General features: G+C 49.3%; 30 protein-coding genes, 1 long non-coding RNA gene and 1 other non-coding gene across 51 annotated transcripts in view; 12 read left to right on the plus strand and 20 right to left on the minus strand.

Moving 5' to 3' along the window:
- The window catches only part of SORD (sorbitol dehydrogenase), an 18,874-nt gene extending 13,706 nt beyond the window's left edge, over positions 1–5,168 (minus strand). Inside the window, exons 1-3 of the mRNA XM_058811456.1 lie at positions 5,027–5,168; positions 1,604–1,637; positions 748–912 (exon numbers count right to left, since the gene is read on the minus strand). Coding sequence (XP_058667439.1) covers positions 748–912; positions 1,604–1,637; positions 5,027–5,086 — 259 coding nt within the window. The 5' untranslated portion in view covers positions 5,087–5,168. The remainder of the gene's footprint in view (positions 1–747; positions 913–1,603; positions 1,638–5,026) is intronic.
- Positions 5,169–20,929: 15,761 nt separating this feature from the next.
- Positions 20,930–44,909, minus strand: RBPMS2 (RNA binding protein, mRNA processing factor 2). 2 transcript variants are annotated; one of them, XR_009275120.1, is made up of 9 exons: positions 44,693–44,909; positions 33,141–33,218; positions 32,520–32,558; positions 31,956–32,018; positions 31,006–31,156; positions 30,299–30,447; positions 27,716–27,878; positions 22,359–22,428; positions 20,930–22,138 (listed from the first exon to the last, which is right to left on the minus strand). XR_009275120.1 is itself a non-coding variant. In XM_058811534.1 (8 exons), the coding sequence occupies exons 1-7, from the start codon at positions 44,750–44,752 to the stop codon at positions 22,366–22,368; spliced, it is 603 nt and encodes a 200-aa protein (XP_058667517.1). In that variant the 5' UTR covers positions 44,753–44,909; the 3' UTR covers positions 20,930–22,138; positions 22,359–22,365. The 2 variants fall into 2 exon arrangements, 1 of the variants encoding a protein (XP_058667517.1); XM_058811534.1 differs by lacking the exon at positions 27,716–27,878.
- A 24,894-nt stretch (positions 44,910–69,803) lies between these two features.
- Positions 69,804–81,783, plus strand: OAZ2 (ornithine decarboxylase antizyme 2). The gene is given in 6 exon segments (XM_058811450.1): positions 69,804–69,823; positions 72,876–72,951; positions 72,953–73,033; positions 77,450–77,625; positions 79,428–79,513; positions 81,264–81,783. Coding segments are annotated over 6 exon segments (573 nt in total). The 3' UTR covers positions 81,398–81,783.
- Positions 81,784–85,601: 3,818 nt separating this feature from the next.
- ZNF609 (zinc finger protein 609) lies at positions 85,602–145,269 on the minus strand. The gene is made up of 10 exons (XM_058811290.1): positions 145,179–145,269; positions 130,848–131,709; positions 98,194–98,419; positions 90,669–90,756; positions 87,961–90,316; positions 87,185–87,551; positions 86,851–87,026; positions 86,175–86,391; positions 85,985–86,063; positions 85,602–85,839 (listed from the first exon to the last, which is right to left on the minus strand). The coding sequence occupies exons 2-9, from the start codon at positions 131,592–131,594 to the stop codon at positions 85,990–85,992; spliced, it is 4,251 nt and encodes a 1,416-aa protein (XP_058667273.1). The 5' UTR covers positions 131,595–131,709; positions 145,179–145,269; the 3' UTR covers positions 85,602–85,839; positions 85,985–85,989.
- A 3,325-nt stretch (positions 145,270–148,594) lies between these two features.
- Positions 148,595–179,195, minus strand: TRIP4 (thyroid hormone receptor interactor 4). Its single transcript, XM_058811451.1, has 13 exons — positions 178,823–179,195; positions 178,320–178,486; positions 176,678–176,808; positions 174,053–174,286; positions 172,790–172,868; positions 170,733–170,862; positions 169,487–169,702; positions 169,039–169,165; positions 168,210–168,397; positions 167,135–167,259; positions 166,744–166,835; positions 152,565–152,667; positions 148,595–148,820 (listed from the first exon to the last, which is right to left on the minus strand). The coding sequence occupies exons 1-13, from the start codon at positions 178,906–178,908 to the stop codon at positions 148,753–148,755; spliced, it is 1,746 nt and encodes a 581-aa protein (XP_058667434.1). The 5' UTR covers positions 178,909–179,195; the 3' UTR covers positions 148,595–148,752.
- Positions 179,196–179,316: 121 nt separating this feature from the next.
- Positions 179,317–182,619, plus strand: PCLAF (PCNA clamp associated factor). Its single transcript, XM_058811452.1, has 4 exons — positions 179,317–179,402; positions 179,863–179,949; positions 180,734–180,875; positions 182,210–182,619. The coding sequence occupies exons 1-4, from the start codon at positions 179,357–179,359 to the stop codon at positions 182,265–182,267; spliced, it is 333 nt and encodes a 110-aa protein (XP_058667435.1). The 5' UTR covers positions 179,317–179,356; the 3' UTR covers positions 182,268–182,619.
- Positions 182,620–189,679: 7,060 nt separating this feature from the next.
- Positions 189,680–289,132, plus strand: CSNK1G1 (casein kinase 1 gamma 1). 2 transcript variants are annotated; one of them, XM_058811027.1, is made up of 15 exons: positions 189,693–189,817; positions 199,728–199,826; positions 209,462–209,569; positions 232,082–232,497; positions 238,063–238,103; positions 242,258–242,327; positions 259,980–260,131; positions 265,653–265,887; positions 268,229–268,314; positions 270,324–270,408; positions 272,010–272,158; positions 274,162–274,266; positions 278,771–278,878; positions 281,497–281,603; positions 286,655–289,132. In XM_058811027.1, the coding sequence occupies exons 4-15, from the start codon at positions 232,320–232,322 to the stop codon at positions 286,707–286,709; spliced, it is 1,371 nt and encodes a 456-aa protein (XP_058667010.1). In that variant the 5' UTR covers positions 189,693–189,817; positions 199,728–199,826; positions 209,462–209,569; positions 232,082–232,319; the 3' UTR covers positions 286,710–289,132. The 2 variants fall into 2 exon arrangements, with proteins under 2 accessions (XP_058667009.1, XP_058667010.1); XM_058811026.1 differs by lacking the exon at positions 199,728–199,826 and having other exon boundaries at positions 189,680–189,817.
- A 2,106-nt stretch (positions 289,133–291,238) lies between these two features.
- PPIB (peptidylprolyl isomerase B) lies at positions 291,239–293,191 on the plus strand. The gene is made up of 5 exons (XM_058811386.1): positions 291,239–291,429; positions 291,873–291,986; positions 292,127–292,220; positions 292,587–292,771; positions 292,867–293,191. Exons 1-5 carry the CDS (start codon positions 291,274–291,276, stop codon positions 292,987–292,989), a joined length of 672 nt encoding a protein of 223 aa, XP_058667369.1. The 5' UTR covers positions 291,239–291,273; the 3' UTR covers positions 292,990–293,191.
- A 184-nt stretch (positions 293,192–293,375) lies between these two features.
- SNX22 (sorting nexin 22) lies at positions 293,376–297,385 on the minus strand. Of its 3 annotated transcripts, none has more exons than XM_058811630.1 (6): positions 297,026–297,385; positions 294,427–294,510; positions 294,234–294,338; positions 294,036–294,130; positions 293,839–293,912; positions 293,413–293,731 (listed from the first exon to the last, which is right to left on the minus strand). In XM_058811630.1, the coding sequence occupies exons 1-6, from the start codon at positions 297,095–297,097 to the stop codon at positions 293,634–293,636; spliced, it is 528 nt and encodes a 175-aa protein (XP_058667613.1). In that variant the 5' UTR covers positions 297,098–297,385; the 3' UTR covers positions 293,413–293,633. The 3 variants fall into 3 exon arrangements, with proteins under 3 accessions (XP_058667614.1, XP_058667613.1, XP_058667612.1); XM_058811629.1 differs by having other exon boundaries at positions 293,839–293,915; XM_058811631.1 differs by lacking the exon at positions 294,036–294,130 and having other exon boundaries at positions 293,376–293,731; positions 293,839–293,915.
- A 285-nt stretch (positions 297,386–297,670) lies between these two features.
- Positions 297,671–310,260, minus strand: SNX1 (sorting nexin 1). Its single transcript, XM_058811302.1, has 15 exons — positions 310,087–310,260; positions 307,099–307,201; positions 306,151–306,284; positions 305,574–305,640; positions 304,111–304,154; positions 303,062–303,203; positions 302,491–302,569; positions 302,170–302,245; positions 301,019–301,132; positions 300,800–300,893; positions 299,686–299,891; positions 298,952–299,095; positions 298,542–298,622; positions 298,185–298,256; positions 297,671–298,075 (listed from the first exon to the last, which is right to left on the minus strand). Exons 1-15 carry the CDS (start codon positions 310,216–310,218, stop codon positions 298,025–298,027), a joined length of 1,539 nt encoding a protein of 512 aa, XP_058667285.1. The 5' UTR covers positions 310,219–310,260; the 3' UTR covers positions 297,671–298,024.
- Positions 310,261–313,164: 2,904 nt separating this feature from the next.
- Positions 313,165–318,695, minus strand: PATL2 (PAT1 homolog 2). Of its 3 annotated transcripts, none has more exons than XM_058811570.1 (19): positions 318,665–318,695; positions 318,086–318,188; positions 317,668–317,963; positions 317,483–317,551; positions 317,312–317,374; positions 316,778–316,945; positions 316,579–316,665; positions 316,233–316,387; positions 316,055–316,132; positions 315,841–315,979; positions 315,612–315,726; positions 315,432–315,532; positions 315,110–315,154; positions 314,792–314,934; positions 314,387–314,546; positions 313,967–314,107; positions 313,792–313,889; positions 313,562–313,714; positions 313,165–313,314 (listed from the first exon to the last, which is right to left on the minus strand). In XM_058811570.1, exons 1-19 carry the CDS (start codon positions 318,686–318,688, stop codon positions 313,281–313,283), a joined length of 2,172 nt encoding a protein of 723 aa, XP_058667553.1. In that variant the 5' UTR covers positions 318,689–318,695; the 3' UTR covers positions 313,165–313,280. The 3 variants fall into 3 exon arrangements, with proteins under 3 accessions (XP_058667553.1, XP_058667551.1, XP_058667554.1); XM_058811568.1 differs by having other exon boundaries at positions 313,191–313,396; XM_058811571.1 differs by having other exon boundaries at positions 313,191–313,396; positions 317,668–317,948; positions 318,665–318,678.
- A 2,195-nt stretch (positions 318,696–320,890) lies between these two features.
- Positions 320,891–323,462, plus strand: B2M (beta-2-microglobulin). The gene is made up of 4 exons (XM_058811434.1): positions 320,891–321,151; positions 321,288–321,566; positions 322,031–322,066; positions 323,225–323,462. Exons 1-3 carry the CDS (start codon positions 321,022–321,024, stop codon positions 322,042–322,044), a joined length of 423 nt encoding a protein of 140 aa, XP_058667417.1. The 5' UTR covers positions 320,891–321,021; the 3' UTR covers positions 322,045–322,066; positions 323,225–323,462.
- Positions 323,463–325,456: 1,994 nt separating this feature from the next.
- Positions 325,457–331,618, plus strand: TERB2 (telomere repeat binding bouquet formation protein 2). Its single transcript, XM_058811505.1, has 7 exons — positions 325,457–325,520; positions 325,941–326,022; positions 327,336–327,481; positions 328,350–328,408; positions 330,964–331,058; positions 331,166–331,254; positions 331,323–331,618. Exons 1-7 carry the CDS (start codon positions 325,457–325,459, stop codon positions 331,463–331,465), a joined length of 678 nt encoding a protein of 225 aa, XP_058667488.1. The 3' UTR covers positions 331,466–331,618.
- A 506-nt stretch (positions 331,619–332,124) lies between these two features.
- Positions 332,125–334,848, minus strand: RPS17 (ribosomal protein S17). The gene is made up of 5 exons (XM_058811506.1): positions 334,669–334,848; positions 334,318–334,469; positions 333,734–333,839; positions 332,624–332,689; positions 332,125–332,249 (listed from the first exon to the last, which is right to left on the minus strand). The coding sequence occupies exons 1-5, from the start codon at positions 334,669–334,671 to the stop codon at positions 332,169–332,171; spliced, it is 408 nt and encodes a 135-aa protein (XP_058667489.1). The 5' UTR covers positions 334,672–334,848; the 3' UTR covers positions 332,125–332,168.
- LOC131562223 (small nucleolar RNA SNORA71) lies at positions 334,008–334,135 on the minus strand. Its single transcript, XR_009275139.1, has one exon. It is a non-coding gene; the product is annotated as a small nucleolar RNA SNORA71 (small nucleolar RNA).
- A 671-nt stretch (positions 334,849–335,519) lies between the features above and the next one.
- Positions 335,520–372,920, minus strand: CPEB1 (cytoplasmic polyadenylation element binding protein 1). Of its 4 annotated transcripts, none has more exons than XM_058811352.1 (12): positions 372,840–372,920; positions 367,554–367,731; positions 358,112–358,300; positions 343,799–344,013; positions 342,091–342,340; positions 341,736–341,849; positions 341,533–341,622; positions 340,585–340,721; positions 339,444–339,642; positions 337,906–338,000; positions 337,614–337,694; positions 335,520–336,970 (listed from the first exon to the last, which is right to left on the minus strand). In XM_058811352.1, exons 1-12 carry the CDS (start codon positions 372,852–372,854, stop codon positions 336,860–336,862), a joined length of 1,674 nt encoding a protein of 557 aa, XP_058667335.1. In that variant the 5' UTR covers positions 372,855–372,920; the 3' UTR covers positions 335,520–336,859. The 4 variants fall into 4 exon arrangements, with proteins under 4 accessions (XP_058667335.1, XP_058667334.1, XP_058667333.1 ...); XM_058811351.1 differs by having other exon boundaries at positions 341,518–341,622; XM_058811350.1 differs by lacking the exon at positions 372,840–372,920 and adding an exon at positions 372,617–372,759.
- A 3,611-nt stretch (positions 372,921–376,531) lies between these two features.
- Positions 376,532–388,504, minus strand: AP3B2 (adaptor related protein complex 3 subunit beta 2). The gene is made up of 27 exons (XM_058811294.1): positions 388,381–388,504; positions 385,508–385,583; positions 385,328–385,402; positions 385,122–385,217; positions 384,875–385,035; positions 384,267–384,333; positions 383,549–383,731; positions 383,265–383,441; positions 382,939–383,036; positions 382,608–382,662; positions 382,456–382,527; positions 382,238–382,300; positions 381,888–382,020; positions 381,696–381,805; positions 381,446–381,622; positions 381,175–381,361; positions 380,953–381,071; positions 380,633–380,744; positions 380,123–380,324; positions 379,881–380,046; positions 379,745–379,799; positions 379,059–379,165; positions 378,696–378,927; positions 378,515–378,599; positions 377,988–378,085; positions 377,181–377,319; positions 376,532–376,951 (listed from the first exon to the last, which is right to left on the minus strand). The coding sequence occupies exons 1-27, from the start codon at positions 388,491–388,493 to the stop codon at positions 376,801–376,803; spliced, it is 3,309 nt and encodes a 1,102-aa protein (XP_058667277.1). The 5' UTR covers positions 388,494–388,504; the 3' UTR covers positions 376,532–376,800.
- A 2,218-nt stretch (positions 388,505–390,722) lies between these two features.
- On the minus strand, positions 390,723–392,637 carry LOC131561702 (uncharacterized). The gene is made up of 6 exons (XM_058811074.1): positions 392,473–392,637; positions 392,320–392,337; positions 391,871–391,888; positions 391,400–391,637; positions 391,073–391,305; positions 390,723–390,980 (listed from the first exon to the last, which is right to left on the minus strand). Exons 1-6 carry the CDS (start codon positions 392,635–392,637, stop codon positions 390,960–390,962), a joined length of 693 nt encoding a protein of 230 aa, XP_058667057.1. The 3' UTR covers positions 390,723–390,959.
- A 3,668-nt stretch (positions 392,638–396,305) lies between these two features.
- Positions 396,306–399,739, plus strand: NR2E3 (nuclear receptor subfamily 2 group E member 3). The gene is made up of 8 exons (XM_058811567.1): positions 396,306–396,363; positions 397,377–397,527; positions 398,212–398,315; positions 398,397–398,645; positions 398,734–398,915; positions 399,121–399,352; positions 399,428–399,533; positions 399,607–399,739. The coding sequence occupies exons 1-8, from the start codon at positions 396,306–396,308 to the stop codon at positions 399,737–399,739; spliced, it is 1,215 nt and encodes a 404-aa protein (XP_058667550.1).
- A 2,874-nt stretch (positions 399,740–402,613) lies between these two features.
- MYO9A (myosin IXA) lies at positions 402,614–578,430 on the minus strand. The gene is made up of 43 exons (XM_058811168.1): positions 578,278–578,430; positions 545,912–546,835; positions 516,601–516,695; positions 512,467–512,529; positions 510,718–510,817; positions 507,975–508,031; positions 504,144–504,241; positions 502,049–502,175; positions 494,883–494,972; positions 472,779–472,895; positions 464,608–464,742; positions 452,034–452,155; positions 450,881–451,022; positions 450,009–450,204; positions 445,598–445,717; positions 441,213–441,288; positions 436,737–436,880; positions 436,053–436,092; positions 435,030–435,152; positions 431,811–431,891; positions 430,778–430,888; positions 429,679–429,801; positions 429,057–429,206; positions 428,327–428,637; positions 425,782–427,407; positions 424,466–424,547; positions 423,753–423,968; positions 419,138–419,250; positions 418,582–418,739; positions 417,976–418,199; positions 417,596–417,712; positions 416,930–417,118; positions 415,998–416,045; positions 415,227–415,338; positions 414,651–414,712; positions 411,573–411,765; positions 410,959–411,087; positions 410,518–410,623; positions 409,990–410,121; positions 408,680–408,803; positions 405,588–405,790; positions 405,281–405,423; positions 402,614–404,892 (listed from the first exon to the last, which is right to left on the minus strand). Exons 2-43 carry the CDS (start codon positions 546,752–546,754, stop codon positions 404,405–404,407), a joined length of 7,929 nt encoding a protein of 2,642 aa, XP_058667151.1. The 5' UTR covers positions 546,755–546,835; positions 578,278–578,430; the 3' UTR covers positions 402,614–404,404.
- A 318-nt stretch (positions 578,431–578,748) lies between these two features.
- Positions 578,749–585,512, plus strand: SENP8 (SUMO peptidase family member, NEDD8 specific). The gene is made up of 3 exons (XM_058811371.1): positions 578,749–578,779; positions 579,336–579,413; positions 583,294–585,512. Exon 3 carries the CDS (start codon positions 583,322–583,324, stop codon positions 583,958–583,960), a length of 639 nt encoding a protein of 212 aa, XP_058667354.1. The 5' UTR covers positions 578,749–578,779; positions 579,336–579,413; positions 583,294–583,321; the 3' UTR covers positions 583,961–585,512.
- A 1,422-nt stretch (positions 585,513–586,934) lies between these two features.
- Positions 586,935–597,793, minus strand: GRAMD2A (GRAM domain containing 2A). Of its 2 annotated transcripts, none has more exons than XM_058811369.1 (11): positions 595,091–595,277; positions 594,338–594,395; positions 592,988–593,060; positions 592,803–592,906; positions 592,133–592,231; positions 591,139–591,210; positions 590,233–590,295; positions 588,988–589,144; positions 588,653–588,752; positions 588,453–588,560; positions 586,935–587,983 (listed from the first exon to the last, which is right to left on the minus strand). In XM_058811369.1, exons 1-11 carry the CDS (start codon positions 595,192–595,194, stop codon positions 587,980–587,982), a joined length of 942 nt encoding a protein of 313 aa, XP_058667352.1. In that variant the 5' UTR covers positions 595,195–595,277; the 3' UTR covers positions 586,935–587,979. The 2 variants fall into 2 exon arrangements, with proteins under 2 accessions (XP_058667352.1, XP_058667353.1); XM_058811370.1 differs by lacking the exon at positions 586,935–587,983 and adding an exon at positions 597,553–597,793 and having other exon boundaries at positions 588,449–588,560; positions 595,091–595,204.
- A 1,527-nt stretch (positions 597,794–599,320) lies between these two features.
- On the minus strand, positions 599,321–619,041 carry PKM (pyruvate kinase M1/2). 3 transcript variants are annotated; one of them, XM_058811285.1, is made up of 11 exons: positions 618,963–619,041; positions 613,400–613,563; positions 612,940–613,031; positions 609,965–610,096; positions 609,589–609,775; positions 608,539–608,809; positions 608,132–608,282; positions 606,677–606,829; positions 603,436–603,602; positions 600,650–600,831; positions 599,321–600,112 (listed from the first exon to the last, which is right to left on the minus strand). In XM_058811285.1, the coding sequence occupies exons 2-11, from the start codon at positions 613,542–613,544 to the stop codon at positions 600,006–600,008; spliced, it is 1,587 nt and encodes a 528-aa protein (XP_058667268.1). In that variant the 5' UTR covers positions 613,545–613,563; positions 618,963–619,041; the 3' UTR covers positions 599,321–600,005. The 3 variants fall into 3 exon arrangements, with proteins under 3 accessions (XP_058667268.1, XP_058667267.1, XP_058667266.1); XM_058811284.1 differs by lacking the exons at positions 603,436–603,602; positions 618,963–619,041 and adding exons at positions 602,851–603,017; positions 613,775–613,830; XM_058811283.1 differs by lacking the exon at positions 618,963–619,041 and adding an exon at positions 613,775–613,830.
- A 2,629-nt stretch (positions 619,042–621,670) lies between these two features.
- PARP6 (poly(ADP-ribose) polymerase family member 6) lies at positions 621,671–628,885 on the plus strand. The gene is made up of 21 exons (XM_058811430.1): positions 621,671–621,817; positions 621,922–622,016; positions 623,296–623,356; positions 623,484–623,574; positions 623,668–623,734; positions 623,963–624,112; positions 624,335–624,515; positions 625,140–625,193; positions 625,550–625,645; positions 625,731–625,823; positions 625,901–626,026; positions 626,125–626,190; positions 626,334–626,401; positions 626,629–626,677; positions 627,073–627,185; positions 627,279–627,351; positions 627,522–627,591; positions 627,962–628,041; positions 628,139–628,202; positions 628,327–628,411; positions 628,489–628,885. The coding sequence occupies exons 1-21, from the start codon at positions 621,671–621,673 to the stop codon at positions 628,589–628,591; spliced, it is 1,932 nt and encodes a 643-aa protein (XP_058667413.1). The 3' UTR covers positions 628,592–628,885.
- A 1,905-nt stretch (positions 628,886–630,790) lies between these two features.
- CELF6 (CUGBP Elav-like family member 6) lies at positions 630,791–648,798 on the minus strand. 4 transcript variants are annotated; one of them, XM_058811253.1, is made up of 13 exons: positions 648,774–648,798; positions 644,395–644,477; positions 637,572–637,620; positions 635,997–636,125; positions 635,833–635,912; positions 635,230–635,373; positions 634,740–634,884; positions 634,509–634,658; positions 634,162–634,224; positions 633,325–633,405; positions 633,077–633,220; positions 631,861–632,010; positions 630,791–631,670 (listed from the first exon to the last, which is right to left on the minus strand). In XM_058811253.1, the coding sequence occupies exons 1-12, from the start codon at positions 648,781–648,783 to the stop codon at positions 631,883–631,885; spliced, it is 1,206 nt and encodes a 401-aa protein (XP_058667236.1). In that variant the 5' UTR covers positions 648,784–648,798; the 3' UTR covers positions 630,791–631,670; positions 631,861–631,882. The 4 variants fall into 4 exon arrangements, with proteins under 4 accessions (XP_058667236.1, XP_058667237.1, XP_058667235.1 ...); XM_058811254.1 differs by lacking the exon at positions 648,774–648,798 and having other exon boundaries at positions 635,997–636,122; positions 644,395–644,469; XM_058811252.1 differs by lacking the exons at positions 644,395–644,477; positions 648,774–648,798 and adding an exon at positions 642,243–642,477 and having other exon boundaries at positions 635,997–636,122.
- Positions 642,420–643,443, minus strand: LOC131561847 (anti-sigma-I factor RsgI2-like). The gene is given in 5 exon segments (XM_058811307.1): positions 642,420–642,433; positions 642,625–642,780; positions 642,783–642,919; positions 642,954–643,206; positions 643,209–643,443. Coding segments are annotated over 5 exon segments (795 nt in total).
- Positions 648,799–651,820: 3,022 nt separating the features above from the next.
- HEXA (hexosaminidase subunit alpha) lies at positions 651,821–661,161 on the minus strand. 3 transcript variants are annotated; one of them, XM_058811438.1, is made up of 15 exons: positions 660,906–661,008; positions 658,031–658,129; positions 657,668–657,733; positions 657,467–657,513; positions 657,033–657,143; positions 656,452–656,553; positions 656,232–656,364; positions 655,398–655,578; positions 654,996–655,082; positions 654,583–654,655; positions 653,972–654,152; positions 653,792–653,882; positions 653,291–653,395; positions 652,756–652,813; positions 651,821–652,089 (listed from the first exon to the last, which is right to left on the minus strand). In XM_058811438.1, the coding sequence occupies exons 3-15, from the start codon at positions 657,705–657,707 to the stop codon at positions 651,925–651,927; spliced, it is 1,374 nt and encodes a 457-aa protein (XP_058667421.1). In that variant the 5' UTR covers positions 657,708–657,733; positions 658,031–658,129; positions 660,906–661,008; the 3' UTR covers positions 651,821–651,924. The 3 variants fall into 3 exon arrangements, with proteins under 3 accessions (XP_058667421.1, XP_058667422.1, XP_058667420.1); XM_058811439.1 differs by lacking the exon at positions 651,821–652,089 and adding an exon at positions 652,096–652,378; XM_058811437.1 differs by lacking the exon at positions 651,821–652,089 and having other exon boundaries at positions 652,550–652,813; positions 660,906–661,161.
- An 8,524-nt stretch (positions 661,162–669,685) lies between these two features.
- ARIH1 (ariadne RBR E3 ubiquitin protein ligase 1) lies at positions 669,686–721,346 on the plus strand. The gene is made up of 14 exons (XM_058811178.1): positions 669,686–670,142; positions 691,273–691,340; positions 696,634–696,778; positions 701,294–701,386; positions 701,717–701,772; positions 704,659–704,725; positions 705,418–705,524; positions 706,416–706,458; positions 707,540–707,611; positions 713,965–714,095; positions 714,195–714,252; positions 714,998–715,258; positions 715,701–715,813; positions 719,739–721,346. The coding sequence occupies exons 1-14, from the start codon at positions 669,780–669,782 to the stop codon at positions 719,821–719,823; spliced, it is 1,662 nt and encodes a 553-aa protein (XP_058667161.1). The 5' UTR covers positions 669,686–669,779; the 3' UTR covers positions 719,824–721,346.
- On the minus strand, positions 689,981–693,551 carry LOC131561786 (uncharacterized). Its single transcript, XR_009275101.1, has 2 exons — positions 692,947–693,551; positions 689,981–690,186 (listed from the first exon to the last, which is right to left on the minus strand). It is a non-coding gene; the product is annotated as an uncharacterized LOC131561786 (long non-coding RNA).
- A 2,762-nt stretch (positions 721,347–724,108) lies between the features above and the next one.
- BBS4 (Bardet-Biedl syndrome 4) lies at positions 724,109–759,824 on the plus strand. Its single transcript, XM_058811232.1, has 15 exons — positions 724,109–724,268; positions 738,847–738,926; positions 741,509–741,572; positions 742,324–742,435; positions 742,975–743,047; positions 744,522–744,575; positions 745,947–746,074; positions 747,530–747,584; positions 749,121–749,189; positions 750,513–750,665; positions 751,442–751,613; positions 752,226–752,295; positions 755,577–755,718; positions 756,089–756,296; positions 757,804–759,824. Exons 1-15 carry the CDS (start codon positions 724,109–724,111, stop codon positions 757,959–757,961), a joined length of 1,698 nt encoding a protein of 565 aa, XP_058667215.1. The 3' UTR covers positions 757,962–759,824.
- Positions 758,876–771,457, minus strand: ADPGK (ADP dependent glucokinase). 3 transcript variants are annotated; one of them, XM_058811234.1, is made up of 7 exons: positions 771,239–771,457; positions 768,398–768,623; positions 767,062–767,124; positions 766,688–766,808; positions 766,161–766,357; positions 765,354–765,452; positions 758,876–764,915 (listed from the first exon to the last, which is right to left on the minus strand). In XM_058811234.1, the coding sequence occupies exons 1-7, from the start codon at positions 771,451–771,453 to the stop codon at positions 764,367–764,369; spliced, it is 1,470 nt and encodes a 489-aa protein (XP_058667217.1). In that variant the 5' UTR covers positions 771,454–771,457; the 3' UTR covers positions 758,876–764,366. The 3 variants fall into 3 exon arrangements, with proteins under 3 accessions (XP_058667217.1, XP_058667216.1, XP_058667219.1); XM_058811233.1 differs by having other exon boundaries at positions 758,876–764,918; XM_058811236.1 differs by lacking the exon at positions 771,239–771,457 and having other exon boundaries at positions 758,876–764,918; positions 766,161–766,403; positions 768,398–768,572.
- A 105,652-nt stretch (positions 771,458–877,109) lies between these two features.
- On the plus strand, positions 877,110–1,052,176 carry NEO1 (neogenin 1). The gene is made up of 29 exons (XM_058811045.1): positions 877,110–877,427; positions 930,800–931,117; positions 948,631–948,906; positions 952,846–952,999; positions 960,401–960,537; positions 986,725–986,879; positions 988,415–988,535; positions 1,004,850–1,005,069; positions 1,010,095–1,010,249; positions 1,010,918–1,011,066; positions 1,012,532–1,012,670; positions 1,017,498–1,017,547; positions 1,018,048–1,018,192; positions 1,020,756–1,020,866; positions 1,024,888–1,025,082; positions 1,025,659–1,025,754; positions 1,026,777–1,026,952; positions 1,031,315–1,031,453; positions 1,033,895–1,034,002; positions 1,036,808–1,037,002; positions 1,038,322–1,038,354; positions 1,041,772–1,041,840; positions 1,042,455–1,042,602; positions 1,044,348–1,044,586; positions 1,045,085–1,045,177; positions 1,046,968–1,047,126; positions 1,048,060–1,048,296; positions 1,048,861–1,048,997; positions 1,051,436–1,052,176. Exons 1-29 carry the CDS (start codon positions 877,313–877,315, stop codon positions 1,051,517–1,051,519), a joined length of 4,353 nt encoding a protein of 1,450 aa, XP_058667028.1. The 5' UTR covers positions 877,110–877,312; the 3' UTR covers positions 1,051,520–1,052,176.
- The last annotated feature ends 485 nt before the right edge of the window (positions 1,052,177–1,052,661 follow it).

A 1,052,661-nucleotide genomic window follows, 5' to 3' on the forward strand; every position in this document is an offset into this window, starting at 1 on the left:
GTAATTTGCATTTTCACTGCTGTGGAGCCAATGTTGCTATGCACAGAGTCAGAGCCAAAGCTCTCACTCCTCAGCAGTGATGGCCAGCACAACATTTTAGATATGAAGCTGGTTTTGTTTGTTCTGTAGTGAATATAACTTAGTGTTTGCCTGCCTTGAATCCCACTTGCATCTCCCTGGCACCTCTCTGGTCTCTCTGTAACTCTTGCTGGCTCTTCCCCACATCTCTCCACCTTGCCTATGTTGCTGTCATCAGCAAACTTTACAAAATTCCCTGCTCAGTCCATTTTTTAGGATATTCATGAGCACAGTGAGCTGTGGAGGTCCCACCACAGGGCCTGGAGCAGTGGCTCCAGTGACCTCTGCACTGCAGGAGGCTGTTTGCTCCTTCCAGAGCACACACAGAGAAGAAACACTCACAGCAGGCTGCTGGCAAGAGCTATAGTTGTGGTTTCTGAAGCTTTATCAAGTTTCCTTAAAAGGCACCTTCTACCAGATACACTCTGCTCTGCATTAAAATACAAAATACAGCCTGGCCAGCTCAACACATCCCCAGATAAAGCTACCTAAGGAATATCACACACCAGTGGCCAAGATGGGTGACTAACAGCAGCACAGTGACACTTCTTGAAGGAGGTCAGAACTTCAGATAAATTTACACAACACGGAAAGAAACACAGCCCATTATCGACACATTCTCGGAACTGATTAGGAGGAAAACAAACAAATGGGTTTGGTTGCAGATACCTGGTTTCAGATGAGTCACCCCAGAGCCCACTTTCACGACAGTCCCGGAAGCTTCGTGTCCCAGCACCATGGGATCCTTGACAACAAAATCCCCGATGCGGCCGTGCTGCCAGTAGTGAACGTCAGAGCCGCAGATCCCCACAGAATGCATGCGCAGCAGCACCTCTGCCAGGAAAGGAGAGAAGGTTTCTTGTAGAAAACCAACCTTCTCAGGCACTGGGAGAGCAGCAAAGGCTGAGCCAGTGTGGACACATCCAAATTTACTGGCATTCAATCAACACAGAATTGTTCGTGCACACGTTAGGAGAGCGGCACGTTCGTGAGCCACACAAAACTATGCAATGATTCACAAAGCAAGAAGGCTCAAAATGGGGTAAGGCAAAAGATGATGTCAATAAAAATATGGGCAACAGAGTGATGCAGTTTAAGAGCAATGTTATTATTGCTGGGGCAGGAAAGAAATAGCAAGTCCATTTAATTTTCCCTTCTCCTAAAGGTATGATTTGAGCCCCAGAGAGTTAGTGAATTGAATTTCTATCAGCCCATATGCCCATTCTATTAATGTTTAGTCCTGCATAAGATCATCTGGAATGTCCCAAGAGCCATTTACTGTGACATACACCAAATGATGGAACAGGAAGCAAAAAAAGACAGATAAAGAGGTTTATCTGTGACTGCTCCAGCTCTTCTTTTCAGCTAGAAAAGCAGCATTATCTGTTTCAGCCACACAATTGTATTTTTGGTAATTTTATACTTCCTCAGAAATATTTTAGATTATCAAGGAGCAACAAAATAGAATGAGAAAACAAAGAGAGAAGTAAAGGAAGCAGCCAGAATCAGCCATCTATAGACCTACCATTAGGGCCTGGCTCTGGGATTGGACGGTTTTCCTATGGACAAAAGGAAAAAAAAAAAAGGCATTTAGCTGCTTGTTCATATCCCTGGGAATATCTGTGGAAGCTTAGCTCTGGTCAGCTCAGGTAAATCCATAAGCAGACAAGGTTTTTGGTTCTGTCTGCTCCATAAGACACAGCAGTGCCACATGGACCTGCTCTTGAGCTCCCCTCATTTTCCACGCTCAGTGGATAACACAGGGAGCTGTAGGAGTAAGCACACTGCCAGCTCGTAAACCCACCCTCCAAATTATTTTGTTGTAAATTCCCTTTTCCCAGCCCAGACAAGAGACACATACTAAATTTCCCTGTACTGGGGCAGCCCCAAATTTCAGCTGAATCCTTCACCCATCTCACTGGCTGACAAAAAAAATCACCTTTTGTAGCCAGGAAGATTCTGAACAACCTGTTCTATAAAACTTTAATATTGCAGGGCTTATATTATTATTTTAAATAATACAAAACTTTTTTTACTACATAATGATAGAATAACAGAATCACAGAATGGTTTGGGTTGAAAAGGATCTTAAAGCCCATCTCATTCTACACCCTGCCATGGGCAGGGATGCCTTCCACTAGGCCAGGTTGCTCCAAGCCACATCCTTGAACACTTCCAGGGATGGGGCAGCCACAGCTTCTCTGTGCCAGGCCTCACCAACCTGTGCCAGTAATAATTTTTATACCTAATATAGACATAATTATTTATACCTATTAATATATAAATTTACTTTCTCTTGTAATTGCCATGGCACCTCTTTATGGGATGAATGGCAAAACCAGAGTTAGAAAAGTGCCCCATATTACCCTTCCACCCAAAAGGTCTGCAGGGATTTTGCCTTCACTGAGCTCCCTCAGCTGCCTCAAAAGCCAAAGGAATGATTTTGCTGGGTTTTACAACATCAGGACAATGCAATACCCACCCGGAGGATTATGTCTCTAAGAAAAGCCTCCCAGAGCAGTGCCAACAGTAAACCCCTAAAAATTCATTTGCTGCTCAAACTGTTCTGCATTTTAACTGCTTAAATCCCAGCATATTTTGTACTTCAGCATTCTAAACATCATGGAAAGACCAGCTCTGGAAACATGTTCTCATATGACTAAACTGACTGAAATTTTCCACGTTCAGACCTGTATCTGCAATTTTTCTGTGTGGGGGGTTTGTTTTGTTACACTGAGGACACAGCCCAGGGCATTATTTCTAAAAGAGGTCAAACTAGATGTAACCTCTTTTACAGAAATGCAATAAGCACAGGATGTGGTGACACACCAGAGGTACAGACCACCTCAGAGTGAGCAGAAAGTCCACAGTGACAGATAAAGGCAACTTCTAGCTGAAAATGTGTGCGTGAAAAAAATCCCAAAACCACTTGTTGTTGTTGTTGTTGTTTGGGTTTTTGGGGTTTTTTTTTGGCAATAACAACTGTGCCTAGAAAACCTAGACACCTTGGTGGGAAGTGAATTCTCCAGCCTGGTGTGGTGAAAATAGGAGTGACCAAAGTGGAGAAAACCACAAATTCTGCTTGTTGTCTGTTGTTCACTGAGAAGTTCAGAAATGGTGACTGGTAAAGTAAACACAGCAAATATTTTCTGTGAAAGGAGACATGGAAAGAGAAGCCATGGTACAGGTATAAAACCAAGAAATCCTCAATGGGCAGCAAAGAGGAACCTGGGCAACTACCTAAGGACAAGAGGAGGCTCAACAAAATGAAAGCAAACACATTTTCACACAGCACAGGGATCACAGCAACTCTGCCCACAGGAAATATGTCCAAAAATCAAGAAAGGTGTGGGAATTACAGGAAGATGAAGTCACCCAGTTTTGGGTATCAATAACAGATAACAAGTTCAGAGTTCACTGCTGGGACTACTCCTACCACCAGTGGGTCAATACCATGAGCACCATTCACATGATGGAAACAAACTTCAGGGAAGCCCAGGAGGAACACACAGGGTGCTGCCAGCGAGGCAGGAGGGCACTGCTGACCAGGTCTAAGTTACCAGCAATACAAATATCCAAGGAAAACTCACACATCTGGGTGTAAGCCAGTTTAGAGACCAGCCACACAGATGTGATGGAGAGCCCACTTTCACAAGTCTCAGACACCTTTGTTAAATCACAGGGGTTTGGAAATGTGTTCTTGAGCTAGAGGAAGCACGTCAGTCCTTAACCCATTTTGATTTCTTTGGGTAGTCAGGCTCCATGTGACTGCAGGGAAAGCCCAATTGTGCCAAAGGTGCCTGGGAGCCACCAGGAGCCACCCACGGCACGTGTGGCTTCAGCTGGGCGGGATTGGTAAAGAATCAACCCCTTCCCTGGTAATCATCCCCTAAACAAGGCGTGTGTCCAAAGTCTGTGTGCTCCCCACAGCGCTCCTGCCAGGGCTCTGTGTACAGAGAGCTGCCTGCCAATGCCTGCCCGGGGAAACCTTCCTTCCCCCTTTGGCACTCCCCAAGCTGGAGCACACGGCTCTCCAGCAGCGCCATAGTGATTCAGCACCCAGAAAGAGCCCAGCATTAGCAGCCAGAGAGACAGAATGAGATTAAAGTAATTAAAAAGTACAAAATAAAACTCCTCCCTGTCTGGGAGAGTCCTCCAGCACCTGCTCCCCCTGAACTCTGTCCTGCTGTCACCTGGGCTCTGACAGCCCAAAGGAGCAACAACCACCCACCCTCCACCTGCTGCCTGGGAGGGCCCATCCCAGCTGTGAGAATCGCTAATTTGGGGAAAGGAGAAGGTTTTTGGGGATTCTGGGTTTCAGGGATAAAATATTCTCCACCCAGAGCTGGCAAAGATCTCAAGATTATCCCCTCCTGTGTCCCCCAAGCGCATTCTGCAGCTGAAACCTTTCCAAGATCGGAAAAACAGAAAAATATACACACAAAGTTGCCAGAACTAGCTAAAAATAAATCACACTTCCGATAGTGTTACATCCTCCTAGCAGAAGGAATGAGCGTGCCTCTAGCATGCATGAATGAGTGTATCTGTAAATTGATTTCTCTTGCAAAAATGCTGCACCTCCCATGCACACGAGGGCTGGTGCGTTTTGTTTTGTTTTGTTTTGTTTTGGGTTTTTTTCCCTGTCCGGGTCATTCCCCGTAACGCTGTGCAGAGCCCGAAGCGGCCGCGGGCTTCCCCTCAGAGGGGATGGGAGGAGGGCCCAGCCATGGGACACCCCCGAATGTGGGTCCCCCCCGCCACCCCCTGCCATGGCCGCGGGCAGCCGGGGCCGGTTCAGGCTCTCCCGGGGCCGGTTCAGGCTCTCCCGGAGCCGGAGGAACCGGGAGGACCCGGGGCCGCCGTGCGGACAGCCCCGGTGCCCCTCGCAGGCCGCGGGGCCGCTCCCGCCCCGCCGCCCCCGCCCGGGCCCGGCTCCCCGCGGCCGTACCAGGCGCAGGTCCCCGGCTCGGTGAACCACCACGGCCACGTTCTGTCCCGGCACCGCCATGGCTCGGCTCGGCTCGGCTCGGCGCGGCCCCGGGTCCAAGGATCGCTCCCAGCTGGGGGGGCCGCCCGCGCTCCGGCCCCCGCCCGCCCGCGGGCCCGGCACCGCCCCCGGCACCCAGCGGGCACGGCCGGCTCCGGGCACGAGTCCGGGCACGGCTGCGGCCCCGACCCCAGCGCCAGCCACAGCCACAGCCACAGCTCCAGGCCCATCTCCGGGCCCGGGTGCTCCAGCTCCAGGCCCCAGCTCCAGTCCAGGCCTCAGCCCCTGCTCCAGCCCCAGTTCCAGCCCCAGATGCCGCCGCAGCTCCAGACTGTAACCCCAGCCCCAGCTCCAGACTGTAACCCCAGCCCCAGCTCCAGACTGTAACCCCAGCCCCAGCTCGAGCCCCAGCTCCAGACTGTAACCCCAGCCCCAGCTCCAGCCCCAGCTCTGATTCCAGGGCTCAGCCCCTGCTCCAGCCCCAGCTTCAGCCTCAGTCTCGACCCTGGCACCAGCTCCAGGCCCAGCTCCGGGCCCAGCTCCCCCAGCTCCAATCCAGACCTCAGCCTCAGCTCCGAATCCTGCTCTGGGTCCACTCCCAGCTCCAAGCCCCAGCTGCAGCCACAGCTCCAGGCTCTAACCCCAGCCCCATCTCCAGCCCCAGCTCTGATTCCAGGGCTCAGCCCCTGCTCCAGCCCCAGCTGCAGCCTCAGCCCCTACCCTGGCACCAGCTCCAGGCCCATCTCCTGGCACAGCTCCCCCAGCTCCAGCACCAGCTCCAGGCTCTAACCCCAGCTCCAGTTCCAGCCCCAGCTCTGATTCCAGGCCTCAGCCCCTGCTCCAGCCCCAGCTGCAGCCTCAGCCCCTACCCTGGCACCAGCTCCAGGCCCATCTCCTGGCACAGCTCCCCCAGCTCCAGCACCAGCTCCAGGCTCTAACCCCAGCTCCAGTTCCAGCCCCAGCTCTGATTCCAGGCCTCAGTCCCTGCTCCAGGTGCAGCCCCAGCCCCAGCCCCAATCCAGGCCTCAGCTCCAGCTCCAGCCCCAAGTGCAGCCCCAGCTCCAGCCTGTAACCCCAGCTCGAGTTCCAACCCCAGCTCCAGCCCCAACTCCAGGCTGTAACCTCAGCTCCAGTTTCAGGCCCTGGGTCCAGCCCCAGCTCCAGTCTCAGCTCCAACTCCAATTCCAGCTCCAGCCCCAGCCCCATCCCCAGTCTTGACTCCAATTCCAGCCCAAACCACTGCTTCCAGGCCGAATCCCAGCCCTAGCTCCAGTGCCTGCTCCAGCCCTGGCTCCCAGGCCAGTTCCAGCCTCACCCCAGGCCCAGCTCCAACTCCAATTCCAGCCCCAGCCCCATCTCCATTCTCGACCCCAATTCCAGCCCAAATCACTGCTTCCAGACCCAATCCCAGCCCCAGCTCCAGTGTCTCTTCCAGCCTTGGCTCCCAGGCCTGTTCCAGCCTCACCCCCAGGCCCCTGCTCCAATTCCAGCTCCAGCCCCTGCTCCAGGTGCAGCCCCAGCCCCATCTCCATTCCCGACCCCAATTCCAGCCCAAATCACTGCTTCCAGGCCCAATTCCAGCCCAAATCACTGCTTCCAGGCCCAATCCCAGCCCCAGCTCCAGGCCATGCTGATGACAACACTGCACCCTGCACTTTGACTAAAATTCAATAAAATATGACCTGTGGGCTTGCCCTGGACATGACACAATTGGAATGTGGTTATTTCATCTGCAGAAATAGCTTATTGGGGGGAAAAAAAAGGAGACTTCAGGGATTCTGGGTTTTGGGGACAAGAGGTTTCCTGCTCTAGTGGAGTTGACAAACATCTCGAATAGATTATCCCCTCCAGTGTCATTGAATCATGGAATATTCAGGGTTTAAGGTACCCACAAGGACCATTGAGTCCAAGTCCTGTCCCTGCACAGACAGCCCAACAATCCCACCCTGTGCCTGAGAAATTGTCCAAACTCTCCCTGAGCTGTGGCAGCCCTGGGGCTGTGACCATTCCCTGGGAGCCTGTTCTGTGTCCCACCACCCTCTGAGGAAGAGCCTTTACTCATATCAAACCTAATCCTCCCCTGACACAGCTCCAGCTGTTCCCTTTGTCCTGTCATAGGTCACCAGAGGGAAGAGCATTCTAAGAACATTCCATAGCTGGGAGCTTTCCAAGCTTGACTTCCTTGGAAACACAGAAAATATACAGCATTTAATATGTAAAATTACCAGAACCAGCTAAAAATGGCCTAAAAATGTGTTTCTAATATTATTTTGTCCTCCTCCTTGCATGAATTTAGTTTCCCTAAAAATGTTTCCCAGACACATGAAGTCTCATGCTTTTTAATTTTTTTCCCTTTCAGGGTCATTCCCTGAAATATTTATTGCAGTCAGAGTCAACATCATTGCAGCTCTGCCAGCACAGCACTAAATCTGCCTCCCTAAATCTGAAAAAATGCTGGAGTCATGGGCTGGGAGCTTCACTGGGAACTCAGGGCTCTTGCTGTGATACACCCCTTTGGGTTCTCACATCAGTTCCTTGCCAGACTTTGGGCAAAAAGTGACTTTTTGTTGGGGCAGGGAAGCTGATTCCTTCAGCTCTTCTGCTCCTCCCTGCCATGACTGTCAGCGCTCTGCCCTCAGTTTTCTTCCCTTCTCTTGCCCTTCCTTTCTGAATCAGATTCCCTTCACACTTCCATGTTTTCTCTTCCAGAATTTGCTGCCTGCGCCTGCTGGGCCTGCTCTTCCTTCTGGACCACAAGCACTTCACCAGCCATTACAAATCCTCCAAGATCCTCCTATAAAAGATGTTTTGAAGACCTTGCAATGGCCAATTTCTCTTTGTTTGCCTTCAGCTTTGCCTGGCAGGCCCTTTTGACTGCCACCCAAAGACAGAACACTTGTAGGACTCAGTCCTAATTAATTTCTCTCTCACCTCTGTGTGTGTGGGTGTCTGGCTTTCCCTGGCGAGGCAGTTCACGTTCCTCCAGGCACACAGGAGCAGTGCTGTGGGATTATGTCATAGCCATGGTGTGAGCTCTCACAGCAACCCTTATTACCGCAGCCATTTCACTGCTCATTAACTCAACCAAATGTTTGCCCATTCATTCTGTGATCAGGATGCTTGTGGTCCTGCTGGAAGAGGACATGACAATAAATCACCGCTTTGTTGACATGACAATAAATCACTTCACCTGCAGCAGTCAAACTCAGAGTGTGTTTTCCTTGTGTGCAAATGATTAAACACCTCAGAACTAACTCAGTGAGGAGAATTGGGACATGACCTCAGGGAGATGCATCCCCAGGTCTTGGAGGGTGAATTCTGCTGAATTCTCTGCAGCCTGGGCTCAGTCTCTCCATCTGCATGAACTCTCCATCTCCATGCACAGGGCAGGCAGGACTCACATTGGAGGCAGATGCTCCTGTTCTCCTTCCCTTAGGAGAATATTTCCCTTTACCTTATAGAGGACTCTGGTGTTTGCCTAGGAGGTGTCACCCCCAACAGAATTGCCCTGGAGCTTCTTCCACCTCCCAACACCACAATTCTATTTCTGACCAACTACATCAAAGTATTTTCTCCAGAACTGCTGCAGAAAATTCTAAGGTGCCTGTCCAAGATCTACCATCACCTTTGACAGAGTTGGAAAAATAACTCAATAAGTTATTCCAGTAACTGTGATAACTGCACTCAGCTGTAAAGCCATCATCCTGTGACAGTCTTATCTCCCCTCTGAAACAAATGGACCTTGAGTGGTAGGTCTGTGTAAGGTAGTGACCTACCACCCACACTAGATTAGGGTGAGGTTCAGTAATCTTATGGAATATCTCCACATGGGGATAATCAGATTATGAAATAATGATTAAACAATCCAGTGGGAGAAGAAGGCTCTGTTGTGGCTGCTGGTTGCAAGTTTTTGCATTACTGTTCTATTCTGGATCAAGATTTTCATCCACCTTCTCGTACGTGCCGCTGCTCCCTCCACCTCTTCTATCAATGGCATGACTCCATCAGTTGGGTATTTACTAAACATGGAACTGTTTGCTTGCTCAGATTTGTGCTTTCCACAGAAGCCATCCTCAGCCCTGACTTCCTTGTCCACCCTTGCTTTCAGCTCTGCTTTTGATAAGACATGACATCACATGTCATCCCATCACTTAATATTTAACACAACTGTCCCCAGAGAAACACCACTCAGGAAATCATTTGACTTATCCTTATGAGACAAACATTTAGGGACTGAATGCCAGATTTTTAAGTTCCCCCTTCCTGGGAGAGGTGGCAGTTCCCTGCAGGACAGCCACCCTGTCCCAAGCCTGAGGTGGACTGGAGCACAGTGGCTGACAGTCCCTCTGCATTGTGTGCTCACCCCCAGAATTACAGAGCTCACCATCAAACTCTTCTGCAAATGAGCTTTGAGTGGCAGTGGTGGATCTGGGATAGGTGGTGGTAGTTGGCACTGGGGCAATGTGTCCACCTAATTTTGTGTGTGTGCTTTCCTGGTAAATCCTGTCACTGTGTGAGTCATGCTGGAGACTGGCAGGCCATGCCAGGGCAGGGTGCAGGCTGCAAGAGCCACCCAAGAGTTTGGTGGAGCTCAGGATCAGGGTCTGCTTTGATTTGTGACTAACTCCTGCTCTACGTGCCCACAAACAGCCCTTCTCTCTTCTCCCAGGTGTCTGTGGGTTTAAAACTGCTTTACAATCAGCAGGATCTTCTTGGTAACCTATTTTGAAGCCTCCCATGCTGCTTCATTCCTTGTTCTGATATTGCCACCCCAAGAGCAGACAAATCCCACCTTTCCATGTCCATGCACCAGCATTGTTCTCTTAGTGGTGTTGCTGTGGCCCCACCTGCCTGCTCTGATCCCCTTCTCTTTGAAGTACAATTGTACTGATGTTACAGACACTTTTCATCCAAGAGGCTGCCAGAATTCCTCTGCCAACTTCATCTCTGGCCTCCATGGGAGCCAAGCCCTGTCCCAGTTCCCCAGGCTTGCTGGCTGCACGTTGTGGATTATCACCAGGGGCATTTGGACAACGCTCTCAGATGCATGGAGGGATTCTTGGGTTGTCCTGTGCAGGGCAAGGAGTTGGACTGGATCCCTTCTAACTCAGGATATTCCATGATTATGTGATTCAATGACTTATTGGTTCAAATCAGCAGAGCAAGGTATTCAGCCCAAGCTTTCCTGCTAAAGGCCTCAGTCACACAAGCACCAGTGCTGGTGTAAAGCTGTATTTGCTCTTCCCTAGAGGAATATTTTCAAAATTATCTGAACCAGCTGACCCATTTCCCCCACAAAGAGTTTACACATCTTTTAACAGCGACCAGAAATATCACTGTAGCAGGAGATCCTAGAAAAGGAATAAAAGAATGGGATGCAAGTGACAGAGAGAAAAGATACATAAATCAGTGCAAGATCCATGGAGTGGGAGGTCAGGAATGTGTACCTAGGAGCACTCTCTGGATGTGCATGTGTCCCTCTAGCCCCAGAACTCCCCTGAGCAGGTTGGGTTTGCCCATGTTTACCCAAAGGCTCTGCTCTGAGCAGCAGTGGGATTTCTGTGGGCAAGTCAGGGCACCTCAAGGCACATCCCTCTAAGTACAGAACAAAGGCTGCTGGATGCTTTCCTGACACCAGCTGGCATTTCTGAGCAGTGCCAACCCTGGAGATCTGCCCCTGCACACAGCTCAGGCCCCGCAGGGTTTGCCAGGCTGGCATGGAGCTGCCTCACCCAGCCAAGGCCTCTCCTCTCCCTGGGATGGTTTTGTGGAGCAGCTTGTCCAAGGGAAGGTGTCCATCCCTGCTCCTTTATCTCAGGGAGGAGATGTCTCCTCTCCTTGCATGTCTCCTTCCTCGCAGCCTTGGAGATGCTCTTCCTCACCTCTCCTAGCAGTGCTCCACTATTTGGCTTTTGTCACAGACACATTTTCTGAAAAACCCTTTGCTAGGAGTTTTTCTCCTGAGAAGCTGAGAAGCCTCAGAGGAAAAGAAAAACAATAATTATCTGCTGCTGTGGAATGCAACAGGTGAATTTTTGATTGGTCTCATGTGGTTGTTTTTAATTAATGGCCAATCACAGCCCAGCTCTCTCAGACTCTCTGGTCAGTCACAAGATTTTATTATCATTACACTCTTTTCCTTGCTAGCCTTCTGATGAAATCCTTTCTTCTGTTCTTTAGTGTAGTTTTAATATATCATTTTCTTTTCATATAATATATATCATGAAGTAATAAATCAGCCTTTTGAAACATGGATCCAAGATTCTCATCCCTTCCCTCATCCTGGGACCCCTGTGAGTACCACCACATGCTTTTCTTCTGGGACTGTTCCAAAGTGCTGCCTTCACCCTGTCTCATTCGTGCAGGGCTATGCTTGGAGGAAGAGACATGAAATTCAGTGGAAGTAGTTACAAAAATACTAATTTCCACAGTCCACTGCACAGAGCACTCCATGGGGTGGCTCAGGGGTGATTTTACCTTGAACAGCTCCACCCAACTCTCCCCTTTCTCACCCTGATGTTGGCTTTGATCACTCCCTCTCCATCCTTGGGACTGCAAGCTCTGACATTCATGCCTCAAACTTTGCCCAGAAAGGGAAAAACCCATAGTTCTGATTATTTCCACTGAGAAAAAACCAAGAGAAAATGAGAAAACCTGATTTTTTTTTTTCATTGCTCACCCCAAAGCACCTTGTGTGAGTGTCACCAGCATTTGCTTTCAGTTTCCACCTCCAGGACCTGCCATGCATGGGAGCTTTGCTCTGATCCCATACACAAACACACACTGCTGGAGATCACCTTTTCCTTCACCACAGCATATTTTCTTTAGAAACCCAAGGTGTACTTACTGGCTTGGGATTTGTGTGTCTGTTTGTAATAATCTTTTTGAAGAATACAAACAGATTAAAAAGAAGTTAGCTTCCTGTTTTGTTTTATGTAATGCTTCTTTTAAGGGCAGGCATGAAGAGAACACCAAGCAGGGCTTGGAAACTCTAGAAAGGTTTAAACCTTCTGGAAAACATTGTCTGCATTCAGTGTCATATATTTAACCTCTAAAACAATAGATATTTTTTATTCTAGCTAAAAGCTTTTCTTTTTAAGAAAAAATATCTGTTAATCCTCATTTATTGAGTGATAAATGACTACAGACTGTGAGACAGACAATTAGATGTTTCTGCAAATCAAGTTTAGCCAGTGTTACTCCTCTCCCATGCAATGTCCCCTAAATTGCAAGAAACAGAGAAAGTTTTGAGTTGGAGGCAATTCTGGAGATCTCCAAGGATGAAGAGACCCCTCACCACTGCTCCATAGCCTGTCCAGTCACTCTGCCACTCTCAATGTAATCTTTTTTCCCTTGTATCCAACTGGAATTCCTCCCATTTCCCACCAAAGTTGTGCCCCAGAAACAGGCTCTCTCCATCAGAAGTGAAAAATAATAATTTTATACTGTGAAATGCTAAGAGAGGATTTTTAGCCTTCATTAAATGCTCACTTAGTTTTTAATGTTCCACTAAGCCCATTTTTTTTACATATATTGGATATAAGTTTTCCATGCCTTTAATAAAGCCAAACTCATCATAGGAACTCAAGCATATAATCCCAAGAGGGACCCTAGAATTTTTGTATCTATGGCATGGAGAAATTTTTCAGAATTGGCTTTTAAAATTTTTTCTTCTTTTCTCTCTCTCTCTAATTTTTTTAATTTTTTTTTTTTTCTTTTAGAAAAGAAACCAAGAAAACAGGCACGGTGGTCCTTTGGATTTCCAGGTAAACCTTTCCTTGGTAAATATTAAGGAAGTAGGTCCATGTCAAAATGCTCTGTTCAAATCCAGTTGCTGCCTTTCAGGAGGATACTGGCACAACCAGGCTGATCCTCATAAGAAAAAATTCTCTCCAACTCCCAAAAATTTCCCCTAAAAAGGCAACTACCTACAAGTGCCAACTTCCATGGAAAATCGACATTTCCTTGCTGATTCCCAGCTCACATTGAAGTTCTACACCAGAGGGGCAACCTAAAATAAGGGTATTTAATTAATCAAATTTTACCCTGTGTTGTTCTCATGAGCATTTTAATGTGCTTGGGGCACAAAGGCAAGGCTGGAACAGGATCACAGAATTATGGAACCATTTGGGCTGGGAAAGGCCTCTGGGGTGATCCAGCCCAGCTGCTCCCCCAGCACTGCTGGGTTCACCACTAAACCACATCCCCAGGTGCCACATCCACATAATTCTTGAACATTTCCAGGGATGGTGACTCCACTTCTGCCCTGGGCACCGTGTTAAACTGTATTTATAAAATAATATCCACTCTAAGCCTCCCCTGGTGTGACCTGAGGCCATTTCCTCTGTTCCCTGGGAGCAGAGCCTGATCCCCACCTGGCTGTCCCCTCCTGTCAGGGAGTTGTGCAGAGCCACAAGGTCCCTCCTGAGCCTCCTTTTCTCCAGGCTGAGCCCCTTTCCAGCTCCCTCAGCTGCTCCTGGTGCTCCCAACCCCTCCCCATATTTCCTCATTACATCCAGTGGGATTTGGGAGGCAGAGGTAGAGCAGCAGCTCTGTCTGGAGAAGCCACAGGAGGTTTTGTGATGTGGGAGGTGTTACCAGGGGTTTCTCACCTCATCAGGGGCCCTGCTGTGACACTGGAGGCTCAGAACTTGTCCCCAGGGAAACCCATTAGGATCAGGGAGTTGAAATCCACCTGCACCAGCTGGCACCTCTGGAAATGCCCCCCAGGGTCACCCACCAGTGCAGGGACCTCCTGGGCACAATGGGAGACATGAACCAACCCCTGGCAGATGTTTGGAGCTGGCAGCCATCACTCTTCTTGCTGAGGGAAGAATGACCCAGCTCAGGACACCGTGCACAGAGAGCAGTTCCAGCCTTCCCTAGACATTTGCAAGGATCAGGCTCCTCTGCCAACACCTTGCTCGTGATCCTGAAGGGTGACAGATCCCTGGGAAGGTCCAGCACATTCTGACTGCAGCTGGGGGTGTCAGGGTGTGCTGTCTTTGCCACCAGAGAGAGAAGAGCACCTGTAGCTGTGCCTTGAGGGGACTGTGCTGCCACACACAGAGCCCTGAGTAACCCACCCAGCCCTGAGCATGATGCCAAGGACACTGAGGGGACAAGAGAAGTGATGGGAGCACATCAGTGGTGGGACCAGCCTGCCCTGACAGTCAGTAATTGCTGCCAGCAATTGGCTTTAACCCATTGCTGCCCTGGCTTTGACACAAGCTGCCCCTCTCCCTTGGCTGCTGGAGCTGCTCTCCTGGGTCAGCAGCAGGGAGACCTCAACCCAGGGGAGATTCTGGGGGTCAGACTCACTCCTGACACCCAGAGGAGCAGGACAGGATGGAGACCTGGAACCCAGGGGAGATTCAGGGGTCAGACTCACTCCTGACACCCAGAGGAGCAGGACAGGATGGAGACCTGGAACCCAGGGGAGATTCAGGGGTCAGACTCACTCCTGACACCCAGGGGAGCAGGAAAGGATGGAGACCTGGAACCCAGGGGAGATTCAGGGGTCAGACTCACTCCTGACACCCAGGGGAGCAGGAAAGGATGGAGACCTGGAACCCAGGGGAGATTCAGGGGTCAGACTCACTCCTGACACCCAGAGGAGCAGGACAGGATGGAGACCTGGAACCCAGGGGAGATTCAGGGGTCAGACTCACTCCTGACACCCAGGGGAGCAGGAAAGGATGGAGACCTGGAACCCAGGGGAGATTCAGGGGTCAGACTCACTCCTGACACCCAGAGGAGCAGGACAGGATGGAGACCTGGAACCCAGGGGAGATTCAGGGGTCAGACTCACTCCTGACACCCAGGGGAGCAGGAAAGGATGGAGACCTGGAACCCAGGGGAGATTCAGGGGTCAGACTCACTCCTGACACCCAGAGGAGCATGCAGGAATGGGTCAGCCTCAGCTGAGCCCAGCAGGTGAAGCCAAATGGACAAAGCCCAGGGGATGATGCTCAATGGATGAAGCCCACCAGGTGAATCCCACCTGAAGAAGCTCAGGGTGAAGGCCAGGAGGTGAGGCAGGCTCTGCCATGCCTAGGAACAGTGGGAGATGGAGGGGAATGGGAGAGCTCTGGGCTCCCATAGCAGGACAAACACTCCAGAGACTCCAACCCATTTGCATCCCAGGGAAAAGCTGGGATTTCTCCTGGGCTGAGCACCCCAGACCAGCAGAGCAGGACATTTTAGATGAGTTTGGAGATCCTTCCAGGGTTTTATCAGGAGCTGTTGCTCCCCTGTCTCAGAGACTGCTGCAGTTGGTTATTGATCTCCTGCCTGTGCTGGGCTGAGACCTGAATTTTGATACAATAAAATTTCTTTAAATCAAAAGAAGTGACAGGCACAGATTCCACCAAGAACAGATTGAATGTTAAAATTCTGGCAGAGTGGAGGAGAGGACTTTGAATTCCTTCAGAAAATGTTTGAAACAACTTCTACTGTTTTTGATGCTGTCACTTTCTCATTCGCCTGACAAATTTTAAAAAATAAATGGTGACACTTCTAAGATTATATGAATACCTATTGGAGATGCCCTGAAATGTCTATTAGATAAATAACTATGCTTTGAATTTGCTTTTGACCCTAGTTCAACTTTTCCATAAATGACCATGGTGTCTCAACTATGAAGACTGGAGCCACTTTGGATATGTGAATATGTGAATATGTGAATATGTGAATATGTGAATATGTGAATATGTGAATAAGTGAATAAGTGAATAAGTGAATATGTGCAACACCAGTTTATAACCTTTAAAGAATAAGAGACAAATTGAATTGAGCATTAAGCAGCAAGATGCAGGAAGGCGCCGAGTGGCCTCTTCTCCGTGCCAGTCTCCAGTGCCACCTGCCGTCTGTCCCGGCACACTGAGGGCTGGCAGTGCCACTCCGCCCATCCCGGCTCACTCCCAAAGGAGCGGCTCCGATGCCCCGCGGGATAGAGAGCCCAGTGTGTCATCGCAGAAGGCATCACACTTCTTCTTTTTGAGTTAAATGAGTAATACCAGCAGCTATGCATAGGAGAGCGACAGCTCCAGCCTCAGGGTGTTCCCAGGCTTGGCTGGAACAAGCCAGGACCGGCCTGAGTGGTGACAGTGCCACCTCAGCCCGCTTGGACTGTGAAGCAACATCCCCATCCCGTCCCGTTCCAGCTCGAATTCTGTGTATTTTTGATAACTACGCTGTAGCTGACCAGAAAACCAGAAAATATTTTCTTTTATGAACTTAATATAGAGCTTCTTTGCCTAAAGTATCACAGAATCACAGAATCATGAGGTTGGAAGAGACCTTTAAGATCATAGAGTCCAACCTATGCCCTAATGTGACGGTGTTCAGAGGGGTTTTCAGATTGGGAAAGAGATGAGGACCTGACTCCATGTTTCAGAAGGCTGATTTATTATTTTATTATATATATTACATTAAAACTATACTAAAAGAATAGAAAAAAGGATTTCATCAGAAGGCTAGCTAAGAATAGAATAATAAAGAATGATAACAAAGGCTTGTGGCTCAGTCCGAGCCAGCTGACTGTGATTGGCCATTAATTAGAAACAACGACATGAGCCAATCACAGATGCACCTGTTGCATCCCACAGCAGCAGATAATCAATTTTGTTCCTGAGGCCTCTCAGCTTCTCTGGAGGAAAAATCCTAAGGAAAGGATTTTCCATAAAAGATGTCTGCGACACACGCGTGTTTCCCGCTCTGTCCGCGCTGAAATCGCGCTCGGGCTCCGGCTGTTGCTGTTTGCTCAGGTCTCGGATGCCACCTCCCGGCTTTGCTGCTGAACTGTCCATGTCGCGACAGCGCCGGTCGGGAGCACATTTCCCATCACACCATCCCAAATAACAACGGCGTTAAAGCCTGCCTGGCTCAGAGCAGCTTTTGTTCTTTGTGGAGCTGACCCCATACAGGAATTACCTCCTGTGATTATTGACCCTCAGGATCCCATTGCAGCAGCACGTCGAGTCCCAAAACCTCTCTGGGATGTCCCCCATCCCTTTGGGGGTGGGATCTGTCCCCTCTCACCTTTCCCTAACAGTTGGTTTTGGGGTGGTTTTGTTACATGATCCCTGCGACATCCATTATTTATCACCTGTGTCATCCATGGGGTGACAATTCCAAGTCTCTACAGACTTGTTGCTGGGTTGGGGGATAATTCAACAAGAAGATGTTCGGCAGGGGAAGAGCAGAGGTGTTCTTGGAGCTGTGAGTGTGGTGATATCCCCCAGAGCTCCTGAGAGGGGGCACTGTGCCACAAGGAATGGTGAGGCAGCCACAACGCTGTCTCCTCCCTGCTTGGTGTCCATCATTCCCTGCCTCCTCCTGCCCTCCTGGGGATATTTCAGGCCTGGCTGAGCTTCTTGTACAGCTGCCAGCCCAGCCTGCCTCTTCCAGAGGTGCTCCCGAGCTCATCCATCATTGCACATCTCAGACAGTCATTTTATCTGCCCCACACGTGTGATGCTCCCTGGCCACAGGAGATCTGCTCCTCACCCTCACAGGGGTGGACAACACATGTTTGCCTGGGAATCCCAGCAACCTTCCATGAGATGCAGCTGCTTGCCACAGCTCAGATCCTGTGCTCAGCTTTGGGCCCCTGGGTCTGGAGCACATCCAGGGAAGGGAACTGAGCTGCAGCACCAGGAGCAGCTCAGGGAGCTAGAGGGGCTCAGTGTGGAGAAAAGGAGGCTCAGGAGGGACCTTCTGGCTCTGCACAATTCCCTGACAGGAGGGGACAGATGGGGGGAAGTTGGGCTCTGCTCCCAGGGAACAAGGGACAGGATGAGAGGAAAACACCCCAAGCTGTTGGGGAGAATTTGTTTCCTGAAGGGGTGATCAGGCATTGTAAGGAGCTGCCCAGGGAGCAGTGGAGTGATCCTCCCTTGAACCATTCACACCGTGGTGATTGGGAATGTTGGTTTAGTGGTGGCAGTGCTGGGGAATGGATGTACTCGATGACCTTAGAGGGCTTTTCCAGCCTTAAAAATGCTGTGATTCCATGATCCATGGAAATCAGGAGGGAGCAGTAGCTGCTAAATGCTGCTGCAGGATGGAGCTGGGGCTCTCTGAGACATTTCTCCACAGCTGTGGCCATTGTTCTCTGCCTGATGGACAAACAGCAGCAGGTCAGCAGTGATGTCCACAATGATCTCTAGCCATGACAGGCTTTGGCCTGGGAGAGGACAGGGAAGGAGACAGTGGCAGCAGGGCTGGCACAGACCAGCAGATGGGAATTGCTGGGGTTTGATCCTTTACAAAACCCTTTGAGTTGCTCTTCATCACATTTTCCAGAGAAATGGGTGAAAAGCACTGACATGACTGAGCTGCATCTGGGGACCCTCAGCCACCAGCAGGGGTGTGTGGGGCATGAGGGGAGCACCAGAGCTGTGGGATGCCCCATCCTTGTGTGAGTGCTGCTGTGAGATGGCCTGAACCCCTTCCTACCTCTCTGGGTGCCGCAGGGACAGAGTTTTGGATCTGCCCCCCCTGGCTGGCTGTGATCACCTCCAACGGGAGCAGCTTATCCAGCACAGCCTGCTGAGAGGCCCTTTTGCATCCCAACAGCTGGATTTTCTATTCCCAAAGCGTTCCTTGCCTCAGTGCCCAGACCACACACTGCGGCAGAGCGCAGTGTGCTCAGGAGAAGAGAGTCCAAAAGCTCCAAGATTTATCTTCAAAACAAGGAAAAGAGGAGTTTCCAGTAAAGTGTAAAACAAAAGCATGACAAAAGCAGCCTTTCCCCCCTATATTTTTCCAGCTTCAGTGTCGTCCTCTCTATTCCCTGGCAGGTTTGTCCTTTGGCTATGGGCTGACACGCCCAGGCAGCACAAGGACCAAAGGTGCCATGGACCTGCATCCTTCCCTGGTGATGCAAACAGAGCATCCCCGCACCTCGACCTCCATCCTGTCTGGCGATGGGGACATTTTGGGGACATCCCGTGTCCCCAGATCCCCTCGCAGAGGGTGTGTCCGAGCAGGACCCCATCGGGAGCAGCCGGGGGCAGGGCACACGTGTGTCCGCAGCCGGGGAAGGGGCGCCCGGGGACCCTCGGAGCAGACGTGACCTACTTTAGCTCCGAGGCGAGGCCCCGTGTAAAAGCTTTGTAGAGCCGGGCGTCAATTATTCATGGCCTGGCCATGTTAATGCATGTGCTAAAGGCTTTAAAAAAAAAAAAAAAAAAGGAAAAAAACACCCGAACAGGATAAAGTCTGCTGTATAATTTAAAGCCTTGCACGCTGCCGTCACCATGGCCCGCTGCTCCCGGAGTGTTTCTGCTCAGGTGAGCAGGGATGCGGATGGAGGCCGCAGGGAAGGGCCGGAGCTGGGATGGGGTTGGGAGCCGGGATGAAGGCAGAGCTCCAAAGCTCGGGCTGTGGGTGGGGGATCCCATGGGAAGGGGCTGGCAGCCTGCTGTGTGCGGGCAGCCCCACAGCGAGTCACTTCCCGGAGCAGCAGCGCTCGCTCCGTTCCATTCCCAGGCACGGGGGCCAGGCCGCCTATTTTTAGATCTGCCTTTTTTCTTTTGCTAATTTCTTTTCTTTTTTTTTTTTTTTTTTTTTTGCCTTGCTTTCGTTCAGCGCTGCCCTCGAAGGCCTAGGGAGGGAGGAAAACACTGATCCCTGGGGCGGGAAGCTGCGTGGGAGGCTCCGGAGTGCCCCACACAGGGGTCAGCCAGCCGGGCCATGGGGACGCTGGGGCACCGCAGGGAGAGCCCCGGGCCCCGCACGGAGATTCCCAGCGGGAGAAGCAGGCCCCGGCTCCTCCAAGGAGATTCCCACCGGGACAAGCAGCCCTGGGCTCAGGACTGCCATTCCCAGCGGGACAAGCAGCCCCCGGCCCAGGACAGGCAGACCCCTGGCCCAGGATTGCCATTCCCATGGGGACAAGCAGCCCCCAACCCCTGCACAGAGATTCCCACTGGGACAAGCAGCCCCTGGCCCTCACATGGAGAATCCCAGCGGGACAAGCAGCCCCTGGCCCAGGACTGCCATTACCACTGGGACAAGCAGGCCCCAGGCTCCTGCATGGAGTTTCTCCCCGTGACAAGCAAGCCCTGGCTCCTACAAGGAGATTCCCACTGGGCCATGCAGCCCTGGGCCCAGAACTGCCATTCCAACAGGGACAAGCAGGCCCCAACCCTTGCAAGGAGGTTCTCCCCATGACAAGCAGGTCCTGGCTCCTACAACGAGATTCCTAGCAGGACAAGCAGCCCCTGGCTCCCACAAGGAGATTCCCAGCAGGACAAGCAGCCCCTGCCCCAGGGCTGCCATTTCCACCAGGACAAGCAGGCCCTGGGCTCCTGCACAGAGATTCCCAGCGGGACAAGCAGCCCCTGGCTCCTACAAGGAGATTCCCACTCTGGCCCAAGGCTGCCATTCCCAGCGCTGCTCCAGCAGGTACAGATCAGGCCTCAGGAAGGTCGGGCAGCGCAGGCAGCAGAGCAGGAGCTGGGCGGGCGCACGGGGAACGCTCCAGCCGTGGAGAGCGTTTGCCTTCTATGGAGATCTCCTCCTGCTCTGCTGGCACGGAGGAGAGGCCTCAGCCTCACAGCCGCTGGGAAGGGGGAACAAAAACATCCAAGAGAGCTCAGGGCTGCCCTCGCAGAGGCCTCCAGCAGAGCTTCACACCACCAACCCCCACAGCATAGCCCCAGCCAGGCCAGGGCTTGCCCTGCTCCCAGGGGTAGGGAAGAGCCAGCTCCTCATCCTCAGCTGCAGCCCAAAGCAGCCCGCATCCTCCCAGCCTGGGAAACGGGGCCAGGCCAGGCCTGCAGCATCCCACACCATTCCCACAAGAAAACACCCCAGACCACAGAAAAAGTCACAGCAGCCTCTGGATATATATATTTTTTTTTTGGTTGCATTTCATATATTATCCAGTTTCACATTCTCATAGGATCAGCAATTATAGAGCAACTTATTCTCAAATCTTTTAATACAAGCGAGACAGCCATGGTCAGATAATACTTAGAGCACTTCAATACCAAGCAATAAGATGCTAAAACAAAAATTGCACAATTTCTCGTTTACTATGCCTGACTGAATCATTGGTACAGAAGACAACCCTTATTTTTCAAGCTTTTAACTAAACATTAACTTATCTTACAGGATTACAATTTCTCTTTAATAATAATAATAATTAATTGCACACAAACACACAAGAAATTCTTTATGATGCATAAATATTTCCTTATTACACATGGTACAAAAATACTCGTACTTTTTTTTTTTTTTTCGGTATTCCCATAAGGATGGCTGATTATTTGGCAAGACTGGATGCTCTCCAATCAGAAGAATGTGGGGAAAAAAAAAAAAAAGAGGTTAGATATTTTACAGCTGTTCTATATATAGAAGTTTGAAGAAGGAAAAAAATAATATAATAACCCTGACTTTAAAACAAGCAGAATGGATGAGAACAAAAACCCAGTGCATCATACTTTAAAAAAAAGAAAAAAAAAAAGCATTTTTCAAATTTTTCTGGTCATCCTGGGGAGGGGAGGGTAGAGGTGGGAGAAGGGGTGAGACAAGGACAGTGAGTATTTCTCAAAGCCAAGTCTTCACCGAAGCAAGAGGAAAACCTTGATGGATCAATCCGTTGGGCCAAGACCTGTTGCTAACGGTTACACAAACGCTAGAACAAACAAACTTACACTCACACAGACACAAGTTAAGTGTTTTAATTCATGCCAGAAAACATGCAAAACCCATTTTTGCCTTTCGATTCCTTCAGCCGAGCTGCCCCCGGGGCAGGGGGAGCTGGGGACGCCCAGGACCTGGCCCCGGCTGGGTTTCAGTGCAGCCGGATGGCAAAGCTCAGGCAGGGAGGAGGTCCTGGGGATGGATGGAGGGAGGGATGGAGGCAGCACACAGCCCGTGGCTGGGGCCACGATGGCTTCACAGTCCAGGGAAAGGGATGCTGGCAGCCCCGGGGGCAGCGCGGCGGGGCGGGCGCGTTGTCCTCTGGTCACGTACCCAATCCAGAGGAGGGGAGCGATCGTCCCTGGCACATCCCGCTGTGGAGAGGCAGGGAGGAGGAACACAAGCCCAAGAGAGACACTGTGGGAGAGGAGCACGGTGAGCAGGGCCATGTCCTGAGGGTCCCCCACTGCCTCCACCCCTGCCCAGGGCTTGGGGGTCCTCCCTGCTCCCGTCCAGGAAACCCAACCACATCCCTGGGTGGGTGTTGGGCTGAGCCCAAGCTCCCATCCCTCCTCCCCACAAGAGCCCAAGGAAGAGCAAGACAAAGACCTGACTCCAAGAGTAATTAATTACTTACTAATGAACTAACAAAACTGACGAGACTTCCATCCTTGCTGGGTAGCTTCAGAGGGAGGGTACCAGCGCATCTGGAAAAGAAAGCCACGGCAGAGGTCCATGATCCAGGATCACCTCAGCCAGAGCACAAACCTTCAGCTCCTCCAAGCCATGTGCAAGGTCCATGGAGCAAAGATGTCTCCAGCACGGGAAAGGAGGCTCCAGGGTGAGCTCCAAATACTCCTTGAGTAGCTCCACCCTCAGCCAGCCAAAGGAGGATCTCAAGAGCACACATTAAAACCAGACAATCTCTAAAGGACATGAAGGGGGAAAGCAGTGGCTCATCTACTACAGCAGATGCCCATGGAGCTTTCCAAGCCCCAACTCTGCTACCAGGAGTGGCTCCAGGCAAACCACAGCATAGGAAGAATTTGGAAGAGCTGCAAACCAGCAAGACTTGGAGGCTTCCTCTGGAAGCCTTGGAGGCAGGTGCTTGTTGCCACATCTTTTTCTCAGACCTGCTCCTTGCCAAGGAAATGGCTGGATGGGGACCTAACAAACAAACAAACAAGGGACAGTAGCTGAACAGACACTTTCCAGCCCCTTAGGAGACACAATGAGCTGGCAACACCCAGCCCACAGCCTGGGAGATCCAGATGATCCCATCTGGTCAGCAGGGCCCGTGTGTCCAGCTGGGCTGCATCAGCAGCTCCAAGCCTGACAGCAGAGGAGACAAGCCCATGGCACTTGACTGAGCACTGATCCAGCAGCAGGAGCAGCAACTGCAGCTTGGAGCTTGGTCCTGCTGCTGGAGCCACCCCTCAGTCCTCCCTCCCCAGCCACCAGGAGAGAAGCACAGCCCCAGCACGTTCAGGGCTGGGAACCAGCACAATGATGGACCTGGTTCTAAGATGGGCAGAAAAGTGGCAGAAAAAAACCCCTGGAGCCCCCTGTGAGCCACTCCCCTTGTCCCATTCATCCTGGCACAGCTGTCCCCTCTCCCAAACAAGCCTAGCTCCTCTCCCAAGGATGTGCAGCAGGCTGCCACAACCTCTGCACTGCTGCCTGCAGTGGCCAAGTTCCCCCCACCACAGGGAGAACAGAATCCCAAGTTCTCCCATTGGGACTGCAGTGCCAGGAACTGCAGCCACACGAGCCATGGGCCTCAAGTCCCTCTCCTAACTGAGCCCTGCCAGTCAGCAGCAGCTCTGTCCTCACAGGAGCCTCTCATCAGCTCAGAACAAAGCCAGTCTTGGGCAAGACTTGATCAACCTGGTCTAATGTCCCTGCACATGGCATGGCGGTGGAATGGGATTGGTTTAAGGTCTTTACTAACTCGAACCATTCCATGGTTCCATCATCTGCTGGGCTCTTGCCAGACACCTTCACAAGGCAAGGGGGTGTCCCTAAATCAGCTCCCAGCTGAGCCCATACCTCACTCCATGGCACAGCATCCCAGTCACTCCAGCCATGGCAATCAAGGACATGGAGACCCTCCTCCCCAGTGAGGAGTCCCACCTGGTGCCAGCACCAAAGTGCTACCCAGAGTGTCCTTTCCCTTCTCCTCTAGCCTGGAGAGGGACCTTTGCTGCCCAGTCACTGTGCACAGCCACCACCCAGGAAGGCTGGGCATGGGCAGCAGCATCACTGACACCTTCCAGGGCCACCACAGCAGCTGCCAGAGCAAGGACAGGGGTTCCTTGTCCCTGTCACCAGGAGGAGCTTGCTCAGCTGAGCCACATCTCCTCTGCAGCCGTGCTCCCTGGCCAGTGTCTCCCACAGCTGGAAGCAGTTTCCTCCTGCCCACAGGAAACTCCCCCTTCCTTCACAAGGCTGCAAGAGCTTAACCCTGAGAGCTGCCTCCGCCCCATGCAGGCTGGAGAAGCAGCACAGCCAGGCCATGCACAGCCAGCCCAGCCTGGTGCCCTCCATCCTGCCTCAGAGCCACCTTCTGCCCCCGCTGCAGAACCTCAGCACTTTGAACAGAAGTGCTGCTTTGCTCTTAAAACATGCACTGTAGCTCTGTTCTGAGCTGATTAGCTCGTAGTTCATGGCCACTAAACCATCAGTGCAATGGACCACCCCTCCTTGCCCTCCTCCTGCAGGTCTGCAGTGCTCACACACCAAACCCAGCCAGCTGAGCCACCGCGGCCCCACAGCCCAGCCCTGCAGGAGCTGCTACAGATGTGACAATCCTGGGTACAGCCCAAGGCTCTGACATGCTGGCAGGGGGAGGGGGTGACCTGCCAGGCCTTTCAGCCCACGGAAAGATTAAGGGCTTGATGGGACGAGGCAGGAACTCAGTAGGGGGGAAGTTCCCAAAGCCAGCAGAAAACACTGGATTAGAGGGAGCAGATAGCCAAGAGGACACGCTCTAGGCAGTTTTCTCTTCACACTCCTCCAAATACTACATCCATCAAGGAGGAAGCTGAGAACTGATGGAGATGTTCAGCACTGGGTGAGGAAAGCAGAGCAAGAGAGGTTTTTACTGGAAGAGACACTGTTGTTTCTGGAGAGGCATTAGCTCACAGTTGGAAAGGAGTCTGGTCACACCACCAACGCATCTCCTGCTCACAGGGATGAGGCAGCCACTGCTAGCCAACTGCAGCAGCCTTCAACATCTGTCCCAGGAACAGCTGGAGAGGAGAAATGTGTGCCTCTGCCTGCCACCCCTCCCAGAGGCAGGAACCTCTCCCTTTCTGCAGCACAACACCAGCACCTGCCTGAAAGTCACAATGAAATTATAAATGGGGCAGAGAAACAGCCCATCAGAGCCTCACTCTCCTTGTCAACACCTCCTTTGTCTCTCCCAATTGCCCTCAGAATTTAAGTATCCAACTGTCCACCATCCTCAGGGAGGGCAAATCCTTCAGAAGAGGTGGAGCAAGGCCCAAACACACAGGACCCTCCTCAGGGCACCTTTGGCTTGGAGGACCCGCCTTTCCTCCTTATTACCTCTAGGTCTGCAGCCAGCCCCAGCATCTCAGAGCTCTGACCTATCTACAGCTGGAATGGTCTCCAGGGAGATCCAAACAACACATCTAAGGGCTGCATCTTGCTGCCAAGGTGCTGAAGTGCAGAGCACATCCTCACTGGTGCTGCTTAGATGCTCAGCCTGGAGAGATCCACACCCACCCCAGAGCGGGCACTGCACCCTGGCACCTGCTGGAAGGTCCCTCAGGGGCTGGTGTGGGACCAGAGCAGCTCAGCCCAGCACCAGGAACACCAGATGCAGTGGGATCCAGCCCGTGCATCTCCCCAAGGAGCTCTGGTGAGGATCAGCAACCATCCCACAGCAGGGCAAGGAGCATCTGGGACAAGGCAGGCACTGATCCATCCTCTCAGGAACATTTTAACAGGTGTGCATCCATCCATCAGTTCAATACCTTGCACTCCTATAGCTCAGGGACAAACACCCCTCTCTGAGACTGCAGCAAAGAAGCATTTCCCTTTTTACAGCAAGTTGTGTTATTTTCTTTTGTGTTCAGCCAGTCAGGGAGAGCCACTGCTGGCCACAAGTGTCTTCTGATGGCCCAGCAGTCCCTTTCACCACCACTTATCAAGGGCAGCTACTCAGGAGCATCTCCTGCCTTCTTCTCCCTGCCTAGGAGGGAACTGCTGGCTGGGGGCTGCTTGGCTAGCTATGCCACCACTGTCACTGGAGTTTAGAAAGTTGCCACAGCCATGAACACCTTGAACAAGAGGCTTCACATCTCTGGAGCTTGCCCAGAGAGAAATAATCCTGGGAAGTCCCTACACGACAGCACCAACAGGCAGCAAGTTATTAGGAACAGAAAATTCATCCTGTCTCCAGTCTAGGGTGGGTCTGTCAGCTGTTCCCCTGCAAGGGAAAGGGGTTTGGGACCAACCTCTGCTTTCATCAATGGGATCAGCCTCAACCAGCACCAGGAAGTCCCAAGGTCCTTCCAGGCTCTTGCATAACCACACAGCCACGATGCAGGACTGCTCCCTCCACCCACCACTCACTTGGACCCAGAACCAGAGACCACTTCTGCCATCTCCTCAAGGAGATGCTTCAAGGGAACCTTGGGCAGCCCCCTCCCAAAAATACTGGCATCTGTATGCCCTCAGGCCTTGACCTGGCTGACTGCCTTGGAAACACCCACCAGGGACTCCAACACATCAGCTGTGTCCCCAGCAACACCCTGTGGCCATGTTTTCATGGGCCAATCCTGCATCCAACTTGCTTCCCACAGCAAGTCCTGCCCCCATGGGTGCTGCCACAGCTGGAAGCATCTCTGCAGAAGAGTTCTAGGAGCATGAATAGCCCTGGCATCCCCTGCTGCTCACTCACAGCCTGGTATAGAGGCACCCCAAACCAGTGGCTCCACCTCAGAGACAGTGCAGCCCAACTCCATCCTACCAGCAATGGACAGTTCTGTCTACCAGGACCAAGCAGAACAAGACAAGCTGTATGAATGTCTCTGTGCCTGTGTCAAGCTCTTCACATCTTCCCAGGAGGGAAAATTATAACTCAGAAAACTGTGAGGGGCAAAGGCAGACCTGGCCCCTCATCATTGGTGGCTTCTCTTCTTATCATCACTTCCACAGAGAGAGGAAAAGGTCTGCTCAGAACCACAGCAGGGGGAACTGAACCAGGGCTCATTTCCTTCAGTCACACCATCAACCATCCCCCTGCCAATCAGTCCCATCCCTTCCCTCTTCCCAAGCTCCCAGTGTCCTACACCACACACCCCTCTCTCCCAAGGCTGCTGATTCCCTCCATTACAGCTCACACAACCTGGGTCCTGCCTGGGATTTCAGCTTGCAAGAGGGAAGTCAAACTCCAGGGAGGAACTGGGCTCCATTTCCATTACCAGAGAGGAAAGCAGTGAGATTAGACCCACGATCAGGGCAGGGTCTGTCCCGGGAGGCGATTCTGGAACAAAGTGACCGGCAAGTGCTGTTGTCTACGGTGCCCACTAAAATTTAGTCGTGTGCTATCAACTACCACATCACTCACCTCCCCCACCGTGTGCCAGGAGTGAGGTCAAGGTGTACTTCTGGTTGCCCTCTAAGGGTCGAGGTTGGGGAGAAACCAGGTTTCTTTCAGGCTGGGTGGCAGGGTGGTGTCTGCCCCAGCCCAACCAGGCTGCTCCCCTCCCAGGCAGGGCCTGGCTGAGGCTGGCCCAGCTGGAGGAGCTGATGTAAGATGGTGCCATGCTGTGTGCGCCATGTCATGTGCTGCCAAGTTGGAGATGTGGGTTAGAAAGAAGGCCTGGCATCTCATTCCCCAGGCTCTGGTGGGTGGGTAGCGTGAGGCCCATGCACTGGGTTGCCAAGGAGATACGGGCTACAGAGATGGGCAGAAGCTTGCAAATCCCACAGTGCACCTTGGAGGAGAGATGGTTACCTTACCAGTCTTTCCAGACGTGGCTGCCATCATGCTTAACACTTCTAGGAATGGAGCTGTGGTACAGCCACTCCACTAGCTGCAATAAGGCATCACTAGGGCGTCCCATCTCCAGGGACAGCTCTGAGCTTCGGGGCTAGCCTGCGCTGGCATCATGGCTGGAGTTCACTAGGGACATCAAAGGAGGGATTTGAGAGAGGGTGGGAGGGAGGGAAGGCAGATGGGACAATCTTAAAGTCAGCAGAGTCCCCGGAGGAGCAGGGTCAGGCTACAGTCCCAGCTGCAGCAGCCTGGTGCCTGCCTGGAGCAGTGCCAAGGCATGGACATCCCAGTAAGCTGGGAGTGGCTTACCAAGGGTTCCCGAGGCCAGGCCAGCCTCTCACCACCTCCTTCCCCTCATCCCTCCTGCCAGCCCTCGGGGCAGCTCTTCAGGAGGCCAGGCCAGGCCTCCTCCTCTCCCCGCTGCTGAACTCAGCTCTGCAAGAAGATGAGCCCTTCAGGTTGAAATCTCTTGTGACAAGACCTTGGTTTAGCTACATCCTCAAGGCTGATCACTGTGGAGCTGCTGCAGCTCTGGCCATCCCCATGGATGCCCTGCAGCCAGCACCAGTCCAGCAGGAGGAAGAGCTGTGACTGTTCTGACCCATAAGCCCACCACAGGAGTGAGCCAGCCCCTCCCAGCAAGGGCAGAGGGCTCAGCACACGGGGCTAAGGGCACAGCTTTCAGCACAGTTTGTGAGCAAAAGTCGTCTCCCTGCTGTGCTCCACCCTCAGCTCTGCAAGGGACAGGGCTCCAGCCCAGAGCTGCCAGCACGAGTAATGTTTAACCCCAGTAAATTTTATTGGTAACATATCCTGTGCCAGGACATGCCCCTGCAGGGTCAGCACTGGCTCAGCACAGCCAGGAGCGGCTGGGACTGCCCAGCAGCCTCTTTGGGAAAGAGAAAACAGCCTGGAAGGGCTGCACTAAGGGAGCTCCCTAAGGCTTGGAGCCCATCACCACCCTTGGACAGGGAGCTCTACCTACACAGGGAGCTCCTCAGGTCTTAGGATGAGGCCAGAAACCAGCAGCTCACCAGGTGGAGGGCAGGAACTAAGACCCAGAAGGAAAAGAAGCAGCTGGAGGCCTCCTTAATACCCTCCAGAAAAGTGGACTTTTCTCCCCAACTTTGCACCATGAAGTTTGGGTGTCTAACCCTCACACTCAGGGTCCCTACACAGTCACCACTGACCACCCTGGAAGAAACTGCAGTTAAAGTTTCACCTCCCTCAACCACTTCAGCCAGGCCAGAGGGGTTGATTTTTCCTGGTCCTCCCTTCCAGGGACAATTCAGCCTTGACCACCACCCTACACACACAAGGGGCAGGGAGACACTTCTCTCCTGGGCCACTGAGGAGCACAGCACTGCCCTATAGGTGTGGGCACCACCACCAACTCCTGGAAAACACCAGCAAGCACAACGTTCCCAGTGAAGAAGCAGCTTGGCTCTGGAGGTCCTTGGAAGAACATTCCAGTGCTCCTCCTGGTCCTGTCCTGAACCCCAATGTGCTTCTCCCTACCCCCCTGGAGCTTCAGCCCAACAACAGCTCACCTGTAGAAGGGCAGAAGGAGAGATCTGCAAGTGTGAGAGGGGCAGGACAGAGGACAGGAGTTGGCATCCACCCCACATGGCATTTGGGAAGCAAGCTTGGCTCGAAGCTGGGCAGTTACCATCACAAAGCTTGCAGGAAGCAACAGGAGGGGCCCAACACAGCTCACTGCCAGCCAGGACAGCAAGGGGAGAGGACACAGCTCCTCCTGCTCTCCACTCAGGCAGGGAAGAGTAGGAGTCAACAGCCTGCCTGGCAGGGCAGAGAGCAGAGGTTAAGCCCCAGTGCTCAGTCCCAGTGCCCCAGTCTCCCATGGCACCACAGAAGCAGGCAGAGCACAGCTGGCTGGTCACACTGAGCAGGGAGGGACAAGGGCTTCAAACCAGGCACCTCGACTTGGAACCAGGACACTGCTACTCTGTTTTGACTTTCACTTTGCACGTTGATGGTTTCAAGGTTTGTGTGGTCTCTGTACATTAAAGCATCTGCCAGATCAGTATAGGCAACCCTACATCCTCAGGTGTCAGCAGGCAAACCTGGGGAGAGCAGGTAGCTGTTGCACCTCCAGGGGATCATGCATGGAATGACTCTCCTCACTGGCCTGTACCAAGGGTGGCTAACACCCTGCTCCATCACAATCCTCACTCTGGCAAGGCTCTGGTCACTTATCTCCTGCAGGACACCCTCCTCCAGCTTTGGGAATGTGGCTGAGCCCCTCAGTTGAGCTCTGCTGCTTTTGCTGTGACTCGGGATGACATTTCACAGCTATGTTACGTGCAGGAAGCATTTCCTCCAGGAACAGCCAGAAATGGAGCCCTGACTGCGGGGTCAGAGATCCCCAGCCAGCCCTGCCTGCTCTCGCTGCAGAGCCCTCGCTGGGCTGCCCTGCAGCGGAGCCAAGGTGCAGAGGGCAGGGGGCGGGGGCGGCCAAGCGCGGCCCGCGGGGTTGGAGGGGACACGGGAGGGACCAGCCCGGCTCGGGACGGGGACAGACTCACCTGAGCGTGCAGAGCGGCGGCCGCGGCTGCCGCCGCCGGGTACGTGAAGGCGGCGTGGGGGATGGCCGGGGTCAGCTCCGTGGTGTACAGCGGGTAGGGAGCCCACGCCTCCGGGGACGCCGGGATGAGAGCTGCTCCAGTCAGGTCATCTAAGGAGGGGGAGACAGGGGACAGCGTCCCAGGACTGTCCTGCTTTGGGGACAGGCTCTGGATTCCCCACCCCAGGCTACAGCTTTGCGCTGCCACCTTGATCAGGTATAAAATCTGCGTGCAAGCTGCTCCTCCAGCCTCAGCCTCGACAGGAGAACCCAGGAATGTGTCACATTACAGCCCCACATGGGCTCTGGACACTGGTCCACACAGCAGCCACAGGATGCAGGGCAGGGAGCTCAGAGCCACATTACAGCTCACCCCATAAGCCTCAGCAGGGCTACTCAGCCCACCAGGCTACACAGAGGGTGATGGCACAGGACTCATCCTTTATGCTTCACATTTAGGGATGCTTTAAAAGATTTATAGTATCAACTTTCATGTCCCAACAGTTCTGGGCTGCCCAGATGCCTGTTACTGTCCTGTGGCTCCACCAACCTGCTGGCCTCCCTGCCCCAGGCAGATTTCAGAGGTGGGTCTGGGCTCCTCTCCATTCTCAGAGCTGGGCCTCTCTCAGGTTGGAGCCACGAGCCCCCAGCCCCTCCCAGCATACTCACAGGGGTCCCGTGCAATGAAGTGTGCACCCAGGGCAGGGTGGATGTTGGTGGGGTTCGGGGTGGCCATCAGCTTGCTCTTGGCCATCTTGGTGTTGGCTTTGGCGAACTCTAACCGCAAGGTCTGCGGGTTCTCGGGGTCGAAGCGGATGCCCTGTCACAGAGAGAGCACAGGGCCCTTTCAGAGGTGGAGCTCCAGCCCAAGCACAGGCTGTGGTTATTCATGGGGCAAAGGCCAGCTGAGGAACCAAGGCCACCACTCTGCAGTCACGTGCCCAGGTTTTTGTCACCTCACTGCAACACTCAAATTCCCATGTACTTTTATTTTTACTTCTAGCTGGCCTGACTAACATTAGACCACTATTTCCAACATGAGGGACACAGTTCTGCTCCTTATGTGTAGTTCACCAACCACTACAGCAGGGATGCATATCAACATGGCTCAGGAAAGGTCTGTGAGCTGAAGCTGGGATAACTGTCTATACTGGCATTGAAATAACCCCATCTGTGCGGGAGCTCCCATCTACACCTTCTGCCAGCCTGAGCAGAGGCACTAGCAGGTGTCACAAAGCACAAGGCAAGGTCTACAGCACAGCAGAACCATGTCTTGCTGACCAGATCCCACCAACACTCCTTCAGGATGGGCATCGTTTTGGGTGTCCTTTCCATGCTGACCACCCTCACCATATTTTCTTGAGTCACAGCAGGTCTCCACACCCTCAGAGCTGTCTTCCAGTGGTCAAAAACTACACAGAGACAGCTTGCATCCATTTGCCCAGGCTGATGTCAGCCTTGAGCAGCTCTCCTGCCTCCCTGCTGGGATGCTGCAGGCCCATTTCACTTCCACAGTCCAGGGCACGCTGGTAGATGCCCTGCCCTGTCTCTGCCCTCACTCTGGGCCCAGCAAGGCACCTGGCCCCAGCCCTGCAGCCCCCAGCACTTTGGGTACTCACATTCAAGGCGTTCTTGGCTGCTTCAGCGCCAGCTCGGCTGTCGAAGGTCACAAAACCCACTGGCTAAAAGAAACAACACCCATTTCAGTTTGGCCAAAAGAAACAGCACCCATTTCAGTTTGGGAGGCTCTTCCAGCTCCTCAGGCTGCCTTGCCACCCCCTCTGTCCCAGACAGCCAGCACAAGAGACCATCCTAAGCTGCACAGGACCTTTAAGCAGAGCTTGGGGCATTGGCTCAAGATTCCTGCTCTGATCTGCTCCCACCATAAAAGTTTTGGTGTTCTTACATGCGGGGACACAGCTCACCCTGACAAGCCCCCAGCATGGCAGAAGGGAAGGCTGATGGCAGCACAAGGTTTGGGGCTGAAGCCTCAGGGCTCACCCAGGGCAGCAGGAGGAGACATGGAGACATTCAGGACATGCTGGGTCAGTAGAACCCCTCAGTGTGGCTGGTGCTGGCCCAGACACTGCATTACACACTGGAATGGGATCTGTCCCCTCTCCCCTCCTGGCATGTCCAGTTTGACAGCAAAAGCCAAAAATACCCAGGCTGGAAGGAGGTACCTGCTTTGAAGTCAGCTTGATCAGTGACCCCTCATAACCCTGCAGGAGAGAAGAAACAAGTCAGTGTCAGGCTCCTGAGGAGGCCACGCTACAACCAAGACACAACACGACAGCTCCAGGAGCTCCACAGGCCCCAGGGCAGGGCCACAGTAGAAACAAGGACAGTAACACCTCTTTTCCACCAGTAGAGAAGACTGGGGACAGAGCAGGTCTTTTAGCTCTTCCATCCTGGCCCTTTGGGGAAGAATTCAATTTTCTAGCTCTTCATCCAGCTACAAAGGTGAGCACCCTGCCCTGGCTAATGCCTGGAGAAAGCAGAGCACCCTCCCTGTGCCAGAGGAGCGCAGAGAAGGGAACCCCACGTGCCCTGAGACAGCCTGGGTGGTTATTGGAGAAGGATGGAGGGTCTGGGGGATGAGGACACATCCTTAATGAAGGGCTGGTCCAGCTGAGCAGCAGGGCTGACCAAGCAGCACAATTCCAATGGCAGGCTCCAGCTGAGCGCAAGTCATGGCTTCAGGCTCCCATGCCATCCCTACTTCCCCTGACAGAGCTTTGGTGCCAGGTCACCCACAAACCAGCATCTTTCCCTCCAAAAACCAGATCTGAAGATCTCCTTACCTTGAAAGGTCGGAAGAGAAGGTAGAGCTCTCTGGGTTTGATATCCACAGGAAGGCCACTGACAAACAGCGTCCGTACCTGGGGAGAGGTCAAGCAGCTGTACTGAGATGTTCGGTGATGTTTGGTGCCCAAGCGGCTGTACTGAGATGTCTGGTGAGGTTTGGTGCCCAAGCAGCTGTACTGAGATGTCTGGTGCCCAAGCAGGAGCACAGAGCCAGCTCAGAAGTGCACTAAGAACAGGACACCCTGCATCAAAGGTCCACTAACCCTTCCCTGCATTAGGGAGTGTTGTCCAGGATTAAACACACCCAGCCCTTTGACCTCCACCTCAAAGGATTGATGCCTTTACAAAAATTCAGTCCCTGGCACTGTGGCCTGGGTTGATGACAGCAAGGACAGCAGCCCCACAGCCTGACAGGGCATGATGGCTAAACTGGCAAAGACCACACACTGCCACAAGAACCAAGTTTGGCACATCCCAAAGGTCCAAAGTGACCAGAACAAACCGCAGTTCTCTCCAGATCTTTCTCCAGATCCTACACTGGATCTCCTCTCCTCAACCCACCATGGCACTTTAATTCCATCACCAATTCAAAGACAGCCCTCGATTTTGAGAAACATCTCACTGCCCCACTTGTAGCTTTTGACTTCTGTAGCAGTCCCAGAACATCACTGCATGAAGGTTTTTGGGTCCATCCCAGCACCTTCCCAGCACACCTCAGACCCTTCAGGAGTTGCTCCAAACCCCCTCTCAGAGCAGTTCTTCTGCTGTGCCCAGCCAAGAGCAGCTGTGCTGGGTCAAACCCCTGTGGCCATCTGCTCTTCCCAGGCTGTTCAACCATGGACCAAGTCCAAACACACTCATGTCAAAGCAAAAAAAACACAGTGCCAGGGGAGGATTTCAATAGATAATCCATTAAAGTTATAGATAATAGTTCACTTGAACAACCAGGAAGAGAAAGTGCTGAAGGCTCACGGCCTGGGAGAACTCTGCTCACCAGTCAGGCTCACCATGAGCACCTTCTCCCTGCACCATTCCCATAGGAAGCAGCTTTATGGAGCTGTAGAGGGTTTTTGTAAATCAGCACAGAGCTGGAAGTTATGCACAACCAAAGTCATGAAGACACTTGTCAATATGAACAAGGAGCAGGAACCCCAGGCCAGAGTTCATCTCCTGGCCTGCTTCCAGCTCAGACTGACCCCATTACGTTTGCAGGGCAGATAGGCTCTGCTCCCTGTTTTGTTTTGTTCAGCCATTTCCCATTCTCCAGGCAGAGTGGGCTGTATCCAAAACCAGGAGCTACCAAATGCAACTTTTACCAAGCATGTGCTTGCCCTGCTCCTGGGCTGGAGGCAGACCTGGAAACACAGGAGCCCCTGCCCCTGTAATTCTTTGGGGGCAGCCAGATAGAGACTCCACCACACAGGGAAGTTTCTCTTGCTTTCAGATGGAAACTCACCTCCTTGAGCTCCTGTGCCCAGGCAGACAAATCCCATTCCCAGGGTAAAGCCCCTCAGGATGAACAGTGACTGTGGAAAGCTTGGGGTGCTCCTGCTCTCCTGTGCATGCTGAGACTCAGGGCTGCCACTGTCCCCCATTAGTGTGAGGAGCCTTCTGTGGCCCAGCACAGCTCAGGAGCAGAACCAGAGCACCCTTCCCATCCCCTCACCCTTCAATATGGATGCCCCTAGCGCACACTCTTGCTTAGCCCTGCCTTGGGAAGCAGGATGCCCCGTGGAGCCCCTCAGGAACACTTTCCAAGCCCCGGCTCAGTCTGACAGGCTCCCCAACCATCCCACCCCACATCTGATGCTTTCAGGCACCACTCCAAGGCCACCCCGTGCCTGGACAGAGGGGACAATGCCACTGCTCCCTGGCTTGCTGCCTGCCTCAAAGACCTCAGCGCGAGCTCCACAGAGTGTTCCCAACAGACCCACAGCCATCTCTGGCAGGGAGGACTGCAGAGAGTGGTGGCACACATGTGCCTCAGCCATGTGAAAGCATTGTCCCTTTTCAATATTTCAGGATCCAAGTGCGCTCAGCCCCCCCAATGGATTTTTCCTTCTGAGCAGATGAAATCCACATCCCTGTTGGGGCTGTAAATGGCCCCGTGATGCGTCACTGGGTAACTCCTTGCGACAGGCGTGACAGGATGGGAGATGGTGACGGCTCAGGGAAGGGGGAGCCAGAGCTGGGGCCCTCACATCAGCCTGAACACAGCCCAGGAAAGCTCTTTGTCAGAGGGAACAGGCTCCCAGTGCCAGCCCCATAAGCTGCTGCCAAGGACAGGAGCAAGAAATTTCCTGTCGCTGCCCAGAAGTTTCCCTTTGGCCTCCCAAGTCCCGTTTGTCACCATCCACAGCACTGAAAAGGCTTTGGAAAGCCAAGCCACAGCACCCAGCAAGGACTACCACTGCTCCAAAGCCTGGGCAATTCCAAATGCCACCAGCCAACCTCTCCAAAGAGGGGCTCAAGGCAAACCAAGGAAGGCCCTGCTCAGAATGGCTTGTTGGAAGCAACAAGACCAAGGAGCTGGTTTTATCTCTGCAATTCAGCACATCCACAAGTGATCTAGAGAAGGGTAAGGAAAGAAGGAGACCAAGTTAATTAAGGGAGGGTGAGGCTGGTGGGAGACCTGAGCAATATTCTCAAGGGACAGAGTGAGCAAAGCCAGAGGGAGCTCACTTGCAACAGCAGGAATAAAGCAAAGGAGATTTAGGTTACCCCACAGGAGGAAAGCAGGAGGCAGCTCACCAGTCTGAGCCTCCTGTGCACTGTGGGCAACCTGCTCCAGCCTCTTCCCCTGCTCCCAAAAGAGAGGAAGCTGTAGATGAGGGCAGCAGGGTCTAGACAAGCATCTTCCAGGGGATTTACCAAAGTGGGACTCTCCTACAGCCCAAGTCCTGCAGGTTTTGAGAGGCCAGTGATACTACCCAGGGCTGACAAATCCAGCATGCCACAACAGGATAACCTCTGCTAAAACATGCCCTGCTTCAGGTCCCTGCCACACAACACCAAATCCAGCCTCCCCACAGGGGGAAAGGCACAGGACAAAAACCACCAAACCAAACAAAACCACCATCAAAAATATCCATCCAGGGCTGGACCAGGAACTGCCTGGGCCAAACTACACGTGCAGACATCCAGCAGGAGCAGATCTCCAGGAATGCCATGTTCTTCTGCTCATCCTTAGGCTGTGATGCCAGGTGAGAGCAGTCACATCCCACCCAGGGATCTGCACTGGACACACGGGCATGGGGGAAGCAGGACAGGGAGCAGCCCTCACCTGGGACAGCCCAGCGGGTCACCCTGCTGCAGGCCCTGCTGAAAACATTCTCCCTTCCCCTCGGGGGATGTCCCCAGCCCAAACACCTGATAGAGATGGAGGAGAGCTATGGAAAACAGCATTCATGCCAGGAGGGACAGGACCATCCAGGCCATGCCAGAGAGGGAGGATCCCAGCACAGCTTCCCACGCAGGGGGAGGAGGGACAGGACAAACCATTCACCCTCCAGTTCTCAGTGTCAGCCCTTGCACAAGGGACACACACCTTGGGCCAGCACAGCCAGGAGGGCACACCAAGGCTGCAAAGGAGCCAAGGAGCAGCACCTGCCTTGTGCTGCCACAGCCCCAGCACAGCTCCCACAGCTCCTGGCCACAGCTGCTTTGCAGTAAGAGCTCTCAAAAGAGAGTTCTGAGCTGCTCTGCAGCCACAAAAGGGTTGAGTAATGTCAGAAGTGTCTGATGCAAGGGCACAGGTACCCTGAGGGTGCAGTGATTGGGGTTTTTCTGTTAGAGCACTGCTCCAAATCCCCCTCCTGGAGCCAGCAAGGCTGACCCTCCCCTCTGGAGAGCTCGGCCCTTTAACTGCATCACCCACAGCACAGCTTGGGCTACTCCAGCCCCCCCGAACTGGCCTGGTCCTGGATCCATATTTGCAGCACCTGCAGCACAGCAGTGGCTCAGAGACACCTGAGCACAGGTTGTGTTTAAGGCACCACTCCAAGGCCACCCCATGCCTGGACAGAGGGGACAATGCCACTGTTCCCTGGCTTGCTGCCTGCCTCAAACACCTCAGTGCTTGCACTTCAGCATGAGCTCCACAGAGCATTCCCAAAAGACCCACAGCAGGGCAGGAATGTGCTCTAATGCCTCCCCCACATTGTGCTGTCGGACACTTCCCCTCTCCAGGAAGCCACCCCAGTCTCACACCAGCTTTTCCTAGAAACTAGGAAAAACCATTTCCCACTAGTTCACACCAACACGTCCACTGAGCCTTCTTCCTGTGCCACCAGCCCGTGCCACCCTGATGAGGACAGGGACAAAGCTCTGCCACAGCATCCCAAGGGCACTTCCCATTCTGCTGCCAGGAGCTCAGGGACAGGGACCACAGGGACATGGACCCACAGCTTTTCCCAGTGGGGTGCCTGCCTGCTATCGGGGAGGCCAGAGGGGACACAGAGCCCGGTGCTGGTGGCTGTGATGCCGCCAGGGCCACTTGACGCCAGAGCGCTGGAATGCGGCGGGGCTGCGCTGCCCCGGAGCCGCGACTTATAAGGCACAGACGGGAGCTTGCACAACAGGGCTGCGGGGAGGGGAACGCACCGACTGCACTGGCGGGGCTGGAAAATGGGACGGGATCCTCCCCTCGGTGTCTCTGGGGATGCAGAGTCCTGCCATTGCAACCTGGAGCTGGTTTGGTCCTCAGCACGAAGCGCCAGGAACCGCAAGGAGGAGAAAACGGGGAGAGAGGGATGTGTGGTGTGTGAGGGACAGCTGGGCAGGCGAGCAGGGCAGCCTCCATCACAGGGCAGGAATCCCGAGAGAAGGGGCTTGCAACTGGCTACAGCACTGCTCCGTGCCTCAGTTTCCCCTCCAGCAGCAAGAGGAGAGGCGGCAAGAGCCGGGGCTGCTGCCCTTGCAGGATCGCACCGAGCCCCGGCAAAGGATCGGGAGCTGCTCCAGCCCGGATGCCCAGAGCCTCCCAGGCACTGGAAAGATGCTCACCCATCCCCAGAGTGGAAAGAGGGCCTTGAACATCCCCCAGCACTTCAGGCATTTCACCCCAAAACCAGCCTTTGCACAAAAGGCACACGAGGACCAACGTCCCTCCAGCCCAGAGGAAAGAGGGCTGACCACAAGCCAGCCCAAGTACAGCATTCTGTCCCCAAGGCTGCGGTGTCCCACGCTGCTCACAGCCAGAGCAGCCTCTCCCCCACATCAGGCAGGGGATGTCAGCGGGGCTCAGCCACCCCTGTGGTCAGGGGAGGAGGAAGACACTCTGACAAGGGGGAAACAGGAGAGGCACCAGCCCCACTCTGGGAGAGCAGGATGCACATGGGGGCTGATAAACCCAGGCACAACAGCACAGCACCCAAGAATAGACCTTGGCCTGGCAGAGGAAGCTCTGCTGGTGTGGCTTGGCCATGATGCCTGCTCCTGCTATCAGGTCCCATCACCTCTGTCTCTGCAGCCTCTCACAAAGACAGCAGCACCCAGATGGGTTTGGGCCACAACAGGGGCTCAAAGCTGATGGAACATTTGGTAAGGTCAGCCCCACAATCCCCAAGACATTTCTCCCAGCACAGGGAGGGGCTGGCTGAGCACCCTCAGGCTGCCTTCATCACCTTGCCAAGAGGGGACAGGCACCAGTGCCACAGCCAACGTGCTGAAGGACACTCACATCCATGCTGGCCCTACCCAGCCACCACACTGAGCCCTGGGCTGCAGACACCCTCACTTGCCACTCTCTGGTGTTGGGGACACCTGTCACCATCAGCTGGAGCCATGGGCTTTACCTGCTATGGAGCAGCTTTTCCTGCCCACACCCAGGCACCTGCTCTCGACAGAGGTGAAATGGGCTCCTCCCCAGGGCAGAGACTGGCAGGAGACATGGGTCTGTAAGCAGGACCCTCACCAGAAACATTCTCACCTCAGATCCTTCATTGAGCACATCTGTATCTGCCTCACCCCACCACAGGATGACTCCTGGGCACTCCTCAGTGCTGTGCCTCCCAGGACACATCCAGAGACAGAGGAATCTCTCCTCAAACCAACCCAATTTGGGCAGCACACCAGTGGCCATGCCCCAGCCCCATGCAGCGTGTCAGGTACCTCCACAGCCCAGCAAACCAGTGCTCCATAAAACCCAGGTGATGGAGAGCTGGAAGCTCACAGCAGCTCCTCACTGTGGACAGCACTTATTGGAGTGTCACCCCAACACTGAGAGACCTCTGGGGACACCAGGAGGATGACAAGCACCCCAGGACTAAGCCAACATTGCATCAGCCCAGCTCTCAGCAAGACAGCGCCACTAGAGAGAAGGGAAGGGCTGTGCTGCCAAAATATGGACCAGAAGTGCCCACCTAAATCCACAATATGTCCTCTGGCTGATCTCTCCCAATCCATGGCCCACGTTGCACTTCAGGCCATTGCTACAGGTGACCCAGGGCAGCTACACATCGAGGGAGACAGAACTCCTGTCCTTGGAGCAGATGGGAAGGACACACATCCAACAGCTTCTGACCCACAGACACGCCCCACGACTGGCCCCACAGCAGTGCAAGAACCTGACACCCCCTGAAGCACAGGAGGGCAGGCACCAGCCCAAACACCTGCACAGCTTCTCCTGGGCTCTGCAGCAGGGCTGGAGAACCTCCACAAGGGTAAGGTCACCCACTGGGCCCTCAGGCTTCCAGCCATCCCAGCACACCAGGACCCAGAGCACCCTTGCCAAGCCTGTAGCACCCACTTCTGCCATGCCAAGGGGCCACTACTCCCTCCTCATCAGACGTGCTGCCTGGCTCAGGATCACACTCACTATGGGCCAGGGTCAGCAGCTCCAGTGTTGGAGCTGAGCCCCACTGCCCTGCCCCTCATCAGGGGTCAGGCACACAGGGGGAACCTGGTTTCCACTATCCCACAGGTGCAGGAAGATGCTGAGTCTTGTAGCAAGGTCTAGCCACCTCACTTCTGCAGCCATGCCACTATGAAGCTTCAAAATGAAGCCTTTATTTCAGGCAGAGCTCCACAACAGGCAGCAGAGTTGCTCTGCGACCCAAAAAGCAGCAAAGTCTCCATGACTTGGCATGGCCAAGACCAGCAAAGTCTCCGGGATCTGGAACGGCCAAGACCAGCAAAGTCACTCCACAACTTCCCACATTAGTTCCAGCAAGAGTCTTGAATTCCTACAGTGCCAGATCCTCAAGCAGAGCTATGAGGAAGGACCACAAAGCCTGGACTACTCTTAGTTGTCTCCCAGACATCTCAAAGGGCATCCTTCCTAGTTTGGTGAGGGCAAAGCAGAGACCTAGAAAAGGAACCATTGAGTTTGGCCCTTCCTAACTTCCACAGGCACCACCAAAAATCCATTAATTCTGAGGCTAAGGAGGGAAAGTGCTGCTCAGCAGCTCCTCAGGAAGACTCATTCTGAAGCTGGGTCTCATTTAATAGCCCAGCTGGCAGGGGAAAGAAATTACCCCATCACAGGGACTAGTTGAGCTGGGATGTCGACGCTCAGACTCACATCTAAGAAATTGAGATTTGAGAGAGTGAGACAGGAGAAGGAAGCTCCTTGAAAGGGTATCCACAGCACACAAGGAGATAATGGGCAGATTCCCACATCCCTCCTCCTGTCAGAGCAACTCCGTGCTCAACCCAAGACCAAGAGGATGTCTGGGAACACAGCAGTTCCCAGCACCCCTGTGTGCATGGTGACTCCAGGGTGTCTGCTCAGCCAACAATCTGTCACTGACAGAAAGCTGCACCCAACACTTAGGGGGCTTTAGGATGCATGAAAACAGCTCTGAGGCACCGTCCTGCCTTAGCCAGGCCAAGTGCAGGAGGATTAACAAGTGGTGATTGTAACTACTGCAGCTTCATGTTCCTCACAGTGAAGAGCAGCATCAGAGGAGACATTTGACTCCAGGACTCACACTAACCTTATTTGTTTGCAGCTGCAGAGCTGGAATCCACACATGCACGAGGTATCTAGGTCCACTCAAGCAGAGATTACAGAAGTCAAGAGATGCCTGGCACCAGTCCATGAAGTGCTACAGACATCCAGCACATAACACAGCCCACTCACCAGCAGCATTCCCAGGCAGCTCAGGAAAAAGGGATGTAGGATTTGCTACTGAGGAGGTTGTCTGCAAGCCAAGAGTCTTCTGCCTCTCCAACACAGAGTTTTCTAACCCACAGCCTTTCACGGACCAACAGGGAAGATCACAGAATTACACAAGATTTAGTTCAGAAAGAATCCTTAAGACCATTCCGTTCCATCCCCTGCATGGACAGGGACACCCTCCACTAGACCAGGTGGCTCCAAGTCCCATCCAGCCTGGCCTTGAGCACTTCCAGGGATGGGACAGCCACAGCTGCTCTGGGCAGCCTGTGCCAGGACCTCACCCTACCACAGGGAATTATTTCTTCCTAGGATGACCCTCTCTGGCAGAGCTTAGCCACCTCCTCACCTGGGCTCTCCCAGCACACCTCACATTTAAAACTTCCCACCTTCAGCATCCAGGATCCCCAAGCTCCACCTCAAGAGCAGCAGCCATGGAGCTGCAAACAGGCCCTTCAGACCAGCCAGGAGGACACACAGGATCACCACAGACTTCAGCTGCCAGCTCCAGATCCCTCCTGCTCGTGGCACATCTACAACTTCCCAGTGACCTCCCAGCAGAGCAAGAACTAATTTCTAGAGTAGAACCAACATTTCTGCACCGGGCACTCCGGAGAGCAGGGTGAACACACCGGGTTTGATTGCCATGCAGCCATGGCCACAACACCCAGCGTCCACAGGCAGCATGAGAGCTCCTCCAGCTGCTGGAAAAAGCTCTGCCTGCCCCAGGGGTGGGAGTGCAGCACCTAGGCCTGTCCCACACTACCCTTCGGGGCTGCCAGGAGAGATGCAGCCACGCAGATTGGTGCCTGGGCTGCCTGGAAAATTAAACAGAAGATAGCAGCAAGTGGGGAGGGATGGCGTTTGGGGAGGTGTCTGGTGAGGAACAGCAGGGACTGACATTAGGCCCTGTTTGTTTAACATTCCCGTTAACGACCTCGAGAGGAGCGAGAGGCATTCCTGTCCTCCGCATGTCACCCGCCAGGAAGCGGCTGCTGCGAGATCCAGGGGCTCGCAGATAAGATAAAGGGAGAGGCTGAATTTGGGAGCTTCGCCCCGCTGTATCTGGGGCACACGGCGCCCTTCTGTGGGGAGGCAGGGAAGGAGGTGCGTGGTGGGGGGGACTGGGGGAGTGTCCACAGCGCCGGGATCTGGCAGTGTTATCCTTGCAGTGTGGGAAAATATTCCAGCACACCCTCCTGCATGTGCTGGGACTGAAGGATTCCACTTTGCACCGAACGTATTTATCCCTCTGTATCAAGGGGAGCTTCTGGGCAAGAATTTGGGCCCCCAGACCGTGCTGATCCTGGACACAAGGTCACTCCTTATGCCTCCACTAGGCTCTGCAGTGAGGAACAGCTCCTGGCCAGCCAGGAGGTACTGGGAAAACAAGCATTCAGAGCAGGCTCAGGGTAGCCACCATGGAGCCCAAACCGTGCCCGCCACCCACAGCGTTATTTCTGTTGGATTCTGGTGGAGAAAGGACTTTCCAACAGCAACCCCACCAGGGATGGGGACATTAACCCTCACCAGTCCCAGCCTAACCCAGGTGGCAGGTCTTTTGCTGCAGCCCTGGGTGCAGGGGGACAGACACACCCAGCAAGGACACAGACCATCCAACAGGGCGGGCAGACCATGCTCCTCCCTGCAGCTCCTGGAGGCTGCACATCGGAGAGCAGGAGCCCCTTCTGTCCAACCCCTGCACGCTCCCCAGGGATGCCGTCTTCAACTCAGCTTTCCAGCCATCAAGCTCCACTCCTGGGAGGACCAGCCTCTCCAGAGGGTGAGGATTTCCTGAAATGCTCCAGCACCTGCTTTGCCAAACAACCACCCGGCAGTGGGGAACAGACTGGCTCTTGCCCAGCACCAGGAGCTCACCTGATCACCACCTGTGAGGCACCAGCCCAGCTGGAGCAACACCACTGGGATGGGATTCACCAAGTGGCACCAACCTCAAGGACCTGTGAACGCCAGTCAATAATTGGATTGAAGAGCGGCATAGAATCTTCTGAGCGCTCATGCACAGCCTGTGAAACCCCCAGGTACCAAACCTCCCTCCACCAGGAGCGGCACAGGGCTCCAGGTGTGGCACAGGGCCCCAGGAGCTCAGGCTCTCAGCCCACCCACAGCAGTGGCACCCGGTGACACTGGGACACTCCACCCACAGCATCCCCATCCCATTGCACCAGCGCATCGCCTCTGCCCTGCTCCACGCTGCGGACAGCACCGCTCCAGCCACCGCCTGCCAATCCATTCCAGGCCATTGCTCGGGTCCCCCTGGCCGGGGCTGGAGCCCAGGGGACACGGTGGCCCCGTGTCAGCTGGCGTGCGGGCCGCGCTGCCCGGTGGGTGGTGGAGCAAGCCAGGCGCCATGTTGCGGCGGCGAGAGCGCACGGAGGACAGCGAGGGGAGGGGACTGAGCACCTCCCCGGTGCTGAGCGCCAGGCGCTGAGGACTGCAGCAAAACGTCGCCATGGCCAGGCATTTTCCAGAGCCCTCTCCAAGGTGGAGGGCAGCTAGTGACCCGCTGTGGCAATACCTGCTCCAGGGGTGCGGTGATGGCATCAGCCAATGGCTCCAACAGCCAAAGTGCAAATGTGGAGGGCTGCAAGCTCTGGCATGTGGCTACAGAGGACTGACCCTTATTAGCCTTCCCAGCCCTGAATCCAGCAGCATCCATGCTGTGGTTTGCAGTGGTATCTGGGGGAAGGGGCTGCCAGCAGGTCAGCTCAGTCCTGCAGCCCCAGCCAGGCTGCCAGCACACACGGAGCAGGGCAGGGGCTCCTCCACTATCGTCCAAGTGTCTCCCTTGCAGCTCACACGGGCAGAACGGTGCTGGATCCAGGAGCCCTCCAGCTACAGGGACGTGGCAACAGGACACCATGCCCACGGGCACCGGCTGCGCTAGATGGAGCAGGGACCTGCCAGCCCTCTGCCCCACAGGGCTGCAGGGACACCGGGCTGAGCACGGGACTCGCCCGGCCCGGCCCCAGCCCCTCCTCAGGGCAGCCCGGGGACTCCAGCACCAGCTCGCCAGCACCTCCGTACTCTGTTTCCCACAGCCTGGCCCCAGCTCCCCAGCCCGCAGCAGCCCCGGCGTATGGGCTCCGGTTCCTCGACGACCCGGGGCTCCAGCCCTGACACCGGGTCCTCTATTCCCCAAAGAGGCGCTGCGCTCCTTCCCCGCTTCCCGTCCGCGGTCCCCGATCCCGCCCTGCTCCATCCCCGGTACCCCAGCCGCGGTTCCCCGACGGCGCTGCCTGCGCTCCGCCCGCCGTTCCCCGACACCCGGGCGTTCCATCCCCGCCGCCGCTCTGACCCAGCCCCAGCCCCGTTCCCGAGCCCCGGCCCCGTTCCCGAGCCCCGGCCCCGTTCCCGAGCCCCGGCCGCTCCGCTGTCCCGGCGCCGCTCGCAGCTCCCGGCTCCCACCTCCTCCTCGACGGTGCCGCCGCCGTTGGTGTGCTCGGTGTCCTTGTTGAGGTTGCTCATGGTGGGGTGCCGGGGCGGGGGTGTGCCGGCTGCTCCGGAGCTCCGAGGGCCGAGCCGGGTGCGGGTGCCGGTGCGGTGCTGGTGGCGGGGGCGGTGCGGGGCGGCGCTGCCCTCCCGGCTCACATACGGCGGCCCGGGACGGCGCCGCTGTTAAGGGCCGGGCGGAGCGGGGCCGAGCGGAGCGCAACGAGCCGCAGCTGCGGGGCCGACGCGCCCCAGCCCCAGCCCGAGCCGCCGCTCCCGGTGCCGCCGCCGCGCACCGAGCAGCGGGGCCGGGACCCGCCCGCCTGCCCCGCCCGGGGCCGCCCCCGGCCGCCAACGCCGCCAATCCCGGCCCGGCCCGGCCCCCCGGGACCGCGGGGAGGGTTTTTTTTGTTGTTGGGCTCGAGTTATTTTAATTATTTTTTTCCCCTCCTTTCCACGAAAAACTTTGTCAACTTTGATGAACTTTCGGGTTTCGACTTTCTTAAAGGGTCCGCCGGGCTCTGATCTCTCGGCGGGGCTGTGCCGGTCTCTCCGCGCATCCCCGGGCCGGGGAGATGCGGCTCAGCCCCGCCGGGGTCAGAGAGCCCCGGGACGGCATCCTTGTGACCCCCGGCGAGAGCCCCGAGCCCCAAGAACGGCAGCCCTGGGAGCTCAGCACGGGGATCCTGCAACTCCGGGACAGCGGCCCTGAGCCTCAGGAGAGCAGCCCCAAATCTGCCCCGACAGCATCCCCGGTGCCCTGGGGACAGCAGGAACAACTGGGCAGCCCCACAACCATCCTCATGGACATCCCTGTGTGCAAAGCCCTGATCTTGGGCCGGGGAGGAGGAGCAGGGTTGAGGCACAGAATCGTGGAATCCCTGCGTGGTGTGGGTGGGAAGGGACCTTAAATTTCATCTCGTTCAACCCCCCTGCCGTGGTTGCTCCAAGTCCCATCCAACCTGGCCTTGGACATTTGCAGGAATGGGGCAGCCACAGCTTTTCTGAGCCAGGGGCTCACCACCCTCATTATCCATCTTCTTTCCTTTCTCCCTGCCCACATGGGTGCCCAGTTGGCCACATCCTAAAGCACAGCCTGTGGTTGGATAACATGAGCAGAAAATGAAATACATAAACATTCCTCCATACTGCAGCCCCCAGCTTGGTCCTATGTGAGCTATAAGTATAAAAACCCAAGAGCTTGGGTCACCCTGCTGAGTGAGAGATGTCCAGGGATCTGAGCCCTGTTGTCTTAACCAGCATTTCTTGTGCCCGGCCCGTGCTTCTTCCCCAGCACTGAGGCCAGGTGAAAGAGGGGAAACATCATCCCTGTCCTGCCCTGGGTGTCCCACAGCCTCCTCAAACTGCAAAAGCCAAAATTTGTTCCCTGTCCTCCACTGGCCGGGCTGGAGACACCTGTGCTGTCCCCATGGCACTGAATGTCACTTCAAAGCCAAACTGAGTCCACTCCTGGCTCTGAGTGACAGTGTCATTCCAGCAGGAGCTCAGGGATATGTGGATTTGCTCATGTGAACGTTGTGAAGAGGTGTGAGCCTAGCTGGGGGTAACCACAGCTGAGTTCCCAGCACCTCTGGGTCCACTGCCCTGTTCGAGCCCCAGCCTCTGACTCCATTTGGCACCTGGCTGCAGAGAGGCACCCTGTGAAAATGTAACCCCAAACTGAGCCATCCCCATGCACAAGCACTGTCCAGCACAACCACAGCACTCTGAGTCTGGCTCCAGACTGGCAATGCAGGAAACACCATCACCGAGGTGGTGCCACAGCCAAGAGCATGTGGGGCCAAGGAATTCCATCACAGGAATTAGGAGGTGTATTGGAGGGGAAGAAACATCCCCTGGGAGCATCAGCTTTATGTTCCCCTCCTTTCTAGGTTCTGGCTTTCAGCAGCAGCTGCTGTTTGCCTGCAGCACGGAGGGTTTGGTTTGTATATGGAGCCCTCACACAGTGGCAAAGTGATTGCTTCTTTTTCCAAGGCTTTGCAATGAGCTGCTGAGAGAGATCAGGTGCTGAGAGAGCCTGATCCCTGCCAGGTTCTGCAGGAGGGGAGAAAACTCCCACTTTTTGACTTTATTTATTTAAAATGCTGTCCTACAGAAAGGTTTTGGAGAGACTTTATACCAGCTGTGAGCTCCACAGCAAGAGCTCCTCAAGCCACCCATGGAGTTCAGCACAGATCCAGATCAGAGCAAGGACTTCCCCACTCTTCAGGGATGCTGCCCTTCACCATAACTTTGTCCCCAAGGCTGGGGACAGTCCCATGTGGCTGTGCAGGAATAACTCCCAGGAAGAGTGTTGCCTACCATTGCTCAAAGACTCTGAGAGAGCCCACCCTGTCAAAAAGACCAGGAATATTTGCTTCCTGTGCTAATTGAGCAAAACCCAGTGTAACCTCACAGCACTTTCTCTGTGTTTAGGTTTGGTGCTTCACTTTCTACAGACTTTGAGTGCAGAGCCTGAGGCAAGTGGAAAAAGGCACAAAAGGGTGGGAGTCAGGAGCAGCAGTGGGTTTTCATCAGACCCCCAAGGACCCCAACGCTGCACACACATGCAGAGGAGACATTCTGCCTCTTCCAGAGCAGGAAAACCCTGGCCACAAGCAGAAGGGTTCATGTATCCATCATGCTGGGGCAGTAACAGTGGGTCCACCACGTCACTACCATACTGATGGCCACAACCTCTGGTTTACTTTGTAGGCAAACCCATGGGCTGGAGATAAGTATCCTCCTTGCACACCCACCCCTCAGAGCTGTGTGTGGTGGCAGCATCCCTTCATCCCATTTTCTTGTGGCTCACAGAATCTTTGATATCTTCACAAACATCACACCCAGGCAGCCTCTCCCCTCCCAAAGCACTGCAGCATGTGCTTCAACACATGGAGCCCTTGATGGGCCAACCAGCTGCATACAGAGGAGATGTTTTCTCCCCTCAGGAACTCAAAGGGATGGACAGAAGGTGGGACAAATGAAGCTGCCACTGCTACCAGCTTGTGCAGGTGAGCCAGTCCCCCAGAAAATGGTGATGGCCCTGCAGAGATTTTGGCTGAGGATTCCACTTCCACCTGGAGATGCTCAGCTTTATGTGATCCAAGGTCACACCAGCTGAACCAGAGCAGGAGACACTTGGGTTTGGACTTTGCTTATCCATGCCTTACAGCGATGTATTTTTACACCAACACCTTTCCTCCCAAAGTATCACTCAACAGCATCTGGCTCTGCAGTCTGGCCAAGGGCTGCCCCAGAGCTGTGTCCTTGTGATACCACCTCCACTAAGATGTGATGGTTACAAGAGCAGATGTGATGCTGTGACCCATTCAGCATCCACTTACCTCTCCCACACCAATTCCTCATCAGGGTGGACACGTGGACAGTGAACCCTGTGACAATGTCCCACACAAGCAGCTCACACCAGGCTCTCCTGCCTGCAGACAATGAGAATGGCAGAGCCTCACCAGGGAAAAGGAGTAAAAGCTGTGAGGTGCACACAACCAACAAGCTTGGTCTAGCAGGCCTAGAAAGGGGGTTAACAAAGTACTTGAGACAGAAACAGGTTGAAATCAGCTGAGAAATCAAGGTGAGACTTGAAATGACAGCCAGTTGTGGACACTCTTGTGCTTTCATACAGTTTCTCAGCTTTGCATTGTCCAAGGGCTCTTTCTCACTCCTAAACAAGCAGGTGACCAGCTCAGGTGATAACGAGGGGTGTCTCTCTCCAGCTGGGCTCCTGCATCCTGCCCACCCTTTCTGTGATCCCAGACCCCCTTCACCCACCTGTAGAAAGGCAATGGATTTAATTTTGGGTGTCATGGTGGTTGTCACAGCGGGCACTTTAGGCCCCTGTTCCTGCTGAGCCCATCACAGGCAGTGCCACACTCTGGCTGAGCTGCTGGATTGTTTTTGCTGCTCCTCACTGCTTATCTGGGACAACAACTGAGCCTTGGCACTTGTCCCAGGGCAGAGAGGATGCTCCCATGCCACTTCCAACATTTCTGAGGTACGGAGAAGGGAGGATTTCCTCTGCTTGCCACTGGCACCGATTTCTCCTCCTCCTGTCCTTGTCCAGGAGTTCTCTCATCTCCCCAGACTGCTCTGCTGCTTTCCTCCTTCCTCTGCCCATTCCAGCTGCTGTATCCTCATGCTCTTAATCTTTCTGGTTAATTATTCCAGACTGGGATTTGCTATGCTGGTTGGAAAGAGTCCACCAACCATGGGACAGGGAGGAACACTGATTTCCAAGCAAGCAGTGAGACCAGACAACACCCAGACCAGTGATGGGCACAAACAGGCTGAGTGTTGGTGCCACCAAAGACTCTTTACAGGGCCTCAGATGAGGGGAAGTTCTCAGAGAACTTTCTGGCTGCAGGCAGGCAAAGGCTTTGGGGCTGCTTTTGGGATCAGCATGCAAACATCTGGAGACTTGTTATAGCAAAGGTGGGAAGGGACCTCAGAACTCACCCATCCAACATCCTGCAGGACTCTCACTAGTGCTGGGTCAGCTTGGTCCTGCCTTGAAAATCCCTAAGGATGGACCAACCCCACCTCTCCAGGTGTCCATCCCAAAGCTGCACCATCCAGCAGGGAACGAGTCTTCCCTAGCACCTATCCTGACTCTCTCAAGCCACCAAGTGTGGCTGCTGCCCCATGTTACATCATCTGCTGCCCCTATCAAGGAAAGTGTAACTCCACCATCTTTGCACTTCCCCTCTAGGGAGCTGAAAGCTGCAAACAGACCCCTGTTCAAGCTCTTTTGGCCAGGCTAACCCAGCCCAGTTCCTTGCTGACCCCTCAGCAGCACCTTCTGTGCTTTCCCCCTCCCATTCTGCATCTCTGCGTGACACAGAGCCTGCCCAGCCTGGAGCCTCTTTTGGTCTGTCTGTCCCCAACCAGCAGGGATGGCACTTGGTCAAGGCCAAGCTCAAGAGGAACTCCCAACCTCTTTCCATGGATTTGTTCCTTCCATTGGACCATGAGGCTACAACAGCCCTAAGCACCACAAAGGGCAGAGGATAAAAGGTGTGGCAGACAAATTACAATGATATTTGGGCACCGAATCACAGGCTGCAGTTAGCCCCATCCTGGGAGCTGTGCAGGCCTCTGGGTGGCCCGGTGTGTGCAGGGCAGAGATGAGCAGCAGTGGAATTGCAGAGCTCGTCCAGCATCACATGCCTGGAGTAGCTGCTCCGAGGACGGCAGCGAGCGCTTTCAAACTTTAATTCCTTCCCAGGCGTCACCGCTGGTGTCCTGCAGCCCCGCCTTCCCCCAGGAGGACCAGCTGAAGCTAAGTGAGAGAGACAAGGGCTCGGAGGTGTGCGCAAATGTTTGCTCAGACACATCTCAGCGCTGCAGAGCTGCTTTTATGGGCATTTCAGAGCCGCTCCTGGCAGCGCCGCCCGCGCCGAGCTCCAGGGATGCTGCAGTGCCCCACGATGCCAAGCGCCGAGTGGGCTCCCGACCAAAAACGGGCGAGGAGGAGAGCTCGTGTTTACACTGTTTGAATGAAAAGATAGCACCAAACAGAAAAGCCTCTTAGGAGCCAGGAGCAGGAACAATAAACCCAAACGCTCTCTCTGATGGGTTGCAGATGCAGCGTTGCTGGTGAGCTGGTGGAAAAAGCACGGCTTCGTGGAGGGATCTGTCACTTGGTCACTTAGAAATGAAGACAGGACTTTAGTCTGTCCCATGCTCATACTTTTTTTGCCTAGAAGATGAAATACAAAGAAGAAGCAGGGCAATGCTCCTCCTTGCTTGTGCAGCACTGAAACAGTGCACTCTTATCTCTTTAGTTTCATAATTAATGTGTCATTTGCACTGGCAGGCATATTAATTATGAGGACATTAACCAGGGGGAATCCTTTGTAGAGGATTTCTTAACTAAAGACCCCAAAGTCAATTCAGCCCTGTGCATGGGATGGCCACACACCTGGCTCTAGACACTGCACTGAACATCCATGGCTGATTTTTAATGAGGCCTTTTTGAAGTGTGGGGTGCAGGCTCTCTCAGCTCCAGGTCCAGACCTGGTGGACATGTTGGAGCATTGGGGCTCTCCCTCTGTGTCCATCCCCTGCAGCTCCTTCGACCATCCTTCAGCCATGAGAGCAGCTGATGTCACCACCATGGTGCTCATGGTGGGCTAAAATTCTCATAGTGCAACTGAACTTCAGCAAGAGGTTTCCATTGCCTCATCCACAGAGGAGCTGGGAGCTGCCCAGGTTGCAGTGGTCCCATGCCCTGTAATGGAGGGATTTCTGCAGTAGAATCTGTCCTTCCTCACTGGAGCTGTGTCAGGAGCTGCCCCCCTGGCAGAGGGACAGGCTCAGTGCCCCCCAGCCCCACTGTCACTGCCCGAGTTAGCAGGCACAGCTCCACTCCAGAGCCTGGCACTTGGCATTAACCAAGTGGCACCAATGGTCTCCAGACCTGTCCCAGCAGCAGGAATGAGGCCCAGCACCTCTGGCAAGTCTGCCAGGCCAGATCCTGCCCCTTCCCTGCTCTGCAGTTGTTTGAGTGAGGGTTTGACCAGGTGCTCAGTGAGATGATCAGCTTCAGTGCCAACAGGGATGTGGAGCAGAGGAACAGGACGTGGCTTGACCCAGAGCACTGAGAGACAATCAGTGGCATTGGTGTCCTGAGCCCTCATGTGTGGCCCTGCCCCCAGGACCTGGCCCAGGCCCCTCAGGGTGTCAGCAGAGGCAGCTCTGGATCTCTCAGCCAGGTGCTACCCAGTAGAGTACCATGTCCCATCCTCTCCAGAGCCACCTCTGACCACCAACAGTGCTCTGCAGGCCTCATCCTCTGCTACATCATCTTCATCCCTAATTAACAGACATTACGGATCATATGGAGGAGAGAAATACTCCCAGAGTTTGCCATTAGGTATCTGGGCAGCCAAAGAGGGCCACCTCTGTAAGGGAGGAGATGGGCACCTTTGAGCTGTCCCCTGGTCACAGCAGAACACACCAACCCGAACTGCCCGAGAGGAAGGCATCCCATTTTCACCAAGGTTATTAATGCCCAGCCCCTCTGCACACTGGAGACCTTGTCAAACAAAACAAAAAGACTTGTTGTGGAGGAATCCTTGGCAACACGACCAACATACACATGACCTCCCGACTTGGAAAACAGATTGTCCAAAACCCAAGTGAGCGCTGCCGCCACTCGCGGCACGGCTCAGCTCCCCAGCCACTGGCGCCGGCCTGGGATGCGCCACGAGTCCCAGAGCCTCTGGAGCATGCCAGGGAGCAGGAGGGGATGAGCATCACTCCAGCCTGGCTGTGGCACTGTCTCTGTGGCAGCTGCAAGCTTGGGAAAGCTCTTTATCAGCTCACTTATCGCGTCCTTCCCCAGGACACTCGCAGCTCCCGTGGGTGCCCCTCAGGCAGCCCCTCTGCACATCCACCCTGGGGATGTGTCCATGGGTGCCCTCAAGGGTGGGAGATAAACCTCCTTGCACCTCCTCCTCTGCTGTTCTCCTGGTGCTGAGCACTGTGCAGGACAGCCAGGGACACCCCCATTGTTCAGCACCCTGTGTGACACTGCCCAGCACGGGGGAGATCCCAGCATGATGTGGCATTCCTGCTGACTCCAGCTTCCCATCTCCTCTGGCCAAGCAGGGCCCATGCTCCCCTCCTGGAGAGGAGACTGCCCATCCAGGGGTGCAACCTGCTGTGTAAAAGCTGCTGCCAGAACTCTGAAGGCTGTTCCTCAGTCATGTGAATAATGAGAGGTATTAACGAGTTGGGAGGATGAGAGCTAAATGAAGCACGGCCTTGCAAGGGGCTGCTCCATCCATCCTTGTCTTTGGGCAGAGAAGGGAAGGTGGAGGGCAGCCCTGGGGCAGACCAGGCACGGCAGCAGGGCTCCACTGTCCCTCCTGGCGCTGGGGGTACAATGAAAGGTAATGTGCCACAGCAACACCCTTCCCATGCTGATCCCACATAGGGATGCACCACAGCCAAGGCTCCTGCACACCTGCAGGGTTTTCACTCATTCCTCAGCCTGGCCACAGCCCAGAGTTCCCCACAGGCACAGTTAGTGGCCTGTCCCCATCCCCAGGGCACCCCAAGTCTCACCCTTTGGAGTTTCCAGCCTTGGCAGCAAACCAGCACATCCTCCCAGTTTTCAATCCCAGCAAGGCCAGGCTTGTTTAAAGTGGGTTGTTTAGATGACTTCGTGTATGTTGGACACCCAGCCTGAAAGATTCAGCTCACGATGAACGTTTGGCAAAGCTCTAAAACCAAGGAAAACAAAGAATTTTATCATGGGAAGCACTGATCCCTGAGATGAGCTGTAATTATTTTTGTCCTGCTTCGACCACAGTGCATAAACACCGAGGACTGACGGCACAAGGGTTGATTTTCCAGAGCTGATCCCTTCGGCTGTTGGGACAAACTGTGGTGCAAAGTGCCCATGTCCCTGCAAGGAACGTGCTGAGCTCCCATCTGAAGTCCAGGCATTTCCCCCCAAATCCCTATGAAACATCACTGACCATCACCAGTGCAAACTTCCCTGGAAAAATTCATTTTCACGCAAGGAATACAGCTTGGAAAATTCCAGCCTCAGTGGGGAACAATAAGCAAGGGGCTGCGATGGAAACTATTTTGCAACCTTAATTACTTTACCCCAAAGGCTGGCAGCCTGTAATCACATTAGTCTCCTTGAGAAAGCCCGAGCCCCTCTTGCCCTCTTATCACTCCCCCAGGCCCCAGAGAGAGCTTGCAGGGGAGCTCGGGGGCCTGGTGAGCCCCTGCATGCAGCCTGCCAGGCAGATCCCGGGAATGCCTGATTTATGGTGTTATGCTTCGTTCTGTTTACGCCAGGCGAGTTATTTAAAACGAGCAGAGCGAGAGGAGCTCGGGTTTTGTTTAAAAGTCCAGCAAGGAGATTTGCCTTAAATAGTCAAGAGCTGAGGATGGAGGGGAAGGCGCCCGGCGGCGCGGACCTCCGGGGTGGGAGCGGAGCTGGCACCCGCGGCGGGAGCTGGCTGCTCAGGAGAGGTGCCAGAGCCTCACGTTTAACCCAGGAGAGTTAAACCATCCTCACAGCCCCGGCTCTGAGCGGCCTGTGGGGACGTGGCTCACCTCCACAACATGAAACAGTTTCAGAGAGAAACAGCGCTGGCCTCACAACGCTCTGAGCCCGAGTGATGGCGATCCGAAAAGCAGCTCCACAGCCAGATTTGGCACTGTCATCCCAAAGGAAGCCATGCCCAGCTCTGAGCCTGCTGGGCAGCTCCTGCCAGCCCTCCAGGCCTCCTCCTCCTCAGGGCAAGGCTCAGTGTGAGGGAAGGGCCTCCCTCGGGGGACCCACTCGAGCTTGGTGAGCTCGGCGATAGCACAGATCTGATTGCTCTCTATAAATACATCCGGGGTCAGCACCAGGGACGGGGAAGGGCTATTTAAGCTCAAGGGGGACGCTGGCAAAAACAAAAGGCTATATATAAACTTTCCATGAGCAACGCCAGGCTGGAGGGAGGGTTTTAACTCCTAGAGCAGGGAGGTGGAGAAAGAGCCCCACAAGGAGTGGGCTGAAGCATGGGATGGGGCCAGACATGTTTCACTGTGTCCCCAGCGTGAGTCACCTCAGCTTCCCTCCATCCTCAAGACCAGTAAAACCAGCTGAGGGGCCAGGAACTGGCCTTGGCACCACAGAGAGAGCTCCCAGCCCCACCTCAGGCACAACAGCAAGGGGCAAGAAGCTCTTCAGATATTTTTCAACTTTCTTGACTTATTTGGTCAAAACTGCTGGGGAATTAATCAGAATAATGAGTAACTCGGGTGCCTCAGCACACTCAGCAGCAAGGGTCAACTCCTCAAAGGCTGAACTGTTGTACCAAGCCTGGCACCCCTTGCTAAGCCTTTCCCTGCATCACTCTTATTGCCTGTATCCCACATAATTCCTGATCCTGGCAAGCAGCAAGGCAGATTCCATCTCCCCAGCTCCTCCCAGCTCCCCCCATCTCACTCATCCCCTCCAAGCAGAGTGGTCACTGTGCTCCCACACTGTCACCCCACATGCTGGGCTCACTGCAGGGGGAAGGTGACAGCATTGGTACAGAGGACATTCATCCCACCATGGAAAAATCCCTCTCCTCACCCCTGTCCACACAGTCTGCTCCTTTCCAGGCTGTACAAGGAGGGATCTGACTACATGGACAGTGAAGTGTGGGCTGTACATGAGGCCCATAAACACTTGTCACTGTAAATTAAAGCAGACCTGCCCCTATCTGCCACGCTCCCAAATCCCCTAAGCCCCAGCCCCAGAGCAGCCCCACCAGCGCTGGTTTTGCAAGGACCAGGGGAGTGTGTGGAGTCAGGTCCTGGGTGAAGAAGTCACGTCCAAGCCAGAAGAGCTTCTGGGGCAGAGTAAAGGCTGTGGGGTTTGGGATGCACTGCCAAAGGATGCGTTGGCACCTTGCTGTCCCTGCCTGGCACGGAGCTGCAAGCCACCAAAGGACCCATGCCCTCTTTGCTCCAGCAGAGTCAGCACAGGGCAGGACTCCACTGTGCTGGGAAGGGGCTTTGACTCCTGCTACATCCCCCAGGAATGGCAGCAGCAGGTCCAGGGGCCAGCAGAGCAGGGATGTGACTGGCTGATGGGAAACTCTGGGGTAGCAGGAGGCAGGGCAGCATGGCTGTCGGCACTGCCGCCAGACTCAGCCAGCACTGGGGCCACATTCCCCAGGGAGAGATAAAAGCAGCCCTAAAAGGGGAGAGCTGTCACTCAGGCTGGCCTGGCTTGTCTCAGCATGGCGGGGAGAGTGGAGCACCACTCAGCAGGCGGGTGCCACTGCAGCTCCAGGGGCTGAGGGCCACCTTATCACTGCATGTCACAGCTCAGGGGTTGCTGAGTGCTGCCAGGGAAGGCACCAACTCACCAGGCACCTCTGAGCAGCCTCAGCTCTGTCCCCTCTGTGATGGCAACCTGCAGCCTATGCCCAATTGGAGCCAACACATCCCATCCAGCTCCACTGGCCAGCTGGTCCACACACCATCCCCGTGCCACTGCAGCCCTTCAGTGGGAAGTTGGGATGGCTCCTGGGTGAGCCCAGGGTTTCCAGGGATACAGCCATGCCTGGTTCCCTCCATCACCCTCTGCACACAAGGGAGAGGCAGCTCAGACAAAGGGAAGGCAGGAGAGAGCAGCCCCCTCCAAAGGAGTAAGAAATGAGACCCTCAGCTCTCCCAGTGCAGAGCATATCCAGCAGGAGCTGGGGGAGAAGCCACAGGCTGCAGCAACTTTTGCTTACGACAAGCAAAACACTCGAGATCCATAAGCAGGAAGAGGCTCTTTTGGAGTGAACACAAAATATTGTCCTTGCACAGCTACACTCCCCCGCTCGCTCCTTCTTCTTGAGGCCTCGGGCAGCTCTCGGGGAGAAGGTTCCTTCCTGCTCGCCCTCCTCGAAGGGCAGGGCTCCTCCTCACAGTCAATTAGAGAGCTGGGGTCGGGGGTCAGGGGCCTTCCCGAGTTCATGGCGCCTCTCTGAACCGCTGCCGAGCGCCGCCAGCGCCGAGTGGCACAGGCAGGGCAGTCCCCATGGCTGTCCTGGGACACTCTGGGTACAACCAAACTGAGTGTGTGTGTGTGTCCCAAAGTCTGCAAACTCCCCTCCTGACCAGTAGCTGCTGGGTCCCCCCCTGCACCCAGCTCCGTGCTTCATTCCTCCCTCAACCTGACAGCCTCCAGCTGCCGGCCCGGCCCCCACACATCCCTCTGCAGAGGCCACATCCCACCACTGGCAGGTTTGCAGGGCTGGAGGAGGAGCCCACATCTCTCCAGCCCCATCCCAGCACCACCACACTGACCTGGGCAGCCCCACTGCATGCCAGCCCCATTGCCAGCCCCATTCCAGCCCCATTCCCTTCCTGCGCAGGCCACGCCGCAGCAGGCCAGTGGCCGCTATCAAATATTGATGGTGCTGTGTGGTAAATAAGCATTATGAATTTGTGACTTGCTGAATTAAACAGGCCCTGCTTGGGCTGGCTGCTGTTCAGCGAGGTGGAAGGAACAGTGGCACTGCTGGCACGTGCAGAGGCAGAGGCACAGCCCCACAGATGACCACGTGCAGACCCAAACCAAGCCCAGGCTCTGGGAACACCCTGAGCCCGGGGGTGCACCAGGCAAAGGGTTCCCTCCTCTCCTGCAAATGCCTCTCTGCCCTCTGTATTCAGCTCTCCCAGGGCAGCTGACAGTGCAAACTTCCCCCTCCTTGGAGCTGCAGTACCTTGGAGCAGAGGGAAGGGAGTGAATTGAGGCTCAGGTTCACTGGTTTAAACAACAGTGAGTGCAGCACTATGGTTATGTGAGTAACTGGGTTAATTAATAACATGGCAACTGCTGCCCGACACAGGAAAGAGGCACAAAATTATTCTGCTTTGTACAAAGAGGCTGGTGGAAAGTCACCTGTGGGAACCCCAGGCAGTGGGAAGGAGAGATGTCCAGCTCTGTTCAAAGGGGCTGGTTTGCCACAGCCAGTCCAACATGCTGGATGCAAGGAGAACCATGGACTGGTTTGGGTTGGGAGGGACCTTAAAGCCCACCTCCTTCCAATGCCCTGCCACAGCAGGGACACCTTCCACTAGACCAGGCTGCTCAGATCCCTGTCCAGCCTGGCCTGGAACACTTACAGGGATGAGTGTGAGACGGTGGCATGGCTTGGCATCTGAGCCTGGCTGCCTCTCTGGAAGTGGTTTGGGTGTCCTTGTGAACATCTTCACAAGAAGTGAGATGTAAGGCAGGAAAGGAGGTGGGATGAACACTGCAGCAGCATATGGGACATCACCTAATGTGGGCCAGGGAGGTAAGTGTCAAAGGAAAAGCCAGGGGATGGGATTTCCAGGATTGACACAAGAGGGAGCACAGGGAAACATAAAAGCAGTGAGAAAGGCTCCCTGCCAGCACCATTTCCCAAGGGAGCACCATGCAGGGCTGGTCCTGTTTATCAGGACCATGGAATCAGTTTGGCTTGGAAGGGACCTTCAAGACCATCTTGTTCCACCCCCGCCATTGGCTGGGACATTGGACCAGGTCACTCCAAGCTCCTTCCAGCCTGACCTTGGATCAAGCCCAGAGAAGGAAATATTTTTGCCCTTCCAAATATGGCCCTTTACACCTCCCTGCCACACGACAGATTGGCCACTCAGTTAGGGCTGGGACATTGCTGTCACCATGTCCCCCTGTGAGGTGGCAGCAGGGTGTCACCAGGCCTAGCTTAGCAGATGGGACCCCCACCTTCACTGTTAACACAGCACATTATCTCCTCAGCCCCCAGGCTGGGGCTGGCTCCCAGCACGGGGTATGTCCTTCAAGGACCAGCAGGGCCAGGCCCTGATGTGACACCACAGAGTCACTGTCCTGGAATTGCTAAGCACCCTGCACTTGGGTGACCTGCTACTCAAATCAGCCCTGGCATGTCTTCTCCAAGCTCTTCTTCCGTAAGTGACAGTGGAGCCACCAAGGAGGATCAGCAAAGGGGCTGGCTGGAGTTGCTGCTTTGGGTCACTGCTGCCCCTTCCCACCCCATCTTCCTGTCCCATTGGGTGTCCACGGCTTTGCCACCCAGTGACAGCAGGAACCACAGACACTCCTGGCACACTTGGCTCAACACACATCAGGCAGAGAGGGTGACAGTGTTCACAGGGGTCTCAGGATGAGGGAAGAGACGAGGATCTGACTCCATGTTTCAGAAGGCTGATTTATTATTTTATTATATATATTATATTGAAACTATACTAAAAGAATAGAAGAAAGGATTTCATCAGAAGGCTAGCTAAGAATAGAAAAATAAGGAATTAATAACAAAGGTTTGTGGCTCGGACTCTCTGTCGGAGGCAGCTGACTGTGATTGGCCATTAATTAGAAACAACCACCATGGACCAATCAAAGATGCACCTGTTGCATTCCACAGCAGCAGATAATCATTGTTTACATTTTGTTCCTGAGGCCTCTCAGCTTCTCAGGAGGAAAAATCCTAAGGAAAGCATTTTTCATAAAAGATGTCTGTGACAAGAGAGAGCCAGCTGGGCTCCTTCAGCACCACTGAATTTACCCCTGAAGACCCCTCCATGGTACAATCAGTTCCCATCACTGGGTGATGCTTCATTCCCACCCCCACCTCCACCCCCAGGGCAGGACATTCCCACATGGCTGTGCAGGGCTGGAGCAGCCACGTTCACACGGGACAGGCAGTGGGGCTGGACCCCCTGAGGATGCTCCAGCCTGACTACCAGGGCCTGGGGGCACTCGGGGGGACCTTGCTGTGCCCCCACAAGCCAGCCCCACGCACCACCATGGCTTCAGCTGCTCTCCCTGGCCAGGCAGGGGCTGCAGGGTGTGTGCTGGCACACCAGGCATGGCTTTGGTGGGTCGGTGCCCTGCTCACACCAAGGACAGGGGAAAACCAAACCTCCTCACAGGAAGCCCTGCAGAGTTCTGACAACACCTCACACTCCCCCTCATGGCACCATGGAGGGTTTGGGGTGCTAAGGAGGCTGCGATGAAAGCCATGGCATGTGCCCACATGCCAGACCTGGGGATGACACGGTGAGTTTAAGCCACATCACTGCCTCCCCACCCATGACAGCCAGGAATGGCCAGACAAAGAGCAGGCTCCAGTTCCTTTGCTGGATCCACACCCCGAGGAACCCAGGGAGCTTGAACACTAATTAATCAAGCTTCCAAGACAACAGAAAAAGCACATTTCTGTATGGTTTCAATATTAAAATCAGAGATATTGCTGGCCCAGTGAAGAGTCCTGTGAGCTTGAGACCCCAGCCAGCACAGGATGCAGCGCTCAGAGCTCGTCCTATCGGAAAGCACAGCCGGAGCTCGGGAGGAAAACGCTCCTTGTGAAAGAGTGACCCCAGCTGTCGTGATGGAAGGAAACACTGCTGGAAAGCTCGGCTGGGAGCCTCGGCTGCTGCTCTGCTGTGTGACGCCAGGCACAGAGAGATGAAATCTCTGGGGCAAAAAGTGAAACCACTGAGGGGAGACACAAGACAGGAACAGAAGTTCCTGGGTCTCACAGGGGACTCGGCTCCCTGTCCTTCTCCAGCTGCAGGGACAGTAAAGCAGGATGGTTTGGCATTAAAGCATTGAAAAATACATTTGAGTCCCCACAATTCAGCTGGGATCTAAATGCACTGAGCTCTCCATTTTCACTGCCGGCAGCACTGAGACACAGCACTGTTCCTGGTGTCACTGGGAACCCTCCTGGCCCACACCAGCCACCCGTGCCCCTACAGAGGCACAGGAGCTGACATGAACCCCAAAAAGGAGAATACAGTCACTGCTGGGAATGTAGGGGACAAGGACCAAGGGAGGGACAAAGACCAGTAATGGATGAGGTGACAAGTGACACTGTCAGGGCTGCCTGGAGATGTGGCACAGCAGGAACAGGGTGGCTGTGGGGTGAAGATGAAGCCTGGGTTTGGTCCCAAGGGGCCCTCACCCCACAGGGCTCCCCTCTGGCTGCAGGGGAGATGGGGAACAGCCCCCTCAGCATCAGTCACCCCTGGATTCACTCCATCACAGCCTAGGACACCCTCAGCAACTGACACAAGCCAGGGAAACATGGACTGGCCTGGGAATGCTGCAGGATATAACCCACCAGCTGCCTGAAAACCCATCCCACACCTCCCAGAGGCTGTGATCATTGTCCAGTGTCCCAAGGACCAACGAAGAGGGCAACCACAGGTTTGGGTAGGAATTTTTTCACTGCCACAAATAGAAATTTCTACAGGAAAAGCTCTGCATCTTGCCACTGCTTCCCTGCTCTGTTGTTGCTTGCTTTGGCTTCCAAGCAGTCCCACATTCCTGTCCCAAATAAAGTACTTTCTTTACATGCATCCAGCCCTGCTGCAAGAGTGACCTGGAAATGCATGGAGAAAACAGCTGGAAGATGGTGGCTGAGCTGAATGTCCCATAAAAGCCCCACAGGGCTGTTGGTGGAAGCAGGCCTGGCAAGGCTGACCTTGGGACAGGGCACAGCTGCACTCGTGTTCCTGGGGCCCTTCCTGCAGGATAACGGCCCCAGCAAGTCCTGGGAGAGATCTGGAGGACAAGGACCTCCAAAACACAGCCCTTTTTGAGCAACTGAAAGGAAAACTTGGCAAATGGTTTTAAAATACTATAACAAATATGCTGTCAGGGCTAAAAGTGACGCTTTAATAATTCCCAAGCACTCAGAGCTTTTAGCGCTCAGAGGCAGCTCCTCTCTTAATAAAAAGAAGGAAAACACTAAAAGGCACGTGAGGCATTTCAGCTGGTCCGTAACAGCCTGCCCAGCCTCACACAGCACCCAGTGCCCAGTCAGACAGGGCAGTGATGGCTGAGGAGGGCACAGGGTGTGCTGGGCACCCACACTCCGGTGAGGAGCACAGGGGTGCAATGATGGGAACACAAAGCTGGGCAGGGAGGGGCCGTGTGCCCAAGATGGAGCTGTGTGTGTACCTCGCCCGGGGATGGATGGAGGCGCCGTGCCGGGTGCTGGGCGCTCTACCCGCCCGAGGATGGATGGATGGATGGATGGATGGATGGATGGATGGATGGATGGAGGCGCTGTGCCGGGTGCTGTCCTGGCCCAGCGCCGCTCCCCGGGCCATTCCCACGACCCGCTGCACTTCCTGCGCTGCCGGCGGCTGCACGGCTCTGGGACGTGGTGCGGAAGGAGAGGCCAAAAGCAGGAACAGCCTGGGAACGGCCTCCATGCGATGTTCCCCACGGCCGTGACACCCGCGGTGGGATCCGCTGCCGGCCGGGAGCCGCTCTGCCTGCCCGCAGCCGCTCGGGGGATGCTCTGGGACGGCAGCTCTTGGGAAACTCGGTCCCGAGAGATTTCTGCTCCTTGTCCACAGGGCTGTACCCCAAGCAGAGCCATTATATGAGTTTGTAAAATGCCCCGGGGTTGGCTCCAGCCCAAAACCATTTCCCGTTGCACCAGATAGGCCGGCTGAGAGGGGGCACTGCAGGAGGCAGGTGCTCCCAGCCCTGCAGTGGTTCCATCCCTGTGACGGTGTTCACAGGGGTCTTGGACGAGGGAAGAGACGAGCATCTAACTCATCTTGATTTATTATTTTATGATATATATTACATTGAAACTATACTGAAAGAATAGAAGAAAAAGATCTCATCAGAAGGCTAGCTAAGCTAAGAATAGAAAGGAATGATAATCTCAGACAGAGAGTCCGAGCCAGCTGACTGTGATTGGCCATTAATTACAAACAACCACATGAGACCAATCACAGATGCACCTGTTGCATTCCACAGCAGCAGATAATCGTTGTTTACATTTTGTTCCTGAGGCCTGTCAGCTTCTCAGGAGGAAAAATCCTAAGGAAAAGATTTTTCATGAAAAGATGTCTGCGACACATCCCTTCTTTGAGAGATGTGCAGGGAGAAGGCAGATGTGCAGGGAGCAGCAGTGCTTCCCTGCTCACACTGGGCACCAGAGCTCATAGAGAAATCTATCTTAGGTATGTTCCACACAGACCCATCACACACATGGCAGGGCAAAGCTATCCAGAAACTGAATTTGGGAATGGCCTCCATGTACATGTCTTGGGAAGGTTTTTATCAGTGTTCCAGAGCACTCCAGACGGCAGCTCACGAATCCCTGACTCAGTTTTTTGATAGGTATGTTCTCAAGTTGTTTCTTCTTGCAAAACAATTAGATTTTCTGGAGCTTAGGATCACTTAAGAGGTTAGAACTGGAGCTCCAGGACAGCAGGCTGCCCCTGCACATGGTGACAATTACAGCCCAGTTTGCACCTTGTTTGGCTCTCCTGAAGGAGGGAAGTCTCTAGAAATCTGTTTAGCTGTGGGCTCTTGAAGACAAACATTTGATTTCTTAGGGGCCCCACCTGATGGTCAACTCAGGACCAATCCAGCTGTAGTCACCTGCAACTCAAAGGTGTTCCTGTCCCAAATCACTGGCAAAGCCATGCAGAGCCTGGGAGGCCCTTTTCCTGCCTCCCTCTTGTTTCTTTCCTCTCCATTCTTTGAGCAAAGCTGTGTTGCAATAACACTTCCGTGGGACAAGGAGAGCTGCAAGGTAATTGGGATGAAAAGGTTTGGCATATGGCCACCTTCTGAGCTGACAAACCCTCACCCTGTGTCCCAGCGCAGTTATAACAATACTGCAAAGCCACACTCAGAACACACCCCTGCCATAAGCCCCAACAAGCAGAGAAGCACAAAATACCACTGCAGGCACCCACAAACACTCACAGGAGCTCTGGGAGTGAAAGATCCTCCTCTCCTACCTCATGGAGGCACAGAACCTTCCCAGCTGTGTTCCCTGCTCCCAGGCAAACACACACACACACTCTCATCTTGCTGTGGATATGTGCCAACAACTCCCAAAAGATTTGCAGTCATCTTTGTGAGGTAAAACCAAGTCATTCATCATCTATTGTAACAGGAAACTGCATGAAGAACCCTGATTTTACTTTGTTTGCCCTCAGAGTTCCAGGTGATGGAAGTTTTGAGCTTTTGAGTCTTCTATGATGGTTGTGTAGACCTTTGTCTGTAAAAGAGCTCATGGCATTTTGCTTATTCTTCTCCCAAACTGCCCGTCCTAAATTAAACTTTCAGCTCCTCCAGAATCCAAGATTTTTCTCTCCCTCTGCGTGCCCAAGCAGTGGTTTCTTGGAGAGAGTCAAACAAAGAATGTAATTTTACAAGAGTAAATTAATTGAATCTTTAAAAAATTCAAAACCACAGTAACTTTGAATCACAGAGAAAGGCATATTTGGTGGGTTTGGAACGTGAAAGGATCCTAAGTTTGTATTAGATTAAGATATTTAGCATATTGTGAATAAATAAGTGAGCTGTATCACTTGGAAGAATGTACATTAGACCAAAAAAAGGAGACAAGAACCTACATACACAGACATTCATAATAAAACTATCCAGAGGACAATTTTAACACTATTTGGGTATTATAGAGGAGCTCATTTCCATAAAATGAGCAACCTGAGGAATAGCAGCACCTTGGCTTGTGGTTGTGCTGGTTTGACCGGAAAATGGGAATTCTGGGATGCTGTAGTCAAACCAATGGGTGCTCAGATTTTAGTACAGATTTTAACACACTGCAGCTGCTGACAGGAGTCAGAGGCTGGAGCAGGGAATGCAGCTTTGCAGAAAAATTCTCTTCCATCAGCCCTTTGCCTCTGCTTGCAGATGATGCAGAGGGCTAACACCCAGCCAGCCTCTGCAGGGAGCCCCCAGCAATTTCACTGAGCCTGCAAATTCCTGCAGGGCTGCAAAAACAGGAGCTTTATGAATCCGACTGCACTGAACAGAAATGTGCCCAGCACACATCTCACACACACACCAAGGCACAGAGAGGAAGAATCCACACAGATCTGGGTGTTCTGCAGGGAGTTCTGCATCCCCAAACCCAGCTGGCAAAATCCATGTTTGCATGTGTGGCATGGAAAGAGAGAAACAACATTACCTTTTTTGCAGAGGATGGGACAGAGGCATGATCATGTTCTAGAAATATCTGGATCTCAGAATGAATCCTCTGAGTGAAGCAGTACAGTGAAACAGGCCTGGACACATTATCATGGGGGTGTAGAATTGAGAAAAACAAAATTATTAAAGCAAAAGGAGGTGTTTTGCCTGGACAGGTCCTTGAGCTTCTTGGCTCTTTGTTTCCAACGGCTTCAGCACCAGCACAGGAGGTGTCAGCAGACAGGAGCTCTGCAGCTGGGGGTGAATCCTCAGCCCTGAACCCCTGGTGCTGCCCTGCAGCATCCCCAAGGCTTGACACGAGTCCCTCCTGAGGATGGAACCAAGCTCCTGTGTCAGATCCATGGGCCCACTCCTTGGTTCACTCCTTAAACATGAAGGGAGAGTGAGGTGAGCACCCTCTGCTCAGGGAGCTTTGGGACAGCAAAGGATTTCAGATCTGCAGGGACTCCAGATTTCCAGATTTGGGGGTTCCAAGATTTCCTGGTTTATGAAACTGCCATAGATTAAGAGGAATTATACAAAACAAGCTCTCCCAAGACACAGTTCTGACCTCTTGTCATGTGAAATTTCTAAGAAGCTCACTCAGGTAGTACTGTGAATGCCATGGGCAGACACAAGACTTTCATTTTTACTGTCCTTGCAGTGTGCAGTCACCTTGTGGCCTTAAAAACACGACTCCAAGAGGCCTTTTGGATTTTTGGCTGGAGTACAGTGGCTCATCACCATGTCCCAACACACCACCCAGTCTGTTCCACAACTCCACCTCTGTCCATGGGAGCTTTTCCTGAAGTATTGACCACAAAAAAACCAGCTTTTGGGCAAGTCCCACTGCTCAGAGGCAGCACACAGGCCCTGTTTTGGCCAAGTTCAGGCAGCTCCATCAGAAACACCTCCAGCTCCATCCATCCCACCTCCACACAGTGCCTACAAGCAGCCAAGACAAGACCTCTTCTTCTCCAGGGACAAGCAGCAGAGCTGCTGTTCCCAGCTTCTATGTGGTGAACAACACCTGCCATGCCAGCATGGAATGCACAGGGAGCAGGGATGTGCCAGGAAAGATGAGCTCATTGTAAAAATAATTGAATGAGCTTTTAAAGGAATCAATACAAAGCCCTGGCTGGATTCAGATGTGCAAATGCTAGCAGCAGGGCACCTCCCCACCACACAAGGGCTTTCCTGTATGCTCCTTTTTATCAATTTGGCCTTGATTTTATCCCTTTTTTGTCTCTTTGTGCCACCCACCAGACCTTGCACTGAGTACCCTGGAGCGTGTCGTACTCCACAAACACCAAGGAAAAGAGCTTTGGGCACAGAGAAGCAGGGATGATGCAGACAAGCTACAGGCAGTGGAAACAGGGACAGGGAATCACAGAAGTATTTATTTTGGCCAAGGAAGAAGTGACCTCTGGAGCAAACCCCAGCTGCCACAGATATTCTCACTGCCAGCTCGGCTGACGCAGTCCAGAGCCGGGAGCTGCATGCCTGAGCCTCCCATGCACACGTTCCTGGCGGGCTGGAGCCTCTGCACCCCATGGATCACCTTCTCCATCACACCCCATGGATCACCTTCTCCATCACACCCCATGGATCACCTTCTCCATCACACCCCATCCCCAGGTGCTGTTGTGCAACATCACCACAGGGGGAGGAACTGCCTTGTTTTTCAGTGTTTGACAGTGAGACCCCTCTGCCTGTTCAGGGCAACACACTCCAACACTCACTGCTTGGAGGGACAGTCAGGGATTTGCTCTGGCATGTGTTCCCCATGGCCATCCCATCATACCAGCAGAGCCCTTTCCAAAGGCATTGACCCACAGGGCTCATCAATGACACAAGTTTGTGACAGACCCCTCTCATGGTGGGCCACCATGTCAGATCACCAGCCCCACCCTCTGACACCATCCAGCCCACCCCAATGCCACCCAAATTCAGGCTGCCCACCTTTGCCTGGTGCTGATCACACCCACTGGCATGAGGAGGGACAAGGCCTCCTCAGAGCACACCAGTGGCAATTGATCCCTTGTCATGATTTCTAAGCTTTCTTCTGCCCATTCCCTGGTTCCAGGCCTTGGACACACCAGTTATCACCATTCCCTGAAACAAGAAGTTCCCTGACCTCCTTTTCCCTCATCACTAATTCACACCGAGCAGGTTTCAGCTCAGCTCATGCATGAACTCCACGCTGGCACCACTTAATGGCTAAAGAACGAATTCTGACAAAGCTCATTAAAAAAGAAAGCCACTGATGTCAGCAGCATGCCTTAAACCTGACCCTCAGCTCCAGGCAGGTCTGCCAGGAAATCAAGTCATCCTGCTGGAAATATAAAGGGAGAGCAGAAAGCGATCAGCATGGTTTGGAAGGAACCTCATTTGTTGTTACAGACGTGAAGCAGATCGAAGACACGGGTGAGGGACACCAACCAATTTGACTGTTCAAACAATTAAAACCCACCTTGCAGATTTACAGGTGGGCTCTCAAGACAATTCCAGATGCACTGATGGGCCAGCTTTAGGGGATTTATGCACAGCTCACCTCAAAACACAGGGAACCAAAATCCCAGGAATGCTCCTGGTGCTGTTTTGGCTGTAACAGACACAGACATGTCAGCACAGGAAGAACAAGCTGGCAGAAGGGCTGGGACTGAGGTATGAAAACAAAATTCTCTGGCAGGGTTCATTTTTGTTTTTTCCTTAGGAAAACAAGATCCTCACCTTCAAAGGAGGATCAGTCATAGAAGGGGGATGAAAAGGCACTGTTGAAAACTTAATTACATCCCCAGGTACATGTCCAGCCCTAGAAAGTTCTGAATGACACATTTCTAACAACGTTTTTAAATAGCTGGGAATCACTGATCACTTCTGTTCATAGTTTTTTTAGCAGCTACACAGTCCACATTTAATCACAATAATTAGGGAGATGCTCAATTAGTGCTTGCAAGCTTCTAAAACAGAGAGGTTGCAGATTGCATCTGTTTTGCATCTAGAGTTTGGGACAGTCAACCCCAGAAGCCAACTGTGACAGAGTAAAGCTGTTTGGAGGTGTCTGTCCTTCCTCAGACTGGCTGTGGCAAAAAGAAATGTCCAAAAATACGGTGCAACAGCTCTTCTCACTGCCAAAATCATGGGTGCTGGGTGCTCCTAGGGTTTGGCACTGAAACAAAGAGGGGCTATTTCTTGAGGGCAATGCCCCTCTTTGGCCTCCATCCTCAGGACACCTCTCAGTGCACCCAGCACCCTCCCTGGGTGGGCTCATGGGCACAGACCCCTCAGCCAGCAGTGGCAGAGCATTGGAGAGCTGTGAGCAGCACCAGGCACCTTGTGCTTCACACCCTCTCCTCCTCAGCACAGATGGGGACACGGAGTGACACGCAATAAAAAATAAAAAGCCTTCCCAGGGAGATGCAAAAATAATACTATGTACATTCCAGCTTCCCAAACAACAATCGCCTGAGAAGCCAGCACTGTGGGAAAGTCTCAGTTCGCTTTTCCTGGGCATTATAAATAGAATCAGGGCTTCAAGCAGGGCTGGAAATGCGAAGGAAGGGGGAAAAGGCCATTTAATGGGCTCTGTTTGAACTTGGGCCCTGGCTGATGTCCAGCTTTCTGCAGAACATCTGGTCCTTTCCTGCCGAGCCAGGGGCAGCGCCGCTGCACTGGGAAGTGGGAAGCGCCAGCCCAGGGATGCTTGTCAGAGCCCAGAACCCCTGAGCCCACCGGGGCTGGCACCCCAGGCTGCTGCAGGTGCCACTCGGGAGCTGCCTCTGCCATGCCCAGGTGTGAGACCCTGCAGGACTCCAACCCTGGGGGCTGGGCTGGCAGCCACAGGGACTCCAGAGCTTCTCTTCCAGAGGGATGCTCAGTCCCTGACCCCGCGTGAAGGCTCAGCACCTACCAAGATCTCTTGCAGGACTGGAGCCCACAAGTGCCTCTGTCTGCCTGGTTCTCCAGGAGCCTCATCTTTGGCTGTGTGACTTCTTTTCTCTCATGGATACATTGCTCACCAAAAGCCCCTGCAGAACCCTGTCATGGGCAGCTCCACATTCTGTTATCCACGTGTTCAATCTTTACACTGGCTCCTACTTTCCTGTTGTATCCCAGGCCACATTTTATGCACCAGCAACATACTTTAAGCAGGATATGGAATCATCATGTCAGGAGATTGGGTTGAAAGGGATATTAGATCCCATCTAGTTACAACCTGCATGGCAGGGACACCTTCCACTATCCCAGGTGGCTCCAAGCCCTGTCCAACTTGGCCTTGGACACTTCAACAGATGGGGCAGCCACAGCTTCTCTGGGCAACCTGGGTACCAGGGCTTCCCCACCCTCACAGGGAGGAATCTCTTCCCAATTACCTCTGCACCAGTGGCTTCTTCTACGTGGCTCTGCTACCCATTCCCTGGCCCTGTTCCCCAACCTCTCCTCCTGCCACCTGTGCCCCTGTTCCTGCCTGGGCCTTGTCACTACCTAAGACCTGCCCCACAGGGGTGTTGGGGGAGAACTGGGAGCCCCAGAAGAACAGGGAACTTGAGGGGAGCCCCGGGAACCCATGGGGAGAACTGGGACCCAGGAGATAAATGGGAGCCCAAGGAGAGTGGGGAGCTGAGGGGAAAACTGGGACCCTGGGGAGAACCAGATCATGAGGAGAGCCAGGAGCCTGAGGGGAGAGCTGGGACCTTGGGGAGACCTAGTTAATGAGGAGAGCTGGGAGCCTGAGGGGAGAACCAGGACCCTGGGGAAAACCGGATCATGAAGAGAGCCAGGAGCCTGAGGGGAGAACAGGGACCCTGGGGAGAACCAGACCATGAGGAGATTCGGGAACCTGAGGGGAGAGCCAGGGCCCTGTGCGTGACCAGAAGAAGCCTGTGGGGAGAGCCAGGGCTCTGTAGATGACCAGGAGGAGCCTGAGGGCACAGCTGGGGCCCTGTGGGTGACCAGGAGGAGCCTGGGCATAGCTGGAGCTCTGTGGATGACCAGGAGGAGCCTGAGGGCAGAGCCGGTGCCATGTGGATGACCAGGAGGATCCCTGAGGGGAGAGCCGGGGCCCTGCGGGTGACCATGAGGAGCCTGGGCAGAGCCGGGAGTCTGGGCAGAGCCGGGGCACTGTGGATGACCAAGAGGAGCCAGGGCAGAGCCGGGGCCCTGTGGATGACCAAGAGGAGCCGGGGCAGAGCCGGCAGTCTGGGCAGAGCCGGGGCCCTGTGGGTGACCAGCAGGACCCTGGGCAGAGCCGGGAGCCAGGGCAGAGCCGAGGCTCTCGGGCGCGCGCCCCTCAGCCCCTTCAGGGACGCAGCAGGCGCGTGCGCCCGCGCGGGGCGGTGACGTCACGGGCGCGGGGCGGGGCGAGGCGGGGGCGCGGCCGGGCGCGCGCCTTTGTTTGGGGCGGCCGTTCCCAGGCTGCCCGCGCGCCGCGGGGCGGGGCCGGGGGCGGGGCCGGGGGCGCGCGGCGCGGGGGGCGTGACGGCGCGCGGGCCCGCGGGGTCAGTCGGAGCGCGGCGCCGAGCGGAGCAGGAGGGGATAACCGGGGCACAGCCGCGCACCAGCACCAGCAGCGCCGATAGCCGCCGTCAGCCGCACCGGAACGAGCGCACCATGATAAACACCCAGGACAGGTGTGCAGCGCGCTCCCCGCCCTCCCTCGCTCCTCAGCGCGGCGGCGGCGGCGGGCGGGCCTGGGGCGCGGGCGGGCGCTGAGGCGGCGGGGAGGCCGCGGGACGTGGGGAGGCCGCTCCGCCTTTCCTCGTTTAAAATCCCCATCGAGGCGTTGCTTCCCCCCGGAGGAACCCCCCGGGGATGGGTCTGGGCTCGTCAGGGCCTGAGCACCCCTCGCTGAGCAGCCCCGGCCGCGGCGGGGTCCGAGCGCTCCCTCCCCGCGCCCCCCTCTGCCTGGAGGAAGGTGCTTTTCCAGGCACGAACTTGCAGCATCTGTGTGTTTTTCTCAGCTGACCGACCTATCTTGTGTGTGTGTTCCTTGTTTGGAGTCCCCAGCGTGTCATTTCCTGCGCCCCTGATGGCCGATAAGAGCCCAGAGGATGCGTGTGGGGCAGCCTCGGTTCTTGCCTGTGTGGGAGATGCTTGAGCTGTGCTGTGTTCAGTAGATGGTTATTTACAATTTACCCCTCAAATCGGACTCCTGGATATGTGTCCAGCAATAATAATAATAATGTAATAATAATTGTTCCTATTATTGTTGTTATTAGTATTATTATTATTCAGGTACAGTTGCATCTCCAGCGCCTGTTTTAGGAAGGGGCAGAAAGGAAAACAAACAAAACAGTCATTTCTCCAACGTCAGGAGAGCTCTCTAGATCCTTCCATCTGGTCTAAGTGTTCCAAACAAATAAAACCCCCAAAACGCGAGGGAAATGTGTCGATTTCAGCCCCTGGTGGTGCTCTCAGCCTGGCTCTGTGTGCCACGAGCAGCGATGACGGGGTTCTGAAGTTGTTGAGCTGCCCTTTGCACTTCCCAGGGACAGGGCACGGGCTTGGGATCGCTGGGAGCTTAGTGAGTTAAAATTACACCCGCGGGATGAGAGCTGAGAGCTTAACATCGACTTCCAGCTCCCCTTGCGGGCAGAGCACAGAGGAGAAGCTCGTACTGAGGAGTTCCTCCTCGGAAAGGCCTTGGTGATCTAAATGCATCTTAATTTCTACCAAGCAGCAGGAAAGCAGCTTCTCCAAGGAGGACAGACGTCAGAAGGGAGCACAAGCCTAACTTTTAAGCTACAAACACACCTCGGGGAGAGTTTGTAGCGAGGATGGATGGAGGGATCAGATGCTGTTGGGTGTTTGCATGAATTTCCCCCCAGTGAGCTGAAGCACAGCTGGAGAAAGCAAAAGCCCTTTTTTGCACTCTCTTCCCTGAGGGTGCTGCTCTCAGAACCCCAATCCTCGGTGGGGGTCGTGGTGGTGTGCAAGGACCCTGATTTTGGGGGAGGATGGTGGAGGTTTGCAGGCAGCAGCTGAAGGGGGCTGGTGTTTTGACTTCTGCATGTGCCAGAGGAAGTGAAACCGGGAAGTGTCTTTGGCTGCCTCTCTGTTTTAATTTTTTTTTTTTTTTTTTCCCACAACTCCACTTCATTATCCAGTTTCTCGATGCCTTGGCCGCAAGTTGCAAAGAGCTATCAATAGTACATTGTTGGCTGGAGGCTAGAGGGAGGAGGGAAGGGAATAACAAAGCTGCCAACAGCTTTCGGGGGTGGGGACGGCACAAAGTGCTTTGTCATCCTCTCGACATCCTCTACTACTGAGCACACAGTGGCCCATTGATAGCCCCAGGCACAGCAGGGAGCACACAACACCCTGCTTTGCTCCCAGACATCTCCTGGTGTATTGAAACTGCTTTTTCTCCAAGAGCTGCCTGACATGGCAAGGCTGCCCCAGTGCCCCCTCTAGCAAACCTGGGGGAGGGAATGTGTGCAGGAAAATATCAGTGTTTTCTGTAGAAAGATGGCTTTGGTGGTGGGTGGTAAGCAGAGATCCGTGGTGAATTCTGCCTGTGCATTTGTGAGTTGTTTTTGGCACTCAGAAATACCAACCTGTAGTAGTTTGTTTGCAGCTGGCACGGGCAAGTGACAAGGCCAGGGTGGATGGGGCTTGGAGCAAGCAGGTCCAGTGGAATGTGTCCCTGTGGAACTGGGAGGGCTTTAAGGTCCCTCCCAGCCCAAACCAGACTGATTCCCTGTTTCTGGCATCTGAGGTGGTTCTGACAGTGCAGCTCTGTTTGGATACTTAAGCCTGTCTGCCTCGTGGACAGGGATTAGAGTGGAAAAACACTGCATTGGTAATCACTTCAAGTGAGAAGTTTAAGGGCAGAGAGTGGCTGTCAGAGCAGCTGCAGAATTTATCCACTCAGCCTCATTGCTGGCTCTGTGCTCACAAACCCCCCCTCACTGTGTTGTTTCGGTGGTGCTTCCACAGCTTTGAGCTGTGTGTTTCAGAATGGGAGCACTGGGAAGGGCTGTGCTGAAGGAGCATTGCTGGGCCTCAGCACAGAGCTGTTGTGGTGCTGAGAGAGGAACCAAGGCTCCAGAAGTAAAATAATTTGCTTTGATGAGCTTCCTAAAAGCCAGAGCAGGTATTAAAGGCTGTGTCCAAAGCAATTCTGGAGGACCATGTGTAGAACTTCCAGACAAACTTGGAAACTGCAAAGGAAATGTGTTTTCTTGCTGTTCAAAGTAGTTCCTGGGGTGAACTCGTAATTTTTAGGGTGGGATGGAAGATGCTTGCATGGTGCTTCATGTGTGTGTGAAAATATTGCCATGGATGTTGTGGAGCGTACTGAAGAACCAACCCTTTCACTTCTCCTGGCTTTGAAAATGTGAAACTTAAACCTTCTCCTCCTAGGCCCTGTTGATCTATTTGTAGATATTTGCCTCTAGAAAATGTGTGCTCATCTGGTCATGTGTTCCCAGCCATCTGCTCCTGGCAGCCTTCCAGGGCTCCCTTATTAGCATGAGGTTGCTCAGCACTCTCTGGGTTCCTGGCTCTGGCCCCTCCTCCATTCCCAACAAAGCCCCCTGGGGGTTCTGGTGCCGCTGGGTGGTTTCTGTGCTGACCCCTGGGTGCTGTGGAGGAGCGAGGATACAAATGATGTGGGGGTTTGAGCCTCCAAAACACGATCCCTGCTAATGTAACAGGGTGTTCTCTCTGTTTCTCTTGCAGTAGTATTTTACCTTTGAGTAACTGTCCCCAGCTGCAGTGCTGCAGGCACATCGTTCCAGGGCCTCTGTGGTGCTCCTGATGCCCCTCACCCACTGTCGAAGATCCCCGGTGGGCGAGGGGGTGGCAGGGATCCTTCTCTTTCAGCTCTGATTTATAAGGTGAGACACATTTAACCTCTAAACATTCACCTCTGCCTGTGTTACAGCTCTGCTCAGTTCCTTTCACAGTCTGGTGGGAATAAATGCAAAGAATTCCGAGATAATAAGTGGGAGAACAGGTAATTGTTCAGGTCTCTGCTGCTTAAATATCACCTGTTTATTAAGAAATGAGAGCCCATTGTGCAGCAGATCATTCACCAGGCTGTCCCCAGGGGCCTGCTGCAGCTATTGTACAGGGAGCCTGCATTATCAAAACGTGAAAGGGCCTCTGAAATGCCTGGCAGAGAAAGGAAGTGAGAAGCAGAAAGGTGAAATGCAGCAAGGGAGGGTTGATAAGCTCCTTCCTGCCCCCTGCTCTGGAAGGTGAAGCTCTCAGGGCCTGGGAGCTGCCTGAACCCAGGTGCAGGTGGGAGAGGCAGCTCCCAGACAGGGCTGTTCCTAGAACATGAGCACAGGCAGGGCAGGATCAGCAAGGGTTTGTGTCTGCAGGCCTGCAGCTGTCTCATTTTGTGTTCCTCCTCATTCCATGGGCCCTCTCCTTTCCAATGAGGAGACCTGGCTGCTCCTTCCTGTGGAGTGATTTGTGTGCCTTGGCTCACAGCTCACAGCTGTCTCCTTTCTGGGACAAGGGCTGCTTTTCCTTGCAGATGAGGCAGGCTGAATTTCTGCTGACCCTGCAGATTTGGCTGTTGTCAGAGGTGTTAGACCTGATTTTAATTAACCTGTGGGCGGCACACAGACGTCACCTGATGAAAAGATACAGACCCTTTTGGGCCAAGGCTCCCAAAGACTCCTCTGGGAGTTCCTGAGAGAATCACAGAGCTCCTGGTTGCTCTCAGTTTCCTTTGGTGAGTTTTCAGCACTTTCCTCACCTTGCAAAATGCCAACCTCTGAGCCTCCAGTGATAAGGTCCCATCAGTTTAATGCTCAGGGTGAATTGTCACAGATGTTTGGGGGTACAAACTCCAGAGAAGCTGCACAATGGGCTTCCTGTCACAGAAGGAACATACAAAAACAGCATCAGGTGGGCTCAGGAGAAGTAATGAATCCCCTCTGGGTGGGAAATGGGACCCTGCAGCCTGAACTCCTGCTACCCAGCTTTGCCAAGCCTTGTGTGTGCACCAGGCAAGGCCCAGAGGCAAAAAATGGGCTCAGCATGGAGGAGGAAGGTGGAAGGAATCATTATTTGGAGACTTTGGAGTGTTTGATTCCAGTACAGCCCCAAACTTGCAGATTTTGGCAGTGGTGTGTAGGCAGGGGGGATGTCATCCAGATAACTGCATCCCAGAAATATGGATGGAATTCCTCCTGGATTTATTGCTTGACAAAAACTAGCAGAATCTGTTAGAAAATCAGCCCCTTCTGTAGCAAAGAATCATGGAATAGTTTGGGTTGGAAAAACCCTCTAAGGTCATTCAGTCCAGCTGTTCCATCAGCACTGCCCATGTTCCATGTGCCAAATCCACAGGGCTTTTAAACCCCTCAGTGATGGTGACTCCACTTCTCTGGGCAGCCTCTGCCAGGCCTGGACAGTCCTTTCAGTGCCAACATTTTCCCTAATACCCAACCTGCTCTGGCCTGCAAGTGGTTGAGGTAATTTCCTCTCATCCCACCCCTTGTTCCCTGGGAGCAGAGCACGACTCCCAGCTGGCTGCTCCCCCCTGTAAAGGAGCTGTGGAGAGCAAGAAGGGCCCCCATGAACCTTCTTTTCTCCAGGCTGAGCCCCCCAGCTGCCCCTCATCAGATTTGTGCTGCAGCCCCTCAGTGTCTGTCCTGGAATGAGGGGCCCAGAAGTGACCCCAGGATTTGAGGTGTGTCACACCTTGGGGTGGTGACTGGATTCTGGTCACCTGCTCAGTCTGGCAGTGCTGCAGTTACAGCAGCTGAGCTTTCCAACCAGCATGACCTGCAAATGCATCTGGATCTGAAAGCTGAAGTCCTTTTTCCAGCTGTATCAGCTGTTCCAGTCCAAGGGATGACCTTTCTGAACACACCTGCCTCTGCCAGCAGGACTCAGATACGCCACTGCCATAAATTTGGGATCGCTTTAGGTGTTGGAATTTTTGTGTTAAGAGACTTTGAGCTCAGCTCTCCATGCAGGGAGCTTTGCTGGAGCTGGGAATGCCACAGTGACTGATGTAGGTGCTGCACAGCTGAGATGTGCCCTGCAGGTGCAGCACATGGCAGCAGTGAGGGCTTCCACAGCTTTCTCCAGCCCCTTGGCCAGGGTGGATTGTAACATCCTTCCTCTGACCCTGCCACCACACCAGGGCCTCCCCCCATCCTTCCTGGGACATCTGAGGAGCAGAGCAGGGCTGGGAAATCTTGTGTTTGGTGAATTGGAACCAAGTGGAAGTCGTCCTTGCAGCTTTGCACTGCTGAAATGGAGCTGCAGGGCTGGGGAGCCAGGGTTTGGGCAGCTGGGTAAAATCCACTCTGGTGGCAGAGGGTTTTGTCCACAGGAACGTGGCAGGGGGATTTTGTGTGGGGATTTTTCCACGGTGAGCTAAAACCGAGTGCTTGTTGTGTAAACAGGATTTTGCTTTGAGCAGCTTCCAAAGAATTTTGGGCTGTTGTTGCTGCAGCCCACAGAGTTTTTCTCTTCCCCAGCATCTCTGGATGCCTAGAAATAAAGTGTCAGCTGGCCCAGGCAGGCTGTGTAAACCTAATTCCCAGTGAACCAGGGGAACTGGTTCTGCTAATCCCTGTGGTCCTGCTGCCTTTGGCTCCTGGGCTGTCACAGGGGGTTCAGTGAACAATCTCACTGGGTTTAGGGCACTGGACACAACTTCTGGTGCCAAGGAAGTTCTGAACCAAAGGGCTCAGAATGCTTTTCCCTTCACTATGGCAGTGCCATCAAAGGCACACCTCCCATGTGTCAATCCCAGCCTGCTCCCCTTACCCTCCTCACCCAGTTTTACTTTTGTGAGCATGGGAAGAGCTGTGAGCTTTTCTGGAGAGAAAGATGTTTTCTGGAACAGAAACACTTTCTGCACTGAAACGAGACCTGTAAAGGGTCCTGTAAAGTCACTGCTGGAGGATTTACACATGAGCCCCTTGGATTTGTTTTTTGTAAGAATCTCTGTATTCAGCCCTGCCTCTCTCTGCTGGCTCCATCACAGCCACAACTTGACCTCATTGGAACAGCTCTCAGTGCATTTCTTGGTGCACTCAGCCACTCAGACTTCCTTCAAACTCAATGAATAAACTTGTTTCCTACAGGATATTTATTCTGGTGAAGTGTAAGCTTGTTTTCCAGCTCAGCTTTGTGAACTTTCAATGAAAGGCAACTTCCTCTGCTCAGCTTTCAGAGGCCAGGCAGCTCCCAGTTTGCCCATGGTATTACTTTGTCACCAGTGTCAGTGTCCTCAGAGGCTGCTCTGTCATACAGCACTCAAACCAAGGGACATCTGGTTTAAGACAGGAGGTAATAGGAATTAAAGCACTGGGACAGTGGCTTGAGGAGCTTGAAAAGAGCTGCTGAATTAATCACCCTGTTAAAATAAAATATCTGGAGGCTGGACAGCGCTCACCCAATGTCCCAGAGGAGAGAACCGCTGCCCACCCACCTGCTGAGGACAGGGGGACACATGGCTTTGCAGGTTTCAGAGCTGCCCAGGTGCCTGTGATATGAGAGACAGGGACACAGGAGCTGCCACCAAGCACAGGGGACATTCATCTCCACTGCAGTAACAGGGTTAACTCAGGGCTCTGCTTCTTTCACTGGGGCTCTGCACTGAAACATGGAAATCATGACTGGGCAAGCCAAGTGCCTACAGGAATTGTCTGAAGGAATGGGGCTTAACCACTGAATTGTTTTCTAGGAACTGCTGAGCTGATCCCAAGTAATCTGCATGCTTGGCATCCTCATGGGGCAGGACTGGGGAAGGACGTGTGCATTTGTGGTCTCTGGAGGAGACCTCCTCAGAAGCTTCAGATCTGCTGGAATTTCCCCATGCTCTATGTTTTCCTCCCTTACACCAGGAGGCAAACCATAAAATCTGGGAAAGCAATTTGTGGTCACTCCTGGAACAGAAAGGCTGTGTTGGGGATGGGGGAGGCACCAAACCTGGCTGGGCTGTGGTAGCAGCAGCTCTGTGTTGGGTACAGTTGTGTTCTTGGAAGGACAGTTCCTGAAGCTCCACCAGATGTGGCTGGAGCCTGCAGTGAGGGAGTGGAGTCTTCTACTCAGAAATTTAATACCATGTCAATATGTAAAACTACATTCCTTAACAGGAAAACATAGCTAGAAATCCCTCTGAGGGCTGAGAACTGTGTGATGTGTCCCCGAGCCAGCAAAAGGAGAAGGGAAAAGCATAATCCTCTTCTTAGTAAAACCCTAAGACCATTCCTTTGCATTTGCTTTCTCCAGTTGTCTTGTGGCTGTTCAGGACTTTACCTTTTTCATTTTCCCAGGATGAGAAGATCACTGTTAGCCAAGATGTCCCAGTGCATGAAGGGAAGCCTCACATTGTCCACTTCCAGTACAAGGTCACAGAGGTGAAGACCTCCTCCTGGGATGCAGTGCTCTCAAACCAGAGCCTCTTTGTGGAAATCCCTGATGGATTATTAGCTGATGGAAGCAAAGAAGGGTAAGTTCTGCATCCCAAAGGTGCAGCCATGGCTCCTGGAGGGCAGGACTTGGGTTACATAAGTGATTGTGGATGGACACCTCATCCCTGGAAGTGTTCCAGGCCAGGCTGAATGGAGCCTGGAGCAACATGGTCTAGTGGAAAGTGTCCCTTGGCAGGAGTTGGAATGAGATGATTAAAGGTCCCTCCCAAACCAAACCATCCTGGGATTCCATGGTGTGTGTGGGGAAAATGGGCTGTGCAATAGCAGCTCTGATTGTGGTCTGTGCACATTCTGCTCCCTGGTCTATGGAGTGTGGAGTCCTCCATAGGAATATTTTTCCTCCCAGTGATATTCCAAGTGAGTTACATTTTTTGAGTCCCAAGCCTAATGAAAAACAAGCAATAAATGAGCAGAGTGAATCTTTGTATACTTTGGTATAGAAAGCCAACAAGATTTTCTCTGATATTTTATTATTTTTTTAATTTTATTTTTCTCTGGCCACTTGGCAAGCCAATCTTGGCAGATTTTCCTCTTTTTCAGGGAACTAAAAACCCCTCCATGCTATTGATGCTGTCCTCCTCAGTAGGTGGATCTGCTCTTGGAGCCCTGGTGCTGGGCTCTGCCAGGAGCTCTGATTTTTCTCTTGGCAGAATCCGGTCATGTTTTGTCCAGACAGCTCTGCTATGGGAAGTTTGTGTAAATGCAGCTTCCAGAGCAGCTCCTTCCTGCCAAGTGCTGTGCCAGAGGTCTCTGCTGCAGTGGAGATGTGGCTTTGCTGGATTCCTCAGCTCCTCCTAAATCTCCAAGCAGGCTTCATCCCTCAGTGACACGAGCTCATTAAGGAAAAACCCATGGCTGGGCACCTTCAGGAAAGTGGCAGTGTTGTTGCTGTCTCACACTTGTCTCATTTGCCTCTGAGTCCAGATAAATGCTTGTGTAGTTTCTCCAGTTGGCCTGTAAATCTCTGGGCTCTCCCTGGAATGGGTCCTTCTGGGAGGGGATTTATTTGCCACTGTCATTGTGACTTAAAGCGCAATTTTGTCAGGTTATTTTTAGCTGGGTGAAACAGCCGAGGAGAGGCCAGAAGCCATAATTAAAGTAGTTCATTAACATATTAACAGAAGCCTTGCAAATTTAATCTCCTGCTCTGCTCTGACAGCCGGTTGCTGAGATGTGGAGTGAAGGCCTGTTTGTCACTGCTCTGGCAGCGCCAGCGGTTCCAAGTGACAGCAGTTGATCAGTGAGCCACCCTGGAGGCTGCAGAGGGGTTCCTGCAGCACCACTTCCATCAGGAGGTGGCAGAAATAATCCAGCTGGAAAGGCAGGAAGTGAGGATTCAGGGGGCAGCAGCTGTGCCATCCAGCTCAGGAAATGGCTTTGCCTGTGCACGTGTTCTCTGGGGATGGTTTGTTCTCCTTTTCTGCCTGCCACGAGCTCGGTTCTGGGCGGTTTTCCTTCCCAAAAAGCATAGAACTCCCAGAGCCCCCACGTGCATTGCCAGGGAATGCAGCCTGGCCTGGGAGCAGCTGCAATATTCCGCTTCCTGACCACGAAGGCTTCGGTCCCAAAGCACCACGGGTGGGGAGGTGTTTGTGGCTGTGAGGACAGGAACTGATCCTGACTGGGAGCAAGGACAGCTCTTGAATCTGCAGGGCAGGAAGCCCATTGTTTCAGCACCCATTGTTCGCTGGAAGGGCGCTGTAAACAATCTTTGTGTCCGAAATCATCCAAACAGTTGATAATTTGATAATGCTCAGAGGCTTCCTCAGGACAGGACTTCCCAGAGCTCATGTCCTTTTGTCTTCTCCCTCCTTGGCAGGTTGTCAGCACTGCTGGAATTTGCTGAAGAAAAAATGAAAGTCAACTATGTCTTCATCTGCTTCAGAAAAAGCAGAGAAGATCGAGGTGAGAGCTGGTCTGTGCTCGGGTTTGCTCCTGACATCCCACACGGTGCTGCTGAGACTTTAAAGAAACTTGGTCATCCCAGGGGACCCTCCCAGTGCAGGGATTGTTATGTGCATAATTCCTACAGGAATAGTTTTGTGTGGAGGGTAAGGGTGAGGGAGTGCTGTGGTTTCTCCAGCAGATGTGCTGGATAGGGCTTGGAGCAGCCTAGTGCAGTGGAAGCTGTCCTGGCCCGTGGCAGTGGGGTGGAATTCAATGAGCTTTAAGATCCCTTCCAGCCCAAACCATCTGGGATTCTATGTGGGATTCCGTTCATCTGCTTTGCTGCCCTGCCATTAAACACTCTGGTGCAAAATGCTGCTCCTGAATGATTTGGGGTGGTTTTTTCATCCAGTGTCAGTTAATATTCCCCCTTTTGGTGAGCAGTGAAGTCTCTGTTTGGCACCAGGCTGCTGTGACATGGAAGGTGAAAGGGAGGAGTTACTAGACAGAAAACAAGCACTTAGAGCCTGTTGTCCTGAAATTCATCAGCTTTTTAAAGATCTCCTGGCACTCCTGTCCTTTCCAGGCTTACAGGTAATCCTGGCCCAAGCTTGAGATACTTATGGCTTTGGGGGCTGCATTAGGGTCTAAAGATAGACATGCTGGGTGAGGGATTACAGCCTGGGGGCTGGGGGATGTACCAGGCCGGGAATGTGTCACTGCAAATCCCACCAGGGCCAGGCTGTATCCCAGCCAGTAATTCCAACCCCAATTCTAATTTTACTCCGCAGCTTCACGAGCTGTCCCGGCTTCTCTGAAATGAAAGGCCTTAGTAAAGCTGAGCTGAGCCCAGGAAGATGTCATCATCCCTCATTACCGTGCCAAGAATAATTTCCAAATCAAGTCCTGGCTGTTATGTCACACTAGCACTGCTTGTGTAGGTGGCCCCTGCAGAGGCTGGGGACAGGGGACAGAGCCAGTGCCAGGGGTTGTTTGTAGTTCTGGAGTGGTCAGATCCTGGGTCCTTGTCTATGCAGCTGGAATTCAGTGCTGCCAGAAAACAGCTTCAGGAGCTCCTCTGTGTTATCTCTCAGTGTCCTGGAGCTGATTGCCCGAGGGTGCCACAGGGTGGGACACTGCACCAGGGTATCACAGGTCACAGGGCACCCGTTGCTTCAGTGAGCCAGGCACGGTGCCACAGAACTGGATCTGTGTGGGCTGGCCCCACTCTGAATTCCCACCGGGAACCATAAGTGGCTTTCCTGGGGTCCCACCCCGACCTGTGCAGAGCTGTCTGGAGTTTCTACTGAGCTCCAGCACCTCCTTGTGGAGACAGCAAATGTCACCCTTGTCCCCAAAGAGATTCCTCCTTGCTGCTGTCTGTCCTCTCTCGGTGCTCAAGGGGTGCTGGGCCTGGACAAATCCTCTGGGATGGCCACCCACATCCTGGGAAAGCAGGGATGTGCAGCTGGTGCAGGCACACAACCAAGGATTGCTGTTTCTCACAGGGGATAGAAAAAATATTGCAGGAGAAACATGGACAGAGCTGCTCAGCTGCACAGCTAAAATCCCTTGACACTCAGGAGCAGCTGCAATGAGCACAGGAGGAGACAAAAGCCCACAGCCTGCTGGGGAGGGCTGTGCTTCTCTGCATAGGAAGCTGTGGATGCACTCACAGAGGGTGTCCCACGCAGTTTGATACTGATGGCTCAAGGGAGAGGCAAAGAGGGTTATTCCTGGTGGTAACACATCTCCTTGTCTTTGGTAGCTCCACTCCTGAAGACGTTCAGCTTCTTGGGCTTTGAGATCGTGCGGCCCGGCCACCCCGCTGTCCCGTCCCGGCCCGACGTGATGTTCATGGTGTACCCCCTGGATCAGAGCTCTTCCTCCGACGAAGAATAGCTGCAGAGGGCAACTCCAGTGGGACCCTACATGCTGTGGAGGGGAGAGAGGACCACCTCCTTTCCTGAGGAGAGGGAAGCAGAGCTTCTGTTGGACTGCAAGCGCATTTCTCATTGTTAGATTGGGCTGTGTACCCCCAGAGTTGACTCTCATTGAAACATGTTGCCTAGAGAACTATCTATCACACATGTAATCATCACTAGGAAAAGGAAGATGTTTATGAACTGGCATAGGAGCTCTTCCCATGCAGCTGCATGGTGTGGGAGCCCCGGGGTCGGTACCACCTTCGGGACTCCTCCGACCCTCACCGGTGCCTCCTGCCCGCCCAGCGTGGGCTCAGCTGGGACACGACCCCTCCATGTCCCACTCAAGACCTTACAAACAGCCTGGCTTGGTGTGGGGCACATGCAGGAGACACTCAAGTTTATCCTTTAACACTACATTAAACCCCCCATACATCTCCACTCCAATGCTGGTTTAACTGGTCTAACCTTTTTTTTCCCTTTTTTTTTTGAAACTTCTTGCTCTTCCAGCTTTTGTTTTATGCAGTCTTAACCCTGTTCCATGTTCCCACTACACTATCACAGCATTCAATAAAAGGGGCATTCAGATGAACTTGACACACCTGGGGCTGCTTATTTGGGAGGAGCAGTTTCCTGACCTGCACCATGCTGGCTGGGATGGTCCAAAGAGCCAAGAAAAGCTCCTGCCTTTACCATCCACCCCAGGATGGGTTTGGAGTAACCCCAAGCCCTCAGCTCTGCTCCTACTCATCTTCCCACAGGGATGAGCTCAAGGCTTGAGATGCCACCAATGGCTGTGTCCAAACCAAAGGGTTGTGTGGGGGCAGGTGCTGGGATATTCTCCCCACCCAGGGGCTTTTGCAGGAAGGGGCCACATGGTGCCAGCAGTAGGTCATGGCTCAGCCCTGTCCCTGTACTTGGGCTGGCTCTCTCTGGCAGGGAATTGGGCTGTGCCCCAGGGCAGTGCCCTCAGCTCTTCCTGGCCTGGCTCCTTGTTGTGGGATTGCTCCTGTTGTGCCCTTGCCCTTCACAGATGATTCTACTGGGAAGTTGGACCTGCATCATTCCATATCCACCATGGTGAGTGGTTAGGGAGAGGTGGGGCTCGGATATGAGTGAGTGTGAATAAATAATCATAAATTTGGGTCTCTTTTGCCCTCTTTCACCTCCATGAAGCCAAGAGGGAAAGGAGCTCTGCTCTCTCCAGCAGGGCATTAGACCCTCTACCAGTTTAAAATCAAAGAGGCTGTCCTCTGAAAGAGGAGCCCTTGGGAATGGGTGTTCCTGGCTGAAACTGCTGAGTGCTGCTGCTGCCTTGAGAAGGGTGCAGTTTTATCCCTTCTTGTGTCTGGAGCTGCCCCAACTCTGGCCCGAGACTGGTGGGTGCCTCCTGGGTGTCCCTGCACGTGCCAGTCGCTGGCACATCCCAGCTGATGGGATGGGAACCACTTTGCTGCTTCTTACTGGTAAATTTGACTGGTAAAATGTAGGATTCTAATCACAGGAGCTGCAGTGAGGCTGATCTGAGCTCGTCATTCTGCTGGAGATACGAGGCTGCGTAACTGCATGTGCTTCTCGGACAATTTCAAATCCTCTCCTGCCCTGCCTCAAGTAAAGGAGGGCAAATGTGGATTTCCAAGATCATCAAATGCCTTCCAAAAGCACCTCTGGAAAATGTGGAAGGTGCCTCTGCCCTGTACCTCCTGAACCTCAGGCCATGGTGTAGAGCAGGCCCTTGGTGCCCAGGGGTTCAGCCCTAGGGGGTTCTGCCCCCAATTACCAGCTCTGAGCTCAGCTGCAGCACCCACCAGAGCCATGAGTGCTGGGCCAGAGGTGGATCTAGGGGTCAGTGAGAACCAGGAGCCTTTCTCAGATGCCTGAGGCAGGGAAATCCCCTCTCCCGCCCCTAAAAATAACTGGCCACACTCTTTAGGGATAAAGGACCAGACTTGGGGGAACAGCAAGAAAAAGCCACCCTCACAGGTTTGTGATTGTCTCTTAAAAAGATTTATTCTCCCTCCTTGCCTAAATGTACAAAGGCAAGAAGAGTACAGTTGGTATATATATATATTTATATATATATATATAAAAAAACAAGGAACTTGGTAATAATGTACACTTTACAGAAGGGCAGAGTCAGGAAGACTGAAATGAAACCCAACACAGCAACGCCAATGGAAACGAGCTATAAACACCAACGGTCTGACACCGGGGCTGGGGGCGGCCCTGTGGGCAGCAGCTGGCCCAGAGAACCCCGAAAAGTCAAACCTCAAACCTATTCTGCAAAAACTGTTGTTTCATTTAACACCTAAAGGGAGACTCAACTGGGACCCAAGTGGGAAGGTGGGGAGCAGCCCCCCAAGCCCCTCTGCCTGCCAGCAAAGCTTGTGGCACCCCCAACACCCCCAGGCACTTCCTCTGCGCCGCTGGGGCCGCTGTGGGCCCCGGCCGTGCTGGGAGCCCGGCTGGGCTGGGCCGGCCGGGGCTGGAGGTAGGAGCAGCCAGCGGGACACTCCTCCACGGTGGGATGTGGGGCTCTGAGCACCCCAACCCTGCCAGTCAGGACACTCCTCCACGGTGGGATGTGGGGCTCTGAGCACCCCAACCCTGCCAGTCAGGACACTCACTCCTCCACGGTGGGATGTGGGGCTCTGAGCACCCCAACCCTGCCAGTCGGGACACTGCTCCACGGTGGGATGTGGGGCTCTCAGAGCACCCCGACCCTGCCAGTCAGGACACTCACTCCTCCACGGTGGGATGTGGGGCTCTCAGAGCCCCCCGAGCCCGCCAGTCCCCGCTCCCGTGGCTATGTGTGGCTCTGTGCCGGGTGTGGGGCGGGTCCATCAACCCACCTTGTCCCTGCGGAGTGTGCCGGGCCACGCGGCCCCGTCTCCTTCCAAACACAACAAAAGGTGGAAGAAAAATGAGTCAGACAACAAGAGCAGGCTGGGGCCGCTGTGCTGCCGGCACCTGAAGCGGGCCGAGAGCAGCCAGCACCTCCTTTCCAACTGGGTACAGTGGGATGGGGAAGAAGCGGGGAAAGAAAACAAAACCCAAAACAACAGCTTTCAAACAATTGCTTTTTACAGTATGTACAAAGCCCAGCAGGCAGAGCATCCCCGTACAGCGGCCCTCAGGGCCGGGTGCGACACGGACACACACAACTGAGAGCGACGGCCCCTGTCCCCCGGCCGGGCAGCGGGAGAGGCGGGGCAGGGCGGGCGGCCCGGCCGCTGCGGGGCCGAGGTAGAGTGTCGGCCTGGGGTGAGCCGCGCTGGGGCTGGGGGCAGAGGACCAGAAAGCCCCTGTCCTCAGAGCTGGGAGCAGCCAGGAGTGGGGACCATCTTCCTCCAGGACCTGGTGCCCCCAGCCCTGGCACGAGGCTGGAGCGGGAACCGGCACGGCCCCACACGCCTCCGGCAGAACCTAAGTGTGCTTGTTTCTTGCTGCGCCCTGCCTGCGGCCTGGGGAAGCTGCCCTCAAAGCAAAAGGTGGATGAAAAGGGGAGCCACAGCCCCCCCAACAGCAGGATGTGCTGCCCCAGGGTTTGGGGGGCACTTGCCGTGATAGTGGGGCAGAGAAAAGGCTGGGATTTGTAGAGCTGCAGCTCCGAAACCAAAGCAAAAGCCACAGGCAGGAGCTTCAGGCAGGTCTTGGCCGTGCACAGCCTGGGGGGCCCAGACAGCCTGTGGGGTGACAGACACAGCCCCCAGCTCTGTCCCCTGCTGCCCCCAGCCCCACAGAGCCCCAGCCCCCAAGGGCAGAGGCTGCTTTGCTGGGGCCAAGAGCTTATCCAGCCCCACTCTGGCCACTGGCCACGTGCTGGTGGCTTCTGCCCACAGGCACAGAGTTGTGGGTGCTGTGGGGTGCAGGACCAGATGAGGGACTGGGAGAGCCCCACAGCTGCCTCCAGCCAGGCTGCCACCCACCCACCTGGCTCACACCAGCCCCCTGACACCCGCCAAGGCTCTGTGAGCCAGTCCTTCCTTCCTTCCTTTCCTGAGACTGTGGCCACACGGCAGGCTCGGCCCCATGTTCCAAGTCCCCGCCTGCCCCCAGTCCTATCGTGAAGCAGCAGCTCACAGAGACACGGCAGGGTCCCAAATTCATCAAGAAACCTCAGTGCTTCTGTTTCCTCTTCATATGCACCAGGCAGGTGAGTCGCCTCCACCCCAAGTGCTGGTGCTCAGTAGAATAAATATATCCGCAGGTACCAGCTCACCCAGTCCCCAGAGAGGGGTGGGTGGGGAGTCAGTGTGTGTCCGACGAGGGGAGAAGACAGTCTGCCTCAGATCACGGCAGGAACGTCAAGCAGTACAATTAACACCATTCAACTGATGTCTAAAGGAGTCTCCAGCGCTTCTCCATGTGAGCCAGTCACACGTCTTGTACAGCCCAGGCATCCCGGTGTGTCACATCCTGCCACGACCCAAGGGCAAGTCAGCTCCCACGAGCCCCAAGAGGCACGGGCAAACCCTAAACCCTCGAGGGCATCCCGTGAGTGCCCATGCCGGGCACCTGGGGCCCGGCCCGGCTGGGGAGTGCGGCAGGAGCGGAGCCTTACCGTTCTCACCTCCGGGGAGGCGGGTACAGGGATGGGGCGGAGCCTTGCTGGCTGGCCACGATGGCTGTGGAGGAGAGACCTGCGGGGAGAAGAGGGGTCAGCAGCTGCTAGGCCGGGCCCTCGGGGACAGAGTAAGGGTCTCATGGCCCAAGGGCAGGTGCAGCCCCCCCCAGCCCAGCCCCACTCTCACCTGTTGCATAGGGCAGGTTGTACTGTGCTGGCAGCAGCGAGTACCCGAGGTGGTGGTGGTGGTGATGTGTGGAGAGCAGGCGCTGCGAGGGCGACGTGCGGGGCCGGTCACCACTCCTCTCCCCTGCCCCCGCTCCTCCAACGCTGCTGCAGCTGCCACTGCCCCCCACCACCCCACAGCCACTGCGCTCCCGCTCCTGAGACGTCTTCTCGCTTATCTGGGGAGGAGAAAGCACACACTGCTGAGGGACATGAACAGTGACCCCAGGGCATGTATCAGGATGCTCCCTCTGCCTCTGCCCATGGGGCGGGACAGACAAAAGCCATGTGGAGGATACAGGGCCTGTTTGAGGACCACTCTTTCCTCACTGTGTCTCCCAGCTCAGCCCAGCAGGAGCCATGGAATGGAGACAGCCCCCACATCCCACCTGCCAGCTCCAGGGCTGGGGACAAGTGTCACCTGGTTGCTGCAGGGCCTGGAGATGCCCCAGCACTGAGGCACAAGTTTGGCTGGTCCATCCCAAAGGATTTGTAATGTAGGAATCCATGGCTGCAGGTCCCCCCACAGCAATAGAAACAGCAAAACCACATGACAAACAGAGCTGCTCCCACCTCATTATAGGATCTAGGGACTATCCCACAGAGCTGGGTGAAGCCAGCACCCTGCTGATGCTCACCGTGGGTGATTTGCTCTTGTAGTGGCTGGCATGCTGCTGCAGGATGTCCAGGGCCTTGGACTCCGAGCTGGATTTACAGCTCACGCTGGGGCTGGCCCGGGACTTGTCACTGTCATCACTGCCAGATGCCTTGCTCCCATATGGAGAGAAGGAGTAGCTGGAGGGTAGGTATGATCCTGGGGGAAAAAAGCAGTCAGGGCACCCGGAGCATTCAGGCAGCACAGTGGGAGCATGCAGCTCTGTAAGTGTGTGAGAGGATGTCCCACAGCCACCCCCCACCCCGAGAGCAGGGACAGCTGGCAATGGACACCCCCTGAAGGCCCCAGCTCCCTACCTGGGTAGTTCTGCATCATGACGGTGGGCATGGCACGGTAGCTGGGGTGGTTGGGGTCATACGACTGGCTGTAGGAGTAGCCGTGCATGTACGGGATGTAGGACTGATGCTGCGTGAGGGGTGAGGACACGGGGACGTGGACACTGGGCCTGGGGTCCTTCCCCACCATGCGAGCCTCCTCGGTGGGGGTCAGCTTGCACTCGGAGCTGCTGCTCTCCTTCCCGTCCTCCTTGGACGAGGCTTCTTTGCTTCGATTTCTTTCTTCCTTCAACTTTCGGTCCCTCTCCTCTTTCCACCGCTCATCCTCTGTCTTGATGTCTGAGTACTTTGCTGGGTACACGTAGGTCCACATCCGGGGCTCGGCTTCCTGCAAGAACAGCCAGCCATCAGAACAGCTGCCTGCCTCTGATCCTGCCTGTCCCAAAACCAGCCTGTGTTTGGAGAAGACTGGCAAACCCCATTCCCTTTCTCTGAGCTCTCCTTGGCCCACCCATGGCCTCCACTTCCTGCAAGAACAAGCCAACCACCAGAGCAGCTGCCTCTCCATAGCCCCACCTGTCCCAAATCCAGGCTGGGTTTGGAGGAGACCAGCAAACTCCATTCCCCTTCCCCAGGCTCTCCCTAGCTCATCTGCGGCCTCACAGCCCCACCCTTTTTCTCTCATGGAGTCTCCCCATGTGCTCTCTGAGGTGATGGCCCCATCAAAGCCCAGTGAGCAGCTTCCTCCAGGAGCAAACCCAAGGAAGGCTAGGCTGGCAGACAGGGCAAGGCATTACCTGTCTGTACCAGAGAACAGGGTCCACCTCCGCCTGCCGGCCACACTCGGAGCCAGCCTTCGTCTCAGCCGTCTCCTTCCCCAGGTGACCAGGCTCACCCAGCTTCACCTTCAGCCCCTCAGCGACCTGGCTGCTGGACAGCTTGGACGACTCCTCCAGCTTGGGGATGATGACGGATTTGGCCATATCAGGACCTCCCTGCTCCTTGGGCTTGCTCAGCCCCGACTTGACGAGGTCTGTGAGGCTTGGGGCTTTGGTCAGCGTTGGGGGCATGGGTGGCTTCTGCTTCCATTCTTCTTTGAGCGCCGCCTCCCTCTCTTTCAAGCCCAGCTCTGCCTTCTTCTCCAGCCCTCGCTGCTGCTGCTGCTCCAGGCTCTGCCTCTGCTTCTGCTGCTCCTCGTACTGCTGGCGGTAGGCAGGGTTGGTGCTCAGCAGGTGGGCATGGTAGCCCTGCTCGCTGTAGCCGTAGGGTGGCACGTAGGCGTACTGGTTGTAGTAAAGGGACTGCATGTACATGTTGGGGCGCTGCTGGATGACCGAGGGCTGCTGGCTGGAGCCACTGCCGAGCTCTGCCTTCTTCTCTTCACAGCCTTCACTCTTCACCTTCACCTCCGGGCTCTCCTGTTCCTCGTCCTTCTTCAGCTTCAAGGTCTGTGTCTCGGCTGCAGACTGCCCGCCAGGATTCAGGGGTCCTGGGCTAGCCTGGGGGTAGCCAGGGGAATAGTAGGTTTCAAAGCCTTGGTAGAAGGGAGACTCTTTGCTCTGCGGTTGTGGTGGGAAAAGAGCTTTTTTGGCGCCTTCCTTGACCAGCTGCTCTGGATCCTTCGCCTTCACACTCTCCAGCTTGCCCTCCCCATCCTCCCCAGCATCAGAGATGTCCGAGTAGGCCGGGCTGTTGGTCTTCACCGAGCTGGCCTCTGCCCCATTCTGGGTGACAACATGCAGTGGGGTCAGGGGCTGGGCTGGGTTGGTGTTCTCCAGCCTGCTGGCCCCGCCGATGGAGGGACTGGGGGCGTTGTCAGTGAAGCTGTAGATTTTATCTGCCTCGGCCTTGATGCTGGCGAGCCGGCTCTGGTGGGGGTCAGATGAACCGTTCAGCAGCCCCTCTCCTTTCACTCCCAGCTCACTGGATTCCCCCCGGAAAGGGCTCTTACCTTCCTCTGCTCTGCAGGCTTTGCCAGGAGTCAAAGGGTTTTCCACCTCTTTGGGCTCTTTCTTCTTCTTGTCTTTCTTCTTCTTCTCCTTGGAAGGGGTGAGGGCAGGGTTGACAGCGAAGGGCTCTCCCATCACTGTTGGCTTGGGCTGGATGGGTTTGAGCTGGGGGCTGTTGGGCATGGTCTGGACCACAGTTGTGGCCAGGCCAGCGGAGGAGCCGGGGCTGGCTGTGGTCAGCGTGGCAGTCTGGAAGGTGTAAATCGGCTGCGGGGGGATGGCTGGTGCAATGGGTCTGGCAGACTTCAAGCTTTTGGAAGGAATCTTCTCCTGTTTAGCACCAGAGGCCTTCTTTGACTTGTCCTTATCAACGCATCGCTTCTCCAGAGAGTCAAAGTCATCGTTACTCGTCTCATCGGCCACCGAGGGACCATCCTCAGAGCCATCATTGGACAGAGCACCCAGGTCTGTGTCCCCTTCCCCACCCACCTTCTTCTTGCAGGGGACCTTGGCGCTGAACTTGCTGGATGGGGAGGGGCTGTGTGGCTCCATCAAACGCACCTTGGGGGTGGCCGAGCGCGCGGGTGAGAGGGAGCCCTTCTGTGTTCCAGCAGCACCATTGCAGCTCCCAATGTCGGCATGCAGGGAGGGCTCCTCGCCATACTCACTATCCACATCTGCTTCTAGCTTGCTGTCATCATCCGTGTGTGCGTGGGCCTGGTGGTACTTGAGCCCATTGATATGCTTGTACTTCTTGTTACAGTTGGGGTGGGGGCAGTCGATGAGGATGGGCGAAGGGCAGTTGCGCTCCAGGACAGCCGGCTCCACCTTGACCGTGGCAGGCGGCACCGAGGCCGAGCCCATGGAGTTGGTGCGGATGCGCTTGCTGCCCTTGGAGTCCTCCGAGCTGGAGTTCAGATCCATGTCGGAGAGGGGTTTGCTCTTCCTCTTGGTGACCGAGGAGGGGCTGGCCTTCACATCCTCGGCGGCGCCCCCGGGCGGGGTGCGGTGGTCTGAGGAGTTCTGGCTGCCCCGGCGGCCCTTGCTGTTGGCTCCCGCCCGGGTCTTGCTGCTGTTGCTGCTGCCTTTGCTCTCCGAGGCAGCGGCCGTCTCGTTCACCGGCGTGTTGCTGTTGGGGCGCATCCGCTTGCCCCTGCCCCGGCCGTTGCGCATCTCCAGGTCACTGGTGGGAGAGTCACAGAACCTACAGGAGGAGGACACAGAGGCTTGAACAGAGACATGGTTGTGCTGTCCCCAAGGCACAGTGGGGACCCCCTTACTCCCCTCACTACCAATCCCATACACTTCTCTCTCCACTGGCCGATAAAGAGGAACCAGAGAGGTTCCCTGGGATGTGCTAAACTGTCTCCAGTCCCCCCACATGTGACTGCAGGGGCAAAGAGCCATGGGAGCAGCTGGGTTGGGCATGGAGGACATGCCAACCCCAGTGGCAGCCCCATGGGCACATGGCAGAGTGTCCCAGGTGCCATGGGGGCCATAGAGGCCCAGATCTGCCCTCAGCACCAGGAGCCCACCAGAGCCCCCCACGCACTCACCGGGGAGGTGCCCAGTCATGCTGCGTGCAGTCCAGCAGTGTCCCCACGTATGTCTTGTTTCTCCAGGTGACGTTGACCACCAGCATCCCTGCAAGGCAAGAAGAAAGGGTCAGACAGGGCCAGGTGTGATCCCATGATGCCAGGAACCTGCCCCTCAAGACAGGCAGGAAGAAGGGATTAGCTCTAGAGTTGAAGGAGGGTGGACAAGTGGTCATGGGCTCTCAGAAGAGTTGGTGTCCCTCCATCACTGGGCTCAGGGCTGGAGGGACACCAAGATGGGATTAGGAGACTCCCAGCTCATCCCTTCTCTTGCCATGTCTCACCTAACCTCTCTTCCCATTCCCTACTTTCATGGGATGTTAAAACCCAGTGACCCCCAAAGGGTTGTGGGATTTCAGCCCTTCAGGGGGGACCTGAAGATCCACATTGGCTCCGTGTGTGCTCAGGTAGGGTAGGGAATGTGAAAGAGCTGGAAAGACCTTGGGGAAAATGCAGAAAGCTCCTAGAAAGGGCTGTGCACCCCAAAGTGGAGCTGCAGACCTCCCAGCAGGGCTATGAACCAGCACGGCCATGAACCTCATGACTCTCCAGAAAAAGCTGCTACTGCCACTAGATGGCAAGCTGAGCCCAGCATTCCTGCCCAGAAGACTGTCCCTGGCAGGGAAACCCAATCCTGGCAGAATAATCCTCTGTTGCCCGGGGCCACTTTGCTTCAGCACCTCCACGGGAATCCCTCTGCCCTGTATTTTCCTCTGGAGAACCATCCATGGGGTCACAGCCTCCCATCACGGAGCAAAGTCACTGGGCATTCAGAAAACCTTGGAGTTTCAGCTTTTCCACACTAATTCAGAAGAGGAACTGCCTGGCTCACACCCACACTGAGGTGAAGGACGCTCAGTACCTCTTCTGGGAGGCAGAGGGGTCTTCCACAGCGCCCCTCAGCATTGTGGCGTCTCCTCCTTGCCATGGATCACTGGAGCAGAGTCTGTTGTGCCAGGTACATTTATCCAAGCAAGGTAAAACTCGGAAACACATTTGCAAGGGTTGATGAGTGCAGCAAGATATACGGCCCTGGGAGATGGATGGAGCCGAGGGAGCCTGGAGCAGCTGCGCCTGAAGCATGTTTATAAATCTCAGCCCACATCCCCCGTTGTGCTATGCCAGCAGCCAGCTGCAGGCTTCGGCATGGATAATACATGGAGCCAAGGCCAGACACGTGGGGCTCCTTCAGAGACAGAAATGAAATGCAGACCTTCTCTTTCTCCTTTTCCTCCTGGAAAACGCTGCGAGCAGATCATGGTGCCAGCACATGGCTAAGAGGCACAACTGGCTCATCCCAGTGAGCAAGAGATGCTGGGCTCTGCCTTCAGAGGAAGGTGCTGGGGACCTGCCCTAACAAAGACATGGCCAGGCTGTGATGATGGACACAACCTGAGGGAGAAACCAACTGCTGGGAATCCACAGCCCAACTCATGGAAATACCAGTGGGGTGCTGGTTCCAGGCATCCCAAAGAGGGCACATGGAATATGGCCTTCTGTTCCTCCTAATGCAGCAGTTTATGGCAGGCAGGAGCCTGTCCCCCTTTCTTTAAAATCCAAAGAAGCTCCTGGCTGCCTCCTGCACCCCAACCCAGCCCAAATCCCTCCCAGTCCTTCTGCTCTCCCTGCCAGCTCAATCCCTCTGAAGGCAGAGAAGGCCACGTGAGCCACTGCAAGTTAATTGCATGGCAAACCACTGGAGTCTCTTGTGAATCCCGGGGCCAGTGTGTGATATTAGAAAGAAGTGCTGGCATTTTTCATCCCGACCACCACAGTCACAAGAGAGAGATGAAAGAGGAAGGGGCAAAACGAGCTGGCACCGTGTCTCCTTCCCTGTTGGAACACCAGACCTCCAATACACACCAGCCTATATTTAACCCACTGCAACCAATCATACCAAATCCTCTCCTAATCCTCCAACAATAACCCAGGACAATTTAAACCCCAGGATAGATCCTAAGCAGCTTTTTTCACCCACTGTGTCCCCCTCCCATGGCAGGATGATGAGCAGGCATGACAAGGGCAGCAGTGAGGAAGCAATGCTTTCACATCTCCAAGAACGCCGATGCTCTTGAACAGAAGGAATCCCACTTGGGTAACTCCCACCCCACCTGGTTTATGGGAAGGTGACATCTCTGAAGCTCTTAAGGAATCAATATCACCCAAATCTGGATGCAAACCACTCAGCATCCTGCTCACCAAGTGCTCACATCAGAGTTGTATCCCGGCTGGAGAAATTAGGGGTTGGTGATGGTGCAAAGTTGCCATTCAGGAAGGCAGAGTATGAGAAAATCCTGGCATTATGTGGGATGGAGGACAAGGTGCTGTGGACACCAGGAGCCATTCTATTGAAGCACATTTCCCCCTTTTTCAAAGACAAACCCCCCAAGCCCAACCAAGAACATCTCCATGAATCCCTCCTCCACCTGCATCACTTCCAGGATGCCCTGGCTTTGGGATGCCCCTTCTTCCATTAATTTCTTCCCCAGCTGCATCATCTTTAAAATTACCTTTGTTGTTTCCCCTCCAGCTGCATTACTTCCAGGGTGCTCCAGCTTTTCACCCCATGTGCAGAGATCCCACCTGACCTGTAGTGCCCAAGCTTTGGGACACAACACCAAAGCTGCTCATGGCCACCATGCTCCTGCCAGGAGACAGGGGACACCACAGGGCTGTCCAGCATAATTGTCACCTCACCCAGTGAGGAGAGATCACTCACCAATTACCATCACGGGCAAAAGAGACTCACCCTGGGGAAACTAATTTAATTTATTATGGATGAAATCAGAGTAGTATAATGAGAAATAAAACCAAACCTTAAAAGACCTTCTCCTGGCTTCTTCCCAGGCTCAACTTTACTTCTGATTTCTACATTTCTGCCCCCAAACAGCACAGGGGGATATAGAATGGGAGCTGCTTTTTCTCCCCTTCCTAAATACATTATCCTGCCCTCATGGGTGATAGGCTCTGCTTTAGCTGACCTTGTCCAACATGGGGGAAGTCTCTGGTGTCTTCTCACAGAGAAGTGCCCTCTATCAAACCTCAACAGGCAACTGGAACATGGTTTCCCTGACAGGGCCAGAGGGAGACAGCATCATCCCATCATACCATGCAGGGATGGATGCTCAGATGGTGCATGAGTGTCCCTGGCCATCCAACTGCTTTCCAGGGACTGCAGCACACAGAAGGATCACTGCCCTGGACTCCAGGAAAGAGGACTATGGCCTCTTCAGAGACCCATTTGACAGAGTGCCATGGGACAGAGCCCTGGAGGGGAGTGGGACACAAGGAAGCTAGGTGACATCCAAGGATCATTCCTTAATTTAGGAGCAATGCATCCCAAGAAAGAAAATTCAGGTGGAAATGCCAGAAGGCTTGATGGATTAACAAGGAACTCTTGGAGAAACTCAAACACACAAAGGAAGCCTGCAGCTGGGGTAACCCACAGCTAAGGGGCTCAATGACTTGTGTGCCTTGATTTTCACCAGCAACACCTGCTCCAGCCACACCACCTGATGGAGGAGGCAAAGACAGGGACTGGGAGAAGGAAGAACACCTGTAAGAGAAGTCCAAGGTGTGTAAATCCATGAGACCTGATGAGACCTCACAGTTCCCATGAGAGCTGGCAGAGGAAGCATCTAAGCCACTACCCATTGTATTTGAGAAGTCTTTGCTCTCACCCTCCCATCTTCTCCATTCTATCCCTATCTCTTGCATTTCCCTGCTGCTCCAAGCAAGGACACGTCCACTGGCATGTGGCAACCCTGGGCAGGCTTGTGCTCCACCATACCTTCATGAGAAGTTTGCAAAAGGACAATCCAAATGTCTGGTGCACAGAAATCTGAGCCGTGGGTAACCTGCCACTGACACCCCAGCAAGGAGCTGGAGGAAGGGATGTCCATTGTGCTGATGTTTTCCAGGTGCTGCCACACCATGATCCTCATAGCTCAGAGGGTTTGTGTTTGTTTTGCTGGGATCAGCACTGGTGTGGCACCATGGGGAGGTGACAAGGTGACATGATCCAAGCCAGGTGACACCAGCTTCACTGAGGGGGATGGAGGAGAGCTGGCAGCTCGTGAGGCAGCCAAGAGAGCAATGCTTCCTGGTGTGATCACATCAGATAATCTGTTCCTCGGTTCCTGAGGATCAGAATTACACACAGCAGCACCAGAGGAGTTCCCAACACAGCTGCTCCCCACTGAAAGTGTCCTGATAAAACACATCCCTGTGCTAGCCAGGCTCAGCAAAGGGACAGTGTCACCAGCATGGCCACAGGAGAGCAAGAATAACAGTGTCACTGCCAGCTAGACCAGACCTTGGGCCAACACCAGCCTGCAAAGGTGGAGGAGAAGGTGGACCCAGCCCAGCGACAGATGGTGGGGAGCCCTCTGGGATGGCTTTAGCAAAGCTCATGGACTCATGGCAGATTTTCTAGTGGGACATGAGGACAAAGTTGGTTCAGGGAAGAAGGACATCATGAGGTTCACTGGAGCTTCACACTCCCATCTCAGATGGACTTGTCCTTCTTGCCTAGCTTACCCTTCCAAGCATTGCCAGGCTTTGGCTTTAGAAGCTTTTCTCTGTGATTTTGCAGACCCACATGGAGAGGAGCAGGCTGGCTTCAGGGAGATCTTAAGAGTCCTTTCCAGAGCCTGAAGGGGATCTCTAAAAGAATGCTGAAGAGGGATTTTTGCAAGGCCAAGAAGTGACAGGCCAAAGAGTAATGGCTTTAGCTGTAAGAGCGGAGATTTAGATTGGATATTAGGAAAAAAATTCCTTCCTGGCAGGATAGTGAGGCCCTGGAACAAGTTTCCCAGAGAAGCTCTGGCTGCCCCATCCCTAAAAGTGTTCAGTGGGACTTGGATGGGACTTGGAGCAACCCTGGCTAGTGGAAGGTGGGGGTGGAATGAACTGGTTCCACAGCAGGGGCTGGAATGAACTGGGCTTTAAGGTCCCTTTCAAACTAAACCATTCCTCAGTTCAGTGATTCTAAACTTGATTCAAGCCAAGAGCTGCTCCACTGCTCTGGGGTCCTTCCAAGCAGTCCAGTGAGGCTGCTACATCCCAAGGAGCAAGGGGAGAAATTGATCCCTCTGGAGATATTGAGGAGAGTCTCCAGATGCTTTGACTTTGCAGACATGCCCTTGGTGTAGCTTTCTCCTCTGTATCCTTTGGGCAAGGGGAGATGGCTGCTGCATCTCTGGACATTTCACAAGCTCCAGCTTCCAACAGCCAGATCCAGCACCACGCTTGACTCTATCTTTGACAAGGGGAAGGCAGGGGAGAGATGCCAGGCAAAAACCAGTTCTGGCTCCCCCCGCCTTTACAGTCAAGGACAAGAGATGCTGTGTTACTGGAGCCAAGGCATGCAGCAGACCCAAAGAGACCAAAAGCAGTATCAGGGCTTTTTGTGCAGGACTGGATGTGAAATCCTTGCTCCCACCAGTGGCAACCATCAGCAGCTGGCAGAGAAGCATCTCTGTGCGAGTTCACTGAATTACCACAGACTAAAAATATCTGGGCTGTGGGAAATCACAGGACACCTCCAAGGCATGCTCCGAAATGGTGGCTGCAGAAGCCAGGGGCAGGCACGGAGCTCCACGGTGGGGTGAAGAGCAGCAGAAAAGAACAGCAACCACTCCCTTGGCAAGGCCTCCCAACCAGGAACTGGCAGGGAGGGATGTTTCTGTGCTCCCTGCCTCAGGGATGCTCAGTTCATCCATCCTGGCACGGCCACTGTGACCCTCTTCTGATTTCCACCCAAAACCACCCTACAAAGTCCAAGCTTTCCCAGCTTTGCTGCTGCCCATGGGGTTCTCCAGCAGCCCTGGGATTTTCAGGGAACTCTGCACCTCCAGGGCTTTTGTGTTAAGGGAAGTCACACCAGGACAACAGGCTGATGGGGCTGGGGAGATGGGGGAGCCCCACAAGTGAAGGGTGCCCATGTTCCTTTGTGCCGCTGTGTTTCCCAAAACCCAGCCCAGCTGTGCCTCAGTTTCCCCAGCTGAAGGTGGTGTATCCTACAAAGTGACCAGGCTCTTGGAGACATTGATCACACAGTGCTGGGGAGGTGGTAGATGAGTGCAGACCTTCCACAGATTTCTTTGGAGCAGATCCACCCTGCAGATCCCCTGGCCCTGGGATGTGCAGAGCAGGACTTCCAAACTCTCCTGTTTTGTGTTTCTTCTCACAGGTCTAACATGTGACATCCTTCTGCTTTGGAGCAGCAGAATAAACACACTTACAGCTCCCAGCTGCCTCAACCAGGGTGATTTTTTTTCCTATATGGAATGGATGGTAAAGGAGAAGAGTGCCAAGGTCCCCATCCCAAGCTAGACACCCCAGTCTTCCCTGGCATGGTCCATCCACTGCTCTCTTCCCAAACAGCTCAGGTGCTATTTCTCAATATGCTTTTTCCAAGCAGCCACAGCAGCACCTGGTCCTGTGCCAACCACGGTTTCCAAACCAGTTTGCCAGCAGGAAGAGAGAAAAGGCAAACTGGGCCAACTCCCAACTTTACAAAGCATGGAACAAGAAGAGAACCTCACTGGAAGCAGATAATGGGAATGGAGGTTTCAGCTCAGCTTCCATCCCCAATAACAGTCTCAGTGAGGAGTGGCTGGGATAAAGGCCAACAGCTTCATTCTCTGCACAGAACAGCAATGGAAGAGTGGGAGCAGATGTCCAAGAGGAGCACATGGATACCTGGCTGAGATGACCCAACAACCAGCCTCCACCACCACTGCTCTCTCCCACCTTTGTGCTTCTGGACTGTTTCTGCTTCCACACACAAACACAAGGAGTTCCCCCCATGCCTCCCAAGGCAGAAACCTCCAGCATCCCACTCAGGCTAGAGGGAAGGCCAAGTTCCAGCACTTGCCATGGGCCACTGAGCCACCTATTCATCCCTGCATTCCTTGGCAGAGCCCCAAGAGCAATGAAAACCCATCAAAGGACCTGGGAAAGCAAACCAAGCTGTGCACGGATGAGATGAGCTCCAGTGGAAAAAAAAGATTGGATTGGCTTGGCAAGAGAGGCGAGAGGCTGATCTCCCACTGAGTCGATTTTGAGAGCTCCACTGGGGTTTTTTAATCCAGCAGGAGATTTCTGCCACCTCCCAGGGTTTGAGTGTTTTTGTGACAGACCTGCGGGTTGCCAAGCAAAAATGAAGTCAACTCTGTCGAATTCCCCTGCCGGCTGGCACGGCCTTTCCCCTGGCACCTCCAAAACAAGTCAGCTCTTGTCCAAGGGCAGAGAAATGGCAGCTTAGATTTTTGCCTGCTGTCTGGGCAAAAGGATAACGCAACACATGGGGCTGATGCAAATATTGGCCCATTACTCCCTTTACTGGACGGATTATGGCCTGCTCTCACACGGCTCCTCTGTCCTGACCACCCAACTGGTGGCAGGAAAGCCCAGGACAGCAGGGACATGAGAAGGAAGGGACTGCCACAACTCCCCTGTGATGAAGCTCCATGACACTCACCATCCTCTGTCTCCTGCCAGACGATGCCCTCCAGGTTGACGCTGGTGCCAGGCTCGCAGGGGCCCAGGCACTCGGGCTCGGTGGCCAGGGCCACGTCGCACGTGTTCACCCCCACCGAGCGCGTGCGCACCATGATCTGCTCGCACGGCGACGAGATGTCGTTGTTCACCACGGGGACGAGGAGATGCAAGGGCAACACTGCAGGCGTAGAGACTGGAGATTCCATCTGCGGGGAAAAAGAGAAATGTGGTCATTGTCAGGAATACTGCTGGTAACACAGCAAGGAGAGCAAGTATCAACAGATATTTACATTTCTGGAGAACCTCAAGCTCAGAACTGCCACCTTCAGTTCACGTCCCACACGCCATCAGAGGACAAGGATCTCGCAGGGCTCTGCTGCCATGCCCATGTAACCCTGGGGAGCTCTGCAGTCACAGAGATCACAGCCAAAAGTCCTTGTGCAGGAGATATCTGTGCTCCTGCTTGAAAGAGCTCGTGGCAAGTTCCTTCCCCGACGGCTTCTGTAATCATGCCCGCTGAGGATGCCTCTTGGCTATGGCTCAGATGTTAATGCAGTCAATGACTTTGGACCCCACGGCTCCCTAGAAGAGCTTCTGCTCAACCAGCAGGACAGGACAAACGAGTAGCAGACTCCCTCTGGCACCCATGAAAGCCAACATCCTTCTCCTTCCAGAACCACCTTGTGACCACCTGCAGACACAGGCACTTGGATCATATCCCTCTTCCCTATGCAAGTATCTGCTTCAGAGCCTGATCCAGCCATTGTGCTCTCTTTGCACACAGAAACCAGATCCCACAGCCAGAGCTGGGCTTGGAAAGCCAACAAGCCAACATGCCAAGTGGAAGCCCAGCCAAGCAACCCTGCTGCTGAGAAGCCAAGGCCCTTGGCCGCTCTGCCACGCAGGCAGATTACAGCAGTGTCAGGAGGAGGATGGCTGATGGGCTGATTCTGTGGCTGGCCAAGGCAAGGTGGAGACCTTCTCCTCTTTGGGGCTCATCAGCCAAGCCAGCCACGGCCAGCCACCCCTACACCTTGGCTTGAGAGGACCTGCAGCAAGGGGCGAGCGGCTCCTCTTCAGCTGAGACTTCCCCTCTTCACCATTTGTGATCTTTAGGCACTGGGCTACCTCAGAAGAGAAGCAGACTGAGGAAACCCATCACATCCGCAGCAAGTGCTGACCTGAGTTCCTGTTTCAAGCAGGCAAAGATTCCTCTAGAGCACCCAGTTGCACTCCCAGACCCTCGGAAACTCTTCTGAGGGAAAACAATAGACCTGGAGAGCCCAAGTTTGTGGTTACCAAGTGTGGACATGGGCACCAGCCCAGCCCAGCTGCTGACTCCCATCCTGGTCCTGACCAGCTGCAAAATTTCCCTGCTCTCTCTCTTGCTCACACATCTCCCTCCTTCCAGCAGGGGAAACAACTCCAGCAGAACCTTGCATGTCCAACCCAGCCTGCCCCACCCGATGGGGTAACCACAGCAAGCGCCTGGAGCATCACATCTCCCCACCAACTGCTGACCCACAGATTCTCTCCACAGCCCTGGTGACACAAATCTCTAGGCAGAGGAGCAGAGATGAGGACATCACATCCTGGCTCTGATAGGGCAAGTGGATTTGCTTTTCCAGCAGAACACAAAGCACCTTCTGTCTGCAGCCCTCTCCCTGTATTGCATCCATCCTCTCTCTAGACAGCTCATCAGAGCAACATGCAGCCCACCTGGCACTAAAGATGGCCTGGAGGTCTCTAACAGCAGTGGCTGGACCCCACAGTGCCCTCCTCAGCAGCACAGCTTGTCATCCACAACCACCTCCAATCTCCCAGCAACAGAACCAGCTCTCCTCCAGGAGCCCATCTCCAGACCATCCACCTCCAAGGCTGCCATAGGGCCAGTGGCCCAACTGCACCCCATGTGATTCAAGAAGGGTGGTTTTGGCATAAAACCGCCCCAGAAGGCTGCCAGAGGAGCTTCCAGAAGACTCCCACAGGAAAATCACCCCCCAAAACACAGCAACCTCATCAGCACATCCAGGGCAAGATGCTCCAAGGAAGTGGGATGCTTCTTAGAAGGGGTTCCTCAATGCCCCATTCTGCAAAACACACATCAGTCACCAGCAAAGGAAGAGCCAGGGAAGAACCAGGGTGGTGGGCAGCAGGAAGAGCCCAGGGAGTGGCAGGGATCACTTTCCCCCATTGCCCAGGGAGTGGAGGCTGTGTGTGCATGTTGGAGACCTGCTGAGACCGTTCAGCTTCCTTCCACTCTGCAACAGAAACCACAGCGCAGCTCAGGAGTGTTTAATTACAGTTCCAGCTCTGCTAATTATTGCCCGGTCACATTCGTAATCTGCATTATGCCATGGTGCATAATAAGCAGCTCACTGAGATCTCTAATAAGCAAGGCAGCTTGATGGGATTTCATATCTCACCCTGCTCTGTAATAAGCAGCCTCTTTCAGCAGCTGTGGGGAGACAAGGCGGCTCTCCTGCTCCCTTGCCCCAAGCTCCAGAGCAAAATAAAAAGGTTCAGGATGGTTCTTCAAAGGTGAGGGCAGGAGCAGAGGTTCTCCGCTGGGACACAACCAAAACAAAACAACTGAAAGCCATGCTGGAGGAAAAGACACATGGATCAATCCCTGAAATTCAGCTCCCCCTCTGTGTGTGCCTTATCTCTCATTGCCATGATCTTTTCACCCTCCAGCTTGCTGAGCAAGGTCAGGAGATGCAGGATGGCTGGGAGAGCCCTGCATATCATGGGGCAGCTCCCCTGGCTGCTCTTCCCCTTGGAGGGAGAGAGGGAGCCTGGGGCAATGCTGGCTGGGGGTGGTGGGCAGCACTCACGCCCCACAGCAGTGCATTTCACATCACCTCCAGGGCTGTGCTAACCGAGATCCCCAGCTCCAAAAACGAGCACTGTACCTTCTGGCCACCCCCCATACCGCTTTTAGGCCCTAACTACCCCTTGCAGAAATAAAATTTCTTTCTCTTTCCAAGCTCTTAAGATGAAATACCGGCTGCACTCAGACTGCTGGAGGAAGCTGGTGTGTGTGCAGGCAGCCCTATGGGAGTGAGATGGGGTGAAGCTGCAGTGTGCCAGCGCTGGCCATCCGTGTCCGCCCGCCGCTGCCTCCCCTGCTGAAAGCCCTTTGTGTTTGTGGCGGAGGCTTTCCCATCACGAGGAACGTGCTCTCACCAGCGCCGAGGACACAAGTGGAACGGAGCCAAGCCCGGGCGGCAGCGGCCGGCACAGCCTCTGCTCGCTGGGGGAAAAGCAAATCCACCCAGAGTCCCCAGCGATGCCAACGGCGCCGTGGCATGCCAGGCTCTGGGGGATAATTAAATCCTACCCCTCGTTACAGCCACCCCCAGGAAGGTGCAATGGGGTGCCACAGTGGGTGCTGGCATGGAGAGATGCACACAGAGCAGTGCCTGCCATCTTAGCAGCACTGGTTAGTGCATCAGCCGCCCTCAAGGGGACAGAACAGCAGCAATTATTAATGAGAGAGTGAGAAGAGGGCAAACCAGAAATAAAAACACTCCACTGGTTTTAATGTCATCTAGACCACCCATTCATATTTATGAGAATTTTGGTTTGTCCTCAATAATAAAAGTCAGGCAAGAAAAATGCATTTTGGAGTGATAAAAGCCAAAAGCAAAAACTCCCGAGAAGAGCAACTAGCAGAGATATTATGCAGTGCATTTCCAAGGGCAGAGAGGGTGTGAAGGTCCAGATCTGTCAGCAGAACTCAGGGTGAGACCACCAAAGCATGTGAGATGGTTCTAGGCTCCAGCGTATCCCCACATGAAGAAGCTATGCAGCACCATGTACCATTTTTCTCACCTACAAGGTCCTTTCACTCCTGCAGACACAGAGACAAGAAAAGCCAAGAGGGAGCTTTGTTACTAGTCACAAACTCATGACTCTGTGTCAGAAGACAGAATATGGACCAAAGGTGCTCCATCACAGGAGCATTGCTCTCAACACGTCCCATGTCACTGATCAGCTCAGCTCAACATTTGGGTGCTCTGATGTTTTCACTCCTGTCACTACAGGGAGCAGATCCACCCAGGTGGCAGGCATCTTCAGTGGGCATCTCTAGACCCCCCAAACCACAGCACCACAGTGCCTCTTCCCCTCTGCTGACCTTGGAAGGAATTTCAAAGAGTCTTCTCCAACCTGACCCCCAAAGCTGGGTATGCAGAGCCTAAAGACAAAATCCCTTTGTTGGCTCTGGTGCCTACTATGTCTGTAATTCCATCTTTAATCCACCTGCAAGCAGAACTCCCAGTCACATCATCCCAACAACATCATCCCAACACACTGGAGGTACAGGCTCCAGAAGATCCCCATCCCAAACAGTGCAGGTGCCACTTAACCCTGACTGTTTGCTGGCTGGATTTCTCCAGCAAGAAAGCAGCCAACAAGAGCTTCCAACAAACACCCACATGCAGGGAAATAATGGTGGCACAAGCGTCAGGTCCAAGGATGGAGCCAGGAGGGTGGCCTGGGACACTGATCCCAATCCTGCTGCCCATTGCTCTCCCCTCTTGCTGTAGCAGGAAGTTGAGGTTGCTGACATCAAGATGTGAAAAAAGGATTCTGTTCTAGACAAAAGTCTACCTTTCCCTGGATAAACACAAGCTCAAATAAACAAAGCCAGTTATTTCTACAGGCCACAGGAACACTTGGGGAATATATGGGTTCCTTAGCTGGCAAATCTGAGCCCACAGGGCAACAGGGCAGTTGCTCTAAGAAAAAGAGATTGACATTTGTGACAGCCCTCCCTTATCAAGAAGCAGTAAATGCCACAAGGAAGGATTAATGCTTCCATGTGCTTCCATCTGTGCAGAATGCAGTGGGTTCAGCATTGCACTCCCTGAGTTTGCCACTCAGAGAAGACAAGTGAGTGTGGGACCTCCTGGCCAGCACCACCACCAAAGAGCCAGGCAATTCAGATGGGAAGTAAGGAGTTTTAAGGAGCAGAGATCCCAATTTCCCAGCCCCAGGGCTCTCAGCATCCCCCTAAAAACATGCCAAGAGAGGCCAATTCCCCACCACTCTCCTTCACAACTTGTTCCCAGTGCTCATCACCATCTGCTTCCACCCATCAGACTTGGGATTCATGGCATCTCCCAGCTGTGGGGCTGCTGATGCCAAGGTGTAATGGGAATGCACGACCTACAAAAGGTGCCTCTGTGTCCCTTCCTGCCCATGCTCCAGCTCTGAGATCCAGGGGGGGGGTTTGCCTCCATCCATGCAAACACTCTCCCTGGCCAGCAAGTCCCTGCAGAATGGCCAGAGCAGATGGTGGCCAAAAGGATGGCACAATGCAGCCCAGTGCTGGGGTTGGCAGCACATTCCCAACTCAGATCAGTTTTATCTGGGCACTTTTGGGCAGACCTGGCTGAGCAAGTCTGTTCTGGCCACAGGTGAGTGGGCCACAGGAACCAAAACCTGGAAGAGGATTACCTGCATAAAGCTCCCAGCCCCACCACCAGCACCACCAAAACCACATCCGGTCACAGTTAATGGGAATATCAGGGTGAGCCATCCCACCCAGTGACACTGGAGGCACAACCTCCCACCATGCCAGTGCTGGGGGCTGATCCAAGTACCCAGCTGATGCAGACAGCTGGGTGCTATCAACCTCAGCCACACTGCTGGGGAAATGCAAATAGAACCCAGCATGACTTACGAGGAGCTTTCTCTCTGCAGAGGAGATGGGAATAAAATCACTGCTTGAACACAGCCTGTCTTATCTCAGTGCTTGCAGCATTTTGAGATCAAGAGGAGGCAGACACCGCAGAGGCACAGCCTTGCATATTACTGTGTCTCCAATAAAGCCAGGAATAGTATCCAAGGCAGACGTGCTGGCACCAAGTCACCTGCTCCAACCACTTACAAGACTATCAGATCTGCTCCTGGAAGGGAAAAAAAGGTGTCTCCAGCAGGAGAGAGGTAGTGAAGAGCAGTGATGAAAGGGGACAGGTGACATAAGTGAGAGACATGGGAAAGAAATCCAAGCTGGGACCTCTGTGCATCAGTCCCACCACATGTCAATGGGTCTCCATTCTGCCTCATCAAACACTGATATCCCACAGATGGGCCACAGGTCTCCTCATTTATTGAATTAAAATGTGAAGCAGCTCAGTTGGTGGGGAAAAAGGGAAAGATCCCATGTGGAAAAGCAATGGAGATGCATCTGGGTCATAGCAGAGCAGAAACTATTAGAAACATAGAGCCTGACCACAGATGGCCACAAGTATCCTTCACAATGACCAACCCAGCCTCCAGCTCCTTCTTCAGCACTGCTGCTGCCATGGTCAGCTGTCATCCTCACCTCTGGCAGTGCTGCCTGAGCAGGAAAGCTCTAAAGACAGCAAGTGACTTCCCACTGGGAACCCAGGTCCCCCATTACACCCCACAACCTATACCCACCCTTCTGCCAACACAGCCAACCATCACAGATGCATGCCTGGCTTCTCATATTTCTGTTTCCTACATCTCCATCCTCCAGCATCCCCTGCACTCCTGACACCAGCCATGTCTGCTGCAAGTCAGGTTTCTATGTGGAAGAACCACTGTGAGGGAAAGTCTTGCTTTTGCTATTTTTTTTCCACCAAAATAACCAGGCAGCTGCACCCGAGGATCCGAGCAGTGCTCAATAGCTGCCATTAACAGCACTTGCTGACCAGCACATTTAAGCAGGCAAAGGAGAACATAAAAGGTTTCACAGTGCCTCAGTGCATCAATCTCCTGGAGGGAGGATACAAATCTATGAGACCTTTCACAAACCACTGGCAGCTCCAGCCACTGTTAAGAGCCATCTGATAACCACCAGCTCCACAAACCTGGCCAAATGACACAGAGGCTGAAACAGCCAACCTACAGACATCCCTAAAACCCAAATCTGCAAGGCAGGCATGAGAAATCAGATGAAAAAGAAGGATTTTCATGGCAAGTGGCTTTAACTTGCCTACAGGGTCTGCCTTGTGCTACACAGCACACTGGCCAGCATCCTGAGCACCAAGCACAGACCCCACCACCCTAGGGATGAAAAACATATTGTAGAGTTTGGAATCTTCATTGCAACAGATCAAGAGATGAGTCTGAAAGAGGCTGGAAAAGCAGGCTCCTGGAGACAGCAAGAACACAAAAGTTACCAACAAACCTTGGCAAGGATCACCAAGCAAGGACTGCAAGCCAAAGCTGACACTCGGTAGGTCAGGGCTGAGGAAAGAAGCTGGCACAGCAGCTCAGCTCTCTGTTAGGGAATAACACAACTCCACCTGCCTGTCTCAACTTTTCCTTCAGTTTTTTCACCCATTTTTTCCTCTACCTCAGTCTCACCAATCTAAACCCCTAAAACATGGACAATGTGGCTGCTAGGCCTCCAGCAATTCATGTCAGGGCACAGCCACGTGTGCACACACACCCACAACCCTACATGCAAACTCAGAGCATTAATAATTTAATCACTTTTAATTAATGCTTATCCAGGCACAAAGTCCTTACCTTTGAAAAGCTGCAGTACACAGGAATCAGTCAGAGAGGGGAGACAGCTCGAGATTTACAAATCATTTCAGCACAAAATTGGATTCTTGTAAATACAGAGGGAGAAGATGGATCCATGACTCAAAGTAAAAATGAGCTAGGCTCAGACCTGTCTCATCTAGGATGGGTTCCTCTGCTTGCTTGGTGCACAAGTCCAGGGACCAGCTTTGTCCACATCCATCCCAAAAGCCAGTGCCCACTTGCAGGTGAGAGTGGACAAAGCCACCACAACCACTCTGTCACTGTAGACCCATGGTAGACAACACAACCACGTGCAGGGATGTGGTTTTATCACATCACTAAGACACCAACTTTTATACTCATAAAGCACAAGAGTTGATGTGGTAAAAGGCCCTGGTGTTTTCAGAGCAGAGCTGACAAAGAAGAGATGGAGTGTAGGGTAAAAGATGGGCTTTGTTTGGGGGTGTTTTGATCAACCAAGCTGTGAATGTGGTGTGGGACAGCTGGACCTTCCACAACAGCCAAAGCTGTGGCACTGAGTTGTGCCTCCAAGGCCTCAAAGAGGGCCAAAAGCAAGTCCCACTCACATTCAGAGTCCCTGTGCAAGAAACTGGGGGAATATGGAGTTACAGACATACATAAAACAGCCAAGCACCAACCCAAGGTGATCCTTTCAGTGACCTGGAGGGGATCATCTCCAAGATGCCATCTTAATATCCCAGAATGGTTTGGCTTGGAAGGGACCTTAAAACTTATCTCATTCCATCCCCCTGCCACGGGCAGGGACACCTCTCACTGGTCCATTCATGACAGAAAAGGACAAAAGAGACAAACTGAAGGAAGTTCAAAGAAGAGGCACAAAAATAACAGGCTGAGGGGATTGGTTTGGAAGAGGAGATTAGAAGAGCTAAATATGGATAGCTTGGTTCAGTGACAGCTATGTGGGGACACAGCCATAATCTACAAATACATGGGGGATGAAAACATCAAAGGAGAGAGAGGAATTACGCAGAGGATGATGCAGAGGAGCAAGGAGGAAATGGGATGAATCAATGAGAGGAACGTTTAAGACAGACATTGGCCACAGCTTTCTGGCAGGGAAACTGTTCCTAAGTATACCAGTATTTTCCAAGTGAGAAAATCCTTCATCCTTCCCTTGCTCTGCTCCTTCTTTCTTTCCTACAACCCTCCATTAATATCATACAACATACATCACTGCCCACAGCACCTCCTAAATGCTGCTGACACCCCAGATCCACCCCGTGCCAGGCTCTGAATCCCCAACAAGTCACATTCCAGGTCTTCCCAAGACACAGCAGCAGCTTCTCCTTTTAGAGAGCCAACATCCAGCAGCTTTGGAACTGCCCAAGTTCAGATTAGATTTGCCAGGTTTTGGCAGGGTTTTACTTAAATTTTGGCAGAGTTATCTTTTCTTGATGTTCCTCCACACTGCAACCATGATAACAAGCATCTCTGACAAGAGAGCAGCTTCAGCTCTATGATCCACCTCCACACCTCCATGGCTGGACCAGGAGGTTCATGGCCAAGCAGATAAGAAAAAAAATCCTTCTCTTATCCCATCCATCTCCCAGCAAATGGCAGTGGCAAGACGGAGAGTTTTCTAAGCAGTTCTCGTGCACAATAAGCTGTCTGCCCACAGCTACAAACAGCATTTGGTCCTGAAGGGCCTGTGGATCATAGATGAGAAGCCAAGCCAGGTGCTCAGGGCTCACACCTGTAAAATTTGTTTAGGGAAGGGCCGGGAGGGAAGGAGACAGTGCTCAGTCCCTGCAAAGCAGGGTGCACCTCCTGAAGCACCCACACAGCTCCTGGAGGAGGTCTAGCACTGGGAGGGCACCAGAGTACCACAGCTGTGACACCATGGTGGCACCATGAGAAGCGCTGTGTCCAGACCATGGGGTGCACACAGCAATGGACTGGGGGAAAAAGAGGCAAATCCATTCACTGGATGCTTCTCCCAGAGAATTTCCATCACATCCCACATACACCATGAACACCAGAGCATTTTTACACATGGGTTGTAGCCAGGTATTGGCAGCTCCTGGAGAGGCTCGATTCCAGGGTGAGACACACATATTTCAGATGCAACAAGCAGCAAAGTCTAGGATGAGTTTCAGATCTATTTATCCCTCAGGCAAAAGGAGACATCTTCCTTCCATCTATTTAATATTAAAAACCTGCTTTGGTATGATGTGCACGTCCCAGCCCCTGCAGGCTGCACGTTTAGGAAGCCGCCCACTTGGCTCTCATCTCCTCTTCTTTGTAGGTTTTGCTCCAGTTGCCAGGAGAGATCCTGGTGCTTTCCAGACACAAAGCCAGCTCTGTTCCATGGCCTGATGGGGAGGTTACAAGAGAAGAGAGAGCAAGAAATGAGCCCAATCACATGACACACAAGAATGTGGGTGAGGAAGATGGTGTCACCACGTGTCTCATAGCAGTGGCCACAGAGAGGGGACTGGTGTCTGGAATGTGCCTCTGTCTCCCAGCACACAAGAGGGAAACCTCAAGCTAACACAGGAATGACAAATGTGCTGTGTCCCATGACTGCATCACCCCCGCTCCCCAAACCCCAGTTTTTCAGCAAATTCTTTCAATCATGCTGTTTTTAAAAGAGTCAATATTCCTATTCTGGCCAATAAATGCTGGGTTCATCCCAACCCTTCAAGCAACAGTTTGCACCCATGTCCATCAGCTCCCATCAGGAACATGCAGGACACAGCAAATGCCACAGAAGTTTTTAAAGCCAATTCCTGAGGTTTTATAAATTACTGAAATCAAGATGCTGCCTGCACAGAACAGTGCCCGGACACCGACCCCAAAGCAGCACAGCATGTGCTCATATTGCCATGAAATCTCTAGCCGAGTTGCAAGAGGAGCAGGAACGAGCTTTCCACGTGAACCCACAGGCTCCCATCACCTACCCTCACTCCAGACTTTAATTCCAGCCTCGAGGATGAAAAGCAGTTTTCCTGTCCTTGGCTCAAATGCCTCTTGGTGCCTCTGCTCTGATCACAGAATCACAGACTGGTTTGTGTTAGAAGCAATCTCAAAGCTCATCTAGATCCAAGCCCCCACTGCAGGCAGGGCCATTTGCCAGGAGGAGGCAGAGCCTGTGCTCCTGTGGGAGCCAGTGCCTGGCTGCAGGACACAGCTGGGCTGTGATGCCTGAAGGTCTCACCTGGCAGGGTCTGTGCTGACGAGCAGCAGCCGCCAGCGGTCGAGCAGCACGGCTGGGGAGGATCAATGGCTCCCTGCAGAGAAGCTGAGCAGCCAGGGAGCAGAGGAGCTGAGCCAGAGCCAGGCCAGAGTGTAACTCATCACCTGCAGGCCACCTACAGCCAGGGAGCACTGCAGCCACAGTGGGGCTTTCAGCACATCCCAGGGAGCAGAGGGAGCTTTGTGATTCGCATCACAGGACTGTGCCGCTCGCAGCCATGCTCTCCTTGAGAGTGCTTCACATAAAAATAGAAAAATAGCTTCAAGTAGCTGCTTCATCAGCTCCTCTGGACCACACCAAGGGGAAGAGCTTGCATTGAAATCCAAATCAGCCTCCACCAAACAGGGATGGATGCTGACACCACCCATGGCTAAAGCTTTCTGTTAGTCCAATTAAGCTCCAGGAAGGTTTTTAGCCTCTAACCTCACATTTCTCAGGCTATGTGCTGGGACACCCACGGGTCAGCAAATTCCAGCTAATGAGAAATTGTTCCCCTTTGCCACAAAACAAAGCAAAATGAGAGAGAAAACAGTCACCACTGAAAAAACACCATCCAATGCCAGCAGTCGCTATGCTTCCTTCCACCCAGCAGCACCTCAGACAGCACACAGACATGTCAAAATGAGATGCCAGGGGCTGGTGGGCACACAGATCAGGGAGTAGCAGGGCCAAGTTTATATTCAATCAACACTGGATTTTTAGCTGGCATCTCTAAAATAAGGCAAAGATGCTGCTGGAGTTAGACTCATCATAAGCAAGCCCAGATCTCCATAAATTTCATTTCTTGCCCTGCCAGAATTTCTTTGATTCTTCAAATTTCCAGCCAGCTATGGCAGAGAAATCCTAATTGCATGAGGAAGAGTGGAATGATAATAAATAAGGAAGTTTTAGCCCCAAGCTTGCGTATTGGGGTTTGCTGGCCACCACAGACCCAAACCTGGCCACACATGATTAAAATTCAACCATTCCCCTGGGGGCCAGAGGGACCACGGTGCTGTCAGCTCCAACAGGCAGCCCATGGAGGATAACACAAGTTGTGTTTGGAAACACACAACAGAGTCACAAATCAGAGCCTGGAAGGTTTTTATGCCCAGCAAGAGGGGCATAAATAGAGGGCAGGAATGGGGAGCCAGTGCTGGCCTGGGAAAGCAGCCATGAGCTCAGCAATGGATTAGCCCACAGTGGTCATTAAGCACCCCTTGCCTGCATGCCAAGGGTCCCAGCTGCAGAGAGCTCTTCCAAGGCAAGAAAAGTCAACAAGGAGCCAGCATTGGGCTCAACAACCTGCTGGCTGCATGTTTCCATCTCCTCTCCTGCCTTGGAGAAAGGTGGGAGGGATCAGGGAGCTCCACATCTCCTCTCCAGGGCTCTCCCTGCCCAATAGTTAGCTTTGAGGGATGATAAAAGAGTCACTTTGACCAAGAAATGCTGAGGGTTTGGGGTCACATGCATAAAAAGAATGTCCTTAGCACAGGGGAAGCCACCATCCCACAGCTCCACATTTCCAGGTTCTTTGGGAAGACAGTTCCACAGTATTTCTTGGCATTTAATTCTTAATTAGTGACATAACTCTTTTTTATAGTCTTTTATATAGGATCTTGGAAAGTTAAAACAAAAAAAGAACAACAAAAATACAAAGGCAGGTAGGACAAGCAGGACACCAGAATCCCTCCCAGGAATGCCACTTGCTCAGTGCCATGATCTAATGGAACCCTGTAAGAGACAATTCCTCATTATCAGTGGGACAGTCTTCCAGAGCCTACTCTGGAAGTTCCACAACCCCTGCAATGGGTTTCCAACAGTTTTTGATACCTCTGCTCCAGCCTGAAGCAGCCAAAATGCATTTCTGTCAGTAATAAACCCATCTGACCTTTAATCACACTGTCTCTCCTGGAAACACACAGGCAGCATGTCCATACACATCCTGTACTCCTGCTCATACCTGAGGAAAAGGAACAACAGCTTTTTATTGATAATAATCACACAAGATGTTGTTTGGACAGAGAGAGAAGGTTCCCACAGTGCCAATCAGCAGCTCTGGGATGGCCAGGACATGCTAATGAGCTGCTGGTCTGCAGGTTGGGGATAGGAAAGCAGGCACTGGCCAGGGAGAACCAGGGCTTTGCAAGGCAGGAAAATGTGCATGAAGGCAAGGTGATGGATGGATGGATGGATGGATGGATGGATGGATGGATGGATGGATGGATGGATGGATGGATGGATGGATACTTGTGCAACCCCTGTGCTCAGAGTGGTGTTGGCAGCAAAAGTCCTCACTGCTCACCCTTCCCATCATTTGGGATCTCTGCCAACATCTGACCTGATGCTGGCTTTTCCCAAGCCAAAGCAGGGGAGTGGTGCCTGTCTGAACACCATCCAGGTGTTCTCTAGAGCAGAGACCATGGCAGTGTCCCCTAAACATCACATAGCTCACGTGGGGACAACCAGAGAGCTTCCCAAGGGCCTTCAAGAGGCTGCTGGCAAAGGAGAGGGGCACAGCTGATACGGCACATCCCAGAGATGCTTCTTGGCCAAAAAAAACCAAACACTGGCATTTGAAGGGCAGTGTCTCAGAGAAGGAAGCTGATGGCTGCAGGGATGAAAGCCTGAGAAAAGCTGCATGGGCACTGAGAAAGGACCTAGGGCTGGGAGGGGCTCAATGGGATTAAACAGTTGAAACTTGGTAAAAAGCCTAGAAATCACTCCTTTGTCATGGAGGAACACGAAAGGACAGGAGGAATAAGGGGACCTGAAGAACCCTCCTGGATTTGGTAACAGTAGCTAGGCAAATAAGTAACAAACAAGCCTGGGAAAAGCCAAGGAGATGCACCAAACTAAGTGGAGAAGCACAGACATCCCAGAGGAGCAAGTGAAAGCCAGAGCTGGCACGCAGCTGGAGTCATGCCGAGGACACCGCCTTGGGCAGCGCTGTGCAGGCAGGGAGAGACGTGGGAGGCAGCTTGGCAGAGGGAAAAAGCCTTTCTCCATCACATCAGCAACTTCCCTTCCCACCCAGAGAGGAGCAAGTGCCCTCTCTGCCCTCTGTGCTGGCAGTCTCCACAGCTCCTCACAGACTGCTGGGATCCTGTTCCTTGAGCTGAGCATCTCCCATCTCCTGGAGCAGGGCGCTGGCAGCAGTGGCTTCTCTCTGAGGATACCTCCAGGAATGGGGTGTTTGGCACCCCCAAAGGAGCTTTCACTGCTTCTGCAAAAAGGCTCAGCAGCACAGACCCAATTTCCAGCATGTGGCTGCTCCCAGGGCAGTTTGGGAATGAGCACAGCAGAGCAGCAATGACCTGGCTAAGTTGAACCCCCATAAACCAGAAACCTGATGCACCCCATGACTGAGCACCAGCACTCAAAACCCAGAAAACCCACCCTTTACCACCAATCCTTGGTGATAAAGACTCAGGCCATTATCAGGAGGATTAGGCAGGAGAGTCCTGGTGTCCATAAGGAGCCATGCTCCCCAGCACAAGGAACACAGCAAGACAGCCATTTATCCAAGTTATTTTCTCTGTCTGAGGAATGACATAAAAGGGGGTGAGGGACTGGACAGAAGCCTGCCCTGCCTCCCTGCCCTGCACAGACACTGACTGCAAGCTCACCCAGTGGCAAGGAGCCATCCAGAGCCCTGCAGCAGATATTGAATTTGCCAAGAAGCTGAAGAGAAAGAGGCACAAGGCACGGGCAGCAGCAGGCAGTGATTTATGGAGCTGCTGTGCCTTCCCAGGTCACACATCCACAGGAGTCTCACCTCCTCCGTGGGCCAGCAGCCAGGCTGATTATCTGTCATATGCTACAGGATGCAGTGCCAACAGCCCAGCTCAGATCACCCAGCTTGCTAGCAAAAAAAAAAAAAAATAATAAATACAACCCTGTAGATCCACGTGACCGGCTTTTGCTCAAGCCCATGCTTGCTGGTGGTAGGAGATCATCACAGCAGCCTGCAAGGAAGCAGGTAATGCCTGGAGGCTGACCCTCACCAGAGCTCCTGGAAAGCACAATGGCAGCTGGCAGCAGGAGCAGGGCTCATGGGAGCTCTCTGCAGCAGCCTGGCATCTGCCCGTGGGTCTTCTCCCTCCTCAACTCACCCCAAACCCAGCCCTAGGGTTTCTGTGCTGTTACAGGCATCAGGATAGAGCTGGTTGCTCCATTAATCCCAACACTGGTGCAGAGCTACAAAAGCAGGAAAACAGCCTGTGCAAAGAGGATGCTCACAGGGCTGTGTGCACAAGCCACGTGCCTTTTACAATTAGCCCCTGCTGACAAATGCGCTTTTTTCCCAAAAAATCAATTTTAAGAAATCAATTTTTCAGAAATTTAGATTTAATATGGTATTTCCTCCAAATCCTTTTTCCTCTGGCAGACCTGAGGGATAAGCTGAGAACCACCTGCACTCAAGTCACCGAGCTGAATCACGGCAGCCTGAAGGACACGAGCTTCTGGAGCTGCCTGCTGCCAACACTGCATTAACCTTTTTTTCCCCTTCCTTCTGTTTTACTGAGTAATTCCCAGATGCAGCCACTCAGCAGCAAGATGCCATTCAATACTCCTCAGGGAGTCTCAGGGCCTTTCCTCCCACTGGGATCAACAGTGGAAAAAGGTTTGTGGTTCTTCTATGACAGTCTTGTAATGAGAATCCCATAAATTCTGAACTGTATTTCATCAGGAGTTTGTAAGGGAGAAACCAAATTTCACAGAAGAGAAACTCAAGACGTGGGTTGAGACTTAGAGAAACCAATTTTTTGTTCTCTTGGATTCTGCCAAATGCCTCGGAGGATGTCAACTTTTGAAGGAAGGGATATTCAGAGATCCTCCAACAAAGATGTACAACACCTGAAGCTCCTAACCTAATCACCAATGAAAATACGGCCCAAAACATTGACCAACCTTGTGTTTTTACAGGAACAAACAAATCCAAAAGAGCCAAACAGTCATGACTGAGAGCAAAACAGCAAAGATGTGAGAGTTTGGGTGCAGACAGGTGAGCATGACCACAAAAAAGCTTTACTCTTATTTTTTTAGCCCATTTTGGCCCCATCAGCTGCATGTTGAGCTTGTGTAGACAAGACACAGGACCAACACACTCTGTCCCACAGGACAGAGATGAGACTTCACCCACATGCAACCTAAGGAACATACTCCCATCTGTGACTTCAAAGCACCTGAAACACCTGGACCCCCTCATTAGCTAATCCAGAACCTGAGTGTTTTTACACCTCAGATGTACCATGGAAGGCCACACACATGCATGAGCCATCCATTGCTCCACAGCCACGGTGAGAAGCCTGCAGTGCCAGCCAAAAGTGGGACCTGGAAGGACCAGAGGTGATAATCTGGGAACAAAAATGGAACTTTGGGGTTGTGAGCCAGGCTCCGTCCCAGCCCAGCTTGCGTGCTAGAATTTTAAGAAGGGGTTGTTTGCTAACAGCTTAAAGGATTTATGGGAAGGATTAACCATGGCTTTGCTGATGAGGGAACCAGTGGCAAACTCAGAGCAATCCCAGGAGCATGGGGAGAAGCTGGAAGAGGACAGGGAAAGGGCAGATGAGCCTACAACAACAAAAACAACAGGGACAGTTTGTTTTGCACAGTGAACTCAACCGGGAGCAGCTCTTCCCAGCATTACCAGCTTGGTTTGGTGCCACCAAACACGGGACAGGCAGCTCTGGAGTCCTGCCTTCACAGAGATGGATCACTGGGTAACTGGAGGTGCCCAGGAGCCATACAAGTGAGAACATCACAGATCTCAGCCATGAGGAAAGGTGCCCAAAAAGAAGAGAGTGCAGAAGGTCTGGAGGGGAAGGACATGGTGCTCTGGAGGTGGGGGAGGAGGGAAATCCTGCTGTGAGCAGCAGGCAGCAAGGAACCACAGATCCACAGCACTGGAAAGCTTTGTGCTCTTGCTTAAGAACTCTGTGAAGTGTCTACAACTGAATCAGGCTTATATCCAGGTGAATAACACAGATAAAAAGCAGGAGGCTACAGATCTGCTGCTGACTGCCAGAGGAACACAAACCTGGAGGGGTTTGCTCCAGGAAGCACGGGATGCTGGTTACCAGGAACACACAGAGACAGATCAATGGACTTGTCTGGCAAGCTGGAGCCCAGCAACAAGGGCATGTTCCAGCTGTGAGCAGCTAATCCACCCTCTCAACCCAGTGCAGCTGCTCAGCAAACAAGCACGGTCCCCTTAAGAGAAAGCACAATCAGCCCAGATTTAGCTGGAAGAGGGTGGGGATATCGCTGAGCTCCAAGCCATGGTCTGAACCTTATCTGCTGCTTTAATACCTATCAGTGTTGATACAGATTAAAGGATTAGTCAGGATTACTGAAGGCAACCCCCCTTGGCCCAAGGCAGTGAGGATGGGCATGGGTGCAGTGCAATTCCAGCCCTCCCCTGTGACCACAGCCCTTTGTTGCACCCTTGAAGAGAAGGAGCCTGAGAAACGTCGGATGAGAGGCTCTCCATGAGCGATGGCAGCCTCAAAACAGACACAAGGGAGTGAGACTGGGCTCCCTGGGAAGAAAATAAACACTCACCAGCCAGAATCCAAGTGGGAGTCAGGTTTGTTGTCCCTACAGTTGCCTACCAACACAGCAAGCCTTCATGGACCAGCACCACCACCAGAAGAAACCACCCCACCACAATCCACCCATGGCTGTTTATTCCTGCTGTGGTCCAAAGTCCTCTTTTCCTAACAACAGGCATTTGTGGACTGTCAGGAAACTGCCTGGTTAAAACCTGCTTTCGATGCCACTCAGCACAGTTTTTAATTGGATCATGTCCCTGACCCAATTCCCCACATGGTTGCACAAACCCTTGAGCGTCCATGTGGGAAGGGGTGGCCAGGAGCAGCCAGGACACTTCCTGGGGGAGCAGCAAAGCTCCAGGGACTGCACAAGGAGGCAGGAAGGCTCCTGTGCCCGGGTTTAGGCTGAACACAAACCTGTGAAGAAGCTCTCCACTGAGATCCCCCATCTTCCAAGAGATCATCACCAAATCATCACTAGCTATATCCAGAGAGCTTGTTCATAAAACCTGGCTGGGCTGAGAGTGGTTTAGGACAAAGGCGAGATGATGAGGTGAGTTTAAAAGACCCTTCCAACTCAAAGCAGCCTGTGAATCTATGAAACACTAATGGAACCACACCTGGCTCCTCCAGCTTTCTTGCTTCTTGCACCAGGACAACAGCAGGGAATGGCAGAGGCACTGAAGCTGTCAGCAGCAAGAAAACAGACAATGTTGGGGCAAAGACCACAGAGAAGGACATCACTGATCTGAAATGATTACCTGCCAGAACCAAACTCAGCTTACAGAGCCACAAAAAAGCTTAGGTTGGAGGGGGCCTTAAAGCTCATCCAGTTCCAAGCCCCTGCCATGGGCAGAGATACCTTCAAACTTCTCCAGGTGGTGCACTCACATCCATGTGTCAACATCCCACATCCTGCAGGGATTCAGGGATGAAACTGTGCATCAAGCCTCAAGCCCAAGGCAGTCCCCCTCTGCATGCCCACTCCCCCCAAACCATCTCCTCTGTAGGGTGAAGCCCAGGCAGCTGCTTCAGCCATTAGTTTCTTCCCATTAAACACTACCAGGCTGCACACAGCTCAGGAAGGAACGTGGAGCCCTGGCCACAAAAGATACACCCAAATAAAAGACTCTTTTCCCCTGTGCAGAGAAGATATAAGTAAAGGAGAAAACCAAAATTTTCACCAAATTGGTCACACTTCACTCAAAAGCACACACACGGTACAATCACCTCACCATAAGAAACCAGCTGAAGACCTGCAGTGTTGGACATTCAAATGATATTAAAAAGTCTAACTATGCTGAGATGTTAATTTTGGTCCCATAAAAGCAAGCAGGGTTCCATAAAAGCAAGCTGCACTGGGCATTCAGGGGCCAACAGCAGTAAATCTGACACTGGAAGAGCGTGCCAGCCCAGTGCCAGGGGGATTTGTAAGGGTGATTAAACCCTTACAAATTCTTGGCCCAGATGGAAGAGTGGCTACTTTCAGCCTCACTGGGTCAATGAGCACACAAGCCAGCTGGAACCTTGAGTGAGCCTCCAGAGCCAGGGCCCCCATCCTGCACCATGACCCCAGGCAGGAGCCAGAAGGGCTCCCAGCCAGCACTCATGTGTTCAGCCATCCTGGGGATTTGAGGAGCTCCACAGGCAGAGACACCAAGGTGGTTTTTGATGGTGTTTTCCAGAGTTGCTGTTCCTAGAGCCAAGAGAAATCCCTGAGTAGGAACACTGACCCACCAACACTATCTCCTCCAGGTTAATACCATAACTTCATGGAGTCAAGCCTACCAGAAGTAGGACTTGATGACCCTTGTGGGTTACTTCCAACTCAGGATATTCAATGGCTCATGACTTCAATCACCTGCTCACAGGCCATGGTGTGATTCCCAGGTGGGATACACAAGCCACTAGCCAAGAGTTTCAGACCAAGTCCTCCTGTGAGCATGCTTTTAGTAACAGTGCCTTGCTGATTGTGAATTAACTGAGCTGACCCAATCCCAGCTCCTTTGGGAGAGGCACAGGCAACACACAGCCCATACAAGTGTGTTAAGCTCCCTCCAGCAGCTCTGACTCTGCCCTTTAGGAAGCAGATGGCATCCAAACCATATTTTGCTTCAGGGCCACGCAAGTTTGGAGAACACATGCCGTGTGTACCTACATATCTCATCAAGGAAGAAGTTCAGCTCCCTGTCACTGCACAAGTTGTCAAACAAAGTCACAGCATAAGGACATGTGATTTTTAGCAAAAACACTGCCAGAAGGAGGATGACAAAGGGGGCAGCATCAAGGCTGCTGTGCTCTGCTGAGCTCAGCACCTCGGCAGGTGCTGAGAGTCAAACTACTCCAATGTGGCACCAACCTACTTTCAGATGGATCTTCATACAAAACCTCACAGATTATCTGCATCACACTGCCACCATCACATCCTCAGCACCTAAAGTTACACCAGCTATCACCCTCATTACATCAGCTTGTCACAGGAGATGCCAACCCATCCATGAGCAATCCATTGTGGGGTGTGAGGAAGATGGATGTGTGCATCAGCAGTGCTCCCATCAATCCAACCACACTGCATACAGATCTTTCCTCTCAGGGATTCTGCCTGGATTCTGACTCTCAGTCACTCAGCCACAAACTCCCCAAACTTCCCTGACTGCTATTAGATCACCTCAGGCAACACGTGACAAATTCAAACACTCTTGTGGAAAATTTATAGTCCTCCAACCCCCCAGCAGGAACAACAATCTGAGCATTTGGGGCTTCCTAGGATGGTTCTTCATGCTCACCCACAAATTGTTTTACAAGACAAAGTCCCAAGAGCGGTACTTAGTCTCAAGCAAAGATTATTTTTGGCAGCTTTATCAGAACACTTCTCACTCCCTTAATCTCTCCTTGGATGAAAGCACATTTAGGAAAACAGTCCAGATGCTGGAATATCAGTAAAACAAAAAGCAGTGGTACAATGCAGTCTTGAAAAGCCCTTTACAAATAAACACAACTTGGGGGGGTTTCTGCTCAGCAATTTCTGGTTTCTGCCAGGCCCACACTCATAAACCAGAACTACATGTTCCCCTCCCCAGGAATCAGAAAACAAAAGCTGCTTTGGGTTACCCAGCTGCAGGACACACATGCAAGAACTGCTCTTGCAACTCTCCTGCCCCTAAATGGTCAAGCTACTCATACCACTCCATGGATTTTTAATCAAATATTCCAAAACAACAATTTACAAAAGGAGTTACAGCTGAGACAAGAAAGATGTTATGGGAAACTCGCCATCAGCTCTAAGTGAGGATCTGGAGAGCTGATGAAATCTCCCCTCACAGCAACAGGTTTGTCCACTCCTCACACATCTCAGTTTGAAACTGGACATCATCTACAAGGACTTTGAACCTCCTAGCAGATTTCTCACTCCCAAGAGCACCCACCAGCAACAGCTCAGCACCCCTGAATCACAGACCAGTTTGGGTTGGAAAGGATCTTCAAACTCATCTCTTCCCAATCTCCTGCCATGGGCAGGGACACCTCCCACTGGACCAGGGTGCTCCAACCCCCATCCAACCTGGTCTGGAACACATCCAAGGATGATGCAGCCACATCTTCTCTAGGAAACCTGTGCCAGGGCCTCACCACCCCCATAGGAAACAATTTATTCCCAATATCCCATCTAGCAGTGGGGAGCCATTTCCCCTTGTCCTAGCACTCCAGACCCTTGTCCAAAGTCCCTCTTCAGCTCTCCTCGAGACCATTTAGGCAGTCAAAGGGGCTCTGAGGTCTTCCTGGAGCCTTCTCTTCTCCAGGTGAACACCTCCAGTCCTCCCAGCCTGGCTGCAGAGCAGAGGAGCTCCAGCTCTCTGAGCATCTCCATGGCATTCTCTGGACTCACTCCTGCAGCTTCTGATGTTGGACCTCCAGACTGGAGGCAGCTCTGCAGGTGGGGAATCACCTGAGCAGGGCAGAGCCCCCTCCCTCCACCTGCCAGCTCCATTCCTCTGGATGCAGCCCAGGTTGGTTTCTGGGCTACAAGCAGACACTGCCAGGTCACATCCAATGTGCCACCCACCAATATCCCCAGGCCCCTCTCCCAGGGCAGTGCTCAATCTATTCTCCACCCAGCCTGTTTTTGTGCTAGGGATGGCACCAGCCCAGGGCAGGACCTTGTACTTGGCCTTGCTGAACTTCATGAGCTTCACACAGACCCACCTCTCCAGCCTGCCAAGATCAACTCTTGAAGAAATCCAACCATACCACAAGAGTCTCTCGAACTCCAAGGACACTATCAGTAAAAATTACATCAACTCCTCCTCCTGAACCACGCTGGCCATCTCCAGCAGGTCTGGGATGACTTTCATCATCTACTCCCAGAGGACTCAGCCTCATTTCCAGCTGACAAGTCTCCAGCATTTTGAAGGTTTATTTTCCCCCTCCCCTCCCAGCCAGGGAGGGCAGGAATGCTAATGGCATCCCATTAAACGAGTCAGAAGAAACCCAACCCACCTGAGCCAAAGCCCTGTCTTTGCCCTTCCCATTCACTGGCAATCTCAGCGTGAAGGGTGGTTGTCAGAAGATTTCTTGGGTTTCCTTAAGTTCTTCTGCCAAGTTCTGATTAAAATCCTCCTAAGTGGTTTTCTCTTTATTCCATTTCCTAGAACTGAGAAGCAAAGCAGACCTGAGAGCAGCTCTGAGTGCTGGAGCTAACAGCCCCCAACACAGCCAAGCCATCTGAGTTTCCCACACTGGCTCATTAGGATCAAAAGGAAATTGAAAGCAACGCTCCTTCCATCTCCCATATCAGACCATCAGCTCCCAGAGGAGGCTGGGATTTAATGGCCTCACTCCCTGGCAGGAGGCTGGGATTGCTCAGCTGACAGAGGCTGCTGAGCCACCTCACTGGGTGCTGCTTCAGCATCATGTTTGAAACAGGTCAGCCAGGAAGGAACATTCCCAAAGGCTTTGGGACAACACACAACAGTGGAGCAGTGGTAAGGAGTAAAGCACTGCACTGTAACACATCTCCCTGCCCAAAAACATCCAATTTACTCCAGTCTCTCAGCCCTACTTGACATGCTCTGGTTCATGATGGTGACTTCAAAAGAGAAGGCAACCTCTCATCACAACCTCTCATCACAGGCTCCTTGTGCTACCACCTTGAGATTTGCACCAAACTGGATCCCCTCTTTGCCCAGAAAAATCTGTCTGCTTTGGTGGCCTGGAGGATGAAACCATTGGTTTCTTGCCCAGAAACAGGCACCTGCCAGTCTAGTCACTGGTTCCTGTGGCCGAAGGCTGGAGGCCATCAGGTCACCATGAAGATGGCTCCTGGTGAGGAGAGCCCCCTCCCCATCAGCAGGGAGATACATTTGGTCCTGGGGCTCAAGCACACTGTACAGGGGTGGTGCAAGGGAACCCCACAACAGCCTCTGTTCATACAAGAAAAACCAGAACCAGATGTGCTGCTGCCCTCTCTGCTGTGTCCTCCTCTTTTGCAGGGCCCCACACAGGGAGCTGCTCCTGCCAGAGCCAAGGCATTGCTGATGAGTGCACAGCCTGAAAATCCCAACACTTCCATTTTTTAATGCTGTGAACCTCCTCATGGTCCATGAGGGAACAGGAATACACTGACCCTACTGAGAGACCACGTGGACAGGACACACCCTGGTCCAAGCAGCTGCTGAGGGATCCATCATAGGGAACACCAACAGCTCCTGTTTTCTTGGTCTGGAGGAAGCAGCAGTGGGAGCACAGGCTGTGAGCCCCTCCAAAGCAGGGCCTCTTCTGGGACCTGGCTCTTCCACAAGCCAGGCAGTGATCTGGCAAAGCCATGGCCTATTTGGTCATGTTTGGGTGTGGCTTCACAGGCAACCTTGGCTTTTTGTATGCAGGATCCAAACCCAGTCTGAGAGCTAAACCACCTGCTCTCCCCACTACCAAGGGGCTCTGACTCTTCCCCCAGGTCAGGCAGCTCTTCCCATGGCCACAGGGGTTTGACCAAAAGGCTGGTTTCCTTCAAAGGGCCATTCATCACTCAGCCCCTCCAGCTCCCTCAGCCTACCCACAAAGAAAAGCATTAACAGCCAGCCTGTGAAACCATAAAACACTAATGCCCAAAGAGTTCCTGCACCTTGAAATGTAAATGCTGAGCAAAGAAAGAAACCTTGCTGTCAGCAAACCAGGTCCATGATACATAGACACAGTCACCTTCCTCCCCTGCAAGCCACAGAACAGCAAACAGCCCTGCAAACCCTGAAACTCTCTCTGTGTACAAAGCCCCCATAGATCCACTGGTCCCACCCGGGCAGGAGAGGCTTTGCTTTGTTTGATGACCCTGTCACCACCTCCAAGAGCTGCCTGGAGCCCCAACCATCCTCCCCTTTCAGCCTTGGAAAGCAATTTCCCCTGGCCTCCAAGCACACAGAGCCCAGACCCAGTGCCCTTCTGTTCCTCCAAGCCTCTCTTGGCCATTTGATCCCCTGAACTTGGCTCCAGCTTCCATAGATTCATAAAGTCTGAAGAAGACCTCCAGTGGCTGCACCTCTAGTCCAGTCACTAGCCCAGTGCCACCACACTCACCACCAAACCCAAAGTGCCACAGCCACACACTTTTTGAGCACTTCCAGGGATGGTGATTCCACCAATTCCTTGGCCAGCCTGTCCCAATGCCTCACCACCCTTTCACCAAACCCTTTCAAAGGGGCATGCATTCTTTACACCACATGGGTCAGAGGGACACAGAAGTGCAGACCTGGGGCTTGGTCAGGATTTCAAGCTGGCAGGGCAGCTCCAGCTGGAAATCCTTGCCTGGAGCTGGTGTAGTCACAGTAGCCATGGCTCTCAGTGTGCACCATGTCTGGTGTGGGACCACAAGGACATCAGAGCCTTCCCTCTCCACCACAACCATGATGGAGCAGCCCAGCTGCACTGGTACCAGTGATTTTTGGGATGATCTTCCCTTTCAGATAACAGATCCCAAGACTCCATTTGCCACCATCCACAGACAACCCATTGGGTGGCTGCAGCTCTCCCTCCTCCAGTCAGGCTTGAACACAGGACCAAGCCCCAGCTCCAGGGTCCTTTTTCTGTGGGCTGATCCTAGGATGATGACCACCAGCCACATGGCATGCAGTTGACTCCAGAACACGCCTCAGCTATCTGTTAACCAGATGAGAGTGCCATTCCCAGTGTGGGAGGCAGTGTACCTGCATCCCAAAGAGTGCAGAGAGGGGTAGGCGAGCAGGGGAGTCTGGGAACAGCTTTCATTTGCATTGTACCTGGGGAAATATCACAACTGCGTTTCTGGGGTAACTGGGGGAGACAGAGAGCTTCCCAGAAGGAAATTACTTTCTGCCTTGGGAAAAAAACCAAACCACAACCTGTGGTACGACAACCATGGGATTTGTAGCTGCAATGGTGCCTTCTGCACCCTCATGCTCCCCCCAGCAAACCCCATGCTCAAGCCTAACAAGAGCAGTCAATCCATGCAGAGCACAGGGGAAACTGAGACACGCAGGCTCCAGCAATTGCATTAAGGGAGGGCAGCCCAGGGGCTTCTCTTACTCTCTGAGCACCAAACAAAATCCACTTTTGAGCTTCATCACATCCCATCCCCTCACCAAAACATGGTGACCTCACATCCACATGCCAACCAGAATTCCAGCTCAGGCCTGCAGAGCAGGCATGCTCTCTGCACTATTCACCACAACACATTCCAAGACATCCCAAGTGAACGAGGGCCAGAAAGTATTTTAAGGTAAATCTAGATACCAAAAAGCCACCTCAGTGTCAAGGACAGGAGAAAAGTCAGCAGATGTGAGTAGATGCCATCACCACACAGTACAAAAGTTCCATGGTAGCATCTTCCTGCAAAGGGATTTATCCTGCCCACAGAACACTGGGATGGAGCGGGCACCATTCAGCTGGCAAGGCTGGGGGCACAGGAGGAGGGATGGGGAGCACAGGCACCATGTGCTTTCCTAGGTTCAGAAGAGCTTGCCAAAGCTACTGTGAGCCCTGTGAGAGGCCAGTGAGCCCCTAAACCTACACACCAGAGCATGGCCCCAGGTGCCACCATCACTGCCATACCCCATCTCCAGCCCCAGTGCCATCACCACTGCCCATGCCCCATCCATGCCAGCCCACAAGCTGAGCTCACCCCAGAAAACCCTGAGCACATTTATTTACATCAGATCAGTTCCCTGAGCTGGTCTGTGGGCAGGAATGAGTAACAGGGACAGGAATAACTCGAGCAGATGTTGTCACCGAATACAACATATCGTCAGGCTGCTGGTGGCTTTAAATCATCCCAGCCCTGGGCTGCTCTCCCAGCTGCTGCTCAACAGCTCTGAGCCCTGGGGTGGCTCCTCCTGCACCCAATGAGCGCTCAAGCTCCAGGCACTGATCACCACGGGGTAGGAATGTCACAAAACCACCCCAGAAAGTCCACAGCAATCATCACTGCCTTTTCTCCTGCCCAACTTCAGCTCTGGGGATTTATTTAAGTGCCCTCTTGCCCAACACATCTCCAGGGTTGCATGCACACAAGGATTCACAGGGAAGATGGATTTCACAGCTCCAGCCCAAAGCATCCTCGAGAGCAGCAGCAGAGCAATGCAGCACTGTGAAAGCAGTGGCACAGAAGATGTCATGCCTGCAGCAAACAAGGAAAAGGCAGCGAATCCCCAACCAAGCAGCCTCTAAAAGCATAGGAGGGGAAATGCAGGCAGCCTGTGCTCTGCTGCCCTTTCCTGTGGCCTCCCTGGCTGCCGGGTGGAGAAGCAGCTTTGCTCATTAGCGGGTTATTCCTGGCACACTCCCCCTGCATCAGCTCCCCGGCAGGGCTGCGGGAGCAGCTCGCTGGGTTTTGAAGCCTTCGGGCTTGCACAGCGCTCCAGAGGCGCAAATCTTCCTTTAAAGAAATCTCCCTCGGCAGATAAATGGTGCTGGGTAACTGGGGTCATTAGGCTAATGAGCAGCTACCGCCAGCCTGGAAGCAAAGCAAAAAAACACCACAGAGTCTACCGGAGCCCGTTAGCCTCAAAATGTGACCCATCTCCAGCAGCTGCCATCGCTCTCAAGGGAGGAATCAGGTCCATGAGTCAGCAGGATCAATCACCCGCCGGCCTTCCCACCAAAATCTCTCATCAAAGCACTGGGGGAGCAGATTTGCAGGTCACTTGCACCAAGGAAGCTGAGAAGGGGCTGTTCCACCTCTGTCTCCCCTCCATCAGCCCCTTCATTACCACGGTGTCATTCTGCTCTCACGCTTCAGGAGCGGGGAGGTTTTTTCTCTTCTTTCCCAGCACTGCTCCATTTCCTACCACCATGTCCTTGACAGGGAGCCACATGTCCTGCTGTCCATTCTGGTGGAGATTGAGCCATGTTTTGGCATGACAGCCAATTCACTGCAATACAGCAATGCTGATGGGTCGGGCATCAAAGCTAACTCGGCCTTTTAGCCCTTCCTAACACGGCCATCTGGGAAAGCAACCAGGGAAAGATGCAATTTTCCCTTTGCGAAGCCTTCAGAGGTGGGATCAGCTGGAACTCTCAGCCTGCTACATCCAGTGGTTATAAAAGAAAGCCCACATATAAATAACCTCTCAGCAGGAGCCAAAACTCCAGCAGTAACCCCATGGTTTGAAGTGAACGAGGCCAATTTCCTCCTTTGTAGCTCTTGACACATGTTGGCTGCGTGCCCCCTTCTTGCCTTGTTCCTAGAGCAGAAGGCTCTGGGCGGCGGAGCCGGGGACAATAAGGAAACGAGTCTGTGTCATTCCCAAGGACTCCCAACACAGCTCTGTCAGCAGCTCTGGAGGCAGCCAATTCCAGCACTGCTGGAGAAAAAGAACCACAGCGAGAGGATCAGGCAAGAGCCGGTAGCTGCCTGCACGTCCCTGCCACCTCCCTGAGCTGCCCATGTCAGGCTGGCTGCCACTGCCTGGAAAGAAACAATCCCTGCAGAGCAAGGGATGGGAAACAACTTCTCCAGGTCCCTACCCAAGCACTGGGCTTCCCACATGCCCTGAAAATCCCTGGGGTAAACAAAGAACAGGGTGAGCACCAGCTCCAAAGCCAGCTTTGGAGGGGCTGAAAAAGAAACAACTGTTTTCACCAAAACAGCTCCACTGGGAGTTTCTCCATCCAAACTCTGGCCCCAAGACAAGGAACCTCACAGGAGTCAAAATCCCAAGCACGTCTTCAAAGCAGAAGGCTGGGACCACCCCCAACATCTCATCCAGGTTCTCCCCCACATCCCCACTAAGAGTGTCTGTGGCCATCTCCTGTTGGACCCAGCAGAGGGACTGGGAGATCTCAGCTCTTTGAGCTGGGGTCACACAGGAATCCCTCACCCCAATCCTTGCCGCTGCACGCACAGTCAAGTCTCATCCCTTCCCCCAGCAGTAGAAAAATGGCTGAAAAAAGGCAACCATACTTTCACTCCAGGTAAAGCAGTAATGGTGCAGGACATCTGGCACCTGGGGGTCCCACTGAGGCTATAGGAGGCACCATGCAGGTCTGCAATCCTGGATTAGGGCAAGAAGGTCCACAAAGATGACACCAAAGCCACCCTGCAAACGGCTGGATAAGCCAGCAGCAGCAGGGACAGTGCACAGATGCATTTTTGGGTGTATTTCTTTTTTGGAAGCTGCCACTGGTGTGGTGTCACCACCCCACTGTCCCCATTGTCACCTGACCCCAAGCACTCCCTCTTGCATTTTCTCACCAGTTTTGGCGTGAACACACCGCAGTGTCCCCCATCTTACAAGAGCCCCTCTCTATCAGGTCACCCACAGCAGGGATGTCTGCTCTGAGCACGCACAGGGCATCCCTAATTTGTGCCCTGGGAGAAATTCAGAAGAAGAAAATGCCCCGGTGGCTTCCACCCCCTCTCCCTCAGAGGGACAGGGATGAACCCACCCTCCTGGCTGCCTAAAACCGCAGCACACGTGACCCAGAGAGGCTTTTCAGAAGAGCCGAGTCTCCAGCGGCTTCTGTTTGCCTTTCCCTTGTCTGCAGCAGCATCACATCTGGATGCTCGTCAGAAGAGAAGGAAAAAAAAAAAAAAAAAAAACCCTCCCTCCTCCTGCTGAACAACCTCTCAATCAAAACAAAGCCGGAGCGGCAGCCAAGAGCTGGGAGGCTCTTTTGTTTAATGCTCAACATCCCCGGGCTGGGCCAGCACGCCCCGGAGCGCCGGGAGCGGGCGCAGGGGCCCGGGGTGGGCACTGGGGTGGGTGCAGGGCTGCTGAGCAAGGGGCCAGCCCAGCCACCAGCCCCAAGGCCAGCTCAGCCATGCCACGGCAGCTGGTGGGGCAAAAGCAGCGCTGCTCCTCCGTGCACGGCCATTTTGCTGATCTCGGCTGCTCACCGAGCTGCCATTCCCTCCCAGCACCAGGGTCCGTGCAAAGCAAAGCAAAGCAAAGCAAAGCAAAGCAAAGCAAAGCAAAGCAAAGCAAAGCAAACTAAACCCCAGCTCAGCTCCAGCCATCCCCAGTGACCCACGGACTGACCCAGCCACGCTCATGTGTCCACCAGCATAAGCTCTTTTCTCTCCCCAATGTATTTTAAGCTCCCACTGCTGCCCCTCCAAATATTTTTTGGAGCTCCAAGGACTGAACCAAGCCCAGGCACTGACCACAGCCAAACCTTCTCAAGGAGCTCAGCCCATCCCAGAGATCCTGGAAAGTCTCAGCAGGGTTATCACCAGTGGGTTTCATCAAGATCAGCCCCATCCCTGGAGAAGTTATCGCCTGTGCCCCAACACACTGATGGCATCAGGTTTGAGGAGAGCACGTAACAAGCAAAGATCCACACCAAGAAAAAGGATATTTGGGATATTCAGCTCCTGAGGCTTCACCCCAGGAAGCAACAACCAGAACCAGGGGGTCACACTGGCAAAAGACATCCAGTGGAGCCCAAGGGTCATGTCCACAGGCTCCATCACTGCTGTGTCAGACATGGGAGCAAGGGTGAACCCCCCTATGGACAGAGCCATGGAGCACCAACTGATGTGGAAAAGCGTCTGGCAAAACCCAAAGCTCCTTCCTACACCCAACAAGGGCTGCCAAACCCTACAGCAAGATATTGGAAGAACACAAAAGCAGAAGTAGAGGCAAATGGGGCGAGCTGGTTGGGGCAAGAGCTGGCTGCAGCACTGAAGCACCTCATCAAGGAAAAGCACTCCCTGCCAAAGTGCTCATTATTCCAGCCATGGAGATAACAGAGCCTCCTGGCTGGCAGCTTCTGGCTCAGCACACATCCCTTGTGTCTGACCCCAGGGAGGTCACCCAGCCCAGGCTGCAGCAGTGGAGGGACAGACAGACTGCCTTTCTTCATGTGCAGATGGAGACCAGCTCCCCTGCCCGAAACGGAAGTGGGAGCAGCACAGGGTTAAGCAAAGGACAAGCTGACGGAGACCAAAGGTTGGGCTGAGTCACGCTCTGCCTGTTCCTGTTTCAGTCTGAGCAAGTTTCTCGCTTGCCAAGCAGGGTTTGTCCCCAGGCCAGAATGAACCTGCCACCTTAATCCTCTCGATGCACTGCCTGGAGGAGCTGCCCTCCCTCCCACAGCCAGCACATACCTCTGCTCTTGGCTTGTCCTTTGGACTCCACACGCAGTTTTTGGGACATGGCTGCAGCTTTTGGGAGACAGAATGAGCCCAAGGCCACATCCCCCGTTGCATCCCATTGGTCCTCCACCCTGCCCCAGGCATCCACCCAGCCTCAGTCTCTTCCTCAAGACACAAAACTGCTTTCCCAGCCCTTACCATGCAGACACCTTTCTTCTCCTCGCCCACGGCTTTCCCGACCCAAAGGAAGCCATCCAGCTGCCCCCAGGAGGCTGATGAAACACAGACAATGTCTCCTCCTAAGTGACACATGTTCCTGCAGATCCAGATATCAAATCCCTTCTCAAAAACAGGGATCAGCCTTCCAGCCTGAGCTTTCAGCAAGGGGGTTATGCTTCAATCTGGACAAGTAAAATGGCAGCATCATCTCACCGGGTGTCAGCATGGAGAAGATAGAATTGTTTGGGTTGGGTTAGAAGTGACCTTAATGCCCACATTTTCCACCTCCTGCCATGGGTAGGAACACCTCCACTAGATCAGGCTGCTTCAAGTCCTGTCCAACCTGGCCTGGAACACTTCCAGGGATGGGGCAGCCACAGTTTCCCAAGAGGAACCCATGCCAGGGCCTCACCACCCTCACAGGAAAGTGTTTTTTCCCAATACCCTATCTAGCCCTTCCAAGTGGGAAGCCACTGCCCCATGTCCTGGCACTCCTTGATCGAAGTCCCTCTCCAGCTCTCCTGGAGACCCTTTAGGCACTGGAAGGGGCTCTGAGCTCTCCCTGGAGCCTTCTCTTCTCCAGGTCAGCACCCCCAGCTCTGCCAGCCTGGCTCCAGAGCAGAGCATCTCCATGGCCTCCTGCGGACTCACTCCAGCAGTTTCACATTCTTCTCATGTTGGGATCTCGTGGCTGGAGGCAGCTCTGCAGGTGCAGTCTCACCTGAGCAGGGGCAAAATCCCCCCCACCTCCCCTGCTGCCCAGAGGGGGAACGAGCCCAGAACACAGAGGGGTTTCCAGGTGCCAGCACACATAACCAGGGTGTGTGGAGCTTCTCATCCACCAACACCACACATCACATTGGTATCTCCAACTGCAAAGAGTTTCTGCAGCAGTATCAGTGAAAGAAATGAATCTTTAATTGCAAGAGCACAGCAAAGCCGTGCAGGGTATGACCCAAGGTCCAGCCAGCTCCAGTGCTGGCTGTCACTGCAGCCAGCACAGATGGCTATGAGGGAACATAACAGCCAAGCATGTTGAGGTATTTCCCAAACCAATTCCCAAGCTTCTGTCCTCCTCATGCTTTCCCCAAGCCAAAACACATTGCCCTGTACACCCCCATGATGAGTTTCTCCTCCACAAACCCACTCAGGTGCCCCAAATCACAGGTGGACTTTCAGCATCCACAGCTTTTAGCAACAGCATTCCAGTCCATCATGCAAAAGAGCATCTGCTGCTCTTCCTGGTTTCATCCACTTTGGTTTCTTTGCCAGAACAGACAAAGGAACAAGATGTCTCCACGCCACTCCTGAATTTTACAGGCTTCAATTACCTGCCCCAGGACGCCACTGTGCCCTCCCCACCCATCCCAGTGCCCACACTGTGATCCCCATGCCAAAGCAGAAATCCTCCCAGGGAACCTCTGGCTGCAAACATGGTGACAATGCTTTTCATACTCCCCAGCCACTGTCCTGACACCCTGGCACATGTTGATGGCAACAGGGCCAAGCTGACTCAAGCACACACACTTGTGATGCTCACCCTGTGTGTGACACACACACGGCTTCACAGGCACACACCAGCAACACCCTGTGTGCAGCTGGCACAGAGGAAAAGCACAGACTTAAAAGCACACACTTAAAGCCTTCCCCATCTGAACCAGAAATCACATCAGACACTGTGATTCCTCAGAAACCAGAGAAGAGTCCTGAAAAGTGGTTACATCCAGACACAGAGTAGCCACCCAGAGCCCAGCAGCACCCAGATGCAGCCACTCACCCAATGGCCATCTGCCACTGACAGGGCTTTTTGTGCCTCTGGTGACCTGGAAGAGCAGCTTGGCCAGCTCAGCATCACTGCCACGTGTTAGCAGAGGACTGACACGTCAAACATCACCCACAGCCACCCACCAGCCCTGGATCACCACCACAAGTGGGACAGAGCCCATGTACCATTGACAGACCTGGGAACGAGGTGGTGACTCCTGCCAACCCTGCTCCTTGTGCTCACCCACATGCCCAGGCAGATCCCACATCCACTAATGTGTTAAGGGATCCTTCTCTGCACATGATGCAACTGGAGAGAAATACATTCCTCTGGGAGCTGCAGGAAACCTTGACACACACGGTGAAGCCAGCATGACACAGAGCACAGCACACACTCTTTGTGTCCCCTTGGGATATGTAACAGACAAAGCACCAGGACACCACCTCTGTCACTTCAGAGTGACAGAGACCAGAGAGGCCTGGACCTATTCCATACAGCCAAAGCACTGAGGAAAACCAAATCTCAGCAGGATGGCTCAGAGAACACAGTCTGCATGTGATTTATTCACATGGCTCCCAGAAGCCAAGCTTGACCAGTGTCATTCCACCGCCATGCTCAGACACCAGCACATCACATGGCCAAACCACACTCACACCAAAACCAGGAGGCACCAGCCACATGGCAGTGCTGGCCCCAGCAGTACAAGACACACAGTCCCACCCCTGGTCACCCACAACACCATGTCACTGCAAACGCCATGTGAGCAGCAGCAATGGCACCCACGCCCCAACACCTTTCTTACCTTTTCTGACTTCACCTTTTTCAGCTGCCGGCACTCACTTTCTCCATCCTCCAGCTCCGACTTTACTCCCAAGGGATTGAGCGCAGCTCCCGTGTCAATAGCTATACTCCCAAGCTGCTCAGCAGCAGCAGGCTCTGTCCCCTGGCCCCCATCATACTGTCCCACCCTCACTGCCAGGGCCAGGGGCTGCAGCACGCTGGGCTCCTTCTCTGCCGCAGTCCCCGCACCCTCACTCCTTTCCTTCTTGCTTTTGGATGAGCCGCCCTCCTTCTCCTTCTTGGAGCCAGCCACACTGCGAGACGCCTTGGCTGACTTCTCCGAGCTCTTCGGTGCGACGGCGGGCACCAAACCACCCGAGTTCGCACCATCCCCAGAGCGTCCTTGAACCTCCTTCTTGCCACCAGCTCCCTCACTGGGAGTGAACAGGGAGGACCCTGGGGTCGGCTTCCCACTGTCCTTACCAGTCTTGCTCCTTTTCGACTTCGATTTGCCCTCCTTGCCTTGCGGGCCTGGCACTGGGCTCACAAACTTGATGTTATCCGGTAGTGTTGCCACTGCGTTGGGTGCCGGGAGCCCCACCTCCTTGGAGCCCGACATTTCCAATTTCTGCTGATCCTTCTCCAAATCAGCGTCCAGGTCAATGATGAGATTCCCTACACCAATGTCCCACTCATCCCCACTGTCATACGTCTCAACCGGGTTCGCATCAATTCCTTTCCCTCCGGAAGCTCCGCTGCTCAAGGACATCTTAGAGTTAACGGCCCCTCACGATTCAAGGCTCTTCCCCGCCTCTACGCCCTGGGGGTCTCCTACGTCCTTGGGGGGCTTCCAGTGGTCCGGGTCTGCCCAGGGGACGGCATCGCTGCTGGAAGGGAGAGCAAAGAGAACAGGGTTACACACGAAGAGCCACGGACAGACACACCTGCAGGCAGGAGAGATGTGGGCAGAGTGAAACCCCCAACCTCCCAAATCACCCTCTCAGCATCCTTCTGCCACCCCCTGGGCTGGGGCTGCTCCACAGCCGCCCCCGCAGCAGCGGCCATCTGGTACCGCTCCTCGATCGATACCAGCCCTGGCAGGTCACAGCTCTCGGCTCCAACAAGACATTACTCACACATTTCCCCGCTCACCATTTCCCTCTGAATTATCGAGCGCTGCCCTGGGAGGGAGGATTGATTCCTCTCCTGCCAATGCCACCCAGAGGGAGGGCTCCTCTCCACGCCAGCCTCGCTGCGAGGCACAAGAGCTGCTCACCAGGGGAGTCAAGTGCCTGGGTGGGAAATAAATCCCAGGCTTTCAGAGTGCCTGTGACACTTGGGATGTGTCAGAGCAATCACCAAAGGCCAAACTGCAGTGGGAAGCATAAGGGTTCCCATCCCACACCTCTGCACAGAGAAACACAGTACCCAGATTTGGAGCATTTACCACCATTACCTCTGGTCACGATAAGCTTCCAATGGAAACAGAGATGCAATTGTATAAGTAGCCAGTCTTAACTGGGAAGAGGGGGCTCAGCCCTACCTGCCCACGCCACAGCTGACCCTGGTGAGCCCAAAATATCTCCTCCCGCCTTCCCAGCCTCGCCCCCAGGGAGAGAAACAAAAAAGACACCCACGCGCAACCTGACACAGCACCCCAGTCACGGCAATTACCCTGACGAGACATAATTAACACATGTAACAGCTTCTTCCCAGCACCGCCCAGCAAGGCCACCTGCTCTCCAGAATCCTTAAGAAATCCTTGACCATCCATTTGGATGAGGCTTCTCTCCAGGAGCACTGTCCTCCCCTTGGCCATCAAGCTCCAGGCCTGCCTGCTCCTGGTACTATTTACAAGTGACACTTCAAAAACAGGTGACTTAAAGAGAAATGAGAAGTAAAAAAAAACAAAAAACAATCCAAAAAAACCCCACACCACACACACACACAAATTTCTTCAAACCCCAGCAGGCAGGAGCCTGGAAAGCAGCTTCACGGTGCGTTCCCAGAGATGCAAACACTGTAAAAATGCCAGGGATTCTTTCATCAGCCAGGCTGCCGCAGCCAGACCATTTTCCATCTGCTCCCCACAGCATCCTCAGCTCTGTACAGCTAATAATCCGCTCTCTGACAGGTCATTACGGAGATTTTTAACCCCAGGAGCTGGGGGGCTTGCGTGCAAGCTGGAAATGAAAAGCACTGACCTCTCATTTCAGCGGCAGGGAAAGTGCCGAATCAGGAGATCACTTTGTGCACCGGAGTCGCTAACGGCTTCCCAAAGCTGACCTGCATGTTTCTGTGGCCGCCTCCTCCTCCTCCTGCTCCAGCACCTGCTCCCCAGTCCCAAGCTGGTGTGTCCAATCCCATCAACCTGCCTCTCCAGAGCCTCTCTCCAAATCATCAATGGGGCCAGCAATTGGCAGCGACCACCTCACCCCTGCACGACACTCTTCGTGTCATGGATCCAAGGCAGTTCCTTTCTGCAGGTGGGCAAAGCCAGTAGTGAGCTGGATGAACCAGTTTTTTGGCTGGTATCAATCCCTTCCCAGCCCTAAGCTGAGGCATGGAATCCAGGAACAATCCCAATGAACCAGTGGACTACTGATGCCCAGGAAAAACCCACAGGAGCTGAAAGCAGAGGATGAAGTTCAGTCTCCAAATCCAAGAGCTGTCAACCCAAAGCTGGAGCAGGCAAAGAGCCATGGTGAGCTCAGGTCAGAGGGCAAAGCAGACAAGGATCTGACCTTGCAGTGACAGGAAAACAACAGACAGTCCACAGGGCTGTACTGTAACACGTGTAGCATCACCTGCTCCATGCAACACCTGCACAATGCCAGCTTGGCCAGCTCTCCACTCCCACCCTGGAATTCACCTTGCTGCTCCAAACGTGCACACACGCACACACACACATCTCCATAAGTATTATTTATACATGTAGAATAAGGACAGCAGATGAGTGGGACTTGGGTCTGAAACTCTGCAAACAGCAGCAGCTTTTGCCAATTCCTACCACAACAAAAGGAAGAAGGAGCCCAGAAGTCCGCTGGGTCCCTGGCAATTGGAGAGCCAGGAACAATCAAAGGGTTAGAAAACAAGAGGAGCAAAACCCTCACCCTGCAGAGGAGGTGCCGAGGGAGCCCAGGCTCTGCTAAGGCAGACAGAAGGGAACCACAAACAGGACGGACAGGAACATGCTGGATTGGCAAGAGCAGGGCAAAGGCACGTTGTGACGAGAGTGAGGCAGAGAACTCAAGACATGCCACCACAGGAAGAGGGACTGGGGCAGGGATCAGCCCTTTCCAGAGCAGAGCTGGAGGCTGGGACCCTGGAACGTGATCTGGGGGCAATCTCCTGAATATGCTCTATTGCATGTGGTTCTAAAGCATTTTCAACAGCTTCTTCCCTCCCCAAAACTCCCATCCCAGTTCCCCATTTCTCTACTCCACTACTGCAGGCTCAGCCTCCGCAGCCAGAGGAGCATCTGGAGTCCCTCTCCCAAGCCAGACCCACAGAGACCCCAACCTGACCCACCATCATCATTCTGGGTGCACAGGAGCCCCTGGCTAGCACACCCCATGGCCCAGAGAAAGAGGCTCCTTTCCCAGTGCCTCCTTTGCCCAAGCTGGAGAAGCACCGGGTGGTATCCAGATCCTCCCCACCTTCCTGCCGGGGGAGTAAGGCTGCCACAAATCACAGCCTCTCAGAAAACAGAGCGAGGAGATTGATTCAGCTGTAAACGTGTCCTTCCCCTTACCTCCTGCCATCGCAGGATTGATCCCCGCACAACATGAAAAGCATGTGCTCACTTGTTGGCCTGGAGACCTGCCAACAAAGCGTTTTAAGAGCAGTCCTGGAGCGCAGATCCTACAAGGAGACAGCTTTCTGCTTGGGAATGCTGCACACACACAGCACCAGACATGAATAATTCAGCTCCATTAGGTGCTGAGACCTCTATAATCCACATCTACGGGCTGGGACAGAGCCAAACCCTATTCAGACACAAACCTGAAAGTTCACTTTCAGGGCTGCACACACACCTAGAGATGGCTCTTCCACCAGAACAGCTCCACTTCCAAAAGGCAGCAAGGAAACCACGCCAGCCCCTGGCTCTATGTGCTAAAACCCGTGCAGGATGCTCAGAACCTGCCGAACCCGCACCACCCCGGCTTTCTCTGCTGGTTGCTGGAGGCCAGGAGACCAAAGCTGGGAAGGATTGACCGCCCAAGGGCGACAAGATGTAGGAGAAAGCTCTTCTCCTGGCAGCAGCCAGCCCACACATAGGGAGACTGTCTCATAGCCATGTGCTCCAGCCTGCAGCGCTCCAGGATTAGCCTCTGGTGGCTTCCAGACATGACTGACTGCAATTTTCACCCTGATTAACTTTCAGGAATGCCCACAAGAAGGAGCGGCAAAGAGGACAGGGAAGGGGGGAGAAAAATCTGCAGGATGCAGCATTTCCTCCAGCGGGCACAAGGCAGGGAGCAGAAGGTTTGGTGAGATGGTTGCTCTGGCCGGCATGACCCAGGAGAGCAGAGCCCTCTGCTCCCTCCCTAAAGAGGCAAAGGCGCACAGAAGGGATGCTGCCCCCCCAGCCTGCCAAACCCCCAAAGGGCTCCCCACAAGCCCCCAGCTGAGGCAGCAGCACCAGGGGCTGCAGTGCTGAGGCCCTTCCTCCAGCTGCTGGCAGCCAGTCGGCTGCTCTCCCCATCCCCTGCCTCTGCATGAGATCCCTTTTTGTTTCCTTTTACGACTAAAGAAACTCGGGGTGGTGGTGGGGGGGGACACACTGCCTTCCCCACGCTGCTGCACTCACTCCCCACTCAGCTCCTACCACCGCGCCTGTAATCCCCCAGCTGGGCTTGTTTGGGTTGGATTTTTGTTAAGTAACTCCCATGTCTTTTTTGCAGATTTCTTTTTAAGATGTTCCCTTTCTCCCCGCCCCCTCTCTCTAGAGCTGGGGGAGAGAGGAGAGAAAAAAAGAGAGAGAGAAAAAAAAGAGAAATGTTGAACGCGAGCCAGCTGGCACGAACAAGAGGAGACGGAGAAATCTGCACAAAGGAGCTTCCTCACTCACTTGCTGCTTTCAGCTCAAGAAATCACGCAGGGGAGGAGGGTTCACTCTCCCCCAGACATCAGTCAGGCTGTAGCAGACAAAGGAGATTTGCCATGACACCCTCCAGAACTGCCACCCAACGGGGGCAGGATCCCTCCACCGCCTGCGCCCTGCGGGAGTCCGAGCTGTTGCAAAACACGCCAAGGCGCAGAGCTTCAAAACAGGCTGCTCAATGTGGAATTAAGCAAGATTTTGAATGGAGGAGTTGTGCTCCCGCCTCTGCACTCACACAGGGCGCCCACAGAACTTCAGTGGCTCTCAGGGCTGAGCGGGACAGTGTCAGCAAGCTGCCAGCAGGGAGAAGGCTGAACCCAATTTGAATAAAATGGAGCCACCCTTCTTTTTTTTAATATGGAGGTGCACCCCACCAAGACTACATCTTCCAGCATGCACTGCAGCCAGAGGGCTGAGAGAGACACCCACAAACTTAGGCCAGGACTCCCAAGTTTCCAAAGGCTGAGCCTTGACACTGGAGATGAACCTGAGACAGGGCAGCACTCGAGAGATGAGTCATTTGTTGGCGTTCTTGAGAAAAGCTTGAAATACCTCAGTACAGGCATGACAAAAGCAGGACATACAAGGTCACTGGAAAAGGCTGGAGATGGAGGAAAGTGGAGAGATGAGCAGAGAGCACTTTGGTGCAGGGCAGCCAGGCAATCAACCCACCTGAAACAAAACTCCAGAGACTCATCAGCCACAACACCCACCTGCTCCCAAATACACACTCGGGCCTCAACTTCACATTCATCATCAGGCAAAAGATGCTCCTGGGATCAAAATTCAACCTCGCACCCACTCTCATTCACTCATAACCTTAAAACATGACTTTTCCAGCAAAACTCCACACGATTGCAGCACATGTCAACGTCCAACAAAGCTGTCAATACAAAAGATAGACACACAGTGCTAGGCTGTTTGAAGAAAATACCAGAATAGCTAAAACCTGGCATTTGCCTCTTATTGACACTTGTGTAATCTCAATGAGGATCAACTCAAGGTAAGGTGGAAAAACCCAGGGTTATAGAACATGTCTGACTAGCAAAGACATCCTCTTGAGAACCCCTCACTTCCCTCAGCTCCCAACAGGCTATACACAGCCCTGATACATGAGGCACACAGAAAGGGGGAACATAAAGAGGACCGAGAGTTTCAGCTTTTCCTTTATATCATTTAAATGGGGAAAACTGGAACAAGTACCTCTTTAATCCTCCCATCAGTTCTGCAAGTGTCATCACCAAAGTCCAAATTTTTTGTCTATTCATGCCAAGAGACTCCAAAGTTCAGATTTACAATTATTTCATTTTGATGTCTCCCAACTTGTGCATTTTTTTCAAGGTATCACTTCTGTATGTACTTCTGAATAAAACACAGCTCACATTCCTTCCACCAACTCACAAGGAAGTCCAAGAGTTTCATATTTCAAGAAAATTATCAGCAAGAGAACCATCCCATGGTCCTCAGCACATGGTTCTCAGGTCAAGCAGGAGGCACATTGATACCTACACCAAACCCTCCATTCTGTTCCTGTGAAGGATGGCTGGCAAACAGCACCTCCTCAGAACATCTGCACTGCTGGAATCACTTCTCTGGGAAGCTGAGCAAGGGCCATTGTTACACACAAGCTTGAATGTATGTGTCTACATGACTCAGGTCACAGAACCATAGAGCAGAACATGTTGGAAGGGACCTTGAAGGGTCACCTGTTCCAACCTTTTGAGAAAAAGGGAGATCAGGTGAGATTACCTACTACCCTGTCCAGTCACATCTTGAAAATCTCCACCAGCACAGACCCTTACTGTGTCCTGGAGGGGATTGCTCCCAGGAGTGCCTATAAAAAATTCCTTTCTTATGTTGAGATGAAACCTCTCCCAGTGCAATTTTTATCTGTTGCCCCTTGACTTCTCCATATGGCTCCTCTCTGTAGGTGCCTCAAGTCCAGCAATGTTCCTGCATACACAGCCCCCCTGCAAAGAGCTGAGTGACCTCCTGCCAGGCAGGAGCCAGGTTTGCAGGAAAGGCCATGGTGCTAGGATAACACAGGGGCATGGACTGCAGGAGCATCAAGCACAGCACCAGCAGGCAAGAGTCATGCCAGTGCTTTGTTACAGCTCTGACAGCAGGACCCCTCCTGAGTGAGCCACGTCCTCTTCCCAAGCCTTTGCCATGGAGATGAGCAGGGAGCAGCAAGGCTCAGGCTCTGGATCACAGCATGTTCATCCAAAAATGCTAGGACAGACATCTTCCAGCAAGCATGACCTTGCAGACTCTAAAATCTCAGGCCGCTGAATATGGCCAAGATTTTTCAAAGAGATCCCAAATCCACAAAAACAAACTGGTACCCAGTGTCTAAACTTTCTGCTGTAGAGAGAAAGAGGAACTGAAAAATCCACAAGTATGGGAGAAAAAGTATTCAGTAGGTAAAAGGACAGAGCAGCTTCCTTCCTGCAAGCTCAGCTCTCAGATCTACCCTGGATCAGGGCTGCCCAACAAGGATTGGGTTGGACAGCCTTCACTGTTGTGTCTGCATGCTGGAAGACACCCCTGTGTAACTGCCATGCCCAGACACCCGCACACGTTGTTTTAACAAGAATCAGAAACACAGCCCCATCTTCCCCCAAAATCTGCATCCCCTACTTGCCCCACGATCTTCATGTGCCACCCTGTGGGTGGCATGGCATCACTGGCACCCAACAGGTGCCCAGCAGGCACTGGCAGTGCCAGAGGAGCAGAGCAGCGCTGCCACAGGGTTTGGCTGTTGAAGGCTGACACAGCAGCAAAAGCAAAGCAGCACCATGAGCAATAAGCAGCCAGGATTAGCACAGAAGCCCTTTGGGTGAGTGTACCCCAGACCAGCCAGTGCATTCCTGCAGCACCAGACACGACCCTGGTGCTCCTCTACCACCACAAAGGCCATTCCTGTTGAGCCCAGCCAGCCGTGTCGCTGCTGGCTGGTGCCAAAAATAACATTAAACACTCAAAATGAGACATCTGAGCCAATCTGCTTGGCACTGCAATGCTTCCCATAGTGATAAACCTGGGGAATGACTGCCCCTTGAACAGAGCTGGTTTCCACTGGGAAAGTGGGAGAGCCGTGTGGATTTAAAACTAGGGCAGTTACATCCTTGGTAACCCCAACACACAAGTGAACTGATTTATGAGAGGCTTAAAGGTATCTGAACTGGTGGCCTGCCCTTTTGCACAGCCTAGAAGGGGGTAGAGGGCACATAAAAATAACCCAAGAGGTTCCCAAACTTCAGCACTCCATGCAGGCTGGAAGATTGCCAGCAGTGAGAGGAAGCAGCAAGACGGATGTGACCAGGGAAGATCCTCGAAGCATCAGTCACAGAGATGGGAGGAAAGAAGACCTGGCAGAGACTGAAGACAACCAAGGGCATAAATAACCACTGGAATAAGTGCCAGAAAAGGGAGCTTGCCCTTTTCCCCTGCTCACTCAACGCTGTCAGCAGGGATGCACGAGGACACCCAGGTGCTGGCAGCATCCCGAGCTCAGGGTGTTGTGGCAGCAGGGTGGGCACCACTGAATCAGCCAATTGCTCCCTTTCCTTACAGGACAATGGAGGCAGCGTGGCTCCTCACCTTGCTCCTGGTCACCCTGCTGTCCCCCAGGCCCATGGCTGGCCCAGTCCCAAACTGGGTTCTCATGGTCACAGAGATGCAGGTATCCAACAAGGATCACCCTCCACAGAGGCACCGCAGAAACAGCAAACCATGGGCTGTACCAAAGTCAACATCTCCTTTCCATCTTCTCCATCCAAAGGAAGAGCACTGAAGTGATCCCAGCTGAGCAGTGTCTCACAGCCACAGCCTCAACAGGAGAAGGGCACAGCATTGCTCAGAGAGGACAGACAGCCACTGGTTTGCTTGCTCCCAGGGAAGGGAGAGCTCCTGGGTTTTATTTTCTTTATCCTTCCTTTTAGGAGCAGAGCACGCAGCCAGTCTTGGCTGTTTTCCAGCCTTCAGAAGACGATGAACATCTCTCCACTGCTCCAAAACCAAAGGAGCTGCCACTTCACCTATTAATGCCTTTAATTCCCTTCATTCGATAACCAATTAGGGCACCTTGGCTCCCAAAGCTGAGGCTCCCTTTGTAGCAAGGCCAGTGCGTGCGGCTGTAATCCCTCTTCCTGTCACATCATCAGCCTGGGAACACTTTGGGAAAAAAACAACCAGACTGTGAAGTAAAGGAGGAGGGAAGGCAGATGCAGACAGGGACAAATGCAAGCAGAGCAAGTGCCATGCCAGAGAAATTCCCTTTTTTTTTTTTCCCTGGGAGGGATAATAAATAGGTGTATCTCCCAGATTAATACGGCACATTTGCAGAGCTCTGATATCCATCAGAAAGTTGCTAATTCGTGCTAATGACCCATTGCAAATTGCTGAATTTTGTGAATTAGCCAGCACACAGGAATACAATAAAACCCAATGAAAACCATGCATCAAAGCAGGCTGGGCTTATTTGGGGAGTACTAGTGCACTTGGAATTACTTGTGGCAATGGATGCAGAGGGGACGTGCAGATGAGATGTGAAACCCCCTCAAAGATAAACAAGAAATCCTCAGGACAAGAAGAAATTTCAACAAGGCTACTAAACCTTTGGGAAAGGAGATGTAATTCTCCCAGAGATGAGCAGGATTCTTCCTCTCCTATTGGATTCATAGTGTTTAGTGTCAGTGAAGTCATTACACACCTCCTTTCCACTCCTTTAAAGTCACACAGCACACTGCTCCTGATCCACCCTTCATCCACTTGGAGAAGCACCAGGAAAACTCCAAGTCAAATCTTTGGACCCAGTTGAACCAACAATGCTCTGCCAATCCAAAGCACAAATGGGCTCAGCAAATTCATTAAAATCAATTTTTTATCATTAAATCAGCGTAGCCCCATCACACATGATGGTGCACTGTGGAGGTCTCATCAGAAGAATGAGAGTGGCCCAAGAACAGCTTAGAGGAAAAAATCCAATGCCACAAAACCTTTCTGTGCTTGAGGAAAGAGAAACATAAAGCAACAACATCATCTCTCCTTTTCTTACACCATGAACATGGCAATTGTAGAAGTTGGGCATTTAATGTTTCAATACAAAATATCAAGGTTGTCCTGAAACTATTCTCATTCATCCACAAAAAACTGCACTTGCATCCTTTCATACTCCTCACACCACATCTGAGCTGACGCTCAGCAGCTACGTCAGTGGGTTTTGTGCATGTGAAGGACACTCAGCTGCAGCAAAAACAAAACAACCTCTTGGACTCATCACAAAAACTGATTTTTCACCCAAATGCAGATGGGAATTGGCTTCCTTTAAAGAAAAAAAATCAATCACAAGAGCAACTGGAATCCCAGAGCAAGTTTCCTGGTCAGGCAGCCATTCCCTATTTTCTTACTCAGATTGTTCAAACTCAACCTCACTCCTTCCTCTGACACAATGTCATACCTCAAGGCACTGACCCTCAGTAGCAGGAAAACGTGTCTGCATGGCAAAATAAGCCATATCCCAGTGGGATCCCTTTTCCTGCCCTTTCCCAACATAAAGCAACACCCTTCCTCATCCAAGTCAACCCAGCATGGGGACATAAAGCAGACTGGTTGCTGCCAGGGTGGCCAAAGCTCTGGTTCAGGAGCCACAACGAGCTCCCAGGACAGTTACGTGCTCTAAGCCAGCTCATCTACTTACCCAGATCTTAGAAAAGGTCCTCCACACCCACATGGGCTCCTCAGCACACCACACCCCAACTCCAAACCCCCATGCAATGCACCCTCATCCCTCCACCCTCTGCCACAAACACCCAGATTAGATCTTCCCTAGCAAGCAGGCAAGACCCAAGAGAAAATTACAAGCTCTCCCCATGCCCTGAGAGCCCATGAAGCATCAGAAGAGGAGTCACAGAAGAACTGCAAACATCCTGGCCCATCTCCAGGCGCTTCAGAGACTTTGGTGCTTCCCAAAACATATCTCCACAAACCACCATCAGGTGGAATAGAACACAGTTTTGGGAACAGACACACGACTCTCCCATCCCCAAGGCTGGGGAACCAGCAGTCCATAACCTGCAGGAAGCCTGCTATGACAACCATGGACTTGTCCGTGACCTCAGTGGGCCCCAGTGACTCCAGCACAGATCCACTCGCTGCCTCCATCACTACAAGCAACTGAGCACGCTGATACTGTCACCAGCTCCTGGCAAGGTCACCTGGAGCCTCACCTGCATGTGACACAGCCCCCAGAGGTCCTGTCCCCAGCAGGTCCCTGTCTCTGGCCAGGAACACCGGCAGCCAAGCCAACGCTCAAAGGGCATCGCTGCGCACGCACGATGTCACACAGCCCCGGAACAACATACCTGGCACCATAAATACCATCTTATTTACATAATGCTCTGGATAAAGGGGACAAAGAGGCTTACTGCATTACATCTGGGACTAGGATTGCATCAGCGCCCACAGGCCCTAATCCCACTCGGAGCTGTGCTGCCGGGGCGTGGTGGGACAGGGACGAGGGGCAGCCCCACAAGGTCCAGCTCAACGCTCTCCCCACCACAACATGCACAGAAAGATCCCTACACCCTGGAAATGCCAATTAAATCAGGCACAATATGTGACTTTAGTCCTCAACCCAGAAGTGGGATCCCAGATGTGGGTGTCCCACCTGTCCCGGCCTAGACACAACACAGACGTTGACTTTGTCTGGGGAATGATGCTCACATGGACATGCTCGAAAGACCAGGCAGCTCCTGGTTTTCTTTAATTTATGCAATCACAACTAAAGATACACTGTAAATATAACCTGGAGGCAATTTTTGATTCAAGGCAACCCTGTTCTCCAAGAGAATAAACCAGATGGAGTGAACTTTGGTCTGCTCCTCTTGTTAATTCAAAATAAAGAGATACACACAAGCTGTTGGGTAAATCCAACACCATGTGAGAGAACCTCAACCACCTTTGTGAGCCCTTTCTTCCCAGAAATGCACCTTTTCAGCTCAATTTACAGGGAAAAAGCTTTTGAGGCAGAAGCAGCAATGTCATCACCACCGACATAAGACAAGCCAGGTGCAAGGAAGTGTGAGGGGACTTTGCAACTGAGGCAAGGGAGGGATAATCTGGGGCTACCACCCAGCATAGGGCTCCAGACAGACAGATGGATCCCCTTCAAAAAATCACACCACTTTCAGCACACAGAGAGATAACAAGGATGTTAAGAGACACATCCATGCACACACACACACTGGCCCCTGAGGCTACTGAGCCTAATGGTGACTCACCAAACACAGACCAAGTGGAGTGCCTGGCTTGGAGAAAGGAATAAAACCCGCTCCCCGTGCTCTGGCCATACTCAATTACAGGTCATTCCAACTTGTTTGATAATTAATTTCCTCCAGTGGCTCTGATCAGAGGCAGCCCTTGCCCTCCATGCCAGGCCAGTCCAGGTGAAACATTAAATCCTTGTCCTTTTCCACCACAGAGACACCACGCTCCCTGCGCTGCACACATCTCCCTTCTCCTCCTCACAGGAGAGGGGAAAACCTCACTGGATGAACAAGGGTGTAAAAAGGCAAGGATTTGTGTTTTGTGACTCAAACAGCTTCAAAATAACAAAACACAAATTATTTTTGGTCAAGAGCTAATCAATAAAATCAGCTGCCTGGCTTTTCTGAGTGCCGTGCATGTGCGGTCGCGTACTGCCAACAAAGACCTAGAAATGTGCGGCATAATCTGATGCTGGAGTCATCGCACAAAGCGTGGAAATAGGTTTTCCTGAGGATGTCCAGGCAAGGAACTGCCTGCACACGAAGGAGCCCAAAAGGCAGACCCCCAACACCGGCATCCTCGGACATTCCGGAGGAGGGGGAAAGAGCCCATGGGGCTCCTCAGTGCACACTTTGGAAAATGAGCGTACAAAGCCTCCTCCAAGGGAAAGGGCCTTCCCAGAAAGCGGGGAAAAAGGAAAGGAAAGGCAAAAGGAAGGCTGCTGGGAGATGGAGGGGAGCCAAGTCTCGCAGACCAGAGCTGAACCTGTGACCTTCCCCGTGTACACAACGGGCGGGAGAGCGCACGGCAGGAGCGCTTGCCCCGCCGGCCGCCCCAGCCCTCGCGGGACACCCGGCCACGTTGTCACCGGCGGGGTCACCTCCAGACGGGCCCCGCTGGCCAACGGGGGGGCTCCAAGGACTCGAATGAGAGCGGCTCGTACTGCGGCACAGGGCCCGGCCCCGGGGGTGCTGCCCGGAGGGGCTCCGCTCTCGGGGTCTGACCCGCCCCAAACTCACAGGGACTCGCTAAACGCGTTGGGGAACATTCAATCTTCCGGGATTTGAGGGGAGAACCGGCCCCTGACCGGCACCACAAAAGAGCTGAGATCCAGTGAACCTGTGCTCGCGCTGTCCCTCTGCCCCTGTGCCCCCCAAACCCTCCCTGCACGGGGGTCAGGAGGGGTGACCCCCGCCTCCGCCCAGCAACACCGCCATCCTCCCCGCCCGCAGCCCCGACCCTCCCCACACAACCTGGCATGGCGGTGACCCCACGCAGGCGAGGGACACCGCTGCCAGCCGTGGGGACCCGAGCGCGACCCTCGCGACGGCAAAGGCGGGCCCCGCTCCGCCCGGGGGGACCCGACCCCAACGGCCACGACACCCGCGGGGCTCCTTCCCAACGGCCGCGGGAGGGACCCGCAACCGCCCCCGGGCCCCGGGGAGGGGGGCAGGGGCACACAGACCCTCGTCCCCGTGGTGCCGGGGGGGCTGCGGAGCTCCATCCCTACGGCAGGGATGAGCGAGGGGGACGCACATATCCCATATCCCCGTCCCCAGTGGTCGCAGAGGTGGGGGGCACACAGACTGCCCCAGAGCCCGGGGGGGGCGCACGGCCCCATTCCCAGGGGGCCCAGAGACTGGGGGGGGGGGCACTGAAATTCCCGTTCCCCATGGTCCCGGGGGAGGGGTACCCGGATCCCCGTCCGTGTAAGGGTCACGGGGGGGGGCGCGGGAGGTGGGGGAAGGCACAGCCGCCTCCCCGGGGGTCACAAGGAAAAGCGGGGAGGGCACACATCCCCGTCACGGCTCAGAGCGGCGGCCCGGGCCCAGCCCGTGCAGAAGGGGCGGGGGGGGGGGGGGGGGGGGGTGCCCGAGGCCCGAGGGGAGCCCCAATCGCCACCCCCCCACACACCCCCCCCCCCCGCCCGCGGCGGGTCGGGCGGCGTGGCGCGGGCCCGGCCGGGCGCGCACTCACCCGGTCGCTGGGGTATCCGCCCTAGGTGCGCTCCATGTGGGTCGCGCCGGGGCCGGCGCTGCGGGCCGGGGCCGGGGCCGGGCCGGGCCGGCCGGGGCCGCCACGCGCTGAGGCCGCGCCGCGCAGGCCGCGCCGGGTCCGCCGGGCGGGGCGGGGCGGACGCGGCGCAAAACGCGGAGGGCGGAACGTGGAGCGGCGTCCCCGGGCGGCGGGAAAACACGGAGCGGATTCCCCGCCTGAAGCATCGGGAGCCGGAGACAGACAAAGCCCGGAGCGGAGCGGGCCCTGCCTTGGGAGCCGGAGCCGCCGTAGTGCCTCCTCGGAAATGGCGGGGTGATTCTTTCGGGGGTGTTTCACGCTCTGGGTGGTGTCTTGTGAGACCTCAGGCCGGCACGGTTCCCCAGGGCCATGCTTTTAGCTCCCTGAGCCAGCACAGAAAGGGAGGGGGCGGGAATCATCACCACCCGGGCATCCACACCTACCTCAAAATCCACCATCATGCCCCACGCTGCCACTTTTCCTTTCCAAACTCTTCTGGATGGAGAGAGCACCTGGGTCCCCAGCCGTTCTCATGTCCCCTAAACTCTCCACTTCCCACCTAAAGCCTCAGCACCAACCCTGCGGACCAGGGAGGAAATTCCATCTCATCTCAACCCTAATCCCCAGACAATCCAAAACCTCTGCTCCTTTTCCCAAAGCCTCAGCATCAGCCCCGCTGTTTGGTGAGGAAATTTCGGTTCAGCTCAGTGGGGATGCCCCAGTGCTGTCTCCGTGACACCCCAAAACCAGGAAGGTGAAGCAGTGCAGCGAGCTGTGCCAATGGGAGGTGGGATGCAGGATCCCAGCTGGCATCTGTCAGGGTTGGGCATGGAGCAGGAATATGCACAAATCTGCAGGTCCTGCAGAGGGAGAGAGCAGCACCAACTCCGTCCACACAGCCAGGGTCTGCTGTAAGTATTGCAGCCCAAAGAGGTGCCACCATTCCTTGAGTGTGCCACCATCCAGTGTGGTTTTAGGAGACCATCAAAGGAGATGCCAATTTCTTCTGATGCTTTGTGCCCCAAACAAGGACAAAACAAGACCCAAATCCCTGGCAAAGAGTGCCAAGAAGCCCAGAGGTCTGGGTGTCTCACCAGCTTTTGGGGCTGGGGAAAGTGGGAGGGAGCCAGAGGATGTTCAAATCAACAGGAAAAGAGGGTTGAGAATTCTGACAGCCCAAAATAAAGAGGAGAAATCCTTCCTTATCTTGATGAGGAGAAACTGTCCTCACAGAGCACAGAGCCAATGCTAGAGGGCTCCAATTATATTATATTATATTATATTATATTATATTATATTATATTATATTATATTATATTATATTATATTAATTATATTATATTATATTATATTATGTATTAATAAAACCAGGTCAGTTTTTACTGGAGTATTTTCAAGGATTGGGTAAAAGGTTTTATGGGCATTTGGTGTTGATGCTCAGCAAATCTCAGACCAGGAATGGTGCTTCCAAGGTGGAAAAACCAGCGTCAGTCAGGAACACAGGATGAACCAGGGATGGGCCAGTGCATTTTTTCTGGCAAAATTGTGATGCCACTAACACAGAAGGAAAACAAAACCCCTGCCAGGCGAGGCAGTTCCATTGGGAATGATCTCTGCATCACTCCAATGATGTTTTGGCATGAGCAGGGCCTGTGATCCAGCCTGCCTGCAGGTGCTGGAGATCCCACAGGATCCTACAGACCATGGTGGATGTGGAACCCTTAGGGGTGAAATCTGCAGGCACCAGGTGAGCTGTGAGTGACAAAGGACAGGGAGGTGACAAGGCAGAAGCCACAGATGGATCTGGTTTAATATGGAGCCAAATCATGGATTCATATCAAAGCCTGGCTCAGGCATGGGATGGGTGACCCATCTGGAGAAGCAGTACCTCGGGATGGGGATTTTAAGAGGAACTAGGTGTGATGCAGGTGGGATTTTGTGGGATCACAGAGCTGGTAGAGATCCCACTCTGTCCTGGTCTTTGATGGTGCTGCACTCGTGGGACAGGAGCAGGAGCTGGGGCTGCAGCACCTGGAGCCAGCCTGGCAGCTCCTCCCTGGGTGCTGACTTCCAGCCCTGTGTCCCACCTCTCCCACACAGCCCACAAGGAAGGCCTCTCCTGCCTCCTTCTTCCCAAGGCACCAGCACCCCGGGATGACTCCCCAAGCCTCCATCCCTCCCCAGCTCTGCTCCTGTTGGCACCATAGATACTCTCCATCACTCTCAAGGGACATGCACCAGGACAGCAGGATCTCCATGTACGAAGAGTGCAGGGAAGTCTGCAGGAATCCCAGCACAGCTGACTGGACCACAATGGTGGGACACAAGGGATGCAGCCAGAGGAGGAAGGAAGCAGGAGAATCCCATCACCCCTGGCCACACTGAACAACAGCTCCCACACCACAACCTCTGTGCCAGTCGTGGGCAGCTCAGAGCTGAAACACCCACAAGGGTATTCCCACTGAGGGATAACGTGGGTGGGCCTTGGATCCAGCCCCATCATTTCCAGCACCTCAGAGATCCCACAGGCAGCAAACAGAGCCAGAAGACAACTCTCAGGGCAAATGGCAGTGCTGCAGCATGAAGGCTCTGCACCCTCCTCCTCCTCGCCCATGGGGCAGAGGGCTGGGATAACCCACACCCAGGGCCTGTGCCCAGTAGTTGAGCTGGCAGCTCCCACCACATTTCTGGGAAAGAGGAGGAAAAGGGATGCTGGGAGTGCTGGGGGGATCACTCCATCCCCACCAGAGCAGGGTGGGCTCAGGGTAATGAGGAGGAGCTCTTAGACCATGGCAAGGCAGAGCCTGGAGCAGCCCAGCACGAAGGGATCACAGCCCAGCACACACCAGTGCATGATGAGCGTGGTAATGTGGGGAGAGGCACAGTGTGAGGGAGAAAAAGGCAAAATTCAGCTTATTCCAAAGGTGTTCTACACACAGCTGCTGGGGCCAGGCTGCTGCTTTGGTACCAATCAGCAGAAGGATGTAAGGTTGGGCACTCAGCAGTGATTCCCAAGGGCTGGAAGAGCACCTGTGAGCAGGCACAGAGCCCACCTCTAACCCCAGACCTCCCATCCCCACTTGGCTCTCTGGCTGTTGGGAGCCATCCCCCTCATCCCCTCAGCTTCTCATCCTTCTCCTCCATGTGTTTGACCCCACAGAGCACAAAATACCTCAAGGCCCTTTTTGGAGAGGGAGATCCTGCCAACGCCAAGCTGAAGCTGGGCGGCCTGCTGCCAGAGAGCTCCCCATGCCCCATGCTGCTCCTGTGGGTGCCAGTGATTGCTGAACTGCATCCTCCCACCCACCCTTGTCTGCAGCGTGGGACCTCCCTGGAAGCACAGGGCTGCTGGGCCAGGTCTTGGTGAAAACAAGTCTCTTTTAATACTTTTGGAATACAAGAGAGAAAGCAATACCTAAACACAATCTGGGATCAGGGATCCATCTTGCACCTGCCTTCCAGAGCTGAAGACCATCCTGGCTCCCTTCAGAGGCAGTTGGGTGCTTCATGGGAACCAGTGCTGCTCCCCCGGCGCTCACCCCACGGCTTTCTGCTTCATTAACCCCTTCTTTGCTCCCTGGTGGATCTTTGCATCCAGCTTCCCTGTAAAGAGGGGATTAAAGAAAAAAAGAAAAACACAACAAACCCTCATCACTCTTTATTTTTAAATGCTATTTGCAATGCAAATGAGCTGGAGGCAGCAAGGTCTCCTAGTTAGTGTGTTCCTGTCACATCCAATTATCGTGCTTGAGGAGCCAGGCGTTTCCAGCCGCCCTGGCCTCCCTCTGCAGGCGCGACACCCGCGAGCCAGGGGCAGCGCGTCCAACGTGGCCAAGGGAGGGAAATTCAGCCAGGAGAGGAGTGAATTCACATCCAGCACTCGCCTGACACTACCAGGGGGGAAAGCAATCCCTGTGCCTGCCCACAGGATGCTTGGAGGAGATGGGAACCGTCCAGAAATGTGGCAGGGATGTGTTGCTGCACGGTGCGGCAAAAGGCAGGAGTGGGACAGCAAACCCTCAGCTTGGGATGGTGGTGCAATCACACCCAGCGTGATGGGGACACCTGCTCCACGTTGCTACGTGCCAGGTTGGTGGTCTCCAAGGCCACCTGCTGCCTTTGCCACCAGGGAAAACCTCAGCCAGCAGCTCCAATGGGACCTGGAGCAAACACTGCCTTCTCCTTGTCCTTCACAGCCCTTGGGGGCTTCACTGCCAGCTCTGCTTTCCCACCTGGGAGAGGAGCAGGACACCAGAACATAAGATTTTGGGTAACTCCTGCTGAAGAAGCCAGCAGCCAGGCATTGTGATGTGCTTCCTCATAGGAGTGTCCTCGTCCTCTTCTTCCTGTCAGTAAAAACGCAGGGATGCTCCTGCTCTCCCAGCTCCCAGAGAGGCTCTGCCAGCAGCCAACACTGGTCCCTCCTCTAATGCCACATCTCCCCAGGACTTGCCTTCCTGCTGCTCCCTTGGATCTTCCCATCCTCTAAATGCCAGCCTCATCCTGTCTCTGCAGCTGGGAACAGAGATAGGGCAAGATACACCAGGCTCCAAAGTTCTGCTTCAACCACTGCTCCAAAATCTGCTGCTAAATGTCCATGTGCCATAAGAAGCAGGTGCTTCTCCAGAGAAAATGGCTCCTAACCAGCCAGTGACCATCACCTTCTCTTCAAACCAAGAAACCTTCTCAATTCCAGTTCAACAAAGTGTGCAGACCACAAATGCCACAGATCCACAAACTGAAACATGGCTTGAAGATGTTCTGGGAGATCCTCCATCCCCTTGGCCACCCCAGAGAAAACATTCCCCAACCACTTTAGGATGGGGAAGAAGCCCCCTCCTTGCAATTGCTGTTTCCAGTCACTGGCACCCAGCAGGCTGAGCCAGCCCAGCAGTGTGTCAGACCACCCTGTCCCCACATCAGGGGTGGCTTTGGCAGGAGAAAGGCAGCAAGTTCACCTTCTCTCCATGCTCTGGTCCCCCAACACCACCTACTGTCACCAGGGCTGTTGCTTTTCATGCGCCTGCCTGCTTCTCCTGGACCCAAAAACACTGGGAGCTCCTCTGCTCTTCCAGCTTGCAAACACCACACAGGTAACCTTTAAGAAAAGGCTAAAAGTAAGGCAAAGCCCCAGGGTCCCTTGCTCTTTCTGCTCAATGATTCAAGGCCTCTTGTCTCACACCATGTCCTCTGCTCCTCTTCACTCTTCCAGACACTGGCTGTTGGAGGGAGGCTTCTAATTGATGCTTCAGGGTAGCTTTGCCTGGATTCAAGGAACTCTCCCATGAGAAAGGCCAATGTGCTTTGTCCTCTTGCACTAAAACTACAAGGGGACATATCTGGGGAGAGCTGTGCTCCCAGATGCAACACTGTGCCCACCCCTTCCACAAAAACAATGACCCTGGCAGCAAAAATTGAGCCATGCTAGGGTTTTTTCCCCATTCCCAGGCTGCTAGAAACAATTTGCAACAGAGAAGCATCCGGATGTCACTGTGGCGAGGTCCACGCTGTTATCTGGCAAGGAAAACTGCTCTGGCTTGGCTTCCCAACAGGACAAACTGGCATTTTGTCATGGTTTGAGCCAGGTTTGAAGGAGACCAGGGCAGCCAGCAAGCCCAAGAGAGGATGTGAGCTGGCACCTTCCCTCTGCTCAGCTTCCAGCTGGGAGAATTAAGCTTCTGACTGCCTGGGATGCAATGCCAGCTTCTATTAAAACAGCGCCTTGCGCCGATGAAAGGTCAAAGGCTTCCCTGCTCCTTCCCCAGGCTGTCATAAATATCACCCAGACGGACCATGTCCCTTCTGGGAGGTGAGCACACAGCTCCACGGCCCCCCTGTGCTGCTCCTGTGACAGCTCCTACTGGGATGGAGGGCAGGGAAGGCAGGGCCAGCAGTGGCAGTGGGAGCACAGGCAGCCGCCAGCACAGCCGGCTCCCTTCCAGGCTGTTAGACTGATCCCTCTCCAAGCAGGAAAGTGTCACAACACAAAGGAGATGATGTGACAGATGGGGAGGGGACTGGCAGCACCTGCACCCGGCAAGGCAGACGGGCAGGAGCCGCAGAGCAGCTTCACCCTCTCCCACCCACGGCCACACAGAGGCAGAGGTGGGAGTGAAGGAGCTCGACAGCCTGGCAGAGAGAGGGCAAAGGAGAGGTTAAAACAAGAGGAAAAAAGGATGCAGTGGCTGCACCAGCACACAAGGGCCACGAGGCTAACCCACAGCCAAGATTTGCATCCTAAATAACTCCTGCCTGCTCACTGGCACTCAGAATAACCCATCTAGGGGGAGGACCACGAGCGAGATTCAAAGGCCCGCAGGTCTCCAAGCACTGGTCAGCATTGGCTGAATACACCTCCCAGCTGCTGCTCAAAAAGGCAAGGAAGAAACCAAATGGTTTTGCAGGACATCCCAACACCCAGCTGTGGGAGAAAGGTGATTCCCTGAGAAGAGAGGGAAAAAAACCCTCAAAGCCAACAAAAATAACTCTCTGCCGTGCTCCAAAAAAGCCCTTATTAACCTGAGAAATCCTAGCACTCCTGAACCCCAGGTACTAGCCCAAGGATCCATGTGGAAAGGAGGGAGATCACCCAGTTGTCAGCTCTGCTGAACAAACAGCCAAGACTCTTCCTGCTTCTGCTGCTTTTAGCCCGTCAAATTAATTTTTCACATCCCCTGCAAGCGCGTGCGGTGCCTTCCCCGGGCTGTGTGCTGGGGAGGGAGGCTGCTAATAAGGACGGAGCTGACTGCGGGCTCCCCAGCTGCCGCATTCCCTCCTCCATCCTTTTTATAGCAGGGATAACTGGCAGCCTGCGGAGGGGCTGGTGGCTCGTAAAAGGGACTGACGGCGCTGGCAGGCGCGGCGCGGACAGATGCTGCGGCGCTTCCCTGTGTGCTCTGCCAGGACAGGGCATCCCATCCCACCCCATCCCACCGGCCTGCAGATGGGGAACATCCATCTGGCCCTGCAGCTCTTGCTGTTCAAGCCCTCAGGGGCAAGAGCGTGGTTTGGAACTGCAGGACACGAAGGTTGCCTGGATCTGGCACTGCTGCACCAACTCCCATCCTGACCCACGCTGGTGCTGGCAGATCAGCCACTGACACAACTGCTCTTTGACTCCCCAAGTGTTTGCAGAGGATGTATTTGGAAGGAAGCAACATCTGGGGAAAGGGGGAACTGAAGACAAAAAAAAAATATTACAGATGTACTCAAGCCATTAAACAAACACCTCCAGATCAAAGAGCAGCCGGCGAAGGTTGGGAACTCATCTGGCAGCAGCAAGCTGGGGTGGCAAGGCAAGCCGGCTCTGAGGGCTGGGGGGGCACCTGGGGAAACTTTACTACTTACAGATTTTGTGTTTTCCTTTGATGGGAAACTTGAGAACCATCTCCTGGGGATTCGTGCAGATAAAGACAAATGGAGAACCGGACTCCTGGCTCAGGTCCGGATACTGTGAAACACAGAGAGACACAGAGAGCAGAGTCAGGACGGCTGCATGGGCACAGACAGAGCTCAGCGGGCAAGACAGAGGGATCTTAGCCAAGACATGGGTTATGTGGAGGCTGTAGCAGCTCAGACCAAACCACTTCAAGAACTTCTAATGAAAGAAAACCCAACAATTCCAGGTTTGAGTCTTATTCCGCAAATCCCTTGCTCAGGCTCTTCTCACTGTGCCTCTTTGGATCTGCTCACCCTGGGTGTTCCCAAGCCCCTTTCAGCCCCCTTTGGCACCCCCTGTGCCACCCCTGTGGTTTCACACTTGATTTAGGCAGATCAGAACCCTGGGATGTTGAGAGGGACGTGGTTGGAGCCCTACCATCACCAGCCCACCTGTTCACTGGGACAAGCAAGGGACAGATTTTCAGCCTGATGCATCCCCGGATTCAGGTGACCAGGAATGTGAATATTCACACTAATCCCTAACAGGTCATGGACAGCACACCAGCACCACAACCAAAACAACCTGCCAAACTCAGCCTGAAACGACCACTAGAGAGGTGGCCACCACCAGCTGCCCCAGCTACAGATACATCCCCAAATGCTCCCCACAAAGCTCAATCCCAAACACAAGGATTTGAGACTTGGAGAGTGTGCACAGTCCTGCTGTGGGACACACATTCCTTGATATTCACTTGCCTGTAAAGGGTGAGCAACACACCTGCTACACACCAAGGTGATGGCTCAGAGAGGCCAGCTCAGGGCTGGCTCCATTCACAGAATCATTGGAGGGATTTTAACACACTGAACACATGGGGGAATTTTACAGGAAGAGAATAAACAGATTATAGAATCACAGAAGCATTTAGGTTGGAAAAAGACCTCTAAAATTATTTCTCTCATTAACCATGTGGGGAAAAAAGAGAAAAAACCCACTCCATGCAGGAAGCACACCAAGATCCTGGCTGGCTGCAGCTCAGCCTCCCCGGCATTCAGAGGTGAAATGCAAAACAGTCATAAAAAATGTATGTCTCAGCTCTCACCTCAGACTGTCCATGAGCTGCAGAGCTGGTGCTGACAGCACTGGGGCCAGCACATGGCAGAGGATGCTCCAGCCCAGGAAACCCTGCTCAAACAGACTGCGGAAGTGCTTTTCCTTCCATGGGAAAAATGCCTTCTTTTTTTTTCCCTGCTCCCTTGCCTTCCTCGAGCAGATCCATCAAGGCTGCTGGAGGGGACAGGATGCCAGAGCAGATGGAGCTGCGTGTCCTGGCAAATCCCCCATTTGTTAGTAACAAATGACTCCTAGGCCGAGTGTTTGAAAAGCTCTCACCGACCTGCCAAGATGAGTTTGGATTTGCCCTGGAACAGCTGGGCACGGCGAGGGAAGCAGGGAGAGACCTGCTCTGCCCACACTGCAGCAGGGCTTGGCAGCACTGCCAGCAGCTCAGGGAGATTTACAGAAGCCCAACGCTGGGATTGGATCAACCAGGGGAAGCGTTTCCAAGCCCTCTCATTTTCCACAGCCTGGAAGAGCTGTGCACTGGGTAAGAGAGAGGTACAAGCACTCAGCTGCTCTGTGCTGGGGAGGAGGAGCTGCCCTGATCTGCTCCATGTGCCCATGCCCTGCTGCACCAACCCAGCCTTGGACAGCTTTCCTCCTCTCTGTTCTCTTTTGGCTGAGTCACCTTACTTGACTTGCTTCCACTGCTCCGTGCCCATGCCAAGGATTTTCATTTCCCATCTGCAGGGAAGGAGGATCTTGGAAGGTTAGGAAGAGCCAATGTGAACATCCCAGTCAGTGCCTGGAGAGTGTGAAATGCTGGCACTGCTCTGTCACTGTCAGTATCTCCTGGGTGACCAGTGGCACCTCCGTGGTGGAGATGAGGACAAGCCAAAGGACCAAGGTCCTTCAAGGCTGGAGGAGCAAAGGCTACCCAAACCTGGCTGCAGAGGGGATCCTTCCTGCTCCACTACCCCTGGTTCAGCCCGTGGGGCAGCCAGGACGGGTGTGTGGCAGAGGTGCTGCTGCTGGAATACAGCTGCTCCCCAAATCCCCTCAGCCACATCTCCCAGGTGGACCTGGACACCACCATGTCCCCTTCACACCTTTTACAGCCCCATGCTAGGAACATCTCCCAAACAGGCACCTGCAGGGAAGCAACAGCCAGCTGATTTCTCCACTGACAGCTTTCATTCAAACCTGGATGGAGCCTTCAGCTCCAGCAGTTCCCGCTCAATCCAATCTCAAGGGCAAGGTGGCTGCCACACTGTGGCTTGAATTCCTGCTTCCACACCACAGCCTTTCATCTTTGCTGCCAGGGTGCATTTCTGTCTGTGAGCCAAACCCCTTTGCGTCCTTTTTAATTTTAAAAAGCTTTGGTCCTTCCTCTGGCATCTCACTTCCAGGAGGCAGGGAAGGAGCCTCTCATCCAGCCACTGCATTTAAGGCTTCCTATTGTACCTACCCCAGAAACCTCTTATCCCATCCAGGTGAACAAGGATCCAGAATATTCCTGTGGGCTGGAGCTGAGAAAGAGCCATAACCCTTTCCTTTGTCTAGAGTCAGGATGTTCCCAAGCAAGGAAGATGAGGCTGAGCTCCCACAAGATGCTGAGCCAAGCCAACAGCCCAGCTCCCTTCTTCCCCTAGTGCCTTCCATGACTACATTCCATTCATTCATCCCACAGAAAGCTCCATTCTCAAAAGAGATGCTGCCATCAAGACACCAAACAGGTCAGCCTCTGTTACATTGTCCAAAGCTGCCCAAATGTAAGTACCAAAACCTAATTTCTCACCGTTTCTGCTGTGAAAAGTCAGTTGTGTTACTCTACTGTCTGAAAAACCAGAAGTTTAGGAGACAGAGAAAAAATTTATTCCCAACTACTCCACCCCACAGGCAGCCCATCATCACTTCAGTAAACCTGAGCTTGGAATAAAAGCCCAAACCCAGAGCTGGTGTGGCAGAGGGGGAGGACAGGGCACATCCTGTCATGTTGCTCAGGCTGGACAGGCTTGGTGTCACTGGCTCTAGTGGGAGGTGTGTTTCACCCCATGGCAGGGAATAAAATGAGATGAACTCTATGGTCACTCCCAACCCCAACCAGTGTGGGATTCTGTGATCCCCAGTAAAGACAATCTCCAGCAGCAGTTCTTCAAATAAAAGGTCAATTCAGAGTGAAACCATGCTCCCTCTCTTCCAGAGACCAAAGAATCAAACCCAGCCAGGAGTCTGATGGGGGATGTCCCTTCTTAAATTCAACAGCACTCATCTCTCTTGTATTGGTGGTGTTAATAAGATAGGGGCTGATACTCCAGCTTTACACTGCCTCTCCCTGGAAGCAACCTGGATACAACAAACAGTCCAGAGACCAGATTGTCCCTCAAAAAGGAGCAAACCTACCCTTCTCCAGTCCTGCAGATGACCAGAGAAGCTCGAAAGAGAGAGGTTATGCAATGCAACTACAGTGTGAAAAAAGAGATTCAGCCTCCTTTCAGACCTTCTGCCACCTTGTAGTCAGCAGGCAGCAAGGGAGGTGGGAGGCCAGTGGGCTGTGTGGGCTGAAAGCAGCTGATGTGGCTCACCAAGAGCTGCTCCTCCCACTGCTTCACACCAACACCCCACAGACACACTCCACACACGGCCACTGCCCCCCCTGCTCGTCCCACCTCTCCAGCTGGGCTTCACTTTGCTGCTAACAGGTCTGGAAGACCCCAGCTGTGAGGAGATTAGGTGGGAGGGAAGGGAAAAGCACATCTCAAGGCAGCTTAACACCTGCAGGAAGAGCTCGAGGTTAAAGGAAGGTGGAAAAGGCAGCTGAGCACTGGGCTCCTCCAAAAACTGCCCACCAGACTCACCCTGACGCCAGAGCCAGCGCTTGGCACACGTATTAAGTGGCTATCAGATGTCCCCAACAGCCACCCAGCTCAAGCTGCAAGCAGGGATAATTGCTAATGAATGTTCCCTACACTTTGTTTTCACCATCCCTCGTCTCCCATCACCAGCTTGTCACCACCAGGAATAGCAGCAGGGCTGCCAGCCTCCCGCTCCACAGCCCACAGCAAAAGAGCAAAGGAGGGGACGAGCCAGCTCGGAGCCAGCAGAGACACAAACCCACCTTCTCTGACATCTGAGGAAAAAAAATCCTGCTAGATTTTTCCCCCCCACACCAATCTGTTACACTTTTTCCTTTCCCAATTTAGGTAAAGCCTGCAGCAGGATGCTGGGGCCGGGCAGGCTCACCCAGCATTCCTGGTACTTAATGCAGCATTTGGGACCCTTTGCTCATCCTGACTGCATCTCCACAGGAGGAAAAAAAAAAAAAACATCCCAAACCCCTCAATTTCTGCTCCTCTCCCCAATAAGCTGCACTGGCTTGAACCCAACTGCTGTGACCCGGAGGCAGGGAATGGAAAGAGCAGAAGGAAAACGTCCTGGGGGGAAGCCAAACCATCACTAACGAGATGAGCTCTGCTCTGGTGCATCCGAGGCAGGAACAAAGGCACCGCGTGCACCGAGCAGCGGCTCCGCACAGCACAAAGCCCCAGCGCGCTCAGCAGCTTCTCTAGCGACCCTCCAGGAGCATTCTTGCTCTCATTAAGGCCTGGGGACACAAAAGGGGTGGGAACAGTCCTGGTTTCACACACGGCAGCCAGCCTGTGGAGCCCTGCAATGCAGCCTGAGCTGTGCTTGCCATGGGAGCGCGGCAGAGAATTGCACGCTGGAACCTGTGGTCCTTCCCCTGGTCACTGCCACTGTCTCTCCATCTTACAGCTGCTGGGGACACCAGCAGCCAGGAGGTGCTTGAGATGCTCTGCAAGGTTCATGATGGAAAGGGGTGAATCATTTTCCTGGCGTGGCTCCCCGGTGAACAAGAGGGAAAACACGGCTCGCTCTGCCAGGCAGCGCCGGGCCAGGACACCCGCTCCAGCCTTCATTTCCCTGCTGCTCTCCAAGAGCCTTGAAATATAAGAGACAGCACAGGAAAGCAACACTGTCTGGAAAGAATAAAAGCAAGCAGACCCCGTGTGTTGGCAAGAGAATTCACCATAAATGCATTCAAAGGGGAAAAAATCATCCTGGTGGAGGCAGCATCTCCTCTGGCAGAGCAGGGCTGCTGCATCCAGCAGGGGCAATAAATCAGCGCCCCCCAGCAGGCAGAAACACACACTGGGCTCGTCCTGGCTGCTGGAGACACCCCTTGGCCACGTGCAAAAAGAGGAGTGGGATGCAAGGGATCCCCTGGGAGCCCAAGTTCCTTCACCCCGTTTTCTTGGTGATTTGTGGGAGAGGCGGATCCGCTCTTCTTTCATGCCTCATAAGCTTCATCGCTGTCACAGACACGTAACAGGTAATTAACTACTAAACAGCCATTTTCTCCTCCTCTCCGGAGGGAAATTGCTCACCATCCAGCTAGAAAATGTTTCTTCAGTGGTTTGCAAGAGGGAAAAGAAAATGGGCAGCTTTTTGGGAGGGATGGGGGTGCTGCAGCCAAATAAGGGCACTCGCAGCAATGCCTGCACCACAAACACATGGATCCAAGAGAACTGAAGCCATCAAATCTGAGAGATAATGCTTAATTGGATGTGGGTGCCACTGTGCCCAAGCCACATTTGGCCTGTCACTTTTCCAAGGAGAGTGGTTTAGGAGCATCAGCTCCCTGTCATTTGTTCTGACAGCAGTGGTCTCCATCATCTCTTTACAAGGACGTTCCCTTTGGGGAATTATCCAGCCAATTCTCCCAACACAGCCTTCACCCTGAGTGCCGCAGGGCACGCTCACACACAGGTGACACCCAACTGCCAACAGCAGATTCAGGTTTACCACCATTGTGTCACCTCCTGATTCAGCCCTCCAGTCCTGAAAAGTGCTTGCAGAGCAGCAAGTGCTTCACTCCGAGTTTTGATCACCTTCATGACACAGTCTTGCATCACACTTCCAACTCCAAGCACATTGTCAAGCAGCATTTTTTAAGGTCATATGCCAACCAGCCTTTGGCCCATGAGAAATGTAACATTTTCCTAAATAGAAACCCTAAAGCACATCCAAGTTTCTAGAAATGCCAAATTTTCTAGCTCGAGGCAGAAACATCCAGAACATGCACCCAAAGAACACTACAAGCTGTCCTTAGGTTTACCACCATTGTGTCACCTCCTGATTCAGCCCTCCAGTCCTGAAAAGTGCTTGCAGAGCAGCAAGTGCTTCACTCCGAGTTTTGATCACCTTCATGACACAGTCTTGCATCACACTTCCAACTCCAAGCACATTGTCAAGCAGCATTTTTTAAGGTCATATGCCAACCAGCCTTTGGCCCATGAGAAATGTAACATTTTCCTAAATAGAAACCCTAAAGCACATCCAAGTTTCTAGAAATGCCAAATTTTCTAGCTCGAGGCAGAAACATCCAGAACATGCACCCAAAGAACACTACAAGCTGTCCTTGGCCATGGAAGAGCTCAGGGATGCAGCAGAGCTGCTTCACAGAGGCTGAGTTAGCAAAGGGACGCACGCTGATGTTCAGTTCAAATCAAGAGAACACGAAAAGCAGGAAAAAAAAGTAGGATCACAAAGAAATCCAAACAAAAGCCGTCAGCCAAACTTTTGTTTGAAAGCCTGTCAGGTCTAGACTGCAACGTGTGAGGAAGGAACAGCTCGAAACCACAGCTGCTAATGGTTATGGATTTGGCAATCAAAATGTCTTTGTTAAAAAAAAAAGGAGAAAAAAAGTTAACTGCCTGACTATTGAGGCTACAAACCACAGCCTTGATGCATTGTTGCAGTCAACATCCTCCCTGCTGTTCCTGAGCGCTTACAGCTGCTGCTGGCAGCTCTGTGTGCTGGCACATGCTCCCTGCACCAGGATGCACAAGGAATTTTGTGAGCCTGCCTTCCTTTCCCCTTCTTCCCACCACAATGCCTGGCAGCCCTGGGCTGCTCTGCCCCTCCATGCCTGGCTGGTAGAACCAGATGCTGGGATGGCCGCGGGATCCTTCCCTGGAGGGGCGGATCCATCCGGTGGGTGTTCTCAGAGCCCGGCTCCCATCGAGGTGTCTCTACACCACAGGCTGTGCTTTGATTTGAAGGGCAGGGGAAGCAATTAAAACATAGTTAGTAATAACAGGACTTTGAAATGTAGATTTCAAATTCAGCCTTGTGCTGGTGCACTCTAAGCTGTCTGTCAGGGCTCAGCTGCACAGCCCTGCTCTCCCTGAACCGGCAGTGCAGGACCTACAGCCACCAACACCCTCCTGCCCTCACATCCCAGCCCAAAACCCGCCCATGGTAAACCCTGGAAAGGCTGGAGGTATTTACAGAGTGCCTGACAACCAGTTCAGGAGAAACTGGGTGGACTTGGAATGATATTTGGGAAGGCACTGGGCTGAAAGGGCTGTTTGCATGCCCCGTACCAAGGGACAGGGCTAAGCTCAGCTCCAACGCAGCCCCATCACCTGCACCATCAGCAAGGAGAAGGGAAAAGCAACAGGGAGGAGGAGCTGAGGGGAGTCAGGGTAGCTCAGCTGGCTGCATACAGTCAGACTTCAAGCAGCTTCACAAAGGCCTTTCACAGTCAGAGCTGGGAAGAACAGGGGTAGAACACACAGCCAAGCTGGAAAACGCAAACGTTGGGAGCACAGCCCTGCCCCTGCCTCTCCCCTTGCTGACCCTTGCTGCTGCTCCCCAAGGAGGAAGGATGCCAGCACCTGCCCCCAGAACTGATTCAACCCCTCGGATGGGATGGGATCTCTCACAGGACCAGGAAACGCATTGGAGCGACCGGTCTGTTCAGGCTTGGGAAATCAGTGACACACAACAAAAGCTTAAGCAAGCAGAGTCCTTGGGCACTCTGCATTACTGTGGGGGCTGCATTCTGCAGCTGACACATCATTTGGGGTCACCATGGAAAGGGTGGTCACAGCCCAACCTGGATGGGAAGGCAGTGGGGCACCAGACCTGGGGCTCCGGGTCAGTTTTATCTAACCCTGAGTTTCAGGATTAAATAAAACCCAAACAGTGAGAAGGCAGCAAGTATCAGTGACCACATCTGAGAGAGGGAAAAAGCCCTGCCAGCTCATGAGTAGTTTGCTGAAATGGTAGCAGAGGCAAAGTCCACAGTCATCATTAATTAAGTCATATGCTTCAGCCTTGGCTTGGCTTTCTCCCTTGGGTCTAGGAAACCAGAGGAGAGGGCAAGCAGGCCTCTATCATTCGATTTCTTTGGCATGCTAATGCATTCCTAAATTAATCATCATCAAGTGACAATCTCTCCTTCATCTTAACAGCCTGAGCAGTGACCTGAGCAAACCTGCTGGCTTATGCAAGGCAGCTGGAGCCTCAGAAGAGCCTCTGATGAAAACCAAAGCACTTCCCATATGGAAAAACTCCCCCATCTCTTACCGTCCCTAATCCAAACCAGCTGCATTCCTGCTCTGCTCCCAGAACCACAAATCGGGGGATTTTGTGGGGTGAGAACCTGAATTAAAGAGATGCATCACCCTGTGAGCCAGCCTAATGCCTGACACCACTGGATCTGGCATCTGGCTGCACAGAAAAGACAAATTCAGCTCAGGAGAATGCAGGGCCCTGTAAAGTTCAAAGGCCTTTCGTGGGCTGCAATCATTAACAACCACCTAGACTGCTCCAGAAGGAAGGATATCTGACCTAGCTAAAAATCCTTCACAGGGAGAGGTGCCTCAGGAATGAGAAGGCAAATATCCTGGTGGTGGGGAGGCAAGGAAGGGGCCAGGACAGCCACAGCACCACACAAACAGGCATTTGTCTCACTCAGAGCCTGCACCAGGAAACCCTTCCCTCAGGGACCAGGTCCCCATAAAAAGTCTCTATGCATTTATACTGTTCCTAGAAGCACACATCAATGCCTATGTTTGTGTTTCTCCCCTCCCATTAACTCCTAAGGAAAATACTCCCAGAGGGCTGTTGTTCCTTTATTTGGAGATAATCTAAACAGGCACCTTCTGGAGTCTAAATATAGAAAATGTCTACCCTTCTTCACTCCCATTTGATAATCTAAACCAAGTTCTGTACACTGGGCACCAGAGTTCATTTTTTTTTGTTGCTCTTTTCACCAGGGAGGGAAGAGGAGGCCAAAAGTTTAAACCCAAATTTCCTGAGTGGGAAAGCTGGAGCCTATTTAAATGATAGCTGCAATCTCGTGGCACAAAAATAGCTTCTACATGTTCCCTGAGCAGATTTAGGACACTAAGTGATCACCTAGAAATGAAAAATCAACACTTAACTCCCATCAAACATAATTAGCCAATAGTTCAGCCTGGTATAATAGCTCCATCCAGGTATTGGCACTTGAAATAAACCAAGCACACCTATCAACCACCCAAACAGCAGCAGGAAACTCTCTTTTTCCAGCTAAATAACCTCTCAGATCAAAGCCATTAGCAAAAGGAACACGGACTTCAGAGCACATGGAAATGGCATCAATGTAAACAACTCCCTGCTGGCTTTAGTGCTGCGCCAAGGCCTGCCTGCCCCATGCCACAGATCCCAAGTGGGCACTGCTGAGGTCACTGACACCTCCTGAGGAAAACAAGGGCAGCTCCTTGCTCTGCTCAAGGTGTCACTGACGTCAGCTCCGAGCAAGGAAAAGCCTGGGTGAACACTTGGATCTCCAAGGGGGAAAAAAGTTTCCAGGTCACCTCTAGCTGAGAAGTGTAACAAAGGAATCATTCTGGTCTTGAGCAGGGATTTTTGGGCTGCTGCCAGGGAGAGGAGGAAATGAGCCCAGAATGTGCTCTGAGGAGGGGCAAGATGTGCAAAGCTCAAGTGGAAATCCTGAGATTTCAGAGGGATCTGCAGGCAGCAGGCAAGCAGGGCTGAGCTCCCTGCAAACACAACAAGGGACACTGAACACCTGGGCTGGACCCTCCTGCTGCCAGAGCAGCTTCAAGCCAAAGATCACAGCTCTGAGCAGCAAGATGTGGTGTAAATAACCTCTGCCTGGAAGAACTGATTTATTTTTCACGTGGGAAAGAGACCCAGAGGAGCAGATTTAACCAGCTCATGCAATAGGCAGCATAAACTGGGATTAGGGTACCTGACTGATCCTAATCACAAGGACATCTCTGCTCTTCCTCTGCTCCCTGCCAGCTCCAGCACTACAGATCCTCTTCCATCATCACTTCCCACACGTCCTCAGGATCTGCAAACCATCTCAGCACCGTCAGCTGGGCCTCCAATGCTGCAGGTAGGGCAGGGGAAGGTAGGAACCGCCCCCTCTCAGTGGTGATGAAAGGCCAGGCTTACATGTGCAGCAAAAATGTGGTTAAATAACCCCTCCCTGGCCATAATGCAAGAGCTCTGGCAGGGAATGGGTCTGACTCTGCTGGGGCAGCGTTGCTTAATTTTGGTTTTTTGAGCACAAGTGTAAAAAAAAATAAAATTAAATGAGGATAATGATAGAAAAATACCAGCAGGGTGCCACAACATCTTCATTAGCAACTTGAGAGAGGATGCAAACAGCAGGGAAATTAAATCTGCAGACAGTGCTAAACAGGGAGTGGGTGACAGCAGTGAAAGGGCTGAGAGGTAATGGGAGAGTTACAGTGGGACAGACCACAAAGCCATGGAATCACAGACTGGGTAAAGGTTGAAGGGACCTTAAAGCTCATCCCATTCCACCCCTGCTATGGGCAGGGACACCTCCCACTAGACAAAGTGCTCCAAGCCCTGTCCAACCTGGCCTGGAACACTGCCAGGGATGCAGGGGCAGCCACAGCTGCTCTGGGCACCCTGTGCCAGGGCCTGCCCACCCTCGCAGGAAACAATTCCTTTCAGTATCCCATCCAGCCCTGCCCTCTGGCAGTGGGCAGCCATTCCCCCATATCCTGGCACTCCTTGTCCCAGTCCCTCTCCAGCTCTCCTGGAGCCCCTTCAGGCACTGCAGGGGACTCCAAGGCCTCCTCAGAGCCTTCTCTTCTCCAGGCTGAACACCCCCAGGATAAAGAAAAACAGACCTAAGACCAGGAACAGTCTCCCTTGCCTATGGGAACAAATAGTCACAAGAGTCAAACCAAACGTTTGTGGCTGCCAAAAAACACTGGATCGCCACCAAAACACCGTGAGCAAGCCAGGAACTATTTCATCCTCAGGAGGTTGGTATAACCTGCAAGTGAGGCTCACCCTGCACTTGTGAAATGATTTCTTCTGGAACATGCAGGAGCCTCCAACAGGAGGTGGTGAGGAGGAGAGGTGTGAGTCAAAGCACAGAGCCTGGAAAAGCTCCACCAGAGCTCAATCCCCGAGAGGTCTCTGCTCTGCATCACCTCCCCTCGCCTGCTCACACATTCCCTGAAAATACCCAATGTTTCTGCACGCCCTAAGTGGTGGGAAAGCATCATGTTCCTTGCCTCTCTGCCTGAGCTACAAGGAATCTTTGCACACTGGATCACAGTGCTGACACTGCTGATGAAGCCAGGCTGAAATACCCACGTGAGCAACAGGAATTTCTTACTCCTGGCGAGACCCAACTCACATTTCTGAGCTTTGTCATCTTGCTGACAATTGCAATTAAATTCAGTTCAGCTTCCTTCAGATGCACTTGCTGCTCCTGAGAGCCTAAAAAACCAGATATTTCCTAAGAAAGCAACTGCAGAAAGGCTCAAATCTCTGGATTTTAGCTCACAAGTGAGGGAAATTACTATTGCTTAAAGGAATCCTGGGAAAAACAGACAAAATCACCAGAAAAAGCAGGAAATTAGGGATTATAAGGAGTTTGGAATATGGGAGCAGCAAAAAGGCAGAGAAATGCAACCTAGGAAATGCCACAGCATTGAGGAGAAAGGGAAATCTGCCACTAACAGGTTGGATAATGGTGCTCCTTGATACACTGCTCTGCCTCCAGCCCCTCTGCAGCCAAGCAGTGCCCACAAACTGGGAGAGATTCCCAGAGAATGTGGTTAATTGGGAAGGTCCTTCCTGGGAAGATTAAAGCTAGTTACCTACAGCACAATTCCCACATCAGAGATGCTGTCACAGCCATTCCACCAATGCCTGAACCATCCACAAAGCAAGAGCAGGGATTGTGACAAAGAGAAAAGTACTTGTAAGAGACCAAGATCTACTTTCCACCACAGCAGGAGATGGACAGGAACCTACACTGAAGCCCAAACTGAAAATTAGTGGATGCTACAAAAGAAAATCCCTACAATGCCCTTGGTGCCCCTTCCTCTCCCTCTCCCATGGCTTGTTTGCATACAAAGCCAAATATTCCTGTAGGTTTCATGGTATTCCAGTCCCAAAGCTCCCTCTGCTGCTCATGCTCTAACTTCTCTGCCTTCCTCCTGTGACTAAGAGACACAACCTCATCAGAAATACACTCCCTGTCTTTCCAGGCATCTCTCCCAAGTAAAAACCTCACAGGGTTAGGAAAGGCAGAGAAGAACTCCCTGAAACACAGCCCCAACTCCTGCTGCCTCTCCAGCTCTGCACAGCAAGATCATCCTGGTGCATTCCTTCCCAAGGAACTCATTTATTCCACCTCACAAGATGGTCATGGTTCACTATCAAGCCCTACAAGGTTTGGTGATTCAAACCTGACATGCACAAGGGGCAGTGGAGTGAGCAGGGATGAAATGGGATCAGGAACAGCCATGCTGGGCTGGGTGCTGAGTGCAGGTTTTATAAACCCATAAAACACAGCTCAAGGAAAGCTCCTGCTCCAGATTTTGGGAGCATGGAGTCAGTCACAGCATCAGGCTCAGGTCTCTGAAGGTCTCTAGTCCAACCTCCCAATCAAAGCAAGGAAAACACTGAATTCAGGTGAGGCTGGCCACAGCTTTGTCTTCTTGGGTCTTGAAAATTTTCCCAACCCCTTGGGTAGTGCCTGCCCCACTGCTGGGCCACCCTTATGGTGATTTGTTCCCTTAAGCCACATTGAACCTTCCCTTTTCAATTTATGACCCTCCTGCCTTGTATGTCAGCACAGAGCCCAGCTCTGTCTCCCAACACTCTCCTTGCAGGAAGGGGAAGATCTCTGTGTCTCCTGCCTCTCCCCACAGGGCTGGAGCCCCTAACCACCTTGTGGTCTCCATGGGACTTGCTCCAGTTTTTCAACAATTTTATGGTGACCCAAGTACTCTAGATGTGGTTTAACCAACACATAGTTACCAGTTTCTACTGGTTTTGACTCCTCTGGGATTTGTGCCTACTCCAGGACAGCAGGTTAATAGATACTCTCCATTCTACCTACTGGATGCAAGAAGGTCATGGGGTTAGTAAAGCATGAGTTTATTCTTAGGTAAATCCACACTTGCTAGTCCTAATGTCCCCTTCCTCCATGTGCCCAAAACTGTTTTATTGGTTTTATAAACAAAACCAAATGTAAACTGGCTTCCAAGAGCAATCTCTATGAGGTTCCCAGAGTCCAAGGTGAAGCTGACTGGCCTGAAGTGTCCAGATCTCTTCCCTTCCCTTTTTAACCACAGCTGCAGGAGAGTCCTCTCCTGCTTTCCATAACCATCCCAAGCTAAGAGTGGCCTCACAAGGCCATGGGCCAATGCTCTCAGCACATCTGGAACACATCATCATCACCCATGGACTTTCACAGGCTGAGATTTCTCAAGGGACTCCTGATTCCAGCCTTGCCTCACTGCAGGTAGTCCTGTGGCTCTCCTGTCCATCCTCCCTGGCGGGAAAGAGCTCACCTGTCCATGGCTGCATCTCCAGGCCACTCAGTGCCCCAGACAGGGCACAACTCTCACCAGTGTGACAGCACCAGTGAGGCCACTGTGATCTCCAGCTCCTGGAAGAAGATCCAGCAGCTCTGGCCCATGATCCCTCTGCACAGGCCAAGCCATGTGTCCTACAGCAGGGCAGTGAGTGCCACTGGCACCACAGGGCAGGGACAAGCTCCCAAGGCACAGCACCACCACTGGGGCAGAGCTGTCCATGTTTCCATGCTGTCCTGAATTGCCAGGACCCCTCATGTCCTCTGCCACAGAAATCCCTGCAGTAACTTGCGTCTTCTCAACACAATCTAAAATTCTCCAGAGACAAGTTCCACTGCTTTAAAAGCCTGCTGGTTACTGCAAGCATGGGAAGGTTCATTTCTGTACTCACCTGCTCCTGAAATTGTTCCTGTGATAAACAATCAGTCACGTCCACACAGCCCAGGAGGCATCCTGAGGGATAATCACTTGGAAATTCCACATCTGCAGCACAAGAAACAGTTCTTCAGGGAGCCCATATTCCCACACACAGCTGGGGTCTCCCAGTCCCCAAGTGCCCTTCCATCTCCTCCAGGCACCTCTACTTTTTGAGGCACAAGAACACACACAGCAATTTTAACACTTTTTTTGTGCCTTTTCCACATCAGGATCTTCCTCATAAAGGGCTGGGACATTTAATTTTATGTACAGCACTCCCTACTCAGCAGAGAGGGATTTCTGACACTGCTCATTACGTGGCTCAGTGTACCAAATCACTCCAAGAACCAAGGAGAGGAGTTCACCTTTCCTGTGCAGCATTCTGTAGGTGGCCTCCAGCTCTGAGATTTCCTGAGGGGAAGGTCTTTTAGCAGTAGCTGCAATCCATAACCTGCCTCGATGAGATGTGTACCAGGTCCTGCCCTCCACCCTAAAGAAGAGAGGAAAATGCAGGACTAAAACTTCAGCAGAAATCCCCCACGTTTTCATTCAAACATAGTCAATTCCTGCTGCTAAGCTTTGCCCTGATTACCCCAACTCAAGCAATGTGTCAGGGCCACAAAGAAAAGCTGAGATAGGCAAAAAACAATGTCACAAATAAAGCAGAGCATGTCCTCAGGGCTTTAGAGGACATCAATCCCCAGCAGGGCCAGCAGAACACACATACAGGACAATCTGCTCACACAAGTCCCTCACAAGCTCCCAAAGTCACACAGAAAAATCAAGGGAGCAATAAGGGATTAAGTCTCTGCATGGAACAGTTGTCTGGAGATCCTGGAATTCTGCAGCTGAAGCATCCCCAGAACACCTGGATGAACAATCCTGGCACATTAAGATTTACAGCATCTTTAGCTTGGGAAGTGAAAAAGCTTTGGTCTCCAAAATGAGAAATGTGGTGAAGGGAAAAAAAGGCTAAAGGAGATTCTTTGTTCACTATTAACAGTAGCAGCTCCCTTTTTAACCCAATTCCCAGCCCAGGAGGCTGAAGGTAGTGGCAAGGGTTGGGTTTCTTTTAAACAAAGCCTGGTGCCACTGTTGCCTTCTTTATGCTGAACAAAAAACCCAGAAGAACATATTTCAAGTGATTACCTTATTTGCTTTTCAAATTCCACACAGGAACGCCCCAGCTATAGCAGCGAAATCTCAGCCTCTCTCTACACTCACTCACCCACTGTGAAGAAATTTGTCCCTTACAGGTTAGGTACTATCCCAAAAAAAAAAAAAAATATTTTCTAGCTCCTCAACCCACTGGAAGAGGAAGCACAGCTTCCACACCTGGAGCTATCACAGGTATCGGTGACTGCACAGGCCACAGAGATGCTCTGAGGAACACAACCTCCCACCTCCCCGTGGAGCAGGAGCTGCCTGGGACACCTTCACCTTTTGATGCCTCTCACAAGCAGGGAAGCCCAAGGCTGGTGCAGGCTGAGGCACCAACCATCATCCGAGATCTCCTGCAGCTCCCGGTCCTGGATCCGCAGGCGGCTCCGCTCCGAGCCGCACTCGCTTCCAGCCTCTGTGGAATGAACAGCTTTCCTTGGTGGCAGCAAACCAGTTTGGTCCACCCACTTGGGAGTGTTCAAAAGAAACAGGAAAAAGGTTAGCACCTCTCCAGGAGTAATGTGCGCAAATCCTATCTTGAAGTTTTCCTTCATTACCCTTATGCTCTTTGGGAAATGGGAATCTAGCAGAAAAGGCTTCAAAAAATAGAGGTGAAAGGGTGACACAGCCTTAGGCTGACTCTCAGAAACTGTTCTGCATGCCTGAAAAGGAGGCAGGATGCTAAAAATCCAATAAACCAACCCACCAGGAGCAGGGCATTGTCAAACCTTCTCTATCCCAGAGTGAGATGGCCAATGAGGGACACAGGGGAGGAAACAAGGGGAAACGAGGAATGGCTTCCCACTGGCAGAGGGCAGGGAGATATTGGATATCAGGGAGAAATTCTTCACTGTGAGAGCTGTGAGATGCTGAAACAGCTTGTCTAGAGAAGTCACCCCATCTCTGAAAGCGTTCTTGGCCAGGCTGGACTGGTGAAAGGCATCCCTGCCCATGGCAGGGGATGGAATGAGATGGTCTTTAAAGTCCCTTTCAACCCAAACCATCCTGTGATCTTTTCCCCAAAAGATCCCCTTCTACAGACAATTCTCAAGCTCAACTCCCCAAAATTAGTCACTACTCTGGAATAAACCACAGAAGCCCCACTGACCAAAGGAGCAGGCTGGAGGAGACGGGGATTCACCAAAACCCCCGAGTTTGGTGTCATCTCTGCCCCAGGGCTCCTGGCTGGCTCGCTCAGTGCACCACAGCTCATGGCTGCAATGGTCTCATCCAGTCTGCAAGCACAAAGGAGAGGGGTGAACATTCCCTGCTTCCCCTGGGAACATATCCCTTCTCCCCACACACTCTGACTCAAAGCATTTTTGCCCCATTCTCCCCAACTAAATGACTTCCTTGCTTAATCTGATTTCCAGTCTGAGGACTCACTGCTCTCTAGTGCAGAAACTCAGCTTGGTGTGAATCTGAGCTCAAGTGGCTCCGTTGAGACAGGCCTTCTGAAACATCTCTTTCCCAGGCAGCTTTACCAGGCTGTCAGACCACTCTCCATAAGGATTTGCACCTCCTTGCTCCCGGGCACGCTGCCAGCCCTCACTCACTTGCTGTGGTACTCAGCCATGTTGCTGTCCTCCTCCAAGATCTGCCTGCCAGCGAAGTCGATGGTGATTTTCCTGGCCAGCCGGGAGGCGTGGCGCAGCTCCCGCAGCTCCTGCTCCCTCTTCTGGAGCGCTTCCCTCTCCTGCTTGGACAGCCACTGGTTGGAGTCCGTGGCAAAGTAATCCGACTCGTCATCAATGACCTGCGTCCGACGCACGCTGGGAGAGCAGCCCCCACAGGAGAAGGTGAGCATGGCACAGCCTCAGACCCACCCTCCAAGCTGTGTAGCCCCACGTTTCTCCTCACAGAGAAAAGCAAGGCACAATTCCTCCCAAGAATATTCTTATCTCGTTTGCTGTGCCTGTGTTCGTGCAAAAGGAGAATGCAAGATGGAGACTGTTTACCCAAAGTGATGGGGTTTTGTTTCCTTGGCCTGTCAGGGGACTGTGTGTGTTGGGACTGTCGCTGACAGTCACAAGATTCTGTGCAGTGTGTGCAGAGTTGAGTGCTTGGCAGATTCAGTTTAGATGTAATATAATCTAGTATAATAAAGTCATTAATTAGCCTTCTGATAGGATGGAGTCAGATGCATCATTCTCTCCCCGTCATCAGGGTTGCCTGCAAATTCCATAAACCTGCTCTTTCCCATCCCTCTGGAGAGATGGACTGTCAGGGACAAAAAGCAAAGACATCCAAAAGGATCCATTCCAGAGACTCACTCCTGTCCCACCGAGGGCCATAGTTAAGGTGTCAGTGGCTGTCACTGTGGTATTTTATCAAAAACCCCTTTGTCCGGATTTTTCTCCTGAGAAGGCTTAGAAAAGAAATGTAAACAATAATTATCTGATTGCTTGGAATGTGGTTTGGAGGTTGCTCACCAACAGGAGCATCTTGGATTGGTTCCATGTGAATTGTTTTTACTTCATGACCAATCCCAGTCCAGCTGTGTCAGATTCTCTGGTCAGTCATAAGTTTTTATTATTTATTCTTATTTTAGCCTTCTGATGTCTCCTTTCTCTCTTTCTTTAGTATAGTTTTAGTACATCATTTTCTTTTAATATAATATCATAATATAATAAATCAACCTTCTGAGAACTTAGATTCTCATCTCTCACCTTGTCCTGGGAACCCCCAACACCACAACAAGTGGCTGTGGGTTTTAGAAGGAATTCCCAACATTTCTGCTAAAGGCACCTCCCTGCCAGGTCATTTATGCTGTTCATGACAGTCTCCCACCTAGTATCTTACCTTGTCCTATCAAACTCCAGCAGTTTGTCCTTGTGCTTCACAGCCATCTCCAGGCCTGATTTGAGTCTCGCTTCCTGCTGAGGCAGCAAGCCTTTGCTTATGGCATCCAAATTCCCTGAACTTTCAGCACCTGAGGCACAAAACAAACCACAGCTCAGCAGTCAGTGAGTTAAAGCCATTTGGGCTGCAGAAATGTCCCCTAAACTAAATCCCATGCTAGGAGCTGAAAGTACAGCTTTGCTGCAAGATCAGCATCTTTCTGCGAGGTTAAAGCCACAATTTTCCCTCAAGTCCATTTTAAAAACTCCTTCCTCCAAAGAGAAGGAATCACTTAAATATCACAGTGATAAAGTCTGGGTAGAGGCTAAGGAGAAGCTCTTGGCCTTTGCTTTTCCTTCACCCTTCCCTAACAATTTGGGCAGTCAAAATCCTTCCCATCACCAACCACAGGTCTCAGGCCATAGAATCATGGAATGGTTTGGGTTGAAAAGGACCTTAAAGCTCATCTCATTCCACCCCCTGCCATGGTGGAACACCAAGGACACCTCCCACTATCCCAGGGTGCTCCAAGCCCCATCCAACCTGGCCTGGAACACTTCCAGGGATAGGACAGCCACAGCTTCTTTGGGAAACCTGTGCCAGAGCCTCACCACCCTCACAGAGAAGGATTTCTTTCCAAAATCCAGTCTAAATTTCTCATATTTTAGTTTAAAACCATTCTTTCTTGTCCTATCACTACCCATTTAAGTAGTCCCTCTCCCTTCTTTTCATAAGCCCTCTAAGACTGGGAAGGGCTCAAAGGTCTGGAGGCCTTTCTTCTTCAGTAACAACCCCAGTCTTTTAGGAGTCCCCTCCTAAAAGCCAAACCCTTCCTACATGTTGTTACCCCCACAAAGAGCCTCTTGCCCAGGACAGATTCTAGGGAGACCCAGAGCCTTCTGCTGCTGTTTGTGCCTCCCTCAAACAATATCCTCTTCTGACACACCACACCAGATTCCCAAACCAGCTGTTTCCTGGGATGGAGAAATCTATTCCCAGCAAATGCTCTTCCTTCTTACCCCTCCTGGCAAGGGGCCCAAACCCACCCAACCAACAGGGAATAACCAAAAAAAGCCACAATAAAAGGTTTGAACCCAGGCCATGATGGAACAAACCAGTGCACTTCACCACACTGGGAAATGCCTTCATTTCAGGGAAACAATTGCCTGTATTTCCCTTTGGTCACTGATGCACAATTTTTACTCCCAAGACAAACAGCAAACCACATTCCAGCTTTTACCTACACAGAGAACAAAACAAAAGCTGGCAGGGCCAGGAGGGAAAGAGACAAAACAGGTAAGAAAAGAGATCCTGAAGTGTGCCAGCATCTGTATTGGAAGGACAGAACAGACTGGCTGGTGCTCTCAAGGACTTCCATCCTCCTGCCATCTCCACAACTCTAAGGAGAAGCCCAGATCTGCAGTAAATATTTCCCCAGCTCCTCAGCAAAGTTTCCAACCAAGAACACCACAACCTTGGCTGCAGTTCAGCTAAACTCAGACAAACATCCCCACAATGCACAGGCCCTTGCTGGGACACTGGGTTGTATTTCCTCTTGCTTTCCTTGGCTCTGTTCCCATTTCTAGCTCCCAAGGTAAGTGTGAGACAAGAAGAGCCATTAGAAAATATTAACCACCACCTCTCTAAGCCCAGCAAATCAGACAGCAGCACTTTATCTTGCACAGCACACATTCCACAGGAGACTTATCCTAATTTCCAAGGACTGCTACAACAATCCAGCTCATGGGATTGATTCTGGAATGCTGAATGAGCAGCCTTGGGGCCTCAGGGAAAGGACAGCACACACTGCCATGTGACACTTGCCACCGTCACCTCTGCTGAAGCCTGGCAATGCTGCCTAGGGCTTGCAGGAGGAACCAAGGCACAACTTCCAATCCATCCCTTTAATGCCAGACAAAGGGCAGCAATGAGGGCAAGTGGCTCAGTGAAGTCTGAAGGAAATAATGCACACAAACCATTGGGATTCATTCTATTCCAGGTATGGAATGGCCACTGACCTGCCATGAGCTTCTTCAGCAGCTTCTGGCTCTTGTTGGAGTCCCGCTGAAGAATGTCCTGCTCTTCTTTGGTGCACACCTGAGCAACAGAAGGAAATGAAGGCTTGGGAAGGACATCACATGGAAAAGATGCCACAGCTTGACCAGTTTCAGAGCCCTGGACAACAATTCAGGCTGTTTAAAGTGGCAGTGACAGTCCACACCTCCTTCTCTTCCCCACTGACATGGGGAGAACCCTGGAAGCTCATTCTTTACTAAAGAGAAAAGTAGAGTTTGGTCTCTCCCTGTTCTGTGGGTGGACATGCTGCTGACTGAGCTCAAAGGACAAGAGATGAGCTCAGAATCATCCCAGGCACAACCACAACCCTTAACTCAACAGTTTTTCTCTCCTTCTTGGCCACTGGGAGTTAAACTCATCTTTCAAAATAGCAACCAATCTGCTTTAAAACATTTTGCTCTACCCAGTTAAAATTCTCCTCTCACATGAAGAAGAATTTCCTCTGCCATCAATAACTTGTCTCCCTTCTTCAAAAGGTAACCCTTGAACTGAATCTGGTATCTGAAAGGATCCATATCACACAGGAGTTGAAGGAAAAGCAGGACACTGCTCCTGACAAGGAGATCAGGGCTGTGCCTGGGATGGGGCTGAAGCCTTGCAGAGATTTTGGACAGTGCAGTGACACACAGGAGACTGTCAGAAACCAGACAAGCTCCAAAGCCATGTAAATTATGGGAAAAACCTCCTAACAGGTTCTTTCCTTCCCTGGTTTAGAACTTTGCAAGAAGAAATTCAATCTGAAGGGCTAATTCAGCCAAATTCTCCAGGTCCAAGCAGGGCACAGAATTCACAGAATCACTGGGCTGGAAGAGACCTTAAAGATCATCGAGTCCAACCCATCACCTCAAATAAACCATGGCATTGAGTGCCACATCCAGGCTTTGTTAAACACACCCAGGGATGGTGTCTCCACCACCTCCATGGGCAGGCATTCCAGAACTTTATCACCCTTTCTGTGAAAAACTTTTTCCTCATATCCAACCTAAATTTCCATTGGTGCAGCTTGAGACTGTGTCCTTTGGTTCTAAAGAAAGAGCCCAGCCCCAGCTGAGCACAGGCACCTTTCAGGCATTGTAGAGTGATGAGGTCACCCCTGAATCTCCTTTTCTCCAGGCTGAGCACCCCCAGCTCCCTCAGTTGTTCCTCCCAAGGCTTGTGCTCCAATCCCCTCACCAGCCCCTCACAGTGACTCCCTGGTTACTCACCAGGGCCCCACAGAAGAGGCAGGGCCCAGAGCCCTCCTGCTCACACACAATGCGCCCGCACTCCAGGCAGTTGTTGATGAGTTTGTGCTTCTGGCCCAGGCACTCGCAGGCGTGCCGGCCTGGGATGAGCACAGCCAGCCTGTCCTGCCCCTCCCTGGTGTACAGGCTGACATACTTGGGCTTCTTCTTGCAGGAAATGCTACTGCTGCTGACCCCACTGCTGCTCTCCTGGGCCTGAGAAGGAAAAAAATAAACAAACAAACTGGGCAGCAGAGAGCCAGCACTGACCCCTGGGCAGGCCAGGAGCTCAGACAAGTGTTACTCTGCCTCACTGCAATGAAACTTGGACCAGACCCCAGACTGAGCAGAAAGACAAGCTCAGGCCTGCCAGAAAAGCTCCAAGGAATCCAAACAAAGCAAGGACACCAGGATGCACTCGAAGTTTGCCATCCATGCCAGCTGGAGCTGGTGGGATTTGGGCAGTGAGTGCTGCTCTCTGTGCTCTGCACAGCCTCATGCTTGTTTAACAGCTCCAAACAGCAGCTCAGCTACCCCTGATACCTCAGGGTTTGGCTTTTCTACTTTTCAGATTCTGTTCTGCTTTAGTGTGTAAGTCCAGGTTTCATATCAGGAGACAGTGAGCTCTCTTCACAGAGCAGGGAGACACAACAACTCCTGCTCCAGCTGGGGACCCAAGGACAAATGATCCAAATCTCAGCCCCAAGAGCACAAACAATGTGGGCTGAAGAGAGAAAACAAGAAGGATGGGACTGAAACTGTAATTATTTTAGGCCAATATGCCAACAGAACCAAAACTGGGACTTCATGGGCTGCTGGAGCTGTAACTGTTTTGGTCCAATATGCAAATGGACCAAACTGATAAAAGTGTGTGACCCCATAACCTGTGGTCCATTTTGTGGCCATTTTGGGTTGTGCTGCCCAAGGTGGATCCATTGAGGCCTCTTAATAAATCCCTACTTTATTCTTTAGCTCAGTCTAGTCTCTGTTCTGGGTCAGCCTTCACAAGGCATCACTCCCAAGCTCATTTCCAAGGATTATTCAGATTCCCTGTTTGTAGCTGTCACCCTGGGCACACCTGTCCCCAGACACAGCTGGGGTGGCAGCAGGGCATTCCCAGCCATGTCACCTCCCAGCAGCCTCCCCAAATCCCACAGCCACCTCAGCAGAGGTTTTCCACACAGGAGGGTTCAAGTACTGAGCTGTAAAATAAATTCTGCTCCTCCTTTTGTGATCTGGCCTCAGTGATTTCATGATTCACCCCTGAGTTTCAATCTGGTTTAGTGACAAGCAGATGCAGCATTTCCAGTCCGCCCAGTAAAGTCCAATTGGTTTTAGTGCCACTGCCAGATTCAAACACTGCCACCCTAAAATACCCAAAACAAGATAAAGTGACTTTGGCAGATCTTTCTCACTTTTTTTTTTTAATTTTAATTAAGTTAGAAGGTAACTACAAGGAAATGGAACATCACTGTCCACTTTTAACCCACCAATTCAAAAATGTTGTGGTTTATCCTATAAACACTTTTACAAAATACTTTCAGCCTTTGCAGCCTCCTTGCTCCAAAAAGTTCAATTTAAAAACATGAATTTAAGTTCCACTCCTTACTCAGGAATTGCAGCATTTCTCAGGTTTTGGTGTTTATATGCTCTTATTCCACAGTTTCTTTCTGAAGTATTTCAGTTTCTAATTAAAGCTTCAACCAGTGTGACTGAGATAGTTTAAATACAGTAGGAAAGGATGTTCTAACCACTTGGTGGCTTCAATTCCCCACCCTCATATCTGATTTAAAGAAATCCCTTTTATTCCTAATTACAGCCTCAACTTCCTTCACCTGCTTTCTCCTCTCAGGCTTTCTGGGGGAGAAAAATCCATGCTGGCATATTTGCTACTTGATTATTTTATCCCAGTTACAGACACAACCTTTCTCCCCATCCTGGACACCATAGAAACATGGAAATGGTTAGGTTGGAAAAGCCCTCCAAGATCACAGAGACACATCAATAACTCTCCTTCCTTTCCTCTTTCTCCCTCTCCCTCCTTTTCCCTCATCCTCCTTTCCTTCTCTCCGTCCTCTCTCCCTCCCCAAGTGCCACATCCACGTGGATTTTGAACCCTCCAGTGATGGTGACTCCACCACGGTCCTAGATAGGCCATTCCAGTATCTGACCATGATTTCCATGGTTTTTTTCCCTAATATCCAACCTAAACCTCTCCTGGCACAGCTTGAGGCCATTTCCTCTCATCCTGTCCCTGTTTCCTGGGAGCACATGCCAACCCCACCCAGCTGCCCCCTCCTGTCAGGGAGTTGTGCAGAGCCAGAAGGTCCCTCCTGAGCCTCCTTTTCTCCAGGCTGAGCCCCCCAGCTCCTGCAGCTGCTCCTGGTGCTCCAGATCCTTCCCTGGACATGCTCCAGCCCCTCACTACCTTTCTTGCGAGGGGCCCAAAACTGACCCCAGGATTTGAGGTGTGTCCTGAGCAGTGCCCACCTGGGCACCCCAATGTCCTAGACTCTCATTTACATCTTCCAACCACATCTTCACCAGTGTCTGACACCTTCTTACCCCAAACAAGCCTCTCCAGTGCCCCCCTGGCCCCACACTCACCTTGGCCAGGTCCAGGGGGGTTTTCACCTCGTCCCCATGAGCGCTGGGCTCGGGCTGTGCCGGGGTCTCCTGCCTGTTCCTCCCTTTGCGCTTCCCCTTCTTGCCCTGGTCCCGCAGCACCTCCAGAGCCTCTGCAGTGGGAGAAGCACAGACACAGGAGCAACACTCAGACCACCCCAAAGCTTCTCCTCTCCAGGCTGAACAACCCCAATTCTCCCAGCCTCTCCTCCCAGCTGAGCTGCTCCATCCTCTGAACGTTCTGGTGCCTCCTCTGGCCTCACTCCAACAGCTCCACGTCCTTCCCGTGCTGGATTGCTCTCACACATCATGAAGCAGATAAAATCTGATGGAGCTGGAGCTCACCAGGCTGTGCAGGGATGGGAGGTGCACAGAAAGAGCCTGGCATCAAATATGGGCCTCTGTGGAGCCTCCCACCCTGCTGGGAACCTCAGGAAAGAGCAGCACTGGGGACTGAGGAGCAACTGAACTGCTTTGGCCTCTAATAAATAAATCAAGAGAGGCTGGGTAAGTGCCAGCAGAAGGAAGATGTCCCTGGACTCTACTTCATGACTGAAAACGTGTGGCAGCAGCTCTCTGGCCACAGACTTTGCTAGAAAAATCCTAGGAAGCTGTGGGAAACTTAGAGAAAAAGAATTCAAACCATTATTATCTCTCCTTCTATAACCACTGTTTATAGATATGGTTCTATATATGGTTCTCCAGAGTGTGTTATTGATAGCCACCAATAAATGTGTGAGAGGTTTTCACTTCGACACCAATCAGGTCTTAGGTCCAGCATTGTTTCTATAAGAACTGTAGATTTCTAATAATAAAGTGTCTTTCATGCCTTCTTGTGAAAAATGTGTATTTTATGATTGGTTTTTTTTGCAAATACTAAAATGAGTATTATATGTGTTGTGTTAGAAAGTAATGCTACATTAATTCTATTAAGTAGTGTGTTAAATATAGTTTTAGGTTATAGAAAATGTTAAAATAGAAACTGTGCTATGTAGGATACTTTAAAGAAAGGACTTGCAGTGAGATAGCAGCCACAGGACACCAAATCTTTCAGAGAAAGAGAATTTATTGCCCCATTATCAGAAGAAATGAACTTCTTCCTGCCTCCAAGGCGCTGCTAGGATTTGGAGGAAGAAGCTGACACTGCCCAGACAGAATCGTGTGTTTGAATGGAATTTATGCATCATGTATGAGGTGTATGAATATGCAACAGGCTGTTGCTTTTAAGGGTTAATCCTCTCTTAAGGTGGGTCCTTTTTTGGGCTTATTTTGCCCGGAAAAGGTACCCAGACTGTCCATAACTCTTTGTCTCTATTGTCTCATACTGTCCTAATTCAAATTGTCCAAATTGTCATTACTTTAATCATATTACTACTTTTATAACCATTTTATTACTGTTAAACTTTTAAAATTTTAAAAACAACGGACTGGCGCTTTTCACACTTCTGGATCACGAAGTCAATGCTCATTATTACCTGGCTGGGGGCCTGCTACCACAAAAATCAGCTTTAAACTGCCCCCAGTCAGGGATGGGATGGTATCCACACATGGATTCGTGGCATGGAATTGTTTGTAAGCACAACAAGCGGGTTTATCTGGGAGTTTCCCGCTCTGCAGCACTCACCGTCCTTTTTCCGGTAGGCAGGGAAGGGCTCGGAGGGCAGCTGGGCAGATTTCCTCCACCGGCTCAGCAGCTCTTCCACAAACCAGCTCTTCTTCCCGTCCGTGCCTTGAACAAGGTCCACAACGTACTCCCGGATCTCCTCCTCGTTCGTGATGGACAAGATGTACCTAGGGCGGGCCGGGGTGGGTAAAAATGGGTGAGGGGGAGGACGGTCCGCGCTCTCGTAGCACAGGTGTGACATTTATCTTTCCTTTTCCATCAGGTCTCTGTGGTAAGGCCGTGGCAGGAGGTGGAACGATGTCACCTTTAAGATCCCTCCCAACTAAGAGCAAGCTGTGATTCTGTCACCTCACATACCCCCTGCCGCCACTTCTCCTCCCCGAGTCTCCACCCGAGCCACAACCCCGGGCAAACTCCCGGCAGCTGCTCTGGCACACCGTGTTTCCTCCGAGGAGCCCCTGTCAGAGGGCACGAGGGCCCCGCCCGGCCCCGGCCCCGCTCACCTCACCACGTCCTCGCCCACGTCCAGCCCGAAGTCCCCGCGCAGGTGTTGGACGCACCAGGCCAGGAGCGCGCTGGGCGCCGCCATCTTCCGCGGGGGACGGGAAACGCCGCCGCACCGCCCGGCACCCTCCCCTTCCTTTTCCTTCCCTCCGGGAACGCGAACGCGGAGCGACCGTTCCGGGACCGGTTCATTCAGACCGGGAATGGCTTGGGTTGGACGGGACCGTAAATCCCCATCTTATCTTATCCCATTCCATTCCATTCCAACCCCGCACCATGGGCAGCGACACCTCCCGCTAGACCACGTTATTCTAAGCCCCGTTCACCGCGGCTTTAAACACTTCCAGAGCCGGGGCAGCCACAGACGCTCCGTGCAGCCACGGCCTCGCTCCCCTCACAAGGAATTTCTCCCCAGTATCCCGCCGGGGCAGAGGAGAGCGGGAAGGGCAGCGGGACGGGGGCGGCCCCGCGCTCCATTGGCGGGCTGTGGCCAATAGCGCTGCCGGGGCGGGGCCGGGCCGTGCCGGGCAGGGATGGCGCGGACCAAGGTGGATCAGCGTGGTCGTGCCTTCCGCAAGGGTGCGGGAACGAAACGGGACGGGGACGGGGATGGAACGGGCTGAGGGGTGGGAAGGGAACGGGACGGGCTCAGGGGGATTCTGAGCGGGAAGGGAACGGGACGGGAACGGGCAGGGCAGGGCTGAGCTGAGGGGGTTCCGAGCGGGCCGGGCAGGAGAGGCTTATGGGGGTTCCGAGCGGGAACGGGACGGGCAGGGCTCAGGGGGCGGGAAGGGAACGGGCAGGGCAGGGCTCAGGGGGGATTCCGAACGTGACGGGCAGGGCAGGGCTCAGGGGGGGTTCCGAGCGGGAAGGGAACGGGATGGGCAGGGCTGAGGGGGCGGGAAGGGAACGGGCAGGGCAGGGCTCAGGGGGGTTCCGAACGTGACGGGCAGTGCTGAGGGGGGTTCTGAGTGGGAACGGGCAGGGCTGTGGGGGTTCCGAGCGCCGCTGCTGACCCTCGCTGTCCCTTTCCCCGCAGTGTTGGTCGCCCGCGCTCCCCGCAAGGCGCTGGGTTCCGGCAGCAGCGGCAGCATCAGCGCGGGGCCGGCAGTGCCCGGCCGGAGAGGTGAGCGCGGCCCCTTCTCCTGCCTCCCTTCCCTCCATCGCTTTTTCCTTTCTTTCCGTCCTTCTTTCCCTCTCTCCCTCGCTACTGTGAAAAACGCCAACCACTTGTTGTTAAAATTTTAAAAGTTTAATAGTAATAAAATGGTTGTGAATATAGTAATATAATTAGAGTAATAAAAATTTGGACAATTACGATTTAGGACAATACAAGACAATAAGAGCAAAGAGTTACAGACGATCCGAGTACCTTTATCTGGGCGAAATAAGCCCAAGAAAGGACACACGTTAACAGAGGATTAACCCTTAAACAACAGCCTGTTGCATATTCATACACCTCATATATGATGCATAAATTCCATTCAAACACAGGGTTCTGTCTGGTCAGTGTCAGCTTCTTCCTCTGAATCCTGACTGCATCTTCAGGGCTGAGCGAGGTGGGAAGAACTCGATAAAATAGCAATAAATTATTTTTCTCTGAAAGATTTCAGTGTCCTGTGGCTGCTGTCTCAATGCAAGTCCCCTCTTTGAAAAAGTACCTTCATAGCATAGTTTCTATTGTAACATTATGTTATAACCTAAAACTATATTGAACACGCTACTTAAGAAAATTAACACAGCATAACTTTCTAACATAATACATATAATATTTGCAAAAAGCCAATCATAAAATACGCATTTTTCACACTATGTTCTTTCTTCGTTTCTTCCCTCCTCCTCCTCCTCTCTCTCTCCTTCCTTCCTTGCCCCCTCCCGCCCTGCCCATGCTGACCCGGCGCTCCCCGCAGGTGAGCGGCGCCCCGTGGGGCTGAACCGGGTGTGTGTGAGGCCGGTGCCCGCCTGGCAAAGGGGCATCAGCGACTTCCTGCAGCTGCCATCCAAGGAGAGCCGGGCATCCGACGGAGACACGCCCGGGACCAGCGGCCTGGAGTGGGTATTGGGGCAAGGGGAGGTGTGGAAACCCAGGGAATATTTCTGTGTCTGCTCTGGGGTGCCCTGACCCCCAGGGGAGCACTGACTCTGACCCTCATTCATGGAGGAAGTTCCCCAGACTTCAAGATAAACTGGAATCCACAAAAGTGTGAAATATAGAGAGCAGCGTAGGTGTGTCACTTGGTGAGGAATTTAGGTTTTGGGATTTTTAGTGTGTTGTGGATGGAAGCAAGATGGAGGGCACAGGGTGTCATCCTGGGTTTCTTCTTCGTACTTCTTCATGGGTTATGGTGGCATTTTGTAATTGGGCAGAAAAGTCCCCATTGCAGCTCTTTGGGATCAGTTATTGGGTTAAAAGGGAAAATAAATAGGTGTCAGTTCTTAATTGGATAGTTTAGTCTTAAAAGACCTTGTAACAAGAGATTGTTGGCCATTTTGTGCCCTCTAATGAAAACCTGCCCAACTCACAGTAGTGAGACTGTTTAAGTGATAAGAAATAATAAACACCTGAGTCCAAACATGAATTACCCTCTCAAGTGCCTTCAGTCCAGACCCAGAGAAACCAACAACCGGGACCCCCACAGGGAAGCAAGCTCTGTTTATTTTTTCTCTGTGAAACTCCATTTTTGAAGGGGCAAGTTGACAGTGTGTCTCCTGACCTCTGTGTCCTCGTGGAAGTGATGTTTCTCACCAAATCTGGCAAAGTTTTCAGGGACCTCATCAAGGTTCCTGAAAATGGGTGGAGTAACTGGTAGTTCAGGCAAGTTCTTACTGTTCAGGCATAACTTTGCCAGCACAGTGAAGTTTTGGAGAAGTTTAGGAGAGCACTAACAACTTCCACATGCCAGGAATTGAATGTAGAAATGAATCCACAGCCTCAGAGATTAACTGTAGGCTGCACTGCTGACTAAAAAGGCAGCAGTATAAAATATTATCTTACTGTTTTCCATAGGGAATTCTGGGTTGGAACACCCATTTTTCCACCGGATATAGGTATTTCTAAACTGCTAGGGGGAGTTTGGAAATACCTATAAGATGCCATAAGAATTGGCCCCAAATTGTCCTGCAGGACAAGCAGACAAAGGCTTTTAAGTGCATCCCACCTGCTGGTGAAACAGAAAATGTTTGCTGTAGCACAGGGAAACTTTCATCCCTTTAATTTGGAGTTTGTTGTGCTGAACAAGAACAAGGTGGTGGGAAGAGAACACAGGATAAAGGTGCCCCTGTCAGTCCTGATGCCTCAAGGTCTAACTAAGTCATTGGGCTTTGGGAAAAGCCCTTCAAACCAGAGCTGGTTCCTGCTAATGCTTCTGAAATAATGCTCCTTTCAGAGCTCGGCCCCTGCCACTGGATCCTGCTGAAGAGAGAGAGAGCTTGGAGGAAGAGTAGATGTGACCTGACCTCGATTTTCATGTTAAAATGCTCCTCCTACTCCAGCTGGGTTTTGTACATTTGCATAGCTCTTTACTTTTTTTTATTACTTCCTTTCGACTTTTGTACAAGCCTAAAAGTCTGAGAGATGGCACAAACACTGGAGAAATTAATTAGTTTTTACTGTTTGGCACTTAATGTTCATTGTAAAGCACTGGTTTAATTTTTATCTTGGTTTGCTTGAGTTCCTCCTGCTTTTGTCTTTCATCTTCTGCCTGCCTTGTGTTTGTGCAAGACTTGCATGATCATGGTTGTTCCGTTACTGCAAAGCAGATCCTCGTTTTTAATAAACTGAAACCATCTGAGCACACACCTGTGCTGTGTCTTTACTGCAGTAAAAGCTGTTAATGAAGATTTCTTTGTCCAAAAATAAGAAACTGGATTTGGAAAGACACTGGAGAGGTGGGTGGGCAGCTGAAATTTGCTCTGATTAGAGGTGAAGTTTAATTAAAACAAACTGGTTGTTCTAAAGAATCAGAACTCTGAAAGCTGAGGCGGCAATAAATGGCTAAAACTAAATAAATCTTGTTATTGTGGATGTTTTAACATTGCCACATAATTTCTGGGGAAATTCATAGGAAAAAAGCAAGTGGGGCCTTGTGCTAGATCTTGATGTCAGGGGTTCTACTTCTGCTCTTCCTCAGAAGTTCCCTGAAATTATCATGATATTTTTGAGCAAATGAGAAGGGGAAGTTAGGAGGTGATTAAAATTTAAATTTAGCACACCAGGAGAGTTTAGTGGTAACTCTTGTAGGTTGGGAAAGCAGTGAATGCTCTAAAAACCTCTTCCTAAAAGTCTATTGATAAAAAGGAGAGTTGTCACAGAGAAGCAATTAAAGTCTGAATGAGAAGCAGCAATTGATTACTCCTTAATAGAATTTTTTTTTAAGATTATGTAAATTTAAGGGGAAAATCTGAACAAGCCAGACTTCTTTGCCCTAACACCACACAAACCATCATCACAGTGACAGGTGGCACTAATGGCAGCTCTTTCCTGTCCCTTTGACCTGCCAAAGCAGCGTACCCTCAGTTCCATTTCTCCTCTAAAAGTGCCTGGGAGGCAGCAAACACCTGGGGGCTCTGATCAGATCCCATCTCCTGCATGCCCTCAGCTGCCGCCTGTGTTCAGCTGCTCCCTCGGGGCTGTGCAGCTGCCAGCTGGGAGGGGAAGGATGAGGAGCTGCTCACCAAGGAGCAATGTTGGGATCTCAGCTGGTCACAGTGACCCTGAGAAAAGTTGGAAAGTCTCTTTACCCAGCCTGGCACTTGAAGAAGGAGTCAGGGCTCTTCATTTCTCGGTCTCAAGGTCGTTTATTGTTTCTTATCTATAAAATTCTTTCTCCTGTCCTGCCAAGGTCAGCTCAGCAGGACAGTCCCAGGCACTCTGCCTGCCCCTGGGGTGGGGTTATCTCTTTATACTACAAACTACATATACAATGTTTACAATTACTTCCCAATAACTATCACCTATGTTAGACAGTGAGCTTCTACTCTAAACCAATCCAAAAGTGCCAACATCACAGCAGAAGATGGAGGCCAAGAAGAAGAAAGGCTGGACACACCCAGTTCCCTCCATCTTGCCCCCTGAACCCCCATACCAGAAACCCCAAAATCTACTTTTCCACCCCGTGATAACTTCATTATTATTCTGCCTAAACTGTCGTGGCTTGCTGATCTTCATATAAAGTTGGTAATTTGCTCCACAGGTGATAATCAAACCCACTGGTGTTTTGGGCTCCATTCCAGAGCTTCTGAGCCCCCTGGCAGGGTCTTGGCCATCCTGGCCAGCCAGAGGGATGCTCTGGGTTCCCACAGAGCAATGCTCATGGAGACCTGAATCACAGATCCCAGAATGGTTTGGCTTTGAAGGGACCTCAAAGCTCATCCCCTGCCATGGGCAGGGACACCTTCTACTAGCCCAGGGTGCTCCAAGCCCTGGCTTTGGACACTTCCAGGGATAGGGCAGCTTCTCTGGAAAATCTGTGCCAGAGCCTCACCACCCTCGCAGGGAAAAATTCTTTCCCAATATCCCATCTAACCCTGCCCTCTGGCAGTGGGAAACCATTCCCCCTTGTCCTGGCATTCCAGGCCCTTGTAAAAACAATCTCTCTCCATGTTTCTTGCTGCCTCCTTCAGATCACCCCAAAGCTTCTCCTCTCCAGGCTGAACAGCCCCAATTCTCCCAGCCTCTCCTCCCAGCTGAGCTGCTCCATCCTCTGAACGTTCTGGTGCCTCCTCTGGCCTCACTCCAACAGCTCCACGTCCTTCCCGTGCTGGATTGCTCTCACACATCATGAAGCAGATAAAATCTGATGGAGCTGGAGCTCACCAGGCTGTGCAGGGATGGGAGGTGCACAGAAAGAGCCTGGCATCAAATATGGGCCTCTGTGGAGCCTCCCACCCTGCTGGGAACCTCAGGAAAGAGCAGCACTGGGGACTGAGGAGCAACTGAACTGCTTTGGCCTCTAATAAATAAATAAACATGCTCCCTCTGCACAGATAAAATCCAAATGTTTGCAACAGGACCTGCAGCCTTAAAGCTGAGTTTTCAATAGGAGCAAAATGCAGGAGAAGATGTTTACTTGGCTGCTTTCCTGCCCCAATGGGAATACAGGAGGGTGACCTTCAACCCACCCTCTCTGGGGCTGGAGCTGATTTATCTCCAGCTGTGCCCCTGCTGCCAATCTTTGATTCTATAGGGAAACAGGAACAGCACCCAGCTCTTCTGAAAATAAGGGAAAAAATTAGAAAGGGAGAGAGTGATAAAGCTCAGGAGCTTCAGTCAACCCAAAATAAAATTTAGAACTAAGACCAGACTTGTAAGAGGTTTCCATGTCCAAAAGCTTGCCTGGCTGTGTTTTTTGGGTTTTTTTCCAACTACTGTTGTTCCAATAAAAATCTCCTTAGAATGCTGAAGAGAGCTGTCCCTATGCTGACACCTGTGCTGAAGGATTTCCATCAATCTCAAGAAGTGCTTCAATCCAGTGACATAATTAATAGTGAAATTTAATGTGGTAAAGAGAGGTCATGCACAGTGCTGAAAATTAATTTACAGATAAATTGTCTGTATCACTGTCCTGGGTGTAATGTTACAGCACCTAACAGGTTTTCCCTGTGAAATAGGATTTCCACAGTTTTAGGGCAAGAGGTGTGGTGCAGAGAAACTTCCTAAGGGGAGCAATCAGCTGGAAATCCAGTCAGTATTACTTTTATTTTTATAGAGTAGTTTTTATTTCTGAGGTAATTTCTTGTAATTTTAAGGGATTATTCTATAATAATGATATTTTGGTTAAATCCATATGAGCACCACAACTCATTGACAGCCCCTTCCAGTGCCTAAAGGGGCTCCAGGAGAGCTGGAGAGGGACTGGGGACAAGGGATAGAGGGACAGAACACAAGGAATGGCTTCCACTGCCAGAAGGCAGGGCTGGATGGGATATTGGGGAGAAATTCCTCTCTGTGAGGGTGGTGAGGCCCTGGCACAGGGTGCCCAGAGCAGCTGTGGCTGCCAAGGCCAAGTTTGATGGGGTTTAGAGCACCCAGGGATAGTGGAAAGTGTTCCAGGGGGATGGATTGAGAGGAACTTAAAGACATTTTCCAACCCAGTCCAGCCCGTGGCTCCAACACTTTCAAACAATTTCAAACACTTTTCAGTACCCCGGGCTGACCATAGATGTCAGCAGCAGCTTCAGCTACAAACGCTGGGCTGTGCCAGCGACCAGACAAGGCTCCTCCTGCCTCGGACCAGCTTATTTAGGAAACGTGAAGAGAATGTATAAATGTATGGACGGGAGACTGGAATTGCTCATTTCCTGAGCCTGTGCTGTCTTGCCAGGTAAGGAAATGGCTCCAGCAAAATCACCCTCCATGTCACCGGCTGAATCCCTGTGGCTTCCTCGAACCCAGCGGTGTGCAGGGTCAGGGATGGGCAACCCACTCCCCCCAGCAGCTTTATTTCCATCCTCACACATGGAATTTTCTTCCAATAGCCCAAATAATGATTTATCTGACCCCTGACCTTGAGAACAGCACGGCCCTGCGAGCAATAAACTGCCCTCAGCTGAGCCTGCTATTCACGCCTGAAGGTCCAAGAGCTCCTTGTGGCCCAGGCTAGGGCACCCACACCTTTCCCCAGGGGATTTTGGATGTACCCACATCACAATGAGAGCTCAGGGGGTCACTGCTGGCACAGCCGGGCATGTGGTTCAGCAGGAGCTGTTGGATGCTCCAAAGACAGCTGCAAAGTGAGCAAACAAAGGAGAGGAGATGGAAGTGTTTAGGAAATAACAATTCCCGAGGGCCTAATATTTTGAATTTTAAACCTTTCTGGGCAAAATGATCTTTGTTTGGGCAAGAGACAGTGATGGAACAGACACCATCCCATCTCATCCCCATAGCCTAAGGCTTTTTCTCACAGGGATAATCACAAACTGCTGCTGCTCCAGAGCATTTTTGAGCTTTTCCTTGCAGACCCCTTCTCCCCTGAGCAGGCCAGACAGCCCATTTCTGTTGGATTTAGCTGGAAGGAAGGAAGGAAGGATCCCCCGCTGCTGTCCTGCTCGGGGGGGCAGCTGCTCGGCGGGGACAGCAGATGTCTGGGCCATGGGGACACAGACAGAGGGGAGGGAGCAGGGCCATCAGCTGTCAGGCTGCCGACCTCTTACCCCACCATGGGAAATCCACTGCCAAATCTCGGGGATCTCATCCCCACATGAGGGAGTTTCATCATTTTTTTCTGATTTTCAAGGCTTTTTCTGTTACCAGACCATGTCCAATTTATAGCCATGATTGTTGACTTCCCATCTTTGGAGCGCAGCCTCCCTGCTGGGGACACTGTGCTGTACAGTTCAGGTGTTGCCTGCTTGTGTTAAGGGAGATACACTCGACTCCTTCTAGAGCTAATTTTGCTAAATTCCAAACCTGTTCATGTAAATTCCTGCTCTGGATTGAGTATTTACAGGGCTGTTTCTACGGGAAGAGAGACAAGTGAGACCTCAGTACCCCTCTGGTTTCACCTCTCTGCCAAAACATGCGCTTTAAAGCTTTGTCTCCCCTTTAACTTTGCTTTTTCCCCTTTGGACGTTTCTCAGAAGGAAATGAGGTCTGTGTCTGCAGGGTCCCCCTGCCCACGCTGGGGCGGTGCCTCCCTGTGCCTGATGCTCAACAGGAGCTTCATTGTCCTTCCCTCTGCTGGGACAAAGGGGGATTGTCCTGCCCACCACGAGCTGCTCCATCCCGACCAGAGATGCAGGAAGAAAAGCAGGAGGTTTCCCTTCTCTGCATGATAAGGTGCTTGGGAATCAGGCTGGAATCTCACCTGTCTGGGCTGAGGATGAGGAGGCAAGGAACTTCCACTGGGGTGCTCCTCACTCACCCCAAACATTTTTGGGTCAGTTTTGACCCCCCCTTTATTCAACTCACAGGCTGGTGTTCAGATGAAGTCCTAAGGGATTATCACAGGGCTAATGAGAATCCACACGTTTAATAGGACTTAGCAGAAGAACTGCTCGGACTAAAATTGATGATAAATCAGTTTTCAGAATTAAAATGCTCCTTGGGAGTGCCCAGAGGGTTCAGAGCAGAAAAAAAAATGGGAGCTGAATTGCAAAAATGCCTCTCCCTTTGATCAAAGGTATTGTCAATATTATGATATCCACATTATTATTATTTTCCACAGATAATAGCACAAAGAATGAGCAAAATAAGCTCATTTTGGAGCAGAGGATCAGGGTAGGGTTTGACAGGATGCTGCCAGGACAGGCTTTTCAGGTGCCTGGATTGAGACATTCTGCTTTTGATATTGACAACTTAAAAGGTTTAATCAGAAATATTAAGCCTTTATTAAACCTATACTGAGTCAGGCAAGTGTGTATATCTCTGAAAAGAGAAAGCAAAAACCTAAAGTGAAATGTCCATTTTTATTAGAACTATGCTTTGTTTTCTGGTTAACTATGGCATCAGGGAAAAATTTCTAAGCTCAGTCTCAGGATTATGAAGTAGTAGGGGAAATAAATAATTTTAATGCTTAAATTCTGCATCTGCACACATTTTCCAAATAAACCTTTGCTTTATCCTTGGTGGGGCCCATATGCTGGCAAGCTGTTATGTGTGTGGCTGGATAATGGGATTGTCCCCAGGGTGGAGGCCTGCACACCAGGGAGGAAGGTTTTCCTCACGGTGTTTTTAACCATTTTCAAGGCATGAGCAACCTGGTTGGGTGGAAGGTGTCACAGCCCATGACAGGGAGGGAATAAGATGGTCTTTAAGGTCCCTTCCAACCCAAAGCAGTCTGTGATTCCATGATTCTATGAATATGTCAGTTTAAATGCCAAGTTCTTCACCAGAATCAGCTTGGCAGCATCCAGGCGACAACACCAGTGGGTTTCTGCTCCTCTTCCACAGACTCAAGGAATGGTTTGGGTTGGAAGGGACCACCCCAGTGGGTGCTGACGCCTGGAGGATGCTGAGCCCCAATGGGGTGCTGAGCTGAGCCCTGGCTGATGCTGGGCCACAGAGGAAGCAGAGCTCCATTGGGTGCTGAGCCAGGTTGGTACTGAGCCGCAGAGGATGCAGAGCTCCACTCGGTGCTGAGCCACGGAAGATGGTGAGCTCCAGTGGAGTACCAAGCTGAGCTCCAGAGGGTGCTGAGCCCGACTGATGCTGAGCCCCAGAGGATGCAGAGCCCCATTGAGTGCTGAGCCCAGCTTTGTGCTGAGCCACGGAAGATAGCGAGCTCCAGTGGAATACCAAGCTGAGCCCAGGAGGGTACTGAGCTCCAGCTGATGCTGAGCCAGGCTGGCAGTGAGACCTGGAGGGTGCTGAGCCCTGACTGATGCTGAGCGCCAGAGGAAGCAGAGCCCCATTGGGTGCTGAGCCCAGCTCTGTGCTCAGCCCGGTTGATGCTGAGCTCCAGTGGGTGATGAGCCGAGGGTGCTGAGTCCTGGCTGATGCTGAGCCCCGGCTGATACAGAACCCCGAGGGTGCTGAGCCGCAGTGTGGTGCTGAGCCCGGCTGCTGCTGAGCCCCGGCTGCTGCTGAGCCCGGTTGATGCTGAGCTCCGGCGGGTGCTGAGCTCCGGTGGGTGCTGAGCCGCAGTGGGGTGATGAGCCCCGGCTGATACAGAGCCCCGGCTGATGCTGAGCTCCAGTGGGTGCTGAGCCCCGGCTGATACTGAGCCGCAGCGGGGTGCTGAGCCCGGCTGCTGCTGAGCCCGGCCGGCAGCGCAGCCCCCGTGGCCCCGGTCCCGCCGCGCTTCCCGCCCGCCGCTTCCTCCTGGCAACGCCACGCGGTTTCCAGGGCCGGCGGTGCCCCGGAAGCGGCGCGGGCGCGGCGCGGCCATAGGGCGGAGCCGCGCGGGGCGGTGCCGGCGCCGAGCGCTGCCGGGTCGGGCTGTGGCCGTCGAGTGCCGTGAGGGAGGAGCTGCGGCGGGCGCGGGGAGAGCAGCGGCGGCTCCGGCCCGGCCCAGCCCGGCCCGGCCCGCCCGGGGAGCGCAGCGCCGGCGGAGCAGGTACGGCCGCGGGGCGCGGGCGGCGGAGCCCGGGCGGGGGGCGGTGCTCGCGGCCCGCCCGCCGCGGAGCCTCCGCCGGGCTCGGCGCTGCCGGTGCGGCGGGAGCGGCTCCGGCCGGGCGGGCGGGCGGAGGAGCCGCCGTGGGGCGGCCCCAGGGAGCCCCGAGCGGGGCGGCGGGCGGGGGTCGCGGCTCCGCCGGGTGTGGGCGAGGGGAGCGGGGCGGGCTCGGGGCGCCGGGCTGGTGCTGCCGGCGGGGCGGAGCGGCGGGATTGGATCGGGGGAAGGCGGCAGCCCGAGCTGAGAGGCTGTCCCGGGAGAGCCGGGCACGGACCTGCCCGGAGAGGAACGGGAGGTGCCACCTTCCTCCCTGGTGGTGTTCCCAGTGCTCTGTGGAGCTGGAGGTGTATCAGCAACTTATTTGTGTGAAGAAGTTGTGTATCCCCCCTACGTCTGGGAAGTGTTTCCATACGGTGTTTGGCACACTGTGGAACTCTAAGGGTTGGGCTTTGTTGTCTTATTCAAATAATGGAGTCGGGATGGTTTGGGTTGGAAAGATCTCAAAGGTCATCTCATTCCAGCCCTTGCCATGGGTAGGGACCCCTTTCACCAGACCAGGCTGCTCCAAACCACGGCCAGGCTGGCCTTGGACACCTCCAGGGATGGGGCAGCCTCTGCTGCCTCAGGAGGGTGACATCTGCCCTTCCAAATGTTTCACTGCTACCCGCAGTCCCCTTTAGCCTGTCTCGACAGTGACTTCTCTGTTCTTGAGAAGTCTTCTGAGCAGAGTCCAAGCTCTGTTGAGCTGCCTCCCGTGCCTGACTCGTGTGACATTTTCTACCTCGCTCATTTGTGGGCTCACCGTGACCTGCCTGCAGTCCCACTGTCACGGGTGTGACCTCAGACTGGACTGTTTTTTTTTACTAGTGACCTAATGCCTGTCAGCTTGTGCAGCCACTCCCCAAGTTCTTCAGGATCTGCTTTTCCTTCTCTCAGCTGCTCAGCTGTGATTTACCCAGACAAACCATCTCCACATCCCTGGTTCTGTGCTGTGCTGGTAACTCAGTCCCTCTTGGGAGAGGATGATGGGTGAACTGGGAATCACGAGCTTTGTTCCTATTGAGAAGCTCTTATCAAATATTAGCAGCATTTTCCCACAGACACATTCCAAAAAACACAAAGAGTGCCTTTGAATTATGAATTATTTGCAGAGATTTCAGGCTACAAAATTCCTCAGTGCTTTCCAGTGGCTCAAGTTTTAGAAGTGCCACCTGGGTGGTGGAGTGTTACTGATGAGAGAGTTTGGGTTTCATGGTCTTGCTGTTGTAGAGAATGCTCACAGTAGTGATTTCCACATGAAGCTGGGCTCACACTGGAGCTCTTGGAGCCGGGGATGAGCTGGAGGTGCTGCCAATGATAAATACCAGCAGGAGTTCTGTTCAGGGAAGGTGACCGCTGGCAAGGTGTGACCCGATAAGAAAAGAATTTAAATATCATGGTGTGCAATAAAAAAAAAATCATTATTAGTAAAAACCCACGCGGATGTACTTAGGAAGAGGGAGGATGCAGGTGAGGGGTGCCAGGCAGATCTCACTTTCCATGCTGAAGGTCTGGCCGCCAGTGTAGCGGCACCGGGCACCGCTGATGCTCCAGCCTTTTGGCAAAAACCTTGCTGACTCCAGTGAAATCTTAGACTATTGGCCTGATAAAATCAGGCCTTTATGCTCACACCCTGCGTAAGCACCTCGGCTTTTTTCAGATACAAGTGTTTCTTGAAACAGTTCCTGCCCTGAAATCGCTTTTGCTGGACTGGGCTGGTGCATTTTTTATTCTTTAGGATATGTTGGGTGCTGAGGAAGAGGAGTCTCATCTCTCTGCTTTCCTCTGCAATTCTATAACTGTGTGTTTTCAACTGCTGGCCAAAAGTCCTCACAAGTTTGGGCTCCTTGCTGTGTTTTGTGTAAGTTCTGTTTTCTGGACATGAGATCTGGAAACTCACACCACATTCTCACAATAAATTTATCTGGGACATACCTGCCTGTACTTATGCCAGAGTTGCTTCCTATAAATCAGCTCTTCTGTGCACTGGTGCTTTTGGAAAGCTTGGCCCAGCTGTTGGCTCCTTATTTTCAAGGCACAGTCACTCTTTTCCATGTTCTCTGTTGCTCTCTTTCCTGCACACATTTGCAGGGCAGGGAATGGCAGGGGAGGACTCTCTGGGATGCTGTGCCGTGCCACGGATAATTCCTTTGTGCTGGTATCCTTCATGGCTGACACAGGTTGGTGGCTCACAGCATGGCAACAAGCTCATATCCTGTCTCTCTTTTTCCTTGGATTAAAGAGTTCTCCAGTTCATAGCAGTGTTTGTTGTGAAGTGCCTCATCCCAGCCCATCTATCTTGCTCTTCCATAGGAGTTTTCACGCTGTTCCAGTTCTCTGTGTTGGCAGCGGCCTGGTTTGCTGTGCCAGAGTCAGTGGTGGAAAATATTCAGGCAGGTTCAGAGCTCCACTCTGAGGGGAGCTGTGAGCTGGGCAGGGTCCTGAGTCCATCCTGGTCCACAGCCACTTGCTGCTTTCCCTGCTCCCTTTTCCAGCCCTTAGGAAGCAGTCAACCCCTGTGTATTTTCAGGTTAACAGATGAAATCCTGTGTAATGCCTTAAAAAGTGCTACCAGATGAGACCAGGAATCCATCTGGCCTGGTATCCTGCTCACTGGTAACCAGGAGCAGATGCTTGGGGAGGGGAGAACACAAACACAGCAGATCTAATCCAGGGAAATAGTGCTTTATTCTTCTCTCTCCAGCAGTTCATGACCTCCCTGAGCCAGGTGTCGAATTTAGGAACCTTCACACTGCTCTTCATGATAGTCATGATTTTAGGAAAATACTTTTTCCATTCCTGGTAGTCTCTTGGCTGAATTGTCCTCATATATTTTGACTTTCTGTGGCTCTTCTTGTATCTCATGTCATTGCCAGCTCTGCTCCAGCCTCCTTGAGACAGGTAAGGGGTGGGGCACAGGACAACAGAGGACATTGACAGAGGTGCTGGGTTATATTTATGGTATAAAAATATATTTATATTTTTAGAGATACTTTAGGGGTATTTTTCCTATATTATCATCTCTGTAATTACAAGTGTTGTGCTTGTTCATTAGTGATCTTGGAGCCATGGTTTTTGGTGGAATATTCTGCTGTAGTCCTGCTTTCCTAGGGTTGGTTTGAGTTCAGTCTCTCGTGTCTCCTGAAGTTGGTTTTAGGGTGGTTGTTCCTGATGTGCTGCTCTGTGAATTGTATCACCCACTCATATCACGAGATTTTACTGCAATTCCTTGGAGTCATTGCTCTTATTTACTTCTCATCCTGAATTATTCAGAGTAGCAAATGTTGTCATCTTAGTAGCACAGCTCAGTGTAAAGCAGAATCCTTTGGTGAGTCCCTCCTGCTGCAGAACGGACCAGTGATACATTCTTCCCCCTCCTTTACCTGTTATTTATGTACATGAAGGGTTTTTCCTTTTATCCTGTAGTTTTTCTCTCCAGAGAGCTTTGATGGATTCTGCCATGTAGTATCTTGCTTTTTTCAATGGAGTATATCAGCTGATTTTTCCCTTGTTGATGTGCTCTGTCCAGTGCAAAAGGAAGAAGGAAAAGGGGGAAAAAGAACAGCAGCCCCTGACTCCTGAGACATGGCTTCATTTTGTACAATATAATTATCCCTGCAGCAGTTTAGGCTGTCTTTAGGCCAGCTCTGGTTTGCCCAGGCTCTGCTGAATGGTTCTGTGAAAGCTGGGCCAGGAGACTTTGGGGTACCAGCTTTAACCAAGGGCGCTTCCCCATCTCCTCCTGTCTGACTCTGGGGTAAAGTGAGGCTGTTGCTGTCACCTCATCATCTTTGGCCACCAAAAGTCTGATTTTTCAAGTCTGATTTCAGGCAGGGAGAGAGGAGATATACAAACTCTGTTGAGCTTGGCTAAAACACAATTTTATTTTTTGGGAGATGTTGTCCCATGATTGATTAACACAATAATGGATCGTGTGGCTTCTAACCTTTTTTGCCTCACTAAAAGTGATTTTAGTAATTTAGATTTTGTAATTTTAGATTTTGTTTCCTTCTTGGACATTTAGCCTTGCTGTATAGATGGGCTGGCTTTGATTACTCGGTCAGATCACACTGCAGGGCTCACACCAGTATTCCAACTGCTATCCAGGGTGAAGGCAGGAATTAATTCAGATGAGATGTTATGAGATGTTTAGATGAAATTCTTCTCTGTGAGGGTGGTGAGGCCCTGGCACAGGTGGCACAGGGAAGCTGTGTCTGCCCCATCCCTGGAAGTGTCCAAGGCCAGGCTGTACAGGATTTGGGGCACCCAAAGGCTCTGCTTTTCTGGTTTAAACTTGTAATTCTGATGTACAGGGGATTTATTGTTGACACAAAAAAACTTGAGGTGCTCAAATGGTGGTGTCAGCTTAGGTCCTCTGAATATTTTTTACTCCTTGTGTTTTTTTAATGTCTAGTGGCTCCTTACTCTCCACCATGTCTTGAATGAACTTGCTCTGTCCACTTGCAAACCAGACATTTGAGGTTTTTCCATCATGCTTTTAGACTTACAGCATTTATGAAGAAACACTCCTGACCCTTGTTTTTTGTCTTTCCAGCTGACTTGCACTGTGTTGATATTTTTTCCTAGCTGTGGATTTTCACATGGCTAATTCTTGTCCCATCTGTAGGAGTTCTTGAGGAGATGAGGCTCTTATGAATCACCTTCTTTCCCCCCAAAGATGCATCCTCCTCAGATGTACTCTTCCTTGGATCTGCTGGCTTTCTCTGCTCTTCTTCACTGTGAGAGGAACCTTTGATTTTGATTGCAGGGGCCACTGTCACGGTGCTGTTTTGATCCATTCAGTCCTCGTTCTTTTACTGGCTTCCAGTTGTCCCAAAACCTTCTCAGATCCTGATGAACCCAAGCCTGAGTGTGGGAGCCATTTTCTTTGAGGTGCTGTCGCACAGCTCTTGCTGTCTCTGCCTTCCTATTCTCAGCCTGAGTTTTGCCTCTGTACCCTTGCAGACAAGAGCCAGGAGTGCCAGGACAAGGGGGAACGGCTCCCCACTGCCAGAGGATGGGGTTATTTGGGTTGCTGGGGAGAAATTCCTCTCTGTGAGGGTGGTAAAGCCCTGGCACAGCTTTTCCAGAGCAGCTGTGGCCGCCCCACCCATGGCAGTGTCCAAGGTCAGGTTGGATGGGACCTGCAGCAGCCTGGGATAGTGGGAGGTGTCCCTCCCCATGGCAGGGGATGGAATGAGATGGGCTTAAAGATCCTTCCAACCCAAACCATTCTGGGATTCTATGAAGAGGTAAAATCTCAGAATTTTTGTACCTGCTTTATCTCTATGTTGCACATTAACACCCCCCAGCCCCTGACCTTTGTTTTTTACTTGAGGGAGGAGATATTTGAATTTCTTGTTAAATGGCCCATTTAATTTCTGGTTCATCAGACTCTCCCTACCTTTTAAACAATCCCTTTTTTCCTAGAAATTGGCAAAAGCAACAATGAAACTCACTAGGCGTGAAATTACCAATTTCTCCTGGCTTTTCATATGTTCTTCCTTCTTGTCAGATCCATTTGGATCTCCTGCAATGGATAGGTGTCTCTTACCTGTCTGAATCTTCTGGTTTGCTTTGCTCATCTTTGAGCAAATCTCTTCAGGAGAACAGCTTAAAAGCCTGAAAAGCTGACAGTGATTCCACCCTCAAGATCAGCCTGACAATTTCTGTGTTGTGGAAGACAATGGAATAGCTTGGATTTGCTACTCTGAGCATTTAATGCAGGAATTGGGGATATTCACCAGGGAGATGGGAAAATTGTTTTCCTGTCTGCCTCTGCTCTCCTGCTCCTTTTTTTTCCCCCTTCTTCTTACAGTTCTATTGTGACATTTCTTTAGGCTGGGAATATTGTGGCTGTTTACAAAGATGTGAAGGTTTTTCTGGAGCCCCAAATCTTTTTCCTGAGGTCATCCTGTCTCTGTAGCTCTCTCTTAGATGAGTTGGCCACGTTGTGTGGGTGCATTAGAGGAGGCCACATCATTTATTAAATATCTTGAGCAGCTGCTGTCCTATATACATGTTTTAATGTCTGGTGATAAAGCCTGAGGAGTTCAGTGCTGAGGTTAAAAAAGCTCTGAAATACCTGGTTCCTATAGAGCTGCTCCTTTTTCCCAGCCCACAAGGAATTGCTGTGCATCAGTGCCAGAGGTAGTTACATCAAGTTGTAGGAAAAACCTATTTGAACTCTGTGAAACCAACCTGCCTGACGTGTTTCCTGGAGCTATTTATTTTATGTTAGAGAAGATGATCTCTTCCATCTTACTGACTTGCTGCAGAGCTCAGTTCATGATTTAACCCCTGCCATGCCCTGGGCTGATCCCCCAATGTGGGCAGCAGGACAGGGCTGGGGGGGATTCTGTCCCTCTGCCCTGCTCAGGTGAGACCCCACCTGCAGAGCTGCCCCAGCCTGCAGGGATCCAGCATCAACAGGACATGGAGGTGCTGGAGAAAATCCAGAGGAGTCCAGGGCTCCAAGGGCTGGAGCCCCTCTGCTCTGGAGCCAGGCTGGCAGAGCTGGGGGAGCTCACCTGGACCCGAGAAGGCTCCAGGGAGAGCTCAGAGCCTAAAGAGGCTCCAAGAGAACTGAAGAGGGAGTTGGGACAAGAGCCTGGAGTGCCAGGACAAGGCAGAATGGTTTCCCACTGCCAGAGGCCAGGGTTAGATTTGATATTGGGAATAAATTCTCTGTGAGGATGATGAGGCCCTGGCACAGGTAATATCTTGTTTGTAGAAATAAGCCAGACTCAGTGTTCCTTTGTTTTGCACATTCATTTCTGAGTTACAAGTCAGAGGATAGAGTCAGATAATTTCAGCTGTCATCCTGCACATTAATGGAGGGCTCACAACAGGGAAAATTAACACAGGAAATCTGTCTGCATCAGTCTTGTGCTCAGCAAGGAGGGGTTCATAGATTGACTCATTGATTTGTTCAGGTTGGCATCACCTTTAAGATCATTGAGCCCAGCCATTAATGTTACTTCTCATGTCTAAAATTCTTTAGGTGGGTTTTGGAAGAGTAGCAGTTTGGAAGAATAGAAGTTTGAAGTCTCTCAGACTTGCTGGATCTCCAAGCTTTCATTCCTCATCACTCAAAATTCCTTCCAGATCTGACTGCTGTTTGTTTGGATCTATTACAACAAATAAGAGGCAGTTCTCTGAAATACAGCTTTAATATCATGCATGGAAGGTGGCAGTTCTGGCAAGTGTCAGGGAAGAGTTTGACTCTTCCCAAGGCTGGAACAAGCTCCTTCATTGTGCAGCAATCCCATCCTGGCTGTCCTTAGTTACCTTCTAACTGTCTTCCTTTGTAATGCACGAGGCCAGTTTAGTTTCTGCAGTTTATTTTTATTTCCTAGATCTTACAAGAACAAGTTTCAATGAGCAAATGAAACTTAAGAACCTTTAACATCTTATTTTAATGAAGCAGAGGCCACAGGCTTTGTAGTTGTCTCTTTTCAAGTCCGGGTTGGACTTCAAAGGTCTCGCCTTCAGGAGTTTCATGATGCAGACTCATCCTTGGTGTCGCTTTTTGGCAGGTCACAGCACCCTGGTTTGTGCTGGGGGAAGGGACTGGGACAGCACGTGCTTTAGATGGCAATAAACACTTCCAAAATACCTGCTGTGTGTCATTCCTCCAGGTGGTGAGGTTCCTGAAAGTGTCCAAGGCCGTGTTGGGTGGGGCTTGGAGCAGCCTTGTCTAGTGGAAGGTGTCCCTGCCCATGGCAGGAGGAGGAACAAGGTGGTCTTCAATGTCCATTCCAACCCAAATCAGTCTGGGATTTTATGATTCTTCCCCACCCTGAATAATTTTCACTCCCTGGTTGCTCTCTCATTTTTCTAGCCACCCTCGGCTGGCTAGCCTTCAGTGCTGGGTTGGATGCTTTGGAAGCCCTCGGGTTCTCCAGATGATCATCCTGCAGCTGACATCAGGCCTGGAGCCACTTTGGCATGTGATCCTGCTTCCCAGCTGTCCTCTCTTTGGAAAGGCTTTGACCAGTTTCCCATTCTGGAGCAGCTCTGTGCAGTGTTGGCAGCGCTGAGGCTTCAGTTTGATTTGTGATAGATGCACTGCCAGTGAGGTAAATCATCCCTGGGCTGTGCTCTGCATCTCTGGGGGGATATCTCTGCTCAGATCCCTGGCATTCTGTGATTAAAATCCAAGCCTGGTATTAGACTCCAACACAATTCACAGCTCTCTGGTTTTGTGTAGATTTGCTGGGCACAGTGCTGGCACTTGGTGGATTTATCCCTTCTAAGTGTTAGGAATTACTGGGCATGCCAGAATGGCTTTTCCTGTCATGATCTGGGACTGGGAGTGGGATGTTTTGGAGCCACTTGTTCTGTTTTTCCTGATGCTCTAACTTTATAGAGACAGTGTGATTGAAGATGGGGGTTTGGTGGAACTTGGCTGCTGTGGTGACAGCTACAGGTTTTGGCTGGGGGACCTAGGGGTGATGGCATCCTCCTGGCTGGGGCCTCTGCAAGGACAAATTTATTGAGAACAGTGATGTGCAGGGTGGCTGTTGGATGTTCAGGTAGCCTTCTATGTCACCATCTGTTTGCAGAGGCATCAGGGGATGGAGCCTGACTTCCAGATGCCTTTTGGAAGTCACACTCAACATGTAATGCGAGAAACCTTGTGCCTGGTTGGACTTGGTGTAGTCATCTTAGTGATCCTGGCTTTGCATGCTCGAGTTAATGCTTCTGTTTGAATTTCTGGCATGAAAATAAGTTCTTGAGCATCTTTAAAGACCTGTAGAGCTGAGGCAGATAGTTCAGAAATTCCTCAGTGGTGTCTTGAAACCAGATTGTTTAAATTGTATTTTCCTACAGATAGATTCTTGCAGTGATGCTGGACATCAAAGCTCAGCTGACTGCTCTGGTCCTTCCGCGGGCTCGTGGCTGATGCTGACCCTAAGACCTGATACAGTTGAAGAAACTGAGTCACCCCTGTCTGTTTGGCTTGGAAAATTATTAAATGTTTGACAAAACTGTTGGCTGATACACTTTTGGGTAAACTGCGGCTTGTCTTCACAAACTGTTCAGTCAGCCTCTGCTAACATTTACAGAAGCTGGGAATAATCCCTGAGTTCTTGTCTATCTGCTCTGGTGTAGCTGTTAGAAGTGTAGTGTGAGGTGAGGTAGAGGAGGAAATGTGCTTGCTAAGGAGGTGTTCTGAAATATATTTGTGCTGAAACGCCATCTGTTAAACCTCCTTGAGCTCCTCCTGCTCACTCTGAATGTAGTAGTTTCAAGCCAACCAGCCCTAACAGGATGGCAGTGTCCCATTGCTGAGTTTGTGGGGTACTCAGAGACAGCTCCTCTTTGATGGGTTGGGATCAGGCTCCCCATTTATAGCTTCAAGACCATTTGCAATTAAATGGAGCCAAGTCTTCCATGGGATTTACCCTAGGAACAGTGCTCCACACCAGTATCCGAGCTTCCCATAACTAACAGACTTGCCTGAGGCACAGGTTGGCTAAATTTAGTCTTCCAGCGAGCTTGGTACGACCTTGTGCTGCAAGGACTTTCTACTTGTATCTCCCTCAACACATAAACACTGTTTTTGTGTGGTGGACACAGCTTTGAGGCTCGAGGGTGCCAAACAGCTTTTTGTGTTTGTCATTGGCCAGCGCTTCCAGCGTGGCTGTTGGCAGGAATTCCCTTGGGACCTGAATGCAGTGCAAAAGGCTCATGAATGATCTTCTGGTACAAAGCCATCCTCTCCAGTGGGTATTAAGGCTTCAAAGGAGGCAGACATGGTGTGGTGGGTGGAGCAGATTAGTTGCTAACAGACATTTCTAATTGACAGCTATGCTGAAGATTGGGGCTTGAAAACGGAAGTTGAACCAAAGCAGCTTCATGCAGATGCAATTTCTGAATTGTGGGAGATGTAAAGTTTGCCTTCAAGGTAACATGAAGCTTATCTGTGCAAAATAGCTTTTCAACTTCTGGGAGAATTTAGCAGTGTGTGCGAGCTGGTGCACAGAGGTGGCCAGTTTGGCACGTGCTCCCTTGTGTGGGTTTGCCTCCTCGTGTGAAGTGAGACTTATCCTCCATGTTCAACTTTAGCAGCTTCTCCTTGAAGCTGCTTCTAATTAAATATATAATTCAACCTACAAGCATGATGAAGAAGATGCCCTCAATGTGTACTCAGAGCACTTCTGGAGCTCTTCTGCCATGCTCAAAAATGCCAGGCTCTCCTGAAGTTGGCAGCACGCTGCCAGCTGAATGGGAAAAGTTGCTGGGATGTCAGACAGGATTTTGGAGTGTCTGCCATGCTGTTCAGGAGCACAGTGAGTGGTGTGGGGTTTTTTGCCTTCTGAAAGAAACTCATTTGCAGGGGAGTGGGCAAAAACCTTTATGGTTGGCATGGGCATGGCCTGGAGCCATTGGGATTCATCTCTCTGGCATTGACTCAGTTGTTGTTGGAGCACTGGTTTCTTGCTTGCTACAGATAGCACACATTGTTTTATTTCTTGGAAGGCTGAAATATTAATCTGATTAAGGATTAGGGTCGCTGAGTAATGCACTGAGTAAATTGCAGTGGGTGAGTGTGTGACTACTCCTATTGTGTTGTGCATTTCATTGCATCTTTACCAGGGTTGGAAAACATGTGGAGAGAGAGAGAAAGTGGAGTTGAAGATGAATGAGAAGCTGCCTGTCCTGGGCAGTCTGAAATGCCTGAGACTCTTGGGATTGGGAGGATTACATTAAAAAGCTGGCAGCAAATTTCTGAATGTTGCTCTGTGGCTGTGTAGAAGCTGTTGGTTTAGGAAGCTGGACAAACCCAGGATCAGCATGTCCATAAAATGAATGCTGGTAGGGCTGGGCAGTTGTGTCCATGCCAACATCTGTAATCCAGGAATGGCAGATCCTGGAGCAGACTGCAGAAGTTTGCTGCTCCCTGGATCATCCTCAATTGCCAATTGACACTGATGCTCTCCTCCTATTAATTCCACCTTTATGAGCCTCCTGCCTTTCCAGAATCCTGGGGCAGCATGAGGAGGTGGTGTTTCTGAAGAGCTCTGGAGGATGCCTCAGGGATTCTCAGAGGAGGGGAAATCTCCAGCTGTTTCCAGGATACTGTCCATATCTACAGGCCTCCCGTGCTGTGCTCTTCAAAGAAGATTTGCTCTACAATGTACTGAGGCTTGTGAGTAAAAGCATTCCAGGGAGGATAGATAGAAATGGAAAGGAGGGAAATAAAATTAGAAATTAGGGATGAAGAAAGGAGTTGAACATAAAGTTCTCGGTCCCTTTAAAAGGGAAAAATTACTGAAATTCCACCTTTCTATGCAGAAAGTGGGAGGAGGTGATCATAATGCCTCTCTTCAGCTTTGCCAGTGTGGGATCCAGCAGGAGCTGGGCTGGCAATCAGCTGGTAGCCCAGAATGGGGCAGGGACAGCCAAGAGTGAAGCAGCACAAGCACAAGTTAATGTCCTACTCTGTGTCATACAAATTACATGCAGTGTATGTATGCATGTGTGTGTATATATATATATATATATATATATATATATATATATATATATATGTATGTATATAGGGGTGATCCCAATATGTCCCTGGGGCTGTTTCCCTTGTGTTCATGTCGTGGCTGACCAACTGTGGGTTGCTTTTTAGCTTCTGTGCCTGCTAAAAATCTAGTTTTAATCAGACACTGACCTATTAAATTAATAACTTTAAGCATGGATGAGGAGCCATTAATGTGGTTTCATACCTAAATGTGACACTCAGTGTTTCAATACTTTCCCTGGGATTGAAATATCCTATTGTGGAATGTTCACAGCTTGAAGTCTTTTTTTGTTACCTCCACAGAGGTACCTGCTGTGCCCAAAAGTGGAGATTTTGTCCTGCCTTTCCCATATACTGCTTGTCAAACCTGTTCCTGAACTGCCCTGAGTTTCTAACCTGGCACAGAGCTCTCCAGGTATTGTTGGGTTGGCTTTCCCCTGTTGCTGTGATGAGTTAGACTTGCTCAGCAGTGGCTGTGATGAGGGGAGAAGCCACTGGGGGTTCCTGCAGCTCCTTGGTTGCTCCATGGTCCAGAGAGCACCTGTGGGTTTTCCTTCAGAGCTGCTGTTTCATCCTGGGGTCAGTTCTAGGCTGCAGGCATCTCCCCAGCTTTTGGGGCACTCTGGATTGTTGTGGGCTTCACACATGGAGGAGGAGAACCAGAACCAGCAAAATATCTTTAGGTCTCCTAAAAACTTGAGGAGCAGCAGCAGAGGCCCTGAGGAATGGAGACTACTCAGATAATTTAGTGTTGTTCCCTCTCTTTAGAGAGCCATGGTGTCACTGAGTGTGTGATGAGCTCTCTGGATCTCTCCAGTGAGGAAACAGGATCTTAAATATCTGCATTTGTGTTACTGGCTTGTGCTTAGGTCTGGAGAGGGCTATGAGCTGAAAGAGCACTAAATCAAGAGTCTGTTAATGATTGAGTAATCCCATGTAGTAAGGGGGAAATGTGGAGCAAATCATCATTGCTGTGCAGGTTGGGAGCAGCGAGTGCTCCAGCAGCTCTGTTATCCTCTCTTCAAAAGGATGTGAAGAACTGAAGCAGCTCTTCTTCAGATGTGAATCAAAAGGATCTTGCAAGAAAATTCCTTACACTAGAGGGGATTATTTTCAAGGGTTTTTTTATTATTATTCTTATTTTTTTAAAGTATTACTGCACAATGGTCTGGGTTGAGATTGAGACCTGGAGTGTGAACTTGGCCATGGCTGGCAGCAAATGCCATTTAGTGTGACTTTAAACTTAGGAGGGGTCTGTCCCTCTTCTCAGAGGCTCTGGGAGTGGTGACATTTCTTGTGCAGATGACAGGATATTACCTGTGTGATTCATGAAACCCATAAAGGGATCCTTGGAAAAGAAGAAAATAATAATAATAATACAAAATATGAGCAAAGTGCAGTGTGATAATGGTAATAGAGAGTGTGTGAGCTGCATGCTGTGTGCTTCAGAGGGGTGTAAGGTGAGTGAGTGCTGTGCAGAGGCACTTGGGGCAGATTGTGAGCAGAGTCTTCCTCAAAGCCTTTTTCCACAAGATAGTGGGAGTTCAAATTCTCACTTTTAAGTATTTTTCATAACTCAATGTTTAGTCAAGGTGGATGCTCAGTTTTGACCCTTCTCTGTGAACTCAGGGCACCCAGACCCTTACTGGGTGCTGTTGTGGGGTGCCCTTTGTTCTTGCTGCAGGGGAAGCCAAAAGGGAAAAACTCCATTTCTTTGCCATAAAAAAGGAGTAAAAAGCAGATGTTTCATATTAAGATATGTGCTTGTGTTTCCCTGAGCCACACTCTCTCCTTCCTCCAGACCACTGTTCCTTGCACAGTATCTGCAGCTGCTGCAGGGGGAAAGGTTAAATCATCTCAAAGTGAAAAGTAAAATACTCCTTGGGTGGGCTTTCCCTGTTGGAGTTTCAGGCTCTGGAAGCTGTACCAGGCAGGTCAGGGTTTGGGAGCAGAGGCTCACATTGGAAGGATAAATTAGAGTTCTGTTCATGAGAGTGCTCAGCTGAGCTGTCACATCTCTGAGCTCCCAGGCTGAGGTGTCACCAAACCACATCCCATGGAATGATCTGCTGGAAGCACACAGAGCAGCTCCATACTGGGGTACCTCAGCTATAGGCAGGGAAAACATCCCGTGAAATTTGATTTAGAATAAGCAGGCCTCTGTTCCTGATGAGTTAAAAGATTTAAAGAATCTAATTCCATGATATTCCTGTGTTGCAAGTAGACTCTACCTGAAGTTGCCTTCATGTTTTCTCTGATTTTTTTATTCTTGTATTATTTGAGGCACTGTTCTGTTCCCTTTGATCACAAAGATGGTTAGCATCAGTTTGGAAGCCTTCAATATTTTGCTGTTATTGAAGTGTGGGCCCCTGTTATGTGTTAGCGACAGTCAGCTTACTGGGAATATCAAACCTTCATGTGCTGGGATGGTGTTGCAGACATCTTTTATGGAAAATCCTTTCTTTAGGATTTTTCCTCCTGAGAAGTTGAGAAGCCTCAGGAACACAATGTAAACATTGATTATCTGCTGCTGTGGAATGCAACAGGTGGATCTTTGATTAGCCCATCTTAGATGTTTATAATTAATGGCCAATCACAGCCCAGGTAGCTTGGACAAGAGTCTGAGACAGCTGCCTTTGTTATCATTCTTTCTATTCTATTCTTAGCTTAGCCAGCCTTCTGATGAAACATTTTTCTTCTATTATTTTAGTATAGTTTTAATGTTATATATATCATAAAATATAAATCAAGCCTTCTGAAACATGGAGTCAAATCTCCGTCTCTTCCCTCATCCAAAAACCCCTGTAAACATTGTGACAGGATGGCATTAGGTAACTCCAAAAACATTTGCAGTTTTCCTTTTGTAAATACAGAATTGAGATCTTGACCTGTTTGCAGCATTTCCTTGCTGTGTTGTAGGTATGCAGGCTGCTCATGAGTTAAGGGAATTGGGAGAGAGATGTCAAATGGGTTTTGTGAGCCACAGGTTTGTATGATTTTATTTTTTTACCTTGGTGTGAGCTGATAAAGGCTGTTCTGAGCAGTGCCCAAGTACAGTGTGTTATAAAGGCTGACTCTCTTGCTTCAGCTGAGCAGAATGAATGCAGATATCAGCTTTGGGGTGTATTCGGGGAGGAATTTGCAAATTACTGAGTCCCAGCAGGAGCTTTGCTTCAAGTGCAGTCATGACAGCATTCATCTTTCTGTCCAGCTCTTCCTCGGGCATGGAATGTGTTTGGTTTTGACAAAAAGGCAGCAAAATCTACTCAACAATGTATGACTTTTCCCCTTTTGACCCTGCTACATTTCATGTTTTGAGGGCAGACAGCCTTAATGTGTCATTGAGGTCCTTTCTGCTTCACTGCTGCTCTGCTGGTTTTGATATCTGCTGATAACCAGCAGATGATGTCACTGATTTATTCACAGCAAATGCTGTTTATTGAGTGTGTGCAGCCAAAGTTCATGTCTCTTTCCCTCCTGCCAAGATTTGTTGTTTAGACCTGTCTGCCACTCGAGGGTCAGGTCACAGAGCCATCAGGGTGCATGTGGCAGGACAGTCCCCTCCTGCTGCCATGAGGTCCAGAGAGGGTTAAATGGGGCTGAGGACACCTCCTCAGATGTTGTTCAGGTAGCCAGGGACTGCTGTGGCTGCGAAAACTTTGTGTACAGAGTCTGGAGAAGAGCTGGACACACTCACCAAGAGGCTGCACTGAGAGTTCTCTGTAGCACTGCAGAATGGCCTGAGTTGGAAGGGACACACCAGGACCAGCAAAAGTCCATTACCTTGCACAGGACAACCCTAACAATCACACCCAGAACACTCAGGTGCCCACACTGACTTGGGGAGGCCCAGAAATACAAACCACTGGAAGTGAGAGAATGCATAGTATTCTTACTCTCTTCCTTCCCTTCCCAAACATGTCTGTGTGGGTGCTCTTCCAAGCTAGCTGTGCCCTGTTCTTTGGTTCACCTCTTTGCCTCTTGGAGCATGTGACACGAGGTCTGAATGGGATCATCAATCCAGCTCCTGGTGCTGCCCAGCCACCCCAGCAATCCCACCCTATCAGCTGGACTGATTCCCACCCCCTTTTTGAGAGTGCTGTCCAAAAGGTCCCTGAGCTGTGGCCATGCCCTGAGGAGCCTGTTCAGTGCCTGACCACCCCCTGGGGAAGAACCTTCTGCTAATATCCAACCTAACCCTCCCCTGACACAGCTTCATGTATTTAAGGTTTATGCTGAAGCTGTCTGGCAGAGTTGAGGTGTCCTGGAGAGGCTTTAACACACACCAGACATGGTCTGCAGACACCTTGTATTTTTCCATATCAGTGTGGAATGCTTTGATTGAGAGTCTGCTCATGTGAGCCCCCGCTGATCCAGGACTGCTGGGTTGCTTTTCACATAAGTCACTTGTTTCTGGAGAATTGCACATCCTGGGCACTGCTGAGCCAGGTTCTCATGGTCTGAGCTCAGCATAAGGGCTGGAGCATCATGTTGGCTCCTGAGCTTGTGTTCCATCATCTGAGACTGGTGGGAACAGTTGTTCCTTTTCTGCTGTGCTCAGTGGTGTGAACACTTTGGAGCAGGGCAGTGTCCATTAGGTTGGAATTTGAATATTGTTCTTGTGCTTTAATTTGGGAAGAGTACAAACACCTCCAGCCTAAAGATGAGAAGCTTTTTCAAAGTGCTAGCCTGAGTTTTGTGCTGCTTACTGGTAATAACATAATAATGAGCTGAAGTATGAAAGATCCAAAAACTGTGTACCAGCTTCCATGGAGAACTATGGAGAAGTGGATTTGTAGTAACTTCTCTGCTGTGGCAGGAGTCATGTCCTCCTGGCTCAGGCTGCCAAGGATTTCCCTGGAGGAGAGGAAAGACCTGGCTGTAGGTAGCAAATGCTGGCTTTTCACACCATGCCCTCAAGGATGTTAGTTTTTATCTGGAGCTGAAACAAACTTCTCATCTGCTCCTTGCTTTGAAAGGTAATGTGGAAAATGACCAGCAAGGCTTAAAGCTTCTGGTGGAGCCCTGTTCTCTCACACTGACAGCTCAAAGAGTTTTTGGGGTCTTTGTGGATTCTCCAGCCAGTGATTCTGTGATGTTCAGGTAATGGTTTAGATTGAGTGGCCCCTCGAAGCTCATCTCATTCTGACCCCTACCATGGGCAGGGACACCTTCCACTAGGCCAGAGCCCTGTCCCACCTGGCCTTGGATACTTCCAGGGATGGAGAGTCCACAGTCTGTCTGTTCCAGTGCCTCACCTGGGAGAAGTAAAGAACTTCTTCCTCAAGTGAGCAGCATGCTGCTTTTGGCCCTGTGCTGGGAACAGACCACTTTGCTGTGGTTCTCTTGGCTGATACAGGGGGTCTTCTCCTGAATACAGGTGTGTGGGACCCCTGCCCAGCCCCACACCCCTGACTGCTTCATGTCCTCCTGCCTTTGGCACTCTGGAAAATCAGTGACTTATTGCTGAAGTGCCTGGTACAAAGCAAGGCATCCCCATGGAAGGATCCTGCATGGCTGTAAAACATCAAGGCCTGTTCAGCTCCAGGTGTGTGTCTCTGGGCCTGAGGCCTCTCTGGAGCTGTCCATGCTAGGACGTGCCACAGGAAATGGGCTCAGTGTCTGAAGATGCTAATTAAGTGCAAAAAGGGTTAATTATTTGTCAAGAGCTAGAAAAGGTCCCACTTGCCAGTCATAGTTTCAGGTTTCCTCTTTTGTTGTCATTCTTCATTCTGCCTTATTCTTCCCTTCACCCAGGGATGTGGTCCCTGGGTTCTCTTCAATGTCAGGCTTTGCACATCAAGGCTGGATGGAAAGGGAGAGGCTGGAGCTTGTTCCCATGATAAACTGGTGCTCTAACAGGGCTGTCCACATATTCTCACTTGCTAACCATTGCCAGAGGTGCCCTTCTGCTCCATGCCATGCTTGCAGCTAAATGAGGTTCCTGGCCATGTTTAACACGGGCAGGATTTCTGGGTGTGTGGCCAGGGAAAGGATGGAGACCAAGCTCTGCATTTTGAACCTGGGGTTCTCTCAAGATGCTGGAGTCACATCTGTGTGAACGTGGGAGTCATGTTTGCTGTGCTTCAGGTCAAAAGGTCTGTTAAAAAAAGGTCTTGGATGAGCTTGGGATGGGTTTTGCCACTTGGCCTTGGCAGTAGGAAGTGGCAGGGTCAGACTGGCGCGGGGATTTTCCCACGTTACACTTTGATCCTCTGTAACGTGCTGGTCGTCTTGTTCTTTGAGCAGAACATGAATAATGCCTAACCCCTGGTTCAGACCTGAACCTTAGGATGGCATGAGATGATTTATTTACCTTTATTCCTCAAGTGAATCATTGTACCATGGAGTGCATTATAAATAGAGTCGTCTGTTCTGCTTCCTTGTTTGGAGTCATCACCAAACATTGGGATTGGTGTAAGGAAACTGAGGAATGAACCCATCTGGAATTTTTATGCACAGCTTTTGGTTTTCTAAGTTTAAGTAGGGCATGTTCCAAGTGGCAAGACAACAGAGCTGAAAGGGTGTTCAGCATTTAAGTATGTGGACTGTCATGTTAATGGGATGCTTTTTTGCCCAGGAGTGGATGACAAGTGACTAAATAAAGCTGCAACCTCTGTTTTCCTGTGAATAGGTGCTTGTGTTTTCCCTTGCTTTGAGGTCTTGGTTGGTTTGGTACAAGTTTGGCTGGTTCTTCCTTGCTGCAGCCTCTGACCTGGTCAAATAAAGAAGAACAAAAGGTGGCCTTGAATGCTTCACAGTAAATTTTATATTGAGGGCTCCATTCAGCTCCCTAATACCTTTTCATTTGTGAGGAGTGAGTGTCACTGCTTGTACACTGGAGTAGAGGTATGTGTTCCTCACAATGGTGCTTGGCTTCATTCTGAAGCTGGTGCTGGATAATTGCAGAGGAGGATTAATTAATGACAGCTGTTGGGAGCTCGTGAGGACTTTCAAAGTCTGCTACAACCCCACTGAGCAATCCTCCAGGCTTCTGGAGGACAGAAACCATGAACAACATCAGAAAAGCAGGGGTGTGACTTGGGCTGCACTGACCACACGCTCCTGAAAGGACAGGTCAGAGGTGGACACCAAATTCCCACGTGCTTCAGTCAAAGCGGTGTCACTCAGCAGCACAGCCACGGTGACTTCAGTCTGTCTTGCATTTCATGTTGGAGAAAGTAAAAATACCCTCTGTTTTAAGTTATTAATGTGGACCTTTACTGTTACCTTGCTATAACAGTTGGAAAAATAAGGATAGAGTGCTAACTTAGCTTGAAATACTCAATGGAGAGCTGTGTAAGGGACTCTCCTGTGGTGTTTCAGAAGGATCTTCTTTAGGTGACAGTCGGAACTCAAAGTTGCTTTTTGAAATTTTCATTTTTGTTAGCACTCTCCATGTGTTTTCTTCCAAAGAGCATTACATGCCCAAGTTCTGAGTGCAGAACAGAACAGGCTGTCTCTGGCTGCTCTGGGCAGAGTTACCCAGAAATAGTTTCATTTCAGTTTAACTTCCACGTGTGTCTTACAGTGCACTCCCCCTCAGAAATCACTGTTTGGAGGGTGGTTTTTAAGGAAGAAAGTCACAAACAAGCAAAAACCCCTTGTGCTTCCTGCTGACCAAAGTGCCTGGAGCAGGGCAGGAGATGGAGCCAGCCCAGGCACTCTGCGTCAGGGCAGTTCAGGTTTGGGAACCTGTTTGCCAAGGTGGGGAAGCACAGTTCACCAAAAACCAACCCTCCGATTACTGAAGAGACAGAAAGATGTGTTTTTAAAGAACTCACTGACATTCACATTATTTATTGCATGGAAAGCTTTGAGTTTGTCCTGACATAGGGTAAAGAGAATGATTTTCCTATGAGCAGTGGGGTTTGGCTCTGTTTCATCCCCATACTTGAATGCTGCCATATCCAGCTGAAACCAAACAATGCCTTTTTTGTTTTTAAGCAGAATACAATAAGATTGGAAGTCACTGGTGTCAACTGTTGCATGGAGACTTCCTAAAGTGTGTTTTTATTCCTTCCCAGGTTTGGTACAGATATGAGTGCCTGGCTGCCCTGCTGCTCCCGTGCCCCAGCACTCCCTGCCCTGTGATTTTGGATAACAAGCCTAAGAAGTGAATTACACATCAGCTGGTGAGTGTCACATGCCTTTGATGTTCTGGGATGTCCTAGCTTGGAGCTCAAATAGTCATTCCTAAAAAACCCAAACTCACCTGTATTTGATAGGAGGCACCTCCCTTGTGGAAGCAGGGAGAACTGAGGTTGTTCAGCCTGGAGAAGGGAAGGTTGCATGGACACCTCAGAGAGCCTTCCAGGATCTGAAGGGGCTACAGGGAAGCTGGAGAAGGACTGTTCATCCAGAACAAGACAAGGGAGAATGACTTCAAACTAAAATAGGGGAAATTTAGGTTAAATACAAGAAAGAGATTGTTCCCTGTGAGGGTGGGAGACCCTGGCACAGGTTCCCCAGAGCAGCTGTGGCTGCCCCATCCCTGGCAGTGTCCAAGGCCAGGACAGGGCTTGGAGAGCACCCTGGGCTGGTGGAAGGTGTCCCTGCCCATGGCAGGGGGTGGAACAAGCTGATCTTTAAGGTCCCACCCAACCCAAACCATTCTGTGATTCACTGATTCTCTGTATAAGGCAAGGCACTAAAAATCCAGTATCTTATCTGGAGTATCAATAAAATACCTACCAAACCTATGGAAGGATGCTTAGAGACCCAAATGTAAGTTGTTCAATTCTTATTCCTTATTTCCATTTTGTTCTTTTTTTCCTCTCAGTTTTGTCAGCATTTTTCATCTGAGGTAACTTATCTGGGAACTTACATCCCTGATTTCCTTTCCCTGGCATTATTTTTAGAAAGACACGTGTGGAGCTGAGAAGTAGGTGCTGCAGTGTTGCTTGTCAGTGACTAACAAGGAAATTGGGCAGGATTAAAGGCAGGGAGAGTCCAGAGTCTCCTGTGGTGAACTCAGAGCAGAGTTGTTGTGTTGTGTGTATAAGTTTGTTTGTGTGACAAACAAAATAATGGCCAGGTTATCTAATCTATAACAGCTCACCTATGGAATGAGCAGAAAATTCAAAACTGAAGTTGTTGGGAAAATTTTCCTCTCCAGAAATCAAATGGAGTAGTATTTGTAGGTGGGAGTGTTGGACTGGTTGCAGTGGGGGTAGATCCCTCTATTTCATGAAAATAAACCAGTGAGCGTTCTGGTTTGGTGAGGGTGGTGACCTTCAGGGAGTGCAAGTCCCTGCTTGGCACAAAAGATTTTTGGGGTGTACATGAAGGCTGAAACTGGCACCAGAGTTCCCTTTCTGGACTTTATGTAGTGATAAACAATTTTTTCCTGTGCAGACTAAGTGATCCTGATTAAGTCACTGGGATGTTTTGTTTAGGGCCATAATTGTGCAGCATCCTTTGGGAATTTGTTTCTATTTTTTTCAAAGTGATTCAACAAAACATATTCTTTTAAAATTGTAATTTCCATTTAGAATTTTCTCTGTAGAAAGTTTGATGAGCTCTTGCCTTTTGGTAATTTCAGCTGGGGGCAGGGGGGACACGGTGGATGTGCCACAGTTTCATCCTCTCAGCAGCTTCCAGCCTGGAGCAGAAATCTGCTTCCAATTTTGCTTGATATTGTATCTCAATTTTTTTTTGCAGCTTCATTCCCTAAAACCAATTTGTCTATTTTTGGTGACAGTAGTAGGAGTGTCATTAATTGTTGAAAAGTGTTTAGTTTGAGCACTTCAGGCTGGTGCAGTGCTTTAATATCTCCTGTGAGCCCAGCAGAGGCTGTGTCATCTGCCTGGGCCTTCTTTCACATTTATTTTTTTCTCAAAGAGAAGCCCCTGCAGCCTAAAGATTTGCTGTTGTGATATTGTGGAGGGTTTATTTTGGAGCTGAAGTCACTGGCTTGGTTTTCTGTAAGATGTCTAGGATCTTGGCAAGGTTTTTTCCTCAGATACACCTATTTCCCAAGGTTTGTGTTCCTAGCATGCTTTTTCACTTGGGGGAAGCTTGTTTCCTGTTCCCGCCTCCTTTAATCTTTCTGTATATTTTAATTTAATATTTAAAGACACGTGAGTGAGGAGCTGGCTCTTGGCCCTGCCTTAGTGACCTCAGTGTGCTCAGTCAGCCACGTCCAGCTTGAGGAATTTGGCCTTAGGTGCAAATTTTTTTTTTCCTGGATGGCACAAATGAGCAAGAGCAACAGCAGCTGCAGCATCAAGCTGATGTCCAAAATCAGGGAGACACCTGTGAGGGCCGTGGGTGCCTCCTCTGTACCCTGCTTGCATCCTGAGAGCAGCCCTGGCAATGTGGGGAAGCCTAAATTTCTCTTTGTACATGGAGCTTTCTAGTTGTATTAGTCATCCATCAGGCTTCTGGATTATTTAAGTGCTTGAGCACTCCTCAAAAACCCAGCAATATCTATTTGTAGAAAGGTACATCGTGTGAAGAGCAATTCCAGCATGTTAGAGCTGCCTGCTGGAGGTGTTCTTGGGAATTTTGCCTTTCCAGTTATGGGACTTCAGGAGCTGGAGGTGCCCCATCAAAGCTCTGAGATCTTAAAGGCTTCTGGTTGGTCTTGTGGATGTGTAGGTTGATACATTAGAGCTCCTCTCAGCTTCTCCCATGGAATCTCTCCTCCTGTTCAGCCCAGTGCAGCCTCAGCTGGTCTGTGTTGGTCTCCAGACACTGAGAACCCTGAGGAAAAGGTGATCTGGAGCATTAAAGGGAAATATTCTTCCATTAGGCACAGGAGAACTCAGACAGTGACAGACCAAAACCCTCTTCTCTAACTCTTGAACTTGTTCTGTCTTGAGCTGAGTCTGAAAGTGCCTAAAGCTGAAATGCTCCATTTTTAAGCTGTAATTCATCTGTCCATGCTGTTGGCAGAAAGTCTTTATGACAGCTTCTAGCTAGAAAGTTAATTCCAATACAGCACAATCATATCCTCAAAAACTTAGAGAAAACTCAGATTTTCATGGGTTTTGTAATGTGTGTGAGTTGACTTCATTGTTTTCTAACCCAGAAGTGAAACATGAGGTTTCATATAAGCTTCTGAGATTCACAGACTGGCAAAACACTTGTCCTTGCTTCTGCAGTCTGGCTTTTATGTAACTCATTATTTTTGCTCGAATGTTGCAGATAGTCGGTTTCCTCTAGCAACAGCCACCAGATGTTTCACTGAACAAGACTTAATTCTTTAAAATTGACCTGTGAGAAATGTGTGAAGGCGAACAGGGAGGCGGAACAATTGTGTGCCAGTGTGATTTCCATTTCCTTGCTCAAACCCCACTGCGGGCCCTGCAGTTTGATTCCAGCAGTGAGGGATCCTGATTTCTGTGGTGCACTGTGAGGCCTTGTCTGTGGTTTTTAGTGTTTCCATGAATGTGGTGTTGGGAGCTGGGGGATGGGATCAAGCTGTCTTACAACTCTTAGTGTTGCTTGGGCAATTAGCTCTATATGGATTAATTGTATTTAGTGGTAATCCTGCTATCTGTAGGTCTTCTGTGATCAACCTCGTGCTTTGCTAGACTGTTTCCTATTTCATATTTCCATGGGAAACCAACTCCTACCTCAGTTTTCCAGCTGGGGGAAGAGAGTGACCCAGTGGGGTGAGTGGTCCTGGTGGTCACTGCAAGAAGTTCCCAGCAGCTCTTGTGTCCATCCCCATTCTGGGGGTTTGTTCTGTCCATCCAGGGTCACCTTGTGTGGGAAACTGCACAGGGATTCTTTGCTAGGGGTGAATTATGTGCAACCTGGATTTTTTGGGTCTGTTGTTTTATTGTCCAGGTCTGCAGAGACTACATAAATCAAGGCAGGGCTGTGTGCTATTTCCCGTCTCCACAAGGATATTTTGCTGCTTCTTGTGCAGTTTGGGCACAGATGTGTGCATGGGACAGATGATCTTCAAGAGGAGATGTACTGGTCTGTAATGGGGGTACTGGTGATAGCTCTGTGCCTGAGAAGTAAGGATTGAGCAGAGAAGTTCAGCTCTGCAGATATTTTCAAGATTTTGGAGATGAGAGTATCTCAAGGCCAGGTTGGATGGGGCTTGGAGCACTCTGGGCTAGTGGGAGGTGTCCCTGCCCATGGCAGGGGGATGGAGCTGGGTGAGCTTTTGGGTAATTCCAATCCAGTGTGGGATTCAGTTGGCAGCCAGCCCTGCAGTTATGGAGGGACTCACTGAGAGATCAAACCAGTGCCAGAGCAGGTGAAAAGGAGGGCCCTGAGGGTGTCTGGTGGATGGAGCACCAGGAAGGTGCCTTTTGGGGGAGCTGGATGTTAACTGGGGTACACACCTGATGTGGTAACCTGGGGGCTGTTCAGCTCTGCAGTCAGAATTATCTCATCCCAGAATTACAGAATCATTTAGGTTGGAAAAGACCTTTAAGATGAAGTCCAGCTTTTGAGCAGTCCCATCTTTTGAACTAGAACAGAGCACCAAGTCCTACCATCAGTTGTGTTTTGAACACCCCCAGTGATAGTGACTCCACCACCTCCCTGAGCAGCCCATTCTGATGCTCCACAACTCCTCCTGAGAAGAAATGTCCAGCCTGAGCCTCCCCTGGCACAGACTGAGGCCATGTCCTCCCATCCTCAGCCCCAGTGAGGCACCTAAAGCCTGGCTTTGCCTCCCACTCTCCTTCCCCAGTGTAACCATGCCATATGGGGCTCTCTGCCCATGGAGCTGCCCTGTCCCTCCCAGCAGGGGCAGGTGTGACCCTGACCTGTGACTGCAATGCTGGAGGCCCCACTGGGCTGGAATTACCTTGGTTTTGCCTAATTTCAGCTTTGAGCCTGTCTCAGCCTGGCTGCTGAGCTGCTAATGCTGTGCTCATGGTCTGTCCCATCCCTGGAATGGCTGGAGGAGCCTGAGCTGCTCTGCTTCAGGCCCCTGGGGTGCTGTGGGGCATTTTGGGGGTTCACCTGAAGGCAGCTGCTGTAAGTGCTTGTGGACAGGATAGAAGATGTTGCTGGGATAAACTGATTTTTATCTGGGAAGGTTTCCTTGCTGCTCACTTCCTTTGGGTCATGACTCTGAAGGTGTAAACACTGAATTGTTTTAATTCTAAGGGTTAGGTGCTTTTTCTCATCACTTCAACCCCTCTTTCTGAGCTCCAGCACTTGCAGATGATTAAAAGACTAAGATCGAATCTAGAAGGGACCTGTCACAGTGAGTGGCATCCCTGCCAGTGGGATTGGAATGAGATGAGCTTTAAGGGCCCTTCTCACCCAAACCATTCCATGATTCCACCAGTGTGTGGATTGCTGTACATATGGAGCTTTGACTCACACCCAGACTCTGTGGTTGTGCTGTTGTAAACAGAGTTGATTTTGAGCTGTGCTGGAGGTTTGGTCTCTGACTGCTTTCCTGGCAAAAAACCCACCACCAGGAAAACTAAAGCTTGACTGCTAAGTTTTGTACCTGATCACCACCTAGATCAGGTGTAAGCTGCTTTTTGTATGTGTGTGTGTTGGGAAAATTGTCCTACAGTACCACTGACCTTTCCTTAGAACAAACAAACCCCACTGCTAACATGCACCGTCACAGTAATCCAGGGAATAATCCCTGGAAAAAATTATAAAATCATATGAATCCTTTCATTTTCTCAGCTTGCAGGTGTGTAAGAGATGCCAAAGAATACTTGGGCATCTTCACCTGTATCTGGTGGTGTTTCAGGGGACACCAGAAGAGCTTGGCTGCTGGAAGTGGCATCTCCTGTTCCTGTCAGATGTCCTTTGGTGTGAGCGCTCCCAGGTTGTGCTGTGCAAGAGGAGAGATCAGCTGCAGCCAGGGACTGTCCAGCCTCCTCCCTGGCCAGCTGGTGATGTGATTTCTACAGGCAAACACGTGGTTGTTGTCATCTTCTCTTCCTCAAGCAGCAGCAGCAGAGGTTTGCAGGGCTGGAAATCACTTCAGGGAGTGCAGGTAATGAAGCCAGGTCCCTTGGGGACACCAGACTGGCACTTTATAGATGTGGTCAAGCAATGACCCATCACAAACAAGGGGCTGGCTATATTTAGGTGGGTTGTTTCCTTTCCCATGTGCAGCTTCTCCTTGTGAGATGCATCCTGGGAGGGAAGATGGCCAGACCAGCATGGCTGAGAGTTTGCTTTCCATTTTAATGTTGTCCTCAGGTTCTGGGAGGTCTAATTGTTAACATTTGATGTAGTAGGAGGCAGATGGCCCTCAGCTTCCTTCTCACCTAAACTTTCTTCTCCAGGTGAGTGAGAATCAAATCTGGGCAGTTTCTGTGAAAAAACAGCATTCTTCCAATTCTTGTTGTCTTGCCTATCAATGGAAAATGGGTTAAAAAGACCTTTTTGATGCAGATGTTTAATTTGGCCACAGTGAAATTGCATCGAGCTTTGCTTTTTCTGGGATGCCGTCTGTGGGGACATGGAGCTGCTCCTGTGAACAAGGATGGTGGCTGACCCCAGATGAGCTCTGAAGGTCACAGGTTCAAGAAGGGATGAGCTGTGTCTTTCCATTTTCCATTGTCTCTGAGCTGTGGGAACAGGAGGCTGCACAGATTCACCCCGAGCAGGGTGAGTTCAGTCAGCTGGGGAAAGCCAGTCCAGCACTGATAATACTGCAAGTTCTGAGATGGTTTTAATGTTCACTCCAACTCAGAGCATTGCTGTGCTCTCTCCATGCTCCCAGGGCTTGGCTGCCTGGTGTTTGTGCATCACACCTGCACTGCCATGGCATCAGCTTCTCAGGAACAATCTGGAATGCCCTTGTGCCACCTGCCTGTGTTCATGATCTGACTGAGAAGACTCAGCTAGAAATAGCCTGAATTTTCTTCCGCGTGTGGTGATTCAAAAGGGCTGAGCACAGAGCCATTTTTGGGTTTCAAACCACAAAAATAATGTTTGAAAAAGTGCCTAAAGTACTGGGCTGTTGTCTAGAGATGTGATCAAGAGGTGCTGCCTTTCCTTGTGGAAGAACTGCCTTGTAGGCAGAAGAATTGGGCTCGTTTTTCCAGCTTTCTCGAGGTCATGTTGCTGGCATAGGAGGGGGAGCAGGTGCTGTAATGGAGTAATTACTCTTGGAAATACAGTTTAAGATAGCACCTAAAGGGGATCTGTGGTTGGGAGAGGCAGGGTTCCAGCAAAGGATTCTTAGAGCTCAGCCTGTATTTCAGTGAAGATTTGGTGGTGGGGGAGGATTTAGATGGGAGATTTGTGCCTCTCAGAGGGCAGAGAGGCTCAGCAGTAACTGGCTTCTCCCATGGTTTGGAGGCAAGTCCTGCATGGAACAGCCCCGCATGTCTTGTTTCAGAGGATGGTTTTTAAGCTAACAGGGTGGGAAAAGGTGTTGTGTCTCTGCTCAGTGAGGTTACTGCCTGTGAAACAAGTGCTGGGGTTCAGTATGAAGAAATGTGCCAGCTGTGATCAGTCCAGGGCCATGCAGTGCAGGATAAAGCAATGCTGTCATCAGGATGGGCATCTCTGTGAGTACCTGTGTGCCATCTCTGCTTCATTTTAAAAGATAAACTCAACTCTGAAGTCCAGATGAGTGTGAGAGGTAGAATAAACAGCTTTCTCCTCCAGCTCCAGTACTTGCTCTGATCATCACTCCTTGTTCAGGGCATTTCTTTCATGGTTTTCTTGCAGGGCATTGGCTTCAGTTTCTCCCATTGCTAATCCAAGGAGTCCATAAGGTGTTTTATAATGTCTCTGCACCAAACTGTTGCTATATCACAGCTTTGGTTCTTGAGGAACCTTTAGGCTTCTCTCTGCAGTGTCACTAATTTTTAAGTCATTCTAGGATGGGAAATACAGTTTCATGGAGCTGCACACACTTCCTATAGCTTCTGCTGCTGGAGTGAGTGAATTCAAGGATGTCTTAGGAACTGTGGTTCCAGTTCTTGGATGATCCAGTATCTAATAAGGCCCAAGTTCTGAAGTTCTTTTTCTGTGAACAGGGATAAGCAACTCCATTCCCATGTGGATTCCTTTGTGTAGTGCTGCACAGCTGAGCTGGTACTTCATTATTTTCCTCACTGAGGGAATATGTGTGGATAGGTCTCCTATGACTTTATCATATCAGTGGAAAAATTCAGGGTGTTTGAATTCTTTGTTAAGTGGGATTGATGCCAGTTTGTTGTGGTCAGCAGGCTGGTGGGAAGGGGTGGCAGGCAGAGGGACCTGGAGAGGTGGGACTGTGGGGAACTCATGGAGCTCAGCAAGGCCAAGTGCAGTGTCCTGCCCTGGGCCAGGGCCATCCCCAGCACAAACACAGCCTGGGGGGAAAGGGACTGAGCACAGCCCCCCAAATCCCAGTGCCCTGCGTGATTCCACAGCTTGGGCAGCAGGGCAGGGGGGGATCTGCCCCACTCAGGTGAGACCCCACCTGCAGAGCTGCTCCAGCTCAGGGGTCCCACCAAAGAAAGGACGTGGAGCTGCTAGAGCCAGTCCAGAGGAGGCCGTGGAGATGCTCTGAGGGTGGAGCCCCCTCTGCTCTGGAGCCAGGCTGGGAGAGCTGGGGGTGCTCATCTCAAAAAGGCTCCAGGGAAACCTCAGAGCCCCTGGCAGGGCCTGAAGGGGCTCCAGGAGAGCTGGAGAGGGACTGGGGACAAGGGATGGAGGGACAGCACACAGGGAATGGCTCCCACTGCCAGAGGGCAGGGTTAGATGGGATATTGGGAAGGAATTCTTCTCTCTGAGGATGGGGAGCCCCTGGCACAGGTTTTCCAGAGCAGCTGTGGTTACCCCATTCCTGGAAGTGGCCAAGGCCAGGCTGGATGGGGTTTGAAGCAACCTGGTCTAGGGGGAAGTGTTCTTGCCCATGACAGGGGGTGGAACAAACTGAACTTCCAACCAAGCCAGTCCATAAACACAGGAGAGGGCTGGAAACTTCTGAAACAGGAGTCTCAAATATAAGGCTAATGCCTTGAGGACTGCAACAAAATCCTTCTTTTTGTTAACCACAAGCCTTCACTCTTGTCCATACTGGTGGGTATTTATAGTTTTAGTGGTGTGTGCCTTGTCTTTCCTTCCTAATGGATTGCTGGACCACAAGTGGGTGGAAGATTTGTTTGTTTTGGCACCATATTCCCTTTCCATGGGCACGTCCGGAGTTGAGAGCAAACGGAGCCAGGCCATGAACTGTGCAAAGTCCTTATCAGGAGGGAAAGGAGAGAAGCAGGAAGAGTTGTCATGTAAAATTACCTCTGTGAAACTGAGCCATCCCTTCAGTTGCTTTCCCTGCTGGTTTACAGGCTGCTCCCTCGAGCTGACGCTGCTCCATGGATGCACTGTGAGGTTGAAGGTTTGTGTCAGCGCTGCCTGTTCCTGCCCTCCATGGCTGTGCTGGGGATTGATAATCCAGTATCCCTCTTTTAGGGCATTGAGGAGCTCCAGGGTAAAGCTCTTCTGGCACAGATTGTAATGGATGTAACCATAACAGCAAGGTGACCTCAGAGAGGGAGCTCAGGTGTTCACTCGCTGTTGAAGTGCCTTTGATTGACCTGTCAGATAAGCACCAGGCAGTGACACCGTGCTGAGATGCACATAAAGGGTTATCAGTGTCAGTGACAGCAGCTGACATGAATTAAATCCACTGCCATGACCTTAACACAGCAGCATTTCTGAAATTTGGCTTTATAATGAAAATAAATGTGCTGTTGAAGCTGGATATGGCTTTGGAGTTACTGCTTGTGACTAGAAAAATCATTGCTTAGGGAATATCCTGACTTGGAAGGGACCCACAGGGATCATCAGGTTCAACACCTGGCCTTGCACAGGACACCCCAATAATCCCACATCCCTGACAGCATTGTCCAAACCCTCTTTGAGCTGTGGCAGCAGCCTTGGGGCCAGGACTATTCCCTGGGGAGCCTGTTCAGTGCCTGAACACCCTCTGGGGGAAGAAATTTTTCCTAATATCCAACCTAACCCACCCCTAGCACAGCTCCATGGTATTTTTCTTGCTATGCAGGGATTTGGGGGATTGCAGATGTCCTTATAGGCATTAACACCCTCTTGGGCACATTGTCTAAAGGCAGGTGATGTCTGACCACCCCTGGTTGCCAGCCTATGATCAGAAGGGATAGTGATGTCTTAACCTAGCTGATCCTTCACAAATTTAAAATTTTCCTTTTACTGTCAGTTTGAGGGGGGAAATCTGATGACTTTGGTGATGCCCATGTGAGAGTTGGATGGGTATTGGCAAGAAGATGTCTCTGAAGCTTCTCCAGACTGTCACTGTGAGAAACCAGAGCGTGTTTGTTGCCATCTCTGGTGCTGCACGTGCCGCCCAGACGTGTTCTGGTGTGTACAGTGGCTTTGCAGGAATCCCAGTGCAGAAACTCCCATCTCTACTGATGGAGCACATGGACCTCATCTTGGCATCATTTACAAAGAAGCTGCAGCTGTGAAAGCGCAGGTAGAAGAATAACCCGTGTGGGATGGTGCTTCCTAGCACACCTGGAAGGAGCTGAAATCCCCATCCAGTGTGTGAAGACTTCTGAGGAGCTGAGAGCTTTGTCGGAACTCAGTGCATCCCTCTGGGTGTCCAGAGTCGCTGAGGACCCTGCCAGGGGGCTTGGAGACCTTGGCAGGCAGCCCAAAACACCTGGGAATTTGATTTTGACCCCTGGAGCAAGTTGCCAACTTTGTATGAGGACTTGAAAGTCACACAGGTTTGAATGGTGTAATAACAAAATGATCACAGGGTGAAAATGTAGATTTTAGGATTTTTGGAGTGGGGGTTATGGGGACAAGATGGAGGAACTTGGGCGTGTCTAGCCTTCCTTCTTCTTCTTGTTCTCCATTTTCTGCAGTGATGTTGGCACTTTGGGATTGGTTTAGAGTAGAAGTGCACTGTCTAACACAGGTGATAGGTATTGGGAATTAAGTGTAAATATGTTATAGGTAGTTTGTAGTATAAAAGGACAACACAAAGAGTGCCTGTGGCTGCCCTGCTGAGATCTCGTCTGGGCAGAAAGAAAATTTTATATATAAGAATGAATAAACAACCTCAGGACTGAAGAGTGGAGAATCCAGACTCGTTCTTCAGTTGCACAGGCTGAAACAGAGACATCCTGCACATCTCAGGGCAGCAAATATCAACAGCAACCTGAGACAGCTTCAAATTTGAGGAAGAAAAAACCCAGAAAACCAACCAACAGCACAAACCTTCAAGTATTATGATTTTTTAAAGCCATGTGGCTGCTCCTGGAGTGTTGGTGGCTCCTGCTTGGCCTCCTCCTGCGGGCAGGTGCCATGGGCCACTTCCTTGCCAGAAACATTTTGTTTCTGTGAACAAATGCAACTGTTTGCCTGTGTATTTTGGGATCACAGTGCCTAATTGCCCTTCTGAGGAAGTGCAGATTTTTATGGGGCTGATGGTGTTTGTGTGGGTGTAGCCACCAGCACAGAATCAGACCAGTAACCAGGACTGGACCTTGCACTGGGGAGGAGGCAGCTCCTCCTGCCAGCAAACAGAGCGACCTTTGCTTCTTTTAGAAATAAATGAAGACAAATAAATTAGAATAAATGAAAATTTAAATGGCAAGAGACAGGATCTAATCATCTTCTGGCTTGCCTGCAAGGGGGGTTGTGCTTCTCCAGGGGGTATTTTGCTTGGTCTGGATGTAATTCCCAGCACCTTTCAGTCACACAGGTAATCCAGATCCTTCTGACAGCTGAGCTGCCTCATCAGGACACAGAGCTGGGAGATCTGGGAGATACAGGGAGTCTTATCAGAGAGGAAGGAAATGATGGCTCTTTATGTGCCATAAGGATGCTGCCCTGTGGGATAGGTGGGTTTTGGGGTGAGACAGCTTGTTTTGACATCATGGAGTTTTTATAATCCCATACCAGGAAGGGGATTGCTGTAGCAGGTTTCAGGCTTTGAGTGGTAACAGCGCCTTAAATATCAAATTCTGGCAGTTTTTAATGGACATTATCTATCCCAATAAAAACCTTCCTCTCCCAAAACAGAGGTAGCAAATAATCAGGGTGCTGGCAACAGCATTGGGTTGCTTAGGCTGAAACATTGATTTATTAAGCCCAAATCAGTAGGATTTATTACTTAGGGGTTGTTCTTACCTTTCCAGCTCCCTTGTGCTCTAAGCCTCACAAGCAGGTGAGTGGTTCCTAAGCAGGTGAATGGTTCATAAGCAGGTGAATGGTTAGTCACCCCCATCTGACAGCAGATCGCCTCCAAAAAAGCAGCCCATAAAAGGCTGGGGCAGATTTCTCTCGCTGTGTAGGTCTCAGGTACAAAGTTTCCTCTTCAAGACATGGTTTAGTTGCAAATAAAATATGTAGGTGATGTCAGTCAAATTCCTGACAAATGTCTCATTATATGAAGGACAGGGTGGTCTGCTCCTCTCTCCTTATCTGCTGGAAAAGGCAGTATCTTCATGAAATGAAAAGGTAAAGTTCAGGCATTAAAAGGAAAAAAAATGTCCATTAAATCATGGATTTTCAGGTTTTCTTGTGTTTTCCCTTAATGCACTCCCTCTCTCTCCTGGTGGCATCACCATTGCTATTTTTTTACAAAGTGCTGCTGTTTCAGCTCTTACATCACCATGTTTCCAGTTTATTACCCAGCTCTTACAAGGAGATTTTAGTGATGAGCAGCCTTGAATGAAATCTGTTGGGCACCATCAAGAGTCTGTGGGGTGGAATGACACAGACTTGGCAAAGTTCTCTTCCCCGTTTGCTGTGGGGCATTTGGGCTTTGCCGGCCAGGCCAGGACTTAAAGTTCATCTGCACAGGATGTACTTGAGACTTCTACCCACTGCCCTGTTCTTGGGCATGTTCCCTTCTTATCTTCTCATCCTCTCTTTGTGTGAGGCTGAGTGGTGGTGAAGAACACTTGAGTTACTGTGGGGTCATCCCTGGAATCACAGAAGGACATGGATGCACAGTCTCCTACAGCCACACCAACTTTGGCTGGTGGCTGCTGTTCATCCCTGCAGGACACACCTGAGCCAGGCTGAATCGTGCCAAATTTGTGGTGCATTTGGCACTTGGTGACTAAATCATCTCACTGAATTAGGTACTTGTGTGAAAATCCCTTTCTGAGGCCACCTACTTCTGGTGCACCCTCATAACTTCATTCCTGTTGCATGGAAGTGGAATCTTCTCCAAGGCTGCTCTGTGCTGGACATTTGGACATTGAGAGAATCCTTGCAGCATGTTCAGAGCTCAGTGCTGTGAGAGTCCAGATGTTTTCCTGTCTCCTGAGCCATTTGAGCACCAGAGGCCGATCCTGGGTCTAACCAGTGCTGTCTGAAGATTATTTTAGGAGCTGGTTAGAGGCTTAGCAGGAGTTTGGTGTCATTTTGAGCTGAGGCAGCAAAGAAACCATTCTGCTTGTTTGTCCTCAGCTTTTGGAAGTGCTCTAGGTATTGGTGGGACAGAGAGGGGACAGCCTGTTCCCACAGGTGACCACAAGCCAGGCCTGGGGACCTGGGGCTTTCTTATATTGGAATACAAAGACCCTGCATCTGAATCCCACCTCACTGCTGTTCTGTTAGGACACTTTTTATGGATACTTTTTATGGATGGCACTTGACAGGAATGTCCTTCCATAGGGGAAACACAAATACCTGTTGGATTCACCTTGGACAGGGCCAGAAGGCTCCCAGCACCCTGTTATCCCAAGCTGGGTTCCACTAGCACAGCTTCCACTCACCCCTGCCATCAAGGTGTCTTCAGTTTTCTTTGGCCCATCTCCTCAGCTTCACAAGGACTTTTCTTCTGGTGAGAGGCTCTTCCCCACCCCACACACACTTGGAAGCTGCCTTGGCTCTAAGCTTGATATTTGCATTCCTTTGTGAAGAAGAAGAAAGCACTTCATGGTTTGGAGACTACCAAGGCTTTTGGGGTGGGGGAAGTTGTGTTTGGCTGCCAAGCTCACCAGTCCTTCCAGGCTGTCTGAGCCTGTCTGCAATTTATCCCCTGTGCTGCTTTTCCCTGCCAGACAGAGCAGATAAAACAGTCGTAGATGATTGAGGTGCATCTGTGTTAAATTAGGCTGTAAATCTGGAAAAGTGATGTTGCTGCCAGTGATCCAAGGCTGCTCCAGAGCCTGAGCTCCCCTGGTGGTCTTGTCGAGGACTTTGATACCATTAACTGCAAACTACATCCATCAAGCGCCATGGGTGCACCTGAATCCATGTGGATTATTCCTTGGTGATGGATGCACGTGGCTGTCTAGAAGTCATCTTTGCATTTTTCTTCTCTAAATCCATGGTCTGGAAGGAAGGGGATGGTATAGAGACATCTGCACCTCTCTTTTTGCTGTTAAACAACCTGGTATTTTAAGAGGAAAAACAAAGCTACAGGTTTACGATGCCTGGATATCAGAGAACTTCTGCAGGGTCTTTTGTAGAGCTTTTGCTGCTGGCAGGTTTTTCCTCATTTCCTCTGTAGCATCCCCATAAATACATATTTCTGCTGAAACCTGATCTTTTGTGGCCTTTCACAGCCTGTTTTGCCAGCAGAGATGTATCCTGACCACCAGGCTCCTTGGGAAGCTGTTCAAAGATTGGAGTTGATGATCTTGGAAATCTTTTCTGACCTTAGTGATTCTAAACACTGGATGGTAAAGCTGGGGTCCTGATGCACCTGAATCCATGTGCTGTGGATTATTCCTTGGTGATGGATGCACACGGTTGCCCAGAAGTCATCTTTGCCCTTTTCTTCTTCAAATCCATGGCCTGGAAGGAAGGGGATGGTATAGGGACATCTGCACCTCTCTTTCGTTAAACAACCTGGTATTTTAAGAGGAAAAATAAACCTACAGTTTACGATGCCTGGATATCAGAGAACTTCTGCAGGGTCTTTTGTAGAGCTTTTGCTGCTGGCAGTTTTTTCATCATTTCCTCTGTAGCATCCCCATAAATACATATTTCTGCTGAAACCTGATCTTTTGTGGCCTTTCACAGCCTGTTTTGCCAGCAGAGATGTATCCTGACCACCAGGCTCCTTGGGAAGCTGTTCAAAGATTGGAGTTGATGATCTTGGAAATCTTTTCTGACCTTAGTGATTCTAAACACTGGATGGTAAAGCTGGGTCAGCTGCTATATTCTTAGGTGGTAGATCCCAAAAGTGCTGTGGGCGTGAGAGTCCCCTCCAGGCAGGGACAGCCCAAAATGTGTAGAGCTCAGGTTTCATGAGGGGATTTTTCTTTTTATTCCAGCATTCAGCGGCTTCTTTAGCTGTCCCAGCATAATCTCCCTGTTCACAGACAGCACTAACCCTCATTTTCAGACAGATTATGGTCTCTAGCCCTTTTTACATCTGTAGGAATGTGCATCCCTGGCTGCTGGGACTCAGTTCGGGGAGAGAAGTCGATGAATTGATCTCACAGCACACAATCCATTCCCTGGAAAATGCTCTCTGCTTTGTTTGGACTCTGCTTTGCTTTGACTCTGCTCATGTGGAAGAACTAAATTTCCAACTAAATTAGTTTTTCCCTTGGAAACATTCCTGGCTTTCGTGCTGAGCTTCTGTAGAGGGGATTGGGAGCAAAGTTCAGGAGTGAACTTAGGGAATGGGTGCTTGGATCACTCTCAGTGAAACAATCAACTGGGATAACTTGGAAAAGTAACTTGCCAATGTATTTAGTTGGGGATTATACAATTAATGTGTTTTAGCATGTTCACAAGGCCTTCAAGGAAAAAAAAAGAGCTCTTGGAAGTTCACTTCACTTGGCTGGAAAAAGGCACGAGTTCGTTTGGGTTCACCCCTGTTTGTACAAACTGTAGTTGGAGGATGCAAACTTGACAGTCCTGGGCATTCATGAGTAATGAATGAGTGTAGTGATCCACAGCTGTCCATCCCTGTCCCTTCACAGCAATATAGACTTAAATATTGTTTGTGTGCCTCCTTATTTTCCTTCTGTGAAGCACTGAGCAAAACTAACTGCACAAGCTGAAGATTAAATTGTTGGGTCAAATGATTCAACAGAAGCAATTCATAATGTTTAAAAGGCATGTGCAGCTTCCAAAGCTGGGCAGAATCTCCCAAGTGAGGGGCATCTGATGTGCACCTGCTTGCTGTAGCTGGCAGCCAGCTTTGTCACTGCTGTTCCCAGCTCTAAATTGCAGCAGAGAATTTTGACCTACTTTTTCAGTTTTTCTGTTGTTTTGCACAACATTGAGGACACTGAAACCAGGTCAGTGTAGTGCTGGTTGGGGAAGCACAGATAAATGCTGATCTCTGTGGAGAGGTGCTGCTGGGGTACAGCAGGGGAGCTGGAATCCATCCACTGGAAGATCCTTGAAGTAACCAGGGAGACAAAAAGGCAAAAAAAAAAAAAACCAAAAAAAGATATTTCGCATGTCTGAGTGGGGAATGTATTTGACTTCCATCTTCCCTTCCTTGGCTTGGGTAATAGCCAAGCCCAGAGCAGAGCCCTCTTCCAGGTGACACCAGGAGTGTGGATCTGCTGGAGGGCAGGAGGGCTCTGCAGAGGGATCTGGACAGGCTGGACCCATGGGACAGGCCAGGGGTGTGAGGGTCAATAGGGACAAATCCAGGTACAGCACTTCAGTGACAGCAGCCCTGTGGAACACTCCAGGTGTGGAGTTGGTGCCTGGTGAAAAAGGACCTGTAATGGTCAATATGAGCCCAGGTGTGCCCAAAAAACCAGCAGTGTTCAGGCTTGTGCCAGCAATAGTGTGACCAGCAGGAGCAGGTAAGGATTGACCACCTGTGCTGGGCACTGCTGAGGCCACACCTGGAATCCTGGGCTCAGTTTTGGACCTCTCACAGCCAGAAAGGCACTGAGGGGCTGAGGGGTGTCCAGGGAAGGGTTGGGAGCACCAGGAGCAGCTGAGGGAGCTGGAGGGGCTCAGCCTGAAGGAAAGGAGGCTCAGAGGGACCTTCTGGCTCTGCACAACTCCCTGACAGGAGGGGGCAGCTGAGGGGGCCTCAGGCTCTGCTCCAAGGGAACAAACAACAGGACAAGAGGAAACAACCTCAAGCTGTGCCAGGTGAGGGTTGGTTTGGGTATTGGGGAAAAGTTCTTCATAGAAAACTTTGTTAAAGGTTGGAACAGGCTGCCCAGGGCAGTGGTGGAGTCACCACACCTGGAAGTGTTCAGAATGTGTGGATGTGGCACTTGGAGACATGGTTAAGTGGTGGCCTGGGCAGTGCTGGGTTAATGATTGGATTGATGAGCTTAGAAAGCTTTTCCAACCTTATGGATTCTGTGATTCTAACGTAAGATATTTGTTAATAATAATCTGTTCATTTGTCTCCTCAGGAGCAGGGCAAATCTCAAAACTCTTATTAGAACAGTGACTTTGTCAGGAGTAATAACAGGAAGGCTGCAGAAGAAGAAAATTTTGTTGTGGCCAGTTGGAAGGACAGAAGCAGGATAAGAAATGCAACATAAAAGCAGTGGGATGAAAAGGCTTTAAGGGATGTGAAGCCTGTGGAGGTGTGTGACCATGCAGAAGAGAGCAGAGCTGGGAATGAAGGCTTTCCTAATTGCACTTGAATAAAGGCAGAGCACTGACACCTTGGAAGCTGTTAAGGCACACAGTGAGGCAGAGCACACAAAGCCAGCTTGATCCTCTAAACTTAGGGGTGTAAGCATAAAATGAGTTGGTAGATGCTAAAAACATGAGCAACACGTCGTGTGTGTCCTGGTTTCAACATTTCTCCTTACCTGCAGCTTGGCTGCTCTCCCTTTTCCAGAGGGTGAGTGCTTTGTCCCAGTCTGTGGCAAAGTTTTCTGCTGCTGAAGGCTCTACTTTTTCCACAGTGTGAGGGTGGAAGCTGGTGAGCTCATATCTGTGTGTTTATAACGTGTCAGTTGAGAGCCCTGGAGGATTTTCTAGTCTTTGAAGTCATGTGGGAAGTAGCAGATCTTGTCTGGAAAGTGCTCTCCACATCAGGAGACTTACCAGACGTATTCACACAGGCACGTGGGGTGGATGTTGGAAAAGCCAGTGGGAAGGCATGTGCCTTGTCCTAAAGCAATGATCTTGGAGCTGCTTTGAGGAATTGTGGTCCTGTGTCTGTGGAGAGCAGGGTGAGTTCACCCATCCCAGCAGAAAATGGAGCTTTCTTGGACATTTCTTCTTAAAAGATTAAAAAAGGAATTATGGGGCTGAATTGCTGCTTTTCAGGGTGTTGCTCCAACCACCTGGCATTTTCAGTTTTATTTCTGGCATGTAGTGACTCCTTCAGGGATCAAAACCACACACAGACCTGGACCAGGCCTGCTTGCTTCAATTTGAAGAAGGGGATGTTGATTGACTATTTCAGTTTGGGCAGATTTCTGAAATTGTGCCACAAACCAAGACTTTAAGAAAACTTGTTCCTGTCATGGAATGGTCTCCAGAGTAACTCAAGGAGGTCAAAGAAGTTTTGAGTTCAAGGGAAGTGAGCTTTTCCTTTGGGAAACAAGGGAAAGGAGGAACAAGAATGGCTTTGGCTTCATTGCACCAGCCTCTCATTTGTGATGTCCTTTCCTGCATCTGAAGGGCTCCCCTGAAAGATGGTGTGGCTGTGAGCAGAGTCTCTGTGCCATTCATTAAACACTCCTTTATGCTGCATTGTGGATATCAACACAAACAGCAGCTCCCTCCAGACCTGCCTGGAATTGTTCCTGTCCAGGACCAGGCTTGGAGCACCTGGGATAGTGGAAGGGGGTGAAACAAAATGGCTTTAAGGTCCCTTCCATCCCAAACCATTCCATGATTTAACACCACCTGCAAGCTGGTTTCTAGCTGTAGTGCTGTGGGTTTATCAGTGGAGGACAGGTTGTGACATAGATTTGGGTCTAAATGTTTAGAAGTGTGTAGGATACAGTGCTGTTGTTTTTTACTTAGCTAACTGTGCTGCAAATAATTTCCTGTCACACCTGTTTCTTTCATTAAATAACTGTTCCCGTGTCTCCAACTGTATTGTAGTGAAATCAATCCTGGAATTGGGCTGATTCACCATTAGGCAAATATCTTCATGCAGCTCTGTTCAAATGGAAGTAACTTTGAGGAGCAATCTTGCTGAGTGGGTGGAAAGGTAGGAAGGAATCATTATTAAAAAGTTTCAGTCATGACAGGAAGTCATCCTGGTGTTCTGAGCAGCCTTTAAATATTAATGTGACTGACAGTCTGGTCTTCATTCTGCTGCTGCTTCCCCTCCAAAGCCAGCAGAGTTCTCTGCTGGTCCTCAAGGGCCATATTTGATGCCATATTTATTACTTACACTTTTAGTAGGTGGTAATGATGGTGTAAGATCTTTGTGTGAGCTTCTCAGAGGTGTGGTTCCCTCACCTATTGCTGCTCTGAATTCCTGTTTGCAGGAGGTTTTCAGCTGAGAGAATGGTTGGTGTTTGCAGCCTGCCAGGCTGACCTTTCCATCCTTCTCCCCAGGGAGAGCTGATCCAGATGGGGAGCGGGGGAAGAAGCTCGTAACTGTTAACATCTTCCTTTGTGAGCCACAAGATGTGTGGTGGGACTTGTGCTTGATTTGCCTGAGGATAATGGGCTTGCTTGTCCCATCTGAGGTGTGCTGAGCAAGGTATGAACTCAGCAGGGTTTGTGCTCTTGCTGGAGATTTTTTTCTGTTTCCATTTCTGAGGTTGTAGGTAGTTCTCTGTCATAAATTATTCAGTCTTGAGTGAAATAATGACTTTGGTCTCCAGGGAGAAAAAATTCTTCTCTGGCTTTGGCAAGTTCTGCTGTGATTTCCAAAGTGTTACTGGGTTTTTACTCATAGAATTCCTGTGTCCTGCTCATCTTCCTTAGTGATCCAACCCTAGGAACACTCCAGCACAATGGAATCATTTAGGTGAGGAAAGCCCTGTGAGATCACAGAATCCAGCCACTCTCCCAGGTCCCCAAGTGCCAGACCCGTATCTTGTATCACATGGAGGATAATAGCTTTAACTACACATAAAACATTTGGCTGGAATGTTCTGTGTCTACTTCTCTTGCCATAGCAGAGATACACCAGATAGGCCTAAACTCCCCATGCTTCAGATTTGTTTTTCCAAAATTTTATCAGAAAGACCTGATAAAATGTGAATGTGAGTAAATCCACCTGCTACTCGAAGTCATTCTCACATTTGGTGTGAGTTGAGCAGTAAAGCTCTGTAGTTTTACTGATGGTTCTTTTTCATGTTGTTTGTTTTGAAGGCAGTCTCTCCTCCCAGGACAGCCTGGGGTGGAGTCCAGTCAAAGTTATTTTCTGATATCTGATAGAGCCTCATCAGTGCTGCTGCTGCCTGGTTTCACAGGGCAAACACAGCTCTGCTGTGTGTGTGCCAAGCTGAGAGTATGTGGGGATGTCTGTGATGAAAAACCAGCTCAGCCAGTTCACTGGTAACGGAGGCTTCCTGCTTATCCATATTCAACTCTGAGTATTAAATCTGGGATTAATTTGAGGGACAACTAAAGCTTGGTAATGCTAAATAATTTCTTGTACATGAACATCTCCAGCTCTTTTGTCTAGGCCAGAGGTACAAGTGGTGTTTCACACATTGCTTGGGAGCTTGTCACTTTGGTTTATGGCTACACTGGTGGTGTGGCTGTGACCTGGAGGTTCTCAGGTGACCTGGTGATTGTCAGACCTCCTGGATGTGCTGCAGACATGCTGTGTGACATTTTTCTGCAGGGATCCACAGCTGTCCCAAGTGACAAGGAGAATTCCAGTACCTAAAGGGGACAGGCATACAGGAAGGCCGAGGAGAGACTTGTTGCAAGAGCAAGAAGTGACAGGACAAGGGGGCTTTAAGCTGAAAGGATGTGTTTAGATTGGATATTAGGGAGAAATTCTTCCCTGTGAGGATGGGGACGCCCTGGCACAGGGTGCCCAGAGCAGCTGTGGCTGCCCCATCCCTGGAAGAATCCAAAGCCAGGTTGGACAGGGCTTGGAGCAACCTGGGACAGTGGAAGGTGTCCCTGCCCATGGCAGAGGATGGAATTAAATGAGATGGTCTTTAAAAGTCTCTTCCAACCAAAACATTCTGTGATTCTATAAGTACTCAAGAACTGGAATTCCCAGCTGGTAGTTCCCTGCATTTTGTGCATCCAGCATGAGTGACCCCCCCCACCTTCTATCCAGGTGCCTTAGGTCAAACAAAAAGTCTCCAGAAACAGAAGTGTTCCACAGCTGGAGGCCAGGGAAAGCAGAATTCAGAGGGGCTTCTGTTCTGTGTGGATGGGTAATCATCCCCGTCTTTTATTTTTTAATAACTGGGAGTAAGTAGCTTAGCTTCATCCTGTGGTGGACCAGAGGATCATCATTGAATGGGTTAATGGTTGGACTCGGTCATCTTGGAGGTCTTTTCCAACCTTAATGATTTCATGGCAAAATGAACAGGAGGAACTCTTGCTAAGCCCTCTACAGAGGTATTGCTGCAGGAGAAGTGAGCCAGCTGCCTGAGTGGAGTAACTTCTGAGCCCTTGTCTGTTTTTTGTGTCCTTCCATGGGACTCTTGGTTGGGTGGTGTCATTGAGCACTTGTGTGATTGCTTTGGAGGTGTTGGAAGTAGGACAGAAATTTTACTTGTTGATAAAATTATACAGGAACTGTTCTATTCACATCTGGAAAATCTGAATGCAGCAGTGTTCCTGTACCTTTGTATCCTGGGATATGAGGGGTAGTTGCAGGTGTGTTTATTCTAATCCTTGCTTGAGAACTGCACCCCAAGAGTGCCCGATACCATCTCCTGATGCAGCACCTGTGCAGACCAGACACCCCTGCAACCTTTCCCTTTATTGTGCAGATTTCTTGGGAAGTGAGGGGAAACTCGACCACCAGGCTGGTACCTCTGGACTGTCCTTGTGGGGCAGGACCTCCTGGGTCCTTGCAGCTCCCATCAGTCTCCTCTGGTCTCGTTCCTGAGCACAGAAGAACCATTTGGCCTGCAAGGGTTGAGAGGCATCTATGTTTTGTCCCCTTTAGACTGAATTATCAGCTTTAAAAAAAATAATTAATCATGCTTTGGCTCTTCATTTTGGTCATCTCTGTAGGTCAGCAGTTTGAATTAGCAAATATATCTGAGGTCAGTTTGGACTTCAGTGATTCTCATGGGTCCCTTTCAACTTAGGTTATTCAAGATAATCTAGATCAACTTGAAAAGAGGTAAAAGGAAGGAGATTTTATTTAAATTATACAAATTTTTCTTCTTCTCTTGGCACTTTCTATTGGCTCCTTTGTATTTTTCCTTTGTATTGGCTTTTCTGTAGTACTTGATAAACGTATGAAGTGAGGAAAAACCAAACTTACTCTTCACAGGGGCTTTAAAGGTGGGATGTGTTTTCGTCACAGTGTCCACCTGACGTGCTGGTGTGGTTGGAATGGCTCTGGTTACTGCATGTGGTGTCTGTCCTGATAACTCCAGTGGAATCATGGAATTACAGACTGGTTTGCTCAGCTGGATCCACCCACAGCCACGGGCAGGGACACTTTCCACTGCTCCAAACCCCATCCAGCCTGGCCTGAGACACTTCCAAGAATGGGACAAATAGCAGCAGTGGATGGACAGCACTTATATTTCTTCACGGCATCAGGGCTTTTTAAGAAAATTATAAAGTTTCCATATAGCTGTTAAATTCCTCGAGGCCAGGAAAGCTCTGGACATTGTTCCTTTCTCACCTGGTATTTTAAAATAATGATTTTTATTTCATGCATTTCTTCTTTTCCCCAGGTAAGAAACCAAAAGCAACCTGCCTTTATTGAATTCTCAAGAACACAGCCGACCCTTTGGTACATTATCAAGATGCATTAGGAAACTGGATCTGGTGCCAAAAGAACTCCATGAGTTTCCATGACTCTCTTGAACTCCAGCGCGGATACTTTTGGATATAAATTTCTGTTCTAAGGAGGAGAGTGTGTACTCCAACTCCTTTCTGCCAGCTTGCTGGCAGAGGTATTTCACTAAGATCATGGACCATCCCAGTAGGGATAAGGATGAAAGGCAGCGGACGACGAAGGGAATGCCGGGCAGGAGCGGGCACGGATCGCGGCCGAGCTCATCGGCGTCCTCCGGCGTGCTCATGGTGGGACCCAACTTCAGAGTGGGCAAGAAGATTGGCTGTGGGAACTTTGGAGAACTCAGACTAGGTAAGAAGCAAGCGTTTCAGTGGCCTGCATTGTGCAAATTAGCATTTCACCACTGGAATATGAATACATAGAAACCTACCCTGGCTCGAGAAATGCATGCGCTGTCTTGTTTCCCAAGTGTTGAGCTGTCTTATCCGAAGCTTCTGACTCAGAAGATGTAACTCTTAGAATGATTTTGATTTGCATAAAGTCAAAGGGAATACACTGGAGAGGCCAAAGATGCAAATTTTGAACAATCCCAACAAATGACGACTGTTCACAGCGCTGAATGTCTTCCCTAAGGTGAAAAAAAATCTCAGCTGTGAATTGCTGATTCTTGCTCTCAATTTTTTGTTTGTAAGCTAGAACACCCATTTAAAGGGATGGGTAAGACTCTTTCCCAGCACTCAGACTCAATTCCATGTCCTCCTGTAGCCTCACTGCCCTAATTCCAGCCCCATCACTCTGTGCCTGCTCTGTCTGTGTGTTGGGCTTGCTGGAGAGGAGCAGGATGTGCAGAGTGGCCATCTGGCTCCCTCAGCCAGCCCCACATTTGTTCATGGTCTGTTGGTTTCCTGACCATGTCTTGCAGCTGGTTGCCCAAAGCAGATGGTCCCACTGCTGCATTGTTTGTTTAGGGCTACTTAAGAGACCAATGCAGAGCAGGGCACTGGGCCCTTAAGTCCTCCTAAAAAAACAATGGTTGTGTTTTAAATGAGATGGGGGAAGCAGCTGGTGTTGCTTCACATAACTCATGGGTCGTAACACTACTGATAGTGTCTTTGTAGATTCCTGCTCAAAATCTATCATCCTAAATGAATCTGTGTGATTTCCCTCTCTGAGGTTGGGTTATTGCACAAACACATGGTTTGAAGATCAATCAGCTCACCTCTGGTGTGTCTCAGTAAATGCGTATTTTGGTTTCAGCATTGCATCAGAGAAGTTTTATTGATTCATCCAAGCAGAGATAACACTCCTAAGGTGGAGAGAAACCAAGGGCAAGGGTAGAAACTCCCACCTTCCTGCACATGAGTATAACTGGCAGCTCAGATAAATTTGGATCCTTACAGTGACATAACATGAATTGCTCTGTTGGATTCTCAAAGCCTCCCCTAGCAAACGTCACAAACTCAGGATCCCCAGGGAGATGTTGAACTGCTTTGTAATCCAAGCTCTGCTCTGAGGTTTAGCACCTGTAGTGGATCCCTCTGGTTATATGGCTCTTGAGTTTATTCAGCTGGTGGCTAAATCACAGAATCACAGCCTGGTTTGGGTTGAGAGGCACCTAAAGCCCATCCCATTCCACCTCTGCCATGGGCAGGGACATCTCCCACTAGCCCAGCTTGCTCCCAGCCCTGTCCAGCCTGGCCTGGAACACTTCCAGGGATGCAGGGGCAGCCACAGCTGCTCTGGGCACCCTGTGCCAGGGCCTGCCCACCCTCACAGCCAGGAATTCCTTCCCAATATCCCATCCATCCCTGCCCTCTGGCAGTGGGAAGACATTGCCCCTGCCTGTCTTGTCCTTCCATCCCTTGTCCCCGGTCCCTCTCCAGCTCTTCTGGAACCCCTTTAGACACTGGAGGGGACCCCATAATCTCCCTGGAGCCTTCTCTGGTCCAGGTGAGCACCCCCAGCTCTCGAGCCTGGCTCCAGAGCAGAGGGGCTGCACCCTCAGAGCATCTCCACGGCCTCCTCTGGGCTCTCCAGCAGCTCCAGGTCCTGCTGCTGTTGGACCCTGGGCTGGGGCAGCTCTGCAGGTGGGGGTCTCACCTGAGGGGGGCAAAGGGACAGAATCCCCCCCTGCCCTGCTGCCCACACTGCAGGGAGGCAGCTCCTGTTTCCAGGATTCTTTTTCACATTTCTTAAAATTTTAGTGATACTGATTTTGTGACTCATGTAAAGTTTCATGGCATGGGCTTTACAGAAGAGATTTCACTTCTGAAAAAGTGAGTCTACAGAGAAATTCAATTTTAAATTGCAACACCTGTTAATTGAGTGTTTCTTTTTTTTTAATGATACATGTATTGTCAATTCTAGTTTACTAAAATTTAGGCAATGAGCCACACACACTGATAACAGCAATTTGTTGCAAGGTTCTTACAGAAGCTGTATTACTCTTTTTTTTAATTTCTCTTGCTTTTTGCCAGTCACTATCACTTTAAGAGTTCCTGTTTGCTCAAATAGCAGCTATTTCTCTAGCACAGCCCACGGTAATTATCACTGGGGGGAAGGAGAAGCAGCAGCTGAAATCCGAGCACACACAAGTCTCTGGTAACAGTTTTGTCCTGTGAAGATGAATGATGTTTTTTTGCCTATTTTTTACATGGTTTCAGAGCACCAATATCACAGGCAGAACAAAGTCATGCACTGAGAAGCAAAGGGAAAATAGGCTTTTCCAATTCCCTGAAGAATTTCTCTTTTTTGAGGTGTTGTGTTTCAGCTGAGGCTGCTCTTGTTTGATTCTTCAGGGAGGACATGGCACTTACCTAATGAAGCTGTTTGCTGTATGTACCCAGCTCACTACTCAGGGCTGATCTTTCTTCCTGAAAATACAGATCACCCAAGGACATGACTTTTTTGGAGCATGTGGGAGCAGCACAGTTGGATTCCAGCCCTCAAAGGGCTGAGATGGGGAGCTGAACACAAAACTTAGCATTTGATAGGACAGGGGAAACGGCCACAAGTTGTACCAGGGGAGGGTAAGGCTGGATATTAGGAAAAAATTCCTCCCTGAAAGGGTGGATGAGCATTGGAGCAAGCTCCTCAGGGAAGAGCTGAAGTCACCAGCCCTGGAAGTGTCCAGAAAAGGAGGAGATGTGGTTTAGTGGGAATGGTGGGACTTGTTCGAATACTGGCCTTGATGATCTTGGACGTCTTTTACAAAATTAGTTGTGTGATCTGAAACAGGGGCTGCACCTTCACTCAGCACAGATCTGCAGCACAGTCAGGGGATGTCACTGTGCTCCTAAAGCCTTTCAAGCTGAGGCAATGCTTTTGATGGAGCAGCAAGTCCATGGCTCAGTTCTGGTCGTCCCACTGACAATTCTGTCATATTCCAAAGGAGAAGGGATGCATTATGTCACCAGCATTCACGTGGGAAACTTCCCCAGGAGGATTTCTCCAGGCCTTGGCAGTGAGATGTGAATGTATGGATGGATTGGAGAGAGCAGAGAAGCCCAAGAAGATCCATCTCCAAAATGATGCATCTGCACAGGGACAGACCATTGGGCACTTGGGACATGCCTGATTTGCTGTCCCTTCTACAGCTCCTGGTGTAGGAGCTTCCCAGGACCTGCTCCTGCCCTGCCCTCCACATCTAACATTATTCCAGTCAAATCATGAAATACTGGTTATTTCCCAAATTTGGTTATTTTGGAATTATAGCCCCAGTATCAGATGCTATTACCATGTTTAAGTATTTATTTTACTGGTTGGCTTGTTTTGAAGCAGAGTTCCTGGCTTCAAACTGCAACCTGGGAGGCAGCTGAGTGATTCTCACTTTTGGGAGCTCCTTCCCAGTTCCAGTAGAACTGCTCTGACCTGGCAACCTACAAAGAAGCAGCTTTTCTGCTGGTTTGGGGCCTGCTGCTCTTCTAACAATTTTTCCAGTTTCAAGCAGGGTGAAAAACTGTGTGAACTGCCATTTTTAAATGGTACCTGAAATAATTTTTAAATTATACACTGTTTTGAAAATGCCAGATAATGTTTCAATCAGAGCAAAAAGATCAATCCAGCAAAATGAAGCTGGAGCTGCCAGTGGGGTTTATTTGCTGGTAGCTAATGCAGAGCAGAGCAGATAATCCAAGTGTATTTAGATTTCCTTCCCTTAATGTCCTCACATCTTCTGCCCCCAGCTGCTGGCTGCAGCCCTGGTCTGTCTCAGGGGCTGGAGGGGTTTATCTGCCACCTGCTTTTCCATGGATTTGGCCTGTGAGCTCCTTCAGTGCTTCCTGCTGTCAGTGGGTTCCTGATGAAACTGCAAAATCTCCTTTCTACCCTTAGTTCCAGTCTGGGCATAATATTATGTCTTTTTCTAAAACATGGAAAGAAATACATGGAAACCCCCTCCTTGTGTGTCAGGGGTTAGTGCTGGAGCTCAGCTTTCAGCTCTGCTGGCAGAAAACACCCTCTGAAGGTATCTAAGCTCACATTTAAATCCCTCTCCTGTGCATCACCAGGTTGGAGCTATGATGTCTTCTATTACTGAGGGATGTCAGAAAAATCTGCTTGGTGCAGACTGGGCCTGGGAACACCCAGTCACAGATTTAGAGCCCAGAAATACCCTGAGTGATACAGCAGGGAATGCACCAAAAGAAGTTAAATGCAGAAAACATGAAGCTGTTATAAAGTAAACTGAATTTCCTCGGATATTTCAGGATTTAAAGATGACTGTGTGTCTTTTCCCATGTTCATAATGTGTTTAATTTCATTGAGTCTCCCTGTGCTGTTGTGTCCTGTGCTGAGGAGGACATGGAAGGTTTTTTAATGCTGCCATGTGGATATGGAAGAGCTGCTGCAGCTCCTGCCTGCTCTGAATGATGTCACTCCATGTCCTGGGCTATCTCAAGAGCTGGGCTCTCCCAGCATCAATATCCATTACAGGAATTAGAAAATAAATGAGTAAGAGAGCTGAGCAAAGCTGATGCTACAAATAAGCCCTGGTAACTGATAACTCCTGAATTTGGAGTTGCTCAGTAAAAGCATGACTTGTGCTGTGACACGGATGACAGAGATCAACACTTCCCTAAATAAATCCACAGGGAGCTTCTGTGGTGGGGCTCCCTCCCTCCAGGGGGACAGTGGGACTGGGGCAGAGGGGCTCCAGGGACTGCCCAAGCATTTTCCCTGTGGTATCTCTTCCAGGAGAGTTTGCTGTGAGGCATGATCCAGGTGCAGGGGAGTGACTGCTGCAATTCCCTGCCAGGGGAAGCAGAGGACATTGAGGGATAGGATAAGTGGCAGTGTCAGAGCACAGGAGAGATGCTCTGTGACACAGAGCTGTGCATCACTGCCTCACATCACTGAGGAGGCCCAGGGCTGCCTGCAGACACCAGACAGGCTCCTGGAGGACAATTCCCCTCCAGCTGTAGCACGCATGGGTGCCAGCTCTGCTTCAGTGCACCTGGGTTGAGCTCAGCTTGTTGTGCTCATCTCACACTCCTGCCCTTCCTGCTTCCCAGTGCAACTCCCTGCACATCCCAGGATGGAATTGTTCAGTGTCCAGCAGATCCAAGGCATTTCCAAAAGCAATGACGCTCTGACTCTTCAGTTTTTGTTCCCAGACTTTTTTGGTGTCATGGATAAAGAAGCCTAGTGTGTCTGGGATACCTCATGGAGCAAAAGTGCTGCCATAAAATACAATTATCTTGTGCTGAGGGGAAGGTGTTATTCACCTGCCCTGCTAAACTGCTGCAAACTGTTCATTATTTTGATTATTTTCAGGCAAATGCTTTGTTAAAGGCAGGAACTTCATGGGGAATTGGGAAACCAGCCCTTTGGCATCAGTGTCATTATTTCTCATTGTGCCTCGAGCTGCAAGTGTTGAATGTGGAACTAAAAGATTTTTTTTTTCTTCTTCCTTTGCAGGTAAAAATCTCTACACCAATGAATATGTAGCTATCAAACTGGTAAGTAGTAGCTTTAGGTGTCTTTCAATGACTTCATCTGAAAAATTCAGACCAAAAGCAAGTTTTTCAGTTTGGGTTCAGTGCTGCTCCCACCCTCAGCTGGGAATGATTTGTCAAAACTAAAATAAGTTCTTAAAAGCAGGAAAAAACCTCATCCTTCTACTTTTGGAAGTTTTTTGGTACCTAAAGGATCTGTAGCTGTGTTAGAGCAGTGAGAGCCTTGTTCCTCTGCCTGGATCCCAGTGAAGGGCACTGGTGGTGGGGTTTGCTGTGGCTCAGACCTTTCCATTCAGGACTCCAGAATGTTTGTTTAGGAGCATGGCACTGTGCAGCCTGGTGGTCCATGTTTTTGGAGTCCAGAGGCAGGAAAGAGGGTGTTCCTTTGGTTAAAATTCCCTGGGAGAACAGAGTACAATTTGGTCTGGTGTGGTACTGAGAGCCTGCAGATGCAACAGGCAAAACAAGATCCAGTTTGGTGAAGATCGGTCTTCCTTGGATTGCAGAGATACAGTTTCATCATCTGTGGAATCTGGGGGATGAGGAACTCCCTAACTTGTAGCTCTTCAGCATTTATGAACTCACAGCCCAGTAGTTTGTGTTTAGGCATTAACTTTTCCTATCTGTAAGCTCAGGCTTTCATTAGTCCCTTGGGGTTTCAGATTCCTGATGGGCTGAGTTCTCATGTGAACACTCTGTAAACATAACCCAAGCCCTAAAATCTGAAGTTAAAGTTGTGGTGCTGTATTGACACTGCAGCAAACCCCCCAGTTTGCCCAGTTGATGGGATCTGGCAAAATAAAAGGAACCACTCTGGTGACAGAAAATCAGGATGGATTTGGTGTATTAATTGTGATCACATTTGAGTGCCTCAGATTCCATACCTCTGGCATTCCTCTTATGATGTGTAGTAGATGAAAAATAATTACAGCTTTGCAGGAGAGACTTGTTTTCACACCTGTTGGCAAATGCCAGAAGATGTTGCCCAAAATAAATAAATAAATGTCTGCAGAGGAGTTCAGGAACAGAGTATCCCACACAGGTTTGGTATCCTGGAAGGGACCTTAAAGTTCTTCTCATCCCACCCCCTGCCATGGTGGAACACCAAGGATACCTCCCACTGTCCCAGGCTGCTCCAAGCCCATCCAACCTGGCTTTGGACACTTCCAGGGATGCAGGGGCCGCCACAGCTGCTCTGGGCACCCTGTGCCAGGGCCTGCCCACCCTCACAGCCAGGAATTCCTTCCCAATATCCCATCCATCCCTGCCCTCTGGCAGTGGGAGCCATTCCCTGTGTGCTGTCCCTCCATCCCTTGTCCCCAGTCCCTCTCCAGCTCTCCTGGAGCCCCTTCAGGCCCTGCCAGGGGCTCTGAGGTTTCCCTGGAGCCTTCTCTGGTCCAGGTGAGCACCCCCAGCTCTCCCAGCCTGGCTCCAGAGGAGATGCCCTTGATGTGGATGCACATCAGAAAGGAGAATTGTTGCTTTTAGGCCTTAGAAAATGTGCTGTGTACACAGACAAGGTGTTTTATTGAGGCAATAATGCTTCTAGTTTGTTCCACAGATAATCCCACAAAGCTGTTGCATTGGAAACCGTAAGTTAAAACACAGCTGTACCAGTCCAAAGGGTGCTTTTTTCTCTCAGAAAAGTGGCTGCAGTGACACCTCTCAGTAACCTGAAGCTTTTCCATATGGCAGGACTCAATGGCATTGCCTCATGGCTGCCTCAGCCTGTTTTCTGGTCACATTCTTCATTTTTCCTACTATTTTTCCCCCCAAATAACTGAGTGTTAAAGCAGTTCCTCTGCACCACTCTCCAGTTTCATTTGCCCTGTTGTGATCCAGGCTTAAAGATCTCAGGTTCTTCTTGTGTGAGGGGCTGGAATTGCCATCTGATGGCCATCCAGGTGTCCAAATCCATGCTCTGTTTTGGAGAAGTTTAAGGAGGGAGCAGTAGGAGAGATGGGGGTTTCTTGATCTCCTAATCTTAGACAAAATTCCACAGGAATAAGAATGACTCAGCCTCCTCAGCAGCAAATACACTTTTCTTACATGTGGACTTAACTGCTATTTTCTTTATCCTTCAAATAATTTGGGGATTAGTGGTGGAGTAGCTGTAAGATGTACTTATAGGCAGCATTTTCTTTTATTTCCATTGTTGGACTGAGTCAAAGCTCTGCTCCAAGTCCTTCAAGCTGTGAGATCCTCTCCCAGCAATGCAGCCCTGCTGTCTCAGCTATTCCTGCCTCCTATTAGAGCTGGGAAATGAGGGAATTGTGTGATAGACACCAAGAGCCCATCAGAAAGTGCTGTGAAATTCCATGCTAATGCCTCATGGTTTCTTTTTGGGACTGAGGCTCCGCTTTGGAAAACTGCTGGCAGTGGAGGTTGGTCCTTGTGTTGATGGGTGTGGCGTCACCATGTAGCTTCTGGTTCTGCTCTTCAGCTGCCTTACTTGGTCAGGGCCATCTGGTTTATTCTTCTGAGGGTTTTCCAAGCTGCTCTGCTGTGCCCACGTGAGGAATTTCTTCCCTGGCAGCAGCCAGCCTGGTGCCCCCCAGCTGCAGTCAGAGCACAAGCACCAGCCCATCCCCTCGCAGCAATGATGGCACCCCTGGTTCCAGCTGTGGATTTTCTCTGTTAGGCAGCAGCAATTTGCTTATTTTTGCTACAAACACAAAATCTGCCATCATCCCTAAGCCCTTGGCCTACAGGACAACCATCTGTGCTGGTATGATCTTCTCAGAAGCTGCCATGACTCTGGCAAGTGTCCAGAGCTCTGGCTGCAGCAGCTCCTGATTTTGTCATGAGCAGCATCACGTCCTGCTGCATCAATCCTTCCCCTTTGCATGTTTGGATAAATAAACTACTCCCTGACCATGCTGAGCTCCTGTTGCCCTGAATCCCTGTGCTCTGCAGGTGTCTGTAGACCCTCCCTCAAGCCACCAACAGTTATCTTTATTTTTATATAACAAATTTGTTTGTGTTTGCCTTTGGTGCAGGTTCAGTTTTTCCTCCAGAATATTTTTTCACATTGTTTGCTGAGTATTTGGTCATATTTGTCTTCTGGAGCTATAAAACATCAGGAATTTGATGACTTTAGAGGCCTTTTCCTACCTCAATGATTCTATGATTAAGCTGAGATGTAACCAGGAGCATTCATTCCCCTTGCTGGGAAATGGATGGGATGACTTGAGCTGATGGGGAACAGCTTGGCTGCAAGTCAAACTGCCTGAATTCCTGCACAGAATTCCTTCTCCACACTTAGAAAGAAGGCTTGGCTGTGGAGTTCACAGCCAGTGTGGACATCAGTCTGTCAGTGCAGACTAGAGGTCAGCAAAAATTGAGGCAGTATGAACTCCTATCTCCAGGGCTGTTGGTAAACCCCATCCATGCCCATCCCAAGTGCACAGTTTTATTGCAAATGTAATTACTCCAGTCTCTTAATCCTCTCCATATTAACTTTATATTTTTAGAACCTCTGTAATCTTGCACGTTAATGCCTTGATGGATTGTAGGCATTAAGTCTTGTATGTAAAACACAGATGAGTAACAGTTAATGAATGGGATGGTTTGGGTGCATTGCAGACTTACCCTCGTAATTTTTTTGTATTTTGTGGATAAAAATAGAATATTTTTGAGTGTTTCAAGATGTTTGACTGACAGCTGCCACAAGGAGGGGGAGACTTCTTCCTTTTTCCCAACTGGCTGCACTGTGGTGCTTGCTGTGAGTGACTGTGGTCTGATCTAAAACACTTGTATGACTCAACATTTTTCAGAAATAAAGGCTGCAGACCAGCAAAAGCACTGTGGGCAGTCACAGAGCCCACAGAGTGAACTGGGGCTTGAGCTTCTGCACCCTTGACTTCCCTCTGCCAATGTCCAGGGTTGTTCTTCAAGGACCAGCAGCTCTATGGAATGATCCTTGAATTTCATCACTGCAATGAATGAGCTTTGTATTTAAATGAGGATGTTATTTCTCCTCCAGAGAGCAAATCTTACTGCTTTTTGTTCCTTTCTTATTTAAATGGCATTTAATGGTGAAGTCAGTTGCTAGAATTTCAATTTGAGGTGTATTAATACTGCACAAATCTTCAAGTATAGGACAGAACTTCTTTTAGTCAAACTCATTTTAACCAGTTTATTTATTTTTGTCCTAGGAACCAATTAAATCCCGGGCACCACAGCTTCATTTAGAGTACAGATTTTATAAACAACTTGGAAGTGCAGGTGAGTAAACCTACCTTAAGCTTATCAAAAGTTTTATAAAATTTCTTTAATAAAGGGATTTCTTTATTAAATCAAACACCACCATAGTATTTGTTGTGTAACTCTGACTTGAACTTAGGGATCTGGGCCAATTCCTTTTAGCCTCACACAGGTTTTGGAAGCAATTTGGTGAGAATGGGATCATAATGATGATGTTGGGTAATTGTGTGGGCCTAAAACCTTGAGTTTGTGAGGATTTGCTGATATGGAAATACTCCTGCAAGTGTGTTTGTAAAACATAGGAATTGTCAATGGATGGAAAGTTATTTGTGTATAGAACAACGCCCCTTAAGTAGGTGATCTAAAGTCTAAACCTAGGAAACTGTTTTCATTTTTACTTGTTAAATCATAAGAGTGTCCACAAGCCCTATGGCTCCTGTGTGGAATCATGGTCTACAGCAAACAGGAGAAAAACAGAGCAGGATCAGCCAAAGGTGGAATTTTTTGTACTTTTTTTCTGGCAGTCTCTGATTTCCCTGATACAGAGCTTGAGCTGTGTATAACAGTGTTTGGATTTTTCTTCCCTGAATTTATGGTTGTTTTTTAAGCCTGCAGAGCCTTTTAGCATGTGCTGTTTCCCATGCCAAGGATTTCCACAGCCTCATGCAGGGTGTTCCACTGTTCAAGGAAATCTCTGTGAAGCAACAACCTTCTCTTCTCCTTCTTGCCCTGATCCTGTATTGACTTTGGGTTTTGACAAGTTTCTTACATTACTGTAGTGTTTTTATACTTCTGATTTTATTTTCCCTGTTTTCCTTGAATGGACGCAGCTTCCACTTGCAGAGGGTGTCTGATGGACATCCAGAAATCCTTTGGTGATAATATATGATCAAAACACTTAGTTGAAATTCTGCTGGAGTTCTGTTGGTGCTTGTGATGTCTGGGATACCCCAGCCCACATGTCTTGTGACACATGAGTGAATCCCAGCCTGCTTCTTCTACACCACTTGGCTTCCTTCCACTCTTTAAAGATGTTATTACAGAATTATAAAATTATCAAAGTTGAAGGAGTGGCTTTATTTTGGTCAGATTAAGTATTTGTAGGTTTTCTTCTATTCCTAAAGAATTTAAGCTTTCCATCCTGTAATATTTACCCACTCAGAACATTCATGGAATGGTTTGGGTTGGAAAGGACTTAAAGCCCATCTCATTTCACCTCTGCCATGGTCAGGGACAAATCCCACTATCCCAGGGTGCTCCAAGCCCTGTCCAACATGGCCTTGGATCCTCCCAGGGACCCAGGGGCAGCCACAGCTGCTCTGGGCACCCTGTGCCAGGGCCTGCCCACCCTCACAGGGAGGAATTCCCTCCTAATCATGCAGCATTTGTGCAGGGGCTGCTGAGAAGCCTCCGAAGACCCTGACTGTGTTTCTGTCTCTGTGGTCCCACGGGTGTCACACACCCAGCTCTGGATGCCTTTAGAAGCTCTTGTGCTGCAGTTCTGCTAAAACAATTGGAAATTGGCCAAGACTTGAGTGGAGGATATGAACTTCAATTCTGGTCTCACCATGAAACGTGGAATCCCAGCAAAACAAATTTTGGTGGAGTCAAGCTGCCAGGAGCAGGGAGGCTTGGCTTGGGAAGAGTGTCTGGCTGGAAAAACAGATAAATAAATGCCAACATTGGGGTGATAGAGGAGTTTGTTCTCAGTGATGTTGTGGTAATGGTCCTTGCTCTGGAGCCGCTCAAACAGCCAAGCTTGAGCTTCCAGTAGGGATGTCTGGTTCCTTGGAATTGTCCTACAGCAGCCAAGCCAAGACTAGGAGTGTCCGAACGCATGGTGTGCATGACTCAGAGACAGCAACAGTAGCACTGCATGTGACATTCTGCTCAATAAATCAGCCAGTTAATGCTGCCAAGTGACGTGTCTGGCTGCAGCTCCCACTGTTAGCTGGAGGAGGGAGAGCAGAGGGAGCCTGGTTGTGACACCACGGGAGCCACCTCGTCCCCTCGTCCTCGCTCCACAGCCAGATGGTCCCAGTGAGCTCTTGAGCTCTGAGATGTCAGAGTTGTCATCACATGCAGCTTTGGGAGAAAAATGGGGGATTTTTTCCTAATAAGAAGAGTTTTAATGGTGATTTCCTTCTTGGATGCTCAGAATAAACATTTTAAAATGTGTTACTCTTGGGTAGTAGTCAGAGGAAAACTTGGGCTGGAAAGGACCGACCTACTTGGCCAGTGCCTGAAGGATGTATGTGGTATCAATAACCTGCTGCACTTGACATCATCAAAAACTACTGAAAAGTCCTTTTTTTTTTTCCCTATTTCTAAGCTGTTCAGTCAAGTTTTGCATTTCCCTTGGTTCAGCTGGACAGAGTAGCAAACAGCCCAGTAATTCAGAAGCTAAATCCTGAGATGAGCTTCCATGTGAGATGTTTCCAGATAAAGAGAGGATGTGATAACTGCCTGTTCCTTAGCAGTGGCTCTCCCTGTGCCACGTGCTCCATCAGCTTCCATGTTCCAAGACTTTCTGACAGGGCACTGAAGTTGCATCTGTTCCCTCCCAGTCAGCTTGGATTAGCAAAGGAGCAGACTGGATTTCATGTGTCTCAGACATCTTAAGATGCTTCACACTAGATTAAGTGATGGAGCAGGGAGAAGGTTGTCAAAGGGATCTAAACTGCAGGAATGTGGCTCCTCTTGGTGCTTTTCAGAATGCTCAATACTGGTGGATGGATCCAGGGGGTTCAGAGAAAGTCCTGAGTGAGGAGTAACCAACTCACAGATGTCTCTGTGCTGCTTTGGATATTTGATGCTGTCTCTGATGTTTTAGTGCCTCCTTGTTTTAAGGGAGGCAGTAAAATTCCTGCCTTGTAATTCCCTTCCTCTAAGTGGAGGAATGTTTGCACATAGAAATGGATTTTTGTGATTCTTCCTTGAACATTTCTCCCTGCAGAAGTCAAGCAAAGCCCTGCTGCACAGTGACCATCTGCTAGCTTCTTCCTTCTCACTGTGGAATTAAATATCTAACAACCTAAAATAGTGTCTGAGCACTTTGCTTTCATGTGAGCAGCAAAACAAAGCAGCAAACTTGGGCATGGAGTCAGAGACCTGATGGTCAGTCCATAGGGTGTCTCAGGAAAGCACATCTTTCCTTTAGGAAATGTAATTCATTTAGGTTTTGGGTAGTCTGGGATATGATCCATTTGCTCACCAAGGTAATTGAAATAGTTTTAATCAGCTCTGTGCTAACTAGTTGCATTGCTCTCATCATTCCTCTAGTGCCAGTGTTGTACTGAACTGTTTAATGATTGTTTTTTGTCCTAAAAGTCACATTGCTCCAGCATCCTGACTGGAGTCAGGATCATCCAAGTCTCCAACATGTTTCTGGTACTGGATAAATCATTTGAGCATGTCACTTGTCCCCTGTACTTTGGAGTTTGGAAATAAACTGAGTTATTTGTCCATGGTCTAACACACCCAGGTCCTTCCTGGAATAATTCAACTTCTTGGGCAGTTAGCAAAGGACAAGGCTTTGGCTTTGCTTGAACTGCACCCTGCACACCCAGCAGCATCCCAGGACCCTCCTGCTTGGTTTGGGATGAGGAAAAGCCACTGCTTTTCCCATGGCTTGCAGGAGTCCCGCAGCAAGGGGTCCTGCTGGTGGCACACCAGGGTCTCAGTGAGTGTGTCCTGTGGATAACAGAAATGGTCTTTTTGTTTTGAGGCTGATTCCAGATTAGAAGAATCTAATCTTCTTTTCAGGAGCTGCTGGAACAAGCCCAGAGGAGAGCACAGAAATGTTTCAGGGGCTGGAGCCAGGCTGGCAGAGCTGGGGGTGCTCAGCTGGACCAGAGAAGGCTCCAGGAGAGCTCAGAGCCCCTGGCAGGGCCTGAAGGGGCTCCAGGAGAGCTGGAGAGGGACTGGGGACAAGGGATGGAGGGACAGCACACAGGGAATGGCTCCCACTGCCAGAGGGCAGGGATGGATGGGATATTGGGGAAGGAATTCTTTTCTGTGAGTGTGGTGAGGCCCTGGCACAGGTTCCCCATCCCTGGAAGTGTCCAAGGCCAGGTTGGATGGGGCTTGGAGCAATCTGGGATAGTGGAAGGTGCCCCTGCCCATGAGGGGGTAAAATTAGATGAACTTTAAGGTCCTTCCCAACCCAAACTATTCTGGGCTTTGTTACCACGTTTCAAAGCACCTCTGGCATCTCTCCCTGAAGCATCACCTTGGGAAGGTAAAATGGCAGTAAAAACTTCCAGGTTTCTTCTGGCTGCATGGAGCTGATGCTCAAGCTTCCACATAGTGACAGCTTCTGCCTGTGCACGTCGTGTGCACAAGTCATGCATTTTTGATTCAGTAGTAGTTTATTTTTATATCAGCTGGCAGATGAGTCACACCTTCTCCCAGCCCTCTCAGCCCCACCTTGGCACATGTGATTGATTCATTCACACACGTGCACTGTGCCGCTGCTCTGGAGCCACTGGTCATTCCCAGCATGGGGAGGTGACACTGGCAAGTGGCCGTGGGACGTCATGAGCCTCCAGAGTGGCGTGGTGAGGAGCAGCAGAGGAGTGTGATAGGCTGGAGAATCCCAGGAAACCGAGATCTCTGCAGTGCCCGGCCCACGCAGGGGATGAGTCACAGAGTAGGAGCAGAACGTTCTGAGTCAGGGAGGAGGGCTGTGTCAGTGCATATAGACTATTGACGGATTCTGTGGTTTTGTTTTAATTCCTGCTCTGTAAACAAGTTCACCTCTAATGAAGTATGGAGTCTGTGTGTTTACTTTGGGATCTCTCTGTGTTGCACAACTCGCCAGAGCAAAGCAGTCTGTTTACTTGTCAGGAGGTAGGACTGAGGGAAATGAAGGTGTTATAAATAACCAGTCCTTTGCATAGTCTAGTCAATATTTGCATATATATTCCTCAGTGTGGCTGAGCTGTCTGCTATCCATGCTGCCTGTGGAGCTCTCCTGTTGGGATTGCTCCTGTTGAGCACCTTTTTCTGTGTTACTCTCGCTTTACCCACATGTGATGGTGTTCATGGGGGTTTTAGGATGAGGGAAGAGACAAGGATCTGAATCCATGTTTCAGAAGGCTTGATTTATTATTTTATAATATATATTACATTAAAACTATACTAAAAAGAATAGAAGAAAGGATTTCCTCAGAAGGCTGGCTAAGAATAGCAAAAGAAAGAATGATAACAAAGGTTTGTGGCTCGGACTCTGTCTGAGCCAGCTGACTGTGATTGGCCATTAATTAGAAACAACCCCACGAGACCAATCACAGATGTCCCTGTTGCATTCCACAGCAGCAGATAATAATTGTTTACATTTAGTTCCTGAGGCCTCACAGCTTCTCAGGAGAAAAACTCCCAAGGAGAGGATTTTTCATAAAAGATGTCTGTGACACCCACACACACTTTGTATGTATCGGTGTGCTTTATGAAGAAATTCTTTCCATGCCAGTTGCACAATGCTGTCATTCACGTGGCAATTAGGGGTCATTTTGGTGAAGCTCGTTATGGGACGGATGTAAACAAGTCTCCGTGGTGGAGCTGCCAACACCACAATTTTATGGGGAGGTCGTTGAGCGCAACTCTCTGCCCCAAGGGAGCAGAAGTAACTCCCGGCCATGGGAGGGAGGGTTAGTGCAAGTGGTCCCCACCCTCGGTTAATTAAGAAGTGTGAACATGCCCATTAACAGTGGCTACAGTCACTGTAATCTTCAGAATTCCCACTGGTATTTGCCACCTGGATGGAAACATAGCTGTGGGCAGGAGCTGAGCCAGGTCACCCCTCAGCAGGAGCTGGTTTGGGGGGACTGATCATAAAATCATGGGAGTGGTTTGGGTTGGAAGGGACCTTCCAGCTCATCTCGTGGCCGTATGGGAGCCAGACCATATGGCTTCCACTAGACCAGCTTGCTCAGAACTCTGTCCAACCTGGCCTTGAACATTCCCAAGGGTTCCCCTTTGCATCCCAAAGTGAGTTTGAACTTGTGTGGGGCAACACATGGCTGTCACCTGAGGTATTTTATGTCCTACTTGTTGCATGGGTTTGTTCCTACCTGTCACACTGCAACACTCTGGATGAGCACTGCAGCCTCCTCCTTTGAAATACTGGAAATGTTTTATATTGCCAGTGTTCAGTGACTGTAAGTATTCAATAAGTGACTCATCTGTGCAAGGGGATACAAAACTGACGTCTCTTCACAAGGAATCGGCTTTGGGACACATCTCATGTCACTCATTCCCTACCTCAGATGCCTGCAGTAGACCTGAAGGTTTTAAGATGTTGGGTTAATTTTCTACCAGTGAGGAAAAATGTCTCCATTCTCAAATCCTGCCCAGAAGTGAGCCCTTGACCTGAGGTGGGACATATTCAGCAATGGAGATACAATTTCATTCTGCTGAAGATGTTTTCAGGCAAAAATTAGAGACCCTAATGCTGAGCTGCATATTAAGGAATGGTGATCAGCAGCTTCATTGCAAAGTCAGAGTAGTCCAAGGAGCTTGAACCTGAGGGATCCTGGACTTCCAAGCTTTTGAATTGCAGAATGAAATGTAGAGGATTACTGTAAAGTGCTCAGTTAGACCCTGCTGCTTTCAGGGCTGGCTTGCTGTTGATCTCCAGAGAATTATGTTTCACTATTTAAAAATACATGGCTTTTCTTTCATGTGGCCATTCCCTTGTTAGGAAGGGCTTCCTGAATGTGCACATTTCAGCATCTCAGCATCAGAAGTTTTGACTTCCTTGGGCTAAATTTAGATTTTGTCAATTGGAAGTTATCAGATGCTTTTAGAGCAAGGCCATTAATATTTGAATATGAGATTAGGGCAGTTTCCTTTTCATGTTCCGAAAAGTCCTCGTGCATCTCCTCTCTTCCGGTATTTGTGGCAGTGATCACAAATCAAACACCAGCAGCTCCAGGCAGCAGCTCCAAATCAAACACCAGCCACTGAAGGGGAGCAGCAGGACGCTGGGAAGCTGGAAAATGCCTTTCCTGGAGACACTTTTCCATAAACCTGGAGCAGCTGGTCCCATCCAGGTCATCCCAGATGTCCCACTGGGTTCTCCTCGTGGTCAGCAATGCCCACTGAGAGCAGGCTGTGGGTTGTGGGATGTGCTGCTGCCCTGAGGATCCAGCAGGACTCGGGGAGAGGGACAGACATTTCATCATCTGTGCTGCTTCTGGTACCTTCTAGCAGACCCTGAGCTGAAATAAGCCTTGCTGGCTGTGCTTGGGAACTGGAGTTCCTCAGCCATCAGAGTGGGGAGGTGGAGACCACAGAACCACAGACTGCTTTGGTTGGGAGGGACCTTAATGCTCATCCCACTACATCCTTGCCATGGGCAGGGACACCTCCCACTATCCCAGCTGCTCCAAGCCCTGTCCAGCCTGGATTTGAGAACTTCCAGGGATGGAGAGTCCACATGACACGTGATGTTTGAAGATAAACTTTGGAATTTATATTTACATTGAATCAAAAACCCAGTTTGGCAATGGGGGCCAGGATAATTAATAAGCATCAGGAGCTGGTTTGCTTTTCTGCTTGTTCCCCTTTCTATGAACATTCCCCTTCTATGAACATTCTTCAAGCCATGGGGATGCTGCACTTAGGAACTAATTGAGGTTTAAAGTGATAAAATTAGCTTTGAGAGGGGCTGCTGTGTCAGGTGTTGAGCACTGCCTTGACCCAAAGCTCTTTCCCCTTTGGATTTAGTGGGATCCTTTCCAGTGCAGCAGAGGCATGCTACACATACTGGAGGTTTCTAAGGTAAAACACTGAGCTGTGCCAGGAAAGTCCTGTTATGGAGGGCTGCCCACCTCCCAGACAGGCTCTCCAATGGGTGTGGAATTTGTGTTTTGGAGCTGTGCCCTGCCTGCTATTGAAAAACCTCCTCTCATTGCTGAAAGATAAGGCACAGGCTCTGCCTGAGTGTGATGGGTCAGGCTGGAGTTCTGAAGTTTTGTAAAAATTTTTCTGTCTGAAAGTTCCTACCCGCTCTCACTTGACTCTCTTAAGGTGAAACAGAGATGGGATCTGGAGGCAGGATCTGATTTGGTGCCTCTGAACTTATGTTGGCAGCAGGTTCTCCTGCCATTAGAGGGAGTGGGAGGTTTTCCCTCAGGCTGGAAGGACTGTGTTGGTAACACTTCCCTACTCATGTGAAAAATCCCTTTTTCCCTCCAATCCTACAGTAGTGATGGGACTGATGGGAGCCAATCTCTTGCTTTGTTGTGGAGAGTTTACATGATTTCATTCTTATCCATCAGTTTTTACTTTTGGTGCTGCTGCAGGGGCAGACCTGCAGAAATCCATCCTCCCAGTGGGAACAGTGGGAGTTCTGGGGGCCTGGGTTGCAGGAAGATCCCAGCACAGCTCTGGGGTGACACATAGGGCTGTGCTGCCAGAAATGGCCCCAGATTGTCCCAGCACAGTCTGGTGGGAACCTGGCCTTCAGCTGCCTGAGCAAGGCCGAGCATCCTCTTCCTCCTGAGCACCCAAAGGTACATATCCAATACCACATCTGCTTTATCCAGCTGGGTCTGACCCCTCATCTGCCATCTCAGGTAAAAATGCTGCTGGATCCAGGACAAATCCTGCCTGTTATGTGCCAGTTTGGCCTTAGGTGGCTGTGCTGTGCTGGTGGCACTGCCTGTGGCCCCTGCTCAGGGCTGTGGCTGCAGCTCAGGCTGGCAGAGCCTCCTGCATTGTCATCGTGGAAATGTCACCCTGTGTGCAGCTGGGGAGGGAGCAGGGAAAGTTCTGCCCCCAGCCAAGAGTCTCCAATGGAGATGAGCTGAGGAACAGCAGGAGCCACCTGGGACTTGCTGAGATCAAACCAAAATGGTTCTCTGGGCACCAGAGGGGCAATTCAGCACAAGCAATTTGTTTTTGCTGCTTTTGTGGCATTTTTCATCTGCCCAGAAGTAGCTTCTTCCCTGGCACTGCTTCTGGAGTTAAATTTGAGTGCTGCTGAGCAACCAAGAACTCTTGTTGTTGATTTTTCTCGAGGTCATACCTGTAATGTCATTAGCACACATCACTTCGTGTGCATAACGTGTTGCTGAGGGACAGTTCTGACCTCTGCTCCCTGTCACCAGGAACACCACCTGAGGGAAGAGTTGGAGCTGTATTAGGGAGGTTTAGGTTGGATTTTGGGGAAAGGTTCCTCCCCCAGAGGGGCTCCCAGGGAATGGTCACAGCCCCAGGGCTGCCACAGCTCAGGAGTGTTTGGAAAATGCTCTCAGGCACAGGGTGGGATTGTTGGGGTGTCTGTGCAGGGACAGGACTTGGACTTGTTGGTCCTTGTAAGTGCCTTCCAGTGCAGGATATTCCATGATTCTATGAATTTATTCTCAAAAGAAAAGAAATTACCTAAGAATCCCATGATTTCATCTCAACTCCCTCTCATCAGGTAGGGCCCAGCAAAGGAAAACTGATCAGGAGCAACTTCCAGTTGCTCCTTGGATTTTTATTTTTTGTGGGGGGAAGGAGGGAATTTCTTTCTTTCTTGGTTTTTTTCTTTCTTTTTGGTTGGGTTCTTGTGGGTGTTCTTAAAAGCAGAGCCCACTTAGCCACCCAGATGTGCTCACACAGGTATGTGACCTGCAGAGGAGCAGAGTCACAGAATTGTTTAGGTTGGAAAAGAATCCTTCTCAAACCATCAAAGAAAAGAATCCATCTCAACCACCCCCCAGCACTGACAAGGCCACCATGACCCCCTGTTCCCAAGTGCCACGTCTACGTGGCTCTTAAATCCCTGCAGGAATGTTATTGACTGGCTCCACCGCTGCCCTGGGCAGTTCCAGTGGTTTTCTTTCATCCTTGTCCCTGTATTGCAGGTGTGTGGGAAAAGGTAATTAACTAGAACTTTTGTGGATGGTTTGAAATAACTCTTCTAAAGTTATTTACTGGTTTTATCCTTCTTTTAAGGTGTTGTTCTATGTGCCAGCTGCCATCATCACTGGAGCAAGACGTTGAGTTGGATACAAAATCCAACAGTAACGTGGAGATTTGAATGCAGTCATTTCCCCCAAACCCTAGAAATGTGAATTCAGTCTTTTGAAACTTGAGAAAAAAAATCAATTTATTGTGCTGTTCTTTATTCTTCTGTGTTTGTCAAGAACAGAAACAATTTCACTTGACTAATTTAGTTGTTAGAGCTAAGAAACTGCCTGTGAATGGGTGTTTCTGGGTAAACTTCCCAGATTTTGAAAGTTTTCCTGCATTTGACCTTTCCAGATAGGGTTGATTCTTCTCCCAACCTTTTTTTATCTTTATGAATACAAATATGAATGTCTCCTTGGTACCCCCTCTTCAAGTGGTTTGTGGATGTGAAGAGTTGTTTAATTGAGAGAAGCCATGATGTCAGGAAACCAGCTTGTACCACTCAAGAAAGATGAAATGCCACCCTGTTCTAATAACACAACGATCCTGAGATTTGTTTTTCTGCAGTTGAAGTAAAAATCAAATTGTTTGGATTTTTACCAGCATCAAGAACAAATATGTTCTTCCTTCTGTCCTTCCCCAGTCTGTTTTTCTCCTGTTCCTTTTCCCCTACCTTTTCTTTTTGTAGGTTCAAATATTACCAAAATGAAACAAAACACAGCAGGGTTAAAATACATCCTGCATAATGTGAGATAAACTGGGGTGAGGCTGGAGTCTTGGAGTGCACATGGAACTCCCAGGAGATGACAGTAGCTGTGTCTCCTCCCAGCTCATACGCAGCTGTTGCCTTACACTGTGCTCAGTGTCATCTCTTCCCATGGAAGGCTCAGCTCTCTCTGCCATCATCAGGGAGAAGGTGTTGATCCAGTACCTTCCTGTGCCTTTCCCATCCCTGGAAGTGTCCCAGGCCAGGTTGGATGGGTCTTGGAGCAACCTGGCCCTACTGGAAGGTGTCCCTGCCCATGGCAGCTTTGAGGTTCCTTCCAGCTTCTGAGGTTCTCCCTTGAGTGATTTCCTCTCGCAGAGTGTTTGAGCTGTGCCTTTGAGTGATTTCCTCTCGAGTTCAGAGTGTTTGAGCTGTGCCTTTTCCACATCCAAGGCCAGGAGCAGGGCCTTGCTCTGCCTCTCCTCCTCCTCCTCACCTGCCAATGGGCTAAAGAAGGTCCTGCTACAGAAATTCCTGCTAGGCAGTGGTGCAGGAGTGTCGCAGATATCTTTTCATTAAAAATCTTTCCTTGAGATTTTTCTTCCTGAGAAGCTGAGGGGCCTCAGGAACAAAATGTAAACAATGGTTATCTGCTGCTGTGGAATGCAACAGGTGCATCTGTGATTGGTCTCATGTGGTTGTTTGTAATTAATGGCCAATCACAGCTGGCTCAGACAGAGAGTCTGAGGCAGCTGCCTTTGTTATCATTCGTTCCTTTCTATTCTTAGCCAGCCTTCTGAGATTAAACATTTTCTTCTATTCTTTTTAGTATAGTTTTAATGTAATGTATATCATAAAATAATAAATCAAGCCTTCTGAACATGGAGTCAACATTCTCATCTCTTCCCTCTCCTGAAAATCCCTGTGAGCACGGTCACACAGGAGCATCCAGCATTGCTAGGAGAAGTGATTGATTGCCCAGACAAAGCAGGGACAGGATGCTGTGAGAAGCTGGCAGCAGAGAGCCAGCAGAGCTTGGCAGCAGCTGGAGCACACAGCAGGAGATGTGTGAGGGGTCTGGACGGGCCTGGCTGCTCCTCACCTTGTGCAGCTGAGTGAGAAAGAACTAAAGGTGAATTTTGGGCTCTCAAACCACAGTATCAGAGCTCAGGAGAGCAAGGAAACTGTTCAGGAGCTTTACAGGCCGGAAGCACTCTCAGCATGGTGGTGCTCTCTGTGGGTCACCATTGGAGCTGCCTTCCTCCAGCTCCTCCAACCCCTCTTCTCCATGTGGATGTTTCTGTGTGAGGCTGTTGGATCAGATCCCTGTTTTTAGGTTCTTTCCCTAATCTTATGCCAGTTCAAGGTTGGTGAAGCCTAGGAGTGTTTGGTGAGATTGTGCCAGACCTTTTCCACAACCTCTTTTTCCACCTGCAGGTGAGCTGGTGCTGGAGTCACAAATTGCATTTTCTGCTTGTTTTCCTCCACATCTCAACTGCTGTTTCTCAAACAAGAGAAAACACTTTCAATCACCCAAAATCTCTGTCCTTCCCTGAGCTCCTCCAGTGAAGATTTAAGGTGAAGGACTGTATTATAAAGCTTTTGCAGCTGTACTTTGAAGGAAGATCTCTCTGAAAGGCATCCAATCAAATGTGTAAAAGACCCTTAGGACCAGGTCATTCCCAGTAACAAGCCCAATCTCAACTTTTGTCCCATCTTTCTATTTTTGAAGCAGACTATTCCAAAATCTGAAGGGCAGGATGAGTCTTCTTACTTGCAGCTCACAGAAATAACCTGTTAACTAACGTGCTCAGGTAGATTTACATGGGACATGTTTGAAGACATTAAAAGCTGAGATCTTGGCCCAGTCAATGCTGATCACAAATCTTCTCTTTCAGCCAGGATTTTATTCCGATTTGAAAATTAAGAGAAGGGTAGATCCTCATTAGTGTAATCAGCTTAAATGGGTTGACTACTCTAAAGCAATTTGTTTAATTTGTTTGGAACATGTTTAATTTTAGCTATAGATACTCAGCCCTCTCACAGTTGCTATTTATGGTGTTCATCGTGTAATTTTGTGTTCTGTGATTTGTAAAAATAAGCTTTCTGCTCTGAATGAGAATTTTGTGACAATCTACGGCCCATTCATCAGAGCCTCTTTAAAACCACACAGAACTTTCTGTGCACTGATGCTTCTGGTGTGTGTGTGTCTGCATCTCTTTCAGTGAGAAAGAGTTCCTGCTGCCCACACAGAGTGTGGGTTTGCATCAAGCATCAGCTTTTTGCTGGCCTTGGATTCCTCCCCACTCTGGGTGTGGAATTTGGGGCTCTTCAGGAGTGTCTCCCCTTTGCAACAAAGCTCAGTGTCAAAACCTGCATGAGGAGAGGGTCTGAATTCTTCTTAAATTCTTGAAATTGAAGACATCAGCTTCTCTCTTTGGCTACACCTCCTCCTTTTTGCTCCCACGGGAGCAAAAGCCATGAGTGGTTCAGAAACTGCTGGTATTGATCACAAGCTCTGGATGTTTCTGGTGATTTCCTGTATGGGGATGTGGCACTTGTCCCTCCATCGATGTAGATGCCACGTGCATCTTCCTGCACTTGCTCCCTCCTTCCTCCTTGGGTGTATTTTACTTGCTGTTGATGAAGTTTGATGCTCACACAGAGCCTCAGGCTCTTCTGGAGCAGGTGGGTTCTGCTTCCTGTGCCCTCCATGCAGGACTGGTGCTGCAAACTCTGATTATTCCCTCGGGCATAACCTTAGATTGGCATCTCTGCCCATCACCATTTCATAACCAGGCCTGGAAATGGCTTTGGAATGTCTGTGTGCCTGAACCAGTGAGGTTTTTTGGAGTATGTTGGATGTCTGAGGAGTTTTGTGGCCATTAGTCATGCTCTAAAAGATATGGCAGCAAGATAACATTACTGAAATCATCCAGGGTGGCATGGAGTGGATAACATTACTCGAATCATCTTGTGGTGGAAGTTCCTGGAAGGTGTTGCTCCAGGTGTTAATCCAGCTCTGTGGAAGAGCTGTGATCCTGCTCTTTGTTACTGTTCCCATTCTTGTGTTGAAGCTCAAGCCAAGTGTTTTTTGGGTTGATCCAACATATTGCTCAGCCTCAGAGCATGAGGAAGGATGGGAAGGTCCCTTTTGGTGGCAGCCCAGAGCAGCAAGGGTTTAGCATCCCCAGAAAGCCAAGGCCAGTCTCAGGAGTGTGGGGGAATCAAAGTCTTGAGTTTTTGGCTTTGATGTCTGCATTTGCTCTCGTTCCAGCAGTGATGCTTTAATCTACAAAATGCTTTGCTAGGTTTTCGCTGCGCTCAGCTTGAATTTCTTCCAAGACATCACTCTGCTGAAATAGCAGAATTTGCCTGTGGATTCCGGTGCAGCAATCAGTCTGTGTTTATTGGGGTGATAAACTTCCTGTGAGAGTGAGGGTGGAGTGGGCCCTTTTCCATGTGGCTGAGCCAAATCACTCAGCAGCGAGACCAAAGCCGTTAAGCAAATTGAGATGATTTCTGCTCGCAGCAGTCTCTGCTGTAATAAACTGGTTTTCCTCCAAAGGAGAACCTGCACATAGCATGCCTGTATTTCCTTCCCTTAGTGTATTGCTCTTGTTTGATACCATGGAGAAATTCTTGGTTGTGATGTGATTTCATGCATTAATTGCATTAAACAGATCCTGGTTTGTACTTCAAGTGTTGAGTTGTACCTTTGAGTCCTCAGTGTGAGACTCTGCTCTGCTGGTGGCTTTTCATCTCTCTGAATTCAGAGCTGCTCACCTACAGCATGACACCATGGCTTTGTGTGACCTTTCCAGTCCTCTCCCACTGAGATTACTTTCCATTAAAAACCTCAACCCCAACTGCCCAGGCAAAAAAAGTCCTTTTTCCTCCATCAATCTTTTCAGTTGGCAACATCCTTCTTAGGTATTTACAGATCTTCTGGTGATATTTATGGAGTTCCTGTGGTTCACTGTGACAATGGACTCAGCACCAGGACACAATGCTTTTCGCTGAAATAGAGCCAAGCTACGTCATAAATTATGCAGATGGGCTGTGACAAAATCAAATTTTATGCAGATTTTTTTAGGCTGACCCTTTTTACTGTTCAGAGTGGTTGTGGAGCTGCCTGTATCTCAGGTTTCATCCAGTTTTATCTGCCAACACGCCTTTTAATGTGCACATCAAGTTCATCTGTGGAGTTTTTCCTCTTCCCAAAAAGATGGTGAATGTTGAGTTGAGCTTGAGTGAGCTGAGGATATGTTATGCTGAGTTCTTCTCAACTTTATTTCCCTAACTAGTGTGGAGCTGAGGATCCCTGGTGTGGGCTGGGAGCTCCACAGGGCTCATCAGCAGTATTCCTTTGGATCCAGAAGGATGTTACAGCAGCTTTATACTGGCAAGGGCAAGAGGGAAGTCTTTGACTGCAGAGCTGGCAGTCGGAGAAAACCCTCAGGGAATAAAAATCGAACCCTAAAAACACGCCTGAAGCCAATGATGTCTCCTGTATTCTGACATTTAGGATGCTTTTTAAATGTTCTTCACTAAGGCCTCACTTTGCCAGAGCTCCCACAGAAGGCAGAGCTTTCCTGGGGGTTTAAGACAAAGAGGGTACTCCAAGCTCTGGGCTGTGAGCTCTGAATAGGTAAAGCTGAAGGAATTGGGATCCCAGTGAGCACTAAGCAGTGTTGCTTCCTTCCCTACATGAAATCCCCACCTTTTGGGTCTTGCTGCAGTCTGTTTTTCTGGGTCTTATGCCCAGTAGGAAATTCATTTTGATTGCAATGCTTGCCCCTTACCACATGAGGCTGTAAATGTTCTCATATTCCCCTGGGAATATTGATATTAAATGGGATCCTTCACCTTCTTTAAGAGCCTTTCTACAATTTTATTCTCCTGCATGCCTTAGTTAGCAGAGTCCTAACTAATTCCTTCCTCAGTTCCACTATTTGAGACTTGTAGAAATTGTGGTAGAGGTGCTCATTGTCTGTCTGTATCTAGAATCTATAATGGGCTCAGGTTTAAACTTTGCATAAAATATTCTGTTACTCTCTTCTTCTCTATTATTATTCTATTATTCTCTAAAAAATAGAGATGCTTATCTTGGTGTTAGAGATGACTTTGTAGGTAAGTCCTCATCAGACTTCACTGAATACCCAGTGGCTCACCGTGAGTCACTTCAAGAGCTGTTGCAATTATCCCAGCCTTCAGCACTAGGCTGATGACATTAAATTGCCATTTGTGTTGATTTTGGGATATTTGAAAGCATTTTGGAGCTGCCTGGATCATATCCCGTCATTGTTTGGCTTTCTGAATTGCTTCTGCATCAAACCATCCTGTGTTCCTAGAGGATTTAATGAGTGTGACTGCTTCCTGAAGCATGGAGCTCTGTTAGGAGCAGCAGCTTCCCAACCCCAGGTTGGGTCAGTGTTTTACATGGGACACAAAACACTGGTTAGGCAGGGAATTCCTGCAATGCCCTGTAATATCCCATTAATGCATCCTGCTGACAGATTCCCAGAGCATGTGAATTAATGAGATTAAAACCCTCCCCAGGTAATCTTTGTCAAACTGCAGTTTGTTCTTTTGGAGCAGGAGTTCTGTGATATTTACAGTTTGGTGATCTCAGTGCTGCTTTGTTATGTTGTTGGCAGGTTGCAGAGTTCTGAGTGCCACGGGGTGGATTAGCAGGGTTTGCCTAAATCTGGAGTAGGACTTGCACTTGTTGTGTTGCTGACATTCTCTCCAGCCTGGAATGTTTCACTGAGCACCTCACACCAAACTCTGCACTTAATTAGTCAAGTATTTTGCTATATCTAACATTGATCACTTATTCAAATCCAGGTGCGTGCCTGCACTTGTTTAAAACATGCCATAAAATTAGTAATCACAGTGCTTTCAGGTCCTGTGCACTATAATTTGTGGATCTCTGTGGGAAAAAAAAACATAGCAGTGCTCCCCGTGCTCAGCCTTTACACCGAATAGCAGGACGCCAAATCTTTGGGCATTCAAGCACATATTTTGTTTTGACATAAGACAAAGCCCTGTATTTCAAAACAAACCCTTTCTGTTGTGTTTTGGAGCTGCTTATGAGGTGTAGACTGGAAATACAGAGATATTTAAACATGCTACCCAGCTTGTAGGACGCCGAGGGTTGGTGCAGGTGCTGATTAGCAAAATGAGCAGTTGGGCCTGTGCTAAATTCCTCCTGTATGGGCTGCTGTGGTTTCCTTTTTGACTCAAAAGGTAATTCCAGGAGTGCTGTGCAGCTCTCTGAGTCTTCCAACATCAAGGCTGGTTTTTCCCCTCTGCTTCTGATGCCTTTCAGAAAGCTGATCCACCCAAAAATCCCCTGCCAGCTGAGTGTCAACACTGCACTCCCACAGAGCAGTCTGTTGGGTGGGAAGAAGGGCTCTGGCTCCTGCCAGTTCAATGTTGATAGATGTGTTGTGTGCACATATGCTAATGACCATAATCACCTCTTTTTGTGTGGTGATTGGTCAAAATTTAAAACTTTTTCCTATTTTATAGAAAAAAAGATTTTTTTTCCTTTTTATTGAGTGTAAACTTTGTCTAAGGTTGTGCTGAAAACCAAGGGCTGGGTGCTATTTTGGTGACAAAGCAGCCCTTTTTTGGCCATGCTTCATTTTCTCCAGGGACTGTCATCTTCCTAACTGCTCCAGCAAATGCCAACCCACATCTGGGCCTGTTCTCTGCCTGGTTTTTAGTGGAACACAAGGAACTTTGTGTCGTGTTCCCTAAATCCAAGCCTTTAAGCTGCCAAAGCTCAATGCTTTGAGGTGGACTTGTTAATTGTTCTGAAATCCCTTTTGTCTGTGCAGGGGTGTAGCTGAGCAGAGCCTGCACTGCTCAGGTTTGGCCTTTGGTTCAGTCACAGTTTGTGCTGGGACTTTTATTTCCTTGCTGGGCAGCAGCAGCAGCAGATAGAACACTCAAGAAGTGACAGTAAAACTGCCTAACAAAAGGTGTGCACACAGAGGGAGGGGAATTAACTTTGTCCCATTGACTGATTCCAGTTTTTTTCCCTATTCTTCCAGCTGAAGGGCTCCCCCAGGTGTATTACTTTGGACCCTGTGGGAAGTACAATGCCATGGTATTGGAGCTGCTTGGTCCCAGCCTGGAAGATCTGTTTGACCTCTGTGACAGGACCTTCACTCTGAAGACGGTGTTAATGATTGCCATTCAGCTGGTGAGTGATGGCAGAGCTTGCCCTGGGGTGTCCTGGGTGTCCTTCCATCCTGGGGTGGGCACAGTGCAAGGTGCAGTGCTGAGAGAATCCTCTTCCATCACAGAATCACCAGGTTTGAGTTGGAAGGAGCCTTCAAAGATCTAATCCCACTCTGCTTGCCATGGGCAGGGACAGCTTCCACTATACAAGGGTGCTCCAAGCCCTGTCCAACCTGGCCTGGAACATTTCCAGGCATGGGGCAGCCACAGCTTCTCTGGGAAACCTGTCCCAGGGCCTTCCCAGTCCCACATTCTCCCCAATATCCCATCTAACCCTGTGTTCTGGCTGCAGGGAGCAATTTCCCCTTGTGCTGTCACTCCAGTCCCTTGTCCAAGGTCCCTGTCCATCTTTCCAATAAAAGAAAACCTCTCAGGGGTGAGGAGGACTCGTGCCCATGAAAGAAGGTCGGGTGATGTTGATGAGGAGGTGGCTCCCTGCACAGCAGAACCAGTACAGCTGGATTCCTACGGACTCGCATCCCCTGCACACCCCAGGTCCCTCCCTCTCTTTGGACATCCCAGGAACATCTCATTTCTCACCCTCTCCGTGGGACACACCGAGCACAGCACCCTCCCACACTCCTACCAGTTCTGCTGGTTTGGTGCTACTGGGCTGCCCATAGACTGAAACCTCACCGGGCAGTGGGGGCTGAGCCCTCCCCAGCCACAACAGCAGCCTTTGAGAGCTCTGCCTCTGTCAAATGTGGTCAAAATTTGGTCAATCAAATGGGTTTAAATTCCTGACACTTGTAATAAAATATTCTATGGGAAACATCACAGAGCCTTTAATGTGCCTGAAAAGGAAAGGAAGTGAAGTTGGAAGCGATCCAGCTTGGATTTGGGTTTGTGTTAAAAGTGATCAACATGAAAGCTGAACATACTAAATGTGGTGTGGATACTTCCACAAGTCAGTGGGGCCTGCCAGTCAGTTTGGCTTTTTTTGTTTTCAGACTGGCTTGCAGATTCCCAAGTACCTAAATATCTGCAGATATCCAGATCTTGCATAGCTGGACCTTGGGATCACCCAGATGCTCCACAGCAGAGTTGGAATTGTATATTCACATTATTATCTCTGTGGATAGAAGCATGGTAGGGAAGAGGAGATGTAAGGGATGAGGAACACAATCCTTTCCAGGTAAACTGAAGTTTGACACAGCAGATGGAAAGCTGAGGTCAGAACTACAGAAGTTTGAGCAGCACCTGCCTGGTGCTGAGGCCTCCCCAGCAAAGCAGTCAAGTTCTTTTGGTTTTGAATGTTTCCTTATCAATGGGAAACCAATTTATAGTATTGGCTTTGATTAAATCAAGTGGCAACAGCTGGCAAAGCCTCAGATGCAGCTTGTGTGACCTTTGCAGGGAAAATATAAAGATGTAAATTCATTCCCAAGGGACTGCTGGGGAAATCAAGACTGTCACAGCCATGGCTGCTGCCTTCTGCTGTGCCCTGGGGCTGCAGCTCAGCTCTGGGCTTGGATGTTCCTCACTGGCATCACCTGTTGGACTTGTGGCCAGGCTGCAGCTCAGCAGGACACTGGTGCCAGGCGGAAAACACGTGCAGGGGGACAGCAAAAGCAGCTGGAAATGCAGGAGCTGATGTTCTCCCAGAGGATCAGGTGCTCCTCTGGCTGTGGGGAGATGCTGTAGGGCCTTCTCAGTCTCCTCAGGGGGGTTACAGGAGTGTGCACATCTAAGGGGACAGATCAGACATGCTCAGGTGTGCCACATCACCTGGCCCTGACAGAAGTGTTTTCCAGAGGGGCTGGCATTTACTGCTCAAATGAAATGAAAACACTCTGCTCTAGCCACAAGGCTTTAGGGAAAATCTTTCTCCCACACTAAATGATTGCAGTCACTGTGTCACACTCCTGTGTGAGACACATCAGAAAGGAAAGCTGGACTCTCAAACTCCTTGGGCTCACATCCGTGAACTATGTTTCATTCCTGCTTCTGAGTGGCCAAGTCTGCTTAAGCTGTAATTCTAGCCATGGGCATTTGTCCCCTGATTTTCTCCTCATACTTAGGGTGATCCCCATGTCTGTAGGAGCATCCAGTCCTGTGGTCAGTGTTTAACCAGAGGCATGTTTTTGATATTTTTTGATACGTATTTCTGCTTGTCTGTTGTGAATGAGCTTGACAGGCTGCAGCATCTCAGGGCTGGGGTGGATCCTTTCCAGCTGTTAAAAGAAAGAGGAGTTTCTCTAGGAAAAACAAGGGCAATGTCTCTTAAGAAGTGCCACGTGGGATTACAGGAGAATTCAAACATAGTTTTACATCAGGAAGGCTCTCCTGGCTGAGGGCAAGAGAGACTGGATGACAATGAATCTTCAAGGAAGGCAGCTTGTTTTGGGAATTGTTCAGACTCAAACTGCTTCCTCCATACTCCACATGCAGCTGAAGACATCCAGTAGATCAGCTCCAGTGGGTGAAACTCCTGAACAAAGCCAAGCCTGGCAATTAAAGTGTGGTCACTATGTGAGTCCCCACGGCCCATAATTCAGGGGAGAATGTTTTTTTATTCAGACTTCTGGTTTTCACTCTTGGCCAAGCCCAGCCTGTACAAAGCTCACTGACAGCTTACAGCAAGGTCTGTTGTGCCACCAGGCACTGGAAAAATACTCGGGATGTGATCTGGACCGAGTTGTGGCAGGATGTTTTTCTACCAGTGACCATCAAAATTGCCTTTGAACAAGATTAATTTAATTCTCTGCTGGTCTGATCTGTATTTAAGCAGCTGATGTGTGGAAGAAGGGCTCAAATTTATCAGGAAGATCTAGAGATGGAACTGCTGTCAGGATCAGTCTCTTAAGGGTTACCTTTCTGGGATCAGAGGGTTTGTTACACTTGCTGCCTTGGCAGGAGGAAGGCACACGAAAGCACGGGTTTCTTTGGCACCTGCTAAATGTCACAATTTCCTCTCATTTCTCCACCACAGCACAGGGGTCCTGCCGTGTGCCAAGGGATTCTCCCCCTCCTAAAGGTTTCTCTGACATCTGAAATGGAAATTTATGGCTCCAAGGATGGACTCAGCCAGCCGTGCCCATGGAAATCCCTCTGTAATTTACAGCCTTCCATCTACCCCAGTGCTCCCCTGCTTGCCGGTTTTCCAGTGTCAGAGCAATGGAAAAACAGCATTCCATTCCTGGAGTGGTTTCTCTGCCCCTAAAAGAATTAATTCAGAGTGTTTTGAGCCTGTAGTTCAAACCCAGAGGAGCAGGCACCTGTGCATCCAGCACATTTCTGGAGTGGCAGCTCCACCTCCCCTTTTCTTCAGCCGGGGTTGGTGCTGAGGTTGTGCCCCAGCACTGCTGTTCTTGTGTGCTCAGGCAGAGCCTGGGAGGGAGATGCAGCCCAGACACTCCACATCACAGCAGCCACCAGCAGGGACACTGGCTTGTCAGGCTGAATAAAGCATGGAAGCTGCTCCAAGAAACATCTCTCTGACTCGGGGAGCGTCTTTGAGCTGCCATGGCTGAGCAAAGCTCTCCAGCATGAAGCGTCCAGGCAGGTGGAAGTAAAGAAGGAATATGAAAGACCCCACAGCAGCTGTGTGTGTGTGTGGTAGAAGCAAAAAAAGGCAGGTGGGAGGAAAAAAGGCAGGAAAATAAGTGCCCTTGATTGCTGCTGAAGCATAATGGCTCACCTGACACCTCAGCTGTCCAGGTTGTTGTCCTGCCTGCTGCAACTTGCAGAGAGTTTTTAAAGAAGAAAAAAATGGGCCCTTTTCAGGCTCTCTAATTGCTGTTGGGATTTCAACAACTGAGCTGCTTTGGTAGCAGGAACAAATCAAATGAGGCAGTCAGGCTCCACTTGGAAGCTTGTTATGTGTGGAGAGGCGAGGACACTCTTTGTTCCACTTTCAAGGGTTGCATCTTCATTTGAATTGCCTCCCAACGTGGCTTTTTGTCTCACGACCTGCTGCTGTGTCCTGTAGGTGATTCAAAGTGTGAAGAATGACTGAAGAGCATCTGCTCTGCTCTGCACCAGCCTGTAATTGATTGGAAATAATGGCTGTTAGCCGTGAAACCCATTTTCTCTGCACATTGGAATCAATCACTGCGTGGAGGGGAGGGAGCGGCAGCACGTGCTGTTCCCTTCTTTGAAGAGTCTTGGAGCAAATTCTGGTTTTTAAGCCTGATTCACCTGCAGCCAGTTTTTTCCTGCCTGCTGCCCTCCCTGTACAGCTGTTTGTTTTATAAGGAGGGCTGCCCCCTCCTGCCTGCTCCTTCTTTCCAAGAGGTGGAAATGCAGCAGATTTTCCTTTAAAACAGGGGGCATGATAAGGGCCTGGGAGTGTGATGGAGGATCACATGCTTGTGGACTTTTAAAACCGGGTGTGGGTCCAGGATGTGTAAAGAGAAAGAGTGGTCTGGGTTTGCCAGGTGGGAGTGTGTCTGGATTCAGTGAGGAATGAAGGAGCAGTCAGGGTGAGGGGGTGGAAGGGCTGATGGGGGGTTCCTGATGCTTGGCTGGGGCAGAGATGGCTCAGTGAGGCAGAGGCTCCATCCTGCAGAGCTTTCCCAGCAGGATCCACCCAGTGGGGGTGAGCAGCTGGTGGCCCTCACCCTGGATGTCCCTGTGCTGTCCCTCACAGCGGTGTGGCAGTGACCTCTGGGGACTGAGGCTCGTTAGTGCAAAACTGGGACTTGGTGCAACTTTGCAGAGCTTTCGTAGCATTGCCAGCCCACAAATATCTGTGTGAATCCCAGTAGCCTTTCCAAAGAAGCATCTTTGGCGTGCAGGGCAGCTGTGACCAGGACAGCCATAAATGGGGGTTCTTGTGTGTTCATTTGAAACATGTAAAGGCAATTAAAGGTAATAAATTAAATGGAATTGAGAATTATTTTCCTCTAGAATCATCTCCTAAATTCAGGACCCAAGGAGAACTGCTTGACAATACACCTGCAATATGTTTGTTTTCAAATGCAATTTTAATGATGTTCTTCTGAGCAAGGTGTGTTGTTAGAGGCACTCTGTCACCTCAGAAGTGAGGTTCCTGCCCTTCCACCTTCCCATTCACTCAAACTTCCAGAAAAACATTAGTCAAAAGCTGAAAAATATTCCAGCCATTCCTAGTTGACAGCAATGAGATTAATTATTATTTTAGTCAGCTTTGAAGATCATAAAGCTCGTGCCTGCCCAAAAATCCCCCTCCACGAAGAATCTGGCATGTCTAAGACAACATATGGGTCGAGGGAGGAAGGTGGTAAGACACAGAGCAACAGGGGAAGGAGGTGGGCAAGGGAAGAGCTCTTGGTAACTGGTTTAGTATGTTTAAAATCAATACAAAAAGGCTGCTGCAGCTCCCGTGGCACCCTGCCAAGAGCTGCATCCCAGTGGTAACGCCTCAGAAACAGCCCTTGCCATTTCCGTGGGAATAAAGCAGGGAGCACAGCACGATAGCCTTGGAAAGGAGGGGATGACACATTCCTCTTGCAGCTCTGCTGGGAGCCAGAGCTCTGCTCACATTTCCCTCCTTTTTGCAGATCTCTCGGATGGAGTACGTGCATTCCAAGAACCTCATCTACCGCGACGTCAAGCCGGAGAACTTCCTCATCGGCCGGCAGGGCAACAAGAAGGAGCACGTCATCCACATCATAGACTTTGGACTGGCCAAGGAGTACATCGACCCCGAAACCAAAAAACACATTCCCTACAGGGAGCACAAGAGTCTCACTGGAACAGCGAGATACATGTCCATCAACACACACCTTGGCAAAGGTTTGTCTGCGTGGGGGCAGCTCGCAGAGCGTGCTTCAGGCTGGAGGAGCTCTCTGAGGTCACTGAGTCCAACAACTGACCAGCACTGCAGTGTTCACCTCTAAACCACGTCCCCAAGTGTCACATTCACATGTCTCTTGAACACTTCCCAGCATGGTGACTCCATCATGCCCTGGGCAGCCTGCTCAATGCTTGACAGCCCTCTCAGTGAATTATTTGCTCTAATATCCAACCTAAACCTTCCCTGGTGGTGCTTGAGGCTGTTTCCTCTTGTCCTTTGTTCCTCTGTCCTTTGTTCCCTGGGAGCAGAGCCCAACCCCGCCCCCCTGGCTTCCCTCTCCTGTCAGAGGATTCTGCACAGCCAGAAGGTCCCTCCTGAGCCTCCTTTTCTGCAGGCTGAGCCTCCCCAGCAGCTTCAGCTGCTCCTGGTGCTGTACTCCTTCCCTAGCTCCTGTCCCTTCCCTGGACCCATTCCAGCTTGCCATTTGAATCCTGCAGACCTCCCATAGCATTTTGGCTGAGCTCTCTTGTGCCCCTGAAGCTGTTTGTGAACCTCCCAATGCCGTTTACAGTTGTGTGCCTCTTTTTTTTTTTTTTTTTTTTTTTCTCCCTTCTTTTGAGGAATTGAGCCAGCTGAAATGTTGGAAGCCTGATAATTACAGTTTTTATTAGGAACTAAATGACTGGGAGCAGCCCTGCACTGATAAAAGACAAGCAGGCAGGCAGTGATTGCTGCACTGGATGATAGACAAATAGATTTTTATAGCACAGCACTGTCCCAATGCCTTCCAGTTCCAGGTGTTAGAGTTGGATGTTCCCTGACCTAGTAACCGGTTGGAGAAAATGAATGATTTAAATAACTTTAAACCTGGCTTTCATCTCCTCTCCTCGCTGCTTTCTTTCCTAACAGAAGATTACATTTCTGTGGCTGAAAGGCAAAAAATAACTTATTAAATGTTTATATTCTCTTAAATCTATACAAGCAGTGAGATAATGGAATATTTTCCAGGAGGCCTCCTAGCATGTTGGCTCCCACTTGGAGAGCTCACTGTCTTTGGGGAGTAAGGAGGGATGAGCCTGGTTTCTAATTTTGGAAAGTGAGGAGTCAGGCAGGGATGGAGGAATGGGAGGCTGCAGTGGGAGCAGGCTGGGAAGCTGCTGATGAGGGCGATGTGGAGGGAAGATGTGTTTGTGTTTGAAGTGCACCATGTGCCTTCCTTAGGACCCATCTCCCACAGGATTTCAGCTCCCCCGTGGCTCATGCAGGGGCATGGTCCAAATCAGTTCTGGGGGTGTGTTTGAGTGGGCTGTCCCTGCCCACAGGGGTTGTGAGGAGCTGATGCTTCGCTGGTGAGACCAGCTCAGGTGGAATCAATCTTTTCATGTTTCAAACACAGGAGTCTGACTCCAGCTTTTCTGAGAGACAAGTGCACTCAACCATCTTCCTAGAAGGCCATCTGCATCAGTGCATTAAATTACCCAGGGCATCCTCCTTTTTTCCCCTTTTTACCAGGATAACTGCAGGGACTGTCGTTTCAGTTCCCTTTTCCTGAGTGTTCCCACTCCCAGCATCTCCTGCAGGTTCAGTGGCGGCAGTGGATCTGCTCTGGATCATGGATCATGGATCATGTAGTTTGGAGCAGGTGGGGTTCAGAGGAGGTGAGGGTGCACCAAATGAGTCCACAAGCTCCAGTGAACCCAAGAGTGCAGCTCAGCCCAGCCCAGTGTTGCCTCCACATCTGTTGTTCTCTTCTATCCTCCCCAGGGGTTTTGGATACATTTTGGCTGCTTGTTTTAGGATATTTTTCCTTTGGCTCTGTGCCCCTTTCCCCCCCCTCTCATTTATAATTACAACATCTGCATGTGGCAGCAGCAGCAGCAGCAAGTGTTCCACGGTGCTGGAAGGAGCTATTTTTTGATCTGCTCTGATGAGCAGCAGAGGAAATTGGGAAAGGGTTGGCACTGTGCAAGGGTAGATCCCTGCAGCTGGCTGTGAGCATCCCGTTCCCATTTAGTCCGGAGGAAATGATCCAGCACCACATGGCAACACTGACACTGCTAGGTCAGAGAAGAATTGAGGCACTGCTTTATTCCTCTGCAATTAAGAGTTGTCCGTTCTGCCTCAGGCTGGATTGTGCAGTGCTCGTGTTACCTCGCGGCTTCTGGCTGATTTTACACATTTTCTGGCTTTCTGAAACAGCTTCTGGTTTTGCACAAGGTCTGAGCTGCAGACAGTGAGTGAATGTCCCTGTGGTACCTTTATGTCAGGTACAGGTGTGGCTGCTGCTGAGATCTCAGAGCCATTTCTGCTTCTGCAGCAATAATTTGTCATCTCTTTCAGAGCAAAGTCGTCGAGATGACTTAGAAGCCCTTGGCCATATGTTCATGTATTTCCTCCGAGGCAGCCTGCCCTGGCAAGGACTGAAGGTAGGTTCAAGCTTCAGGTTTTGTCCTTTAAAACTTTGGCTAGTCTCTACCCAGAGGAGAATCCACTGGGAAAACATTGGCAAAACCCAGCCAGAAACACTGTCCTCTCCTTTGTGTCCTTGCAGCCTAACACCCAGGCATTGAGTTTAGCTGCAGGGAAGATTTTAAGGTAGAAATACTTTACCTGGCACTTTAAATTGCCAGATTGGTACAATTTTGGAGAGAAGGTTGAACAGAGAGAGACAGGGACAGCAGTGAGAGAGCTGTGATTGGAAGCTGCCCTGAGCTGGAGCGTGACTGGGACACAGTGATTGTTTATGAAATTCCAGTTACGGCAACACAATCCCCCAGCTGCATCTGTGATCCCTGTTTATAATGGAGCAGTTTGATGGCTTTAGATGCACAGATGGACTTCAGCTTGAAAAACTGGTTTTCTGGCACAAGTATTGGACTTGGCTTCCCTCCAGAGACACTGGACACTCAGTGCTGGGGAGTTTATGAGATGCTGTGTACAATGTGGAGAGCTGCAAGAAATTGAGTTGCTGACTGCCGCCAACATCCATCAGCTGAGCTAACAAGGAGTAAGTCATTTGCTGGCTCCAGGGCTGTTGGAAGCTGCATCTTCACTTCTCCATCACCTCCCTGATGATTAAGCTACTGTGTTCAGCTTTGGCATTGAAGGGAGTGAAGGGACTGATCAAGTTAGGCTCATCAGGAAAGACAGCAGCTCCTGTTGGAAAAAGGAGCCAAGGCTTTGGGTTCAGGAGCTGCTTGGCAGAGCTCTGCATTGGTCAGTGGCTTCCAACTGGGTTGATAGAACTTGTCCAGCTTTTTTTTACCACCTATCCAGAGTTAGTCTCAGCTCAGCCTCATCAGGCACATGCCAGAAATGTTGGCAACAGCTCCTAAAAGCAACAAAAGGTTTTTCAAGCATGAAAGGGATTGTGAAAGAAATCAGAGTCTCTCTGATTTTATGTCCACGCCTCTCTGTAAGTGTGTTATTCTAGTATGTATTTTCTTTCTGGCTTAGTTGAACTCATCTGCCTTAAATTAATCCTGTAAATTATTCTAAAATAATTCCAAGTTTATACAAAGTTCTACAAAAGTCCCTCAGTTCAGTGTTAAACTTGATAAGAATTAGTTGACTCCTTTTGGAGGTCCAGGGCAAACGCAGACTCTCCAGCTGGATTTAGAATGTGGCATCTTTGCCCTTCTAGGTCTCCTCAGCTTAGATTTTTGGTCTGCGCTGTCAGGGCTGTATCTGCAGAGAGTGTCTACAGTGCTAATTATGCTGCTGCCAGGTCTAACTGACGTATTTTGAAATGGAGGCAAGAAACCCCACTTTTAGGGTGCCAACTGGAGCAGAGTTCTCTGCCTCAGGTTGATTTAGGTGGGAAATCCAACTGCAAATAGTTTCATTTTGTTGTTGACCAGATATTAAACCAGTGCTAAGTGATGGATGCTTTAGGGGTGAAAGGAAAGGCTGTGTGGGAGCAGCCTGGGATTTGGGAGAAGTGCACTGGTCTAGAGTCATATTCAATGCGGTAACATTCTGTTGCACAGAGGAAAAGCCAAATTGCTGTGCATTGTCTGTGAATTTCACCAAAATTGCTGTGAATGTGCTGTGCAACTGCTGTGCATTTGTTTGTGAAGGCAGCTCGATGGCTGGGGAGGCCCAGATGTGCCATCACAGTTCATGCACCTTTATCTCCTTCTCCCATAAAACCTTCCCTGCACAGTCCTCAGGACTGGGCTGTGAGAAATGAGCCCTGTAAGACACTAATGAGGGTCCTGCCTTTCATGAACAAAGATGTTTGAACATCCTTGGATGTTCTCTCCTGTGAAATATTCCCACTGGTGTAGTCCAGGATGCAGTTCAGTTACAAGTAGCATCTCCTGATGTCACCCAGAATGGGCATTAAATACCTTGTTTTTCTTCCCACACAGCATGTCCTTTCTCACATGGTTGAACTCTTTCTCCACAACTGTTTTGTCTTTGTGCGCTGCAGGCTGACACCTTAAAAGAGAGATATCAGAAGATTGGGGACACAAAGAGAAACACTCCAGTTGAAGTTCTCTGTGAGAACTTTCCAGGTAAAGCCCTGATGGGATTGTGTGAGTGCAGCTGGAGGTGGCCATACCTTGTTAAATGGGATGGGCCTGCACATCTCTGACACTTTCTGTGTCAGAAAGTATTGGATTACATGTATCCATCATGCTGGCAAACAACTGAAGCTGCTGCTATAAATTAGCAGGACCTGAGGTCTTAAATTGAACAAAACTCCTCTCATTAAGGAGGCTGGACAGTGCTCAAGGGCCTTGTATGCCTGTTTTACTTCTTGGCTTCCTTCCAAAAGAGCTCCTCATTATTTTCCCTCTCCCAAATGACCATGCTAAAACTACTGAGTTAATTCTTTTCCAAATGGAAGGTGTTGCAGGTGTAGGTGGCCAGCTTGGAAGGTGGGATGGTGTGTCTGTCCATGAATCCCACCTCCTGGGAGCAGTTTTAAGGAGGGTGTTACTAAAGAGTGCTTCTAGCCAAGCCCAGCACCTGATCTCCAGTTTAACAGACCTTGGAGCTGGAGGAGCAGGGTACAGAGTTAGTGCCTTCTCCAGGGTCCCTTGTGCACAGAGTGGGCTTGGGAGGTTTTGTGGAGTGATTCTGAAGGCCTGACACCAGGGAGAGCACCCACAATTAATCCCATTCCTGTACTGCCACATGTCTTTCCCAGCATGAGGAGCAGCAAGCCTGGAATGGGATCATTGTTCACTCAAGTCACTGTAATTCCCCAGATGTCTCATTCCAAAATCCACCTGGTTCCAAGCAGAACAGCTTCAGGTTGGCTGTTCTCATCTTTTAGCCAGTACTCCTCCTCACAGCTCCTTCAGGTCTGGGCTGACAGGAGATGAGAGAGCTGAGTTGTGTCCCTTCCTTGCCTGAAACTGGTTGTTCTCCACCTTCTGGAGGTACTTAAAAGAGAGGATTCTTTCTTCTCCTTTCTTTTCCCCCTTTTTTACCTCCATGGAAGCCACAAGCCACAGACACAGTTAAGTATCAATAAGCAGTACTGTTCTTATTTTTGTCAGCTGAAGTCAAGGCCATGAGCCAAGGGAGAGCTGGGAAAAGGCAGGACATGAGCTCCTAGGACTCAATATTCTGTGCATGCAAAGTGAGACCCAGATGCAGGAAAGCAATTAATTATCTTAACACCAAACCCTGGTCTGCAAATTAACCCTCTTCAGGTAAATTAACCTTGGAGCCTCCCCTTCTAGTCTAGTTTTGAATATTCAGGCAGTGCCAATGTCATGGTGGGACACCTTCCACTATTCCAGGATGCTCCAAGTCCTATCCAGCCTGGCTTTGGACACTTTCAGGAATGAGGCAGCCACAGCTTCTCTGGGCAAGAGCATTCTCAATACCTGTGAGCAGCCTGTTGTCAGGTTCAGTGAGCTTATTTCTCACTCTGTTTATTTTTATACAAATTTATAGAATAAATCAAGGTGTGGAAGTTATGGAAGTCAGATTTGAGCAGAGGTGGGACTTCCATCTTTGCTTGAGAAGTGTTTGAATTGTTTTTCGTTGAGGACTTGTAGGAGAAAAGCCAGAGGTAGCGCTGGCAGCCCAGACATTGGTTTCTAGGAGCTCATTTGGAAGGTTCAGGATAAAATCTGCCGCTTTTTGCCCTTTCTGACAGAGGAGATGGCCACGTACCTCCGCTACGTGCGGCGATTAGACTTCTTTGAGAGACCAGACTACGATTACCTGCGGACCATCTTCACAGAGCTCTTTGAGAAGAAAGGCTACACCTTCGACTACGCCTACGACTGGGTCGGCAGGCCAATTGTGAGTTGTCCCTGCCACATCCCGTGCCTTGCCTTCCAGGTGCTGCTTCCCCAGCACTGCCTTTTTGTTCCCAGTAATCCCAATTAATGCCCGTGAGTTTAGGATCGAATCTTGTGGAATTTGCAGGCAGTCCTGAGTCCTGACATGGGAGGAGATGACTTGACTTGACTCCATGTTTGAGAAGGCTGATTTATTATTTATGATTTATATTATATTAAAAGAAAATTATATATTAAAACTACACTAAAGAATAGAGAAAGGATTTCATCAGAAGGCTAGCAAGGAATAGAAAGGAATGATAATAAAATCTTGTGACTGACTAGAGAGTCTGAGACAGCTGGACTGTGATTTGCCATTAATTAGAAACAACCACATGAGACCAATCAAAGGTGCACCTGTTGCATTCCACAGCAGCAGATAACCATTGTTTACATTTCATTTCTGAGGCCTCTCAGCTTCTCAGGAGAACAATCCTAGCAAAAGGATTTTTCATAAAATGTGTCCGTGACAGAATCTTTCAAATCTCAACACAGCGAGATGTCCTGACGTTGTGTTCAGGGGGTTCTTGCAGTGCCTGAGGGACAGAGGCCCCATCCACCTCTCTGGACATTCAAGCCTCATTTTCCTATTTGTGACAATGATCATGATGAGACTGCTAGAACTAGTCCAGCACAGGGTTGGAGACCAGTATCTAAAATCCACCTTAAAGCAGGAGAATCACAGAAACCCCCTATAATGGTCATGTTCCCATCAAAAAGGAACAGAATTTGTGATGGATGTTCAGTGGATAGTAGAATCACGGAATGGTTTGGGTTGGAAGGCAAGATTGTGATGCCCACTTTGTTCCAACCTCCTGCCATGGACAGGGACACGTTCCACTGTTCCACTGTCCCGGGTTACTCCAAGCCCTGTGTCCCACCTGGCCTTGGACACTGCCAGGGGTGGGGCAGCCACAGCTTCTCTGGGCAGCCTGTGCCAGGGCCTCACCACCCTCACAGGGAGGAATTTCTTCTCAAATATCTAATCTAAACTCGCTCTCCTGAACTCATAATATCCTGGAGGACACTCAGAGGCCAAACCAGCTCTGTGCAGTACATGGAAAGGAAATATGGGAGAAACCAACCTCCATTTAGCAGCTCCATGACTCCACTCCATGTACATACACCATCATCCTGATCTCATTGCCTGACTTTTACGATCAAAACCCAGTTAAACTCAGGAAGACCTTAGCCAAAGGACGTATCATGGGGAAATATGGTAGAAGAATCTAAAGCTCTTTGTTCTGGATCATTCAATCATTCTGCTCATAACCCACCCCAAAGAGCAGTAATGACATCTGTAAATGAATTGTCATTGGTGCCAGATCAAACGCCATCAGTGCTAAACTTGGTACCAATGCTTTAGTGTCCCAACTATATTTAGTGTTCCCCATGCTTACTGTGCTCAACAGAGTTCCTAAGAAATCATTCCCTTTGTGAATCAAGATTTTCCCTTCATTTTTCTTTAATTACAAAGGCAGTTGATAAAGAGCACCTTGTAAGACAAGTGTGCTATTGCTGACAGCCACGGTGGTTGCCATGGAGATCTCGATGTTGGGAGCAGGGATTATGACTTTGGTGAGAAGAGAGCAGATGAAGCTTTAATTTTAACACGTCCTGTTTCTATGCAAGCGTGATTTTTACAAGTGGTGAGACAATGGGATGAGGAAAACAAGTCTGTATATTTTCAGTTGTAATAATTCTGTGTGAGACACACTAGGTGTGATCTGACATCGAGACAGGCAACTAACTGTATCTTCTTAATTGATTTTTATACAAGACATTTGGTGCTGGTATCCACCACCACATTTCATGTCTGTAAATCACAGGGATTTTATAGCCCTGGCTGTAATTCTCCTTGGCTCCTTTGGGCAGTGATTTGATGTTTTTCTTCTTCCTGCTGGCTTGACAAGGTGGGTTTGTGCGTGTGAGAATCTTAGTCCTAACCAACACCTTATTTTCCAGCCTACTCCCGTGGGATCTGTCCATGTGGATTCTGGGACCTCTGCAGTGACCAGAGACAGCCACATCCACCGGGACCGACCATCCCAGCAGGCCCTTCGCAATCAGGTGTGTTCCTTGGCTCCTCTCCCAGTTCCCTGGCACTGGGCAAGCAGGAGCCACATGGCATTACAGATAGCTGGGGCTGATTCTTGGTCATAGCAGGGACAAATCCTGCTTAATTTAGAGATGGTGATTTGAGGAGAATGTTGAAGGTTGTTGAAATAAGGTATCAACCAGTGGAATTCCTCAGTATCGTGAGCTAACCAGAGTCCACTTTGGAATGGGGTTGTTTTTCTGTAGTTTGTGGGTATACAGGTTAAAGTTGATCATCCAGCATGGTTAAACTCTGTAACTACCGCATTTTTGAGGTGCTTTTAATCATAACACATGGACTGGAGCAGACTGAGAGTTGTGCTGATAGCAGCCTGTTCCCAGGTGCCCTCTGCCCACAGAGCTTGTGGCTGTGACAGGGATGTGTGTCCCAAAAACATCCATGTGTCCTTCTTGGAGTGTCCAGTTCACAGTGGGAGGGTTGCAGAACACAAAGGACAGGCAGGGCAGAACCCTCAGGAAGGCAGCACAGTCTGGATGAGCTGCCACAGGGAAATTGAATTTCCCATTTTTTCCTTTGTCGTTGTGCTCTTTTGTTGGTGTTTAGAGTGTGGGTTTTCTGTGTTAACAGAATTCTCAGACTTGCAGTAGATCTCCCAGCTGGAGCTGTTGCTGCTGTTATTCTCAGGGTGGGGTTCCAGGTTTATTCTGCTCCCCAACCTCCAGGTTCTGCTCAGCTCCTCGAGCTGGGGTTTGTGGGTACAGAACCAAGCCTGGGGTGTCACAGCCTGTCTGGGCTCAGCCTTCCTGGGCTCTGAAGGGTCACACAGCTAGCACAGGGTAGGACACATCCCAGTCCATCACATACAGTCAGGATAACCCCTCCTTGGGTAGTGTGGCTGTAGGAGGCTGGGTTGTTTGCAGCATGTGAGCACGGTGATGAGTGTGGGCTGCTGTGTGAGCCCTGATACAGTCATCTGCTTTAATAAATACCCTGATGGATGCAGTAACCCCCTGGTTTTGGGGGGATTGTTCAGCCAGTCTCCTATTGTCCACCTTTACCACAGACCTTCACATTGTGTATGTGTGAGGCATCGTGTTTCCTTGACAGCACAGTGACACCTGGCTTCCTTTTCAGGCATTTTAGTTCACAAAGGCACAAAGAAATCCCAAAATATGCAGGCAGCCTGCAGGCCTTGTTCTTCTGAGCTGCACAGTTCTGGATTGCACAGCAGCTTTTCTCATGTTTTCACCTAAACATTATAGGATGATGAATTGTTTAATATGCCACGGAGGAAATCAAGTTCTTCTCACCAAAATACAAACAATTCTCTTCTGAAGGATGTTCCCTTAAAGTCTTGAGCAAAGCATTTCTCTAAAGGAAAAAAAGCAAAAAATAAATGTCTCGAGAAGTGAATTGGAGGCATGGGTTTGGGTCTCCAGATTTAATGGCCTAATTTTTGTTCTTGGGTCTAATAATGCAGATTCTCTCTTACAATATTTGACTCCTAGTAAAGAGCTAACGTGCAATCACCTCTTTGTAGCCTTTTCCTCTGGAAAGTGAAGTGTTTTAATCAAAGATGAGTGAGCCTTTCCCCCCTCTGTCTTTAGTTTTGCCATGTGATTTGTGGGGGGTTTCTGGAATCTTTCCCTGGGCACACTTTCACTGCTCACAACCTGGGTTTATCCACTGGAGCCTCTTGTTTCCTGCCCAGATCCATGGTGGCTCATTCAGCTGAGGCCAACACAGATGTGTTTGTCCCACACTTCCCAGACCTGGGAAGCATTCTTAATACTGGTCACTTGGGTTCAGGTGTGCTGAAATCCTCCTGGGTCTTAGGTGAGCACTGGATATGTTGTCATCCAAGCTGGGTGACTGTCTTGGTTTGAAAGACAGGTGTCTGCCAAGGAAAGTGTGAACCTCTCTTGGAATGGAAAAAACATGACCCCTTTCCCTCTCAATTATTACAGCTTTGAAATGAAGGGGCTTTCAAGCAGAGATGGGGAAAGGATGAACAGTTCTTTACCAGTGTGTGTGTATAACAAGGCCCACAAAGCCCAGCTCTGGCACTGACCCCAAACCCAGCACAATCCCAGCACAATCCCAGTCCCAAACCCAGCACAATCCCAGCCCCAACCCAGCACAATCCCAGCCCCAACCCAGCACAATCCCAGTCTCAAATCCCAGCACAATCCCATTCTCAATCCCAGCACAACCCCAGCCCCAAACCCAGCACAACCCCAGCCCCAAACCCAGCACAACCCCAGCCCCAAACCCAGCACAATCCCAACCCCAATCCCAGCACAATCCCATTCACAATCCCAGCACAATCCCAGTCCCAATCCCAGCACAATCCCATTCCCAATCCCAGCACAATCCCAGTCCCAATCCCAACCCCAATCCCAGCACAATGCCATTCCCAATCCCAGTCCCAATCCCAGCACAATCCCAGCCCCAATCCCAGCACAATCCCATTCCCAATCCCAGCACAATCCCATTCTCAGTCCCAGCACAATCCCAGTCGAAATCCCAGCTCAATCCCAGCCCCAATCCCAGCACAATCCCAGCCCCAATCCCAGCACAATCCCAGTCACAATCCCAGCACAATCCCAGTCACAATCCCAGCTCAATCCCATTCCCAATCCCAGTCCCAATCCCAGCACAATCCCATTCACAATCCCAGCACAATCCCAGCCCCAATCCCAGCCCCAATCCCAGCACAATCCCAGTCACAATCCCAGCTCAATTCCAGTCCAAATCCCAGCACATTGCCATTCCCAATCCCATTCCCAATCCCAGCACAATCCCAGTCCCAATCCCAGCCCAGCCTCTCCCGCCCGCGGCTCTTTCCCCCCGCTGCAGTTCCGGGCTCGGCCACCAGGGGCGCTGCTGGCTGCGGGCCGGGCAGGGCTGCGGTGACTCCCCCGCGCCTGCAGGGGGCGCTGTGGCGCGGCCGCCGCTCCCTCAGGCGGGGATGGCGGCCGGGCCCGACAGAAGTTCAGGGGTGCAGCCGGAACCTCAGAGCCGTGGCTGTCATGGCTGGGACAGGCAGATCCCAGAGTAGTGAATGAATGTATCAGAAACTCCACAGCTGTAGCAGGATCCATGGGGTGTCCTGGCAGGCGGGGCTGGGCAGTGGCAGCCAGGCTCCTGAACATGGCCGTGAGAGGCTCCCTTGGAGCAGGGAGGGGGCTCACAGTCCTTGTTTTTCCTCTTAGGCATCCCACTAGATGTTAAGGCTCCCTTCCAGTTTGATCAGATGTTAGTTAATAAGATCCCAGTCCTACAGCTTCTCTTACGAGCAAAGGCTCACCCACAGTAAGGAAGAGGCAGTACAGGGCTCCAGCAGTGGCAGTCAATTCTCCCCACAGTAAACAACAGCTCAAACATTCTGCCCTGATGCTGACAGTGAGAGGGGAGCTGCACCCAGCCCCTTCCCTCAGCCTAAAATCTGACAGCGAGAGGGGAGCTGCACCCAGCCCCTTCCCTCAGCCTAAAATCTGAGAGTGAGTGGGAAACTGCACCCAGCCCCTTCCCTCAGCCTAAAATCTGACAGCGAGAGGGGAGCTGCACCCAGCCCCTTCCCTCAGCCTAAAATCTGAGAGGGAGAGGGAAACTTCACCCAGCCCCTTCCCTCAGCCTAAAATCTCGTGGTAACTCTGCCCTTCCCCAGAGAAACCCCTCAAGTAGCCAGCTGCACATTTTCCCCTCCTCCTCCTCCTCCCAGTCACATCTTTTGTTCTCTTAAGTATCTTAGCAACAGATGGGACATTTCCTGAGAGAAAGAAACAAAAGGAAAAACCCTCACCCCCACCAATGACCCACCTGAGCTTCACGTGCAAGTGCAGAGTGATTCTTCTAAGAAAATAAATGAAGTTCTAATAATTTAAATTACCTGATGTTCTTCTGTTGAGGGCAAAGAGGAAACTTGTTAGCAGAAGCATCTTATCTACTTTTCTGCAGAAACCCAAAAAGCCCCCAACCCTCTCTTCAGTAAAGCAGGTGTGGATGTTTCCTTCTGCACTGCACAGGTGAATCAGCGTGTGGAACTGCCTTTGGGTGAAATTAAATGTTTGACCTCAGTTTATGTTGCAAATTTTAGTTTAAAAAGATGTGTTTGAGGGAGGTTGAGCTTTGTGAATCCCATCTTGCTGCCGAGCCAGGTGCTCTGCTGTGTGTGGCCTGACAGACATAGTTAAATACTGTCAGTGTAATTGTGGCTGTGCTGAAATCCATGGAAGTGAAGCTGTTCTAAAGAAATAATTTCTAGAATAGATCTTTCCCTTCATTCAGCAGCTAAAGGAGATGAAATCCACTCCCACAGTGGATCACTGCAGCCACCACGGAAGTAAATAATGAGGTGCACGTGGTAAAGGGGAATTTTAGCCCAGCTAAAAGTGTAAATGCCTTGCTTTCTGCGAAGAAACTAACTCACTAACCAATACACCTTTATTTCTTCTCCTCGTTCACCTTTTGTCCTCCCTTCTGTTTCTTTCATGCTCCTGAACTCCTGAGCAGGCATCATCGGATCGCCGAGGGGAGTGGGAGATCCAGCCCAGCCGGCAGACAAATACCTCGTACTTGACATCTCATTTGGCTGCAGATCGACATGGAGGATCTGTGCAGGTACCTCTTCCTTATGTTGTGTTAAACCCCCAGAATTCTCCTCAAATTGCAGCAATGCTGTGGTCAGGAGAGCAGTTTCACTGGTGCTGTCCCATAGGTCATGCTCAAGCCATGGTTTGGGAGGGACCCAAGCTGTGATGGCCAACACCATGGCTTTTACTGTTTCAACAAAATTTTTTAAGCTTTTTTTAAGTTTTGAGCCCAAATTTGTTAAACTGAAAACAAAAAGGAGTGGCATTAGTAGATCTGGTCTATAAAGTACCTTCTATTCTATCTTGGAGATGCTCAAGGCAGCTGAAGTAGGATTTGTTGTACATAGTCCCCATTAATATTGGGAAGAGTTGAGCTGTTCCACAGCAGATCACCACCAGTTTGAGGGCACAGTGGGTACAAGGTGGATCTTCAGGGGGTTGCACTGCCAGGAGATGAGCAGAGGATGTGCAACAGACAGTGTTGGAGCTGGCCCTACCAGTGTTTTTAAATTCCTGAAAAATTCCTATTTGTGAAGCTCTACGTGTCCTGGTTGTCACTGAGGCTCACTGAGGGACTTTCTGGCACTAAAGCCTGAATGAGCTGGCTGGACAAGCTGGAGAGAAGGTGCAGGAGTCATCCAAGCAAAGAAGAACTCTGCTATTGCTGCCTCTTGGGCACAGCTTTCCTGTGAGAGCTGGCTCTGCTGTCAGACACAACACCCTGAACAATGACTCAGGTGAAATGGGAATTAGTGCTTGGAGCAGAACAGAGCTGAGCCAAGGAGACAGGTAGTGCAGGATGTCCCTAAGGAAAATGCAGATTAGGTTGACATTTTTACTCATTCTTGATACTAACTTGGGTTTTATGTGATTTTGGCTTGATTAGTCTTGGTTCTCTTTTAATTTAAAAATATTTTAGTGAGTAACAGAAAAACAAAAATAAGGAGGACCTGATGAATGTGTAGCTCTGCTCCCAGATGTGAGCAGAGAGTAACCTGGAGAAGAGTCCAAGGTCAGGTTGGGTGGAGTTTGGAGCAACCTGTTCTAGTGGAAGGTGTCCCTGCCCATGTCAAGGGGTTGGATTGGATGAACTGTAAAGGTTCTTTCTGACACAAACCAGTCTGTGATTGTACAACTTCAGCACTCAGTACAGAGTAATGTTCTTATTTACTTTTTTTTATGTGAGTGTTCCGTTCCACAATAAAATGAGCCTACAAGAAAGACTACAAGTCCTACAAGTGATCCCCTGCTCCCTCCTAGCAACCTAATGCAAAATGGATCTCCTTGTGTCATAGTTAGCTGCTTTTATGTGTTAATGTTCTTCCCACAGCCTGAATTCCCCGAGCATCCTTCATGGGCAAGTGGGAGAGGTCACTCACAGTCTGGTCATGGAGGCTTTCTCTGCCCTGACTGACTGTGAGAAACCTCCCCAGGGACGGGGCTGCTAGCACAGCATGTACAGCTCTTACAGGAGTCTTTCACCTCATGTATAACATATGTTGAGCCATGATAAAAATCAGATTGGTCCCTCTCAGTGAGGGGAATGTTGTGACAGCAGCACTGAAGCAGCCCTAGAATCAAATGGGAAGAGTTGCCAACCTGAGCAGTTTACGAGCTCCTTGTGCCACTGTAAGCACTAAAATTCTGCTTACCTGCAGCTGAGAACAGGAAATGTGCTGTGTGTGGCTGCTAAGCTGCAGAGGCTGGAATTGTTCCTCAGCAGATGCCCCAGCTCATGCTGGACTTTGGCAGGTCAGCAGCTTCCAGTCTCCATTCCCTTTAAGGCAGAATTTGCCACATGAAGTGAAAAGCAAGGAGGAAAATCAAAGCCTTTTGTAACATGGAATTTAACAAGTAGCTGAACAAAGTGTGGGAAGAGCCCTGTGAACAACACAATTAAGTGCCAGTGCTCTGCAGAACTGCATGGGAAGCGTGGGGGTCTGGAGAACCCAGGGCAGCCCAGGCATGATGAGTAAGGGAAGAGGTGAAGGCCAAGGAGTTGTCACTTGAGGAGAGCTCTGAGCATCATGTGAGCCGAGTTCTAACCTGTCCTGGCAGAGCCCAAGGGGCCTGGTTGGCAGAAACAGCAGCTCCTGGTGTTCAAATTAGTGTGTATTCAGAATTAACATAATGTGCCGACTAGGGGACATTTGCTCCAAGGGCTTCCTTCCCTTCATCCCTGGTGGTCAGATCATCCAGAGCCACCAGGAGTTCTGAGTACCACCCCTATCCCCACCCCATGGGAAATGCCTCCTTTTACCTTGTAGAAAGGCTAAGAGAAGGTCCTGTCAGGCAACAGGACTGAGCTGCTCACCTGTAAAAACGTCAGGAGGAAACAATCAGCATGGTACAGCTCATGTGAGTAGATAGGGCTGGCAGTCAGTGCTCACACCAGTGCCTGCACTCCCAGAGGGGCCTCTCAATGCCAAGTCATGGGCTGGCATAGGAATGTGAGCAGGGGAGCCCACACACAGCCCCCTGCCTGCTGCTCTGCCTTGGCTGCTCCAGCCTCGAGCCTCCAAGGCACCCACAAAACTCAGCAGCCTCCTGAGAAGGTGAAAAGAGACAGGAGTAAATGGTGATTTGTCAGCTTTCCCATTCCCTCAGCAGGGAGCCTCGTGAACAGGGTGTTCCTTTGTGTTGCAGGTGGTGAGCTCAACCAACGGGGAGCTGAACGTGGACGACCCCACAGGAGCACACTCCAACGCACCCATCACAGCGCAGGCGGAGGTGGAGGTGGTGGAGGAAGCTAAGTACGTTTGCTTTACCACAGCCTTTCCACTGGTTGGTCATTATCCTTCTCCTGGGAAGCGAGTGGGGACATTTCTCTGTGGCAAAGTCCTCAGTGCTCGTGTCCCGTGCCCTTTTCCTTGCCTATTGCTGCTTTTGTGCATGGTGCCTTCAGTGCTGCTGCTGCTGCTGCTTCTCTTTGACACTTGTCATGCCTGGAGAACATAATTCTTACTCAGAGCATGTATTGCCAGATAGACATTTCAGGAGCATAGATACCAAAATCCTGGGAGCTGATCTCAGGAATCCCAGTGAGCAGCCCCCATTGCAGAGGGAGAACACGCTGTGCTTTTGTGCTGAGAGTGTAGGAGTAGCTTGAGCATAGCTCAGCAAAGAGATCCTTGGTCTGAGAGTTGTCACTTCATTTCTGGCTGTGAGAGGTGTGTGACAGGTATCCAGAACAGGCTGGAAGTAACTCCTGCAGGGATGGGTTGTTCTCCCTGGGGGTTCTCTTGGTCCAGCCGTGAGAAGCTGAGTGAGAGGTACCAGAAGCAGCTTGTGGAGGGTGCTCCCTCTAAGCTGACCTCTCCTGTAGCTTGTGGTCAGGTGTGAGAACTGCTGTTGGAGCTGCTGCTTTGACCATTTTGGCTCCTGTCCTGTATCCAGCACCATCATGTCACCTTTTGCACGTTGTCACCACCTCTGAACTAAACCAGGACCTGTCACTGCAGGGTCACCACAGAGTTCTGGCACCCCCAAGCGAGGGGCCAATAGGCCCAGGGCTGCCTTTGAGCTGGTCAGTGCTGACACATGGCCCAGCTGCCTGGTTATTATTTGACTGGGTGATCCTGGTGCCACTGTCCCCCATTGTTTGCCTCTACCTGTGCAGGCACTTCTGTATGAAGAGGAAAAGTGGCAGGTGTAAGGAAGGGTGCATGGATGGAAAAGGTCCCTAGGTGTGTGTCATCTGTGCTGGTTGTCCTGAAGATCTTGTGCTCTCTGTTCCCCACTCCCTCAGGGATTCCCCAGTCCCTTGGGCAGCCATGTGTGTGGGATCTTGCTCACTGGTAGGTGGCCTGGCCTTGATCCCAGCAGCCACAGACACACCTTCTCCTCCCAGCCCAGGAAGCCTCAGATTTGCTGCAGGCTCCTCATCAAGCTGGGAGGGTGGGGGAGATCTTGAGGAGCAACTTCCAGAGTGGGCAACATTCCTGTTAGATGTGGGTTGTGTGGCCAGCAGAGACCACCAGCTTGGCATCATGGGCTCTGAAGGGGGTCCCCCCAGGCATGTGTCTCCTAGGATGGGGCAGATTGTCATCCTCATCAGTTCTGATCCAACAACCCAGTGCAAGGAAGAACCAGGAATATCTCCAGCCCATGTTTGTGCAGTGAGGCCAGGTCCAGCCCCACTCTTGTGTACTAGGGAGACATCAAGCCAGGTGGGAAGGAGCTGTGCCACCCAGGCCCTATCCCACTGCACATGGAGCTGTCCCGTCTCTCTCCAGCCCTTGTTTGTGTGCTCCCAGATCGGTTTTGGAGGTGCTGGGAAGCAGAGCATATGTTGCTTTGCACTGACAGGTTTGTAATTCCCAGGCATAGGTCACTTCATTCTGTTTGCCACAGGGAAACAGGGAGAGTTTGTCTTCCCTTACATCTGATCACTCAAGGACAAAGGACTTTGGGATTCTGCTCTGCAGGAAAGGGTGCCAGAGAGAGCTGGCAGGAGCTGGAGCTGGGCTCTGTGTTTTGAGATGCTGTGCAGTAGTGGGCTGGGCTTTCCCTGGCACTCCACAGGCAGAGCTGTGCCAACGCTCCTGCTTGGAGCGTGCTGGAGAGAAGCTCCTGATTCTGGCAGTGGGTGTCGCTGGAGGGCAGGGCCCAGGTGCAGATCCATCATCAGGCCCTTTCTGCTGCTTCTGGAGCTGCAGGGGACAAGAGCTGATGGTGGCCTGGAGTTCCTTCAGATGAGAACCTGAGGGCAGAGTGGTGTGAGTGCCGGGGCGGGCGGCGGGCAGGCCTGCTGTGTGTCTGCCGCTCTGCACTGCATGTTTGCATGGCTGCAGTGACTCGCTTCCATCCCACCTCTGTGAACTAATCGCTCTTTCTTCCTTTCTGTGTTTTTTCTCTATACTCTCTGTAGCTGCCTGAAAATGCTCAACTTGTGGTGAGTCCCTCTCTCCAGTCCACATGCAAGGGGGAGCGGACCAGACTAGACTGGGGTTGGCAAAACCAAACCCACCAAATGCTAAAAAGGCACAAAGTCAAAGCCAACCCAGAGCCGTTTTGATTTTAGGACCATTTGCAATATTGGGGAGGGCATGGGCTGTGTCTGACCGGCCACACTAGGCTGAGGGATTTGGCTGATCTCTGAATGGATGGATGCAAAATCAGATTTGAATCCTTTCCTATTTGGCTTTCCATCTCCCCCAAACGTTTACGTCTGTGAGCAGATGATGCCTGATGGAGTTGGGCAGAGTCAGGCCTAGGCTGGCTGAGCCTCTTGCAGGAATTCCTCACACAGACGGTTACAAAGGGAAAACCCTGCACTGAGTGTTGAGGAGAAGGGCCACTCACTTCCTTGGAAAGTCTTCTCTTGGAGAAGCACAGGCCAGAGAGGATGGAAGGACAAGGCCAGGGAGTCCTCATTAGTCACAGAGCCCCTACTGAGAGAGGACAGGTGGCTCCTTTCCAGCCAGCTAAGGTGCAGGTGAATGGGCTTCTCCAAGAAAGAAGGGGTGGGAAGGTTGGGATCAGCACTGGTCCAAGCTCAGTTTGGGGTTTTATCAGACCTTTGAAGCTAGTGTTCCAGTCTCAGGTTGTCCCAGGAGGTGCCCCTTGGGGAAGCCACGTACGCAGTAAGGGAAGGGCCATGCAGACACTCAGATGAGTTTGTAGGTTCCAGGGTGGGCTGATGGGTGGAAATTGCCACAGAGTGAGGGGGCCAGGGCCGTGTGTGGCGAGGAATGTCCTTGTCGGATGGGAGACTGACTCTGCCCTGCTCTCCATAGGCATTGCCTCCAATACCTCTGGCATCTCTGGCTTCTCTGTATGTCGTAGTCTGGGGCTGTTCTCTTGGGCATCATCTGCATGCAGAGAGATCACGTTCTGTAATTGTCAGCCTGCCTTATCCTTTTATTTTGGTGTTTTGCCTCTGCCTGTCTGAACTGCCAGGACTTCCTTTCCTGAACCCTTCCCTGGACCTCTTGAGTAAGAGCCTAAAAAGACAGTCACAAGAAAACCAGCCAGAAGTCAGTCAGCTCCCTTTGTTCGGTGCCTAAGGAGTCGAGTGCTGCTCAGCCCCTTCTTCCCTTACCCGCTGCATGCCAAGCCATCACTCATGCATCCTCCATCCTCTCCCTGTGACGTCCCCCTGACCCTCCATCGCACAAGCCATGGAGGAAGGTGGCTACTGTGGGACAAGTACTGCAACAGGCTAAAGCAGGAGATGGTGCCAGATGGCCCGGGACAGCAAAATGCCAGAGCAGTCCTGGGGTGAGGGTTCCAGCCTGGGGTGGGGGTGCTGAGGTGGCAGACAAACACCTCAGGGTGGGTGGGCAGCAATGGAGGCATCACTTGCCCTGCAAGGACAAGGGCTTCGCATTTCTCCTCGTCCCTCCACTGAACTGGGCCTTTCAGGAGCCTAGAGACAAATCATGGACATCAGTCCATGCACTGGGAGGAGTCCCTCCTCTTGAGGGGCTGTGGGAGCTCTCCCACAGGGAGAGTTGTTTGTTCTCCCAGGCAGTGGATCTGTGCTGGCAGGCTCAGCTCATGGCAGGTTGTGCTCACACATCACTTTTGCACCCCAGAGTGAAGCTTGTGCACCCAGGGACAAGTGTTTGGGTGAGAGTTCCTCCAGCTCTGAGAGGACAGGGGTGTAAAGCTGACACTCCACGAAGGACCCAGTGAAAAATAGTTTGGAGAAGATGTTAGAGTGGTTTGGAATGTTTTTAGCCTACAACAGATGGTTGTAGGAAAAAACAGTCTTTGCATCCTCATGTTTGCCTGCCAGAGCTCAGGGAGCATTTGAATGACACACTCAGGCACATGTTGGATTCTTGGGGCTGTCCAGCCAGGAGTTGGACTCAATGATCCTTGTGGGTCTCTTCCAACTCAGGATCTTCTAAGACTCTGTGGTCTACTCTGGTTGTTTATCCAAGCATCCCTTCCAGCAGCCTGAAAGAGCAGTCTTCCAGCAACACCCAGGCTTCTCCAGGGACAGCTGTCCCAGCAGATGGAGCAAGACACATAGCTTGGGAGGACTCTCACAGATGTGCAGAGCTTTCCTGACAGTGGGCCCAGGGCAGGAAGGTAGATACGTGTTCAGCACCAAGGAATTCTGCAGGAAGCCAGGAGGAGTTTAGGCTCTGGAGGACTGCTCCCAGTGTATCCCACAGGGAACCCACCGCTCCTCACGGTTCAGCTGCGCTGGGCGTTCCCTCCCCACCTCAGCCTCCACTCTCCATCCTTCTTGCTTCCCCTAACCCTGTGCACCACCCTCACAGCGGATAGGGGAAGAAGCAGGGGTTCTGCATCCCAGCACTGAGTGATTGATCCAAGGTGGAAGCTCTGGTTATTGTGAAAGGTTCAGTAAAGAAACCTGGTCCCTGAGCCAAGGTCTCTTTGGAACTTGTTTTGTTAGTGAACAGTGGTGAAAACCGTGTGTTTGTGGCTGGGAAAAGCGGCCAGAGCTCACCTCCCCAGCCCAGTTCCTCTGGGGTGGGGCAGAGGGAGTGGAGCACCTGGGTCCCTGTTTTACTGCTTTCCCAGATGGCTCCTTGCCTTCCAGTGGAGCCTGGGAGGGAGAAGCCCAGCTGGGAGGGAGAAGCCTGGCTGGCACTCTGGGGCCTGGCAGTGAGACACCCCTGCTGTCCCAGTGCAGGCTGGAGGTGTCATCCACCCACCAGCACCTGCCCCCATCCCAGCAGCGTGGTGGGGCCCAGGCCGGGCAGGCAGAGATGCTGTTGCATGAGGACAAGTGGGGGGATGGCAGGGACATCATGGGGACATTGTGGGGACATCACAGGCTGCCAGGCGTGGGGCTGACTCTCCCTCCTTGTCCTTTGTGCCCCAGGTGCTGCTGCTTCTTTAAGAGGAAACGGAAGAAGACGGCTCAGCGTCACAAGTGACCGGTGCCTCCTGGGCCTTGCAGGAACCACCACGCCTGCAGCTCCTGCCCTGTCTTACTGGAAGGGGCTTCTCTTTAGGAGGGAGGAGGAGGAGGCATAGGAGGAAGAGAGAAAAGTGAAAACAGAAAAAAAAAAAAAAAAAAAACCCAAGTGACATTTTAAACCAAAAAGAGAAGAAAACGTTCCAAAACAAACCACTCTGGGGTGGATCTGCTGAATGGTCTCCCTCATTCACTCCAAGCCTGAAGCTCCTTTTGGGACCAGGACTGTGGCTGGCTCAGGTCTTGGTCGCCCTGGGAGGGGGGCTGGCTGGCTGACCCTCCTTCCCATTGTTTACGGTGAAGGCATCGTTGACGCAAACCTGAGGACTGTGCTTAGTTCCTGCTCACTTTCCTCCCCTCCCTCCCCTGCACTCTGCTCCTCTGTCCTCCTCCCTCCTTAATTAAGTGAAGAAATTCCATAGGCTCGATTGGCTGTGGAGAGGGCAGGAGGATGCGGGGCAGGCAGGAGAGTTGCTAGGAGAAGGGCCTGACTGCTGCAGCAGGAAGAGACGGGTTCTCTCTGTGGCTCCTTGGGAACAGTTACACTGTAATGTGCAAGCTGTGAGAAATTTGCAATCTACTGTTCCAGTTAGGGTTTTTTTTCCGGCTCCCTTGACACCTCCCTCCTGTGACAGTAACAGAGCAGTGTGGATTGTTTTAAAGAAGCTGACGTCGTTGCACTTTTTATTATTTTTAGCATTTACAGATGCACATTGTATCTGTGGATCTCTGCGTGGCCACGCCAGCGCAGGCAGACATCCAGCGGGGAGGATGGTGGGGTGCACGGAAATGCCCTTGGTGGAGTGGGGATGTCCACAACCCTCGTGCCAGTCTGGGGCTCCTGACGCCCACCTTGGGCCGCGCGCTGAGGAAAGCATACTTGAATTTCCAATCACCCTTCCTAGCTGCCAGTGAATGTCCTTGCCATGGTTTCCTACGCCGTGCCTGACCCAGCTGGCCAGAGAGGCGAGGCTGATGCCCGGCATGGGCTGGAGGGAGCGGCATGGCTTTTGCCAGGCCAGAGAAATTTGTGCTGGTCTGAGAGGTAGATCAGGATTGAGGTTCCTGGGAAACAGCCATTTCCTGAAATGTGGGCGTTTCTCGGTGTGGGTAGCCAGGCAGCCTTCCCAAATCCTTCCTTGGGCTGGTTGGGAACCTTCTGCAAGAACATATTAGTGGGAGGAAAGCATCCCCAGCAGGGGAGAGGATACTTCATGCCTTAACACTGATCCCATCTCCCGGTGGTCAGATAGGTTTGACTGGAATCGCCTTCACATCCTCTCTGTGAGCACGGGGCACCATCCCAGCCCTGCAGCAGCCACGCTTCTCCTGCACCACTTTGAGCTAAACCAATAGCAAGGAAAGGGCTTGGGGTGCTTTGCACACCCAGAAAAACACTGAAATCATGCATCCAACTGCAGTGTTTCCCAGATTGGAGAGGAGGCTGTCCAGGGGTTACTGGAGAGGTGGCAGGGCTGTGGGAGAACTCGAGCAGCTTTGGGGAGGTTATAAGTAATTGGACTTTGTCTTTCCATGTGTGACACCAGATCAGGCCTTGGGCCTGGCTTACCCAAAAATCATGGAGAGCATGAAGGGAGGAAAGGGAGAGACTAGATCTCATTCTTGTTTATTGGATTTAATGCTAAGCTGTGTAGCTTGGAGTTCACAGAGCAGCATTGCCAGGAGGTTCAGTTTCCCTGGCTGGGTAGGAGCAGGCTTAGAGGGCATGAGATCAGCCTGGGCAGCAAGCTCTGGGCTTGCTCCTGGTGCATTCCTGAGTCAGGCAGACACTGGTGTGGTGCCAGGGTGTTAAAGCCTCCCTCCTGGCCAGGATGCCAGCAGGGCATCTCTCCTCCATTCTCGGCTGCGTTCTCTCCATGCCTTACCCCAGAGAGCGCGACGGAGGCGCAGAGCCCTCGGTTCACACGTGCACCTCCTTCCTTCCCCCTCAGCAAAGAGCTTTCCTCCAGCCAGGCCGTGGGCTGGGCTGGGAGCGGGGCAGGAAGGGCACACTCACCTCCCACAGGCAGGTGCCAGGTGTGCCGCAGGGAGGGCACGGCCACGGGCACATTCCACCTTTCTCCCTCCAACTCCTCCGCTGCCAGTGGTTCCCAGAAGCCGCGTCTGTGGCACAGGCATTCCTCTCTCCGCTGTAGGAAACCATGGTTTGGCATCTTGGGAGGGTGTCCAGGGGCAGGGGCGCTCCCCCTGCCCGCTGCCCACAGAGCTGGCCCTGAGACACTTCCGTTGCTGCCCTCCCAAGCCCCACTAAGTGCCTGTCACCAGAACTCGATTCCTTCTGCATCTCCTGCCGTGTTTGGTCATTCCTCGCTGCCTCCACTCAAGGAGCAGCTTGTAGTTGCAGCATATGTAAGTGTTTGCAGGGTGAGGGAGGGCGGGGGGGAAAGGGGCCATCTCAACAGGTTTTGTTCCTAAATGTTTTTGGTTTCTTTTTGTTTCATTGTTTTTTGGGGGGTTTTTTGTTTTTTTTGTTTTTTTTTTTTTTTTTAAGTGAATGTATTTGATTGTTTAGAAACTTTCCTGACCTTGTTTTTAAGTGGGTTGGTTTGAAAGCTCTTTCATGGTGACCCACTACAGCTTCTCTCCAGAGATAACGGTGTTCTTTTAATCCTACAATGATGTGTTTGTAGGGGAGGACTGTCCCCCCACGGCATGCTGGTAATGCTCACTTGTACCAAGCCCTCTTGCACTATAATCGTACGTTGGACTCTTCAAAAAAAAAAAACAGGGCAAAGATGTGGGGTGGCTTTTTAACAAAAAAAAATTTAAAAAATAAAAAAAAGAAAAAAAAAAAAAAAAAGAAAGAAAAGAAAGCAGGTTACCAGCAAGTCCTGTGCTTGAGGGAACCGCTGTCCCCGGGGAGCTGGGAGGTGACAAGGCGAGCAGCCAGACTGAGCCAGCCATGCTGTGGAAGGATGTAGGGCATTATCCTGGGCAATCCCTCCTCGCCATGCCGGGAGCAGTTGGCAGCCAGGAGGCCCCAGGCAGGGGAGGGCTCCTGGGGCTCCTGGTGCAGGTGCCTCTGACGCCGCTCTCGGCCCTCCAACGTTGCGATGCAGTCTTCTGAGGTATCAAGTGAGATGATTTTTTTTTTTTCAATAAAACATTGCACTGCTGCATTGTTCTCCATGAATAGAAGTATTTATTACCTCAGCCTGACCACGGCACTTGTGTTTTGTCTTCCTTTGGCTCTGCTGGGCGCTTGTGTCACCCTCTGTTCCCTTTGGAGGGGACAATGCATGGGTGGGACCTTCTCAACTCTTCATGCTTTACAGCCATGGGTGGTTCAGCCCTATGGAGCTGGGCCAGGGCATGGTGGTGCTGATGTCCCTTCTCCCTGGGCACACACATTCCCACTTCAGCCATCCTGGAATGTGGGATGCCTTGTCCCTGAGGCAGAAGGGACCACAGGGAGAGGGGTACTGGGACCTGCCCCCTTGGCAAGGCTGTGGGATAAAAACTGAAGGAAGGAGTGAGAGAAGCCCTAATTCCTCTTAAATACCTGGAGAGGCCGAGATGGAAGCCCACAGGATTTTCTGTGGTGTTGCAGATGCCTATGTTCAGCTTAGCACCATCACTGATCACTGAAGGTGTCACTGCCCATGGCACAGGTTAGACTTGTAAAGGTCCCTTCGAACCCAAACCAGTCTGTGATTGCAAATCCTGCAGGCAGTTAGACATGTGGGAATTAGGTTTGCATCAGGTCTGGGGCACTGTCAGTACCAACAAGGATAAATCTCAAAGGTGGAGATGCGGGTTCCAAGGGTCAGGGAGGGAACCTTTGAGGTTCATCTCCTTCTCAGAGCGCACGTGTCCCCAGGCAAATTTTTGGGAGCAAGAAATGAAAGATCATGCTAAAAATAATTCATTTAAGGCTGGGAATTAGGGGGGGGGGAATGTCACACGAGAGATCGGAGCGTGGAGCAGGTTCCAAGGGTGGGAACACTTTGGTTCAGGTGTCTGAGCGGGTACAGCGCCAGCTGCTCACAGAGGCGCTTTGGCTCTGGGGTGGCATCTGCAACGCGCCCGCTCAGCCATTGACCGCAGCCATTCAGCTCGCCGGGGGCCGCGGCTGCTGCTACCGGGGACACGCCGGGCCCCGAGGACAGAGCGGGGACAAAGCAGGGACACGCCGGGCCCGAGGACAGAGCGGGGACAAAGCAGGGACAGCACAGCGGGACACGCCGGAACAGCGGCCCCGGTGTTCCTCAGGCCCGCCCTCCGCCCGTCCCATTGGCCACCGCTACCCTCGGTCCTGCCCCCTCCCACCTCCTCCCCCTCAGTGACCAATCATCGCGGCGTTCCGCTCATGACTGACAGCGCCGCGGCCGCCCAGCGAGGGGCAACGTGGCATACGCCCGCGCTCCGCCCGGCCGGAAGGGGCTACTTTCCCCCCCTGTGGGACCCTGTTGGTCGCGCCCAGGCGGGCGGAGCGGGCGGGCGAGCGGCGCGGGCGGTACCAAGAGGCGGTGCGGGCGGGGGTGCGCGGCGGGCGTGGCCGGATGCCGGCGGCGCGGCGGGCGCTGTGGCCGGGCTGCGAGCGGCGCAGGATGAAGGTGCTGGTGGCGGCGGCGGCGCTGGGCGCGGCCCTCCTGCTCCTGCTGCCCGCGGCCTCCCGCGCCGACGAGCGCAAGAAGGGACCCAAGGTCACCGCCAAGGTCGGGGGGGAGCCGAGGCGGGGCCGGCGGGGGGGATCGGGGGAGACTCCGGGGAGTGGGAGCCCGGATGGGGCGGGGGAGACCGGGAGAGGGAGAACTTGGGGTGAGGGGCCCTGGAGGGGGCTGGGATTGAGGGGCCGGATGGGGAGGATGGGGAGAGGCCTGAGGGAGGGAGGGCCCAGTGCGGGGTGATTGGGGGCACCTGAAAGGGAGAGGTGGCCTGGGGAGAGCTCAGCCCAGCTCTGGGGAAGCTGAGGGGGGACACTGGGCTGAAGGCTCCAGCTGGGGTGAGTGTGAGGCTGCTGGGGGGATGCAGCCAGGGCTGTGGGCACCAACCAACCTCCCCTAGGGAGGTTTGGGCCTGGTTGGAGTTAAAAGTTGAACTTTCGGAGGTGAGTCTGGCTCCCCTGACTCCCCCTAACCTTCCTCCGCCCCCCTTCAAGGTGTTTTTCGACCTGCGGATCGGTGAGGAGGATGTGGGCCGTGTCGTCATCGGGCTCTTCGGCAAGACAGTGCCCAAAACCGTGGAGAACTTCATGGCATTGGCCACCGGAGAGGTGAGGGGACCACAGCACCCTGGGCCTCCCCTGCCCCTGCTCGGGTCCTGCTCGGTGCCCTGGGGCAGCGCTGGGGCCACGGAGCTCTGGTGTAGGTCTGTCCCTACACCTCACTCTGTGTTCTCCCTCCACACCCCCAGAAAGGATTTGGCTTCAAGGGCAGCAAGTTCCACCGTGTGATCAAGGACTTCATGATCCAGGGAGGAGACTTCACCCGTGGTGACGGCACTGGAGGTAACCTGGTGGATCCAAGCCATTGTCTTGGAGTGAGACAGCAGCTGCAATTCCAACCACTGCAGGGCTGTCCCTGGCACCAGTGTAGAGCTGGAGCTGGGTGGAATCAAGGGGGCATGGAGCTCACAAAGACATGGCCTCAGAATTGAGTGCTGGGAGCCTCCTGCTCCTCTCCCTTGGCACAACACCCCTGCCCAGCTCCCTGCAGCAGCCCATGGCTCATTCACCCCTGTGGCATCAGTGCTAGTCCCTGCTCTGGAATTGCCCATTCCTCCACCCGCCTCATTTTGGAGCTACCACCACCACCACCACCCCCCACCTGCCATATTCCATGAGACCACTGTGGCCTTTTTGTCCCCCCTTTAGGTAAAAGCATCTACGGGGACCGTTTCCCTGATGAGAACTTCAAGCTGAAGCATTACGGGCCGGGCTGGGTGAGCATGGCCAACGCTGGCAAGGACACCAACGGCTCCCAGTTCTTCATCACCACCGTGAAGACGCCGTGGCTGGACGGGAAGCACGTTGTGTTCGGCAAAGTGCTGGAGGGAATGGTGAGCCAGGGACAGGGAGAGGGGTTGGTGCTCTGGGAAGGGCTTGGCTGAGCTGGGTGTGCTCAGTGTCCCACTGTCGCACTGTGCCCCACCAGGATGTGGTGAGGAAGGTGGAGAGCACAAAGACAGACAGCCGGGACAAGCCCCTCAAGGACGTCACCATCGTCGACTGTGGCACCATCGAGGTGGAGAAGCCCTTTGCCATCGCCAAGGAGTGACGGGACCAGGGACCAGCCCTGCCAGGCTGTGAGGGGCTGTGGGATGGGGCTGCTGTGCTTCCCCTGCCCTGGGTCCCGCTGTGTCCCAGTGCCAGCCCCTCTCCCTGCTGCCTCCAGCCAGTGGGACAGGGCACAGGCTGCTCTTCCATCACTTTTGTAAGAAGCACATGCACCAATAAATGTGACCAATGTGTTTTTTAAAGAGCTGCTTCTCTCCTGCCTTCAGAGGGGTGCAGATCACTCTGCATCCCTCAGCCAGATGCACCCCTCAACCTTCCAGCCCCCCTTCCAGCCTTCCTTTTTTATCATCTCATCCAGCTGGGAGCAGTGCCACAGTTGGCCCTGGGTTTGCTTTGGAGAATTCCACAGCACAGCACTTTGCCAGTCAGTCAAATCCAGGAGATTTATTGCACCAAAGCCTGGATGCAGAGAGGTTTTCCAGCACCATTCAGCATCCAAAGGCTCCTACTGCCCACAGCAGCAGGGGTGAAGGCAGAGCTCCTTCTCTGCCAACAAAGGCACTTTGCGTGGTGATGGGAGAGCATTCCCAACATCCCTTTGGCTTCTCCCAGCAGGGAGGAGTGAGTTTCACCACAGGGATCCTTTCTCTCCCCACTGCATCCCCAGGTGCTGGGTGGAACTCATCATTCCAGAGGCTGGGGGTGCTGCCAGGCCGGGACACGGCTCAGGGGGAGGTAGAGGCCCTGCAGGACCCCACTGAGGACGGTGTTGGGGAGCAGCTCTGTGAGGAAATGGGGGTGCTGTAACAGCTGGGTCCCTCCTGGGCCCCACTGAAGGAGAAGCACCTTTGTAGGAGCCTCTTGGAGGTTTTGGAGCCCTGCTCCTTACCGAGGCCGTGTGGCCGCACGTAGGGATCCGAGCAGAAGCCGACAGTGGGGCGCTGGGGGGGCAGGAGTCTGGTGCTGCTGTGGGAGAGGGGACACCAGTCCTCAGCCTGTCCCCAACCCCAGGTACTCGTTAGGGGCAGGGGGACAATCCCAGTGCCGTGTGGGATAACCCTGGTGCCAGCAGAACTCATTACTCACGGGGGGCTGCTGCCCTTGGGGCTCTGCTGGCACCGCCGCACCTTCAGGAAGTCCAGGATGTCCTGGGGCAGCTCCTTGTTGTGGTACAGCACACCCTGCAATGCCCCAGGGGGGTCAGCACCCCATAAACCCCTCCCAAACCCACCACCGTGTGTTCCTCAGCCCTAAACCCAGCCTGACCCTGCCATAAACCCTCACCTGCAGGTAAACCTCCAGGGCCTGCCGGCGCTGCTCCAGCGCTTTGGGCATCCAGTTGGGCACGTGGCGTGGGGGGAAGTCGGGCACCTTGCAGGTCTTCTTGATCTGGGGAAGGTGTGGGGGGATCAGGGCAGGCCAGAGAGGGTGAGGCCAGGCCTCCCTCGTCCCCTCCTGCAGAGCTGGGGGCTCTCACCCGCTTGTGCAGCGCCTGGAACTCGCTGTAGCGCCTGGTCACCGTGTGCCGCCGGCCATTGCACAGCACCTCCACCCGGAACACCTGCAGGGGACAGACAGACAGACAGCGTGCTCCTCGTCAGCCCCAGCCTCACCGTGCTCACTGTTCTCACTGTCTTCACCACCCTCACCATCCCTCATCATCCTCAGCAGCTCCAGCCTCATCATCTTCAGCATTCTCAGCATCCTCACCACCCTGATCAGCCCCAGCCTCACCATGCTTGTTGTCCTCACCATCTTCATCACCCTCACTATCCCTCATCATCTTCACCTTTCTCATCATCCTCACCATCCCCAGCCTCAGCACCCTCACCACACTCATCAGCCCCCAGAGGAGGTAGGGGCCTCTAACTCACACACCTGTGGAGAGCACGTGGGGCACTCCACCCCCACTTCTCCAGGACAGGCAGAGACCCCCAATCTCCACGGCAGACCCCCAACACCCCCATGGCCAAGGGGGGGCACCATGGGACCAGGCAAGACCTCCACAAGCAGATGGGACACAATTCCCCCCTTCCAAGGGGAACACAGAAAGGTGTGACATCCCAAACCCCACCAGACAGCGACCCTGGGGCTGGCAGGGACCCCCAACACCTTGGGGTGTGCAGGGACACCAGGAAGGGACACGTGGGCACATCAAACCAATGGGACAGAGGGAGACAACCGTTTTTCCCCAAGGCAGGTGAGGTCCCCTACCTAAGGATAGTCATGGATCTCCACCCTCCTGGGGAAGGCAGGAGAACCCTTCTTTCCCCCATGGCAAGGGGTCCCCCCAGCTCCAGTGGGGATCCCCCAGGCCAGGGACAGCCCCTGCTGTCAAGGGTGGGCCCCTGAGGACAGACAGACATCTCCATCCCACAGGGACCCCCCAGGCCAAGGTAGAAGGGCAGAGGACCCACCTCAGACAGGAACCCTGTGGGGGCCTCTGCCCAGCACCCCCTGGGCCAGGGACCCCCATCCCCTCCCCTTCAAGGGCTTTGTGTCCCCCTTCCCACAAAGGGATCCCTGAGGACAGCTGGGGACCTCTCCTCCTCAGGGCAATGATCCCATCTGCCCTTCTCTCCCTGTGCCTCCTCACTCACTGCACAGTTGGGACCCCTGAGAGGAGGTAAGAGCTGCTGGGAACCCCCCGAGCACTTGGAGGATTTGGGGACACCCTGGTGGCACATTAAGAGCCCCACACCCTCCACACCCAGGGCAAGCAGGCACCCAGAGACAGACAGGGACCCCAACATCCTGCCTAGGGGGCACCTGGTCAGAGGGGATCCCCAGGGTAAAGGAACAGCCCCTGGGGCAGCCCCTGGGCCAAGTGGGGCTCCCCAGTTACACCTGGGACCCTCAGTCCCTACTCACATAGAGATACCCTCGGGGGCAGGTGGGGAGTCCATGGGAGAGACAAGATCCCCAGACCAGGACCCCGGGGTGGGCAGAAAGAGCCTCCAACCCCTGGGGCAAGTGGGGGCACCCCTGGGATGTGGGGAACCCTGGGGACAAGGCAGGACCTTGCACCTCGGGGTGACAGGGAAGCTGCGGGACAGACACACAAAGTCCCGACTTCCAGGGCAGGAGGTGCCCCCGGCAGGGCCCCAGGACAGGTGGGCACCACCCAGGGGCACTTGAGGACCTGCAACCCTTGAGGCTGGGAGACTTCAGGGTGGCCTGAGGGAACGAGGGGAGCTCCAGTGCCAGAGCCGGAGGGGCATGCCAGGGAAGGAAGGGAACCCCCAGCCATGGGGGCTACAGGGACCTCTCCCCTTTCAAAGGTGAAGGGTCTGTGCTCCCCTGGCTGGGACCCTGCAGTGACAGGCAGAGGCCTCCAGCCCCTCCTTCCCCAGGCCAAAACAATCTCACCTTGCCCACGTCCCCCATCCCCTCCTTCAAGGGCAAAGGGTCCCCATCGGCAGCGGCCCCTGTGGGGATCCCGCCCGAACCCCCGGGTCTGGGATCTGCTGTGGCTGCCGGGGACTCTCCCCGGGCTGTTTGGGGTCCTCTAAGCCCACAGGGACACCCCGACCCCGGGGACGAACAGGACATGGGGGAGGTGGGACAGGAGAGCGCCCCAGCCAGCCCCTGGGTTAGGGAGGAAGCACCGCTGGGCACGGAGAGAGCCCTGGGGAGAGGCAGAAACCTGCAAACCCCGCAGCCAGCGGGGACAGCAAAACGCTGGATCCCACAACCCCGGAGCAGGGACAGCCCCGGGAGCAGAGACGGCCACCCCCTTTCAGAGGCAGGGGTTCTGTGTCTGCCACCGGCAGGGAGGCCCCAGGGACACGCAGGGACCTCCATTCCCAGGGCACGTGGAAGACTCCTGGGCCAGAGAGCGACAAATCCCCCGGGAGGGTGACACCCCGTCGGAACTCGGGGACCTCCAGTGCCAGGGAGCGAACCCCTAGAGCAGGGAGAAAGGGGAAAGGCAGGGAGGGACTCGCACGCCGAGAGGACACCTTGGGGACAAGCGGCGACCCCCAGCTCCCGGGGCAGGAGGAGCCACCCTCACCCGCCCTCAGCCCCGTCCCCGGAGGGCACAGCCGAGTCCCGAGTCCCGTCCCGTCCCTCACCGTGTGCGCCCGCTCGGGGCTGCGCGCTGCCGCCGCCGGGGGCTCCGCCGCGGGGATGGACACGGCGATCATGGCCGGGACTCGGCGATCACGGCCCGGAGCGGGGCCGGGGCCGGGCAGGGACCGCCCCGAGCGCCGCCGGCGGGTCAGGGCCCCGGGCAGCCCGGGGGGATGCGGCGGGCCCGGAGCGCACACTGAGGGAGCCGCGGAGGCGCCGCAGGGAGCCGGCTCCAGGGATAAGGGGAAAGGAAAGAGGGAAGTCAGCCCGAGCTGCCTTTTCGCTTTTTGAGCGGGTATCGGTTTTGATAAAGCGCACACGCGAGGCTGGGAGGGGGGAAGGAGCAATCCCGGGTAAGGGAGGGCGGGCAGGAGCACCGCAGCCCTGAGAGCTCCAGCGTGGATTGATTCCTGGGGAATGCGACAGAGTGGGATCGCCACAGAGCCCCGCTGAGCTCAGATCCCAAAAACGGCTTCCACCGGGGGAAAGGCACAGAGCCAAAGCCTAATCAAGAGCGGGGACAGGTGGCCAGAGCAGTCCAAGGTCACCTCTGTCCCGTCACAACACGGGGGAGGCTCTGCTGCCTCCAGGGATGCACCCTTACCCCTCCCCATCCACCCCAAACACCCAGAGCCTGCTTGCCCTGATAGAAGTTTTATTACAGAACTTTAATGGCACTGCAGGAGTAAGATAATTCATTAGAGCCTTAAAACCCAGCCTGAAAAATAGATATTTGCCAGATCTCATTAACCCCCTGGCTGCGGGTCTGGTCTGGAAGCAGGAAACTAGTTTCTCTTCAGTAAGAAAATATATGTTGCTAAATGAAAAATATACAGTTAGAAGAGTTACTGGCTCACAAGCTGTTCTTCTGGGGGTGACACCTCTACCAGCCCCAGCATGTGGAACGAGGGGTCGCTCACGTGGAAAAGAGGAGGAGGTATAGTGTATATAAAAAAAAAAAAAAAAAAAAGGCAAAATTCAGGTTTGTTTGCTCAGTCCAATTAAGAAATGGCCTTGGCTTCGGGCAGGAACGCTTCCCAGTACTTCACCAGCTGCAGGGAGGAGAGGGAGAGAGTCAGGAGCCTTGAGGATGGGTCATGCTTGAGAGATTCACAAGCACGGCCTGAACTTGGACATAAATCCACATCAGGGAGCACTCACCTGCTGCTGAGAGTTCAACAACGTCTCAAGGTATTTCGTGACATGATTTCTGAAGTCCTTAGATTTCTCTTTCTGCAAGAGATGGCCATGAGGCTGGAGCAGCCACCAAAACCCTCCAGAGTGTGGGAGGGGGAAGGAGAAACCAGCAGGATTTTGCTGTTCCTCCTGGGGCCCCGTGAGGAGAGCAGCACATGGGAGGGACACAGAGGATCTTTGCCCACCCAGCTCCATTTTAAGATTCCCTGTGGGAAGCCCCCTCAGTGACACCCCAGCTCACACATGCTGGGATTCAGGGATGCTGCTGTGGCAGGAGCAGGGGCAGGAGCCCGGGTCAGTGCCAGGGGCTGCCCCACGTACCTCGAAGCGGATCACCTCCTTGCGGATGACGGCAGAAATGCGCTCAAAGTCCCGCTCGTACTGCGTCACCCGCGACTCCCACTGCAGGGACAGCAAGGGCACCGTGGGCACGGGAAAAGGAGCCCCTGCCCCCTCTCCATGGGCGTTTGGAGCCACCACTGTGCCTGTGAGAGGGGCTGCTGGAGCAGAGCTCAGCCCTTGGCACCGCCTTGGCGTGGAAGTCACAGGAGGCACCAGCAGCCTCACTCAAGGCTGGCTTGGTCCTTGGTGTAACCCAGCCACAAACACCTCTCCCTCCTGCTCAGGAGGGGCCCCCCAGCCCAGAAGATCCTTCCCCAGCCCAGGAGATCCTTCCCCACTGCAGCAGGGAGGGCAGGAGCAGAGCAGAGACCCCACGCTCCGTTCCCTACCTCCGAGATCTCATCCTTGGCCTGCTGCAGCTTGTCGGGTTTGTTTGCCCACAGCAGCCTGGCCTCCATCTCCCTCTTCTTCTGGAGCATGGTCTGGGCATCCTGCCACCGCTGCCAGGTCCTCATGCGCTGGTCAAAGGCTCCCTGGGGGGAAGGAGGGGCACAGCTCTCCTGACAAGGGGACACTGGAGCTCCTGGACCAAAGCTGAGCCACACCACAGACCGGAGCATCCACAGCTCCTGTATGGAGCAGTGGGCCCAGGATATGGTGGTCTGGCCTTTGGGGCAGGAAGGGGTCAGCTTGCTGGACTTGCTCCTCCCATGGGATTGCTCTTCCCAGCGCACCAGCTGGGCTGTGTGGATTTGATGCCCAGGTTCAGGAGCACTCAGCACTCAGGCCATGCCACAGCAGGCACTTGGCAGGTCAGTTTTCACCCCTGTATCACAGGTTAGCAGCTCACAGCTTCAGCCTTCACCTCTGGAAGGGCTGGGGTCACCCACCAGCCCTGAGCTCGCTCCACATCCCCTCTGGAGAAGAGCAGCACAGCCAGGCCTGACCCACAACCATCTTCCAACCCACCCAGGGCACTCCTGCCCAACCAGCAAGGCTTCCCTCTGCCCGAGGAGGCCATGCCCTGCACACCCTCTCCCTGCCCTGCGCTTGAGTTTGGAACACCTCCTGGCATCCCTGAGCCTACAATGGGCACAAGGAGCAGGAGCAAAGGAATCCTCACCTTCACAACCGAGAGCAGGCGGATGTAATCCCCCAGGAGCTCGGCCAGGAGGAAGAAATCATTGTTAGCCTGTTCATGGTGCAGCTGCTCAATCTTCTCCTCCACCTCAGCCAGCTGGGACAGGGCCCTGGACAGGGCTGTGTTGTCCTCTGAGCTCCCCAGCATGGCCAGGCTCTTGGCAAACTGGGCTGTGTTCAATGCCAGCTCTGGGGAACGGGATGGGGGTCAGGAGAAAGGCCTGGCTGCACCAGGAGCTCCCCAGCAGAGGATTCAGCCCTTGGAGCTGCCTCCCCACAGCTCCAGGAGGTACCAGCAGAGAGAGCAGCACTGGCTCAGTCAGAGCCAGCAGCTCCCAGCCATGAGGAAAAGGGAAGCAGGAAAGGGAAGGAAAAGGGAAACAGCTGAGCCCAAGGACAGGCACAGCTTTGCAGAAGTCGGTGAAAAATGCAGAGGAAGGGAAACATCCCCACTCCCAGAGGTCAGCTCTGCTCAGGTTTGCTGCAGCAGCATTCAGGCCCATGAGGACGGGCTGAGGGAGTTAGGGATGATCAGCCTGCAGAAGAGAAGGCTCCAGGGAGAGCTCAGAGCCCCTTCCAGTGCCTAAAGGGGCTCCAGGAGAGCTGGAGAGGGACTGGGGACAAAGGATGGAGGGACAGGACACAGGGAATGGCTCCCACTGCCAGAGGGCAGGGATGGATGGGATATTGGGGAAAAATTCTTCCCTGTGAGGGAACTGAGGCCCTGGCACAGGGTGCCCAGAGCAGCTGTGGCTGCCCCATCCCTGGCAGTGCCCAAGGCCAGGCTGGACAGGGCTTGCAGCACCCTGGGACAGTGGAAGATGTCCCTGCCCATAGCAGGGGGTAGAACAAGATGGACTTTAGGGCTCCTTTAGCCCCCAAGCCACCCTGGGATTCCGTGATCCCACAGGACCCCGGTTCCCTTCCACGCTGCCATCCCATCTTGTGGAGCTGCACACAAGAACTGGGGTGACCATTTCTGATCTCCCAGGAGGAAGGGACAGAGGGTCCTTTACAGCACTGTCCCAGCTCCTTGGGAGTGTCCCTGGGACAATGGTGACCCTCTCCAGGCCCAGCCCAGGTGTGTCCCTTGTCACCTTTGCGGTGGTTCACCAGCGTCTCCACCACCGCGTGCAGCTTCCGCAGCCGCTGGTCCTCGCACTCCACCTCCTGCAGCTTCTCCTCAAACCACTGCAATGGGCAAATGCAGGGCTGATTCTCACAGGGAAGGCTTTCCCTGCACCCAGAGCTGCAGCTGGGAAGGGCACAGAGCTCTGGAGTGAGGACAGGGATGCCCAGAAGTGCCCCACACTCACCATGTCCGATTCGTTCATCTTGATGGTCATTTTACTGACTGCATCCGTGGCTTTGTTGAACATCTTCATTATTCCTGCTCCACTCAGGGTCTGGGTTCCTACTGCTCTTGGGAGCTGGAAAGGAATAGAAAAGTTTGCTTTGCCATAGGAGATGGAGGGAGCTGGGAGAGCTGGGGGTGTTCACCTGGAGAGGAGAAGGCTCCAGGGAGAGCTCAGAGCCCCTGAGTGTCTAAAGGGGCTCCAGGAGAGCTGGGGAGGGACTGGGGACAAGGCCTGGAGTGACAGGGCAAGAGGAAATGAGTTTCTACTGCCAGAGGGCAGGGACAGATGGGATATTGGGATGAAATTCTTCCCTGTGAGGGTGATAAGCCTCTAGCACAGGTTTCCCAGAGCAGCTGTGGCTGCCCCACCCCTGGAAATGTCCAAGGATAGTGGATGAGGCTTGGAGCAAGCTGGGATAGCAGCAGGTGCTCCTGCCCTGGCAGGGGGTGGAATGAGTTGGGCTTTTTGAAATCCCTTCCAGCCCAAGCTGGAAGCTTTAAACTGTGTTCGTATATTTCTTGTAATGTCTTCAATTTGTGTTAGTCTGGAATTGACTCACTGCAGGAGCTTCTGCCCTGTTCCCTCCTTTTCCAGTGTTGTCTTTACCTATTTATGCACTTAAACATCACATCTGTCTTGAGAACATTTGTATAACAGAACCTATTCTGATGTCAAAATAAATATATATAGACAATAAAAAGGAATTTACTCAACCTTCAAAGGTGAGGGTTAGTCAATTGTTCCAAAAACAACCCGTCAGAATGAAGTTGAATAAAATGCTTGTCTGACCATACTAAATAATGTTACTTACAAAGGCACTATAGTTCTTTCACCTTCTTCATCTGGCAGCCATTACATTAAGTGGTTCTGATGATTCTGTTTTGCCCATGAGGCACCTGCTGAGTGATCTCTCCCTACCCTTACCTCAACCCACAAGCTTTTTGTTTGTTTTCTCCCAGCTGAGGGGATGGTTCAGCAGCTTTGGTGGGCACCTGGTGCCAGCAGCAGCTCCCACTCCTCACTGAGCTTTGGGGGGACCCTGCCTCATTAACTGCTCAAGAACCATTTCCTTCAGCACTCCCAAGGGTTCCTCACTCCACCCTACTGACCTCCTCCTTCTCCAAGAACTCCCTGACGTCGGGGTCCTGCAGCATGGTTGGATGGCTGACCACCCTCCGTAGGTACCTGTGGGAGAACAACTCCAGGAGTCACTCTGGCTGCAGCAAATCCAGCTTCTGATTTTAAATCTGTCCATCACGGCTCGGTATTTACTCCAGAACAGCAGCTGGGGGGCTGGAAATCAGAGCCAGCAACTGTTCTAATTCACCCAGCAGCTCTCCTGTCTCCCTGGGGAATTTGGTGGTGCCACCATGAAGAGCAGCCCTCTCTGAGGTCCCTCACCAGCTCAGGGCCAGCTGAGGGGGTCATACCTCTCTAGAGCAGCCCGACGTTTTTCTAGGAACTCTGCAGAGGAGGAATCTTCTTTCCCAACTTTCACTTTGGTCATGCCTAGCACAGAGGGAAGATGTGATTAATGAGCTGCTCCAAACTCTACACACGAGGTAAAGTGGTTTATTACAAGGGAAAGTGGTTTATTACAGACTATCAGGGTGACAGTGGAGGAGAGGAATCTTACAACAGGAATGAGACTTTGGAAATTTGAAATATGCTCACACCCAAGGAACTGACATGCAGGAAAGAGGCAAAGCAATGGGCTGAACTCAAGTGAACAGCAATTCAGTGACACCACTGAGGTTTTACTCTTCACCAAGCAGGTGGGGAGGCACCTGTGAACTCCATCAAGGATTTAAGTGCAGAGCTCCAGGTGTGAGCTCTGCAGAGCTCTCCAGCGCCAGAGCTTTGTGTGTGCCACGGAACCCAGATTAATTTCCCTGCCAGCTCTGAGGCTGCTGCAGGGCAGTCCCTGGGCCCAGGGCTCCCTCAGAAGGGCTCAGGGGAGCTGTGGAGGGGCAGCCCTGGTGCAGGGCAGTCCTGACTCACCGATGAGGCTCTTCTCGGGCGGCGGAGGGACAATGAAGCCGTTCTGGGCGTGCTTCTCCGACAGCTTCTCATAGAGCCCCAGGAAGTCACTGAACCTCCTCTTCACTGAGAACTGCTTGCTCCTGAACATGGGCATGCTGGTCTGGGGAACACATGGCACGTGGGTCACACTCCCCCAGGAAAGCCTGGCCCTGCTGGCATCTCTGGGGTGGAGTGGGACAGCACCAGCTCTGCAAGATGTCAGCAGTGAGCAAAGCAGGTTTTGGCCAGGTTTTCCATTGTTTCTTTCCCAGCTGGGTTCTCCCTGGACCCAGCAGCAGAATTAATGGCATTAAATAACAAACAGCTGTTCCTGCAGCCGTGGGCTGCTTAGTAAGCCCTGCCCATTGCCTAATCCCATCATCCCTGCTCCACACGGGAACAGGGACACACCCCTCAGGCCACCTAGACCCACCAGGGCTTTGGACTGAGTTTGCAGAGCAGGAATTAAGGATAACAAATCCTCTTGTCTCTTCTTCAGACCACAGGTTGTAGCCCAGCAGCCATAGTACAGGCAGCTGGAGCAACTTTCCAGAGCCCAGAGCCAGACTCCAAAGCATTCCAGCAGCTGCATTTCTCATGGAAACTGAGGGGAGAAGGTGCTGATGTGAATGCAACTATAGCAGCACTCTGCAGAGAGTGCTGAGCTCAGGTCAGCTCAGTCTGCTGCTGCCACTGGCACAGAACCCTCAGCAGCAGCCCCGGGCTCAGGGACTCTCCCAATGGATGCCATTCCTGCTGCTCCCTGCAATGCTGAGCATCCCTCTCGGCCAAGGCTGCAAAGAGGGAACCGGCTGTGAAAATAAAGCCAGTCTCCTTTCAAACAGATTCCAACCCTATTCCTCTGCTGGGCTCATCCTTTGTGGATTATAACTCCTGAATCCACAGAACAAGGCATTCAGGCCTCCTGTTTATTTAGGTCACTGCTGGCTTGGCTGAGGACACATAGTCCAGCTGCCTTTAAGCATGGAAAAATAATGGAAAATCAGACACAGAGGGGTCAGACATACCTGTGTTGACACTTTGTAGGCTACGTAGGCATTCATGCCATCCCCTAAGGAAAACAGAAAGGAGGTGTTGGTGTTGCAGACAACATTTATGGAAAATCCTTTCCTTAGGATTTTTCCTCCTGAGAAGCTGCGAGGCCTCAGGAACAAAATGTAAACAATGGTTATCTGCTGCTGTGGAATGCAACAGGTGCATCTGTGATTGGTCACATGTGGTTGTTTCTAATTAATGGCCAATCACAGTCAGCTGGCTCAGACAGAGAGCCGAGCCACAAACCTTTGTTATCATTCTTGGCTATTCTATTCTTAGCCAGCCTTCTGATGAAACCTTTTCTTCTATTCTTTTAGTATCATTTTAACATAATATATATCATAAAATAATAGATCAAGCCTTCTGAAACATGGAGTCAGATCTTTGTCTCTTCCCTCATTCCAAGAACCCCTGTGAATGCCATCACATGTTGGGATCACAGCATCAGCACTTCCCACTATTCCCTGGGCACAAAGCACAAGGCTCCTGACCTTTTCCTGCCTCAGTGATCCTGATTTCGGGTCTGATGGAGCCCTGGATCTTCCTGCAGAACCAGAGGCAGCATCCTGCTGCATGGCCCTGGACTCCTGCCCAGCAGCCACTTCCCAACCTGCTTCTGCCTCCCCACACTTCCTACAGAGCCAGCCCTGACAATTGGGCACTTGTTGTGCCAGCAGCCTCTGGGCTGGCTCCACACATCTGCTCACACCCAACAATTCAAGGGCTGTGGGGCACATGAAACAGTCCATTCAGGGGATGCAAGGCAGCCTGGATGGGGCTGGGTCCTGGAACACCACAGGCAGTTTGCTCCAGCTCACACAGAAATCCCCTTGTTCACCTGGCAGTTCATCTGAAGGGCACTCTCTGAGCTCCAGTGCTGCCCTTAAGATACATCTGATTGACACCTCCCAGCTCCAGGGATCACAGGCCATGGAGTGGGAACACTCGTGGGGCTGCTCTGCTGCCTGGGATCTGTTGTCCCCCTGGGTTTTCTGCACCCCAGAACTTCCACATGGCTGGTTGTGACACTCTGACCCCTCTTTCAACAGACAGAAACCCTCTTGCTTCTCATTTTGAAGCCAGAGTCGTTTCCCTGGCAAGCCCAGCTTCCAGGGAACGTGCCAGAGCATGGAGCAATGCCCTCAGCTTCAGGTTAAGGGAATTTTGCTTAGCCCATGCCAGCTGCACAGAGGGCAGTGCTGCCTGGAGGTCATGCCAAGCTGGTCACCACAGTCCCAAAAACCTGGCTCTGGGCTTTCCAGAACCTAACTCTGCCTGGCTCATTCTCACCCTGGGCTTTGTGCAGCATCATTTCTTTAAGATGCCAGAGGAAGCCTTGGAAATGTTATTCAAGGCTCAGGTTTGTGCTCAGAGGCAGGAGCTGCAGGGCCCAGCCTGGCTCCCCCAGCCCTTTTCCCTACAGGATTGTACTCACCAACTTTCTCTGGGTCACTCACTCCTACAGTCAGGTCAAATTTGTCCTCCTGCTCCTCCTCCTCCAGCTGTTTGGACAAAGCACAGAGGGACAGCAAGTGAAAACAGGAAATCAGGGTTGAACCCACCCCAGAGCATCATGGTGAGCCTGCCCCCAGCTCTAGCACCTCAGTCTGGCCAGGAGTGTCCTATAAACCATTCCAGCTCCTCCTTGCTGTGTCCAGGCAAGGATCCCACACTGGGCTTGTTGTTCCCACCCCACTCTCTGCCCAGACTGATGCACAAAGTGCTCAGCCCCAGGAAGAATCTGCAGAGCTCCCATTCACAGCTGGGACCCTCTCAGGAGCAAAATCCAGCACTGTGACAGCTCTGGAAGGAATCTGGACCTCCACAGGAGCAGGAATGCCACCAGGCTGAGCTGAGCCCCACTGCAGTGGTTATCAGTCCCAGACTGATGGCCTGAGATACAAATCAGGGCATTCAATAAGGCAATTACATATTAATGACATCATTTAAGATTCATGTTTCCAACTGAGAACACAGAGAGGTCCCTGCCAAAGCCAGTTTGGAATTCTCACCTCCTCATAGCTCTTTGAAAGGTTTCTAGAAGACCTTGCTGCTACATCTAATGAGGGCACAGGACTGGAGGGTTTGGGCACCTCCTTCTTCTGGTTGTTCTGAGTGTTGTCAAGGGACAGCTCCACGGTGGCATCTGCCAAAAGAAGTTTGCAAGGGTCAGCCTCTCTCTTTTTCAGGATTTCTGGAAAGGCAATTGGAACATTCTCTGATTTGTGGGATCCAGGAGGTAACAACAACCCTAATGAGCCAAGAAATCCATGGGGAGAACACCTCTAAGCAGTGGAAGAGCACAACAAAGCATTGTCACTGCAGAAAGAGCATTTGAACACTCCTGCTGGAGACCAGCATGGCAATCCAAGGAAGTTCTTGTTCCAGAAGGAGCCAGGCATCACCTCTCCCTGATCACCTCCTTGATGGGGAGCTGCACCCTGGAGCAGCTAAAGCCAAGGCAGATGATTGTACCTGGGAGGAAGAATCCTTCCCAGGCCACCTCTCCACCTGGGATATGTTAAAACCCCCACCTCTTAGCAGAATTATACAGAACTGACTCTCAGCCCATCACGCCAGTGCTGGGGGATGTCTGACTCTCCTCACTTTCCCCTGCTGAGGGGGTTTGTGTCTCCTGTCCCTTGGGAACAGCCAGGTCTCTACTAGAGATGCTTCTTCCACTGGCTTGGAGCCAGGAGACGGTGGAGAAGGAAAACTCTGAGGAGACACTCATCACCTCAGGGCTTAAGGCAACAAAAATCTCATTTTAATCCTCCTCAGCTCCCAAACAGTTTCTCCTGTGGCAGGGGCTGCTCCAACCTTCCTGAACACAACACCAGAGCAAGTGGACTCAAACATGTGTTTGAGATAAGGATTGATGATCTGCTTTTGGTTATGGGGATTTCAGGGCTATCACTCCAGGCCTGGGGCTGAGAGAGGCCCAGCACACCCAGACTCACCTGCAAACAGGTCCTGGTCATCCTGCTCCACATGAACTCCGTTCTCTTGGGAGGAGCTGCTCACAGGGAGAGGAGGTTCCTCTTTCAGGGCTGCAGAGTTGCTCTGTGAGAGGATTAAAAGGTCAAAGGCAGGTCACACACTGAGGGATGGAGGAGAAAACGTGTCACCCTCCTTGCCCACCACCCTGTGCCCTTCAGCCTCACCCTTCTGCCACTCTTAAGGAATGCCACTCACACCAAACTCTGGAGCCACTCTCCACCCAGAAAGGACTATGCTGTCTGCTGGGACAGACTTGGGAACAAGGGGACAGCCCACCTGAGAGCTTTCATGCCAACCAGTCCTCCCCAGCAGAAGACAGAGCTGCTCTAGCATTCCTGTTACGGATGCCTGCATCCCACACCATCCCTCATTTTGCAGGCAGGCAGATATCCCAAGGATATCTTCCCCCAAGGAAGAAGGGGACAGCCAGTGCTGCTCTGCAGGTCCCAGCAGAGAACAGAACAGGTCATTGATGGGCAGTAATGGAGCTCTAACAGAGACTCCTTGGCACTCTCTCCAGCAGGGCAGTGCCATGGGATCAGGTCACTCCTGAAGGAGTGAGGCTGTGCTGAGGCAGCTTTTGTTTAAGGTGGTAAAAACAAAACAGCCATCAAAACACTCACTTGGTGGCAAGAGCTGCTGTATTTTAGGATGATTTCCTAGACAAGGGAGTGCTCTCAGCAGTTAAAGGCAGGAGCTGTGTGTGTTAGTAATGGAAATGGGGAGCAGAGCCCTCCATGGCAAACATCCCTCCAGACTGGTGTCCAAGCCAACAAGAGGCCTGGTGCCAGTGGTGACCATGAGGAAAGGGCTCACACTGCTCCTCTGCTCCCCCAGGGAATATTCAGGCTCATAAAGAAGCCCACTGTGCATGGACAAAGTGGTTTTCTGCTGTAACTGCTTCCCAGCTTGCCTTGAATTTAGTTCCTCGGTTCCTTCAGTTCCTCAGACACGTGAGCACCACGCCCTGCTCCCACTTCTCCATCTGCTGCTGCAGAGGAGCTGTGGCCTGCTTAGATCAGCCCATAGAGGACACAAGCCATGTCTGGGCTGATTCAGCACCCCAACATGCCCCTGTGCCAGGCTGACCCTCACACAGGGAAACACAGCTCCTTGGGAAGGGCTGATCCCTGGGGGCAGCCCAGAACGGGCTGTGCTCGCACAGGGATCCAACTCTGTCAACACACAGGAGAGGTTCAGCTCTGCTCCTGCTCAGGTCTGACCCAAACCCTGCCCTGCTGGTTCCCAGGTGCTGCTGAGCCTCCTGAACAGCAGCCAGGCTGATCTGCCTCCCCTGCTGCCCACAGAGTGTTTGCCTAACGTTCAAGGGCACAGCCAAGCAAAGGCACCAGGTCACAAGAACAGGCCTGTGTTAGCTACAACAGGCTTCCACAAACACTGATAAGCTGCTGGGGCTCAGCAGCCTCCCCTGCCAGCACTGGGATTGTGATTCCCATGAAATCCCACGGCACTCAGTGCTCACCCCTCCTGGTGGGCCACAGACCATCCATCCACCTCCCACAGCCTCCAGTTCCTCACCAAAGGAAGCTCCTGTGAAGTTCCAGCTGCTGTGAATCTCCATGACCTGGTGCCTGCCACAGGGACCAGCACCTTCCTCCTGCAAGGCCCAGGGCTGGACTTTCCCAGGTTTGCAAACAAACCCAGCTGCTGTTCTGCCCAGAGCAGTGTGAGTTCCACCCTCACAAGGTCACAGTCCATCCACATTGCCCAAATCTCTTTTTCCCTGCTGCACAGCACAAGCACAGCTCACAGACAGCAGGCAGGAGCTGCCCCAGGGCTTTGTGGCAGGGGCAGGAGAAGCTTGGCCAGGCCATTCCCAGCAGGTTCATCTGGTCATGGCCACAATCTCCTGCTCGAGGCCTCCCTGGGCTGGGAAACAGCAGAACATTCCTGGAGAACTTCCTGCCACAGACACCAACTCCTCCTGCGCCTCCAGCTGGACCTGGCAGGCTGCAAAAAGCCTGGGTGAGGTGGGCAGAGGCTCCCAGAGCATTCCAGCCTGCAGGAAGGGCTTCTGGGGCCCCTCTAGCTGAGATCCCTGCCCCATGAAGATGCTGATTCCAAGGACCAGAGGCTGACTGGGGAAATTCAGCAGACTGGGAAAGCACCAGCCAGTTTTAGCTTCCCTCCTGCCTGCTGGTCCCTGCCTGGAGCAAACCTGGGAAATGCCAGCAGGAGCCTTCAGCAACCTGGATGTGCTGCACAGGAGACTGCTGGAAACGAGGAAAGCTGCTGACCCCCTTCACACCTTCCCCTTCAGCACGGATTTGTGCAGCAGCCCCTGGTTTGCTGAGCCAGTGCCACCAGAGGCTCCAAACCCCTCCTGCAGCCCCAGGAGGGTTTTGGAATATTTGGTGGTACATAAACCCCCCAGCACAGAGCCCTGGTGAGCAGGGGACACTGGATGGCTCCTGTCACCTCACCAGGCTCAATCTCAGCATGAAGGCACCACGGCAGCACCCTGTGGGTGTGGAGGGGAGCAGAGCTGACGATGTGGGGAAGGCAGACGGAGCCTTTCCCCCACGGAAGCCTCACGGTGAAGAGGCTGAGCTGTGGCTGCCCCTGAGGGACCCTGAACCCCACACTGCTCCACCAGCTGCCGTGGGCACAACACCTTCCAGCAGAGCAGGCTGCTCCCAGCTCCACCCACCCCGGCCTTGGGCAGGATTTCAGCAGGATCAGAGAGGGAACAGCCCGGGCACACGGGAGCGGCCGAGCACAACCCTTCCCTCGGTCCCGCAGCCACGGGAGCGCTCCGAGCCCCGCCCGGGCTCCCCCTGAGGGGACACCACACCACAGGCATCGCCCCCTCACGCTTTACTCGGGGGATTTGTTCCGCACAATTTTCACCAAGCCCAGAGGATGCCCCGGGCAACTCCTCGCACACGGGCCCGGCCCCGCAGCGCCCCGAGGCGGCGCGCACTCACGCTGCCGGTGAAGATGTCCTCGCCCTCCGAGTCGCTGTCGGGGGCGCCCAGCCCTTGGTGCTCAGGGAAGGGGGGCGGGCGGCGCTCGGCCGGGGAGGGCGAGCGGGACCCGCGGCTGCCGCCCGACGCCATCGCCGCCGCTTCCGCCCGCGCCCGCCCCGCCGGAAGCGCCCGCCACGCCTCAGCCCGCGGGGCGGGGCCTCGGATGCGGGCGAGCTGCGGATTGGGCAGCGTCCCTGCTCGCCCCGCCCCCGCCGACAGCGACAGCCAATGGGCGGCGCCGCTGGCAGGCGGCGCGTCGTCACCATGGAAACGGGGGTGCGGCCGTGCCATTGTGGCGGCGGAAGGAGGAGCGCGGGGAGCTCAGGGCGCTCTGGCCCCGCCGCGCCCCGGCTGAGGGACAGCGGGACCCCGGCACCGATCCCGTGTGCTCTCACAGCCCGGGGAGTGCTCCCGTATCACCCAGAACAGGCCAGGCTGAGCCCCTCCCCCCCACAAAAACATCGCAGGGTGAGCCCTGTGCCTTGAATTAGCCCCATAACCTAGAAATGCCCCAGCATGAACCCCGTGCAAAGTCCAGGGCATCCAGAATGAGCCCTATACCACTCCAGGTGTCGCAGGATGAGCCACCGACCTTGAAGATGTCCCAGGATGAGCCATATTCGCCCCCAGGATGCTCCAGGATAAGTCCCAGACCCTGACGATGGCACAGCATGAACCCCATATATTCGCCAAGACATCCCAGGATGAGCCCTAAAACACTTAAGTTATCCCAGGATGAGTCCTATACTCACCATGATTTTGCAGGATGAGCCTCAGACCTTAAAAAGGCCCAGAATGCACCCTACACCCCACTGAGACATCCCAGGATGAGACCCATACCCTTCAAAGCACCTCAAGATAAATCCTATCCCACCAAAACCATCCCAGGTTAAGCCTCATACCCTGGAGGTAAACCAGGATGAGCCCTTAATGACCCCAGAACAGCCCAGGATGAGCCCCATATCCTAAAGATGCTCCAGGATGAAGCCCATGCACCTACCAAACCTTCCAGGATGAGCTCCATAACCTCAAGACATCCCAGGATTAACCCCACACTCCCACAAGACATCTCCAGATAACCCCAAGACATCCCAGGATGACACACACACCTTGAAGGTGTTTCAGGATTAACCCCATACAATTTGGGTATTGTATGGGGTTAATCCTGAAATTAATCCTGGGAGGCTTTGGTAGGTGTATGGGCTTCATCCTGGGGCATCTTCAGGTATGGGGCCCTGGATGAGCTCCATACACCCCAAAACACTCCAGGATGAGCTCCATACACCCCAAAACACTCCAGGATGAGCCCCACACTCCCTGTTCCCCCTCAGGACAGTGACAGCCCATGGTCATGGGTCACCATCATCCTGTGGGGCCAACAATGCTCTCAGGAGAGCACCAGGAGGAGCTGGACAGGTGAGACACCCTAAACTTCCATCAGCTCTGATTAAGGGAGAGCATCCAGATGCAGGTGAATGATTTGGGGGTCCCTGACCTGCAAGACACCCCTGAGCTGGATTCCATTCCTGGGTCTGCCCATGGAGAGGGTCTGTTCCTGCAGGTGGGAAGCACTGGGTGCTATGGGAGAGTAACAGAGATGGGTTTTGCTTCTTTTCCCTCTGCTTTCTCCTGTAATAGAGAAGCAAAATCCAGCAGAGATCTCCAACCTTCCATGCTAGAGAACTTGGTATAGCACACATTTGCAGCCAGGTCACACTTTCATCCTCCATCCACTCAGGCAAGGAGCAAACAGAAAACAGTGCACAGCTTATCTTTATCTGAAGGACTTGCCAGTGTCCTCCCCAGCTCCTGCTATCAATGAGCAGCTGCTCATTCCCTCCTGCCTGAAATTCTCCCTGGGATTTGTAACAGCAAGGTCTGTTCTTTCACTGGCAGGTGAGACCCACACTGGAATTCTCCCCAATTGCCTCAGTGGGGTTGGAACAAGGGGTTTACCCCATGGAGAACTTGCCAGTGTCACTCTTTGGAAGAGGATGGCTAGGAATGAACAGAGCTGTGCCAGAAAACTCGCTAAGGATAAAGCATGAGGAGCATTGTACATCCTTTAGGATGAGCAGGAGGAGAAAGAGCTGCCAGGAGGATTGGGAGGTCCTGCCAGTGGACTTTGCACTCTCTGAAGGAGAAGAAACTGAGTTACCTTGATGAGCAGTGGAGATAAATCCCACCCAAGCCCCCACAGCCTTATTCTCTGTAAATTCTCCCTTTGGCCCCTAAAGGATGTCCTTTTAAAGGAATAGTTTTATCCACTCAGGGTTAGAGCTTGGGCAGTCTGAGGATGAGACAACTTTCTGCTGCAAATCTCTTTTGGGTACACACCAGGCTTTGGGTGTCAGGTTTAGAACTCTGGGGGGTGGAGGTGGCCCAGTCCCAGCTCTCCCACAGGATCAGGAGAAATCCCACCATAAAGCCAGGCAGGAGCTACCAAGATTCCCACAGTGGGAGCAGACATTGTATGCACTCAGCCTCAGATAGAAAAGTGAGGATCAGCTTGGATGGGTCAGAATTGCTTAGGAAGATGCCTCAAAGTACTTCCAGCTGGAAGACTTCAGACTAAACAGCCTTTGGGAGCTCATCAGAGACAAGAGGTGCTTTATTACCCATCCACATATGTTTAACATCTCCCCAGGTGTGCAATCTCTATTTCCCTATCAGGACAAGCTCTAACTTACCTCCCCCCACCACATTCTTCTTTTCCAGCCCATTCAACTCCCCGTGTGCTCACTTGTGTGGGGCCTCTAATCCCCTCTCCAAGCACTCCTTTCTTCTCCTCCTCAATCCTTTGAGCATCCCTCCCTTCTCCTCACCTTTTGCCAGGGGCTCCCTGCCCAGCAATGCCCATGGGACCACTTGTGCATCCAACATAAGCTGCCCCAGGAGCCAGAGGAACTCATTCATCACCTTTTTATTTTATTTCAAGCACTGTACAGAACGTGCCATAGACAAAACCCCCTCCCCAGGTGCTCCCAGCGCCCCTGTGCCCTGCCATGACCCAACACCCACCTCTGCCAGGGGAGAGGCCAAAATAAGTTACACCCACCCACCCCCGTGCTCCGGGGCACCGGGACAGGGTGGCATCACATCGGTGCCATCCCCGCCGCTGCCCGTGTCACCCAGAGTGCCCTGCACCAGGGTCAGTGTTCGTTTCCAAAGCCACGGCATCGGGCCCTGCCCATTCCCGGCTGCAGACGCCACCCCCGCTGCCGGGGCTCAGCAGAGCATGTCGGCCTCGGTGGGCAGCGGGGAGCACCTGCAGGAAAGGATGGGATTGGGGTGTCAGGGTGCTGATCCGCCCCAAAGACACAGCAGCAAAGGCAGCAGCATCAGCTCAGCCCAGCTGGAGATAATTCCGAGGGGGATGGAAGCAGTGAGCCCCCAGTGCTGTCCCCAGGAGAGCCATTGCAGCAGTACTCACTCAGCCATCTTGGCTGCCAGGTGGTAAACTGTCTGCTTGTCCAGGTAGCGGCAGAAGAGCAGGACGAGGTTGCTGGGCAGGAAGAGAGGCTCTGCCAGCGAGGCTGTGGGCAGGCGTGACAGCTCCTGGGACATCAGGTACACCGTGTCCGTCCTGGGGACACCAGCACAGGGGGTGAGCACCCCGGGGAGCAGTGACAAACCCTCCCCCCAGCTCACCCCGTCCCTCACCAGGCCTCGAAGTCCCCTCTGCACGGCTTCAGTGGCGCGTGTGAGGACAGCAGCCTCTCTCCGTGGCTCAGCAGGGAGTACAGCAAGGAGATGCCAAACTGCAGGAGAGCACCAGGAGTGTCACAGCCAGCAGCAGTGGCACCCCAGGGACACAGTCAGGCTCAGGGCCAAGTACCTGGTTCTTCAAGGCCATGGTGAGGGGGAGCTCCGAAGACTCAGGCAGAGGCCGGGTAAGCTCCTGCAGGACCTCGATGAGTTTGCTGAAGGTCATCTCACCCACCACCTCATTCAAGGGGCTGTAGAGCAGGGGGAGAGACTGGGCAGGGCAGAGGGGAGAGCAGGAGTCTGAGATCCTTGGACCTGTCACAGCCACAGCCCCACCCCAGCCCTTGGAGGGGAGGGTCACTGCCAGCAGAGGGTCACTGCTGGTGGCTGACTCCTGGAGACCTTCTCCTCCCCATGGATGGGAAGGGGCTCCTGTGTCATGCTAACCCCACAAGGCAGGCCCCCCTCATTGCCCAGGGTGCGACCCCCAGCAAGAAAGAGGAGGAAGGAGACAGCCCAGGTCATCCCTGCCCTGGCTGGAGATGCTTGCCTCATCCAGCACGTCCTTCTTCATGAGGAAGGGCAGGTGGTAGGAGATTGCCAGCAGGATCTTCTCCCTCTGCTCTCCAATCAGGTGGGGCAGCAGCCGGGCCACGAGCTTCTTGCCCTTCCGCACACACAGCAGTTGCAGGAATTCATCTTCTGCCTCCCTGGGAACAAAGCCTGCATTGGCACAAATCCCAAGGGACTTGGAGCATCTCTGTCCATCCAAGAGGACCAGCATCAGCTCCACTGGAGGACAAGGTTCACAGGCAGGGTCAGCACAGGCTGCAGTGACAGGATGGAAGGAAGGACCCAATCCTCCTGTGACCCAGACCTGCTCATCAGTGACCATCTCAGATCCACGAGGACCAGGACATGCTGCCTGCTCCCCTTTCCCACAGCACAGACTCACTCTTCACTGCTGCAAGCCCTGATTTTCAAGGCTTGGTAGATACTCTCCACCTTTTGGCTCTTCTGCTCCTGCTTCTGGGGCTGTTGCTCCCCTGGGGACGTTTTCTGTTGCACCTCCTCTACTTCCAGCAGTTGCAGGAAGAGCTGGAGAAGGAGGAAGGAGTACACAGGAGGTCACAGGGTAAGGAGGAAGCTTGGACATCTTCTATCAACTGGCTATCCAGGACCCTGCCTAGGCAGTCATACCCTTTGAGAAATCCATGGATGAAAACAGAAAACCTGGGCCATGCTGCCCTTCCCCAAATCACCACTCACTCACCTTCTCGATCCTGTGCAGCGCCCGCAGCCGGTGGGTCCCTGCAGCCTTTGGGAGGGTAGAAAGGAAGGCACAAAGGTTACAGCCATCCCCAGACACTGCCACCAGCCCAGCACTGGGCCAGCTGCTCCCTGGGGATCAGAAGTGACTTTTCCCTGGGGAAACCATGGCCAGAGCCCAATCTCACCCCTTGGCCAGGCACAAACGCCACTGCTGAGGTGGTACCTCCTCCAACTGTGTGCCCCATCCCTCTGCTCAGGACAGCTGCTAAAGCAGCACTCCTGGCAACTCAGAGCCCCAACCAGCCCAGCTTCCCTCCACCTACCTCCTCCTCCATGAGGGCGTGGTGCACAGCATCGATGGCCCGGCGAGGGCTGTAGCAGGTGGACACTGTGACCTGGCCCAAGGACCCCGCGATGCGCACCACTGCAGGACAGCAGGAACACGGTGACACCACACCCCAGAACTCCTCACCCAGCCCCCCATGCCTGCCCCAGCCTCTCACCAGAGTCATAGGTCTCCACTTTTTGGATGAAAGGTGTGACCAGCTTGGGGGGCTTGTTGCGCCTGCCCAGCAGCTCCTCCTCCGCCTGTTTGCGCTCCAGCCGGTGGTAGTAGGTCTGTAAGAACAGGAGAAGCCAGGAGACCCCTCCACCAGTCCTCAAGGGTTTCTCCAGCTCCCAAAGCCCCACCCTGAGGGGAACAAGCTGCAGGTGCTGCCAGCAGGAGCTCACCTGGTAGTAGTAGTCATCATCTATATTCTCACTCTGCAGCTGCATCATCTCCACCTTGACAACCCAGTCCTTCTCCTTGGAAGTCATCAGCCCGGCATAAGGGTCCACCTTCCGAGACCACAGCTTCTTGGGGGAGACACTGGCACAGGAGAAGAACTCAGCCCACTGTGCCCACCCAGAGCCCCCCTGCCCTGCACCCAGAAGACCCCCATACCTCTGCACCTGCCTGCCCTGCCGCTGCATCAGGATGCGCTGGTGCTGGGGGTGCAGCTGGGTCATGTGGCTGGGTGTGCTGCAGGGGACACCAGACAGGGGTCAGGGGAGGTTTTGGGACACCCCTAGCTGCTTTGTAGGACCCCTCCAGTCCCACCCCAACATCCCACTCCTGCTACCTGAAGTTCAGCTGGCCCATGGCTGAGGGGCTGAAGAAGACAGCAGGGTCCAAAGAAGAGGCCATGGGCCTGAAGTGCACGCCCAGGGGCTGGGGTGGGCTGCCCACGGTGGGGGAGCCAGGCTGGAAAGGGCTTGGGGGTGCAAACCCTGCTGTCTGAGAGGGAGAGAGGGGATAAAGGGTGTGAGCCTTCCCCTCTGAGCATCCCAGAGGGGTCAGACAGCTCTGTGCTGGCTTCTGGCTCCCGTCCCTCTGGCAAAGTGCTACAGTGCCACTGTCCCCATCCCCTGCCACACCAGGGCCACCTCAGTGGGGCCGTGGCAGTGGCTCAGAGCCCACCACGTTACCTGGCTGGGACTGAAGAGTGCAGGGGGTCTGCAGGCTGGTGGGAAGGGCTGAGGAGAGCACGGGGAGCGAGGAGACATCATGGGTGCCTGGTGCAGAGCAGGAGACAGGAGGTGTCAGACAAGCCTGTCCTCGAGGCTGCACCTCCAAGGAGGGAAGGCAGAGAAAGAAGGGGTGCAAGAGCACCCCCAAACCTGTTACCTGCTGGAGAAAGCACTGGGGGAAAGGCTTGGGGGACATCAGTCTTAAGTCAGGGCACTTGAGCCGGGAAGAGCCCCCATAGCCCCTCTGCACAGGAGAGCCAAGGAAGTCGAGAGCCATGTTGGGAGATGGTGGAGGTCTCTCCAGCACCTGGAGGATGGCTTTATCCTGTGGGGAGGAGGCAGCAGCAGGTGGGAACAAGGCACAGCTGGGAACAGTTTAGCTCCCTCAGCAATAGTTAGCTCACTAAAACCTGTGGTCACTGCTCAACCAAGAGCAGCTGTGCTCCCATCCTCGTAGTGTGGAGCAGCTGGAGACCGGTGGGAACACCCAGCATGGGGGTCCCAGTCCCCCCAGTCTCAACAACTTTGCCTTCAAACCCATGCTCTGCTTTGGGTGGGCACTCACAGCCTTGTACCCAAGACATATCTGTGCACCTCTAGAGCCATTTGGAGATGCCCCAGGTGTCCCAAATTCCCTGTGAGACCCTTGTTCCAGAGTATTGGGGAGCCCTTAGCTCCAGCACGTACCCACCTCCAGCATGAGGTGGCGAGGGACACTGCCAGGGCAGGAGCCCCACGTGGGATCCATCGCCAGCTGGAAAACAGGGAGAGGCTGGCATGAGCCAAGTGAACAGGAGGAGAGAGCAGGGGACACCACAGGAGCCACCCTGCCTCATCACCAGATGGGTGGGGACATTTTTACCATGTCCTCCTTGTCAAACTCTTCCCAGCAAGTCCCAATCCCACTGTCCAGCACTGCTGAGTCCTGGCTCTGCAAGGAAAGGGGAGTTAAAGGCCTGCCTCCCTGCCCCAGTGCCCTCTGTGGGGCAGGAGCCACAGGTGTGGGGATGGAGGGGGAGCAGCAGGACCCGTCTGCTCACACATCACCTCCAGCGTGGGTTTGCTCCGCACAGCTCTCATCACTGCTGGGTCTCCCAGCTCACTGGGCTCCTCAAAGCACTCCTGATCTTCCTCCTGTTCCTCAGTGCCCAGCTCCTCTACCTCTTCCTCCAGCTGAGAGTTAACCTGCTCCATCTCTGCCTCCATCCCACCTTCCTCCTCGGCCAGCTCCTCCAGCTGCTCAGCTGCTCTTCCAGTTGCATCTTCCAGTGCTTTGGCCACCTCAGGGCTTATCTCTGGTACCACCAGGAGTTTTGGGACATCCTCCTCTGTGGAGTCTCGGTCTTAGAGGGGGGAAGCAGCACACAGCAGGGTGGGTGAACGCTTTGGCAGTGCCCACCAGGGTGTCTGCTCCCCCTGAGTGCTGGCAGGTCTCTCCAACACCAGGACTCCCCCAAGGTCTTACCTAACCCAAAAGTCATCTCGTTGTACAGGTCGAGCTCCTCATCCTCCTCAGCCATCTCTTCCAGCAGAACTGCATCTTCCACCAGCAGAAAATCCTCGATAATCTGGATTTGGAAGCAGCAGATTCCTCTCTAAGGGAGAGGTAACCCTAGTATACTCCTAAAGCGGGGAGGAACCCCCAGGGCTCACAGCTGGAAAAGGGAAAAGCGGGAGCAGCCGCCAGGGCTCACAGCTGGAAAAGGGAAAAGCGGGAGCAACCGCCCGGGCTCACAGCTGGAAAAGGGAAAAGCGGGAGCCAGCGGCGCTGCCGGCGAGGACAGGAGGCGCAGCTCAGCCCACGGCTGTGCCGGCACCAGCGAACGCCGGCACGGAGCGGCACCAGCGCAGCTGGGCTGGGACGCCTTTAGGCTTCAGAGTGAACACCCGCTACGAGAGCATCCCACCAGCACCTCCAGGGCAGAGCCTGCTCCGAGACCGACCGCGCTAGGGAGCGCCAGCCCCGGAGAACGCGCACCGCACAGGGAGCGGGACGCCGGGAGGCGGCAGCGGGCAGGGGTAGCGGAGCAGGGCAGGCACTCACAACGCGCTCGCCGCCCTCCGCCATCCCGCGGTGGTGCCGCCGCCGCCTCCTCCTCCCGCTCACCCACCCTCCGTCCGTCCCGGGTCCCCGTACGGGGGCACAGTGCCCCTGCCGCCCCTTTTATGGGCCGCCCCCACCGCCCCGGCATGCGCCTGCCGTACAGCATGGCGGCCCCCAGCGGCCCACGCGCCTGCGCACTGCTCTGCACCAGGAGCCTGCCGTACAACATGGCGGCCCCCAGCGGAGCCTCGCGCCTGCGCACTGCGCTACACCGGAGCCGGGGGTAGCGGGGATGGAGGGGTTCGGTGACCGCACCTGCGGCTCTCGGGGCGCAGAACGGCCCAGCCCGGCTTTCCCCGCTGCTCCCACCGTGCTGTTCTCAGAGCTGATATCCCTCTGAGGAGTTATGGAAATCTGGTGGGATGTGCTCTGAGTATTCTGGCGGGTAACGCCGAGCACAGGTGTCAACACTAACACTATAAATGTCTGCATCTCACAAAGCATAGCGGGTTGCCCTTATCCCCCTGAATTATCCCCCTGAATACCCGGAGCACATTGGTCATGTCACCCACTCCCAAATAACTCTGCTAATAAAAGCAGAAGTGTCCCCAAAGTGGAAGATTTGGTTACTCTAATCAAATCACTGCGGCTTTTAATAAACATCACGTGGAAGAGTTGTGCTTCTCTTTACTGGGAAATTCCTACAGGTGGTGTGGGTTAGAGTAGAGTCGTTGGCAGGGGTTCTCATCCCAAAGGGCCCATGGAAAGGATCCATGTCCTGCCATCCTCTCCCTGAGGCGAGGGAGTGTTCACGTGGGCAGAGCCAGATTCACCCTTGGGACAGCTGGACTGGGCTGGTGACTCCTGCTGTGGTGACCCTAACAACAACTTGGCCACCAACGGAGCACTCAGGGATTATTTCTGTTGGAGCCTGAGATCCCTGATAAGGCTCTGGCCACAGCTGCATCTGTTTATCCCACACTGAGGAAAACATTGAGTGTTTTCAGCTGGCACTGCTCACTGAGCAGCCAGCAAACCCAGCAGGAGCTGGGCCAGTGGGAACTGATAACAAGTGTTTTCAAGATTTTCCTTTGCTTGGCCTCTCCTGATTTACCTGCTGTCTTTGGGGTGTTCACCATACATGCTTTATTAATTTAATTTGCGTTTTAATGAGATACATTAAGTAGTCCTAAGGGGACTTAGTGTTTTGGTACTTAGACCATGCTGCTGTTTTCTCCCCACTAGCAGTGACTTGACTTTCTTTTCCCTTTATTTTCCTTCCAAGCAGCACTACTGGGACACTCAGTGCCATTCCTAGCCTGGCTGGGCTTTGGTGCTCACAGTTCTTCTGGCAGAAAACCTGGTTCTTTGGTGTTAGAATTCTCGTGCTTTATGTCAGGGAATTCTCATGTTTTATGTGTGCTGTGTGTGTGCCCCAACGACAGTCAATTTCCCACCCTGCGGCTGCTGGAATGAGACATAACACACAGGTTTTGAAAGATGTTAAAAAAGGAAGGTGGATGGCTTGCTCCACCACAGGCTGTTGGTGTAATACCAGCCCTGGATGCAAAATCTGCAAGAGGTGACTCTTACCCCAATTTAGGTTGGAAAAGCTCTCTGTGACCACCAAGTCAAATCATTCCTCCAGCACTGCCGAGGCCACTACTAACCCATGTCCCCAAGTGCTTTTAAATCCCTCAGGGGATGAGGATTCCACCACTGCCCTGGCAGCCTGTGGCAAGGCTGGACACCCCTTTCAGAGAATAACTTTTCTCTAAGATCCAATCTAAACCTTTCCTGGTGCTACTTGAAGCTGTTTCCTCTTGTCCTCTCCTTTGTTCCCTGGGGGTGGAGCACAATCCCACCCGGCTGCCCCCTTCCGTCAGGGAGTTGTAGGAAGAAGGTCTCCCGAGCCTCCTTTTCTCCAGGCTGAGCCCTCCCAGCTCCCTCAGCTGCTCCTGGTGCTCCAGCCCCTTCCTCGGCTCTGTGCCTTTCCCTGGACACGCTCCAGCCCCTCGATGTCCTTCTTGGAGTGAAAGACGCAGAACTGACCCCAGGGTTTGGGGTGTGGCCTCAGCAGTGCCCAGCACAGGGGACGGGCGCTGCCCTGGGCCTGTGGCCACACCGGGGCTGGTCCCGAGCAGGTGCCATTGCCCACCCGGGCTCACGTCCAGCCGCTGTTGCCCGCTGACGCCCCGGGGTCTCTGCCCGGATTTTCCCCCCACTCAGCACGGAACTGAAAGCGAAAGCGCTTCCCCGCTGGCTCGCACAACCCCGGAGCTCCCGTTCTACCTGGAAACCGATGACGTAGAGGCCGCTCCGCGCCACGATTGGCCGTGTGTTCCGGAGGCTATAAAATGCGGAGAGCGGGCAGGGGTGGGACATTCCGGGAAACGGCGGGGCGGAGAGGAGCGGCGATGGCGCGGAGGGCCCTGGCGCTCGGGGTGCTCGCTCTGCTGGCGCTGCTCGGTCTGGGGGCGGCCGCTGGTGAGTGCCTGGGGCGGCGCGAAGGGTCCTGACGGGGGTGAGGGGCTGCGGGGTCCCGGGTGGGCGGGCGAGTGTTGGCATCGCGGCGGTGCCCGCGGCAGCCCCGCTTCTCACGCGCCCTCGCCCCTCTCTCCAGAGGCGCCGAAGGTGGAAGTGTACGCCCGTTCCCGCGCCGAGGAGGGGAAGGAGAACACTCTCCACTGCTTTGTCACTGGCTTTCACCCACCCAGGATTGACATCGAACTCCTGAAGAACGGCGTGCCCATTCCCGACGTCACGTACGGGGACTTGTCCTTCAACGACAAGTGGCAGTTCCAGCGCCTGGTCTATGCGCCCTTCACCCCCACAAGGGATGACATCTTCTCTTGTAGGGTGGCGCATTCCACCATGCCGGGGCCACACAATTACATCTGGGGTATGCTGTCCCTCACCTCCTGCGTGCAGGAGCTCCTTGCTTTATATCCGTGCTGTGTCTGTTCCTTTTCCTGGGACGCAGGGTGAAATGGAGCGGGGTTTGAAGGCCTTGTGTTAGAGATAGAAAGCGAACTTGCTTTTAGCTGAAAAGGCTGTTACACGTGCTTGTGAAGGATTCAGGGAGGACACGCGCTGGTGTTAATCCACAGGGATTTGGTGATGCCGTGTCACCCGATCTCTGCCGTGGTGAATTTAACTGGAAGGCGATGGGTCATGCAGGGAATTTTTGCTTTATGTTGTGTGAGTATAAAGAAGGGCTGATGGTGGTGTAGACCTAGCCTCAGCTACAGCTGAAGGCAGCTCTGGTCGCTGTAAAGGGGCTGTTTCCGTGGGGAACCTTGTGGGGACAGGGGACAAGAGGTGCCATTAGCCCCAGGTCTAACGCTCTGCACTTCCTTCCTGCAGAACCAGACTTCTGAGCTGCGTCTGGGATAATCCATGGTGAGTTATTCCCGTGTTGTGCTGGTAAGGGAAACACAGACCCATTTCTGTAGGGAGGGGAGGTTTGAAAAGCTGAGAAACAAAGCACCACACCCTAAAAGTAGATCATATTTGGGCCACAAAGAAACTTGTTCCCACACCCTTTCTGCCCACTATTTTGCTCTGGTTTTGGCCATCCCGTGCCTACAAGAGTCCTTTTCTCCTAAAAAAGGAGAACTTTGAAGAAAATCTTCCCTGCATGTTGTTGCTGCCTCAGCTAGATACTGCAGAGAGTTGTCGCAGTCCCTAAAGCTCCCTCAGGCCCCGAGTGCTGTTTCCTGTCAGGGGAGGAGCAGGAAGTCGCTGTAACCAAAGTCCCTGTGCCTCAGGTTGGGTGGCAGGCTGGTTAACCAGCACCCTGTGGGATTTATGAGGCACAAACCAGAAACATTTTGGGGTTTATTCACCAGCGTCTCTGTGTGAGGGCTCCAAGTTGTTCAAACTGTCTGCGTGTAACTGATCTGGATGTAGCAATGGGGAAATTCCAGTTTAATACTTGGTGGGGAAAAGAAACTGAATATGTGGCTCAGCTGATGTAACCCTGGCTGAAACAGCCAAATTATGTGTCCAATTAGAGGCTGGAATAATAATTAACTGTTCTGGGACAAGCCTTGACAGGACCCTTATATGAACTGCCCCAGTTCTTGCAGAGCTATGAAAAGTTGTTTACAGTCACTGCTGTGGTCTGTCACTCACCCTTGGGCAGTGGGGTGTGAGCCTGGCCCCAAGGCAGGGTCTGGAATGTTCTGGGCTCACACAGCACCATGGCTTGGGTTGGTGGGACACTGGTGAGGGATGCCACATCTGGCTGGAGGGGGATGTGGGTGACTTCACTGTGCTCTGGGGATGAGGATTTACTGAGCTGGCCTGGAAAGAGTTGAGAGCAGGACAAACTCTTCTCTGGGGTGGAGAACAAGGATCCTCTTGACTTGTTGGACTCTGAACTCCACCAAGGAAGGGACAGAAAAGGAGTTTCTGCAGGATTTTTACCTAAACCTCACTGGAAGGTGGTTCTGCAGGGAACCAGACTGCTCTGAGGAAACTGGTTTTTAGTCCTAAAATAATTGCAGTTGAAGGTGTCACTAGAGTGACTCATGTCAATATACTCTCTCCATGCAGATTTGAGACCTTCTTCATGCAAGTCAGAGACTTCTCGAGCTTCTGTCCATTCTTCATCATAGCCACGAGACTGATTAACTTCTTTCCAAAATTTGCTAATAATATCACTTAGCCACAGCATCAAGAGAGCTCTGCAGGCTTTTTGAGCTAAAAATTTTACTGCTTAAAAAATGATATCTTTTCATTGCTCAAAATTTTGGAGGATTTTTATCCTTTAATAAACTGCTAGTCCATAAAATGTTTCTTCAGAGTCATTTGACAAGCTGATTTCACAGGCTCCGATGGCCTCTGGGTTGTGGGTGGATACGTAGCCTTGGTGGCATGATGGGCAGTTGTGCTTTTTTTTTATCCCAGTGAGAAGATGCAAGATCACTTTTCCACCAATAAAAGAGAATTAAATTTTTATATTTTTCTTTTGCTGGTGTGGTATCTGCCTGGCTGGAGGCTCCTGTGTGGGTCTGAAGGGAAGGCACAAGGGATGAAGACCCTTGGGGACATAGGGTGGGACACAGAAGGAGGGATGGGGATGCATTTTGGAGTGTGTGGTGTAAAGCTGAGCCTGGCGGAAGCAGAGGTGTGTGTAGGTGAATTTCAGTTCTGGTTCTCTCTGTGCTTCAGCCCATGAAGAAGTTGAGGCCAGTCCTCTGTTACACTGTGGGGGATTCACACTACCCAAAAGCAATGCTGCTGCCATCAGCTCACTTTTATTTTATGAAGAAATCAGAATGATTGCTTGAGGAATATTGTATCCAAATGGATTTAACCAGGAGCACTTGTATGGGATCAAGGTTTCAGCTTCTCTCCCAGACACCCCAGTGGAGCAGCACTGGGTGCTGTGTGAGCCCAAGGAGCTGTGGAACATGTCCTGGCCTCCTCCCCTGGATCATGAAGGGCCACCAAAGTGTTTTCCACCACCTCCACTCCACCTTTCATATCCTCAAGAGCACCAGAATAATTGCTGGGTAACCACTCCACCAAGAGAGCTTCACCCTAATTAGGACAGGAGTGGAGACAACTGCAGAACTGAAGATTCAGTGGAGGCAATGTGAAGTGACCCTGTCTCCAAAGGGCTCATCATCATCTTCACACACTGGGGAGGTCTGCCCTGATTGCATCTGTGGGATTTTTCTGTTCCTGTTTTGATGGTTTACTCAAAAATCCCCTGTCTGTGGGAGAACAACACATGACCACACCAGAGGCTCATTTCCTTTAACTGTGGATTTCAGGACCATGTCCGGAAATACCTTCTCAGTTTTATCCAGCATCCTTGGGGTTCTGAGGTACTCGGGATCTTGCTGCGCTGCTGCTGCTGGCAACAGCTCCCAGGGGATGGGTTATCCTGAGGGATATCTTGGGAAGCTTCGAGCATGAAACAAGCCTCATTTGTGCTTTATGAAACAAAAGCAATTTTTCTGCAAGCAGTTTCTGGAATCAGCAAAATGCAAGGGTTTTTCTGAGAAAAGTCTTAGGAGAAAAAGGATCGAGTCCGACTCCTAACTCTGCACGGAACACCCCAAAACCCCGCCCTGTGCCTCAGAGTGTTGTCCAAGTGCCCTTTGAGCCCTGTCAGGCTTGGGGCTGCCCTGCTGTGGGGGAAGAACCTTTCCCTAATATCCAGCTTAAGGCTCCCTGGCGCAGCTTCAGCCGTTCTCCCCTCCCCGGGTTTTCCCCCCACCGCTTGCCCTCACGGCCGTTCCCGCCCTCATTTCCCCTCAGGGCGGTTCCCGCCTCCTTTCCAGCCCCTCAGGGCCGTTCCCTCCTTCGTTTCCCCTCACGGCCATTCCCGCCTCCTTTCCAGCCCCTCACGGACGCTCCCGCCCTCGTTTCCCCTCAGGGCCGTTCCCCTCAGGGCGGTTCCTGTCTTGGCCCACCCCCTCACGGCCGTTCCCGCCCTCGTCTTCTCTCAGGGCGGTTCCTCCCTCCTTTCCCCCTCACGGCTGTTCCCTGCCTTCTTCCAGCCCCTCACGGCCGTTCCCCTCAGGGCGGTTCCCGCCTCCTTTCCAGCGCCTCAGGGCCGTTCCCGCCCTCATTTCCCCTCAGGGCCGTTCCCCTCAGGGCGTTTTCTGTCGTCCCCCACTCCCTCACGGCCGTTCCCGCCCTCGTCTCCTCTCAGGGCGGTTCCTGCCTTCTTCCAGCCCCTCACGGCCGTTCCCCTCAGGGCGGTTCCTGCCTCCTTCCAGCCCTTCAGGGCGGTTCCCTCTCTCGTCTCCTCCCCGGGCGGCTCCCGCCGCGATGTTCCGCGGACACCGCGCTTGGTTCTCGCAGAGCGTCAGCCCGGGCCCGCGGGGGCTCTGGGGTGAGGGAGCCACACCACGGCCAAGTCCAGGGGAGCCCTGGGGCACGGAGCGGGCAGGAATGAGCGGGGGAATTGGCAGGGGCACGGCCGTGTCACCGCTCAGAGGGAATTAGGAGGGGAGCACAACCCATCCATCATTCCTCAGCAGGGCACAGCAGTGGGGACACAGCCCTGTCACCCCTTTGTGGGACTGAGACCCACACAACAGGACAGAGCACGAGTTTGGCCAATCCACGGTGCGCCCACATTGAGGAAAAGCCCTGCCCAACCCTCAGGGGAGCAATGGGAGTCCCACAGGCATGGGGAGCTGTCACAGCTTCTACTTCAGGGTGGCCCCACAAGCAGCTGTCCCCTCCCCGGGTCACCCCGAGGTGGGAACCCCTGGATGGCCATGCTCACCTGGCTCCCTGTCCCCTGCAGTCGATGGCGGCGGGACCATTGCCCACTGGCTGGATGCTGACTACCTGTTCAGCAGCGATGCTGCCCACCCCGACACCCGCAGGTGGGCACAGGAGGCTTTAATGTATTTAGTGAAAAGTATTTCATGGATATTGACATCCTGTAAAATTTAAGGGTGTGTTTTTAAAGTCATGGCGTGGATCTGCCATTGACCAGTGGGCTCAGGAGAACTCACACCCACACTAAGCTATAGATAGACAGAGAAAAACCATCCATGGGTTGAGAATGGCTTAACAGTGATATAAATTAAATTAAGTGTGCTGGTTTCTTGCTGGTCTGCTGGAAAATCAGCATCTAAAGCAGAGGTGATACAGTTCCCAAGGAAGGAATCTGGTTCCAAAAATCCAGTGTGAATTAATGCTAAAAGGAAGCACTGGGTTAAAAATGGACAGAAAAGGACAGAAATGCTTAAAAAAAAATAGAGAGCTATGGAACATTTATACATATATAAGGAAAGTCTTAAGGATCTTTCTCACTTCCTCAATATCAGCGAGTATTTGTATTTATTCATTATTTAGTCATGTAAACATATGTATGGGGAAGGAAGCTGCAATATTTCCCTTAGGCTTTGCTAGGCTGAATTAAATAGTTTCTCTAACAGACCAGTGCTTAAAACTGGCTTTGAATTTTGGAATCTTTCAGCCACCTGCTCCAGCTAAGCGAGGGGAATTCCAGTAAACACAGAATAACATCTTTAATTCTGCAACAATGTGCTGCCAGACCAGCTTGCTCCCCCAGGGGAATTCTGGATAATTTATATATATATATATATATAAAAATTATATATATGGTATATTATATATGGTATATATACTATTTATATAGAGTATACTATACTATATATGATATATACTATATATAAACATATATATATACTATTACTAATTATAAAATTATACATACATACATATATATATATATATATATTCAATGTATATTGTTAGATAGTTCCTTGTGAAAAAATGCAATCATTCTACACATCCTTAAACCCAGCAAACAAGATTTAATTCCTCTCTAAGGAGGACAGTGAGGGCTGGAGCTCAGCTGTATGAGCAGGAACCAGTGTGGTGAAGGATAATTGTAGAAAAATCCTGTCTTTGCCCTCCCCGAAGCAGTTTCACCTGAAGAGCAGAGTGGGACTGTGTAATCCCTAAAAATACGTTCACCCTTGTCCTTCCTCCAGGCTGCCCCTGGGAGGTGCTGGTAGCCAGGACGTGACTGGTAGAAAATCACAGAAAATTAGGGGCTTTTGGCAAAAAATTCAGAGCAAGTTTCATGATAACACCCCTCTAAACGTTTTGGTTTTGGTTTGCTTCCAGGTTCTCTTTGGAAAGCAGCTCTGTTTCTCTCTTGCAGCATACACGAGAGCCTCAGTTACCTGGAGGGCAAAGCCACGGTCTTTCACTCCTGTTACCTCTCAGTGTGTGCGAGCACCCGAGCTGCAGAGAGGCCCTCGGTGGTTCTGGGCCACTTCATCCTGCCCCCTGCCTGCCTGCATGAAGGTCAGGCACAAACAATCATCTGGGGATATTTTCCTGTGGAAATCCCCCTTGAGTACAGCCTTGGTGCAAACTAGAGCTGACAGTTACTTGTCTGCAGGGAGGCACTTTTTCCTTCTGCTTGGGAGCGGCTCTTCCTCCCAGAGGACTGAGTATGATCCATCTATTACCACAGAATGGCTTGACCTTGAACATTCCCAGGGATGGGGCAGCCACAGCTGCTCTGGGAAACCTGTGCCAGGCCCTCACCACCCTCACAGGGAAGAATTTCTTCCCAGTATCCCATCCAACCCTGCCCTCTGGCAGTTTGAAGCCTTTCCCCTTTGTCCTGGTATTTCAGGCCCTTGTCCCCAGGTCCCTCTCCAGCTCTCCTGGAGCCCCTTTAGGCACTGGAAGAGGCCCTGAGGTGTCTCTGGAGCCTTCCATCCAGGTGAGCACCCTCAGCTCTCCCAGCTGTCCAGAGCAAAGGGGCTCCAGTCCTTGGAGCATCTCTGTGACCTCCTTTGGACTTGCTCCAACAGCTCCGTGTCCTGCTGCTGTTGGGGACCCAGAGCTGGAGGAGCACTGCTGCTCCTGAGAGGGGCAGAATCCTCCCCTCACCTGCTGCCCACACTGTGGGAGCAGCCCAGGACACATGGAACCTCACATCCATGAGCTTCTCATGCACCAACACCCCCAAGCTCTCCTCAGGGCTGCTTTCAATCCACTCTTCCCCACCCTGAATTTGTGCTTGGGATTGCCCTGGTCCAGGGGCAGCACCTTGCATTTGGGCTTGTCCCTAGAGGTACCTGCAGGGCATCACACTGGCAGCAAGTGCCAGAGTTGTGTTTTTTGGTGCTCTCACAGTCACTAGTTTTGTTGTTCTTGTCAGAAATCAGAAGGAAAATTGGCCGGTTTATTTGGGAGAAGGCAGATGCCCTTGAAGAACAGGTAAGATGAAAAATTTATACTACACATGTATGTGCTGGAGGAGGAGCTTGTGCTGAGCAGGGAGCTTGCGCAGGAATTCAGAGGGGAAAGAAGAGCAAATATAATTTATGGGAAAAGGGGCAGGCAACTCAGGAAGCATTTAAAGAAGTCTTTAGGTCATGCAGAAAGAAGAAAATTAGAGCGGTGAAAGCTTGGTTAGAACTTAATCTGGCCACCTCTATAAAGGATATTTTTATAAATTATATATATAAAAGGAGGACCAAGTGTGACTGTGTTCACAGGGGTCTCAGGTTGAGGGAAGTCACAAGCATCTGACTCCACGTTTCAGAAGGCTTGATTTATTATTTTATGATATATATTACATTAAAACTATACTAAAAGAATAGAAGAAAGGATTTCATCAGAAGGCTAGCTAAGAATAGAAAAAGAAGGAATGATAACAAAAGCTTCTGTCGCAGAGAGTCTGAGCCAGCTGACTGTGATTGGCCATTAATTAGAAACAACCAACATGAGACCAATCACAGATGCACCTGTTGCATTCCACAGCAGCAGATAATCATTGTTTACATTTTGTTCCTGAGGCCTCCAGCTTCTCAGGAGGAAAAATCCTAAGGAAAGGATTTTCCATAAAAGATGTCTACGACAACCAAGGAAAACCCTCATTCTTTATTGCAGTGTCCATCACCAAGGACTAGGAAAAGGCTGAGGTAATTACCATCTTCTCTGCCTCGGTCTTCAGCACTAAGACTGGTTGGATCAGGACAAACAGCCCCCTGAGGTGGTAGACAGGCATGGGGAGCAGAATGGACCCCCAGGAACCCAGGAGGAGGCAGTCACTGCCCTGCTGTGCCACTTGGATGCTCACAAGTCCATGGGCCTGGAGGGGATCCATCCCAGGGTGATGAGGGAGCTGGAGGAAGAGCTTGCCAAGCTGTTGTCCATCATTTATCACTAGTGCTGGCTCACTATGGAGGTCCCAGATGACAAGGGACAATGTGATACCCCTCCACAGGAAGGGCTGGAAGGAGGGTCTAGGGAATTAAGAGATCTTTCAGTGTGACCAGTGGCAGGGAAGGTTATGGAGCAGATCACCTCGAGTGCCATCACCTGGCACATCCAGGAAAACCAAAGGATCAGACCCAGCCAGCATGGCTTTAGGAGGGGCAGGTCCTACCTGACCAACCTGATTTCCTTTCATGACAAGGGGATCCACCTGGATGAAGGAAAGAGAGTGCATGTGCCTGTCTGGATGTCAGCAAAGCCTTTGACACCATCTCCCACAGCATCTCCTGGAGAACTGCAGCCCACAGCTGGGACAGTTGGTGTCTGGGCACCAGTGGTGTCCCCCCCAGGGATCAATGTTGGGCCCAGCCCTATTCAACACCTTTCCTGAAGATCTGAATGAGGGGACTGAGCCCACCACTGGCAGACAGGCGACACCAAGCGGAGTGGGAGTTTGGTTCTACTGGAGGCTGGGAAGGCTCTGCTGAGGGACCTGGACAGGATGGATCAATGGACCAGGATCACCTGTAGGAGGGTCAAGGCCAAGGTCTGGGTCCTGCACTTTGGCCACAATAACCCTGCAGAGCTACAGACTGAGAGGAGTGCCTGGAAACCAAGAAATGTCCTGGGATTGCTGATCAGCAGCAGCTGAACATGGGCCCAGGTGGCCAAGAATGCCAGTGGCACCTGGTCCGTGTGGCCAGCAGGAGCAGGAAGTGAATTCTCCCCTGTACTGGGCACTGCTGAGGCCCCAACTTGAGTGCTGTGTCCAGTTCTGGACCCCTGAATTCAATTCAAGGACATTTTGGTGCTGGAGAAGGTCCAGAGAAGGAACTGAGTCAGGGAAGGGTCTGGAGCACCAGGAGGAAGCTGGGGGGCTCAGCCTGGAGAAAAGGAGGGAGCTGGGGGGCTCAGCCTGGAGAAAAGGAGGCTCAGGAGGGACCTTCTGACTGTGCACAACTCCCTGACAGGAGGGGGCAGCTGGGTGGGGGCAAGGCACTGCTCCCAGGGATCAAGGGATGGGATGAGAGGACGCTGTCTTAAGCTGCACCAGGAGAGGTTGATGTTGCACATCAGAAAGAATTTTTTCCCAGAAGGGATGATCAGGCACTGGAATGGGCTGCCTGGAATGACTGCATGTGGCACTCAGTGCTCTGGTCTGCTTGGGGAGGTGGTGATTGGTCACTGGTTGGACCTGATGGTCTTTTCCAACCTCACTGATTCTGATTCCTTGTGCTTGCTGTGTTGTGTGTCCCTCCCTGCATGACACCCTGAGGGGACAGCACTGGAAGCACTGTCTCCCTTGCCCGGACACATCCAGTGTGCTGTTCCAGGGATTCCAACTTTGGGCTGGTGTTTTCCTTCCCCATGTCACTGCCCACCCTCCTCTCAAAGCAACTTCCCAGCATTTTTGAAGCAGGAATGCCCTTAAATTTAAAATTTAACTCTGAATTATGCTTAAAATCATGAGCCCTAAAAATTCATGCACTGGGAACGTGTCCTAGGTGCTCTGGTGACCCAGGGACAATTTTAACTCATTCTTGTGCTGATATTCACAGCCCAAGGAAAATCCAACAGAGGAACCAGAAGCAGCAAGAAATAGCTGTGAAGAAGAATCAGAGGAGGAAGTGCTAGACCTGGCTGAGAGGTATTTTCCTAGCTTGGGTGGTGGGATTTGGATATACCTCCAATTCCAAGCAATCTTAACACATAGAAACTAACACACAGATTTTTTTTTTCCCCTTCCTGATACAGCACTGAAGAAACAGAGTCTGAAGCACCCACCCAGGGAGAATTTCCATGCCGTGCCCTCCAGGAATACCCAATAAATAACATGGTGACAGGTAAATAAATGCACCTGGAGAGGGCTGCAGATGGAGCAGGACTCAGTGAGCCCATCCTCCCTCCCCAGGCTATGCCTCTGCACGGGACATGAAGAAATATGAGGGGGAACTCCACGACTTCATCCCTGGCACCTCGGGCTATGCAGTGTACTGGGTTCAAAGCAAATGCAGCATTTACTGTGAGAAGGCCAAAATGAAGAGGAAATGGTAAGGAACAGGTGGCTGGAGCAGCAGAAACTTCAATGTAAGAGCTGCCAGATTATTTATAAATTATCCCACTGCAGCTCAGAGCATTCAATGTGTTACTTAAATACTGGCTACAGTTATAGCAGTTTTTGCTTCTTTAAGTAACTACATAAACTAAATTTCACAACAAACATAAATACATTTTTCCTCAAAACACAAATATTTTCTTTTTATTGTGGGGCTGTGGGGTGTGTGGTGGTTTAAGATGTGTTTTAACTAGTTTACGCAAGTTTTTATTGGAGGAACAATCCAAGGAGGGACATCTCCTCACTTTCATTTAATCAAAAGTTTGAAGACGTTTTCCCTTTTGTTTAAGCACTTGGAAATGACCAATAGGGCTGCACAAACAACTTTTATTGTGGTACAGCCTGATCCTTGGGTTGTCCACTTGAAGGAAACACAGGAAAACCTAGGACAGGCTCCCACAAGCTCCAAGGAACCACCATGGTTGTTCTCCCATTGCCCCAAAGGCAGGAGAGCCTCTAAAATCAAACAGCTTTACACCTCACACCCCAAACTGCCAGGAAAGAACCCAAAAAGATGCTGGTGCACATGAAGGTGTTGAGTCCTCAAGAACCCACCCTCCCTCATCCCTTGGGTGTCTAAAGACCAGGCAGGCTGGGGTGGTTTCCTCACGTTTATTGGAAAAGCGACACACAGGGGCAGACTCAGAGCGCTCCTCGGGGCGTCTTGAAGTTCATTCCCACTGTAGGCTGTGTCACCTGCAGGTTGGACAGGCTGCCAAAATCCTGGAAAACAGCACAGCGACAATGGGATCAGTCACAGCATCCACTGACAGTGAAGGCAGGTTAATCTGGGGAGGTGTGGGAAGGGGGAAGGTGCTGTGGCAGCACAAGGTCTTCTAAGAAGGAGAGACCACCCTGCTGCAGAGATTGACTCCTTGCACAGGGAATCATCAGAATGGAGGGCAAGGAACACCCCCACCCACCCTGCTGGAGGCAATACTTCCATGCCTCTGCCCTTCCAAAAGCCATATATTAACTAATCCTCCCACAGGACCCAGGGCAGAGGGACACCCCTGGCACCACCCAGCCACTCAGGGCAGCAGGAGCTGTGCCAGGGATGTGCCAGCAGCTGGGCAGGAACGGCTGTGGCCACTAACCAGGAGCTTCAGCATTTCCTTGGTGTCCGGGTCCACTTCAATGATCTCCTGGTCAAGGGCAGAGACCTGGGGACAGAGGGGAGAGAAAAGGTGTGATTGACAAAGCCCCACAACAACCCAAATGTCACCACAGCTACTCTGGTCTCATCCCACTGCTGCGGGGAGCAGCTCCAGCAGCTGAGCCAGGAGCATCCTCATGGGACACAGCTTTCCTGAATGAACACTGCAGGAGGCCACTGGCAGTAGAGGGAACAGCCTGATTTATGACAAATCTTTAGAAACTGAGGCCCAACCTGCTCCAGGCCAGGGCTGCTGAGGAGCTGGCACTGGACCCTCAACTGCACCAGTCTGGGCAGTGACACTCACAGCTGCCTTGTGACACAAGGCCACCATGGTGCCAACAAAGGCGGTCCCACCTCCAGGACAACTGTGCTCTCCTGCTCTTTAATCCCAGCAAAACTTCCTCCAGCCCCCTCCAGACCCCAAAAACTCTACCTCCAGAGGTTTCCTTCCCCAAGAGCTACATAAGACCAGGATTCTTCTAAGAAACCACAAACAGCACAGGTTTTGTGTGCTAACACTGCACCAACAGCTGCAGCATGGACATTCCTTCCCTGTAACCCCTCTCTGGCACCTGCACAGAAACCGGCAGCTCTGCCAGGAGCTGACTGGGAAGATCTGGGAAAGGGCAAGATGTGCTGTGCCTGAAGGTTACGGGATTTAGGAGCAACAGGATCACATTCCTGGAACAAGGGAAGCCCTCCTGGACCACCTCACCCAGGTGACAGGTGAGATCTTGAGCCCGCCCAATTTTATCAAAACTTCCCTCTGGGGATTCCAGCTGCAAGGCAGGTTTTCAGCCATTCTGAAATATCCTCCTGCTTCCCACCAAATTTCTTTTTTCCCAAATTTAAAGTTAGGAAAACCAAACCACGAGAAGCCAGCTGTCCTTCCTGTCCCAGGTGGCAGCTTTGGAGGGATCCACCTCAACCCCCTTGATCCAAACCCTCCTCAGCTTCTCCTGGCTGGGGGTTTGTTTTAAAGAAACTTGGGAGCATTTATGGAGATACAGCAAGGCAGGATGGAGCGATGGGGAAGCTGGAGCCTCACCTCCGGGACGTAGTTGTCCCTCCTCTCCCTCTCCTCCTCCTGCAGTTTGATGGAGATGCCACGGACAGGGCCCCTCTGGATTCGCTTCATCAGGTGGGTGACATACCTGCGGGGACACGGCGGTGTCCTGGGCTTTCCCAGGGCTCATGGCACCCTTCTTCCCCACACCCCAAATCCCAGAACCACAGCAGGATGGGGACAGCTGTTACCCTCTATCCCGGCAATGTCCCACCACTCACCCTGGCACCATCCCATCACGTCCAGAGGATCAAAGTGTCCGACAGCAACAGGGTTTGGGGGAGACACAGACCCCCCCAAACACGGGAAAACTCTCGCTCTCCTCTCCCTGCACTATCAATGACCCGGCCACAGGCGGGACCGTAATCACTTTCGAATGCAGGAACCCCCACGCCGTGCCCGAATCCCCCAGGCCCTTCCGATGCCCAAACCCCCGGGACACCCCCGGCTGCCCGAAGCCCATCCGGAGCCCCGCGGTGCCCGAACCCTCAGCAACCCCTCCGGTAGCCAAAGCCCACCCGGTACCCCTCAGCACCCAAAGCCCAGCCGGGCCCGCAGTGCCTCACCCCGCAATCTTGTTGCGCAGCTTCTTGCTGGGGATGATGGCGATCTCCTCGCACACGCGCTTGTTGGTGTGGAAGTCATTCCCGAGGCGTGTGTAATACTTCTCGATGATCACCCGCGCCGCCTTCTTCACCGTCTTCGTCCGAACGCGTCCCTACGCGGGGTGGGCGGGAGGGCCGCCGGTCAGGCTCCGCCGAGGCCCCTGCCCCAATCTCCCCTTTCCCCAGCCAGCCCGGGCTCTCACCGCCCCTCATGCCCCTCGCCCCGGTCCCCTGCGGTCCCCACAGTCGCTCCCCGCCGCGGGGGCGCGGGCCCGCCTGAGGATGGCGGCGGATGGCGGGACCCGGACTCACCATGTCGGCGGCGGCCGCGGAAAAAGAGCGGACGGGGGCGGGAGGCGCCGGAAGCCAGGGCAGCTCAGTGCGCCCCCTGGCGGCTCGGAGGGGGAGGTGGACGGGAAGGCGGGCGGGGCCCAGCCCAGGCGGGAGCGGCCTGAGGCGGGGCCGCGGCCTGAGGCGCTCCCGCCGCGCCCGGCGGCCCGGAACAGGATGGAGCAGCCCGGGAAGGGAATTGCAGAGAGCTGCGGTGCCAGCGGCACCAGCCCCTCCCACAGCCGGCCCCGAGAGAGGACGCGGAGCAGCCGCAAATTCGCAGCCCCCAGCCCACAGGAGGAGGAGGGTGAGGACAAGGCTGCTGCAGAGTCACCGCTGTGGGACAGGGAAGGAGCCCGGAGCCTGCATTGGGACACGGGACACACTAAGTGTCCTCTGTGGCAGCCCCAGTCCAACTCGGCCCTCCCCAGCCCCAGAGAGGAGCCCTGGATCCCTCTCCCCTCCCAGCCCTGCAAGATTAACACCTCCCGGCCACGGCGGGAGAGCACACGGCAGCACGGGCCCCTCCATCAGCCTCATTAACCTCTTGTTGCAATTAGGGGAGCTCCGACTGGAGCCCAGGAGCCTACAGGGACCTCAGGTAAATAGGATCTAAAAATGCATTGCCCAGCAGATAGAGCTCCCTCCCAGCTGAGTCACCCACCAACAGCATCCACAATTCAAAGCTCCATCCATCCCTCCCCGCAACCACATCCATACCTTCCTCCACACCTCCAGGAGTGACACCACAGCCTCCAAGCTGCAGAGATCTCCCATGAAGCACACAAGGCACAAGAAATTTTTTTTTTTTTTTTGCTGCAACGTGTTTATTATGTGCCAAAAACTACACCACAGCTTACTCCACACGTCTGTAGGAGAGTGCAGTCTTGCCTGCATATACTACAATGAGGTAGAGACTTCACACACAGCTTCACAAAACCCCACAAAGAGCAGCTGGGATATGCAACAATGCAACATCAGCTCAGCAGGAAAGAAAAAAAAAATAATCATAGTAAAGAGGGAGAAATTATGACACTGGTTCTTTGGCACACAGCTTCCAATAGAGGGGAAAGTAACAAAATAATAATGTGATCAGCATAATTAAGGTCTCAAATCCCAGCAGCAGCATTTCAGTCGACTGCACTGATACTCCAAACATCTCGGGAAGGAAAGGAAAATTACTTGTCCCCTCTAAGAGAAAGGGCTCCCAGGAACCTTCATCGTCCACCAAAACGCAGCCCTTTTTTAGCTTGTTACAAAAGAAAAGGTAAGTCCTGTGACTTTGTGTGATTAAAAACCTCTATCAACCCCCCATAAGTGCAACTTAAAAAAGTGCAACAAACTATTTAAAACTATATACAGCAGCTCAGAGATCCTCATCCCGTCCAGTTTCAAATCCAAAAACAAAAAAAAAAGCCCAGCCTGTCCCGTTGCAAACCCCTGGATTTACAACGTCCTGCCATCAGCCCCCAGACACAAATTGCAATAATGTTAAAAGCTGCCAGGAAAAGAAAAAAATCTCTCATTTCAAACGACTTAAAAACTGTTTTTAAGAGTGTAAAAAGGAACTCGTAAAAACCCTCGAGCGTAAAATATGAAATATGATTTGGTTTAAATGAAGAGCAAAGTCTCCTTGTTGTTACAGTAAAAAACGCCAGCTGAACACCCAGGTCACACCATCCAGGTGGGGGTAAATGAATGGAAAGGCACTGTATGGCAACGGCAAAACAATGACCAATGAGACCTGCGCTCTCTCCACCAGTATTGCAAGGAATGTAAAAAAGCGCCTTTAAAAAATAAAAAAACCAGGGCGGGGGCGCCTGCGGCGACGCCCCCGCGACACATGGCCCTTGGTTGGTTGGGTTTATTCGTTTTCAATTTTTGCTTCTCGTCAGCAAACCAGGAACCAAAGTCTGGGAACTGCAGAATGGCTTGAGGGGCACTCCCCCCCTCAAAACACCCCCAAACAAACCCCAACAAAACTCACTGTGCATTAGTGCAGAAACAAAAAGACCAGCAAGTGCAAACATGAATGTAAGATTTTTGTTTTTTCCCCATCAGTCCTCAGGAAGAACGTCCCCAGCCGGGCCTGGCTCCGGCGGGCGCTGCTGCGCTCTCCTCGTGGCAGGCTCTCCCAGGACTCTGCCCGTGCCAGCCCCGGGCCCGGTGCCCCTTAGCTGGAGTCCCGGTTCTTCTGGTTGCGCATCAGCGGGCGGTGGTGGCGCAGGACCTCCATGGAGTGCTGCCAGTGCCAGCACGAGCGGCAGAAGTACTTGAAGCAGATCTGTGGGCAGAGCACAGGGCTGGTGACACCAGCACAGCCACTCCTTCCCTTCATGCCTGCCCGGTTTCGCAGCCCCCAGCAGCACAGTGGATCCGTGGGTTGGACAGGGAATGCCAGCAACGCTGTGCAGGGCCTGGTGTGCCCAGATTCCATCTTTTGAATAGGTCTGAAAATCAGGGACTGGGCACTGGGGCAGTAGCTGGGCTCTGCCAGGGCTCCCATCATTCCCATGGCATCGCTGCCTCCTGCTCATAGCCCAGCCAAAGTCCTTTGCCTGCAGCCAGAGCTCCCTGTGCCTCAGCCAGCCCCAAGGCAATGCACCTCAACCCCAGCCCATCATGGCTCACAGAGCAGCAGCCTCCCCTCCCCTCAAGTGCACCACTAAGTCCAGTGCTGGCACAGCCCCAGCAAACTGCAGCACCCATGGCTCAAAGCCAGCTGGACATTGCCTGCCTCGGCCTCCTGGCAAGTACCAGCATTGCCCTCCCCATGAGGGCTGCACCTCCTCCAAAACAAGGTCACCCAGCTCCCAGCTGAGCCCCATCCTGCCCACTGGGGAACAACCAGTGTATATTTCCCCAAAACCCAGCAGCAGGGCCTGCTCCTCCTCAAGAAGCACAGGCTGCAGCAGAACTGGCCTTACCTGGTCTCTACAAAAGAACGGGCCAGGCTGGGCATTGCACACTTGGCACATGGAGTCCTCCAGGTATGGGTCGATCTGAACCTGCAGGAGAACCAGGCAGTGGACACGGAGCAGCACCTTCCCCTGGAACCTCAAATCCACCCCCAGCAGCACCCCTGGGGCTGGCAGAGCAGCAGCCCCACTTCCCACTGCTTGAGCAGGAATGTGGGGCAGCCCCAGGAACACTGGTGCTCCCAGCAGTCCCACCCATCATGCACACCCCTCCCTGGGCTGCCCCACCAGCCCCACTCACCTTCTTGGTAAACTTGGTAGTTTTGATCTCCACAAATGCAGCAGTCACAGCCTTCAGGTAACTGCGCTGGTTGTTGAAGGTGACACGGCCCGACCCTGCAAGGAGCCAGACCACAAAGGTTAGGGAGGAACAGCAGAGATCAAGAAGGAACCACTGCCAGCACCGCCCCCTCCCTGGTGCCACTCAGACAGGGAAGCAGCTTTGACAGGTAGATGGTTTCCAGAGCCCCCTTCCTGCCTCTTCTCCAGGCACCACATCCCCAGGATCAGCAGAGTGCTTCATGCTACACCTGAGATGCACCAGTGCTGAGACAGCTCAGCAGCTTTTATCCCAGCCCCCTCACCCCAGAGCCTTGTGTTCTGCAGCCTCATTGCCGGTCAGCAGCTTTCCAGCACCACTTCCTTACAGCCAAGATCTATTAAGTTTCAGGACTGACACTGGCAGATCCCCACAGCTCAGCCACAGGACAAAGTGCCACCCAAAACCATTCCACTCCCAAAGCATCACACAGGACACAGGCAGGAGGGCCTGGATCCAGTTTGGGGTTACAGATGCCCTCAAGCAGCACAACCAACCAGGCCACAGCTTAGTTGCCAAAACTGAGCTCTGATTGTTGTGACTTTAGGACAGCTCTAAAGGTGAAAGCACCACTGAGCTGTGGGAAATGGATCTTGCCTACTTGGAGCAACCTGGGCTCTGCATGAACCTCAGGAGGTTGGGTCACACACTGGGATTTCACAGGGCCAGCACAGGGAGGTTCTGGGACACCTCATCCACAGCCACATTGAGGATTTGCCTCAAGTCTCATAGTGCCATTCCCACCCTCCTTGATACTGTCCCCCTGAAGGCACTGCAGGGGCTTTGCAGCACAACATGCAGGCCCTAAACCTGAGCCTTGCCCAGAAAAGCCTGACTACCATCCAAGCACAGTGACCAAGCAGTGACAGCTCTGCACCACCAAGCTCTGACGTTGTTACTGCCTGGCAACACCAGGAGATCCACAATCTCTCCAAATCCATGACTTGCTGCAGCCTGAGCCTGGAAAGCTGGTCCTGAGACACAGGCTGTGGGGCCTTTCCAACAGACAGCCACCTCAGTGCTGTCCCCTGGCCCATCAGGTCTCCAGGGACATACACACATCATGACATGCCACGTTTCACCTCTGGTGACAAGAGCCCAAGAATGGGTTAAGACCCACAACTGTCCCTGCCCTGGGAACGGAAAAGCAGCTACAGCAGCATCCAACAACCACTAACAGCACTGAACAAGGACAGAGAAACCTTCATCAGTGCCTGAAGGCATACTCAAAACTTCAGTCTGCTCTGGAATGGTCCAGGACCTTCCAATTCCCCAGCACATCAGCTTTATCAGCCCTCCCCAGGGCCAGGAGATGAGAAGCACAGACTGCAGAAGAGTTGGACAGCATCTGCTCCCTGAGCCTGGCACCTGGGCAGCGTTCCAACAGCGGGACAAGCCAAGGGCACACTGCAGCACAGCATGGCAGGGGTGAGCACCAATCCAGGGGAACCATCACTCACCTATGGGGTACTTGTGCTTGTCGGTGTCGATGCCAGCGTAGACCACCCCTCCGAAGAGGTCGTACATGATGGCGGCCAGGGCCTCGGCGTTGAGCATGCCGTGCAGGGCGCCCACAAACACCGTCTTGCTGGGGTCCAGCCGCTGCGACGGGCTGCGCACGAAGTTGCTGTCGGCCAGCACCCAGGGGATCACCTGCACCTGCAACCAGAGCAGCCCTGAGCCTCAGACCTCATCACCCCGAGCTGCAAATGTCATCTGTTATCTATTGCTGCTCAGGCTCCACATCCACCTACTCTAGACACCTCCAGAGAACCCACACAGGGACAGAATCAACTCTGCTTCCAGCCAAACTGGAACCCAAGCCAGCAGTTCCTTGGGGGTGGCAGCCAGAGGACAACCCACATCCCTCCATATGGTCCAGTCAGGTACCTCCCAGCACAGGAGCCCAATGTTGGAGGGGGCCACTGGAATATCACCCACTGCCAGCTCCATCTGCAGCTCTGGAGAGAAGCTTCTGGCAGAACTAAACCACCAAGCACAGAAGCTCTGCCAATTGACAGACACCAGGAGAGCTGTCTAGAGCACAATTAGTTTGTGCCTGTCTACATTAAGAGCTGCACCTCCATCCTGTAACTCCCTGAACTCAGGCAGTTATCCATGATCTGAGGACAATCTTTCCCATAAGCCCAAATGGAGCCTCTGGCAGCCCCAGCACCCCCAAAACACAGGTCAGCCAGCCAAGGCCACACTGTTGAGCAGCCTGGGATCCAAAATATCTGCCTGCTGAGGGCGAGTTACTTGTTGTGCAAGCAGAGGAGGCCTGACAAAGCACCTGAGGGGTCCCACTCTGCTTCTGCAAGCAAAGGTGCGATGGAAGCAGCACAGAGCAGTCAAATCCCCATTTCCATGCTCTGTCCCAGCTAGCTGAAGCCTGAAGGCAGAGTCTGCCACCAGCCCAGGAGCTCCAGGTTGGTTTGACACAAGCTGTGTGAGGGACACAAACACTGAACTGACACAGGCACAGAGCAGTCAAAGCCAGCACCCCTTCAGCTGCTGTTCCAGCCCTGCTTCCCTTTCCTCCAGGGATGTCCCTCTGCATCCCCTGCTGCCACCCCAGGCTGCTCTCCCAGCCCTGCTCACCTCTTTGCAGCGCATCCTGCGGCTGGACATCTTGAAGTAGTACTCACTGAGCCCATCGGGGCTCAGCAGGTCCTGGGAGCAGGCCTGGAGCAGCGCACGCACCGACTTCTCCGACTCAAACACCAGGTAGACGTAGCCTTGGGAAGGGAAGGGAAAGCAGCAGCTGTTAGAGCTGTGGTGGAGGAGGAGCAGATTATCCCAGTTTGCAGACATCCTCAAAATCACTCCTGGGTGCCACCTGAAGTATTTGTGTGGTAGCTTTTGCTGTTCCCAGCAATATTATTCTCTTAATATGTAAGCCAAGCCTGAAGAGCCCAAACCCAAGCTCAGCAAAGGGGCAGGATGCCCAGGGCCATGTGGGCCACTGTCCATCATCCACAAACCACATGTGGACATCCCAGGTGGGCACCACCAGCCTGGCCAAAATGAGGTCTGCAGGGAAATAGACCCTGCTATGTATTTAGGATGGCTCAGCTCAAATACAGTTCAGGGTTATAAAGTCCCTTCCATGGATGCCAGTGCTCTACCTCACGCTGCTCTGGTGACTGAATGAGGCCATCAGCACTACAGGGCCTCCAAACCAGCCACTTCCTACCCTGTAACTAATTCCTGCTTACACAATATGCCAGCCCAGCTGCACATGCTGGCACTGGGATCGGCAGCTGCTCCAAAGCCACAGCCCTACATGGACCTCCCAAAACACCCAGAGAGGGTTCCCCCAGCCCACACTTCTGTTCCACGCTGCTATGGATGGGTGAGGAGGCTGGGTTTGGGGTGCCAGTGCTCTGCAGCCCAGGTGGAGACCCAAGTGAGGGAAGGAGATTACCCCAGGTGCTCTGTACCAACCAGTCACCAGCATGCAGCTGTACCATCCCAGCATCCGTGCTGTAACATAGCATGGGAAAAAAGTAACCCTACCGTGTTCGCTATTACCTTTAGGCATATTACCTTTGGGAGGACAGCGTGGGTGTTTGCCATCCTTACCAGGCCACTCCACACTCAGGGAGCCAAAAACACGGAAAGTGTTGATCAGCCCAGCTACAGAGAGAAGCAGAGAGGTCAGTGTCCCCCACAGAAAGCTCCATCCTGCACCCTCCCCATATCAGCACCCAAGGCCTTGGTGTGGGGCCTCACTTTCCAGGGCTGCTCACCTTCTGTTATGTCCCATGGGACTCCTCCCAGGAACACCTTGCAGGAGTAGACGGGGTTCTTGTAGTTTCGGGGAGGCAGCTGCCCACTCCAGGTGCAGGTTGCTTCGTTCACAGCTTGTAGAAAACACCAGTAATGCTCAGTACAGGATAATTTCCTTCCCACTCTCCCACAGGTCTCCCCATCTTCCCCAACTACAGGCTGAGCAGAGCTGCACAGCCACAGGCAGCTCTCTGTTCTCTCAGGAGCCAGAGCCAGGCTTGGGCTTGGAGCAAACTCTATGCTCAGCCAGTGTCTGCACAGATGCCACCAGCCCCCCCAGGTGTGGGGCTGTCCCCTGTGCCCCTCCCAGCTCACCTGCTGCCTGCCGATGAAGCCGGGCTTCTCTCTCAATGCTGAAGGGATCCTCTGGAGAGTCCAGAAGATCCCAGGAAGGCCACGCAGATGCTCCAGGCCATCTTTTAGATGCACTGGCCGGGGAGGAAGTGACTGCAGCCAGGGCAGCTTGGTCTTGATCCAGCTGGGATCCCACTCCCATCTTCAAGGGGTCTCTCGACACCCCACTGAGAGGCAAGAAGGGCAGAGGAGGGGAAATGCGAAGGCTTGACTGCAAGAGAGAGGCCATGTTGAATTCCAGCTCTGGTAAGAGCACGTAATGCCAGTGGTGAGGCATCACACTGGGGCCCTGCCCTTGCCCATGCAGGAGAGGGAGCTCTCAGGGATCCCCTGAGACCCTCTGAGGCTTGGCAGAGGCAAGAAAGCAGCAATCCCAACACATCCTGGCACCCTAGGAAAGCCCTGGGCCATTCTCCACTGAACCCATGGCCATGATCAGCAGCAGGGATCATTAAGCAGGAGGCACTTTGAGACCACCAAGCCAACAGCTACTCCTGGCTGTACAGCCTCAGGAGCAGTGTCAGCCCTGGGGAACACCAGCCTCAGGCTCTGTGCTGTGCCTGCAGTGGGCAGGGCTTGCTGGAAGCATTCAGGGACTCTGCAGGCACCAGCTGGATCTCATCCTCACAGCCCAGCTCCAGGGCTGCCTGACCAGGGAGCGAGCACCGTGCACCACAGCTCCTCCCAGGGCAGGAGGAGGGAAGGCTGGATTAATGGAACAGCAGGGAGGCAGGATGCTGCACAGCTCGGTGCCAGCTGCGCTGCGGATCTGTCCCTGCGCTGCCACGGCAGCCGCCCACGCCGGGCCCTGCTCAGAGCCCTGCCCTTCACAAACAAGGCCAGCACAGAGCCCTGCACCACCTGCCACCAGCACTGCCTGCCTGCTGCAGGCACCCAGCACATCCTGACCCTCCAGGGTGCATCACAGCACCATCAACCCCACAGCCAGTCAGGCCTGCCCTTCACACCCACCCCAACACAGGGGCCAAGGCCATGGCAACACCACAGCAGAGGCTGAGCAGCTCCTGGCTTTACCCTCCCGTGCCAAGGCCAGGCCATGCAGCAGCACCCCAGAGCTGGCTGGAGCCAGGCTGCCCTGCTGGCACCCAGAGCTGCCACTTGCACCCACCACAGACCCTCAGAGCAGACTGGGGCAGCCAGCCAGACACTCACTTGCTCCCTGCCTTTCAAATTTAGCTGGGCTTTAGGGAATGGGAGCAGGCCAGACCCAGTTTACTCTAGAAGAAACTGCCCTGAGATAGAGAAGTGCAGTCAAATGGGAAGAGCAATGAAAGGACAGTAGCTCCTCAGAAGTCCAGGCTGGATCAGCCACCTCTCTGCTGGGATCAGGGCACAGACACCACCCTGCCTCACACCAGCTCAAGCACTCCATATCCCTCTGGGAGCTACTGTAACCCAGTGTGGCTGCAAGCACACACCCAAAAAGCTAAAATATTAGCTTAGAAGAAAAAAATACAAGGATACTGCTGGCTTGTGGTGAAGGACTGCACGAGCAGCCTTTCTCCCAACCCCTGGCTGTGCCAGTGTGTGTGCACAACAGGTCCTCCCAGCATTCCCTCCCGGTCCTGAGCAGGCAGGGCTCTGGCTAGCAGCTCCACTGCTCTGTGTTCCCCCCAAAACACAGCAAGACCCCAGGAGCCACACTTACAATCAAGTCTGAGAGGTGGTCAGAACCAGAGCTGAACCCACTGGTGTCCGAGTCCGAGGGGCTGCTGGAGCGGGAGTCCAGGAGGGAGCGCGAGTTCCTCAGCGGCGGCGTGGAAAACTTTTCTGGCAGGTCTGAACCAATGGGGTCTAAAGGCAGAAAACCCAGCGGGGGCTTCCCCAGGACGTTCCCAAGAGGGCTACTCAGCATGCTGAGAACTGCAACAGAGAGGGACACAGAGTCTGTCAGGGCTGCAGCACATCACTGCTCCTTCCGCCTTGGCCCAGGAGGCCACTAGGCTCCTGTCAACCCACAAATGTCACGTCTGGGAGGTGGCACCTGTGGTGTTTGCCATCACTTGGGCCACAGTGCTGCACGGAACCCACAGCAGCTGCTGTGGCTGACAAACACAAAGGTGGGTTATGAGAGAGACAGGCCAGGAGAACCCACCTCGTGTGGGAGAAGTTCAGAGATGCCACATCCCAGATTACAGAGCTCAGAAGTGCTCTGGGACAGGGCCCTCTGCTCAGTCCAAGCCATTCCCTGCCACTTATCCTGGAGCAAGCTGGGGCTCAGGGGGCAGCTCCCCAGGGATGGGGGCACACACACCTGGCCCAGCAGCGGGGATTTCCATGCTCAGAGGTGGGACACTGCTCCCAGCATTCCTGCCAGGAGCTGGCTGTGGGCAGGAAGGTGCCAGCCTGGGCTGCTGACAGAGAGGCTTCGCTGTCCCTGGTGTGTGCTCACAGCAAGTCTGTCTGGTCAGGCCTCTGCCCCAGAGCCTGCAGACAAGGATGTGTCAGACTGCTTCCCTCACACTGCAGGTTCTCCTCCCACTGAGGAGAATCCAGGAAAATGCCTCCCTACAAAGAGAGCTGCTTCTGAGCAGAGGAGCAGGCCATCCAAAGGTCACAAAGTCACATCCTGGTCAGTGATGTGGGGGCAGCTGCCACCCACAAGGCGAGGGAATGTAGGGCAGGGATCCCACAGGGGCACACCACCAAGCAGCCTATTCAAAAAGAGCAAGTCTCAGCAAGCTGAATGCGTATCAGAACCAAGTGAAAAGAGCAAAGCATTCAGAAATGGTTTTAATTATTCACAGGCTGCAAAACAAAGCAGCTTGCCCTGAAGCTTTCAGTTTTCAGCAAAGCAAATTTGGGATCCTCCAAGCCCCACCTGATCTCAGCAAGCTGAGCCATGAGGTTTTAACCTCGATTTTCAGCAGCTCCTATGCAGATGAGGATTAACAATCCAAACCACCAGCCAGACCAGGAGAGTGACAACACCATGGTGCTTGAGCTTGCTGTGGGTCAGACACCAGGACAGCACGGTGCCAGCGCCAGGGAGAGCTACTGAGCACAGCTGAGGCAACATGCTGGGATGTCCTTATCCCAAACTGCATTATCCAGTCACACATCCAGTGTGAAGCTGGCACCTCCAGCCCCACACCAGGGGAAAAACCTCACACCCCAACAGCACATAGGTACAGCTCCTTGAAGTATCTCCCTCAACTCAAGGCAGAGACCTCAGCAACAGTCACTACATCTTCCCACATTTGCAGAGCCTTATCCCTGCAAGATTCCCCTATTCTGGCTACATCATAGGACTAGGAACTCACCTCTGACCACACTGAGAAAGGGACCTCCTGCCCCTGGCTCTCCTGGACAGGCAGCACCTGTGTCCACACCCAGCCCTGCAGCCACAGGAAAATAGCAGCCAGCCTGGCAGTCCTTACCTGGGCAGCAGCAGCCCTGGGACCGAGGGAATGTGACACAGCTGGGGAGGAGCTGCTCCCTCCTAGTTACAGCTCCAAACAGGGCACAGCATCTCCCAGCCCCGGCAAGCCGCACTTGCTGCTCTGCTGACTTCTCTGAAGCCACGTGATGTGTTTAAAAATACAGCCGGCGTATTGTTCTGGGGAGACAGCTGAATCTGTCCGACAGGCTCCAAAATCTGATTAGTCACTAAACAGCACAAGAGGCAAAGCAAAGCAGCTGATCCCACAGCCCAAGCCTTGCTGCCAACAAATGCTCCCGGCGCTGACACCCTCCTCTCCTTGCCCGGCCAGCGAGGGCCGTGGGTTTGGAACGCTGCAGCCCCGTGCTGACCCCAGCTGCACAGCATTCCTGAGCAGGCTGCTGCCAGATAATGCTGCTCTGCCCTGTATCTCCCGGTTAGCAGAGATGTGGAATCAGAACTCTGTTTAGGATGCAACAGCAAGGGTTTGGGGCTCATCAAGAGCTCCCAGTGATATTACAGGGTCCAGCTGCTCTGCCCTATTTATGACATCCTTGTCTCTCCCATGATCTCTCAGCTCTCGCAGCAGCTACCAAACCAGTAAGGCCAGCATAAGCACACTGAAGTGGCAGGATTACTGGCCTTTAAAAGGATCTACTGTCTGGGCATTTACCACCACACAAAACCCTGCCAGCTTCAGCTGCCCCAATCCTAACCTCATGTCCTGGAAGTGCTGACATCCTGCTGTTAACACGGATGGATTCCATCCAGTCCAGCAGCTTTGACAGCTCTGCACTGGCAGCACTTGATTACACACTCTGCAGGACAAACTGAGCTTGTGGGAGACCCCACATCACCCCAGTGGGCCTGACTCAGCTTCACCTGGTACCCACAGCCCCTCACAGGGACATTGGCAGGAAAAGCCATGAGTCAAACTCAGCATTTTTACAGTGACCAGGCTGTGGGCTCTGATGCCAAGCTGTGCAGGTAGCCTAGGAAACACCTGCATGAGACACCCAGATCTTATTCCTCAGCACTATCCCAAAGGCATCCTGATCTAACCCCCTGCTCCAACCCACCAAACCCTTCCTGAGGAATGGGGCACAAGAGCCCAACAGAGGCTGCCCATCTAAAAAAAGCCTTCAAGGCACTGGGGCCACACTTCTCCCAGGGGAGTTGGCCTTGTTCCCCCATCCAAGCAGACAACTCATGCAAGGGAAAAATCATTCCCAACACACATGCAAGATGCATCAGCAATTCCTGGAGTTAAGAGCATCCCTTAAAGTCCCAAAGTGACAAAGCAAGTACCATGGAACTACTCAGGGTAAGAAGAGAACATGAGTGCAAAGAAGGATTTTTCACACCTAGAGGGGAAACTTTAACTTGGGGGGATCAACATCCCCATTCACCACTCACACACCAAGAGCTTCTGGAACTTCTCCTGCCTCTGCTCAATGCAGCAAGGGAGGCACATGGCAATGCTCCTCTGCAGGGGACAGCAGAAAAGCAGCTTTTAATAGAATCTGGGCACTGACTTTTGACTGGCTGCTGCAGCTCCAATGCCTGACACAGAGGCAGCTCTGCTCCATCTCTGGGTGTGCCAGCCCAGCACAGGCACCTCTGGGCTCTGTGGAGCAGCCCTGACACCACAGGACACTGCCAGGTCCTGGCCACACAGGCCGCTCCCTGGAGAAGGAGCATTTTTCAAACTGCTCCTCTCTTCCTCAGCTGAGCTTTCCCTGGTAACTGCTGTTTGGGGTTATTCCATTATTCCTGCATCAACCCAGGGCCCTAAAGAAGCCCAGGGGAGCACACTCAAGACTCTCAGACCCATCACACCTGAGCCAGACACCTGACAGAAACAAACAATGAGCCCACAGTGCTGGTTTCAACTCCTGATGTCATCTCTACCTGCAGACCCCAGGTTATCCTTTAAATCCCACTACCAAGCACTGAACTACCCCACTGAATGTGAGTTTACACTAACAAGCAGATCCAGCACAAGCTGCAATGCAGAGCACACTTTGGCAAAGTGTCCCAACAGCAAGATGCCCAATCCAAGCACTAAGAACAGCTTTCATATTCCATCCACCAGTTAAAATATGCAATTTAAGCACCTGTCCAAGACCTTGGAGCACACAGTTCTTCTCTGTACACTGTAATTTGCAGCCATTTGATATGTAGACCTTCCTAGCAGCTTTGCCCATGCCCATTCTGTAAGACAGGAATATAAAATGAGCCCCAAGGATTGCTGGTGGTGGCAGCTCAGGGGAAGAAGGGCTCTGGGAGAATAACCACTATGCTGATGACAAATAACAGTTTATTGCCATGGATAACACCTTAAGGGCAACAGGATCATTTAGGTTGAAAAAGACCTCCAATATAGAGCTCAACCTTTGACCAATCACCACTTTGCCAGCTAGACCAGAGCACCAAGTGCCACATCCTGACATTTCACATGGAGCATCCCCAGAGTTCATGCCTGATGGACAGAGCTGGCCAGAACCTCAGCCACCCCCACAGTGCCCTTTGAACAAAATGCCTCAGCTCAGCTCTGTGGGAGACCACCCAGCCACCACCATACAAGATCAGTGCTGATGCTCTTCACTCCCTGGTCCATCAAATTTAATCACATTATCCAGAAACTGAGTCTTGCCCAGAGCAAAAATCTCTTATCCTGCAGCTACCCAGGTCCTTCCACTCAAGCTCTTTCTCCACACTCAGAACATCAGTGGGAGCTCCCTCATGGCTGAGAGCAACACTTGCCACAGGGCCCTGCAGACACATGGAGAGTGGGCCAAGGACCTCCTGCTGCAGGAGCAGCGTGCCAGGCCCAGTCCCTGAGCTGCCAGCTGTGTCTGGCACCCACAGACTGTGCACAGGCAGCTGGACACAGCCCCAGGGCCAGAGGAGCACACACACTCTCTGAAGTAATGCTCTGGAGAGGTGTTCCAGCCTTTATAAAGTCTCTGCAGGGCTGAGAAATCCTACTTTGAAAAGTCCAGGACTTGTCTGAGCTAGGTCACCTCTGCAGGCTGGCACCTCCAGCAAGAGGGACACTGCCATCTCCACAAGTTTATCTGCTCAGAGATTACTCAGCACAACAAGGATGGCAAGGCTGTTAACACCTCCCCCTGCATCCACCAACTACTACACAGGCTGGAAGTCCACCTTTCTGCCTGGATCTCCCCACAGAACAGGAATGCTCTCCACCAGGAGAACAGCCAGGTTTCAGTGACACCTGCCATGCCCAGAGGCTGCAGCACCATACACACATTTGGGGCAGGGCAGCAGAGGAGAGCAGCAGTGTGACTGAGGCCCTGGAGACTGAATACAGTGCACTTTCTTTTGTCATGCATCAAATAAGCCTGTAAAGTTAAAAAAAAAAAAAAGCTAATGTCCTAAACAATAGCCTGCTGCAATTCCAGAAAAACAGCTCGTCTGCAGTTTTTACCACCCAGCCAAGCTCTGCCCTGGTGGGGTGGGAGCAAGCTGAATGTTTTAGTCAGCCAAAAAGCAGCACCTCCTACAGACACTGAGAAACTCCGTGGCAAGAGAAACACTTGCATGTCTGAAAAGCAAATGGGCACCTCAAGCAGCTCCTAGAGCTGTGGTTCAGCAGTGACACAGCCAGACAAGCCACCAAGGTGAGCAGCTTACCCTCACCAAACAGCTCAAAGCTCATGGCAGGGAAGGGGTGATCAACACTCCAGTCTAATCCTGAATTTCAGCACTTCTCACCTGCAGCTGTGGGACCTGGAGCTGCCTGCAAGGAGCCTGCACAGGAACATTGACTGAAACATGGCCAGCTGCAGGGGCAGATGTGGAGCTGGAGCACACAGGACAGGGACAGGCTTTGCTTGGCACAGGGAAGGCAGACACTGGATTCTCCCTGTTTACCAAATTCTCACAAAAAAGCCAAGGAAAAGCTGCAGCAAGAGCAGTGGCACAAAAGTTTCTTCCTCTTCAGTGGAGCAGCCGTGGGATAAGGCCCAGAGGTGGAGGGAACAGTGTCCTTAGAGCCTGAGCAGCACACTGGATACATCCAGAGGATCTGCCCAGCTCAAATCCTCCAACTTTCATTGCATTCCCATTACTCCACTGAAGAAACAGTCTAATAACAGTGCTGTTATTAGAGGAGCCATGCAAAGTCCAAGGCACACTGTCCTCTCCAAGCTGTATCACCACAGAAGCCCCAACAATCTTGAGCTCTGGAGAAAAGCAGCTCCCAGAACTGCAGATGTAATCAAAGCAGCAGCAAACACCAACTAAGTAGGACCTACAGCACAGCCCATTTTTTTTCCTGAACTACAAAAGAGGAACCTCTGCCCTCACAGATTCTTCATTTGGGGCAAAGAAAAACTGAAGATATTCTGGCAGCTATTTCTGGTCTGCTAAGAAGGGGGCAGGGGAATAAAAAAGGCAGCATGATCCCACAGCTGAACCACAGAATTAGAGTCAGGACACCTGAGGTCTATTCTTGGTTCTGACACCAACATGGTAAAGTCACTTGCCCTGAAAAATGGAAACAGCAGCGTAACTGGGAACAAGAAGATTATTGCATTAACATCTGAGAGCACTGGCTCTGAGAGCAGGGCCTGGCTGACAACAAGGCTCACAGCTTCCTGAGGCAGGGAATTTACTCCTGTGTGTTTCTAGGAAGAGAAAACAGCTGCCCAAGGTAAATATAAAAATCAGAAAAGACAGCTAAAATGCAATTCAGGATTACAAGTGCCCAGGTAATTGCATTCACTAAGCAGGCTGCCACAACCACAGTTGTCTTTAAAAAGATCAGAACGCTGAAATACAGCAGTTTTAACATGTATCACTCCCAGAGAGATTTAAAAGCCAACATATTCAGGTCAAATTCTGCACAACAAGCTTCAGCTTTGCAAGCCTCAAGAACAAACACTTCTATATTTAAGTACCAAACTCTTCTCAATTATCTGCTGCAACATCTAGGGTGCAAACTGTGCTGTGTTACCTGACGTGATAACAAGGGTGACTGACTCATCCTCAGCTGCATCACAGTTTGGGGGTGCCAAGGCCAGGATACACCTTTGGAAGGGGGGACTCTCTGGAAGGGGGCAGGGTGTTGGCCAGACCCCTCTGCAGGCTGCAGTGAGGGAAAAACAACTGAAAAAAAGACAGACTTTAGTCCCAAACTCAATTTTCCTTGGGAAATGGCACACAAGCCTCAGCTGGCATAAAGCCACTGCCAGACTGGCACTCCCAAGCCCCACCAGGGATGGAGGCTCCCAGTTACCTTCCAGAGCTCTTAGCTACCCTTAGCATCACAGCTTGGGAGTCTGCCTCACCTTCTCCTCCACACTCTGGGGAAGAAAGCCAGGCAGAAGGACAAGGAGGGATGTCCCCATGGCCATCTCATGTGTGTGGCACCAGCTGCTGTGCCCGAGAGCAGCCTCTGCGCTGGTAGCAGCACAGACAGCACCTGTGATTCAGCTCTTTTGCCACCACCTAAGGGACCAGGCACAGGGCAGTGAGCTGCAGATGGGGACAGAAGGTGCAGCCCTGGCTGGAGGTGCCTTGCTCAGCACCCCAGCCCTACAGCAGCACCACTGAGCCTCTGTGCAGTGACGGCTCAAGGACTGCAGCATCCTTTGGAAGGGGATCATTCCCGAGCCAGCTCAGGGGAGGTACCCACTAAAAGACTGTTTTTGTGGGAACAAGAGGCAGAATTCATTTCTGGAGCCCCCTTGGGCTACATTATTTCTGCCACCCTCCAGCAGCTTTCCTACCCTGCTCTGAGCAAGAGCTGGACTGGATAACCTCACCTTCCACATGGAGCTGCCCTAAAATCCTGCCAAGAGCACTGCAGAGGGCCCACAGCCTCTGCTACAGGCACATTGGGAGAGCAGGCCCAAAAACTTTCCCTACCCAGCTCCATGTGGAAACACTCATGTCAGCATGTGCTGTAGAGTTTGCAGTAAAGGCACTGAGTCAAAAACGCATTCAAGACCTCTTCCAGAAAGCTCCCATGCTCCTGATGGAGCTGCAGCACAGCCTTTGGAGTCAGCTCTGCCCGGCAAGGAACCCTCACATCCACTGCTTGGCCATGCAGCAGTGCAAGGGCTGGAGGAAAACCTCATCTCTCATTTGACTGATGCAATTTTGGGGATGAATACTCCAGGCCAGGGCTTGCACACACTAAACCACTCTCCCGGCTGCTACCTCCATATCAATCACAGCAAAGACTAAGCCATGAATTGCCTGGGGCAGTTCAGATCCACCAAACAGCAGCTCCAGTGCTCTCCCTGGAAGGGAATGTGCCTTTTAAGGCTCAAATCCAGACTGAGCCAAGAGAAATGTTCTCCAAATCACCACTGAACAGTGCCACAGGGCTGCTCCAGAATCAAACAGCCCTCCCTGGCAGAAGCCAAGGGGAGGGTTTGGGGGATACCTGCCTGCTCCCACAAGCTGCCTCCAGCATAGGACTGGAGCTGCCCTGACCCACTTCAGGCCTGGCTGGATACAAGCAGAGATGCTGGTTGGGTTCCTGTTCCAGTTACTCCCTCTATTTACATCTTCTGTTTTACAGCATCAGCACAGATAAAAATAAATCTGTTTTAGGAGAAGCTGCTCAAATGGAAGCCTCAAGAGTTGGACTGAGAGCAACTTCCTTTAGAAACCAATTGCAAGCTGAGGTTTGATACTTCTTTTACTTATTTGATACATATTTTATTCTGTTAAGGATCAAATACTGCTGCCACATGAGCAGTGTGCAGCTTTTAAGTGCTTCCCACTCCCCAGCACGGGTGGCTGGAGCCAAGCACTGAGGAATGAGACCACTGAGCATGAGCAGCTCTCATGGAAACACATTCAAGGAACAAGTGCCCATTAAGTACCCACATCGAGTAAATCCTTAGAAGAGTGCTACAAAAGCACTAGGATGGCATGGGACAAGCTCTTAGTAAAGCTGTCTCAGGTACTCCTCGAATATCAGCACCAAGCAGGAGACTCAGAGAGCCAAACCAGCTCCCAGCTTTGTGCCTTTACATCCATACATTATTATCATCCACAACCTTCACACAGAAAGCAACACCACATCTCTGCTTCCATTACTGCACTCTGAACACCAGCAAGCTGCTCCCAAAGAACCAGGTTGCTGGAAAGTCTGTCCTCCTTTCAAGGGAACAAAGCATGACAAGAACATGTAATTCAGGACCACCACCAAAACTCTGGATACCTATTTTCCTGAACCAGGCACAGGTCCAGGGTCAGCAGGAGTTGCCCTTCCCTTCTCATCCCAGCAGGACAAAGGCACATTTCACTGAGTTTCCTAGGCATACATGGAAGTAAGTATCACGCAGGTGAAGTGCTCTCCCCTCCTCACCCCAAGCACCCCTTTCATTACAGAGCAGGAAAAATCCTCCTTGGACACTCTGATGCCCACCTAGTGTTGCCCACCCACTGAGCTCTCCATCAGGATGCACCTCTGAAATCTTCCTCCAGCACAAGGAGAAGGATTTACACACAGCCAAACCAGAATACACAGGAGCTGCGGACACACCTTGTCCAAAAGACAGCAGGAAAAACAGCAGGGAGAGACCTGGGCATGCACAAAGGAGAGCTCTATGGAGCTTGGCACGGGTTAGCCAAGCAGCAAATTAAACAGATGGAGAACTGGAGACCCAAACCCTCTGCCCCAAGCTCTGCATCCGACCACTCAAACCAGCAGCTTGAGGAAAGCCAGTGATTGCCATGCTGTATTTATAAACAGCCACCCCAGGCTGAGCAGCAACTCTCCCCTGGGGGGCTCAGGTGCCCTCCACCACACACAGCATTTGAGGACACTCTGAAAACAGCCTGACCTCGGGCAGCAGGTTATGAATCCCTCCTGCTGTTATCAACAAGAAAGGCAAGGAGTCCATGACAACAACTGTTCTTCCTGTGCAACAGGTCTTTTCTTTCATCTTTCAGATGGGGCTTTGCCTTGAAGACTTCAGAGAGATTTGTGCTCTGAGGCCTCGCTATCTGCCAGGCAACACACAACAGACTGCCCGCAGCTCCAGCCTGGCAGAGTTTAAGCAGCTACAGATAAGCAAGCTTATTGCAAAAATGAGTTGCTGTGCTCTGGGAAGCAGAAGAGCCAAGGGCTGGAAAGATTCAGCAGCATTTTCCTACCATGGGCCATTTCCCCAGAAGCAGAGCGACAGGAGCTGCAAGCGGGCAGGCTGGAGAATGAGACAGCAGCAGCCACCCCGCAGAGGGCACAGATGAGGCTGGAGCTGCAGCCTCAAGAGCAAATCCAAGGAAAAGCTCAGATCTGTTGCTGCACCAGCAGCTTTAGGGCCACACAACAAGCAGAGAGGCAGATGCAGCAAGATGCTCCATCAGATGCCAGCAGGAAGACCTTACCTCGAGAGCCCAACATCCTCTCCCAGAGGATCTGATCCTGCTAAAAACACTCCCAAGTTAGCACTGCAGACTTAGTGTTAACAGACTGGTTTTAGGATGATTTCCCTGTGGGCAAGTCTGCTGTCCCACATAGGGACAGCTCCCAATGTAGGGCAGGACAGACCGCCAGACCGAGCAGCTGGCACGCAGGCTGAAAGCCAGGCAGGGAGACCCAAAATCTGCACACAGATCTGCTGCTCTCCAGGCAAAAACTGGATCAAGACCCCATTTGCCTGCACCTCTTGAGAAACAGGGCAGTGAAGGTAAAGGATACCATCAAGGGCAGTCCCACCTCGCTGCCTCTTAACCCCTCAGAGATCTCAGCACACCTGCCTGCCTACTCAGAGACTAAAGACAGGGAAACACGGCCTCAAGAAACACAGAACAGCAGGACTGCAAGTGTTAAAGGCCAGCCTCCCACACAAGTCCCTCCCCAGGTCACAGAGCAGGTTGCTGGGACTTGCTGAAGTATTTCCAGCCTGACAGATCCAGTGGCAGCAGAGGGTTTGAGACAACTTTGCCGGCTGTGAGACAGCAGTTCCATCCTACAGCCAGGAAGTGCCAGCAGCTCAAGCCTGCAGCAGCCACTGCCTCCAGAGAGCCTCTCCAGGCACCAGCAGTGCTTCTGGCACGCTCCCCAGAGCTCAGCACACGCCCTCTGTGCATTACAGGCCTGGTGCAGAAGGAAAGCTCCTCACAAATAACCCTGCCTGGGCACAAGGGGCTCAGCAGCCCTTTGGGAACAGGGGATGTAGGCAGGACTGGGGCGTAAAAAACCAGCCCCGCTGCTCTCCAGCCTCCAGTCAGCTGGCATGTGCTCCTACTGCACCAAGCTGTGTGGTGACAACGCCCTGGGAGCACAAGGTGACACCAGAAGGCTTTGCAGCCAAAGGTCCTTCCCAAGCTGAGGAAGCTCCGAGCTGGCAGGGACCAGACAGAGGAGAAGAGGTCCCAGCTCATCAGTACTCAAGCACAGCACTGCAGGGGACCACATCAGCAATATTTTTAGCCTGATTGTTCGCTATTTTGTTGCATTTCCACCCTTCCAGCCACCTCTCCGTGGGTCCGCACAGCTGAGTCACTGCTGGAACCTTCCAAGCGCTCAGGTGCCAGCAGCACAACAGTTTGCTTGGCAGTGCCAGCCCTCCCCCATGGCCAGCACTGCCGCAGCCTCACCTGCCTGCGGGACACCCCATGGAGGCCTCAGCAGCACTCAGGCACAGCAACATCCTCTCCATATCCTCCCTCTTTCCATCTCCGCATGCACAGTGGCCACCTGGAAGCAGCAGCTCCTGACACCTCCTCAGACCCACAGAGCTGTCAGACACGGGACACTTTTCTGCCACCCAGAGTGTGCCACAACCTTTCAGCAAATACTTCTGAGCTACAGGCCCTCTGCTCCCAAGGAGCTCCACTGCCACTCCTCCAGGGCCCTGAGGAAGGGCTAAGGCCCTGCAGAGATGGGAGGGGTGGGTGGCTGAAGCAATACAAAGCTGTGCACAGGACGAGCTTTCCACCTCCCCAGCCAGCTCCTACCATCCCCACAGCTCTCAGAGCAGGAGAGTAACAGCAGCCCAGACCGTGAAGCACTCCTGGCCCAGCTGCTGCTCGCCTGCAAAGGGCGTGTGGGAGTGAGAAGGAGAACATTGTCTCAGGGTCACAACACCACCAGCCACAGGGCACTGGGCCCTCTGCACAGCCACTGAAGGCCAGAGCTGCTCTGTACAAGCAGTACAGCTGCACTTGGGCAGGTCTCACACCCCACCAAGTCCCTCTCTGTACTAATGGGAATACCAGGAGTCAGAAGTGAAGGAACAGGCCTTTTCAGACAGCACTGGGCGCCATCTTCCACCAGCTGTTACCACACTTATCACAACCACCCAGTGGGCACAGATCATCAGAGCCCAGGGCTGTGCTTGAGGCAAGGTCCTTTCCACAGCTCTAGCCAGGCCTCTGCGGCAGGCAGGAGCTCCAGCACAAAGCACTGCAGTCAGTGGGGGCACCTGACACCAGATACACCCTCTGTGAGCAGAGAGGTCACCAGAGCACCTTCAAATCCTCTCCAACTCAATCTCTCTTCTGAAACCAGCAGCCCTTCCACCCCCTCAGCAGCGAATTCCCACCAGCAGCATGGCCATGGCAGCCCCGCCATCCAAGCTCCGAGGCGCAGAGCCCGCCCCGGGCTCATGCCAGCACTGCTCGCCTGCCTGCCGGAGCACTGCGGAGACATCCACGCCTCTGCCAAGGCAGGCTGGCAGGAACTTGCCAAGAGAGCTCTGGAGATGGCTCCAGAGGAGCAGGTGGAGCTGGGACACCCGCACCAAGGGGCTGCCCCCGTGTGTGACAGCCCCGTTCCGCAGCGCACTGTGCACCCAGCCCAGTGCCAGGGTCACTCCAGGGGATTGTCACCTGCTCCAAGCGTGCTCTTCATCCATTAAAGACCCTGTGACACAGGGAACAGCAGGGCTCCATCTGCCAACAAAGGGGCTCAGAGCAGAGCTCTGAGGCACCTGGCTGGCCCACTGCACACTAACAACTTTTCTCTCCTTCCTCCTTCAAGGTCTCAGCTGGCAATGGAAGTACAGGCAGGAGTGTGTGGTATTCCCTGGTTCATTAGGGGAAGCCCACAGGACCATGTGGAGGTTTGCTCACTGGAGCAGAGCAAAGCTTAATAAAGCTACCGCAGCTGGGCTGCAGGCAGACCTCAAGTGCCCATGCCAGGCCCCACATGCCAAGTCTCGTGGAAATTAAATGCAGAAACTCAAATGAGCTGTGCAGATTGAGCTGTTCAAACTCTGCTACCCCACTGGTACTTTTTTTTTTTCTCTTTTACAACTCAGGCAGCAACTCAGGGATGTGTCCCAGAAGCTCTTCCTCTGCTCAGTACAGCACCCCCTTGCCCCTCCAAACATCTACACAGGCAAGCCCCACTGCCCAGCTCCCGCAGCCAAGAATCTGTCTATAACTCCTGTCAGCACCAGCTCCATGCCTGGGGCCTCAGTGTCACCCAAGCCTGCACAGCAATGCACTCTCCTTTTAACAAAGCAGCAGCATGCTGCTATAAAGGGATGAGTTTCTGTAGCAACCAGGCTGTACTTGTACAAACTCTGCCAAAGCACTAGATCTTTCCACAGACTGATACTTAAACGAACACACTGTTTGTGAAACTGGTTTTTACATGCCTCAAAGGCTACCAAGTGAACTCTTCCCTGTTTTACCCCTCTGCTCCAACACCAGGCTGACAGGATGCATTAAGTTTGTGCATGCAGCACCCCTTCCTCCCCTCCTGGGATTTTACAGGGAAGGCTGGTGTCTCAAACAGTTAACTGGACCCCACATCACTACAGGGGGGCACCCAGCACGCCTGGAATCCCCAGCCGATCCCAGCTGCAAAAGCAGACTGGAGAGGATCAAGGGGGAAGGGCACAGCAGCCAGCAGCGCGTGGCTGCAAGCCCACACCCTGCCCATCACGTAGGTTTGCGCTGGACCACAAGAGTTAAAACAAGAAGCCATTCCACTGCATCTCCTGCAGCCCACTGCCAGGCACAGCCCGCTATTTCTAGTTGAGCGTGGGAGTGGAGAAGGATCCCTCCGAGTCTCCCACCCAGCCCCAACCTGGCTGAAGTTGTTGGGTGCTGGCTGTACCACACCCCACGGCAGAGTTGGGCAAGTGAGGCTGCCGGGACTTTGGGAATCAGGCACGGGGGGGACCCTCTGGCAAGCACACCCCTCCCCACCTGCAGAGCTCCCTGCCACCAGGGATTTCCTCAGGCTGCCGGAGAGAAGTTCAGCCTCACTCCTACCCAGCGTGTTCAGCCTCCTGACACCACACCCCCCACCCACTCCTTCCAAACACAGCAAGAGGATTTCTCCTCTCCCGGTGAGGTTATTCCTCCAGCAGCGTTACAGCTCCGAGCAAAACAACCCCGGGCACTTCTCATCTGCAGTGAGCTGACAGCAGAGCAGAGGGGGCTGTGGCACAGGCAGCCACAGCCTCCCCAACTCAGCTGTCACATTACACAAGCAGCACAGCTCGAGAAGCCCCCATTAGCCACCGCCAGCGCCCTGTTACACAAGCACATCGCTCCACGTTAGCTTGAAACCAGCCAAAAACACACACACAACCCAACAACTGTTGCTGCATGTGTCAGCAGACTCACCGGACTGTGTGCTGGTTTGTGCTGCAGTGTCAGAGTCCTGGGTGCTCCAGGGTCTGTCCCACCCTGTCAGGTTGAGAGACTGCAGGCCAAGGCACAGATCGTTGGTGTCTGGGAGGCCACGGGAAGACTCTTGCGTGGACGTAGGGAAGAGCATCCTGCTTGCCGCTGCTTCTTCAGAGTCCTGGATGTCTGCTCGGATGGAGAACAAACAGAAGCTTGAGAGTTCAGGGCTGCTTTTTTCTTTTTAAAGCAGGAGTTTTCCAAAGCATTAAGCCCCAAGCCAGGTCTCGTGTTGCTCTGAAGCCACAGCTCCTGCAACCAGCAGTTGCACCCCAAAAGGGAGGGCTACCATATGTCCAGAATCCAGCCCCCCACCCCCCTCGGCCCCTCCACCTTCCTATCCCGTCTGCATTACTGACTGGGTCAGCATGTGACCAGGCTGCTGATGCTTACTGTGCTGACAGTGACGTCACTCTGCCATGCAAGAGAACTGCATCAGCTCTTACAAAATAAAGCTAAGAAGAAAGGAGAAGATTTCCCCTGACAGACAAGACGATAGCAGGAGCAAAGAGGAGCAGTTCCAGTAAATCAGGGGAGGCAGGCAGCACAAAGCAGGGCTTGTCAGCACAGCAGACACCAGGCTGGAGGCAGCAATCCCCCCAGCAACGACGAGAGCAGCAGCGACAGAGCACAGTTAGTTTTAGTGCTACCCAGCTCTCCTGTCCCCGCCTCCCTCCACCCACAAAACCCAAAAACACTTTAGTCCTGGCCAGCTTCCAGCTGCTGGCTCCGATTCAGAGCCGATGCAAAGCTTCGCAATTCTGCTGGCATAATCTGTTTGGTTGAGCCCGGCCACTGTGCCTCACTGACTCGGCATTGTTTACCCCTGAGTAACAAGGATAACCTTCAACCCCCACTGCCCGGAGAGCAGCCCATCATCCCTGCTCCAGCCCAGGCGGGCACATCCCACTGGTACAGGAGGAAGAGGACCAAGCAGATCCATTCCACATCAGGAATTTTTCACGGCCTGTTTACCTTTAGCCTGCCTGGTCCTCCCTTTCCCAGCCCTCCCCTCCCTCGCAGGGTGTTCACAAGCCTACAGTACTGGAGATGCGGATTCTCGCCTTGGCTTAAGCCCGTGCCAACAGCCTAAGGAAACGCAGCAGGTTCATAGTCTGAGAATTCCAGTTTAACGCAGGGATCTGGGGGCTGGTGAAACCACAAGATGCTCAGCTGTGCTACCCGAAATCTGAGTCAGAGGGCATTTATAAGCCAACTCCCAAGCAGCAGCAGCTGTCTCCTCCTCCTCCCCCTGCCCCCACAGCCTCCCACTGTGCCATCAGATGTACACCTCACTCCACACACCGCTCCCGGCTCTTCCGCAGGCGCTGCAGTCGCTCTAGTCTGTCACATTATCCCTCACGTGCAGTGCCAGCCACCCCAGGCAGACCAGCAGCGTTCCTGGCCTCCTTTTCCACATCCCATGCCACTCGGATGCCCACGAGCAAAGCCCAGGCAGAGGCTGGTGGCAGCTGGGTGGCCCACGTGTGACACAGACCACTGCTGCCAGAGGCAGGACCCTTCCCTCCACCCCATGGCACTTTGGGAGCACCAGCATGCCCAGACCCCAGGAAGGGGACTGAGGCACCACAGGCAGGATCAGAGCATTTAAAACCATCACCTGCTGGCAACATGTCACCTTCCCTCCTCCCAGCTGCAGCCTCCTCCACAGCACCCCGCCAGGGTGTTTCCTACTCCTAGTAGTACTAGTACAAGCTGTAGTGCCAATTCAGTCACATTACTACCAAGCACCTGTAACAGCATCCACTCCTCTGACAGCATCACACTGCATCTCCAGCATGGTATTGCACTGCATCAATTCTTCCCAGACAGTTTTTTGATGGCTTGTTTTGGACATCTAACATAGGGAGGAAAGGATCAAGACACAGTGCTCAGCCAACTCAGTTCCCACAGCAACCATAACTTGTCCATATGAATATGGAACATTCCTGCCTTTTCATAAAGGCACAAGTGCTGTGCACAGATCCCTGGCAGCAGGAGACTCCCTTCCCTTTGGGAACCAGGGATCTTGCTAGGTCTCAAAAGACTAAATCCCACCAAGCTTCATCTTCTGGAAAGCATGGACACAGAGCACTGACACACAGCAAAACCTGAATCCCAACAGCTTGGATGAAACCCACAAATGAAAAAATAAGAAAAATACGGAACAAATTTATCTGTGACAGGAAGCACTCATTCCACAGTATCCAGCCAAGCTTTCCCTAACTATCTGCATTTTTCAGGAAATAAACTGTTTCATTTAATCAAACCAAATCAGATTCAAGCAAAAGATCCATGATTCCCTCTGACGACTTCAAGTCACATTAAAAACAAACTCCCTGCAATCCAGTTACAGCTCTAACTGTGGAAGCACACAGCAAAATCCACTCAGTTAACCAGCAGTTTTTAATTAGATCTTTTCCCATCGGAAGCCAACAACCAGCCCAAGCTGCTTCCCCTTTAATACTTGCAGCCAGGCTGAGAGACAGATACAGGTCATCCAGACAAAACATCAACTAAAAAAAACAAAGAACTTACACAGATTTCTGGACTAGTTATTTTTAAAAGTCAAGAGTCTGGAGATTTGTTACAAAGCAATCAATTGTTGTAGGCAGAAAAAACTAATCAGATACTAGAGCAGGAAGAATTAAATTTCTGACAAAAATTCAGTCTAAGAGTCATAAACTCAAGTTATTCATAACTAGATGCGTACCAAATACTGAATAACTTCACTTTGCAACCTGACACAGCCCAACCCAAATGCTTCACTGCAGCTTTTTCCAAGCCCCAATCACCAGCACAAGCCCTTCCAACCTGGATTTTTCCCTGGAGTTGCCACTGGAAGCCAACCATCCTGGCAGAGGGAGCGGCGCTGCACTGGGCTCGTGCCCGAGCCTCTGGGAGAGACTGAGCTCCTGCCTCCCAAGCCTGTTGGGTTTGATTTCAACAGCATTATGAGAACAAAGTCCTTAACAAAACACTCCCTCACTGGCCTTGAAGCAAGTGTCTCTCTCCTGGGTGACTCCCTCCTGGCCTGCCCAGGAGATCCCTGTAGCACACCACACGCCAGACAGCTTTCCACACCACTGCCCACATAGAAAGCTGCATGTTCCAGATTTTAACTGTGAGCCCTGGATTTAAGGCATTCCAAAGGCTATAGAAGATGAGGATCTCCAGAGCTCAGCTCTCACCTGCAGGCAAGGACAGCTCCCACAGGCCCAGCCCCTGTCCCCACCCCACTCACACCACTTGAGGCAGGTGAGTTTCCACACAGGAAGCTGGGCTGGGGAGCTTGTCCGATTAAAACCAAGCCACAGGGAGTTAGTTTTAAACCTGGTTCTCTCCCCTGATCTGGTATGCAGCATGGCTGCACCAACCAGGCACTTCAAACAAGAAAATATTTAGGAAATTACAGCCTAAGCCTGCGTGGGAAGGATCCACAGGGCCTGGCAGCAGAAGCTGTGATCCACAGGCAGGTTGTGGGTTAAGGGAGCAGGAGGAGCACGATTCAGTTCCCAGCCCATGGCAGCAGCATCTCTGTGCCATCAGCCTGGGAAGGTGGTGCTTCCACCTAGCACAGAGGGGTTCAGATATTGGAGCCTTCCAGATCTGGGAAGGCCAGCTAACAATCCAGCAAACAGGGCTTTTCTTCCTCTGGGTTTTCTCAGAACTGTTAAGCAAACATGAACCAAGTCAGATTCCATTCCTACCACCTCCACAGCCAGGACAGCTCTCCCTTTGCTCCCACACACTGGTTTCCACCAGAGCCTGAATACACATGAAACCCCTCCTTGAATGCACCCCAAGCATTGAGGGCAGTAGAATGACAAGCCCAGCTCAGCTGTAAGCTCTCCTCTCTGACAAAACCAGATTCACCCCGTGGGCTAGAGCTCTGACCAAGGCTGAACTTCCAAAGCAAACCTGGAGAAGCCAGAGGCAGAGGGAGAAGCCTTCAGAAGACAAACAGGAAGGCAGCAGCCAGCAGCAGCATTGCTTTGCCTTTCACGCTTCTCTGCGCCTCCAACTGTAAAGGCTGGGAATTGCATCCCTGAAAATTAAGCCTCTCAAGTGCCTTCTGCACACAAGACAAATACCCAAGTGAAAGCTGTCAGATGAGTCACTTGCACTCCCAAAGTGCAGTGGAGATCATTAGGGACTTAGAAAAGCACTTGTTCACCATAAACCTACTAGTTACAAGAGGCTTTTCTGAAACACAACTAAGCATCTCCCCTGTAATCTGAAAGTGGAGACACTTGCTGCTGTGTGACCTGTCTCACAGCCAGATGAAGGAGTCTGCCTTATTCCATAGCCACAAACACTTGAGCAGCTGGCAAACAGCTACTTCAGAAACCAAGGAAGAGACACTGCAACAGTCTTGCTGCTCTGCCTCCCTCTTCCAAGAGTAACAGAGACTGCCACAGAATTACAGCACCAAAAACCTGAGTGACAGAGCTCAGAACAAATCATATAACTGCTGGATCTTCAGGAACACCACCCAGCCTGTGAACACAGCAGAACACAACAGCTCTAGGCCAAGTCCCTGCTCTACAGAACACTGACCTGGTTCTATCTGCATTTCTGATACAAAACCCAATTACTAGAGGCACTTTCCAGTAGAGAGAAGCATCATGATTGTGTAGGCAAAAACCTGGCCACGTGACACTCCAAATCTGAAGGCCAACAAGACCAAGGGAAGTAAGTGTGCTCCTTTGCTGGGGCACAGGTGTGGAATCTCCCTATTCTGGATGTGTACATGGCATCCAGCATTTCTCTGGGGCAGGCAGAATGGTTCTGTCAGCCTCAGGTGAGGTCCTGTTCAGAGTCTTACTCTGCCTCAGTACCTCCAGGTAAGCAGAGCTACCTTTGGGGGTCCCTGCATCCTAGAGCATTTTATTCTCTGATTCAAGGCCATGTATATCAGGTCAGCTGCATCCAGCGCTGTCTGGAATGTTTCCTTGGGGCTGCAGAGGAAGAGCAGAGGAATTTACATTACAGTATCAGACACTTTTTGGACAGCTAAACAAGTGATAGGTCATTAATTGACTGCAGTTAAGAGCAAACAGGAAGCCGATTTAGTCATCAGCTAGTCTGGGTTTGCATTTGTCCTTCAGTTTTCCTTAAATAAAGCAGCCACAGAGTCATTAAAGCCTGATGGGCCACAACTAACAGCCTTTAAACTTGGCACCTGAAGCCTCTCCTATCCGAAGGAAGTCATTTAAGCATCTCCCATTTCTTCACACAATGGACTGTCAAGTTAGAGCAAAATAATAGCTGCTTTGTTGCTGTTAAATGAGCAGAGCTTAATGAATGAGATATCAATGTTGCTGGGACATTTGGGGTACCTACATGTCTTCAAAGTTCCTTGTAAACAAAGCACTGCCTTCAGCTGAAACCAGCCACAGGTATACACAAAAGCTACCGTGGGAGCTTTACTCCCAGCTCTACCAAAGCTGGAAGTTGTGCCTAGTTTCAAAAGCTGGTGTGTGTAGCAGCGCCTAGCAAGGCCCAGCTTTAAAGCCTGGCAGCAGGCTTTAAAACGAACCAGCAGCCAAGCTAAGAAATTGTCCTTCCCCACACTCTTATCCAGAGAGGTGATAAACATATGCAACAGCTTTACAATCACACTCCTTGTGCAGCAGCTGCTCAAGGACAGGCAGCTGCTCCAGCAGCACCATCAGGAGATGCTGACTCCTGCCTCTGTCAAGGCCACACTGCCTCTCCCATCTCCAGCACCACACAAAAGCCACTAGAGGTGCTGCACTGAGGAGGTGCTGCCTTCTCCCACAGAGGACTGAGCCAGACGTGCAGCAGTTGTGAAGCACCATGACCCTGTCCCTGAAGCCACCAGACAGGTTCTACAATGACACCACTGCAACCCCGAGCCTCGTGCTTGGAGAGCTCCTGGAACAGCAACCCACAAACCTCAGGGGTTGGTCAGCCCGGGCATCTCAACACAGCTGGCTCTGACAAGGGGCAAAGTTCACCAAGGAGTATCATCAGCTGCAAACTGATCTTTACAGACACCCAACTGTAGCTGTGGCAAGCTGAACCTGCAGCAGCAGTCCCAGCTGTGCCCAGAAGGGGATGGATAACCCTGCCTGTGTGCATGCAGAGTGCTGAATCAGCCCGTCCCCTCACATTGCCCAGGCTGATCCCAGCACAGCCTCGCTGTCAGCCCTACAGTAAAGTGTCTCCACACGTGCTTCCCCAATAGCATTAGTGAAAGGTCACAAACTTCTGCCATCTCCTCTCCACCACGTGTAATCCTCTTAGTGCTCAAAGGGGCTTCTTCAACACAAGTGCAAGCTGGGATAAATTTAGTTTGACCTGAAGATGACAACTGAAAAGCTTGAGGGACCATGAATAGATTAAAGTCCAAGCATTTACTGCTGGAATAAAGTCTCTTCCCCAAGCTCTGCCCTTTAAAGAGTTTAAGTTGTAAAAAGACAGTCCTTTCACCTGTTATAGCTACTACATTCATGGTGGATCTCCAGATTCATAACCCTGCCCAAGCAAGGAATTACACGATAATCTAGTCTAACAGTGGCTCCTGCACAAGTAAAAACCCCACAGACTCATGAATTCTTCAGGAGTGACTTGACTTGGAGCAGAGACAAAACACCACATGAGATGAAAGGTCTCTGCTCCATTGATCACCTACCCAGAAGTGACTCAAGGGCAAGGCAAGCAGCTCCAACAACCTGTTCCAGGCTTAGCCACATGCACTATATTCTGCATTTTAGCAATCAGCTGCTCAGCCTTACAGCCATCAGGTGTGAATTTCTGCACAACCCAAGCCAAGGTCCAGGTGCCAAACTCACTCCCCCATTTATAGATCACAGATGCCCCAGGATTCACATCTTTGCTGTCACTGCCAGCTTTTTCATGGAGAAGACTCTCACTAGCAACTTATCAAACATTAGGAGCAGCTCCTGCACTTTCTAGCTCCAAAGACAGGACAAAGCCTCCAGAGCTGCTGCATTCAGGCCCTCCTTACCTACCCAGAGAACCCAGCTCCAACATAAAGGAAACAAGGCTGGGACTGCAAGGAGACCAATAACTCTGAGCTGCTGATGCTTTGGCAGATGCTGACTCATCCACGAATTTACAGCTGATAACTGCTGGCCCAGGTTGCTCCCTTATCAATTTCTATTGTCCCAAGGCAGCCCTCCTACAGCCCAGCATCCTTTGAGAACTGAAGAATTCTTTCCTCACAACACCATAAGCATTTGTGTCACTACACAAGGGATTTGACACAAGCTAAAGCCCTCCTGTGTGGATAACTACTGCTGAGCAAGGCTCCCACCCTGCTCCCCAGCACTCACTGGTCAGACTGGTCCTCAGCTGCCAAAGCAGGAATAAAAGCTGCTTAGAGTGCCCCCAAAGCACAACTTTGGTTTCCCTGCAGCAAAAAAAACATTTGCTAGAGGAAGGCCCTCTGTTTTACACCCCAGTGCCAGTGTATTTGCCCTATGAGAGGTCTTCCACAGGACTTATCACCCGAAACAAGCAGTTTAACACCACTGGGAAACTCAAGAGTTTCCACACAAGGCATCACCAGCAAGACCCTCTGCTCCAGACATCTCTAGGAAAAACCAGAGTAAATGACAGAGCACACAGATTTGCAAGCAGCAGGTCAGTAAAAGCTCCTACTTCAGTGCCAGGCAAACACTCCCATCCCTCAGAGTTCTCCAAGTCAAATACAGCACTGCAAGTTAAAATTGCTGTGCCAGCTCTTAAGCCCAGACACAAAACCAGAACTAACCCACACCTTCACATGATCAATCTGCTCTAGCAGGCAGAGACATCTCCTTAATAAATCAGGTTAACTTTGGGAAGCTGAAACTTAATCAGGAAATACCATGAACATGTTCTAAGAGTCTATGAAATATCCCCATTCCAAATGGGGTAGGAAGGGCTATAGCAAAGATTTCAACAAGGAAGCCAGAAACAACTCTTTCATTAACCCACTGCAAGGAGATAAAAGCATTAAATTTATTTCTCCTTTATGCTTCCAGTGCATCCAAATCAGATACAGCACTGGCTACTACTGTGCCAGGGGACCAAAAAAAAAAAAAAAACAAACCAACAAACCAGCTCAGCACAATGCCCCACTAACCTGAAAGGGTTAATATTCACTACACCACTGCTCAGGAGTTGCCAGCACAGCCCCCAATGCCACTTTACCAGACAGGTTTCAAGCAATGCTGGCCATGGATCCAGGCCTCCAAGCAGGCAATTCACTTCCCCTGGTATTTCTGCAGCGCCAGCACAGTATCACATGGCCAGATCAGCCCCAGGTCCACACTGCTAAGTCCTCAAATACCCAGGGGATTAAGCTGCACTGGAAGTCATCTGGTAGCAGTCATTTTGTTAGCCCAGAACAAAGTTGCACTGTACAGGCATCAAGCAGACCCACACGGTGTGCAGCCACTCATTTAGAGCTTTTTTCCACACCCATTTGATTAAACTCAGATTACCCACCAGGCCAAGGCAGCCCTGCCTCCATGTGACTGCAGAGAAACCTGCTCTGCCCAGGGAACCCTGCAAGGTCACCAGCTGGGGAGGCTCAGCCCTTCCCTTCCCACTTTGTTTTGGGAATCTATCCTGAGGGGTCAGCTTGTTTCCAATAATGGCTGAAGTGTTTATTGACCCTACAATTCAGAGGCTGGAGAGGCAAGAGCAATCCCTTTCAAGTGCCCAAATCCTGGCACAAGCAAGCACTGCTGCTCAGAGGTGTGCTGGCAAAAGGAGAGTCAGGCACAGGTACATTTACTGGCAGACCTGGGCTGCTGCAAAAGGACAAAAGCACGTCCTTCACTTGGATAAAAATAAGACCAGACCAAACACTCTCTGCTTTGGCACAGAACTTCTGTCTTGAGGCAGCAGAACATTGCCCACTCCCCTCAGCCTGGAGCAAACAGAAGCTTGCAGCACTGATTTCATCACACCAAGCTTGCTTTGCAGGGAAGTCTGCACCCACCTGTGCTCTTACATGCATGTTAGCTGACCTGTGGTTTTTCAAAACTCTTGCAATTTCAATGTATGCAGACAGCAACTCAGCCTGGCTAACCTTGGGAGCAGATGAATGCTGCCTCCAGGAGAGGCAGACTAAAGGAGTCTGCTGGAGGTATTCCCACCAGCAGGTCAGGCAGGGAGCACTCACATCCTGCCCACAATAACCCACAGCACCACAGGGAGGCAAGCAAGCCTTCCCAGGCACCTCCACGCTGCCAGGGAATACACAGGGCACTCATTTCAGGCACACAAGTTAAGACCCCCTAGTAGCAGGCATGCCAACACCCACACCACTGAGGACCACCACCACCCGTTCACCAGGTCCACCAAGCACCTCCCCACCCCTGCATCCCCCCTCCATCACCTGGCAGGGTGTCACATTTGCCTTTTGTGACAGGCGTGGTGCAGACTCCACTGAAATCCAGAGAGTTGTCCAACATGGCATTTATTCGGCGGAAAATATCTGCATTGCTGCAAGTGGAAAGTGCAGGGGCATTCGGGCTATCCCAGCAGTCTTTTATGCTCCTCACAGGATCTTCTTTCTGGTAAAAAAGAACCAGTATGTTTGTCAAATAGGCAAGTACTCAGCTTTCAACACATTGTGGAAAGCCTGGACTGCCTCCAATATTCACATTAGCTTAGGTCTTAGCAACACTCAAACCCAATTCGTGGCATTAAAGAAGCAGTTAAGCAAACGGGTCAGTAATTTGTCAGCACAGCACACTGGAGCAGAGTGCCCATCACACACAGGGAGCAGGGATGGACTCCAGGCTAACAGCCACAGCAAACCAGCTGGGTTGCGAACACAGCTCCTGGCTGTTTGTCCAGCACAGATCTGATTAATGAGGGTACAACACCTTCTACCCCACAATCGGTCTCCGGACACCAAGGGACAAGTGGGATGCTCACGGTGGAGGCAGACACCACAAGGAGCCACAGCAGTTCCTCTCATGCACAGCAGGGGAGCACAAGGCTCATCTCACTACCCACCATAGAGTTCTGAACAGTATGTCAAAATTATCTAAGTCAGCAGCAATCACTTCAGGTTTGCAGAAAAAAAACCCAAAAAACACTCCTTCCCAGCTAAACAGCCCCAAATCCTGAGGAAAGGCGGAAGATAAAATCCTTATCTTCCCTTCAGGCAGCAGCACCTGACCACAAAGGAGGTTACCCCAAAGCATCTGCTTTAGCACAACCCAGCATGGACATGGACACACCAGCACCCTAAAAGAGGATCACCCCTTGTAAAGCTTCTGCCTGAGAAACATCAAACCCCTCCACTGAATCAAGTTAAACTGAAACCCAAAGAACTGAAGAGCATCAAGTGTGGCAAGCGAGCCCCTGCTCCTCCAGCACACACCGACGCTCTAAACGGCGCCGTTTGTACTTGTCAAGAAAACAATACAGGCACGGCTTGGCTGTGCTTCTGCAAGGCTCAGGCCTCACTCACCTCCCGCTCCGCTTCACTCGCAAACAAGCCTGGAGCACCGAGCTGGTTTTACTTTCAAATGACCCCTTGGGGATCGTTCAAGGAGGCTGGTCTAAACTGAACTTCACATGGAGACGGGAACATTAGCCCAGCCCACGCCTGGCACTTGCATTCCACCCCCCAGCTCGTCATTAGACGCGCACGATGTGATCCTTTTCTCCAGCTACCCACCACACGGGTAAAAATCACAGGAAAGCCGGTCCTGGGAGCAGCAGGAACACGGACAGCTCGCACCGTGCCTTCAATAGGGACCTGAACAATCCCTGCAGAACTCCAGCCCGTTTACGGCTATTGGCATTTCTTCGGCGCTGAGGGCTGCGATCTTTGGCTGTTGAAACGCTCAGAGCTGTGCAGGAAATCACGCAATGAAAAGTCAGTGCCCATAAAGGAGAAAGAGGAGTCCTGCAACTTTATTCGAATAAAGGGAGAGATTGTCCACTGAGGTTTTCTCCCTCACAGGTTTTCCTTCTCTCTCGGTTTCAGAGGGCACAGCCTCCTTTCAGCCTAAACTCCCGGCCGCATATGTTGCCCTCTTCCTTCCCCCATCAGCTGAGGGACTCGGAAGGTGCAGCCTTCCCGAACCGCCTACCACATATTCCCCCTTTAAACACGTCATTTTTACCCTAAAGATCAGAAAGGCTGAGTTTGTTTGTTTCAGGAGCCAAACTGTCTGGTTTCTCTAACAAACCTGCGGCTTGAAGTTGGTAGAGACATTAAGAACCATTTAAAAGAATTAACACCCCTGGAATTGTTTGCAAATGCACGAATATCAGAGCCCACCACCAAACAAGTGAACATTTAGAAGAGTGACACAGGTAAGGCTACAAGCGAGCTGAAGGCTGAGAGAAGAGGCAGAGCGTGCTTTAAGTCATCTTTATAAAGAGCAGCTGGAGTACAGAAGCTCAAATTACAAAAGTATTGCCAGTCATCTTTAATAAAAAGGAGTGCCGCATCAGGCTGCCTTGGCCTAAGGATGAAATTCCGCATTCTACTCCCGCTCCTGGTGAAAGAACCACTTCCAGCGGGAGGCAGAACTTTTCCCGAGCAGTCTGCACTAGCGAGACAAAATAACCCGGAGCAGCCAGCCGAACGCCCCACCCGCTCCTTCTCATTTAGCCTCCACGACTGGAAGCACCAGTCCTGCTCCAAACGGGCACGGAAACCAGCGAGAACACAGACAAGCCTTTCCACAAGAATCCCTTCTGCTGGAGAGATTTTAACCCTAGACTGTCAAGGATATCCTTGGTATACTGCAGTCATGCTGGACACAGGGTGGGGGGATCTTGCAGCACTGCAACCCCTTGTAGGAAGGGGCTTGTAGCGCACCCTCCCCTCTCCTAAACCTGAAAATAAAATACTCCTTTGAGAAGAGGTCTCCAGAGCACTCAGAGCCTGCCCAAACCACCCCCAAGAGCCTGCAGAGGATGGTGGAGGAGTTTGCAAACTGGAGAATCCACCAAGTGCTTCTGTCTCGGAGTCAACACTAAATCCCAGGGAAACACTCGCCTGAGGCAGCATCCCCAGAGCCGGTGCTGCTCATCATCCCCAGCCAAGACGAGCAACTCCAGAGCCCAGGGAGGATTTGCTGTCCCTGCCCCACCTGGAAGGGTTTGGCAAATTCAACACAGTGCCTCTCCAGGCTTCCCTAGCAGCCTCCACACTGCAGCTACAAACTACAAATCCCCTCTGCTTCCAGTGGTGGGCTCTCCTGGCACCATATGAACACCCTGGGGTGTAAGTAGTGACCCAACAGCCATTCCATCCTGCTATACCTCACAATCCCAATCCAGAGGCACAGACACAGTTTTATCAGGGGATAAACAAGTCAATGGAGAAGCTGATCCAGCTGACAGGTGCTTTAAAGCCACCAGGAGTCAAACACCACTTCTTAACACCTGGTAAGACACCCAGTCTCTTAAGAGAGTTGCAAGTTTCTACAGAAGCCCCTGGAAAAGAACCAAAGGAGAAGGACAATTCAGTTCTCTGCTGCAGGCTCACAGAGCAAATGATTGTGAGATTGCAGGTTAAGTCACTGGATGTCAGAAACACAGACCCAAGCAGCATCATACACAGACACACAGCAAGAGCAAGCTCAGGCAGGAGAGCAGTTGTCCACATCCTGACTCAACCAAGGGCTTCCAAGCAGGAAAATTCATTCCCAACAACACTGAGGCTCCAAGGAGGGTGTTGAAAGGCTCCAGATCCCTCTTGCAACCCCAAACAAACACATGACATTGAGAAAAGGAGCACCAAGAAACAGGGAGGAGCTGCCCTCTCTCAGAGTAACAGAGCACAGCAAGCCTTACCACCACGGCAGAGAGCTCTTGTTTTCCTGCTGTGCATCAGGAAGCTGGCAGGTCCCTGGAGCTCCCACCCCACCAGAGTTCACCTGCAGGAGGGCCCACTCCAGGCACCACCACTCAGTGCTACAACACACACCTGTGCAGCAAAACACCCCAAAGATGTCCAAGGCAAGGGGAAATGAGGAACCTCCGAGGCACACACACCTGCAGGAAACCTGGAGATAATGAAATCCCAGGGCTAGGCAGAACCTGCAGCATCACAACAGCACTAGCACAGGATTAGGATAGCCTAATCCTTAGGGAAGTCATTAAACACAGCCTGGCTGCCAGGATGGCCAAGATGTGCGTTAGCTCCCGGGGATGCTGGGGAGCAGGCAAGGCTCATTCACCTCAGCTACAATCCAGCCTTTGCTTTTTACATCTTCCATGGAAATCTCACCCAGGCAGCACGATGCTGATGCCCAGAGGGGTTCTTGGAGCTGTAGCTACAGCCAAGAGGGCCTGCAATCCCAAGGCAAAATTTAAGATGCTGTTAAAATGGTGCCCATGTCAACATAACCAAGCTGAGATGGCTCCCCACTTCAATAAAAGGGAACTCAGAAAATCCTTTATTGTTGGTATGTTTTGCTTCCCAAATTTAAGTCAGCTACACCCGTGCAAAACACAACATTGGTGTAACTGTTTCCACCAGGCACACACTCCCACCCCAGCTCATCCCAAAAAGTGTTAGGCAAGGCCACACCAGCTCTCCCACCATCAGCAAGGCTAACGACCAGCAGCTGTCCTGGGGTTCAGTGAGTAGAGCCATCTTGAACACACCTGGTTTGAATTAAGACTGGTCTTAATTCACAGGGGAGCACTGACTTCAGAACAACTCCAGTTTTGCCGAAATCCCTTTTTTTTAAAAGGCATTTCAGCATCAGGGCAGCTATTTTTTTTTTTAATTTTTTGAAGGCATCACTCACCAGCAGCTTCGTACATGAGCAATACCCACAGCTGCCTGTTGCAGCGGACTGTCAAAGCTGAATAAGGTTTTAATTGGTTTTGGGAGACTGTTCCAGTTGGGACAAACTGCAGCAAAGTAACGGGGTCCTGGAGCTCTTCCCGGAGCCCAGCTGCACCCCAAGTCCCTCATCAGCACTCCAGGTGCCAGCACACCTTGTTAGCCCGTAACACAGACACCACTAATGAGCGTTAATTGGCTTCAGCTGGGGAACAGCAAAGGGTAAAAAAAAAGAACTTGTTTTTCAGCAGACTTGTCTCACTCAGAAGAATCACCTTTGTCCATACTCAGTTATGAACCGAGTCTCCTGTGTCACCCCTCACCCCAGCCTGACACTACACGGAGCTTTCAGTTCGGTTTACAAATAAAACAGCACCTTTGGTCACCTTTCACACTAAAAGAAAAAAAGCAGCTTAGAAGTGGCAAAAAAACCACTTGCATGAGTACAAGTGCACACTCTAGCCAAAATATACCCCACCATGCACACCTGAGCCCAGCTTCATCCCCCTAAAGCCCCGGGAAGGGTGGAAGGGCAGGTTGCTAGGCTAGGCAGCGGTTCCGTAGCGTTTCCCTGAAGGCAGGGTCAGTTGTGTTCCCTGAGCTCCACCAGACCCCGTGTTCCCCGCGGGTACCTCAGCAGCAGGGCCCCCTCGAGGCCAGTCCGAAGGGAACGGGGATCCCATGGCAGCGCCCCGCCGGCAAGCGGGGCGATTCCCGCAGGGCCGCCCTGAGGGCTCTGTGTCCCGCTGTCCTCTTCAGGCAGGTGGAACGGGCGGGAACGCCGCCCCCGGCAGCTCCACCGCGTGGAACCACGTGGCGGGGCGGCCTCGCGAGGCGGCACGTGCTCGCACTTACCGGCGGGAAGGCCATGGGCAGCACTACGGACGGAGGGGCGGTCCCGAAATGCAGCACGAAGGAGCCAAACAGATAGCGAGTACACCGAGAGCGGCGCAGCCCCTCTACCGGCCCCCGGCTTTTATGGACCGGGCCGGGCCGGAGGCGGGGGCGGGAGGGGTAAGGGCGTGGAGGGAGGGGCGGGGGTGCCGCTGAGGGGCGGGGCTGCTGCGCATGCGCGCAGCACGCGACGGCCGCGTGGCGGCTGCCCCGCCGCCATCGGGCGGTTCCCGCCACAGCCCCGCGGAGCCGCTTCGCTGTGAGGGGAGCGGGCAGCCGCGGGTTAACGTGGCGTCACGCGAGGCATTCTCTCAGCCCCTCTGAGCTCGGCACTATGCTGTCCGGCTTCAGCCACTCTCCCAGGGACGCCTCAGCGCTGGCAGCAGCCACCTGCAGGATGTGACACTCGCTCTGCCCCTCGCCGTGAGGGGAATGGGATCCCCTAGGCGTTAAATTGAGGGCCCCAAGGGCAGGCTTAGTGTCATCATTTCTTCCCACATGGGCTGTGGTGCTCACTCAGCCCCTCAGAGGGGATGGAAGCCCTGAGCGGTTAAATCAGCCCCGTCTGAGTGCAATGGGGGTGGTGGTGGCACTGTGGTGCCCAGCTGTAGCCCCTCAGGTCATCTCAGTACCAGAAGCTCTCCACTCATGGGCTGTGGTGCCCACTGAACACCTCATGAGGGAATAGGACTCTTGAGGGGTTAACTCAGCTCCCCTAAAGGGAGTAGGATGGTGGTGGCACTGCCCAGCTGGAGCCCCCTGGGGACATCTCAGCACTGGCAACACTTCTTGTTCCTCTGAGGGGAGCGGGACCCCAAGGCCAGTGACGGGATTTCAGGACTTAAATCAGCCCCTCTGAGGCGTCTGGGATGGTAGCGGTTCTGACTTTTGCTTCTTGCTTCGGCACCTCTGGGGCCACCCACCACGCAGAGGCTGCATGTTCACCGGGTGCCCTTGTGTGAGGATGTGCAGAAAATCACATTCTGAAAAGTCAGTGTCCGTAAAAGAGATAGAAGAATCCTATAACTTTATTAGAATAAAGGGAGAGATTGTCCACTGGGGCATACACCCGTGGGGTTTTCCTTCTCTCTCGGTTTCAGAGGGCACAGCCTCCTTTCAGCCTAAACTCCCGGCCGCATGTTGCCCTCTTCCTTTCCCCATCAGCTGAGGGACTCGGAAGGTGCAGCCTTCCCGAACCGCCTACCACATATTCCCCCTTTAAACACGTCATTTTCCCCCCAAAGATCAGAAACTCAGGCTGAGTTTGTCTGTTTCAGGAGCCAAACTGTCTGGTTTCTCTAACAAACCTGTGGCTTGAAGTTGGTAGAGGCATTAAGTACCATTTCAAAGGCTTTCATACCCATCCCCTCACCCATGGAATTGTTTTTAGATACATGAGCACACATCTTTCCTGTCAAGGGGAATGGGGTTCCCCAAGAGCAGCCTCAGTGCTGGCAATTCCCACACACAAATCACAGGCTGTGATGCACACTGAGCCCCTCGTGAGGGGATGGGACCTCCAAGGGCTTAAATCAGTCCCTCTAAAGGGAATGCAATGGTGGCACTGCCTGGCTGGAGTCCTTCTGAGGACCCTTAGTGCCAGCAGCATTCCATGCACGGGCTGTGGCACTCACTGTGCTCCTTCTGATGGATGAGACCCCCAAAGGGCTCTCAAATGACCCCCCCCATGAAGGCAATGTGTTGGTGGCAGAGCCCATCTGAAGCCCCCCAGGGACACCTCAGCACCAGCATCTCTCCACACACACAGGTTGTGGCACTCACTGAGCCCCCTCTGAGGGGATGGGGCACCCCATGACTAAAAGAGGGGTTCCCCAAGGGTAGCCTCAGTGCTGGCAGCTCCTACAGATGAGCTGTGGCATTCACTGTGGCCCCTGTGAAGGGATGGGACCCCCAAGGGGTTAAACGAGCCCCTCTAAGGGGAATGGGATGATGGCACTGTCGTGCCTGGATGGAGCTCTCCAGGGGATACCTCGCGGCCAGTACCTCTCCCCTCACTGGCTGTGGTGCTCACTGAGCATCCCATGAGGGAATGGGACCCCAGAGGGGTTAAATGAGCCCCTGTGAGGGGAATGGCATGGTGGTGGCACTGCAGTGTCCATCTGGAGCCTTCACAGGGACACCTCAGTGCTGTCAGCTCCCACACACAGACTGTGGTGCTCGCTAAGCCCACTCTGTGGGGAATGGGATCCCCAAGGGCTAAAATCATGCCCCTAAGGACTTAAATCAGCTCCTCTGAGGTACTGGAATGGTGGCAGTGCTGTGGCTCTCAGCTTCACAACCCCCAGGGCCACCACAGTGCCAGTCACTTGCCACACACAGGCTGGGTGTTCACTGAGCCCACTCTGAGTGGAATGGGACCCAAAGGGGTTAAAATGGGTTCCCCAAGGAAAATGGGGTGGTGGCAGTGCTGTGGTGCCTGGCTTTAGCCCTTCCAGAGCCCCTTTGGCTCCAGCAGCTCTCCACACACAGGCTCAGCACTCTGGGCTCCCCTTGGGAGAATGAGTCTCCCAAGGGCTTAAATCAGTCCCCCTAAGGAGAATGGAGTGGTGGCACTGTGATGCCTGGCTGCAAACTCCCTCCCAGGGATGCCTCAGTGCTCCCACACACAGGCTGTGGTGCTCACTGAGCCCCCAATGAGTGAATGGGACCCCCAGGGGTTTAAAGTGAGGTCCCCAAGGGCATCTCTCCACACACAGGCTGCGGCACTCGCTGAGCCCATGAAGGGATAGGAGCCCAAGGGTTAAATCAGCCTCCCTAAAGGAAATAGGGTGGTGGCATCATTGTGCTCCCTGTGAGGCAGCTGCAGCTCCAGCCCCTGTCCTTATGGGAATGGGCTTTTTCCCTATGGAACAAGCACTTGACATGCAGTGGTTGCTGCTGCTGCTCCAGCCAGGGATTCCTCACCCATCAGAAAACACAAAGGGGTTTTTTTCATCTCTTACCCGGAAAAAGCAGAAAGCCCCTCACCCTTTTTGTGGCAGCGGAGGCGGTTCGGGATTCAGACCTTCCCGCGCGTCCTTTGCTCATCCTCTGCCTCTGGTGCCGGGCCTGACTCTGTGCTGAGCTGAGCTGCAGCTTTGGATGGAGAGAGCCAGTGCTCACTGAAATCCCACCCAGCCTGTGCTGGGAGGAGAGATCTTAATAAAGAGTCAGATTTCCTTCTTTTTTTGTAATCCCAGTTTGGAGATGAAACGCCTCCCCGAGCTGGCCCCAGGAATCCCTCCAGTGACACTGCAGAACAGACCGAGCCCTGACGTAGCAGGTATTTCTGCGGTCGAAGCATGAGCAATTCTGCCTTGAATAAATAGCTGGAACCCTCCCAAAACTCCTCAGATCCCTGCTCTGACTGAGCACCTCCTGCCCTGGGGGGTTCACTCCCACACCATGTGCCAGGTTTTCTCCAGGACGCAGCAGCCACCCACCCCTGGGACACTCTGCATGTTTCCAGTCAGCTAAGGGATGGCTGGTCCCCTGCTGTCCCCTGTGGCTGCCCCGGGGAGGCTGGCAGAGCCCGGCATGGGGGGAATCTGGGGTTGATGTGCCCACAGAACAGAGGAGGGAAACAGAGCACGTTGGAGAAGAACTTTATTGGGAGATGCTGGACATAATAAATAAGGGTTACATCGGGAGATGACAGTGAGGGACTGGGGCCACACTGTGCTCCATGGGGGCTGGAACTGCTTCTGCCCTCCCGAGTAGGACACCTCCCTGCATCCCATCTGCTACATCCTGCTCCTTCCGCCCAGCAGCAAAGCTGGCCTGAGGGCCGCTGCCTGCCGCCCCTTTTGGGATCGGGGCAGGGAACAACCTGGCAGAAACAGGGGCAAGGGAGTGTTTTGGGGAGCAGCATGGGGCAGAAGGGGTGGGAGGGCAGGGCCATGGGCGCGGCAGAGCCCGGCTGTCACTGTGTCAGGGCCTGGATGATGTCCTTCACCAGCATGGTGCCGATGACCATCTTCTCGCTGTTGATGGTCAGCTGGGCCGTGGAGCCCTCCCGCCGCTCCAGGGTGATGAGCACCAGGCTCCCGCTTGTCACCGTCTTGGCTGCAAACCTGTTGGGTGGTAAACACAGGGCTTCAAGGCAAGCTGTCCCCTGTCACTCTCTGGTCCCACGGGATGCTCTGGTGGGGACAGGCAGGTGCCTGCCACCCACGGCTGCTGTCCCATTTGGGTTCATGCAGGCTCCTCATCCTAAAGGAAGCCCTGAGTGTCCCCCTGTGATTCGGGTGGGAACGGAGGGGTGACAGCGCCTGCCTGATCCAGGTCTGGGGGTGCAGCTACCTGTACTCATTGCTGGCACCGCAGGGCACACGGCCCACGTTGGCAGCTGAGGTCACTTGCTGGACGATGGTGTGGTCACTTCGGCATTTCTCAGGCAGCGTCAGCTTCTCTGTGATCTCGCTCATGCCCATCAGCTTCCCTAGAGCAGGCAACAGAGGCACCTGCCTGTCTCTGGCCACACACCCTGCTGGGCCCTGCTTTGACACGCCCAAAGCAAGCCCCTCCAGCTCCCTGAGTTCAGGTTCCCCATGACATCCTGAGCTGGCTGCTCTGCTTGCTCTTGGTTCAGCATTCAGTGGAGTTGGGAAAATCATTCATAACCCTTCCTGGGCTCATCCCATGTGCCTGCGTGGTGGCAGCAGCCACATCCCTGGGGATGTGCTCCTCTGGACAGTGGCAGCAATGGGGCCAGGTGCTACAGGGCACCAAGCACCTCCTACTCAACACTGACCCCATCCATGGGGTCAGGGTGGGGATGTGCTGATCCAGAAGCATGGGGACACAGGGTGTCATTCACAGACACAGTTCTGGGAGCGCCAGGGTGACATGGGCCCTTCACACTTTGTGGAGACCCAACAAGGCCACCCTGGCACCAGGGTGGTCACCCCAGCCCACAGGCTGGGGGTGCAGGGGGGGGTGAGGGGAGCAGAGCTAGTCTAGGGGCCAGCTGAGCAGCCACTTACCCTCACCCAGCCGTGCCAGGTGCTCTAGGGCCACAGCGAGGGCGGCAGAGGGGACAAAATTGGGGGTGAGTGTCAGTGGTGGGTGCCCGTGCAGCACTCTGTCCCCATCCCTGGCCCCACTCACCCTGCTCCTTCTTGAACTCGTTCTCGCTCATGAAGACAGGGGCCATGAGCTCCCCCACGGGTGGCTGGATGGAGACGTAGAACTGGCGCGTGTGGGTGCTGGGGAGACAGGCGGGTCAGAAGGGCATGTGCTCCAATTATGTCCCCTCTCCATGTCCTGCTTCCCATCCCTGCCCTGGGCAGGGGTGACTGCTGAAACTGTGGCACAAAAGGGCTCAGGAATGGGGGGAACCTGTCAGGCTGGACCTGGAGCTGCTGCTGCCTCCTTGTCCCCTTGCAGAGAGGCCTGTGCATTTCCTGGTGTCCCCCACCCACCCCACACCCATCTGACCGTCTCCTCCTTCCCTGGAAGGACTCTGGTGCCTGTCCTGCTGCCCCCCATCCCCTCATGCCCTGCTTCTGCTGTCTCCTGTCCCTTGCTATGTGGAGGGATGTTGATACCCATCCCACTTTCTTCATCTCTGGAGCATCTGATGCCCTGAATCCCTGGAGACACCCATCCTGCCCTGCCCGGCGCCAGATGCTCACCACAGCTGGAAGTTTGCTGCCTGGGTGGAGTCACAGAAGTCGATGCCCATCACCACGGTGGCTGTGTCCCCTGGCGCCAGGTGCTCTGGAACCACAGGGCTGCCACTACATCCCACATTCCCACCCAACCCCTGTCCCCACTCCTCCCTCAGAGTCACGGCCACGCCGTGTCATGCCATACCGATCTCAGGGAACTCCTGTATCCGCATGCCGGACAGTGGCTTGGGTTCGTTGACCCGCAGGTTCTTCACCTCGGTGTCGGTGTTGTTGGAGATCTGGATCTGCACGGCCACCATGTGGGGGTCGCTGGGGAAGGGCCGGCGGCTAAAGCAGTACTCCACCGCCAGCCCCTCGCCCGCCATGCGGTGCAGCAGCTCGTAGGTCTTCACCGCGCTGAACGCCGGGCTCAGCAGCTGCACCAGGGGACAGCGGGGGCTGCTCAGGGCTCCCTGCAACCCCTGCAGCTGGCAGAGGGCCCAGGAGCCACCACAGGTGACAGGAGGAGGCCTGGGACCTCCCCAGGGAGAGCATGGGGGACACTTACGGTGGGTGTCAGGGAGGTGTCGGTGAGAGTGAGGCCCTCCAGGTCAGTCACCAGGCTGGTGGAGATGATGCTGCTGGAGGGGATGGGTTGGGGAGGAGGCGGAGTGACTGCAAGGTGGGGAAGGGTGAGGAAAGGGTTAACAGAGCTCACAGCCCCATGGCTGTGAGCATAGCCCCATGGGGACACTCACACAGGACAGTTCTAGTGGCTCAGCTCCATGGGGACAATAGCATGGGCACAGGCCCAATGCCACAGCTCCATGGGGACAAGCACATGGGGACAACCATATGAGGACAGAATGGTGGCATAGTGCCATGGGGACAACTCCATAGGGACAGCCTCATGAGGATAGCCCCATGGGGACAGCCATGTGGGGTCAGCCCTGGTGGCACAGTCCCATGGGGAGAGCCACACAAAGACAGCCCAGTGGCACAGCTCCATTGGTGTAGACACAACCCTCTAGGCTGTCCCTGTGCACAGCCACACAGGGACAATCCAATAGGCACAGCTGCCTGTCCCATAGCCATCCTCTGGGGACAAGGACCCCTCACCACACCTGTTCTTGTCCCAGCTTTGCAGCTCCCAAAGGACCCATGGAGTCCTGATGGCACTGGGATGACTGCTCATGCCTCAGTTTCCCCAGCACCACCACCACAGCCATTCGCATATTCCAGGCAGCCACTCACAGTCATCCAGGTCAAGCAGGGAGATCTCCTTGGAGCTGGCCTTGCTGCTGGGGGGCTGCAGTGGGGCAGAGATGGGAGTTCAATGGGGTCCAGGTATCCCTGTGCAGCCCCCATCCCAGCCCATCCCAGCCCTCACCGCCTTCCTTGGCTTGGTCTCTGCCTCGGAGCCCGAGTCGGAGCCAGAGGAGCTGCTCTCGGAGGTGCTGGCCTCTGATGAGGTTTCAGCACGGCCTTTCCTCCCCTGCGGGGCCTTCTTCTTGGCCTTCTTTGCCCCTTCCTCCTCCTCCTCTTCTTCGCTGGGGCTGCAGGGAGAGCCCAGCTCAGGGGGTTGGGGTGGGGGTTTCACTGGGAGCATCCCCCTGCCTTCCCAGGGTGTACCTGCCTGCAGTCCCCAAGACTGCCTTATGGGAACCTTCCTTGTCCTTCCTCTTTGGCCTCTTCTCCTCCTCCTCCTCCTCCTTGTCCTCTGACTGCTCCCCGCTGTCGTCCTCCTCCTCTTCCTCATCTTCCTCCTCACTGCCAGAGCTGGAGCTGCCAGAGCTGCTGCTGCTGCCGTTCTCTTCGCTGCCAGACTCGGGCTCTGTGGGGGCACAGCTCAGCCCTGCTGCTGTGTCCCCCCACATTCCTCCATCTCCCATTTCATCCCACTACATCCTCCATCCTCCCACTGCATCCCCACACCTGCTGCTGCCTTGCCACTGCATCCTCCCACTGCATCCCTGGATAGTCCCACTGCCCACCACTGCCTCCCTCCACATCTCCTGCCATGTCCCTCCCATGATGGGGTGTCTCCACTGTCATGTCCCCTGTCCAATGCCCCACCATTGTGGCACCTGCCTGATGGCCACAGTGACCACTGCCCAATATCTCATGCCCTCAGGTCCTCACCACTGTCTGCCGACTCCGTGGGCCCTGACTCGCCCTCTGAGTCAGAGTAGAAAGGCTTCTCCACTTTCTCCTTCCTCTTCTCCCGGCTGGTGCACTTGGTCCACTCAGGAACCTGCTGGCACAGGGTTGATGGAGCAGGGCCATCCCCATGACTGGGGGATCCAAACACCCACCCTTTTCCCCCCATCCCCAAGCGGATGTGTGAGCACTAGAGAGGGAACAGGGGCAGGTGAGCAGTACCTAGGCACCTTCTGGGGCTCTTGAGTCAGTGTCCACACCTTGGCCCCTCGTCCCCCATGCACCCAAGGTGCTCCACACACCTCCACATTCCTCACAGAGGGGTCAGGGGCCTCGTCTGGCCAGTCAGGCAGCTCCTGGTAGCCCACAGCCTTAGCGTTGAGCAGATGGGACAGGGAGCCCAGTTGGAAATGGTCCCGATCTACAACAAGGTGAAAGGAGGCAGCAGCTCAGGTAGAGCCATGCAGCATTGTGGTGACAGCTTGTGCCCCATGTCCCAATGCCCTGTGACCAGGGATGGGTACCTTTGAAAGAAGATTCCAAGACGGGAGCCGGTTTTTGGGCCAGGAAGAGCTTCTTGGCGTATTTATTGAGGGCCCCGCTCTTCTCAGTGGGCACAATGAGCTGGCGGATGAAGCGAGCCCGGTCACGGATGTCATAATTCTGGTCGTACTTGGCCAAGTTAAGGACGTACTGGGTCAGCAGCTTGCTCTGCAGCAGAGAACATGCTCAGGGCTGGCCTCTCCTTCCCTGGCAGGGAAACTGAGGCCCACCCTGGGATCACATCCCCGGTACCTGCTTGGAGTTGGTCAGGTAGAGCTTAGCTGCCAGATTGATGACCTGCAGCTTGACAATGTCCTCCTCATTGGTGAAGGACTTGGCCATCTTGCGCAGCACATCAGGTGCGATCTTGGGCACGTGCTCGCAGTACTCGCCGATGAGCCACAAGATGCTGGCCCGCGCCATTGGCACCTGTGAAATGCCCCCAGACATGTGGCACTGCTGCCATCCCCTGCCCCTGTGGGTCAGCAGCGCCCCAACCAACCTGGATGTTGTCAGTGAGCTTGGCCATGTGCTTGATGATCTCGCTGTGCTGGGCCGGCTGCATCTGCAGCAGCTTTTTGATGACCACCACGGATTCAGCCACCACCAGCTCTGTGGGCAGAGACCCAGCCTCAGTTGGGTCCTGCCCTGAGAGCGATGGAGCTCCCATTTCACCCCTGCCGTGTGTACTCACCATCCCTGTTGGAGAGCAGCTGGACCAGGCCATTGAGGCAGGTGTCCCGCACCTTCCCGATGTTGGTGGCACAGCGCCCGATGGCTTGGATGGTGGCTGCCACAAAGTCCTTGTCCATGCTGCGGATGTAGGTCTGCACATGAAGGGCACACATGACATGTCACCCATGTGCCAGTGCTGGATATTCCCCCAGGCAGTGGTCACACACTGGGGCCCTTTGGAACCGCTGATGGGGTTGGTATGGCCTCAGCCCACTCCTCCTGGAGGGGCTCTCCTCTGCCCCCTCCATGGTGGTGGTTTGGCACCAAGAGCCATGCCAGGGTGGCAGCTTCAGTATGGCCATGGCTTACCTGGAACTCTCTCAGGATGGTGGAGATGTTGGTCTCATTGGCCAGGTTGGTGAGGACCTCCAGCTGTGGAAATGAGGAAGAGATGAGCGGCATAGGGGCATGGTGACAGGGCACAGGGGTCTTGATGTCCTCGTGTGCCCAGGGCATGAGGACAGCTGACCCAAAGAAAGGGCTCAATGAAGCCCCAAACCCACTCCTGACAGGTGTTTCCAGCTCACCTTGAGGATCTTGATCTGTGTGGGGTCTGTTGAGCGGATGTAGAAACTTTTCAGATAGGGCTCAAACATCCCCTGCATGTACAGCCAGAGACATTAGTGTCATTTTCTGGGTCAACAGGGCCAACTCCTCCCACACCAAGTCTGAGACTCACCCTCCGCTTGATGGACATGGTGGCCACATTCTGTAGCACAACATACTGCACCTCACTGTGGGGACAAAGAGGGGACATGATCACTGGGGCAAGGGTCAAACACCCTCAGCAAGTCCCTGTGAATATGGGCCAGGACCCACCACCAGCCTGGTGCCACCAAGATGCTGTCACCCCATGTCTGGACTGGACCAGCCAAAAAAGGCCTCCAGCCTGATGTCCCTCAAGGGATGGGCTTTTTGGGAGTCTCTCAAAAAGGGTCTTGGAGCTCCCCATGGGTTCCAACAACTGGGGTGGAAGGGTAGAACACCACCACAGCCGAGGTGCCACAGACCTGTGACTCCGCAGGAGCCGTACCAGCGCCTTGGCAATGACTCCAACCTCTGCCTTGGGTGCCAGGTGGAAGTAGAGCTGTGCCACGGCCATCACCACCTATGGACACACACCCAAGTGTCACATGGAATGGGGGACACCCTGAGGAATGGCCATGTCCCCCAGTCCTACTCTCAGCACTTGGAGGTAGCCTGACCCTGAGGACACCATTTCTGGGTGTCCCTCAAGCATCCCAGTGAGTCCTAGAATGTGGGGACATCATAAGCCCAGACAGATGGACACCACCCATGGCCCTGGGGGAGGAACAGGGTGGAGTGAGGGTCTCACTGCAGCGTTGCGGCTCTGCAGCAGGGGCTTGGTGTTGCGCAGGAGGAGGCGGTGGTCGGGGTCCATGACGTAGGGCTTGCGCTTGGCCAGCGAGGCTGCCTCTGCCTTGGCATCCTTGGCGTCCTCCTCCTCAGAGCCATAGAAAGCCTTCTCAGTGTTCTCCTCCAGCAAGGACTCCTGCTGGCAGGTGGGATCATTTTCATTCCCAAGAACACTTCCCCTTCACCCCACCTCCCCACGGGCTCCCAGGACATCCCAAGGCTCCCAGGGCATTCTGAACTCACATTCTGGTTGGGGCTGAGGAACTGGGTGCGGGCGTAGCGGGTCAGCATGTTGATGATGACCACCTGCCCCCACTCCTCCACATCGATGAGCAGGTTGCAGAGCTTGCGGTAGTTCTTGTGGATGAGGTCTATGCGCTCTGGGCAAACCTCCTCGAACGCCATCACCACACTGCCAGCCACCAGCTGCAAAAGAAAAGCTTGGGGTGACTTCCTGGAGTGGTGGGATCATCAACAAGATGTTGGTTTGGTGGGGATGGTGGCATCTCCATACGGGTGCTGGTTTGGTGGGCAGCCCTTCCATGTAGGGATGCCAGCTCAGTGGAGTTGGTGAATTCCCATGAGGCTGTTGGCCCAGTAGGGACAGCAGCACTCCCACAAGGATGCCAGCTCTCCAGGGATGGCTTCATCCCCACAAGGACACTATTTTGTGGGAACATCTGCATTCCTGTGAAGATGCTGGATCAGTGGGGACAGTGGCATCCTCATGTGGATTCTGTCTTGCTAGGGACAGTGACATCCCCACAAAGATGTTGGTTTGGGAGATGGCCACATCCCTTCATGGATGCTGGATCAGTGAGACAATGGCATCCCCGCTGTGGGGGATGGCTGCATTCCCAAGATGACACCAATTTGGTGAGAACACCTCCATCCCCATGAGGACACAAGGCCAGTGATGTTCCCAGATTTAGGGGTGAGGGAGACACAGAATCCTGCTCACTGTGGTTTTGTCAGCCAGCAGCTTCTCGATCACTTCGATGAGCTGGTCCTTCTGGTCCGAGTCGAGGCTGTGAGGGAGGAGCAGGGCAGGTGATACTGGATCAAACTCCTCCCCATCCCTGCCTGTACCAAGCAGCCAAGACCCTTATTGATGTTGCATACAGGTAAAGATATTATAAAAGAAAGGTCTTATAAAATATGGTTTAGGCCCTATTACTCTAGCTAAGCTAGCAGTTAGCTTGTAACTTCCCATGTGAAAAATCACAAGAGTGAAAGCAGTTAGCATAACAAACTATTCTAGTAAGAAAACCATTTGCACCTGTAATAAACAAGAAATCTCTCCCATGGGAACCAGTGAACAAAATATGTAAACTAACCAAAAATGGAGAGATTTGACAAATGTACACCCTAGCCATTTACTGACTAATAAACTGAGTGTCAGTGTATTGTTAGCCAATTAGATCTAACACAGTGCCTTCTGATATTTCCTACAAATATCAGCTTTGTGACTAAAGAATTGGCTCTTCTGCATGAAGAAACTGAGTCTTGGCTGCTTTATCACAACAATTGGTGTACCTTACACAAAGCAGCTGATCCCCTGCCCGTTACCTGTACAGCTTGGGGATGGCATGGGCGGCTGTCTTGCGCACGTACGGGGACATGTCCGAGGCGGCCTCCTTGATGGCCAGCATCATGATGGGCACGATGATGGGCACGCGGATGCTGGACAGGACCCGCAGGGCGCTGGCACGGATCAGCTGATTGGGGTCCTGGGGGGACATGTGGGGGGCTGCAGTGCAGCTGTGGGAGGCTCAGTGCTCCTCCAGACCTCCCCTGGGTCCTCAGAGCAGCCCACCTTGAGTCCTCGCTGGAAGGTGGAGATGGAGAGCAGGGCCAGATCCTGCTGCTCCTCTGCGTAGCGCACCAGGTACACGTACACCAGCTTCTTCACCTGCAGGGTGAAGGTGCCACCTCAGAGCCCCCAAACTCCAGCCAATCCCCAAAAACAGGGAAAGTGCCAGACCCTGGCATGCTGCCAGGGCCACCCAAGACCTTCCTCACCTCAATGTTCTTGCAGGCAACGTTTTTCACCACAGCTGGGAAGAGATCGGAGGCGTTTTTACCACGGGCAATCATCTAGGGGGAAAAGAAGTGGTGTGACACTGGGCAGCTGGCACAGCAGGGGCTGGTACAGCGTGAGACAGCTTGGCACCAGCAACGTCCCCACCAGTGACAACCCACCGCCACAATCCTCTTCATGGCCTCCAGCTTGAGTGAATCCTTGTTGCTGTCGAGCATCTCCTTGAGATCATCATGCCTGAACCACACCAGGAGGAAAAAAAATACCATTTTCACATTTTTACCTTATTTTAGTCTTTTCTTTTCTGCTTCCAGCCTTCCATCAGGCTGGCAATCCAACCCTTCATCATGAAATATTTATGGGGACAGGAGTTGGGTTACAGCAAGGTGAAAGAGGAACCGGAGGGACTGGCACGGTGCTAGCACCCAGTGCCATCCTCATCCCAGGCACTGGGACAAGAACCCTGTCCCATCCTGGCTGTGGTTGTCACCCTAAACCATAGGTGCCCATCACCAGCTCCATCCTGGCTTGGCTGAGTGTCCCTTGTCCCCTCATGGCCATAGTGGCATAGATGTGCCCGCACACCCCAATGCAAAGTCCTTCCCTGGTCCCCTCCCCGGACTGGGAAAATGCCACCAGCCTTTAGTAGCGTTGTTACCACTGTCCTCTTTTCTAAGGGACACTGGTCACCCCCTACACTGCGGCCCCTGCAAGGCTGCATCTGAGGGTGACACCCATGGGACAATGCTCGTCCAGAGCCACCAACACCAGAGGGTCCTGGGGGCGCTCCCTGGGGTAGTCTTACCGCGGCGGTGGCCCGGTGCCAGTGTCCCCTGCGGGCTTGGTGCCGGCGAGTGGCCGCAGCTCATCGGCTCGCAGGGCGCTGTAGCAGGCGGCTTGTCCAGCCTCGGGGGCCAGCACCGGGCTTGTCACCTCCTCGGCCACACCAGCACCCTCTGGTGTTTTCGGCCAGCCAGCCGGCCCCACCGGCAGCTGCCGCAGCAGCTTCTGCACTGGCGGCAGGGACATCATGGCTGTGACAGGCGGCAGTGGCCCTGGGGATGGTGACAGGGCTGTGGCCCCGCTCCTCTGCCCAGCACAGTGGGCTGAAACCTGATGCCGTGGTTGGGGTTGGGTTGCAGCCTAGATCAGGACGCAGCTCCCAGTGGGTGAGGTCACCTTGGGACGTCAGGTCCAAAGTGACATCTGACCTGCAGCTGGGACCTGGGGACACTGCAGGGAGCTCCTTCCCCAGTGCTGTGTGGCTCAGTCCTGGGCAGGGAATGCACATCATGGTGGGACACTCTGCCTGGGTGGTAGGGTGGCATGATGGGGCACCCGTGGGTGTCCAGCCTGGGAGGTGGGGTCACACTTGGTGCATTTGTCTTGTCCCATGTGCCATGGATGCCATGGATGGCTCACAGGACTGGTGACAGACCTGGTGTGGCTCTGGCAAAGAGCAGCATGCAGATTATAGTGACATTATGGGTGTGGGGGACACTGTGGGTGTGAGGGACACTGCCAGGAGGTCAGGGGTAAGGGGACACTGCCGTGAGGGCGGTGACACTACCAGAGTGGGAGGCACTCATGGCAGATCACTGAGGTAACCTGGACAGACGGGGAGACACAGCCAGGGTGTCAGGGCTGGGGGATGCTTCCAGAGTGGGGGACATGCCAGTGGGGGTCAGGGGACACTGGCAGACATGGGAGCAGGAGAGTATTTCCAGGCTGGGAGTCATTGCCAAGGAGGGATCAGAGAGGGGGAGACTTGGACAAACTGGGGGACACTGCCAAGGGCGCATGGGAGGGACAAATGCTCTGAGATGGGGACACTGCTAGTGGGTCATGGATAGAGGGCACTGCCAGACTGGAAGACACTGCCAGTGGATCAGGGCTGGGGGAAATTGTCATACTGGGGACACAGCCAGGGGTAGGGAGTGTCACACTGTAAGGGACACTACTAGGGGATCAGGAAAGGGGGGGACACCATGAGATGGGGATACTGCTGGAAGGTCATGGATGGAGGGCACATCCAGAGTGGGGGACAGTGCCAGGGGCTCAGGACTGGCAGGACACTGTCATACTGGGGGACATTGCCAGAGTATCAGGGGGAAGGGGACACTGCCAGGGGTCCAGGGAAGGGGAGACCCAGTGAGACGGGGACACTGCCAGCAGATCACAGATCAGGGACACATCCAGAATGGGGGACACTCGGCAGCACAAGGGAGGAGTACAGGGAGAGAGGGGACACTCCCAAACAGGGGACATTGCCAAGAGGTCGGGATGGGGGACACTACCAGGGAATCAGGACAGGAGGGACACTGTCATATGGGGGGACACCACCAGAGGGGCAGGGATGGGGAGGCCCTGCTGGGCTGGGGGACACAGCCGCGGTAGAGAGCGTGATGCTGTCAAACGGTGATTCAGTGATTTCCTGCTGGGGCAGCAGGGAGCGGGGGACAGTACCAGAGTGGGGGACACTGACATGGTCAGGAGGGCCAAGAGACATTCCTGCAGCTCCAGGAGCACATCCCCCGTTCCTCTTCACCCCTGTCCCCCGCAGGAGCCTGTCCCACGGCAGGGTGACATTCCCAACATCCCTCCCTCGATGCGGTCGGGGGGTGTCAGCTCAGGAGAGCCACAGGAGCCAGCAGATCCCGTGGTGGGAACACCGTGCCCGGGATGCCCCAGCCCAAGGGTGGGAGGCAGGTGCAGGGGAGATCCCCGCACATCTCCCCCAGCCGCACCATCTCCAAATCCCGCGGTGTTCCCACCCTCTCCGGCCTTTGCAACCTGCAATGACGGTGGCGGCGGCGTGACCGCATTCCCTGCCCCATCCCTGTCCCCGTCCTCATCTTTATCCCTATCCACATCCCCATCACCATCCCCATCCCCGTCCCTGTCCCTGTCCCCTCGTCGGGGGCCGCCTCAGCCCGGCTCGGGTCCCACATCCCGCCGAGCCCGGCGGCCAAGGCCTCAGCGGCGGCCGCCCGGGCCGGCTCGCCCTTGTCCCCTGCGCCCGCATTGTCCCCACCTCTTGTAGTCGGAGGAGAAGATGCCGCCGCTGGCGGGGTCGTGGCCGTACTCGGGCTCGCCCAGGCTGGAGGAGCCGCCCTTCTCCTCGCCGTAGGCCGGGCTGGCGGCCATGGCGGCGGGCGGGATGCGGGATGCGGGATGCGGGGGGGACGCGGGAGGGAACTGATGTCAGCGCGGGCGGGGACGGGCCCGGCCCCCGGACAGCCCGGCCGCACCGACCCCGCCACACCGGGAACCGCGGCCCGAGGGCAGCCCGGGTGCACCGGAGGGGTCCCTGCGGCCCCGCACCTGCGCGGGTCTGGGAGCGGGACACGGGGCACCTCAGCAGAGCAATGCTGGGGACACGGCTGTGACATAGTGACAGCCACTGGGCTCACAGCCACACACATACCCGTCCAGAACCACCAAAATCTGTCATTATTGCAATAGGCATGATTGTGTACGGTTATAATTAGATGTGTTTAAAATAGATTACATTATAGTAAAGAATGCTATATGTTCGGCTGTTATAATATGTATTATTAAATCCTACTGTATTACATTTTATTATTATTTTAATGTAATACAGTGTGCAGTATACATAATATACATTTATTCATACATTACATATAATTTATAGACTCTATTACATGCTGCATACTGTATACCATATATGTTACATTGCATTATAATACATTACAGATTTCATTAAGTATGCAATACTATATATTTGCTATATTCAATGGCATATCTATAACATACTGTGTTATAGATAATCCATAAACCATTCTACAGTTTATATATTATATAATATATGCAGTATGTTATATATGCTATATGTTATGCTATATGTTATATTATATTGCAGATTATATGAATTCTATTATATAGTATTTAATGTGGTACATATTACATATTGTATTATGTATTATCTACTATATTATAAAATTTAATATTTTATGATCTATATTCCACATGGTAGTATATGTGATGTATGATATCTAAATTATTATATATATTAGGTATGGTATTAATTTATATTATTCTTATAGATATTGTAATTTATACTTAATATTATTATCAATAACATGATAGGAATTATATACTAGATATATGATCATATATTAACTATACTACAGATGTTAAATACAAATATTATTGTAGATATGACTATGCATATTACGATGTTTCATATAGATATATTTTATATATTACTATAAATTATATCAGTCATAAGTTATCATTATTTATTATAGTTGAGATTCTGTTTGCATTTCTTTGATTTTTCCCAGGTACTTTATACTATTGGCAGATATTCCCATTATTGTTTCTCCAGGCAACTGACCAGCCCTGGAGCTGTGTGGATGGGGCAGCACTCACCCCATCCCACAGGAATGGGGCAGCGAGGGAAAATGGCCATGGTTCAGATTGCAGAATTGAATAAAGCATCTAATTAATGGACACCAATTAATCTTTAGCACAGAAGCACACTCACTCCAGCCCTCCCAGGGCCCCCAGCCCTGCTTGGAGCTCAGACCTTCCTGGAGACCCCAACCCTCAGAAGACACAGAGAAGATTCCCCCTTTCTTCCCCCCTGCAATAAACAGTGATAAAATCCCACTGGACATTCCCTTCTCCCAGCTCTTTCAGGTTCCCTTCCCAGGGAAATGCTCCAGAGCCTCGGTGTACCCTTGTGGTGTCTCTCCAGCGTGTCCCTGTGTCTCTCATCAGGGAGAGCCCAGCACAGACCCAGCACTCCCCTTCTGACACCAGCACCCCCATGGGTTGGTGATGCTCCCCCTCACTGCAGATACACTCCACCTCATCAACTGGACCAGTAATGAAGAGCTTGACCAGGACTGGACACAGAGCTGACCCCTGGGGTACACCTGATGCAGCCTTTTGGCCCATTTCCAACCCATCAGCCCATGGAATATTCATTTTTACGCTCAAAATTAGATGGCAGCAGTGGAAGAGGCAGATGATTGTCTCAGGAGGCCACAGGGAGCAAAGAGCAGCCTCTCCCTTCAAGGGGTGTCAAGGTGGGACATGCCTTGACAGCAGCTTCTGGGAAAAGTGAGAAAACAACACATCAAAGAGGCTTGGCACAGGGTTTCCATGCAACTGTTTATTGCCACACGGGAGGACTGGCAAACCACTGGTGCAGTTCTGGTGCCCAGGGGAGGATGCTCCAGCCCCACATATTCCGCATTGTGGTGGTGTTCACAGGGGTCCCAGGACGAAGGAAGAAATGAGAATCTTGAATCCATGTTTCAGAAGGCTGATTTATTATTTTTTTATATATATTAAAGGAAAATTATGTATTAAAACTATACTAAAAGAATAGAAGAAAGGATTTCATCAGAAGGAATGAAAAGGAATGATAATAAAATTCTTGTGACTGCTCACAGCCTTGACACAGGTGGCTGTCATTGGTCATCAAGTAAAAGCAATTTCACATGCTGGCTAAACAATTCTCCAAATCACATTCCAAAGCAGCAAAACACAGAGAAGCTGAAGCTTCTCAGCTTCTCAAGAGAAATGATCCTGGCAAAAGGATTTTTCACAAAACATGTCTGCGACACACCATCACCTCCATCACTGCAGCGCTGGGGACACCTGGGAAAACAGGAGAGGTTTGGTGCCCCTTGTCTGGAGCAGATGCCAAAGTACCCCAGGCTGGTGGCACCTGATCTGGAGGCGGCACCCACCATGGCACCAGCCAGGTGGCCCAGCCCCAGGAGGGCGAGGGCGAAGTGGATGCAGTTGCAGGAGACGGCGTCGTAGTCCAGGGGCTGCTCCATGGCCGCGCGCACCCGGCGCTGCAGCGCGGCCACGTCCAGCGCGCCCCTCCTGCGCAGCACCCGCGCCCGGCCCCGCGTCCGCAGCAGGTGCCTCTTGCCGTGCTTGGCCACCACGCCCGATGGGGACACCCCTGAGCTGCCTGCGGGGCAAACAGGGCCCTGTACCCCGTGTCCCTTCCATGGAGATGCCCTTCCATGGAGATGTCCCATGCCATGCCAGCTCCCAGGGCTCACCTTCCAGGTGGATGATCTCCCCGTTGCCGCAGTAGATGCCAGCGTGGGCGCCCCACCAGCCAGGGCCCCCCGAGGCCAGCGGGAAGAGGAAGAGGTCCCCAGGCTGGGGCTCAGCCACCCCGTTGGGGACGATGTGGAAGTGTTGTCCCAGCAGCCCCTCGCAGAGGAAGAACCCTGCCGTGGTCACTGCCCCGCTCACTGCCTGGGGACCCAGCTGTGTTTCAGGGCCACCGGTGCCCTGGGGACACCAGCAATGTCACTGACCTGCTGGCTCATCCCACACCATTGGTGGCTTAAGCACAGCTTGGGTCTCAGGTCTCCATGGATGGAAACCCTTTGGGAAGGGGCTGCCTCCTCCAGGTGCTGAGGCACCCATGGGTGCCAAGGAAAAGGCAGGGTGGGCAGGACTTGGCTCAGTTATGCCAGGAGTGAGATGGCAGTGCAGGGCACAGGGGCAATGCCAGCACTTACCTGCTTGGAGCTGCTCACCTGGAGGGACAAACACCTTGCATCAGCCCCGTGTGGCGTGGCTCAGCCCTGGCCTGGGCTGCTGCCACCCCCTGCCCGAGCACCTGGCTGGGGTTCTCATGCCAGCACCCCCAAACCTGCCATACCCAGGAGCCCAGCCAGTGCCAGGGCTGGAGGAACAGCCAGTCCGGGACTTGCAGGGCCTGAAGGAGGGAGCTCACCTGTGGGGAGAGAGGGCAGGGCAAGACGAGGACCCGTCCCCTTCTGACCCCTGTCCTTTGCCACCCCCCATCTCTGCCAGCACAGCCCAGCCCCCCAGGCCACAGCCTGCCCCCCCAGCCCAGAGTCAGCACCAGGCAGGTCCCAGCTGTGGGGACCAGGGCCCTGGGTACCATGGCAGAGGGCTGGGATCACCTGGCTGCAGGTGTCCTTCCTGCCGGGTCCCCCTTTACCTGGGCGAGGAGATTCATCTGCAAGGAGAAAACACCATGTCCAGGAGTGGGGACAGGTACCCCATACCTGGGGGTCTACTCTGTCCCCACAGTTGTGGTGACACGTCACCCAGGCTGCAGCCTCAGGGGTCATTCTGTGCCCTGCTGCCTCACCTTGGTCACCTCCAGGGTCCCCTCGGTGCTTCCCGAGCTGCCGCAGCTGCGAAGGTGCCTGCGGGGCAGGAGCTCGGCCCGCCCCCGGCACGGCGGTGGCTCCTGGCAGTGGCACACGGCTCTGGGAATGTGCCCCGACCGGCTGCACCGTGGCACCGTGCCCATCCTGGAGGGCCAGTCCCGAGGGGACAAACCCAACCTGGTGTGACATTTCATCCACAAACTTCTTGGGTGACCCCAAAGGAGGCAGGAAACAGCCCTTGTGGCCACAATGCCTTGGTAACCACTGGCCACCAGGCTTATGACAAATCACCTCTGGGTGCCAAAACCCTCTGGCCCTGTGAGGCCATCAGCCTGTGCCCGGCCCCATGTCCCAGGGATGGCCACCAGCCTGTCCCCAGCCCTGTCACCCCAGAATGGTGCATGCCCGGGGTCAGCTCCAGAGTCACATTAAACTTTAATCCTGGTGCCAGGGGTCAGTGAAGGCTTTAGCAGGGCTCAGGTGGGTGACTGTCACCCTCTGTCATCGGGCAACCTCCAAAGAATCATTTATCAAGGAGCCTCCAATAAACAAGAGCTAATTACAGGTGAAACCCGAGCCTGGCCCGGGCCCAGCTCAGTGCAGGCGGCCACATTAACCCTTCCCAGCCACCTCCGGTCCCACAGCCACCCTCCTGGAACTTCATGTCACCTTTTGTTGGCCTTGTCCCCTTCTGATCTCCGCCATCCTCTCCTGGTCTCTGTTGTCTTGCCCACATGTACTCATCACACCCTTCTCATTCCCATCCTCCCCTCTCAGTCCCCAGCGTCCCATCTCAGTCCTTACCATCCCCTCATGATCTCCATCACCCTATTGCATCCCACTGCCCTCTCATGATCTATGTCACACCTTCCTGGTCCCCATCATCCTTGCATTGTCCCTATTGCCATGTCCTGGTCTCCATCATCCCTTCCTGGTCACTGCTGTCACCTCCTGCTCTTCCCACTTGTCGTTGTCTCAGGGTCACTATCTAAACATCCAGGTTCCCATTGTCCCCTCATGATCCTCATTATTGCCTCCCAGTCCTCATCACCTCCTTCTTGTTCCCATCACCCCCTCCTGATCCTTGTTGTCACCTCTTGGTCCCCATCATCTCCCCTCCTCCCCCACTGGCCCCTCTTGGTCTCCATCATCCCCTCCTGGTCCCCACTGCATCCCTCGATCCCCAATATCTCCTCCTGGTTCCCATCATGTTCTCCTTGTCCCCATTGTCTCCCTCCTTGTCCCCACTGTCCTGTCCCATTCCCCACCACTCCATGCCATCACCAGCAGAGCAGGACTGCCAGGACAGTGGTGCTTCCCTGGGTCACTCAGTGTCCCCAGCCAAGCTGTCCCTGGCCAGGGTGCATCCACCAGCTCCCCACAGCCAGTGGGATTAGGGTGACTGCAGCCCTGGGGCTGCTCCTGACCGCAGCTCTCCAGCCCATTGCCAGCATCTTTAGGTAATTAGTAAATTAGTAATTAAACGCTCTCTGCCTGCTGGGGGGAAGGGGGGCAGATCCCAAGGTTTTAGGCTGGGTAATCCTGTGGCATCTGCCCCAGCATCTGTGACCGAGCCGAGTCACGACCCCGCCTCGGGCTTTAACGTTTGCTCCTTCACCCCCACCCACACCCAGAGCCCCTCCAGGCCTCAGGCCTGCTCGTGTCTCACCCAAACAGGCTGGGCTGGCTTGGGCTCCCAGCAGGGCCCAGTTGGGTGCTCATGGAGCCCTCATCCCTGGGAAGAGGACAGGGTGCTGCTCCATGGGGATTCCACCACAGGCACAGCGCCCATCAGGGTGCAATGGAGAAACGGGGTGGGAAACCATATTTTTGTAATTATTGGCTTTCCTGGGGGTGCTGATGATTGGCTGGCAGCAGATGGTTGGCCCAGCTAATCCCCCTCCCAAATCCCTGCTCCAGAGCTGGCTTTTACCCAACGGCAAGGAGGGGATGGTAAATTAGCCTAACTCAGCTGCACCGCCACGCTGGCCCTCCCCGCTGTCCCTGGTGCTGGTGGCCCATGTCCCCACGGAAGGGCTGGCACCCGGTATGCCAGGGTTCCTGCATCCTCAGGAGTGTTCCACCCTTGGGTGAGAGGTGTGGAGGCACCCAGGGGCCGGGCAGGGAGGTGACAGCTTGCTCCTTCTGCATTAGCCCAGCGTCATAATTCTGCCGCGGGAGGAGGGGGCGGCCCCTGCCACAGATGGCGGCGGTCAGAGATCTGGGTCAGCACGGGGCTGTGGGTGGGACAGGGCACCCAGGGGAAATGGGGGGTCCCAGGCTGGGAGGGGGCTGGAAGGGCTTGGAGCTGTGGGGCAGGCAGGGATGGGGTCACGGTGCAGGCAGGGATGGAGCAGGGATGGTGCAGGCAGGGATGGGGTCATGGTGCAGGCAGGGATGGAGCAGGGATGGTGCAGGCAGGGATGGGGTCACGGTGCAGGCAGGGATGGAGCAGGGATGGTGCAGGCAGGGATGGGGTCATGGTGCAAGCAAAGATGGTGCCATGGTGCAGGCAGGGATGGAGCCGTGGTGCAGGCAGGGATGGGGTCATGGTGCAGGCAGGGATGGAGCCGTGGTGCAGGCAGGAACGATGATAGAGCCATACAGTCAGGAAAGGTGATGGAATGTCACTGCACGTGGGAACATGGAGCCATGGTGCAGGCAAGGCTGGTAGAGTGAGTCACAGTTCAGACTGTCAAGATGGAGAAACGCTTCAGGCAAAAGGGATGGAAGTAGGCTGTAGGCAGGGGGATGGAGCCATGCTGCAGGCAGGGGGATGCAGGAACGCTGCAGGCAGGGGATGCAGGAACGCTGCAGGCAGGGGGATGGAGCCGCATCAGTCGAGGATGCCGCAGGGGTGATCCCCATGGATCCACTGGAGTCACTGCCGCCAGCCCTCAGCAGGGACCTGCCACCAGGGCCTGTCCCCTGGGACACCTTCAGGGCACCAACACCCCTGAGCCCCTCTGGAAGGGGCACAGCAGGCCGGGACCCCCTGTCCTCAGCCTGGCCCGTGGCTGGGGACAGGCCGGGCCCGTGACGGTGCCACCCGCCACCCCCCTGAGCGGGGCGAGGGGGTTTAGCGGCTAAAGCCCACAAATCCCAAATTGTGCTGCCCTGTCACCGCGAGGGTTTAGCGGTGGTTGCATAACCCCGGGGCCACCTGGCCCCCACCCTGTGCCGTGTCAGCAGCCCCAACATCCGTGGAGGGCCCCGGCCCCGGGAGGGGATGCTGAGGCCCAGCAGGGATCCTACCGAGCATCCCCCCTGCCCTCGCCATCAGGGCCGGTAATTAATTACTTGGGGGCAGGGAAATTACCCCCCTTAATTACCACTTTTCGTTATTCCCCTCTAACCGCCTTAGTGAAGGGCTTATGCGCTTACAGGACCTGGCGGGTCCCAAGGGGAGGACGACGCACACGGGGGGTCCCCAGCCCCGGCCCCATCGCCCTCCTGTGCCGCAATCTCGGCCCCGCAGTGCCGGGGGTGGCAGTGACACAGGGTGACACCTCCACGGCGGCGCGCGGGGGGGTGGCTTGGGTGTCGCGGGGTTTAGGGTTACAGGGCTGGGGCTCAGCACCTTTTTAATTCTTCATCGCGTGGCTGATTGATCCCCCCCCGCCCCGCGCAGACACTAAAGATTAAGAGGGTGACAAAGAGGCGGCTGCTTACACAGCGCCCGCCGCTAAGCCGCCTTGAAGAGAGCAAGGCAGGAGCCCCTCTGGCCGCAGAGCTGCCCGAGCCCCCAGCGCCTGGCTGGAGCCTCCGCGGGGATCCACAGGGACAGACAGACGGACAGGGACAGGCCGGGATGGCTGCGTCCCCGGCGGGGTCGGTGGTGAGCGCCGGGCTGGATGAGAGCCCCACGGGTAAGAGGCGGCGCCGCTGCACCGGGGGTGACTCGGGGGGACACCTGGGGATTTTCTCTGGGGTGGCCGGGCCCCCACTGTGCTCACGCCCCAAGATGCTGGGGCTCGTTTCCGAGTATCCTATGGGATACTTGGAATTCCCATAGTGGTCAATCACCTTGAGGTCCTCCATTGCAGTTTTCATCTGAGATGCCTGGGATCATCAAGGCCTTCTTCTGGATGCCTTTGGTCCCCATCATGGTCCTTCTCTGAGATATCTGAGGGTCCCTATTATGGTTCATCTCCAAGACACTCAGTGTCCCCATCATAGTTGTTTGGGATGTTTGGGTTCTCCATTGCCAACCTTTTCCCGAATGGCTGGGCTTCTCCTCATGGTCCTTATCCCGGATGCCCAGGGTCCCCATCATGGTCCGCTGGGATGCCTGGGCTCTTCAGCTGCCATCCTTCTCCAAGATGCTGAATCCCTATCATGGTCCTTCCCTAGGCCAGGATGCCTGCAGTGCCCGACCCTCTCCATGGTCCTCACTTGTGTTTGTTCTCCAGGATCCCTGAGGTCCCCAGCTATGCCCCTGCTCCAGGATTCCTGGGATCCCCTGTAAAAACCTGGATGCCCTTGGTCCCTGGCCCTTTACCAGGATCCCCACAGTTCCCTGCTGTGATTGTTGTCTGGGGTGTCCCACGTCCCCAGAGCTGTCCCTTCTCCAGGACTCCTCCCATCCCTGATTGCAGCCCTTCTCTGGGATGCCTGGTGTCCCCCTCCCTAAGAACACAGTTTCATCCCTTTTTTAATTTTCAAAATTCCTGTGAGAGCCCATCCTGCATCGCTGGGCTGTGGGAAGATGCTGTACCCTGCGTGGAGTCCCTGAGTTGTCCCCATCCATGTCCCTGGGCTGAACCAGCAGACAGGAGCCACCCCATCTCCAGGCTGCTGGGAGGCAGCAGGGGCTGTGGGTGGGACAAGGGACATTGGGATGCCCAGAGTCAACCCAGATGTGACAGTTCCCCTCCCACAGGGCTGAGCCCAGCCCCTGGGAAGGACCTGAGCCCGGTGCTGCTGTGCAAGGTGTGTGGGGACACCAGCAGTGGGAAGCACTACGGCATCTACGCCTGCAATGGCTGCAGCGGCTTCTTCAAGCGCAGCGTCCGCAGGAAGCTCATCTACAGGTGGGAACAGGGGCAGGGAAATGGGGGGACAGAGGGGCAGCCAGAGGGGCAGGGACGAGAACCAGGGTCCCATGGGCAGACACCATAGAGGAAAGGACACCCCACAGGGCAGGGACCCCAGGAATGGCCACCCAGGGATGCAGGGGATGGACACAGTGGGGCAGGAGTGGGGGAAATGGGCACCTATGAGGGTAGGGACACCCAGCAGAGCAGGGACCCCATGGGATGGGGCACCCAGCAGGGAAGGGATGGATCCTGTGGGACAGGGACACTGCAGATGGACCCAGCAAGACAGGGAGCTTGGGGCAGGCCCCCAGTGGGGTCGGGTACCCTGGGATGGACACTCAGCAGGCCAGGGACCCCAGGGCATGGGCAATGGGTGGGGCAGAGACCCAGGGGGACTTAAAACCACTCAGGGGACAGGCATGCAGGGGGAGAGGCACCTGTGGAGAGGGTGTCCAGAGCCCCCTGATGGGGCCAAAACACCCATCAAAGCAGAGCATTCACTGGGACAGGGCACCCACTGGGGACACAGCACCTCTTGGGGACAGGGCACCCATGGTTGTGGGCACTTGGTGGGTGGAGGGAACCCATGGGGGGAGACATGGTACCAATGGGGGAGGACGCTCCTTGGGGACAGGGGCCACCTCAGGGGCTGCAGCCATGTGCCACCTCTCCCCATAGGTGCCAGGCAGGGACAGGGCTGTGCCCAGTGGACAAGGCTCACCGCAACCAGTGCCAGGCCTGCCGGCTCAAGAAGTGCCTGCAGGCTGGCATGAACAAGGACGGTAAGATGGGAGGGACACACAATGGCAAACAGCAGGGGGGACAGCGGGGTGGCTGGTGCTGATGCCACCTTGTCTGCCCAGCTGTGCAGAATGAGCGCCAGCCCCGCAGCACAGCCCAGGTCCAGCTGGACAGCATCCAGCTGGATGCTGAGCTGCCCCCTGAGCACGTGGCCACCACATGTGAGGTTCCCCCATCAACCTGTCCGGCTCCTCGTGGTCCTGGCGCCACTGTCACCCCGGGTCCCCGAGCACCCACACCGCCCACCAACCATCGCTTCATGGCCAGCCTGATGACGGCCGAGACCTGCGCCAAGCTGGAGCCCGAGGACGGTGGGTGGCTGCCAGTGCAGAGGGGGTGGCTGGGTGGTGGATGTCCCCACGGTGTGGTGACAACCAGTGTCCTCTCCCACCCCTGCAGCTGATGAGACGGTGGATGTGACGGGCAGCGAGCCGGAGCGGGCGGCTGGCGAGTACCAGGTGGCGCCGTACCCGGCAGCCAGCCCCGAAAACATCTACGAGACCTCAGCACGGCTCCTCTTCATGGCTGTGAAATGGGCCAAGAACCTGCCCGTCTTCTCCAACCTGCCCTTCCGTGACCAGGTGGGGTTGGCAATCTCCATGAGGAATTGGGGATCTGCCTATGGGGCAACAGGAACCCCAAAAAATGTAGCAGCCAGTTGGAGCATATCCACAGCATTCTTAGGGTTCCCCTGCAGGTGCTCATCAGCCCAACGAGCTGTGGTGGCTACAGGTCCTGGAGGCTTTGGGGGTAACAGGGGTTTTGGGGCTCTCCCCGCTCTCCCAGGTGATCTTGCTGGAGGAAGCATGGAGTGAGCTGTTCCTGCTCTGTGCCATCCAGTGGTCCATGCCCCTGGAGAGCTGCCCGCTCCTGGCTGTCCCTGAGCCGGGCCCTGGGAAGCTGCTGCCGGCCACCCTGGACGTGCGGGCGCTGCAGGAGACCCTCGGCCGCTTCAAGGCCTTGGCTGTTGACCCCACAGAATTTGCCTGCATGAAGGCCGTAGTGCTCTTCAAACCAGGTGAGGCCACCCCCAGCAGCCACCACTGGCCATCCCCGTGTCCCCCCCCAGCCCGTCACCCCCTTGTCCCTGCAGAGACCCGTGGCCTGAAGGACCCTGAGCAGGTGGAGAACCTGCAGGACCAGTCACAGGTGATGCTGGGCCAGCACAACCGTTCCCACTACCCCGGGCAACCCGTCAGGTACTGCTGTCCCCACCTCCTCAGGGTGCCACCAGGGTGGGACATCCACCCATGGCCACCGCTCCATTCCCAGGTTTGGGAAGCTGCTGCTGCTCCTGCCAGCGCTGCGCTTCATCTCCTCGGAGCGCGTGGAGCTGCTCTTCTTCCGCCGCACCATCGGCAACACCCCCATGGAGAAGCTGCTGTGTGACATGTTCAAGAACTGACTCCCCTTCCCGCTGTCACCTGGCTTGTTTGTCACCCTGCGCTGGCACCCTGTCACCCCCAGCCTGGGGCTCCTCAGCCTGGGCTCTGAAGGTGCCCATGGTCCCATCTCTGGGGCAATGTCCAGGACTGTGGAACGCTGCCACAGCTGGGAGGTGGGAGCAGCTTCCCTGGGGGATGTCCCCAAGTGCGTGCCCAGGGCACTGCCACCACCTCACTGGGTCCATCTCCATGGTGTCCCAAATGCTGAAAGAACCCAGGCAGAGGCACCTTGGCACCATGAGGAGCTACTGCCACCCGGGGGCAGCCTCGGGGACACCAACCCAGGGATGATCCAACCTGGTGTGACACCAGCCAGGGTGACAACAGCCAAAGGTGGTGACACCTGGGGGTGACACCAGACTGACACAGCCTCAGGCTGACCCCAGGCCAGGGCTGACCCTGCACAGGGGTGACCCCAGCCCGGGTGACACGCGGTGACAGACCCTTGTCCCTGCATTCCAGGGTCTCCCACTTGTGTCCCCCGTTTTGTACTCGGAATAAAGAGAGTTTTGCAGCCAGAGTCCCTGTGCCAATGACTTGGGTCCCCTTGCATGGGGGACTGGGGGGACCAGCTGAGTGTTAATAACCCAAATAGGAATAAATAAAAATCAATAATCTGAATATAAGTACCTTGAAAAGAAATTATCTGAACAGAAATAAACTAAATATAAGTAAAATTAGTATAAATAATCTGAATTAAATAACCAATATAAGGAAGATAGTAGAAAAATAGGAATAAAAATAAAATGAAAATAAATGACCTGAAATTATCTGAATATAAAATAAATATAAATAACGTTTGAAAATATTAGATTAGAAAGAATCTGAACAAAATAATTTAAATAGAAATGTAACGAAACTAAATAAACTGAAATACTCTGAATAGAAAATAACTGAAAAAACTATCTTAATTTAAGTAGATTAGTATGAATAATCTGACTAGATAAAATGGGAATTAAATAGTAAAAAACACAAATAAAATGAAATTAAATAATCTTAATAGAATCAAATGCATGTAAATTATAGCAATATAAATAGCTGCTTTGAAGTCTCCTTAAATAGTCTGAATAGAAAGAAAATAAAACTAAATAATCTGAAATAATATCAATAGAAATAAATTGAGAATAAACAAACTGCATATTAATAAGAGAACCATAATGAATCTCATTAGAAATCAACTGAATTAAATTATGCGGACAGAATTAAAATGAAATAATCTGAATAGAAATGAATTGAAAATAAAATAAGTCGTCTGAATATTAACAGTCTACCTAAAACTAATCTATAGAAATAATCTGAATAATCCAATAGAAATAATTGGAAATTATCTGAATGCAGAAAAATTGAAAAATTGTCCAAATATAAGTCAAATAAAAATTATCTGATTAAAATATTTTGTATATAAAGAATCTGTATATACAAAAATAAAACCAATGTGAATAACCACTAAAATAGAAACTCTGTGCACATAAATAATGAGAATGTGAACAAGCAGCATCAAACAATCCAAAGGGAAGTGATCTGGAGCCCTGGCTCTCCATCCCAGCTCCTCCATCCCCATGACTGGGATTGGGAAAATCCACAACTTCTCAACCCCATGGAACAAATGGAGCAAGCCCCAGAGCCCCGGGACACGGGCAGGGGGTGGCAGGAACGATGTCCCACTGGGAATTGTTGGCCTTTGCAGAATGACACTTTTATTTGTCCGTTTTTGTCAGTTTGTACAAGGTTCCGAGCGCGGGCGACGCGGGATAATATATCCTCTTACATACACACTCTGTTTAGTTTACAAGCAGCGACTTTATAAATTACTTAGAAAACTTTCCGTGAAAAATAACAATAATTCCCCTCGCAGCCCTCCAGTAGTCAGTACATTCAGCCCTCTGGAAACCCTCTGGGACCCAAATCCTGCCGGGGAAGGGCTGGGAAGGAGCGGGGGAGCTGCCGGGGAAGGGGAGCCTGGAACGCGCCACTGTCCCTCCGGTCCTGCTCACTCCTGCCACAGCTGGATTTTATATATGGATATATTCCTTTTACATGTGTTTTTCTTTGTGCATATAACCACAAATACATTATATATATATAAAGAAACATATTTTCTATATATTCTATATATATTCCATACATTTATCTATGTCAAGAAGTTTGTTTTTTAATATATTTTCCCTACATTCCACACATTTTTAAATATATGAAGAAATAGAGAGAAAATATATTTCTTTATATATACTATATATTTCCTTTATATATTTCTTTACAGAGAAATACACTCTTTATATAAAGAAATATATAAATATATGTGAAGAAACATATATAAACATACATATTAAACATATATTAAAATATGTTTAAATCATATAACATTTAATATGTTTCTACATAGAGAAGAAATACATTAAAATATATATAAAGTAATAAATATTCTTTACATATAGTACATATCTCCTTTATATATACTTCCTTATATATAGAAATATGTAATATATATACATAAGGAAATATATAATTAATTTCCTTTATATACTTCTTTATACATAAATATATAAGCATATATAAAGAAATATGTATTCTTTATATATAGAATATCTTATATATTTATATATAAATATGTACTATATATAAGAAATAGAAAATACATAAATGCATTTAGTCTTAATATTCTTTTATGTATTTTTTAATTACACAGAGAATATTTATCCTTTTGTGTGCATATTTTCTTTATATATAGAATATATATATTATTATATATGTTCTTTATATATATAAATATCACTTAAATATATTTTCCTTATATAGAGATTAAATATATATAAGGAAAATAAATATATCCCGAAAGAAATTAGATCCATAGACATATATATACACACACACATATATACATACATAAATACACACACATGTATATGTGTGTGTTTATGTATATATATATGTATTTATGTGTATATATATGTATATATACATATATATTTGCCCCAGTCAGATGTGACATCCCTGCTCTCATCCCACAGGGATGAGAAACCTGAGGATGAGGCTGGACCCTTCACTCATGCCCAGGATCTCCTCCCCTGGCCATTTTAAGGGCAATTCTGGGGTTTTCAGCTCAAGAGGCTCAGAAGGCTGGATTGGCACCGAGCGCTCGCAGCAATCCCAGCTCCCAGGGAATCTGGGACGGCTCCCCAGGAGTTTCCACTGTTGTGGTCACCAGCTGTCTCCCCAGTGCACCCATGTCTGTCCCCAAAGCTCTGTTTTCCCCTCTGGGACAGGGAAAATCCCATTTTCCCCCATGGATGGGGTGATTGACTTGCTCTTGCCCCACTCCCAGGACGCAGCGCCGAGGCCGATGCTGTTCCCACTCTCCCTGCAGCATCTGTCACTTCCCCCGTTGGAAAAAAATTAAAGATAACATGAAAAAAAGTCAAATTTCAAATATCAAATAAAAAATTACCCCAATAAATAAACCATCCCTGGAAAGGGCAGGGGGAGAGGGGACCGTGGAGCAGCTCAGCCAAATCCAGTCACGCCGGGAAAAGACAAAACACTCAGGAAAACTCAATTTTTTGCTATTTCCCCCATTTTTTGTGGCATTTCAGGAAAGGATAAGCCCCAGCCCACCTAGGAGGACAGATCCAGCCTCTGTAAATTAATTATTGCCCTGGGGCTCCTGATTTTGCCTTTCCAGAGGTTTTCTGGTACCTGGAGCTTCTCCAGGTGCCACTGAAGGTGATGATGATACTGGGGAAGGATTACAAGCTGAGAAGCTGAGTCAGTAACTAGCATCATTAATTAGTCCTATGATGGGTTATGATGGTATAATTACACCTCAAGGGATTTCCTGCTGAGATTAATAAAACTCCATGTTTTATTGAGTGATGGCTAGTGACACCAGTGGGGACACCAAGGATGGCTCAGCCAACTGCTCCCCTCCTCTCCCACTCAAAAATAATAATAACAATAATAATAATAATAATAATAATAGTAAAAAAAAAAAAAAAGAAGTTCTGGGGAAAAATAAAGAATTAAAAAAATATATATTTACACAAAACTCCAGGAACCAGCATATAAACAAATATCGCTTCAAGTAGTCCTCGATTATTATTAATTATTATTATTTTTTAATACTGATGATCTCGAAAAGACTAAAATAAAAAAAAAAAAAGGAAAGACAGTTAGGTCTCGTTAAAAAAACAAAAAAACCAAAGGGAAAAGGTGATTTTTGGCAGGTTTAAACACTTTTCCATGCACTTGGCATTGGCGTGGATGAGGTGGTTAAAGCGCGGAGGGCTGGGCTGCAGTGGAGCAGCTCGGGATGCTCCCGTGGGATTGTGAGGCTGGGTTTGCTCCCACCAGCAGCGATGGCGATTCGGCACAAGGATTTGGCGGCGGGTGCTCCCAGATGTGGGATGCTCCGAGGGGAAGGGCCAGGAGCGGTCACTGCCTCCCATCCCCAGCCACCCCCGGCCACCCAAAGGTCTCAACTCCCCTAAATCATTAAGGCCACCGTTAAAACCGTTGCCTCCCGGCCTTTTTAATTAAGAATTCATCTCCTGGCGTTAACGAGGAAGCCATCAGAGCTCTGCCAATGGGGAGGATGCCCTGGCATGGACACGGCTCCAGGGTGGAGCATCTCAGACCATGAACTCGTTGCTCCCCAGGAGGACAAGGGGTTGGGCGGCGGCGCAATCGGCCTCAGGGTTCCTCTTGCGCCCCCCTCCAGGCCCCCCGTCCGGGGGCTCTTTGGTTTTTGGGGGGGAAGATTTCACACTCTTCAGTTTCTGTTTGCCCTTCTCTGGGTTGAAGGTCCCGCGCGTGGTGAACTGCGGCCGGTCCTCGGGACAATGGAGAGGCCCCGGCAGGCCCTCGGGGCTCGCCCGGCTCTCGGGGGGCTCGCCATGGTGTCCCCCTGCCCGGTAGAAAGGAGATTTGGAGTACATCTGGAAGCGCTTCCGGGGCAGGTGGGGCAAGCAGGAGGTGGATGACTGGGAGGAGGAGGAGGAGGAGGAGATGGGGGTGTCGGTCGGCTCCGCCGGGTCCAGCCGCATCCTGGGGTGCCGTCGCAGCCGGCTCGGCCCCTCGGCCTTGGCAGGGCGCAGGGAGCTAAGTGCTACACTTCTCTCTGCAGGGGCGGGAGGAACAGATGGTCAGCACCCACACACCACCCAGTATCCTACCGCCCCGCTCCCTGGGGACACAGGCCATTGAAGCCAGGACACCATATCTCAGTGGGGGCAGCATCACCCCGGATGATGTGGCAGTGCTGGAAAAATGCTCACCTCCCCACCAATCCTGGCTGCTCCCACACATCCCCAGGGCCATGTGCTTGAACTCTTAACCTCTGTCACTGCATGCATTTAAACTGTCGACTTTAAATAAACTTGAAAATCCCAAGTGACCCTTCCCAAAGCAACAGAAAAATATGGTGGAAGGTGTCCCTGCCCATGGCCTTTGAAGGTGCCTTCCAACCCAAACCACTCCATGATAAACCCAAGAACACCTGGATTTACCTGAGCGATCGGAGATGGCTCCTTCGGAGTCAAAGTTCAGATTTTCGGAGCTGTCAGCTGTGCCAATGGAGGCTTCGGACTCGAGGGTTTCATCGTCGGAGGCGCGGGGCTCCAGTGTCAGCATCTCAAATGTCAGCTCCTCCCTGCAAAGCCAACCCAGCCCCACTGAATCAACGGGACCAAAAAGGTGGAGAGGAGAAAGGGGTGCACATGCACTGAGGGATCGTGGAGGGGTGGAGGTCTGCAGTTATCAACCACATGACATCCAGAGGCTGGGGACATGGCTTGGACCCTCGGCCAGACTCACTTTTCCTTCTGCAGGCTCTCGATCTGCTCAGTCAGCACCTTCTCCTCCTGCTGCATGGCCACCTGCTGCTGCTCTGTCACTTCCATCTCCATGGCGTCCTCGCTGCTCAGGGTCTCCTCAGGGACGTCCGTCACCGAGGGCAAGCGGCCGGTGACAGGGGACGCGGGGCTGGGGAAGGCGCCGCGCCGCACACGCCCTTTGCCCTGAAGAGAGACAAAGGTGTCACCACCACAGCCGAGGGGATGTGGCAAACACTCAGGTGCCAACGACACTGCTCTCCCAAGGAGTGAAGAAGAAGGCCCCAGGCATTGGTCCTCAGTGTGCCGCCGCCGGACGCACCCCGGGCCCTCAGGCTGGGAGAAGTACCAGAAGGACTCAACACACTGGAGGGGCTGGGGATGGAGGTGGTGAGGAAGACAGTGGTGAGGATGATGCTGATGGACCAAGTGCAACTTGGTCCAGGTCCAAGCAAGCCCAGCTAGCACCAGGCTGGGGTCCCACAAAGCCCACAGCTTGCACGATGGGAAGCTTGATGGTGGCTTTGGGTGGGAGCATCACCAAGGCTTTGATTTCAGGGCACCTGATAAAACCCATTTTATCCTTGGATCAAGTCTCACATCATTCCCTCATCCACCCTTGGTATTTCCTGAGCATCACAAGGGTCTCACTGACCCCTTCAGCAAACAGGAACTCCCACCTAATTATGTTGTCCATGCCATGCCATGTCTCATCTAGAGGAGATCCAGAACCAGGACCACCTCCAGTGGTCCATTGATCCAATCCAATCCAGTGATCCAATCAATGTGGATCTCTGTGCCCACAGTTGAACTCACTCTGATCTAATGCAGCTCTGAAGAACTATCTCATTTTTTAAATACTGAAACTGAAAACAAAACAGGATGCACATGGTGGTGGTAGAGGTGGAGAGATATAATATGCAACTGTTTTAATCTTCTGGGGACCAGCTCTACAGATCTGCTCCATGGAGCAGAGGAAAATGGAGGATTCTTGGAGATGAGGGACATGGCAGATATTGAACAGCTTTTATCTGAACTGTTATCATGACCAGACTTCTCATCTCCTACATTCCAGATCCTGACACGACCAGGACTAGGAGATGTCCATCACCCTGCCCAACCCTGACAACCATCACCCAGGAAGAACCTGCATCTCCTTGGGTTTGAAGAGCCTGTTGCAGCTCAGTTTTGCTTCCCCTATTTAACCCCCACAACTGTAGCATCCCTGGCTCTTCCTGACAACCCATGTGCTCAGAGAAGATTTTCAGGATAAGGGATCCTCCCTTTTTCTATTTAAAAGCCAGATTTTCTCAATTTTAACCCTTTCATCTTTTAACGCCACATCTCAGAGATCTTTCTTTGTCAGCAAAGCCTCTCCTGTGCCCCGGTGTTCTTCTGATGACACTTTTCACGTGGGCTCCTGAGCTGAAGCACAGCTCCCTGAATCCTATTAGCCAAAAGCCCCCAGATCCCAAAGATCCCACTGCCTCGTGGAGTTAAGCCCCTGAGAAATGCTGTGCTCAGGGGAGCAGAGCTCAAATTTTGCTCTTCTCCACCTCCTGACACTCATGGATGTGGAAGAATGGGGGGAACCTGAGGGAGCTTTCATCATGGACTGAGCTGGTTAGGAAAGGAAACAGCCCTATGAACATTCCCAAAATCCTGCAGCTGCTTTTCTTGCCTGTCACAATCTCACAGAACTCAAACTCAAGCTGGGATGGAGTTAGGGAATACAGGACTTGCTGGACTCCTCCTCATTCAAACCTGGACGTCCTGACCTTGTGCTCAGGGTGGTGGTGCTCCTCCTCCACAAAGGTGGAGGAGACCTTTGGATGCCTCGTGGTCTCCAAGGCATCCAAGCTGAGGGTTTTATTCACCATCTTCAGAAACAGCAGCGCTGTGAAAGCAACTTGATGCTGAAACGCATCCTGAGCGAGGAGAAATCGAGGTGGGAAGGGAAGGGATGAGTCAAGCAAAGTAAAAAAGAGGGAAGCACAGGATGGAAAAAGGAAATAAAATAGAAAATTAAAGTAAGGAGGAAGGGAAGAGAGGTGGGGAGCGTATTTCTGAGGAGCTGCGTGCAGGGATGGCCGAGTGCCAGCCCCAAACCCCTGTGCTGGGGGGCCCTGCTGGAGGAACGGCGGCTCCGAGGCGCGGTGGGACAATGGCCGGTGGGACAGAGCTGGAATGAGCGACGGTGACACACAACGAGGGACGCGGCACTGCCGTGATACATACCGGGATTGAACTGCGGGTTATGCTCATAAATCTAACTGCAATTAGTACGGGCTTCTGGATTGGAGAGGAGATGAAAAGGAAAGCAGAAGGTTAGAGTGCACATGCCGCCGCCCCTCCAAAAACCCGCTTTGCTCACTTTGAGGTTTTTTTTTTGTTAACTGAGATGAGTGGGGCAGCTCTGCAGCACCACCTACTCAATCTTGGGCAGCCCCTGCTTGGATTTCATCCCCAAAAAGCAGAAGTAACGTGTCCCTGAGCATCACAGGGGGCAGGTCCAAGCAGAGGGGGTCCAAGCTTGGCTCCTCAGCCCAAGCCTGTGCTGATGGTGCTGCAGCAGGTCCGTCCCTCTCCCGCAGCCCAACAAGCCAAGCACAGGTGCATCCACAGCCTGCCAGCCCCCTGCAAGCACGGAAGCTCAATGAGATGGGTTTGAGGCTCCCAAAAAGGCAGTGCGGGAGCAGGGAGAGCCTTTGGGCAATTCATTTTGGGTTCAGATAATGTGACTGAGCACAAAAAACAATGGTCCAGGTCACCCATGGGGTGATGTTGAGCCGGTCACTGAAAGGCTTGACTCAACTCAGGACCAAACAAGCTCAAATGAAGGTGGAAATGCTGATCAGGAACATCTGAGCAGGAGCGACAATGTTTCCATGGACTGTTCCCACCTCCTGCAAAGGTGAGGAGCCACCACAGGGCTGAGGGTCCCTGTCCTGGTGGAGATGGTGTGGGAGTCTGTGAGAGGTTTGGGAGGCTGGAATAAGCAGGAGAAGATTAGGTAGGGTGGCTTCAGGGGCAAGGAGAGGACAGGAGAGGACAGAGAGGGCTCTGGCATCTCACCATGGATCTGCGGATCAGGGAGAGGCGGCTCTTGGCCTTGTTCTCTGCAAACTCCAGGCTGTTGATGTCTTTGAGCCGAGCCTTGTACTTGTTCATCTGCTCGATGACAATTAACTCCACACAACTAAGGAAGAAAAAACCCAAAAGAAGACAAAATGGGAGGAGGAAGGCCATTTGATCTGAGCTGCTCTGTCTTGTCTTGGCTTATCCTTCAACAGGATTTTGTGGTAGCTTCTTCCTTAGTTGCAGCACATTCTCTCGTTTTATTATGGAAAGGAAAGGATTATTTGGAAGATCTGCCCTGATGGAAGAGCACAGAGGAGAAACTTCAGCTGGAAGCCAGAGGGTGGTGAGAATTCTCCTAAAAAGAGTGATCACAGGCCAGGGATGGATTGAGGAACAGCATACAGATATTAAATTTGGACAAGGATCCCACCAGAGAAATCTACCCCGCTTGGAAGAGGGAGTGGTGGAACACAAACCTGGAGAAGGCAGGTTGACTCCAACTCCCTTGCACACAGTAACTGCAGCAGCTTGTGCAACTGAACTGATGGTTTAATGTTGCCAGGAGGGTGTTTGGGGAAAAACACAGTCTTTTCCTTGAAATAAAATGAGAGGATGTGCTGGAGCTGAAGCGTGAGGGAGAAGCTACAATGAAATCCTGTTAAAGGACAGATGTTCCTGCCAGCTGGGTATTTAAACATGTTCTGGTCTTCAACAATTTTAATACTTCCTGGAGGTAAAACTACCCCTTTCAGAAGCCTAGACCTTCACTGGAGGGTTTTCATTATTGTAATTGACTCCACTATCTATTTTAACACCTACTTAGTATGAGCCAAACCAAATCTGGGCAAGCACTTCACTTTTTCTCTGTAAAACCTTTTCAGTTATGGCAAACACCATAAATAAATCTAAATATATTAATATCACTATTGCTGCAGACCAAACAACTCAGCTCCTTCAGTAAAAAAGCCAAAATCAAGTAATCAAGATCTGCTTGCCAAAAATGAACTGCATTAACTATAAAACCATGTCAGCACAAGCTCCACCTTTTCCTGCCAGGCAGGAACAAAAGCTTATCCACTCTTGGGGATCCTCCATCACTTAAAAATCCTCATTTAACAACTTCTTGGGGATTGAGAGGATTTGAAATATCTTTATGCAGATGCATTTAGATGCATAAATTACTATGTGTTTGTCCCTTTGTGCCAAAGCTCTCACTTTCTGAGCCGTTTGACCATCCTAGGGGTTACCAAGATGTGAATGGTGATGTGGTGGTGGAGCCAGCTCACCCAGCCCCAGGCTCTTACGTGGTGGTTTTGCTGATGTCCTGAACACTCTGCAGAGGGTCTGTGGTGTCAGGGCAGCGGAGGATGCAGGGGGCAAACACAATGGCCAGGGCATTGGCTGACATGCGGTTGGTCTCTTCTTGGAGGGCAATCCTGAAAAAACAAATTCAGAGAGAAGTCAGAGGTGGAGGCACCTCCACTGCACTTCTTGCACGTGGTCATGGCTGAAGAGAGGAGATGATATTTCTATGGTGTAATCTTGCTTTGAGGGAGAAAGACAATCCTCAAGACATCTCAGATATTCCCAAGGCAATAACCAGCCCTTTCCAGCCAAAAACATGTCCCTGCAGCAGTGAGAGGCACCTCAGGGCTGTAGGAACTAAAGTGACCAGAGCACAGCAGAGGTCACTCATCAACACAACATCCCTTGGACAAACAGCTCCATGGCCACCTCCTGGGAGACAGGGTGGATGCAAAAGCCTCAGATGCTGTGGTGGAAAGGACACCTGACCATGGTCCTTTGCCTGAAGGTGCCCAGGCCCAGCATACCTGACCAGGTGGAAGATGAGGCGCTCCAGGGTGCTGAGGTGGGTGCGGGAGAGCTGGTCGATGACCGAGTACACCCCACGCACTGTCTCCTTCCTCTCCTGGAGCCCTGTGGAGAAACCACCAGCACTTAGGGGCAGCTCCTACTTCTTCCTCTTATTTAAAATGGTACTTCTTAACACTTAATGTTACTACTTAAGAGACAGAACTTTGGGGCTGAAATTAGCTGAACCATGATGCAAAAGGCACCAAAATGAGACCAAAATGCCTGAGATTTTGCATAAAAACCCCTTTATAACCAAAAAATCAGACTTTGCAACCAGGTAAACACAATTTGGCAAAACCAGCTGGTTTGGCCCCAAAAAGTGAATGAAAAGCTTGGCACTCAGAGTGGCCATCATTTCCCTCTGCCAAGGGAATGGGATAGTGAGGGAAGCTCCTCACCCATCACCCGCAGGAACTCCTCGTAGAGCTCAAAGGTCATGAGGGGGTTGGGCAGATCTCGGAGCCACTGCTTGAACACGCTGGCAATGACGTGGATGTTGTAGTCGTCCAAATTCACGTTATCGATGTCTGGGTTTGGCACCAGATGAAGCAAGAAGGAAAAGAACAAGAGACAATGATCAATATGAAGCCCAAGGCTGGACAAGGTGACCTTTAAAGGTCCCTTCCAACCCAAACTGTTCTATCATAAAGTACATTTATGTGCCTTTAATGGCAACAAATCCAGCACATGATTTCAGCTCCACATGGTAAAATTAGAGAGAAATACATTTTCCAGGGCAAATAACTTCAGGTGGGACCAGGATTTCTTTTCTCACTGATGATTGCTAGGGTGTAAATAAGGCAGCATTTTCCCCCAATTAGAATGACTTTTTTCCATGGATTGCTCCCAAAAACCCGATGAGTTGGCGACCTGAGTTGTGACTGCCAATGTGAAATCACTCCTTGCACAGCCCAGAGTCAGGAATGCTGAAACATTCCACCTTCCTCCCATCCAACTTTGCTGCTGTGGAGATTTTCCTCCCCAGGCAGGATCTTTTCCCCCTTCCCCTGACCTGTATCGAGGCCTTGCCGCAGCTCCTTGATCTTGTTGGTGGATCCTGATTTCCTGTAGATGCCCTCCGTGTAGAGCCCGTGCATCTCGATGTAGTTGATGAGCTTCTCCACCAGCAGGGGCACCGCCCGCTCCTCGCTGGTCAGCCGGGACAGCTCCACCCCAAACTGCCGTGGGGAGAGCTCTGGGTCGTGCTGCAGGCAAAGGGAAAAAGGGATTGAAAGGGATTGAAATCCTTCTGGACCACCCACTCCTCACTGGTCAGCCAGGACAGCTCCATGCTGAACTGCCATGGGGAGAGCTCTGGGTTGTGCTGCAGGAAAAGGGAAAAAGGGATTGAAATCCTTCTGCACTCCCTGCTCGCCGCTGGTCAGCTGGGACAGCTCCAATCACAGACACATTTTATGAAAAATCCTTTCTTTAAGATTTTTTTCTCCTGAGAAGCTGAGAGGCCTCAGGAACAAAATGCAAACAATGATTATCTGCTGCTGTGGAATGCAACAGGTGCCTCTGTGATTGGTCTCATGTGGTTGTTTCTAATTAATGGCCAATCACAGCCAGCTGGCTCGGACTCTCTGTCCAAGCCACAAGCCTTTGTTATTCATTCAATTTCATTTCTATGCTTAGCTAGCCTTCTGATGAAATCCTTTCTTCTATTCTTTTAGTATAGTTTTATATTATATATATAATAAATTAATAAATCAATGAAACATGGAGTCAGATCCTCGTCTCTTCCCTCATCCTCCAACCCCTGTGAACACCATCACAAGCTCCACACCAAACTGCCATGGGGAGAGCTCCAGGTCATGGTGCATGAAAAGGGAAAAAGGGATTCAAATCCTTCTGAGATGCAATGCTGGTGCAGCTTTGGATCTAATTATTCAGAGTCCTTCAGCAGATACAAGAGTGTGGTATTTTCGGGGTCCCCTGACGAAGGAAGGAAATGATGAATCTGACTCCATGTTCTTAGAAGGCAAATTTATTATTTCATGTTACTTTATTATATTATAGAATGCTATACTAAACTATACTATAAAGAATAGAGAAAGGATACAGACAGAAGGCTAAAAGATAATAAAGAAAAAACTCATGACTCTCTTTAGAGCCTCAACACAGCTGGACCATGATTGGTCATTAAGTTCAAACAATTCACATGTTGGATAAACAATCTCCAACCACATTGCAAAGCAGCAAAACACAGAAACAAATGAGATAATATTGTTTTCCTTTTTCTCTGAGGCTTCTCAGCTTCCCAGGAGAAGAATCCTGGGCAAAGAGGATTTTTCAGAAAATACGATGGTGGCACAGGAGATGTGTGAGTCTAATGGAGGACAGGACAGGCCAGGATATGGGCCTTGCAATGCTAACCCAGTCTCTGGACATGCACCTGAAGGCAAAAAGTTAGGATTTTCTTTCTTTAACCAACCCCACTGTAGTTAAATTCCCAGCCTGGCAGAGCCAAAGCGGCTGGACATGGTCCTCCTCCACCTCCTGCCCCTCTGGCACCATCTCCAGGGATGATTTCACCTCCCAAAGATTCACAAAGCAGAAGAGGCAAATTTGAATCTTGGGTGTTTAAATCAACTTGAAGAATTGCAAGTTACAAAATACCAATGAACAAAGAAGATGCCAACAAAAGAACATGAAAAAATCCACGTAAAACTGTCATGAAGGGCCCTTTTGCCAGCTGCAAACCCTCACTGGAGAGTTGGTATCTGGCAAATTCAAATGTGAACAAAGTCCTCTTGCACAGGAGATTCTGGATGGGAAAAGTCCAAAGGTCCAATAAAATATTGACACAGATTCTCAGCCCTAGCCAAAGGTGAGACGCAACTCTGCCTTCAGCAAGGCAGTGGCTCCCCTCACAATCATTCCTGCATTTTTCTCTCTCCAACTCAATGTCATCCTTTCACTGATCCTGCAAACCTTAGGAGCAGATGTGTGGAAGGTCCCCATGTTGTTTCTTTTTCATGACTGATGGTTTTCAGCTCCCTGTCAATGAGAACAACCCTAAAAACACAAATTCACCAAGCACAGAGGAACTGGAGCCTTCCAAGAGAACTTCTAACTGCCCAGTGGAAAGCTACCCATGAAGACACAGTGAACTTGCTTCCTGGGATGCAGCACAAAAACTTCCTTGTGCAGAGAAATCACAACAAAGAAGACAGCTCCAAGAACGTCTGAAAAAATTAATCAGACATCTCAATGAACTTTCCAGATTTTAGAGTACAAACTCTAATGAGGTGTCCCCAGTTCTTGCAGAAATAGTGCCAGAAAGGGAAAGACTGCAGCCAAAGTTCTATTTATATTCAAAATACAAATGTATATATATATACAGAATACAAATACACATTCAGAATACAAATCACACACACACATATCTTCAACATATACATTCAGATTATTCTTTGGGTAAAATGGCCTCATGCAGCTTTCTGGGGGCTGTGTATTATGGAGGTTGTTCTCCCCTGAGAAGCCTCCCAGGGAGCTGATAAAACTTTCCACTCATTATTATTGTTACTCTCTGTCCTTCTTCTGGGCACAAAATAAGCTATTTAAAATATCCCCACCAAATCTGGATGATTCATTGTTAGCTGGGAACACCTGCTGCACTCATTCCCTGTTCCCCATACCCTTAAATCCAGTAAACAATATTCAATTCCCCTCTAAAGAGGGCAGTGAACATCTTCCACCTGCCCTTCCTCACTCAGCTGTGGCAAGCAAGGACTGTAGAGAAAAAGCCTGTATTTCCAAGAATAACCCCACATTTCCAAACCCTTAAAAGCTACAAAGCCAGGGAAATTCCTTTTATTCTGGGTGCTTACAAGGCAGGGAACGACACTGCAACATCTGCTGCATGACTGGGCAGATCTACAGTGACTCATCACCGCATAATTCCCAAAATATCTACAAAACTCTGGTTGGAGAGACCTCTGGGGATCTCTGGTGTAAGCTCCTGCTGAAAGGAAGGTCATGTCCAGAATTTTATCAAGATTTGCATCCTCTAATAATTTTTATACAAACTTGGGATCATTGTCTCAAGGTATTTAATGGAAGCAAAGCACTGAGAGACATTTACCTTTTTGGAGCACTTGGTCGTGGTTTTAAGACAGCACTTCTTGTGACAAGCATATTTACATACTGCAACAGAGAAAAGGAGTGTTTAATTATGCCAAAAATCACACTGCTGGAAAAACAGGAATTCATAGGAATTGAGCAGCACTTCTCAGAACTACCAAGTCAAAAGCATGCTGGATTTGCAGTTTCTAGGGGCCAAGTCTGTATGAGATCCACTCAAACAAAAATAATGAAGCCTTTAAATTAAAGGTGCCATATTTACATACATGAAGCATTAAATCCTCCCCTCATCCTACCATGACAGTTAAATGTGTCTGACCTTATGGGATGGGCACTAACCTGATGGGATAAGATGTGTAACACAAAGTTCATTCACTGTGTCAGGACTGACTGCTGGGATGGACTTACTAGTTGACTTCAGAACCTTAAGACCTGTCCCTAAATCTCTTCAGGTGTTACAAAAATCAAAATTATGTGAGCAGGGGGTTACAGGAAACAGCAGTAAACACATTTCAAAATCCCCAAACTCATCACTGTGATAGAAGCACAAGAAAAGGATCAAATAAAGAGTGCTTACATTTACAAACAGAAGCCCTGTCCATGATCCAGATCAAGGAGGAACAATATTCACAGTATGTGGGGATGCTGTATTGGGTTGCCTTGAAAATGTGACCATTGTGCTCTTCCACCTGGAGGATAAAGGTTGGGTGGTGAGAAAAGGGAGCCAGTGCTCAGCCTGCTGCAAAATGGAGAGATGATAAACACAGCTCTTCAACTTTAACTCTTGCTTTTATTTGGTATTTTTGTTTCTTTTTCAGCCCAGCAACCTCATAAACAACCCAAACCAACATCTATCTTGTAGGGGAACAAAACCATCATGGAAGCAGGTTGGAAACTCTTTGACTGAGCTTGGCAGGTCAACTTCTTTATGTTAAGGCTTTCTATGCATCTGTGGCCCCTTTTTTTGGCTTTGCACCTGCACCCTTCCCAGTACCATCACATCCCTTATGAAAAGAGGAGGTGTAATGTCCTCCATGGCTGATCCCACAGATGTAAAACACACACTGTAAACTTATGCAGAAAGCTGGAGCAAGGCTTTGTTTTCCTCTCAGACCTTTTCTAACAATCCTCAACATTACAATTTATGTCTTGGCTGATGAGGGATGTGTTTTCAGAGCCAACCCAAGTGATCCCTGATCAAACAAAGCAAAGCAAAGACCTGAAATGTCTTTCTAACATGTCCTTTCAGGGCTGATGTTCAGATCTCAGCCCAGGACGTGTCACAAGCTGGTCTCTTGACATTCTGGCCCCAAGGACATTGATTTTTTAATGTGCAGGTTTAACTCACCACGTCTGCTTCCTTTTTCCTTCTCTTTTTTCGTTCAGTTTTTGGCATCTGGTGAGGCAAAGATTTAACTCAGTTTTTGGGCAATTTTGCCAAGTAAAGAGTACAGAGGGCTCATATCTGACATTGCCCAGTGCTTTCCAGCCCCATCCTCCAGTGCACCTGCAGCCCCAGAAGAGTTACTCTAGAAAACTCTCCAATGGATCACTTCAGTTTTGGAATTTCCCTGGACAGTTCTTCCTTGGAGAAGAGGAAGAAGCTCCATCTAGGAGCTGGGAGTAGCTGCTGTTCCAGCTCTGACCCCACCAGCAGTGACCCAAGGAAAACATGATGCTTTGAAGAAAACCTGCCTGCAGAAGAGGCTGGAGAGGACTTGGAGCAGAAGAGCCAGGAGATGGGATATTTGTACAATAGACACCATCTCCCAGCCCAGCCTCAGATCCCGTGGTCGGCCTTGCAGACAATGTGGAGCAGGAGGTGAGATCAGGTCTGTGACAGTGCAGGCTCTTTCTGCTCTAAGAACAGTACCCAGACCTGAGCCACTGCTCATGTCCCCTTCTCCTACAACCCAACTCATGGTGATGTGTACGGTCACTTGGGAAGTGGTCGGGAGACCCAAGAGGGTGCATCTCTTTCAGCATCTCTCAAAGTTTGAACAAACCCCTCAGAACTAAAGAAGCACCAAGAGCTGCCTTTCCAACCATCCACAGCTGGCTGCAGCTTTGTCCTGGGGATAACATCTAGTCCTTGGCAGCCCAGTGTGATCTGGGGCTGGCTGAGCCCAGTGACACACAACCAGTGAGTCACACCTTGCCTTGTCCAGCTCAGCTTAAAGCAGAGAAGACAACAGAAGATCCCAGGTGTCTACAGAGGCACAACCCCACGGAAATAGAGCTCCCAAACCTCCAAGGGAGTTTAAGGAAAGTGCCAAGTACCTTTCCTGCAGTGTAGTCCAGGGGTTTGTACTCGTGCATATATTCATCCAGGAAGACTTTGAAGGTGTTGACCCAGACTTTAACTGGAGACTCACTCCAGTCCCTCTGCTCAAGCCTCATGTTCTTCTCCAGAATCTGCTCAAATAAGGCGTACAGGTCCTTGTAGCGGATGCTCTTCCCATCGTCCATCTTTTCAGGGAACAGAAGCAAAAAAAAAAGTGATTTTTATACAGCTCAGATTTTTCTAGAGACTTTTTCTTCTCCAGACAATTATTTCAGCCTCACCAGCTTCCAGCTGCTTGGGGAAACTTCCAATATGATAGAGAGAAGGAAAAAAGGATCAGACATCTCCACCACCAGCAAAGGTAACACAAAGGTTTCCAGACACTACAGGTGACAAATTGACTTTGTCATCTCCCCTTTGGCTGGGAGCAAAACTGTAATGAAGATCAGGAATCTACACCCAATGTATCCTGAGAGATGGCTCATGAGGAAGTGTTAGTCCAAATTTAGATCATGGGACTGAATACAAAGGAAGCACATCCATCCTTTGGGATGAGCAAACCAGAAATGGAGGGCTTGGCAACACCTGTACAACCAGAAGGCCCCAGAATATCTCCCCTTTCTCCTGGAGGTGGAAGTCCTACCCATCATCTGGTCACTTACTGCCAATGCTGAGGAGTAAAAACTGAAGATGTTTTGTCGGAATTCCTTCAGTGCTTTCTTGAACACGACATCCACCAGCGTGTCCTTCTTGCTATCCTCGTTGTCCAGTTCATTCATCTGGGAAAACAAGGGGGTTTTTACACTCATGACTCTTTTGCTGCAGCAGAGCTGGTGTGAGATGAAGCAGCACTAACAAGCAGCTGCTCCACCATGATCACCACGTGGTTTCTCCTGCATGAAAACCAGAAACTTCTCTAGACCTGCCCTGGCATCCTTAGATGGATTATTAGCATTACTACAGCTACCCACAGGATTGTTTTTACTTTATTGCCTCTGTCTGCTCCTGGATCTCTGTGCTGATTGATGGAGCAGTGAGTTACCTTTTTCAGGAGAAACTCATCCATGCTCTTCAGGTCACTGGCACTGGTTATGATCTGCAGGGAGTCGTTCTGCCACTGCACGGGCTCCAGAGCCACGTTGCTGATCTTGACGCTGCGCTTGCGCTTCACCTTGGGAGAGGGCTCCTTGTTCTCCTTGAATTCCCGCCGGTACATGCCCGACAGCTCCGGACTCCGCGGGGGCGTCAGGTGGTGAGGGCCCAACTCTGCTGGTGATCAATGAAAAGAGGGGAAGAGATTGAGGAGCAGATGAAAAATAATTGTGACACTAAAACAGGGCATTGGAAGAAACCTGTGGAAGAGAAAAGCACAGTGTAGAACTCACGGGAAGATTAAATGTCATTTCTGCTTCGGTTACTTCCTCCCTCAAGAGAGGAAACATCTGTCCATTCCAGATGGTGGCTGGAAGGATTAGTGACATGGAATTCCTCGAGATCCATTATGGATCCCACCCTCTAACCTACTTGCCATTGCTCTGGCTTGACACCACCCATGAATTAAGAGACATAAACCAGCATGGACATATCCCAATTTTCCAACCCAGTTTCTCTCTCCTTACACCTGGTCCCATGTCCCCCCACCACATACCTTCACCAAGTTGCAGTCCAGGAATGGTTTCCCTGCCAGGGACTTCCTGCTCCGCGTACAGCTCCAGCAGCTCAGACTGGGTAGCGAGCTTCTCCCGGGAGGTCTTCTTCTCCCCCTGCTTTCCCTTCACCCAAAACCTCATCTTGGCTCGTTGAGGCCTGGAAATAAGCCATGGAAACAGGAACTGCCTTAACTAGGAAAGGTCTTTCTACCCAAAACTACCTCAATCTTCTGGACAGTCCTGAGGAGATAAATCCATGCAACTTCTACCAGGGAAATGCGGCTACTTGTCGTCAGCAAAGAGAGAAACTTCAGTTGCATGCATGGGATTGGGTGGTGTGGGACAGGACGTGTGGCCCATGTCACCAACACTTAATTGTGGGGTGAGCCACACACACATTGATTGGGCCTGCCCATGGTCATGTAGAAAAGGTGGGATGGGTAACTCATCCCACTGCAGGTAGAGCTCCAAAGGAGCCTGGGTGGCTCAACAAGGCATTGGAGAGCAAGAGGGACAGAGAAGGACTTGTCTGCCATCTCCAGCCATGATTCCTACCTCCCATCTGGAGTCAGACTCTTCTGTGAGGCTGCCAGTTTCCCAATCTCCCCCTGGGACATGGTTTTGTGCAGTTTGGCCTGGCCTTCCCCGGAGGTGAATCGCTGCACGGTCTGTAACGATTCCAAGCACGAAGCATTTAAAAATAAGACAGCTCTTGAAATATCAGATGATTTTTTTTCCCTATCAAAAATCAGATATTTTGCCTCCTACATCTTTATTTCTATTTGCCGACAGCTGAAAACCTACAGTCCTGGTGAGCCCCTAGAGAAATATTTTAATGACTCCTGAGAAAGAGAGGCATTTCCCTTGCTCCAACTTTCCAACCAGGCCCAATCTTCTTTCTCCTTGAGCAGTTGGTGATGAAAATCAGTTTGCACCAAGCCACAGGTCCTTATTGCTCAGCCTGCACAGCTCTTCCACATCTTCATCCAGACTTCATTCCAGCTCTCGACCCAGAGTGTCCTGTTAGCCACAATGATGTGATTCCAAGGGAACCTTCATCCACCTGGATCTGTCCCAGCAGAAGTTCCTCCTCCAACTCTTGCTGAGCACTTTACACAAAAAACCCCAAAGTCTTTGTGCCAAGGACACACCAAAAGGAACTCTTTAACAAAGAAATTTTGCAGCTTTAATAGAAAATATCTCCGGGTTTGCCATCATTTAAAATGCCCTCAGGTAATTTTTAAGGGTGGGATGAATTTGCAGTAACTCAACCTAACAGGATCCCATGAAATAGCCCAGAAACAGACTTGCCATATTTAAAAAATATCTAAATTTTTGTTCTATTTTCCAATTGCAGCTGTGATTTGGGAACTGGACTCCTGGAGGAGAAACTTTCAGCATAATGAAAAGTGAAGAATCAGGTTGTATGAAAGGATTTGGGAGATGATGGTCAAATGTTTCCTGTAGCTTTCCTATCACCTCAATGTCTCAACTGACTGTTCTATGTTTTAAAGCAATTATTTTACTTGTATTAAAAATATTTAAATAAAATTCTATAAAAAGTAGGCTGCAAGGGAGGGGGGTCACATTTGCCATATTGACTCTTTTTCCATGTTTTATTCCCTCCCTCCCTCCCCCAGACTAACATCTCTTCCAGCCAGGAGATGGCAGCATGCAAGGCAAAATCACCACTGGGAAAGCCAGGACTGCCTAAACCACGAAAGAGATTTTGTTCCTGTCATTCTTGCATTTAGGTGATGATCACACAGAAATTGTGCATGGATACTGGGATAAAAGCAATTCAAAACCTATAAAAGTGATCTCCATCCAGCCCAAACCTACTACTTGCTTTAAAAATGATCTGTTAAATATTTGCCCCCCCAGTATGGTTTTGTTCTTGAGTAATTTCAACCTTTTGGGTTTCCAGCTTTAGTAAATAAAGACTAAAAGGCTTTTTTGGCACAAGATCCTTCTGTTTGAGGTTATCTGCCAGGAAACTCTGAAGGGAAAGGATGGGAAACCTTCTCAGATGTCAAGATGAGCATCTGCACCAGAAAACCCCCTGCTAGGGAACACCACAAAGCATCATGAGGGCAAATGGCAATAACTGGGAGTCTGAAGTTGTCTCCTGGTTGAGGAAGGGACCAAGTATTTTTCCTCTGACAGAGTAACCTGTGTTTCACCCACCCATAAGGTAACTATGGCCAAGGGACTTATCCCAGCAGGCAGCAGCACTCTGTGCTGCATGGAAAAACTTCCTGAAGCTCCATCTGAATGGCTTAGGACAAGAGATCTTCTGTCATTGCTGGCTCTTCAGCAATGCTTGGGATCAGCTGGTGGCAGATACTTGGAGTCATGTTTGTCAATTCATGGCTTTAGTGTGGAGGGTGAAGCAAAACAGCTGGTTCATTATCCAGGTCCCACTCTCTAAGGATATTTCCAGAGGGTATTTCTGGTGTGATTCCTCTAGCCAAGGCCTTCCATTTATGCAGCTGCTCCAGGAAAGCTCTTCAGGCTTAGGCACCAAACAAAAATGGTGTTATCATGTGCTGGCAGAACAGCCAGGAGCTGTTCCTCCCACTTGTGTCTCACTGAATGGTAGGTTGATCCTTGGCTATTCATCAGCCAAAAATCTTCAATCTTGGTCTTGTCAGGAAGCCCTTAAAGAACCTTGGAGTCAACTGTACCTGCAGCAGCCACCTCATGTACTGCTGCCCCATGGGTTTCAGCTTCAGCTGCAGATGCTGTGGGTGTTTGATGCTCTGGAATACCCTGGATGTGGGTCAGGAGCACTGGATTCCAGTGGGCTTCTACTCACCAGCTGGGCTACACAATCAGTGACTTGATGGCTGAGAAAAAAATGGGCCAAACAGGCAGAGCAGCTGGTGACCCATCATATGCTCGGCTCCATGGGGCTGCACGGGATCTCCTTCATCCAGCCAGCAGCAGGACAGGGACAGAGGCTGCTTTGGGAGTCATAGCTGGAGGCAGGAGCTGTCTGAAGGAGCTATTCACTGGCACAGGGAGCAGCCTGCACATGGTGGCTGCCAGGCTCGCCTTCATGTGACTATCACAAGACACAACCAATGTGTCTGCACAGACATCACCCTCTGTACCTTTGTGTTTGTACCCCAAAACACCCCAACAGGCACCATCCAGCTTTATCACAGGCTGCTCTGCCATCTGCAACACCCAACTGGGCTCTGCTAATAAATACCAATAAACAGTCCCTAAATTTTGCTACTTGTGATGATCCTGACCCAACAAAGCCCTAAGCCAAAGGGCTGGTCCCAAACCTGCAATACAAAATACAGATGGAAACACTGGACACATTGTCAGGACACACAGACAGAGGGTAGTGCAGAGCACACAACACCAGGGGCAGTGTTGGCCTAGAAAGCAGAACTTAGCACACCAGGGGGAAAGTCCTGACCACCAGTTAGAACCAGGGCTGGAGAGCAGAGGAGAGGGGGGACACAGCAGAGACAGGAGAGAGGTGGCACCTACTGCTACTCGCATGCAGTGAGAGCTGTTAACCAGGTGAGCAGAGTCCCAAGGAGCACTTCCAAGGAGTACAGTGACCCAGGATGCTCCCAAAGATGGAGCCTGCCAAGCACCAGCACTTTTCACACCCCAGAGGGAATAATTCTTGCAGCTACAGTTCCCTTTGTGCATTGTACAGCCTTCAGGAGCACAGCAAGGCACCCCAGGTATGGCATGGGGGGCCATGGTTTGGTGGTAAACAATGCAGTGCTGGGTTTCTGGTTGGACTCAACAATCTTAGAGACCTTTTCCAACCTAAATGTTCCTATCATTCTATGTAAAAAAGTACATTTTACTGCATAAAATCCTCCCTTTCCCAATCTACAAGCAGGGACTTGCATAAAGGTGCAGCTAGGTTAGCTCAGCCCATAGAGAAGTGCCTTTCAATCAGGTTTTCAGTATTCCAGCCTCAACCCTCCAGCAAATTTATCAAGAGCAGGCTTACAATATTTATAGAATTTGTAAATCTCTGCCCTCTTCCAGTGAGGAAATTATCCTGGGAAAATTTATCCTTTATAATAAGAGCTGCTAAAAGAAAAGTCATGAAAAGCCCTCCTTAGCCACCTGCTTTTCTTGGAAAAGCAGCTTTTAGGATGGCACGGGATGTTTGCTGGACACGCATCAATGCTGTGGCACAAAATAAATCTCTGTCTTTTGGTTTCATGCTTTTCTTTGGTTTTATACTCAGCTCCACTTCCTGCACTGCAGCTGGAGGAGAGGAACATGGCAGCCCTAGCCAGCACTCCACCCAAACTCTCACAGCAGGACAGGATTCCTGGTGTTAATCCACACTCCTATGGGGACATCTCCACTACCTCAGGAAAGAAATTATGAGCGGGTTGGAATCTGTCGGCCTCTTCCACTCCTGGAACCTCTCAGTTTGTGATTTTCCAAAAGCAGCTTATGTGGGTGGGAGATTAAGTCTGAGATGGAAAAGCTCCACTGCACTGGCTCATGTCAGACCTGCTAAGGGATACTTGTCACTGTGCTTGGAAAAAACACTTTGCTTGGTTGTCTTTGTTTCATAACCCACTATTTCACTCTCGTTATGCTTTCATTGCCCAATTTCCATGGTTTTGCTTTTTCTGAGCTGCTGTCTGCCAGCATCACTCTGATAACTGAGGACCAAGTAACCATTGGATATTGTGGCTAAGCATAAAAAATCAAAAGTAAAAGAGGCCACAGGATTTACATAATTTTGTTGTCTGTTGCTTTTTGAACAATATTTACTTTCTTTTTTTACAGATGTGTATAGGCCATTTTTAGATCAAAAACTTCCAAGGGGAGGATGAGGTTAAAGCCCCCAAAGCAGGTAATTGTGCAATACAAGTTGTAATGCTCCAGGAAAACTATGGGAAGTGTGGTGGATATCTAATCAACCCAGGAGCAAGAAACAGAGCTTGGATGGAGCGCTGAGCACCCTGGCCTAGTGGAAGGGGGTTGGAATTGAGATTTAGTCTCTTCCAATCCAAACCATTCCGTGATTCTGCGAATCTATGATTTCCTGCTGTGTTTGCCAAATGTACCCATCTACAGCATCCTTGGGAGTGGGAAAAGAAGCAGTAGAGGGATCAGTGCAGCTAAGGTTAGCAAAGAAAGGCTCCCCCACCACATTGGACACAATTACCATTTCGGAGTCACTGTAACAGGCCTGCCCCAGGCGGGCTGCTGCGGGCACCGCCTCGGCGTGAGGAGGGTGCTCAGAGGAGAGAAGGAACTCAAAACTGCCATCGTAATCCTCTTCCTCCGTATCCCCCTCCCCATCAGCAAAAGTACCTCTAGTCAAGAAATCGGAGCGCGTCCGCGCCATGCGGGCTTTCTTTTTATGGCTCGGTCTGGGCACCTGCTTGACCAAAGGATAAAACAAAACAAAACAAAACGAAAAGAAGGGTTTTAAAGTAAAAAGGAGACTCTACCCGTGTAGCCTCAAGACATCTCTGAGTGCCACTGCACCCCATGGAGGGGATGCAGTATTATGTCTAGTGAAAACAGCAAAGGACCAGGAAGAACAAAAACTAAGACAGGACGGTGAAAATGGACAATCATGGGTGTCACTGAAACGGAGACATTAAACCAAACCAAGACAAGACGGCGTTGGACAGTGTTTGCCATCAGGATCACGGGATCCTTTTATCCAGAGCTGCTACAAATTATTCCTACAAGGCTTTTTATTTTAAGAGAAGGTGTGGAGGTTACTGTGCTGCCATATCCTCCTTCCCGTGTCTGGCGGCCCTTGTGCTTCAGAGTTCACTTCTTTGAAGCTTTTGAGGGAAAACTGGCCAACCAAGTTATTTTTTGCCCTTTTCAATGGAAAGAGAAAATAAACAAGTCACAACTCACCTCTCCTCTGCCAGACCCTGGCATCTTAAATGGCTTCCGTGCTGTTTCACCCTTGGAAAGGCACTGATGATTTGCCTCTCTGCTGAAACACAAGAGAACAGAGATCTTTCATCCTCTCCCAAAATCCTTCCTACTGTGCTAGCCCAGATCCTGGGAGTCTAAGCAGTCAAGACTAAATTGCAAGTCTGAGGTCATGGGGTTTCAAAATTGGAATTCTTCAGGACTGAACTTAAAACCAAAAGACAAGAAGAAAAAACATTCTGGCTGCCAGCTTTATACAGCAAGGTGGTTATGGATTGTATCTTTGTACTTTGGGATTCTCAAATGTGACTATTCTGCTGCAGAGCAAAACTTAAAATACAGCAATTCTTAATGTCTTTTTCTTCCTGTTGCTTGTTCATGTTGCACATGAACCAGGAAAAGAAATTTTCAACAGGAATCCTCTCCTGTCACAACTGCACAGAAACCACAAGAATACTACACTTGGAGGTACCTTGAGTTAACAACATTCACTCACTGGGAGCTTTTGCCTTGGAAAGGGTGCAGCAGGACTTAGGAGGAGAGTGATTTATATCCTTTTTGAGCTACATGGCCAAAACCACCCCAAAATTAGGCAAGGCACCTTAAACAACACAACAGAGTGGGAGCAAATGTTGTCCCAGGATCTTGCTGCCATCTCCAGGCCCTGGAGCAGCCCAAGGTTAAGCAAAGCAATGGAGCTGAGCAACTGCTAAGTCCATTACAGGTGTAGTTAATTACATATGTGAATGACACAGTCTCCAAAGAGCATTCATTCCCACACTCTCTGGAGAGCTGATGTTTCTTCATCTGCAATGGTCAGTGTCCACATGGCTTTGCTGGATTAATTATATGGAAAACAAGGAAAATCCTGGAATCTTCTGCCTTATCAAGTAATTTCTATTCCAACTACCCAAAAATCCTAAGAATGTATTCATCATGTTTCACCTTGAGAAATAAACTCCTATCCCCATTCATGTAGGGTAAATAATAACAGTAGTGAGCCTGCTTATTGACTCTCTTCACCTGCTCATGCCCATGATTATATAATGTTTTAAGAGCCTGAGAAATCATATTCCAGGTCTTTTTCCTTTCCCTCTGACCTCCTCGTTGCTAGAAGATCAAGAACCCTTTGTTTAACTATGAGGTTTGTGCAGACTCCAGAAACAGCATTCTGGACCCCTTGTACAAAAAGGTCCCTAGCAGAAAAAGAGCCCATGGAGAAAGCCTATGGAGACAGCCTGCAGAGAAAGCCTGTGGAGAAAGCACGGGAGAAACCCCACCATCTTTTTACTCACTGGAGGCCAAAGGGATTGTCCTTTGGTGTGAAGAACATGGAGCTTGCCCTCGCCTCCTCAGTGGCCTGGTTGGGCATCCGAGGTTGCCGGAGGCGCTCAGTCCTTGAGAAATGGCTGCCTGGGTGGTCCTTGGGGTCCAGAGCTGGCTTGGAATGGCAGCGGGGCTCCAGACCTTCTCTTCTCTCCACAAACATGCTGACAGGCCGGTCTTTGGGGACACTGTGGGCTGGAGAGCTTCCCCTGGTGCCAACAGTGAGACCCTTGATGTCCACTGCTGGTGCTGGAGCGACGCCTGGGGTGGGGCTGTGCTCCCCTCTGCTCTGGGGGTGCAGGATGAGCACTGACTGAGGCCGGCTGTCTGGTTTTTTGGCTGGTTTGAGGGAAGGGTCCTTCACTCTGCTCTGCTCTGTCCTCTGCAAAGCCTCTACCCTCCCTTGCTGCTCGAAGGCTTTGCGCTGTTTCTCCAGAATTTCCTTCTGCTGACGAATCTGCTCCATCATCTCCCTCTCATTCTGCAGCTGAAGCTGCTTTTGCCGTTCCTCCTTCTCCACATTGAGCTTTTCCAGTCTCTTAATGACAGAACCTGGAGAAAGTGCCCGCGCTGCTGTCGCTGTCCCACGTTCCTCTCTCTTGGTAGAGGATTTATCCTTTTCCTCTTCTTCTTCCAAGGATTTACCCTGGTCTGGCTCAGAGTCCTTCCTGACCTCGGAGAGCATAACTGTCCTTTCCTCTCTTTCCCCTGCTTTATTCCTCAGGTTATTCTCCACCATCTTCACCTTTGCATTGTCTTGTGGTGGAACATAGAAAGTGGGGAGGTTGCTGGAAAGGAGTGTTTCTCTTGGGTGAGCCTTGGTAACATTCTGGGGGTCACCAACCCCACGCTCCTTCCTGGTGAGGCTATCAGGCAGCACCGTGTCTGCTGGAGTCTCTCTGCAGCTGGGCAAATCATGGTTCCCATCCCCTGAACAGAAAGGCTTCTCCTGCAGCTGAGCCTGGGGACTGCTGGGCAGGGACTCCATGGGAAATGACTGAGTATCATGCTCATCTAAGACTAAGGAGACGAGTTTACTACTTGAGGTATCTTCACTGCTCAACAACTCGAAGCTCCCCTGGGAGCTCTCGCTCTCGGGGGTTCCCTGAGGGGAATGCAGTGCCTCGGGCAGCAGCTCCGTGGACCAGCGCTGCTCCTCCGAGGGGGACAGCCCGCCCGTGGAGCGCACCTTGAGCAGCTCCAGGCTGAACTTGGCCTGCTCCAGCTCCCGCATCCTCCGGCTCTCCCTCTTGGCACGAACCACTTTCTTCTGGTTGAGATCCTCCAGTGACTTGGGCCTCTCTCTCACGATGATCTCCTCCTCGGTGTCCATCCCGCTCTGGCTGCTGGCTCTCTCATGCCTTTTGTACAGGGAAGTATCCAGTGGGTCCATGTGATTCACCCGATTATTCTCCATCAGTGATTTACGTTGTTCCACAGCTCTCACTCGCTCTTCAAATGAGCTGTCCTCCCACTTAGATGGGTCAGAGCCTTTGATTTCCAAACCATCTGCTTCCAGTCCATCCTCTTCTCTACCTGCCAGGCCATTCTCCAGCTGCATCTCTTTTAACTGGTGCTCTTTCAAAGCTCTAAACCTGGAAAAAACAGAAAACAAGGATATTCAGCCCTGCATCCACTCAGGACCCTTCAATGCACTGCATCAGTGGTGTATTATCACCACCACCACCATCACCTCACCACCACCAGCATCTCAAGAACCCTTCTTGCACATCTGGTGCAAGACAAGGCAAGGAACAGTCAGTTTTAAATCTCCTCCTCCTCCTCTGCCATCTCTGCTACTGAAGGGCTGCCCCAACGCACCTGAAAGCTCCCCTGGTGCCGATGGCAGCAGGTCCAGCCTCCATCCCTGGTCTAGCTCCTTCATAAGCTGTCAGAGCCAGAAAAGCTTAACCCATCACACCCCCTTGGCTTCTCCATCTTCGCCATCCTGCCCGGACTGCATCTGGAACAACTTAGCAGGGACTTGTGCCTGGCACCAAGAGCTCCCTGCAGCTCCCAAATGTTCCAAGGGATGTTAAGGTGCTCCACACCTTGCAGGCAGCACCTCTGGGGAGTGAATTGTGACCAGCCCCCTGGCCAGCGAGCTGAGGCATGGCTGGACAGCCTGTGCCCTCCACAGCGGCTGGCTCTGGTATCCTTGTCCTTGTGAGCCAGCGCAGCAACCAGATTGGTGAGGCAATCTGAGTTAAAAATAGGCTACTTAAACTGGTGCTGCTGCCAAGAGGAAAAAAAAAAAAACCTTGTGAGTATTTACGGCCTTGGCTTTGCACTGCCTACGTGCTCCAACCTGAAATAGGCTCTGCTTATTCCAAGAGCAGGACATGCAGCTAAATTGCTAGAAAGCGTGGGCAAACAAAGGAGCAGGGCAGGTCAGGAGAGGGTCACGGATACACGAGGGGACACTGCCCTGTGTAAGTCACTGCAGTGCCCTGATTCGCACCATCCAGTGTGAGCATCACCAAAAGCACGTTCCTCTTTACCCGAGGGTGTTACCTCTGCCGTGCCAGGTACCCGCGGCACGCCGCCTGCAGGCACAGGGCCCCGCTCCTGCGGGCAGCGTACGCCTGCCGGGTGTGGTGTCCCCTCCAGGCCGCCTGGATGCTGGTGGCCGCGGCGTGCCGGCGCCTGGCGTGCTCCCGCCAGCAGCTCTGGATGAGGTGGGCTGCAAACTGCATCTGCAGGAACCTGCGCCGCTCCACGAAGCCGCGCCAGTGGCTCTGAAGGATGACAGCGGCTTTGCTGAGAACCACAGGGTCTGGGGATGGTTTGCCTTCCTTTCGGCTCTGGTAGCTCCGCCAAAATCTCTGCAAACACAGCAGGGGATTCCTTGTAACAGGTGCTGTGTGAAGTACAGCAAAGTATCCAGTGGGTCCATGTGATTCACCCAATTATTCTCCATCAGTGATTTATGTTGTTTTACAGCTCTCACTCGCTCTTCAAATGAGCTGTCCTCCCACAGCACATGCCTTCATGCAACCTCTCCAGCTTCATGCAACCTCTCCACTTAGATGCGAGGACAGCACCTGCCTTCATGCAACCTCTCCAGCTTCCCCCCATTCCCAATTTATTATGGTAGAAGGAGTCAATCCCAACTTATTATGGCAGAAGGAGTCAACCCTGCTTGCAAGCTCCCTCCTTGGACAGGAGAGCTGATTTTGCCCACGGGCTCTGTCTGTAGGATTTGGGGATGGCAATTTGCACGGGAATCCACAGCAGCACCCACCTGTATGCTGATGGCTGCGTGCCGCAGGCTCAGGAACTGCCTCCGGCAGAGCAGGCTGCGGAACCAGCGCTGCAGCAGCGTGATCCTCCGCAGCACCTCCTGGTGCAGCAGGTCCTGCAGGACCTGCCGCTCCCGTTCCTTCATGAAAACCTGGCCAAAACAACCCAAAAACACTAGCATGGAAAGCTTCCCGGACCACGAGTCAAATCCTCCTGGTTTCTGCTCCCAGGAAAGTTGAGGAGCTGATTTTTTGTGAAGGCACCTCTAACAGGTTTCAGCAGTTTCACAACAGCCTGTGACTCTAAGCTCTGAATTACAGAGCTTTCTCACCAGGGGAGGCAAAATGAGGACCATCATATCAAGCTAAGGTCTAAACACACACAGAGATTTTGGAGGACACGAGTTTTTTGAGGCTGCCTCATTATAATCAATAGCAAAACAATATTATTCCTTACTCTTTTATGTTAACAATATTAAAAGTTTCATTTAAATCACTGATTTTTGGTAAGAAGAAAAATAGTTTCATTAATTAAAACCATATACAGATATTAATTTATCAGACAGAAATACAGGCAAGTGTTATTTCTGTGTCTTAAAGGCTGAGCTGAGGATGAACATTTACCATTGTTCTTCCAACTTGGTAATTGTCTGGATCAAGTTTTATCTTCCGGAAGAAATCATGGATATTGTGCTTAGATGGGCTGATCCCTTGTGGCAAAAGGACATGGAAATGGTTCACAAAATCCTGAGAAGGAAAAGAAAAAAGCAACACCAAGATTTGGTTAGCTGGGTCCTGCAGCTACTTTCTCCCATAAATAACAGATTAGCTCCACTGGCCACATGAAACGGGACCTCTGGAGTGAGCACAAGGACAGATAACATTTTATGCACTGAGGAACACCAAGATTCATCCAACATTTGTGGTTTGATGGGAAAGACATCAAAGCAGGGACCCAGCAAGGTTCAAACATTTTTCAGCGTGGGAGGAGAGGTTCTGCAGAAGCCACAGGGTCAAACCCCAGCAAAAAAATGCTCCAAATCCCCAGCAAGAGCCACTATGGAAGGCAGATACCAACATCTGCAAAACATCCCTGAGATGCTCCAGCCGTTACTGCTGGGAGGATTCAAAGAGTGAAGGAGGTACAAGAGGACAGATCCTCCCAAGCAAGGTTGGGAAACCTGCTCTGGGCAAAAAAATGCTGAGCATTTTTCTTTTTCTAAACAGCTGCTGTGCAGAACATGATGTCTGCCCCAAAGCAGCCACAAGCAGGAAACCAATCAGCACCAGCAAAGCATGAAAGGGCCGACATGTACACAAAACCTGGCAAACACATGGAAAAGAAGAAAACAGGAAAAGCTGGCTAACTCCAGCAGTTCAGAGGATGCATATCATCCTCCTGATGGGACACAGCCAACACAACAGGGCTAACACTGCTCCCAGTAATTCCAGATGCAGAAGAGAACATGCAAATCAGACAGTTTTTTCCAAAAGGGAGTCCATGTTGCAAAAACATACTGGTTTTGCTCAAAAATCACAGTGCAGGGGGCTCACACCCCTCCCTGAGGACTAGATTGGCTCATAGGCAGAGAACCGCCTGTTACATCCACTGCCTTCCAACAACTAGAAATTAATTACCCTGATAAAAAATGAACCAGCAACAGTCAGACAACTCTGCTAATGATGCTGAAGGAGGTGGAAGACAAAGCACTTTGTACCCAACCTGGAAGGAGTACTTGCAGCTGTATCCTGACTGGCGGATGCGCACGGTCTCCAGCATCCCCGTGTAGCGCAGCTGCCGCAGCACCAGGCTGTCGTTGAACCTCAGGGGCAGCTACAAGGGGAAAACCAGAGCAAGGATGAGCAGATATTTCCTTTCACTGAAGCTTTTAAGTGCATGGATGGGTGAAGGGTTCAGCAGATGTAGCACATGTGCATGACACACACATTGTCAGCAATGTTACAGGAGGGAGGGAATGTGGGTCCCCAGGAACTGAACTAATCCCACTGGGGTTCAATCCTGTTTGCTTCTGAGACTTTCAAACAGTTAACTAGAGAAATAAAGCCATAAAAAAAAAAGATTTTTTTGCATTTCAATTGAAAAAGACCCCCCAAAGGGCACAGTTAATGGGTGATGTTTTGAGCAAGTAAATAATCTCCAATGCAAAAAGCTTCAGCTTGAAATGCCTGGATAAAACTCTGAAGGATTAATCTACAAAGCATCCCTACATTTTGAACTGAGGGTGTCCTCGGTCCATAATACAATTATGTAAAGTCAAATTCAAGAAATATGAGTCAGTGTGATCAATGTAGTTTATTCTAAAAGTATCTGCTTTTACTTATGGAAACTTTATTTTAAGGAAGCTTCAGGGCTCAGACCCAGCACAAGTGAATTCATGGTTCTATAAATCTCTCTTATGGCTGGTCAGAAACTTCAAAGGAGTCAAATAAATTTATTAAAACCAATATATTTTTCATATAAATTAAAATACTATATTTATATAAAATTTATATATTTGTATTTTCATATAAATTAAAATACTATATTTGCATATATGTGTTTCTACAAATATAAGAAGAGCCAGTGCAGTTTATCAAGTGACACCCAAGTGATAAATCCATGCTTCCCCTCGCCCAAATTGATTAAACTCAGCTCAATTTGAAGCTTTGTTTCCTATCTAACTCCCTGTAAAAATGGAAAAAAGATTCCCAAGCTGATTTCTAGCAGGATCTTGCTTTCTCAGGATGGCATTTACCTTTTCAGCGTTGGATCGGATGCACTTGACAAAATAGGGCTCTGCTTGGCCAAGGGTCTCCATCAGTTTGTTGAGGGATGCCTGCAGCAGAGGAGACACAGGGAAGGGAGAGGAGACCACAGTGGGTAATGAAAATCCAAATGCTTAAATTATAAACCAACACAAATTGGAATTAATTATGAATAAATGAGGCACATGGGAAATTGTTCTCCCAAATGAGTGTTTTATCACAAGCAACTTGACTGATTTTGTCTTTGCCCTCAATAAAGAAATCAAATATAATGCTGGGCAGGATTTTTAGATCTCTGGCTTCCCTGGAGCCCAAATTCCCATCCCACTCCACACCACAAGCCTCTTCCAGCCATGAATGGGAGCTCCAAGACAAGAATTTACACCTGGCACAAAACAACCACTGATGTGTCTTAAACACAAATCAAATTTTCCTTCATCAAAAGTGACTCCAGGCAGGATTTACTCCTGATTTTTAATTGTCAAAACTTTACTGTTGGCCTAAAAATGAATTGTTTTTAATGAAAGTTTTGCCAAGGGAAAATTGGGAATTCACAAATATTTTTGAAGCCTGCAACCCTGAACACTTCACAGTTTGTTTCTAGAGAAGAGCTTCAATGCTGGCATGCTCCTGACTGAAGGATCACTGAGAATAGAGGGGTTTCCTGGTTCCACTTTTCTATTTCCCCTTATTTATTCATCACCATTAAAAGTCTCTCCCATAAAAATGAATTTACATTGGCATCACTCTACAGCCAGCTGCTGTAGAGTGGGATGTCATGCTGAGTTATCCCTTCACCTTGCAAACCTTTAGCTTTTTGGGATGAATCACAAGCTCTTGGAATAAAATCAGGCTGAAAACCAGAGTGTGCTGAGTCCATTGGTGCTGGCCAGGCTCCTCAGCCACATTTTTTTGCTGTGTCCTGTAAATACTTTGGGTCTCTCTAATTGCTGAGCTCATTACAAACATGGCATTGGTAAAGTGCTAAAGAGTTGATTACTCCTGATTTTAATAGAGTTAAACTCAGTCATGTAAAGGAGATTCTGTCCCATTTATTATAAGCAGAGTTATAAATTCTGGAATACAGGAGTTAATAAACTGCTGTGGTATTACAAAGAAGCATTTTGCCCACAGATCAGCTCACAGGAAGCCTTTTTTTTCCTTCTGATCATTTCAAAGACATCTTTATGGGAAGCCTTTCATGTTAAGAAAAACATGAAAATCCTGGATGTTCATTCACATCCAGGATTTTGGAAGAGACAAGGGATGGATCCCACGCACATGTGATGCAGCTGTGTTATGTACATTAACTTCATGCAAATCTCCCTGCTCCTGTCCCAGGGAGCAGCAGGAATGCCATGACGTGGCAGGCCTCTGCTGGCATGCTCCTGGTTTTCTTAAAATCTGAAATTACTAATTTTTACACAAAAGAAGCCTATTGGGGGCTTTCAATCAGCAGCAATGCTGCAGCAACCCACTGTGCACACACAGGGTAGTGAGAGGGAAAGGGACACAAGGGACACAACCCCTTTGTTGAAAGCCCAGCAAGCAGAGTGCTCCCAGTGCTGGGAATGGTGGGAATGGGATGTGCAGGACCCATAGGAGGGGACATTTCCATTCCCTCATGCCATCCTGAGTGAGGCAGATGGTCCAGGCACCCTCTGCCATCTGCTGGTCAGGAATCCACAAAGGACACGTGAGGTCGCTGGATTAACCCTGGACCCATCTCCTTTGTCCCTCTGCCAGCAAAACTTTGCAGCCACCCCCTCCTTCAGCACCTGTACTGTACTCAACCCCTCCATCCCTGTCTCCAGGGCACCACCTGCATGTGGGTTAAAGGGGAACTCTACAGTTTTAGGTATGGCTGGTTTAGTTTTCCATCCCTGCTCCTGGAGCACACTCTGAGGCAGCTATTTCCCCTACAGATTACCCTAAGTCTAGGGATAGTGGAAATCCACAGGAGATGGAGCAGATGCAAGCCTGGGGTTGAGGTATTAGCCACAAAGCAGCGTTCCTCTGAAAAAAAACCACATTAGGAAACATTTGTGTTTCCTGCCTGTGACCCAATTCCATGCACTGCAATTTTATTAGATTGCTCTTGATTAAAAAAGCAATGCTGCTGCTTTGTCCCTTAAAATTGTTCTCTTTAACAAGTGCTCACTGAGATTAGGGATCTATGATTTGAATATGCTGTGAAAATATTAAAAAAAAAAAAAATCAATTTTCGCCCCCTAGGGCTTTTCAGAGTTTTGTTGGGAGCCAAAATGGGTTTTGGGAAGGCTTTTCACTCCTAGACATCCCTGTTTCAACCCCTCCATGGCTATGAATTAAACTCTGCAGGAGTGAATTTTGACCAGAATACCATTAGATTAGACAAGTCTAAATACATAAATTTACAAATGTGCATTCTGCAAATTATCTATACACATGTGTGTGCATGTATTTTTAATTATTTAATCTTACCCACACCTACACATGGTGATTTTCTAAATATAAACCACATCTCCAAAAAAGCCCCAAAGCAGTCAAAATTACAAGTCAAAACCAAGCCAGACAGGCCTAGAATCCAGATTTTAAGTGAAAAGCTGCTTTCTATTATTACCACCTGCTTGTGCACATGTCTTGTAGCAGTTTCCAAGCCGTGCTGCACATGTAGAACAACCACATTCAGGTTGGAAAAGACCTTTAAGATCATTCAGTCCAACTGTGAGCCCAGCACTGCCAAGTCCTTGGAGGATTATTTTCCCTGCACCAACCCTAGGGATTGCTGACTGACAACACAAGATTGATCCCTCCTCTGAACTCCCTTACTCACCAGGAGATAATGCAGCATGATTCTGACTTTTCTGCCCCTATTAAAATCCCCATTCTGTCTCAGAACAGATTATGCTGGATGAGAGTAAAAAGACTGCAAAAACTGTGATTTGGGGATTTGGTGGTTTCTGGATTTGGGGGAGAAAGCACCACAATATGATGTACCAGATGACAGGGATGCACCAACATCTCATCCTCATGTTCCAACTTGCTCCACCACATCATCCCCATGATACCCATCCTCACTCTTATTTCTCTCTATTTTTAAATCCCTGCCATGTCTCCCAGTTCCCTCAAGCCCTCAGGGGGATCCATGGCCTGAATGCTGCAGGGATGGGGCAGGAGTGTGCCTGGAGCAGGTGATTCCCCTCTCTCCATCAAAGCAAAGGGCTCACCTGGAACTGGGCACTGATGCTGGGTGGTTTTTTCTTCTTGTGGAGGTGGAGCAGAGATTTGGTGATGCGGTCGTGCAGCGTCAGGTTGGTGAGGTGCTTGAGGGACTTCACGTCCAGCAAGTGCTGTGGAAAAAGAGAGAATCCATAGAAAATCCAGATATTACCATCACACCATCTGCTATATCCCTCCTTTACCCTCATAGAGCTTTCTTAGGTGAAGTAATCTCAACAGGGAACACTGGGGATGGCTTCCCTGAGAGGATGGGGAGGTCCTGGCACAGGGTGCCCAGAGCAGCTGTGGCTGTCCCATCCCTGGAAGTGTCCCAGGCCAGGTTGGACAGGGCTTGGAGCACCCTGGTCTAGTGGAAGGTGTTCCTGCCCATGGCAGGGGGTAGAACTGGAAAACCTTTAAATTCCTTCCCAACATAAACCATCCTATGATTCTCCTCACTGTTAATGAGCAGCTCATTGATATTAATTGCATCAGTGCCTCTCCAGGTGCAAGACAGACATGGAGAGGAGTAAAAACAATGTTTGTTCCTCTTTTGGTGCTCTGCTCCTGACCATGGATGCAGCATCAGTGAGGACCACAAAAAGCATTATTCTTCTAGGCATAACAGATGTCCTGGCATCTCTTAAAATATAATACATGTAGCCAAGACAGAGGGAAAGTAACATGGTTGTTGTCTATCAGGTACCAGCTCTCCTGCATCACTTACTTGCTCATTTTAGTTTAGAGATTCAGTTATTAAATTTCACTAGCATGTACATACTCCTTCTCAGAAGGAGGGAAAATGAGACAGAGCAGCTCCAAGGAGGATGTAAGTGCTCATATCTCTCTCCCAGCAGAAATCAGGGCTGAAATCCTCTGGGTTTATACGAATTAAAGAGCCCTGAACAGAGCTGAACTGACCAAAGTCTGGGTGTAGACACAATGGTCTTCTTCATATCCAACAGCACCACATGACTGTGCTACAGCCTTAACCCACAAAACACAAGGGGAAAATGCTGCTTCTCACTCACCTTTGGGAGACTGGGTTTGGCTTTGAAGTTCTTATTTCGCCTGAGGAGATAATAAATGGCTCAGGTTAATCCCTAGTGCAATTGTGGAATGGAGGAATTGATGAAACCAGCCCTCCACATCCCCCTGAGCAGCTGCTGCCAGTGCCAGCACTGAAATGGGGCTGCCCTGCACACTGCAGACTGAGAGGGGTCTATCCAATAATGGGAATGGTTACACTGGAAATGATGGCATGCTGGGAATTTGGGAAGAGTGAAGATGCCAGGTCACAAAATGATTGACCAGCCTCCTGCTTTCCAAACCCCATGTTCATTCCAGCCACCCTGGGATGCTCCCTGAACCTTTGAGGAGGCTGCAGTGTGAATCACCTGCCCAGATAATTATAATGGAAACTCTGATAAGATGTTAGAAGTGTGACTGCACTACATGGCTGCTGTATCTCCAGACTGGTGTGACCAGAAGGTTTGTTCCTTCTCTTTCTTCCCTTTGTCTGTCATTCTGAATGAATGAGACAAATTAAATCAGACATGTCAAATGTAGTGGGATTGCTCTGACCCAGCTGGGAGACAGCTCCAAGTCTGCTTGGCATGCTGAGAGTTTCATATCCTGGCTATTTACATTCTCCTAACCACCCTTGCTGCTCATTGTGCCAGGAATAAAGCCCAGATCCCCTCCTGGGTACTGACATGAGGATGCCGTGGGCCCTCTCCAGCAGTTTGCTGTTGGTGGTGTTGACAAATATCCCATCTTTGTCCAGGAAGGTGCCAGGGCTGGTGAGCCTGTTGTGCCTCATCCCCATCCTGCCATTCCAGCCAACTCCATAGGCATCCCTGCAACACCAGACACCGTTAGGAAGAGATAAAAAACACAGTTCCATGATAAAAACAGATCATAAAACAACCCACGAGCTGCTGCTTTTTTCTTTCCATTGTTCGTTCTCTCCCATGGGATGAGTCCCTGGTGCCAGACAGCACACGGAGCCATCATCTACTAAAGCAGCTCTCAAAGATCAAATATTCACAAAAGGAACAAATTAACAGCAGGACAAAACCAGCTTCCAGCTCTCCCAGACAGAAGCCTTGAGTCTGCAGATACCTCTAGATACCTTTGGTTACCTCTAGATACCTTTGGTGGCCTGAAGGATACAAGGCCATGACATCAGGTGCTGACTCTGGCTCCTCAAATTCGCACAATCATTCCATTGGGAAAAGAAAAAGCAAATCTAATTTGCAATAAACTCATTATTTGCCACAAAGATGGATGTCAGCCCCAGCTGGATGATGGGTTGACCCAGAATCATTCTCTGGGACCTAATTACAAATCAGTCACTCAATTTGGTCCCTTCTGCCACAGAGCATAACTGCTGCGGTCTCCAGAAATGCTCACCTGGCTTCGGAAGGGCTAAAGGAAACAAGGAGAGGAACCAAAATCCTCTCTTGGAGGGATGGAAACTGATACTTGACCAAACTACACATCAGGACAAGCAATTTCCTGAAGTGAGGAGCCTTCAAGTGGTGTCTGGGGGACATGAAGCCTCTCATGGGCAGCATCTCACCAAAACACTTTTGGCTTCGCGGGTTTTTTGTGGTTTGTTGGGGTTTTAAATTCTAAATGTTTTATCAGCCTTGCAGAAATCATTATATGAGATAAAAGCAATCCAAGTTATCTCACACAGGAGGAAAAGGAGCAGGAGGAGACTCCAGGCTGCAGCAGGTCATGAGGATGCTGAGGGACACGGTGGTTTAAACGCGGCCTCGGGTGCCGGCCACTTCTGAGCGCTGACAACAAGGCAGCCCTTTGCCTTAAAGTCCTGATTGGGATGAAAGGCAAATCTCAAGTGCCACATGGAAATTAAAAATTAAAGGAAGTAAAGCTGTGTGTTCAGCCAGCTCAAAGCCTGGAGCCAGATCCTCAGAGCAACGTCACCTCGCTGCCTCATCTAAGCACTTCCCAAATTCCTTCCTGATCCTATTAAATCAGCATTCTGACATGGACCACTATTATAAGGAGGGATCAATCACAGCAAAGCAAAACCCCTGGCTAAGTGCTCCAGGACCTGCTTTCTGAAGCATTTCACTCACAGATGGTTAGTGAGGAGCTGGAATATCCAAGTGATCCCTCCTGTTCACCTTTCTTCTCTTTACATCTCAGGTACCATCACCAAAACCCTCCTGCTTGCAGGTGGGAAAAGAAATCAGTTGATGGGAACCACTAAAACTAAACAGCCACTTTTGGGATGTACAACACCATTAGTCCTAGCCAATCTCTCTGGAAAATCCTAGAAATTCCCACATGGTTTTGAAAAACCCAAAAGATAAAATGACAGGGACACTTCAGGATGGATACATTCAGATGGCAACAGATGCAGGATTTTGGTATTTTGGGGTCAATCCCCTCACCTAGCCCAGCCAGCTGCTTCCAGACCAACACCTGCTCAGACAGCCCTGCACATAAAAGTGTCCCTAGTGAGCACAAACCAGCAGGATCCCAACCAGCCCAAGTGGTTTTGGTTAGGCATGGCCTGGCCTTCATTTCTCAGCAGCTGGGGAAGGCACTTGGAACGCTCTGCTGAAGCCTGGTTTCCCACCCAGCATGTGCAAACCACCCATCCACTTTTTTTCTGAGATCAGAGGAGAGCACTTGGCTCCCTAAACCCTCCACAGTGACTTCCTGAGTGATGTCATGCCTCAAACTTGCTTTTAGAAACAGGCCCCGGGCTATCCTGGATGTAGGCTGGATGCACAACCAGGCTTATCAGCGACCACATGATCATGAGATGGCTTTGAAAGCAATTCCTGTTTAATTTGGAGCTGTAAATGGCCTGCCAGTCCATCTGCTGGGAAGCTGCTCATGCCAATCTCTCTTCCAGAGTGTCACCTGCACTCCTGTGCTCAGTTCCTCTTGCCCAGCAAGTGCAAGATTGGTATTTACCTGAAATATCAACATGCATCAAGGGTGACACAACTCTCCAGATCAAAAGCAGCTCCAATGAAAGGGATCAGAATCATCAGCCTGCTCTGAAAGTACAGGCTGGACCTTGGGGATCTTTTGAGACATCTGGTTTGTACTTCCACAAGGAAGAGGCAAAGGTGACACTTGGGGACCCATTACTGATGATGCCCAAGGGAAGATCACAGACCACATTATTGAGGCATCACAGGAGTTAGGATGGCTCCAGAAGCACTTTTTTTTTTGCAAATAAAGCCTCAGATTGAGGCTGCTGGTAGGACACAGCTGCTGAGTATGAGGAAGAAAAACAGAGTTCCTCAATTCTGGCTGTTGAGGCTGATTTATCTGCTGTGCTGGTAGGGGCTCAGCCACATAACCAGAGCTGACCACATACTGAGCTCCACACTAAATAAACACATCCTCCTCCTTGCCTGGCTCAGGAGGAGTTTCCCTGCCTTTACAATGTCTCTTTGCTGAGATAATTAAAATATTTTGGGCTATGAAAATGTTGGCAGCCCCAGCTCCGACACTACAGTGCCTCCAAAGCTGGAGTTGGGCAGTCCAGAAAAGCCCTGTCCCAGTTTACAGATGCTCCAAAGGTGCCAAAGGTTGGATAGAGAAACTGCAGGAATCCTCTTATCTCCAAGGGAAGATCTCCAAAGGGACAAAGTTTCACATTACGTTATCTTGAGGGAAACTTGCACAATCAGAGGTGCTGGGAACGGAACGTCACCTCTGGAGACACCAACCTTCCCTGCTCTGAGTGTTACAAGGACTGCCTGTCATCACAACCCAACCCAGCAGCAGCTGCAGCATTATGAGAAAGGAAAGGAGGGTGGCAAAGACTGAGGTGAGGACAGCCAGGGTTGCATTACCTTCCCAGGACAGAGTGGCATTCTTGTACCACCTGGATTTCTGCTCAAATTTGAGAAGTGGCACAAATTTATGAATTCAATCCCACCATTTTAAGTAAATTCCATGTTCTCTAACCACTGAAATGGACTTGTAATGATGTGAGAACATTCAGTTCTCCTTCAGTAGGGTGCCAGTGCCTCTCTCAAAGGGGAGGAATTCAGAAGAAGAAGGACATTCTATTCTTGATGGCACTCAGAGAGCACATGGTGAACAAAACCAGGCAGAAGAAGTCACTTTTCTTCCCCTAGAAAAAAAAAGGAACTGTGTGTATCGAATTTTTGTTGTGGCCATTTGGCATTAAAGCCATTAAAAATGAGCCTTCATAATATCCTTGAGGGATATTTAATTTTGTATGGAAGGGAAATGCACTGAGATGCAAGGACTGATTTAATGGGCCCATTTCAGGAGACAGATTTAGACTCCTCTTGACTTGTTCTGGGCTTCTCATTAACCTCAGAGCCGCCATAAAGACACACCTGGGTATCTGCAGCTCCAAGCAGTGGCTGTAGGAGCTGAGGGTGCTCCCATCACTCCCTTCCCCAGCACACACCTGCTCAGAGGGAAGCAGAGAGGCACTGCCTGCCTTTAGAGGGGTATTGGGAAAATCAGACCTCCTAAGATGAGAGGAGGGATAGCACAAGAGTAGCTGGGAAAAGGATCAGTGCCCAGACATGCCCTGGAAGTGAAGACTTAGGCTTCACAAGCAAGTTAATTCTGGAGTGGGGATGGAGAAGGCTTTGCAGAAGAGGCCCAGATCTGTATCTCAAGTGTAGACCTGAGTTTCATTCAGTAGCTGCTTAAATGATCAGAAACTTCAAGGAGGGATTTAAAAATAAAAATATACATAAAATCTGTAAAAATCAATCAATTTTGAAGCAAATGTGCTTTTTTACCCCCTGAAAACAAGCAAGCATTTGGCAAAGTACCATCTCAAACTCCATCACTTCCAGGTTTTCCACATTCCAGGGTGCATGGAGCCACCACATGCTGTATGCAGTTCTGCACCCAAACCTGTCTTCCTTGAAAGACTATTTCCTTGATATTGGCACATTCATTCATTTTTTAAGCTTCTTATCCCCTCATACACCCATCCCCAACAACTGCTGCCTTTGACACAGGGAAGTTGCTTTTCCTGCTGCTGTTTAGTCAGGAAAGGTGTTTAGATCTGATCACACGGCAGAGAAAGAAGGAAGAGAAGTTAAGATTGATAGGTGAGATGGAAAAAATGTCAATACAGTCATTTTCAGGTACAGACAGTGCTCTCCCATCCCAGACCAAGGTAAAGGCAGGATCCTTACCGTGGGCTCCTCTCGTTGATGGTGTTGACTCCCTGCAGGTCTGACAGCGGCGTCCGTGGGCTCTTCCGAGTGATACCTGAAGCAGCACATGAGGAAGACGTTTCCAGCTGGCTCATACCCAAGAGACAATTAGCAGAGCCATCCCCAGAGACAATTAGCAGAGCCATAGCTGAGGCCTGACTCTGCTGACGTGTCCTGGCACATGCCGGGCACAGCCGGGTGCCAGGGATGCCATCGCTCCCCAGTGCCACCTCCCTGCCAGAGTCATCACCCTCGTGAGTGACACTGCCTGCTCCAGCCTCCCATTCCTCTCCCACACACACAGGGGGTGCTCTAGGGACATGCTGTTCCACCTAGCAAAGAGGAGATGATGGGAGCAGCCACTCATGCTCTCCATGTCCAAGAGATTCCCAAGCTTTCCAATGGGCATGGGATAACCCAGCTGCATGGGCAAAACACCTGGACATGATTAGAATGCTTGGAAAAATGGTCATTTACTCCTTAGACACTTCTTCTCTCCCTCCCTCCAAAGAGATGCACATGTGCAGCAAGTAGGAAATGCTATAAAAAGTAGGAAATGCTATAAAGTTATAAATGCTATAAAGCATTTCCTACTTGCTGCACGTGTCCATCTCTTTGGAGGGAGGGAGAGAAGAAGTGTCCAAGGAATAAATGAATGCCTTAGAAATGAAGACTTTGGCTTCACAAGCAAGTTAATTCTGGAATGGGAATGGAGAAGGCTTTGCAGAAGAGGCCCAGATCTGTATCTCAAGTCTAGACCTGAGTTTCATTCAGTAGCTGCTTAAATGGTCAGAAATGTCAAGGAAGGATTTAAAAATATACATAAAATCTGTAAAAATCAATCAATTTTGAAGCAAATGTGCTTTCCCCCCAATTTTGATGTAAATGTGCTTTTTTAATATGAAATATATTTCATTTATTCCTTTCCACTTCTTATACTATTATAGACACTTCTATACTATTTTATAAAGGCTTGATTGCCTATTGAGCCTATATCCTTTGATACCTAGAATAATTAATTTGTAATAAAATATAACTAATAAAACAATATATTAAATAAAGTATCTATTTTGTATTCAGCCAAGGAAGCTGCCACACACGGTTACAGTAGCAGCTGTTATCTGCCCTGAAGTGGAAATGTTTTGTAACCAAGCACTTAGGAAGACAGGAGAAAATTATTGTAGACAACAAAACACTTCAAGTCACCAAACCACAAAAATATAAAGATCTGATAATGTGGAGTTTGACATGAAAACAGCTGAGCAATTTTATAACTGTCTCAAAATCACTGCTGTGAGACAGAAAAAATCACAGCTCTCACCTCAGCATGAGAAAAATGTTTTACTCTACCCTGAGACATCTACAGTGGGAAAAAAAGAGAGGAAAACAGCTTTCTAAAAAGAAAAAAAATCTAAACTATGGTTTGTAGCAGGACAGAAGGAAGCAGTGGCATATCCCTTCCTCCCAATATTTATAATTCCACTATTTCATGCAGCCCAGGTGCTGAGTTAAAAGGTGTCCTGGTGATTTTTTTACTCTGAAAGATGAACACAAAGCAAATATACCGAGACCTGAGCCTGTCCTGCTGTTCTGACCCTGGAATTCCTGAGGAGAAGATGAATTCCTACCACAGACATCCCTTTAACAGGACCTTCACCACCCTCCTTGCCCTGTTAAGGTGTGGTAACTGCTCATCTTGGAGCTGAACAGGAGAATCTGCTCATCTTGAATTGGGCAGGAGATCCCTGAAAAGGCTGATGGTCCACCTGGTTAAGTTTTTGCATCTAAAGGTTATCAAATATTCTGGAAATGTCAAGAAAAGAAAACTTGAGGGTGTGCTGTCCCAGGTCATCTTTGAACCCTGCCTGTGCTCAAGGGCAGGACCAACCAAATCACTCCTGCTGAGGAGGTTTGGCATCTCCAGCACTGGAGTTTTTGGAAAGCAAGGCAGGTAATTCATCTGAGTGCTTAACAATACCCAAGCTCAAAACTCTTTTCAATCCCTCTTTTTGCCATTTAAGCCATTTTTGGGTTAAATTTCTTGTACCTCTTTCAAGACAGGCATTTCTGTGTTCAAAGTCCTGATTTAGAGCACAGAAACCCAATTGTAAATAGGGAAAAATTGGAATAACCACGAATCAGCTTAAAATGTTGCATTAGCACTTTGTGTAGCTAGCTTTAGACTAAGAAAGCACCTAATGTCTAGCTGGATCTATTTTTAAAAAAGATTAAATTAATATATTTTAATATGCCTGGATACTCCCCCATTAAGGCCCAGAAGGCTTTTCCTGCCTAAATGAGTCCATGAAAAATGGGATTTCACTGGTATTTCCAAGATTTTTTTAATGCCTACCCTTCTTTTTGGAGCAAAATCTGCCTTCCTACACTTCTGTCAGGCTCAGACACAGCCTGGTCTGGTTTACACTTCAGGCAGAAAATTATTCTGATTTTTGAAGCATATTCCCTTTCCTTCAGCAGGAGTGTTTTGGAAAAATGGACTGATTGACCTAACAGGTGTTTATCTTGTTGAGAAGAGTTTTAGATAAGCCCTATCAACTCCCTATGGATGAATACCAACCAGCAGACCTCCAGTGTTGATTCAGAGGTGTCTAAACCCAGTGCCCTGCTCTGGAGGAACTGGTGGTATTAGGGAAGCTGTGGATGGTAAGGGAAGGGAGACCAGTTGGCTCCAGAAGCTGAATACCAAAGGACCTACAGGGAATCTCAATAAACTCATCAAACCCATTTGTTTTCTCTCTTTGTTCAGAGCTAACTGCACAGCTCAAAACAAGGGGATGACCTTGGTTCCTGTCTCAAGGATGATGTGGATGTGGGAAAAGCCAAGTCCCTGGGGCCAAGCTTGCCTGTGGGGCCCAAAACCTGATGGATTCTGAAGCAGAACATTCCACATTCTCCAAGCCCACTTCAGCTTGCCAAGGCTGGGAGCCTGGGGAAGCAGGAGCACACCCCATGGGGAGATGGGAAGGATCTCTGAATACAGAACAAGAATTACTTGTTTGCCTGGTCAGATGCCAATTCACAAACTGGCAATGTTCCTCTTAGACCCACTTGTTGGATTTATCCCAAGAGATTCCAAATTGTGTGGACTCATCTATATTAGTGAGGTTTTGAGGTGTTGAGCTCAACAGTGAGCTCAGCTTCCTGCTTCCCATTAAATTAAAGCTCGAAGTATCTCTTGAGTTGTATGAATTTCTTTTTCCTCACCTAAGGAAATGCAAACTAAACCCCCCAAAATCTCTCATATTGCTGAGCCAACTTAAAAATTAAAGTTCAATTGATTCATTAATTGCAAGTAAAATTACTCTGCTGATAACTATCTTCCTTTTCAATAGTTTCTTAGTAGTATCAGTAAGATTGGCACAACACCTTTTAATAAAATCAAAAATCAAGTAAAATTTAGCATCACCCCTTTATGTTTTCTTATAGCAGTGTTGGGAACTTGCAGGGGGAAATGATGTAGTTAAATTAAGAACGAAAGCCTAAATTAAGACCTAAACCACCACTGTTTGCCCAACCCCCCATGCTGCAGGAAGCAGAGATATCTGACAGAAAACCGTATTTATGAAAATTATGAAAACTGTATTTATGAAACAGGAAAACCATATTCATGAAAATTTAACATGCATCTACTGTACTTACCATGCTCAGATCTACAGAAAAAAAAGGTGGTTTCCACTTACACCTAAATTTCAGTAAGTTTCAGCAAGTTGGGCTGCAGAGCAGCTCTATTTCTGTCAGCTTTAACAGGCAACATGAATGAAGAGAATAATGGTAGGAAAATAATATATCTAAACATGGGAGCACCAAATATCTATTTAAATATAAAAATAAAATAGAGTAATGCAGGCAAGAGTGTCCATGTTGTCATGCAGGATGAGTTTATTACATGACAGAGGAGTGAGGATGAAGAAAAGGAGACCAAGTGCATCATTCCATAAAATAAGGTTGTCAATGCCTCTGTTTTAAGAAAAAGCCCTGAGAGACAATATTTTCACAAGCTAAAGGTATTTTTGAAGTCCAATGAAATCCAAATTAAGTTGAATTCCAGCTGTACCAGCTTTGTATCAGGAATATTCTTTATTAATGTCAGTGAGTAAATGGGAAAATTGCCCACAAAACAATTTTTGCAACATCTCAAGAGATATGGGTTTGCTTTTAATTTGACTTCCAACTGTGCCCAATCATTTCCCAAAAGGTTCAAAACTGCTCTGAGGCACCTGGTTTGATCATGGAGGGCTCCTCAGGCATTGGTTTTTTATCCTTTCTACATGGAATGCACCTGGTTTCCATTTCTGGACGTGTGAGTGTGGTATCAGAGGGGAGGGTGAGTGGTGGAGCCTTACTGTACTTCTCCTCCTTGCACCTCTGCAGGATCTCTAAGCTCCTCTGATGAACTGGGTGGTGGAGAAAGCTAAAACTATCCACACTTTTCAAAACCGCACATGGCACTGCATCATCATGCCCTTGGGAAGCAAAATAAAAACAAACAAAAAAAAAATGGAGAGAAGAGAAAGATTTTATAAGCAGAAGTCAGGAGAGGGGAAGGAACAAGCCCAAAGGAGCTCGAGGGTCACAGGTTTTTATGCTTGACACAATTTAACTGTGGTTTCCTCCTCACTGTGGCATGAAAGCAATGGGCTGGACCACATCCCAGTCCTAATTAGAATCTTCATTAGACAGAGCATAAACACTTAATAATCACTCCAAAATTATTTGGGCAAAAAGAGGCTTATTAGATAAATCTTTACTTTTATTAACTTATTTTTAAAATCCCTTCTGTGCCTCTGCCCAGTGTTACCAGCAAATCTCTGTCCAGCTGCTCCATGACACAGCCACCTGGAATTCTCATTGTGCATCCCAGTGCTACATTTTGCTCAGATTTTGGCAGTTCAAAGGAAAAAAATGTGAATTATTTGCATTAAGCACCATTTCCATATTCCCTGAGGGCAGAGAACACAGAGTCTGGAGTTTGGCAGGATAGGTTTGAGTTGGAAGAAACCATCAATGTGTGATGGCCCAGCTGTGAGCACAGGGTGGAGGAGAGGTGACACCAGTGACAACGTGCCAACACACAGATGTCTCTCTGTCATGGCTGGCCACGTCCAGGAGGTGCCACACTCCCAGTGAGGTGTGGGGAGGTCACCATGGAGTCACTTTGTGCCAGCATCTCTGGGAGCATTTCATATCAACACATCAAACCATGGGAAAGCACTGATCTGAATTTTCCACAGGAACACTGCCAAGGCATGTCCTCCTCACCTTAACACCAGTGAGACCTCAAACACCAAGCTTTTGGCTGCTGTCACCTTTATTTGGCAAATGCAGCCTTTTTGTTAATTATTTTGAGGACAGTGGTTTTTTGGTGATCAGCTTCAGGAATAAATTTGCAGAAACCAGTGGGATTATTTTTAAGGAGAAATTACCAAGGAGCAACCCTTGTTGGCTAAATCCAACTGCAGAGCCCATCAAGGACAGGCACAGCCTCAAAACCACAAAACTTTCATCAGAGCAAGGATTTAGGTCCAGCAAAACCAACTTTGTATGAATAGCACCATTTTCTCCATTAAGTTTTTGCTATGAATTAGAGAGTTTTGCATAATAAATGTGAATTAATGACAGCACAAAAAGTCAATCAGCCCATTTTCTCTCCTTAAAAGCTTGACAGTGTTCCTTTAATCCAAGTTCACAAACAAATGCAGTTCTAACACGCAGTTCTATTGGACCATTTCAGTCCTCATTCATAAACTTAGTAATAAAAAGAATTAAAAATCAAATTATTGAAGAGTTCCACCCTTCAGCTTAAGTGCAGCTCGTTTGATCCTGGCATCTTTCATTTGAGCAGCATTGGCAGCACCCTAAGAAGCATCACTCAGGCAGAAACACAAAGGTACCAAAGAAAATTCACAGTGACACCACTTTGCTGCTCTTCACCTTCAAGTTAAAGAGGACAATCACCAAAAGCTGCACTAGGAAGGTATCAGGAGCACAATAAAAGAGGAGTCCCCAAAGCCAGCAAGAAAAAAATGCTGATTATCCTTCCAGAAGCATCTGCTTGGCATGGAGGAGACAACCAGAAGGATGATGTGGAAAGGAAGCAGAGCAAATTTTGCAGAGCTGCTTAGACACAAGCCAGGGATTTTTCTGGAAAAACCCTGTTGGGTATTGCAAGCATAAAAACAAGAGAGATCCAGTTGGAGTTCAGACAAAGAATGCAAAGAGCCTTTAATTAAAATAAGCTAGTTTTGGATATTTTCCTGCTCCCTCACTTCACCTACCTGATGGATGGGGAAAGGACCTCAGAAACCAAGAACAGGCAGCACGTCTTGAAAAAGTATCTGTACAAATATTAAGTGTGTGCATGTGGATGACTGTGTGAGAGGCTTTTCTTACTCTACCATCATTTTGTTGGCAGCTCCACATGTGTGGGCAGGCAGATGCTCAAATCAGGCTAATTAAAGCCATCAAGGTTTGATAAAAAACAAAATAAACATCAAATGTGCTGCCTTTGGTTCTTTGCTTCTATCTATCAAGATGGGAGAATTTTAGTGATACTTTGATAACTCATAAATGTTTTCTGCCATAGAGGCAAAGCATCAATTTGGGGTTTTCCTGTACTATTTTGGAGAAGGGAAGGGAATTGCAGCACCTGGCAGTGGATGCATCATGTTACACCAGGCTGTCACACTGTCCTGACACTGGCTGAGCCTCCTGTCCATGTCTACCTCTTCCACAGCCACCTGCTCTGGTGACAGGATTTTGGAGGACAATGGAGCAGGGGATGGGTGTAAGGTCACACCAGGACACAATAAAAACCCTGCTACTGATCTCACCTTGCTGAGTGTGACCTGGGCAAAGTCAGAATCCCAGAACAGTTTTGAGTTGGAAGGGACCTTAAAAATCATCCAGTCCCACCCCTTGCCCAGGGCAGGGACACCTTACACTGCAGGTTGCTCCAAGGCCTGTCCAGCCTGGATGGTCATGCTTGGACATGGTGGGCAGCTCTCCAAAGAGGGCAAGGACAGTGATCCCAGCTCTGCCACTGCTTGTAGGATAAGGTTTTCCCACAGATAAGGTGTACCTCAGTATGGAATTTAGATTTAGGTAATCACCTCCTAGTAGTGTTGCCTGTACAATGGAGACTTTCTCATGACTTTATCCCAATTTGATGCACATAAAAATTTAGGGTATAAATGATCTGAGGATTGTTGGTAAGTTCAAGATAAGCCTTATCCAGCTTTCTGAGGGGTTTGTTTTTTCTTTGACTCAAAACCCAGAGGGAACAAAGCACAATCCCATCTGAATACAGGCTAAAGGACATGGGCAGATAATGGAGCAGCACCATGAGAAGGTTTAGAAATTCAGCCATCACCATGTATTAGTTAATTTTGGTATGGAAAGAAAAGATGATATAAGAATTGAGTCTCAGAATTGTCTCAAGACCTCCTGGTCTCATCCAGTTACATATATATCTATATCTATAATCATATCTATATATTGATACAGATATATATAGCAAGAGAGACATAAGCATTTACTGCTACAAACTCTGGCCTGAAAAGCAGGAGCAAGGAGATGAGTACAGCAGTGTGCAGGACCAGCTGCCAGAGACACAGAAAGCGAAGCAGGGCTTGAAATCAGCTCTTACTTCCTGAGATTGAATGATTTTTTTAATATTCTGTATTATATCATTTGAGTTTAGCCTGGGGTTTATGCAAGATGAAAATGCAAAGATGGATTTTGGAAGCCATCTCTTTGGAGTGGCCTTTCTCCCAAAGACAAACATCTCTGCCATCTCCCTCTTTGCTTACTCTGTCCAAAAATGCTGCCTTGATGTGCCAGACAGACCCAGGCTCATGAGAATCAGCTCTTCTCTTACACCACATTCAGGAGGTGTCAGAGGAAGAACCTCAAGACCGGAAAGTTGATTTTTTGCCTGCTGCTCTTCCTGGGATTTGCTCCCAAAAAAATTATTCTTTCTGCTAGATCGTTGCCTCCCTATGCTCCTTGTCCCAGGCTCCCTCAATCTCCATGATGCAAACCTCACTGATTACAAAGTAATTCATGGTGCAGCTCTGCCTTTAATTTTAACCCAGCTGACATTTTCCCTGCTGAGGCTCTAATTCCATCACGGATTTCAAGCCCTCTTGTGCCCAGAAATGAACAGTAATAGCTTGTACCCGTCTTTCCGAAATTGCTTTACGCCGAGAAATGGTCTAAAAGCACAGCCAGGTCTTGCCTGCCACAGCATGATGATGCACCATCACTTTCCTTTAATTTAATGCCCCTGTGATCCGTGGTTCTGGATGACTGCAAAGCCATGAATTTTTCTAGACAGGAGACATGCTCTCCTGCAGCTGAAAGGGTGAACAGCTTGGCAAATCACAGGAAGATTTATTGCCTTTTTTTGTTTCCAGATATAACTAACAGTTCAAGAATTATTACAAAAATAATTTGCTTTTTTTGCTGGATAATTTGTATGTCTCTGTTTGAATGACTTGTGTTTTTCTATCGATGCATCCTACAAAAATGAAAAAATTAAAGCATTAAAATGAAAATATTTCCTTATGATACGTTAAAATCCAAATGTACCTTTAAATGTGACTTCTGCAAAAAATCTAATGTTAATTCAATACATTTTCTAATAGGTTCAAAACCAGGTTCAATGAGTCAGGCTACTTAAAACAGGATAATAACACATTAGACCCAAATTGCTGGTGAAAAGCAGGCTCCAGGACAGGTGATGGGCACACATACCAGTTTTCTTGTCCACGTATCGTTTCCCAGCCTCCCTGAAGGCCACCATGGCCCTGAAGAAGGCCCTCAGGACGGCCCAGCGGAACACAGCCACGGGATCAATCCCGATCATGCCACAGATGAAGGCGTTCCTGCTGCTCCGCAGCAGCGCCACGATGTCCGGCCGCATGTGGTCCGTGTTCTTCTCCCGGAAATCCTAGGCAAGGAGGAGGAGGAGGAAAGAGGAAAATAAACAATACCCACATGATACTACAGGTAGGATCTTCTAGGATATCTCTGGGCCAGCACAATTATTGAATCCTGTTTCTTTTCTCTCTCCTGCTCCCATATTAGATACCTGTTTATGATCATCATCTCTGATGCTCATCATGCATTTATTGCATCAGAAATAAAATGAGAGATTTGTAGCTGCAAATCTCAAGGCTGTTTCTCACACCGGAATTCCTTCTGCTTGTAACTGGCATGAATAGAAATGGGGTCAACTTTGGAATAATTCACGTGGGATTCCAGACAATACATGTAGCAGTGGGATGTGGAGACTTAAGCACACATAACCTGTATTACAAGTGGCTAGTGATGAGGAAAACACTGGGTTTTCTACACAAACCAGGCCCAGAAAGGCCACCAATTTAAACTCATTGTTGGGGTGTAGCACTGAAGTCACTGCACTCCTCTAAATTCTTCCCAAAATGTTCTCCCACGTGAGGGAGAACAGGAAGACCCTGTCCCTACTACTTTCCATTTCCCTCCTGACCCTCCCATCTTCTTGGGCCAAGTCCTCTCCAAAATATCTCTGTGGAGCCTCTGGGGCTTTCCTTCCCAATCCCAGATTTAGATGAAAGCAACTGCTGGGGAGCAGCTGGGTGACAGACCTTGACTCCGTACTTGACTTTGCCCGCGTAGTGTTTGATGATGAAAGCTGGCTCCATCACTGCTGGGAATTCAATGTAGGAGCTCCCTTCGTGCTGACGCTTGAATTTGTCCAGCAGTGTCTGGTTTGTGGCTTGAGGAAAACTGAGGGGAGAGAATTGAAAGGAAGAAGCTGCAAACCTAACAGGAAAACTTTTCCACTTCTTTCATGTCCATGAAAGGGAAAACAGAGACCTTCTGAGCTTCCACTTGTGTGTCTGCTTCAGCAGAGCCTCTTGGTAAGAGAAAGCCAACCCTCCATCCTCAAACCTCATGGAAATCTGCAGCATGGGGATGTATTTCACAACTTTACCCAATTTAAGTTGTTTTATCCCAGTACAATATCACTGGGAGAGCATCACTGCTGGTCTCTTGTCAATGAGACAAGAAGTGGGGGGAAACCCGTAAGGCAAATGGTGGGAGAAGACCTCGTGCCCCTGGCCATGTGGATCTGAGGTGACCACAGCAAAAACCATCTGGACTTTCCCTGCCTTTTACATGGAGGAAACTGGCACAAGCATCCAATGGGAGAACTGTTCTGCTCCCAAGTTTCCACACCAAGGCAGCTCCAGAAGCCACACATTCTCCCAAGAACTTCTCCTGAGACAGATGGATGCAACCAAGGGTGAAAATCTGAGCCAAGTCCTTGATGCCCACGAAACCCTATGGAAACGCAGCCCCTATGGACAATTGCCCTCACTTCACTCTGGTTCAATTTTTATCAGTAAAATTGATAAATCCAGATTATATCTCAATAACAGCACCTACACATCCTGCTTTAACTCATGCACTTGGGTTCAGCACCTTCACATCATCTCACCCCAAGAGACAGGGAAAGAAATTAAGAGAGAAGCAAAGGAAACCTTTTCCCTTCCCTTTAATGGAAGAAATTCTTGAAAGAAATTTTAATTATTATTTTTTAAGGCTTTTTGATCAGCTGGCTGATTCTCCACTCTGTGTGTTGCCACCTCAGAAACAACACTAGAAACACCAATCAGCCCAGCAAGCTATTAGCACCTTTCTGGGAACTTGGTTTTTTTTTCAGAAAACTGGAGGATAAACACTTTTTAACTGAAAAACAAATCTCATTTCCAAAGCCAGCATTTTCCTACTCACTTGCTTTCCTCATCCAGCAGATGGAGCAGCCCTGTTGGCTTCTTGCTGATCAGGTTGATGCAGCTGGAGTTGTCTATGTAGTCAATGTTGTGCCAGCTAATTCCTTCTGCTCTATATTCCTCCTAACAAAAAAAAAAAAAAAAAAAAAAAAAAAAACAACCCACAGATGACATAATGATGATTTGGTGCAAGCAAAAATAAAAGACAAAATCCAAAGGGTTTCATGGAAACTGATGCACCGTTTACCAAAACAGACATCTCTCCTGTAAATATTCCATCAGTGCTTTCTGTGATTCCAAAGAAAAGGATAAAGAACCTCTGGAACAACCTGAAACAAAGTGAACCACAGAGCATTTCCCAATTTCAGATGCACCAGACATTTGTTTGGACATGGGGTGGCTGTGTGAGAGTCCAAGCCTGCCAAGGACATCCAGTGTGTGTGGACTCCCCCTTTCCTTTTCCTGGATTGCTTCTAAATCACAGCACAGTTTGGGCTGGAAGAGACCTTAAAGCTCTTCTTGTTCCACCCCCTGCCGTGGGCAGCAACAACTTCCACTATCCCAGCTCGCTCCATGCTCATCCAACCTCACCTTCAACACTTCCAGGGATGGGGCAGCCACAGCTTCCCTGGACAACCTGTGCCAAGGCCTCACCACTCTCACAGGTGTTGCTCTGATTTTTTAAGATTTTCTGAGCCTTCTGATGTTTACATTCTTGTAATGAACTTTCTCACAAACCTTCTGTAAATAACTTACTGTTTTTGCATTCTTTTATGGAGGAAGAGAAATTGGATGGACTGTTGGTTTGACCAGTGTCATTGGTGAGGTGGCACTTTCACCCTCCAATCCACTGTCACTATTGGAAATCTATAAATGTTGGAGTCAGAAAATAAACTTCCCTTTTTACTTTGAGAACAGCAGAGTGTCTGGGTTGTGTTGTTTCCTATAGTGACCCACAGGGATCAATTTCTCCTCAATATCCCATCCATCCCTGCCCTCTGGCAGTGGGAGCCATTCCCTGTGTGCTGTCCCTCCATCCCTTGTCCCCAGTCCCTCTCCAGCTCTCCTGGAGCCCCTTCAGGCCCTGCCAGGGGCTCTGAGCTCTCCTGGAGCCTTCTCTGGTCCAGGTGAGCACCCCCAGCTCTCCCAGCCTGGCTCCAGAGCAGAGGGGCTCCACGCTCAGAGCATCTCCATGGCCTCCTCTGGGCTCTCTCCAGCAGCTACACATCTCTCTGATGTTGGATGCCATGGCTGGAGGCAGCTCTGCAGGTGGGGTGTCACCTGCATGGGGCAGAAGGGCACATTCTCCTGCTTCCCACACTTTGGGGTCGGGGGGTTTTGGGGTTCCCAGTGCATGTGGAACATCCCACCCATCAAAGTGTCACACAGTTTGCATCAATTAATATTTAGTATTCAGTTGCTGGAAAGAAATTGTGGTACAACACATTAATTACACAGAAAAAGCAGCAAACCTCCCTTTCCTGCCTCCCTGGGCTCTGCTCTTCCATTTTTTAATGTCCATTTTAATGTCCCACTATCAATGGCCAGTGCTATATGAGCTAACAAAGAGACCTCCAGCTATACAAAGCCACAGCTCCAGCACCAGCAGAATCACCACCCTCTACAGTAAATGTGAGGATCTGCCCTAAAATTCAAGTTGAGACCAAAAAAGCTATTTATTTTCCACCAAAATAGTTCTAACCCTTGCTCTCCTATAAAGGTTATCTCCTCTGAGACATACTTGCGACTGGAATACTTCAAGAAGTCTTAGGCAGAAATTGTTTTAGTGCATCAAAATGAAAGTAGAGTTTAAAAATCATAATTTTCATCATAGGTTTGAGGAGTTGTGACTCACTGTCTAAACAGATATTGGACCATGCACCTTACTCCAAAGTCCTACTGACCCAGCTGCCTTTTTACTTCTCTATCACAGGACATTTTGATGGCAAAATTGAAGATAAAAAGGAAACAAGTTTCAAAATCCTAATAGGATGCATCTTTTAATAATAATCAGATTCGTTATTACCGCTGCCTCTGCTTTTATTTTTAATATGAGCAAACAACTTTAAAAAAAGTATGTACATCCTCATCCAAAATTAACATGAACTCCACAGATATTCTTAGAAATAAAGAGTCTGAAGAGCTTTGAGACATTTCACAAGGAAATTTTTGCTAAAACAACCCCTAGAAGGTCTTGAATTCACTATTGGAGACATTGTATAATCTTACAACAACTGTACAGACAAATACAGATGTGTGCTGCCTTAGAAAGAGTTTTTAATATCCCTAAAGCCTTTGGGATTCAAAATATACAACATCCCATTGGGGAAAAAACTCTTGAAAATAAGGGATGACTCTGTATCATGAATTTTGTTTACTGCTTTTACTTTTTAATCTTTTACCTTCAATTCTTGCTGAGCAAGAAGGACACAGCAGAACCTCCCAACAACATTCTCAAAGCCCTGCTGAATTACAGGCAATCAAAAAAATCACAGATTTGATTAAAACTTGTGGCATTTTGCAAGGCAGGAAAAAGCTCATATGCAGCAATCACAGGCTGTGTATTTCGGAGCAGGCAAGAGCTGCTCCTGAGGGATTTCCCTGAGAGTCACTGGCAGTCAGCACCATCCATCAGCTGCCTGCTTGCAGCAGCCCTTCATGCAGTGCAGGGTCCATTAGGCCCAGCTTTGCCAGCTCAAGCCTGGTCAGGAGCATGCAGAGAGCAATAAAACCTTGGTGTGATGAGCCAGGAGCAGCATTATTGCAGTGGTGACAGGAGGGTGTTACCAGACTTATATATTTATTATCCTCACTCTTTGTTGAAGTACTTGTTGGGGGCTTTACATTTTTTTGTCCCCCAAAAACCCATAAATCATGTAGAGTTTTATGTCTGCACACATCTAAGCTGAGAAACCATTGCTCTGCTCTAGAAGGACTCTAGATATCCATAATTCCACATGGGACATTCAGCAGCTGCACAGCAAATGTGCTGTGAAACTCCTCTGGCCACACTAAAAATTTATACTGCTGCTGACATCAGTGCAAAAGCACTAATCAGCAATGCCAGATATGGAGTTTTAAAAAAATAATCTAGTAAATGACCAAAAAATACCAGAGTTCAAGGTCTATACTTCTCTGGGCTCATATTCAGCTGTTCCATAGATCTGATGGTCAGGTCCCTCCTGGCATAATTTCCTTCAGCTGCAGGATTTTGGCTCATTCTCCCTCCTCTGCTCCTTTTTTTCCTCTGGGCTGGGTCAGAAATCCTCCCTCCCAGGCTCTGGGGTTCTTCCCTCCCTCCCATCCCCAACACAAACCTGTTCCTGCTCTGGCCAAATGAGAACAGGGATTCAAGTCCTCAACAAACAACCTTTTCCACAATAATTCAGAGATTTACTCTCATTTCAAGACAGGCAGCAGGAACTATTCCAAAGCTTAAATGGCAGTAAGTTCTCCTCATTCCTTTTTTCCTAACATTTTTCCAGTTCCTTGTTTGGTTGCCTTCAGGATCTGAGCTCAAGAGATACAACAATGGCTTTGGGATGCTCTGCTGTAATTTCTGGGGTATTTGCTGCTCTGCAGAACACCCTGCAGATTGTTCATAGAAAGACAGAAGCTATAGAATAAAATCACTGCTGTCTATAAAACTTAATTAAATTGCAGTTGTTAATATTCCATGTGATTCCTATATTTGTCTTCTAATGACCATCCTCCTGCAGAATTCAGGAGATATCCTGAAAAGCTACCTCCAAAGTATTCCTTCATCTCTGAGCATGACCACAAAGCCATCCTTTGATGGATGCAGGGTCTTGAAGCACTGGAATATTAGGGAATTCCATTCAAACAACATGATGCTTTCATTTAACAAGACAAAAACAACATGAAACACTTTCATTCAAAGAGAAAGACCTCAAGCTGGAGGTTAATTAAAAATCAGCTTAAATTTATACCTTGATTTAAAACTAAGTTATGTTTAGGGGCACATTCAAATATTCTATTTCTGGAAGATCATCTTTACATCAGGAACCAAATTGCTGACATTACCACTATGCAAAAGTTTCTCGTGCAGTGAAGTCCACAGAGCCCCTTTTTTGGCATCCTTACTCGCAATAAAAATGTGAGATTTACTCCTCCCATCCCTGGACACCTGTCTGCTGGAAAGTGGAGCCATGCAAGTTCACTGGAGAGAAGAGCACTGAGCTCCCAGACTTGGCAAAAGAAATGGAGCAAAGAACTGAAAAAAGACATTGGGTTTTTTTTTTAGAGTCCAGCAGCTCCATATTTTCATTTAATTATCGGGTGAGATGCCACAGATTGTTCTCCAGGTGACCTCTATGGACTCCATGAGGGGATTGCTGCTTCCCAAGTGAGAATTCAGAAACAGCTTTGCTGCCCTAAGCATGGAGACAGACATTGGCACTATGTCAGCATGGGGTCACTGAAGGGATCTGAGTAAAACACAGTTTATGATGTTCAAATATATTAAAAAAATATATAAAATGGGCATGCAGACTTTGAAATGCACAGGGAATATAAGAGTAAATCTTTACTCTCACACAGTGTTAGCTGAGGCAAAGCAGCACGTAAAATCTGGGGTACCAAACAACCAGAATGGGGCAGAATATACAACATTTTAAAGTGGGAAAATTACTGAAACTCTAGGAAAGGGGGCACTCTTAAAGCTCTGTTAAAGGGAAGCTCTGCCTGCCTACACTGACCCAGAGCATGAACGCTGCCCATGGCACAGAATAATGAATTTAAAATTAAAACACACATGCTGAGCATAAGGAAAACCTTCCCAACTGGGCTGCAAGGCCTGATGGCAACCCTCCTGCCAGGAACAGAAATATCCTGTAATTTCATAGTTGGAGTTGTAGGGAACCAATTCCTGTTATCTCTACAGGAGCATTGGACCAGTTCTGTTATCAGGACTTTATTTCAGTGCTAAATCAAACCAAACCACTCTAATCCAGGGTGGAATTAAAGATTTCTTTATCCTGAGTGGGATAAAACACCCACAAGCCCAAGAAAATCTTGGGAAATGCTGGAAAATGTCTTTACATATGATCATCAATTACTCTGTATCCAGCCACAGCCATCAGTAAATAAACCCAAATGCTGAAAATAAAAAGCACAGTTAGGGGAGAAAAAGTTACACATGATTTTTAAAGTCACACTTATGTAGACATGGTATCTGTGATAAATATGATATCTAAATAAAATATCTGAGCTCTCTTTGGAGTAACATGGTCCCTGGGTGCTGCTGCTCCCCAAAATCATGTGGCAAAGTTCAGAGATGGGGAGGGAGGGACAAGGGGCTTGAAAAGCTTCAAAGAGGAAATGCAGATTAAATGAAACAGGAGATGTGATTAAAATAAATTAAAACCATAATAAATTCCCCATCTGTCTAAAAGCACAAAACTCAGGGTTTAGGAAGTTCAAATCAAAAGGTATTGAAAAGTCCCTCCTAAAGATAAAGGTTTTACCGTGATATGTGAAGTTTGTTGCCCTATCATGGGATATCAAAGATACAATTTTTCCCATGATTTAAAGAGTTCTGGAGGGCTTTGGGCATCCATCCACACATCCTGCAGCCAAAAGCCCTGAAAATCCCTCAGTGTTTCAGTGCCCTGGAGGCAGATGTCTTGTCCCACAGGGATATTGCCATTAGTCACAGTGAGAATTGAGAAACAGCCCCAAAAATAAGATTCACAACCCCCAAGAGCAGCAGAAACCTCCACCAACTCATTCGCCTCCTCCCACCAGGCAGAGCTAGAGCAGATCCAGGAGTTTATCTACTCCAGCCTTTCCCTGCTGAGGCATAGGAAAACCTTGTTTACACAATGAAAATTCCCAGATTAAAGTGAGAAATCAACTGAAAAATCCCTTTTCCCAGCGTAACTCCACGTGGGAACATTTCCCATCGAGCTCCTGTCATAAAAACTCGTGTAAATCCAGAGCCATACGATCAACAGGCAGCTACTTTGGGATGTCTAAATGTATATATTTGGCATCAAAATTCCCAACTAAACAGAAGGGTGTGAAATTCCTCTCTTCTTGCCTTGAACACCATCTGCTTCAGCTTCAGCTTCTTTGCAAAGTGAGAAACGAGGAATTGACGCCCCTTCCACATCTCTCTCCATTCCTAGATCAAATCCTCTGTTTAAAATAATCCCAAAATATTTTTGTAGAGTATGTTAAAAAGGGTTGTTGTTAAATGAAAAATTAAAGGAGCTAAACTTCAAAAAGGCTCTTTTCTGGCTATGTATGGACACATTTTCATCCTAAAATCCATCCTGGGGAGCTTGACAAAATTAGTCCCCAGCTGGAAATGGCAACAAGGTGTGGGAGAATCTCTCCCCTAAGGATTCCTCCATTCAGGAATGAACCCATCCCATGGAGGATTAATTGTTTATTCAGAAAATGGGCACTGTGAGCCAGGCCCAGCAGAATCATCCCAGCATAAACTGATTATTAAAAAGAGTTTGATATGATGAATCCATGGGATGTGGAAAGGTCCTAAATGATTGAGACCAAAGTCTGGTGCTCAGTCTGCTTGTGCTGCAGACAGGGTGGATGCCTTGAGTTCCCAACATCCCTCCAGGAAAAGATGCTGAGGCTGATGGTTTCATTTAGGAATGAGGATTTTTATGTTTGTTCTCAATTTCAGTAGAAAAGGAATTTATAGACACAGCCATAAATATAAATATATAACACATATGTTTTTTAACCATGTGCTTACAGACACAACAACTATAAATACTTAACCACATTCTCTATGGGTACATGAGCTATAAACAGGTTTTTAAGGCCCCCTCTGTCCATGACAACATGAGGCAGTGCAGGGAAGCTGAGGAGCCTTCCCTTGAAGCCAAAGTTCTCTCTCCTTCCAGGTGACTATTTCAGCAGCTCCTCATCAAATGCCACATGAATTTGGTTTTATTCTGATGTTTCACCCACTGATATCCTCCCCCCTGCTGTACATTTGAATTTACTGGAATTTGGACTCTCCATCATGAAAGTGTTTTAAACCAGCAGGCTCAGCCCTGAAAATCATGTGTGGAGTGCCATCTCCAAACCATCCATCTCTGTGCTCAAATCAGCTCCCTGAACTGCGATGGCAACAGAGTTTCAATCATAAATTATATTTTGCTCTCAAAATGGGCAGAATTGGGTTTGCAGGGTTCAGCTGGCAGCACACACACTGCCATGATCCCATGGGCTCCCTCTGCAGAAACATCTTTTTCCCAAGCTGCCCTTACACAGCCAGGAAAAGCACAAGCTTAACATTGTTGTGTGATCTGCTGGGGGACCAATTCCTTTAATTTCTTGTGATCAAAATAAAAGAGGAAAAGAAATATCTGTATCTGCACTGTCAGCACCCTGAAAGATGGATCAGAGTTAGGAAATCAGAGGAGGAACCTCCACAGTGGTCATGGTGAGGACCAGACTGATCTTTGAGGCTGAACATCTCCTCCCCCTTTCAGTCCCACTCCACACCTGTGTCAATTAACACACTCTTGATTCCAGTCCTGCCACAATAAGACCATTTTTAGGTTGGCTGAAGTATTTTAGAGGCTTTTAAAGATTTCCTGCTCATCATCTTGCTTAAGAGGAGAGGTCACATTGCACAACTGTGTCCTATGAAAATCCACCAACAGAAACACAGAATGGTTGGGCTGGAAGAGACCTTAGAGATCTTCTGTTTCCAAGATCTTGTGGACACCTTCCACTGTTCCAGGGTGCTCCAAGCCCTGTCCAGCCTGGCCTTGAACACTTCCAGGGATGGGGCAGCCACAGCTGCTCTGGGTAACCTCTGCTAGGGCCTCAGCACCCTCACAGTTCCCAATATTCCATCTGACCCTGCCCTCTGGCAGTAGGAAGCCATTCCCCCTCGTCCTGGCACTCCAAACCCTTCTTGTACCACTAATAAGTAAAAGCTTTTATCCCTGGCACAGTCTGTGCATTTATTTAGCCAATACATCTGAGTAGGAACCACAATCAGCAGAAAACATCATCTACCTGGAAAAAGAGCTCAGAGGAGAGGAAAAAAGCTCAGGGGATCATGGTGGCCTGGGAGAGGGACAAAGGCACTGGGAGCAAGCACCTGTGAACTGGAGAGTTACAGCAAGGAGCATGGGATGAGGGGTGGGCTTGCCAGATGCAGCACTTCTCTGCATCAGGGATAAATTAAAAGTTAAGAAATTCCATATGAGTAGCTGAATGATCTTTAAGATCCCTTCCAACTCAATCTACTTTATGGTATGAGAGGATATATAAATAATATAAGAGATTAGGATATATCCTATTACAGGTCACACATTATATATTATATTTATATATTTACTGCTCACCATTTGGAGAAAGCCAGACACAAGTGGGTGGCAAATGAAGCCCCCCAGTCCCAGCCATGCAACATCCATGGACTCAGGGATGCTGGAAGGACAGAAGACAAAGCTCTGGGGGTCTGATCCCAGAATCACTGAGCTTGGAAAAGACCTCCCAGACCATTGAGTTCAACTAGTGCCTGATCCCCACCTCGTCACCAGAGCACTGAGTGACATATTCAGGAGTGCCTTGTACCCCTCCAGGGATGGGGGTTCCACCACCTCCTGGGCAGCTCCAATGCCTGACCACCCTTTCCATGAAGAACTTCCTCCTGATGCCCAACCCCAACCCACCCTGGCACAGATCAGAGCTGTCCTTCATTTCACTAATGTGCTTTGAAATCTTCCTGCCCTGCAGATACCATTTAAACAGCTCTCAGCATCCTGATTTTTATTAGTATAATTTATGTACTCTAAGCATCATCCTCTTCTCCCAAACATGAGCTGCACTCGATGGAGTTCTGCCAAATAATAAATCAATAACTTGTGTAGCTTGTTCTTTCTCCACGGGTCATGTGGCCCACAGCTGGCCAACATTTCTCAGAGGGCAGCCACTCTCCCATCTCCAAGGAAAACAAATTTGAACTGAGCCTCCCAGGACTCAATGCTTGACTTCTGATGGTTGGCTTTTGTCTTCAGAGGCTATAAAGAGGCGTTAACGCCTAAGCAGTAATGAGATACAGAAAAATCCCTCGCTGGAAGGAGAGGAAGAGTGTTCCAAGCAGTAGGAGAAAGACCTTTTTTCATCATTTATTTTGAATTTAAATATTTGAGATTGATGCTTTTTAAAATTAATTCACTCCCACATTAAATTCTAAATGTAATATTTAGGTAAATTATCTAAACTCATTTTAGAGTGTCCTGTTCCTGGGGGCTGTTGCTCCTCAGAATCATGAGGTGGATTCAGAGGTGGTTGGAGACCTCCAAGACCATCAAATCACTCCTCCAACCAAACACCACCATGACTTAATCCAGACTACTGGATTTCTCCACCTATTGCACAGGACCAGTAAACTCTACAGACCTCCCTAAATATTCACAGAGTTTTGGATGGCTGAGGAAACATTCCATAGGATGCTTTATCATGATGAAATTCAATTTTTCAGGCTGAGATTTACTGGCTGGGACACCAAGCTCACCTGGGACTCCACCAGAAAATAGACTTCACTGAACACCTGAGCTCCTGCCAATTGATTGTACTCCAAATTCTGTAATTTTTTCAGCCTCTACCTTGGTTATTTATGGATTTTTTTAAACAATAAAAACATGCCCTTGAAACTGAAGTTTGGTGGGTAAGCAAAAGCTGGAAAAAGAAGTAGAAAAGAACTTTAATAGCAAGACCTGTGGGATGGAAAGCTACAGGATGAGTCCTCAATCTTTGCAAAGCATCAGCTGAAACAGGGAAAGGTGGGTGAGGTAGAGAGAACCAGATGAGCCTCGGCAGGTATGGGGAAGATCAGTGAGGACAAAGATGACAAAGTTTGGAGAATGGGATACATAAAGAAATAAAAACTTGTACTCCTGGCCCTTAAAATGCCAAGGACCTGGAAACTAGGAGGAAACTCATATCATAGTGGTGTGGTACTGGTGACCTCCAAACTAAACCTCCAAACTTCATCTGCAGCAATTATTTAGCACAATGCCCTAAAAAGCCCCAAACTGAAGAGCTGCTGTATTTTTGGGAGATACCAGCCTGAAGATCAGGGATGCCTTGGTGGTTGTTTGCAAACCACTGGAAATAGTGCCATCTTCAGACAGCAGGTTTAAAAAAAGATTTACCAGACACATTGTATTAGATTTCACCGTAGAAAAAAAAAGAGAATAAAATTTAAGATAATCCCATGGTTCTCCCAGAGGACAGTGGTGGGTATTTTGGTTTCCATAACATCAACAGCATGTCATGGCAACAATTCCATCATGACTAAATGCAGCTCTGGCAGACAAATTCTATTAGGATTTCAAGAAAAATCCTCAGTGACTATTTAATTTTGCCACTTATTTTTTTGGCAGAGGTGTCTGGGTATCTCAGCAATTTCTCTTCAGCCTCCTGCAAGCTTTGGAGAGCTGAGGATTCAGAGAAGGATCTATCCATTTCAGGTCCCTACCACCAAGACACAAAAGAAACCCTTATAAAGATACAAATACCTCAGATAAATTCACATTTTAAAGTAACAGAACTATTTTGCTCCCTAGAAACACAATATTAACTCCCTGGTCTTCATTTGTAGACTCATGACTATCATTAAAAAACCTTTGGGCTAGTGAGGAACAAAGAACATTATGAAGACCCAAGATCTGAACATGAGTCCTTAAGTTTTCTTTCCTTCTAATCCACTCCTCCACATGCAGCTGGAATTCCAGGGAAAGTAAATGGTTAAACCATCCAAATCATTCACCCAAGGATCAGTGCTTGTGCAGCTGCACAGATTACTTGTATTTATAGACTCAATCTATGCCAAGATGTCTGAATTTTCCAGCAGCAGAGCTCACAGAGCTCCAGGCAGGATCCAGGAGGATGACGTGCTCAGGCATTAGGAGTTGGAATGGGCCCTTTGCAGTTTGATGGCTCCACAACTGCTCCTCACATCCATGGAGCAAACACTGACTCCAGTGACTTCACATGCCTGACAGATTTCCAGGAGAAAGGAAAGCTAATGAGCTCTGAAGCTGCTCCAAGAAGAATTAGGGATTGCTGCACTCAGGACCTCTGTGTATCCCCCAGGCTTGGGGGGGAGCACTGATCCACTAAGAAATCCCAGCCCAATAACAGGAATTCCCTCATGGCTGATGGCATCTTGGAGGAGGCTGCTGAAACCCCACCTCATGGAGGAATCATGTCTCTCCAGCTTTCAGGAACGATCCTCCCTCCTTGAGTCTCTTCTAGGGAGGGTATGGCAACATTTATAAAAAGAACAGTTGGTTTGGCTTTGTGACAGCATCAAAATTTGCATTTTTATGGTGGACAATGGGAAAACAAACCTGTCTCTAGAAATAGACAGGTTATCCCACTATTAGAGCATCTATTGAGTAGGGCACACCTACATACAAAGGCCACTTAAAAAACTGAAATTAAATGGCTTTGAGCAGCTCTGCTCTACCTTATTAACCAAAACCAAAGAGATAAACAGAAACCATCAAACTCATGAACAAATACTCCGTAAGTGACCCACTCGTTTTTTGAACATCCTCATATTCAAGGCAACTTTTTCTTCTGCATTTTCCAAACTCTGAGAACACTGGAGAAGCCCAAAACAAAACCATCAGGGTTTTTGGGAAGGGTTGGGTTAATTCTGTAATGATGATAAGGAGGGTTCCCCTTGTCCTCCCCCAAGAAGGATTTCACCTGGAGAGAGGACATGCAGACTGGCAAGTAAAAAATAAAAAGCATTTTGAAGGTCTCTAACACATTTCCTGTGTTGTACAGCTCAATAATAGCTGTCCATCCATGAAACAACACATGGATGTTGAAACTTTCAGTTTTCTTGTCCTGCTTGTTGCTGGATAACAAATGGAGAAGCCTCCTCCCATCACTCTAAACCATCTTGTGTGTGTTACCAGCTGGATTGCAGCCTGTGTTTTTGGTGTCTCTCTTAGAGTGCATAAATTTGAGGCTGGAAAGCAACACCCTGTCCTAACATACATAAAGCAAAGCTTAAAGTTCAGCCTTTCCCAATCTGCCAGGGCTATTGAAGATCATAAGCTGAGCTAAGATCTCAAGTCTGACCTCTGAGAACACATGAGAGTAACATTTCCCCTCCCTCCCCAAAAATCAACACTGGAAGGCAAAAAACCACTGCAAGATTGGGAAGGCTTTTTAACTAGATACCGAAAAATAACTTTTATGTGGTATCAAATGGCACAGCAGCATGTCCAGGCAAAGGCAAGGAAGGAATTGCTCATTCCTTGATAAGACCTCTGAGCACGTATCAAGGAGACAACAGAACAGTGGTTAAGGTCTTCATGATGTTTTTGGAAGACAAAATGTTTATTTTAAACCAGCAAATGCCTGGCTGGGTTTTATTTTACAGGTGGAAGTTTGTCATACGATCAATTAGAAGTTAAATAGGAATAATTCAGAGTACGCTCCTTAACAAAACAGAATGAAAGGGACAATTTCAGAACTTTATCAGGGCCACAAAGTCATGTCAATATTCACTGGCATTAGAGAGTAAATATTTTTGGACTTACCTGTTCCAGTTTAAAGATGTGTTGGTTAAAGTAGTGCTGCAAGCGCTCGTTGGCAAAGTTAATGCAGAATTGTTCAAAACTATTGTTTTCATAGTCTTCAAACCCAAAAATATCAAGCACTCCAATGGATAAAGTCTGCAAGAAAAGTAAGAGTGAGGATTAGAATAAAATCACATTAAGTGGATTATTTGTACACAGTACATAATCAAAAGCACACAGACAGAATTAAATATACTTAATAGTAAGAATTTTACTAGAATTGTTGATATTGTGCCATTTGGCAGACTCCTCCAAATCAAAGAGACAACGTGTAACTTTAGATATCTGGACAAAAGGGCTTGTTCTAAGAGAAAAGCCCTTCAAGAGGTGATTTCTTTTTCTTATTTACAAACAAATGGCCATCTTTGAAGAAACCTGAAGCCTCTTCCAAGTTATTCTATTGGATTTAAGAGTATTGCTCTTCAGAAGGGAAAAATGGGGAAAAAAAAAGCTTGCATGGTGAAGACAATCCATGGAAACACACCTCCAAGGTGAAAGCAGTGTCCAAGCAAACCCACTCCAGCTGCAAACCTCAAAAAGAAACTCCAATGCCTCAGAGCTTCCCATGGAAATAATCTTTAGTTCTCCTGGTGAAAACTGAAATAGTGTCACAAATAAAGCATCCACCTTGTTTGTCAGATGGATCAGACAATGGATTGGTGTTTGGGGGCATTGAGTCACTCCTGCCTCCCTGAAAGGGGGGAATTAACACAAAAATAATAATAATGCTGCTGAAAAAGAGACCCCAAAGCCCTGACTAACACTCAGCCCTAAGTGCTGGCCCAGCCCTGCCTCTGTGACACCTGGCTGTGTCCACATGGCTCTTCTGTGTTCTGGCACCTTTTTCCACCAGCTCCTGCCAGTTTGGGATGAGGGATACAGAGGGACATCTCTGGGCTCCTTTAGTTCATGGGCAAGAGAGGTGTAAAGAGGGACCATCCCATTTTTTTTGGAACCCACTGGTACTATGAGCCCTACATTCTCTCTAACAAACTTCCATAAGTTCACAATAGGGAAGTTTTACTTTTATTAAATCCATAACCCATAATATAAATTGCAGGATTTGGCCAGTAACAAATCTAAAGAGCCTTTTTTCCCCCATCACTTTGATGATTTTGTTAACCTCAGCCATATCTCACTCCAGGCTTTTTCCCAAATTGAAGAGCCAATGCCTGTTTGGTCTCTAATCTACAATTACCTCTTGAGATGCTCATCAAGATGTGGGTGCACCAAGTTTCCTATATTGGTAAAGAGAGCTCAGTGCTGCAGTGAAATCCCTGCTTGCTTTGCATCCTCCTGGCCCCTTCCTCTCCCCACACCAGCCAGGCAAGGACAGGCAGCTGACCTCTGGCCAGGTGTATGTTGGCCCACAGGTGAGTGCAACCAACCCATCACCTCCTGGCTCAGATTGTGCTTCCTACCCTTGATGGGAGCAGAAATGTGGAACTTTCTCCTTTGTGTGGGTACTGGGTTTCATAAAACTTGAGCCTTCTGCCTGTCAGATGGATTTGGGAAACCCGGAAGAAGAGGGACATGGGATGTGTCAGCAAATAAACCTCATCACAGAGGGAGCTGGGATGAAAAACAAGCTCAAGATACAGTTTCTGCTGCAGCTTCCATGCCTGTACATGACTGTCGTGTTAAACACCTAATCCATAATTAGTGTTATAAATAAAACTCATACTGTGCCCACCCAGAAAGGCTGCTGTCATCAGAAAAGGAGTGAAGAGCCTGAAGGACACATTTGGGGAGAGCTCCACCAAGACAGCTTGTTAGAGCACCATGCTCTGGGATCCAAACAAAGCCACCTCATACAAATACTCCTTTCACCCATTACAATTAATTAAATAATTAATAAGAGAGGTAAAAACATCAGCACTGGTCAAATGAGCCAAGCCTTAAGTAGGGAGGAGAAATATTCCCTCCTTTCCACTTCAACAAACCTGAGAGCTGCCACATGAGCTGGTTTTAGTTCTATGGTATTACCTGCACTTTGGATTTTCTAACACCAATTCCACTGCCAGGAACACAAACCAGACTGTCCACAGGCCTCTCCACACTGCCTTTTGTCCATTTTCAACACGTCACACAATGTGGGAGGAAAATATTCCCTCTGTGCCTGACTGCTGAGCAGGGAACCACCTACGGCTGCCGTGGGCAGAGCGGCCGCTGGGCCGTGAGTTGGAGCTTTGTCTGACCTGGACTCTGGCCACTGGGACAAGCACAAGCACAACAAACAAAGCATTTAAGCACAAACATAAGTCTTTAAACCATTTTCCAAGAGCTCATTGACTACTTCATCTTTTTTCCAGGCTTTTCTCCCTGTTCCAGGGCCAGTCAGTCTCTACCTCCCTGATGCCATGACAGGGATGAGGGCCCTTGGCCACTTTCCCAGAAGTTTGCATCACTTGACAAAACACCCATGAGAAACAGCTCTTTGACCAGAAGATGGAAATTGGGAACCAGTGGACCAAGGACAGCCTGGCAGAGGGATTCACTCTCACCCTCTGCTTCCTGAGGTCCAGCATCTTCTCCTGCTTGTCCCAATGGATGTGGCAATCCTGCTCACCAGGCAGAAATCTGCCTCATCATTTTTTAAATACATCTCAGGAGGAATTCTTCTTAAACTCTCTGTATGATTATTGGATCATATCTTATCTATATTATCCATGGAAAAATTGATGATGGAAACAGGACAAAGTGACTCTTCTCATCTCCTTTGCAAATCCCAATCCCAACCACCTCACTGCTGTTCAAGCTCATCATCACAATATACAAGAGCTGCAAAAAATTCCCCTACTTAAAAGTCTCTATTCCACCATATACAAACAAGACTTGGAAGATAAAATGCTCACACTTCCAGACTATTAATGAATTTACTGACACCACTTTCAAAAGCATCGTGTTGATGCCCTGTGGAAATAGTTAAGCCCCTGCCTGAGTGAAGACTTCAATCTGAACAAAGTCTTAAAGCTCTCACAAACTTAATTTAATATGAAACAACTGAGCACAAAAACCCTCTCCCTTTTTTCAAATCCTGGTTCATTTACTGCATTGAAACTGGTACCAAATATATTTCAATGTGGGTGTGGAAATACACTTATAAAGCAAAACAGAAGAGTCATATACAGCAAAAAATAGCCCTGTCAGTTATAAAAGAAATATTATATTTTAAAGCTGTATTTTTTTTTTTGCTGACACCTAAAATTAAACACACACAGAATTAACATGATAAAAATATTATTATAAAAATAATCTGCATTTCACAAAACCACTGCAGGTATCAAACCACGCATCCAGGAGGAGGATGGTTAATTCTGCCATGGTTGTTATACAGAGTAAACCAGCATTTTTCTCACATCCCTGTGTTTGTAACTACCAAACTCCTCCAGAATACAGATTATAAACTGTGTGGTTTTTTGCAGAGTTTCATGCCAGAGAAATCCAGGCAGAGCTCTGCAGTGAAACAGTCATTTGTCCTTTGCTCCCAAAAGAATGGGGCCAATGGATGCCACTTGGGAAAACTTTAAAACCTGAGAAATTTTGAATTTATGGCTGTTTTTCTACTCTCTGTCCCTGACAAAGCAGCACAAATGTACTAGTACAAAGTCAATTCTTGTGGCAAGGTGAAAAAACACCATTTCCATTTACATATACAGAAATTAATTTTGCTAAACTGTCTGTAAAAAGTGTGTAATTGGTTTAGAATGAATTTTGCAGCCCAATATTTTAAAAAAATAATCAAGGGAGTTTAAAATTTACAAATCTTTTAAGTCTTCAGCTCCAAATCTGTCGTTTGAATAGGTGCCATGAGGAAATCACACAAAGATAACTTAGAGCTTGACTTGCCAAGTCTAGTCTGTGTGTTAATGCTGTTTCTTTATCAAAACTAACATATAAAATTAAAAAGTGTGACTGCATTAATTAGCATTTCAAAATTCCTGTGATTAAAAGTGCATGTCTGTGAGGATTTTTAAAATTTGGGTGAACCCTGGGTCAGTGAGCACTTGCTGCTTGAGATGATGAAAAATTACCTCATGCTTTTCTTAAAATGTCTCAGCCATGACATTTAAACACAGAGCATGAGCTTTAAGGGCTTTTGGCAAATGATGACCTTGAAGCCCCATGCTCTCCAGTTCCCAAAATGCCAATAAATAGGGATCACTGGAGCTGATTTATGTTGCCCCAAATACACACTGGTGATGTAATTCCACCATGGAGGTACATTTTGGCAATCACAAATAGGTTTGCTACAAATTCAGGGGGAAAATCTTGTTTGTTGCCATTTTAAATTTTTTTACATCGTGTCATTTTAGTAATTTCTTTTCATTTATAATATTCCAAAGCCAATACTGCAAAAAATCCCTCCCCAAAACCCCAAAATCCATCACCACTTCATCCAACAGGACCACTCCAACCTACATCACCCCAATATATAAGATGACCTATATGTAAAGTGAAACACAGTGATTTGCTACAAACTTGGAAGTTGGGACCTAAAATTAATGAACTGATGCACAATAAACACCCTGCATGTTCAGCAATTCTTCCTCTGCTTCAGGTCAAAAAGCCAAGAATTAACTGGTTGGTTGAATTTAAATGAATTTTCTTCATGGCCATGAATTCATGTGTTCAACCATGAATTTTTCTTCATGGCCATTAATTTTAATTTTCTTCACAGCCATGAGTTCACCATCATCCCCATGAATGCAGCACATCATCCAAGCATGGCAGCAGGGTGATTTGGGAAGAAATTAAGACACTTCACAAGAACCAAATGGGGAAAGATTAAAAGCACCCTCAGAAATGCCTTTTGATCCACCATGATCTCTACTCTATATTTTTAAGAGGTGAGATGGACTTCTAGCAATTCCTAACCTGATTTATGGAAGGAGAATTCAATAAGAGGCTCTGAGAGGTTTAGTAATCTTGTTCTCAAGAGAAAGAAAAGTCTCTGGCCTCATTAATAAAGGTCAAATTTCAGACAGCTTGTAGGCAATCATGAGTCCATAAAAGGAACTGAAAGGGGTTGAGAGAAGATGAAGGAAAAGGGAGTCAGAGCAAATCCGACCCATGGCAGCTCTGCCATTACCATAAACCAGGAGGTATCAAATAACACATTCACAACTCGGGTCAGAAATAATATGCTAGAAATCCTGTCACCAAGCATGATAAGCCAAATCCCACTGTGTTTTCCCAAAATATTTCACTGCACATTTAACTAAATTTGGATATCAAAGGTCTGATTTACATCTTCCAAATATTTGCTGGACAATATGGAAGAACAACGGCCGAGTGTTTATTTTTCTTTGCCCAGCTTCATCTTTTGATCTTCTCCTTACTGCTGATATCAAATAAACACATATTGGGATCTGAAAATGATCTTGGTTCCCATTGTCCCACTAAAATCAAATCTACACTGATGAAGAGAGAAACTTCTATTAATTTTTCTCCTCAACTTCTCCCACACACACTCTAAATTGAGATGGTTTGGAGTCTTGTTTTACCTCTGCATAATGTGATTATTATAAAAGAAAGCTCTGTGCCCCAAATCCATCATCTGACACTTTCTGAACCTTCCAAACCTGCAGGATTCTTTCAGAATGCATCTTAAAAGTCAGAGGAGTATCAGTGTCAAGCATGGGCTGGGATTAATCTGGGACTTTTACTGCAGGGTGAGTCACGTGTTATTCACCCATTGCACATTCAGGAGTTTCTGAGGAGCAAGGCTCTATTTTGCTCTCATAAATCAGAGATTTGATGTGTTTAAGAGACTTTTTTGGCTGGCAGCAAGGAGATGCCACCCATGTGCCAAGGTCTTGCCTTGCAACAAGGAGGGTTTGGAGATGCCACTGCTCCCAGTCCACCTCCCAGTCACCCAACTGGTGTTGCCCAACCTCAAAACAACACATGGGAAGCTAAGGAGGACCTGCATTCTCATCTGGGGTTTCTCCAAGAATGAGCTGAAAAGGAATTCAGGAGGATTGGGAAGTGGGAGGAAAAACCAGATCAGTTGTTGGCTCCGTTTCTCCATGGTGGTGATTCTTGGTTGGTGCCTCCATGGCAGCTGCAGGGCCCAGGATGCCCTCAGACCCTTGTTGGCAGCAATGTTTTTTATTCCTCAAGGGCAAAGGAGCAGCTATTCCCAGCCCTGCCCAGTCCAGGGACACATTTCTCCTTTCTCTGTGCTGGAACTACCCAAGTTGGGGGCTAAAAATAGAGCTGAGGAGGTGACGGGGTAGAACCACTCAAGGGAAAATTGGCTGTCAATGTTTAACAAAGCTGCTCTGAAATGCACATAAATCTCTTCTTCACCATCTCCACCCCTAAAATGGGGAGGATTTGTGCATTTTCATGATTTCTGGGGGATTTGTGGGAATCAATCCAATTAATAGAGGACTCTGAAGATAAACTGAACTATGCTTGTGCCTAGAGCAGCAGATATTTCCTGGTATTCTGTGCACTGCTTTTCTGCTTCAGGAACTCTGGCCCAAGTACAGCCCAGGATTGCCTCCCTGGGTCTGGGTATGAGCACATTCTGCAGCTCCAGGTCCTGGGCATTTGCCAGCATGGGTGGATCTGCTCTGGCACAGGGGCAACACCACTCCCAGCTCCTGCTGCCTGACCTGGATATTATCATTACGATTTGGGGTGAAAAAAAAGGGTCAGAAACCTGTGAATTGTGAATTCATGAGATGACACACAGAGGTGGGCAAGGGGGAAGATGGTCACACTCCATGGGAGTCTTGGCTGGAGAAAGCAGAGAGTTAATGTGCAGCAGCAATGTTGGAGAAAAGCAGGAATTTGGGCTGTTCTGGCTCTTACCTGCTGAGATTTGAGGTTGGGATCAAAAGTTTAATTGCCCATAAACAGCTACTGTGGTGCCTCACTTTCACAGCCATGCTGACTAAGCATACAAGAGTGTCCTAGACTGATTTGTATTTAAATATTACAGAACAGATAATAATTTTAAAGAATCATTGGGTCATAAATAAAAAATAATTAGCATTTGAGATGCATTTCCTTGTCAAAACAAATCCAGTTTTCTGCTTCACCAAATATGTAAACAGTGTGGTTTGTTTTTTCCTGACAGCCCAGACAAAACTTTTGATTACTTGGAAAAAAAATCAGGAAAGAACACAACATTTCTGGTAAAATATTAAACAGAGGGAGAGGCAGCATGTGCAGTCAGAAGGCTCGCTGGATGTTATCACTGTAACAACCCTTCTTTGTCAGGAAAACACATTAACCAGATTTCATAGGCATGTTTTTATTTCCAGTCCACAATTACACTCCACAACCCTTTTTTGGAATTAAATAAAGGAGTGATTACACTGAGAGTCTCTGCAACTTCAGTCCTATGGCACAATCCAAATGTCAGTGCTCAGCAAAAATCCTCCTTTTGGCAGCTGAGACTTTAGTTTGTATGCACAACCCCCCAAAAAGCCCCACATGCTGCTGGACCATGTCCCAGATTCCCAAGACAAGGGTAGCTGGAGAGCTGGCAGTGCCTGCGTGCAGGGACACAGATTTTGGGGTCAGTATTCCCCAGCCTGAGGATTGTGGATGAGTACATGAGAGGGTTAGGGAGGATGTGCTGGGTCACAGCATGCAGGCCCTGCTATTGCAGGAAACTTCATGTCACTCCTTCCATCAATTCTTTGGGAAGATGGTACAGCATCCCACCAGCTTCATGGCTTCTTTTCTTTAAATTCATTTTTCTACTGTACTACCTCAGTACCTACAGACACCCACCTCGTTCATAATCTCATCAGGGAGCAACTTCACCAAAATGCAGCAGCAAGAATTCCCTTTTTTCCCCTCTGAATTATACATGGCCCTTTAGTTTTACACATAAGGAGGAAAATATTTGCCATTGTTCCTGGAGTGGGTGGGGGAACTGGCTTTTGTGGCTACAACAAAATCTCTTCCCTGGTTGCTTTGAGCTGACAGTTCTTCAGGTGCTTCATCCTTCTCAGCTCAGCAAGCACCACTTAGAATAATGATGCACTCAGCTATGATCCGAGGAAAAATTAACTTCATGTTAAGCAACACGCCTGGGTAATGTTTTATCACTCAGTTATCTATTTTAAAACCCAAGAGAGGAGCCATGAGAGCTGCTGAGGTGTTACCTTGGTGCTTTCCTCCATGTCCTTGGAGTTGAGGAGGGCATGGTTGATCCTGAACACGATCCAGTCAAACAGGGCACTGTACAGGGACTTGGCCATGGAATTCCGCACGGTCACGGCCTGGAACAGAAAAGAAAAAAGGTGATTGGAAATGATTCCTGCTCTGCACTAAAATGGCTTTTGCTTCTCAAGCTCCCACTTCCAATGTTCATATTTCTCCCTTGCCAAAGCTTCTGTCTGCTATTTTAATTTAGGCCATGTATGTCAATGGTCATAACAGCACAGGGAATTGGGTGTAATCCCAGGGCTGTGGATGTGCCCCTGACCTTGGCTTGGTTTCTTTCATGCACTTGAGTGGATGATACACAAGATCCCACCCCAAATCCCATCATTGGTGGCAAAACGAAAGAAAATAAATACACACATTAAATATAATAAATTCACCAAGATCCTTGAAAAGTTTCCTGGGGGAGAAGGAAAGAGAAGGGTGGATTTTGCACAGGAGTGACAGCAAGAGATGTGAAAGCACAGGCCAGGACAGGTAGTGCCTGGCACCAGCAGAAGGGCTACAAAAAGGGAGGTTAAAAACCCCTCTGGTAAATCTGAGGGTTCCTGAAAACTTGAAGTTTTCCAGGTACCACCAGTGGGAGCTACAAATCATGGCAGGCAGGTTCAGCACTCCTCCAGCAGCTCTCCCAGAGAGAGGAATAACAGAGCTGAGAAAGGGTCATCCCCACCATGGCCAGGATCAAAGAGATTCTGCTTGATGGGATGAAAGCTGAGATCAAAGGAAGATCCCTGGGCTTTTGGACAGGCACCTACATAGAGACCCAGAAAGCAGGAATTTCTATTTAAAGGTTATCTTTGTTCTTGCTGCTTGAGATTCTTTCTTGGTTTCAATTATCACCACGAGTAGAGCTTTGGTACATATTAATCACCCAAAAACTTATGGCACCAGCCATGACTGCTACACTCTGGTTCATTTTAGCCACTGCAGAAGAATAAAAAAGGAACTAGAAGATTCCCATGTAATTATTTCAATTAAACCCTGAACTGTAACAAATCAGTGGCTTGTCACACATTGCCTTGAAATCCTTCTCACCAATGCTCCCTTCGAGGAACATCATCTGAGTGGCCTCATGTCACTGACCCCAAGGGAAGGATTAAAGCTCATGTAGCATCATTTATCTTCAATCAGCTCACTCCCACCTCTTTTTTTCCTAGATTTTCAGAGATAGCAGCATTTAGTGTGACCACGAGCCATTCTGCCAATGTTTTGCTATTAAGCACATGGTCTCACTTCCTCTCTGTTCAGCTGGAATAGGAGAAGGGATTAACACAGTCCACGCCAGGAGAGATTTGGGTTGGATATTAGGAAAAATTTATTCATGGAAAGGGCTGTCAGGCATTGGAACAGCTGCTCATGGCAGGGGTGGAGTCCCCATTCCTGGAGGGATTTAACAGAGGTGTGGATGTGGGGGACATGGGTTAGTGGTGGCCTTAGCACTGCTGGGGGATGGTTGGGAAGGATGAGCTCAGAGTGCCTTTCCCACCTGAACAATTCCATGGTTCTGTGGCTGAGGATGCTCACAGCCTCTGTATGCTGCTAACCATAAAGTGGTGGCAATAAAAAGTGACATCACAAGGTAACTACAAAATATGGCCATAATTAGCAAGGAATTCCTCACCCAAAAAACAACTGAAAACAAGCATGTGATGCAAATAGGTGAGCAACAGCACCAAGAGGATTTTGGTGCAGCTCAGACCAAAACAGCAATTTTAAAGAGTGAGCACTTGAAATGCTGGAGTTCTCCAACAAGGGCTGGAAAGCAGCCTGCATTTCAAACACAAAGAGCTCCAGTTCTCACTAACTGCTTTTTCTTTTCTTTACTGATGAAAAAGGGTTGGGGTGGGTTTTTGGCTGTTTTTATTAAAAACAACATGGGTTGTTTGGGTGGGGGAGGTTGCTATCTAATTTTTTATTTTAATTTACTCAAATGTGAGAGAATATCTCAGCAATTAATAGAAAATTCAAGGCTCCATCTACACTATTTTCATTGAGCTGGAAGACAATCAGTGCCACAGAAAAATCAGTCTCTGGGGAAAGACCTAAGGCCAAGATGCAGGAATGCCTCTCACTGCCCTAATGCTTTGTCCTGGCATAAACCAGCCCAATTAATTGCTCTAACGTGCAATTAAAAACAAACTCCATCTCTATTTAAAGCCAAAAAGAACACAGTTTTTTCTCCTACAGCATCATATATGGGTTTATGTCACAATACTTTTCATTACCTTTTATTAGAGGCTACAGGGATGTGCAGGACTTCACCCCTGAATGTCCCTGTTGGTTTTTTTTCCAAAATAAACTAGGATATCATTAAGCCTGCACCACTGCAGTGCTGAGGAATGCTGGGAGTGTGACTGCCACGAGTCTCCTGAATGGTCAGACTGGGAAGTTTCCCTGGCACCAGCACTGCCCATTTTCCTCCAGAATGTGCAGGCTGGGGGATGAGCCACTGCTCTTATTCCCAAACTGGTCTCAGCTACATGGAAAGCTGGGAAGCCATGGAAAGGTGATTTCCTTGCTATGTTTGGGTCCCACAACCAGTGGCCCAGATCCCAAAGTGTCGCCATCACATTTTCTGAAAAATCTCTTTGCCCAGGATTTTTCTCCTGGGAAACCTCAGAGAAAAATGAAAACAATAATTATCTGATTGCTTCTCCTGTGTTTTGCTGCTTTGGAATGTGTTTGGGCATTGTTTACCAACAGGTGAATGTTTGATTGGTTTCATGTGAATTGTTTTTGATTTAATCACCAATCATGGTCAGGCTGTGCCAGGACTCTGGAAGCAGTTACAAATTTTCATTATTATCTTTTAACCTTCTGTCTGTATCCTTTCTGTATTCTTTAGTATAATTTAGTTTAGTATTCTTTAATATATTCTAGTATCATAAAATAATAAATTAGCCTTCTAAGAACATGGAGTCAGAGTCATCATTTCCTTCCTGCACAAATACAAATACACCAAAGTGTTCCCACAAATACAACACCAAAGTGTTCAAAAGCCACTTTTAGAAGCAATGGTTTAATCCTAAGAGCTGGTAGGAAACTCCTGGCAAAGCAACATATTGAGAATACCGAGTGGATGGAGCACATTGCCTTCATCTATTTAAAAAATACCTGCACTGAAATGAACCTATTTTAAATGACTCAGGGTTTAGGGGAGGCTTTTTTTATTTGAATTTTTTATTTCATTTCTGTAAAATATTTACTTTATCAAGAGATCTTCACTGATGTCACATTCTAAATATAGCCCCTCACTATCCTAAACAGATTCCAAAACTACCCAATCTCGAGACCATCAGGGAATATTATTTCTTTTCAAACTCAGGAGCTGCAGCAGAGCATTTAAAATAAGATTTTATGCTTTATTTAATGACAAATAATTTATTTCTGTATTATCCTACATACCTTAAATTAATTCTAGTCTCTGAACTATATCCTATACATCACATACAGTTTGTCTTCAGGTCAACACCTACAGCTTCTGGTCTCTTCCACAAGTCCCCTTATGTGACATTTAGGCAGATCTGGAACGTGGTGATGCTCATCAAACCATTTTTATTTCCCTCACAAAGCAAAATAAAAATAGCTGCTGCAATGCCAAAATAAATCTCTGGGGATCAAAGGGAGCAGGATATGTTGCACCCACACAAAAATATTGCTGATTCCAAACTGAGACAGATCAAACGTGCTTTGACTCAGAAGATCAGGAAATAAGCTACAGACAAGGTTTTAATCAATATTTTCCTGCTTATCAAGCTAGAAAGGATCTATATATTATTTATTATATGCCAGAAACTCCACTTGTTGGGTTGGCCAATTGCTTTTGTTAAGATCCTGATAAAATATATTTGAGTTCTTTGTGAGATTTCATAGCCAAATTAACTGTACTGAAAGTTGTTATGATCAGCATCAGATTCAGGCCACCTTAAAAATAGATAAACTTCTGGAAATATCTTCTGTTAAAAGGAACAAGGGGATGACAGGCTTAAGAATTAAAATCTGCTTTTGAAGTGCTTTGGAACAAGGACTTACAGTTCCAGCAGCAGCAGCCTGTGTTTTAGAGGCTGGAAAAGATGTAATCTCAGGAACCCAAATTTGCTCAAATTAAAAGCCTCTGTAAAACACATTTGTACACACACAGGAGATTCTTAAGAACTGAGATTACAAAGTCACTAAATATATTTAAGCAAATCTGCTGCCATCCCACAGCACCCCCTGCTCCAGGCAGGATCCCTCACTCCTGCCCTTCTGCACTCAGCTGAGGGCTGAAATTTCAAGCTGGAATTATTCAAAATATTTGTTGGCACCCAGAAAATCCAGGGAAAGCAGGTGAATTAAAATCCCCACCAAACTTATACATTGAAAACTACAAAAAAGACATTGTGGGGCTGGAGCCAGAAATGGAAACAGAGCTGGGGAAGGGTCTGGAGCACCAGGAGCAGCTGAGGGGGCTCAGCCTGGAGAAAAGGAGGCTCAGGAGGGACCTTCTGGCTCTGATCCCAGGGAATGAGGGACAGGACAAGAAGGAATGGCCTCAATCTGTGTCAGGGGAGGCTCAGGTTGGTGGAAAGGTTGGTCAGGCACTGGCACAGGATGCTCAGGGAAATGGTGAGACTCTATCCCTGCAGGGATTGAAAAGCTGTGTGGATTACAGCACTTGGAGACATGGGTCAGTGACAGAGCAGGGTATTCCAAGATGCTCAGCTAACCTTTTACAGACATTTTCACATGATTTTGTTGTAAATTCCCCCCATGATCCTTATTAGATTCAGTGTTTTTACTGCTGACTGACCTAACACACAAGCAAGAGCGGCAACAGCTCAATCTGAACAACAAAACCTCAAATATTTTACATTTTTCAGACTAAGGGGAATAAACAAAGCCCAGAGAACAGAGGGTGGGTGGAAACAAGTGCTGAAGGACTTTGAAAGGCAAAGATCAAAAATTGCAGCAATATCTCAGTGCCTGCATGTGCCAGGGAGCAGAAAGCAAAGAGATCCCACTGAGTTGGACTTGATGATCCTTGTGGGCCTCCTTCAACTTAGGATCTTCTCTGAGGACAAAGCCATCAAGATGCTGCTGGAAGCTCTGTGGGTTTAGCCACACCCTTCATAGCCAAGAGGAACATTTTCTGGAGTGTGGGCCCCAGATCCAGAGTAGGACTGAAATACAAGAGACAGATCCTCTTCTCAATGACTCCATCAAACCAACCCAACCATGGAGAGTATCTGGAACAGAAAGTGACCTCTGGTGTTCAGCTTTAAGCATTTTTGACCCAAACAAATCCATGGATGAAGGGCTTTTGTAACCAATAAATACTTCCTCTAACATTGTGTTTCAAAGAGCTGGACTAAAATGAAAAACTGCTTCTGTTCAGGGCATTGCTTGACACAAAATCAGAAAATTAGAAGATCAAAACAAAGCAAAGCTCATCACTTTTTCATCACTTAGGAAGAGCAGGGTATTGGTGCACTAAGCCATTCCAAGAAAGAATCATTCCAAAGTGGTATTTATGAGATAGCTACAGGTCTCTAAAGACCTCAAGCATCTCAGCTCATTGAGAGGTTTGTCCATCTTCCCTCATAACTGAGGTGGAGGACAGCATAGACTGATCCAGGACAGAAGAGAAAGGTGGTGGAAGGATACTTGGGTTTGGGCAGCTTTTATGAGCATCAAAACACAACTTAATATTATATTTGCACAGCCATGTAGATATCTGAGTTTGCCTAGGAGGGTTTCTGAGCCTCACTCCATCACTGAAACTCCCAGAGTGCAGCCGGCACCACATGCTGCTCTCAATAAATGCAAGATAAAAAATCCCAAACCCATTTTTCATAGAAAAGATGCCCTTTTTGCACACACACATTGGACAGCACTATCTGTTTTGGGGCACTGCTATGAAAAATGCACCTCAGGAAGGTCACAGTGCTCAGACTCCAGTCCTTGAGCACAGCCTCAGTTAATGAGAAGTGGATTTAAACACAACTGGAAAGTGAGTGCGAGCACCAAAACCACTTGAAGCCCTAACGAGGATTAAACACCCATGGAGTTTATTAACTGTGACAACACTTATCCCATCTCTCAGCATTATGCAAATCTAGGCAGCATCCATAAAGGTGTGCTGACAGACTCAGCTGGTCAACACAACATTATTGCACCTTCAACAATCCTGGTCAACGTAACATTGTTAAATCCCAGTTTTTCACTGGGGATATCACAGACATGGGGGCAAGGTCAGTGCACCCACTCCACACTTTCTACAAGCTAGGAGATCTTGAAAAGTTGGTATTTAAATGCCATTTTTCAAGCACAGCTCTGGAAAATTCCTTGGATCTAGAAGAAAAGATTTATTAGAAGGCAGCCTGACTTGTTAGCCTCAAAGGCAACTTAGTGCTTTGCTGTACAGATCACAAGATTCGCTCCATAGCTGGTCATGGTCCTTTTCACCTCCAGTTTTCCAGCATTTTCCCAGGAGACTGTGTGTGTGCATCCCATTATGGACAATATTGACATTATTTGTTCACACTGGATAAACAATTGCCAGCACCAGCATTCCCTACCAGTGCAGAACCCATCCCATAAAAATATGGCTTTACAAGCAACACTCCTTTTAATTTTCCCAAAAACTTCAAATAGCTCCAAAATTTAATTTGTTAAAATAGGAATGATGTTGATAGAGCCACAGGAGCTACCTATGGATTAATTCTCTCCTGGTGACCCCCCAGCTCTTCCGGAACATGTGCAGCTGTTTCCTGCCCTCCAGGAGGAAAACAAGCAGCACATTCCCCTTTCAGCCTCTTATCAACAAATACTGAACAATTACAGTAATTCCAAGGTGACAAGAAATGTTTCTTTTCAGGTGTGAAGTTTGCAGGACTTGATGTAAGACATAAAGAATAGGTGTTCAATTACTTAAGTAAAGTTGAGCACCACAAAATACATTTTCTTTTGCTGGAGAGAAGAAACAGAGATTCCTCTTCTCTTCAGGAAATCAGATCTGAACACAGGAAGAGAGGAAATATCCCCTTTTCCCTTAGGGCCTTTGATGGGCTTCCTATAATTTCTATACAAGGATGAAAGGTGCTTCCAATTAAATGTTTGGGAAAAAAATATAGCAGTAGAATTCTTCCTCTTCAGGAAATCCCTCAAAAAATCAAATCTGGAAATGTGGTTTTAGTGGCTCTGTGGGAGCTTCATTTGTTTGCTTTTATGTTAATAGGTGGAATAAGTTTTCAGCACATTCTCTGATTAATCAGCTGGTGTTTCTGCTCATAGGACTTGGCATTAAATCTCAGAAATCTGTTGATATCTTACCACAGAAATTATTTAGTGAGCTATTATCATAAACAGGATTAGATTTTCACTATCATTTGATGTCTGGTTTGAAATCCTTATCAGCTATTCCCATTTTTCCCCCATTTCTCTAAGGTGAAATCTGGCTTCGTAATTACACTGGTACTTACTGTAACACAAATGTCTCACTCCAATATGGCTCAGAGGAAAAAAATTACATTTTACAATCTAGCGAATTTTACCCATGGTATTTACCTAGGCTTTTCAGATGAAAATCTCCCTCCTTCCATCACTTCTGTGGGTTTAAATGACATATTTAATTTCCAAGTAGGGGAAAAAAATCAGGAAAAGGGGGTATGAGTTTTCTTATTTGCTTCCAAGTATTCAACAAAATCATGCTGCATGCAAGTAAATTATTAAAGAAATCAGTTTTATTAAATAAATAAAAACTGTGCTTGCGTTTTTAAAAAAAATATATATTGACAAGTGTTAATAATCCCACTGTGAAGAGGGATAGAATTTATCCAAGATTAGAAAAGCAAAAGCAGGAGGAATTCAAGCTCTCCTAATGCACTTGATTTGGATCACCTGAAGAGATCTAATGACCAGGAACAGAAGCCAACCCCCCACTCTCAGTGAGCCTTGGGTGTGCAGACAATTGAAAACAGCCCATGTGGGCATCTCAGAGATGATGATCTACAGCAATCACTAATTAAGAGATTAAAAAAAGCAAACTGAAAATACACTTTTATTTGAAGAGAGCTTAGGAGTGCCATATACTACTTTACTCATAGTGCTCATGTCAGAGGAGTAGAGACCACATGTACTAAAACACTATAAAAATCCAGTTTTAATCTCTGACACTGTTACTGCTCCACAATGGCTGAAAAAGCCCACATGGAAAGTGGCTGCAGCTTGGGTTTGTGGCTGCAGGGACAGAACTGCTGAGGGAGGATTGCTGGGTTTGACACTCCTGTGCTGAGATGGAGTAGCAGCAAAGGAAGGGAGAGACATAGCTGTGAGAGCTAAATCAGGGAAAGAGCAGAAAGGGAGGAGGGTGGCGAGGAAGGAGAGCAGCATCACACACAGAACCTGCTGGAGCATCAATGGCTCATCACCAAAACTGGGGGAACATTTCTGGGTTTGAAGGAAGCAGACAAGAAATCTCTCAGCTGCTGGAATCAGACAAGGACTAAATCCCTCTCCTAGTCCAAATGCATGTTTTAGTACCTCATTTATAGAATCCCAGCATGGCTTGGGTTGGAAAAAACCTTAAGGATCCCTCAGTTCCACCCCCTGCCATGGGCAGATGTAGCATATATCACAGTCAGATACACAGAGCATCATCACACAATTTCAGGAAGCTTCAACCCATACAGAGTAACACCAGATCTCATCAGAAGGCTTCAGGCATCTGCCCATACAGAGAAACATCATGTCACTTCAGGAAGCTGCAAACATCTGCCCTTCTTGCTCTTCAGCCCAACCTTTTATCCCCCTCATGTGGATGCACTGCCCCTGTGTGCCCTCTGCTCCCTTTGGTGGCTGTCAGTGCCCCTGGGCACTCCCTGGCTCATTGCTGGCAGTGCTGCTCACAGCTGTGCCCACTGGGGATGAGCTGCAGCCCCACTCCCAATCACCACAAACCGTGCACCTACAGGCAGGGACACCTCCTGCTAGGCCAGGTTGCTCCAGTGCCATCCAGCCTGGCCTTGGGCACTGCCAGGAATCCAGGGGCACCTACAGCTGTCCTGGGTGCCCTGTGCCAGGGCCTCACTGCCCTCACAGCCAGGAATTCCTTCCCAGTATCCCATCTAATCCTGCTCTATGGCAGTGAGAAGCCATTCCCTGTGTGCTGTCCCTCCATCCCTTGTCCCCAGGCCCTCTCCAGCTCTCCTGGAGCCCCTTCAGGCCCTGCCAGGGGCTCTGAGGTTTCCCTGGAGCCTTCTCTGGTCCAGGTGAGCACCCCCAGCTCTCCCAGCCTGGCTCCAGTCCTCAGAGCATCTCTGTAGCCCCTTCTGGACTTGCTCCAGCAACTCCACATCCTTCTGATGTTGGGGACTCCAGAGCTGGAGGCAGCTCTGCAGGTAAGGGCAGAGTGGAGGGGAAGAATCCCCTCTCATGCTGTGTGTCCTACTCCATCCATGGCCAGCAGGATGAACACACTAATCCAGGATGAGAACATTGTGATATTAAAATAATTTTAATTACTTTTTAGAAATAATTATTTTTTTAAATTAATTACTAGTGGTTTATCATTTCCTAGAGCTGCCAGTAAGCAAATAGCTTTGAAGGACTTCCTTGTCAACCTGATGATATGATGACATTGGAAAATTGTCTCTCTGGCTAAACTTGTTGAACTGACTTGTCCCATCAGGATTTTTAGGAAGGGTGTTAGTAGGGTTTGGGAAATCCCCTTAAAATGCCTCTAACTGATGCAGACTGGCAGGTTGGAGAAGGACCTTTGTCCAAGGAGCGTGATGGTGAAGGCACCAATTGGCCCAAGGTGAAAAGTACTGACAAACTGGTACAAGAGGAGGGAGAGCACAAGAAGAATTAGAAAAAAGGTGTAACATAAAATTTGAAACAAATACCTAAACCCCCTCCTGAATGTGAGAACTTTTACACCTGATTTAGTGACAAAATCCTGAAGTGCCTTTGTGTTTCAGTTATGTTGGGGCACCACGCAGCATTGCATGGGAATGACATTACAGGCTATTTTTTCTCATTGGAAAATCCACCCCTAAGTTCTGGAAAACATCATTGACACTTGCATCCCTTGGATAAAATCCATTGGCAGGACAACCTGCTGCCTCCCAGCTCCAGGGTGATAGTGGAAGGTTTCTGCCAGGATGTGGCAGCCAGCCCGGAGGGCGGGAGCCAGAGATAGCAAAAGGTTTCAGTGCTTTGTTGTTGTTTTTCAAAGTACTTCCTTTGCAGGTACATTTATAGAATTAAAGCATAAATATGAACCTTTATAGAATGTTCAAACTACTTTAAGCCAGCTTTTCCTCTTTTTTGTTCTAATCAAAAATTTTAAAAAGCATTTTTCACTCCTTTTCTTTCAATGATGCCTTTAAAGATATTTTTCCTCCTCCTAAATTGTACATAAAACTCACTAAAAAACCTTTCTTGAGGGCTGAAGCCAGAGTGGTGCATTGATGATCTGACTTCTCTTAGGGAAATGACCCAGGAGAATGACAGGGTTTTAACAAGATGTTCAGATAAAATATGAGTGTGGAAAATGACATCATACTTCTCCCGCCCAAGCATGATACAACACTCCTGCATGCCAAGTCAGGGATTAGGCTTGAGTCTGATATCCTGCAAGAGTACTTTCCTCTGGGTGTTAAGCCTCTGTTTAAAAAAAAACCTAATCCTGCTTGCCTCAGCCCATGCCCTGTGAGCCAAGGGGGAACCCCAAAGGCTGCTTGGTTCATCCCAGACACAGAACATGGATGGGGATGGAAACCAAATATGTTGGGTCACAACAGGGAAGGGAGCAGAACAGCAGGAAACCACAATTCTCCACACACACAGGGGTAACTCAGACTCACTCAAGGGGGCTGAATGGAGTGGTAAATCAGTTCTGGGTCATTAAAAGCTCAATGTGAGGTATTCCTGTGCTCTGGGAGCCCCAAATTCTCCCATGCCCTGGGCAGCAGGAAAGGAGGATTCTGCCCCTCTGTCCTGCTCTCCTGAGGCCCCACCTGCAGAGCTGCCATGTGGAGCTGCTGGAGAGAGCCCAGAGGAGGCCGTGGAGATGCTCTGAGGGTGGAGCCCCTCTGCTCTGGAGCCAGTCTGGGAGAGCTGGGGGTGCTCAGCTGGACCAGAGAAGGCTCCAGGGAGAGCTCAGCGCCCCTGGCAGGGCCTGAAGGGGCTCCAGGAGAGCTGGAGAGGGACTGGGGACAAGGGATGGAGGGACAGCACACAGGGAATGGCTTCCACTGCCATGGGGCAGAGTTAGATGAGATATTGGGAAGGAATTCTTGGCTGTGAGGTTGGAGAGGCCCTGGCACAGGTTGTCCAGAGAAGCTCCAAGCCCCATTCCTGGAAATGTTGAAGACCAGGCTGGACAGGGCTTGGAGTAGCCTGGGTTGGTGAAGGTGTCCCTGCCCATGGCAGGGGATGAAATCAGATGATCCTTAAGGTCCTTTAAACCCACACCACCCTGTGATTCTGTGATCCTCACACCATCTCACATACATTCCCACTGAAATGGTTTGTGTGCTTCTGTGAATTCCTGTGACTTCTGAGTAGCACAGAAAGCATCAGAGTGCTCCTGCAACTGCCCTCTCCTTACTCATCCTTCCTGTCATTAGATGGATGCAAACACAGAAAATGATGCGGAAAACCTCAAATAAAAACAATAAGAAAATCTTTTTTGGCTGTGTTGAAGATCTAGCTATTGAGTCCCCACTGGTGGCAGGCAGGTTTGGGAAAGGACAGGTGGGGAGACCAACCACTCCCATTCCCATCCCCATCCCAGGCCAGAGCCTGCCTGTTCATTTCTAGAGTTGATTTCAAGTCTTGTCTCTGATATTGTCACTTTGCAGCTGATGACTGGAACACGTTGTGGTTATGCTTTTCAGAAACAGCCCCCAGAGCAGAGCCAGGAGCAAAGGAAACCAACACAAATCTTGTTAGAGATTTTCTCTGAGTGCCGACTGCGGAGCCAGGCAGTTACGAGCATCATCTTCCTAAAAAGATTTCACTCAGAGCCTTTGGATTTGGGCACTGTGGTTAGAAAGTGTCATCTGGAACAAATCAAAACTGGAAAAAAAAAAGGAAAAAAACCCCACTGTCTCTTCATGAAATTAAACCCTTCCAGAAAACAAGGCTGCAGGTCTTGCTTCTCCTGTGGAGAAGATGATGAAAGGAGACATGTGGAACATCCCTTAGGGACAGATGCTCACACAGAGCTACAGGAGAACAGAGCCACCAGGCAGCCAAGTTTGAAAGGTCCACTGATGACAAAATGTGTTTTCCTCCACCTTGGAGCATCCAGAGTCTGCTCTGCCAACAGCACAAACTGAGCTCCCATTCCACCCACGTTTTCACAGCAAAACCAGTACAAAAACCAATTAATAAATTACTTTGTGTCACAGGAGGAAGTTGTGTGACCTCATGTGAGGAGGACACATTTAGGGAAATTTGCTCAGCACTTACAGGCACAAAGTACTGGGATCCTCACCAAGGAGTCCATCAATCACCAAAACCAGCCCTCAAGCCTTGAAAAGCCAAACCCTGCCTTGAGATTGGTCCTTCTCAAGCAGAAGTGTAGACAAAGTCATTCTGCTAGTGCACCATCATCATCATTCCAGGTTATTTTTACCATTTTTTGGGCAAGGTTTCCCAAAGAGAACTTGTTTCTCATCACACCTCAGCTGTTACCCCTGTAGAGGCAAAGTTTGTGCAACAGACCCTATCCAGCCACAGAACTTCCACACCTCCTCCTCCTCCTTCACCCACTGAGCAACAGCCCTGGGCTGAGGAAAAAAATCAACCTGAATTTATTCAGATTGGGATTACACATGAAAACCCCATATTCCAAGCAAATGTACCAAAACTACATCCCTTGTGGAAAGAGATGGCTAACTAACCCAGGAATGGCTTGTCTGCATTCCTTGAAAACTTTTCACATGGTTTTAGTAGAAATTTAAGTAACTAAAGGAACTCTATGACAATAAAGCATCTTTTGAGTAATCAGACTTAATTAAAAGAATCCTTTAAAGAGCTGAGAATGGATTTGCTTTGAAAGGGCAGCTGGAGGGGGATATAAGCAGAGCAATCCATGGAAAGTCAGCTTTTCCCTTCCTGAAGTCCTGATCTTGGACTTTGTTCAGGAATTTTGGAATCCCAATGTCTTCCTTGTTTTCCCAGACATCAGTGCCAAATAAATAGCAGGAACACAGTTAGCACACAGGAGTTTCCATGGTGGCACGGAGCAGGAGAGTGACTGCAGCAGCTTTTGCACATGAGGATGTGCATCTCCAAGGGAAAAGTGAGAAACCTCATCCCACAAATAGGTTTCCTTTGAAGTTCCACCTCCCCAGGTTGCCCTCATGTCCTGAAGCAGAGACACTTGCTTGGCTCTTAAAAGCTTTGTGGGGTTTCAATTTTATTCCATTAATATTTTTTCTGTGAATTCTGAATCCACTCATCAACACAGCAGCTCTTCAAAGGGCTCCTGCTGAGCTCCTCACGTTAATAACCCGTGGTGACAATGAGTCTCCTCAGCTAATGGGTTTTGGGATAAGTAGGTGCTTCCAGCAGTTCTGCTCCTTTATGTTCCATTAAGTGTCCCTATCCTCATACCTCAGGACTGAGAATTTTCATTTCTTCATGCTATTAATTATTTTGTCTCCTTCCCACTTTCTCTCCCTGAATATTTTCAGGCTTGTGATTAATTGCAACTATGATCTTTTCCTTTGTTGTTTTTTTGGGTTTTTTAATATCTTAGGTAATGTTCTGCCATTTGGGCCTGGAACTCAATTTCTTCTCCCTTTTAATGGGCTGAAAAAGGCATCAGCCAGTCCCACTACAAGGATATAGAGAATGAAACATCACTCAGTTCTCTACTGTAATTAAATACTTTTTCGACTCATTACAGTTCACTCCACAAGGCTTCTCTACCTTGTGTCTCTACCAATTGAGTGTTATGGGGCTGAAAATTAAGTGTTTGTGCTGAAAATGAGATGCTCTCCCTGATTTAAAGTCCCTAACACAGCAGAGTTTATAATCCCAAACAACCATCCTGGTCATTCCAAGCGTCTTGTATTCCTCAGCAAAAATTCATCCCAGGTGAAGAAGGGCCAGGTAAAATGACACTTGGTGATGTGAAAAAATAAAATCTCGTGATTTTATGGCAGCAGAAGAGAAGGATGTATCTGGCCCACCGCTCCTAGGCAAAGGTTCTCTCCTCTCCCCTTTTCCCAAAGGACACAAATCCAACTGTCCTCCCACTCCAAGAAATCTCTCTGGCTCTGCTGAGCCAGCACAGACCCAGAGACAATGAACGTGAGAGGATGAAAGGACAATGAAAGTAAAGCTGTGGAGCCCTCAGCAAATGTTTCCACAACACCTGGACTTTCCTCTCCTGCTTTGCTGTCACCCAAAACACAAGGTTCAGTGCTTGTCACCCCCTGCCTAATCCTGCACATCTCAGATTGTCAAGAGCCTGAATATTTTGGTTTGTAAATCTCACCAAAACTGCATCACTGCTTTTCCAACTAATCATGAGCTGATTTCACGTGCACTTACAGCTGCACCTATTTGTGCAGAATAAAAAGCGTATCACAGATTTAATTGTAATTTGGGTGCTCTGGACACAGTCACTGAACAGTTCCATGGTGACCTTCCATGGCCATGTAACAACAGCATGGAGCACCTGGCCATTTGAACAAAGACATGATCATGGAATGCCAGACAGGTTTGGATTGGAAAGGACCTTCAAGGTCATCCAGTTCCACTCCCTGCCATGGAGAGGGACACCTTCCACCAGCCCAGCTTGTTCCAAGCCCTGTCCAACCTCACCTTGGACACTGCCAGGGATGCAGGGGCAGCCACAGCTGCTCAGGGCACCCTCTGCCAGGGCTTCCCCACCCTCATGACCACTAATTCCTTCCCAATATCCCATCTAACCCTGCCCCATGGCAGTGAGAAGCTGTTCCCCCTTATCCTGTCCCTCCATCCCTTGTCCCCAGTCCCTCTCCAGCTCTCCTGGAGCCCCTTCAGGCCCTGCCAGGGGCTCTGAGATTTCCCTGGAGCCTTCTCTGGTCCAGCTGAGCACCCCCAGCTCTGCCAGCCTGGCTCCAGCCCTTGGAGCTTCTCCATGCCCACCTCTGGACTCTCTCCAGCATCTCCACATCCTTCTGATGCTGGGGACCCCAGGGCTGAAGCAGCTCAGAGGAAGAATCCCCCCTGTCCCTGCTGCCCAGGTTCTGGTGGAGTTTGGAGCTCCTGGCCCAACATCTGCTCCCCAAGAGCTGCTTGCACTGCCTTGCTGGAGGCACAACTCAGCCCCTTTCTGTTCCTCTGAGTTTTCAGACACCCATTTTCCACTTACAATTCTGAACACACATTCAGTTAAACACAGGGCATGCTTATAGTGACATCCATCACAACAAACAACCAGCTCCCACCAGCTCTCCAGAATTAAAGGAAGGCAAGAATCAGGTCAGTTGTTGACCAAAAAGTTGTGTCACATCTTTTATTTCCCTTCTGTTGCACAATTTCACATCAGATTTCTCTCAAAAGTGTGAATTAATGTTTTCTAATCCTTAGGGTAAAATGTCCTTGATCACAAATGGCTTAAAATTATAAAGATCTGTTAAAATAATGTCTATTAGCAAAGTCAATTGCTTAAGAAATACCAACTGTACTGGTTAAATGAAGCTAATGAATTGAAAACATCATGGATTTTTTTTTCTGGAGGAATGTAAAACAGGGCTTGCTAACAGATGTATTTACTTTGATAATGAGTTTTGTCTCGTTGGATGAAAAACAGGGAAAAAATGCAGAGACTGGTGAAAAACAGACAAGCAGGTGCTGGACACCAGCCTGATAAACAGAACAGATGGGATGGAAACCAGGCAGGGATGCTTGTGGAGCTCAGGATTGTCTCCAGCATGATGGAAAGAGATGGAATCACCAACCAAGATGGATTTGAGAGAGTTAACTGAGTGCATGAGTCAAGGCATGTTCTAATGGCCTTGGAGACCTGCAGTGAGCAGAGATGGAAAAAACCTGAATTCCTTGGATTATTTAGATAGAACAGGAAGACAGATGTGGCCCAGGAGAGCAGTTCCTTGCATGGATTAAGATGATACTCAGATTACAAACAGGATCAAGAGAAGATTTTTAACAACCCCCAAGTTCTCCACAAAGATGTGACTGAAGTGCTCTGCTCCCATGTCTCCCACCAAATATCAGTCAAATCACTTGATATTTAGAGCATCTTATTGTTTCTTTTGAATACCTGAACTGTGCCTTGTGAAACTTTCCTACCTCAGTATAACTGCAAAAATGCACATAATAATATATGAAAAAAGAGCCCAGAGTCTGGAGTTGAGGGGCACTTTGAGAGGGACAACAGCAACCCACAGCACGTTACTTTGCTGCCATTAAAATCCCATTTTTCCCTTTTTCAGCTACATGCCTGTTATATTTTGCCTTATCAAGGAGAAGATGGCTGGGGCTGCAGAGATGCCCAATGCTCAAGACAGATCTGAATCAAAATAGTCCAATCACCACTACTACTACTGATGGCACTATTGCACCCATGACCTTTTCCAAGGGTCCTCCCCATTGCTAAATGATAAGTGGAATTTTCCAGCTCACTGTTACCACTCGCTGCACTGTGATTTCTCTGCAAACCCATGAAGTGCTGCTGGCTCCATTAATGCACCATCTCACTTCTGATAAAGTCTTTGGCAGCTGTTTTGGACAACAGCCCAAGACCTCAGCACACAAGCGCAGCCTTTCATGTCTGTGCAGCCTTTTCCCTAAGTTTATCTATGGCCTAAAGCTTCTAAACCTTTACACTCTCCCAAACTCTGCAGTTGTTTCAAACACTGCATTAAAACACCATCCAGTGCTATAAAAGGGAAAATGGATGGTTCCAGGAGGCAGCTCCATGGTACTGTGGCTCAGGAGATAAGAGGCAGCTGCCAGAGATGAGTGTAAGCATTATTTATGAATGTGGTGTTGTTGACTGCCAGAGGTGCAGCCAGAGAGGATGGCAGCTCCCCTGCAGGTCCCAAATCAAGCACAGTGCCACAGCCATGAGAGGCCAAACAAAATAGTCTTCATTTTTCCCTGTAAAACCAGATCTCCCCTTGACTGCCCTCTCCTTAATTTCAGAAAGAGCTGTAGCTCCAGAGAGACATGGGGGTGTACTTGAGTGTTAATACCATGGTCAGACACAACGTCTAAACAATAAACCGTGAGTTGCTGAATGATGAGAAAAGCACATTATGCTTTGTGGGGTCTTCCTGAAAAACCACATGCTCATCCCATAAACCAAACCCTGTAACATCCCAAGAATGGGCACTGGGACAACTGGAATCCCACCCTGGTGTTTGGCTCACAACTATGTATTTGCTCACAACTATTTATTTGCTCCTACCCATGGCCCTGCTCGTGCAGGTGCTGTTGCCACACACCTTGAATGCTCCTGGGTAGAATAAAGTAAAGTGAAATCTCCTCTCTGCTGGGAAGAACTTGCTCAGCTGAAGACAATGGGACCAGCAACTGCTGGCACACAGGAGACCATGATTTTAATTGCTGGAATCCCACCTCCTCACTGGACTTCAGTGTTACATTTAACCTGATACCTGACCTAGATCAAAGATTGACAGACTCTTTGAGTTGGGAGGGACCTTAAGGACCATCCCATTCCACCCCCTGCCATGGGCAGCAACACCTCCCACTAGGTGAGGTTGCTCCAAGCACTTCCAGTCTGGCCTTGGACCCTTCCAGAAATGGGACAGCCACAGCTTCTCTGGGCAACCTGTGCCAGGCCCTCACCACCCTCACAGAGAAGAATTCCTTCCCAATATCCCATCTAACCCTGCCCTCTTTCAGTTTGAAGCAATTTCCCTTTGTCCTGTTACTCCAGGCCCTTGTAAAAACTCACTCTGGAGCCTTCCCCTTTAGGTACCGAAATCCAGTCCTTGGATCCTCCAAGATCATCCAGCAGAATAATTATATGTGGGCAAGAATCAGAAAGTCCTGAATTTATTAAATAAAACACAGATTTGACAAAATCAATATTTCTGCCTAATTTTAAAATGGCACATTATTCCTGAGGGAAAAGCCCAACTCAGCTCCTGGGGCAAAACCATCAAGAAGAAGTCCTAAGAGAGGAAGCACAATATGAATAAACAGAGGTTTATTTAGTGGTGGTTCCCAGTTGCAGCTTCTCCTTCAGCACTGCAGGCTTCCAACTGCTGGGACAAGAGAAGGTTCCAGGGAGACCTCAAGAGCTCCTTCCAGGGCCTAAAGGGGCTCCAGGAGAGCTGGAGAGGGACCTGGGGACAAGGGATGGAGGGACAGGACACAGGGAATGGCTCCCACTGCCAGAGGGCAGGGATGGATGGGATATTGGGAAGGAATTCCTCTCTGTGAGGCTGGAGAGGCCCTGGCACAGGGTGCCCAGAGCAGCTGTGGCTGCCCCATCCCTGGAAGTGCCCAAGGCCAGGCTGGACAGTGCTTGGAGCAAGCTGGGATGGTGGAAGGGATCCCTGCCCATGGCAGGGAGTGGAATGAGATGAGCTTTAAGGTCCCTTTAACTCAAACCCATCTGTGATTCCATGATGTCCATCCACAAGTTGTCCCCACTTTGCAGTACCTTCTACCCAAACCAGGCCAGAATAAAAGGTGTGGTTTTACCCAAATTACTGCAGAGATGAACAGAACCAGGATTAGTCAGTCTGGTATCAATTCATAACTGAAAGAGAATGGTTCAAGCAAGCTGCCATGTGTCCAAACCACTGTTTCTAAAAAAACAAAGCCCCAAACCACAGGACTGTGTTTGCAATCAGCACACAAGAAGGCAGGAGCGTGCAGCCAGCCAGGAATGTTACATCACTGCAAATCCAACTTAGTCAGCTTCTCCATGTGCTCTGGGGCTGCAGCTCAGGGAAGGGGAAGAGAAAAGGCTTGGCTTGGAAAATAAAACTCCAGTCTCAGCTCTGAAACCTCCAAAATACCAAAGGGAAGGATCCCTTCAGGCCAACTCTGCCCATTCAAGACTATTAAGGGGGTGACAGTTGTCACAGCAGGACCCTAAGGGCACAAATCTGTCAGGAGCCAGGCTGGGATCATGGAATGATCACACTCACTTTCCATGAAAAGCATGAAAGGGATGGGCAAATGTTGGCCCCTGTGCCGAGCACAGAAAGTGAAACATTCCAGAATGGAGTAGATGCACATGGGAACCTCATCAAACCTCAAAACCCATCCCAAACCTAAATCTCAAACTTTTTATGTGGAATCCCAGTCAGTTTGGGCTGGAAGGGACCTTAAACTGATCTCAATCCATCCCATACCATGGGCAAACCCATCCAACCTGGCCTTGGACATTTCCAGGGATGTAGCATCTACCACCTCTCTTGCAACCTGAAGACTGGTAGATCCCACCAGTCTTGCTCTTCTTGATGGTGTAAAGAAGCAAGGACATGCCAAAATGACATTATGCAATCCTTTCTGTGACAACCTGTGGAGCAGAGTCTTTTCCAGACAAACCCCACTGAAAATTTCAGTGTACCAAGCTATGGAAAAACCCACAGGCATCTGAAGAATAAAATAGCTGTTGTATCCATCAGGAAAGGCAGCTGCTCATGAGCTACAGAGGTCGTGGTGGGAGACCCATGTCTGCAAATCCTCAAACCCTCAATGGCTCCATCCCTTGGAGCTAGCTATAATGCTCCTTTGTTAAATACACAGGAATAACCAGCCCGTTGATTCCCAAGAGCCCAGTGAGTCATGAGTGGGGATTATCAGACATCAGCAGTCTTTGTGAAGTCCCAAATGTCAAATGAATCCCATTCTTCCCTCCTGAATCAGACAGACCTGAATTTAAGTCACTCCTCCTACTCCCTGAGCCAGAGAATGACCAGGAGAAGGCCTCTAACCATGGGGAGGTTCAAATTGGAGCATCTCAAATTCTGCTCTGTGAGCAGTGAACCTGCTCTCAGAGAGAGGTCACTGCTGGATAAAATTTGGAGGTCAGGATGCTGATGATGTAAGGAGGTAAACAAAAAGCACAGGAGGTGCCCATCTTAACATAATTCACAGCTTCTCCCAAAATGATTTTGTCACGGAGATCACATCAACCATTCCCAAAGCAGCCTGGCTCCTTCGTCTTCCCCCACAGCCACCACACCCTGATCTTTCCTTTCTTCTACTGATATTGGTGATAAACCTCCCTAAGGAGACACCTGGGATTTGGGAGCAGCCATATCACCAAAAACATTTGGGAAAGCACTGGAGAAACTCATGCTGAGCCACTCTAGTTCTAAAGAGGTGTCTTCCAACTCAACAGGAGGTAGGACTGTTCCCAGCTGTGTCAACACACTGCAGATGGTGGGCAGCAGGGCAAGGGAGGGGAGGGGATTTTGGCCCTCTGCCCTGCTCAGGTGAGACCCCAGCCCTGGACCCCAGCACAGGAGCTGCTGGAGAGAGTCCAGAGGAGGCACCAGAGTGATCAGAGGAATGGAGCAGCTCTGGTGTGAGGAAAGGCTGAGAGAACTGAGGTTGTTCAGCCTGGAGAAGAGAAGGCTCCAGTATCTAAAGGAGCTCCAGGAGAGCTGGAGAGGGACTTGGGACAAGGGCCTGGAGGGATTAGACAAGAGGGAATGGCTTCAAACTGACAGAGATGGGATCATAGGAAGAAATACTTCCCTGTGAGGATGGTGAGGCCCTGGCACAGGTTGATCAGAGAAGATGTGGCTGCCCCATCCCTGGAAGTGTCCCAGGCCAGGCTGGATGGGGCTTGGAGCAACCTGGTCCAGTGGTAGGTGTCCCTGCCCATGGCAGGAGATTGGAACAAGACCATCTTTAGGGTTCCTTCCAACCCAGCCCACTCTATGATATATTAAGGACCCTCCAGCAGGAGGATAGAGGGTCCTTAGAGCTCAGTTCTAAACTTTTCTGGCCATTTTTTAACGTCTGTGCCCAAGATAAAGGAAAAAGGTAGAAACACCATATTGATTAAAAGTCCATCACAAAGACCCAGAGAGCCCTTGTGTGCCCTTTGTTAGGGCACATTTCACTTTTGCACAAAGGCAACACTTCATTTCTAAAGATTAAAGCTCAGTTACAGTTACTGAGCTTAAACACACCCTCAAAGTGGGAGAAAATATTTTTTTTTCCCCTGGAAAAAGGAGTCAAACTATATCCAGCACACCCCCATTGACAACATGATGTGTTTAGTTATTTGTGACAAAACAGCTGCTTGAGATGCTCTTCAAGGTGCTGTAAATTCTCACACAACCCTACAACAAGAGGGAATGGAGGGACCAAGTGTGGTGTGATGCTCAGTGTTCCTAATCTGGGGGATACAAGAAGATTAGAGGCAGAAATAGCCAAAACAAGCAGTTCAGCAGAACAGAATTTATGTATTTTGAAGAATATAAGAGGAAAAAATTGTTTCGCTTTACCAGCCACAGAATAGAATTCAGAATTCCTGAAAATCCCATATAACTACACTGGAGTCTGAGAGAAGCTGATGGATTTGTGCTGCTCCAAAGCATCACACAAGGGCCCAGGTTTTGAGGGGTCTGAGGAAAAACTACTGGGAATCTCCTTTGGAGATCTGCACCTCCTGCCATACGAGAACCACACTACCACAAGCACTCAAGAAGGCAGTAAAAATATAAAAATTTCCTGGAGTCTTGGGTCAGCACTCTGCTGTGGAATCAGTTCTCCAGCTTAAGGAATGACATCTGGAGATGAACACCTGCACCCACACACACACCCAGCAATGCACAGCTCTGCTTTGGACAACTCTCACACAACCACAAGTCATTAAAGCACTTACAAACCATCAGAATAAAGTACAAACCTGCCTTCCAGGAATGGAATAGAAGAAAAGTCAATAATTTCCTAGATTAGGACACCCAATAGATTCTCTTACATTATTTTGACATAAATAAAAACTGAAAGAAACTCTGAGAGTGCATCTCAAAGCATTGAAAACCATTCCAAGAGTTGCTTTTTAATAACAAACATCATGTACTGACCTCTGCCAATTTGTATGGTAAGATCAGCTTCTCTCCCACTGTCACTGTCTTTCTGGTCACCAGGGCCTCAAACAGCATCTCTTCTTTCACCTAAAACAAATGTTAATGATTATTCTAGTGATCTTTTTAAATTTTAAATCAAGTTTAAAAGATGCAAAACTGAAAATAAAATTCAGTGTAAACACATTCAAATATCAAAATTTAATTAAAAAAAAACCCACCAACACTTTTGCCAGCCCTTGCAGAGTTAAGTTCAATGGGTAAAAATATGCCATTGGGAGGAGCCAACTCAGCACATAAATCCAGCATCAGAAACCTAACACCAGGGTATTCAAAGGAACCTGATTTTCTACATTCAGGCATCCCAGTTGTAGCAATTTCCCACTGGTTTCCTTATTCCTGGTACAGCTCCTCCCTCCCAAACTTTCTCTTGGCAAAATAATTCAACTTTCCAGAGTTGTCAAGATGAAATCATACAAATTACTCTAGAATAAGCCAAGCAGTGTCATCAGTTTCAGAGATATCCAAGTGAAGGAGGGGGGTTTTTTTGTGCTTTTAAGGGTGGGGAGGAGTCAGAAGGAGGAAGAAACCCTTGGAAAAGCACCTGATATTTACTCTGCTATTGGCACTGGATGTTTACTCCATAAAGCCCCAGTTCCTGGCGAGGTGACAGTCTCTAATCAGCCCTCACAGGTCTGCAGAACAAAACTCAGTTGTGTCAACACAAACACTTCAGCAAGGAGAAAAGCTGTGCTGAGAAATTCCAGCTGTTGGCGAAAAGCCACTTTCCCAATCAGCTTCAAGACCCTCTTACTTTGAGGAATTCAGAAGGTGTCCTCTCTCCCAGAACAAATGAGTTACACCTAAAGACTTTGAGTCATTGACTGATCCTCACTAAATTTCCAAGTCAAAAAAGACATCATGACGCTGGGTGAGAATCTTGGAGCCCAGAATTAATGGATGTGGATTGAAGTCTCTACAAACTGCTTCTCCTACCTGAAGGACTCCATGCAGGCACCAGACCTCCTCTGGACATCTCTGACTGTTCAAAATCCACATTCCTGAAGCCATCCAAGGCCATATTTTTATCACAGGGAAACCATTTATGATTTGACAAGGAAAATGGGAAACATAGAGGTTTATCAATTGAACTCAATGATCTTAGAGGTCTTTTCCAACCAAAACAATTCTATGTACGTACTTTGACTTAAGGGCTTCGTGCAGGAATTAGTATGAAGAGGAAATGCAAACAAGACAGTGAAAGGTCAGGAATCTCACAAACCATAGCAATAATGATGCCCTTCTGTACATAAGTCTCCTTCTGCCAAAACTACTATTATGGGAGTCTCCCTGATAAAACCCAGGGAGTTTTTATATAACTGATTCTTCCTGCAACAAGAACTTGTTGCTGGGGAAATCAGAATACATCAGGTCACCTGTATATGATGTCACCTGCCAGCAAGGTCTCTGTCACTGGAAATGACACTTCAAGGTTCATTTCTTTAGTGCTCAGCACTACTCAGGAGCCCCCAGTTCCTACAATCCAATTTTACCTTTCAAAATCAAGCAGGGAAAAAAATAATCTTCTGGTTCATCCAGAGATCCACAGCAAGATTCCACATTTGGTTTCTATTCCTCTACATTCACCAAAATATGTGATTTTGTAATTTTCAGCTCTGTGGACACTTTTCCAGCAGCTCTTGACTGTGGGACCATCAGCTGCTCTCCCTCAACTGCACAACTTGGAACAAAAGTGAGTTTCACACCATCCATTATCCCCCTTCAGGATGCTGCAAACCCACAGCCAGCATGCTGGCTTTTTTAAATTTTCCAAGGCAACAAGGCAGAGGGGTGTCAGATGGTTCCTAATCAAAACAGTCCAAAGAAATATTCCTCAACAACATAAACACTTCCAAGTCCCAGATTTGTCAGCAAACACAGGGATTTTAAGCAATTTAAACAACTACCCACGCCCTCCCTCACCATCCCCAGCTCATGGTCACTCTGGTTCTTTCTCTCCCTGCTCTCTGGATTAAGGGAACCTGTGGATGTGCATCCTTCTTCTCCTGACCCGTGGAGATCCCATTAAAATCACTCTTGGCAAGGATGGGAATCCCTGCATCTCCCCAGGCCCCTCTCTGCAATTACCCCCCAGTGGAGCTTGATCTCAATTCCTTCATCACCTCTGATGAGCACCACGGGGGCAACCAAATCATCCTGATCTGCATTCAAGGTCACAGCATGAAAGTAGCTGATTCCTGATGCCAAGGAGGAGCCACTGGGGCTTCCTAAATAAAAACTCAGCACGTGCTGATGACTAAGGACATGGAGGCACTCGCAGCTTCCCCACATCCTACACCTCCTCCTCCAGTAAGTGTGAAGCACTGAAATAGGAACACCCATTGGTGCAGAGTAGCAAAGAGGAGAACACCACTTACTCCTTTACTTTGTACCCTAGGAGTTTCACTCTTGGGTCACATTTCAAGGGTTTTTGCTTCCTGGTGCTAAAGGGCACAGCCTGCTCCCCCTCTTAAACACGGCCTGCAGGAGTTTAGATCTTAATTACAGGGACAAAATGCAGATTTAAGACTTTGTTGCCACAAGTGGGCCCAGAGAGGGCTGTAAGGCTCAAGCTCCATGAGCAGTGAGGGGTGCCCAGCAGTGCCACAGCTGGGAACGTCAGCGGAGCACGGAGCCAGCAAGGGCTGGGCTGGAGCCAGGCAGGCAGAGACTGCTCCTCCAGTAATTCTGGGGTATTATGTTAGAGCAGCTGAAGAAAAAGGAACCATTTCCAGCTGGAGAACAAGAAAACATCAGGTTTGTCTCTCCTTTCATATTTGAGAAAGGGATTCCAGTGCTGAGTGCTCGCTCTAAAGACGCCTCATGTGGAGTAATGGAAAATAAATTCAGATTTCTATCAGTTCCTCTTGGAAAAGAGCTGAACCTGTTCCTCAGACTTTCCTTCAAATAACCAGAGAGTTAGAAAGGATAGAGGGAATGGCTGGAGCTGTGTTAGGGAGGTTTAGGCTCTTCCCCCAGAGGGTGGTGGGGCACTGAACAGGCTCCCAGGGAATGGTCAGAGTTCCAAGGCTGAGACAGCTCAGGGAGTGTTTGGAAAATTTCTCAGGCACAAGGTGGGATTGTTGGGGTGTCTGGGCAGGCCCTCAGTCTGTAAAGTTACACTCAATGGTATTTGTGGATCCCTTCCAACTCAGCATATTCTGTGATTCTCTGAAGTTTTCTGACTCTAATTCTGGCTCAAAATTTTACATCTAATGATGATATCCCTACTCATTGCAGGGATGTTGGAGCAGATGAACTTTGGAGGTCACTTCCAACCCCAATCATTCTGTGATTCTACAAAACATCATCTGAAAAACAAATTCAGAAGAAAAAGCTGGAAGCAAGCACTGTCTGCTCCATAATCCTCACCCCCTCCTCAATTAATTTCCAAGACATTTATCACAGGAGGAGCCCCAGTGCCCGTGGGATCCCTCTGGGAAGCTGAAGGCCATTTTCTAGTGGAAGAAGAACTTGAGCACATAAATCTCCTGGAGAGGACAACTTTAGCTCTTAAGAAAAATGTGCACTGGGAGATCTGGCAAAACTTATTTAGGTCACTTGATCACTTGTATTTACCTTTATTTGCATTGAGAATAGGTATTGAATTGGTTACCTAAACCTAAAAACTGAATACAAAACTGCTCCACTGAGCAAAGACAGAATTTATCTCTTTCTTCAATGCTTTATCCATGGAAATAATTTCCCATTTTAGTAAGCATGCATAATTAAAATGTTCCTACTGTTCCAATGGAAAACAAAAAGTCTCTTTTAAGGTCAACTAGATAATCTCTAATATATTATTTTTATTAATAAGCCCACAAATTAGCTTTTCCAAACTTTCCCCCCAGAAACACAAAGCTTTTACCCAGTTTTACACAACCCTCTGTGATTTCTGCTCAGGCCCTGGGATATTTGCAGTGCTTGCACAGGACTCCACGTCTGCTTGATCCATCAGGCAGCCTTGACATCACTCCCCAGCACAGCATTTCAGCAGAGTTTAAACAAAGGCCCTGAAAAATCTGCCAAAAGCATCACATAATCCACACACTATGTCTATTCCTAAAAAAAAAAAAAAAAATGGAATCAGGGATTTTACTGTAAATGAAACAATGATCTGCAGAGTCTGGCCAAAATCCTATATTGCAGTTTCAACAAATGCTGCTCTGGATGGTTTAATAAAGCAAAAACATATTGGATGGGGTTGTTGATATCTAAGAAAAAGCAAATCCATTGCAGATCATTATCTCCTCCCAGATTCCTTCAAAAAATCTCAGTATTAGCTTCATTTTCTAGGGACACAAATCTCATGACACAGAGGGAGGGTGGCTGTGCAGTGGTGTTGCATTAACTGGTGCAGCAGGGAGGGAAATTCCCCCAGTTATCATTAGAGGTCCCAACACAGACCAACCAGCTCATGAGAATTTGGGCCAGATTCCCCTTTGCAGTAGGAGCAGACCCTAATTTTGCCTAAATTTTTAATTTCAGCCAGGCTGGTGGTTCCCCTCCTGCCCTTGGAGGCTACATCCCCATGGAGGCCATGCTGGAGCACCTCTGCATCTCCTCTTGGCTGCTCTCAGAGATGGCCAACCCAGCTCCAGTTGCATTTTTCCTTCTCTTTTCTGAGACAAATCCTTGACTGAACAAATCCAATGAGTCATTTGAGTACAAAGATCAACCCAGAAGTCCCCCCAAGATAAGGAAGTATCAGATCACAGTTTCTTCCATCCCTTTGCTGTGCTCTGCATGGTCCCACCAAGCAGCCAGTGACCACAGGAAAGGAAGCTCAACTCTCTGTCAACTCCTATTACTTTTATTCTGAGATGATTTTTCACTTTTTAGTGTCTAATGCCAAGATCTGGAGAAGGGATTAACAACTTTTTCAAGCCAATTCATAATTTCAGCAACAATGGGAAAAGCAAAACTGTTCAGTGACCACAAAAAAAGAAGAATGTAATAAAAATAATTACCCAAATGAGACAAATACAAAGCGTCAAATATTTTAACCAGTATTTTAAATCTCTGGTTGAATAAAACTCATTGCATTTAATGTGGACAGCTGTAATGAATAAGGAGTTGTGGCTGCTTTTTGTAATGATGCTTCATCTGTTTGAACCCTTTGGTTCTTCCTTTGGGTCAAACCTGAATAAGCAACAACATCTGTTGAGGTCTGCAAACAGAAATGTGGCATTTCATGGAGATAAATCAAGTCTGAAAATGAGATTATTTGCTTTATTTCAGCTGATTTCAGTGGGTCTGTTTAAAGGTTTACACTTGGAGGCAGCAAATGCTTCCAGTTCCATGGATCAATTGTCACCTAAATGCAACTTAAGGGACAAACAACACCACTTACCAAACTCAGTGATGCATTTCATCAGATCCTACCTCAATGCAGCAAGCATTGTCCCAATCTAATTAACAAGCCTTTTATGTTCTAGATGGTCCTTTAATTTGCAAAAAGAATTACCACAATGAACAGAAATCTATCAATTTGCTCAGATATTTCAGATCTTAGTGGTTAGGTTTGTTGGTTTTTCTTTTTCAAATGGTGAAAAAGAAATATATTTATTGATTTTTACATCTTGTTGACACTACCTGGGGGTGCTGTTCCAGCCCATGACATTAAGGCCCTGTTGGATTGACGTGGCCCAGCCAATGCCTCATTTCACATAATCATGTGTAAAAACCACCCCACGACCTCCCCACATGCAGATGTTGCAAAAGGGTTTGTTTGCAAAGGCAAAGACCCAAAGCCTGGAACTTTTTCCGCTCTCTAAGTCACTCTCTTACTCAAAACTTTTTTAAAAAACAATTACTTAACTGATTGGCCACATTTAACAGGGTAAAATCAACAACATTCTCCTCCCCACTTATATTTTCCTTCTGTTTATTTCTGCAATCTCCAAGGCCAAGATGCAAAGAGCATCCAGCTGCTCAAACCATATTTCACAGAAGCTTTCCCCTCCCTAAATTCAAAGTATTAATGAAGTGCTATGAAAATCCCAGAGAGCCAATTCCCAAGTTCTGTAGGTAGGGAGATAACACAACAGTTATTTAATGGAATGAATGGGAAGAGCATCATGTGTAACACAAAAGGACAAGTTGCCTTCTGATTCCAGCATAAAATCAGCACAAATTCACCTTCCAGACCATCCAGGGAGAACAAAAGGGTAAAGATAATTTCTGCTATAATCAACTAGATGAAAAACAGTTCCGTTTCAAGAGGTTTAGAGCATTTCAAGTGAAGTGAGACAGCAAGGGGAGATTCTGGTAACCTCAATCCATGTCAGGAGGTTTTTGAGCTCAGCTCCTGAAGGCCAGCAGGACAAGGTGGCTCATTCAAGACTTTTCTCATTAAAAGAATTATCACAGCTTCATAACCTGCTTGCGCTGACAGAGCAGATCTCCTGAGAGCTAATTTAATGCTTTTGCATTGATTTACTGGACGTGGCCTGGGCCAGCCAGGTGGAGTCCTACAAACCCTTCCAAGGGACACCAGCACAGCAATGGCTCACAGAAGCCAAGGTATCAGGTCCTAAACAGCAGATAATCAATAGATGCACCAAAAAGCTCCATAACAGGCCCATAAATAGGGACTAGAGGGGGTGAGATGGGCCTACAGGTTCTCTTGTAGAATCTGGCAGGTAATAACAGACAAAAAACACAGTGAGGGAGCTCAGCATCTCCTTCAGCCAGCACAGAAGAAAAACATGGGGTTATGGTTGTACAATTGCTCAAGTTCCTCAGACAGATTTTGGAACAGATTTGAGGAGCACCAGCTGAAGGCTGGCAATTGAAGACACTGCTGTGTTGGACAGCAGGATTGCTTTGCATACACACCCTGCAACTTTTCACATTTCATCACAGAAACAGGATTTTCAGTCAATGAAACCTGAAGCTGAAGAGTAGGGGCAAAAACCCTCCATGAAAAACCTCCTAAAAAAGTTATTGTACCTTTTCCCTGGCAAACATGAACGGCCCATAAGAATGGAAACACACAAAACCTTACTCTTTGGTGAAACTGGAAATAAATTGTGCACGTTTTGTGTGCTAATCAGAGGTGGCTTGTTTGGTGTGAAGCTCCAGGAGGGAAAGCAGAGCCTTACCTCCAGCAGCTCTGACACCACAGGAAGGATTTCAGGGTTGCAGATATCGATGGAGTCATCCCTGTAGGTTTTCTTTTTGTACCGGATGTTCCCCAGGTGCAGGATGGCCGACAGCAGAGAGAAAATCCTAAACAGAGACAATTCATTTTCACTCTGTTTTTCATAAAGTGAATGAAGAAGTAAATTTGACCCTACCCCCAAGGGCCATGCCCCTCTTTGACTCATTCTCCTAATTTTCAACCCAAAGAATCCACTTTGCCTCATGTCAAGAAGTTTTTTTATTTAGCCAAGTACCAAACTTGCATCTGAAAAGTTTCCTTGAAAATTCTTTAACACATCAAACCCACAGTTACAAAATTACAGTCCATGTTGTAAAAAAAATAGAAATCCTCCATTAATCTTGATATGCAGATTAAATATTTATCATGCAATTGTCTAAATTAAGGGGTAGAGTGGGCATGGACATGCAGGTGATCCCTCTTAGTCCCCTGGGACACATCTTTTTGTCACCTTTTTGGATCTAGACCCAGCCAGGAACAAAAGACTGTACAAAACAGCATAAATGCTTTTATCATATCTAAGTAACTGAGGCAAAGAAAAGATGTTACACTTCAAGTAAGTTTATCCAACCAATTTTTCTGTTTTGGAGGCAATTTGATCATTTTTAAGTTATCTCCCTTCCAAAAAAAAATAGGATCAGACACTCAAAGAATATCCTGAGTTGGAAGGGATTCCACAAGGTTCATCAAGCCCAGCTCCTGAGCCATGGCTGACTTCAGCTACAAATCCTGCTTGTCCCTATTTCTACACTCACTTGGGACCTAAAAATGAATAAACCCAAATGTGATTCCTAGCTATGCCACCAGCTTGTCTGGACACCTTCACCTCTCCAAGTCCTCCCTTATCTCCAAAACAGGGATACTGACTCCTTGTTGTGAATTTCAGGATGCAATTTTATAAAAGCTCCTCTTCTCTGTTTCTACAAAGGTGAAACCCCATGTTTTGCTACAAAGAAATTACTTTTAAAAGTATGGTAGTATTTAAAACATACTCCCTATGTCTCAGCTGAAGGTGGTTCCTTATTTGTGCTGCAGTTGTATAATGCCAAGCAAAATAAACCTGCTCGTGTAGTGAAGAATGCACTTCATTTCTGACACACAAAATTCACCAGGAGCAACTTGTGTGCCAAGACAAATCATTGCACAGTAAATCAGAAGAGAGAATTTACTGCATCACCCGACTCTGCTCAGTCCTGACACTTCCTGATTGCTTTGCTCAGGCAATTAAAGCCCTCAACAGGCTTTAGACAAACCTCATCCTGAAAAAGCAGCCTCTGACACAACATATTCACACAAGTATGGATCCTTGGGTTTATCCATGTGTGTGGGGAAGATAGAGAAAAAGCAGTTTTAATTTCATAATTGATTTGTTACAAGTGAGGGATAAAGAACGAGCTTCCAAAATTTCTCAGTTGTGTGAAAATATCTTTGAGGTAATTTTTTATGTCGAGTTCTTCCCAACCTACTCAAGCTTTTCAAGCCAAAAATCAACACAGGAGGGATTATTTTGTAGGTTTGGTTGGAGATGACCCTCAGGAAACCTCTAATTCCATGGTGTCAGTAGTGTTGCAAGCCAGCTAAAGTCCAGTTTTCAAACCAGCATGTCCAGTGAATTAGCAAAAAAGGCCAGTTGGAAATGAGTCTACAGACTTAGAATTGCACACAAAGGGTTAAGTTTGATGAGGGATAATGAGAACTTCTGATTAAACCAAGCTCTGGATTCATGACATGCAGAGTGAGGCGTGATTATTCATGAACACTTGAGAAATACTTCAAGATGTCAACTCCTGCCAACGCTCCATTTGCATGAAGAGAATTGTTCAGCACAGCAATGATCATGGAACCACAGAATGCTTTGGCTTGGAAGGGACCTTAAACTCATGTGGCTCCACCCTGCCATGGGTAGGACACCTTCCACTAGAGCAGGCTGGCCTGGGACACCTCCAGGGATGGGGCAGCCTCTCTGGAATGTCCTGCCAGTGGAGGTGGCATTAAGCAGGACAATCTCCAAGCTATTAAGATGAAAATAAACTCACTGTCTGCGTGTCTTGGGCAGGAAGCCCACCATCTCCATGGCCAGCTGCAGCCGCTCAAAGTCGTGCTTCAGGTCCTCCCCTTCCACGGAGAAACAATCCTGTGGATCAAACACACAGAGGAAGCACTGACACCACCAACATCACATCAGCTCCACATGGCCAAATCAGCACTTCATAAACACCACTGGGTGATCTCCAGGTCTGTCATCAGCAACATTTCCAGCCTGGCACTGGAAATACAACATTTCTGGCGAATATTTTCTGGAGACACATCCCTGTTTCCCAGGTTTAACCTCTAAGGAAAAAGGTGAGCCACCCCATTCCAACAGGATGGTGAGAGTTGGTCAGCGTGACCCTACACAAAAAGGATGGGAAATAACAACAAGATGAAATCTGTTTCACATTTACAGGCAGTTTATTCCACATTCAGTCCTCTACCTAAGGAGGGAAATTCAGTTTTTAAATAGAATTCAGATAACTTCATGTAAATGATCAGTGCATTAAATCCTGTGTGGGAATGACAAAGCTTTAAAAATATTTCTCAGAAACTTTATTTGAACCACCAAGAAGTTATTTCAAAACTGGGAGAATCTGAAATCCAGGATATTTTATACTTCTTGGAGGCTCACTTGCCTGAACAGTTTAGTTTTTCCTTGATATCAGTCACTGACATGTTTGGAAAAATCCAGTGACATTCCAGATCCAACCAAAGCTGTCCTGCACCAATATTTAGGAAACAGAAATGCTCTTTAAATTAATATATGGACCACTAATGCCAAATATCTTCTGCCTTGGCTCACTGTAGGCTTCCCATGGATTATTTATTCTTCTCTCTGCCTTCCTAGCCTATATTTAATATTCTACCCATTGCTGCCAATAAAAACTACCCATCTATAAATCAAATTTAGTTTATTGTGTATCACACAATATTGCGCTTTTTTAAACCTCAGACTATTTTATTAACACTTAAATCAAGGCTTTCTACAAGTAATTAGAGACTTTCAACAAGTTAATCCGAGTGTAAGTAAATACAAATAAAAATTATATAAAATTCTATTATAAGTTTATTAAAATAATACAAATAAATGTTGTAGCTGCAGTTGGAATTAATTAAGCAGCTGAATGCACATAGTTTATTTCAATAATTTCCTCAACATCATATTTATCACACAAGCAAATGTGCAAAAAATTTTGCACAAATAATTGGGAAAGTCTGCATTAAATAGGGTTATGTAAATCATTGAAAAGCCACTTGTACTCAGTGATAGTACAGAAGATTAAGCACAAATACAGAATACACAGAATGAAGTTATTCTATATCAGCTTTGTGTTTTACAGCATTTAAAGCCTCACAACCATATCAAAGAAGTTCTTCATCATTACAGCTATAGTTATAATTAGAGTGGAAAACCCTTATTTAAGATATTTATTTATATTATTTATATATTAAAATGTTGATGATATTATTATTTTATTGTTTACATGTTTAAAATACTTATTGCAACATAGGAGGCACCCACACAACTGCACTAAAAGCCAGAGAAGTGCAATTGGACAAGAAAATCGAAATTTTTTTATCAATTGTCCTCAGGGACAAGTTAATGCTCCATGGGCAAAGTGAATTTGGAGCTGTTGAACAGTAAAACCATTTAAAACCACGCAGAGCATCGATGAAGGCAGGGACTGAAATTCCAGGAGAAAATATCAACCTCTTTTAGAGAACAGTCATTAGAAAAGGGCATTTTCACCTTCCAATAGGAGCTAATGGGAAACAACCCTAAAGCCACCCAAAGGGACACAACAATGACACCACCAAGAGCAGGGACACCAGAGGCACCAGCACTGATTATTCACACCATAAAACATCAGGGCAAGACCTTGTCCCTCCTAAGCTCCAACCTTGGCTTCCTCAGCCTCTGCCCTTCCACTGAGAACCCCACAGAACTTCCCACCCTCCTGCACTTGGCAGGACAACAACACACCCACAAATCCTGCAAATTAGGCAGCTTTAGAGCTTTTTTTTTTAAAGACACCAAGTGGTGCTTTTTAGTGGCACTCCACATTCCAGGAGACATTTTCATTTTCTGGCATCATTCCTCCAAAATGAAGTCACGAGTCAACAGCAAAATACCCCGGCCCGGCCGACTCCGAAGCAGCACAATCTACGCCCAAGGCAATTTAATTAACGATTTACATAACAATTGCCCGACTCATTAATCCGCATGGAAAGACTTTTAGCAAATTCCCTGCTTAAAAGCGGATGCTCTCTGCAGTGTTCCAGCACGGAACCGCTTCCTAATGGATGATAAATGAAGGATAATTATAAAATAGAGGAGTGTCCTTGATATTAGAGCAGACAAGCATCACAAAGTCCATCCCCACAGACCTAATATCCTGCCAGAGCAATTAGTTTCCCAGCAAAAGTGAGTTCCCTGCTTCCTACAGTCACATTGAAGTGATCCATGGATCTCCATGGAAAATTTACAGAGGATAAAACAGAGTTTCTTTAGAAACTTGGTGTCTGCAGCAGGTTGAGTCCATGGGTATGGGGAGAAGACCAGGATAGGTTAAAGAGTCAATCAAGCAACCAGGACTGCCACAGAAAATTATCCCAAATAAAATTATCCTAAATAAATTAACAAATAAACAGCCAAATGGTAACAACACATGGTTTTGTTGCACAGAATAAAGACATAGACATGGCAGTCCCCAGGCTGGCAGGGTGTTCTTGGTCATGTACCAAAGGAGAAGGTACTAAATTTTGGGGTTGTTTTAATTTTAATTCCTTCAGCAAATTGTCCCATCCCATTCCTAAAGCAATTAAGGGCTTTCCAACTGATAAAGGGTATTAAGGTCTAGAACAGCATCTGCTCATCACTCCCTGCTCCTGCAGGGCCCCTGAGGAAGCTGATGGATTAAGGATGCCAATCCAATATTCAATATTTTTAACCTTGTGAGGGAAATTCCCTCCTCCCCTCCTAAGGATTTGCAGGGAAATGTTGCTGTTAAGACACTTGTTTACCCGAGTGAATCCCAGCTCCTTCCCACATCACCTCTTACTCTTCCAGATGCATCAGCAGGACTTGGCAATCATCAAGCACACGGTAAAACAGGCAGGAAGGACAAGCAGCTGATGCCAAACGTGCTTCCACATGCAGGACACACAGACAGGGAGCACCACGGGACACACAGACACCCAGAGAATGATGGTGGTGCAGGAGGAGCCAGCGAAGGGGGAGAAGCTTCACCATTCCCTTTTTTGGGGCGATCCATTTGGAAAGGATGATCATGTCAGCAGAAGTATTTTAGGAGAAGGAATTGTTTTTGCACTCTGAACAATATCAGGATTTGATTTTCTCACAGATGGCTGGGGGGATGTTTTTGGGTTTGTCTGTTTTTTCCTGGAAGCTGGAGAGCAGATACACCACTTCAACCAGCATGAACTGATGCATCTCTTGGGGCTTCAAGACAGTGATTTGCTGGTTTATTGGAATGGAATTTCAATTTTCACATTGCTGTCACATCACAATTTCCATTTATCATCACGTATTCCATCAGGAAGGAATAAAAACCCCCTCAGTTTTCCAAAACTGAGAGGACTGCAGAGAGCTGACCATCTCCAACTGCTGAAGAAGCTTTCCAAATGGAAGGAACCATAAAAGGGAAAGGGGAAAAAAATAAAAATCTGTACTGTCAAGCAACACCACTGCAGGGCAAAGGGTGGTTAATGGGTTAAACTTCATTGGATTTGGCTTTCTTTGTGTCCCTAAAACACTCAAGTGAGAGCAGCCCTGCACCAGCAAGATGGGAGAGGTGGGTTCTTGTACTGACCGGCTCCGAGTCATAGCAATAATCATCCCAGCTCTGTCTGAGGGGTTTCTTTGTCATCTGAAAGCAAGGCAGAGCGGGTTAAGTGCTGTTCCCACCCCAAACCACCCCCACCACCTGCTCCCTAAGCAGGAAAATTGTTATTCTGCAGAGTCATTGCCTGGTTTTATTTGTTTTCAGGGAAGATTCATGATGCTTTTGCATTCATGGTGCTGGTTCCTGCTCACAGGGCACCTCATCCAGCGAGGCCCTCTCATCAATAATCCTAATGGATATACTAAAATCTCTTCTCTTACAGAGCTGAGGAAACCCTTGGTTTATCTGGAGCTGAAGAGCCACCAATGCCAAAATCTCACTGAACAACAAATTTGGTTTGTTCCTACTTTCAACCTCTGCTCCAGACAAACACAAGTGCAGCAAAAGTGAGATTCTTCCAAGCAATACTCCAAAGCTTTTTAGGAATTTGTGTCTTTTCCAATCAGACAGAGATGGAGTTGAGAGAAGTCAAAACATTACCACTCCCAAGAGGGAGAGAGATGGCACTGGAGCTCCTGAGGAGCTGAAAATAAAGATCTAAACCTGCAAATGGCTCTTTTCAAAATGGATAAAAGTTAGCAACCAGCACAGAAAATATTCAGTGAGCTGCAGGGTGTGCAGGGGTAGGTACACCTGCCACTGGTGTGGGAGGAATGGAAAAGTCCTCCACACCCAGGGAATACTTTGAGTAAATTTGCATTTAAAAATAAATTGAAATCTTTCTTTTCAATCTGCTCCCTGCATTTACAGAGCAGATTTTGGTTATGTATCTTAATAGATTATTTCTCATCTGCAAAGCAAACTCCCCTTTTGCTTTACATAACCCAACAAGAGCAGAGGAAACTGGGAGGAGGAAAGCAAAGCCTGACTCAGGACTGAGTCACTCCTTCACTTCAGGGGCCTGGTTCAATATTTTATGGCTTATCTAGATGAATATTTAATTCTCAGTAAAACAGTTAATGTCTGAGCTGGTTCTTTTTCCTTTTAAAAAGGCAGGGTCTTCTCCAGGACACACTTAAGAAGAGACTGCAAATGTTCAAGGGTCATTTTGTAATATTTCTCTTAAATGTTTCCCTAGTTTCTTTTTCCATTTCTCCACTATCTCTTTTTTCTCCTTATTTTCCTTTTCTTTTCTCCTGCAGGGCAGGGAAAAGCTGCTACTGCACTGTCAGCTGGTCTTCATGTGAAACCGTGCCCAGACCACATCTGAAGGTGCTGTTTTTCCACAGTTGTCAGTGTTAACTCTAATCCTAAGTACTAAAAGTTATTTAAAAACCTCCCAAAAACTCAGAGTGCCACTGCTGTCCAAACACTGTGTTCAGGGAAGTCCAGAGACTGCTTCCCTGATCCACTGGACTGATCTTAGCAGCTTTCTCCAGCTTACTTGCCCCACAGCACCTTAATTTAGATTAAAATAAACATTTCACCCTAAATTATAATATTTCTACTGGAATAGGAATATTTCACCTTAAATTATAATATTCCTACTGGAATAATGTGTTCCTCCCATTACATGCTGTTAGATTTCTAATTTTCTTTTCAATATAAATGCTCCTTAACTGCTATGTAAAAGGACTGTAATTAAAAGCAATGTTTTCAACTAACTGAAAGTGACTGGATGGACCAACAAAACCTGGGAATCCAACAAAACATTCCATCTTGGCATCTTCCCACTGCAAAACCATGGCACAGATGGTGCTGGAGATCACAGCATGTTCTCCAACCAACACCTGAGGCACAGAGCCCCCAGCCCGGAGTGTTCCTCACTTGGGAATATTTCCCAGCCCTGCCAGGGGTGTGTGGGAGTCATTAACATACAATGGATTTTGGTGATGATTGCCTGCTTTAAAAACATTCTTAAAAAGTCCCTGGTAATTGAGAGCTATTCCTGAATGAAGTTATATTTCTATAAAGACTAAAGGCTGTTTGGGTTGGGCTGTGGTTCCAAGTCTCTTTCCAGTTTAGGGGTTAAATCACTCTTTATTGCTCCTCATGTTTCAGCACCAAGAAAATTGAAATTAGTTAAAATCAACATGTAACTTAACTCCTCTTCTACATATTCCTCCTCTCTTTGGTCCATTTGAAGTTCCTGCTTGCAAGAGTCACTGGATAACGGCCTAAATACCTCAAGTAAATCAGTTTATTATAAAATTATCATCAAGTAAACTGAGTTTATTTGGCTGTTGGTAACACCTCATCCATCATTCATTCCCAGGTTTTCAATGGCTGCTGTGGTTTTAGTTATATTAGACTTGTTCTATTGTTAAAGTCAGAGGGTTGTGCTAAAAGCCAGCCAGAAGCTACAGAATTAGGATTTCCTCATGCAAGATGTTATAGCCCAGTATGCCACATCTTCCCCTCTTCTCCTGCTCAGGAGGCAGATATTAATGAGTAAATGGCATTCACACAGAGAGCAGGAAATTCTGACTGTTTCTCCCTCCAGCAATCAAAAACTCAATACATTTAACATATCCCAGGTACAGAAAACACTGATTATTTTTTCCCTGAAACACTACCAGGTGTTCAGATCGCTCATGCACAATTATTCCAATGACGGAAGACTTCCTCTAAACCATTAAAACCAACTTTTACTACTCCACACCTTTAAAAACCCCCACTTTTACTACTCCACACCTCTTCTTTATTAGCATTAAATATCAGCAGAAGAAAAGGCAAGACCAAGGATTGCATTCCTGTATAGAACTCCCACCTGGTTCAGGTAATGATATTCCTCTGGCTGCTTCAGGTGAAATGCTGATCTCTCCTCCTCACTTGCTCCTGCCAGGAGGTAATAAAATACATGGTAGTTCCTGGTGACAAATGAAAAACAAAAGCTGTTAGCCTTGAAAATGAGCAGCAGCACTGAGCAGAGGCACATTGAAACCTCCCAACCTGATTTTCCAGCTCCCAAGCTCAGGCCTGACACCGTTTAGAGCTGGTCTGTACCTGCTGTGCAGGGATGGAACAGATTTAATTATGTCATGGAGAATGAGATCCCCCTTCTCCATCCAAGGACAGCCACTGCCCTAGAATCTACTGGAAGGATTTCTAGCTGGGATGCTCATGTTTTCCTTCAGAGCCATGTGCAATGCCCACATATTTCACAGAATCCCATCATCATTCAGGTGAGAAAAGAGCTCCCAGACCCCTGAGTGCAGCCTGTGCCCAAACCCCACCTGGTTCCCAGCCCAGAGCACTGAGTGCACCTCCAGGAATTCCTTGGACATCTCCAGGGATGGGGACTCCAAACCTCCCTGGGCAGCCCCTTCCAATGCCTAACAACCCTTTCCATGGAGAAATTCCTCCTGATGTCCAACCTGAGCCTCCCCTGGCACAGTTTGAGGCTGTTTCCCCTTGTCCTGTTCCTTGTTTCCTGACTGTCCCCAGCTCCTCTATTACAGCCTGACCTCTTTTATTAGAATCACAACATATTTCCTTGCAATGCAGAAATTATGACTTTTCCTATCTTATTACCATTAAAAAGGCAGTGACTTTGCAGTTGCAATTCCATGAGACATGACTGAAAAATCTTCAAGTATTCTAAAACTCAAATATTCAAAATACCTGAATATCACTAATGCTAAACCTACCCCAAGGGACACTCATCTGTTCTGCTTCCAGACAGATTAACACCATTTATTTCTAAAATTAAAGCTGTGCTTTTATGTTGGATGTTTTCCAAAAGGATCCAAGTTTAATCATCTTGCAACACCCAAGAGGACGTTTGTCAAGGCTGTAGATGCTCTTTAACTCCAGGAACAGCCCTGGAGCATTCCAGAAAACTCACACATCTGTCTCCAAAGGGAAACACAGCCAGAAGTGCCAAGAGTTGAAAGGCAACTAAAGGCAGCAAAATTATTTAAAAGTGGAATAATAATTACTGAGTGAGGAGAGGAATATGCAACAAAGAATATGCATCAAATTAGGAAAGAACACACTTCACATAAGTTCATTCTCTATATAATTTTGGCTTTTTCTAGAGGCCCCTCTGAAGGCCTCAGTGAACTGCAAAGAAGAATTAAAATACCATGTTTTTCTCCTAAAATGACATATTAAGCAGTTCATAAGTTGTACAAGAATGAAGTGGTACATAATAATCTATCTGCCATAAAGAAAATAAAATGAAATGTAATAAAATATTGTAGTGGGAGGTCCCCTGCTCATGGCAGGGGTTGGAACAAGATAATCTTTAAGGGTCCCTTTCCAAATACAGCCCATTCTATGATTCTATGGCAAGTCAAAGATTTTGATAAAATAATGGAGTTTATTCCCTCCATTAGCACATTTCACCCTAAACAAAACAAAACATTCAAATATAAAATGCATCATTAATCTCTGCAGCACAGGGGTTAAGAGCATGAAAATCCTGATCCCCTGTGCCAGCTCCACCAGGGATTTAAGTTATCTGTGCCACATAGAGGAGTTAAACCCAAGCCTTGGGCAAAACAGAGGCACCCACCGCTCGTTGTGCTCCTGATAGACCAGCCGGGACTTCTCCAGGAGGTATTTTTCAACATAAGCTCTGTAAAGGAAAAAAATCAAAGCATTATTCACTGACCTGATGATACTCAGCTTCAATGAACACAGCTTTACCAGGGCCTTCAGCCTTGCTATCCACACAAAGAAGTTTCAGCCTTGTTTCACTTAGTTATATAAATTTCTTCCTCAGCAGAACAAGCCCAATATTATGTTTGGCTTTTGAGGTTTTTTTGGTTTGATAGCAAGCCAAAACTAACTTGGATCTGAAAAACATGATCTCAGATGCCTCAGCCTATGGGCAAGGGAAATGTTGTCTGCAAGTAAGGAGCTGGGATCCCTATTTCATCCAAAGCCAGCAAAATCCCATTGCCTGCAGCCCAGGAGCCATGCACAAGGAAATACATCTGTGAGCACAAGTGTGCAAGAAGCCATTTAGCTGCAGAATCAATCCCCAAATCCCCATTCCCTCTTCCAGAAGAGCCACTTCTCACCAAAAATTTGGGTTATTAACTTCTGGCTCCAGTCAAAAAAAATAAACAATTGCAAAAGTTCCTCATTGCAGTTTACATTTTCTCCTAAGAGCCTCCACAACAAACACGCTCAATCTACATATTAAATACTTTTTTCAGGTTTGTCAAGTTAAACAAAGCTTCCACAGGTTTTCTTTTTCTTCCAAACAAACCTAACCAGTAATGACAGAGATTTAGAAGCTGGAGTTCTAGGTGGCAGTTTGGATGGTGGAGCTGTGCTTTGCTGGTGACAGATGTGCCCAGTGATGTGGAGCTATGGAGGAATTGGGAAATTCTACAAACCTCAGCATGGTGGGACAAGGAGGGGCTTTCCTCCACCATAGATAGGAAAGCCAGATCTAATTATTACCTCCAGCACAACTTTCTCCCTTCCTTCCATAAAAACTAAACTAGAAATCATTTGGACATGCTGCAGAGGTTTTGTGAAAATTCTTATGGCAACTCTGGAAGTGGCAAATCCAACTCCCCATGGATGATCTTGCTGGACAGGAGGAGTAAAGGAAGACAGACAGCAAAGCTGTATTCTTCTTTATTCCCTGGGAGGAAGCTGGGAACAGTCTATGGATATTCCTCACCCACAGGTTGATGGGGTTTTTATGTTCCTTTTCTAGCCTGAACCCAATTTTTCCTTCCCAAGCCATGAATTCATGGCAGGGTCAGGGAACACCTGAATGAGAGATCCCAGATGCCACTGATGAGATCCCACAGGATAATGGCTCAGACACTCCTGTACAATAACCTGCACCATGGCCATGTCCTTGGCATTCCTCCCACCCCAATCATTCCTGCTTTTATTATAAACCACCCCAAAAATCATTCTTAGGCAATAATTTAGATTGGAAAGGTATTTTGGAGGTCATCTGGTCCCAACCACTAATTTCATTTATTTATTTATTTTACATTTTTATTTTTACTTTTAAAATTTATTTTAGAAAGTTTCCATATTTTAAATTTTATATTTTATTTTAATTTTCAATAGATGCAATAACAATGCTATTTTGGTAAAATGCTCCCTTGCTGAGTGCAAAGGTCACAATGAATCCATGTCCCAAGAACAACATCTGTCCCCTCTTGATAGTGAGTAGGAAAACCAGCTTATGTCTTAAAAAGTTGATATCTCCAAATTTCTTTTTATTTACCATTGTCAGTTTGTCCTTTAAGAGCAAAGAAAAGGAGCTGTAAGGGAATGACCTTGTGTAAAACACTGATTTAAGCACAGAGAGCCTGTATTTCACAGGGCTTTGATTTAAACCCCTCCTAGCTGGCTCTTCTATCATTTCATGGCTCCTGTCAGGTGTCAGGGCTTTTGATCATCTCATGGAGACTGAGCAGGTTGCAAAGACCTTCCTCTAGGCCTGGCTTATCATGGATTAGCACATCCAAAATTCAGGAAGGCCCCTGGGAATGCCCTGAACTGCAGCACAGCTCCTGTTCCATCAGTCTGAGAAACCATCCAAGACTTCATCCAACAGGGTGGGCTTGGGTCCTGCTCAGCCTCCTGCCTGTTCCATCTTGTCAGGTTTTGGGTGATTATACTCAGAGGGGCTGCAAGCAAATATTCAACTGCTATTTTCAACCTCTGAAGAGAGGAAATCTCTTATTAGGGGCTGCAATTTATAATTCCATTACCAAAGCTACTGATATGCAGAACACAGGGTGATAATTGGATTGGGTTGTGCTAAAAAAGTACAGGCTAAATTTTTACAAAAATCTTCTTGCACAGGAAAAAAACAGAGGCTTACATGCCACATATATTTTGTTTTTGAAATGCATATATTTTTCTTTCAGTATCTTTTCTTTTCACTGGGGGAGCACTGAAAGCTCATAGCACAGTACAGTCACATCACACTGTGCAACCAAAGACCAAGAAAGCTAATTTTTTTTAAAAGCAAAGAAAACTCCTCCTATTTTATGAACTAAAATACAGGAATATAATGTTATTTGCATATCTCTGCCAAATAAAAATAGAGGCCACAACCACAGTGCAGCTACATCATGCCAAGATAATACATAGTTAAGGCATTTGTTGGATTCTTGTTACACCCAGGAGGTATTACAAAAATGAGGTTTATCCTTGTAAGAGAACTGTGCAGCAGAATTAAATAAGGGGAAAAAGTGCATCAGGTTTGATGTGGGATGCAAAACCAGTGGGAAAGGACATGGAGTACCCAAGCTCACTGAAAAATTAATGGCAGCTCTTTGTGTGATACTGTTCTGCTGGAAAAATAGAAAGCAAAAAAATTTAAAAGCAATTCCCTAAATTAACAACAAAGTCCCAGCAAGAGGTCTCTTAGCCAGCTGCAGAAATTACACAGCCCCTGAAATGCTGCTTCTACTCCTCATTTTTCCAACTGACTCAGTTCACCTGGACAAAAAGAGGAGTTAACAAAGCCCTGCCCATTTACAGCTCCTTGGTGATGATCTGGTGCCATGGAAATTATCTGAAGCCACAGAGAAAGTTGGGTTTAGGTGGTTCCATCCCTGCCATGGACAGGGACACCTTCCATTGTCCCAGGCTGCTGCAAGCCCCATCCAATGTGGCGTTGGACATTTCCAGGGATGGGGTATCACCAACCTCACAGCCAAGAATTCCTTCCCAATATCCCATCTAGGGATATTCCACTTTCCCTCTGGCAGTGGGAAACCATTCCCCCATTTCCAGTCCCTCTCCAGCTCTCCTGGAGCCCCTTCAGGCCCTGCCAGGGGCTCTGAGCTCTCCCTGGATCCTTCTCTTGTCCAGCTGAGCACCCCCAGCTCTCCCAGCCTGGCTCCAGAGCAGAGGGGCTGCACCCTCAGAGCATCTCCATGGCCTCCTCTGGGCTCTCCAGCAGCTCTGTGTCCTCCCTGTGCTGGGCCCCAGGGCTGGGGCAGCTCTGCAGGTGGGGTCTCACCTGAGGGGGCAGAGGGGCAGAATCCCCCTTTTCCTGCTGCCCATGCTGAGGATCAGCCCAGGTCAGGAGGGGTTTCTGGGTCCCCAGTGCACATCTCAATGAGCTTCTCATCAATCATCACCCCAAAATTCTTCTCCTCAGCTCTGCTCTCCAATTTCCCAAGCTGAAATAAACTGAGGAGAACCACAGTGGAGACAGACCAGGATCTCCTTGCAGTGACCTGGGAGGAAGAAGAGGCCTCCCCTGGTCAAGGGCTGAATTAGGGAGAGATTTGCAGGGAGGGAATCAGGCAAAGAACAAGAAGAGTGTGGCTCAATGGCCTCCAGAACCCCCAGCCAGATTAAATCCTCCCCTTGGCTTCTGAGCCAAACCTTTCACTCCACATCTATTGCTCAGCCCCTACCCCATCCCAGCTAAAACATTCCCCTTTTCTGCTTTAATTCCTGTCTGAGGAGGAGATGCTGCTTTTCAGGTTCATTAAAAATTTGACATCAGGATTATGGAGAGCTCAGCTGGCCTGAAGGCAGCTCAGGGGTATCCACACCTCAGCACCCATCTTGGATGCACCAACATTTCCATACCAGCAGATTTTCATAAGCTAAAAGCTATGAAGTTTTATTTCCTATCTCCATTTTGGAAAAAACATTACCAAAGCAAGAACACCCTGTTTAGGTTCCCCCTGTTCCCACTTACCCTCTCACAGTGCCTGTCTCCTGGTAGTTCACCTGGATGAATTTGCCAAAGCGACTGGAGTTGTTGTTATGGGCTGTTTTTGCATTCCCAAATGCCTGTGAAAAGAGGGAGATGCCATGGTTATGCTGGAAAATCCTGATTCCCATGGGTGTCACTCACAACCAAACTTGGGGGATTTTCCTATCATTTCACATCAAAAACAGGGGATGGGGAGGTTTCTTGAGTGGTTCACAAAATAATCCAACAAGCTGCTGGGGACCATGCTCCTTTGCAAGCTGGTGTTCATGAGGAGAAGCTAAACACTGGTTAAAAATAAAGTGTGAGCTGCAGAGAAGAGATTTAATGTTTGAAGTTATTACAGTCTGCATTAAAGCTCTGCTTTATTCATTTAAATAAATATACAAGTATACTGCTCCAACAGGACTCTACATTTTAATGAGCTAGAGGAAGCTGCTTTTTAATTATATGTGGAATTAGGGGGGAAAATGCTTTGAAGGTTACTCAGACTAGATAATGTCATACACAGCATTGGCATAACCCAGAGTATTTGCAGCATTTCAGACACCCTCGTTTCCATTTGCTGCTGTTGCTTTTCCAAAATCAAAATGCTTTTAAGTCTTTATTATGCAAAGCTTTTATTCTATCCCTGTCTTACCAAAGCACTGACTGAAGAGAGTAATTTTTGCCATTTAAAAGAAATCTCTGAACTGAAACTGCTATTTTCAGTTGTGCCTAAATCATTTTCGTACTCATCCGGACCACGGTGACACAATCTGCCAAGCCACCAGGTCCAATTAATGCTTCATTTATTAAACCAGTTTTCATAATCACACACCTTTTCTTCTAAGTCAAATTTATTTAAGGTAATTATAATTTCAGAGATAATTTCCAAGTGTTGCTCATGTATGGGCATTTTGTGCTGAGGCTTAACATCAGAGCTCAGCTCCCAATAGATTTATTCCCTGCTCAGCTATTTATTAGAAAAGATTAAAAGGGCTTTCCATCTATAATCTGAAGCTTTTCAAATGACCTTTGTGGATTTAACTTCCCAACTAAAAGTAGAATATAAAGGCCAAATGAAATGAGACCTTGGAGAAAGGGTATTGGACACGTCCTGTCTGTGCATGATCCAGTTCCCTTCCCAGGCTGATTTATTTCCCAAATTGCTCAGATTTAATGATTTAAGAACCCACAGAGGTTTGACATGGAAAAACAATGTGATTTTCCCCCCTATCTGAATACAGGGATTTGTTTAAACTCCAACTCTTGCATATGAATCTGCTTTAGTTGACTAAAGCAGGTTCTGGGAGAGCTGAAACCTGCCGAGCAAACAGGTTATTCTGGAGGGATGATTCCAGAGCTGCAGCTCAGGAACCCTGCACAGGAGTCACATCTTTTCAGGCTGTTCACACTTTTTTCTTGCTTATTCACCCCAAAATTCCTCCCTGCACCCAGCATGCCCCTCAACCCACCCTGCAGAGGACATCAAAGGCACCCACACCTCCCCTGAAGCCCCAAATCTCTCCTGGAGATGAAAATCCAATCATTCTCTCCCCAAACCAGGAATTTTGATATTAAGAACCAGGATGGTGTTTAAGATTTCCAAAGGATTTACCTCCAGGTATCTCAGTGAGCAGAGACACAACAAGAAGCTTTTAAGCAGAATATTCAAGATATGCTAGTGCATCACCTTATATTTAATATTAAATTGTATTAATTAGGTAACAAGCATTTCTCTGCTATGGGATCACTCATGTTCTAGGAAACCATCTTAAAGCAGTGAGATAAAATTTCTATACACCTAATTAACATTGCTTGTTAGAGAAGCAGCAAGATGAACCTGAACAGACCAAACAGGAGGCAGCAGAATTTTTTATCATCTCATATAATAAATTTTCATAAAATTTTAAAAATTATTTAAGCAGAGAACAATATTAAGAAGATTTCTAGTGTGATTCCCTGTATTTCTACCCTAAGTAATCACTCAGAGAGAAAAACAAGGACTATTTATTAGGACTTCTTTGGGGAGAAGCCTTGCTCAAGAATCAATCTTTCTTATTCTTTAGCAAGGAAATTTAAGAGAAAACATTTCAAATATAGGAGTGGGGAATAGCAAGATTCCTCCTTTTTTATGAGCTTTTTTGGGGATGAATGTGCCAGACCACATGATATGTTATAACCCAAATGCCTCCAGAAATCACAGCCCATAATGTTCCTCTTTCATGCATTTTTCTTTCGTGCTGATAGAAATGGGAAAGGTCTTTGGATCCCTTCTTGTGCAAACTTCGGGTGACTCCAGGCCTGGCACGTTGGGAATGGGCCAACAAGTAGCTGGAGAAACGTCTGGTGTTTGATTTGAGACAACTTAATACATTTTTGTTTGCTTTACTCACAGGGTTTCTTTAGCAGGACTGTTGGGCTATAAAAAAGTGCTATTAATTCAATTTATACGTGCCTAATCCATACAGACCAGACCAGAACACCCTGTCCCTTGCAAACGGGGCAGAATATAATAGTTCAAGCTCAGCAAACGAGTTATGACTTCTCTAAAACAAATTATCTTCTGTTCATTTGATTGCCCTTTACTGACTCATTGATTCGAGGCTGCTGAGCAGCTCAACGGCCAAAACTCCAGAACGGCATTCCAAGGATTCTTGGGGAGACCAAAGCTTTTACTGGCCAGGGCTCAACATTTGGAAGGAAACAAAATTCAATACGTTCCTCTGTAGGAGCTGGGAGTCCCTCTGGACCTGGAGGGTGATCCAGCAGTTTGGAGAAGGCAGGAGAGAGCAGCTCCATTCCTCCTCCTGCACAAAGAGATGCCTATCAGGATGAGGGAAAAAAAGGGATTAACAGTTTCCTGGCTAAATGCTCCACGTTCCTCCTGATCCCAGAGGCTTGCAGCCTCCTTGTTCTCCACTGAATATTGATGCAATCTGGATTAATTCCAGATTACAGTCAGAATAAGGATTTTTAATCTCTTTCCTGAAAAGAAGTCATTTTCCAAATCTCAGCAACTGGGAAAACACCGTGGTGACTTGTTCTTATCTGGCAATAAAACACTGTTCTATAGATCATCCAAACTGAATGTTATTCCTCCATAGAATAACAGCAATATTCTCCTACAGAATAACAGCTGCATTCCCTTATGGAATAACATCTTCTGTGGTAAAAGAACAAGTGGAAATACAGACCTTTGCAAGCATATTTTAGGTCCTCAGGCCTAAGAGGAGCCTTTAGCCCTCACCCTTGGAGGGAAAAATAAAAATATCATCTTCTCTTTGCTGTATAGGATAAAAAATATATTAATACACAAGAGCTTTTAAATGGTTCCCCACTAACCTGAAATATAAATTGAATTTTTTAAAAAGTCATACCATGAATATGCCAGGAGAACAGCAAGTTGACTGCTTAAATCTCAACTATGCCATTGTGGAATACTTATATTAATAGTTACATTCCATTGAGGGGCATGGAAGGGACTGGGAGCAAAACTCCATCAAGCTCATTAATGCCAGGGAGAAGAAACAGGTTAATATCAGACAAGACAGTGCTGGAGGATTCAAATTCCCTGGTTTACTGTGAAATTTGGAGTTCATTAATCAAATGTATTCATAAAGTCTGAATGACTTCTAACTGTGTGAGCACATTGGGAACAGCTTTGCTAAAATCTATTTCCCACCAAATAACAGAAATACAGAAGGGGCTGGAGCTCAAGGAGGGGCTGAGGGAGCTGGGAAGGGGCTCAGGGGGAGAAAAGGAGGCTCAGGGGGACCTTGTGGCTCTGCACAGCTCCTGACAGGAGGGGACAGCCAGGGGACATCAGGCTCTGCTCCCAGGGAACAGGGACAGGAGGAGAGGAAATGTCCCAGGAGAAGTTTAGGTTGGATAATAAGAGAAAATTTCCACATAAAGCGTTGAAAAGCATTGGAACAGGCTGCCCAGGGATGTGGTGGAGTCCTCATCCTTAGAAGTGCTCAAAAAAAGATTGCATGGGGCTATTGGGAACATGGTTTGGTGATGAACATGGTGGTGGTGCTGGGTGATTGCTGTACTGAAAATCTCAAAGGCCTTTTCCCACCTTCACCCCCATGATTCCATGATGCCCATCAGATGTGCATTCCCATGCTCCACCCACAGCTCCTGGTGGGGAAACACAACGTGTGCATCCACAAGGAGTGCTGGATTCAAACATCCCCTGTAATTTATTTGCAGATCTGAGGGCTGCTTATCCCAATATTCTATATGCTATTATTTGGGGAAAAAAAAATCCATAAACACTTTCACTCCAAATTAAAAAAACACACAGGGAAGAAAAATAGTGTATTGGAATTTTTGAAATTTAATGTCTTTTTTATGTGTCCAGGGCACTCACAAATTTCTTCCTCCTTCTGCAGGATGATAAAGATCATTCTCCCCAGTTTTCATTCCACCTGAAACCAAGCTCCCATCACTCTTCTTCCCCTGTTATATTGCTTTTTAACAGAAATACATTGAATTATGTCCAGAACATAAACTGCACGTACGCTACTTAAGTTAGAGCTGTGCTAAATCTCTTCTCATTATTGCTCCTGTCCTGGGAAGAGCTTTTAAACCTGCACCTCCCACCTCCTGATAAAATCTTCCAGCCCAAACTGATCTGCTAAAACAGCCCCACTTTGATGGACCTCTCTGACTTTCGATTCCCATGAGGAGCCAGCTTGATGCAGAGAGATCCCAGCCCCTAAGGAAGCTCCAAAGCACAAAGGTATGAGGTACAACTTGAATACTGCAAAGAAAAAATAGCTTTTATGGGAACCCCTCAAGCTGTGGTTCCACAGTAATACTGAAAATCTAATTTATAGCAGCTAAACAGGACTCCAAGCACCAACACCTCAGGGTTTTGCTCTCTCGGTTGTGGCTCCGTGTCCCACACTGACAGAGGAACCCAGCTGTGGCCAAAAGCACAAACCACAGATTATTTATAGTGTTTGTGCTGCAATGCCCCAGCCTGCCCCACACTGACCTTTAAAGCCCTGCAGACTTTCCTGCCTCGCCGTTCTCTGCTCCAAGGGGCCACTGCAGCACCTTGAAGAGCAAACATGGGGTTTCCATTTCACACAACGCAGAACCACAGCGTGGTTTGGGCTGGAAAGGACCTGGAACATTATCCAGAGCCATCCCTGCCATGGGCAGAGACACTTTCCACTAGACCAGGGTGCTCCAAGCCCCATCCAACCTGGCCTGGAATGCTTCCAGGGATGGGGCAGCCACAGCTGCTCAGGGCAACCTGTGCCCAGGGCCTGCCCACCCTCACAGAAGAGAATTTCCTCCCAACATCCAATCTAAATCTCTCCTTTTCAGTTTCATCCCTTCACTGACACTTCACTGTCAATGGCAGTGCAGCCACCACTACAGGGAATTAAACTGTTCCAACAAAAAGCACACCAAATCCTTCATTCCATAATTACAATGACTGAACAGCAGCCAAGTGAGTTCTACCCATTAACAGACAAACCCTCCCGTGATTAAACTAATGTGTAAAATACAACCCTCATGGTACAAACTATAAAGCATCCTTTTAAATATTTTTTTTTTCTCATTACAGACAGTTTATGTCAACTAAAAATGTTTTGTCATGGTAAGACACCTGCACTGACCCTACCTGGGGTGAAGATTGAGATTATTCAAGGATAGCACTTTCCTCCTCTGGGGAATGTCAACATGCTGGAATGGAGAATCAGAGAATTGTGGAACAGCCTGAGGTGGAAGGGATCCACAGGAACCATCGAGTCCAACTCCTGTCCCTGCCTAGGACACCACAATAAATCCCTGTCCTTGAGAGCTCTGTCCCATCTGCTGGGTTCTGGCAGCCTTGGGGCCATGGCCATTCCCTGAGGAGCCTGACCCTGCTCTGGGGGAAGAACCCTTCCCTGATATCCAACCTAAATCTTCCCCACAGCTCCTGCCATTCCCTCAGGTCCTGTGTCTGCTCCACCGCAGAGGAGCTCAGTGCCTGGAGTAATTAAACAACAATTTTTTTGCAACAACTTGTCTTTAAATACAGGCTCAGATATAACCATGTGTCTTTGTGCACATTGAGCTCACACTGCCCAATACAAATATGGAAGAGAAGGACTTTTAATGGCAAAGCAGCAACTTACAGAAGGTTCAGGAGTCAATTTAGTTGAAGTGCCAAACCAGAGCATCATTATGGAGTAAAATACTGAGATAAACCCTATAGCCATCACTACAACACACCCTTGTTTGGGAGATATGATGCAGAGGCTCTATCAGCTATGTAAGAAACAGGATTTAGTGTCTGCATTCCCAGCAAACACTTCAGTGTTGGCAGAATATCCCTACTTTTCCCATACTTAAGCACAGCATCAGACCACTGCAGCTCCTTCCTTTCAAGTGATGCACTGGAAAAAAAAAAAAAGGAATTACCATGAAACCACAAAGCAAGAAAACAAAACCCCAAAACCCAAGCAAAGCCTCTGACCTAAGTCCTCTTCCCAAACAGGGCCAGTTTTCCTACACAAGTGCAATAATGGGAAAGGAAGCCCAGCTGAGCTGGCAGCCACCAGCAAACACCCCTACAACAGATCCTGGAGGCACAGGCTGCCAAATCCCCACGGCCTGGCCGACATTCCTGCTCCTCTGCTCAGACATTCATGTTTTTGTGAGCAGGGTGGACAGCCCTGGGAAGAACAGCCAAAGGCTCATGTTTTCCAGCAAACTCGCATGCATTGGCCAGCAAACATTTGGGTGGAAAAAAGAAATCTTCATCCTAGGTTGAGCTTCGGATTTAAAGAAGCATCCCAAAATGAAGTTGGGGAATTTGGTGTTATTATAGTGTCTCTCCAACTCCCAACATTCATATTCTGCAGCCAAAGAACAAACTTTACTCTGTCAAATGCAGGCAGCAAGTGTCTAACAGGTGCCAGGAATGAGCAAAATATCCTTATTTGTGCTTCAAATGATTTTTTTTCATGGGATAAAGACATAAAATAATCACAATAAACAGTAATAGCAATAAAGTGACCAGTTGGAAACAAGTCATAGCTAAAGGAGGAGGTTTTACATTCTCCCAGTCAGCAATAAAAAATATAAAAACATCTTTTTCCCTTATTTATACAGTTCAAATGGTGAAGTAAGAGCTTAAAAAGACTTATTAGTAAGTGTTGGGATGGACCACAACACCTGCAGACCGAGGCATAGCAGTGAAAATATTACTATTTCATTGGAGCAACGGGAAGCACTGAAAAGTAATTGTCTTATCAGGGACCAGAATATTTGATAAGCACTGCAGTGGGAACAAAGCAGCACTGACAGAATGACAACAGATTGCCCATGGTGACCCATTAATGTATATATTTCAAGTGATGACTGAGGAAGGTATAAACTATATAACAGGTTATATTATGCACTGAAACATCAAGCCATATCATGATTTCCTTCTCACCTTTCATAATCCCCTCATGCAGAGCTGGATGAAGTGCAGTGATGCAGTACAAACTGCAGCTGCAGCAAATAAAACTTGTCTGCCATTGCTAGGAACAGCCTCACACAGTGCCGGGAGCACTGTGCTGCCTTCCTTTACTTTAAATAAAATAATACTGCAAATAATGGAGTGAGAGCAGCCCCTGGGGGAGCTTTGGGATGTTGGTGGAGGAGCAGACAGACCTGCCCTGGCAGCCCCAAACCCCAAATTCACCTGGCCTGGGCTGAACTCAATGTGGGCACCAGGGGAGGATTCTGTCCCTCTGCCCCACTCAGGTGAGACCCCACCTGCAGAGCTGCCTCCAGAGAGGACACAGAGCTGCTGGAGAGCCCAGAGGGGGCCATGGAGATGCTCTGAGGGAGGAGCCAGGCTGGAAGAGCTGGGGGTGCTCACCTGGACCAGAGAAGGCTCCAGGGAGAGCTCAGAGCCCCTGCAGGGCCTGAAGGGGCTCCAGGAGAGCTGGAGAGAGACTGGGGACAAGGGATGAAGGGACAGGACACAGGGAGTGGCCTCTGGCCTCCCACTGCCAGAGGGCATTGGGAAGGAATTCCTGTCTGTGAGGGTGGGCAGGCCCTGGCAAAGGTTGCCCAAGACAGTTGTGGCCACCCCTGGATGCCTGGACGAGTCCAAGGCCAGGTTGGAGGGCACTGGAGCAACCTGGTCTAATGGAAGGTGTCCCTGCCCATGGCAGGGGTTGGAACAAGATGGGCTTTAAGGTCCTCCCAACCCAAACCATGCTGTAATTCCATGATCATAAACAGGTAACAACATTCTCAGCACCACATTTGCCTTTTTCTTCTCAAGGCTGAGGCTTTTGAGTATCCAGAGCTCCTGATCACTCAGGTCTTGTCTGCCCTGAAGCCCCTGACAAAGAAAATACAACTTTTCTATTTTCAAATAGTCAACCATTTTCAACATATTTCAGTGCTCTGCAGAAGATGGAAATAAATTCCTGTCTTCAAAACATCTCCTGGTTTTTAAAGCATGGAACATTACATCCAGCTGTAGAAAGCCACCTCTCACCCATGGCTTCACATCCTTCCCGAAGTAACATGATTTGGGTCCTTTTGTCCTGTTGGCTTGGAAACATTGATGTTTCAAATGACAAAATACACAAACCAAGTGCTGCTTTGTAAGACATAATTTCATCATGCAAAACCATCCACAAAGGAACTACATCCTGAGAACACTTTGGGACAAGGTTTTGCTGCGCTCTTGTCACCGCTGTCACCTGCTGACAGCTCTGGTAGCACTCAGCCTTGCTAAAGCTGTGACTCACTGATTTTGGGAGCTGGTGATGACAAGGTGCCATCACCCAGGCCTGACTGTGGCTCCCACTGCCACATCACTCACTTTAGGTGGAGCAGCTGTGGACCCTCAGCCTGAGGGCAGGTCTGGAAGCAATCCATCAGAGTCCTGGGAGGTTGTCTTGAAGAAGACACAATGCCAGCCCCAGGTGGTGCCACAGCCCCTGCCCAGCACAGAAATTAAACATTGCCCATCAGCAAGAGACTCATCCCTTGCAGAGTCATCCTCACCAGCTTCCACCCCCTCCTTCCCAGGCATCAGCCTCAAATTTAGGGAGAGGGATTTGGTCTGGTGGACAAGCCTTGGACACCCTCCAGCCCCTGGAGGAAGCCTCTCCAAGTCCCTTCAAAACTCCAGTTTTTTACTCTTTTTTTTTTTTTTTAATATAATGATTTGACGTGGGGCCATAAATGTTTGGAAATGAAGTTTCAACTTCCTATTGCATACTTGGGTAGCCAAAAAAATGCTCAAAAGAAAACAAAAATAAGAAGCATTCACTGCACACTCTCAGCTTGATATAAGTTTTCCTGCAGTTTGTCACCAAAATTAATGCCACAAAGTAAAAGCAGGAGAAAGTGTCCCTATCGTAACACTCCCCATCTGGAACCTCTTAGCAGAGGCACAGAGCCCTGATGTATATTTGACACACAGTTTTTCCTGCTTTTCCCAAGAGAAATATGTGTAATGAAGAAAAACAAAAACACGTTAGGCAGCAACCAAAACATACCAGTGTAACTCGAGCCTCAGCTTGGCTCCCGCCCCTGCTGTCCTTCCTCTCAGACCTCAGCCACTTTCTGCTTCTTACAGACAGAAAATCATCCACGCCCTCCCCTCCAACAAACAAAAACCAACCAAATCAGACCTCTGGCATTAAATCAACAAAATAAAAACCCATATTTGTTTTCTGCCACGTAAAAATTCTCTTGCGTAAAGAGAAGGTTAAACGTGAATCCACACATCTCCAGCCCTTCCTTGCTTTTCTGTGGGATTATATAAATAATCTACAACTCCTCTTGACACAATTCCAAAATTTCAAGCGCCACTGAGCAGCAGCATAGAATTTCCATGCCTCGTACGCAGTTTGGATGAGTCCCTTCCATGGCAGCAATACTGCTGGGCTCGTCTTTTCCAGCTTTTGTAATGTTTCAGTAGCCACAGGCAGCTTCAGATGTCTGACTGATTTATAAAAACACCTTTTCCCCTTATTTACACAGTTCAATGGTGAAATAAAAGCTTGAAAAGACTTATTAGTAAGTGTTGGGATGGATCACAACACCTGCAGACCGAGGCATAGCAGTGAAAAAATTATCTCATTGGAGCAATGGGAAGCATTGAAAAGTAATTGTCTTATCAGGGAGCAGAATATTTGATAAGCATCAGAAAAAACAACAGCTGGCATCGGTTTTTTTTTAGGGAGCAAAAGAGAAGTCTCAAAAATCAGCGTGTTCCTATCAGATATTTGTGTTAGGAGAGGGTGTCTGTTTCCAGCCCTTAGGTAAAGCAAAACAGGACAATTCAACAGGCACCGCCTGTCACCTTCCCAGAGGAATTACTGGGGGTTTCCTTCAGGCCACCATGGAGAGGTTTTTATGAACTGAACCAGGTTCCTGGGCTGGGGGTAAATCTGACACCAGTGCATCCATTCCCTGCAGAGGAGGAACAGCTGCAAGGCGAGCATGGAGCAGCTGATGCCCCGTGGCACGAGATTGGCACCGCGCTGCAATTCTGCTTGTCATGGGAGAGTCTGCAGGCAGGGAAGGAGCTTTCACTTCCAGGGTTATCCTGCCAAAACCACCTATTTAGCTTTGCACAATGTTCCTTAGCACTGCCAAGGCCGGTATTTCTGAGAACAGAGCTTTGGGGTTTAAAGGACAAGAAAATCCAACCAAAAAAGGAAAGCCCTGAATTAATGAAACGAGGGGAAACGTTGTGAGATTTTATACTCCAGCTTTCCACATCGCAGAAAACGTTTCAAAACCAACACGGATATTTTTCTGCTGTCCACCTCTTCCTAGCCTGGCTCTGCAAGATGCCAAATGGTAGGGATGGATGTGAGGAGTGTGTTTTCCTTTTCCTTTTTGGCAAGGGCAGGAGTCAAACCGAGCCCAGGCCAGGGCAGATGTGCTGCCAGCATGCCAAGGATGCAGAGGCCTCTCTGCTCCTTCTCTCTGCACCAAGATGAGCAGCAGCTCTCCACCATCCACCTCAGCCAAGCAGGAGAGACCATGAAGTGGAGGCTCAAAGCACCTTCCTTCAATTCTATGTTTTCGTGTATGTATTAAGAAACGTAGTTTGAGGTTGCATATTCCATGGAGGGGCAGGATTTTTAACAACACTTCAAGTCTAAATTTTTACAGTGGTCACACACATCCAATCTCACTGCAAGACTTCCAAGAGCAAAGAGCCAGCCCAAACCACCCACTCTGCATTGATTTTGGTCAAAATGGAGCAAACCAGGGAAAGGAATGCAGTCCAAATTTTTACAGCAGCACCCAAGTACGACTGAAGCTCCATCTGGGACCTCCCCCCACTAGCTGCTGAGATCTTTCCAGATGTGAGGAGAATGCTGCGTCACTAAGAATGTCAGAACAAATTAAGCCTCCAAAGGCATCTAATAGCATTTAAATTTGCTATCTCCTTAGTCTATGTGCATAATATTTTAGGAAACATCAGTTTTTCAAACCTTCCTGCCCTCCAGAAGAACACAGGTTAACAGGTATGTGCAATAATGCATAAATAATACAAATATTGCAAAGAAAGGTGTGTTGGATGGAGTGCTGGTGACCTGCTGTGTTGGGAGCTCTGCACAAGTGTTTCCCACCCCAGCTGCCAGCAGGGGAAACACAGCAGATACACTTGGAGAATCCACAGGGGCACTGCTTGCCGGAGCACACGGCAAACCAGACTTCGTTATCCAATTAATTTCATGGGAATATGCAAGGCTCTGTCAGAGCACACTCTCATTAACTTCCCTCTCCTCTGATTTCCTGAAGTGCTGGTGGTTTCCAGCACACAGGTATTGTACATCTCAATTCTTTTAACACCTTTTCTGTTTCCTGACAAACCCTCTCTGATTGTTCCTTACTCTGATGATACTCAGTCCCTCTCCATCCTGGTGTAACTAAAAACATTTACAATTCCCCTTGTAGAAATTTGCAGCTCCTCAATAGTAAAATTCAGAACACAATTTCTTTGTTCAACCTTTGAAGAATCGCTACAGTGTGTTTGAACCTTTTAGTAAACCTTCTGCAATTAAATATATAGCAAATAAATGATGTTGGTATCAAAGTAGCTGTGATAGGACACAGAAAGGGGTGAGAAATTTTGTAGACAGATGTCAGAGTATCTTTAACCAGCCTGACTGGAATAGCTGGAAAACCCAACCAGGATTTGAGTACAGGCTGAGACAAACTGCACAGCTCAAATACAAATTCAGAGTATTTCTTCTCAATGTAGCAAGAGATTCATTGGTTGTACTTAATGGGAGAAAAGGATCCTTAACCAGAGGAGCCCAGGGATGTGAAAAGGCAGAGGAAAAACAAGCACTCCCTGTGCCGAGCAGCAATACATAATTTATAACCCAAATAAAACCACATTTCCATCTATTATTTGGAAGTGAGTGGTGACCTAACACACAGCAGCACAGCACAATGAAGAGTGAGCCGTTCCTAATTACACTTGGTTTGTAAAAATGAACAGAGAACCATTGGTTATTTGCAAGGAAAGGAGCTGATGGCACTCTGGCACTTGCTCCAGGAGCCAGGTTGGAATGCTGGAGCATCCCTCCCTGCAGGGCCACAGGCAGAACAGAGCCCAGAGGCACAACCCCATCACCCTTGCATGACAGAGCATCTCCAGAGGGTGAAAGCCTTGGATCACAATGACTGATCCAAGATATAATTTTGTGTTCTCAATAAAAAACATAAGAACACATCCAAACCCATTGTTTTGATGTCCTAAATGTCCCTTCATAGGGCAGAACAAGGGAGGTGATGGTTTACAGGATTTTAGTCAAGCTCAGACCTGCCAATGAAAAACAGGCTGGAGGGAAACTTAGATCCAGATCTCACATTTTCCAGCACCTATTATCCACCTCCAAAACCATTATTCCACAGATATGGTTACTGCTGAGAGGTGACAACCTCATACACCACCCAACTCTCAATATGATGAAAACAACAAGGACATAATCACTCAAGGGGTCAAAATATCTCCACAAGTGTCTCCTAGAGGGATAAAATCTTGGAAAGATTTTGTAGGTGTAGAGCTAAAAGATCCCTCCCTTAAATAACAACACACACGTCATCCTGAAAGTGGGAATAAAGCAAGGAGCTCAACCACTCTTGTTGCATTTGGGACGATGGGAATTTATTATTTTTTCAACCTTCTTTATTATTATTTCTTTCCATTTTGCAATAAAAATGCATGTGGGGATGTAGCAGGAATCACAGGATTGCATCTGTTTATCCTGGCTGGGGAAGATGGGGATGCTGCTCCCGCTGGCTCACTCAAAGCAGCTTTATAAACCCCAACAAAAACACCATCAGTGCTAACTAAGGAGGGATTTGTTTGCATCTTTCAAGAGAATATTAAATGTATTTCTTTATTGACCTTAATCAGCAAGTAAAACACTACATTAAAAAATTAAACTCATGTGAAAACAGCATTTCTCCTCTAAATAGATCTGCCTGCAGTTCAGGAGGAGGGTGGAAAAGGAAACTAAAACACTGACAGAAAGGAAAACCACAGAAAGAAACCTTTCTTTCTCTTGCTGAGCCTCATCCTCTTGTTTATAACTCCCTAGGAGAACAGCAGCACGATTGTCCTACCTCGTGCTGGCCGGGTTTCAGCAGGAAGGGTTCGCTCAGCCGGCAGCCGAGAGCGAGGCCTTTCCCTGGCCATCCCTCATTCCACTGCTCCTTCCTCCCCATCTCCCCCCTTGGATGGCATCCAGGATAGGGGGGCCACTGATAATTCACCAGCTTCCCAGGCTGAAGTCATTATAATAATTAAAAACTCAGGTGGGGGTTGAAACAAGGCATGGAAAATAATCCCAGAGTATCATGGGCTGGACCAAAAAAAATTGGGGGGAAAAAGGAGAGAATTGGTGCTAAGGAGATCTAAAATCTAAGTGTGATGATTCAGAGATTTCCACCTGTACTCTGCTGTTCCCTGGGACATTTGGCACAAATACATGGGGGACGTTATTCCCAACTGTATCAAGACCCTGATCCAGCCTGCAAACAAATGGTTTGGGGGTTGCTACTGCATTTGCAATGCTTCCACTGCCACTTCAGAAAATAAATGCATCAAAGATAACTCATGTGAGAGGCAGAAAGAAGGAGGGAAATATCCACACTGAATTATCCACATATTTAAGTTCTGACTCACTGAACTGTTCACCCTCTGCATCCCTTTAACCCCATCGATGGCACCAGCCCCCCACAAGGCACACAAAATTAAACTGAGCTGACTCCATGGCTAGGAGTGGGAGAAAAAAATAAAACACCATGATTTTTCCTGAAAACACTCTGAGCAATTACAGGTGCCCTGCTCCAACTCATCCTTGTCCAGAGAAATTTGGCTCACAAGAAGCTGAAGTGTGGATCTGGCAATCAGGGGTGAAGTTGAATTAACTGCAGTTTGAATCCAGTCAAATACATGAAAGTCCTTCCAACCCTGCCCAATCCATAATTCCATTAAGTGCAGTGACTTTTCTCAAAGCAAGAAACTTATTAGTAAGCTCCAACCTATTTTCTATTTTGAATTTCCAGTTGAAAGCTTGAAATTTAATTAAACTCCTTGGAAAAATTAGTGGTTAAGATCTTATGACATGATAACCATGAAGCAATTTAAAAATTACAACCATTAAATCAAAATATAGACTTACGGCTCCTTCAGTATTTGCTCTCACAGATCCTCATGCCTTAAGCCACGAGGTGAGACATCCTGCTTATTCAAAAAGCTTCTTCCAGCTCCATTTCTCTTGTCAAACAGACACAATTAACATGGAAAACCAGAAATATTTCACTTACTCATAATTCTATCTTAATGAAGCTTTCCCAGCACCAAAAACCCACTGAGGGGAAACAATCTAACAACCCACAAGAGTGCTGCAGCATAGATGGAAGAAAAAGCCTGCCTATTCCTCAAGTACCCCCCACCCAACAGGGTCAATCTGCATGGAGCAGGATAAACTCCATTTGCTCAGAGCTCATGGATACCTTTAAAAGCCCAGCAATCAATAAAGTGCAGTTAAAAAACTTCATCCAGGGGGGCTCTAATGTGATGGGGATTAAGCAGATGCTGACCCATGCTGCTCTAAACTCGAAAATGGACCTCCATGACAACCTTATTCTGATTTAGTGGGACAGATGGGAAGAAAATAATGGATTTTTATTTCATATTTCTATAACTCATGCATATATTTTATCTATTTTATATTTTTATATCTCACATGTTGGATTTTATTAATATATCTTGTACACCTATTGTATATTTATTTTATTGTATATATATCCAATATTTGACAATTTAGGGAAGGCATTTTGGTTATAGGCTAATCCTTCACCCCAGAGCAACCATGGCCACTCCCATCAGTAAAATCCCCTCTGTGCCCCAGGTCCCTCCTGACTCATCACCTGGGGGAAGCACCAGAAATCAGAGCAATCTGGACTCATTTATTTATCATTTCAAGCTCTTCCAAGGAAGAACGTGGCGCTTGGCCCTCGCTGATCGCGCTGTCCCTTGGATGATGCCTTAACTCAAGCATCCAAGCCAGCGTCCACTCTGTCGATAAACCCTGCTGATAAATCTAATTAACGCCAGCTGAAAACCAGGCTAACATCAATAGCTGTCTTTTTTTTTTTTTTTTTTTTTAAAGCATTATGTTTTCTTCCAGTTTCATTGAAATGATTTGGCTTTCCTGCAGCAGATGAAAACCAGATGTTGCAAAGCGGGAAGGGGCTGCGCGAGCCAGCGCGAAAACGCAGGACTGCAACAGGCAGGTCGCACCCATTCATTACCCACATATTTCCCTTCTGCCAGGAGGTTATTTCTATTGCATCTCTGTGATTACAAATATTATAATTGTGATGTAACTCTAGAAAGCCCCGGGTCGTCCCTCGCAGCCCAGGGCCGCACGCGAGCCAAAAGGCGCCAGCAGAGTTTCTTTGTGCTGTGTAAGCACTTTGCAAAAGCCTTAATGCCAATATTATGCTTTGTAATCCCTCCTGGAGCAGCCCAAGCCCAGGATTAATCCAGGTTTAACAGCTCTTGGATGCCCACTTGTTACACTGAGACTATTCAGGAAGGCAAGGAGTTTGTGTGCATGGACACAAGGCAATTTAGGAGGCTTCACTGTGCAAAATTGAAGGTGCACCCCCCATTTCCCTGATTTGCAGCACAGGGTGGAGGAGCAGGAGTTGGGTTATTTATCATTTTCAGCAGCTATATGATGCAAAAATGGGGAGCATTGGTGCATTACGGGTGCATTTAGACTGGCAATATGCACCAGCAATGGAAATGGCAGGTGACCCTGTGCTGCATTTTTAGACATATTCCCCCAGCCAGAAAGAACTTTGAACTTCTTTCTCTTTCCACAGTATTACTTTTTTAACAATTTAATTTTAATCTAACATGTCCAGCAATAGAATATTCTGATTTAAAGCAAATATCTGGTGGCAATCCGGACAGGATGTGGGAGCAGGTCTTTCTGTGCTTCAATTTGCAGGAAAGAAAAGAGAAGGAAGGGGAAAATAAACCTTGTGCTGGATTTGCAGCACAAAAATCACTGCCCAGCAACACTGACAGCACTGGTGGGAATTACACATCATCAGTGTTGAGCAACTGCTATTCCAAGGAATCCACTGAAATTCCTTTAAAACTATCTTAATTCATATGAATTTCACATCACAGTGATGTAGCCATGGACTGGAGCAGTGTCTCTGTTCATACCAAATGTGCAACAAACATACCTCACATTTCACTGACAGATGCAATAATTAACATATTGGACAAATTTCCATTGCTAAACACTCTCCAAAATATTTTAACTATCCATCACAGCTGTGCTTTTCTGTAGCACAAAGAGTTTACTTCTATTATAGCTTGAGAATTAAATTAAAATAAAGCCTTTTACATTCACATTAAGCCATGACCCAGAGAATGCAATGGGGTTTTACCTGAGTAATTTTTTGGGGATTCTCTATGACACCTGAGATGCTATATTATTATTGCTGTTGGTATTATTGTTACTAGTAGTAGTAGTAATTATGAACATCTATGAGACTAGCAACACAGATGATTTTGTAAATATGCATATAGATATATTGCTATTGCATAGATTATTGCAGGACATATTAATATATATATAAATCTGGACTACTTTGAGTCACCTGCAATGCAGATTTTTCTTTGTGCATATATATTATTACACTATTATTACATTACATATATTAATATAACAAATATTATTACAGATGTTATTTTGAACTTCTTTGATACCTGCAGTGCAGATTGGGGTGTGTATATATGTAATTACATGTAATTATTATTACATATATTATTATGGCAGATATTATAATATATATATTATTTTGGATATGTATGTGACACCTGCAGTGCAAATTTGTGCGTGTAATCATATAATTAATATATATGTCAGTATTATAGGAGATACTGTCATATTTTATTATTATTACTATAGGAGATATTAACTTGTATTATTACTACTATAGGAGATATTAACTTATATTATTATACAAGTTGTTGTTGCTGTTATTTATGTATTTGATTTTGATATGACACCTGCAATGCAGATTTGTGTGTGTATTCATATAATTAATATATATGTCAGTATTATAGGAGATACTGTCATATTTTATTATTATTACTATAGGAGATATTAACTTGTATTATTACTACTATAGGAGATATTAACTTATATTATTATACAAGTTGTTGTTGCTGTTATTTATGTATTTGATTTTGATATGACACCTGCAATGCAGATTTGTGTGTGTATTCATATAATTAATATATATGTCAGTATTATAGGAGATACTGACATATTTTATTATTATTACTGTAGGAGATATTAAGATATATTATTATACAAGTTGTTGTTGTTGTTATTTATGTATTTGATTTTGATATGACACCTGCAATGCAGATTTGTGTGTGTATTCATATAATTAATATATATGTCAGTATTATAGGAGATACTGTCATATTTTATTATTATTACTATAGGAGATATTAACTTGTATTATTACTACTATAGGAGATATTAACTTATATTATTATACAAGTTGTTGTTGTTGTTATTTATGTATTTGATTTTGATATGACACCTGCAATGCAGATTTGTGTGTGTATTCATATAATTAATATATATGTCAGTATTATAGGAGATACTGACATATTTTATTATTATTACTATAGAAGATATTAACATATATTCTTATACAAGTTGTTGTTGTTATGTATTTGATTTTGATATGACACCTGCAATGCAGATTTCTACCTGCTTGTGCATGAAGCATCCCAAAACTTCCAAAATCCCATGGCAGCTTTTCCTCTAGCGCTTATTTGGAGAAACTAAAACGAAGTGCTCATTATAATTTTCCCTGGACAGCACATCCTGGTGCTGGCCATCACCCCCAAGGAGCAGAGAGGCTTTTGCAGGCTGATTGTGTGCATTCAGCCACTCCTGATTACAGCTCTGGGGAACAGCACGGAGCAGGGGAAATCGAGCGATCGGGGACGCGATGGACGGAACAAAGAGACGGCGACGAAACGCCAGAAAACAACTCCCAGGTTTGGCAGCGGGCTGGGAGTAGATCACTGACAATCCTGGCTTAAGGAAAGCTCCAGCGTGAATTTCCTGACTAAGGTAAAAAAAAACCTGGCTCAAATTTATGACCTGCTGGCAAGGTTACCTCTATCCCAGAGGCCTCCAAATACCAGGAACACTCTGGCCCAGAAATGCAGAGTTCAGCCTAATAATTCAAACACATTCCTCCCAGCATCGCCAGCTCCGCGGCCGTAGCCTTGGAGATAAAGACAAACTCCACATTTTTCTGAGCCTTAAACTAAACCAGAAAAGTGTATTTCCAAAGTTTGCAAAGTTCTCTTTCAATGAAGAAGTGGATATGAGCCTTGTAGAGAAGGTTGTTTTAAGGAGACAACACCAAATCTTCCCTATCTCCATGGATGGTAGATGGAAACCACTCTACCTGTATTTGCTGAACAACAAAAAAATACAGCATTTTCTGCTCCTCAGGACTATTTTCCAAATCTCTTTAATTAAAGGATAATTCACTTTGTACATATAACAAGATAACCCTCAACTGAACCCCACAATTCCCCACAGGAGAGACTCAGGACTACTCCTTACACCTACCAGCCTGTATGTAGAATATTTGGAATCCTGAGAAATTTCTTCAAAAAAGGATTTTGTGTTATGAAATCTGCTTTGCATCTTTTTCTTTTGTTTCTTCATTTATTTCTTTTCTGTTTCTTCTCCATGCACATCAGATCCTTTACTGAAGTCTGGACCTGCTCTGCTTTGGAAAGCACTCAAGCAACAAATATTTGGGAGACAGCTCCCAACCAACCCACCAAACCAAAACTTTGCTCCCCAAACCTGCTGTTTCTCAAAAAAACCTTTTTGATTTCCTCAACGATAAAGCAAATTAAGTATAAACATTTTATCCTTATGTTGGATGTGAGCATTTTCACCCAGCTGCTTTCATTCTCCTTTGTTATCCTTCACTGAGATCCTTGGCTAAGATTTTTCTCCCAATTAAGAACCTGAAGTCAATCTGCCCATTTTGGGACAATCAGTAAATCTTTGGTCTCCACCACAAAGTCAGTGCACAGGAATCACGTTCTTTTGTTCTTATTTCCTTCTTTCAAATGAGAATAGTGTGGATCTGGACAGCACTGACAAAAAAATTATATTTTTTAAAATTACATTATGGGCAGAAATTGCTCAACTTTTCCTTTCCTCCTTTTTTTAAAAATATAGACATATATATGTTCTATAACTATAAATAATGTTTTACATGACAATAATCCTGATTTGTCTTGTGCTGTGCTAAATTTTCAATTATTTTGACTCTTAATCAATATTGTTGAAATCTTGATTCCTTTTCCTCTATTCAGGCTTTCCTTATGGCCACTGATAGTGAAGCTGACCCCAAAAACACCCATTCAGACTTAGCAGATGAAGATTGTGCCAATTTAGGAGATCCCTGAGCTACAGCTGCCTGCAAGGCGTGGGACTAGCAGGCAGGTCTCATCCTGCTTGCTTCATGTCCTCCCAGGGCTGGGATGAGGATGAGGTGAAGCCTTCATCTGTGGCAGCACAGAGGAAGATCTGGCTCTCCATGGCTCTTCACTCCTGCACAGGAGGTGCTTCCCCTCAGCTCAAGGCTCCACAGGAGCAGGGAGCGATGGTAGGACACCAACTACCCAGGGACAGAGAGCTTTGTTAACCTGCTGATGCAAAATGGACATAATTTGGTTTTTATACTTTGAATATGCTGAAAATAAATTATCTACAAAAGGTCTCCACTGTTTGAAACTCTTCAGATTCTCCTTGTCCTTTCATCTTCCCTATCACAGCCTCTGCCCAGAGAAGTCAAAATCCCCAATCACAGTGACAAAGCCAAAGGCTCAACTGTCTGGCACGCCGTTGATTCCTCATCCATCTTAATTAAGGGAATAGAAGGGAGCTGCAATCTGCTGCTGCCGTTAGGGCAGATCCCTTCCGCAAACACGGCAAACAATGATTTTATTTGCCTACCCTGAATTGCTGCCATGAGCTCCTGTGAGCCTTGTGCAACGTGGGACTGGGAGAGGATTGTTCCACCGCCCTCCGCCGAGCTTTAACTTAACCTCTACGTAATATTTAACCTTAAACAGCAAACAAATGGGAGCAGCTCCCTGCCTCTGCCTCCCTGAAGTGCCTTGCTGCTTTTACCTGAATCCTCTTGGATTGGCAAAGCCATTGGGGCAAATCAGGAGGCACTTGGTTAAACTCCTTTATATCCTTAAGATGTTGAAAGAAAACTGCAATCCACCTGTTGTAGAAGAGGTGGACAACAATGCCCATCCCAGCAATTCCTGGGTTGAGGCATTTTCAGTGATGACCATCATCACACTCCCCAGTGAACACACTGACTTGGAAAGTAACAATTACAGGCATGAACACCAGCTCAACTGGAGGTCTCCTAGTCCTGATATGTGAGTATTCTTGGTGCAACTGCCACATCTCTGCATAGATGGACCAAAATACCAGGTTTGCTTCTTTTTACGACACCTCAGTATATGAATCAACCCAAGTATGAAGTTGTCTCAGTCCCTCAGTTACTGGAATTATCAAGTCTATTCCCACAGGAATCATATGGGGAAAGAAGATGTACACATTGCAGGGCTGTATTTATCACAGAATCATGGAATCACTGAGATTGGAAATGACCTCTGAGATCATCAAATCCAACCTGTGATCACCACCTTGTCAACCAGACCAGAGTGCTGAGTGCCACATCCAGTTATTCCTTCAACACCTTCAGGGATGGGGACACCTCCTTCCTGGGCTGTCCATTCCAATGCCTAATCACACCTTCTGTGAAGAAACTCTTCCTAAAGTCCAATCTGAACCTCCACTGAGGCAGCTTAGGACAATGAATGTCCTCTTGTCCTGTCCCTCATCTCCTGAGAGCACAGTGCAGCCCCAAGCAGGCTGCACCCTCCCGTCAGGGAGCTGTGGAGAGTGGAGCAGGAACAGCAGAGGCTGCGGAGATGAGGAAGGGCCTGGAGCATCGCCCTGCCAAGGAGAGGCTGAGGGGGCTGGGGCTGCTCAGCCTGGAGAGGAGCCCTCAGGCCTGGGTGTCCCTGGATACAGGGAAGGGCAGAGCAGGGCCCAGGCTCTGCTCCAGGCCCAGCAATGGTCCCAGAGCCACGGGCAGGGACAGAGCTCAGGAAGCTCCACCTGGACAGGAGGAAGAACTTCTTCACAGTGCAGTCACCAAGCACTGGACAGATTGTCCAGGCAGGCTGTGGAGTTTCCTTCATTGGAGATATTCCAGAGCTGTCTGGACACAATCTTCTGCCCTGTGGGCCCAGGTGACCACTGTGGTCCCTGCTATAACTAACCACCCTTTCTCTGCCCCCCACCCTATAAAATTGGTGGCAATAACAATTTATTGTTACAAGTAGCAATTCTTGCCCTATAAATAAGAAGGGGGAGCCTTTCTCCCTTGAAGACATGGAGGACAGAGTCAGAAAATCCTATCTGCTCCCTTGGGATACAATTTCCGAGCTCAGTAGCACACTGTCATTGAGCTGTCAGGAGAGGCATTTGCTCCTGGGCCAGCAAACCCAAATGCTCTCCCAGAGGTCTTTAGGGCACAGCACTCTCATTCTGGGCCCAGAAAAGCCACAGGGATGGCAGAAACCATTAAAAAAGCCCAAATCTGTGAAATTACCACCAAAGCTGGGTGTAGTCCCTGTCCTACAAAGGCTCCTTGTTCCCAGGCTCTTCTGTTCCCCACCAAGGCTGCAGCACAGCACCCACCTGGCATCCACCCAGCACCCAGCCCAGCGTGTCAATTCCCATACAGGCTACCCAGCCACGGAAAAAGTCAAAAGGGTCTCAGAAAATGCTCCTGAAAACAAAAAAATCTGTATTTTGACAGGGAGAAGGGGGAGGGGGAAGAAACAAAATCCCTACTACGGCATTAACTTCTCACTCCATGACTAGAAAAACATGGTGCTGTATTAACTATGCACATTAGGAATAAAAAGTCCTTGTCTTGGTTGTTAAGTTTTCGTGGAAGCCTTACTGAACAGCAGCAACATGATCTTTGATTGAAAACATCATTTATCAAAGTGCTACATAATAATTACAGCATTTGTTAAATAGAGAGAAAAAGGGAAAATAAGGTGTCAGAAAATGAACCCTTCCTTCGTGTTTTGTTAAATATGCACCTTGATAGTCAAGTTTTACCAGAAAAGCTGAATACAAACCCAAATAACAGAAACATTGGTGGAATAAGACCGGGAAAGATATTTTAAAAATGGTATTAGAAAGTAAATTGTTGTCTAATACCATATAATACTGAGCATCATCTCAGTTTGAATGAACACATGGTCCCTGCCAGGGTCAGATTCAGGGTTATTTTGTATAGATACATAAATATTTATAGATTCTGGACAGCCAGAGATCCTGATATTAGTGATCCATAAAGCCTGGCTATCTAGAGGTCCATAAAGTCAGGATGTCTTGCAAGGTGAGCACTCCACCCAACAAGGGCAGGGTTTATTTGGCATTTCCCTCCTGGAAACAAAATAGCTCCTAATTCTTAAGGGGGGGAGAAAAAGCAGCTTCATATAAACCTGCTTTAATAACAAATCCATCTCCCCACTGTCATCTCAGGGAAGGAACATCATTTTTTGCCATTCAAGTGCAATAATCTGGACTTTGAAGTAATGAAATATTTGCTGAAGATAGCATGTAATGAAAAATAATAACAATATTAGACCCAGGCACTGATACAGCCCATCTGATATGGCAGGAAGACTCTACAGTGAAAATATTGAATAATTCAGTGTCAGAAATAGGGATGAACAAGATGCTATTTGATACAGAGCCTGAAACTGTAAAAGCTCCCAGCTGAAGAATCCCAGCCTTTTGCAAGCACTGGTGAAAAGCAGTTGGTGCACAGCCTTGCTGTGGGAGTCCTTTGTGTCAGGCCTGCACAAATTCTTCCCACATTAGGCATCAGCTGTATAATCTCCGTGTGCTGCTCTCTCTCTAACCTCTCCAGGCACTGGGGAGGCAAGAATGCAGAGGGGAAAAAATCCTGGCTGCTGTGTTCACACCTACCCCAAACTCAGATGGCAGAGCAGTGATAATTGCATATATCATAGGTTAAAAATTATTAAAAGTGAATAATGAGCAGAAGAATAAATATTCCCTCTCCTTTCATACAAATCCATTTTTTTGGATATAAAACTTTTAGAGCCACATAATACAAGCCAATTACTTAAAAATCACTGTAGTGGAAACTGAACATTGTGAACTGAATCAGAGAATCTATTTTCTTTTGTCAAGTCCATTTTAATGGAATTTGGTTACCTCCCATTAATACTGTTCCAAATAGAGAGTAAAAATGTAAATATACTTAAATTTTATTTCCCATTAACATTGTTTCAAGCAGGAATAGAGAAAAAAGGGGAATATACTAAAAATTTACATCCCATTAGCATTGTTCCAGGTAAAAATATGAATATGGTCCATTTGCAAATGTCATTTCTCACAGGCAAATAACAGTGCCCTAATTCCTATATGAATCAGGCAGCTCCTTTATCCTCATTCCTGTACAGGAGTTAAGAGTGTGGGATCTGCCAGAGGAGCTGGGTCCTGCCCAGGATAGCTGCAGGAGAAGCAGCAGAGGCCCATGCACAGGGAGCTCTGGCCCCTCCGTGTTTCCAGCGCTGCCCGAACCTGCTGGAAGTGCAGGACACGCCTGATCATTCCAGTTAATTGATTTTTCTAACTCGACTCAATGGCTCTTTGTCTGGCTCTGGAAACATTCAGCAGCATCCACTGCAATTCCAGCACTGTGGAGTTGTTCTGCTCACACCTCGCAGGGCTGCACCTCCAGCTGCCAGGGCTCAATTCAGCTGGGAGGACCCTGCACATCAGCACAAAACCCTGGAAAATAACATCCATTTTCTAGATGCTGTCTGCATTTCCCTCTAACAACCCTACAATCAGGATTAAGTAAATAAGAAAAAATAAAGGCTCTCAGCTACCAAGGCCTTCAGGTGGCAACTCTGCCTTCCCCACAAAAGCAAAACACACACATTGCACAACATTGCTCCAGAAACCAAAAAGTAACTCCAGCTGATGTTCCTAAGGTTCCTGTGCAAACCACCACCACTGGGAATGCAAATAGCAGGGCCATGTCTACAGAAAGCTCCCTGCAGTTCTTTCCATAGCAATTCAAGCAATCAATTCCTTTTTTTCTGGCAGAGATGCTGCAGATGCAGTTCAGCTGTGAAGGGCAGCAGCAGCTCCCCTTGGCCACCGCCTCTCCCAGGAACACAGCTCTTGGCTTTTTTTTAAAAAAGCAACTGAGAGATCCCCACTGGGATGTCTGAAAAGGCAAATCAACAGCTGCTCAGACAACACATCTGCTGTGTGTAGCTGCCATGGCTGCACTCCTGTGACAAATGAGATGCTGAGAAAGGGACCGATGGTAAAACAATCTGGTGTAGACTCCTTTAGACCAAGGTTCATCCAATACCTGTCTGAGGAACTTTGGGCATACCTGAGTCAGGGAGGATTTTCCTACTTTTGCAGTTTTATGCAGAATTGAAAAAGAAATTAGCAAGATGTAATAAATTAAGTTGCATTCAGAGCTCCCCAGAAAGCTGAAGCATGGTCCAGGAGGATGCTCACAGGCTGTACCACGTACCAGTAAAAGGTGATGATCCCATCCACATCCCACCTCTAAGGGTTACAATCCATAAAAACAAGCTGGGATTCCAACATAAAGTTCATCTGGATGTTTCTAGCTAATAGAATTAAAGAGAAAACAGGGTTTTAAAACACTGTTCCAAGTTCATATCAACAAGTTCCCTAGATCTGGGATAAAATATCCCTGCAGGGACAAAGCACAGCTCTCCAGGCAAAGCACAAATTGAATCATGGCATGCTTTGGATTGGAAGGCAACTTCAAAGATCATCTAATCCAACCCCCTGCCCTGGGCAGGAACACCTTCCACTAGGACCTGGCTGTTCAACCTCTCCAACCTTGAATGCTTCCAGGGATGGAACAGCCACATCTTTTCCAGTGTGAAGAAATTTTTCCAACCCAAACCTCCCCTGGCACATCTTGAGGCCATTTCCTCTTGTCCTCTCCCTTGTTCCCTGAGAGCAGAGCCCAACCTCCCCAGCTGCCCCCTCCTGTCAGGGAGTTGTGCAGAGCCACAAGGTCCCTCCTGAGCCTCCTTTTCCCCAGGCTGAGCCCCCCCAGCTGCTCCTGGTGCTCCAGACCCTCAATGTCTTGTTGAGGTGTGGCACTCTGGGCTCCTGATGGAGAATCAAGATGAGCAGAAGTCATCTTCACCTCAAATATTGCATGGAGTCAATCAGAAACAAAATAGAACTGCAGCATGTGGAACTCTTCCTTAATTAACTACACAAAATTATGGCTTTTGAGAAGCTCAGTCTTGAAACTAAAAAAACAAAATGCAAAATTTAGTAAGCTGAGCTCTGCTGAACAAGCAAGTTTTAATAGGGCATAATGTGTTTCAGAAGAAAATGGGGAGAAACTGAGGAAAAATATAAAGAAAATCACCTGTTTTTTAAAAAATTGGAATCTTGTTATTAGAAAAAATAGTATAAAATGTAATTTCTCACAGGGAAATAAAGGTGCCCTAATTCCTAAATGAATCAAGCAGCCCCTCATCCTCATTCCTGTACAGGAGTTAAGAGTGTGGGATCTGCCAGAGCAGCTGGGTCCTACCCAGGATAACTCCAGGTCTGGCACCCACAGGAGAAGCAGTATTGGCATTTAAGGAATATAATTTATGAAAGATCATATATAAATATGCATGTATTTTAAAATATAATTTATCACCAAAAGAAGCATATTGCAACCATTCCAAGGAGCACCACAACAACAAAATTTTCCTATTAAATCCCAGCAGAAGAAAAAGAAAATGCATAGGATTTACATCAAATACACTTTAAAAGGACACGCCTGGTCTCAGTACACACCTCAAACTACGTGCAACTAGTGAATGATGTCACCCTGTTTGGAGGGCAGTAACAGCTTGTCTTGACAGCCATCCCCAAAAGTCCAATTTGGACAAGACTCAGGAATCTCATGCAACAACAACAAAAAAATTCCCAAACAATAGCCCCAAGCTGTTCATGAAAGGTAAATTAGGAAAACAGAGAAGCTGAAGAAAAAAAAAAAAAAATCTTAATTTTGCTCCACTTCCGCTCCTGCTGTGTGAGCATGACAGCAAAGGCATTCCCAGGAACAGGAGGTTCCATGCACTTGTCCTGCCAGAGACACTTTTCAGGCAGAGAAAGAGATCAATGGGTCCAAGCGAGCTGTTGGTTGCTCCATTTTCTAAATCAGAAGTCACAGCACAAAGAGCTGTGTCGCTGCCTCTGAAGGACAAACCTGAGCTGAACACAACCTGATCTTAAATATGCAAAGGGAATGCAGAAGGTGTCTGGAGGAGAGAAGAAGAACAAAGGAAACGATGAAAAAAAATCCCCAAAAGTTTGGCATCTAAACTTCCAGAGTTTATTCAATTTATTTCAACCACAACTTAAAAGGTCAAATCTGCAAACGCTTTGCAAAGTAATGCAACCCAAAGCTCTGCTCTGAAGATCCCTTTCTTGGGAAGCTCTAGAAAGAGAAGGAAAAGCAGAAATATAGGCACTTTGTCTTTCAGGCTCCCTGATTTGTGACTATTTGGGACCAGTGCTGGCAGAGCAGAAGAAATTCTGGATTACCCCCACTTTTCCAAGAGGCCTGGAAGCAGACACAGCACAACAGCAGCCGTCCAGCTGCTGGAGTGAAGGAATGCAAACTTCTGTTCCAACAGCAAAAAAAAAAAATATAACAGATATGATTCGGGATTTTTTTCCCTCAAAAACAGCTGCAGATCTTGCGAAAGGAAAACAAAAGGCTGGAGTGCATCCCTGCCCTCCACCTCATCCCAACACACACAACTTGCCAGATCTGGGGCTTTGAGCAACCTCAGCTAGAGGAAAGGGAAGCAAGGAGAAGAACTACAAAGCTGCTTTTTAAAGGAAAAGAATATTAAGAATTAGGAAGGAATTCTTCCCTGTGATGGTGGAGAGGCCCTGGCACAGAGAAGTTCCAAGCTCCATTCCTGGAATTGTTCCAAGCCAGGTTGGACAGGTCTTGGAGCAACCTGGAATAGAGGAAGGTGTTGCTGCTCATGGCAGGGGGTGGAATGGGATGGGAATGGGATGATCCCTTCAACCCAAACCATTCCATAAATGGTCCCCAGAAGAAGTGAGTGGCCACCACCAGAGCAGGATTCCCAACAAACCATTTGTGATGCCTCTCTCCATCCAAGAGCCAAGCAAATAGACAACCTATTCCTGAGAAAAGTAGAATCTAAGAAAAAAAAAACCAATTCCCCAAACTTCCCTCTACCTTTCTTTTCACAGAGATATCTCTTCCCCACCTCCAGAAATCTAACCTAGACAGAGATGCTCTCTCTGACACCGCTAAAGAGAACTATAAAATGACCTTGGTCCAACATGACACATTAGGCAACAATCAAAAACTAAAGAGCATGGAAGTGTTTCAAATAAATAACAGGACTGCAGGTGGAACAACAGGACTGGAGGTGGAATGCAACAGTCTTCATGCCAGTTTTCTGAAATTAATGTGGTCACCAATGTGGGTCACCACAGTAACCACCATTAATTACAGGAGCCTGGTCTGATGTTTTCTCATTAACTCCAGAGAGTGAGAGGGAGAGGATGCATGCACCAAAAATCCTCCTTGGATCATGGCTCCCAAGGACAATGGCATGGCTGAAGCTGACACATCACCCATGTGCAGATGGGCTTTAAGCAACAAAATTCTAACTGGCAAAATTGTCAATTCCAAGGAAAACCATCTCAACCACTATGGGGCAAGCTCATGACTAATTAATTAATTAATTAATGCTGGTATTCCACTTCACAGTTTCATACCTGAAAAGTTGATGACCAAGTTTATCTAACCTCTAAAAAAATACACAGGAAGAGTCTTTAAGCAACAAAATTCTAACTGGCAAAGCTGTCAATTCCAAGGAAAACCATCTCAACCACTATATGGGGCAAACTCATGACTAATTAATTATGCAATGCTGGTATCCCACTTCAGCGTTTCATACCTGAAAAGTTGACGGCCAAGTTTATCTAACCTCTAATACACAGGAAGAGTCCTCATAAAGTAACCAGTAAGTGGCCAAATCAAGCACTCGTGGTTAGAAAACACAATTTTGACCATGAAAGTTACCTTTGATTTCTTCCCCAGCTCAAAGAAGCTGACTGCATAGAAACTCCATAAATACAACATTATCAATACATTGTGTGCAATGAAATCCCTTTTCAATATATTAGAAAATTGCTACTGATAATTCTCATTTCCATTTTCCCACTGAGAAATCCCCGAGATAAACCTGCACTGAGAAACACTTGAGTGAAAACAAAGCATTAACAAATTTGGCAGCAAGCCATCTGCTGTACTTTTGCTTTTTCCTCTTTTTTTTGGAAGCAGGTAATATTCTATAGGTGGAAATACAAGTTTCTCTCATTGCTAATGCTGTTGTCACTTTATTATCAGTATTTAGCAGATAACCACAGAGTTAAGTGTCACAATAAAATCCCAACTACTCAGGTTTGGTTTTTTTCACCGTTAAAACATTTCCACACTACTATCATTTCCATCTTACCTCAAGCACTGGGCCAGCTCCAAGAATAATCTGTTCTACTCCACTGGCAAATCCCTTCTGGCTGAGGGCGGTGAGGTGATGAATCAGAAAGTTGGTGCTCTGTGTCTTTCCCGAGCCACTCTCTCCTGAAATCACGATGCACTGGTTCTTCTTCCTCTGGAGCATAGCGTGGTAAGCCACATCTGCCACGGCGTAAATGTGGGGCTCCAGCTTCCCCAGCTGATGGTTATCGTACATCTTCACATACTTGGGGTTATAAATAGGTAGGAACTTGAAGGGATTAATAACGATGAGGATGCTGCCGACGTAGGTGTAGATTTTTTCCTGCTTGAAGCGGTTTCGGAGATTTTCCAGGAGCGTTTTCTCGTTCAGGTCCGGCAAACCGCACAAGTCATCGTAGTCCTTCTGCTGGGGCTGGGGGAGGAAGCCCCTCTCCACCATCCTGCGCCGCTCCTCCGTCACCCTCAGCCACGACTGGAGGCTCCCGTAGTGGATGGAGCCATCCAGGTTCTTCTCCCGCAGCAGGAAGCGATAATCCTCGCCGCTGATGCGGTTCTCCAGCGCCATGCGCGGCCACAGCATCATGCGCTGCACCGGGCAGTCCGTGGGGTTGAGGATCCATTCCTCCCCTCCAAACTCCTTCACTTCGGCCAACACGTAGCATTTTGTCTTCTCCAGCTGCAGTTTGTCGATGAGCGAGTCGATGACCTCGGCGGCCGTGGAGGTTTTCCTGGCGGCGATGGGGCAGTAGATGGTGCCCTCTGCGATGCTCCCGGGGTAGATGTGCAGCGTGTACTCGCTATCCTCAAAGCGTCGTCTGCCTCCAACATCATTTACACTCATATTGGATCCTGGCCCATCAGTCCCTGGGCTGCATAGTCAGGACTGTGTGCTGGATCTTGTCAGGTCATCATGTTAGCAAGGCTAAAAAACAAAATAAAAACAGTTCGGTGTTATCCTACAAATACCCCAAAGCTGTAGCAGATAGCTAGGCAGATATTCAACACCCAAACACTACACACACAACACAGCCTCCCCCTACTCCTCCTCCCACAGCCCCTGAAGCTTTTGCCAATTTTGCCCCTGAAAATCAGGAATACCCTCTGATTTTCAGCAAAAATTTTGTGAGCAACACACCAGAAAACCTCCTGAATCCATCTCATGGGTGCGTGGTACTCAGCACCCACAAATTTTAGCTGCTAAAACAAAATGACCATCACCTTCCCCTGCACACCTGGCCCTTGCTACAGATGCATTTTTCCACAGTCCAGTGCCAGTGAAGAGGAGATAAATTCCTTTCCTTCCTGTCCAGATTTTGAACCCATGATGATTTAATCAGCAGCACTTTTTCCCCTACCAAGTCACCCCTTTTCAGAGATGTGCATATCTCACACTGGATACAACTTACTGCAACCAACTCCTTTGTACATTGCACTTTTTATTTCTATTATACTGCTTAAAACCAAACAAACCCATCTCTCTGGCAATGAAACATCAAATGTGCAGCTGATTTCTCAAACTCCATCACTACAAGAAGATAACACACCACCAGCAGCCCCAGATAAAAGCAAATTCAGAGTTAAAGGGCCCCAGCTCTCCACCAGTTCTAGCAAACTCCAAACTGCCCTGGAAGATGTTAAGAGTTACTCCAATAGAAAGACAAAAAGGAACTAGGGAGAAAAGCAGGACCCTCAGAACCAGGATCTGGGCAATCAGGTGGCAGTGACGCTTCATACAGACTAAAGTTTACATGGACACACATCGTAATGTTATTTGTAATCTTGAGTTTTTCATTGAGCACTGCCCCACTGAAGCAAGACCTCACAACTGTGACAGTTCCCTCCTGGCATCAACAAAATGCTCAAGAAGGGTCAAAAAACCATGAAGTCAAAACCCACAACAGTTTTAGGGAACTTCAGATATTTGATGCTGGCAAGAGTATTCAGGGACAGCATTTCACTGGTCACCCTGTTCCTGCATTCTCCCCCAAGTTTCCAGATCCAGGACCTTCAATCCAAGTACAGCCACCCTCATCTCCCACATCCACTCCAGGCTGGGATTTGGAGAACTGTTTCATTTCTGAGGCCTTCAAATGAGCAGCACTATTTTATGCTGCATTGTTTCTCGCTCCAATATTTCATTAAGTATATTATCCCCAGCCACGCGCACTTCAAAGCCCAGAAATGAATTTGTCCCAGTGAAATACATCTGGCAGAGATTCACGGTGCATTGCTTGGTAGCAGGACATACATTATACACTGGGAAGTGTTCCAGCTGCTTTCCTATGGCTTTACTACAGGCACAGATGCAGCAGGGATGATGTCAGGGAAGTGCTGGGCTGGGCTTGCTTTGTGTGGCTCTGCAGCTCCAGCATCAGCTTTTCATCAAGAAGGGGTGAGCAAACCCCCCCCACTGTACTTAAGCTGGGTAATTCCTCACCCAGATTTTACTTCAAAGCTGAGGCCAAGAGTTCTGACTATTTTTATTGATGTTATCAGAGCATATCCAAGACTGCTGACTCACGTGAGAAGTGCAAACAGGACTTTAAGTCGCTTACCTTGAGCAAACTGACCTTGCCTCCTCCCTCCTGCACACTCAATAAAGCACCAGGCCACTCCACCCCACCCACCCAAACATCTCTAGAGATGTTTATTCTGCATGAAATTGGTAACAACAAACACCTGGTGCCTTCTGCATCCAAACAACTCGAATCCAGCAGGGCTGCAAGCCAAGCATGAACCCCATGGAGATGCTAAAAGCCTCAGCAGCTCTGGGGACATAGAAGAGGCAAGTTCCCCCACAAAACCCCTCAAAGATCAGAAAGCAAAGGGGTGTTAATTCAAGCCTTGTAAATCCCAGGGCTGCCACGGGGTTTACTGGTAACAACCTCAAACATGGCTCAGAGTGCTGAGAGAGGTCAAAGCAATGTTAATGAAGTTAATTGGTTGTGGTCTCCTGTGCCCTGCTGCACATGAGCCTGGCCCTGGCTCAGAGTCCAACACACCCTGTGCATGCAGTCAGCTTTTCCAAAGCATTTTGGAGAAATAATGCAATGAAATGTCCATCCTAAGGTAATTAGCATATGTCAGGGAGAAAGGTTCTCCTAATAGTTGTCACAATTACAGTGACAACTATTCTATGTATTAGATATTATATGACTTAAAAAATTAATATTTTTGTGACAACTATTCCAGTGACAACTATTCTATATATTAGATATTATATGACTTGAAAAATTAATATTTTTGCATTTAGACATAAGAAATTAAATGGGATCATGAAAAGAATTATACAAAGTTTATATTGTGTCACCCAATAATACTTGCTCTGTGCACTATTTTAATTAAAGGCCTTTTGAGCTACTACATGCTTACATTTACAGGTGAACATATAAAAATGATGCTACACTTCAGTCATTTATACATTTTTGCCTATTGCAAACTTCTGGGATCACTCTGGCCAAAAATTCATGGACTCTGCACACCTATGAAAGGAAACATTTAAGGCACTTCAAGTCAACACAGAATCATGGAAAGGTGTGAGCTGGAAGAGCTCATCTCATTCCAGCCCTGCCATGGGCTGGGAAACCTTCCACCAAAGCAGGGTGCTCCAAGCCCATCCAAACTGGCCTGGAACACTTCCAGAGATCCAGGGGCAGCCACAGCTGCTCTGGGCAGGGCCTCACCACCCTCCCAGCCAAGAATTCCTTCCCAATATCCCATCCATCCCTGCCCTCTGGCAGTGGGAGCCATTCCCTGTGTGCTGTCCCTCCATCCCTTGTCCCCAGTCCCTCTCCAGCTCTCCTGGAGCCCCTTCAGGCCCTGCCAGGGGCTCTGAGCTCTCCTGGAGCCTTCTCTGGTCCAGGTGAGCACCCCCAGCTCTCCCAGCCTGGCTCCAGCCCTCTGACCATATACTTTCAGCCTAATATTTTCTATTTTCCTTTTCCATTTTCTATGTTAGAATGAAGATTCTTCTCAAATTAATCCTGAATGCTGACTTTGCTCAATTTTACTACACTAACATAATTTTATTTCCAACATAAAAAAGCACAATCTCTAAATATGGTTACAAATTCATTATATTACCTGGGTTCTCCTACATAATAAAATCAATAACTATTTCCAAGGGGAAGGCTCAGAGGGTCCTGATAAAACTGACAATAATCATCTCATTATTAGCAGGTTGATAAAAAAATACTACAACTTTGCCAATTAAGCTTTGTACAGACATTAAACATGTAAATACTGGTTGATTTTTACATTCTACGTGATCTTTTGGTGTATGATCACAGTTTAACACACATTCAGAAAGAGCAGCCTCAATACATTCATTTTCAGGGATAGTGTTAGCAGCACGTGGCAAAAATCCAAAACAAACTGTCCACTGGAAGCATCCAAACCCAGCATAAATAATCTGTGACAGCTAAAGCCTGAAATCATGTGCAGGGTTTGCCAAATACCGAATGATTTGGAAAAAACGGGGATCAGTGTCAGCATTGAGGCTGCTAAAGGGGCAATTCTGGAAGCAAAGTTCACTGAGTTTATTATAACATCCCCTAACCTGGCAAGGGACACAGAAACAGGGAAACTTTCTCCCCATTCCCAGTCCTCAGGGTTTGGTTTGTTGCTTATCCATCCACCAGCACCTCCCAACACACTGTGCAGGGCAGTAATTCCTGGCTGCCAATCTAAACACACTTCAGTGCTTAATCTGAATTTGTGGGCACAAGATGTTTGTCCTGTAGCAGCCCACAGCCTCGTGCTGCTGGCACCCAAAATAACACCTTGGTGACATCAAAACTGACACCAGAGCCACACATCTGGGCCAGATACACACAGGAGGACTACCAAGGTGAAAGCTGAACATCTTGGTTATCATTGCACCTGTTCACATTCACCTTTTCCTTCCCTCTTATTTTATCATCTTCCTTTTCCATGCTCACTCTGTTTTTCTCTTCCCACTGTTTGCTGATGGAGAGAAATGGAATTATTGTCACTTAATCACCTATGTGGGTCCCTCTCAAAAAACCTTCTGTGCAGGAGTGGTGGTACCCAAAACACAGATTTATGGAAATTATTTTCATCCAAAAGAATGAAGGTTCTGTCACAGAGAGTTCTATCTCTATCACTGACATTTGGAAGCATTACAGAGATCTTGGAATGGTTTGTTTTGGAAGAGGCCTTTAAAGGTCATCTAGTCCAACCCTCCTGCAATGAGCAGAGATGTCTTCAACTTGATTTGTAATCACAATTCAAATTTACTTCTTAAAGGATGATAAGCTTGGATGGAGAAAAATATACCCATTAGCACTCCAGGATTGTCCACATACAGAAGGAAGGACTTTTGGCTGAATTTCACAGCAGTTTATTTGGACTGAGGTACCTAAGCAAGATGCCAAAGCAGTGAGAAAAATTAAATTAGAACAGAAAATGAAAGCAGAAGTGGAGACACATTCTCAGAGGATCTGCAGCAACACAGGACCCTGCTGGACCTGGCACTGAACCAAAACAAAACCCTGCAGGCACCAACAGTGAGGACACAGAGGCAGTGGCAGCAACATCCCAATGACACATCTGACTGTTTCAGGGGCTTGTTTCCTCTCCCCTTAAAATTCTCCATTTGGTCACAATTCCTTTGAGAGAAAGAAATTCTTCCCCTTTGCTAAACCTGCTTTGTATTGCTCAGAGTTCAAGGCAAATGTGAGTGAACATAAAAATCTGGTGTTCTTTCACTTTCTGCAAACCCAAGTGATTTTGAGTTAAACCTCCTTGATGGTTTAACCCAAAAACCTCAGTTTTGAGTTAACTCAAAACTGTCCCCAGTCCAACTGAGATTTGTAAACTGGGGTTTGGCTGTTATTTTCAAGAGCCATAATGAAAGGGGTGTCAACCCTTGGACAGTGCCAACCATCCTGCCTCAAGCAGAAAGGAATTTTTGTGGAAGTAAAGATGCCTGTACAGCCAGAGATGCCTACTCAGCCTCCAAGGGGGATTCCCAGAATGCAAAAGAAGCAGTGGCACAGCTCACCCTATGTAAATCATTCCTAAAGTTGCCCACACTGCAACTAAAATAGGCTCAAATAGTATTCTGTAAGTTGTTTCTGAGATCCACAGCTTCTTCCGTGACCTGAAAAATCTGAGACAAGTCTTATCACACTGGTTTTCCCTGTGTCTTTCAGTTTTACTCAGCATTTTAAATAACTTGTCACCTTGTCTGTTCCCTTCTATAGTGGAGGATAACACTTGAATTTCAGTTTGGCACCTGGGAGCTCCTTGCTGGCACCAGAGGTGTTTCCTCCTTTTCTTTCAGAGATGGAGTTGGTTTTCCCATACTTTTATTAGACACTGATATTAAGAAGTCCATGAATACATAAAGCACCTCAGTGCACAATAATCCCTTCCAGAGCCTGCAATCACCTTGTCCTGAGTTTTTGGCATTTCCCTATGGTGTGACAATCACTCAGTGGTTCCTCTTCTAGAAACTGGAGGTGGTGAGGGTGTTGTTCTCCATTACATTCTTGCTGATGCATCTCCTGCGGAAACCTCTCAGCTTCTACCAGACCTTTCAACTGAGACAAAATGGAAATAAAAAACCCCAAAAACCTAACAAACAAACAAACCACAAAAAGAAACAAACAAAACCAAACAAAACCCTCAAAAACCCCAAAACAAACAAACAAAAAAACAAAAATAAATTACAAGAAAAGCTGTTGTGAAACGAGCTACTCCTAATATGTTACAACATTTCTGGTGAAGGAGGAACTGAATTAGGATGCGAATAAGAGCACGAACACTTATTCTTTCCCTTGAGGTCACAGCACTTTCTGTGCAGGGAATGAGTCGGCGTCCAAGAATTAACCTGGCCATGCAGTGAATGAACCTCCTGCCTGCATGACTCCTGCATCACTGGCTGCAGATGCCGCCAAAGGCACAGATCCATCATCTGTGGGGCCAAAGAAATGAAAATGAAATAAAGAAACTACAAAAAGGCTTGGTGAGGACTTGGCTGGGGCAGCTGCGTGGGAGAAGTGATTCCCATCTTCTCTTCTGCCACAGCATCTCTGCTTGATGCTGGGAAACCCCAATAAGTGGTGCAAGAAAATCCTGCCCTGGATTGTTCCTCTTTCTTGAGCTTCAGATTTGAGTCACTGAATCTTGATTTCTGGAAGCACTTCTGTTCTCCCAAAACATGCCCCTACACAGAGAACAGGATCGTCCAGCTGCTCCCTTGGCTTTTTTTGCCAGAAACCAACAAAATAGTAATATAAAAAATAAAATTAAAAGAAACAAAAGGAATTGCTGGATCCTCTCTCAGGCTGCAATGGTAGCACCTGTTTAACTTACTTTGGTGCTCCCAATTCCCTATATGGCTAATGAGAACTGTCAGAGAATGGCAAGGATTAACAAAAAGGAGAGACTAAGGAAGAGCCTGGTGTATCCTGAGTGTTTTGAGTCCTTCAGGGAAACAAATCCTTGCTACATTTTGTTTTGCTGCTTCTAATGAAGTGCTCTGTGGTGGGACAACCCTGTTCCAAACACCAAGAAAAATGTATCCTTTATAAACTGATAGAATTCATTTACAGCCCCCTCAGGTTTTCCTGGATTAACTCCAGGCTCCAGCAACATCTTCAGTCAGAGCATCCCCCACCAACACAGCAATTCTGTTCACATGAACAGCCAAAAGATCAGATTTTCAACTTGACTGGTTGGATTTGCTCTCCACAGGTGGACACAGAGCAGTTCAGTCTCTGGAAATCTGACTGCAGACAAAGTGATGGAGTTGATATCCCAAAACCACAGCTCACTGTCAAATCCCACACTGCTGCAGGCACAGAGCAGAGCCACTGAGCACAGACACGGCTGCAGAAACTGGAAACGGACTCAGGATCTCCCTTTCAGCTCTACAATCATGTGCCCAGCTATTTATATTTTAGTTTGCAGCTAAAATTTCACATATAGAGCCCGAAAACCAGCATCCCTTACAATAAAACCATTTTTGAAGCTGATAAAAATGATGGATATGAAGTGTAAGCCACGTTGCCAAGGACTAAACAAATTCACATCGAGGAGCATCTCCCAGCCCCAAAACAGCTGCAGAAAATACCTTTTGAGAGCTCAATACCTTTTGGAGGAATTACAATACTGTGATACCTTTTGGAGGAATTACACCAGTGTTAAGGACAAGGTGCTTCTGGCCTAGAGGAGCTCAAGAGCTTCAGAGAACAAAACCTGGGTAAGTAAATCAAGGGATCCTTCTCCTCCTGATGCACTGCTGAAGGTGGTGGGAGCAGGCTGAGGACTGCCACGCTGAAAATTAAGTTTGCTGAAGGATGTGGAGGCTCTCTCCAGCTCCAACAAGCATCACACTTGAGATAACAGCTGAGAAAAAGGCAGAAGGATTTACAGAAACATCAAGAATTGCACAAACACATTGTGCTGGCACCTAAATGCACCAAATTGCTGCATTAGCAATTTTTAAAGATAACAAATAAACGGCAGCTCATTAAAAAAAATATATGTTATCATCAAGAAATTATTTGTCACCTTTATGATGAAATGGCAGAGTGTTTTGAATATTGCCATATAGATATATATTGATCTACATCAACTGCATGTTGATAGACTGATAAATATCAGTATATAGATCCATGCCAAAGGATTTTGTTGGGTTAAAGAATCATGTCCTCCCACAGATCCTCAGCATGGATCCTTCCTCAACATTCTCCATCCTTGGGAAACTCAACCCACTTCCAGCACAAGCCAAGACAAACAAGGACACCTCTCAGCCTTGCTTATTGTGGAGTCCACAGACACAGGAAAATAAACATTAAATCACTATGGAAGTGACGATATCTATGCTGTATTTCCCTAAAAATATCAAATTAGGGACAATTTACATAATTGAGTGTCACTATTTTTGAATATTTGGTCAAATAATTATAATTTCAGATGTTTTTCCTGTAGTCTTAGGAGCTTTGTAGTTATCAGGAAGATAATTCAGCTTAGGAGCAAAGTCAAATTTAAGTGCAATAGCACCAGGAGGAGATGAAATAATGTGAGTACTGATGTTCTCCCTTGCCTCATTTTATGGAGGATTATGGACCATGACCGATAGCAAGGCAGGGATGGTTTTAAAGCCTTCTCACAGAAAACTCTTTTTGGCAAACAGTCCATTTCAAATTAAATTTTCCAGTGTTCCCTACACAATTTTATTGCATTTCACATGAATTATTACCTGTGATCCACCAGCACAAACCCAAAAGAGCTTTCTCTTCTGCCAAGAAGATTCCAACCTTCCTCCTGATACAACATTTACTGTTCAAGATCAAAATGAGCCATACAAATTAACTCTGGCTGGGCAGCAGACAAATCCCATTTTTCCCATTTTAGGTAGAAGATACCTGTTAATGAATGAGAGTTTAAAAGGACAATTCTCCAATTTTTCAGCTCAGTCTCCTACTCCTTAAGTGACACTACAATCCAGCTTTTCTCAAGCATCTGAACAGGAATAAAGTCATTTTTGGGATTTCATAATCTTACAGTGCCATGTGCCCCTGCAGCTGCTGAATTTTCCCAACAAAATAACCAAAACTTCCACTCCAGCCCATCCTCATTCTTTTAAATCCTCCTTAAACAAAAGCAATCCTCAACCAACTTCACCCTTCAGCTGCCTCTCGTCCTTGCACCTCCTTCCCGTTTTCCATGGCAGATGAAATCATTTCCCCACAGAGAATCATCTTCTGTGCATTCAGTGAAGGTCAGCCCTCAGCAGCAGGAGCTGCAGTGGTGTCAGGAAATCAGAGGCTGCTCCTGCCTGGCTTCAGTTTCATATTAAGTAAGAGGTGATGCCATTTGTTATCTGTCTCCTCTCCATGTTCAGTGGCTCAAACAGCTTAGTGATCTTGAATAATCTAAAGACTTTACCAGAATAATAGAAATAATTTATAAATAGTTGATATATTTTAGGGATTTGATCTCTGTAGCCAGATTGTACAGGTATCTTCCACTCCTTTAAACCAAGCAGCTCAAAATCCCCCAAAATTAGTTCCTTTTCAGTGCACAGCTACTGAAAATCCTGTAGCACAAACATGAAAGCATCCTGGTCCATGCAAGAGCAAGATTCTATTAACCAGAGACTGATTGAAGGCTCATAGTAACCTACAGATTCTCTGCACAGCACATGCAGCACAAGGAACAGATCTCAGAGCACTAAGAATTGTGCTGTCAAAGATCAAAGGGAAAATAATATTAAAACTGTACTGCCAGATCTGGCTTAGTTACCTTACAAAGGAAGAAAAAAAACAAAAAACCCCCAAAACCAAAACAAACACCAAATAGGATGAGTCATACTTTAAACAAGACTTTCAGCAACTAGTTCACAGAAAAAAAAAATAGTCTTTTTCCTCTAAAGGCCATGTTTATAAAAAATATTCAGCCCACAGATGATGATAATTTACAAGCAAGAGCAGGAATAGGATGCTGGATTTAAATGAACCACAAACCAATATATATATGAAAATTAAACTGTCAGGCAAATGCCACAACACAAGAGTGGCTTTTAAACTTGAGAAGGAGTGTTCTGAAAGCATCAGGACTTGAAACCAAAAACAAAAGCTGCCTCACAATGTGAGAAGTACCAAAAAATCTCTTGAATTAAGAGCTGACAGCTCCACTAAAAATAGTTCTTGGCAGCTACCTGAAACACAGGCTTTGTAGTTCTTTGAAAACATTGATATCAGACAGAGAAGAAAAAAAAAATCAAAAAAAGCAGGAGTTAATCAAGTATTTAATTGAAGTACTTCCCTTGTCCCAAGTCTCTCTCCTGGAGCCCCTTTAGGCCCTGGCAGGGGCTCTGAGGTGTCCCTGGAGCTTCTCTGGTCCAGGTGACACCTCCAGCTCTCCCAGCAGAGCCCAGGGGCTCCGCGGCCTCCTCTGGACTGGCTCCAGCAGTTCCACATCCTCCTCCTGCTGCTGGAGGCAGATCTGCAGGTGGGGCCTCAAATGAGCAGAACTTGAAGCCCTGGACAAGCAAAATTCAGCTCCTCACATTATTGCTTTTCCTGATGGATCAGACACACTGGCTGGAGGCTGTAGAAATTCAGAGATGTTTGATGACCGGCATCAGAGAACCAATACATCCATTAGGAAGGCCATAATTCACCTTTTTAAAATGAAACAAGCTGTAAATTATCAAGGATCTACATCAGATGCTCTCACTAATAAACATGTGGTTTATGGGTTATTTAAAGCTGTTTCTGGGGGTTCCCACACATTGTGCTATAGGATTAGGAGGAAAGCATCCCTGATTTCCAGACTTCATAAACAGGTACACCGCTACAGTCACCCAACACAAAGAAGGACAGACAGAACCTATAAATAAAGATTAGGATGACGCTGGGGAACAAAGACATACACAGACTTTGCATTTCATTTGAATCTTCCCAGTTTGGGGCAAAAGCTGGAACAACATCACAGCTGGGATCAGGACTTCATCCTGCACTTGGGTAGGAGCTTCCACCTCTCCCAGCCACGAGCTACAGCTCCACACAAACTTGGGGAACTAGACAAATGTGACTGTAGAGAAAATAAAATTCAAAAACACATTCTGGAAAATAAAATTATTCTATAAATCACTGCATATATCCAATAAGGCAGCAATTAAGTCAATTTAGATAACAGTCTGTATCTCATTATATTCTGTGGGAAAAAAAAAAAAAAAAACAACATCTCATCTGGAAGTTGAAGGTCTGGTTTCCAGCAAAAATGGAAATATTCACCGGACTGGCAGTGGAATGATTTCAATGCTTCACTGAGCACAAGTTAAACCTGAGCATATTCAAACTAGCACAATGAATTTGCTTTTTATCACTACTTTCATGTGTCCTCCCTTGTCTTTAGGACTATTTTCCCATCCAGAGTATGTTGTAGGGGGTGAGCTTTCCCATTTTTTTTCTTTGGCAAGCATGGTTTTTCATTAGGATAGAACAAAAATGAAATTCTGCTCTGGTCCATCCTGGAAAAGGGAAGATTAAAACAAAGGGAAAACAAACGGCCCCAGAGCACAAAGCACAGAGAGAGGTCGGGCATCCTCAGATGGCTGAAGAAATTGGACGACAGATTGCAGCAGCCCAGTATTAAACATCTCTGAGATAATTCCCCACCCCAAGCAGAAGCATCTCAGGGAGAAAGAGAAGCTCCTCTAAGCCAGGGCTGCCAGGCTGCTGCTCTGACATCTGTTCCTGCATTTTCCGCCGGCCGCTCCCAAAGCGGCTCCGGTGACGGATTTTCCCTAATTGCAGGATAATCACCCTTCATCCTGATCCAGGGTGCCCAGTGCAATGGGAAAACATCTCCTTCCCAGCTCCTATGCTCATTTCCTACAAAACCTGCTCTAAATTGAAAGCCTCCCATGGGATACCTTGGCTTTGAACATGTATGAGGTGATTCCATAATTATTGAAGGAATACAAGCTTTGGTTGCTGGGTTATTCCCAGAGAAAGTCATTGGGCCCTCTCACCTTTTACTTTCCACCACGTGCCAACCTGTCCATCCCAATTTTCCTCTTCCATGTTCAAGTGAAAGCAGAGGCACTTCCTTCCCACAGAACAGAGAGCTCCCTATCTTAGTGCAGAAAGCCATTGATTACCTCTGACACATGAGGAGAGATCTCTTCAAAAACTGCAGCACACTTGGGTTTTAAGCCTCTTCCTTAATAAAAAATATTAAGTGCATGTTCAATTCTTTCTGTGCCATCAGTACAGAAAAAGACAATTCTGCAGTGAGCAAAGTCACAGTGAAGGATTGATTATAAACATAATAGTTACATTTCTTGAAGCTCTTTAAGAATGATTATGAGCAGCCAAATAGCTTCCACAAGTTATTGTGGAATTATGAATTCCTAAACCTAATGTTCTTCATTCCTAAACCTGGCATCCCCACCCCTGGGAGGGGACAGGACACAGCCAAGGTCAGCCGTGCGTTATCAGGAGAAACTGAAACACGATGCTGATCCTGGTGGAACAGCTCAGGTGACACAACTGGCTTCAGTTCCACCTTTTATTTATATGAAGGACAACTGAGATGGGAATGACAGGCTCTCCAGATATCCAGATCTCAGTGGTTTTCCACAAGCACATCTTCACTTAGAAAATATATGGATTTTTCCAATATGTTTAGGAGAATTTAACATTGACCACAAAAGAGATCCCATACTTTCTGCCACACTAAAATACAATGTTATATCACAAACCTCTCCTTGAAGTTCACAAGCACCTTCCAAAATCCTGCCTAAAAATACTACACCATTTACTTTTCTCAACCTATTAAATCTTTAATGCATATTCAACACACTGCAAATATTCCAGGTGAAATATTTCCAGTCCTGTGCATGTGTCTTATCTTTTTCATACTCAAAAGGATTTCTTTCAAAACATTCATCTTCCCAACTAGCAACACACCTCAAAGTTGCCCAGGAAGCATTTTATGCAAAGCAGAAGTTTGGGGAGGGGGCTGGTAAATCCTTTTAACAGAACACTTTCAGATTAGGACAAATTATTCCGCTGGCACAAAGCCAGCACAACTCTCCACAGCAGAAAAAGAGGTCGGGCAAATCCAATAACGAGTATTTAAAAAGACAAGTCAACAAAATTAGTTCAATTTTCTCGCTGGAGGCAAAGCAAGGTCATTACAGAACAGGGAGGGTGAGGGGTGAAAAGAGATTCAGCAGTAAAATAATAAAAAAAAACCCGGAATATTCAACCTATTGGGTTTTGGGATTACTTCCACTCCATTTCAGCGGCAGAATTAGAAACATTAGGACGGCAGGCTGCCACAACAGGCAGGTGCCTGGGGCCATGACACCCAGCAATCCATCCCCTGGATGCAGGCAGCATGTCTGCAGCAGATGCCACCTCTCAGCTCTCATCAGCCACGGGAAGACACAGCGTGGGTCCGACATGTCCACACCTCCCGGGGGTAGCAGCTTGGAGCACGGTAGGAAGGAGGAATGTGCAGGTGTGTCACCCCTGTACATTTCAAAATACACTAAGGAAAAGTTCAAAGTGCCCTAAAAAGGAATTTATGCCACAGGGATATCAGCAGAAAGGTTTGGAGGACTTGTCCTGGTTTGTCAGATGAATGCCAGGTTGTTCAGATAGGACAAAACAGACCTGATTTCTTTACCATCCATCCCTGATTATTTTCACAGTGGCTGTATTAGTTTGGGGGTTTTTTGAGACATAAAATGACATGAAACATTCTTTCTGTTCACAATAGGCCCATCCTCATGTACCACACTATAAAATTCTGGCCCCAATATACCAAGTCCACCTATATGGTGAGCACAGGAGTCACAGACCACAGTTCAGAGCAGAAACCTGAGATTCAGCTGACTTCTCAGGACAGGAAACTGGTGTTCTACCCTGTGCTATCTTTGATCCTCAGTCTAAAGTCCCTTTCTGCAGAAAAACCATTTTCTGCAGAATCGTTATCCTTGTCTATACCCTGGCTGCAGGCAGAAGGCAAACCAACATTTCCCAGACATTTAAGTTCATAAATGTGTTTGTGCTGTCAGTGTTCGGGTCTGACAGACACAGAGCAACCCATTCCTTCTACTCCTGCTTGTCCTTGCTGATTTTACACCTGAGCCTCAGGGATTTTCCACTTTCCTTGAGCCTTTCCAATGGAATCTGTGGTAAAACTCATCAGCAATTTGCCTTAAACATCCTTAACCCCTGACCTTTAAAGGATGATCAGGTTTGAAGGATAATTTTTTAATGGATGAGGGCTTTTGGTTGCTGCCCTTTTTAAAACATGTTTCTCTGAAACAGAGGTCTGGGGATTTCTAAAATTTTATTTATTTTAATGAAGAGTGAAAGACAAGACCAAGTTCCTTGTCCTCACATTCCATAACCTGCTGGTTTGGGATTCCTCCCACCAAAAGTCACCCCAGGCTCTGATATTGCCATGAGGAAATTCTGCATCTCTATCTCCCAAACTGCTACCACTGAAGGGGTTCATTGATTTACTGTCTAACCATTGTCATCCCTCCTTGCAGGTCTCCCTTGTCACCTTTATCCCTGTATCACTAAGATCCCAGCCACAGTCCTGAAATCAACTTTGCAGAGGTTTCAGTCTCAATAGCCTAAAATACAGCAATAGATTTGATGGAATAAAGCTGCTCCCAGTGATTAAAGAATCCCAGAATTGCTTGGGTTGGAAAGGACTTTCAAGATTATCTTGTTCCAGCCCCATCATGGGAAGGGACACCAGCCATTACACACCAGTCCTTTTTAATTGTTCAGTCTCTTTTATAATGGCAATTATCAGCAGACATTTTCAAAACATTTCTTCTCTACTACAGCCACGAATTTGTAATTTATATTAAAGGACATAATTTCTACAAAAGCAGTAAAAATAAGTCTATGTGGTAAACAACTGTTCTTGCTGCACTGCTTTGTCAAGTTAAAAAATATAGTGGCATTCTGGTTTGCATTCAATCTGGCTTTATTCATCATTTAAAAAAATCAAATTTTAGTTTAAAAACTCCAAACCCTATGGAAGCATGTGCAAGGAAGAGATTTCCTAGTCTGAATTACCAAATAATCCCACTGAGAATATTTTTTCCTCCAAACTTCAGTCACCTCTGTAGTCCAAGGACAACTTGTTCACCTCTAACACAAATCAACTGAAACAAACTTTGCTCAAAGACAGTGGTAAAACCGATTTGTTTAAAGAATGAAGGTTTCTGCTTTTTTAGTACCATCCAGATGCTGCTAAATTTGTCTGCTTCAGTAATTTGGGTAAACCAGTGAAGCCTTGGCAGGCACTTGAAATTTCAGCTGAGTTTGTTCTTCACTATTTGTTAGATAGGAAAAATCCCAGAAGAGATTGGGCTTCCTCTGAGCACATAGTTCACTTTTATAATTTACATTAACACTTAGCTAGGGGGATTTGAGCAGGAAAGATCCTCGAGCCCTTAAATTCACCACAATATTTACATTCCTACCTTCCCCAATAATTAGTGTTATGGAAATGATGGTTGATCTTTAAGGAAAACATCCCACTAGCTGGATGGGGTGTTAAGTCAGTCTAATAAACACTCTGGAGTGAGTACATGATCTCCTTGTCCTCATGCTTGTCCTTCCTGACTCCTCTAACAGACACCAGGAGAGGGAACCTTCAGAAAGTCATCAAGACTTGAATAAGATGCTTGTGCCTCCCCCTGTACCTGAAAAGCAGAGCACGTCTTGGCAGGACAAAGGGAAGTGAATGATATCCACATAATTATCCCTGCAGAACGCCTTGAAGAACATATGGTATGGAAATGAAAGTGCCTGAAACGGATTAACTCGGCTGCGTGATGAGATCCACAGAAGGGAGCGTGAAAAAAACATTTCAAAATGTATTCAGTGCAGGATCCCACAACTAGGCACATTCATCATCAGGATAAGGTAATGACACCAGGAAATGAGCTAAGTAAATCCAAGATTGAAGTTTCATTTTCTCAAGTGCATCTGTTTGGCTCATATTCCCCCGAACCTCATCGTTCTGCCATGCTGGGTCTCATCTCAGAAGCAAAAGATGCAAGAACATAAATCAAAACAGCTCTTCCAGCAAGCAGCTGTGGCAAACATGCTTTTAATTTGATTTTATAAAAAATTAACTACATCCCAGCAGGTGCTTGCCACAGCCCCCCGTGACATCTCCTTTCAGGGTGTCCTTCACTGCCTGGTTTGGGGTTTTTTTGGGTGGTGTCACTAGGGGAAGTTAAACCAGCTGCTTTTTCAGAAGAAAATGAGAAGCACTGGATTCAGCCAAAAAAATTAACAGGGACAGCACGTTCCTGCAGAGGAGGTCACATCCTCCAACATTCCTTCCCTGTGATCATCTGGTCACTGCTTTCTGTGTTTGGGAATGAGGAAACCCAAAACTCAGGTGGGCTTATCATGGAGACAACTCAAAACATTTATAGGGATGGCAAGTATCTTTTACACTTCATGTGCCACCAGCACAAGCAGCTGGCCAAAACTCTGCTTGAACATGTCCATGGTGAAACTCTGACTTTGGATCAGGCCAGCAGAAAAGGAGTTAACTTGTCCAAATGAGTCAAGTGGATGCCCATCACACCAACCACCAGAAATCCTGACAGGCTGGGACACCTACAAAGCATCTGACATCAAGATTTAGGGAAATTTCCAAAGGAGGGCATTCATGTTCTTCCTCTCATTCATGTTCCCCATACCTAAGCACTGTGCTCACCAGTTCAGGTTTAAGGTGAAAAACACAGGCAGATGATTACTGGAGCAAGGCCAACCAGATGTTAGGAAGTTTTAGTCCCATGAATTCTGCTGGCAAACATTCACAGGAGCATGAATGAGAGGGAAAACCAAGCAAGACCCAGACACACAGAAGCTTTCAAAATTAACATGTGGATACTTTATGATGTGTTCAAATTGAATTTTGAATTGTCTCCACCAAAATTACACAAGTTGATGACTATGTTGTATGTCCCACTTGACTGCAGATGATGATCTGGACTGATTTTGTCCAACTAGAGTCTCCTACATCCCCTTCCCCTCTCTCCCAACATCCCATTGAATCTCTGAGGTTTCCCTTCACTCCACACCACAACCAGAGCAAATGGAAGCACTGTTATAACCCAACACAAAGAATGATTCAATCAGATGAGCATTGAAGACACCAAACTGCCCATTAGGGCATTGAAAATATGAATTAGCAAAAATACAAAGCAGAGAAAGTCAGTTAATGAGTTTATATAGAAATAGGGTGAAGTGAGAATAGATACTTCATCTCCAGTAATATGATGAAGAACTTTAAATCTTTTTTTTCAGATTCATCTTGAACATAGCCATGTCATGGGCTGGCTTTGCAAGAGGCTAAAGGGGAGTTCTCCAAGGCGTGTCCTGGTGTTATTTTGCAAAGAATTCCCCCATAACACCATGCTTCAATAGGAATTTTGTAAAAGGGCGGGAAGAAACCTCCTCCATCTATTAACTCCACTGCCATCAGCTACAAGACCACCTCTGGAAGCAATTCTCCCTCCAATTTGTTCACCCAAAAAGCAAAAAAAATCCACATCACAATGACCAACACTCTGGAAAATCACAAAGACACTTCAGAAGAATCCAACTTAAGATAACTTTTATTCTCCCTCTTTCCAACACCAGACACCTTCCGACACCAACCCCTTATGTCACTGAAGCTTTGAGGCAGCTCAACTCACTCGTTCCGTGTGCTGGATCTCCAGGACCCCCTCCAGGATTGCAGGATGGATGAGAGGTTTTATTTGCAAGGGCAACAATCTGCTCCTGACCCTTGCCATCCTCCTCCTCCTCCTCTCCAGGTCGTGTAGGCGCCGAGGGAACAGGCTGCGCTTATTTCAGCACTGCAAGGCCTGGCCTGATGTGGGATCTGCCCACAGCCAGCGGATTCTTGACGCGTTTTCTGCGTGCACGCCGCGGGCAGCGCCAGAAATACCGGCCACTCAGGGAAACAGGAAAATATTTCATTCCTGGGCTAGGGAAGAAGGCACTGAGCTAAATAAGGCTTTGTTTAGGGGCAGGAGTGCCCGGTCTCTGCAACAGGGGCAATTCAGGAATGCTGATAAGTCTGTTTTCCATGCATAAATAACCAACGTTGGAGCCCAGGCGCTTTATCTCAGCGATGGATAAAGCCCTCGGTGGCAAGGCCCCAATATTTGTCTACTCGTTTATCAAGCAGGAGCCTTATTACAAAGGCTAATTCTAGTGGAGATTAGATTTCCCCTATGAAGGAACAGACAATAATATCAGATATTCTTCAAACACCAGTAAATAAGATTAATGAAGTGCTGCTGCCATGGGCTTTCACCTCAACAATGCCTCAAAAAAAAAAACTAATCCTGGTAGAGCCAAACAAATCTTTCTGAGGGTTTCATCATATTTCAGTGCATAGACATCACCTCACTTCAGCTGGCCAGCAGCAACTAGAAATAGCCTGCAGGAAGCCACTGATTTCCTGAAAAGAGGGTTAACTGAGAATCATAGGAAATGGAGAAAATTAAAGCTGGGTTTAACATCTTGAGTAGGCTGAGGAGGGAAAAAAAACCAGCAGCAGGAGCACTGAGCCTGTTCAGACACTTGGATCCACGCAAAATTAAATAAGACACTTAAAAATCACAGACCTAACAAAGAATTACCTCCTTCAGCCCATCATACCCCGGGCAGTGGCTTTCTCTAGGCACTTTTCACACACAAGCACCTACAGGCAACCATCTAAAATCTTAATTAGAAATGAACCCAACTCAGCATTGAGTGCATCACAAGTTGCAATACTTTGCATTTAAGTGCTCTCAGCTAAAGGGCTAACTGAAAAACTGAGCAGCAGAACAGAACTCTGCAATCAGTGAAGCTTCACAAGCTCAACAGTTGTGCTGACTCATCACACACAGGCAAAAAATCAACTCAGGGCTCTGCAGGAAACAATCTGAAATAAAAATGTCAATTTGATGACTTTACCAAAAAAAGCAGAGAGCTTGGTTTTCAAATGTCCTAAATTGTGACAAAATGTTGCACAACAAAAAGGAGAGAAAGCACAGAGTTGACATGCAGACAGCAGGTGAAAAAAATGAGAAAAACTGCTGAAATGTAAGTGTTGTAGCAGCTCTCCAAAACCCCAGGGATGGCAGGAGACAGACACAGGACAAGGAGGTGATATGAAAACCATAACCCCATCCATGTGCTGCAGATGCTGTCACACACATGGAATAATCACAAGGACAGGAATGTGTACGTGAAGCGGAAGCAAAAGGGGAATCAGAACAATCTGGTATTTAGAATGTCACTGTATGAATTAGAAATTGAGGGGGGCAAATCCTTCCTTAAAAAAAAAAAAAAAATATTTAAAGCTCCTTTTCCAGGCACTTATCCCAGCCAGCAGAGCAGCTTCCCTCTGATCTGAGAAATTTTGACCTGCCAGGACATTGCAGCAAAAGTCATTGCTTTATATGATTTTGTTGCTCTTCTCTTGCACCTTAATAGATCCTCACTGCATTAACTTTGCATTTTTAATCTGTACTCTGAGGCTTTTCCTCACATACAACTCCAGATCACTATCAAGAGGTTGACTCCTCTGCCAGCTCAGGATGCTGATCTCCAGTTCCAGCCTATTCAGGAATGAAAAAAAAAAAAAAAAGGAAAACCAGCACTTTTCATGATATTCCAAGAGTCTCCTGCCAGACATTTGAAAGAAACATCCTCTAAAAATTTATACATGCCTTTCATATTCTCTGCAGCTTTTCTCTACACCTACAAATGAAGAATATCTGTTCCAAGACTTACATGTCCTTGGTAGACCCTACAGATCCATCTCAAACAGTAAAAGTGTGACTTCACAAGAGACCTGGGACTGTAATGTGGGCACATAGATGATATAATAAAAAGGTAGAAAAAGCCTAAAAATGCTATTAACACTGCAAATAATTTATAAAATAATATTAGAAATCCTACAAAACATTTAGAAATGTTAAAGCCCTTCAATAGGAAAAAAAATCCCTAAAAATAAGAGTAGAACTCATGAGGGTGTTCTCACATCAAACCACCAGTAACATCCTGCAGGTTCTAATAGGTCCTGGTGGCACAATCCTAAACTTGGTGGAGCTGCTCAGTTTTTGCTCCAAATGAAAAAATAAGTTATTCTTGCAAAGATTTAGAGCTAAGTTTGTTGAACCAAAAACGAGGGAGAAGCATATATAGAGTCAGTTTTACCAGGAGAATGGAGGAGAGGAGGGCAGGAGTCTCTGCTGCACCACAGCCCTGAGCAAAGAGTACCTCTACCTATGCCTCAGGAAAAATAAAAATAAAAATTTCCTTCCTTGCTGTAGAATTTCCTAACTGCCACACTAAACCCCTGCACATCAGATGTACCCAAGGAACCAGAAGTGAACAAACAGTTCTGCTGGCTGTGGCACTGACCTCAAAGGGCCTTTCCCAGCCCACCCCTGGCTGGGCAGGACCCTCTGCACAGGCACGTGCCTTGCTCAAAGCGGCAAGGAGAAACCTTCTTACCCTCAGCACCAATTCATCACATTTATCACCAACTCCCTTGAGATTTGGCATCAGCTCACCACCTTCTGCACACAGAGAGATGCCAGGACCAGAACAACAGCCCTTGCTCCAGGAAGATCCTGGTTGGGCTCCAGCCTGGAAGCGCGGGCTGCTCCTTTGATGCCCTGCCAGTGGTGGCCTGCAGTGAGGAAGCCCAGGATGAGTCACAGCACCGGCAGAAGGAACTTGCCAGTCTGGACTGAAGCACTCAGATGAAGCTGTGGGGATTTTCTCCCTGCTCTGCCACCCCCCTTTGTGCACAGCAATCCCAGTAATTGCACAGCAATCCGGCAAAGAGGAAGAAAATACACCTGGCAGACATGGGGAGGGTCTGCTTTGCCCTAAAATCTGAGGCAAGAGGTGTTAAGGGACCGAGGGATCGTTTGGGAAGAGCACCATAAAGGCTTTTCTGGTTTTTCACCGACTTGCACAAATTCCAGTTTGGTTTTTCACTGACTTGGCACTGGGGTTTATTGCTTTCCACACCTGCAGAGCTCTGAGCCCGGAGCTTGTACTGTGTCTGCACCATATCTATAATACTGTATCCTCTAATCTGAGTTAGCTTATGCATAAATCCAGGGGAAAAAAACTTTTAAAGCCATAAGACAGCTCCAAGAAAAAGTTGAGCCCTGGTGGCTTCTCCAACAAGGGATAAAACACGTACAAAACTGATCCATGTGACATGTACAAAGATGCAGGTAGTCTTTTTATGAAAATATAACATTATGAGCATTAAAGACTTAAAATTAATTCCTTTTTCCCACAAAATCCATTTTAATCAACAGTGGGGCGAGGTATTTCTTTGCTTCATTCAGTCACAACCTACTGCAAGCCAAAAGCATGTTAAAGAATAAAAGCAGTAGCAACATCTCCTCTGTCTTATCAACTCAATTTGGCAATTCTGGCAATAAAACTCTTAATCCAACATGTTCTTTACTTAAAATTGAAACTGCAGGACATCTGCTGTAGCTGCTGAGCTCGCTGTGTGCCAGAGCATTTCAAGTCTTACTCTGTGCCTCTTTAACGTTGGGGTTTGGGTTTTTTTTATCTCTCTAGCCCAACCTCTAATTTAAAGGAAACTGTGCTGGATGCTCTAATTGACCCCGTTCTCTTCCTTCCCCAGTTTGTCTCTATAATTAGCCCTTCCCAGCAAAGGGAATCAGCAACAAGACCTTGCTGAGCCCCACCCTGCAGACCACAGCCACTGCCTCGTATTGTTTTTGCCTGAAAATCAACAGCTTCAAGACAACAAAAGGTTTAAGAATTGAAAATAAAAGAAAAAAAGCAAGAGCAAGTGTGTATTGATACTTTTTCAGCACATTATAGTGAGCAAAGCAGGTAACCCAAAATTTCACTTGCAACACTAATCCCTCAGCAGTATTTTGTAACATGAGCAAAATACTTGTTTTCCTCAAAATAACACACAGTTGCACAGCTGCCCACCCAAAATTCACACACCTGAGCCCTCCCCTGTGGATCTCTGCACATGCACCAAACACAGAAGATTCCAATCTCTGCTAAGGCACCAGAAGGCCACACACCTTTTTTCTTGAGGAATTAAAAGACACGTTGAGAATGAGGAAAGGAAATGCATTTAAAAAATACTCTTATCAGCAAGTAAATGCCACCATAGAGATTTTGCTTCCCTACTTGCCTCTACAATAGGTGATTCCCACCAGGTGACCAGAGCTGGGTGTCTTTATAGGTATTAAGGGAAAAAGAAAGCAAACAAAAAACCCCACCACACCAGCAGCAACAAAAAACCCCTAAAGGCAAAACAACCCCCCAAAACCCAGTTCAGGACCAGATTTCAGAGCTGCTGAGCACCAGAAAGTGCAGGATGAAGCAGAAGATCCCAGGGACACACATGGGATAATCTCAGGTCTAATATGGCCTAACCCAGGTCCTCAGTGCCACCACAGCACTTTCTGTTTCAGCCTTCCCTAAAGGATGATGCTCCAGCTAGTACAATCCAAACCCAAACCAGAGGAATTTTCTGGTTAGTTTTGAGTTTTGTTTTCCTCCATGTTGCATCCCCCATCCCAAGGTTCCAAGTTTGCTCCTGAAGGTGATGCCCAGGACCAGGTACACACCAGGACAAGCATCTCAAGGTCTCCTGGTGTGTACCAGGCTCTCTAATTCACCATTTTCTGCTCAGTTCTCTCACTTGACTTTGCAGCTTTACAATCATTTTGCACTCACATTACATTAGAAACCAAACAGGTTGAATTTTTTAATGATTTTGGTGATTAACTTCCCAGACTGACATTCTCTTCAAATCCATCAACTCCATCAGTTAAGAATCATCCCAGCAGTCCAGAGTTCCAGCCTCTCAAAAGCACTCCAACACACATACCTGTGTAACAATCTGGAATTTCAACATTTAGACATTTAGAAAATTCAACTGCAGCTGGCAGGAGTCTTGCTAATAACAGCAGCACCTGAACCTGTAATGATCCTTCACCTAAGGAAAATTGTTCAAGTTTTTGGAATACCTGCCCCCTCGCAGCCCCTGAAGAGCATACCTGAAAAGAAAGTATGTAGATTAATGCTCCCAAAACAGAAAAGAAAGTTGACCCAGTCCTACAAGAAGAGAAAAAATAAACCCAACACCTTTCTCAGTGTAGAGGACAGTCTGTGCTCAGGGGAAAAAAACTTCAAAATACACAGAGAAAGTGCACCCACACCATTGTACATCCATGTCTCCAGGTTTTCATTTCCAATTATTTTTGTGATATATTCTCTCAAGGATTCAACTTTTATTAAAAATAGACTCAACACGAGACAGAAAATCACAATGTCCCCACCACACAGTCTGAACCGTGAATATCAGACTGAGCTACTTTCACACTGAGTTTTCAAATGAGTTTTTTCTGCAATTGAAAAAGTTTCATGCAGGGCCACTCCTTAGACTGCAACAACTGCATTAAACATCTCATTTAGATTTTGCTCCTCAGGTTTCACATCTTCCCCTACAAAACAAAAATGAAAGCAGTCTTCCAGCAGCTGAGCTGAAGAGAAAAAAACACAGGAGGAAACCCCTAATGTTGCTAAAACCAAGCCAGCAAACCCTGGGTGAGATTCACACCTTCCCTCTGTGGGAACAGGAAAATATTCAAGCAGGGATTTTTTTTCCCTTGTTTCAGCAAAGACTTTTAGGTAGGAGAATGAATCCTTACGCCCTCAGAAATGAACCTTTGTGCTCATTTTTTCTCCTTATCCCATTTGCTGGAAGTGCTCTTTGGTTTTTTAAATATATTTTTCTCCTCATTTATTGTATTGTTCACCCCAGGTGAACAGCTCTAGAGGGCTATTTCAATCACAAAAATAAAGAAACACAGAATAGGAGAGCTGAAGTCAGAAAGAAAACACTGGAAGGCAGCAGCTCCCACCTGGAATCACAAAGAGAATGGAGCCAGGAACAATGCACAAGTCCACATCTTTTCCACAAAACTCGTGGGACAGGGAACAGGCAACAGCTGCCAAGTCATCTTTCTTGGCAAGTTATTTCTTAAAGATAGAAGACGAAATACTGCTGCTAATGTTTATCAATGCTAATAAACTCCTTAATCAAATCCCTGTGGATTGCAGTGAGACCATTTGGATCAGGGAACTGCATTTTGGAACGAGTGCTCTGACAAGTCATGGTGCACTTGGCAACCCCCGGAGTCAAATGAGGTTAAACAGCGAGCAGCAAAGGATTTGTGGATTCAGCCAGACTCCTCCATCGCTTTTGGTAAAGTTCATTCTCTTCATAGCTGAGGGGAACTCAAGATTCCTCATAATGTGCTGCAGGCACCTCAGAGCTGACCTCTGCTCTGCATTGTCCTGCTATCTCCTTTCCTTGCCTACCTGGTCAAGTGCCTCTGGATAAGATTATCCCCAGCTCTCCTGACAGGGGCCTGCCTGTGCAGGGCGTCTGTGCCAGGGCTGCCCGGCAAGGAGGGAGCCCAGGGTGCCCTCCCTGCCCAACCACACTCCACAAAACCTGGGGTGCCCTCCCTGCCCAACCACACTCCACACAAACCTGGGGTGCCCTCCCTGCCCAGCCACACTCCACAAAACCTGGGGTGCCCTCCCTGCCCAGCCACACTCCACAAAACCTGGGGTGCCCTCCCTGCCCAGCCACACTCCACAAAACCTGGGGTGCCCTCCTTGCCCAGCCACACTCCACACAAACCTGGGGTGCCCTCCTTGCCCAGCCACACTCCACACAAACCTGGGGTGCCCTCCTTGCCCAGCCACACTCCACGCAAACTTGGGGTGCCCTCCCTGCCCAGCCACACTCCACACAAACACGGGGTGCCCTCCTTGCCCAGCCACACTCCACACAAACCTGGGGTGCCCTCCCTGCCCAGCCACACTCCACACAAACTTGGGGTGCCCTCCCTGCCCAGCCACACTCCACACAAACACGGGGTGCCCTCCCTGCCCAGCCACACGTTTCACCACACTCCATACAAACATGGGGTGCCCTCCTTGCTCAGCCACACGTTTCACAAACCTGGGGTGCCCTCCTTGCCCAGCCACACTCCACAAAACCTGGGGTGCCCTCCTTGCCCAGCCACACGTTTCATGTGGGGCCCCAATCCCAAGGGAGGCGCCTGGACCCGCCGCATCCCTTGGCAGCAGGGCTGGATCTTTATTTTCGGATGAAAAGAAGCAAAAGAAACAGTGGCTCTGCTTTTAAACATCTCTCCAAGTGCCTTTGTTGAGCTGGAGTGGTTCAGCCATCCTTGCCACCACTAGCAGCAACAAATTCCACATAATGATGCCTCATTTATGAGGCAATTGGTGAATTAGGGAGCAGAGACCAGCTCTTCTGCACTCAAAGAAACCTCCAGAAGAGTTATTTACCCACATCATCTCCCTCTTCCAAAAAATTCATTTATTTCAGAAAATCATTACAAATTGCTCAGCATTGTTTTAATCAAGTGCAACATTTCCAACGATCCACTGCAGTCCTTTTTTTTTTTTTTTTGCCTAATGGGACCACATTCCTCAACAATTAAATCATTTACTAATTCCTCCCCAGGGAGGCTGTCCTGTGCACCCAACAAGCACAAACCAACCTAACAGTTTATAGACAAGTGCCATAAAAGTTTAAATGGCAACATTTAGGAGAATTTTTATTTTGGTCTATGTATTTACGTGAAGTATGAAAAGACAGTAGAGTTACGGAAGTCTACTAAAGTAAATATTTTCAGTTAACTTGTTGTAAGTTCATCCCTCCAAACCAACCCTGTAGATGCTGAATACAATAAAAGAATTCTTGGCGGTCTCTCAAAAGCGTTCAGAGTCTGAGCTGGTTTTAAAGCTCAGGTTTTCCAAAGATGGATCTATGTGGATAAAACACTCCTCTTCCATCAATGCTCAGCCATGATACAGCATATCCAGGATCCTCTACCTTTTTAAAGGTTATGCTTTGCAAGAAATAGAAGACAGTTCAAAGAATTTTGATTAAAAAACAGCACAGAGGTTTTCAGATTATCTGTGCATGATGGACAAAAGCCAAGATCTGGAACAGGCATCCCAAGAGTAACTCTAGGATTCAAGGTCATCTGAGTGATGCCAGAAGTGATTCAAGGTGAAGAGACCAGCAAATAAGACCCAAAAATTATACTGAAACCCACATATTTTGGCTATTTATTTTAAGCTACATTTTTTCTTTGCTACTTCATGCAGCATCCAAGCAGGACAGCCCTCTGCTCTGCTCCCCACTGCTCCTAAGAGGGATTTGCAATAATTCCTGCAAGTCACAGGGATGGACATCAAGATGATTTTTCCAAGAGAAGCTGAGCAGACAGCTGGAACCACCAAAACTAGCAGGGTTGAAAGGGGTCCCTCAAAGGGGACTCCCTCCACATAGAGCCAGTCTATCCCTAGGGGCTGTAACACCAACAGGGATTTCATAAACTTCCTCCATGACCTGGCAGGGATCTTTAAAAACACACCACAGCCCAACAGAGAGATGACAGGAGACCACAGCAGAGCGATGCCTGCATCTTGTTTTAAGTGCAGAAAAAGCAACGTATCACTGTAGGTGAGTGAAATGAGAGCTTGGATGAGACACAGCTGGCTGAGCTCCCCTCATATGATCTCACGTAGCAGACAAAGGATCCAACTAAGGAATATCAATATTCCTTGGGAGGATATAGAGGCTGATCTCAAAGGGTCCAAGCAAACTTCAAGCTTGTATCTGGGTGCTTAATGCACAGACAGCACAGGAATCTATACCCAAACCTGGACACAGTGTGAATCTGCCCAGGATAACTGGCTGCCTCATCAGCTCCTATCTCCTTTGTTTTCCACGATGGCACCAACATGGCCCAGCCTCACTGCCATCCTACCCCAGCACCCTCAGTGCACCCCGGCCTTTCCACTCCTGAGCTCCATCTCCCTTGGCAAAACACTCACCTGGCTGAAGGCCATGCTCTGTCTCTTCATGAGGCTCTTGGCAAAACTCTAAAAAAGGGCTGACTAAAAACACCAACAGAGCCCAAAACTATGACCCATGGCTTTGTCCAACCATGGTTTGGCATGGTGTGAACAGCCAAAGGCATATGAGAACCCTGCAAAAAGAGACATCTCACCTCTCTGCAAAGGGATGCCCATCCATGCCTAATGAGAAACTGCAATGCAAGACTTGAACAGCAGAAAGTAACCAGAAGAATTACAATAATCCTTAAAGCTCAGGTATTTGTTTATTTATTTCATTTAGCCTAGAAAATCTCCGAGGAGTTTCCACCAAAACACTGTGGAGCCACTTGCTAGCTTCATGCTGACTATCAGCAAATGGACTTGGACTAACCCTGTTCTTCTCCCAAAATTAACTTCAGCCAGGCCAGATCCTCCCACAACTGGAGCCTGTGACTATTCCAGCTTGATGAACTCATGGAAGGGCAGTTCCAGTGGGAAGCAGCAATTCCATAGGCTGCAAGTGGAATGCTGCACGCAGCTCAAACCACCTCATTTCCCTTCTCCTCCTGCAGCCCACAAACCACAGGTGGAACACAACTGACAGGAAACACCTAAAGCCATGAAAAACCCAATTTGACTTTGAAGAATATCCTGCTGGGAGCAGAATTTTGGACCAAGTGACCTCTTGAGCTCCCTTCTGACCCAGGTGAGCCTATGTTCCTCCATCAGAGGTAGAATTAAGATCATGGGGGTTTTGTTAGGAATAAAAAGCCATTGCAGCAAAGATGGGGAATTCTCACCTCACCTGTAAGATTTTTCCACAGGTACTTGTGAAAAAGGGATCGACAGATTCCTCTCCACATACAGAAAAACGCTACGACAACATCTAACAAAACTACAACTCTTCATAATATTTTAAAAACAGACAGAAAAATTAATTCAACTCTAAAAATCCGTGTCCAATAGCCTTCCCTCCTGAATTTTCCTATTTTCTGAGGTCAAGTGGTTTGAGTTCCACTTTTAAAAGTTTAATTCCAAGACACAGAGGTTAAGACATCGACACAATCACAGGAGTGAGACATACCTGTCACCATGAAGTTCAACCTGTCAAACACAGCACAAGATTTAATATTAAAATGAGTCACCAAAAAAAACAAGGAGTATTCCATTTCCCTTTATTCCTGTTTTTATCCATTATCTGGCAAGAGTTGCACATGATTGGTTTCTATAGTCTCAACTCTGAACACCTGTGCCTTCACACGTATACCCAAAACCTATGGAAAACTTTGGCCTGCGTAAAAGAAAAATAAAATTCCACAAAAACAATCTCAATTCCAATGATCCATAGATATCCCATCAGCAGCATTTTGTCCTTAAAATTTCATAAGAAACCCAAGCTTTGTGATAATGACAGCCATCTAACCTGAAAAGACAGCAGAGTATTTTTGCAGCGTGAAGCCCAAAGAATTACCAAGCTTCTCCCCAGAGCAGGGAAGCACCCAGACACATCCCAAACCTCCAGTGCTACTGCTTTTGTCCAGAGGAATGCTAGAGAAAGTCTCTAATTTGCAAACTTGAACCGTGATCCTTTAAATATTTATGCTCATGTTTACTTTGTCGAGAGGGGAGAAATCCCGTTCGCTCGAGAGGAAGTGGAGCAAACGTCGGCACGCAGGACAAAGCCTGAGAAATTCAGAATGCTCTTTTAAACCACAACACACAAAAACCACCACGTTCCAAAGCTGAAACCTGCACCCAGCCCATCTCAGAGTCCAGGCCCAAGCTGGGGGATTCATCAAGGACACAGCAAACGTGGGTTCAAGCCCGGTGTTCCGCGTGCAAGCGGGAACGCGAATTCCCTTTTATTTACAAACTGAGGGGACGCAGGAATTTCTGAAATCAAGTTTGACCGGCTAAGATGCTTCCAGTGGTTCAACGACCTTGTCTGCTCTCTCATAAATGTATTTTTAAAGGAATTGAGTTCAAAAGTTGCACGGTTTAGAGCAAGAACTAGAATTGGGCAGAAAATGGCCACGCTACAGTCACCAAAACCAATCACCCCAAATGACTTCAGAAACTCTCTGGTCACACTCCAATGACAGAATCCCACACTGGGACCTTAAAAGCTGGTCTTGTTCCACCCTCTGCCATGGGCAGGGACACCTGCCACCATCCCAGCTTGCTCCAAGCCCTGTCCAGCCCAGCCTGGAACACTTCCAGTGATGGGGCAGCCACAGCTCCTCTGGGCAGCCTGTGCCAGGGCCTCACCACCCTCTCAGCCAACCACTTCTTCCCAATATCCCATCCAACTCCACTCCCTGGCAGTCCTGGAACTACAGTTCCTGATGAAGGGGCCCTCTCCAGCTTCCTTGTACACCCCTTTCAGACACTGGAAGTTTGCTCCTGGTTTCCCCAGACTTGAGGCATTTAAGCCTCAGGACTACAGGACACTTGTGGTGCCAAGGCTGCCATGGTGAGCCCTGGGTTCCTTGCCAGTTTGGTGCAAAACCAGTGGAGGGACCAGCACTGTGCCTGTGCTCCCAGTACTCCCCCTGTTGACTTGCAGGCACGGGAAGGAACAATCTGTTCTTCCATCCAGAGTAGAATACTTCTCTCCAAAAAACCAAGCAGGGGATGAAGATTTCAAGTCCAGCCATACTTTGACACAAGCTAAATTAAATTAAGCTAAATTAAGGCTGCACGGGTAACTCGAGTTTCACATTTCCCAATTGCCCGAACTCAGGTGCTTGACATTCTCAGCAAAACTGATTAATGCTCACAAAATGCACCATAAAGATCCCAGATACAAATAATTTAGGCATAAAATTTAGGCATAAAGCACTCAGATTTTCCTAGCACAGGATTCCAAAGGTTTTATTGTCTGAGTGGTTCAGTACTGGTGTTTGTGAAAGTTGCTGTAACAGCAGTAGTTGTATCAGGCATTTGATACCTTGAATCTGAAAATGCAGCTTCCCCACCCAAAATAAGGAGGGAAAAAAAGCTTAAAATGTGGAGTTTATAGATCATAACAGGAGCAGTGGATGCAGAGAACAAATAACTTTACAAAACAGATCTACATTTTAAATACACGATAAATTCCAATAGAGCTTTTTCCAAGCGCTGCTGATGGACACCAGGCCTTTCAACACAGAGGAAAAATCTCTAAAGCCACCCTGATTTATGCATTGATCACAATAAATACATAAAGAAATAAAAAATCAAATAAAAATATGAAGTTGCATCATCATTGATAGCCCAGGAAACAAAAGCTTAATAGTTATGTGCTGAGGCTGCTGAATTACCTTCCCTGCCATCAGCAACCTGACTGACAGCTTACAAAATGGTATTGGGGATCAAAAATTACAGCCAGAAGGGAAGGCAAAGGCTGGGAGAGCCTTAATGGGGGAAAGAGGCATGGAAACCCCTCTTATTTTAATTAAATAAAACGTAAAAATGAGAAAAGCCATTGAACTGGGTGAGTTTACTCAAGGACATGGGGGAAATTGTGTGACTGTATGGCGAGAGGCTGAAAAGATGATGTTGTTCAGGGATAACACAGGCTCTGACCCAGCCAGAGTTTATGGATGAGGTCAGATTTGTAAGGTCGTGCTTAAGGATTCCCAGCCCATCACCGCAGCATCCATGCACCTCTCCATGGGAACACACCGCTCCCCTGTCATTCCCTAGCAGTCCCATGGGAAAAGAGTCAGGAAAGCACTTGAGCCGGCCAGAAACCCAATTCTCCACCTAGCAATCTATTTACAGAGCGATTTATTACAGCTCCTGGTTATCGACTGAGCGAGACGCCGCGCCGGTTTTCCTCCCGTAGCAGCAAATCTCCTTCCTCTGCCGCTACGTGATTATTTTTTTGATCCGCCGATGGGCAGGGACCGCGCTGCAGCGCGGGATGGGAAAGCCATGATTTCTGCTGAGCTCACGCTGCCCACTTTATCACCCTCGCCTTGCTTTGGGGATGGGAAAACCTAAATGGAGGAGGAAGCCGATCGAGAAGCAGGAGGGCGGCCAAAAACCCGGCTCCGAACTCACGGCAGGTCCTAGCGCAGGTCACGTCGGAGGGGTTTATTTTTTGGGAGGATAAAGCAAAGGCCGTTTTGGCTACGTTTAGGAAAATTCCAGAAAGAAATATCGACTCTCTTAACCTGCGGAGGAGCAGTGCTCCCGCAGGGGTCCGGCGTGCCAGGGCGGGAACCGCCGTGAAGTCCAACACTGTGCTAAGCACACGCAGGTACAGCTCATTCCGGCGGGTGGGAATGGTTGATGGGTGCTCGGGAACGGCTGCTGGGTGCCCGGGAACGGCTCTGCGGGGCGGACCGGGCTGACGGAGCCGCGAGGCGACCGCAGGCGTCCGCGACCGGCTCCCGTGGCGCTGCCCACAGCCGTGGCCTCAGGGCTATGGCACACTCAGGGCTCCAGCCCACGGCCCCACTGCTGACACTGGGGACGCCTCTGAGGTGAATCTCCTCCCCCCCCAGGCTGGTTTTTCCATGTTCTGAGTGTCCAACGCACCCGCGACGGGGGTGAGCGGCACCGGGCGGTGAAACGCCGTGCACGGGGCGGAGGGAGGGGGGTTACGCGGGGCCGCCCCGCACCGCGCACCCGCCGGGGACGGCTCAGGCAGGGAGGATCCCACACCACCGGGAGGACTCCGCGACACCGGGCAGACCCCACGACGCCGGGGAGACTCGCCCTGCTCCGCCGAACAAAGGCTCCGCCAGCCCCGCGATGCTCCTTCGGGGTTCGCCTCACGACCCCCGCCCCGCCGTTCCCACCTCACGCGCGCACCGGAGGCCCCCGCCCCGCTCCGCTCCCCGCTGCCGCTTACCTGGGTGTCGGGGCGCGGCGCATCCCTCGCCCGCAGCCGCAGCCTCCGCCGCCGTTGAGGGGGGTCCCGAGGGTCGTTGGCTGAAGGAGGTCGGTTCTGAACAGATGTCCCGGGGGTCTGCGCTGAGGACGGTTGGTGCTGAGGAGCGTTCCAAGGCTGGGTGCTAAGGAGGGTCCCGGGGCTCGGTGCTGAGGGAGGTCCGGGGGTCCCGAGGATGGGTGTCGAGATGGGCGCCGGGTACGGGGGGGGGTGCGGACGGACAGACGGGCGCTCCCTCAGCCGCCGCCGCCCGGGCGCTGCCCGACTGCCCGCGCGCGCGCGCCGCTCTCACGCGCCCGCCCGGCGGAGGCAGTCCGCGAGGGAGGCGCGCGCCCCGGCCCGCCCCGCTGTGGGAACGCCCACGGGCACGCTCCGTGGAAACGCCCCCTGTCGTTACGACGCGGCCGCTTTACGGCAGCGCACGGTAACCGAGCGGCGGCGGCGACGGACGATGAGGCGGGGGGTGAGAGCCGGGGGACACGGGAGGGGCACGGGAGGGGCACGGGAGGGGACACGGTGCCAGTAAGGTCCCAGCGCCAATGAGGTCCCGGCAAGGATCCGGCGCTGGGCGCCATGCCCGGGGGTCGCGGCGGCCGCAGCCGTCGGGGGTCGGTGCTGGCCGGCCTCGGGCCCGGAAGCTTCAAGCCCGCGTTTTGAGGGGAAAAAAGGGTAAAATGGGTAAGGGAGCGGAGGTGAGTTACGGTGCTGTGGGTGGTCCCTGCTCCCACCGCAGCCAGGCCCTGACCCTGCGCCTGGCCCGGGTGCACCCTCTCCTGGCCCGTGATTCCCGTTTATTCCCATAAAAGCAGCGATGGGCTGAGCGGGATTTTCCCGGGGCTGCTGGGTGCTCTGATCCCGGCCCTGGAGAGCCGGGACACGCTCGGGGTCAGCACCGGGGTCAGCACCGGGGTCAGCACCGGGGTCAGCAGGTGGCTCCTCCTCCTCCGTGGGGCGTGGGACACCCGCATCGCCTCCCCTGACCGAATTCCCACTGCTGACCGAATTCTTGTCACCTCCAGGTCTTCCAGGCGAGTTCCATTCCCTGCCCGTGCTTCCCGCTGCTCCCTGGATCAGCCCCTGTCTGCGGGAGGTGAGAGGTGAGTGCATCGGGTTCGGGATGGGAGCTGGGATGCCATCGGTACCTCCGCGACATTCCCGGTGCCCTCGCTCATCTCAGGCGTTCTGCTCGCTGAGGGCGTTTTTCCTGTTAAACTCCAGGTTTTGGTCAACCCCATCCTGGAGAGCAAAAACCATCGGGTGTTGTTCCTGTAGCTCTTGGTTTCATGCTGTGACACCAAGAGAGGTTCTGAGTTTGGTTACAGAGTCTGGTTTGGGGAATTTGTCCAGAACAGAGAAGTTTAGGCATAGTGAGTACAGAGCTTGGAGTATCTTCCTCTGATTTCAGCACTCATGGCCTGTTGAACCTTCAGAAATGGGATGTTCTTGTATCATACAAAAATTATAACCTACAGCTGCAGAAAGATTATTTATATTTGACAAAAAAGGAGACAACTACACTTCTGTCCTGGTTGAATTGTTTAATTTTCTGTGAGTTTTTCCTCTGGCTCTGTCAGGAAACACATAAGCCTAGAGATTCAGGTGTCATCCAGCCTGGCTCCTGCTGGTAAATAGAAATTAATGTTCCTTGTCTGATCTTGCTCCATTAACAGCTATCCAGACATGGTATCTAAACCTCATATTTCCAGGAAAAGTGAATACAAAGTTAAACTATAAACTTTTGATCTTTTAAAAGACAAAACCTTCTCTGTCCTGCTCCCTGATAAAGTCTGGATTTTTTGTGTTCCAGGTGACTATTTTCCTATTTACCTCCATGTACTTTAAATTAGGAACAGAACTCTAGTGATGTGTCACCCCAAACTATTCACTCTGGAGGTTCTTAGCACCTTTAATTTATTAAAATAGACTTTAGGATTCTGATTCATCCTCAGTTTGCGCTCCTGTTGCTCTGTCACGGCCTTTTTACACTCAGTTACTGAGGAGTCTCATTCCTTGGCTCTCAAGTGCCTTCAGCAATTACCTGCAGAGGGTTGTTGTCTTTAGTGGTGTGAAAATGACAGGTTTGGGGTGGTTTTTGGTCAAGTGCTGGAAAACAAAGGCTTTGCATTGTGTCCGGACACGAAGGAGCTCCATCCATTTATGGATTGAACTCGCACTGATGCCAGCAGCTAATTTGTTAAATTATTATAACTCCAGTGAGAGAAACTTGACCTGTTGCCCTATTGATGCAGCACAGCACCATTTTCAAACCTGTAAATGAAATGATGGTGTTTGTATGGAAACGCTCCTTTCTCTCTCCCCAGTTTCCTCATCTCAGCATTGGAAATGGGGCAGCTGAAATCCCTTGGAGGAGCTGAGGATTCCAGGGAGTTTGCACAAATTCCAACTACTAATATGCAAATAAAATGAACCAGCAAGACACTTGTTGGCAACCTCCAGCAAATGTTCCAGGCCTGTGCCAGTATTTATTCTTATTTTTATGGAAACTGAACAGAACGTGCCTGAGCCTTCAGGAAGAGAGTCCTGGCTGTGGCTGAGCAGAGCTGCTCCCAGTCCACATCGGGATTTCAACACTCCTCAGAGGCTCAGATCCACGTCCTGGCTCCTCTGCAGATCCACCTTAAGCTCTTATGGGAGGTTCTCCCAAAGAAAGCCTCTTCACCAGTGGCTTTTCACAGCCCCACCACTTTGTTTTGGTGCTCTCTGCTTACCTGACCTGGCTCTGAGGGAGCCTCCCAAGGGTTTTCCTTGGAGCTGCATGTGGTGAGTCATGCCACAGAACTCACAGGCAGTTTCACAAATACCAGATGGCAATAAAATTAAAAGTAGTAGCTAGTGGCAATTAAGCACTTGCACTCTCCTTCCTGACTGGAGGAACCTGCCAAATGTCATGACAGGAAAAAAAAAAAAAAAAAAAAAAAAAAAAGACAACTGTGTTTCTGCAGAGTGGAAAATTAACAGAGCACGGGACACACGCTTCCCTCGCCCTTAATCCCATTTGGATGGAGTGGAAAGCTATTGGCTGGACTTCTACACTTCTACATGTCCAGGAGAAGATGAAGCAGAAAGAACACAATATAAAGGAAAATCTGGGGCATTTCATGGGCACCTTCAAGAAGTATTTCAGCAGTATTTCACCATGTTAAACCCCCCAAACAGGATGTTTGGAGGATGTCCAGATCTTTAAACCAGGCTATCTTCGGGCAGGCTGAGGAGTTGCTGGGATTCCACTGGGATTTCTTGTTTTTACACTACAAGGTTTGCACCACGAGCTCGGCAATAGTTGGAGCTCGTTAAGGTCGGAAGCGTGTCCAAATACCATTGTGTGTGGCTCACACAAACAAGGGCTGCTCCCTTCCTCTGCTGACTCCTGCTCTCGGCATCTCTGGGATCCACCAGCACTCACGGGCTGTTTCATGGCCCAAGCACTCACCTCAGCCCTTCCTTCCGACCTCTTACACATGGACCATGCCTCATCCATTCTGCTCCTTGCCTGTCACGTGCCAGGGGACCTTGCCAACATTTTTGAGTGATAAATCTCTTAATTTATGCATCCCAGGCCAGGAAGGGTTCCTCCTCATGATTCATGCCACAATAAGAAGTGTGAATCTACTTCTTCCTAACAGAGCTCTCCATTTGCTTCATTCTTCTTTATCATGATGGAATATTGGTGACTTATTTATAGTGAATCATATTAAAGTGATCTTACCATTCTGAGCTTTCACACGAGGCTTTCAGAAATCTAAAGATGTTTTCCTGCTGTCTTTGGGACAGAGGAGGGAAGGATGAGGCCAAAACCAGCTCCATGTAATCCGTGTCCCAAGTTGTGGCATTTCCAGCCCTGTCCTGGCCAGGAAAGGATCTAGAGGCTGAGGATGCATCACAGCACTGAGGAGCCTGGAAGGGCTGCAGGGTGTGAGAGCTAAGGGAAAACCAGGGTAGATATAGGGGCTCTAAATCAAATTTCCCTGTGGAAAATCTCCTAAATCCTACTCTGGCTCTGTAGACAGTTGTCATAAAGATTCCCACGGTCGGGAACTGGTTTGTTTGTGATCTTGTCCTGCTTTGTTACTCCTTACAGCTGTGCCTCCTGTGCTGGCGGCCCAGCAGGTTCTCCTGGAACAGGTCGTGCCTCTGGCACAGAGCTGGGGCACTCTGTGCTTGGAGAAGGGGACCACATGTCTGTCACACAGCCCAAAAAGGTTTTTATTTAGGGGAATACAGTGAAGCAAAGAGCTCCAGTGCTTGTCACTGCTGAGGTAAAACACTGAGACACCCAAACACCACCTGAGGTCTGGATCACTCCTGGTTTCTGTGCAGGAGCTGCTCTGAAACTCCTTTGTTGTGTGTCACAGACATCTTTTCTGAAAAAGCCTTTCCTTAGGATTTTTCCTCCTGAGAAGCTGAGAGGCCTCAGGAACAAAATGTAAACAATGATTATCTGCTGCTGTGGAATGCAACAGGTGCATCTGTGATTGGTCTCATGTGGTTGTTTGTAATTAATGGCCAAGCTGGCTCAGACTCTGTGTCCCAGACACAAACCTTTGTTATTCATTCCTTCTTTTTCTATTCTTAGCTAGACTTCTGATGAAACCTTTTCTTCTTTTAGCATAGTTTTAATATAATATATATCATAAAATAATAAATCAGCCTTCTGAAACATAGAGTCAGATCCTTGTCTCTTCCCTCATCTTCGGACCCCTGCGAACACGGTCACAGTTGTGAGGTTCAGATCCTCAGGATGGAAGGTTGATCTCATTGGGGCCACAGCAGGTTGCTGCTTAACCCAACACTGTGTGTTCTCCATCTGCTCATGGTCCTGCAGATACCCATCTGGGAATCCTGGGCTCACTGACTGCTGCTGAGCAGGAACTCGAGGTGTTTGCTGGGCTGTCTGCAGGTGTGGGCTGTATCTGGCTGTGATCCAATCCCCACCCCGTGTTCCCTTGTCTGTTGCAGCTGTGGCAGAGCCCGGGAGCAGCCCAGGATGGATCCCGTGGTTCTCAGCTACGTGGACAGCCTGCTGAGGCAGTCGGACGTGGCGCTGCTGGAGCCCCCGAACTGGCTCAACGACCGCATCATCGGCTTCGCCTTCGAGTACTTCAGCACCCAGCAGTTCCAGGAGTTCAGCCAGCGCGTGTGCTTCATCAGCCCCGAGGTGGCCCAGTTCATCAAGTGTGCCCTTAGTCAGGAAGAAATAGCCATATTCCTCCAGCCCCTGGACCTCCTCTGCAAGGAGCTGCTGTTCCTGCCCATCAATGACAACTCCAGCCAGGCCGCTGGGGGCACCCACTGGAGCTTGCTGGTTTATTTCAGGGACAAGAAGTGCTTTGCCCATTATGATTCCCACAGTAAATGCAACTCTGCCCATGCCAAGCAGGTGGCAGGGAAACTGGAGGCCTTTCTGGGAAAAAGAGGGGGCAAAGCCACCTTTGTGGAGGAGAAGGCGCCGGCACAGGAGAACAGCTACGACTGTGGGATGTACGTGATCTGCAACGCCGAGGCTCTGTGCCAAGGCTACTTCCAGGGCAGGATGGAGCCTCTGCTGCAGCTCCTCACCCCCTCCTACATCACGCAGAAGAGGTCAGAGTGGAAAGCTCTCATCACAAAACTGGCACAGAAGTGATGGGGATGCACCTCCAGCCCCCCAAAAACTGCCTTCCTAGTCCAAGAGGCAGCACCCCCAGTGCCTGAGGGAGATGCCCATGCACAGGATTGTCCCAAAGAAAAAGAATGTAACCCCTCTAGCATGGCTACACCCCCCCAAACACCCTCCAGGAAAAGCCTTATTCTCCTCTTGAAATCACCGGCCTTTCAACTTCTAATGACAAGAGTCACTTTGCTCTCAAAGAAACTCCATGGTAAATTTTTACAGTAATTGTTGTGGCGAAACAGGTTGCTAAAGAGACTTCTCCACCTGTGCCCAGCAGGCAGCACACCCTCATTAGGTGGCTTTAGTTGGCTCCAGGCATTGTCCTTCTAAGCCAGGTTTAGCAAATGCTCTTTAAACCCAAGCCCCCGAGTGCTTTATCGTGGACAGTTCTAATTTGTGCCTCCTGCTAATGGTATTGGAGAAATGTAGGATTTAGAAGCCAGGATTTTGTACCCCTGAAAATGTGACATTGAGATGTCACTGCAAAAAGATGAGACTGCAAAGGAAATGCTACAATTAACTTAAGAACAGGGCAAAATCAAAGTCATTTTTCATCAGCCAGGTGCTCCTCAGCCACACAGCAATGGCTTTTTTTGGTCCCACGCCCCTGCTTGTTCTTATTGCAAATTAAAACCTGACTCTGAACTGCTGCAAGATTAATAAGAAGCTGAGAAAGCCAATCCTAGGAAAAGAAACTTAATTGAGATGAAAAGCAACACTCACTCTTTGAAGTTTGGTGTTTTTCATTAGGATTTTAGGTCGTCTCTGTGCGGGGAGGGTTTGTCAGTGCTCCCCAACCCTTGTTAGCGGTCGCTGCTCATAACACAAAACCAGTTCTGTTACTTGAGAGGAAAAAAAAACAACACACCAGGGAGAACAAAAGGACAGAGTTTGAGGTATAAAAGCCAAAGATAACTGTGGGCTCCTTGAAGTCCTTAATGCACTTCAGAAAATTGAAACACTTCTTTTCTGTGCTGGATGATGGCTGGGATCCTGGAGTGGATCCTCTCCTTAAAGACAGGCTTAGCAGTGTGGAAAATAAAAATTAAACTGAGATGGCATGGCAGGATAAGGAATAATCTCTCACCTGGTGAGAAGCAAAGAGCAGGTTGCTCAGGTGGTGTCTAGCAGAGCAACCACACCCCTAGCTGAGAAGGGAAATCCGGGTTAAATACAACCCTTGAGGAAGGATTGCTTTTAACCTGGAGCTCTTCAGCACCAGTGTGTGCAGCAGCACAGCACAGAGGGGATGGAGGGCTTCACCTTCCTCTGCTCCAAGGGAATGTCAAGAAATCAGCCCCAAAACACCCTCATGGCAGCACTGGGGCCTGACAAGGGTTGGGGCCGTTCCCCTCCCTCCTAACACTGCCTGGACAGGAGAGCAGCCTCCAGCACCAGCCCTTCCTGAAAACCCACTCAGCTGGAGCCAGAACAGGATCCAGCTGCTGGCTGAAGGGAATTCCCTTTGGACTCTGAGGGGCTTTGCCAGAGCAACATCACTGCCACTCCCAAATCCCAAATAAAACTCAGCCCAAACTGTGTTTTCTGGCGTAATCCAGTCCTTGGTGTCCCTGCTCGTGCTGTGGTGCAGTGTAACAGCATGGTGGCTCTGACTCATCCGTCTGACAGAGCTGCCTTGGTGATTTAATCTCCCAATCCTATTTTTAGATTGGCTTGGGCTGGGGAGGGAGGAAGACAGAGAAGATGGGATGGTGGCTGTGACATGGGCAACAGCAGGGGGATGTGAGGGCAGGGGCTGTGCTCACCCAGCACCCCCTTGTGCTCACCCAGCACCCACTGTGCTCACCCAGCACCCACTGTGCTCCTCATTGCTGTTTCCAGGCCAGCAAGGTGAGTGTCCAGGGATGTTCCCTGCACCCAAAGCTTTTACATGGCATTTCTTTACACAAAGAAAAGCAAATAGGCTCAAGCAGGATGTCACTGGGACATGCACCAAACCAGGCAGGCAGACACCAGATGGGAAACAAAACCAGAGCCTTGCAGCCACATCCTGGCAGCAGAGCCCTCCCAAAGCACACTGTGGGTTCATCCCAGTGCTCCTCCAAACCTCCTGCATGTCACTGCACCCATGGCTCGTCCCACCACTGGCTTTAACCAAGGGGTCTTGAGAGGAGACCACATCCCTGGCTCGGGCTCAGCAGCTGCTGTTGGAGGACCCAGCAAACACCAGGTTGGGCACATCAGCCCAAACTCCCCCCAGTCCTCAACCTCTACATCTCTTTTTGTGGCTAAGAGCCCCACTTTGAGGTTGGACTCGTTAAACACCAACTTGTTTGTTGGAAAAACAATCCTAAACCCACTTCCACCATGTAAATGAGCTGGGTGAGTCCCTGGCAGGGACAGGATGGTGCCTTTCATCCTCCAGGTCACCCACGGAATCAAAGGCTCCGACAGCCCCATAATGCCGGGGCTTTGAATAAACCAGACCTGGAGTGCCAAATCCCGCCCAAAACAGGTGACGCCACCCCTGTCCCCACTTAACCGGGGGCACCGTGGTTTTCAATGGGGCCATTTTCATGCATTTTGCTGCATGGTCCAGGCCGGGGAAAGGAGTGGAATTGGGTTGTGGATGTGCAGTGAGGAGGAGGAGGAGGAGGAGGAGGAGGAGGAGGAGGAGGAGGAGGAGGAGGAGGAGGAGGAGGAGGAGGAGGAGGAGGAAGGCTCACCCTGCCCACCCCAGCTGGGCGGGGCTGTAACTCAGCTCCCTGCCCCGGCACCGCTGTCCCCAGGGTGGCCCTGCCACCAGCGCGTCACATCCCGCGGTCTCTGCTGCCATCTAGTGCAGGAACCGCCGTGGCCCCTCCGTCCAGAGCATCCCTGTCCCCTTGTCCCCATGAGAGGATGGGCTGTGCCCATGTCACTCACATCCTAGCACCGCTGTGGAGGACGCTGGTAAGAGAGAGTGATGTGCTAGAAAATCCTGGGTTTATTGTAATTCCATTTAAAAGCCGTTCCAAGCCTGGAGTGAGCAGTGAGCTCTTCCCCAGGGCGCTGGGATTTGGCCCCGTCAGCACTTGTAGTTCCCAAAAAAACAGGAAAGAAAGGAATCACACCGGTACCACCTGCCACCCCAGGGTGCTCCCAGGGGGGCTGAGGGACAAATCCTGTGAGACAGATCCTGCAGCACTAAGCTCCATGTGGTGACAAGGTTAACAGAGCCAGGGCACAGACACTGCACTCCGGGACATTCCCCAGTGCCAGCCATGGGCTCCTCTCCAGTGTCCCCATGGAGTGAGCAGGAGTAACAAAGTTAATCTGGGCCAGGTGTGAACCCCAGCAAGGACACCTGGTCTGGGGGACCTTAAAGTGCTTTGCAAGGGATGCACACACACACACACACACACACACCCCTCTCTGAGCCCAGTGCTCCAGGAGAGAAGGGCTGGGCAGCCTTGGCTTGAACCCCATCCTTGTATATGGGGTAAATGACACCCCACAGGGCTGGTGGGACCTTTCTCCCCATCCCCACAGATCCCTGTGTTCAGGGCCATTCCTCCAGGAACATTCCCAGGGATGCTGAGACAGGGACAAACAGGTGGGTTCTCCCAGAGCAGCAGTGGCAACTCATCCACATTTCTGGGGGGTCCTGGTGAGCCCAAGGTCATCTTTTAACAAAAGAAAAATCCAAGCCTGAAATAAAAACCAGCATCCATCTTAGCAGCAAGTCCTAAGGGAAGGTCCAAGTGCTCGGCAGCCCCGAGCCATTGTCCAGTGCTACAGCACAGCAGTGTCCCAGGGAGAAAACAGGTTTCCAGTGGGATGGGGATTTGGCACTGGTGGCCAGAACCTGGCTGGAAAGTCCCACCAGGAGCAAGTGCCCGAAGGAAGAGAGAAAATACTTGGTCCCATTTTACCAGCCGAGGGAAAGCCGGACCAAATGTAACAGCCAGGGTTGGGAGGACACAGCACTGGGATCCGTGGGCAGGGTGCCACCAGCTCAGTGTCCATCGTCAGCCAGCACCTGAGAACGGTCACCTGCAAGCAGGGAGTGGGGGAAGATGGGATGAGTAGCTGCAGAGGCTCTGTATCCCACCCCAGTGCCTCTTGATGTCCTCAGCCCAAGGAGATTCCCCTCCTGTCCATCCCATGTTGATGCCCATGGCCTTAGTCCCCAGGAACAGCCCAGATCCAAAGAAATGTTCCTACAACTGAAGAACCAGTCCCAAACCTATGAGGAAACCTCTTCCCAAGCTCCAGAGACTCAGAGTTTTGACAGCAGAGTTTCTCAATCACTCAAATTGATGGTTGATGGGATCACCTCTGGTCTGGAGATGGCACTGTGGGTTCTGTCACTGGCCAGCCTAACAGCAGGCCCAGGATAAGGGACAAAGCATTCCTTAGACACATCAGAGTGGAGCCATTCCTCTTTGCACCCACATTCCCTCAAGTCCTCCACTCATGTCCCTCCACTGTGTGTCCCAACACGTCCCTGAGGGTGCCTCACCTCCTGTGCCCGCGGGAGAGGTAATCCCGGTTCAGGGAGCAGAGCTGCTGCTCCAGACGGAAGATGCGGAATGCCAGGTACGAGGAGGACACCACCAGGAGACAGATGCTGGGAGCAGAGGAACAACCAAACACCCAGTTGAGACTGAGACTGACATTCCCAGAGTCCCCCCAGCTTCCCTGTGCCCTCAGCACACTTACAGCACGATGAAGATCTTCAGGAGCTGGTAGTCAGAGGGTCTGAGCTCTGCCACGCAGCTCTGCTCCACCTCCAGCTCCTCCTCGGTGTTTATTGCACTTTCTGAAAGCAAACCCAGAGTCAGTGACACAGACACACTTGGCTGATGCTCCTGCTCCTCCAGCAACCAGGAAACATCAAATATTCCTCCCTCATGGGCTCAGACCCTGCACCAGGAGACCCCAGCCCATCCCCAGGACTCCATTGGTGACTCCCAGCCTAATCTGTAAGGCAGAATTCCCCTGCAGGAGAGCAGCTGATGGATGAACACACTTTTATGGAGGTTATCACCCCTCACCTGAAACCAGTGGCTCCTCAGAGGTGAAGGAGCTCTCCTTGGTGCTCAGGCTGCTGACAGAGGTCCGGTGGATGCACTGGTAGTCGGCATCTGGCAGTGACAGGGACAGTGAGGTAGGTGACACCTTCCTCCACTTGCCCTCGGGGACGATCACCTCCTGTGGGAACAGTCCTGGTGAGCCATGAATGAAACCAGCAGTGCCACAGACATGGTGGGGCCAGATTCAAACTCAAATCTTACAGTGTCTCCATGGAGCACCAGCACTTTCAAAACATCCTCCAGAGGGAGAGCTGGTCTTGCATGATGGCTCCATGGGAATGCAGGTTCCTACTACCAAAGAAGGACCTGCCCATGCACCCCACACCTGCCCCAAATACCAGCTGCAGCCTCCTCCACCCTTGAAGCTCAGAGCAGTCACCTGGAATTCCCCAGCATGCCCCAAATAGGGCAAAAAAGTGCCCCAAAAAAGACAACAAATCAAATGGCATGGCAGCTGGCACAGAGAGGGGCTCCCCCAATGGAGAGTTCTCAGGGTTGGAGCTGCCAAAGGGCTGCACCCTACCACAGCACCAGGAGATGCCAGATCAGTCTGGGTCATTCCTGATTCAGACCATTCACTCCCTTGAAATGAGCCTTTAACCCCTGAGATGTCACCAGACCATGGGTGACATCCCACCTGTCACCCTCTGGTGCACCCCAACTGTCACCTCCTGCACCCAGCCTTAGGCTCAGGGCCAGCAGCCATGGAAGAGCCCCTGCCCCAAAGGTGCAGGATATGGCCCCCACGCTCCTGGATTGTGCCATGGCTCAGCAGGTGTTTCCCTCTCCCATCCTACTCATCCTGCAGATTTTTGGGTAACTCAGCCACATTCCCAGCCTGTTATCCAACACTCCCAGCTGTGAACACCATCAGCCATCAGGGAGCAGAGTGGTGGCATTTTCCACATCACTCTGAAGTTTTTCTGTCTATAAACAGAGGCAGTGGCTGTGCTCAGCCAGTCCTCTTGACCCATCTGCTCCTGCCAAGTTTGGGATGAGGGCCTTAGAGGACAAGCTGTGATAGCAACAGGCACATCCCTGCACCCTTTGATGGCACCAACAGCAGAACCAGCTCTCTCCTGACTCTCTGAGCAGCCACCACACAGTGTCAAACCCACCAAGGGCACCAGGTGGGCCCTCTCTACCCACATGAGGTCAGGGGGTCTCTCCTCTCCTCTCCTCCCCCAGAGCTGCCCTGACCCTCACCAGTGACACAGAGTCCGGCTCCTCCGACAGCTCCTTCAGGCTCAAGCTCTTCTTACTGGAAACCTGGATGGGGAGGAAAGGATGGGGCATTTCAGTGCCAGCTCTCCCTGCTTCAGCCTCAGCCACAAAGTGGAATTTGGGCTTTTCTGCTGAGATTATGAAGAGCAGCTGCTAGAACTTATAGTCTGTTCTGGGGCATGAGGAAAGGGCACTGCATCAGTGCTTCCCATCACAAAAACCTGGTGGGGCCATGGTTGAGCAAAGGGCTTCCTTGGACAGGATAAAGCATCAGGGGGTAAATAAAAGAAGGGTACATCTGGGCAGAGCCCAGCACGTTTCAAAGATTAAGTCCCCCAGTTTGGCAACAGGGCTGAATCATCCAAATCATTGCCCTGGCACAGCTGGCACACACCCTCCTGGGCAGGGCAGGGCTCCTGCACAGCTCCCCATGTCCTTCAAAGTCAGGGAGAAGAGGTCTCCACGGTCATCCTCTCCAGCTCAAGGGCTGATGGATGTCTTCCCCCACTTACATGAAATTCTTTCATAACTTTGTACCATTCTTCCTCCCCTTAAAACTTTAGATCTGGGCAAAAGGCATCAATGTGCAGAGTGGCAGAACAAGTATTACCACCAGATTATAAATAATTCATACCCACGCCCTGAGAGAGAGCAGAAACTCGGAGCTCTGCCTCATCCATGACCCAGAAAAGCCCACAGGGTCAGGATGTGCCCAAGACATGGCTCCTGCCCCTCTTCCCATCCCTTCTGAGGAGTGAGGATGCTGGGAACTGGAGAGGGCTCTGGGAGCAGTCCAAAGCCTTGGAGGCAGTGATGAAGAGCTGTGCTCAGCCCAAAGGGCAGGTGCAGAGCCTCAGGGCCATGGACACAGAGTGGGTGGGTGGGTACCTGCAGGTGGGTGCAGACTCTCCTCAGGACATCATAGACACTGTCACGAGAGATGAGGGATACAAAGATGTACTGCAAGAGAAAGAGGTGAGCTGTTGGGAGAGATTACCCCCATCCTGAGTCCATTCTCCCCAGGCAGGGACAGGCAGAGACATCATGCCCTTGAATCTCCCAGTTTTCAGGAGCCACTCTGTCTCCCCCACAGGCATTTCCCTGCGGAGCTTCCCTGCTCTTATTTTTGCAGCCTGCTAAAACCTGGACCAGATTTTTTTGGGGCCAGTCTTACTCAGCCGCTGTTCCTACAGCTTTCCCATGCTCAACCCAGAGGGACACAGCAGCAAATGGAGCCAGGACCTACAGAAAACATCCCCAGGGGTAGAAGGGACACAGGGCCACACTCACCATGCCTGACACAGAGCCCCTGGGTGACGTGCAGTGCAGCCACACATGGCTTTGAATGCCCAAATCCTGCCCCGTGCCACTCCCTGCTAAAACCTACCTCCCAAATTCCACAGGAATAACTGCCTCCCAACATTCTGCAGGAACAACCCCCTCCCTGGCAGGGAAAGGCAACACACAGTGCTGGCAGCAGCACCTGGGCAGGCGAGGACTTGGACACACTGCATCAGCTCACTGCAGCCAACAACATCCAACAGGATTTAAAAGCTGGAAACGCAGCCCTGTATCCAAGTTTTCCACCAGCTCTGGTTGAATGCCAGCCCAAACCCTTTCCCTGCTTGTGTTTAAGGAGTTTAAAGGTTTTACGTGAGCCTGGCAGGGATTTGTCAGGCTCGACCGAGTTTCACTTGGGCTTTGCTTCGTCCAGGAACAAAGTGAAATTCAGGAACAAAAGCAAAGCTGTGGTGTTTGCCCTGGCTGGCTACCAGCACAGAGAGCAACTCTCACTTCCTAACCAGGGATGGGAATTGCTTCGTTCACTGCTCTCAAACCACATCCAGTTTGGAGCTGGGCATCTGCTGTGTGTTGGTGTTACCTTTCTGCTGGCAGTGGTGGTGATGGCCAGGCCGTTGGGCAGCAGCCGAGCCGTCTTGTGCTTCTTGATCAGCTGCACAGACACCACTGGGATCACCACCTGCAGGGCAGGAACACCAGGATGGACACAGCACAAGCACCACCCAGCCAGCCTCCCTAACACCCACCAGGAGAGCCCCCCATGCAAGCCCAGGGAGGGTGAAGAGCAAGGCAGGATGTTATTTTTGGCAGGGTAACTTTGCTGAAAGCTCGAGCTTCCTTCAGGTATTTGTTTAAAGCATCACATATAAATAATTCAGTCCTTCAGCCCAGTTTTAAAGGAAGTCGTCTCTGCCCAAGATCCCCGTCAGCCACAAGACTAATGGGGAAACATCAGATTGTAAATCAAGAAGAAAAGCCAAGAGGGATTCAAATCTCACCCCCCCTAAAACCTTTGATCTTCCTTGAAGCGCCATTGCGGCTGGAAGGAGGTTTTGCATCAGAGAATTTTAAACCAAACCAGTATTTGGTATCCCCAGGCTGATGCCACAGATCATCAGAGTGGGAGGCACGGCCATGCTCCCCTTCCTATTGGAGGTTTTTTTGGGGATTTTGGTGGTGTTTGGGTGAAGGAGGGGATGAGCTGTGGTTACAAGCCCTGAGGGACCAGGGTGGGCTGGTGCCCACGCTACCTTAATGTCCTTCCCAAAAAGGTTTGCGTAGAAGCAGAGCCAGTTGGGGGAGATGTAAAGCCTTCCCTGGATGAGGATGTCTCTCTGGAGCGCGCAGGAGCAAACTGCAAGGCAAGGAGAGAACCGTGGCAATCCCTGTGCCAGATCCTGCTGCCTCCATGCCCATCCCTCACCCTGGCACCCACCTTTCAGCACGCTCTCCTCCGTCGGGATGTCCTTGAACAGCTTGTGGTACTGGGAGTTGTACTTGCTAGCAGCCTGAAAGCAAAGCAGAGCAAAGTTATCCGGTGACCTTGCCGATAAGGAGACCCAAAAATTCCCGTCCTGCAAGAAAACCTCCCTCTGCCCGCACCCGGGACCGGCGCAGGGGGGTCCCACCGGGCTGGGAACAGGAGCCCCGACGGATCAGAGGAAGGCTGGATGATCCAGCACCCGGCGAAGGCTGTGCCATCCTCCCGGGTTAACATTTCCCTGAATAGCTACAGGGGGCTGCTGAGGAGCCCGTTCTCTGCCAGGCTCATCTGCAGGCAGTTTGTTTTGCCCAGCGGTTTCTCTCCTCCTCCTCCTCCTCTCCCTTATCCGGGACACGGTGACAGCACTTGCTTTGCGCCCATCGCGCCGCGCCATCCAGCTATTTATATTCCCGGCGCCACTTCAAAGCCTGCCGGCAGCCGCCGCGGGAGGCTCGGCAGGTCGGCCCTGGAACGCTCCTGTGGCCAAGGTAAAGCTCCAAAGCGCTTCAATGCCTTCCATAAATGTGCTCAGCTCTCTGCTCAACTGGTCCTGTAAGGCAGCTTTGTGCCCCCTGCCCTCGGGATGGTCCCGTGGGACACGGCTGTCCCACAGCTCCCTCCACCAAGGGAGGAGCTGCTTTGCCAGGGTGCAGAGAAGGCTGGCACAGCAAGGCTGGTTGGTGGCAGCCAAGCAGGCAGAGCCCTCCTGCCCACAGGTACAAGGTCACCTCTGCTCTGAGCACCTTGTCAGAGGATGAGCTGGCCATAAGAGGATCAAGGCGCAGCAGCACCTGCAGTTGGCTCAGACACCTCCCAGAGGGATGCTGGGATGGTGGGGGTGCCAGTGGGAGCATTCCAGGAGAACACGGAGGGCATTACCCCCTGCTCCTAGCACAAATCCACTGCTGGCCCTGTCACCCTCCCAGATGCCTCTGAGGAAATTGAAAAATGTTTTTGTCCTCCATTTTCTTCATGGGAAAAGGCAAAATGCCACTTGCTGTCACTCCTTCCTCTTCAAGAGCATCTCTTATCTATAGATGGACCAAAACCATCTGGTTTGGGCATTATTTGAACAAGCAAAAAGGTTCAAATGGACAGAAGTTTAACTGCTCTCAGTCAACATTTCCACTTTCTCCTTTGCTCTGGATGGAAAATCCTGGAAGCGTTTGCAAGGCAGAGCACAGCCACAGAAAACCATCACCAGGTCTCCTGAAATTAAATGTTCTGCCCCACAGGTAGGCTCCTCCTGGGGCAACAGGCTACAACACTCCAGCCTGGTCATTCCCACAGCCAAAGGCTTACCACTTCCCTGTGGCATTTCTTGATGTCCTCATCCTTGAGGGCTTCGTTCAGGCGGAGGCTGGAAGGAAAAACAAACATCACCAGGTAAGCAAAGAGCCACAGGTCTCTCACTCGCTCCCTAAAACACGTGTGCTGCAATATGAGACACAGAAAAATGTACAGGGCTGAAGAGAGACCCCCAGGAAGCCACATTTTGGGTGTCTCCATGATTTATCGTGGCACTGGGCATTGCTAGGGTCAGTACTGGCTGTTGAGGGCTGATCTCTGATGAGAGCCAGTGAAGGCACCAGGACCAAGGTACCTCACACACACCCCAGCTCTGGGGGAAGGAGCCCAGAGCTGACCTGGCAGCAGCTTAGGACAGGTTGGGAGTGGAAATGTGCAGCTTTGGCGGCTGGGGCAAGGATTCCTGCGGGAAAGCAAAAGGCGGGAATTTGGGAATGTGCCTGAGCAGGAGGGTGGACTCAGCTTTGGTTGTGCACAGGGATATCCATCCATGTCCATCCCATGGATTGGGGATTGCTCTCTCCAAACCATGGAGAGAGCAATATCCTACCAACAACCTCAGCAGCAGGAATACCATCCCCTGCCCCAAAACCCCTTCCACTTCCCTGCTTTTATACCCACAATATTTCAGGGAGAAAACAAAGTTGGGCCCCCCCTGTGCCTTGCCCCAGCTGGCAGGAAAGCCACAGCAGGACAGAAAAGAGAGAACACTCAACTGCAGACAGACTCTGGGATGCTGCTCCTCACCTGCCGTCGAGGGAATCCAAACTCTTCTGCTTGTGGGACACCTCCAGCTTCTCACGACCGTGCCTGGGCTCAGGGCTCTTCAGGGGAGCTGCCTTCTCATGCATGGGCGTGGCACTGCAAGGAGACACCGTCAGCCCCCCAGGGAAAGGGGAAAAGGGGTCTGGAGCTGTAAATCTGTTCCCTTCAATCCCAGCCTGCACACAGACGGCAGAATCTGCCACTCAAGGACGGCAAGAATATTTCTGCTATTTCTCGAGTCACGTGGAGATAAAAAAAAAAAAAGTCATTTTTCTGCCAGGGACTCCCCAGTGCTCAGAACAGAGCAGCCAAATTGCTGTGGCTCCCTGAGATAACACCCTCCAAAGCAGAGACTCTTCTCCTTAAGGGCTGGAGGCTGGGATGGGAGAAACCACAGGTCTACAAAACTCCTAGGGGGGATGGATTTCAGCCAGGGTCTGCTCCTCTTGGTCAGCAAACACCATCTTCCCAGGGCAGAGCCATCACCAGGCACCTCAGAGCCAGTTATTTACCATCGGGAACGTTATCAGAGGTGCTTATCAGCCACAGCAGGTAAGTAAACACGGGCCCAGCGCCACAGGCAGGTTATCACCTGGCAGGCCACAAGGGTGACACTTCCACCCTCGGCAAACCACCGCCGGATATTGCTGCGGCACTGGCAGCCAAGCAGAGCACGATCCCAGGGGACCGGTGGCAAGGCAGAGCCAGCAAACAGCCCCAGAGCCATGGAGAGGAAATGACTGCAGGGAAAGCGCTCAGCTCCCCAGGCAGGGGGCGATGGCAGAGCAGGTGGGGCGGCGGCAGGACAGGAGGAGCGGCAGCAGGCGGGACAGGCGCAGGGCTGGAGCACAGCCCGGTGCCCGCGGGGTGATGCCGTGGCAGTGCGGCAGAGCCCAGGCCGAGGAGCCAACCAAACTCCCTCTGCTCTGAGAGCAGCTCCTTCCCCACCTAGACACAGCCTGCTCCTGCTCTGAGGGGCTCATCTGAGAAAAACCCATGGAAATAATCCCCTCAACTCAGGAAAAGTCAGGATAGGGGTGCTCAGCCAAATGGGCTGAGAGCTGAAGCTGCGTGAGCTCCCACATCCCCACAGCCTCAGAGCCCTGACCAAAACACTGTCCAAGTGCAATGGAGCCCATCTGACTCCCAGCTGGAGGCACAGGGAATGCTCCCACAACAGCTAACACATCCACGGGGGCACAGAACCAAACAGAAGTCATTGGTGCTGTGTGGTTGGAAACAGGCTGGGAAATAGCTCCTGGATTCCCACAGCCACTGTTGGCAAAGACCTGCAGGCACAGCCCAGGAGTCCAAGCACTGCAGGGATGAGATGGACACACTGAGGTTGTGGGTTTTTAGGAGCTCAGATCAAAGGATGTGTCAGGAAGGAAAAGGAGACCTTACTGACAAGAAGCACCAAATAACAAGCACCAAAATAACATCCCCTGGCATAGCACCAAAAGGTGTTTTCCCTACCTGACTCCTCAGGCATCCTCTGCCAGGGGATGCCAACCTGCCCTGAGGCTGAAACTCCTATCATGGAGGCACCAAAGCCTTCATGTGCCCTTCTTCCATGCTGAAAAGGGGCTCTGACCCGATCTGGAGCCTCCTTGTCCAGAGCTCAGCACTCTCAGGCTTCCCTCACGTCATCCCTTAAATCCACGAGCGCCTGCACTGCTTAATCCGGGTGAGCGGATTTATCCCCAGCCGGTGCTGACACCAAGGGGCACCACACAGGGATCGGGGACAGCAAAGGCATCAGAACCCCTCCGAGGTCACCAAACACACAGAAATCCCCTAAAATTAAAAAAAAACACAGGCTGGAAAGCACTTGGAAGTGCTGCATCCTTGTTTTCTCTCCCTCTCATGGCCACTACCAGGGAAAACTCCTGGACACAGTGCTGGCAGTGGGATGCTCTGGGGGAGTCTGGGGGCTGTGAGGAGCATCCTCAGCCCCAGCAGGGACATGGCAGGAGCTGCTTTGTCTGCTCTGTCCAGATCTTGCTCCTAGATGCATCAGGGATAATACGCATCCAGAGTTTGGGAGCACAGGGTAAGGCTGGGCTCCAGGCACAGGGAGGTTTCCCTTCCAAGAGGCGCTTCCAGTGCCAGCACAGTGAGGAAAACACTTTCTAGCAGCTCATACTGTAACTTTCCTCAAAGAATTTGTTCAGCACCAAACTGCTCCTGAGGTAAACTCACCATCCCAAGTGTCCCAAAATACAAGCGGAACAAAACCAGTCGGAGTTCAGCGCTCCTGAGAGGAGGCAGAGAGGGTTGGTGTAGAAGTTCCCAGCAAATTGAAAACAATCCAGCGAACTGATGCCCCTTTGCCCATTCCTAACACCTCCTCCCTGCCCACACCGGTTCCCCGAACCCCCGGTTTTGCCAGGCGAAACCCGGTGCTTCTCCCTCCCACGGCATCGGCGTCTCCCTTCCCTTACGCGGCGCTGGGATCCAGCCTGGAAAAGGTCCGGCGCGAGCCCCTCCGTCGGCGAGCGCTTTCCGCGGGATCCCTTCCCCGCTGCCGGAGAAACGCGCGGCGGAGGCCGGAGCGAGCCGGGCAGCGATCCCGCCTCCCGTAAACCCCAGGAGGCTCAGAGGCGGAGGGAGGCACCGGCGGGCGGGCGGCCGCGGCCCGAGCGAGCCCGGGCGGGATTCGGCGAGCTGCCCTTGGTCCCGGCGTCCAAGGTCATTTCAGTCCCGCGTGTCGGAGCTGGAGCGGAGCCACCCCGGGATGCTGGAGAGGAACGGCCGGAGCCGAGCGGCGCTGGCAGGAGAGAATGAGGCGCGACGTCAAGGCCGGAGGGAGCCCCGCGCGTCTCTCCCGCGATGTCCCCGGTGTTCCCCGCCCCGGGAACCGGGGGGTCACGGCGGGGACAGAGCCGAGACCCGGGTCCCGGGATGCCCGCAGGTCAGAGGGTCTCATCTCCCCGGGAGCCGCTCCGAGCGCCCCGCGGCACGGACGGAGCACGGAGGGAGGCGACCCTTGGCCTGCGGGGCTGAGCGGGGCACGGTGGGACCGTGGGTCTCGGCCAGCACCGGGGCCGCGCCCGGGGCAGCCCCGGGCAGATCCCATCCCCGCCGGCGCTCAGAGCCCCTCAGGCGGAGCCGGCGGGGTCGCCGGCGGGCAGCGGCAGGACTTCTCCCCGGCCCAGCCCGGCCTGGCCCGGTCCGATCCGTCTCCTCGGGGAATGGGCGAGGGGGTATCGGTGTTTCCGCGCTCCCCTCAGTGCGGCGCCGCCGGCCGGGACAGGCCGAGGGCCAGCACCGGCTCGGCGGCGGCGGCGGGAGGGACGCGGTCCCGGCACCCTCCGGCCCCGAGGCCCTTCCCGGACCCAGCCCCCCTCAGTGCCGGGTCCCCCCCAGCCCCGGAGCCCCCCGAGCCCCCCCGCTACCTGCGCGCGGCCCCGCGCGCCGCCGTCATGCCCCGCGCGCCCCGGCCTCCTCGCGCCGCCACGGCGCCCGCCCATTGGCCGCCCGTCGCCTTCCACCCCGCCTATTGGCCGCTCACTGCCGAGCCCCGCCCCCTTCCTTCCGCCCATTGGCTCCTACCGCCCAGTCCCGCCTCCGCCACACTGAGCACCGCGTCCCGCCCCCGCAGGCCCCGCCCACCGCCGTGAGGGCCGGAGCCTGGCGGGGTCCCGGCCCTTAAAGCGACCGCGGTACAGGCTCTTAAAGGGGCCGCGGCGGGCGAGCTCCGGGATTCCTCCGCTCCGGGTGGGGCTCAGGACGGGAGAAACCGGCCTGGATGTCAGCCAGGCGCCCTGCTGGCTCTCTCCTCCAAGCACAGAAACCCCAGGTCCCACAGTTTCCCCCAGAAATGCCAGTAGAGCCCCCAGCCCTACTGACTCCTCCTTGGGCCCACTCCCCACCCCGAGATGCCTCCAGCCCTGCCGTTGCCTCCCTTGAGCGCCTAACGCCTCGTACAGCCCCTCTACCCCTGCAAGCAGCCCCAACCCGAGCAAACTCCTCCACTGGCACCCCCTCAAACTGCAGCAGATTCCCCGCAGCCCCCGCAGCCCCTCCTAATGCCTGCAGATCCCAGACCGAACAGCCCAAGCCCTGCAGACTCCTGCACCAGATCTCCACTTGGAACCCTCAGCACTTTCCCACCCTTGCAGCCCTCCCCAGCTCCTGCAGCCCTTCACCAGATCTCCCCCTTCCCCTGCAGACCCCGCATGAACCCCCAAAGGAGCAGCTCAGCCCAGCAGGTGCTTCAGCTTTTCTTTATTGATGAACAGTTGTGCTCTCCACCCCAGGGCCCATCAGAGTGCTGGGTGAGGGGGGGGCTCTGGGGTGGTGGGGGAACATGACTAACACAGGAGACAACGCTGCAAGGGGAGCACGGGAAGCTCTGTGCATGGAGCCAACACCCTTCCCCTGCCCCCATTCCCCAAGCAGCCAGCTCACAAAGGCTGGATCTGCCTTGAATTGGGTCTGGAGAGGCATGTAGCCATTACAGGAGGGGGGAGTAGCAGCTTGCCTCGAGCAAGGAGGGGTCCAGCAGAACCGTTGACTAAACATTGCCTCTCCCCTTCCCCAAAACCCCACACCAGGGCCAGGAAAAGGGACATTTCACACTCTGAGCACAGTCACCAGGAAAGAGGAGTCCCAACAGCACGCAGGAACCTCCTACGCTGACTCCAACACACATCAAGGCAGGACTTTAACTACAGGGAGAGATTTTTAAAAAACTAAACACTTCAAGTATAATTTTTTTTAGTGATTTAAGGTCTCTTGCCCCTGCTGCTGCTGCACTGGGTGGTGTTTAGCAACCTACATCCACTCTAGGGACAAGGACGACAGCGCAAGCGATGGCTGGTCTACTGCAAGGGGAGACGGGGCAGTGGGGTGCTGGGAGGGGAGGGGCAGGGGGAGAAGGCCCGCTGGGCGCTCAGGGTACGGGCACCGCACGCATGGTGTTGGTGTAGCCAGAGCCGGGGCGCCAGCCCGTCAGCACGATCACCAGGTCGCCGCTCTTGAAGAACCCTCGAGCTTTGCCTAGGAGAGAAGAGGGAGGCGTCAGAGCACCGTCCCACCCTGGCTCCTTCATCACCCACTCCCCGCGTCACTGAGGCTGCCTGTGCCACAGCAGCTGGGGCTCCAGGAGGGTACCCCACCTTCCTGCTGCCCACCCATTTGACACCCTTTGCCTCTGCTCTGGGGTTCTTTGCGACAGAGCTTGAAATTCCACAGCACATGATTTGGAGGGGTGTAGGACAGAGACAGTCAGCCCCACTCCAGGCTTCCCTTGTCCCTCAGGAGTGCTGAGTGTCACAGGCCTATCACTCACCAAAAAACCCAACCTGGGCTTCTGTTGAAAACTCCTTAAAAGGCAGCTGTGCCAAACCCACCACCTCATTTCCCAATCGGATGTGGTTCTGCTCACGCCACCACCGCCCGTTTCCCGTCCGGATCCAGTTACCACACAGGCAGCCAGTTCCTCTCTTCCCATCACCAGTGACCCCAAAGTACGACCCAGGTGCTTGGGGCCACCACCAGAGCCGTGTCCCAGGGCAGGGGGAGGGTGCCACTCACCAACATTCATGCCCAGGGCCACGCGCAGGTCCACGTCCTCGGCCCAGGCGTCCAGGGCGGGGTCTTTGCAGAGCACGGGGAAGATGCCGCGGTACAGGTGGGCCTGGCGCGCCGTCTGCTCATTGCGCGTGATGGCGATGATGGGGGCGCGCGGGCGGTACCGTGACACCAGGTGTGCCGACCTGCGGGGACAACAGCCACGCTGGGGCTCCACACGGCCACCACTGCCTCCGGAGAGACACATGGCAATGGTCTGCAGGAGCACAGCAGCCCAAGGTCTATCTGTCAGTTACCAGAGCTCCCCAAAACCTCGGGGGGATGTGACCAGACTGCACAAAAGCCACTCACCAACCACCTTGATGCTCTGCTGGACTAGGCAATGGGGCAGACCACCACTGGCTGCCCCCACTGGTGGTGACAATCTCCTCACCTCCAAGTTTAGCAAGTGCCATCAGGGTGTTTTGGTCCCTGAACAAGCCTTTACTTGTCTCTGTTGCTATGTTAGGGTGGCGAGGTGCCATTTATTCTGGCCTCTGCAAGCAGGCCTTGGCATCTCAACAGGGGTCCCTGAAAGTTCCCTGTTTTGAGGAGCTCCCGGTTTTCAGGGTGGAAAGAGCCGGTGCCAGCAGCGCTGCCCAAAGCATGCCAAGGAGGAAGCCATCTGCCTCCCAGCCACCTACTGAAGCCAGCAAACAGCCAGTTCCTCCACACAGAGCTCTGCTCCTGCACCCCATGGGAAGCAAATGCAACAGAGGACAAAATTTATACTGGGAAGTTGGGCACAAAGTCTTTAAAACACCTTAAAATAGCAGCAGCACAGCCTGGGCAGGGACTAGACTACAGCTTTCCTTTCTCTGAGCACTGCTGAGGAAAAGAATCTCCAAAATGGATTCAACTGCAAGGTTATGGCATCTGCAGCTCTATCTCTCCAGCAGACATGCTGGTGTCTCCACTTGCTTTTGCAGCCTCGTTTAGAGAAGCCAAGCTCAGCGACACTCAGATGCAAAGTTTGCTGCTGAAAGCAGGGGCCAGCAGACTGCTCCAAGCACCCAACCACACGTACCAGCTCTCAGACAATCCTGCCCACACTATCCAAGCCGCCTCCCGTGAGATCTGGGAGATTCAGGTACTCACAAGAGTTAACCTAATCCACAGCTAAAAATACTCAAATATCAGAGTTCAAATCTCTTTAAGAAGGTCAAGTGTAAGGCTGGAACATTTGACCAAGAAACATTAGAAGCATGAGGACATCCAGAACTCCGTGCTTATAGTTCCCTCCTCATCTCTGCAGAAAATAATTTTCTGCTCAATATCATTTAAGCTGTACATTTTGGTGAAGGTTTCACCGATGGTCCACATCTTCAGGTACGTTTGCTGCACTACTGTTATGGTGTGAATCCAGTGTGAGAAATCCTGATTTCCTTCCAGAAAGCAGTCTGAGACTTATGGTCGGACGTGCTTTGGGAGCAGGCAGCCCAGGTCCTCTAGATGGAAGAGCTGATCCATGAGGCTCCAGCTCCCATTCCACAACTGGAAGAACGGGTCTCTGCTTGGCAGCTATCACCACTGCTGGACAGAAATCCCAAACTACATTGTTCCAGCACTCTTCACCTGCAGCCACTGAGCTCATCTGGTGCTTGCCAGATGCCTGTCTGTGCAGAGATTACCTGCAGGCAGGGGCAAGGAATCCTGGAAGAGGACGTTTCCAACTCTCTCCATTTCCCTGCCTACCAATCACAGGCTGTGCAGTCCCTCTTCACGCCTTAGGCTCAGGCAAGCAGGGCTGATGACTGCAAAGTCTAGCAAGAGACCAATAATTTGGATGCTACTAGAAAAGGCCAAAGCCTTGATTTAAAAGAAAATAAATAGATTGTGCATCCACTGAACTTCTGCCTCACTGTTACATTGATGATTTCTTGCCAAGAAGTTTGAATTGAAGCTGCAACACTTATTTTCCCTTGGCTCTTCCAGCTGGCGCTGCTGCCCCTTGCAGCAGTGAGGGAGGCTGGGCTCAGAGCTGGTGCCACGCTGGCAGAGGCAGGCCGAGGACTCAGCGTAGGGATGTGTGTCCATCTCCCGAGGAACCACCACCGCAGGCACTGCCAGAACCTGACTCCACTGGTCTCTCAAAGCCACGAGATTCTCCTTCCCCCACCCTGTCACACAGCAGGCTCGACCTGGGGGCACCTGATCCCTCCTACCTTCCAGACTTGGTGAGGACAATAATGGCCCCGCTGCAGCACTTGAAGGACGCTTCCACAGCGCCAACTGCAGCGGCCTCGGTGGGGTCGCAGTTGAGGGGGGTCAGACGACGCAGTTCCTCAAACAACTGCCTGTGAAAGATGGCGGCTTCGGCCTCCCGGGCAATCTACAAGAGCAACACGCGTTCGGAGACAACACTCACGGCAGGCGCTCGGGCACGGGGCAGGGCGAGGTGCTCCGGCACAGAGTGCCACATCTGCACTGCCATTAACCAGCGAGCTCAGGCTAAGCTCGCCCCAACAGCACGGCCCTGCAGAGGAACCACTCGATTCCCAAGGGTTGTTTTTCCAATGGTGGCACCTCGCCCTGTCAAGCCCACACTCAGGTGACACTCATGCCAACTGCCAGGCACTCTCGCTCTGCTCCTGCCTGCTGGGATCCCTCCCTGGCACGGGTCAGCTCACATGGCAGCGGTTACACAAGGTCGGCATGGGCAGTGAGCAACTGGCCAAAGACTGCAGTGTTAGAGTGCAGCGTGTTTAGCCACAGCAAGGGCTGGCCCAAGCCCCCTCTCTGAGCCCTACCTGCCGGACTCAGTCAGGACTAGCACGGCTGCAGCTAAGCCCTTAAAAGAGGCCTCCACGGCGCCCACCGCCATGGCATCGGCAGGGTCGCTGGTGTTAGCATTGAGCCGTAAAATTTCTTCAAACAGCTGTCGATGGAACATTGCGGCCTCAGCCTCGCGGGCGATCTGCAGGCCCGAGTGGGAGGGAAGGAGGAGAACAGAGGAAAGAAAAGAAGGAAAGATATACCACAGGAACATGAGATCATATTAACTTGCTTAATTGTCATAGTAGTGCATGCAAGAAGGCATTAAGGTGAAGCAGTGAAGCTTTTTGTCTCTCGGGTTTTCACTTTGCCAAATGTAAGCAGGCTAAAATTCACCATACCATGGGACTGGCAGGCCCCAGTCACTGGGCAGGCTTTCCAAACACGGTATTTTAGTTGTATTTGGGAGTTCCAGCAGAGCAGGCAAACGTAAATTGCTTTTCAAGGAGCAGAAGAAGCCAGCTCAGAGCCAGACTGTGCTTTGTCATGGCTGCTTATGACTTTCCTGAGAGACTCTTATGCCACCTACCTGCCTGCCCATGCTCCTGCTTGCAATTTTGTAAGACAGAATATCTGGCTCCCTTTCCTAGGCTCCAACAGAGTGCTGCTGGAACAGTTTTCATGGAGCCAACATGCAAGTAACACATTTTAAATGTCACCCCTGAAGGTGGGAGACTGTTCTCTCAGTCTTGTTACATTTAGATTAACTTCAGGGTCCATGAAGATTTAGTTGAATTTCAGAGTCTATGAAAATTTGGCTTCCATGGAGAGCAAATAAAGATTTGGTTTGAGAGCCAACAAAGATTTATTTTAACTTGAGAGTCAATAAAGCTTCACATCCAAATGTGATTTCCTTTAGGTAATAGGGAAATAAATCAAAACAAGTCTTCCTTATAGGGCTGTCACAGATGTTGGGTGTTTGTACAGTGCCAGATATGGACAGATGAGAGGGACAGAGGCACAACTAAAGGCTTTGTGTTCTGGCTGAGCATTGGCAACAGGTTCGGCAACCTGTGCATCCCAGAATCCTGGGAATCATCGTGTCTAATCATCTCAGAAAGCCTGACAACCTGATAAAGAAGGCTTGCAGAGACTAGAAAAGCATGCAAAGGTTCATGATCTTCTCAAGGACAATTTCACCCAGTTACTCCACAAAGTGAACAGCTGCTACACAAAGCATGACAAGTTCGTGTTGAATTAGAGACTGATGTGCCATCACAGTGAAAGTTTTGCAGTTAGAAAATTCAGAATTTTGCCACTCTAGTGTTAATGAATTATTTTATGTGATGCTGGGAATTATCCCTTCCACAGTTATCAGTTTAAGCCAAAGTAGTTAAGTATCTTAGCTCTAAAAATAACAGGACACAGGCAGCAGGCCGGAAAAGCAGGCCAGTGCCAACTTGTCCTAAAGCATATTGTTACTGCTGGATTTAGATAAAAGGGGAGTATTTGCATCACAACACTTACTCCAAATGCAGGAGCTGGAAACCTGGCAGTTTATTTTCAGCTCCTGGACAAATGCAGCAGGTCCATGTAACATAGAGAGCAGATCTGATTTTAAGGGGAAGTCTGCACTCTCCACACGTTATGGAACGTGGGAACACAGGTGTCTGCTTTGACAGCAGCTGCAGAGGGGCATAGCAATCCTTAACTTCACCCCACAGCTGGATCTGCTCAGACAGGAATAGCTATAGAGGGTTTCCAGTTGGTGCACGGATGGGGATACCAGGGAGTGGGAGAAAGGAAAATGGAGAGGCTGTTTAAACCTTGGTCCCATCGGGCAGCACAGCATGGCCAGGCTGGGCTTTGAAGTGTGGATCCTGGAGTGGAATGGATGGATGCCCACTCCCACCTACAGCAATCAGCCTGGCCAGTATTGAGAAGTTTGCTACTGCCCACTTCAGATGGTAACATCCACCTGCTCCAGCCATACTGCAGATCCCCAGACCATGGTTACTCGGGACATTGTTGCTGGGCTTGACTAATGAGAATTGAATTAGCTCAGAGGAAAGATCCTCACTGTACTGCATGTGCTCCTACCACAAGAGTTGGCACCTTGCTGCCTGGAACATCTCACACTTAGCCAATCTGTATTTCAATTTCTGCAGTGTTAAAGCCTTCAGTGCTTCTCCAGAAGCCCTGGTGGAATGAACACCATGCCCAGGTCTGTAGGAGGAGGGAAGCACATGCAACAGATCCTCAAATCAGGCTACAGGTACAACACAACCTGCCCAGCCCAAAGAATTAATGCCAGGATGGAAACCCAGGTGTAAGGTTTGCTGCAGCAAGTTCCCAAGTCTTGGTAGGCAGTTGATCCTTGTGATTTAGGGGTTGGAAAAAGAGGGAGAAGCTGTAAGGTGCACTAGTATTGGTTAGTGAAGTTAGTTAGTATTTGGCCTGCAAAGGAGCACCACTGCCCACTGATTGTAAGTTGTATTTTGCATTTGCCTCATGCAGAAAAACACCACTCCATATTGAGGTAAAAGATGTTTAGGTAACACACTGCAAACAAACACTGGCTGAGTTGAATAACCTATAGAAGCTGAATTGCAAATAAAACTGGTGAGAGTTAGAACTTGTGATGTGATTCACACTGTGTTGTGATTCACAGCACTGCTAACTGGGGAGCAGCAATGCCCACAGGTACTTGACATGAGGCTTATATCAGCTGAAACACGAACTTGAAGCAGAGCAGAGGTTTCTGGCAGTTCAGGCATGTAAAAATATGGTGCTGTCAGTACTCATGCAACAAACCCCCCAACCCCCAGCACACAGCAGGTGCTGAATGCAGCAGTGCTGTAAATCACCCTCAGGAGCCTCCCCACCCCCTCCCATGCAGGACTCAGCCAAAACCTTTCATTATCTATAGATAAACTGCTTAAAGCAGCTCCTTGACTATGCAGCAGTTTAAAGCACTTAATATGCCACTGCAATAGAACATTGGATGAAATTTCTATTGAGGTAAAGGCAAAAAAAAAAGTTTTATATCTCAGCATTACAGAGCAGCTCTCAGCTCTGCTTGGCAAGTTTGGAGCACACAAAGTGAGATTCCAAGCCCTCAGAACCACGTTTGTTAAAAAAAAAAAATCACTCATAGCAGAGTGTGAGGAAAAAAATGGCTATTTTAGGCACCCATTTCAGCCTTGGAGTGGCCAGCTGAGGTGGCCAAGAGCAATGGGTGTCCCTGTCCCCACAGGGCAGGCAGGCAGTACTCACAGCGTGCTGCATGCGCACAGCCTCCAGGGGATAGTCTCCCTTGGCAGTTTCCCCGGACAGCATGATGCAGTCGGCGCCGTCCAGCACGGCGTTGGCCACGTCGCTGCCCTCAGCGCGGGTCGGGCGAGGCTTCTTGATCATGCTCTCCAGCATCTGGGAGGGAACAAACCCACTGGGATGATCAACACTCTGCCACAGGAAGGGGCTGCACTTCAATACTCCTTATGGCTTGGGCACAGAGTGGGACGCAACCTCAGGAATCTAGGAGTTCGCCAGGGGTATGGAACAGAGAGAGAGTCTGGCCCCTAAAGCAGCTTTGATCTCCATCAGTCAGGAAAATAACCCACTCCATTTTATACCCATTCCACATTTACTCCTTTTCCAGGCAGATTTAAGCCATACAACATCTCAGACAAAAGACTCCCAACCTTCAACTTCTCAGCACAAAGCTTGGCCCAAGGAACTCAGAGCTCTTTAGAGCAGTGTGGCATTACATGCATTTATGGAAAGCTCAAATCCAGTCACACATTCTCAAATTTGGGGATTTTATCATCCAGAAATCATAAAGAGCAGAGTCTGCACCAATGAAGTTGCCTTCCCCCAACTCAGGATTTCAAATGCTTTAGACAATACATACAGGGTAGTAAAATCAGAACAGTTAACTCCAACAGGTTCCTAAGCATCCCCACTTAAAGGAGTGGAAAAGGGGACAGCTTTCCATGAGGTGAGCACTTCTAATCCCTTTACAACCCCAGTTCTGGCCAGCTCTCCTGTCTTCCTCAGGTGCTCAGCTTCCCCCCAGCTGGAGCTCACCACTTGTTTAAACACTATGTGCTTCACCCATGGGACATTGCCTCAGGCTGTGTTTCAGCTGCATTCCTGTAGCAATACAGCAAAAAGGAGCACATGCCACTGTAAATCCAGAAGCTTTTTTAATGATTACTGCCTAAAGAAGTCTTAATTTCCACAACCTGTGTGCAGAGCAAGGACAGTCAGGAAACCAATCCTCCCAGTGCTCGAGGACTGTGCAAGTGATCCCTATTCACTCCCAGAAAAAGGAGAAGGATCCTTTACTCAGTTCCTTCTGAAGTTCCAGTGTGGGTACATTTTCTAAGACACCTGGGAATCCCAGCAAACCTTCCCTGTCAGGCAGGGATGAGTTGCCATAAGATGCCAAGGAAAACCATGTGCCATTCTTCCCAGGAATTTGCAAGGTCAGCCCCAAAGGGCTCATTACCATGTGATGTTTTGAGGCATATAACCTTTGGCAAGAGGTCCCATAATCTAACTGGGAAAAGATCCCAAACACAGCAATGCCTAAAAACATGAGCTTTTCAGCTGTGAGCAAAACTTCTCTACATCTCTTTTAACCAACACCATCAACCCATGGGTGCCCCAACATTCCCTCGTGGGCAGACTCTGGCAGTGAGGAGCCAAAGGTGGTGTTTCCAGTACCTGAGTGGCACAGATGATGGGTTTGCCAGCCCTGTTGCAGCGCCCAATCATCATCTTCTGGGCAAGGAAGACTTTTTCAGCTGGGATCTCGATTCCCAGGTCACCGCGGGCCACCATAATGCCATCGCTGGCCTCCATGATCTCATCAAACCTGACAGCGAGAGAAGAGCTGTGTTATCCCATTTGTACTGCAAAGCACCTTCCCATCTGTCCTCCTCTGAAAGGAGCACTCACGCTTTTCATGGGCTCTTTGAGTTCTTGCAATGCCAAGGAAGGAGGAAGAAAACCAGAAGCAAGGCACAGCACATATTCAGTGCTACACAAAGCTGCCTGAAGCTACAGAAAGGGAGTGTGAGTCGCTTTATTTCAGTGTGACAAACCCAAAGCATCCCCTGCACAAAGCTCACCTGCGTACACCCTCATGGTTCTCGATCTTGCTGATGATCTTGATGTTCTTTCCCTTTTCCCCCAGCACCTTCCTGACAGCGTGGACATCAGCAGCCTTGCGGATGAAGGAAGCAAACACCATATCCACGTTCTGCTCCACACCGAATTTCAGGTCCTGAATGTCCTTTTCAGAGACGGCGGGCAGGTCGACGGCAGCGCCGGGCAGGTTCACGCCCTTCTTGCTGCCGAGCATGCCACCGTTCTCAACCTCTGTCATGACATAGTCCTTCCCTGGAACACAGGTTCCCATGGTCAGTGTTTACAGGACAGCTCCTGCTACCAACTCCCACACACCTCCCTGCCTGGGAACTGCGGTGTCAACAGCGGCACACGCGATAAAAAGCACATGCCATCCCTTCAGAGCATTCCTGTATCACACAGGCTTGCAGCTTATCCTTGGGAACACAATAGATTGGTCTTAAAAACAACTTCCAGGCTGTTCCTGGATAAGATAGCAGCTGTTCCCTGCAGGAGGTTGGGATTGCCTCCCCCAAGAAAAGCTGGCAGGCTGCAATTTTGCACACAGAGCCCTGCAACACCAAAGCCTTGCCTCCCACTCCCTACATGCTCACAGATTGAGAGGCTTGAGGCTACAGCAGTTTAGGCAGCACTATAAAGGGAGTATTATGGAAGTAACCTTACCTCTACATTGCCAGTTAAAACTAGTTCTGTCTCTTAACTACAAAACCCAGGGCCTGTGCTGTAAAACCAGTTAAAGCCTTCATTAAGAGCATGAATTAGCCTGGCTGATCATAAATAGTGATATGGCCCTACCATAAATTCCCCTTTGAAGATGGGGCTTAGATGCCAGCCTGGTGAAACTCAGCTGAAGTTAAATTTTGGAAAGTTCCCACACTTGAGATAGAGAAATTTAGCAAAGTCTCACTAAACCATCAAGAACCATGTTCTCCTTTCTACAACTGCAAACTATGAAACAGTTACTGGAGGGAAACCACAAATATGTCCTGAGGAACACACAAATAGGCAGAGTTAAAATGACTGTTACCCACCTTTCTCCTTAACCACCAAAGAAATCAGACCATCATCCACATAGACTTTGCTGCCAACTTCTACAACTTTGATGAGATTCTTGTAGTCCACCCAGAGCGTGTTCTCATCACAGTTCTCCATGAAGGCATCGTCCAGGGTCAATTTGAGCTGTGCACCCTTCTTCAGCTCCACTTCTGCTGTGCCACTCTGTGTGACAACAACACCAGTAAAAACCAGTACACCACCACCTCACAGCCCACAGCAATCTGTCAGAACTTTTGGGAGGTGGTTTGTTACCTCACTTCCTATGACATCTTTTTGTTTGAAAATGGCCACAGGTTCAACACAGTATTGAGTCTGTGGTGAAAAAAGTGTGATAAAAAAAAAGCAGCTTACTCCCTTAATGAGTCCAGTTCTGATTTCAGGTCCCTTGGTGTCCAGTGCAATGGCCACAGGTCTGTAGGCGATGGGATCAGAGGCAAAGCTTTCTGCGGCTTCTCGCACATTCTTGATTGTGCCCTCATGATACTGACAAGAAAAGAAAAAAGATGGAAATGTTAAAGCTAGTTCTACTTGTCTGCTTACAGAAAAGATCCCAGTGCACCCCAGAGGCTGCTCAAGCTGACTGTTCTGCTCCAAGTCTCAGTTCTACCTTCAAAATTGAACCCAGACAAAGCTTCCTGTAATAGTGCAAGGATACTTGGGCTTTCCTGCCATGGAGTCTGGAAGTTATCTGGTGTGCCCTCAGCTCTAACTCCAGAAGGATAACCCAAGGAGACAGTCCCAAGGTCTGGCTGAAGTGATTTTTCATGAGGACACACACCTGCCAATTGAAGGTGGCTCACCAACCAAAAGGCCTTTAGGAGGAACTTTTCCAAAAGCTTACCTGAACACCTGCCTATTCAACACAGCAGAATATTCACAGCACCAGCAGCTGGATAACTGTGTGCATTTAAAGAGACCTGAGGGGAGAAGAATGTCACAGTGCCACACATGGCTGTGCTCCTCCTCCCATCAGAGCAAGGGAAGATGCCTCTCCACACTGCCAGCTCCCACACACACTTCCAGCCTGACCCACTATCAGCCCTGCAGGTGGACAGGCTTTTCACTCTTTGGTCTGAATTCCCACAGATAAAGGACTTGCTAAAAGAAGGTTATCCATGTAAATATTTACAGTTTATTCCCAGAATCAAAGCAAACACAGACAGCCAAAATAGTCCAGCACCACACACCTGGCTTCCAAACCTTGTCTGGGAGAGCATTTTGATAAATGCTGCCAGTTTTAAGACAGTTTTGTGACAAAACCCATGCCAACTCCCTCAAATATGCTACAGATGGCCAAGAGATCAATTTACTTTCCTTGTTTAAATAACACTAAGAGATAACCTCAACTACTTACAACTAGTAAGAGTTGTGTAACACTTGACAGGCTCTAGCAGATAACAAATACCCTTTCCTCTCTGTGCCACATGAACTGATGGAGTTTGACCTGACTCACCCCGAACACTCGGTTCCCTCGTGTCACTCACTCACTCCAACATGAGCCCTCCACACTGACTCCAATATCTCAGGGATGATAAGCCAGCACCAGGAAGGTTGGACTGGAAAGCCATGCTGAAGTTCACATGTGTGCCCTTACCCAGAAATACCTAACAGCTGATAACTCTTTATAGCAGGAAAATGAGTCAGTTTATTGACAGTGTGCAATGTGGGATTGAGTCGGCCTTGAACCTTCCAGGGACAGCAGCTGGGGTGGATGCAGCACAGAAAGCACGCCCTGACAGTGCCACAACACTTATCTGAACACAATCATCTGAGATTTCCATTTTAGTTTGATACCAAGGACTAACTGGCTCCTAGGGAGCCTGACTTTCTGAAGAGTTACACATGCAGAACAGGAATGCAGGCAGAACTGGAGGTAAAAGCCATTTTTAGTCCATGTAAAAGGGAGTCAAGTGGGTGCCAAAGCACCTCTTGTAAAGCTCAAGCCCTAGTAAATGCTTTGGGGTGGACACAAGAACTGAAGCACCTGTGACAGATGGAAGCTCTTTGGGCCTTGGCTGGAAATGAGGGCATTTTGGAGGAGCCAGGATGGGACACAAGCTCAGGACTGGCTATGGCTGATGGTCACACTCTGCAGGTGACAGCCACCCCGGAGCCTGCAGTCAGCTTTGTTGGTGTGAAAAGTGTGATTAGACCTCACACAAAGCAGGAAGAATAAAGACCTCAGCCAGTTCACAGACCACAGCAACTGGGCAGTAACAGTGTCAGAATTCCCAGTTTCAGCCTGGCCACCAAGTCCCTGCTGTGTCACCTGGCCCAAGAGCCACCCAGCTGCAGGATTTGCCTCCTGGGATGCAATTACTCCACACTACTCTTCCTCCAGGCTGATTTCCCAACTGCAAGACAAGCACTGACACTATCCCAGGGTGGTTAGTCAAGGTCTGATGGTTGCCCCCAGTTAAGTATCAGCCCTTTTGATCCTGACACTGCCCTGTGCTCATTAAAGGCTACCAGGGTGAGAGGCCAAGCTGTTGCATACCACAAGGCTCATGGGTCACTAAGTAAAGCCACCTACAGCTGCCACTGGGTGACATTTTGAAAGTTGGAAAGCAGCCAGGGTCAAAAAAAAACCCAAAAAACCTCAGCAGAATGGGATCCTCAGCTCCTCCAGTATCACTGAGGGTGTCAGCTATTTATAGCAATAAGGGCTTGACTGCCATGGAGTGTTGATTTCTTCTGACCTTATTTTTCTGAGCTCACTACAACATGTCCCAAGCTCCACGGTGGGACCTTCCAGAGTGCCAGGAATGCATCTGGAGCAGCTGGTGAGCCAGAAAACCCAGGGGCCCATTCTTCCTACTGAGCACAGTAATTACATCAAATCACCAATAACAGATGCCTTTTGATCAGGGTTATTCACGGATCACCTGCATGCAAAATCCCCAGCAATGCAACAAAAAGTGAGATTAACTGATAGTGTGACCTCCTTCAGAGGTGAAAACAGGGACAGGTCTTCTCAGCTTCTGCTGCTCACCAGGAAGCAGCAGCTCTGGGAATAGCAGGGTATGAGGAAGAACTCAAGGATTTCATGGCAAGAAGTTGGCACACAGTGTCAAATACCAGTTACCTGGCTCGCCGCTACAGGGCAGGGTGTGGAATTGAATTGCTTTCAAAATGGCTCACAAAATACACTTCACTGTTATCAACAGTGACGCAGGCTCAGCATGTACAACCAGCATGCCTTCCCAAAAGCAGCTATTTGACCTTCCCACACCAGGGATGGTCTGGATGAAGCTGGATTTCCCTCCTCCCTAAGGACAGGCTCAGCACACACACAGAGGCTGTAGCAGCTCAGACCACACCCTCACCTCATGGGTGCCGTGAGAGAAGTTGAGGCGGGCAACGTTCATTCCAGCTTTAATCATTTCCTTCAGCTTGTCCACAGAGCGGGAGGCCGGGCCTAGGAGGAAGAAACAGATTGAACATTAACTTTAGAAAAATAATGAGGTAACCCACACAGAGCAGGCGGTTTCATGTGGAAGAGAAAAGGTAAATGGATACAGCATTGCTCAGCGCTGCAGCAGCAAATATTGTTTTAACTTGCCCACGGAGTGCAGCAGAACCCAAGCGATTCCCATTTCCCTGGATACTGGATTCACTCCCAGCAGTAACACAGGTTAGGCAAACATGGGAAAGTCATGTTCCTTCACCACACAAGATCAGCCCTGGCAAGGGATGAAAGTCAGATCCTTCTCACAATTTCCCTCCTAAGTTTCACCAGGGTGTGGGCTCCTAGCTGCAATTCCCTCCTGTCTAGGAATAGCTTACCAATGGTGCAGATGATGCCGGTGTTCCTGGCGATGGTCGGCTCCGAGTCGATGTCCAGGCGGCACATGTGCTCCAGGAAGGTGTCTGCCATGGCAGCATGCAGCTGCTGGGTCTGGATGGCCCCTGCATTGTGGTGCTTCGACATGGTTGCTAGATTCCTGTGTCTGGAAGGGAAGAAAGCGGTGCCAGGTTTGGGAATCACCCACCCCAAACTGCCCATCAAGCAGAGACACCAAGACAACAATGTGATGAATGGAGGTAACAAGAAAGCTGCTACTGGGTCAAACTATCTTTATGTTCCTATTTGAGAATCCTAACAGGCAAGGCACATTTCTATTTCCATGTCATCCCCCACATGGACCGCCCAAAGCTCACCTGCCTTCTATGCAGATGTTCCCTTCATAGCTTCTCTTCATTGCCAGTCTTCCCTTGGAGCTACACAACGCAACAAAATTCAAGCACTTGAGTGCACAGGCAGAGGTTCTGCCTCCTCCCTCCCAGCTCTCCACTCATTCCTCCGACAGGCCTCAACTGCACGTCCCATCCCACGCGGGACGGGGGCAGCGCGGCGCTGGCGTGACTGCCCAGACAGGGGCAGCCTTCTGCCCAGGAGCACCTAATCACAGCAAAGTCCACATAAGCCTAAACCCATCCTCTAAGCCTGGACAAGCAAGCAGACTGGAGTTGATTGGACACAACACTTTGGCAGAGAACACATAAAGGACTGAAGATTTAAGACACTCGAGGCCCCTCTTTGACTGAAGATGCTGCAGGTCTCCCCCACCTCCTGCACTCCACCTACAGCACCAAAATTTATCATCAGGTTTAAAACTGGTCATATTTTTCAACATTTGGATTAAAAAACCTCTCTGAACTCAGGCTGTTTGCCCCTGAGAGCTTCCACAACAGCAGGACCAGCCTATTCTTTGGGAACCAACCTATCCTTTAAAGACAAAGCTGAGCTGAAGGTTAGCAGTACACTGCGATGGGAGTACATTCATTTCACAGCAGTGCTGGTGCCCCAGGCATTTCTAATTGCAATAATTTTGTTCTCAAGTAATAATGGCAGCTCAATGCTTTGTCTCTTGGACCTGCCCAGGCTAAAATCTCAGCACTACAAAAGCCTCTGGTAAAAGAGTGATGCAAGGTGATGGCTACTGGCATGGGCAGATCACTCATTGTTTTTGTCTTTAAAGATTGGTTTAGCCTTAAACGCTGTGCCCTGGGCACACAGGTGAGACTCAGAGCAGGCATGAGCAGCCCTCATCTCCAAGATGTGCTTACAGAAACATGGGCTGGGCCCAGCTAAAAGCTGGGACAGAGCAGGAACAGAGCTGAGCTTTTGTTCTGCCCACCAATAAACCACAGAATGGTGTGAGTGGCACACACCAGCCAGCTCAGCAGATCCAGCTTTGACACAGAGGCACCAACAAACCCAAAACCCGTGGCAGAGCCGGCAGCACTGAGCGCAGCGAAGGGCAGAGCAAGCCCTGCCAGCCTGCTCCCGATGCTCCTCCCCTGCTCCGCAGCCCTTCCTCACGTACGTGCAGATCCTCTCGCAGGCAGCCCTGACTCACCCTCGCCGCGCTGCCATGCGCCACACAGCAGCCAGGCCAGCAAAAACCATAATTTGACCTGGCAAAGCTTTTTCTCCCTCAGCCCTGCCAAAAGCTGCTGATTCACTGGAGTCACTACAAGAAGGTCTGCCCACATAAAAAGCCCAACAAAGTCTTATTATTATAGGAAAACCCTCTGGTCAGTTCTAAAACATTGTGTTTCAGCCCTCTAACACTTGCTGCTTCACCCTCCAGTGTCACTTTCCTTAGATGCCAAAAAAAACAAGCTTTTGCTGGTAAATCACCTCCACGCACAAGCAATCGGGTTTGCACGGCTTCTAGGAACAAGAGGAATACTGAACAAGGTATCCCAACAAGGAAACTGCAGCCAGAGCACAATTTGGAAGTTTATAAAAAATAGTCATGTGAATTCTCCCCTCCTCGTGGAAATCCCCCACCCACTCATGTCATTTGCAAATATAATTTTAACACCCTTGAAGTCTTTATAAAGAGAAAGGAAAAGTTCACTTCCCAGCCAGTATCCCCTTCGCAGGATTTTCTAGCAGTTCAGAAGGCTCAGAAAAATTGACCGCAGACACAGTGACCTTGTCCAGGGGCGAGAGCAGAGACGCAGGAGCCAGAAAATATCCCAAACACCCATCTGTCCACAGCACCATGCCCACGACCACCAAGAGCCTTTTCAATACTCCCTCCTGCCTTCCACCACCATGCATTTACAAAGCATCGACTGAATTTTACTGGAATGACTGGTCTCATATTTATAACAGGAATGTCTGGCATTTCCCACTACTCCGCTTTTTTTAACATCAAACACAGGAGCAAGGACTTTAAGGACACCAGAAAACACGGAGCACTCAGTCTGGGCAGATTGAGGGAGGGGGGGTGAGCAATATCCTACAATGCCTGAATGTCTCCAGCACTGAATAAACCTGAATTCATTCCTCAAGGAGTAACGATTAAATCCCAAAAATTATTACTTGGCATGCCCATGCTTCAGGCAGAGTATCCCAATGATGTCTGGTATCTCCCCAGCTTCTGAATATTCCAGACTGAGCCATCTGAGGTTGGGACCGGTTTTTGCTGTAGCCAGGTGAGTAACTCCAGCCAGCTCACCCCATGGGTCAGAGAGAAAGCCTAAAATCACAGTCTCTCTGGATATGCCCCTTGGGGATGGAGAAAGGAGAGGGAGCAGCAATCCCCACCCAGGCAATCCCCAGCCAGGGCCAAGCCTTTGCTGTTACCGGTGACAAAGGGAAGTACAAACTGCAGCAGGGGCTGTCCCCAGGCCACAGGCAGAGCTGTGTCACTGCCTGCAGGGACTCCAGCCAGGAGGCTCCCAGGGGGCCATGATTCGGGATTTACTAGTCAGCCTCACTTACACAACACACAGATGCTGCAGAACAAGGCTGCTCATGCCCAGTGACCCAGCCCAGAGGCAGAAATGGTTTGAGTTAGTGCTCAGGACAGGGTTATGAAACCAGGCAGGCCTTTAGATTCCCAAAAGAAGCCTAGAAAAATATCAGCTTTGCTCATTCCAGACGCTGAAGGCACTCAACAACAGAGAAATGCAGCTCTGCAGAGCAGCAGGTTTTTACCCCGGCCTGGCATCCCCTCTCCCAGGGAGGGAGGACAGCACATTCCTGCCAGGCAGCTGATGCTGGAGGTGTCTCGCCGTTATGTAAGGACAAAATGGCCACCCCAAAATTCCACCCCTTTTCTGCAAGCCTGGATGGAACCCAGGAACCACCACCTGCTCCTGGCTGGCCAATGCTCTCCCCAGCACTGAGCTGCAGATCCACGGGAGGAGAGACCCACAACGGAGATGCCTCTCCAGCTTTTTGGCAAAGGAGAACAGGAAGATCAGGCTGGCTCTGGCACCTTCCCCGTGTGCTGCTGGCTCAGCCGGGCCTCTGCTGAGCTGCCCTCCCTGGAAAACTTAACTAAAAAAAATAAGAGGAGGTGGCAAGCATCGGATGTTTGGTGACGAGAAAGACTTATCTGATCTCGAGGGTATTTGTAGGACACACCTACAGGCTTAACCTTGCAGAGGACAAGGAGCCCTTCAGCTTGGCAAGAAGCACCTGGCTGCCTTCAGGCAAGCTGCAAAAACCTGCTTTACAGGATAAAAGAAAGCTTGGGGGTTTTCTTTTCACATTTAACCAGGCAGAAGTGCGGACCCCTGACTGCGCTGCATCCCCACTCCAGGATGGCGATTGCTGCACGTGGCAGCGCCCCGGTACTGCAGCCCCATTCCCTACGTGCCATCCATCACCGCCCGCTGCGGCTCCATCTTCCCCCGGCAGAACAAGGGCCCGGCGGCAGATAAAGGACCGAGCACGTGCTCCAGCCGGCCTGGCAAACGTCTCATTCCCTTCAAATTAAATTATCAACTTGTTGGCTGGAAAGGGAATTAAGGCCGGCGGTGGATCACTACGGCTAACAGCAATAAATAAAGGTTTTAATAACAGCTTTAGATAGATAAAACAGTACGTAATATTTAAAAAAAAAAAAAAAAAAAAAAAAAAGCAGGCTGCTGCAGACTCTCCAAGCTCTTTATCTAGTGCAAGTGAAGTTTCTCAGAAGGGTTTCAAAGGCAGAAGTCCCCGGTTCAAGCACGTGGCTCACAGCAGCGCTTCCTGCCTAGCACAAAAACCTCCTGCTTAATCCGGTGATGGGCTGGAAACCTGCTGGCACCAGTACAGACCATTAACCCATCGAACTCCTTTATATTAGCCAGAATCCTGCTCTATAAGCAGGCATAAAATTACACTCTTTAGTGGGGTTTTTTTGTTTGTTTTTGGTTTGTTTTTTTTTTTTTTTTTTAATTAAGCACTTGTAATTGCACAAGTTTCTGGACGTGTCTGAGTAATCAAAAATTTGTCATTGCACCTTTGAGCCAAGGCAAGTCACGATGAGCAGCAGGAAAATTAACGTGACAAAAACCTTCACAAAACACTGATTTTTTTTTTTGATTTTTTTTTTTTTTGTTAACCTGGGCCTCTCTGATACCCAACTGCCTTATCAGAACAAAAGCAGGTTTTCAGAGATTGCCGTCTACTTTTAGTACTCTGAGGAGACAGTCGGGAGGTTGCCATTGTCCGCCGACAAAAGCGCTATTCATGCCTTGGTAGCTCTGCAAAGGGGGTTTAAACACGTTTGAAAGGTTTTCACACTGCAAGAAAACGATCTAAATCAATTGGATGTGTTTAAGCCGGCACAATTACGGGAGAAGATAAATTCAGAAGGGGCCTCGTCTTCCCGCGGAGGGGGCCCGGGAAGAGGCTGCAGCATCAGTGGTGGGTGCAGTGAGCCGGGCGCTGATTTAAGCTGATGCCCTTTGGGGAACTGCCGGCTCTTACGTGAGTGCGGGCACGGGGGGGAGGCGGCCCAGCGCTCACTCCGTCTGCCTCTGACTCAGCCTCCCAGCGGCTCCTCCGGCACTGCCCGGCCCGGCCGGCAGCCGCAGCGGCGCCGTGCGCTCCGCGTAACGGCACGGCCGCCGGGCACACGCGGGGCTCCCCGCTCCTGCGTGCCGCCCCACTTCATTCACCCGGGCCCTCGCACCCCAGACCGGACCCCCGCCGCCCTCTCCCCCGTGCGCGGAGCGGCCGTTTCCCGGTGTGGGCCGTGGGGAGATGCTCGGAGCGGGCGTTCCCCGGCGCGGAATCGGAAGGGATGCTCGGAGCGGGCGCTCGCCAGTGCCGGGTCACGGGGGGATGCTCGGGAAGGGCGTTCCCGGTGCGGGATCTCGGGGGGATGCTCGAGGGGGCAGAGATGGGGACGCGGGGCCGGGGCTGCCGGCAGCCACGTGCGCGGTGCCGCGACCCCCCGCGCGCCCCCTCCTCAACCGTCCCGCAGGGCGCGCGCCCCCTCCCCTCAACCGCCGCCCGGTGGGACCCTCACCCGGCAGCGGAAACTTGGGCATAACGGCGGTACCGGCGCGGCCGGCCCCACCGCTCGCAGCCCCGCAGGGCGCCGTTACCTACCGCCGTTGGGTCACGCCGCTACCTCGTCCTTTCACTCGGAGCGCCGCCGCCGCTCTGAGCGCCGCCCCCACACGCTCCGTCAAAGTAATCCCGGATGGTCGAAGCACCGCCCCTCTCATATCCCTCCGCCGCCCGCCCTGCCGGGGCCGGAGCCCGCTCGGCAAGGGCGGGGCGCCGGAGCTACTTTCGGGAGCGGACGCACAAACCAGCAGGGGGAGGCTCTGAGTCACAGCACGCGCTCGGCCGGCCAATGAGGAAGCGGCGCAGCCGCCGCGCGCGAGGACGGAGAGTGCTCGCCGCCTTAAAGGGGCCGTGGCCCGCAACTCACACTGGCACCCCCAAGTCACACTGACACCCCCAACTCACACTGGCACCCCCCAACTTAAACCGAGCCCCCAACTCACACCGAGCCCTCTGATAAACACCGAGCCCCCCCCAACTCACACTGACACCCTCAGCTCACACTGACACTCCCAGCTCACACTGACACCCCCTACTCACACCAAGCCTCCAGCTTACACCTCAGGGGTCCCTCACTCTGCAGGGGCGGTGGTTCTGTGTGTTTTGGGGTGCTTTGGAAGCTCCTGAGACCTCCCACTGGGGACACTGGGGACCAGTGTGAAATCTCTGTAGTTGGGTTACAAGGACTGGGGACACTGGAGACACAAGGCTGGAGATGTTGGTGACATGGTGCTAACGCCCCAAGGAGCTGGAACCAAGGCTAGACAGAGTTAAGAGGAATAAAATGGAGATTTATTGAAGTGCCTTCAAAGGCCACACCCTGGCAATAACTGAGCCACAGCAGTGGCTCTGCCCGGACGGCTCCAAGATGGAAGCAAAGCAGGGCTTAGTCATGAGATCTCACATTTTTATAAGTTTTAGTCCTTTTGTATATATGTGTTAACTGTCTAGTTAAAAGCTTCAAATTATGACGTTTCATCCTCCTTGGTTGCTTGCCCACCCTCCTCTTTTCACAATGCTTGTGCTTTGGACCTGAAGTTTGAAGAGATTGTCCTTGAGTCTCCAGCTAGAACAGGATTGTTTTGTCTCCACCACCCTGTGAAAAGATCCCAGTAACACAATATAAAGCTAAAGCAGCACACCAACACAGAACAGAAAAACTTAAAACCTAGGGAATTAGTGCTGGGGGTGCTGAGGACACTGTGCTGGGGTCAAGGAGAGACCAGACTGGAGATGCTGGGGCCACAGGGGACACTGTCCCAGCTGTGAGGGACCCAACATGGACACTGTATGCCAGATCCACGAAGGCTTTTGGCTGGTAACACTGGGGACCCCATGCTGGAGGTGTCGAGAACATGATTCCAGAACCATGGGGACCTTTTGCCTGTGACCCATGACAGTGGGGACATGCCATTAACTCAGGGCCCTGGCACTCAGCCCCTGTGCTGGACTGTAGGGACTGTGACAGCCATCTGGGGACCCAAAATGGTGACTATGTGGGACCACAGAGGGCTCTGCACCGGGTGCACTGGGGACCCTGAGGTCCGTGGAGGGGACCAAAAATGGTCACCCTGTGCTGGGGGGGCGAGGAGCTGCACTGGGGACACTGTGGACTCTGCACTGGGGACACTGGGGATACTGTTATTGTGCTAGGAACACTGTGGACCCTGCACTGAGGACGCTGGGGACACCGGGCTGGGCTGCGGGAGGGCTGTGACAGACAGGGAGGGGCCCCACAATGGTCACCCTGTGCTGGGGACACGGGATCCGCGTTGGATGGAGGGGTCACTGTGAGGGACACCCAGCACGGCCTCCCCTGTCCTGGGACAGCCACAACACCCGGCCCCGGGCCCAGCCCCGCGTCCCCTCACGGCGCTGCCCCGCCCCTCACGGCTCGGGGGGTGTCGGGGGGGGGGGGTCCCCGGCGGTGACGTCATGGCGGCGCCGCGGGGTGACGCGGTGCGGCGGCCCTGACGTCAGGCGCGGCCCCCCGGCAGCATGGCGGCCGTGCCCGCGCCGGCCGGCCCGCGCTGACATGGTGAGGGCCGGGGCGCGGAGGGGACGCGGGGACACGGCCGCGGCCGCGGGGGGAGCGCGCCCGCCGAGGGGGCGGGACGGGCCCGCGGCGGCCCGGGGCGGGGGAGGGGCAGCGGCCCTCGGTGTCCCACCGTGTCCCGGGGTCCCCCGGCTCGGGGCGGGGATGGGGCCGGAGCAGGAGGAGGGACCCCCGCGTCGCCATCGGCCGGGCATCCCCGGCAGCTCCGTGCGCAGTGCCCGTCCTGCTCCTCCATCCTGCTCCTCCATCCCGCTGTTCCCATCCTGCTCCTCCATCCTGCTCCTCCATCCTGCTTCCCAATCCTGCTGTCCCGTCCTGTTCCCCCACACTGTCCCTCCGTCCCTCTGTTCCCATCCTGCTCCCCCATCCTGTTCTCTCCCAGTTCCCCCATTCCAGTGTCCCCGTCCTGCTGGTCCTTCCTGCTGTCTCCATCTTGCTCCCCTCTAATCTGCTCCATCCATCCTCCCTCTCCCAACCTGCTCCTCCATCCCACTGCCCCCTAAATTATTCCTCCCGTCCTGCTCCCCCCATCCCACTGCCCACATCCTGCTGCCCCCAAACACTCCCCCCAACCCCTATCATTCTCCCTATCCTTCTGCTCCCCATAACTGCTTCCCCAAACCCACCGCCCCCAACCCTCTGTCCAGAACCAGCTCCCCCAGTTTGCTCCCCCCTCATTCCCTCCCTGTTAATGTGCTCCCCCAATCCCCTCCCCACCCCTGTCCCCCGTCCCTGCTGCCTGCCACCCCTGTGTCCCCAGGACCTCAAGGGCCAGTACTGGACGGACGATGACTCCGACGGGGACAATGAGTCCGAGGAGTTCCTCTATGGCGTGCAGGTGGGTGGTGGGACCCCGTGGTGCCACGGGGGGCTCAGGGACCCCCAGCCCGAGCCCCCTGCCAGGCCTGGGGAGGCTCTGGGTGTGACAGTGCTGTGCCACAGGGGACCTGCGCCGCCGACCTGTACCGGCACCCGCAGCTGGACGCCGACATCGAGGCGGTGAAGGAGATCTACAGCGAGAATGCCGTGGCCGTCAGGTGGGTGCCCTGCTGCCCTGCCCCGGGCACTGCCAGGCACAGGGGCATAGCTGGGCTGTGCCAGGATGTCTGTGCTGTCCCTGGGCACTCAGCTGTGCCATGCCTGGGTACCCAGCTGTGCTGTGCTATCCCTGAATACCCAGCTGTGCTATCCCCAGGTACCCAGCTGTGCTGTGCTATCCCTGAATACCCAGCTGTGCTATCCCTGGGTACCCAGCTGTGCTATCCCCAGTCATCCAGCTGTGTTATCCCTGGGTACCCAGCTGTGCTATCCCCAGGTACCCAGCTGTGCTGTGCTATCCCTGGGTACCCAGCTGTGCCATGCCCAGGTATCCAGCTGTGCTATCCCCAGTCATCCAGCTGTGCTATCCCTGGGTACCCAGCTGTGCTATCCCCAGGTATCCAGCTGTGGTGTCCCTGAGTACCCAGCTGTGCCATCGCTGGGGTACTCAGCTGTGTTATCCCTGGGTATCCAGCTGTGCCATGCTCAGGCATCCTGCTGTGCCATCTCTGGGACACCTGGCCATGGTATTACCAGAACATCTGGCCACAGCATCCCCAGGCATCCTGCTGTGCCATCTCTGGGACACCTGACCATGGCATCCCCAGGGCACCTGGCTGACATTGCTCAGACATACCCTCCCCAGCTCACTGGCCACAGCGTCCCCTGGGCACTTGGCTGTGCTGTCCTTGGGCACTCAGACATGGCATTCGTGGAGCATCCAGCTGTGGCAGCCCCAGGCACTCATTTGTGCCATCTTCAGACACCCAGCTGTGCCATCCCTGGGCACCCAGCTGTGCTGTATTCAGGGCACTCAGCTGTGGCAGCACTGCGTCACCTGGCCATGGCATTGCCAGACACCCAGCAGTACCATCCATGGGTTACTTGGCTGCGCCATCCTCAGGCATCCAGGAGTGCCATCCCCAGCACACCTGGGCAGGCCATTCCCGGGTACCTGACCATGCCATCTTGGAGCACCCAGTAGTGGCACCCTTGCATAACCAGCTGTGCCATCCAGCTGTGCCATTCCCAAGGCACTCAGCCGTGGCACCCCTAGCACACCTGGCCATGCCACCCCCTGAGCACTGGCTGTGCTGTCACACTCCCAGGTTCACATCCACATTCAGGGCACTCCCCCCATGCACACACTTGATACGTGGGGAGCCACAAGTGCTATGTCCCTGTCCCACGAGCCTGCCCACCCTGGCACAGTGGGCACCAGGCCGCTGTTCCAGCACTGTGCCACCCCCCGTGCCACAGCAATGCCTGTCCTCACAGGGAGTATGGCACCATCGATGACGTGGACATCGACCTCCACGTGAACATCAGCTTCCTCGATGTGAGTCCCTGGGGTTTCCCCAGCACTGCTGGCATGGGGAGGTGGGCATAGGCACCCATGGGGGCTCCAGATGTCCCAGCCTGGGTGGAGCTCCCGTGGCTGTGCCAAAGTGTCTGTGCCCTGGCAGGAGGAGGTGGCGACGGCGTGGAAGGTGCTGCGGACGGAGCCCATCGTCCTCCGCCTGCGCTTCTCCCTGTCCCAGTACCTCGATGGCCCCGGTGAGTGGGCACGGGCGGGGTGCGGGGTCCCTGTGCCCTCAGGACAGGCACAGTGCAGCACCCATGGCTCCTCATCCTCCTCTCTGCCCACAGAACCGTCCATCGAGGTTTTCCAGCCGTCCAACAAGGAGGGCTTCGGGCTGGGTCTGCAGCTGAAGAAGTAAGAGCTGAAACATGGTGGGCACCCAAGGGTGGTGGGTGGGGTGGGTCACAGAGTCGCTGTTGTGCCCCAAAACTGGCCACGTGCCACATGTCCCCTTGCCACTACCTTTTATATACCACACAGTCCTCTGACAGGCTCACCGCCATCTGTGTGTGGGGAAGAGGAGGGGCTGGGGGTGTCATGGACCACCAAACACCCATGGGTGCTATCCTCCCTGTTTGCCAGAATCCTGGGCATGTTCACATCCCAGCAATGGAAACATCTCAGCAACGATTTCCTGAAGACCCAGCAGGAGAAGCGGCACAGCTGGTTCAAGACAAGCGGCACCATCAAGAAGTTCCGTGCTGGGCTCAGCATCTTCTCACCCATTCCCAAGTAAGGTCCCTATGCTGTCCCCACCAGCCCTCCATCCCCTCATCCTGGGTGAGGCCTGGCACTGTGCCTCAGTTTCCCCACTTGGATGCTGCTGCTCCCTACCAGATCCCAAGCAGGTGGAGGTTGCTCCCAACGAGTAGCTGATGGGTGGATCCAGCACTGGGTGATGGAGGAGCAGGGAATGGTGACAGACAGGTGCTCAGGGGGATTCTGTGCCTGCAGGTCTCCCAGCTTCCCTGTTATACAAGATTCAGTGCTGAAGGGCAAACTGGGCATCCCCGAGCCTCGCGTGAACCGCCTGATGAACCGCTCTGTGTCCTGCATGGTGAAGAACCCCAAGGTGGAGGTTTTCGGGTACCCACCCGCCAGCACCCAGGCAGGTGTTGCCCCCTTCAACATCCTGGTGGGTGCCACCCCGCCTTGGGGTTTGCTTTTCTCTTCTTTCCCCTTCCCAGGGGCTCCTCTGGGGTCTGATTGTTTATTTTGGGGTGCTGGGACCCCCATGGGATGGGGGGAGCCCCTGTAGGGTTTCTTGTCTCCAGTCTTGGGTGATCCTGGGGAGCTGGAGCCTGGCTGTGGGGTCCAGTGGGATTTTACCCCACTCGTGGTGCTGCATCCCTGCTGTGCCAGGGAATATTGGCATGTTGGGGGTCCTGCTGTGCCAGGGAATGTTGGCATGTTGGGGGTCCTGCTGTGTCAGGGAGTGTTGGCATGTTGGGGGTCCCACTGTGCCAGGGGGTGTTGGCATGTCAAGGGTCCCACTGTGTTGGGGGTGTTGGGATGTTGGGGGTCCAGCTGTGTTGGGAGGGGGTTGCCATGTTGGGGGTCTCACTGTGCCAGGGCACACTGGAATCTCAGGAGTTTTCCTGTGCCAGGGTTTTGGTGTGTTGGGGGTCCTGCTGTGCCAGGGTTTTGGTGTGTTTGGGGTCCTGCGGTGCTGGGGGGCTGGGGGTGCCCGTGCCATGCAGAGCTGGGGCTGTGTGGGAAGGGGGATAACGCAGCTGGCCCCACTCTGGTTCCATCGCAGGTCGGCGGCCACTGCAAGAACATCCCCACGCTGGAGTACGGCTTCCTCGTGCAGGTGAGAGTCCTGCATCCTGCTCATCCTCAGCCTGCTGCCCTCAGCATCCTTCCCCACTGTCCCACTTCCCACTTATCCATGTCCTGCTATCTGGAGCATTCTCCTCGCCACCCCATGTCCTGCTCATCCTTCTCCTGATGCCCAGAGCGTCCTTCTCCCTGTCCCACATCCCACTCAGCCCCATCCCATTGCCCAGAGTATCTTCCCCAGTGCCCCACATCCCACTTATCCCCACTCCACTGCCCATATCCTCCTCCCCGCTGACCAGAGTCCCACTCATCCCCATCCCACTGCCTGGAGCATCCCCCAAGCCCCGTGCCTGCAGCAGGGCCTGACTCCCTCCATCCTGCCCTCAGATCATGAAGTACGCAGAGCAGCGGATCCCGACGCTCAACGAGTACTGTGTGGTGTGTGACGAGCAGCACGTCTTCCAGAACGGCTCCATGCTGAAGGTGGGGTGGCAGGGCCAGGCCAGGTGCGGGCTGTGTCCCTGTGTCACCATCCCTGACACTCAGCACCCTCCTGTCCCCTCCACAGCCGGCCGTGTGCACCCGGGAGCTCTGCGTCTTCTCCTTCTACACGCTGGGCGTCATGTCCGGCGCGGCCGAGGAGGTGGCCACGGGTGCCGAGGTAGGGCTGGGCACGGTGTCACCTCCCCCAGTCCCCTGGGGGCTGGGCTGTCCCTTCAGTCCCTGCTCTGCCCCAAGGTGGTGGACCTGCTGGTGGCCATGTGCCGCGCTGCCCTCGAGTCCCCTCGCAAGAGCATCATCTTCGAGCCTTACCCCTCTGTGGTGGACCCCAACGACCCCAAAACTCTGGCCTTCAACCCCAAGGTAAGCTCTGGGGGGGGACAATGCTGCCCCACACCAGGGGGTGATGGGGAGCCCCAAAGACCCCTCTGATGGCCACTCCTCTCCTGCCCCATGTGCAGAAGAAGAACTACGAGCGGCTGCAGAAGGCCCTGGACAGTGTGATGTCCATCCGGGAGATGACCCAGGTACGTGGCGTGGTCCCGCAGCCCCATGTGACCTCCCCAGTGTGTGATCCAAGCTGGGAGTGGCATTTTGGTGCTGATCTCCATCTGCCCATGACTGGGTGGGTGCTAGGAGACCCACCTGCACCCCATCTTGCCTCTGCCAGGGGTCCTACCTGGAGATCAAGAAGCAGATGGACAAGCTGGACCCCCTGGCACATCCCCTCCTGCAGTGGTAAGGCTGAGGGTGCTGCAGCCCTCTCCTGCTGCCCCTTGTCCCTCCCACTGCCCCACATTCCCCAGGACATGGGATGGAGTGGGGGGCAGCCAGGTATCTGGGGCACAACCCTCTCATCACATTTCTTTTGGGGGGGTCACGAGCATCTAACGATCTCAGGGCAGATTGGGACCACCTTTTCTGACTCTCTTCTTCCTTCTCCTCTTCCTCCTCCTCTTCCCAAGGATAATCTCCAGCAACAGATCCCACATTGTCAAGCTGCCTCTCAGCAGGGTAAGGGGCCAGGCCAGGCTCCAGGTGGGGTGCAGGATGGAGGGTGTGGAATATGGGAGGTGGAATGGAGGGATACAGGAGATGGGATACAGGATGAGGCGTGTAAGGATATGGGACGGACAATGGAAGCGTCTGGGATGTGGGATGGATCCCTCAGGGTGGGGTTCTAGCCTGGGAGATATGGGAGTCAGGACAGGGATATAGGAAGGGGGATGTTTGACACAGGCTGTGGGATGAGGACAAGACAGGGATGCAAAGGACCCTTCTGGCAAACTTGGAGTCACCAAAGCCAGGCTGGGCTGGAACCCGGGCCCGGCAGCCGTGCATGATCTCTGTCTGTCTGTCTGTCCTCTCTCCTGCCGGCACTGCCGCTGCTCTTCCCGTTGCCCTGGTAGCAGCTGAAGTTCATGCACACCTCCCACCAGTTCCTCCTGCTCAGCAGCCCCCCGGCCAAGGAAGCTCGGTTCCGCACGGCCAAGAAACTCTACGGCAGCACCTTCGCTTTCCAGTGAGTTCCCAGGGCAGGGATGGTGGGAGCCCCCCGGGTGGGTGCCCTGGGGCTGAGGATGATGATGGCTGATGTGGGGCTGGCTCTTTGCAGTGGCTCTCACATTGAGAACTGGCATTCCATCCTCCGCAACGGGCTGGTCAACGCCTCCTACACCAAACTGCAGGTACCGAGCTGCTCCCTGCACCCAGCACACCCAGGGCAGCAGGGGGGCAGGGAAGGGGCAGGAGGGCAGGGAGGGAGCAGACATTGGGAAGTGCCAGGCTTCCTCCACTACCACTGTGCCTCAACTGTCGGGGTGATCCCACCATGCTCACCCTGGTATTTTCCTGCAAGCTGCATGGAGCAGCCTATGGCAAGGGCATCTATCTGAGCCCCATCTCCAGTATTTCCTTTGGATATTCAGGTAAGAGGCTGCCTGCACTGTCCAGTCCTGCCTGTGCTGCCTGGTCCTGCCTGTGCTCCCATTCCCACTCCCTGCATGGGCCTGGGGAGGTTTGGCATCGTGCTGGCTGGAGAAGCTGCTCAGGAGTGGCAGCATCCCATATCCATCCCACCACACCAGCCTCTTCCCAGCCAGGATGGGGCTTTCCCAAACTCCAAAGAGTCAAACCCTCAGCATTTTCTAGGCTTCAGAAGGTGCTGCACACACTTTTGGGGGGTTCCCAGGGCTCAGGAACACTGAGGGTGGCAATCCTTGTCTGTGGCATGTGTCCCTATGTCACTCCAGAGTGTTTCCTGAGAGACTGACAGTCCCTGCCTTGCTTCTTCCACAGGAATGGGGAAAGGGCAGCACCGGATGCCGTCGAAGGATGAGCTGGTGCAGCGCTACAACCGGATGAACACGATCCCCCAGGTGATGGGCCAGGGGACACCGGGGCAGGATGGGAATGGGGACATGGCACCCATGGGTGTTTGGGACAGGGTGGTAACACAGGCTGCTCTTCCCACAGACCCGCTCCATCCAGTCCCGCTTCCTCCAGAGCCGCAACCTGAACTGCATCGCGCTTTGCGAAGGTGAGGGGATGTGGGGGGATAATGGGGGGGCGCAGGCACCTCTGGGGTCACCAGGTGGGTGGAGGGATGGAGGGACAGGCCCTCTGTCCCCCATCCCACCTCCAACAGCCCCTTGCCCCAGCAGTGATCACCTCCAAGGACCTGCAGAAACACGGCAACATCTGGGTCTGCCCTGTCTCGGACCACGTGTGCACACGCTTCTTCTTTGTGTGAGTCCGGCTGTGCCCACCCTGCTGCCCCTGCGGGACCCCCGCAGAACCCCCCTGACCCCCTTCTCCTCCTGCAGGTACGAAGATGGCCAAGTGGGAGATGCCAACATCAATACTCAGGACCCCAAAATCCAGAAGGAGATCATGCGTGTGATCGGGACTCAGGTGTACACAAACTGATGGTGGCGGTGGCACCCTGGGACCCCCCGGGCACCGAGTGAGCCCCCGGGCAAGGCTGGGCAGGGGCCGAGCAGGTTTTGAGCCCCCCGGGCAGGGCAGAGCCGGGGCAGCACCAGCGGCTCCACCTGTACATAGGCGTTGGGCACCTGTGAGCACCAGGCAGGTTCAGCGGTCCCTTATCCCCTCCCTGTCCCCAACTCTGTGGCAGCCTGGAGAAGGAGCCGTGGGTCCAGCGTGGCTGGGGACGGCCCCTCCTGGCGTTGGCAGCAACGGCGTTTTTATCAACGATGAGAAACTGAAGCAAAAAAAAGTAACAAACAACCAAAACAAACCCAAAAACATAGGAAAAAAAAAAAGAGAAAAGGAATCAGTGTTTGTGGATTTAACTTGGAATTAAAGTGTGGGGTGTGGGAAGGGGATGCTGGGGAAGGGATGGGGGCACAGGGAGGGAATGGGATTGTGAAGAAAGGGGCACAGGAAAGGGATGGGATCACTGGGAGGGGATGGGATGGAGTCATGGGGAAGGAGTGGGATTTAAGGGAGGGGGTGGGAGTGTGAGGGAGGAATAGGGGCCCAGGGAAGGGACTGGAACCTGGGGGAGGGATGTGGGCACAGGTAAGGGATGGGATTGTGAGAAAACGGTAGGATTGTGGAGAAGAGGTGGGAAACAAGGGAATGGTATCTTGGGGAAGGGATGGGATTGAGGGGAAGGGTGATCATGCAAAAAGGAAAGGAATCCCTTCACAGGGAAGGGATAGGATTGAGGGGAAGGGATGGGATGCTGGGGAAGTGCCATAGAGAATTGATGCAGCTTTGGGATAGGGCTGGGAGGGAACTACTCCCCCATCACACAACGGGATGGTGCTGTGGAGGTGGAACACGATGGAGAAGGGATTGTGCCTCAGGGATGGGAACATGGGACTGCACAGAGCAGCCCCCCAGGCACTGGTGCTGCAGCAGAGATTCTAATGGGAAGGAACCTCCCAGGGACAGCATTTTGTTTCAGCCCAAGCCCATCCCAGTAATTCCATGGACACGGAGGCAGTGCCAGCACAGCTGCATCCTGCTACACCCAAACCTGGATAGAAACTCAGCAGAGATAGCCCAGAGGCTGCCAGGGCTCAGGGTGGGCAGAGGGGGCTGGGCACTGCTGGTCCCCACAGTCCAGGGGCTCTCCAGGTCAGTCACAGCAGCACAAGGCCATGAGTTCAGCCAAGATTTATGATGGAATTTAAGAACTGATCTAAGAATTATCCTGGAGTCACCCCCTGAGTCCTGACAGGTTCATTACACCAATGGGTTCACTCAGTGTCACTTACGGCATGTCCCTGTCCTCTGTCCCCCCTGGATCCCACCATCTGGCTATCCCCACGTGTCCCACACTGGCTGCTCCAAGTATCCAAGGGCCACCCAAACCTGGGCTGGTGGCTGTTCCCTCACCCCTGGCCCTGCCACCTACCCCTTGGTGGGGGAGTTGCTTAAATTTGTGGGGTTTGGGGATTTTTCCTCAAATAAAAAATAAGTCACTTTCCTGGGATCATGGCAGTCACTCAGCTGTACCCACAATGCGAAGGGCTATCTCATGGGACATGGCCACATCTCTCTGAAGCTCCTCTCTCTGTCCCTTGGAAAGATCAGTGAAACCACAGGGCTGTATCCTGTCCTGATTCCCTCTGCAGCCAGGGTGAATTCCTCCAAAAAATAGCAATTCCTGTGAAAAAGCAAATAAAAGAGATGCCTATGGTGCTCTCCCAGCTTCACCAAAGGCTGGTGGGTGCTCCAGCCCAGCAGGAGCTGAGCTGGCCATAAAGGGGGCCCGGGTGTTGTGTTTGGGGTGGACGCAGCAGCAATTGCTCCAAAGAACCAACCAAGGTGACGATTTTGACAAAATAAGTTTATTTCGCTTCACTTCATTGCGGCCGAAACCTCACATTTTTCTTTTTTTTTTTTTTTTAAGATTTTTTGGCTGAAAAAAAAAACCCAACCCAAAAATCCCCCCAAACCAACCCAAAATGCAAAGAACCACATCACTCCACCCTCTGCCAGAGGCGACCGAGGGGCTCCAATTCCCCCCTGGGCCATGGAGCTGGGGGAGCCACTGCAGTCCCCCCCACAAATCCCCTCTGCATCCCCCCAGTCCCCAGCCACGAACTGGCCCCCGAAACCGAGCCCTTGAACCCCCCAAATCCGAGCCCTGTAGGAAACGCTCGTGGCTCTGAATGCCCGAGGGTTTTTACTCAACCTTCTTAATTTTTGTTGGATTTTCTCCTCCTTTCCCGAAGTTTTTTTGTGTGTTTTGTTTTGTTTTTTTTTTTTTTAAATTAATTTATTTATAGATATATTTAAAAAAAGCAATAGTCCTTTGGTCCCTAAACTCTAAGGAATGATATGACTCTGAAACAAGTAATCCTATGTCCCTGTGCCAGTGACAAGCAGGGGAAGCGCGTGTCCCGCCACCCTGCTCCATGGGATATATATATATATATACTTATTTATATATATCTTCTATAAGTCCAACATACTTTGATCCTTCTTTTTTTTCCCCCCAATGCAGGGAAAAAGGAAAATCTTGCCGTTTTTCTTTATCATCCAAACAAACATCCTCCAGGTGAAGCGCCCGAGGCTGGTCCCGTCCCACCGGCTTTGGTTTAAGAATCCATTTGGAGCCTCTTTTCCTCGTTTCTCCTGGGAAATCGGTAGCAGCAAATGAGTGCTTTAAAAAAAAAACCAAAAAACAAAGGTAGATCGTGGCCCGGCTGCCCGGAGCCATCAGCCTTGCTCCCAGTGAGGGATCCGGTGAGTCCCGGCGAGCGGCCGGCGGCGAATCGCAGCCCCGGCACCGCATTGCTCCCCTCCTTCCTTGTCTTCCTCTCATTCCCGTTAAACAACAAACAAGACCAGTTTGGGAAAAAATTCAAAAAGGAAAAGCTACGACCAAAACACTCTCTTCTTTGCCGTTTTCTCCTTCATCTCCTCCTCCTTCACCTCCTCCGGGGTGTGTTGCAAAGAAAGAGAGTTACGGGTTTGGATACTGCACTTGGGGAAGGGGAAAGTCGTCAGACACTGCGGGACGTCCGACCTGGAACAGAAGGAAAAGGTTGTCAGCCTGCTTCTGGGGGATGGAGGGAAGGAAGGATGAAGGGAGGGACACATCCCTTCATCCATTAGGTGGGTGGTGCCAGGCAGAGATCCCTGCACACACTCAGGATGTAACACAGGGACAGGGGGATCCTCCATGACCAGCACGTCCCCAGGGCCAGGCCCCTCACCTCTCCGCAGGCTGAGCTGGGGTCAGTAGGGTCTGTTGGCGTCTTTCGGCCGCTTTAGCTGCACTTTTAGCCTCTTCATGCCGATCTGGAAGCCATTCATGGCCTGAATGGCCGCCTGAGCACTCGTCGGATTGTCAAAACTGACGAAACCTGGCGGGGAGGGGACACAGGGGCTTGTCACCACACACATCACAGGCACTGCCTTGCCTGAACCCAGGCACTGAAATCCTGTGGGATGCTCCTGGTTTGGGAGTGCTGGGAGAGGGGGTCCTTGGGTAACACCACAGCCCCGGATTGCAGGGACTGGGTGACAGGTGATGGCACCTGCAGGGACACTGAGGTCTGCAGGGACACTGAGCTGACAAGGCTGTGAGGACAGCAGCATAAGAGGGTCCACAGGACACTGGAGTCATCTGCAGGGATACTATGGGATGGGATTTGTGGGGTCACTGGGGTGACAGGGTCTGTTAAAGTGATAAGGGCTGCAGGGACACTGAGGTGATGGGGTCTGTGGGGACACCAAGGTCTGCAGGTATGTGCTGATACCAGGGTGATGGGGTCTGTGGGGACACCAGGATGGGATGTGTGGGCTCAGGGGACATCTGTAGGCCAGGTCTGCAGAGACCCTGAGTTGATAGGACCTCCAAAGACACCAAGTGAAAGAGTCTATGGGGACACTGAGGTCTGTGAGAGGGAGATAGAAATCCCTGAGCTGGGGACATAGGGAGAATTGGACCCCAAGCAAGGGACAACAGGGAGACATGGACATCTGAGAGACTAGGGAAAGAGAAATCCCTAAGATGAGATGTTGGAGAGACAGACTCTCAAGCAGGGACTTCAGATGGACACCTCAGATGGAGATGCTCTGCGCTGGGTGTCCAGAAGAGCGAGACTTCCGCGCTGGGAAGACTGGGAGAGCCAAACCCTTGAGCTGGGATTTTGGGACAGACAGACCCCCTGAGCCAGGATATTGGGAGAGCTGGACCTCCAGGTTGGAGACCAGAAAGAATGGGACTCTGGAGCTGGAGACTGGTAAGAGCCGGGATGTCGAGGAGCATCAGATATTTAAAATGGGATGCTGAAGAGAGACAGACCCTGAGCTGGAATGTTGAGGAAGAGCCAGAGCTCCAAGCTGCGATGTTAAGGGTAGCTGGAACCTTGAGCTAGGGACTGGGAAGAGCTGGGACACCAGGGAGAGCCACACCCTGGGACTTACCAAAGCATTTACTCTGGTTGGTGGCACGGTCCACAAAGACTTTGGCAGAGATGACGTTGCCGAAAGGCAAAAACATCTGCGTGAGCTCCGCGTCCCCGAACTCCTGGGGCAGGTGATAAATAAACAGGTTACAGCCCTCGGGACCTGGGTGACACACAAAGGACAGGACACGTCAGCTACGAGGTGGGGTCACCCTGGGGGACACCGAGGAGCCACTGGCCCCACGTGGGGTGACCCCCACCCCTCACCTTCTCTCTGCTGCTGCGGGATGAGGGGCGCTTGCTGGGGAAAGGCTTGGCTGATGGGAGCGTAGGCAGTGGGATATGCTGCTGGAAGAGAGAAACAAGAAGCTGAGGCCATGGCACCTGCCCCAGCCACAGAGAGGGCTGGGACAGGCAGGTCCCCTGTTGTCACCTGTTCTGCCCCATGGCTGCTGGCTCTGCCCTTCCCACCCCTCCTGACACACCAGGAATGTGGGAACAGCTCTCCCAGGAGAAATGCTGGTGATAGCAGTAATATAGCCTCAAAGCTGAGTAAAGATGGTACTTTTAGCAGAAAAACCCCAAAACTTGATTTTGTTGCAAATCTGGACATTGCTGTCAATGCTCCTAATAAAATGGCTGCTGGGCTTGACATATTTCCATGGGAGGCCCTGACTCTTTTCCCTCCACAGCCCATGTCCTTGGCCGTCAGACTTGGCCACGTGATGAACATCCAGACTTTTGGTGTCTTGGTGTGAGGGTGACCCTCTGCCACCTCCCAGATCTTGCCCCCTCTTCTCAATACCACTGCCAGGGCTTGCCCATGCAGTTATCTCAGCCCTGTGGGTATTAAAATTCACTTTGCACTATCCAAATTTGCACGGGGCGCCATGACAGGAGCCAGTGGGATGAGGGGATGATGCTTTCATTGGCATTGCCACCCTGGAGCTCCTGCCAGGGCTCAGCACCTGCTGCTCCCCTCATTAATTCATGCCCAAATGCCCCAGTCCAATGTTCAACCCCAGGGTGATGTTCACCTCCCAAAAATAACAGTGAGGAGCAAAGAGGGGAGAGAGGGAAGGAGTGGGGAGCGAAGTTTGAGACCTGCATAGTGCTGCATGCCGGCGTAGGCCTGCTGGAGGGGGTCTGCCACCGTGGGGCTTTGAGCTGGGAAGAGAAGAGAAAGGAGAAGGAAGACAGAATAAGCCAGAGAAAGCCAGGGATGGATGCATGCACAGCTCCCGTGGGAAAGGGCTCCTGACCAAGTGCCGCCATGGAGGGGCAGAGCTGCTCCCTGCCTGAATTCCCTCCTCCCTGCAGTGATGCCACGGGAGCACACCGCGGGTTCATCCAGCATGTTCCCGGGATGGGGAGCACCCCGAGAGCACCCCACACGAGCCAAGCACACCCCCCCAGCCCCGGGGCGTGGCGGAGCCCCAGGAGGGCTGTACCTGGGTAGGGGTGGATGCCATTGGTGTAGATGGTCTCGGAGGCGGGCTGCCCGTTGGTCTGGGGCGGCAGCGGGCTGAAGCCGTTCACCCCAATGGGCGTGGCAATGCTGGGCACCGGCGCCGTGCTGATCCCCGGAGGGGTGCTTGTACCTGCAGGAGCATGGCGTCAGGGCCGGCACCACCCCGAGAGTGCCCCCCGAGGATGTCAAGTGGCAAATGCGAGGGTCCTACCTGAAGAGGGAGTGAGGGGAGCAGCCACCAGCCCGCTGACATTGAAAGCGGCCATTTGTTGCATCTGGGCGGCAGCGATGGCAGCCATGGGGTTGAGGCAGGTGCCCTGCGCGGCCGCCATCAGGGCTGCCTGCTGCTGCATGATCTTCGGGAAACAAGGGGGGAAAGGGGACAGAGAGCGAGAGGCACAGAGAAACAGAGAGAGGGGAGGGCAAATCAGCATCTCTGCTTTGGATGGGTTCAGAGGGATAAATGCCACCCACTGCCAGACCCAGGGACAGGAGTCTTGGTCTTGGTGATGCTAAACATGGGACCACTGAACCCTACAACCGCCCTCAGCTGTGGGCAGGAAGCACTGCATCTGCCCTTAAACAGGGATACACCAGCCCTTCCAGGCATCCACACACCCTGACACTGGTGCTTTCAGGGCCAAACCAGCCCCCCTACCCACGGGGGTACCCCAAAGTCCCCGGGCTGCTCCAGCTCCTACCGCTTGCGTGTAGGCCCCGTAGGCACCGAACTGGATGGTCATGGGGTTGAAGATGCCCAGCTGCCCCGCCATCTGATGCATCCGCCGCAGGGTCCTCTCCTTATCCGTGTCTGCAAACTTCACCACCAGGCTGGACGAGGCGCCCTGAGGTGGGGGAAGATGGGGCTGATGGTGGGAGCACAGCAATGCCCCAAACTGTGTACCTGCCATGGGCGTGGCTCGCAGCGTCCGCAGCAGCCTCAGCCCTGGGGACGCTGCCCAGCTTGGCAGCAGCAACCAGTGATCAATGTGAGGTTTAATTATAGCCAGTTTTTCTCCCCAGTGGCAGCTCCCTGACCTCTGCTTCCTTTCCCTTTCCTTGTCCACAATTCTGACCTTCAGCGTTAATTAAACTGCCCCTTTCTCTGGCATGGAGAGAATTAGTCCCACACTCCCACCTCCAGGGCTCAGCACCTTGGCAAGGAGGAGCCTGGGGTGATGTGGCCAACAAATTGCCAGTCTGTAGGATTTTGATGCAATTAGACTGAGGATCAAATTAGTGGGTGATTGGATTAAGCAGGCAGCGTGGGGTCAGCCAGGGCAGGGTGTGAGCCTGGCACTTACCGGCATAGTTTGGCTGCCATGCAGGCTGTTGATGGCAGCCTGTGCCTCGGCGTGGCTGCCGTATTTCACAAAGGCACAACCTAAGAGAACAGAGGGAACATGGGACAGGTTGGATGTGGCCACTGTGGGTCCATAGGGTGCCCACCCAGTGCCCCAAAGCCCACCTTTGCTGGCTCCATCAGGCCCTCGGAGGATGGTGCATTCCTCAATCTGGCCGAAGGGCTCAAAGAGGCGGCGGACGTCGTCCTCGCTCTGCTGCTTCCCCAGCATGCCCACAAAGAGCTTCCTGTCTTCTAAAAACAAAACCAAACCCATCAGAGAGCGGGAGGTCACTCACCATCCCAACCCCTCACCAAAAATGGTGTACGGAGGGGAAGGAGCCAAGTGACATCAGAGGGAGGGAGCGACACCGATCCCACAGAGAAGGTGCTGGGCTTATCGTCTCCATCCTACAGAACACTCAGGATTGGAAAACCTCTCCTGTGGGGAAATTGCTGAGGGGCGAGTCCTGAAGAGCCATTGCTTTAGGGAGAGGAGCTGAGACTTTTTCTAGGGATGGGGGGGCTGGCTCCCCCAGCACTGGGGTGGGATGCAGTGGAACAAAGAGAATTCACAAACTGGAGGAGATCACCCTCGTGTGATCGACTCGCAGAACAACCCACAGCCTCCAGCCATGCCCAGGGGACATCAATAACCCAAACACAAGAGAAGGGATAGTAAATAATGAGAATTTCATGATTATTACCAGCATCTGTCTTGTGCGGCCGCGCGCTCCCGCCGCACGCTAATGGCATTTGACAAAGGAAATAAGGTGCCCTGTCAAGAGCGTTGCTGGGGAAATAAATAAATAATGGCAGGAGACGATGAATGCTTAGTCTGTTAAGGTACCAAGAAAATTAGTTAAGGGAATAGGGCTCGTGTGTTGTCTAGTTAAACATAAAGCATCTCCCAGGGGGAGTGGGCTGGGCAGCCCAGCGTTGCCTCCTGGGTGAGGGGGCTGCAGACGGGAGCCCCAGCTCACCCATCGATTTTTAATCCTTCACCAATTACACTCGGTAAGTGGGTAATTTATTTGCCAGGTCCCTCTGGGACACGCTGGGACCAGCTCCCGGTGTGTTTAATAACAGGGTTTGGATGGGGGGGAGCTACCTCAGCCATCCTGCCAAGTGCAGGCGGCCCCACGAGAGCATCCTGCATGTCTGATAGCGCCTACCTGCCCAGCAACACAACACATGTGGGATTTTGATCCAATTCCTGCCATTTTGCCCAAATGATCACCTCAGCCTGGCAATGCCACAGCCCAATGAGTGGCAAATGCTCAAAGAATTTGAGGGGGGTGGTAGTTTGATAGGGGCTTGGGCCATATGCAGCCAACTCCTGCCCCGGGGTCCCCACAGGCAGCTCCGGAGAGGGAATTGTATTTTTTTGTAAATTAAGGTGGTGAGGGAGAGATGCTGGCTGGTGCTCTGCACCCCAGGGATGCTCACGGTATGATGTCAGGACATTCCCAGAATGATATGAGGATGTTCCCCCCAGCTGACCAGACAGGGAGAGAGAAGATGGCATTTGCTCTGCACCCAGGTTTGGATGCCCCCAGCAAAGGCAGATCCTTTCCTGGATTTCTCTGCAAACCAACCTTCACACAGCAGCCCTCGTGATGCCACCATGTCCCCCATCACCCCCTAGGCAACCCTGTGGCCCCCTGCCCATGTCAGGCATCTGGAGAATTGAGGACCTACCTCCTCGGCCCTCGCTGTCGGCCGGCTTCACCTGGATGGGGCGGTTCATCTGTAACACAAGCGAGAGCGGTTGGTCAGTGTGGGGGCCCCTGAACCCTCTCCATGGGGAACAGCAGGATTTGGCCAATGACTGGCACTGCGAGCTGGGGAAAAGGGGAGGGACCTGCATGAACAGATCTGGGGCTTGTGGCCACAGAGACCCGGGGATGCCACGTGCAAAGGGCAATGCTCCGGCCCTGGCTATGGGCACCCAGTGCTGCAGGCACCCGCGGGGCTGCCAGTGCCAGGCTTGGCCGCCTGCCTGCTTTCCTCGACTGCAAAGGACTGCAGAGGCAGCAGTAGCACCCCGCCAGCCCCAGCCCCTCTGGTACCATTGCCCTCCTTTTCCCAAACCTCACCCAAATTTGGCCTCCTCCTCCTCACCGCCATGTGCACCCATGAGCGTGGCACCCGTGTGCAGCAGGACACACTGGGCTGGCAGGCACATCCCTGGCCTGCTGCCCCATGGAGCCATTCCTCCTCCTCTCTCCCCCTCCTTTTTCCCCTCTTTTAGCCGAAAAACGCTACAATTATGGCCGTTTCCATGGCAACAAGCGTGCTTCCCCCGCGATGCTGCGGAGCCCGAGCCATGTGCTCGATGGGGTCGCCACGGCAACAGCGAGATGTCACACATGACGGCGCGGGGGCGCGCACACGAACACGCCCCGAGCACACACGGGCACAGCCGCCCCCATGTGTGTGTGCACCCCCATCCCAGGTGCCCCCCGCCGCACCCTGGTAGGGGTCCCTAAATTTTGGGGATGGGTGGGGGCAGAGACAGTCCTCCCCACATCAGGGTGAGGAAGAGGATGGGTAAGAGAGAAGAGGAGGGAGGTTTCCACAGCAACCGCCTCGTCTCCAGGGAAACGTGGAGAGAAATGTCAGCGCAGAGCTGGGGATGGTCCAGGGAAGGGATTGAGTCCCCAGGAGTCATGGGATGGCACAGAGTGGCACTGAGGGACACCTCACAGTGTCACCCATTATGTCACCAGTCCCCCAAACATCCACCTTGTGTAGGGGCAGGATTTGGCTCACCCCAAACTCCGGAGACTGTGACAGCACCGAGACCCTAAACCCAGAACCCCTCTGTCCCTCACATCCCTGCCACAGCCGGGAGGAGGGAACCCCATTTTGGGGGGGGCTGCCCCCCTCCACTGACCCACCAGCCCCATTTACCAGCGTGATGGCCTTTGATGGAATAAATTTCCCATGCCCGCTGCTGTATGCTTAATGTAATAAAGGCAGTGAGGATGATTTAGAATAACATTTACGGAGCCGCAGAGTGTCATTTTGATGTGTCTCCCGTCTCCGCTCGCCGGTTATTAAACTGTATTGATTCCCCGGGAGCGGCTGATGTTTATAAATGTCAGGCCTCAGGGAACAGCTAACCTACCCCAGGGCTGCCACACCACACCAAGGAGAAATTGCCCTGGCCTCTAGACACCCCCAGAAGGGGGTTTTGGCACCCTTGACATCACGATGTGCCCACCACAGGGTGCTTGATGACCCCCTGTGGCACCCAGAACTCCTGATTGTCCCCACAGCACCCCTGCACCGTGTCCACACAGCCCTCTATCCATGTTCCCACACTAAACAGCCACCCAGGCATTTCCCCCTGCTCCTGACACCCACCTGCAACACCCATCCATCCACTCATCCATCCGGGACACCCACACAATCACCCACACACCCATCTTACCCCTGGATTCATCCAGCCATACTCCAACACCCATTCCCATAGCATCCATCCCTCCCCATAGAACCCATCCATATCCCCAACACCCATCCTCATAACACCCATTTGTTCCCATAGCATCCATCTATAGCACCAACACCCATCCATCCACCCCCGAATACCTGTCCATCCCCATTGCAGCCATCCACATCCCCAACATCCATCCCCATACACCCATCCATTCCCACAGCATCTATCTATATTGCCAAGATCCTCTATCCATCCCCCAACACCCATCCATCCTCACAACACCCATCCATATCCCCAACACCCATCCATCCCTGCACCACCCTTCCATCTGCCCATTCATCTTCCATCTTGCCACCACCCACCTTTCCACTCCCACAGCATCCATCCATCCATCCATCCATCCATGCATCCATCCATCCATCCATCCATCCATCCATCTCCCACGCCCCAGGGACATAGTGACACCCTGCTTGGGGTGTTCCAGCATCAACCATCATCAGCAGTTCACAAAGCCCCAGTTACCCCACGGTCAAACCACTGGTGTTCCACAGGACAGGGGATCACCAGTGGGTGCCAAACCACCTCCTGACTGCTCAGGCACTGTCACCCACCCAGATTTGGAGCCCCTCAAAAACCTGGATACCAGGGAGAGCCAGCCCATAGAATCCCCGCCAGGGGATGTGCTCAGTGGGTCACTTCTGGCCTTTGTTCCTTCCTTAGCATCACACTCCTCCTCCTTGTCCTCACAACCAACAGCCAGAGGATGCAGCAGGCCACCATGCACCCAAATGAGATGGAGGTGGCAGGTGACACTGGAGCAGCGAGTGACTGTGGGAGCCTCATGCCCATGCCACCCCAGGGAGACAGGAACCAAGGTCTGGCAGTCACTCGTCACGGGAATACCTTGACAAAGCCCTGGGGTAACCCACAGCCAGGCCACACAGCCAGCCTGGGGACAGCCACAGCACTGCACAACCCTGGCACACCCTACACACACCCACACACCTCTGAACCCACCCACAGACCCCAGCACCCCCTGGCACAGCCACCCCCAGTCCCCCTGGCACAGCCACACACTCGGAAGCCGCACACGTGTGCCCACACAGTGCTGTGCACACCGCGCGTCTGTCCCAGCACCCACGTGTGCCCACTGCACACAGCCCCACGGGCACCTGCACAACCCCAGGCTGCACGCCATGCATCCCACAGAGCCCTGCCTGCTGCCATGGATCACACACAGCCACGGGCACACACCCTGGGATGCACAGCCAGTGCCGGGATACAATTCCCCTTGCCTCAGTTTCCCCATTGTAGCAGCAGGTCCCATAGTGGGACCCTTGGGAGCCCTCTGTGGGCACACAGACAGCTTGGGTGGGCTCACGGCACCCCAGCAACACCCACATCCCATCCCCATGGCCACCATGCACACCTGAGCCCAGCACAACACCTGCACTCCCTGTCACACCCTGTGTGCCCACACACCCCCACTGCTGCCACTCCCCCAGCCCATGTGCACCCACACCATGTCACCATCACTGGGGACAAAGACACCCTAAGCTCCTCTTCCCACACACACAGACACCCACGTGCTTGCACACCCACCTGCACACACCCGGGGGTCAGAGCTGCACCCCTGCCAATGCACACACCCCTCCCTGCACCGCCTGCGGGTGCAACAGCCCCCGAGCGCTGCCCCCTTGCACACCTGCACCACACACACACACACACACAGAGCTGCGGTGGAAAAATACACCCTCCAGCCAGCACACACACCAAACCCATCCCTGGGGGCACATACACCTCCTCACCACCAACCTCCATCCCTGCCTGCAAACACCCCCCCCCCCCAGCATTGCTGGGTGCCAGAACACCCTCCTCACCACACACAGCCTCCCTGGGTCCGGAGACATCACCAACACCCCTCTGCCGACACCCTCCCTTTCCCTGGGTGCAGATACACCCTCCCAGCCACACACACACACACAGAGCCCCCACCCCGGAGTGCAAATACATCCTCATCACCAACACATGCACCCCATCCCTGGGTGCAGATACACCCTGCACAGCAACACACACCCACACACCCCATCTGTGGGTGCAGATACAGCCCCTCACCAACACCCCTCCAACCCCATTCTTCTGTGCAAATACACCCCTCCTCACCAACACTCCTCCATCCCCAACACCCATCCCTGGGAGCAGATACACCCTGTCACCAACACCCCCAATCCTCATCCCTGTGTGCAGATACACCCTGCAACACCCACAGCCGCCCACCCCATCCCTGGGAGCAGATACACCTCCCCACCAACACCCCTCCATCCTCATCCCTGTGTGCAGATACACCCTGCAACACGCCCACTCACAGCCCCCAACCCCGTGTGCACATTCACCCTGCTCATCAACGCCCCTCCATCCCCGTCCCTGTGTGCAAATACACCCTGATCACCAGCACTGCTCCATCCCCATCCTATGCCTGGGAGCAGATACACCCCCTCACCAACACTGCTCCATCCTCATTCCCATCCCGGGGTTCAGATACACTCCATCACCCTCACCCCCACTCACACCCACCATCCCTGTGTGCAATTACACCCTGATCACAAACACGGCTGCATCCCCAGCCCACCCCTGGGAGCACCCCCTCACCAACACCCCTCCATCCCCAGCCTTGTGTGCAGATACGCCCTGCTCACCATGAACACCCCTCCATGCCCATCCCCAGGAGCAAGGATCCACACCCTCGCCATCACCCCCGCTCCCGCACAGCATCCCCGGGAGCAGATACACCCCCTTGCCATCACCCACATCCCTCCTAGAGCCCCTCCGGTGCAGCCCCCCCACCCCGGCTCGAGCGGAGGCTGCCGGGCGGTGCCGGGCCGTGCCGGGCCGGGCGGAGGCGGCGGCAGACAAAGGCGGGGCCCTACCTCGATGCAGAGGATCTTGGACCCGGCGGGCACCCACAGCACGGGCGGCCGCGGCCCCGGCGCCGGCACCTGCGGCAGCTGCATGGCCGGACCGGCCGGACCGCCGGCTCCACCGAGGCGGTTCGGCTGAGCTCGGCTGCGCTCGGCTCCACCCGAGACGGTTCGGCTGGGCTCGGCTTAGCTAGGTTCGGCTCGGCAAGGCCGGTCTCGGCTGGGCTGGGTTCGGCTGGGCTCGGCTGGGTTCGGTTCGGCTCGGCCGGATTCGGCTGGGCTCGCGCAGCGGCGCGCGGGGGGCGGGGCACAGGGCGGGGCGGCCGCAGCCCCGCCGAGCCGAGCCGGGCCGGGCCGGGGGGGGGGCGGGGCCTCGCTTGGACACGCCCACCGCAGTCTGGACACGCCCCCAGTCCCCGACACGCCGGGGGCGGGGCCTGGCTGGGGTTGGGGGGCGACGGTGGGAACACGAAGGGTGCGCAGGTACCGGGGGTCAGCAGGTACAGGTGAGAGCACAGGAACAGGGGGTGTGCAGGTACAGGGGTGTGCAGGGACAGGGGTGTGAACACAGGTACAGGGTATGAGCAGGGACAGGGGTGTGAGCAGGGACAGGTGTGAGCACAGGTATAGGAGTGTGAGCAGGTACAGGGGTGTGAGCACAGGTACAGGGGTGTGAGCAGGGACAGGTGTGAGCACAAGTATAGGTGTGTGAGCAGGTACAGGGGTGTGAGCACAGGTACAGGGGTGTGCAGGTACAGGGGTGTGAGCACAGGTACAGGGAGTGTGCAGGTACAGGGGGTCAGCAGGTACAGGGGGTCAGCAGGTACAGGTACAGGGGTGTGCAGGTACAGGGTATGAGCAGGGACAAGTGTGAGCACAGGTACAGGAGGTGTGCACAGGTACAGGGTATGAGCTGGAACATGTGTGAACAGGTATAGGTGTGTGAATACACGTACAGGGGATGCGTAGATACGGGGGTGAGCACAGGTACAGGTGGTATGAGCAGTTACAGGGTATGTGAGGTGTGTGAGCACAGGTATAGGTGGTATGAGCAATTACAGGGTATGTGAGGTGTGTGAGCACAGGTACAGGTGGTATGAGCAGTTACAGGGTATGTGAGCACAGGTATAGGTGTTTGAGTACAGGTACAAGGGGTATGAGCAGGTACAGGGGGTGAGCACAGGTAGAGGGGTTGCACATAAGTGCACATGGGTGTGCTTGTGTGCACAAGCAGATGGGTGTGCACAGACACAGATGTGTGTTCACAGGCACTCATAGGTGTGTACCCAAGCGTACACAAGTGCATACACATGGGTGTGTGCAAAAACAGGAGTGCTCAGGCACAGACATGTGAGCACATATAGGTGTGAGCACACACAGGCGTGAGCACTTACATGGGCACAGGGTGTGAGCACAAGCACACAGTGCCCTGCACTGCTGTGTGCACACACACACACGGAGAGGTAGGCACAGCAGTGAGCCCCTATGGGGCATGCACCAGCACATCCATGTGCACACACATGCTCACACATTCACCCCCAATCCCCAAGCGAGGGGCCATGGCAATAGCAATACACACTACACACCTGCCTGTGCCTGATGAGAATCCCCCGGCAGGGCCTGACCCCGGCCTCCTTTAGGCTGCCAAGGTGGGCTGGTAACTCTCGAACTTACTGAAGTGTGGCCCCGCCGGTGAGAGCACGGCTCAGGAAGCCACATCCCCGCAAACCTCATCCTCCTCTGTCAGCTCCACACGCACACAGCAGGGATTGATATTCATGGGCCCCGGCTCCTTCCCCAGCCAACCCGCGGGCCTATTGATTTTTATTTAGGCGAATAATTAAATATTTATTTTCACTTTGTTAAGCTCGGGAGGTCGGAGCCCACAGAAAGCGCAACAGCACGCGGGCGGCTGGAAAATCGATGCCTCGGTTTGCGGCTGCTGGAAGTGGCTCCCGCGCCTCGGGGAGGTGTCACCAGCCCCCGCCCTGGCTCACCCCGATCCCTCGGTGTCACTTAAGGCTCCCATGACATGGGAAGGTGTCCCCAGGTGCTGCTCCAGCTCAACTGGACCACCTCAGTGTCACTCAATTCTGCCGTGCTGCAGGGAGGTGTCACCAGGCCCCGTCCCAGCTGACCCCGCCGCCCCAGTTTCACTTACCCCTGGCAGCGTCTTCTGCTCGTGCAGGGCACTCTGCGCCTTCAGCGCGGAGTCACGGGCGCAGTAGGTGAGAAAGGCACAGCCTGTGGAGACAGGGAGACAGCATCAGTGTCCGGCCTGCTATTGCCACAGTGCCCTGTGCACACAGGGAGCTGGTGGCACAGCTGATGTGGCACTGTGGTGTCTCAGCATCCTGGCATCCAGCACAGTGACACCCAGCACACCAGCACCCTGGGACTGTGACATCCAGCACCCCAGCACCATGGCACTTGACACCCTGGCATCCAGAATCCTGGCCCTGTGGCATCCAGCATCCCAGCACTCTATCACCCTGGCACGGTGGCATTCAGAATCCCAGCAACCTGGCATGGTGGCATTCAGCACCTCAGCACCCTGACATTCAGCACTCTGGCACGCTGGCAGTCTATAACCTGGGATTTGGCACCCTGGCATGGTGGCATCCATCACCTTAGCACCACGGCATCCAGCAACAAGCACCCTGATGATCTGGCACCCTGGCACTGTGGCATCCAGCAGCTCAGCACCATGGCATCCACCATCCCGTTGCACTGACACCCTGGCCCCATGGCATCCAGCATCCTGGTGCCCTGGTACTCTACACCCAGATGGGCACACACAGGGTCACAGTTCACCCCCGGAACAGGGTAGGAGATGGAGCAGCAGGATGAAGGAAGGAGCCAGGGAGGAGCAGGCAGCACATGGGCAGTGGCACTCTGGCCCCAGCCCTGGGGAAAGCCACAACCCAAGTCCTCCAGGAAGCAGATCTCCAGGTGTCGAGGCTGTGCACCCTCTCTTGCCAGCACAGTTCTCCCAGCCTAAGCATCCTCCTTAGGATGAGATTTGTGTGGTGAAGGCACTCGGGCTCCTTCGACATCATGGCGCTTTGGAAATCGGGAATACGCCTGGGGTGAGGTTTTCCCACGCTGACTCACGCTGCCGAGCCACTCGCTCGCAGAGCTGGCAGCAACGAGCGAGCCCTGGGGACAGGGTCCGGTCCTCTCTGCTCCGTCTCTCCTGAAGCATTCCTGGTGCCTGTGCCACCGCTGCACCGCTCCCTCCCTGAGGGCTCCCCCCCAATTTGCTGGGGTCACATCCAAAAGCATCTGAAAGTGATATTAAAACAGCAGCAAAACAGTTTCCCTTCAACAAAGTAAATATTTAATGAATAAAATTGACATTGATGCATTTTTAATATTGGCACAATTAAATCCGCCAGCTGATTAAGTATTAATAACTCTTAATAAGTACAATCAGCGTGCCTGGGAGGAGAGGGAGCATGGCGGCAGGGCGGGGGACGCTGCGGGATGGGGTCCCTCGCCCGCCTTGGGGTGTTGGGGATATCTGCCCTCAATGGAGAGCAAGGAGAGATCCCCCTGGATCAACACTCTGGGAGATCAGCACAGCAGCTCGCCTCAGTCCCGGTGCCATTTCCAGTGTTTACCATCTGTAATCATGTTGGTTTCCTGCTCTCCGCTCTTCTTTCTCTCTTTTTTTTTTTCCCCCTGTTTTTCCTGCAGGCGACAATGTAGACAGTGCCCGGGCATTCTGGAGAAGTTGGGAGGGCTGGCGCAGGAGCGGTTCTGCTCGGGAGGCTCGCCGGGAGGGAGGATGCCGTTCAAATTAGAGGAGCGTCCGCAATTAAATCATGCGGCTGGGCCGCAGGCGTTGAAGCCCGCGCTGGAGGAAGCGCAGGGGGAGCCTGGAAGGTGCAAATCCCATTGATCCAGGCATAGAAGCGGCTTCAGAGACACCTGGGGAAGTGCTGGAGGCCAAAAGTGCCAAAAGTGCCAGAGTCCAGGCGGCTGCCCCACAGACGAAGGGCATCGACACGGCAGCAACCACAAACATCAAGTTTTGGCTCCCCAGGATAGTCTCAGCGAAGCAGGTGCTGGCTGTGGCACAGGGGTTTGGTGACAGCTTGTGGCTCCTCTCTGGGGACACCTGGGGTGTGCTGACTCTGCTCTGGCACTGCACAGCACAGCTCTTGGGTGGGGTGTCCCGTGGAGACCTCGGCGGTGCCTGTGTGTCCCCCTGGGTGTGTCACTGCTCCTCATGCCGTGCCACTGGGCCACAGCACCTGGGACACACTGCAGAGATGGCACTGTGTCCCCATCCTGTGGCACCCCCTGGGTGTGTCACTGCTCCTCATGCCGTGCCACAGGGCCACAGCACCTGGGACACACTGCAGAGATGGCACGTCGCCAGCCTGTGCCACCCCCTGGGTGTGTCACTGCTCCTCATGCCGTGCCACAGGGCCACAGCACCCGGGACACACTGCACACATGGCACGTCCCCATCCACAGAGGGGTGTCTGTACCCCAGGGGTGCTCCAGCTCCCGGGGTGCACAAACTCATGTGGCTGTGCTGATGCCAGACAGGTGCCCCCAAGGCAGGCAGATGTTCTAAAATCCATTGCAGTGCTCCCTGCCCTGTGATGCTCTGGTCCCAGGGGTGCCCCCAAGCCAGACAGCAGCACCCTGACCCCTGGTGGGTGCTCCCCTCTTCCTCAGGGGTACCCCAATCTTAGGAGGGGCCATATATCCAAACATTCCATACTGCGGTGTTCCCACCTCAAGGTGCTCTACCTCAAGGTTTCCTCCAACTTAGGAATATCTTCACCCCAAAGGTTTCCACTCCTTAGGGTGCCCCATACTTATGGGTGTAGCCTCCACATGAAGGATATCTCCACCTCAGGTGTAACTCAGCTGAGGGGTGCCCATATTTGGGTACCCCACCTCAGGGTGTCCCACCTTCGGGACATCTCCATTTCAGGGCTACATCACCTCACAGGTACCCCATAGCAGTGTCTCTGACCTCAGGCATACTTTCAGATCATGGTGCCCCCTCTCAAAGCATCCCAGCTGTATCTCAGGGTGCTCCACCTCACGTTATCCCACCTCATGGGTGCCTCCACCTCGGGCATGTCCCACCTTAGAGGTATCCCTGTCTTGGAATGCACCATCTCAGGATGTCCCACTTGAAGGGTACCCTCATCTCAGGGCACCCCACCTCAGTGGTGGCCCACACTTAGGTACCAAACCTCAGGTTGTCCCATCTGATGGGGAAACCACATTTCAGGAGTGCCTTTGCCTCAGGGATATCCTACCTCAGGCTGTGCCATATCAGGGGTGCCTCACATTGGGTGTCTTTGCCTCAGGGTGTCCCACTTCAGGGGTGTTTTCACCCCAGGGTCCCCCCTATATGCCAGCGTGCTCCATCTCAGTTTATCTCACCACAGGGGCACCACAACTGAGGGGTTCCCACCCTCAGAGCATCCCACCTCAGGGCATCCCACCTGAGGGGTATCCCTTTGTCAGGATGATCCATCTCCAGCTGTCCCACTTGAGGGGTACCTCACCTCAGGGGTATCCCACCTGAGGGACAGGACCCCTCACCTGAGGGGTTCCCCCCCACCTCAGTCTGTCCTGCCTCACAGGTGGCCCATACTTCGGTGCCACATGTCAGTGACGTCCCACCTGAGGGGTCCCCCATCCCAGGACACTCCTGGTGTCCTCAGGGTGTCCCATGAGCACGGTACCTCACTGAGGGTGCCCCCCCCCACCTCAGGACATCCCACCAGAGCAGTACCTCACTGAGGATTGCCCCCCATCTCAGGGTGTCCCACCACAGCAGTACCTCCCAGAGGGAGTCACCCACACCTCAGGGTGTCCCACCAGCATGGTACCTCACTGAGGATCCCCCCAACCTCAGGGTGTCCCACCAGAGCAGTACCTCACTGAGGATCCCCCCAATCTCAGGATGTCCCACCAGAGCAGTACCTCACTGAGGATCCCCCCAACCTCAGGGTGTCCCACTACAGCAGTACCTCACTGAGGATCCCTCCATACCTCAGGGTGTCCCACCAGAGTGGTACCTCACTGACGGTGCCCCCCCACCTCACAACATCCCACCACAGCAGTAGCTCACTGAGGGTGCTCCCCACCTCAGGACATCCTACCAGAGTGGTACTTCACTGAGGGTGTCCCACCAGAGCAGTACCTCACTGAGGATCCCCCCACACCCTAGGGTGTCCCACCAGTGCAGTACCTCACTGAGGGTGCTCCCCACCTCACGGCATCCCACCACAGCAGTACCTCACTGAGGATCCCCCCCACCTCAGGGTGTCCCACCACAGTAGTACCTCACTGACGGTCCCCCCCCACCTCACAACATCCCACCACAGCAGTACCTCACTGAGGGGTCCCCCCCACCTCACGACATCCCACCAGAGCGGTGCCTCACTGAGGATCCCCCCCACCTCAGGGTGTCCCACCTCACCTCAGGACAGCCCCCACCTCAGGCTGTCCAACATCAGGGCATCCCACCCGGGGGGGTGCCCCGGCCCGCCGCCCCCGCACCTTTGTGCATGCCGGTGAAGCGATCCTTGAGCACGGTGAGCTCGTAGATGCGGCCGAACTCCTCGAAGAGCGGCTTGAGGTCGCTCTCCTCCAGGTTGCGCGGAATCTGCCCCACGAACAGCTTGATGGCGTCGTGGTCCTTCATGGCGATGGCGCCGGGCGGGCGGCTCAGCCCGTTCACCCGGCCGCTGTTCGCGGTGCTGAACGCCGCCCCCGCCGCCTCGCCCGCCGCCGCCGCCGCCATGGCCCGTTCCGCGCCCCGCCCCGCCCGACCGGCACCGCTCGGCACCGCCCGGCACCGCTCGGCACCGCTCGGCACCGCTCGGCTCGCCTCGGCACCGCTCGGCACCGCCCCGCTCGGCACCTCTCGGCTCGGCTCGGCTCGGCCCGCGCCCGCCAGCGGGCCCGTGACGTCAGCCGGACGGCCCCGCCCAGGGGTGCTGTATTAGCATAATGAGGGGGCGGTGGCCAATCAGAACCTCGAGGCGGAAAGAGGGGTGGGGCGCGTCCAGGCTCCGCCCACTGCTGCGCCCTGCCGGGCTCACGCCGGACCCCCCCGCTCGCCACCCTCCCGTCCATGGCCCCACGTGTCCCCCCATTCGGCCCCTGTCACCCCTATCACTCCCGTCATCCTCCATCAGCCCTCGTCATTACCATCACACACCCCCCCGCACACCCCCACCACCAGAATCCTTATCATCCCCCATCACCTCCCGGCATCCCCATTACCCCCATCACCCCCATCACCCTCCCCCATCATCCCCATCATGCCCATCACCTCCCATCACCCCCCATCACCCCCATTCTCTCCATCACCCCCGGTCTCCCTCCCCATCCCTCCCATCACTTCCTCTGACCCCCATCACGCTCTGTCATGCCCCGCCACCCCCCATGCCCCTCATATCCCCCCATGTACCCCCTTTCCCCTCATCCCCCATCACCCTCATGACCACCTACGTCCCTCCCTTTCCCTCATCTCCCCATCACCCCCATCATCCCTCAGCACCTCCATCCCCTCACCTCCCTCCATCCCCCTTTCGCCCCATCATCCCCCCAGCCCCTGCCAGGGCTGTCCAAGGAGCAGAGCAGCCTCCCACCTTCCCCCCTGCAGCCCTTTAGTAGCACCCAAACTTAACCCCTCTCTGCTCCCCACCTCAGAGCAGGGTTTAAACACACACAAGAGGCTCAAAAAGGGTCAATTTGAACACTTTAATGAGTTTTTCGCCTCCATGGACGCCACCCTGCCCTGTTGCCCCCCTGGGGCTGCCCCAGAAGGGGGAGGAGGAGAGCACTTCCCTCCTGCATCCCATGTCTCCCCGAAAGATCTGTAATTAGACTGAGCAGCTTTAATACCTGGTGTTGTCGTTAATTAATTAATTAGTCCCAAAGCAGCAGCCAGGTGGGGGGAAGCCTGGCTTCCCCAGCGCGCTGCCTCGTGCGTGCAGGGGCTTGTGAGTGTGGGAAGGGCTGTGAGCATGTGCCACTGTGTACATGTGTGTGTGAGCATGTGTGCAAGCACGTGCAAGTCTGCACAAACGTGTGCATGCATGTTCAAGCATGTGCATGAACATACAGGTGCTGCAAGAGTGCACACGAGTGTGTAAGTGCGTGCAAGGGTGTGCACAGCACATGTGTGAGTCTGGGCAATGATGTGTGGGGGCATTTGCACATGTGGGCAGGTGTGCATGTGTGTGCAAGCATGTACAGGAATGTATGGGCTTGCAAGGACCCATATGCACATGTGTGCAATGGCCTATATGCACAAGTGTGCAAGGACTCCCTTGATCATGAGTGCAAGTGTGTGTGTAGACGTGAGTGCAAGTATGTGCATGAGGGACACACATGCACGTGTGTGCAAGTGTGCAAGGCTCCATATGGACAGGTGTGCATGCATGTACACAAGTGTATGCATGCAAGCAGCTATATGCACATGTGTGCCAGTTTGTGCACAAGGACCCACGTGCACATGTGAGCGAGTGCATTTGTGCATGTGTGAGTGCACCCGTGCAAGGACCCTTAATGCATGTGTGCGCACGAGTGGATGTGAGGACCCACAACCACGTGTGTGCAAGTGTGTGCTCACAAGCACACACGTGTTTACAAGCACACACACACGATGCCCACAGCGCACACGTGTTTACAAGCACACACATAACACACACCAAGTATTTACAAGCACACACATAACACACACCAAGTATTTACACCTCGCACACACGCTTGCAGGCACACACCCGATGCACACACGTGTTTACAAGCACTCACACACGCCATGCACACAGGTGCCCGCCGCTGTGAGTGTGTCCCAATAAACTCCCCTGGCTGGTGCCGGTGCCCACGGGTGGGTTTGGGACGTGTGGAGCACAATCCTGCCGGAATCCGGGGGCTTGGCGGCTGCTCCTCGCCGCCGCTTGGGTTTATTTTTAAACCCGTTGGCCCCGAGTGATTCACACGCTGCCTGTTCCCTGTTCCCTGCTCCCCGGCAAGTTTTACACGACCAAAATAGATGTTCTGGAAGGAACGGGCCACCCGGCAAAGCCGCGGCGGGGAGAGCGGGGCGCTCCCGGGATCCCGGCCCGTCCGGGGCTGGAAACGTCACTGAGCCACCTCCGTGAGGGCGGGTTTGGGAAAATGCTGGTGCAGACACCCCGGGAAATGGGATCATGGGGGATGTTTAACCTGGATCACACCAGGCTTCAGTATTGGGGTCCTCCGTGGGTATCCCAAGCCCTGGGGGCTCTCACACCTGGTTATGGGGGAAAGGGAGCCCAGCAAGGCAGAAGGGAGGGTGGAATGAGGGCAGGGAATGGGATAGCATCATCTGTGGGAACAGAGCAACATTCTTTTGAACAGAACACCCATCCCAAAGCCAGGGTCCTGCTTGCCCCAGCCCTGCTGGCAGCAGCTCCCTGCAGTAACAAAAGCACCCAGCCAAAGTACCACGTTACAGCACGTTGGGAAGGGAAAAAAATGAAAAAAATCTGATTTGTAAAAATAGGAGGCAGTAATAACTGTTAATTCACTATTTTTAATTTCAATTTCAGTCATGAAAGGTTTCCAGCTATAACAGTGCATCTCACTCACTTAAGACCAAGACACACATAAAACAGTCCCAGCCAGCCGGGATTTCTCCCTGACAGATTCCCTGCTTTCAGCTGAATGCCGTTTCCAGCACGGCAATCCCAGCCATGGAAGGACAACAATCACACCTGTCCCAGATCTGTGGGACAGCAGCAACACTGGTTTCTTCTCCAAGGTAAACACCATTGAAACCAACCCCTCTGGATGGAGGAGACCTGGAGCTGAGCTTCCCACCCTGAGAGTAACAGAGCAGGAGGAGGATGGGTCAGATGGCCAAATTCCAGGCAGAGGTGACAGCCTGAAGAGCTGAGCAGAGATTTTGTAGTGTCCATGCACCACTCAGCAGATTTGCAAGGGCGCCTCAGAGGGGCTCCAGGGTGTCATCTGCTGAGGAAAAGTCACAGGAGGTGGCAGCAACCAGGGTTTAGTGCAGCAGAGGTGGTGGCTTGCAGGCCTGGCCATCAGAGGAGACAGAAGGGACAAGGACAGGACCTCACAGCACAATGTGACTGCAGAAGCAAACCCTGGGACAACAGCAGAGGCTAAGCACAGTTCATCCAGCTGAGCAGGCACCCTGCAAACTCCAGAGCTGCCAGGATGATGCTTTTCCAATAGCATCTCTGGAGCAAGCCCTACCCATCTCCTGCTAACCCTTGCACAGTGTCCCAAGCCCCAGATGAGCAGGAATAGGCACCTTTTTCCTCTTTGGGGTCATTTATTTATAGATTTAAAGAAATAAAAATAGAAAAAGAGGTAAAAAGTGCATGCTGAGGCAAAAGAAATGTTCATTGTAATGAAGCCAGAGCAGAGGGTGGGGTGGGAAGGGGTCCCTCTGCCCTTCTGAGGGGGGAACACTCCTCCTGCATGCACAGAGACAGGGCAGTGGGGCTCTCCTTCAAACCTCGTCAAATTCATGCTCACAGTATCCAACGTAGAGAGGCTGTGCCTGGACACCACGCCTGGGAAGAGAACAGAAGGATGGCATCAGGGAGAGGGCACAGGCAGAGACACCACCAGGTCTGAGGGTGTCCAGTGGCACAGGGTGGCTGTGGGTGTCCCGTTTCAGGTGTGACAAGGAGAGAGTGGTTTTCATCCTGTGCTTATAAACTCAGTTTTTTGCTCATGTGTGGGAGCACGGGGTGAGGACAGGTTTCCTGGGGAAGCTGGTGCTGCAGGAGGAGCGGCAAGAGCTGACAAGTCCCCTCCTTCCTCAGCACAAAGCCCTCTCCTCGCCAGAGCCACCAGCCCACGCCAGCAGCAGGAGCGCTCCTCCAGCGCTGCACAAAGCAAGCTCTGCCCACGCACAGGCAGCACAAAACCCAGGGCTTTCCAGAGGAACAAGGGTCATTTTGCAGCAGGGCAAGCCCCTCTCCCTCCTGCCCTCCCAGGGTTGAGCCCAGAGCAGCAGGGCAAGGGTGTTGCCCCAGGATGGTTACCCGAGCAGCGTGCAGCGGAACTCCGCCAGCCGGGCGTACGCGTCCTGCACGTTCCCAACAGTCTCATTGCTCCAGAGTCTCTCAGCTACGGCCCCAGCTCTTGGCCTTGAAGACAAGGGACAGGCAGTCAGGACAGGGGGGAGCTCACAAGATTCTTACCTGAAGCCCTGAACTCCCAAGCACTTTCCTAACCAGTGTCCTTCCACACACAAAGGCTTCAGAGTATCCCAAGATCCGTTCCTGGACATGTGCCCATCAGGAGCAGACCAGGGTGACAGCACAGAGGGGTGTTAAACACAACCTGGTTGCAGCAGCAGGTTGTTACAGCTTTGCAAACTCCCATTTCAGCCCAGTGAAGCTGTTACCAGCACAGGGAGGACAGGGACAGTCACCATGTGCAGACCAAACCCATGAGTTCAGCCCACGACACTCGATGGCAAAGAAAAGGGATGCAAGCCCAGCCCCACACAACCCAAGGGACCTCCCTGTGGTCCCTCTTACCAGAGCCTGGGTGTCAGGTTGGTGACATCCACATATTCACCCCACATGCAGGCCTCGCCACCGATCACCAGGGCCTTCTGCTTAGGGCTGCCTGTGGAGGGGACAGCAAAACAGCCACTCCTGGCACTGCACCTGAGTGCCAAGGCAGCTGCCATGCAGAAAGGGGCACAGGGAACACACCTTCAAACATCAAGGGCTCCACCTTATAGGCTTTTATCCAGTCCTGCCCGTAGGAGATGCGGTTGAGGTACCAGGGAGCAGAGAGCAGAGCCCTGTAGCCAGACCTGGTGACATTGGCGATCTCGTTCAGGTACTGCAGGTCATTCTCCTTCCACACATGGATGATGGTGTCAGGCCTCAGCTGAGGAGCACAGGTGAACACAGGGTAGGGATCAGTGCAGTGACAGGAGCATCACCTGCTCCCCTGAGCAGAGTGCCCTGACCCCTCCACACCCCCAAAAGGAAGCTGAGGCAGACTTAGGCTTCATTTCTGAGCCACTCCCCATCTGGTTTGCAGGAACATTTGCAGTGTGTCCTGGGAAGGGTTAAAACCTGCACCCTAGAGCAAGCAGAGCATTGGCAGCGGTGTGACAAAGCCAAGATGAGGGCAGCTCACTGGCAGCACCATCTTGAGACCGACCACACTCCCATTGCAGAGTAACACCCACCAGCCCCAGAGCACACAGTGTGTCAGGGGGTGCTGGCACTGTTCACCCCAGCACAGCCCCCCCCAGAGCACACAGTGTGTCAGGGGGTGCTGGCACTGCTCACCCAGCACAGGCAGCTCTCACCTTCACGTCGTTGTCAAACACCTCCTGCCACACAATATAACCTTTGCCAAGGGAAGAGACGATGTCCAGAAGCCTGGAGGGGGAAAAGTACCAAGTTTTGGGTGATCTCACTGATTTCCCTCTTTGGTGGTTACATACAGCCTAAGGAGCAGCACAGATATTCCCAACACCCTCAGCAGGATGTGGAGGTGCTTCTGAAGGAGAAGAGAAAGAGCACAGCCCCTTATGGGGCTTCTTTCTCCTCAGCCCCAGGCTTTTTTGTGGTCAGTCTCCCACTAAAATGTTCCCTTTTGGGGTCAGGGAGACATGACCAACAGGGAAGCTCCTGGAAAGGACATCTGGTGTCCCCAGGACAGGAGACATTTGAGCTGGTCACACAGTGCAGCAGCAGGCCCTGGATGTCCTGTCCTTACCTCTGGATGTAGAAAGACTCTAATTTTTTGTAATCTTGACCAAAGCCCATCTGAACCATGAAAGCACGGATTTCTGGATTGGATTTCCTGTGCACCAAAGAGAAGAAATAAAACCATTGCAACCTTAGCTTTGCAGTAAGGTCAAGGCATGGTCAAGACCCTCCCACATCAGTCCAAGGCTTACCCAGGTATTCCAGACCTGTGGCTGGACCATCACCAGCACCAGCAGCTCCCTACATTCAGCATCACCATGAGCACAGAAATCCCAAAAATCCCAAGCACCACCACTACCCCTGCCCTGGGAGACCAGGACACCAAAGCTCATGACCAAAAATCTATGGGCTGAGACTCCAGTCCCAAATACTTACCCCCAGCCCCCATCCAGACTGATCTCAAACTCACCAGCACGTGAAATCCACCTCATCACCACCGAGGTGGAGATAGAAGTCTGGGAACACAGCGCTGATCTCTTGGAACAAACTGGTCACAAACTGGTAGGTGCTGTTAACAATGGGGTTGATGGGCCCATAGACTCCAGAAGGACCCTGGCCCACATAGCAGGGAGTCAGGAGGCCTGGAGCACCTGATGATAACAAATGCAGGATGGTGAGGAAGGGGCAAAGTGTGGCCATATCATCCTCTACAATGCCCCTCAATCCACAACTTAGGGCCTGTCAGGGGACAGGAATGGAGGGACAGCCACAGTTCCAGCTGTCACCACACACACGGAGAATTCTAACATGGGCCCTGTCATTTGGAGGCAGGGAAAGGAGAGAAAAAAACAGTGGAATGTTATCCTGGAGCTTCTTGCACTTCTAGACATAGGAGACACAGTCCCTGGAGTAGATAGCAGTGTGTCAGGACTGGGACACAGCTGAGCAGAGCAAGGAAGCTTGGCCAGCTGCACCCTCAGTTAAACACAAGATCTTTGCAATAAGCCATGATCTTAGTTTTGAAAGCCATGATCTTAGTTTTGAAAGAGCAGATGCTCCCATAAAAAAAACACCCAGCTTGGACCCAAGAAAAGATGGAAATGTTTCCCTTTGAATTTTGCTCTTGAAGTTGGACCACTGGGTCCCACATCCCCCAAAAAACGGTTTGCTCCTCATCAAAGGCAGCCTGTGGGACACTGCTGCCCACACCCAGCTTTTAGGGTGCAGACTGAAGCACCCATTCCTGCCCCTGGGACAGCTCCAAGTCTCCTCAGGGCAGCAGCAGGCAGGGTGTGCTCCTCACCTGGCCCCCAGGAGAGCGTGTGGCCGGGGGTGTCGAACTCGGCGATGACTCGGATGCCGCGCAGCCGCGCGTACTCGATGACACTGCGCACGTCGCTGGCTGTGTACACGTGGGTCATGGCATTGAAGGCCCCCTGGGACACAGGAAAGCTCAGCGCCTTGCTCAGGAGCAGAGGCAGGGATCTGCTCATCTGAACTGGGCTTTACATGGTGATCATTACCTGCTTGCTGAGCTCTGGGAACGTGGAACTCTCATAGGGGAATGATGGGTCGTCCACAATGTGCCAGTGAAACACATTGAACTTGTTGTAAGCCATGACGTCCTGGGAAGGAACAAGACAAAGATGAACATGTCCCATCCCTTCTGAAAGGTCACCCAGCTTGACACAGATAGAGAACAAGGTCCTCCAGCTCCAGAAGGACAAGGCAGAGTCCCTAAATGCTACCCAGGATCCAAGAGAGATTCAGACACCTCTCTCTAAACACAAAAGTTGCACAGGGTCGGAATACTTCTGCTTAGTAAAATCCCAGTTCTCCCTGTAACTGAGCCACTGGTGGAGATCTGGGAGTTTTATTCTGCTTGGGATGAGCAGAGAACCAGCACCCACCCTTGCCAGTGTTTTCCCTTGCCCTAGAAACAACTCAGCCCTGAAGAGTAACCTGGACTGCAGGGATCCAAAATATCTCAGAGTGTTCTTTTTAACAAAGGCAGCTGATAAATCACCCAAACAAGGGAGCTCAGTTGTCACAGGGGAAGGGACACCCAATTAAGCCATTTCATCTCCCAGCATGGATGTCCTACCAGAGTTTCCAGGATAGCTTTCAGAGGCAGGTAGTGACGAGAGGTGTCCAGCAACAGTCCCCGGTGAGGGAAGCGGGGAAAGTCCACAATTTCTGTCTCATTGATGTAGTACTGCACACAGAAGACACGAGGAAGATCTGAGCAGGATGTTGGACAAATGGCCATTAGCAAGAGACACTGAGGGTCACCATTGTCCCCAGGGCTGGCAGGACAGAGGTGCCCTCGCTGCCCAGAGTGCAGTGTCCAGAAAAAGCTGCAGCACTTCTTTACCCACTCAGAAGGCAGGGATCTGGCTGGATCCATGAATTTCCGCTTGGCCCTTGCCAAGGCCGTGCCCACTCATCCCAAGCATCCCAGCAACCTCAGTCTGTCCCCATGGGGGCTGGGGCACTATGGGGAGCTGCCTGCCCCCAGGGGATGAGGCCAGGACTCACCATGCCATTTTCATCTCTCCCAACAAGCTGGCTGAATGTTTCCAGGCCTGCAGGAAAACACACAGCCCCTTTGTCAGCACAGACACCCCCAAAGGAGCAGAGCTCAATTAACAAAGTCTATGGAAAGAGAGAGGCACTGGAGACATCCCCACAGGCCCGAGGCAGGGAGAGTGGGAATGCCCTGTGGGAAGCACAGCTCACCTCGGAGAGCTCCCCAGATGGTCTCTGCTGAGAGCAGCATGGAGCCTTTGGAGACAGACAGCTTATCTGAAAAACAGCATCAGGGGGATGTCCCACACTGCCACGACAGCACTGGGCAGGGCTCAGTACAGAACTGCACCCCCAGACCCCAGAGAACTGAATTTTGGCCCTCTCTTGCTGTTTTAATCCTCTCTCCACTGCTTTATCAGCACCCTCAGGAATGTCCCTCCTGCCCTGCCCCAGTGTCTCAACAGCAGGGAATTTATGCCCTCCCCAAATCCAAGGGTAACTGCACAGTGCTACTTCCCAGTGACAGGCACAGAAACAGCCACATTCCCTCTCACTCCCAACCCTGTCACTTACAGCTCTCGCTGGAGTCCAGGCTGGGAAACCCATCACAGCCTGGAGTGGAAACATAGACGAGAAGACTGGAGCAGGGTGTTTCCCAGGACGACTCATTCTCTGCAAAGGACACAGACCATGCACATCAACCCCATCCCAGCTCTTTTCCCTGCTTCCAAGCCTACCACCATCCTCCCAGCCCAGCTAGGGATGGAGGCAGACACAGGCACCCCTTCCTGCACCCCAAAACAGACACCATGGTGCTCAGCAGGGGTTAATTTCAACACAACCAAGCAGAACATGAGCTGATCCCAACCTGTGAGGAAGCCCACAAGGAAGCTTAAAGGAGCACACAAGAGAGGAGAAACATCAGAATACAGACTAGCAGCAGCCCCTGAAGTTTCCTGGACACCAGTCCTGGCTCTTGGCTAGTGAAAGCCTCTCCAGGAGGGTGAAGAGCTTCTTGTTTCCAAGATCTCCCGGCACTGCAAAAAACTACAAGCCCAAGAGCTCTGCTCTACCCAAACTTCTTGGAAAAGGGCAAAGAAAACGTGAATGTTTCCACCTTCTTTTTAAAAAGGGTGGAAAATGAAGCTGCTAAACTGGGCTGAGTTAGAGGCGATCAAAAGGTCTCACCCAGCTCAGAAAGCTCCCAGCTGACTTCACCTTCTGCAGAGCAGGTCCCAGGTGTAGCAGCCAGAGAAATGAACCCAGTCACATTTAGACCTCAAGCAGGAGCTCTAAGCACACTTCCCTAAATGAAGAGCACTTCCAAGGATGCACAAGCCTGAATTCCCACTTGAGTCACTCCCCCATTCCAAATGGATACTCAACCTTCATTGGGGTACAATGGACTTAGAGCAGTCAGTTGCCGGAAGGAACATGGGGTGGCAGGGTGGGACCCTGCTCATCCCAGCCAAGGTCTGTACCTACACCCCACAGCATTCCCAAAACAGCCAAAGCTCAATGTGGTCACTGAAAATAAGGAGTTTGGCTTTGAATGAACCAAGAGCACCAAGTTTCCAGAGAGACTGTGGCACTGCCAGCATTTCAGAGAAATGCAGAGAGCCCCTGCTCCACAGCTCACAGGAGCTCACAGAAATCCCGATTTCTCCATGAAGGGATGACGAAACCTCTGCAGAGAGAAGGAAAACAGCTTGAAGCCAGCCCTGTTTTGAGCTTTCCTCTCGGCTGCAGACAAGCTGGTAGCCAAGGCAACCTCACAGATGTGCAAGCAGCACAGCAAGACCTGCTCCCTCCGCTCGGGAAGGCGGCTGCTCACCGGGAACAGCCGCTCTCAGGCCTGGCAGCACTCATTCTGCTGAGGAGCCCCCACAGAATTGGTCCCACCATCACACACCGTGTTTGAACCTGCTGGCTGAGGTGCTTCCCAACCCAAACACGGCCCCCAAAGCCAAGGTGCAGACAGACACCACCACCAACCACACCTGCAAGGCAGCCCAGCCAGAAAATGCTTTCTGCCATTTATTTCCTCTATTAATACAAATTATTTCCTTTCATCCAAGGTTTCCACTGCCTGTTCTTACTAACCACCCATGCAGAAAAAAACAACCAAAAAAAAAAAAAAAACCTGAAGGAAAAGAGGGGAAAAAAGGCCTTAAAATAATTTGTGTAGCTTGAACATCAGAAAGCAGGGCATATGGAAAGTGATGAGTGTGAGCTGGATCTTGTGATCGCAGTGTTGCTCCAAGTAATTTGATGGTCACATTTCCCCTCTGAGTGGAACAGGAGAGCGTGAATAATTAGATCAGCTGTTTTTAGTTCCTAGCAGCAAAAGAGAACCAAGAGGAGTCTTTCTGGCTCTCAAATCAAAATTTATTTCTACTTCTACTCACAAGAGTTGAAGAAATAAAATAAGCCAAAGGGTTCTCTGTTTCAAACCTGCTTTTTTCAAAGTATGATGTACTCAAGACAAAGCCAAGCGGCTTCCAACACTGCCACCCTTCTCTGCTTTGATCAGCAGCGACAGAGTTCACACTGACATTTAAAACACTCGGGAGCAGAGTTACTAGCTCTTTTTGATGAATGAAGTGCTTCATACTCCCTGCATATAGCACTTCAGGCTGCAGCAGACCCACGCAGCTACTGAGCGTCCCTGCATGTCGGCTCCACAGCCAAGAGATTTCCTGCAGCTCATCCCAGGCAAGCAATGGGTGCTGTCATGAAGAAGTCTGGGTTCAAGAAACCTTTAGAGCCTGTCCTATAGCAAATCCAGACTCTCAAAGCTTTTGCCTTTCCTCATCTTACCCTACAATTTCAGGATTAATCCAGGAGCTAATCCCTCCCTGGCAGAAAAGCCATGCTGCCTCAGGACTTTCAGCAGCTCCACTTTGGCAGAGGTGTCCTGTGGCACAAGTATGTACTTGGAAGAACACACACAAAGCAGCAAGTCTTTCCTCAAGGTGAGACCTCACACAGGCCACCGAGAGCTGCTACGACTGAGAACAGCCAAGACTGAGCAGTAACCCTGAAGCAGGAATGGCTGCAAGACTGGGAGCAGCTCTCCCTGCAGCCACAAGAGAAGGAAGTGAAATGAGAGATTAACACTACCTGGAGGAAGCAAAAAATGAAATAGAGAAAACTCTTGATAGCGAGAGCCGAAATCCTGGCAGAAGGACAACTAGTGCCGTGCCAAACTCGATTAGATTCCTTCCACACGTGCCATAGGCATTGCTCTCCAAATCCCAACCCATCGCTGCCCTTGCCACCAGACTCCATCCAAGCCACAACTCCCACCCCACCTGCCGCCGCAGAACTAAGGGGAGGCACACGGCCACCAAACCCCGCGGTCTGACCCCAAAATTAGGAGGGTGTGGGGGGCTGTTTAAGCTCAAAGCCACGGAGAAAAAGGGTCAGCGCCCGCCGCGGCCCTCACCGGTGGCACGGCCGAAGAGCAGCGGCCAGTACCGCTGGAACGCGGCGTCCAGCACGGCGCAGCCCGGCCCCACGGCCGAGCCGTCCGCCACGGCGAAGCGGAACCGGCGGGCCGGCACCGGACAGCGGCCGCCGCCGGGCGGGAAGCTCTGGGCCTGGGGCTGCGGCCACACGGCCCCCGCCGGGCCCGGCAGCAGCAGCGGCGGGAGCAGCAGCAGCCGGAGCAGCGACAGCTGCAGCGCCCGCGCCGCCGCCATGTCGCGCCCGAGCCTGAGGGAGGCGGCACCGCCCGACAGCGGGGGGCCGGGCGGCCGCGAAATGGCAGCTCGGGCCCGCCCTCACGGCCTCCCCTCCGCTCTCCCCTCAGCCCCACAACCTCCCCCGCCAGTCCGCCCTTCCCTCGTTCTCTTGTAATAAAGTTCGGAAACCCCTGCAGCTCCCCACTGAAAATAATTTCTGTCCCAGCCTTCAGGCTTTACAGCTCCCCCACCCCAGCCATGATTGCTGCCGTCAGGGAGCCTCAGCAGCCTGCCTCGGGGTTTGAGGAGGCTGAGGGTTTAAATCACGTATTTCACCCGTGCTGCTTTTGTGGAATCATGTAGTGTTTGGGCTGAAAGGGATCTTAAAGACTATTTAATTCCAGCCCCAGCCATGAGCAGGGACATCTTCCTCTGTCCCACCTTGCTCCAATCCCTGTGTCCAACCTGGCTTTGGACACTTCCAGGGATGGGGCACCTGCAGCTTCTCTGGGCAACCTACACCAGGGCCTCACCACCCTCATTGTAAATAAATTCTTCCTTGTATCTAACCTAACTAGACCTGTCTCAGTTTAAAACCAGCACCCCTTGCCCATGCTTTGGATCCACCTTTGGTTTAAGCATCTTCTGTTGGTGCTGTGTATTTTTATGAGCAATATATAAATCATCCTTTGCACAGATTTCCAAGGATATTTTATATGTGGCCAGTCAAATATTGATTGGGTTGTACAAATAAAAGGGGTTTATCCCATGGTGGATCCTCACAGTGAAGTGGTGCAGGGATGCTTCCTATGCAGGGCTTGGCTTTTCCAAGGAAAGCCTTAACCTCAGATGAACTCTATTTAATTTTGCTTCTTCCCTCCAGCTCTGCTTTCCTTAGCAATCCCCAACTCAAATAAGGGCCTTAAGCCCAGATCTTACCCATCTAATTGCCAGCACAAACCTGCAAGGGAACTCACTCCATCAAATTATTAAAAACCTGTTGTCCCAGAAAACTCCAAGGTATCAGGTGTGCTGGGAGACAAGCCAGAGGCATGGGAGCAAGCAGGAAATGAAACAAATGGCACAGGAGAAAGTGTGACAAGGGAGATGGCCCCATCACACAAGAGGAAAAACCATTCTCTGTGAGCAGGACAGAACTATGGAAAGGTCTGGTGGGGAATGGAAGGGATTGTCTCTCATGGGAGCAGTGTAGAGAGAACAGGATCAACAGGAAAAAAAGCTTTTTGTAGGAAAAAAAAAACCACAAGAAGCTTGTTGTCAAAGGTTAGAATAGCACCAGCACAAAGCTGGGGACTGATGGAGAAAGAAAAAGAGCTGGGAAGACATGGAAGGGTTTCAGTGGGGCTGGGGAGAGATGGAGGGAGGTGCTCTCCAGTGCTGAAGGAGCCTGTGAGGTTCCAGTGAAGTTGTTGGGGGTGATGTGGAGGTGAAACAGTTGTGGGGAAATGAGGCACCAGGAGGAGATCACAGTCAGGTTTGGGTCTAAATGGGATTGTGGGAATTTAATGAGATTAGTGAAATTTTATAGGGAGCTCATGAGGAGCTCCTATCTCTAGGACTAAGGGTCACCTAGAGATAGAGAAGCTGGGCTCCATCAGGAAGGGGGTCAAAGAGAGCCAAATAGTGTTGCCATGAGCTCAACACCTACACAGCACTGCATCTTTCTTCTCCAGCTGTGTAAAACAGCATAGTCCATCTAATGGGAAGGTGAGCCAGGAGTCAAGGACAGGCACAGGTGGGTGTACCTCCACAGCCAGGCTAACAGAGCACAGGGCTGGACCAACAGCCCAGGTATCACCCAGAGAATTAAAGGCACCAAGGGAAGTCCAACATCAATTTAGGAATACCTAGGAGCAGGTAGTCTCATAGCAGAGATCAGGAACAATTGGTTGCCTGGATCTCAGATTGAATGGAGTTTATGGGGTTCATGGGTGGAGGTCCCAGGAGAGGGAACAATTGAAGGGGCAATTAAAACCTGTTGGTTCCCTCAGGCTCCTGACAATCATCCCTTGTTTTCCCTACAGAGGTGGCAGGACCCAAATTCAACACAATGGCTCATGCCAGGCTTCTTCCTCACTATTCTTCCAGGATTTTGTGGCCCTTCTCTATCTCTGTCCTCATCACAAAGCAGGAAGAGAGAACACCTGTATTCCAGCCTGTGTCAGACCTCTGGGAAAGTGGCCCCTGTCATTCCTTGTGTTCAAGTTTCCTGCTGCCAGTCTGCATAAAACCTCTGTGGTCTTGATCTGGGTTTGTTGCTTTTCTCTGTGCAAACTTCTGGAGCACCAGCTGTTACCACCATTTTCTGACTGTATTTGGTTGATTTCAGTATCTCTGGACTTGTCCTCAAGTAGTTTCACTGAATTAAAATTTCAGTGGAAGGAAAACCACCCCAAACAAGCCAGTTTGTTGCTGTCTTGCATCAGGCAATGTCAGGACTGTGCTTCCCAGCACATGAGACAGAACTGTGGGAGTGCCCTGGCTTGAGGCGAATTCTCATTTCAGCCTGGGGAGGATGGCATGTTTGCCAGCTTATGTAAAGCATTGTGATCAGAGCTTTCAGTCCAAATATTCCAGCCTTTCTACAGATTCAGTTGCTGATGCTATTTTAGGGGACCTGATGTCTCTGGGGGATGACTCATTGAAGTTCATCTGTAGCTGGCCAGCATTAATCCAGACTAACAGTCTGATTTTCAAGTGTTTCTTTACATAAAAAAAACTGCTTAAGTGTGTGTCTAACTGTGGAGCTTGGCTGGAAGAACCTGGTTTGCACTCTGTCCTGTGGCAGGCACAGAGCACCAGCAGCCTGAAGCTGCTGATGCTCTTCAGTAGCCCATCAATAACCAGCTCCTGGGCTCAGAGCAGATCTGCAGGTTGATAAAACCACCTGGGAGGCCTTTTCCAAGATACTTCAGCAAGGAACGTGCAGGGAGTGAACCCCAGGCAGCGTTGTACTGGCTTAGGTAACACTCTACACACCTGTCTGATGCAAAAGTTGGGACTTGCTGGGGGACTGCAAAAAACTGCTGTGCCAAGACATTGCTGGATTACCTGCTTGCTACCAGCAATGAATTTGGAAACAATCCAAATTAATTATTCTGATATAAATACCTGGCTGGTGTCACATTTGAGTCTTTCTGGTTTGTTTGACTTCAGGGCATGAAGGTGGCCTTTGGGTTATCAGTGCAGTTGCACCACAGCATTTTTAAAATATATAATTCCATTTATTATGCTACCTAACTCCCCATAATGTTGGCTGCTTCTGCATTTAACCAGGAGGGTGTTTTGCACACAGATTCTTCCTCTGATGAGAAGCCATTCATGAACACCTTCACAGGGCATGAGTTTTCTATTTGCTTTGCTCTTTGAGCCAACACTGTCCAGGAAAATTGCTCCTGAATGAAACAACTCCCAGCTCAAGGGACCTGTTGATGGTGTGGCTTTGGAAAACACAGATCATCTCCTGGAAATACCTCTAACCTGGATTTTGGCATCTCTTTCTGGGCAAAACTACTGTCTCCATTTGCTTGTTCACCTTCACTTTAGTCCTTGGTAAAATTATGATGGGATTTGGACTGCAAGCACAAGGGTTGCAGGGTTGAAGTGTCCTTACTTGTGGTGGTGATCTGGAGGGATTGTGGTCAGCATGTTCCAGGGCTTTTCAGGTGTGGACCCTCCTGTTGCACATCTTTGTATTTCAGGGATGATGTTGCTCGTCATCAAGCAGATGGGTGCTCACATTTAAACACCCAGCAGGAGCCCCCAGAGACATTTGGTGGAGCTTTAGCATGTGCACAAAGAGGATGCTAAACATGAGATGCTAAATCCACATCCAGGGGGTTTTCATCCAGCTGTAACAACTCACCCACGAGGAATCTTGATGTTTTGGGGGCCTAAAGCAAGCTGGTGTGTGGCAGGATGCTTTTGGAGGCACAGGGCTGCATTCCAGCACTTTTCAAAGCACAGGATAACTCATTTCCACATCCCTACCTTCCCAGCTAGACCACCACTTATCAATTTTACTATTTCAACAGTTATGAGCTTGAGACTGGAGTTTAAATCAAAAAGCTTGAAGTGAGATGTGTTCATCAGTGTGGAGGACTTGGTGTCCTGAGTCAAGCTCAGTCTGGTGGTGTTTCCCCTATTGATGTTATCACAGAGCTTTTTATCTTCTAGGTTATCTCCAGCTTGCACAGCTTTGGAGTGGTGATGTGAGGGGCTGTTCAGCCCATGCTCATGGTTGAGGTTGTTAAAGAGTGTGCAGACGCCCAAAATCAAACCCTAGGCATTGAGAAATCTTCTGGATTTCCTTTCTCCCAGCGTGGGAGCCCTGTGTGTCTCTGGTGATGGAGAAGAAAGGCTTTTTCCAGAGATCCTGCCTGCCTCAAGGAATGAGGGAGCAGGAAAGAGGCTGGGTGGGATGGGAGGTTCACCCTGAATCTGCAGGCGGTTTGTGGTGTGGGGCACCAGCACTTTCACAGCATTTTGGCATCACGAATCAGGGCTTGTCACGAGGAGATGCTGCAAGTTCTTGTGGAGGCTGAGTACATGTGGCTGCTGTCCCTGGCTGCTCCCAGTCACGGCTGTGGGGCTGAGCTGGAATCAATCAGAGCCTGTGGATGCGCCGTGACAAATTCCCCGTGCCCAGAGGCGACGCTCCCATAAATCCTGTAAGCACGTGCTTAACTTTGGGGAGCAAGGTGATTGCAAGGCAATATTTTATTCTTGTCAGCTTCAGTGTTAACAGTTACTAGAATCACTTGGGTAATTAAGCTCTTGCAAGAATAAAGTGAAAAAGCACCAGGTGTCTATGGAGATCTAAATCATTTTTCAGAGTGGGCAGAAGAGCAGTTTTTGGCTTTCCTCAAGTAGCTGGAGTCCTAAAATCCCCAGAGACAGTGCAGATCTCCTCCAAATGAGCTAAAGGCGGCAGCCCTGCTTTTCTCAGGTACCTTTTGCCAACCACCTACAAGGAAGTGGTGGGTGACCAGGGCTTCATATGTGACTGTTGGTTGGAAATTTCAAAATAAAGAAAGGCCTTTTGCAAAAGGCACGGCTAAAACTTCATTCCAAAGAGTATTTTTGAGATGTGTTATTGTAACTGTTGCTGGAGTAACCAGCTGCAAAATGCTGATGCCCATCTTGCAGTTGGGAAAGATAAGGCTGGAACTGCAGAAGGAGAACTGGTTTCCTTTATCTGTGGGATGTCATTGGGATGATCCCATCACTGTTTATAAATATTTATTACTGGGATCATAGAATCATAGCATGGTTTGGATAGGAAGGTAGGTCCCTACCCCTAAAGATCATTTTGTTTCACTCCCTGCCATGGACAGAGACACCTTCCACTATCCCAGGGTGCTCCAAGCCCTGTCCAGCCTGGCCTTGGACACTTCCATGGGCAGCCAGAGCTGCTCTGGGCATCCTGTGCCAGGGCCTCCACAGGGAAGAATTTTTCCCCTTTCTAACCCTGCCCTCTGGCAATGGAAGCCATTACCTGTGTCCTGTCCCTCCATTCCTTGTCTCCAGTCCCTCTCCAGCTCTCCTGGAGCCCCTTTAGGCACTGACAGGGGCTCTGAGGTGTCCCTGGAGCCTTCTCTTGTTCAGGTGAGCACCCCCAGCTCTCCCAGCCTGGCTCCAGAACCTCCTCTCTCTGGGCTCCATGCAAGGCTGTGGCCTGAGCTCTGCAGCCTTGGCCAGGGCTGTGGGGAGGTTCTTGGAGCACCCAGAGATGGGCAGTCCCTGCTCCCAGGAATAGCTCCTTCCCAAACACTCTCCTGGGTCTGTCCCTGAGGGGAAGGTCACCTCGGCCAAAGATTTTTGTGTCCAAAGCTGCCAAAATTCAATAAAGCCAAACCCCATTGTTTGGTCAGTGCCTTTCTTGGGGTCCCGTGGGCAGATGAGCAGCCCCAAAAAGGCTTGTACCTTGTCATTGTTGGCCAGGAGCTGGGCATGCCACCAGCTGGGCAGGACTAGCTCAGAGTCCCAGGGGGTGACACACAGTCCCCCTTGGGGATGAAGCGTGGGGTGAGCACCTGGAGCAACCACCTGAGCCCACACATGACGTGGGACCAGCCTGGCAGATGTCCAGATGGTGCATCTGGAGCTGAACCAAGTCAGGGCTACTTACATTTATGTAGGGCAGGATGATTAAAGCTCTGGCCTTCGCAATTCCACCTAAGTTGGGTAATTAGAGAACTGGCTTTATTGACTGGGTAGCATGGCATGAGGCAATGTGCATGCCCAGTCCACACCCCCTGTGTGATCTTGACCTGAGCAGAGCAGAGCTCAGGGAGCTGCTGTGTGTCGGAGGATGCAGCTGGGTACCCAGTGAGGGTTCTAGAGACATCTGCCAGGCCATGGGACACTTAATCTGCCTGGATCCCTGAGGGCACCTGCATGTGTAAACCCCTGTCACTGCAGCCATCATTATGTTGGGTTCCAGCAGGAAATAAACACCCTTTGGGATGTGGCTTCTAATTTTCTTCCTGTTTCACAAGGGATTTGTATGTGACAGAAGCAGGAAGCAGGATCCTGCTGCAGCAGATGACTCCTGTCCCAAAGAGCTGATGAAATTTGTCACACCTACACCGCATACTGCCCTGATGAATCTCATCTTCATCCAGGCAGAGTGGGTGAATAACGTCACCACATCCGAATGGCCCCACTTCACCCCGGCAAGAAATGATTCCCCAGGGCATGAGGAAGTGGAAGGTGAGCACCAGCGGGAGAAGGTAACCCTGGAGCCCTCCTGGGGCTGTGCCAGGCTCTCACATCCTTGCTGAACAGTGGTGGAGAGGGGGGAGCAGCTGGTTCTCCTCTGGGCCAGACTGCAGCCTTGTTTCCAAGCCAACCGGAGTTCTGTGAGCTCCCGAACGGCTGCAGACAATGAGCCCAGCAGCCTCCTCTATGTCAGACTGAGCACAGCTGATGCTGGAGGCAGAGAAGGCTGAGACAAAGGGTGCTCAGCCCCTGCAGCACCTCAGTGTTCATCCTGCCCTTTGTAGCAGCTCAGTGCTCAGGTGAGATGCTCTGGCAGGGATGAGACCACCTGAGAACGGCATTCCTGAACTGCCCAGGGCACTTGTCAACTCCAGGAGGTAAAAAAGTCTATCCCGGGTCTGGGGGTGAAACCACTCGTGTGTTCTCCTCTCTGCAAAATGCCAAATTAACAAAGAGTAAAGGGAATCAAGCCTGGCACCAGTGAAAACCCAGTAGTACCATCTTCACGGACTAGAAGGCAACAGTGGAGCTTGGAGACGTCACCTGGCACAGTAAGGTTCCCGCAGGGGCAGTGGGCTCATGCTTATCCCATGGAATGATTAGGAATTTCTGCTTGGAGGATCTCAGTGCAATTTTATTCTGATTTTGAGGCAGTGCAACCTATTTTCCTATACCTTTCCCTGACATTCCACTCACATTTGCATCACATTGTCCTCACAAGTCACTTGCCAGAGACCATTCAATTTAATGGTGGCACTGGGAGTTTTCTCCATGCTTGGCCCACAGCACACTTCATGAGGGCTTCATGCCCCAGCTCCACCTCATGTCCCATCACTGGGTGGGCAGAAGGAGAAGCTGGTGACACCCCAAACCTTCTGCTCCCCCACCCCCACCGCTTTATCAGGAACTGTAGGGATAGGACAGAGTAATGGGTACAAACTGAAAAAGGGAAAATTTAAGTTACATATTGGGGAGAAATTCCTCCCTGTGAGGGTGAGCAGGCCCTGGCACAGGGTGCCTAGAGCAGCTGTGGCTGCCCCTGGATCCCTGGAAGTGTCCAAGGCTGGGTTGGACGGGGCTTGGAGCAATCTGGCATAGTGGAAGGTGTCCCTGCTCATGGCAGGGGGTGGAATGAGATGAGATTTAAGGTCCATTCCAACCACTTAATATTGTGTAGCACCAGGAGTAACTGAGGGAGCTGGGGGGGCTCAGCCTGGGGAAAAGGAGGCTCAGGAGGGACCTTCTGGCTCTGCACAACTCCCTGACAGGAGGGGGCAGCTGGGGAGGTTGGGCTCTGCTCTCAGGGGACAGGAAACTGGACAAGAGGAGATGTCCTCAAGCTGTGCCAGGGGAGGCTCAGGTTGGACATCAGGAGAAATTTCTCCATGGAAAGGGTTGTCAGGCATTGGATAGGGACATAGTGGAGTCCCCATCCGTGGAGGTGTCAAGGAAGGACTGGATGTGGCACTCAGTGCCGTGGCCTGGCTGACAGCATCTTGTTGGGTCTCAGGTTGGAGTCGATGCTTTCGGAGGTCTTTTCCACCCCGGTGGGTGCGGTGATTCCGCGCTGGTTCCCTGCCGCACCCACCCTGGCGCCGCGCCACACTCAACATGGCGGCGCGGGCATGAGGCGGGCGGGGGCTGGCTGGGGGCGTGTCGCGCACCCAAGATGGCGGCGGCGGCGGGCGGGGTGAGATGGCGGCGGGCGCGCAGGCGCGGGCGGGCGGCGGTGACGCGCGGGGCGCGCGGTGACGGAGCGCGGCGGCCGCGGCCCTTTGTTGGCGGCGGTTGAGGCGCGGCGGGGCCGGGCCGGGCCGGGGCCAACGGCGGCGGCGGCGGGGCCGGGCGCGGGGAGGCCGCGGGAGCCGCCGCCGCTCCCTCAGCGCCTCGCCATGGACTCGGACGAGGGGTACAACTACGAGTTCGACGAGGACGAGGAGTGCAGCGAGGACAGCGGCGCGGAGGAGGACGAGGAGGACGAGGAGGAAGACGAGCCCGACGATAATCTGGACCTGGGCGAAGTAGAGCTGGTGGAGCCCGGGCTCCGCGTCGGCGGGGAGCGCGACGGGCTGTTGGGCAGCGAGACGGGCGGGCTGGGCCCCGGCGGCGGCGGCGGCGGTGGCGGCCTGGGCGGCGGACCGGGCCCCGGCGGCGGCCCCGAGCAGGAGGAGGATTATCGCTACGAGGTGCTGACGGCCGAGCAGATCCTGCAGCACATGGTGGAGTGCATCCGCGAGGTCAACGAGGTCATCCAGGTGCGGTCCCCCGGCGCCGGGACTGGGGGGGACGCACCGGGGAAGGGGCGTGGGGGGTGGCGGGACGGGCCAGCGGCCTCCTGCGGGCACCGGGCCCGGCGCGTCCGGGGCCGGGGCCTCACACACACACTTATCGGTAACCCCGGGGCTGGAGGGGGTCATGAGTACCCCCCGGGGCTGGAGGGGGCTCAACTCGGTATCTCCGAGGCTGGAGGGGCGGGGGGAGCGACTTGTCTCGGTGCACCCCGGGGGTGGAGAGGGCTCCTCGTCCCCCCGTTCTCCCGGGAGGCCCCTCGGGCCCGGCCAGGATCTCGCTTCCTGCTGTGGAAGCGTCGGGAACGAGGCCTTTGGCACTGAAAGGGCTCCTGTTTCTTTGTGTGGTTGCGAGCTGGGGGCCGTAATCTGTGTTTTTTTCTTGATTCCCCTCCGTCCTCACGGTGTTTGGCGGGGTGTAGCCCCTTCGGCTCCTTCGCTAACCCGCGGAGTCCATGGCCAGCCCTGGAATTCCAGGAGAGGCACCGCTCTGGTTTTGTTGCCGTCTCCCTTCCCTTCCCCCCGCCACACACAGAGGTTGAACCTTGTGTTTATTTCCAGCACAGACCAGGAGGGGTACGAGCGATCCCTTCACAACCGTAACTTTTTTTACCCTCAGTTTTTAAGCGTGTCTCTTTAAAACTGAAATAGAGTTTGAAATAACGTCTACCTTCTTTGGCTCAGAGTATCTACCTCTTATCTCTTGGCTCCTAAGTTTTTGGGGAAAAAAAATCAAGCCATTGAAGCGGTTTAGCATCCTTTTCTAAATGTTCGTGGCAGGGTTCGGCTCCAGCTCATCATCAAGTTCCCGATGCAGTTCACTTTTCTTCAGGTGATGGGATTTCTTTAGTTCCCGTTTATTTTACTATTACTTAGAGTCACTAGGAAGTTGCTACCATTTGTCCAGTATGCCAACGGGAATAGCATGAGAAATCTGTGGATATTAAATATTGAGGGATCCAGTGCCCAGAAAGCAGTTTTTTGGCTGGTTGTGTGTGTTGGTAAATCTCTTTAAACACGAGATGCCTCAGTGAATGTTTTTTCTCCAGCTGTCCTGTGCTCTGCAATGGCTGTAACAGCAACTTTAAAATGTTCCTTTATGTGCTATAAATCCCCTGTAGTTTATATGGAGCTTGATGCAAACAGCTGTAAAAATATTTGCGTGCTAAATTAGTAAATGGCATTCCTTGAGTCAAATTAAAGTTTATAACTTTAATGATAGCATTGCCCATGCAAAGCTGAATAAAGGAGTCTGCCCGGATTAGCTGATTACCCTGCAGTTAAAGAAGATCTCATGGTTAAACAGGGATGTTTCTTTGCTCCCAGTTATTGATCCTGATGTAGGCAGGGAAACAGTTGGCAGGCAGACATGCAAACAGTTGGGACCTTCAGCTTTTTACTCTTTCAAAGAGCCATTAAAATAGTGAGTCTGTGTTTAATGATTAAGATTGCAAAGGCCATGTCCCATTCTGTTTGTATTGAACAGATTCTGACATATTTCTTATCTTTGCACAAGACAAGTGGTGGAAAAGTTGCTGCCAGTGAGGAGCTGTGAGTGCTCCTGCATTTTCCAGACCCGGCTGGTGGGCTCACCTGCATGTTCTTGTGAACTAATCTGTTAGAGAAGGTCCAGATTCCTGGTCTTAGTGGATTTGCCCCCCTTTTACACCGCCCTGAAGCTGTTTGACTTGTGTGCTCCACCTGTGAGTGGCAGAAATAGTGGAGAGGAATGGGCTGAGGTGACGAGCCCCTTGTTCTGACCCTGTGCTGGGCTCTGCAGAGCCACCCCCGACCTTCCCGTGGCTGCTCTCCTGCTCCAGTTACTGCCTGGGTTTGCAGTGGTTCCTCCTGCTTTAGCAGAGCAGGGTGCCCCAAGTCTGTCTGTTGAGAATATCATGGGTAAACTCGGGGCCCAAAACCAGCTTAGGGCCTGGAATGCCTCAGGAGAGGGTAGAAAAGCTCTTAGGATGGCTGTTAAATGCCATTTCCTGCCATCACGTTTCTGGGCTCTTCTGAGGTAAATGGCCCGACTTTGACTGATGCCTCAGGATTTGCTCATCCTCACTCCTGTGGCTGCTGCTGAAATCTTCCAGGGCTCTGTTCTGTTTATTTCCTTGTGTTTGGCACCCAACCAGGATTGCTGCTGCTGCTTTTCTGGTTCAGTAAACCTTTTCTGGAGTCACATTGGCTCGGGATCCTGCTGCGGATCCTCCTCGGTTGCTGAGCTGTGATTCACTTGTTCCAGTCAAGTACTGGTGGCTTTGGTCCGTGTGTGTCTGCCCTGGCTTCTTGGGAGCAAATAGTGATGGTTGTGGTTACATTTTTGAGTGCTTTGAACTTATTTGTTCAAGGGAGATGTAATGTGCAGCCTGAAAATTTCAGCTGTGGGTCTTGTGCTCTCTAATGAGTGATTTTTTTTTTTATTTTTTTTTATTTTTTTGATGATCCAGTGTAAGGTATAAATGGGCTTTTGTTTTGCAGCTGTAGTGTAAGGAAAATGAAACAGGGAGCCACAGAGTATTTGCAAGGAGGTATCTGAGCCATGGCAGGTGTAACTCTGTATTAAAACACTCAATTTGAGCAGTTATTAGCTGACAAGGCTATAGTTCAATGGTCTAAATTAAATTTTTTCCCCCATCCATTTGGTCATTTCCAAATAAAAGCTGTGTGAAAAAAAACCATGAACTTTTCAGGGCAGGGATTTGGTCTGATGGAGACTTTGCAGAAGTGGGAGCTAACTTGTGGCTAAGTTGCTGCTCACAGAGCCTGTGATTCACCCTTTAGTGTGGAATGGACTTTAGGAGGTATCTGCTTAGTGCCAAACTCTTATCACTTGGCCTCCCTAAGGCCACTGAACCTGCAGTGAACCAGGCAGGACTCAGAATGTCTCAGATATTCAGAATATTTTACACTTGCTCTTTCTTGTCTGAGCAGAATCAGGATTTCAGGTGTTTCATGGTGGTTTTTGTACAGTATTTGGCACTTATGCTCATAATCTGATTTGTCTCCATGTGTCGCACAACAAGAATTCCCCTTGCTCTCCAAATGCAAAAATAGGGGTATGAATAACCCCTTAACCTTGTGCTGTGGGTTGGCTGAGACTTGAGTATCCCTCCCATCCTCTCCCTGTGATTCGGTGGAGCAGAGAGCCATTTGCCATGGTATTTGGAATTTTAGTTGTCTAAGTAAACAGGCGGGTTTCTGGTGGTTTTCCAGCTGCTGGCAGAATTAGTTAGCAAGGGACTGTAAAAACCTAGACAGAGAGGTGCAGTGGAACAAAAGGCTTCTCCTCCCAAAGGTATTTTCCCACAGTTAAATGTCTTTTCCATATTCTTCCTCTCTGAACTTTTGTCCAAATAATCCACTGACACTTCTTTTTGTATTTATTTTTTTATATCAGATTGCTATTTCCATTTTTGCTCTAGTTTTTTTCTGAAAATAAACTTGAAAAATGTTTAGAATGGCACATTTATTTCTGCTCTGAGTAGAGCACATGATGTTTCTCTGTAGCCTGGCTTGGCCCAGTATTCTCCTTGCTTTGTTGTAACCTTGTGCAATTCCAGTATTACCAGGTGGGATTAATTTCCCCTTTTTGCCTGCCCTTTTCTGGAGCATTCCAATGACATTGTTGTGATGTCACTGACCATATTCATTCTTCCTGGACTTTGTAGTGTTGAGGTATTGAAAATACTGGGATGAAGCTGTGAGGTGGCAGAAAAAGGAGTTGAGCCTTTTGTTTTCTTTCCCCACCCCACAGCAGGGATCAGGATCCTGGATGTGGCTGGGTGTTATGCCTGGCCTGCATGATTGTGATCATGTTGAGCTTCAGACCTGAGCTTTCTCTGGAAGGATGTGGCCTTCTTGAATCCAACAAAACTTAGTCTAGCTCAAAAATACCTTTTCTTTTGATTAAAGGCCTTAAATTAGATATTTTAGAGCAGACCAGGTCAGATGTGACATCAGAGCATTTGTATCAAGTACAGGTTTCTCATTTACATGATAGAGCTGGATGACTTCTCTGGAAGCAAGGTGAGCTCCTTGCTGGTAGAAGCTTTGCCATTAAAATATGCCCAAACCCCAGACCACTCAGGAGTTAAAAACCCATCTTTTGTTGAGGAATGGCTTTTCCCAGAGGCCCCTGGAGTTCACAGCCCTGGTTGAACAGAGCTCTGTGATGACAAGTGCAAACCCATTGTTACAGGAGGGGTCTTGTTCAACAGTGGCTTCACTTGCTTGGACAAACCATCCTGATTTTCAGGCAGAACTTAGGAAATCTTCCCAACACTGGTGTAATTCAGCCTGCTGTGGGCAGCACATTCCAAAGGTATTGCCCAAAACAGGGATGACTTGCCAGTGAGCAACAGGAATTGCTGCTTGTAGTACAGGGTCGTGCTCAAAGCTGTATTTAATGCTACAGATGACATCTTGGAAATTGGGAGTGCTTGGAGCTGCCTGACAAGCATTAGGTGGGAGTTTGTGGGTGGAAGCACTGGAGGCTGGAGCTGCTTCCATCCGGGTCCTCCTCTCACAGCCCGAGGTGCATTAGCAAAGCTCCTTGTGTGGTTACTTATTTGATGATAAAATTCATGTCAGGGGCCTGAATGTTATGATGCTGGGAGGAAATGCTTTGTGAAACCCCATGTTTCTGTCACGTGGTGTTTATAAGGTGTTTCATTATGGTAGGAATGCATTTAATATTTCCAAGGAATGGAATAAACTTGATTGTGACAAAGCATTCCTGGAATCTTGTATAAGCAATCACTCCAGAGCTTTTGGAAATGACATGGTGTCTGTTCCTGACTGCCAAGACATGTAATTCTGAGTATAATAGAATTTTTTTTAATATTACTTTAAATTTCAGCATTACCATGTAGAAAAGTCTTGTTAAGTCTCCAGAGGAATTTCAACTTAGCACTTAAATATGACCCATTTGCTTTGTGCTTTATGTTTCTGTTAGGCCAAATGCAAATCTTGTGGTTGGCCATGTGTGAAAACATTTGATGTTGGTTGCTTTTGTCTCAATGTAGTTTTCCCAAAATCACAGCAATGAGCCTTTTCCTTAGAGGCCTTGGGGTGCAGATGGGAATCAATGTGTTCTGGGATGTTTCAAAGTGAAACTGAAAACACTAATTTTTTTTTAACTACTTTTAAATGTTTATTTCCAGAACGCTAAAACTAAATAGTAAATACAGTTGTTGCTATTCCCTGTGGGTTTAATTTCAGTGAGCAGGACCATCCCTGCTGTGCAAAGTAAAGGGTTGTTTCTGCTATAAAGTGAAAGCTGTGAGACTGCAGTTGATGCAAAATGAGATATTTCTGGGTGTTAAAGCATCATTAAAAACAATGGATTCCCCTTTTATACTTGTCCCAAGCTCTGACCCCTTAGCTCTGACCTTGCACAAGTTCAAGTTTCTAACAGCAAATGAACCCCAAAGCTCCAGTGCCCTTTGGAAATGTAGGGCAGTCCTGTGTCTTTGGAACCTGTTGAATGGTTTTCAGTTTTCTATTTCTAAGCTAATTTCTCTTCCCCTTTACTCCATTAATGAAACAAATGAGAATGTGGTTCTGCTGTTGGTGTCAGGTGTGATAGTTGAAGGAAGGGATGGTTGATCTCCACATTGTGCTTGTTTTAACAGCAAGTCAATGTTTTCATCCAGAATTTCTTTTTAGGAGCCTTTTTTTTTTCCTGGGGAAGGTAGCAACTCATTCCTCTGCTTAGGAAATCTGTTTAACTGGGAAAAGAACCTGAAATTGTCTGTAACTGGGAAAGCTGGAAGTTCTTTCCACATACCTCAGTCCCAAACTCCAGGGTCCCGCAGATTTCTGGTACTTCTGGAATTATCTGGGTGTTGTAAGTGATGTTTTCTCTTTGTGGCTGGCTGTGCTGGATCCCTGACAGCCACAAAGGATGTTTGGAGGCTGTTGGGTGCACACAAGTGCTTAATGCTGCTGAATTCATCAAGTCATTTAGGAGCTGCAGCAACTGCAAGGAAATTGCAGCCTGGTTTATTGTAAAACACCTTGGGAGGGTTTGTAGCTGCTCAGTAATGCCAAATGGTGCATTTGAGCACAGCCCAGAATACAGATGCCTCAGGTTTGGGAGAGGGCTGCTGGCTTTTTGTGGGGGATGTTGGTGCAGGAGGCTCTGAGGGGATGAGGCATTCAGGTGGAGAAAAATCATTAGTAGTTTGATAATGGAAATACTGATAATATTAAATATCTTCACCATCATGGGTGTTTGGTGTTGGAAGTGTTGGAAACCCTGAGCTTGGCCTGTATGGAATTCCTTGCCTTGCTCTTAGTTGTTGATCTTGAGCTGTGATGGAAGCACTGTTTAAATAAATGCTTTGAAAACTGCCATCCAGGGCTTCCCTCAGTAGTTGTTTCAGGTGTAACTGAGTTTATACTTCACAGGTGTGTTTGTTTCCCAAATTTGGAATGCCCATGGAAGTGCAAAGGCTCTTGCAGGAGTGACCCCTTGTTTAGGGGGTGTAGCAATGCCAGGTACTCAGAGCAGCTCACTGTGGTGAGGGTTTGAACCACTGTACATACACAGCACTCAAACAAAACCATTGGCATTCAATCTTTTCCTTGTTTTTAAAGACTGAGAACTTCTTCCACATGATGGGAATCATTTCAGATCCAAAACCTGACATAGATAGCTTCTGACAGCAGCAAAGCCACTTGGAAGAAGTGAGTAAGCCCTTGTGAAAGCCTCTTGGGTGGTTGTGGTGCACTTTGGCATTGCCAGCAGTCTTGCCTTGAGTTTTGGGCAATTTTTGGGAGCTGGTGGAGCACAGAGCTGATAGGCATTACCACTGCCTAGTAAAAAGGGAGAAACAAAGATTTGACTTTGGAGGGGAGTGTTCCCCCTTGGTGTCCTCCCTCTGGAGAAGCATGGGGAGGAGAGCACAGCTGCTCCATGGCTGTGGTGTGGTGCCTGTCCTTGTTGCCAGGCTTGTGGTTCTGTGTGGATGTGTTTGGGAGAGGAGGCAGATACAGCTGCTGTAGCTGAGAGCCCTGACAGCAGGTGGCTTTTAGCTGTAATTTGGTGGTAATTGAGTGTACAACCTTCCTAAAGCTGGGCTTCTTGGTCTTCTGCTGGTGGTTTCCACTGGTGCCCACTTACTGGCACACGAAGGTACTTCTGCCCAGTGTTTCTAAAACATTCCTGGTTTTGTATCTTCCATGGTTAAAAACTGATATGTTAGAGCACCATGTGGCACCTCTTGTTTCCAGGGACAAGCAGTGCAAGGATGATGTCTTGGCCATCTGCTTCACAATTAGTTCTTGTGGGACAGTACTTGTGTCTCAAGCATGGAGGTGTGAGAGGCTTCCTGGTCTGAGGGGAGGGACTCTCCATGTACTGTGACACCACAAATAGGCCTTGTTGTGCATTTTAATTCACAACAGATGAAGCTTTCATTGCTTTGTGATTTGAGGAATTTGAGAGCTGAAGGAAGATAATCCCAATGTTTGAAATTAAGAGCTTGGATATTTGCTTATTGCCTTCAGAAAAATTGTTTGTGATTGTTGCAGTGATTTCACCAGATGAGGGATGCAGACTCTCAACTCTGTTTCCCAGCAGATAATCAGGATAGAGTAGGAGTTCCTGCTCAAAAGAATTTTACTTGGGCACAGTTAAAGTCCTCTCAAAGTGGAGAAGACACAGTAAAAACTTAGTAGAACCAGAAGAATCTGTATAATTGGACCTAAAAGTAGTCAAATGCCAAAAGAATTGACTTCTTTGAGTGTTAGTTCAAAGGTTTTCTTTTTAAACTAATATTTGCAATTCTTATTAAGGAGGCAGCCTGAAGAGAGTTTCTTCCAAGGTAAAAAATTGAAAATTTGAAGTGGTTCTGAAGGTTCCCATTTCCTGCCTGCTGTTCGTGACTGGGCCAACCTCTGAAGGAGTGTGTTGGGTGCTGCCCTGCACAGGGTGGTTTTTTTGCTGGTTTCTTCAGCAAAACCCTTCCAGTGCCACAGAGGAAGGAGCTGGTATTTGAACAACACCCTTGTGTGAAACTCCCAGCAGGACATGGCTGTTTTACTGTCCTGTGCTTGCTTTGATGGCTGTGTGGACCTGCTATGGTAGTGACAGAGCAGTGCTTCACTCCAGGTCACTTCTTTGGGGTTTGCCTCTGGGTTTTGGAGTTGGGGCACTTGGGATGGGCTTGGTTGGCTTGAAACACCAACTCACTCAAACTGTTCTGGTGTTTGAGGGTCTGACACTCCTCCCCAGTGGTGCTTTTGGGGATGTACAGACCCATGCACCTACAGCAGAGCTATGGTTACGTGGTTATTGGTCTTGGGCAGTTCCCATTACTGGCTGCCTGGATGCAGGGAACTCTGCAGGTAAAAATGTCTCCTCTCTGCTCTTCTTCCTCAGTCTCTGACCCCATGAGCAGCTGCTTTGTTCCAGGTGCCATAAGTGATGGTCTTTGAATTGTTCAACTCTGTCAGCCAAACAAATGGATGTGCATCCACACCTCAACATTTCTGTGGTCTGTTTTGTGTGCACATCTAGTTAAAAGTGCATATTTAACTTTGGAAAGAGCTCTGGAGAGTTATTGAAAATTTTGATGCCCTCTGCAGCTGGTAACTGTGGGCTTGGTGTATTCTTGTGCAACAAAACACAAATGCAATCAGCATTCCTTTGTCTGGCAGACAGAAATGTGGAGAGGGATTAGGGGAAACCAGGAGGACTCACATGAATAAACAGTCTCCCTTGCAATGAGCTTTCCTGTGTGGGAAGAAAAACTTAAGACTGAGTTAACTCCTAGTTATCTTTATCCTACTCATCTAGACTTTGAGAAATAGGGAGTAAAAAGAATGGTGTGAAAAGAAGAGTGTGGGAGAGCCATGTTTTGAGGTTGGATTCCAGAGCTGGAGCTTGGAAGTGACAGAGCTTTGTTAAACAATGTGTATTAAAACTAGGCTGAACTGCAGCTTTTTAATAAAAAGGGGGGAAGAGCAACTTTCCATCTCTTAGTTAGCTGTGTAATTTTTCCTCTGGGAGCAACAATGTAAACTGGAAGGTCCTCGGGAGTAAAATCTCACCTAGCTTGCATAGATGAAAATAACTATAATATAAAATAACAATTCAATAAAAAAATTAATAATTTTTATACAGTGTGAAGATCTGATGAAATAATGTGTCTAATGTCTTTGTTTTGATAGTTTGTAATACTTCTGCAGTGACTGAAAGGCCATCTGAGCAAATTAAGGTGATACTCTGATTTATACACATTTTAGATGTGCATTAGGTTGTTCTGTAATAACCAGTCTCTTTATTTTACTTGATAATATGACATGCTTGAAATATCCTTATTTGTATTGTTAATAGAGCTGAAATTGATGCTTCAAAATGTGCACAAAACCATTTCTGGTTGGGATGATAACTTCTAGAAGGGGAGCAGTGCAAGACTTGGAGCTCTCTGTAGGCATGGTGGATACTGAAGCTCTCTGGAGGGAGGGTGTTTGGGCTCTGTGTCACTCTCGTGTGCCTGCTGTAATTCCCTCCTGTCCTTTGCCAGGGTGTTTCTGCAGGCAGCAGTGGGATTTGGAGGAGGCTGGGTGCCAGCCTGTTCAGTGCACTCAATTATTCACCAGTCATTAGTGTAATTATTCCTCTTGCTGCCCTGCACAGCAGTTCCAAGGCAGGGCTGATTAGGTGGGGTTTTCCTCTTGCAGAAGCCCAATGTCTTGATGACAGTAATATTTTAATGGGAGAGGAACAAGGGATATCCTTGTCAGCTGGTGTGGAGTCCATCAAATACAAAATTGCATGTCCAGGTTTGTTTCCATTCCCTGCCAAAAGGGAATAGGGAATCTGCACCTCCATGCTGGTTTGACTCCACAGCTATAGAAACACTTCTGATTAAATGAGTGCAAGTCTGTGTAGAGGCAAATTTTTAAAGCCCTTAAACAAGAAAATGGTGAAAACACTGGAGGTTTCCCATTCTCCCCCACTGCTGTATGACTTGTGTTCTGCTATTTCTGTATCAGATCCCACCAGACTATTTTCTCTGAACTCGAGGGAGCTCAGGTAGCTGGTTAAAAATACCTGCAGCAATTAGAGACTGCAGTTAGACTTCGAGGTATATCTTGTTGGGAACAAGAGTGAACAAGTGATTACTAAACTCCTCATGCCTCCAGACTATCTTTTCTTCAAAGGTGGCTTCTGCAGAACCCTTGGAGGAAAAAATTTTGGGGTACAAAGAGGCAAAATTACTTCTTGTAGCGGAAATCCCGGCTTAGAAAGTAACATGTTGCCAGGGCTGTGTTTTGTTGGCTGTAAAACTAAGTAAGAATAAATGAGCAGAGTGTGGTAAATAAACTGCAAAGTCATCATTAAAAAATGATCCCAGCTAGAAGAGGCTTGTTGGGAAAAGGATGCTGGCAGGTTTTCCAAGTGCAGATGCAGGTTGTGCCAGCAGAACAAAGTGCTTTTGCAGGTAAAGCTGCTTTTTGCAGGGAAGTGGTACAAGCCACAACCACATCTGCACTGGGGCTGCTGCCAGCGTCAAGATGCTGCCAAAGATTACATCCCCAAGCCACTGCTGCATTGGCAGTGGTTTCCTGGGCCTAAAGAGTTTCTTGAGATGGCTAAATTTTCTTTTTTTCTTGGTTGAGAGTTGTTGACTAAGGCATAGGCATCACCAGAATGGATTTCCTGCCTGTTTGTCAGGGTGACATTGAATGTTTAAAACATATTTTGCCTGTGATGGGCAGATGAAATCACCCTGAGGAATGTGTATTTTTATTTTCTAAAATACTGTGGAGTGTGGTGATGCTTCTGTGGAATGGGAAAACTTCCTCTTTGCCCCAGTGAAGGGAGAATGGGCCATAAAAATGGGTGTTCCTTTGAAGAAGGGACAAAATCAGAAGCAATGAATGACAGAAAACTGAAGAAAACTACCAAGTGCTCACCTCACTAGGGCCTGAAGGGGAAAGAGACGCTAGAAAAATGTTAAGGATTTTTTTGTTCTCCAGAAATACTCATGTAAATTGTCTCTGGCTAAAAATTCCTGTGCCAAGCCTATTTTTCTCAGTAGTCATGCTGTTGATGAAGGGGTTAACACTTGCATGCCACCAGTGACTATGTATCCAAATATTTTTGAGGTAACCTGGCCATTGCCATGAGAGAAGTTATTCATTGGGATGGCTTTTGTTTACTTCCATTGGTAGATCTTTAACTTGCAGTAGTTTGTGGGTGCCACCTCATTGTGCTTGTGGAAGAAGTTATCATCCCTCACCATTTTCTTTTTCCTGTCTGTATATTTGTTGGAAAATGTTAATTATAATGTTCTGAACTGAAATCAGGACTCAGGACAGGCTGCACAGGCATGTCACTGTGAGATTTTTGCATGGTGAGTTATTTCCCCCAAATAGCTGTGAGTTTGAGGACTCTGATTTCTGGGGATTTCTCTGTTATCCTGTGATTTTTAGGAGTCACCAGTGGCTGTCTTGAGCTGATACAGAGTTTGGCTGGATTATATCTTCTGTACTAAACAACTCATGTGTCTTTGTGCCCAAGCACCCTGTGCTAGGTGTTCTCCAGTAGTGCCCAGTAACAAAAGCAGGTCAGATCACCCAAAACCTGAGACATAACCAGCACTGTTTGAGAGACACATTGATGCTGAACATCCTTGGAGGCTGATCCTCTGCTTGCACACTGTCTGAACAGGGGACACCCTTACATCATCATCTGGAAGGACAATTTGAGAGCCCTTTGCTGAGAACTTACAAAAATTAGCTGAGAAAATCAGTTGTTTTCATGGCACATGTTTGAGCCTACAGACAGATCTGCCATGGAAATAGGTTGTGGAAAAAAATCCGCAAGTTATTGGGAATTTACCCTTCCCCAGTACAACTGTGATGCTGAGTATTATAAAAATACCTTCATCCTCCTAGAGTTTGTCTGATTTCTTCTAAACATTTCAAGTATACCATGGTATCATTATTTCTTCAAGTTGCTTCTGATATTTCCTCCACTCATCTGCTCATAGCAGCCTCTTCACACTGCCCTGGTCTGGGTGATGCCTCTGAATGTGCCTAAAACAGCAAAAGCAAAGTTGTGTTGTGCTAAATGTGTGCAAAATCCGTGAAATGCTGGTGGTGTTAACTGGGAAATCATTCACTGGCCAGAGCTGAGTAGGAGAAGGTGATGGCATCATTTCCATATAATTCTTGCTGGAGGAAGGAGCCAGCAGTTTTCCTCGCTGGTGTGGAGGAGCAGTGCCACTCTTGTACAGATTTATAAATGCCAGGATGTGGGTTCAGCCCTTTGGGTGCCTCTGGCTCTGGGCCAGGCCCTGGCTGTGCACATGGTGGTGAAAGAGCTGAGTCAATGTACCAGTACATACTGGAGTGAGGGAAAGAGCAGGGAAAGCTTTTCTGAGACTCCACAAGACTTGTACAAAATGATGCAAAGGAAGAAAGCAGATGTGCAGTTCATCTTTCAGCTTTATTCCTTTAACACCCATTTCTGCCTGCAAACAGGACAGTTTCTGGAGCTCACATCAGCAGACCTGTGCCTTCCCAGAAATGCACAGTTCATTCAGGAGTTGAGTCACTGAAGACAGCACATGAAAAATGTGCTTTGGGTTGTTTCCTTTTATCAGCTTGATGGGTAGCTGGCCTGACATATGCCACTTCCTGTCTTTCCAACATTGACTAATAAAAGACCTTTATTAAAAAGTGTATTTCTGTCAGGCTCACGTGGCTACATTGAGGACACTTGGTAGTAGATACTGGCAGTATTCCCACAGTTTACTATCAGGATCTGCTGTTTGGTAGGCCAGGTGCATACAGCCCCCAGACATTGGGGTGAAGAGGGTGAGGGTCTGCTCTTCATAGCTGGTTAGAAAATGGAGAAAAAAATGGGACCTTTGACTGTACCTGGCATCAAAGTATACCCCAATATGCTTTACAGTCTTTGGGACAAGAAGATTTGGGGGTCTGTTGATAAGGGGAGACCCAGCTTTAATGTGCCTGACACGTGGCTTTTGGCAGACTGAGACAAACAGATTTCTTGGAAGCGAGTCCCTGTTGTCCAGGTTGTTCCAGCTCAGCTGTCTGGTGACACAGTGATCCTGTCTGTGTTAAAATAAACCTGCCACCCCCTTTAGCCAGTCAGTTCCTGTGTCTGGTCACTTCTGCTCCCATCACTGACTCCAGTGGTGAGTGCAGGAGCCAGTGCTTGTGTGAGCTTGTGTTACTGCTGAATAAATATTTTCTGAACTGGTCTGGTCTTGCCCAGTTACTGCCCTATTTCAGATTAAAATCGTAATCCAAGTTGCTGTCACTTCATCTCCCAGGCAGAAATAGAGCTGGTGCATAGCTAAGCTGTTCTGGCTGTCCAGAGTCTTCCTTGGCCTCTCTGGAATCTTCTGCAGGGGTAGAGATTCCTGAACTGTGCTCTTAGGCTAAGCCTTGGTGTTTTGGTACTTACTGTCAGTCACTGCCTTCATTCAGTAGAGTTCTTTTTCTGTGGCAAAATGTGCTTTTGCTTTCCTCTTGAAGCAACACAGTGTGTTTTATTCAAGCCAGGCATTAGTGAGTTGTTTATTGGTCTGAGAGAAGAACTGAAGCTGTCTCTGTGTGTAGCCTAGAGACTGTATAGAACTGAAAGTATCTAATGATATTCTTTCTGCCTTAGGGATGCTTGTGATCTGGAGAAAACCCAAGTTTTGTGTCTGATAGTGTTGGAAACATTTGTGACCCATATATGACATGAGTGTAGTAGCTATGTGGTGGGGTGAGAATTTCAGTAGGATTAGGATCATGTTGGATAGAGGAGGAAAAATGGAACCTGGAGGTCTGGAAGAGCAGTGGTGTCAGGAGGGAAGCAGGCTCAGCTGTGTTTTGTGGTCCCTGGTTGTGGGAGTGGTGTTTTATTGACCAGCAGGGAAGGTGACCGTGCATCATTTGTGATGGGGACACAGAGGTCTGGTATTGATTCCTGAGTATCCATTTCTGTTCCATGGGGTCTCATCCTGTCAGAGCAGCTCTGTGACACTGGGTGTTGACTAAAGGTTTGACTTGAGGGGGAGGTTGGTGATTACCAGGGACTTGGAATGTACCTGGATGAACATTAAAGCTCTTTACATCCATGGTAGCCAAAACTTTGAGGGTTTTTGCTCTCCCCTCGTGCCCAGCCTGGCTGCAGCACTGGGGGCTGTTTGCTTCCTCCTCAGTGGATGGGGAGATATTACAGGGCTGCTGAAATAGTAAACTGGGAGAATTATATGGAAATGATGCCATCACCTTCTCCTACTCTTTTAAGGCAAGTCTTTGCAAATCCTTGAGTGGGAGGCTCAGGATTGAATAAAGCCGTTGTGCAGCGTACGCTGGCACCCATGTGCTCCCACCCGGCGCTCAGCACAGCAGCTGCAGTTGCTCAGCACAGACTGTAGAAACCAGACCTGGGGCTTGTGTTGTCTACCCAGCTCTGCTGAGCTTTTGTTCATATGTTGGGATTTCTTGTGCTGAGAGACACCAGTAAGAAAGCAATCCTTTGCGTGTTACTGCTGTTGTGGGCAGTAGAGCATCAGCTCAGGATCTGTGGGTCCTTCCTCTTTAAGGATGGACTTTATTCTCCAGAACTGTAGCAAAAGGAAGTAGAAACCAAAGTGTTCTTCAGATTAAATGTATAGAATAAGGGTTAATCTCTCTCTGTCCTGTCATCAACCCCAGCTCTCCTGCTATGGAAGTGAGCATAGCTGAAATGCTGGAAGAAACCTTTCCTGGTCGTTTTTAATTTGTGTTGAGTTGGTGGTGGAGCTTCTGCAGTTGTCTGAGACCATCAGGGTGAATCCATGCCATCTTCTTTTATTTAGAAGTATTACAGTGCAAATTCAGTTTTTGCATTTCCAAATTTGCTAATTCATCCTGGAATTGTTGCTTTAGTATTTTTTTCTGCTTTTAAAAGCTCTATTAGACAATGGCTCTTCATTGCAGCTCCTAATCATTAACCTGAAAGCTTTCCAAAAGGCTCTGAGAAAATGTAAAGCAGCTGACTGCTTCATTTCTGTCTCTTGAACCAATTAACTGAAGTAATAGAGTTTTCGCTGAAGTTGCTTTTTATTATCTTCCCCTGCTAGAAGAATGTATGTTCATCAGAGCTGGAAACAGTCAGTAAAGTGCACCTAAGTTACTACAAACTGATCAAGCTACCATTTGGTGCCATCAGGTAATGGTACTAATTCAGTAACTCTGTAAAACTTAATTTTCAGAATTAGGAGATGATGTGTGAAGGGAGGTTAAGGAGATGAAGAAGGATGTAGGGAGCTGAGGAGATGATCGGTGCTGAAGTTGAGGCAAATGCCAGACTGAGGACAGCAGATGACAACAGTCACAGAGAGTAGCCTGGCTTCTTGTGGAGTTGTGTTGACATGGCAGCAAACTGGTTCATTTTCGGGTGGTTTAGAGTTCTAACTCCAGTCTTCTGTTATGGCTTCAGTAAGATGCAAAGACCACCCCCTCAGTGGGGTACAGAGAATGAGCAGTTCTGATGCTGTTACTATCTCTGAGGGGAAGGTGAGAACTGTCTGAGACCCACCAGCATGCTGTGAATCCTGCTATAGCCAATGGCAGCAATGTCCATGGTGTGATTCTGTCCCAGACCCAGGGGATGGCACAGGGAGAGAGCACGGGTGGCTTGGCAGAAGGAGCCCTTTAGCTCTGTCCTCTCCTCACAGCAGCCCTCTCATGTTCTGCCTGTAATCGAGCCAGGGAATATTCGATTACACAGAAGTTTTCCAGCAGCTTCTCAGAGTGCTCAGTTGGTGGTGTTTAAAAACTAGCAAGTTTGAGATCATGTCCTGGAAATACTCAACACTTGGATCTCATCTTCTGTGCTGGCTTCCTGGGAATTTTATTAAGCTGCTAGAAATGAGGTTTTGTGCTTGTAAGATTTCCTGTAATTGTCTCCTGGAAGAATGGATGTGAATGGATCTCCACAAATGAAGGTCACTCAGTCCACTTGCGCAGCAGTGCAAACCTTTTACTGACAGTTGTACTGTGATCTGTTAAAAGCTGATTTAAGACCCTTTCTAGCTGTATCTTTATACCTGTGATTATCTGTGTGGGGCTGGGAGAGGTGCAGGTGAAGAGCAAGGGGTCCAAGCAGAGCAGACATCAGGTTATTGCAGGATTTTGGGCTGGTGCCCCTTGGTTGTTGTGTGATGAAGCTCTTTGGTGCCTTGGTGTTGGTCACAGTCTCATGGTGGGGCCCCTTCTCCTCTCCCCACTGCCATTAAATGTGACCTCTGGTTTATTTATCAGCGCTTCTCCCATGGCACAGTGTGCATGTGACAAGCCTTGGAGATGCTGGGCAGCAGGAGTTTCCACTTGGTGCTCTGCTGTTGCAAGCACTGGGGGTTTGGCTGGTTAAATATTGACAGTGGTGGTGTGTCCCCAGATGCCACCTCACTGGAGCAGATGTTTGTGCTGCTTGGCTTCAGACCAGCATTAGCTTGTGGTGACTCTTTGCTCCTCCACCGAGCCAAGCCCTCAGTCTTGTCAGCTGATGTGAAACCATGGGTTTCCTTGTGCTGGGAAATGTAAACCCAGCCTTGTGTCCCCATGGGATACAGCAGTGGACATTGCTGAGGTTTGAACCCTCTGCAGACTTCTGAGGCTTGGGCAAAGTCAGGGTTTCTGAATCTGCTTGGATTCACAAGTGCAGAGCAATTGTGTGAAAACCCAACTGGAAGTGGCATCAATTCCTTATTGCTGTAAAAGCCCCTGATGTTGGGATGGAGGTGCTGCAGTTGGGATGAAAACTTTTGGAGTGCAGAAGCTGCCACGGGTAGAAAACAAAACCATCCCTGACGTGGAAAGAAACAAAACAAAGAATTTATCAATATCATGTCTCCAGGAGAAAGGATTTTGCTGGAGAACTAAGCTTAAGTTGTTCTTAAATGGTTTTTATTTGTAGTAAATGCTGAAACTGAACCAGGAACTGATTCCCAGCATGTGAGGAGAAGCTGAACTGTAGAATATGCTTTTCTTTGAAATAGCATCAAGAATTAACCATGCAGCTCGTCTTGATGGAGCGAAACATGAATGGATCAAGTGTTCCCAACTGTCATTCAGCAAATTGTGCTGCTTGGAAATTCTGATTCAAGCTAATGTTCTAATAATATTTAATTTATAATTCATTTATGCATTTAAGTGCATCCAGAGTCTTCCTTCCGATTCATACTTTCTTATTTTGACAGCAAAAAGAATTCTAACTCTTATCACTGATGAAGCTTCCAGTTGAATTAAATTCTATTAAATTAAGGAGTTTTATTTGAATTAATAATGCTTCTTTGGTGAAGTCCAGACCTTTGTAGGGCTTCCTATTGCTGTATCTCCTGCTTGCATTGGTGTGCTGGAGCATGGCAACCTAGATAAGGACAGTAAATGCAAATACCTCCAGTGAAAAGCTGTGCTGGAGTGGAATTTGTTTGAAGCATATGTGGGACTTGGTTGCTTTGTTAGCTCAAAAAAAAAAAAAAAAAAAAAAAAATTCCCTGCTGAAGAACTGAGGGTGTTTCTCTCTGGGCAGAGCTTTATTTGGAATGTTTTGTTAGGAAATCTTTTGAAGTGCCCAGAGAATTTCAACAAAATGGCTGCTTTCCTCGGGTTTGTTCCTATCTGGATATCAACAGGCTTGCTTCCCTCGGCTCCTGGCAATCCAACATGTAAAATTTAATAGGAGGCTGCTGTAAGTGAGATCTGCTGTTTCAGCTTTCATCAGACCACGTTTGGAGGAGACCATGTTGGCTGTTCCCCTGCTCTCTGTCCTCCCTGGCTGCTTTCTGTAGGAAAATTCATCTCTGTAAACAGAAAATAGCTTTAGGAGGAGCGTGCTCTCACAGCCTCGGGAGTAATCCCGTCTGAGCAGCAACAGAGCCTGCTCAGAACTAATCTGTGTGTGTGGTTGGAGGAAATAATCCTGTGTGCCAAACCAGGAGGCAGACAGAGCCCCTGACTTCCCAGTGCTGTGCAACCCAGGATTTGGACATTCCATTAATTTTTACAGAATGAGTGTGCAGAGTGATGGCTGAGGGTTCGTGCAAAGCTGGAGTGGAACTGGTGTTGAAATAGCAAATTATTTTGGTGGTGTTTTATCTCTGTGTGCCTGAGGTACAGGGCACAGCTCTCACTGAGGTGGGTGCTGTGGTTGACTCCTCCAGCTCTGCTCTGCAGTAACTGTGAGGGAAATCTGTGCATTCCATGATGGTGTGCCTGCTCTTGGACTGGAACAGTCCTTCATGTCAGAACTTTTGGCATTTGTATTTTCCTCTGATTTGCCCTTTAGTTGCCTTCCTCCCAGTCTTCTGTGCTCCTCCAGTCCAGATTGTATGCCTGTTCAGGGATGAGCAAGGGCAGGGCTGTGTTAATTCCTGCCTTCTGTGTCTGGGAAACAGCCAGGGGAGGTTTGAATGCTACATCTGGGATGTGGCAGGCACTGCAAGCAGGCAGCCCAGCTATTTCTGGTGGGAGCTTGTCATGCTGCTGGCGTTTCCTTTCTTTTCTAAAATGTTCAACCAACAGTGCTGGAGGAAGCTGGAGCCCAGCAAGCCTGGAGAAGGTGATAGCTCACAGAGTCAACAGTAAAATCTGAAATAATGTCCAGTTTTGTGCCCTGATCTCTCAGTGCTGGAATACCTGGGGGCTCTGACCTAGGGAAACTTTTGGAAAGCTGCAGTGCCCGTGTGTTGGGAAAATGGAGAAGCCACAGATGAAACCCTCTTGTCCTTTCCAGCCACATCTCCTTTGGGGAGTGGTGTTTGCTGGATCAGACTTAATAATCACTGCAGACCATTGGAGTTCATGGGTAAGAAACCCCAATTTTTCCTTCAGTGCAGGGGAAACCTTCTGTCTTTTTAAAGTCAGCCAGAGACCACTACCTCAGCTGCCCCTTAGCCTATTAAGTGATTAACAGGTATTCCCAGAAGCCTTAATAAGTGGCCAAGTGGGCTGCTGTGGTAGAAGATAGGACAAGACTTTGGGCTGATTTTAATTAAAGCTCTCTCAGTGCCTTTGCTTGAGAAATGGGGAAAATTGTGTTTCTCTGTACATCTGGCAGATTTGTGGGCTGAGTGAAGACTCCTTATGTTGAAGGGCTGTGTGCTTTGCTAGCTGAAATTAATAACTGGAGAATTACAGGGGCTGGTATCATAACCAAGATAATCTAGAGATAAGATAGGTTTATTTACTAAAGTATATTTTTATCTTTGATTAAATCGCTCCAGGAATTGTGTCTAAGTGAGCTTTTAAGAACTTCTTTAAAGTACTCCTACATAGTACAGCCTGAGTTACAGAAAAGGTTGTTGTGGAGATCCAAATACAAAATAACGTGTAAAGATCAGAAACTAAAGCCCACAAGAGGCTGCTGGATGGAGGCCCCTAAATTCCCATAGAGCTTCTTTGTTAGTAGGACTGACTTGAAAGGGTTGAGCTGCTTGCTCCCATTGCAGGGCTGGATGAGGGAGGGATGCTGTTGGAGGGCTGGTGCCATGTGGTTGTGACCCAGGCACTTGGTGTTGCTGCAGGGGACAGCTTGGATCTCTGTCACCTGGGGGACAGCTTCAGATATGGGCCAGACCCACACTGTGACCATGCAATAGCCATTTCTGGTATCTCCTGCCCACACTGGATCTGCTGTCCCAGCTGTTCCGTCAGGGGTCTGCTCAAACCTTTCTGTAGCTGCTTTGCTTCACATGGGCTTTTTAAGCTGGAAAAAAATTCTTAGTTTGGCCTTAAACAATCTCTACTGGCATTAATAAGAGTCAGAACACACTGTAGAAGGAGAGGAGTGTCACTTTTATACTATAAAACCACAAGACTTGTTCTTTGTGCTTATTACGCTGTCACCCGAGGGTTTTATTTCGGTGAAGGTTTTGTTGGTGGTGGTGAGAGGCTGTCCTGCTTTCCCCTTGTGCTAATGCAGCTGTTTGTGTGGTCAGGCAATCAAATGGATTGGAGAGCTGATTCCATGAAAAAAACCAACCTAAAGGAAAAGAGAAGATCAGTTTCTGAGTCATTATTTGCAGCATAAAATGGCTGTAGTGGTATGAGCTGATGAGGGCAGGAGATGCAGGGATGGGGTGGGATCGCTGCTGTGGGTGACAGCATTGGCTTTTGGCAGCATCAGGTTGTGGCTGTGGCTGCAGGGCTCAGGAAATCACATTGCTGGTTTATGTCCTACTTTTCAACAGCTTCAGAGCAGTCCATTGAACGTTGGCCCTGAGGCAAACTTCCATTTTGGTGTCAAATGGCAAAGAACAGGCAGCCGCTCTCACGGCCCTGCTCTTGTCTCCTTTGCATGTAAATGGTCCTAAAACTGAGCCCAGAGAGTGGATTTGGAGAGCTAAAATATGGTTCTGGGGTGTAACAGAAGCCATATGGTCTGGTGTGCTTCTCATATAATCGAACTCTTGGCTGATGGTTCAGATTTAGTTGGAATAAAAACTTGTTCATGAGTGAAAATCAGCTCTTATGTTCCACCTTCCTTCTGACCTTTCTAGACTGTATTTCTTTCCTTAGCTTTCTTTCCTTAGCTGCCCTGAGTTTTTTTCTGGATTTGATGGTGCTTCAAGAACTTCTGAGAGCTTTTCCAGGGACTTCTTACACTGGCAGCCAGTTGTGTTCTAGGACACTTTCCAGCCCAAGTGTTTTGATGGTCAGGGCTGGATTATTCTTGCTCTGCAAGTAGTGTGGAGATTGTGGCAAAAATGGATAGGATGGATAGAAATCAGCCCTTCCTGCATTTTACAGCCATCCTGGAATTGCATTGTGTGGGCATACTGGATGTGGAGATGTTGGACTGTGGTAGGTGTAATTAGTCTGGTCCTTAAATCTCCAACCAAATTCTCATTTTATTAAGGTGCTTGGATTTACAGAGTTGGAGTTTTTTTTCCTTTTAAAATTTGTCAAGTCCAGCTATTTCCCAGTCCATGCCAGTAAACCTGTATTGTCTGAACAGATGATGTTATCAAACACCCTGATTTTCCCTTTGCCTATTCAAAGCTCTGCCTGATGTTCTCACCCTGGCTTGGTCACTCAATTATTGATTGTTTTTGTTTTCTTTCTCCAGAACCCGGCGACTATCACTCGAATACTGCTTAGCCATTTCAACTGGGATAAGGAGAAGCTGATGGAGAGGTAAGCAGCTGCAGAGCTGGAAAAAATGTTTGTTCCTGGATCAAGTGAGGATGGATGAATGCACGGCGTGTGGCAGGAGAATCTTTTGTGTAAGCTCTAAATGTCCCCCCTTTCTCAGCTAAGGGTGACTGGTGACTCATTGTTTTAATATTATTGATGCCTGGTTAGATTTAAAGTTGTGGAAGTTATGTTGCCCATTGGAAAGAAGGATTTCCAGTTTGAACATGTACAGGCTTTGGGCAGGCTTTGGAAAAAAGCAAGCAGGAACAGGTTCTTGTTATCTAGCAACTGTTTTGGATTTGGGTTTAGCTGCTCATGCCTGTCATGCTGGCATGTGTATTCCTGACATGTTGATTTGCTGCTCTGGCCAAGGCTAAATTGTTTCTGGCTGATAATGGTCCTGCCTTGTCTTCATCTGCACAGCTCCAGGTTTTCTTTAGGGTGTGTAAATAAAGGCTTGAATTTTGCCTCTCCCTCCCTCCCCCTCAGAGCAGAGTGTTTTATGGTTATTTCCCATCTTTGATTTCCAGCTCTTAGAATGTTGCTTGTCAGAGAAGGTACTTCTCAGTTTGTTGTTACACAGTGGAGACCAAATCCAGCTGCATTTGGTTCATTCCAGTGCCAGTGTTGGTGTTGAAGAGAGTTGAGGGAGCTGGAGAATATAAATTCCTTTAGAAATTGGGAGGAGAATGAATCTGGACTAAAAGGAGCAGTGAAAGCTGAACAGGGGCTTGCTGGTTGTGCTGGTCTTACTTGGTGTGAAGTGACCAATGGGTGGGTGTGGAGGGCCTGGTAGGATCATTAAAGTTTGACTTTTCCCTTAATTACCATTTCCTTTGCCTGATAATCAGGGTGTGGGAAGATGAGATCTGCTTGGTAAACCAGAGCAGTTGTTGGTGCTCCTGTGAATTGATAAATGTCCCTTCACTGACCCTGGGGTAGTTTGGTACTCTGTCACCCAGGAAAGAGGAGCAAAGGTTTTCACACTGTCAGTAATTATTTTGGAGTATAAATATTTGTGCTATCCTTGCCTAATGGATTTAGGACATCTTTAGTGCCCTTTGTGTAATATTTTTGGTTAATGATGGTGCTCAGGTATATGCTATGTTTTGTTTAACCTAGATTTTTTTTCTAAAGTGATTGTATTTTTTACAGCTTTCTAGTCCTTATTTTCTTTTGACTTCTTTTAGCAAATGTTGGAAGTCTGAAAGCTTTGTGTTACAAATATATCCACTATTTAACTCTAACTACAGCTGTTAAGAATTCTGATTTAATACCTGCTTTGCAACACTTGATATTTGAGTTTCTTGGGCTGGTTCTCTTGGGTGGGGTAAAGTTCACTCTCCTTGCCTGTGAGATACCTCTACACAAGTGCACTGAAAACCCATCCCTTTGTACAGTAGATTTTGTCCCTTGTTGTTGAAAGCTTGTTTAGGACTACCATCAATTTAAAAATAAAAAATTGGGCCGTGGTTTTGTTTTTGTTTTTTTTCTGAAGGGAGGTGCCAGCCAGGTCAATGTGAGGTATTATTGTTAAGGCTTTTCCAGTTTAAGTACATGTTATATTTACAAATGCACAGGTAAACATATTCATTAAAATACTTACCTCAGCAGGATTACACCTGTGAGTAATAGAATACATGACTTGCTTAGGCAGACCTGTTGCACACTGCTCCCAGTTTTGATGCTTATTGATGTCCTGTTTTATTAGAAAAACACTAAAACAGGATCTCTCCAGTGCCTGGTGCTGCCTTCTGCACCAAAAAACTTCCTTGAAATCTTCTGGAGTGCTGAGCTGTCTTAGAGCAGGAGAAGGAAGCTGGGTAGGAGGCTGAGAACAGGCTCTTGCTGTTCAAGAGGGTTTGGTCATTGCTGTGGTGATAGGTGAGGATTAGGTGAGGATTATGGGGAAAACACCACCCCAAAATACACATTTTGCTTGGAAGTTCCTGTTGTTTGATGGTGTATTTGCAGTTCCTAATTAGTGCCTGTTTTCTCTTAGCTCATGGTGAGTCAGCACCAGCTCCCAGCAGCCTTATCAGTCCTGGCCTGGAGGAAAGCACTTCAACCAAGTGGCTCCTCTTTTTTTGATAAGTGGGGAGATCTGAGCTTGTGACATGAAAATTTCTGTTTTCCCACTTTTTTTTTTAGCCTTGTTATGCCTGTTTTTAATGAGCAGGTTGTTGCTGTCTGTGCCAGCTTTGTCATGGAGTAATTACACAGTGGTGTTCAGAGGGCAGATGTGTTACAGATATTTATTCCACGTAGAGTAAAGTATTAACAGCCACAATTAAAAAACTGCCCTGTCCCACTGGTGAAACTTTAATTGTTTGTGTGGAAAAGCAAAATTGGAGGTTTGGGGTGGATTTGTTTGTGGAATGGAAGTGATGAGTGGAGGAGATACTAGTTCAGCCTCTGATATGCTGCATTAAGGAGAATAAAGATGTCAAATATTGTTTTCCTGTGTCTTGCAAGCTGGATTCATAGGGATAGGAGAGCACCAGGTGCGCAATGACCACATCACCTCAGAACCAAGTGAAGAAAATGCTTTCATTATTATTACCTTCCAATTTTGCTATGGTGTCCTCTCCTGAGGGGAGTTTGAGGAGGCACCTCTGTGTGACGAAGAGGTTAAAATGCAGCTCTCCTGCTTTATGTGCCTTCCCCATGTCATTTTGTTAAGAGAAAAGTGTCTCAACATGTCCCCAAGGCCTGATTTAATCCCTGGAGGCACAGCCAGAGATAGAGCAGTCCCTTGTAGCTGCTTATCTTGGTGGCCACATGTCCCTGTTTTCTCTGAGTGGAGGAGGGATGTCAGGAATGCCCAGCTTGCCTCTTCTCCAGAACCTGCTGCCTGCTTTCCTTGGAACAAATTAATACTTTCCACTCTTCAGCAGAGGCTGAACAGGTGAAAAATGGTGCATGGCAGGAGTTTTGATGTGGAGATATCTTTGTACTGGGAGTGTTTTGATGCACTGACACTCACAAATGCTCTTCCATGGAAGTAAATATCCCAAAGTGTGTACTAGAAGCAATTTTTTTTTCAGTGAAAAGGTTTTTTATCTTTGCTACTCCCATGGGTAGGATTTGATTACGTCTGGAAAATGGTGATTAGGCAGTTACAAACAGCAGGAGGGAATTTTGAGGAGATAAAGGGGCTGACAGCTTGATCCCTCTGCCAAAAAGCCTTGGTGGTGTTATAGGTTTGGTCTTGGTAAGTAGAAATACTTGAAAATAATGGACAAAGACTGGTCTGTCCATTCATTTTAAAACAGCAGAAAAAACCCCTAACTTTGTGATGAAGTAAATGAACTTAAGAGAATTAATAGAGTGAATTCTGGTGCACCAGAAGAGCTGGAATTACTCAGTATCTGCATTGTGAAGGGAAAGGAGGGCACAGGATTTAAAGGGCTGTTGGAGGTGCTGTGCTCCTCCCTAGGATGAAAATAAGGATGGAGGTACCAAGAACCAAGCCTTTAATAGAGAATATTTGAGGAAAAATCAGAATTCTTGGAGTTGTAAACAGCAGTTAGAGAGCTGTTGGACTTTGGAATATCCATTGGAGCTGTGTTTTCTGGGAGATCCACTCTCTAAAAATGCAGTTTTCCTCTGCATTTTCTGGAGTTCTTACAGCCCAGTAGCTGCATGAGTATGAGTCTGAGAGACATACCTAAAAATAAATGTGGAAATTACTTACTCAGAAAGAAAATGCACAAAAAGAAAACAGCATGGCGAAGCAGGAATACTATCCATAGGTATTTAAAGGGGATAGGAAATTCCAGATGAAAAAAGTCAAGTTCCTGACATGGATATTCACCCTTAAAACCAGCCCACCACTACAAAAGCCTCTGGTATTTCCATAAGCATTTAGCTGGTCATGAGTATTAGGGTTCAAGTTGCATCATAGCATTTGTATACAAAACTATTTTCCTTGCAAACTTCTCACCCAGCTGTGTGTCTGCTCTCCTCAGAGCATGTCCTGTGCTGCTCCTGCTGCCTCTAAGAGCAGTTGGAATGCTGGAAAACTTTTGTGGACTTGATATTTATCCATGATTCTTAATAAACAAATACTGCCTGTAATGGGACTGCACTGAATTCACTTGGTAAAATTTTCTAAATATATAATTTGATATATTTAGATTTTTTAAATTTAAATTTTTATATATTTAGATCTAAATATATATTTAGATTTTATATTTAGATTTAAATATAACATACAAATTTCTAAATATCATCCTCTAAGCAAACAAAAGAACTTGGTTGAGTAAACTCCTGAGCTAACATTGAAAAACAGTGGCAAAGCCTTGTGGATACTGTGATGCCAGAATTCACCACTTCCTTCCAGATTCTCAGTGTCTTGAAATTTAAGATCTAAAATACATGAACTATATCGAGAAACATATGAAACAGCAGGAAAATTGATATTTTTTAAATTATAAATCAAGCCTTGTTGGTAGGTAGAGCTGTAATGGAGCTGGGGAATGACTTACTGGGTTTGGCTGGGGATGTGTGCATGTGATGGGGCTGGTTAATTGGCTGGTTTAATTAGTTCTTTGCAGCTGCTGCAGGCTGGAGAAAGGTGTGTGAAGGATTCTGGGAAGAGGCTGAGCTTTCTGATAATGATTCTCTCCAGTTTGGTCCTCTTCTCCAAAGAGGAGCTTTTTACAAGCCTTTAAAGCAAACCAATATTGTTTTCCTTAAGGGAATAGGAAATAGAAAGGAAGTGATCTTTTTTCACCTCCCAAAAGCAATTTTGCATCCTCCTTTCCAATAGGTCCCTGATCTTTGGAGGCATTGTAAACCTGAAACTGTATTTTTTAGGAAGTTGTTAAATTACCTCAGGTTGATTGAAGAGAAAAGATGCTCAAACAGCTGATGATAAGAATATTAGGAAAAATTGAAGGCTTCAGTTGAAAAGAATTGAGCTTGAAGGCATCAAACCTGTGCTTTAGGAAGGTGTTCCAATGCCTGAACTGTGAACTCATGTTCTTGCTCTAGTTTCCTGTCCTGGAACTCTAATGCCAAGCAATTGGGAGAGTCACAAATTACTTGAAATGCAGCTGAAGAATTGAAGGTGCCTGAATTTCAGGAGTGTTTAATTCAAGGGAGAGTCTCTGAAATTCTGCAGTTGTCTAATATCCACCTCTGTGTTGTGCTAGAGAAGGGTTTATTGGAAGTAGTGGGTGTATGAGTTTCGAAATACAAAAAGCATCTTTGTACACTTAACTGCTACATAGAATGGAAATATGATTTAGAAGGTGGTTAAATTTTCCTTCTGTCCTGTGTTGTGCAGGTACTTTGATGGCAACTTGGAGAAGCTCTTTGCAGAGTGTCACGTAATTAATCCAAGTAAAAAGTCGCGAACGCGCCAGATGAACACCAGATCATCAGCCCAGGACATGTCCTGTCAGATCTGCTATCTGAACTACCCAAACTCCGTGAGTACCCTGGGGCTCTGCTGCTGCCTATCACTTTCTTGAAGTTGGGATTGAAGTTTGATGGTAGATTGAGATGGTAGTTCATGTTTGGACTCAGGTGTTGATTATTTCTTATCAGTGAAACGGCCTCACAGCCATGAGTTCAGCAGCGTTTCATTAGAGGGCACAAAATGGCCAACAATCTCTTGTTACAAGGTCTTTTAAGACTAAACTACCCAATTAAGAAGTGACACCTAGATTATTTTCTCTTTTAACCCAATAACTGATCCCTGGAAACCCTCAATGCAGACTTGTCTGTTCAATTACAAAACATCACCCAAACCCATGAAGAAGGTAAAGAAGAACAACCTGTGTCTTCCCTAAAACCTACATCTTTATTTATTTCATATCTATTTATATGAAATAAACATTTCATATAAGTTCATATTTATTCATATAAATTTCATATTTATTTCTATATTCTAAAACCCCAAACCCTTAAGTTTTCCACCCTGTGATATTACACGCTTTTAACCAGCTACACACCCATAATCCCAGTGCTATCAATCAATTTTTAAAGTCTTCTCCACAGCCTCAGGTCAAATGCAGTGCTCTCTTGCAAGTCTTTTTAGCACAGAAAGTTAAAAATTCTCAGCATCCAGGGTTCCAACACTACCTGAACAGCAACTCCCCAGATTTCCAACTTGAAACTTCACATTTTCCTGCACAGCACCTCTGAGGGTGCTGGGGCTTGGGCAGTGGTGTGGTAAAGTTCAGGAAAAAGCAAGCAGGTGATGTTTGCAAAGGTCTGATACCAAGTGAGGTGTATAGATAAAGGATGTGTGAAATTCAAGCCTGTGAAAAGCATGATGGGCAGAGGGATTTACTTAAATAGAAAGACAAGGTAGGAAACAGCTTTTAAAAGCAAAATAGTCAAACTAGAAAGTCTAGAAAAAAATAGTAGAAGTAAAATGTGGATATCTTTGGATCTTTGTTATATTGGACAATACCCTCTTGGTCAGACAGGAGGATGTGTTACCCAGTGCTTCCTGGGGCTCTGCATCAATGCTCTGGGTCATAGTGTTATTTTTTTTGTCACTGTTGACCAAACTGAGGCATTCCCATGCACTGCTAAGAGGTCCAGGCTCTGCAGGGGCTCCCAGGGGCAGGACATACTGTTGGGAGACCTGGGAGAAAAGGAAGCGAGTGGAAAAGCTCAAATTGGAGAATTCAACGAAAGGCAAAGTGCTGATAGGAAGGAATTCTGTTCTTTGGGGGGAGTGCCCCTCCAGAACACCCTAAAACAAGTGCTGGGCCTTTCCAGGCCTGACATAAGGCTTTGCTCTTGCTCTGGGTGTGTTTTCAGCAAGGAACCATGATGAGCTTTGGGGTTCAGGAGTACTGGGGTGAAGTTCCCTGGCTGTGGCCTCTCCCTTGCTCTGGGTGTTCTTCCCTGGAGCGGACAGAGCTGAGCCAAGCCCAGCTTCAGCCTCCCATTCTCAGCATTGAGGTCCCTGTTGCTCTTCAGCCAGGAACCACAAGGCTTCGTGTGTCTCCTCTTCAGCCTTGTGTGCCCTGACTTCTTGTGAAGAGTAGCTGGGCAGGCAAATCCCTGCTCTGTGTGATGAGGTGCTTTGAAAAAAAAAAGGCAATATATTCTAATATATTATTCTCTTCATTTTAATGTAGTTTCTGTGCTGGGTGGGGGTACAACCCACAAGTGACAGGCCTGTCCTCTGGCTGGGGTGCTGTGCTACCTGGGAAACAGAATCCCAGAATCATGGGACAGGCCCACAATGGAGTCCTATCCTGGCCCTGCACAGGATAACCTCTGAATCCACACCCCAGCATTGTCTAGAGTTTTGGAACTGGGAAGAACAGTACAAAACATGCTAACACTTCTTGATTTTGTAGCTCAAATAGCAGTGGCCCAGTTGTTAGAAGAGCAGATTTTTAGCTGGAGCAGAGAGATGTTGCAGGTGAGCAGGGCTCTCTCTGTTGCTGGTGTTAAAAGACATCAGAGGGGACTTGGTTTCTTTGCCCTACAGAAAAGCTGGAGCCTGTAGGAAAACTAATATTTATTATTTCTTCTGTAAAAGGCTGTAGTGTCTCTGTCTAAGGTGATTGAAATCTGTTTTGAAATTTGTTTTAGTTGATGTGAATTATAAATTCTAGGATTATTTTTATGTTCAATGCCTAACCTAAAATCTCAGCTTTGAAAATCCTCTTGCAGTAATCAGCTAATTATTTTTCCATGTGAAAGCTGGGGGGTTTTTGCACTGACAGCCCCTTTCAGCCTATGGAAAGCTGAGAGTTTGCCGGTGTTAAGAAGTTTTACAGTGACCAGTTGTTGCAAGAATGTTAGTCTTGAAATTCCCTCTCTCCCATCTACAAAGCCTCTGTAGCTCTTCAGTCACCTCCACAGAGTTGTGGTTTGAGGTTTTGGGAAGCACCTGCCCAACAAAGCATTTGAAGCTCTCACCCTGCAAATCTGAGGATTAAAGGGAGATGTTTCACCTGCTCTGTGTCCCTGTCAAGCACTGTCAGGTCCCAGCACTTCTTTTGGGTGACACCTTTATTGGGAAAACAGGAATTGGGAGGGTCATGGCTTTGCCTTCCTCCTCTCCTGCCCCTCACCCTCAGGAGAGCAGGCTGGGGGTGTTTTTGGGAGCATCCTGCTTGGTCCAGACTGCAGATGTTGAGCACAGATGTGGTGACAGCAGAGCTGTCCCCTGGGCTAATGAGGAATCACTGCTCCCCCCACATCCTTGGTGCTTTTATGTTGGCCTTTTTATTTGCTCCCTTGACATCTGCTGTCAGCTGAGCCAAAAATAATTGGGAACTCCCTCAAAGTAAAGAAAAGAGCTGAGAGATTCTCTGCATTCCTTGCAGCCTGGGAGGAAGTGTGGTGGTGGTGGCTGCCTTTCTGTGAGCATTCAGCAAAGCATTTCCCTGCCTGAAATAACCAAAGCAGGTCTCACATGAAGATGTGTTCTGTGCTGGTTCCTCATGTGTGCCTGCTGCAGGAGTGTTGAATTCAGTAAGAGATGATTCCCTTGTCTGTCCCTGCTTCCCATCACGTGTGGAGAAGCCAGTGTAGTCTTTGGGATGGTTTCATGCTGTGGCATCCCAAAAGTTCCAGATGTTGAAGTGTTTTTCCTCTAACTCTGCACCTCCAGGAGATGCCACTTGGCCACAGCAGCATCTGTGAAGCATCAGACACCTTGTTAGCTGGCTCAGTGAGGGTTCAGAAATGGGAAGGTGTCTTTTTGCACTCTTGCAGCCAGTGTACCTGGCACCACATAGGTGTCAGCCTCCTCTCTGATCTCTTTGTTGTTTTTTTGGGGTGGATATTTCTGTTTTTACCTGGAAGCAAGCCAGAACCAAGTTTACCTGACCCAGTCAGGTCAGATTGAGCTGTGTTGTTGCTCACAGCTGCAGCCTGTGCTGGTGGCAGGAGTGTCAGAGCAGTGCCAGCCCTGGCAAAGGGGCAGTGCCAGAGCATCCAGAGATGGCACAGCACAGCTGCTGCTCCTCTGTGGGATGGACAGAATGATCTGTGGTGTCTGAGAATGCTTGGAAGGAGCATTTGCCTCAAGTGGATTCTCCTTTCCTCAATTACCACCATCCTGCTGTTGTTCTGGGCTGTTCCACAGGGCACTTCAGGTTCTTTCCTCTGTGGAGTTTTCATGGTTTGATGGTGTCTGAGGGTAGAGTTCTGGTTTTAACTCACTAGCTGAGAAGTTGGTGTGAAAAGCTGAGCCAGCAAATATTACCTCAATAGTGGTATAAATGAAGTGTTTTAAATACAGTTTTTCTTGGTGCTGACTTTGAGTATAAAATAACTTTCAGCTGACCAGAGCAAAGTACTTCCACTCTTTCCTCAGCAGTGTTTGCTTCTCCACCCCTTGTGTAACCACTCAGTCCCAGATGATATCTTGCCAGCTCTGTGCAGATGATGCAGACAAGGATGGAGTTGTCCCTGTTGCTGTCTGTGACAGCAGGTCATTATTGAATTCTGTTTATCAATTTACACCTGCCAATTGGGATCTTGAGTGTCCTCATCTGATGAGCATCTGAGTTTCAGGGAGAACTTCCCCGGGGAAGTCTGGGACTTTTGGGCAGCACCCACATGTGCCAAGGGAAAAAAATAGGAGGAATGAAGAGTCTGTATCCTTGTCACTGTCACCTGTTTGGTGTTGCATTTATTTGACTGATTTCCAAAACAAAATGGGAGTGTGCTAGATATACACACCAAAAACAAGGATAAATGGAAATGGGCAGGATGGAAACATGGGCCACACCTGTCCTTGCTGCTGGGCTTGGGGATTAAAGTCTGGCTTTGGAAGAGTGACTAAGGCTGCCTTGGCAGTGTTCTGTAGGGGTGATGATGCAAAGAGAATAGCAGTGTCTCAGCTTTGGTGTGAGGAATGAGGGATGGGATGGATGAACTGCACAGCACCAAGAGGGTGAAATTATTTTTTATCAATCCATGTGATAAAATGAGGCCATGTCTTGTGTTCTTTGTCATTGCAGTATTTCACTGGCCTAGAGTGTGGACACAAATTCTGTATGCAGTGCTGGAGTGAATATTTAACTACCAAAATAATGGAGGAAGGCATGGGACAGGTAAAATCTCAACTCACCTCATGGCTTATTTCTGGAAATCCTGTGTATTGGAGAGAGGGGGGAGAGTCTCTCTGCTAAAGTTTAAAAAAACCCAAAAGAACAACAGAGAAAACCCAAACCCCAAAGGTTTGGGGCTCTGCTAAGGTGAATCTGGAAAGAATTCAGTGGGGTTGGTTTCTGGGCTGGGGAAGGAGGAACCAGTGGCACACCTGGGAGAGGCAGGGCACTCCTTTGGCTGTGGATTGTAGTGAAGTCTGGTGCCTTGGAATTCCTTGTGATGCAGAACCAGGATAACCACTGTTCCTTCTCTGACCTTTTTGTGTTTTTCAGACCATTTCATGCCCTGCCCATGGCTGTGATATCTTAGTGGACGACAATACAGTTATGTAAGTAATTCTCATGGCTTTGCTCTCTCTTTCCATTGTGTTACTCATGTGCTATTCAGATCTATTCAAATGCTTCTAACAAACTGCACAGAGGCTTGCAGGCAGCAGAGGAACTGTCTTGAACTGTCTGCTTTGATTCCAGAATGTCTCTTAACCTCCTGTTGAGGTGTGAAAACCCCATGTGATGACACTGGGAGGAAACACTCCCTGACCAGTTTGGTCAGTGTGACACCAGGGTTTCCAAACCCTGTTTTACTGCTTTGTGCACTCTGTTTCCTTTGATTTAGGTAGGAATTTAGGACTTCTACCCAGGTCAACCCACTGGTTGCCCAAGCCCTGTAGCTGTAGTTAAGAGGTGAGTCAGAGGACAGGAGTCCTAAGGGCTGATGCAGGATGTGTTTTTTGCCCTCTGATAGGAGGCAGTTGACCCTCAAACACAAGATTTGATTAAGGTGGTGTGTCATCCTGTATCCTTGGAATTGTTAAGTTGTCCAGCTGCAGAATGACTGATACAGTTCATGGTGGAGCAGTGAACTCCATGAGCTTCCTTCTCTTTTATACTGAGAAAAGTTGTTCCATGAGCAATATCCTTCATAATGTTGAGCTTTGTTCAAGTTCATTTTAATTCTTCTTGCTAAAACATCTCAGTAGAGGCTTATTTTGTTACCTTATTCTTTCCTTCCTGAAGCCTGACTCACTCATTGATATTAATTTGGTGTTTTTTATTATCAGCTGCTTTCAGAGCAACGATTTTCCCAATTTTGGCTCTTGGTTACTCATGGAGTGTAGGCTGGATGGAAGTGGAAGTAGCTGAAATGCTTTCCTGCCCTGTTGAGGGGTGGTTTGTAGAGCCTAGTGGGTGGAAACTGAGCTGTAGTTGACATGTCTTGAGTAACTTGATTGAGATTTTTGTTTACCAGAGGTTGAACTTCAATTTGTGGAGTCAAACGCTCTCAGCAGGACTTTTTGGAGTGTTTTCCTGATTGCAGCAGTTGGAATGAGCTGTTCAAACAGTGCATGAGAAATGGAGTAGCTGAAAGCATTGGGGGTGGCAGTGGCAGGAGCAAGGAAAGGATGGAAGAAAAGGAGGGCAGTGCTTGGGATTCCCCTTGGCTGGAGAGAGCAGGGATGAGGCCTGGGATAGGGCAGTGGTCCCATTTGTCTGAGTGAAACTAGAAATTGTTCCTAGTGGTAAAAATCCACCTTTCCCTGGTCTTCCATGCATTTCTGTGGGGAGGAAGGTGCATTTTTTGAAAAAACTCTTTCCTTTAAAAGCCAACAAAGACAACTGTGGCAATCTTAGGATATGTCAATATATATGTCAAAAAATGTAAATTATCTCAACTGGAACCTGTACTCACTCCTGTGTTGTTAATTATTACTTTTTAGGTCCTTTCCTGTTTACAAAGTCTCCAGCTCTCAGTTTCCAAGTGATATGAACACAAAATTAATATGATTTATGGGCTCTGGGCATGAGTTTCACCTCTTAATTTGTCTAGTTTCATTTATGATTTACCAAAAGATAGTAACATTCAAAGCAAAATTCTTGAAATCTTGACCTGGTGATGTTGATTAGGGCAATCAAAGCAGACTGATATGCAAAAAATCAGTGGATTGTGTGCTCTGGTTAGTCATGGCATGACTATTTATTTAAATTACAGAACCTGATATATTGCTATAATACAGTACATTTTCAAGGTGATGTTTAGTATGTCTTGAAGCCCAGGTATAGGGTAAAAAAAGAGATTTCTAATTAATACCAAATTCAAATTGTTTTCTCATTCTTCAGTAAGTTTGACTCCAGAATTGCAGGAGATGCTTTGTCAGCTGATTTGTTTTATTTTAGCCCTGGGAATTGAGCTGCCACGTGCTGTGATTTATGTAATAACCAGCATGTGCTTGGGAGAGGAGCTCCCCAGCTGCCCAGAGCTGGGATTTGTGCACATCCCCTGGGCACACACTGCTCCTCAGGGAGTGTTGTAAGGATAACATGCAGGAATACCCTTAGTTTTGGCTGCAGCTGGAAAGGAAAATCCATTAATTCCAATATTTACCCATGGTATGGCCTGTATAAAGCTGTATCCCACAGTAGGATATGAACCAGGAATGCCACAAAGGGTGTGTCAGTGCAGCTTTATATTTAGATATATTGGGAAGACACTTCAGTTATAGCTAAAAGACATTTTTAGAAGGGCTCAGCAATCCACAATTAAGTTATTTTGGATGCATTTAGGCTGGGCAGTCTGCAAATGCCAGCTGGAATGGTGTGCCCAGGAGAAAAGTGGTCACCATGCTTGTCAAGGGTTCCCATCAGTGAGTTTTCCTCTGCTCTCCCAGTTCCAAGCAGACTGGAATTAGTTTAAAGTCCATGTTGTGTACACCCCTAGTGATACTGAATTCAAGTCAGCTTTGTTTTTATGGTAGATAGATTAAAACACCATTAATTTTTAAGGTGAAGCTGTAGCATTCCACTGAAACCCAGCTAACATGAGGCTTCCCAAAGTTATTAGCCACACAAGGGTTGTTCTGGAGCTTTTTAAAGGGATTTGCCACAAAATGTGCTTGTTTTATGTAAATGAGCTGATTAAATTACTTGCTTTGTTTCTTGGGCTCTTCAGGAAAGTGTTTTTAAATAAAAATCCTCACACCAAGAGGTTCAGTTTTTTTTTAACTGCATGAGCTTTCTGTTTCTGAAGCTAATATATTTATATATTGAATAGAATGAATGTAGTTTTCATAATGATCTAACAAATAAATAGGGAACAGGTAAGTACAAAAAGTACCTGCAAGTGTAAAAGGATGAATCAAATCTGTCTTCACTTAATGGCAGTATATGAAAAAACCAATATTTCTGCTACAATTTTTCTGCTTCTTCCCTTCCCACAGGCGTCTGATCACAGATTCCAAGGTTAAATTAAAGTACCAGCATTTAATAACCAATAGTTTTGTAGAGGTGAGTTCTTATTTGAATTTTTAATGGCTTGTAGGGTTTGTCTCACACGTGTAGCCAGCCAGAGGCTGGAGGCTTGTTTAGAACTACAGAGCAGTTTTTTTGCATAGTCTCTAATCAGGTGTGAATGCAGGGGTTGTTTTATTGTCCTTTGCATTACAGGGATAATTGTAGGAAAATACTAAAAAAACTTTAGGACAAAAGACCTAAAGAGAATGCAAGAGCTGTTGCTTAATATTTGAGTTCTGAGAAGCAGAATTACGTAGTTATAGTAGTTACATAATAGTTATGTAATATTTATGGCTCTGGAGTGTTACCTGAGATACTTCACATTGAAAAGCAGGAAATGCTGTAAACAAGAGCATGCCTTAAACATTTTGCCAGTTGAAGTAAAACTGCAGAAGTGCTTTAGCAAAACACTGATAGTTTTCTAGGCTCCAAATAAACTTGGAGAAAGGTGCTTTGCAGGATGTTTGCACTGTCCCAGTTTCCCAGCTGTGTGGCTTCAGCTGTCCTGTAGAGCCCGGGGCAGAAGTTGTTACAGGATCAAGCTTTCAGTCCTTGCCAGAAGTGATGGGTGCAGTGGGTTTGGTTTTAATCTCTTAGCTGTTTGCAGCCACAACAAAGGCACGCAGGGCAGGAGCTGTCCTTGAGCACAGCTTCCCCTGTGATGTGGGATGTGTGCTTTGTTTCAGTGTAATCGACTGTTAAAGTGGTGTCCTGCCCCCGACTGCCACCACGTCGTTAAAGTCCAGTACCCGGATGCGAAACCCGTGCGCTGCAAATGTGGCCGTCAGTTCTGGTAAGAGCCAGCCACGAAAAGCTGCTGATTCTGCCTGTACTCACTGCCTCAAGTGTGTTACTGTGCGTTCATGGAGGCTGCTTTGGCTCGGGAGGGACCTCAGAGGTGTCCAGTTCCACCCCCTGCCATGGGCAGGTGTTGCCACGTTTCTCTTCACAGAGAAAAGCAAGGCACAATTCTTCCCAAGGATTTCTGAGATTCTCTGAACCTCAGAGAAAGGGAAAACACGATTCTTATCACTTGCTGTGGCTGTGTTGTGCCAAAGTAGAATGCAATATGGAGATTGTTTATCCAGAGTGAGGATGTTTTGTTTCCTTGGCCTGTCAGGGCCAAGAGAGTGTGTGTGTGTGTGTGGGGACTGTCAGGTGACAGTCACAAGATTCAGTGCAGAGTGAGCAGTTGTGTGCAGAGTGAGTGCTGGGCACATTCAGTTCAGATGAAATGTATATAGTATAGTATAATAAAGTAATTAATTACCCTTCTGATATCACTGGAGTCAGATGCATCATTCTCTCTCCCCTTCGTCGGAGTCACCTTTGATTTACAATAGGCAGGGACACCTTCCACTATCCCAGGCTGCTCCAAGTCCTGTCCAGCCTGGCTTGGACACTCCAGGGATGGGGTGACTTCTCTAGAAACCAGTTTCAGTGTCTCACAACTCTCACAGTAAAGAATTTCTCCCTAATAATCCCATCTAACTCTGTCCTTTGGCAGTGGGAAGCCATTCCCCTTTGTTCTGTCACTGTTTTGAAGTGGCCCTTGAAGCATTTCAGGATTGAAGGGAGGGGTGTGTTGAGTTTCCTTAGGACTGGCTTTGAACAACCCAGAAGAAAACTTACACTTTTTAATTACAAGTACAGTCTGCTTATTTTCCCTTTCTTTCCCTTGCAGCTTTAACTGTGGTGAAAACTGGCATGATCCTGTTAAATGCAAGGTGAGCATGTCAACGTTCTTATACAAATCTGTGTTTTGAAAAAGTTTAAAATAAATGTATGTGCAAGACTTAGCAATGAAGCCCAAGTTTTTGTGGCTGTCCATAGAATCACAGATGATCCTGAGCTGGAAGGGACCCCCAGGGACTACTGAGCCCAATTTTTGTTCCCACCATGGAGCAGAGTAGCTCACCTGTTCAAATCACAGGGTGAGAACCAGCAGTGAAACCCTATTGGGTGCCTTTACTGCTGCCCCCCAGTTGGACCTTGTGAGGGAGCAGTGCCTCATCCAGGTGGGAATTGCCTGGAAGAGGAGGCTGTTAGACCTGTGACCCCTGCAGAGGAGTGAAGGTGCTTTTTGGACAAGGAGCATTCCTGTAGGAGTTGTTCCTGTAGGTGTTTGATGTTTTGTCAGGTGTTTATCCATTGTACTGGAGCAACTAATTTGGTTTTGCTGGTTTGGGTTGGACCCTTCCAAACCCTTCCCTTTAAAGATTATCTACTCCCACAGCCTGCCATGGGCTGGGATACCTTCCACTAGCCCAGAGTGCTCCAAACCCCATCCTTGAACACTTCCAGGGATGGGGCAGGCACAGCTGCTCTCTGGGCAGCCTGTATCAGAGCCTCCCCACCCTCACAGGGATCATTTCCTTCCCAATATCCCATCTATCCCTGCCCTCTAGCAGTGGGAAGCCATTCCTTGTGTCCTGTCCCTCCAGGCCCTTGTAAACAGTCTCTCTCCATCTTTCTTGTAGGCCCCTTTCAGGTACTGGAAGGCCACAATTAGTCACCCCAAAGCCAAAATGTCCTTATTATTTAAGAGTCCAACATGAAGTTTGTGTTGATTAAGAGCTGCAAACTCATTGCAGGAGTGTTTGTGCTGGGTGCTTGTGCTTGCTGGATCAGGATGGAGCAGAAGGAACTGTCTGCCACTAAATTAGTGGCTGCTTGCACAGTTTTCCACCACCAACACTCCCCAGTTCCCATGTGGCTGGGTGTACCTTAATGTGAGCAGGTGTCCTGGGAACATTTGCAGTTCCTCCAGCTACACTGAACACTCTTCTTCCATCATTTTTCTGACAGTGGTTAAAGAAATGGATTAAGAAGTGTGATGATGACAGTGAAACCTCCAATTGGATTGCAGCCAACACAAAGGTGAGAGCTTTTCTCCATTTTATATAGAGACTTTATACAGTCAGGTGAAAAGGACATCAATCTAATTCCTTGCACTAGGATTGCTTTTTCTGTTCCCTGTTAAGAGCAAGCCTTAAAATCCACAGTACACTCAAGTGCTCTTGTTTGAAGAGCGAACAGGTGTTAATGCCTGGAACCAGGTGAGTTTCTTCAAGTTCAGTGAAGGAGTTTCTTCAGGTTCAGTGAAGGAAAGTGCTTGGAAGAAACAGTTAATTGGAGACCCAAAGGAAGCTCAAGATTTAAGTCTTTGGGCTCCTGTCTGGCACCAGTGGCCTCCCTGAGCAGATCCATGGCTCATTCCATGTGTGGAACATGTTACCACCACCCGTGGCTCAGTTTGGCTGGCATCATTTACATCTGCCTTCAAATCCCTGGGATTGGCCTCCGGAGGAGCCTTCATTTCTGCTGGGCAGCATTCCAGGTGGAGACTGGCACAACAGCTGTCTGGGATTTCATTATGTAAAGCTCTTCCTTCTACTTAGCCCAACTTTGCCTGAAACTTTACCATTTGATCATTTTGGGGCAAATTAAAACCAAGATTGTCATGGTAACATGGACACAAAAGCAGCAGCTCCCATGGGGGTGAGGAGCAGGCCTGGGGCTCCCAGCTGAAGGAGGAAGGTGGGGAGGGAGTGAGGAAATGGCTGCTTTGTTTTCTTAGCTCTGTTGTGTAAGTGGTTAATGGCATGGTTTGCAGGCTGCCTGGTTTCCATCGAGCTGGAATGTTGTGTTATGGTGGCAGGGAAACCCCTGCTGGGCAGCTCCCATCAGCCTGGAGTGAGCCCTGCTTGGAGCTCACAGAGTCACCAGAGGGACTTTGCCTTTGTCTCAGTGTGTTCCAAAGTGGCTCTGGGGCTGAACCAGCTTTGTCTGGAGTTTGCTGAGCCTTCAGGGACTGCTCCTATTAAACCTGAGGAAGAGCAGCCAATAGCTTGGAAAAGGCAGAGTGTAAGCACTGCTGGCCTTGGGTCTCACATATTTGGGACAGTGGAACAGCAACAGCCCTGCTTTGCCTGTTAAAGCCCTCAGGAGGCTGATCTTGGGGTTCCCCATCTTCTACCTGCCCCTGCCTTGGGAATAAGAAGTTTTTTGGGGATGGGAAACACCCATCTGGAAGGTGGCATCTGGCACCAGCCCTGCTTCTTCACTGGTACCTTTGGTCTGGTGTGAGCAGCAGAGCTGCTGCTGTGGGACATCAGTGTCTAAGCTGCTTCCTCTAATACTGTCCCAGACATTCCTACATGGGAATACTTAGCCCAGGCTGCAACAGGGAGAAAAATTGCCATCAGGGTAATTACTCCAGACATTTGAGCAAGCCAACAGTGCTGGAGTCTTACAGCATCCATATCCATTGAATTAGCTGAAGGACAATAGGGCATTCCTCTCTCTGGGCTGATGCTGGATTCAATTGAGGGAAAAGTTGGCAGGAAGAGTACCACCCTCATGCTGATCCCTGCCTTGGGGAAGGTGGGAATCTCCAGCTTTGGCCTCTGGGATGTGTGTCCTGGGAGCTGTGCAGCCTCTGGAGAGCCAGGTCAGCCTGGCTGCGTCCAACTCCTGCCTCAGTTCCCTGCTGATCCCTGACCAGAGGCATGGAGAAGCCCAGGTGCTGTCTGGGTGTGGGGCTGTAGCAGTACACTGGGGTGGGAATTGTGCAGTTGGAGTGTGGATCCATCCCTCCTTTCTCTCTGTACTGTTCCTAACAGGAAAGCAGGGCAGCCGTGTTTGGTGAGGCACAGCTTGTGCCTGCACTGTTGGCTTCACAGCTTAAATTGTGTTGAACTTAATTTTGAAGAACCTAGAAAGGAATCAGGTACCATCAGATGCAGAAATCTCCATTATCACTGGGAACAGCTCTCCAAGGAACTCGGTTGTGACTACACGCTCCGTTGCTGTTTCTGGCTTTTGGAAAGCGCTTTCTGGAGCCATCCAGGCATGAATCCTGTCCCATGTGGGCTCCTCTCAGGGAAGGAGACTTCCTGTCATAACCAAGATGAAGGTGTAAAAGAGAAATACCGATCCTCTGGAATGTGGGCTTGAAATCTGGATAATCCTTTGCAACGGGAGAATGTGAGATACATTTGTTCCGGCTTGTCCTGGGAGATGGAGTTGGAAAGGAAGATTAGGCAATTGTGTGAGAGAACAGAAGAGTGAAACCCAGCTGAATTGGCTTCTGTTCCCAAACTGGAATGATGTGATGTGTTTTTTGATGAATTATGTAGAGTGGTCTGAATGAAAAACGAGGAGATTCGAGTAGTGAGTTCTGTGGTTTCTGATATGATTTTTTTATTCTTTTGCATTCATTTACTTGCACTTAGGAGACCTAAATTCCTTCTACTTCTACAAAAGATACAGCCCTTGCAGCAGAATGTGCTGGAGTAGATGGCTTTTTTCTTAAAATAAGCTACTTTCACATGAGTTCAGCTTAACTAGAGTAATTTAAAGTTGAGATAAGGCAATACAAGTTCTTTATCAAGCCTGTAATTCTCAGTCTTCTTGAGGAATGGTGTTGAATAGTCCAAGGATTTGCACATTTCTTCCTTTTTCAGTTTATTTGACAAACTTGGTTCTTCCTTTCTTGACTTAAACTCGGCAAGTTTCAGTTTAAGTATTGGTATTTGGGAATAAAGGAACCACAGAGATCCATTACTTTTGTCAAGTGGACATCCAAAGGAGTGAAAAATAGAGAAAACTTGGATTTGTGCATTTATTTTGTACTCTTAAGGTGTATCTGGAAGTGGTCTAAAAGGAGGAGGGGAAACCTGTATGGAACCTGAGTGTGATTTTAATCTCTGCTTCTTGGAATACCAAAGGGAAAAGAATAAAGCCAGTGAGGTGCTGGCCTTCACACAAGGCACTGCTTTTTATTGTGGAACTTTAATTGATGTTAATGAAAGTTGTTCATCTGGTACCAAAAAAGGCCCAGCCTTGCTTCTTTGGCTCCTGGCACATCCCCATCCTTCCCCCTTGCAGGTCAGACAGAGCATGAAGGGCTGATGGATAAACCAGGCACATTTTCTTCTCCAAAAAAACCCATTGGCTGTTTTTCTCTTGTGCATGAGATAAAATGGCATGAGCCCACATCTCTGCCTTTTCAGGTCCCTTTTTAATGGCTTAAAGTGCTCCCTTTGTACTTTCTGGAGATCCTGATGTGTGGGAATTCTGGCAGGACATGGAATCCTCCTGGGCACCAGCACCAAACTGTGCTCCCTCATTTCCCACCGCAGTGGAGCTGTGGTCTGTGTTTTTCTAAAAGTGCCCAAGTGCCATCTCCGTTTCTCAGACGAACTGGTGTTTCAAATCTGCTTTAAAAATTTTGCTCTATGACTAGTGTAGTGTTTGTGTTAGCCATAATGTTTTGGGTTTTGTTGAAATTCATTAAGAAACCCCTGTGGTTTTTGATGAGTCCTTATAGGATGGGTCAGGGGTGAAGGCATTGATGTGAATGTGGCTGTGGGGTGCTGATGTCTACCAGTTCCTCTGGGAGTTCTAGAAAGGACTAATCTCTTTCACTTGCCCTGAAATAAGAAACATGTTTCTGTTTAGCTTCCTGTTCATAAAAGAGCTGCTGAGGTTTATGGTGCTTTATGTGTGCATGGACTTTTACAACAAAATCAGGATTGTTCTCCTTTGCCAGGTTTGCCCAGGCTTTTGTTTCCAAGCCCAGTATGGAATTGTTTGAAGTGGAACAATGTTAATGAGGTCACTTCTGTGCTGTGCTGTGGCTGATAATGTGCACAATAATCTGCAGGTTTAGTAACTTGATTTGCTGCCTGTTGGGTTGTTGCATGGCTGTAATTCTCAGGGAGAGCTTCCTTCCCTATCCTCATTAATCTGTAAATCTCTCCCACTTGTTCTGTTGGTGACTTGAGTAGTTACTACTTCTTTTTCTGCTGGTGTCTTTAGTATGTGCTTTTCATGGCTTTAATTTTTATTAATACTCAACTTTTCACTTTTACACAGCTTTAGGGATCTGCACAGATACTGTGTCACCTCTTCCTTGTGCTTTGCTAGACAGGAGCATGAAGGTGTGGAAAGGATGACATTCCCTGTGAGAAAAGGGCTGGAATGAGATCCTAGAATCATGGAATGGTTTGAGTTGGAAGGACCTTAAATCAAGTTCCACCTCTGTCACCTTCCACTATCCCAGGGTGCTCCAAGCCCTGTCCAGCCTGGCCTTGGGCACTGCCAGGGATGGGACAGCCACAGCTGCTCTGGGCACCCTGTGCCAGGGGCTCCTGCCCTCACAGGGAAGAATTTCTTCCCAATATCCCATCCAGCCCCACCCTCTGGCAGTGGAAAACCATTCCCTCTCATCCAGAGTCCCTCTCCAGGCTCTCCTGGAGCCCTTTGAGGCACTGGAAGGGTCTTTTTGTCCTAGTTTGTATTCCAGAGCTCAAAGCCCTGAGCACTGTGGACACATTGGAAAGCTTGATCCCACCTCAAAGGCAGGAGGGCAGAATTTCCCTGCTCCTGGTGGAGCCTCACTGGGGTGATATGGCCCCAAATCCCTGTGCTGTGCATATGTGCTTGTGGCAGCTAGGCAGGTCACCTGAGGCCTGTTCTCCCTCTCTCACTGTAGGATTTTGCTCAGCAGGAGGGATCACAGCAGCTGTGCCTCCCACCAGTGAGGTCTGCACCTGATGGGAGATGAGTCTGGAAGAACTGCACAGCTCCACAGCCTCCTCTGGCTGTGCAGCCCAGGGTCATGGTGGGACAGGGCCACTGTCTGTACTTAGGGCCACCCTGGCTGATGAGCAGACTGAGCAGGGATCTGCACAGCTGGGTAGGACATTGCTGACATAAACCTACATTTGAGTCTTGGCTTGTTGGTGCAGGATTGGAAGAGGGAGGAAGGGAAATAGATGCTGCATTGAGTGCTCTGTTTGAAGGAGGGACCATTTTTGACTTTGAAGTTCACAGAACTGAAGTGACTAACTGGGAACAAGGTTCCCTGGTTGAGTATCCATCCTGTGGACAGTCCTAGGGAACATGTTGGTGTTGTGCCCTTGAGGGGACCAGCACAGGAGCTACTGTGCTTCATTTACTCTGTTTGTAGTACAGTTGCTGAGTCTGAAGAACAAACACAGGTGACTGGGAAAAAGGCAGGTCTGAAAAATCCCTCTTTTGTGCTTGGTTGCTGCTTGATCCCCTTGTGGTTTGATGTGCAAATTCTGTCTGTGACAATCCAAACTGGCAGACTCATATAAAATGCAGTAATAGTTGGGACACTCAGAGTGGGTGTGCAAGAACCCATTGGATTGTGTCTTATGTAGAAGTAACAGTTCTGGAGTGATTGTGCATGTTGGTTTCTTCCTTTGCTGAGAGTTTATCTGATTGCCATGGTAGGAGCTGTGTGCTTTGGTTAGAAAAGACATGCTCCAGACTGGGGAGGGGATTTCACATGCTTCTGACCCAAAAGCTGCAGCTGGTTTTACAGGTGTGTGTATCACTGGTTTGGATATGTTTGTTATTGTGTTATAGATAAAAACTGGCTCGTGCAGAAACTTCATGAAGGCTGGTGTGGTTGTGGGATGAGCTGGATGAGGAGCTGATTCAGCCTAAAATGGTTTTGGTTTTATTTATGCAGCTTTTTTCTTCTTGTATTTGCTGCTTTGTTGATTTGTTAATTTCCAAGCTCATGGAGATATTGGTGTTATATTCCCCAGATATTTCCCTGTGCAGAGCTGCCCTTTGAGATACTCACATTTGTCAAAAGCCTTACTCCTGAAAGGGAAAGCCCATGTGAGCTTTTATGGAAAAGTCTTCAGTGAGGGAAAAAAGGGACCTGATGGGAAACATGGAAACACCTCAGGAAGAGAAGTGTCTTTTTAGCTGACAGCAGCTTCTTTGAAGCACACTAGAGTCTTGCTGCATGTTTTCAGCTCCTTTCTGGATGGCGTGTTACAGCTGCAGGATTGGTAACAGCGTGATTCCGGCTTGGTCTCAGTCCCAGAGTGGAGCAGACACTCGGTGGTGAGGAAAGCCAAGTTCCTCATGCTTCCCAGGCTCTTAGAGACCACCCCTCTGCTGGGATTTTGGGGAAGGTCATGAAGTGACTCGCCCAGTGTCCCTCTGTGAGAGCAGCATAGATAAAATATGTTATTCCTTAAGTTTTTTTCTGTCTAACTGCTCCGGGTTTGGAAGTATTTTAAGGCCTGACTGAAGAGGATCTCGATGTCCAAAGGGAAGAATTAAATCATGTATTTCTCTTGACGTGCTCTGTCTGCCTGCTGTGGGAACCCTTCCAAGTTCCCCAGGCTGTTGGGGTCCCGTGCTTGCCCTGCTAACGGTGCTCTCTGTCCTGTGGACAGGAATGCCCGAAATGCCACGTCACCATCGAGAAGGACGGGGGCTGCAACCACATGGTCTGTCGGAACCAGAACTGCAAGGCGGAGTTCTGCTGGGTGTGTCTGGGCCCCTGGGAGCCCCACGGATCTGCCTGGTGAGTTCGGGAGCGCGCCTTGCTGGAAGGGCGAGGAGGTCGCGGTGCAAACGGCACGGATTTGGACTGAAATCTGTGGAATCGGTGTCCCTGTTACAGGTACAACTGTAATCGCTACAATGAGGATGATGCAAAGGCAGCAAGGGATGCACAGGAGGTGAGTCCATAACCTTTGGTGATGAGGGAGATCATCGGCCCTGTGCTGTGCTTTCTCTAAACCTACACATCTGCTCTGAAGGAGTTCACGGATTCGGGCACAAATCCAAAGGACAGTTAAGTCTTTTGACTTTTAAGATAGGGATGGCTTTGCCTGCTATGTGCTTGCTACCTTTGTACATCCAGAGCACACAAGTTGAACCATGCCCGTGGTGTTAGTTTTTTACAGCTGGTTTGTCAGTGTGAGGAAAATAAGATTAATGACTGTGTATTGAGTCATCTTCGTTCTCTTGTTTAGCACACGGTGCCTTTCCCCTGCTTTATAATCAACCTGAGATTGCCCTCTTAGCCCAAGCACAGTAATTAGAATTCCTTATTAGCAAAAGACCCCCCAACAAAACATCATCATCTTTCTTTTGTCATGACACTGGAAACATTTGAGTGCTTTACCTTGAGTCGAGAGGCTGAAATACAGAAGTGATGAGGCTGAAGCAGTGTGATTGTAATTGCTTCCATGGTTGGGAGTGAGGATGTCAGAGCTGTGCTGGGAAGTGCCCGGGGCGCTTCCCAGGGTTAGCGGGGCTGCGCGGAGCTGTCTGCCCAACACGACAGGAGAGAGGAGCCTCCTTTGGAAAGGAAGCTCATTCTCTGGATCAGGAAGAGCCTTGTGAAGGGTTTACTTCTCTTGCAGCCATTACTTTATTTTAACTATTTGTTTTCTTTCTCCCTAATGGGAATTAATGCAGCGATCCCGAGCAGCCCTGCAGAGGTACCTGTTCTACTGCAACCGCTACATGAACCACATGCAGAGCCTGCGCTTCGAGCACAAGCTCTATGCTCAGGTGAAGCAGAAGATGGAGGAGATGCAGCAGCACAACATGTCATGGATTGAGGTGCAGTTCCTGAAGAAAGCAGTCGACGTCCTCTGCCAGTGTCGTGCCACACTCATGTACACTTACGTCTTTGCCTTCTACCTCAAAAAGAATAATCAGTCCATTATCTTTGAGGTAGGAGAAAATGGGGTTGTGAGGAATTCAAATTGTAAAACTGAGGAAATAAGATTTAATGCTTGGAGGGCTCTAGTCCCCACTTTTACCCAAGTTAGTCTGGTTTAATTTTCTCTTGTGTCAAAGTTAGAGGTTCTCTGGGTATTGTGTAGGATGGTGTGTTAAAGGAGTCACAGAATCACAAAGCTATGGCTGCCCCATCCCTGGAGGTGTTCAAGGCCATGTTGAATGGGGGTTGGAGCAGCCTGGTCTAGTGAAAGGTGGCCCGTGGCAGTGATGGAACTGGATGAGTTTCAACGTCCATTTCCACCCAAAATCAATCTGGGATTCCATGATATCTAATCCTTTTTTATTTTGGTACTGATTCCAATTGCGCTGAAATAAAAATCTCCCCCTTTCCTTTACCTCCCTCAAACACTTTTTTTCTCTTATCTCTTTACAGAATAACCAAGCAGACTTAGAGAATGCTACAGAGGTGCTTTCTGGGTACCTGGAGCGAGATATATCCCAAGATTCGCTGCAAGACATAAAGCAGAAAGTACAGGATAAGTACAGGTTTGTGTTGGAATACTCCTTTCTCTCAAAACAGCCAAAGAGTGTTGCCATGCCCTGTGTCAGGTAGTGACCTGAGCACTTGCCAAGATACAGTTTCTCCAGAGCCACATCCTTGGGAAGCTGTTTGTTCTTGGCTTTGTGCCACCCATTGTGATCAGCCATTCCCTGGATCTCTGAGAGCAGCAGTGCTGTCCTGAGCCAGCCCCAAATCCTCCGGGTGAAGCCCTCAAGCAGATGCTGGCACTGTGGTTTTGTGTCCCAGCTCTCAGGGGAGGTGACAGCCTGTGGGGAGAGGCTCCCAGCTCTGCCTTCCATCTGCTCTGCAGAGCAGGAGCTGGAAGATTCAACCCCAGAATGGAAAAAATCCCATGTCCAGAAGCAATGGCTCTCAGTACACTGCTCTTCCTGCACAGAAGGAGCATGTGGGAATGGCCAGCACCAGACTGGGATCCACAGAGCCAGGGCCAAAGAACAAGGAGTGACTTTGTTATTCCAAGCTGCCAGCTTTGGCCTAGGATGAGCTGCCAGCAGAGAGCAATTGGCTCTTTTAATTGTCTGCTGGGTCCATTTGTGCAAAACGTGGGTGTAGGAAAGCTGTCCCTGAGGAAGAGGGATAGAGCAGCCTGCCCAGCTGGGAAGGGGAGCAGGGACTGGGGTCCAGGTGACACAGATGCCAGTGCTTTGTTCAGTCCCAGGAGAATCATTTCTGCACAGTGGAAAAGTACAAAGCTGAAAATGCGGATGAGTCACAGGATTAGGGCTTGCATTTCTGAGGCATTTTGCCAAAATCACTGAATTTGTTATGCCTGGTTTAGGGGGAAGAAAATATCCAAAGTAGGGTGAGCTGTAGGACTCAATGGACTTTGGGGCGTGGCAGGAGCTGTTAAGATTTGGTGGCTCATTCTGTACAACTTTGGCAGCACAGCTGGGGCTGGACAAGACTTTCCTGACCTTCTTTTTGGAGACATTTTGTAATTTACCCTTTAAGGCCACCATTAATTTGATATTTCAGATGAAGCTGCTTGTTTACTTCAGTCCTCTGAACCTGGATGCTTTTGTAGGGGTGAAATTACAACCTAATATAGCCTGAATCGCTTGGAAACAGTATCCCAAACCTGCCTTCACATTTCTGGGAAGAAAATACATCTGTCAAGCCCGTGCAGGTCCCTGATTAACCAGTTCAGTCATGTCTTAATCATGTCCTGCACGGTGCCCTTTGATGCAAGACTGGGAGCAGGATGTCATCAAGGTGGGTTTAAAGAGCTCTGGGAAGCTGCAGGAACTGCCCTCCAGGCTGGTTCAGTTTCAGCTGTTTGGATCTCTTTGCTTGCAAAGACATATCTAGAAAACAGGATTAAGCCCCCCACACCCATCCAGCAGAAAAATAACTAAAAGCAGAGACCACGTGTTTGCCATCACATGCTCCTGAAAATCAATGGGACTTTGTGCACAGGGGTTTCTCTTGACCAGCTGACAGCAGTGAGGGGAGCCACAGCTGCTCTGATGGATAAATCAGTCACTCTGATCAGGTCCTGAGCATTAGGTGAGGAATTGCTGCCAGTTGTCAGTGTGTTGGGATCAGGGACAGCTTCCCACTGGGAGGTTTCTCCTGAGGGATGTGTGACCCCTGCCAAACAAGCCAGGTTCCCAGCAGCCAGAACCTCTCAGATGTTTATTTAGAGTTTGCTCTTGGAACCTGAATTTGTTCAATGTTTCTGTCCTTTTTGTCTTCTAACACACCCAAAATTACATCCTTTGCTGTTCTGTGATATCCCTTTTCCTCAGGATCCTGGGAGGGCTCTTGGATCAGTTTTATGTGCAGCATTTTTCAGTCAGAGTAGGTGGGAATACTCCCTGGGTGTAGTGTCCCCCTGAGAGCCACATGTTGGGATGTGAGGTGAAACCTGCTCTCCAGCCAGACCAGTAACCCTTGGGACTGCTTCCATCTCCATCTAAAACTGTGTCAGTGCTCCTGAGGTTTTCATCCTGGACTGGTTTGGGTTGGAAGGGATCTTAAATATTGTTCTACCTCCTGCCATGGGCAGGGACACTTTGCACTAGACCAGGTGGCCCCATCCCACCTGGCCTTGAACACCTCCAGCCAGTTTTTTCCCCAGCTAACACATGGCTTTTTGTTATCCTGATGGGGCTTAGAGCAGGCAGCCGGCTGTGTTTGGGGAGAGCTCATCCCATTCCGTGTATCTCCACTAACCTGTGCTCTGACTTTTTCAAACCACAGCTGCTGCTTCCTCCTCCTCCAGTTATTCCTGAAGGTTTCTCAGCTGTAGAGGTTCTGGGGATACTTTGGCCTGAAAAACTCTGAATTTGCACACTGGTTTCCAGGCAGGGACCTGGAGCTGAGTGACTGGAGCAGCCAGTGTTAATTAGCACTGTTAGCAGGCTGTAAATACAAACTCCCTTCTTGGGAGATCACCTCTTTTGGAAGTGTCTTGGTTTGGAAAGCCAGGAGTCTGCGAAGGAAGGCAGGAGCCTCCCCTGAAATGGAGAATGTAAACACCCCCCCCCCCCGCCGAATTGCTATAAATTTTAAATTAAAGGGCTCTCAGGCAAAAAATATGGGAGCAAGAAATAAAGTTCTTTAATAGGGAAGAAAATAAAAGGATAAAATAAACAATGCAGTGAAGTAGAACAACACTGACAGAGTCAGATCACCACCTGACACCCTGTGGGTCAGGGTGTTGGCAGCAGTGCCATTGGAATTGTGGCTGCAGCCCTCCTGGAGTGTCCGGGGTGGTTCTGTTGGAGCAGGGATCCTGTAGGAAGGTGCAGTCTCTTCCTCTGAAAGTCCAGTGGAAGAGGCAGCTGCTGTTCCTGTGGGGAATCCAGAGGAGAAGCTGTGCTGGTGTTCAGAACCTCTGGATTATATCTGGGTAGCAATGCTTGGCTCCTCCCTCTGGGCTCACATCTCCCAATGGGATGCTGTAGTTCTTATCAGCCATGCAGTGACATTCTATAGCCTCTTATCAGCAGGTGTCTCCCTGGAGGGAGGGTTGATAGTGGAAGAGATAAGGAAGACTGCCCACTGAGCAGAAGCCAACTGCCATCCAGATGGCAAATAGAATAGAGTTTGCCTTGCAGTCTGGGACAGGATGTGAGGCATGCTGTAGGTTTGGATAGCTTGGTGCCAGGGCTATTGGAATAATACCAGTATAGCTGCATGGGATGTGCCTGAGCTTGTCTGGCCCTTGCTGCTTGACCAAAAAGGGGCAACTGTGGTGTTTTCACCTCAGAGACACTGCAGGTGAGCACGTGGATGCAAGTCAAGGCATGGAGGGGCGCTCTGGTGGCTCTGGGATGGAGCTTCCTCCCATGGAGGGGCTGTTCCTCAGGTTTCCCTCTGCTGGAGAAGCTTTAAGACAAAGGTGAAGGAAAGGAGTTGGTTCTGATGGAGGGTTTTTTGGATCCAGAGCTTTATTCTGGCCCAGCAACAGCTTCAACAGAACTCTCCAAACTGCATGGTTGCTGTTCCTTTTAACCCCGGGGAGAGGGGGAGGGAAGGAACACGGGGACCATCAACCAGGTACAGGAGGGAAGGTCTCAAAGGACACCTGGATGGCCCAATGTCCCCCAAGGGTAGAGAGCATCCTTTGACTCTGCCAATCACCCCACACCCTTCTGGAATGCCAGGACTGACAGACAGTGCTGGGCAGGGGTCAGGGATGGGAAAGGAGAGGTGACTGACACACCTGGCAGGGAATCACCATGGGAGGAACCGGGTTTCTGAGGTAAATCCTGAAATCACAAGGCAACAAGGGCTGCTCCATGATTCCTGACAGTGCCTTTTCCGTGCTGTCCCTGTCCCCTGCTGCTCCATGATTCCTGAGTGCCTTTTCCACGCTGTCCCTGTCCCTGCTGCTCCATGATTGCTGATGTGCATTCTCCACGCTGTCCCTGTCCCCTGCAGATACTGCGAGAGCCGGCGGAGGGTTTTGTTGCAGCACGTGCATGAAGGCTACGAGAAGGACCTGTGGGAGTACATCGAGGACTGAGCCCGGCCCCGCAGCAATGAACTCTGAACCCTTTCCCATCCTAGAGTGCTCATGCAATTCCAATAAAACCCACCCAGGGCGCTGCTCCGCCTCTTACACCGCTGGTCTGTAGTACCGGGATTCTGTTTTGTTAACAGAAAAATTAAGTAAATTATATTGTAATAAAAAAAAAGGTAGATAAACCATTGTACAACAGTATTCTAGGCGGCCAAGAGTGTGACAGACGCACTAAAAAACCCTCCAACTTTAACTTGTAACGTAGCTTCATCCTCCAAGCCGACTCCTTTTTCTTTTCTCTCTTTCTTTTCCTGTGTGTAGTACAGATGAAACTTAAACCAGTTTCTTGACACTGCTTTTCATGTCCAAACCAGCCATTTTAATGGACTTTGGTAAGGGGGGTGGCTCTCCCACCCCCCTCCTCCTCTCTGCCACCCAAATACATGGATGAATGTGGATTGGCTCATTGTAAAGAGGATTTTTGGGGAGGGAAGGAGGGGGGTACACAGCAAGGAAAAAAAACCCCAACCTTTGTATATGACTTTTAAAACAAAAAGAGGACAACACAGTATTTTTCAAAGTTGTATATAGCGCATATGCATGGACAAAGAGCAAGCGTGGCACGTGTTTGCATAATGTTTAATTACAAAAAAATATTTATTCTTTAAAAATCTTCAAGATTATGTCTATTTGCTGTGCATTTTCTTTCAGTTTGATTGTTTTGTTTGGTTTTGTTTTTTTTTTTTCCCTGGGCTGGGGTGGGGGAAGCGTGTGCTGGTGTAGTGAATATATCTATATATATATTTTTTTTTTTTCTTTTTGGAAGGCTTTTTCCAGAGCAGTTGGGTTTCTCCTCTTCCTGCAGTTCCTTTCTGTCCAGGGCCTCCCCCAGGTCTGTGTGTGTATCCATTGCTGGCGACGGACGCGGCCCCTCGCAGCTCCTGGAGCTCTGGTTCAGGATGCCTTGCCTTTTTCTTGGTTTATTTTTGGCCCCAGATCTATCTTTACCTGCCCAAATCCAGCTCTCTGTTCCCACTGGTGCACGCAGGACACGTGCTGTGATCCCAGAGGAGGCGTGTGAGTGCGTGTGTGTTTGTGTGTGTTTAGAGATTTGTTTTGGATCCCGAGGCAGGACACGGAGGGGTGTTTTGCACCACTTCTCCAAAGGCTTCCTGCGAGATTTCGGCTGTGGATCTCCTCTCCCTCCACCTTTCATCTGTCAAATGGACCCTTTCTTGCTGTTTTAATTTTCACTTCATTATAACGAGTCGTAACATGGAAAAGGAAAGCTGATGGAATTGTCTTTGTGTTTGTTTTGGGCTCAATCACTGGGCGTCCTGTCCTGGCAACTATTTAACACTCCATCTAGTGCAGTAGAAGCTGAAATCAGCGGAGTATTTTTCAATTAAAAGGGGAAAGAACTAATGAGTTTAGCTACTGAGTCCATTTTTATGATTTCTGTAACAAGAGCTATGTTAAAGTAAACAATTGGTGGTGGTTTTATTAAATTTACTCCTGTATAGGAATTCCTTCTGTGGTATTTTTCGCCAGGCAAGTGTCCTCCAAGCCTCCTGCCGCTCTGCCAGCTTCCAGGGGATGGAAGTTGTGAAGGGATCAGATGAAAAACGCAGATCCCAGGCAGGGCTGTAACACGGGATGCTGTTTCCAGCTGGCAGCGGGCTCACTTCGCCTCCCTCACCGCTCCTACCGACGTTCCACAGATGTGGTGTTGTCCCCGTATCCCTGCTTTTCCCTTTATTTGCCCTGGAAATCAGACGTGGTGTGGTTTTGTCCCTGTTTTTCCCTTTATTTGCCCTGGAGATCAGAGGCGAGGGAGTGCAGCCTCTTTCCCCGTGCTGTTCTGGTGCTGCTGGAGGGGTGGGATGGCGCAGGGCTGCGTGGAGCGGCCGTGCCCGTGTCCGTCCCTGCTATTCCCGCTGGGAATTCTCTGTCCATGCAGTGAAACACTTGGAAGCTGGGCTGGGCAGGGCAGGTACAAGCACAAAGGCGTTGGGTTTTCACTCCGCGTCCCCCGAAAGGAAAACGCCAGGGATGAGGGCACTGCCCCCAAAGGGAACCCGCTCTGTGGCGTCCTCAGTCCCCATGGCTGTGGGTAAACAGAGACAGTGACAAAGCCCTGTTCTGTGGGAGAACCTGCTGCAGCTCCTTTCCCCCGGGTTTCAGGCGCTCGCAGCGAACTACCATCCCCACAGACGCTGTGGGAATATAAAGGAAAATAAAATCCGCCATGCCAACCTCCCTCCCTGCTGCTGCTGTGGGGCGGGGAGGGAGCGGGGCCGCGGCCGCTCAGCGCTTCCCGGGCTATCCCTTCTCACTGGCGGCCCAATTTCCTTCTACACCGTGGAGTTCCGAATAAAACCTTCCAAAAGCCGGACATTTTTATTATTTCTGTGTTTTTTCGGGTGTTTTTCAGGTTAAACGGGGACCGGGATTGATGGGGGGGGGGGGGAAGAGTGTTCCCGCCGTGCCCCGCGCGCCATGGCCGCGCCGGAAGTGGCGGCGGTCGCCATGGCAACCCCGGCCCGCCGCGGCCATGGCGGAGCCTCAGGACGCCACGGTGAGGGGAGAGGGGAGAGAGGCACCAGGGCTGAGGTGGAGAGAGGGACGGGAGGGGACAGGGACGGGAGGGGACGTGAAGGGAAGTGAGGGGTGGCAGCGGGAAGTTCTTTTGAAGAGCGAGTTTTTAATCTGCACACTTGGTATGGAAAACGTGAGGGAACTTCAGCCTGTGCTGAGGTAATCAACGTTAATTATCGATTATTAGGTACTGGAACAGGGGAAAAGTCAAGGAGATGGGGAAAGGACTGCAGCACAAGGAGCGGCTGAGGAAGTTGGGGGTGTGCAGAGAAAAGGAGGCTCGGAGAGACCTCAGAGCCCCTGCCAGGGCATGAAGGGGCTCCAGGAAAGATGGAGAGGGACTGGGACAAGGGATGGAGGGATGGGACACAGAAAGTGGCTAAAAGGTGCAAAAGGGCAGGGTTAGATGGGATATTGGGAAGGAATTCCTGGCTGTGAGGGTGCTGAGGCCCTGGCACAGGGTGCCCACAGCAGCTGTGTCTGCCCTGGATCCCTGGCAGTGCCCAAGGCCAGGTTGGACAGGGCTTGGAGCAGCCTGAGACAGTGGAAGGTGTCCCTGCCCATGGCAGAGGACTGAACAAAATGATCTTTAAGATCCTTCCAACCCAAGCCATTCCATAATTGTTTAAGTTTTTGGGGTGGCGAGTGGTTGCTGTGGAGCCCCTCAGGGGTCAGTATCAGGCCTGGGTTGTTCAGTGTTCTTAGAAATTACCTGGACAAAAGGATGGGTAGAAAGTTACTCAGGTGAGGAGGAAATAGGAGAAACTCCAGGAAAGTCTTAGCAGAGTGAGAGGACTCAGAATGATGGGTGTGCAGATTAAAAAAATTGCAATATGTAAAAAAATGAGGTGATTGTGCTGGTTATTCCTGCTGAGGATGGAGTGCTCAGAGTTGGGTAAATCCGTGAAAATCCAGCTCAGTTTTTCACAATAGGAATCTGAAAAGTCATTAAAATTTTAGAAACTGTTAAGAAACAAAAAAGTAAATAGTAAAAGAAAAAAAAACAAACAAAAACAAAAGGAAGAGCCTTTCTTGGGTTATTTTTCATGTCTCAGCCTCTCTGATCTGCCCCATCTCCAGTAAAGAAAAAGATGCAACTAGAAAGTGTTCCCAAAACATTCCAAGGAACAAAGATTGTCTGAATCTCTGATTTTAAAAATTATTTATTAAGGAGAAGGAAGGTGACACAGGTGTATAAAATCCTGTGTTGTGTCTTCCCAAAAATCAGAAGGAAAAATAAAAATACTTTCCTGTGTAAGCCCATTTCTCTTCCATGAAGGTTTGATGGCTGATGTAAAGTAAGAAAATCATATAAAATTAATGTATTTTCCACAGACTGGGAGCTCTGGGCAGTGTTTGCTGGGGGAGGTTCCCTGCCCTCCATGTGATGCGACATCCCTGTGCTCACATCCTGTGCACTCGGATGATTCCCAGGAACAGCTCTGCCTAATTAACATCATAAATGTTTGATGATAAATGGCTTTGACTTATTTTCTCTGTGATCTCTAATTAGGTCCTTAAATGCTCCAGTATTGTTTTATTTTGCAAGGTAAAGATCACTTTGGGATGCAGGTGATCAGAAGTGACCCCACAACAGGGATGTGCTGCACAATGGGGGTGTTTATTTAATCAGAAATCTCTGCCTTGCTTGGCAGGGCAGAGTTTGTCCAGCAGCAATGCTGCTATTTTTATGCCCTCCTTTGGGATTTGCCAGTTGTCCTTTCTGATTATTTTCTGGAACAGAGCTTCAAGAACCCTTGCCTGGTCTATTTACTACTCCTGGTTTCTGTCTTTTCAGGTTTCTCCATCGCCAGCGGCTACAGAACCAACAAAACCCCGTCCTAAAAAAGGTTTGTTTGAAGATGTGATTGTGTTTCTTGGGCAGGTTGGTTTAAAGGTTTCTTCTGTAGTGTTTGCAGCTGTCTAGGAGGAAATAAATGTCCTCTGGGAAAAGGGGAGACTGTCTAGACTGTAATTTGCTGAGTACCAGTATTTTTCCAGGGTCTTTGTGAGCTCACTGCTGTTCCTGGCTGACTTGCCATAGCCACAGCCTGTATCATGTTTGCTTATAATCTGAGAGAGTGTTTATTTTATTGTGTACTTACTTGTGGGGCTGCTAATGAGTTTGATACTCATTTATCCTCTCAAATAGTAACAGGTTTGTTTTGGGTCTTCAGAATGATGTCTTGCTCTGGAAATAATTTTGGGAAGCAAACATTCCATCTTGTGGGGTTTTTTTATGTCACATGTTCCAATTTTTGAAGTAAAAGTGATATCTAATCAGGCAGGTTGTGAGTTTAATTATAGTTTATTTGCTTTTGCTTGTTTCTTTTTAATAATGAAAATGTGTTAATTCACTCAGTGCAAATTGTTGGTTTTGAAGTCTTGGTTGAATCTGAACTGGAACAGGTACAATTTCTGTTGTTGGTTCCAAATGTTTGACCAATTCCTGCTGTTTTTGAGGGATCTGGTAAATTCTTCAGCTTCTTCTTTTCTGCTTTCCCTCATTCCTGAGGCAGGATTTGTCCTGACACACACAAGGTGTTCCCTTCTCTGTGCACTGCTCCCCTTCCAGCCCAGCTGTGCTCACTGCAGAGCTTCTGTGCCTACCTGAGCTGAGCTTTTGGGGTGGTTTTTGATAGATTCTCCTTTCTTGAGTGCACAATTCAGACTTTAATTAGGAATATTTCCTCCCAGTGCCAGAAGCATTCCTCTTTTTGCCTTGCCTTTGCATTCAGGGACCCTCACTGGTGAGCACAGCCCTTTGGCCATTTTCTGCCCTGTCAGAGTATTCCTGATGGGGAATGGGATGGAGCCTGCCTTGGGATGATGCTGGTAGTAAAGAGGAGTTTGACTGGCAGCTGGGCACTGCAATGTCATTCTGCAATGACAGACTGGGTTCTTTGTCCTGCATGAAGGCCTTGGGAAGCTGGAAAAACCCCTTTGCTTTTGGGGAGCTCAGGCCAACCTTGCATAATCCCAATTCCTTTAGAATTCCAGCCCTTGAGCAGAGTGTGGATGTCCTGGAGATGGGGCTTGGCTCAGCACAAGCCCAGGCCTCTTTGGGAGCTTGCCCAGAGCTGAGAAGATGGCTGCTGCTTCAGGCCTGCAGGAAAGTAAAAATAACTCCCAAATTTACTTTTATCTTGACCCTCAACTCTTTCAGAGCAATGATTGCTCTAAAATGACTCTAAATTGGTTACTTTGAGGCAATTAGTCTGACTTCCATGGAGGCACTGATGGGCTCCCTGGTGAGCTATTTCATCTCTATCCTTTCCTATAAAGGTTATGACTCCCATCTCCTCCTCCATAACCCCCACCCTGCTCTGCCTCCTTGTGCAATCCCATTTATCCCAATGCCTCTGGATCTCCCTTTTACACTGACACAACCCTTGACTCCAAGTAAACCAGGATGATTTTTTAAAAAATCCTGTAGCCCGTGACTTTTGTAATTCTCTTTTCTGTCCTTTAAGGTAAATTGAGGCACCTCCAGGCCTGGCACACCTCGGGTCGCTCTGACTGAAATGCCTTCAAAGCCTTTGGGCTTTGCCATTTAATATTTGACTTCAGTGCAGCTGGGAAAGCTGATTTGAGCTGCCTGATCGTTAATCTCTGGGAAATGAGGGCAGCAAAAAGATTTGTACGTGGAGTGATGTAACAGTGTCCTCTGTGTGTGGGTGGGGGACTGGGGGCATGAAAAAGAGGAGGAGGGAGAACGAAAGGATGTTGGATATTTTTTGGTGGAATTTGGCAGGAAAGAGCAGCATCTATTTCCCATGACAGCTGTGGTTTTTTTAATAGAATATTTGTAGAACATCTTAATTAAATATTTCATCCCATTTTAGTTTGGCTGAGGAGAATTATGATAAACTTTAGGAGCCAGGCTACATCAGCGCTGTTTGAACAGAAAAGTGCTGCTAAACTTATTTTAAACTGGCATTTTAAACATTGAATGGCCACTTTCTGTTACAGCAAATTGCCATTTTATATTTGCATTGTGTTTTCAAGCAGGATAAAGCTTTAGTGTCAGTGTTTTCTGTGAAATGCAGAGACCATATGAACAGTTTGGTGTGGGTAAAATTCCTGCCCAAATAGAGCAATAATGGATGATGTGGTTGCACACAGGTGTAGCAGAGTGGGACCAAGCCATTAACCATCCCAGTGCTGCATTCAACCTGTCCAGCTTGTCTGTCTTTGTACTGGGCAGGAGTGAGGCATTAAATGTGTGTTTCTGAAAATGGAGTCTCAAATTTGCCAAAAATCATTGGAATGACAAAATACACACCTGAGGTTTGTAGCTTTAACAGAAGGCCACGTTTTCAGCAATGCAGGTTTGATACACTGAACCTGAATTTTGGAGCTTCCCCTCACTGTTCCTTGTTTTCCACTGGATATATTGAATCTGAATTTTGGAGCTTCCCCTCACTGTTCCTTGTTTTCCATTGGATATATTGAACCTGAATTTTGTAGCTTCCCCTCACTGTTCCTTGCTTTCCATTGGATATATTGAATCTGAATTTTGTAGCTTCCCCTCACTGTTCCTTTCTTTCCATTGGATATATTGAATCTGAATTTTGGAGCTTCCCCTCACTGTTCCTTGTTTTCCACTGGATATATTGAATCTGAATTGAGGAGCTTCTCCTCACTATTTCCTGCTTTCCACTGGATATATTGAACCTGAATTTTGTAGCTTTCCCCTCACCGTTCCTTGCTTCCCACTGGATATATTGAACCTGAATTGAGGAGCTTCCCCTCCCTCTTCTTGCTTTCCTCCCATGATCCTGCCTGTGAGCCAAGAAAAGGTGGAACCTACAAGCAGAGTTTGTTTAGCAGCTGCATTGTTTGGCTCTTAGAAGGATAATGTTGAGTTTGGAGGTGGAATTTGTTCATGGAGTAGCTGATCCATCATGTGTGGCTGCCAAAGCCCTAAAGTTGGGATTTGGGAGGGTCTGGCCTGTGGGCAGGCCAGCCCTGAGGGAAGAGGATGAGTGTTCAGCAGGGTTCTGGAGCAGATGGGGTTGGTGGAATCAGGTCTGAAATCTCTCCATGCAATCATCTGAATTAACAGCATGGTGGAGGTGACTCCCTCCAAGTATCAGTGGCCACCTTTGGTGACAATTGTCCCTCAGCAGCTGACACAGGAGTGGCATTCATTATTTTGTCCTTTATCCCCTGTTGGGAGAGCTGCTCCCAAAATCAGTTCCCTTTGTAGCTCCATCCATAACTCTCCCTCTGTTGATCCCCAAGCAACTGAGGGTGGAATAAATAAATTCAAGCTCTGCTCCTTGAAGGGATAAGGAGTTAATGTCAGTGTGCTGAGGTGGGGTTTTAATCTTTCTCTTGCATTCTAAATTAATCAGATATTTTCCTATATGCTTTGCTGGTTTGAAATTGAGATAGGCTGTCTCCCATCTTCTCACTTTCTTTTTCCCACACAGGCAAATCAAATAATTTTATAGGATCTGATGGTACTGGAGTGGGGAATTGCTTTTACCAGCTTGTATTGTTGATTTTTATGGAACATAACTCAAATTTATTTCCCTTTATTGTGGAAAAAATGTTTAGAAAGTAAGTTCTGAGCTCGTGTTTATCTAATAACAGTTCAGAGGTTAATGGGACAATTTTAAATGCATTTGGATTTCTACACGAATATGAGACCTCAGACTTTCTGAGATGCACTGATGGTGTTTTAATGACAAGGTAGAATCCTAAACATGTACACAGTATAATAAACTCACTGAAGCAAAATTGATTTTGCTTGAATCACTGGGAAGAACTTGTCCTAAAAATCCATTAATCTGTCAAGAATGAGAATTCTGAATTGTCATCAACCAGCTCTACACTTACGACAGGAAGGGTCAGGTAAATAATTTTCAAAATGAAAACCCTGTAAAACTATTAGCAGACATCAAGTGTTCTCCTGGGCCTGGGCATTGGGGTATTTTTTGGGGTATGTTTTTTCTAGGGTTTGAAGGAAGGATTTATCTGTGACCTTTGGCAAAGTGCTCTGGCTTTTGTTGCTTTCCATTTATCAACCACAAGCTTGGCCTAATATCCAGTGACAGGTTTTGGATGCTGCAGGCTTTTGGTTAACAAAACATTTGGAGACATGAAATGAAAAGTATCATATAAATGGATATATTACAATGCACTGCTTGGCCTGTTGGGTGGTGGCTCTGGTTAGGAGGTGCCAATAAACAATCTCAAAATGTGGCTGTTAATAATGCTAATAAATAATAATTCAATAAATAATAATAAATAATGCTCAGATTATGCAGAAAGAGGTAAGTGGCTTTTGATGAGCTGTCCTGTCTCTCTCTGGGTGGCTCCTGCTTGTGCAGATGAACCAGTGGGGATCCCTCCTGCTCCTGCAGATGTTCTGAGGGATTCTGTGAGTATTTAATCTGAAGAGCAGGAACTCTCCACCCCGTGGAGTTGATTCCATGCACTTGCAGTGCTGATCATTTCTGAATTTCTGGTACAGTTTCTTAAATCAATATAAATCCATTCTTTGAGCTGGCTTCAAAGCTGCCTTTGAACTTGTAAGAGTGAGGCTGCCTGAGAAATCCAGATAAAAACAACCCCCTTGAGTTAAATTAATTAATACTTCTAAGTGTGTCAGAAAGAAAAGGCCTTAGTGGGAATGTCATGGTCGGAGGGAGCCAATCCAGCCCTTATCTGTCCATACCCATTCCCTTCCATTTGGCCACATGCAAGCCAAGATCTTTTAGTCCATTTGAACCCCCAACCTTGTGGGAAGAAATTGGTTCCTAAATAAGCTAGATTAGTTGGTAATTACATCATTGTTTTATGTAAGAGACTTGGGTACTTCCAGTGAGTGCAGTGTGTGATGCTCAGGATCTGATGCAGCTGCTAGTTTTGAGTAGTGAGATTAAAAAATGGATTATCATTTCTGGGTAATTAAATTCTATAATATCCTTCACTTCATCCTCTTCTCCCCAGAACAACAGCCCAGTAATCCCTGCACTGCAAAGAACTGGTAATATTTAAATTGGAATGTGCTAGCACAGCTCTGCCCTCTTGTGTGTGTATATTAATATCTATGCTGAGAGGAGCAGGGAATCCTTTGCAGGCAGCACAGCAGGGAACATTTTAGAGGCAATTTTTAGAACAGGTAAATTCATTTTTGAAGCTTCTTTGAAAGTCCTTGGTGCCAGGCAAGTGTCTTCTGATTTTGAAGCCAGCTGCTGCCTATTGCTTCACACCACAACAGAAACCTTCAGCTGCAGTTTGTTGGCATGCTGCATACAGATAAAATAGCATCTCCTGGTGGGAATTTAAAAATAATTCTGTAAAAATAGCAAGTGACAAATTTAGGAAGGGTGGGATTCATCTCTCTGCACTGAGACGTCTCTGATGCAGAGCAAGTCTCAGCAGATCACCCGTGTTCCATGTGTAGTCAGTGCAAAGGGCATCTGTGCCATTCCCTGACCTCATCCCACCTGTGCTGGGATGAATCCATCCCTTCCTAAGGATGCCTCTTCCTTGGAGACCAAGGCAACTCACTCATATCTTCATTTTCAGACACTTAAAGGAGATGCAGCTCACTCAAGAGTCAGAATTCCCAATGTCTGTGCAGCTGGAATTTGGGCATTTGAGTCTTTGGTGACAGAATCACCTGTTACACTTAGCCCAGCTCTGCAACAGCATCTGTGGCACAGGAATGACAGGACATGTTGAGCAAGGAGCAGCTCACTGAAGGTTTTTTGAATAAAAAATATCTCCATTCACTCCTTGCAGGGCTTGTCCCCTTCACTGCCAGCGCTTCCAGATGCATTACACACACTGCAAGTCCTGGGATTTTGTCACTGGTTTATTCATAATTCTCAATAATTTCATCCCCTGCCTGACTGTGATTCATTTTTATACTTCTAATTAGAAGGAGGCAGGGTGTGCTTCTGTGGCTGTGTAATTAAAGACTGTATCATTAGCACATTTGAGCAGTAGGGAAGAGTGAAGGTGCACAGCAAATGCTCATCCTGGGGTAGGCTGGGATTTCCCCCCTGGAAAACTTCATCTTGAGGCAATGAGGCTGGAAGAACTCAAAGTATAGGGTCTTGTGTAGGGAGTATTGAAATGTTTGCAAGACCAGCTTCTGTATTTTTTTGTGTAAATATATCTATGTTCTTATAATATTCCTTCAATGTAACATTCTTTGGCAGTGGATGAAGTGAGGACAGGTTCTAGGTGCTATTCCTTATGGAATGGGAAATTTCAAAGACTGATGTGGCTGGATTCTGGTCCTCTCCATGCTGGAATTTTATTTTGCTTTCTAAAGGAAAAGCTTTTCTTACAAATGCCTTACAACTATTTTAGTTTCAATTTTCATGTAAAATACCTCATGCTGTAGACAGAAAAAGACTAAGCATAGGAATTAAAGCCAGAGGAGGGATTAGAACTGGAAATCCCCAAACTACTTTGCTCCTGATGCTGGAATTAATGAGAAGCTGGTTATTTTGGGAATGCCTGCAGCCACTTTGTGGGGGAAATTTCTCTCATGCCAGTGTTGCTGTGGGAGGAGGTGGTGAGGAGCCAGCAGTATCTCAGACCACCTGTGCTGTTCATGAGGGATTTTATTGCCATGCCTTTGCCATGGTGTGCTCAGCTCCCCAAACCTGGGAACACACACCCAGAGAGGGCTCAGAGTGCACCTTGTCTACAAGAGCACAAGGCAGCAAGCAGGACATGGTTTAAACAGAGGAGAGTTGGGGTGTCAGGCCAGGACTTGGATCCTTGAGTATCTCCAGGTGTGGTGTCTGCATCCTCAGGGACTTGAGAACTGCCATATAAAGTAGCCTGGTTTTTGGTTTTTCCCCCTGTTTTTTGGTTTTCCTCTGTTCTGAGCACATCTCTGCTCAGCAGTCAGCACTGATGGTCAGAATTGGCTTGTGAAGAGCAAACAGACTTTCAATTCTCATTTTTCAGAAAAACCATGCTTTTTCAAATTTCTTTTTAAAGGTATTTGTTACTAAACCTCTCTCCAGTGTTGTTTGAATCAAATTTTAGACTTGAATTGAGCATTATCAGGCTTGATATAAACTTTTTATGGAGTGATGATCAGGATCATGTACTTGTGTTAAAGATGTGTGCAAATCTCATCCCCCCCAGATGGACTCAGGACTGCCCAGTGATATCTCAGCAGCTCCTGCTGCTATCAGAGATTTCCCAGTGACCAAACTGGTTCTGCCCTGGGATCCTCACTGTTACTGGGAGGTCCGGGGGGATGACAAGTGTGTGTTTATTTACAGATCATCCCACTTCACCTTCAGGTTGAACTTGAGCAGCATGTAGTAGAACACAATTAAATAAATCAATTCTATTTATATGGCAAGTTAATTGAATAATCAGGGTATTAATTTCATAAAGGAAACCATCTTTCTTTGGAGTAACTCAGAACTGTAAATGTCTTAAATCAGAAAAAAACCCACAAATCTTGAGTAAGCAACTCAATGAGATTTATGCAGTGCATAGTAGCAAGAGAGAATGCCCCTTCTTCCCCATGCCCTGGAGCATAAATCAGATTTAAGATACAATGTTGAAGTCTTTCATCTATCCCTGGCTAATTTTCCTGCAGGGGGAGGTGGAGAGTCAGAAATGTTGCTTTTTTTTATTGTTTAAACCGCTGTTTTGCAGGCTCCTTCCATCTTTCCCTGCACCTCGTGGAGCTATTAAACCGTGGGAGGCAGCTCCGGGGATGAGTTACAGCTCCAGCCAGCACCGGGCTCTGTGTGATGAGTTTTATTAACCCCAGCTGACTGTAAATAACCTGCAGCCACACAGCTTTAGGGCTTGATTTAAAGGTGCTCCAGCAACAACTTGCAAACAGGAAAACACAGGGAAAAGGGATTAAACAGAGAATTGCTGCAGTGTAAAGCTGGTCCTTTTTTTCTTGTTGTTTATATCCATTTTAGAGGGATTTGTGCATACAGACACCTCTATTCTCACATATATTCCCTCACACGTGGTGAGTGAAATACAGCTCGTAGAGCCTCTTCTGAGTGCTGGGATTTGGGGTTATTTTTCATTATTACTGAGTTTTGAATACATTAACAGCTCCATTTTCAAACTCCAAGGATGGATCTGGGCGTAGGAAGAGCAATGTTCCTGTGCTAGTTTTCTTTCAAAGCTCTAATGTATTTATACTGCCACAGTCTCAGTAAGAGTCTGAGGAAGGAAGAGGATTTCTTGTCAAATTTGGCTCTGCTAGAAATTTGTAGGATGCTCTTCTCACACCGAGGCAGTCTGTTAGTTTTAAATCTTGATAAGAAGATTGATATTAGAGCTTACAAATGCTTTCTCTCCATTATCATACCTTGTTTCAGAAAATCCAATTCCCTGCAGAGCTGTTGGAGTGTGTGCCCTTTATTTTATTGTAATTTTTGCCCAGAAGATGCTCATTCCCTCCCTGACACTGGATTTCCAAATGGGAGTGGAATTTCTGGCGTTGGCAGCTTGTGGAGCTCAAGGCAAAAAGGAGACAGCACAGATGGGCTCATCCTCCCTGTCCATGTTTATTTAAATGGATAGGAGAGCACAGAGCTGTGTTTGGGCTCTAACCACAGCTATGGCTGCACCTTCCCCAGGCTCTGGGAGTGGCAGTGATGGTGATCCTGGCAGGAATGTCAGCACACACCACAGGAGGCTGGGCTGGGAGTGAGGATGGGGCTGGTGCTGCTCCCACACAATTCCATGTGCTGCCTATCAGATGTGGATGCTGTCCTGCAGGGACAGCTGGGTTGTCTTTGTGCCATTGGGAGTTTGCCATTTAGGCAATGACCAGGATGACTTGGGAGTGGGGATTGAATGTCCAAACCCATCCAGTCCTGTTGTGTGTCCCAGTGAGCCTGGCCTGGTGATGGGAGCTGAAAACCTGCATCTCTCTTTGCCACAGCCCTGCTGCTGCTCTGACTTCTACAGAGCAAGGTGCTGTGGTTTGAAACTGCCAGAGGGCAGGGATGGATGGGATATTGGGAAGGAATTCCTGGCTGTGAGGGTGGGCAGGCCCTGGCACAGGGTGCCCAGAGCAGCTGTGGCTGCCCCTGCATCCCTGGAAGTGCCCAAGGCCAGGCTGGATGGGGCTTCAAGATTAAGATGGTTGTGGCTCTGGAGAGGTGTATAAATAATTTCCATTAATTCTTTCTGCATCTGAATAGAGCACAGAGCTGGCAATAATCCTTTACTTCCCACAGCCATTTTTGGGGGCATCAGATATGTTCTTGTGTCAAATTTAATAATGAATTTAGACATAGATATTGACTGTGAGGGTGGGCAGGCCCTGGCACAGGGTGCCCACAGCAGCTGTGGCTGCTCCTGGATCCCTGGCAGTGCCCAAGGCCAGGTTGGACAGGGCTTGGAGCAGCCTGGGACAGTGGGAGGTGTCTCTGCCCATGGCAGGGGAGTGGGACTTGATTATCTTTAAGGTCCTTCCAACCCAAGCCATCCTGGGATTCTGATTCACTTTATGATGTTCTTTTGTGCTTCTCCTGCCTCAATATCAAAATGTCACAATAGAGAATTGAGGCACTGCCTGGGTGTTTGTTAGTTTTGAAAATATCTCTGGTACCTTCCACAATGGATGCAGGCTGTGGCTCAGGAAGCTACGGCAGAATAAAAAAATTAAAAATGCTTCTATTTAACTGCCTTTGTAAAGCTTTTCTGTCCTCTCTTTGTGCTGTATGTTATGTGTGCTTTAGGTTATTGGGGATTTTGGGCCATAACAAGTTCTTCTTGTGACTCCTTGAGTCTTTTGCCCTTTTGCTGCTCTTGCTCAGGTTGGGTTCAGAGCTGGAAGGGGTGAACTGGGGCTTGGACCCTTTCCAATGATCTGGATTGGAAGGAGGGCTGGGCTCTGAACTGGTTTAGCAATCATTTCCCCCATGAAATCTCATAGGAGCTTCTGGGGCCTTTTTTCCCCCTCTTATTTTTACAGCAATTTAAAGCTCTTTTATTAAATCTAAACCTCACTGTTTGATAGTTCATCCCTAAGCTATAATTACCCAATATGAAGATGCAAGCACAAAATAATTACCTAGGGAGGTTTACACAAAAGGGAATAACTCATTATTATTTTTTTCCAGTCCTCTGAGAAAATCTATAAGAGGAGGAATAAAGGGAAGAGTGATGATAGAGCAGCACAGATACAAACCTGATGATCTTACTGTGATTCTGTCAGGGTTTCTGCTCCAGTGGCTTCCTTAAAGGAGCATTGTCAGAAAGAAAAATCACCTTGCTGGAAGTGGCTCGTGCAATCAATCACTGGCCAGCGAGGGGATCAGATGGATTCCCTTTTGAATTCAATCAAAACACACTTCAAAGGCATTTAATCATATTTTTGGTGGCTGACTCCCTGGCACAGGACTTTTGTAGTCCCACAAAAGAGAGGCTGAAAGACAATTATACAAGTTATAAACTCTTTTTGATGTAGATACCAAGTTCTTTGATGATTGTGTTTTCCTGGGCTGGCCTTTGGGCAGATTGATTTACAGCAAATAATGGCTTTTTGTTTCTTCACTGCTAGAAGGATCTAAACCACACTTTTCCAACCTGTGCAGTGCCTGGGATTATTGCTAGAGGTGACAAAGAAAAGTGTGTCTTCATCCAGCAGTGACATAGGAGAAAATCCTGAAGGTCCACATATTGAAGAAGGTGTTTTATTCCCTTTATCTGGAGCTAGAGACCCAAATTAACAGGCATTTGTATTTCCATTTTCTTCAGGAGAATGCAGTGACCCATTGCACTGTGACAGCCCTTATCAGCAGGCTGAGGGAGCAAACCTGAGGGAGATAAATCCACCAGGAGCAGGTATCCACTGCTTTGTGGGAAAGCAGGAATGCACATTAAGTGGTTGAGGCTCTGGAGAGGTGTATAAATAATTTCCATTAATTCTTTCTGCATCTGAATAGAGCACAGAGCCTGGTAACAATCCTTTACTTCCCACAGCCATTTTTGGGGGGATCAGATATGTTCCTGTGTCAAATTTAATAATGAATTTTGTCATAGATTTTGAAAAACATCAGAAATGTTGGTCTGCTTTCAATTTGCTTGTTTTAGGGAGAAAGAAGAAAAAAAGGGATTTGTGTCTCCTCAGTCAATTGTTGCTATTTCCAAATGAATTTTAGGAGCATAAAATCTCCCTGTTTCCCAATCACAGAGTTTTCCTCAGCTCACAGGTGCATCCCTGGGGAAGCAGAGCTGGTTTATCTGCAGATGTCAGCAGTGCTCACTCCTGGGGCTCACAGTGCCTTTTCATTTCTTCATTTTCTCTCCATCCCAGCACTTATAGGCAACTCCTTGGGTTTTCCCCTTCCCCTGTTGTTGTGCTCAGCCCTCAGTCTGATGTTCAGCATTTCTTCCTTCCCATCCCTGCTCCCAGCAGGCGTTTCCATGGTGTGGGAGTGGAGTACAACATCCTTCTTGTCTCATAAGTGTGAAAAAGCTCTTTCCTTCAGGAATTAAACAAGCAATCCTCCATCCCCTCTCTGGTGTGCTGGCATCTTATCTTAGCCCACAACACTGGTGTATATTTTAACCTTTAATGGCACTTTTTACCTTCCCAGTAAGGCATGAACAGATGGTTGGAGACCTGTGGGGTGTGTCTGGAGTTCTTTTGACTATTCCCCATTTCAGGCAGCTGCAGGATTTTCTAATTTGAGGCTGTATTAATAGGCACAAAATGGTGAAGGATACTTCAGTTAGTGGAATGTAGATGGGTACACAGAGTTTGCAGTGTCTGTCTTTAAATCTGTACTTACAGAAGAAGGTGGGAAGTGCCCAGGTGTGTCAGGTTTGGTGTTTTATGTCAGACAGTGGCACCAGGAGATGCCAGGCAGGAAGGGCACACGAGTCCAGCTGCTTTTACAGAATCCCAGGCTGGTTTGGGTTGGAAGGGACCTTAAACCCATCTGATCCCACCCCCTGCCACGGACAGGGACACCTTCCACTGGACCAGGGTGCTCCAAGCCCCATCCAGGCTGGCCTTGGACACTTCCGGGGATGGGACAGAGCATTTCCAGCACCCCCAGGTGCTGTGTGTCTGTCACACCCTGGCACTGGCAATAACCTGCACAGGGAAGTAATTACAGAGTGTCCGTGAATTTGGTAGCCCCTGAATGGGCTTCAGATGTGAAACATTGGAGTTTCAATCAGTTTGTGGCTATTTAGGCAGCCTCTTGGCTCTTCCCTTCATCCTCTCACTCTAAGAAGGACAAATGGGAAACATAAAGCTATCAGAAATCAATTAATCTGATCTGGGAACATGCTTATTAAAATGCTTTACTTACAAAGATCTGGACACTCCACAGCAGAGCAGAATTTGGGAATGTGTGGATCCCTGATCTGTGCATTTCTGTGAGCTTAGCCTGTTTGCATTACTCTTTTGTTTGGATTACTCTTTTGTGTGTTTGGATTACTTTTTTGTTTGGACTGCAAGCTTTCTATTTGTTTTAGGGTAGTTGAACCTTCTTTAGGAGCTATTTGACCTTAAATTGGTAGTGTGCACATTTAATTCTCAGCTCTAATATAAATCTAGATGGATATTCTGGAATTTAAGAAAGAAAAACCAAGAAAATGAGAATGGCTTTGTGAAATGTTTTCCAAATTCAACAGCTGAAGGATGTTGGATTTAGAAGCTCTAAGTGAAACTGGACTTGATGTGGATTATGGGGGGAGAGCCTGGTGTGCTCTGGAAACCAAGAAAATGAGAATGGCTTTGTGAAATGTTTTCCCTAAAGGATGTTGGATTTAGGAGCTCTAAATGAAACTGAAGTTGATGTGGGTTATGGGGGAGAGCCTGGTGTGCTCCAGAATCCAAGAAAATGAGAATGGCTTTGTGAAATATTTTCCAAATTCAGAACCTAAAGGGTGTTGGATTTAGGAGCTCTAAATGAAGCTGGACTTGATGTGGATTATGGGGGGAGAGCCTGGTGTTCTCCAGAAACCAAGAAAATGAGAATGGCTTTGTGAAATGTTTTCCCTAAAGGATGTTGGATTTAGGAGCTCTAACTGAAACTGGACTTGATGTGGGTTATGAGGAAGAGCCTGGTGTGCTCCAGAAGCAATTAAAGCTCAGCCATTCCAAAAGATAATTACATTTGGCACCAGCCCTTCCCCCTGCAGGGTTTCTTCTTCCTCACCTCTGATGGCAAAGGGCCCCTGGGCTCCCCAGTGTCACCTTCTGCTCTGTGCTGCTGGAGCCGGGCCAGCGTGTCCGGGGGTGCCTCTGCTCCCTCCAAAGGGCTGCAGGAGGTGTCCCTGTGCTGTGTCCCTGTGCTGTGTCCCTGTGCTGTGTCCCTGTGCTGCAGGAGGTGTCCCTGTGCTGTGTCCCTGTGCTGTGTCCCTGTGCTGTGTCCCTGTGCTGTGTCCCTGTGCTGCAGGAGGTGTCCCTGTGCTGTGTCCCTGTGCTGTGTCCCTGTGCTGTGTCCCCCCAGCCCTGCCCCAGCCCTCGCCTGCCTTTGCCTCTGCGCTCGCTCGTGTCACAATATTGACTTGCAAACACGGAGCTTTTGGGCCAGTTGCTATGGTTACCCCTCAGAATGGAGACTCCAGTCCCAGGCAATACATTCTCAGCCTTAATGAAATGCACAGCAGTGTGTTCAGCTTGTAAACCCGACGTGGATATCGCTAAGCAACATCCATCCGTGATTTGCCATAATTACTGCTGCCAGCTCTGCACCATTGAAATGCTGGAGCACAGGGCTTCCTCCTCCTCTGCATCAAATGTTTTTCTGCAGTAGCTTCAGTCTCTCAGACCTGTGATGTTTCCTAGTCCCTTCACAGACTCAGTTTGACCTTTTGAAATTATTCACACCTTCAGACCCCATCTCTCCAATCTCTTTTTGTGTTTATCTACTGTTTCCTGCTCATTCAGTCCCAGAAATTCATCTTAAAGACCTTTGATTCTTTTGCCCTAGATTCAAAATGTGAATCCAACTCATTTCCTCTTGTGTATTTGAAAAGATGCAATTCCTCCAACCAGTGTTGAATTAAAATGCCTGTGTGGAGCTGTTTACTCCAGGATCTGCTCCAGGAGGAGCTGATGCCTCAAGTCTTTTAGAATCCCAGACTGGTTTGAGTTGGAAGGGACCTTAAAACCCATCTTGTTCCAACCCTGTGCTGTGGGCAGGGGCACCTCCCAGTAGACCACCTTCCAGGAGGTGGAAGTTTTCAGCTTAGAGCTTTTATTTAGTGTCTATCCTGAACAAGGTGTTTTATCCATGAATTTAAGAAGTAGAATAAAACCAGACCCTGTTTAGAAGTCCACACTCCAGCCTTCAAGTCAAATCATTAATTGCAATTGCAGTTCTTGAATTCCTTGCCTTGTGCAGGCAGTTGGGGTGGTTGGGACTGTCTCTCCCAGATTCTCTGCTGCTCAGTCTGATTCCTTGTTCTGTGAATATTTTCTCTGTACAGCCCCAGAGCTGCCAATCCTAGAGAGGAAGAACTGGTTGATTTATCTGCTCTACGTCCGCAGAGACTATGAGGAGTGTAAGGTAAGAGCTGCCTCCAGAATGTGGGGATTATTTCACTGATGTCATGACAAAACAGTTTTCTTGACAGTTTCCCAACCACTCTCTGTCCTGACTTCTTGTGGAATAAGGGGATCAAGAGAAAACACGAGCAAAATGACTTCAGTGGTCTCCAGTCCTTGGCTGCCTTCAGGATCTGAGGATGCAGCTCTCTGGAGCAGTCTGGGAGCTCAGGATGTCACTGGGAGGGGAAAATGGAACAAACTGCAGACCTCTGTTGTTCCAAGTGATGGATAGGGTTTTCCAAACTGATAATAACACAGTTCCACAGTGCAGGTTTCTTTATGGTACTACAGGGACGCTATGAAAACACTTCAGTTGAGGGAAACATTACTACCAAGTGTAAATAAAAAACATCCTGGTTACTCTTGAGCAAAATTCTTTCATTTTACACATGGTCCGTGGCATGCTGTAATTCATCTTGGGCTTGGTGAGCAGCTTAGAGCTGGTTGTCTGGAATTAGAATGGTAAGTGGACTAAGAAAATGGCAATTTTTATTTAACAGAGTGTTTTTCTGATAAAATGAGCGCAAGAAGATGATGCACCCATGGGCAGGAGGAGGGGACAAGAGTTGCCATTCTGTTCTGGCATGTGCAGCAAAGATCTGAAAAGTCTTTTTGGTTTCTGAAACACCAGGTTGGTCAGGACTTGCCTCTGCTGGAGAGACCTTCGAGGTGCTTAGGAAATGGGCAGGCTGGAGGAATTTCATTTAGCTCTTAATTAACAAAGCCAGGGAGTTGTATCATTACAGTAATTTCCTCTCAGATCTTGGTTTGCATAGGTAGAAACACAAGCTGGACTTGCCCTCAAACCAGAAAATTGTTTCTCCTTTTTTGTGGTCTGACTGGAGTTTCTTGGTGTGATTCTGTGTGTTGATTGTTTCTGTGATGGGATGTGGAATCACAGAGTACAGAAAAGAAAAATATGTGCAGTTCAGGAAAGCAGAGAAAATAACAAATGGATGATGTAAAGGCAACACTGATGTCTCCATGTCTTCATCAGTCATGGAAGCAAGGAAATAGCAGGGGAAAATCGAGAGAAGACAGCTAATAAATACTCCTCTGCTTGGCAGGCCAGCTTTCCTTTTCTCAGAGCTCACAAAAAAGTGATTTTGCAGTAAAACTGGAAGATTCCAGGATGGCTTGGGTGTTGTTAAAATCCATCAGTTTAGTCTGAGTAAGAAACAAATGACCTGTTGTGTTCATTAATTTTGGTCTTTCCCGCTCAGTGCTTTGAAATGTTCCCTCTCTAACAGAGTTTAAAATCTCCCATAGTTTTCAATGAACTAAAAGGCCATTAAAAACTGTTTATTTACTGACATCAACTCCCCAAAGTGAAGGCATTAAAATGATTTTGACCCTTTCAATGCTGCTTGAGCAAAGGCAGCCAGGCAGACATCCCTGAGAGTCTGCAGCTGCAGCATCCCCTGGGATGACACAGAGACTGCTTGGTCTCCTGCCAGTTGTGTCTAAATTCTGTCATCAGCACCTTAAATAAACTTGGGGGAAGAAATCTGGGATTTGAGATCATATTCCTCAGCTGAGGGCCTTTTGCTGTGGGACTTTTTAGGGTTTATAGAATTAATCAGATTTCTCTAAAAGATAGCTCTCTATTGCCCTCTCTTGCTCTGAGAATCCAGGTTTATGTAGATGGAACAATCCAGAGTATGTGAATTGAGGACATGTTGGTTATTTCTGAGTACAGTGGTTTATAATCATGCACTTTGTAAAGAGTTACATAGATAAATTAGCAGGTACAGGTGAGAGAAGAGCAGCTCAGGCCTGTTCTTCCTTTTCCTTCAATAAGAACTTTCCTCCTCAATGGTAACTTCTCAATTAATATCTTCTCAAGAATAACTTTCTCAGTAATAGTTTTTCTCCCATGTGCTGTATTTGAGGTTCAATTTTCAGGTCCTTCACTTCTGTTCCTCTCAGAGGCAGGGGCTGCTGGTACTGGCCATACACATCTGAAATGCCAGATAAGCACCAGGTGACTCAGAAATTACTCTTACCCCTGTGTTCTTCCACTTCTGCACAAAAGGGGAGTCTCAGAGCAGAAATTATGCTCTTGATTCCAAAGGATGTGACTATGGAATATATCCAGACTGCAGCCACCCCACCCCAAACTGGGAGCTGTGTGGATAAAGCCAGAAAGAATTTACATTTTCATCAGGTTTTTTTTTCCCTGTTCACTCCTCATTTGTTCTTTTGGCTTTCATTCAGTCAGCTGCACTTGCTCCAGTTCAATTTATTTCTTCACAAAGGGCCTGGAGTAGATACCCTTATCAGCAGAGGATGCTTTGAGAGATGCCTCCTGGTGTTTTCCCCAGGTAGTACCTAATTATCTTTGGGAATAGGAATGAACAGAGCAATACTGAAAGGGCCACAGTGTTCCTGGCACAGAGCTCTGTTGTGTGCACTGTGTGGTTGTCCCAGTCGTGGTCCAGTGCCCTTGTTAGAGCTGGGGTTGTGGTTTTTGTGACTGGAACCAAATCTCTGGAATCAACTTTGTTAAATTGATGTGAGCTTACAATTTTGTCCTTCCAGGCTGTCATCAAAGAGCAGCTCCAGGAGTCCCAAGGGCTCTGTGAATATGCTGTTTATGTCCAAGGTATGTATGAAAATTTTTTTGCTAAAGCAGGTCACCCCTGATTTGAGATACAGAGAACAATGCAGGGGGTAGGTGAGGGAAACATAGAATTTCCCCCATCTATGGAATTTCCCCACCCTATGTTCTCATGGAACATAGGGAAAGAATACAATTTTTCCCCTCTGCTTACTCCATTTAATATTGAAATTAGGAATTTTCACATGAAATGGGCAGATTAAATTTCCTGTTTTCTCTCTATTTGCCATCAGTTCTTTGGGTTATGGGTTCCAGGCCTTCAGTGTGTTGCTGTGTGTTTGATTCTGTTACAGATGCATGTTTCCTGTTTGTTACCCACCCCAGGTGATCATTGTCTCACTCCTTGCTCTAAGGATGGCATTCCTCTTCCTGCCCTGCCCTCTGGCACCTAAAAAATGGCTCCCAAAATGTGACATTGCAATTCCAAATGCCATGATGGGGGACAGTGGAGATTTGCTGGCAGGGACATGCTGCATCCTGGAGAGGCTGGGCAGGGGAGAAATCCAGATTGCATCTGTACATGATTTAAAGCTTAAAGCTTTTGTTCTGAGCCCTGAATTTCCCCAGGCACACAGAGTCCTGCCCTCAGACACAAAACTGTGGATGCTGCAGGAGGGACAAACACCAGAGGAGCACTGATGTGATAGATGTGTGCTCCCCCTTCTTTCCCTGCTGTCTGAGGCACGTTTTTCCTGCTGAGAATGGATTCATTTGCCTGCTCTGTGTTGTTTTACAGCTTTGATATTTCGCTTGGAGGGGAGAATTCAAGAATCTCTTGAACTTTTCCAGACATGTTCCATTCTGAACCCTCGAAGTGCTGACAACCTCAAGCAGGTGGCACGATCCCTGTGAGTGGTGTTTTATTTGTTGTTTCTCTTGGCTGTGCCACCCAGGACCTTCCATGCTTTGTTTTTCTCTCAGGCTGCTTAATTCCAGACATGTTTCCTCCTTATCAACACTTGGCTTGGCTTCCAGAAGCGTGGGTTGTTCTTTAAGCAGAATCTGTGTTATCTGCCTGGCTGCTCTTGTATTTTCTCTTTCTTTGGGCTTCAGGCAGAAAGGTGATCCTGATTTCAAGGTCCAGAGCTACAGGTGCTGACCTGACCCTACAGATCCTTTTCTGCTGCTGAAGGTTGTGTCAGGGCACCTGTCTCTTTCCTTGGAGACAAAACAGGTTGCAGAGCCTGGGCATTCATTCCTTACATCCCCACTAGTGTCAGGATGGATGACCTTGGTCCCCAGAGGGAGCAGTGCTGAGATTGTAAACTTCTCCTGCAGATTTCTGGAGATACAGCAAATAAGATAATTTCTCACTGGCAAAGGTGATAGTGACTGCACAGCAGGGTCTGAAAACAGGAAAGACATAAGATTTGCAATCCTTTTGCAGGTTTCTCCTGGGGAAGCATAAGGCTGCCATTGAAGTATACAATGAAGCAGCAAAACTCGATGAGAAGGACTGGGTGAGTGTTCAGGAGGTTGCAGATCTTTGTAATAGCTGCAAACTTGTCCCAAACCATGGTGAGCTCACACTGCCTGTGGTCTGAGCTTGGTTTGGATCACAGGAACCAAATCCCATGCCTTGGGGCAAATCCCTGGCTTGGGGCACAGAGAATTGAGCAGTGTGTTGGAACTTGGCCAAGGATCAATTTTAACATAACCACATCTGTGCTTTAAGGGAAATATGGGGAGAGTTTGGAAACCTCAGGTATTAAAACTTGCTTGAGTAATTGGGAAAGCTTTTGTAATGCAAAACATCACTGAAAATACAGAAGCAGTGATTAAATGAGCTCTTCTGAATAAAAAGACAAAAAGAGAGGAAGAGCATTGCAAAGGGAAAGGTGTGACAGTGGGTGAGGGAGAGGCCATGCCTTGCAGCTTCTGCAGGTGCCTGTTTTGCCTGCAGAAGTGTTTTAAAGTAGGCTTGCAATGTGTGAACTCATTCCTTTGTTTGTCAGTACATCCAAAATTCAGGATACAAGGATAGCTTTGGTGTTATTCAAATTCCCCTGTGCCAGACAACTCAGAAACCTTTTGTATCACAAGTCTTTTTTCCACCTGCATCTCCAATGCTTGGCATGCTTGTAACCCTATTTACAACCCAGCAGGCAGATGCCAGTGGGTATTTTGATTAGTTATTCCCCATTCCTGGCTCAGCACTGGAAGCAGAATCAGACTCTGCTCTTCCCTCATTCTGCAGTCTGCAGCAGCCTGGAGTCACTGATTCAGTTCTGCACAGCTGGAGAGGCTGCATGGAGGAAAACAGGTTGATGGGGAAGTGAGAGAGTTTCCAAAGGTCAAGGCTGTCTAAGCTGATGAATCAGTGAAATGCTCACCAGAATAAAATAAGAAACTGGGAGAACCTTGCTTTTCTCAAATTGGGAAGGTGCCTTGTGTGTTAAACTGTGGGTGAGGAGTTAGGGGCAGGGATGCTCCCTACAGACCAGAGTGTTTAGGATCCCTAAGGGATCTCCCTACCCAGTGCAAAATTGTTTAGGATACCAGAGGGATATCAGATATTCCAGTGCTCAAGTTGTGTTTTGGAAAATGAGGCACATCTTCCAGTTTTGTCCAGCTGGGTTGGACACTGTGCATATCCTACTGATGTACAGCCAAACTGAGTCACCCATGAGGGCAGCAAGTTTTACAGGGTGGCACCACAATGAAGAAACCAGTCTGTGCTCCTTGTTCTCTGAAAACAAAATGTCTGATGTCTCAAAAGAGCTTTGTCATTTCTGTGGTTTTTGTCTCAGAGGACTGTAATGTTTTGTGTACAACCCCACTTAAGCTCTGTAGGTGCCTGAAGTAACTGGAATTTATAGGTTTCCTTGCTCTGAAAAGCAAGAACAGTGTGGGCAGTCAGGGCTCTCCTCCTCTGGGTCAGAGTTGTCAGATTTTATTTCATTCCTTGTGCTGATTTGGCTTTTTTTCGTGCAGGAGATCAGCCACAACCTGGGTGTGTGCTACATGTACCTGAAACACTTCAACAAGGTAATGTCAGTGGGATGCAAGGAAGCATCCCAGAAATTTCACTCTCTTTGATAGCTTGAAATGGATCATTTGCAGCAAGAGGCTTCAAGAAAGTTTTTTGCTTCAGTGTTTTGTTTTTGGGAGTAAAGGTTTGTGAGCTGTCTCTGTTCCCATTTGTGTGTTGAATTTCTTTGAGTCAGCTGCAAGTCATTGAGGTTGCGTAAAGGGAGATCACCCTGTGGCAGGGCCAGAGGCTTTTTCTGAAATCTAAGATTTTTCAGAGAACATTTTTGGTTTTAAAGGGAATGTTTGAGAAACCTCAAACTAGACAGAAAATGGGCTGTGCTCCAATAAGAGCTGCTTCTGTGTCTGAGCCCTTTAAAGGCAGACCCAGGAACACTGCTGGCTTTGTAGGAGCAGCAATCCAGCTCCATCCTCTTGAAGCAAGAGAAGGGTGATGGTAAAACCCCAAACCATTTCCCCAGCTCAGACTGATGCATCTCATTTTCCTGCAGGAAACCTCAGCTCCCTGGGTCTGGCAGGACTCAGAGGGAAGGAGTTATGGGGTTGTTTGCTGGGGGTGCAGCAGCTCCTTTTTTCCTCCAAGGGAAGGTTTTGCTCCTGTGCCTGAAGCTCCTTTTGAACTACACCTGCAGTTAGTACAGGAGTTTTGGAGGTTGAAATGCAGTTTTATTCCCAGGTCTGAGTGTGCCAATCCCAGTTCCTCACTTAACCATTCCCTGAGTGCTGGTGGTGAGCACTGAGCTGTCTCTGATCCAGCTGCTCTAAGGGAAAAACAGCATTTAGACCCTTTTTGTTCCAAATTTAGCCCAGCCCCTCCCTGCTGCTCTTGCTGGTGGGTGCTGGTGGGTGTTCCTTGCAGCAAAGCCCAGCTGTGCTCCCTGTTTGAGGCATCCCTGTGCAAAAACAGCCTGGGAGTGTGGGTTCACACTTGGGATTTGTTGTCTGCACTAACACCTTCCAAACTGGGACCTGCTCACACCTCCCCTGAGATTTTCACTTCCCCACTGCTGGAAAAAGCATTTTAAGGAAGAACAAGCTGCAAAGTATCAGTTCAGCCAACAAATCCAGAGCGTCCCTCAAGCCAAACAAACTCAAATCCAGGAGCAGACCCGTGCTCATCTCCTTGGGAGGCAAATGCCTCCTGCTTGGCTTGAAGGTGATGCCTTTTACTGCCCCTAAAAGCAGGTGGCTGCTGGTGCAGAGCTTGTTCCAAGGATTAGCTGGGCTGGGGTTTGTGTTCTCCAGGTGCAGGGGATGTTTGTTGGCTGTTCTCCTTCCCTGGTTGTTGGGGATTACTCATGGCTGTTGCTTTGCTGAGGGCTCTGGAATAATTTATTATTTCTTTCTTCTCTGTGGTTGTGTTTTTAGGCACGAGACCAGCTCAACCATGCCCTGGAGCTCAACAGACACGACCTGACCTACATGATGCTGGGCAAAATTCACCTTTTGGAGGGGGAGATGGATAAAGCCATTGAAGTATATAAGAAAGCTGTAGAGTAAGAAATATCCCTTTTTTTCCATCTGCCCATTCCCATCCTATGCCAGGAGAAAATTGATTGGTGTCCCAGATCTGAATTGAGGCCATGATTAAAAAGCTAATGGTAATTACAGGGGCTCTGAGCAGAGCTGGCACTTCCAAGCACTTCAGCTGTCTCTGCTCCTGCTGCCAGTGTGGCAGGGAACAAGGGAGCTCTTGGAAGGGCTGCCAGAAAAAATTGGAATAACAAATGCATGGAGATGCCTGGGAGCAAAGTGATCCAAAACTGACTTCATCCATGCCAAAGGTTTATCTGCCAAAACAATGTAACCCTGACTGCCCCCCCAAAATCCCTGCCTGGGGTCACTTGCTGCTTTCCCTCAGAGCAGTTTGTGGCTGAGGGAGATGTGCTGGGCACAGGGAGCTTCTCCTACCCCATCACTGCTCCTCAGTGCCCACCTATCCCTGTTTTAGGGCATTCCCACACCTTGCCAGTGCTTTCAAATGCAGCTTTGCCATGGAGGCCAGCACTGGAAAGAAAATCAGGAGTGTGTTGGGAGGCAGGGGGTGTTGATGCAGTGTTTCCTTACATGTCTGCCCTCACTGCTGCCTGAGGGTAGGTGGGGCTGGGCAGGCTTTTGGACTAATCTAGAATGTTTATTACGTAAATAATCCTTGCTAAGCATCTTACCAGGTTTATATTCTTATCCTGGTGCTCCCCTGCCCTCCTTTCTTCTTCATTCCTGTTTATTCCTGGGGTTTTTTTTTGTTCTCATCTGCCTATGACATTTTTCTTGCTGTTTCCAGCTCCAGGACACTCTGTTATTCCTTGTATTCCACCAGGCACAGGTGGTTTTGTTGTGGTTGAAGTTTAGAGGTGCCACTGTGAGTGTGCAGATCAGATTAAGTCTTGCTAGCAGGGAATTAAAAACTGACTCCTGTTGGGGTGAATGAGACCACAAATTGTGTCTCTCTCTGCTTTGTCCTTTTTTGTTGTGGTTTCCATCCTATTTATTTGTAATCTTTTTATAAGGTGAATTAAAATTCTGATGAGGAGTGTGTAGAATCCATCAGGAATGCTGAGGATTGCCTGCCCTACATGGCCCAAGAGGCTTAGGATGGATGGATTTACAGGGTGGTTTATGAGAGACAATGGAAAATCTCATTTTGTATTTCCAGGTCACTGATTCAGACTCACTTTGAAGCTTAACAAAACCACATTATCTTATTATGTGTCCAGATGTATTTCACAGAGCCTTGTGCCTTCCCACCAATCCCCAGAAGATATTTGGGTAGCTGAGGTGTGATGGTATTCAAAGGAAGTCCCCATGATAGCAGTTCTAGTATTTGTTTTTAGTAATTACCATTTAATTTCCTGGATTGCTCCAACAATAATGTAGCATCAGAATTCCATGTTCTATTTTTACCCTGTTCTGGAAGGGCTGAAAAACAAACTCAGGCTTGTATATTCCAGGTTTTCTCCAGAAAACACAGACCTGCTCACAGCCCTGGGCCTACTGTACCTGCAGGTAATAAATGCTGTTACTGTTACAAAAACTTAATTATTTTCAGTATAACCCTGTTGGATTTTTTATAGACTTAATTTCTGTCCACCTTCCCATTGCTTGCACATGCTTCTCTACAGACTGAATTTAACAGGACAGAACTTGCTTTTCTGTGTCTTGCCTTTGCTGCTAAAAGCAAGCTGATTCCCTGGAGCAGAGCCAGAGCAGGAATTCTGTTTGGCAACAGCCCTAACTCTGTTATAAATCCTCCAAGTATAACAAAACATGACTAGTCATTACCTTGCTTCTGCAGCAGGAGTTATCCTGAAAAAGCAACCATGAAATTGTGAGTGTTAATGCACCATAAAGGAAAATCAGAATCAATTTAAATAACAAAGGTGTGCTTATCCTTGTGTCTGTGCAATGGATGGGAAGGGCTGGATTATTCCAGAAGCTGACTTCTCAAAGAGTGAACAAGCAAAGAAGAATAGGCAGTAGTGCCTGAAGGGAGGAGGAGGCCCCCAAGCTGCTCTGAGGGTGCTCTGGAGCCAGGCTGGGAGAGCTGGGGGTGCTCACCTGGACCAGAGAAGGCTCCAGGAGAGCTCAGAGCCCCTGGCAGGGCCTGAAGGGGCTCCAGGAGAGCTGGAGAGGGACTGGGGACAAGGGATGGAGGGACAGCACACAGGGAATGGCTCCCACTGCCATTGGGCAGGGTTAGATGGGATATTAAGGAGAAATTCCTCCCTGTGAGGGTGGGCAGGCCCTGGCACAGGGTGCCCAGAGCAGCTGTGGCTGCCCCTGCATCCCTGGCAGTGCCCAAGGTGAGGTTGGACAGGGCTTGGAGCAGCCTGGGATAGTGGAAGGTGTCCCTGCCCATGGCAGGGAATGAGATGAGCTTTAGGTGAATTCAGTTGAAACCACAGAATCACAGGATGGCTGGAAAAGACCTTAGAGCTTGTCTAGTTCCAATCTATAGCATTTAAGTGTTTCCAAGCTCTCACATGCTTATGTATGGCCACAGTGATGCCCTGTAACACCTTCAGGCCATGGGAAGGGAAGGGAAGGGAAGGGAAGGGAAGGGAAGGGAAGGGAAGGGAAGGGAAGGGAAGGGAAGGGAAGGGAAGGGAAGGGAAGGGAAGGGAAGGGAAGGGAAGGGAAGGGAAGGGAAGGGAAGGGAAGGGAAGGGAAGGGAAGGGAAGGGAAGGGAAGGGAAGGGAAGTGCCCTGAGCAGGAGAGCCCTGGGCAGTGAGGAGTTTGTGGTGAGGGAATTGGGGATGTGCAGAGTACAGGTTGTAGCCTGTGTTCTGGGATAGAGAAAGGAGCACAGACCTGTGAACCCAGAGCTCATTTGTGGTTGGGTCAGAACAGTGAATGCAGCCAAGTGAAATTCTTAGAATCTGTTCTGTGAATTATCAAACAGGAACATGTGTGTGTAATGGGAGCACTGTACAACTCACTTTTCTGACTGAACCAGAAATCCTGGTGCCCACAAACCCTCTATTCCCCTTCTTAACTCCTCTTATTCCTGAATTTCTGATGCTTATGTACTTCTTTTCCCAGGCTGGGGAGTACCAGAAGGCTTTTGAACACCTTGGGAATGTGCTTACCTATGACCCAGGCAACTACAAGGTATGGTGAGGAATGGAAATGACCCAGCTGAGCCATGAGGGGACACCTCCTAAAGCCAATTCCACTGTCAGAGTTCTGCCATCTGCATCTGGGGCCTGGAGAGGCTGGAAGGGATCCTGCCCAGAGAGCTTTTTGTGAAATCGTTTCTGGGATGTTTCCCTGGTTAGGGAGTTGGGTGTGTGTGGAGGTAGGGAAAGGGAAGGAGGCAGAATATGGGATATTAAATTGATCCCTTTGGTTTTTAATCTGAAGTTGCACCAAAGCCAGGTGGAATTTACTTTGGAAGGAAGATCTTCTGGATTTTAAAAATCCCTGCAGAGCTGTGCCAGGTCCCTTGTGATATTGCATTTTATTATTCTCCCATCTGCTGATAGCCTGGGCTTTCAGCTGCTGTGTGTATTTCCTTGGCTCTGGCCTGGAGAGCTGAGCTTGGTGTCTGAGTTCCATTCCTCATTGTGGAACTGCTTCCCTTTTTAGGGCTGTCACTTAATTTCTCTCCTTTTTTTCCCTGTTGGCAATGCAGAGCATTGAAATGTGTGGTTGACAAACATGAGTTGTTGTGAAAACACCTTTACACTTAGGAATTTTACTTGTCACTGTGAAATCTTAAAAAGGACTTAACTAGTGTGGTTTAAATATAGTGTGTTGTACTCACTTCCTTTTTTTTCCCCATGCATATTCCCATTAATTTGCAGTATCAGCCAGTCACTGTGAACTAGGAGAGCTTTGCTGCATGTCTTGCTTAAATACATTTTACTCCCCACTTAACTTGCACCAGAGCTATTTCTATCTGTGCTTGGTTGTAAAAGGAATCTATTAGTGCATAGATCTTTTCAGAGCCTCAGACTCTAAGGAATACTGTCAGCCCAAAAAATACCCTAAACACTTGTAGTGTCATGTTGCAGTACTGATGGAATCACAGACTCACAGAATGCTTTGATTTGAAAGGGACCTTAAAGCCCATCCTGTTCACCCCTGCCATGGGCAGGGACACCTCCCACTGTCCCAGGGTGCTCCACCAGCATGGCCTGGACACTTTAGGGATGGAGCAGCCACAGCTTCTCTGGGCAGACACATTTATAAGACATTTATGATTCAAACAGTGCAGGGAGAAGCAGACTCAGGTTTGTTCCTCACCCTGTGTTCTGCTCTGTGGTGGGAGATTCCAGAATCCCCATCTGCTCCCACTGTGGATCTTGGCAGTCCTTAGAAGTGAAATGGTTGTTCCTGGGATGGTTTTAGTTTAATCATTTTGTCCTCTCCTGTTCTTGCTGTGCCTGAGCAGATGGGGCTGTGAGTGGGTCACTGTTGTGTTGTCCCCAGGCCACCCTGGCTGCTGGCAGCATGATGCAGGCCCACGGGGATTTCGATGTCGCCCTCTCCAAGTACAAGGTGGTGGCCAGCAGTGTTCCTGAGAGCCCCCCACTCTGGAACAACATTGGCATGTGCTTCTTTGGCAAGAAGAAATATGTGGCAGTAAGTATCCAGTTCCCATTTTTTCCCGTCTGCATCCAATTTCATGCAAGCACAAGATTCCTGTCATGTGGTGTGGGGACCCAGGACATTCCTCTGGCTGCCCTGGGTGATTCCAGACCCTGGCAGGGGCTCAGAGACCTTGGCACAGAGTCAAACACACCTGTGCCTTGGATTTTAGCCCATGGAAATAATTACCAACTTTGTGTGAGATTTACAAGTCACAAGAGTTTGAGTAGAATGGTAGTGAATTTGTCACAGGGTGAAAAAGGAAAATTTGGGGTTTTAAAATGGGGGGTCAAGAAGCAAGATGGAGGAATCTGGGCGTGTCCTGTTCTTCTTCATCTTGTCCTCCATCTTCTGCTGTGATGGTGACACTTTTGGATTGGTTTAGGATAGAGACAGACTGCCTAACACAGGTGATAGGTATTGGAAAATTATTGTAAATAAAGTACAGGTAATTCTTAGTATAAAAAGTTAACACCACCTGTGTTAACCTTTTATACTAAGAACTACCTGTACTTAGTACCACACCTGTGTCACAGCCTGCCCTGCCACAACCTGACCTGCTGGACAGATCTCAGCAGATTCTTTCTTCCTCAGAGAAAGAATGTAACAGATAAGAGAAAATAAACAGCCTTGAAAAGCAGAACAGACAAATCTTGACTTCTGTCACAGGGCTGGGAAAAAAAGACTTTCTAATACCTTGGGGTCATCTCAACCACAGAAACCTGGGAATGTGGGGGCTGTTCTAGCACATTTATCCCTTTTTTCCCAAGGCTGTCAGCTGCCTGAAGAGGGCAAACTACCTGGCTCCCTTTGACTGGAAGATCCTGTACAACCTGGGCTTGGTGCACCTCACAATGCAGCAGTATGCCTCAGCCTTCCACTTCCTCAGTGCTGCCATCAACTTCCAGCCCAAGATGGCAGAGCTCTACATGCTCCTGGCAGGTATGGGATGTTCCCTGTGCATCCCTCTTGGGAACACCACAGCACAGACAGGAGGTGTGGGGTGAAGTAAAGAAACATGCCATAAAGCCTTTACTGAGGAGCTGATGCCCAGTCTTTTCTCTCTGGGGAAATAGAAGGGAAAAGTGCAGTCAGATCCAGATTAAACATTGGAAAAGACTTGACACATGTGAGACTGGGGTTGGGTTGCCTGAGGAGTGGGTGTGGGTTTCCAGCACTGGATATTTTTGGGATGAAATGAGATAAACATGTCAGAAGTGACATTGTGTGGTTAGATGGGATATTGGGAAGAAATCCTTCCCTGGCACAGGGTGCCCAGAGCAGCTGGGGCTGCCCCTGGATCCCTGGAGGTGTCCAAGGCCAGGACTTGGGCAGGACTTGAAACAATCTGGGATAGTGAGAGGTGTCCCTGTCCACAGCAGGGATGAGACTGGATGAGCTTTAAGGTCCCTTCCAACCCATCCAGTAGGGCTAATCCTGGCAGCAGTCCTGACACCCCTGCTGTGACACCTATTTTATGCCATTCACAGTTGTCCTAAAAATCAGCTGCTTGTGAAACATCTCCTCCTGTGTATATGTTTTGCTTTGGTGCAGTTGCTCTGACCAACCTTGAAGACATTGAGAATGCCAAATGTTCCTATGAGCAAGCTGTGGCCTTGGACAAGTAAGTTTTGTCACAGCTGTCACTGGTTTGGGCTTTCTTTGGCTCCCTGCACTCATTTCCTTTGCCTCTCGCTCTATCTCAACTCTAAGTGGTTTGTAGTTGGGAAATACCTTTATTCTTGTTGCTGTGACAGTGTTAAAACTTTTTTTTCTTTTTAATTTAAGTCAGCTGTGAAAAATGAGAGAGGATTTAATTTCAGAGCAACCCAGAGCTGTTTTTTGTTTTGCTGTTTGGGCAGTGAATCAGTGGTGGTGACTTTGGATGCCAGTCCTCCTTTTGGTGAATATTTATACACAGTGGAGCAGATTGAATAGAAGAAAACAGACTTTTTAACCCAAAGTTTGAGCACAGTGCAGAGCAGTGAGATGTCTGGGGTAAAGCCTGTTCTGAATTGGGCAGAGGGAAGATTTTAGCTGGGAAAATGTGCAAGAAGTTTGTATAAAGCAAGCTAAAGGGCAGCCCCTTCATTAAGAACATCTGTGTTTGCAGTCTAAGTCTTAAAATCAGAGCACTTGATTTCAGAGATGTTAAGCTGAACCTCAGAGTATGTCATCATTCCGGACACAAAACCAAAATTACCTCATATTTATTAATAGTTTTGTTTCTCTCCCCAGTTTACTGTGAATATTTGCACACTTAGACCTACCAGCACTCCAGAGTCTGTCTGCAGGGGCCACACAAGGTGGTGGGAGATGGGACACCAGGGATACATTCCTCCCTGGGAGGGTGGGCAGGCCCTGGCACAGGGTGCCCAGAGCAGCTGTGGCTGCTCCTGGATCCCTGGCAGTGCCCAAAGCCAGGCTGGACAGGCTTGGAGCACCCCGGGACAGTGGGAGGTGTCCCTGCCCATGGCAGAGGTGGCACTGGATGGGATTTAAGGTCCTTTCCCACCCAAACCATTCCATGATTCTATTCCCAATCATCTTTCCATGCATAGCAAGGCAGGACAGGACCTTAAAGGCAGCTGAGACTCCTTAGTCAGGGCCTTGTGAGCAGTAAATGGGCTCTACAGCTTTGCCCAGGTATTTGGCACTTGGGTCATGCTCCAGCTCTATGGTCTGACCAGGAAAATAAACCCTCATCAAAGCAAAAATGAATTCCCACTGCCAGGGCCTGCTGGGGGGAACATCCAGACTGTGAGGCTGAACCTGTGTCCCACAAGTTTCCCTTGCTGGTGTGTTCTGAGCTTATGGGGATGAAGGTGGTTGGTTTCCATCACCAGGAATGCTTCTGTAGTGGCCTAGGTGCCATGCTTGGGTCTGGAATGGAAATAACTTGGAAAACTCTTCAGAAAAATGTGTTCCACTCCTGGTTGTGGCTGGTAACTGTCCTTTCTGTGGGTATTCAGCTATTGATTTTTCTCTGATTGTCATATTGCTTCTCAGCTCTTGAAGGTGGTGAAATAGCTCCATCAGGTTCAATTAATTTTAAAACTGGCTGTTCTCAGGACTGTCTGATCTCCTCAGTGTTTTGGCAGAGACAGGGAGGAGGGCTTATTCTGTGGTGGGCTCAGCATTCCAGTTTCCTGGTTAAAGGAGAAGCCATGGTTGTAAATGCAGAGAGATTTCTTCCTTGCACTGGGGTGGAGAATCACCAGGACTGGAGAGTCAGGGCCTGCAGGTTACACTTCATTTATTGCCCAGGGCCAGCAGGATCCTTCCCTTCTGCATTGCTCCAGAATGGGGACCAAAAAGTGAAACAGCAAACATGCATTCACAAACTCACTGCCCGTCCTGGTGGTATTTCAAAGTGCAAATCTACAAGACAGTGCCCACTGATTAACAACAGCTTTTAATGAACAGACATCATGTCTGGTCAAGCAGGAGCTCTAGTGAATAAAAATACACCATTAATCCATTAACACCAGCAAAAATTAATGGCAAAATAGAATTAAAACATATTTAAACCAAGGATATTCTTTATAAAACTTTTGCTGTATATGATTTATTTATTTATTTATTTTTGCCTCTGCCTTGGCCATGGATGGTTCCAGTTATCCCAGCCATGCTCCAGGAGAGGGCACCAGTACCTCACTCACATTTCTTGTCAATGCAGGGAGCATCAGAGCATCCCTGCCTGGCCTGGGTGCAGGGATGCTCCTGTGGGGTTCTCACAGGGAGCTGTGAGCAGGCAGAGCTGCTCCACCCACCCTGGCTGCTGAGTTTGCTGGGTTCCCAGGACGAGGTGAGGGATGAGGAGTCTGACTTCATGTTCTCAGAAGGCTTCTATTCTATTCTATTCTATTCTATTCTATTCTATTCTATTCTATTCTATTCTATTCTATTCTATTCTATTCTATTCTATTCTATTCTGCTATACTAAAACTATACTAAAGAAAGAGAGAGGATACATCAGAAGGTTTAACAAGAATGATAATGAAAAACTCGTGACTGACTCCTCAGAATCCAACACAGCTGATGGTGATTGGTCATTAAATTAAAACAATTCACATGAAACCAATCAAACATGGACCTGTTGGTAAACAATCTCCAGACCACATTCCAAAGCAGCAAAACAGGGAGAAGCAATCAGATAATTACTGTTTTCATTCTTCTCTGAGGCTTTTCAGCTTCTCAGGAGAATAAATCCTGGTGAAGGGATTTTTCAGGAAACATGACAGTGACACCTGGCTCTCCTGGCCAGCCCAGATGGAGAGGGTTAATGTATCCCAGTGAAGGAGATGGATTGTTTGGGAAATGAGAGTGTGTGAGCAGTTCTGCCTTGTGAAATCTTCATTCAGGAAGGGAGGCAGGAGTGTGCAGGTGCCTGTGTTCACCTGTAGCAGTACCTGCAGCTGTGTGTGGTTTTGCTGGGGTAGGAGAGAGAGGAGGTGAGGAAATGAAATGTAACCAGCACATTCTGTGCTGTGTCAGGTTATAAAACCCAAGAGCAAGGCTCTGTTGTGCTGCCTGTCCCATGATGAGCTGCTCTCCTGCAGACTGGGAGAGACTGAGGTAAATCAGGGAAACATCATCTGTCTCAGTATGAAAAAGCCCCATCACTGGTGGGGCTGGGACACAGAGAGTCCCAGGATTGCCCCCAGAGCTGGCTGTTGCAGAGGGGGAGGCAGTGATGGGGGGGTTCTGTTGGCACTGACACCTGGGGCCTTTGCAGAGCCCAGCACTGGGTCTGTCATCAGGCAGGAGGGTTCAGCCATGCTCCCAAAGCACTTTGCCAGACAATGAGGAGTGTCCAGCTTTGCTCAGGCACACCTCAGCATTACTGCAGCCAGGATAAGTGTTCCCTCAGGAAATGTGATGCATCCCATGTGTCTGCTGCAGGTGCAACCCCCTCATCAACCTGAACTACGCTGTCCTGCTCTACAACCAGGGCGACAAGGAGGGGGCCCTGAGCCAGTTCCAGGAGATGGAGAGGAAGGTCACCGTGGCCAGGGAGAGCAGCACACCTGACTTCGACCCTGAGGTTTGTGCCTAGCTCAGGAGCCACCCCAGGGCTGGCAGCAGATGAGGAGGAGGAGGTTTGACTTTGAGTCCAGTTATTAGGAGGAAATTATGCTTGTGAGATTTCCCAGGCAGAGCGAGCGCCTGCTGAGAGCTGCTCGCTTCCTTTCTGCTCTTTGAAGCCCAGTTCTTCAATCAATACATAGCAAGACAAGATTCCCTCTTAATTAAGGCACTGAATTAGTGGAGATGTTTCCCCCAAGCACCAAACTGTAGCCAGCTCTCCACAGATCTTTTCTGTAGGTTTGTTTTGATGGAGTTGTTGAGTTTATTGCCCTCTGAAGTGTCCCTGCTTACAGAGCTCTTCTCTTCTCTTTTTGCTTCTTGAGAAGATGGTGGAGATGGCCCAGAAGATGGGAGCTGCCCTGCAGGTTGGGGAGAGCCTGGTGTGGACCAAGCCTTCTAAAGAGTCCAAATCCAAGCAGAAAGCTGCTGGGTCAGGGAAATCCAGCTCTCAGCAGCCTTTGGGCTCCAACCAGGCCCTGGGTCAAGCCATGTCCTCTGCTGCAGGGTATGGGAAAACCATGCAGCTCCCCCCAGGTATGTCTGCTCTGCTGCCTTTCAAGTTTAGATGTGGGAGAGAAGAAAATAAACCTCTCTTCCCTTTGGAAGAGTTACAGCACTTGTGAGGGAGGGGATTGAGTGCTCACACACCAGTGAGGACAATATTTGGTGATAACTTTCCCAGATTTCTGAGTTCAGGAAGATGCTCTGTGTAGTGTGTTTCACTCTCCTGCTTGTGCAGGGATGTGGGAGGCTGGAAGAGTTTCCCTTCCTGTCTGAACCACAATGGGCAAGATTCCATTAGCATGAGGTTGTGATCTTGCTCTGGGAAGGAAGCAGTTTCAGCAGCCAGACCTCTTGCCTTTCTTTGCAAGAGCCCAGGAACTGCTATGCACAGACTACTGCAGAGAAGGGAGAATTTTTACAATTTTCCAAAGTACTTTCATCCTTTCTCTGACAATGATACTTGCAGCTGGATTGCTCCAAAGCTGCCCATTCTTGCAGGTGTTGCTGGAGTTAATGGGACTGAGGGCTCTCAGGAGGTGGTGTGAGCCTTTGGAGGTCAGCCCATCACTGCCTGTGCTGGGGCTGGGTGGGAGCATCTCCTGAGCCATTCCAAGGCTCATGTCCTCTCACCCCTCAGCTTCCAAGGAGGAATGCACTGGGGATGTTGCTCATTGTGGTGATTTTCTGTCACTCTCAGTCTTGTTGCCTGTGGGCTGAACCAGGAGAGTGGTTGTGTAATCCAGGCCTCTTTCTTTGGCATCCCCAAGGACCTGTCCCATTTCTCACACATGGAATAAACTTTCCATGCAGGGAAGACTTAGCCAGAAGATCTGAAAAGTAAAACACACCGAGGGTATAGGGTGTACCTGAAGGACTTCATTATCCAGATCAGAGAAGGGAGCTGGTTCATAACATCAGTTGGCACCCTAAATGTAAATGTAGAAACCATTTGTGTCCTGTTGTGATTTAATTCTGTAGGTAGCTACTTTAGCTGCCTGGAAACTCTCCCCATATTTGCTAAAGCTGTGAAGTGAAAACAACAATTTGCAGCTTGAGCATAAACCAGCTTCAGTGGAAATGGAAGTGGCACTTCCCTGTGAGGGTGGGCAGGCCCTGGCACAGGGTGCCCACAGCAGCTGTGTCTGCCCCTGGATCCCTGGCAGTGCCCAAGGCCAGGGTGGACAGGGCTTGGAGCAGCCTGGGACAGTGGGAGGTGTCCCTGCCCATGGCAGGGGGTAGAATGAGATGAGCTTTAAGGTCCTGTTCAACCCAGACCATTCTGAGATTCATTATTCTAGAAAATGTTTTCCCTTCCAGGGCATGAGTTAATTCCTACATTTGTACTGAATTCTGACTGTACCTGAGCTTCCTTTCAGCAGGATTTCAGGCACAGTGTCAACAAACCACTGGTAGGCAGAAGGAATCTGAGGGTAAATAAAAGCTGTGATTGTTTTGCACCTCTGCTGCTGGGAGGGACATAAAGAGCAGACAGCACGCACATGGGCACAGAGTAACTTTAACTGTGTTCTCTCCCCAGGTGTTGCAACACCAGCTCTGCCAAAGAAGCCTCCCTCCCTGCCTCTGGAGCCAGATCAGGAGCAGGACTCAGAAACGAGCCCTGAGGAGAACCCAGCTCCCACAGGGCCCGAGGAGCAGGGCAAGGAGAAGCACCAGAGCCAGGAGGCAGCAGAGTAGGGCAGCTCTGGGCAGCACAGGCAGTGCAGGAGCCTCTGCAGGGCTGCCTGGGACTGGGGAAAGGGACCTGCCCCACCCTGCCCCATTGTGGCTTCTCCCCACTGCCTGTCAGTCTGGATGGAGCTGTTTCCTATCAGTGATTTCAGCTTGTGGCTCTGCCTTGTTCCAGGGAGTCACTGCAGTGACCAGAGGTGTGTGTAGCTACTCTTAGTGCAGTCACAACTCACCACACAGCTGGAGGGTCCAGCTCTCCCCAGGCTGGGTGTGAGTCCTCCAGAAGGACCCTTAGCAAAGCCAGCAGTAGTGATTTAGAATCCTGGGTGGTGAGGAGAATCAAACCCTCCCAATGGCTGAACTGGTGAGCAGCTTTGCATAAAGAACCAGTAAACTGAAGCTTCAGGGCTCTGTGTTTGCTGGTGAAGCTCCCCAGCTGTTTGACACTTTATTTCCTGCTGTTAGTTCTGCACTCTTGGATTGTATCCCTCCCTAATGAGCAGCCCAGGAGAGGAAGGTTACTCATGGAAACATCCTGGAGGCAGCAGTGTCCAGGCAGCATGAGCAGGGCTCTGGGTACATCCCAGCCTTCAGCTGGGCTTGGTGGTTTGTTGCTCTCATCCAAAAGGCATTAATGCATCTTCAGAGCCCAGCCAGGAGCTGGAGTGCTCTCCTCTTCCCTGGAGAACACTGAAAGAGTAGAACCCCTCACTTTCCCCTGGGTTCTGGTATCCCAAACTCACTGCTTATCTTAAATGTGGCTTTTTTTCCTCTCAGGTGTCCTTTCTTCTGGGTTTTGTGTCCGTTCAGCCCCAGGGCAGCACTTCTGTAAGGATTCCCTCCTGCCAGGAGTTGAACAGAATTTTTTTGCAGAGCATTGGCAATTTGAAACAAACCAGACGAGACAGTGTCAGTCAGGTACAGTGCAGAGATTTTTATTCACATTTAACTTCTTATACTGAAAGTCCCTGCAGCCTAACAGAGTGCCTGGGAAGAAGAGGTGAGGATTGAAGAGCAGGGGTGGGCAGGGGCTGTGAATTCTTCACTTCAGCCCCAAAACTTGAATTCAAGGCAGATTTTTGTCCTATGATGCTTTGATGGGATAAGTGTCACACAGGGAGCACATACTGCACTTGGAGGTACTGTGAAGGCATTTATTTTAAATATATATTTTGTGAAAAGCTTATGCAACAGTGAACCAATTCTTCTATGAAATGAAGCAGTAACACATTCTTTCTTCCTAGGAGCTTCATGTCTAGGGGAGCATTTTTAAATATGTAATTCCAGTTGGATAATAAATAGAGCTGCAATTGCTGTCCTGTCCCCTTTCCTCCCCTGGGCATGGTGATGGTGGCATTTGCATGCAGTGAATTCCTGGGATCATTCTGCAGAGCATTTTTGTGCTAATGGTAATGAGGCTGGACTGCCCTTTCAGCTGGAATTGGGCAAGGGACTCTTCAGCAGGACTGCACTGAGGCATTTAGGGATTTTGGAAATCACACCTTATGTTCCAAAACCTGTTTCTGGCATCAGCCATAATTCTAATCCCCTCTTTTCTCCCCCTTAACTGGAAAGAATCATGAGCTTAATTTCGAGGGAAGCAGAAACCATCTGCTTTAGGACTTTTCTTCCCCTTTTTAGGGAAAGGTCTGTGATGAACAGGGTAAAGCAGAGCTCACAAGGTATTTTGCATCTTGGCTTCTGCACAGGAAACAGAAGTAATTCAAACATCAATGCCTGAGTGGCAAGACCTTTTTCCAGCCAAAAGTAATGATCTGTCTATCCAGCAACATGTGTTCAACCCAAAAAATGTGGTGTTGAGGTCCCTGAGACAACTGGATGCTGATTTATGCTACAGGCAGGATTAGTGGCTACATGCTGTGCTCCTGTGCTTAGTTGTGACTGAGCAAGGTGGATGTGGGGGCCTTAAAGCTGTTGAGAATTTAGATTGCCCAGCTGGGGAGTGGGTTTCAGTTGGTAAAGCCTCTTCTGCAGAGACAGACTCAGTGCTGAATGAGGGAAAGCTTTGCTAAAATAATAAGCTCCACACATAAATGCATTCAAAAAGAGCCCATGTTGTAACAAGTACTCCATCTGCCAAGACTTTTCTAGAAGAGAAAACCCAGTTCTGCTACAAGGAAAGCTTTACCACTCCCTCCAACCACCCTGCTCCAAAAAATCTGTGTTTTTAATGGAAGACACAGGTGAGATTTGAGCCCAGTTCTACCCAGTCTGCACTGAGGGCCAGCTTTCCTGAGAAATTCACAGGAGAGGTTTCCAGGTTTTGTTTTCCATTGCCTCCCCTTGCATTTAAATGGGATAATTGCTGCCATCATTTGTGTTCCTCAGCTGCTGGGAGCTCTGCTGGGCACAGGCTGATGCCAGGCTGTTGGAACAGAGCTCCTGGCACAGGAGGGAATGGCCATGTGCTGTTTGCAACCTGCACCTCTCCTTTCCTGAGGGAGCATCTTCCACCAGAGCCTGGATCAGTGACTCCCTGAGAACCCTGCCTGGATCCAGCTGAGATACCAGAGTGAAAGAGGAGAACTTCATCCAACATCTCCAAGAGGCAGAACCAGCATTCCTGGCTCAGAAATCCCAAGTTTTACTGAAGGTTACTCAGATCCAGTATTTTCCTCTGCTTTTCTCCTGTTCTCCCCAACACTCTGAGTTCCTTAGCCCAGGAATAGCAAGGCAGCAATTGTGACACAAATCTGTGCCAGGGCTGCTCTGGACAGATGGCACAGAGACAATACTGGCACAGACACTTGAGCTGTTCACTCACTCACAACCCTCAGCTTTCACCTAAGCTGCAAGCTCCAAAAGAACCCCCAACCCACATTTTAGGATAACTGGAAATTGAGTTCTGTTGTACCATTTTACAGAACTGTCCCATTATTTAACTCTTTGCTCAGGACATGGTTGGAAAAGTCACCCTGTGGCACAAAACCCCTGATAATTCAGTGTATCATTACAGAATAAATAGTGAAAAAAGAACCCAAGCACAACTGCTGACAGTTTTCCACTGGGTTTTGGGATGGATTTAGTGCTCTGCTGCTCTCCAGGCTTTGGATTCCAGTGGCTAATGAGCTGAGCTGAGCTCTAAAACATCCAGCACAAAGCAGTTCATGAGGTCTTTGCTAAAGGCTGAGGAAGAACATTTCAGCACCAGTTCTGTAAATGAACTTGGGAAGGGAGGTCAGACTTGACTGGATCTCACACATCCCAACAGGAGATAACCAGGAAACAAAAGAAAATCAAGTAATTCTGAGTAATGCTGAGAAACTCCCCTGGAGAGGAACAGAGGTAAAGAGCCCTTAAAGTGGCCAGAGTTGGGTTTGGGATTGGCTCTTCCATGGCACAGCCCCAAGGGCACAGGGAGAAGGAATGTGTCCTTTGAGGTCTGCCAGGCCCCTGGGATTCACACCTCCAAATAATCAGCACTTGACCCTCAGCAAGTGCCATACACAGAAAACATGGAAGAATGCTAATTTTGGATCATGGATAAGGCAAAATAAACCTAAGCCAAGGTGGCTGCAGGAACACACAAGTGAAAATACCATGGAGAGCTGTCACAGTGCTGAGCTCTGCTGCTGCATCTCCAGCAGAATCTGTGTGAATAAATATTTCCATTGCAAACCCTGCTCCAGGAGTGAGGCTGGCTGAGGTTTGAGCCATCCATCACTAAGGATTTCAAGGTACAAGTAACACAGGAGAACAAACAGAATTTGTAGAGACAGAGGATGAGGGGGAACAGGGTCAGCTCAAGCCTGGTTTTGAAGCTTTGGTATTTCTGCAGCTGTTGAAGCAGCTTTTCTTTGTTGTCACTACTGTAGCTGTGCAGAGGTGTGAGACTGCAAGTACAGGGGAAGCATTTCAGCAGCTCTGTCATTAATTTGGGAAGGCAGAAGGAAGTTAAGCACATCATGTTCACAGCATGTGAAACAAAGCAAAGGCTGCTGGGCCCCTCCATTCAATTCAGATTTATTACCATATAGATTGTTCCACAACTTAATCAGGGATCCCACTGGCACAGCTGATGAACAGGTCATGGTGGTTAAGGATTCTCTTTGGGAAGTGACTTTGGGTGCAGATGACCTCCATGTGCCTGATAAAACAGATTTGGGTAGAGCAGCAGCCTGGCCATGCCCAGCTGCTGGGATTAGAGCTGGGACTCCCCATGCCAGGTGTTCCCAGCACACCCACAATGGGCTGCAGCAGAAATGTTTACCTGTGAGGAGCAGCAGGAAGAAGGAGCTAACAATAATTATATTAATTAAGCTTTTGGGCCCAGATGATTCCTAAGGAGTAAGCTCCTTTTTCATGATTCTTTGCAGCAGTTACTGACTCAGATTATAAAAGCTAATTTTAGCCTCTCATGTTCCTGATCAGTGCAAGCACAGCTGACCCTGGCACAAGGCCTGTATGTGCAGTCACACATTTTTAGGTGGCCCTAAGGAATGTCAGTCCCATCAGCCTCACATCCCTGGAAGTGTTTTAGCAAGAAAGAAGTGAAATCCAGCAGCAGGGCCATTGCTGGTGACAGCTTGTGTGTATTTAGTTTTGTTTCCAGGTCCAGAATGCACAGTACAAGCCAAGGATCAGTTTCCAGCTGGCAGATCCATGGCCTTTGGTGGCCCTAGGAGTGAGTAGAGTGCCAAAAGGCCACCACCCCAGGCTGCAAAACTGCCTTGCTGATGGCCTTGGACCTCTAAGTGAGTCAAAAAGAGAGGTTCTTTGCATTTATTTTCAGTTTTGGAAGACTAAAGCAGAACTCCTGTGCTACAGTTTATCAATAATAATAATAATAGTAGTAATAATCATCTTCATAAAAAAATAATCTGGGCAGAAATGCCTCAAGTCTTAAGAAGATCCTCCACCTGGATAAAATGCTGACACTGAAGGGAAGCTCAAGGTGGGCTGAGCTGCAGGAAAACACAGCACTGACTGCACTTAGAACACTGCTCAGGGGGAAAGCTGAATACTCATGACAGACAGCATTGTGTGCTGAGTCAGTGCAAGTACAGCAGCTGCCAATTTGCATCCTTGCAGAGCAGCCAGGATGGCTTTTCCCAACAGAGAGCACCACTGACAGCAGCCTGACAGTGTTACTGCAACAGATCACTCCACCCTGAGTGACACAGACTCTCCTCCCTCCATTCAGGTGCAAAGACTGACCTGGAACAACCTCTGCAAGCTCTGCTAAGGCACAGGCTTGCCCAGACAGGCTGATTGCACTTAACCCAGTTCTACTGAGAACTGGCTTGAGAGCTGTGCAAACACACTCCAGGTTCCTCAAGTGGCCAGAGACAAAACCATGCTGGTGCTCTGCAATTCTTAGCGTGTGACTGTGAAAGGTAAAAAAATAGAAGCAAAGTATTTAACAAGGACACATGATTCTGCTTTTTTAATTTCACAGGCCAGAGCAAAGAAACTATCAGTGACCTAGTCAAAAAAATCCCAACATCACACCCTAAAAAGGCCACCTCACTTCAGTCTTACCTGGAAAATTCTGCTTTTGAGCTTCCAGAGTGACCCTCCCTGATATATTAACCTTTCCTAATAGAGGGCAGGGAGACTGAAGAATTTGGCACAACCATTCTCAAACAACCAAAAACGAGTCTCCAGCACTCAAGAGCTTTTCTGTAACACACCATTAGCAGAGTATTTAGTGTACAGCAAACACAGGGAATGGTTTGGGGTTCCCTGGCAGGGAAACAGAGCTGTCCCCCAAAAAGAAAACCTGATTATCTTCGCTCCTTGTTTCCTAAAAACTAAGCACAGGCTGCTCATGTGGAACACCCTTAGTCACAGATGTCCAGAGTCACCTGTGCAGCCTGGAGTAGGTTCAGTCTGTGTCACATTTTGGGACCGTGGCTCCCTCTGGGGCTGGGCACACGGAGAGGTGATTGCACCAGGCAGTAACTCCATCCTCACCCCAAGGAAGGTTTGCAAAGTGCTGGGAGGAGATAACCCACAAGCCTTTTATTTTGAATTTACCAGAGGCAGGGCTGGGCACTGCTGTGCTCTCCCTGGGATCCAGGGGCAGGAAATGTCCTGCTGCTGCACTTTGCAGCACTACCAGAAAAGATCCACTCTGAGCTACGAGCAGCAAACTTTGCCAGCCAGGGATTTTGGTCTTTGTGTCCCTCCCCCTTAAGACAAAGCCAGTTTTCACATTAAATACTAAAACCTTTGCACCTGACCTGCACGTGAAGCGCTCGAGTCACTGCTGAGTGACTGGAATGTAGCTGACAGTTTATACCTGGAATTATTCTTTGGCTCTTTGACAGTTATACCCAGAAAACACACCACACCCTGCTTCTGTTCCTATACCACCACTGCTTCAAATGCCAATCCACGGCTCTCAGACACCGTGCGGTGCTGGAGAAGAAGGAGGCTCCTGGTTTGCTACTGAGGATACGCTTCAGAGTAGAGCAGTCCCTCGGCTGAGATGGCGTCCCCGAGCCCCACGGTCCGCACGGGGTCCTTGCACACCAGCACAGGGGTGAAGTGGAAGGAGATGCCTTCCCTGTGCCACTGCACCACGGGCTCGTCTGGATTGAGGGAGATTTTGGATGGTGCCTCCGTGTGGGAGGTGACGAACTCCAGGGGAGCTTTGAGGAAGACCTTGGCGGTGTCGATGGTGTCGGTGGCACAGGCCTGGGTGCCAGCAGCCCTGGCCCCAGCTGCCACTGCTGCTGCCTGGTTGCCCCAGTGGCCGTCCACGGTGACCAGGATGTGGTAGGCCAGCGTGTGGAAGTGGATCCGGGTCAGGTCCGAGGCCCGTTCTGCCGTCTTGCCGTGCTCCTTCAGGATCCAGAAGAGGATGTCACTGACCACCCCCACGTCGGGAATGCCGCTCCAGGAGGCCAGGGAGGCGTGGGGACCAGAGGCAGACTGGGTGAGGAACAGCAGCTCCTGCTCGTTCAGCCCGATGGAGTTCACCAGGGGAAAGACCTGCTAACAGAAACAGGGCCAGCACGTTTGCCTTCAGGAGCGGAGTCACACCTGGGAGTCCTTGCAGTGCCCTGTTGCTGGCTCAGCAGAAGCAGCACCCAGTTTCCCAGTCACTGCACTTCCACAAGTTGGCAAGAATTACTTAGCCAAGAAAACATTCCATTTGGTGCAATGTATTTTCCAGACACTAAAAGAATAACGACACATCAGCTCCACATAAAACATAACACTGAGATCAGAGCTGTGTCAAGCCAAACAAGGAACCACCATGAAAGAAAATATCCCTCAATTTCTTTGCAGAATTTAAAATTGTAAACTCAGCTCAAATTCATTCCTCAGTTCATCTTCCAATGTACAGTCCAAATGTTGAGTTTTGATTTCTGTATTCATGCACTGTGATACTGAAGTGAAAAGAGCACATCCTTTCATTTTCCTTACCTGATGCACAATGTTGCTCATAAAATCCTGATCAGTCATACTGGCCAGCTCCAGGTGTATGGGAATGTCGGTTGGGATATCAGAGATGGAGGCTACAGCCTACACGAAAAAGGAAAAAACAACCTTAGAAGACATATTTATTAAGGAACATAAGAAGAAAAAGGGTTGTGACTCAAGATACACATCCTTTAATCTCCCTGTGTGTGGATATAAACAATTCAATGGGATGTCTGACCTGTGTATGTACTGCCAAGGAGAGAAAATAAAACAACTTCTAGTTTGCAGAATCCCAGGGCAGGAAAGCTATCTAGCCTTAATATGCTCCAGCTCAGAACCTTTCTAATGGATTAATTCCAAAAACCTCACAAATCTGAAGCAGCTGCAGAGGAGCTGATCCCAGAACGTGAAAAATGTCAAAGCCCTGCATCAGGATAAGCCCTCAGCTGTAAAACAGGTGGCACAACACAGGTTGTCTTTAAGGAATGCAGGTGTTGATTATAACCTGGATCATCCGTGTCCAGCATAGAAAAAGCCTGGTTTAACTGCTAGATAAGCCCAGTAACCACATCAACACCCTCCAGCCAGGCCACCAGCCCTTCTTTTCCCTAGACAAGCCACAGAATCTAAGAAGAGACAGTGTTACATGATTAGACTTCAGCCATTCCTGCAGCTCCCACTCTCCTTTAGGCAGCCAGTACTGAGATCTGTGGGAGCTCTGAAGGCACAGCCTTCCTATACCTTCAAACCTGGGGAAACAAAAAACACCTGGAGAGGAACTGAAGGAAATCCAGGGATTCTGTATCTCACCTCCATGAGTCGCCTCTGTCTCATCTCCTTGCTCTGCCCTTCCATCATGTGAAGTCCTGAAAGCACCACCAGGTCAGGCTGGAACTCATCCAGGCTGGACACAAACACCTCCAGCATGTTCAGGGCGCCGTTGGACAGGTCGTGGGAGAAGATGAAGCGGTTGGCAGCAGGTGCCCTCACCCGGCCCCACTGCTCACCTGGGGTGGAGCAAACAGCACCAAGTGTGTGTGAACTGCTTTGTTCCTGGGCAAAATCACAAATTCAATGGGTTCCATCAGCAGCAAGAAAAGCCATTTTAGCTTTTACTGTTTTAACCTTCATTACGTGAAGGTTACCCTGAATTTCATTGGCGGTTACCAACAATTCATTACAGAAGGTTACCCTGAGTTTCATCAGATTTAACACGGTTAAATCTCTGTTTTCAGGGAGCATTGTAGTGTTTGTGGAGGTTCAGAATGACACCCCTCAGGCTGTGCACCAATCTTAGTGATGTGCAGGGATACCACTGAACCCCTGCTCCATTGTACCTGCTTGATATTCCAAGATAAGATGGAATTCATCTCTTTCCTGCATGGATTCAGGTGGCACAACCACATTGTCATCGAGCAGTTCGTGGAGTTTGGGACCAACTGGGCCACAAAGGAGGATCTAGGAAACAAGGAAAAACAAACAGTTTGCCTTGCCATGTCCCTTGCCAAAATTTCAGCATCTAGTACACAACTGATTTTAAAAAGTTAATAATTCAATTTTTAAAAATCAGCTTGGAAGTCCAACCATATGTTCCACCAGCAGAACCTAAGAAATAACTGCAAAATCCCCAAAATCTACATAGAAGTAACATGAGACAAGCAAATTATAGAACACAAGCAAATGGCATGAGATGTTTGCAACATGTGTGTACCTTCAGGTCTGGGTTTGTTGCAAGCTTCTGCCCGATGAGAGCAGCATTTCCTCCCACGTAAAGCTGTAAAACAAACAGAGCTGGGTGTGGGCATCCCTTGCTTTGGGACCTTTAAACACATTTAGGCCTCAGCACAGGCTGGAGATTTTGGCTTTTGGAACAAGGTTCAGCAGTACCCAAGTTACTAAAGGTTGTTGGGGCTGAAGGCAAAATGATCTCACAATTCTCAGTGAAATCTCAACCAGTTCAGCATTCTTTATTTTTATAATCTTAATATTCACCTTCAGGTAACAGCCCTGTAAAAATCAATTAATCCCCAACACTGACAGCACTGTAAAAACAAACTCATTCAGCACATTAACAGCCCTTGCTCCTGTGCAACCTCTCTGTGGCTAAAGCCCTGTGGGTTTTTAGCAAGGCTGACAAGGAATCATTTAAAATCTGCAGCAATTCTTGCTCCAGTTTGAGGCTGAGTTGAAACCTGGTGCCTGTGCCCATGTGAAGTGAAAGGAACTGTGGAAGTTTCTTCAGTAGTAAAGTTCAAATTTTGCAGTTAAACTGTGATTTGAGCTTGAAAAGCAGTGAATATGGGTTGTCCTGAGGTCACAGGTGCTCAGAGGAGGCCATGGAGAAGATCCAAGGGCTGCTCTGGAGCCAGGCTGGGAGAGCTGGAAGTGCTCACCTGGACAAGAGAAGGCTTCAGGCAGAGTTCAGAGCCCCTGCCAAGGAGAGCTGGAGAGGGACTGGGGACAAGGGATGGAGGGACAGCACACAGGGAATGGCTCCCACTGCCAGAGGGCAGGGATGGATGGGATATTGGGAAGGAATTCTTCCCTGTGAGGTGGTGAGGCCCTGGCACAGGGTGCCCAGAGCAACTGTGGCTGCCCCTGGATCCCAAGGTGAGGTTGGACAGGGCTTGGAGCAGCCTGGGACAGTGGAAGGTGTCCCTGCCATGGCAGAGGGTGGCACTGGATGGGCTTTGAGGTCCCTTCCAACCCAAACCACTCCTGGCTTCTCTCACAGAAAACAGGCCATACAGCTAAAAATCAGGCAACTCCTCACTCCCAGCCTCTTTCACATCCTCAGCCCCATCTGGCTCCCAAGAGACATCTCTGAATTTCAGTTTGGGAATGTCAGCAGGGGAGAAACCATTGAACCCCCCTCATTTACAGCGGGGACAGAATCCCAGGAAAAACCATGAACACAACTCAAGCTGCACCACAAACTTCTCCCTCAATGATTTGCTCTCCAGAGGGAGAATGAAGGTCAGCAGTGCCAAGGCAGTCAGGAAGAGGATTTCCAAGAATTTCCAAGGATTCCCTGGCTGCAGACCCACCTGAGCTGCGGGGTGCTCCGAGGCTGTGCGCGCAATGTCCTGGAAGGCCTCGGCGTCGCTGAAGAAGCGCTCGGCAGCCGCCCCTCTCTCCATGAAATGGGCAAAAGCCTCCTTCAGGTCCTGCCCAGAGTTCAGCACTGCATGGTCCTTCCCATCACTGGGCTCCAGCCCCAGAGCCTCCAGCAGCTTCACCCCAGACAGAACCACGTCCACGCAGGCGTTGACGCTGGGAGAGAGAAAGAAAGAAAAGGCGTCCTGGGAAAAGCAGCCAGACCTCAGGGCACCTGGGAGGGCAGGGAGGTCACATCCCTGACTCTGCAGGGGGAGAACAAGCAGCCAAAGGAAAAAAGGCACAGCAATTTCCTGAAATTCTCTCCTAAAGTTTTCCCTGCCTGACTAGCTTTTATTGTGCTCAGGGAGGGATTTCTAACTTTCTGCTCCACGAAAACAAGGAAAGCTCTGTGCTCCAAAGGTGGTTGAGTATGTTACAACACAGGTTCTACTTCATTTCCTGCCTTGGGCTTGCTTAAAAAGAACCGGAATAGTAACAGTGGCATTTTAAATTCTTAAAAGCTTCTAATACCCATGTATTTTGGGTTTAAAATGTGCATGTGATTCAAAACTGCATGTCAGAAACAAAACTGAAAGCGTTTAAGTCAGCTAGATCTGCCTCTGGAGTTTCAGCTATTGCTAATAACAGCCAACCCACACACAACTCCCCACACAGGCTGGCTCTGTTTACAGAAAGTCAAGAGAGCAATTTATCAGTTGAAATATTTGAAAATGAGTTTCCAAAGGATCATCCCAACCTTACAGAAACAGCACGCAGTGGAAACAGGAGAGAAATCCTGCGATTGTAAGGGAGGGATAAGAACCATTTCAGCAGATCCAGGCTTTTTTTGGAAAGTCTGACTTCCAGTCCCCATGTCCCATTGATTCAATCACAGTCTAATTCAGACTACAGGACAGGAGACTTACTGGCAGGAACCAGAACCCCAGAAGACAATTTAGAAACACTTGCCCTTGTCTCACTCTGTGTTTTCAGAGCAATAACAACAAATAGGAAATACTTCCTGAGATAACACCAGCAACTGCACAGAGATGCAATTTAAACACCTTCTGTGCTGCTGTCAAGTGCCATTTCTGTTCTTGTGGCCCACATTTCCCTGACAGGGATCCAAACCATCAATCAAACTTGTGCAGGATCCCTGAGTTTCTCCACATGTCCCCCCAGGACACTCCAAGGCCAGTTCCTGCTCCCTGGCAGTGAGGAGTGCTCAGCACTCAGCATTCCATGGCAGTGACCTCTCAGGAGTCACATTTGGGCTGCAACAAAAAAAAGCTGCATCACACAAAATAAAGGACATGAAAAACCCTGAGGCTTTCCATTCCACAAGGTAACCAACCCAGAAATCCTCTGGATGTGCATCACCTGCTACACCAAGGACACAGAAATTCCCTAGCATCACAGAGAAAAGAAACCATAAATTCAAGCAGAATTGTAGCCCCAAATTTATGTTTTAATGAATCATTACAGACCCAAGGGGATAAACTACGTCATATTCCTCTGCTAACACAGAGCCACACAGCCATGGATGTGGATAACTCCTTCCAGCATCCAAAGGATGATTCTTCCAGTCACAGTCAAGTTACCTGCCATGTCCATAGATTTAAAAGAAAGTGAGTCAAGCGCTAAATATAAGATCAATGTGACATTCCTGAACTTTCCCCTTGTTCTCTTCCTACTTTAAAAACAGAAAGGGTGTTGAATTTCCCTGAGCTCAACATCCATTGCCTTCCCTGTCCCTTCCCTCCTTATCTCTCTCCAGCTCTGTCTGGACTCAGTTACCTCTTCCCAAAAAAAGGCTTTACTCCTTTCTCCATTTTATAACTTGTCTCTGGTACCTATTTATTGCCAGCCTTTGCTGGATGGACCAGCAGCTCCAACTGACCCTAACCCCCACCCTCAGACTGTACACAAAGTTGTTTTACAGACAATCAAGCTAGGAATAATATCTCTGAGAAGGGCTCCAAGAGGGCCAGAGCCCAGCTTAAATCCCCACTACAGGAGTGTTCTGGATCATTGATCCCCTCGGCCAACATCCAACTCAGACTGAGCAGCACTGCGGGAGGCGCTGCACTCACATCCAGCTCTTTTTCATGGAATCGTGGAATGGTTTGGGTTGGAAGGGACCTTCAAGGTCATCTGGCTCCATCCCCTGCCATGGGCAGGGACACCTTCCACTATCCCAGGCTGCTCCAAGCGCCCTTCACCTTGGGCACTGCCAGGGATCCAGGGGCAGCCACAGCTGCTCTGGGCACCCTGTGCCAGGGCCTTACCACCTCACAGGGAAGAATTCCTTCCCAATGTCCCATCCATCCCTGCCCTCTGGCAGTGGAAGCCACTCCCTGTGTGCTGTCCCTCCATCCCTTGTCCCCAGTCCCTCTCCAGCTCTCCTGGAGCCCCTTCAGGCCTTGGCAGGGGCTCTGAGGTTTCCCTGGAGCCTTTTCTTGTCCAGGTGAGCACCCCCAGCTCTCCCAGCCTGGCTCCCGAGCAGAGGGCTCCACCCTCAGAGCATCTCCGTGGTCTCCTCTAGATTTGCTCCAGCAACTCCGCGTCCTGATTTTGGGGACCCCAGAGCTGGAAGCAGCTCTGCAGGTGTGCTGTCACCTGGGCGGCGGAGACACAGGTACGGGATCCATCCCCCTGCCCGCCGGGGCCGCAGCACATCGGTACCCGCACATCCGCACCCGCACACGTGGGCACCGGGACGCGCATCCCGGCCCAGGCGCGCTCCCGCCCCGCCGCCAGGGGCGCTCCCCGCGCGCTCCCGCACCTACCCGACGGCGACGCGCGCCCAGCCGCGCGCGGGGCGGACAATGGCCGCCTGCCAGGCCGCCACCGTGCGCGCCTCCAGCGAGCGGGCGCGGCGCAGCGTCCCCAGCAGCGAGGCCGAGAGCTGCCGCAGGGCCGCGGGGGGCAGCTCGGGGCCCAGCACGCACAGGTAGCCCAGCGCCAGGGCCAGCAGGCCCACGCACACCGACCGCTGCCACATCGCGCCGGGCGCGCTCCGCTGCTCTTCCTCCTCCCCCGCCGCCGCGGCTGAGGCGGGGCGCCGCCGACGGGGGCCTCGTTACGCCGCCTCCGTAGCGCCCCGCCCCCGCCGGCCAGCGGATGGCGTAAATCTCTTCGGGAATCCCGGCGCGCTGTCTTTCCTGCGCAATCTGCGTGCGGCTCGGCCGTGCGGTTGCGCTACTTGCGTAAATCGGTATGGGAATAGCGCTCCTCTCTGCGAAACTTGCGTGCGGCCCGGTAATGCCGCTACGTCACCTGCGTAACTCGGCACGAGAATAGCATAGGCGGCAGCGGGCGGCGCGTCGTGAGGGGAGGTGGCGGGACAGAGGCTCCCTCACGGCACTGCCGGGCCGAGCCCTCCGGGAACGGGCCGGGCTCTCAGGCAGCCGGGATGAGGAGCCCGCGGTGAGCACTGCCCCGGTGTTGGGGCCTTCGGTAGCGCTGAGCTGATGCCTGCACCCTCCTACGTACGTGGTACTGCTGGCCATCCCCTCCCCGGGGTTCCCCCTCACGGTGCCGTTATTTCTTTGTTCCCCAGCACCTTTGTGGGTCTGTGTTGTATTTCCACTCTGCCCCAACAGCGCAGTGCCTGTAGTCCCACAGCTCCTCTGCCCTGCCTGACACCGAAGTTTCTGTAAAGGCTCACATCCATCAACCCAGTCACTGATAACCAACCCTAATCTGTTTTTTTTTTTTTTTTAATTTGTTAAAAAGCTCTTGGTCTGTCTCAGTTTCGTGCCTTCCCCAGGGTGCGGTGGCCTCATTAGAGCTGCCCACAGCCCTGAGGGCACCGGCGCTGGGAGCGGGACTGGGAACGCCCTTTGCTGCCTGGTGCGTTCCTCAGAGAGATGCCCTAGTGAGCAAGAAGGGAGGTTTCCCTTTCTAATGAAAGGGAGTTTTTCTGGGCTTCTTTAGAAATTGCAGGAGCGTTCACTCAGAGATTTCTGACAAAATTTGCAAGAGTTTGACAACTGTGTGCCACAGCGCGTTGGCTGAGGCAGCCGATAATTTCCTTATTCAGTTCTGTGTTGTGAGTGATTGTCATCTCCTCAGACTCTTACAAAGCAAGCAGTAAAGGAGATAAATTGGTGAAAGGCTTTTTTGCTGCTTTTTCTTTCTTTTTAGGCTGGTATTTAGTCAGCAGCCGTGCCATGGATTTGTGTCTGGCCCTCATGGCTCAGTGGCTCCCCATCAGGTTCCCTTTCTTCCTAGACATTGCCATAAAGGACATCCTCATTTATTTATGTATTCTCTTTCTCTGAAATTATTCCTCAGAGCTTTGAGGGTGCAAAGATGGGCAGGCCAGGTGGTGAAGGAGAGAGTGAGAACCTCCTCACCTGACAGCTGATAGTGACCAGGGGCATGACTGGGATTGTGAGTCTAAAGCAGTAATGTAATGATCTTGAAGAACAGAATTGTGAAGACAAACTAGAGGCTTTTCTGCCTTCCCTATTTTTCAATAGATCCTTCATGAAGTTATTTATCCTCAAATACCTTCCTGCCATAGCAGCCCTTCACAGAGTGATCATCTTTTCCTCTCAGACCCTGTTGAGCTCACCAGAGTTGCTTGGTTAAGGTGTAACTCCCCTTTTCCTTTGCTCAGGTGCTCTTTGGTTTTTGTCAGCAGCTTTTTCATTTGAGCAGATTTAATCATTTCCTCTTCGGTGCTTTCCTGGCAGATGTTTGATCCGTGTGTGTTTATGAAATCTCGCTGGTTTCACACTCCCTGGGGGAGAGGCCTGTGAGGCTCTCATGGTTACCAACAGCTCTCCAGCCCAGGCAGGCAGAGACAGCAGAGTACATACCTGCCTGCCCCAAAACCTTGCTGCAATGAGGGCTTCACCTGTGGGGCCAGGGGTATTTATAGCCCTGTCACAGAACATCATAATTAGATGTTCCCCTGGGGCAGAGCATTGTCACTGCTTGGGGACCCCATTATTAGTCCCATGTCAGGGTGTGGCTGTGAGCAGCAATCTGACACAGCTGCACTTTGGGGAATTAAGGCACAATTCACAATTGGGGTGATGGGTTTGTCACGTGGTGCTGATGCAGTTGTTGCCCTGAAGAGTAAAGCTTGGGGGTTTTTTTTCTGCAGATGCAGTTTCCACATCGATGCAATGGATGCTGCTGAGGAGGAACCACCTCAGTTTGATCTTTGTAAACTGCTGCTGCTCAGCCTCCATGGGCAGTTCTGGCAGTGCACTTGAATAAGGCTGCAAAGGTAATTGTATGATTCATTTTACAATCTGCCAACAAAAATAAGAGGTCTATAAAAAGACAAGTTCTCTCAGAGAACCTGTTTAGTTAAAGAGCTAAACACCCATTTCTTGGTCAACATTTATTTTTTTTAAGCCAATGGAGATCTTGATTTGCCTCAAACAGCAAAATTAGAGGTGAAACTGTTGGCTGGGAACTGAAGTCCAGCTCCTCACTGCCTGCCCTTGAGCCACCCCATGAATTCCTGTTAGAGGTAACAGAGAGGGACACAGGGCTATTGCATTCATATGAGCTAACTCAGACTGAATAAAAAGTATTGATTAAATACCTGTTTAATTATGGAAATAGCAAGCTGATTGTCTCTGGGTCACTGCTGTGTGTAATTTCAAAGAGTTGAAACTTATCTCAATGAATTTTCACTGGGATACTTTTATTAAAAGCATGAGAAGGGTAAGATTTAAAATATTTTTCAGAATGGAAAGGGTTAAAAATTTAATGTCAACAGTTTTCCTTCATTTCTTTTCCCTGGTGTTCTGAAGTCCTTGTACAAGAAATCTTTTTCTTGACAGCTTTTTGGTGTAAGCTGCTTGTGAGCTGGGGGGGTGGTAGAAGGGCAGTGGTTTTAATCAGTGTTCAGTTATTGGAAATGGAACTTGTTCCCTTTAGGAAAAAAAAAAAAAAAAAAAACAAACAAAAAAAAAAAAAAAACCAGAAAAGGTGAGGAAAAAAGAGAAAAGGTGGAAAACCCCCTTTTTCTGCAGGAAGCAGACAAAGGATGTGATTCTTGCTTGTTTGAAGATTAGCTCTGGAGAGCTGCACTGTGGCACCTGTTCTCAGGCCACTCAGAGCTGACAGACCTGTCTGTGTGAGCTTTGGACCTCACTGAATTTGCTTTTCAGACCATGGCCTTGGAGAAATGAGGGTTTGCCAGACCCTCATGAGGCAGGAGGCAAGAGGGAAGGGAATGAGGGTGGGCATGGGGAGGAAACACCAGGGAGGGGTGAAAGCCAAAGGTTCTATTCCCAAAGGAGATCTGGAAACCTGGTTTTCTTTCTCTGAACTCACAAGCTTGAAGCAATTGTCTTTACTCCTTATTGAGTTGAGTTTCCATATTCAAATGGAATATGGAAATTCATATTCCCTTTGAGCTGCTTTGGCCAGTTAAACTCTAGGTCAGTGCACAACACAGGGAGGGGAGGAGCCTTCCCAAAGTATGAATTCCTTTATTGTTGTGAGGATGGGTCATGTGTGTGTGCAGTGCCGGGCTGGAGCCAAGGAACACTGGGCAGGACCCAGGGCAGGTCCTTGAGCCCCTGTCCTGTCCAGCACTCCCAGTGTACTGTCCCTTATCCCTGCCTTCCCCTGGAGTCAGTCACTCAGGTTTTGTGTGTCCAGCTCACTCATGTGTGTGTCATTACACCTTGCTGTCAGACTGCCTTTGCTCACAGGGCTCATTTAATCTGAGCTGTGTGCCCGTGTTCACAGGGGTCTCAGGATGAGGGAAGAGATGAGGATGTGACTCCATGTTTCAGAAGGCTGATTTATTATTTTATGATATATATTACATTAAAACTATACTAAAAGAATAGAAGAAAGGATTTAATCAGAATACAAAAAGAAAGAATGATAACAAAGGCTTGTGGCTCGGACTCTCTGTCTGAGCCAGCTGACTGTGATTGGCCATTAATTAGAAACAACCACCATGGACCAATCAAAGATCCCCCTGTTGCATTCCACAGCAGCAGATAATCAGTGTTTACATTTTGTTCCTGAGGCCTGTCAGCTTCTCAGGAGGAAAAATCCTAAGGAAAGGATTTTCCATAAAAGATGTCTGTGACAGAGCTGGACACTCTTTCCAGGCACTCACCACTCCATGTACATGGAGTCAGTGCCTACCTGTGACATTCCATGGCAGCCAGCAGCAGAACACGTGAGGTGGGTGGTTGCTACTGGTGTGGCTTCACTGGGGGAGGAAAGAAAAAATTGAAGGTTGGCTTTTTGGATGGATCCTAATAAAGGCCTAGAAAATTCACAAAGTTTCTGCTGAGCCATGCAGATGAGCAGAGGAGCTCTAATTAAAATACACACTCAGTGTTGTTCTCAGAAACTGGGCAACATTCCCCATCTGAGCTCTGCCAGCAGATCTCAGTCCTGGACTTCAACACCCACTGCTGCTCTGCTCTGTGAGACACCCACTCAGCTTGGCCAGCACAGCTCCATCTCAATCAGAAACATCTCGTGCTGTTCCAATTCTGGGCCCTTTATGAGCACAAAATGCCATCTCTCTACTAAATTGTGCCAAATTGCTTAGTTTTGGCTGCAGTACTCATTCTCACTTGTCACCTAATGGGGTACCTGGGGACTTCCATCCACACTAGCAGCAACAGAGGAAGACTCGTGCATGGCCAGCCCCCTGCTAGGCCCCTGATTATTTAGTGATGTGTTAATAACAAACACTCTTTCATGTCTTGGCAGTTGCAAACCTCTCCTCAGTAGAGCAGCGCTTCAGAAGTAGAATGGCATGGGAAATAAGCAAGTCCCTGTTTTAAATAATTAGTATCAGCTTCTCTGGCAAGTCTGTTCCCAGAATGAGAGTTGGGAAGAGTCTGAAGCTGCCAGATGCCACTTCTGTGGATGTTCTAGAGAATCTGAACCACATTGGAGAGATTTGCTATGCAAAAGTATTTCTGCACAGAAAATCCCTTTCCCTCTCTCCCAGGTTATGAATCTGCCTTCCTTGGAGACCATGCCACCTCCCAGTGTTTGACAGCTCAGCAGTGAGGGGCAGAACTATTTCCATTTTGCCTGAGACACCAGGCAAGAGCTGGCATCATCCATGTCCAAATTTATGCATTTCTTTCAATTGGAGCCAAATTGCTGGATCTTGCAGTGCTGGTTGCTCACACCCTGTGGCGACCAGCCTGGCTTCCAGAAAATCCACAGGAACTGGAGATGGCAGGAGCCACGTCCTGTGCTGGTGGCAGCTGGCCACTCTGGGCCACACGACCCTGAACGCAAACTCTGGCCCTTTTCCCTGGGAAACAAAACTCACCAGGCAAGGGTGCTGATGGCAGATTGCAGGAGGCACTTGGCACTGTAAAACCAGACCAAGTTGGCACTGGTGCCAGCTGGGGTCTGGGAGGCATCTGGTGCAGTGTGGAATTTCAGGAGACAGCTGGCCACTCCGGACCACAGGCCCCTGAACAACAGGTCAGGCCTTTTCTCCTGGAAACAAAACTCACCATCCCAGGTTCCTAGTGTCAGTTTGCAGGAGACTCTTGGCACTGTCAAACCAGCCTGAGTTTCTGGTGGCGGTGGCTTGGCTCTGGGGGGCATTCTACGAAATGCGGAATTTCAGCAGTCAGCTGGCCATTTTGGGCCTCAGGCCCTTGAACTGCTGTTCCAGCCTTTTCCTTGGGAAATAAAACTCACCAGCCCAGGTTTCTGATGCCAGATTGCAGGAACTGTCTAACCAGCCTGAGTTTCTGGTGGTGGTGGCTTGGGTCTGGGAGGCATCCTGCACAACACGGAATTTCAGGAGCCAGCCGGCCCCTCTGGGCCACAGGCCCCCGAACACAAATGCCGACCCTTTTCCCTGGCAAGCAAAACTCACCAGCCAAGGATCCTGATGCCAGATTGCAGGAGGCACTTGGCACTGTCAAACCAGCCGGAGTTGGCATTGGTGCCAGCTTGGGTCGGGGAGGCATCCTGTGAATTGTGGAATTCCAGCAGGCAGCTGACCATTTTGGGTCACAGGCCCCTGAACACCAATGCTGGCTCTTTTCCCTGGCAAACAAAAGTCACCAGGTTCCTGATGGCAGATCAGCCACTTGGCACTGTCAAACCAGCCCAAGTTGGCACTGGTGCCAGCTTGGGGAACACCCCAAGCAATCAGAGGTGGTCGCAGTGACTGCTGAGCTGCTTGTTTCTGGAGCTAATGGTTCAGATCAGTGAAGAGGGACATCTTTAAAATTTGTGGGAAGAAGACAGGTTAGGAAGACATCCTCAGGAAGTGAGAAACTTTGGTAGGAAGGTATTTTGCATTTCCAGTTCTGCTCCTGTGTGACTCCAGCTACAGCACTGGCAGGAGCTGAGCTCTGCAGTGAAACCTGAGTTTATCTGTCAGGTGTGGCCCTGTAAACATGAGGGTGATTAGACGTGTTAGAGGTTGTAGGTGCACAGAGTTTGTGGTGATTGGGAGTGGGGCTGCAGCTCATCCCCAGTGGGCACAGCTGTGAGCAGCACTGCCAGCAATGAGCCAGGGAGTGCCCAGGGGCACTGACAACCACCAAAGGGAGCAGAGGGCACACAGGGGCAGTGCACAAATACAAGGGGTATAAAAGGTTGGGGTAAAGAGCAAGAAGGGCAGATGCTTGCAGCTTTCTGGTGTGACATGCTGTTTCTCTGTATGGGCAGATCCTGACGCCTTCTGAAGTGGTCTGGTGTTACTCTGTATGGGTTGAAGCTTCCTGAAATTGTGTGATGATGCTCTGTGTATTGTGGCCATCTCATCTGTGGTATATGCTGCCACAAGAGGTGTGTTGTTCAGAAGACAGGATGGGTATATGTGAGCAGAGCAGTGCTTGAAGTGTTTTCATGTATTCTTAACTTGGCAAGGTAGAAGATGGATGACAGATGCTCAGTCTTATCTCTGGGAAGGAACTCTGAAATCCAAACTTGAATTATTCTGCAGTACCCTACATCCATCCAATTTGCATGCCCATTGGTGAGTGTTCTGTGGGTTGTAGCTCATTGTAAATACTTTGGATTCTGAATTGTGGTTGTTATAATTTATATTCACATCATTTCAGCACTAACAGCAGTGCCAGTGTTGCTGGGAGTGAATGTCCCTTGAAATGTTTGGTGCCTACTGAACCTGACCTAATTCCTGTGATACAATAGGCATTGCTAAAACCTCATCATGTACCACAGACTGGTGTAGTACAACCCCACCAGCAAAGTTACATGCTAAAAGGGGCAACCTTCATTTCTGTTACTGTTGTAGAAAACTCCCAAAAGCTGGGTCCTGGAGAGGCCTTTGATTTGCAGCCTTTAAGGCTGTAGTTGAAGCCCTTATGGAAGAAGGATTTAGGCAGGCCTGGAAAGGTGAGAAGAGAGAAGCCTGAGTGTTTGCAGTGCTGTAGGGACTTCCAGCTTGCAGAGCTGGGTGTGGGGGCTTCTGAGGGCACTTTGCAAGGGACAGGAGCCCTCAGGTTTCCATGGGGGGAGGGAAAAGAGAGGGCCACAGTTTTACCAGCAAATCTGCACTTGAGCTCTCAGTGTGAACATAACCTGTTTCTGTTCCTCACGTGGTGTGTGTCCTATGACTGGAATAGACAGTCTTGGTGCCCCCTGTTGACGGAGTGACTAAATTATTCATTGTCTGCTTAAAAAGGCAAAAAGCCCAGAAGTTTCTCTCCCAGTTTGGTACAAAAGACACCTCATAGGACTTTTGGGACTTCACCTCAGACCTGAGGCTGTCCAGTTGGACAGAGGCCAAGAGGTCCCACCTAGGTCATTCACTAGAAAAGGAAGAGAACAAAGGAAATAATTGCTTTTGTGGGGTGTTTTAGCAGGAGCAAGAGCCTCTTGCCCCTGGCTTGGTTTTTCTCTGTAAGAGCTTTGTTATTTTGCCTTTTATTAAACCTTTTCCTGTTTCCAACACTACCTCAGAAGCCATCCTGCTGATTTTATGCTGTTAGTGGTAGCTGAGCTATCTCAGCTGTGATGGGTTTCTCTGAGAGCTCATAAGACCTGGCTTGAAGAGAAGCACACCATCTGGGTTGTGGGCACAGGGGTGTGTGTCCATGGGGACTGGTTCTCTCCCAAGGGCTCAGCTGCCATTTTGCTGCTCCAGTCACCCACCGCCCTGTGGGGACAGCATGAGGTGACATCAGCTGCTCATCCTTGGGGATCCTGCCTTACAGATCACATCACTTCCCACAGAGCAGCACTGGGGCCACCTCTGCCCCACCCTCCTGATCCCTGTCTCTTCCTGAGCACCTTCCAGGCTGTGCTGCAGCTCCAGGAACTGCAGGATGTGCAGTCAGGTGCTCTCTCAGGGGTGGCTGATCCAGACAGGATGTGCCTTATGCAATAGTGTAAGCTGGGTGTATTTTAACATGCCAGCTGAAGCTCTGAGTCAGACTTTGCAGTGAATGTGTGTATTGGCCTTCTGAGAGGCAGTTGTTTGAGAATGTCACCATTAAGACTGCCAAACCTACTTGTGTATTTCATAGTTCATACTGTAAACTGCTCACACACCCCCCCTGGGTTGTGTGTTACAGACACAGCTCATAAATAGCAGTGCCTGGCAAAGCTGGCAGCTCTAGATCTGTCCACATGGAATTTGGGCCATGGAATTTGCTGTGACAAAGGTGTCCCTGGTATTTTCCTTCTGTGTGAATAGGAAGCATAGGGCATGGAGTGCTTGCTGTTAAATGAGACCAAAGGTGGTGATTGGGGCTGCATATGGAACTATATTGTTTAAGTAGGTAAAAGAGGTCTCTAACCTCTTCCATAAAGAGACAACAATCAGAGAAATAGAAACATGGTTGAGAAAAGTAATGCACAGTCAGAACACCCAGAGAATCTTTCATAAAATAAAGAGGGGTGGAGGAGCAAAGGGATGCTAAAACTGGTTGTGTGGGGAAGGACTTGAAAAGGTTTCAAAGAAAGTATCTTATGGTCCTGAATAAAGCTGTAAGACACTGCAAAACCACAGAAATCCAGAACACAATAAGTCCTTTTATAAGTATTTGAAGTCTGTTTTTCTTATGTGTGTGTATAGATATTGCTGAGGCTTTGTGAGTGTGAAATTCCTTTTTCCTTTGTAGTTCTGTGGCACTTCTGAGTCTTGTGAGGATGTCTTGCCTCTAGGCTGGGCATCACTGACAAGGAGAAGTACTAACCAAGAGAGATCAAAGGGAAACCCAGGTAGGTTCCCAGGGAAGCTGCTGGGTGATCAACCAGCTCAGGCTCCAGAGAGTGCCTTTTGCAAGTCTGCATGTGATTTACTGTCTCCGTTGTGTGAGCTCAGCCTGTGCTTTGTTAGTGCTGCAGGACTGAGTGCTTCCCTGCAGCATCTCAGGCTGGTTGGGGTGAGGGGATGCTTGATCTCCCTGCCTCAGAGCACAGCACATCTCCAGTAGAAATGGCTGCTGGGCACTGATGGGGACAAGGGGCTAAAGAGAAGGCACTGAAAGCCTCTCCATGGTGAACAAATTGAGACTCTTCCTCCTTCATCCTCACAAAAGAACAGAAGAAAACAAACTGATGCTTCTCTACTTCTGCTGCTCTCTGGATTTTAGAGATGACTGTTGTGACATTTCCCTTCTCAGAAGTGGCCAAGACAGAATGTTACTTTATTCCTCCCCCTTTTTCCTCTAGCTGAAACATCCTGCTGCAGAAGACCTCAGCAGCAAGTGACTACTCCATCTGCTGTCTGGAGGAGGTCATTCATCTCCAAAGGACACAACAGACTTTTCAGTGCTTTCCTCCTGAGGAATCAGTTGCTGACAGAACTCTCTCCTTAGCCAAACTCAGGCTTACAAGGACAGTTTTGGCTGCTTGTTAACCTCAAAAACGATATAGTATAAAAATAACCAGGGAAGAACAATCTGTTGATCTGGACCAGCTTCTGTGCAAGGAAGAGTTGTCTGAAAAGGAACCCTTCAACTCCAGAGGGCTGTGAAGTGTTCTGTATCTAGAGGGTGAGCAGGGAGGGATGGCTTTCCCTTTCCCAGGAATCTCAGTGTTCCAGAGGTGGGATAGTGGCCTGTGGGGGTCTGCACATGCTGTGACTGCCTTGTGGCCTACTCTGGAGGGGAGAGGTGTTACTGAGCTTGGCTTTCACTTCAAGTGGAGTGCTAAGGTGCCAAATATAGAGGTGTGTGAGGAAGCCTTTCCCAAACAAAGCTTCCTTACAGGAAAATAACTGATAATCTTTGGAGTCTGCTACAAATTTAGCACTTAGCTGGCAGTTGAAGGTGAGAAAGACAGGTCTGGGCAGCTGCACAGGACATGGGGCTGAGATAGGGCACAGCTATGCCCTGAGCACCTGATGAGTAGGCTTTGAGATTATCCAAGGTGCTGTGCCAGCAGATGAGGAGCAGCAGCCTGTGGACAGCTGGATTTTCAGCCTGCTCCTGTCTCTGTTGAGACACAGGTGCTGAGATGCTTCTCACTGCTGGGCTCTTGAGCTTTCAGCTGGGCACCTCTCCAGCTGTCCATCACTCCTTGGAGCTGGTCCATGGGAAACCAAGTGTGATCTGAGGGGTGCCACTGCACTGGAGATATGGAACAGACACCTGGCATTTGATTCAAACTGAGGGGAAGTTGGGCTGAAAATAGAACTGAGCAGTGCCTTGAGTGCTTTGAGTCTGTGCCGGGGCTTCTGCCTGGGTCATGGCCCTGTGGATCAGTTCAAGGCAGAGCCAGCTGTTTGGGTGTAAGTGTTTGAAAAATGGATGTAGGGCAGCTCAGAACCTCAGATGAATTGGAACCATGCAGGGATTTTCTTTTTTCCTCAGGATCTGATCACACGAGGAACAATGGAGTGAGCACTTCCACACTGTGTGGTACGACTGACAGATAGTGCAGGGGAGGTGAAACTGGCTTTGTTTTCAGCTGTGAAACCCAGGAAGGGATACATTTTTTGTGAATTAATTAATCTGGAGAAAAGGCAGTTTAACTATTTGACAAAAGATTCATTTCCACCCACTTCCCAGCTGGCAGCTTAGCCATGGACTGTCAGATTTCCATCAGCCTCCAACGTTCTGACTGAAATAGTAATTTTTGCTTGGCAGGCCAGAGAGTAACAGTTGTGAGGCCTGTGCTGCTCATGGGTAACAGGTAAGGGAGGCAGGACAAGGTTGTGCCCTGCTCCAGGCAGGGCTGCTTGGTGCTGCAGGGCCCATTTGGCAGATGCCATGAGCAGGAGCTGAACTTGAATCCCCCCAAGCAGGGATTTAGGTTTGTTTCCTAGGCTGGCAGGTCTCAGGGAGTCTTCTTCTGGCCTTATTGTGAAATGGGGGGAGTGACACCATGGTTCAAGCCAAGGAAAGCATTTTTCATGTGGGTTATTCAGTGTCTCATTAGCACAGCAATCAGGGATAAGTGGGAGTCACTGCAGTGCCCAGCGACAATCTCAGGCACAGAAATATCTCAAGACAGAAGCTGAGGAAAATCATAATCACAAAGCCATCAGTCTGCTAACAAGGGCTGAGGGAGTAAACCTCAGATGAAATCCTGGTTTGAACAAGCACACAACAGGTACCTGCTGAATTCCTGAGGTTTGGACTCAGCCCAGGAAAGGTGTGCACTGCCAGATCAGATGCTGTTGGAATGTAAAACCTCCAGCTTCCTTCCAAATATATGCAAGCCTTGAGTTGACCCTACCAAAGAGAACTGTTAGGGAGACATTTACATCCATGTGACACACCCACAGCAGGTCTTATCCATCAGTGACAGAGTTGACCATGTCACCTGCTGGCAGTAAATGGAGTGCCAGCAGAGCCATGGCTTTCCTGGGCATGTCACTGCTATCAACAGAGCAAAGATGGCTCTAAATAGCACAGGAATGTTTAGCATATTGTGGTCTCATGTGAAAAAAGTTCAAGCTGTATCTCAAGGACAGAAGGTCTTATAAGAAGGAAGAGATCAAATCCCCGAGGAGCAGTTGTAAAATGCCACTGTGAGTGCCCCCCAAATGCCTTTGGCACATTCTGCTGAAGTGACATGCTGCAGCTTGTGTCTGTGTGAGGGGAAAAGGACACAAGGGTACAGAGTTGGGACCCTCAGCAACCTTACACATCATAAATACCACAGGGTAATGGCGAAACAAGATCTTTGTTCCATGTAAAAGAAAATGCAGAAAAAGAGAGAAAAAGAGGGCATCAGCCAAACTTTGGGTGCTGTTAGCAGGAATCTGAGAACAAACTGTGCAAGACACATTTACAGTTGTGAATATTTGCTACTCTGTCAAGATCAAGGGCTTCTGAGAAGTCTGAGTGCCTGCAGAGATTTAAACAAATAAACTACTGCAGCCCCTCTAAAGAGTGACCTGGCAGCTGCACAGTGGGTGTTTCTGGGAAGGGGAAGAAGTGGGTAGGACAAAGCAAGGAGAAGGACCTGTGTATCTCACACAAGAGATAAGCCCAGTGAATCTAGATCTGTTCATCCCTCAGCTGCCTAAAAGCAGAAAATGCTTTTTAAAATTCCTTTGTCGGTTCTGGTGTTTTGATTTTCATCTGCAATGTCACCCTGGAGGCATCAACTACAAACTCCAGTCCCTGCAAAGCTGGGGCTCTGCAAGTGTCCTCACATTGCTGGGATTCACTTCTCTGCTGGAGTAACAGGTGCTGTGAGGCAGTGTGGTGGGAGAGGTGGGTTGGGAGCCTGCCCAGGGCAAAGGGAGTGAGGAGGTGCTGAGCACTGGCAGGAGAGCTCTGTCAGGACAGTGTCACTGTCACCCTCCTGAGGTTAATGCCATGGTGGTGCCAGTCCAGCAGCTGGGGTGAGCACAAATAGAGTGCAGGCAGAGTGAAAGCAGGGAGTCTTTGGGCTGCCAGAGCTGGATGTGGCACCCTGGCACAGTGTTTGGTCCCAGGGTGAGTGTTTATGTTCAGTGATGGAGTCAGGAGCATGGGGACCTTGCCCATGTCTGCTTTGGATTTGATCTGTCCTTACCTAGAGCACCAAAAGGGGAATTTCCTCACTTTGGTGCCTGCACACCCTGATGCTTTCAATGTTGCCACAGCCAGCAGTGGTGGAAGACCCAAAACAAAGCAGAGAAGTGCTAAGAAAAAACAAATCTTCTATCACCAGCACACAAAAGACCACGTGGAACTACCACCAAGAGGTCCTGCCAGTGTTACACTGCTCTGTGTGGACAGCTGGGAGCCAGCAGAATCCTTTAAGCAGGTAAATTCTTGCTTGTATGGCCCTGAGACCAAAAATACACACATTCACTGCAGGTGTGGGACAAGTGAGACTTGAGGAGCAGGGATATGTGCAGGGATGTGCTCAGCAGCAGCAGGAGGAGCACAGAGCTGCTGCTGCCATGGAGCATAGCCCCAGCCCTGTTACAACCCCACATAAACCACCCTCCTGTCACTACAGGGCTGCTTGCACTCACCCCAGCTGATCTCCCACACAGTTTTCCCAATGGCACAAAAAGAAGTAACAACTTCCCAAGCCTGAAGAAAATCCCTTTGGTGCCAAATCCCTTTGGTGCCAAATCCCTGAGATCAGGGAAAAATCAATGCTGATGTTACAAGGGATGTCTTGGCTGGGCAGATCTGTCAGGACGTGTAACATGGTGTGAGAGACATGATGGGTATTTCTACTGTCTGAGATGGACGTGGCAGGAAGGAATATTGCAAAACTCATTTCCCAGCAGCAAGTGCTGGTTCATGAGCCAGGGTAGGGCCTGAGGGCACATCTGGCCAGATGCTGTGAGTGCCCACACTGGGGAGGGCAGGGCTGGGACATGTCACAGTGCTGCTGCTTCTTGCTCAGAGGGAGCCTTGGGCTTCTCATTTGCTTCTGGACTGAATGAAATGTTCTGGTCAATTGAAATCCCATTTTATTTCATTTATCATTTATTCTGCTGACTTTATTCCAGGAGCTGCTGTGTGGTGCTGAATGTCCTGTGGGTGTAGCTGGGTCTGGCTCTGACACTGGTGCCTCCTGGAGTGTCTTGCACTGAGGAAGGGCAGGAGTGTTTCCAGTTTTCATGGCAGCCAGGAAACCTTTGCTTCCTGGGAGTGGTGTTCCTTGGGGAAGGGCTGACTTGTCCAGCACATTGCTCTCCTGGCAGGGTGGAAGCACTCAGCCAGGCCTGGCATCTCAGCTTCTCTTCTGTGTCTAATGAAGGGGCTGAAGCCCTCTCTGCATCTCCTGGGGATGGGACATCTCATTTTCCACACCCATTTGGAAAGTAAAATGGCAGCTGTGGATCAGCTTGATTTATTCTGTCTATACAATGTATCTGTATTCATGAAGCTCCTTTATTCAAATCCTTGGCTCCCAGCTCTAGGAGCAGTAACTTGCCCTTTAAAATGATAATAATCCCAAGCAAACTCCCTACAGAGACAAAATTTGTCATTGCTTTGCCTTTGGCTTTGCAAATATCTCATGTTTCTCCTCCTAATGTGCTGTGCTGATGGGTCAGGAGTGAGGTCCAGGGCAGGCTGGTCTGCAGTGTGGGCACAGAGATGTCCAGGGCAGGCTGATCTGCAGTGTGGGCACAGAGATGTCCAGGGCAGGGTGGGACAGGAGCAGCTGCTGAGAGAGGCTGTACAAAACCTGTCTGAGAACAGACCTGTGAGGCTTTGGCTGCTTGACACCCTGAGGTGCAGGCAGACCTCACGTGCTGAGCACTGTGTCCAAGAGAGGGATAATGGCTTTATTCTGCACTCTTCTGGCAGATGCCAAACTGACATGCCCTCAGCAAAGCTTCTGTGAACCTCCTCACTTTTATCTGAAGTGCCCAGCGTTGCTGGCAAGTGTAGGTAGGCAAAGGCTTCTGCTTCTTGTAGGAGCATTGGGGGGACGGACAGAGATGAGAGATCTCTGCAGCCAGGTCAGGAACTTGGGGCTTATTGCAAAGGGCCTGGGTGCAGGGCCCTGCTGGGAGCTGCCAGCCACAGCTCAGAGCAGGCTGAGAGAAGAGAGGGGTAGAGAGGATGAGAGGGCAAGAGAGCAAAAGGGTAAGAGAGCGAAGTTCCCATTACAATACATTAAATCTTCTTCTGTGTTGAATATTCTAATTCTCACTGACCAATCTAGTACAAGATACAAATCCTATAGCATTTACATACAGCCTGTAAGAATCACTACATTACCATACTGTGCTACATTTTAAACCCTAAAAACTCCTCTATGGACCCCCTCTGTCAAGCTGTAGGGTCTGCTCAGACCCTTGGGCCTGTCTGCAAGCAGAGGGTGTTGTTCCATCGAAAGGGGATCACCTTCAGCTGGCCACACCATTGTTTTCCAGTTGTTCAGTAACTGAGGTATCTCAAAGCTTGCTTTCATTTCAATCTCGCTTGTAGTTTCCATATTCTTAAAATCTTTTGCCAGGCAATCATATTTATAAGGCTTTCCTGTTTCATCTTCCCCAACAGCTTCTCTCTGCTCACCAGAATCCCCTCAAAGCGCGCAGAAGCCGCTGCTGGTTTGGGTGGTGCCGGGGTTAGCCCGTGTACCGGACCGGGGGTACCGGGCAGGGGAGGACAGCCCCGGACTGCCGCCGGTGCCGCGGGAGAGGGCGCTGCGGGCCCGCGCTGCGCAGCCCGGGCTGGGCACGGGGAACCGCCGGGAACCTCCGAGCGCTGCGATCGCAGCCCTCGGCAGGGAAATGCTGTTGGAAACTTTACCCAGCCCAGCCCGGAGAGGGGAGGGGCAGATCCTCACTATGCGCTTGTGAATTGTTGTATTTAGTGCAGGGGTCTCTCTGCTTAGAAGGTGTTTTAATTGGTTAATGTACTTTCGAGTTCAGCTGCTGCTCACCAGAGAGGATGGTGGGGTTTGATTAATACCATCATTCATGGTAGGGTTTGATTCATACCAGATATCTTTCCCCCCTTCTTGTTCTGTTTTGGTTGTGCCTGCAAAATATCCATTCCTGAAGGTTGTCGCTAGAAAGGGATGTTAGAAGTGGTCCAAATCTACATCAGAAAAGGTACGTCGTGTCACAGGCATCCGTTCTCTTCCCATTTCCATGGAAACATGAACTTCGGTGGTGTCAGGCAGAGCAGCCTGGCAGGGTGTAGTGGACTCTCTCCAGGAGGAGCTGCTGGCAGCAGCACACAGAAATGTGCTCTGGTCTCTTCAGGTTTGGAAAGACCAGGTAGTCCGGTCCTTTCGAGTAACAGCGCTTGATAGATCGCGTCAGAAACAACAGCTGGGACAAACATTTAACTCCCTATTTCCCCCTTCCCACCCCATCCCAGTGCCCCGTCCAGTCCCTCAGAGAACACTGCACACCACAGGCTCCGGTTTTTAATTTCCTGGGGGGCATAAGGGGAGGAGAGCGCATCTTGTGGCGGCTGACAGGCTTTTTGTTCTTCGCCAGTCCTTTTATTAACCCCCTGCTAGATCATTCGCTGTCTGTGCTGAGCTGCCCCCGCTGTGCTGGTGATGAGAGTGTTTGTAGCAGCAGGGCTGCCGGGGGGGATTACGGGGATCCCGCCGACCGGAGCGAGGGGCCGGGCACCGGGACACAGATTGCTGCCGCAGCCTCGCCTCCATCTGCCCTCTCCTCGCCCGAGACACCCTCATGAGCCCCGCGGCGACAGCAGTTGTGTCTGATCCCCCGTGGCCATCCCGCACCTCCCCACAGCAGTTGTGTCTGATCCCCCGTGGCCATCCCGCACCTCCCCACAGCAGTTGTGTGTCTGATCCCCACCCCATAACCATCCCGCACCTCCCCACAGCAGTTGTGTGTCTGATCCCCACCCCATAACCATCCCGCACCTCCCCACAGCAGTTGTGTCTGATCCCCCGTGACCATCCCGCACCTCCCCACAGCAGTTGTGTCTGATCCCCCGTGGCCATCCCGCACCTCCCGTGTCCCACCTGGGAAGGGGGCGGCTGGCAGGGGCCCTGTTGCACATGGATAGGGATAGACAGGGTGGGGGCATCATCTGCTATCCCACACCCTGCCATCCCACAGCCTCACCCACCCCCTTTGATTTATTGCAGATCTTAGGCAAAAGCAAGTGTTTCCACTCAATAATCTTGCCCGGTTCCCCTTCTGTATTTAGGGCCTCAATTCCATAAAACATTTATCCCAGACGTGGGACTGCACAATTTATGGGAGGAATTGAGATCCTTCTGAGCAGTTGTTTCCTTTTCCTTTTGGATCAGACTGCTGTTGGTGGTTGATTATTCAAACAAATTAATTTGGGATGCACACACAAGTCCTAATTAGCTGCAATTATTCACTTATTTCCCCCCTGCTTCCCTCCTACATCGCCAGAAATTAAAAAAATATCACCCTAACACAGTGTGCCCTGCAATAATTATCCCCTGGGCCAGTCCTGAACCTCTCAATCTACGATCAATACCTTCATCTGTCAGCCACAATTAATTAAACACAATCCCACTTTCAGGGCTTTGATTCATATCGCCCCAGAACATCTTACTGGATATTATAATCCAGACTGATGCTAATGCTGTCCTCAAGTGGAAGGGAGGGGCTGACTGAGATATCAAGCCCCAATTTCATTAAAAGCCAAGCAATAGAAGGGCTCTTGTTTGGAGGTGAGTGATGAGTAGGTGAGACTGTGTTCTCCTCTAGAGCCCTGCTGCTTCCCAGGGAATGAAATAACACTGCTGGAATGAGACTGGGGCAAGGCTGTTGCTCTGGGTGGGGAAGGGAGGCTGAGTTAGGCCAGCATGATGGTTTTGCTGTCTGTGTGAGTGTGTACTGTTCTACAGAGGCTTCTTTTTTTGGACCGAACGAGTGTTTGCAATTTTGGAATTTGATACGTTTCTCAGCAGTAATTCAATATCCAAAGGCTGTTTAGAGCTTCCCGACAATGGTCTGTGGTGGTCCAAGCCAGAGCTCCAGAGATGCTATAACAAAGCTCTTAAAACAGTAAAATTGTTTTACTTGAGATTCTTCTGGTGCTTTTAATAACCCTCTGTTCTACACATGGAGTGGTAAAAGCAAAGAGGGATGTAGAGCCAAGCCACATAAGGACAGGATCCAAGATTCATGGCTCCCTCCCCTCTCTGCTGTCTCCCTCAGATAGGCAAGGAGGTCAGACCTAAAAGGGGTGATTTGAATCTGTTCCAGGTCTTAAACCTGAGAGCCCATTCCCTTTTTGCTGATGCTGGCCGTGTGTCTCAGCCAGCATCCTCTCCCAGGATTGCAGCCTTCACATTCCTTCTCACTCTGATTCACAGTCAGGCTCTCCTTCCCGGATGCCTGTTCCTTGCACCTTCACCCTCAGGATTTCTAAAGCCTCAGATCCAACAGCCAGCAGTCTGAGGGCAGCTCCTGTTTTCCACAAAGGGCAGGCAGCTCAGCAAATCTTCAGACGATAAGAGAGAATGATTTCCAGCTTTGAGCCACCTGGAATAAAGTGGAGTTGATGATGTTGCAGGGAGTCGTGACCCAGGACTGGGAACAGCAAATATAACTATGTTTGAGCTCTCCAGTAGCCCTCAGTGTCCAGTTTCATCAGTGCAACTGTCTGGGGGTTTCCAGGACATCTTCCAAGTGATAGATGTGTTTTGTTTCCTGCCCTTATAGGACAAATGACTTTGGAGCCATAATCAAAGGGGAATAGGCAGGCACTGTAGGTCAGCTCAGGATTTGTGCTGGCTCTGTTGGAGGAGAGCCCAGTGTTTGCACAGAACAAGCAGGAGCCTGTTTCCAGGGCTGCAAATGTTACACTTGGCCATCCCAGCAAAATGTCCACCTCTCTGGTACATAATGGAGGCAGGAGGGTATGGAAAACCTCCCCCTCTGCCCGTGCCCAGGGTCAGCAGGGACAACAGGGGCCCAGAACTGTGGAGCCTTGCGTGAGGGAGCTGTGAGGAAACCACAGCCTTCGCTTGAATCTGGGAGTTCATTCCAGTTCAGTGAGGAAAGGGATTCTTCCATGCCTGCTCTCCACACAGGGCTCTGCTGTTTGAGCCTGTTGCATCCAGAAATGATTAAAGCTGGAATGTTTCCTAGGGAAATTCTGTAAGTTTGATAGGACATTCAGTTAGGGAAGAGGAGTGAGAGCACACGGTGTGCTGGTCACTGAGTCTGCCTCTGACAAACCTCACTGAGAACTCACAATGGCTTTGCAGGGAGGAATAAACACCATGTAAAACTTAGAAAATAAATAATTAGTTGGAATTTTGCTGCCTGTTTTTTCCCAAAGCTCTGTACTCATCTTCTGATGACAATCAGAAAGCTGTTGCTTTATCTGCACTTTAAGCTTCTGCTTGTAAATAGCAAAATCTCTGTGATCAGAATGATTTTAGATACAATGAAGCCAAAAAACCGCCAATTTCTCTGCTATCCACCTAAGAAAATGGAGTGATGGGTTTGTAATAGAGCAATAAACCACAGTGCCTTTGTGGGTGCAAACTGTTAGCCTGAGGTTCCCTGCAAGACAGAGGAACAAAGGCCACTTCTCTTTCATCAGCCACTTGAGCAGTACCGACCCCCCACCACCCTCCCCGAGTGAAAGGCTCCGCTGGTGTCTTTATTGCCAGGAGAAAATGAAAATTATATGCAAAATATAGACGAGAAAATTCCTATCTCTGTGTTTGAGTGCTGTGCTGGGTATGACATCACTGGGAGCCAATCAGCAAACTCCCTTTGTGTCTGGCTTTCTAATAAAAGCCACTTCATCAGAGTAATTTGCAGTAATAATTTATTCACCTTCTAGGAACGGCAGCACCTGACTCCCTGAGCAGCCAGGGAGAATGAGTGAGCAAAGGTCCTGAGCCCCAGATGTGGCTGTGCCCTGGGTGGGCACAGCTCCAGCTCTGCCTGATAAGAGTTGCCCTCAAATTGCAGATAATAGAAGTGATTACATGTGTTCATTAGTTACTCCATGGCTGAGCACCCCTAAAGCTGCTCAGTGCTGCAGGTGCCCAGAGCAGAGGATGGTTCCCAGCAGGAAAAGCAGCTTTGGGGTTGGAAGTGTTGCACTGGAGCCTTAGAACAGGTCTCTGCAGTCCTGGGTAGGGTGGGAGGGATCCCCTTGCTCTGCAGAGGAGACAAGGGGCTGCTTTGCATGCACACAGGGAAGAATTTGGAATTTGTGGTTTGCCTGGGTGAAGGGCAGGGAAGCCTGTGCTGGAGGCACAAGAGGGAAACTGAGGCACCACAGCAGTGTGTGCAGTTCAGATGTCTGGTGCTGTGCAGGGGAATGCCATGGATATGGACATGGATATGGTCATGGTATGGCCATGGATATGGCTTCAGACACTTGTGTCACTCAGTGCAGCTCACAGGAGTCTTCTTTGCAGGCTGGGATAGCTCAGAGCACCTTGGTGGCATCCAGCCTTACAGCAATGAGTAATAGCTCTGTGAACGAGGACAGACCCCACAAAAAGAGCAGCAGGCTGTGGGATCTCTCCCTGAATCCCAAGAAAATGCTGCTTCGAGCAGCACTCTGGGGCTGAGTAATCTGGTTGTGCAGGAGACACGTGGGCTGCTGGTCCCACATGTCTCTAGTAGAAGCTTCACTGTGCAGTGTGGTGTGTGGGAGGCTCTTCCAGAGCTGTGTGTAGTTGCTACATTGGATGTGTATTCTGGTGGTGTAAACTCCCCTAAGCAGATTCTGCACACACAATGCTGGATTTGGAAACAGAGCACAGAGCACTGAGCAGAGACCAGCCCATGAAAACAACCAAAACAAGGGGTCACTTCTGCTCTGAATGATTCATTCTGTTTTACAGAGAGCAAAAGCAGAAGAGCTGATGTCCTGAGCTGGCGTGAGGAAGCCCAGGCGGACACACCAATACACAGCATACAGGTAATGGAGATCTCAACTGAAGATGCAGGCAGGCAAAAACCCAACAGTTGTTTGGTGGCAGAGTGAGGGGATCTTCATTCTCATTGTGTGCAACAGCAGCCCTCCTCTCTGGCTGAGCTGTCAGCATTGTGTCTATGCAGCCTTTGGAGATTTTGAAAGAAAAAAAATGCAAGTAATTCAACCAGTGGAGTTAATTTGCTCTGTAAATCCTGCTGTGAGTGCATCCAAGCAGGCTTTGTGTCAGAGGTTTCTCTGACACAGAGAGTTCCCTTGCCCATGTGTGCATTGATCCTGGAGAGCAGGACAGCTCCTGGTGATGAACAATCCAGCTCTCAGCTCTTCCCTAGGGAGGTGTTCAGCCAGCAGTCCATGCTCTGCTCATGGGGTCCATTCTGGTCACCTTGAGGAGGTACAACCTTGTCAGAGCTTCCTGGGAAACTCCCAAGGATCAGATCCTGTGTCTGTGTGGCTGTTGGTGTGCTGGGAAGCACGAGAAGCCACAGGCAGTGTAAAGGAGGAACCCCTGGGATTCCCAGACAAATCTAGGTATGCTCTACTTAGATGTGCTACTCTCCATGTGAAGCCTGAGGGGCTCTAAATGTCTTCAGTAAGAATGGGAGGTGCATGGCTCCTTTCTGAATCCAGGTTTGTCATTCCAGGCTCTCACTGGGGTTATGTTTCCTTGGATTTCTCCAGGACCACCTGCAGCAATCAGGAGACCCTGGCTGCACCCCCATGGGTAGCACAGGCTGGCAGTGAGGGGTATCCCTGCCCATGATCCCTGGGAGAGCCTCCCACCTGCCCTCATTGTGCTGTGACACCCTCTCATGCTCATTTGGGACTCTGAACACTGAAGTGATATTCCAGGTGCAAGGCAGGCCCTGGGCCCATCTCCCATACTGTAAAGCAACACTGGGGAGCTTTGGGAAGTGTTTTCCTGTTTGGATTTCACCATTTACTTGGTTAGGTTGAAGCACAGCAGAGATAACTAGGGAAGGGGAGGTGGTGCTGCCCCCAGCCTCTGTCTGTAGGACCCTTTCAAGCCTTGTTTATTGATTTACTTTGAAACTACATCCTTGGCTCCAATGAGTGCAATCAGAGGTGGCAGAACTCCAGAGCAGAAGAGTTTATAACATATTTTCTAGGAATTGCATGTCATATCTGAAGGGAAAATGGAAGGGTAACATAAACACACAAAGCCTGAGGATAATGTCTATTACTGTGTGGAGACAGTGGTCTCAGAGCCTCGAGTGATCTGATGAAGTCTGGTAGTGGAAATTCGGGCTAAGCTGTGCTTTGCAGACTGGATTCTTTTATAAATGAAGCTGTGGAAAAGAAATTCTGGATTGCTGGGTCAGGTAAACAGCAAAGCAAAGCAGGCAGCCTGCAGAGACCAGGCACTTTGTCCTGACTAACTGCATTTCATGGAGCCTTGGCTTTGGGATAACCTCTGCCAGTCACCCTGGCACCAGCTCACTGAACTTTGCCTCTGGGGGTTGCCCCATACAGAGATGTTAAGGCTCCTCACCCCACCACAGCAGCACATCAGGTCTGTATAATATCTTGCTTCCATCAGGGATCATGCACTTTAAACCTGAAAGCAGTTTGCCTTTGTCCTGAATGTGCAGACAGAAAGAAACATAATGCTTGGACTGCTAAAGTGCCTCACCCTCTCTTCTCCACTGATTTGGCCAGGCATTTCCAGGTTTTCAGACTGATTCATTATTGGCCTCAGATTAGGCAGCAGCAAAATTACTTAAACCTGTCTTAACTGCCAGAATAGGCCCTTTAATGCAGCCCTTTTGTCCTTGGACCATTGTCCCAGTGGTCTGTTCCCAGCCCCCCTTCCTCTAGCTCTGCCTGGGGCTTGCTGGACTTGCTAAGAGCCTCTCTGCAGCCAGAAATGGATCTGCTTTTTTTCAGGATCTCTTTGTTGTCTTGAGCTCTCAGGGTGGCTGCCTGACACCTACAGCACTCCCCCATCCCTGTGTAAATTGCCTGCATCCCTCGCTGACAAATGAGAGGCCATTGCCAGCAACAAGGTGAGCTGGCATTGCCTGCAGCTGCCTCCTGCTTCCCAGCCAGCTCCAGGTGAGTGGGTGAGCTCAGCCCTGACCTGTGCCCAGCTGGCTCTGTGACCTGGGGTCAATTGAGCCTTTCAGGATCCCACTGCTCCTGCCCCTGCAGTCTCAGACACGAGCTCTGGCTCTTCCAGCACCTGGGAAGCAGCTGAATAGTGCTGGGTAGGCTCAGCTTCCCACACAGCTCCCTGCCAGCTGCAGCTGTGGGCTTGTCCTTTCCAATCTATGGCTACCACTAGCATACTGGCATCAGAGTCTGCTTTCTCTTTGGGCCTGGTAGTGACAAGTCTACCTGTTGTTATTCCCCTCTGCCCAATTCTCCCTGCCTTGATGGAGCTGGGGCTGTGCCTGCCCTGCTTGACAATCCTCAGGTACTGTCAGCTACTTCACCTGCTCCGTCCTTGGCTATTTGCCCAGCCCTCCTCTCTTCCTGCTCTGTGTTCCCTCTCTGGGTGACCTTATTTACAAATTTTGCATATTTAATGTCCTGCTGATGTCTCACAGAACGATCACTTTCCTTCTAAACTGTCCTGCACTGTCCAAATTAATTCACATTTTGCTTTCTGACAGCCCTTCCTGGACACCTGCCTTCTGCCTTCAGCTCAGGAGTTTTAAATCTCCTCATCCTTGCTCTTCCATGCTCCTTTCTTGATGTCTCTTTCTCACCATCCACTCACCCCCTCCATTCTCTTTGACTTGACCTTTCTCTAAATAACCATATCTGTGCTCTGCTGAAAGCTGGATGGTTCTGCCCAAAGGTTATCTCTGAAATCCAACTCATCCTCCTTGTGCACCCAGCTGAAATCGCTTTGGAATGCCCAGGTTTTCCAAGCAATCAGATTTCTGCCACACTTATCAGTGCTGTGCAGAGTCCCACACACCTTATCATTGGGATTTTCCTGGCAGCCTCTGGCAGTGCAGTGTTAAAGGGTTGTGTGAGTGAGTCTCACCCAGGCTGTCACCATCTCCCTCACACTCCCTGTGCAGTGCCTGTGCCTCCTGCAGGCAGCCTGTCCTCCTGGCCCTGCTCCATCCAACCATCAGCTGCATTTTCCTGCCAGCCAGGCCAGTTCCCATCTGCCACTGCATGCTCATCCCAGGTTACTCCCTCTGCAGCACAGGAGCAACCTGTAACCACTGACAAAGCCTTTTTTCCTTCTTCTGGATCCCTGCCAAAATCTACTGGGCTGCACTGCTGATGCTACCCAGTGTCTGCCTTCATGTTTGTGCTCCTGTGCCTGTGTATGGTCTCTTTGTGTCCCCTAAGCTGTCCTTGGGATGTGGGCACACTTCTGAGCGTGGGACTGTTCCTCTGTGCCATCAGCAAGATGAGACCATCATACAGCCCATAATGAGGGAGGGAAGTGTAATCCTGGAAGCCTAAATGATGAAGTCAGGTCATTTTGGTTTCTGAGAGCAGCAAACACCAGGCTGGTTTCAGGGCTTGCAAATCTCCCCATTCCCAGGCCCATTGTCGTGGTGCTGCCTCTGTCAAACACAGCAACTCTGGCTCTCCTCCCACAGATTATCTGGGCATGCAAATGACCTCAGACAGATACACTGTCATTTTCTCATGCTGTGATTTTCCTTACACCCCCCTGCGGGACGTGACAATAAAATTACCCCTCTTGTTCCTTTCCCACAGACAATCTTGCAGCGTGTCAGTCAGCGTCACGTGAGCAGTCCCCCTTCCATTGCTCCTGGGACCCAGGGGGGTGATTTGGAAAGGATCTGCTGGGCTGTCACTCACCTCCATCTGCCTTCAGGAGAAAGATTCTGGGTTCCATGCTGTTTCCTCTTGTGCCTGTGTGCCTCTTTGATCACAATTGGCTTCTCAGGCCTTCAGAATCACAGCTGCCCTGTAAGGTTTGCCCGTAATCCTGCTGACATGTTGTTCTCTGGCAAGCTCTGGGCTTTACTTGTTCCCAATTTGGGATTAACTGCTATTTCTGATGATTCTGCTGTTGCCACAGATGTCCTGTTTCTTACCTGCATTTAAGAGCTGTTTAGGTCTGAAGTACTCCTGACCTTCTCAGTCACTGTCAGCTGACCAGCCACATTTTTACTTCGAGATTTCATTATTGAATCCATTTCTCTCTCTCATTTTTGTCCCCACTGACCTTTGTGCACAACACTCAACCAGACCTGCACGAGGAATTTGTGTGGAGAGCCTGCATGAGCCTGCAGCACTCACAGCACTTGCCAGTGAGGTTCCCGTCTGGAAAACAAAAGCAACGGAGCCCTGACATGACATCAAGATCTATGTCACATAAACCCCTGTGCTTTCTCATCTTCCTCCCCAAAAGCCTTCAGACATGCACTGAAGTTTACACTCCTGGAGCTGAGTTTGAGCTGGTCATGCCAGGATCAGAAATGCTTGCAGGCAGGAAGGTTTGTACTCAAATGTTTCTCTTCTTATTGCAGTGTGTGCTTCCAGGAGCAGGGTATCAGAGCTGGTTGCCAGCTGCAAGCCAGGGGCCATGTGGTTCTTTCCAGGGCAGAGCTAGTGGGGATATCCCCTTGTAGTGGGGTGTGGAGCTGCTCCAGGATTCCTCATCCCCAGGAGAACTGTTGTGTAAGTGATGGGGTCAGTGAGCAGTGGTGGGTGGCTGTTACTGAGCACACCAGTGTGTTTTGTGGATATGAGCTGTAAAAATCATAGAATCAGAGAATCCCAGCCTGGCTGGGCTGGAAGGGACCTTGAGGCTTATCCAGTTTCATCCTCTGCCACAGGCAGGGACACCTTCCACTATCCCAGGGTGCTCTAAGCTCTGTCCAGCCTGGCTTGGACACTGCCAGGGATGCAGGGGCAGCCACAGCTGCCAGGGCCTCCCCAACCTCAGGACCCAAAATTCCTTCCCAATATCCCATCCATCCCTGCCCAATGGCAGTGGAAGCCATTCCCTGTGTGCTGTCCCTCCATCCCTTGTCCCCAGTCCCTCTCCAGCTCTCCTGGAGCCCCTTTAGGCCCTGCCAGGGGCTCTGAGGTTTCCCTGGATCCTTCTCTTGTCCAGGTGAGCACCCCCAGCTCTCCCAGCCTGGCTCCAGAGCAGAGGGGCTGCACCCTCAGAGCATCTCCATGGCCTCCTCTGGGCTCTCCAGCAGCTCTGTGTCCTCCCTGTGCTGGGCCCCAGGGCTGGGGCAGCTCTGCAGGAGGGGTCTCACCTGAGGGGGCAGAGTCTCCTCCCTCTACCTGATGATGTAAAGCTCCAATGTGCAGAGGCCGTGCCTAGATCAGGTAACCTTTTAGAGGCCTGAAAGGTCTAAGCAGCCAAGGATACCCTCTGGAGAGTGGGAAGGGAGCAGAGCCCATAGAGGAGGAAGACAGATTGTCCAGAGCATGGAGGAGGAGTGGCTGGAGTGGAAAAGGCTCCCTGGGCACAGGACGCGCTCTCTTTGCACCCCCTGCCCCAGAAAAGGGAAATGTCCCCACCTGGGTGTGCAGAGCCCCTGTGAATGCTGGAGCTCAAAGTTCCACTCCCTTCCCACATCTCCTGTGTCTGGCACAGAGGGAAAAGCACTGAGGGAGGAATATTCCAAGCTTGCCCTGAAAGCAGGGACTAAATGAGACTACAGTAAGAAATTGCTTCAAATTTTCTGTAATATTTTTTATATTTGATAATATCAGGAGTGACCTCCTGGTCAGATGTTTCAGGAAATTTAATGACCATCTGTGAGAGGGGACCTTGGCTTCACCTTCCATCTTCCAGGCTTGCAGAAGCTGCCAGCTCATGACTGGCACGTGCAGCAGCACTGATGTTACCTGGGGTTAGCAAGGCAAAGTTTCCCTAGGTCCTTCTTCTCCTGCCTGAATTCTGGGAAAACAGAGTTCATGAATCCCTGTTGTACAGTCAGAAAATGCCCTTATTCCCTTCAATTATAATCCCAAACTGAAAAATTAATTGAGGCAGGTATTAAATTAGGCAGGTTTTGCTTGACTAAATATTTACCATTTGGGAGCCTAATCTATTCACTTAATAATCTAACCCCTTTTTATTTTTTATTATTGGTTTGGAAAAAAAATAATAATGTCTATTCCATTAGGAGCTGCTGCTGGCTTAAGAGGATTTCACTCCCATTTTATGGTTTGGATCAAAGAAAATTTATTCTTGCAACAGATTTAATGATTCTTAGCTAACATTGTCTTACCAGCTGCAGTTGGACTGTAATAAAAACCCCTTTAGCTTTTGTTAGACTTGCACATTCTTTGCTGCCAATAATGATTAATCTTTCCCCCTACAAGACCACCTTATTACTTGGGTTTGACTTAGGAGCTGCCATTCCCTCTGGAGCTTGGTCAGGGCTTTGTCCCAGCACAGCTCTGGAGCAGCACAGGTGTGACCCCAGTGCCTCCCCTGGCAGTCTGTCTGTGCCCCCCGATTGCTGCTCTGTGGCAGTCTGAGCTATCTGGGGGATGACAGGGAATTAATTGCAAGAATTCCCGAATAGTTCCATGCATGGAAAGGCCCTTGGCATGCCAGCAGGGAGGGTTGTCTAGAAACAGGGGTGAGGGGATGCAGGGGTGACCTTGGGCAAGCATGGGGAGCACAAATCCTCACCCCAAACCAGGCCACTGCCTCCTCCCAGCTCTGCTTTCCCCCTTCCCCACAGCTCCCGGGAGCACAGATCATATCCCAGGCATCCTCTCAATCAATGGGGAGGGATGGGGATGCTCCTGGAAGGCACAGGAGGAGGCTGAGAGTGTAGGGCTGCTCTAGGTGGATGTCTGGGACAGCATTCCAGCAGATGATTTTGGAACATTGCCTGACATGTGAGCCTGGAGCTTCACGCTGAGAAAATGTGTGGGTTAATTCCTGACCATTTTGTCTGTGTTTTAAAGGTTTGTAGTAATAAAACCCCTGGGAAGAAGAGGAGAAGAGATGATCCCTTTATCATTAGCAGGACACAGGTGCTGAGCAGCCTGTCACACCAGGCATGAGGGAATTGATGACAGATTAATTTGCTGTGCTGTCCCTCTGCCTTTGCCTGTGGGATTTTTGGGCAAGGTGCTCACACTGGAGATGTTGCCTGAAGGAATCTCTTTGCCCTGACTGTGCTGGTTCTATGAAGAGAAGTGACCCTCAGAATTAAAACAGAAGTGGGAAAGGTGTTAGGGCTTTTTGCCCACTCACCAAAAAGCCCTAACACCCATTCCAAACTGTGCCCACCCACCTGCACAGGGGGTTTCTGGAGGCTCAGGGAGCACTGGGGTGTCCCTGCAGGGATATCCTCTGCAAGGACTGGAATCTGAAGGTGCTTTGTCACTGTGCCTGAGCCATGTGCTGTTGAGCAAAAATATCCACTAAATTCAGGGCAAACTCAGCAAGTCATTTTGAGCCAAGGAAACACATCCAGCACTCCTATGGGATTACAGCTCCAGTCCTTTCTGACTTAGTTTAAAACAAAATTGCTCAAGTTTTCATTTTGAGGAGCCATTTCATTCAGAAACGTAGCTGGCTGATGCTTTTAGAGCTGCACAAAAGCTTCTGAAACCAAAACCAAACAAATTTTCTTTGGGGTTGGCTGTGAAAAATGTTTTTGGATTTGAGTTTTTTTCTTCAACAAAGGAACTTGATGGTCTTTTGTAATGGCTTGGCCTGACAAAATTTGGGTATTTTTTTTCCTCTGTAGTTTTTCTTTTAGCTCAGTCCTTGAGAGATCCTGCAGATGCCACTGACATTCTCCTGGAAGAACCCTCCATCCTCTTCCTGGTCAGGAAAGGGACACAACAGGGCCCTGGAAGAATGACTGGATGGAGGGTGAAGGTGCTGAGAGTGGAGTTGTTCTGTGTTTGAGAGAAACTGTGGATGAACATCCCTTATGGAGCACTGTGGTGTCCCTGCCTGCCCTTCACACCAAATGGGTGAGTTTGACCATTTCCTTTGTTTTAAAAATCATTGTACCTGTAATCATAGAATCACAGGCTGGTTTTGGTTGGCAGGGACCTTAAAAATCACCTCATTCCAGTCCCTGCCATGGACAGGGACACCTTCCACTATCCCAGGTTTGTCCAAACCCCATCCAACCTGGCCTTGGACATTTCCAGGGATGGGGCAGCCACAGCTGCTCTGGGCAGCCTGAGTTTGCCCACTTTCTTTTTTGTTTCTTTTTAGTCATTGTACCTGTATTCCTTTCCAGCCAGCAGGTCAGGGGTTGCCATATCATGTGTAGGGAGGATGTTTTCTCTGTCCTTGCTGCTCCAGCTGGCTGCCCATTCCCCTGCCCCTCTGGGAGTATTTCTGGGCTCACAGCACTTCTCACCTTCCTTGAGTGGAAGCTGTGTTTTCTCACATCCTGCTCAAGTAACAAAACCAACCTTGCAGTGTGAAGGGGGCTGATGCAGGGTGTTTTAACTCTTCCATGTCTCCCCTCAGAGCCTTCCTTGCCCCGTGGCAGCCCCCAGGGCTTGGGCAGTCACGCTGTGTCACCAGCCAGTGTTGTGCTGGTCAGCTGTGTCACGGGTGTTCCAGCACTGCCCTGAGCACAGGCACTTCAAAGAACCTTCCATGGACAGGAAACAGGGAGATTAGAGGCACTTGCTTTTATTTTATGCCAGCACTTTGCAATGTTCTAGCTGGTATTCCTGAGGCCCTGTGTTTAACCATGAGCAGGAGGCACCACACACCACATTTCTGAGGGATGAGAGTCACAAGGCTCCCTCCTCACACAGCCCAAGAGCCAAGTGGCTCCAAGTGAGCTTCAGGGCTGGCTGGGATGCTTCCTCTGGCAGCAGGGAACAGCTCAGCCTGACCACCACAGGCACTGCTTGGAGCCTGAGGAGGGCTGTTCCCTGTCACCCTGCACCCCAGGGACAGACCACCTTCCTCAGAGTGTGCTCTGGGAGGCAGTGCTGAGGTAGCCAGAGCTCCTGACAGCCTGGGGCAGTAGTGGGTGCTGCTGGGGTTTTGCTGCCTCTTCTTTCCTCTCATGCCTTTGCACCATTTCCAGATGTGCATCAGCTCCACTCCCTCCCACAGCAGTGGAGCAAACAGGAGTGGAGTCCTTCCCCCTGGGAAGAGCACTCTCCAGCTGCTGTTCCTCCACGCTTTCTCCCCAGCAAAGTAAACAGTTTACAGAGGACTTTGTAAACAGCAGATTTGTTTAGGATATTGTCTGCATTCCCCTTGCCCCTGTGTTCCCTCGTTCAGCAGCACAGGGAGGGCTGACCTGCCATCTGTGGGGCTGGCTTGGAGGGGACAACCAAGAGGAAGGAGCTGTGTGCACTCCTGCATTCCCTGTGGGCCTGGTGGATTGAGGGCACCATGCACAAACTCTGTGCCTGCAGGGAAATGTTTCTGCACCCAGCAGAGAGAAGCTGGCACGGGATGCCTCTGCAGGATGAGCAGGGTAAGCAGAAAGCCCCAGGGCACTGGGAGAGATCAGAGACCTTCAAAGGCAGGAGCTTCACCCCAGAAAAGCACAGCCTGTTAGAAAAGCCTCAGAAAGTCGTTCACTCCCTTGGAAAGCTGATTGTCCAGCTAGGGAAGGGAGGCTCCTAGATCACCTCGGTGGGAGTAATATCTGAGGATGTCTGTGCTCCCTTCAGAGCTCTTCCTACAGGGATCCAGCCTGTGCTCACCTTCCTTCTAAACCCTTGGAAAGCAGCAGAGGAGGAAGAGAACAATCTCCACCTGAGGTTCTGAACCTGACACAGCAGCTCTGGCAAACTTCCCTCCCAGAAACCCATGGAATCTCAGGTGCACTCACAGCAGACAGGAGCAGTCTCTGGAGGGGGTCAGGGGAGCCTCAAGAAAGGTTGACATGTCTAAAGAGGATCAGGGGTTGGGGGAGTAGCAAACAAAGGTTCAGAAGCAGCCAGGGAATGTTCCTCAAGCCCCAGATGTTCAGTGCAGCTGTGGGTGAGTCCCTTCTGCTCATGAAACAACAGACCCTGCAGAGGAGGGAGCAAAGCCTGAATCTTTCAGCACACTTATTGTGTGCTGGGTTTTTTAAATTCTGTCTGTAAGTCTGAGCAGATTCAATCTGTGACAGGCCCCTGAGCCTCTGTACTCCACCATTCCCCATGGACAAGAGGGATAACTGAGCAGGAGTTATAACAGGAGGGATAACTGGGCAGGCTGGGCACTCAGGAGCTCACAGCAGATTGTTTGGCTCTTTGTTTGCCCCTGCTCCCTGCCAACCACAATTTTGAGGCTTGAATTTAAACATCCTGGACAGAAAGGACAAGATTCCAAATGACAGCTCTGGTTTGTTGCCAGGGAAGTTTTGCATCCAGGAGACATAAACAGCTCCACAAAGCCAAACAGGGGGAGTAGCAACCTGAGCCCATTTTGCACAGCATGGGCTTCCCAAGTATGTGGCTGCTGGATGCAGTTCTGAGTGGTCTCCACCTCCTCTGTTTGTGTCACCATGTGGGGGCTGCTGACCTGCTCTGGCTGTGTCCATGTGGGCTCATTATTAGGAAGAAAAGGCCAGCAAGTTTTTCCTGCTTCCGTCAGAGGCATGGATGTATGGCACAGACCCAGCCTGGCCCAGGAGCAATTGTGAGGGCTTCATTCTGGATGGCTTCTCAGGATACTTTAAATACCACATAAAAACCCTGTTTGCCTTTGAGGGATGTGGATAGTTCAGTGTTGTCCAGCAGAATCCTGTTGATTTTCTGGTGAGCTCTAACTGTAAATATTTGAACAAAAAATTATCTTGTGTTAACCTTAGAGAAATTTAATCTCTCTGTACACAGTGAAATCTGGCTTGAGTCACATGTGGAAGTGACAGTGGCAGTTCCATCCCCAGTGGATGTTCCTCCACCCTGGAACAGAAACCAGCGTGTTGCCCACCATGGATGGCACCTTTTTCATCAGGAAGGGCTGAAAGGGCAGCTGGAATTGCTGGGCAGGATGAGGATGCATTGGTAGAGGTTGATGAGGTCCTGAGCAGGAAAGCAGGAGGGCTCCATGTGGTGTGGAATGGCTGAGGTGGCCAGTGGAAGGCTCAGGGCTCTCAGGATTGTTGATAGTTCCCAAATCTGTTTCCTTGCAGGGTCTGGATTTAGCCTGCAGCATGGGAACAGTTTTGTTATCAAGCTCAAAGCTCAGGCAGATTTTCAGTTCTGCTTTAGGTAAAATCCCCCTCCCTGCTCTGCTCAGCTTACTGATGATCATTGTGCCCTCTTTGGAGGACAGTGGATGTGTCAAGAAGGGCTCAGTTCCCTTTCTTTTCTTGGACACTCACCTTTGTCACGGTGTAGAGGGGACAGGAAGCTCCCTGGCTTCACCTGCCTTCACCTCCTGTGTACCTAATTTATCCCTGCAACTCTGCTACAGCCTGGGATAGCCATAGCAGAGTCACAGAGGGCAGAGCTCAGTCTGAGGGAAGGAAGAAGAGCACAAATTACCAAGGGGAGGCTAAGTAGATGTGTGGGTGGAGGGAGACAGCAGCAGTACCAAAGCAGAAATGGGAAAAGTGGGAAGAACTGTCTGTCCATGGGAGCTGATGGGCATGAGGAGAGAGCTCCCACAGCCCTGCAGACCCTGCTGGACTCAGAGGGCACTGGCAGTGCCTCAAGCATGGATGTTCCAGCTGAGGAGCATCTGACAGCTGCCCCTGCAGCCCTTGGGTGCCTTGAAATCCCATCTTGGTGCCTTAAAATCCCATCCTCCTTGACAGTCAGTGAGATCCCTTGGGTGCAAACATCTGGAAGCTCTCAGCATTCTCTCCAAACGCCCCCTGCTCACAGCACCCAGGCAGGCAGGTCTGTTCCTTTTGTACCCATCCAAAGGGAGCGAGTGCAGGGCTGAGCTGTGTCTGGGATGCCATGAGGAAGGGAAATACCCCATAAGGAAGGGAAATATCCCATAAGAAAGGGGGATATCCCCACATGGTCCAGCTCAGCTCCATTCCCTGTGTCAGGCCTCAGTTTGGGTGTAGCTGCTCTGTGTGAGGGTTGGGAGCTCGTGTGCAGGCAGGAGCTCCAGCAGGCTCTGGCAATTCCCATTTAGGTTTGACCTTTTGCTGGATATTAAAGCCTTGCTGTGGCTCAGTAAGATGAACACTGCAGCAAACACAATTCCTCAAGATGAAATATCTCTCCAGAGGGTAATTCCAGCCTCATTTGAGGGTTGTTGGATTTTTTTTTTCCTTTTCCAGCTGAATCATTTATTCCTGGTGTCAGGAAGGTGCAGAATGACTTTCCCCACTGGCTTTCAGAGCTTCATTGATTCTTCAACTCCCACTCCTGCAAATCTGCTGGAACAGCAGCCCTTTGCCTCTCCAATTCTCCCAGGAGGGGAATGGGGAAGGGAGGGTCTCAGAACTGTAGGAGCTTTTCAGGGAACCCATTCACAATCTGGGGGAGATGCCATCATATTTTAAGCTCTGTAATCCAGAGGCAGAGTATTTATCTGTAGGTTTTTTTGCCTTAAAAGCCTTCTCAGCACTCTGCTGAGTGGGGAAGGGAGCAGGACACATTTCACTGAGGTTGTACAGGGCACTGTGGACCTTTGGCCCCTCCTGCTTTGTGGTTCAGTGTTGCAGCTGAACTCTGCTCAGGATGGGTTTGAATCCCTTCAGCAGAGGAAGGCAGTGCTCCCAAAATGTGTGTAGCACACAAATCCAATCAGTGCCTGAAGTGACTGAAGCCAGGCCTCTGCCTGTCATCATCAATCCATTTGCAGCCCTGACTCTGAGTTCACACCTTGTGCTCTCTGGGGCAGCTCCTTTCTCTGGGAGGCTGGGAAAGGCTCCTCTTCCAGCTGGGGGTGGGGAGATGGGAGAATGAGAGGCAGAGGAGTGAGACCTGGAGCAGAGAGGGTCCAGAACCCAACCTGGGGGTGCCATCACATCACCCTGGGGTCGTGTGTGGGCAGGAGCAGCAGCCACCGGGCTCTGGGGTGGGCACTGAGGGAGCCAAGGGGTGCCAAGGGCAGGGTCCTGCTTCACCCCTGCCCAGAAGAGGAGCAAATGGAGCAGGACTTGGTGCCACGTGGAGCCCAGGCTTTCCTCAGGGCTGAATGGATCCCTGTGTCCAGCAAAGTTTGTCAGCAGGCCTGGCTGCCCAGCCCTGAGCTTTGATTTAAGCAGTCTGAACCAAACCCATTAGCACTTACATGATTCCCCTGCCAAGCAGTTGTAAATGTTTCTATTTGTTCTGCACTTGGCCTGGTTCCTCCTGTTTATTATCCTAAATGTGCCCAGGACATGACCCTGCTCCCTTTCTCCAGCACTCTCTCCAATTCCATTTATTTTCCACTGCTTCCCATGAACCCCTGTGACACAAGGACCACTCAAAGGAGAGAAGAACAGAGGGAGGTGGATGTTCATGGAGGTGCTGTGCCCTCCTTGGGATCAGGAACTCACACCAGTGTCAGTAGGAAATGCAGAGGGATTCTGCCAAGGAGCTGGGGGCTGGAAAATGAGGGTGGAAGCTCAGAGCTGGCAGACATTTAAGTCACTCTTTATTGCAGAGGGGATTTTGGGGGGTTAAAAGCTCAGCAGTGAAGGTCACCTCCATGTCCTGGGCAGCATCAAAAGATGAGGGAGAGGATTCTGGGACATGACCCTGCTCCCCTTCTCCAGCACTCTCTCCAATTCCATTTATTTTCCACTGCTTCCCATGAACCCCTGTGACACAAGGACCACTCAAAGGAGAGAAGAACAGAGGGAGGTGGATGTTCATGGAGGTGCTGTGCCCTCCTTGGGATCAGGAACTCACACCAGTGTCAGTAGGAAATGCAGAGGGATTCTGCCAAGGAGCTGCTAGGGGCTGGAAAATGAGGGTGGAAGCTCAGAGCTGGCAGACATTTAAGTCACTCTTTATTGCAGAGCTGCACAGGAACAAAAAGGATCAATATTTATTAGTTGCAGAAAGCATAATTTTGCATGAAAGGCATTGATCAGCGTGTCAGCCCAGACAATGTCATTAGATCTTTATGATTTGGTCAACATCCCTCTAGGAATGAGGACATTGTTCCCTAGACAGAGAGAGCTGGAGGGTGAAGAAGGGTTCAGCGTGGTGCTGTGATCAGAGCAGGGCACAGCAGGAGTGTCTGGTGTCACAGGATGGGCTCAGGGGCTCTGGTCCTCTGCCTCATTGTTTTGTGTGGTCAGTTTGTCACTGAGGTCCAAGGGCCACCAAGAGAAATTCCCTACTTCAGAGTCAGGGCCCAATATCTGAGTCCCCTTTCCCAGTGTGTGTGTGAAAGCTCCCCCATCAGTAACAGTGCACCATAATTTGCCTTATGGCATTGGCTGGAGGAGGCAGAGGAGCTCTGTGGCAGCCTGCAGTGAGGTGGAGATGGGTTGGAGAGGATCAGGTGGAAGCAGGAAGGTGAGGATGGTGGAAGTGGTTGCAGGTTCACAGCTGGACACAAAGCCAAAGGGAAGAGGCTTCTGGAGCTGCACTGTGGGAGATGATTGCTGCTCACATCTCTCCTTGTTGTGGCTCCAGCTGTTCAAATCCTGCCTTTTCCATCCCTGCTGGCCCCAGCAGAGACACAGGAGCACAGAGATGGGCCTGGAAGCAACAGGCCCTGTGGTTTAGCAGAATGCCTGAGTCAGGACTCTGGGGTCAGAATTCCCAGCAGTGCCATGGATTCCCCCAGGGCAAGCCACAAGCCAGCCACACACAAGGCAATTGCTGAGCTTGGCTTCCACTTGGATACCAAAATAATCAGCTCCACAAAAACAGCCTGCTCCAGTCACTGGGAGCACAGTGTGTGCTCAGAAAAACCCTGAAAAAGTCCTCGTGGGAGCAAGGAATTCTTGCAGCCCCCAGCACTGTGCTGGGTGTGAGCCAGGAAAACATGCCCCTGGCATGGTAAAAGATCCTGATGGGTTCACAGCCTGGTTGTGAGTCAGTCGAGGTGTTTGTAGATAAAAGGTGTCATCGAGTGAAGATGAGTGGCTCTGTCTGACACACTGAATGATGAATGAGGTGTTGTTCCATACAATCAGAAGGAACCTCCGTGTGAATCCTGAAATACAGTTTTTGAGACAGCTGTTCCTGCCTAACCTGACAGGCAGCCCTTTAGTCAGCAGGAGAGGCGGCTGGAGAGGAGGCACAGTCAGGTTTGAAGTGTTGAAGTGCCTGCAGCCCACCTGCACTGCAGCAGGGATTTGTGGATCTGGAATCTCTGACAGAGGAGGCTGAGGCACCCCTGGAGCATGGGAGCTGCAAAGTGCAGCCCAGCAGGGTCCAGCATCACCGTGCTGCTCCTGAGAGCCTGGGGGGCTGCACTGGTGGGGGTGAGTCAGGGAGCCTGGCTGGGGGTGAGGGATGTGTTCCACCCAGGAGCATTGGGAAGGAAGGAGTTTGCAGCCCCACTTTGGCTTTGCCAATTGGAATGCCCAGAGCAGGCAGCTTTGCCTCATGCAGTCTCAGTGAGAGAACCATTAATTTTGTATTAGGACATAAAAACTGAGCTGAACACACCAACAGAACCTCCAGCCCTGTATCCTGTCTCTACCAGAAGCAGAGCTGGATGCCTTGAAGGAAGACATAAAAATCCCATAATGGCCATAATTGTGCAATACTGCCCTGTGAGGGGAGATTCCCCCCTGACCCCAGCTGGCAGCAGCTCCTACCCCAGAGCAGGAGAGGCAGGGGCTGCTCTGATTGTCACAGGAGCTGGAGTCCCTCAGATGCTGTTCTTGTGCACATAAATGTCCAATCCTGTGGTGAAACTCTTTAATTCTGGTTGTTATGGTGCTGTTTTCATATCCTGCTGAGGATATCTTGGATGGCCTGCTGCAGGCTGCTCTTAGGAGAGCAGAAGAGGAGCTTTGCCCCTTCCTGACACCAATCCTTTCCCCTTCTTGAATTCTGGAATTAATTTAAAAGTACCCAAGACCAGGCTGGATGGGGCTAAACTGGCCCAGTAAAAGTGTCCCTGCCCCTGGCACGATGGAACTGGGTGAGCTCTGAGCTCCCTTCCAACCCAACCACTGTGGGATTGTGTGATTAACCCTCCCTGTGGGCTGACCCTGCTGTGGTGGGGAGGAGCAGCACTGCCACTGTCACAGCTCCATGGGCTTTTGGCTCAGGTGCTGCCCTACAAGCAGCCAGATACCAAAGGCAGGTTTCTGTGCCCATGGAGCATTCAGTGGATGTTCCTTACAGAGGGATTGTGGGGCTAATCAGAGACTGGTTGATCTGTGGCTGATGTAACCTCAATCTTTGGGTGATAGAAGCACTCTGTAGTCTGGCAGGGCCCTGTCCATCCTCTGCCTTGGCCATCCCAGCCAAGCCCCTTGCTGTGAGTGCCAGGTGCAGCTGCTGGGATGCTGAACAGGTGCTGTGTGACAGAGGTGCAGCTGCTGGAGACCAGGATGGTGGCTCACTGTGATGTTTGGGAGGAGAGCTTGACATGACTTCAATGAGAATTTTTTAAATTAGATTTTTGCTAATGAAGTAAAAACTTTGATTTTCCCCAGCTCCCAACCACCTTTAGGATGAGATAGCCATCCCACCTGGTCTGGCATCCCCAGCCCCCCATCCCTGGGCAGGGGAGAAGTTGGGTCAGGACTGGCCAGGAGGAGCAGCAGAGGTGTGTTTGGCTGCTGGCAGAGCGGGAGAGGGGAATGAAGGCACAGAGCGGGTCTGGGCATGCACCACGGAGGAGGTGACACCGCCTGCGATAATTGGGCCATTAAATCTCACAAAGGCACCGACACTTTCACAATGTGGCTCAGGGAAACAATCACTCTCCAGTGGCAATCGTAGCTATCTGCAACCATTTTTCTGCTGATCCGGTGCTTAATCCCGTTGTTCAGACTCCAGGTTAAATTGTCCTCAACCCAGCTATGTTTGCAGAGATGTGCAGGTGCAACTGAGGGGACATTTTGGCTCAGAAATCCATTTGTGAATGTCTCTCAAATGTCTGCTCCTGTTCCCTCTGCCTCCTCTCTGCCAGCCCTTCCACCTCCAGAAATCTGCACATTGCAGGGAGCCATCCCAGTCCTCTGGTCAATCCCCCTTTATTCTGCCCTGCTTCTCCTGAGTACAAAGAGTGCCAGAACTGCCTGATACAGTCACAAAATTGGCTTCAAATCTTTCTAGTTTGCAGAACTGCTTTAGTTCTCTTTATTTACTGTAGGTCTGGGGAGGGAGGGTTTAATCCTTTAGCTGCATTCTCAGACTCTTCAGCTGTGGGAGCCCAGAATGCCATTTTTGCAGTAACAAAAGTGGAATTTTGCATGCAGACACAGGGCCTCAGGAGATGGGGACTGAAGAACACCCCTGTTTCTGAAGGCTTTGTAGTGAAGTTGTGGCTCTGGGTGTTTTGGGGCTCTCAAGGCTGATCCTAGATAATATCCTTATAGGTTCTTAATTCACCAGCTCTAATCCATGGAGCACATCAACCCCCCTCCTCCCCCAGCAGATTGATGTTTGGATGGTGAAGTGCAGGCAGGAGGTTTGACCAAGGCTGCTCAGATCCTGAGTTGGGTTTGTGGTGCTGGCTGTCCCTGGCCAGGGACAAAGCCCTGCTCCCATGTTTGGTCACTGACCCTGTTCAGTTCTGGAGTGTTCAGGGGGTGACTGTGCTCATTGCTGGGGTGCTGGTATGAGTCCTGGGGTTTAGGCACTCCAGGTCTGGGATTAAAACCAAAAACAAAGAGAATTTTACCTGTGTATTGGGATTTTCAGCAGAAAGCTCTTTCTCAGTCCCATGTCTGGCCAGGCAGGGGATTGCACTGCAGATGTTCCAGCTGTGCTGCTGCAGTGCTGGGTGTTGCTTCTGTCTTGCTTTACTCTGGCCTTTGGCAGGAAGATGATTTACAGGTGTTACCTGGCAGAGTCACACAGGTGACAGCAGGACAGGAGTGTGACCCTCTGCCTGGCAGGAAAGGGTTGGACTGGGACAGAAGGAGACCCCAGACTGTGGGACACAGAGCTGTGGGACATCAGGCTGGGCATGAGGTGTGGCTGGAGCTCCCTGGGGAATGTGAGCTGGAAAGTTCATGACTCCCAGTAATTCATTCCCTTCCTGGGGCTGTCTGAGCTCTGTTAAGACTATCCAGAGATGCCTGGGGTATATTTATTTTTCTCTTTTTTCCCTTTGATGCCTCTTTCCTTACTGTGGGAGACTCCAAGGCAGCTCAAGGTTGCCTTTCTGTGCCTGGGCTGGCTGGGGCTGCCTTGGTGAGCAGGTATTAATGGCAGGGGAGGGCAGGACCTGTGATAACTCAGCCTGGCAGCCCCAGCAGCACTGAGCTGATGGAATGGTCTTTGGAGACCCAGAGAGCTTCAGTCAGCACTTCTGCCTGAAAGGAGTTGTTGTCAAAGGGTGAAGGAAAGTCACCCCAGATCCAGGGAAAAAAAGTCACTCCAGGATTCAGGGTTCTTCCTTTGGGAGTGGAGACTGGATTGCTACAAACAGTGTGGTTTCATTTTAAAATTCATTTGAACGGAGAATTAAAGAAGAGAATGGGTTTCCCCTCTGCTAAGGATTTATACACATCAGTCTCACCCAGCCCCTCCCACCCCTTCACTGAGCCCCAGGCAGGGTTTTGAGGGCTGGTTGTGGCTCAGTTTCCTGCAGCTGGAGCAGGGAGTTGGGCTCTGGGTTCCCCAAATTCAGATGTGGGACTCTGGGCCCAAAGCACAGTGTGGAGCACGTTCTGTGGTGGCCCAGTGTGACTGCAGAAACCTCTGTTCTTGCAGTGGTGCTGATGTCACTGTGCCATCCCATTCCCTGCAGATGGTTTTCATCACCCTCCCATTGAGCCAAGCCAGCCTGTTAGCACAGACACGTCCCAGGACCCAGATTTGTGAACCAGATCTGCTGCAACACCCCGTGGGCTGTTGCAAAATGCTTCTTTCCTTATGTCCTATCAGCCTGAAATTATCCCAGGAAACCTCGGGGGTAGGAAGCACCTTTAGTTTGTGAGCAGGGTTGTCACTTATCCCTGTTGCTCATATTTTCATCTCCCCAACTCAGGAGGGTCACCTGTGCCTTACAATTTGGGATACCTTGTCAGCACTGTGCAGGTGGAGGTGCCTCCTGATGTCCCCTCTGGGCTGTTACAGGGGTCCCAGCTCCCTGTGGCACTGCCTCACATCACCTGCAGCCCCAGGGCTGGTTCCCAGCTGGAAGGGGCTGCTGTGGGGCTGGCAGGATGGGAGCCAGGACTGGCAGCTGCCTGGGCAAGGGAACACTTCAGGCATCACACTGGCCTTGGCCCCAGTCAAATATTTTCTGTCACTGATCCTTACGAGTTTGTGGCATCCCCAAATGAGGCACAGGGGATTACAGAGCAGCCAGCTTTCCTTTAAAGCTTGACCTTGGCATCAGGCAAGGAAGAGAGATGAGTTAGCTGGCAGCCTGCCTGTGTGTGCCAAGGGGTCTTGAAAGCCTCAAAGGATGCATTAGTTTGATGTCAGAGGCTTTGTTTGTGGCATTCCCTGGCACAATCTCCCTCCCCGGGTGTGTGTATGTGTGTTTCCTGCCTGCATCCCTGCTGCTCCCCCAGCCTGTGTCCTGAGAGCTCAGCTAGGCAGCCTGGACAGCTCCAGTGAGACAGATGGAGGTGGAGCCAGGCCTCTGTGGGGACAGCTGCACCCCTGACAGTCCCCTCTGGTCATGCACCTGTTAGGAGCTATACTTAGCATGGGAAAACTTTCCAGAAAAGAGAAAGCAGGACAGAAGTGGGGAGGCAGAAAGGCAGAGAATTTGGCCTCATTCTCCTCAGCAGGTCCCAAAGCTCCAAAAGTGCCTCTCAGTGACAGCGTCCAAAAATGCCAATCAGGTGAGAGCAGGCAGAGCTCTGCTGGCACTGTCTGGGGACAGACTGAGCAAGTGATGGCTTCATAACTCCTGGGTGGGATTCCATGAGTGCCATGTGCTTGTCCTGGCAGCCCCTGAGCACTCAGGAGCTGCCATGTGGGAGCTCTGGGGGATCCTGGAGCAGCCACACTCCATGGTCACTGTGCAGAGCCCTGTGTCCATCTCAGCTCACCCAGGGCTGCTGCAGCTCCTCTCCCTGCTCCTGTCTGCCTGTGCTCCAGCCTGGCTGCCACACTCAGCCATCCTTCCTCAGCCCTGGGCACTGCCAGCTGCCCATGGAGCTCAGGGTTCATGGATGGATGAGGAAACCTCCTGTTGGTGAGGAGACAGGAGGCTCTGCAGCTCTTCCTCTGATAAATGAAGAGCCCTAAGTTAGGTGCTCACAGCCTCATGGCAAATAATTGTGCCTTTTCCCCCTTCTTGCAGCAGGGGCTCCCTGGGAGCCTGGCAGAGGGGCAGCAGGTCTGGGTGGGTTTTAAGGCCAAGTTTTTGTTGTGTTCTTTTCCTTTTGTAAGTGCTGAGCTGCATTTTCAGCACCCAAGTGTCTCGTTCTCACGGGAGGTGCCCAATGCTCTGCTGTGTCATGACTGCAGCCCCTCTGTTCCCCCCTCATCCTCATCTCTGGAGAGAGACTTGGATTTGCCTTTCCTGGAGCTCCAGCTGGTGAGGAGTGAAACCCTATCCATGGCTGGTGACTGCAGGAAGCTTTGGATGGATGAGAATCCAGCACGGTCGGATGCCTCCGGAGCGGCGGGCACTGCTGACAGGTGGCATCTCCTCCCTGGAAGGACATGTCCCTCTCCAGCTGCTCTGCCTGATGCATGGCCTGTCCAATACCTGCTCCCCACTTAGCATTCCACGAGTTATGGCCACCTGAGCTGCTGCTTAGTGAGGGGATTTGCTGTGCTTAAATAAAAAATGCAACAGGCACTTTAAATTGCCCTGTAGCTAAATTGAGCTGAGTTTTCCAATCCCTGCAGCTCTCAGCTCTGCTCCTCTGCCCTCTTTGCAGGAGGCAAGGAAACTGTTAGGTTGCTCTTAGGAGCCACCTAAACATCTACTAAATGTCTTCCCTGAGTGATGCTCTTGGTCAGTGCTTCCCCAGCCTCAGGAGCAAGGTCTGAGTGTGAAACCAGGAAAGAAAGAGGGAGTACAGCATATCATGGACACCAGCAATGTTTCCAGCTGACAGGATAAATCCATGGTATTCCTAACTGCCTCATGGAGATCTTTGTGCCACTGGAACAATTTGCATTTGCACACCTATGCAGAAATGTGAACAGGCACATCTTACAATTTCCAGGAGCCTTGCTGGTACCAGTGCCAGCTCTGGTGTCCCAGGATTGGTTTCTGTGCCATCAGAGGTGAGGAAATGCTCATCTCCTTCCAGTGGCCACTTACAGCCTTTTCCTTTTAAGATGGAGAAAATCCTTGTCACATTTCCTGATGTTTCTGTGTGGTGTGAGGAAGTGATCATAGAGAGAATCATACCAATTTCTGCTTGGGAGTGGGAGGAACAGGAGGTCATTCCTCATCTCAGGCCTGGGCTTGGATTGAATGGACCTGGTAATCTGGGATAACTAGATAATCTCTATGGTACTTGCCAGGTGCTTAACCCTTCTTCATATCCCTCCTTGGAACTGGAGGCACTGTCCAATATAAATTGCTCCTGTCAATATGCTTTATTGGACTACATCAAAGTAGAATCGATAGAGAGTTAAAAAAATCCCTAACAAAATGGGCTGTTTAAGGCAGAGCAAGTCATAAACAGACAGGAGTGTGGTGCAGGTCAGGTTTCACCTGGCAGCCAGGGAAACAGGGGGGCTCTGCTCTGTCAGGGGTGATTCATGGCACTGGGATATTTCAGGGGAGGGGAAGCATCCAGGAGTGGTTACCACACTGCAAGGAGAGGGGCTCTGAGTGGGTCAGGTTTGTGCCTCCAACTTTGCTGTCACAGATTGATACTGGTATCATCTCTATCAGTGTGAGTTATCTGTTTCCATTTAACCTAGATGAAAGCTCGAGTGTGGTTATTGCATTCTAAGGTTGCTGGAACTTGTTAATAATTTAGAATAATCGAGTCAAATGAATTCACTTTTAAAATTGAGCTTATTTGCATTGGCTGGTCTGTTTTTTTGTGACAGATCTCTCTGCGGGCATATGTTTGTGTAAGCTTTTTGTGTGTGCTCGTGAGTGTTTGTGTGCATACGTAATTTCCTTCTCCATCTCACAACCAACAGAGGCTGAGCTGGATTTAAATGTTGTGCAGCAAAAATGTGAAGAAGGTCCACCCCAAAGTGGAGCTGAATAGCTGAGGTATAAATCCACAGGGAAAAACGGGGTTTGTAATGGAAATGCTGCCTCATTTTAAATTATAGCCAGGCATCTGTGAGGCTGAAATTCCTGCTGCAGCATCCAGACGGTGCCTCAAGCTGGCTGCACGTTGCCAGAGATGAAGGACCCCCCCAGCCTACCTGCAGCCTGACCTTTGTGCTGCCACTGGCGTGCAGCTTTTGTGCTGCACGGGGTGGGCACGGTGACAGATTGCTGCTGACAGGGAGAGGCTCCTCCAGCTGCATTTCTCTGCAGCCCCTGCCACATATCCAGGGGCTTGTTAGAGGAACAACAGCACCAGCCAATAACCAGTTGGTCTAAGCCCCTGGGACAGACCGTATGGCCCACACTGTGCTTGCTGAGCTGGGAGTGTGGAGTAAATTCAGCTGCTGCAGCCCTGGTGTTACACAGTGAGGGAACACACCCGGCCGGGCGTCTGTCTGTACCTATAAATAACAGTGTTTGTGTGTGTGTGTGCATATTTATGGGTCTGTGTATTTATTGTGGGTGAGGCTGCTTGTAGAGCAGCCCAGAAAATGGAAATCCTTTTGTGCAAATGTGCTTGCATGGAGGCAAGGAGAGCCAGGAGAGCAGGGCTGATGGATTGGCCCTGGACTGCGATGACAGTCCTTTCTTTAAAGTCAAAACAATTTCAGGGAAGGGGTCTCCAAAAAAAAGGTCCAGTTTCAGGAGGTAGCACAATTGAATTTCTGGTTGCTGGCTGCCTGCCTGGAGGGCCTCTTGTCACTTCTACTTTCTTCCAACAAGGCAGAAGGCGGAATTGACAGCAGCCTTCCCGGCAGGCTGTTAGGGAAGCAGGGAAGCCAGATGCTTTGCCTCCCTGCTCCCTCCCCTTCTGCGGCCCGAGAGCCACAGAGTTAAGTTGCTTAACTCTTCCATTCTCCCTCTCCAGTGCTCCTGGTCTGATCCAGCAGGGATCCTGAGGAACAAAATGCCTGGGAGTGGGCACAAGGGTCCTCACTCCCGAGGGTGTGTGTCAAAATAAAGTACCTTTATGCTTTGTATAGAACAGGAAAATTAGACTTTTATACAGAAAGATTCTGCAGAGAGGCACATGGTGGGAATGGGCTGATACAGGAGCCTCTCTCCCAGCAAACCCAGGGCAAATAATATGATTTCAGAGCTTCCAGCCCAAACCCACTTCTAAAGTCTCCCTCAGCCCCTGCTATTTATATCACTGCATATAGGATACTGTGTAGGTGGGAACTAGAATATTCCTGTAATTTCTCCAGCAAGGACAGTATGCTCAGGCCTCTCTTTTCTTTGTGTAGAATTATCATCTTTAGATGTTAAGGGATGTGGAAGGCTTTGGTTGCTGTTGAATTAACATTTCTATATGCATCATTTCACTAGATAATTTGCTGACTCTAAAATTTTTGTGTAATCAAATTGGCTGGCTGTTTTAACATTTGTCTGACACCATTTTTAAGTGGTAGTTAAATGAAGTGGAGAATGGAGCCCTTTCTTTAGACTCAGGCTGTAGCAGGGTGAGGGTCTCCAGTATGTTATTTTGAGCCAGGACCTGCTCTGTGTCAGGGCTTGGGCATTTCCAGCACTCACAACCCACAGAGCCCTTTTTAGTCTGCCCACAGCTGCAAAATGGGGTGACAAAGTGGTAGTGGATGGCCAGGAACTGACACTCTGTCTCCTCATCTCATTGCTAAAACCTTGGTACCGTGGTTAAGGTGAGAATCTTTCTCTTCTTCACTAAGGACAAGAGGAAAAGGCGTCAGGCTGTTCCAGAGGAGGCTCAGGCTGGACATCAGGAGGAATTTCTCCATGGAAAGGTTGCTCAGACATTGGAATGGGCTGCCCAGGGAAGTTTGTAGTCCCCATCCCTGGAGATGCCCAAGGAATATCTGGATGTGGCACTCAGTGCTCTGGGCTGGGGACAAGGTGGGGATCAGTCATAGATGGGACTTGATTGTCTTGGAGGGCTTTTCCAACCTCAGTGATTCTGTGAAATAGCTCCAAATGGCACCAAACCAGGGCCTTGAAGGGAAAGTTGTGCCAGGGGAGGTTTAGACCAGGTATTAGGAAAAATTTCTCCACAGAAAGGGTGGTCAGGCTTTGGAACAGCAAAGTGGAGGAGCCACCATCCCTGGAAGTGTCCGAAAAGGATGTAGAAATGGCACCTGAGGACATGGTTTAGTGTTACCATGGTGGTGCTGCTGGCTGGAGAGCTGGACTTGGTGACCACAGATGTCTTTCCCAGCTTCAGTGGTGCTGTGCTTCTGTTCCTGAAGTTCACCTGCACTGACACTGCCAGGCTGTGGGCTCTGCTGGGGGCCACCCAGGTACCTCCAAAAGCAGGGAAATTGCAGAATTTCCTCAAAGGCCATAGAGCCCTTTGCCTCCTGTGTGCCTCTTTATGTGTCTCCATGGGCAGGAGCTGCATCCTGTGCTTGTACACTCCTCCCTTGTGCCAGCAGTCCCTGGCTCCCTGTGCCACCTTCCCCAGGCAGGGAGGATGGTGATGGAGCAGCCATTCCTCTGGGTTTGGCATGCTCAGCTCAGGCAGGAGGGAACACCAGCCTCAGGCAAACCACAAACATTTGTCACCTGCAGCAAGGCAAAAAGTGTTGCCCAGAACAGCCTTTGGAAATTTTTAATTACCTCTGGTTAATCTGGCAATCAACGAACTTGAGGTAAAGATCACAAGTGGAGACAAAGTCTAAGGGGAATTTTATGCTTGGAGTCAAATTTCAGCATTTTTGAAGCATTTCTAATTGGGATGGTTTAAGAGCCATCCCCAAACCTCCCTGAATCCAAACACTTCTGATGTAAGTGGGAAACAAATCAGTCATGCAGCTCTAGCCCAGCACTGAGAGCTGGAGCAACACAGGGCTTCTAAAAGAACCAGTCTAACCACCAAGGTCTTTCTGTGCAGCTTTACAGTGAGAAAATTTCTTTAATGGACTATAAATCAGAAAAGGAGATTTATTTTTTTGTTTCTCCAGGCTCGAAAGACGAGCATGCATCTGCCTGACAGCTTTCAGAGCGAGCCATCCCTGCCAGCCAAAGCAGATTCTCTGTGCCTGCTTCCAAGCTGAAACAACTGGTGGCAGAGTGGGGTGTCTCTCCAGTCCTAGCCATGAAGAGAGGTGATTATTCCTCCCTCCTAATTCCACTTCCCATAAGGAAATTATCCTGTGCTGGAGGCGTGCACCTTCCTCTGTTCTGTCAATGTGTGTTGCTAGGAAGATTTATTTCAGTAATAAGGTCTTAGCAGTGAAACTTAACAAAAATGAGGGGGCAAGTTTATTAATTATATATTTTACAGTTAATTAAAGATAATATTTAACAGAAGTAATTGCAGGCATCTGCATCGATGGCACAATTAATTTCCAGTGATAAACGGGTTGTGTGTCCTTTTGTTGGGCTGATCAGAAACAAATCCTGCCTTGTGCTAAACCCCTCTTATCTCTTTGCATTTGCAGGAGATGAAACATCCTCCTGCTCACAGCACAGGGAAGAGGCTGGAGCTGGGCTGCTGTCTCCACACCTGTAGAACTGTGGTGAAATGGGGATTCTTTGTGTTTCATTGGCTTCTCTGAGGAAAACAGTGACCATGAGATGAGCCAGAGCCTCAGGGTGAGTGCAGCTCCCAGCACCAGTGCTGCCAGCTCCCCCTCCATCCCATCCTGCCTGGCAGCCCAGCTCTGGGAGGCAGGAAAGCTTTGTTCCACAGCACTCAGGTCTTTCACCCACCCCTCAAGCTGCTTCTAAGCAGTCTCTTCCATTTGTGCTGAAATGCTGTGTAGGAGCACTTGTCACTCATCTCAGCTTGCATTCAGCATGTTCCAGAGCCTGGGCATGCATGGAGAGGAGCTGTCCATGTGGGAGCTTGCTGGGCTCTCAGAGCACCTGCCCCTTTGGGATCTGACACAGAGGGTGCCCCCATGTGCCCTGAGGTCTGTGCAGTGGGAAGGTTTGTTCTGCACTGTCACTGGCAATGTTTCTGTTCTCCTAACACCTTTCAGACAGCTTGGTAGGTTCTACCTCATGCAGGTGTCCATCTCCCATTATCTTCCCCCTACCTGAGGTGCACACAGAGCCTGTGCCACACAGTTGAGTGATTTTTATTCCCTCCACTTGAGGGAAGTAGCTTACAATGTTATAAACTGGTCTTCTGTGATTGACTCATGCCACCTATTTCTGAAACACAGCCAGTAAGGTAAGAGTAGGCTTAGAAAAGTTTAAAGTGTCCAGATCTGTTTAGGACAGGAAGGGAGCACAAAAGTTGAATAAAATACTGTAAAGAGCCAAGCCCAGCACAGCTGCTCAACACAGAGCCATCCTGTGACAGTGATGCTCCTTCCTGCTTGCTTTCTAATTTGTTATAGAAACTGTTGGTGCAGTTGGGGGGTTCTCCCCAGGTCAAAGAGCTGCTCCAGGAGCTCTGCACACCTCCAGGCAAGGTCCTCCCCATGGAGGAGGTGATGGGGGCTGGTCAGGAGGTAAAGTACCTCACTTTTCCAAAGGCAGGTCACAGGGATCAGGGCTCCCAGCCCTTTTATTGTCTTAATGAATGAGGTAAAAGATGGAGTAGGCAGCATGTGAATGACGTGGAGGGTGAAAGGAAGAGAGAGCCATGCCAAGGCCAGAGGAGGCCCCAGCTTCCAGCCTGGCCACGCTGAGCAGGGCTGGGCTGTGTCTGCTGTGGGCTCAGCAGAGCTGGGGCTGAGCCTGGGCAGCCTGAGCAGCAGGCTGGGTTTGTCAGGGCAGCTTTGAGCTGAGTGTTGGCTGCTCTGCTCCAAACCCCAGCTTTCCTGCAGGCCCATCTTGTAAATATTTAAATGCAGGAGTAGCAGGCCCAGCAAGTCTGTGTGGGGATTTGCAGGCAGGGAGGGGAGCAGAGTGTGTGAGCTGCATCCCTCAGTGTCTGCACCCTATGTGCAGTCTCCCAGTGCCTTCCAGAGAGATTTTAATCCAGAGAGCTCTGACAGCCTTTCAGGCATCAATCACCCAGCACCACAACACCCCTGCAAGGTCAGGCAGTGTTATCAGCCTCCCCTCAGAGCTTTGTGCCTCAGCAAGGAGGGGTGGGCAGAGGGAGAGCAGCTCTGAGTGAGTGTGAGATTTCCTGCAATCAGACCTTTCCACATTCCTGGAGCCAGGGATGGATGCAGCTCTCCTGGAGCCCTGCTCCCTGCCCTGACCACTGGAAACACTTCCTCCCCACAGAAACCTCACTGTGAAACCACCCAGCAGAGCAGAGCTTTGAATTTGGCAGGCAGAGCACAGGCTCTGCTCTACCCAATCCACAGGCACATTTTTGGGGTTGTGTGTTTACTGAAACCTTGGCTTTGCTGGTCTGCAGAGAATAAAAGTTGATTGTTGAGCAGCCAGGGCTCGGCGTCGCCCTGCCCGTACGTGTGAATTCCCTGCACAGCCAGGCCAGGCCAGGGGGGATCTTTGTGGGGCTGCAGCCTGCTCATGTGAGGAGCCTTGTCTCTGCTCTGTGCTGAAATGTCTCTGGTTACCTGCTCTCACTGGAGCTTTTCTGCCTTCTCCAATCCCTTCCTTGGCTGCTCTGGCTGCAGGGCCTGTGATAGCTGGCTGGATTTATTTATTTAATAATAAAACTTAAAGAGCAAGTTGTTTTCCAGGCAGTGGCTGTCTCTGTGGAGCCAGGTCATGATGGGGTTAGTGTGGAGGGAAGCAGGGCTGCTTGGGGAGCTTCAAATCTGCCAATCCCACTATTCCTTCTGCTCCTCAGCCTTCTCCAGTAACCCCCTCCTCCTGCACTGGCAGGAAAGTTCATGGTGCTGTACAGACCATGCCACTTCCATCTCTCTCAGGATGTGCCAGGGGTGGTACAAGAGGCAGTTCACAGCCCAAGGCTACAAACAGGACAATGTGACAGTAAAGAGAAGATGATGGAACACAAAGGGTGGGCCTTCCTTTGGTTATTTCTCCTGTGCAGATCCCTACAGTTGTCATAGTATATGTGTCTTGTCTATAAGGGACCTTTTCTATAAGGGACAATGACATCCTCCCATAAGGCTTAGCAGTGCTGTCTTTATTTTCATGGCTGGGAAACAATTGCACTCTTTTGGAGGATGGATTAGTCAGGGGTTTAAACAGAAGTCAGAGGTTTTTGCTCTGGATCCCAACCTGAGGCATCAGCTGTCCTAATCTGAAGGGCTCCCCCACCCCAGCTTCACACTGGTACCCCCAGGTTGAATGGGCCACTGTGCTGCTTTAGGAGAGTTGATTTCCTTCACCTCCATGAAATCCTGTTGTGAGGTACCTGCCTGCCAGCCCTGCTTTGGGCAGAGGTCATCAAATCACTCCCACTCCATCACCAGTGGGAAATCCCCTGGGATTTCCAGCTGGATGAGGAAACCCACCTCCATCACTGTCTGAGCTGGGCTGGGCACTGTTCAGGTGCATCTTAAAGACTCCAAGAGGCAGGAATCTGTCAGAGCACAGCTCAGTGCCTCAGGGGGGAGGGGGGTTGTTCCCTAAGAGTTTGACTTCAGGAATAAATCTGTACCTCCACACTCTGCCCATAAAACTGATAACACTGAGATTGCTTTACACATCAGCAACAGAATGGAGACAGCAGAGGCAATCAGGACCCAAAATAATTATGTTTATCATCTATAATCATCACACAGAGTCTAACAGCACATTAGCACTTCCAGCAGGCAGTTTTCAGGAGCAGGGAATGCAGGCAGTGTTTTGGTGGATGCACTGATTATTTTAAAGGACATCAGCCACATCTGAACATGCCATGGGGAATTCTCTGAGCTGCCAGCACACTCTTTTATTGCATTGTGGAGAACAGGAGCAGGGCCAGTCCTGAACCATCTCTGTGAAATGTTACTGGGTGTAGTTTCCAGAGTCAGGCTGTGGAAACAACAACTCAGCCTCTTTTCTGACAGATCCCAGGGATTTGGAAGGGATAATCTGGAAGAGCCCACAGCTGCTTGAACCCCTCTCCATGGCAGGGATTATTCCAAGGGAAGTCTCTCATGTTTCCTCTTGTGATGCTGCCTCTGCTCCTCCCAGTTTTCCTGCCAGCCCTGGAATACACACAGACTTAGGGCTGAGCTCCCTGGTGGAGAACTGCCCTCCCCTGTGCTACTGCAGTCTTGGGGGTCTGCAAGCAAATGTCCAAGCAAATCCAAGTGGTCTCAGTTCAAAACAGGTCCCTGCAAGCAGCAAAACCCAACATCCTTCAACCCATGTCCTGTAGCATGGTCCTGTCTTCCTTGTGCTGCACTGTTAGGGAGGGCCAAGCTTTGCAGCAAGAGAGAAGAGGCCAGAGAAAGTCCTGGTCAGGAGGAATGCAGTCAGTCACTGCATTCAGCCTTTTGATGGAAGGGCTTAGTAACAGTCTACTTGGAAGGAAAGGAAAGGCCTTGGAGCCAGACTTGTATGTGGAATTAGTTGGAACCTTATCAAAAGCCCACAATGCCTCATCTCTTCTGCAGAACATCTGAGATGCTGCACATTTATTTGCTGTGATGTTCCAGGTTATAAAGTGGCTTTAGAACCCCTTGTTTTCCAGGATGATCCCCAGGTGAAGGGTAAAATCCATCCTTACAGGATGCCCCTCCCAAGGTGTGTCTGGGTGTGAGGGAGGGGCAGTTCCCATCCTGTGTGTGTCACTGGGAGCTGGTGTTTCTGCTGCAGACAGCACCCCACTGCCAAGAACTGCTTTAGCAAGGCTCTTAGGAGCTGCTTTCAAACCTGAGAGGGCTTTTGGAGCCAAACATTGGTCTAAGTGCATTTTTACTGAAATTCAAATGCAAACCATCCAGACTTTCACTCCAACATTTCAGCTTTCCTGCAGATTGTTTTTCCAGGGGCACCCTCTGGCTTATCCACAGGATTGTGGGAATGCTATCAAGACAGGAGCCATTGTCCTGTGTGCAAAAGGCACCAGCTCAGGGACTGGTCCTGTGCTGTGGGTACCTCATGCCAGGGAGCCAAGGAGGAGAGCTGAGCTCCAGGGAGTGCTCTGGGGCTGACTGGGACTTGCCTGTGGTGCCAGGGATGTGCAGTTCCACAGGCAGTGGATAATGGAGTGAAGGGACACCCAGGGAGTCTCCAGAGCCAGCTGGAGCCAGTGAAGTCCAGTTGGTCTGGCCATCATCCAGTCATCTTTTGTTTGTCTTCAAGGGCAGGGATTGTTCTGCCTCTCTGGGCTGCTGTCCTGGATAATTGGGTTTTCCTGAGCACAGTGCTCAGCACTGAGTGTGAAATATTTTCCAAAATCTTGGCCCTTTTCTATGCTAGCAGAGGTTCTGCTTTCAAAGCAAGTTTATCACTGACTTAACACCCACCAGGCTTCCCCTGTGCTCCTAGAGCTCCTCCAGCCTCTTTGTGGGCTTTTCCAAGTGCAGAAGAGACAGTGCCAGCTCCCATCCAGCCTGTATCCAGGGTGGTTTAGAAAGGCACTTTATAACTTGGAACATCACAGTAAATAAATGTGCAGCATCTCAGATGTTTTGCTGAGGAGATGAAGTGTCACAGGCTTTTGAAGGGATTCCAGCTAATTCCACACACAAATCTGGCTCCAAGGAGCTCCTTCCCTGCAGACCACAGAGGACTTGGTGCCAGCCCAGACCATTGCATGCCTTGGCCCAGCTTAACCAGTCTAGGAAGAGAGTGGGACCAGTACAGTGAGGAGCTGAATGTCCCTCCCATGGGCCTTTGGGAAGGGATGGATCAGAAGAGGAAAATACTGAAGCTGGGGAAGCTCTTGTGGTACATCCTCAGCAGGAGAGCTGCAAAACTGAGCTCTGTGGTGTGGAATTGCACCAGGGAAAAGGAGGAGGCTTGTCCTGGAGAGCTCCTGCCAAAGTGTGAGACTGGTGGAGGTAAACAGTGGAGCAGTGAAGGGATCCTGACTGTGATCCTGGCTGTGCTGTAGAGTCACAGCAAAAGGAGGTTTTGAAGACAAGCGAGGAGCTTTCTGGGTGTTTTTCCCTGCTAGCAGCATGAATAAAGAAAAGCACGAGAGTGCTTCCTTGGAAATCTGGTGGGTGGCCTGGTGCTGTGAGTTGATAGAAGGTGGGGGCTCATTCCTTCATAATGAATGAAAGATGACAGATGGGGAGAGGCAAGGAAAGGCCTTCAGCACTGGCATAATTAACTTACTCCTGAGAACACTGGCATGAGCTTTTCTCCAAAATGATAGAGAAAAGAGAAGATGTTTGAGTGAGAGTAAGGAGATAATGGGAGTTGTGGAGGTGAATGTGGTTGTCCCTGTGTTCCTGAGACACTGGAAGCAAAGCCTCTGTGCCAGCTTCAGGAGCAGATGTAGATCCCTGGTCTGGGGCAGGGGGGTGGGCTGCACCTCCTGGGGTGCTTCTCTGAGCTTAATCCACAGCCCTGAGCCCTTGGCTTGGAGGAGGAGGTGAGGAGCCAAGCCCCCTTCACAGCAATAATGACTTCACACCCTGACTTTTTCCCCACGAGCCTTTTCTCTTGCACACTAACGAGGCTGAGCCTACTTCATTGTGCCTCGGTAATTGTGCTTTTAATTATGCTGTGTGTCTGCCACCATCTGTTGTGCTCTTTTCAGAATCTGTTTCAGTTCTGATATCCCCTTTTGAGATGAAGGGACCACGAGTGCCCGCAGTACCCAAGGTGTGGATGAATCATAGATTTTTCTGTTCTGTTCTTCGCTTTCCGAATGATTCATTCCACTTGATCTGTTTCTCGATGGTTGCCCAGCCTTGAGCTGACATTTTCATGGAACTGACAGCTTTATGTGGAAAAATGAGAGCTGAGAGGAGTGAAAAAGGTGTCTGTTGGAAAGAAAAATCCTGATCTTTTCAAGATGAGTTTATTTGGACAAGGGCTATCAGAGGACTCTGAAAGGAGAGGTTACAATAGCTGCCAGTGTGAAGTTGTTGGTGTTGGGACAGTGCTGTGTCTTAGGGACAGACAGACAAGAGCAGCATGGCACACGTCCCCCCAAAGCAGGGCTGCAGGGGACAGGGACATCAAGCCAGGAGAGGGAGCTGGAAAGGCTCCAGCTGCAATAATGGAGATGAAGAGAAGCAAAACAAGGTTAATGAGCCAGAGATCTTGTTAGGAAGGGAGGACGACTGCAAGTTTGGGCAGAGGATGGCTCCTCTCTCCTGGTGTGCAGGGCTGTCCTGGCCTGTCCCTCTGCTGATTCTGTGCTATGTCTGCCTCTGAGCACCTTGTTCTAAACAGAGTGACCTTTCTTTCTGTTCTCTTTGCCCTCTAGAGCTCTGTCACTGGTTGGGCCCACAAACCAGCCCTGACACCCAACAGTGTGGCTTTGTCTCATGCTGTGCATGTTCTGTGCTTCTGCAGGATGCTGCAGCTGGCTCTGGTTTGGATCTCTGGGTGGGATGTGGCAGAGTGGGTATCATGCATGGTGCCAGACCCTCAGTATCCTTAGAAAAGTCTTATTCCATCCCAGGCCAGGCAGATCATCCCTTGACCTCTGGCAGCTGCTCCTCATCTTGTCTTCTGAGCATCTCTTAAAAACATTTTGGGCTGCCCTGATGTGATTTCCTGATGCTCTTTCTGCCCTTGCTCTTTCCCCTGGGCCTGACACCTTGGTGCTTCAATGTCACCCATGGTCATGGGAGAGGAAAGGAACCACCTGAGCCTCAGTTTGCTGTCCCTGTTCCAGCACCTGGACACTTTTCACCTCCAGCTTCCTACTGTGGGAAAGGATTTTGTTGTTCTTCTGCTTTTGCTGGTTTCTTATTCAGGGAGGATGGAGAACATAAATAGCTCACAAATCAGCTCAGGGGCTCTCTCTGGGTCATTCCTGCATTCCACAGGCATGTTCCTTTCCAGTCTCCTTCTGTACATGCAGGGTGAGGAGCCAAGCATCAGTCACAGGACAGGACTGTGAATGAGGTTCCTTCCAAAACCACTTCCATTTAGCTCAAAGCCACAATGGGAAAACCACTGTGTTTCCATGAAATCCACTTTGTATCAATCCATGGAGCTGGGCTTGGGTGAGAGGGGCTGGGATTCCAGTAGGCCACTAATTAATTACCTACCCACACTCTTTATTGGCAAGGCAGGGCCCTTGTGATGGTTAATTAGGGTGGGAGCCAAGGAGAGGCTCTGTCTCAGTGGTGATCCACGTTCCCTCTGGCTTCCTTCCTCACAGACATGTCCTGGCACTGGGAGGGGAAGCCAAGGCTGAGCATATGGCTCACTGTGGAGCTCTGACCTTCCTGGAGCGTGGCTGGAATTCCCTTCAAGTGCCACTCCAAACCTGCTTGATGCTGTGGGAATCAATCCTCTGTGGCACTTCTGGGAATACAAACCCTTGGCCCAAGTGCCAGCAGTTGTTATTCCCTCATGTTCTTCCTCCCTGGGCACCATGGACAGCTGAGAGCCTTGGGATGGTGCAGCAGGAGACACCTGTGACATCCTTGTGGGCTCTGTGCCCAGAGGTGACAAACAGCAGCACAGCTCTGGGAATCCAGGGCAGCACCATGGGCTGGGATGTGGCTGCAGCTCTCCTCACAGAGAGCAGCAGGCACAGCTCTCACCCAGGATTTTTCCTGGGAAAGGCAGTGAGAAGCTCAGAGAAGAAGAGGAAACAATTTTTATCTCTGTTCACTGCTCCTGTTGTTTTGCACACGTGGAATGTGTTATGGAGATTGTTTACCCAAAGTGATTTGTTAATTGGACACCAGTGAAGGTTGTTTGGATTCTTTGACCAGTTGGGTCAAAGCTGTGTCCTGGCTGTCTGCAGACAGTCATGGGTTTTTCTTTAGTATCTCTTTAGTATGTAATTTAGTATAGTATTAGTGTAATACAGTATAGCTTAATAAAGCAATTGTTCAGCCCTCTGAATCATGGAGTCAGGGCACATTATTCCCTGCATCTATATTGGGATACCTGAGGCAAGCCCCACACAGCTCTGTTGGGATCTCCCCTGTCCTCAAACACATTTAGGGTGAGTCATGGTAGTTCAGGAACTGTCCAGCTGCTCTGGAAGTGGAATCCATGGCTGGCTGGCCTTAGAGAGACCTTGGATAAGTGAAATGTAAATGCTCACAGTGGCTTGCCAAGATCTGAGTGGGAAAAACCTTCCTTGGAAGAGGATTTCCTGTCTCATCCCAAGGAGTCCCAGCTGTAGAGTGTGCTTTGTTATCATGGCCTCATGTCTGGATTTGCTTTCCCCAAGACCTTGAAACCCATTCCCCTCCCCAGCTCCTCAAGGAGCTTGATGCAGCCTGTCTCCAGAAATGCAGCTGTTTGCTCCTTTTTGGAATCAGAGAATATTTCTACTTTCTTTCCTCATGCTCTGTAGTGACCTAATTATTTAACTTTGCAATGCAGCCTCTTCCTACAGCCCTTGCCAAAGAGCTCATCAAAGCCTCCCGTCCCCAGCGCTGGGGGAGCTGGGTTATTAATCTCTCTCTGCTCAAGGTTACAGGAGATGTTTCCTCCTCTCATGGACAACTCTTCCAGACAAATCTTTGGCTTTTCCACTTGTAGGCAGCTGGGAGGGTGTTGGAGTGATGCTCATTGTTCACATGAAGTTCTTCCGGGCTGCACTGGAATATCACACACTTAATTCCTGGCATAACTTATCTGTTTGGTCTTGGGGTGGCTAGAGGAGTGTCTGGTCTCCCTCCTTCCTTGATAAAATTAGCCATAGTCCTCTTGTTTTAGGAACAGTGGTGCCAAAAATCTCTCACCTCTGGCTGTGATTTCCCAAATCTGTGATGTTGAGGAGCTGTGGCAGTGCATGGAGCAGGGGGGATGTGAGAGGTGCTTCAAGCCCATGTCCTGCACTGGGATTTCACATGTGGGTGCCTGTGCTGTGTGCAGGAACAGCTGCTCAGGGATGACTCTGCCCAGAGTGCTGCTCCACAGGAATGCAGCATCTGAAAGGAGTGTCCAGCCAGCCCCCAGCACTGCCTCCCTCTCTGGGGGGGTTCTGTGGGGGCTACAGGGTGCAGAGCTGCCCATGGGATCAGGACCAGCAGTGACTCTAAAGCCACAGAAGCCCTTTGGCCACCCAGTGGCCCCACTCCAGGAGATATTTGGAGTAATGTCAAGGGACAGGGAAGTAGGAAGAGAGCAGGAGATACTGGGAGGGTGTTGGAAGTTGCTGTCAAAGTCAAGGGTGCTGGATCTGACTGGTGCTGGATCCAGGATATGAGTAGGGCAGAAGCAAATGAGGTGGTTTAGAGTCACCCCATCTCTTCCTTATTTGAGCAGCTGTGCCACTGCCACTTTCTCCCCCAGCACCACCATCCCAGGCCCTGTCCCCTGCCCTTCACTGTGCAGTCCCTGGGCTGCAGAGCAGCACCCAGCTGTCCCCGTCCCACCCTGCACCTGTGGGCTGCCACATCCATCATCCTGTGGCTGCTGGTACCCAGCATGTGCCTCTGCTCCTGGGCAGCAGCTGCCAAAGCCATTTGCTCAGCAGGTGTGCTCCTGCATTCACTGGGAGAACAGGCTTTTTGGGAGAGAGGAGGCAGAGAACACAGGAAAAACTGGAGGGAGAGCAGGAGGAAATAAAAGGAAGTAGGAGAGAGAGGGGAAAAGCAGCAAATGACTGGAAGGATTAGAGATGGAGTATGGAAAGGACTGTGTATCCCCTGTTGCTTTGAGCACTCAGCAGATCCTGTGGTGTGTCTGCTTTATTACTGACAGAGTTCTCCCTTCTGTCGGCTTGTTTCCTAATTGCTGGGCTTGTAAACTGCTTGATTTATGGCTCTGTTCATCAGTTGTGGCCCTCGGGTATAACATGCTTTTCCTTCCAGGCTGGGAAGTGAATAACGAATTAACAGCCTGCCTTGGGTTCAATGAGAAGCTGAGCATTCAGGGATCTTTGCTGGGCTGCACGTGCCAAAGAGAAGTGTTTAATTTTTACTTCTCATTCACTGAGGGTATTCAGAGAGTCCTTCCCCAGGGCAGCAGCAGAGTTGTGGCTGCGTGGTGCCTTTGAAGTGTCCCACAAGAGAAGCCACCAAGGAATGGTTTTGCTGTTGGTTTGCACAGAGAGCTCAGTCTGCCTCCTCACAGCTTGCTCTGAAGCTGGCATTGTGTGCCATGTGTGTTTGTCTCACACAAACTTCCCTTCAGAGCAGCCCAGGGATGAAGATGAAGATGAAGTCAAAGAACAAATGGCCCTGCTGAGCTGGAGCTGTGCCTTGTGCTCTGCCAGCAGCCAGCAGCCAGCCCTGGCTGTCACCCTGAGAGGGCTCTGTCCTAAACCCTGGAGTACTCTACATTTAGTGTGGCTGAAGTCTTCACTGAGTGACTCAAACAGCTCTGCTCCCACAGCCCTCCATGGCAATCCAGTGCCTTCCACACAGCTGTGATCTTCCATGGTCACACCTCCATGCACCAGGTTTATGGAGCAACCAGGCCCTGCAATGATAAGCCCAGGGTGGGAGGTTCCTTGGGTTCAGGGCCAGCCTGTTCTCCCTGCCCAGTTCCCAGCACTGTGGTCAGGAAGTCACATCCTGTGCCCCCAGCAGCTCTGCAGCACCCAGACATGCTGTGGGGACACCTGAGAAGGAAATGCCTGTAAAACAGCACCTTTGTGGAGAAGAAAATCTTATAAAGAACAGAGGAACTGCTGTAGCACTGCAGGGCTCTTCTGTGAGCACAGTGCCCAGCAAGTGTGAGCTCAGGGTCTGCAGGTCTCCAGCAGATAAAGTTTAATCTGGCAGGTCCCCTCAGGACTTGGCAGCTCTGCCCTCCTGCCCTCAACAGCCTCTCAGGATGCTGCTGCTGCTGCCTCTGAGCTGCTTCATGGCTGTGGCAGGTGAAGCTGATGTGCCTGGAAGGGTGAGCTCAGGAAAATGGCTCTGTAGGACTCACCTCAGCATCATGAGGCTGCCAGTGAGGGACAGAGCCTGCAAAGTCAAGTGCAGCATTCATGGAAGGCTGCAGCACCTCAGGGGCTGTAAAGATCCTGTTACAGAGAGAGTTTTAACACACCTGCTTTAACACACCAGCCCTCATTTTTCTGTGGGAGCTCAGCTGGATGGAGTGCTCTCTTCCAAGAATCTTACAGCAGGCAGAGCTGCTGGTATCTGGTTTTGCTCTTGGGGTACACAGAATAACAAATAAACTGCAAGGTATGGTGTTTCCTTACTCATGGCATTAGCAGCACATGGTCCTAGGCATCCTGTGTGCTCTGCTCTTGCTGTGCCTTCCACTGATGGGTCTGCAGGACACCTGTGGAGCTTCTGAGGAGCAGGGAAGAGTGCCTTGGAGCACCGCGAGCATCTGGTATCATCATCATTTTTGACTTCTCACAAGGCTCAAGAACCTGTCCAGCCCCTGGGGAAAGCTGAGCCCACGTGTCCTTATGCCATATCCATCAGGACTCCTCTGTTTTTATTTAAAATCCGTGATTTCTCACTCAGCTGCCTCCTTCCAGCAATCCCAGCAGGCTGTAACAGCAGGATGTTGGAGTGCAGAGCAGGAGAGGACACAGCAATGTTCTGCATGGGACACGAGCACCCACCTGCCATGGCTGCAGTCATGTGGTTTCTTGTGCCATGGAATCCAGGATCCAGGAGAATGAAGACAGAAGATCAAAGGAGCTCTGTCTTGGAATTCACACATGCTATCACCAAGAATATTTACTACTAATCACTAAACTAGTCTGAATACACACCCAAAGTCCAGGTGTTATCAAGTCCTGATAAAAAAACCTTGAACTGCATTTGGTTTGGCATGTGAATGTGCTCACACCCTGCAGGATCTGTGCCACACTTCCTAAATTGCACAGCAGGCAGGATGGCTCAGGAACAGGAAAGGCAGGAGGCCCAAGGTTCTGCCTGATCAGGCTGCTGAGGCTGAAGGAGCAACAGTCCTGGATCCATGCTGAGGGTGGGCAGAGGAGGTGCCTGCACCCTTCCCCTTCTTCCATGCACAGGCTGGAGCAGTTCCTAAGCTTGAGTCCAATCCCTCTCCTCTCTGGGTGCTGCTGTGACAGCTCAGCACAGGCAGCCTCTCCTCCAACCTGTTCCTCTGCTCACACTGCACCAGAGGCTGGAAACAGAATCAGAGGGAGATGCTTCCCTTTATACTCCATATTCACATGGTGAGATCCTCCCTCCTCACCTCTGACCTGCTCCTGCCTGGCTGCCAGTGTGGTTCTGAGCAGCACAGTGTTTAATCACCTCCTGGAGCATTGAGCAGAGCTGTTCCCAAGCTCTCCCTCCCCTGCCCTGAGCAGGAATTACCTCGGGCTGGCTGTGCAATGTGTCCATCAGCCAGCGTGGCTCCCGTTGCCTGGATGCAGCTTAAAAAAAAGCCTGCTGAAGGTGTGATAGATGAGCATCTGTTCTGTCCCCAGAATGAGATTTTTTGAAGTTGGTGTATTTCAGCAAAAGGTTACGGCCCCTCTGCTGGCAGGGCTGCTCCTGCAGCTCGGGGAAGTGGCTGTGTTTGTGTGTCTGTTCTGGCAGGGCAGAGTCACACAGGGCTGGGTGAGGGCCCTGCTGACAGCACTGCTCTTGTGCCCAGTGTGGCAGTGTCAGGATCTGACCCCCAGCAGGAGCTGCCTCTGCAGAGCCTGCCCTGGCTCACCAGAGAGGCCCTGGGACACTCCCCCCCCCCCCCCCCCCAGCAGGCACTGGTGGCCATCAGCCCTCTGGAGCTGCAGGAGAGGGTGGAGTTGGGGATTTGGGGGCAGCCCTGGATTTGAAGTTCAGCAATAATGTTGGTTCTCAGGTCAGAAGCACAACCAGGACTGTGTCCTTGGCCAAAGAAGCTTCTGGACCAGCTGGGTGAGGAGGGTCCTCCTGGCTGAGTGCTCTGAGGAATGTTTGGTGTTGGAGCTGTGGAGCTCATCTCACCAGAACTATGTCCTCCTGCACAGAGGGCAGGCTGGACATTTTGATGGCTCTCACCCACCAAAGACCTTGGCCAGCTTCATGGTGACTCAATTCAGCCTTGAGAGCTCTTTGGCTGAAGGAATAGGAATTGCCAATGTCTTCCTTATCAAGCTGCAGTCTCTGGAGACCTCATGGGTCCAGAATCCCTGTGTTCCATGGCTCCATTGTGTGTCTGGCAATACAAGGCTGCCCTGAAGAGCACTAAGTGAATCCCTCTAAAATGGCCTTGCTGAGGGATGTGTGACATAGGTGTGGGTTGGGAGGGCTCCTGAGGAGCAAGCTGGGCTGTGGTCTTTTAAAACCTCAGGAAATGATGGATGTGAAGTGTGGGACACCAGCAGTATGCTGACAACTCCTCATGTGCATTCCCCACCCATCCGTCCATCCCTCCCACAGAGGGACAAGGAGGCAGAAGGGAAGTGCTCATGCACGTGCAGGGTATGGAAAAAGACAGCTCATGTTGGCTGAGCCAGATTAGGGAGCAGGGAGAGGCCACCCTGGCTGGCAGATGGCACAAGGGTGGTCCTTGGGAGTGGGCAGTGACAAAGCTGGCACAGCTGCAGCTGAGCTCTGATTTTCCTGCTCGTGTACCCACAGCGTGCTCTTCCCTTGGCAGCACTTGGAGCCTCCTTCCCTTCTCCCTACCCACAGCATTGCTTGCAAGCTAGAGGGAGAATCTGGTGGCAGGCCCCACAAATGTTTGGGTGCTTTCCAGATCTCTCCCACTCTCTGTAGCAGCTCTCAACTTCCTTAGAGTCAGATTAACTCTCAGTTTGCCTTTCTCTCCCCCACAGCACCCATCAGCTCCAGCTCTGCACCCAGACAGGGATGGGCTTTGTCAGGATACCTGCAGGGTGACAGGAGACTTCTGGTTGATCCATTCTGGGTTCCCTGGAGCCGAGCTGGGAATGCTGCACTGCTGAGTTTGCTCTGGGCATCACCCCTGTTGGTCCTTGGATAGTGTCACACAATCATAAAATCCTCCAGGTTTATAAAGAGCTTTAAAATAATCAATCCAACTTCTGAGCATAGAGAAGAGAGAGCAGTTTAGACTGGTAAGGTGTGGCTGACCGTCAGCTCACACAGGCTTCTCCTTTTAGATCCAACATTTGGTCCCTAAATCCAACCAACCCAGCATGGTTCTGTGCCCTGCTTGGAAGCAAAGGCAGAAGTTGTACTGAGCTCCTGAGCTGCCCCCAGGGCTGGCTGGGGCTGTATCCCCTCTGCTTCCTGACAAGGCTGGGCTGGTCTGTGACAATCCCCTCTCTGCTGACCCCCCAGCAGGGCAGAGCCCCTTTCTCATCCCATCACTGCTGCGGGGATGAAAAGCCCTGGCAAGGCAGGAGCAGGGAAAGGGAGGTGACTTTCCTCTCTGGTTGCTTTGTTTGTTGTTTAGGGATCGGGTGGAAGAAAGACTTTGCCGACTCCATTAAGGAAGCCATTGTTTAGTTGAGGACTTATTTGTTCTTTGGGAAGAAGATCGTGTTTGCCTTTGGGGGGACATCGTGCAATGTGAGTTCCTTTTAATTAGTTGTTGTTTCTTTACCTTGGTTTGGTTTAGCCAGAGAAGAAGATTCTGAAAGGAGAATTAAAAAAAAAAAAAAAAAAAGCCAGGGAGAGGAAACAGGAACACAAAACAAAGCTCAGATGTGGGGCTGGGGTTTGGGATCGCTGCTTGCAGCTCATCCGTGCTATGCACACACTCAGCAAGAAAAGCTTTTACCACAGAGCCTGAGGGGGTGCCTCCTTGCTTCCCCAGTGTTCCTGGCCTCTCCATCCACGTTAGGGATGAAGGAGGGCAGGCTGTGTGTCTCAGTGCCGGGATCCAGGGCCATATGGAGATGAGCTGAATGTACAATAGGCTGTTTCCCAGGAGAGGGGCCGGGAGCAGCAGCCGCTTGGCCCAGATGTCTGGGAGGGCTGTACCTCTCCCCCTTTTATGGGAGCACCTGGTCATCTTCCTTCAGCCCTTCTGTCCTTGAGGCTGAGTGGAAGATCAGGGGATCAGGGCAGGCTGGGGAGCAGAGGGATGCGTCATGGCACAGCTTTGAGGGGTTTAGGTACCTGTTTGTCCGACTTTAGTGAGAATGAGGCACTAAACAGGACAGAGGAGCTTGCCCTCCCCTCCCTTCGTATCCACGCTCGTTTCTGTCCATTTTCCTCTCTCATGGCCTCACGGGGAGGGAGCAGGGGGAGGACTCCCCTCTCTCCTCCCTGCCGTGTTCTCAGGCTGCAGCTGCTCAGGCGGGGCAGTGTCGGGGCCCTTTGAGCCCCGGCTGCGCCTCCTCACCCGGCTGGCCCTGGGCTGGGAGGCGGTGACAGCCGGGGAGCAGCGACAGCCAGCTGCGGGTCAGGGCAGGCTTTGCTTTTGTGCAGGCCATAAGGAAAGGAGCCCTGGTGGCACAAAGAGAGTTAAAATCGTCTCGGTGAAAGCCCTGGGGCTGGCCGGAGCTCGGCAGGCTCCGTTTCCAGGCTGGTGCTTTGCTGGCAGCCCCCGGAGCAGGGCTGGGTGCCTTCTGTCTCCTCTATTCTTCCCAGGGCACCTCCCCGCTGAGCGGGGCTCAGTGAGCTGGGGGTCACTCCCACTCCAATCGCTGCTTTCCCTTCCCTTTCCAGCTCCTTAAACAACAGAGATGTTGAGGGAATTTATACCTCTGCCTGGTAACAAGGCACATCAGCGAGACGCTGTCACGCTTTTCTGAGGGCTCCATAGATTTTTATTGCTTTTCAGTCCTTGGGTTCCCAACCTTCCTTTGGCTTGTAAATTGCCCACAAAATGCAGACACAGCTCCTATTCTGTGAGTCCCTTTGATGATTTTATTTATATCTCTGGCTTTGTCTTGTCTTTTATTACAGGGAGACTGCAATTAATTATTATCCCATCAGCTTCTATTTAGGCTGACAGTACAATGCAGTGCACAGTGTCCAACCTTGCCCTGCCCCTGTGTGCACGAGCAGGACACTATTCTGGGGAGGAACAAAGGCCTGGCAGCTTCAGAAAGGGACGTGCTGCTAAAGGACAGCTGAGAGGCTTCAATAGCACCAGCAGGGTACAGTTGTGACAGAGCTGAAGTGACCAGGCATCCCAATTCAGTTGTGATGCTCCTGGTTTTATCTGCTCATCCACAGTGTATTTTAGGCTTTTGCTCTTTGGGCGTGTTTGAGCAGAGACAGGGCTCCTGTGTCTTTTTCCTCATTTCTCTGATTGACCGCATCTTTTCTTTTATTCATAAAATAGAAATTGCACCTGAAAGACCTGTAAACCAGTCCCTGCCTCAGTGGGGGACAGGAGGTGCACACACCAGCAGAGATGAGCAGCAGGTTGGAGCAATCAGAGTTCCAGGGAGCAGACAGAGGGAACTGGGCGTGTTTGGGCAAGAGAGCACCTGGTGATGATGCTCTGGCAAAGAGGGAGAGATGGCAAGGAGGGCAAGAATGGCCTTAACAACAAGGGATATTCGATGTAGGTGCTGGGGAAGTGGTAAGAATAGTAATGGTGTGAGCAGATCTCCTGGGCTGGAGAGGGACTGTCCCCAGGGCTGGAGTTTCTCAGGAGCAGTTGGGATCCATTTCTGGCTTGTTCTGTGTGTATGTGTCAGAAAGAATTGATGCCAGGCACAAGCCTGAAATAATAATGACTGAAGACCTCCAGAACAAGCGTCTGTTAGACAGGGAAATGTCTGATGGTAATTTCAGGGCTCATTTCCTATCCAGTGTTTGGTTTTGTTCAGGGAATATCAGTTTTCTCCACTGGCCATCCTGTCACTAGAAAACCAGTGAAGCTGTTTTTATTCTTCCCCTTTATCTTCACATCATGTGGGAAGGTTTGTTTGCCCTCCTAGGATGGCACGGTGCTGATGCTGAGCAGTGCTGCTTATGAGATAAAGGTGTTTTGACAAGATCCAGGTGAGTGGAAGCTGCTGTTAAAGCAAATGTTTGTTCACTGCACTCCTGCTTTTTTCTCTGCTTGTTTGATGTGTTCATTTACACCTGATCTTGGCAGCCTTGGTAGCGCAGCTCTCGCTCTGACGCCCCCAGACCAGGTCATGACAACAGACCAGAGTCTCTGGGCAGTGTCTTTCTGAAAATGCCCTGTGGTTCTTCACTGGGGTTAGCTCAGGTGGTCAGAGCATGGTGCTAACAATGCCAGGGTTGTGGGTTTTACCCCTGTGTGAACCATTCTCTTAAGAATAGGACTCAATGATCCTTGTGGGTCCTTTCCAGCTCAAAATATTCTGTGATTCTGAATTCCACACCAACTCCTCTCCTGAGCAGAGTCCACTCCGTGCTTCAGAGGAAGCTGGAATTGGGCTACCAAGCCCTAAATTCTGAGATGTTCCTCACTCCTGCCCTCCCCACATAACATGTGCTCACTGGCCCACATGGCTGCCAGCCATTGCCTGCCAGAAGCTTTTCAGTCCAAGGGAATGTGGCTGTGGGGCTCCATGGGGAGGGAAGGGCATGTCTGGGCAGGGAGGCTGGGCAGACTGAGCTGCCTCTGCCCCTGCCACAGCCAGGGTGGGAGAGGTGGGAATGGCAGGGCTGGGATGCTGAGCTGCCTGTAGGAAACAGCCTCAGGATTAGCGTGGTCTTGCTTCACCCCATTTAATTCACCTTCCTGGGTGCAGTCCTGCTCAGCTGGGAGCTGGGGTGGCCTGGTCCCTGTCTTGGGGGAGAACTGAACCCACTTCTGCATTCCTTCCTTGGAGGATGAAGGTAAAGGCAAGAGCAGCAGCTCTGGGGCTGATTCTCTGTCTCTCACTTGAATGCCTCGATGGGAAGTGAGATCTTCCACCTCCATCCAGCTGCATTTCTGCTGGATCTGTGATTGCTGTGATAAAATTGCATCTGAATTCTGCCAGCTTTGAAGCCTGAACTAGGAGGGGTGGTCTTTACATCAGACATGTAATTACCTGTCTACAAAATTATGAACGTGTACAAGGGAAAAAAGGGAAAAGCAAGATCTCTGTCAAATGGCAGAAAAGCTGTCATTTTCCCTGTTATTTTTTGGGTTGATTTCCTCCATTCACAGCAGTGCTTAATCCAGCTGGGAACCTGCTCCAGAGATCATTCTGCCTGATAAGCTCCCTTGTCAGTGCTGACCCTGAGATCTGTAAGGACACAGGACTTGATGTTAATAAAACCTAGAAAAATTCTCCAATCTGCAGCATCTTAGAAGCAGGAAAAATCAGTTTTCCTGTGTGAGAGGAATATCTTTTTATGGTGGCTGAACGCTGGCTGACAATCAGCATGGCAGCACTACTTGTTAAATGCAAGTTACTGAAATACTTCATTTTGGGACTAATTACTCCGTGCCTGGTTGCCCCAGAGATCCCATGTAATAAGGAGAAGGTTCCTGCAGCACTGCCATGATGTTGATGGTGCTCATGGAGAAGAGACTCAAATTTCCTGGTAGGGCACAGATTATGAGCTAATTCAGGGGTTGGAGACAGCATCTCCTCCTTTCCTGGAGAGATCCTGGGATTTGAGCAAGGTCCCAGGTTATCAAAGCCTCCCATAATTTTAAATATGTGCTTAAAACCTTTTGAAGTCAATGGTGCTTAAGGACCAGCCTCAGTTACACTGAATTTTGCTGCTTGGTCAGGGATGAATCCTTACTGGTGCCTGTTCTTCCTCAAGGACAAAACTCATCCCTTGATCCAGCACAGCAGGCTGGAAATGCCTCAGTGACTGTCACACTTAGCTTTATTTCTCTTTAGACTCTTAAGAGCTTGAAAAGATTTTTCTTTCCCTCGAGAAACTAAATGAGAGTTTATGTAGGAGGAAAAAAATATCATCTCTGGTTATATTACTTTACTGTGCCAACCACTGAGTGGGGAGGCTTGACAGAGGATTATGTAGTGAAAAAGGCCCAGTTTTCCAGTGCTTTAATGACTGGACCTTTGTTTTACCTCCCAACTGTGACCATTTAAAAACTACTTGACTGACCTTGCCCTCAACACAATGTTGAATGTGGCTTCATTGTCTTGGAGAACGGGGTTGAAATTAAAATGTAATTTAATGGTTCAGGTGGTAACACAGGTTACCCAATAGCTGCATGTGGAGTGAGCCTTTGGGAGCATCCTTTGATATCAAAATGCTTCCCTGGACAACATTTAATTTACCAGTGCTATGTGGTTAAGTTCCCAAGTCATGGAATACCAGAATGGTTTGGGTTGGAAGGGACATTAAAGTTCATCCCATTCCAGCCCTGCCATGGGCAGGGACACCTTCCACTGTCCCAGGCTGCTCCAAGCCCTGTCCAGCCTGGCTTGGGCACTGCCAGGGATGCAGGGGCAGCCACAGCTGCTCTGGGCACCCTGTGCCAGGGCCTGCCCACCCTCCCAGGGGATAATTCCTTCCCAATATCCCATCTAAACCTGTCCTCTGGCTGTTTAAAACTACTGCCCCTTGCCCTGCCACTACCTGCTCATATAAAAAGTCTCTCTCTCCCTCCTCTCCCATCTTTAAATCCTGTGTGAGGAATCTCAACTGAATGCTCAGCCAGCAGGAAAATGAAAGAAAAGTCTCTGCTTTTTTCTGAAATAATTGGAAGCAGAGTTTGGCATCTTTGCCCAGAGGACTCAGGGAGATACCTGAGCTGCTCTGTCCCCTGGAGAGTTCAGGTTTAACCAAGGCAGGCTCGAGGTGGGAGGGAAGGCAGCTCTGGGAGGAAGGTGCTGTGCCTAAAGGTGGCACAAGAGGACAGGAGCAGAGCTGGAATGGCACCCCAGGCCCCAGTGAGTGCCTGTGTGCAGCAACCCCTGCAGCCTGGGCTGCTCCCTGGGCCTGGCTGCTGCACTCAGCTGTGGGTGAACCCTTTGGGGAAGGACATTATTGCCCACCATGGTGGGGAGAGGAGCTGTAAGAAACAGATAGTTTGGCCATGCAATAGCTTTTTTGTTTTTTGGGGAGGTGGGCTTTAGTAGTTTTATTAGAAGGCACTGGTGGGTCTGTGGTTGGAAGCTCCTGGGTGGATCTGCTCCTCTCTCTCTTGCCCAGGGTCTGTAGAAAATCAGATCAGATAAATCCAACTTTGAGAGTCTTGTGCCAGGCTTAATTCCTTGTGCTGTGTCTCTCTCTGAAAGGAGTCAAGAATCCTTGACTGTGGCTGCCCTCTCTGCAGTGACAGTTCTTTCATGCCTCCACTTGTTCCTGTACCTTCTGGCTCCCTTTTAGTCCAGCCCATACCCAAAACAACCCCACAATGGCTGTGCTCCATCCCAACAGGAAGCAAATAATAACAGGAGGCAGATATTCCAGAGGAATCTCCTTCCAAAATGTTCATTTACAGTTAGTCTGCAACTCAATTTTTATTTTTTTTAGGATGTATAAATTTACTGTAATAGGAATGAGTCAGCATGGATATATTGCAGGTAAATCATGTCAGACTAATTTGATCACTTATGCTAATGAAATAACTATCAGGCTAGATAGTATAAATCTATCTGGTTGTCCATGAGGCTTTAAGAAAATTTTGCCTGATGGATTATGGTCCAAACTCCCTAAATGTGGGTTAAAATAATCTATTATGGAAAAGAGTAAAATAAAAAGGGAAGAAGGCTCAGAGCTCAGGGTGAGTGTCAGTGAGGAGGGGACTGAGCAGCAGATCCTCTGCTGGGGCTGTTTAATATTTTTATTAAAGATTTACAGGACATGGCAGCATGTAGGGTCATTAAATTTGCAGTTATACAGTGCTAAAGGGATCAGGCAAGACTAACTGGTCTTTCTTTGCAGAGAAATTACTTCCTGGCAATAAAATCTTGCTGAATTATGCAGGGAGACTGAAAACATGATCCTGACTGGACCAAGATGCTCTGTGGCAGTGCAGAGCTGGAGGTACAAACTGGGGTTTTAGGGTGGAGATGGGGAGGTTTGTACTGGGAAACTGGGGGGGGAGAGAAATCACCTGCAGGACACTGAGAGAGTTTTCCTTCATTTTTAATTTTTTTGGCTCCTTAAGACACTCTCACCATAAATGTTTGCCCAGTGGTGTTGATAGAAGGTGACTGGGAGCAGCATCCAGGGTGATGTGCTGCCTGTGCTGCTCCAGTGGCAGAGGGACATGCTCTCCTCTTGCAGCCTCTCCAGGAAAAAAGCTCAGACTTGGGAAGATGTTCTGTAAGTAGCAGCTGATTTGTTGCACGAGATTCTGAGCAGGGGAAGAGTGAAAATAACAGGAAAGTGGTTTTTCCTCTATTTTGGTCTCTGATTTAAATCAGCTCCTAAGGCAGAATTCATTTCTGGGAGAAGAGTGATGCTTTTGAACTGAGATTTCTGCAAAGGCGGAGAACACCAGTGTTTGTGAGGCAGTGGAAGTGTCTAAAGGCAGCCAATCACAGTCCCAGCACACCCAGGTGCCACACTCCTGATTCCCTCACCAGTGAGACACTGAACTGCAAACCTTATCATTAACAGAAGGCCAAAAATATTAACATCTAACCCAGAAAATAAATCTGTTCAATAAATCAAAGATAGAAACAAAGATGAAATCTGAAATCCCCATGGAGTGGGAATAACTCGTTCCTGGTGCCAGTTCAAAATCCACCACCACAGGAGAATGTAACAATGCAATAACTAATAATGCAATAACTAAATTTATAATAACCAAATTTCACATTTAGTGAAATTAGACTTGACACCGGCCAGGGCCCTGTTATTTTGGTTAGTTAGGATTTGCAATTGTTTGCCACCCATTAGAAATGCCAGTAACCTGTTCTAAGGGCAGGCAAATTAAGATTCCCTCTCTGTGCAGGATTACTCATCACACCACAGCTCCACATTAATTGGAAAATAACTGGTGGCTGAGCACATCTCAGCCAGGCTGTCATCGGAGCCCGCGAACGCCAGGCTGAGCTCACACACAATTTGTTGTACACACAACAGCTCACAAAAACCTTGCAGGAAATAAAAGCTCCAATAGCTTATCAGATGCAAAGATAATTATTAATCCTTAATGATCTTGGTAATTTCTTTATGGGAATTCATCTCCACTTCCTTCAGGGCCTCCAGCATAAGAACACACAGTTCCCTTCCTGAACCTCAGCTCTGGATTTTCTTTTATTCACAGCCTGAATTTTATTTAGATTTTCTTTATATTATTTAGATTTTCTTTTATTCAGAGCCTGACAGTGAGTTGGAGAAGTCTGAGGTTTTGATTGTCCAAGCCAAGCTCCCAGGGTGTGGAGCTCTGCAGGCTGCTCTCACTCACTCATAGACAAGAGGGTAATCATGGAATCACAGACTGGGGAAGTTAAAGCCCATCCAGTCCCAACCACTGCTATGGGCAGGGACATTTTCCACTAGAGCAAGTTACTCCAACCTGGCCTGGAACACTTCCAGGGATGAGCTGCTCTTGACAACTGTGGGTAAAGTGAGCTCCAATCATATCCCCTTCCCTCTCCTGCTAATGGGAATCTTGTTTAGCTAAACCAGAACAGAGGGGAAGGGGGGAGATTTGGCTAATTGGGCTGTGTTGGCTGTCTGGGGAGCACCATGAGGTCCTGCAGGGGCAGAGAGGCTTCCTAGAGGTGCAACCTGCACTAGGGAGCAGGAAGGGACAATATGGACAGATTTGGGGAGTGAATGCCCAGTGCTGGTCCACTCTGTGTTTTGGGAGGAATTTCTTGGGATAGGTTTGGTCCGGCCCCATGGCTTGGAGCATTCAATAGCAGAATGGGTTCTGTGGGTCTCTGGGGCTCTTCCCATGGCTGAAAGGACTCCAGTTCTGCAGGCTGGACGTGACTGTAGTAATTGGCAAGGTCAGGGGAGTCCCCTCAAAGGGGCTGCCCTGCTCCAGACCAAGCAAACACCAGCACAGGATGTGCAGGGAGCTGTCAGAGCAGCTCCTCCTTCCTAGAAAGAGCAGATGAAAGTTAATCTGGACATGCACAGCCTGGTTTATTGTTTTGGTAACACATTCACTCTGAAATGCTGTTGTTCCAGGGAAGCAATAGCTCCCAGTCAGGAAGTTGCTTGTTTTGTGATTAGAATCGCTGTAGCTCCCAAGGGAAGGGATGGCACTGTCTGGGCAGACTTGGATCTGCCAAGAACACTTGCACCTGGTACTCCCCCAGGATCTGGTCTATGGTGGAAAAGTTGCCACTGATGATGTGGGATTTAGGAGGCAAGACACAGGGCAAGTGGGACACAGCACTGAATGGGAGCAGTGAGAAGTGGAATTCACCCAGTACCACGAGCTCACAGCTTGCTTTGGCAGGAAGCTGTACAGGTAAGATCACTTTACTCAATGCATTCACTTTTGTATCCAGGAAATAGACTCCTTGTATCCCCCTCCCTGAGTCCACGTGTTCCCTGTGTATCCAAAGAGCAGCTTGTGACAGTTCAGCTTGCACAAACCAAGGCAGAGATAGAAAAAGACCTTTGTGCATCAGTGCCATGATGGATCGCTTTTTATTTTTGCTCCGATGCCAGGTCTGGATTTGAAATAGAAAAGCAGGATCATGTTTTGTGGAGTAACTTTTGGAGGGGGCCCTGAAGGAGGAATGTAAGACAGGCTGGAGAGATCAGACAGGAGGCAGGAGAACAAAAGCTGCCACTGTTGGGGATGTGGGAGCTGGTGCTGGATGAAGCAGGACCTCCCGCTGCTCCCAGCTCGCTGCTGCCGTGGCCAGGCTGGCATCCTGTGCAGGGGGAATGCAGGGAAGAGCTAATCTATGGAAACAGAAGGACAGACTTAGCTTGATAGGATGAGCATGCTGAGCTGGTTTCTGCTCTGTTACACCCTGAAACCTCACTGATATCTGTGCAGCTCCCCAGCTGGAACTCAGAGCAGATGGGGGTTCTTTATGCATTTTCTCCAGAGCCAGACTGGTGAGGATTTGTTGAGGACTGGAGAAACTGATACTGAGATTTTCAGCCCGGCAGGAGGGAATCTCTGTTTGCTTAATTTGGGAAGAGACAGCCCTATAACTTACACTATGTAAAGCTTAAGCAGGAGTATCCCCTTGTATAGAGTTTGAGGCAGCCAGGAAAAATCTTCCAGGCTGCCTGAGCCGTTCCAAGGCTTCCTCCATTCCTTCAGATACGGAGACACATGCTGCAAACAGTCTGTGCAAGGACCAGGCTCCAGTACAGTAATTCAGGGATTCCATAGTGTAACCAACCTGTGTAATTTCTCCCAGAGGTGAGTTAAAAGCCCCTTCTGGAAAACACCTGACCTCATCATTTCACCTGGTGCCCTGGGAAGTGCTGGACATCCTCCATGGCTGTTTCTGTTAGGTTTTACTTCAAGGTTAAATTTACAATTGTCTTGGAAGAGGTATCATTGTTCCCAAGAGTCCTCCCACCAACTGCCATCCCATATCAGTGTCTGGAGCAGTGATCCTTGACAAGTCACATCCTTGACAAGCTGGCACCTTGGGCTCCCTCAGGAGAGCACTGGACACCTTCCATTTCCCAGCCCCAGAGTCACTGTTTGGCTTTGAGGAGTTCCTCCTGTATTCTCCCTTTCTCCATTAAGGAAGGAACAGAGCCTGATCATGGCCTTCCAGCAGGTTCCTGGAGCTGTGTGCCAGAAGAAATCCTTCCTGCTGGGATCATCCATTGTCCCTTCTCAGCACTGAGGGATCACAGTCCCCCTTTATGGCAGCTTTAGAGCTACAGCAAATCTCCAATGTCCTCCAAGTCCCTTTCCAAATTCTTCCTTTCTGAGGCAGTAGCCTGTGAGTGTAACCTGTGTTTCTGGTTTCAGATTTCTTACCTTGTGTTTGGCTGTTTAAATCACGTTTCACTGGCACGTGGCCAGCTCTCACTCACGTCAGATCCCAGTGTATTGATAGCCCAGTCCTGCTCCTTGTTCCCCTCCCACCAATCTCTTTGGCATCTGCAAACTTTCCCATGACAAGGATTTATATGGAGTCATTCAGATCATTGATAAAAATATTACATTGATAAAAATATTACATAAAACAGCAATGGGAGTTTCAGTTTCTTTTATCCCAGGTATTTTTAGCCAGTGTAATATTGCTGTATGTTTATTGAGTCGTGGCTATTGGAACATCCAGTAAATATGTCTTTGAAGAATAGCCAGTTTCCAGGAATGCTTTCCACCTTAAATGTGCATTCCCAATCCATTATGCTGGCAGCTGAGGCCTGGGAAAACAGAAATGTTAAAGCATAGGTGTGTGTGTCACTGCTGGTGCGGGTGTTTGCACCAGTGTCACCAGACCATGCCCTGTGGTGCTGAGGCAGCTCGCTGGCCTCAGGATCAGGAATTGACTCCTTGGCCTTCTGAGCTCCAGCAGGAGGTTTTCCATGTGCATTGCAGCAGTTTCTGAAGGTGCTGCTGTTTGGGAAGAGCTCCTGCTCTGGCTTTAGGAGTCAGAGCTAGGCCTGACTGCAGCTTCCCACAGTCATGCAACTCTGCTTTGTGCTGTGTGTCAACCAGGCTGGACATTGTCTCTGTGGTGGTGCCCATCCCCTAAAACACTGTTAATGCACATTTTGAATGTTTCCTTTCAGCTGCCAGCCTGGATCCCAGAGGGACCAGGGCTGCTCTGATTGCCATGGACTGAGCTGTGGATATGCAGGTTTATCCAGAGCCAGGTGTGCACATGTCAGTGCCAGCATTCCCACAATGGCAGTGTGGCAGGATGATACCTTTGCCACAAAGGATACCTTTGCCACCAACCCTCAGGTATGTGGGTTGTTCAAGACCTCTCATGGGGAGCTAATTTAGATCCTTGGTTATGAGATTATAAACCCAATATAAATTATTTATAAATATCACCTTCACCCTCTAAATCTGCAGCTGCCACCTGGCTTTGGGAGGTGTGGGCATGATCTGGCTTCCCACTTCCAGAGGGCAGGGTTAGATGGGATATTAGGGAGAGAGTCTTCCTTGTGAGGGTGGAGAGGCCCTGGCTGGCACTGGTTGCTCAGAGAAGTGTCCAGGGCCAGGTTGGATGGGGCTTGGAGCAACCTGGGACAGTGGAAGGTGTCCCTGCCCATAGCAGGGGTAGGGTGAAATGATCTTCAAGGACCCATCCAACCCAAACCAGTCTGGGATTTCCTGATTCTATGATCTGCCCCTTTTGCACCACTTCCCAAGAGCAGAGGTGTACTGTTGGAGGGAGGGACAGAGGCAGCTCTTCTGCTGGCAGCTGTGTAGCAAATCCCCCTGCAGAAATAACATCTCAGAACTTCAGAACTCCTCAGAACTGGCCAAATGTCTCCAGGCTGGTACAGCAGAGCACAAAGGAAGTGGTTGATATTCAGACCTTGGTCTTTAGCTGTGTAGGAGCTGAAAGCACAGGCAGGGCTGTGCCTCTGGGAGAGAGGCCTGGGCAGCCTTGGCACAGAACTGGAGCTCTCCTGTGCTGCACTGGAGGCAGAGGAATTGTTATTTAAAGGAGGTGCCTTGGATGCTGGAGCTGCCCCACTGTGCACAGCCCTGATCTCACTGGGGGGTCAGCTCAGCACAGATTGCTCTGGAGCAGGGTCATGGCTGGGAGTTTGGGCAGGAGGAGAGGAATTCTGACTGTGCAGAGAATCATCCAAGGGCTCCATCTCAGGGCTGTTGCTGATGGCACACAGGCAGGAGGGAACACGAAGGGAGGGCAGCTGAAGGGAGTTCCTGCTACAGTCAGCTCAGTGTGGCCTAGGAAGGCTTTAGGCAGCATATCCCCCATCCCTGTCTGCTTTTCATTATTGTTTTTATAGCCAGAAATAAGAGCTTTATTGGCTTTATTCATCTCCTGTCAGATGCCCAATCAACATCTGGCAACACAGTAATTCCCACAAAGTGCTGACCTAGCGAGAGCCAGTGGAGCAGGAGGTGTGCAGGAAGGTCTCCTTCCCCCTTTCCATCCCTGGCTGCCCTTTTCATTATCTTCCCAGCACAAGGGGGATGTGTACCCCTCCTCACTGCATTTCAGAGCACCAGGCTCCTGGGGGATCCTGGGGCTGGAAGGCACCTGACAAAACAGCTGGGGCATGGAGATAGGGGCAGGAGGGACTGAGCAGGAGACAGGGCATCCCAAAAACCCCTGCTGGGCTGGAGTCAGTCCATGCATGGGAGGAGATTGGACAAATGGATCAGAAAGGAGCTGATCCATTCCTTTGAGCTGGGCCAGTGTAAGGGATGCACACAGCAAGGCAGAGCAGCTCAGCTCCCCCTCCTCCCATTTGCCTCTGTTTGGATTTGCACAGGACTCAGAACTCAGACATGAGAATGCAGGGACCCCAAGGGGTCTTGGACAGAGTTTCTTGCATGTTAGAAGATTTTAAGATCCAGCAGAAGATTGAATAGAGAGGAACCCATTTTTATTTACTTGGGTGCCTATTGGACTCATAATAAAACAGGGTGTGACAAGCCAGAGGCAAGCTGTGTTCCACTCAGAGATTAGCTGGAGTGTGGCTGCTCCAGCAGGTCCAGCAGGTTCCCTGTCAGATCCCTGGGCTCCCACACTGGATCTCCTGAGCCCCCTTTTCCCACAGTCCCGCCCTGTCTTCTCCCTCAGGTGTGGGTGGCTCGGTTTGTGCTGGATTGTGGGAGCTGCCTTTCCACATCTTGGCTTTTCTTTGCCCCCTCTCCTGCATTCCAGCTCCAGCCAGTTGGTCAGGGCAGTTCCTGCCTCTTCTCTGTCCCACATTTGGGTCCTTTTCTGCTGGCCACTTCCATGGCATGTTCCCTTCTTTCCTGTGGCACTGTTCCTGTCCCTCTGATCGTGTTCCTGTCCCAGACCAGTGTCTGCCCAGCTCTTTGATGTGCTCTCCTGCACCGTAAATCCTCCATGGGCTCTGCAGCCCCTCTGCAAGCCCTTCCAAACCTCCATCCTGAGACAGCTTCTACCCAAGCCCACTTTGTGACTTCAGGTGGTTTTGTCACCTTGTGCCTGCACTTTGGTGCCCGTGGTGAGTGGAGTGGGTTCCCCTTTCCCCCTGCCCAGAAGTGGAGCCAGGGCAGGTGGTCTTTGGCTCCAGGAGGGAAAAGCTCTATCTCAACATGGATATTGCCCCTGGAGCAGCAAACCCTGCCATGAAACAAGGACTCAGACCCTTGTAGCCCAAAGCAATGCTGGATACCTGCAGCCTGCTCCCATCCAGCCCCTTTCTGGGACATGCAGCGTCCCCAAGCCCCCAGAGCTGGGTGTCTGTGCTCATCCTCTGCTCCAAGCCTGCAGCAGAAGACACAGATCACTCAGAGAAAGGTCCCAGACTGCCTCATCAGCTGCCCACTCATGTGAGCAAATGCCACCAGTGGGAGCCGAGGCATCGCAATCCAGCCCAGAACGCTCCTTTGAAGACATTTCAGCAGCTCAATTAAGTTTCCACTTGTGTGTTTTCTTTTCCCCCCCTTTGCTTTCATGGTCATTTAAAACAAATAAAGTGAGCAGAACACGGCAGCGTGATAACCACCCTTTAATTCCCTTCCCACGGGTCTCCTGATTATTTGGTGATTCAGCGGCAGCGGGGGGAACGTTCACGGAAGGGAGGGTGGGAGCTTCCCACAGGGACTGCAGCTCACAGCCCAGGGCCCCCGAGCCCTGGGGAGGAAATACGTGCCTGGGGCTGTCCTTTCGAGCCCCGGGGATGTGCTGAATGCAGTGCAGTGCAGGGCGCTGGGCGAGCAGCTCTCAGTGCCCTCGTTGTTCTCGCATTGTGCTCTGGGGACGGCACCAGCGCTCGGGATGTGTTTCACGCTTCTGTGCAAACACAATATGAGATGAAGAATTCATACCCTCGCACAAGAGCAGAGTGGATTTTCTCATAACAAGGAAAAGCAGCCAGATCGGAGCCTGCCAATTCCTGCCCCGTGCTCCCGCCTTCCCTAGGAAGTTCAAACAAGCCTGTGCTTTTAAACTGGTGCAGAGAAGTATATTACATTTTTTTTAAACCAACACAAATCCTTTTGGATATTTTTTACATTATTCCCCCCACCTCTGTCTCAGTAGGTGACTTTTCCAACCCTCCCCCACTTGGTCTGCTGGGTGTGAGTGGGGGTGGAGGAGAATTCCATGTGTTTTATGTGTGTGAACAATTAATAGTGGGTCTGTGTCTCGCTGGAAGAGCATGTAAAACACACCCCAGGAGGGGGAAAAGCACAACTGCCCAGGCTGCTAAACACTCCAGAGCTTTTCCTGTCCTGCAGGAAAACATGGTGTGGGGGTTTGCTTATTCATCAGCAGCAGTAAATAACGGGCCTCACCTTGAGCTCTCCTTCAGCCACTTCTGCTTCTCCCCAGCCTCCAGGCTGGCAAGTAAAGGAAATACTTGCTGTCCTCTGGGTGACAAATTGGGGGTTTATAGCTGTTCACATTTTAGCTTTTGTTCCCCCCCTGAAAAGCTCTGTTCTCGTCCTTGTGGCTTTGTGTTTCCCAGCATCTGAAGCGCTTCTGCCAGTCTGACACTGGAGGCAAGTCCTGACCCCAGTGCCTGAGCTGTCAGTGCCACATCCCAGCTGGGCATTGTGCATGCAGGTGCTTTTCCTGGCCAGGATGCAGTGTGCGCCTGAGTCATTCCATACATTTATAATCTGATCCCTTGGAACAGCTCTGTCAGCAGCTTCTCCTCCCTCGTGCACTTTGTGGAGATGTTTCCATCCCTGGGCGCCCTGGAAGTCCCAACAAGCCATGAGTGGCCAGGACCTGCCAAAGCATGTTCATCCAGACACTGGGTCCCTGCAACCTGTGCTTTCCCCAGCACCTTCATAAAGTGTCCTGAGTTCAAGTGATTCAGGGAGCACATTTCTGGACTGCCAGCGAGCTGCATCCATCACTCCCCTGAACATGCACCAGATTGTTAATGCTCCAGGCCAAATACCGCGTCTTTTTTAATGCCTACCAAATGTAGTGCGTGCTGCTGGCTTTATATTTATAATAATTATTAAAGTAATGGCAGTAGCTGCATTCCTATAGGCTAGAAGTGGCCAGGAACAGACAAAAAAAAATGATTCATTGTTCCAATTAATGCTCGAGCTCACACCGGTGATTAATTAGCCTGGCGATAGCGCTATGCAAAAGATCAGGGTGAGAATTAATAGGGAGACACGTGCTGACTTTTAAGATGGTTCCAGCCCTCTTTAGAGCCTTTCCTTGGGCCTGTTTAATTAGAGGCAGCGGCACGGGCTCGCTCCGCGCCGACACCCCCGACGGCAGGCACTGAGCAGTATTTATATGACAGGGTGCCGTGGAAAACTTCAAAATTAAATTCCCATCCAGGTCTCTAAATATAATTCTGAAATGTCAGAGATGCTGGGAAGAACGCTGGCGCTGGATGAAGTTGCTGTCAGGGAGAGGCAATAGTGTGCCAGATTTATACAGGCCTGAATAGGCAGGTGACTTTTCAGTGTTTAAGGAGCCTGAGGTGCTCTGATGGATGTGTTTCACCTGGTGGGAGGCACAGGATCCAACAGGAACACTTGCTGGAGCCTTGTGTGCCTGGCTTGGATGGGGGAGATGGAGCAGGAGCCTGCGAGTTCCCAGGGGGCACAAGCCATTCTGGAGCACCAACCTTTGAAGGTGAGCCCTGTTGGCAAAGTTTCTCCTCCTGGTTTTATTCATCTCTCTTTCTATAGCCTCATTATCTCTCCCTTCTGCACATTGGTGCCTCCCACCACCCCAATTCATTTTTCCCAGTTGCAGCAGCTATTGAGTGGTTTATAGAGATGGGGTTGAGGCAGTCCCCCCTGGCTGCTCCCAAATCGCTGACGAGGCTGATTCTTCTGCTCACACATCAATCTGGGAGCACCAGCAAAGTTCCATCTTGGCTGACTTAATTGTTAGGAGCTGCAGCCCCAATGTCTTTGTAAATAAAATAGTTTCATCTCATGGGGCCTGCCTGGAGAGAGGGGAATAAATACATCAATATGTAAATGGATCCACAAGAGGAGGATGAACTGGGACTTTGAAAAACTGATAAAGTATCTTAGGAGATGCGTTGTCACTGCACTTTGTGCATATTCTGATGAAGCAGACAGTGAGGCTGGATCTCAGCCTGGGTTGGGGAGGGAGGGAGGGAGAGAGAGGGAAATGAAGAGGGAGGGAGGGAGAAGTGTGGGCACCAGCACACCGTGACTGCAATTCTTGTATGGATTGATTTGACTCAAATATATTCTGAGGCTGGTTTAATTGCTCCTTTAGTCTCAGGCTTTGATTTTCCCATTGTTTTCACATGTCTGCCACTGAGACTTTCCTGCATTTCAAGCAGCCTGGCTGGGACAGTGTCCAGCCTGAGCTGCACCTCTGTGTGACTGGGAGTCAGCACCTGTCCTTGCCCAGCCCTTGCCCAGAGTCTCTGCAGCACAGTGGGCACGTGGTAATGACAGCAAAGGTCAGGCTTTTGCTGGATGGGTGTTTGAGCTGTGTAACAGCATCGGGGGTTATTTTGGAAAACAAATCCTGAAGCTTTTGGGACACCTTGTTCATGACGAACCTGTGCTGGTGTAACCCCCCACAGGAGATGGGAGGGAACTGGGGGAGAGCAGCTGCACAGAGCACGTGGCCAGTGTGCATCCTGCAGGATCCTGCCTGGCTGCCCTTTCCCTTTCCCTTTCCCTTTCCCTTTCCCTTTCCCTTTCCCTTTCCCTTTCCCTTTCCCTTTTCCCTTTCCCTTTTCCCTTTCCCTTTCCTTTTCCCTTTCCCTTTTCCCCTTTCCCTTTTCCCTTTTCCCTTTTCCCTTTTCCCTTTCCCTTTCCCTTTCCCTTTCCCTTTCCCTTTTCCCTTTCCCTTTCCCTTTCCCTTTCCCTTTCCCTTTCTCTTTCCCTTTTCCCCTTTCCCTTTCCCTTTCCCTTTCCCTTTCCCTTTCCCTTTCCCTTTCCCTTTCCCTTTCCCTTTCCCTTTCCCTTTTCCCTTTTCCCTTTTCCCTTTTCCCTTTTCCCTTTTCCCTTTCCCCTTTCCCTTTCCCTTTCCCTCCCCGCTGCCCACCCTGGGCAGCCGCTGCATCCGCGGCACTCCCACGGCACAGGGGCAATGCCGAGGTTCCCCTGGCCCCCGGCAGTCCCCTGCCCTGTCAGACAAGAGCAAACCTGTCACCCACACCGGCCCCGGGCCCTTCTCCAGGATTTTCCGGGCCGGGAGAGCACAGAGCGCTCCCTTCCCTCCCGCCGCGCTGCCCGCGGCGCTGCTCCCTCTCCGCGGGCGCAGCTCCAGCCCTTGTTTTGCAGAGCGCCACGTGGAATTTTATCACCTTCAACAATGAAATCTGTCACCTTCAAGCTGCCTTATTGTGATCTGGAGACTCGTGCCCGGCCGCTGGAACTGGGCTCTGTCACAGAGCGCTGCGTCCCTCCCCAGCACTTACGCCCACGACCGACTTGAGGGGACTATAGGGACCACAATTGTGCTGTTTTGTCCCCGGGATCAGGTCGTTAATTGATCTTTTTCCTTTCTTTCTCTCCCTCTGCCTCCTCCTGTCTCATGAGCATCTCAATCTGCTACACCCCCCCTCCAGCTCGAAAAATAAATCCCAGCAGAGCCGCAGTACAGCCGCTGTTCAGGAGGAGATCCGGGAGGTTAAAGAAGCATAAATACATATTTAAATACATGTTTAAAAGGATGGCACCCTCGTGTTCATCAGGTATAGAAACACAGCAGTTTGAGTCATTGCTTGCTGGACCATCTCTGTGACAAAGTGATTTTATAGTAAAGCCAGGGAGTGGTGCCTCCTCAACTTGGATGTCACAGCTCTTCAAGGAGGCTTTGTGGGAGCCTTTCTGGGGACACTTTGGTAATAAAATGACTTTTATTAATCTGCTTTAATTACCTGTTAAGATCAGAATGCTTGCTGCATTTCTCTGGTGTGTATTGTAGCTGCATTTTTGCTTGAGGGGGTGAGTAGCTTGCCCTGAAATGCAGTTATCTACATTTGTGTACACATTTGTATGGGCTAATTATAAACTCATCATCAGCACTGCACTGTCTGCACAGCAAAAGGGTTGTCACTGCTTGGAAATGCCTGCTTTGGAGCAGAAATCAGACCTTTTTGTGAAATCATTTGGTCACATCTTTGGGGTTTAGATTTTCAATGAATAATCAATACCTGCAACAAAAGATTTAAACAAAAAGAAAGGTGTTCATTGAAGTTTCTCCACAGGAAAAAATCGATCCCATGTATTATTAAATACAACGAGACTTATGTCTTGAGTTTCATCTCGCCACAGCTTATAATAACCCTTCAGAAGCTTGAAGCAGGGCTTTTTTTCATTAAACAAAATGTTGGGTTCCCCTGAGCATCTCTCTACTTCATTACAGGCATGTGTTGGAAGTTGCCTGTGCCCAGCAGCTCTGGCCTGGAGGGCTGAGCTCATCCCTGCCCGTTCTCATAAAAATAGGAATATTTATTTCCAAAGTAGCTGCAGAAGCAGTGTCAGCACATAAACAGTGTCAGGGAAGCACATTTTCTGGATGGCAGGTTTAAACATCTGCCTCTTGAGCACCTGGCTAGGCAAGTGGGGCCATGGAGAGGTCACTGGTGACTGAAGGTGCAGTGGGTGCTGTAACTCATTCCCCTCAGCCTGGGATCCCTGACCTCAGAGAATTCCCCATCTCTGTGCAGTTACTGTGCACTTGGACACATAACAGCATCCAAGGGCTGGGATTACAACAACTTCCAGCACCACAAGAAAACCATAATTGCTCTGGCCCTTTATCTTTGGATGTTCCAGAGGTGGGACTCCAAGGCAGCCCAGCAAACTTGGAATAAAGAAATGTTTCAGTCATATTTTCATTCCTCATGGCCAAGTTCCAGTCTCCAAAATGGCATTAGCAGGGTGAGATGCAGCTGAGTTTCACCTCTGCCAACCCTGAGCAGCTTCTGTTGCAGCCCTGGCCCTGGCAGAGCTCTGGGGATGCCCCTGTGTGGGGTGTGCCAGGCAGCTCTTGCTGCCCTAGGCCAGGCTGTCCCACTGACTGCCCCAGCTGCAGAGTTTTTGTGACAAGTCAGTGCAAACCATTCCTCCAGCACACACAGATTTGTTTTGCAGGGCAAAAATCAGCAGCAATGCAAATATCTCACTCTGATTCATTTCTCCCTGTCTTTTTTTCCCTCTTTGCTTCAGGAAAGCTGGAGGAGGCAAGGCAGGATTGACACTTTCTCCCACCAAGGGCTTTTCCTAAGAAGCCTGCTGGGAACACTCCTGTGTGTTTCTCTTTAGGTGAGAGCTCTTTTGATTTTCTCACTGCCAAAGTTGCACCAAGGCGCCTGGAGAAGGATTTGCTGCTTGCTTATGAAATCCATTCTCCCTCGAGGATCTGCTCTTTCCAGCTTGATAAACTCTTAATTCTTGCTGTCTAACAACACCAAGGGACTGTGTTTTGTGCTTTGATGAGTGTTTGGTGATTGATGTTCGTTTGTGCTTGCAGGAGATCAGTAACCTCATTTCGGTTTTGCCAGAACATCGGGACAAGAGCTCTGTGTCCTTCTCTGTTCTTGGTCAGGTACAAATGAAAGAGAAAGTGAAGAGGCTGTAGCCTGTCCAGAGCTACCCTGTCACCCCCTGGCTCTGTCCTGGCACTGTTTGTGCTCCACTTTGCACAGGGGCACTGGGAAAGAACACACTTGGCTATTTTTGCTGTTGTTGTTTTATCTTTTTTTTTAGTCTTGGTTCTGTTCACTGTCTGGGATATTTGGAAGGAGCTGTTGTAACTTGGCATGGGAGGAGATTGCTTAAATATTACCTCACAGAGTCGATGTAAATTTAAAGTAGATAAGACTTGGACTCCAAATACCTTTTTTAACCCTTTACTGTCTTTTCCAAGTCCATGCCCTCTGCTCTTTCTGAGCTCTTTGCAGCAGTTTTGAGAGGAACATGACTCCTGTTTTGTCACTTGTCTGTGATACCCAAACAGTTTGTAAATGGCCAGCAGAGAGATCTTCCACTCACCCCCACATGGGCACACACAGAGGTGCATCCTCTGGGGAAGGATTTATCAGCAGAAGAAATCCCAGAGGAAAGTTGCCCATAATGATGAATGCACAGAAAATATGCAGTCCTACATCCAGATAGGCAGATAATATCATCCACCAAACTGTGCCACTGTTCTCAGAGAGTAAATGTCATTTCCCTTTAAAAAATCCATTTTCTTTCCTTAGGGGAAAGGACACTTGGAGCACCTGTACCGAAAGGAGAAGGTGAAGAAGCCTGTGAGCATTCCCTGCCTCCTCTGATCTTATGCAGATTCTAAACACAGGTCTGGTTGTTTCTTATATATATTTATTTTTCCTTTCTGCTTTTTTTGCTTTGAAGTATCTGCCTGTGTTCTCAATGAAGAACAGCTGAGAGATCAGCAAAATGGCTTAAGAATTCAGCAGGCTGTGAGCTATTTGGATTGAAAACAGTGCCTGGGAGAGAGCTCACACTGCCTTGCTAAACAATCTCCTCCTGTCACCATCAGCGATTGCTGTCCTTTGTTTGTCACCTTCCCTCTGACTCTCCAGAGCCTTAGAGGGAACCAAGGAGGCTCCTTTCCTTTTTTCTTTGTTAAATTCCCCCAAGTCCTCCTTTAAAAACCCACAGCACAGCCCTTATGGCCCATCTGCTGTTGTTTCAGGTTTTCTCCATGGATTTGTTCACCATTAAGCAAACCCTGGATCCTTGGGAACCACAAGCAGGACCCGAGTGTCACCCAGAGCTGCATCTCCCCCTCTGCGTCCTGCCAAAGAGGAGTTGCCCACAGGACACTCAGGCACAGATTCTGGAGTGTCTCTAAAGCCATTTTTGTTCAGAAATTCCTGTTGTTGTTGTTGTTCCTGCTGACCTCTGTGGGTTGTATCTTTTCCAAACATTTCTGATGTTTCTCACAGGGTAATTGGTGAATGTCACAGACAACAATTCTGCTGACTTCACTTTGGCTTCTGTTCCCCATTGGATGGGCTCCTCTCTTGATGGGGGAATGCCTCCAGCCAAAAAGAGAGGAAAAAGCCCCCAGCCCCTGAGCTAAGCGAAAGCAGGCCCGAAGGGGAGCGTGTTCCTGCCGCAGTGCCTCTCGCTGGCTGGCTCCTGTTCCGTGCTTGGGGATGTGCCAGACTCCAGTGCCTCCGTGCTTTTGATTCCTGTTTATCCCCAGCAACATGATTGTCTATAATTATATATAATCTCCTCCTTGTTTACTCTTCTTCCTCCAGGTCTCAACGCAAGCTCGATGGCAACTCTGTGCTCCGTCTGCCAGGGCTCCAGCTCCAGCCGCTCCTCTCCATCCTCCACCTTCTTTTTCCAAAGTAACAAAGCCATTGGATTTCCTCCCACCCCTTCCCTGCGCCTCCCCTCCCCCTCGCTGGCACCGGGGTTATTTATACAGAATGTGGAAACAATTTGCAGGAAAGTGAACAATGTAAGCGGGAGCGAGGGAAGGGAGGCGAGTTTGCAGTGCACGCTGAGAGCCCCGGCGGTGGAACGCTGCTTTTTGGGGAGCACGGGGGGCAGGCTGTTTTCCTTTCTTCCTTCTCCCCTCTCCCACCGTCTCCCTGAGCTCCTTCCATCCTGCTGGAGTCGAGGCCAAACCAGAGCAACGAGATCTGAGTGAGTTTTGGAGGCTGTTCAGGCTGCATCCCGCCCTGCGCTGCAGCTCCGTGAGGCGGTATCTGTGTACTTAATCCCCTCAGAGGTTCTGCTCTCGCATCATCCCTGCTCCTGGATTAGCATTAATGAACAGCATGTGTGCTCCAGAGGTCCTGCTCCAGGCCCTGGAGCTGCAGCACTGCCTGGTGTTACACACAGCTATTCCCAGGAACAGTTCTGCTCAAAGAGGACATTTCTGGGAGTGAACGAGGCAGGAACTTCTTGCAAACTCTGATTTCAGTCTTTCTGCCCTCACCTGCTCAGCACTGCATTTCCAGGGCATCCCAGCACCTTGCTGGCTCAATTGGGAGTGTGTCTGTAAATCCAGCAGTTTCCCTGAGTGATCTGGGCTGGGGAAGCCGAACCAGCACTCACTCAGCACCTCTGAGCAGTTCTGGGCTCTTCAGACCTTGCTCTGCATGGTGAAGTCCTCAAAGAGAGATAACCCAAACCCACACATCCTTTGGTGAAGGGCCATAGGCATTGCAGATGGAAGGGAATGTTATCCTGGTTCCAGGTTGGAGCAGAGCAGCTGCCCTGGCCACAGTGGGGGCCTCCTGCCCTCCAGGGAATGTCCTTTCCCAACAGCCTCCAGCCCTGGGATGGGATCGGTGCATTGTGCTGAGCTGGTAGGGCAGGGCCAGGGAGCTGCCAAGTAGGACAGTGTGTTCCTCCCTAAAGCAGGCATATTCCTGGCTGAGAGCTGGTGCAGCTGATCCACTGTACTCCAGTGGTAGAGAGGGACAGTCAGAAGGAACCGCTGGTGGGCTTTTCCTTCCTGAGAATTCATCCTCTCCACTTCCCAGTTCTTCCTGCTCCTTCTTGGTCATTGTCCACACGCACAGAGTGTGAACTTCCCCTGGATGTTTGCTCTGGAACCAGCCATGTCTGCTCTCCCACGTGGAAAGGGAGGTGGGTCTGCACAGGCTGGGCCTCCCAGAGCTCAGGGCACAGCAGAGCCTCTTCCAAATGCTGCTCCCTTTAGCCAGTCCTTGCCTGAGTTACCAACTCCAGGAGTAAAGCCCAGGAAGGGCTGGAGCAAAGACACTTTGGCCACTGATGTTCTCTGGTCAGAGCAGTTCAGCTCTTTGGATTCTCCTATTTCTCACTGACTCTGAGAAGGGCCCAGGAAAACAATTTCTGTTTTCCCTTCCAATCCAGGCACCAGCATGGACTGGGAGCAGACAGAACCCAGGCCCAGCAGAGCTGGGGATCACTGGTTCCCACTGCAGCTACGCCGTGTCCAGGAGCACAGCATGAGCCACGGCCTGGCTGCTTCCCATCCCTGCTCCTGGCAGGAGCCTGGTGGTGTCTGAGCACCTGCCCAGGCTTGTTCCTCACTGTGCTTCCCTGCTGGCAAAGGCAGGGATAGGGGAGAGCTTGAATCCATCAGCCTCTGGAGAGAGCACCCCTTGTGCAGGCTCGGGCAGGAGGGCAGCAGCTCTGCTGCTCACAGGGGCCTCTGGGCAGACACAGACATCTTCAGTCTCTCTCTGACTCCCAAGGGTCTCTCCTCATTTTCTGGAGAGATGCAGCCTTGAGTTCCACTGCATGGAAAGATCTCAACTCACTTTTGACAGGTTTGGGCAAAGTGGAGGCTTGAAGCTCCTACAGAGACTAAACTGCAGAGACCAGAGGGACCAAGGTAATTTCAGGGCAACAGCCATTGGAACACTTGTGCTTTTTCCCTTCTGCTTCTAAGTGTTCAAATTCTCACCAAAATATAAGACAAACTCTCCTTGGAATGACTGTGCTGCTGAAAACATTTGGAATTTCCTCTTTCATCTGTTTTTTTCTCTTTTTAAAAATTATTTTGAAGGTTCTTTAGATGAGAACAGATTTGCATTCCTCTCTCCCTGCTGCTCACTTCCCACCTGAAATCTTCAGCTGCTCTTTGCAGTTCCCAACACAATGGTGAGCGAAATCCTGAACTGAGCATTCAAACTTGAGGTGAGGAAAAGCAACAGCAGCAGATGGGCTTGTAAACAGCAGAGACCTGGCTCAGGCACAGAGGTCCTGGTGGAGCAGGAAGGAGCAGGAGGGTTGGTAAACACAGAGCACTTTCCATTTTCTGGGCTGAAATGTGGGGATCTGGGGAGGGGAGGGCGGTGGAGGAACAGCAGCTCTCCCGTTCTGGCACAGTCGGCTCTTCCCTGCAGAAGCTGTTCCTGTCAGAACTTGCAGCAAATGGGAGAAGATGGGAAAGTGGGGGATGTTTTCCAGCATCAGGGAATTTGTGGGTGATGAAAACAAGATTTCCCAGCAGCCCTTTTGCACTAGTCTTGGTTTCTAAAGAGGTATCTTGCTGTTTTCTTCCCTTTCCTTGAATTCCTTCTGAAAATCAGTCAGCAGAGTTTGGAGTAACTTCACCGATACAAAATTGCCAAAAGTTACCTGCAAGTTTGCAGCTGGACAGAGGAAAAAGAAACCCAGAGCAGAGTCCCCACAGGTGGAAGGAAAAAGCAGAATAAGGAGGCTCAGTTCCATAGTTTATTGAGCCCAGAGGGATTTCTACAAACCACATGGCATCAGGTGTCAAAGAAATGAGGAATGAAAACCAACGTGGAACAAGGGAGCAGCCCAAAACTCCCACAGCTCAGCAAAGCTCCAGGAAGGTTGGAGAGGCTTTAACAGCCCCTTAATGTGAATGGGCTGGCCATGAGCAGCCTCTCCACCTTGTTCTGTCAGGGGAAATCCTGAGTCATGTCATGGGTGTTCTTGCCTTGGACAGGGAGAATCTGCACGTCCTGTGGAGTCCAGGATCACAGAAGGAGACTGATGAAAGAAGGTTCTGGGCTGGGATTCTGGAGAGGTTTGTGCTTGATCCAGGGTTGAAGGGCTGTTGTTTCTGTTTTTCTTGGGGATTGAGCAGGGAGAGGTTACTGAGTCCCTGAACCTTAATGTAACATGATTAGAATCTGGAACAGACTCCAAACCAGACATTTAGGGACTACTAAATGTACAAAGCAGCTTGGATATCTGTCACCAGAGTTTATCCAGTTCTGGAAAAAGCCTCTGAAATGGGCAGTGCTTTAACAAAGTACAGATGTCTGGGGACTTGAAATACAAGGAAAAATTATGAGGAGGAAGAGATAACACTTTCTCCATTTCTTAGAGAGGAAGAAAATGCCAGAAAGTTATTAATTTTATTCCCAGGACTGTGGTAGCTGGACAAGGATCCAAGGTTAAGGTGATCCCCATGACCTGACACTTGCAGAACAATTGGGCTCCCTGCATCCTGACATGAGGAGTTCTAGGGAGATCTGTAATCCCCAGTAATAACCTCACAGGTTAATTGGTGTCTGGAAATGAGTTTATTAGGTAGGTGGGCTAGAGGGGGTTTAATTACGTGTTTAGATCAGCATTGCTTCAAGCATTAGTTTTGCCTGGGAAAGGAAGGTGTAATGTCAGGAGCAACACTTTCACACTGCTTAGATTGAGCCAGGGGGGTTGGAGAGAGCCCCTGGACTGTTGGGGAGGATGGAAATGAGCTCTGAGTTAAAGCATCTCTTTGCTGTTTTGGACCAAAGTTCGTGTAAGGCCCAGTTCCCTAAGAATGGCACTTAGCAGTTTTTGGACAGTCAGGCTGTCAGAAGGAATCCCTCTGAAATACACATTAGATTTCTTTTTTTGGGCTTTATTTCTCTTTTCTGCTTTGTGTCATATTCTCCTCATGGCTTTCCAGAGCAGAGTTACTCTTCCACTTGTTCCCTTTTGCCTCCTGCTGAGTCAATTCCTTTCTTTTCCAACATTATTTGTACTGTAGTCACTCCCAGAATCTGGGAAATCATCCTCAGAAGTCTCCCCGTCTCCTGAGCTTACTGCCAACTCTCCCACTAAAGCTTTGAATTCTTTGTTATAAAGAAGAATAAAAGGCCAGCAAAGTGCACCTCGACACCCATTCAGGTGCCATTACCCTGTAATTCTTTAAAAACTCTGTGTGCATTTATAGTCACTGGGAAGTGCTGGACTGGGAAGCCTCAGGACTAAATTGGTGTTAGCACATGAAAGAGAGCCAGTCCTGCTTGGGCAGCAGGCTCTGGGCAGGTTTGGGCACCAGCTTGCTTGGTGGGCTTGGGACAATAATTCCCTGCCTGTGCCCCTGCTGGCAGTGCCCAGCTCCAGCTGTGCCTGTTTGGATCAGGAGCTCCCAGGGACAGAGCCTGTCCCTACCCCTGGAGCTGCAGCAGAGCCTGAGCTGAGCAGGGATCACAAACAGGGATGAGAGGAATGCCCGGGCAGCAGGGCAAGGCTCCCAGACTCACTGCCCTGTGAGCATCCTGGAACCCTGGGTGCTGCAAACTGTCTCTGTTCCCAGCCCTTGGCTTCTCTCTGCCAGCCAGCAAAGGGTTCATCACTTCCAAATACAGCAGAGAGGTGAACTGGCAGCTTCCCAGTTCCACTGGGCAACGGGAAATCACCAAACACACTCTGCAAACTCAAGCTGAGCCGGATCAGACCCTCCATCCTGCCTGCAGCTGTGCCAGCTCCCCACAGGTGAAAAGCCCCTTGTGTTTCTGAGCCATCCCATCCCATCCCATCCCATCCCATCCCATCCCATCCCATCCCATCCCATCCCATCCCACATCGCCCATGCTCCAGCCTGCTCCAGTTTGCCAGCAGAGAAATCCATTTTCTTCCCTCCTCCCTTGTTTGAGGAGCTGCAGACACATCCCTTGGCTTTCCCTCTTCTCTGCAGGCTTTTCCAGAGCCCTTTCCTCCCGTTGTTTGCTCGTTCCCTGCACTCCATCCCATCTTTTGCCTCCCTCCCTGCTTGGATACAGCATCTCGCTGGTCCTGCCTCACACTCTGAGCAGGGGTATTAGATGGATTCCCCATAGAGTATAAATTGAATGGAGAGAAGTGGCTGGTTTCCCAGCAATAATTTATCTGATTAAAAAAATACTCCCCAAACTCCCCCTCCTCTGCCAGTCCTACACCCCCTCCAAAAAGCACCATTGGCATCAGGGCTGCTGTTTGAACTGTGTGATTCCAATTGCTGGAAGAGGGATTTAGATGGGAAAATAACTGGCAAAGGATGGTTCTCAGGGGATTTTCAGTGCTGAAATTTGGAACCTGGGTTGTTGTGTGGGGAAGGCAGAGAGTAAATAACTGTGAGTCAGGTACCTGGGTGATTTGTACCTTTGCCCCCACGTGCCCAGCACCGGATGCACACACAGTGCTCCCACACGTGTCTGCCCAGCACACACCCTGCACAGCAAGCTGCTCCTGTCCCTCTCTCCTCTTTTCTTCTCTTACCTCAGGGCTGGCTCCAAATAAAAGGAGGAATCTGCCTCACAAAGTGCATGTCACCCAAAAGAAGAAATCTGCCTCACAAAGGGCATGTCACCTAAAAGAAGGAATCTGCCTCACAAAGGGCATGTCGCCTTGTTTGTTACTTCCATGGGCTTCATTCCTTCCAAACCATTTTCTTCTCTGACATTCCTGTTGTAATTATGGGATGGAAAAGCCACCCCAAGGCCCCTCTCGGGCAGTGGGTTTGGCTGGTGCCTGTTCCTGTGGGGTGCCAGGCAGGTATTTGCAGGTATTTACACCCCAGAGTGCTCCCAGCGCACCGGGATTTACAGCAGGGGCCCCCCGGTGCTGTCAGGGCAGCGCTGCTGCTGCCACCCGAGTGTCTGCACACCTTCCCAGGGCCTGGCATGGCCCCAGGGCTGCTGGACATGCCTCTGCTCACAGCTCATTCTGGCCACTGGGTGGAACAGGAACGGGCCCTGCTGGAGCTTTTCAGCCCGGAGCACCCTCAGGCCGGTGGCCACGACTCAGGTTTCCAGCGTTTGACAGGAGGGCTGCTCAGATGAAACCTCTCTCTGCTCCTTCTGGAGGATTTACACTGCCACAAGTCCTCATTTTTTCCAGATGTTTTACCTAATAAATCAAGGAGTCTCATCAGAGGATTGGGATCCAAAAGCTGTTACCATGACTTCAAAGGCACAGGCTGGAGTGGAAAGAAGTGGTGCAGACATTTTATACCCCTCTGTATGATCATGAAAATACACTCTGCTCCCAGAATTTTTTTGCTGTGGATACCAGAACTCCAACCATGATTAAATAAAATGGTGCTGTGCTCCCTCAGCCAACCTTTGCTGAAAATGGAGCTGCAGGAGCCTGAGGCTGTGGGGCTGGCAGGAACCAGGCTGGGGCTGGTCCTGAGAGGGGCTGAGCTCTGCCAGCCCCTGTCCAAAATCCTGCAGCATTAACTCAGGGCTGAACTCACTCCATCTTTTCAGATCAATATTCAACTGCATATTTTCTCCCAGTTCTGGTTTAGGCAATTCCCACATAAAGGAATCAGATGTTCATCTTCTTCAGATGTTGGGAGAGAAAAAGATAAAAAGAGTTACATGGCTGTAAAATGTGATTGTGACTATTCAGACCAGTTTGTTCCTTGATCAAGGATGTAACTTTTTTTTTTTTTTTTAATGTAGTGAAGGCTTTTTACAGTGTCTACATGGTGTCATTTTCTTTTGCTGTTCCATTTCTAAAGATAACTGTGTTTGGAGAAGCTGTTACGTGTTTCTGTCACTCCATAGCACAGGGTGCTGCAGGAGACAGAATGAAGAGAAGCAGCTGAAGAAAGGAAAGCTGATCCTCTGGTGGGTGAGCAGCAGGTCCACAGGGTTGGCTTTTGGTTCCCCCCTTTCCCAGAGCACTGATCTGGCATCAGAGATGCCTGAGCTCCTCACCCTCTGCCTTGTCTTCCATTGGGTCCTGTTGGATTTGGAATTACAGAATGGATTGGGAGGGACCTTAAAGCTCATCCAGTTCCACCCCCTGCCATGGGCAGGGACACCTGCCACTGTCCCAAGCTGCTCCAAGCCCCAGTGTCCAGCCTGGCCTTGGACACTTCAGAGATCCAGGGGCAGCCCCAGCTTTGTGTCCCCTCCCTGCTCAGTGCTGCAGGGCTGAGGGCAGGGTGCAGGCAGGGCCAGGCTGCTGGGGGCAGGAGCACAGGGTGTCCTGCTTGTGGGGAGCCCCCCAGCACAGACTGAGGGGCCCAGGTCGAGGGTTCAGTTTCAGGAGAGGTTTTGGGCTTCCCCTTTCACATGGCTGAAGCACAGCCTTGGAGGGGAGGCTCTCACAACCTCCTGGGGGTACCTGCAGCAGGTGAGGTGAGCAGAGACCTTGGCTTGTGCTGCCTCAGGATTCTGGGATGTAAATAAGTTGTCACTTAACAACAGTGGGAATTGTAGCACTTGGAGTTCTGGGGAAATCCTGTGCACCCCCAGTAGGCACTGTAGTTATGTAAAACACACTTAGGACATTAATTCACTGTATTTTGTCTGTTTTATGTGTCTCAGGCAGTGGGGAGCAAGAGGGCATTTGGTTCTGCAGGATGTTTAACCACATCTGAAAGCCTCACCATGGAAGTTCAGGAAGAGGTGATGTCCCACTGCAGCCAGGTGGAAGGGAGCACCAGGTGCAGATCTCCTGTGTTCTAATGTATGTTCAGACTGAAAAATAACCTCATCTAAGTACTAATATTCAAATAACAGTCGCTACAAATCCATTTGTTCCTGCCACAGACTTCAGAAAAATTGCTGCTTGTCTTCCCTCCCCCACGAGGCTGAGTCCCAGCACCCCAGATTGTCATGACTGCCTGGGATTGGTGACATCTCCAGTGAAATGTGTTGGAGCATCAAAACAGAGTGGGAGAAGCACAGCCTGGCTCTGGGAGCCAAAAATAGGTACTATCACTTGTGAGCTGAAGCCTCCCTTCTCCTTCCCCACCCAGCCCTGCCTCCCTGGCACGTGCAGCACATAATCATGGTGTTCCCATCAGACCAAAGGAAAACCACATTCCTAAAGCAAGCAGGGCATGAAGTGGTGGCCGTGCTTTGGAGGCAGAGAATGTTAGGACATGGATTCTAAATCAGGGAACATCAGTGGTGATGGTTTGCAGATTTTCTGTGGGGAATGGGTGTAGAAAGGAGCACGGCTCATCTCCTGCAGTGCCATGTGGAAAAGCATCAGAGGTACACCATAAAATGGGGAGCTTGAATGCCCTTCATTGCACAGTTGCTCAAATCCTTGTAATTGAATGAGTGAGTGATGAATGTAGCACACTGGATTTTTCCCTGGATCCTTTCTTTCCTTTATTCTGTGACTGTGAATCTCAGTCATGCTTTCACCTGTTTTTTTTAAGTCTGTCCATTGCAGTATTTGTCCGTTTCTGCCAAACCCTAAAAGCTCAATTTCATTAAAAAAAAAGAGATCATTTGGGAAGGGTGAAGTTTGATTCACAAAGATAATGCTCTTTGAAGGTGTCTGCTCCTTTGGCAGTGACTGATTCAAAGCAGTTCCATTTCAGAATGTCTGTTCTGCTGCTCCCAAGGCTGCCCAGAGGAGGAGGGATTGTGAGAGGCCATATAAATCAGGGGCTGTTACAGGGATGTCAAACACAACTGCACCACGGGGTGCTAATGGTGAGCAGGTGAGGAGTCAGAGCAAGTCAGAACCAAAGAAGAAAAGCCACAAAGCTCCTGTGTCTGGTTCTTGATGCTTCCCAAAAGTGCAGTGTCTGCACACTGCTGTCTGTCCTGGGAAAGGCGCAGGCTGCTCCTCTGATCCGTATCACGATTTCAAAGTGCTCCAGTAATTGGATGAGTAGGTTTGGTGGGAACATCTTTGGTTCTCAATTCTCCCATCAGGAAAGATCTAAATGAAGCTATGTGAGCACACCTCCAGCCCAGGCTGTTTTCCCATGTCAGTCCACTGGATTTGTGCTCACCTGAGGCAGTGGTGACCAGGCCACTGGACACACAGCAAGGGACCTGTTGGATTAAACTTCCATTGGAGTGGAGGAAGAAAACTCACAATCTTCATGCATGCAAATAGGAGTTTCCTCCTTTTCCAGCAGCAGTTAAATCCCAAAGCTCTGACTCCAGTGAGTTCCTGAGTGCTGGAGTAAGAATTAATTTGGGATCTTGGTGTGCAGCTTTTTGAGAAGGGGCCAGTGCTTGTGCTTTCCCCCTTCCTCAATCCCACGAGCATTCCAGGTTTCCAGAGGTTCCAGCTGGCTCTTTCCATGCAGACTCAGGCTGCGTGATGGACCCTGGGGTTTGTGGGCACAGAGCAAGGGGGATGCCATGGGGGAACAGTTTTCTCTCCCACAATGATGGTGTGATCTTCACAGCTTCCCAAACGCCTGTTAGTCCAGGAGAGAAGCTGAGCTTGAACCAAAATGAAGCTGTTAGAGCTTTAAACCAGGCCATGAGACTGGCTGTGTACAGAAGGACCTGAGGCTGGTGGAAGGTCTCAGGGAAGGGTTGTGAGCCAGGATCATGGATGACCACAAGTCTGTTGGACAGGCTGTGCATGTGCATGTCCCTGCGAGCACATTCCACCGTGGTTTCTGCTCCAGTTTTGGTTATTTCTCAATATTCCCACTAATATTTCATGTATTTATCTTGGCTGTGGGGAATTTCAGCAGTGAAAGTGCTGACTCTGATGTCCTTCTGGGACATTGGCTTGGGACAACCCAAAGGTTTTGTGTGGGCCTGCAAAAAATGTTCTGCCCACTGGTCTCCAATCCCAAGAACATTCCTGTTTTCTCTGCAGATCCTTATGCACAGCACTGATAGAAAGATTACATTTGTGTAGGGGAATAACCCAATAATTACAAATATTATTTATTTTCCAGGACTTCTGGGGCACTAGAATGATGGGACAGGAAGGAATGAGGTGCAGCTGGGTAACTCCAAATCCCTCCCAGTGGGGTTTGTGTCTCCCTTCCAAATCAGGCCAAGCAGAACCTGCTCCTCCTCCTCAGTCAAGGGAATGTGTGAGGAAGTGGGAGCTGGGAGAAAGGGGAATGTTGGCTGTTGTCCTCTGGAAGGTTTTAATGATCTTTAGCTTCCATATAGAAAGAGGCTCCTTCTGGAACAAGGAGAGCTCCTCACTTGAGGAACAAAGTCAAAGTCAGCTGCAGCCCTCGAGCCCGAGATTTACCTTTCTCAAGCATCTCACATCTCTCTGGACCCCAGGGTTAGAGGGGATATTGGGAAGAAATTCCTCCCTGAGAGGGTGGGCAGGCCCTGGCTCAGGGTGCCCAGAGCAGCTGTGGCTGCCCTGCATCCCTGGCAGTGCCCAAGGCCAGGTTGGACAGGGCTTGGAGCAGCCTGGGACAGTGAAAGGTGTCCCTGCCCATGGCAGGGCTGGAATGAGATGAACTTTAATGTCCCTTCCAACCCAAACCATTCTGGGATTCTGTGAATCCTCTCAGTGCCCTCAGGCTGACCCTGTTATTTGATTTCCTCTTTCACTTTACTTTAGTTGAAAAATGAAGATTTTCTGTGCTGTACCTTCCACCCTGGCTCCTGAAAAGTTTAGCAGTGTCACTGGGAAACAGCATGGAAGGAAGTGTTGCTGCTCTCCACTGGAAAAACAAGGGACATCTAAGGCTGCATCCAAGCAGAGTCTAAGGTGAAATGTACACAAAATTTAGGCATCTTAGTCCAAAATCATGATCCTGGAAAACCTGCTGTTGGCTTTCCCTGCTGCAGGAGCTGCCTGTGCAAGGCAGACTCTTCACCCTCAGTGTTTAACTTCTTCCTCTGCCATCTTCAAGCACTTGAAGGGATGTCTTCCCACACAGACCTTTCCTGCTGACAAGACTGACTGGTATTTCTCCCTAAAACACTTGGATCAAAATGGTCTCAGTCTGGTGGCAGAGGCCAGGAGCTGCTTCTGCTGGGCTGGCCCTGTGTCCCATGGCTGGAGCAGCCCAGTCCCCAATGCCAGCTTGTGTCTCTTTACCTGCTCTTGAAAAGGCCAAATGACCCCAAGTCCCCTGTCCAGGAAATATCCCATGCTCAAGGCCAGCCTTGGAACTCCTCCTAAATCTCCTTTGAGGGCCCTTGCTCTGCACCTCTTGGGAACAAGGAGGATTCCCATGATTTATCAACATCTCCTGCCCAGAGTTTGTGTGTTAACTCTGAGTGGCATCATCACTTCATGTCAGTTTGGGGCACCAGGGAGTCCTCAACCACACTGCAAACAGGGCAGGTGGCACAGCTGGAGCTGAGCAATTTGGAGTTAAACAGTCTCAATTAATTAGGGAATTCACATCCTGGCAGCCAGAGCAGTAAAGACAGAGAGGTGTCACTTCAGGGTGCTCAGAGTGGGATGGGGAGAGCAAAACTACACCCAGCTAAGTCTGTAAGTCAAGACTAAACTGTCTCTAATTGCAGCCAGGTGAAACACTCGAGTGGACAGTCTGCAAGTGCTTTACAAAAAGTGGAAAGCAAAAGCTTTTTGTACAAGCATTAATCTTGGTGCCTCACTGGGGTCAGCTGGGAGTGCAAGGAGAGAATTCAGCACAGTCAGCACTGGGCTGTAAAGATCTATGTCCAGCTTTGCATTTCATTCTGTTTATCTGGGCTATTAATTAGCTCCTTTCAGCTTCCCTGGGAAGATCTGTGTGCTAGGGCTCCTGAACACTCATAAAGATCTCTCATTGATTGCTTGGGCAGCTAAATTGGGTCGACACTTCTCCACTCAGAGGTGTCTTAACTTTGCATCCTTTTCTGCTGGGCAGGAATGCTGGGGGTGACTTCAACCTTCTCAGAACCCTCTTGTACACATTGCTTTCCTAATTTCATCCTAGGTATGGCATTTCCATTACAAAGGAGTTGTGTTGTTGAGCTCTGCTGGTCTGGGTCTTTCAATAGCTGATCAGAGCTTCTGGTCATGTGCTTGTGCCCTTTTCCCTGAGAACAAAACATCCTCTGCACAGATCCTGGACTATCAAAGCCCCCAGAACAGTTCAAGTGCCAAACACAACCCCAACAGCAGCCTGAGAAATGATGTGTCCCAGTGGGGCTGTTGAATATGCACAAACGTATGGTCTGTTTTCCAACGTGCCTGTCAGAGCCCTGCTGCTGCCTCCAGCAGAGAAAAATATTTGTCATAGGCCATTTCCCCCCAAACTTTACTGCTTGCAGGAAATAGAGAATGTTCTTTTCCAACATATTTATTTGTGTTTCACTGTAATCACAAAGGGTTGTGTTTTCCCCCTTTCTCTGGTGACCCAGCAGGGTCCACTGCTGCCAGTTCTGTCACTATCTCTCACTGAGCTCTAAGCCTTTTCACCCTTTCCTCTGGTGTCAGCTGCACTCCAGGTAGCAATTCCATACAGGAGATGAGCTTTGAGGTGGGTGTTTTCCTTTCAGATTTACTGAAAATTCCATACAGGAGATGAGCTTTAAGGTGGGTGTTCTCATTTCAGATTTACTGAGCACCCTGTGCAGGTTTTCCTGTTTTTTAAAATCCCCATTCTCCTGTTCAGGTATGTGGGGAAGGTGTTCTGATGTGAACAAGGCTTTCCAACACAGCTGTAAATGCTGCTAATTTTTCCCACCATCTCTTTTACTGTCTGTGTTTTCCCATACATTGAACAAGGGAGCTCCTTGGTCAGAGGGAAAATCCCCACTGTGGGAGTGACTTAGAGCAGTGTTACTGCTCAATTCCCAAAATCTGTGTGTAGCTTTTTGTTGGGGTTAATTAAGTTCCTAGAAGTTTGTAAGTTGGTGTACAACTTGAATATCTTTACATTGATATCTTTATATTGATATCTTTATATCTTGAATATCTTTATGAATAACTTATCTTTGTGGTTTGGACCCTCCTGCTGCAGTGTCACCCCACCCAGGAACTCCAGACAGGGATTTTGTGCATGTTCCAGGCTGTGTTGGCATTCTCACATTCTTGATCACAGAATCCCAGAAGTGTTTAGGTTAGAATGGACCTTTAAGACCACCTTGTTCCACCTCCTGCCATGTGTGGGAACACCTTCCACTCGCTGTCCAGCCTGGCCTTGGACACTTCCAGGGATGGGGCAGCCACAGCTGCTCTGAGCAACCCCTGCCAGGGCCTCAGCACCAAACACAGGCAAGAATTTCTTCCCAATATCCCATCTAAACCTACCCTTTGGTGTCAATTTTAGATGAAGTGCAAGGTATCTTAGTCACATTTAATGGGACAGGCATCATTCATTTGTCTCAACTGAGAATGAGTGAAACCTTTCATGTGTCAGAACCACCTGTAGCCAGGAGCAAGACCCAGTTTTTCCTCTCCCTGGTGTGGAAAGTGCTCACAGCAAGCTCAGTGCTCTTGTGTCTGAGTTCCCACTGCTCCCTTCCCACAGCAGGAGCCTTCTGGAGGCACCACTCCCCAGGCACTGCTGCATTTGCCTGAAATTGGATGCAGAACCTAAGAAAAAAAAAGAGAGACGAGTGAGAGAGTAAGATAACAGGAGTGGTTTTGAGTTTTTTCTTCCTGATGTCTTTCACTGGTACTTTTTACAGCTTTCTTTTTAAGCTGAACATAATTCATGAACTCTGCTCTTTAGAAAAAACAACAAGACACGTTAACAGCAGTAGTAGCAATAAACACAAAAACAAATGCCAGTCACACCATTCCTTGTGCTCCCCTGTGCTGCCTTCTCCAAAGGCAGTGGTTCCCAGAATGTCCTGGCAGCCTCAGGAGTGGTGGATACCACAATGACACCCCAGAAGGAGCAGCTGAGTGCTGGAGGTCAGCAGGAAAATGCTGGACTCCCATCAGAAAACACAAACCCAACAGATCATGGACTGAGCAGCAGCATGGAAGAGGGGATGAGAGGCAGATTGCAGCCCTTTGGGACTGGGAAAACGAGATTTGTGAGAAAGCTTTTCTCCCTCTTGCCAAATCTCTGTTATTTGTTACCTGCCTCAGAGGGCTCAGGGCTGAAAAATACCATTGCTTTGCTTCATGGAATCTAAATGTCCACATGATACAGACATAAAGCTCAATTCCTGCTCAGCCCTCACCAAAGGGTTTTGGTCATGGAAGGAGTCTTTTTGAGAAATTGATTTTTGTTGAATACCTACACTTCTGTGCTTTCAGACACTTCTGATAACAATTTCTGATAGCCTGAACATCTTTCTTGACCAGTTCCCCACTTTTAGCAATATAAGTTTGTTCCAAGCATCTGAATTCTCTCCAGTTTTTGGCAGTGATGCTTTTTAGCTGAATTCCTCTGGGAATGTGAAGGCATCTTGCTTGTGCCCAAAATGTCCATTGCCTGTATAGCATAAGAGCATTTTCCTCCCAAATTTCCCTGTCAGCACGTGCCTTCACTATGGGAAGAGGAGGAAATGCATTTCAACTTTTGGTCCTTCTAAGAGCATCCCTTAAAAATGTGTATTAGAGCAGAGGGAAGCAGGTGGAGCAACAGCCTGGGCAGCATTTACCCTGTGGTGGTTTCTGGTCACAGGGAACCTGGATCAGCACCTTCACCTCTTCTTGGGGTGGTGCTGTTCAAACCCCACTGATCCCTCATGGATTCAACTCCCCACCTTTTGTTTGTCCCCACCTGCTCCCTCTGCCCCATTCAGTGTCTCTGAAGGCCTTGGTGTCTCACTTGGACACAGAGTCCTACTGTGACCTCTCAGACACATTTCATGTTTCCCAGAATCAATAAGTTCTGCTGCAGTTCCAGGAACAGTCGATGAGTCCCGTCAGGTTCCTTTAGGAGGAACAGAGGAGCAGCCTAAGGATGACATTTCTTAGGGAATGCCGCCCAGGCATATTTATTGTTTCAAATCCTCTGACTTCAGGGCTCAGGCAGAGCCTGCAGCCTGTAGCACTCATGTAATTTGATTTTAAACCTGCCACTGAGGTGCTGAGGGAATAACAGCAGTGGTAGAAGCCCTGGGTGACAGCAGACCCAGCAATCCTGACGTGCAGTGCCCAGACCTGTCAGGGAGATCTGAGGGCTCACAGCTCCATCACCCCTGTTCCACATCCCATCAGAGCCCCTGGTTTGCTCTCCTGGCTTTGATCACCAGCCCCCTGGGATGAGCATGGAAAGGTGGGGGAAAGGTGGTGTTTTTGCAGAAGTATTGCCCTCAAGGGATATTTAAACAACAACAAAAAAAGTGAAATGAATGTCTGTGAAAAGTGTCAGATTGGAGCTTGAGGAGTCAGACTTCACCTGTCTGAAGGCTGTCCTCATTCTCCCTGCCAGAGTTCTCAGAACAGCACCATTCCTTGGCACAAAGTGTGTTCTTTGCTTTTCTTTTATGTCCCCATATTGCTCAGTCCTGCAGCTGAGAAAGAGTCAGACTGTGCTGATGGGGTAAGAGGTTGCATTGGTGATACCAGGAAGGAATGTTGGCTAATTCACCCTGGTTTTAGAGATGCTTAAGAATTGCAAGAAGTTAGAATGATTTTAAAATAAAATGTATGCAGAATGAGTGAATAACTCTGCTTTAAAACCAGGACCTGCTGGGAACAGAAGCCTATTTCTCTCCTTAGCAAATCAGGGCTGCACCCTGCTATTGCTCTCTGGGAAGAGACCTCCATGCTCTCCTCTGACAGCTACATCAGAAGGGCTTCTCCAGACTTTTGCAGCATTCCCAGGTGCTGCAGCACAACCTTTCCTGGCAGCAAGGTGATTTGGGAAGCACCATGATCACAGTGTACAGGTCCTGTGGCAGAAGAATCTGCCAGGGCTCCAGGCATCCTCCTGTGGCACACTATGAGCTTGGCATGGAAGCCCTTTGTAAACCAGGTCTTGTTCTGAAAAGTTGAATTTTACAAAGGGACAACTGTTCAGCTTTGTCCCTTTGTCAGATAATGTGGTAAAAATGAAGTCCAATATTTCCTCCATGAAAAATCCATTATATTTATAGGAAATTCCTTCATAGCATTTGAAAGGGTGGTGAGGTTTGTCTGAGCATTCCAGTTGGAGGAACCAAAGCCAAAACTATGACTTTAAAGGGCTGTCTGAGAGTGCATGAACAAGACTATTACAGCAAACAGGACTCTGTCCCTGTCCCAACCTATTGTCCAATGTCTTTATTCCTTCCTGTTTCTGTGGTTCATTGTCCCTGTCTTCCCTACATCATAGCAGTGACTGATTGGAATTGTTGAATTAGTTTTGAATTGTTGAAGTAGCAGACTGAGGTAATTTTGCTCTTATTTACTCTTCCATCACAAGGTCCTAATAGCACTCTGTGCCTCCAATTCTGCCATTTAAAGCAGAGGGACACTTCAGCCACCATGTCCAAGCAATGACTCCTGGAATCATTGTTTCTGTATATTCAGTTTTAAACACCTGAAATCACAGTCTGAGATACAGAGCAAAAGGAAGGACACTGTGGGAATTGTGGGTGTTGACACAACAGCCAAGTCTATTTGGTGTCAGGTTTTATGTGTGGACTTGCTCATGTAACTCTGGCTGATCTGTTTGTATCTCTCACAGATAACTAGGCCTTTTGTTTCCATTTCCAGGAAACACATGTGACTGCAGCTGTATGACCCAGCACCTCAGCTGGCCCTTTCAGGTGTCACACAGAAAGGGCCAGGCTGTGCTGCTGCTGGTTCCTGCCATGGGCAGAGGTGAGGTTTGTGAGGTGTGCTGGGATCCCTAGGAGTGATGGGCTGTGCTTTCCAGGCATCCTCTGCTGCTGGTCTAAGGTTATTTCTTTGATTTCCCAAGCCCAGAGGCAAATGACCATTTCTGTGTGCTGAGCATCAATTCTTTCCCTTTTGTTCTCCTTTCTCCTCTCCACAGTTTTCCTCTCACTTTGAATTCTCTCAGTCTCACTTCCCCTGGCACAGGAGGAAATGTGATGGTGTTTACAGAGCAGGAGCACTGGGACTCAGGAGATGTGGAAGGTGGCCCTGCTGCTCTACCTCCAACAGCTCTCCATGGTTCTGACCTCCTGTCAGGATAACCTGCACTAAAACCCTTCTGCCTGTTCCTGTGTGATCCTACTGTGTCTAACACAACCTTTAGGCACTCCCATTATATGAATGAGAACAAGATTGTTGGTGTCAGTAATTAACATTCTTGTGGGATTGTTGGAAAAGCTTTGGGATAAACACCACCTGGAATCCTTGCCTGGCTTATGTGGTTTTGAAGAAGCAGAGGAGACTGATCCTGCTCGCACGAGAGGGCCTGGACCATCTGTCTCCTCTCTTACTGGATGTGCAGAGTCTGTCAGGCCAAAGATGAGTTGTTGCAGCTCAGGGAGAAGTGGGACACAGAAAAGTGAGGGGATGGTCAGTGTGTCCCCAGTAATGATCTCATCTGAGAGCAAGGACTGATGACAACGACCAAAACAGGAAAACACAGTCCCTGTGAGCACCTGTGGCACAGTGTCAGGCCATGACAGGCTTCCAGAGATGAAATCTCACCCTACTGACATGGATGACAAAAATCCCATTGACTGCAGTAACATCAGCCTCTCCCCTTGGGTGTTATCTGCATTTCTCTCCTTCTGGATGCCCAGAGAGCCATATCCCACATCATTATGCACTTCCTGATAACACATGCATTACCCTTTTCTTTCAAATTGCTGATTGGATTCCAGTAAACCCTGCCTTTTGGATTCTAGGTTCCCTCCATCTACCTCTGAAAACCCTAAATAAACAAACATTGGATCAGACCTCAGCAGCTCCCTTGCTCAACAGGGGAAGCCTTTAAAGCATTTTACACCAACTGCCCTGTTTGTGTTTCAGACTCTGTCAGCCTGGCACTCAAGGAGCTCCACCTTCCTCTCAGCCTTCTCAGGGAACTCACCTCAGTGACTGGAAGGTCTGCTTCCATTTATGACCCTCCGTGATTCCAGGGAGGAGCTGGAACTCCTCATGACCTCAGGAATGACAGAAGTACATGCTGGGGATGGAGGGTTTCTGGCATATGACCTGCTAACCTAAAATTTGCTTGTCAAAGTCCAGAGGATGACTTTTAACCTCAGAGCAGTTTGCAAAACCACATCTGTGAGCAATAAATGTAAAAAATAAATGAAAAAAATAAATCTAGATCCTATTGAAGGATGAAAGACAGCACACCTTGCTAGGCACTGCTGCTGGAATCAGGATGGAGATTGGGAATAATTGGACAGGCCATGTGCCAGATGCTGTCCATGAATGGAGCCAATGCCTCACACAAGGGAGGCAGCACAGCAGGTTAAACTGAAGGTATCTCACAGCTCTAAGTCTTAAACTTAACGAGCCACGTCTTTATTTGTGCTGCAGCCCCTTCTTATCCCAAATTGCCTTTACCAGCTGCCAGAGGATGCCTGGTAACAGAAAATTCTCTGGATAACAATAAATTGGTGTAACGATTGAGTGTCACCTCACATCCTGCTAAGCAATAGAGAAATCACGATGAGAAAAATAGGCACGAGCAGAGTGGCACTGAACAGTGCAATCCTAATTCCATCACTCTTCTTGTGGGCCACAGATAACCCAGAGCAATTTACAACTGCTCTGAAGCGGCTCCAAGTCTCAGCAGGAGTCGGGAAAGCTCCGTGCAGCCTCGGGACCGAGGAGTCGCACAGATCAGGGGAGTTGTTGTTCCATAACCTTGCCTCTGCACCAAAACCAGGGGGCTGCTTTGGAATGGGAAGCACTCCAAGCAAAACACAAAATTTTAATCACTGAAATGAGGGTCCTCCTCTGCTCCCTCTCTGGAGAATAGTCTGTCTCTGATGATCGTGCACAGACGCCCAAAGAAGGGAAATTTTGGATTTAAATCTCGACGTCAGCGTGTGAATGACAGCGTTAAATCTTGGCTGTGAGGCTGAGATATCTCCAAGAGGAGAAAAACACTTTTTCCACTTAAGTGGCTGAGGTAGAGGAGGTAAATATATTGTCTCCCACTATTAAAGGGCGAGGAAATCATTTATACATGTGTATTACACCTTTGCACCTAACAGTGGAGTTCTTTTTTAAATTCAAGAATCTAAAAGTTTAGAAATACCAACATTAAGGTGGCCTATGCAACTGTAATTTGTCCCTTCCATGCATTTGCATTATGATACAGTATTTAATTCTAATTAGATCACACGCTGTTCTTTCAACAGGTTCCTGGCCTCACTCATTGTACAGAATAGACTGTGCTCACTAAGTAATAATTTTATTTTCTCCTTGCTGTTCACTGTGTGGCCTGTGCTTTATTTACAGCAGACTATTCAAATATTGTTCTGAAGACAGATTTATTCATTTCCTCCCGAGCTTTTCCATGGGACTCATCACTATGGTATCCAAGTGCTTCACAAACTCTAATTCATTTTCTCAACACTGTAGCGAGAACTGGTGTTGCCCTTATTTTACAGGCGAGGAACTCGGGTGTACAGATAGAATAGTAAAAAATATCTTTTCATTTCAGAGATCCAATTAGAAATATTCAATGGCCTGATTTTGTCAGAAAATAGAACATGGCCAGGCATCTAATTGAGTCAGAAGTTGTAGAAATTCTCAGTTATTGCAGATTTATCTGCAAGAGTTCTTCATTTCTGCAAGTCAGGCTTCAAAATGTGAGCCCAGGCACTTGGGCAGTGCTGACTGCACAATCAGTGCAGCGCTGGGCAGGTCTGTTTAGGGACTGTGCTTTGCATCCCACAGATTCCAGAGGCTAAAAATCCTTTCTGGGAGCAGCAGTCACTTGCCCCACCCACTTGCTTGCTTGCCCAGCAGTTCCTCACAAGGTGCATAAAATACCCACATCTGATTTTTGCAGTAAATGAGGTGGAAGTTGTTGGGGCACTTGCCTGGGTTCTCTGACCTTGGCTGAGTGTCTGAGCCTGGCATATCCTTGTGCACTGGTTGCCTTTATCCTGGTGTTTGATAACTGGGGAGTGTGTTGCAGTGCAGCCTGATTACTGTTGCTTTATTGAATATGTACTTCTTTCCCATGTAGAGATAACCCCAGTAATGTAATCCTGAGCTGACATCGATGCAGGCCATCAGCAATGTGGAAATTTCCCTCTGTGATGAGGGATGTCATGGCTGGCACAAGCTCCAGCACTCCAAGGGGGTGAGGCACATGCTCAGTGTATTTCAGGTACTGCTGACTGCTTTCCAGGTGGTGTGCATTTCCATTCCCAAGTCCTCACCTTTCTGCTCTGCCCCAGTTTCTGTCATTCCCATTACTACATCACTGTCCCAGTGAATTCCCTCTTCCCACAGGTCCTGTTGCATCCTACACCCAGCCTTGGGGTCCTTTTCCCAGCTCTTCCATCTGATCCTTTTGCCCAGCAAGCTCTCCCTCAAACCATGATCAGAGCTCAGGGACAGCTCCCAGTCCTGCCAGGCTGCACGTCTTCCTCCCAGCAATTCTCCCATTTCCACTCTGGTTTAAAGCCTTCTCCCAGCAGCCTGGCTTCCAGACTCCTTCTTAGGAGCTTTGCTTTATCCCTCCCTCCAGGCAGACGTGTTTTTCCTTCTGGCTGCTCATTCCCTTTCACCACCCTGGAGAACCTGTCTCTCTCCAGAGCCTCTGTGCCTGCCAACTTACCTGTCCCAGCCCCAGTTCCTGTCCCCAGTGTGTGTTTTTCAAGGAGCTTCCTGCTCTGTGTTTCCCAAGAAGACTGGAAGGACAGGTCTGCCCTTCCTACCTGCGGACATGGCATGGTCCAGAGCAGCCAGGAACTGGAGCTGCAGCTCCAGCCCTGATCCCACAGCCCTGGGCTGTGCTGAGGATGGAGCTGCTGGGGAGTGGGAACACCAGGAAGCTCCTGCCAAGAACCAGCAGGATTTCAGGAGGGTTTTCATAGCAGGGTTTGAGGGAACACCTCTGACAAAGTGACCACTCTCATTTTCAGGCTAGAAAATTCCTGACAGAAGGAACAGAAGGAGAAATGTTTATAATTTAACCCAAGGTATGAACTTCAGATGCCTAAATTTCAGCACAGTGGTTAGTCTGGCCCTATTAAATGCGACTGAGGGCAGGATTTTATGATGGGAATTGCTAACCAGCTTTAATAGGAGTTACACTACCAGTCCTGCCTTTTAATCACCGCTTCCATTTTCAGGATAAATTGCAGCTGGTTGCTGGTAATCCTTGTAGCATATCAGATAGCAGCATAGCTCGGCAAGGGTAAGCTGGAGAAACCCAAACATCCTTCTGAGGAGGTAATTATTCCATTGTGAAAATGCCCCGGGATAATTTTAGTGGCCAAACCCCCTGTTTCCTGACAGAAACATAAAATAATGAAGCAAGCTTCACAAGGAGAGACGCCTCAGACACCTGTATTAGCTGGTGCTTTGCAGTCACGTCAGCGTTTAATTCACTGTGTGCATTCCCTGTACGGCAGAATCCACACCTGCGTTTGGGGCACTGAGCACTCTGCCAGCCTCTGCCTCGCACAAAACCCTCTCCATAAACAAATCTGCAAATCCTGCTGGATCAAGAAGAATTTCACGGGAATATAGAGCTGCCCGCAACAAGAGGGACACCCTTGCCACACACACCGAGGTTACCAAGGGAAACTTTCCTTAACAGGAGTCTCACAACCAGCGTAAAAGCCTGGATTTTTGGAACAAAAAATTTAAAATTCGTTGTTAAATGTTTTGCAACGTGTTTTGCAGGGGATGTACCCATGTTACATGTCCTGCGGGTCTGGCTCTGTCCTGGTTACCTCCAGCCCCGGTCCCATATAATTTATGTCCTGAACGAGACGATTCAATTAGTCAATAATAAAATGAGCAAGGACACCGTGTGCATTGTAAAAATATAATTTAGTGGGAAACAAGCTGAGATGGAAAAAATATCAGGGTACGCTCCATATGATTAATAAAGGAGGAATGTATATTTATAGTTTTTATTGTGTCCTTTCTAAGGAGCCTGGATGTGGCAGTAGGGCTGGAACGGGCTGGTAACGATGCGGCATTCCAGTGATTTGGATTTGAATGGCAAATGCTGTATAAAACTAATTACCCCCAGGAGGATGAAAATACATCGCATTTGCCTTTTCGGAGCATGTCTGGCCTTTTCTTCACGTTATTTATCTTTGAGAAGCATGTTTACTGGGAGAGGCGGCATCCCGAACAGAGCAGCAGAGTCGCTCCCAAAGAAAACAAGTTTCCGCAAGTTATTTTTCTGCATTTAGCTCCATTTCGGGTTTCTGGGCGGCTCTGGATCGCTGGTAACCAGCACCATGGCAGAGCAGGGCTCCCTCTTCCCACACCCTCCGGCTCGCCACATAGCGGGGATACCCGGATTGGTGCCGAACCGTCTGGTTTTCCATGTTTTTACGTGTGGAAAACGCGCAGGTCTCGCACTCATGCTGAGCTGGTCCAGGAGAGGGGAAAACATGGATTTATTGCCTTAAAACCCACGAACTTTACGCACCGAACGCCTGAAGGGGGGGGGGGGGGGGGGGGGGGGGGGGCAAAGCGTCGCCCCTCAGGAGAGGGCGGCGGCCCCGCCCCCCCGCGGGCGCACGCGCAGGCGCGGTGGCGCGCGCGGGGGGGCGGGCGCGCGCACACCTGGCGCGGGGGTCGGGGGCGGGAGGGGAGGAGCGCGCGCATGCGCGAGGCGGGGGCGGGCGGGAGGCGGCGCGCGCCCCGCGGGGTCCGTCTGAGGGAGGGACGGAACGGAGCGAGCGAGCGGCGGAGCCCGGCCCGCGATGGAGTGAGGGAGGGAGCGCGGCCGCTCCGCCCGCCCGCCGCTCTCCCTCCGCCGCCTCCGCGCAACCCGCCCGGTAGGGAAGGAAGGCAGGAGGAGCCCCCCGGGGGAGGGGCTGGCGCTGGGTGCAGCCCGGCTGCCGGGCGCGGGGAGTGGAGCGATGGCGGCGCGGAGAGCCCGGCGGCTCCTCGGCTCCCTGTGCATCGCCCTTCTCTTCGCGCAGCCCGCACCGACCGGCGCCGCGGCGCGGAGCGGCTCCCGAAGCCTCCTGACGGGTAAGAGCGCGGCGAGACCCCGGCGGCGGCGGGCGCGGAGCTGTGAGGGGGCGCGGAGGGGTCCGGGGGGCGGCGGGGCCCGGGGCGGCCCCGGCAGGGCGAGCGGTGCCGAGGGGCTGAGCCCGCTCCGCTCCCACCGTGCGGGCACCAGCAGGGGCCACTGCGAGCCTCGGGGAGCGGCGGCGGTGCCTCCCCGCGAACAAGGGACATCTGGAGCCCCTTCTGCGGCGGATTGAACGCTTCACCCACCTGTGCTCCCAACTCGCTGGTACCGGGGAGGGGAGCCAGGCACACCTGAGAGGAATCAGCCTTGCACCTCACCGGGGAGGGGAGAAGGGCACACCTGAGGGAAATCCGGCTTGCAGCTCACCCCTGAGGGGAGAAGGGCACACCTGAGGGGAATCAGCCTTGCAGCTCACCCCTGAGGGGAGAAGGGCACACCTGAGGGGAATCAGCCTTGCAGCTCACCCCTGAGGGGAGCCGCGCACGGGCGGGCTCTGCCCCGGCTCGGGAGGGCTGCTGGAAGCGGCACGGACTCGGTACCGGCAACCTGTGGAGAGAGAGGAACTTGCCTGGGAACTGCCGCAGTAGCCCAGAAATGAGCGGTCTGGCAGCGTTTCAGCCGCGGTAGTTCTCACACCTTTTACCATTGTTGTCTTTAATGGTCCATGATTGAATCCTGGTTCTTTATAGGCTACGGAAAACGTAATCTCAGCCAGGTGAGGCAGGAGAAGGCTCTCTCAAAAGCCCTTGCATGAGACCATTAATACCACAGAAGCCTCCTTAGCTTTGCAGCGATGTTATCTGCTCGTTATGCCAAATGCTGGCTTTAAAAAGTAACTTCTTTATTTCCTTTTTGCCAGCAATAAGCTAGTAGGATGCTTGAAAGAAAATCTGGTCTTGAATGCTGAGTGCTGGGATTAAAAAAAAATACTCCCTGTAGGTTGATTGAATCCTGGTATTTTAAGAGAGAGCTCTGTGCAAATGGAATATGGGAAAAACTGCTGGTCAAATGAGTGTTTTTTAGCAATTTGGGAAAGTAAGAATGGTTAAATTCTGACATTAAATGGTGTAATTGTTCTGTTTCAAATCACATCAGGCAGGATCTTCCACGGTGGTTCTCATCTTGGGCACCACTGATGGAACCATGTGAGCTGACTCCTGTTGATGGGAATATTTTTATTTATCCTCTTACACGGTACAAACTTTACAGATTCCAGGTCTGAAGTAGATTTTTTTCTTTTGAAAAATACTACAGTTTGACTCAATCTGCAGAACATGTGTAACAGATAAGTTACTTTGTTATGTGTAAAATCTTGCCACGTAGTGATTATTTTCTGATATTCCTGCTCTCCTGACAGCTCAGTGGTCTCATGGTTGCGTTAGTAGCTCTTTGCTAGTTTAAAATAATCTTTTATGGTTTGAGGAAATCAAATGAATAGGTGAAGTTTTGTCTGTTGGAGCCAAATATGTGAATTGAGTCTGCAGAGGGGGGATGATGTGGAATAAAACCTTCATTGGAGCAGGAATTTAGGAGTATCAGTGTGGAAATCGTGGAAGTTCAGGTGAGCTCCTCCTCTTGTGTCCATGGATGTGTCCTGTGGGATCCCTGGGGAGCACCAGGAGCTGGGCTTTCCCTGTCTGAGGGTGTTTGCACCAGTTACTCAGAGGAAAGGGAGAAAGGCTCTCTTAGCTCTTTGTCTCAATAGAGAGGATGTGTAGTGGATGGAGTTCATTTTAGTTCCCACTATTTCCCATCTAATTGCCAGTAGTTTTTCTTAAATCCAGGATGTTCCACATACTTTTATATGGGCAGGTGCTCACAGGAGAGCAGACTTGGGTGCAGCTGTTCCATGGCATGAGTTCTCCTGTTGGAGTTCAGATGTGAGGGGGTAGTGCTGGCCTCTGTTCCATGCTCTGGGTGCAGCCTGATCTCTCCCGGATGCTGGAGGAGCCTCCTCAGGCTGATGCTGAGGGCTGGAGAGGCAGAGGAACAGCAGCTTTGTAGGTCCAGGTGGAGCTTTGGCTGTGGGACCCACAGCTCTCCTTGCCAAGGCTGAAGTGCTGCTTGTATGTCCAGATCAGGGGGTTTTAATGCAAAAAAACCCCAATGCTGGCATTTTGGTGTGGGTCAAAGTGCCATAAATGAGCAGAAGTTGCAGATTTGGAAGCTTGTATTCTTTGTATGGAGTCATGTGTGTTGGAGGGACATTTGATCCTGTTTATAAATAGCTCATCCTGGCTCTGAAGAAGAAAAGAGTGCAGCTGAATTATTTTAGGGGAAAACTGTATAACTTCATTTATTTGTGTGTCTGCAAACAGCAGTGTGTTTTCCATTGTAGCTGGTTGCTCTGCAGATAAGGCAAGATGAGCTGCTGATTTTGGAATTGGGACAGCATTTCACTTAGCTGAGGGAATAAAACAAGTCAGGAAGAAGCATCAAATTAAGCTAAATCCTGCCTCCTATAACTGTTTGTAACTGAGTTGAGATAAGCACAAAAACTTGGATCTATACAGATTGCATTATTAGAAATAAAAATGAAGCTGGTGTCACCTAATTTTAATAGGAAAGCTGTGATAGCCTGTATACACCATTAAGATTGCAAATGAGATTATTCAGAAGCAGGAAATTTGTTCTGCCTCTCCCTGGTATTGCTGAAGTCCTTGGAGTTGGTATGTATTTTGCTTTTAGAGGACAAGCTGCTGCTTTGGGAAGTCCCAGTGGAGCAGAGTTAGCAGTTGCTGGGCCTGGAGCTGCAGGAGGAGCCCAGACCTGAAGGGGTCTGTGAGCAGCAAGCTGGGAAGTGCATCCAGGTGCTGCTGATGGGATGCTCCTCCTGGGGAGCAATGGGGGGATGGAAAGCTGAGGATGGCAGCACAGATCAGCTGGGTCCCTAGAAACAGCAGGTTGTCATTTGTTTCTGTTGTGTGTGTGCTGCTTGATTATTTCTAATTATATCCCCAGTTAAAAATAGAGCAGAAATATTCTGGTCTCGGTTACGTCCCAAGTCAGTTAAGCACCGCTCTCCCTGCTTGATATTCCTGTTCCATATGGACAGGTTGCATGTGGCTTTTGCACTGCATGTTTATTACTCAGCTAAGAGAATTACTTGACTGGCTTATGAAGCTTTCCTAATAAACTAACACTTCAGTTCCAGAGTTGTCAGGTGTGTGCACACCTGTGCCTGGTGTTCATCATGGTGAAAAGCAGCAAACAAAAAGTGTCATAAAAAAAACAACTTGGCTTAGTTACCTTGTGTTACCTTATCAGTGTGAGTAAGGAAGTTACCTATGGTAGATATTTCCTTATACAAATAAGAGTATTTGGTTGTTCCTGATGATAAAATGCCCTTGTGATTTACACGAGGTTGACCTTCAGCCAGAGATGGTCACAGAAGGCTGGAGACTCTGTAGGCACCTAGCTGGAGTTTGTTGTATGGCCAAGAGAAGGAGAGTGATAATAAATGAGAGAGAAAATGAAGTGGGAGTTGAGGAGAACTACACAAGGAGCAGTGCAATATTTTGCTTAAGGTTTGCTTTCACGCTATTAAAACATTTAACTTGGGCAAAATCAGCCTGAGTGTCACGGGGCGTTTGAAAGTGAATTTTATTATCATCACCAATGTCATGGAGATGATTTGGTGTGTAAAATGTGTGCCAGTGTTTGTAGCCAACTCTAAGCATGCAGTGGTTTTCTGGATGCAGGATGTTTAAATGCACTTTGCATTGCCTATGAGGAGCTGTAACTGGTTGGTGCTGGTTTCCCATGAGGAATCCCTGCCGGTCTTGGGATGTCTCTTGGTGGAAGGGAAACTCCACTTTGGCTTAGCCAGTTTGTAGGGGTCTCAGTGGGCTCAGATTGCAGCTTCCATGCTGGATGCAGAGGGGTTTTCACCTTCCTCCAAGGGGTGTGGATTAGGTGTTCAGCCCCTGAGAGCCCCAAGTCTCAGTGCAGCCTTTGGGAATGGCCATGGAGGCACAGGCCCGTGTTTGCCTCTCTGTGTGCCAGGCTGAGAGGGGAGAGCTCTCAAACACTGGGATTGTCCTGCCAGAGTCAGACACACCTCTGGCTCTCCAATATTGAAACATAATGCCCCAGGCTATTGATTTTTTTAAAAAGGCAGAATAGTTCTTAATAGAGCAAATGCCTCAGAGCAGTGGAAACAGTCATATTTTACTGATTGGGTGCTATTGATTTCATCCTCCAGTGAAATTGCCAAGATGAAAGTGGTAATCCTGATTAATTCCATATAAATAGATAAGCCTGATTTGTATGTGTACAGTTGCAGGGTTGTGTAGGAAAACTGTAAGCCTGCTTTATGTGATCTATTAGGTGCTTTAATTTCCAGGGTTTTTACCATTTAGTATTCATGCAGAGGAGCATCTTAATTTTACAAAAGAAGCAGACTATCAATTTATGATAAATCCTTTTTGCATCAGTTAAAATATATTTTTTTCCTCATTAAAGCTGCCCTTACCAAAGGCAATGAAGGAATTGGAATTTTCTGCTGCTAAACTTTCTTGGGATTTTGGGTAATTCCCTGGAGTGTGTAACAACCACAAGCTGTTTGATTTGTGCAAAAAGAGAAGAGGTTTAATTTTAATGAAAAGTAATAAATTACTCTAGAGGATTTTTTTCTTTTTACATCACACTAAACTTATCACTTCACTTGTTGCTGCTGAATGTTTTGGGATTGGGTGTATGAGTAGGAAAGAAATGAGTTAAATCCATTAAGGTGCTGTTCACACAGGACTGCCCATCTGGGAACTCACTGGGCTCCAAATACATAAACTTGGGTATTTTTTAATGGCATCACTGATTCTCACTGCCAATCTCTGAACTTTCCTGGTTCAGCTTTGGGTTTGCTGTTGTGATGTGACCAAGACTGAGCATGGCATTTTTGGGAAGGAATGTAGTGGTCATTCAGTCATTTAACAATGTTTTATTTTCCTATTCCTCTGACATTCTAGCTTTCATAGTTTTCCAGTGAGAAATTTCATTTTAAGTTGATTTAAAAACAGTGAATTGTACAATGGAGAGAGCTTTTTGCCCCTCCAAGTGTGTTGTTCTCCATATGTTAGCTGTGAATTTTCTTCACTCTGGAGCTGTTTGTGCAGCTGGCTCGGTGCTGGTTACTACTGCAGAAATTCAGATGTGTCTGCTTACCCTGAATTTCTTCATTTGTACATTTTAATCTATTGATCTTCTTTTCCTTAGTGCATTGCAGAGGTTTTAGCTTGTGTGATGGACTGTTGTTGGTGGTGTGGATTTTGATGACTCAGTTCTTTTGGGTCTCATCAAAGCATGGCAGTTGGGTGATAATTTTTGGTATCCTCTAGTCATACAATTTTGTTTGGAGATCTTTTAAAAGTGGAAAGGCTGTTTTTTGATTAAATTACCCACTAATTCATCCCTCTGCTCAAAGAAATTGTGCACTACTGTCTGTTGTAGTTAGATCAGATTTTAATTGTTATGTATATGGCTGTGGAGCTTACTGTGTCTTTATTATGTTTGGTTTTGTTATTATTTTAAACCCCCATGTTTTTGTACTTCTGCCTGCTGGTCCCTTAAAATTTCCCTTTGTCTCTCCTAGTAGTACTTGATATCCTTGGGGGTTTCAGTGCTTCATCAGTTGGACTTTGCCATCTGTTTGTTTTTTTTACTTTCTTTTTGGCTTAGAAATTGGTGTCACTTACAAGAGGTTTTAATTCTAGCTCATATATCTGGAGTCCAAATATATTTTACCTTTGTTTTTTGCCTGCTGCCTGTCTTGGATGCCTTGGAGCTGTCAGGGTTGGTGACACTGGGTCAGAGCGCAGCCAGCACAGTTGTCACCGTTATTATTGCGATACTTTGATGGATTTGTCTGGTTTGATGTGTTTTTAACTGGTGACATGTGTCCAGTGCTGCTGCTGACCTCGGGGTGAGCAGGCTGTGCTGAGGGCTGCACCAGCGCAGCCTTGCCTGTTAACATATTTAACTTAGACTTGATATGGTTCTGAGGAGACTTTGTGCTTATCTCCAGCTTCCATTCATTTCATGTTCTGCATGGAGTTCCCAGCCATTTAATGAGTGCTTTTCTGGGCAAGTTTTGCTGTATTTGTTGTGTACTTTATGATGGTATTTTGAGCCATGGTAAATCTCAGTTTGTCTTCATGTTTATGTGACACTATGAATAAATCCAATATCTTTATTATCTTTCTATGTTTCAGATTGTGTATTTATAACACAGCATTGCTCCCTACATTGTCTGGGAAATAAAAGCTCCAGCTCTGATTGTGTTGGTTCCATTTCTTCCTTTCATCTTCCTTTTGGCAGAGGCACCTTTGTGTTGCTGCCATCACTAACAGACTTGAGCACTTGGAGGCAGCTTCCAGGTTTTTTTCATTCCCTAGTTCTCAGTGTAATTGTCCCACAGCTTGCTTCCACTTGGACTGAGATGGAGTCAAGCTCTGGATAAGCTTCATCCTTCTTGGCTTTCCTCTGTAGTTAATGAGCCCAAACATCTCCTCTTAACACGGCCCTGTGGTTTGTGCATTGAAACCTTAGAATGTAACTGTAGTGAGGAAGGGAGAGCCACAAATAGAGGTGTTTGGATATTCCTTCTAAAAGTAGAACAGCCTGCCAAAAGTCATTGAAGTCATTAGACCTGTCATGACTTTTAAAATTGAGCAGTGGAGTCTAGCTTGTCTTCAGAATTTTAAGAGAGGTCACATGGCTTTAAAAAAACAAACAGAAGAATCACAGAATCATTTAGGTTGGAAAAGCCCTCCAAGATCGAGTCCAGTCATTTCCTCAGCAATGCCCAGTGCACCACTAAACCATGTCCCCACATGCCACACCCACTTGTCTTAAAGAACTGAATAATTACTTGGAATTATGGCTGTTGTAGTGTTGTGCATAGCAGAGAGGAAAGCTGGGTGTTAACAAGAAGATGAAATATTTCCAAAAGTGATTTATAAAGCCAAATGTTCCAGTTTGAAAACAGGCAAGGAAGGAAGTATAAAAAACTGGAAATAAAGGAAAACTGCATGCAGAACCATTTTTTGCTGTGGTGAGACACCTCAGCAGTTTGTTGTACGCTCTAGTGCTGTGGGGATTGGAATTTTTAGTGGTGGGCTGTGAGTGCTCACCTTGCAGAAAATCCAGGTATTTTGTTATTGATTTGTGAGTCCTCCATCAGGAATGTGCTGGGCCAGATAGGAAACACGGGCAAGATGAAGTTGTAGCCAAGTGTTAATCCCATTTCGGTGTTTAGTGTCAGTGTTCCAGGCTGGCAGTGCCACTGCAGGGAGGGGTTCTGTGCCCTTCCTTGGCTTTCCTGGGTGTTTGTGGAGCATGTGGAGAATTGAATCAGATCCCTGCTTTCCTGCCTGCATCAGTACCCGTGCTGGCAGGAGGGAGAGGGTGACATGGGCACAGGGAAGGGTGACATGGGCACAGGGAACACTGCCACTGCTTTCTGCTGGGGTGGGGATTGGCATGGGATTGGAGTATGAACAGCACTGTGAGCAAAATAACATTGTGTCTCTCATGTCACCGTTTTCATCTTAATATTATGTGTTACAGCATATAGATTCCAGATCTATAGACTGAAACTTTCTCAGAAACTGTGCATTATTTATTAGCAAATTCATTGAGAAAGAAATGTTTCACGAAAGTTCATTTTCAGATTGGTAACCAATTCTCAGTTCAGCTTTAATTACTGCTTTGGTTTGTAACTTCTTTTCCCACGCTAAAATTTAATTTGTTTGTCTGGTTCTGAAGTGGGAATAAAGCTACATGTTTCATCTTAAAATACTTAGCCTTGAGGGGAAAAAAAATGCAAAACTGCCCAACAGGTTGTGGTTTCAGAGAAGGATGGAGGCCTGACAGCTCTGAATGTACTCACTTGCAGAAGTCCAGAGGGAACCTCGATTCATGATGCTTGTCTTGTGTAATGTGTCATTTTTAACAGCTGTGCTGTGGCTTTTTGGGGCCTGGACTTTCACAGTCATCCCTGTATCAATAATGAAGTCCTGGAAGGGCAGCACTTCATGGAAACCTGGTTGGAATCATAAGAAAAATTAAAGTGTTGTAGGGTGTGCCAGTATGGTTGTGAGGGAAATGGGAGCACTCTTGACAGCCAAACCAGCCCTCAAGAGAGAGGAGAATGGCAGCCAGCTGAATGGCTCAGGATGGCATGGTTATTTTTTTCAGGGTAAAATGAAGTTGAAGTGAAGTGCTGGGGTGGCTGGTGGGGAGCTGAGGAGGTGGAAAACTGCTCCCTGCCTGCACTGGGCTCTGTTGTGCTGTGTTCTTGGTGGTTCTGCAGAGCAGATAAAGTGTTTTGATTTGTCTTGGTTACCCCTTTTTACTGAAGGAGATGTTGGTGATGCAGAGATAGAGATCCTGGGGCTGATTGATATACCACCCTCTGCCAGCCCCTGTGCCTTGTCTGTGCTGAAGGGACAGACAGTCCCAGGATTCCAGCTGAAATCACAGCATCTGTTCTTAATCATTTGCAACAGCAAATTTAATACATTTTATGGGACACTATTTTCATTAGCATTAAGAGCACATAGAGACTGCACCACAGATTTTAGGTGGGACAGCCCTCCTTCATCATTTTCCCGAGTTGCTTCCTTTTCTGGAATCTGACAAGGCTTGTCTTCTGTTTGAAGTGTAAAATAGTTTATTTATCCAAATCTTCACATGTTCTTGTTTGCTCATACCTACTTCAGGTCTTCAGAGCCTTCATTTTAGCTTCTATAGTTCTTCTGTTGCTATGGATTCTTTTTACTTATCTCCTTATTTGAAGTTATGGTAGGTTTTGAAAAATACCTGGCTAGTATGAGATAAGAGATGGTTGAGATACCTGCAGTGATTTGGTAACCAGCTTGTGTTGTGGTTTTATGTAACTTTTTGGAGATGTGGATGAAAGAAAACCCACACAAACCATAAGTGCAGAAAATGGAGTGTCCTGTTGGCACAGCTGCAACACCTTGGCAGTTCCACTGAGTGTGGGTTTGTGTTCTCCCTATTTCAATGTGTTGTCTGTGAGCGCAGATATATAGGATTTCTTGTAGGTGATGTAAATATTGTAGGTCTGCTCTAAACTGAGGGCCAGAATCTGCAAGGCAACACCACAGCATGTGAATAGAGGTTTTTGTATTTCACCTCTGAGACTTCTGGAGGGGAAAATTGACTTCTGAATGTGGAAAGAGGAGAACCAGGCATCAGATGCACCCCGAGCAGGATCCAGTGCATTCCACATTCTAGGTAGCGCTGGTTAAAGGCTTTCCCTGCTTCAGCTCAGTTGGAATCTTGTGTGCTCATGGTAACAGCATGAACAGCCCCAAATCTGAAGTGTTGGTTTCTAAAGTAATGTTTTCCAGTTGTTTTCTTTGCTGTTGTTGCCAGATTTTCATTTCACTGAGGAAATCAGTCTGAATGGAAAAAGGCAGCATTCCCAGGAGCTGGAAATCTGTGCTAGATCTGATCTCTGGGTGCAATCTGGTTTGTGCTGTTTGTTGTTCTCTCTGGAACTTCTGTGGAGGCACCACTGCTCAGGGCTCTAGCAGAGCCTGAGCCTGGGCTTTGGGGTTTCATCTTTGCTTGCAAATTTATCCTGGGCAGACTTTATGGCTTTAGCATTTTCAAGCATGTCCTTTACTCATTTACTAAAATAAGGACCTGTAAGAAGTAGATTTTTGCCTTTACTTTTGTCTCATGTGATCTTAAGCATTTTCTCCAAGTTTTCCCCATTCAAGACATCATTGTTTTTTCAGAGGGATTTGAAAGGTTATCAAGTGCTTGTTTCTGTTATTACAGATGAATATATGGAGCATATTGATTGCTTAAATGTAATTTAGCTCCTGTCATGTGAGCAACTTCATCATTCTGAGCTTGTGTGCTGAAGGCCTCTTGGTTGTTGTGTGTGAGCACCATGAGTGGAGGTGATGGTGTTCATTTAAAAAATAAAATAATAGCTGGTCTTTGTGGGTTGTGCCTCGGTGGTGGTGCTGAGAGCCTCGTGGAACCATTGCCAAGTGCAGAGCTGGGTTCACTGCCCCTGACTGTGATTCCCTTGGGAGGCAAAGCTGGATTTCCAGAATGAGTGAACTGGAAGTCAAATCACCACACATTCAGTGACCTGCCATGTTACTGGCAGCTGATTTCTTGTAACTTGTGCAGTCTTTCAGTGTAGTGAGGGGATGGTAGGTTGAGTTGCTGCTTTATATCAGTAACCCAAAGACTGAAAATTTATTTGGGTGACTCTTGTCCTACAGCAAAACCTAGAAGTGGTTTTAAGTTACAAAGTTTTAAGACCTTTCAGATACCTTGTAGCCAGGGAACTGCCCTGTGTGTTACTGCTGGTTTTCTTCAAGCTTTCTCAGAAGTGGTGTCAGAAACAGGACTTAATATTTTCTTTCAGGGCTGTCCAGAGGTGCTGTGTGGGTAAGGAGGCATTACCATCCTCTGCAAAGGTGCAGGAATATTTCTGTTTTCAGGAAGCTGCTACAGCTTTTTAGGCAGAGCTTTGGAATTCTAAGCTAACAAGAACCCTGTTTGCTTTATTGCCTGGCAAATTCCTCTTCAGGCAGTTTTCCTGGAGATTGATAGGCAGGTGTTAGATGCTGACCAAACTGGGTATCACTGTGAAAGCAGAGCCACATTTAATTCATTCTTCAGCCTTTAATGATAATAACAGTTACATTCGTGCAGACTTACAGCAGTTGGAATCAGAAACGTCCATGCTCCTGCTGTAATTGCTTCTATACCCTTCCAAGGCTGTAACACAGCCTTCAGTGGTGGCTGTGCAGATGTCATTTCGTTTTGAGGTGCCATTTCCTAAATGCTTTTAGAATAAAAAAAATGTGATACTTGTTTCCAAGCCTTGTGATCTGCATGTGCAGGGAAAGATGGATTGAGGAATGGAGCTGGAATGGTCTCTGCAGGTGGGTTACTGCTCACTGTGAATGAGGTGGGGTAATTAAAGAGTGAGCTTGAATAGACCAGGAGGCAAACCCCAACTTTGCTACCCCCAAACCCTTTAGTTTATGTAACTGTAACTGCCCTGGGCTTTTGTATACAAACGGCACACACATGACTCAAAACCTGATTAAGATAGTATAAATATTTGACAAAAATAGCTCATAAATGCTATCTTTGAGCAGGCTTTTGATGCAGGAAAGGAGCAGCTGGACAAATTTGCATTTACAAATCATTTACCTTAGGAGAAAGCTCAAGTTCAGTGCCTTATCACAAAGGCATTGCACGTTAATTATTTATCATGTGCTTTGATGCCGGGTTCTTGCTTTAATAAACCGTTCTGGGGGAGGTGCCTGCTGCTCCTTTTAGCTCAGCTCCTCCCTCCCTCCCCTCCGGGTAAACCCTGCAGTGCCTTTCCTCAGAGTTTGCCTTCCAAGTTGCTGCTAAGTTGGATTTCACAACTTTTTGTTAAAATTAGAAACATTTCTGTGATATGTATTTAATTTGTCTGCCTCTGTCATCCCTGTGTCTAACTTTGTAATCTCTATAAAGATAGAACCGGACCTGATTTCATTCCTCTCTTTTACATATGTTTTTGCACTTTCAACATTTTCTTTACAGAAAATGATCAATAGAAATGTTTATCATGGAAGTCTGATTAGAACTGTCTGTGCCATCTGTACGTGGCTTAAAAGTAGAAATTTGGTGGTCTCAGCACAGAAAATGTAAACTGCTCTGGTCATAGGACAGTCACTTCAAGCTTGTAAATTCTTGAGAAACTGCACTGATAACTTGGAGATCGTTTTGAGCATGACTGTAACACTGTGAGATATTCCTGAAGTCGCTTCATGATTTTTGGTGTACAAAAATAAAGATTTTTCTTAGCCTGTACTTCTGGAATGTGGACATCTTGTGCCATCCACAAGCTAAACTTAAATAGCAATTAGAAAACTGTAATTCTTGTAGTTAAAATCTGTGTTGGAGTTTAAATCAGAAATTCTCTGTATAGATCTGTTTTCTGGTGGCTTTTGTTTTCAATTCTGGAAAAATCCTGTATTTCCCTTTGCTCACAGTGTCTTTGGGAGGTGTGTGAGATGGATAATGTACACACAGCCATGGGTTTGTTTAGGTTGGAAAAATCCTTTGGATTGCTGAGTCCAGCTCTTCCCCCAGCACTGCCAAGGCCACATGGAGCCATGTCCCCAAGTGCCACATCCACACAGCCTCTAAATCCCTCAGAGATGGGGACTGCAGCACTGCCTGTGCAGGGTCAGACAGCCCCTCAGTGACTGTCCCTGACACCCAACCTCCCACACAGCCCCTCAGTGACTGTCCCTGACACCCAACCTCCCACACAGCCCCTCAGTGACTGTCCCTGACACCCAACCTCCCACACAGCCCCTCAGTGACTGTCCCTGACACCCAACCTCCCACACAGCCCCTCAGTGACTGTCCCTGACACCCAACCTCCCACACAGCCCCCCAGTGACTGTCCCTGACACCCAACCTCCCACACAGCCCCTCAGTGACTGTCCCTGACACCCAACCTCCCACACAGCCCCTCAGTGACTGTCCCTGACACCCAACCTCCCACACAGCCCCTCAGTGACTGTCCCTGGTACCCAACCTCCCACACAGCCCCTCAGTGGCTGTCCCCATTGTCCAACCTCCCACACAGCCCCTCAGTGACTGTCCCCATTGTCCAACCTCCCACACAGCCCCTCAGTGGCTGTCCCTGGTACCCAACCTCCCACACAGCCCCTCAGTGACTGTCCCCATTGTCCAACCTCCCACACAGCCCCTCAGTGACTGTCCCTGGTACCCAACCTCCCACACAGCCCCTCAGTGGCTGTCCCTGGTACCCAACCTCCCACACAGCCCCTCAGTGGCTGTCCCTGGTACCCAACCTCCCAGACAGCCCCTCAGTGACTGTCCCCAATATCCATCCTCAGCCTCCCCTGGGGGCCCCTCTCTGCCCTCCTGTCAGGGGCTTGTAGAGGACAATGAGGTGTCCCCGAGCCTCCTTTGCTCAGGTTTTGTGTCTGCCTGTTCATCCCCGAGGCTCCCTGAGCTGTTGGAGCTGTCATGGGGAGGGGACAGCTCTCTCCCCCCACCCCAGAATTGTTAAGGATCACGTGTATGCTCTTTCTAGCTGTCAGCAAATAGCTTTTCAAGTAAACATTGAAAGGATTTTTAAAGATGTGAAAAGGAGTATAATTAAGGAGAATGTTACTACCTTAATGTGGCCTGGAAGCCACACTGGGATTGAATAATTTTATTTAAATATATTTGCTTGGCAAAGGAGGTGAATGCTGTAGTGAGGGCCTCCTTCTTCAGGACCGTTTTCTTTGTTAGCCTGGTGCTTGGAGCCTTTCTCAAGTGTTTCTCATTGTAGAAAAGATGGTTTTCCTTTCTTAATTTTTTTTAAAAGCACTTTAACCCTTGAGCACTCTGTATGAAGTTGAATAGGAGAAGAATAGATAGCTGGCTGTGCCTGTGCCGGGGATGGAAATGGGAAAAGATGTTTTGCTTTCTAATTTCGCTTGTTCTCGTGGTTTTTTTCCCTTAGTGGAAGTGCCAGAGCAGGATTCTGCCCTCCTTAATGAACGCTTCCAAACGCTGGCTGCATCCCACAAGAATGTGAAAGTACCAGCGAATTTTTAGAGGTCTTAATTTGTCAGCGGCTGAAGCCGCCCCGTTAGCGCTGTGATTGAGGCTCATTCCCGCTCCTGTGACCCCCCCAAAGCCGTCGGTGCCTTTCGTGCGCCGGGGATGTTCGGAGCCGCTCTCTTCCCCAGGGCTGCTCTAATCCCCTCGGGGATATTTTCATTGCCTGACAGAGCACAGGAATGTCTGAGGCCGCCGCAGGGGGCTGGGGAGAGCTCTCGGCCGTCGGGGAGCGCCTGCCCTGCCCTGCAAGCGGCCGCAGCCCGGAGCCGGCGCGTTGTCCTGGCCAGGAGGAGGAGGAGGAGGAAGAACCCACGCCCGCATCGCGCTCTTGCGGCGCGGGTAGGTCTGAGGATGGATTTCTGCAGCTTGCTTTCTGTAACGCTGGGCACAAAGGACCACGACTGCAGCCTTCACCTGCAGCCACTTTTGCCTTGCCCTGCCATGCCAGCCCTGGATTCTGGGAGTACCAAACCCACAAGTTCAGTCTTTCTAGAATTTACCAGACTGAGAACTCCAACTGCTGCTTCCAGCGTGGCTGTCAGAGACAAAGCTTTTCCCAATCCATTGTGGCAGCTTTTCTACGTGGTTATTGTTCTTAATGCACGCTCGCGCTGGAATCGTTTGCAAGGGAAAAGCTGTTTTAGTGATCTATACAGAGAAATAAATCCTGATTCTTACACATTGGAGGAGAAAATGTATACTGTGAGGGCTAAGTGGGTTTTGTTACCCCAAAGTCAAGTGCAGGAAAGCCTTGAAGATGTAAATATGTTCAAATTCTGTGTTAGTCAACACAATTGATTTCACACACGACTTGCATCAAAAAAGTAAATTTTTATATTTCTGAGGCTAAACACTTACAATATTATTCTGAAACACTGTGTTGTGCACAAGTTACAAGGAAATGTAGCTGCTTGCACTTGATGTTGTTTATCCAACCCTTACTCAATGTTGTAGCTTTTTGATGTAGCCTTTGCTTGAAGACTGTTCTGAATTTTGCTGTTAGATGTTAATGATGCCAATATTAAGTCAATTCTTTCTGAGTACCTAATCAATATACAGAATTATTTTTTTATGTGCCAGAAATTGATTTTAACACTACTTTTTTCTCTCTGGCTTTCCTGGGTTCTCAGGACATTATTATGAGAAACAGGTACAAAAATGTCTTTTACACAGGTATTAGTTTTGTGGCATGGTACAGATCTGACAAAGGAATTACACTTATTAAGTGTATAGTCATTGCAAGGATTTTTCATGTGGGCTAGGCAATCTAGTTTTGAATATATTAAAGCAGGAGGTTTGTGGGAATATGGCACAGGGAACTGCCTGGTGTCTTGAAAGCTCCACAGAAAACTCTGTAATTATGTTCACTAACTTAGAAGAAAACAACCTGTGAATTTGACGCGACAGCTTCTGTCAGACACAGATGTCACAAAAATATCCTAAGTCGTTGTTTTGGTACATTTGCTGGACTTTGTTACCCATCCAGAAATCTCCAAGGCATCCAAACTTTGGGATCCTTCTTTAAATGGCATCAGGTAGAGATAGGGTACCATGCATCCACATTTGTGCTGCTAAATTTAGAATAAACCCTACCATTAGCTCAGAGACTCAGATCAAACCAGTTTAAAAACCAGACTTGTCTGGTGCTCTGGGGTACCCAGATGAGCTCACCTGGTGGGGTGCAGCCTGTCTCCAGTGCTGTTCTTGGGGTTGCTGTGCTGTTTGTTTTGCACAAAACTGGAAATTAAAATAAGATGTCAGTCTTTTCATAACCCTTCTCATATGGAAGGAAATCGACTTGGCTTGTTACTGTGACAAGTGGATTTTATTGTAATGTGTTGGTGCACTGTTGTTTTGTGCACATTACACCATTCTTATGCATATAGTCTGGTCACATCATAGTTTATTCATCACTAAAATTGTTCTGGAAAGTGCAGAGCTCCCAGCAATTGTCACTTCCCTGAGTCTTTCTGAATGCCTTGAAATCACTCTGAACTCTTGAACTGTCTTTTCTTGTTCCTCTGAATATTAACCTTATCACTTGAGAAACGAGCACAGTTTGGGTGCAGAGAATACACAATACTCCATCCTTTCAGTCCCCCAATTTTACTTTGCATGGAAATCAAAATAGAAAATTCCAAAAGCCAAGTGTTCCCACGTGACTGCAGGGTGTAAGGTGACCTTCTTGGCTCTGCTCCCAGTCCAGGAATGTAAAGTTTCTTTGAGTTAGACTTTGAAACAGGTATTACTTTACAATTTAATTGGCTGCATACATCTCAAAAAGGATATAAACCAGTGGGTTTTTCCACTCTGGAGACATAAAGGCTTGTTTCACAGGAGAGGAGGCATAAACAAGCTGGTACAAGGAGCCCTGTATGAACTGAGCTATACTGTATACTTCAGGGGGAAAAAAATAGTTGGAATTTTTTTTTTTTACCTTGTGGGTTTTGGCAGTGTAAAACAAAACAGTCAGTGTTCTCTTATAAAGCTGAAGAATTCTTTTATATCTTGAAAACATATTTAAAGACCCCCCTCCCCAGGTCTTTGTGGATCACTGCAGATGTTGTTGAGCCTTAATTTTGCTGGAGGTTCTTGCTCAGCGTGGTCACTGCCGTGCTTGGTGCGTGCTGGTGACAATTGCAGAGCTGGGGCAGCAACCAGCTGCTTTGGAACCAAAGGCCACTGCCAATTAGAGACAAGAAAAAAGAGAAATTCAGAACATTTTGAGCTGTAAAACCTTTGTTTTGGAGTTTTTTTCCCTTTTCTATTTTTTAATAACTGAAAGTGATCTAATTAGTGTCTGTAGCTGGATCTGAAAGGCTTTTGCTGACCTATATTCAGACCCCTTTCATCAGCTCCTGTGTGGGGAAGATCTCAGTAGCAGTTATTTAGCAGTGAGGAGCCAGGCATTGCAGGGAGGGTGGATAAGCTTCTTAGTTCTTTGAATCTTGTTTTGCTAGTTGTTTGTTCATTCCTGACTTCAATATTTGTGGCTTATCTGCAATTTTAATCTGACTTTACTGTTTTGACCCTTCTTTCTTTGTAATCTGTGGCTTTTAATGTCTAAAAGGTCCTAAATATTTGATCAAAATAAGACCTAATTCCCCTTCTGAAGGAATAAATCACTTGAAAAGTGGCAGAAAGAGAAACCATATGCAGGGAAAATGTAGTTTGAGGGGAAAGCTAGAGCGTGCAAGCAGACCCAATCAATTACTGAGGCTTGGCACTAATGTTCCCTCTGCTCCCCACTCAGCCACTTGCAGGCTTCTGCTGCAACTTGGGGACTTTCCATTAATCTGTTTAACATTGAGAGCTCTGGGCACACAGCTTGGGCCTGGCTTGTTCTGTCCATCTCATTTTGTCCTGGGTGCTGCATTTGTGCTCCAGGTGCACTCAGTGTTCTGTACAGCTGCACTGGGTTTGCTCTGGGTTGTTTGGAGCAGAGCACAGGGATCCATCTCAGTTCCTCTGTGCTTCAGGATTCCAAGGAGGATGTTGAGGTGATGTGTGTCCTTCCTAATGCTGATTTAGCAGAGTCTTCCTGCTCTCCACCTTTCACCAAAGAGAATTTGTTAAAGCTGATGATGAAACCACCACATGTGAGTTATTCAGACATGGGACTAGAGAATAATCTTTTTCCTCTGAACTTGACATCACTTGACATCTTCAGAGCTCCTTAACAAAGATGATGAGCAGCCTTCATCCTGGGGCTGAATTAATCAAACTGGTAAATGCCCAAAGGAGATGCAGGTTTGGGTAACATCCATGGCAAAATAGCTCCTAGTTATTTTACAGAAAGACTTTTAGTCATGAGGTTTTTCACTTGTGGATTTGGTTGCCAAGAAAAAGTTGGAAAAAAATTTGTAGAAATTATCACTGTTCTCCCATTTTACAAAATGTCATTTTCAAGTAATTCCTGACCTATTAGCTCCTGGAAATTTTGTTTAATCTTATCTGAATATTTAGTGGCCAAGTAGTTAAAATATTATTTAAACACAGGCTATCATTTATAGCTGATTTTTTTTTTAATAAAAGCTAAATATTTAAAGTTGAGCTTGCTTTAAAGTCAACATTTATATTAATGCATAACTAAATATTCTGGCAGCACAAGCCTGACATTTAAAAGAAATTCATATGAGTAGGAAGGGAGAAATCAGTGGATAAGCACTGGCAGTTGAGTTTAAGTAGTAGCTGGATTCTGACAGACATCAGGTGAGGAAAGTTCAGAGGATCCTTCATTCAACCCTAAAATATTCATCAGGAGCAGGAAAATTGGGGTGACTGTGTCTTCTGCTGAGTCTGGGGTGAAGAGGAGCGTGTGGGAAGTGGAGATCACAGCAGCTCACCATCAAAGCTCTGCTCTCCCAACCAGAGAGGCTTTTGTTCCACACATCTCACATCTGCACAACATGGCAAAACTCAGAGGCAGGAGCCTTTCATGTGTGCTGTTTAAAAAGGCTCAAACAACACCCAAACAACTTCTCCCTGTGTTTACAGCATTCCAGTTAATTCCCCAGAAAAGCAGCTTGACACTGGTATTAAGTAATTTTATGTCATAAATATTTCTTTTGAATGTAATAACATGTGAAAAGTTGTACAGATGGGTTTTAAGCAGCCTGATGTATATAAAATATCTTTCTTGCTCCAAAGATTAAGGTTTGGTGCTGTGATTATGGGTTATCATCATGAAAATGATCAGCCTGGCCTCGAGGGGAGGAGCTTTGTAATAATAGAGTGATGATTTTTAGAACAACCAGAGGATGGGATGACCCAGTAAAACTGTTTTCTTGTTTTTTCAGAGTAACAGGATTAACAGATCGATCCAAATAGATCAATTCTTTAGTCTGACTAAGCATTGAAAGGCCACCACCTGTGAAATCCTCACTTTGAAGTCCTGGTGATCTAATTGTTTTACTTTCAGGTGTAGCACTTCTGTGGAAAAGAAGTCTGATGGAATTTTTACTAAGTAACTGCTACATGACACAATAAGATCAGTTGCAGGTAAAATTGTCATGTAAAAACAAAACAGAAAGGGTGTGTTACACGTGCAGACACATGGCTGTTTTGGACATGGAGAAGAGAGAAAAAGAGGAGTTGGGAGCATGAAGCATCAGGATAAATGTGTCGTGAAGGAAATCCTTGTCCCCAGCATGACTGGTGATTTACTCTGTGTTCCCCTTCCCCTTTCAGACTCATTCCCCAGCCTGGTTTTCCATTTGTGGTCGGGTGCCCTGCTGCTTTCAGACAAATCACAAAAAGCCCAAGATGTTGGGCATTACCTGACCAGTTCATTGCTTTTCTCCTCTTTGGATGAGAGGTTTGGCCCAAAGAAAAACCCATTGTTAGGGAGCCAGGAATGGGTCTGTGTGTGCTGTAGGAATGTACTTTTAATATTCTTGGACGACTTGCCTCTCAACAAGAATTGTTGCTGTTGGAGCTGCAAAGACTGAATCAGCTTCCTGAGGGGAAGCAATTGTAAAATATCCAGGAAGTTGTTGGGAAATGCAAACTTCTGCTCCTGCCTGCTTGCTCTGGAGTGCTCAGCTCTCAATAGCAGCAGCCACAGGAAAATGGAGCTGTTTTCAGTGGTAGAAAACTCTCTTGTAGCCTGGCTGTCAGAGATGTGGCATCAGGCACTGTTAAGCTCAGGCCCTTGCACAGGTTTGTCACCACATGAGAGGAACAGCTCCTGGCAGATCTTTGCAAGGAGGACTCTGCACTGCTGAGAGAAAGGAATCTCATTGTCATTGTTTTCCTTGTTGGTCCAATTTTGGTTTTGAACAGCAGCTTGTCAACTTCACTGTGCTCCTGTCTGGGAAAAACAGGCAAACCAGAGAAAACAGCCAAGGGAATAGTGGGAGAGGCAGGTGTGAGAAGGGGCAGAAGTGAACGTTCTGTGTGTGACATCTCCTTTGAGAGTCCCCCTGGTTTTCCTTACCTGAGCTTCTCCTCAGCTGCAGACAGCCTTACAGTGGGGGCCTGTATTGTGCTTTCTCCACTGACACTTTTATCAGTGCCAGAGTGACACAAAGTGATTTTTGTTGGCTTTTCCCCTCTCCATGCCCTGCTTGGGCTGCAGCCAGGTGGGAGTCCCTGTGAACTTTATCCTCACTACATCACATGGATTTAAAAGAGAGGAGATTCCTGTCATGTGATTAAGCATTCCTTTTTTTAAACTGATATCTGTTAGGATAAAGAATATTTTAAGTGATGAAATGTGTTCTTTGGCTGCTGTAATGGGCAGGAGTTCTTTTTTTGTGTTATTAAAGTAAAGCAGATCTGGCAGGATGTAAGTACATGGTCCCAGGATTGGGTAGCAACTGCTGCAAAAGTGTATGATCAGTCTGTCCTCCTGCCTTGTATTATGTAGACAAGGAATAACATTTTTGTATTTGAGTGTGAACATTTTCAAATCTGAGCAAGTTTGAATTCAGATTTTTCCTAAGTCTTGATAACACAAAATACTGTCTCTTGAATTTGAGAAAGTTTGTGAAGAGAACTGAAAGCCTTGAGAATTCTCAGAGTTGAAAGAAAAACGTTAACGTGAACTCTAAGATGTTTTGTGGCAATGCTTTCACCATTTGATAGGTGAAAATTAACTTGTCTGAGGTGGTTTCAGAGTTGCTGTCCCTCAGGAAATGAGGTGCTCGAGCCCATGTCAGCAGTGCCCACCTTGTGCCCTCGTCCTGGGAACTCTGGGCACACTTGGAGTGCAGCTTTCTGTGTTCCTGTTCTTTGGCCTCTGTAAGGAAGGAGGGAAGGAATTAATAATTCTACAAGCCATGGAATGAATCCTTTTTGAACATTTCTAATTAACATTGAAATATTCTCTGGATATTTTCATGGTCTAAAAAGTGACTTTGTGGCCGTTTTCATCTTGAGAGCATCAAATCCATTCTTGATTTGATTCAGTTTTTATTCATTTATGGGAATTCTTTGAAATGATCTTTGTCAAATATGCTCAAGATTTGCAAGTCGACTCGGAGTTTCTGCAAGTGGGGACTGTGTGTGCTCAAATATAACATAAATGTACATAATTAATGTACTTATGTACAAAATGAGCCTTTTTTACTTAAAAGCAGCAGCAATATTGATACAAATGTGGCTGTTTGGCGGACAGAAGGATTTTGGACTTGCTGTTTCCATCTCTGACATGCAGACCATTTTCACTGCTTAGCTAAATTACACTTTGAGCATGGATTTTTGGGGTTCTTTTTTTAGCCTTGGCCTCTCAGTGGGTTTGGACATTTTTAACAGCTTGTAGAATGAGTTAGCAAATCTCAGTGTTGTTCTGTGAGTCTCTCAGTAGCTGTCCTTGCCTGCTGGAACTGGACTAATTGGGGTCTGATTAAACTGATTTACTTCTGAAGAGAACAGAACTCTAAGTACATCACTAATGAACTCTAAAAGGTCATTTAATTTGTTTCTTTTCCTTCCTTCTGTGCATTTTCCTGTATAGACTGGGAACTGCAGGACTTAGAGTACTTTGGGGCAGCAGCAAATTCAGTGATAGGCAAACTTTGAAAGCTTTCAGGCATGGTGCAGGGTTGATCTTGTCCTCCCTGCCCCTCTCACAGGTTAGAAAGTGATTTGATAAAAGAAAAGAACTTTGACAGTATTTTATTCTAGAATTAATAATGTAAGAAGTGGTGCTAGAGTTTGATCCAATATTTATATATTTCTGCTATCTAAGAGTTAGAACAGTCTCATGAGAACAGGCTAAAATCCACATTTGTAGTAATCTCTTAAAGCTGAAAGATTTGTGGAGTCCTCAAGAAAAGTTTTGTAAAGAATTCAGTAGTGAGAATTGTTCATGTTCCTGTTCTGTTTGGTTCTTTGTTCTCACTGGAAATACTTTTTTCTGCTGGTTCAGAATTTTGCCATTGTTGCTGCAATATAATCCTTGTATTATTGGGGTGTTACAGACCTGGTGGAACTTTTGGCTGAGAACTCTTGTGCTCACCCAAACCCACCAGGCCTGGATCTTTAAATCCTATCACCCATCAGTGTCTCTTGCTGAGCCTTCCCCTTGAGGGCACTCAGTGCTTTCAGTGTTGTGTTGCTGGGGTGTTGGCACCACTGCTGCCTGACAGTGAGGAAGTTCTGATGTATTTAATGTACGGGTTCATCTTTGCAGGGAGCTGATTTTGGCTTCTGTGGGAATCCTCACCCAGTCCCCAAACTGGTCCCCCTGGGAGATAAGGACTCAGGATTGTAACATACCAAGTGTTTCCCACTCAGTTTTCTGGGACTTTGCTCATAACATTATTTCAAAACATTGCTCACCTACATTCTGTGCAGGGCTGGAGCTGCTTGTGTTAACAAATGCAGGTCTGAAACTGTGGAAGGATAAAATGTAAGAACATAAAGGTAGTGCAGAAGGTAATCTCACCTCTGAGGAGCTGCAGCTGTGCTAATCACCAAAGATTAGGAACAGGCCTGCCCTCAACAGGCCACAGCTGTGTCCAATAAGAAGAAGAGCTACAAAAGAGTGGGGTAGCTGGGTGAGGGTAGAGTTGGAGTTTGTTGGCTGTGCTGCAAGGAGCTGTCCATGAGAAATCACCAAGAAGATATGGAACTTTTGCAATAAGATGACAACATGAAACCTGCTGGAGGAGGAGGCTGCTGGGGCAGCAGGAGTCAGCTCTGCTGTTGGGACTTGAGCTCTCCTAGGCCTCCCTGAGAGCCACAGGCACACAGAGAGTGTTCTTTCCATGCTTCAATCAAAGTTTCCTTTGGATTACCCAGGAGCTGGGGAGCTGCTCTCTGTTGGAATTACACTTGTGATGCACTGAGCCTTGTAGAATCCACTCTGACACATGTATTTGTGGATTTGGGATGGAAAAGCAAATCCCATGTGCAGAAGAACCCCTGAGGAGGCTGAGAGAGCCTGGTGGGTGCTGGCCAGGGGTCACTCAGGCCCTGGGGAAGCTGCTGAGTCCCAGCAGGGATCCCTGGGATGTGGCCATGAAAATGCTGCATTTCCCTGGGCTGTCAGGGCTGGCTCTGGTGTCCTTGGGTGACTGGAGCCTGGCTGTGTTACAGCCAGCTGAGGAAACGGGCAGCAAACTTTGTCAGGACTATTTTTGGTAATTCTGAAGTAGAGAATGCCTGAGCATAAATAGACTTCCCCATGCCCTAATGAAAGCACTGGGCTTTAATTTGACTTAGTGTGTTTTCTGGTTATGCTAAATTACTTTTATGTGGCCCTTGTGGTTATATATTGAATTTTTTTATTTTTTGTTTGCAACAAACTGGCTCCTCTGGCTTAAAGCCTGCATGGACCAATGCTGGAGCAGAATTTTTCTGGTAAAGCCTCAGTAGGTGTAAGCACAAGAGGGAAGACGTTGATTTGTTCCACTGTAAGTCTTGTGAATGTTGACTAAATGTAGTTTGAGGCAGGGGTAAGGCTTTTCAATGAAAAGGCAAATTTCAGCCTAAAGAGAAATTTTAAATACAGGCTCTAGTTGTGTTTAAACAAAGTCTCCAATGGTATGTGGGTAGGACTCCCTGCTGTGCAGGATTTATTCTAAATTACCACTGGGCTGAAGTTTGCCATGTGTTGGGTTCCCAACAGTGCCAGTGCTGGGACTGCTGATTATGAAAGTTTTCCATGAGGATGAGGTTTTAGTTGATTTCCAAAATTTTTACCCAAAATACCTTCAAATTTCCACCTGTCTCTGTGGGAGAGTTTAGCCTGCTGTTTTCCTCCAAGCTTTGTGCCCCTTTGGAAGCCCCTCTTCATGTTTGTAGTGGTTTGTGTTTGAACGTGTTGGGGACTCTCCTTAGGACCTTGTCCTTTTTTGTCTCCTTGTCAGAATGGTGCAAGAGGTGTCCTCAAAGAGCAGCACTTCAGGGACAGTGTCAGGTGGGCAGGGAAAGGTGGATTTGTAAAACCTCAAGCAACTGCTGGAGCTCCTCTGAGCTGCACCAAAGGCAGATGGATTCAGTTACTTCAAACTTGTTTATTTATGGCATCGTTCACTGAAGAAATGTCCTGAAGTGATGCACATTTTAAACAGTGTATTCTGGCATTCTCCATGAAATAGTGGCTTGCCTTAGGATCACATATGAACTGTGCCTCTCCTGGTGTACCATTCCTAACCACGAAGAGCATGAATTATTATTGACCATCTTGAACAATTCCCTGCCCTCCTGTGTCTGAGCTCACTTCACCTGCTGTTAGCTGAGAACTGCTCCAGTCCTTACCCTTGCCAGCTGTGTGGTGCACAGAGAGGGCCCAGCTCACACCTTGCTCTGGGAGCTGCTGTGAGGGGGAAGCAAACCTTGGGGTGGAGCTGGATTGTGGCTGAGTGAAGGGTGGAAAACACATCTGGAAGGACAGCCAGAGCTGTGGGCTCTGTCACTTCCCAGCTCCAGGAGAACAATAGAAGTGTGTTTATTTCAGTGGCAGCTCTGGGATTAAGTTGGTGCTTTGCTGCCTGGCTCAAAGTACCAGATCTTTGTCTTTATCTAAATTTGTCTCACTCTCCACAAGAAGTCTGCTATTATCTAGGAAAATAAAAACATCTGAACACCTGCTTTGAAGACTGGAAAAAAGACATTTATGTGCTGCTTTATAGCAGCTGCACAGTTCATGGCTGCACTGCAGCACCTCACATTCCTGCAAACATCTTCCCCAAGATCAATAGGGGGACAATGATGCCAAGCAGTTGGATTTGGTCATGCAAAGAACTTCCTGTCAGAATGGGGTGCCAGATGTGAGAACTCACCAAAAGTACTGCAGGTTCAGTGCTTTTCTTGTGTCTCAGTGAAATTTGTGTTGTTCCAGCTCTACTGATAAGCGCTGACCTCAGAAGAAATCGGGTCACGTCCTTCAGCAGCAGCGGCCTCGTTAAGATGCACTCAGAACAAAACAGCTGAAATCCAGGATTATCCAGGAGAGGGGCTTCATTTAAGAAAAATGGCCTCACAAAGGAATTAATTTAGGCTCCAGCTGATTGCATGTTTGCATTTTATTTCATTATTTGATACTTAGAGTTGTTAAAACAATTTTTTAATGATCCGCCAATTTGCAAATTAATTGTTTCACCTTGAAGCCTTTTGCAGCTGTAATAACTTCAGTAGTTGTGCAGTGACAGCAGTGTAACAGTACAGAGAGGGGATGGGGTGAGCATCCAGATGCTGTCCCCAGCCATCTCCAAGGAGTGGCAGTTCCATCTGATGGATATTCTGTAACTGGGCCCTGCCTCGGTGGTGGGGATGGAAAATCCCTGCTTGGAGGGGCTGTCACTGCTTCATCCCTCCTTTCTGAGGATGACTACAATCACAGTGCCTGAGCCTGTGGAATTGTAGGGCTGCTGCCTTTGTTCCTTGCTTCCCATTAGGATTCTGAAATCCCCCAGGCTTGAAAACTTGTGATTAAGACCTTAGATAAGTTAGAGGCCAGTTAAAAAAGGTATTTGCTACTATTTCAATTTATTGAGTTGTTACAATACAAATGCTTATAAAATAAGGCATTTCTTTAAAGGAAAGGAGGAAAACCCCAATCCTGACATTCAGAACTCTTACATTAAGGTCATAAATAATTTTGTCCTTTTTAGAGTCCTGTGTGTGCACATTCAGCAGGGGTAAAAGCTGGTGCCACAGCAGAAGGGATTTTGGTTAATCTAGTTTTTTCCTGTGCTTTTGCTCTGCAGAGCTGTATTAATTATTGACAAGACTGGCCTAATCCAAAGTCACTGCAGGCTGAAGCATTAATTTACCCTGTAGCCTGCTGTGAGCAGGGAAAAAATGAAAATGGAGTCTTTCTATATGTGAGTACCATATTCTTGAAGGCAGAAATGTGGCTTGGTGTAGGGTTGGGTGTAAGGCTGGGCAGGCTCAGCCTGGGCTGTGTCCATAGCCCAGCTCAGCTTCTGTGGCAGAGAACAAATTTCATGTTCCCTGCAGAGCCACTGCTGTGCTTAAGGGGTGGTGAATTCAGAGAATCTTCTGCAAAAATGGGATTAAATTTTGCTTATTGGTAATTGTTGTAGTAGCACTCAAGGTTTGAGCCATCAGCAGTCAAAGTTAAGGTAAATATGATGTTTTTGAGTCTTGGCATTCCAGAGAAATGGTTAATTGTGTTTGGAAGGTTGCATTGCCTTGGGTTTTCTTCTGTTGAGCTGTACTATGTTCCAGAGTCCCAGTGGCTTTAAAACACTTAATTTGCATCACTGAATCAGTTATCCTCTTGCTGACTTTTTAATTTGCTTCCTCCCCCATCTTGTAGATTCACTCTAATCTGCCCTTCCTTTTGAATAACCCCTCACCCCAGTGCAGCATGCACAATAAACTGGTCAGTCATTTCAGGCACCTTTGTAAGAGCTGTCACCTGTGGGTTTAGATTAACAGCAAGGTATTTCAGTTTCTATATGAATTTCAGCGAGTTCCCTTGTTTCATGTAAAGTATTTCTTAACATCTAATCCACATCTGGGAAAAAAGGCTTTTTGTGGAGGCTGCCAAGAAAGGATACTGTATATTCTTTATTAGATCTTACAGAGGGATTTGGGCAAATTGGGGGAAACTGATTTGGTCTTAGTGATATTTGCATTATTTAAGTTCTTTGCAGAATTAGATTTGTGCTGTGGAACTGGTGGGTGCCTGAGGGAAGGGAGCTGTTTGCAGGAGGTTCTGAGGTCCTGAGAGGGCAAATCACTGAGCTGGTGTGGGAGCTGTGGTGCTGAGGAGCTGCTGCTGCTTGGACAGGGAGTGCTGTGGGGAGGAATGGCACTGGGCTGAGGGGTGGTGGATAAAAAGAGATGAGTTTGTGCCAGGGGGTGTGAAGAGCAGGTGAGTGGGTGTGGGAGCTGCTGCTGCCTCCTGTTATAATGCGAGTTTGTGCTGCTCCAGGGCCTGCTGGGGAGCTGTGCTGCCATTCTGGCCCATGGGCTCTCCATTCTCAGCCTTCATCCCTGGTGACCTTTTCCCCCTCTTGTAGCACCTGTTATGCATGAAAGATCCAATTCCTGCTTGCCAGAGGTGGGAATGGATCCTCTCCCAGCCCCATGAATCTGGGCACTGTGTGACTGGTGTTTGGAGCCCCCCACACCACCCAGCCCCTGCAGTGGCCTCACACAATGGTGTCCCGTGGTCTCCTTGCCTCTCTTTAACTTCTTGGTGTCCTGGGGGACTTCATAAAGATCACTTCCTGCAGCAAAGCTGCTGACATGGAGCAAAAGCCATCAATAAATTATTCATATGCTGTTCATTTTCTGTGTTTAGGAATTCATGCAGCTTCACTTCAAAATTCCCTGCCATGGCTGAAGTTGAGTGAGTGTTGCATACTAAGTTCATATGTTTTCATTTTGGGTGAATTACTCTGCATTTGGAGCTGAGGCTTTGAAACAAAGTTGCACAATCTCCCACTGATATGTTAAACACCGTCAGTAGGTCCTATTGAAAAGGATTCATGGGGTTTACTCCAAGTTGGGCTGGTTTTGGACAGTCACTTATGTGACTTATATACTGTTTATAAGATAATTTGTGATACATCAATACTTTATGAAGCAGAAGCTTCAAACTAGGTGATTCTGAAGTCCTCAGGTGTTGGTTTGTTAAAGAACAAAACAAAACTCACCAGCCACACACCTCAACTTCTCCAATTCCCCCAGGCCTGTGGTGTTATTTATCATGTTATTTTTCAGGAAGGTGTTCTCTTTGTAATTTGAAGGAAGTGTGAAATTGTTCTTTATCTCATTTTAGCAGTTATCCAAGAGGCAAAGACACAGATATGCATATAATGTGTATCTCTATATAATTCTGTAATACTCTCACTCTTCACTTGTCTTTGGGTTTTTTTTTTTTTTTTTGAAGTCTTGGATCATGCTTCTGGACTTGTGGGAAATAATCACTTTTCTTTAGACCACAGATTTAAGTGTTCATGAAAATGTCCAATTTTCTTCCACAGGCACTTTATTTCAGGCACTGAAATGCTGGGAAGAACACACTGTGGAGGAAGATGGGGAATTTATGTCTTTGAAATGACATAAATTTCAAAAGATGTAAAGATGTTTGAAAGCATCTTCCCGTTTGCAAGGGCAGCAAATGAGCAGTTCTGTTGGCCTTGCTTATGGGAAGGAGTGACAAGCATTAGTGCTTCCTGCCTGCCTGCTAAAGGAGCACTTTGCAACAGCTCAGTCATCTCAAAACCACTTTTATTTTTCAGTGTTAGCACCACTTGTTGTTGTAGTTTGCACTGAATTATACAAAAGAAAAGAGAGAGTCAATGTTTAATTTCTGTGATGGCCCTAAAAGGGTTTCTGTGATTTGACAGCATTTGTCCTGCTACTTTGTCTGAAGGTGTTTTGCCTTGGGCACAACATGTAATTCACTGCAGCTTTTACACCAATTTCCTTCTCTTGACAGGCTGGAGAAGAGCCTGAGGTAGGTCCTGCAGTGGGATGGGTCACTTGGTGACACCAAGAGCTCTGTTAAGGAGGAGTTCCAGAGAAGCACAGCCCACAGTGGGGATGGAGCTCCTGAACATCCATGGGAGGCCCAGAGCAGGTGGAGAGGGGCTGGGGGTGGTGGGGAGAGGCAGCCACAGTCTGGGCAGTGATTTCCCCCTGCAATTTGTGTGTGTGGGCACTGCAGGAGTGCAGGGGGAGTGAGTTACAGACAGTGTCAGGCTCTGGGGTTCTCACTCACAAAGGAATAACAGGACAAAGCTGCTGTTGGATGGCTGGAACTGCACTGCAGTCAGGCCCTGTGTGGTGTCAGGTGTTTTCTTAGTCAGAGTGGAGACAACTTTAGGAAATGCAGCTGCTTAAACAGCAGTGAGGCTGCCAGCTGGTTGTCATGCATTCCCTGCATCCTTTTGTGGCACTGCTCCTGACCTCTCCATTCTGGAGTGACGTGGTTTGCAAACCATGGAGCTGGTGTGCCCAGTGTGCAGGTTCCCTGTTGCAATTAATGCTCTGTCCTTTCTCGGTGCCCTGCTGCCCTGGGTCCCTCAGGAAACAGGAGTGGCTCTGCCTCCTGTCCCTGACCAGAACTGGGAGCTGTTGGTGTGCTCCCAGTTTAGTCTGTTTGCACTCAGTACCTGTTAACCAGCACTTACAGCATTTATCTGTGATTGCTTCCAAAAAGCTTCAAACCAGGGTGCCTTTATACGATGCAGGGTGTTCTGTGATGCCAAATGCATCCTGAAAATCTTTCCAGTCTCAGTGGTGGGGAGCTTTGCACACTTGTTGGTCAGTGTGCAAATCCAGTCAAGTGGTCAATTATGTGTGTTAAAACCAGGACTTCTCTAATTAAAATTTATGGAGGAAGAATTGAAATACATTCTAATGTTTTATGGCATCATTCTGTGCACAGAGCTACTGCTTCGGAGTTGCATTCAAATTCCTCAACCTAAAAATTAGGTTTGCTGGAGGGGCTTTGTGCATCACTGACTTTTATAGGCATTTGTTGTGTTGACTTCTCAGTTTGTAAGTTTGGCCTCTATTGCAAGAGCTGAATCTGAATATAGATTTCTAATATTTTTTTACCCATATCAGAGCAGAATTCATATTTCATGTAAATTTTTGTGACGGTGTGACTGTAAAGGGGGTCATGGCACACACATTTCCATTTATACTGGCAGCACTGGACCGTGTGACACTTGGGGACATTTTTTAATGCTGTGTTAGGCTCAGTCTTAACTGTCTTGTACAACCTAAATGATTCTATGATTTTATGATTGCTCAGGATTTGAGGTTTTTTGAGCAGATTGATGCCTGTGTTCTCCAAGTTAATGTAAGAGGAGAGGTGTGAAAGGTTGGCCATGGTGTTCATTAAACATTTTGAATCCTGTGTTTGCCTTAATCACAAAGCTGTTATTTTGTGCCTTTTTCGAGGTGTTTAGAGTCTCTCACTGCCAAGTGCACCAGAGAACTCCCATCTCTGAGGAACGAGGAGTTGGTATCCAGGGGCTCTGAGGTTTCAGCTGAAGCTGGTGGGAGGGCTGGCATCAGCCAGGGATGGCACCAGCAGATCCCACAGTGCCTTTGGCTGATGGGCCTGTCATGTTTTTCCTGGGAGGGGGCAGGTGTGGCACAGAGACGGGCCTTGGGAGGGTCTGGAATGGAGCTGTTCAGGCCTGGAGCACAGGGCCTTAGAGGGCAGGAGTTACATCTCCTGTGTTTGCTACTGATGGTAGGGTAGGTTTGAAATGGAGCAGAATGCAAAGAATCTTGTTTTCCGGGAGCAGTTGTGTTCAGCTCCCTGCACAGACACTTTACAGAGCTTGGGGTGATGGGAGAGGCAGAACCCCTTGTGAACACCCAGCTGTAAATCAGGAGAGCTCAGTGTGTGCCTTCCTACAGGGGAGAAAATGTGAGTCAGTTCTGAATTCTGGCACAGTTACCCACTGTGTCACCTCCCTGAAGGAGCAGCACCTCCATGGTGGAGGGGTCTCTTTGGCAGGAAAAGCAATGTTCATATTCTGTCTGAGGTTCAGGACAGATCTGCAGCTGAGCCTGGGCTGTGTTAAACATGCTGCAATTCCATGGTGCAGACACATCCCATCATCCCATCCCTGCCAAAGAATTAAATAAGGAGAGAGCAAACCTTGGGAATGGCATTGAAGTTGTATAGCAGAGTTTAGCAGACTAAGCCCCCAAATCTTTCCTTTTTATGTTTAGAAAAATGCTGTTGTTTTTGTATAAACATCTGGCTGGTTTGTGTTGGCTGCTGCAGCCTCACAGATACAGCGTCTGCTGCTTTTATTTAAATTTCCCCTGAAGATGCAAATTAAAATGAAAACCCCACAAGATTCCAGCCCTTCCTGCTTCACATTGCTGTGGAATTCTGCTCTTGAAAAGCTCTCTTAGGCTTTGCTGGGTTCTTTTCCTGCAGGGACAAAAGAACACACAAGTCTGAAATGCAGCAGAGGAAGTTGGAGCTGTAGGAGCAGACCTGTGGGGCTGAGAGAGTTCCATTGCAAACACTTCCATGGTGGGGTGGGAAGGAATGAACTCCACTTAGGGGACACACTGAGGGACTCAGAGGGGAATTTGGGGTTAGTTTGGGACACCCTAATGCCAGCACATCTTTGAGGGACACGTTCAGCTGGGTTTAGAGAGGAGATTTGCTCCTGGGAGAGGCAAAGCTGGAAATATGGGACCTGCAGCAATGAAACTGACCCTGGATTAACTTGTCAGCAACAGCGTTGCAAAACCACTTTATTTTACAAAATTCTCAAGCTTCAAGAATATCTATTTCCTGGATGTGGGAGATTAATGCTGTTTGTATTGGTGATGCCCATCTTTGCAGATGGCTTGTTTAAGAGCACTTGTTGGATTGATTTTAATTTTTGTTAAAAGTGGTTAAATAATAGCTCCAGCTTTTTCAGTGAGACTCAAAGTGGCATCCTGGGAGAAGGAGCAGCTCACAGTAGCATCAGTTTGCACTCAGGACCTGAGAAATAACTTTCCTTTGAGTGTGTCGTGGTGTTGTTAATCCACATCTGGCAGTTCCCTTCTGTGTACGGTTAAAATCCCATCACTGTTCTGTGGAGGATGGAAGCAAAGTATCCAAAACACCATTATTGGAACTCCTGCCATGGGAAGCTTGCTGCTGCTATCTCCTAATCTGTTATATTCTTTCATTTTTTGCAATTGCACAGCTTAACCCCATTTTTTAAAATACTACTTGAATTATATAAACCTGCTGAATTTGCTAAATATCATTATAAATGTAATTTCAAATGGAAAATACTCTAAGCTTTATCTTTTTTTCAGGAGTGTCTTCTTATTTCAGTTAACTGTTTCATTCTGTCTCTTTCCCATTTTTTTTTATTTTTAAATAAAAAAAAATCAACAAACCAAATTGTTTGGTTTGGAATGAACCTGATGAAAGAGGGACAGATAAAGCAGGTGAAGGGGAAGGTCTGGTAAAGCAAACATGGACGTTCTAGGTTGGTATCTGCAGGAAGGTGAGTGTCAGCAGGGAGTGCAAGTGCTGCCTCTTTGCAGCCTCTTCTCTCTCTGCTCACACCTCGGGGAAAGGAGATTGTTGTCCAGCCTTGCAAAGGGGAGATTGATTATTTTAAAGTGCTCAAAGCAGTGGCCTTTTGTAGCAGTAATTGGGATTTATCTGAGTTCCCATCCACTCTTACTGGCCCTGGAACATCCCGAGTGACTCAGCCAAGAAGAGTAGGGGAGGGGGAAAATTGTTTCTAAGCTGAACTGGTTTTGTGTTTACCTTGATTTCATACACCAGACTTTGCCCTCAGCACCTCTGCTGTCCAAATCCATTCTCTTTCACGTTGTGGACCTGATTGAGTTTCCATTGTGGAGCTGCAGTACTGCTCTGGACTGTGTCAGTTTTCATCTGGAGCGCTCTAAGTTGTTAGAACACGTGGTCTGGGGCTTCCTTCGAAATTTCACAAAATTCTGAGTAAGTCTGGTTCTAATTTTGACTACTGCCTTCAGGTTGAGAGAGGCAGGAATTCGGTCAAGTATTTCATTTCTTTGTCCTGTTTTGACACTGTCATGTCTCTCCTTGGTCTCTGTGTCTTGCCTTTCTCAAAAGCAGGATTACTTCTGGAGCCCTGTCTGGCAGGAGATGGTGAGAGCCCCTGCCTGAAGGTAGTTGGCTTTGTCAGCTGGAGTGTCCCGGGAAATGCCTGGCTATAACCCCCATTCCCGTTTGTTTTTCAGCTTATAAACCTCCCAGAAATAATAAAACAGCATCAGTCTGGTGAAGGCTCAGTGTACAGAGATTGTGTACAGAGATTGCAGGTGGCCCTGTGTCTGTAGCAGGAGTTGCTGTGTTTTTAAGCCCCGCAGAGGGGTGAGGGAGGCACTTTCCAGAACCCTTTTCCCCAAAGAGCCTTTTGCAGCATGAGTGGCATTCCTCACCGAGGGCACGGCCCATTGTGGTGGTTGCTGTGTTGTGCTTGTGGCTCGTGAAGTGCTCCTGGAGGAGAGGAGAGGGAGAGGAGAGCTTCTGGTGATTGCATCGAGGCCCTGAAAAGAATTCCCCTTTCCCAGGGTTTCTGTCTGTAGGGGGCCAGGCTGTTGTGGCCCCACACCAGCACAGGGCAGGGCTGCACAGGCAGTGCCTCTGCAGGGATGGCACGGAGCAGGAACAGGACCCTCCCTGGCCACAGTCCTGCTGCAGACACAACACTGGCAACTTGGGAATTTTACCCATGAGAGAATTCCTAGAGTAGATTTCCTGTTCCTCCTTGTAGTCTCTAGAGCTGCATTTGTTACTCAGTTGGGAACTTTGGGCCCCTTTGGGGAAACCCAAAGGTTTTCTCCTTATATTGCTGTGAGACACATTGAAATTGCTTTGCATTGCTTAAAATGAGGAGCATAGGAAGTCTGCAGCCTTGTGCTTTATTTTGGATATGCTCTCCTGATCCCAGTGGAGGATCCCAAACCTTTATTTATGTAAATAAATGTTGAATCTGTGTATACAACAAATAAGAATAAATACATTTGCATTTGCACAAAGGTGGTGGTGGTGGTGATCTGTGTTACAAGTGCAGGGCCAAACAGCCCCGTGTTCCCTGTGGGGAAGGGATGCTGTGAGGAGCTGCAGGCAGGGCAGGGTGTGCAGTAACCACAGAGCACATCAGCCTTTCACAAGGATCTTCTGGAATCACCTTCCAGACACAGCCACGTCTGTGGGGCTGGGGCTGCTCCAGCTTGGGCAGGAGGTGGATGGAGGCTGGGGGATTGGATTTCCCTTAAAGCTGCCAGGATTTCACTGAGTGGAGTTGTAGAGACTGAAAAGATGAAGGGATTCATTTTTCTTGCATTTTGTTGCTTTTTCTACTAAAGAGTTTTTTTGGGCAGCCTCCCCAAAGACTGTTTAGTGTTAATAAAGTGGTTCTTGCTTTTTATCCCAGTTTGGAGAATTTAACTTTTTTGCTTTTAATGTTCTGTAAGAGAAACTCCCTGTCTGTGCTCAGTCAGGGGATACATGTTATCACCTTCCCTGCCTGCCATTGTGAAATCATTAAATGTTCATTTTTTATAGGTGACTGGCCAAGGAGGAATCTTAGAATTTTCTGTGCTAGGCAGTTGTAATAGTATGGAATGATCTCAGCTTAATTGAACTAGAAACATTTTTTCTTATTCTGATATAGAGCTTCTGAAGCTTTACCTTGCTTCTCCTGCATAATTTATTGTTCAGTCATATGTAACCTTATGAACAGCAAGGTTTTTTGTAAGAGAATGGATTTGCTCCCATTTGATTTCCAAGGAGCTGCTTACACACAGAGGTTGTACTGTAACAATGTGCAATAAACCAGTTCAGCACCAGTGTGAACTCATTGTGCATCTGCTTTCTGTGGGTTTATCCTGAAGCTTTATTCAAGTGTGTTTTATTATGGTTACTTTTTGTGCTGATAACTCTTGTGGTTTTTAATGTACTCACAGCATTGCAGGCTGATCTGTGGATGTCTGGTGAGGTAAACTGTACATGTTTTCCAATAGGGTTTTAAAAAACTTAATTTTAATGATTTTTTGGTAAATAACACGTGTGTGTGAGGTTTGCTTTATCATCTTCCTGGACTATAGCTTCAGTTATTATGCCTTTCTTCTTCCAGTTGTAATGAATGAGTCACTTCTGTTTATAAGGATTTGGTTGTTTACTCTGACAAACCCTTGATAGGAGACACTCGACAAGATCTCAGTAAATCAATTTGTTCAGGATCTATAAGCATCTCATTAGCATTTATTTGCAATGTTCATTGTAAGCTCAGCTGCAGCTGTTGAACACCCTGAATCTCCCAAAGATTTCCAGGATTGTAAGCATATGTTTTGAGATTGTGCTTTAAGTGGAGGAATTTTGTGGGCTTTTTTCCCCTCTTTTCATTGCTTCTGCTAACAAAGATCTTTTTGAATGGAACTGCAGGCTCTGTGTCTATAATCTTTCCCATTTCTGACTGCTGAAAGCTTCCTTGGAAAAAAACATTATTGCTGGAGTGGCATGACTGAGAGTCCATTCTTCTGCCCGTCTTGCTTTTCTCTTCCCCATTGGTGGCAGGACAAGGCTCCCATTTTCACCATGGTTTCTGCAAGAATGCTTCAAAGGAGCAGGAGGCTTTTACCTTGGAGTGCGGGGTGGGGCCGGGTGCTGTCATTGTCTGGGCCTGCCGGGGCACCGGGGGACAGCTCTGCCTCTGCTGCCCCTGTGCTGCCGGCACAAAGCAGCCCGGGGCTACCTGCAGCTCCTCGCCATTGATTTCCTATACAAATCCCATCGTGGGGCACAAAACCAGGCAGATCCAGCAGCTCAAAGGGAGCTAACAGCCCAGCTTACCTCTTGTAAGGTTTTACAAGGGGAAGTTATTCTCAGGTTTGTTTTCATTTTGCAAATGAGGCTGCAGGGAATGGGAAAATCAAGTGAAAAAGCAGCTTTTTGGGAGAGAGAGAGTGGGTAATTGAAATGGTATTGAAACAGTGCCCAGCCCAGCTTGGAGCCAGCGCTGTGTCCAGGGCACTCAGATCACACTGGTGTCTGTTAAAGCTCCCCTGTAACTCCTTGGCAGTGCCAGTCCTGGAAGGAATGTGTGTGCAAAATGGTCCTTTTTCCTCTTTTGCCATAGCAAATGGCAGTGCCTTACTGGCAAAGCACACGTGGGGATTTCACACTTATCCATAATATTTAAATTCCCCTGACTCCCTACCATCCAAACCTCCCCTTAACTGAGATAACCTGAGTTTATTTTCATTTCGGGCTGGGGAACTGGGCCAGTCTGCCTGCTGCTCAGGGAGCAGCCTTCAAAAATCACCTTTGTTTCTGCAGTGGGGCTCACATTCTTTCACTGCAATCAGTGCCCGAGCTGCTGACGTTCTCCTACAAGTAGCCTGCACTCCAGCAAGCTGTTTAAATATTATTTTCTAAGTTCCTTTCCTTGTATGGCATCGGAAATACCAAGGCTCATTCCAGCTGCCTGCTTGGAGATTGCTGCTGCTCCATGGATCTTGCTAGGCTTGACCTCATGTGATCAGTAGTTCAGTGAAAATTGATAGTGTGTTTTCAGCTTGGTTCAATAATAGATCAATGATTTGAGGACACTCAAAATATCACCTGTACAAAATACTTCTCATGGCAAAACTGGTATTTATGGCTGTACCATTTATGCTGGAAAAATGATCTAATAAAAATGGGAGGTGGAATTGCAGGGCAGGATGCTGAACCTGAATGTTCAGCTTTAGGGTGGAGAGGAAAACATTTGTGATAGATTGCGTCAGTATTCCTGCTCCTGCTGTGTGACACCAAAGAGAGCAGAGTTTGGAATGGGCACAGAACTCCAAGGTTGTACTTGAGCCAAGGTAGCTGTGAGGACAAAGGGCAGGTGTCCATGTCTTGAACTAATGAAGCCCAAAAGGCCTGCCCTGAAGCTCCAGCAATGGCCACATGGGAGCCATTCCTGTCCCAGAGCGGTGTTCCCGTTCACCTGAAGCACCAGAGGATTTCTCCAAAGCCTTTCCCAAACCTGGAGTGCTGCTCCCTGTTGTTCACTGGCTCCAGTCCTTCCCCTTTGGGTCTCTGAGCAGGCAGGGCCACATCCCCTGTCAGCTGGGAGCCTGCCTGGGCTCCTCTCCTGCAGGACCTCTCATCCCCAGGCTGTTCTGCTTGGCTGCCTGGCATTAGCCAAGGGCTTTTCCCATCCCTTTTCCACCCTGGAGGCTGCAGTCATGACCTAACATTGTCTTCCACACATGGGGAGTAGTAGCACACCCTCCTCACAGAGATAAACCCTGTCACCTCTGCTGTGCTGTTTTATTCCAGAAGTGTCTTTGTGTATTCAGTTACCACTTTTTAAAGTCTCCTTGTTAACTGTGAAATGGCACAGAGTAGATTTGTCCCACCATCACCCAAATCCTGCAGTGGCACTCAGGGGTGGAGGTAAGCCTGGGAATTGTTCTCTCCTGACACTGGCATCACAAAAAGGTAATGACAAAATGGCTAAAAATGCAGCTTGAATTTAATTTAAATTTAAGCTTTCAAATAGTGTAGTCTGGTAGGATACTCAAATTGTAGCTTGAAATAATCTCTTTTTTTTAAGCCCCTTTGTCTTTCTTTAGTAGCTCCACCTGTCCTCTTTTCAAGGTTACTGGTGTAAGGTGGGAGGAGGAGCTGCCTAAAAGGGGAAATTTGGAGTGAATGAAATAGAGGGGTTTTTGTGTGGTGACTGAAAGTGAGGGTCTGAGGCACTTCTTAACAGTCCTTGGAGATCTGCAGTGTTAACCTTGAGTTCTGTAGTGGGGGAAGAGCTCCCATTTCCCATCTGATCACTTAATGAAGACTCAATTAAATTTTTGGCATAGCATTTAGAGAATGATCTATGAGTTGCATGCAAAATTAATGACATTTAATTTAATCGATGAGATATCAAAGACACCTTAGTCTCATAGTAACTTTTGACCATGATTTTTTTCCCTATGAACTAAAAGCAAGTTCTGCAAACTTAATGAGCTGCTCTTGCACTGTTCTCAACTTGCTGCTTGGATGTGAGTGTGGAATCTGCTGGGTCTGGTTTGGTGGGGTGGTTTGCAGGCAGCAGCCCTTCAGACAGGTGGGTTTGGTGCAGAAAGAACTTGGGACAGCTCATTGTGCCTTGTGGCTGTGGGATCCTGCTTTCCTCACTCACATGTTCCAGACAGAGCCCTCATTAGTGTCCTTCTGTAGTCTGTGCTTTTTCTGTTGTGTGCTCCTGCAGCATAGCCCCAGATTCTCAGTATCTCTAGATAATTATTGTGCTCAGAGCTCTGATTAAATATCCTCTGGTAAAAATAGCTCACCTAGTTTGGAGAGGTGGCACTGGTGTGCAGAGTTCCCTTTGTGTCTGTTAACAGCTAAGGGGGAGATGGACCCCAGGGACTGCAGACATGCCAGAAGTGGGGCTTTGTGCTGAGAGACCCTTGGCCAGCTCAGCTCCCACCTCCCTGAACAAGCTCATGAGGAGCACTCAGGCTGCTGGAGCATCCAGAATTAATTTGGATGCTGAAGTGGATCTTATACCATTTTTGGTTGAGTCTCAAGTGATCTTGTCTATGCTGTATCAAAGCCCACGGGTTTATCAGCTGCCCATTCATAGGTCTAGCTTAATTTTTGCTTTAAAAATCAGCAGCTACATCCATTTACACAGCCATGCTGATGCTTTTATATATAAGTATATAAAAATAAGTCAGTCTGTAACTCAGTGTAAGATGTTTAAATGCTTGGTTTGGGCTGTGTGCATGGTGTGCAGCTGGGGAGGTGCAGGTGACCCAGCTCTGGGTGCCCAGATTTGATATTGTTATATAATATCTCATTTCATAAGATTGCTGACACACTTCAGCCCGTGCCTTGCTGAGCTCTGGCCCATCTGCCTGCCCTGATTGTGGTTCCTTCATTTTGTTGTTGGCACAAACTCCTGTGACAAATATTTGAGTCCCCTCAGCCAAAGCAGGGATGAAGCCCTGGGTGCTGGGCTGGGGAGGAGATGCTGCTAGAATTGAAACTGCTAAGCAGAAAAGTGGAGTAATTTACCCTCCCTCTCTTACTTTGTGTTTACAGAGATAAAAACAACTCCTATGTATGCAGGTCATGTATTTGAAAACTTTGGGAGACAAAGTAATTACACTTTAATATTGGCTGTAAGAAATCTGTGCTGCACAAAAACCCTAATCAAATAAAGGCAAAGCATCTTACTTTGCTTAATATTTTGTGATTTATATTCTCTCTGATGTGCAGGCAAGGTAATAGTGCAGCAAGGCAAGGAGGACCTCAGTTGTGCCTGGTATTGAGACAAAGCCAGAAAATCCAAGAAAAGCAATGTTTTACACCAACCTAGCAGGTTTTGAATTTTAAAACCAGTGAATATGATCAGGTTTTGTTTGTATTTGCAGAATGTGCTGCTCAAGTGCATCACATCCCAGATGCTGCTGCTTGTGACCAGTTCCTGACCTCTGTTTCCCCCCTCCTCCCATAATCCCATCTGGAGCATGGGTATTGCTGTTTTGGAGCTGATACAGTGATTTTACATGCTCTTGTCTGGGACTTTGTCATGGTTGATGGTGACACGAGTGCTTGCTTCTCCTGGCAAGCTGCATTTCACCCTTCTCACAGCTGAAAGGAGCTGGTTCAATAGCTCTGTGTTCTGCTGTGCTTCCTAAAGCAAACAAAGAACCTCACCGCATATTATATGACAATTTTTCTCGTGGAATTTTTTTGTTTAGAAAGTGTAAATTACTCTGCTAGAAAATAGAGCTTCCCCTTTGTGATAGTCATCATGTGCTGTGAATTACTTGAAATAAAGCTTTTTTATCCCCTTAAACATGGCTTCGAAGTGCTAATGGCAGACTTAGAGGGACCACAATCTAATTATCTCATTATGGCGTGATTTAGGTAGCTTTAGGTTGGGAGAGTTTCTCAGGAGAAGGCTGTGCAGGCTATTTCCATAAACCCTCGGAAGGGACGGGGAAAACCAGACCAAAGGAATTTTTACCTCTGCTGGTGGTCGGTGGAGTCTCTGCCCTGCAGCTCCCAGCGTTTGTGGCTTTCTCTGAAAGGTGCTGTTTGGGGACTGGGACAAAGTACAGCAGGAGTTCTGACAGGACCTGGGAAAAGCTGGGCTCTTACATCTTCTGGAGCTGTGGAAAGGCTTGGTATTTGGATGCAGTCCTATCAATGTGCAGTATTTAAAATCGAAAGCTTGTTGTGGCAGGCACCGACCTCGATGCACACGGGAAGGATGTGCCAGAACCATCACATCGATGCTGCCAGGGAGCTGGAGTGGAGGAGAAAGCTGCCCTGGCAGTATGGAAGGTTGGATTTAAAGGGAATGCACCACAGACAGCAGTGTAAGGGTGCTGAGGTCCTTGTTCTGCGCTGGTGGTGATGGCTGCTGACCTGGGATGCAGCAGTCACATCAGAAGTTGTGCAGCTGAGGAGTGGGATCTGCCTGTGCTTTGGAGCTGGGCCAGATCCAGCTGAAGTGAGGAGGTGTTTGGGGACCCTGAGGGACACCACAGCAGTGAACAGTTCCCAGTCAAGCTCAGCCATGGCTCCATGTGTCTCTTGGTCCCTGGACTCGTGTGCTGGGCTCTGGGAGCCAGAGCAGCCCAGGTTACGTGGTTGGTGGTACAAACCACCCCATCATTGCAATGACAGCTCCACACCAGGCACTTTGTGCAGCTTTTACAGCTGCATTCCTCATCATTCCCCATCAAAACATCTTTCCTGATGTTGCCATTATCGTGGCTTTGGGACTTTTAATTTGTAGATGCTTAATTAAAGCTCACAGTTGTGATATGGCAGGAGGGAAATAATGAAAAGCCAGTTTGGGGGTGTATCTCTCACCGTGCTTTGCTGCTTTGGATGCTCACACACTTCTTGCTTGCTCTCTTCTCTTGTTGGGAAATTGTTCCTTGGGGAAGTTTGAAGCTTGGCTGGCCAGATCCCTGAGCAACCTGATCTAAATAGACCTGCTAAATAGGGGCAGCAGGCTGGACTAAGTGAGCTCCAGAAGATTCTTCTATGCAAAGAATTGCATTTAAATGATGTTTTGTGAAGTATTACCATCCAAAACTTTTGGTTTGGGCAGTGAGTTGCCAGGTACTTTGCATCTGCCGTCCAAGCAGATTGAAGAGTTTTTCATTGCAATAAAGGTAAATGTTTCTCTGGTGAAAACACTGGGATTTGATGGCAGTCTGTGGTAGATGCTTTGTGTGCTGCCTTTCCTTAAAAGCCCCATTCAGGAGCTCACCCTTAGGCTCTGCCTGCCCAGCTGAGCCTTTGCCTGCTCCAGACAGGGAGGGCAGAGCCAAGGCTGGGACAGCCCAGGGTGCCCAGGCCTCAGAGCCATCTGCCACATGGGACTGGGGCACCTGGCACTGCTGCCAACAGGTACTGCTCTGCTCTGTGCACTTGGTACTTCCCTCTGCACTTCTGTTGCCATAATTAGCCAAATTAATATTTCATCAGGTCTGTCTGTTTAGCAGCTTTGGAATGCAGTGGTGTGAGTGCTGTTCTCAGATGTGATGCACAGAGTGTAGGTCTGGGGCCTGTTTTGGTGTTATTATTTCAACTGAAAATTCTCCTTAGTGCTAAGCAGAGCAAAAGCTTGCAGAGGAACCTTTGGAAAAGCCACCCAGGTAGCTGTCAGAGTGTGCCAATCCACAGCACAGCCAGGATTAGCCAGAGCAAAGGCTTGAGGGAAGCAGCAGATCCAGAACTGTGCATCCACTAATACCCATATCTATATGATAATTCACTTAATGCATGCAGTAATTGTATTTCCACTCTTACATAAGTTCTTTTGAAATGTACTTTCCCACTTTGAAATAATCTGTGTTATATAAATGAACAGAGAAATCTGTTTTTCCCCTCACATGTATAAAACATTTGCCAAGCTAATACTTGCAAATGTTTTTGCTAATATATTTGCAAAGCTCCAGTTGAGCTTTTTCCTTCATTCTGACAAAAGCTGAGCCAGTCAAAGCTCCAGTGGTGCCTGGGAACTGGGGAGGTGAAGGCAGTAAACAGGGGAGATGAAAGGTGCTGCTTGTCTTCACACACTGCCACAGGAAGTGTTTTCATTAATGTGCTTTGAGGAGAGACAAGAATCTGTGTAAAGCTTTTAAAACTGCTCTTTCACTTCATTTTACTGTACTTTCAACTGAGATCAAATGGGGCAGGGATGGCTGTTGCACAGCTCCAGTTCCAGCAGGGTTGTGTTACCCACCCAGCTCAGACAGCTCCGGTGCTTTGGGTGCTGTGGGAACGAATGGCAGGGACACCCTGGGGCTGCCCCTTGCCCTGCCAGACAGGGGAGAGGACTGGGGAAAAGGAGACCCTGAGAATCAGTGGAATTGAGGCATTTGGCTCTTTTTCTCATAGCTTTTCTTGGATTGTGAGGCTCAGGAGCACTCAGAGCTTAGGAGGAATCTGTTACAGAGAAATCTCAGCTGGGTAAAATAACAAAGTTACAGTAAAGGATTAGTGCAATTAGGTTTTTTTATAGATCTGTTTAGAATACAAATACTCTGTTAATAGGCTGCAGTTGCCTTCTCAAAGTATGGCTGCTTGATTTCTTATATAGCAAATAATAAACAAAAATCCAATAATTTGCTCTACTCCACGTACATTCACTGTGCTTGAAATAATTAAGTCGTGGTAAATAAGACTTGGGGATATTTTGGGTTTTATTCAGATCATTTTTGTGCATTTCATGGAGAAGGGGCAGAAGATTTGCAGATGCTCCCTCAGGAGTGCTGGGCCAGGCAGAGCCCATGGCTTTGGTGAGCAGGAGCAGCCAAAGCTGTAAAAGGCATTAAAGGTTTCAGGATCAATGTGCAGAGTTCACAGCTGAGAGAATGACAAAATCCAAACAAGCCTTGGTTTGTTGTGGAGGTGGCACAAATGGAGAGCTTCATCCAGCACTCAGAGTAAAGCATGAGTAACTTGAAGGAGCTGTTGATTCCACAATACATGTTCAAGGTCTTGCTTCAACTGCTTTCCTGGTGGGCACAGGTCTGGGATGTCATTTCTTGGCTTCTTTTTCTAACTTGCACAGTTAAAATGATGCTTATTTGAATATTGGAGTTGATCTGGATATCAGATTTAAATATTATGTATTTTTAGCAGTTCTGGATTTGCCAAGTCTTCCTGAAATCTGGTGCAGTAACATTCTGGTTTTGTAAGCCTTTTTATATATTATTTCTTTTCTATGGCTCATTCACTGGTGATACTGGTAAGATGTTTGGTTGATATTTTTGATGGGTGTTGTAATTTTTAAAGGCACACCTGATGCCGTGCTGTGGTCACTGACCAGAGAGGGCATCTCTGAGGGGTTTAGCTTTGCACTCCACAGCTTTAGTCTGGCTTTGCAAACACAGGCACAAACCCTTATGCTCAGTGGAAGTCCAAGAAAACTGGGGACACCTCTGCTTCTCTTATTTCCACAGTTTCCCCAGGGTATTGCTTTGGTGCTGCTGTGACTAAAACCTGCCCCAGTTCTCCATGTCCTTGAGGGCACCTGCTGCATCTCTCTTTTCCTGTGACTGCTGATGTGCCTGTCACCTCACTGTAACCCTTTCTGCTGAAACAGTCTCAATGTGGGGCTCTCTGGTTGGCAGCTCACTTTTACAGGAGTGGTAGGAGTTCCATTTGTGAGGGGCAGTTTTATTGCACCTGATTTATCCCCGGGTTAAACCACAACAGCACCCAGTGAACTCTGCAGATAACATTGAATTTTATGGGATGGAAAACTGGTGTAAATATGTTCTTAAAATAAGATTTTTGTAGAATGTGTGTAGTAGTGTGGATGTGCATCTTTTCCACCTCTCTACTGTTCCTGGTTTTTCACTACTGCCCTGAAAGATCAATAAACCCCTCATTAACACATTGCTAAGGTTATTATGTATTGTGGATTGGTGTGATTGGGCAGTGCTTGGTAGGAAACCAGAGAAGGGAAGGGCTCTACAATTGTTGTGCTGAGTGTACAGAATTTACTGATTATCCTGATCTCTCTGCACTAGTCCTTAAATTAGGGACCCTCACATCAAATTCTGAACTCATATTTGTTTTCCCTCTCCCCTTTTTCCTTCCTTCTCTCCCTGAAGGCAGCTCTGGGGTGCTGGCAGAGGTTTCTGGCTGTGCTTTCCCTCCAGGAGCTGCTGAGCCAAGGAACAGCCCTGGGGTCCCTGGGCTGGGGCTGACTCTGGGGCTTTGCTGCTCCTGGTTCTGCCCTGGTGTTCCCAGCATCTGCTCTGGGCTGCTGGCACAGGATGCTGAGTTCAAGGGGCTCCTTTTGCTCTGATCCACTGCTGCTGTTCTGTTTCCAGCTCCTCTCAGATATTCCTTGCTTGATCTGACATTAAAGGTATTTGTTAAGAATTTTTTCCTCTTTCATGAAGTGTGACAAGGAAAAGACACTTTCTTTAGAAAGACACTGGAAATTATGTTCAGCAATTTTCCATTTGATGCTTCCTTGCATCTTTTTTTTCGTGTTCATCCTTTTTTTCATTTTATGCTTCCTATAGAAACAATTCTTTTCTTCTTTTCCTGGCAATATTTCTTCCTGTGTTGCATTTCCAGCCCTGACTTGGTAACAGCTTTCCCCTGCCCTTCACACTTGTGAGCATCCCTTGGCCTGCCTGGAGCCCTGGACTGAAGAGGTCTTTGGGGGAGGGAGAACATTCCCTGAGTGCAAAGCCTGCCTCACTTACAGAGCATCTCAAACTGAATTAGTTCTCTTGGGTGCCCCATAACCTCCTTGGCATCTCAGAAGTGGCAAAACTGCTTTCTCTTGATGCACAGTTCTTGGATGCTGCAGCATGTTTACACTTGGGAAATATTTAAGTAATTGGTTTCAGCAAATAATTCTCCTGTGATGTGTGGGGATTTTTTTTTTCTGTATTTATATTCTAAACCGTTTTTGAAATACCAGTCTGGTAAAAACACCACCCTGTCTGAAGCAAGGAATGTGCTCCCTGATTATCTGGGCTTGGTTTGCAGAGCAGCAGGGCATCTCCACAGGAGCTCAGTGCCTGGGGAGGGTCTGAGCAGGGTGGTTTGAGTGCAGCCCAGGCAGGGGCAGCAGGGCAGCATGAGGAGGCTCCTTGCTTTGTGTGCAGTGTGTATTTTGAGCTTTACAAGTGAGTTTTCTGTTTGTCCTTAACCCTCAGAAAGCCACTCTCTTTCACATCTCTGTCTGAAGAGCTAAATGAGGTGCCTGAGTGCTCAGAAGACTGGAACTCTGGGAGAGGAAATCCATTACTCCAGGAAAAAATGGAAATTCCTCTTCACCTGCTGTAACAACTGCAGCATTGTCAGGAGCCAACATCTGGGAGTTATTTCTGGGGAAAAGTCAAAGTACTGTTGTTCACTGGGAGGAACAGAAATGCATTTTCTGCCTTTTGTAGGTGTCTTTACAGTGCCCTCTAGGAAACTTGTGGAGAAATGCTGGAGGGGTGTTTCTCAGCCCAGGTGGAGGAAATAATGAAAAGAGGCCCTGGAAGAATTAAAAATTAAATAAATAATGGAGCTGTGGTCCCCTGGGACTGAGGTGCTTTTCCAAGGAAGCACTGCTGATATTAAAAACTGATAGTTACTTGAAATGAGAGAAATGGCTTTAGTGTTACACAAAAAAGGGGAAGAGTGGATAAAATCCTTTAAGCTCTCCTTCTGAAATGGTTATGAGAAGGAATTCTGCAGTTAGGACCTTCAGAGAGGTTTCCTCCCTGGCTTAATTCAAATATAGGGTGTTAGATAGTTTGACTTGTGTTTCCTTTGATTTATGAAAGCAAAGTGACCTGAAAGAATGTTCCTTGCACAAGGTGAGAGGTTTGTGGGGCTCAGCTGCTGCATGAGAGTTCTGTAAAACCCAAGGATATTTTTAAACAACCTGAAAGAAATCCACATTTTTGGGCCTAGTGCTTATAAAGGATTTTTTTTCCTGGCACACCAGGAGGAACAAAAGGTGCACCAGAAGTTGTTTTTGAAGCACAACTGGTAGGCAACTTTTATTTTCCTTTTTTTTTTTGAGTATGGATTTAAGGCAAATGAATAAATCCTTGTGAGTAGGAAGCAGTTTAAGAGTGGGAATATGGACTGGACATGAGGAGCACCTCCTTGGTGGGGATTTTTTGGGACAAGTTGCACAAGGGTACTACAAGAAGTGGGTCCTGCTTTAGGTGAAGAGGAGTTGGTGCCATCTTTTCTCCTGCAGGTCTCCAGGCTGAACAGAGCTGCAGCCCCACAGTAAAGGGACACAGAGGTTGTGACCTGGTGTGACAGTGCTGGGGAGCAGCTGCTGAAAGGAGCCAGGGCACAGCACCTGGGACAATTAACTGTAATTAATAAAATCACTTCCACGTGTTCCAAATCCAGGTGAAAATGTCTGTGTCTCTCTTGGGGTTTGAAAGGCTGTGGAACTGAACACCAGATAAATGCATCTCCACAGACATCTGATCTTGGAGATTACAATCTGTGTTTGGATTTGGCTGCTGATCATTATCATGTTTTTCTTGCCATGATTTAATAATATATGAGGTGATGGTATCACTTACAGAGGGAGTGGTTGGAGTAGATGCAGGATGCCTCCTTGCAGTGATTTACTGCAGACACACCACACTCTTTGGAGGCTTCTTGATTCTATTCCTGCACACTTTTTTAATGGGCTAATTTTTTCAAATATAATTTTGTGCTTGAGGTCCATCAAGAAGGTCAGTTAAGATTAAGCCAACAATAATTTGTTATTTAACAAATGAAAGGTGTAACTGGAAATACAAACAAAGCTCTAAAGGCGTTGTTGCAGAATATGGCTGACTTTGCTTGACTGGCTCTTTGTTTATGAGCTGTGCTCTCTGGATACTCCCAAGTTACTGAGGCCAAGTCCTGATCCATATCACCTCTTTGTCTGTCAAAATAGTGCCATCATTGTGGTGACTGGCTGGATTTTTGTGTTCTTGTTGATACATGATGTCAAAAACCTTCTCAGCTTGGTAGCACCATAAGATTTTGGGGATGGTTTGGGTTGGAGAGGACCTGAATGTAAGAGCCTAAATGAGGGATGTGGGACTCCGGGGGCTCTCCAAAGTGCAGTTTATTGTATCCAAGAGCTACAGCAGCCCAGGGTGGTGGGTGACAGAGCTGTGCCCACAGCTGTCAGCTCCAGCTGCAGGCAGGCCTGAGACCCTTTGGTTTTGGTTACAGTGCATTATAGGCTTTTCTTTGCTGAGCACCTTAATACAGTAGAGCCAATCTATACCTTAACTGTTATCTATAACCTGTCATAACTGCTGTAATTACCATATTCATGTTACTGTTCTCCAGTCAGTAAAAGTTAGTAATTACAGTTTAAGCTAGAAGTTGTTATTCAGTTTTCTTGCAGTGGAAAATTCTGAGACCTTTTTTCTACTTGCCACATTGGCAGGCTTGTTTGCCTGTGCTATCTTCCTGCTCGGTAAAAACATTTTCTTGTTTGGGGTGGGTTTATCCTTTGCTCTAAGCATAAAACCCCTTCTGACTAACACACTCTTTGCTTTCTTGGTAAGCCAGTGAGACTGGCTCAGCAATTCTTTTCTTCTATATCAAAACTTGCTTCCATCTCGATTCCTTCATCACACTCTACATTTAAAAATCTTTCTGCTGAGCACACATATCTGTGAGACTTTCTTGTCAAACTTTCATCCTTCCCAGCATCTGAAGGAGTCTCCATTTCCACCCCTGCATGGGCAGTAACACCCCCTACTGTTCCAGGGTGCTCCAAGCCCTGTCCAGCCCAGCCTTGGGCACTGCCAGGGATGCAGGGGCAGCCACAGCTGCTCTGGGCACCCTGAGCCAGGGAGAATTCCTTCCCCATGTCCTTCTCCCTCCTGGAAGGATCTCTCTCCCTTGGGGTTTCAGAGCAGCCCCTTCCCTTGTGGGGAATTTGAGGCACCCAAGCAATCCTCAAGTGCCATTCCCAGCCCACAATTCCCAGCCATGCTGGGCTGAAGAGGAGTTACTCTTTGTGATGGATATCTTTGTTACAGTGTGTTAAATCATCAGAGGAGGAAATCTGCTAGAGCTGAAGGAGAAAGGAATCTACTGAGTCTGGGAAAGTCTGGATTTATGCAAGGCATTACTTATCTCATAATGTTCCGTCACTTGCTCTGCCAGGTTCCACTGTCAGCCCCTGCTGGAATTATGGAAGTCCTAGCAGGATTTATTCTGTACTCTGCAGTCTGGGGTAGCTCTTACACTCCCTCCGTTTTTTCCTGATGCTTAAGTGCAACTTAATTTTTTGTCTGCTATAATTTGTGGATTGCAGAGTCTTTGTGAAGCAGGACCTGAAGTGGTGTTGTGAGAACAGAGTTTAGAAATGTGACCTTGGTTTTTGAGTGTGGTGAACTTGCCAAGCACTGTGTGTTTGATTGAGCTTTGGAAATGCTTTGTGAAAGTAAAATCAAAAGATGTTTGGCTGGTGTATATTGCTGTTGTAGTTTAATTTGATAGGTGGTGTATAGTCTCTATTGCCTATAAGGCAAAAATGTAATGTTAAGCAGAAAATACATCTTTGTCTAAGCATTGGTACATTGTAGTATCATAGATAAATTTTGCTTATTGGGGAATGCAGAATGCTTCTGATGCTGTCAGGACACTAAATTACCAAGCTGGAAGTATATATACACATTTATTTAGAGATTACCACATGCAGCAATTTGCCCACACAGATAACGTGCTCCTTAGCCATGAATATGTGAACAAAACCACAGAACGAGTTCCTGTGAGCTCCTGCTGGCAGCCTGCAGGGAATGGTGTGGGGAACATCTTCACTTAAACCACGTCTGGCTGATTCTGGAGGCAGCTTTTTGTAATGACGGGGGTGAGGAAGGCCATAACACTGGCTTTAGGATTACAGAGGCCATTGGGAACGTTAATTAAATTCTGAGGAGAAGCCTTTTAAAAGTGCAATCCTGCAGCCAGAGAGCTTGGAGCTTTTATCACTGGCTCACAGTGAGAAGGAGCTGTCTAACAGTTCCTGCCAGTCTGATCAGGACCTGTCAGATGCTTCTGTTTTACATGTCAGGCTTGGAGGGTGTCATATCCATGCTCCTGAGCTGCCTTGGAGAAGGACAGAAGGACAGGTATTGCCCCCAGTGCCACATCATTCCTCAGCTCCAACAGTGAGTGAGCAAAGCCTGGTTTGACTCCTTCCAAACCAGAGCCTGGTGTGCTGCTCATCAGCTAATTGTGATGGCAGCTTTTGGCTGCCTGAATTTATCATCCTGTTTGGAAAAAGGAGTTCTGAAATGATACCTGTGCTTCACATTGTCCTTCTGGATGATTGTTGCATTTGGTCCTTGTGAGATGTGCTGTGGTTTCTGTGCAAAGTGAAGGGAATGAGGTGTTGAGCCCTGTGCTGGGGCTGCAGCTGCTGCTCATGCTCAGGAGAACATCACAACTGAGCAGTGCTGGTGGCAGCACAGAGTCCCAGTGAGATCTGCTGGGAAAATCTCCAGCCAGGTTGCTGTGCACCAGTTTGAGGTGATTTATGTGGAGTCAGGAGGACTGAGATCAGAGTGGTTTTGTCTGGAGTTATTTTCCTAAGTGCTGTAATTTCTGATGAGCTTGTGGCAGGCAGTTGTTAAAGGACACATTTGGGTGATTTAAGGTGGGTGTTGGAGTGCTTGTGTCTTCCAGAAATTCACTGGGTAACCAAGGGAAGCTTCTTCCCACTTGTGCAGCTGCTTGGCATTTACTGTTCTACACATTGCTCACATGAAGCCTTATCAAGCTGCACCTCTGCACAGAAAATGGTGCAGGACAGGCTGGAAGCACTTCATGGTTAAATACTGTCAGTATTTTGGGGTGATGGGTTTTGTCTTGGCTGAAACAGTGGCACAACTGATGGTTAATTGTGAGAATTTGAGGAGAGAGGAGCTACAAGGAGGACTAGAACACCCCAGAGTATTTTAATAGTAGAGGGTAGGAATGTATGAAAATAGTTATTAGGCATCAGTTCCTGGACAGATGGGTGAGGTGAACAAGCTGGTATTTCCCAAACTTAGAGTCACAGCATCCTGGAATGGTGTGGGTTGGAAGGGACCTTAAAGTTCATCCATTCCCACCTTCTGCCATGGGCAGGGACACCTTCCATTATCTCAGGGTGCTCTAAGCCCCGGTGTCCAACCTGGCCTTGGGCACTGCCAGGGATCCAGGGGCAGCCACAGCTGCTTTGGGCACCCTGTGCCAGGGAATAATTCCTTCCTGTATTTACCCAAACCTGCCCTTCTCTACATTTTAGCCACTCCCTGTGTGCTGTCCCTCCATCCCTTGTCCCCAGTCCCTCTCCAGCTCTCCTGGAGCCCCTTCAGGCCCTGCCAGGGGCTCTGAGCTCTCCCTGGATCCTTCTCTGGTCCAGGTGAGCACCCCCAGCTCTGCCAGCCTGGCTCCAGAGCAGAGGGGCTGCACCCTCAGAGCATCTCCATGGCCTCCTCTGGGCTCTCTCCAGGAGCTTCACATCCTGGTGTTGATGTTGGAGGCTGTTTGGTGGGGATTTTGTGCTTGTGTGTTCTAGGTAAACTTGTATTTATCTTTTACTCCCTGAGTGGTTGCTGGTGTAAACTGTGTTTGTTACATTTTCACACCACTTAGGGAAGAGCAAGGACAAAGTTAGAGCTCAAATTTGGCAAACTGTTCTGTGAAAGGACCCAAGGGCAAGTTAATACAGTTAGGCAGGAATAATCAGCTAGTCTAACATTAACCTTTCAGCAGCTTCCCAGAACAGGATCTGGGGATTATGGTGGTGATGTAGGCAGCAGTGCCACACTGCTGAGCTAAACTGGCTGCCTGTGTGCTGGGATGGGCACAGGAGTGCTGAACCCGACTGGGATGGGCACAGGATTGCTGAACCCAGCTGGGATGGGCACAGGGGTGCTGAACCCAGCTGGGATGGGCACAGGATTGCTGAACCCAGCTGGGATGGGCACAGGAGTGCTAAACCCCACTGGGATGGGCACAGGATTGCTGAACCCAGCTGGGATGGGCACAGGAGTGCTAAACCCCACTGGGATGGGCACAGGGGTGCTGAACCCAGCTGGGATGGGCACAGGAGTGCTGAGCCTGGCTGGGATGGGCACAGGGGTGCTGAACCCAGCTGGGATGGGCACAGGAGTGCTGAGCCTGGCTGGGATGGGCACAGGAGTGCTAAACCTGACTGCCTGTGTGCTGGGATGGGCACAGGAGTGCTAAATCTGATTGGGATGGGCACAGGAGTGCTAAATCTGATTGGGATGGGCACAGGAGTGCTAAATCTGATTGGGATGGGCACAGGAGTGCTAAATCTGACTGGGATGGGCATAGGAGTGCTAAATCTGACTGGGATGGGCACAGGAGTGCTGAATCTGACTGGGATGGGCACAGGAGTGCTAAATCTGACTGGGATGGGCATAGGAGTGCTGAATCTGACTGGGATTGGCACAGGAGTGCTAAATCTGACTGGGATTGGCACAGGAGTGCTCAGCCCAGCCCTGTGCACTGGCAGGGTGAGTCTGGGAGCTGTGGAATTCACAGGACACAGAAATGACTCCGTGTCTGTGGCTCATTGAGATCTTGTCTGTGCCAGGGCATTCTGTTGGGTTTTGGCACATCTGGCTCCCTGCCACTCATCTCCAGAGCAGATCTGGGGAGAAATAAACTCCACCCTGGTGGGAATGAGCGAGATTTATCTCTTTCTAGCAGGGAGACAGACTTAGCATGAGCTCCTTGGGCAGTGTTAGCACCAATGGAGGCAGTGGTGTGTACCCACCTGTGTAAGCGTGTGCAAAGGAGAAGGACTCCCTGTACCAAATATACACCCATCCTACCCAAAATAAGGTGCTGTCATTGAGCTGAGTAATCACTAGGTTGATGGAGTGGGAGAAGTGGCTCGTTGGTACAAACAGAAGTTGATTAAGGTCAAGGGTGTACAAACCCTTCTTGTGCTGAATTGAGGCTTGAAGGGGACTCGAGCTTAGCTGGCTGCAGTGTGGTTCTCCAGAGTGCCCCAAACCCAACTGCAGATCCTCTGAAACCAGAGCAGAGACCAGTTTTTAACTTCCCTCAAGCTGGGATGGAGTTATTCACCAACCCTTCGCATTTTGTCCCCGGTGCACTCAGTGCAGGAGCTCAGTGATATCCTGGGACAAGGCAGCTCGTGCTGTGTCTTGGCAGGAGTTTGGTACCTCTGAAGCCTGGCTGAGAATCTGCTTTCTTTCTTCCTCAAGGTTTATAATCCCTGTGGAGCTGCTCTTAGGTCTCGCTGTGACCTCTCTTGGCATCCTCTGCTCTATTTCCTTGGACACATTGTTGCTTCCAGGACGAGAACAATTTTACTCTATCGATGGATTCGATCTGCTCCAGTCTGCACTGGAGGCTGGCAGGGCAAACAAAAAGCTGCCATTCCCCCTTTAAGGATTTTCTGACTTTTCTTTGAAAACCCAGAGTGAGGCAAAACTCAGACCAGTGTGTTTTGTTCTCTTAGGGGTCTAGATTTATTCTGGAAGAACTTGGAGAAGCCTGGAATTGAGGTGGGGGGGAAATGCTTCCCTTGGAAAGCCCAGGGACTGTGCAGCTCAGTCTTTAATTTTGATAAGGACTTTATGTTTCTGCTGCACTGGGAGAGATTATAGAGATAAAAAGGTCAAAGATTCTCCTGATTCTCCTGCTGTTCATGGCTCTTGTTTCTGCTCTGCCTTTTGCTGCTTCAGAGCTGACACTCAGAAGATTTCAGAAGCACAGAGAATTGAGAACATCCACACATAGGTGCCCTTGTACAAACCAGAGTAACATAAGCAGCTCCTAGATATTTTTTAAGTTTTATTGATTTTTTTTTTTTTTGTTCTGTATATTTGGTTTGGGGTTTTTGTTTTTTTTTTTTTGGGGATGTCTCTGTTATCCACAAGAAAGACAATCCCAAGGATTTGGATCCCAATCTAACAGCTCTCCAGCCTGACTCTGTCACTGGAGAAATGTCAATCTTTCTAGAATGTTTTCCTTTATTTCCTCTTTGAATTCCTGAAGGTAAGAGAGGGTTTGAATGCTATCAGCTGCCAAAGCCTCCTTTATCTGTTGTTTCTTTCACACCACTCCTGCCTTATCTCCAAGTTGCTGTGAATTGTGAGCAGCAGGGACAATGGGCTCTGTGCAGGAAGGCTGGAGTCCCTCCGGGGGGGAAGCTGAAGGCTCTTTAGAGACCAGGGACTCTCTGTGCAGTTCGGTGATAGAGGAAATCACATCAATTTGTTAATTAAGGTCATTTTAGAAGGTAAATCCGATTTTAAAAACCCCACAAACAACCAAGCAATGGGAGAAGCTGCCATGTTTCCAGGACAGCCTATGTTTGCAAGTAAAGGTCGCCTCCAGAGTTTGTGCTTTTTCCTCAAACCCCAGAATTTATCTGTGGCTTAATTAAACAAATCTCATTATTAAATGCATATTTGTCTTTCAGATGGTCATAAAATATTTCACCATTTTTTTATTGACCATGAGATGAAATGGTCAATGTTGAGGGATGAAATGGTTTTGAGATGAGTGCAGGAGTTTGTTATTGTTCTGTGAGTGTTATTTCTAAGGTGGGCTTTAAAAACTGAGATGCCCTTTTCCCTGAATCCAGGGTTCTGCTGATTGGAAACCTGTTCTTCTCTGGAAGAATTTGTCTTCTGTTTTCTACAGATGATTAAATTAAGACAAGTCAAAGTGATATTGACACACAATCATTCTGCTTGACCAAATACACCAGAAAGACAGTAATTAAAATTCACTTCTTAATGCAAACTAGATGTTAATTACTGAACTCTTTGGGGAATACTTAAAATGAAAAAGTAATCATGTTTATCCTGGGCTAGAATAGAAGTAAAAAAAAAACCACTGTATGACACTTGCAAGATGTGTTAAGCCCAGAATGGGAGACTTTCTCCTGAGGGCTGAATTGTTTGGATGGTTCCTAATCTTGGTTCCACAAACCAAAGGACAACATGGATTAAGAGGAGTGCCAGGTGTCTGAAATCACAATGGAGATGCTGCTGAGAGGGCACCCACACCACTGAGGCCGAGAGCAGAGCAGGGAAATACATTTTAGGGATGAAAATGTTGGGAATCTGAAGGTCCATGATGAGAATAATCAAAGCAGCAAACACTGTCATGCAGACCAAGGTGGCTGAATGTGTTCAGGGGGAGGATGTGAGCCGTGCTCGTGCTCGTTCCAGTATTTTAACATTAAAAACTGCGCAAAACTCACCCCAAAAATTCTCTCATGCTTTACAGAATCATTTGTGAGAACCTTCACTCCTTTCTACTTCCTGGTGGAGCCCCTGGACGTGCTGGCAGTGCGAGGGATGTCGGTGATCATGAACTGCTCGGCGCAGTGTGAGACCCCGCCCCGGATCGAGTGGAGGAAGGACGGCTCCCTCCTCAACCTCGTGTCCGACGACCGGCGCCAGCTGCTGCCCGATGGATCTTTGTTAATCAACAGCGTGGTGCATTCCAAGCACAACAAACCTGATGAGGGATATTATCAGTGTGTGGCAACTGTGGACAGCCTGGGGACCATCGTGAGCAGGACAGCCAAGCTCACCGTGGCAGGTAAGGCCCTGCTTGGGAGTGTGGCTGAGGGCGTGGTGATGGAAGGTGTGCTAGATGAGGGATGCCGTGGTTGACTCTCACAATTAAAGGAAATATCATATATATGTGTTAAGAGAAGTTTTATAGATTTATAGTTAAGTTTTACCCCCCTTGTGTTGTTATCAGGGATGACCTGGGTTTGGGACATTTGAGAGGGTCAGCTCCTTACTGTGCAGCACCTGAGCTCCAACCAGGATGTCAGGAAGGGATCTCCACCACTGGACAGCAAAGGATTCAATGGACAGACATTTGGGAGAGGGTAAAGGGTTAAAAGTCAAACCCTCCATGGTGTGGATGAGCACATGGTGGGAAATATCCTTTGCTCCTGAAGCTGTAATATTTCCTCTATTCGGTCTTCTGTTGTATTTTTGATGAGGTTTTAATAAACCTTTTAATTTTTGTAAGTGAGCATCATTTCTCACAGAAAGGAATGTTCTGCCCTTGGAAAATGGGAAGGTGCTTCCCAAGGAACACGAGCTGGTTCCATCAGCTCAGGGAAACTGGGACTGTGGCTCTCATGTTACTGGCTGGGAGCTGGCATGTGTTCTGTTCCTGTAAGCAGCTTAATGTGGGGTATTTCTCAGGAAATGCTGGAGATCAGCAAAGCTGCAATGAATGGATTAAGAGAAGTGTCAGGTGTCTGAAATCACAATGGAGATTTACCACAGCTTAGAAGGAGGAAGAAAACAGGATTTTGCTTTCTTTATGTATAAATAACCTTAAAATAACTTTCTGTGCTTGTATGTGGAGAATTACCTGCTCTGTCTGAAACATTTGGGAAGCTCCTAATAGCAGTGTGTACAATCCCTGCAGGACTGGGAGATGGGTAGGGATGGAGGCCTGGGAGTTGTATTTTTCTGTTTCTTGAGTATCAGGTGTGAACAAGGAAGCCTGAAAAGTAACAACCAACCAAATACACACAATTTTCCATTTAAAAGCCCAAGTCATAACCTCAGCTTTGTTGAGTCCCCTTTAGACTTGATGGGTGATAGCTTTATTTTTGGGGGTGGGAAGCAGTGAGGGAGTGAAATTTGCTGGTAAAAATAAAGATTGTGTCTGGGAAAAGTGATTTGTTCTGTCACTTGCTTATTTCTCAGGGCTTGGTATTGTCAGCTTGTGTCTTGTAAACAGTAAAGCAGGAAGAGACTTGTAATTACTGAGTAAGGGTGAGAATTCAAAACCCAACCCAACAGAAAAAACAAGGTAAACTAAGGCACTGTAAATAGGAAAAAAAGCCTGTGAAGCGATTTCCCTTTGTTTCTCTAATGATGTTTGCCAGCCTTTTTCAAACAGTTTTTTTTTTCCTTTGCTTAATAAATGTCTGGGGGTAATGAATTCTTCCTGAGTGGTGCTCCTGCATCTCCCAGAGCTGCTGCTTCCATCGTTTGTATTTGGATGTTGTTCCCATTAACTTGCCTTGTAGCATTGTTGTGAAACATAAGCAGTGTCAGAAATAGAAAAATTGGGGTTTTATACCTTAAAAGAGTGACTTTGAGAATCTCTTAATGAGGAATAGATTTCCCAGCTTCTTGGCAATGAGGACAATAAAGGCAGTTCTCCCACACTTCTCTGCAGCAATTACCACCCCCTTGCCTCGCTGCTGTCGGGATTAATTCTGCTGCTTTCCACATGAGAGCCTTCAGCCTCCTGCCTCTGCTATCAGACAGCTCTATATGATCATTAGGTGAGGTTAATGGGGTTAAAAATGAAGGTAAGCCAAAATGTCTGCTGAGTTTCCACTTCCATTCTCTCCTATCTAGGTGGAAGGGATGATTTCAATTGATATTTTCTAAAATGATGGAATCTTTAAGAGCCTTTTAGTACTTGTGGAAGAACCCAAGTACTTGGAAAAGAAAAGGAAACCCTACTTTAAAAAAACCTACAACAAACAGCAATGCAGTTCTGGTGAGGTTTTTTTACCAAAAAATCTTAGGTAGAAAACAGAACAAATACAGTCTAGCCCAAGACAATAAGGGCCTTCCCCACACAACCAGTTGCCCCTTTGGCACACATTGGCCTGACAGCTGTGTATTTAGATTATTGATTAATTCCATGCAATAAAAATGGTACTTTTATTGCCCACAGCCAGAGGAAATGCTGGTGACACATGTTGTGCATTGCCTTTTGCCATCCTGTGCTTTGGAAAGCTGCCCCAGAGCATCCTCTGGCTGAAATGCTGCAGAGCTTTGGCAGATGTGGGTGTGTGAAAACCTATTTACCACCCGAGACAAGTGCCAAGAGCTGGGCAAGACCATGCTGAGTTTAATCCTCTTGTAGGGAAAAAGGCACTTTGGTGCTGAAGGCTTTGGAATAAGAGGTAGAATATTTAAATCCTGGTTTAGCCTGTTGCTTTTCTTGTCCTCATTTGAATCCCTTAGTTTTAACAGTGGTTTTTAATATTCCTTCCCACTCTTTGTTTTAATTGGCAGCTTTCAGGCTGTGGTGAGCGTGGGCATTGTTGGCATAGGAAGGGTTCCCCTTGGCCTCAAAATTCCAGTGGGAGGGAGCAAATTCCCCTCTTAATTGAGCAGTGGTTCCTCTGCTGTGGGTGAGTGTGGTGCTGCCATGCACCTGATTCTAAAAGGGAACATTATGAAGTGTGGGTTGCATGTTTTAACAGCTTCTTACTCATTAAATAACTCTTAAAAATGACAAGTTTAGGGGGGCAGGGCTAGGAAATGGAGTAATAACATGTTGTGTTCCATCATGTGGATACAGGGCTGGAATTTGCAGTCTTGGAACTGCACAGCTGGTGGATTGTGACCATGTTCCCAGGGGTTTTCAGGTGAGGGAAGAGACAAGGATCTGACTCCATGTTCAGAAGACTTGATTTATTATTTTATGATATATATTACATTAAAACTATACTAAAAAGAATAGAAGGAAAGGTTTCATTTCAGAAGGCTAGCTAAGCTAAGAATAGAATGGAAAAGAATGAAAACAAAGGTCTGTGGCTTGGACAGAGAGAGAGAGCCAGCTCTGCTGTGACTGGTCACTAATTCCAAACAACCACATGGGACCAATCACAGATGCCCCTGTTGCATTCCACAGCAGCAGATAATCAATGTTTACATTTTGTTTCTGAGGCCTCTCAGCTTCTCAGGAGGAAAAATCCTAAAGAAGGATTTTTAATGAAAAGATGTCTGTGACAGTGGATGATGCTGAGCATTCCACCTACAGGAAAGTGCCCAAATTTGGATAAGTTTCTGAAGTTATTTAAAGGACTTCCTATATATTCTAGTTTGAGGGATCTAATTTTTTTGGGGGGTTTGGATTCTGAAGCTCTTTTGTTGCCATAGGATGACAGGGGTTTGATTAGTGAGCCATTGTATGAAAAACTGAACCCAAAACAGGCTCTGGGCCTGGAGTGCTGGGTCAGGGCTTGCAGGAGTTGTGTTGGAGACAGGCTGGCTGGGCTTCCATCACTTTGTGTGTCTGACCCTGCTCTGGGTGTGCTGGGGCAGGGACTGGGTCATGGCAGCTTCACTGGGCACTGTGCCCTTGCAGGACCTTCTCTGTGTGTGATGATCCATGGGAAGACTCTGCTCTTCTGGAGGGGTGAGGATCAAGAGGTCCCGTGGCAGCTGAGCCTTGGAAAGAAACTGATCTTTGCTGCCTTTAGATTTCTGAAAGTCAGAGGACATGATAAAATATTCCATTGTGAAGAACGCTGGAATTATTCTGTAACTTGAAATTGTATGCTGCTATACCTTGGTAGGAAAGTGTTTGCTGTTCTGCCAGGCTTGGAGTAGTAAATCCTGGATTTTTAGGAACAAACCTAAATTTCTAGGTTGCACACAACCATAAATGTTAGTTTTCTTTAATGAGCAGCACTTTGGGGATATGAGAATCTCTTTCCCATTCAGTGTGAGCTCCACAGTTTGGTTCCTTCAAGCAGCTGGAGGTTGAGTTTGTCATCACCAGTTTAAGGGCAGTGAAGGGAGAAGGTGGTCATACAGTCCATGCAATGTGTAGGATTTCCCCATTGTTCTGATGGATTTGAAATAGGGAAAGTCAAGGGAACTGCCTAATTTATGTAAAGCCACAACACTTTAATCAGTGCCTTGGTACACTATGTTTTTTAATTGGCTTTTGAAATGCAAATCTGTCTTTGATACTTAAGTGTTAGTTAGATCTTAAGAAGGGTAGGGGGTTTAAAAAAGCTGCTGTAAAACATGGATTAAAAATAGATTTACAAAGTTTTGGAGATCTGTGTCAGTAATTCATCTTGGAAAAATAAATATGTATGTATTTTAATAAAAAGCATAATGACACAAGCTGAAAATATTCCCAGGATGATCTTTCCCCAGTCACTGGTTACTGGGGCTTGGTTAAGGCTTTTATTAAGAGCACAGATACATGAGGATCTAAAAGTTGGGAAGTGTGACAGGGGCACTGAGTTTGATCATGCAGACTTATTTGCTCTGTAAATCCGTTTCAAGACTGCTCACTAAATTATTTGTTTCACTTCTTGTCATCTTCTTTCCCCAAGTGAATCCAGCTGTTTTTCTTCCTCTTCTTCCACTTATCCTTGCATTTGATAATTCTTGGCTTTGAGCTTTGTGTCATTTGCTTGGCTGTGATGAGGCAGCTGTGGCTCTGCTGTGGTACAAACTTCAGGTGTGTCTGAGTTACATTAATTCAAAAGCACTCACTGATAGCTTCTGACTTGTTTTTTCTCACCTCAACTAAATAATCTCCTTGAATTATTATTTCTCATTTAAACACTCACAGAAATTTTATTTTCAAACCTTCATTTTGTAATTACTTTTAGAAAAGGTACAGACGAATCCCTTCTGTTAAGAAATGCTCCTGCCATGTGTAACGTCAAACTCTAAAATGCTTCAGAAACCAGAAATAGATTTGATATGTGCTTAGTAAAAGTGTAGTATCTTCTTTGGAGCCATTGAGCACATTGCAGGGGCAGCACAGGAGGAGGATGTCCCTGAGAAGTGACTCTGGAAATGCCACAGTGAAGCTTCAGGTGTTGTTTTGTGTTGAGGCCTTGGGAGACTTCTGCTTTTCCCCTTCAAGTTGGGGATGCTGGAGTGGGCCAAAGCCCATCATGTCCATACCTGGAAGAAGGATTTGGAGCAATTCCAGCCATATTTGAGCTCTTTGTTCCTGAGCATGGTGTTGTTCTCTGCTCTGCTGACCTGGGTAAATCCCCCCCTCCTGCTGGTCCATCCTGCCCATCCATGGCTCCTCAGCACTGCTGTGCTGGGGCACAGGGCTTGGGGCAGCTCATTGACAAAATGGGCACTCTCAGAAGTGCACCCAAAGCTCCTGTGGCTGCTGTCTGTGTGGGGTCAGGTGTCCCCAGGGTGCTGTGACCGTGCCAGGTGTCACACAGGTGCTGCAGGGAGGAGGGACCTGCCCTCAGTTGGGTTTTGATGCTGAGAGTTCCTCCAAACATCAGACAGAAGGAGTGCACCTTGCTTAGGAAATTGCTCCAGTTTTTAGCTGACCACATTGCCTCCTGAAGATTTATTTGCATCTTTTGTGTGTCCAGCTTGGGGCTTCCAAAGTGATGACTGCAGAGCTGCAGGAGGCCTGGGTGGGCTGTGGTGGTTCCTGAGGCTGGCAGGAGTTAACTGAGTTCTGAGCCAGGTGATGCCAGGTCTGATCCTGCTTCTGGTGCAGCTCATGGCACAGCTCCAGATCCCCACGCTTTGCCTTTTCTCCATGGGCTGATAAAGAATTCCTCTACCATAATTTCAAGTATTACTTGTTATAATGCACCAAGGTGCTGCAGATGAGGAGGGCAGGCAGAGATAAGGAATTCTGTGTCCATTACAGAATGGATGGTAGGCAGTGGGTGAAGTTGTGGGCAAGAAATCATTATCCATTATCAGGCCATATAGTCATTATCCATTATCAGGCCTTATAATCATTATCCAGCCTATTCCCTGAGCACAGCTGTGGGAGGGAGCAGGACCTGGAGGATGTGGGCTTGCAGTTCCAGGTGTAGAGCTCTGCAAAGCTCAGCCTCAGAGGTGTGCTGTGTTTCCTTCTGGGCTGTTAGAGCTTAGCTATTGCATATCAATCACTTATTTTTGTATAAATAATAGTGAATAGATTGGGGTTTTTTCAAATATTATTTTGAGCTGAAATTTTGTCTTTGCTTTTTTTACCATAAGTACAAGGAGCTGCACAGAAGTAACCAGATTATCTGGTTCTGTTTGCTCATGTCCTCTGAGAAGTTTGCCAAGCTCTAAAGATTACAGCTGAGCAGTGTTTTATTTCTCACTAGACTCCATGTGCCATCCCAGAGTGAGAGAGAAGCTCAGAACAAACTGTCCCAGCTCTGCAGAGATGGGGTTAATTTAGGAATAACAGCACATTTTTATCCAAGATTGCACATTTCCTTTAACAGCAAGGAGAAAAAAGTAATCTTGGTCTCATCTTTGTGAATAAAGAACATTCTGTATCTTGGAATTGGAAAAACCTCAGAGCAGAGATACTTCAGAGGAGGGTATTTAAGAGCACTTAGCCAGTAAGTGACATGGGTGATAAATTTTCCTTGCAGAAATATGTTTTTATATGAAAGAAGCATCAGTGTTTTTCATAAATTGGCTTAGATCAAAATGCATTTCTTCATGACAGGTAAATGGCAAAGGTGGTTTTAACACAACTGCAGTTTGTACAGGTTGTGTCAGCTGTTACTGAAAGTATGAGAGTTTAGACACTTAAGACAATAAATACTCTGTTATTTGTCATTCTCAATTCTTGCAGTTCACATTTGTCCAGTTGAAGTAGCAAAGAAAATCTATGTGAGCCTTTGAACTGGTCTGCAGTTCTTGGGCTGAAGGCAAAGGTCCAGGTTCAAAACTATTATAAATTTTTAGTCTCAGATTGGAATTTAATACCAGAGTCTCTTGCCATGACAGGGCAGAGAAGGGCAGGACTTGCCTGCAGCTGGATTATCACTGGAATCCTGGGGAAAGCCCACAGCAGGGAATGTGACCTGCTTGTTTTGAAACTCTTCATCGACATCTTATGACCAAGTCAAAGGCCAGGTGAAGAGACTCTTAACTGCTTGTTTAAAACCACTGGTTTTCTTGAGCTTTTATATTTCAAATTTATTTCACCTTCTATCAAACCAAACCCTGCAGCTCATTGTGACTAATACTATCCCTGTCCTGAATTCTGTGGGTCAGTGAGCCAGTTAAAGCTTATTTGTGCTTGCTGGAGGGTGACAAATGCTCTGCTGAGGCTGGAGCAGAGGGGCACAGGGAGATGTGTGGCACTCGTGCCTGAGCTTCCTGAGTTTTGGTAATGATGTAACAGCACTGCTCAGAAAAATACTCCTGTTTTCTAGACTGAAATTGAAGTGCTGTGCAATGCAAGTCGTGTAGCTGGCAAAGGGAATATCCTTTGTGCATTTAGTTCATGTACTTCAGAATAATATAAACTTCCTGTAAATCATAAGAAATGGGAGCTCTTTGCAGCATATGTTCTATCTTGACCTTTGCCTTTGAAAATATGGCAGGTGATAGAGTTAATCTGTGGAGAAACAGGAATTTGTGGAAGGGAGCTGGGACTAAATCCCTGAAATCCTGTGAGCTGACACTCGGCTGGGGGTCTGGATGGTGAGACAAGGACAAAGTGACACCATACTGATGGTGCATCAACACCCCTGAACAAGAAACTTGGCTGAACTTTGTTTGGATTGGATTCTCATTTGTTAATGTTTTGACTCAGATCAGATTTTTCCCTCTCTCTGCTCTGCATGTCAGCACCAGCAATCCCTGTGTAATTCTGTTTGACAAGTTAGCACGGAGCTCGCTCGGAATCCCGAGCTGTCAGCACAGTGATGGTTACATCTGCAGCCTGTGCTCCTCACTCCCTGCCTGCTCCTGTGTGCAATCAGCAAGAGATTTCAGCTTTGTTAGTGTACACTGAAGGCTCTGTGTGCTGACATGGTTCAGCTTTCTGACTGACTCAGTGTTGCTTTTTGGAAACGATAAGAAGCTGAACTATTGGCCCAAGTGAAGGGTGACACCCTTGTGCCTTGATACTTCTTACCCTTGCTGCTTTTGTATTTCTGATTAATGTTTTATTTTTCTGTAACAAAAATGCAACATGAAGTTCAATGACCCTGAAAAGGAAACAAAATAGAGGAAAAATATTTAGAATAAGGAAAAATTACGTTATGACATTTGTGAGGGTTGAGTTCAGTGAGGTTAGTTCTTGGTAACATTGTTAAAAGCATAGGGGATGTTTCACCCTTCACATAAACACACTGGGAATAAAGATGTTAAAAATTGTTAACTCTCCAAGCCCTATTCATTTGCATCTAGAAACCCCTGTTTTGGGGGAACATGGGGAGATGTCTCTGGATAATTGGTATGTTTCTGTAAAGGTGTTCTTATTCCTTCTGTTACAACTTCTGAAGTTGGCCCTGGCTTAAATGCACTGTCAATCTGCTCTCAAAAACAAAGTAAAAATTAGGCAAAGCAAGGCTCTGTTATGGAGTGACCTCTAAAAACCTGTTCCTGATACTCTGAGACTCATGGCCAGCCGCTGCTGGGGGATCACTGGTGTGCTGATGCCACCTGAGCTGTGCTGGTGTTGGATAATTTGCAGTTTTAGGGCTTTTAGTGTTTGCCTTTATCCTGCCACGCACCCTTGTTGTCTGCAGACACCTCTTTGAGCTGCATGTTTGTGTCCGTAAAAGTTCTTTGTGCTTTGTGTTTGTGTGCTGTTCTGTCAGCCTCCAAGCACCGTGGTTTTGGGGCTTTCTTTGCCATTCACACATCCCGAGGAGTTTGCAGTGAGATTGTTGCTTATTTCCTGTCTCTAAATGCCTGTTGTCAGGTACCAGCTGTCTTTGTCACTGTCTATAGAGTTGCCTGCAAAAGTTTTTCAGATCTTTCCTTTCTTCCAGTTTTGTGATAAATTTCTCCTGACAGTCCTCTCTGTGCATTAATCTTCTTTGAATAGCTTGTTCACATGAGCTTCCGTAATTGATAGCCTCGCCTGGAACTAAAATTATTTAACCTGTCAAGCTCTTTTCTTCCCCCACAACCCTCACATCTTATTCTTCTTTTGTTATGGCTCTTGATTTTGTTTTAGAAAGAGTAATTGTGAGCCTGTAGGGTTCTTATTTTTTAGGCAGTCTATTGATGAAGACCTGAAGTTCCTTAAATGATGAGGCAATCTGTGTGCCTTATCTTTAGGACTTCTCTTGAAATCCCACAGGGCTTTCATTGGTCTTGCTATTAGAATGATCTTCAGCAGCAGCAAATAAATGACTCTGTGGTTTGCATGCCCTCAGTTCATTTTTTCTGGCATTAGAATGTTGTTTTAGCTGTTTCTTGGTGTCTGTGGAAGTCAGATTCATTGGCTGCTGCAGCTTTTCCTGCTGCTGCTGGAGCTTTTGTGTTGTTTGGCCCTTGGACTGCCAGTCCTGTCTCCAATTTTCATGATACTATTTCACCTCCTCCATCAGATCTATTCTTTGTTTGTCTGTGCTGTTCCTTGCAGCACTTCTTGAGCCTGACCATGTGCTATGGACAGACATCCCCACCTCACTCCCACTGCTTTTCTTGTAGTTGTGGTTGTCAGTAGTGACCTCTGTATTTTGGAAGATCATCTTTCAGTCATTTTGTCACTCCCATTTCATTCCTGAAATAATTTATCCTCTTGATATCACCTAACTAGAATTTGGAATTGCTTGTTTTGCCAGGTAGAACATCATATTATGCTGATGTGTTTTCCTTGTCCAAACACCCTCTAAAAGTTTTGGATGTGTAGTAGATAAAGGGGAGAAATCGTTCCCTGTGAGGGTGGTGAGGCTGTGGCACAGGTTGCCCAGAGAAGCTGTGGCTGCCCCTGCATCCCTGGAAGTGTCCAAGGCCAGGTTGGACAGTATTTTCTCCAATATTTTGCCATTTCTCACTATGGTTTTTTGTGGACCTCGCCCATGTCATCAGATAATTGAGCTTGAAAGGGACCTTGGGCCATCTGGAATTCAGTTGTTTGTTCAGAAGAGCTCTGAGATGGCAGCAGGTCACTCAGTGTGTCATTGGAGTGACAGTACCTGTGTCTGTGAGTGTTACTGATGTCATTGCAGTGACAGTACCTGTGTCTGTGAGTGTTACTGATGTCATTGCAGTGACAGTACCTGTGTCTGTGAGTGTTACTGATGTGCCCAGTGACATTTTGCCCTCATTCTGGCCAAGGGACACTGTTTTTAACCAGCACATATCACGTTGTCATGGCTGTGTTTAACCAGGTCAGCATTGTGGTTATGCTCTGACATTTCTCATTTGTGTTCTGTATTCCCTATACTTCCCACCTGTTTATCCAGCAAGGACACTTTTAGGTTTTCCTCTCTCCATTTACAGTCCTTGTAAAAATCCCCATCCCTTCCCTGAGGAGCTGTGTCCTGCCCAGATTTTTGTTTGTTTCTCCCCTGTCTGCTTTGCCTACAGCAAGGGGGGAGAATGATTTGGTATTTGTAGCAAGGACTGGAAGCATCTGGCCTGATCCTAATTCAGGTGCTGCTGGACTCGTGTTCTGCAGGAGTGTTTGTAATTACAAAGTCTGCTCCATGTGCCAGTGAGATTCATGAAATATGGCTCATTAGCAGCAGTGTATTTTAAGCCATTTCACACCTCTGCCACTCCAACAAATGATGCTGAATAATGTTGGAGAGAAGGAGCTGTGATAATTTAATGAAGTGTCCACAGATGGCTGGACTTATTAATTTTTTAGCAGGGTTGGGGTGAGGAGCTGATGCACTAACAAAATAGGCAGCATCTTTGTGATGGCTGTGCTGCTGAGGGGTAGCAGATGTTGGAGCTGTCCTGACAATAGGGGATCATGTTCCCATTCTCCAGGACCTCCTCGTGGTGCTGAAATCCCCACACTCCCCAAGAGGCTCTTTGGGGAAAGGAGTTACAGTTATGGGTTTGTCATGAGTTCAAATTTGATCAGGAATGGGGGAAAATTCAAGTGGCTGAAAATTGTGAGCAGTTTGTGGGATCATTCACAGACTAGCTGGATGAATTTCAGATGGAGAGTGGAAGCTGTAGGGTGGAATGTTTGGAGCTGGTGCTGCTGGAGTTACTTTAGACTTGGGTAAGTTAGGAGAAACTTGAATACAAGTTAACTCTGGGCAGCAAAGGCTTTTCACAGATGGTATCCAGGAGGGAACAGGATGGAAAACCTGCCAGCTGCTCCTGTGCTTTGCTGTTTCCATATTGCAGTAGCAATGGGGGAAAAAACAGAAAACATTTGCTGAGCACATCGAGATGTCACAAGAAGGCCTGAAACCAGCCTTGGGAAAATGTTAATTGCACAAACATGTGATGTGTGTGTTTAGAGCAGTCTAATGCTTGTACTGTGTTATCCTAAATTCCAGTCAGAGCAGTGGCAACAGAGGGGACACAAGTGAGGAAAACTCCCAGAGGCTTGTGACCACTCCTACAGCCCTGCCCCAGGCAGGAAAGGGGGATTCTTCCCTAGAGATGGGGAGATGGTTCTCATTTCTCACTTCCCTTTTGCAGGGTTCAATTGGTGAGATGTGTCCTAAATGGTTGGTAGGACTCTGGGGGGTTGAACTGTGCATGGCAATGGCATCCATGTTAACCAGAGCAGTACAAAGTGTTACAGTTGTACTAAGTGTTATCCTGAATTCCAGTCAGAGCAGTGGCAACAGAGGGGACACAAGTGAGGAAAACTCCCAGAGTTGTGACCACTCCTGCAGCCCTGCTCCAGGCAGGAAAAGGGGATTCCTCCCCAGCTTTCTCTCATTTCTCACTTCCCTTTTGCAGTGTTGAATTGGTGAGATGGGTCCCAAAGGGTTGGCAGGACTCTGGGGAAGGGTTGAACTGTGCATGGCAATGGCATCCACATTTAACCAGAGTAATACAAAGTATTACAGTTGTACAAAGTCTTATCTTAAATTCCAGTCAGAGCAGTGGAAACAGAGGGGACACAAGTGAGGAAGACTCCCAGTGGCTTGTGATTTCTCCTACAACCCTGCCCCAGGCAGGAAAGGGGATTCCTCCCCAGCTTTCTCTTCCCTAGAGATGGTTCTCATTTCTCAATTCCCTTTTGCAGTGTTGATTTGGTGAGATGGGTCCCAAAGGGTTGGCAGGACTCTGGGGGGTTGAACTGTGCATGGCAATGGCATCCACGTTAACCAGAGCACAGGCACGTGTGGCTCTGCAGTCATTGCACTCAGGTGAGCCAGTTCTTTAGTAATGGTTGATAATGAAGCTTTTTTTCTTTCAGTCTCCTTGGAAATGACTGGCACTGGCTGTACTTGCAGGGAGGCTGCTGAACTGGATTGGCATCTGGCTCAGGGCAGTGAATTCCCTGATTCTGCAGACTCCAAGAGATGAAATACTGGCTCCATTGAGGGCAGGAGACTACAGCCAGAATTTTAACCATCTGTGTTTTCTAGGAGCATGGGAATTATTGCTCTTCTAGGCACATCTTTTTCAGAAATGGAGACAATGAGCCACAAATCTCAGTAAGGCTGAGGCTGGGAATGCTGATTGAATGCACCACATTTGCATTAATAGATTGTTCATTCACATTCCTGCCATTGCTCTGGGCTTGGATGAGGGGAAGGAAGAAACAAAAGGGAAGGAGAAAAGAGGCACAGAATTGACTTCCCCACCTTCCCTGCCATTTGCATTGTCCTGGCACAAATGAGGGGTTTGGGATGCATCTAATCCCTGTTATATGCATGTGAGTGCACTGTTGCTTATGTGTTCTCCTGCCTGTGTTTAGAGAACATTCCAAATGGAAAATCATCCTTCCTAAATTGAGTTTATTAACCTGCATTCCTGCTAGGTCAGTAGTATTTTCCTTTGGTGTCCTGAAATCGATACCTAATGTATGTGCACTGCCACAGAATGATTAATGTGTGCACAAACATGAAAAAATTGTCTTCAATGTCAGAAGCCCAAAGTGTCATTTATCATGACATTCATTTACCAAAAGATGGGCTGATGTCTTCAGCTGATTGCCCTGCACCACATGGCTGAGGAGTGGGGGCAGCTCCCTCAATTAGGAGTGTACCTTCCATCCCTGGAGTGCCCAAGGTCAGGCTGGATGGGGCTTGGAGCACCCTGGGACAGTGGAAAGTGTCCCTGCACAGGGCAGGGGGTGGCACTGGATGGGCTTTAAGGTCCCTTCCAGCCCAAACCATCCTGGGACTCTACTCATCGTTAGAACTTCTTGCTCAGCTTTGATTGAAGTGTTTGGGAAATACCAAGCACTGAGAAAAAAGCATCAACTTTTTAAAAACATATCTTTTAAAATAGTTTTAAAAGCGTTTGTAGTTTAACTAGACTGAATTGGCTCACATGGTAATGCCTCTAAAAATGACTATAGAAAGTTCAGGAAATGCTGGCTTAGAAGTTGATAATTGATGTTTTGAAGAGAGCAGCTCTGTAATGGAAAGGTTCTGGGCTGGGAGATGAAAGGGTATTTTCTAGTGGCTCACTGCTGCAGGAGGTGTGCCAGCACTCTGGGACCTGCTCCTGGATTTATAAACAGATCTCCAAATTAATAGTAATTAAGGCCTGGATTTGGAGTGCTTTTTGTAATGCATCATGATTGTTTTGTGGTTGTTTGTTAGCTAAAGCAAAGGGTCCTCCTCCACAATGGAGGCTTTTAAGCAGTGCAAATTGCCAATAATTGTAGAATAAGAGAAAATTACTCTTTAGGACAAAATTATAGGCTAGGTTAAAATGTATATTTTAAAACCACAGAGGACTATGACGAAATACAGGTTTTAGTGGCATTTAAGATGACTTGGAAAATGAACTGTAATTTCATTTCCAGTGAGTAATGAAAGCATCTTGAATAAAGCTTATTTAACCTCAGTGGAGCACCTGCACACAACAGAAGGCACAAGGTCTGTCTTGTCCAAGAAATGAACAGCACTTGTCAGGGATTAAAATTAAAGGATATTTGAGCTGCATGTGAGAAATTGCAGGGTTTCAGTCCTCCAGGAACTTTCCTGCTTGTGCTTGAAGGAGCCAGTGTGGGGCTGGGAGCAAAGAGATGGCAAAGGTGAGGTGAAAGCAGAAGTCACAGAGTCACCTGGCTGAAGGAGAAGACCCAGGATTCCCTCCCAGGATGGGAAAAGAACTGGCTTCATATGCTTCATATGCTCCCTTAATAAATGAGAATATTGAGAGAGATAAGAATCAGAGGCAATTATGAACATATAATGGATTCTGTCAAGAGGGAGATTTTCAGAAAGGACAGATGCTTCAGACACTGGAGTTCAGAGGCTCAGGGTTAACAGCCCCATCAGCTGTAAGAACAACTTATTTACCCACTGAATTAGTGAGTGTGGCAAAGGAGGACACCTTGTTACCCTTGCTGTGGCCTCATGGTCTCACAGGAAGAATTCAGTCATGCTCCAGACTGACTAATGATGGAATTGTGAGCACAGTGTGCAGATCAGGCAGGTGCACAGCTACCTTGGGATTGTGCTGGGACACAGGGATGGGTGAGTCAGGACAGGAAAGGGTTACTGGGCTTGTAGGATGGATTGTGCAGAGCCACTGAGATGGCTCCATCTTTGGGGAAGATCTTTTCAATAGACAGAGAAGCAGTTTTGTAATATTTCTGTGGATATTTGTGATCTTAAATGACTCTGGGGTTTGTGTTTCTGCCAGGAGTGCTTGCTGGCAGAGCAGGAGGCATTTGGGTCAGCTGGAGCAAGGGAGGTTCTGGCTGGGTTTCAAGAGGGAGTTCTGCTCCATGAGGTAGAAGAGGTTACCCAAAGGTTGTGCAGTCTCCACCCCTTGGGGATTATTGAGGTCTGACTGGACAAATCCCCAAGTTACAGCTCTGACCTTGTAGCTGATTCTGCTCTGCCTGGGTTCTTTCCTTCCAAAATTATCCCAGCATTCTGCATCTTTAAAGGTGAATGGGTGTTAGGGGAATGAGGGAGAGAAACTGAAGATTGTAGCTTCATTAAGCAGAAGGAAGGCTTGAAACAAAGAAGTTGGATTTTTTGTTCCTGTGAATACCTTGGAGGGACTGATAGATAAAATATCAAAGATGCAAAATAATACCAAAACAAGGTCAAGATCAAAGGACTGCAAGATAGTTGGAAGTACACTGGGAGGGGAAACTAGAAACAAAGTTTCTTGGAGGAATGAAGTTATGGAAGGAGTCCCCAGGTGGGACTCAGAAAGGGAAGAAAATATGTAACAGTTGGGGATGAGCTGTACAGGGTTATGGAACAAATTTGGCAGCACAGAAGTGATTTATATGTTAGGGTATATAAATCCTAATCCTAAATGTTAGGATATGTGAATCCTCCTCTGTTAGGGTTCAGTCTGGCTGTCCTGCAGGATCAGTCCTTCAACTGGTGCATTCCCAGTGCATTTGTGACAGGTATTGAGACTTGTGAAAATAGGGGGTTGAACTGTGGCAGATTTGATCATTTCCTGTGCAGAATGCTTAGGAGGGGGGACTGTGGCTGCCTGCCCATCCAGCTGTGCCCTCACTCTGCTCCTCAGCAGGATGAAAAGGAAATAAGATTAAAGTTACTGAGTCAAGATGGGATCACTCCCACTTACTGTAATGGCAGAACAACCTTGACTTGTGGTAAATTAATTTAATTTCTTGACAACTAAAGTAATTTGAGTGGTAAGAAAAAACCAAACTAAAGTGCTCTCCCTGCCTGCTCCCCATTTCCATGTTCACCTCCCTGCCTTCATTCCCAATTCTTCAGCCTCATGCTCTACCCTGGTCTCCCCAGGGTGACACCCAAAGCTGCCCTTCCTCCTCTCCCTCCTCCTCCTCCTCTGGCCTGCCCACTCCAGGACTGTGCCTCACTTTTCCCTCACTGCTGTCCTGTGCTATTCCCTGTCTTGGATGTGCTCCATCTTCACTGGCTGCCCCAGCTGTGGCTCCAGCTGTGGCTCCAGCCTCTTCCCACAACTCCCCCAAGGTTTGGCCTCCCCAGCCCAACTGTGAAGCCATTAAATGGGCTCTGGGTGTTTCTGGAGAACATTTTTATGGAAAAGGTGACACAGCTTGTGCAGCACTGCTGGTTCAGCTCTGTGGTGTGCCCTGGAGAAGCTCCAGTCTCAGCCACACTGGGAATGTTCATATGCAAATATTTATCTCAATATTTACCTTGTAGCACTGTACAGAGGCCTTTGGGTAAGTGAAGGTGTTTTCAAGGCTGCATTGTAGGAGCTGTGGCTGTTCCATCCCTGAAGTGTCCCAGGCTGGACAGGGCTTGGAGCACCCTGGGACAGTGGGAAGTGTCCCTGTCCATGGCAGGGGGTGGCACTGGATGGGCTTTAAGGTCTCTTCCAAGCCAAACCATTCCAGGATGCTGTGATTATTGGGTCTGTTTGCCTTTACACCACCCATGTTTAGCATTGTCCTGTCAGCTGGTAAGGTTTTTAAAGAGTTGGAGAGCATCTTAATGTCGCCCTGATTTTTTAAGATTTTCTGAGCCTTCTGATGTTTGCATTCTTGTAATCAGCTTTCTCACACCCTTCCTGTAAATAACTTATTGTTTTGTATTCTTTTATGGAGGAGGAGAAATTGGATGGACTGTTGGTTTGTCCAGTGGACAAACAGTGGCATTGTCACCCTCCAATCCACTGTCACTTTTGGAAATCTCTAAATGTTAGAGCCAGAAAATAAACTTCCCTTTTTACCTTGAGAACAGCAGTGTGTCTGTGTTGTGTTATTTCATGTCCTACAGTGGTGTGAAAAATGTGTATTTTGTGATTGGCTTTTCACAAATATTAAAATGAATATTATATGTGTTGTGTTAGAAAGTTATGCTGTAATAATTCTCTTAAGTAGTGGGTTACATATAGTTTTAGGTTATAACATAATGTTAAAATAGAAACTATGCTATGTAGGATGCCTTTTTTCCTAAAGAAAAGACTTGCACTGAGATAGCAGCCACAGGACACCAAATCTTTCAGAGAAAGGGAATTTATTGCTCCATTATCAGGAGAAATGAACTTCTTCCCACCTTGCTCAGGCAGGATGATGCCTTTAGGATTAAGAGGAAGAAGCTGACACTGCCCAGACAGAATCCTGTGTTTGAATGGAATTTATGCATCATGTATGAGGTGTATGAATATGAGATGTATGATATGTATGAATATGAACAGGCTATTATTTTTAAGGGTTAATCCTCTGTTAAGGTGGGTCCTTTTTTGGGCTTATGCCGCCCAGAAAAATGTACCTGGACTGTCTGTAACTCTTTGTTTCCATTGTCTCCTGTTGTCCTAATTCAAATTGTCCAAATTATTATTACTCTAATTACATTGCTATTTTTATAACCATTTTATTACTATTAAACATTTACAATTTAAAAAAAAAAAGATTGGCGTTTTTCACAATGACATCTTAACTTTTCCAAAGCTACATTCTTGACTCTTGACTTGAACTTCCAAGCCTTGGCGTCGTGCTCAGAACGTCCCCAACGTGTTACCCTTGTGCTTTTCCCGCAGGCCTGCCCAGGTTCACGAGCCAGCCGGAGCCCGCGTGGGTGCGCCGCGGGGGCAGCGCCGTGCTGGGCTGCGAGGTGCCGGCCGAGCTGGCCCCGCTGCTGCGCTGGGAGCGCGAGCGGCAGGCGCTGGGCCCGGAGGCGCGCGCGCTGCAGCTGCCCGGGGGCGCCCTGCTGCTCAGCAACGCCTCGGCCGCCGACGCGGGGCTCTACCGCTGCGTGCTCGACACCCCCGGCACCCCCAAGTACAGCGACGAGGCCGAGCTCCGAGTCCTGCCAGGTACTGTGGCATCCGTGCTCTGAACCCCAGAGAAACGGTGGGGGCTTTGTCAGGGTCCCCAGGACGAGGGAAGAGATGAGAATCTGACTCCATGTTCTCAGAAGGCTGATGTATGATTTTGTGATATTGTATTATTGTTGTAGCCTGAATTGCTGCTGGTAAAGTGCAGGGTAAAGAAGCAAAAAGGGCCTTTGCATAATATCTCCAGATGTTGAATTCAGCCACGTGGTGAGGTGTTCCAGTCTCAGACCCACACACCCCCCAAGGTCCAGCTCTCTCCCCCAGGGGCCTCCCTGCTGGCCTTGGTCTCCTTGGGGCAATAGGTGGTTTGTTAGATTGTAGTGAGAGTCCTGTGTATTGGATAAGTGGGTCCCAGCTATTCTAAATGAGCTGCAGCTGCCAAGTCCTTAGTTGGGCAGCAGCTGTAGCTTGCAAAGATAACTGGGTAAAAGGGGTGGGCTGAGAGCCCTGGAGGAGCCCCTGAGAAGCCATGAGGAACTGCACAGCAGAGAAGAGTGGCATGGTAGAAAACCAGCTAGAAGGTATGGACTTTAAGAATATAATAACAACAGTATGGGACTCTAGAAATATGATAATAACAATAAGATTACAACATAATATGGAGAGAGTCCCTGTAAGATCTGTGTATTGGATAAGTGGGTCCTAGTTACTCCAAATGAGCTACAGCTGCGAAGTCCTTAGTTGGGCAGCAGCTGTAGCTTGTGAAGGTAACTGGAATAAAAAGGGGTGGGTTGAGAGCCTCTGTGAAGCCATGAGGAACTGCACAACAGAGAAGAGCTGCTTGGTAGAAAACCAGCTAGAAGGTATGGACTTTCGAGTCCCATACTGTTGTTATTATACTCTTAGAAATATGAATACAACAAGATAACAACATTAGATGGGAGTGTATTGATCCCAATGACAGGAGTTTAGGTTGGATGATTAAGGAGAAGGTGAGTCATGAAGTAAGCATGATGCAAAAATCAGGGGCTGGGGTTTGGTTGAGGCATACCATTAAGGTGGGGGGGAGTCGTCTTTGTTTAGCTTAAAAGGAAAGACTTCTTGAAAAAAAACCCCCAGTAATATACTTCCATTGTGACATGATACAAAATGGGAATTGACTGTTTCTGTGAATATAAAAGTTTGGGGATTCCTAAGTTTGTCAGGTTGAATTCCATGTTTCAAACCCTGTGGAAGCTTCACAAAGAAATTGGTGCTTAGTCTGTTGCTCTTGGGATACTTCAGCTGAGGTGCTTTTAATTGTCCCAATATTCTGGAAATTGATTGTCTAAGTAATGGGACCTTTTGGGAAGTCTCCAACCCCCAGAGGAGGTGACATTTTATTTTGGAAGGTTCAGCTTTGTCTGTTGTGCTGAAATGTTGAGATATTTTTGTTAGAACAGAAGTCCAGTGCTGATGTAAACTGTTGGCACATTCAGTGTGTTCTGTTCCCAGTGACACCACCAGCTGTTCTAATACAAAGGTTTGAAAAGTGACCAAAAATAGGACAGGAATGTGGGTTGTGCTTTCCCAAACTAGGGAAATACAGCCTGTGTTTCATATGGGCTTCCTTAATTGTTCGCAGAGCTGTCTCTTCTGGATTGTTATTCTCCATGTTGGAATTCTCATTCAGTTGTTACTCTTGGGGAGCTGCTGGAGGGAGTTGATGATTCCTCCGCTACCTTGGCAATCTCTCAGGGTTAGGCTGGACAATGTCATGGTTGGCCTGACCTGGTGTGGGCAGCAGGTGGACTTGAGGCAGATGGGGGCACCTCCAGGGGTCCCTTTCAAGGAATAGCTGTTTCTTGGCCCTTCTCTACTTGGAATACTAAATTATTCTGTAAAATACCCCAGTTTTTACAGTTATTGCTCTCTTTTGGAATTGGGATGTTGGAAATGAATCATGCTCAAAGTAGGACTGCTTCATTCAGTTCTTTGGCCTTTCCAAGGCCTTGTCCCTTCTCCAACTAAGGGTACAGGGCTTGAAGAAGAGCACTTTTGGAAAAGATTGATTGAATTCCTGTAGTTTGTATTGCCCGCATGCTTCTGCAGCCCTTCAAATGCTGAGGATTTTGGTGACTTTTCTTTTTTGAATACTGAAAATTTCTTGAAAACTTCCATATTACACTGATCTTTTGAATCCTTTTTGCCTGCAGTTGTAGTTTCCTTGCTTTTGTAATGTTTTACTGAAAGTGATGAAATAGAGCTGTGTTAGGGAGTTTAAATGATGCTGTTTCTTTGCTCCCTCATGAATCCAAAAGTATTGATGGTGAAGTTTGGTAAAATCCCTCCCAGCAGACTTTTTTTTAGAAAGTGGGATTAAGCTATTGAAGGGAAAGCTCCCTTAGTCTTGAGCAGCCCCATAATTGATTGTTTGGCCTGAGAAGTATTTGAAAGAAGGATTTGGATTAATCTGTTCCTTATTCACTTTATTCCTCATTTAAATGTTATCTGATGTGGGGCTGACAGTGAACCCACCTCTGCTTCCCAGGCTTTGAACCACACCCAGCACACTCCTGCATCCCAGGGATTGGCATCCTCAGAGAGTGTTCTGCTGCTGAAATGTTCTGCTTTGGCTGATGCCAGGCTGCCACTGGGCAGAGAGATGCATTTCTGAGCTCTGCCACTGAGCAGTGGGTGCTTTCAAACACAGGACTGCAAGGGAAAAATGTCACTTACCTTTGGGATGCAGTTTCCATTTACCTGGGAGCTTGGAGCAGTGGGAGTTGTGTCTCCAAGGAATCACCCTGGCTCCTGTCAGTGTAAGGATGGCTGCCTGTAAGGATGGAGGTGTTGTGTCCCTGCTTTGCAGCCTGGCTGCTCCATGTGCTGCTCCAGGTCCCTGGCACTTCTTCCCCGTGCACAGCAGGGCAGGCAGAGCAGTTCCTGCCAGGAACTGGGCAGAGCTGATCCAGGACTGCTCAGAGCTTGGCTGCCTCTGCCTGTGCCAGCTCCCACATGGGATTTCCACCTGTTCTGCTTCCCCCAAGTGTCCTGGCACCTCCTTGTCTTGTGCCCTGGGGCTCCTGTGTGCCCTGAGCTCAGTGCTGTGAACACTCACTTTTATTTTTAGTGTTTTGAGCTGAGGAACACCAAAACAACAACTTCCTGAAATCCCTGTGAGTACCACCTCAGGCCCAAGTGAGAGAGCAGCCAAAGATGTGTGTGATGACACACAGAAGGTGCTTCATTCAGGGAGCAGGAGTAGAGTAGGTACAGAATACTCCGCCCCCGTTTTAGGTGGCCAGAAATAATTTGAGGCTTTGTTCAGTTGAGGAGCTCTGCTGCCATAACACCTTCAAACAGCCCTCAGAGTGCTGGCAGTGCATGGTGAGCCCAAAGGGCATCTGGGCACAGACAGAGGGAACACCCTGTAGTAGGGACTGAATAAACACATCAGTGCCTCCTGCTTCTTCTTAAGGGTGGGAAGAAAAAGGAACAAACCCCACTCAGCCTAATCCAATGTAGAACCACTTCAGAGGATTCCCTGTTTTCATAAGGATGGAGAGCTGTGGTGGGGCATTTTTATTTTGTGTTATTCAGCATGCACATTCCTTGTTGTTGTATTTTACTTGGGGTCAGTCACTGCTGCAATAATTTCATTTTCCAGTGTATAAAAGCACTTCCTCAGGAGGCTCCCTGATGGAGCCCAAGGTTTGCTGGACAAACTCAAACCTTTCTTTCCTAAATCTCTGCTACCTGGTGGAAGTTCCAGTTTTGAGCTGGAAGAGTGAGAATCCCGAAAGTGGGGAATGACTTTGCATGTCTGGAGGAAATGGTAACCAGGCTGGGAGAGGCTGTGGGTGAGGTGGGGATGGAGGGGCAGGAAAGGAATTGGAGGTTTTATTTGTGATTTTCTTTGGCTAGTTGGGTTTTGGTTCAGAGGGTTTTTGGTGGTTTTTAGCATGATTTTGCCAGCTGTGCCCTGTCGTGTTGCAGATGCAGAGGAGCCACAGAAGCTGGCGCTGCTGAAGCCGCCCTCGTCGCTGAGCCGCCTGGCCGGGCAGAGCGCGCTGCTCCCCTGCGTGGCTGCCGGCTTCCCTCCGCCCCTCGTCAGGTGGGCACGGAACGGGGAGGAGCTTCCCACCGATGGGTGAGTACGGGCTGGGACAGCCCTGGCCGTGTCTGAGGGCAGCAATCCGGCTGGAGTCAGCGTTTGGGGTGGTGCACACCTTCCTTTGGGATTGAAACCTGCAGAGCAGAGCCTGATCTGCTGGGGCGCTTCACGGCTCAGTCTTGGGATAAGGGAGACTTTAGAACAGTCTCAAGGTATTTTTTGCAGCCATTTGAAGCCAAGAAATCTTGTCTGAAGCAGAGAGATTATTAAGAATGGATTACTTTTAGACTGGCACCAGAATAGAAGCAACAATTGAGGGAATAAGGACACTACAGGAAAAGGAGGATGACTTGGGATATTTTGAGTGCGAAGCCCCGCACTCATTGTTTCGGCAGTGGAAATGTCCATTCTGTGTCAGAATGTCCCACAGGAATGGAAGAATAAGTGTTTAAAGCAAAATGACACATTTTCTCATTAAAATAGAATGATAAAATTGTAGGCATGATGGCAAAAAAAAAATCAGTGAGTTTTCAGAGACGTATAGAGTGAGAACATCTACATTGTCATTGCTGGCATAGTCAGAGTAATGTGGTAGGAAATCCATGTTAAAGTAGCAGAACAAATCTTATCAAGGCCATTTTTGTCCATGTAATGAACATGCTTCCTAAACCAGGATTTCAAACAGTTATTTCAATGTTTTCCATGTCCCTCAAAGTCAGCAGTGAGATTAATGGGGAGCCAAGTTAATCATGGAACAGGGAGAGGTAAATTGTGACACAGAAAGCAGCCAGAACAATGCTCAAGTCTCTGCAGCACCAGGCATATAATATATCTCTCTTTTGGCAACTCTTAAATTAAAAGAATCCAGGGGCTGGTAATTTGAACTGTCTTTGATGGAGGCTGCTGTGGGAAATGACAAACAGCCCCTGAGAGATGGTGCTGTGTCAGTGTGAAGGCACATGATTTAAATTCAGGGGGTTTCAGAAATATAAGAACTCACTCCCCTGCAAAAACTGGTGCAGACTCATTAGAGCAGCACAATCAAATGGGGTGAAATGGCAGAATAAATGTGCCTGGCAAGAGCTGAATTTGTTGTTCTTGTCTGTAAAGTGATGTCATGTCACATCTTTGGGAGGTTTTGATGCCCTGTCCTTCTCTAGCTTGTGGCACATTCAGGGCACAGGGAGGTTAAAGCTCTCCTTTTATTTTCTTGATTTTTGAGACATAAAGCCCACATTTTCCCACCACTGAATACAGTGCTGTTAATTCCCTTTGGAATTCACTTCCCTCATTCTCTGAGGTTACCATGATAACTTCTTAGGGCTTCACAGGTATTTTCTTTTTCTCATAACTCTGAGTGAGAAATTGTTCTGGAGGGCTGGAGCATGACATTAGTAAATATACTTGATCTTCAAATGTACACATTTTGAACCAAGTCTAACCTGATTTTTCAGAATATTTAGCATTATTTTTTAGTGGTTTGCTTTTTGTTACAAGAGTGGGTTCCAGTTGACTTTTTCCTTTTTGCAACACTTGGCTCTTTCCTTAAAGTGAAACATGTGCTCATTGTAAGCTTGAGTTTTAAGGTAGGTAAAGGTAGAAATTTGATCTTTTTCCCCTCTGTGGGGTAAACTTTTTTCATTGTTCCTTCAAGTGATCAAACTGAGCCAAAGTTCCCAAGTCTGCTGCTTGTGACTGTGGCTGAACAGGGCAGAGATTCAAAGAGCTGAGAACAGAGACCTCTTAAACTCCATTTACCCTCCAGCTGTTGTGTTATTGGTGTGAATAGAATAACTGGAAAATCTCCAGAAATTAAGATTCTTTGTTGGAGAAAAGCCTGCAGTTACTGTTGCTAAATAGCTACCTTAGCTTGTTATGCATGGTCTGTTAATGTAATTACAAATTAAATCACATTTAATTTGTATTAAAATCCCCTTTTGATATAAAAGTATGACTTTCTTAGCATGGATTTTCTTTGTCCCAAGAAAAAACTGATTCTTTTCATCTGGGCAGGTTTTAATGTCCCTTCTGCCTGGGAAAAGCTCTGAAATCCCAGGTTTGTTTATGCACACCCCCACCCCAAACATTAACATACATATATGTAGGTATGGCCATATATAATGGGACATTTCTGTGTGTGTGTGTGTGGCCTTAGGAAACAAAACTCAGACAGCATGGGGAGGTTATCCCTAATTCTGACCCTTTGTTAAAGGATTTTACACAAAACCTTATTTTTACTGTTGTCATAACTGTGGTAATGAATTAATACAAAATAGAATGTTTGCTTTTCAAGTTGTATTCCTAAGGAGAATAGGGATTGAAGCCTGTATTTATAGGAAAATAGATGAATTTTAAGCATAGGGAGTGGTGGGGTTTTGGTATTAAATATTTGTTATAAGATCTGGAGAAAAGGGAAGGAGATTAAATGTGATGGATTATTTGTTGAAGACTGCAATAAGATTTATGTTAATGGATAAATATGAGTAAACTTGAGTGATGGCAGCCTTGGCAGTTGTTCAGACAGCCTGTAATGCAATATATTGTGAAATTAGTTGCTGTGATAAAATATTTTCCAAATTAATTAGTGTGAGAGGAGGAAGCTTTGGGTGTTGGGTGAGAAAGGGAAGTTAACTCAGTGCTCCAAGTTTCCATTGGAACAAGGCTCTTAGAACTCCAAAGAGTCCTTCTGAGCTCACTAACTTGAAGATTTTTAAAGAAATCTGATGGAGAGGCTGCTGACTTCTTGGTTCTCCATAAAGAATGCCAGTAAGGACTAAGAAGCTTTCCTTGAATTGGTTCACTGCTCCAGCTTGTAATCTTCATATTTTATAGTTTTCCCACATCTCCACTGTCTGTAAAGAAAGGAAAAGACTAAACCCTGCCCTAGGAGCTCCAAAATCCAAACTCCAGCCTGGTGTGTGATCCTTGGTGGCAGTGGCACATGGACAGATGTCATCCGTGGGCTCTGCACTGGGAATGTCCTCCTGCTTTCCAGCTGGATTGGCTCCATGGGCTCCAAGTCAGTGCTGTCTCTGCCAGGAATGTGGGGAATGCTGAGGGAAATGGAAGGAAGCAGGGAGGGCTCTGTAGTGTGAAGTTATTGGAATAAATCTGAGGCCCTTCATGGAAAACTTCCTAAAGTGAAATCTCCAACATTGCCTGGTACAAAAGGTTAGAATGGAGCTGTTCTATTCAGGCTGGGTGGCTCCTCAGGTTTGAACCAACTTGGAGCCTTTCTTACCCAGTGAATATTTTTTTATTTCAGTCTCCATTCTGGCTGAGGATCCTGCTGTGGGAAGGGTCTGTTCTTCAGCAAGTGCAGGAGTCACTTTGTGCTTTTGACAATTCCTCACTTGGGAAGGGAAGTTCCAGGTGGCTGCCCAGGTGGATTTGTCCCCAGAGCTTGGGACACAGGCACAGAGAAGTGTCTGGAAGGTTGTCTGCTCTGAAAACTGTGCAGTGTGTGCTCTACCAGCATGTATTGTATCTTCATTTATCCTGGGACATGTCTGTGGGACAAGGAACAAATGCAGGTGCCACAGATTCTGAAAAACCTGCGGCAGATGAGATGGTTCATCTGAAACTAAATTATTGAAAGGACTTGAGCAGTAACATTTAATGTCTGTAAAGTCCAGCAAGCTCTGCAGCAGCTTTCTGCTGTTCAGCTTAGCAAAATTTCATGTAATTGAAAATTTCCTGCAGAAACATTGTTGTACATGTAACACTTCCCTGCAGTGAGGGGATGACAGCTGAGGGCACTTGTGCCATGTTAATTTCTGCTCTGTGAAGTCTGTGATTGTAGGATCACATCCACATCCCTAATGCAGGTTTTTCCTTAGTGCTTCCCACAAATGTGAGAGATTCCCATTATTGCAATTTCTGTTTGCAGGGTTCTGAGTGATTGGTACCAAGTGAATTACACTTGCCCAGCTCAGGAAAGGTTAAGCATTGCAGAGTAATTATGGAGATTTTTCTGCTAGTAGATCCCACAAAATAATCTAATTTACTGTCTAATTTTATCTGCTGTACTTACTGAGACAGCAAATAGATTATAAGATGTTTGGGGAATAGTAATTTAAAAGAAGGAAGAAAAGCCCCAACCTCAGGGTATAACTGACAGTTTGACTACAGTAAATTAATAAAGGCTCACTATATTTTGTGATAATGAAACACAAAGAGCCTGTGAGTGAGGCATCCAGAGTAGCTCAGTAATTGTATGTTATGGGGTGCAAGTGAGGCCTGGATGGAATGCATATAAAAGGCTGGAATTTGATTTTCCTCTTCCCTGACATCTGAGTGATCAATCTTTGTTGTTTTTAATGACACTTGAAATTATGTTATCACTTTTCTATTAAGCTGATTCTTTGTCTCTAGTGTCTGAAATCCGATTGCCTCACTCTTTTGTGAAAGTGCTTCATTGTCCTTACAAAATTAGGATGTTTTGCTTTATTATAAAAGCAGCTTTGCTTTAAGTCCAGAATTTCCTTGGAATCACCAAGGAGTCTGGCAGATTGTTTTCTTCCATTAAACTTCCACTAAATCACCTATTGGGAATATGAACTCTACTCTGTGCTTTCTGGAGGAAAATAATCAAAGGGAATAAAAACATGGCACATGTTGAGGTGGCTGAATTCCCACAAATATTCTGATGCTGCAAGTGGTTTGTGAGATCCCCTAGGACAAGGAGGAGTAGTTTTTAATAGTTTTAGTAACACCTTAACTGCTGTCAGTAACTTTTCCAGAGGCTGGCAGTGGGAAAGGAGCGCACTAAGGCACGTGTTGCTTTCAGAGGGTAACAAAGGATCTCCTGGAAAAGGCATCAATGTCCTCAGAATGCCACAGTCATGCTGACGGCCTTTGATCATTCCCTCAGATGTGACAGTGGCAGTTCTTGGGGCACAGCTCCTTCCCTGCTCCATGTCCTGCTGTCCTGGCAGATCCAGCTCCCTGCTTTCATCCCAGCCCCCAGCATATTCTCTGCTGCAAGAACAAAAAGCCAAAGCTGCTGTTTTACATAATAAAAGAAGGTTGAACATTTCATGGATGGATGTGTCAAGGTCCAGGCTTGTCTTACTCTGGTTTTGTTCTTTAGGCCTGGTTTTGGAGCCTGTCTGATGTGCCATTCCCACGCAAGCTGGGACATTTTTCCCAGCATTTGGGAAGCTCTTAATATGATTTTTCAAACTCATATCTTCACTCAAATTCCTTGCACTCCTTCCAAGGCAGCCTTTCTGTAGTCCTGGTGTTTCTCATGGGAACAGAGTGGCTTTCCTTACAGAGCACCTGGACAGGGACATCTCTTAGGTTGCTTTTAGCACTGAATGCTACTTATGGTTTTCTTTGCTCTACTTTTAAATGATTTGATCAGCAGTTACAGTAGGATAATAAATCAGTATTTATCTGATAAATAATAGTGAGGTGAGGCAAAACTCTGTGTCCCAACAATTTACCTGTCCAGGAAGGTCAGGATTGGTCCTACTGAAGTAGTTCTAGGAAAATTTCAAATGGAGAAAGCACTGAGGTTGATTTTTGTCCACTGGCCATTCATTCCAAATAGAGACCAAGAAAGGCAATTGTTGTAATGTTCATTTATTGACATAATTCAGTCCTTTTCTGCCCTTGAGAGTGCCAGGCATGAAGCCACCAGATTCCCTTCCCTTTCCCCAGTCTTCCTTTTCCAGCTGCAAATAAGAATGGCTCTGGGTCAGCATCCAGGCACAGCTTGTCCTGGCTTGGGGTTCTTGGCATTTTATTGGAAAGTTTATTTGGTATTTGATGTGGGAACTTGGAGTGTTGAAGGAACTTGGAAAAATCATGTACAAATTTGTATCAGGTGAGGGTCAGTGATGGCTGCAGGGGTGGAGGATGTGGCTGGAGGCTGGGGGTGGTGCACTGGGGGTGAGCATGAAGTGCCAGCTTTATCTGCCCATTTAGCAAAAGCAGACACGTTGTAAGGACTGGATTAGAAACCCTTCCCTGCCCTTTGCAAGTCAGAGGGGGAGGTTCTGTACAGACCCTTCGTCACCTGATAAGTCTGTATTTTGAATTTCTTATAACCTGTATCTTATTCTGAAGTATTTCATCTCTTAGGGATGGCTTACCTTCTCACAGAAATTCAGTTCCTGTACATTGTATAATGTGCACTGCTGTCCTTGTGTTGTAAAGGCACAGTCTCTCCTGTTGTACTTGCCTCAGCTTTCTGAGCAGTCAGTCATTCCAGCTGGATCTGCAAAATGCCTTTTTCTTAATTATGTGATTACAATACCTCATTTTTCTTCAGTTCTGGCTGCTCTTGACTAAATACCTTGGATCACATTTAATTAAGAACAAGTGAAGCTGCAAGTGCAAAAAGATGAGTTGCTCTCGTGGAATTGATAGGGTTGAACTTAATTTTCAGTGTGGTGTGATTATAACTCCTGTGTGTCCCACACCGGGGTGGTGTCCATGGAATGACCCTGTCCCTGTGTGTGCAGGTCTGGCCAGGGTATCACAGGGACCTGGGCTGTGGCCAAGGCCATGTTCCTGGAATAACCCACGGAATGTCCTCGGAATGACCCATGGAATGACCCTGTCCCTGTGTGTGCAGGTGTAAGACATGTCCCTGGAATGACCCATGGAATGACCCAGGGACCCAGAGTATGGCTGAGGCCATGTCCATGCAATGGTAGGGTCACTGTGTGTGCAGGTCTGGGTGCTTCCAGCTGCTGGCCAGGGTTATCCTGGAGATCTGGGACATGTCCATAGAATGTCCCTGTGTCTGTGTGTGCAGGTGTGAGGCCATGTCCCTGGAGTGACCCATGGAATGACCCTGTGTGTACCTGTGTGTGCAGATCTGAGGCTGTGTCCCTGCAATGTCCCTGGAGTGACCCTTCATGTCCCTGTGTTGCAGTCTAAGGCCATGTCCATGGAGTGACCCATTGGGTGACTCATGGAATGTCCCTTGAGTGACCCTGTCCCTGTGAGTGCAGGTCTGAGGCCGTGATCCATGGAGTGATCCTGTCCCTGTGTGTGCAGGTATAAGGCCATGTCCGTGGAGTGACCCATAGAATGTCCCTGGAGTGACCCTGTGTGTCCCTGTATGTGCAGGTCTGTGGCCGTGTCCCTACAATATCCCTTGAATGACCCTGTCCCTGTGTGTGCAGCTCTAAGGCAGTGTCCCTGCAGTGACCCTGTGTGTCCCTGTGGGTTCAGGTGTGAGGCCGTGTCCCTGTGTGTGCAGGTGTAAGGCCGTGTCCCTGCAGTGACCCTGTGTGTCCCTGTGTGTGCAGGTGTAAGGCCGTGTCCCTGCAGTGACCCTGTGTGTGCAGGTGTAAGGCCATGTCCCTGCAGTGACCCTGTGTGTGCAGGTGTAAGGCCATGTCCCTGCAGTGACCCTGTGTGTGCAGGTGTAAGGCCATGTCCCTGCAGTGACCCTGTCCCTGTGTGTCCCTGTTGCAGGTCGGGGCGGTTCCAGCTGCTGCCAGGGGGGGTGCTGGAGATCCGGGATGTGACCGAGGCCGATGCCGGGACCTTCACCTGCATCGCTGAGAGCGGCAACGACACCCTGGAGGCTCAGGCAGAGCTGGCAGTGCAAGGTGGGTCAGAGGTTTCATTTGCACAGAGAACACTTCTCCAGATACCCAAATATCTAAGTTTATCTAAGTTTATTCTGTGATCAGTTCTGTGCCCTGCTAAAAACTGAGCCCCCTCCAGTCCTGTTATAAATATTATTACTCTGATTTATTTCCAAACTGCTTATGCTTTCCTAAATAGCCAAATGAGCAATGTGCTTCTGTAATGCAGCCTGAGGGTGCTTAAAAGCTGCTCTATTTATCAAATGTGGTTGATGTCATGGAGCTGAAGGTGGGCCAAGGCCACAGAGTGGCTGATCCCATCTGAAAGTCAATCTGTGGTTCTGCAACCTGGTTGTCTTTGGAAAGGACATCTCTAATGCATTTTTCATAATCCTTAAATACATTGTTGTTTTCATTGAGCTAGAGAGAAGGTAAAAGCAGAGATATTTGGTAATATGCTGCTTTATTGTGTGTGTAACTGTTTTGCTTACTCTTGCAAGCTGTTTTTACTAGAAAAAGTACTGAAATATTGATAATGTAGCTTTAAAAAGCACCTTACTGTACATAAAAAGGTAAATAAAGCAGATTGGGTAAACAAAGAAAATAGACTTGGTAAGGAGTGGGAAAGAATTCAGGTGAAAGCTTGCCTTCCCTGCCTTTCTTACACTCCATGAGGAAATCTCTTTTTTATTGATTGGACCCTAGTAGGGGTTTCCAGTTCTTTCTCTGGAGTTTCATGGCATGTGCAGGGTCCTTAGAAGAGCTTCCCTGACTGGGTTTAGTGTGGACTGTGGTGCTACAAAGTTGATCTAAAAAGTAATTCTGGGGGAGAAATTTATTCACTGAACATCCATAAATGAAGGGTTTTCTGACCCAAAGGAAGCACTCAGACTCTATCTGGTCACAGATAAAAAAAACTCACATTTTCCTTATCTTGTAGCTTTGGCCAAAAGAATAAAGATTTGGTGCTCTGGCTTGGGAAATACCTCCAAGCTTGAGGCTTCACAACACTTTACTGTGGCTTCAAACAGCTCATGTGTGCTGTGTTTAATTCACTTCCAGCCTCTCTGTTTTACAGAATTGGCTTTGTGTTTTATGGGCAGTGACAGCAATTAATAACATTAATGATATGATGCAATTAAGCAGGTTGTGGATAAAGCTGAGAGGAGCCTTAGTGCAGCACTTCCAGCTGGGTCACCTGGCATGACAGTGAACTGAGACAGCTCTTTTGCTCCTTATCTGAACCATTGTCAAGGATTTCTTCATTTGGTTGTGAAGATTTAGGATGTTCTGCCAGGCCTTCCATGCTGATGTTTTGTTATACACCTGGCACTGGAAAGAAAATCCTTTATGCTTGAGTATTAAAATATATTAAAGATTCTACAGAGTGCATTTCACATATGACATTTCTGATTTTACTTCTTAGTTCTAATCTTAATTTTACTTTCCTTGAGAGGTCACTGTAGGGAGTAATTGTATTTCTGCATTACTGTACTTTGGTGCAGGGTTGAATAGCTTGAATAACTGTTACCTGATCCCTGGATCATTTCCTTCTAGACCAAGAAATTGTCATCTCTCCCCACCTAATAACAGCATGATTTTGCTTAATTTAAGTTCTTCCTGCCATTCTTGGAAATGAGTCTGGCAGTATTTCAGACAAAGAATTTTGGGTACTGTATTTTTCTTCAGCTCTCCTTGAAGCCCTTGTTTTCTGTAAGAGGTTTCACTCTGTACTGGGGTTGTGCTCAGGCAGCCAATCATTTTCCCTCTAATAACATTTCCTCATGGCAGTTTAGACATGGAATTGTGTGCCAAGGGGTGATGCCATTGCTTGGCAGTGTTAGGGCAGTGGAACTGGAGAGGTGTTCCTGGGGCTGCCTCTTGACTGAGCTTTGCTGGCAGTGCCAGGTAGGGGCTGACTGAAATGTGCAGGCAGAAACTAAAGGGGGAATAGAATAGAAGAAAATAAAGATAGTGTAGAAAGTAATCTCACCCCTAAGGAGTTGCAGCTGGGCCAATTATCAAAGATCAGGAGCAGGCCTGACTTTAACAGGCCACAGGTGTAAGCAGTGAGAAGCAGAGTGCTATAAAGAGTGGGGTGGCTGGGTGAGGAGGGAAGTGCAGTCAGTTGCTGCTTTGTGAAGAAGAGTCAGTGCTCTGAGGGGATGCCCATGAGAACCAGGAACCCCTGCAATGAGATAACAACAAGAAACAACCTGCTTTATCCACTTGTAAGTTTGACTTTGCATGGACTCAGGAATGTTTTTAAAGGTCCCTTTGCTCCCTGAGCAGCTTTTCTGGGTCCTGTGACAAGGTTACAAAACCCTACAAGCAAATAGATGTTTCTGGTATGGTGCTGGCCACTGGAATTCTCCTGCCATGGCAGTGGGGATGAAATTCCTGACCATCCCTGGGGGCGGGTGCCCTCAGATGTGTCACACTGGGGCTGTGCTCCACTGGCAGGAAAATAAATGAGTTTTACCCTGGCTTTGTGTAGGGTATGAGGGAGTGCTTGGGGAAAGCTTATTCCACTCTATATGGGACTGTACAGCCACCAGTCCTGGGAGTTCCTAGGGTGTTTTCTGTTACTTCTGGCACCATTTTCAACTGGGAGAAGTGGTGCCTTCAGTGCAGTTACTCAGATCCTTCTGGTGACAATTAAGGATGTCACCAGTTTCACATGCCTGAGAATAGTTGAACCCCTCTGTTATAAATATGAGGTGCTAGAGGAGCTTTCTATTGCTCTGCTGCTGGGTTTAAAAATGATTGGGATTATTTCCCTACATACATCCCAGAAGGACTGAATCAGGAAAATGGCCTTTAACTTGACTAGAAAGGTACTGAAGAGTCCAGAAGGATTCTACACAAATTTCTGTCCTCAGTCTCTTTATATGCATTGATAAGGGAGAGTCAAGACATTTCCTTACCTTTGGAGGGGAATTTTGGCTGTCCTATTCCTGGAGGTGTTCCAGGCCAAGTTGGACAGGGCTTGGCACAACCTGGGCTGGTGGAAGGTGGCCCTGCCATGGCAGGGGGTGGATGTGGTGACCTGTCAGGTGCCTCCCAACCCCAGCCATTCAGTGATTCTGTGTACCTGCAAACTGGAGATGTCATGGACCCACTGGTCACACACTGAGCCCTTGCCTGGTGCATCTGAGAAGTGATTTCATGTGGGGGGAACAGGGAATGTCCCAGGGAAAGCTGTGGCTGAGACAATCTCAGCCCCTAAAGCTGGACATTGCTGAATCCTGCCCACACTGGGGTAGGGCCAAGCTCTGAGTGGACAAAACGTGGGCACCTCTGTACCCAGAGTGTCACAGAATGGGCAAAAGGGACCTCCTCAGTTTTCCTGGGGTGCAAAAGCAGGGGTCACTGAGGTAAATGAATTTCTAGAAAATTCTCACAGCCTGACAGAAGGCTCACATATCTGTATGCAAACCTTGAGATAAGAAATGCTGACTGAGAAATGCCATGGAATAGGACAGACATTGCTGAGAGAGAAATAGAACTTGAAACAACTTTCAAAGGATGGCCTTGCAAGTAAAACCAGATACTTTGGAGAAATAAAACCATGAAAGATGCATTTTAGATTAATGGCTTTAAGGCATTTCCAGCATGGTGTGACAAAAGCTGATAGGCCAAGAAATGCTCATAATGTAATTAGGAAATAGTTGGTTTCTGATTGTGATGGTGTGAATTATAACATCTGTATTGTCTCACCCTTCTCATGAGACTGAAAATGGAATAAAAGTTTTTCAAACACCTCTCAGCTGCCCCATCTCTGGGTCAGAAAAGGGCTTAATCCAACAGGTCACCACAATCCAGGGCAGGACACTTCCCATGGTGGAAGCAAGAATTTGGAGCCTGAAAAGCCACCTCTCTCTTGGCTGTAGTGGCAGTGCTCTCCCCTCACTGTGGGTGCTGCTACCAGCTTATTTACAACACCTGTAATGAATTGAGAGCACTGGAAAAATTTGTTTTGCTCTCCCCAGGCATGAAAGAATCTGTAGCATTTCCCTCAGATAAGGCTGGGAAGTGATGACAGCAGAGCTGGGCAAACAGGGAGTTATTACTGTATTTCATGTGCTCAGCCTGGGAGAGCCAGAGTGGCAGTTAAATACTGGGAAGGTCACAGGTTCAGCCTTCATCTGGGCAATATTTCAAATTTATGGCTGTGCCCAGCACCCTGGGGGTTTGTGCAGGGGCTGGGGCTGAGTGAGGTCACTCAGGGCCTTCCTGTGGCCTGCCTTGGTGCTGGGGTGGGACCAGCAGCTTGGGGGGGCTTTCTCTCCCTGCTGAAATATTTACTGCAGTTAATATTGAACCAGAAAAATCCTAAACCAACAAAAATTTCCATTTACATTCTCCTATAAAATTGACATGGCAGGTCTGAAGCCTCTAAAATAAATAAGTCCCTGTGTTTGTGGGAGAAGAGTGAGAGTTGCTCTTTGCTGTTGCTTGTTGTTGTCTTTCAGTGAGTTTTTGGAATAGCAGAAAAACAACTTCTGAGTTGCCTAGGACAGCATTCAGTCTGATAGTGTGTCTTAAGTATTACACATGACATGTCTCACTGTGTTAATGTAACTAAATTTAAAAATAAAACAAGAGAAGCTTCTTTTGGGGTATCTGTAATGATAAATCAGAGATTGCATGTGGCAACTGGCTGATCACGGCCTTGTTCATGCTGCCAGAGCAAATTGTATGGAAAAAACCAAATGCAGAAATATTTTGATGGAATTGTCCACTTTGTGCTTTAGAAGGGAGTGCTGGAAATATTTTCAGTGGAGCTGACAAGGTTTAGAGCAATGGCAAAGCCTCATTCCAGCAGAAAATAGGATGTTTTTGAGTGTTGGTCCTGCAGTGTCAAGAACAGTGATTTCTGGGTTCTGGGGGGTTGGCAGGATTGCCTCACCTTGATTTCCCTGTTGCCTTTGCTCTTGCTGGGGTCTCTAGTACTTGGATTACTCATGGCATGTAATTATTTTAAATTTTTAATTGAAGATTTTGGCTTTAAAACTAGTTGTGATTATGCATCTATTAACATATGACTTGTTATTAAAATAAAATGGGAATGTGCCAGGATGTATGAAACAAGTCAAGACTCTTTAAAACAGAACCAGGACAGCTGCAGAAGGAAGAGCCTGAATGTGAAGAACCCTGGGCTTGTTTTCCAGGGTTCTCTGGGGCAGCTGCTTTGATAAAAACTGGTGCCATCCTGCCCCAGAAATTGTAGCTGTTTGCAAAGCACATTAAATCCTGCAGCAGCAGAGTAATATATCTGGTTAACTGTTATTTTTGCATTAAGCTTTCATTATTATTGAAAACAATTCCAGGGAAGAAATTTGAACCATCAGTGAAAATTGCTCAGACCTCTCTCATACCTTCTAGATGATCTTCATCGATTTCCCTCTCTAATTAAGCTCAGGGCTGGATTTGATAATGGGCTGCTCCTCAATTAGAGATTCAGGAGATGCTGCATCAACCTGAACTTGTCAAAGGCTCACGTGGGGGACAAGATATTGTCCTTTTTGGGGGTCTCAGGATGTGCTGGTTGAGGAAGCTCTTGGAAGTAAAAACAACACCTTGGCTTCACAGGAGTTATTTCTTGCCCTGAAGATGTAATGAGTAATTAGAGACCTTTTTTTCTAGTGATGCAAACAAGGGCAGAGAGTCCAGGAGTCTGGTGTGGATGGTGGATGAGCTGAACTCCCTGGAATTTGGGTCTCTACCACTGCACTTCACTGATGGTCTGAAAAAGCTTTCTGACAGTCCTTACTGTTACTCCTTGGTGTAGTTTGATGTGAATGCAGTTCACTTGTGAATTCAACTAACTGGGAATTTTTGCCTCTCACGTTTGTATTCAAGGCAAGGCTTGCTGGTGGAAAAGCTGTAAACAGATATTCAGGGACATGGAGAGGAAGGACAGGGGAGTGTTATTTTCAGGCTACATCACTTGTTCAGATTGTGCCTGGACACCAGAAAAGCCCATCTTCAGCAGAGCTGTCATTTTTGATACTAAAGGTGAATTTCCCCAAGATGTTCTTTGCATCATGCAAAGGCTCCACTCCTGTGCTCAACACTGTGACCTGATTTCTGTCCCACAGGCTCAGCAGAACCTCTGCTTTTCCTGCTCAATGTCTAAATCTTGTTCTGTAGCTGGACTGTTGTAAGTTTGCAGGTTTTTTGGTCTGTCTTGATGTTTTTCTAAGACCAGGAGGAACATTTGTCCAGCCCTTGACACATGGAAGAGATCTTGCCATGGTTCTCAATGGGAGCACCAACATTTGTTTTCTCTAGTTGCATTTCCAAAAGTCACCAGTGAGCTTTGCTGGAATTTCAAGGAGCATTCTCTGGTAGCAGTGCAGATGTTTAACATTCTGTGGGAGTTTCAGAGAGCAGGGAAATGTGAAATATGTGAAATGTGTTGTAGGAGCAGCTCAGGGCAGGCCTGCCAGGCCATGATCTGTGCCTTGCTGCCACCTTCCAGGCAGGGTGCACTTGGCAGCTCAGGGCTGGGGAGGATTTCCAGCCTTTCCTGGGCTCAGGCCGGCCAGGGGCAGCTGCTCTGGGTGTGCCTTGTTCAGTGGGGTGGATCCCTGTGGCCAGGAGGAAACTGGGATGGTCCTGGGATGTTCACCTCCTCTGTATGGACCATCCCCAGCACCATGGGGTGTGCAGCCCTCAGATAATCCTGCTGCAAGGGAGGCTCTTCCTCTTCCAAAGTCTCTTTTCCAAAGATCTGACAACATTTAATCATGAGGTTCTTGTACATGAAACATCTGGAATTCCCTGTATTTGTAAAGGCAAATTTGTACCTGTGCAGTGTGGGAAGCAACAGCCCCAGATTCCACCTTCAGTAATTGTGGAAAGCTGAGATTAATTTGAAGATTTTTGTGCAGTTATGGCACAGTTTACAAAGATTTTTGTGCGGTTATGGTGCAGTTTACAAAGATTGCTTCAAGTCTGATTATATCTGGAAAAGTTATCTTTGTGTTGCAGAGGTGCTGCAGAGCTTTCAAATGGATTTTTGTGGTGCTGAAAAAATTCCAGAACAGCCCCCAAATGGGCAGGAGTGAATAAGGACAGGGATGAGATCCCTTGGGATGTGTTTCCATAGTGGAATGGTATAGGGATTTGGGAGGTAAGATCCAGCACTGCACATGCCAGGGAGATGAGATACATGTGGAATTAAAAAAAATCCTCTTTATGAGATATATATTTATAAAAACCCCATTAAGAAAGACAAAACCAAATGATCAGTAACCCATAGAATTCACACAAATGGTTTTCCTTGTAAATGTTCTTGAGGAATCCTTGGGGATCATGAAAATGTTACTAAATTAAGCAGCAGTGTCTTAAATATCTGCAATGTCGAAACTGATATTGAACTGAGGGAATTGTAAAGGCAGCTTTCTCTTTCAGGCAGAGTTTCTAATAAATGAGGATCATATTAACAGGGGTTTGAACCAGCTGCTGCTTTAGGGACAGAAATCCTTTTCCCCCAAAATGGCTTTTAGAACAGAAAGCTTTTGCCTAGACAGGCAGTTACAAAATGCAGGGTTTTGCCCAGGGTTTATATTTAGGGATGGGGTTTGTTTTGGTCTCCAAAATAAAAATGTGCTTTTTAGTTTGAAGCAGGCTTTGCCCAGCCCAGGATTTACTCTTTTTGCAGTGTGTTTTTCATACAATGCTGTAGAAAAGGTAAGCCCAGCTTGGCTCATGGTCCCAGGTGCTCTTGGATGCTTTTAAGGATTCAAGGACAATAGTAGGTGTATGTACTAGAGATAAGCTATAGGGGTTTTAATACTGCTTTTACTCCCCATCAAAAGGAGATGACAGAATTTCAATTGCAAGCTAAAAGCTGAAAGATTCAGTAGTAATTTTTAAGTTGCACATGCCAGAGACTTCCAAGAAATGTGAATGTGTGAACTAAGCAGCTCATTAAAATGCCTTTTGCCTCCAAGTGAGACTCTTTTTATAGGAGTTGTGCCCTAAATGGTGAGTACTTTTCTCTGTTCATCAGGGTCATCCTTCCATTTTAATTGGTTGAACCAAGCTCCAAGTTTAATTTTTGAATTTATGGGATTTAAATTTTTTTTTCCATTTCAGCAGAAACTTTTGCACTGTTTTCACACCACCAAATTTCGTGATGAAAACTGAGGGTGATGTTAAAGTTGAAATGCTGAGGAACACCACACATCAATCAGTCTTGAGAGGGAGTCCATACCATAAAGTGAACATATACTTTCTTTCAAGTTAAATTTTTATGATGGTTAAGCTGACTCTCATCCAGCAGATAATTGATTTCTCTAATGGGAGCCAGATTATTGCCATTACTGGATGTCTCATTATCCAAGCTCTAGTCCTTGGCAGGGAAGTTTCTCCCAAAGTTGCAGAGATGAAACAATCCAGTAATTTGTGGGAAGGAGGAGGGCTCTTATCTGTGGTGGCTGATTCCCTCCATAGTCTTGCAGTTAATTAGTTTGTCTTCGTGAGGAGAATAATTTAAAGGGAAACCACGGTGGAGTTTGGGTTCCTGGAGTAAATGGGGTTTGGTTATGGAACTTAAACACTGGCAGTGTTCTGGATGAGATGGGAAGCCTTGGGGGCAGGTGGGAGCTGCCCAATAAAGGTGTTTTGTGCTCCTCAAGGTGCTCTCTGCAGAGGAGTGCTGGGGGCGAGCCTGGAGGGAAATGGGAGCAGGATCTAAGACACTCACAGAAGGAAACCAGGCTCAAAGCAGGCTGGTTACTGGTTAATGAAGGGTAGAACATTATTTTTATATTGAATATTTTTCTAACCAGTCCCAAATTCATGCAGCTCTGCTGGTCTTGTTTGTTTTCAAGTGCTGACTCCAAGGTTGCATCTGTGATCTCTATTTTCACATCCTTAGGAGCTTAAATGTAGTCTCAGTATAACTTTGCAGGTGAGGATATAAATTGCTGTACTGTGGTACCTCAGAGCACCCTGTGCTCTGGCAGTGCCACTCCCCAGGCTGTGTGTCTCTCACATCAGATGCTTTTAGCTTCAGTAAAGCACTTGGTTCTGTGAACACAATTTGAATAAAAGGGAGTTTGTGCTCATCCCGAGTTACAACACTTGAAAGGCTCCCTGGAACCCCCCATTACTGACAGGTTAATGCACAGAATGTAGGATTCCTCAGGATTTCTCTTTGCATTGCATGCAAGTTGCAAAATCTTCCCATTAAAGTGCTGCTTGTCTGTCAGGAGCTGGAGCAGCAAGCCCAAGGAGCAGTTCCCTTGGGCAGCACAATGTATTTGTTCCATAGCCATGTGGCAGAGTGGAATGGGACTTGAAGGAGGTGCAACAATTTTGGCAGCTTTGGGAATAATTCTGCTTTGTATTCTGTAACTCAGTGAGCTCTGCAGTGTTTTGGAGCTCCAACCTCCAATTATTATTTGTTTATCCTGATGGAATAATGTTCATAAAGGACCCTGGGAAGCACAGGGCAGTCAGTGCCACCTCAGTGCCCAGCCAGGGTCATGGAGCAGCTCCTGCTGCAAACTGCAGGAAGGCACAAAGGGAGATGAGGTGAGTGAGGGAAGAGCAGCAGAACATCTGCCTGGGCTTGTGCAAAGCATCACACCCTGCCCTGGTGATCCCAGCCCCTGGAGAGTCATGGATTGGTGTGTGTGCCATGGGTGGGTGAGGAATTGTTCCCTGGGAGGGTGGGCAGGCCCTGGCACAGGTACCCAGGGGAGCTGGGGCTGCCCCTGCATCCCTGGCAGTGCCCAAGGCCAGGCTGGACAGGGCTCTCAGGGGTTGGAACTGGTCCCTTCCCCACCACCCATGGCTCAGTGATGGGGATGGAGCTGCTGCTGGCCAGGGAGCTTGGGCAGGCTTTGTGCACAGGGAGGAACCAAAGAGGCTGAAGTAGAACTTCAAATATGTCACTTTTCTGTACTGAAAGTCTCTTTTGAGGTGAGTTTATAGCAGCTCACAGCTCAGAGCTGAGTCAGGGCTGCAGAACAAACATTTCACTAAATTCTAATGATTTACTATAAGCTGTGTGCCATGCTTTGGAGAATCTTTAAAATATAATTTTGCCTTTCCTTTCCCCTTTGGGCAAATAATTTTTTTTCAGCTTTCTCAGTACATGTATAATTAATAACTTTGTTTACTGACAATGTCAGCACTAACATAGCTCTGATTTATAGTGTTTATCTTTTGCCTGTTTCCTGTAGCACATCCTAAGATGCCACATAGAGAAGAAACTGTATTTTAGGAAGGTGCTTCCAGAAAAATAAGAGTTCATTACCACCACCCTGGTATGTTCTCTTGGGTTCAGAAGAAACCATAAGACTCAAATCATTGTGCTTTAAAAAATAATTGGCTGAAACTTTGCTTTGGTCTCTGGGAATTTGCATGGAAAGGAAAGAACCACTGGAGTTTTTGTGGGGCTGGGGAGGAGGCTCAGTTCCACAAGCTCAGATTTCTGGGCTGGAGCAGCTTTGGCTCTGTCCTTGGCACTGGCTGTGCTTTTGCTCCCAGTCACACACTCATCTGCACAGTGCATGCTTCTTGCTCTGCTAATTTGCTTAAACGATCATTAGTGTGATTAACCATTAGAGCAGTGATTGCAGAGCTCCTGATCTCCCTGCTTAGTGTGATTAACCCTTAGAGGGCTGATTGCAGAGCTGCTGATCTCCCTGCTGCTGCTCACATTGCAGCTGGGCTCCAGGCACACACACAGAAGTTTCCACAATGAACCTGGGAGCTCATGTAAAATTCCCCTGGGTGTAAACAGGTGCTGGAGCACATGAAAAAAAGCTTTTATGGAGCCTCCAAAGGGTTTCCATGGGCTGCTGGTGCTGTTAGCAGAGCTCTGCATCATCACATCAACCACAGTAATGTAATGTTTCATCAGGACTTGGAGTACTTGGGGGAAGGATTGTGGGTTCAAATGTTCAGCTGGTTCTGTTGGAAACTGGAACTTGGCTTCCTTAGTTTCACATGGGATTGTAATTGTTGATTGTTGTTTTCCAAGGAAAAAAGAGAAAATTCTTTGAAGTGCAGGGAAATCTTAGGGATTAAAGGGGATATTTGAGTTCTGGATGTGGCACTTGGGGCTGTGCTTAGAGATGGATCTGGCAGTGCTGGGATAATGGTGGAACTCAATCTTGGGGGTTGTTTCCAACCTAAAGGATTCTTTGGTTTGCCTGGAACAGCTCAGATGGGTAAAATGTCATTTGGAAGAACATCTTTCCTTTGTAGGGGTCCATTGTTGTACTACCTTGCCAAAAATACAGTTCTAAATCGTATTTTAGAATTATTGACCAGTGTTTTTATAAGGAGGCTCCTTTGCCTCTATTAAAGTGGTCACTTGAATTTACTAATCTGAAATCTGAAGACTCTTAGAATTTGCTAATCTGTTAACTGTTACTAATTTGTAATTAAAATGTGTCAGTGCTCTGCAGTCTCTCTTTGAGGGAAAAATTCTTTTCTAGAATACCGCAAACTTTAAATATGAAAACTTCCTTGGATTTGAGGTGTGCACCTGATCCATAATACCTGTCTCAATTTCTTTACCATTACCCAAATAACTGGTTTTTATTTAAGAAAAAAGCATCACTGGGGTCTGTGCTTTCCTGAATTCCTGCTCTGAATTCCTGCTGCTCTCACTGCCCTCATGTGCTGGGCCAGCTTTCAACATAAGAGATTGTAAAGGCAAATTTGTACCTGTGCAGTGTGGGAAGCAACAGCCCCAGATTCCACCTTCAGTAATTGTGGAAAGCTGAGAGATTAATTAGAAGATTTTTGTGCAGTGAACGGCACAGTTTACAAAGATTGCTCCAAGTTTATTTTGTGTCTTTCTTTACCTCAGTGGTTAGAATCCATTTGTGTTGGGAAGGATGCAAGTTTGACAAGAAAGTCTCACAGATATGTCTGTTTAGCAGAAAGATTTTTGAATGTAGAATCTGAGGAAGGAATAGAGATGGAAGCAAGTTTTGATATATATATATAGAAGAAAAGAATTGCTGAGCCAGTCTCACTGGCTAACCAAGGAGGCAAAGGGGATGTTAGTTAGAAGGGTTTTTATGACTTAGAGCAAAGGATAAACCCACCTCAAACAAGAAAATGTTTTTATGTACTTGAAGATAAAAAAATGTGAAAGGGAAATGAGAATCTCTTGGTGGAGCCTCCCAGGAGCTCCTGCTGGATGGTGACAGCTCTGGTCCCAGAAGGGATTGCTGCAGGATCCCATGTTGTGCCAGTGTCCAGAGGCAGATGGCTGAGGGGATTTAAGTGAAGGGTGAGAACAGTTCTTATTTCCCCTGGGTAATGTCTTGTTCTCCAGGCAGATTGGGGTTTCCTCTGTGCTTTCTCCATTATTTATCAATCCCCCATAGATTCCTTTTCTATTATTCCATTTTCCTCTCTCACTCCCTGTAAACATCTTGTATCCCCCTCATCCCATGGCTCTGAGAAGAACAGCAGGTTTTTTTCTTTATTTTGTGCCAACCTGGTAAATTTCTTTGGTTTTTCTTTTCCCAGCTTTCATGGGAAAGGCTCAGCCAGTCCACCCTTACTCCTCCACTATGCCAGGCATGTTTATCTGGGCCTTTACTGAGCCCTTGGAGTTGTTTCTTTTCAGGCTGCAGAATCTTGTTTACTGGTTCCTTACACAGAAGCTGTTATTGAAGTGGGTTGTAATTAAGGTTATTTTTGGGATTTGTAAATTAGAAGGGACTTTGATGTGAAGATGGGCCTGCATTCACTGAGCTGGAAAGGAATCAGAATTGATGTGGAAAGCCAGCCTGAAGAATTTGTGTCATTACAAGACAAAAACATGGAAAAGCAGTAACTCTGTATTTTCTTTTGAACTTGATCAGGAAAAAGCTATTTTTCGTAGTGCCAGGATGTGCCTGGATCCAGCAGCAGCTATTGGTGAACATGAGAGGGGCTTTGTTGATCCCATAAATTATTTTTACTGTTCCCAGCCCCAGTTTATCTTTTCCCCAAATGATCAGAGGCAATCTGTATTCAGTGAACAAACAGCTTAATATTTGAAATAATTTTAAAATGTGTGTCCTTCCTGGCCTTTGGAGCTCCTCAGTCTGTAACACATAAATGAAGCCCCTCACTGTGAGGGCTGCACTGGGAAATATTCAAAGATATGGCATGTCAAGGCTTGCTGCCTTTAATTTGTCACGTCCTCTTTCCCCTTCTTATGGGATGGAGTTAGGAAATTCTTAAATGTTTGTTCTCCTGCTGTTTCTCCCCAGGATCTCACTGCCTTGTGCACTGCACAAACTTCACAGTGCTACTTTATTGAGAAAATATTCAATATTTGCTATTTTTCCTCATTCAGGAGATAGTCCCATGATTTATTTATACGGCTTGGTTCAAATCCATATTTATTCCTGTTTTGGTATTCAGCTCCATGGCACCTGAATCATTCATAACCACTAATGAATGTATTTTTGCTCTCTGCTGAAATGAAGTGGCATTGAATCCATTTAAAAAATTGACTGGGACACAGAAAAATTAAGAGGAAATGTATCCAGCTGTTTTAGTGCCCAGTGTGAGACACTTGAGCATTGATTTTTCAGAATATGCATCCCATAATCTGTCCCTTCAGAGCTGTGGCTGCCCTGGAGAAGGGGCTGAGGGGCCACAGGCACCTCTCAAATATGGGATTTGCTCCATAAATGTCCACCCAGTGCCATCAGAGGGGCAGGGCTGGGGGAGGCACCTGGGCTTCCAGGGCACTGTCACGTCCAGGGAGGGCCAGCTTGTTGTTATTATTATTATTTTTAATCTTCACATATCAAAATTATTGGAATAATTGTAAACTTTTAAGATTTGAGTTTTTGAAAGACTCAAGGAAGAAAATAAAAGTGAGAAATGTGCCATATTCCAAATTCCAGTTATAAATCATTTCTTACTGTGGTGTTGGGTGTCATTCTGGGTGGAGGGAGGACTCAGCCCTATATCCACCATATATATCCAGAATAAACGTCCCTAAATCCTGGAGGAACACTGTATTGCTCACAGTGATTGCAGCAGAGCTGCAGATCCTCCCACCAAACAGTCCCAGGCTGGATGGAGGATTCCTGCTGGGGATTTGTTTGGAGGGATCTGAACAGACACCAGAGGCAGCGTGGTGGGAACTGGGATTGAGGGTTTTGCTGGAAATAGCTGGAAATGGGAAACAAGGCCCCAAAGGCTCTTGTCGTGCTCAGGGCTGTCTGAGGCCTCTTCTCCAGCTCAGCTTTGTGTGGAAAATGAGGGCTCTGGAATTCAATAAAAATTTCATTGCCTTTGGCAGTGCTGTAAGAAGTTTAAATTTTGATGAGCGTTCTTGTTATTCAGATGTTTCCATGGTACTTGGAGTAGATTCAGGGTCAAACAGGCGAGATTTCTCCTAGAAGGGCTGGGGAAGGAGAGCTTAGTAAAACAGAGAAATAATGAATGTAACAGTTTTACATTATTGATGCCCAGATTAAGGTTTTTACTTCTAAAAATCACCCGAGAAGTTGTGTGGAAGGCTCGCTTGGAATGATAATCAGCAATACCCTCGGATAAGCATGGAGTGAGCTCTGCTCTGCTTTATTACACTTGATAAGCTTTTCCATGTCATCTGGTGAACTCATTTCCATCTAGAAATCTTTTGTCATCTGTTCTTTGTCTGAGTTCCTCCTTCACTGGGGAGTTCACCCGTAGAGCAGCAGGTTAATCCCAGCCCGTGCCTCCCCTGTGCAGATTTGGGAGATGTCCTCCCACAGAGGGTGGGCTCAGTCTGAACATGAAGGAAATAAATCTTTGTCTTTGGACATGGAGGAGTCTTACTGGGAGCCCTGGAGGGGAGCTGACAAGTGCAAAAGGTTTTGAGGCCAAACAAGAATCTGTAAATTTGTACCACTTCAGTGTACAGGTGGTTTGAGTTTTCACTTGTGTGTTCCCCTGTTGTGGGCAAAACATAACTGTTGTAGTGTGGTTTTTATTTGGCATGTTTATTGTTTGATTTATGGTTTTGTAATCCTTTTGTGTTTTTCTCCCCCTGGTTTTAGACTGACACAGACCTGCTTTTGTTATTTAGTTGAGCCAGGTGTTGGTTTATCTGTTTTATATTAGTGCAGGACAGACACTCACTGCTGGGGCCAAATACTCTTGAGGCAGACTCACAGAGCATTTGGGATTGGAAGGGACCTGTGGAGACCAAGCAGTCCATTCAGGGTCATCCAGGTGGGTTTGGGATGTCCCCCAAACGTGGGAGACTCCACACCCTCCTGGAAAGCAGCTCTTCCTCACAGTGAGGGGGAACTTGTGATTTCATTTTTATGCCCATTGCTTCCTGATCATATTTAGCAATTCCTGTTGCTGAGCACCACTGAGAGGTGTTATGGAAGCAGCTTTTCAGTGATCTCAGACAAAGGTCAGTGTTCCATCCCTGCAGGGAATAGCTGAGGGAGCTGTGGCACATCTTCCCCTGGGCTCAGGGTGGGTGGGGATTCCATCCTGCAGCCCTGATCCTTGGGGGTGCTGTGGGTCAGGGCAGCACCCACCTGGTGTCCATCACCCTGAGGCACACAGGAATTCCTTCTGCTGTTCCTCTGTGGGGGCCCAGCTGTGCTTGTCCCCCAGGAACAGCCCTTCCATGGCCATACAGGAAAAGGAGGGGTTTGTGTGTGCTTGTATTGATGCCTCAGGTTGGCTTTTCTATTTTCACATTCTGTGCTGCTCTATTGTGTGGGTCTGGGATTCGTATTATGGGATGCTGAGCTCTCTGCACAGAGCAGGGAGACAAAACAATTCCTGCTCTAGCTGGGGACCAAGGACAAAGGATCCAAATCTCGGGCCCAAGAGCACAAACAATGGTGGAATGAAGAGAGAAAAACAAGCAGGATGGGACTTTACTGACTGGAGCTGTAACTGGACAATGAACTCCAACATGCAAATGGAGCAGAACTTACAAAAGTGAGAGATGCCATGACCAGCTGTCCATTTTTGTGACCATTTTGGTTCATCTTGGGTGCAGCCCTGGCTGGGCTCTTGTGCTGCCCAAGGTGGCTCTGTTGAGGCCTCCTAATAAATCCCTGCTTATTCTTCAGCTCTGCCTGGTCCCTGCTCTAGGTCAGCCTTCCCAAGGCATCACAGAGGTTCTCCAACCCCAGCTTCCCTACTGCCCTGTTCTGATGGAGCTCAGCACCATGGTGGTGGCACTGAGGGTCCCTCCCTGCCCAAACACCAAAGCTCCCAACCCCACACCAGAGCTAATGGCCTTGTCTTGGAAAACATGGAGAGTCCAGGCTCAAACCCAGAATTTATCAGGGTATGAGGGCTGTGAAGTGATGGCTGTTCCGGGGTGGTGATATCCATCACCACCATCAGCATTTAGTTTTGTAGAGGGAGATCTGTGTGATAGAAGTTAGCTAAGAATAAAATAGTTTGAGCAAAGTTACTAAAAACACAAAGCAAAGGCACAGCCAAAGATGTTAAACAAATACTGAGCACGTGGTGTTTGTGTTCACAGTAAGCATCCAACACCAGTGAAAAGTTACCCTGGAAAGAGAAAAAACCCAGCTCCAAACCTCCCCAGAGAGCTCCTAAGGACAAGGGAAAGGAATTATTATTCTCCTGTTTATTTGCAAGTAAATTAATACAAAACTTTCAGTCATTTGCTAATAACATACAGATCTTGTGATAGTTTTTTCCAAGCCTGTCAGAGCTGGGACATCTGCCAGGGACAGCACAGGGTCAGCACATGATGGAGTGTGAGGAGAAAGGGGTGAGAAGATGGCCTGAAGCAGAAAAGTGAATTCCTGCTGTCTGTGTTCTCTGCAAATTTGGAGACTTTTGTCTTAAATTGTGTTTTATCTTTTCAAATAGAGGGAGCTGGAGAGAGGCTGTACCTGAACTTGCAGTGTTAGTAAAATCTATTTCAGAGCAAACCCCTGAAGTGAACAGTGAGGAATCATTGGGACCAGATGGTCTTCACTCCACATTTCTTGAGGAGCTGAAGTGTGAAATCCTGAGTTCCCAAGAGTGCTGTGTAACCTAGCACCTAAATCAGCAGACTGAAAAAAATCAGACTGAGGATATTTGGTCAGTGTGACATGAGGGTTTTAGAAGCCTTTCAGGGGAGATTTGGGAAAATGTGGGTGAGTTAATCTGATATCTGGACCTGTTAAAATGACAAAAAATTAAAATACAGTGTTGGTAGCTGATTGAATCCATCCATGTGTATTTTGTGTGGAAAAGCCACACTCTGATGTGGAGAACATTCTGCAGGATGTTGTTGCCCTTCCTTCCCCAGGGCCTTTCTGCCAGTGTCACTCACTAAGAGCCTCAAACACTGGTGCTGAGAGTCAGAGTGAATTCCCTCCTGCAGGAAAAAGGGAATTAATTATTTGTTTAACAGGAAATTAGAGGGAGAATGAGGTGTTGTTTTTATCTGTGGAGCTGAGTCTGCACTGCTGAGTGTGGAAAAGGGGTTTTGGGGTGTCCTGTGTTCATTGGGGTTGTGGAAACAAATGGTGCTGGTGAAGAACTTTGGGAACACCTTGTGATGTCAGGAACATCCAGGTGGTGAAATGACACTAGAGTTCAGTGGATTGCCCAGGGAAATGCAGCTCTGCCAGTTCCTGTAACCCAGCCATGGTCTCTGACCTGGGGCTTGGCATGGCCCTCAAATACTGAAACTGGAAGATGCAGGTCTTTGGAAAATGCAAGATCTTTAAAACCAAATGAAATAGTAGGAATTGTTAGGAAAGGAATAGAAACCTGAGCAGAAAAATCATTATGGGACTGTTTAAATCTGTGCTGGTCCTGGATGTCAGAAAGTGAAAAAGCCAGACAGAAAAATCCTGCTCACTACAGGATGCTGCAGAGCTCACAGCATGTCTGTGCAGCCAGGGAGCTTCCCAGGCAATCCCAGCTGTGGATCCATGTCCAGAGCTCTGCCTGCAATCCAAGTGTCTGTGCCAGGCTGGAGCCCACAGCTTTCACCAGGAGCCTTGCTGGGGATGGGGCTGCTGCACATGAGAGATTCTTCATGGCTGTGTACAGGGACTGTTGGCTTTTACTGCAGCTCGTGCTGGGAGGGAATCCCATTTCCATCCCTGCATGCAAGAGTGAGCAGTTAATTGTTTAGAGTATTATCCCAGGCCAGGCCAGGGATGGAGATGTTAGTCCTGTGTCATTCCTCCTGCACAGGAATCATACATAGATATAAATATATATATCCATATATACACTAATTTCCTTTCTGCAGCACTGAGCATTTCTTTGTTAAGCTCCTATTTGAGGTGTCCACTTCCATGGCTGCATAATCCTGCCTTTGCTCAAATAACTGATTCCAGCTTTTCAATTTTTCTTTTGGAGCTAATTTTCTGAGTCATTGATCATTTTCATTGCTCTCTTGTAAATCAGAGTTGATGTTTTCCTTCAGGGATGTGTTGGGTGGAGGGAGCTGCTGCCAGCCTACACATGGACAGTTCTTCCACCCCCCTGTGATACTGGCACTCATGTCCAGTTTGTGAGAAAATCCTTGTTTCTCAGGCCTTTTGATGTGAACTTTAGTGCTATTACTTCCTAGTCCATAAATCTACAATATATTATTTCTGCCTAAAAAAACTCCACGTATGTTGAATTACAGCTTGAGTTTTTTACCGTCTAATTGATCAGTATAATTATACTTTATATTTGTTCTGTACTGTTCATGCTTACCTGGTTTCTTGGTTGTTGTGCTAGCATTGAATATTGGATTTTAGTTTCTGCCTCTGGAATGTTTATTTAGGGGCTGGTCTCTGAAGCATGGATCATATTTAGCAGTTTCTGAATGAAAGCTTTTCACTGTAAATGTAAAATAGCTGTTTTCATTCAGCCCTGCCCTTCTGCCACTGCTGGAGCCAGCTCTCTCCATGGAGCTGGGGTTTGGCATTTCCAAGGGAACTGGAGAGTTCTGAACAACCCAAAGGAACAAACCATGGCCATCAAATGCTCATCTGGGGCAGTTCCAGCTGCTGAGCAGAGGTTACCAAGGTCACTGGAGCTGGCAAACCAGGCTCTCTCTCTCTGCTTTGGCTGTGCAAGAAGAGGGAAAGATTCCCACCAGTCAGGCTGCCACAGGCACCACCTCTTCCTAAGGACATTTGCTTTAATTTCCTAAAATATATATTTAAAAACATCATTTAGTACATTAGAGAATGTCACTGCCACCAAAACTGTGCATAAACTGCAACTCTGGCTTTGCTGCAAAAAAATTGCTGTAGTAGTTTACATTTTTATAACCTTTCTGTGTCTTGGTATGCTGATTTTTGTACATTAATTTGACACTTTTCTGTATTTCTCTAGAGGAACCCTTTTTGTCAGCTTGTGTTTGCTTTGCAAATTTTGTAGCCGCATATTAAGAGTGTTTTAAGGACATCACAGCCATGCTCAGGGATTGGGAAGAATTTGTCTTTCCTACAACATAGTTTTGGGGTTTAAATCTCTTTTTTTCTCCAAGTATTATCCATATACTTCTGCTGGTTTTTAAGGAAGAATGCTATGACTCCCCATTTTAATTTAAAGTGGAAATTCCTTTTTTGTTTTCAGGATATATTTGAAGAAAATCAACTAATTTGTATACAACTAACTCATGGAATTAAAAGATAATAATCAAAAAATTCTGCTTTCAAACATCAATTCAAACATTTTTCTGTGTTTTGGGGGAGAGACAGGAGGGGATGGATTAACTGGGTAATGGTCATGTTGCAGTTTGATCCTTCTTAGAAACTAAATTGCAGTTGTGAAAATTGCATTTAACTTTATAATGATTCTAATAGGATTTGGAGCATATCCTAATGGAATAGGTTGTTATCCCTGGAGGAGGAAATAAAATCCCTGTGGGCCATTTCAGGCTGATATGAAATGGGCTTTATGGTAAAATGTCCATGTTAAATACTGCTGGTAATCCAGATTTGTAACTGAAATAGAAGCTGGGGATTGTGCACCCCTGGGAAATGGGATATAAATGGAAGTGGTCAGGAGGGTTTGAGATACACTGGGAAAATGTCGCCACTGCTAAGTTTGTGTTTGTGCTCCCCTTCTTTGGGCTGGGGGAAACTTGTGGAATGAGCAGGTGGTTTGTGAGGGGTGCCTGGAGATGCTCTCCATGGCCAAAGTGTGGGAGGAAGGGGAGAGGAGGAGTGGTAGGAGCTGGGGTTGCACTGGCTGACCTTGGAAAACACTCCGGGTTTCCAGGGACTGAGGCACCTGGAGGTGCCTGAGGAAGCAGGAATGGTGCTTCAGTGTTGCCCTGGACATTTCCAGTTTGGAAATTCAGCCTTAGGCTGGTACTGGAGTTCCAGCACTGCCTCAGGAATAGTCATGGAAGTGTTCCTGTCCCTGGCAGTGCCCAGAGCTGGGTTGGATGGGGCTTGGAGCACCATGGACCAGTGGAAGTGTCCCTGCCCATCTCAGGGGTGGCACTGGGTGGCCTTTGAGGTCCCTTTCAACCCAAACCAGTCATGGATTCTGTACTTGGGAGTGTTTGGAGCCACTGGTTGGTCCAATTCTTATTTCCTTATTTTGTGTTTGTTGGCTGATGTACTTAGACCAATGTGGCATTCACATTCTCTGAAAAAATCCCTTCACCCAGGGTTTTTCTCCTGGGAAGCTGAGGAGCCTCAGAGAGAAGGAAAACAATTCTTATCTCATTGCTTCTCCCGTGCTGTGCTCATGGAATGTGTTTGGAGATTGTTCACCCACAGGTGATTTTTCCATTGGATTCTGCTGGGAGTTTTTTTCACTCTTTGGCCAATCAGGGCCAAGCTGTGTCAGGACTCTGGAAAGAGTCATGAGTTTTTGTTTCTATCTTTTTAGCATTCTGTAAGTATCCTTTCTGTATTCTTTAGTATAGTTTAGTATAGCATTCTTTAATATAATATAGTATCATAAAGTTATAAATGAGCCTTCTGAGAACATGGATCAGATGCATCATTCCTGCCTTCATTGGGGCAGTTCCCAGCAAATACAACAGACGAACAGCTGATTTATTAATGCTTTTTAGAAAGAGAATAGGTCTTTTTAAATGATCCTTACAGCCTGTGTGTCCAAAGGAGACCATTGCTGTGCTCCTCCTGTACAGCAGAGCTGCAGACCAGTGGAGTTCATTTCCATTTCCTTCTGATCACCTGTCCTTGTGGAATGGGATCCATGTCCAGCATCCATTCCTGTTTCCTCATCACCTTGGGTGCAATTCCTGCTGCATGTGTGGAGTTCCTCAGCTCTTCCCATCCTTTAGAGCTATTGGCTTAAAAAAGCATCTTATTTTTTAAATATTTCACCTTTATTGGGGTGTAGCTTAGAAGTTTGAATCAACTGCTGATTTAGGTTGGATTGGATTTTTTCTTAATCTTTTGATCATTGTTGTGATCAAAATATTTTCTTCAATCCCCAGAAGGGTGGCAGGGCTCCCTGGGGGTGTGAAATTGTGTTCAAGCATTTTGCCTTTTCAGGAGTTGTTGTGTGCTGACACAAAGAGGGGGCTGAACTGCCAAGTTGTCTTTGAAGTTTAATTGTGTGTTTGGCAACAGAGCACAGCATCTTCCCTTACAAATCTGGTTTTCTGTGGTAATTGGCTCCTTTGCTCACTGGTTATCAATTGAACTTCTCTACCACAAACATCTGTACTTGCATTGTGTTCATGGTAAACACTGACATGGTTAAACCAGAAGAGTGTGTTTGAAAAGCATTTATTAATTCATTAACTGGGAAGTAATTGATAAAGTGAGCACTCCTCATTTTATTATCCCTTTGTGAACAGCTTGGCGTTTGCTCATGAGCCAGAAAAGCAAAGTCACTTTGAAAAAATGGGGTGTTTCAAACTCTTAATTTCCTAAATCAAAAGTAATTGAGAGTAGGTAGGAGAGTCTCTACTTCAACTTCCCCTTTTGTGTCAAGAAAATCCTGCCTCTTATGATTCAAAATTAATGCCTCTTTCTGGATGGTGTCCCAAACTGGAGCAATATCAGTTGCCAAAGATATTTGAGTTCTTTTCAAATGTCTTCATTACAACTTAAACGTTAGTGGAGAACACAGAGTCAGAACTTTGCTGTGGTACAGTTTGGGCATTCAGTTCTTCCCTGGGAGCTGGGGCTGCCCCTGCATCCCTGGCAGTGCCCAAGGCCAGGCTGGGCAGGGCTTGGAGCAGCCTGGGACAGTGGGAGGTGTCCCTGCCATGGCAGGGTGGGATGAAATGATCTTCAAGGAACTGTCAAGCCCAAACCAGGCTGGGATTCCATGTGAGATTTTCACATAAGTTTTTGTGCTTTTGGCAGTCACTGATACTGGCTTGTGTCTCTCTGTGTTCCTTTGACAAGATTAATATGTGGCTAAGGAATTCAAACTCACCTGTAATGAATGTTTTGGAAATGGAAGCGTTGTACATTCATGGAAAAACAACTTTTGCAATTCTTGTATTCCCTTTTTTCAACCCTGCAAGCAGTGCAGGAATCGATCGTGCGTGTGAGTAGAGACAGAGATGGAAGGGAAATGAGAACATCAGAATTGATCAGCAGGGTGAACAAAATGAGGCATTAGTTTAAAAGGGCTCACCATGAGCAGGCAGTGATTGGCCCAGGCTGGCAGGGGATGATGCATGTGGGAAGGGCAGAGGCAGAGTGATGCACTGGCTGAGGGATTGGCTGCAGTGCTGCCGTGGTGTTTATGCCATTTGTCAGGGCACTGCTGAGACACAGCTGAAATTCTGTCAGGACCCAGAACATTCCTCTGGCTGTCCTGGGTGATCCCAGACTCTGTCAGGGGCTCAGAGACCTTGGCACAGAGTCAAACACACCTGTGCCTTGGATTTTAGCCCATGGAAACAATGACCAACTTTGTGTGAGAAGTTACAAGCCACAAGAGTTTGAGTAGAATGACAGTGAATTTGTCACAGGGTGAAAAAGTAGAATTTGGGGGTTTTAGAATGGGAGTTTGTGACTGTGTTCACAGGGGTCCCAGGATGAGGGAGGAGACAAGGATTTGCCTCCATGTTTCAGAAGGCTTGATTGATTATTTTATGATATATATTATATTAAAACTATACTAAAAGAATAGAAGAAAGGATTTCTTCAGAAGGCTGGCTAAGAATAGAAAAAGAAGGAATAAATAACAAAAGCTTGTGTCTCAGAGTCCGAGACAGCTGTGATTGGCCATTAATTAGAAACTACCACAAGACCAATCACAGATGCACCTGTTGCATTCCACAACAGCAGATAATCATTGTTTACATTTTGTTCCTGAGGCCTCTCAGATTCTCAGGAGGAAAAATCCTAAGGAAAGGATTTTCATAAAAGATGTCTGCGACAGGGGTTCAGGAAGCAAGATGGAGGAATCTGGGCATGTCCTGTCCTTCTCCTTCTTCTTCTTGTCCTCCATCTTCTGCTGTCATGGTGACACTTTTGGATTGCTTTAGGATAATGACAGACTGTCTAACATAGGTGATAGGTATTGGAAAATTACTGTAAATAAAGTACAGGTAGTTCTTAGTATAAAAAGTTAACACCACCCCAAGGGAGGGGCTGTGCCACAACCTGACCTGCTGGACAGATCTCAGCAGGTCAGAGAAAGAATGGAACAGATCAGAGAAAACAAACAACCTTGAGAAGCACAACAGACCAATCTCGACTTCTTCTTCTGTCACAGGGCTGGGAAAAAAGACTTTCTAATACCTTGGGGGTCATCTCAACCACAGAAACCTGAAAAAATTCCATGTAAATGATTGAAACTCCCCAGGCTCTGGAGAGGGATTCAGGCTGGAGCGCATCCAGGGGGTTGGGAGGAATTGTCACAGCAGAGCAGAGCAAACATGACTGGTTGAGGCACCCAAAATAAGGCTGGGTAGGGGAAGGGAGGGAGCAGTAGCACAGCTTGTAATAAATAACAGTGCTGAGGATAAATACCAGGGAGGAATAAAAATAATTTTCATAGAGAATAAATTACAGTAATTTGGTGGCAAATGAATTCAGAAGAGGGTTTTTAAATGTCAGTGTTGTGTGTGGTGGTAGCAGCCATCAGAGAGTAAGCACAGAAATATCTGAACCTTTTTAAGGTGGAATTTATGGTGTGTTTGGTAAATTTCTGGGAAGTTGGTATGAAAGGGGTGTCTGAGTGCACAGGCAGCTGGGCTTGGCCCCATCCAGCTTTTTGCTCCTGTGTGAGAGTTAGAGCAGTGAATGTACAGCTTTGTGTAGCTTTGCACCCTTACCTGAGAGGTAAACCACCTCTTTACTCTAAAGTATTTCCATTTATTAATGTTCTCTTTATTCCTTTATCATCCAAAACATGAGGGGGGTTGGGGCAGCTGCTCACCTCCAGCTGTTTTAATTTAAAAGTATTAAATCCACCTGCAAACCTTTGGGATCATTTCAGAGGAAGGAGTAAAACATAACCTAGGATTCCTTATCCCCAGCACCAAATAAACCCCATTGAGAGGCCAAATGTGTAAATTGTTTGTCTAAACCCTGTGGCCCTTCCATATTGACTTTCTTTGCTAAATATTAAAGGGCAAAAGGCTGCTTTGGGCTTTCCTGGAACTCCAACAATCCGAGCTGCCAACACAAGTAAGATAATTGCCCTGTGCTGGGAGCACAATAAACACAAATAAACAGGTGGGTGTTCTCTAAAGAGGATACTCCAGGAGTGAGTGCTTGCAGGGCTTGGTGCTGCTGAGCCAGAGGAGGGCAAGGGCCCTGGATGCAGCTGGAGGCTCCTGTGAGAGAAATTGTGATGTGTCTGTGCACCAGTCACTTGGGGCTGGTGTCCTCAAAAAATCTGTATCTCAGAATTTGTGTGATTTTAAATGTGTTTGATGGAATTCATCTCACTCTGGGGACTTAAGGACATATAGAAGGCAGCCAAGACCCAGAGTAACACTTTTGGTGCATGTTGTAAGTGAAGAACTTCTGTTCTTGATAGAATTTATGTTCAGCTTCTGCTCTGCTGTGTTTTAAATACAGAGCTCCCCTCCTGTACATCCATGAGATGTCAGCACTGTGGTACAGCTGCCTGCTCATGGACATCCTGTTTCCTCGGCTTCCACAGCCAGAGAAGAAACTCCTGGGCTCAGTACAGCACTCCCAGATAACCTCAGCTCCTTCACTGGAACATGAGGCTGTGGTGCTCTGGGAAGGTTTCATCTCAGTTTGATGTCCTTTCATTTTTAAAAGTATTTTTTGATATAATTGTATCTTTTGTTTTCCTATTGACTTGAACTCCCTGAGGTTTAACTTTGCAGTTTATACACCTCAGTTCCATTTCTTCTTTCGTGTGGTCTCAAGAGGTCATTCCCAACTGGCTGGATCCTGTTGGAGCCCTGGATGCTGAGAATTTTAAATTTTCTGTGCTTTAAGGCACAGACCCTCAAGAGAGAACTGCATGTGACCTGAGGCTGTGGAGAAGACTTTAAAAATTGATTGATAGCACTGAGATTAGGGGTGTGTAGTTGGTTAGAAATGTGTAATATCACAGGGTGGAAAACTTGGAGTTTGGCATTTTAGAATATAGAAATAAATATGAAGCAAGATTGAAGTTTTAAGGCAGAGGCAAGTTATTCTTCTTTACATTCTTCTTCCTTCTTCTCCATGGTTTTAGGTGATATTTTGTAATTAGTACAAAATAATTTGATATTTTGTAATTTGTGGACAAAAAAGTCCACATTGCAGGCTTTGACTGATCAGTTATTGGGTTAAAAGAGAGAATAATCTACGTGTCACTTCTTAATTGGGTAGTTTAGTCTTAAAAGACCTTGTAACAAGAGATTGTTGGCCATTTTGTGCCTTGCTAATGAAATGCTGCTGAACTCATGGTTGTGAGTGTATTTCACTGATAAGAAGTAATAAACACCTGAGTCTGAACATGAATTGCCATCTTAAATACCTTCAACCCCAACCCTAGAACCCACAGGATCCCAGGATGGTTTGGGCTGGAAGGTACCTTAGAGATCCTGTCATTCCCAACCCTCTGCTGTGGGCAGTGACACCTTCCCTGGACCAGGCTGGCCCAAAAGTGGTTCTAGAAGAACTCCCAGCTCATGTGGGTGTCTGTCAAAGCCAGACTGCTTATTCCTGCTGCCTTTGCTGTTGCTCATGCCCAAGTGCCCAGCCCATCTCTTGGTGTCAAGCCGGCTGTGTGTGGGACTGTCAGGTCTCTTTCTCTCTCTAACATCATCTCCTTGTCTTTGTTCCCTCCACCCTGAAGTTCCCCCCACGTTCCTGAAGCGCCCCGCCAACATCTACGCCCACGAGTCCATGGACATCGTGTTTGAGTGCGAGGTGACCGGGAAGCCAACGCCGACCGTCAAGTGGGTCAAGAACGGGGACGTGGTGATCCCCAGCGACTACTTCAAAATCGTGGTGAGTGCTCTGCCCATCCTGCATGTGTTTGGCCTGGCAGTTCTGCACAGTCATGGAGATTGGGTTCTTCTCTAGAACCTGCCTTTGTCCTACTGATGTTGGGTATCACCAGCTGGGGTCTCTGTACAAATCACAAATGGAGTGGGACTGCTGGGAACGTGCCTTGAGCTATTTAATTTCCTGCATCACCCTCGTTACATGGTTATGACAATGGGAAGATGCCAGCAGCTCACATCCCAGGCATGTTTTTGGCCTGTCAGTTCTTCATAATGATGGAGATTGGGTTCTTCTGTAGCAGCTGCTTTTGTCTTGTTGATGTTGGGTATCACTGGCTTCGGTCTCTGTACAGATCACAGACAGGATGAGGCTGCTGGGAACGTGCTTTGAGCTGTTTATTTTCCAGCATCACTCTTATTACATGGTTATGACAATGGAAGATGCCATCAGCTCACATTCCAGACAGCAGAGCAAGAACTTAATGTTACAACTCACTTTAAAAGTTTTTTGGCCAATCACACAAAGCAAAAGCACATTGACAGTGGTTCTATCCAACCACTATAAACACATGTACCTTCTGTTAAAACAATGCTTGCTTATTTTGGATACAATATCTACTTGCAAGCCTTAAAACACAATGCACAGAGCTCCATTATTAAGCTTAGAACTCCCTAATATCTCACTAGATACATTTTTCTGTAGCTTAGGGAGTTATTCTAGCCAAATGTTAATACACAGACCATTGTTCTATTTCTCCTTACTTTTCTACTTCTTACATAATTTTTCTGCTGACCAATCTCATGGCTACTCCTTATCTCTACTCACAGTTCTGCTGTCTCTGAGGCTGCCTTTTGCAGCTTTCCCAAAACCCTCTGATTTTATGGATTCCCACAGTTTGGGACCTGGAAGAGAAATGGTTTCTTGAATCCCTTTAATGTACACTGCTTATGTTGTAAGAGTTGATGTCTTTATAGCTTGGAATTTCCAGGAGACTTGGGCACACAGGGTGGCAAAATGCACTGTCAAAGTATGAGCTCACCACGACCACTGACTGTGTGCTGCAGTCTGTGCCCCATAAAAATTCCAATTTCTAGCAGGAGCTGAAATAGAAATGTAACTGAGCTGTGGATGGTGAGTTTGGCACAGGGGTGCTTCCACAGGGAGATTTTAGGTGCAGTGAAAGGCATTATATAGGCATTTGAGAAATGAATGGCTGTGTAATGGGGTGTGCCTGGCTTGTAGGGCTGTGAGCTTCACTCAGGGTCCAAAACACCACCAGAACAGCTGGGGAAACATCAGGATTTGCCAGTGCTGTGTGATGGTAGAAAATGATAGCCATTAATGAGAGCTTCTGCTGCTTTTTGAACCCACTAGAACATGAGGATTCAGGGCAGGGGAGGTGAGATCTGGGAGCTCCAAACACACTTTCCCAGTTGCTGTCAGAAGTTTGTCCTGCCACAGTAACATGCCCTGCTGACACCATTGTTTTGGCAATTGCAGCCCATTTCTAAGTGTTGTTTTCTCCCTTTGCTCCTCAGAAAGAACATAACCTGCAAGTTTTGGGGCTGGTGAAGTCTGATGAAGGATTCTATCAGTGCATTGCAGAAAACGATGTTGGAAATGCTCAGGCTGGAGCCCAGCTGATAATACTTGACCTTGGTAAGATAAACTGTGACAGCAGAGAGCCAAAAGTGGGGAGGGACCATTCTAAGGGATCTTTCCACGTGGTGGGTTCTGTCAATAGCTCAGCCAATAGAGCAGGGTGATTTATTTAAAAATCATGTCAGTGATCCAGTGTTGTTTCCTGTACACTTAGTGAGGAGAACTGAAGGAATTCTACAGGATGCATCCTGTAGTTTAAATAATATTTGGTGCAATAATAAAACATGGTCAGAAATGTTGCATGCTGAGCTTTACAAGCAATAGCAGAGTAGCCAAAATGAAAGCAGTCACTAAAATCACAAACCTGGAAAAGAAGCGCTTATGGAGCACATCCCAAATCACCCCAGATATTTTATATCAAAGTGGTTCCAGTGTCAGAAGCTTTTTTATGCTATTAGTGTAAAAAATAGTGAGCTTTGGCATTCCTGCAACCTGCAGCTGCACATCTGGTGGTTTACAGCTGCAGTTTAAGGTAAATATTTGTCCCTGTGCTCCAATCAGTGGAACTCCTACCAGTGCTCTCTGAATTGCATGGCTGGGGTGGCAAAGCAGAACAATTGGTGTTTAATGATTAAAGACCCCAAAAGAGAGGTACTGCAAATATCATCACTAAGGCATCAGGTTGTTTCACTCTTTCAGGTCACAGAGTTCTGAAAAATAATTTCTAAGAGCCCAAGGAAGAAAACCCCAGAGGATGAGGGGTGACAAGTCAGACAGGAAAATATTAAAGCTGTACTGAGGGGGGCTTTGTGTTGTCTTTTTGCAGGGGGTTGTTTTAAATGCTAATTTCTTTCTTATTTGGATGGAGAGAATTTAGGAGAAACAGTCTTAGCCATGGCTGGAGGTTTGATGGAACTTCCCACCTTGAACAGTTGTGACTCTGCTGTCCCTGGCTTTGGTGCCCAGTGTGCAGAGAGTAAACTTGGACTGAGCCATGAAGAGAGATTTCCTGTTTATTTTCCAGTTGTTTTGTAGGATAGCTGTGCATTTGCCGCTCCCTCTGAATTCCTCTTTGGATCTGGGTGTGTTTCAGTGCTGGCCGAAGAGCCCCAGGTACTCCCCACAAGGATTTGGGGAATGCAGGGTGCCCTCTCCTGGGGTCAGGGGCTTTAATGCCACAGAGCAGTGTCAGGAGTCTGCATCCAGCACTGCCTTGCTGTCATCAGATTGCCAGAAAAATGATGAAAAGGAATTTAATTTCTGCTCTGTGCATTAATCACCTGAGTGGTTTGCAGCCCCTTCCAGCAGAAGCATTATTCCATATTCTCCACATTTCAAACACTGAATAATGAATGGCCTTGGCTTTGGGAGCCCTGGCCAAGCCTGTGCTTGCACCCAGCTCCCAGCAGTGGTTTCTAAATGACTCTCGCTGTTGTTATTGGAGTTCCTGTGGTCTCACTGCTCTTCCTTTCCCTCCCCTGCTGTTTGTCCAGTGGTTTCTCCTTCCTGCTCTGCTCCACACCTCATCCTGCTGTCCTCAAGGACTTTGCTCATGATGTCCTTTCTCTTTTGCATGCTGCCAGAGGATTTGGGCTGCAGTGGTGGAGTCTCACTGGGGGTGTAGAGACACACCCAAGGCTGTGTCCCTGGAACTCTGGGGCCATTGAGATGCTGTTCTCCAGCAGGGAACACCCCATGGAACATCTGAGTGCAACTGTGCTGTGCAGGGGGCTGTGATGGGCAGTGCCATGAGGAATGAGTGTGATATGTGAAATCTGACAATTCACAGGTGGAGGAAATACAGATATTGGGTTTAAAATACCTTCTGTCAATCCATGAGCAGTGGAGAAGGAAACTGTTCTGGGAAAGAGGGGGAAGGTATCACATGCAGTAGTGGCAGCTGGCTTGGTATGAAAATTCACACTCCTAATTTGAGCAAAAGCTATTCTGAACGTTTCAATCATTAATTCAGAAAACTTTTTCTTTTAATTATTTCATAGCTGCTGCTGAGAAATGCCAACTTTACCAATTTGAAAAGTAACTTCAGTGAACAAAATGTTGATTAAGTGTTCATCAAAGTTCTTCCCAGTTAACAGTGCTTCCCTTCCCGTGCTGTTCTGTTTTCTCCTTCCTGCTGGAACTGGCAAACATCTGGCTATTTACAAACCATTTCTCATTAGCCCTTTTGCTTATCAAATTGATATTGAATGAACTAAATGCAAATGAGCAAGTGGAAGCCCTGGGGAGTTTCTCAGGGAGGCCACGTGAGTTCTCTCATCCAAGTGCAGTCCCACATCGGTGCTTTGTGCTCCTGCAAGGCAGTGGGAGTTTGAAATGCAGGGAGGGGAAAACATTCAGCTGCTACAAAGGGAGATGTCTGTGTGCCTGTGTTTGGACAGATTTCTGACTTGGAGAGAGCAGGAATTTGGTGATTCACCTTCTGCACAGCCTGGGCACAGCCCCACAGAAACCTGTATAAAGTCTGTGACTCTCATCTCCTGCTATGAGCTTGATATAATCATCCATATAACATAACATTTAGGCTGGGCTTTTTTGTGTTTGGGGTGAGTTCTGGGTAGCTTTTAGTACACAGGAAAGTGGAAAATGTTAAAGCACAGAATTGAAAGGCTTCTTGAGTGGCTTTTCCTCTAAACTTCGGTAATTCTGTTAATACATTTAGAAAAGTTTGCACCTGGAAAGGGATTGGCCATACAGAATCCACAACCCTTGCTTTTTCAGGAGTGTATGAAAAAACCATGGTGTTTAGAGCAAGTGTTTGTAATTGAGGACAAGTGTTTGTAATTGAGAAGGTTGGAAGGATAGAAAAGAGAGGAAGATTTGGGTCAATGGTCTGAGTTAAATCCTCTTATCCCTGTACTGAACATCAGGTATAGAATTCTGCAAGGGACTTGAAAAGCCTCTCATATGCTTTCCAGCCACTTTGGAATTTGAAGCTGTGTCCCTGTTTAAGATACTGGCCCTGGACACTCATTGCCTTTCAGAATTTCCCTGGAGTGCCTCTGCTGCCTGCTCTGCCTTTCAGGAAGAATTTGGGAACTCCCTAAAAGAAGGAAATTCCTCAATGACCTCATTGCTTTGCACTTGAACTTCTCAGTCTCAATGCTTCTCTCTTTGCCTCTTTGATGAAGAGATGAGTGCCTTGGTGTCCTGCAGATGAGGGATTTGGTATCCTGCAGATGGGTGCCTTGGTGTCCTGCAGATGGGTGCCTTGGTGTCCTGCAGATGGGTGCCTTGGTGTCCTGCAGATGGGTGACTTGGTGTCCTGCACATGGGTGGTTTGGTGTCCTGCAGATGAGGGGCTTGGTGTCCTGCAGATGAGGGGCTTGGTGTCCTGCAGATGAATGGTTTGATGTCCTGCAGATGCCCCCATGGAGGACTTCTGCCTATCCCAGAATCTCCATTGTGCCTTGGGAATGCCTTTCTCAGCAATCTCAAATCTCTCCTCCCCCATTTTCACACAAACCCAGCTAGCTTTACTTCCAATCCTCAGTGCTCAGCCCCTGGATGTCCCAGTTATGGAGCAGATACTCTGAATTACAGCAGAGCCATTCCTTGTCATCACTTTTACAGCATTTTTGTGTGTGTGGGGTGAGACCCTCAGGGTAACAGAGGCATTTGGGGTTTCTTGGTGCTGTAACCCAGCCTTGTCCAGGGAATCTGGCCCTGCTCATGCTGCCATGTGGGGACTGGGAAAAGAACAGGTGGCAACAAGTAGGAGGAGGGAGGCAGATGGTTCCCTGTCACCCTGTGTGAAAGGCATTGACGAGTACTCAGGCACCAGGGAAAAACAGGAGTGATGCCTGAACGCTGTGGAAAGCAGGGTTTGGACTGTAAACAAATATGCTGTGCTATGGGAGAACAATTTCAAACCATCCTTTCACATGCACTGTGTCACCTTCACAACTGAAGGGGGAATGTTTTGTGGGGCTCTTGTACTTCTATACTACAAAATTGGGGTTTTTTACTATGTTGTGACTTGTACAGGAGTGACATCTCAGAGCGAATGAGTTGAATACCCTGCTGTAGGAACCATGTCAGGATTGTTTGTAATGGAACTTTAAAATCTTTAAAATCAGTTTTTTCGTGAAAAAAGGTCTCTGTCCAAGCAAGGGTATCCTGCATGTGATGAATTATTGCCAGCATGGGAAGCAAGGAGGAGGAATTAGAAATCTGTGAGTGGTTGTAGGGCTGTGAGGCTTTGGGATCACAGAGACATCTGGGGATGACTCCATGGGATGGGTGCAGGTTCCTCAGGGAGGAGGGGCAGGGAATTGGGTCACCCTCAAAGGCTGATTGCAGCATTTCCTCCCTTTGGAGAGTCAGTGGATGGAAGGAGGGCAGTGTGTGTCTGCCTGACATCACAAAGGATGTTTGAGTTAAGTCTGATAGCACTGCATGATCCCAGTGCCTCTGCTGAGTCCAATTCCATGGATCCTAACTTGGAGGGAGTTTTAAAGACATCATTTATTGCCTTCAATCAGTGCTTTATTAAGCAATTGAGTTCTGTCCAGGCCTGGTGCTGCATAAACAATTCCATTTAGTGCTGGCACCTCTCTGCCAGGGTTTCGCCATGAGCTGTGTGCAGGCTTGGAGCACTGAAAGCAGCTGGGTGAGCTGGGGGCTTCTCTGAGCCCTACAAAGGTGGAGAACATCAGGAATCTGATCCAGGTTTCCCAAAGCCAGCACATTTCAGTTAAGATTGTGCTGAAAATCTGTCATTTCTGCCCTGCAGGTGGTACTGGACTGGTTGAAGTCACTTCAGGCTGACTTGGAGATTCCCATTCCTCACACAGAGGCCATTTCAGCTCCCCTGACCTGACTGAAAAGATTCCCAGCTATAGCTGGATTTTAAAGGCAATGTTAAAAGCCTTATTTCAGTCAGGATAGATGAAATACTCTGTGTTTTCCATAACTATAAGCTTCATTATGCTGTTTTAGGAGGTAAATAGAAGTTCTTGTTGACAAGTTTTGGCTCCTACTGAAAGAAATGCAAGAGTTGGCACTAACAGGCCAACTGTGCTCTGCTTTGAAAAACTCAGTTCCACATTTGGGTATTTGCCATGTGTAAAAAATCCCATAAATAGGCCTTGCCTGGTTCAGCCCTGAGGCAGACTCCTCTCCTGTCACCTCAGGACCTATTTTGGATGTTTTTATAGATCTGATGTACCTTCTCAGGCTCTCTCTCTCACAGAGGTGATGCTTTAGAGTATTTTTTAGTTACATATTGTGAATGAAATCATTCTCAGTCCATGGAATTCTGTGCAGTTCTTGGAGACTACAGAAGTACTTGAAAAATCTGCAGGGTGTTGTGAATGAAATGGCAGAGCAAGATAAAAATATATTGTTCTTATTCAAAGAGCATTAAAGAAGGACTCTGAGTGTTCCTCTGCAGGGTCTCCTGTTTCCTCTCTCACACAGAAACACTCTCATGTTTTTTCTGCCTTGTCCAATTTTGCATGTCTTCATGGGAAGAGGTCCCTGTGGTTTCCAGGAGTGGCTTTCAGGAGTCTCAGCATCCACCAGGAAGAAATAGATAAAAATTGAGCAGGGAGGCTGCAAAGCCTTGCAGACCAAAATTCACATTTTCTGCCCAGAGGAAAAAGTACTGAAAGGAATGAAATGTGGATTTTGGGAGTGAGGGAGGTGGTGAGGGTGGAACTGGATGTTCAGGCAGCACACAGAGCCCATGGTTCTGGGAGAGCAGCTCTGTGCACTGGGGACATGAGGAGGAACCTCTGCTCTGGTGGAATGGGAAGATCTGAAAGTCACAGAATGGAAAATGCAGTGGGATGAGCATCATCAGAGCCAGGAGTAGCAGGGGAGCTTCCTCTCTGCTTCTGTTTATTGATATCCACGTATCCCTGAGGCTTTCCACTCACAGGATTAAAGTTTGTCCCCAGAAAGCTTTAAAAGCAGCAAATGGCAAATCCCAAGCTGCACTTGGGGAACATTTAAGAACTCCTGGCAGTGCTGGGGCTCCACAGAGCTGGGAGCATTCCCGAAGTCCCTCCTTCATGCTGGCCCTGCAGCATGCACCCAGCATCAGATGGGTGCTGCAGGAACAGCTTGGGAGCCTCATTTGGAGAGCTGTGCTTCAGGAACATAAACAGCATCTGAAATCACAAACTGACTTCAAACACTCACAGCCAAAGCCAAACTCAGAGAATGTTTTGTACTGGTTGTGTACACTCCAGTGCTAATTTTCTGTAAACACAGCAGTGTGTGCTCCTCTTTAGTGCTGAAAGAGTGGGGGTTTGGGGTTTAATTTTGATTTTAATTTACATTACTTAGCTATTATTCCTCAGGGAAAGGCAGCATTTGTGTTTCTCATGGCTGCATGTCTGTTCAAAATGGCCTGGGAGCTGTTTGAATGCAGTCAGTTCCATTTCTCGACTCAATTCCTGTTTAATAAATGATCTTTATTTATTCCTTTTTTATAGGCCCTGCTAATATATAGTCTTATTGAGAAGCAGAACTGATTAAACCACCCTAGATCCCAAACTTCTTGAACGTTTAACTTGATGAAACAGGAGCTAAGGAGCTCTCAGTAGCCTATTCATGTTTAAAGCTGGCACAGGCTTGGAATAAATTGCTCTAATTTAGATTAAATTAGGAATAGATTAATGTTTGCCAGCGTGCTGTGAATTGCAGGGAGGCAGAACAGCATTTATATTGTGCTTATTAGTTTTCATTTCTTGTTTTATGGCTGTATTTACAGTTGGCTTGGCAGAGAAGTGGGAATTCACCTCCTGATGGAATTCATACAGGGTTGGGTGCCCTGGCTTCAGTCTGAGCCCACAGATAAAGGCTTGTGGGGATGCTGCTGGTGCTTGCAAACACTGGCACCTTGAATTTTGCTTTTCACCAGGGCATTTGATGGATAGAAGGAACTTGAAGAAATTCCATGTCATGTTGGAAAAGGAGTGATAGGTAAGGGATGTTGAGAGCAAGGGCCTGGAGGAGCAAAACCCTTCAGTTTTTTATGAAAAATACACATTAATAGCAGTTTGCTGTCCTCCACCTGTATTATTCCATATTTATTGTCCCACTGCAGGAGTGCACTGAGGTAGGATGTGTATGGAAGGCTCTGAGTCCATTTTATCACTTCTGGCTAATCCTGAATTCCTGAGAGAGTTTCTCAGTCTCATAAAAACCTCTTGGCCACCAGAAAGGCTGAAATCAGCACTGAAATCCACCCCTTCCAGTTATGTTTATCCTCATATTTTATATATTCCTGGCAGCTTGGCTGGCTGATGTCATGTCAGGAGTGATTTTCCTGGGAACAAAGCAGTGCTGGTGGCTCCTCTGGCTCCTGCCAGAGAGGAAAATACAAATAATCAGGAGTGGATCACGAGGGCTGTTGTTTTTAGTGGCTTTGCTTTTTCCATGCCTGGATGAGTGGAAGGGCAGGATTAGCTGCAGTTTGATATTCATCATGACTACCAAAGGCATTTCCTCTGCCTTTATTCCTCACATCCAGGGCTCTGAGGATTGACACAAACACCCTTAATTTGTAATTGATCCCAGGCTGGTGTTGGAAAGGGAAAGATCAGATTTTGTCAGTCTCACACCAGCGGGGAGAACAAACACATGGGCTTGGTCTTAATTGGTTGCTTATATTTCAGAGTTGCTAAATGATACAGGAATAGCAGAGACAGCACAATGCCATTTGGACAGAAGGGCCAGGATTGGTTTTCACTGGCTGAGTGGGTAACAGGACTCATGCTGATGGAGATCTGGAGATGGGAGATGTCTGGTCCTTATTGACAGGATAACCTGCATGGGCTCATGGGGTTTATTCCCTAAGGAAATGCCATAAATCCAGCACAGAAATGTAATTTTTAATAATGTGTGTTCTGTATTGAAGGCAGCTGTAAAATGTCACTGTTCTCACTGGGATAGAACAGCCTGGAGTGGGGGATTCTTTTTCCTGGTTGTTTCCCCTCTCTTCTCCCCCAAAGAAACTCATAATTGTGGATCCAGAGTTCTTAAAGGACAGGGGGATTCTGTGTGGGTTTCCTGGTCACACATCAAGCCTGGAGGTGTTGCAGGAAAAGAAAGAGGGAGAAAAGTCATGCCTGGATCCAGTCACAGCTGAGTGGGGATGGACATTCCTTGGCCCTCCTTCAGCACCAATTTACATGTATAAACTGCTTTCAAAACTATTTTCTTGGGCATTTTTAACAGTGGTCAGTGTCAGTCCACATTTAAATGTTGCATCTCTTGCTGTAAACCATCATGTATTTCTGGGGAATAACCTTCCATCCTTGTGTGCTGCAAAGTGCACCCCAAATTCCCAAACCTCTGTGCTGGGAAAAGCAGTTTATTCTGAAAATACTCACAGGGTTCCCTTTTTCTGTTAGAATTAGAAATATGAGGAAGCAAGTGAACAATACAGGTTTAAAATGAAAGAGAAGAAGTCTTAATTAAGAGTTTATAAGATTCCCAAATATCTTAATATTCCTCTAGTTCTATAAAGATGGGTGGGTGAGAGGTGGGCAGCAAGGATCTGTGGCCTTAAGCAGAGAAATCCAGTGAAAATTAATAAAATATCCAGTACCACACCTAACAGTGCTGCTCTGTGGGTGGTTATAGACTAAAAGAGGAAAGGAGGGTTTGAGGGGATCTTCTTTCTCTTAAAAAATATTAATTGTGTAGATATAAACCTAAATGGAAGGAAGACAGAGTGTGGTAGATATGTGTAAGAAACTAGTTAAATAAGCCATTAATAATTAAGTAAGTTTTTAAAAGAGCTTGGAGAAATAAGGACAATTTTGACAGCAAGCAGCTTGTTCAGCCTCATCTGCTGCAGCTCCAGTTTGGCTGAGCTGGTGCTGCCAAGTTGTTCCAAGTGGCAGCAGCTCCCAAACAGAAGGAGGAGATGTCCCACTTGCAAGGTGGTTTTTGGAGAGAAGCAGCCATGGAGTGTTGGGACTGCACGGGGAGCCCTGTGGCATGCAGGAGTGATGCACCTGACTCCATGGTCTCAGGTTCTGCTGCTCACAGTGACCCTGAGATGTGTCACAAAGTCTTTTCCCAGCCTGGCAGTTGAAGAAGGAGTCAGAGCTCTTCAGTTCTCATTCTCAAGGTTGTTCATTGTTTCTTATCTATGAAACTCTTTCTCTGGCCTGCTGAGGTCCATTCAGCAGGTCAGACAGAGGCACACTGGCCACCCTCAGAGGCAGTGTTATCTCTTTATACTAAAAACTACATGTACATTATTTACCATAACTTCCCAATACCTGTCACCTATGTTAGACACTGAGCTTCTACTCTAAACCAATCCAAAAGTGCCAACATCACAGCAGAAGATGGAGGTCAAGAAGAAGAAGGACAAAAGCTGGACACACCCAGTTCCCTCCATCTTGCCCCCTGAGCTCCCACTCTAAAAACTTCAAAAATCTATTTTTCACCCTGTGATAAATTCACTATCATTCTACTTAAACTTCCATGGCTTGTAATTCTTCATATAAGGTTGGTAATTGTTTTTTCCAAGGGCTAAATCAAAGGCACAGGGTCTTGGGTTCTGTGCCAAGGACTTTGAGCCACCTGGGCAGGGGCTTGAGCCATCCAGGACAGCCAGAGGGATGTCCTGGGTTCCAACAGTCAGAAGGCTCATTTATTACTTTATGATACTATATTATATTAAAGAATACAGAAAGGATACTTACAGAATGCTAAAAAGATAAAATGAAAACTCCTGACTATTTCCAGAGTCCTGACACAGCTTGGCCCCGATTGGCCAAAGAGTGAAAACAACTCCCAGCAGAATCCAATGGAAAAATCACCTGTGGGTGAACAATCTCCAAACACATTCCATGAGCACATGAGAGAAGGGAAGGGCAGGGCCCAAGGGCACCAGAGGAGTTTTTGGTAGGACCCAGGGGAACTTTAGAGGCATCCTGAGCTCTTCAGGTGTGCCAGTGGCAGTGCAGAGCTGAATCCTTTGCACAGGACACGGGGATTTGTTTGTCACTGCTTCTCAAGGGCTGTGCTTGAACAGAGCTCAGTTATTTGAGAATAAAGTCACAGCTCTGCTGCCATTATTAAAGTCAGATTGCAGAACACTCTTGCAGGCTCTGCTGCTCTCAAGAGATTTAATTCTTCAGAGGAGTTCAATTGATGAATATTCACAGTAAGAGCAAACCTTGGCCAGGGTTTTTTGGGGACACTTCCAAGCAGTTTTTTTGCCTCAGGTTCTATGTGTGTGTTTTGTTTGGGGTTTTTGATTCTTTTTCTTAAGGAGTAGCTGTTTAAAAATATTAATTCTTTAAATTAATTTGAATTTGAAGGCCATACCCATCATTTTACAATATATGTTATGCTTTGAATTTCTTTCCAATGACGAAACATGTTTCAAAGCAGTTTTGCAGTCCGTGGGGACAGGTGAGGTGTGTTTGGCTTGTTTCCCTTTTTTTAATAACCTGAGTCTCATGACTGCAATCCCTGCAGGGTTTTTTCCCTTTCCATCCTCCCCTGGAGCTGTGGGCTGTGGCTGGAGCCAGGGGGTTCCTGCTGCCCTTCCTGGAATGCGTCACTGGGGCTGTCACGCCTCTTTAAGGACTGTTTTATGAGACAGGAAAAAATCAAATTGTTTCCTCTACACCAAAGCATTTTATGCTGAAAGGGGAATGGGAGGAGGGCTCGTTATCAGGAGGGGTTTTATGACTTCCTTTAAAACACAGGCTCTCAGTCAGAATGTGTTTATCACTATTTTTATATATCCCAGTTTATTGAGCACCCAGCAGTGCTTGTTCACAATGTGAAACAGAACCAAATAAATGCCTAAAAATCAGAATCACTGAGTGGCAGTTAGACACTTGCTTGTTCTCAATTTTGGGGAATTTTTTGCACTCAATTTGTGCATTGAGTGAAGAGTAAATAACAGCTCTCACTCCCAGTGGTGATGTAAATTAATCTAAGGCAATTAAAAATTTAAAATAAGGCATTTTGTCTGCTCTGAGCTAAACGTGTCAGCATAGAGGAATAAATAAGGAAGAATCTCCATTTCACTTATGAGTAAAATGAGAATATTGGTAGGAGAGGGTCTGTTCCTCAGGGTGAGGGTTGAATTTGGGTTTTTAAGTGTGAGAGGGACAAAATTTATTTTAAGTGTTGAGTGGAGTTCTTGCCCTCAGACCTCTCCTTTGAGGTGATGCAGGGAAATGCTTGTGTGGGTTCAGCTCCTGAGCCCTTCGCTCTGTGGCTCCTGCAGGTGTAATTCCCAAAGGAATTAACCTCAGATTACACCAATTCCCAAAGGATGCTTTGGTTCCTGTGGTTTCTGCAGGTGTAATTCCCAAAGGAATCACACTGAGATTACACCAATTCCCAAAGGATGCTTTGGTTCCTGTGGTTCCTGCAGGTGTAATTCCCAAAGGAATCACACTCAGATCACCCCAATTCCCAAAGGATGCTCAGTGGCTCTGTGTCCAGCTGTGCTTCCCTCAAGGTGTTGGTTCCAACACTGTCCTGTTTGACTTTCTTACACATTTCAAAAATCACCCATTCCAAATTCCATACATCTCCAGATTTCCAAGATTTGAGTCCACAAAGTTCTGCAGTTTAAATTAGCTCATGAGGAATAATTAAGTCTACAAAATCCTAAATTGGAGGGTGTTTTCTGTTAAGCAGAAATGGGTCCGTGACGTACACCAGGGGGTGATGGTGGCTGTCTTTGGAAATCCAGGATATTCAGAACTGACTTTCCACCCTCTTCTCTCCGCTTCTGTTCAATCTCTGTTCCTCTGTTCCAGCTTTGCACTAAAGCATTAGTTTGTGGAGGGAATCCCAGGGATTTCTTTAAATTATTTTTCCCAAGGGAAGAAGTTAATTCAATTATTACTGATCTGGTGAGACCAACTTCAGCACTTTGGCTGTTTGTCTGAAATTTCTTGGGCCAGGTAACTTGGCTTTGTTTGAAGGTGGTATCACTCAGGGAACAGCAATAACCAGGTGATCCCTTCTGGTGGAAATGTTTGTTTTAAGCATTTGAACAAGGACAACAATTGGATACAAGCAAAAACGTGGACAAAAAGAGAAAGCAAAATTTTGAAGGGTGTTGTGTGGTGTGAACTTACTAATTTTGTTATTTCATGTTTATTATTGCACTGCAGCCAAGTGCTGCTTTTATTTTTAAATAGGATAAGCATATTGAAATCAGTGGGATTTGACTGTGACTGCAAAATCACAGCTGCTTAATCCTGATCTGAGCTGAATCCTTCCATGGAGACACCATGAACCAAAGTTCAGATTCAGGGGAACAGTGCAATAGGTAAAAGAAAAAGTTTGAAAGTCTTTATTACATTTCTGGAACCAGTTAAATAGATTTATGGGAAAATATTATTTATTGAGCACACAGTTCTATATGAATACCTCAAGTCAAAATTAAACATTTGGTGCCTCTTAGGAATTTTTTTTTCTTAGGGAATACAGTTAAAATATTGGAGGTGTTGAGATCTGAATGTCCTAGGTAATGTTTTTTTTCCAAAAGATTTGTTGGCAAAATAGTTATTTGCTATTTTTAGTTGTAGTAGATCTTTGTTGCTAAAATCATGTTTCAAATCTCTAAAATCCACCCTGAAGTCCTTCCAAAGAGAACTTTCTCTTCTCCTCCTCCAGGTATGAACTGATGTCCCTGTTCCTTATTTTCAGAAAATATCATGGTAACTCAGGTGGTGGCACTGCCAGGTGGGCACCCAGGGGACTGGAGTGTCCCCAGAGTTCAGATAAGGCTGGAGCAGATAACATTGCTGTCCCCCCTTTGTGTGGAGCTGATGGTATCACTGGAATGTTGTTGTCAAACAGGAGGAAGCCTGGATATGCCAGCAGGGGGAAGGCAGGAAAAAGGAAATCTGAACACAGCATGGAAAGTATTTCCAGTGATTTCATAACAGCCAGAGGGTTCAGTGAGTGGTTTTCAGGTGTGGCTGGGTTGTTTAGAAAAGATCTCCTGGGTGGTGGCCCTGGACCAGCTCTCTGGGCAGGCTCCCTCTCTTTGTTACCCATGGTTTTCCTGCAAGATGAAAATGTGGGGTCACACCCACCCCATGGACGCCTTCACCTCTTGGGTGTCACCAGCCCAGTGCTGGGGCAGTTCCAGCCTTGTTACTGATTGATTGCAGTCCAAATCCTTGTGGCTGTTTGCACACCCTGTGAAGTATTTTGATAAAATAGTTGTAGAGTTTGATATCTGCTCAGAAGGAGCCCTGGGAAGGGCTTGAGGATCAGCAGCTGAATCCTCACCCTGCATCCCTGGGATTCCTCTGGGGCTGCCTTGGCTGGCACTGTTGGTGTCACCTGAGCAGCACAAACACATTCCTGTGCATTCCTTGGAATGCTGGGGGATGTGGGGAAAACCATTTCCATGGGGAAATAATTTCTAGGACAAAGTTTTAAAATTCTGCTTCTGTTGTGGCTGGGAATTATGGCCAGGATGCAGAGGTGGAACTCTGCTGCCTGGAGTTGTGTTCCAGGAGTTCCAGCATCCTTCTGGTTCCAGTTCCTCCCCAGCAGCAGATAAATTGTGGTGCAAGGCACCAGACACTTGCTGAATGTGCTTTTAAAAAATGAGATCCATGAAAGCTGTGCAGGAATAACTGCAGAGAACAGCCCAGAGCTGGAGAGAAGAGATTTAGAAGAGATTTGAATTGCTTCTTCCATAGTGCTGAAAGCTGGAAAGGACAAAGCCATTTCCTGATTGGTGTTGGAGCTAATTGGGGTGTAATTACACATTAACAGAGCTCTGAGTGCTGAGCTGTGCTCGCCCAGCTGGGGATGAAGCCTCTGTAACAGCACTTGAGGCATTTGTAGGAAACACGGGGAAAAAAGGAAGGAAATCCCTGAATCTTTGGGGTATTTCCTTCAGCTCCTGGCCGCCCCAGGAGTGTTGAAGTGCAGAGTTTGGGGAGTTCTGGGCCCTGCTCACCTCCCCTGGGGGGTTTCAGGTCCTTGCTGCTCTCTCTGGGTCTCAGCTGATTTTTCAGGCATCATGAGGGTTTTGTTGTCTGGAAATGCTCTCCTGTGATGCTGTGGGGAGGAACATTCCTGCTCTGAGCCCTGCACAAGGCTGGAACTGGGTGTGTGTTCTCTGGGAAATCCTGGCAGCTCTCCCAGAGCCCTCAGCTCTCTGTGTGCACGTTACTGCACAAAAGATGGATCCATTTCATGAGCTGGGAAGAAAAACACACAAATGTGCGGGGATGGGGTTTAGATGAAGCAGATGAATTTAAAGAATATTCCACTTCAACTCAGCTGAAGGAATTTTAATGATAGTTGAGGGGTGGATTTTGCATCAAATTTGAAGAGATCACATGACAAACAGGTGAGGGAAACCCAAGTATGAGTGATTGGAGATTGAAGTGGATTGGGAATCAGGCAGGACAGTGGGAAAGGTGCTGAAAGCAATGGGCACCAGGCAGTTCCAGCCCTTGTTCACACTGAGGAAGGAATTTTCCAGGTGCAGTGAGAAGGTCTCCAGTCCATGGGAGCTGATGACAAAGGCTGGGCTTTAAATACAGGGAAAGCCTGGTGTGATACTGGATGAACCCTGGAATGTCACTGAGGAGCAGGGAGATGCTGTGGGAAGATCCCCTGACCCCATTCAGGGCTCTTCTGAGTGATCTGGGGAATGGGGCCCTGCTGAGGCCAGAGGAGCTGAAAGTGCTGCATTCCTGCAAGAAATCCAATGATGGGACATAAAAAAGGGGGGGTTAGATAAAAATAGATTTTGCAATGAATGTGAAATTAATGGTGTCGTGTATTGATCAGGAGGGGCTGCTGGAGAGCACTTAATTGGGATCTTTAGCTATTAAAGTGTGGAAGGGATAATTAAGGAGGTACCCTGGAGTATGTGTCTCTGTGATGTGTATTTGGATAATCAAAATGGTCCTGGCTCTGGGAATGTCTCCAGTTCTGCCCACAGGCTGGTGTTACATTGTACAAATCTGATAAAACCCATGGCTGCTTCTTAGGTCTGTGTCAGGACCTGCCCAGGAAACAGAACAGGAAAAATGAGAGTTCTGCCAATTGAAGAGTTCACCCAAGCTGATGCTTGGATTGACAAGGGGCTTTGACAATTTAAAATCAGACTCCTCAGTGTTTTTCCCTGAAGGTTTGGTCATTCAGACAACATTTTCTCCTTTAGTCAGCTTTTCTGGGAGGTTTTCTCATTGTGTATCACAACACAAATCCACATGTTCTGGTGGAGATGCTGCAGCTCAACAAGCTTTCTAGTCCTGAATTTCTTTCTGGGGAAAAGCAGAGCAATTTTAGTTAGTTTCTATAATTAATGAAAAAATAAATGTATTTGGCAGCATGGATTCCCATGTGGAAAATGTCATCAGGTGGCTTAAGCTTGGTAAATAGTTCAGAATGCAGAAAAATTCCATGTATCCTGAGCTTTGGGGGTTTGTTACTAATTGTGCTGCTTGGAATACTCAGTGGTAATTGGGGTCCAGCTGCTCAGAATCTCACTGTTGCATTTACTGGCTGGATTGCTTTAATAGGATTTGGAGAGAGAGTTGCTCTTCCTATGGTTCAGCTTGTGCTGTTAAATCAGCAACCTTTTAATGCAATAATCCCTGGGTTTATCCTGCCTTGAAGTAGCAACATAGGAAGACATGACTGAGGCTAAAAGTTTGGAGAGTGTGGGTATAATCCAGAGCAGCAGTTGTTTCTGCTTGTTAGAGTCACTGTAAAATGATGAAATGGGGTGTGGGACAGAGGAAAATGGCAGGAAAACAGTGGGAAAAGGGCTTTAATTCCAGTGCCATGGGCAGCAGCAGAACCCAACCAGGGCAGGACTGCAGGGTTTGACTGGATGAGTTTGCACTGAAAGGGATTCTGTGTTTTCATCTGTCATTTTGTTTTGATTGAGAAGCATTTCAATGAATTGTGCATGTTAATGAGCTACAGTAGGAAGGGGGGTCTGGGTGTGCATTTGAGTAATACCAGAGGTTGGGTTTGCTGTCACACATGTGCTCCCAAAGCAATGACACTGTGGTTTGCTGCTGGTATCCTCTCCTGAGGTTTATTTTCCCCCCAGTTCCACCCTTCCCTCCCCTGCCACTTCCATTACAGTGGAGATTTGGTCTGCTTGCCTGACAGTGCCGTGTCCTGTACTCCCCATTAGTGGTCAGTAGTTACCTCTGCCTGCATGTCAGCCTTCAGTTTAATGGCCTTTTTTGTGTGTTCATTTTCTTCTGTTTCCCATCGTGGTTTTGTTTATTTCTTTTACGGTTTTTTTTCTTCTGTTCTCTTTTTTTTCTCTTTTTTTTTTTTTTTTTTTTTTTTTTTTTAAACCGTGGTGATGTTTGCCCTTCATATTCCCCAATGTTTGCACATGCCAAGATGTTGCCATCCCAACATTACCTCCCACTTCACTGACCAGTGCCACTAATGACCATCTAGCAGCAGCCCCAGCGGGACCCCTGCCCTCGGCCCCGCGGGACGTCGTGGCCACCCTGGTGTCCACCCGCTTCATCCGGCTCACGTGGCGCCCGCCCGCCTCCGACCCGCACGGGGACAACCTCACCTACTCCATCTTCTACACCAAGGAGGGCATCAACAGGTAACCAGCGCCTGGGGAGGGCTCTCTGGGCTTTGAGGTGGTGGGGGGTGGTGTTCTGCCTCCTTCCAGACCCTCCTGGAGGGAGAAGCTGCACTGGCAGGGGAGGAGTTGCACACTCCTGGGGGAGCTGCACAGGCAATGGAAGAATTGCACACTCCTGGGGGAGCTGCACAGGCAATGGAAGAATTGCACACTCCTGGGGGAGCTGCACAGGCAGGGGAGGAGCTGCACAGGCAATGGAAGAGTTTAATACTCCTGGAGGAGTTTCACACGCTTGAGGGAGCTGCACTGGCAGTGGAGGAGTTACACAGGCAGTTGAGGAGTTGCACACTCCTGGAGGAGTTTCACAGGCACTGGAGGAGCTGCACAGGCATTGGAGAATTTGTACAGGCAGTGGAGGAGCTGCACAGGCATTGGAATAGCTGCACACTCCTGGAGGAGTTTCACACTCCTGGGGGAGTTTCACAGGCACTGGAGGAGCTGCACGGGCATTGGAGGAGTTGCACACCCCTGGAGGAGTTGCATGTCCCTGGAGGAGCTGCACTCTCCTGGAGGAGTTGCACACACTGGAGGATTTGTACCGGTAGTGGAGGAGCTGCACAGGCAGTGGAAGAGTTGCACATCCCTGGAGGAGTTGCACTCTCCTGGAGGAGTTTCACACTCCTGGAGGAGCTGCCTAGGCAGTCTTTAAGCATGGTTGGATTGGCTGCAAACCTCCCAAGAGCTGCCACCTGCCCTCAGCAGCCTGTTGGGGACAGAGCAGCAGGAGTGTCCCAGCTCCTCAGGGAGCATAGGGACATCCCCTGGAAGCCATGCTGGGAGCCAGAGGCCCATCAGACTTCCAACCCCTGCAAATCCCCCTGACGCAGGGACAGCTGTGCTGGGTGTTGGTTAAACCCCATGGTCAGTGCTAAATGCAGTTCCCTGCTCAGAATTGCTGTGAACAGAAATCTGGGGAAAGCCACACAATCATCACTTGTGATGCATTATCCCAGTGGATGATATCAATCTACCCCTTCTCCTTCCTGATGGCATCTACTGCTCAGAATTACAGTTTCAAATTGTGATAAGTTTGAGGGGGCTGAAGTGAACATTCATTTGGAGCAATGCTTAATTAATTGCAGATTAGCTTATCAGATTTATTACTCAAGGGAAAATTATCTGTTCACTTTATTGATGAGAGTGTGAGACACAAAGTCATTTGGAACAGAAAACACTCCAGAGGAGAATTCCTGCTCTTCCTCAATCCTGTGCATCGACATCTTGTCCAGGCTCCTGGCAATTAACTGAGGCAATTTGTAACATTTTATTTGCCTCACAAATGTTGTTTTTCTGTTACTTCCTTAATTTGATGATACCCAAGGTGCTCCAGGCCAGGCTCTGGGACAGTGGGAAGTGTTCAGGAACACCCAAATCCTCTGAGGGTCTGAAATTCCAACTGCCTTGGCCTCTGCTGGCTCAGCTTCCTTCAGTGTTCAAGGGGGGAGACCCAGGACCATGGCAGTGCCCCCTCACCCCTGCCCCTTGGACTGATTTGAGGGAGGATTCTGCCCCTCTGTCCCTCAGGTGAGACCCCACCTGCAGAGCTGCCCCAGCACAGGGAGGACACAGAGCTGCTGGAGAGCCCAGAGGAGGCCATGGAGATGCTCTGAGGGTGCAGCCCCTCTGCTCTGGAGCCAGGCTGGGAGAGCTGGGGGTGCTCACCTGGACAAGAGAAGGCTCCAGGGAGAGCTCAGAGCCCCTGGCAGGGCCTGAAGGGGCTCCAGGAGAGCTGGAGAGGGACTGGGGACAAGGGATGGAGGGACAGGACACAGGGAGTGGCTTCCAGTGCCAGAGGGCAGGGATGGATGGGACACTGGGAATTAGAAATTGTTCCCTGGCAGTGCCCAAGGCCAGGCTGGATGGGGCTTGGAGCAGCCTGGGACAGTAGAAGTGTCCCTGCCATGGCAGGGGGTGGCACTGGATTCCTTTTCATTTCTAACCCAGCCTGTTCTGTGATTCCAAGAGGAGCATTGCAAAGGGAGGAGGCAGCAATGGAGGGGACACTCCTGCTTCAGGGGCTGTCCAGTGTCACCAGCTGTGATTTGTCCCACCCTGGCCTGGTGGCATCATGAGGCTCCTTTGGAGTCAGGGAGCTGGGAATGAGGGGTGGCCCCTGTCACACCCCCTGGGACCTGGGGGAATCTGATCAGATGGAAGTTCCTCAATCACACAGCTGCAGGGTTATTTCATCCCCAGGTATTTATTTACTCCACGCTCAAGGCAATTCCCCTGGAAAAGGAGTGAAAATTCCAAAGTGCTGCAGGGATCTTTAATTCTGGGGAACTTTAGATAAGCACTCAGGGAGAAGAACCCCAGACTTCAAGATTTGGACCAAAAAAAAAAAGAAATAATGGTACAATAAAAGAATAAAAATGGCACATTGCTGGTCTGAGGTAGTAAATTACACATGTGGGATGTTGAAACACTGCTGAATTCACAGCTAACTGTGGTGTGCTTCAGACACAGCAAATGGAGCTTAATTGTGTGTAATCACACTCAGAATGCCTCTGGAGCTCCCTGCCAGGCCCCACAGCTGGCACACACAATATCCACCCCCTAACAGCTCCCCAAAGACGCTTTTTTAGATATAAGTGCAGCTTTAACCTTGGCACCTCCAGCCAAATTCCTGGGGTTGCACAGGAGGCTCTCCCATGGGTGCTTGAGAGTTCCTGTGAACCTGGAGCTCCCAAAGCTCCTGAGCTGGGGATTACAGTGCAGTCATGGAGTAGCTGTGGGGATCTGCAGGGTACTGCAGTTATTCTGGGCCCATCTGCTTGGTGCTGTTATCCCAACCTGAGCACATTGGAAGCGGTGCTCCAGGCTCCCCAGGAACAGCCATAAAGGAAAGATTCACTCAGCACTTAATTAGATTAATCTCTCCCTATTTTTACCAAGCTGTTGTGAAGCCACATCCTTGGTTATTACTGAAAATTTGCAATGCTGTGACATATCTATTTATTTTTGCTAGATGTTGTCTTTCCAGTAAAATAATTTTTTTTCAAGTTTTAAATAATAACCTTGGTTTGCTGATTACCATTTTTTCTTAAATCAAATCAGGGAGTGCACTTGAGACAGAAAATGTTATATTTTGCATGTTAATGGGAGCTGGATGTTACCTCACAGCTGTGAATCCATTGGCACTTAGGCTGGGCTCCCAGATCCCATCCTTGTAGCTACAGCATGTCTAAAGGAAGCTCCATTGGAAATGTGTTTTCAAGAAAATGTTGTGCTCAAAGTGGAAAAATTAGCAATGAAAATTAATAAAAAGCTGAAATAAATGAAGCTGTTTATGCAGTGCCATTTTAGCTGAGCTTATGAAGGGGAACATTCTAGAAAAATGATGTAAATAGGTATTTAGTTACAGAGAGTGCATTGTTCCCCTCTATAGATACAGTTTAATAGTGCAGAAACCAACAGGGATTTCAGAATGCTTTCAGCCAGGTTCTGCTAAATCAGCCACACCAGTGGATGTAAAAAAAAAAAAAAAAAAAAAAAAAGGGAGATTTGGGATCCTATTTCCCTGATAGAAACTGAAGCAGAGTGGCTGGAAAGGGAGGAAGAGGAGCCTGGGATGGTTCTGTGTCAGAAATGCTTTAACAGGTGTCAGTGGGGCTGAGGCCAGCCTGTCCCTGCCCATCCCTGTCCCATGGGGAGCCTGGCAGCCCAGAGGGGCTGCATGGTGCTCAGAGCAGGCATTTGCTCAGTGGGAAGTTCTTGCTTGCTCCTTTTGGAGTTCTTGGCATCCCCAGGGAGCTTCTTCCCAGGGAAGGACAGATGGACAGCATTACCTGAACAGCCCTGAGCAGCTCAGCTGCAGGGCAGTGCCTTGAAATAAAGGTTTAATGATTGATCTGCTAATCTTGCCCTCAATCCCTGATAAGAGCAGCTGGAGTTTCCTGGATGGTGTTTGCCAGGGGGAATGTCCCGTTCCAGTGCCAGGGTTGGCTGCAGGTCACTGAGCAGCAGCAGTGCCCCTCCAGGTGCCCCACACATGACCTGTGTGCTGGGTTAGAGCTTCCAGCTCACAGCATGCTGCCCTGGCAGAGATATCCCTTCCCATGCCAAAAGTGCTCCTTCTGTGGGGTCTGCTACCCTGGAGGTGCTGGAGGTGGGAATTTTCACTTCACCTCCACTCTGTGTGGAAGCAGTGTCAATGCCATGGCTGTGCCCTGGGTGTTCTGAACAAATCCAAACATCAGCAAGGAACTGAGGCAAGCCTGGAGGTAGAAGGTTATGTTAAAACAGCTCCTTTGAAAAATCCCCAAAAAGCAGCCCCACAATATTAACAGGAATGCCCTAAATCTCGCCAGACTGTGCCTGCTGCTAAAATAGTTTCAGTGCTGGCTCCCGAGCTGTAGGATAAACTGTCACTGTGAATTATCACTTGCTGTCACGGGGATAACAAAGAAACCACTCCGAGTTTGTGGGTGTCAAGTGTAATTTATTCTGTTCCTTCAGTGCATTTGTGCAAGGGGAAGTTGCAGAATTGGGAGCAGTTTGTCAGCAGCACTTGTGGCACACGCTCATGGTGTTGTGCAGGGAGCACAGTGCAAATCCCACACCATTTACACACTGGTTACGTTCGGATGGGACAGGAGCAGCTACTCCTCATTTACTAATCAGTGCTGGTGTCTGTGTCTGTAGGGGATACAGTATGGGTGAATGAAGGTATAGAATGTAATCTTATCCCCCAGTGAGTTGCAGCTGGACCAATTACTAAAGATTAGGAGCATGCCTGATCTTAACAGGCCACACCTGTAGCCAATAAGAACAGTGATATAAAAGAGTGGATTGATGGGATCTGGAGTCAGAGGAGTCAGTTGGCTGCTGCAGGGACCAGGAAGAGTTAGTGCTTAGAGGAGCTGCCTGTGAGAAACATTGAGGAGGTATAAAACTCTGGCAACATGGAATCCTTGCACTATAATGATAATAGAACTCTTGATATATAAGACAACACATGCCCAACCCTTTTGTTTCCCAAAGGGAACGTGTGGAAAACACGAGTCGTGCTGGAGAGACGCAGGTGATGATCCAGAGCCTGATGCCAGAGACAGTTTATGTGTTCCGTGTGGTGGCCCAGAGCCGGCACGGCCCCGGCGAGAGCTCGGCACCGCTCAAGGTGGCAACGCAGCCCGAGGGTGAGCCAGGATGTCCCTGGGGTTTTCCTCACTTGGCATTGATACTGATTTCATTTTCTTATTCTCCCCATTCACAACCTTTCCCAGAATCTGATGCTTTTTAAAAGTTGTACTTGCAGATCACAGTTTCCAAATATTTTCTGTGTTGATGGGATTGTGAGATTTATTGTCAGCATTAAGAACTGATTAGGCATTTGGAAATTTGGTCCCACCTTCCACCCTTCAGTGCATCCATGTGGAATGTCACAATGGGAAAATCCCCCTTTTCCTGGGGTGCTGGCCAGGGTGGGCACCCCAGGCTCAGGACTAACACAGTTCCCCTTTGTGTTGCAGCTGCCCAGCTCTGCTCCCAACATCTTGCTAAATTCTCTAAACTGCTCTAACAGGAATACCTTTTGCTTTTACTTGGCATTTGTCTGAAGTTTTGTCTTTTTCAGTTAATGGTCATTAAGTGAAAAAGAGAAAACTTGAGGCAAATGCCAAGTCACTTGTGAGGGTCATTCTAGACAAAAGGGAGCAGGAGCTCCTGTGGGAATTTGGTCCCACCCTGCAGTGGATCCATGTGGAATGTCACAGTGGGAAAATCCCCCTTTTCCTGGGGTGCTGGCCAGGGTGGGCAGCCCAAGCTCAGGACTAACAGAGTTCCCCTTTTTCCCTTGGTGTTGCAGTCCAGCTGCCCGGCCCCGCTCCCAACATCCGCGCCTTCTCCAGCTCCCCCACCAGCGTCACCGTCACCTGGGAGACGCCGCTCTCGGGCAACGGGGACATCCAGAACTACAAACTCTACTACATGGAGAAGGGACAGCACACAGAGCAGGTACAGGGCCTGCTGCACCCACTCAGACTGCCCTCAGGGGCTGCACACACCCTGGGGAGGGGCTGCTTTTCTGACAGATTAAATGCCTCAGACGTGGGAATACCTAAAATCAGAATTTCAGTGTGAAATGTTTGTGTCTGGGCTGGGAATGAAACCCATTTTATTGGTGATGTCCTGATTTGATTTGTCAACATCAAATATCTTTTGGGAATTCCATCATATCATGAGAGGAGAGGGCAGAGAGCAGCCATGTCATTATTGAGCTGTTCTGGTGCAGATGATATTAAAGATGTTTGCACAGTTATGGGTTGGGTTTTAGCTGTTCAGGCTAAATACTGATTTTGGCATGATCCCTAATCCAAACTTTTTTGAATTACTGGAGCCAGTGATTGATATTTTGATATTGCAGAGCATCCAATTAATTTAATTTTCTTAGTATTCCACTGAAGCATTCGGTGTGTTCTGTAAAAGTATGGGCTGCCACCTGAGAATAATGAGGATTAATCCCAGCCACATTCCCATCTGATTGCATATCAGTATCATTCCAGCTTTAAAATGCAAAGGGAAGAATTTTTTTCTCAGCTTTAAATTTTTTTTTACATCAGTTTTTTAATAGGGCTGTTGCCCTTTTTAAGTCTGCATCCCTCTATATCTATTATATGTATCAATATCTCTATATATATGGATATATCACTAATATAGTGATAATATTATTGTGATATTATTATATATTATTATGTTATATATTATTATTTATTTTCTTCTTATTGTTGTTGTGATATTATTGTAGTGATAACATATATAAACCATATTATGATGGTTTTGAGCATTTCCAGGTCCCTGTTCATGTTCAGGACCAGTGTCCATATTAGGATTTAAATAGGACAGAGAGAATTTTCTCCTGTAAATTCAGGGCTGGCATCCTCCCAAGTCCTGGCTGTGCCTGAAGGTGACACGGAGGTGTCGCTCCTGCCTTGGCTTTTGCAGGAACTTTATGATGCCTTGTGAAGGCTGACCCAAGCAGAGATTAGATGGAGCTAAAGAATAAAGTAGGGATTTATAAAGAGGCCTCAATAGATCCACCTTGGGCAGCACAACCCAAAATGACCACAGAAAAATGGACAACTGGTCATGGGGTCTGTCACATTTATAAGTTTTGGCCCATCTGCATATTACAGTTAATTATCCAATTATAGCTTTAGCCCATGCAGTCCCATCCTTCTTGTTTTTTTCTTTTCAGTCCATGTTATTTATGCCCTTGGGCCTGAGGTTTGGGTCATTTGTCCTTGGTGCCCAGCTAGAGCAGGAATTGTTTTCTCTCCCGCTCTGTGCACAGAGCTCACCATCCCCTAACATGAACCCAGACCCACACACTAAAGCAACACAAAATCCCAAAAATATAAAACCCAAACCCTGAGGCATGAGCAGACAGAGCTGACCTTGCTGGGGGTGTTGTTGGGCGCAGGACGTGGACGTGGCAGGGCTGTCCCACACGGTGACAGGGCTGAAGAAGTTCACCGAGTACAGCTTCCGCGTGGTCGCCTACAACAAGCACGGCCCCGGCGTCTCCACCCACGACGTCGTGGTGCGCACCCTGTCCGACGGTAAAGCTGCTCCTCTTCTTGCCATTCTGGGGGTTCCAGCAGTTCTCTTAGCAGTGATATTTTTGCTCCACATCTGGGAGAAGTAATGAGGGGGACTCTCAGATACGTACATGCTGCTTTTTCCCAGCCTGGCAGTTGAAGAAGGAGTCAGGATTTTTGTGTTCTCATTCTCCAGGTTGTTTATTGTTTCTTATCTATAACATTCTTTCTCTGGCCTGCTCAGGTCTGTCCAGCAGGTCGGGTTGAGGCACACTGGTGTTATCTTTTTATACTAAAAACTACATGTACATTATTTACCATAACTTCCCAATACCTATCACCTATGTTAGGCAGTGAGCTTCTACTCTAAACCAATCCAAAAGTGCCAACATCACAGCAGAAGATGGAGGGCAAGTAGAAGAAGGAGAAAGGCTGGACACACCTAGATTCATCCATCTTGCCCCCTGAATCCCCATTCTAAAAACCAGAGAAATCAAATTTTTCACCCTGTGATAAATTCACTATCATTCTACTTAAACTCTTTTGACTTGTAATTTTTCTTACAAAGGTTGGTAATTGTTTTTCCATGGGTCAAGATCAAAGGCACAGGGGTCTTGGGCTCTGTGCCAAGGTCTCTGAGCCCCCTGTCAGTATCTCCAGTCCTCCAGGGCAGTCAGAGGAATTTCCTGGTTCTGACAGTGGACTCCATGTTATCAGAAGGCTAATTAATTATTTTATTATACTGTCACTGTCATATTTTCTGAAAAATCCCTTCACCAGGATTTCTTCTCCTGGGGAGCTGAGAAGCCTCAGAGAAGAATGAAAGCAATAATTATCTGATTGCTTCTCCCTGTTTTGCTGCTTTGGAATGTGATTGGAGATTGTTTATCCAACTGGTGGTTGTTTGATTGGTTTCATGTGAATTGTTCTGTCTTAATGACCAATCACCATCCAGCTGTGTAGGGACTCTGGAAGCAGTCACAAGTTTTTATTATCATTCTTTGTAGCCTTTTGTCTGTATCCTTTCTCTATTCTTTAGTATAGTTTAGTATAGCATTCTTTAATATAATATTAGTACATAAAATAATAAATTCGCCTTCTGAGAACATGGAATCAGATTTCTCAATTCCTCCTTTGTCCTGGGGACCCAGCAAATACCACATTATACTATATTACATTATATTACATTACATCTAAACTGAATCTGCCAAGCACTCACCTCAACTGCCCAGAATCTCATGAGTGTCAGCTGACAGTCCTGGCACACACACCTGGATTCAGCTGGCCAATGAATCAAAACACACCAAAATCCAATCAATTCCCTTCAGGTAAACACTCTTCCACCATGCATTCCATTTGTGAACAACACAGGAGCAGTCAATGAGATAAGAATTGTTTTTTCTTTCTCTGATGTTCAGAGAATGTGAATCTCAGAAATATTCTTGGGAAGTTGTGCCTTGCTTTTCTCTGTGAAGAGAAATGTGGCTGCGTTATCTGGCAATTTCCGACAAGTGAATCTTTAACCAGACTTTTATGGGGTTTGGTTGTTGTTGCACGTGGTTGTTCAGGGTCAGAATCCCCCTGGAGGCCTTCCAGAATTGACTGAAGGAAAATTGCACCTGCAGAAGGGTCTGGGATTGTGATTCCAGAACAAGGGTGTCCTTCATTCCAGCATCAGCCATTTATTTCATGGGCTATTGAGCCTACATTGAGTGTGGACAGAAAAAAAAATACACTGAAGGCACCAACTTCAAAGTATTTTCTAAGTTCTCTCACATATGAGCAGACTCTTGTTTTTGGAGTGCTTTTATTTTAATTGTGTTTGCTCTGCAGCACAGATATTGTTAAGTCCATTGCACAGAGTGGTGAGAGCAGGATGTGAGGTCAGTATTTTTATAAGGCAGATAAAGAGGTGATGTGAGCAAACAGAGATGCATGAGCAACTGCAGAGTTAGTGATAACTTGTATTTGTTAGAGAGAAGTTTATATAGAAGAATCCTCAGAGGGAAAGGGAGCAGAGCCTGAATCCTCTCCCCAGGAGTGACCAGGAGCAGAGGGAAATATTGTCCCAAACTCTCCCTGGGTCCAGCTTTGTTTCTGGGACACTTCCTTACTCTGGGTATTTGCTAATTCAGTTCCTCTTGCCTGAGACCCTGTCAGCATCTTCTTGAACCCACACCAGCTTTTATCCTCAACATCAAGTGGGCAAAGGTTCCACAGATAAAAATCCCTCATTCCTCTCTGTTCTGCCCCTGCTCTGTGTTGGGGTCCCTTGTTGCCTGGGGCTGTGCTCCTGAAGGAGGGAATTGCACTCATTATTCCTCTGTACCACTCCTCATTCTGTGGACCTTTGTCATAGTCTCCCTGGTTCATCCATTTTCCAGATTCCAAACACACAGGAGAGGTTGCCCATTTCTCCTGTGGAAGCTGATTCAACCTTTAGAGCCCTTTCCTGAGCTTTTCTCTAGGTTCCTTTTCTCCTTTGTTTTAACTCAGATGGAGGGGACTACAATGGTACCAAAGGTGTAAGTGAGGCATTATTTGCATTTGAGGAGCTTTTTGGGTTTTTCTGAGCACCAAGAGGAGTCAGTCTGAGGTCTTTGTGCAGTTCTTCACCACAGGATCACCCCCTGGGATCTCCCCAGCTCATCTGCCCCCTTCTTCTTGCTCTGGCCTTTCTTTCAACAAGCACTTCCCTCTTATCCCCTCATTGGTAAAAGTGAAGGGATTTCCCTTGAAAGACAGAGAAATCCCTATTCAGATCCTATTCTAGCTCCTGCTTTCTCAATTTCATGCTGTTTTGTTACTTTGGTTGATTTGGTGGAAGTTTCTGACCCAGCAGGTTCAGTTTGAGTAGTTCCATTTTAGTGCTGGCACCACTTTGTCACCTCTGGTATCAAAATAAACTGGGAGAGGTTGCAGAGGTGTTGCAGCTGTTTCATTCTTCAGTTCCTTGACAATTCCTGGGTGGATAAGCCTGGCAAGAGGCTGCTGTTCCCTGTGACTCTTCCATAATCCCTTGCACTGACAGTGGAGTTGGAGAGACCATGGGAATCCTTTGGAAGGGTGTCCAGGACACCTCTCCTTTCCCTTCCCCTCACTACCAATGCAAGGAGAGACTTGGGTGGGCTTACCTTTGTCTTCTTCTGCCCTACCTGACCATTTGCTTGCTCATTCCTCTAAAGGGCCGCCAGCTCCTTGTCTGTTTGAAGAATTTATTTTTAGTTACAATATCATTTTGAAGTTTTCCTGGAGTTCTTTCTTCTCCAGCTTCAGTTTTCACACTTAACCTATAGGTCCTTATTTTCTAAAGCTCTCTGGAGGATGTCATCTTGCTTCTTACAGTCTCATAACCCTGGCAAGCTCTCAAATCTTTCCAAAATGATGCACATTTTCCTCCCATGTTTTCCTGTTGTGATGTCCATGTTCCCTGCAGGGATTTCTCCCTAAGCTTCCTTTAGCCCTGATTTAACCAAGCATCTGCATTTTTATGTAGGTTTTTGCTCCTAATCTCTTACAGAGCCTTGTTGCAGGGATAACTCTGCAAGTATTACCATTTGAACCCAGGTTTATGTGCTGCTCCTGAGGATTGCTTCTCCTCTCCTGGAATTCCTGATCAGGGATTACAGCTGGGAGTGGACTCTGAGCCTCAGAGCCTGATTGAGGCCCTTCCTCACAGCCTCAGAGCCATCAGCCTGTCCTGGTGCTCCTCAGGCTGCTCTCCATGTGCTGTCCCCTCCAGGAGATGCCTTTCCAGAGCAGCTGTGGCTGCTCCTGGAGCCCTGCAGTGTCCCAGGCCAGGCTGGACAGGGCTTGGAGCAGCCTGGGGGAGCAGAAAGTGTCCCCACATGGCAGGGGGGGCACTGGAGGAGCAAGGAAAGCTTGGTTTTGTATCCTCTCCTCTCCACTGTGCTGCTCTCAGACCCTTAGCTCTCCATCCTCAGCTGTGGTGATTTCAGGCTGGGCTGGCAAGGGAAGGCAAATCCTGCTCCTCTCCATTTCTGCCATGGGGAGGTGGGTGAGGGAGGTTTCACCCCATCCTTTACAAACTCTTCTTGCACTTCATGCCCTCCCTGGGATGTTCCTGTGGCTGGGCTGAGCCATTTGGAAAATGAATTCTGCAGGCTGGAGCAGTCCTCATCCCTCTTTATCCCTGTGCTCCTTGTGCTTCCCTGGAGCCTCCCCTTCCTGTCAGGGAAGCCTCAGCTCTGCCAGCTGTGGAGCCACAAGGGTGGCTCCCAGGGTTTTTCTTGCACCCCAGGGTTTTTCTTGCACTCCAGGGTTTTTTCTTGCTCCCAGGGTTTTTCTTGCACTCCCTTTTTGCCTGGATTTCACTGCCATGGGAAGTGAGTAACGAACAAGCAGAGTGGCAGTTCAAAGGCAGCCCCAGTGTCTGAGATGCCCTTCACCTCCTCACTGTCACAGGGCCCTGGGGACTCAGAGGTTCCCTGTTACACAAAATCAGGATAACAAAATCCAGGCCAGAAATTTAAATGTGGGTTCCTTAAATGAAGCAGTGTGTTCAGGAAAGATTTGCCTTGGAAAAGAGCTGGATGGGATATTTCTCTGAGAGTTTGAGAAGTGCTTTTAAAAGTAAACCACATTTTATTTAGATAGGTGTGAAAATAAAGACCTGAATAAAGAGTTTTTTCTTCAAGATGAAAATACAGAATCCTCCTTAACCATTCACTATGTCAGAAAGAACCTGTGGGAGGATTGGTAGTTTTTTTATGTGCTGCTTAAACCAGAATGGTTTGTACTTCCATAGCAAATGAGAGCAGAGAGTAGTTGGATGTGGAAATGCAATATTTGAAAGTTTTGGAGTTGTAATTCCTTTAATGTTTCCAGTTCCCAGTGCTCCACCCCAGAACCTAACGCTGGAGGTCCGGAATTCCAAGGTAAGCTTGGAGCATTTCCTGCTGCTAATGGGTAAATAAAGGGTTGGGAGGGGTCTTAGATTGGGGCTGCTTTGGGTCTTTTTTTTCCTCCCATGCAGCTTTTGAGCTCTTTATGGAGAATATTCTGATATTTCTGAATATCTAAATGGAGAATATATTTCTGAATATCTTTATGGAGAATATCTGAATGGAGAATATATTTCTGAATATCTTTATGGAAAATATCTGAATGTGGGGCTTGGAGGAGCTGCAATCCAGCTGTGGGCTGGCTGTGTGGGATGCAGTGACAGTGCTGATGATGGGAGGGATTTAATGGGGCTGGAAGAATCAGAGCTGGAATCCCTGGGCACACAGAGAAACATTTCTGGAGTGCCTTGGGTCCTTGAGAAGAGAAAATGAAATATTTGGCCGTTGTACCATTGGAATTGCATGCAGAAATTGTTTTTTAAAGCTTTCCTAAAGACTTTTTTCCCAACACCTGCCTGTGCTGCCTTTCCCAGAGCATCCTGCTGCAGTGGCAGCCCCCTCCTGCCGGGACCCAGAGCGGGCAGATCACGGGGTACAAAATCCGCTACCGCAGGGTGGCCCGCAAGAGCGACGTCACCGAGAGCGTGGCGGGCACCCAGCTCTCACAGCTCATCGAGGGTGAGCAGCACTGCCCCCCTGGGGTGCCTGGGTATGGCTGGGGGCTCGGGGACAGGGTCCCTTAGGGCTTCTGTGGGGTCCTGACATCCCTGGTTGCGTTTAAGGGGTCAGGGACAGGATCCCATTGGGTTTCTGTGGGGTCCTGACATCCCTGGATGTGTTTAGGGGGTCAGGGATAGGATCCCATTGGGTTTCTGTGGGGTCCTGACATCCCTGGATGTGTTTAGGGGGTCAGGGATAGGATTCCATTGGGTTTCTGTGGGTCCTGACATCCCTGGATGTGTTTAGGGGGTCAGGGATAGGATCCCCTTGGGTTTCTGTGGGATCTTGTCCTCCCTGGTTGTGTTTGGGGGCTCAGGGACAGGATCCCACTGGGTTCCTAAAGGGTCCTGTGCTCCTCAGGGGTGCCTGCCTGTGTTTGGGGGGTTCAGGGACAGGATCCCATAGGATTTCTGTGCAGTCCTCTCTTCCCCAGGGGTCCCTTGCTGTTTTTAGGAGGCTCAGGGACACGATTCCATGGATCCCTGTGCAGTCTTTGCCTCCCTGGGGTCCCTGGTTGTGTTCAGGGGACTCAGGGACAGGATCCCATTGGATTTCTGTGGGGTCTTGTCCTCCCTGGCTGTGTTTGGGGACTCAGGGACAGGATCCCATTGGGTTTCTGTGGGGTCCTGACATCCCTGGCTGTGTTTAAGGGCTCAGGGACAGGATCCCATAGGGTGTCTGTGGGCTCTTGTCCTCCCTGGCTGTGTTCAGGGGACTCAGGGACAGGATCCCATTGGGTTCCTACAGGGTCCTGTCCTCCCTGGCTGTGTTTACGGGGGGCTTAGGGACAGGATCCCATTGGATTTCTGTGGGGCCCTGTCCTCCCTGGCTGTGTTTAAGGGCTCAGGGACAGGATCTCATTGGGTTCCTGTGGGGTCCTGTCCTCCCTGGGGTCCCTGGCTGTGTTTGGGGGCTCAGGGACAGGATTCCATGGGGTTCCTGCCTTGGAAGTCAAACAGAAGCAGCTTCCAAAGGAGCTCTGGGGCCCTGTGGGCTGCAGGTGGTGCCTGGGGCATGGTGACCTGATTGCTAGCCCTGATTTGGCCGTGGATTTGCTAAGTGAACTGGATGATTCCTTATAAAATGTTTATAAAATGCCTGGAGAAGGTGGCTGGGCACATTGTGTGCCCAAATACCAGCGATGAAGGTGAGGAGGGAAGAGGAGCAGGGGCTGGGCAGGGTTGGCACAGGCAGCTGGACCCAGCTCTGAGCCCTGGGAATGGCTGACCTGGGGCATCCATGGAATGTTCTAGAGGGACTGCATTTCATCCTTTTGTGCACTTAAAAATCCAGCCCAGTCCCTCACTTAGTGTCAGTCACAGCAGAGCAGTGCATGAGAGCAGGAGCAACACTACATTGTGTTCCTCTTTCAAATCTCAGTAAATGAATACTTGATCAAAAGAGAAGACACTGGGAGATTCTGGAAGAGTTTCTAACAAGATACTCTGATTTTTCTCAGCAACTCCAGCTGTGACTTAGCAAGTCTCAGTTTTCTCACAGAATTGAGATATTCCTGTAATTCCAGGATATTCCTGCCAGCAACAAAACCTGCTGGAGAGGTTCAATATACCAAATTTAGAGTTCCTTTTCACAGTGCTCTGATTTTTTTGTACAGACTTTTAGATGCATTGATCAGGTGTGTGAGTTTGCCCACCTGCTGCCTCTGTGCCACCCACAGGTTTGGTGATGGTGGCAGTGTTCCTGTTCTTAAAACTAATTAATTAAACTAATTACCAGCCCCGAGTTAAAGCCTGGCTGCCAGCAGGCCCTCCCAGTCCCTTCCAGCACTGATGCTGGGGGCAATGGGAGTGGAAGGCTGGGTTATCCATGGTTCTGGGATTTAACTGGGATCTGTGGGAATTGCCAAGGTGGTGTAGCTGTGGGAATTGCTGGGCTGATGGAGCTGTGGGATCTGTGGGAATTCCCATCCTGATGGATCTGTGGGAATTGCTCTCCTAATGGAACTGTGGGGATTCCTATCCTGATGGAGCTGTAGGAGCTGTAGGAATTCCTGCCCTGATGGAGCTGTGGGATCTGTAGGATCTGTGGGAATTGCTGGGCTGTGGGAGCTGTGGGACCTGTGGGAATTCCTGTCCTGATGGACCTGTGGGAATTCCTGTCCTGATGGAGCTGTAGGATCTATGGGGATTGTGGTCCTCATGGATCTGTGGGAATTGCTGTCCTGATGGATCTGTGGGATCTATGGGAGTTCCTCTCCTGATGGAGCTGTGGGGATTCCTATCCTGATGGAGCTATAGGATCTGTGGGAATTGCTGACCTGTGAGAACTGTGGGAATTGCTGTCCTGATGGAGCTGTGGGATCTCTGGGATCTGTGGGAATTGCTGGGCTGATGATCTGTGGCATCTATGGGAATCTCTGTCCTGATGGACCTGTGGGCATTGCTGGGCTGATGGAGCTCTGGAATCTGTGGGATCTCTGGGTATGCATGTCCTGATGGAGCTGTGGGATCTGTGGGAATTGCCTGTCCTGATGGCTCTGTGGGAATTGCCTGTCGCACAGGTTTGGAGCGGGGCACTGAGTACAGTTTCCGCGTGGCCGCCATGACCATCAACGGCACCGGCCCCGCCACCGACTGGGTGTCAGCTGAGACCTTCGAGAGCGACCTGGACGGTGAGAGAGAGACAGCCCTGGGCTGGGACAGCAGCGTGGGGAAACATTCACTTCATTGCACTGGAAAATGGGGGAAACATTCACTTCATTGCACTGGAAAATGGGGGATCCATTCACTTCATTTCTCTGAAAAATGGGGGAACCATTAACTTCAATTCTATGAAAAATGGGAGAATCCATTTCCTTGAAAAATGGGGGATCCGTTCACTTCATTTCCCTGAAAAATGGGGGATCCGTTCACTTCATTTCACTGAAAAATGGGGAATCCATTAACTTCATTTCAGTGAAAAATGGGGGATCCATTCAATTAATTTCAGTGAAAAATGGGGGATCCATTCACTTCATTGCACTGACACCTGGCTGCCTCTGAAGAGCAAACCTCTGTGTTTTCACTTCTGTTCTAGGTGTACAGTGGGATTTATTTAGGGCTGACATCAATTTCTGTTTTAACAGAAAATTCTTGCCAAGTCAATAAGGTGGCTTGAAATGGAGCTGCTTCTACCCTTCCTAGAGCTGTATGTTAATGCTCATTCATAGTGACAATGAGATGTCACAGTAGGAAAGAAATAATTGAAAACATTCTCAGCCTCAGCCCTTTGCAGTCTGACCCCCATGGTGGTGCTGTGTTTCCTTTGACCCACAGTAACTCATTTTGAACAGAAGAAAAGGGAGATGAATGATATTTTCTATATTTTCTGCACCACATCTCCCATAAGAAATTCTGTTGTTGGTATTAAATACAAATTATATTGGAATTGTGGGTATTAGAATAATTACATTGAAAATTCTGATGATGGTAGAAAGGTTCCTGAGCTTGTTGGAGCATTAAATGGGATATTCCAAAGCTCTTTGCGTGGGCTCTAAAGGGTTCTCCTCAACAGAGGGTCTTGTCCACCAAACCCATGGGGTTTTGTGCTGTGTCAGAGCAAAATGGCAGCTGGGAGGTGCAGTAATGGAAATGGGTCAAGATTTGCTCTCTGCTGCTGGAGGATCCTTCAGCAGCCACCTTGGGAAACCTTTCTCCCATCTCTGTCTGTGCAAAGCTGATGCTCAGCTTAATCCTGCTCCTCCTGCTGCTCCTTCTCTGGTGTGCACAGAGCAGTGCAGGGCTGTGGGGACTGGGAATTCCTTGATCCCTGTGTCTGTTGGCCCTTGGTGGATGTGACACACCCTTGGAGCTGCCAGGTCCCCACAGTGGGCAGAGCTCTGTACATGGGCACCTCACAGGGCACTGGAATGTCCCTGAACTGGAGTTAGCAACACTTTGCCAGAGGACAGCACCAGGGTTAAATTTAAATTTCAACTGGGCAGAAGGAGGAAGAAGAAAAATAACCTTTTCCTTCTCTGTTTGCTTTGTCATTTAATTTTTTTTTGCCTTCATTGCAGGAAATATGACTTTCTACACATTCTTTCCCTTCAATAAAGTAATAAAAATTGACATTTAAGATGACATAACATGATATTCATATAACTCTGCACACACCTGTGAGATCTGTGTGTGCACACTGTGTTTCTTGGGTTTCTTTCTTTAGAAAGCTCATTTGAATAATTTTAACGCATGCAAATGAATTTACAGCTCATCTTGCATTTCTTAGGTTCAACAGACACATGAGGCATCATTTCTTTTTATTCTATGGCTGCTTTTTGAGTTTAAATAGAAAAGAATTCCCAGGAGAGTCCCATGGATGTGAAGGGGAGCAGGAGTGTTACAGTTCCACTCTGGATTTGGAGCCGGTTCCCCCTGAGTGCAGAGCAGGAGGTGTTGAGCAGTTGTGCAGAGTTTGTCCCCAGGGCAGTGGAAATGTCACCTCTGGTGCTGCTCTTGGAGCTGTGCTGTGTTTGATGGTTGGGAGCTGGAGCTGCTGGGCTGTGTCAGCAGCAGCCCCAGAGCTCCCTGGGCTGGGGGCCAGGGCTGTGCTGTGATCCTGCTAATCCTGTTGTGGTGCTTTATTAAATGTTTGTAGAGAAATGCAGCGTGTTTCATTAAAAAGAAATCCCTGCAGGAAGCACAAGTCCTTGATTCCATTGGAGTGGGGAGCTCTGTTTGCTGGTGCAGGGAATTATCCCTAATCCACGACAAAAGGATTGATTTCATTTTTGAGAAGTGAACCCAAAGTTAGGGACACTCCAGGGATGGGTGGCAGATTGCTTTTGGTTCCACTCAACAGTGGGGAAAAGCCTCTTAGGAGAAATATTAGGGGCTTACAGTGTCACATTGTGAAGTGTTCTGGAGTTAGGGATCCACATTCTGTGTCTCTGTGGGGTGGGGTGAGACTTGGGTTGTTTTGGGGGAAGGCTCTGAACATTTGATGTGGACTCTGTATTTTCTGTGCAGTTCCTGCTTATGTTGTATGAATTATGGGAATCCAAGGATCCAGGCAGGGACAGCTGTAGGACAAGTGAGGAGAACCCTTTGCAGTGCAGTTCTTACAGCTGTGGAATATCCTATTTAATGCCACAACCAGCTCAGGTACTTTTCTTTCATCACCAGAAAAGTGATGGAAAATGTATTATAGTAACTTCTTTGGGCCAGGTCTAATAAGCTTTTGGAAGCCTGTAACACACCTAAGATAGCTCAGCTACTTTTGGAGGCATACAAATCAGCAGGATGGCTTCTGTTGCAGTGTTAGAAATAAAAAGATTGGATAAAAGGCAAAATAACAAACAGAAAAACCCAGCTAGGTGCTAGATGTTCTTGCTCCTGGTAAAAACACTTTACAAAAGCAGATAATTTCTTTGTTCTCTTCTTTTTCTACTAAATTGCCTAGACAGGACTTTTTGGTTCCTGTCCCATTAGCTATCTTTAAGTTTGAGGTGAAGTCCCCCAGGTCCTATGAGGTGTCTTTCCACTTAATAGAGGAGAGAAACTTCTGGTTTTCTTTCCTTTTAAGGGGACAAAGGAGAGTTTAGTCACTCTGTCAACAGGGGGCACATTCCTACACCTCGCCCTTTCTATGCATTTAAAAAGAAAGAGGAAAAAGGAATATGAATTTTAAAAGCTTTATTTTTGAACAATTATTTTCCATGTAATTACTGTAATACTCACAAGTAAGGAATAGGATGGAATTGAGATTAGATTAATTTGTGGAGGGAAAGGATGGGATAAAACTGGGTGATGACATGGGCAACATGGATCTGCCCAAACAGATCTGATAGAAAAACCATCCCAACCCCCTAAGCTTCAGCACAGCTGTGCTGCCTTTTAAAGGGTGAATCTCTTGGAATGCAATGTTAACATTCTGCTCTTGGAGCTCTTTGCTCTCTGCTGCACCCCAAAGTTTCATTGTGCTCATTCCAACACACACAAGTGCTTTATTTGCCCTTCCTGCCTCCTGGGCTCAATGGCAGTGCCTTTCATTAGGGGAAGGCTTTGCATTGCCTCCCTCTTGGGGCTTCTGCTGCTCACAGTGACCCTGAGATGTGTCACAAAGTCTCTTTTCCCAGCCTGGCAGTTGAAGAAGGAGTCAGAACTCTTCAGTTCTCATTCTCAAGGTTGTTTATTGTTTCTTATCTATAAAATTTTGTCTCTGGCCTGCTGAGGTCCGTTCAGCAGGTCAGACAGAGGCACACTGGCCACCCTCAGGGTGGTGTTGTCTTTTATACTAAGAACTATGTGTACATTATTGACCATAACTTCCCAGTACCTATCATCTATGTTAGACAGTGAGCTTCTACTCTGAACCAATCCAAAAGTGCCACCATCACAGCAGAAGATGGAGGCCAAGAAAAAGAAGGAGAAAGGCTGGACGTGCCCAGATTCCTCCATCTTGCCCCCTGAACCCCCATTCTAAAACTTCAAAAATCTATTTTTCACCCTGTGACAAACTTAATTAGTATTCTATTTAGTCTTTCATGGCTTGCAGCTCCTCATACAAGGTTGATAGTTTTTTCCAAGGGCTAAATCAAAGGCACAGCTGCCTTGGGCTCTGTGCCAGGGTCTCTGAGCCCCCTGGCAGGGGTTTGGGCAATCCAGGCCAGCCAGAGGGATGTGCTGAATTGTGACACCCCCCTGTCCCTGCAGAGAGCCGCGTGCCCGAGGTGCCCAGCTCGCTGCACGTGCGCCCGCTGGTCACCAGCATCGTGGTGAGCTGGACCCCGCCCGAGAACCAGGACGTGGTGGTCAGGGGCTACGCCATCGGCTACGGCATCGGCAGCCCCCACGCCCAGACCATCAAGGTGGACTACAAGCAGAGATACTACACCATTGAGAACCTGGGTGAGTGCCTCTGGGCCCCAGCCCAGCCTCCTGAGCTCTGCACTCCTGGAACAGCTCCCATGTGAGCAGCAGCCTGAGCTCGGCGTGCTCCATGCGGAGCTGCAGGAGAAAAAGGGACTGAAATGTCACCAGCATTCACTGGTGGCTCCTTTAACAGGAAAATAAAGATTCACCCCTCCACAGAGCTCTCTGTGGGAGGTAAAACAGCCTGAGAGTGAGAGAAATGGCAATATTAGGAATTCCATCAAATCGGAGCTTTGAGTCATTTTGGTTTTGCTGTTCTGAATTGTTTTTCTCACTCCTGATTTGGCTGTGCTTAAAGGTAGTAAAGGCTGTGCTGTAACCCTGAGCTGTGCTGTCCCTGCCCAGGCAGGGGCTGGAATGAGATGGGCTTTAAGGTCCCTTCCAACCCAAACCAATCTGGGATTCTGCAGCCATGAGCAGAAGGTCTATGTGGAGACTTCCTCAGCTCAAATCACATATTCCAGTTAAAAATTAAAATTGGGACAAAGAAGGTATGGAGAAGCAGAGAGCAGGATTCATTGGCTGTGCTGATTTCTTTTCTTTCCCCTTCAGATCCCAGCTCCCACTATGTGATAACCCTGAAAGCCTTCAACAACGTGGGGGAGGGGATCCCCCTGTACGAGAGCGCTGTGACCCGGCCCCACTCGGGTGAGTGCTGCCCCCAGCTGGGATGGGCTGGGCTGATGGCAGGGTCCTGCTGCCTGCTCATCCCCTGCTCTCTGTCCCTGTCACTGCTTGGCCTTGCTCGTTCTGATAAACCACCTAAATTGGGCTCATTTAAGTTCCAAACTCACCTGACAGCTACTAATGAATGTTCTAACTCCAGGTGTTCCCCCTACTGAGCACAGCCCACGTGGGTGCAGCTCTGAAGGCCCTGGGCTGGGGGGTTATGGCCTTTTGCACTGAGATTTTTTAATATGATGCCTGTGTTTGCTTTGTGTCCCTCTGTTGTCACTCACACTAAACAAAATCTGGGCAGTTTTTATTTTGGATTTGTAATCCACAAAGGGTTTAAGCAGAGCAGTGTGCAGGTGAGCTGTTGCCATGCCATGGCTCTCTCCCAGCCTGATGGCACCACCCAAGAATTTGGTGGAGGTGCAACACTTGGGGTTAGTCCTGATGAGCTGGAATGCTTTGAGATTCCCCAGAGGATGCTGGAATTGCAGTTTCACAGTTACTGCAAGTTGGTCTCTCACTGGAGCCTCCCTTTGAAGGTGCCTTTGGGAGGTCCCCGGGTGTTTGGGAAGTGGCACCTGCCCATCCAGAGCTCCAGCTCTGTGTCCTCCTCTTTGTTTTCTGGGAGAGGACTCAGTGACACTCCATGCAGATGAAGTTACAGTGACTGAGTATTTGGGGTTCCCAGGCCATGGTTGAGTGCCCTGAGCACTAATTAGGGCTATGCCAGCAGGGATTTGTTGTCTCATGTCTGGAGGAGGGAGGACAATGCAAGAGTGATGTTATTGCCCAGTCTAATGTCACCTATTAACTCTGGCTTTTCTCTCTTTCTCTCCATTCCTCACCTTCCATCTCATTGCACTTCCCTGCATCCCCTTTTTTTTTATTTTGGTTGACATTAAAATGCCACCTCCTCCCTTTTTAATTCTAAACCCCGGATTGGGCAGACACTTCCGAGGTTGATTTGTTTGTTATTAATGCTCCATACACTCCAGTGCCAGATCCGTCTCCCATGATGCCCCCGGTGGGAGTTCAGGCTTCCATCCTGAGCCATGACACCATCAGGATCACTTGGGCAGACAACTCCCTGCCCAAGAACCAGAAGATCACGGACGCGCGCTTCTACACCGTCCGCTGGAAAACCAACATCCCTGCCAACACCAAGTACAAGGTACTGAGGGCTGGGAGCTGCCCTGCCAGGGTGAGGCACAGCTCTGGGAGCACTGCTGGGCTCTTGGAGGGGCAGGATCCCTCTGGTTGCACTGCCAGGACAAGCTTGGGGAGCACTGCAGGAATCCCCCAGTTCCACTTACAGGGCGAGGCACAGCTCTGGGGATGCTGCTGGGCTCTTGGAGGGGCAGATTCCTCCAGCTTCATTCCCAGGGCAAGGCACAGCTCTGGGAGCACTGGGGGACTCTTGGAGGGGCAAGATTCCTCCAGCTGCACTCCCAGGGGAAGGCACAGCTCTGGGAGCACTGCAGGATTTCTCCAGCCCCACTCCCAGCACAGCTGTGGGAGCACTGGGGGGCTCTTGGAGGGGCAGGATCCCTCCAGTTCCACTCCCAGCTGAAGGCATAGCTCTGGAAACTCTGCTGGCCTTGTTGAAGGGGCAGATTTCTCCAACTCCACTCCCAGGGCAAGGCACAGCTCTGGGAGCACTGCTGGGTTCCTTGGAGGGGCAGGATCCCTCCAGTTCCACTCCCAGGACAAGGCACTGCTCTGAGAACTCTGCTTGGGCTCTCTGAGGGGGCAGGATTCCACTCCCAGGGGAAGGCACAGCTCTGGGAATACTGGGGGGCTCCTTGGAGGGGCAGATCCTCCAGCTCCCCTCCCAGGGCAGGCACTGCTGGGCTCCCTGGAGGGGCAGGATCCCTCCAGCCCCACTCCCAGCTGGAGGCACAGCTCTGGGAATGCTGCTGGGATGAGCCCAGGGGCCTTGGAGGGCCAGGATTGCCCTGGTCTGGTGGGAGCAGTTCTTTGGTGGCTCCTAGAAGGAGCTGCAGCTCTGGGGTGTTGTGGCAGAGCTGCTCCAGGGAGGGAACAGGAATTTCCAGAGTTGTTCTGCTCTGTGCACAGTGATAGTCTGAAGCTTCCCCCTGCCCCAGTCCCTGGGATGTGTGGGCTCCCCTCTGGAGAGTCACTGAAGTTGCCAGGGCTGTGTGACTGGGTCCCCTCACTGAGCCATGCAGGGAAAACAGATTTACCCCCCTGGTTTGGAGTTCCCTTTTAGAGCCTTTTCAATTCCTACAAAGCTAATAGGGAACTTTTCCTTTGGGAACTGACTGGCTTCAAAATACACAACAAAAATTTCATTATATCCTTGCCTTCCTCCATTTTCATGTGTTTTGATTTGGAGACTGGATTTGGGGTTTGGTTTGGTGGTTGGTTGGATTTTTTTTGTTAATTTTCAGAGTTACCTGCAGGGCTCAGAGCTGCTGACTGCAAATTTCACATTTGTAATGAGACTCAGAGGAACTGGTTGTTAAAATACCCAGCCAGTGTAACTCCCTTTATGCTCCTGCAGAGCCAGCTTGTTATAATCCAGATCTTTTCTTTATTGAAATGAAAAGATGTAAATATGTGTGTATTCCTCCTCTAAAGGCTTCTGGGCCACATTCCTGAGTCATATGCAGAGGGTGTCTCAGGAGTGGTTTAAATAAAGCTGCAGTTTCATTAGCTAATTGCTTAAAAGAATGAAACAAAATAAAAGATGGAATAAAACAGTAAATTTAAATAAAACAGGAATAGTCCTGTTGTTCCAGTGCTGGTGGTCAGTGGGCAGCAAGTTTTACTGTGACCAAAACCAACGCAGAATGATGGAACATAATTTAAAATTACTCAGAAATGTTGAAAGGATTTGCCTGAAGGAGAGAAGTTTGAGCAATTTGCTGCAGTCACGTGTAACCTGTGGTGTCTGGAGAGCCCACATCCTGCTTTCCTCCCCTTGTTCCTGTTGGAAATGCTCTCCTGCCCTGCTGGATGTTTTCTGGGAGGGCAGAGCCCCTGCAGGGAGTGCAGGGTCAGTCAGGCTGAGAACCTGAGTGCAGAGAGTGCAGGGCTTGTCCTGGCCCCTGTGCAGCTCCTGCTCTGCACCCAGAGCCTTTGGGGTCCCCATTCTTGGGGACAGAGCTCCTGAGTCACCTGTGCAGCATCCAGAGCTGCCTCTGCTCAGCTCAGAGGGGTTTCATCCTCCCTCATCCCTGAACTGGGTGTTGGGGCTGTTCACTGAGATGTTCTGTTCCTGCCCTGTCCCAAACTGCTGGGGAAGGAGCTGTGTGCTCCCCACACCAGTGCTTCCTCCTGAGGAGCTTTGTTTGTGCAGGAAACTGAGGAAAACAGGGATTTCAGTGTTCAGGGCAGGATTGTGCCAGTCTGAGCCTGGAAAGGCAGGAACACTCCTGTGTTTGAGCTGTCTCTGCACTAACATGGTTATTAGAACTCTGGTTGCTCAGAATTTTAGACTTTCTATGCTGTCAGCACTGACCCCCAAAAGAACACTACATTTAACCTGAAGCCATAAAAAAACTTCCAAAATTGAATAACAGAACTAGAATTGTGAGTGTATAGTTTAAATAGAAGTGTGTAGTATCACATAGCAGAAAACTTAGAGTTGAAAGTTTTAGAATAGTTATAGTTACTATATATATAATATATATATATATATAGTTATATATATAAAGCAAGATGAAAATTTTAGAAGCTACTTTTTTACCTTCTTCTTCATGAATTTAAGTAGTATTGTGTAATTAGATTAAAAAGTCCACATGGCAAGACACAAGTAGTTAGTAAAAATAATTTAAGTATCATTTCTTAATTAGACAGTTTATCCTTAAAAGACCTTATAAAGAGAGAAATAAAGCTCCATTTTTTTACCTTATTAGTGAAGCACAGTAAAATTCACAGCTTATAAAAGTGTAACAATGGAGCAGTTTTCCAAAGCCCCCTTGTTGGTGTGTGGGGTTGTCCTGCAGTTACCTGGGATCCATCAATGAAAATATTAAACATTGAATCTTTTAGGACTGCATAAAAGAGAAACAAATTGTTCAGAGTAATATTTATGGAGTTTATTTCTAGCAGGTGAGCAGGGTTTGGTACTGTGGGGTAGGCTGGGATGTTAAAATAATGAAGTGCTGTTAAATTGTGGGGTCTGACACTCCAGGGGGGCTCAGGTGTGTCATTTACCCTCAGTGGGATGCACAGGGAAACTAAAAGATCCCCAGATTCAAAGCCAGAGATGGAAACCTGAACTTTTCACCTGTAAAAGGAGCCTAGCTGCCACATAAAATAATCCAAATATTGGAGTGCTTCAATACTGCTGGGAATTGCAGCATCTTGGAGAGGAAGAGCTTTTTGGGGTAAGGCAGCTGGGAATGCCAGATGGGAGGGAAAGATTCCTGCCTTGGACTTGTCACTCCATCCCTCCACGAGGACTGCATTCCCCAGGGAGCTGTGCCCCTTCCTTCCAGCTGTGCCCCTTCCTTCCAGCTGTGCCCTCCCAGCTGTGCCCCAGCCCCTCAGCCACAGTCCCACCCACTCCAAACTGCACTGAGCCTCACCAAGGAGAGGCTGAAAGCCAATGGAGGGGTGAATTTTAATTCATGTTATGAGTCTTTGTTGTCTGGCCGAGACAGCAAATTCCTGCCATCCCTTGGATCAGCATTTCCTGAACTTCCATCCCTTGGAAGAAAAAAGCAATGAAGAGATTGGAGATCTCAGGGTTTCTTTGTCACTGCTGGAGCCTTCAGGAAAGGTGCCTTTACCTTGGCAATAAATCAGCTGCACTCAGGGGTTTCTGGAGGCAGTGGCTGCTGCAGTTGTTGTATGGCCCTGTCAGATCCTGCAACAACTCCTTAATTCTGTGTTAACACCACAGGTCAAGGTGGGGAATATACTTATCTGTAAATACAGCTTTCCCTCTTTTCCATGGGCCTCTAGCACATTCTGTTGGTGCTGAAGCCATTGATAACAAATACCAGATCTTTAGAAATGCTGAATTACAAATTCCACTATGACCCACGTGGAGTTTCCTTGTGTGATCCTAAATCACCATTTTTTTTCTGAAAAGAATCTACATTTTAGCAAAGCTTCATTCTCTTCAAGTCTCACAAGTGTGTCTTTAGTTGGTTGTTTATTACACTTAAGGTTGTTCTGGAAATTCCAGCAGGGATCTGGGAGGCAGCTGAGGTTCCAAGGCAGGGCTGTTCCTTGCTGTGCTTTTTGTTTTCCCCAGCCAGAAGAGTTAATGAAATGCTGTAAACCAACCCCAAGGTAAACAGGGGTTTAACCACTGCAGAACAAGTGGGCCCTGGTCCTTGGATTGTGTTTTTTTCATTTCTAATTGACTGCTGCTAAGTGCTCCTGCTGATTGCAGCATTTCTAGTGGAGGATAAACGTTGATATTTGATTAATGAATTTGCACGCCAGAGAAGAAGCAGCCCTAATTAATGACTGTGGTTATGGAAATGCTGGGAGAGGGGCTGGGGCTGTGTCAGGGCTGTGCTTTGGGAAGTGCTGACCCTGCTTTCCCTTGCAGACTGCAAATGCCACCACCCTGAGCTATCTGGTGACAGGGCTGAAGCCAAACACCCTCTACGAGTTCTCAGTGATGGTGACCAAGGGCAGGAGGTCCAGCACCTGGAGCATGACAGCACATGGGACAACCTTTGAATTAGGTACTCCTGGATATTCCCAAAGAAACCTCCACCTGAAATGGTTCTGCTGATTAACACTTGCTGGGGGGGTCTGAATAGTTCAGGCAGAAATTCTGATTAAAAAAACAACAACATACTTGAAAATTGCAAGGGATGATTGCAGGAGAATTTACATCAAATTACAGAGAAGTCATGAATAATGTACCACACTTTATGGGCAGGAGAGAAGAAAGTCTCACAAAAAGCACCTTAACAGCAAATACAAAGAAAACACTTCAGCAAATAATAATTAAAATGTGCTGTAAATGTGATGATAATTGTTACAGAGTGAGAAGGTGCATGAGCAAATGAAGACAGAAAAATCACAGTGGGCATTAAGACATCCAAATGAGCTCTGAATTCCTCTTCAGTGCAGAACAGAGCAGGGTTTGAGGCTGCCAGGAACAACTCGGGCCCAGGGACTGTGAGGGCCAGGCACTCTCCCTGACCTGCCCCTCATTAGCTCTTCTTACCCTGCAGTGTTAAATGAACTTTGGGCAATTAAATTTACTGCCTATTATGGGAAGGGCTCTCTTTGGATGGACTGTGGAGGACAAGAAACCCAGAGTCCAAATGAGCCCAGAGTTCTCCTTCTAAATTAAAATACAGCCAAGAAATCAATCATGCAAACAATTAGTGAGATTTTCCAGATAGTCTATAGTAGAAATTCTTTCATTTCTGCTTCAGAAAAAGCAAACCCAGGATAAAACTTGAACTCTCTGAAGTCCCAGTGAGCTTCAGTTGCTTTTGAAACCATTGTGGTGGTTTTGGGTGGGAATTCCATGGTGTGGGGCCAGCTCTGGGCTGGGGCTCCTTTCCCAGCCCACATTAAACACTGCATTTGGTGTTTCTGCTGACACACGTTCAGTCCTCAGCCATAACTCTGCTCTGAGTGCAGGGACTGTAAAAGCTGCACAAATAAAGGGTTTTAAATGAGAATTTGACACAAAGCCCCTGAGCAAGGGCACAGTGCAGGAGGGCTCAGTGCATTTTAACAGGAAGGCTCAGGTTGAAGTGCTTGGAAGGGATATTTGCAAATATGACCCAAAAGCTGGAGAACTGAGGAGAAAATTTGAAACAGAAATTACAAAAAAAAAAAGGCTAAATATATTTTCTCATAACAGATCTTTTTATTTATAATACTGGCCAAATTCCTGAGTGAGTGGCTCATTATTTTGGGGTACTCCTGAGAAGTTGTACAGGACTTCTTCCTGACAGGAAAATTGGGAATTCTGGGCTCTGTGTTGTCTGTGTATTCCTGATCTCCTATGGGCTACTCCCAATTTTCTAGTTTTGTTTCCTCTGAATCCCTTTTTTACATATTTGGGGCAATAGTTACAATAATTCCTGGGCTTTGGCTGTCCCTGGTTTCCAGCTCTTCATCACAGGGATAATTGGTGGCCATCCCAGAGGATTTATGGATGGATTTCTAATAGCTCACCTCCATAAACCTCTGGAAAAGCAGAAATTTCAGTGCTACTGTGGCTGTATTAAACACCCAAGGTGGATTTACTCTGGGTTGCCCCCTCAGGACCCTCCTGGATTTCAGGATGTGGCACTGCAGGGATGGTCAGTGCCCTCTGGAGCTCACAGCAAGGATTTCAGCTTTCAGCTGGAGCCATTTGTGCTGTTTCCTGAATTCTTGGCAGGAGGGGCTGATGGGAGAAGGAAAACTCTCCCCTCCTTTCTTTCCCTCAATGCTGCTCTCTGGCAACCCAAGGAAAAAGGTTGTGTTCAGCAAATCCTTCTGCATGTGAGACACACTGAGGTGCAGATGCCTCCCAAATTACAAATTGCTCAGGAGCTCAATGAGCCATTGCAGGTTTGCCCAGAGGTTGTTCCCAGAGCAGCTGGGGCTGTTCCATCCCTGGCAGTGCCCAAGGCCAGGTTGCACAGGGCATGGAGCAGCCTGGGACAGTGGCAGGTGTCCCTGCCATGGCAGGGGTGGCACTGCATGGGCTTTGAGACCCATTCCCAAACCATTCCAGGCTGGTATAATGCTGAGTTGCTGCTGGATTTACTTTGCTGATTGGGATTTAAGTGGCAAATGGGCACTGCTGGGTCTGAGTCCATCATAAACTGGAAACAGGGAGATGTTTCAGATGCCTGCCTATATAGAATATATCATTCACAAAGTTTGGAGGTTTTTTGGGATGATTGGTGAGAAGTCAGTTGTGCAGATTTTTGAGGGTGCTGGTGCCAGAAGTGCTCTGGAAAGAGGGAACTCCATATGGGAGGGAGGCACTGCCACTGGATGGCATTGGCCAGTCAGGGGGGGATTTGTGGCAGTAAAGAGAATAACCCAAATATACAAAACAACCCAAATAGAATTGTACTCCACATCAGATGGGGATCCAGGCCCTGAGCTGGCTGCTCTCTGGTGTGACAGGGCAGCCCTTGCTGACACTCTGGCTCTGTTTCAGTGCCCACCTCTCCCCCCAAGGACGTGACTGTGGTGAGCAAGGAGGGCAAGCCCCGCACCATCATCGTCAACTGGCAGCCGCCCTCCGAGGCCAACGGCAAAATCACAGGTGGGCACCAGGGCCCTGGGGCTGCCAGCTGCTCTGCCAGCCTCAGGAGCTCACAGCCACTGCTTGCTGCTGTTCTCACCCAGATACATTCACATCTGAGCTAACTGCAGTAGGAAATGCAGCTGGAAGTTAAATATCTCCATAACCCTTGTGCTGTTCTAATAGCAGCCTCCAGCAATGTCCCCTCTGGTCCATCAGAGGTTTGTTCAGGAGAGGCCATCCCAGTGCTCTTTGTCATCTTTGTGGCATTTTTGTGCCACAGAACAGACTTCAGAGCAGTTTCCTGTTCCCCTGACAGAGCCATTAGGAGTAAACGGTTATTTGTCTTTAACTGCATCACTGCCACACAGGATAAATCACTTTCCAGACAGTAATAATTACTGATTCCCTTCTATAATTTCTGTTCAGATTCCCATTTGGAAGGGCTTTTTGAAATAATCAATTTTAATTTGTTTAAAGCTGAAATCAGATTTGAATGGCAGTGTGTGGTTTTGGATCTGACTTCAGGATTAAGCATGGTGCAGAATCAAACCTGGGACACCTGAGTGGGCAGGACTGGAGCCCAGGCTCTGCCCAGGAGACTAAAACTGATGAAATCACTGAAAAGGCAGCAAAATGTTTCCTCTCCATGGGAAAGGAGGATTGGCTGGAGACACAGGAGCCTTTGGTGGAAGGATTTGGCTGCCAGTGAGGGGCACAAATGTCTCACACTGGGGCACACCCAGGGGAGGGGAGAGAACTACAGAGAGCAGCATTTACCTGCACAGGGCTGGCCAAATTACCCCATTGTCCAGCTCCCAAATCCCCTGGCAGTGAAGGAAACCCTTGGAACAGAACTGCTCAGCATTTATCAGCTTTTGCACAAGCAGCAGTTAACAGCTTAAAAATGAACTAAAATGGTGATTCAGGGCTAAGCCTGAGTGCAGCAGGTGCCTGGTCCCCTTTCCCAGAGCCCATCTCCAGCTCCCCTTTCCATCTCCATCTCCCTTTCCCAAACCTCATCTCCAGCTCCCTTTCCTATCTCCAGCTCCCCTTCCCCAAATCCCAGCTCCTCTTTCCCAAACCCCATCTCCAGCTCCCCTTTCCCAGAGCCCATCTCCGGCTCCCCTTTTCCATCTCCAGCTCCCCTTTCCCAAACCCCATTTCCTTCTCCCCTTTTCCATCTCCAGCTCCCCTTTCCCAAACCCCATCTCCAGCTCCCCTTTTCTAGTGCCAACACAGTTTTTGGGATGTGGGGCGCGAGTGCCCTCTGCTGGGAACATCCCCATCAGCTGAGGCACTAATTAATTCCTCATTAACTCACTCTGTGCTGTCAGTGATGCCAGAATTCTGAGTGGTGATGTCATTCCATGGGCCCCTGTCCATGGAATGCTGAGCTGGGCCACTCTGGGTCCCACATGCTTGGGCATCAGTAGAGCTGCTGACTAATTAGGGCACTCTGAAATTAATTCAGTACTTGTGCCTCTAGACTCTTATAATGCTTTTAGCATCTATAGATAAATTTATTTATTTATATATATATATTTATATATTAATATATGTTATATAATACATATTTTATGTATATATTCTCTACAAATCTACAAAAACATCTCCCACATTTAGATATCTTACAGATGTAGAGATATATAGATAAACAACACATATAGATAAAACATATATAGTAATATAAAAATTTGTATTCCACACATGTTACATAGAAAATAAATACTTGAAGCTAGATATAGATATAAATAGTGACATAAATATATAAATAATATATGAAAATATGTATATTGTGTTATATACAATATATATTAAATACAGATTCAAGTATTTATTTCTGTGTGCATATAAATATATAGAGGTTCAAGTATTTATTTTATGCTGATCTGTGTTTCTTGTATAAAATAGTTATAAAGTTTTTACTGCATAATGATTGGTGACTTCACTGTATTTTTATAACAGAACATAAATCCTTCCCATACCTTTTTTTCTGGGGTGTGCAGGGCAGCCTAAGTTCTCTTCAGATTCTTGTTGCCTTTGTTAATACACTGAAAAATAATGAAATAATTACAAAACCAAATTGTTTTGCTGTGCATGAGAATGTTTTGTTATTTCAATGTAATTTAAATAACATTAATTTGTGGTGTTGTGAGGTTTTTAGGACAAGGTGAGAGATGAGAATTTGATTTTAAGTTTTTTAGAAGGTTGATTTATTATATTATGATAAATATAATATAGAAAAAAGAAATTATCTATTAAAACTATACTAAAAAAAGAGAAAAGAGACAGAAGGTTAGACAAGAATGATAATGAAAACTTGTGGCAGACTCAGAGAGTCCAACACAGCTGAAGGTGATTGGTTATTAATTAAAAACAATTCACATGTTTGGACAAACCATTTCTAGACTACATTCCAGAGGAATAAAACATGGAAAAGCTGAGGCTCCTCATCCTCCCAGGAGAAAAAATCCTGTCAAAGGGATTTTTCAAAAAATATCACAGTACCATTAATCCTCTGAGGATGTTTTGATAATGGCAGCTTCACTTTACTTTATTGGTCTATAAATAGGTAAAGAGATGGAAATAGCAATTTGTCCACATTCAGGGAATGGTGATGAGAAATATTTTAAATGATATTGATATTTTAAATGGCTTTTTTCTCTTACCATCTCCTTTGAGCAGTTCAGAAGGAAGCTGGGAGGGCTGGCTGATATTTGAAGATGGTTTTAGTGTTTGTGCCACAGTCAGAGCACACTGGGGAAGCCGCTGGTGGCTCCCCTGGCACACACCTGACGGGTGGCACTGTCCCCTCCTGCCCAGGCTACATCATCTACTACAGCACGGACGTCAACGCCGAGATCCACGACTGGGTCATCGAGCCCGTGGTGGGCAACAGGCTCACCCACCAGATCCAGGAGCTCACCCTGGACACCCCCTACTTCTTCAAGATCCAGGCCCGCAACTCCAAGGGCATGGGGCCCATGTCCGAGGCCGTGCAGTTCCGCACCCCCAAAGGTACCCCCAAAGGGGAGGGGCAGGGCTGGGCTCCTGGGACAGGCAGCTCTGGGCTCTGCAGGGCTGCTTGGGCTTGCATGGAGTGAGTTCCTGGAAGGCAGGCCTGGAGAATGAGAGTGTCAATCCCAGGCTCCTGGGTTCTGCCCCACGTTGGGCGCCAGTTTAAAATGTGGTGTTACCGTGGTGGGTGCTGCTGCCTGTCCCCTGTCCCCAGTGGGTGTTACAGTGGTGGGTGCTGCTGCCTGTCCCCTGTCCCCAGTGGGTGTTACAGTGGTGGGTGCTGCTGCCTGTCCCCTGTCCCCAGTGGGTGTTACAGTGGTGGGTGCTGCTGCCTGTCCCCTGTCCCCAGTGGGTGTTACAGTGGTGGGTGCTGCTGCCTGTCCCCTGTCCCCAGTGGGTGTTACAGTGGTGGGTGCTGCTGCCTGTCCCCTGTCCCCAGCAAGCCTCTCCTGTTAAAAGGCAGGGCTGAGTTAACATTCAGGCAGTGCAGTCAAACCTCCACTCCACACTCACTGTAGCTGGCTCGGTGATAAAGGCAAGAAAGGCTCTTCTGCAAGGCTTTATTCCAGCAGAGTAACACTGTCACTGAAGGACAAACCCAGGGAAAGAGGGAAACCACATGGAGCAGGCAGCTTATAAAGGGGAGGAGGTGGGGGGCAGAGGGGCCTGGTCTCCAGGGGTAGGGGGGTGGCCACCAGGGGTACCAAGCCAGGAGAAACCAGAGGAAGTTGTGACACCAAGTCCATGGGGAGTCAGTTTTTCCCTTTGGGAGGGATGGCTCTATGGTCAGTAGTTCATGTTCCCAGGGCTGAGGGCTTGGGGATTGACCAAGGTGGGAGAGTTCATGGGATGCTGCATCCCTGTGGCTGGAGCTCAGCTCTGGGGTTCACTGGCTGTTCCCAGAGCCTGGGGCCTTTGGGCTGTTCTGCTGTCACAGACTCAGGGTGGCTGCAGTGACAGTCCAGGTCCTGTGTGTCACTTCTCTGGCAGTGGGATAGTGCAGTGGGAACTCCTGGGATGAAGCAGGAACTGATGGTGATGGGCAAAGATAGTGAAGAGTAAAATGGAAGAGAGCTTGGGAAAAATAGAATTATGATAGAATGATAGATGTAGGGAGGGACCCTACAGCCCATCCATGGGCAGGGACACCTCCACCAGCCCAGGCTGCTCCAAGTCCTGTCCAGGCTGGCCTTGGACACTTCTCCACGTGAGTTTCAAGAGCTGTACCCTGTGCTGTGGGAAACTTGGAATTCTGTCTCACTCCTTCAATCCTTGTGATGTGTCTCTTGTTTTTTCCTCCCTGTGCTTGCCCCACTAAGCTGAGTCCTCAGATAAAATGCCCAATGACCAAGGTAAATGAACAGCCACATTTCTCCTCTCTCCATCCCTCACTGTTCTGTTTGCTGTCCATGTGCTGTGACATTTTCTGAGTGGAGCAGGATCCTGCTGCTCTAACTGGGGTGGTTCCTGCTGTGCTGACAGGGAGAGCTGGAAGGCTGTGGGTGGCAGGAATGTGAAGGGATCTCTGTAGAGATGTCCCAGAAGGGCCATGGGAGTTGTGCCAGCTCTGAATCCTGCTGGGGGATTGCTCTGGAGCCAGTGCTGCCCCATCCAGCCCTGCCCACGTATGAGGGGTTGGAAGATCAAAGGGATTCTGGTTAGCACAAGTGCTGCTTGTGAGGATTCATTCCATAATAAAGGCAGGGAAGCCCTGGAAACCTCTGTGCAGGAGAGATTCTGCCTGTCAGCTCATTTGGAGCCCAGACTCTCCTGAGGAGCCCAGCACTGGCTCCTAAAAGCCTTAAGGTTTTAAAATGTTTGCTTGAAAAATGGGAGCTTTGAGCTTCCCACATCGAATTAGAAGGTGGATGTCCCAGGGCACTGCTTGCTTTCTCCCAAATAACCTACAAGCCCCATAAAAGGGGGAGAATTAGTCTGGAGGGATGAGTTAAAAAGGCCATTGGCAAACAGCTTAGACATGCAATTAAAGAGATCCTAAAGGGGCTCTGAGGGAGCTGCTCCTCACTTGGCTCCTCAGCTTGGCACTTGGAGTCATTTATTAAATGTGCTTTTGCTCTGCACCAGGTGATGCTGGTACAGGGGGTGAATGGATCCCCATCCCTGTGTCCTGGAGGAGGGGCTGGGGTTGGGGCTCTCTGGGGAGCAGATGCTGCACTGTCATTGTCCTGCTCAGCTGCAGGGAACTGGGGAAGGTTACAGGGATTTAGGTGAAAGTTGCTGTTTTCTGCTTCTCCCTGTTCCAACCCCTTTTCAGCCAGTGTTACACCCTAAAGTAACATCTTCTAGTCAAGATCAATTTTTATCACATCCTATTATTTATAAATCATCAAAGCCAGGAGTTTTGTTTGAGAATTCCTGTAAGGACACTGAGAGAGCTGAAATCATGGCAGGAGCTGGAATGTGGGAAAGGGGAAGGCAGAGAAGTGCAGGAGAGGAGCTGAGGAGCAGCCCTGAACTGCCAGGCTGGGACTGCAGGGAAGAACCAGCAAGTTACTCAGGCTGGGAGCCAAACCAGAGGGGATTGATGCTCTGCCCTGAATGGTTCTGTCCTTTTCTCTCTTTGTCTGCTTTAATGTTTCCCTCTGAACTCAGCACAGCATTCTGTTTTCCCCCACCCTTTTTGAGCACAGAGCTTGGTCAGAACTCAGGGCCTGTTGTTCTCAGGCTTCAGGTGCTTGCACTGACCTCATCCCAAAGCAAAGATTGAGGTCTCTGATTGAGTAAACCCATCCTGAAGTCACTCACAGTTAAAATGTTCTGTCTGGGTATATTATAACAGGAGGTTCAGAGGCTGAATGAAAAACAATCCCAGCAAATGCTCTCTTAAACTGCTCCTTAAAACAGGTCCCACTGCCTAAGAGCTGGGGCTCCCTGGAATGCATTTAAAGGTTTAAACTCTTCATCTGTGGGTTTAGGAACTGGATCCTCAGAAGCACCTTGGCTGGGTACCTAAATTTCATCCTAAATTCATCAGGGAGGAGGACATGGGTTCCATGAGGATCCCTGTGCATTGTCTCTCTCTCTTAGCCCTCATCTGCTGTCCCTTGCTGGCCTCAGGGCAGTTGTTCCCTTCTCCTTTCTGCTGTTATTCAGGACACTGAGCTGCATTGGTCAAGCACAGGTCCTTGCAGAACTCACTGGAAGCATTCCTTACGGATAATTCTCATTCTTCTCAGTTAATTTGTTGTTAATCTTGTTAATAGGCTCCACATGTTTTTTTTTTATGGTGCTATTTTAACAAAGCATTGCACAGCACTGTCAGATATTTCCTGGAAGCCTCAATGCAGTATATTTTATATATATCTCTCATTATATATCTGCATAGTTACTGCTACCAGCCACATTTATGGGCTGACATTCTGCTTCTTGAAGATACAACCAGGAAGATGGATGTGAATTGTGTGCCATCTCCTCTCCATCCCCTTTTCCATCTTCCCACCTGCTATAGGGCTCCAGCTGCTACACTGGAGGTGCTCAGGGTGTCTGATTCCCTCCCTAAATATTGCTGCTTCTTCGTGGCCCCCCTCTCCCCCAGCTTCTGTGCCTGGAGCAGCTCCTCAGCCCCAGGCTCAGGGATTCTGAGTCCCTCTGGGGGTTCCCACCTTTCCAGGGCAGGTTCAGTGCCCCGTCAGACACAAATATATCACACAAAAGCTGTGGAAGGCGCTGTCCCAGTCTGTCTCTGCTGCTGCAAGGTTATTGGAGCCCACAGAGGGAACCCTGGTGCTGTGTCTGCTCCATCCTGGCAGCTCTCTGGGTCCTTCCCATGTCCCACTGTCTGTGCTGCAGTCCTTCCTCTCCCTCACTGCACACACAGAATGTTCTCCTTGTTCCCCTCCCCAGCTTTAGCCCCTGCCTGGTTTTGCCATTTGTCTTTATGTCAGGGACCAGTTCACAGGCTCTCACTTGAGCTTCAGTTTCCATTTGTTACACATCCTTTAACACTTCTTACTGCTTGATTAAAGCGGATTTTTAACAGAAAAAAATCCTTCTCCTGACTGTTCTTCTCCACACTGCCTCACTTCTTGGAGGATTTTTTTTTTTCTTCTTGTAGATCAGTGTGAAGATGTGTAAAATACTCTGGATTCCTGTAACCAAAGGAATATTTTTCTTTGCACCATTGCTGAATGTTTTCCCTACTCCAGTGTTTTTGTCATTAATTTTGCATTAGTGCATTTTGATATGGAAGGACCAGGTTTGGATGTAACTAATTTATTGTTCCCTTGGGTTTCATCAAAACCACTTTTGTGGTGTTTTGTTGTCACCTGTGCTGTGCAGGGGAGAACAGGGAGGAGCTGAAAGCAAGTTTTTATGGCTAGGCGGGACCTTAATCTTACATTTACTGTGCACATTTCCAGTCTCCCCCAGCTGCGAGAATTGGGTGTTAGGAAAAGACACCTGGATAATTCCTGTTTCAGGGTGATGAACTCTCAGTACAAGTGTGGCAAAACCATTTGCCTCAACGTGTACCTGTGCCTTACTGCAAATGGGCTTTATTGTTGATTTTAAAGTGAAATTAGGAGAGGCTCTATTAGGAAAACAATAACTGGGAAACCATTGAAGAGCTCCTTTGGAGAAGTGGCTCTTTCCTCGGAGAAGCAGGTGCTGTGCAAAGCCAAATTTTGTTGTAGGGACAGAAAAGGAGGGAAAAAGCTGCTCCTGGGGGGCTTGGGGAGGTTCCAAAGAAGGACTCAGAGATGCTGAGTTGTGGCTGTGTGTGTAACATTCCTCTGTGTCCAACCTTGCAGCCTCAGGATCTGCTGGGAAGGGGAGCCGCCCCATGGACCTGGGCCCGGACTACAAACCCCCGCTGGGAGGTGAGTGGGGGGCACAGCTGCTCCATGGCCACACTTTGGGGCAGCCAGGGAATGTTCCAGAAGCAGTTCCAGAGCTGTTCCTGCTGCTGCTGAGCTCCCTTGGCATTTTCATGCCAGAGCTGCTCCCAGCATGGTGTGACACGGCTGCCAGGGTGGGACATCAATTCTGTAGGGACAGATGGGGAGGGAAAGGGCTCCTGTGCTCCTTCTCCTGCTCAGTGCTGTGTGTTGGGATTTCCTGTCCTCAGGGGGTTGGATAAAGGGTTTCCTTTGGAGCCAAGTGACCCCTGGAGGCTCCTGGTCCAATTCCAATGGCTCCAAGGGGAGTCTGTGGTGCTGCAGGTTTAGCAGGATGCCAGACTGACTCTGCTGAGGGTGAGGAGGTTTCTGTGATAACTGAGTAGGTTGCACTTCAATTGTGACAGACTCAGTAGGAAATGGATCTATAAATCAACTTCCAGATGAGCAATTGTACAGAAACAGTTGGTAAATGCAGAGAAACAAACATTGCTCAGGAGCTCCATCCCCTCCTGCTGATCTGCAGGATTCCAGACATCTTTGGTGGGCACTGCTTGATTTCCTGTGTAATAAATGAGCCTTTTCTCCCCTCCCAGGCAGTAACAGTCCCCATGGCAGCCCCACATCCCCCCTGGACAGCAACATGCTGCTGGTGATCATCGTGTCCGTGGGCGTCATCACTATCGTCATCGTCGTCATCGTCGCCGTCTTCTGCACGCGCCGCACCACGTCCCACCAGAAAAAGTAACAGGGCTGGGGCTGCCTGACTGAGTCTGGGGTTTAATTCTTCTTTTAGGGTTTATTCCCTTTAAATCCTGCAGCCTGTAGGTGCTGCTGCTGGGCTGCTTTTCCTGGCAGTGTCCCAGAGTTCCAGTTCACACACAAATCAGGGCAGTGCTTCCAGTGTGCCTGCACTTCCCCCTCCCTCCCTGAGGAGAAATTGTCCTTTGTGGTGTTTGTGAGGTCCCCAGGACGAGGTGGGAGATGAGAATCACTCAGAAGATTCTCACCATGTTCTCAGAAGGCTGACTTACTATTTTATGATATGATATGATATGATATTATATTAAAAATGCTATACTAAACTATACTAAAGACAGAGAAAGGATACATCAGAAGATTTAACAAGAATGATAATGGAAAACTCATGACTGACTCCTCAGAGTCTGACACAGCTGATGGTGATTGGTCATTAAGTCAAAACAATTCACATGGAACCAATCAAACATTCACCTGTTGGTAAACAATCTCCAGACCACATTCCAAAGCAGCAAACACAGGAGAAGCAATCAGATAATAATTGTTTTCATTCTTCTCTGAGGCTTCTCAGCTCCCCAGGAGAAGAAATCCTGGCAAAGGGATTTTTCAGAAAATGCCACAGTGACAATCCTTCACAAGTTTCCAAAGTGGAGCCAGTCCATGTGTTGGGAGCTGGGAGAGCTCAAGAGCTCAGGCAGCTCCTCCCTCTTGCATTGACATTATCCAGTTTTCAGTAGGATCACTGGAGGGGAATCTGAGTGTGCTGCTGAATTCCTTAGGACAGTGCTCCAAAATCCCAGTGTTTATATCTGAGTGCTTCCCTCAGAGCAGCTGCATTAATGCTGCAGCACTGATGCTCCTGCAGGGTCTCTCTGTGTGTTCTTTCAAGGACCAGAGCTGTATTTGGAGTTTGAAAAGGATATGTTTTATGCAAACCAGATTTTTAAGGAAGTGCTGAAAAGCCAGGGGACAGCACTGGAATATTCTCTTAATGGGCAGAATTTCTGCAAACTTCATTCTTGGTAAGGAAGGCTGGGCTGCAGAGCCAGGGCTGCATTCCATGGATGTGCTTTGAGGTGTCACTGGGGCTTGTGTGCAAAATTCAAAGCTCCCTGCCCAGTGGGAAACTTGTGCCCAGCTGGATGCAAGACCTGAGGGAAATCCCAGGGAAAGTTCTCCCTGGTGAGACCCCATCTTCAGTGTTGTGCCCAGCTCTGGCCCCTCAGTTTGGGAAGGATGTTGAGATCCTTGAGGGCCTCCAGAGGAGGCAACAAGGCTGGTGAGAGGCTGGGAACACAAACCCTGTGAGGAAGGTTTGAAGGGGCTGGGGATGCTCAGACTGGAGAAGAGAAGGCTCAGAGGTGACCTTATTGCTCTCTACAGTTCCTGAAGGGAGGTTGTGCACAGGTGGGGTTGGTCTCTGACAGAACCGGAGGACACAGTCTCAAGCTACATCAGGGAAGGGATAGGTTGGCTATTAGGAAGAAAATTTTGACAGAAAGAATAATAAAGTACTGGAATGCTCTTCCCAGGGAGGTGGTAGAATCACCATCTCTGGATGTGTTTAAAAATAGACTGGCCATGGCACTTGGTGCTATAGTCTAATTGAAGTGTCAGGGCACAGGTTGGACTGGATGATCTTAGAGGTCTCTCCCAACCTCATTTTTCTGTGTTTGTGTGAAAGTTGCCTTTTCCAAAAGTGAGAACATCTCCTGTGCTCCCCTCCCCAGGAAACGAGCTGCCTGCAAATCCGTGAACGGCTCCCACAAGTACAAGGGCAACTCCAAAGATGTCAAACCTCCAGACCTCTGGATCCACCACGAGAGGCTGGAGCTCAAACCCATTGATAAATCCCCAGATCCCAACCCCATCATGACAGACACCCCCATCCCTCGCAACTCCCAGGACATCACCCCGGTGGACAACTCCATGGACAGCAACATCCATCAAAGGAGGAATTCCTACAGAGGTGGGAGCCCAGGGGGTGAGATGCATTTCCTGTGGCTGGTGATGTCACTTTATTGAGAGATGATGAAGTTCCTCTTCTCTGTTCTTATTTTCCAAGTAGTGAATTTGGTTTGTTCCTGGTTTCTGAGACTCTGGAAGGGTTGGATCATGTGTTTTAGTGAGGAAATGGAGCATCCAAGAGTTAGGTCATTGCTTTCTCTTGGTGAATACTGATTAGTAATGGGAAGATCATCTCACTTGATATTAAAGCACTGGAGTTGTTTCTGACCTTTCAGCCCAGAGCTGAATCACTGCCAGAGGTTTGCACTGGGGCCTGGAGAGTTTCTCCAGTTCCCAAAATCCTCACCCTGCCCATCTTCTTCCCACATTCCAGCAAAGGAGGAGGGGCTGCTTTTGTCACTGGTGGCTCCAAGAGCTGCCTGGGAGCAGGACTAGAGGAGGATGTGGGAATTCTGGTTCAGGAGCTGGAGCAGAGCATAATGTGGCTGTTTCCCCTCAGGACACGAGTCAGAGGACAGCATGTCCACGCTGGCAGGAAGGAGGGGCATGAGGCCCAAGATGATGATGCCTTTTGATTCTCAGCCACCTCAGCGTAAGTGAACCCCCCCATTCCTGCTGGAGCCACTCCCTGCTCCCAGGAAACCCCATCAAGGGCAGCTCAGGGGAGGCTCCTGAGCCCTCCTGGTGTGGGCAGAGTGAGACCACGTTAGAAGGGACTGGATGTGGCTGTACTGGGGTGAGGGCAGGAGCATGGCCAGATCTGTCTGTCCCTGTCTGGGCTCTCCAGGCACAGCCTGTGGGCCTGGCTGCCTCTTGTAGTCATTCCCTTGGAGCTCTGCCAGTGTCCAGCTGCTCCACAGGAGCTGGAATCTGTCAGGTTCCCCACTGTTGGTTTTCCCCTCCCAGCCCAAGCAGTCACCATCCCCTTTATCTCTGCACTTGCTGCTCTCAGAGCCTTCTCTGACTTTACTCTGAGCTCCTTGAGACCTCTTTGCCCTGGGATTCTTCTCTGATACCAAAATTACCATTATTACAAAATATTTTTGGAATTAAACAATATATCTAGAGTTTTCAAATGACTCCAAGATGGAAAGGGACTTGGCTGAACCTCTGAACAGCCAGACTGAAACCCTGTGTGAGAACCCCAGTGAGAAGCTCAGGAGTTACTGTGCAGGGGCAGAACTGGGAGGTAAAATCACACCAAGCTCACCCAGGCTGAGCTTTAGACTTCCCTGAGCTCTGTGATCGTGTTCCACCTGTAGCCAGGTGGCTGCTGCCACAATCTCTCCATTTTATAGAATTATTTCAGAGTTGTTCATTACATCTCCACTTTCTTTTACTTGAATTAAAAACTGAGAAGAACACTTGGTGTTCTTGAGCTCTGCCTACTTTTTCAAGTGTCCTGATGACCTGATTGCTCAGTTTGTCAATCTTCTTGTTCTGTGACATTTTTCCAAGAGTAGCATGTGGTTTGCTGGTTGTACACTAAGCAGTGTGATCCCCTTGTTGTCTCCCAGCTCTCCATGAGTGAGGAGGGAGCAGAGGATGCAGTTTGACACTAAATTCCTTGGAGCTGGTCTGTGTCACACATGGCTGTGTGACAGGTGCCCATCCCATGCCAGGCTCTGCTCCTGCCTTGCCTGGGGGCACAGAGCAGCCCAGGCCCTGCTGGAGCTTGGCTTTGAGACTTGGCCTCTCCATGCTGTTTGTGAGAGCTCCAGGGGCCTCCTGCCACAGGCTCTGCTTTGTGGGACTGGAACATCCACTGTGGGGTCTGAGGTGCCCTCCTGGCACATGAGGCCCTTTCTCAGTGAGCCCCACCAGAACCATTCCATGTCCAGCTCTGGGCCTCACAACCTTCCATGGCTTTCTTCCACCCACTGGAGAGTTCAGATGGAGTTATTAATTACCTCCTAAGTACTGAATTATGATAATTCACTGTGCCATTTTGGTCTAATTTGCAGTCATGGTGTGTACCTAGTGACTTCCTTCTTTGCCTCCTGCAGTACAGAAATGCTGGAAGGATGCTGGGAAGCAAAGGGCTGTTTATTGTTTACCACACCTCATTCCATGGTATATCAATAGTGGATAATATATCAGTGTGGATAACAGATCTGTATTCTTTTTATTCTTCTTCTGAACTTTTCCTTGGACTCAAGCAGTGCATTAAGAGCTGGTGGCAGTTTCTGGAGCTGTAATTGGGTGGTTTTTTTGTCCTAAGCACATTTGAGGTGTGATAACCCAGGGGCTGATTCTGGGTTATCAATCAGCTGAGGGTCTGGTTCCCTGCTGGAGGAGGGAGCAGGGAGGGGAGCCCTCAGGAGCCTGTCCTCTGTGTGTGTGTGTGTGTTAAGTGTTTCTCTGTCTTGTGTTCATCCACAGCTGTGGTTAGTGCTCATCCCATCCATTCCCTCGACCCCCCTCACCACCATTTCCACTCCGGCAGCCTCGCCTCTCCAACCCGCAGCTTCCTGCAGCACCAGCTCAGCCCGTGGCCCCTGGGCTCTGCCATGTCCCATTCGGACAGGGCCGACTCCACAGGTGAGACACCAAGCCTGAGGGAGCTGCTGCTCTGGGCAGCAGCCAGGGAAACACCTGGAAACCCAGCCTGGAGCTGGGCCAGTCTCCTCTGGGGGTTCTGTCAGGATGGGCTGGGCTTGCCTGGGTAGGTCAGGTATTGATCCTTGACATCTGTGGTGGTGTCCTTGGAAAAGGGGGTTCATGTTTTACACACAGCTCCAAACAAGGATTCCTCCTGCCCTGGAGTCTGAAACATCAGATTAACTCTGAGCTGCTTCATGGGGTAACTTTTCCCCTAAATAACACAATTGGAAACCAGCAGGGAATGAAAGTCCAGGCTTGGCTATGGAGAATGGGGCACACAGACAATGGGGGTGATTTCCATGCAGCACTTCCAGGCTTGATCAAAATCATTTGCAGTAGTTTTAGAGAGCACTAAAGTCTGCAGTGCTCTGGAAAATCCCAAAGCAATGGTGCTGCTAAATGTGCACATGGGTAACACACTGGGATGAAGCAAACTCTGAGCTTCTCTACTTTAAGGTCACCATTTGAAGGTATCACAGCCAAAAGTTGTTTCCTTATGAAAACAGTTCCTGAGGCTGCAAGGTTCCATTCCAGTCCAAACCATTCCATGAGTCTCAGTAAATGGACTTCAAGTGTGGCTCCTCTGTGACCACCCCAGCGCTGTGAAGAGTTCCTAGTTAAAAATGCCAGTATTTTGGTCCTCTGGGGTAAAAGGAGGCTGCAGATTCGTGTTCTGTGCTGTTTGTCTGAGGACTGGAACAAGGAGTTCTTTCAGTGCCAAAGCGTGAGAGGTGGAATCGCTCAGCTCCTTTAGCTCCCATTCAGCCGATGGTCACTCGGAGCGGGCCAGGGGGTCACAGCAGGAGGAGCAGTGTCCCCGTGAGCCCGGGGAGCAGCAGTGACCCCTGCTGTCGCTGTGTGTCCCTGCAGAGTCCGTCCGGAACACGCCCAGCACGGACACGATGCCGGCGGGCTCGGCCGTGCCCAGCGCGGAGCTGGCGGAGCCCGAGGGGCCGTTCCTGCCCGCCGAGGAGGAGCCGCAGGGCCCCCCCACGGCCCACGTGCGCCCCTCGCACCCCCTCAAGAGCTTCGCCGTGCCCGCCGTGCCCAACGCCGGGGGCCCCTTCGACCCTGCCCTGCCCAGCACCCCCCTGCTGAGCCAGCAAGGTGAGGCCACGCAGTGGGGAGCAAAGGGAGGTGGGGTTGGGCATCACAGGAAATATGGCGCAGGCTGGGGTGAGTTTTGTTGGGGTCATTTTCTGTAGGTAGATAAGGCAATTCAAATCCAACACGCCATAATTGAACCCTTCCTTTTCTCCTGATAGAATCCTGTTCCTTCAGGGAACAGGAAATATATTTTCAAGGGGGCACCGGCATTGTGCCAGAGTCAAACCATGACATATCCCAGACTGCTGTGGGTTCAAAGGGAGCTTTAAATCCCATCCAGTGCCACCCCCTGCCATGGGCAGGGACACCTTCCACTGTCCCAGGCTGCTCCAAGCTCTGGCCTTGGGCACTGCCAGGGATGCAGGGGCAGCCACAGCTGCTCTGGGCACCCTGTGCCAGGGCCTGCCCACCCTGCCAGGGAATAATTCCTAATTCCCACTATCCCATCCATGCCTGGCAGTGGGAGCCATTCCACTTCCTGTGTCCTTCCTGTGCTCCTCCCAGGAGCTCCCTGGGCAGGCACAGAGGCAGTGCCCGTGCCTGACGTGTGCCCCCTCTCTGCAGCCCCCGGGCACCCCCTGCACGCGGTGAAGACGGCGTCCATCGGCACCCTGGGCAGGACCCGGCCGCCCATGCCCGTGGTGGTGCCCAGCGCCCCCGAGGTGCAGGAGACCACGCGCATGCTGGAGGACTCGGAGAGCGTAGGTACCCCTGCCAGGCTGGCAGGGCTCACCCCGGGGCTCTGTGGGCACAGGGGCTTGGCACTGCCACAGCTCCTATGCCAGGAATCCGCATGGAAAATGGGGGGAGACAGGGAGGGTCCTGCTGAGTCCTGCAGCTGCAGCTTCCCCAGCCCTGCAGGGCACTCCCAGTGCCATCCCTGAGCTCTGCAGAGCATTCCCAGTGCCACTGAATATTCCCAATGCCATCCCCGGCACTGCAGGGCACTCCCAGTGCCATCCCTGAGCTCTGCAGGGCACTCCCAGTGCCTTCCCTGAGCATTCCCAGTGCCATCCCCAGCTCTGCAGGCATTCCCAGTGCCATTTCCAAACTCTGCAGAACAGTCCCAATGTCATTGTTATTCCTCAGCTCTGCAGAGCATTCCTAGTGCCATCCCTGAACTCTGCAGGGCACTCCCAGTGCCACTGTCATTCCCCAGCTCTGCAGGGCATTCCCAGTGCCATCTCTGAGCATTCCCAGTGCCATTGCAGACAGAACATTTGACATTAATGTCAGTGTTCCAAGCCATCCATCATCCCAAAAATATTTGTAAATTATCACAGGAGAGTTTCCTGACTTTTGGGAAGGGTGCAGCCTTGTTGGGCAGCTTTGGAAGCAGCTTTTAAGGAATGTTTTGGGTGTGAGGCACTGGAAGAGCTGTTTTCCTCTCAAATTGCAAGCCAAGGAGCTGCTGCTGTGGCCATTGTGTCACCTTTTAATACAGAAATATTCACTGCTGCATCACTGCTGCAGGAAATGCTCATTTGGAATTTTTTTTTCCTCATTGTCCTTTTGTCACATTTTTTACTCTCCTGATTTTATTTCTCTATGTCCTGATCTGGAAACTTCATCTTGGTGCCCTTTTGAGCTTCTGTCACTCCTGCTTTATTAATTTTGTTTGGTCAGTACCAAACCCATACTCCATAACTAATTTGTAATATTTAAATAGAGCCATTAATACTTTTTTTCATTAATGTATTAGTGCAAGGTAGAGTCAGCACAAAAAAAAACAGATTAAATTAAATTACTGGTTCAACTATGAGTCTTAAAATGTAAATTACAGGTTGAACTGTGAGGTTCAGTTGGTAGTGATTTGAATTAATTCTGGGGTTTTGGGAGAAGCTGTAGGAAGGATTTTAAGGAAGGAGTTTAAGGCAGGAGTTTAAGGCAGGAGTTCACTCCCAGCTGCTGCTCTTTGTCTCAGTCAGGAGATGGCAGATGCTGTGTTGGGCAGAGGGCTGGGATGACTTTGCTGCACAAGGCAGAGGTTTGGTAAAGTGCAAGTTCTTGGCTGTTGGAATGGAGGAAGAGATTTGTGTGTGAGAAGAGGACAGGGCTGGAAACTGCTCAGAACTTGGTCAGGAGGGGTTTGGAGATAAGCCAGGCCATGGTCTGTCCACAGTGGTGACAGAAATGGGACAGCTGAGCCCAAAAATGTTTGGGTTTAGCAGCTATCCTGATCCCAAACAGCCTTGGTGAAGTATTCCTTGGACCTTTTTTCCTGGAGCATAGCTTTACTCATCCACAGTAATGTCTGATCTGTTAAAATGAAATGATAATTTAGCCCAAATTGACCAAATGCAGTGACAGGGATGGTCTTGGGGTCATTTGCAAGCTGATGTCTGATGCTACCGTTAGGATAATTAACATGTAGCTCTAAGTCATTGCTCCTTTGTAATACATGGATTGATCCGTGAATTTAATAGTTCTGGTCCTAAGACCTGCATTTGACAATCAGAGGGGTTTGGTCTATGTTCTGATCAGTGCAACTACTGTTTCTATTTTCAGGAAAATGGAAGTTTAATTTCAGCAAAAGCAGGTTTCTTTCCATTCCTTTGTGCTGCCTTTCCCTAGCACCACTTCTGCAATTTCTGCTGATTCTGCCAACAAATTCAAGTGCAGGAGCAGCAGGCAGTGACAGACCCTCAGTGCAGGGGGGTGATCTCAGGGCACCTTCAGAGTCAAGCAGCTCTTCACAGTTGTATTTCTGTCTATTTTCTGTCTATTTACCTGTCCATGAATTTATTTCCACAATGCACCATGTAAAAGGTGCATAGGACCTTTCCCTAAGCTGGGAAGATCCTTCTCAATTTCCTGCTTTGGTTCAAAGGCAGGGATTGAGGCAGGGAAACAGGGCTTGGCCAGTGGAGCTTTGAACCACAACTTGGAAAGAGAGCTCAGCTCCCCTCCCTTGGCAGGAGCTGAGCTTTTCCAACCCTGCCAGGCTGGGATTCACAGGGAATCACAGAGCTGGGAAAAGAGCTCCCAGCCCACTGAGTCCAACCTGTGCCCAAACCCCCCTTGGCATGGATAAATCCCCTTGTGCTGCTGGCTGAGCTGGGCTCAGGGCTACCCCAGGAGTGCCCTTTGGTGGCTCCTGGCCAGCCCCAGCCCTGTGTGAGTGTCCCTGTCCCTGCAGAGCTACGAGCCCGACGAGCTGACCAAAGAGATGGCGCACCTGGAGGGACTCATGAAGGACCTGAACGCCATCACCACGGCGTGAGCGCCCCGGCCTCGGACTCTGCCCTGCCACACCGGGATTGTACAGAGGAAACACTACAGGAAACAACGACAAAGAGAAAAAAATAAGAAATCGACAAACCAGAAAGAGGGACAGCACATGAGAGCAATGGAGGGAGGAGGAGAGGAACCAGCCCCAGGTGACACCAGTGTCACCCCTTGTCCTGCAGGGAGCCACGTGGGGTTCCAGCAGCACCCAGCAGGATGGGCCTCGCCAGGCTGGGATCCAGCAGGACAAAAGCAAAGCAAAGTGGACTCGCCATTAGTTTTTTTCTGGTCAGGTTTTGTCTCAGTGGTGTGATTGCCCTGCCTTTTCAGTGTTGGACATTGGCATTTATGTACAATTTTATTTGTTGTTTTTATTTTATCTTTTTTTATAAAAAGGAAAAAAATATTGTAATAAAAAAAAGGGAGAAACTGTTGTTTTCCACAGCCTAGGCTGAGGTTTGACTGCTTGTTCTATTGTGTATGAAAATTCATTGCCAGTGTGGGTTGTTCAGTTTTGTTTTTTATCCTGCATATAATTACGTCCCCTTCTGGCAGTTAATCCATGGCCTTTTGGGATGCTGCACTGCTCTTTGTAAGCTTTTTTTATTATTTTTATATTATAATTATTAAAGGCCTGACTTTTCTCCTCTCATCACTGTGAGATTCCCGGTCTGTTTGAGTTGAGGTGTAATTGAGAGCCTTGTTTGTCGCTTTTTGTGCAGTTTCATATTTTCAGTGGGGGGAGAAGTAGCTGGGGAAGGGGAGGGGATCCTGGGGTGGGGGGAGGGTTCATTCCTGTTGTTTTCCTGTCTTTTTCCAGTGACTGGGAAGACTGAAGAACAAGGAAACATCTTCAGCTGTACTGTGTGTCTGCTCCCTGGGCCAGGAAGAGGCTCCTTTAGGAACATTCAGAGAATTCCTCCTGGGAATTGGGCTTCTCCTGCCCAGGTGACCCTACAGGGAGCTTCTTTTGGCAGCTGTTTTATTGTTGTTGGTTTAGAGATGGATCAGGAGCCTGCAGGGCTGGGGTTGAGCCCCCTGGGCTCAGAGAACTTGAGGATTTTCTCATTCCCAACAGCCCAGATCCTGCTGGAGAGCACTGGGTGGCCACAGGGTCCTGCAGGACCTGCAGGTGCT

This window comes from Ammospiza caudacuta, chromosome 10 (assembly GCF_027887145.1).
Source record: "Ammospiza caudacuta isolate bAmmCau1 chromosome 10, bAmmCau1.pri, whole genome shotgun sequence".
NCBI lineage: Eukaryota > Metazoa > Chordata > Aves > Passeriformes > Passerellidae > Ammospiza > Ammospiza caudacuta.

Coding starts and splice junctions, on each gene's coding strand:
- RBPMS2 (XM_058811534.1), bottom strand. CDS start 44,752: ATGAGCAACCTCAACAAGGACACCGAGCACACCAACGGCGGCGGCACC. Junction 33,219..44,692: donor GCGGCACCGTCGAGGAGGAG/GTGGGAGCCGGG, acceptor ACCTCTCCCCAG/GTACGGACGCTGTTTGTCAG. Junction 22,429..30,298: donor CCGCCGCTCTGCACGCTCAG/GTGAGTCTGTCC, acceptor TTTCTTTTCCAG/ATGCGCTGGTACCCTCCCTC.
- ZNF609 (XM_058811290.1), bottom strand. CDS start 131,594: ATGTCCTTGAGCAGCGGAGCTTCCGGAGGGAAAGGAATTGATGCGAAC. Junction 90,317..90,668: donor CATGACTGGGCACCTCCCCG/GTGAGTGCGTGG, acceptor CTCCTCCTGTAG/GTTCTGTGACTCTCCCACCA. Junction 86,392..86,850: donor ACAAGAGCAAATCACCCACG/GTGAGCATCAGC, acceptor TCTCCTCCCCAG/ATAAGCGAGAAGACGTCTCA.
- TRIP4 (XM_058811451.1), bottom strand. CDS start 178,908: ATGGCGGCGCCCAGCGCGCTCCTGGCCTGGTGCGTCCAACACCTGCGC. Junction 169,166..169,486: donor ATGGCTGAGTACCACAGCAA/GTGAGTGAGGGC, acceptor TTGTGCTTGCAG/ACTGGATGAGACCATTGCAG. Junction 148,821..152,564: donor CAAAGGAAAACACAAAATCT/GTAAGTAGTAAA, acceptor CCCTCTTTACAG/GGAAGCTGGATGCAAAGATC.
- PCLAF (XM_058811452.1), top strand. CDS start 179,357: ATGGCGCGGACCAAGGTGGATCAGCGTGGTCGTGCCTTCCGCAAGG. Junction 179,403..179,862: donor TGGTCGTGCCTTCCGCAAGG/GTGCGGGAACGA, acceptor CTTTCCCCGCAG/TGTTGGTCGCCCGCGCTCCC. Junction 180,876..182,209: donor CCCGGGACCAGCGGCCTGGA/GTGGGTATTGGG, acceptor TGCTCCTTTCAG/AGCTCGGCCCCTGCCACTGG.
- CSNK1G1 (XM_058811026.1), top strand. CDS start 232,320: ATGGACCATCCCAGTAGGGATAAGGATGAAAGGCAGCGGACGACGAAG. Junction 242,328..259,979: donor TAAACAACTTGGAAGTGCAG/GTGAGTAAACCT, acceptor CTATTCTTCCAG/CTGAAGGGCTCCCCCAGGTG. Junction 265,888..268,228: donor CAACACACACCTTGGCAAAG/GTTTGTCTGCGT, acceptor CATCTCTTTCAG/AGCAAAGTCGTCGAGATGAC.
- PPIB (XM_058811386.1), top strand. CDS start 291,274: ATGCCGGCGGCGCGGCGGGCGCTGTGGCCGGGCTGCGAGCGGCGCAGG. Junction 291,987..292,126: donor TGGCATTGGCCACCGGAGAG/GTGAGGGGACCA, acceptor CCACACCCCCAG/AAAGGATTTGGCTTCAAGGG. Junction 292,772..292,866: donor GCAAAGTGCTGGAGGGAATG/GTGAGCCAGGGA, acceptor GTGCCCCACCAG/GATGTGGTGAGGAAGGTGGA.
- SNX22 (XM_058811629.1), bottom strand. CDS start 297,097: ATGATCGCCGTGTCCATCCCCGCGGCGGAGCCCCCGGCGGCGGCAGCG. Junction 293,916..294,035: donor CCCAAGGGCAGCAGCCCCCC/GTGAGTAATGAG, acceptor CCTCTCCCACAG/CAGCACCAGACTCCTGCCCC. Junction 293,732..293,838: donor CGTGCGGCCACACGGCCTCG/GTAAGGAGCAGG, acceptor ATTTCCTCACAG/AGCTGCTCCCCAACACCGTC.
- SNX1 (XM_058811302.1), bottom strand. CDS start 310,218: ATGGCGTCGGGCGGCAGCCGCGGGTCCCGCTCGCCCTCCCCGGCCGAG. Junction 306,285..307,098: donor TGACCAGGACCTGTTTGCAG/GTGAGTCTGGGT, acceptor TTCTTTTGGCAG/ATGCCACCGTGGAGCTGTCC. Junction 298,623..298,951: donor CCAAGGATGAGATCTCGGAG/GTAGGGAACGGA, acceptor CTGTCCCTGCAG/TGGGAGTCGCGGGTGACGCA.
- PATL2 (XM_058811568.1), bottom strand. CDS start 318,688: ATGGCGGAGGGCGGCGAGCGCGTT. Junction 318,189..318,664: donor CGGAGGGCGGCGAGCGCGTT/GTGAGTGCCTGC, acceptor TTCCAAATCCAG/ATTATCGAGGATTTTCTGCT. Junction 317,552..317,667: donor GGAGCAAACCCACGCTGGAG/GTGATGTGTGAG, acceptor CTTTCCTTGCAG/AGCCAGGACTCAGCAGTGCT.
- B2M (XM_058811434.1), top strand. CDS start 321,022: ATGCGGAGAGCGGGCAGGGGTGGGACATTCCGGGAAACGGCGGGGCGG. Junction 321,152..321,287: donor CGGTCTGGGGGCGGCCGCTG/GTGAGTGCCTGG, acceptor CCCTCTCTCCAG/AGGCGCCGAAGGTGGAAGTG.
- TERB2 (XM_058811505.1), top strand. CDS start 325,457: ATGTTCCGCGGACACCGCGCTTGGTTCTCGCAGAGCGTCAGCCCGGGC. Junction 331,059..331,165: donor GTGCTAGACCTGGCTGAGAG/GTATTTTCCTAG, acceptor TTCCTGATACAG/CACTGAAGAAACAGAGTCTG. Junction 331,255..331,322: donor AATAAATAACATGGTGACAG/GTAAATAAATGC, acceptor CTCCCTCCCCAG/GCTATGCCTCTGCACGGGAC.
- RPS17 (XM_058811506.1), bottom strand. Junction 332,690..333,733: donor GGGACAACTACGTCCCGGAG/GTGAGGCTCCAG, acceptor CTCTGTCCCCAG/GTCTCTGCCCTTGACCAGGA. Junction 332,250..332,623: donor AGGAAATGCTGAAGCTCCTG/GTTAGTGGCCAC, acceptor GCTGTTTTCCAG/GATTTTGGCAGCCTGTCCAA.
- CPEB1 (XM_058811349.1), bottom strand. CDS start 372,667: ATGGGATCCCCGTTCCCTTCGGACTGGCCTCGAGGGGGCCCTGCTGCT. Junction 358,301..367,553: donor CAAATGTGACACCCTGCCAG/GTGATGGAGGGG, acceptor CCATCCGAGCAG/ACATCCAGGACTCTGAAGAA. Junction 337,695..337,905: donor CTACCAAGTTTACCAAGAAG/GTGAGTGGGGCT, acceptor GTTCTCCTGCAG/GTTCAGATCGACCCATACCT.
- AP3B2 (XM_058811294.1), bottom strand. CDS start 388,493: ATGGCCGCCAGCCCGGCCTACGGCGAGGAGAAGGGCGGCTCCTCCAGC. Junction 385,584..388,380: donor TTCTCCTCCGACTACAAGAG/GTGGGGACAATG, acceptor GGTGTGGTTCAG/GCATGATGATCTCAAGGAGA. Junction 385,036..385,121: donor CCTTCCAGCGAGGACTCAAG/GTGGGCTGCTCT, acceptor ATGTCCCCCCAG/GACCCCAATCAGCTGATCCG.
- LOC131561702 (XM_058811074.1), bottom strand. CDS start 392,637: ATGGGCACGGTGCCACGGTGCAGCCGGTCGGGGCACATTCCCAGAGCC. Junction 391,306..391,399: donor GGAGATCATCCACCTGGAAG/GTGAGCCCTGGG, acceptor TTTGCCCCGCAG/GCAGCTCAGGGGTGTCCCCA. Junction 390,981..391,072: donor GCCACCTGGCTGGTGCCATG/GTGGGTGCCGCC, acceptor CTGTTTTCCCAG/GTGTCCCCAGCGCTGCAGTG.
- NR2E3 (XM_058811567.1), top strand. CDS start 396,306: ATGGCTGCGTCCCCGGCGGGGTCGGTGGTGAGCGCCGGGCTGGATGAG. Junction 397,528..398,211: donor CGCAGGAAGCTCATCTACAG/GTGGGAACAGGG, acceptor CTCTCCCCATAG/GTGCCAGGCAGGGACAGGGC. Junction 398,646..398,733: donor CAAGCTGGAGCCCGAGGACG/GTGGGTGGCTGC, acceptor CCACCCCTGCAG/CTGATGAGACGGTGGATGTG.
- MYO9A (XM_058811168.1), bottom strand. CDS start 546,754: ATGAGTGTAAATGATGTTGGAGGCAGACGACGCTTTGAGGATAGCGAG. Junction 510,818..512,466: donor TATCAGGAGCACAACGAGCG/GTGGGTGCCTCT, acceptor ATTTGTCACCAG/GAACTACCATGTATTTTATT. Junction 423,969..424,465: donor CAGGGTCTGGCAGAGGAGAG/GTGAGTTGTGAC, acceptor TTGGTCAAGCAG/GTGCCCAGACCGAGCCATAA.
- SENP8 (XM_058811371.1), top strand. CDS start 583,322: ATGGATCCCGTGGTTCTCAGCTACGTGGACAGCCTGCTGAGGCAGTCG.
- GRAMD2A (XM_058811369.1), bottom strand. CDS start 595,194: ATGCATGAGAAGGCAGCTCCCCTGAAGAGCCCTGAGCCCAGGCACGGT. Junction 593,061..594,337: donor AGAAATGCCACAGGGAAGTG/GTAAGCCTTTGG, acceptor CTTTGCTTTCAG/GCTGCTAGCAAGTACAACTC. Junction 592,907..592,987: donor GGAGGAGAGCGTGCTGAAAG/GTGGGTGCCAGG, acceptor CTTGCCTTGCAG/TTTGCTCCTGCGCGCTCCAG.
- PKM (XM_058811284.1), bottom strand. CDS start 613,815: ATGAAGAGAAGCTATGAAGGGAACATCTGCATAGAAGGCAG. Junction 606,830..608,131: donor CCATCATCTGTGCCACTCAG/GTACTGGAAACA, acceptor GTTCCCTCCCAG/ATGCTGGAGAGCATGATCAA. Junction 603,018..606,676: donor CTGTGCGCATGCAGCACGCT/GTGAGTACTGCC, acceptor TTGCTCTTGTAG/ATTGCCCGGGAGGCCGAAGC.
- PARP6 (XM_058811430.1), top strand. CDS start 621,671: ATGTGCTCCCCCAATCCCCTCCCCACCCCTGTCCCCCGTCCCTGCTGC. Junction 625,194..625,549: donor AGTACGGCTTCCTCGTGCAG/GTGAGAGTCCTG, acceptor TCCTGCCCTCAG/ATCATGAAGTACGCAGAGCA. Junction 625,824..625,900: donor AGGTGGCCACGGGTGCCGAG/GTAGGGCTGGGC, acceptor CTCTGCCCCAAG/GTGGTGGACCTGCTGGTGGC.
- CELF6 (XM_058811253.1), bottom strand. Junction 635,374..635,832: donor ATGGCAGCCAAACTATGCCG/GTAAGTGCCAGG, acceptor CCCCCACCTCAG/GGCGCCTCGTCCAGCCTGGT. Junction 633,221..633,324: donor CCCGCAGCAGCAGAGAGAAG/GTGAGGGGTGGG, acceptor TGTGTCACCCAG/GTCCCGAGGGCTGTAACCTG.
- HEXA (XM_058811437.1), bottom strand. CDS start 661,161: ATGGCGGCGGCGCGGGCGCTGCAGCTGTCGCTGCTCCGGCTGCTGCTG. Junction 658,130..660,905: donor GCTCTTCGGCCGTGCCACCG/GTGAGGGCCGCG, acceptor TGTCCTTTGCAG/AGAATGAGTCGTCCTGGGAA. Junction 655,579..656,231: donor CACGCTCTCCTGGGGGCCAG/GTGAGGAGCACA, acceptor TGTTATCATCAG/GTGCTCCAGGCCTCCTGACT.
- ARIH1 (XM_058811178.1), top strand. CDS start 669,780: ATGGACTCGGACGAGGGGTACAACTACGAGTTCGACGAGGACGAGGAG. Junction 691,341..696,633: donor AAGGAGAAGCTGATGGAGAG/GTAAGCAGCTGC, acceptor TGTGTTGTGCAG/GTACTTTGATGGCAACTTGG. Junction 715,814..719,738: donor AAAGTACAGGATAAGTACAG/GTTTGTGTTGGA, acceptor TGTCCCCTGCAG/ATACTGCGAGAGCCGGCGGA.
- BBS4 (XM_058811232.1), top strand. CDS start 724,109: ATGCCCTCCTTTGGGATTTGCCAGTTGTCCTTTCTGATTATTTTCTGG. Junction 743,048..744,521: donor AACTCGATGAGAAGGACTGG/GTGAGTGTTCAG, acceptor TTTTTCGTGCAG/GAGATCAGCCACAACCTGGG. Junction 751,614..752,225: donor GCTCTACATGCTCCTGGCAG/GTATGGGATGTT, acceptor GCTTTGGTGCAG/TTGCTCTGACCAACCTTGAA.
- ADPGK (XM_058811233.1), bottom strand. CDS start 771,453: ATGTGGCAGCGGTCGGTGTGCGTGGGCCTGCTGGCCCTGGCGCTGGGC. Junction 768,624..771,238: donor TGGGCGCGCGTCGCCGTCGG/GTAGGTGCGGGA, acceptor TCTCTCTCCCAG/CGTCAACGCCTGCGTGGACG. Junction 767,125..768,397: donor CGGAGCACCCCGCAGCTCAG/GTGGGTCTGCAG, acceptor TTTGTTTTACAG/CTTTACGTGGGAGGAAATGC.
- NEO1 (XM_058811045.1), top strand. CDS start 877,313: ATGGCGGCGCGGAGAGCCCGGCGGCTCCTCGGCTCCCTGTGCATCGCC. Junction 1,017,548..1,018,047: donor TGGAGGTCCGGAATTCCAAG/GTAAGCTTGGAG, acceptor TGCCTTTCCCAG/AGCATCCTGCTGCAGTGGCA. Junction 1,048,998..1,051,435: donor TGCTGGAGGACTCGGAGAGC/GTAGGTACCCCT, acceptor CTGTCCCTGCAG/AGCTACGAGCCCGACGAGCT.